We start from the raw sequence: 1,153,433 nt of genomic DNA, 5'->3' as shown, positions 1-1,153,433 counted from the left end.
CTTTGAACTTTGGTGTTGGAGAAAATTCTTGATTATACCACAGATTCCCAAGAAAAGTCACACAAGCAACCTACAGCAAAATCGCCCACAATTCTAATTTGAGGAACAAATGACCAGGCTCAAATTATCAAAATTTTGACAGATTATATGAAGGCCTAACATCCATTAAACTCCATAATGCTGGAAAAAATGTGTAGAAGACAACCAGAAGCAAGATAGATGGGTTCAATTATAGCGGCAATAGGAAATTTGAAGGAACAAGCTGGGATTAAATTGTCCTGAATAAATCTATCTACGTGGTCACTTAAGAGTTGACACTGACTTGATAACATATCATAAATCGATCCAGAAAAATATAACTTTTGCATTATTTGAATGTTACATTTACATCAGTGTTCTTGAAGCTATGTGTTTATTCCTGGGGTTGCAAATATTATCTCTGGTGAAACATTTAATTAAAAATTAAAAGGGATCTACCGATAGATGCCTGAATGTCAACATTTTATAGATTAGGGTTACCTTTTGCTAACAGATAATCCTGGATGTTGGACAAGGACTTTTGACTTTCTGGTAAAACTTTCTGCATAAATCAGATCAAACACAAATGTTCCATTGCCAAAATGGAAAATTCTTCTCCATTTTGGCATAGACAAGAAAGGCCACAGATAATTTCTTTATTTCTTGCCTCTCCTGCATATCCATGGACTAGGCTGGCATGGTTTTTTTCCCCCTATATTGGCAGGGCCTTCGTCATTAAGATTTTTTTGGAAAACACACCAAGAAAAAACAACACATTTTTGAAACAGCAGATCTTAAGGCATAATTTTGAGAAATTAGTATACAAGGTAAGAAGTCTTCTTCAATCTTAGCAGGAGAACCTTCTACTTTAAGGGTGGAAATCCTCTGAAACTGAAAATAGTTGCTCAAGAATACATGAGGAAAAGCAGATTAATTTGAGTTAGACTGAGATGTTCTTAGTTAAAAGACAAGTCGACACTTGTTAAGTTAGGAATCTAATCATGTTGCTGGCTTTCCTTAACTAAGTAACAGCATCTCTGCTCCATTAATAAGTTCTGTCTTTGCAATGCATGAAATTGGTGAAGTCTTTCAAATACAATTTCTTGACAAAATAGGATAAGGAAAGGAAAGTTTGAGTTCTGATGACTCCTTGAACCCAACAATATTTATTTTCCACAACAGTGTGAAGCCATCTGTAGGTTTTCAAACTGAAAGTACGATTCCTTTGTGAAGGTATGACAGGCAACAAATGGTTAAAATTGGGAACATCCTATCAAATTCTGTACCTGTCAACAGTGGTGTCCCCCAAGGCAATGTTCTAGGACCAACTCTCTTCATACTCTACATAAATGACCTCTGTGATCATATTAAGATCAACTGTGCTCTTTTCGCTGATGATGTAAAGCTATTCAACACCACCAACAATACTGTTACCCTTCAAAAAGACCTTGACTATGTATCAGAATGGTCAAACAAATGGCAACTTCAAATCTCAAGAAATAAATGCTCTGTCCTACATACTGGCAAAAAAAAATATCAGAAAATAAAATACAAGCTGAATAGTCAAGACCTTGTTGATGATCCAAACTCTGTCAAGGACCTTGGAGTACGCATTTCTAATGATCTAAGTGCTAGACCCCACTGTAACTACATAGCCAAAAAGGCTAAGAGTTGTTAACCTAATCCTACGTAGCTTTTTCTCTGGTAATATCACACTACTAACTAGAGCATACAAAACATTTGCTAGACCAATACTTGAATACAGCTCATCAGTCGGGAACCCGCATTGCATATCTGATATTAGCACAGTTGAGAAAGTCCAGACATATTTCACAAGAAGAGTTCTCCACTCTTCTACTCATTGCAGAATATCTTATGCCACCAGACTTGAAATTCTAGACCTAGACAATCTATAACTATGCCGCCTTCAGTCCGATCTAAGTATAGTACATAAAATCATACATTGCAATGTCCTACCTGTCAGTGAATACTTCAGCTTCAACCACAACAATACAAGAGCACACAATAGATACAAACTCAAGGTAAACTACACCAAACTTGATTGCAGGAAATACGACTTCAGCAACAGAGTGGTCAATGTCTGGAATACTCTACCTGACTCTGTGGTTTCTTCGCCAAACCCCTAAAACTTCAACCTTAGACTGTCTACTATTGACCTCAACTCTTTCCTAAGAGGTCTGTAGGGGGCTGCATAAATGCACCAATGTGCCTACCATTCCTGTCCTATTGTTTTTTTCTTATATGTATCCATTTCATGTATTCATAACTATGTTTATACTTATACCTGTTATCTTATAATCACTTGACAAAATAAAATAAATAAATAACTAAAATAAAGTATGGCTTCTTCTGCTCAAACACGTTCTTGAGTAAAGACATCTCACATAAAACTAATACCTTATGTTTAAGCGTAAGATTGGATTTGCAAAACCAACCAACGGGCACCTCAAAGAATCTTCATGCTAAAAAATGTTTAGATATTGTATACGTCCAGATTGCCAACAAAAGTGTGTATAGTCAAGACTATGGTTTCCCCAGTTGCAAAAGTTGGGAAAGTTGGACCATAAGGAAGGCTGAGTGCCAAAGAATGGAGGCCTTTGAACTGGAGCTGGAGGAGAAGACTCCTGTGAGTCCCTTGGACTGCAAGGAGATCCAACCGGTCAGTCGTAGAGGAGATCGAACCTGACTGCTCTTGAGAAGGCCAGATCCTGAAGATGAAACTCAAAGACTTTGGCCACCTGATGAGAAGGAAGGACTCCCTGGAGAAGAGGCTGATGCAGGGAACAGTTGAGGGCAATAGAAGAAGAAGGGGACAGCAGAGAAGGAGGAGGCTGGATGGAGTCCCTGAAGCAGTCGGTGTGAGCTTAAATGGGCTCCAGAAGATGGTAGAGGACAGGAAGGCCTGGAGGAACATTGTCCATGGGGTTGCAATTGGTCGAACACGACTTCACAACTAACAAAAACAACATCCAGATTAGGAAGCATTATACTAAACCCAGTTTTAACCTGGCACCTCAAGGGGTTGAATTTAAATGTAAACTTGGGCTGATATGTGAACAAGCTAGTCTTGAGCTTGCCTTAAAAAAATGAAATACACATTGAATTTCCATTTAGAAGGACCAGAATAACACCTATTAAACACGAATAGGAACACAGTTAGGCCTGGCTACTTTCAACAAGTTGGCCTAAGAAAGTGAACTAAGTTCAAAGCCAAGCATGGACACCCAGCAAATCGCTAGGAAGTCAACTTTTTAAAAAAAGATAGTGCAACTTGATACCAGCCCAGAGACATCATGAAATCTGAGAGCAGGTTTCATGGCCGGCTGATCTCATTTTCTGGGTCAAAAGCAGGTAGCTCTTTAAGTTCTCAAATCTGCTTTGATGGGGTGATTGGATCAAAGCATCGTTGGATCAAAGCTTTCTTTTAGGACTGGGCTCCATCCTAACCAGGGGTGGTATTCTACCAGTTCACACCTGTTTACTAGAACCAGTTGTTAACAATCTAAGCAGTTCGGAGAACCAGTTGTTAGAAGAAATTACTGGCCTAATCCTGTAAGGAAGGCAGGAAGGAAACATTCTGGTGTTGCTTACAGAAACTGCCTCTCCGTTAACTCTTATTACATTCTCGGCAGGACTAGACTTCCTGTCTCAGGAACTTCTCTGGAGTTTTTTCCCCCTCCTTTGTTGGTACTTTGCTTGTGTTGAGTGACCGTTCAAAGTTACAATGGCATGAAAAAAGTGACTTATGACCATTTTTCACAAATATGACTGTTGCAGCATCCCCACAGTCATGAGAGGCCAGGCGAGCAGATGCGTGCCTCGATGTGAGTGATATTGAGTTGTCCATGCCCACCCAGTCACATGACCACCAAGCCATGCCCACCAACTAAGCCACGTGTTGAGATAATTCCATCTTATGGCTGTTTGAGAAACCACACCTAATTGCAGTTTTTAGCATGCTCTTAAAGAGAGAGTACTAAAACGTTTATCCTGGTTTATATATTTCTAACCCAAATACCTGTTAGGTGACTTATATTCCTAACACCACGCCCACAGAACCGGTTGTTAAAAAAATTGAATCCCACCCCTGGTCCAATGGTGGGAGAGTGTATTCCATTTAAACCAGATTTTTTTTCTCCTAGAAATAATATCATAAAAATTTAAGAAGGAAATAATGTATCTAATAGTACATGTATTGATGGAGGCTAGAATAATATATGCACAAAACTGGAAAAATGAAAATATACCTCCAGAAACAGAAATAATAAGAAAAATTATGGCATGTGCAGAATCAGAGAGGTTAACTTTAGAAATAAAAGACAAAGGAGAGTCTAACTATTATAAAACATGGAATAAATTTTATCAATAGTTATACAGCAGAAGACAAGGTAATATTAGTAGTTATGATTAGATTAATTAGTAATTAATATATTAAATAAGGAGATTACATATGATGAAGTAAATTGTATATATGTATAACAAAGTTAAGTCGAATGTATTGTGTTGTATTCTCATAACTAAACTTAAAAAATAAATTTAAAAAAAGCACCAATTTTAACCTCTACAGCTTACCTTCTAGGGGAGCCCCAGTAAATAGAACAGCTGAGGCATGGAAATCCACTGTGCCACGTGAATCAGTTGAACTAAAAAAGGTGGAAATATAGGACAGGATAGGGCGGGGGCCAGCTGATAGTTGGAACTATCCAAACCGGCAGCAGTCCACTACTGGACTAAGTCCTAACAGCTATTCCTATCAGAATCCTTGCAATCACATTTGGCACCGGCTGTAATTTTGTCATCCTCTTTTTGAGGAGAGCCTCAGCTAAAGCAAGTTGGCCATTGTGTGAGGAAAGGGTTACAAAATCTGGGTCATTATCTGTCTGAGGACAACTCTTATCTGGCCCATTGGTGAAAGCCAGAGATCTGAGGTCATCAAATAGCAATCTTCCAGGTTTATGCAATTTACTAGATTGGGGTCACGTTACAGAAGAAACTGCCCACCACTTCTGGAACCAAGAACCTATCTCCAAGTTTGTGTTAAAGTGACAAACCCATTTGACACCTACCAATGACTCCACATATAATCCCACAGATTTAAACGACACAGAAGAGAAGAAGTTGCCAAGACAGAATACTTCTGTCTCTCCCCAAGCAAAGTTTTTTGACCAAGAGTGTCCAAGTTTGCCTCATACTGAAACCTGGGCCAGAAAAATCCAATGCAAAAGAGGATAAAAGTGAATTTCCTTCCTTCAAATTTCCTTTCCAAGAGGGATACTGGAACTCTTCTTCAATTCTGCCCTATTGACCACTGTTGCAAAGTTACTTGGTTAGATGGCTTTCACTAAACAAATAAACAAATGCGCGTACACAGGCACACAGAACACAAAGAAAGTAAATATTTCAGTGACACATACTGTCTGTCTCTCTTCCAGCCTCCTGGAAATTACAGTGTTACTGTGACTCACAGGAACAGGTGAAGAAATTAACTGCATCTGACCCAATTTCCACTTGGTCTAGTATCCTATTTAAATATGAGAAAATCCCCTTTTGCTTCTTCAGATCAGTACTCAAACTCCAAAGGTGTTTTTTTTTTTTTTTTCAAAAGGCAACTGGACTTTCTTGCTTTTCCTTGAAGACATTTCACTTCTCAACCAAGGAGCTTCTTTGGTTCTGACCGAATGGTGGACGATGGAAGGATTTATATTCCTTGCAATCATCTGGTTGTTATCCCTCTTTCTTTCTTTCTTTTTTTAAAAAAATAAAGTTTTATTTGGGTTTTCACACACACAAAATACAAGTAAAACATCTTTTTTGAAAATAGCATGGTCCTGGGTTGAACTTCTTTATACAGACACAAACTCAATTTCATGCTCCTTTTTGTGTTCTATTCCATATCCTATACTATTCTACATTTTCTATATAGTTTTTCCCCTCTTTTAATTTTCTCAATTTTATTTTGATTATCTCATCTCAATTCAAATCATTATATTTATACTTTTGTCTGTTCTGTTTCAATTTCATATTATCTTTTCTCATTAAACAAATTTTCTCCTGTAGTTACTAATTGGAGTATGACACCTTTATATCTTTTAATTACATCCATTCAACTCTTATTTAAACTTCAATATATACCTTAAGGTTATGACCTTAAATATAATACATAACTTCCAATCGAATTCTGCTTGGTACATTCTTATAATACACACTATATTCTTTTTTTAAAAAAAGAAAGATTGTAAATATATGTAATTATAAACCCTCATTCCATTCCAAATCAGTTCTATCATTAATAATCATTAAAGTCTTAACATCTTAAACATTTCTTTTCAATTAAATATCATACTTCCTTAAAGACACATATAATCTCCATAATTAATTTTTCCCTTATTTCTCTTCACATATGTGTTGGGTATATGGATACACCAACCAGGTTTGGGTTGAATAAATATGTAAACCTAGGATTAAGTGTTTTGTAGCTTTAAGCACAAGAAACTGCAATGTCATTGTGGGTGCGGTTGCAGGCAGTAATAAAGGTAGGAAGGGAAACGTAATAGACCCGGCTTCTGGATGCACCTGGTTCTGTTCCTGGTCTGCTGCCTGCTGGAACGTCTATCTGCTTGCTTTTGGAGGCTACTGTGCCAGATACCATTTCAACTGAACACAAAGACTGTTTGCTTGGTGAGCTGTTTACTCAGCGTTGTCTTTGAGATAAAGGTATCGGGAGGAGAAGACTTACAAGCAGATAAAGACATTGTATTTACTGTTAATGGACTTGATAACTGGATGGATATACTGGATAATGATATATGGACTGAATGACACTTCTTAATCTCTGTGTGCAATAAATAACTATTTTAAAACCACAAACAGTGTTTTTGTATCCAGTGTGTGTATACTCTTGGGCCCACTCTCTCTCTCATTTGCCTGCCTGGCTTGACTGCTGCTGCATACTCTGCTTGGGGGTTTATCCCCAAACACTAACAATATGTTTTGTAAATCATTAAATATTCATTTTGTTACATTTATTTATTGACAAGCATTCCACTAAGTTACGATAACTATTTTATCAAACATTTTAATCATACATTGTTTCATATTTTCTGAAATTGTTTCTATTTCTAATAAAACAATACTATCTTATGTACCTTTGCAGAATCCCTTTTTCCATTAGATTTTCACCCATTATCTCTAAATAGACCCTGTTTCTCTATATTTTGTTTCTGTCCTTTATAACTTCTTTTCCTTTCTTTCTTCCCTCTCTTCTTCTCCTCCCCTTTTACCCCCTTGTCTCTCTACTTCTAATTCTCTCTTCTGCATTTCCCGCTTCTGTTGCTTTCTGATTTTATACTTATTTTTCACTCTATTCTTTTTTTGGGTTGTTTTTCCCAAACTTAAACTTTCCATTCTCTTTTCCCCCTTTCCATTTTTTTCCCCCACCTAAGATTACTTCTTCAATAAAGATGGCTTCTTCTTTGGCCCAATCTTCTTGTTTTTCAGGCATTTCTTGTTGTTTCTCATACTTCTAAAACTCCATTTCTAAGAACTGAAATACGGAGCCAAAAGAACCTCTCCCTTCTTGTGCATCTTCTTTGTACTTTTTAAGTTCCATTTTCAGTTCTTCTAAAAGTGGAGCCATTTTAAACAGTTTTAAACAACCACCCGATTGATTTTAGTCATTCAAATGCAATAACCAAGAATCCAGAGATCACCAAGTAATCCAAATAGTCCCAAGCTGTTTCTTCTTGTTTCTTTTTTCACTTTCTCTTCCTGGGGTTTTACTATTTTGTTGCGATGTTTCAGTTAAGATGTATCTTTTGGAAGTCTTGTTGAGATTTTGCTGTAAGTTCTTTTTAATTCCATGCAGTCTCCTCCCTTCCAGATCCTGCCCTTTTATTCTTTTTCTCTCCTTTCCTGTTTTCAAAAGCTTTTGATTATCCAGGAATCTTTATTATCCCTTTGACTTTTTATTTTCAGCATTAAATGCCTATTAATGTCAAAGTGGATTTTTTTCCAATTTCTTGCTTAAGTCGCTTAGCTGTCAGTATAGGAAGAGGAGAAAAAAAAACCAAATCCTTTCCCTTTTCTCTCTCCTTCGCGGTTTAGAAATCTTAGGGAACAATATTATTGTTTTTTTTTTAATAGTTTCAATTCCAGGGTACCTTATTTGTTGCTTTTGCTGTTTGACCCCATCAACCAAAACTTTCTCTTCTTATCTTCCTTCTGCAAATTCTTTTCCAGTCGAGTTCTTCTTTGTGGTGGCCATTTCTGACCACCGCTACAACCACCTTTAGGAAAGGGAGTAATGGCCAGCTGGGGAGGAGAGATGCAGCTCTCCTCAACCCTGCAGGCAGTCTCCCCCTTCTTCACCACCTCTAAAGAGTGGCTTAGCCCCGAAACCAGCCGGCTCGGGGTGCTCCAGCAGTGCGCATGGATCGAAACTGCGCAGAGACACGGTTTTGGACTGTCGCCGAAGAAGCTCAAACCGGAATTCCTTTATCCCTCTTTCATTGAGGCCACTTGGAGATATAGCACTTTATTAGCAGAGGGGAGGGATACGATGCCACCAATATCCTCTCTACAACACAGTCCTTTCACAGGTTCCAAGAAGGCTCCACACCCATTTGCGCCACTCCAGTGACCCTGAGAACACAGATAAACCTCCAAGAGGCTCAATGACCCTCTAAAAAGGATGCAAATGACCAGCTGTCTGCAAGGAATGTAAATCCTTCCATTCCCCACCATCCAGTCAGAGCTTCTTGGATGAGAAGGGAAACGTCTTCAAGGAAAAATGAAGTCCAGTTGCCTTTTGAAGAAAAAAACCACTTTTGGGACAACTGCGACCTGAATAATCTCTTCAGACATCAGTAATAAATGTATGATTGCCACCTACAGACTTCTGGGCTCTGAAGATTTGCATTCTACACATTTTCACGACTGCTTACTTACTTACAGAACATGCACACTTAAGTGCCCACAACTATGCCAACTGCACAGGAGCTGTGTAATAAAAAAAGGGATGGGTAAACCAGCAAGGGGGACTTATTTTTAACACAACAAAAGGGCAACATTGTCTGGATTTCGAACATTTGTGCTTGTATCAGAAAAAGCAGCCAGTCTCATTGCTAACAGGAACAAAAATCCCAAGAGGTTCAGAAGACACTTGTGATAAATTACTCAAGTCAGTCAGCAACACAGTGATTTTAACCTTAAAATACAGGTTTTGCCATTCCCTATTTTTACTTTAGCAGAGCTATGTAGCTGAGCAGACATTTTGTCTTGGAGCCTCCTTCCAATGAGCAAAACATTTTTTGTCTGTCCTTTCTGAAGCTGCAATATTTCACTTAATGACATCTAAAAATAATAGGAGGAAATGTTTAATAGGGTGCCATCCCCGCCTGTTTTTCAGTCAAGATGGCAGCCAGAATTACACAATCAAATCTCCACCTCTCTTTTGTGTGTGTGTTGTCTGTGTGACACATAGGGAAGGGGTTATATTATGCAGTAGCAGCAACAATTTTGAATTATTTTTTATCCTTCTCTGCAGACCTCCAAGATCCACTTTAGCGTAAGGACAATCTATTTCGACTGATTCCTGATTCAGAAATGAGAACCAATGGGAAAAAACATCCTGTCATCAGCATTTTTAAAACAAACATTTTACAGAAATGCTTTTCCTTTTCTTTCTTCCTCTCTTTTCCTCCTTTCCTTTCCTTTCCTTTCCTTTCCTTTCCTTTCCTTTCCTTTCCTTTCCTTTCCTTTCCTTTCCTTTCCTTTCCTTTCCTTTCCTTTCCTTTCCTTTCCTTCCCTTCCCTTTCCTTTCCTTTCCATTCCATTTTCTTTTCCTTTCCCTTTACTTCCCTTCTTCATCCATTTACTTCCTTTCCTTTCCTTTCCTTTTCCCTTCCCCTTCCTTTTCCCTTCCCTTCCTTTCTCCTTCCCTTCTTTCCTTCCTTCCCTTCCCTCCCCTTCCCTTCATTGTCTTGCCTCTCTTATAGCACAGATTTATTTTGATAGACTACAGATCTTTTTTTATAAAATGGAAAGGTTGGGAAATCTTCTCTAGAATGATTTTTCAGTGCGACCCAAAGAGAGGCCCAATTTCAGTGACTGAATATAATAATTTCCATTGAAAATATGCCTTTGTAAGATGAAATGCTTCGAACTATGAAAAGGAAAGGAAAATGTTATTTTTTTTCCCTTACAAATTATTTCGGTCTGTGAATAGAGAAGTAATAAATATACTTTTTGCATCTCACAAAATAGAACCCAAATTAATTACCTGAAAAATGACATCTAAATATTCTCCATGAGCATGTAAAGCTGGGTGAGCTATTTCATAAAACAAAACAAAAAACCTTCCTACAGAATGAAAAAGACTTCAGTTGTCTGAATAGAACTGATCATTAGAAGCAGGCATTAGCTTTCCTCCTTGTTCCTTGCTCTCTGGTACTGAAGTTGGTGGAGTCACTCAACCAAGGAACAAGCACCCAACCAAAGAATCTCTTCAAGAGCAGTGGTTGCCAACTGGTGGGCCGGGAACCACTGCTGGTCCGCGAGAAAATTTTGGTGGTCCGCAGAGAAATGTCCCACCCCAAAGCACTCCCCCCAAAGCAATTCATCCAGGCTGTGCCGGCCACATGGCCCACCAACACGCTGGCCTCCGCCCTTCAGCCAAGTGCAAACTTTACCTTGAGTCACGAGCTGGAACTGGAAGGTAAGACCAATGGCGAGGGAGGGAAATCCGCCCCGGGGTAGCTTGCTGACATTGGTGGGAAAGTTGTTGCCATATTCCAGAGCTGCCATAGTCACAGGACTGGCCTTTTGGTCATCTTGGAGCAGCTCCTCCAGTCCATGGCAGACCAGTGCACCCAGGTGGAGAAGCAGCTGCTCCAGGATGACCAAAGGGCTAGTCTTGTGACTACGGCAGCTCTGGAATATGGCACCGACTTTCCCACCAATGTCACCAAGCCACTGTCAGTCAAAATTCATATTAGTGGTCCACAGGATTTAAAATTACGAGTTTGGTGGTCTCGGAGGTCCAAAAGGTTGGCAATCCCTGCTCTAGAGAACTGGGGGAAAAAAGAAGAATTAATGCAGACTTTAACTGGGAAACATGTCTTTGCAAAAGTTCGTCTCAGCTGAATTCCAGCATATGAATCCCCATCTGAAGTATGAATCAGAAAAAGCTGGAAGGGATCTTGGAGGTCTTCTAGTCCAACCCCCTGCTCAAGCAGGAGACCCTAGACCATTTCAGACAACTGGCTATCCAGTCTCTTCTTAAAAGCCTCCAGGGATGGAGCACCCACAACTTCTGAAGGCAACTTCTGTTCCACTGGTTGATTGTCCTCGCTGTTAGGAAGTTTTTTCTTAATTCCAGGTTGATTCTCTCCTGGATTAGTTTCCATCCATTGTTTCTTGTCCTGCCTTCTGGTGCTTTGAAAATTAAGTTGAACCCGCCCCCCCACTATTCTTTGTGGCAGCCCCTCAAATACTGGAAGATATCACGTCACCCCTAGTCCTTCTTTTTTCTAGACAGACCATTCTCAGGTCCTGCAGCCTTTCTTCATATGTTTTAGTCTCCAAACCTTTAATCATCCTGCACTCTTTCCAAAGCCTCAACATCTTTTTTGCAATGTGGTGACCAAAACCGGATGCAGTATTCCAACTGTGGTCTTACTAAGGACTTATAAAGTGGTACTAACACTTCACGTGATTTTGATTCTATCAAAATTGTATTAGCTTTTTTGGCTGCTGCTGCTGCTGCACGTTCATTAGATCATCCGTAGGACTCCTAGGTCCCAAAGCAATTCCTGTTTTTGAGCCAGGTTTCACCTGACCTGAAAAGCAGTAAGTCAGAGAGATCTCATAGTTGAGGGACCTGACAGAATTTTTTTTTCAGTTTTATGCTCCTCAAATTGGCACGGAAACCACTTTCCCCGCCACTGGATTGCCCTGAGCATCTTCTGAACCAGCGTCCAAAAACCCAGGCCGTAAACTCCGTGGTGACTCTCGTACCCCAGAAAGCCCGAACAAACGTTGTTATCCTTCCTTGGCTTGATGCTCAGCTCAGCTTCACATGGATGGCAGATTGTCTTGGGATGTTTTCCAGGAAGAAAAAAAGCTGGAAGGAGAAGGCTGTCCTGTGTTATTGCGTTTGACGTATCGATGATATTGAAAATCCTTTCCTAATTTCCACAGGAATATTTTGGACACGTTTTCTAAGTCAAGTGGAAAGATTAACTTGAATATCCTGGTATAATGGGAATAATGAAGAATGTTCGGCAAAATAGTCAATTTGCTTCTTAAATTGGAAACTCTGAAGGCTCGGTATAAATTAAACTGGAGATATTCTTCTTTTTTTCTTTTGTTAGAGCTTGGCCGTTGTTGCCCGCATGCTCAAAACCATAAATGCTGAATTACAGAGGTAGCATGAAGAAAGAGCACTCATTAAAGAGGGAAGGTATTAACATTTTATTAAATTAAAAGAAGGGGAAGAAAAAGAAGGAACTGGTGAAATATTTTCCTTCTGTAAGGACACAATTTTTGCTTCACATCACAAGGGAAAACCAGTTGCTCATTTAAGCATAATTTATAACTCTGGAAGGGGGATGCCATGGACATTAAAGGAGTGCTCCTCTGTGTGAGTAAATGATGTGTAAAATGAAATACCTGAGGAGAAGTTACTAAAAGGTCAAATCCTGATAAGTTTGTCTACTTCTAGACACTTCATTTTTGAATTCAGATGTTAACAGATTCCAGACTCCAGGTTTGGAGAAATAAAAGAGGAAGATCAAAGAACTATAATTATATCCTCTACAGACAGACTAAAATAAAAAGGAATGTTTAGCTTTAGAAGATTTAGAATGTATGTATGTATGTATGTATGTATGTATGTATGCATGAATGTATGTATGTATGTATGTATGGTATTCAGCTTTGTTCGGGTATTTTCCCACGTCATTATAGTTGTGCTTTTAAAGTTGTAGCACATATATGGGGACTTCATATATGCTTTGGTTTTCCAGGTCAGTTTTATCTTTGGGGTTTCTTAGGATGGCTGCTATTTTTCTGTCTGTTTTGAAGGCAGTCTTGATGTGATGCCTGTGTAGTATCTTACTGATTTTGTCTGTAGTACCTCTTATGTAGGGCAGAACAGCTGTTCCATAGGTCTGCTCATCTTCTAGGTCTCCATTATGTCTCAGTGTGTTTTCAAAACAGACAGAAAAATAGCAGCCATCCTAAGAAACCCCAGAGATAAAATTGACCTGGAAAACCAAGGTATATATATGAAGTCCCCTGTGCATCATGCCCTGCCACATACATTGGATAGACCAATAGAAGAATAAGTACCCGCCTGGATGAACACAAAAATGCAGTAAAAAAGCTGGAACACAGTTCCTCACTAGTCCAACACATGAAAGCAACAGGTCATAGCATCGACTTCAGTGGCACCAAAACCCCATTTGCTATTTTTACTTGATAAATTTAGTTTCAGCTTGACTGTCAGTTATCTAGCAAGTCTATTGTTGGAACTCATTGTTACCCGAAGAGGAGGCCATCGTGAAACTATCATAGCTGTAGGCTAACCTGAGATGTATCTGTCTACCTGTCTATCTAACCTATCACCCATCCACTCATCTTAAACAGTGTCTGCCCATTTCTGCAAAAGGGTATCACCTATGAAGGTCATTATGCAAATAAAACGCATAATGAAAAGTCATGCATCTCCTTGTTTTTCAGTCCAAATTCTCTAGGTTGGCTTGCATCCAAATTTATTATTCTATGCTCTATAGCTAAATAATGTTCTTCTTAGAAGGACTTTTCCTAGCATTTCATAGGAATGACTGTAGTTCAGCAAAGGGACCTCATAAATACAAATTATGGGTCGTATCTTTAGAGAAACATAATGGGCTGTTACGTTCCGTTGCTTTCGATGGGGAGCTTAAACAGATTTTACTTAAACTGACTCTTGTTTAGGTTAGCAGAGCCTTTAAATGTTGGGTTCTAAGTGCTGCTTGTGGTTGTGTTATTTTAGGTTTGTCCTGATAGCGTTTGAAAATCTGAATCCTGATATATTTATTGTTTGTATAGGGTACCTACTTCATTCTTTTGGGATTCATTCTTCTGAAAGTAATGGGATGGAAGCAGAGAACTGGTTTGGACTGGTTCTCGAGACCTGGTAGTGGAAATTTGGAGTAGTTTGGAGAACCAGCAAATCCCACCTCTGACTGGCCCCGCCAACCCCATCTCTTCTCTGCCTCCCGTTGAGTCCCAGCTGATTGGCTGGTTGCCCTGCATGGGAGAACAGAGCTGGAAAGCAGATTAGTGGGGTGGGGAGGAAATGAGGATTTTGCAGTAACCTTCCCCTGCCACACCCGCCAAGCCACTCCTACAGAACCAGTAGTAAAAAATTTTGAATCCCACCACTGGATGGAAGAAATTAAGTTAATGCCTATTGTAGTCCAACATCTGGTTTCCCCTAATGGTCAATCACTTGCCTCTAAGGGACTTATAGGTAACAGATGGGGACTTTCCTCTTTTATTCTATTGTCTTCTATGAGCCAACTCCTGCTGAAAAATCCCATTGTGTTTTCAAGATTGGAAGCCTCTGAAAGATGAACTCTCCAATAATGTACTGTGTCCAATCCCAAAGGCAGGTAGCTGTGAACCATGGTTCTGGTGAGTTTAGCTTCTTGAAATCATGAGAAGACCCAAGGAAGAAATTATTTTATTTAGAAAATATTTTTTTTTTAAAAGGGTAAAATTTACATGCTGGCAATTTTCTTATTGGAAGTTGCCTCCGGAAGATTCATTTAGGGGTCTACTAATTTCTACAGCTCATTTGCAGGGAATATGAATAGCAGCTGAAGCAAAATATGGTGCTTACACACGCTGTAACTAGCCAAGGGGAAGCTGTTCGTAAACGAGCTAACCATCTGCTTTCAGAAAAAGTAATCTCTTAAGGGGTTGTTGCTACGGGTTGGATTTCTTTAAAAAAAAAAATCCTCCTTATCCATCTCCGATTCTTTCACTCCTTGCAAAGGAAAAGGGAAAGACACAAAACTAAGGAGCAGCAAAATATTCTCTTTCGAATCTAGATTGCCCTTAATCCCCCCATTTTGATCTGCTGGATGAAAATCTTAATAAACAGAATAGTACCAGCAAGCAGATCCTTTGTGTTCTGACCCAGCTCCCAAACACAACAAACATTCCTTTTATTAGGAGCCCCAGCAAAACATCTCTCCCTCCCTCCCTCCCTCCCTCCCCCCCTCTCTCTCATACACACACACACACACACATTGCAGGCTAACAAGTCCATCCGGCAGGGAGATAAATAGTGGTCTGCCACCCCTGTTCATCTCTGCCCCCTGCGTTTTATCCCCAGAGCTAGAGTGGGGCTTTGATAGCAGTGGTAGCTCTTCCATCCCAAGGACCAGCTCATAGATTTCCACTGCTCTCCTTTCCTCTGCCTTCTGCACATCCCTACATCAGGCACTGGACCCAGCTATTCCTCCTCTTCCACATCAGCAGCCTCCAGATCTGGGGGCTGTTGACTCTCCCATCTTAGGGCTGATGGATGGCCCAAGCTCTGCCTCTGTCTCTCCCTCTGCCAGCTTCATTTCTTCTTCCCCCCTCAGAGCTCTCAGGTTGCCTTGATACTGGCCCTGACTCCCACGCCACCTCCTCCTCCTCTGATTCAACTGCTGGAGGGACTGGCTGCCAACAGGACACAACACCTTGTTTTTGTTGTTTGTTATTATATCGCTTTGTTGCAAGGCAATGCTCACACAGGAGACAAACATTCAATGTCTAACTGAACATTTATCTAACATTCCAGGGTCCCCAACTCATGGTCTGTTCAAAACAGGCTGTGGAAGCATTGGGCGAGTGTGTGCATGTAATTCCACTTGTGCATGTAGCTGGTGGCCGAGCGTGTATGCGCCATTCCAGTGCGAGCAGCGTGCATGCACGCATGCCTGCCACTTACACAAATGGAGCTGCACTCAGAACCCTTCCCCTCTCTCCCTCGACCCCCAGTGGTGGTATTCTACTGGTTCGCCCCAGTTTGATGAACCGGTAGTAAAAAAATGCTACCTTTCGGCTGAACCGATAGTAAAAAGAACATCTACTGGTTTGGCTGAACCGGTATTTCTTTTTTTCCCCCCTCCTGACGATCAGCTGTTCTGACGATCAGCTGTGCTGGGATTCCCCCTCACTGTCTTACTGCTTCACCCAGCAGGCTTCCCTGAAGCCCAGGAGGCAAAAGAAAAAGAACGGAGTGCGGGGTATGTGTGTGTGATGCACAGAAAAAAGAAGCCACGCCCAGCCAGTCAAATGACCATGCCCACCTAGCCACTCCCACCTAGCCACGCCCACAGAACCAGTAGTAAAAATATTTTCATCTCACCGCTGTCCACCTCCACTTTCATCCTCAGCTGGAAAGCTTGGAGACCCTTGCAACATTTGTGTTGTGTGAACCTCGTTTTGCAGCTGAAAGGGTCTTGAACAAAAGATGCCCATATTTTCATGACAACGGTAAAGCAAGGAGAGCTTTGAAGAGTAGTGGTTTCCATAATACACTGTACATCACACAGCAAGACAAGTGTAAACACTTAAAAATGACTTTAAGGGCTCCGTTTATAAACCCTGTAAATCAATTGGATATAAAGAAAGGGGCAGTCAGGAATTAAATACCTATGTACTTTCTCTAAGCAGCTCGTTCTTTCCTCATGTATAAATAACAACGCCGTGCAGAATTTAGCAGTAAGGATTAAGCCCAAGGTTTGAAAGTTTTTCATATTATAAAATGATTCAAAGCAACTGCTTGCCAATGTCACAGTAAGTATAAATTGTACAATCTAAATAGTGTGATTCATATTTAACATTAATGTAAACTTTTCACATCCTTAAAAGTTTAATTAATTTAAATCATCCTGGTGTTAACCATTTTTATTTTCTGTTGCATAAACACATTGTAGATGTTAACTAAATATATTGGTATTATTAGCATTTTATAATGCAATGAAACAATTAACTTGGGGAAAAATAAATGAATAATTCAGCTAAATGTGTTCCTGAAGACTGCTATTTTTTGTGAGCGGTTGCAGGTCTCTTGAAAGTGGCTACAGAAATCATGGAATCTCCAAACAAAGCCAGAGGAATCATGCAATATATCAGGAAAGCAAATAAATTGATTTCTCTTCACCCTTTTCAATGGCCTGTAAAACTGGGATCATTTATCCTATAATATCTGAGGCTCCTTTCTGTCTCCTTCTTGCTCACACAACAAATACTCTTTCAGTTTCCAAACAGCCCTCCACTCTCTCACACACGGACAGGATACCAGCCAGAGGAATACTGATAGATGCTGGTAGGCAGAGGCAGAATTTTTTCCACCTTATTTTCCTCCCCAAAAGCTAAGGCTGACCACATACAGTAGTTTCATAGCCAAGCAGAGGTAACCAGCTAGTTCTAAAATAAAACTAAAAAGCCATTTTTGCTGGGTTTGATTAGCCTCATGTGATTCTTGGTGTGCTCCACAGCTTCTGCTGGAGCTTCTTCCTCACGTTCCTCCTAGGTGGCCAAGTCCTGGCCAATGACAGAAGCCTTGGATTCTTAGTCCATGAAATAGATTTTATTTTTTTGTTTTGCCTACATACTATTATTTTTCCCTTAAGGAAGAGAGTTGGGCTGTTTGTCCTATTCCACAGTTGGTGTGACGTGGGGGTGAGTTTTTAGTTCTGTACCATTCTGCTGACTTTACAGTAAAATGGGACTGGAATTTTCTGCCCTGTGGACTGATGCCATAGCAAATTCCTCCTCCCCTTCTTTTCCTTGGAGAGGGTAATTAATGGGGTGTACTGTTATTTGCATATGAGATAGTGTTTGCAAAACTTTCTCCATTGATGTACGTGTAGCTTCTCAGATCTTCTTCCTCGCTCTCTTCTCTCCCTCTCTCTTTTTTACTTTTAATTAAAGCAGATCGTACCTTAAAGGGCCACTTGTTTTTGAGTGAGAGTCTCACTTTCCTTCTGGGTCCAAATGTGACATAGCTATTAAATGTCATGAATATTGCAATATTCCATTTATGTTCCTTTTTAGCAGCAAGGTGAGCTATAGTGGCACAGTGGTTAGAATGCAGAATTGCAAGCCACTGTCACCAGTTTGATCCTGACTGGCACAAGCATCACTCAGCCTTCCTTCCTTCCTTCCCCCAGTGGTTAGAATGCAGAATTGCAGGCTGACTCTGCATCCCACTGTCAGCAATTGATCCTGACTGGTTCAGGTTGACTCTTCCTTCCTTCCTTCCTTCCTTCCTTCCTTCCTTCCTTCCTTCCTTCCTTCCTTCCTCCTCCTCCTCCTCCTTCCTTCCTTCCTTCCTTCCCTCCCTCCCCCTTCCTTCCTTCCTTCCTTCCTTCCTTCCTCCCAGTGGTTAGAATGCAGAATTGCAGGCTGACTCTGCATTCCACTGTTAGCAATTCGATCCTGACTGGTTCAAGGTTGACTCTTCCTTCCTTCCTTCCTTCCTTCCTTCCTTCCTTCCTTCCTTCCTTCCTTCCTTCCTTCCTTCCTTCCTTCCTTCCTTCCTTCCTTCCTTCCTTCCTTCCTTCCTTCCTTCCTTCCCTCCCAGTGGTTAGAATGCAGAATTGCAGGCTGACTCTGCATTCCACTGTTAGCAATTCAATCCTGACTGGCTCAAGGTTGACTCCTTCCTTCCTTCCTTCCTTCCTTCCTTCCTTCCTTCCTTCCTTCCTTCCTTCCTTCCTTCCTTCCTTCCTTCCTTCCTCCCTCCCTCCCTCCCTCCCTCCCTCCCAGTGGTTAGAATGCAGAATTGCAGGCTGACTCTGCATTCCACTGTCAGCAGTTCAATCCTGACCCGCTCAAGGTTGAGTCAACCTTGAGTTTGCCTGCTTACAACCAGAGAACCAGTTGTGAACATAACTGCAGCCCATCTCTGGATGGAAGTGACATGAGTCCAGAAGAGGCAGCAACTTGAGCGTCACTAGTTATCTGGTGAAAGATAGTTTACCCCCTGTAAAGCGCCAAGGTTAGCCACACAAGCACCGAAGAGAAGGAACTAGCAATTTAGGCTGTCAGGACTGCCTTGTATCTGGCATGTGCCATATGCTAAATAAATAGCATGTGCTTGTTGATTTGCAAAATATTCGTAAAGGCAGCGTAGTATGTGAACGGGCGCAAGGCATGGGTAGTTTGAAGGAATTATAGCAAATATTGAGAAGTCAGCAAAGGTGTCTCCATATGGCAACAGATGAATATTGCTGTAACAATGTGCAAATCTTGCAAGTGCTGCATTATTGCTAACTTTCGTCTCAGCTCATCTCTTTACAGCACCCACCTTGGTGTTTTATTGGATGGGAGATGGAAGCGTGACAGTCACTCAGTCATGCCACACAGGCGTAAGAACTACAGAGGCTGCAGTTGTCTAAAGTGCTGGTACTACAAGTCGTGTGTAGAACAAAACAAAGGTGATGGAGAAGGTCTCTCATTATTAAACAGTATTAAGGAATGATGGCATTTAAGCTTTTAAATGGTTACACCTCTAACTTATGACATACTGCATTCTTGCATGGTATGGGAGCAGCTCTGTAGCAGACAAAAAATGCTCTACAGAGAATCATTAAAACTGCCCAGAATATCATCAGGCTCCAACTACCAGCCCTGGACGACATCTTCGCATCTCTTTGTTCGAGGAAGTCGCACAATGTTTTCAGAGACTCTTCCCATCCTGCTCACAATCTTTGTGGAACTGTTGCCTTCTGGCAGAAGATACAGAACAATTAAAACCTGGACCACACATTTTCTGAACAGATTTTATCCCAGAGCTATAATTGCACTTAACAATGAACTTAAGGAACACCATCAGTGAGCCGTTGGACAGTATTACTTGGTCTGTTGTGTGGATGCTTGTGTGTTTTTAGGAGGCAGGGAGTTTTGGTGGGTGGGGAGGTGTTTGGGGATTGTTGTGTGTGTGTGTGTTGGGTCTGGTCTCTGTGTCCAATGTGAATTTTGTTGTATGTGTATACTGTGTATATATGTACAATGACAATAAAGAATTCAATTCAATTCAACTTTGCAATCAGAGAATAACAGCATTAGAAGGGACCTGGGAGGTCTTCTAGTCCAACCCCCTGCTCAGGTAGGAGACCCTCTACCATAACAGACAAATGGTTGTCCAATCTCTTCTTAAAAACCTCCAATGTTGGAGCACCTACAACTTCTAGTTGATTGTTCTCCTGGTTGCTTCTCTCCTTGATGAGTTTCCATCCGTTGCTGCTTTTCCTGCTTTCAGGTACTTTGGAGAATAAGTTGACCCTCCCCCCTCTTCTGTGGGGCATCTCCTTAGATATTGGAAGGCTGCTATCATGTCACCTCCAAGTCTTTCTCTTCATTCGACTAGACATACCCAGTTCCAGGAACTGTTCTTTATATGTTTTAGCCTCCAGTCCCTTAATCATCTTTGTTGCTCTTCGCTGCATTCTTTCTAGAATCTCAGCATCTTTTCTTACATCATGGCAACCAAACTTGGATGCAAATATTCCAAGTGTGGCCTTACCGAGGCATTATAAAGTGGTATTAACACTTCACGTGATCTTAATGCTAGAATGTCATCGGCTTTTTTGGCAGAATGACTGGGAAAGGGTGTGCCAAGTTTTAAGGGAAGAGTAACATTGTAGAACCCATGGTTCATGCTTCAGCATTTCAGCAAAATACCAAATATAAGGGGAAGCACTTATTAAAAAGAAAAACAAAAAGCAGCTACATGCATCACAGTGTTTCTCAATTAACAAAGTTCACTCTGGTTTCTGAGCTTTGGCTATGAAGTCTTCCTTGTCAAGCACACTAGACCAGACTGGTTTTTTTGAACTGGCTTTTGACATGCTCATTACTTCGGACTCTTTGAGTCTTTGATTATATGCCAGATACCCATAAAACATGACTAATAGGCTGTAATGAAAGAAGAATGACGGCAGCCAACTTGCTCCGAGGAGGAGGAGGAGGAGGAGGTCCAATTTTGTGAGTGTTCTGGTGGCTGGGTCATTCTGGCTTGGATATCGCGCGCATCAAGCTGCCACAACCAATATAAAAATAGGCCAATTGCTAAGTGCGGAAATGAGGACTTCATGATTTGGTCGTTTAGACCCCCCACCACAAAAAAGCAAATTGTCAGTTTCATTTCCCAATAATGGATTTGGAATAACAGAGCAGCCTATTATTTTTTCCTCCATCTCTGCTTTTCCAAGAAAAGCTGTAGGAGCGCGAGCAAAGACAATTAACAAATCTGAAAGGATCTGTATTGGACTATTTGCGGGACGATCTTATTTTCTGACATCACGAAGACAGCTGCTAAGACCTCGGCTGAGATACTGAGGGTTGGTTCCAAATGGTATTGAGCACTGTCACCAGCAAGTACAGCATGTTGAAGTCTTATTGATTTCTTGAAATAAATGAGACTAAAAGAGTCTCAGACTGGCAGCATGGCACTTCTGAAGGGAAGAGTAGAAAACAAACACACCCCTCCCCCTTGCAAAATTACTGTATCCCAGGGGCACGCTAAAATAGCAGAGAATTCTGTGTTGAAATGTATCTTAAATACATGGGGAATAAAAGACCCATGCTAGTGGGAAGATCAGAAGTCGCTCTAAGAGATTGGGCGCTAAACCCCAAATTCCCTTGGGGAACCATTACGGATTATTTTCTTGGCCTGGTCTGATGAGCAAGAATCAAGACTAAGAAAGGAGAATATTTGTAGCTTCAGATGGAAATGAGGGGGGTCCTTGGTGCTCTCTGAGCTTGGTGGTTTTCCTGCAGGTGGTTCATGACCCAACTAGGTAACTTGAAGGAAGGTGCTAGAAGGAAGTGGGATTTGCAGGGGAGGAGGAGGAGGAGGTGGAGGAGGACTAGTACTATGGGATCCTTGGCTCTCTCTGAGCTTGGTTGTTTTCTTGCAGATGGTTCATGATCCAAACTAGGTAACATCATCAGTACACGAAGGGAGTGAGATTTTCAGAAAGGAGGACTACGGGGCCCTTGGTGTTCTCTGAACTGGCTTGCTTTCTTGCAGATGACCCAACCAAGGTAACATCATCAATACTAGGGAAATTGGGCTTGTCCAATAGTGTATGACTCAAGCACTGATGATGTTACTTACTCTACTCTACTCTACTCTACTCTACTCTACTCTACTCTACTCTACCCTACCCTACCGTACCCTACCCTACCCTACTCCACTCCATTCCACTCCACCCCACTCTATTCTTGGACAGCAGCCCAACTTTCAACAGACCATAATACTCCAACATGCAACTATCCTTTCTGGATGTAACCGACTGTTATCCACATCTGTGCTCATTATTCCTTTAGCATCAAAGCAAATCCAGAAATAAATGGCTGAGCTCATAAACAAAGCTTTTCTCTTAACACTCCTTCTGCCTGGAATAAATAAATAAAAAAATAAACAAGCATGAATCCCCGTTTTTTTTTTTATCAAAAGCTCCACACCAATTATATTAACTTCTCCCTGCCTCGTTTCCAATGATGACTGTGAAATCTTTTTTTCCCCTTGTTTCAATTCATAGTTGCTTCCAGAATGCTGATTTGATCCAGATTGAACAGGATGTGTGTGTGAGGGTGTGAGGCTGTGAGGCTGTGTGTGTGTCACCCATCATCACAATTATCAAAGCGTTAGAAAGCGTTGTATTGAAAAGATGTGATAACTTTGCTTTCCCTACACTCCTCTTTAATCTACGGTATTATTTATTAGGGATGCTCTTTCTTTGCTTACTCAGTTTTTTCCTGCTGAATGCCTTCTTCCCCAGCCCTTTACCAATTCTTCGGCTCTTTCCTGACTCTGCTGTTTTGTCTCAGCAGTGCTTTTCTATGTGTGTGTGTGTGTGTGTGTGTGTGTGTGTGTGTGTAGAGCACTCTTCTTTTGCCTCCTGTCTAATTTCTTGGGGAAAGCTCTGATCTGCTAGTGCTGCTGAATGCATTTTGGCTAAACCAAAGAGACGCATGATAGGGAGGGGGGCAGGGGGGTATTGAAAGATGGGCAAAACTCCCAAACGGATGGGGAGGTCAAAGGTCAAAGACAATGAGAACAGAACCAGGCAGGGATCCGGAGAAGAGACACGAGCCTTCAGAAATGTGGTAGCTCCAGAAGTCAGAATCTGGTGAAGCTGTTTAGATGCTCCATGGTTCACGCAAGCCATCCTGGAAAGTCCTTGATAGCACTTAGCAATTATATACCGCTTCACGGCCCTGTGATGACCTGTAGTCTCTCAAAATAACCCCAAACCCAAAACATATATTAAAGTCCGGTAAAGCCTTCAACTTAACTTCACTGTTTTATTAGGCACAGTTTAAAGTCACAAAAGTAAATAAGGAGGCAAACAGAAAAGCAAAACAAACTGCATTGATGAGAGTTCTGAAACAAGCCAAGATAACTAATTATAAACTCCAGGAAAATAACCAAGAAAACTCCATGGGAAGAACATCAGCAAAGATAAACCTCTTTCAAGGTGAACACTAAATTGACTCCTGCAAATTCTAACTGCGCAGTTGCAAACTTATATACATAGCTCCCACCTGCAAGCCACGAGGAGGATCATGGTAATCTCCTCTTGAGTAGACCTCGCTTTTCCCTGATCATTTCCTCCCTGCATGACCTAGGATGGATAGGGGATGGGCCTGGATCCTCCTCTGACTGCTCAGCCGGGCTCTGCCCTTCCCCAGCCTCCTCCACCACCTCTGGAGCCACACTCCCACTCCCTGTTGGCTGTTCCTCCTCTTCCTCAGAGTCAGACTCCACCAGGGGCATGACAACCCCTCCCTAAGCAGTTTACAGAGTCAGCCTCTTGCCCCCAAACAACCTGGGTCCTTATTTTACTGACCTTGGAACAGTGGTGGGATTCAAAACAAATTTACTACCGGTTCTGTGGGCATGGCTTGGTGAGCGTGGCAAGGAAGGATATACTGTAAAATCTCCCTCCCCCATCCCACTAACCTGCTTTCCAGCTCCATTCTCCTGTGCAGGGCAACCAAAGGAGACACAGCTGATCCTCTGGGACTCAATGGGAGGTGGAGAATAGATGGGGTTGGCGAGGCCAGTCAGAGGTGGTATTTGCTGGTTCTCCAAACTACTCAGAATTTCTGCTACCAGCTCTCCACAACTGGTCAGAACCTGCTGAATACCGCCTCTGCCTTGGAAGGCTGGAAGGCTGAGTCAACCTTGAGCAGTCAGGATCGAACTGCTGGCAGTGGGCAGAGTCAGCCTGCAATACTGCATTCTAACCACTGTGCCACCGGCGTTACTTATAAGATTAAAAGGAGGCAAAAGAGGAGAGGAGGACGAGGAGAGTAGTAGCACTTAGACTTATATACCACTTCATAGTGCTTGACAGCCCCCTCTAAGCAGTTTTACAGAGTCAGCCTCTTGCCCCCAGCAATCTGGGTCCTCATTTTACGCACCTCGGAAGGATGGAAGGTGGAGTCTACCTTGAGCTGGTTAGGATCAAACTACTGGCAGTGGAGTGCAGAGACAGCCTGCAATTCTGCATTCTAACCACTGTTAGATAGCAAAAACAAAGTAAAGGAGTCTCTGCAGGTTTTACTCCGCTAGTCATTGCTGGTTTTAGGGGGAGGGGCTCAATTTTGTTTCAAGGCTGTTGAGCCAGCACTGTCCAGAGACGTTTCCGTGGTCATCTGGGCTGCATGATGTCATGGAGTGAGGTTACCCTCCCACCGAAATGGTACCTATTTATCTATTCGCATTTGCATCCTTTTGAACTGCTAGGTTGGCAGGAGTTGAGGCAAGGATGGGAGCTCGCCCTGTCATATGGTACCCAGGTCGCAAACCCGGGCTGCCGGCTTTCTAACCAACAAGCCCAGCATCTTAACCACTGAGCCATCATGTGTGGTTTGTGTGTGTGTGTGTGTGTGTGTGTGTTTGTGTGTGTGTGTGTGTGAGAGAGAGAGAGAGAGAGAGGGAGAGAAGATGTATAAAAACATAGTATTGGTGAAATGATATAGTATCAGTGAGTTGTATGACATATAAATTCAATAAATAAATATATAAAGATGCATAATACTTCGGAAAATTGCCTGCAAAATTATGTTCATAGGAAAAATGTGACTATTGGGAGAAATGGTTATGAAAATATGTAAAAAAAATGAAAACAAATTGAAGATCCATATCATAATGCCTAGACTGATAGAAAATGACATCAATATCTGATTAACTAGAAAATGTAAAGCATGAAATTGAATATCATTTATTCCAATGCTTAAAAAAATAGGAGATTTCTATATGGAAAAAAAAAAGATTTCACTATATACAGGTTTTCAGACTATTAAGTACTTGTCCAGTTTCTGTTTTTAGAAAAATGCTCAGGATAACTTTAAAAAGGTAATAAATGTAATCCAGGGATCAAAACCAGTTAAAGAAATGTAAAAAAAAAATCAGCTGCAAAAATCAAACAACCAACTACTGAATTGGCTTCTATATGCTATTATTAGAATTATTATTTCATATTTTTTTCCTTTAGAGAATCCTTTGCATGCATTTGTCATAAATATAGATGGGTCACTCAGAAAGATCATACAACTATGATATGGGATTTATTTTCTAAATGGTTGGAATATAAAGTAAGAACTTAAATAAATATTGTTATAATGGTAAGATATATAAGATTGAGTAGTTTACAATATGAATGTAATCATAGTAAGAAATGTATACAAAATATGAATATTTGCACAAGATATATGTACCCAGTTGACACACTGTATAACTGAAAGATGGATTTATTGTTTTTTTTTAAATATAAATTTTATTTGGGTTTTCACAAAAAAAACCAGAATACAGATAAAACATCTTTTTTTGAGAATAGCATGATCACGGGTTATCACTTCTTCATACAGACACAAACTCAATTTCATATTCATCTTTGTGTTCTATTCTATGTCTTATTACTGTTTAACATTTTCTACATAGTTTTTCCCCTCCTTTAATTTTCTCAACTTTATTTTTAATTATCTCATATCTCAATTCAAATCATTATATTTATACTTATACATTATATTTATACTTTGTCTGTCCTGTTTCAATTTCATATTATCTTTTCTCATTAAACAAATTTTCCCCTGTAGTTACTAATTGGAGTATGACACCTTTATATCTTTTAATTTTGTCCATTCAACTCTTATTTAAACTTCAATGTATACTTTTAAGATCATAACAATCAATATAATACCTAACTTCCAATCAAATTCTGCTTGGTACATTCTTAAAATACACACTATATTCTTAAAAAATTATATTCGCGGGTATTTGCATGTGGATCTTTGGTTATTCGGGTTTTCTCCGGCGTAAAATTGGAAGTTTCTAGGCGACGTTTCAATGAAGTCTCATTCATCATCTTCAGGCTTGTGTCTTTGGCTTTGTGCTTCTCAAAGTGATGTGGGTGGGGGGGGTTGGCTGTGTTCTGATTGGCTGGGGGTGTGTTCTGTTCAGGTGGGGGCTTGGTTGTGCTCAGGTTAGTCTTGGTTGCTGGGGGATTTGAGCTGGTGAACTGTGATCCTGCTGTTTGGCTTTGCGTTCATGGTCGTGCTGCATCTTCATGGTGGGCGTCAGTTCGCTTCATGTATGGGTCAGAGGGGTTTGAAGCGGGTAGTGATGCAGCTGCAGTGCAGCTTCTGGTCCATGCTCATGTCTCATCTTCTGTGTGGGTGTGAGTCGGCTTTCTGCATGGAAGTGTGGTGGTACATCTTGTGAGGCCCTCGTGCGTGTGGGTCTGGTGTCAATCTTCATGTTAGGTACTCGTTTGTTCATGAGGGCGGGTTTCCAAATGGCTGGTAGGTGGGAGGTATCATCTCGTTTATTCATGCTGTGTGGGCGTTTTTCTATCTCTATGGCTTCTCTGATTATTCTGTTGTTGAAGTGTTCAGTTTTGGCGATAGTTCTGGTATTTTTAAAGTCAATCTCATGTCCTGTGGCTTTGAGGTGTTGGACCAGGGAAGAGGTCGGTTCTTCTTTTTTGATTGAGTTCTTGTGTTCTTCAATGCGTGCACTTATTCTTCTGTTAGTTTGTCCGATGTATGTGGTGGGGCAGGCGGTGCAAGGGATTTTGTATACTCCTTGGTTTTCTAACTCGATTTTGTCTTTAGGGTTTCTTAGGATGGTGGATATTTTTCTGTTTGTGCAGAATGCTGTTTTAATGTTGTGTTTTTGGAGGATCTTGCTGATTTTGTCAAAAGTTTTTCATCTTCCCTTCCCTTCCCCAGCCTCCTCCACCACCTCTGGAGCCACACTCCCACTCCCTTGGTGGGAGTGTGGTGTTTCTCCTCGTCCTCAGAGTCAGACTCCACCAGGGGCATGACAGAGGGAAGGAAGCAAAGGTGGAGGGAGGGAGGGAAAGAAAGGGAGGGAGGTGTAATTAAATATTCACTCTGCGATTCTGGCTATACTCGAGGTCTTGTTTTACCACTACTGTTATGATCCTTTCTAAAATATGCTCTATAGCAATCAGACCAGCTAATACATAAAAGTTTGAGTTCTTGTGATCCAGACATAGATTGTTCAATAACTTTCATGTCTTTGTTCACCCTGTTTTTTTTTTTAATGGTAGTAGTGGCTCCTTCGTATCAGCTAGAATCCCGAGGTTTATAAGCAGTCAATTGCAGAAGCAAATCAATAGGGTCACATTGTATACACACACACACACACATACACACACAGAGAGAACAAGCCCACCCAGGTGAATAAAAGAATGAATATTGATAGTTGTCTCCTGCTATTAAAATACAGATCTACCAGATAAGCAGAATCTTTTTTGATCTATTGGTTGCCGTGTTAAGGTCAAGGTGGAGCCACTACAGTACTTGCGGGATACATATGCAATTATTTTAAAAGTAGTACAATGCAATGGGCTGTGATTTTATTTACTAGCATGGCCGTTGCTGAGAATGCTTGGAGGTGAACATCTGAAAGGTGTCCAGGTTGGAGCAGAAGGGAGTCTAAAAGAAGCAATCAGGATAGAGCTGGAAAGGACCTTGGAGGTCTTCTAGTCCAACTCTCTGCTCAAGCAGAAGACTCCGTATCATTTCAGACAAATGGCTGTCCAATCTCTTTGAAACCTCCAGTAATGTAGCACCCACAACTTCCGCAGAGAGAAGTTGTTCCCACTGGTTAATTGTTCTCACCATTAGGAAGTTTCTCCTTAATTCCAGGTTGCTCCTCTCCTTGATTATTTTCCATCCATTGAAGGTCTTCTGGAACTTTTGGGTGTACAACTAAAGTGTGTTGAGTGAAACCATAGGTTCTGATGTTGCAAGTTGAACTAGGTGTCCTTGAATCATGAGCTGGTGTGCAAGCCAAACACTCCTCCTTCTCCTTCTCCTTCTCCTCTCTCCTCCTCCTCCTCCTCCTCCTCCTCCTCCTCCTCCTCCTCCTCCTCCTCCTCCTCCTCCTCCTCCTCCTCCTCCTCCTCCTCCTCCTCCTCCTCCTCCTCCTCCTCCTTTTTCTTCCAGAAGCTGCGAGAGACCCGTCACTGGAGTTTTTCATGGAGGGACTGGACAGGCACTTGTCCAGAATGGTATAGGATCTCCTGCTTGAGTAGGGGGTTGGACTGAAAGACCTCCAAGGTCCCTTCCAATCCTATTATTCTATGTTCTTTCTCTTTCACTGACTGCCAAGGTGCTACCCACTCATGTTCATAAGCTTTCATTCCACAGGATGAATGGAAACCTGACTGAGACCCAAACTTTTAAAAAATGGAACTCTCATTTCTGTTAAAAAAAAAAAAATCCTCAAGTTTTTCTCAGGAGCGAACTTTCTCATCTAAAGGGACGCGGTGGCTCAGTGGCTAAGACACTGAGCTTGTCAATCAGAAAGGTCGGCCATTTGGCGGTTCGAATCCCCAGCACCATGTAATGGAGTGAGCTCCCGTTCCTTGTCCCAGCTTCTGCCAACCTAGCAGTTTGAAAGCAGGTAAAAAAAATGCAAGTAGAAAAATAGGGACCACTTTGGTGGGAAGGGAACAGCATTCTGTGCGCCTTTGGGCATTTAGTCCTACCAGCTACATGACCACAGAGACGTCTTCGAAGAGCGTTGGCTCTTCTTTGGCTTTGCAACAGAGATGAGCACTGCCCCCTAGAGCCAGAAATAAGTAGCACGGATGTGCAAGGGGAACATTTATCTTTTAACTTTTTCATCAATTAAAGAAGGACACTCTCCCCACCCTAACAAATTTGAAGAAAACAGGCCAATAATCCCTTCTTAAATATGAAGCATGTCTCTCTCTCTCTCTCTCTCTCTCTTTTTTTTTTTAAAAAAGGAATTATCTGGCTCCAACTTAACTTTGCAGTGATTTACTGTACTATTGGAAGTTTAGGCAGGAGAAGATGCAAAGAATACCAAAGAGCTTTTAACAAGCTTTCATGAGATTGACAATAAGAGATGTGAACTCAGAAACAGGGAAATAATAAGCAATGAGGCTGTCAACAAACACAATCCTCAGAGAGATATTAAGTGCAGAGAAAAAATTGCAAACATGGTTTTTGATTTAACCATTTGAAGCTTGGCTAATTTATTTTTAGTAATAAGAAACAATTTTTTTTTTTAAGCAGAAAGGGGCTCTCTCTGGTAAAATTGGGGGCTCAATTTAGTTTCCTTTTTAAATTTTAAATAGAAAATCTTAGTTTGTGGACATGTTTATGAAAAAAGCCTCCATATTCAACTGATTGTATAAATATTATTAATGATCCAAATTCGTTTAAAAGTTAATTCATATCTAGAGAGAAAGATTTTTAAGAAGACGACTGAATGAAACAGGAAGGGAAAAAAAATCCCTTTTACTTCTATTTTTAGCATGTTTTTTTCCCTCCTTAGAGGAACATCCTGAATTACTGAATTGGAGTTGCTGAATTGCATTGTTTGGCAAATTGATTAATACGTCTGACATCTACCAAATGTCGTGAAGGGCTGTGAGATCTTTGAGATATTGAATGTGACAAAACATGAAAATTATCCATTGGGAAGTATGTGGTGATGAAAAGGTTGGCGGTGTTATCCCTTGTTTATAGCAAAGGAAGTGTCAGAAACAGCAGAACTGGTGAATTGAAAGCTCAATATGCCAGATGAAAGCCTTCTCTGCAAAATACCAACATTTTACGCTTTTGTAATTGTTAGAGAAAATACAACCATAGCACAAAGGCACAAAAAGAGTGATGTGGAAATAAAAGCTAATAAATGATATGGGAAATGAATGGGAAATGAAATTAATACAGCTGTTAGAGAGAAAGCCCTATTCCTTTTCAACTATACTTCTCTTCTTATTTAGGGAGACTAAGACCTTTGTTTTCTCCAGCCAAACTAGGCTGCATTAACTGAGGGACAGCACCAAGATCACGTGAAGCGTTAATATTGCTTTATAAGGCCTTGGTATGGCCACACTTGGAATAATGGATCCAGTTTTGGTTGCCACAATATAGAAAAGATGTTGAAGCTCTAGAAAAAGTGCAGAGAAGAGCAACAAAGAGGATGAGGAGACTGGAGGCTAAAACATATGAATTGTTCCAGGAATTGGGTATGTCTAGTTTGATGAAAAAAAGGACTAAGGGTGACATGATAGCAGTCTTCCTGTGTTTGAGGGGATGCTAATGTGCAAAAAAATGAAAAGCAGATGTGGATGGATAGATGGATGGATGAAGACTAATTACGTAATTTTATTCTACTGTATTTTTATCATGGAAGTATTGTTATCGAATCTTCAAGAGCATTGGAACTGCACTGAATACTAAATCTAAATAAATAAGACTGCTAGTAAGAACTATCATTATTGTCTTCTAGGATGCCCTGTAATTAGTGTATTATTTTCTGGAGCATCCTAGGCAACTGGGAAGCGTACAGTTAATATTATTTATGAATATCCAAATATTTGGAAGAATTTGTTCGAAAGTACATTTATTTATTTTCTTTGCAACAATCCTGGAGCACGCAAACATTAATACAATGGTTTTATTTATGGGGATCAATATCATCAGTTGGACTAGAAGACCTCTAAAGTTCCTTTTGTAGGCTGGACTTTTTTTCATCCAAGGACCAGGAAGCATGGCCATTGCATGTTTCATTGTAATTTTAACTCTTTCATTTCATTGACCTCTCTTTCTGTCCTCTTAAATCTCCCTTTTTTTTTTTTTTTGCTCCTATTTCGAGAAACAGTTTAGTCTCCCTTACAAATTGTAGAAATCACAGAGCTAGCAGTTATAGTTATTGTATAGGAGCACAAATAGCTGAAGACGGATCTTGATGTCCCAATGATCAAGCAACTATATAATGCTGACAGGCTTTCGCAAGGACAGCAAAAATTCTCAAAACCAGCTGCTTGGATTTCAGCAAGTTCACCCCTTTATCTCCTTCCCATGATCTCTCTCTCTCCTCCACCCACAATTTCAAGAACTAAACAGATTTTCCAAAAAAAAAAAAAAAAAGGAGAAAGGAAAAAGCAGAAAACAAAATTGCTGAATTGCGTGTTGCATTTAACATTCAGTAAACACCTTAGGAGTCCAATGTCTAACTAATACAACATATGTGCACACATTAAACCCAAGAACACACTAAGGCAGATGCTGGTCCACCCCAAGGATAAAACACCCAGACACAAACTGAGCAATGTGGCATAGGCAGTACAGTGCAGTGAGCCATGTGCAGATTTGTACACTGAGGATACAAAACAACCACTTCAGACACACAAGGCACAACACAGGAGAACAAACCCGTCGGGATAAGATTCAGCTGCATTTAAAAGACAAAGGCCGCTATTTTGAAGACAACTAAGTCCACATTATGGACAGAGAGGATCTCTGGTTTGAAAGAGGGGTCAAAGAGGCCATCTAGGTCAAAATTGAACATAGGGGGATGGATACAACATCTTCTGTCTCCAGTCTACAACACAGATCCTTTCAGCAGTTCCAAGAAGGCTCCAAACTCATTTGCACTACTCAGCTGACCCTGAGAACACAGAGATAAACCTCCACATGGCCTCAATGACCCTCTAAAAGGATGCAAATGACCAGCTCTGTCTGCAAGGAGTTTAAAGCTTTCCATTCCCCACCATTCAGTCAGAGCTGAAGAAGCTTCTTAGATGAGAAGTGAAATGTCTTCAAAGAAAAACAAGAAAGTCCAGTTGCCTCCTTTGGGACGCCTTAGGAGATGTTAATCTGACTTCATGAACTCTTTTAAACAATATAGACTATTGGTTCAGTAAGTCTTTTTTTTAGGGAAAGGAATGACTGATGAGCTGCTCTTAGGGAGGTGGGAAGCACCACACCAGGTGCTTTGCTCCATGAGGATGATGTTATCCATTCAGTTGTGTCCAACACCTGGAGATTCTGTGGGCCAGGTCTCTCCACATCTACCAACCTTGCACTACTTCTTTGAGTTATTCTGTTTGGTGTCAACTTTGATGGTGTCCAACCACAGCGTGTTCTTTGATGGCTTATCTTCCTTTTACTGCTTTTGAGTCAGTTTTGAGTGTCAGGGTGATTAGGTCCTTATAGCTATCTTGGCAATACTTTTGGACTTGACTTGCCCTTGCCTTCTTCTTCCTTGACCTGAGACACAGAAACTGCCCCAAAGACACTGAGTTGGCTTTGTACTCAGGCAGTGCTAGAATTCACAGCCTTCTAGTTTCTCGCTACACCACTACACCAAACTGGCTCTCAGAAAACAAACTGGTTCCTGCTAAACGACATGAAAAGTCATTGTTTCATTGGTTTTGTACCTCCATTTTCCAATTCTTATTATCTCCGCAATATTATTATTTGAGTAAAACATACGACGAACAGCTGCAGGAATTGGATATGTCTAGTTTAACGAAAAGAAGGAATGGGGGGACATGATAGCAGTTTTCCAATATCTCAGGGGCTGCCACAAAGAAGAGGGAGTCTAGCTATTCTCCAAAACACCTGAAGGCAGGACAAGAAGCAACGGATGGAAACTAATCAATGAGAAAACCAACTTGGAATGAAGGAGGAATTTCCTGACAGGTAGAGCAATTAATCAGTAGAACAACTTTTCTCCAGAAGTTGTAGATGCTCCATCACTGGAAGCTCTTAAGAAGAGATTGGATAGTCATTTGTCTGAAATGGTCTCTTGTGTGAGCAGGAGATTGGACTAGAAGACCTCTAAGGTCCCTTCCAACTGTGTTGTTTCGATGACTGGGGTTATCAAGATGTATATGGTTGACTTTCCTTCTATAGAAAGTCACCCACAGTCCGAGCGCAAGGTCACACCGTGGCCAATGGAAGTTAAGTTCTATCATGGGAAGACAGAAGTTCAGCTCAAATGCTTCTCTGAACACCTGGATTCATTTCATGCACGGAATAGGACTAAAAGCCCTGATAGGATTCTTCTGATTGGATTTAGTCTTTCTTTTATGCATTTTATTTTATTTTTTTTAAAAAGCTAACAGTGACTATCAGTGCCTCACAGATAGTGTCTGTGTCTCAGACCTGGCAACTGGCGATTTGCCAAAGATTGCAATTACTTGTCTTGGGAAACAAATTTTTCAGCTCGTAATGCTTGACTGTCCTATAAATCAAATGCCATCTCCCTCTGAAAACCTCTTCTCTATCTCAGAATGTAAAACAGGATTCTGTTCAAGCATGCATTCACCGTCAAAATTAAGTCAACCAGTCACTCCAACCGTTGCTTTCCAGGTTTAGCAGAATAACAGCAGAATAACAGAGTAGGAAGAGACCTTGGAGGTCTTCTAAGTCAACCAGTCACTCCAACAATCCTCTGCTCACGAAGGAGCCCCTAGACCAGTGGTGGTAAACCTTTTGGGGCTCACGTGCCAGAACCCAGAAAGCAATGCGCACCTTACCCCATGCCCCCTTACCTGCACTGCACCTCACAGCTGACTTTGGGCCTGTTTGAGACCTTGTATGGCCTCCCAGAGGCTTGAGGAAGGCCTCTGTAGGCTTTGCAGGGTAAAAAATAGGCCTGTTCCATCACTTCCGGTATTTCCACAAATACAGGAAGTTATGAAACGGGCCTATTTTTTGGCCTGCAAAGCCTGCAGATGCCTTCAAGCCTCTGGGAAGCTGAAAAAGGCCTCAAACAAGCTGAAAATCAGCAGTGAGGCGTGCGCATGCGCAGTGAGGTAAGTTTGCCTGCAGCTTGTGTGTTGGCAAAAATGGTTCTGCTTCTGGATCCGCACATTCACTTGGTCTCTCCACATGTCATCCTTAGTGAAGTGTGCAAATCAGCCTCTGCATTTCCTGCATTGGATGAGCAGAGCACATCTTTCTCTTCCTGCCTTGGCCACTTTTTATGGAGAAAGAATTGAGAGACTCTTAACAAACTGCATCCCTGTTTGGTTTGGTGGCAGCAGTGCCCGAGATAGAAAGTCACTACAGAGAGTGGTGAGGACAGCGGAGAAGATTGTAGGAAGCTTGCGTTATTCAGGATGCTGCTTATAAGTGCTTTGTGCTTAGAGCTTGAAGCATTGTTAGAGACCTACACACCCACATCACGGTCTGTTTCTGTTGCTCCCCTCCGGGGGGAGGTTTCGAAGTATTTATAGCAGGACTACTAGATTCTATAACAACTTTGTTCCTTATGTCATCCGCATTGTAAATTCACAGGATTCTTTTTTTTTTTTGCCATGTATATGTGTATACTTGTACTAGACTGTGATGTTTCTCTGTGTCATATATGTGTATGTATGTGGGTAAATTGCATAATGGTTATCTTTTGAGAGCTGAATGCAATGAAATTTCATTTTTAGTGTACATTTAAAATGACAAGAAAATTTCTATTCTATTCTATTCTATTCTATTCTATTCTATTCTATTCCATTCCATTCCATTCCATTCCATTCCGGGGTGGTATTCAATTTTTTTAACAACCGGTTCTGTGGGCGTGGCTTAGTTGGTGGGTGTGGCTTGGTGATCATGTGACTGGGTGGACATGGCTTGGTGGTCATGTTATTGGCTGTGCGTAGCCAACTCAACATCACTCACATCGAGGCACGCATCTCCTTGCCTGGCCTCTCATGACTGTGGGGATGCTGCAACAGTCATAAGTGTGAAAAACAGTCATAAGTCACTTTTTTCAATGGTCATTCCACACAAGCAAAGTACTAGCAAAGGAGGGGAAAAAAACTCCAGAGAAGTTCCAGAGACAGGAAGTCTAGTCCTGTCAAGAATGTAATAAGGGTTAACGGAGAGGCAGTTTCTGTAAGCAACACCAGAATGTTTCCTTCCTGCCTTCTTTACAGGTTTAGGCCAGTAATTTCTTCTAACAACCAGTTCTCCGAACTGCTTAGAATGTTAACAACCGGTTTTAGCAAATAGGTGCGAACTGGTAGAATCCCACCCCTGATTCCATTCCATTCTTCATTTCTCTATTCTATTCTATTCTATTCTATTCTATTCTATTCTATTCTATTCTATTCTATTCTATTCTATTCTATTCTATTCATTCCACATTCCATTCATTCTATTCTATTCTACATTCCATCTCCATTCCTACTCTACTCTACTACTCTACTTACTCTACTCTCTACTACTTTTCTTCTCTCTCTTCTCTCTTCTCTTCTCTTCTCTTCTCTTCTCTTCTCTTCTCTTCTCTTCTCTTCTCTTCTCTTCTCTTCCCTTCCCTTCCCTTCCCTTCCCTTCCCTTCCCTTCCCTTCCAATTTCCACCTTCCCTCTTTCACATCTTCTGCTCTACAGCTTCCAAGTCAAGAAGCACTACCAGTAATCTCTCCCACATGCCAACACCAGAAGATGGATCAAAAGAGAGTCAGATTCAAATTTGTTTATTTACGGTCACTGATCGGCTTACAGCAAAACAGATGATTTCCCCCCAACTGCTCAGCAAGTGACTTCATAATTATTAAGATGTCTTTTAACCAGCCTCTCCAGTTTTTCTATTTTCTCCACAGCAGCACGTTCTTTAGCTTTAAGCACTTCTTCAAAAGAATGCCTTGCTTTGTAATATTTTTTTTTCCATCTCAGCTCTGTAAGATCTTCTGGATGAAGCTGCAGTCCCAATTTGTGTGTGTGGGATCGCACAATGTTTTAGTTGCGGGCTTGGCATTACACATCTCTACCCTGTTTATTTTCAAGAGCATTCCCTACACATCTTCTTCTCTGAAATGCAGAAATCCACCTGATAGAGTTTCGGTGGTGGGATTCAATTTTTTTTACTACTGGGTCTGTGGGCGTGGCTTGGTGGGCATGGCATGGCTTGGTGGGTGTGGTTTGATGGCAGGGGAAGGATACTGCAAAATTCCCATTCCCTCCCCACCCCACTAACCCGCTTTCCAACTCTATTCTCCTATGCAGGGCAACCAAAGAAGGTCCAGCCAATCAGCTGGGACTCAAAGGGAAGCAGAGAGTAGATGGGGTTGGCAGGGCCAATCAGAGGTGGGATTTGCTGGTTCTCTGAACTATGCAAAATTTCTATTACCGGTTTTCCAGAACCGGTCAGAACCAGCTGAATCCCACCTCTGTAGAGCTTTCCTTTTGCATCTGAACTGAGCTGTGATATTGTCATGCCTTTGGTAGAGTTGGACTCTGAGGGAGAGAAGGAACAGCTGACAAGGAGTGGAGGTGTGGCTCCGGAGGTTGTGGAGGAGGCTGGGGAAGGGCTGAGGCTGGCTGGGCAGTCAGAGGAAGAACCAGGCCCCTCCCCTCTTCATCCTAGGACACACCGGGAGGAAAGGAGAAGGCAACAACTTGGCTTATGAGAGAGGAAGCGGCCATGATCCCCCTCACTGGTTGCAGCTGGGGAGACTAGTATAAACGAGAGACAGTTAAAACACAGTGTTGCTAGAAGCAAAGTGTGTGTTATTTTGGTCTGAAGTTATCTTGGTTGGCGTCCTTCAACAGACTGTGCCTTGTTATCTTCTTGAATTTGGTAAATACTTCTCCTGTTCTGCTGTGGACAGTTCATCATTGTAGTTTGTTTGGTTTTTTATTTCACTATCTGCTCATTAACTTCGGACTATATTTCTTTTGAAGATTATTTTTGAGTACGTTTTCTCTCCAACTGAGCATTATTGAACAGTGGGGCAAAGTTGGAGGCATTAAAGGACATTTATTTACATATTAGCTGCATGAGAATTCTCTGTGTTCTCAACCTCTTGTAGTGCCATTTTGTTCTCCACCTCCATAAGGATCAGCTTACTGATATATTCCTTGTCACACTCTGTAGGGAGCTCTGCAAGAGTTCTTTTCAGTTGCGATGTGTTTTTCCCGCCCTGCAAAATCCATTGAAAATTATGCCGCTTTGTCTGGAGACGATTACTGTTGCCTGGAGCTTATGCAAGAGACAACATAATGATCTGTGACCACATCCCTTCCATGTAGACGGACACCATCACTCCGTAATGTGTGATCCTCAACTTCAAGATTCATTAAAGTCAGCGGGAGCTGTCAAGCTGTGCATGTCCCCGGGAAAATGAAGAGGTTACCCTTCATGAAGGAGGTGCTCAGGCAGGAGAGGAAGCATGAAAAGGGAAATCAGGAACAGCTGCAGACTTCATAGAATAACAGAGTTGGAAGGGACCTTGGAGGTCATCTAGTGCAACCCCCTGCTTGAGCAAGAGAGTCTATTCCAAATATTAGCCTCTACCTAGGGTTGAACTCACAGCCTCCTGATTGTGAGGTGAGAGCTCCGCCTCTGGGCCACTGGAGATGGGCAAACTCTGGCCTTTGGGACCATTGAGACCACCCCCAAAAGAAAAGAAAATGAAACATTTCCAGAGAAAATGCCATGACAAGGTATCGTGGTGGTGCAGTGGTTAGAATGCAGTATTGCAGTGTGTAAAGGTCTGTCAATCTACTCGGTAAAACCCAAAATCAAAGTTTCATTCTTTTCCACATCGAGCATGAAGTTCAGAAGCGGTTTCCATGTGGAAACAAAAGTGCTTATGTTCTTTTCTTTAATCATAGTACTCAACTTTAACATTTCAGCCCACTCTATCAGCTTCTCCAACCCTTCGTCCGTGGTAGGAATTGAAGTGTCTTTCCATTTGGTGCATACAACGGTCTTGCTGTTGTTGCATTGTTACGAAAAAGCAAAAAGTTGTGATTTGATGTTAATGCCTTATTTTACTGCAACAGAGATTGTCAAAAGTCAATGTTTCTTTTTCTTATCCTCCCTCATTTCTCTTTCCCCTTCTCCTTCCCCTTGCTTTTCTATTTACCTTACCATATTTTATAACTCAATGAAATGTTGTAAACTGATTGTAGTATTTCAGTCAAACTCTGCCCACTGCCAGCAATCCGATTCTGACCAGTTCAAGATTGACCCAGCCTTCCATCCTTCTGAGGTGGGTAAAATGAGGGCCCAGATTGTTGTGGGCAAGAGGCTGACTCTGTAAAATGCTTAGAGAGGCCTGTAAAGGACTATGAAGTGGTATATAAGTCTAAGGGCTACTGCTAAGTTGGAAGGAAGGAAGGAAGGAAGGAAGGAAGGAAGGAAGGAAGGAAGGAAGGAAGGAAGGAAGGAAGGAAGGAAGGAGAGGAGAGGAGGAAAGTCATGGTGGCATAGTGATTAGAATGCTGTATTGCATGATGACTCTCTCATTGCCAGCAGTTTGATCCTGTCTGGGTCAAGGTTGACTCAGCCTTCCTTCCTTCTGAGGTTGATACAATGAGGACCCAGATAGTTGAGGGCAAGAGGCTGACTCTGTAAATCACTTAGAGAGGACTGGAAAGTGCTACTGCTAAGAAGGAAGGAAGGAAAGAAGGAAGGAAGGAAGGAAGGAAGGAAGGAAGGAAGGAAGGGAAGGGAAGGGAAGGAGGGAGGGAGGGAGGGGAGGAGGAAGGGCCATGGTGTCCCAGTGGTTAGAATGCAGCATTGCATGCTGACTCTGCTTATTGCCAGCAGTTCGATCCTAACCAGCTCAAGGTTGACTTGTCCTTCTATCCTTCTGAGTTGGGTAAAATGAGGACCCAGATTGTTGGGGGGCAAGAGGCTGACTCTGTAAACTGCTCAGAGAGCACTGTGAAACGGTATATAAGTACTATTGCTATCTAAGCTGTGGTGGTGCAGTGGTTAGAGTGCAGTATTGCAGGCTGATTCTACCCACTGTCAGCAGTTCGAAACTGACCAGCTCAAGGTTGACTCAGCCTTCCCTCTTTCCAAGGTCGGTAAAATGAAGATCCAAATTGTTGGGGGCAAGAGACTGACTCTGTAAAACCTCTTAGAGAGGGCTGGAAAGCAATATAAAGCGTTATATAAGTCTAAGGACTGCTGCTCATTTTTCACACAACAAAATGCCTTTTTCTTCCTCTTCATGGCACAAGGATCTAAATTGCTTCCCATTTTCTGCTGCCTTCAGGGACGTGAGCTCTTAACACAACAATGTGAAGATACACATTGCCAAATTTTTATAGGATCTGCTGCTCGCTTCTCAAGCATCTCTGACAGTAATAAAGTGGCTCCTTGGAGTTTTGAAACTGTTCAAAAGAAAGTTAAACCATAATTACAAGAAAGGGAGATGCGTGCGGGGGTGGGCGGACTAGGACTAATGTACACAAGGTGTATTTGTCACTGACAACGCACGAGGCTACGCTTAATTCAGAATCCTCACATATGTTGTTGCCTTCTAGAAATGCTGAAAGAAAGACTAAAGTATCAGCTTTTGGAAGCGAGGAGGAAGACGTCGCAAAATGGGTTTGCTTGAATGGTAGGGGGGAAAAAAAGAACGTACAGATGTTTACAGATGCAAGGTGGCCACTATTGCAGCTGCTCAGTGTGTCGAATTCAACACAAAAGCATTAAGCGAAGTTGCCCCTACCTTGCCTCCTTAGCTGGAAGGGTAAAAATGTGATCATGTCACCACATGCATTGGAGCCGAGATGAGAAATGTGCAGCTCACAAATTGTGCATGGTCCTCATGCTAATATCCAGTAGCCTGCAAACTAATATTATGCTTATTCGGTGACTCAGTTATTCATTGAGTTTCCAGAGACTGTAAATCTTCAGACTGGCCCTTTAGGAATAATTTCCTCTTCTGATTTGTGTGCACGTTCAGGCGTGAGAGGTACAAAGGGGGCACTGTTTAACCAGATCCAAGCGTTCTTTGGCATCCTAAGTAATTTTATCCAGTGTTTAGTGTTTGGGATCCTGACACAGAACGAAGAGCAGAAGAGCAGACAACATTTGATCTGAACCAATCAAGATTCCAGAATGAAAGAAAAGCAGACTATCAGAATAACAAAACATCAGAATAACAGAATAATAGAATATCAGAATCACAGAGTTGGAAGGGACCTTGGAGATCATCTAGTCCAACCCTTGCTCAGCCAGGAAACCTGTATGCCATTTTGGCCAAATGGTTGTCCAACCTCTTCTAGAAAACTTCCAGTGTTGGAACATTTACAACTTCTGGAAGCAACTCATCCCACCGATTGATTGTTCCCACTGTCAGGAAATTTCTCCTCTTTAGAATTGATTAGCTTATTAGTTTTATTGTGGAATATCACTGATTTAGGATTGAGTTTGCCTTAGAGCAAACCTTCATTTTCCAGGAGGACTTGGCAATGTCCTTATATAAAGTTAAGTAGCTGGAGGTTAAAACATATGAAGAACGGTTGTAGCTTTTGGATTCCGCTGGTCAAACAAAGAGAAGGACTAGGGGGTGACATGACAGCAGTGTTCCAATATCTCTTTTCATGGAAGAGAGGAGGTCAACCTATTCTCTGAAGAATCTGTGAGCAAAACAAAGGAACAGATGGATGCCTATCAAAGAAAGTTCCAACCTAGAACTAAGGAGGAATTTAGAACAATTAATCAGTGGAACAACTTGCCTCCAGAAGTTGTAACCTGGAATTAATGAGAAACTTCCTAACCGTGAGGACAATTAACAAGTGGAATAGCTTGACTTCAAAAGTTGTGGGTGCTACATCACTGGAGGCTTTTAAGAAGAGACAGGAGAGCCACCTATCTGAAATGGTCCATGGTCTCCTGCTTGAGCAAGGGGTTGGAATAGAAGACCTTCAAACTCTGTTATTCCGTTATTCAGAATACAATTTGCCCACATTCTCTGTTTACGCTGAATTATTCTTGCTGGATGAATATAAAGCAATGCCTTGGTAGATTGGGACCCTGGTTCATCTCATCCTGTACTCTATGCTCATCAATTGTGTAAGGAAACCTACTAGTTCTCCAGTAGATCGCCAATTACAATTACTATTACTATTGCCGATTACTATTATTATTAAATGTTGTACCTTATGATTCTTGTCTGTTGATGAATGTATCTTTTCTTTATGTACACTGAGAGCATTTGCACCAAGACAAATTCCTTGTATGTCCAATCACACTTGGCTAATAAAAGAATTCTATTCTATTCTATTCTATTCTGTTCTGTTCTGTTCTGTTCCGTTCCGTTCCGTTCCATTCCATTCCATTCCATTCCATTCCATTCCATTCCATTCTATTCTATTCTATTCTATTCTATTCTATTCTATTCTATTCTATTCTATTCTATTCTATTCTATCCTCCAATATCCTATTTGACTGTTTCCTAGTATGATTCGATTGCTTATTGTATCCTATGACTATCATTAAGCATTGTACCTTATGATTCTTGACTCTTGATGAATATATCTTTTCTTTTATGTACACTGAGAGCATTTGCACCAAGACAAATTCCTTCTGTGTCCAATCACACTTGGCCAATAAAGAATAAAGAATTCTTTAATGAGCAGGTGAACAAACTTTCACCATTGCAAGACAGTGACGGAGCCCACATGATTAAAACCCAGCCACATGTATAAGAGTGTCACAGGGATGTAAAAATGACGAAGAGTTTCAGTTCTGTGATCTGGCTGGCACGTTGACTTTTATTTTATTTTATTATCCTGGGTCAATGTGGAAGAGAGGTTTTGTAGTTCCGGTCTAAACTAGTGCAATGTATAGCGACACGACAACAGGATATTCCTTGAATTTCTTGAGATTACTTAGAGATCTGCATGGCACATAAAAAAGATTCTGCATGTTCTACCATCCTAGAACACCTCTCCTTTCCTCCTTTCTTATCCATTAATAATCATTTACAGCAACTAAAAGTTTCAAGGCTCTTTTTTTCCCCATCATTAATAGCTGCAGTGTATTTTCTTGTTCTGTGTTGAATTTGCTCAGCTCCATCCTAATAAGACAGGAATTTCACCTCACACCTGGAACATCCAAAACAACCCATGAATTTGTCTCTTTAAATTCCACTGGTTTTGATCACTTCCTTCTTAAAACCGTTCATGGTTTACTTCACATTGAAAAACCTGCACAATTTTCGTTAGGCACGTCTGACTCTTTGTTCAGGTTGGCACTTAATAATTTAGCTTTGCATATTTCCTAACTGATGTGACACAGTAAGGAATAGAATAACAGAGTTGGAAGGGACTTTGAAGGTCTTCTAGTCCAACCCCCTGCTCAGGCAGGAAATCCTATACTATTTCAGACAAATGGTTCCAAACTTTTCTTAAAAACTTCCAGTATTAGAGCATTCAACAACTTCTAGAGGTAAGTTGTTCCACTGATTAATAACTGTCAGGAAATTTCTCCTTAGTTCTAGGTCAAAGGTCTTCAAACTTGGCAAGTTTAAGACTTGTGGACTTCAACCCCCAGCATTCCTGAGCTAACATGACTGGAGGAGGAGTTCTGGAAGTTGAAGTCCACAAGTCTTAAAGCTGTCAAGTTGAAGACCCCTGTTCTAGGTTGCTTCTCTTCTGTCGCTTCTTGTCTTGCCTTCAGGTGCTTTGGAGAATACCTTGACCCCCTCTTCTTTGGGGAAGTCCCTCAGATATTAGAAGACTGTTATCATGTCTCCCCTAGTCCTTCTTTTCATTTAAACATACCCAATTCCAGCAACCATTCTTTATGTGTTTTAGTCTCTAGTCCCCAATCCTGTTTGTTGGTTTTCTCTGCACTCTTTCTAGTGTCTCAACATCTTTTTAATATTGTGGCAACCAAAGCCAGATGCAACTGTATTCCAAGTGTGGCTTTACCAAGGCACTATAAAGTGATATTAACACTTCAAGTGATCTTGATTCTTTCTATCCCTCTGTTAATGCAGCCTAGGATTTCATTGGCCTTTTTTGACTGCTGCCACACACTGCTGGCTCATATTTAAATGGTTGTCCACTAGGACTTTTAAAAAGAATTTCAACAAAGGTGTAGGAAATTTGACTTTGGTTGTTACAGTCCCTCTTCACATTCCCAGTGGTATAAATTCAACCTCTGCATTTTGGGAAGGAAACCAGTTATGAATTTATTGTGTTGTTGTTCTGAATACTCTGTTCTGAGAATACAAGAGCAGCTTCTCTCTGCAATTCGTCCTGCAATTAAACACTAAAGTCTGGTTTAAAAGGGATGATTTCCCCAAGAAGGTTGTCATTTTTTTTCTTCTTCTATGGCATTGGTGCTGACATAGATCAAACAGGTACATTTTTACTGAGAACTATGGCAGATCTCTTTTAATATTCATAGGTCTTGTAGCATAATACAATTCATTTAAGATTATGACACATCTATGTAATTTGTAGGTCTTGTCTGTCTAACTTTCAGACAACTGGATGGAAAAAAATAATAATTCATGCTTAATGGAGAACTTTATTTTTCCATTTATACCATTCTCTTTAATGTGTTTGAGCTGCAGGAACAAAAATGGAAAAACAACACAAATAATCTCAGGGAAAAAAAACCCCTCCTCCTTATTGTGCAGGTTTTCGCTGCAAACTAGAGAGACAGATGCTATCCTTGTAAAGTGTCCTTGTAAAGAGGAATATACTCTATATTATGCCTTTGCTAAATCTTTGCACAGATTCATCTCAGGAAGATGAGAAACATTAGAAATTTTTGAGTAGATGAAGAACTGGAGAGGGTTTAAGATGTGACATCAACCAAATATGCATTCAGCCTATTCAGTATAATGAATCAAGCCCAAAATGTATTAAGGAGTAGACGGTTGGAACTCAACAGCTTTACTCCTTCATGGCAAATTCCGAAGCCAAGGTTGAAATTTAACAAACAATGGTGATTTATTAATGTCTGTCTGTTGTTAGGCTGGATGTGTCTATATAATCCCATAGGGAGAGAAAATTCTTAATAGTTTTATTTAGGTCTGCCTCTAGAGTATCAAAAGCCTATTTGCCATGACTTGAATCAGAGAGGGTTTTTAACTGTGATACTGCTGAGAATTTTCTCTACCTGTCACCAGAGACGTATAGAGTAGTGTTTGGTCATCTGTACCTCAACATCTTTATGAAATCACAAAGAACAAACAATGGTTCTGTTCTGACCCAGCTCCCCAAACACGACAAACCCCTGAAGTTAACTCAAAAGATTCCTTTATTAGGAGCGCTGGCAGCCCTGGCAAGACGTTTCTCTGTCACCACAGACTACCAAGTCTGTCTGGCCAGAAGATGACTAGTTGTCTGCCACATCTATTCATCTCCTCCCCCTGCCTTTTATCCCCAGCTAGGGTGGGGTTTTTCTATCAGCGGTGGCTCTTCCATCCCAAGGACCAGCCCATAGATTTCCACTGCTCTCCTCTCCTCTGCTTTCTGCACATCTGCTCATCAGGCACTGGATCCAGCTGTTCCTCCTCTTCCTCATCAGCCACCTCCAGACCTGGAGGCTGTTGATTCCCCATCTGAGGGCTGGTGGATGGCCCAGGCTCCGTTTCCATCTCTGTCTCCATTTCCCTCTCCTTCTTCCCGCCTCTCCCACTCTCTCTCTGTCTCTCTCTGTCTCTGACTGTCTGTCTGTCTGTCTCTCTCTCTTTCTCTGTGCTATCTCCATTCCCTCTTCCCACTCAGAGCTCTCAGGTTGCCTTGATGCTGACCCCATCTCCCATGCCACTGCCGCCGCCTCCTCCTCCTCCTCCTCCTCCTCCGATTTGGCCGCTGGAGGGGCTGGCTGCCGACAGGCCAAAACAGGTTGCAGGACTTGGGTTATGGCAAGTCTAGAGAAAAGAAGGAATAATGGGGACACAATAGCAATATTCCAGTATTTGGACCAGGGGTGGGATTCTACCAGTTTGGACTGGTTTGGATGAACCCTTTGCTCCGAAAATCAGCTGGCAGTGAACTGGTTCACTATGACTATCATTTGGACCCACCCTCCTACCCCTGCCCTTTACCTACCTATATCTTTTCAGCTGATTAGCACGGCACAGCAGATTGCCACTTTTCAGCTGTGTTAGTCGAGTGGCGCACACATGTGCATGATTCCTGAACCGGTTGTTAAATCTGGAGAATCCAACCCCTGATTCGGATGCTTGGGAACCGACGCCTATTTATGATGGTTGCAGGGTCCTGGAGTCACATAATAACCTTCTGTGACCTTCGGACAAGCAAAGTCAATGGGGAATCTAGATTCATTCAACAACGATTTTACTAACTTAACAACTTTGGTGATTCAATTTTCTTCAAATTTCTAGGTTCTACTATATCACAAGACCGAAAATGGAAACCTAACGTCCAAATCATCATCAAAAAAGCACAACAAAGAACGTTCTTTCTGCACCAACTCAAGAAGCTCAACCTGCCCCAGGAGCTGCTGATCCAATTCGACAGAGGAACTATTGATTCTGTCATCTGCACCTCTATCACTATCTGGTTTGGCTCTGCAACCCAACAGGACAGACACAGACTTCAGAGGAGAATTAGAACTGCAGAAAAGAACAATGGCTACCAACCTGCCTTCCATGGAGGACCTGTATCCTTCACAAGTCAAAAAGAGGGCTGTAAAAATATCTACAGACCCCTCACATCCTGGACATAAACTGTTTCAACTCCTTCCCTCAAAATGACGCTGTAGGGCACTACACACCAGAACAACTGGACACAAGGACGGTGTTTTCCCCAATGCCATCACTCTGATAAACAAATAATTCCCTCAACACTATCCTACTATTTACAAAGTCTGCACTACTGTTACTATTCATCTTCTCATCACTCCTTATCGCCCCTCCCCACCACTTGTGACTTTATGACTGTAACTTTGTTGCTTGTATCCTTACGATTTATATTGACTGTTTTCTAGTATGATTTAATTGCTTATTGTACCCTATAAGTATCATTAAGTGTTGTACCTGATGATTCTTGACAAATGTATCTTTTCTTTTATGTATACTGAGAGCATTTGCACCAAGACAAATCCCTTGTGTGTTCAATCACACTTGGCCAATAAAAAAGAATTCTATTCTATTCACTTAACTGCTGTAGGAAAAAATAAATCATAAAATGGGACAAGAACTCATTTAACAAATGTTTCACTGAACAACAGAAATGTTGAGCTCCATGGCAGTCATAAGTCGAGGCAAAGAATGGTCATAGATGACTTAAACGTCCCGTGGGAAGATGCTGACATATTTACTGCAAACCCGAAAAAACAGGGGATCCAATTTTGCTCGATAGGCTAAGAAAAACCGCACCTCTTAGGAGAAAACATTTTGAAGAAGGAATTTTACATCAATTTTCAGGACCCGAATTTCTTTTTCTTTTTTTCCCTACAAATGAAGGCCCGATGTCTTCTAGCTCGTTTCTTGTTTGGGACTCGGTCCCAACCCAGCGACACCATTGTGGTGAAATAGGCCAGCGTATCTGGGAGCGTTGGTGCCTTCTCTGAAATTGTTGGGCTCCGCGGTTGCACTTGCTCCTTTTGTTCCTTGTCCGCGTGTACTTTCTCCCCCCCTCTTTGGAAGTAATGAATTTTATGCCCATGTGTTTTGGTTCTTTTGTCTATTTTTAATTCAAATATGTAAAAGCTTTTTAAATACACTATCCCAGGTGTCAGTTGCTGCCTCTAGTCCCTTTTCTATCCTCCATTGTTCTCCTAATTGTTACTTCAAAACAATTAGTTGGGCATTCATATGCAAATGAATGCAAATGACGAGGGGGACTGAGTGGGAGGGGATACCACCACTTGTTTCATTTCCACTTCAAGGTCTGGTGATAGAAATAAGAAAATTGTTTGGCAATGTCTTTTTCATCTCATATCCCACGCTCAAATTCTGAAGAACTGATTCTGGAAGTAACTTACTTTCTCTCTTGCAACCGGCCTTAATTTTTTTCTTTCTGGAGTGAATCTGTGCCACTTTTTTCTTTGCCCATTTGTCTTTGGGAACCACGGGGGTAGGGACTAATCAAGTAATGCACCAATATTCATCCGAAAGACCCTTCCAATTGCAAAATGCAAAATGCCCATTTATTATCTGGAGAGCACCTTGTCTCCATAGAACTGGGGACTCTCAAATGAAAAAAAAGGAAAAAAAAATAAGATGGGGAATCACCCTGAATAAAATTTGAGGGAGATTTTGCTCTCTTGCTGAGATAAATGGGATCATTCCGAGAGGAGCTGCAACTGAATGACAATTTTAGACAGCATAGGGTATAATGTCTCATGAAAAGATAAAGATTAACAGGCATTTAAAAGATATTCTTCCTATAAACAATGAAGCCTTTAAAAACGTCTGACCAAGAATCCAATCATGATCTGTGGAAAGGGAGGAACCATTCTGGTTGTCCGAATGCAACCTTTTGACCTCATTGTGCTGTTATCTATAGTACTAAACCCAGGTTCTATATTCATATTTTAATGGTTCTAGCAACCTTCCACCTCAGCTGTGACCTCAAGGAATAGCACGGGAAAATGGGTGTTGCTTCTCCACATTTCTGCTGCTTCGCTTACTACTTTGTGAAACTTTAACAGGGGAGATAGTGTTCAATCCAGTTTTGGTCACCACAATATAAAAAAGATGTTGAGACTCCAGAAAGAGTGCGGAGAAGAACAACCAAGATGATTAGGGGAATGGAGGATAAAACATATGAAGAACGGTTGCAAGAACTGTGCATGGTTAGTCTAGAGAAAAGAAGGACTAGGGGTGACGTGATAGCAGTCTTCCAATATTTGAGGGGCTGCCTAACAGAGGAGAGGGTCAACCTATTTTCCAAAGCATCCATAGGCCAGACAAGGAACAATGGATGGAAACTGATCAAGGAGAGATTCAACCTAGAAATAAGGAAAGATTTCCTGACAGTGAGAAGAATCTATCAGTGGCACAGAAGTTGCCTTCAGAAGTTGTGGGAGCTTCATCCCTGGAAGCTTTCAAGATGAGATTGTACTGCCATCTCTCAGAAATGGTGTAGGGTCTCCTGCTTGGGCATGGGGTTGGACTAGATGACCTACAAGATCCCTTCCATCTCTGTTATTCTGTAGATATGGTGGCCTTTTTTAAAAATAATCCTCCTCCTCTTCCTCCTCCATTTCCCAAAACAAGGAGCAGAAATCAATATTACTGCCAGATAAATATAGATAGTTTTCCAGTGGCTGGGAAAAACTGGCTGCGAGAAAGAGAGACCTTAAAGCACAGAGTAGGTATGTGATTTTGCTATATGGTTTCTCTTCAGCTGGTACAGATTTCCTTTTTCCTCTCTAACCTACTCTTTTCTGCCACATAACCTTCAATAGGAAAAGAAAAAAAAAGAAATAATTAGGGAAAAGGCTGGGTGAATATGGCAATATTGCAGGTGAAGAATTTGGCCAATTTTCCATCATAACCTAGAACATCTCAAGCAAGCAATCACTGTGCTTTTTAGGACAGAATATGCCTCCGGGAAAAACAAGATATTCTAGCAATCAACAAGACATGCCCTCCACTGACAATGTTGGTCAGAATAGACAGTGAGAAGGAGCAGTATTAATACCCGGGAATAATGTGAGATATCATCCATTCAGAGATCTTGTAGGAAAAAAAAGAGGTGGCAAGGAAAGACGTTAGTTCAACTTGATGTAGAGAAAGTTGCAGACAGTTGTGCTTCTTGTCTAACCGAGAGGTTATTACCTCCATTAATAAGATTTTTAAAAATGGCAACTCTAATTACTTTACATTTAAAACCAATCCTCACTCCCCTAATTGTCTCATCATTAGAGTTGGGAAACAGATCAATTATTCGAGAGTTGGTGCTGCAGAGCGAATGGTGGAGAAGTCACCTTGGATTCCTCCAAATTCAATTCTAAGCTTTCCATGTATAGGCTCAGGATGGCTACTTAGATTCTGTAGAAATCTGTAGATTTCTGTAGAATAAAAAAAAGCGAAGAAATGCAGAAAATAAAAGAAAGAAAGAAAGAAAGAAAGAAAGAAAGAAAGGAAGAAAGAAAGGAAGGAAGGAAGGAAGGAAGGAAGAAAGAAAGAAAGAAAGAAAGAAAGAAAGAAAGAAAGAAAGAAAGAAAGAAGAGATAGAGAAGAAAGAAGAGAGAGAGAGAAGAAAGAAAGAAAGAAAGAAAGAAAGAAAAAAAGAGAAAGAGAGTGAGAGCGAGAGAGAATGATACAGAAAGAAAGAAAGAAAGAGATAGAGAAGAAAGAAAGAGAGAGAAGAAAGAAAGAAGAAAGAAAGAGAGAGAGAAGAAAGAAAGAAAGAGAGAAGAAAGAGAAAGAGAGTGAGAGCGAGAGAGAATGATACAGAAAGAAAGAAAGAAAGAAAGAAAGAAAGAAAGAAAGAAAGAAAGAAAGAAAGAAGAGAGAAAAAGAGAGAGGAAGAGGGTGATAGAGAAAGAAAGAAAGAAAGAAAGTCAGAGGTGAACGCACAGAGAGAATAAGTGTAATAGGAAAGTTATCTTTTTAAAAAATTAAATTCAACGCACATGAGTATTTCCTTCTCCAGAATGAAAATCCAAGGGAAAGCATAAGAAAAAGTGTTTAATCCTCATTCTTAAAATGTCTATAGTAGCAATGCAGTCGCCCTTTTGATTCATGAATTTAGGTTATGCTGATCTGGGGTGCTGGAGTCTTTTTTTGTTCTCTTTTAGACTGGTTGATTGTCTCTTTTGCATAGTCTGTAGATGTTATTTATGTCTATGTGTCTATTGATGGCCAATTTGTCAGAGCGCCAGGCTTCTAGAAATTCCCTGGCACTTTGGGGGACTTGGCTTGGTCTAGGATGGTCCCATTTTCCCAACTGAAACTGTGGTTAAATCTGTCCAGATGTTATGAAATTAAAATTCTGACTACCGGTTGGTGTTTGTGGATGCTTTCTGCCAGTCTTCTGCCTATTTGTCCTACACAGTGGTTATTGCAGTTTTTACATTGTATGTTGTAGATAACTCCTGTTTTTTCTTCTGGGGTTGTTGGGTCCTTTGGTCTGCCAAATCCATAAGATAAACAATCCTTCTAAAGACTGATCTTAAACATTGTATTATTATTTTTTGCTTGCATCCCCACTTCCCTTCTAACCTCTGATGAAAAAAGGTGACAAAATATTTGTCAGAATATTCATGAACTGGCAGAGACATGGTAACAAAGTCATCCAAGGAGAGCTGAATTAGAAATGGAAACTGAAGGAGACTGGGAGTGGCCCTGCAGCTCTGATTGCTGTGAATTGAAACTAGTCTGCTCTGTGCTCTGAAGCTGCAGCTGTCTGTGTTTTGTTTGTAACTACTGCTTGTGTTACATTGGAAGAATGTATTATTGGTATTGTACATTTTACTCATATGTTATTATGTATATAAAGAAGTTAATGAATCCTGCTGGATCAGTCACCTGTGTGTGCTTTCTGGATTTGATTTCTACAATAAGCTCTAACAATGTTGTTATCATTCTCTTATCAGTCCTAGTTGCAAATTTCTAGATCGTGGTTAGAGAGCAGGAATGAGTTATACTTTCTATCATGCTTTGCTTCTTCTAGTGGCCGTCAGGATTTCTGTAGCCCAGATATGATAATGGTAACCTTTAATTTCTATCCCAGAGTACGAACTACATTTTTCCTTGAGGGCTGTAACTTCTTTTTTTCAAAGGAAAGAAAAAAGTTGGTGTGCATAACATGAGTTGTGAAAATGACGTTTGGAGAAGACGAAAAAGAAAATCCAATGAGGACATTTCAAGGCAAATAGACAAATAGAATCCTTTCCTGTAATATTTAACTGACTTTTCCCCAAAGTTTTCCAGTGTTGACAGGCTCCATGTTCTCATCCACCTGGCCACCATTGCATGTCCGACACAATCTGCTTTGCAATGCCTGCAATCCTGCCATTTCAATGAGCCATAATCTTGCAAGAAATGTGACCTTGATCCAATTTTCCAGAACTTTGTTGAAAGGTAATATATAAATAAATGCCAGAAGGGATCTTTAATTGTAATAGTTCTATTTTTATCTTCTTAAAAACCTGGAGAAATAAATGGGTGTATTTGTCTTCATTACAACACAAAACACCTGTGAAAGGTTGGAAGGTACTGGACAATCAAATGTATCACGCTGGCAGCCGGCATCTTTACCGTAGCCTTGTCATAGCTCACCAACCCATATATTTTATCTTCATATCTGGCTGAAATAGGGCAGATTTCTGGGGTTTAAAAGGGAAAATAAAAGACATCCATCTTCCAAGATTATGAATAGATGTCCCATAGACTGTATCTGAGCAAAGGTTAATGCTGTCCCACTGTTCTACCAAGGAAAATATATGGGTGCTCGAGAGCAAAACCTAAGCTGAGTTTCCTTGAGAAGATTGGAAATCATGAAGAGTGGCTATGGATCTCTGGGGCAGCGATATTTCCTGGATGCTGTTTGATCACATCTGCTATGGATATAGGTAAAGGTAAAAGTTCCCCTTGCACTTACATGCTAGTAGTTTTGGCTCTAGGGGGCGATGCTCATCTCCGTTACACAACCGAAGAAGAGCCAGTGCTGTCCGAAGACGTCTCCATGGTCATGTGGCCAGCATGACTAAACACCAAAGGCACACAGAATGCTGTTCCCTTCCCACCAAAGTGGTCCCTATTGTTCTACTCACATTTTTTGACATGTTTTCGAACTGCTAGGTTGGCAGAAGCTGGGACAAGGAACGGGAGCTCACTCCGTGATGTGGAACTAGGGATTCGAACTGCCAAATTGCTGACCTTTCTGATTGACGAGCTCAGCATCTTAGCCACTGAGCCATCACGTCCCTTGTCCCTTGTATTGCATTTCAATTCCTTTCTTCTTTCAAAGAGTTCAGAGACATTTTGACATGGCTCTTTATGAAACCTGCCCCATCAGAATGATCAAGACTGGCATAAAGAGCCAGGCATTTGTTCGGAGTATCATTTGGTGATAAAAATCAACCATTCAGGTATTTAGACAATTGGAGACACCTGAACAATAAATAGGAACTTTATTATGGAGCTTTTGCAAAAGGGAATTCTGTACTCTTGGTCACAGAAGACATTTCCCCCAGGAGGGCTGGGGTTTATATACAGGTTCAAATATACAGTCTCTGCCCCTTTCCGCGTTCACAATCTATCCAGCTACGTATCTCCCTATGCAACACCCCTATTATTGTTGCATACAATCTGTTTCCTCATCCTGTTTACCTATTTCAATTTCCAGTAATCTCCATCATTAACTTGACACTCGACAGCATGATCTGCCAAATATACAACCTTTATACAAAACAATAGAGAATTCTTACATAATATTCCAGAAATTTTCTTAGGTTAACACAGAGGTTAAAATGGCGTTACCATTGCTTTATATTTTCACAGGTATAATTTTACATATCACAGGTTGAGAGGATTAAGATGGAGTCTCTTTGACCTACTTGAAATGTTTCTTTAGGATTTTTCTTGTGACATTTCAAAATACAACATGACCAAGAAGATGAATCTCAGGGAGAGGCTGTGCCACTAAGGACCAAGATTAGCTGTTGCATTGGACCTACAACACCCATAAAATCTTTACAGACCCCTCACATCCCAGTCATAAATTGTTTCAACTTGCCTCCAGAGGTTTTGGGCTCTCCATCAGTGGAGATCTTTAAGAAGAGATTGGACAACCATTTGACTGAAATGATATAGAGCTTCCTGCTTGAGCAGGGGGTTGGACTAGAAGACCTCCAAGGCCCCTTCCAATTCTGTTCTTCTGTTATTCCCCATGATATAGACCAGTGATGGCGAACCTGTTTCTTGTGGTGTGCCGAAAGTGTCTTTTTCTTGTGATGTGCCGAAATACCAGAAGTGCCCAAGCGGGCCCATTTTTCAGCCACCAAAGGCTTCAGAAGCTTCTCTCAAGACCCCAGGAGGGTGAAAACGGCCCCCCCTGGGCTTCAGAGGCCCCCAGAGGGTGAAAATGGGCACTTCCAGTATTTCCAGAAGGCCCATATATCTCTAGCCTCTGGGAGGCCGGAAAAGTCCTCAAACGGGCTGGAAATCAGCTGGTATGTGCACACAGGCACATGTAGGTAAGTTTGGCTGGGGCTTGCGTGCCTGCACAAATGGCTCTGCGTGCCATCCGTGGCACGGGTGTCAAAGGTTCACCATCATGGATATAGACAATAGTCAACAATTATAACATGCAGCATGTATGACTGTCCCCCACCTCTGCTTTAACTGAGCCCTATCATCACATCTGCTATCTTTCGTACTTTCATAATACAATGGATCAAAGAGATAAGACACAAAGTTGTTCATGGAAGCATGACAACCATCTGCATGCTTCTTGCAGCCATCTTGGAAAGATTGGGATAACCCAACAGAATTTGTTTTCAATGATTGGGTTGTTATCCTTCGGTGTATTTTCCCACTGTGTGGACTGACACAAAGTCTCTACTTTCACAGGCAGTTTGAACAAATGTCCTGGAATATCCAGATTCCTAGAATATCCTGGAAAGTCCACATTCCTGGAATGATCGTGATAACAAAATATATTTAGTTCCGATTTGAGGTTGTTATCAGTCAACATAATTTCATGCCGTGTGGGCTAACATCCTCTCTCTACTTTCCCAGGCAGTCTAAACAAATGTCTCTTCCTTCTCATTATTTTAGCAAGAAGCAAAGTAATGTTGATTGAACCTAATAGGGTAAACAGAAGGATATCACTTAAAATGTCCAAAAGAATGCTGGGCTATTTTCATTCTACAATGATGTTGACATATTTGCTGACAATGAGCTTGCTGGTATTTTGTTCACACAGCTGGCTGCTGGATTGTAATTCAAATTTGAATTATAGATATATGGAAGCTTCATTCTCCTAGTGATGGTGCATCTGTTACAGGGCTTGGGGTGCATCGGATGACTGGTGAATAATGGGAAATGTAGTCCAACACATCTGGAGGACACCAGGATGGTGAACAGGGTTATATCATTTTGGAGTATAGATGAAAATTCACATGATCGAATGTTCTTCCACCTAGAAAAATTCATTCTGCATAAAAAGCAGTGAGGGGAGAAAAATGAGGCAGATTTTACGCAATATATTCCCTACAAACAAAGGCTGTGCACACTTTAAAACTGTGACTTCATTTATTGTTACTTCATCTATTCCAACAGAAAATAGAAATAGGCATCAAGGACAAAGAATTGGAACCATGAATTAAGCTCCAGTTAAGATGGTGGACACGGTGGCTCAGTGACTAAGATGCTGAGCTTGTCGATCAGAAAGGTCAGCAGTTCGGTGGTTCGAATCCCCAGCACAGCATAACGGAGTGAGCTCCCATTATTTGTCTCAGCTTCTGCCAAAAAAAATGCAAGTAGAAAAATAGGGACCCCTTTGGTGGGAAGGTAACAACGTTCCATGCACCTTCGCCATTTATTCCTGCCAGCCACATGACCATGATGACCATGGAGACATCTTCAGACAGCGCTGGGTCTTCGGTTTGAAACGGAGATGAGCACTGCCCCCTAGAGCTGGAAACGACTAGCATCCATGCGCGAGGGGAACCATTACCTTTAAGCTAGACTCACTCAGCATTTGAGGGAAAGACTTTCAGTGCACCTTCCTGGATCAACAGCAGAATCAACCACAGCACTAACAAATAATTTCTCTTAAATTTTAAGCTGCTTTTCCAGTCAATCAAATTCTCTTACCTGTACTTCTAAACAGGAATAAAGTTGCTTTTTAGAGGGAGAAGACAACCAACTCCTACTCACAGTGCAAGTCTTCATCTTCAGTGTCCCTCACCATCATCATAAGAAATAAAGATAATAACAGGTAGTCTTCCACTTATAACAGTTCATTTAGTGGCCATTTGAAGTTACAATGGCATGGAGAAAAAGGGACTTATGACCGTTGTTCGCACTTGCGACCATTCATTGCAGCATCCCAATGGTCTCGTGGTCCTGAATTCAGATGCTTGGCTACTGTCTCATACTTATGACAGTTGCAATGTCCAAAGATCACGTGATCCCCCTTTTGCAAACTTTGGACAAGCAGAGTCAATTGTGGAAGCCAAGTTCACTTAACAACCATGTTATTAACTTAACAACTTAAGTGATTCTCTTAACAGTGGCAAGAAAAGTCATAAAATTGGGCCAAACTCACTTAACTGTCTCTTTTAGCAACAGAAATTTTGGGGTCAATTGTGGTGGTAAATTGAGGACCTATCCAAAGGTGAATTTGCAAGTGATTCAAAGAATGTAAAGGAATCCCTCATAAGGAATGACTGCTACTCCGTGTCTCTCTTCTGTTTATTTGTTCTTTTGTTTTAATGGCACATATTTAATATTGCCATAATCTAAAAGACAGTGGGCAGTGTGCAAAGTATGGGGGAAAGCCCTTTAAAATTCTAAACAATCACCCCGTAAAGATGTTGAAATTAAATGGCTGCTCAGAAGATACCCTAAGGCCTGAAGACTGGCTGAAAGAGTGCGGTTTTCAGTGCTGTACAATGCGTCAAGATTGATGAGGCCAGAAGTAGCTCAAGGGGTGGTGTGTTTCATAATTATTATATTTTAATATGCTAAAGTCATCCAAAAGAGGAAAGTACCAATGCATGCCACATTAAAGGATCGATGCAGCCGTGGCATGGATAAGTACAGAAATAAAACAGAGGAAAGGCACAACAAAATGGCAGAAAACTGGGTTATTTATAATGCTGTGTTTCAAGCATGAATAACTTTAAGAAGTTGGACCATAAGCAAAACTCTTCTTTGTTCCCTTGAATTAAAAAAAGAAGAGATTAATTCAAATGTTAACTAACCTCAAACCAACTGTCCATTGCTGCAAAGTTCTCTTTCCTGGTTTGTATGTTCATTGCATGAGCCAAATGCCATGCCTGACCAGTGCACCATCTTTGATAGCTTGATAGATTTCAAATCCTGGGAATGTATAGTCCCAAAGAACATCTTTAACATACGGTGTGTGTGTGTTGTGTGTGTTGTGTGTGTGTGTGTGTGTATTGTATATACATTTGCTGATGCTTTATTTAAACATATACAATCATTGATTACATGACATCTGTAGATGCCATATGCTAAATAAAATAAAATCAATATCTATCTATCTATCTATCTATCTATCTATCTATCTATCTATCTATCTATCTATTATCTATCTGTCTGTCTGTCTATCATCTATTTATTATCTCTCTCACACACACACATCTGTCTGTCTTTCTGTCTGTCTGTCTGTCTGTCTATCTATTTATCTCTCTCTCTCTCTCTCTCTCTCTCTCTCTCTCTCTCATCCATCCATCCATCCATCCATCCATCCACAGATATACACTCATACACATGCACACATACAAGGTACGTGGATAGTACAATATATGAGATAAAATATTAACTCAAAGATATTTTTTCAAAAGGCAACTACACTTTATTTTTCCTTTGTTTTCTGTTCATCCAAGAATCTTCTTCAGTTGCCTTTTTTAAAAAAAAGAATCTTTGCAGCAACCATGACCTGGATAACTGAGAATCTCCATAAAAGATTAAATTAAGGTAAAACCATAATAAAATCACCATAATATGGGACCATAGAATTGCAATAGGATGGAAGTTATGATTCAATATCCTGGGAAGCTAACTATCTAACTAGCTTCTTCCGTGGCTGCAGTGAGACCTTCCCAAGTGCCCTGAAAATTCCTGAAGGAACATTCTTGAACTACGTGTATTATTGTATGTTCTGGAGCACCACAGACACATTGGGGGCTTTTGGCCATTCCCTACAGGAAGAGTTTTATCTTAGTCCTTCCATGGCCTGTCCTGATTCTTTTCAGGGGTCTCCATATCAGCAGTGGTATCCTACCTGTTCCACTACCGGTTTGGTGATCATGCTCGCATGCATGGGCACCCACACCAGCTGAGGCCTGCAGCACCAATCAGCTGATCATCGGAGGCTTTTTTCTTTTACTACCAGTTCAGTTGAACCGGTCCAAACTGGTAGCATACCACCACTGCTCCATATGAAGAATGGCTGCAGGTTTGGGGCTTGGCTTATCTAAAGAAAAGAAGAATTAGGGGTGACATGAGAGCAGTAGTCCAGTATTTGAGGGCCTGCCATAAAGAAGAGGGGGTCAATTTATTCTCCAAAGTACCTGAAGGCAGGACAAGAAACAATGAATGGAAACTAATCAAGGAGAGAAGCACCTGGAACTAAGGAGAAATTTCCTGACAGTCAGAACAATTAATCAGTGGAATGAATTACCCCCAGAAGAAGTGGGTGCTTCAGCAGGAGGTTTTTAAGAAGAGACTGGACAGTCACTTGTCTGGAATGGTATAGGTTTTCCTGTTTGAGCAGGGGCTGGACTAGAAGACCTCCAAGGACCCTTCCAGTTCTGTTTTATTCATATTTTTCAGGGCAACTCCATTCCTGGAAGTGGTTTTGTTGGATCTGCATGATCGATCTGTTTGATTGGGGTAGAGCAATTGATTGACAGCAGGTGTGTAGATTTAAACAAGATTTAAAATGGAACTTTAAACACTGAACATTTTCTTTTTCGATAGCACCTCCTCTGTATCTTTTGATACGGTTGGCTTAAAAGCAAAAAAAAAACAAAAACCTTTTGATAAACCTTTGAACAGAAGACTTCCCATTGAAAAAAAAAGCGACATATGATTCTTCCCTGGCCTGTCACACAAGGTTCTTGCTCGGAGCCCAGTGTCACCGCGGGAAGCTTTGATCTATATCTGACACCAGATTGCAAATTATATCCTATTATATTCCATTCAGTTCTAGTCTCGAGCCGTTGTATTTGTTTTAGCCATCGGCTATAACAAAATTGGAAAATACAAAACACAACGGCCCCTTTTAAACATAGGGCAATCGTTCGAATATAAACAAGATTTTAAAACAACAACAACCACAAACCTTGAGACAAAATAAGCTGTACTAAATTTCAATAACCCACTTTGGTGTCTACAATATAAGCATTCAAATCATTTTGGCAGCATGCAGGCCTAGTGGGCAAATTTTTGTGTGATCTCCCTGTTTGGTTCCTGCTTTGCTTGTTCAGCCACAGAATATTAAAAGCAATTAGGATCATCACCAGTAAATAATATCAGTCATAAAATTCAAGATGTTAGAATTCTTGCGCTGTGTAACTGGTTTTCCTTTTAACGGGGGCCACTATGTTATATCTACATAAGGAAAACAAGAACTGCATTCATCATCTTCTTAGCAAATGAGAATGCAGATTTTTTTTTACACATTAGACCAAATTTTTAAGAAGAAGAAGGAATAAATATTCTTACATGCTGTCAAAATAGGACAGCTAAATAAATAGCGGTAATCTATATACAACCCCTTTCAGTTTTGCCCTGATGCAAAATTCTGCCGGACAAACAGAGATTGCTTGTTTTCTAAAGTTTGACATTTATCAGATGCTTTCTGTCTCTTTTTAGCTAAAATCAAACCAGCAATTTACTGTAAATATTTCTGCTTAGGTCAAAATCTATGTTTTCATTGGTGCATATTGTCCTTCTGTCTGCCAAACTGATTTTTTTTCCCCCTGACTTAATGGATAATTGACTGTTCAAATGTTCTATTGCATCTTCATGATGGATTGAGTCTAAGCCTCTCAGATACGTTCTGGTAGATGCATTTTTGAGTTCAGATTGGTTCAACTCAGTTTGGGGTGAATTTGGGCAATTCAAACCAATGATTCACGGCAGGTTGTTGGACTTGATTTGTGCAGATTTGATGATCAAAGGAAAAACCAAACCCATTGAGAAGGGTGGATGACATCGGCGTGTCAGAATATTAAAATGCTTTGATTCTTGTTGTGACTCGCTGGTGGCTGGCGTAGCTGGCAGTGGAGTCAGACAGTGGTGAGGCAGTTGGGAAAGAACCTGGGCCAGTCTTGGAGGCTGAGGAAGGCTCAGATGAGGGCTCTGCATCAGAGGCAGAGATGGGGCCGGGAAGGCTGGCAATCATCAGCTACCTTTGGGCTCGGACAGCAGTGAGGCAGGGGAGCTTCTGGAATCAGTTCCCAGCCTGCACATGCGCAGAGCTAGCAGAAGACAAGAACAATTGAGAAAGCAGGGTCTACTCAGGAGTAAGGCCACACCTCGGAGAAGATTGGCCCCTCCCATGGGACCTAAAAGAGGAGTGAATGGGACGTGAGCTTTTGCAGGAAGCAATAAATTCGTCTGGTCGATTCAAGCTCTGAAAAGTTCTGTTTGACTCTGTGTCAAGCATGACCTTGCCTTGCATCTGGCAGTTTGTTCTCTGGCTGCATTCCAAGTGCAATAAAGTGGGTGTTTATCAACATTCCCCTGAAAGACTGTTTGTGAAGCCTTGCAGGCTGTGAATGAACGCAATTCACAGCCATGGAAATGAAAGAGGTTTTGCCGGGATTGAGATTGTGTTTTATGCTTTCTAAGGAAGCCTAGGTCAGAACAATTCTGGTGGTGTTTGATAAAGGATTTGATTCAATTGCAAGTGAAGACAAATGGAAGCAAATTTCTTTCAGGATCAGGAAATGTGACACTCTATCTTTTATCTCACCGAAACTTGACTTTCCATTTTTCTTGCCTTGTGGCAGATTTCAGACAATCTCCCAGACCAAGGAGGGTTATGACTACGTTCATCCCAAATGCAATGGGTCCTGGAGTTTAGCCTGGCCGATAAGACCTACATTCAGTGGATGAAAGCGATTTGTTGTTTCAGCACCAAAATCTTTGAAAAGGTAAGATGTAGGACACCTGTGCTTCACAGTCAGATGATCAAAAGAGGGAAAGTTGCCAAGTAAGTAAAAAAAAAGAGAGAGAAGTGTTTAGAAGGTGACAATGACGAGAAAACAAAGAGAGTGATGACTAAGACTTTGGAAAAGAAATTTCTACATGTGGGTTTTCTTATTTTTTTTAAAAAAAGAACTAAACTTAACTCTTTCAATCCCAGGAGACAGAGGTCTCACCAAAGCAGGATTTGGAGACAGAGATCCAAGATCTTAGGACATCGTGTGAATAGTAGGTTTGGCTCACTAGTGGATCAAAGCATCAGACATCCCTGAATCACAGTGGGGAATCCTTGAAAAATGATCAAAATCACAGTCACCCCTTTTATTATTAGAGCCCAAACAAGGTACATGCTCAATGCTACTAAAACTCTGTAGGGAGATTCTCCATCATCCACATCATGGTTGTCCCAGAGGTGCTTTTTCAGGAGGCAATTGGATTGGATGGTGGGGAACAGAAGGATTTATACTCCTTGTAGACAGCTGGTCATTTGCATCCTTTTTAGAGAGTTGTTGAGGCCACTTGGAGGTTTGTTTCTGTGTCCTCAGGATCAACTGAGTGGTGCTCTTGGTTCCCGTAGTCTGCAAATTTTCCTCTGGAGATCCCTACCTACTACTCCCACACCATTCCAAGGGTGTTCATCCCAAATCGTATAGCTAAAAGTCTGTAGAGATTCTCCGTTGACCAGGTTATGGTTGTCCCAGTGGTGCTTTTTTCAAGAGGCAACTGGACTTTCTTGTTTTTTTTTTCCTTTTGAAGATGTTTCACTTCTCACCCAAGAAGCTTCAGAGCTGAAGAAGCTTCTATCCATGGTTTCCATCTGTTGCTTCTTGTCCTGATTTCAGGTGCTTTGAAGAATAGGTTGACCCAGGGGTGGGATTCAAAAATCTCAGCAACTGGTTCGCTGCCCAGTTGCTGGGTGGGTGGGGCCATGGTGGGTGTGGGCTACTGGAACTTCTAGGAGGGCCATTTTTTGCCTTCCCTTGGGCCACTGGGAGGGCAAAAAGAGCCTCCCCTGGGCTCTGGAGGCCCTCTGGAAGTCAGAAACAGGCCCGTTTCTGGACTTCTGTTACTTCCAAACGGCCCATTTTTCCCCTCCCAGAGGCTTCATGTGAACCCTCCACTTACCTGCATTGAAAATGGGCCGCCTGGAGATTCCTGGGAGGGGAGGGGAGGGGTGGGCGGGGCCAGCCAGTTGGTTCAACTACCGGTTCAGTGAACCAGATGCAAATTTAACGTCCGGTTCACCCGAACCAGTCCGAACCAGTAGAATCCCACCCCTGGGTTGACTCTCTCTTCTTTGTGGCAACTTCTGATATATTGGAAGACTCTGTATTATGTCTCCCCTAGTCTTTCTTTTTCTTAAACCAGACGTGCCCAATTCCAGCAACTGTTCTTCATATGTTTTAGCCTCCGGTCCCCTGGTCATCTTGACTGCTCTTCTCTCTGCACTCTTTCCAGAGTCTCTGCTCTAGAAAAATCAAAGCAAGTGACAAAGCAACAAAATGGATTTTCCTAAATGAGAAACCAAAGGATCTCTGTCACAGTGTCACCTTTGATATATGAATCCCATTCCTTAGCTCTGGTCCCCTTGTGTCTCTTGCAGCTCTAGATAATTTAAGATTATATATTTTTTTTATCATGCACTTGGAGGCTGCATGCAAATCATATTGCTTGGGTTAGAATTGCATTATACACCACAGCCAGGACTGAATAAAGGCACAGCGTACATCAGCTATTTAATCGCTCATTTCCCTTTGATTTACTGAATCCATTGTCTTCCCCCTTTATGATATGAGAAAATAAAATAAAATTCAAAGCAGAGGGGAGAGCATAACAAGAAGGAAATTGATATGACATTTCCCAATAGGCAGTGTCAGATTAGGAAACTATATATTAAGTTCCTGGTAGTTTCAGAAAATCAATACAGATGTGCTTACTGAAGTGACTAGTGATATTAACAGGGTTATTTAAAAAGCAATTGAAGATTGGCCCACAAATACATTACCTAGTGAGTTAGTTGCTGTTTTCTTGTTATTAACACAAATGAAAATTACAATATTTGCAACAGTATTGTTATTATTGCATTGAGAGCAAAGCTGGAAGCAGACAATAGCTTTTTCAGAGCGCAAAAGGTATGACAGCTATTCTCCTACAGCGTGCATAGTAATCACACAGAAAAAACCCCCTGAAAGGACCATTTAGCTACAGATGACAATGGGACAAAAACACACAAGTGTGCATGCCACCGTAAACAATGCACTTCCATCATCTCACATTCAGCTTCCCAGCTTCCCCTGTCAATCAAAAAACTCTTTTTACTTTCACACATGTCCACAGCAATCTTGCGCATTGTGGAAGGAAAACAGGATGAAAGTTGAGTTGGAGGTTTGGTCTCCAACTTCCTTTGAGGAAAAGCTTCAGTGACTGGCTAATCATTGGGCTATAAAGAAAGAGGCAAGAAACACATTTACTTGGTCAAACTTCAGCAGTGTGTTGGCTGTTTCTTCTGGGGTGTTGTTCCAATTCAATTCAATTCAGAACAGAGCTGGAAGGGATTTTTGAGGTCTTCTAGTCCAACCCCTTACTCAAGCCGGAGACCCTATACCATTTCAGACAAATGGCTTTCCAATCTTTTTTTAAAAAAACATCCGGTGATGGAGGACCCGTAACTTCTGAAGGCAAGTCCCCAAAGTGCCTTTTCAAGAGGTAACTAGACTTTCTGGTTTTTCTTTGAAGACATTTCACTACTCATCCAAGAAGCTTCTTCATCTCTGACTGGATGGTGGGGAATGGAAGAGCTGAAGAAGCTTCTTAGATGAGAAGAAAAAGAAAAAGCAGAAAGTCCAGATGCCTTTTGATAAAAAACACCTTTGGGGCAACCATGATCTGGATGGTTGAGAATCTCCGTAGACATTCTGAAGGCAACTTCTGTTCCACTGGTTGATTGTCCTCACTGTTATGAAGTTTTTCCTTAATTCCAGGTTGCCTCTCACCTTGATTAGTTTCCACCCATTGTTTCTTGTCTTGAAAGAACCTCCTAACAGTGAGGACAATCAACCAGTGGAACAGAAGTTGCCTTCAGAAGTTGTGGGTGCTCCATCACTGGAGGTTTCTAAGAAGAGTCTAGACTGCTACCTGTCTGAAATGGTATAGGGTCCCTACTTGAGCAGGGGGCTGGACTAGAAGACCTCAAGGTCCCTTCCAGCTGTATTCTGACTCTGACTCTGAGGCTAGGTTCATGTCCACATTCAGCCCCAGAAATTCAATGACTTTAGGGAGACCAACTCTCAGCTCCTAAATTAGTTATGGGGAGAGCTTGGAGGCGAGAGTCCTATGAATGCTCTCTTGAGCTTCTAAAAGAGGTACAGGAAATAAACCCAACGAATAAACAAGTAAATATGTGCAGTATTTCATAACAATTTACCCCAGTGGAGTTGACTTAATCCTTAGGATTGCACTGTTGAAATCCTATAGAAATCAAAAGGGTTTAACAGGGTGAATTGGAGCTTTGGATTAGGGCTGTCTGTGTGTTGATAAGAACCATTTTTAAAAAAATAAAAAAGTCTAGACATCCTTTAGGATTTTCTTTTTTTACCATGTTGGCAAACACGAATGAGTAAGAGCCCAGGGGAAGAAAAAACGAAGTCGCATTTTCTTTGCATTGGGATTATGTATCATATTAAAAATTATGCTGTCTCAAAATTAAACTTCAGTACTACATATTATATTCCAGGGACCACGAAATACATGGAATTATTGCTTGAGTGATTTCAGCTCAAAATGATTTCCCAGACCTTATGTTAATTAAATTAAGTACTTAAATTAACTGATTTTTCAAGTGATCATTTGTGTATGCTAAGGTTCAAAACTGTATTTCTCTGGCTTGCTTTAATGTCATTTGGGTTGGGGGGGAACACTGCATCTGGTGTGATGAAAAATTAGAATAACACTCTATTAAAACTGGGCATATTTTACAATTCTGTTGTGCAAATTAACATTCTCTCTACTTTCGAATTATGCTGGAAGTCATGCCAATATTTTACAGGAATCAAGGATAATTTCTTGCTTTCTTCCCCATGTTCTACCTAGGTTCAAGAGACTGAATCACTGGGTATATGTTAAGATGACGCATTTATATTCTGCCTGCATAAAATCTCTGTAACAATCATATCAGATACTCTCTAGAAATGTTGAGTTTTAATTCTGACAAGTTCTTAGCCAGGTTTGCAAGCTGAAATCCAACAACTAAGAATGAGCATGTTGGTTGGCATTTCGTTTTGGTAAATGACACTGTTAATCATTCTTTTTTTGAAATTTGTGTATTTATTTAACATAATATAATACTGGGTGATACCAATCTGGCAGGACTAGCCAACACCCAAAAAGATAGGCTCAAGATCCAGATGGATCTTGACAGACTAGAATACTGGGCCCTATCTAACAAAATGAAATTCATTGTAGAGAAAAGTAAAGTCCTACACTTAGGCAAGAAAAACCAAAAGCACACATATAGATTGAGTGAAACCACACTTAATAGCAGTAACTATGACAGGGTTCTTGGAATCTTAGTGGACAACCAGCTAAATATGAGCCAGCCGTGTGCAGTAGCCACCAAAAAAAGCTAATGCAATCCTATGTTGTATTAACAGAGGGATACAATCAAGATCAAGGGAAGTACTAATACCACTCTATAAAGCCTTAGTAAGACCACACCTAGAGTACTGCATCCAGTTTTGGTCACCACACTCTAAAAAAAGACACTGAGGCTCTAGAAAAAGTGCAGAGAAGAGCAACCAGGATGATTAGGGGACTAAAACATATGAAGAACGGTTGCGGGCATTAGAGAACAGAAATTAGAGAACAGAAATTAGAGAACAAGAGGATAAACAATTTTATAAAATTTGGGACTTTTTCTATCAATGGTTGGATGATAAAATACAATAATAGAATATTTAGAATTTTAGATAATAATGAATATATAAAGAGATTTTTTTTCTTTTTTATTTAATATCACATTTATAAAATGTCTTCAGGATAGATTTGGTATGATTATATGATTTGTTATAAAATAAATTAAGTAAATTATAGTTATCTCGTAAAGTATGAATGAATAAAATCATAGTCAAAAGATTGTTTGATAGTGATACTAGGGTATATAATTTTTGATTGATAATATGAGTTATTATGTAATGTAACTGAGACTACGAAATGAATGCACAAAAACTGGTAAACCAACTGACACACTGTTTGTATATTTATGAAAGAAAGCTGGATGTTTTTATGTTTTGTTGGTTTGTTTGTTTTTAAAAACTAATAAAATTGTTTTTTTTAAAAAAAAAGAACGGTTGCAGGAACTGGGCCTGGCTCGTCTAGGGAAGAGAAGGACCAGGGGAGACAGGAGAGCAGTCTTCCAATATTTGAGGGGCTGTCACAGAGAGGAGGAGGGGGTCAAGCTGCTTTCCAAAGCACCAGACAAGGAATAATGAATGGAAACTGAACAAGGAGAGATTCAACCTGGAAATAAGGAGGAATTTTCCAACAGTGAGAACAATCCATGGAACAGGAATTGCCTTCAGAAGTTGTGGCAGCTTCATCCCTGGAGGCTTTCAAGAAGAGACTGGACTGCCATCTGTCAGGAATAGTGTAGGGTCTCCTGCTTGGGCAGGGGGTTGGACTAGATGACCTCCAAGGGCCCTTCCAACTCTGTTAATCTATTCTCCAAATGTCAGAGTGGCTGGCAAGTACAGGTAGTCCTTTACTTACAACAGTTCATTTAGTGACCGTTCAAAGTTACAGTGGCACTGTAAAAAGTGACTTATGACCAGTTTTTCACACTTTATGACTGTTGAAGCCTGATCACATGATCAAAATGCAGACATGTGGCAACTGTCTGAATTTGTGGTGGAGGCAAGTTATTCCACTGATTAATTGTCCTCACTGACAGGAAAATTCCTCCTTAATTCTAGGTTGTTTCTCTCCTTGATGAGTTTCCATCCGTTGCTTCTTCTACTGCCTTCTGGTGCTTTCGAGAAAAATTTGACCCCCTTCTTCTTTGTGGCAGCCCCTCAAATGCTGAAATAATGCTGTTATGTCACCTTTAGTCCTCCTTTTCTCTAGGCTAGCTTAGGTTTTCAACTTTAGATTTGGAAACTTTAATAAAAACTAATTTTTAAAAAAGATAGCAACTGAAAAATTTGAGCTGGGACTTCATGTTGTGATGTCTCCTCTACCTTTGACACAAGTAGCCAGTCTCACCTCAAAGACTTTTATCATCTTTTTGTATACTTCCTTCCTATGCTAGATCATTCAGGGGACCAAATGTTAAATTGCTTCGGACTTCATTCACTTTCTCAGTTGTCACTTTCTTTAATGTGTGTGGTCACAAGGCCTACCTTTGGTTTCTCCCCTGCTGACAGAAGTGATATGTCTGTGAGGTTCTGCCAACACGAACAGACTCAGCTCTCAGCCTTCTGAAGAGAAGCTCAAGAAAGGTCCTTATGTTGAAATTCTGCCCATTTGGGGGAAAGCTTCACTCTTAGTGCGAAGTAGTGAGTGGCTAGCTAAAAAGTGCAGAGAAGAGCAATTAAGAGGAACAAAGGCCTGGAGATTAAAACATTGATTGATTGTGTGAATTCTTTATTGGCCAAGTGTGGTTGGACACACAAGGAATTTGTCTTGGTGCAAATACATATGAAGAACAGTTGCAGGAACTGGGTTTGGCCAGTCTAGAGAAAAGAAGGAATTAAGAGGGACATGATAGCTGTCTTCTAGTATTTGAGGGGCTGCCCCAAAGAAGAGGGTGGGTCAACTTATCCTCCAAAGCACCTGAAGGCAGGACAAGAAATAATGGATGGAAACTAACTGGAGGGAAGAATACAATAATTCCAAGAAGATAAGATTCTAGAAAGATCTCTTCATATTTTTTTTGTCTTCAAAATCGCTATGTTTAAGAAGAGCCATTGAAGATTTAACCCCCAAACCCCAGAGCAATATAATTTATTATTGCTGACTTTTGCTGAAGTACTAAAATATTAGCTTGCTTAAGGATGTCGGTTTTGCCCCCTTAACTGATTCTTCTGAATGCAGAAAGAAATTCAGAGAAAGCTTTGAGAGAGTACCTCCTGTTGTTTCCTCTCATTTTCCTGTTCTTCAGCAAATGATTTTTTCCCCTATCATTAATGGTGCTTTAATTGAGTGGGATTAAAGGTAGATTAAAGGATATCTCATTAGTGCAAAACCTCCCTACATGCATTTCCTATAGGGGCTTCACAACGTGAGAGCTTTCAACTATAAGGACGTGGAAAATACTTAATATACAGGAAAGGCTGGCAAGGGGGAGCACATTGGAAATTTAATCTACTGGTGGAAGAGGAAACATGTAAATGTCAGTGGGAGAGGATAAATCTTTAGCAAAAGGCCTACAGCAAGAAATGTTGTGCTGAGGTGAATGGAAGGAAACCACCATAAAAGAAGGAAAGAACAAATTAGAATGATTGTAACACGTGTGCATGTAAGTCCTTTGAGAGAAAGAGAGAGGGATGGAGAGAGAGAAAGAAAGAGAGGTAGGGATGGAGAGAGAGAAAGAGAGAGAGAAAGAGAGATAGTGAGGGAGGGAGAGAGAGAGAGATTCCTACTGTTGTGAAATTGCAGGACCAGAAATGTAGGCCGTAAGAAAGAAAGTGAAAAAAATTTTGAAAAGGGAAAAAAAAAAGAAAATCAAAGATGCTTTTTCAAGAAGCAACTGTACTTTCTTGGGGTTTTTTTTTTTTTTGAAGACTTTTGTTTCTCATCTAAGAAGCTTTTTTCAGTTTTGACTGAATGGTGGGGAATGGAAAGATTTATATTCCTTGCAGATAGCTGGTCGTTTGCATTCTTTGAGAGAGTTGTTGAGGCCCCTTGGAGGTTTATCTGTGTTCTCAGGGTCACTGGAGTGGTGCAAATGGGTGTGGAGCCTTCTTGGAACAGTTTAAACAACTGTGTTGTAGACTGGAGATAGATGATGTTGTATCCCTCCCCTTCTGTTGAGAGAGGGCTGTTTAATTTTGACCTAGATGGCCTCTTTGACCCCTCCTTCAAACCAGAAGTCCTCTCTGTCCATAATGTGGACTTTGCTGTCTTCAAAAGAATGGCCTTTGTCTTTTCAGTGTAGATGGAAGTGCTGAATCTAGTCCTGATGGGTTTGTTCTCCTATGTTGCACCATGCATTTGTGAAGAGGTTGTTTTGTTTCCCCAACGTACAGATCTGCACATGGCTCACTGCACTGTACTGCCTATGCCACATTGCTCAGTTTAACTCTGGGTGTTTTATCCTTGGGGTGGACCAGCATCTGCCTTAGTGTGTTCTTGGGTTTAATGTGTGGACTGGATGACCTACAAGGTCCCTTCCAACTCTGATTATCTGTTATCTATGTGCACATATACTGTGTTTGACAATATCTCAACAGAGGGTTAAAGAGGTCACTATGTCAAAATTGAACGGCTCTCTCTCTCAAGAGAGAGGGAGGGATAAGACACCAGCTAACTCCAGTCTTTCCAGCAGTTCCAAGAAGGCTCCACACCCATTCACAACACTCAGGTGAGGATATAGATAATGCTCCAAGCGGCCTCAATGACTTTCTAAAAGGATGCAAATGACTAGCTCTGTCTGCAAGGAGTATCAATCCTTCCATTCCCCACCATCCTGTCAGAGTTGAAGAAGCTTCTTGGATGAGAAATGAAATGTCTTCATGGAAAAATCAAGAAAGTCCAGTTGCCTCTTGAAAAAAAAGCACCTTTGGGATAACCATGACTTGGAGGACTGAGAATCTCTGTAGACAAAAAAAGGGTTAGGATTAAGGTGAATTAGAAGATCTACAAAATTCCTTCCAAATCATGGATATGATTCTATGTTCATGAAAGGCTTTTGCTTAATTCTTCTGTATCTCATGATGAGGATAATGGTATTTTCTATTCAACTGTGACCAACTTAGTGATTCTATGGATCAAATACCTCCACATCGCTCCACATCTTCCAATCTTTGAATCTCTTACCTTTGCAAATTAAGCAAACATGTTGACTAAATAGATGTATTTCTATGGAGATTCACAGCCATCCAGGTCATGTTTTTTCCCCCAAAGTGCCTTATTTTTTCCCAAGAGGCAACTAGATTTTTGGGGTTTTTTTCTCTGAAGACGTTTCACTTCTCATCCAAGAAGCTTCTTCAGCTCTGACATTTTCTACCCTCAAGTCAGAGCTGAAGAAGCTTCTTGGATGAGAAGTGAAACGTCTTCAGAGAAAAACCCTCAAAATGCCCAGTTGCCTCTTGAAAAAAGCATCTTTGGGATAAATAGCTGCACCTGTAGCTTTCCCCCCTCTCTTTTGCAGATCACCAAAGCCAGACAAAGATTACAGTTGAAACCAGGGATACATCTTAGAGTTCAAAGTAATTGCTTTTTTTAAAAAAAAGAAGGAATGCTGATGTGAATGCTTTCAATGATAAGGCTGCCACTAGAGTATATATCTGTGAGCCTCTTAAGGGAGAACAAATCCCACTTGCACTCTTGAGTGTGTTATGTGAGTGCCCTTCAGTTAGGAGCAGCGCTCTGGAGAAAAACTATAATTCCCAGATTTCGACTTCCTTGAATAGAATTCATTTTTGCCACAAGGTTATCTGTGTGGGCAATGGCCCACCCTTCAATATAAGATTCAAGAATTGGTTAATCAAAGGATAACCATTCCTAGAAGCCTGTCAAAGGGATAGATAGGAAGAGGCTGTGTTCTGTCTGCTAAGAATGAACTAAGCCTCAAAGACAGGCATAAGGACAACGTCTTTCCAGGGAACAATCCTACCAAGGCTTTCAAAGGATAAAGATGGTGTCGCTTAGCAGCTTTTCAACCCACTCTGATAGTGGTAGGAACTGCTCAGACGTGTATGGCACGAGATCAGACAAAATAGATGAGATATGAAGTCAAGATGGGAATGTGAAGGAAGGCAAACCATTTACTCTACTTCCCAAAGGTGTTTTTTTTTTAATCCAAAAGCAAACTGGGCTTTGCTTTTCCTGGAAGGCATTTTTGCTTTTCATCCAAGAAACTTCTTCAGTTCTGACCGAAGCTTCTTGGGTGAGAAGTGAAATGTCTTTGAGGAAAAACAAAGCCCAGTTTGCCTTTTATTTTATTTATGTAATTTTATTTGTTTGTCAAACATGTACAAGATAACAAGTGTAGGTTATGACCATAAACATGAACAAAGGAAATAAATACAGATAAATGGGGATGGGTAAAACAGGTGTCAACTAAAAAATACTCCTTTGGTCTTTTTAGTTGCCAGCAGAAAGGGAGTGGGGGAAAGCAGTACATTCCTTAATTGCTTCAGATAATCGCCTCGGCAGTCGAAGCTGTTGGTGTGCAAAATTATTACTGGAGAGCATGATTGATGACTCTTGGCTATGGATATGTCCCATTGGAGACTATACATCTGGGGGCGGGGGAGACCAGGTCAAGGGTGAAATGAATGAGGTAAGAGTCAGCTGCAACCAGGAAATGCTGACATGTCAACTTCTAATAAATCAATCTTTTTTTACTCTGAGAGATACGGCTAGAGACTTGTGATTTGAATGGGGGTGCATGTTGGAGCCCTGACAACAGGGACAGTAGGCACGTTGGTGTGCTTATGCACATCCTGTTTAAGGACCTCTTAGGAATGGGGTGAGGTCCACGGTAGACAGTTTGAGGTGGAAGCTGTAAGGGGTTGGGGCTGTAACAATGGAGTCAGGGAGGGCGTTCTAAGCACTGACCACTCTGTTGCTGAAGTCGTATTTTCTGCAATTGAGTTTGGAGCAGTTTACCTTGAGTTTGTATTGGTTGTTTGCCTGTGTGTTGTTGTGGTTGAAGCTGAAGAAGTCATTAACAGGCAAGATGTCATAGCAGACAATTTTGTGAACTATGCTTAGATCGGACTGCAGGCAGCGCAGTTCCAGATTGTCCAGACCCAAAATTTTGAGCCTGGAGGCATAGGGAATTCTATGATGAGCGGAGGAGCAGAGTACTTTTTCTCGAGAGATACCTCTGAACCAAAAAGCACCTTTGGGACAAGCGTGTCCTACAGCACGGCTGGTATTTTTGGATGACTGAGAATCTCCCTAGAAATTTCCAATATTTCCAGTTTGCATCAGGGGATTTTGGCTACTGTAAGACCTGTAGCCCACAGCAATTTAATAAATCACCTTGGCTCCTTATTCTTAGGGTTTTAAAGACTTGCCATCTTGGGTCATCTTCACATCACCTTTGAGAATTGGGACAGGAGAAATGCTAGCAGAACCTTTCTGCCATTCAAGGAGAGCAAAGCAGGGACTGGTTTTTCAGGCACCACATAATGTAGCTGCAGAACTTTTGGGGATGGCCACCAATTTGATGGCTATAAAAGATGACCAGATAAAATTCGTAGGAGGTGACTAATTTTAACAGCTAAATCCTAGGCACTTTACCTCCCTTCAGTTGCACCATAGTGGAATAAGTTTATAAGTTTCCTTATCATGTGTACGGAATGTAGCCAATTGTGTGAACAAAGCCCTTGTTTCATTGGGCTGTAGGTCTGTTCAGCGATGGGATTCAGCCAGTTTGCACCAGTTCGGGAAAACCAGTTGTTAACTTTCTGACTTTCTTGATGAACTAGTTGTTGGAAGAAACCATTAGGGTAAGAGAACCGGTTGTTAAATTATTTGAATCCCATCATTGGTTCTGATCCAGCAAGAGTCGTAGCCTTTGATATGCAAGTTCTTATGACGGGCAGGAATAAATGGCGCAGGAAAGAAAAAATGGATGAAATGAAAAACAGATATGTTGGGTTGAGCGCTTTAGCTTGTATAAGGGAACCTGACTTTATGTACGAACAATAGAAGCATTTCTTTGAGAAGAATGATCGCAGGAGTTAGGGACTAGTGGAGGAAACGAAGCCAGGATTAGAAGGACTCAAACATTTAATTTATAACAAAACTATTTCAGACATGAGCTTAATGCCGTCATGTCGGAGGCGGAGAGAAAAAAAAGCAACTTGCGAACTTTTCAGGAGGAAAAAGAGAGAGAAGAGTTAATCCCCAGAAAGAGACAGGAAGATGGTTTTTTTGGAACAATAAATCCAGTATATAGATTTCTTTTTTCTTTTTTACATTATATGAAAAATGGAGGCTAGGACACTAGTAATGTATGAAAAGGTTCTTAGACTCAGAACTTAAAGTAAGATGGAGCTGGCTGACTTATGCTTTATCTATGTCCTGCACACATTTGATATAAATTCAGGAAAACTGGACAGAGAACAGATAGAATGTGAATCTAACATTCAGATGACACTTTGTTTTTTTCCAAGAGAACTGTATTTTTTTAAAAAAAATAAGTTTTGTAATTAGCTGGATTTAAATTATCAAGATTTCATACCAGGGAACAGAAAAATATTACATAGCGGCAACCATCTTGCTCTTTCAGCTTCCAGGAGTGAAACACAATAATTTGAATCTTTCAAAATTTTAAATCAATACATGCTTCCTTCAGTGATATTCCTATAAGCAAATATTAAACACCGGTTCTCTTTAAACATGGAACAAAACTTTAGTTTCAGAAATTACAGGATGAACACGTCTGTTTGTTTTAAAACCTCAGTGATAACATTGAAGTTTCAGGCCACTTGTGAAATAAATATCAGTTAATAATAGGATTCTTAATGATTAGCTGGGGAACATATGGAAATAATGGCTATAAAATGGGGGTGCAGCCCTTCATAATTCATCATATTGCTGAGTGCACATCTCAGTGAAGCTATCATCCATACTATTGAGAGTATATCATGTGAAAGACAGGTCACAGCTGAATGCTTAGGCTTGGTGCAATTTACTGGAGAAGGACATGGCAGCAACACCCACTTGGATTTTTTTGCCAAGCACACCACTTTTCCATCAAGAAAGCCAAACAGACAATTCACAATGAAAGATGGGCCTGTAGGTTGGAAGGTATCCAGTAAGCTGGTGGAGCAGAACGAAGGGCGAATGTGAGTAGCGCTGGTGCTTTGGATATAGGCAAGGAATCCAACAGATGTCCCTGGACAAGGGGAGGTACATCACAACGTGTCCCTCGGGAGGCACCTGGACTTTCTTGGGTTTTTTTTGAAGACATTGTGTGTGTTCTAACACTGGAGGTTGTCAAGAAAAGATTGGAAAACTGTTATGTCCTGAGGACTCAAGGAGTTCTCACTCAGGTCCACTCACTTGTGTGGGCGTTATTTCCCCCATTCCCATTGGTCAGTTCTCCCCAGCAGCCAGCTATAAAAGCAGGCTGCGGGGTCCAACTCGCTGATTGCTCGAGCCAGTTCCAGGCTTGGCAAGCACGGTCAGCCCTTTATTTGTAAATAAAGTACTGTTGCACTCATGCTCTGGTTCAGCCTCTCATTGCTCAAACTTAACAAAAACCATTTGTCTGGGATGACATACGAACTCCTGCCCAGGCAGCAGACCTGTCATCTGGAATGCTATCTCCACATAGCTGTCTGGTCCAACCCCTGTTATTATTCCCCAAAGCCTGTATGTTTTCAATCAGGATAGAGCTGAAAGGGACCTTGGGGGTCTTCTAGCTCAACCCCTGCTCAAGCAGAAGACTCTATACCATTTCAGACAGGTGGCTGTCCAGTCTCTTCTTAACAACTTCCAGTGATGGAGCACCCACAATTTCTGGTGGCAAGCTGTTCCACTGATTAATTGTCTTCTCTGTTAGGAAGGTTCTCCTTAATTCCAGGTTGCTTCTCTCCTTGATTAGTTTCCATCCATTGTTTCTTGTCCTGCCTTCTGGTAGTTTCAAAAATAACTTGACCCTTCCCTCTTCTTCGTAGCAGACTCTCAAATACCGGGCTACTGCTATCAAGTCATCCCCCTAGTCCTTATTTTCCATAGACTAGACATACTGAATTCCTGCAACTGTTTTATTCTCCAGGCCTTTAATCATTGTAGTTGCTCTTCTTTGCACTTTTCCCAAAATCTCAATGTCTTTTTTTGTAATGTAGCGACTAAAACTGGATGCAGTATTCCAGGTGCGGCCTTACTAAGATTTTGTAAAGTGATACTAATACCTCACGTGTTTTTCCCTGGGGGAAGGACCATGGGATGGATGTCATGGTTTTGTCTATTGCTGTTCTCAGCTACCACTTTATGCATTGTTAATGATTGTCTTTGTATTGATTTTTTAATGTTGTTAGCTGCCCAGAGTCACTGTTTGGGAGATGGACAGTCATATAAATGGATGTAAATAAGTAAACAAGCAGACAGATTACAGTGAATGCCTTCTTCCAATAATTTAAAAGATGACTCGGCATATGACATCAGCAAATTGACAAGATATCCCATAAAAAAGATGGAGAAGTCCAATTCAGTCAGCCAAAAGTAGACCTCAGGCCGACTGCAGTTCAGATCGTGAACTCTTTCCTGCAAAATTATGACTTACAGAAAACAATTAAAGCCATCGGATCAGCAAGATGTGACTTCAGCAATATTCCGTATGATTCTGCAATGAAGGTCAAGAATATATTTAATAGATTAGATGTGGGGTATAAAGTGCCTGAAGAACTTTGGACTGAAATTCAGTACATCATTACAAAATGATGCAAACCAGGATCTCCAAATGAAGGAGGAGGAGGAGGAGGAGAAGGAGAAGGAGAAGGACAAAGAGGAGGAGGAGGAGGAGGAGGAGGAGGAGGAGGAGGAGGAGGAGGAGGAGGAGGAGGAGGAGGAGGAGGAGGAGGAGGAGAAGGAGAAGGAAGGAGGAGAAATAATATAGGCAGAAAGCAAAAAAAATGGAATTAGCCCAGCTAAGGGCTATGCTCCAGAGAAAAGAAAGAAGAGACAAGGAGTTATATCCAAATGAACAATGGAAAGAAAATGAGAACAAGAATTGAAGAGGAAGGATGAAGAACTTGTTTAAGAAAGTTATGGAATTCAAAAGAATTTCTCATGCAGAGATGGGTGCTACAAGAGATAAAGAAGACTAAGAAATACTGAAGATGGAAAGAAGACTTGGTACAAATATCAGGGGGAAAATCTGTACTGAAAGATCCTGAAATCAGTAAGTTCTGCAAAGGTTTTTATCATTGAACCAGAGCCAGATGTTCTCTAGGAAGTAAAGTTCAACGAGTCTTGGAAAATATTGCTAACCAGAAAGCACCAGGAATGGACCCAATGCTTCTTCTTTAAGAGTCAACTGGACTTTCTGGTTTTCTTTTGAGGACATTTTGCTTCTTTGCCCATCAGGACTAGATTCAGCACTTCCATCTGCATTGAAAAGGCAAAGGCCACTCTTTTGAAGACAGCAAAGTCCACACTTTGGACAGAGAGGACTTCTGGTTTGACAGAGGGGTCAAAGAGGCCATCTAGGTCAAAATTGAACAGCCCTCTCTCAACAGAACTCCTTTCAGAAGTTCCAAGAAGGCTCCACACCCATTTGCATCACTCAGTTGACCCTGAGGACACAGATAAGCCTCCAAGCAGCCTCAGTGGCTCTCTAAAAGGATGCAAATGACCAGCTGTCTGCAAGGAGCATAAATCCTTCCATTCCCCACCATCCAGTCAGACCTGAAGAAACTTCTTGGGTGAGATGCAAAATATCTTCAAAGAAGAAGCCAGAAAGTCCAGTTGAGTCTTGAAAAAAAGCACCTTTGGGACAACTGTGATCTGGATGACTGAGAATCTCCTTAGACATCAGGAATTGATGAAATACAGGTAGTCCTTGACTTATAACAATTCTTTAAGTGACTATTCAAAGTTACAATGGCATTGAAAAAAGGAACTTATAGTATGAGCATTTTTTTTATACTTAACAACCATTGCAGAATCTCCACTTCTGGTCTAGCCCCCTGCACAGGTAGGAAACCCAATAATATTTTAGACAAATAGCTGTCCAACCTCTTAAAAAACCTCCAGTGATGGAGCAACTATAACTTCTAGAGGCAAGCTGTTCCACTGGATAATTTTTGTCAGGAAATTTCTCCTTAATTCTAGGTTACTTGTCTCCTTGATTAGTTTCCATCCGTTGCTTCTTGTCCTGCCCTCAGGTGCTTTGGAGAATAGTTTGACTCTCTCTTCTTTGGGGCAGGCCCTGAGATATTAGAAGACTGCTATCATGTCTCTCCTTGTCCTTCTCTTCATTAAACTAGAGATACCCAATTCCTGCAACCGTTCTTCATATGGTTTAGCCTCCAGTCCTCATATCATCTTTGCTGCACTTTTCTGCACTCTTTGTAGAGTCTCAACATCTTTTTTACATCGTGGTGACCAAAATTGGACGCAGTATTTCAAGTGTGGTCTTACTATAGCATGACTTTAGCACTAAAGTGTTTCATTAACATTAAAGTGATTTTGATTCTATCCCTCTGTAGAAGTGCGGATTTTATTTTGCTAGGTTCAACATTCAACATTTAACAAGGATGGTCAGCCTATCCATAAAATAAGAAGATCTCTGCAACGTGATGCCCAACCTATTGCAAGTCTTGCCAAAAATATTAAGATGCAAAACCATCACACTGACAACAGCAGCCAAGGGCATGGTTGTCCTTGTTGTTAACCCAGAACTGTGAAAACAGGATAATCAGAAAGGGTGAATGTATTAAAACGGATAGCTTTGACTTTTGGTACTAGGGGAAAAAAAGTTTGGTATTAGGGAAAAATGTTCACAGCATCTTGGACTTTGAGAACAAATTGTTCAATACTGGATGAAGTAAAGCCAAACTGAAGGCACGCACACACAAAAAATGAAGCAATACTTGAGATATTTTGGACGCATCATGCAAAGGCCCTGGGGAAATTTCTGATACTGGAAAATATCTAAGGCAATCAAAGTGATACCGGTTGGAAGCAAGGTGCTAAAGAACTTTCAATGATGACACAAGAATGAACTTACAAGGACTTAGAGAAGCTGTTCCTGCTGGACCTATATGCTGAAATTATGCCCATCAGGGTCAGAAAGAGTCAGAAATAACTCCATGCCTGAACAATAGATCCAGAAAAAAAATCTAATTTGCTTCAGTTTTCTTTCGCCAGAACTTCTTTTCTTCTTTCTATGGGCTGCAAATCCAAGTTATGTCTTCCAGATTGAATGGTTTTCCATGCTGTCAAATGCAAATAGAAAACCAGGATGGGAACAAAATGTAGGTGTTCAGGATAACTAGGACCTTTATACAAACAACAACAACAATATTATTCATAATTGACTGAACAAAACCTCCTTCTTTTGAAGTCCTCTCAGTGGAGTGAAATGGGTGACAATAACAAAACCTTTGTTGTATCTATTCTGATTGATAGAGCTACACAATGTGCCAGCATGGAATCCAGATATTAACCTTAAAAAATAAGATTAACATGTTCATGGATGAAGGCGAAACTAAATGTCTCAGGATAATGTTGCAGGATCCAATCTGAGTCGGTTAGATGCACCAGAAACTTCTGAGCTCTCAGATTTTGTGCTGGAGCCCATCTTCAGTGAACTTCTCTCTAGCAGAGTGGGTGCTTTTGGGCTATACTGTGTGCAGTATATTTTTTGTGGTGTCTAGTTGTGTGTGGCTTTTTAGTTGTTGATCGGGGTGTTGATGGACAGCTATTAAGTCATTGGCTCAGAGGTGGGTATTCAGCAGGTTCTGACCAGTTCTAGAGAACTGGTAGCAGAAAATTTGAGTAGTTTGGAGAACTGGCAAATACCACCTCTGATTGCCCCTGCCCCCATCTCTTCTCTGCCTCCCATTGAGTCCCAGCTGCTCGGCTGGGTCTCCTTTGGTTGCCCTGCACAGGAGATCAGAGCTGGAAAGCAGGTTAGTGGGGTGGGGAGGAATGGGGATTTTGCAGTATCCTTCCCCTGCCATGCCCACCAAGCCACACCCACCAAGTCACACCCACAGAACCGGTAGTAAAAGGTATTGAATCTCACCACTGCATTGGCTGTCATTTGTTTGTACTGCCAACCCCTCACAATAAGCTGGTTGTAAACCAGCACTCTTGTGGATTAACAAGGGGCCTGTTTCCCAGGCTTCAATCACTTCCCTGGCTGTTTTTGTGCCTGCTCATCCGACAATCTTAGTTGCTGCAAAATTATACATTCTTGTTTATTGCAATGTGATATGTCCATCCATACTTTCCCAAAATGCTGTGTTCTCCTTCTGTTGCACAACAGAAAAAACTATAGATTTTGTTTGGTTATTTAATGAGGAGGACTAAATCTATCTATATCTATACTTATCTACCTACCTACCTACATACCTATCTCTATCTGTCTATCTATCTATCATCTATCTATCTATCTATCTATCTATCTATCTATCTATCTATCTATCTATCTATCTATCGAGAGGAGAAGAAAGAAGAGAAGAGAAAGATAGATAGATAGATAATCTTTCTTTCTTTCTTTCTTTCTTTCTTTCTTTCTTTCTTTCTTTCTTTCTTTCTTTCTTTCTTTCTCTTTCGCTTCTCTTCTCTTCTCTTCTCTTCTCTTCTCTTCTCTTCTCTTCTCTTCTCTTCTTTCTTCTCCTCTCCTTTCTTTCTCCCTCTTTCTCTCCTCTCTTCTTTTTCTCCTCCTCTCCTCTTTCATTATTTTATACATTTCCCCAAATAATAACCCCCCACTTCAATAGGGACCCCCCCTTTGTCTACTCAATTCTCTCCTTCTCTACTTTGACCCTGAACAACAAAAGGCAAACACAGCAGAGATAAAACACTCTGGATGTTTAAGACATTGTTTTTCTTTTTAATCTTTGTTTTAAGAGGGGGAGACAGCAGAGGGAGGGTAGCGCTGTTTAAGAATCTAATTCCCGGTTATGCATATTTCTTCCTTTCATTCTTAATTGCTTCTATCCCTGGCTTCAAATACAGGCATGGAGGTTGTTTTAGTTCACCATGTCTCCTGTCCGAGGCTTAACATTTGTCTGCATTATCATCAAAATTCCCAGCTCTGAGGTTTTTCTCCCATGCGGTACAACTTCTAAATGTCACAAAATGTTAATCTAAGCAATGAAGTACACGTGTACCTGCAAAGGGAATACACCAGTGTATTGCAGCTGTGTATGGTACACTCACAAATCTCCATCGCACGCCATTTGTGCGGTTCTAAATTTTCCCCCCCCTCTAGCTTGGTTCCTCAATTGAGAGCAGGGCAAGAAGCAATGGATGGAAGCTCCTTAAAGAGAGTTCCAACTTGGAACTAAGGAGGAATTTTCTAACAGTGAGAGCAATTAATCAATCGGACAGCTTGCCTCCTGGAATAGTGGGTGCTCCATTACTAGAGATCAAACGTAGACTCGACAACCATTGGACTGAGATGGTGTAAGGCAGGGATCCCCAAACTTGTCAACTTTAAGACTTGTGGACTTCAACTCCCAGAATTCTCCAGCCAGCTTCTCCAACCAGTCTTAAAGTTGACAAGTTTGGAGACCTCTGGTGCAAGGCAAGGGTCTTCAAACTTGGCAAGTTTAAGATTTGTGGATTTCCAACTTCCAGAATCCCTGAGCTAACATGACTGGAGGAGGAATTCTGGGAGTTGAAGTCCACAAGTCTTAAAGCTGTCAAGTTTGAAGAGCCCTGGTATAGGGTCTCCTACTTGGGCAGGGGGTTGGACTAGAAGATCTCCAAGGTCCCTTCCAGCCCTATGAGTATATGCTTCTACTTACACAATGATGATCTCTACTCTGCTCAGTTTCTATCTATGTACTGCTCTGTTCTGTTATCAGACTATCAACCATAATGTCACTGAATATCTTCAATATCCCACTCACTGGTGGATTCTTAAATCAGGAGAAAACAGCAATATTGCCAAAGAATTAGTAAAAGATAATGTGACATTTGAAAAATCTATCCCAGATTTTTCTTTTTTTTTTTTAAAAAAAATGCAGGTTCTTCAATTACGATGACATTATTACTGAAGGAAAAGCCAGATGAGCAACTATGTGGAACATTACCATGTAAGATTACTAAGGCATATTTAATTAGCATATTCACTGAGAACATTCCTAATGCTCACAAAATTAATAGAGCCTTTTAGATATGGGGAATAAATTAAAATATTTAACTATGCACACACCAGGAGGCCATATGGATTTATAGAAACACTTTTGGATGGCTACAGAAGGTGGAGGGATATCCATGTGATCCAGAACCAGTCGGCATTTATTAATATAGAGTAGAATCTTGCTTATACAAATCCATATGCATGGATTCTCCTTTAAATGTTTTCTGCATCGTTGTTGTGGTGGGTCCCACCAGCAGCTGACAGAGCTGCCAGCAGAGTCGGACAGTAGTGAGGAGGTTGGGGAGGAACCTGGGCCAGCCTTGGAGGCTGAGGAAGGCTCAGACGAGAGCTCTGCATCAGAGGCAGAGATGGGGCCAGGGCAGGCTGGCAGTCAGCAGCTGCCTTTGGGCCTGCACAGCAGTGAGCGGGGGAGCAGCTGGACTAGGAGCCCAGCCTGCGCATGCACAGAGCTTCTAAAACAAAGGAGCAATTAAGAACTCAGGGTCAATGTGGGAGCAAGGCCACAGGTGGATGATGAATGGCCCTTCCCATTAGGATTAAAAGAGGAGCAAAAGGGGAGGGGGCTTTTGCAGAAAACAATTCGTTTGTTTGTTTGTTGCAGTCTTGTGGAGATTTGTCTGTAAACCCAGCCCTTCCCTGCCAACAGTGAGTGTTGAACTATTTACTGGACAGCGTTCCAGGATTGATAAAGGTCTGTGCTAATTAGTCTACCTTCGCGAGACTCTTTGCCAAGCTGTTGGCTGACTGTGAATGAATTAATTCACATTATTGTAAATAAAGAGGTTTTTGCCGAGACTCAGAATTGACTGAGTGCTTTTTGGTGAGGTCTAGGACACAACAGATGGGTTTGTGGAAATTCCAGGTTCAAGGCTTGTCTGTTGAAGACATTGTATCAAGACAAGCCTCTGTGACAAATGCCACTGGATGATTTTGGGTTGATCGCCCCTTCCAGTTCAACCTATCTCACAAAGTGTTGTCAGATGCCACCTCAGTGCTTTGATGCTACTATGCCTCAAGAAACTGTTGTGGCGCAAGTCTGCCATAGATTCTGGGCACAGATGGAAGGAGGCATACTTCTGAGGGATGAAAGTTTACCCTTCCACTCGGAGAACTGTCTACTGGTTAACTCTTTAGCAGCCGAGCACAGTTGCATTCTTCAGGAGACCGTTCCAAAAACATCTCCTTCAGATTTGATGGGACACGAGAGGACCTTCGGGAGTGAGAAAGTTATCCTGGGATTTTGTTGTGTGAACTTTCAATTCTGGCTTTGCATTACTGCATATCACTTTTAATCAGAATAGAGATGGAGGACGTTGGAAGTCTTCAACCCCCTTCTCAAGCAGGAGACCCTAGACCATTTCAGACAAGTGACTGTCCAGTCTCTTCTTAAAAACCTCAAGTGTTGGGGCAGCCACAGCTTCTGAAGGCAACTTCTGTTCCAACACTGGTTGATTGTCCTCACTGTTAGGAAGTTTCTCCTTAATTCCAGGTTGCTTCTCTCCTTGATTAGTTCCCATCCGTTATTTCTTGTCTTGACTTCTGGAGCTTTGGAGAATAATTTGACCCCCTCTCTTTTGCGGCAGCCCCTCAAATTTCTCAACCAAATGGGATTGTTTTCACCGAGAAGCTCAAACTGTGACAGGAGTGACAATAGTTTCTGTAGGGTTGAAATGAAGAGATATTCACCTCATGTTAAGAGAAAGGCAAGATATAAAGCCAACCACTGAGAAAATAATACTTTGTGTACTTTAGCGTAGCACCTGTGGGTGTCTAACAGCCACACCACACTGATCTTTTGGAAATCTCAGATTCACTGGCTTTTATCTTGCCCAGTTTTGTTGGGTCCTTAAATCTCATTGTTACACTGAGTATTGTGATCTTGACTTCCATAGACAGAATTGTCCAGAACGAGTGACCAACCAATCAGTTATTCAGTGTTGGTCAGGAAATGTTGATGGATTGTTGAAGTTGTTTCCTGCTTGAATTGTCTTGTAAATCCTAAAAGATCCCCAGCTGGTGGGAAAATGCGGGATAGTAAAACACCAAGATGATGGAATGGATAAAATGAATTAGATGTCATGCTCCAGAACTGCACTTTTGGCAGAGAACCTCATAATAATTCTGATAAGGGAGCTATCTATTTTGACTCTGAGTCCCACAGTTTTTCAGCAAAAATTGGGTCTTCCTAAGAAGAATCAATCCAAATAGAGCCAGAAAGAACCTTTGAGGTTTTCTAGTCCAGCCCTCTGCTCAAGCAGGAGATCTTATTCTATTTCAGACAAGTGGCTGTCTAGTCTCTCCTTAAAAACCTCCAGTGATGAAGAATCCATGACATCTGAAGGCAAGCCATTCGACTGATTAATTGTCCTCACTATTAGGAAGTTTCTTCTTGATTCCAGTTTGCTTCTCTCCTTGGTTAGTTTTCATCCATGGTTTCTTGTCCTGCCTTCTGGTGCTTTGGAGAATAAGTTGACCCCCTCTTCTTTGTGGCAACCTTTCAAATAAGGGAATCCTACTATCATGTCCCCCAAGTCCTTCTTTTCTCTAGACTGGCCAAATCCAAATCCAACAATTGTTCTTGTCTCCAGGACCTTAATCATGTTAGTTGTTCTTCTCTGCACTTTTTCCTCAAAGTCTCAACATCTTTTTTTGTGATGTGGTGACCATAATTGGATGCAGCATTCCAGGGGACAATCCAACGGTGGAACAACTTGCTTCCAGAAGTTATGAATCCTCCATGTCTGGAGGTCTTTAAGAAGAGACTGAATAACAATTTGTCTGAAATGTTATAGAGTTTCTTGCCTGGGGAGGGGGTTGGATTAGAAGACCTCAAGGTCCCTTCCAACTCTGTTATTATGTTCTATACATCTCCAGGAGTTTTAAGGCATTAGGTTTAAAACATTTGTTTAAGAGAGAAAGAGAACAGAAGGAAAGTAATATTACCTTCAACTTTACAACCAGTCACTTAAAAGCAATGTGAAGTTTACGATGGACTTGAAAAAGGTTATTCATGACCCATCCTTGTAGTTATGATGACTGCACCAACCCCCATGGTCATGTGATCGTATTTCAGGTGTTTAACAACCAGCTTTCATTTACAACCAGTTGCAGTGTTCCACAGTCATATGATCACATTTTGTGATGCAAAAAAACACTTATGGGATAAGCTGGATTCAGACTTACAACCCCATGATTCAGATAACCACTGCAGTGGTTTGATGGTCATTTAAAAACTAGTTGTAAAATTAAGTCTGTTCATGTGGTGGCTCAACTTAGGACTGCAGTGAGTTACAATCAAAATTGCGATTATAAGTTGAGATCTGCCTATATTTAAGAATGTAATTACTAGTTCTACATATCTTCCCCACTTAATTATTTCCATCCCTTGCTTAAAATAGAGTGTTTTTTTTTTAAAAAAATCATGATATCTCCTGTCCAGGATTTAACATTTATCTACCTTATCATCGAAATATCTCCTTTCCAATATTGCTGCTTTGAATTTGTGGAAAATAAGTTAAGGACAATTTAGCAGGGTTGAAATATTAATATGGCAAATCATGTAAAATTGTGAAAATGGCACTTAAATGGAGACAGAGTGAGAAGAACGATGTCAGGAATTAGCAATATTTCCTTGTCAACTTGATAATTCTTTTATAACAAATGTCTAAAAGTATTAGGAGCTGGCTGGGAAGAAATTTGCTTTGTCACTGCTTATAAGCATATTGATAGAACGTTGCTGCTGCTGCTAGGCTAGATTTAAATAATATAAGCAATTTCCACTCTGTTTCTCTCCTCCAGTTTACCTATTTTTAGCATTTATAGCAGGGGTCTCCAACCTTGGCAACTTTAAGACTTGTGGACTTCAACTCCCAGAACTCCTCAGCCAGCAAAGCTGAAGTGGGTAAGGTAGGATCCAGTGATTGTCAAGCTGGGCAGAACTGCTTTGTCAACATGGATCTAATATCTGCAGTGCTCAAATTTGAGAAAAGGTTGGCCAAATAGTAATGACTCAAAAAATACCAGAAGACAAGACTTGGCGATGAAGTCCAGAGCAGATGTATATATAGGACATGACAGACAGATGCATTTAGATTGTTGTCTTCTTTCGCTTTGAATTACTATGGTGAGCTCATTCTTAAATATCGGGTTGAGCATCTCAAAGTCAAGATTTAATACTGTACCTGGTCTGAAGTCTTACAACTGGGAAGGTGCAGAACCCAGATTTCTGTCCTTGTCTAGGTAGGCTTGTAGTTGGTCTATTAAGCTGAGCTAAACAAAAGTTCTCTGAGCCACAGAATTCACACTTTTTTTGAGTCTCCACTGATTGAAAAGAAAAAGAGTACAATGAAAAGAAGAAGATTTAATGTAGATTTTAAAAAGAAGATCAAGGTTAACATAAAGTTTTCCCTCGCACATACGTGCTAGTCATTTCCAGCTCTACGGGACAGTGCTCATCTCCATTGCAAAGCCAAAGAAGAGCCAGCGCTGTCCGAAGACGTCTCCATGGTCTTGTGGCCGGCATGACTCAACGCCTTCGAAGGTGCACGGAACGCTGTTCCTTTCCCACCAAAGGGGTCCGTATTTTTCTATTTGCATTTTTTACATGCTTTCAAACTGCTAGGTTGGCAGAAGCTGGGACAGGTAACGGGGGTTCACTCCATTGTGGGCCGCTAAGGATTCAAACCGCTGAACTGCTGCCCTTTCCAATCGACAAGCTCAATGTCTGAGCCACCGTTTCTCTTAATAGTTGGTTTATTAAGCCGAGCTAAAGAAAAGTTCTCTGAGCCACAGAGTTCCCACTCTTTTTTAGTCTCCCCTGAGTGAAAAGAAAATGAGTGCAATGGAAAGAAGATTTAACGTAGATTTTAAAAAAGAAGATAGGAACTGACAAAAGAAAAGCAGGAAAGGGAACTTATGGATTGGAAAAGTGCTCATATATCCAACTTCTTGCTCAGTGCATGAACTCATTAACTCATCCCCAAAGGGTCAAGAAGTCTTCATCTTTAGAAGTCTTGTTGGTCCGGCCACTAATAGCACCATATGCTGAATAGCAAAAGGAGACCGATACATATCAAGGTCTTGCTGAATTGGGATGCTTAATCATATTGAACTAAGAACTGTTGCATTTCAGTTAAAGACTGAAATGACCAGAAGTTGTTTCTTTGTGAGAAATAAGAAGAAAAGCTGACTCTTGTAAAGATCACAGGCTCATTGCCTGCTGCTTATATCTGCGGGAAAGGCTTGCTTAACAATCTTCTAAGCCAGTGGCTGAAGAAACGACATAATGGGATCTTCAGGATGTTGGTTCAATGAAAGAGCAGATGACTCAGGAGATCAGCCATTGTGGTCTATCAAGTCATGGAATATTTAAAGGCACTTTACTTTGTAGATCGATGATCTGATAAAATGTCGTGCTATCATCATGATCTGAAGGAGATCAGCGAGGGCTGCTCATTGGCTAGGTGCTAACTGCAGAATTAGTTCTCCAGGAGGCATCGGATCACGTTCTGTGTCATAGGTGACAGCAGCTATCCATGATGATGGTCCTGATTGGGTTGGCAACATGTCATGAAGCATTTTGCAACTTCCATGTGGATGTCTATAGAGATTCCTACATCATCCAGGTCATGGTTGTCCCAAAAGTGGGTTTTTTTTTTCAGGAGGCAACGGGATTTTCTTGTGTCTTTCTTTTGAAGACATTTCACTTCTCATCCAAGAAGCTTCTTCAGCTTTGACAGGATGGTGGGGAATGGAAGGATTTATATTCCTTGCAGGCAGCTGGTCATTTGCATCCTTTTAGAGAGTCATTGAGGCCACTTGGAGGTTTATCTGTGTCTTCAGGGTCACCTGAGTAGTGCTCCTGGTTCTTTCATCTGCAATTTCCCTCCCCTCCAAAAATCCATTCTTACTCCCACACTATTCAAAGGGTGTTCATCTCAAATTGAATAACTAGAAGTCTGTAGAGATTGTCAGTCATCCAGGTCATGGTTGTCCCAAAGGTGCTTTCTCGGGAGGCAACTGGACTTTCTTGTTTTTTCTTTTGAAGACAATTTGGGATGAACACCCTTGGAATGGTGTAGAGTAGGAATGGATTTCCAGCTGAAAAACTGCAGACTGCAGGACGCCAGGAGCACTTCAGGTGGCTCTGAGGACACAGAGAAACCTCCAAGTGGCCACAACGACCCTCACAAAGGATGCAAATGACCCGCTGTCTGCAAGGAATATAAATCTTTCTGTTCCCCACCATCCAGTCAGAGCTGAAGAAGCTTCTTGGATGAGAAGAGCAATATCTTCAAAGAAAAACAAGGAAGTCCAGTTGCCTCTTGAAGAAGCACCTTTGGGACTTCCATGTGGATACATGTGTTCTTCTCAGAACATCCTAAAGATGCTTTTTCCAAAAGGCCACTGAAGATCTTGGGTTTTTTTTTTTCCTCCTTGAAAACATTTCTCTTCTCACCCAAGAAACTTCTTCAGTTCAAAGCCCACCATTCTGAAGAAACTTAGATGAGAAGCGAAACATTTTCAAGAAAAAAAGGAATCCAGAAAGTCCAGTCGCCTTTTGATAAAAACACCTGTGGGATAAACAACCATGATCTGGATGATTGAGAACCTCCAGAGGCATCTTCTCAGAATGGTTCCCAGGAAGGATCCATTAGGTTCTAGTAAAAAGTTTATGTTCATGAAAACTATCCAAGGATTGTAAGCGATTGTCACATTATAAAGAAAAATAGCCAAGAAAATGCCACTTAATATGCCAATGGGGTGGAGAACAAATAGATAATGGGCTGGTCATCCTGACTCAGGAGAAAATAAGGGTTTGGTTGAAGAGTTTGCATTCTGATCGGAGTTAAAATCCTGCTCCCATCTATTCTCCCAACTTTTGGCCAAGGGTGGGAGTCAATGAGTTATGGATGAGCCCAACCTTTTCCTCTGATGCCAAAGAATAACTTACATTGAATTTTGCTAATTTATCCAACACATTGTTATGGTCAAAGTGTAATATAAAGGTATTTTATATTTTCATTAGGCTAATTAGCAGTGCAAATATTTTCTTGACATCTCCATGGAACGCTTCACTTATATGAAAGCTCATGTTTTCTAGTAACTTCTTGTTTACTTGCAGATATATTAAAAAAAGGAAAAGGTCAAAACGATTCTCTTCTAAATCAACCATGTCCGTTTTCCTTCCCAAATCCATATTTTTCCAATTGAAACTTCTGATAAACCATTGCTTTGTAATGAAAACATAAGATGATCCTTTTGAGAGGCATGGCATAAGGTTTGGTAGAAAGAAAAAGTTGCAATTCATTTTTTTTCCCTAATAAATGCAGGTTTTCTGCTCTTGCTATAAATCCCCACATCTCCTAGACAAAGACCTTCAGGTTTAACAAGACCGAGAAAGCTGTTATTGAAAAATATGCAGACACTTCACATGCATTATAATCTCTTTATCTCAAAAGGGGAAATATCTACATCGTTCAAACATTTAGAATGTCACCGAGTGTGTAATTGCAGACGTGGGAGGAAACTAGCTTGCATCCATGAGTAAACCAAAAATAAAGAGATTCAAGTCCTGACTCAGATATATTTACCTCAAACATTCCATGGATTGAAAGAAGAGATGGGATCCAGCTGGTTTGGGATGGTTCTGGGGAACTGGTAGCGGAAACATTGAGTAGTTCGGAGAACTGGCAAACACCACCGCTGACTGGCTCCACCCCATCTATTTTCTGCCTCCCATTGAGTCCCAGCTAATTGGCTGGGTCTCCTTTGGTTGCCCTGCACAGGAGAATGGAGCTGGAAAGCAGGTTAGTGAGGTGGGGAGGGAATGAAGATTTTGCAGTAACCATCCCCTTTTTCCCCGAGTTGACCCTTGTTCCTTGACTGTTTCCTTCTCCTGGCAGCTCTGCACAGGCACACACTGGGAACAGGCTCCAGCTTTTCTTCTGCCCCACTGATCTCCTACTCCAAAGGCAGCTGAGAATAGTCTGACTGGCCCCGCCAACCCCTTTTATTCTCTGCCTCCCATCAAGTCCCAGCTGATCGGCTGGGTCTCCTTTGGTTGCCCTGCACAGGAGAACAGGGCTGGAAAGCAGGTTAGTGGGGTGGGGAGGGAATGGGGATTGTGCAGCATCCTTCCCTTGCTATGCCCACCAAGCCATGCCCACAGAACCGGTAGTAAAAAAAAATTGAATCTCACCACTGTTTGAAAGTATTGTCCTTTCTAATAAACCAGTTTAGAAAATCTGAGTTGCATGTCAATATCTGGCCCAATTCTAGATTCCTTCTCACGAAATTAAGTTCACCTGTACTTCACCTGGCCAAAAAACAGCCACTGAAATGGTCACTGAAAGGGTGAGGCAAACTACATCACAGCTCTAAATTAGAGTCTGTATTGAGTTCAAAATAAAGATACACTCAGATCAAGTTCACGCTAGAGGCTTTTAAGAAGGGGTTGGAGAGACATTTACCTAGAATGGGATTGGGTTTCTTGCTTGAGCAGGAGGTTGAACTAGATGACCTCCAAGGTCCCTGGCAACTCTGCTGTTCTGTAATCCTTCAGATTTCAGGGATCACCCTTGTAATGTTTCTCATAAGTCATACAAAAATGATTTGCTCTTGCCTTCTTTTGAGTTTTTTTTTTCTTTCTTTCTTTTGACTATCCAGCTAGCCTACATTGCTGGTATTTCTTGATCATCTCCACTCCAAATGCCAACCAGATTTGTTCCTGCTTAGCTTCACTGGGCGAACTGCTTCTAGGTATAGAATTTCCAGGTGGTAATAAGTTTGCATAAAACATCTTTTTATTGACTTTGATTCACTGTTTCTGGGTTTTCCTCCCTCCCTTCCCCTTTTCTTTCTTTCTTTCTTTCTTTCTTTCTTTCTTTCTTTCTTTCTTTCTTTCTTTCTTTCTTTCTTTCTTTCTTTCTTTCTTTCTTTCCTTCCTTCCTTCCTTCCTTCCTTCCTTCCTTCCTTCCTTCCTTCCTTCCTTCCTTCCTTCCCTTCCCTTCCTTCCTTTCCTTCTTTCCTTCCTTCCTCTTCTTTCCTTCTTTCTTTCTTTTCTTTCTTCCTCCTTTCCTTCCTTCCTTCTTCCTTCCTTCCTTCCTTCCTTCCTTTCTTCCTTCCTTTCCTCTTTCCTTTCTTTCTTTCTTTCTTTCTTTCTTTCTTTCTTTCTTTCTTTCTTTCTTTCTTTCTTTCTTTCTTTCTTTCTTTCTTTCTTTTCTTTCTTTCCTCCTTCCTTCCTCTCCTTCCATGGTGATGTAGTGGTCAAAATACATCATCACAGGCTAACTCTGCCCACAGTCTGGAGTTCGACCCTTTCTTCTTTCTTTCTTTCTTTCTTTCTTTCTTTCTTTCTTTCTTTCTTTCTTTCTTTCTTTCTTTCTTTCTTTCTTTCTTTCTTTCTTTCTTTCGCTACAGCATAGAAGACAAAAAGCAGGCAACTTTTCCATGCTATGATTTGAACTGAATACATCACCGTTGACAGATCATTCCCTTAACAGCTGTTGCAACAAGGGCCCTGAGGAGAGGTTTGGTGTATAACGTTCAATGCAATAACCAGTTGAGTTGTGGCATTATACTTAGCTAATTTCATCCTTTCCTCCAGGAGAAGAAAAGCGCAAGTCTGAACCCCATTCCAGAAAGCCTAGTTATACCTGTGTCTAAAATAATCAAAATGCATGAAATGATGTGTCAGAGGGAGGCATGGTGGAGTCATGGTGGGTGGGAGCAAAATGATCTCACCCTCGATTTTCTGACTCCAAGGAGGAAGTATTCTGAAGCTGCCACATTCTTTTCAAAATGGAAGGAGGAGGGTTAGATTAATTCTGATGTTGATAGACCTGCCATCAAATGAATTGACCATTCACTCATTTGACAAGGAGAAACAGGGTGGAAAAAAACAGGTGGAAGAGAATAAAAGACTGACCTCACTAACATTCCTGCTTTTTTCAATGGCGCTTATACCAGATAATGCCCTAGCAGATTGCAATTCAGTAGTAAATTGAGTGTCTAAAGCTTTCCGTTTAGACGTTTTCCCTGGTCATTTTCTTGGCTCAGTCCAATTCCAAATTGTTCCATTTGGGGATTCAGGAAAGCCAGCATCTGAGGTTTTAGCAAACCCCCAGGGATCCCAACATATTGAAATTCACTGAAAGAATCTGAATACGAGTTTTAATGGGTGGAAATTTACAAGAAGAAACCCAAGCTTAGGAGGAATTTCCTGATTGGGAGAACTATTAAGAAGAGCCTGTTTCCTGAAATAGTGGGTGCTCTATCACTGGAGGTTTTCACGAAAAGAATAGATAGCTATCAGGGCAGTGTGGTACGAAGAGTCCTGCTCTGGACACAGACTACAGTCCCTCCCAATCCCATATCTCTAGATAGGATTATGAGAATTGGACTAATATTAAATGGTTGACACTGTCCATTTGATTTGTACTGACTGTGATGGGAGCTTCCTCAAGAAGAGACTGGACAGCCATCTGTCAGAAATGGCCTAGGGCCGCCCATTTGAGCTAGGAGTTGGATTAGATGACCTACAAGGTCCCTTCCAACTCTGTTATTCTATAAATATGGACCAGAAAACCACCCAGAGCAGGAAACTAAATCTCCTTCATCTCTAAAACTTACATTTCATTCCCAGAGAACACTGTTCTTTTTCCTTCCTCCCTCCCTCCTTTCCTTTCCTTTCCTTTCCTTTCCTTTCCTTTCCTTTCCTTTCCTTTCCTTTCCTTTCCTTTCCTTTCCTTTCCTTTCCTTTCCTTTCCTTTCCTTTCCTTCCTTGCATTCTTTCTTCCCTCCTTCTCTCCCTCCCTCCCTTCCTCCCATTTGGCATTAATTTATTCCGAGAAAGGAATGGGTCAACCTAAGTAACTTAATTTCCGGGCCTTCTACTTAACTCCACACATTTGTTTTCCTTTATTCCCACCAGAATTTTTAACACCTTTACTCTTCTTTTGGTCATGTGTGTGTCAAGTTTTTAGCAATTTGCAAGCCACCCTGTGTCACTAGGAGCCAGATGGTATGTAAATTTAATGTAAATTAAGGTTATGGTTATAATGCAGGGGAAAGAACCCTCAGAGCCAAAAAATAAAATAAAAATAAAAATGACCTCATCCAGGAGCTACATTTGGGGGCAAAATTCCCCCCACCCATGGTTTAAAAAAGAAATACTGAAAAATATTGAGATGGGCGAACCTGATGCTATCCAAGAGCTGAGGCTTTTTAGTTGAAGTCTCCAAGTGCTTTTGCTATCTGTGAGTTGTTTTTACCTTGGAGCAAGCCGGAAATGTGGACCAGCCCTTAAATCCTGGAGGTCGTGCAGTTTAACTTCCTGCTCAGCCTGGGAATTGAAATTAAAGCATCCTAGGAATTTGGCTGCCTAAAGAAGTGGAAGTCACCATCACTCTGGGTCATTGGTTCCATCATCAAGCTCTTCTCGCTATTAAGAATCATTTTCACTCTTTCTCTCTTTGACATTTAGTTGGAATCTGCCACCCGTGACTTTCCAGTAAGGGGAAAGGAAAAAAAAAAGAGATTTCTCCAAAACAAGAAAGGAAATGTTCACTTGATTTTGCTTTTCGGTACAAATAAAACGCTACAGTGAAAACCTTAAGGTCCTTCTGAGTGCTGAGCCTTTAAGACATCTGAAATTATACTTGTGAGATGCTGGTTGGGTTGCAAAAATACCCCCCACCCCACTTGCAATTGAATCAAAGAACCTCTGTAGTATGTTTCTTCTCCTTAGGTGAGCTAGAAAAAAAAAGATGACCCACTTTCACCTTCATTACTAATTATTCGTATCTGTCAGTCAATAAAATAATGTGATCTTTTCAGAGATTAAAGTTAAAATTCCCCTTGGATGCAAGCATCATATTGTCAGAGGACTGGAAGCATCCTTTTCAGGCAGAAGCGAGTGGAACTTAAAACCAGGAGCAAATTATACATTCAGTGTTGATGTGGGTTAAATCTATGGACACTATACTTCATTTCAGTGGTGGGATTCAAAATATTTTACTACCGGTTCTGTGGGCACATGCATGCTCTAAAATGGGCAATTTTAAGCATGAAAACTTACCTTCAGCACCGATGAGCCAGTGGTGGGTTTCAAAAAGTTTTCCTACTGGTTCGGTGTGAGTGCGCGCTTTGCAGTGAAAAAGTAGTTTGTCATTTTTTAAAATGATTTGTTGTGTTGTTATGCATACCTCCCGATCTTGTGAGTCTTCCATCCAAGTATATTTGCTCGTGACACTGCTTAGCTTTGGATCCCGTAGCCCTGTCAAGAGTAGCCAGCTTGTGTCATTCTGTATCTAATCCAGTTTTGTTCCATCTTAATGTCATTAGAGATAAATTAAATCTAGGAAGGGAACAAGACTGAGACCGAGAGGAATCAAGGCTGGTAGGAAGGATAAACTACCACAAATAAACATTAAGCTAATTTCCCTCTCCCGTGCATTGATTATGTGACATCAAGGCAATGTTGAGTCACCACAAAGCTGACAATGAATTATGTGTCTTAGAGTCGGCTAGCTGTCAGGATTCCAACAGTTACCCCCATTCAAATTATGAGTCTTGAGCCAAACTTCCAAAACTTAAAAAGGATTTATTGAGAGTTAAAAGTTGTGCATTGCCTGGGTGTAGCCGACTCTGAGATATATCATTAATTGTCACCCTTGACCCTGGTTTTCACTCCACTGCTTGGCTGTATGTAATTCATATTCTCCAATGGGACACATCCATAGCCCAGAGTCATCAATCATGCTCTCCAGTTAGAATTTTGTACGGCGGAAACTTCAGTCACCTAGTTACTATCTTTGAAAACATTTGTGGAATGCAGTTTCGGTTTGCAAGCTGCCCCACTGCTCCCTTCTCCCTTTCTGTTGGCAACTCTAAAAAAAACTAGAGAAATATTTTATGAGTTGACATTAGGTTTTCTCCAGCAAATATGCTCCTTCAGAACTCCTGATGGTGCCCTCGATACTGCTGTGAGTCCATCCATCTTGTTGGTCATCCTCTTTTTCTCTTTCCTTCCATTTTTCCCAACATTATACACTTTTACAGAGAATCCACTGATATTTCATAGCATGTAGAATAATAAGGTTGGAAGGGAACTCAGAGGTTGTTTCGGAGATCCTGAACCATTTCAGAACAATGATTTTTTTTTTTTTAAACCTCCAGTGATGGAACAACTTCCACCAGTTAATTGTCCTCACTGTCAGGAAATTTCTCCTAGCATGTTCTAGCATGTTCCTCTCCTTGATTAATTTACATCCGTTGTTTCCTAGCCTGGTAATGAAAAGTCTGCAGAAAAGGAGCAAATTCAGAGAATATCAAGAACTCAACCCATGAAAAATAAATATATGGAACTTCTGAACAAGGAGATTTGGGGAAGAACAAACTTTTTTTTCTTTAGATTTATTTTTGGCTCAACTCTGGCTTTGCTCAGGTTCCAAAATTTAAGAATGGCGTATCTTGCCTCATATACCAAGAAGACAACTGAAGGATAGTCAGAGAGAATGCAGGTGGGGAAAGGGAAAATTGGAAGAAAAGTATTTAAATTGTTTGACATTCAACATACATAACCCTTATAACAGGCTCTTTTGCTCTTACGCATTGCAAAATTCACTCCATCAGTAGGCTAACTGACTTTTTTTTATTTTTGAAGACTTAATTTTCTCCTTTTTAGCTCATCACAGGATTATTTCTTTAAAAAAGAAAAGAAAAAGAAAACTTCCTCTTAATCAGGTGAATTGTGATTATCTTTTTTTGGACCTCGTATTTATTCATATATATTCTAAGCTAAATGAAAAGAAATGAGAAACATTATAGCAGAATCCAATTAAAAGCAAAATGATTAGCTAGGAATAACTGTAAATGTGATCTCGGAGAAGACAGAAAGAAAGAGCTGATGCATCCTCAATCTGACATTTATTTGCTGCCCATCTTGCTACAAGGTGCCTAATAATAATATCCCAGGTCATTATAACATACGACTTATATACCAATGAATCAGGGAGATGTCCAATAGAGTCACTTCTGAATGTTATCTTGATTCTCAAGTCTTAAAATATTTCAACTCACCTTACCTACATAACAGTTCTTGCCTAATTATTACATCCATCATGGACATCTTCCTTGGTCTATGTCAGGGTCCCCAACCACTGGGCCGCGGACCGGTATCGGTCTGTGGAACATTTCCTACCGGGCCGCTGGTTTGCTGGGCGCCTCCATCTTGTTTGACGAGAAAGTGCTTCCGGGTGAGCTTTTCAGGTTGGAAAGCGGCATTTGGGTCCTGAAGGAATCCTCGTGCCTTAGTTTCATCGAAGGCGGGGATGGCTTCGAACGAAACTAAGGCGCGAGGATTCTTTCAGCACCTACGGCAAGGCAAGCCGAGCGACCGTCCCGAAGCCGTCCCGAAGCGAAGCCCATCGACAAAGGTACAAAGGAGGAGTTGAAGGTGGCGGGGAGAAGCGGGGGACGGCTGGCTGGCCGGTCGCTCGGCTCGCTTTGCGTTGTCATGCGTGCTGATGCCAGTACCGGGCCGCGGATCATTTTGTGATGCCGGTACCGGGCCCTGGCACAAAAAAGGTTGGGGGCCACTGGTCTATGTAACATCTACTTATGAAGATGTTGATCAAGTTTCTGGTTTGGTAGGTTTTTAAAAGGGGTTCTACTGTGAGAAGATCACTCCATTGATGACTGCTGGTCAGGAGAGCTAAATCAAACCATATTCAGTGCAATGAACAGATTAACTTCTGGGCCAGCTCTTCTTGAGAGTAGCTGGTGAGAGAAGACCTTTGCAGCTGAGAAAAGAGTGCCTAGATGCAGCTTAAGATGAATGGTAGCTGGAAGCTTATTAATTTAAAAAAAATTATATGCAATCAGAATTTTTGGGTGACTTCCAATACATAAAATCCAGAATACAAATTCACCTTCAATCATAAATTATGAATGCAATCAAGAAACTACCAACTTAAAACTGGCAGCAGATCCTACATAGTCTTTGCACAGGGAAAGTCATTATCTTGAGCCACCATGAGCCACGGTGGTGTAGTGGTTGGAACGCAGTACTACAGGCTACTTCTGCTGACAGCTGGTTGCCTGCAATTTGGCAGTTTGATCCTGAACAGCTCAAGGTTGACTCAGCCTTCTGTCCTTCTGAGGTGGGTAAAATGGGGACCCAGATAGTTGGGAGCAAATATGCTGACTCTGTAAAATGCTTAGACCGGGCTGTAAAGCGGTGTAGAAGTCTAAGTGCTACTGCTATTGCTATCTTGTTTACTTTATGAAGAAAGGGAGGGGCCCATTCTAATTCTGGGGTTCCAGGTAGAGTTCCCACAAAGAAGGTTGCGTCTGAGCCCACATTCCCTTAACTTCCCCCAGACTTAGGATCTCCAACAGATCCTCTCGACTTGACCATTAAGGGCAGTGCGTCCTTACCCATAAGAAATCAGGATCTAAGCCCCATAGAGAGTTACAGCCGATCATGAGTTCAGAATTAACCCAGAAATACATTAGCAGCCAACACACTACTCTCGGTACAAGGATGACACTATTGAGCTGGCTGTCTTCAGCCTGTTCTGACGGGTTCAGGAGAACTGGTAGTGGAGATTTTGAGTAGTTTGTAGAACCGGCAAATACCACCTCTGACTGGCCCCACTAACCCCATCTATTCTCTGCCTCCCATTGAGTCCCAGCTGATTAGCTGGATCTTCTTTTGTTGCCCTGCACAAGAGAACGGAGCTGGAAAGCAGGTTAGTGAGGTGGGGAGGGAATGGGATGCATTAACCTTCCCCCAGGAGTGTGAAGGGAATGGGGATTTTGCAGTATTCTTCCCCTGCCATGCCCACAAAGCCATGCCCGGCAAGCCACACCCTTTAGAACCAGTAGTAATTTTTTTTTGTGAACCCCACCACTGTCTCACACCCATCAACAAGCAGTTCTGTATTCTACAATTAGTACACCTTCAAGAGCAGCCCTCAGTGTGTCTAATTACAGTAATCCAATTTCAAGGTGACTAGAGCCTGAGTGACCATTATCAAGGTATCACAATTCCAGGGGAAATCATGGCTAGAACTATGCTAATCGAAGTTGGCTAAAGCTCTTTGGACCACAAGCCCCCAAGTGCTGTTCTAGCCAGGTCTGTTTTGTTGCACACCTGAATTTTTCAGGAATAGACAACATGTTTGGGGAATTTGGAGATGAATGTGTGAGCCTTACTTGGTTGACATTGTCTTTATGTTTAAGCAGATGATCTTCGATAGTCTTCATCCATCTATGAAAGTTTTCCACATGATTGAGAGACCTGCTAAATTATGATCTGTACTTGGACAGAGGCCATCTGAGGACAACTACAAGCATCCGTCTTTATCACTGGTGATGTGAGAAAAAAATGAGGCACATACCCTTGCTTATTCTGTCCCCAAATGCAAGCTTCATTACCAAACAAAAATGTTTTGTGCCTTTCTTTGTAAGGACTTGAGGGAGATACACTGCAACTTCTGCTGTTTACTGAAAAATCTCTGAGAAGAGAAAGAAAAGCATCCTGAGAATGAGCGAATGATCTTTCCAAGAAAACCTGAAGAAAAATTATTTTGAAAGATTGCAGACAATCCAATTATCTTTTTGTTTAATCATGGGGAAAGAGGAAAAAAAGTGCCTGAAATAATTCAAGGAAATATTTTCTTGGATTTCAAATTGATCAGGCAATTTTTGTGCCAGTAAAGAGGAGACACATTTAGACAATCAACAGAGCTATTGGTCAAGTTGATGGATGTTTGAAGAGGCCATTAAGTACCTGTGTTTCCCTGAAAATAAGACCTTGTCTTATATTTTTTGCCACCAAAAAAAGGAACCAGGTCTTATTTGGGGGGGACATCCTCCACTGACTAATGTCATTTTTGCGTGTTGCCTCCCAGGCCAGGGGTGGGATTCTACCAGTTCACACCTATTCACTAGAACCGGTTGTTAACATTCTAAGCAGTTTGGAGAACCGGTTGTTAAAAGAAATTATTGGCCTAATCCTGTAAGGAAGGCAGGAAGGAAACATTCTGGTGTTGCTTACAATAACTGCCTCTCCATTAACCCTTATTACATTCTTGGCAGGACTAGACTTCCTGTCTCAGGAACTTCTCTGGAGGTTTTTTCCCTCCTTTGCTGATACTTTGCTTGTGTGGAGTGACCATTCAAAGTTACAATGGCACTGAAAAAAGTGGCTTATGACCCTTTTTCACGCTTACGACTGTTCCAGCATTCCCACAGTTTTCAAGGCCATGCGAGGAGATGCATGCCTCGATGTGAGTGATGTTCAGTTGGCCACACCCAGCCAGTAACATGACCACCAAGCCACGCCCACCAACTAAGCCTTGCCCACAGAACCGGTTGTTAAAAAATTTGAATCTCATCCCTGCCCCTGGCCTCCTTTTTGCTGTTAGAGGCCTTCAGGAACTTCTTCTTCTGCATCTGGCAAGGGTTTCCTGAAACCCTCTGCAGCCAGTAACAGAGTCTGGATCGATCCAGAGCTTTGTTATCAGCTACACAGGCCTTCAGAAAAGCCTTGCTGGCTGCAGAAGAAATGGGCCAGCAAGGCAGGTGTCGGGGTGTGCAAGGCCTGGCTACAACAATCCAAAGGTAAGTAGTAGGACAGCTCCACCCCCCGCATCCCCATCCTAGCTTAATTTTTACCCATCCACTCTGGAGTGGGCAGGATCTTAATTAGGGCTTATTTTGGGGGGTAGGGCTTATATTGGGCGCACATGTAAAAATCAAGCTAGGACTTACTTTCAGGGCAGGTTGTATTTTTGGACCTAGAAGGATCCACAAACAACCCCCTTGTTCAACTTCTGAGATCCTTGGATGATAGTGTAGACAAGAAGCACTCCAATAAATACTACCTCTAACTTCATTGTAAGGTTACATTAAGAGAATCTTGCAAGTCTGGAAATATGTCTCTCTTCCCTTCCCTTGCCTTTATAGTCCAAGAAACTAGGAATTATTCCTCCTGAGATGCTTGTAATTTCAAATTCCTTATGTAGACCCTTGTCTTACTATTGCCTAGTCTGACAAACAACAGAATAATAGTATAGTCTGTGTTTATTCCTTCTGTCTTCCAAAATCACCCACACATACTATTACAGGAACAGAGTAAGAAAGAAGGTAGAATGCCAACTGACATAAAAAATAATATTGGAAAAATTAATTCTAAAGGAAACATAAGTACAAATTTAATTTATTATTTTGATTGCAAAAATCAAACCTTCTTGACTCCTTCGGAATGAAGAGAAATATAACAGAAACTGTGAAGCTTGTTCTTAATTTAGAATCATCCAGAAAATACTTCAGATTTTGGTTTTAAAAGTAGAGGGAGATGAGGATTTGCCTTCTTTTTTCTTATCCTCTCCTTTTACTGTTTCTCTCCCCCCCACCCCCCCGTAAGTATTCAAAGCAACATACAAGACAAAAATAATAAAGCATACATGAAAAAATAATGTCATTTATTTTTATTGCTTTGAGTTGTCCCAGTGAACTCTAGTGTTCAAGGGCAGAAAAAGCAAATTATTGTACAGGCAATCTCTCTTTAAATATTACAATGTCCATGGTAGATAACCCATGGATATTGTAATAATATTATAACCCAATAATGTTCTTATTTTGAAATGTCAGGCCACTAAGTTTATGATTCAAACTATATCATTGGTCTGCTCAATGTAGCTGGGGCAGAGATACCTTGCGTGGTGTTACTAACTTCTCACAAAGCCCACTGAACACATTTGCTAAACTGCTGTCCACCTAGAACTGACATTTAACTTCTACTGTGTTCAATAAATGTTAGTTTTGAGCAAACAGACAATAATGCAAGAGTATTGCCCCCACCTCCACTCTTATCAAGGAGTAATGCTTACAAAATATAGGGAGATTTGCTTGTGAGTAATCCATATTCAATCAATCAGAATCCTATACCATTCCTGACACATTTGAGAGCTGTATGCAACAGAATTTCATTCTAATGTATGCTGATTTGTGTACATTTAAAGTGACAATAAAGTTATTCTAAGTCTAAATTTAAATGACTATCCAGTCATTAAACACTTCCAGTGAGGAAGCACCCACAACTTCTGATGGCAAGTTAATTGTCCTCACTGTTAGGAAGTTTCTTCTTAGTTTCAGGTTGTTTCTCTCCTTGATGAGTTTCCATCCATTGCTTCTTGTCCTGCATTCAGGTGCTTTGGAAAATAAGTTGACCTCCTCCTCTTTTTGGCAGCCCCTCAACAATTGGAAGATTGCTATCCTATCACCCCTGGTCCTTCTCTTCATTAAACTAGACATATCCAGTTCCTGCAAACATTCTTCATATGTTGTAGTCTCCAGGCCTTTAATCGTCTTAGTTATTCTTCTTTGCATATTTTTTACTCAACCTCTTTTTTTGTAATGAAGATATCCAATCTAAATTTCCTTTAAAACATAAAACAGCTCTGCTCCAAAATGAGGCACTAAATTTACAAAGGGTTTACAAAAGCTCCTTAAGTCCAGTTATGGATCTTGAAAACACTGAATGCATAATTAGAAAGGAATTCTGGGACTGGATAGCCAAGGAGATAAGAAATTAGCCTCTTAGTATTTTGTGTCTGTCTTTGGTAGCCAGATGACCTTAATAAAATTAAGACAGTTATTTATTTATTTGTTTGTTTGTTTATTTATTTATTTAAATTTATCGGTGCCCATCTTGTTTAAGAGGGTCTCCTGCCAACGCCATGCAGAACACTTACTAAATGAGGGTGACTGTCCTTTTCTCATTTAACTGGATCCCAAACTCTTTGCAAAGGGATTATGATTCAATCTGTGCAAAAATATGAAGTCAGCTTGATTTTCTCTACATGCTTAGTATAAATTAGGGCTTATTCAGCAGAAAATGATTTCCATGGGAGCAATTGCAACACAGGGTACATTGCAAATTTAAGCCACTGCTAGAACAATGCTTCTAAACAAGACTAACTCACTGTGCTCAGCTCGCCATGGCCAACTCAACGTGACTAACTCACTGTAGGACAACTCGCCATGGCCAGCTTGCCACAGGACAAGTCAGTGCTGTATTAATAATTTTATTCAGATACTTTTATTATTGGTGGCCATGTTTTTGTCAAAATTATTGTAACTTTTGTATTTCTGGATTGATAACAACAACAATAATAATAATAATAATAATAATAATAATAATAATAATAATAATAATAATAATAATATTGGCCACGGTTCTGTCAAAATTAATTTAATCTTTGTATTTATTGAATTGACTGATGGTGAATTGTCCTACAGTGAGTTGAATAGAATAGAATTCTTTTGTCCATGGCAAGTTATCCTGCAGTGAATTGTTCACAATGTGTTGTCCCAATCTGAGGACAATTGAGTTGATCTCATGGCTGTTGAGACAGGATGCCAAAGAATAAGGATGAGGGAGGAATATTTGAAAGGGGGGAAAGCAAATCCCATTGCTCAATATTATATATTTATGTAGAGAGATGGGCAGAGAAAGAATGAGAATAGAATACGTTGGATATAGATGAACACATTTTGCTAGATCTGAGAAAACCAATAGTTGTTATTCACACAAATCCCTATCTTGACATTTTGGCTGCAGGAACAGAAATCAAGAAAAGAATCAGCGTCACGAATTGGCAGCAAAAGCCAGATTCCTCTTGAACACTTAGTGTTATCTAAGCTACCAGTCACATAATCCCTTATCGAGAAAACTTTTTTTTTAAAAAAAAAGACATATAAGCAAGCTATATTCAAAAGGCCCAAACAGAATTTCTAATGAGAAAGGATATGCCAACCTTGGGGAAAATTAATTGCTCCAGTGAATTGCAGAGATAAACTGGGAGAAATTATCCACAATGATTTGTCAAAATGCAATTGGATGTGGGACTCTGTTTTGAAGGTTCTCAGCCAAATCGGAACAACCTCCATGCATTCAGAGCTGTGATGGCGCAATGATTAGAATGCAGTATTGAAGATCAATTCTGCCCACAGCCAAGCATTCAATCCTGACTGGTTCAAAGTTGACTTAGCTTTCCATCCTTCTGAGGTCAGTAAAACGAGGAACCAGATTGTTGGGGGCAAATGCCATCTACCGATTATTTTTAATGATTATTAGCTGCCCAAGGCCATGCATTGAGTCATGTCCATTTAAATGAAAGAAATGATAAGCAGGAAAAGAAGGAAGGAAGGAATTAAGGAGAAGGAAGGAAGGGAGAAAGGAGAAGGAAAGAAGGGAGAAAGGATAATGGTAGGTAGGTAGGTAGCTGGGAAGGAAGGAAGGAAGGATGGAAGGAAGGAAAGAAGGAGAAGGAATCTATCTATCTATCTATCTATCTATCTATCTATCTATCTATCTATCTATCTATTTATCTATCTATGTCAGAAGGGGTAAAATGCTTGGTTGGCAACCAGAGTATAAACAATATCCATTATTAACTATACCAGTTACTTGTTTACTTTTATACATATTTTATGTTCTGGCAAGCTTGTGCACTGCACTGCAGACCCATAGTTTATTATCAAGGTGGAAATAATTGAATAAATATTGCCAGTTTTTTTATAAAAGGTAAATATTTGATGTACGTTCTCATAAACGCCAGAAATGGCCTTATGAAGCATGACCAGGAAGCCACTCATTCCAACAATTGGAGCAACAATTGAGGCGAGGTGGAAATGTCTAATTCCTCTCTCAGTACAAGAGCATTTTATACAAGTCTAAGTTTTATTTGGTTTCCCCTAAAAAAAACCCAACGCAAAAGGTCAAATTAGAAGACAATATTCTAGACTCTTCTACTTGAGAAATGTTATCTTCCTTGGAACTGCCTTCCTACCAATTTCCCAAAATAAATTATGGGTCTTACAGTACGTCAACTTTCCAGCTCTGAGCTCTGAAGCTTTTTAAAAAAAATATTTTTTATTGATTTTACAATTAAAACAAACCAACAACACATACATAAATGAAAGAGAGAAAAAGAAGAAAGGGAGAAGAAAATAGAAAGAAAAAAATAGAAAACAATTAAAAACATTCTCATCTTCAACAGTTTGTGAGACCTCCTTTTTATCCTTATTTTATGCCATATATACACACCTAATCCTTACATCTATCTGTGTATCACTACTATGGATTTATCCTATCCTCTTTTGCCCTTTGGTGTGAAGTCTATCTTTGTTCGATCCATTTGTACCAGCAGTTCCAGCTGTTGTAGTATGTTGAAGAGTCTTTATTTTTTAATGCCAAAGTTAATTTGTCCATTTCTGCACAACTTGAAATTTTTTGAATGATCATCTCCTCTGATGGAACATGAAGCTGCTTCCAACATTGTGCAAAAGGCAATCTGGCCGCTGTCAAAATGTGTATTATTATATATTTCACTTTTTTTGATATTGGTTTATCAAAGATCCCTAATCGAAAGGACTCTGGTTTGAATTCGATCTGTTCTCTTGTCATTTCTTCCAGCCAATTTCTAATTTTCTGCCAATATTTTTGAGCTTCTGTAAAGGACCACCATATGGAAAAAAGTTCCCTCTTTTTTTTCATTTCCAGCAATTCGGACTCATATTGGGGTGCATCTTCGCTAATCTCGAAGGAGGAAGGTGCCATCTATAAAACATTTTATAAGCATTTTCTTTGTATGCTACCGATTTTGTAATTTTATTATTTCTACCCCAGACCTTTTCCCATTCTGTTATGATGATGCTATGTCCTATATTCCTACTCCAGGCTATCATGTTATCTTTTACAATTTCTTCTTCTAATTCTACTTCTAATAAATAATTATTAAATTTTGTTATTATTTTTTTTTTTGCCTGATCCTAATAAAATTTTATCTAATTGCTGGAGTTTATTGTTAATTCCAAATTCTTTCTTGTCCTGTTTATATCTACTTTGAATTTGAAGATATGCCCACTGATCAGTTTTTAGTCCCCGCTCTTGAAGTTCTTGCCATGATTTCAAATTTCCTTGTGTATCCAATAGATCCTTATGTTTAATCATTTTAGTGATATCCAGATTATTTGGGTGAATCATCGCCTCCATTGTTGAAATCCAAACTGGTATTTTTAAATAGTGTTTTTTCCGTATTTTCTTCCAATTAGTTAATAATGAATCTCTGATTAGGTGTCTGTGAAAATATTTCTGGCTAGTTTTCCCTACATCCCATAAAAAAAGCATGCCATCCCCATTGCAAGTCATGGCCTTCTAAGAATAATATTCTCTTATTGGTTAAATTCACCCATTCCTTCAACCGTACTAAAGAGGCTGCACTATAATACAACTCCCAATTTGGAAGTGCCAGCCCTCTCCTGCTCTTCATATCCTGCATTGCCTTTAAATTTATTCTAGGTTTTTTCCCTTGCCAGATAAATTTTACAGTTATTTTATTAAGTTCTTTAAAAAAAATTGTGTACTTTGATTGGGATCGTCTGAAATATATATAGGAATTTTGGAAGAATATTCACTTTAATAGCAGCAATACTGCCTAATAATGAAAATTGCAGCTTGCCCCATGTTTCTAAATCCTTCTTTACCTGTTGCATCAATTTATCATAATTATTTTCCTTAAGTGTCTTACAATGTGCTATCAACCATATTCCTAAGTATTTAATTTTCTTTACCACTTGTATTCCCATAACTTCTTCTACTTCTATTTTCTGTTCTTCTGTTAAATTTTTAGTCATTAATTTTGTTTTCTTCCTATTAATTTTAAGTCCTGCTACTGCTCCAAATTGTTCTAATTCAGTCATCAATTTTTGTCCTCTTTCTATTGGTTCCTCAATGAAAAAAATCATATCATCCGCAAACGCTTGCAACTTATATTCTTCTTTCTTAACCTTTAATCCTTTTATGTCTGGGCTCTGTCTAATTCGCATTAGTAATGCTTCCAATGATAATATGAAGAGCAGGGGTGAGAGTGGGCAGCCCTGTCTGACTCCTTTTTCTATTTTTATTGGGCAGGTATATTCCCCGTTTATTATAATATTAGCCTGTTGTGTATCATAAATGGTTGTTATAGTATTTTCAAATTTGGTGCCTAAATTCATATTATAATTTTTTTGGATTAAAAATTGCCAATTTAAATTATCGAAGGCCTTCTCTGCATCTAAAAACGTAAGTGCAATTTGTTTTTCAGGGTGGGCTTCATAAAATTCTAAGACATCTAGTACTATTCTTAAGTTGTTCCTGATTCGTCTGGTCAAGAGAAATCCATTTTGATCTTCATATATATGCTCATTTAAATTCTTTTTAGTCTAATTGCTATAATAGAAGTGAATATTTTGTAATCAGTATTTAACAGTGAAATCGGCCTATAATTATGTATATATCAGGGATCCAAATCCTCCTTCGGGATCAGCGAAATCAATGCCCCCCTCCATGAGTCCGGCATCCTGGTTGCCAATAAGACGTCATTAAAAACTTCCACCATAAGAGGTCTTATTTGTTCTGCTATTGCCTTGTACATCTCCCCTAGAATCCCATCTGGTCCCAGGGATTGTTGTTTTTCTGGTTCTCTATTGCTGATTTCAATTCAAACCAAGTAAAGAAACAATGATGAAAAACCATAACGAGATGAGAGCAGATATCAATGAACAAAAAGAGGAGATGGTGGAATTAAAAGCAGAAATGAAAGCGGATATCTCCAAAGTAGAGGACAAAGTTGGATTATTACAGCAGGCCTTGGAGAAAAATGAAGCAACAATAAAAGAGGTAGAGAAAAGGACTGAACAAACCGAAAGGAAATTAGAAAGGGTAGATGAAGAATTAAAGAATGTGAGTAAAGAAATGGAGGACTCACTGGTCTACTTCGAGATGGACAAGGTGGCTACATACTTGAGATTCCAAAATGTAATGGAATCCAAAGAAGAAGACCTGGAACAACTAATGACGGGAATACTGGCTGGACTATTGGAAAAGGATAGAGATGACATCTTAAGGGAGTTTGATGAAGTTTACAGGATTAGCACTAATTATGCGAGACGCCACAAATGCCCAAGAGAATTCCATATAAGATTTGTGAGAAGGAGTGTCCGGGATATCATATATAGGATGTCAAGAGATGAAACAATCACGTATAAAGGTAAAGAAGTCTTGATTCTCAAACAAATACCAAGAAGAGTAAGAGAACAAAGACGAGACTACAAGTTCTTAGCAGCTTACCTAAATCAGAAAAGAATCGTATTTAAATGGCTAATCCCAGAGGGGATGTTAGTTTTTTGGAACGAAAGGAAAATTCAAATAGACTCCATGGAAAAGGCCCAGGAATTTTATGAGTGATTGGTAGGTCCGGAAGACCAGAGCAGTAAGGATGAACTGGAAACAAACTCCCAAGAAGATCAAGGCTATCATAAGAACAGAGATGGAATTTTATAAAATCAAGGAAATACTCATCTACATCAGGAGAGAGAAGAAAGCAGGACACATCTTCAGGCACAAAGAGCCATTACAAGACATAGAGTGAAACAGAATTAATTAAATGGAAGAAGAAAAGAAACTACTATCAATTAATATAAATGGTTTAAACTCGACGATAAAAAGGAAAAGGATAATAGCTAAACTAATCAAACAAAATGCTGATATAATATGCCTACAAGAAACTCATATAAAGAAAACAGATGAAAAATACCTAGAATGTCTGAAATTTGGGAAGCTATTTACTGCACCAGCAGACATGGGGAAAAAGAAAGGGATTGCAGTATATGTTAAAGAGGATTTGAAAGCAGATTTAATATGGTTGGATTCTGAGGGAAGAACTCTGGTTTTGCAGATCTGGATTAATGCCATCCCAATTCTCTTAGTGGTAATCTACGCCCCGAACGGAGATCAAAAAGAGTTTTTAAAGCATCTTTATGGGAAAATATTAGGATTGGAAAAAAGAAATATTTGTATCACAGGAGACTTTAATTCTATTGCTGATTATCAAAAAGACCACAGTAATGGAGGGCGGGGGGAGAGAACAAAGTGGGGGAAAAGAGAGCTTCCCAAGATATGTATGAAAATGATGAAGGAGTTAAATTTGATTGATATATGGAGAAGATCACATCCCGAGAAAAAAAAATTTACATTCTATTCAAATCCTCATCAAATATGGACATGAATTGATATGGCGTGGATGAATGGGGAAATAGCAAATGAGATAAAAGGGATTAAAATTTTACCTAATGAATGGGCAGATCACAATCCAATTCAGATAATATGGAAGTGTAGGGAAAAACCCAAGAAAAGATGGACGTTATATACTCAGTTAATATGAGCTCTGCAGCTTTTAAGAAGGAAATCCAAATCCTTCAGCTTCTGAGATGGCACTTTCATATGGAATGGCTCTTTCCAAGTCCTAGATTTTCAAATATTTATTGCTGTTGAAAGCTGTAAAACCAAGGGCTGATCCAGTCAACTGAAATGCTGCTAGCAGAAAACAGAATAACAGAGTTGGAAGGGAACTTGGAGGTCTTCTAGTCTAACCCTCTCCTCAAGCAGGAGACCTTATACCATTTCAGACAAATAAGATGTCCAGTCTCTTCTTAAAAGCCTCCAGGGATGAAGCACCCAACACCTTCTGAAGATAACTTCTGTCCCACTGATTTTTCATTTTTTTTTAATTTGTTTTATTTATACAGCATGTAAAAATTCAATTTCAACCAAACAGTGTGTTGTCTGGGTACAATTGTTTTTAGGAAATCATAATCAAAATGCTTACAGTAATATTCATCACAGTGATGTTAATTCTACAATAACCATAACCATAACAATATTTTACTTGTCTACTTTGACAAATCTCCTTTATAACATTGGTCCTTTTTGTATCCCCATATTTCTAACTTCTTCTTTATTGTCTAAACATTGGTAAAATAAGTCCCATGTCAAGAAATATTCAGTTCCTTCCTTTTCCTGAATTGTGAGCATTAATCTGTCCATTTCTGCACATTCTAATATTTTTTTTAATTTACACCCTTATCTGTCGGGATCTCTTCACTTTTCCATTGTTGTGCAAATACAATTCTGGTTGCAGTTGGTACATGTAAAATCAAATATATATTCCTTTTGCCATACTTTTCCAGTAGGATGCCCAACAAATATATTTCTGGTTTCAAATGTATATGTTGCTTTATCATTTTTTCCAACTAAATATGTATTTTTGTCCAATATTTTTTTTTTTTTTTTGCTTTTGGGCATGTCCACCACATATGATAATACAAACCAGGTTTCTGCTTACACTTCCAATATTTAGCGGACCTGTCTTTAAACATTTCTTCCAGTCTTGTTGGTGAAAACTACCATCTATAAAACATTTTATATACATTTTCTTTATATGCACTCAGAACTTCTGAAGGCAAGCTCTGTGAGGAGATTTCTCCTTCATTCTAGATAAGTCCTTGGTTTTTCAATATCTCTATCCCACAATAAATTTTGCCGCATCAAACTTTTCTCTTTCTTTTCCTCCAAGTAGGAACCTCAGATTGTCTGAGAAGAAATAAACCCAATATCTTATAATGTCCTTGGCAGAAGTCCAAAATGTCACACCTCGGGCTAATAAAGAACGTAACCATCAATCTGTGAATTGAACATTTGCCGTTCTTTCATGGACCTCAGGGCCTGGTCTGGGAAAAGGTCCTTATTCACCAACCAAATGTTGCCAGCAGTGCCCATATTCCAGCTGTTACAGTCACAGAAACATCTATTTTGAAATGGTTTCAGGTAGCCGAAGGTGAAATTTAAAATCCTGGAATGTGTGCTGTCGGAAAAAAAAACAATTATCAAGCAAATAGAGAAGGCACAATCACCCAAACCCAGTAAAACCTAGAGAGAAAACGCAGATTTTTTAAAAAAAGATGAAAAAGAATAAAACAGATTTCAAAGCAAAGCAGCCATCTGTGCCAGCCACAATTTCATAATAATCCAGCTCCTAATAGCCTTGTGAATAATCACAGTCAAAATGGCAACAGTTCCTATGTTTTCCCAGCAGTAATTATAGAGGCTTTATGTGGTTTCTGATTTTTGCTTATGGTTCATTATAATTGTGTTTAAAGCTTTCAGAAACACAACTTTCTTGTGTGTTTGTGTGCGTGTGTGTCTTTATTATATATAACAAAACATTTCACATTGCAAGATAGAGAGGATACTGTCAGCCAATGATTTCCTGGCAAGGTTCATTTTTTTTCAAACACGCATGAAAATCTCATTGAAGGAAATGCATTGTTAGGAACTCAGGAGCCCAGAGATCAAAGTTACAAGTAACATTTTTGAGGTCCAGGACTATGTTAATTTACTTGTCTCAAAACCAGCCAGGTGAAACAATGTAAGCTGGAGCTTCGTAAGCTGATATCTGGATTAGTGTCATGCTAGACAACTTTGCTTAAAATTTTGGTCGTTTCTTCCTATCCTTCCTCCTCCTCCTCCTCTTCTCCTCCTCCTTCTCCTCCTCTTCCTCTTCTTCTTCTCCCAATTGCTTTGCCAAAGTAAATCTTAGTCACCTCCCATAAGCCCAGAGGTGGTTATTCAGCAGGTTCTCACCAGTTCTGCAGAACCTGTAGCAGAAATTTTGAGTAGTTCGGAGAACCGGCCAATCCCACCTTTGACTGGCCCCACCAACCCCATCTATTCTCCGCCTCCCATTGAGTCCCAGCTGATCAGCTGGGTCTCCTTTGGTTGCCCTGCACAGGAGAATGGAGCTGGAGAGCAGGTTAGTAGGGCGGGAAAGGAATGGGGATTTTGCAGTATCCTTCCCCTGCCATGCCCACCAAGCCACACCGTGCCCACCACACCACGCTCACAGAACCGGTAGTAAAAAAAAATTGAATCCCACTACTACTTAGGCCTGATGAGCATTTTCTACAGTGTTTTATAGTCACATCTGGTTTTAGTGGGAGAAAAATAAACCTAAATCCAGACATTTGTTTCAAGAATATATATATATATATATATATATATATATATATATATATATATATATATATATATATATATATATATATATATATATATATAATATTATATATTATATATATATATATAATATTATATATTATATATATATATATATTCCATTTGAAGAGGCAGATGGAGCATTCTTCGCAAATGCTGTGCTAAACCAGTCTGCAGAATGTCTCTCTTTTTTTTTAATTTGTACACAAGTTTGGGTAAGAGCTCCGGATCCAGAAAACTTAATTTTGACAGGCCTGATGTATAGTCTATTTTGGTTAACCAAAAGGAACACATACATTTTCTACATTAGAGAAATTTCCATTATTTTCCTCTCAGCCATGAAAATCGATTCTGATGTGATTACACTCGGAGGCCGCTTGATGGGTCCCTGACAGGACTGAACAGATAGAAACGGTGGGTGATGCTTGAGTCAAGGAAGCGCGCTTAGCTAAACTCAAAGCCGCAAAGGCAGCACGAGAAGATTAAAAAACACACCATGGGTTTGTATCAAACTGGAAACTCTATGCCCCTATGCCTCAGTGTTTTGACATCTGGTCATCACTAGGATTTGCTTAATCCCTCATTCACTATAGTGGCCCAGAGAAGTGAGAAAACAGGAATACATTAGAGTTAGAAGCTGAGGAACGTTACATGGTGACCATACAAATGGGTTATTGGACATCTAAATCACCTTTCTTTGACCTGATACCCTTCAGATGTGTGGGGCTTCATCTCCCATAATCCCTAGCAAGCATGTTGCTTCATTGTGGCATTTTTACCACTTTGTAAAGCCTTAGTAAAGCCGCACCTGGAATACTGTGTCCAGGTTTGGTCACCACATTACAGAAAAGACGTTGAGACTTTGGAGAAAAAGTATAGAGAAGAGAAACTAAAAGAGAAAGGACTGAAGACTAAAACATACAAAGAACAGTTGTAGGATTTGGGTATGTCCAGTCTAGAGAAAAAAAGGACCGGGGGGACATGATAGCAGTCTTCCAATATTTGAGGGGCTGCAACAAAGAAGAGGAGGTCAAATTATTCTCCAAAGCACCTAAAGGCTAAGACAAGAAACCATGGATGGAAACTAACCAAGGAAAGAAGCAACCTGGAATTAAGGAGAACCTTTGTAACAGTGAGGACAATTAACCAGTGGAACAGAAGTTCCCTTTAGAGGTTGTGGGAGCTGTATCACTAGATGAAGGTTTTAAAGAAGAGTCTGGACAGCCACACCTGTCTGAAATGATATCAAGTCTCCTGCTTGATATTTTTCCTGAAGCTTTCCTGGTATTAAACTGGATTATAAAACTATAATTAGTTGATGTGGGTATGTTTTTTTTTTTTTGTAATCATAAATTGAACATACAAACTTAAAGGCTTTTCCACTGATGTTTGATAGTTCACTTCCCAGTTCTCTCCCCTTTGTGCTTGTGTTTACCTTCTTATTGCCCCTCTCAAAAGAATAACAGAGCCAGTTAAGCACATCAGGAACAAAGAATTCACGTAGAACTGTCTCATTTTGGAGAAATGAACTTTAACTTTATTCTGAGCTTTAACAGCATGCTTAATGTCAGATTTATAGCAACTCCGTAATTAGAAGGTTGATTTTGGAAAGTTACCAAAAAAGGGGTCCAAATAGATTGGAAATAAGCTTTTGAAATTAATGGTAAGAATTTTTCCCATGGGAGAAAGCTCTTGTTTTGATTCCTTTTTCTTTCTTTAAAAAAAAAACACACCACATGATAGCATGCAAAATAGAGGGAATCGGGAGGAATTAAAGATTATAATTAAGGGCAGAAGTCATTTAAATTTGATGGACACAAATGGACCACAATGATTTTCACATTGAGAATAAGGTATTCTTTGACTTACAACCACAACTCAACCCAACATTTTTTTTTGCTAAGCAAAACATTTGTCAACATCACTCAAAACTAGGCATGCACGCCCCTAACTACCTCAATTCCAACTACAACTGGCCTTAAATGCAAGCTACTCAATGCAAGAAGCCTTGTGAATAAGATACCTGAATTTCTCTTCTTTCTAAATATGGCTAAATTCGACATCATATTTGTCTGTGAAACATGGCTCAGTGCATCTCTCCCTGACTCCATTACCACAGTAAGAGACTATCATGTTTACCGATCAGATCATGAAATCCATAGAGGAGGTGGTGTTGCTATCTTCTATAAAAAGTCCTTACATCTAAAAAACATCCAAGTTACCCAAGAGCTTGCTCTTCCTGAGACCATCGTCTGTGAACTGTCCTTAAATATCACATTTCGATTCTTACTATGTTACAGAGCCCCTGATTATGACATCGAACATGTAAACAAGCTAAATTAACATAGGCAACATCCTGCCCACACACTTTTATCTTTCTTGGTGACTTCAATCTACCTCACATTAACTGGACCCTAAACAAATGTAAAACTGAATCCATACATGCAACCTTCTACAATGCTGTAACAAACCTGGGACTGGATCAACTAGTAACCAACAATACTAGACTTAACAACTGCCTTGATCTCATCTTCTGCAATAGTTTGAATTCAATTTATGGAATATAAATTAAAGAACCCTTTTCCAATAGTGACTACAGCATGATTGACTTTTGTCTCAACATACGTCCACACAAAAATCAACACAACGATGTGATCCCCAATTATAACTTCAAAAAAGGTAACTATAATCTTATAGACAACAATCTCTCATCCCTTGATTGGCAATTTCTATTCACTGGATGCAATACTGTTGAAGACCATGACAACATATTTTTACTTGAAGTCAAAAGAGTCATCAAACTATATGTACCAATAACAACTCCAAAAACCAGAAAAAAACAGATTACCCATAACAATAAGGAAGCTTCAATCCAAAAAGAGATCACTTTGGCAGAAAAACAAATCTGGTCATGTTGCCAACTTCAAAAGCCGATGCAAAAATTTATGCCACCAGATAAAGACTGAATGCACCAATTATCACATTAAACAAGAGGAAAACCTTCTATGCACCAATTCCACCTGCACTTTCTACAATTTTGTAAACAACAAACTAAAAGACTCAAGGTCCATTCCACCCCTGAAAGGACCTAATGGTAAAGACTGCAATGATGACACCATTAAAGCCAACCTCTTTAATACATTGTTTGGCTCAGTATTTGTAAACAGCAATGGATCATGCCCAGGATTTCCTAGTCGAACCACAGACAACTACAATGATCTAATACATATTGATTTTACAGAAGACAATGTTGAAAAAGCACTACGCAATCTAAAACCATCTCTATCTATTGGACCAGATGGAATATGTGCCTACTTCTTAAAAAAGCTATCCACTGCCATAGCCGAACCTCTAAGCATAATCTTTGAAAAATCTTTCCGGACCAGCTCCTTGCCAAAACTATGGTCACAAGCCACGGTCATCCTCATCTTCAAAAGGGGAGACCCCAGCCGAGTTGAAAATTACAGACCAATTTCTTTATGCTGCGTCACCTGTAAAGTCATGGAATCAATTATTAACCAATACATTATCCTCCACTTAGAGACAAACAACCTACTCTCTAATAAACAATTTGGTTTCAGAAAAAAACCTATCCTGCAATCTGCAACTCTTACACTGCAAAAACATATTGACTACACAACTCGATCAGGGCAAAGCAATAGACTCAATTTACATAGGCTTCTGTAAAGCCTTTGATTCAGTGGTACACAACAAACTACTCCTAAAACTAAAATCTTATGGTATCTCTGGACACTAGCATAACTGGATAGAAGCATTCCTGTCAAACAGACAAGAAATGGTCAAAATTGGGAGCGTTCCCCCAAAGCAGTGTTCTAGGACCAACTCTCTTCATACTCTACATAAATAACCTCTGTGATCATATTAAGAGCAACTGTGTCCTCTTCGCTGACGATGTAAAGCTATTCACCACAGACAATACTGCTACCCTTCAAAAAGACCTTGACTATGTATCAGAATGGTCAAACAAATGGCAACTTCAAATCTCAACAAACAAATGCTCTATCTTACATATTGGCAAAAAAAATCAGAAAATAAAATATAGGCTGAATAGTCAAGACCTTGTTGATGATTCTCTGTCAAGGACCTTGGAGTACTCATCTTTAATGATCTAAGTGCTAGAGGCCACTGTAACTACAGAGCCAAAAAGGCATTAAGGCATTAACCTAATCTTACATAGGTTTTTCTCTGTTAATATTACACTACTAACTAGAGCATACAAAACATTTACTAGACCAATACTCGAATACAGTCTGGAATCCACGTTATGTATCTGGTATTAACACAGTTGAAAAAGTACAGAAATATTTTACAAGAAGAGTTCTCCACTCCTCTACTCATAGCAAAACAACTTATGGCACCAGACTTGAAATTCTAGACTTAGACAACCTAGAACTATTCTGCCTTTGGTCTGATCTAAGTATAGTACATAAAATCATATATTGCAATGTCCTATCTGTCAATGAATACTTCAGCTTCAACCATAACAATACAAGAGGAAACAATAGATACAAACTCAAGGTTAATCGCACCAAACTTGATTGCAGGAAATACAACTTCAGCAACAGAATAATCAATGTCTGGAATACTCTACCTGACTCTGGTTTCTTCCCCAAACCCCCAAAACTTTAACCTTTGACTTTCTACTATTGACCTCACCCCTTTCCTAAGATCTGTAGGGGCGTGCATAAGCGCACCAACCTGCCTACCCTCCCTGTCCTATTGTTTCTTTTATTTTTCTTATATGTATCCATGTATTCATAACTCTGTTTTTACTTATACATATTATCTTGTAAGCAATTGACAAACTAAATAAAATAAATAAAATAAAATGAATTTCCCCCTCATTTTACAGCCTTCTGAATTTTGATCATGTGATCATGCTGCAACGGTCGTAAGTGTGAAAAATGGTCATAAATGGTCACTTATTTCAGTGCCGTTATAATAACAGTCACTAAATGAACTGCTTTAAGCTGAGGCCTGCCTGCATTAAGTGATATTTGCAAATTAATTTTAATTTTAAGAATGTCTTCCATTATAGTCAGACTGTATTAAAAGAGGTTATAGAAGAAAAACTAGTTTTACTGGGCAAGTTTGAGATGAATATGAAAATAAATGTAAAGATGACAGGCTACAAGAATAATTGGAAAGAGATGTTACCTTGGATATACACATGAATCCAGTTGGAATCTTAATATTAAAAAGGATATACATATTTTAAAAAAATCAAAGGAATGAGCCAGGCAGTTTTCCTACATTAGATCTTCAAAGGAGTCATGTTAAAATGAAAAACAATTTTGTGAGAAGGGAGAAAGAAAGAAAATATAAAAAGGAATCAGCTTTCAGGACATTATTTGAAGGGATTAAAGATAACTATTATTAAAACTAAAAGGAAGGAATATAAAATTGGTTTATATGATCGAGGTTAAAACAGCTCTGTTGTTATTTCTAGTAAACTTTAATGGACTTTTGCTGACTTTGATGAAGAATGAGGTTTTAAGGAAAATATTTTTTTTTGCAATGGGGTATGGGAAGAAGAGATTGTGTGTTGTTTTTTAAGAGAAGGTGATAAGTTACCAAAATTATTTATACCTATTGCGAGGAAAGGGAAGTGATTGATTGACGAACTATACACCTTTGATTAAATAGGTTTTATCCATCTTTATAAATTTTTAAGTAATCCAAGGCAACAGACATACCTAAAACCCCTTCCCCTCCTACTTTCTCCATGACAATGCCCTTGTGGGATGGATTGGGCTGAGAAAAAGTGACCGGCATTAAACAGAAAACTTTTAAGGCTAAACTTTTTGGGTGATGCCACCAAATTTGTTCTGTGGGTGGGAAATATTTATCCTTACTGTAAAGAAGGAACTTAGCATTAATTCTGGAATCCAAAGTTGATTAACAACTTTTCCTTTAATTTTTACAGATAGTTAAAAAGGAAAAAAAATCCATACTTTACTTTTAGCTTTAAAGAGAACAATGGAATGGAATAAAGTGACCTTTTTTTTCATTCTTTGAGATATATAATGAATATCCCATGAAAATGCTTGACTGCCTGAGATAAGCATGGGGCCTTGACATAGCTGTGAATTCCTCTTCCTCTTCAAATAACCCCATTGTCTTCTAAATACCAAACAGACCTATTTGTTCTTCCCGGTTGGTAAAGAAGATCTTAAATTTTTAAAATTAGTGTCAAAAGACACATCTCCTGTGAAATGTCAAATATTTACTCAGGAGCAATATCAATTTTCAATGATCTGACTCCTTGTATCTTTCTTTCTTTCAAGAAACTTCCTGCATCCCAACAAAAAAAAAAACCTATTATGTTATGATTTCTATCTTTATAGCACTAGGTTTATCCATATTCAATCACAAAATCCTTCATCTCTGGAAACTTTTTTTTTTTTCATGGTTTTGGCCTAAAAACAGAGGCTGATATCAAAAGGAAACTGCAATCTTATAGTCAACAGTGTTTTACCCTATAGAATAATTGGCATAAAACGAAGCGATTGATTGTTCCTTCATGAACATTAAACAAGAGCGCATTCCAAAACTCAAAGCATAGACGGATTGAAAGAGAAATGCATAATGAAATCCATGAGATTTGTTTCTAAGGCTTACAAATAAAGGATCTTATCTTATCCTATCCTTAAGTTGCATGAATGTATAAATTTTATAAAGTACTTTAAAGTTTAGTTACCCTTTAAATCTTAGATGTATATTATCTTTTTATTATAAATAAAAATGTGTTAGTCATACAAAGTACTATCAGACCCCTAATTTTTACTGTGATATACAAACATGATAGACAAACGAGGAGGAGGGGGAGAGGGAGAGGGAGAGGAAGAAGAAGGAGAAGGAGGAGGGGGAGAGGGAGAGGGAGAGAAAGAAGAAGAAGAAGAAGAAGAAGAGAAGAGGAAGAGGAAGAGGAGGAGGAGGAGGAGGAGGAGGAGGAGGAGGAGGAGGAGGAGGCATGATCGTTTTTCACACTTACGACCCCGTGGTCATGTGATCAAATTTCAGACGGTTGGCTACTGACTCGTATTTATAACGGTTGCTGTGACCTTCTGACAAGCAAAGTCAATGGGGAAACCAGATATCACTTAGCAACCATGTTACTAATTTAACAACTGCAGGGATTCCCTTGACAAACATAGCAAGAAAGGTTGTAAAATGGGGAAGAACTCATTGAACAAATATCTCCCTTAGCAACAGAAAGTTTGGGGTTCAGTTGTGGTTGCAAGCCTGTGTCTACTTCAGTACAATGCACATTGTCCAAGAGTTCAGCTTCAGAGAGATGTTGTGCAGTGGAAAAAGTACGAGCCGTATACTGTCAGCACTTGACACATAGGTGGTGTTTTTTTTTAACATTGAATTTGACATTTTAATGGAGGATAGATTTATCAACAGATGTAAACTATGGCCCAGAAGCTGTAGATCCCAAGTGTTATGGCCTTCCAGTGGCAAATGAGCTGGCGGCGGACTCAGACAGTGAGGAGGTTGGGGGAGAACTTGGGCCAATCCTGGGGTCTGGGGAAGGCTCTGACAAGGGCTCTGACAAGAGGAAGAGATGGGGCACTGTGATCTCCATGCTCTTGCTTCGAGTGGAGGAGACAGATGTTTCTCCTCCAAGGGAAACACCACTGTGTCTGTGAGGTCAGGCAGCTCCCCATCTGGTCGACCATCTCCCCCCAATGCCTTAAGAACCTGAGACAGCATCATCCACAGCCCCCAGACTCTCCAAGCATGCCAAATGAGAAGTCCCATCCCTGTTGGATGGTCCAGTTTCAACTCCTCTTCCTCCTCTGAACCAGGACAACAAGTTCAGTGGTGGTATTCTACCGGTTCAGCCCGGTTTGGCTAAAACGGTAGCTCTGAGTATCGTCTGTGAGCAAACCGGTTCCCTCTGAGGATCAGCTGTTGGGCTCTCCTGCCTGCCCCGACTCTATACTAACTTTTATTTCCTGGTTTTGAAGCTCAGCTGCTTCACCTGGCACAGCCAATTGCCATGCATCAGCTGTTGAAGACACAGGGAGAGTGCACGATTGCAGGAGAAGCTTAGTAGCAAATGCTCTGTGTGTGTGCCAGTGGTGGGATTCAAACATTTTTACTCCCAGTTCTGTGGGCGTGGCTTGGTGGGTGTGGCAGGGGAAGGATATACTGCAAAATCCCTCTTCCCTCCCCACCCCACTAACCTGCTTTCCAGCTCTGTTCTCCTGTGCAGGTCAACCAAAGAAGACCCAGCCAATGAACTGGGACTCATGAGGCAGAGAATAGGTGGGGGCAGGGCCAGTCAGAGGTGGCATTTGCCGTTTCTTTGAACTACTCAAAATCTCTGCTACCGGTTCTCCAGAACTGGTCAGAACCTGCTGAATACCACCTCTGGTGTGTACATGCAAAGCATGCCCACCAAGCCACACCCACAGAACTGGTGGTAAAAGAAAATTAAAACCCACCACAGAACAGGTTCCATTAATGGTTCATGTGTGCTTGATCAACACATCATAGAAGAGAATAACCTTTCTCACAGACAAGGAGAATTTCCTGCAGCGATGCAGCCCATGTATATTTAAAAATACGTACCTTAATGTGCTGGAAAGGTTAGGAAAATATCAAAGGGAAATAACAAGGAGAGTTTCTTTTCTTTCTTTCTTTTTTTATGGATAGAAAATATGGCTTTCTATCTGTAAAGTACCTGAGAGATTTTTTTGGAAAGCTTTAAAACTGACGTCCCAAAAATTTCGAAAGAAAACATTTGGCTGAGATATTAATCTTGTCAACCACAGCGTTCCACTAGACTCAGTTAATGTACGGTGGTCCTTGATTTATGACTACTAATGAATCCAACACTTGTGCCATTAAGGGAGACATTGCTTAAGTGAGTTTTGCCCCATTTTACGACTTTTCTTGACATAGTTGCTAAGGGAATCATTGCAGTCGTTTAGTTAGTTACAAGGTTGTTAAGTGAGCCTGGCTTTTCCAGTGACTTTGCTTGTCCGAAGGTCACAAAAGGGGATCACGTGACATCCCCTGAATGCTGTGACTGTCATAAACATGAATCAGGTGCCAAGCATCTGAATTTGGATATCGTGACCACGGGGATGCTGAAACAGTCATAGGTAGTAGTGAAATGCTACCGGTTCAGCCTGGTTTGACTGAACTGGTTGCAAAAAAAACCCTCCAACAATCAGCTGGGAGGAGAAAGAAGAGAAAAGTGCAGGATCGGCCTTCCAACCTGCCCTTGCACTTTTCTGTTATTTATCCTCTCAGCTGATTGGTGTGGCAGAGCCTCAGCTGGTGTTTGGAAAGCTGCATGTGCTTATGAAGTGCGCGATCACCGAACTGGTAGGAAATTGGTAGAATCCCACCATTGGTCATAAGTGTGAAAAATAGCCTGCCGTAGTAACTTTGAACTGTTGTAAGTTGAGAATTCCCTGCACTGATTAAAATGACAGTTCCCTCTAAGGTTCTTGGAATAAAGTCAAATGTTGCCCTTCTATCCAGTTTACCTGATCTAACACAGACAAAACTGAATTGATTCCTGGCTGGCTGGAAGAGAGACGTTGTTTAAATGAAGAAACAACAAGTTAAGTTTTTTATTTATTTATTTCATTTTTTATTTTTCTTTATTTGATTTGTCAATCACTTACAAGATAATAGGTATAAGTATAAACATGAGTAACAATACAGGAAATAGGTACAAATAAATGGGGACAATAGGACAGGGACAGGAGGCATGATGGTGCACTTACGCAGGCCCTTTACAGACTTCTTGGGAATAGGGTGAGATCAATAGAGTTTTGTTTGAAGGTAAAGGAGTGGGGGTTAGAGGATGTAACAACAGAGTCAGGTAGTGCATTCCAGGCATTGACCACTCTGTTACTGAAGTCGTACTTTCTGCAATCAAGTTTGGAGCGGTTTACATTGAATTTGTATCTGTTGTGTGCTTGTGTATTGTTGCAGTTGAAGTTGAAATAGTCATTGACTGGTAGGACATTGTAGCAGATAATTTTGTGTAGTACGTTAATGGGTTGTTGTTGTTTTTAACCTTCAAATGTTGGTAAAATTGAATTCTTTGACAAACAAACAAACAAGCAAGCAAACACCACAATACTTAAAAATAGCAAGAAACAAATCCATCTTTATAAATAAATTACTATCAAAAAACGCTCCTAATTACAAGGGTGTTTGTTTTGTTTGAGGTAAAGCACATCTATTATCATAAAGATAATTAACTCAGCCTGACAGATCTAATAAAAGAACAAGTTTAGAGTGAGCTTAGCTAGAAGCCCAAGGCAAGCAATTTTTATAATTACTAGTTATTGTAACTGGGCTCTGAGAAAATGGTCTGTGATATTTAAACAGTAATGGTAATTTGCATTTAGACCTCTCTGTCTCTCTTGTTCTTGGACAAGATCTATTTAACTGGAATAAGTGGGACGGGGGACTGAAATAACTGAAGGGCTTCCTTCTCAGAGAAATGTGTCACTTTTTCTCACCAGATAATTAATATCCTTAGGAGGATAAGTAGTTTAATAACTACAAACCAGTGCAAACGTTTAACACATTTTAACACCACGTTAACATAGAGGGAATTAGTTGATGGAGATGCTCAGTCCTCCAGGTCATGGTTGTCTTGAAGGTGTTTTTTTCAAGAGGCAACTGGACTTTTCTTGTTTTTTTTTTCCTTTGAAGACACTTTGCTTCTCATCCAAAAAGCTTCCTCAGCTCTGACTGGATGGTAGGGCATGGAAGGGTTGATTTCTGCAAGGAATGGGAAGAGAAGCGAAACGTCCTCAAAGAAAACACAAGAAAAGTCCAGTTGCCTCTTGAAAAAAGAAAGCAACTTGGGGATACAGGAAATGAAATATTTCAGTTTTGTTCAGATTCTGTGGGGGTTGTGCAGAGATTTTCAGGTCAGGCAAACTTTCATATTTGACCCTTTTCCAAAGGTAGGCAATCAAGACTAATCTTCTAAATAGAACACAAAGGATTCCAAGGCTTGGTTGGAAAATTAAATCAACTGTAAACAGGAAAAAGAATCAGAGGTGGGATTCAGCCGGTTCTGACCAGTTCTCAGGAACTGGTAGTGGAAAATTTGAGTAGTTTGGAGAACCGGCCAATATCGCCTCTGACTGGCCCCGCCCCCATCTCTTCTTTGCCTCCCATTGAGTCCCAGCTGATCGTCTGGGTCTTCTTTGGTTGCCCTGCACAGGAGCACAGAGCTGGAAAGCAGGTTAGTGGAGTGGGGAGGGAATGGGGATTTTACAGTATATCCTTCCCCTGCCACACCTATAAAGCCACACCTACCAAGCCACACCACGCCCACCAAGCCACACCTGCAGAACCGGTAGTAAAAAAAATTGAATTCCACCACTGAATAGAATGCTAGAAAGTAATGGACTTCTTGGAGATTAATTTAAGCCCCGAGGGTGCTTTTTCAAGAAGCAACTGGAGTTTGCTTTTCCTAGAAGATGTTTCGCTTCTCATTCAAGAAGCTTCTTTGGTTCAGAACTGAACTAAACAGGACTGAAGAAGCTTCTTGGGTGAGAAGCAAAATGTCTTCCAGGAAAAACGAAGTCCAGTTTGCCGTTGGGACAATCATGAGCTGGATGATTGAGAAGCTCCATAGAGATTAAACTAATAAGTTAAAAAAGATCCTGAAATGGCAAATCACTTTGGTTGCTTTTTTAACACTGGCCCAAAGTCTTGATGGATAAAAATTATTGTTTTATTGCTAAAGGCTGGCAGAGTATTCCACACTTCTAAAGATTTACTCTTTATAAGGTGTGAATTACTACAGGATGGATCTTTATGTAGCACCAATCCAAAACTCAACCAAAGGTTAAATTCAATACAATATTATTTTCTTTTGAGCATACTAATAGAAAGTTATTTCATCAGCCCATTAAAAAAAACCAACAACACAAACTTCTAGAGATCAGAAAGCATGGGTTGCAATGTCATTGTTGTTTGCATATCATATAATCACAGCTTTGGGTGGTACCATGTAGACCACAATATAAAACATTTTTATATGAGGGAAAATTTGGACCTGTGGATCACGATAGATTCACATCACTTCAGTTTCATTTTTGCAATAATTCTGTAAATCTGGACTGGAATTCAGAATGTAACACTGTTTAAAGGATTTTATCAGTGACAATATTTAAAGACTTTCTTGCCGAATCAGAATAAATCCTAAAATGTATTTATAGGGGCTACTTAGATATTTCTGTGAGCTTAGCTGGTAACAAATGCTTGCTATAACTGATCTTCAAGGAGATAATGAGATCCTATCTTATTACTGTGCCTCTTCGTAGATGAGAAGAAACTCTATAAATTCACTGAACAGATAAGTTAAATTAACTGACTCGATGTGATAGCAATTGTTTAAAACCTAGAGCTATTTTAGCTGCATGGAACCAGAGCAATGAGCTAAATCATGTTAAATGTTTGCATCTTCTCTTACCATTGGTAGAATTTCATAGAGAGCGCCATCTCATCAAGAAGTATTCTGGAGAAGGCTTAGTGTAAAAGAAATAATAGAAGAAAATAAATTGTTTCTGTTAAGGTCTTGGGGTTTAAGAGCCGACCAGCAGTAATAGCTGCCAGATGTGGCTGATGAAATTTGAATTTGATTCAGCATAGCATGGGTATTTCCCTTTAAGACTGGGGATGATCCCTTTAAGAGGTGTTTTTATAAGAGGCAGCCATTAGAGGGCATGTCCTCTCTCCTTGTGTCCAGTATTCATTGCAGAGTTCTCCCAGAATTAAGAAGAAAGTTTGCTATATCTGTTGTAGATAAACCACTGTTAAATGTCTTAAGTCTCTCTGTGTTGTGTTTTGCTTCTGGGTTCTCTCATAATAGCAGCCATGCTGCAAATGCTCTAACAGTTTCATTGTGCACTGACATCTTCATTTTTACGGGGTCTTGTTGCTGGTATTCTTTTAACTCAGACCCATCTGGGCTCCTTTTGAGTAGGCCAGTTTGATATTTACATTCATAGAATCCTGACTATCAGGCTTACTTACTTACTACACAACCAGATAAACCAGCTGTAGTAAGTGATGTAAGAAAGGCGCACATTGGATGGGAAAGAATCTGGTTTCTTTGTCTGGAAAATACCACAGGACCTTTGCATCTTGTTGCTGAAGCAACACAATATACAGTATTTTTATTTTTATTTGTTTATTTTGTCAAGCGATTATAAGATAACAGGTATAAACATAGTTATGAATACATGAAATGGATAAATATAAGAAAAACAAAAGAAACAATAGGACAGGGATGGTAGGCACGTTGGTGCACTTATACACACCTCCTACAGACCGCTTAGGAAAGGGGTGAGGTCAATAGTAGACAGTCTAAGGTTAAAGTTTTGGGGGTTTGAGGAAGAAACCACAGAGTCAGATAGAGTATATAACAGAGTTGGAAGGGACCTTGGAGGTCTTCTAGTTCAACTCTCCCTGTTCAAGTAGGTAACTCATCAAACAGGGATATCTCAAAACATTCATAATTATAAAAAGCCAATAAAGAGGGTCAGGTCAGAGTGAGGTGAGAAACATGGGTTGTGTCAGGGAAATGCGGCTGTTCTGTTTTCATCTATTAATGATTTTATATTATTTTATTGGTTCTAAGCTGCCCAGAGTTGGAATAAATATACACAGTGCCAGTGTAATCTGGGGAAAAGATTTGCATTGTGGGAAGAAGAGGTTCAAAGGGCTTTCAGAGACCCCTCCCTCCCTGGTGAATTCACTAAAGCATGAGCACCATTATATTCAATTATCCAGTTACTAGATTTTGCATATTAACCCTTACTGTCAGTATTTCGGCAGTTCCCCACATTTAAATCATGAGTCTTGAGCCAAACTTCCAAAACTTCAAAAGGATTTATTGGGAGTTAACATGTCGGGCACTGCCCGGGTGTAGCTGTCTCTGAGATACATCATTCATTGTCACCCTTGACCCTGGTTTCCCCCCACCCCCTGGGTGTATCGTAATTCATATTCTCCAATGGGACACATCCATAGCCCAGAGTCATCAATAATGTTCTCCAGTTAGAATTTTGCACCGCAGAAACTTCGGTCACCTAGTTACTATCTTTGAAAACGTGTGGAATGCACTTCTGGTTTTGCAAGCTGCTGCACTGTTCCACCCTCCCTTTCTGTTGGCAGCTCTAAAAAGACCATAGAAATATTTTATGAGTTGATACTTACCTTACTGCACTTTTCTGACAATAAACCTAATTAATGAGATTCGTTAAGAATCTTTCCTTCGAGGGTAAACTCTGCTATTGGGGTTCCAACTTAGGGATTCTTCTCTGGAAACTACTGCATTGTGTAAAGAAACCGTTCAAACAACCACGTTTGGCCACTGATCCTATCATAACGCTATAAAATAATTTTGCCCTCTGTTGTTCATTGTAACCCCTTTAACTCTGAAAAGCTGTAAAATGAATTAAGAGGCCCTCTGATCTGGCATGGTGGTTAAGACACTGGGCTTGTCTGCTGGAAAGCTAACAGCTGGGTTCGAGATCCAGGCACTGCACAACTGGGTGAGCTTCTGTCCACGCCTCAGTTCCTGCCAACCTAGCAGTTCAAAAGCATGAAAATGTGAGTAGATAAATAGGTACCACTTTTTAATTTTAAGTTTTACATACAATAAATCCATTCCATTTCAATCGTGTGTCAATTAGGTACATATTTCATGTGCTTACAATTGATAATAATACTCTTCTTATCAATATAACAATATAACAATAGTCACATTCCCATGTAAGTAATATCCAATATATCTATTTCACAAGCTTCTCCTATTGCATTATAAATACATCTAGTCCATTTTAGTTTGTTTTATTTTCTAACCATTGATAAAACAAATCCCATACCATTTAATATTCAGATTTGTCTTTTTCTTTCATTTCTAATGTTAATCTATTCATTTCTGCACATTCAAATACTTTTTCAATTATTTTTCCCTCTATAGGTATCTTGTCACTTTTCCAATTCTGAGCTAATATAATTCTAGCTGCTGTTAATACATGTTTTTTTCTTTACTGTAACCTTCAGGTACCATTCCTAATAAAAAATAGGTTTCACAAATCGATATGTTGTTTAATCATTTTTTCCAACCATGTGTGTATTTTAGTCCAATATCTTTTAGCTTCTATGCAAGTCCACCCCACATGGTAGACCATGGGAACAAAACATCTTCAGACAATACTGGCATGATAGCCTTGAAACAGATTTTATGTGGCCTGGTTATTTTTCCCCAAAGTTTGAAGTGGGTCAAATATTAAGCCAAACTCTTATGATGGACACCCCTTTGGAAATACTCCCCTGGTAGCAGCACACTGTTAATCACTGGAGTAAGCATAAAATTACAGCTCTTTCTCCTTGCTGAGGAAGGCATGTTTTCCTTTGCTTATGAATTGATCTCTGCAACATCCCTCAGGGGAATGATTTTTTTTCCCCCTTCTAAAGCACAGATGTGCTAATCCGTAGAAGTCTCCTGAATTCATCGATTTAGGAGCAGCATAGATATTCATCTACCTTGGTAGTAAGGAAGAAGGAACAATTAATTAAGTATCCCCAGGGTTATTTTGAAAAACAGCAGTGTAAGTAGTGATGAGAAAATCTCTGAGGCTCATAGACTGCCTTTACTTGAAATGTGACTCGTTATTATTATTATTTTTTAAGAAGTTTTAACAGAGATTTTTAGGGACTTGAAGGAAAGGAAAGTGACTTTAATTTATTTTAAAGACTTTGTCTATGAGGTGCTTTGATGTGAAGAGTAAGGCAGGAAGAACTAAATGAGAAATGGACTTCATGTGAAGTTTGAATTGCTCTTGAAAAGAAGAATATATAGAATACTTCTATTATCTTCATTTCTCTATTCTGTTCTGTTCTCTATTCTACTCTATTCTTCATTTATATATTCTATTCTATTCTAATCTTAATTACTCTATTCTATTCATTTCTCTATTCTATTCTATTCTATATTCTGTATTCTTCTATATTCTTCTATATTACATAGAAAAGAATTAGATATGTCTAGCTTAACAAAGGGAAGGATTTGAGATGGTGACATGATAGCTGCCTTGAATCAGCAGAAGGTTAGTTTCAAGATAACAGGAAGTGATAGCATTGCTTTGTACAGCACTGTTGAAACCACATTGGGCCTACTGGGCCTGCTGGTCACCATGATACAAAAAAGATGTTGAGGCCCTAGAAAGAATGTAGAGAACAGCTACAAAGATGGTAAACTGGAGGCTAAACCATATGATGAATGGTTGAGGCAACTAGGTTTGTCTAGTCAAAGAGAAGGATTGGGGGAGATATGAAAGCAGCTTTTCAATACTTGAGGGACAATCCCAGAGATGAGAAGGTTGACTTATTCTCCAAAAGATCTGAAGACAGGACAAGAAGCAATGGGTAGAAACTCATTAAAGAGAGACCCTACCAGGAAAAAAGAAAAAGAGAAAATAAGTGTTATCACTACAGTGTAGCCATGATGTGCCTAGCTGCTATGATTGTCTCTACACAACTGCCTCACAGCTTTGTTTGTCTATGGAGATTGTCCATAATTCAGGTCATTGTTGTCCCAAAGATGCTTTTTTTAAAGGCAATAGGACAGTGATGGTGAACCTTTGGCACGCATGCCGCAGGTTGCACACAGAGCCATTTGTGCCAGCATGCAAACTGCAGACAAACTTACCTCACTAGGCATGCATGTACCTCACAGCTGATTTTCGGTTGGTTTGAGACCTGTTTTGGCCTCCCAAAGGCTTGAGGAAGGCTTCTGCAGGCTGAAAACTAGCCCTTTCAGGCTTTGCAGGCTGAAAACTAGCCCTGTTTCATCACTTCCTGTTTTTCCAAAAATACCAGAAGTGATGAAACGGGGCTAGTTTTCAGCCTGCAAAGCCTGCAGAAGCCTTCCTCAAACCTTCGGGAAGCCAAAAAAGGCCTCAAACCGGCAGAAAATCGGCTGTGAGGTGCAGTGCAGGTAAGGGGGTGGTGGTGGTGGGTGGGTGGGGATTATGCGTGCATGTGTAGGGGGCATGGGGGCGTGCACTGCTGGCACACGAGTGCGAGTGTGCACAATTTTTGGCACAGGAGCCCAAAAAGGTTAGCCATCGCTGCAATAGGACTTTCTTGTTTTTCTCTGAAGACGTTTTGCTTCTCATACAAGAAACGTCTTCAGTTCTGAGTTCAGTTCTTCAGAACTGAAACAGCTTCTTGGATGAGAAGCGAAACAACTTCAAGCAAAAAACCCAAGTCCAGTCGCCTTTTAAAAAAGCCCCTTTGGGACATGGCTTTGTTTCCTCTTCTCTCTTGGTGTATATATGTATTGTTTTATACAGTCACTGATTAAAATAATCATTACCTATCCCTTTTTTGCCTTGGACAATTTAATTTGGATTTCTGCCCTGAACGTGAATTAGATTTAGTGGATGAAATGGCCACTTCCAACTGGAGGATTCTATTCAAAATGTATAATTTCTGCAACGTTTGGGCGAATGTTCCCTAACCCTTACAAATGCTCACTAAACCTCATCCTGACCAGAATATCACCTGTCTGCCCTCAAAGCTATGACTGGCTCACCCAATGTTTTCATGCCTTGTACAAGTTTAGTAGGACAAACTCATTAGAATAAAAGGATTGCTAGCAACTGAAGTTAGTACACACCCTTAAAACAGGTTAAGAAACTCCAGCCAGCAAGTTCCTTTCGCAGTTTGTATGCCTTAAAAAAACATTTAAAAAGTATCCACAAAATCATGATATGTTTTTGCAATAAACTTGATTATTCAGAATTATTTGCTGACAAAGATAGCAGGAAGCTCATAAGCTCAGCCAAGGAGTAACAGCCCAGTTGGGGCTTCCATTAATTCCTTTTCAGCGAGATGATAAATGGGGACCTTCAGATGTAGGAGATACTCATATTTCAATATATCCTGGAGCGCTGGGGTGACACAGTACGCTTAGCATCTCCAAGCATTCTGGCATTTAGATATTCGGTGTTGTTCCTTTATGACTCTGCCTATAGACCTTTGGTAGGGCCAATCAGAACAAAACAAAATAATTTGGGGTTAACATGAACTTCCTCTTTCTCCAAGTTGACTGGAGGTCAAGGGTAACCTCACAGCACATAAGCCCCATTCCTAGCCATAACATGTTCAGGTGGTTCAGGTGGATATTTCTTCCAATAGTGCAAATTCTAAGCTGGGAGAAAGGCACTGGAGACAAAATGGAGGCTGGAGGCTCATTGGAAGGAGGGGGTTTAAATGATGAAGCCGAAGCACATGTGTGGTTCTGGTGCAGCTGACCACCTGGAGTTGAGAGGTGGGGCTTTCCACTTGAGCTTCCTGTTCCTGTGCAAGAACATGTATTCTATTGGCTGTTGTAGGGGTTATGCAGAGATCATAGCTGGCTCTATAGGTTTGTCTGAGCTCCTGGCTTTGGTTGAAGTTTGGACTGCTGAGATGATGCAATGAAGAAGCTTGTGTTCCGAAAGGGTGTTGGGCAATTCCTATTGTGGTTTAATGGCTTTGTCCTGGTTTGGATCTTGAGTGAAGGCTAATCTCATCACTCTGCTTTTGTTCGGACTTCATTATTATGTGTTGTACCTGATGGTTCTTGACACTTGATGAATGTATCTTTTCTTTTATGTACACAGAGAGCATTTGCACCAAGACAAATTTCTTGGGTGTCCAATCACATTTGGCCAATAAAAGAATTCTATTCAGCCTTTTCTGCAAGGAGTAATGGATTACCAAATCTGCATTTCTAAAAGCTGCCCCAGCTCAGTATCTGCTTGAGGACAGAGAGCTGGGCCTCTGAGTTTCTGTCTCCCTTAAGATTTTTTATTTCTCTGTTAGAGGAAATATTTTATCCTTCCTTTTTAAAAATATTCTTCAAAATATTTGACTCTTCCAGGAGAGTCTGTGCGTGATAACTTTCTACAGCACCCAGACAAAGTTTTAGCGGGTGAGACCAAATAATGGCATCCGAAAGTTGAGAATTTCCCAGAAGTGGTACACTATTATTCAGAACAAGGTGAAAGCATCTTATTTTCCTTTTGCTGTTTTTATTCTTAAACCAGGTCTGGTTTACTTTGAATCGTCCCTTGTTTCTTTTTGCAACTCTTTCTTTCTAGCTTATTTGCTTCACCTTACTTCTCCATTCATTCAAGGGGAGGTGGCTTTCCAGTGCCAGAAATAACATTTGGCACCTAAGCAGTCTTTCTGTGTGTCTGAAATACTTTTTTGGACTGTTTTTTTTTACTAGGGAGTAGAGAAATCTGCAGAAAAGGAGGTTTATTTATTTGTTTGTTTGTTTGTTTGTTTACCCAGAAGAAGTCACAGTCAAAATGGTATATGTGTATAATTGTGTGTTAGTAAAGAGAGAGAGAGAGAGAGAGAGAGAGAGAGGAAGGAGCTGGGGTGAAAACTAAAGGAAAAGGAGGAAAAAAAGAAATGTGTCTTCACTACCATATTGTTGTTTCTATTTTATTTCATTTGTCCTTTACACTTTCCCCCCCCAGAAATTAAATTTAGCTGCATGCCTTCAGGCTGAGGCTGTTATGCCATGCTTCATTAAGACCCTAATCTTTCAGTTGGAACTTTATGCTTACTGCTTGATATTTGTTGGGTCTTATTTTATTTTTTCAAAAAGGTTCACAAGGACTGTTCCCATTTCCACATGAAGCCCCCGGTCTTGTGCTGAAGGGAACAATTTCCTGACCCCTGTTTTTAACTCTGAAATATCTTCCCCGGTGGGAATCTGTGTGGCTGCATAAGGGAAAAGGCAGTGTGTTTGAGTCAGGAGTTTTCTCTGGCTTGGTTCATTTTTCAGTGGAGCTATCAAGTCCTTATCTGGCTTCCTGAGTCCGGTGTCCTTCGGTGAGAGACATCAGTGAAGCAATGCGCCATTTGGGAAATGACTTTCTGCAGTGCATGGGGTTGCTTGCAAAGGCAAGGCGGTCTGTCACAGCAGCCCGAATCCAGCTGGCAAGCAACTGGCTGGCAAGAAGGGAAGGTGGATCTAGGTGACACAGAATCTCTCTTAAGGTAGAACATAGAATAATAAGAGTTGGAAGGGACCTTGGAGGTCTTCTAGTCCAGCCCCCTGCTCAAGCAGGAAACCCTATACCATTTCAGACAAATGGTTAACCAATCTCCAGTCTGTTCTTAAAAGCCTCCAGGGATGGAGTACCTACAACTTCTGAAGGCAACTTCTATTCCACTGGTTGATTGTCCTCACTATTAGGAAGGTTCTCCTTAATTCTAAGTTGCTTCTCTCCTTGGTTAGTTTCCATCCATGGTTTCTTGTCTTAGCCTTCAGGTGCTTTGGAGAATAAGTTGACCCCCCTCTTCTTTGTTGCAGCCTCTCAAATACTGGAAGACTGCTATCGTGTCAACCCTGGTCCTTCTTTTCTCTAGACTGGACATACCCAAATCCTACAACCATTCTTCGTCTGTTTTAGTCTCCAGTCCTTTCTTCGTTTTAGTTTCTCTTCTCTGCACTTTTTCTCCAAAGTCTCAACATCTTTTCTGTAATGTGGTGACCAAACCCAGATGCAGATTGCTTTCTGGTCCTTTGAAAATAGGATGACCCCCTCTTCTTTTTGGCGAAGCGTGTGCAGTAGTAAAATATTTTGAATTCCACCATTGATTACCTGAACAAGGTTGGCATCTTCAGTGTTAGGAGAGAGTGGGTTTACTGTCAGTTTATAGTCTGGCATCTTGCCTGTCTGTGTGGGTGGGAGCGGTCTTAAAGATTATTTGGTTGGGCTGTTTACTGATGGCTCTTTGTCAGTTTCTTGATTGAGGTATTGTCCCCTCTTTTCCTGCCAATGACTCATGGGAGACTTATCTTTCATGAAATGTCTTTGACTTTCACCTGCACTGATGCTACCTTTTGACATTTTCTGCAGTGGACGGATCTCTCAGTTTAAATTTTCTTTCTTCAGTCCAAGCATCTGCGGAAGAGAGAGGTGACCAACTCTAAGCAGCAGGCGAGGTACAGAGGGCAGAGAGAAGACTCTATGTATTAATTTCGGTATCTGAGCAAATGCAAGAGCATTCCTGAAAAGGAACATTCTTGAATGTCCTTCCTTTTGGAAGTAGGATACCATATCTTGCCTAGATTCAACCCTTTTCTTGTGGGACATGACAACATGCCTTCGATTGATAACATAGGATGGCCCACCAAAACAATAATAGCAGCAATGGTAGGATTTAGATCAGTTTGAAAATCTGAAATGAATGGTCCGTGTTTGGTCTCAAGACATGACGTTTTCCAAACTCAACATGAGTAGGGAGGCTGTAAGAGTTCTAAAACATTAGGAAAAAATAATTCAGAAGCTATTGGTTTCTTCTAAAAGGAGTTATGTTCATCAAGTAGGAGAAGCTGAACCAAGGGGAACCCCAAACTCCCAACAACTTATTTCCACCAGTATTTCTCTCAGTAGAATCTCAGAATTCATCTGTCAGTATAGGTTTGGACACTGATTTGACCAATGCAACTTATGTGTTTAGGCACAGAGAGAGAGGGAGGGAGGGAAGGAGGGAGGGAGGGAGGAAGGGAGGGAGGGAGAGGGAGACCAACAAGTTGCTTCAGAGCCATGTCAACTAGACAAGCAAGGTCTCCCATGAGTTTAAGCAAGTAGTATTATCATAAGACTGATACTGAATTCAAGGTATATGTAGAGAATGAAGAAGACAGCAATAGCACTTAGACTTATACAGTATACCACTTCACAGTGCTTTACATCCCTTTCCAAGCAGTTTACAGAGTCAGCCTCTTGCCCCCAACAAGCTGGGGCCTCAGTTTACTCACCTTGGAAGGACGAAAGGTGGAGTCAACCTTGAGTCTGGTGGAATTTGAACTGCCAAATAGCAGGCATCCAGTAGTCAGCAGAAGTAGCCTGCAGTACTGTACTCTAACCACTGCACCACCAAGGCGGACCTTGACAGACATATGCAAAAACTGTTACTTAGACAAAGGGGGGCAAAATATTTTTTTTTAACCAAGAGAAAGAAGATGATATTTAGAAGCATCTCAGATCAACATCTCCCTGATACCCTGCAGTGTAAGGAGGAGGAGAAAGGACAACATAACCATACAAGGTTCTGTTATTAGAACCAAATCCTATCACTCCCACTAGGAGTGATATGAGAGCAGTCTTCCAACATTTGAGGGACCCCTACAAAGATGAGGGGGACAACCTATTTTCCAGAGGACCTGAAGGCAGGACAAGAAGCAATGGATGGAAATCAACCAAGGAGAGAAGGAACCTGGAACTAAGGCGAAACTTCCCAACGGTGAGGATAATTAGCCAGTGGAACAGAAGTTGCCTTCAGAAGTTGTGGGTGCTTCCACCATTGGAGGTTTTTAAGAAGAAATTGGACAACGATTTGTTTGGACTGGTCTAGGATATCCTACTGGAATAGGGAATTGGACTAGAAGACCTCCAAGGTCCCTTCCAATTCTGTTATTCTATGTTATAGAACGGGTTGACCGCGTGTCACTCACTGTAACCTCCTTCTCCAGGTGCATCAAGATTGAAAAGACAAAGGAGTAAATATTTCACCTTGCACAGGCCAAGGCTGCCTTTGGCAAGGCAAAGGATGATTTCAAAGATAAGGCAAAGATCGGTCATATTTGTCAAATCATAGAAAAGCCTAGTTCACGACTTTATTTTCCTTGGATTTTTATGCCTCCTTATTAATGGCTCTTCTCAACATCTGAGAACCTGTCTCAGCCCTTAATTAAGCGGCTGCTATTTCTCTCTCCTTTGTCTCTGCTGAAGAAGCAGCTGGAGACCATTTTTCTGCCTGTTCCCTCAAACTTCCCCATAATTTACTAGACTTATTTTGATTATGTCCTCCTCCTCCTCCTCCTCCTCCTCCTCCTCCTCCTCCTCCTCCTCCTCCTCCTCCTCCTCCTCCTCCTCCTCCTCCCTCTTCTTCTTCTTCTTCTTCTCTTCTTCTTCTTCTTCTTCTTCTTCTTCTTCTTCTTCTTCTTCTTCTTCTTTCTTCTTCTTCTTCTTCTTCTTCTTCTTCTTCTTCTTCCTCTTCTTCTTCCTCTTCTCCTTCTCCTTCCTCTTCCTCTTCCTCTTCCTCTTCCCCTTCCTCCTCCTCCCCCCTCTCTCTCCTCTCTTTCTCTCTCCTCTCTCTTTTAGAGCCGTCTCTCCCTTTCCATCCTCACCTTGATACAGAAATTGAAAAATAACCATAGTAAGATGTAGCACTCAAATTACATCAAATTGCAGGTGTACCTTAGGAGCAAATGACAGTCAGAATTCTCTTACTGGGAACATCTAAGAAGAATTCAAGACATCCTAATTTGTAGAGATCTAGGTTGTTGTTGTTGTTTTTTTGACAGGCAGAGTTACTGAAGTGAAACCTGATTTTCCTGCTTTATGGATTATCTTACCAGGCTCTGTGCCTCATTTTTTGGGGTGGGTGGGGGAGTGGGAGTTGAGAGAATTCCCAGTGGAAACCTCAGGTACTTTCATAAACAACTGCATCAATTTAAAAGCTTTTTAATTTACTCCCTTCCTGAATCTCCCTCATTCTTGAACAAGCAAATGACAAAAGCCAGGGTTAGATAAGGGTTATCGCTTTATTGGACTGGTGCTGAAAATAATTTCTGGTAGGAAACTCACTGAAGTCTGTATTCTAGTGGATACAAAAAACACTTCGACTGATTGCTCTTCTGTTTTTTTTTTTTTTTTTAAAGATTGTGTAGAGATATTTATGCTTTGGCTTCTGCCATCATCCTCTGAAAACAACAATATGATTGTTTTAAAAGACGGTAATTCCTAACAATTCACTATCAGCAAGAGAGGCTTTTGGAAGCATCCCTCACTTCAGACACAAAGGGCCAATTGTTGCAAAACATTAACGGGTTTTTTTAAAAAAATAAAACTAAATAAATTGCAAGACGGCTGAACTATTTTTAAATGCCTACATCAAAAAGGAACTTTATATCGCTCATGAAACTTAGCGATATTGCAGATATGAATTTGTAGTTATTGTTTGTTGTAAAAGAAAGAGGCTGTCAAAATAACAAATAAGCCCCAGTTTGCCAAAAAGGGATTTTGTGATTCATATTTTTAATATGACACTCATTAGCATTTTTCCCTCCCTCCTAAAATGCCAACTTCCAAATTACTGTGTTTGAAATTGAGTCTTTCAGAACTCTGAAATTCACCCTTTCTGGTTTAGAACATCTCTTTTTCTTTTTAGCCTGGCTAATAAAATGTCATCAAGAATAAAATCAACAATTAGAAGGATTCTGTGTTTAGAAAAAGGGAAATTGAATGATAATAAAATAAAGATGTGGGATTAATTCATCTCTTGACTGCATGTCTATGGAGATTCTCAGTCCTCCATGTTATGATTGTCCCAATGGTACTTTTTTTTCAAGAGTCAACTGGACTTCCTGGTTTTTCCTTTTGAAAACATTTTGCTTCTCATCCAGGAAGCTTCTTCAGCTCTGGTTGGATGGTGGGGAACGGAAGGATTTATACCCCTTGCAGACAGCTGGTCATTTGCATCCTTTCTAGAGAGCCATTGAGGCCACTTGGAGGTTTGTCTGTGTTGTCAGGGTCACCTGAGTAGTGCAAATGGGTGTGGAACCTTCTTGGAACTGCTGAGTTGTAGATAAATAAATAATAATAGAATTCTTTTTTGTCTTGGTGCAAATGCTCTCAGTGTACATAAAAGAAAAGAGACATTCTTCAAGAATCATCAGGTACAACACTTAATAATAGTTATAGGGTACAGGGGTGGGATTCAAATTTTTAAAAACTGGCTCTGTGGGCATGGCTTAGGTGGTGGGCATGGCTTGGTGGTCATGTTATTGGCTGGGTGTCAATATCACTCACATCGAGGCACACATCTCCTTCCCTGGCCTCTCATGACTGTGGGGATGCTGCAACAGTCGTAAGTGTGAAAATTGTCATAAGTCACTTTTTTCAGTGCCATTGTAACTTTGAATGGTCACTTCACACAAGCAAAATACCAGCAAAGGAGGGGGAAAAAACTCTAGAGACGTTCCTGAGACAGGAAGTCTAGTCCTGCCAAAAATGTAATAAGGGTTAATGGAGAGGCAGTTTCTGTAAGCAACATCAGAATGTTTCCTTCCTGCCTTCCTTACAGGATTAGGCCAGTAATTTCTTCTAACAACTGGTTCTCCGAACTGCTTAGAATGTTAACAACCAGTTCTAGCAAATAGGTGCGAACTGGTAGAATCCCACCCCTGATAGGGTACAATAAGCAATCAAATCATACTAGGAAACAGTCAATATAGATTGTAAGGATACTAGCGACAAAGTTAAGTTACAGCCATAAGTGGGAGGAGATGGGTGATGAGAAGATTAACTGTAATAGTAGTGCAGACTTTGTAAATAGTTGAACAGTATTGAGGGAATTATTTGTTTAGCAGAGTGATGGCATTGGGGGAAAACTCCCCTTGTGTGTAGTTGTTCTGGTGTGCAGGGCTCTATAGAATCATTTTGAGGGAAGGAGTTGAAACAGTTTATGTTCAGGATGTGAAGGGTCTGTAGGTATTTTCACAGCCCTCTTTTTGACTCATGCAGTATACAGGTCCTCCATGGAAGGCAAGTTGGTAGCCATTGTTTTTTCTGCAGTCCTAATTTCTCTCTGAAGTCTGTGTCTGTCCTATTGGGTTGCAGAACCAAACCAGACCGTTATAGAGGTGCAGATGACAGACTCAATCATTCCTCTGTAGAACTGGATCAGCAGCTCAGATGATGCTGAGAAGCGAAATGTCTTCAAAGAAAAAATAGAAAGTCCAGTAGTGTCTTGAAAAAAAAAAGCACCTTTGAGACTTGAAACTGATAATAAAAAAAACACCTCTTCATTATTTAAAATGCTGAGCCAACCATACCTTGGACTCTTATCTTTGTCACAATATACTTCAGTATGAATATTCAGGTATTAACAGGTCCCCAGTAACTTCTCCAGACAATTATTTATCCTTTCTATTGATATTTTTGTGTTTGCCTTTTTCAGAGTTGTTTGTCCTTCATTGATTGCACCAATCTTTATTTGTTCATTCCCAACTCTTCCTGATTTAATTCCTTCTTGCTTGAATGATTACCCAAGAGGGCTTTGTGTTATCTTTGGCAAGCCAGAGTCATTTGAAAGGTTCACCCTTCCACGATTGTTGGTCTGCTGGGGTATCTTAGCTGTTGATGCCTGAAATTAGAATTTTTAGGGTTGGTGGTAGGACATGCCATTTGGAGGTCAACCGCTTTAGAACTTGATTCGTCCAGCGTAGTGAAATCCTAGCAAGAAAATGGGGAAAACATTTGAACTTATGAAGGTGTCTTGCTCAACATTGGAATGTTGGCTCCTATAATCCATTGCTTTTTCATACAACCAGCTATGTTTTTACATTTTAAACCAAAATTGCCAGTACTCTGAACTCCCAAAGCAGACTAGAATTTAAAAATTAAATGATGCTGACCACTTATGAGTCCAATACACTTTGTAACATTAGTGTCCATTGCTAATACATCATTTTTAACATCCCACTGCAAAATGTGAAGTTCTGTGGTTTTAATTAATTAATTTCTGGCCTACCTTAATACCAATAGAGAAAGCTCAAAGGAGCTCATCTTAATAAAAAATAGAATAACACATACTTTTTTTTAAAAAAAGGAATTGAAAGCATCAGTGGAAACATATTCTAAAATACAAATAGTACTCACCAACAGAGCAAGTAAGTAGTTTATATCCTGAAAATATTTCTTTTTCCCCAACTGGCAAAAGGAGAACAGAGAAGGAAGTAGCATGATTCTTTATTGGGACTCTAGCTAGATACCTGTGCTTCGCTACGAAACTATGTGGTCAGGCTTAGTTTTTTTGGGAGGAAAATATGTGGGGGGAATTGTGTCTCTCCCTACCAGCATCCATTGGTATTCATCTGGCTAGTGTCCTGTCAGTGTGTGAAAGAGTTGAGGGCTGTTTGGAAACTGAAACAGTATTTGTTGTGTGAGCAAGCAGGAGATAGGAAGGAGCCTGGCCGTGGCTTAGCTTAACTGTACTGTATTAAAGCTGGTTGCTGCTGTGAAACTGAAACTCCTCTCCTCTTCCTCCTGAAAGAATATTTCTTTCCAGGTTGGGAAGGGGAGCAGAACTCTTAGCATCAGAGCGTGTTAATAATAATAATATAGGAAATACTAATGCTCTGATGGTCATTTTGAAAAATCCTTTCTTAGTGAGCCCCTAGAAGCCAAGAGGAGCATATGGGCCAAATTTCAAGTTTGTAGGCTTTATGGTTCTGGAGTTTTTGTGATAATGCATGAATGGTATTTCGCTTTTATATATATAGAACATTATTTTGTCCCAAATGTATTGAAGTGGCTCTAGATAATTCCATTTCATCCCAAAGTTACATCCAAACATGATAATATTCTAATTAAGAAAGAAAAGCAAAAAGGAAAAAAAAAACACCCCAAAACTGATCCCACTGGATCAGTGGGAATATCATATTTCAGATAACTGTTAATTCAAAAAACTGCTGGAACCCACATGGCACAATTCTTAGCTAGAGCTTTTCAAAGATATTCTGTGAATATTGTCATTTATTTCCCTTTACTCTTCTTCTGGTAATGAAAAGGGCCAGATAAATAATTCTTTAATTGAGTTCATCAAGGTACAAAATATCGGCAGCCACATTGGTCAATTACTAGTTTATAAACTAACTCATTAACTAACAAAGGTAATTAAAGAGGCTCAGGAAGCATTAGAAAAATCTGCAGAACATCTATAGAAAATGTCTGGTGTTTTCTAATGCTGATTAGGATGAAGATATTCAGCACATCTGAGGCTTATTCGTTTCTCCAGCTTCTACTATGCTGCCAAGAAATGGAAATTATTTGTAACTCAGAGATCTCTTTCCCCTCAAATATTCAGTAAATTTCTTCTCCATAATCTCTTGGGCACTTCTGCACCCCCAAAAAAAAAAAAAAAAAACCCACCAACAACAACTTTGGGCTAACATCCAAAAGAACTCTCTTTGGACAAAACATCACAACTGGTCACCTCAAAAATTAATCTGTTCCAAGACAAAAAAAAAAAAAAAAGGACACAATTGAAATCTTCTTTAAACTCAATCTTCTTTAAATTCTTACATTCAGTAAGAAGCCAATGTTCCCTTAATGAACCTGATTTCCAAAGATCAATTATCAGATTTCCACAGTAAATTGCTTAGAATTCTGGGGGTTAAAACTGACATGTTTAGAAGTCAAAAACTTGCTGCTTTCATATATTTACTCGATGTCATGACTGTCAGGATTCCGGGGATCACCCTAATTAAATCGTGAGCCTCGAGCCAAGCTTCAAAAACACTTCAAAAGATTTATTAGGAGTGACATGCCAGTATGACCTGTATGAAGTCGACTCTGAGACACGTAATTTACAATCACCTATAACCCTGCCTTCCCCCCAACTCCCTGGGGGTATCATAATTCAGATTCCCCAATGAAACACGTTCATGGGCTGAGTGTCATCATTCACGTTCTCCAATCAAGGATTTTCTCAGGTAGGATACCTGGTTGCCTAAGTTACAATCTTTGTGAGATAAGCTTGGAATGTGCTCCTGGTTTTATTTGCCCTATGCTCCTTCAGGTCTTTGCCCCCTTCTTTCTCATGGCAACTTGGAAACAGGCCTAGGACTGTTTTACAAATAGACAATGAACATCTTGTGTTAGACCAACAGTGGACAATATAAATGTTGTGATATAGCAGATAAAGTCTTTGGAAGGTTTCCATTACAGACTTGCCAAAGTTGGATGCAGTCAACAATGCAGTATGTTTACCTGCAGAGGTAGTTTTTGACTTATGATCACAATGAAACCCCAAATTTCCATTGCAAAGCAAGACAGTTTTTCAGTCAGCTTTGCCTCATTTTACAACCTTTCTTGCCACAGTTGTTAAGTGAATCTGGCTTTCCAGTCTTGCCTTGGGCACAAAGCCAGTTGGGTGAACTTGGGTTAGCCGTTTTCTCTCAGCCCTAAGAAGAAGGATACATAAGAAAATAAAAAGGAACAATAGGACAGGGACGGTAGGCACGTTGGTGCACTTATGCATTCCCCCTACAGACCTCTTAGGGAAGGGGTGAGGTCAGTAGTAGATAGTCTAAGGTTAAAGTTTTTGGGGTTTGGGGGAAAATAATCACAGAGTCAGGTAGAGTATTCCAGACATTGACGACTCTGTTGCTGAAGTCGTATTTCCTGCAATCAGGTTTGGTGCGGTTAACCTTGAGTTGGTATCTATTGTTTGCTCTTGTGTTGTTATGGTTGAAGCTGAAGTATTCATTGACAGGTAGGACATTGAAATATATGATTTTATGTACTATACTTAGATCGGACTGAAGGTAGAATAGTTCTAGGTTGTCTAAGTCTAGAATTTCAAGTCTGGTGGCATAAGGTATTTTGCTACGAGTAGAGGAGTGGAGAACTCTTCTTGTGAAATATTTCTGGACTTTCTCAACTGTATTAATATCAGATACATAATGTGGGTTCCAGACTGATGAGCTGTATTCAAGTATTGGTCTAGCAAATATTTTGTATGCTCTAGTTAGTAGTGTGATATTACCAGAGAAAAAGCTACGTAGGATTAGGTTAAGAACTCTTAATGCCTTTTTGGCTATGTAGTTACAGTGGGCTCTAGCACTTAGATCATTAGAGATGAGTATTCCAAGGTCCTTTACAGAGCTTGGATCATCAACAAGGTCTTGACTATTCAGCTTGCATTTTATTTTCTGATTTTTTTTGCCAATATGTAAGACAGAGCATTTATTTGTTGAGATTTGAAGTGAAGGATAAAATATCTTGTAGGAAAGCTGCAGGGACTGATCCAAAAACAAACAAATAAACAAAAAGGCATGCACACAGATACACAAATAATAAAATAAAAAAGGAACACAACACACAAAAATACGAAGAAGGACATGCATGGAAGCCACAAGATACAGCAAAAGTGAAGGGTTTCCCCTCCCCAACTTTAACTCATATAAAAAATGAGGATAGTCCTTTTGTGTGAAAAATAGCCAGAAGTGGATGGCCTTCGTAGTTAAGAAACTGGATGAGAAACTGGGAAAACCTGAATTCTTTTCCTTCTTTTGAGATGAAAAGTCCATCAGCCAGTCGGTATCTCTCAGCCCATCCTAGCTTACAGAGTGGTTGCCAAACAGAAAGTAGGAGGCAAAATATAGATGAGACCTGGACTTAATAATAAATATATAATAACACAAATAAATTAAACCTATATGCTGCCTGACTTTTTAGTTCTATAAAAATAAATAATTGAGAAGGAAGGGAGGAGGGAAAATGCAAGGGAAATGGAAGGAAAACTTGTCAAAGGAGAATTATATGGCAGAAAAATGCACAGAATGCTAAAGAGATTGTTAAACTCCTCTTAAAGCAGAAATATGTCCGTGCCGGAATATGATTCCTGGCCCAACAGGGAGATGAAATATGTCTACTAAATGTTCAGGATTGCTTAGGGAGCATTTAAAGTTCAAAAAAGGCTAGCTGCCCACCCTGGTCATTTCTTCACCATTTTGCCTGCATTTCAACGCCAAATTTTCTGGCTTTTGCAAGTCCGTAGAAAGGCTATTACCTATTTCCTTAGCTTCTTATGACCATCATTTGGTTGCTTGTATCTTACGATTTATGTTGAATTGTTTCCGTTTAGCATCTTTGCATCTGATGACTTGTTTGTATCTTACAATTACATTGATTGTTTCTATTTAGCATCCTATGATGATTTAGCTTGGCTGCTGTTTAGCATTCTATGACTATCTCGGAGTGTGGTGTCTTATGATTTATGATGATTGTATTTTATGATTATGAACATGATTTATCACTTGTTGCTTGTATGTATACTGAGAGCTTACGCACCAGAGACAAATTCCTTGTTTGTCTAATCACACTTGGCCCATAAAGAATTCTATTCTATTCTATTCTATTCTATTCTGTTCTGTTCTGTTCTGTTCTGTTCTGTTCTGTTCTGTTCTGTTCTATTCTATTGCTTTGTAGACTCTTCAGCCATTGCTCTGTGGGCTAACATTGGACTGTTCATGGTTGGGTTTATTGAGACAGTACTGGGTTTTGGAAGAGGGGATTGCTGGGGAATACTAATAAACTCACTAAACCACAGTTCCATGTGTGTGTGTGTGCGCGCGCGAGTAAGCAGGACAACACACAATGTGAGAGAGGCCGTAAAGGGAAAACCAGCAGGATCTGGCTCTAGATTTCTGGAAAGCCCGTTTGCTGCCTTAGATTCTAGCTGAAGGTTCTCCTCTTCCCTCTGATCAGCTCTAACTTGACCTCTTTAAACTGGGAGAGGGGATCTGAGTTCAATGACAGAATGACTCACCTGTAGCCCAAATGGCCTGAAAAAGCAAAGTTTACTACTCTTAATTTCCTTCCACTGCAGACAAACCTTTTCCAATGCCGACTCACCAATCAGTTCCTCCCAACTTTAGTTGATTAATCTGCTGATTAGGCTTCCCAACTCTGCTCCTGAACAAGCTCTCGACGAATGCATAAACTCTCCTTCAGCTGAACTCTTTGGCAATTCCTTGATTAAAGCTCTTCAGAGACACTGAAGAGAAGCTGCCGTTCTCCTGACCACCCAGGAAACGGGATTTGTTAACACCTCATTTACATGGGCTACTACTTAGCAGCTGTTTGTGGGAAACAGTGCCTGCAGAGTTATCTGGAGTATCGGAAGGAAGGGAAAAAATTAATTGCAGAGCCGTAAGTTCCCTCATCATCATTAGCAGCCGCCCCACAAACACTTGTTCAGAGGAGCCAGTGTTTAATGAGGCTCTAACAAGGCAGATTGTGGAGAAATTCAGCAAAATATATATTACTCAACATTCCAGGAGATTCAGGGTTGGGATATGCCTTGAGTTACTACTGCCAGGTAGACCTAACTGCAAACTATTTCATTTGCCTTTCAATACGTCTATGGAGGTTTTCCATCATCCATGATTGTCCCTAAGGTGCTTTTTCAAAAGGCACCTGGACTTTGCTTGAAGACATTTCACTTCTCATCCAAGAAGCTTCTTCAGTTCTTCTTCTTCTTCTTCTTCTCTCTTCTTCTTCTTCTTCTTCTTCTTCTTTCTTTTCTTCTTCTTCTTCTTCTTCTTCTTCTTCTTCTTCTTCTTCTTCCTCCTCCCCTTCTCCTCCTCCTCCTCCCTCCTCCTCCTTCTCCTCTTCTTCTTCTTCTTCTTCTTCTTCTTCTTCTTCTTCTTCTTCTTCTTCTTCTTCTTCTATCATGCCAAGAACAGGGGAAAGTCTTGCTTCCAAACTTCATGGAATAATTACATTATTTGTTATCGTTGCTGTCCAAGGTACTTTTTCAGAAGGCAACTGCACTTCCTTTGTTTTTCCTTGAAGACCTTTTGCTCCTCACCCAAGAAGCTTCTTCAGTTCTTCTTCAGAACTGCAGAAACTTCTTGGATGAGAAGCAAAATGCCTTCAAGGAAAAACAAAAGTCCAGCTAGAACCGAAGAAGCTTCTTGGGTGGGAAGTGAAACATCTTCAAGGAAAAACAAAGAAAGTCCAGTCAGAACTGAAGAAGCTTCTTGGGTGAGAAGTGAAACTTCTTCAAGAAAAGACAAGGGAAGTCCATTAAGAACTGCAGAATCTTCTTAGATGAGAAGCAAAATGTCTTCGAGGAAAAACCAAGAAAGTCCAGATGCCTCCTGAGAAAAAGCACCTTTGGGACAACTATGACCTGGAGGACTGAGAATCTCCACAGACACCTGCTGTCCAAGGTACTAGCAATAATTTTCTCCAGCGTCACACTTCCAGTTTAGTCTCGTCTTTGGGGATTCCTGATATGTCACTATTTGCGTCTAATGGCGTATTATCAAAATGCAGTACAATAGAGAAATTAATGTCTTAATATGTTTTACAGGGAATTGCATTCTGAAGTAAATTTAATATCTCCAGACATAGTAATATATAATATATGCCAGTATATATCAGTAATTTATAGCGCATACTCAGTATTCTTACAGCCAATTAATATTTTTTAAAATAATTGTATTTTTCTTTATGTCAAATTATTGTTCATTTCTCTTTAGGTATGTCAATCTCTTCACTTAGCAATTTAAAAAATTTTCATACAACTTTCATCTGGCAAAATAGGATTTCTTCCTCAAAGTCAAGCTCTGTTTAAATTTAAGCAATATTTACTCAAGTGCAATACATTTTTTTGTACTGAAGCCAACATGGGTTAATTTAAAACAACTGATTTTTCACTGAGCTGAATATGTTAAACCAATCATTTCTTGAAAAGTGACAATAACTTATGTAAAAAGTATTTGTTTTGAGCATTTCTGTCTGGGACAAAATGGGCTGGTCTGGGCTCCTCAAATTGGTGCTTGTTGGGTAGGTTTTTTTCCCCCATTTTACAACCTGTCTTGCTGCAGTTGTTAAGTTAGTAACGCGGTTCATTTGGTTGTTAAGTGAATCTGGTTTCCCCACTGATTTTGCTAGACAGGAGGCTGCAAAAGGGAATCGCGCAATCTTGGGATAATACAACCGTCCTAAATACATGCCAGTTTCCAAGCATTTTCATCCCGTGATCATGGTGGTGCTACAACGGTTGCATGAAGAACGGCCCTAAGTCATTTTTTCCAGTACCGTTATAATGTCAAACTGCCACCAAATGAACGGTTGTAACTTGAGGAGTACCTGTATTGCACTAAGAAGAGAGGGAGACCCATGAAAACACATGAAGAGACAAAGATCTGAAAATGTGACAGGGTGAGTCATTAAATTATCTATTTAATATGCAACTGATATTACAATCTTGCTTACAGAGGGGTGCGTTGGCCTAAGAGGTGGAGCTCTCACCTCACAATCAAGAGGCTGTGAGTTCGATCCTAGGTAGAGGCAGCTATTTCTCTCTCTGGACACGATGAGAATATATCTGATGGAAAAAAAAACTCCGCAATGGTGACAGGAAAGGCATCCGGCCATTCAAGCACTCTGCTAGCTCCATTCAGTTGCCCTGACTCCAGCCTGCAAGGAATTATGGGGTCCCTTAAAAGAAGATGATGGTGATTACAATCTTGTTTACAGCAGGTCCAAACCTGTGAGGGGAAACGTCTACAATTCTGATTTATTGCATTTAAAAAATATATTGGTTTTTTTTCTTCCTTTGCACACCTGAAATTAAGGGAACAATTCTGCCTTCTACTCCCCTTGTTGGAATGCTGACATTTTGAATGGCTTTAAGTGCATTAAGTCAGAATTCTGGGGCTTTGAAGAGAAGCCCCGAATTTGCACACTTGTTTGTACAGAAGGGATGGGAATACTCTGAAGGAGGTTGCGAAGCTGACTTCAGAGGTTTGCAAATCATTTTTGCCGAATTCAAATCTGACCTGAAAGATGGCTGAGATTTCCCATTGGTGTTTGCCTTCACAGATGTTCCCCTGTCTTGCAAAAGCCAGCATTATCATAACGATGCCACAGGAACCGCAAATAAGTTGAGTCTTGCTCTGCCCCTGTGTAGGTCTCAGAGCTCCCAGAGTGAATCCTTTTTCTACCCGAGAGAGAAAAATGTCAACCCTGCCAATTCTTAATCTTTCTAATAAGTGCCTTGTTGTGTATGTAGAAAACATTTCTTTGCGTTACCTGCAAACAGTAGTAGAAGCCAACTTGGAGAGAAAGCAAGAAAGAGGAAGAGGAGGTGTTAAAATACATTTTTTAAAAAATTTGCTCTACATTCAAAATTATCTGAAGTGGGGAAAAAAAGTCTTTTCAGAAGGTTTAATGTGTGAACACATTGGAACCTAGATCAGTTTGTTTGGCCTAGAAAGTTAAGCAGGGTCACCTTTGGCTAGAACCTGGATGGGGGACCATGAAGGAACTCTGGAACTGGAAGCTAAATGAGGATCAATCAATCAGAATAGAGTTGGAAGGGAACTTGGAGGTCTTCTAGTCCAACCCTCCCTGCTCAAGCAAGAGATCTACCGTTCCAGGCAGCTGGCTGTCCAGTCTCTTCTTAAACACCTCCAGGGATGGAGCACCCACAACTTCTGAAGGCAACTTCTGTTCCACTTGACTAATCGTCCTCACTGTTATTAACCTCTTGAAAGAAAGTTGTAGCAAAGTCCTTCTATATTATTTCCATGAAAGCGGCATAGGCATGACGTAATCCAGGGCGGTCCAACCCTGGCAACGTTAAGAGCTGTGGATTTCGACTCCCAGAATTCCCCAGCTAATCATGCAAAAAATAAAATAAAAATATATTCCTCCTAAGGGCAGTAATAATAACCATAATGTAATGCTGGCTGGGGGAATTCTGGGAGTTGAAGTCCATAAGCCTTAAAGTTGCCACGGTTGGATACCCCTGACCTAATCTCAAAATGAAAGCAACATTACTTTGGTAGTCAATTTATTATTATTTTTATCATTTGTCAGAAACGCAGAAGGCGGCTCCCCAACTGGGACACTGAGGTGACAAGAGTAGATTGCTCAAAAAAAAAAAAAAAAAAAATCCCCTTCCCCAAGTGCTCCTTTCTGGGTAGCGTCAAAGACAAGATGACCTCGTTTAGTAATTTCAATCTTTGCACTTGCTCGTTCTCTCCTGCCGTACAGGGACCTCTGCTTGGCATTTACATAAGCAGTGGATATCAGCAACCCATGCACAAAAGGTTCTTCAGTCCAATTCAGAATGGAGCTGGAAGGGATCCTTGGAGGTCTTCTAGTCCAACCCCTTGCTCAAGCAGGAGATCCTAGACTATTCAAAGCAAATGGTTGTCCAATTTCTTCTTGAAATCTTCCAGTGATGGAGCACCTACAAGTTCTGGAGGCAACTTCTGTTCCACTGGTTGATTGTCCTCACTGTCAGAAAGTTCCTCCTTAATTCCAGGTTGCTTCTCTCCTTGAATAGTTTCCATCCGTTGTTTCTTGTCCTGCTTTCAGGTGTTTTGGAGAATAGGTTCCATGGAATATAGAATAGCAGAGTTGAAAAGGACCTGGTAGGTCATCTAGTCCAACGCCCCTGTCCAAGCAGAAGACCCTAAACCATTTTTGACAGATGGCAGTCCAGTCTCTTCTTAAAAACCTCCAGTGATGAAACATCCACAACGTCTGGAGGCAACTTCTGTTCCACTGGTTAATTGTCCTCACTGTTAGGAAGTTTCTCCTCAATTCCAGGTTGCTTCTCTCCTTGAATATTTTCCACCCATTGAATCAGAATAGAGCTGGAAAGGACTTTGGAGGTCTTCTAGTCCAGCCCTCTGCTCCAGCAGGAGACCCTAGACCATTGCAGACAAGTCACTGTCCAGTCCCTTCTTAAAAATCTCCAATAGATAGATAGATAGATAGATAGATAGATAGATAGATAGATATAGATATGTACTTAGTGTTAATATGATTTTCTTTTTCTTTTTTGAACCAATGACCTATACATGACCTGTACATGAATCATTTTTTATTAATATTATTAAGGCACTGTGAATTAGTATTACCAATACTATGAATAACTGTCAAGTATTAATTATATATATTGTATGTATTGTACTGGCAAGAAAATGATGTTGAAAGATATTGACACATCTTCTATTTTAGAATTTTTTTGTATTTTTTTAATATTTTGAATTTCAATAAAGAATTCTTTTTTAAAGTAAAAAAAAGAGAGAGAGAGAATCTCTACAGACTTTGAGCTAAAACAATTTGGGACAAACACCCTTGGGATGGTGTGAGAGTAAGAATGGATTTCCAAGTGGAAAAAATTGCAGACCACAGAAACCAGAACCACCACTGCAGGTGACACTGAGGACACAGATAAACTTCCAAGTGCCTCAATGACCCTCTAAAAGGATGAAAATGACCAGCTGTCTTCATGGAGTATAAATCCTTCCGTTCCCCACCATCCAGTCAGAGCTGAGGAAGCTTCTTGGAAGAGAAGGGAAACATCTTCAAAATAAAAACCAAGAAAGTCCAGTTGCCTCTTGAAAAAGCACCTTTGGGACAACTATGACTTGGAGGACTGAGAATCTCCACTGACTATTGGAAGGCAGTTATTATGTCCCTCCTAATCCTTCTCTTCAATAAGCCACATGCATCAAGTTCCCTCAACCATTCAACTTTTAGCCTCTAGACTCATTATCTGTACCCTCCTCCTCCTCTTCTTCTTCCTCTCCTTCTCCTCCTTCACCTCCTCCCCCCTCACTTCCCCTCTTCCTCCTCCTCCTCCTCCTCCTCCTCCTCCTCCTCCACCACTTCCTCCTTCCTCCCTCTCTCCCCCTTTCCCCCTTCTTTTTTTCTTCTCCTTCTCCCTCCCTCGCTCTCTCTTCCTCCTCCTCCTTCCTCCTCCTCTCCCGCTTCCTCTTTCCTCCTCCTCCTCCTTTCTCCTCCTCTCCCTCTTTCCTCCTCTTCCTCTTTCCTCTCCTCCTCTTCCTCCTCCCTGCCCCTGCCTTTTGATGCTTCAAAGAGAAAGGTTTAAAACCGTGGGGAGCCATAAGTGTTTCCAGAAATATCAGCACTGGGTGGGGGAGGCTATGCCAGGAACCCCACTTTTTGGATGCGCCCACTTTATCTGTTTTCCTGTTGGGCGGCTCTGCCCTTCCCCGCTTTCACTGAGTTACGTCTGGGCAGTTCAGAAGTCCAGGGAATGAAGGAAAACCTCTCAGTCCTCCCCCCCCACTTCCCCCGTCTCCCTTATCTTACACCTCCCTGTCCTTCGCTGCTGTCAGATAGATCCTTGGCAGCCTGCAGTTAAATCCTTCATTTCATATACAGGAGAAGCAAAGGAAAGGAAATCAATTCCTTCTTTGAAAGTTGCCAGATTCTGCCACCCTTCAGAAGGCTGCAGATTCTGTGCTGCCCCCCGCCCCTCCCTCCCCAGCCCCCGTTTAATCCTCGGTTACAAAGGAAAGGGTTAAACCCCCCCCTCCTTTCAATCAACAGCCTGAAGGAATCGACTTTTAGCCTTCTGATCCTCAAGCAATTATGATTTTAATAATCATAGAGTAAACTAGAGCAGACTAAGGCCAGAACTGCACCTGTCTTTCACGATTCTGGGCCGCGATGCCAGGGAACAGACAGAGACACACACACACTGAGTGTCTGAGCCTCCTTCTTTCCTTCCTTCTTTCCTCCCTTCCTTCTCCCCCTCCCTCCCTTTCTTTCTTTTTTTCTTTTTCTTTCTTTCGCTTTCTTTTTTTCTTTTTTCTTCTTTTCTTTTTCTTTTCCTACCTTATTTCCTTCCTTCCTTCCCTCTTTCTTTATTTCCCCTTTTCTTTCTTTCTTTTCCCTCCTTTCTTCTTCCCTTGCTTGCTCGCTTCATTTCTCTTCCTTCTCTTCCCTCCCCTTTCCTCCTTTCCTTCTTCCTTCCCACCATTCCCTCCTTCTTCCTCCTTTTCCCTTCCATCCCCTTTCATCATTTCCTTCTTCCTCCCTTTCCCTCCTTTTCTTTTTTCCTTCCCTTCCCTAACCTCCTTTCCTTCTTCCTTCCCTTCCATCCCCTTCCATCCTTCTTCCCCTTCCCTCCTTTCCTTCTTCCTCCCTTCCCTCCTTTCCTTCTTCCTCCCTTCCCTCCTTTTCTTCTTCTTCCCCTTCCTCCTTTCCTTCTTCCTCCCTTCCCTCCTTTTCTTCTTCCTTCCTTTCCTCCTTCCCTTCTTCCTTCCCCTTCCCTCCCCTTCTCTCCTCTCCTTCTTCCTTCCCACCCTTCTCTCCTTCTTCCTTCCCTTCCCTTCCATCCCCTTTCATCATTTCCTTCTTCCTGCCTTTCCTTCTTCCTCTCCTTCCCTCCTTTTCTTCTTCCTTCCTTCCTCTTTTATTTCTTCCTTCCTTCCTCTTTCCCTTCTTCCTTCTCTTCCCTCCCTTTCCTCCTTCCCTCCTGTCCCCTTTCCTTCTTTTTCCCCTTCCTCCTCTTCCTTCCTTTCCTTCCTTCCCACCCTTCCTCCTTCTTCCTTCCTTCCTTCCATCCTTTCATCATTTCCTTCTTCCTGCCTTTCCTTCTTCCCTCTCCTTCCCTCCTTTTCTTCTTCCTTCCTTCCTCTTTTATTTCTTCCTTCCCTTCCCTCTTTCCTTCTTCCTTCTTCTTCCTCCCTTTCCTCCTTCCTCCTGTCCCCCTTTCCTTCTTTTCCTTCCTTCCTCCTCTTCCTTCCTTTCCTTCTTTCCCACCCTTCCTCCTTCTTTCTTCCTTTCCTTCCATCCCCTTTCATCATTTCCTTCTTCCTCCCTTCCTCCTTTCCTTCTTCCTTCCCTTCTCTTTATTTCTTCCTTCCTTCCTCTTCCCTTCTTCCTTCTCTTCCTCCCCTTTCCTCCTTCCCTCCTGTCCCCCTTTCCTTCTTTTTTCCCTTCCCTCCCCTTCCTCCTTTCCTTCCTTCCACCCTTCCTCCTTCTTCCTTCCTTTCCTTCCATCCCCTTTCATCATTTCCTTCTTCCTGCCTTTCCTTCTTCCTCTCCTTCCTCCTTTTCTTCTTCTTCCTTCCCTTCCTCTTTATTTCTTCCTTCCTTCCCTCTTTCCCTTCTTCCTTCTCTTCCTCCTTTCCTCCTTCCCTCCTGTCCCCTTTCCTTCTTTTTTCCTTCCCTCCTCTTCCTTCCTTTCCTTCCTTCCCACCCTTCCCTCCTTCTTCCTTCCCTTCCTTCCATCCCTTTCATCATTTCCTTCTTCCTGCCTTTCCTTCTTCCTCTCCTTCCCTCCTTTTCTTCTTCCTTCCTTCCTCTTTATTTCTTCCTTCCTTCCTCTTTCCTTCTTCCTTCTCTTCCTCCTTTCCTCCTTCCCTCCTGTCCCCCTTTCCTTCTTTTTCCCCTTCCTCCTCTTCCTTCCTTTCCTTCTTTCCCACCCTTCCCTCCTTCTTTCTTCCTTTCCTTCCATCCCCTTCCATCATTTCCTTCTTCCTCCCCTTCCCTCCTTTCCTTCTTCCTTCCCTTCCTCTTTTATTTCTTCCTTCCCTTCCCTCTTTCCTTCTTCCTTCTCTTCCTCCCCTTTCCTCCTTCCCTCCTGTCCCCTTTCCTTCTTTTTTCCCCTTCCCTCCCCTTCCTCCTTTCCTTCCTTCCCACCCTTCCCTCCTTCTTCCTTCCTTTCCTTCCATCCCCTTTCATCATTTCCTTCTTCCTGCCTTTCCTTCTTCCTCTCCTTCCCTCCTTTTCTTCTTCCTTCCCTTCCTCTTTTATTTCTTCCTTCCCTTCCCTCTTTCCCTTCTTCCTTCTCTTCCCTCCCCTTTCCTCCTTCCCTCCTGTCCCCCCTTTCCTTCTTTTTCCCCTTCCCTCCCCTTCCCTCCTTTCCTTCCTTCCCACCCTTCCCTCCTTCTTCCTTCCTTTCCCTTCCATCCCCTTTCATCATTTCCTTCTTCCTCCCCTTCCCTCCTTTCCTTCTTCCTCTCCTTCCCTCCTTTTCTTGTTCCTTCCCTTCCCATCCCTTCCCTCCTTCTTCCTTCCTTCCCTTCCCTTCCCTTCCATCCCCTTTCATCATTTCCTTCTTCCTCCCCTTCCCTTCCTCCCTCCCTCTCTCCCTTTCACCATTTCCGCTTGGAGTTTTATTTCTGCCCAACCTGGGAGCCTCTTTCCCTAACTCCCGTCTCTTCCATCAGGGCTTACCCTGCATACAGGACAGCTGGACAGTGTGGCCCATCCTATAGGCAAAGTTCCAGTACCTCACTGTAACATGTGACCGCATATTGAGAAAACATATTGGAAATAGAATGGCTCTTTTAAATTAATATACCTTAACTTCTCTTGGGTGCTTCTTATGTCTGGAGCTCCACTAGGGAAGGCAATTCCTTGTCTATGGCTGCTCTGTGGTTGGAAGACCTGCTGGCTGACCTACAGAACAAAGTCGGCCATTTTTCAAAAGCACAAACCAGCATTTTTTAAAAACAAAACAAAACAACCCCCTTTTTGTTTCCTCTGGGATCATTTGTTGCTTATAAATGGATCAAGTTCCCCTCATTCAGAAGTGTAGCTTGCATCCATTAGAATCCCTCCAAAGATTCTTTTATCAAGAACCCAGAACCACTTAGAGATGATTTTAAGCCTGTCAAAGAGTTACCGCCAATATTTTGTTTATGTAGACTGAGCATTTACTGAGTTAGCACTCCCCAAAGGAAAATTGGAAGATATATATATATATATATGTAGAGAGAAAAAACTGCTTTTAGGTAATTGCTGTTGGGTTGGAGCTGCTGGTATTTGGTGGTATTTTACATCACCTTAATAGTATCGCTTGAGAATTTGGGCTCGGATGACATTTTTAAATGGTAGTCCCAAATAACATGTAAATGAGCAAGGTCTAGCATCTCCCCATGGCATCCTGCCTCCAAGCTACGCTTCATTATGGGCCCAACACACGGCCTGCCAATCAACAAGGCAGTTGGTATCTCTATACAGTTTTCTAGCCCTCCAGGGGTTCCTTAATCTCAGCACCTGCTGCAGAAAATAGAAAATTCAAACTACGTAAGTTGCTCTTGGTTCAAAGACAAATATGCTTTCGGATTGCAGCCCCCATTGAGCCCAAAATTTCTGTTGCTCATTGAGACAGTGGTGAGGTGAGTTTTGTCTCGTTTTACGACTTTTCTCGCCACAGTTGTTCAGCGAGCCACTGCCGTGTTATGTTAGTGTCATGGTTGTTAAGCAAATCTGGTTTCTAACTTTGCTTGTTAGAAGGTCACAAAAGATTACAGATTAACAGAGTTGGAAGGGACCTTGTAGGTCATCTAGTCCAACCCCCACCCAAGCAGGAGACCCTTCACCATTTCTGACAGATGGCAGTCCAGTCTCTCCTTGAAAGCCTCCAGGGATGAAGCTGCCACAACTTCTGAAGGCAGCTTCTGTTCCATGGTTTGTTCTCACTGTTGGAAAATTTCTCCTTATTTCCAGGTTGAATCTCTCCTGGATCCATTTCCATGCATTATTCCTTATCTGGCCTTCGGGTGCTTTGGAAAATAGCTTGACCCCCTCCTCTCTGGGTGAGCCCCTCAAATATTTGAACCCTGCTATCCTGTCTCCCCTGGTCCTTCTCTTCCCTAGACTAGCCAGGCCCAGTTCCTGCAACCGTTCATTGCATGTTTCAGCCTCCAGTCATCATCCTGCTTGCTCTTCTCTGCACTCTTTCTGGAGTCTCAACCTCTTTTTTATAGCGTGGTGACTAAAACTGGATGCAGTACTCTATGTGTGCCCTTACTAAGGCTTTATAAAGTGGTATTAGTACCTCCCTTGATCTTGATTGTATCCCTCTGTTAATGCAACTTAGGATTGCATTGGGTTTTTTGGCTGCCGCTGCACACAGCTGGTTCCTGTTTGGCTGGTTGTCCACTAAGACTCCAAGATCCCTCTCATAGTCACTGCTGTTGAGCCTGGTTTCACCCAGTCTATATGTGATCCAAAAGGGGATCTTGTGACCCCAGAATGCTGCAACCATCATAAATAGGAGTCAGTTGCTGAATGTCTAAATTTTGATCACGTGACTAAGAAGACATTGTAACGATTGTAAGTGTGAAAAAAAGGGTTATGTCACTTTTTCTAGTCTTCAGTTTTTCATCAGGATATAAAAGAGGTGAGAAAAACACAATTAGATGCGCAAAATTCAGTGACGATAGGCCAGGGCTCTCCCAACTTGGCGACTTTAAGCCTTGTGGGCTTAAGAAAAATAAAACAGGCCCTGAGAATAGCAACCTGGGCGTCCAGGTGTTTGACACGGTTATCAGGATGGTGAAGAAACACAGCAGAGCAGTTCCTAGGGCAGCGGCCTCCCTTATCAAGGACTGTCTTCTCTGTAAAGGACGGGCAGACGCAAGTTCCCCATTCAAGAATGTCGGTCTGAGTTACTGTTCAAGCATTTCGGTTGAAAGATTAAACAACTGAAGGAAATGTGAGTAGAGCGTGCCTTCCCTTAGAGGCTGCAGTGCTGTTTGACCAAGAAGGAAGGAAGGAAGGAAGGAAGGAAGGAAGGAAGGAAGGAAGGAAGGAAGGAAGGAAGGAAGGAAGGAAAGAAATGAAGAAAGAAGGAGGGAGGAAAGAGAGAGAGAGAGAGAAAGAATGAAAGGAAGAGGAAGAAAAAAAGGAGGAAGGAAAAGGAAGAAAGGAGAAGGAAGAGGGAGGGAGAAAGGGAAAAAAGAGAAAGAAGGAAGGAAGGAAGAGGGAGGGAGGGAGGGAAGGGAAGAAAGAAAGAAAGAAAGAAAGAAAGAAAGAAAGAAAGAAAGAAAGAAAGAAAGAAAGAAAGAAAGAAAGAAAGAAAGAAAGAAAGAGGGCTGTGAAATCCTGGACATAAACTGTTTCAACTTCTCCCCTCAAGATGACACTATAGGGCACTGCCTACCAGAACAACTAGACACAAGGACAGTTTTTCTCCCCAATGCCATCACTCTGCTAAACAAATAATTTCCTCAACACTGTCTATGCCCTGGAATGTCACATGTAGCAGAGCTATATTGCTATTACCTTTTTCATCGTTCCTATCATTCCTTTGGCATCTTATGACCATCACTTTATTGTTTGTATCTTACAATTTATTCAGACTATCACTGAGTGTTGTATCTTGTGATGTACGATGATTGTATTATGATCATGATCATGATTTACAATATACAAATGATTTACAACATTTACTTGTTGCTTGTATGTACACCGAGATCTTACGCACTGGAGACAAATTCCTTGTGTGTCCAAACACACTTGGCCAATAAAGAATTCTGTTCTGTTCTGTTCTGTTCTATTCTTTATTCCAATATTCAATTATATATTTTTTATTCTAATATTCTCTTCTCCTCTCCTCTTCTATTGACAAGTGTTAAGGATTTTTTAAGCAACAAGTACCTTTATAAAACAATGTCAAAATACAGTGACTTGATAATCAATTGATTCTATATTTAGTTGCTGCTTCTCTTTCACTTCCCTTATCTGCTGTCTCATCACCAGAAAGCAACTGTAAGTTCTTAAGGGAAGGTCTCCGTGTCATCTATCAGTAGGTGCAGATGTAGATTTGGCAAAGAAAGACCAAATTATTTTCCCACAGGGACAACTATCACATTATTTCTCAAATGAACATGCACTTCCCAAAGCTGCTTCATTTCTTTAGTATAAATCATCCCCTTTAGCTACTTATCAACTTGTTCCATAGTTGTGTAGCCATTTTGCCCATTAATTTCCTTCATATCTGGCTGCTTATGAATCTACAGAGACTATCTATTCTCTAGATGTTTAATGTTCCCACACTTCTCTGGGCATAATGTTTAGCATTCATATTTGCACACCCAAGTCAAACCTCCTGCATTTATTACATCTTGCATAATTGTGACAGACCACCAAACGTTCTCACTGACTAGTGCTATTCTAATAATGCAGTTTGTTGGAAGAGGTGGGGTAAGGAAGCAAAACACGAAGAACGGCTACCAGTCCCAACATTTGAGAGGGAAGAAAGTAGAAAGTAAACTTTCTACACTCCTTGGCTGGGTTTCTTAGATGGGGAAGGAAGAGGAGAAACAAGATGTCTAAGTCATATGTTCAGGACAAAAACTTCTTAAAATGAATACTCTTACACTCTGAAGAAATTGAAGCATGCTAAGGAGCTACAAATATTCTTCAAAGTGTGAAGAATGTGTTACATTTCCATGCTATGATCCAAGAATACGCCCCATTGGGTTCCATCAAATTTAGTTGATTAGGTAGACATCTAAACAAAATGGCTGTCCTGAGGAGCTCACCCATTAATAAAATGGCTGCCACAAAGCACACATCACCAATGTCAAAACAACAGGAATAGTGGTGACTGGCTCTTTGCATTCTTTCTAACCCCTTCCACTTCAGGATTTGACACCCCTATGACATCCCCAGTTTCCTTTGCATTTTCCCCTCCTTCAGCACAGTTGCCATATTCAAAAACAAGATTGTGAAAACTTTCTCTTTTAAAAATCCTAATCACATCCAGGATGCCTGTGTGGTCTCTCAAAACATCCATAGGATGTCAGAAGATAGAGATCTTTAGGAAAATAGTTTCACTTTTACTTGTATTTAAAATTAATAATCTTTTTTTAAATATGAAACTTAGGATAGATGGATGTGTCAATATTCCTATGCTTGTCTCAGAATCGGCTTGCTGTCAGGATTCTGAAAGTTGCCCTAATTAAATCATGACCTCGAGCCAAACTTCAAAACCTTCAAATAATTTATTAGGAGCGAACATGTTGGCATGATCTGTATGAAGCTAATTCTGAGACACGTAAATTCACTGTCACCCTTGACCCTGGTTTTCCCCCACCCCTCTGGGTGCATCATAATTCATATTCTCCAGCGAAACATGTTCATAGTCAAGAGTCATCAATCACATCCTCCAATTAGAGATTTGCATGGCAAAAATTCTGGAAGCTTAGTTATAATCCTTGCAGGATAAGAATGGAATGCACTTTCAGTTCCAAACCCCCACTCCCTTCTGTTCATGGCAACTCTAAAACAAGCATAGAAATGTTTTATGAGTTGACAGGAGGGTCTGGAACTAAGAGATATGTCCATAAGCTCACTGCTCTTCACAAGTGGCACATTTGAGATGCCAAAATTCCTACATGTATGTTGTCTTATCTGGATCCAGAGAAAGTACTTTCTGGGGGAAATGGTTCCAATTCTATCTTCCATTTAAAAGAAAGAAAACTGAAATTGACAAAGGCCACTATAGTTCCCATTCCTTATGATGTTCTAGTTTGGAACCTTCATATCAAGCATAAATTACATAGTAGGATAATTTACAGGAAATTTCCCTTACAAAAAATACTATATTTAAATAGTGAAGAACTAAACTCATTTATCTAGGCTGGTACACCTTTTCAGTGAGTAGGGCAATCATTTACAGTAATTGCTAATTGCAACTGCAATTTAAAAACCTGGAATTCTCCAAAGTGTTCAGAAACTGAGAATTTGAAATAGTCAACTAATGTATTGCGAGCTTGAGGAGGAAAAAAAAAATGTGTTTGCTCCTGGTCAGATGTAGCCTTAAAAAAAAAAAAAAACAATGAACACCATGCAAACACAGTCTGACTCCTCTTTAATCTGTCAGCCTTTTCCTTACATCTGTGCATAAACACCATTACTGCCAACTCAGTATGTTGCTGTAGACATGATCAGAGACCCCAGAACTTATTCTGTAGCTTCCAATAGAATGAAGTTTCAGTGTGTATACATTAAAACAAGCAAATGTCTGTATTAACTTGTAGGAAGTAGGAAGATGTTAGCCATTGTGTGTTTACAGAAAATCAGTTAGTATTGTTCTTTGTCATCTATTTGCTTGTAAAATCTATATATGGAGAATAGAATAAGATAGAGTAGAGTGGAGTGGAGTGGAGTGGAGTGGAGTGGAGTAAAATAGAACAGAACAGAATAATAGTGAAATGAAGAATGAGTAGAGTAGAGTAGAGTAGAGTAGAGTATGTGGCAAAGGTTGCAACTGTGAAAAAGACTTATGAGTCACATTTTTCAGTGCCGTTGAAACTTTGAACAGTCATTAAAACCAACTGTTGTAAGTCGAGGACTTCCTGTATAAATCTGTCTCTAATTTACATATATGCATGCCCTTTCCATGTCAGAGCCAGCCCTCGAAGCCCTGTAGTTTCATTCTACCCTTGCTAAGGTGACCTGGCATGTCATGTCATTATTAATTCACAAGCTACCTCCGTTTGGGATGAATCTGGGGGCTTAAAACGCGAACTGCAAGTTGAAGAGATGTTTCGAGGGTGAGGTTCTTCCCTACACACTCGCTCACACAACCACACACACATACACACACACCTCCTCTCAGTATCCCAGCCTACCTAATGAGGTGACAGAAAGAATTAAAAATGACAGATTGTTTTGGCTGCCACAGAGCCATCTGAGATCCATTTCCTTGTAATACATCTCAATAAGCTCAGTGGGCAGCCCTCTGTAGATGATTCATTTCAGCAACAACAGGATTTGTGGTGTTTTTAACAAGAGCTGGGCAGGAGCTGGGCAGCAGGGAACTCTTGTCAGAAGACAATGGGGACCTCTTTCTGCCTGTATCCCACTGCCTCCAAAAATGTGCAAAGTTGGCTAGATTAGAACTTCAGGTAACTTTATTGTCACATTGAATGTACATGAATCGGCATACATTAAAATGAAATTGCATTTGGTTGTGGCCCACTGGTGGCTGGTGGAGCTGGCAGCAGAGTCAGACAGTGAGGATGTTGGGAAGGAACCTGGGCCAGTCTTGGAGGCTGAGGAAGGCTCTGAGGAGGGCTCTGCATCAGAGGCAGAGATGGGGCCAGGGCCATCCGACAGTTATCAGATGTCTTCAGAATTGGAGATCAGTGGGGAAGAAGAATAGCTGGAGCCTGTTCCCAGTGTGCGCATGTGCAGAGCTGCCAAAAGCAAAGAACAATTATGAACTAAGGATCGACATGGAAGTAAGGCCACAGGTGGACAGTGAATGGCCCCTCCCCTAGAGTATAAAAGAGGAGCAAAAGGGGAATGGGGTTTTGCAGGAAACAATTCATTTGTTGCAGCAGTGTGATGATCTGTCTGTGCATCTCAGAGACTCTGTGCTGAGACCTTCCTTGTCAGCACTGCATTTGGAAATATTTACTTGGCAGCTCTCCAAGCTAGATAAGGTCTGTGCTCCTAATTAAGACCCTTGAAAGACTGTTTGCCAGGCCTTTGGCTGAAAGTGAATGCAGGAAATTCACCTTCGTTTAATAAAAGGGGTTTTGCCAGGACAAAGAATCTACTTGGTGCTTTTGGGAGAAGCCTACGTATTTATAGATTGCAGGACAGGAGAATTTTGTGTGGTTATGTTCTCGATCAGGAACAGCCAAGACTGGCTACCATTCCTACAGGTGCCCAGCCAATCCCCATGGAGAGAAAAGTGTGTATTGGGGAACATGCCACTTAAAAACAGGCCCCAAAGAAGGTGGGAAGATTAGAATCAAGTTTTCAGTCCGCAGGAATAAACCTCTTAATGTCAACACGCCATTTTTCTGCCCAAGTGTCCGTGGGACAATAAAACTTATAGAAAGAGATCCTTCAAGACAGGATAGTTCCGGAGAGGTGACTGATAGCTGCTGTAATTAAGAAAAAAGATCTGTCATGTCACTGTCAGCCTGGAATAAATTCCCCATCTTATCCAGATTTCCCACCTATGTGCCTTTATCTCTGGAGCCAGCAAAGATGACCATGAAATTCCGGAGGTAATAATTCAGCTCTCTCTCGAGAGAGAGAAAGACAAACTGAAGTGAGGATGATTTTGGAGGGGTGAAAAAATGGAGATAGAGGGTTGAACTCTAATGATTTCAGATACTAAGTATGCTTTAAAAAAAAAAAAACCTACTGTTGGGAGTTAAGAATGCCAGCTCTTCAACAAGAATCCTCTGAGGCTGGAATGAACATCTTCATTCTAGGTGAACAAGTTTTGCTATACAAGCTTGCTTGCAGATGAATAAAGATGGCAGACTTAGCAATTCCAGGAAAGAAAGAAAGAAAGAAAGAAAGAAAGAAAGAAAGAAAGAAAGAAAGAAAGAAAGAAAGAAAGAAAGAAAGAAAGAAAGAAAGAAAGAAAGAAAGAAAGGGAGGGAGGGAGGGAGGGAGGGAGGGAGGGAGGAGGGAGGGAGGGAGGGAGGGAGGGAGGAAGGAAGGAAGGAAGAGGAAGGAAGGGCCACGGTGGCACAGTGGTTAGAATGCAGTATTGTACACTGACTCTACTCAGTGCCAGCAGTTCAATCTTGACTGGGTCAAGGTTGACTCAGCCTTCCAAGGTGGGTAAAATGAGGATCCAGATTGTTGGGGACAAGAGGCTGATGCTATAAACCACTTAGAGAGGACTGAAAAGCACTGTGAAGTGGCATATAAGTGCCACTGCTAAGTTGGAAGGAAGAAAGGAAGCAAGCAAGCAAGCAAACCATAGTGGTGGACTTGTTACAATGCAATGTTGCAGGCTATTTCTGCTCACTGCCAGCAGTTCGATCCTGACAGCTCAAGGGTGACACAGCTTTCTATCCTTCCAAGGTGGGTTAAATGAGGAACCAGATTGCTGAGGGCAAGAGGCTCACTCTGAAAACTGCTTAGAGAGGGAAGGAAAGCGGGATATAAGTGCTATTGCTATAGGTAGCACTTCTCAGATAAGAGTTAATGTGCAATATTTAGTTCCTTAATATGAATGACTCCAGAAGAAACGCTGTGCTGCTTTGGGGAAATCAGGAACGTCTTCAATTGGATTGCTTCTGTCACTGCATGGACACAATCTCCTTTGATGTCCTCCCCACATTCAACTTGCATTGAGTCTTTTATCTGACTCCAAAGCAGTGGAGTCTTCAGCAGGGCAATTCAATAATGGCTCCACGGGAGCTGTCATCTGCAGTTTGCTATTCATCTTGTAAAAACCTTTTGAGTTTTCAATGTGCCAACTAAGGTCGGGATTTCAGTCACTTAAAGGCTCTTTTGTATTTTCCAAAACAGGCCCCCAAATGGAAGGTGAGCTGATTCGGCACTGAAATGCTCCAAGCTCCCTGCATTATGGAGGGATCAGAATGCTTTGCGATTGAAAATGTCAGGAGGCAATTTGGCCCACCTGGCTCACCTGCAAGGGTCAAAAGCTTGTCTTTTGGGGGGGGGCATGAATTAGACTTTGGTCCAGCTTGCAATGGGCACCCCAAGTTGGTTGGTAGATTCCCACCTCAATCTGGTAGCCCATGCTGTCTTACTCTGTGAAATTCCGTTAACCTCATTCCAATATTCTATATCACTTAGCTTTCAGGTAAAAAACAACATCTCTTCAGCTAATTCATACCAACAGACAGAATAAATTCTACTGACTGCCCCCATGGCTTTAATTCTGATTGACTATTTTCTAGCTGCTAGAGATACCAACTGCCTCCATGCCCCTTACCTCAACTATAGTCGTTGTGATGACCCGGAGTGTAACACAAACATAACAAAATCCAAAACGTAAATAAATGTCCTTTTTAATGCCTCCAACTTGGCCCCACTGTTCAATAATTCTCAGTTGGAGATAAAACTTATTCAAAAATATTCTTGAACAGAAAGCAATACAGTGAGCAGATAGAGGTGAAATAAAAAACCAAAACAAACTACAATGAAGGAACTTCCACAACGGACCAGGATAGGTAATTGCTAACTTCAAGGAGATAACAAGGTACAGTCTGCTGGAAGGACACCAACCAAGATAACTTCAGCCAAAAATAAAACATGCTTTGCTTCTGGCAACGCTGAGTTGTAATCGTCTCTCTTATATACTATTCTCCCCAGCTGCAACCAATGAGGGGGATCATGGCTGCTTCCTCTCTCATAAGCCAGGTTGTTTCCTTCACCATTCCTCCCTGTGTGTCCTAGGATGAAGAGGGGATGGGCCTAGTTCTTCCTCTGACTGCCCAGCCATCCTCTGCCCTTCCCCAGCCTCCTCCAAAACCTCCAGAGCCACACTCCCACTCCCTGTCAGCTGTTCCTCCTTTTCCTCAGAGTCTGACTCTAACAAGGGCATGACAGGCATCCTGGTCTCTAGTCTTTGCAAGATTAAGATTTGGGTTTTTTTTTTTGTCTGCTCAGTGTTAATTGTGTAACTTATATGCATATGTAACTACACTTTGGCACCATAGAAAAGGATCTGACCTCAGAGTAACAGAGTTGGAAGGGACCTTGGAGCTCAAGCAGCAAACCCTATTCCATTTCAGACAAATGGCTGTCCAAACTCTTCTTGAAAACCTCCAGTGATGGACCACCCATAAGTTCTTCTTTCTACTGATTAATTGTTCTCATTGTCAGGAATTTTCCCCTTAGTTCTAGGTTGTTTCTCTCCTTGGTTAGTTTCCACCTGTTGCTTCTTGTCCTGCCTTCTGGTGCTTTGGAGAATAGCTTGACTCCCTCTTCTTTGGGGCAGCCCCTCAGATATTGGGATACTGCTATGATGTCACCTCTAATCCTTCTCCTCATTAGATTAGACACATCCCATTCCAGCAATCATTCTTCAACTACCTTTTCTCCCTCTAAGATTCTGAGGTGATGGCTCAAGTAATCCATCAGAATCAGCTGCTACATTCTCTGCAGTCCCATCTCCTTCTTTCTCTGGAAGCTACAAGGCTACAATATTCCTGCCAATCTCTGCCCCCTTTTCTCCTTTTGATGAGGACTCCATCATAAGAGACACAGTAAGCTTGTCATTTGACTATTTCCTCCTCAGTATAAATTGCCATAAAAGTCCAAGAACGTGAACAGAATGCCCAACTGCTATACAACAGAAGCCCCAGGCGCTGCAATATGCGTGCCTTACTTATTTGTCAAATTTAGAAGGTCACCCTCCTTCCTAAAGACTCTGGCCAATCAATCAATAAGAATAGAGCTGGAAGGGACCTCGGAGGACTTCTAGTCTACCACCCCACTGCTGAAGCAGGAGACCCTACACCATTCCAGGCAAGTGGCTATCCAATCTCTCCTTTAAAAAAAATCCCTCCAGTGATGAAACACCCACAACTTCTGGAGGCAGCTTCTGTTCCACTGGTTAATTGTTCTCACTGTTAGGAAGTTTCTCCTTAATTCCAGATGGTTCTCAGCGCAGACATTAAAAACAGAACTCTAAAACAAGGGGAAATGGACATTCCAACAGAAAGAAGAGAAACAAACCACCTAGCTCATCCAAGCCTAGGGAAACAATGTGTTTTATGAATTTTTAAAATGTAATTGGGATGCTCAAAGCAAAATTGGGGAGAGGGAGGGGAGAGATGTTGTTCCAGAAGGTAGACCCTGTGACAGAGAAAATGGCCTGCCCAGGTTGGTGATGTTTGATCAATGGGACCTGAGACATGCCAACTCTACCCAATTATGCTGGATGGGTAGAAACTCTGGAGATATAGACAGGGGTGGGATTCTACCTGGTTGGACTGGTTCTATAGAACTGGTTGTTATGATTCTGCCCAGTTCGTAGAACCAGCTAGCTGGCTCCTCCCCTCCCCACCCACTCACTCTTGACCTGGCATGCGCACCATCCAACTTGCCTGCCTTTGGTAAGTTGCTATTTTTCCTCCCCCCCCCCCGACCATCAGCTGTTCTGCTGTGCCAGGAGATTTAAATTACATAGAAAGCAGGAAACCATTGGATTTTCTTGCTTTCTGGCTAATCTAAAAGCAGACCTGAACCTTCCTTAGGACTGAAGCTTCTATTTTTCACTGCAGACTCAGGTAGCAGATTGCAGAAACATAGATCTCTGAGTGAATCTGTGATTCTGCGAGCAACTCAATCTGCCTGCCTGCTTTGTCTGATTTTGGGTAAAAGTTGCTCTTTTTAAAATAAAAAAATCCAATATTTACATAAACATTTATAATATTTACATAGAAGCCACGCCCAGCCAATCACATGACCACCAAGCCACACCCACAAATTAGCCCATGCCGGTCGTTAAGAAATTTGAATCCCACCCCTGGATATGGAGCTTCCGTTATCCAGCTTCTATGCCATGACATAGGTTTCAGCAGGCAACTGGCACCTTGGATTGTACCCGGAGTGCAAAAGTGAAATTTTGTCAATTTCAGCTCATTGCCACCTATGGAACACATGGGTAGCCCCATAACTAAGCTTCCCATGTTGACATTTGTGATGGCTTTGCCATTTTTCATCCAAATAGTATCGTATCATCATGGACCTTCAAGAAATGTTTCCTGTAGTATATACACCCAACATAAGTCCTTGTTTGCTTTTCTTAGACTGAATGTCTATGGGGATTCTCAGCCATGCAGGCCCTAGTTGTCCCAAAGGTGCAAACTAGACTTTCTGTTTTTTTCCTTGAAGATGTTTCCCTTCTCATCCAAGAAGCTTCTTCAGCTCCTGACTGGTGCTGAATGGTGGGGAATAGAAGGATTTATGCTTCTTAAAGCCAGCTGGTCATTTGCATTCTAACAGAGAGCCGTTGAGGCCACTTGGAGGTTTGTCTATGTCCTCGGGATGCTTGTTTTCAAGAGGCAACTGGACTTTCTGGTTTTTCTTTGAAGACAATTCACTTCTCATCCAAGAAGCTTCTTCAGCTCTGACAGGATGGTGGGGAATGGAAGGATTTATATTCCTTGCAGACAGCTGGTCATTTGCTTTCTAATAGAGAGCCGTTGAGGCCACTTGGAGGTTTGTCTGGGTCATTGGTATGCTTTTTTGCAAGAGGCAACTGGACTTCCTGTTTTTTCCTTGAAGACCTTTTGCTTCTCATACAAGAAGCTCCTTCAGTTCTTAGTTCCAGATTCAGATTAACAGAGTTGGAAGGGACCTTGTAGATCACCTAGGCCAACCTTCCCCTGCCCAAGCAGGAGACCCTACACCATTCCTGACAGATGGCAGTCCAGTCTCTTCTTGAAAGATGCTCCCACAACTTCTGGAGGCAACTTCTGTTCCATGAGTTGATTGTCCTCCCTGTCATAAAGTTTCTCCTTATTTCCAGATTGAATCTCTCCTTGGTCAGTTCCCTTCCATTATTCCTTGTCTGGCCTTCAGGTTCCTTGGAAATTAGCTTGACCCCTTCCTCTCTGTGGCAGCCCCTCAAATACTGGAATGCTGCTATCCTGTCTTCCCTGGTGCTTCTCTTCACTAGACTAGCCAGGCCCAGTTTCCATAATGCAGATTGTCCAAGGCTTACAAACATTTATATAATGGCAATTCAAAGTTATGACTGATGTCCCTGACCCAGGAAGTCCAGGGGTGGGATTCTACCAGTTTGCACCTTTTCATAGAACCAGTTGTTAACATTCCAAGCAGTTCGGAGAACCAGTTGTTAGAAGAAATTACTGGTCTAATCCTGTAAGGAAGGCAGGAAGGAAACATTCTGGTGTTGCTTACAGAAACTGCCTCCCCGTTAACCCTTATTACATTTTTGGCAGGACTCAACTTCCTGTCTCAGGAATGTCTCTGGAGTTTTTTCCCCCCCTTTGCTTGTGTAGAATGACCATTCAAAGTTACAATGGCACTGAAAAAAGTGACTTATGACCATTTTTCACACTTACGTCTGTTGCAGCATCCTCACAGTCATGAGAGGCCAGGCAAGGAAATGCGTGCCTCACAATTGAGGGATATTGAGTTGGCCACACCCAGCCTATAACATGACCACCAAGCCATGTCCACCCAGTCACATGACCATCAAGTCATGCCCACCACCTAAGCCACGCCCACAGAACCAGTTGTTAAAAATTTGAATCCCACCCCTGAGGAAGTCCCAATGTCTACCCCTCTTGGGGTCAATGTGACCATGCTTCCAGAGGGGGGGGGTGGGCTTGGTAATTGAGCCACCCTTGAAGCCACTGGTACCATCCAGAGGTAGTATTCAGCTGGTTTGGACCGGTTCTGCAGAACCAGTAGTGGAAATTTTGAGTAGTTCAGGGAACTGGCAAATCCCACCTCTGTCTGGCCCCACCAACCCCATCTCTTCTCTGCCTCCCATTGAGTCCCAGCTGATCAGCTGGGTCTTCTTTGGTTGCCCTGCCCAGGAGAATGGAGCTGGAAAGCAGGTTAGTGGGGTGGAGAGAGAATGGGAGATTTTGCAGTAACCGTCCCCTGCCACGCCCACCAAGCCACACCCACCAAGCCATGCCCACAGAACCTGTATTAGAAAATGTTGAATCCCACCACTGGTACCATCCCACAATAACATTTTACATATTTTATGATGTACAGTTTTTTTAAAAACTAGTTAAGAATAAAAATGTCATAAAGGGAAGGGATTCCTTAAAAAACACACCACACCCTAAATCATTCTTTTATTCCCTTTAAAATATGAGAAAGACGACACCTAGCAAATGGGAGAGGGTGTTGTTGTACAAGATACATATAGAAAATTATCCAGGTGGAATTGTAAGACCAGAATCTAAATTGAGCCCGTTTCAGTAGCATTGGGAGCCTTCACCCCAGAGCTAATAATCTATTTGCAGCTGAGTTTTATACACAAAGCAGGATTCTCTGGCCCAGTTTATTAAATACCTCAGAGGGCCTGGCATGTATCTGTACATCTGAACAATGCAATTTATTAATATGCCTTTCCCTTCATTTCTTTCTCCTGCTGCCTGAATGAACATTAAGTTTGTTTGGGATCTGAAAGCATTATAAATAATGCAAATAGCATAAATACATCTTCTCCCAAAGATCAGGCCTTCATATAACTCGCCAGAAAAGAAAACACGTAATCATTGATTTTTCTATTGTGATTAGTTAGATATCTATTTTTCTTACCTTTTCTCTCTCCTGGTGAATAAAGAAATTTCATTGACTGCCAGCATTTGCTGACTTGCAAATGTTTTCTTTAAGAGTTGTGGAAGGGAACAGAAGAAGAACCCATCCAGAATGCATTCATTGCAAATGAATTTTAGCTGAATTTTTTTTTTCCATTTGAATATTTCCACACCTCTGGAAGTTCTGGCACTTTCCTTCCTAATCAAAACAGGAAAGTTGGACTGTCTTCAGTATCTGCACCTCTATAACTGTCTGGTTTGGTTCTGCAACCAACAGGATGGACACAGATTTCAGCGGATAATTAGGACTGCAGAAAAAACAATTACTACCCACCTGCCTTCAGTTGAGGACCTGTATACTGCATGAGTCAAAAAGAGGGCTGTGAAAATATCTACAGACCTCTCACATCCTGGACATAAACTGTTTCAACTCCTTCCCTCAAAACGATGCTATAGGGCACTGCACACCAGAACAACTAGACACAAGGAGAGTTTTTCCCCGAACGCCATCACTTTGCTAAACAAATAATTCCCTCAACACTGTCCAACTATTTACAAAATCTGCACAACTATTACTGTTAATCTTCTCATCACTCCTTATCGCCCATCCCCTTCCACCTGTGACTGTATGACTCTAACTTTGTCGCTTGTATCCTTACGATTTATATTGACTGTTTCCTAGTATGACTTGATTGCTGATTGTACCCTATGACTATCATTAAGTGTTGTACGTTATGATTCTTGATTCTTAATGAATGTATCTTTTCTTTTATGTATACTGAGAGTATTTACACCAAGACAAATTCTTTGTGTGTCCAATCACACTTGATCAATAAAGTATTCTATTCTATTCTATTCTATTCTATTCTATTCTATTCTATTCTATTCTATTCTATTCTATTCTTCAAAAGTTTATTTCAATGATGCATGTGGCATGGGAATATTTCATCTTCTAAGAACCCCAAATGCTTTGATGTCAGGGCATGTCTTAGAATAGAATTCTGGGAGTTGAAGTCCACAAGTCTTACAGTTGCCAAGTTTGGAGACCTCTGTCTTAGAATGAGGGCTAAAGGAAGAAAGCTACTGTAGAAGGCAGATAGAACATAGATTAACAGAATTGGAAGAGATCTTGGAGGTCATTTAGTCCAACCCACTACACAAGCAGGAGTCCCTGTAGCATTTCAGGCAAGTGTCTGTCCAGTCCTTTCTGAAAACCTCCACTGATGGTACACCACAACCTCTGAAGGCAAGCTGTTCCATCAGGTAATTGTCCTCACTATTAGGAAGTTTCTCCTGAATTCCAAGGTTGCTTCTCTCCTTGGTTAGTTTCCATCCATTGTTTCTTGTCCTGCCTTTTGGTACTTTGGAAAATAGGTTAACCCTCCCATTTCTTCATTGTGGCAGCCCCTCAAATACTGGACTACTGCTATCACGTCCCCATGAGTACTTCTTTTCACTAGACTAGCCAAACCTAAATCCTGCAACCCTTCTTCATATGTTTTAGTCTTCGGGGCTTTTAATCATCTTAGTTGCTCTTCTCTGCACTTTTTCCAAATTTTCAATTTGTTTTTTGTAGTGTGGTGGCCAAAACTGGATGCAGTATTCCAGATGTGGCCTTACTAAGGCTTTATAAAGCACTACTAATACTTCACATGATTTTGATTTTATGCCTTTGTTTATAAAACCCAGGACTGTATTAGATTTTTTGGCTGCTGTCACACATGTCTGGCTCCTGTTTAAGGGATCATCCACTAAAACTCCAAGGTCCTTCTCACAGTGACTGTTTTTGCCAGGTTTTCCCTTTCATGTTTTTCTTTACTCTGAAAAAGGTGCTACTGGATTATGTTAGAACTTTGCATCAGTCAAATCAGAAGCTCTCATTTTGGTCTTGATCCCTTTTTCATGTCTCTGGAAGGCAAAGTTAGCTTTCGGACAACCATTTTTGGTAGCTCCTGTGTTTACTAGTTCTGTAAATTAGCTGATAACAGATAACAGATCATCAGAATTGGAAGGGACCTTCTAGGTCATCTAGTCCAACCCCCCACCCAAGCGGGAGACCCTACAACATTTCTGACAGAGGGCAGTCCAATCTCTTCTTGAAAGCCTCCAGGGATGATGAAGCTCCCACAACTTCCGAGGGCAACTTCTGTTCTGTTGGTTGATTGTTCTCACTGTTGGAAAATTCCTCCTTATTTCCAGGTTGAATCTCTCCTTGTTCATTTTCCATCCATTATTCCTTGTCTGGCCTTCGGGTGCCTTGGAAAATAGCTTGACCTGCTTTCTCCTCTCTGTGGCAGCCCCTCAAATACTGGAAGGCTGCTCTCCTGTCTCCCCTGGTCTTTCTCTTCCCCATACTAGTCAGGCCCAGTTCCTGCAACCATTCTTCGTATGTTTTAACCTCCAGCCCCCTCATCATCCTTGTTGCTCTTCTCTGCACTTTTTCTAGAGTCTAGAGTTTTTTTAGTGTGGTGACCAAAACTGGATGCAGGACTGTATGTGTGGACTTACTAAGGCTTTATAGAGTGGTATTAGTACCTCACTTGATCTTGAGTTGTTGTCCAAGCAGGTCATAACATTTGAAACAAGCCTTTTACATTTTTGACATTGCATTGGAAGGAATCTTTAAAATTAAAAATAACTCAGTTCAACACTAAGGCCAAGAATCTTGTTATCTTTTTTCTTCCCCCTCTCCACATTAGAAGTGGATCCTGAAAAATATGACTTCTACTGTCCAGATCGGTCGTCTAATTGCTGATATGATTCAGCCCCCCAAAGATTTAAAGAAATGACAAAACTGACCAGACTAGAGAAGGTCAGACAGAAATTGAACGTCTATAATATGCAAGGGGACCAATGGCTTTTTCAAGCATTGTTTAATGCCCCAAATGTTTGCAATAAAATAAAATCCAGATTTCCTGGAATAACAAAATGGAAATAGTGCAAGTGAGAAAGCAAAATATTAGTTTAGCCTCAATCAGAAAATGTACTATCTTCAAATAGGTTTGAGAAATATAAGATAAAAACTTCTTCTCTGACTGAGATTATATATTTTGTGTGTGTGTGTGTGTGTGTGTGTGTGTGTGTGTGTGTGTGTAAATTAGTGAACTATTCTTTTAAGAAACTATTTTTAACGCTCTTTGGAATTCAGAGGAAGGTAAGGCTATGAATTGAAAACAATTCTCTTCACTGAAATCAATTAGACTAAGCTAACAAAATTAAGGATCGGTGCATTAACTTGTTAAAGGTTGATTAAAATGTGGAACAAAGAACTCTAAATTTGTTTATTTCCAGGATTCTCAGAAGATGCTTATGACAAAGGAGATAAAATATGACTTCTGAAGACACTTGTGAAATCAGTGTGAGGCTGTGTTAAAATTGATTGTATTTAATGGCATCAGTTAAATGGATCTTGCATCAAATGGCATTTTCAACAACAACAACAAAATCCCAGGGTCCAGAAAAGCATTCAAGATATAATTGAGGAGTTTTTATGAGATGGTATGAACCTAACTTAAATTTACTAGATGCCAGAATATGGACACAGATGACTGAGTTGCCTTGATAACAAAAAAGTATAATGAACTTGGGGGGAAAAAGCAATTCATTGCCAACTTATGAAGTGCTAATGTAGAAAAGTCTATCCCATTAAAAGTAAATGGAATAGATTTAATTCCCATGGAATTATTGTTAAAGGCAATCTGATCTGTTCTAGAAAGATGCTTCTATTAGAAAAGGCATAAATAACACCCATTTGTCAATGCAGATGAGTGTTGAGTATAAGGAAGGGAAGGGAAGGGAAAGGAAAGGAAGTAAATGGATGAAGAAGGGAAGGGAAAGGAAAAGAAATGAAAGAGAAAGAAAGAAAGTAGATGGATGAAGAAGGGAAAGGAAAGGAAAAGAAATGAAAGAGAAAGAAAGGAAGTAGATGGATGAAGAAGGGAAGGGATGGAAAAGGAAAGGAAGTAAATGGATGAAGAAGGGAAGGGACAAGAAAGAAAGAAAGAAAGAAAGAAAGAAAGAAAGAAAGAAAGAAAGAAAGAAAGAAAGAAAGAAAGAAAGAAAGAAAGTAAATGGATGAAGAAGGGAAGGGACAAGAAAGAAAGAAAGGAAGGAAGGAAGGAAGGAAGGAAGGAAGGAAGGAAGGAAAGAAAGAAAGAAAGAAGAAAGAAAGAAAGAAAGAAAGAAAGAAAGAAAGAAAGAAAGAAAGAAAGAAAGAAAGAAAGAAAGAAAGAAAGAAAGAAAGAAAGAAAGAAAGAAAGATGCAGAGTTCTTAAAGAGTGAAAGAATGCACCACTGAAGGAAACGCTAATTAAAATCTGGAATAAATTATACTGCATCTCCAAGCAGATAGATAAATGGGTTTGAAAGATGCTAAAAACTGTTGCAACTGCCCTGGGAGGACGAGACCATCAGAGACCTCTGTCGTAGGCACCTATGAGCAGTTCAAATATTCTGCTGAAAAATATTGACTGAACCCTCAAGGGTGAAATAGAGGTCAGTTCCAGAACCCCAATGCAAGAGAACACAAGTGGCTTGGTCTCTGCGCTCTATTTTATATGTTATAGCTTGTATCTCACAATATTTAAATGCAATCGGTTGCTTTTCTTTGGTAACTAACCTAGAGGAAAATCTCTGTGGCTCTGTGGCTTGAAGTGAGAGCTCCTTGGTGCTTTCTGAGCTTGGTTTGGATAATGGAAGCTCTGCAAGAAAAGCCCCAGATATAAATCCTAGCTTTTCTAGGTACAGCGAGGGGAAAAAAATAGCATTTCTGCTATTCCCAACTCAGGAGCTGTGTGTAGGCTTTGAAAACGGTTGCTAAGAATAGCTTTGGGCACGTACAGCCATCAAAGCAGCTATGAATTAAAGCAGCTGCGTCCTTTTTCAAGTCTCCCAACATAAATATTTACTCATTAGAGAAATTTAAAAGCATTTTTTTCCAGGCATGCTTAAAATTGAAAAAGCACACAAATACTTTAATTAGAAACAGAGAGGAGATACACTAAGGTAATGTGTGTTGGGAAAACTCACCCTTCCATTTTAATAGAACAGAATAACAGAGTTGGAAGGGACCTTGTAGATCATCTAGTCAACCCCCTCCTCAAGCAGGAGACGCTATACCATTCCAGACAAATATCTGTGCAATCTCTTCTTAAAAACCTACAGTGATGACGCACCTACTTCTTTTTTTTTAATTTTCAAGTTTTATTGAACAAACACAAAGAAAAACAAAAAGAAACATTAAAAATATTGAACACAGTACAATCCTCCTAACCCACATCTTTGTCTTACATTGCTAAATCACATTTAAAAATAGCACATGTTTACATTCTATATAGAAAATATATATATATACATTTAATCATTTCTTATAGTCTTGATCCTTTCTCTTTTCTAACCAACCATAAAACTTATCCCATATTTTGTAATAATCCGATTCATCCTTATTTGTTTAGTTCCTTTGTCAATTTGTCCATTTCTGCGCACAACAAATTTTCCTAATTATTTCTAATTCATTTGGAGTTTCTTTACCCTTCCAATGTTGTGCATAAACCAATCTCGCAGCTGTAACGACATGAATTATTAAGTATATAATATCCTTATCATATTTCCCCACATTGATTCCTAACAGAAAAAAATCTGGTCTATATTCTATTTTAATCCTACATATTTCTGTGCACCCACAACTTCTGTTCCACTGATTAATTGTCTTCTCTGTTAGGAAGGTTCTCCTTAATTTCAGGTTGCTTTTCTCCTGGATTAGTTTCCATTCATTGTTTCTTGTCTTCCCTTCTGGGGCTTTGGAAAATAATTTGACCCCCTCCACTTCTTTCGGTCAGCCCCTCAAATACTGGAATACATATACAATGAAATAAAAACTTTTCAAATGGGACGCAAGCCATTGCCACAAAATCCACGGTAACGTGGATGGCTAAGCATTTCCCACTACCGGCTCTATTTCCAAAAAGAATTGTTCTGAGAACTGCTTGCTATGCTTTTCTTTAATCTTGCTCATTCGGCATAGTGCGATCTCAGTGATATAGATTACTTTTTGATGGACGAGGCTAGGTAGAATGGAAACCTTCACGGATCCCACAAATTAATTGTCAAATAAACGGTGGATTAATGACTCTGTTTGAATTAAAATGCCAAACATCTGCAGGTGGCTTTGAAGGATACAAAGAGTATTTTAGAAAATGTAATTCTCTTCCCTCCAACTTCCATGCTAGGAATGCGAAGCTTGACTGCACACAGACATATCCCCACTGATGGCTGGAGAGAGAAAATGGAACAAGTCTCCCCACCCTAATAATCATTTGAATTCCATATTACAGTCTTAACCAGAGCTGGAGAACTAAATCCAGCCTACATGAGTGCTTGAGCTCTAGCAATCTAATCTTTAGATGATCCAGTTATGGTCAATAATAGTTGATTTAAATCCCATGGATTTTGAGCAGGGAGACCCATGAAAAGGGAACTCACTAATGTCTATCTAGACAATTTCAAGCAGAATAGATTTGGAAGGGACTTTGGAGGTCTTCTAGTCCAGCCCCCTGCTCAAGCAGGAGGCCCTAAACCATTTCAGATAAGTGACCGTCCAATGTCTTCTTAAAAGCTTCCAGTGATGAATCACCCACAACTTCTGAAGGCAACTTCTGTTCTACTAGTTAATCGATCTCAGTGTTAGGAAGTTCCTTCTTAGTTCCAGGTTGCTTCTCTCCTTGGTGAGTTTCCATCCATTGTTTCTCGTCTTGCCTTCTGATGCTTTGGAGAATAATTTGACCCACTCCTCTTTGGGGCAGCCCCTCAAATACTGGAAGACTGCTATCGTGTCACCCCTGGTCTTTCTTTTCTCTAGACTAGCCAAACCCAATTCCTGCAACCATTCTTTCTATGCTTTAGTCTCCAGGGTCTTTCAAGACTCTGGCTGGTGTCAGCCACTGTCTCCTTTGGTCGCCTGGTTTCCTCATAGAGTTCCTACTAATCATTCAAGAACGTAATTGCTTTATCCATGCTGCAGTAAACGTCCTTTAGTTGCTACTGCAGGGGAAAGTGGCTGAACAGCACAAGCTGAGCCATTCCTCGCAGTTCCTACTGCCAGGGGCAGATTTGGAAGAAGAGAAATCTTTTCTGCAGGTTGGATAAGCTAGGATAGGTGGCTTGACTTGGCTCATGGGTTGGAGGAGGTTGCTGATCTATGGTCCAGTTCAGAGATTCCTAAACTTTTTTGCCATTCTTTAGTGCGGTGATCTCTGAACTTGGCAACTGTCAGACTTGTGGACTTGAACTTGTTGAAGTCTTAAAGTTGTCAAGTTTGGAGAGACCCCTGCTTTAGAGTAATCTTAATGAACATACCTCCTCTAAAACCCAAACAGCAAAATGACACAAATGAACAATGCAACCAAAACAATGAAAGTTTGGCAAATGTGGGTTTATTTTCACAATGTCGATGTCCAAAGGTTTTTCACATTTCCGGAGTCTGTTCATGGGGGAAACCCTGACCTCAGTGGAGATTCTCAACTGCCTTCCATGCAGAGGTGGTATTCAGCTGGTTCTGACCAGTTCTGGAGAACCAGTAGTGGAAATTTTGAGTAGTTCAAGAACCAGCCAATCCCACCTCTGACTGGCCCTGCCCCCATCTCTTTTCTGCCTCCCGAGTCCCAGCTGATTGGCTGGGTCTTCCTTGGTTGCCCTGCACAGGAGAACAGAGCTGGAAAACAGGTTAGTGGGGTGGGAAGGGAATGAGCATTTTTTAGCAACCTTCCCGTTTACTCCCAAGTTGACCCTTGTTCCTTAACTGTTCCCTTCTCCTGGCAGCTCTGCACATGCACACACTGGGAACAGGCTCCAGCTGTTCTTCTGCCCCATTGATCTCCAGCTGATTGGCTGGGTCTCCTTTGGTTGCCCTGCACAGGAGAATGGAGCTGGAAAGCAGGTTAGTGAGGTGGGGAGGGAAGGGGGATTTTGTAGTAACCTTCCCCCTGCCATGCCCACCAAGCCACTGGCCCTTCAAGAAGTATTAATAGCTCTGATTATGTTGAGAAAGAGAAAGGTCAATTCTTTTATTGATATTCCAATGTATTGGGGAAGAAAGAGTGAAAATAATTTCCTTTTAGTCCATCACCACTAAGCCTCATGCTTCCCCTCCAATGCACATGTGTCTTTATAGGAGTCTCACAACAGGTTTATTACATATAGAAAAATGAACACTTCATTATATTGAATTTCTGTTCCATCTTCCTGCTGTTTAAGGATTCAATGCTGTCAGCTGCTGTAAATTAAACAAAAGGCAAAATGTAAAATAGAGCAGTAATTCAGCCTATCAAAGGCAAAAATCATTAAAGTCCATCATTTAAGCTAGGGTATTATTGATAATACAGAGATCCACTCAGGGGGAGTCTCTTAAGGCCTGTTGTAATTGAGCCTAGTGAGTTGTTTTTACAGTTACAAAAACTTGTCCATATTTCATAAATGAACCCCAGAAAAGAAGACAAAGAAAAGCTGAACCATTTACTAGTTCGTAGGGGGGTAAAAAAGAAAAAGAAATCTTTGCCAGAGACGGTTGATACCATCTCTCAGCTTTAGGTTTCCTGCCCCTCCTGGAAACAATATATTTTTGCTTTATTTAACCCTCTTCCCTCAGCACATTTTGTCTCCTTCATCCCCTACTCCAAGGATCTCCAAACTTTGCAACTTTAGTAGCAACCGTGCTTTGACTTATATACCGCTTCCCAGTGTTTTCACAGCCTTCTCTAAGTGGTTTGCAGAGTCAGCCTCTTGCCCCCAACAATCTGGCTCCTCATTTTACCGGAAGGATGGATGGAAGGCTAAGTCAACTTTGAGATGGTCAGGATCGAACTGCTGGCGGTGAGCTGAATCGTCCTGCAATACCTCATCCTAACCACTGCGCCACCACGCCGGCTCCTGGCTAGCCACCACAGGTCCTTGTCTGGCTGAGGAATTCTGGAAGCTGAAGTCCACAAGGCTTAAATTTACCAAGTTTGAAGACTCACTTCAAAGAACAGCATTTTCCTTCTTGGGACGGGGTGGAAAGTGAATTGATGGACAGCACATTAACCCCTTGTTGTGTTTTGTGTATTTTGTTTTTTTCAGGACATGTTTTCTTCTTCCGGGGGGGTGGGGGGAATGGACGCCTGTTAGTTTTGGAAGCCATTGTTTTTTTACCTCAAGGGGTCGGGGACAGTGGTGGGGTTCAATTTTTTTTACTACCAGTTCTGTGGGCTTGGCTTGGTAGGCATGGCAGAGGAAGGAGACTGCAAAATCCCCCTTCCCTCCCCACCCCACTAACCTGCTTTCCAGCTCCGTTCTCCTGTGCAGGGTAACCAAAGAAGACCCAGCCAATCAGCTGGGACTCAATGGGAGGCAGAGAAGAGATGGGGTTGGCGGGGCCAGTCAGACTGTTATCAGCTGCCTTCAGAGTCAAAGATCAGGGGGCAGAAGAAATGCTGGAGCCTGTTCCAGAGTGCACATGTGCAGAGCTGCCAGGAGAAGGGAACAGCTAAGGAACAAGGGTAGACTCGGGAGGAAAGGGGAAGGATACTGCAAAATCCCCATTCCCTCCCCACCCCACTAACCTGCTTTCCAGCTCCGTTCTCCTGTGCAGGGCAACCAAAGAAGACCCAGCCGATCAGCTGGGACTCAGGAGGCAGAGAATAAATGGGGGTGGGGCCAGTCAGAGGCGGTATTTGCCGGTTCACAGAACTACACAAAATTTCTGCTACCGGTTCTGCAGAACCAGTCCAAACTGGGTGAATACCACCTCTGAGTAGGGAAGGCGTGGCCAGGGTGGGAGTGGCCAGCTCAATGTCATTCATTGAGGCTCTATTTTTGGCCATGTCAGCCTTCCTGGCCTCCATTTTCGGCCACAGCAGCCTCCTGCAGCCCTCTGCCAGCAAAAACAGAGTTTGGGGAGGCCGTGTGTGGGCTTACAGGCCAGATCTAAGCACCCCGTGGGCCAATTCAGCATCTGGGCCTTGAGTTTGACAGCCCTGGTTTAGAGTATCAGTGCAGTCCACGTGTTGTCCCGCCTACAAAAAAAGCCTTACGTGAAAATCTTTGCACGATGGAGATTTGCAAAATCTCATTCAGCTGAACATGAAGGGTATGTGAGAAACAGCCACTGGGAGACATTAACGTGTTTTATTAGATCCTTTATAAATGCATTTGAACTGCCGAGTGTTAATTCCCTTTTTCATTTCCCCTTTTTCATCAAGTGGACATCCAGAAGATGTCTCCATTTCTGAGGCAGAAAGCAAATGTGGAAAGGTTTTGGTTTTTTCTTCTTCCTGCAGATACCTTTTAAACAAATTTTCTCTTTTGCCTGAGGAGAATTAGATGTTGGCTTTTGACCTCTATTAATTTTTTTAATTTAATCATTCTCTGCATGCATTAATAAATACTGTTACTTATATTTTGTACTCCTGCATTTCTGTTTTCCTTCCCCGAAGCTTTCTCAGCTACTGCAAGCAGGTACCCAGTTGGGGAGAAGATTAGCAAAAGCAGAAGGAATAAAAATAGAGTCAACACCATGAGTTCATTTCCTCATCAAAAATAAACAGAGTTCTTAGTAAGTCTCTATCTTTTTATAATTGACTGCTCTGGAGGAAAAAAAAAAAGGTAATTATAAATGAAATTGCTATCTAAAAGGCTAGTTGTGCAAAATAACATTGTTTTCATGTCATTTACTCTGAAAAAACTATTTAAAAAGCAATTCCCCGTAGAACGTGTGATTTCCAATTCAATCATGCAGTTGCAATGGTCATGTGAAGTTTAAACAAGCAAAGAGAGAAATGGTGTGGTAATGATAATGATATATATATATAAGATACCGGTAACATGCTTATTTGAAAAGACTATCAGCATCGGTGGGACTAGATTGATTCTTTCCAGAATAAAGGTTTTCATCTTAGCCCTTTTGACTCTGCTCCTGATGTTGAGACTTTGGGGGGGGAAAAAAAGTGCAAAGAAGAGCAACTAAGGTGATTAAAAGCCTGGGGACTAGAACATCTGAAGAACAGTTGCAGGAACTGGGTATGGCCAGTCTAGAGAAAAGAAGAACTAAGAGGGACTGATAGAGGTCTTCCAGTATTTGAGGGGCTGCCCCAAAGAAGTGGGGGTCAACTTATTCTCCAAAGCCCCTGAGGGCAGGACAAGAAGCAACAGACGGAAACTCACCAAGGAGAGAAGCAACCTGGAATTCAGGAGAAACTTCCTAATAGTGAGGACAATTAACCAGTGGAATAGAAGTTGCCTTCAGAAGTTGTGGGTGCTCCAACACTGGAAGTTTTTAGAAGAGACAGGACAGCCAATTGTCTGAAATGGCTTAGGTTCTCCTGCTTGAGCAGAGGGCTGGACGAGAAGACCTCCAAGGTCCCTTCCAAATCTATTCTATTCTGATTCTGATTCTGATTCTATTCTATATTCCAATATTCTATTCTATTCCATCCCATTCTATTCTATTCTTTATTCCAATATTCTATTCCATTCCATCGCATCCCATCCCATCCCATCCCATCCTATCCTATTCCATTCTTTATTCCAATATTCTATTCCATTCCATTCCATTCCATTCCATTCCATTCCATTCCATTCCATTCCATTCCATTCCATTCTATTCTATTCTATTCTATTCTATTCCATTCCATTCCATTCCATTCCATTCTATTCTATTCTTTAATCCAATATTCTATTCTATTCTAATTTTGTACCAACTGTAAGGGTAAAGAAATAATTTGCATAATGTATCCAACAGGAAGAGAAGACAGGATTCTGTTTTTATGCACTACACCATGCTATATGACACGCATCCACAGGCAACGCAAAAACTGCTCTTCCCGTTCCAGATTCAGTCCTTAATGCTCAATTCAACGATATCACGGCAGCCTCATGCTTTAAAAGAAAAAAAAAACAGCTACAAAACCAAACCTCAGGTGGGTGATAAAGGAGTTAACCCACAAATTTACCCCCAAACCCGACAGATCTGTGTGGAATTATACTCCATCGCACCCAGAGTCTTGCTCCTATGTTATTGATTCTGTGCAGTGAGTTTAATATTAAAATCAATGATGGCTGAGGAACACTTCATATGAACCAAAATTGGTGCAGGCTGCATACAGTTTCACACATGCTAGCGTTACCTACGCAGTGAAGTAGTTACTCACCTTGTCATTATGCAGGTCCCAACCTATGGTGAGAAAACACATATACGCCCTCCCCTCTTTCATGCAGTTAGCCCTCGAGTTACATGCACAATTGTGCCCCAAATTTCTGCTGCTAAGTGAGTCATTTATTTTGCCCCATTTTACAACCTTTGATGTTATTAAGTGAACCACTGCAGTTGTTAAGTTAGCTACCTTGTGTCAACTCATAAAATATTTCCATGGTTGTTTTAGAGTTGCCAACAGAAAGGGGGGTTGGGGGAAGGGGTTTGAAAGAGCAGTGCGGCAGCTTGGAAACTGAAAGTGCATTCCACAAATGTTTTCAGAGATAGTAACTAGGTGACCGAAGTTTCTGCCGGCGCAAAATTCTAACTGGAGAGCATGATTGATGACTCTGGGCTATGGATGTTTCCCATTGGAGAATATGAATTAGGATACACCCAGGGGGTGGAAAGAAAACCAGAGTCAAGGGTGAAAATGAATTATCTGTCTCAGAGTCGGCTACACCCAGGTAGTGCCGGCATATTAACTCCCAATCAATCATTTTGAAGTTTTGGACATTTGGCTCGAGACTCAGGATTTAAATGGGGGTAATTGCTGGAATCCTGACACCTTGACTTTATTGATTGATTGAATTTCTGTTGCCACCTATTCGCCCATGGCAACTGAAGGCGGCTTACAGAATATAAATGTGAGGATCTGCCTCTCCTCCTAACTCAAGAAAGTGAAAACTCTTGAAACTGAGTATTTCAGAGGGAACCTTTTATTGAGCAGAAGTGAAAGCAGGGCCACCAAAGCACAATCTGAATTCCCTCAGGCAACCCAGTTAGACTTAAGGCAGTAGAATTCCCTCCCTCCAGTCAGATGTGGATTCAGCCAATCCACGGGTGTGAAGGTGTTCTTGTAATGGCTGTCCGTCCTGAGGACCAAATAAGCAGGCATTCCTTGAGTCAGTTGCCAAGCATCTGAATTTCGATCGTGTGACCCAGTCGTCATAAGTGGAAAAAATGGCCACGAGTCACTCTTTTCGTTGCTGTTGAACAACTTTGAATGGTCCCTAAATGTAGTGTTTTGAGGGAAGGATGAGCTGTGTGAAAAAAGGAACGGTACAGTACAATTAAGGACCACATAAATGGAAAACGTGCCATTCATGAATGTTTCTCACAAGCTCACTAATCATGGAGCAGGTAAGTTGTCTCCTTTCCCTGGTTAAACATTGTCTGCAAGGAGTATCAGTCCTTCTATTCCCTGCCATTTAGTCAGAGCTGAAGAAGCCTCTTGGATGAGAAGTGAAACGTCTTCAAAGGAAAAAAAAATACCAGAAAGTCCAGTTGCACAAAAAAGCACCTTTGGGACACCATGCCTTGGGTGACTAAGAATCTCCATAGACTGTCTGATTTACGCGTCCTCAACAGCATGCAGCCAACTCCTAGTCCTGACAAACCCCTTTTATTTAGTTTACGGTGAATTCTGCTCCAGCAAAGTCCCAGCCAACAGTCTTTCAAAATGTTTCACTCTCACAGACCTTTATCAGGCTTGGAGAGTTGCCAGGCCGCTATCTTTCAGATGCTACACTATAACAGACAATACTTGGCAAGAATATAGGAACAGATCTTCACCCAAATGAACTAATTGTCTCCTGCAAAACCCAACTCCCCTTGTGCTCCTCTTTTATTCCCTAGGGGAGGAGCCATTCACCATCCACCTGAGCCTTTACTCCCAAGTCGACTCTTGTTCCTTAACTGTTCCCTTCTCCTAGCAGCTCTGTGCACGCGCACACTGGGAACAGGCTCCTGCTGTTCTTCTTCCCCACTGATCTCTGATAACTGTCAGACAGCCCTGGATCCATCTCTGCCTCTGATGCGGAGCCCTCGTCAGAGCCTTTCCACAGACTCCAAGATGGGCCCATGTTCCCCCCCACCCCACCTCTCACTCTCTGAAGGGCCACAATAAGTCTCAAAAAAGCAGGCAATAAGAAAACTAGCATCTCTGTAAGGTCCATGGATTAGAGTGGGCTGGTTTGTTACTACGTGAATTAGTTGTAATAATAACACGGCATTAAGGCATTGGATTCTTTTCATATTATCTCTGTTAAATGCTCGCCTGCGAAAATGCTTTCAAAGCATATGAAAAAAGTATCCGACTTTTATGACTTGAAGCGTTGAGGGCTCTCGACTCATCAGAGGAACAGGATTTGCTGTGATTATCCAGTAAGTACGCACACCGGTGTCAACTCAGAGTCACCACTCTAAAATGCTGGATCCAATGTTTATTCAGCAGCACAAACTTCTGGATCATGGCATTTCCAGGCAGGCACCTTTAAAGAAAGACGCACATTCCTTTGAATTCTCAGGAAACATTTGACGTAAATAGGCACAAGACGAGCTCGCTTATCTCTCTCTCTTGGATTCAACACGATTTCTGATTCTTAAGCCGTAGTGCCTATTAATAATCAGAAGTTGGTCAGCTGCCAGATGATTTATTAACAAACGGCTGATACCAATTCAGTCCGGCATTTTTTACTTTTTACACTAAAGTATCGTGGCATCAAAGAACTCTACCTTGGAAAACCAACAACTGGACAAAATCCTATTTATCATCCAGGCACAACTGAACCCTCTAGTGGAATCCACAGTACATTGCAACGGTCTATTTATAGCAGTCCAAAAGACAAAATGCAAATCTACTGCATGTTCCATAATGCAAGCTTGGGGAGTTCTTATTAAAGAGAAAACTGTAATGAAGGTGACCGTTTGATATCCTTTTTTTTAAAAAAAAAGCAGGTTGCTTTAAGAAACTCAAATGATACATACAAAAGAAGGGCGACCACTAATCAAGGAATCTCAATTTTACTTCTCCAAATCTTTATCCCTTTTAGTCTGTAGAGATTCTCAGTCATCCAAGTCATGGCTGTTCCAAAGGAGGTTTTATTTTTTTCCCAGGAAGCAACTAGACTTTCTTTTGAAGATGTTTCGCTTCTCATCCAAGAAGCTTCATCGGCTCTGATAGGATTCCTTTTATTCCTTTTAGTTTTCCCAATAATCCACTGCTATTTATTTTCATCTATTTGCTCTGGGCGCCAGGCTTCGCTATTTACTGAAAATAAGGCATCCTTCTTTTGTTGGTTTATCTCAAAGTTGATTCATTTTTTACTTTTTATTTGTTTTTCCCGAGAAGGGGCAAGTAATAGTCCTTGCGCAAACCTGACTCTTAAGTAGTGCTTCTTCAAAAGATGGAATGTGGAAAAAGGAGGAGAAGGGTAGAAATGGTGCCTGGCTACAGACCACAAGGAAGGAATGGGAGTACATGAGCTTGGGCCTATTAAATTAATAAAGACCTGGAGACTGAAACATATGAAGAACCGTTGCAGGAATTGGGGATGGCTAGTCCAGAGAAAAGAAGGACCAGGAGTGACATGATAGCAGTTTTCCAGTATTTGAAAGGCTGCCACAGAGAGGAGGGGGTCAAATTGTTTTTCCAAAGCACCAGAAGACAAGCCAAAAAAAAATTGGATGGAATTAATTCAGGAGAGCAGCAACCTAGAACTAAGGAGAAACTTCCTAACAATGAGAATAATAAGCAATAAACAAGTGGGAAAGATTGCTTTCAGAAGTTTTAGGGGCTTCATCACTGGAAGTTTTTAAGAAGAGATTGGACAGACACTTGTCTGAATTAGTATAAAAGAGTCTCCTGCCAGAGCAGGGGGCTGGACTAGAAGACCTCCAAGGTCCCTTCCAGATCCTATCCTATTCTATCCTGTCCTATCCTATCCTATCCTATCCTATCCTATCCTATCCTATCCTATCCCCTTATTCTATTCTATTCTATTCTATTCTATTTTATTCTACTCTACTCTACTCTACTCTACTCTACTCTACTCTACTCTACTCTACTCCACTCCACTCCACTCCACTCCACTCCATTCCATTCCATTCCATTCCATTCCATTCCATTTCTATTCTATTCTATTCCATTCTATTCTACTCTACTCTACTCTACTCTACTCTACTCCACTCCACTCCACTCCACTCCACTCCACTCCACTCCACTCCACTCCACTCACTCCATTCCATTCCATTCCATTCCATTCCATTCTATTCTACTCTACTCTACTCTACTCCACTCCACTCCACTCCACTCCACTCCACTCCACTCCACTCCATTCTATTCTATTCTATTCTATTCTATTCTACTCTACTCTACTCTACTCTACTCTACTCTACTCTACTCTGCTCTTTCCATTTCTATCAATTCTATTCTGTTCTATTCTACTCTACTCTACCCTATTCCTATCCTAATCCCTATCCCATTCTTATTCCATTCTATTCTATCTTACACTTCATTGTTCAAACTGACCAAGATATTACCAAATTCATGTTTCTTTTTCAATCATTTGGGGAACACAGTGAAGGGAGAAAACTCCAAAGTCAGTTTGACCTCAATAGTAAATGTAAAGCAGAACTGACACCCCGAGAATTTGAATTCGAAGCCTCAAACTCTTAGGAGACTAAGAAAACAGTTTTAGCACATTCCCGCACCCGTGAAGCTTGATATTTGTTTCTAAAGGTCAAAATAAGTTAGAGAAAGTTTAAAGTGATGAGAGATTCATGCAGTTTCTTTATGAAGCAATCTAAATTTTAGGTCACTATTCTAAAAACAACCCAAAACACCTATGATTGGATTTTTGACATGACATGAAAGAAAGAAATATTAGACAGTTTGAACTTTACATCATATTTTTAACAGGCATGATAAAAATGAATCCACTCGTAGTGCAGCTGACTTTCTTAGAAATTCTAAGTAGCTTTCTGGAAAGTCACAGAGTATCTTAAAGAGTTTCTTATTTACCAGGAAAAAGTGTTAATTGTCCTCATTGTTAGGAAGTTTCTCCTTAGTTCTAAGTTGCTTCTCTCCTTGATTATTTCCCATCTGTTGCTTCTTGTCCTGCCTTCTGGTACTATGGAGAACAAGTTGACCCCCTCTTCTTTGGGGCAGCCCCTCAAATACTGGAAGACTGCTATCATGTCAACCCTGGTCCTTCTTTTCTCTAGACTGGCCATACCCAAATCCTGCAACCGTTCTTCACGTGTTTTAATCTCCAGGTCCCTAATCATACTAGTTGCTCTTCTCTGCACTTTTTCCAAAGTCTCAACATCTTTTTTGTAATGTGTTGGGACTTTGGTTCCCAGAATTCCCTCACTATTATGGATGCTCAAACATTTAGTTTAGTTTATTGTCATTGCACCTCGTACAACGAAATTAAATACCATCTTCAGTGCACATCAGGACTATGAAAATAAATACAAACACACATCCCTCACACTCCACACATTGAATTGAAAACCCCCGACACTGCATCAACGCTGCACTATACAGTAGAATTCAATAGAGTTGTTGCCCTGGGATAGAAGCTGTTTTTCAGCCTATTTATCCTTGTTTTTATTACCCTGTACCATCTGCCAGATGGTAATAGTTCAAAAAAAGGGTTCCCAGGATGAGATGGACGTTTGAGAATGTTTTGAACTTTCTTAAGGCAGCGCGAGCTATAAAGCTCTTCCAAAGAGGGGAGAGGGCAACCCATGATCCTCTGGGCAATGACGTTCACCCTCTGGAGTGCTTTCCTATCTGCCACTGTGCAATTGGCAAACCCTACACAGGTGCAGTAAGTTAAGATACTCTTAATGGTGGAGCAAGTAGAAGGTCACCAGCAATTTCTGGAGGGCTTCGGTTTGGGAAAGGCTGGGTTAGAATATTTCATGCACCTGTTTTACTATTTTTGAAGTGGCTTTCGTGTAAAATGTGGTGGAAACAAAATCATTTATCATGCTTCAAGGGGAAATGAGACAAAGATGAGATAAATGATAGTATTCTCCAAGCAGAAGCTGCTGAAGGTGAATTCTGGAGCAGATTGAGGCCATAGTAGGATTGAGAGTCCTCTGATGTGAAAACATTTCTGCTCGCCAAACTCTCGAAAACGTTTGAGGTTACTACATGATTGTCTTCAATTCTTTTAGCTCTGGAACACAGACAACAGCCAGGGAAGGTATTTTTTTTGTGGGGGGGGAGATTAGGGGTGGCATTCTCTGAATTACAGCACCATCTGGACAAACAAAATTGTTTTCCCACCATGAAAGAGTGAAATGACTGGTCACCATACAGGAAATTTTTCTTTCCCTGGCAGGCTATAAAATCTATCTATTTAACAGATATTTAATGGAATAGCAAAGTTGGAAGGGACCTTGGAGGTCTTCTAGGGCAGCCTCCTTAATAATTCATTAATAATCCTAATTAACCTAATTAATAACAAATTAATAATTCTAATGGATGGAAATGGATGGAAAATATTCAAGGAGAGAAGCAACCTGAAATTAAGGAGAAACTTCCTAACAGCGAGGACAATCAACCAGTGGAACCGAAGTTGCCTTCAGAAGTTGTGGGTGCTCCATCACTGGAGGTTTTTAAGAAGAGGCTGGACAGTCGGTTATCTGAAATGGTATAGTCTCCTGCTTGAACAGGGGGCTGGACTAGAAGACCTCAAGGTCCCTTCCAGCTCTATTCTGATTGGAAACCCTTGCTGAATGTCTGTCCAATGTCTTCTTAAAACATCCAGAGATGGAGCACCTATAAGTCCTGAACGCAAGCCATCCCACTGATTAATTTTTCTCACTCTCAGGAAATTTCTCCTTATTTCTATCACATTTGCTATCTGAAACCGCTTGGTTCTCAGCCTAAGAGTTTCAGAAATCCAACACGGACATTGTTCCTTGCCTTTGGACCCAAAGATTATTCTCCCTTCAGAAACCAGGGTCTTGCAGAAGCTTACGTCCACTCGAGGATGACAGCTTGAAGGTGTACATTTTCCCTCAATGTCTCCTTTCCGAACCCATGCTAAAATTTCAGAACGTAAGAACTTTCCGGAGAAGGAAAGCAATGAAAAATGGTTCCCATGAATGCGAGGGAATTAAGAGAAGGCGCTATAGATCAAAAAGAAAGCACCAGGCTGCATTCATTTCGATTCCGGCTTAAATCCCTCTCTTTTCCAAACAATCCCTCTTTTCCTGTGACTGGGAGGATGGTTTAAAATAGATTTTAGATGTTGGCACGTCTACACTCCCTGTGTAAAAGGGGTCCTTCCATTTATGCTAAGAAGCACACGCCAGATTTAGCATACAAAAAAATTCTGCATTTCACAAGAGGTGAATGAAGTTTGCATGCAGACTGATGTAGCTGTTTCTTAAGGCAGTCAGGTCTCCAACCCACAGAGTAAAACAAGATTTGGTTAAATGGCAACAAGGAAGGATGGGAGATTAAACCTGAATCTAAATAGCAAAGGGTTATGGTGCACTCATTGCAATTGTTTATCTATATGTATATAAAAGCAAAATACCACTCACGCATCATCACAAAATCTCCAGAACCATAAAGCCTACAAACTTGACATTTGGCACATCTGTTCCTCTTGGCTTCTAGGGGCTCACTAAGAAAGGATTTTTCCAAATGACCCTCAGAGCATTTAGAGTATTTCCTATATGATTATTATTAACACGCTCTGATGCTAAGGAGTTCTACTCCCCCCACACCTGAAAAAAAAAAGAAATCTCTTCCAAATGTAAAATACAAGCAGAGGAGAGGAGTTTCAGTTTCAGTTTCACAGCAGCACCAAGCAGCTTTAGTACAGAACAGTTGAGCTAAGCCACGCCCAGGCTCCTTGCTGTCTCCTTTTTGCTCACACAGCAAATACTGCTTCAGTTTTCAAACAGCCTTCAACTCTCTCACACACTGACAGGACGCAAGCCAGATGAATACTGATGGATGCTGGTAGGCAGAGGCAGAATTTCCTCTCCTCTTTATTTTCCTCCCCCAAAACTAAGCCCGAACACATAGTTTCATAGCAAAGCACAAGTATCCAGCTAGTAAGGGAATAAAAAAGGAGGGGATCACAAATAATACAAAAGAAAAAAAAGAATTTATTTATTGCACTTCATTTGGCATGCTTTAATCCTATCTATTCTTCCTGGACTGGGTTACAGCAATTAAAGGCTAGGACATTTTAGGATCTTTTAAATCTGTATCTCTACTGCAGGATAGATCCTAGCCAGCTGCCACTATTCCTGCCGTTTGATGTTTCTCATATTAAACTTTCCCATCCTTGGTAAACAGCGGACTCAGAAGCATTTCACATGCAATTACTCTGTCTGGTTTTCCAAGGAGCATTGTCAATTTTGAAGTCCAAAGTTAGAATGGAAAGTTGGAGACTGGAGAATTTGATTCGTCTTATGGTCCCTGAGACATCGTCCCAGAGGGTTTGGGACTGGAGCTGAAATCAGAAAATGGAAATGTAAAATGCAGTAATTGAAAATAGCAAATGAGCAATGTCTTGGAAGTTGCCTGTGAAAACATATGAACATCTCTTTGCATTTGTGAATCATTTTGGTGCTGGAGAAGACCCCGTGTGTTCCTTGGAGTGCAAAGGGAATTAACAAGCCAATACAGAAGAGCATTAACAACACCAGTTGTGTCATCTGAAGGCAAAAATCACAAAACTGTGTCTCACTTATTTTCGTCATGTCACTGGAGAAAGCGATTATGAACAGAACAGAACAACAGAGTTGGAAGGGACCTTGTAGGTCATCAATCTTGACAGCTTTAAGACTTGTGGACTTCAACTCCCAGAATTCCTCCTCCAGTCATGTTAGCTCAGGAATTCTGGGAGTTGAAGTCCACAAGTCTTAAACTTGCCAAGTTTGAAGACCCTTGCGCTACACCATTCCAGACAAATGGCAGCCTGGTATCCTCTTGAAAGCCTCCAGTGATGAAGCTCCCACAACTTCCAAAGGCAACATCTGTTCCATGAGTTGATTGCTCTCACTGTCAGGAAATTTCTCCTTATTTCCAGGTTGAATCTCTCCTTGATTAGTTTCCATCCATTATCCTTGTCTGGCCTTCAAGTGCTTTGGAAAATAGCTTGACCTCTTCCTCCTCTCTGTGGCAGCCCCTCAAATATTGGAATACCGCTATCATGTCTCCCTGGTCCTTCTTTTCACTAAACTAGCCAAGCCCAGTTCCTACAACCATTCTTCATATGTTTTAGTCTCCAGTCCCCTCATCCTCCTGGTTGCTCTTCTCTGCACTTTTTCTAGAGTCTCAACATCTTTTTTATAGTGGAGTGACTAAAACTGGATGCAGTATTCTAGGTGTGGTCATGCTAAGGCTTTTTAGAGTGGTATTAGTACCTCACTTGATCTTGATTGTATCCCTCTGTTAATGCAGTTTAGGATTGCATTGGCTTTTTTTGCTGCTGCTGCACACTGCTGGCTCATATTTAGCTGGTTGTCCACTAAGACTCCAAGATCCCTCTCACAGTTACTGCCTGGTTAATTAAGCCTGGTTTCACCCAGTCTATATGTGTACTTTTTGTTTTTCTTGCCTAAGTGCGAAGACTTCACTTTTCTCTATGCTTGGTCGTATTAGCAGTAAAAGAAAACCAGCCCATCAAAGAACACAGGTGGCTGGTCACCATCAAAGCTGGCACTAGGCAGAGCATAGAAAAACTTGAAGAAGAAGAAGGAGGAGGAGGAGGAGGAGGAGGAGGAGGAGGAGGAGGAGGAGGAGGAGGAGGAGGAGGAGGAGGAGGAAGGAGGAGAAGAAGAAGAAGAAGAAGAAGAAGAAGAAGAAGAAGAAGAAGAAGAAGAAGAAGAAGAAGAAGAAGAAGAAGAAGAAGAGGAGAGGAGGAGGAGGAGGAGGAGGAGGAGGAGGAGGAGGAGGAGGGGGAGGAGTTGGAGGAGGAGGAGAAGAAAATCACTTGGTCCATAGTCCTGACTGAACACATATCATTGTCATAGTCAGGCAAATGGAAAAGGTTTCTGTTGTTCTTGTTTTGATTCTCACCCAGTTTATTCTTCATAAAATGAATCTCTGTTTTTAAGAGAGGAAAAGATCTTTCTGTTGTGCTTCAGAAAGTAGGTTAGATACAAATGAGACTTTTCCATCCCATGTGTTTTGTTAACAAGCTGACCTTTTCTTCAAAAATGATGTCCATTAGCCTTAAGGCTAAGCCCTTATTCTACAGCTGGATAAGTAGAGTACGAGTAGTTTTCATGTTAGTGAGCTATTCTGCTCCTTAATTACTCAGCATTCTGCTTACAGTCAGGAGCCCATCCTCTTCTGACAAGGATTTAAAACCTCTGACAAAATCCATACAGTGGTTCGCAGATATATTTAGAAGTCCCACTTTTATCTAGAGAACAGGAAGATCAAAATGCCAGTTAACCTGGGAGCCTGAACGTGCAGGTAAAAAAACCAAAATAAATCAGTTTTGTTAGCCTCTAAAACAGATTGAAATCCTGGCAAGGAGGGAGAAGAGCAAGGCCCCCCCCCACCCCCACCCCGCTGTGAAGCCGAGACAGACCCCGTAGTTGTGCGAGGAAGGTAAATAAATGCACATTTCCTAATGAACCATTTGTGCTCAAGGACTGATGAGGTTGGGGAAACAGAGCTGCTTAATACGTGTTAGGAAATTATGCGAAGGGTACACCCCCAGCGTTGCATTGTGCACACATCCAGTTGAGTGATGCTGCAATTCAGGGCAGAGGAAGGTGAGCCACAGAGAGTCAAGTTCTCACCTCACCCCCACCCCCCCACCCCACCCCCAATTCTCCAGCCTTGACCAGCTGACCTTAAATGAACTTCTGCCGTGCAGACTTGCGAGTTCATCGGCCTGGTAGAGGATCCTTCTGAACAATGGAACAGGGCTGCTCTAGAGATTCCGGAACTGCTCTACGGGAATCGCTTGGGTTTCTTAAAATAGCAGAGCAGGCCGTGGCTCATGGCTGGAGAGTTTATAGGGTGACCGCAACTCTTTTATGAGTTTATTACAGAGGGAGCCCACCAGTGGTGCGATTCAACTAATTTAACCGCCAGTTCTTTGCCCTAACGATTTGTTCGAATAATCAGTTCAACAAACTGCTCAGAAAGTTAACAACCAGTGCAGACTGGCGGAATCCCACCACTGGAGACTTAACTTTTAGGAGAGGTGTAGTCAAGTAAAAAAGAAAGACTAGGGGAGAGATGATAGCCGTGTTCCAATATTTGAGGGGCTGCCCCAAAGAAAAGGGGGTCAATCTGTTCTCCAAAGCATCTGAAGGCAGGACAAGAAGCGATGGATGGAAACGAAGCAAGGAGAGAAGCGACTTAGAACTAAGGAGGAATTTCCTGACAGTGAGAACAATCATCCGGTGGAAGGGCTTGCCTACAGAAGTTGAGGATGCTCCATCACTGGAGGCTTTTAAGAAGAGACTGGACAGCCATTTGATCCTAATAGGGTCTCCTTGCTTGAGCAGGAGGTTGGATTAGGAGACTTCTAATGTCTCTTTTAACTCTGTTATTCGGTTATTATCTCCTTGCGGTCCAAAGGTCTCCAACATCACATCTCAGAAGCATCAATTCTTCTGAACTCAGCCTTCCTTGTGATCCTACTTTCAAAGCCACTCCTTACTCCTGGGAGAAATGTATCATTGACTATACGGAGCTCTGACAGCAAGCTGATGTCTCTTTTTTAATATGCTGTCCAGGTTTGTCTTATAATGCAAAATAAATAAAGTTTCCCAAAGTAGAAGTTCTGCTGTTGGAAGTCTGATACACTGACCAGCAGGCCTCTGGCACATATTCTTCCCTCCACGTTTAATTTCCTTGGCAGCCATTTTAATTTCTTCCTAACCAGGACTGCTGTTTCCATCTGCTAGCCAGGAGGAATATGGATTGCAATGCCTCTGTACAGCATCATCTACAGTGATATAGCAGGAAGAAGCTGAGATTTGAAAACTTAAAGCAGGGCTCTTCAAACTTGACAGCTTTAAGACTTGTGGACTTCAATTCCCAGAATTCTTCCACCAGTCATGTTAGCTCAGGAATTCTGGGAGTCTTAAACTTGCCAACTTTGAAGACCCTTGACTTAAAGCTTTATTTTCTAACTCTGGGCAGAACAGGGATGGACAACTGTGGCCCCTTTAAGACCTATGGACTTCAATCCCCATAATTCCTAAGCCAGTCAGCTCAGGAATTCTGGGAGTTGAAGTCCACAGGTCATAAAGGGGCCATAGTTGCCTACAACATGTTCCGGAAGGGAAATGAAACTTCCAGAGATAATTAAGAGCTTCTCTGAAATGGTTGAGGAGGGGGTTGGACTAGATGACCAGCAAGGTCCCTTCCAACTCTGTTATTCAGTGCGGAGGGCTAAATAAAATTGCTTCCGAGAAACTGCTTTATCTCAACACAAGAACTGGAGAGGGAGGAATCTTTTCTAAAAAATGCAAAAAAAAGGACCAAAAAAAAAAAAAGAGTATATTCCTGCTGTTTCCCCCCTGTGGAAGAGAAAATGCAAAATGCAACCTAAGTGCATGCTAATGTGTGCAAATGAGATGCAGGGGTTTTTTTATCTCCTCCATTCTGATGGCCTAGAATTACTACCTCTGGAGCTAGCAATCTTGGCTTTTTCTCTTGAAGACAAACATACAGACCCCCCCCCCCCGCAAAAAACCCTCCGCAAATGAAGGACAAAAAAATAGATATATATGGTCCAAGTTGTAGCTCCTCCGTGTTTGCCTGGAGAAGGAAACAAGCCTCAAATGTCAGATTACGGGTATATGTCATAGATCCGTGTTGACGAATCTATAGGTGGCATGCAGAGCCGTTTGTACGGGCACGCGAGCCCCAGCTAATCTTACCTGGACTGCACATGCATGGACCTCCCAGCTGATTTTCAGCCCGCTTGAGGCTGTTTTCACCCTCCTGAAGCTCGGGGAAAGCCTCTGTAGCCTCGGGAGGCCAAAAAATGGGCCTTCCGGAAATACCGGAAGTGCTGAAATGGGCCCGTTTTCAACCTCCCAAAACTGCAGAGGCTTCCCTTAAGCCTCAGGGAAGGCGAAAACGGCCTCAAACGGGCTGAAAATCGGCTGGGAGGTGTGCGCATGCTCATTGCAGGTAGGGTAGGGGTGTTATGCATGCATGCATGGTTTTCGCGGGTATTTGTATGTGGATCTTTGGTTATTCGGGTTTTCTCCTGCGTAAAATTGGAAGTATCTTGGCAACGTTTTGACAAAATCTCATTCATCATCTTCAGGCTTGTGTCTTCAGCTTTGTGCTTCTCAGAGTAATTACTCCGATTACTTCCAATTTTATGTGGGAGAAAACCCGAATAACCAAAGATAGATAGATAGATAGATAGATAGATAGATAGATAGATAGATACACACACATACATATACATATACATATACATATGCATACATACATACATACATACATACATACATACATATGTATATATATGTTTTCTGAGGTTCTCGGGGTATTTGCATGTGGATCTTTGGTTGTTCGGGTTTTCTCCCGTGTAAGATTGAAGTATCTGACAGCGTTTGATGAAGTCTCATTCATCATCTTCAGGCTTCTGTCTCCGGCTCCGGAGACAGAAGCCTGAAGATGATGAATGAGACTTCATCAAACGCTGCCTAGATACTCGAATCTTACGCTGGAGAAAACCCAACAACCAAAGATCCACATACATACATACATACATACATACATACATACATATATATAATGTTTTCTTAAGTTTTCACAGGTATGGTATTCAGCTTTGTTCAGGTATTTTCCCATGTCATTATAGTTGTGCTTTTAAAGTTGTAGCAACGTTTCAGCAGAATCTCATCTGCCATCATCAGGCTTCTGTATTGTGTTCGTCTGTGAGTTGCAGGACGATTCTAACTGTAGGACGATTCTTTTGCAGCACTCCAATTAGATCTCTTCTGGATGGGGACAAGCAAAAAGGGTGTCCTTGGGTTGTGAAGTCCCTTTCCTAAAAAGAGGGAGGTAGGATTGAGAGCAAAGGGAAGAGGGGATGGACGCCCAAGAGAGCCAGAAAGCAAAAGAAATGTAAATGAAATATTGCCCCCCCGCCAATTCTTCATCTCATGGAAGCCAAAGTTGCAGTTACGTCACCTCATTATTATTTTTGAATTGGTCAATATATTAAATGAGATTATTATTGTTATTACTCATCGCACAGCCAGCCAGATGTTCAGACTGGGGTTTGGCATTTTTGTCTCCCTATCAAGTCCTTCCCAAGGACCTGGGAGAGGCAAATCTGGGTGTTTGACAGTGTTACAGAGATCACCGCAGGATGGAAGCTGTTCCAGCTCAAGCTGCCTTCTACAATTGACCAATGGCAAATTTGTCAATGCCACTGATCATGTTCAAGTAGTGCTCCAGTTGTTTTGGGACTGCACCCATGGTGCCTACTACTATTGGTACTACCCTTGCTTGCCTTTGCCTCAGTCATTCTATTTCTATTTGTAGGTCTTTGTATTTTGTTATCTTCTCCAGTTCTTTTTCTTCTATTCTGCTGTCTCCAGGCACTGCCACGTCCAATATCCAGAATATTATTGTTATTGTTATGTTGTTGTTATTATATCTTTAGTGAGATTCACAGCCTTTGGGGCTGGTTAGTAGCTCAACAGCTCGAGTCCTAACCAAGGACCTAGGAATTGTTCAGGTAGCATCAGAGGATATAAGCTGTTCCAAGTAGAGTGGTTTTTTGTAGAATCAGGGAATTCAAGTCTGATAAATTCAGGATTTCCAAATAGCCAGGTAGCCCTTTAGGTGTTGCTCCAAGGGCTCCAATTGCAATTGGGATAACACACAATTTCTTTTTCCAAAGTCGCTTAACTTCAACTTGTAAGTCCCGACACTTTGTGATTTTTTCTTGCTGTGTGTCTACAATTCGTGCATCCCCAGCTATTGCAATATTATTGTTGTTGTTGTTGTTGTTGCAAGTTCTTTGGGTTCTTTTAGGACATGTGGAAGTTGATGTTGCTTGGATTTATCAGAATCAGGGAGACATTTACAGGGTTTTGAGACTGATGTGTTAGCAACAGATGCCTATGTTAATGGTTTTTAACAGTATACAAAGGGATAGGAAAGGGGGAAGGGGGAAGGGAAGGAAGAAGGGAAGGGAAGAAAGTATATGGATGAAGAAGGGAAGGGAAAGCAAGGGAAAGGAAAAGCAAAAGGAATCTTTCATCCCTTTAGCAACTGAGACTCCCAAACAGGGAACAAATGTTCCTCCATTTGCAAGATGAAGGAAAAGGAAACAGCAGATGACAAAAAAAAGGTTGCAAAAAAGACTGGGGGGGTCAGAAATTTACTCTTGGTGGGAAAATAGCCATCTTGTTTGTTTTTGGCCAGGAAATTGATTTCCTGGCAACCCCTATTATTCCCTGGCCAAAAAAAAAACGATGTTCCTGGCATCCGTCCCTTCAGGGCGGGGGGTGGGGGGAGGGGCTCTTCCGTTGACAGAATATCAGAGCAACTGAGTTGGACGGGACCTTGGAGGTCTTCTTGTCCAATCCCCCTGCTCAAGCAGACCATCCCCGATAAGTGGCTGTCCAACCTCTTCTTAAAAGCTTCCAGTGATGAAGCTCCCACAATTCTCTTAAATTCCAGGTTGCTTCTCTCCTTGATGAGTATCCATCCATTGTTTCTTGCCTTCCGGTGCTTTGGAGAATACCTTGACTCTCCTCTTCTTTGGGGCAGCCCCTCAAATATTGGAAGACTGCTATCATGTTCCCCCCAGTCCTTCTTTTCTCCAGACTAGCCAAACCCAATTCCTGCAACCCTTCTTCCCATGCTTTAGTCTCCAGGCTTTTAATCCTCTTTGCTGCTCTTCTCTGCACTTGTTCCAAAGTCTCAACATCTTTTTTTGCAAAACTGGATGCAGTAATCCAAGTGTGTCCTTACTAAGGCTTTATAAAAGGGTACTAATACTCCACGTGATTTTGATTCTATGCCTCTCTTCATACAACTGAGGATTGTATTGGCTTTTTCTGGCTGCTGTCACACACAGCTGGCTCATGTTTAAGGGATTGTTTGTTGCTCAGACAGCTCCCCAAAAACTCCCAAATCACTTTTCCTTGTGAAGTTCAGGATTTGTCCCTGATTTTTTTAATGCAAGCGGAAACGGCAAGGGGAAAAAAAGAGTTTACATACGGCTTAAAAATAAGCTAATCTCTTTTAACCAAAAACAACTATTAGGCGATGTTTCTCGAATGCTAACTTAAGGTGATTTAAAGTGCTCCCTTTCCATTGCTGGAATATTTCATTTCAGTTTTCCTTGAATATTTACATCTAGATACCATCTGTCTGAAATGAGATATACAAATGGAAAACAAAGCGGAGAGAGGAAATCCTATGAAAAGAAGATTAAAAAAAGAAGAAGGAATCAAAAGTCTGAAAGAAGAAGGGCAGGAGACAAAGTTGGAATATATCTTTAGGTTCTTGTTATCCCAGGGGAGAAAGCTGTAATCTCAAAACAGAATATGAAGAAGGCAAAAGCACAGGAGGAGGAATGATAGAGGATGTTTAAACAGTGTGAATAATTATATACTTGGTACTGTAAATTCCCACCCTGGCAGTTTTAATCCATCCTCATTGGTTTCTAGACTTTAATTTCTGAGTAAATTGAGTTTTAACTTGGCCACGGATCAGTTTATTCACTTGGACCGGTCACACAATAAATTTCCTCAGCTAGGTTCAAAACTACAGGTGGTTTGCATTAACTTGCATTTATTTTGTGGATTGGACCGCAAAGCCAAAGTGCCCCATTTGGTTATTTGATGGGGTACAGATAATTCTTGACTTACAACAGTTCATTTAGTGACCACACGAAGTTACAAGGACACTGAAAAATGTGACTTGTGAGCGACAGGTGTTTTTTTTCAAGAGGCAACTGGACTTTCTGGTTTCTCTTTGAAGACGTTTCACTTCTCATCCAAGAAGCTGCCTCAGCTCTGACTGGATGGTGGGGAATGGAAGGATTTACACTCCTTGCAGGCAACTGGTCATTTGCATCCTTTTAGAGGGTCATTGAGGACACAGAGGTTTTTCTGTGTCCTCAGGGTCACCTGAGTGGTGCAGATGGGTGTCCTTTCAGCAGTTCCAAGAAGGCTACACACACATTTGCACCACTCAGGTGACCCTGAGGACACAGATAAACAAGTGGCCAAGTGGCCTCAATGACTCTCTGAAAAGGATGCAAATAACCAGCTGCCTGCAAGGAGTGTAAATCCTTCCATTCCCCACCATCCAGTCAGAGCTGAAGAAGCTTCTTGGATGAGAAGCGACATGTCTTCAAAAGAAAAAAAAAAACTAGAAAGTCCAGTTGCCTCTTGAAAAAAAAAGCACCTTTGGGACAACCAAGACCTAGATAGCTGCGAATCTCCAAAGACGTGACTTGTGACCATTTTCACAGTTATGACCTTTGCAGGATCATAGGATCAAAATTCAGAGGCTTTGCAACTGACTTGTATTTGTGACGGTGCTGTATCTCGAGGTCATAGGATCCCCTTTTGCGACCTTCTGACAAGCAAAATCCAAAGGAAAGCGAGATTCCCTTCCCAGCTGGGTTACTCACTTATCAGCTGCAATCATGCACTTAATGACTGTTGCAAGAAAGGTCGTAAAATGGGGTAAAACTTACTTAACAAATGTCTCACTCAGCAACAGAAACTTTGGGCTCAGTTGTGGTCATATGTCGAGAACTACTGTAATGTGTGCATCCCAGGGGTGGGATTCTACCGGTTCGGACCAGTTCTACAGAACTGATTGTTATGATTTCTGTACAGTTCAGAGAACTAGCAAATCGTGCCCCTGGCTGCCCGCTCTGCCCCTCCCTGCCCAGTCAGTCCTTATTGCGCATGCACGACATCGCTGACTGCATTCTCAGGAGGCCCCAAAACGGAGCACAGGGAGGTGCTGCGCGCCACACTATGCTCAGTTTTTTTCCCTTCCTGGGCCCCAGGGAAGCCTTTGGGGAGCAAAAATGCCCTCCAGGAGGCTCCCCTGAGACCCAGAAGGCCCCCAAAATGGGGGTTGCTGCTAAAAAAAAAGCCACACCTACTCAGTCACATGACCATGCCCACCTAGCCACGCCCACTGAACCAGTTGTTAAAAAATTTGCATCCCACCCCTGGTGCATGCCAAACATTCGGTTACCAAGCTAAGCATAACGGCTTGTCGACCGTATTTGAGGGAAGTGGAGTATAAATGCAACGGACAAACCCGTCAGTAATTCATCGTTTGTTTCGACTGAAAAAAGTATACCACGCTTTTGCCTTTCATATGTGGAAAAAAACGCATATTTCATTTTGTTCCCCTTGCTATTTCTCCTGCACTCTTCGTGCCAATTTCACACATGCGTGCACATAATTTGATTCCTTTGTCCTAGACCTGACTCAGCAAACTAATGAACAGCCCTTGCATGTAGAAATAGGTTCCCCCTGGAAACGATCTGGCTTCAGAAATTGTGCGGGTGGGACATTTTGCCTTGGGTTGCTCTTCTTGACATTCTCCCCCCTCCCCCCACTTAATTCTAGAAGGGTCAAGTGCTAAGGTTGTCTTTGGGGATAACATTGAAGAGATACAGTCCTCTTAGACCTTATCATTCAAGGATTTTTTTTTTTAATGTTGCGAGAACAAAGATGACATGGATGTCTTCAAGATAAGAAAAATAAGACAAAAAAAATAGGAAAAGGGAAAAAAGGACTAGGGGAGACACGATAGCAGTCTTCCAGTATTTGAGGAGATGCCACAAAGAAGAGGGGCTCAACCTATTTTCCAAAACACCTGTATGCAGGACAAGAAACAATGAATGGAAACTCATCAAGGAGAGAAGCAACCTGGAATTAAGGAGAAACTTCTTGACAGTGAGAATAATCAACCAGTGGAACAGAAGTTGCCTTCAGACGATGTAGGTGTTCCATCACTGGAGGCTTTTAAAAAGAAACTGGACAGCCACCTGTCCGAAATGGTATAAGGTCTCCTGCTTGAACACCCTCAGAGAGTCACTGAGGCCACTTGGAGATTTATCTGTGTCCTCAGGGTCACCTGAGTAGCACTAATGGGTGTGGAGCCTTCTTGCAACTGCTGAAAGGACATCCATTTGCATCACTCAGAGGACCCTGAGGACACAGAGATAAACCTCCAAGTGGCCTCAATCGCTCTCTCAAAGGATGCAAATGACCAGCTTGCCTGCAAGGAGTATAAATCCTTCCATTCCCCACCATCCAGTCAGAACTGAAGACGCTTCTTAGAAGAGAAGCAAAACATCTTCAAAGAAAAAACAAGAAAGTCCAGTTGCCTCTTTGGGGGTGGGGTTGGGGGGAAACCACCTTTGGGACATTTAAGAGAGAATAGCCAAGCATTATTTTCATCGTTCAGGATTTCTTCGCTTAACCAAGTTTGCAGCATCCATTGTTGTAGGTGGCGTTTTGGCCAGGGGATTTAAAAAAAACAACAACAGTTTGATCAACAGTTGCTTGTGAGTTTTAGCCAATAAGCCTTTGATTGTGGGCCTCAGCTTCCCAAAGCTTAGAGCGGTAACTCATACAGAGTTGACCTTCATCAGAGAGGGCTGGGGGAGAAATGTCCTACCTTCTCAGCATAAATGGATAGAACGGTGGGAATCCGCCATCGTTTGACAAGTGTGCCTGTTTGGATCAAACTGTAGGAAGTCCATTTCCAAACTGCCACCTCGTCTTTCACTTTCCGGATCCAATTGGAACTGTTCAGGGGGAGAGAAGCTACAAGGGGAGTCCTTCCTACCTCTGCAGGTTCAATTTTTCATGTTACTTTTCATCTACTCAACCAGAAGTTCTCCCTGGTTAGCCTTAGGAAGATATAAGACAAATGCCCACCTTGGAGACTCATCCATTTCTAAAGAGTCTTTTCTGACAGTCTCATCCAGACGGTCTCATCCCGAGGTATCTGCTCCCATACATATTAAAAGTAAAGGCCTGCGGGTGGAGGAAAAAGAAACTATAACAGAACGAACGTGTGGATTATGGTCTGATCTAAGCTTAGTACATAAAATTGTCTGCTACAATGTCCTACCTGTCAATGACTACTTCAGCCTCAATCACAATAACACATGGGCAAACAATAGATACAAACTTGAAGTAAACTGCTCCAGACTCGATTGCAGAAAATGCAACTTCAGCAGCAGAGTGGTCAAAGCCTGGAATTCACTCCCTGACTCTGTTGTGACATCCTCAAATCCCCCCAAAACGTTAACCTTTAAACTCTCTACCGTGGACCTCACTCCATTCTAAGAGATCTATAACAGGCAGTACTGTCCCTGTCCTACTCTTCCCATTTATTCGTACTCATCTATTATGTATATGCTTATACCAGTTTATACTTATATGTTTATATATTATGTTCCTGCGTATACTTGCTTTCTCATACATACTTGACCAACAAAATAGATGAAATAAAAAATAAAATAAGTACCTAAATTGTCGTCGGATAGCCAATTTTAATTGTGCAGATGGTGCTTCATCTGACCTGCTTATCACCCAGAATCCTCAATGTCTGTTTTACTTTGTTATAACTTTAGAGCCTCTAACTTGATGAAACCACAGCCAAAGTTTCAGGAGTCATGGGTCAACGGAAGAATAAGGGGAGGAGGGAGACAAATGGAACACAGGCATTCCTTGACTTACAACGGTTCATTTATGACTGTTCAAAATTACAATGGCACTGAAAAAGTGACTTATGACCACCATTCACACTTATGACTGTTGCAGCATCCCCTAGGCTATGAAATTTACCTTGGGATGCTTGACAACTGACTCACATTTATGACAGTTGCAGGGTTGCGTGATCCCCATTTGTGACAGAGACAATGGGGAAGTCTTAACAAACCTGTTACTAATTTAAGAACTCCAGTGATTCCCTTAACAAGCATGGTCATAAAACAAGGCAAAACACATTTCTCACTTAGAAACATCGATTTTGGGCTCAATTGTGGTTGTAAGTTGAAGACCACCTGTATTAAAGAATGAAGAAAAGCAGATGGAATTACAGCATGACATATAGCAGCTTATTACCTTATGACATAAATTCATTCTGTACCTTCCATGATATTTTAGTTTAATTTAATTTTAAGAAAGAAAGAAAGAAAGAAAGAAAGAAAGAAAGAAAGAAAGAAAGAAAGAAAGAAAGAAAGAGAGAGAGAGAGAGAAAGAGAGAGAAAGGAGAGAAATAAAGAGAAAGAGGGAAAGAAAAAGGAAGGAAGGAAGAAAAAAGGAGAAAGGAGAAAGAGAAAGGAAGACAGAGAGAAAGAAAGACAAAGAGAGAAAGAAGGAAGGAAGGAAGGAAGAAAGGAAGAAGAGAGACAGAAAGAGAAAGAAAGAGAGAAAGAGAAAAAGAAATAGAGAAAGAGAAAGAAAGATCATCACCCCCTGCCCTCCTAAATAAAAGCATGTGATTCTTTTAGTGTTATATCATATCGGTGACAAATTCGGAGACTTGGGAATGAGAAATTGTCCCCCGCGGGTCCAAGTAATATTCTATTTGAACAAAAAGATTTTTTAAAAGACATTTCTAAGAGCTGAAATAGTGAGTGAGGCTGGGGACTCATAACCGTAAAGCGGTTTTCCCTCCATTTCCTTTTTTTTTTTTAAGTACCTGCCAGCAACTGAAAGATGAAACGCGGGAGAAGGTTTCGGTCCAACCAGCAAAACAGAACAACTTTTTCAGGATAAATTCTATCACTGACTCAGAGTTTTGCTGAGGGGAAAGCTATAGATTGAGTCATCTGTTCTCAAACACAATCGATTGCGACAACAGAGAAGTTGTGAGCGATGCTCCCTGGCTGTCGCCACCCAGTACTCCAGGAAGGGGTGGGATTCAAAAATCCCAACAACCGGTTCGCTGCCCGGTTGCTGGGTGGGCGTGGCCATGACAGGAATGGCCTGCTGGAATCTCCAGGAGGGCTGTTTTTTGCCTTCCCAAGGGTCCGAAGGCTTCCCTCGGGCCTCTGGGAGGGCAAAAATGGCCTCCCCGAACTCTGAAGGCCTTTCAGAAGCCAGAAACAGGCCCGTTTCTGGACTTCCGGAAGGCCCATTTTTCCCCCTCCCAGAGTCTCCGCGCAGCTCCTGAACATCAAAAATTGGCTGCGTGGAGACTCCTGGGAGGGGAGGGGTGAGATGGGAAGGACCAGCTGGTCAGTTCAAATACCAGTTCAATGAACCAGATGCAAATGTAACATCTGGTTCACTTGAACCGGTTTGAACCAGTAAAATCCCACCTCTGACCCCAGGTCTCTCAAAAGGCCTTCTCAGCACTAGCCAGGCAACCCTGAGCTTTGAAATAAATATTTCGTCGTTTGCTTTTCAGGCTCCGATGCTCATCTGTTCTTTTTTTTTCTTTTCTTCCTTCTGATTTATGTCTTTTATTCTTTGTGTTGTTTTGGGGAATTTTCTTCAGCCCAGTTTTTTTAAAAACGCTTTATCAAGACATTAAAGAACAATTTGCTTGGTCAAGTTACTGGATTTGCAGAGGAGCAGCCAACGAGATGACATCAAATAAATGTAAAGGTTCCCCTCGCACATACATGCTAGCTGTTTTCCGGCTCTAGGGGGCGGTGCTCATCTCCGTTACTCAGCCGAAGATGAGCCAACGCTGTCCGAAGACGTCTCTGTGGTCATGTGGCCAGCAGGACTAAATGCCTTCAAAGGCGCATGGAACACTGTTTCCTTCCCACTAAAATGGTCCCTATTTTTCTACTTGCACTTTTTACATGCTTTCGAACTGCTAGGTTGGCAGAAGCTGGGACAAGTAACAGGAGCTCACTCTGTGATGCGGTGCTAGGGATTCGAACCACCAAACTGCTGACCTTTCTGATCAACAAGCTTAGCGTCTTAGCCCTGAGCCACCGTGTCCCTCCCACAATGTCGAATAATTCACCTCAAAAAAAAAAAAAAGTTTGCAAAAGTTATCAATTGGGCATCCAATGTTCTCCTTTGTATACAGGTAGACCTCCACTTATGACCACAATTGAGTCCCAAGTTTATGTGGCTAAGCAAGACATTTGTTAATGTCAGTTTCGCCCCCTTTTTACGACTTTTCTAGCCGCCTTTGTTAAGGGAATCATTGCAGTTGTTATATGAGACACCCGGTCGTCAAGCAGATCTGGCTTCCCCATTGACTCATGTGATATTGCAGGGACATTGCAACCATCGTAAATGTGAGTCAGATGTAATCCGAATATAAATCACATGTCCCTGGGGATGCTGCATCAGTCATAAGTCTGAAAAATGGTCATAAGCCACTTTTTTTCAGTGCCGTTGTAACTTTGGACGGACACTTAGCAAACAGTTATAACTCGAGAACTAACTGTATTTGACAAATACTCACAAAGCTCTTTTCAATATCTGAAGCATGTTCTAATCAAATCAAGCAAAAGTTGCATTTAATTTATTTCAGCGGGGAATGAAATGTTATTGCCTGCTCTCTTTTTTTGTAATTTTTTTTTAAATATTTTAAAAAACATCTCTTTGGGTTAACAATGTGGTTCCATGTTTTTACATTTCAATACAAACAGGACCATGTTTACGTATTCAGCTTTCATATTCAATTTGGTATCATATTATTACTTATTCTGTTTTTCTTTAAATATTCTCATATATTATATTCATTGCATTCATTTAATCCAATTTCTTCATATTATAGCTTATTTAATCTTTCATGCCTTATTCTACAATATTATCTAAATTCTTGTTTCACTTCTATACTCTTTAAGCATATTTATACTAAGCACGTTTGCAAGTTTATCGCATACTATTGTTGCATTCATTGTTTAGTAAATTTCATCTTAATTCTAATTCTCCAAAAGTTATTATCCCCTTTCATTGTCAATTTGAACTTGCCACCCCTTTACCTTACACATTCCTCCATTTTACTCCCTTTAATTCATTGTAAAAGTTTCCCATAATATAGTTATTTTTTAATTACCACATTCTACGTGAATAACAATAATCCCCTAACTACTACATATCACATATGCACATATATATTTTAAGTCAGATTTAAGCAGTTATCGCCTGCTTAAAACAGCACTTTCAAGTACAATTTTCGAACTTTGAAGGGGAATCCAGTACAATTGATTTCAACATTTAATACTCTCTGCACGGAATCCTAAACAAGTGCAAGGAACTTTGTATCTGTACTTGCTTCCCAATACACAATATCGTTCTTTGTATTTAATTATTATTCCACTGAATTTGTTATTGCTGCTCCATTTGAACAAGACTTTGGGGCAGCTTACAAATCTAATGCACAAATTAAAAACATAGTCCGGGTATGTCAACTTACAACGGTTCATTCAGTTTATCGTTCAAAGTTACAATGACACTGGAAAAAAGGGACTTGGCTGTTTTTCACACTTAAAACCACTGAAGCATACCCAGGGTCATGTGACCAAAATTCAACGACTCACATTTATGACTGTTACAGGTCCTTGGTTGTCCCCAAGGTGATTTTTTCAGGGGGCAACTGGGTTTTCTTGTATTTTTCCTTTTGAAAAAGTTTCGCTTCTCATCCAAGAAGCTTCTTTAGCTCTGAGTGGATGGTGTTGTACGAATGGAAGGATTTAGACTCCTTGTTGACAGCTGGTCATTTGCATCCTTTTAGAGGGTCATTGAGGACACTTGGAGGTTTATCTCTGTGCCTTCAGGGTCACCTGAATAGTGCAAATGGGTGTGGATCCTTCTGGGCTGCAGGATGTTTTCCTTACAGGAGGGAGAAATTTAGTACAATCAAACTTGCTAGTTTCTGATATTATAGCCAATCTCAATAAAAAAATAATTTTAACCTTCCTGGTCTGGACTACCCTAGTGCAGCTGAAGATGGACAGAAAACTACTAGTGGAATCATAGGTCTTAAACAGTGGATTATTTGTGGAACATCTCCAGGAAGACCAGTGAAGGCATTGTCAAAAAGCAAGAAGGTACTTATTCATTCAAATGATGGTATCTTTTTGTTCCTCAACAATGGGACAATGTCATGGATTATTTGAACTTCCTGTCTTTTATCAGCAGGCCAGAGCTCCAATGCTCCAATGCAGCCAAAAAAGCCAGTGCAATCCTAAATTGCACTAACAGGGATTGAATCAAGATCAAGGGAGATGCTAATACCACTCTAAAAAGCCTTAGTAAGATCACACCTAGAGTACTGCATACAGTTTTGGTCACTACACTATAAAAAAGATGTTGAGACTCTAGAAAGAGTGCAAAGAAGAGCAATAGTTGGAGACTAAAACATACGATGAACGGTTGCAGGAAATGGGCCTGGCTAGTCTAGTGAAGAGAAGGACCAGGGGAGTCAGGAAAGCAGTCTTCCAATATTTGAGGGGCTACCTCAGAAAGGAAAAGGGGGTCAAGCTATTTTCCAAAGTCCCTGAAGGCCAGACAAGGAATAATGGGTGGAAACTGAATAAGGAGAGATTCAACCTAGAAATAAGGACTGACAGTGAGAACAATGAACCAATGGATCAGCTTGTCTTCAGAAGTTGTGGGAGCTTCATCCCTGGAGGCTTTCAAGAAGAGATGGGAGTGCCACCTGTCAGAAATGGTGTAGGGTCTCCTGCTTGGGCGGGAGGTTGGACTAGATGACCTACAAAGTCCCTTCCAACTCTGTTAATCTGTAGATCTGCTCTTTAAGTAACACTATTTAACTTTTTTTTTTTTTAACGTTGCGCACTTCATAGATTTGAGCAGTCTGATGAGTCATACCTGAAGGTCAATACGGCTTATAGAGGTGATGTCATTGAGGGGAAAATCAGCTAAAGGCTCTAACCACTAATGAATTTGGCTTATGCTTCAACTGTGGGATGCATGACAAGTTTGCATGACTTTGGAATATAGTTCCAGATCTATTTTAGAAGGCTCGTTTTGAAACTAAAAATTTACTTTAAAATTTTTTTTAAAAACCTAACGATTTTGCAGAGAGAAAAAATAATAATAGTGACATTACATGCAGTTTTTTGCACCTCACAGGTATTACTCAAGGTGAAACGAAAGTACCATAGGTGTCAACATGTTAAATTTATATTTACTGACAAAGAAATAAAGGGAGACTAGTATAGACCAGAAACAATCGTTGTGGTCGGTCAATTTTTGGCGTGTGTGTGTGTGTGTGTCGCAATTTAATCTTAAGTTGCTTTCCAAATTTCATCTGCATTTTCTCCTTGAAACGGCTTTGCCTCCCCGTTCCAAAACAAATTTAAAAATGAACCCTCCACATGTTGTTTCCATTGTGCCATTTAAACTCTTTGAGTCTTTTTTTCTTCTTTCCTTCAAACAATAATACCTCCTGCTTGTTAGGAGAAAAAATAGGTTACTTTGCTGCCTTAAAAGACAATAAACCATAAGCCTACATGACTGTAAAAGTCAATTAGCGTTCCAATTAATCTACATTGCATGTTAGCTCATGTGGAGGCTGCAGCAAAATAATCTATTTTCTTTGTCGTCACGCAAAGTGTCAAGAAATGAAGTCTTTGTTATATAGGACATGCTAATAATTATAATGGGGGGGGGATCTGACAAACCATATATGATTCCATAAAGCAGCGACATAACATAGCTAACCAGCAAAGCTGTAAAAAGCTTTTACACCCTGGCACCTTTTAAGAGACTACAGACGATAATAGAAGTCCACGTAGCAATAAGATAAATAAATCTGGAAATGCACAAGCTTGATAACTGTATCGCGCAGGTTCTTAAACAGGATTTCACTGGAAATGGTTTTCGAGCTTAAAAAGAAAAGAAAAGAAAAGAAGTGTGATCCATCAAGGAGGAATACATAAAAAAAATAAGGTCCTGAGAACACAGACAAAGCAAAGCAAAGCAAAGCAAAGCAAAGCAAAGCAAACAAAACTTGCATACAGTTTATTCGGTTCCATAAAAATCATTATCCTGGAATGAAATTTGCAGCAAAAAAAAGGCTGCAAATATTTTCAGACACTATTATGTAAATGCCAGATGCTTCAAAAATCATCAAACCGGTTTTGCCCTCTCACGGTGAGAATAAAACCCCCAGAGAGTTCAGCTTCTTGTTTCAATAGAGAACTACCAGATGCAAAGTACACACAAACACACATTCAGAGAGAGAGAGAGAGAGAGAGAGAAGGAAAGAGGGAGAGAGGAGGAGAGAGAGAAGGAAAGAGAGAGAGGAGGAGAGAGAGAAGGAAAGAGAGAGAGGAGGAAGAGAGACAGAGAAAGAGAGAGAGAGAGAGAAGGAAAGAGAGAGAGATTCTGCAACCATCTCTCCATTGGGTATCTCCTTCTAAACTGCTGTTTAAGGATTAAGGTAACGCATCTCTCAAACCAAGTTTGACTTCTTGGGATTACAGTCAAACCAGCCAAGGCTGCCATGAGCTGAGACATTTAGTGCAGAAGTCCTCTTCTTACAACAGTTCATTTAATGACCATTTGAAGTTCCAACAACACTGAAAAAATTGGTCACCACACTATAAAAACAATGTTGAGACTCTGGAGAGAGTGCAGAGAAGAGCAACCAAGATGATGAGGGGACTGGAGGCTAAAACATACAATGAACAGTTGCAGGAACTGGGCCTGGCTAGTCTGGGGAAGAGAAGGACCAGGGGAGATGGGATAGTAGTCTTCCAATATTTGAGGGGCTGTTATAGAGAGGAGGAAGAGGTCAAGCTGTTTTCCAAAGCACCCAAATAATGCTGAAACATAATGGATGAATAATGGATGAAAACTGAAAAAGGAGAGATTCAACCTGGAAATAAAGAGAAATTTTCTGACATTGAGAACAGAAGAGAAGTTGCTTTCAGATGTTGTGGGAGCTTCATCACTGGAAGAGACGGGACTGTCAATGTCAAAAATGGTATAGGGTCTGCTTGGGTAGATAACCTACAAGGTCCCTTCCAACTCTGTTGATCTGTTATTTCCATTATGGTCTCCCTAGTAATCAGATCTTTTAATCCAGCAATGCTTGGTGCATGTTAAAATGTCCCATCCCAGTTTAATATTGTTCTGCAATAAACGGTACAATATTGGGTTTCTATTACCAAATTATCAAATGCCTCTTTCCATATGTTTCGATACTTAAATCCTAGCCCTAAACACATTTTCATGGATTTTCAAAGGAGCTTAATTCTACATATGCGTATGCCTACATAATGCATATTCATTGCCTTACATTTATTGCAAACAACTGTGATAACTGCCCTTTTCTTCTTAAGCTGCAGACATTAGCTGGCGTTTATGACCAGTGCATGAAAAGTTTCTGCTACAGATGTTTGTAGATTAAACTTAAGAATTCAGACTGACAGGTTGCAGCAGTTACAACTTCCCACAAGTATTATGAAACCCTAGCAATTACTTTTCAGCAACCGATGTTCAACACTTAAGGTGGCCTGGAGTTAAAAGAACAAATGGTGTTGTTGTTCAGTTGCTAAGTTGTGCATGACTATTTGTGGCTCCATGGACCATAGTACACCAACCCCTCCTCCATCCTCCACCATCTTCTGGAGGTTGTCTAAATTCATGTTCATTGCATCGAGGACTCCATCCATCCATCCATCCTCATCCTCTCCCGTCCCTTTCTCCTTTGGCCTTCCAACTTTCCCAACATCGGGGTCTTCTCCAAGGAGTCCTCTCTTCTCTTTGGTTGGCCCAAATATTGAAGCTCCAGCTTCAGGATCTGTCCTTCCAGAGGACACTCAGGGTGGATTTCCTTTAGGATCGACCAATTGGATCTTCTTGCAATTCCAAGCGGCTCTCAAGAATCTTCTTCAGGACCAACAAGCTATGTTGCCTCTACTCGTTGTTTCTCTAACTGATGTCTTGAGAAGTATAGATGTTGCCAGTTGTGCTAAGGATGTGTAATGGAAAAGTCTCATTAAAAGATGCATTTTAAAAAAGGAAGTTAGATAATGGCATGTTGCATCCATATATGTTTCCCTTCATGGCACTCATAAGAAAACCATAAGCATTCTTTTGAAAAGAATCAGAAAGCAGAATCTCAAAATCTAGCTATTATTATGGAATATTATAGCTGCATAAAAACATACGGATAGAATCAAGACCATGTGAAGTGTTAATACTTCTTTATAATGCTTTGGTAAGGCCACACTTGGAATTCTGCATCCAGTTTTGGTCACCATAATACAAAAAAGATGTTGAGACTCTAAAAAGAGTGCAGAGAAGAGCAACCAAGAGGATGAGGGGACTGGAGGATAAACCATATGGAAAATGGTTGCAGGAATTGGATATGTCTAGTTTGATGAAAAGAAGGACTAGGGGTGACATGACAGCAATTTTCCAATATTTGAGGGGCTGCCCCAAAGAAGAGGGAGTCAAGCTATTCTCCAAAGCACCCGAAGGCAGGAGAAGAAGCAATGCCTCTCTCATCAAGGAGAGAAGCAACTTAAAACTAAGAAATTTCCTGAAAGGACAATGAACCAGTGGCGTAAGTTGCCTCCAGAAGTTGTAGGTGGAGGTTTTTAAGAAGAGATTGGACAGTCATTTGTCTGAAGTGGTATAGGGTTTCCTGACCAAGCAGTGGGTTGGACTAGAAGAACTCCAAGGTCCCTTCAAATTCTATTCTATTCTATTCTATTCTATTCTATTCTATTCTATTCTATTCTGTTCTGTTCTGTTCTGTTCTGTTCTGTTCTGTTCTGTTCTGTTCTATTCTATTCTATTCTATTCTATTCTATTCTATTCTATTCTATTCTATTCTGTTCTATTCTGTTCTATTCTTGTTCTATTCTATTCTATTCTATTCTATTCTATTCTATTCTATTCTATTCTATTTCTAATTCTATTCCATTCCAATCTTCATTCTATTCTATTCTATTCTATTCTATTCTATTCTATTCTATTCTATTCTATTCTATTCTATTCTATTTCGAATTCTATTCCATTCCAATCTTCATTCTATTCTATTCTATTCTATTCTATTCTATTCTATTCTATTCTATTCTATTCTATTCTATTCTATTCTCTGGGATAACAGCAACTAATACCAGATAGCTAAATCTTGGGGTTAAAACCTCACAGTGCCCGTGGATAATTTAGGTAGAATTTGGGGAACGCTCACCTGTTATCTTCAATTTCCTGAAGGATGGACAGAAGAGCAGGAGGGATAGAAAAACAGGACACTAATACATTTGGAAAGGCCTTTGGAAGAAAGAAAGGAAGGAAGACAATTCAGCTTAATGACTGTGTGCTGCTTTAGGATGCCTTATTTTTAAAAATGAAACTCATCACAGATGTCCAAAATTCATGGAAATTTAAAGTTGTTCCATTTTGCCCAGATTGTAACCAAAATAAATATAAATTCATTGGTTGGTTTACTTTAAAAAACTAGCACCATAGTCACATATAGTGTGAGTATGTATGGCCGTGTATGTAGGCATGTTTCATCCCTTTTTTCTTTTCTTTTCTTTTTGTGAAGTCGTTCCTTCTTCCCTTCCTCTGGCTTCTTTCTTTCTTTCTTTCTTTTTCTTTCTCTCTCTCTCCCCACTTTCTTTCTCTTCTTTCTTTCTTTCTCTCTCTTTCTCTTTTTTCTTTCTTTATCTCTGTTACTTTCTTTCTCCTTCTCCCTTTCTTTCTCTTTCTCCTTTCTTTCTTTTTCTCTCTCTTTCTTTCTTTTTCTTTCTTTCTTTCTTTCTCTCTCTCTTTCTTTCTTTCCTTTTTTTGCAAATAATGATTTATGCAAAGTCACCCAGACATCTCTTCCTTCTCTGGTGAAGTTTATTATCTTCAAGTTGGACAGACAAGTCATTAAGCTCTCATAGGATTAGTGGAGGGAAAGATCCGCTGCATTGTGATTTTCTGGTTACATGGCTCAGTACAATAATGCTTTGAGAAAGTCAAAGCCAATTTTAGCTCTGTCATTATAGGACACTTTACAGTATGTCATCAATAGGCAGTGATAAATATTAGAGCTGATAAAGGTTTCCTCCCCATAAAGAGATGTTTCTATCATACACTAGTTGAAAGAATAATATAGAGGAATAATTTATAAAGAGTATTCTCAACCCAGGTTTCTCTCCCTCCCTCCCTCCCTCCCTTGCTCTTTCTCTTTCTCTTTCTCTCTCTCTCTCTCTCTCTCTCTCTCTCTCTTGCGCTCACTCTTTCTCTTTCTAGTGTATGATAGAGAGGAGTCCTCGAGGCTCTCTGAGCTTAGTGGGTGTCTTGAAGATCTTTCATGACCCAACTAGTTGAGATCATCAACAGTTTTCTGCCCAGTTTAGTACAAACCATGCAAATACAAAAATGGGAGACACGTAACACTCAAGAATGGCCCTGTATGAACTACGTAGTTGTAAAGTTGGGTCTTCAGGTGCTAATTTCCATATATTTTTCTACTTTGAACAAAGCTGGAGGTAAGTATCCAGGGAGCCTGGCTGTGAATTGTATGCTGCCCTTCCTAATTCCTTGGAACATGATTGTTTTCTCAAAAGTATTGGTTTTCCACAAAGCTGCCCCCAGGAAGAGGGAGCCAATCTATTCTCCAAGGTCCCCAAAGTGCTTTTTCCTCCCCAAGAGACAACTGAACTTTCTGGTTTTTCTTGGAAGACCTTTCGTTCCTCATCCAAGAAACTTCTTGTCCAGTTGCCTCTTGAAAAAAAAGCACCTTTGAGACAACCATGATGTGATGACTGAGAACCTCCATACACTATTCTCCAAAGTACCAGAAAGCAAGACAAGGACCAATGGATGGAAAGCAAGCAAGGAGAGAAGCAACCCAGAATGAAGGAGAAACTTCCTAACAGTGAGGACAATTAATCATGGAACAGAAAAAATGTATACACTTTTATTAGAGGTAGAATTAGAAGAAGAAGTTGTTAAGGGATGTATGATAGCTTGGGCTCAAAACATAGGACATAATATAAATTTGACAGATTGGGAAAGTATTTGAAACCAAAACTACAAATTAACAAAATCGGTGTCATACAAAGAGAATTTATAAGATGTTCTATAAATGGTTTCTGCCCCCAGTGAGACTGGCAAAGATATACCCCAACATGAGTCTGGCATGTTGGAAATGTAGAAAGAAAGAGGGTACCTTCTATCATGTATGGTGGTCTTGTCCTGAGGCCCAAAAATACTGGCTTAAAATTAAATATTGGCTGCAAGAAATTCTTAAGGATCAAATAGAATTGGAACCAGAATTATTCTTGTTAGGGATATTTAAAAAGAAATATGGAAAAACAAACATGAAATATATATTTTAATGACCACCAGAATAGCTTGCGCTCAATGCTGGAAGCACAACTATTCTCCCAGATGAATTTCATTCAAAAAATTATGACATGTGCTGAAATGGACATACTGACCTTAATGTTACAAGAGAAAGATGAGCCTGAATATTACAAATTCTGGGGAAAATGGTATAATTGGATTGAATTAAGACAGATGGAATGTGAAGGAATTTAAGATAAGCAATGTATAGATTTAATGTATGTATTTGTACTATATATATATATATATATATATTTGTAAATATGCACAAAGGATAGAAATGTGTGAGATTGATGTCACAGAACTGTTAATGTAATGATTACCTTTTTTAAAAAAAGACATAAAAGACTAATAAAGTTTATTTTAAAAAAATCAGTGGAACAGAAGTTGCCTCCTGAAACTGTGGGTGTTCCATCACTGGAGGATTTTAAGAAGAGTTTGGAGAACCATTTGTCTAGAATAGTAGAAGGTTTCCTGCTTGACTGGACTAGAAGACCTCCAAGGACCCTTCTAACTCTGTAATTCTATTCTATTCCTAGCTCACCACCAGACCAAAACCCGAGTGTGTCCCTGTGGCTTGCATGCCTTAGTCTTTTTTCCGTCACTCATGTCACAAGAACAATAAAAAAGATGCCCAATAAATATCAAGAACCATCTTGTTCTTCCCGCAAACATTTTATTCTCCCTCTAGCAGTATTCCGTTTCAACTTCACTTTTCAATATCTCAGCTGGGAGCTATTTAACACTCTCAGGTTAGTGTTTACAAGTGAAACTAAGTTTAAATTGGCTGTTTCAGAATAAATGACTGCTCGTTCGAGGCGCAGTGGAGAAAGGCATGCCGGCCCGCACTAGCACATAAGGCACAGTTGGCAGATTTTGAGCAACCCCTGCATCAAATACATCCCACTGTCATGGGCTCCCTGTAAATCAAACAATATGAGTTGAATTGAATACTTCTACAGCTCAAGCAGGATTTTATGAGCAAATATCGCTAAGAGAGAGAGCAGCCCCATGGAAGGATAAATTGGAAGTCCGTTACCCAGAATCTACCATTCGTTTTCTCTAGGAAGGACACCTGAGAATATCCATTTTTATTCCACTCCTGGATGCCTGGCCAGGACACTTCATTATGTAGATAAGTGCTCCAACTCAGCAGAAGATATAAAAGTAGGTAATTGTGTTGGGTAAGGTCAGGACGGGTGTGAAGGCAACAGCTAGAGGCATTGCCATCATTCAGACCTGGGTCATTTGTCCTGGGGAAAAAAATCATCTCTATTTGTAAAGACAGAACGGGCAGTGAAATTCACCATGTTGGCTATGCTGCATTGGGGGGGTGGGGGGTGAATTAATCATCTTGTAAGAACTGGGATAAAGGTAAGCATTGTAAGTTACAGTAAGGAGGACTTCCCAGTGACCGGATCGTAGTCTTATCTGAGAGAAATGAGTTTGGAATGTAGAAGAGGGTAGGTGGAATTGCTGGTGCTTTCTTCAAGCACTAAGAAAACTAAGTGGGTATCATACTCTTATTTTTATAAAAGAGGTTATTGATGAAATTGTCATGCCACCTTAGAGAGTTGTGGACAAAAGGACTGCCCAATCTCTTCTTGAAAGCCTCCCATGATAGAGCACCCACAACTTCTGAAGGCAACTTCTGTTCCACTGGTTCATTGTCCTCACTTTTTGGAAGTTTCACTTTAATTCCAAGTTGCTTCTCTCCTTGAATGGCTCCCATCCACTGTTTCTTGTCCTGCCTTCTGGTGCTTTGGAGAATAAGCTGAACCCCTCTTCTTTGTGGCAGCCCCTCAAATATCTATTGTAAAGCCATTGTCCATTGCAAGGGTCTTCAAACTTGTCAAGTTTAAGATTTGTGGACTTCAACTCCCAGCATTCCTGAGCTAACATGCTTGGAGAAGGAATTCTGGGAAGTTGAAGCCCACACGTCTTAAAACTGTCAAGTTGGAAGAGCCCTGTTCTACATAATGGGGCAAGTCCAGATCTCTTTCTGATGGATTGCAAAGATGTAGGTGGAAGTGGCTTTTTTAAACACACACGCACACAGAAATGAAGTGGAAAAGATCGACGCCTATCAATATACAGTTAAAAGTGGGGCTGTTAGGCTAAGCATGAGCCCCAGAATTGAATAACAAACTCAGGTGATCATTCTCAGCCAACAAAGCTAAGGTAAATTGAAGCGAGCAGGAATTAGCTCAGTGCTCCCCAAGATGAGCTTAAAACATAAGATTAATGTATGTATAAATTTGTTAAATTGGCTTCGCCTTTGCAGAAAGATCCCATTATTTCTTGGAGAAAAAGAAATCAGGCCGTTTTACTTCTCGCTGTGACTCGCCACAACCTTTCTTATCTCCGGAGCTGACTTTCTCAGCTGCTGCATGGAAGGAGGGTTTTCCTTATGACAGTCTTCTGGCAGGAACCGATAAGGAAGAAAAACAAGGCCCTATTTTTAAAGAGCTGTAGCAATGAAAAAGGTTCTATTGTTATGCAGGGCACCGGCAGTTGTAAATATTAATCTCACAGGCATCTAATAATTTAATGAAAACATATTCACCGTGGACTATTTTGTATGCTGCGGCTTGCAGTATATTGCCAGCAAGATGCATAACAAGTTTATTTTAAATTCCCTCCCCACCCCCCGCCCAATTTTCAAGGGTCTTCCAGCTAGGCATGCTAAACATTTGTAACTGCGTTGGGTTTGTTGTTGTTAAGCGCCCCCAAATATTACTGTAAAGTCACGCTGAATGGGACACCAGTTTGGTCCAGGGGTTAAGGCAGCTGGCGAGAAAGGAAGAGGCCGTGAATTCAAGTCTTGCCTTAGCCATGAAAGCCAGCTAGATGCCCTCAGGTTACTCTCAGTCCCTCTCTCTCAGCCCAACTCACCTCAAAGGGTTGTTGTTGTTGTTGTTGTTGTTGGGAAAATATGAGGAGGAAGATGTATTGGGTGTGAGTTGAGTTATTTGTAAAAAAAAAAAAAAATGAGGACCAGGACTAACATGACAGCAGGCTTACAGTATTTGAGAAGCTGCCACAGTGAGTAGGGGGTCAACCTATTCTCCTAAGCAGGCAGGACAAGAAGCAATGGATGGAAACTAACCAAGGAGAGAAGCAAGCTGGAATTAAGGAGGAATTTCCTGTCAGTGAGAACAATTAACCAGTGGAACAGAAGTTGCCTTCAGAAATTGGAGGTGATCCATCACTGGAGACTTTTAAGAAGAGACTGGACAGCTGTTTGGAATGTTGTAGGTCTCCTGCCTGTTCAGGAGGTTGGACTAGAAGACCTCAAGGTCCCCTCTAACTCTGTTATTCTGTATTCCTTGGACCTCTTAGTTGATGGGGTGCTGCAAACCTTTATAGGCCTCAAATATTAGAGACCCTTGTTAGAATAAGAGGAAGAAGCTGGAAAATGGGGTTTGGTTGCAGTGGTGGGATTCAAAAATTTTTTACTACCAGTTCTGTGGGCGTGGTATGGCTTGGTGGATGTGGCTTGGTGGGCGTGGCTTGGTGGGCATGGCAAGGGAAGGGTACGGCAAAATCCCCCTTCCCTCCCCACCCCACTAACCTGCTTCCCACTCCGTTCTCCTGTGCAGGGCAACCAAAGAAGACCCAGCCGATCAGCTGGGACTCAATGGGAGGCAGAGAATAGATGGGGTTGGTGGGGCCAGTCAGAGATGGGATTGGCCGGGTCTCCAAACCACTCAAAATTTCCACTACAGTTCTCCAGAACTGGTCAGAACCTGCTGAATACCACCTTTGTTTGGTTGTTCATCAGTATAGGGGTTCCATATACTGGTCTATACATGTACTAAGACCTTACTATGGGCAGGCAATGCTGCATATGGTATGGCCATGACTCAGTTAAGTAATCTGACGTATATCTTCTATATCTTGCAAACAAGCATTGATCCCAAGCCTTAACTGACTGATGTCAGAACACACAACATTTCACACCAACAGAAATAGCACTTGTCAAAGCAGGACAGAGATACTACATAGGCTGACACACTTCCACCGAGGAGGAAATTCACCATATTCTACCTAGAAACAAAAAAACAAAACAAAAATGGAGAGGATAAGGATTTTGTTCCTCCAAACTGCTTATGTGTAACTATCCCAAATATCTACAGACCCCTCACATCCCAGACATAAACTGTTTCAACTCCTTCCCTCAAAACGACGCTATAGGGCACTGCATACCAGAACAACTAGACACCAGGACGTTTTTTCCCCAAATACCATCACTCTGCTAAACAACTAATTCCCACAACACTGTCCAACTATTTACTAAGACTGTATTACTATTCTTCTCATCCTTCCTAGTACCTATCTCTTCCCACTTACAACTATAACCTTTTTGCTTGTATCTTTATGATCTATATTGTTTTATTTAGTTTCCTAGCAGGATTTATGTTTATTGCTAACTTAGTATCCTAGGACTATCCCTAAATGTTCTATCTTATGATTCAGGATGAATGTATTTTTATGATGACCATAATTATGAGTTATCACCTATATCTTTTATATATACTGAGAGCATCTAAATTGAAGACAAATTCACACTTGGCCAATAAAGAATTCTATTCATTTAAAAGAATAATAGCATCCTTTTTTACAAACCTCATGACACAGTGGACTTCTTGCATAGGAAACATAACATTCTTTCTTGTAAATGCTATTATTGAACTCTATCTTTTTGTGATTCTAGTTTTTAACTGTTTTAACTTCTTCTTAACACTCTTCATTATATTGATTGGTTGGTTTTGTGTTTTTATTTAGGCAGCTACACAAATTTAATAAACAAACAGAATTACAGACTTTAAGAGCTATGCTCCTTGGATTTTACCTGTTTTCCATTCTAGATCACCAGGAAGAAAGCCTGACAATATTTATGAGCCCAGAGTATCTAATGACTATATAGCATATGGAAGGCTGTGACTTGGAAGGCAAGAAGAGGGAATGATAAAAGAGAACAAATTAACGGAGGAAATGAAAGGTAAAAAAAAAATAGCCCTGTTATGTATTTGTGAAGAGGAAAGGAAAGCAAGCAAGGGGCAGGAAAGCTGGATTTTCTGGGATTGAGCTGATGAATGCATGCCCAGAAGTGAAGATGTAATTTTATTTATCAACAGAAGGGCCTCAGTGTATGTCAAAAAGTATAAATGGATATCATCCAGCTTGTTGTGGAAATCCTTAGGTTGATTATAGTGGCCTGTCATCCTCTAGGAAATGATGATAAGGAAAGAATCAGAGATTAGTTTGGGGAAAATAACTGTACAAAAGTCCAAATAAGTGTTTTCTTAAAGGAAAAGGAAGAGGTTTCCTCTGTCCAGTTGTGTCTGACTCTTGGGGGCAGAGCTCATCTCTGTTTCTTGCCAAAGGAGTCAGCATTGTCCGAAGATGATTTCCATGGTCATGTGGCCAGCATAGCTATACGCCCAGAGGAACATGAAATGCTGTTATCTTCCCACCGAAGTGGTACCTATTCATCTACTTGCGTTTGCATGCTTTAGACCTGCTCAATGGGGAGGAGCTGAAGCAAGGAATGGGAGCTCACTCTATGGCATGGTGCTTGGGTCTCGAATCTAGGCTGTCAAGTTTTCCATCAAACAAGCTCAGCATCTTTAACCTCTGAGTCATTGGGGTCTATGACAATTCACCACGGGACAATTTACTGGGGGACTAATATCAAAGAAATGGTGGAGCAGAATCATTAAATAAGGAATGCAAAAGGAAGGGCAGAATGACGGGCAAAAATTGAAGTAGATTTTTAAAAATTAATTTATTTTATATAATTAAATGGAATGGTGAAATTGTCCCATCTTGAGTTAGCTTCGGTGAGTTGTCCCATTCTGGAGCCATTGTAGCCTCTCAAGATGTGATCTTAAAAGCTCTGTTACATTCTGTTAGAGGTGAACATAAGGAAGATAGCATGATGTAACATGGCCACTTGAAGACCGAAGAAGAAATGATAATGTGAATTGTTTGTTGAATAACTGCTTAAGGAAATATTTTTTTTTTGTTTCAAATACTCTGAATCAGAATACTTCCAAGTTGACCCTTGTTCCTTAGCTGTTCCTTTCGCCTGGCAGCTGTGCGCATGCACACATCGGGAACAGGCTCCAGCTGTTCTTCTTCCCCACTAATCTCTGACTCCGAAGTCAGCTGATAAGTGTCGGATGGCCCTGGCCCCATCTCTGCCTCCGACACAGAGCCCTCATCCGAGCCTTCCCCAGACTCCAGGATTGGCCCATGTTCCTCCCCAACCTCCACTCCCCTTTCACTCTCACTCCCCTTTCACTCCTCTTTATTACCTATGGCATGGGCCATTCACCGTCCACCTGTGCCCTTACTCCTGAGTCGACCCTTGTTCCTTAACTGTTCCCCTCTCCTGGCAGCTCTGCACATGAACACATTGGGAACAGGCTCCAGCTGTTCTTCTTCCCCACTGATCTCTGACTCCAAAGTCAGCTGATAAGTGTCAGATGGCCCTGGCCCCATCTCTGCCTCCGACACAGAGCCCTCATCCGAGCCTTCCCCAGACTCCAGGATTGGCCCATGTTCCTCCCCAACCTCCACTCCCCTTTCACTCTCACTCCCCTTTCACTCCTCTTTATTACCTATGGCATGGGCCATTCACCGTCCACCTGTGCCCTTACTCCTGAGTCGACCCTTGTTCCTTAACTGTTCCCCTCTCCTGGCAGCTCTGCACATGAACACATCGGGAACAGGCTCCAGCTGTTCTTCTTCCCCACTGATCTCTGACTCTGAAGGCAGCTGATAAGTGTCGGACGGCCCTGGCCCCATCTCTGCCTCTGATGCAGAGCCTTCCCCAGACTCCAGGACTGGTCCATGTTCCTCCCCAACCTCTTCATTCTCTGAGTCTGCCACCAGCTCTGCTGGCCACTGGCAGGCCACAACAGGAACAGAGATTTGAATGATTTGTAGAACAGTGTACCGTTGATTGAGTAATGCCTATAAAGAATCTGGGAATAAGCTGGATTTGTGAACTCTGAAATTTTGCTACAACGTGTCATTCCAACTGCAAAGATTAGAAAACAGAACAAACATAAAGTAGTCCTTTTATTGTACACCCAAGGTAATGAATGGCACAGCCTATTCCAACTCCCTCTTTGACTACAGTATCTTAGCCTTGTTTGTTTACAGCTCACAAGATTTCAATGGTACATTTTGACTTTGAAGTGCTCCTTCATTAACTTTGGACTGCCTCCCTCCACGTCTTTTCTTCCCTGCTAAAATGGCACAAAATGAAGTGTGTTTATATAAAGAACCCGATATTACCCTCAAATACAGTTATCACACAACCACTTAGGCATACACAGAGACGTATGTCTGCGTTGGTATCTGCACTCAGATAAAGTTTCCAACGTAACAATTAGGGTGGCAATCGTACAATTCTCCTGCGGCTGATAGGAAAAGATGAAAGGAAATAATGATCAAATAACCCTATAACCCCAGGATTAAAAACTGTAACATAGGTCTGACACAATGGTGCCTTTTGAAAACCCTTGTTCGAGTCTTCCTCTCCATTAGTTTTGTGGATTTATATATGAAATTTACAATCAATAGCTCTCAAAGGAAGGAAGGAGGAAGGGAGGGAGGGAGACAGATTTCAAATTCGGAATAGAGCTGGAAGGGACATTGGAGGTCTTCTAGTCCAGCCCCCTGCTAAAGAAGGGGAACCTATACCATTTCAGACAAGTGACTGCCCAGTCTGTTCTTTCAAAACTTCCAGTGATGGAGCACCCACAACTTTTGAAGGCAATTTCTGTTCCATCGGTTGATTGTCCTCCCTGTTAGGAAGTTTCTCCTTAGTTCTAAGTTGCTTCTCTCCTTGATGAGTTTCCATCCATTGTTCCCCTCAAATACTGGAAGACTGCTATCATGTCACCCCTAGTTTTTTGTTTCTCTAGACTGGCCATATCCAATTCCTACAACCGTTCTTCATGGTTTAGTCTCCGGGCCTTCAGTTGTCTTAGTTGGGAAATTTTCAAGTGCCTTGTAGACTCACTAGCCATTGCTCTATGGACTAGCATCGATATGCTTGTGGCTAGACTTAATTGAGACATTCTGGGTTTTTGCTGAAGGGAATTGTGGGAGAATATTAATAAATCCACTAAGCCATGGTTTCATTTTTGTGAGAGTGAGCGGGACAGCATGTTTATCATGGATAAACAGTTTAACCCAGTGCCTCTCACTGGAAACATTTAAATGGCCTATATATTGTTTATTTCCTTTATTTTACAATATAAGTACAATGCCTTTCAGCGCTAATGATTCTTAAAGCCGCTCCCAATCATAAAATCAGATTTAGATGCCAACGAGATTACCAGGATTCATGCTGATTTCATAAAAAGTTCCCAGGCAGGAACTTCTGAAGATGGTGTTTTGTTTCCAATGTCCTATGGCTATAAGAAATAAATATTCATTGCCCTGCATTTTAGAATATTGTATCAAATAGTATATTGTTAGCCTGCTGATGGATATGAATGCTGAAGAGAAGGCAGGAGAAATCAGATTTTACTTCTGGAATAGCAAGTGTCATTGAGCAAATCTGGACCAATGGCCAACTCTCTTTAGCTAGAAGAGTATTTTTAAACAATTCCCTATTTGCTCATTGACAAGGTAACTGTGATGAACATTACAGGTCCTTGGTGCTCTCTGAGCCTGCTGGTTTTCTTGCAGACAGTTCATTACCCAACTAGGTAACATTATCAGTGCTAGGAAGGAATGGGTTTCGCTTTCAGTTTATATTCTAGTGGTTTGGTGAGGGTGGCCTTGGAGGTTCTTTGCTTGGGCTGTTTGCTGTTCCTTATTTGGGGTATTGTTGACTTGATTGTTGGTCTGATGTTAACCTATGCTAGTCTAGGTGATGTTTGCTGGTGGAGAGGTACTGGGGTGGTTTTGTTCCTTTTGGGGCACATTGATTGTCTCATAATCTATAGATCAAAGGCCTCCAAACTTGGCAACTTTAAGACTTGCGAAGTCCACAAGTCTTAAAGTTGCCAAGCTTGGAAACATTTGATAGATGTTGCTCATGTCCGTGTGTCTATTGATGGCCGAGTTGTCAGAGTGCCAGGCTTCTCGAAATTCCCTGGCATTTTTTGGACTTGGCTTGGTCTAGCATGGTCCATTTTCCCAATTGAAACTGTGGTTAAATCTGTCCAGATGTTGTGAAATGAAAGAATTTTCTTCATGCCTTCTGACTACCAGTTGGTTTTTGTGGATGCTTCCTGCCAGTCTTCTGCGTATTTATCCAATACAGTGGTTGTTGCAGGCCTTACATTGTATGTTGTAGGTGACTCCTGTTGTTTTTCTTCTGGGGTTGTTGGGTCTTGTGGTCTGCTTAGGATGTTTTCAAGAATATCTTGAAAGCTGAGGGATCTCGGAGTCCTAGTGGATAACCATTGAGCCAGCCTTGTGCAGCAGATGCCAAAAAAGCCAACACAGTCCTAGGCTGCATCAACAGAGGGATAGAATCAAGACCATGTGAAGTGCTAATACCACTTTATAAGGCCTTGGTAAGGCCACACTTGGAATACTGCATCCAGTTTTGGTCACCACAATGTAAAAAAAGATGTTGAAACTCTAGAAAGAGTACAGAGAAGAGCAACCAAGAGGATTTAAGGGATGGAGGCTGAAACATATAAAGAACAGTTGCAGGAACTGGGTATGTCTAGTCCAAAAGAAGGGATGACATCATAGCAGTCTTCCAATATCTGAGGGGCTTCCCCAGAGAAGAGGGAGTCAAGCTCTTCTCCAAAGCATCTGAAGGAAGGACAAGAAGCAATGGATAGAAACTAACCAGGGAGAGAAGCAACCTAGAACTAAGGAGAAACTTCCTGACAGTGAGAACAATCAATCAATGGAACATCTTGTCTTCAGAAGTTGTGGGAACACTGGAAGTTTGTCTGAAATGGTATAGGGTTTCCAATCTAGGCAGGGGCTGGACTAGAAGACCTCCAAGGTCCCCTCCAACTATGTTATTCTATTCTATTATCTCAGAAACCACCAACAGATTTCTACAACCACCTGGATTTGGCATAGCACACAAGCCAACTAAAGGCCTTCAGAACATCCCAGAGATGGAGGGAAGGATCTCTCTGTAATTATTCTCAACTTCGGTGGGTTTGCAATGCTTCAGGATTTACTTCACATTAAAAGAAGAGGCGAGCAAGAATGATCAGAAGGCATTAATGTCCTAAAATTAACGTCATCCTTTTTGTGCTGCTGATGCCGCAAGTTGACAAAACGCCCCGATGTTTCACGATTCGCCAAAAACAATTACCATTGTTAAGAAGGTGCCCGATGAAAGCCGGGCTAAATGTAACAATGGCTTCTGGAAAGAAAAATAACAATAATGACAGCTCTGCGTATCCATATAAAAAGCAAAATATCCAGGAATGTTCAATCTTCTGCAAACAGCAGTGGGCCAGTGGGCTTCTTTCATGATGATAATGGAAGGCACATACATAACCTATGATGGCTGCAGGCAAATGTGATTTATTGGAGGACTCTCAAATAGAGAAGATAAACCTATAACTAGCTGGCAGCCATCTTTTTTTTAAGGGAAAGAGCTGTAACTAGAGGGAAGGGAAGGAAGGTACAATGGGTGCAGTTTCCTGATTTTGGGGGCTTCCGGAAGTAGCCTCAGAAATATCGGCTTTGAGGAATAGCCACTGTTAAATTATAACTGTTGTTCTATGGAGTGATAAAAAGCCACCAAGAACAGGGAGATTAAAAAAAAAAACCAAAACAATAAAGCATAAAAGATTATAAACTACCAAGATGAGTATAATTCTTGTTTGCAACTGGAAGGATCTTGGAATATTTTTTTCCTCTTCCAACTAATACATTAATAACATTTAGTCATGAGGAATCTATGGAAAAAAATGAAAGAATACTTCTAAAATTGTTTCATTGCACTGAAATCCTGAATATGCACTGATTAATCTTCTCACTAAAGTCTGTAACCAACAATAGTCACATACTCTGTTTGGGCAGGTTTATGGAATACCTATATATATATATTTAATAAAGGCACAGAAAAAGGAATTTGTTTTAGGGACCCATCATGCTTGGCAAGGTTTGTGGATGGTAGAAACATGAGAGAGCAACAGAAAATAGATGCTAAGAGCAGATGGGTCTTTGCAAGAACAGTAGCCAGGTCAGGTCAAAATGGGCCACCAAATCACCAGGAATGGCACCAAATCATCAGTGGCACTTAACTTTTTTGACATTGACAATGAAGGTTGACCACCAAAAAAAAGAAAGGAAAGAAAAGGCATAGAGAGATAAGACAAGCCAGGAAATAATAAGCTTTCATGCTTCATGTCTTATTCAATAACTTAGAAGGCCGTTTTACCAAATATAGGAGCAGTTTTGTTCCTTTCGCATTGACGGCCGATCCCAAAATGCAGAAGCCATCCACCATCCTGACGGTTCCCTTGTCGATTTTCAGGCTTTCTCTGGTTGTTCTCAGTTTCCTCATGTTCTCTGTTATTGGAGCTAAAAACTTGTTAGCTGGCTTCAGTTCCTTTGCTCTCTGTCCTTGGGCAAGCAGGAGAGGGCAGACCGAGGAATAAAGGATCTCAAGTTGAGGTTCTAATTATTGCGGCCGACTATTAACTTTAATTGCAATAAAATAAAAGTGGTCGGCTTTGACAGCAGCAGAACCAAACACAGATGGGTAATTGGTACTTGGCAAATAGAGTAATGCCCTTTCTTTAAATATTTGGCTTTCTTTTTTCCAACAGTGCTTGTCCTCTGTGTGTGTGTGTGTGTGTATTCATACACACACACACACACACACACACACACACACACACACACACATATAGTATTCAGCTTTGTTCGGGTATTTTCCCACGTCATTGTAGTTGTGCTTTTAAAGTTGTAGCAACGATTCGGCAGAATCTCATCTGCAATCATCAGGCTTCTGTATTGTGTACGTCTGTGTTAGATTCTGAGATTCTGCCGAAACGTTGCTACAACTTTAAAAGCACAACTACAATGACGTGGGAAAATACCCGAACAAAGCTGAATGCCATACATACATACATACATACATACATACATACATACACACACACACACACACATATATATCTTTATCTCTCTCTCTCTATCTATCTATCTATCTATCTATCTATCTATCTATCTATCTATCTATATATATATATTTGTATTCTGAGGTTTTTGCGGGTATTTGTATGTGGATCTTTGGTTATTCGGGTTTTCTCCCGAATAAAATTGGAAGTATTTTGGTGACGTTTCGACAAAATCTCATTTGTCATCTTGTGTTTTTCGGTTTTGTGCTTCTTGGAGTAATGACTTACTTAAAAAAAAAAAGTTTAATATTTAAAAAAAAACATTACTCCAAGAAGCACAAAAGTGGAAAACACAAGCCTGAAGATGACGAATGAGATTTCATCGAAACATCGCCAAAATACTTCCAATTTTACGTGGGAGAAAACCCAAATAACCAAAGATACACACACACACACACACACACACACACACACACACACACACACACACACATATATATTTTCTTAAGTTTTCGCGGGTACTTACATGTATGGCATTCGGCTTTGCTCGGGTATTTTCCCATGTCATAGTATATACAGAAGCCTGATGATGGCAGATGAGATTCTGCTGAAACGTCGCTAAACTTTAAAAGCACAACTACTATGACGTGGGAAAATACCCGAGCAAAGCTGAATGCCATCTATCTATCTATCTATCTATCTATCTATCTATCTATCTATCTATCTATCTATCTATCTATCTATCTATCTATCATCTATCATGAGGTATTTGTATGAGGATCTTTGGTTATTCGGGTTTTCTCCTGCATAAAATTGGAAGTATCTAGGCGACGTTTCGATGATGTCTCATTCATCATCTTCAGGCTTGTGTCTTCGGCTTTGTGCTTCTCAGAGTAATGTGAGCTTGCAGCTGCTTCTTCCTTTTAACTGCTAGTGGGGCTGTGACTTGATTGGGTGGGGGCTTGGCTGTGTTCTGATTGGGTGGGGGTGTGTTCTCATTGGTTGGGGGTTTGGCTGTGTTCTGATTGGCTGGGGGTGTGTTCTGTTCAGGTGGGGGCTTGGTTGTACTCAGGTTAGTCTTAGTTGCTGGGGGATTTGAGCTGGTGAGCTGTGATCCTGCTGTTTGGCTTCGCATTTGTGGTCATGCTGCATCTTCATGGTGGGCGTCAGTTCGCTTCATGTATGGGTCAGAGGGGTTTGAAGTGGGTAGTGATGCAGCTGCAGTGAGGCTTCTGGTCCGTGGTCGTGTCTCATCTTCTGTGTGGGTGTGAGTCTGCTTTTTACGTGGAAGTGTGGTGGTAGCATCTTGTGTGGCCCTCATGGGTGTGTTAGGTTCTTCTTGTTAGGTACTCATCTGTTCATGAGGGCGGGTTTCCAAATGGCTGGTAGGCAGGAGGGGTCATCTCATTTATTCAAAACGCCCACACAGCATGAATAAATTTCCAGCCTTCCCGAACTTCTGGGAGGCCCGTTTTTCATCCTCCCCGAGCTTCCGTGCGCACTCTGCACCCAAAATGGGCTGTGCGGGGACTCCTGGAATGGGAGGGGAAGGGAGGGGTGGGCAGGGCCAGCCAGGAGTGGGATTTGGAGGTTCTCCAAACTGCACAGAATCTCCTGAATCCCTGCAAACCCCCAGAAGCCCACCTCTGCCCTTGGCAGCCAAAAAGAGCTGTGGATTGGGCCCCGTGCACACCCCATTTTGGCCAGCATGGTGCTACAGGAGGTGTCCATCCCATCTCTCCCCGCCCCCCCAGCAGGGCAGCCCACAGAAGAGAACTACAATGGTGATACAACCCTTGAAGAAATCCAGTTTGACACCCCTGCTCTAATGTTATATATCTATGGGCTCTCTCTACAGCTTACACCTCACTTTTATTCTTTAAACAGGGCTGCTTTCACTGAATCGTCTCGATTCTCTAACATTTCATAGTCCCACCTGCAAAGCTTCTTACTGTCTTAGAATTGGGGACCATTTTTCTCCCCCTGACCAGTTTCTCTCTGTGTCCTGTCATCTCAGCAGCCAAAGCAATTCCTTCATTTTTTTATTGTTGGAGGTAAAAAGAAGAAAAAAACACACCAAATGACTGATATGAATATTCATCAGGCTATTCAATTAGCCTTCCATATTTGCTCATGTCACACTGTGCAATTAATTTGTTTCCACGTAAGTCATTTTCTCATAAGGCTGTGCCACACCGATTCCTTTCCCAAAAGGTGCACTTGCTAAATAATTGCAAACAAATAGTACAATTTTTTTTCCTCCCATCCCTCTAAAGCAACTTTTTTGGAATGAAATCTGAAGTAATGAGCAACCCGAATGATCTAACTTTAAATATGGAAGGTTAAACAATAAAGAAAATAAACTTTCTAAAATGTATTTGCAATTGAAACTCCCAGTGAGAAAAGCTTTATTTAAATATAGAAAGAGAACACAACATATGTGCACACTTCAAACCCAAGAATACGCTAAGCTTTTCCACCGCAAGGATAAAACACCCAGACACAAACTGAGTAATGTGCCATAGGAAGTGAGCCATGGGCAGTGAAGTGAGCCATGGGCAGATCTGTACATTGGGGAAACAAAACAGCCACTTCACAAATGCACCGCACAACATAGGAGAACAAACTCATCGGGACAAGATTCAACGCTTCCATCTGCATTTGAAAGATGAAGCCACTCTTTTGAAGACAGCAAAGTCCACATTTTGGACAGAGAGGACCACTGATTTGGAAGAGGGCGTCAAAGAGGCCATCTGGGTCAAAAATGAAAATAGGGGGGTGGATACAACATCCTCTATCTCCAGTTTACAACACAGATCCTTTCAGCAGTTCCAAGAAGGCTCCAGACCTATTTGCACTACTTAGGTGACCCTGATGAACCTCCAAGTGGCCTCAGTGACTCTCTAAAAGGATGCAAATGACCAGCTGTCTGCAAGGAGTATAGATCTTTCCATTTCCCACCATCCAGTCGGAGCTGAAGAAGCTTCTTGGGTGAGAAGTGAAATGTCTTCAAAAGAAAAAACCGGAAAGTCCAATTGCTTCTTGGAAAAAAGCACCCCAAAGACACAGATACAGATGAACCTCCAAGTGGCCTCAACAGCTCTCTATTAGAATGCAAATGACCAGCTGGCTTTAAGAAGCATAAATCCTTCTATTCCCCACCATCCAGTCAGAGCTGAAGAAGCTTCTTGGAGGAGAAGCGAAACATCTTCAAGGAAAAACACAGAAAGTCCAGTTGCCTCTTGAAAAAAAAGCACCTTTGGGTTGCCTCAGTTCATTTTATTGTATCTATTGAAGGCTGACAGAATTATCTGAAACATAGACCAAAGCAAGCAAAGGCACATCTTGATATCCAGGACTATCAAATTTTACTAATCAGTAAATCCTAGCAATCAGCAGGAAATTGCACCTGTACCGCTCACGATTATTGAAAAGGAGCTAATTAGGTTTCATCTGAAAGGATGAAGACAATGTCATCCTGTTGAGTGGAGAAGGACAAGATTGGATTTAATCTTTGCAAAGATTACATCTTTCCTTTTCTCTCTCTCTCTCTCTCTCTCTCTCCCTCCTTCCCAGAAGGGGCTGGACACATGATGAGAACAGAGAACAAGACAGAACAGTGGAAAAAGCTGTTCTTGCGTGACAAGCTCTCTCGTTAAGCTTTTGTTCCCACTTCAGTCAGAACACTGACTGCTGGGTTGATCCCGGCCAATTTAAACAGCTGAGTTGCTCAAAGTCAATTGCTAGAATGATTGGCAAGAACAAGGAACTAGAGGAAAAGGCAATTTTTAAATCCTCGTTAAAAACAGTGGTGCAACTTATAACTTCGCTAGCTAGGTTAATGCCTATTTAACAAGGCCTAATACTCAGCAAGGGAAATGATTGAAGAATGGAACTCACCCAAGTCCATAAAACAGAGGCGTGTAGATCAGGGGTCCCCAAACTTGGCAACTTTAAGACCTGTGGACTTCAACTCCCAGAATTCTGGAAGTTGAAGTCCACAAGTCTTAAAGTTGCCAAGTTTGGAGAACTCTCATGTAGATGATGAATCATGTCAAATTCTTGCCATGTAGATCATGTAGATGTCAAATTCTTGCCAATTGGGAATGAATCCCAACCGACTTGGAAAAGATACCATAGGTTTTTAAGTCTTGGTAGATGTCAAGGTTATGAACCATTCATATGATGAACAGTTGCGGAACTGGGCATGGCTAGTCTAGGGAAGAGAAGGACCAGGGGAGTCATGATAGCAGAGGTCCAATATTTGAGGAGCTATCACAGAGAGGAGGGGGGTCAAGCTATTTTCCAAAGCAAGCCTGACAAGAAACAATGAATGGAAACTGATCAAGGAGAGATTCAACTTAGAATTCAGGAGGAATTTTCTGACAGTGAGAACCACCAACGGATGGAACAGAAGTTGCCTTCAGAAGTTGTGGGAGCTTCATGACCGGAAGCTTTCAAGAAGAGACTGGACTGCCATCTATTAGAAATGGGATAGGGTCTCCTGCTTGGGTGGAGGGTTGGACTAGATGAGCCACAAGATCCCTTCCAACTGATTATCTGTAGAGAGGTGAGTTTTATTTCATGGAGATCATGATTTTCCCTTTCCATCACCATAGACCTGCCAAGCAAAGGACTTTATGGAGGGGGTGCACATGGGAACAGCAGCTTCCATATGTGCAAAACTATCAGGTTGCAAAGCAGGACAACCAACCGAGGCCCTTTCCTAACTGTTAAATAATGCGCCTATTAGTGAAATATATTTTTCTAGCCCCATAAGGCAAGCCATCTCCTTGAGGTGCATGGTGGGTGATTAATGGGCAATTAGCCCTATTAACAGAGGTAAGTCTCCCTCCATAAATTGTATCCTCATGATATCATTAGCAAAGGTTATGATCAGGAAGTTATTCGCCACCGTTCCCATGTGCATCAAATACACTATATCAATTCCAGATAGTCGCTTCCTGCAAACTATTCCAAACCAGTTCAGATCTGGACATCTACACTATCCATATCTTGGAAGTTAAAACCCATCCCTCTCCCAGGAAAATGAACTATTTTAGGATTTACTAAAACGACAGAATATTTCCCCTAAAAAGAAAAGTAGAAACTCAGAGGCAGAAACTCAGCCCCCCACCCCACTTTTGCTAATGGACTCTGCCCTGGGCCAGTCTATTTTACATAACAAAGATCTACTCCAGGTAGAGCTATAATATGAATTGCCCAAAGCCCTTTCATTACATCATCATCCAGCAAGGCTCAACCAAGCCTGGGACTCAGGACAGCCTACAGAGTTGCCCTCCTGCATGGCCCCATGGGAGTCTGACAACCAATCAGAATACAAGCTCAGATTCAAATCCCAACAGAGAGTATAAAACCCAGAGACTCTCAGCCTCTCCTCCCTTTTCTTTTCCATCACCCAACATCTATGTATGTGATCATCCTTTTCACCCAGGAGCTTCAAGCCATGTGGTCTTGTCCGCCATTAAACCATCTTTCTAAGCAGTCACCATATTTCCAGAGTCTTTCTTCCCCACTTGACACTGAACCCAGAAGGAGCACATATAAACATTGTCAGCAGTTTTATAACAATCCTGAAGGGGATAAAAGCAAATAGGTGTCCCTTTTCCATGTCCAGGTTGTGATATTTTTGAGACCACAAGAGAAATGGCTTGCATGTCTGTGCTTTGATGACATTCGACCCAAGAGTTTTGCAATACTGGAAGCAGTTGGTTCACACATCGTTGTAAGATATAATATAGTTTGCTGGTTGGTTTAACAGATTCTAGGCTTATTCCAGGCCTATTCTCTGCCACTTCTCCCAACATGTATGTCCTGCTCTTGTGAATGGAATCTGCTTTAAAGTGGCAATAAATCAGTCTGGCCCGATAAATCCAAGTTATAAATTCAATTCAGGTTGTGTATACATATAAGCAAGCTTACCGAGCAGACTCGGAGCCAAAGAACACGGGTTGAAATCAAACTGAATCAGATCCTCAGGATGTTGAACAGGTCAGAATGACAGAGTTGGAAGGGACCTTGGAGGTCTTCTAGTCCAACCCCCTGTTCAATAGGCAAGAAGCCCTACACCATTTCAAGCAATTGATTATCCAATCTTTTCTTAAAACTGTCTAGTGTTGGAGCATTCACAACTTCTGAAAACAAGCCGTTCCACTGGTGAATTGTTCTCATTGTTAGGAAATTTCTCCTTAATTCCAAGTTGCTTCTCTCCTTGATGAGTTTCCATCCTTTGCTTCTTCTCTTGCCTTCTGGGGCTTTGAAGAATAGGTTGACTCCCCCTTCTTTGGGACAGTGGCTTTGAAATTGGACCACTGCTCCCTAATAACCTTGGATACAAGTGTATCGAGTAGGTTCAGATTGACTTCCTTCAACAGGTTGCTTCTGAGTACCCATGCCAGATTTTCTTGATGTGATGCTCTAATTTGAAGATGTCTTTTCAGATACAGGTGTCCTCAGTGGCTAAGTAGAGGAGACTCCAAAACTGAGCCAAAAACTATCTCAGGATCACTACTAGTTCTGAAGACACTGGATTTCCTTCTTGAGATACCTTGTCCTGGTCTTCTCCCTCTTTTGGAGTGGGCTCTTGAATGTAAATAGTGATTGTCTTTTAAGCTATTTCCATGGAAATAGAACTCAGTAAAGATCTTCAGTCATGGGTAAGAAGGCATCAGTTATGGACCAACCTCTCTGGAATTACAAATGCAATGGTTCATAAGGATCTAGAATTAAAGAACTGGAACCCATTAATTACCTCAGATTTGAAATATAGCAACCTGGAATTAAGGAGAAACTTCCTAACAGTGAGAACAATTAACCAGGAGAACAGAAGTTGCCTTCAGAAGTTAAAAAAATTAATCAGAAAAAGCTTGCTAAGTGCAAGACCTCACCAAATCCACTACCTTCTTGACTCTATGGCAGAGGTCTCCAAACTTTGCAACTTTAAGATTTATGGACTTCAACTCCCAGAATTCCTCAGCTTAGTCCTGCTGGCTGAGCAATTCTGGAAGTTGAAGTCCACAAGTCTTAAAGTTGCCAAGTTTGGGGGGTTCTATGGAATTGGGTAGGATCTAAATCTTGGATATTAAATTAATAAAATCTGGATTATTTTCATTTTCAAGCTCTTTTATTTGTCTTCCAGAGGATCATCAGGGCCATCCACAAATGAGACCAATGTTGCTTCTCTCAGTGTCTTCATCCCCTTTCTTTACTTCTGGTGTCCATGTCCCCTTTACCTGACAGCTTGAAAAAAATGACCCACTTCCATTTCCTGTCCCTGAGCTGGTGCCACTCCACTATTGCAGGTGTCAAGATATGGAATAATGTCAGAGAAGGGGAAAAGACTATCTGAACTGGAATTGGCAATATGGCTATTTAATTTAAGGATAGTTTCATGGGTCAAGAAACTATTTGGCCTACGGTTTATGAAATAACCCAGGATACTTTACAACATGAGCCACAATAACCTTAATTCACGCCCTACGATGAGCTATAAATCATTCTTTCTAGCCCACGATGGTGAGAGTGACACAGCAAGCTAAACCAAATCACATGAGTGACATTATAGCTTAGCATGTTATAAGAACCATGTCTAAATGATAACCTTTCATACCCCCAACGCATTTATATCTTGCAGTCAAGTTGGTGGCCCTAATGAAGCATGGAACATTATCTATAGAAAAATCATTTTCCACAATTGTTCTTTTTGTCAAACACAACACATTTGGGCTCCTGGCTATAGCCAGATTGCAAGAACTGACAATGTTACTTTATAAATATTAGGGCTGAAAGTCCACTCTGGGTGACTTGCTCCATGCTGAAAAGGGGGTCTGTGAACCATCATACATTCCTGAAGCTGCAGCAACATCAGTTCCAATTAATAGTAGGGATTTATCTTTTTCTATCTCTTCAGATGCAACACCAATTGAGTAACAAGCCATCATGAGCTCAAATCAAGCAGAACAAGCAAAAATGTAGACAGACACTGTGGTTGGATTAACTCAACAGTTTCAACCAATGAAAAGGTGTCCCCAAAGCCTAAGAATACATAGAGCGTGGGCCAGTCTTCCAAAACCAATGAGATATGGTATTACTCTGACAAGAGTCACCAATGTGCTGGCGGATCAATGTTTTTGCCCTTATGGTCATGGATAGGTAAAGGATATTAAACATTAGGTTCTATATAGGTAGTCCTTGACTACAATTGAGCCCAACATTTTTATTGCTGCAAAGCTGGCTGAGAAATTCTGGGAGTTGAAGTCCATAAGTCTTAAAGTTGCCAGGGTTGGAGACCCGCTGGTTTAAATGCTAGACAGGGGCAGGGCAAGGCAAATTCAGACAATTGGAATATAGTTTCTAGAAAATGGGTTAAGATACTAGTCAAAATAACAGGGGGAATGACTTAAACCAATAGTAGCAATAGTTTTTGTTGTTCGCCAGCAGCCTGTGAAGATGGCAGCGGAATCAGACAATGGGGAAGAACAGGGACCAGTCTGGGAGTCTGGAAAGGACTCGGACGACGGTCCTGCATCTGATGCAGAGATGGGGCCAGGACCATCTGGGAGTGGGGTGCTGTCTGCAGAGCCTTCAGAGTCTGGCAGCAGCAAGGCCGAGGAACCAGGGGAGCCTGTTCCCAGCATGTGTTTGCGCAGAGCTGCTAGAAGGCAAGAGCAGTTAAGACAAAAGGAGCAACTTGGGAGTAAGGCTTGAAGGTGATTGCCCCTCCCATAAGGTATAAAGGAAGTGCAAAGGTAGAAAAACCTTTGCAGGAAGCAAAGTTGTTCATTCTGTTCGGATTCAACCTTGAAGCTCTGTGTGGAATTTGTACTTCAGTTGGTTTTTTACAATTCATTTGCCACTTTAGTTGTTGGCAGCAATTCAAAGGAGAGAAAGGTGGATGCTTATCTCGAGAGACTGTTTGGGACTCATTACCAGCTGGGAATGAACATAATTCCCAGCTGTTGAAATAAAACAAGAGTTGTTTGGACTAAGCGTGTGTTTAACTACGATCTCAGGAAGCCTTGGTCAGAACAATAGTTTCCAATGTTTAACATTCAAAGTACAATACAAATATTTAGATATTAGCAGTTGAGGAACGATGGAAGAGACGTGAGCATGAATTATGAAAACTTCCCCCCCCCCGAATGGTTTCACAACTATATTAGTAATTGTTTGCCTTCTTTATTCTTGTGAGATTTCTAGCTAAATAATCTGTTCAAGCCTCAACAGAAAAAAAATAATTATGAGGTAGAAGATTCAAGACAGAGAATTCAGATATCTCAGCCTTGACTGTTATATTTATACTCCGAATCTTCATTAGCTTACAAACCACAGTTAGCTTAGAAAGGCTGCTTAAACCCGCTTTCCTAACTCTTGTGATGACCCAGGGTGGGATACAAAATAAACACAGTCACAAAAACAGGTGAAGCCCCTTTTATTTTTCACTTTGCTTCAAAGCTCCAAATATCCTTGACTGGAGACAAAAAACTCCCCCAAAAGCAATTATGAAAAGAAGGAAATGCCGTTTAAACTAAAAATGCCTATAAATTATCAAGAGTAAAAACAACACAAACCACACTGAAGCAATTAAGGGAACCAGGCAAGATAAGGGCTTGAAGAGGTCCACAGATATTGGAATACACACTGGGAAGGACACCAAACTCAGAGAGGAATGACAGACTAGAGATATTTCCACGCTTTGTTTCCAGCACTGACCCATACGCATGTCCGTCCTTTTAACCAGTTCTCACCGCTGCAGCCCATGAAGAGGATCAAGGCCCTTTCCTCCCCTGTAGACCATGCCATTCACATCTTTCCCTTATCCTCTCCTCCCTGCGTGCCCTAGGATGGAGAGGGGATGGGCCTGGGTCTTCCTCTGACTGCCTAGTCGGCTTCTGCCCTTCCCCAGCCTCCTCCACACCCTCCGGAGCCACACTTCCACTCCCTGTCGGCTGTTCCTCCTCTCCCTCAGAGTCAGTCTCCAACAGGGGCATGACAACTCTATATATTTTAGTTCGTTATATTCCAATAAATGTTTACCTCGTTTTCATGTTGGTTTTGTCAAGCAAAGGCTTTCTGCAAAAAAGAAAAAGAACCTTTGCTTGTTGATAATATTTAAATTCCTTCCCTTTGATCCTACATCTAGAGATAAATTCTTTAGAACTCTATTGTATTCTTAAAAAAAATATTTTCTCTTATCTTCATTCATTTCAACTTCATAAGCTAGCCAGCATTCCTCTGGATCTTTTCTTATCACAGGCAGGGTTATTTTCTCATTATTTCTCCTGAGGGGGGAAAGAGGGGAACAGGAAGAAAATGCAGGTTGAAAAAAGTAATCTCTGTTGACAAGGAGTTAAGACTCAAACAATTGTCTTCCCAAATACCTCTAGCCTTAGAAGCAGGATTAAGTGTGTGTTTGTGTGTGTGTTTTGTGCATATACATAAACGCGCATAAACATTTGTCAGTGCAAAAGCCTTTATCCAATTGAGATCACAGCAAGCAGCTGGAAAAATAAAACTTCTGGATCCATGAAAAACAAAAGATATTGCATGAGAATGTGAGAAAAATGGAGGCCAACTGTTATTGCCTTTTCTTTTCTTTCAGCACCCAACTAGGGTAGGTCCTACATACTAAATGTTAACTTAAATGTGAATGATTTTCCTCTTTTTGTACACTATTTTCTTCCCTTTTTTGTAAGTTAGGGTTGAATGTATGCTTTTGTTTTGTTTTATTTTGTTTGTTTGTCTTACTGTTTTGCATTTTATTTTCAATGATAAAACAATAAAGGTAAAGGTAAAAAAAAAAAAAAAGATGACCAAAGTGGCCCCTGCCTCTTTTTACTCATTTTATTTATATGAGACACCTAAAAGGAGTATTGGATCACCCTGTAATAGCCACTTTTTTTCCCCTTTCTTTTTCTATCCCTTCTCACCCACTCCCACCCTCGGTCTCTGTCCTCACATGCCAAAAATACCGCCAACTTTAGGAAGAACAACTTAGCAAAAGAAAAATGTGTTATACTAGATTGAAAATGCTTCACTGATTTAATGCATCGAACAATAAAAGAGTGCTAATATTGTTCTGGAGAATATTCTCAAAAAGTTGGGGTTTGTCTGAAACTCCGCTTATTTTTAAGTGTGATGCACATGTAAAAAAATTAAGCAGAATTTTGAGGGCACCATTTTGACTTTTTAACCATTGTATGTGGACACCTCTTTTAACAGAATGCCTTGTTTCCAAAAATTTTGACTGCTTTAAAGGACCTTCCAAATATCAAAAGAAATAATAATAATAATTAGGAATCTAACCTTTTATTTGTGTATGTTTCTTACAAGAAACAGCAGATATCTCGTAGATAAAGTTGAAATAATGGTAGAGGTTTTTTATATCTCTATCTATCTATCTATCTATCTATCTATCTATCTATCTATCTATCTATCTATATCTGTACCTGTATCTCTCTACCTCCCTCCCTCCCTCTCTCATATATATATATGCTTTCCAAGAGCTAATGGTATCAGGTTTTTTGGTACAAAATAAAATAAAAATGGCAGAGAAGTGTCCTTGGTTCTGAACTGTTAATAGCTGAAATGTTTCTTTATAGTGACTATTAAACAGATGGAAGGTATAAAAAAAATAAAGACACCCTTGAGCTGAATTGAACTCCTGATAACTTCATGGATACAACAAACATGCAGTTTTCTTGGAAACAGCACTGAATATATTGGCATAACTTTCTAATTTTTCACCCCTTAATTTTCCACTCTTAGCTACCTCCCTGAATTTCCACATAGCTCCCCAACTGAGTGTTAACCAGGACTGACCCTCCTTCACTTCTATACACCGGCCAAGATTAGTTAAGTGCTTTATCACTTTGGTAAATAGTTCTTACTCATCATCACTCTTTGCAGCAGGATTGTTCTGACCTGGGCTTCCCCAAAAAGCACTAAGCAGACTCTTCGTCCTGGCAAAACCCCTTTTATTAAATGAAGGTGAATTTTGTGCATTCACATTCAGCCAAAGGCCTGGCAAACAGTCTTTCAAGGGTGTAATTAGGAGCTCAAACCTTATCTAGCTTGGAGAGCTGCCAGGTAAATATTTCCAAATGCAGTGCTGACAAGGAAGGTCTCAGCACAGAGTCTCTGAGATGCACAGACAGATCTTCAGACTGTTGTGATGAAGGAATTGTTTCTTGCAAAAGCCCCCTCCCTTTTGCTCCTCTTTTAATCCCTAGGGGAGGGGCCATTCACCATCCACTTGTGACTTTGCTCTCATGTCGACCATGAGGTCTTAATTGCTCCTTTCTTTTAGCAGCTCTGCACATGCGCAGGCTGGGAACTGGCTCCAGCTGCTCCCCTGCCTCACTGCTGCCTGAGCCCAAAGGCAGCTGATGACTGCCAGACGGCCCTGGCCCCATCTCTTCCTCTGATGCACAGCCCTCATCCGAGCCTTCCTCAGGCTCCAGGACTGGCCCATGTTCCTCCCCAACCTCCTCACTGTTCGACTCTGCTGCCAGCTCCGCTAGCCGCTGGTGGGCCACAACAAGAATACATTCCCAAGCAAGTGTGAAGTCTAACTTTACTGACATTTAGGAGCCACCTAAACTCCAATGGCCTCTGGGTGGTCATTTCTGTTCTGCTATTCTCCTATGTTTTATTCCATCTTTAGCCTTTAGAGCCAACCTGTGGAAAACATTGGTTGAAGACTTCCCTATGACTTCCCTAAAAGCCAATGTCGGGCCTGCCTTTGGGCAGAAGGAATCAATGGCAGGTTATGAGAGAGGGAGTGGAAGACAGAACTGTTGCCTATGCATGCAATGAAGGAGGCTATTCTGTCCCCCAGTTCACTAAAATTCAACTGCTGGCTCTGGAAAATACTAAACTTGGGGAAAAAAAACATTCTGAACATCAGAAATGATCAAGCTCTTGACTGCTGGAAGGAATGGAAGCATCAGAATAAAAATTTATCATGAAGGGATGGAATGCATGGGAAAATTCACTTAGGATTGCAGATCACTCAAAGTCTAGAAATAAAAAAAATGAATTTCATTAGGACCTGTAGCAATGATAAATATGAGCCGAATATGGAAAATGAAGAACATCAGCCTGGCACCCAGATGTAGTCCACTCTATTGTGTTCCCCACAGTTACCTCTCATTGTGAAAGTTGGACCTTAAAAAAACAAGACGGGAAGAAAATGGACTCTGAACTGCAGTATTGGAGAAGGCTTCTGTATATTCCTTGGACAGCAACAGTGACTAACAAGCAACTCTTGGGGGGCATAACCCCAGACATGTCACTGGAAGGTAAAAATCACAAAACTGCATCCCACTTAGTTTGGCCATATCATGCGAGAGAATTCATTAGAAAAAGAAATTATGTCAGGAAGAGTTAGTGATGAAGGGAAACCACCAGGCCATCAAAGAAGACGGAGTGGTTGGACACCCACAAAGCTGACCCCAACCAGAGTGCAGAACAACTCAAAGAAGAAGTGCAAGATGGGAAGACATGGAGAGACCTGGCCCAGAGAGTCACCAAGAGTTGGAGACAACTGACTGGATAATGTCATCATCATCATCAGGAAACATTTAGGGGAAAGAGAATGGAATTGCACTTCCAGTAAAGGGTTATTACATTTTCTAAAAGAGAAAACAGTACAACTGGGAACTTGGAAAATACCTTAATTGGTGGGTTTCTGATGTGGCACTTGCAATGGGAGAGCTCTGCAGCATTCATTAAACAACCCGATGCCTTCATTTGAAGAATTAATTTTGCTAAAAGAATTTCAGTTGCCAGATTACTGTAACTATTCCAGAAGCTTTTCAAATCAATAAGTCAAGCCTATAGTCATAATAATAATGAAAAGGTTCTGGTGATACCATCCATAGTATTAGTTTAGGTTGCATCATTTAACAGAACATTCACCTTCTATCACCTCTCTTCCTCGGTGGACGATCGGTCTCTGACTAGAATGACTAATTGTGTTTTTATTGCTGGAAAATTACCGTTTCCTTGCTCTTTTTCAGACTGCAGATTTGACTCATCTAGACTTTGTTTGGGAGTGGGGAAGTCGCTATGAAACCTCCAAGCAATGTCCTTTCCCCATGAGTAGAATTCTTTATAGAATAGAATTCTTTATTGGCCAAGTGTGATTGGACACACAAGGAATTTGTCTTATAAACAAATTCATACATAAAAGAAAAGATACATTCCTCAAGAGTCAAGAATCATCAGGTGCAACACTTAATAATAATCATAGGGTACAATAAGCAATCAAATCATACTAGGAAACAGTCCATAGAAATCATAAGGATACAAGCGACAAAGTTTCAAGTCATACAGTCACAAGTGGGAGGGGATGGGTGATAAGGAGTGATGAGAAGATTAATAGCAATAGTAGTGCAGACTTTGTAAATAGTTGGACATTGTTGAGGGAATTATTATTTAATGATATTAGATCTCAGGATCTCCACTGTCAGACAGGCACCAGAAATGGGATTCAGCTGGTTCGGACCAGTTCTGGCATACCGGTTGCAGAAATTTTGACTGGTTTGGAGAACCGGCAAATACCACCTCTGGCTGGCCCCACCCCTCCCCATCCTGCCACTTTCAGGAGTCCTCACACGCCATGTTTTGGCTCCCAGGTAAGTGCAGGGATGCTTACTAGACCCAAAACAGAGTGTTGTGGCTGCAGGGTGGCCTGTTTTTGCTCCCAGGAGGCGGCAGGAAGGCCTACTAGGCCCCCCGTGCCCTGTTTTTACTCCCAAGAGGGTGCAGGAGATGAAGTGCTGCCTGTCACACCCCTGGCCATGCCCACCATGGCCATGCCCACCCAACTAGTCATTAGGGCAGAGAACCAGTTGTTAAATTATTTGAATCCCACTACTGACTGGTACCTTGCTCAGTTCCTGCCATCAACGGGGAAGGGAGTGGGCAGGTATTGGGGGCAACCCTAACCCTGTTTCAGAAGTTGTCTCTACAGGCATGTACACACACAGCTACTTGGCTGTCCATACCTCACATAAAAACACAACTTTTCAAAGCAGCTGCTCAAACACGGGAAAGACTCAGCTGCTTTAATAGTCCCAAAGGGCAGTTTTGTCTTTATTTTTTCCATGTACTCTGTGGTGGTCTCTCATGAAAAGAAGACACTATGCAAAGTTGTCTTGGGATGAGAGCGCAGAGCGAACTCCGAAGCCCTCTTTTATTAGAAGCAATCTTTTTTAATGTAGCAAATTTTGTTAACGTCCTATCACAAACGCATTACATCACACAACATGCACTGATCATTTGCATAAAGCATACAAGGCTGCAGAGTTTAAGTTTGCTACAGTTCTGGTTAGGAATGGCAACAATTTGTCTTTGCTCCTTGCTCCGTGTTCCAGCCAACCACCAGAAGGCTCCCTTGTCCTAGCACGTACACAAAGAACAAAGAATCATAGTTCCCACAGTACTCAATAACTTCTTGCAAAGGGTTTACCCAGCTGTAGCTATTCAGCTACATCACAAAGTAGCAAACAGAAGGATTTGGTTGGTTTGGAGAAGATAAGCTGTAAGAGGAAGGGAATATTTCTGTCTTCCCTTGCTAGCATGTTCAATGACTTCTTCAGCTTCTACCCAAATAACACATGGGCAAACAATTGAGACAAATTCAAGGTAAACCACTCCAAACTCAATTGCAGAAAATACAACTTCAGCCACAGAGAACGGTCAATGCCTGGAACGCCCTGCCCAACTCCATTGTTACAGCCTCAACCCCTCACAGCTTCAACCTCAAACTGTCTACTGTGGACCTCATCCCATTCCTAAGAGGTCCTTAAAGGATGCCTACCATCCCTGGATGACTGTCCCCATATTCCTTTATTTACCTCCTTTGTTCTTTTTTATGTTCATGCCTACACTTGTTATCTTGTACATGTTTGACAAACAAACAAACAAACAAACAAACAAATAAATGTTTCCTTGGTCAACTGCTCTCTGCAACCAATCCTGATGGCATATTTTCTACACTGAACATGAAATTATGATGTACGGATATGTGGATATGTGGGTACTTGTATGTTTGAGAGAGGGAGAGGGAAGGAGGGAGGGAGAAAGAAGGAGAGAGAAAGAAAAGAAGGCACTTCTCTTTTTAGAATACATTTGTGCTCTTCACCCATATTTTAGAAAAAACCCTTCAAGACCCCATCATGTAACTTGTGAAAAAGTAGAAGACCCCATGAAGAAGAGAAGACAGAGATAAAAACGGGGGTATATGGGACTAGCTAGAATTTATCCATTGTCTTTGCTGCCATATTCAAGTGGTGGAGATTTAGAAATAATGAAGTTACTAATAGGAAGGAAATCTACACCTCACTTCATTGTTCAACCCATGCCTTTGATTTTGGCAGATGGATTTGCACGTCATTGTATTCCAAGTGCACCTGCTACTGGGAGAGAAGATGCTGGATGAGCAATACCGACCGTTGTGCAGAGCTGGTGGAAATCTGAAGCCAATGGCGAACTGCTCTTTTCACAGCGCATAAAGAAATAAATAGCTCCTGCTGAAAATAACTCACAGTCTAATTTTAGATCCAACATGAATGGGGAGGCAAAACAGAAGGGAAGGGAAGGGATGGGGCCTCAAATTATTGGAGATTATGCCAGTAACTCAGTTTCTGGTTGAGTCGTATGCAGGCTGCAATAGCTGAACGAAAGACCTATTTATAAGGCCATAGACCTATAAATAGCCAAATACAAACAATGACATAGTGGCTTCACAACCTCGCACACAATTAAATGCAGTTAGGGGCGGATAATAAATCCAAGCCATCCATTGGATTGTTAAGGAATTGCTGCAAATGCATTTGAAAAAGACTTTTAGCAGGCAGGAGCAGCACTTTTACGTTTCAAAATCCCTCCGCTAATGTAAAAATGGCGTTGCTTTTTGAAAGTTAGGAGAGAAGAATGCTTTACAACAGAAGGAACAGGTGAGGATCCCACAATCTGCTGGCCTCCAGATAGGAAAGGGACGACACCTACTAGATTTACGCCAGTTGTTGCTCCAATTTATCTGGCATTTGGGATTAGAGAGGAGTGAGCTAAACTAAAGAGCTAATAAGTTGTCCTCTGTTTGGAGATGATAAGATTGTTGTCTTTATAGACCGAAAATATTCTGTGGAAAGGGCAGTCATCTCAACCAACTTCCTCAAACTACCAATACGGGAGAATATTTGCAGCTCAGGGTTGACATGAGGGGTCCTTGGTGCTCTCTGAGCTTGGTGGTTTTCTTGCAGACATTTCATGCCTCAAAGTAGGTAGCAATAGCAACAGCCCTTAGACTTATATGCCACTTCACAGTGCTTTCCAGCCCTCTCTGAGTGGTTTACAAAGTCAGCCTCCTGCCCCCAACAATCTGGTTCCTCATTTTACTGACCTCAGAGGGAGGGAAGGCGGAGTCAACCTTGAGCCGGTAGGACTTGAACTACCAAATTGCTGACAGATCGCAGTCAGCAGAAGTAGTGTGCAGTACTGCACTCTAACCACTGTGCCACCATGGCGCATCATCAGCTAACATCATCAATGCTAGAACAGAGGATTCAATCCTCCATCCCTAAACTATGGAATCCTCAAACTTGGAATGCTGCATCCAGTTTTGGTGGCCACAATATAAAAAAGATGTTGAGGCTCTGGAAAGAGTGCAGAGAAGAGCAACAAAGATGATGAGGGGACTGGAAGCTAAAACATATGAAGAAAGGTTACATGAACTGGGCCTGGCTAGTCTGGTGAAGAGAAAGACCAGGGGAGACAGGATAGCAGTCTTCCAATATTTAAGGGCTACCATGAAGAAGAGCCAAAGCCCCAGAAGGCAGGTACAAGAAACAATGGATAAGAACTCAAGGAGGGAAGCAACCTGGAATTAAGGATGAACTTCCTAACATGGAGGACAATTAGCCAGTGGAAATTAGCCAGTCTTCAGAAGTTGTGGGTGCTCCAACACTGGAAGTGTTTCAGAAGAGACTGGACAGCCACTTGTCTGAAATGGTACAGGGTCTCCTGCTTGAGCAGGGGGTTGGACTAGAAGACCTCCAAGGTCCCTTCCAGCTCTATTCTGATCGATAATTCTAGGTTGGCAGATCACTTTCAAAGCTGAAACCCAAATCACTTCCAAATCAAGCAGACTGAAATGGTGATAGGACCAACTAAGAGCCCATCCATCTGACATACTTACAAGTGGTGAGAGCTGAGGTATGCTTTGATATAAGGATTTTTAAATTGGATTCAGAATCAATTAAAACTCCATTAAAAACGTAATTTTAGTCATACAAATCATGAAATAATCTCTTTTACTATAAGCTATAAAACCAAGGGAGCCTACCTAATTGGTGATGTAAGCTGTACGAGCAAAACCATACCTCTCCATGCTTGAGATATGGCAAAGTGACCCCCTTTTCTTCCTCTGCCTGGCAAATCCAAAATCTGAAGAGAGCTTCAACAGAATTAACGTCCCTGTGAACATCCGTACAAGGTAGCCTTCAAAACATATTGTGTGGCTCCAAGGGGTGGGGTTCAAATTTTTTAACAACCAGTTATATGGGTGTGGCTAGGTGGGCATGGCCATGTGACTGGATGGGTGTGGCTTTTTTGCAACACCCTCCTGTACTCCGTTTTTGAGCCTCGTGGGCCTCAGGGAAGGGAAGCCTCCTGCAAAGCAGTAAGGCAGCGAGGGGGATCCCAGCACAGCTGATCATTGGAACAGCTGATCGTCGGGAGGGGAAAAAAGAAATACCTTAAGGAGTGACTGGGGGGAGAATGTAGTCAGTGAAGTCGGGCATGCGTGATAAAGACTGACTGGGTGGGGAGGGGAAAGGCAGGTGGAGAGGGGCGGGGCACGAGTTGCTGGTTCTCCGAACTGTGCAGAATCATAACAACCAGTTCTATAGAACCAGTCCAAACCAGTAGAATCCCACCCCTGTATGGCTCTTCGTAGAAGAGAACTTCTGCTTGAATTTCAAAGGAAGTTCAGAGATGGCTTGTATCTCCAGCTAAGGCAGAGCTTGTTCAATTGTATGTGTTATTGAACGAGGCCCAGTCAGCTAAAGTTTTGATAACTTTCTAAGCTGTAAGCCAGGAGCAATGCATGATTTCCATGGGCTCAAAATGTCTGCAACCGTCTTTGCATCAGATGTCCAGGACAGAACCAAAAGGGCCCAAGACCATTTTGGGAAGGAAGGATGAGCATTTGGGAGCTGGAGACTGAGAGGTCCAAATTGTGTGGATTCACCTCACACCAATTGGAGCTATGAAACAGGGTAACTTTGGTTTCTCTCTCTTTCTCTCTCTCTCCTTCTCTCTCTCATCTCTCTCTTGTTTCTCTTCACTCTCTCCTCTCATTCTCTCTTCCTCTCTCTCTCCCCTTTCTCTGAAATTTTGGTCTCAAATGTCATTGTAAGACAAGGACTACCCATTCTGGAAAATGGGAAGGACCAGAATGGGGACAAAATTGTCATGAGAAAGATCTATCACACTTGGCCAATACAGAATTCTATTCTATTCTAGTCTAGTGTAGTCTAATCTATTCTTCATTCAATTATTCTACTCTACTCTACTCCTATTCTATTGTATTCTGTTCTATTCTATTCTATTATCTCATTCTATTCTATTCTATTCTATTCTATTCTGTTGTATTCTAGTCTGTCATTCTATTCTATTCTATTATTTCCTTCTATTCTAGTCTGTTCTATTCTATTCTATTATCTTATTCTATTCTATTCTATTCTATTATCTTATTTATCTTATTCTATTCTATTCTATTCTATTCTATTCTATTCTATTCTTTCATTCTATTCTATTCTATCTACAACGCATAGTTAATGGTGACTTGGCCCAGCATCATCAATCAATCAACCCTTCGTCATAAGTTAGCAAAGGATAGCCTCTCTTAATGATTCTGGGATTACCTTCACTTGGATATATTTTAATTACTTGCCTTTATTACTATTATTGCTCAGTGATGGTTTTAAGATTTCATACTTGCTTTCCCAATATTTTCATGGCACTGCAGCTAGTATTGAGGCAATTACCAGGCTATCCATCTTTAATTCCCAATCCATGCTCATCAGGAAAACTCCGAATCTACGAACAGAAAGCTTTTAATTAAGGTTACAAGAAAGTCTTTAAAAATTTCAGGAGTTTTATACACAGTTGGCAGGCTAAAATGTCCAATTTCTCTTTGCTAAAATGTTTTTCATACAAGAGTCTCATAACATCTAGGTGACGATTTGACTAGTTGTCCGGACATACTGGTTGGAAACTGCTGATCAAGAAAGACTACAGGTGAATTTATTTTAATATGCTTTTTCAAGCATTTTGGTCCATTGGATTTATTTTTTTATCCCACTGCCACTCATCTTTCCTATTGCTTTTCCCTCCCACCGAATAGCTGTGTTTTGCTAGAAACATTTATTTCAAATGAAGCATGCTTTTCAATTTTTTTGTCAATGATACTTGAAATAAGTGTCCCTGTAATGATTAAGTGCATAATTTAATTGTCCTTGTATCTGATGGGGGGGTGGTTCCCCACAGCAGCCTATCGACTCTTTCAACCTTGCCTCTTGAATCCTTCCTGAATGTGGGCGCTGATACTGCAGGTTTCGTATTTATAAAGATTAATTAATTCTGCACTAAGCAATGTTCCTGACTGCATGAACAAAATCCACTTTAGAAAACATAAATGACAGTCTGCCTAAAATAATTAACACCAGCAGGGATAGAATTGGGAAGGTTTCTCTCCTTGCTTTATGCTGGATTGTTTCAAGAGACTATAATTACAAAATATTTCTCCCAAGAAAAATGGTTAGCATTACAAAAGGAGGAGGAGGAGGAGGAGGAGGAGGAGGAGGAGGAGGAGGAGGGAGGAGAAGAAGAAGAAGAAGAAGAAGAAGAAGAAGAAGAAGAAGAAGAAGAAGAAGAAGAAGAAGAAGAAGAAGAAGAAGAAGAAGAAGAAGAAGAAGAAGAATGATTCAGATAAGGAATATGTCACTAGAGCAAGAGTGGAAGAAAGAAAAAAATGTTTTAAAATGGAGATAAAACACAATGATTTCCCAGTTGAGTGGGAAATCCCGGAGGGATCTGCGTATCTGTTATCAGAGTGGGCTTTGCTTCTTGTACTAGAACTGAACTTCTCACATTGAAACCCCAATCCTAATGATATTGTGAGTGAGCATCTGGAGGCATGTTGTGTGGGCTGAAGGGAGAGTCATTTGACCAGATGAATAGGGATCTTGGTGTAGGAGGAGAGCAGGCAGAGTTGGGGTGGGGGTGGTGGGATTAAATGCATCATTAGCTTAGAGTTGTTGCATTCCCACAAGCATTCTAAGTCCAACCCCTTCTGAATTCTGTGTTACCCCTTATCTGGTGTAGAACTTTAGCTGACCAGATCCTGGTGTATATACTTGGATAAAACTGAGTGCCCTTGCTGCTTTCTGAGCTTGCTTATTTTCTTACTCAAACTAGGTAGCATCATCTGTCATGCCCCTGGTGGAGACTGACTCTGAGGGAGAGGAGGAACAGCTGACTGGGAGTGGAAGTGTGGCTCCGGAGGTTGTGGAGGAGTCTGGGGAAGGGCAGAAGCCAGCTGAGCACTCAGAGGAGGACCCAGACCCATCCCTTATCCATCCTAGGGCATGCAGGGAGGAGAGGATAAGGAAGAGATGTGGTCTCCTCGGGAGGAGAGGGCCTTGATCCTCTTCATGGGCTGCAGCTGTGACAACTGAATAAAAGGATGGACATGTGTATGGGCAAACGCTAGAAACAAAGCATGGAAATATCTCTAGTTTATGGTTCCTCTCTTAGTTTGACGTCCTTCCCAATATGTGTTATTTGTGAACGTCCTCCAGCCCTTATCTTGCCTGGTTTGTGTTGCTTTTTTCCTTCTTCTTGTAACTGTTCGTGTGGGAGTTTTTTGTGTTCTGTCAAGAATATTTGGAGCTTGGAAGCAAAGTGAAGGAATAAAAGGGGATTCACCTGTTTTCTGTGACTGTGTTTATTTTGTATCCCACCCTCGGTCATCACATCATCACTGCTAACACTGCCAGTGCTAGATGCTAATGCTAGCACTGACGATGTTACCTAGTTTGAGTAAGAAAACATCTACAAGAAGACAACTAAGCTGAGAAGGCACCAAAGACTCTCATTTCAACTTTGAGCTACAAATATCGAATAAACCTTCTATACTGCAACCTAATTAATGGTCTTGATTCTCCTAACAAATGAAGGGCCCCAGTAAAATTTTCACACGCTGGCTGGGTAATAAGGTTTCAGACTGACTATTTGTATACAACATGAAGTATTTCCCACTTTCCTACACAAAATATTCCCTTCTCCCAATGGGTAAGCAATGTCCTGGCTGACTAAAGTTCAGTTTCTTGAGGGCCCAATATTCTCCTTTGCCTGCTATGAGGTAAACCCATTTAAATTCAAGTCCATTCCATGCAGGAGACCTGAATTCAGAACTTTTGAGGAGTCTTCTCTGGGGGAAGCAAAGTTTGCAAGGAAGGTGGGGGCACTCAGAGTTGGCTTCCCAGGTCCCTGTTCCCTTCAATGACTTTGACTCTTCATGCCAAAAGGAGCGGAAATGCTTAAGTTTTTATTCCTCCAGTGGGTGACTCTAAATCAGGGGTTTTTCTACTGTGTCTACCCAATTATGGGTTATTCAGGGGGGCTCCTGAATTGCTCTCTCAGGGCAAGATCACAAAAAGATTTTTTGTTCTGGTTGTCTTTAAAACAATGAACATAGTAGAAGACCAGAGAATAACAGGGTTGGAAGGGACCCTGGAGGTCTTCTAGTCCAACTCCCAACTTATGTAGGAGACCTTATATCATGCCGGAGAAATGGGGGTCCAATCGCTTCTTGAAAACCTCCAGTACTCACTATTTCTGGAGTTGTTTAAGCCATGTTCTCTAGAGCCATTCAATGATTATGTAACCCTCAGAGTAATTTTAATGTCAGGATTCCGGCAATTGCCCTAATTAAATCATGAGCCTCAGCATTAGCCTGTATGAAGCCAACTCTAGCATACATAATTTACAGTCACCTGTGACCCTGTTTTTCCCCTCCCCCTGGGTGTGTCATAAATCAGGTTCTCCAATGAAGCAAGTTCAATTAAGGATGTTCTCAGGCAGAAGATCCGGTAGTTTAGTTACAATCTTTGTAAGATAAGTGTGAAATGTGTTTCTGGTTTTAAACTGCTGCCCTGCTCCTTCAGATTTTCTCCCTCTTTCCTTATTTATGGCAACTCTAAAACAGGTATAGGAATGCTTTACGAGTTGACATTGAAGTTGTGGGGTGATGAGCAGCTTTTTTCTTTTTCTGAGACTTCAACAATATACACAATATACACGTTACACCATTTCTCCTTTTCTTCTTCAAATGCTGGACTTTGTCCCAACATTCTTACAGAGTCAATGTTACAATTCAATGAAATAAAAATTTCACTTCCATTCAAGGAGTTTAGCATTCCTTAGCTTTGCAATTCAGTCAACTTTCCAGTCTGTGTTCTACATCTCCCGAAATGGAAGTTTCATTCCTCAGATCAACTTTTGGTGTTAGGATTGTGCAAAATGGCTACGAATCACCATCGGTCCCTCCCAATGGCTGCTGTATTATGGAGGCTTTTCTGCCTGAATAAGCCTTATTTGGGGATTTCAAAGCTAAGAGCTGGGTTCAAATCAGGAGTATAATTACATAGGCTTATCGTTTCTACTTCCGGGACTCAAGAAGTATCCTTCCTTTCCTGGGGTGTTATAATTCAGATAAATGATATCTGAATTCAGGGGAGGGGGAAATTGTATGATGAATCTGTTGGTGGGTCAGTTAAAAACAAGAAGAAGTGGCCTGAGTTTTAAATGCTCTGATTTCCTGGCTCGGAGAAGTTAAATGAATGTGACAGGAGCTTACTGTGTGAATGGTGCATTTCACCACAAACAGATTATACAAAATTACCCTACAAGTGGCAGTTGACAGCTGCAGAATAGGCAACACAGAAAGGCTGTCATATTCTTCCTTTGTCAAGCTTTGTTTTTTTGGATATGAATTTATTTGATGTTGTCACTGCAGGGTCTTCCATCAAAAACAAACAAACAAAACAACCCCTGTCCACCAACTCTAACTTGATATTCAAAACCGTATATGCAAACACTTGGAGCACGATTTACTCAAATTAATTCGACACGGGAATTCTATCCATTCTATAACCATAAGGTGGCTTCATTCCATTAAAAGAAAAAGATCTGTAGCCATATTTGCAATGAAAATGAAAAGGAGCCTCGGTGGTGCAGTGGTTGGAATGCAGTATTGCAGGCTAATTCTGCCTTCCACTGTCAGGAGTTCGATCCTGACCAGCTCAAGGTTGACTCAGCCTTCTGTCATTTCAAGGACGGTCAAATGAGGATCCAGATGGTTGCGGGGACAAGAGGCAGACTCTGTAATCTGCTTAGAGAGGGATGTAAAGTACTGTGAAGCTGTATATAAGGGCTACTGCTAAGTTGGAAGGATGGAAAGAAGGAAGGAAGGAAGGAAAGAAGGAAAAAGGAGGAGGAAGGGTCATGGTGTCCTAGTAGTTAGAATGCAGTATTGCACGCTGACTCTGCTCATTGCCAGCAGTTTGATCCTGACCAGCTCAAGGTTGACTCAACCTTCCATCCTTCCAAGGTGGGTCAAACAAGGACCCAGATTGTTGGGGGCAATTGTCCCTACACCTAGAGTGATTTTTCTGCCTTTCTTTTGCCCAGGGCTACCACATATTTTTCAGGGTTTACATGCATTCAATGTCAATAGTCTAGAGCATAAAATACACATGTGTTTAACAAGAGTTGAAAAGAGACCTTGGAGGTCTTCTAGTCCAACCCCCAGCTCAGGCAAGAAAACTGAGGATGCCAAACTCTGAGTAGAAATCCTGGGAAAGGTGTCAGAAGAATACTTAGAAGGGACCTTGGGGTGAACCCTATACCATTTCAGAGAAGTGGCTGTCCAGTCTTTTCTCAAAAACTTCCAGCGATTGAGCACCCAGAACTTCTGGAGACAGGCAGTTCCACTGGTTAATTGTTCTCACTGTCAGGAAATTTCTCCTTAGTTTTAGGTTGCTTCTCTCTGTTCAGTTTCCATCCATTGCTTCTTGTTTGCATTCTGCTTCTTTGGAAAATACATTGTCCCCCTTTCTTTGTGGCAGCCCCTTAAAAGCCTGTTGCCTATCACACTCTTGGGTAAAGCATGTAAACCATTTCCTCTTTTCAGTGGTCCACGAAAGTACACCTATAGTATGCACATAATAAAGTCAAAAAAGGTGACCAACATTTTTACAGAACTATAGATAAGTTGAGGCTGGGTGACAAGGAATGGCTGGGAGGGGAGGGGCCAGGTGAGGCACCCCTTGATATGAGTGACATTGAGTTGGCCACGCCCACCCAGTCACATGACCACCAAGCACACCCACCCAGACACATGCCCACCAAGCCACACCCCTCCAGTCACATGACCACCAAGCCACGCCGACCAAATAAGCCACGCCCACATAACTGGTAGTAAAAAAAATTGAATTCCACCACTGCTGCTAAAGGTTGGATCCTTTCCTCCAAGAGAGCACCCCTGACTCAGGGAGGAATTGCAGACCTTTACTAGAGGCAAAGGCAGAGTCCTAGCAGAAAGCTAAAGAGGGAAAGGAATGGGAGAAGAAAAGAAACAAGAGCCCTTGGAAAGCATTGATCTTTGTCAGTTGTGCCCTCAGTTCCACCATCTCTCTCTCTCTCTCTCTCTCTCTCACACACACACACATACAAACACACACACCTGAACAATTTCACACAGACCAAATCTCCATCCATAAAAATAATACAAAATCTATACCGTGTCTAACTTCACTGACCCTAGTTTGCTCTTCCAATTTACTAAGTCCAGCTATTTCTGCTGGCCGAGCTGTTTTCTCTCACCTGGCTTCTGCCCAACTTCCAAGAGGATAAAGGCAAAGGCAGAACAGAGAATGTCCTTCCCTTGGGGAAAAAGCCCACCTCATTGGCTCTCAGCATTGGATTTTCCCTCAGCTTTCATTTTTTTTCCCCTACCCAATAAATACCAAGATTGAGAAGTTGGCTCTCTTTATTTAACTCTTTGCGTCTCTGTATTCCTCTCACATTCACTGTCGCTCTCAAAGTAATGTAATTTAGAGTGCACGCAGGTGACTTTACCGCTAATCCTAATCCAGTTAGCCTGTTCAAGAGAAAAGATACCATTAGGTTTGAGAAATGTTTAGTTATCCAGGCTCTAATCCACAAAATGCAATTCGGTGGTAAGAAAAATAAGGCGTTGCACTTACCAAAGGCGCAGAGACAGAATAATCTCAAAAGTGTTGTTTTTTTTCAAAAGGCATCTGGACTTTGTTTTTTTTTTGAAGAGGTTTCTCTTCTCCTCCAAGAAGCTTCTTCAGCTCTGACTGGATGGTGGGGAAGGGCAGGATTTACGCTTCTTGCAGTCATCTGGTCATTTGCGTTCTTTTCAGAGGGTCATTGAGGCCACTTGGAGTTTTGTGTCCTCAGGGTCACCTGCAATGATGCAAATGAGTATGCAGCCTTCTTGAAACTGTTAAAAGGACCATGTTGTAGATTGGAGATAGATGATGTCATATCCCCCCCCCCTCTTTCTGAGAGAAGGCTGTTCAATTTTGACCTAGGTGGCCTCTTCGACCCTCTCTTCCAAACCAGGAGTCCTCTCTATCCAAAATGTGGACTTTGTTGTCTTCAAAAGAGTGGCCTGTGTCTTTTCAATGTGGGTGGACTGCTGACTCTAGTCCTGATGGGTTTGTTCTTCTAGGTTCACCATGCATTTGTGAAGTGGTTCTAAGAAAGCTCCACGCCTCTTTGCACCACCCGAGGACACAGATAAACCTCCAGTCAGTGGCTCTCCAAAAGGATGCAAATGACCAGCTGTCTGCAAGGAGCAGAAATCCTTCCATTCCCCTCCATCTAGTCAGAGCTGAAGAAGCTTCTTGGATGAGAAGTGAAACCTCTTCAAAGAAAAACCGAAAAGTCTAATTGCCTCATGAAAAAAAAAAGCACCTTTGGGACAACCATGACCTAGATAACTGAGAATCTCCACAGACATTTGTCTGGAATGTTATAGGGTCTCCTGCTTGAGCAAGAGGATAGACTAGAGGACCTCCAAGGTCCCTTCCAACTCTGTTATTCTGTATTCTATCTTTTACATAGGGCCTTTAGCACAAACCCTCCAGTTAGTACCCAGTGCTGGCTGTATCATTTCCAATGAAAACATTCTGGGGAGGGTCACTCAGATCTGTTGTGGCCTGCCAGCGGCCAGCAAAGCTGGCAGCAGACTCGGATAGTGAGGAGGTTGGAGAGGAACTTGGCCCAGTCCTGGAGTCTGGGGAAAGCTCTGATGGATGCTGTGCTTCAGAGGCAGAGATGGGGCCAGGGCAGTCCGATATTTCCCAGCTGCCTTTGGAGTCATAGATAAGTGGGGAAGAAGAATAGCTGGAGTCTGTTCCAGATGTGCGCATGCGCAGAGCTGTCAGGAGAGGAGAACAATTAAGGAACAGGGGCCAGCTCGGAAGGAAAGGCACATGTGGACACTGAATGACCCTTCCCTGGGGAATCAAAGAAGCAAAAGGGGAGTGGTGGTTGCAGGAGACTATTAGTTCATATTTGTTTTGGAAGATTTGCTTATCAGAGTTCATGCCTCACAGAGACTCCTTGCCTGATATTTAAATTACAGCCTTGCCACTGGAAGCTCTCGGCCTCGCAACTATCCAAGGACTGATAAGGTCTGTTCTTGCAATTAACCCTTGGGAGGAATATTGCCAGGATTTTTCTGTGTATAGATGGCATGAATTCATAGTAACTAAATAAAGAGGGTTATTTTCAGGACAAGGAGGCTTGGTTCTGCTAAGCCTGGGTCAGAATAAGGTCTCAGGTTGTCTCTTCCATACTTGGTGAGCATTCGAGTGTGGAACATACAAAACAGTCAAGCCCCACCCTGAGCCAAGCTACCAGAATTCGGCAGGGAAAATGGCAAAGTGTTCTCAGTCTTCCTTTGCAGAGTAAAAAGCTGTAAAATTCTACATCAGGAGGAATATCTAGAGCACTAAGTGAGTTCATTGACATTAGACGTTACCCTTCAAGAGTAGCTAAATACATGGAGTTTTTCACAGCTAATCTTAGGTCAAGGGGAAAACTCTGTGGAGGGCAGAAATTGAGCTGTGGAGGCATTTTTTTAAAAAAAAATATCAGCTGATTTCTCATAATTAGCTCAATAGTGCTTTTTTAAAAAGCCATTTGAATTAAACCAAATGAAATCAATCTATATTACGGTCACAGACTACCATAAATTTGGATTAAATTTTAATAATTCTCTTTTTGAATTGTTGGAGCGTAAGACATTAGAGCTAAAAAAAAATGGACAAAGAAACAGGAATGAGGTATTGGTGTAAAACCAATGTAAAATGTAGAGAGTACGAATAGAATTATTTTTTTCCGCTCTTTGACAACAACAGGGATTGTTGAATGAAAATGAACCACTGTGGGAACTTCAGAGCAAATTCTTCAGGAAGCACTACAGCTGTGTTATTGTTCAGTTGCTAAGTCGTGCCTGAGTCCAACCCACCAATCTTAGGTCTAGCAACCTAGATTCCAGAACTAAGGACAAATTTCCTGGCAGTAAGAACAATTGACCAGTGGAACCGCTTGCCTTCAGAAGTTGTGGGTGCTCCAACACTGGAGGCTTTTAAGAAGAGACTGGACAACGATTTGTCTAAAAAGGTACATAGTCTCCTGCTTGAGCAGGGGCTGGACTTGAAGACCTCCAAAGTCCCTTCCAACTCTGGAATTGCAACTCTGCTATTCTTCATAACCCATGAGGCACAGCATGCCAGGCTCCCGTATCCTCCACTGTCTCTGACTCTGCCCAAATTCAAGTTCCTTGCCATCTCCTATCTAACCACCTCATCCTCTGTTGTCTCCTTCTCCTTTTGCTTCCCGTCTTTCCCAACATCGGGGTCTTCTCCAAGGAGTCTTCTTCTTCTTCTCATTTGGTGGCCAAAGTATTTGAGCTTCAGTTTCAACTTCTGTCCATTCGAAAGAATGGTCATGACTGATCTCCTTTAGGAAGATCGCACATTAGCTATAGAGCAGAGATCTTAGAGATCATGGTCCAGAGCCAGATGTTGTAGTCCAAAAAGGACACAAATGACCAGCTGTCTGAAAGCGTTCTGAAGCACTAAGCAGATTTTTTTGTCCTGGCAGAACCCCTTTTATTAAACGAGGATGATTGTCTTGCATTCACCTGCAGCCAAAGGCCTGGCAAACAGTCGTTTGAGGGTGTCATTAGGAGCACAGACCTTATCTAGCTTGGAGAGCTGCCAAGTAAATATTTCCAAATGCAGTGCTGACAAGGAAGGTCTCAGCACAGAGTCTCTGAGATGCACAGACAGATCATCACACTGCTGGAATGAAGGAATTGTTTCCTGCAAAAGCCCCCTCCCTTTTGCTCCTCTTTTAATCCCTAGGGGAGGGGCCGTTCACCATCCACCTGTGGCCTTGCTCACATGTCAACCATGAGGTCTTAACTGCTCCTTCCTTTTAGCAGCTCTGCACATGCACAGGCTGGGAACAGGCTCCAGCTGCTCCCCGGCCTCACTGCTGTGTGAGCCCAAAAGCAGCTGATGACTGCCAGCTGGCCCCATCACTGCCTCTGACACAGAGCTCTTGTCTGAGCCTTCCTCAGCCTCCAGGACTGGCCCATGTTCCTCCCCAACCTCCTCGCTGTCCGACTCTGATGCCAGCTCCTCCAGCCACAGCGGGACACAACAGCCAGGAATCTAAATCCTTCCATGCCCCACCATTCAGTCAGAGCTGAAGAAGCTTTCTTGGGTCGGAAGGGAAGGGAAGGGGAGGGAAGGACCAACGACTTCTGGAGGCAAGCTGTTTCACTGGTTAATGGAAAGGGGAAGGGGGGGAGTGCAATGGAGGGAAGGGGAGGAGGGGAGGTCCAACAACCTATGGAGGCAAGCCATTCCATTGGTTGAAGGGGAAGGGGGAAGGGAAGATTTGGGGCTCAAATCTCACTTAGAGCCTACCCTCCATTTCAAATAATTTTTGTATCTCACCATCTTACCTTCTGCAAAACGTTGGAGCAGCAAATGACAGGTTTGAATCACCGCTTTTGGATGTTCATGGATAATTTATTTTTCTATTTGCCTTTAATGTTTTGACACCGGTCAAATGCTCACTGACAATCATTAAGCCGATGGGGAAGATTAGTCTCAACTTTTCAAGCATGGCTGGCATTCAGAAAGGCTGGGGGGGAGGTGTCTCTTGCTGATAAATACTAAAAGCTCCCTTAACCTGTAAGAGAACCCAACCATCCCAGGGTTGCCCCGTTTATTAAGGCTGGGCACTGAATTGAGGGGGAGGGAATTCATGGCGGTGACTCCGGTGTATTCACTGGATTTGATAGGCCAAAGTGCCATGAGGCATGGAATCCATTTAGCACCTGCCTGACACCCACCAGAGTGAAGACAAATTAGGTTGGAGGGTATCTTCATTGTAAATGTGGGCTGTTTTTACACGAGTACTCTTAAGTACTCTCACAATCCTCAAAGACTCTCAACAAGCTAAAAAAGCTAACACAGTCCTGGGTTGTTTAAAGAGAGGCACGGAATCAAAATCGGGTGAAGTATCTGTACCACTTTGTAAAGTCTTAGTAAAGTCACACCTGGGATGCTGCATCCAGTTTTGGTCACTGTTACAAAAAAAGACATGGAGACTTTGGGGAAAAAAAGGTGCAGAGAAGACCAACTAAGGGGATTAAAGCCTGGATACTAAAACATATAAAGAACGGTTGCAATATTTAGGTATGGGTAGTCTAGTGAAAAGAAGGACTGTGGGGGGGACATGATAGCAGCATTCCTGTATTTGAGAAGCTGCCACAAAGAGGAGGGGGTGTGTGTCAAATTCTATTCTAAAGCACCAGAAGGGAGGACAAGAGACAACGGATGGAAACTCATCCAGGAGAGAAGCAACCTGGAATTAAGGAGAAATTTCCTAACAGTGAGAACAATCAACCAGTGGGGTAGAAGTTGCCTTCAGAAGTTGTGGGAGCTCCATCACTGGAGGCTTTCAAGAACAAATTGGACAACCACTTGTTTGGAATGGTCTAGGGTCTCCTGCTTGAGCATAGAAGGTTGGACTAGAAGACCTCCAAGGTCCCTACTGGCTCTATTCTGATTGTAATAACAGATTGGCAAACTGCTAAACTTTAACAAAGTCTCTCTGCTTTCTTTCCAAAGAACCAGAGTTTTCTTCGAAGATCTTTTTTATGACTCTTTTGAAGACCGTTGTGTAGATATGCAACCTTGCTTTCCCAGAAGTGTGTCCCTTATCTTGCCAAGATAAAGGACCCCTGACTTATTTGGGAATCGCAGGATGGGGGTTTGCCTCCTCCCGCTTCAACACGGGGCATCAAAGCAATGTATTGCAGAAATTTTTTGGGAGGGGGGTAGGGACAGCCCTAGGGTGATTTAATTCACGCCATACCAGAGGTCCCCTCCCATTCTGGCCCAGATAATGGATGCTTCAAAGACAAAACAGGGTGAAAGCTGAACCCATTGATTGATTGTTGTCTGGAACATTTAAAAGAGAAATGGTACTTTCCAGGTATCGACTTGGAGAATAGTGTTCAGCTTAGGTAAGCAGAAATACTCAGGCAAGGGCGATATTTCTCCAGCTGCTTCAAAGGCGTTGGAATTCTTCATGCCACTTTTAAACAGACTTCGGTGGATAATCGCTGGATCATGTTACCAAGTTTTAGCAGCCAAATAGATAAATAGATAGATAGATAGATAGATAGATAGATAGATAGATAGATAGATAGATATCTGAAACCACTCCCCCCCTTTTTTTTAAAGGATGCAAGCGGATTTAAATTTAGATGTGGCTGATTTTAAGAAAGGGTATTGTCCCAGTGGTTTGCTTTCAGGGGGCCAAAAATGGAGGAGGACCACTCTAGACATAGCCACTATTTTTCGTACCGGTTTAATCGACACACTTCATTCCTCCCCCTCCCCTGCCCCCAATAAAGATCATGTGGGTGTTCTAACATTATATTTTGTAAATGGGGGTGGGTTGGGGCTAAAGCTAGAAGTTGATAAAATTACACCAGTTATTGGGAGAGTCGTGATCTAGAAAAGACCCCGGTGAATCTAGAGGGCAGGATCAACTTTCCAAAACTATGATTAGTTAAGTTTGGTTTTAGAATAGGAAGTGGAAGTGGAAGTGGAATAGAACAGAACAGAACAGAACAGAACAGAACAGAACAGAACAGAACAGAATAGAATAGAATAGGACAGAATAGAACAGAATAGAATTTACAGAATGGAATGGAACGGAATCAAATAGAATAGAATAGAGGATAGGATAGGATAGGATAGGATAGAATAGGAATAGGAATAGGGATGGGGATAGAATAGAATAGAATAGAATAGAATAGAATAGAGTAGAATAGAATAGAATTTAGAGAATGGAATGGAATCGAAGATAGGATAGGATAGGATAGGATAGGATAGGATAGGATAGGATAGAATAGAATAGAATTTAGAGAATGAAAGGGAAGGGAAGGGAAGGGAAGGGAAGAGAGGAGAGGAGAGGAGAGGAGAGGAGAGGAGAGGAGAGGAGAGAAGATAGGATAGAATAGAATAGAATCCTACATGATAATTCTCTGAACTCATAACTCTATCTAAGCCCATCTAAAGCACATTATCCTTATGATGAAAACTGAGAGCTATGAACTGAATATTTCATTTTTTTTCATCCATTAATAATGACTCTGTAATAACCCTGCAGTTTAAACAGGATTGAGATAACTTCTCTGCTGAAATTGTAAAAAGGAAATTCCATTTGATAAGGAATTCTCTGATTGCAAAAGCTGTTCTAACGACAGTCACTGCCAGTAACTTTGAAATTGCCCTTTGAAAATCTCAAACTTACACTCAGAGACTTCTTCATTGTGGAAAAGAAGAATATCACTTCCCATGTCCTGTTAACACAATGAGGAGCCTGTTAACACAATGATCTACAAGTTATTTGATGCTAGGAAACCAAGAGAGATCTATTCCTTGGTGGAATAACCCCATGCAGATCAAACGATGGTCAGACAAGATGGCTAAACGGACACAGTGGGAAGGTTCTCTCAGGTAGAACTGATTTTTTTTTTTACTGTATAAGGTAGGTTTCACTTCTTTCTACAACATGCATGAAATCTAGTCAGGTATAATTGTTCAGAATTTTCTCTCTATAAAAGCATTGTGCTCGAGTGCTTTACAAAACTAGGAATGGGATGGGTTGGGATGGGATAGGATAGGATAGAATAGAATAGAATAGAATAGAATAGAATAGAATAGAATAGAATAGAATCAGAACAGATAATAAACTAGAATAGAATAGAGTAGGATAGGATAGGATAGGATAGGATAGGATAGGATAGGATAGGATAGGATAGGATAGGATAGAATAGAACAGAACAGAACAGAACAGAACAGAATAGAATAATGAAGAAGGGGAGGGGGGAAGAAAGAAGATAAGTTTATTGGTCAAGTGTGATTGGACACACAGGGATTATGTGCATAAGCTCTCAGTGTACACACAAGTAGTGATAAATCATGATCATAATCATAAAATACAATCATCAGAAATCATAAAATACAACGCTCAATGATAGTCACAAGATACTAAATAAAAGCAATCAACATAAATCATAAGATACAACCAACAAAGTGATAGTCATAAGATACCAACAGGACAAGGTAATAGGAATGATGAGAAGAAGAATAGCAATACAGCCTTAGCACGTGGCTTGATATCCAGGGGCACAAGATGGTGTTTAGTTGTTTAGCAGATCTCAAATTACTTGTGAGACCTCATCTTCCAAACTTGACATCTATAGTTCTGGACCACAAATTAGTCTACAGTTTGTGCCCATTTTAGCAACAAGGTGAACATCCTTGTCTTCACAATTTTTACTACTGGTTCTGTGGGCGTGGCTTGGTGGGAGTGGCATGACTTGAAGGACGTGGCTTGGTGGGTGTGGCAGGGGAAGGATACTGCAAAATTCCCACCCCACACGGGGGAAGGATATACTGCAAAATCTCAATTCCATCCCCACCCCACTAACCTGCTTTCCAGCTCCGTTCTCCTGTACAGGGCAACCAAAGAAGAGCCAGCCAATCAGCTAGGACTCAATGGGAGGCAGGGAATAGATGGGGACGGGCCCAGTCAGAGGTGGGATTTGCTGGTTCTCTGAATTACTCAAAATTTCCCCTACCGGTTCTCCAGAACTGGTCAGAACCAGCTGAATACCATCTCTGATGTAACCAATAAACATCAAATGGACCATTAGGATGCAAATATGTGGCGGGGAAGTGGCATCAAAGAGAACAACCACGAAGCAATGCAAATAAATTTTCAATTAGTTTAGGGGAAAAAAAACACAGGGAAGTAGCGACCTGTATTAACATTCTAAGGAAGGAAAGAAGAACAAGTTAAACTCTGACCAATGTTTGCAGTCTGGATTATTAGCCAGCAGTGACATATTTGCAAAGAACTCATGATTATACAAAATATTATATGGAAAAATATCAGCCTTCCCCGCACCCCCCAAAATATCTGGCATGTTTGACAAGATAATGTGAAACATATAGTTTAGGAACCTAGCATAAAACTATGCCACAAAAACATCCGTAAGAGTTCTTGTTTTTTCTTCTTCTTGACATGAGGTTGAATATTCAACATCCTTAACGTCGTTAGCATATTTCGTGCCACTGCTCGGTAACTATCACATTAAAATTAAATCATGTCGACGGAGCAAACTTCTAACGTAGCTAAACGGCAAGAAATCTTTAAAGCCATTGTTCCAGTCTGAGTTTGCAGGGGGGGGAAAGCTACCAGCGATTCCAATAAGTCTAAAATTATTATAAAACTGTCACATTTCTAATATTTCATATCACTCGTGACCATAAGCTCTGCAGCTATAAAAGCAGAATTTCTTCTCTGTTCCATATACGAAAGCGATGCTTTGCGTTTTTGCTAAAGTTTTGGATGGCAGAAGTGCCTTTAATTATATTTCAGATGACTCTTAGTAAGGAATTCTTAAGCTCCGGTCAAGGTCATTGCATCACTTTTCCTGCTGAGCTCAAGATTATCAGTCTGTGATTGCTATTTCACTGACATACTATCTTTGCTAGGCTACAGGAAGACCCTATTATGGGGGAGTTGTTGGCAGCATCAGATAACATCAATTGTCCCTAAAGGTTTGGATGTGATCAACTGACATCAATTTCTCCTTTACTACTCATTAAAGGTTGGCTATATATATGTGTGTGTGTGTGTGTGTGTGTGTGAAGAGAGGGTCTGTTTTTGGGGAGAAATGGAATTGACACAATTGGTGGCTATTACTACCTCCTTGGCCCCCAAAACTGTTTGTTTAAACTCTAAGGAACCAAAATGGAAAGGAGAAGGCTCGTCTTCGCGGATCACTGGTCTTGTTAACAAGTATAAAATAGAATAAATTGTCTCTGAGTGATGCCACTAAGGGGAACAGTCTGTTCACATAATTCTGATATTATAAAGTTGCAGTTTAACAATAGCGGCTTGAGAATAATACCACTTTAATCCTTTGAGGGGTCAACGTTTCCAATACAGGGCATTTTCTTAGTTTTGTTGTACTTTGAGACAATCAAACTAAGGGCCACAACAGACTACAAAGTTGTTAGAGATCTTCCAGTCCAGCCCCCTGCCCGATACCAACAGTTATCCAACCTCTTCTTCAAGACTTTCAGTGATGAAGCACCCATAACTTCTGAAGGCAACTTCTATTTCACTGGTTGATAGTCCTCACTGTCAGAAAGTTCCTCCATAATTCCAGGTTGCTTGTCTCCTTGATGAATTTCCATCTGTTGCTTCTTGTCCTGCCTTCTGGTGCTTTGGAGAAAAATTTGATCCCCTTCCTCTTTGTGGCAGCCCCTCAAATACTGGAAGACCTCTATCATGTCCCCCTGGTCCTTCTTTTCATTAAACTAGGCATACCCCATTCCAGTAAACATTCTTGATATGTTTTTGTATCCAGTCCCCTCCTCATCTTTGTTACTCTTCTCTTTACTCTTTCTAGAATCCCAACATCTTTTTTATATGGTGGAGACCAAAACCGAATGCAATAGTCTGGAGGCAAGTCATTCCCCTGATTAATTGTTCTACCTGTCAGGATATTTCCCCTTAATTCTAGGTTGTTTCTCTCCTTGATTAGTTTCCATCCGTCGTTTCTTGTCTTGCCTTCAGGTGCTTTGGAGAATAAGTTGACCCCGCCTTCTTCTTTGTGGCAGCCCCTCAAATATTGGAAGATGCTATCATGTCACCCCAGTCCTTCTTTTTGTTAAACTAGGCATACCCAGTTCCTGAAACTGTTCTTCATATGTTTTAGCCTCCAGTTCCCTGATCATCTTGGTTGCTCTTCTCTTCACTCTTTCTAGAATCTCAACATCTTCCTTCAGATTCATTCATATACAATGAAGGCACAAAAGCAACTTATCTATATGTAGGGTTAAGTTGATCTTCTTTGCAATGAGATGATGATCAGATGGAGGCTGTAGGGAGCTCTCAGCTTACCACTATTTGTTTAATGATGGTTCCAAGTTATGCTGGTTTCAGAAGAAGTGACTTATAGCCTGTCCTCAGAATAATAACCATCGCTTGTACCACCCTCACAGGCACAACACAGGATCCAAATTCAGGTGGTTGGCAACTCGCTCATGTCTTGGCATAGTTCTGGCATCTTGCCATCATGTAATTGCAATCTGCAATCAGCTTTCTAGCTAGTTTCTCATAAGTGAAGTCAACTGGGAAATCTGGATTTCCTTAATGGTCATGATGATTTGCTCAGTGAGTTTTTTTTTTTATGTTAGTTTAAGTATTCTTGAAACCCTCAAAGACTCTCAACAGCCAAAAAAGTTAACACAATCTTGGGTTGTATAAAGAGAGGCACAGACTCAAAATCACATGAAGTATCCGTACCTCTTTGTAAAGCCACATCTGAGATACTTCATCCAGTTTTGGTCACCACATTACAAAAAAGATGTTGAGAGACTTTGCAAAAAAAGTGCAAAAAAGAGCAACTAAGTTGATTAAAGGACTGGAGACTGAAGCATATGAAGAACGGTTGCAGGATTTGGGTATCGCCCAAAAGAAGGACTAGCGGGGACATGATAGCAGTATTCCAGTATTTGAGGAGCTGCCTCAAGGAGGAGGGGGTCAAATTATTTTCCAAAGCACCAGAAGGCAGGATAAGAAGCAATGGATGGAAATTAAGGAGAGAAGCAACCTGAAATTAAGGAGAAACTTCCTAACAGTGAGAACAATCAACCAGTAGGACATTAGTTGCCTTCAGAAGTTATGGGTGCTCCAACACTGGTGGTTTTCAAGAAGACACTGGAGAGCCACTGCAATGGTCTATGGTCTCCTGCTTGAGCAGAGGGCTGGACTGGAAGACCTCCAAGGTCCCTTCCAGCTCTATTCCAGTTCTATTCTGCAACCAACTCAACCATGCATTGCGGGCATCTGCGTTAGACCTCTATCCGTGGCAAGCAGATGCCTGGGAAAGTAAGCAACTCTCCTTTGCATCCCTTTGCCCCCAAGGGAAAAAGGTTAAGAACAACACAAAACAAAGATATTGGTATCTGACGCCTTGTCTGGATTCCAGTCATGTCATACCAAGCCATGAGCATATTGCTTTCTTGCTGTAAACTTCAACTCCTTCTATCAGAGCCGGGAACATGGCCTCTCTTTTATTATTGCTTAATTCCAGAATAAATGTTGCCGTCACTCTTTTTATAGAGTTATGAACAGTGCATTTATTTACTTGGAGAAGAATGCAATTTTCTCACATTTGACAGACCATTGCTCATGCTTTCCATTGTCACGGCGTTAGTGAAATGTAGCATAAGCTTTAAATTTTCAACCAGTGCCCAATCAATAAGAGGAGCCTACCACCCGGATAATGGCTAGGAGGAGAGTTGACCAAAATCTGTGCCATGGGTTGCAATTCCGTGCAACTTGCAAATGTCACCCCCACCCCCCACCCCTCAAAGGGAATGGATGGATCTTCGCACGAGCAAAAGGTTGCCCTCCTCCGTCCCGCTGGGCTCTAATGAATATATTTCAAATGGAAGGAGCCGATTAAATAAATTTTATGTGCTGTATCAAAACGGTCATATTAACATTATTTGTGAAAGCCACAAGTCCGGAGTAAATTGCAAGGAGCTTTGCGCACGTGGTACGTTTAGCAAGAATAAGGGAGGGTTCAAGGAGCATCAATCTTGCAAGGTGTCACCGTGCTGCAAGAAGGATATGGACGCTTTTTCTCCCCTCCATGTTTCCATGACAGGAATGAAATGGATTGGTTGGCCTGGTTTTCAAATGCATCAAATTAGTATCCAAACCAGGATTTATGGCTAATACAATAGCTAAGGAAAGTGGGGGCCGTAAATTGTAATAAACACTCCTTTATCTTTGCATTTCTAGGTGCCAAATATGATAAGATCATGATTACGCACGCTCTTCTTCTCCGTAGCAGCTATTTTTTCCTTCGGCCATATTGTTTGCTATGCAGCTTGGCTTTGGCAATAAAATGTTCCCTCCTGCACGATGTTTTCATTAATAATAATAATAAAAACGAGTTCCAGAGCCCAACAAGAGGCTTGGCCTTCATCGTGCTGAGCAAATTGAATGTTAGCTGATAATAACAAGATGAAGGAGATGTTTGGAAATCACAGCTGGGCCGAATCCCAGCCTCTCTTCAGAATACCGCTGCTCCATAGAGAATATCTTAATTTACTACCCCTGTGTCTGGTTTGCCAATTGCACAGGGGCAGATAGGAAAGCACTCCAGAGGAGTAACATCATTGCCCAGAGGATCACTGGTTGCCCTCTCCTCTCTTTGGAAAAGCTTTGTAGCTACCCAAAGATCCATCTCATCCTGGACACCCTTTTTTTTTTTTTTTGAATTATGACCATCTGGCAGACGGTTCAGGACAATAATAAAAACAAGGACAAACAGGCTGAAAAACAGCTTCTATCCCAGGACAAGTAACTATTGAATTCTACTGTATAGGGCAATATTAGTGCAATATCAGGGGTTTTCAATTCAATTGTATCGAATAGGAAGGATATGTGCTTGTGTTTATTTTCATAGTCATAATATACACTGAAGATGGTATTTAATTTCATTGTGAGAGGTGCAATGACAATAAAGTAAAATAAAGTAAACTAAATTAAAACTAAAGGAGGTGGAACAATTCAAAAAGAGAAGCTAGTCAGGCTATCCCACTAGTTCTCCTAGCCTTCTAAAACATTATTGCAGAAATATATGCTCTTCCCCAAGGTCTGATCATACTGTAGATTTTTTACAAATTGCCACAAATACTCTCTGTGATCCTGCATTTAGTCGTGGTGGCGCAGTGGTTAGAAGGCAGTATTGCAGGCTGAGTCTGCTGACTGCCAGGAGTTCGATCCTGACCAGCTCAAGGTTAACTCAGTCTTCCATCTTTCCTTCTGAGGTCATAAAATGAGGAGCCAGATTACTGGGGGCAAGAAGCTGACTCTGTAAACCGCTTAGAGAGGGCTGGAAAGCACTGTGAAGCGGTATATAAGTCTAAGGACTATAGCTATTTAAGGAAATGTCTTGGATGATGTAGAAAACCTGCCGATTATATCAAAGTGATGTACGAATCAAAGTTGAGTTTTCTTTTTTTTCCCAGGTCTCTGGTTCTATCATGTTCTCCAGTCCTGTGTAGCAGATTAGCAATTAAAAAGAAAATACAAGAGCTCAGCTTATAAAGGTCCTCCACTGAGCATTGAAAAATCCACTGAGACGTATCTTTTTGTGTGCTTTTATCGACTCCAGTTGTCCAGTCGTGCTTCTTGCCTATTATCTTGTCAGGTGCAAGAGGTCAGGGATCAGGAAAGAGTTCAAAAGTGCTACACATTTATTTCATGCTAACTATAACACAAGAATCTGAACTACTTAGTGATCAAGGCAAATTGGCACCAGACAGGAGTCAATGGACTTCAAGGGAGGGCTTGGACTTGGGTCTCTTATAGGAGCACAGAGACTCTAAGCTGGTGATGCATTTGACCCTGCCCTTGGGCTCAGCCTAGTCATCTCCTATAATTCCTTCCTTTAGAAAAGCACAACTGAAGAGCTTAGAGACTTGTTGTCCTTCCTGCCATTGGTTGGGACTTTCTTTTTTATCATACTCTCATTAGTTTTCCAATCCATCCATCTGTTCTGACCTAAGGCTTCCCAAGATCATGAAGCCGACTCCTCGTCCCCCTAAACCCCCTTTTATTTAGGTTAAAGGGAATTCTTCTCCAGAAAAATCCTGGAAAACAGTCTTTCAAGAGTTTTCACAACTACAGACCTTTATCCGGCTTGGAGAGTTGCCAGGCTGATAGCTTCCAAATGCCATGCTGTAGCAGACAATACTTGGCAAGGAGTCAGGAACAGACCTTCACCTTAATGAATTGAACTAAATGACTCCTGCAAACCCCCCTCCCCTTTCATTCCTCTTTATTCCCTATAGGAGGGGACATTCACCATCCACCTGTGGCTTTACTCCCGACTCAACCCTTATTCCTAAGCTGTTCCCTTCTCCTGGCAGCTCTGTGCATGCACACACTGGGAACAGGGTCCAGCTGTTCTTCTTCCCCACTGATCTCCAACTGCCAAAGGCAGCTGATAACTGTCGGACAGCCCTGGCCCCATCTCTGCCTCCGACCCAGAGCCCTCGTTAGAGCCTCCCACGGACTCCAGGCCTGGCCCATTATCCACCCCAACCTCCTCACTGTCCAAGTCTGCCACCAGCTCCTCCACTGGCCACTGTGCTGGGTGATGGTGGGATTGGGCGTTGAGGTAGCAGTTGGTGTGTGTTTTCTTCTGGTAGGACACACCATATAGCTGCACTAAAAGCCTCCAATACAGGAACACAATGTTGCCAGCCAATCAAGACAAAAAAAAGCCACAAAACAGACAGAAGATATTAGAAACACCAATCAAGCAGAACACAGCAAACTCCAATACCAATAAACACAGACCAAGACTTCCAACCAATCAGGATGCAGAAAAAACCATTCTGGCACAGCAGTAGGCTAGCCCCAAATTTAAAACTGAAATGGCTGTGAAAGTCTGACTCACAGACGAACACAATACAGAAGCCTGATGATGGCAGATGAGATTCTGCCGAAATGTTGCTACAACTTTAAAAGCACAACTACAATGACGTGGGAAAATACCTGAACAAAGCTGAATTATTTATATATATATGCACTAACAAAGGATTTTTCGAAATAACCATCATAGCATTTGGAGTATTTCCTATATTATTGTTATTAACACGCTTTGATGCTAAGGAGTTCTACTCCCCCTCCCCACCTGGAAATAAATCTCTTCCAAATGCAAAATACAAGCAGAGGAGAGGAGTTTCAGTTTCAGAGCACCAAGCATCTTTAGTACAGAACAGTTGAGCTAAGCCACGCCCAGGCTCCTTGCTGTCCCCTTCTTGTTCACACAGCAAATATGGTTTCAGTTTCCAAACAGTCCTCAACTCTCTCACACACTGACAGGATGCTAGCCAGAGGAACACCGATGGATGCTGGTAGGCAGAGGCAGATTTTTTTCTCCTTATTTTCCTCCCCCAAAACTAAGCCCGACCACATAGTTTCGTAGCGAAGTATGGTAAAAAGTTCTTAAACATGGTAAAAGTTCTTAAACATGCAGAAGTGTGCACTAATATATCCCGAAGTAGGAAGGTTAGTATCTATAATTGGCAGATACCACAGGTTTTCTGACCCTCCTGCTTTTACGTAGACAGATTTTCCTTCTCAGGATGAACCTGGAGCTGCGTGAATTGATTTCTCCACAAGGCTGCTGGAGAGAGTCCAGTATGGATTGCCACAGGGTGATGCTTGTACATCCTCAAAAGTACATTATTGCCCCCTAGGAGAGAAGTCTGGGAGGCAGCAGGTAAAATAAACAACAGTTTTATTTTCAGTTTGTGCACACACGGAATGTAGAAAATGCTTTGTTCCCAATCATGTCTCCTTTAGCATTGATTATTCAAGGCTTCAAGATTTGACTTTAACTGGCCATGTTCTTTAGGGAGTTTACACACACACACACACACACACACACACACACACACAAAAGGACATTGTAAGTAAGACATTATTTCATTTGATATTTTACAGGGCGGGGGAGGGGAAGAAAATGCTTTGCAGAGCGGGCATTTTTAAGGCGAGACTTTGCATTAAAAATTCAAAAAAAATGGAAGAAAAATCCTGTTTAGCGGCGGGTTTAAAACAATAGGTAAAAACCAGTCCCAATCCTTACATTAATGAGAAAGTGTTGTGTAAAAATAAATGGGCAACTTTTGGGGAAAAAAAGCTTCCTGTAGCCATTCTGGTTTTTTGTTTGTTTTTTGTTTTGACAGTAAATTGAAGGGTGATTGAGTGGGAAAATATACCTTTGTGCTAGGTCATTTCAGGAATTAATAAAATTTCAGTTTCTTGGGATTTCCCAACCACGGGGATATGCAGGGGTGGGATTCTCCCGGTGTGACAACCGGTTCGCTAATCACACGCTTCTCATTAGGTGGCCAAAAGTCTTTGAGCTTCAGGATCTGTCCTTCCAAAAGACACTCAGGGTGGATATTCTTTAGGATCGACTGATTGGATCTCCTTGCAGTCCAAGGAGTCTTCTCCAACACCACACTTCAAAAGCATCAATTCTTAGGGGCTCAGCCTTCCTCGTGGTCCAACTGTCACAGCCACACATTACTCCTGGGATATGACTGTAGCTTTGGCCATAGGTTAGGAATAGACCAGTGGTGGGATTCAAATTGTTTTACCACTGGTTCAGTTTGCGTGGCTTGGTGGGCATGTCTTGGTGGGCGTGCTTTGCCTAACACGTGCACGCAGCTTTCCCTACACCAGCTGAGGCCTTCAGCGCCGATCAGCTGAGAGGATAAAGAAGCGATAAGCACAGATGGGTGGGAAGGCCAAACCTGCACTTTTCTCTTCCTTTTCCTCTCAGCTGATTGTCAGAGAATGTTTTTCCTCCTCTCAGCTGATCCTCGCCTTTTTTTTTTTGACCACCGGTTCAGTCAAACCAGTCCAAACTGTTAGCATAAACCCCTGGAATTGACTGTCACAAAATTTTTTACCTATGTGAATGCCTAAATCCCCATAAATCTTCAATCTAAGGTTGTGTCAGCGGAATGCCTTGCCTCCAGAAATTGTGCGTGCTCCAACACCTGAGTTTTTAAAGAAGAGATTGGACAACCAGTTCATCTGAAATGGTATAGGGCCGTGATGATGCATGCCACAGGTGGCATGCAGAGCCACTTGTGCCGGCATGTGAGCAGCTGGCAAACTTACCTCACTGAACATGCGCGTACCTCACAACTGATTTTTGGCGGGTTTTAAGGCTTCTGCAGACTTTGCAGGCCGAAAACTAGCCCCGTTTCATCACTTCCTGTTTTTTGAAAAATACCGGAAGTGAGGAAACGGGGCTAGATTTTGGCCTGCAAAGCCTGCAGAAGCCTTCCTCAAGCCTTTGGGAGGCCGAAAAAGGCCTCAAACTGTTCAAAAATCACGCACAGTGCAGGTAAGGGGGCGGCAGGGGTGGATTGTGTGCGCATGCATAGGAGGTGTGGGGGGACATGCACTGCCTTCTGATGCTAGCATGCGAGCATGAATGAGCACCTGCACAATTTTTGGCACAGGAGCCCCAAAAGGTTAGCTACCACTGGTATAGGATTTCCCGCTCGAGAAGGGGGTTGGACTAGAAGGCCTCCAAGGTCCCTTCCAACTATGTTATTCTATTCTATTCTAAAATCATTTCCCAGCCCCATAAAACAAAGGTTTATTTGCTTCCATCCAGGGCACGGTGTGCAAATTTGGAATGCAGCACCATAAAGTCATGACAGAAATATATGAAAAGGGGACACCATATGCTCCACTTTCCACAGACAAACAGATTAGAAAGCAAAAACGGGACGGTTTCTTTCCTGAGGGAAATCCCCATTTTTTTTTCAACCCTGATCTGGGGGAAGGAAATTTCTTTGCCAGGTGGGATGCTGGTCACAGGGCTGTTCAGGATGCAAATATTAAAACACGCATTATGGGTGAGGAAACTACGGCCTCTCAAGACATAAACGCTCGAAGATGGAATTAAAAAATGCAAAGCAGGGTTCAACCTTTAGGCCCAGATGGTTGGTTCCCTCCTCTCTTTGTTTGTTTGGGGGGTGGGGGATTCCCCCCTCTCGGAATGAAATTTGATATTCAAACTTTTCAGTGAAACTAGATGATAATTTGGGATGAGCTGTTAGGGAGTTGTAAGGGAATTCTCCCAGGGTATATTTGAACTGGAGATTGGGACACAATTACAATGAAGGGCAAATTGGCTTATTGACAGGTGAGGAAGGGCTAAAGAGGGGAAAGATTACAACACACACCCATACCCAGAAAGATTTATGGAGAAGCGAGTACTGGCAGTCCTTGATTTACAACGGCATTGAAAAATGTGATTTTTACAATATAAATTGTAAAGATACAAGCAACACGGTTATAGTCATAAGTGAGAAGAGATAGGTAATAGGAAGGATGAGAGGAGGAAGAATAGTAAGACTGTATTACTATTCTTCTTCTCATCCTTCCTATAACCGTGTTGCTTGCATCTTTATAATTTATGTTGTTTATTTGTTTCCTAGTAAGATTTGATTACTTTGACTATCAGTAAGTGTTGTATCTTATGATTCTTGATGAATGCATTTTATTTTTTCTTTATGGATACTGAGAGCATATGCACCAAAGACAAATTCCTTGTGTGTCCAATCACACTTGACCAATAAAGAATTTATTCCTATTCTATTCCATTCCATTCCATTCTTCATTATTCTATTCTATTTATTCTATTATATTCTTTATTCCAATATTCTATTCTGTTCTGTTCTATTCCATTCCATTCTTCATTATTCTATTCTATTTATTCTATTATATTCTTTATTCCAATATTCTATTCTGTTCTGTTCTATTCTATTCCATTCCATTCTTCATTATTCTATTCTATTCTACTCTTTATTCCAATATTCTATTCTATTCTATTCTATTCTATTCTATTCTATTCTATTCTATTCTATTCCATTCTAATTTCTACTCTATTCCATTCCATTCTTCATTATTCTATTCTATTTATTCTATTCTATTCTATTCTTTATTCTAATAGCCTATTCTATTCTATTCTGTTCTGTTCTGTTCTGTTCTGTTCTATTCTATTCTAACCATTTTTCATACTTACTGCCATTGCAGCATCTTCATAGCACAGAACAGTTGAGCTAAGCCACACCCAGGCTCCTTGCTGTCTCCTTCTTGCTCAAACAGCAAACACCATTTCAGTTTCCAAACAGCCCTCAACTTTCTCACACACTGACAGGACGCTAGCCAGATGAATACTGGTGGATGCTGGTAGGCAGAGGCAGAATTTTTTCCCCTTATTTTCCTCCCCCAAAACTAAGCCCCACCATATAGTTTCGTAGCGAAGCACAGCTAGTTCTTCCTCAAGGCAGATGGACATCCTGTGTTCCCGTAGCTGTTATAGATGCAGTAAAGCTTCCTTAAGAGCCTTCCAAGTCTTCCAAAGAAAGTTAAAACTTGACCCAAGTAAATAATTAAAGGTAAAGTGGCTTTTTTTCCATTTTGCTTACCTGAGTAAAGTTTTGGCTGCCCTTCAAAAATCCAAATGTTGATGGCCTTAGGCTTTCTTCCCTCCATGGGCCGAAAAGGACATTTCCCATCTCCAGAAGGCTCTACTCGTTGGTTTAAGAACTCGGCTGGAGAGCCCAATTCCATCTTTTTCTCTGTGTGCCACCATCTGCCCACTTCTTCACCTTCTAGATACTGCTGAATAATTTTACTGCAGTAGAAAAAGAGAACAAAGACATCCCAAGATGTCTTTGAGTCTTCTGTCGTTGCCACAAAATGCACCACCGTGGAATTAGATTGCAGAATGGACAAGTAAGTTGTAGCTGGAAAAATCTCTGATTTACTTAGAGAGACCAATTTGCCTGGCTAAATTATCACTTCTATTATCTGGAAGGCCTTAGCATGGGGGTCATCTAAGCAGGCTAGCTGTCTGAGTTGGTTTTGGGGGGCCATTCTTATTCATGCTTGCCATTTTAATCACAGTTTAAGAGAAACCAATTGCTCAGACTAGAGAAAATAGGGGTGACCAGGGGTGACATGATAGCAGCGTTCCAATGTTTGAGGGGCTGCCACAACGAAGAGGGAGTCAACTTATTTCCCAAAGCATCAGAAGGCAAGAAACAATGGACAGAAACTCCTCAAGGAGAGAAGCCACCCAGAACTAAGGAGAAATTTCCTAATGGTGAGAACAAATGTCCATTGTAATAGTAGATGTTGTCCATTGTAATAGTAGATGTTGTGGGTGTCTCCATCACTGGAAGCTTTCAAAAAGAGACTGGACACTCACATCTGACATGGTGTAGGGTCTCCTGCTTGAGCAGAGGGCTGGACTAGAAGATCTCCAAGATCCCTTCCAACTTTGTCATTCCATGTTCTAGACCAGGTGTCTTCAAACTTGACAGCTTTAAGACTAGTGGCTTCAACTCCCAGAATTCCTCCTCCTCCAGTTGTTGAAGTCCACAAGTCTCAAACCTGCCAAGTTTGAAGACCCTTGGAATAGATAGATGGATGGATGGATAGAGATGGATGGATGGATGGATGGATGGATGGATGGGGAGATGATAGACAGACAGATAGATAGATGGTAGAATTCAGAGGTCTTCAAACTCAACAGTTTTAAGACTTGTGGACTTCAGCTCCCAGAATTCCTCCTCCTCCAGTCATGTTAGCTCAGGAATTCTGGGAGTTGGAGTCCACAAGTCTTAAACTTGCCAGGTTTGAAGACCCTTGTGATAGATGATGAATGGATGGATGATAGATAGATAGATAGATAGATAGATAGATATGGATGGATTGAGAGATGATAGACAGAGAGATAGATAGATGATAGAATTTAGGGTTCTTCAAACTTGACAGCTTTTAGACTTGTGTACTTCAACTCCCAGAATTCCTCCTCCAATCATGTTAACTTGGGAATTCTGGGAGTTGAAGTCCACAAGTCTTAAACTTGCCAAGTTTGAAGACCTTTGACCTAGACCAAGGAGGTTCTAAAATGCAATCAGAGTACATCTCAAGGCAATTTGTGGCCCACTCGCACATCACGGGACACATAATATAACTCACCCACTCTGTTAATGGGCACTGCAACCAGGCAAGGTCACATATAGGATTTCACATTGGCTGCCTCCTCTCCAAAATGTCATTAATGTGGTGGACTAATTGCACAATAGAAGATCTGCCTGGAAGCATCTTCCATAAACAAGGGGCAGGTACCTTTTCAGAAGTGGTAAATGGGACGATCAGGTAAGGTAGGAGACGTCTCCTGCCCTCGACATCCAACAGAAGAAGCTAAACATTGCGGTGATTGTACTATATTTTGTTGACCTTTTAGCTGGATATGTATCGTATCAATAGATTCTAAGTATAATCAGGAATTTCCACCCCCACAGTTCAGCCCTCTTCCTTTGATGGTCCAAAGCTAATCAATCTTGATCTTAAATGCTAATACAAGCAATTAAAAATAACATTAATTGAAATACTGCAGAGGTTTGGTCTGTTTTTTTCCCCTCCTTCTATATAACCACACAGCAATACTAATTTTCAGGAGTAATTAGTGAATTGCCCTTTGTCTCCTTTGTCTTATAAAACTTTGAAAGACGGGAGGGGGGGAGAGATAGAAAAAGAGAGAGAGAGAGAAAGAAAGATATATATATATATTCTATACTATTGTATTTCGTTCCGTTCTTCATTATTCTATTCTGTTCTGTTCTATTCTGTATATTCCATTCCATTCTTCATTATTCTATTCTGTTCTGTTCTGTTGTACACCACTCCACTCCACTCCACTCCATTCTGTTCCGTTCCATTCTTCATTATTCTGTTCTGTTCCATTCCGTTCCATTCGGGGACAAAGCCTGTCCTACCTTTGGAAGTATGTCAGCAACCTTACTAATCTTACTATTTTTTGCACCTAGAATAGTGGCTCCCCCCCCCCCAAAAAAAAAAAAAAAAAACCCAACAGGGATGCCATTCACAGCTATTCTGTGCCTGCTGTGAGTGAAAAGCCACTGGGATGGCATTCGGTGAAGACTGCACACATGCATGGGTTGTTTTTTTTTTCTTGTTCCCGCCTCACAATGAGCCATTGAACAAAAGCCCCTACTTTGAACGCAGAAAAACAGCCCTTTCACAAGCCTTTTAGGCAGGCAAAGCTGCAGAGATGCCTCTCTGAGGACTAGTTTCTTTCTTTCCTCCACTTCATTCTTTATCGGCGAACACATTTAGGGTTCCTTTCAGTTCTAACTGGCTTTGCAGGACAAAATGAAAAAAATAATAATAACGGCAGATTTGTCTAATTAGTGCAGGTCACAGAATTCATCTGTTCTTGGCACAGAATCTGAATTATCTGCATGGAGTTATAGAGAGAAAGAAAGAGAAAGAAAGAAAGAAAGAAAGAAAGAAAGAAAGAAAGAAAGAAAGAAAGAAAGAAAGAAAGAAAGAAAGAAAGAAAGAAAGAAAGAAAGAAAGAAAGAAAGAAAGAACTGAGCCATTGATATACTACATATTTAATCAAAGTGAGTTAATTACCTATGTTTTATCTAATGAATTTCTGCCCAGTAATAAACATTGTGCAACTACATAATAGTTACCCCGCATCTGGGGTTTATTTTTATTTTTAAAAAGCCACATCTTGCAGGGTTTTTTTAGGTTTGACATCCCTTGTGTGGTTATTGTTCTAATCCCACATTTTCTTGATTGCCCTCTGGACAGGTACTTATTAAAAAAAAATTCTATTTAAAAAGACCACCCCATGCATTTAAAACTGAGACTCATTTTTTTATCTAGGGGATTCCATCAGTCCATCGGTTGGCAATGACTTTTGCATATTCAGTTGCTAATTTGTAAGGAACAAATTTTCAAAATCTACATGGAATAAATCCAAATCCAGAACTGTAGCCAGAAATCCATTCAGAGCTGTCCAGAAGGGACGGTATGAAGTAGCCATCAGCGTAAATTGCTACAAAGAAAAAGGAAAGCAACCACTTCTCTTTAATTACATTTATATATCACCCTTTTGTTACACCGAACAAAAACAGTTTCCCCATTTAAACACTGACCAGACCTTTAATTAAAACTCCTTGTTGGGTTTTAGAGACTGCTTCCCCATACATCTTTTTGCACCTAAACAGAGAAAAATCACTTGAGCTTTTTTATGAAGAGGCCCCAGGTTCAAGTCTCCACTTCATCGTGGTTGTCCCAAGGGTGTTTTTTTATGGTTTCACAACCATGATCTGGATGACTGAGAATCTCCACAAACACTTAATCAGGGTTAAGCTAGGCAACCGTGCCACTGGTCAATCTTCTCACAAGATTGTTGTGTATGGATAAACTGAAAGGAAGTCCCTCATGGAAGCCATCTTGACCTTCTGGTGGGGAAGGGGCTGTTCTGAGGTAGCCCCACAAACATGACAAACCCTCTAATGCAAACTCAAAAGATTCCTTTACTAGGAGCACCGGCAACCCCAGAAAAAGTCTCTCTCTCTCACCACAGGCTAACAAGTCCGTCCATCTGGAAGATGAATAGTTGGCCACACCTATTCATCTCCTCCCCCTGCCTTTCATCCCCAGAGCTAGGGTGGGGCTTCACTAGCATCTGTGGCTCTTCCGTCCCAAGGACCGGCCCATAGATTTCCACTGCTCTTCTCTCCTCTGCCTTCAGTGCATCCACGCATCAGGCACTGGACCTGGCTGTTCCTCCTCTTCCTCATCAGCCACCTCCAGATATGGAGGCTGTTGACTCTCCATCTGAGGGCTGGTGGATGGCCCAGGCTCCACTCTGTCTCTGTCTCTGTCTCTGTCTCTGTCTCTGTCTCTGTCTCTGTCTCTTCTCTCTCTCTCTCTCTCTCTCTCTCTCTCTCTCTCTCTCTCTCTCTCTCTCTCTCTCTCTCTCTCTCTCGTTGCCTTGATGCTGGACTTGATTCCCATGCTTCCTCCTCCTCCTCCTCCTCCTCCCTCCTCCTCCTCCTCCTCCTCCTCCTCCTCCTCCTCCTCCAATTTAGCTGCTGAAGGGGCTGGCAGCTGACAGGCTACAACAGGGACAAACCTAGCACCTATTCTCAACATCACCCCTGGTGTTGTCATTCTTCAGTGTAAGAAGATGACATTGAAAGCAAATGAAAGGAGAGAAAAATCATTACAATTCTGTCACAATCACCAATCATAAAAAGATGAGAAGTTCACCAAGCTAATGAGTAGAAGACAATCTAGACTCCTGTCTGCAGAGACACAATGGCCGGGATCTTCCTGGATGGCTCTCGCTTGGGAGAACATGATGTCACTGGTAAGTGGACCATGTACACAAGGACTGAAGGACAAGGAAAAAAGACTGATTGTGCCTCAATGACTCTCTAAAAGAATTAAAAGAATAGACTACTTAGTCAATGGTGGGATTCAAACAATTTTACTACCAGTTCTGTGAGCGTGGCTTGGTGGGCGTGGCTTGGTGGGCATGGCATGGCTTGGTGGGTATGGCAGGGGAAGATTACTGCAAAATCCCCATTCCCTCCCTACTTCTGGGGGAAGGTTATTGCAAAATCCCATTCCCTCCCCACCCCACTAACCTGCTTTCCAGCTCCATTCTCCCATGCAGGGAAACCAAAGGAGACCCAGCCAATCAGCTGGGACTCAATAGGAGGCAGAGAAGAGATGGAGTTGGTGGGGCCAGTCAGAGGTGGGATTTGCTGGTTCTCTAAACTACTCAAAATTTTAGCTACCAGTTCTCGAGAACCGGTCCGAGCCAGCTGAATACCACCTCTGTACTTGGTGATAAAACAGGCTGCCCTTCCCAAATGTTACATTCCTGATTTTTAATCTTACTGCTTCTTCTTACCACTTTTTCATGGATTAATGGAAACTCAGCTTTATGCTTCGAGTGGTCTGTGCAAGATAACAGGCTGATTATTGATATTTTTGCTATATCTGCCCTGGGAAATTTTTAGTTATCATCTCTTCCTCTTCCTTCTTCAACAACATTATCATCACCCTATCCCCTGGTTTGTTTGTTTTTAAAGAATTGTAGCCACATTTTCCTCTGGAAAAAGTGGCTGATGTACAGTGAATTGTTGACCTACAACAGTTCATTTAGTGACAGTTCAAAAGTTACCATGGCACAAAAATAGAGTGACTTATGACCATTTTTCACACAGCCGTTGTGGTATCTCTATGGGCACGTGAACAAAATTCAGACCCTTGGAAGACACACCACAAGATCAAGAGTTAATTAGGAAGATACTGGATTGTGCAGAAATGCACCGACTAACCTTGAAGATTAAACAGAAAGAAGACACAGAATGTTATCAAACATCGAATTTATCTTACCAGTGGCTGGAAAAAAAGGGGGTGGAGATTAAAATTGTAATCTGTATTGTTAAGCAAATTAAATATCTAGACAATACGATGTTTATTAAGCACAAAGAAATGTAAACAATGGAAAATTAATATAATTTATATATTTAAAAAATCCAGACACTTGGCAACCTTCTGACAAGCAGAGCCAATGAGGAAACTGGAGTCACATAGCAACCGTGTGGCTAAATTTTCAGCTGCAGTGATTCACTTAACAACAGTGGCAAGAAAGGCCATAAAATGGGGGCAAAAGTCATTTAACAAATGGGAAATTTTGAGCTTAGTTATGGCTGTAAAATGAGAACTATCTTTATATGTTCTGGAGATCTGCAAAGGAAAAAAGGCGGGGTGACACATTAGGGAATTTAAGAGTTTTAGCAAAGTATATTTTTATGTCCAATACCAGAGAAAGACATTAAGAACAGAGAATTTTGGTGTGGGTTTGCTGACTCACTCTTACAATATCCATACAGGGCTCCATTCTCACAACCCACAAGAGCCAGTCATCCTACCGTAGTTGGGATTCTGGACAAAATGACCAAAGATAATCCACAGATAATCCCAGTTGACATTTATCTTTCTGTGGATGAAAGGCTAGTCCAAGGGCTAAAACCTCTTATGAGACGTTGAGTCATACATCTATATTTAAAGAGGTGTGTGTCCACTGTAATTTTTGCCCTTCATATAACTTACACATTTAAAATAATATCATCATCATTGTCATCATCATTATTATTATTCCTGGTTCATGTTAATCAATTATCCTGCTATACATCACCCAGAATTGAAATGATCCTCACCAGGAAGTGGCCCCAGTGATAATATTGGGGCGGGGGCCTTTGTTTCCTTCACAATCTTGAACCAAGAGATTGTTAGATTTGGCAGCAGAAATTCAAGTCCAGAAAACACACAGGTGACTGATTCAGCAGGATCATTAACTTCTTTATGAACATAGTTATAGGAATAAAGTTTACAATACCATTCATAGATTCTTTCAATGTGACATAAATAAAACACAAGCAGCAACAGCTCAGAGCAGATATCAGTTTCAGCACGCAAGCTGGTTTCAGTTTCAATTCTATTCTTTATTCCAATATTCTATCCTATTCTATTCTATTCTGTTCTGTTCTGTTCTATTCTATTCTTTTATTCCAATAGTCTATTCTATTCTATTTTTTATTCCAATATTCTATGCTATTCTATATTCCAATAGTCTATTCTATTCTATTTTCCAATATTCTATTCTTTATTCCAATAGTCTATTCTATTTTCCAATATTCTATTCTATTTCTGTTCTGTTCCGTTCCGTTCCGTTCCGTTCCGTTCCATTCCATTCCATTCCATTCCATTCCATTCCATTCCATTCCATTCCATTCCATTCTATTCTATTCTATTCTATTCTATTCTATTCTATTCTATCCATCTTAATGGAAACATATTGGCCATGCCATTGATTCCACAAGAAAGGGACACTTTGGTCCCATTGCAATAACCAACCACAGTTACACATTTTATATTTCATTTTGTAGCACATGGATAAATTGTAGCACCAGAAATCCATCTCCCTTTTCTCCCCCTCACACACACAACACTCCCACAAAGTGCTCCTGCAAAGAGAGTGTCTCTAGGTTGAGTCTAATACAGCCTGAGAAGAACACACAACCCCGCTTGACATGATCAGACAATAAGCCACTGAGAACGCCGGCGCATTGTCCTGGTGCGTATACCGCAGACAAAAACAGTGGCGTGGAAGCCAGGCTGTGTGACTTGTCAGGTTGATTTATGAGGGGCCTAAATCTTGAGGGAAACCATCTTTTGTGTATTAAACCTCCAACTCAAAACAGTTGCTGCGTCGAAAGATAACTGAAGAACGACAAAGATGGCTCTGGAAGCTGGGACAAAGGTGATAAGGGGCCTGCAATGCTTCTCCTTCTAAACCATCACAAACGGGGGTGGGTGGTGGTGGAGGGTGCCCAAGGAAGCCAAAAGGGAAGAGGAAGGTAAGGCGTGAAGTAATATCCAGGGTGAACTTTTGATGTACTGCTTTCTCGGTGATGGGACTCCATGCCGATACTTTGATGAGACAAACGCGTCAGAGTTCATTATTTTCCGGCCGAAGGCACAATTTCCCCCCACATTCTGGGTTTCAATTGTAGGCTGCTGTCATAGCACATCCCGTTATTCAAACTCATTTTCTCCACTCCCTTTTTTTTTGGTGTGTGTGTGTGTATGTGTGTTTGTGTGTGTGTACAAGCAGAAGACTCTTTAACTACATTAACTACATGAGCCTGAAAGCAGATTATCTAATTTAGAAATACAAAGATTTCTCCTCTTTGGAAAAGGAAAATGACTCCCGTCTTCCCAGGTCTGGAGGCGCAAAGTCAGAACAATGTCAATGATGATTCCGCAGAACACTTGGACTTGTTGAAGGAGGTGCTCTGGGATGCCACACACACAGACATACACAGACACACAAATCAAGTGACTTGTGAATCATTGTCATCATCATTATTATTATTCCTGGTTCATGTTAATCAATTATCCTGCTATACATCACCCAGAATTGAAATGATCCTCACCAGGAAGTGGCCCCAGTGATAATATTGGGGTGGGGGCCTTTGTTTCCTTCACAATCTTGAACCAAGAGATTGTTAGATTTGGCAGCAGAAATTCAAGTCCAGAAAACACACAGGTGACTGATTCAGCAGGATCATTAACTTCTTTATGAACATAGTTATAGGAATAAAGTTTACAATACCATTCATAGATTCTTTCAATGTGACATAAATAAAACACAAGCAGCAACAGCTCAGAGCAGATATCAGTTTCAGCACGCAAGCTGGTTTCAGTTTCAATTCTATTCTTTATTCCAATATTCTATCCTATTCTATTCTATTCTGTTCTGTTCTGTTCTATTCTATTCTTTATTCCAATAGTCTATTCTATTCTATTTTTTATTCCAATATTCTATGCTATTCTATATTCCAATAGTCTATTCTATTCTATTTTCCAATATTCTATTCTTTATTCCAATAGTCTATTCTATTTTCCAATATTCTATTCTATTTCTGTTCTGTTCCGTTCCGTTCCGTTCCATTCCATTCCATTCCATTCCATTCCATTCCATTCCATTCCATTCCATTCCATTCCATTCCATTCTATTCTATTCTATTCTATTCTATTCTATTCTATTCTATCCATCTTAATGGAAACATATTGGCCATGCCATTGATTCCACAAGAAAGGGACACTTTGGTCCCATTGCAATAACCAACCACAGTTACACATTTTATATTTCATTTTGTAGCACATGGATAAATTGTAGCACCAGAAATCCATCTCCCTTTTCTCCCCCTCACACACACAACACTCCCACAAAGTGCTCCTGCAAAGAGAGTGTCTCTAGGTTGAGTCTAATACAGCCTGAGAAGAACACACAACCCCGCTTGACATGATCAGACAATAAGCCACTGAGAACGCCGGCGCATTGTCCTGGTGCGTATACCGCAGACAAAAACAGTGGCGTGGAAGCCAGGCTGTGTGACTTGTCAGGTTGATTTATGAGGGGCCTAAATCTTGAGGGAAACCATCTTTTGTGTATTAAACCTCCAACTCAAAACAGTTGCTGCGTCGAAAGATAACTGAAGAACGACAAAGATGGCTCTGGAAGCTGGGACAAAGGTGATAAGGGGCCTGCAATGCTTCTCCTTCTAAACCATCACAAACGGGGGTGGGGGGTGGAGGGTGCCCAAGGAAGCCAAAAGGGAAGAGGAAGGTAAGGCGTGAAGTAATATCCAGGGTGAACTTTTGATGTACTGCTTTCTCGGTGATGGGACTCCATGCCGATACTTTGATGAGACAAACGCGTCAGGAGTTCATTATTTTCCGGCCGAAGGCACAATTTCCCCCCACATTCTGGGTTTCAATTGTAGGCTGCTGTCATAGCACATCCCGTTATTCAAACTCATTTTCTCCCACTCCCTTTTTTTTTTGGTGTGTGTGTGTGTGTATGTGTGTTTGTGTGTGTGTACAAGCAGAAGACTCTTTAACTACATTAACTACATGAGCCTGAAAGCAGATTATCTAATTTAGAAATACAAAGATTTCTCCTCTTTGGAAAAGGAAAATGACTCCCGTCTTCCCAGGTCTGGAGCGCGCAAAGTCAGAACAATGTCGTATGATTCCGCAGAACACTTGGATTTGTTGAAGGAGGTGCACTGGGATACACACACAGACACACAGACACACAAATCAAGTGACTTGTGAGACTCTTATAAGGGGAAATTGTAAGGAGAAATCTTCTATGAGATTTCAAATTTTAATTCTTCCTAGCTGCCCTCTGAATTATATTAGAGGCTCCCTGTGTTAAAAGATAGAATAGCAATCGAGAAGAAGACGAAACCTACAGAACCTGGAATTAAGAAGAAACTTCCTAACAGGGAGGACAATTCACCAGTGGAACAGCTTGCCACCAGAAATTGTGGGTGCTCCATCACTGGAGGCTTTTAAGAAGAGATTGGACAGCCACTTGTCTGGGATGGAATAGGGTCTCCTTCTTGAGCAGGGGGTTGGACTAGAAGACCTCCAAGGTCCCTTCCAACTCTATTCTGGATGACTGATGAAAGATCTCAAGCAATACTCGGTCCTCTTTGCTACCTTGTTCCCCTATTTTGGAAGACTGATATGCACAGCTGCTGGTTGATGGAGGGTAACATTGCTGAATTAAGCTATAATCCACTTTTTTAAGCAGAGTGAAGGACTCTAATATTTACCATATTGTCTCAGGTAGGAAAAAAAAAAAGTTCTGGACTAGCCAGCGCTCCTGATTTGCTTAAGAGAAAGGCACTTTTTTGCCCCTTTATCAGAAAACTGGTTACCGGTACTTAGCAATGCGACACTGACCCACATTAGAAGACCACAAGCTTTCGCTCACCTATGGTCAAGGATGCCGAAAAACCAGGCCCTCCTTATTCACCATGGAAAATGCCCAGCCCATCACAGGATTGAATCTAATCATTGGGATGAAACCCAGACTGAATAATTGATAGCATGGAAGCAACACTGCATGGAAGCAACACTGCTTAAAAATCAGCAATGTTCCACCCTCAGTAAACACCCACTGTTAAGTTCGGGAAATGAGAGGCTGAACCAGGGCATGGATGCAACAAATACTTTATTAGAATAATAAAGGACTGAACGTGCTTGCCAAGCCTGGAACTGGCTCGCAGCGATCAGCAACTGGTTGGACCCCGCAGCCTGCTTTTATAGCTGGCTGCTGGGGGGAACCAACCAATGAGAGAGAGGGCAACCGCCCCCGCGGCACGAACGGACCTGGGTGGGAACTTCTTTAAGTTCCAGGGACATAACACCCCTTCCCCCCAGATGCGAACACGCATAGTCTTTAAGGTACGCGGGAGGCTTGTGCTGGCGCCCAGAACGGCGCAACTCTGGGGCATTGTCAGGTAGATCAGAGTCTGCAACTGAAGGTTGGACCGGTGGGGTGTCACGAACGCGTTCCTCGGTCAGTGCCGGATCGGGACTCGTAGGGCTGGTCACTGGGGATGTGTTTCCGTTGACTGGTTCGGACTGGTCAGCCATCAGGTGGTCACGAGTCGTGTTCGGGGTCCCCGACTCGGCTGCAGGCGTGAACTGGTCCCTGGAATTGGTGCTGATGTGGGGTTGATGCTGTAGCCCTGCACCGGTCTGCAACCATGAGTCACTGCTAACGTGAGTGTCTAGGCGCTTCCGCAGCTGATCCAGGTGCCTTCTCCAGATCCGGCCATCCTCCAGTCTGACTCGATATGACCTGGGTCCGGTGATGGCCACGACCTCGCCCGGGATCCACAGAGGGTCTCCAGCGAAGTTCCTCGCGAACACGGGTTCCTGTAAGACAAAATGCCTAACCCCCGATGTGGAAGCGAGGGGAGAGTCAGGGCAGTAATGTGGGTGCAGCCTATCCAATACAGTCCGCAGGCGTTTACCCATCAGGAGTTCAGCCGGGGACTTATTAGTGACTGTGCACGGGGTTGAGTGCTGGCTCAGCAAGAAACGGGAGAGTTTGTGGTGCCAGTCTTCCTTGCTGAACCTAGCCAGAGCTTCTTTAGTGGTCCTAACGGCTCTTTCTGCCAACCCGTTACTGGCAGGATGAAAGGGAGCCGTGAAGATGTGGCGGATGCCCAGATTGGCAGCGAAGCGATGAACTCGGCCGATGCGAACTGGGGGCCATTGTCGGAAACAATTGAGTCTGGTAGCCCGTGCGTTACGAATAGGCGAGTTAATACCTTGGTAACCACTTGCGTGGTGGTTGTGGACAGTTGTGCCACATCAATCCATTTAGAGTAAGAGTCCACGACCACCAGGAACATTTTGCCATGCGTCGGGCCCGCTAGGTCGATGTGAATCCTGGACCAGGGTGCGCTGGCGCTTTCCCACTTGGTGGGGGTGGCAATTGGAGGGGATGGACGGGATTCCTGGCAGGGAAGGCAGGAGCTTACCCATCTGCTGATGTCATCGTCGAGGCCGGGCCACCATACGTAGCTGCGTGCTAATGCCTTCATTCTGACGATGCCAGGGTGGCCCTCGTGCAGCGCCTCCAGAACTCGGGTACGCAGTGAGGTCGGGATGACCACTCGTGTGCCCCACAGCAAACATCCCTGCAAACTGGATAACTCCTGTAGGCGGGTCTTAAAAGGCGTGAATTTGGATTCAACATCACTGCCCGGCCACCCCTCCTCACCCAGTCCAGTACCTGGGCGGCGTTTTGTCTGCCTTGGATTTGGCAGCAATGTCTAGGGCAGTGATGGGGAGGTCCAGTTGGGTGACCTCAAAAATAGCGTGGACCGGGCAGGATCCTCAGCTGGAGCAGGCAGGGGCAGCGGCTGAGGGCGTCTGCGTGAGACAATGTTTTACCTGGACGGTGTATGAGTCTATACGAGTATGCCGCTAGGAAAAGAGTCCACCTCATCATTCTAGGAGACAGGACTTGAGGGGTCTGTTTGTCACCTGCGAGTAGGCCCAGGAGAGGCTTATGATCCGTGACCAGCTCGAAAAAGTGGCCAAAAAGAAATTCATGGAATTTCTTCACAGCTGCGACAGCTGCTAAAGCTTCCTTATCGATTTGGCTATAGTTGCGCTCTGTTGCAGAGAGCGTCCTGGAAAAAAGCGATGGGGCCTCGGAGCCATTGGGGAGCCTGTGGCTTAACACTGCCCCAATTCCAAAGGGGATGCGTCCACTGCTAGCACTAATGGAAGGTTGGGGTCAAACTGAATAAGGACCGCCTCCGGCGTGAGTAGTGATTTGACTGCGCTAAAAGCGGAGTCTTCCTTGTGACCCCAATGCCAAGCCGATTTTTTATCCAAAAGTCTGTGCAGGGGTTCCGCCACAGATGCTTTATGGGGCAGGAACGATGCGTAAAAATTCAAGAGCCCCAAGAAGGCCTGTAGTTCCGCTTTGGAGGTTGGAGTGGGTGCCTCGTGAATTGCCTTAACCTTGGACTCCAGGGGTGAATGCCTGAGGCGTCAATTTTATAACCCAGAAAGTCCACCTGTCTAGTGGCAATGGCACATTTTTCTTTTTTTAATTTGAGGCCATGCTGTCTGAACCTCTCTAACACTACTCGAACTCTCTGGAAGAGTTGGGGTCTGTCCCTGGCCGAGACTAAGATGTTGTCGAAGTAGGGTACTACACCAGGGAGGCCCTGCAAGATCCGCTCCATGAGGGATTGAAAAATGCCTGGGGCAACACTTACGCCAAATTGGAGACGCTTGCACCGGAAAGCACCCCTGTGGGTGACGATGGTCTGGAGTTCCGCTGTTTGGTTGTCAACAGGGAACTGTTGATACGCTTGAGACATGTCCAATTTGGCAAAAATGCTGCCAGGTTCAAAAGTGTGTAATAAGTGCTGAATGACGGGCACTGGGTAAGCGCTAACTTGTAAAAATTATTAATTGTGGTTTTGTAGTCCGAGCAAATTCTCAGGCTACCATCTTTTTTGAGGGTGTGACAATGGGCGTCTCCCATTTGGCGAAATCTGTTGGCTCAATGACCCCTTGTTTTAATAATTTATCCAGTTCCGCATCTAATTTAGGCCGAATAGCGAATGGGACTCTACGAGGTTTTAGCCTGATTGGGACTGCTTGGGGTCGACTGAGAATGAGATAGGGGTACCGTTATAACACCCCAGTTCATTGCTGAATACGTCTGAGTAGTCAGCGAATAAGGAGTCAGTGTCTGAGGTTGAGACAGCATGGGGGAACCAATCAAGCCCCAAGAGTGTGGGGAGGTTGCCGTTAACTACCACTAGAGGTAGGTGGCCTTTGAAAGTTTTAAAATTGACAAGAAACTTGCCTCTGCCGATTACAGGAATGTCCTTCCCCTGGTAGTCCTTCAGGCTAAACTGGCACTTCTGGAGCTGGTTTCTGGATAGATTGGGCTGTAGTCTCTTGATGGTGCTCCAAGAGATAATTGAGAGCGCTGACCCCATGTCAACCTCCATGCAACAAGGTCTACCTTCTAACAAAACGGAGAGAGAAATTTTACTAATGGCATGGCAAGCGTGCTTAGCATGGTGGCGAGTGCGACAGTTCAATACTTGCCTTTGGGGTCCAGAATGTGAAAAGGAGGGGTGCCTTTGTGCCGAGTTGTGAGCGGCCTGGCAGACTCTAGCGATGTGCCCCTTTTTGTGGCAAATGTTGCAAGTGGCTCCCTTGAATTTGCAGGTGGTCCTCAGGTGAGATCCACCACAGGATAGGCACAGGGTGATGTGCTTGGGTGGACTGACGCTTTCTTGCTTGGCTCCTACCTGCGGGGGTCTGGCGTGGGCGAGGCGGTGGATGTCGGCTGCATCGCTGGGGTCCTCTTCGATGACCACCTCTTCAGAGTGGACTGAAACTGCACTTTGCTTGGAAGCAGGACCTTGGATTTCGGTGGCTGAGTGTGCTGCCAGCTCTGCTGCCAGGGCTTCCTCGACGGCTTGCGCGAGGTTGAGGTCCTTCTTAGCGAGTAGGCGCCTTTGGAGGTGAAGGTCCTTGACTCCGCAGACTAGCTGGTCGAGGAGCATGTCCTCCAGGTAGGTCCCAAACCCACAATGGAGAGCTGCAGTTCTGAGGGCAGCCATGTACTGGTTGATGGTCTCTTTGTCTGATTGCTTCCTCATTCGGAAAGTGAACCGCCTGGCAATCTGTGAGGGTCTAGGAGAATAGTGGTTAGTAAGGATTTCTAACAGTTCTGTCCAGGGAACATTTTTAACTCACGTGGAGCCACGAGTGCTGTGGCAGTATCAAAGACGATGGCTCCACAGTAGATCAGGAAATATGATTTTTCCGGTGCTCCCCTGCATCAGCCAACCCAATTGCGTCGATGTAGTGGTTAAAGCGATTCTTGTATGACTCCCACTTCTCCTCATCCGGCTTGAACGCTGGGAAAACCGGGTTGGAGTTCATGATGAAAAAAATCAGGTTGGAATAATCTGTTGAGAAAATCTCTCTGGGGCAGCAGCAGGAAGGTTTTTTGTGCCTGTGGCAGGCAAGTGACTTCAGCTCTGGAGAGGCTTTTCACAACTCTCTCTCTCTCTGGGTTAACACGAGGTTAGGCTGCAACGGTCGTTGGCAGCGTTTTGAAATTCGCGCCTGCGTGGGCGTCAGTGACTTTGTAATACAGCACCGCGCTGTACTTCTAGGGTGGAAATTCAAATGACAGCCGTTTGAATTTCGCGCCTAAAGAAACGAGCGGCTGCGGCTCGCAGCGCTTCACTTTCCCTGTAGCTTGGCTAACAAGCAGCTACAGACGCTTCTCACTCTCGCTGCTTGCTGACTGCTTTCTCTGGCTGCGGATCAGCGTTCGCTCTCGTTGCCTGCTGACCGCTCTCTCTGGCTGCGGATCAGCGTTTGCTCTTATCGCCTGCTGACCGTTCTCTCTGGCTACGGATCAGCGGCTAGTGATTCAGCGGTTGCATTGTGCCTCTGGTAGCCATCCCACCTTCGTCGCCAGTGTTAAGTTCAGGAAATGAGAGGCTGAACCAGGGCATGGATGCAACAAATACTTTATTAGAATAATAAAGGACTGACCATGCTTGCCAAGCCTGGAACTGGCTCGCAGCGATCAGCAACTGGTTGGACCCCGCAGCCTGCTTTTATAGCTGGCTGCTGGGGGGAACCAACCAATGAGAGAGAGGGCAACCGCCCCCGCGGCACGAACGGACCTGGGTGGGAACTTCTTTAAGTTCCAGGGACATAACACCCACCTTCGTTGACCACGGTCCTCAGCAGACCATCTTATTACAGGGTCTCTCACCTTGGCAACTTTAAGACTTGCGGACTTCAACTCCCAGAGTTCCTCAGCCAGCGAAGTTTGGAGACCTTCCTGGTCTGCTGGCTGAGGAATTCTAGGAGTTGAAGTCCCCAAGTCTTAAAGTTGCCAAGGTTGGAGACCTCTGTTATAAGTTTCAACTGGGTGTAGGCCTAGATAAGAGCGTCTAAGATTTAAATCCAAAATCTAGGTTTCCAATGTTTAAAAGATTGAGTAGATTGAAAAGATGGCCTAGCATTGAAACAGTGAGCAGAACCAGGGCCAAGTGGTCTTCCTAGGAAAGCAAGTTCCATAAATGGTTTCTTCTGTTTAGCACCTGGCTCAGCTGTTATTGATGAAAAATACCAACAAAAGCCCTCTGCAAATTAATGGCTCCTGGACCAGCAGATGTTACCTAAGATCCCGGTTTTTATAGACAACTTACCAGCATTTTGCAAAAAGCTCTGAAAGTAATGGAGCTCCTTCAACACCTGTTCAGAGTGATTAGTCCCCGTTGGAATTCAGGCACCTGCATTCTAGGATTATCTCAATTATTATTTTTTTTTGAGTTTTCTTCAACAACAGTTTCCTGTGAGTCCTATTCTCTCTGGCCTGACAGGAATGAAAAACAGGTTGAATGAAGAGAGAATGAGAGAGGGAGAGGGAGAGAGAAAAGAAAGAATGAGAGAACGAGGGAGAGAGAAGAGAGAGAAAAGAGAGAGAGGGAGAGAAGAAAATTAGGATGACTCACATGCAAATTTTCTGCCATGGGTGGAGAATGATGTTCTCTATCACCCATGTGCGGTGGATGTCGGCTGCATCGCTGGGGTCCTCTTCGATGACCACCTACTTCAAGTGGACTGAAACTGCACTTTGCTTGGAAGCAGGAGATTTCTCGTGGCTGGGCTGCCAGCTCTGCTGCCAGGGCTTCTCGAAGGTTGAGGTCCTTCTTAGTGAGTAGGCGCCTTTGGAGTGTGAAGGTCCTTGACTCCGCAGACTAGCTGGTCGAGGAGCATGTCCTCCAGGTAGGTCCCAAACCCACAATGGAGAGCTGCAGTTCTGAGGGCAGCCATGTACTGGTTGATGGTCTCTTTGTCTGATTGCTTCCTCATTCGGAAAGTGAACCGCCTGGCAATCTGTGAGGGTCTAGGAGAATAGTGGTTAGTAAGGATTTCTAACAGTTCTGTCCAGGGAACGTTTTTAACTCACATGGAGCCACGAGTGCTGTGGCAGTGTCAAAGCGATGGCTCCACAGTAGATCAGGAAATATGATTTTTCCGGTGCTCCCTGCATCAGCCAACCCAATTGCGTCGATGTAATGGTTAAAGCGATTCTTGTATGACTCCCACTTCTCCTCATCCGGCTTGAACGCTGGGAAAACTGGGTTGGAGTTCATGATGAAAAAAATCAGGTTGGAATAATCTGTTGAGAAAATCTCTCTGGGGCAGCAGCAGGAAGGTTTTTGTGCCTGTGGCAGGCAAGTGACTTCAGCTCTGGAGAGGCTTTTCACAACTCTCTCTCTCTCTGGGTTAACACGAGGTTAGGCTGCAACGGTCGTTGTCAGCGTTTGAAATCGCGCCTGCATGGGCGTCAGTGACTTTGTAATACAGCACCGCGCTGTACTTCTAGGCGGAAATTCAAATGACAGCCGTTTGAATTTCGCGCCTAAAGAAACGAGCGGCTGCGGCTCGCATGCGCCTTCACTTTCCCTGTAGCTTGGCTAACAAGCGGCTACAGGCCTTCTCACTCTCGCTGCTTGCTGACCGCTTTCTCTGGCTGCGGATCAGCGTTCGCTCTCGCGTTGCCTGCTGACCGCTCTCTCTGGCTGCGGATCAGCGTTTGCTCATCGCCTGCTGACCGTTCTCTCTGGCTACGGATCAGCGGCTAGTGATTCAGCGGTTGCATTGTGCCTCTGGTAGCCATCCCACCTTCGTCGCCAGTGTTAAGTTCAGGAAATGAGAGGCTGAACCAGGGCATGGATGCAACAAATACTTTATTAGAATAATAAAGGACTGAACGTGCTTGCCAAGCCTGGAACTGGCTCGCAGCGATCAGCAACTGGTTGGACCCCGCAGCCTGCTTTTATAGCTGGCTGCTGGGAGAACCAACCAATGAGAGAGGGCAACCGCCCCGCGGCACGAACGGACCTGGGTGGGAACTTCTTTAAGTTCCAGGGACATAACACCACCTTCGTTGACCACGGTCCTCAGCAGACCATCTTATTACAGGGTCTCTCACCTTGGCACTTTAAGACTTGTGGACTTCAACTCCCAGAGTTCCTCAGCCAGCGAAGTTTGGAGACCTTCCTGGTCTGCTGGCTGAGGAATTCTAGGAGTTGAAGTCCCCAAGTCTTAAAGTTGCCAAGGTTGGAGACCTCTGTTATAAGTTTCAACTGGGTGTAGGCCTAGATAAGAGCGTCTAAGATTTAAATCCAAAATCTAGGTTTCCAATGTTTAAAAGATTGAGTAGATTGAAAAGATGGCCTAGCATTGAAACAGTGAGCAGAACCAGGGCCAAGTGGTCTTCCTAGGAAAGCAAGTTCCATAAATGGTTTCTTCTGTTTAGCACCTGGCCCAGCTGTTATTGATGAAAAATACCAACAAAAGCCCTCTGCAAATTAATGGCTCCTGGACCAGCAGATGTTACCTAAGATCCCCGGTTTTTATAGACAACTTACCAGCATTTTGCAAAAAGCTCTGAAAGTAATGGAGCTCCTTCAACACCTGTTCAGAGTGATTAGTCCCCGTTGGAATTCAGGCACCTGCATTCTAGGATTATCTCAATTATTATTTTTTTTTTTGAGTTTTCTTCAACAACAGTTTCCTGTGAGTCCTATGCTCTCCTGACAGGAATGAAAAACAGGTTGAATGAAGAGAGAATGAGAGAGGGAGAGGGAGAGAGAAAAGAAAGAATGAGAGAACGAGGGAGAGAGAAGAGAGAGAAAAAAGAGAGAGAGGGAGAGAAGAAAATTAGGATGACTCACATGCAAATTTTCTGCCATGGGTGGAGAATGATGTTCTCTATCACCCATGTGATCACCCTACTTAATGTGTCTCCAAGGAACTGTTGCACAGAACGTTAATTCCTGCTCCCCACTCTTGTGGCCAGGTTCTCTATTGACAGCTATATTATTAATTAACTATAGATCTATTTACATCCAACCTGCCCATTAATCACTGTATCAGGAAGGTTGTCTAATTAATTAACCACCATAGGTGGTCACAACAGCCAAAATAACCATTTCAGGTGTACAGCCAAGCACATCATTTGTCTTGTCTTACACATCTCTTTCTTGTGGCTCTTTCTTCCATACATCCTCTCCCTGATCTCTATATTAGCTTTACACCTTAGGACTCGTTCTCTGCTAGGACTTTTCATTCTTGGAGAGTTATGACAACAATGTATGGGTCTTCATATCTCTTTGACAGCTCCTTTGGTTCATTCATTGAAATACCTTTCCTTTTCAATTGTATAGAGGTATTTTCTCAAGTTCACTTATTAATACCTTTTTTTTGGTTTTGGACATTATAATACATGATGTCTCTATGCCAACTTCATTCATCCAAAAATTCCTTTTCATTATGGTGGATTCTTCTTCTTCTTCTTCTTCTTCTTCTTCTTCTTCTTCTTCTTCTTCTTCTTCTTCTTCTTCTTCTTCTTCTTCTTCTTCTTCTTCTTCTTCTTCTTCTTCTTCTTCTTCTTCTTCTTCTTCTTCTTCTCCTCCTCCTCCTCCTCCTCCTCCTCCTCCTCCTCCTCCTCCTCCTCCTCCTCCTCCTCCTCCTCCTCATCTAGCATCCAGTTCACGTATTGGTCAAGTCTTGCCCCTCTTTCAAGGCTACAATATTTTGACCCATACACCTTCAAGTTGCAAAACCAACTTCTCTAATCTGGTGCCATTTGGACTTCATCTATCCAATAACAAGTCATAGATTGGATCATTCTTTTCATCCTAGTGAATGAAAAAGGACAACTGTGAGAAAAGCTACTGCAGGCAAGTTATAAGGTTTGGAGGAAGAGGAGGAAGAAGAAAGGAAGGAAGGAGACAGAAAGAAAAAGGAGGCAGGAAGGTAGGCAGGATGGAGATAGAAATAGAAGAAAGGCAGGAAGGCAGGAAGTTTACATGATTTTAAAAAGATCCTCCTTAGACTAATAATGACGCAGGTCATAAACCCAATTTATATATTCCTCTATTGAGAAACCTATAAGCTATTGTTTTCTGCAGTGAAGGAGCAAGCAGTCCCCAAACCTATTGCAATACAACTATAGAGCTCCCAAATCCAACGCAATTGAAAACCAAAATAAAAGCAAGGTATTAGGCTCTCTAGAGCCCAGCTTAAAAATACTTGTATACGCTCTCTTTAGAAAGCTCAAAAGAAAGCATCTCCCACCCTAAATTCACTCAGAGAATGGAGGTGGTGGAATCCCCATAAAAAGTTTTCGCTACTTCCCACAACCGATTTAGCCTCCTTAATAAAAGAGCCTGAACGCCAGTTTTCTCTCTTTCTAAACAAGGGAGGGATACAGCTTTCAACCCAGAGTGTTACTATAGAGATAATAATTACTGCTGCTATTTTCATGCTAATATCTCTAAATTAAAGGTAAGAAAAACAAATTATAGTCTTTAAACTTCTTATTCCCATGTTAAACTGCCAACACATGGAAATGCATAGGCGACAGATAGGCCTCGAGTTACAGCCACAATTGAGCCTATAAATCCTGTTGCTAAGTGGAACATTTCTTACAGGAGTTCTACTCCATTTTACGAACTTTCCTGCCGCAGTTGTTATAAGTGAATCATCCGGCTATTAAGTGAATCTGGCTTCCTCCATGGTGGCTTTGCTTGTCAGAACGTCACAAAAGGGGATCGCGTGAACTCAGGGACAGGGCAACCGTCGTAAATGTGAGTCTGTTGGTCTGAATATAAATCATGTGACCACGGAGATGCTGCAATGTTCGTAAGTGTGAAAAATGATCATAAGGACCACATTTTTCAGGGATGTAGTAAACAAAATTATTATAAAATATTTCTATGGTCTTTTTAGAGTTGCCAACAGAAAGGGAGCGGGAAAGCAGCAGCTTACAAAACTGAAACTGCATTCCATCAATGTTTTCAAAGATAGTAACTAGTGAGTGACTGAAGTTTCTGCGGCTCAAAATTCTAACTGGAGAGCATGATTGATGACTCTGAGTTATGGAGGTGTCCCATTGGAGAATTTGAATTACGATACACCCAGAGGTTGGGGGAAAAACCAGGGTCAAGGGTGATAATAGATTATGTGTCTCAGAGTCGGCTGCACCCAGGCAGTGCCGGCATGTTAACTCCCAATAAATCCTTTTGAAGTTTGGGAAGTTTGGCTTGAGACTCGTGATTTAATTGGGGGGTAACTGCTAGAATCCTGACAGTAACTTTGAACAGTCCCTAAATGAACTGCTTTAAGTCGGGAACCACCTGTATGTCTCTGCAGAAGTTATAGGTGGGAGAATAATTTGTCTTGGATGGTTTTCTTTATTATTTTTTTCCTCCTAGCTATTCCAGCAAACCTATCATGTATTATTAACGATATATGCCAAAAAGGATAACAGAATAGTTTCTAAGGTAGGAAACATAAAAGAACCATGGCATAATAATTCTAACTTCCTGTTAATTCAGGAGAAAACACATTCAGTATGGGTAGTCCTTGAAACCACTTCAGCCAGACACAAAATGAGCAAATTGGCATAGGCAGTACAATGCAGTGAGCCATATGAAGATCTGTACATTGGGGAAACAAAACAGCCACTTCACAAATGGATGGTGTAATACAGGAGAAAAAACCCATCAGGACTAGATTCAGTAGTCCATCGCAGTGATGGGATTCAAATAATTTAATAACCGGTTCTCTGCCCTATTGATTTCTTCCCACAACCAGTTCACCAAACTGCTCAGAGTTAACAACCAGTTCTCCCGAAGTGGTGCAAACTGGATGAATCCCACCCCTGGTCCCTCTGCATTTGAAAGAGAAAAGCCACTCTTTTGAAGATAGAAATGGTCTGACCAAGGCTTCCTGAGACAGTAACAATCACACGCTGTTCCCAAAAACCTTTTTTTATTATTTCAACAGCTGTGAATTATATGAATTCACAGCCCGTAATCAGTCCCAAACAGTTTGTGAATAGTCCAACAGAAGTTCTGCCACAGTCCTTCAGGATAAGGCTGATAAGCACCCACCATTATCTCCCTGGAAATGCTGCCAATGACTAAATTGCACATTAGCTGTACAAGGCCAAATGGAGCACAAAGTCAACACAGAGCTTCAGAGTTTAATCTGACCAGAACGAACAAAGTTGCTTCCTGCTAAGGCTCCTGTCCCATTGCTCCTCCTTTATGTCTTATGGGATGGGCCAATCATCTCCATGCCTTGCTCCCAAGTTGCCCCTTTTGTCTTAACTCTTTTTGCCTTCTGGCAGCTTGGCACAAGCGCACACTGGGAACAGGCTCCCCTTGTTCCTCTGCCTCGCTGATGCCAGCTTCTGGAGGCTCTGGAGTCAGCACATAATTCCCAGATGGCCCCGGCCCCATCTCTGTGTCGGATGCAGATCCCTCATCTGAGCCCTCCCCAGACTCCAGGATCAGCCCATATTCTTCCCCACTGTCCGACTCTGCTGCCAGCTCCGCAGGCCACCAGTGGAGCACAACAAGCAAAGTCCACATTATGGACAGAGAGGACCTCTGGTTTGAAAGAGGAGTCAAAGAGGCCATCTAGGTCAAAACTGAACATAGGGGGATGGATACAACATCATCTATCTCCAGTCTACAACACAGATCCTTTCAGCAGTTCCAAGAAGGCTCCAAACTCATTTGCACTACTCAGCTGACCCTGAGAACACAGAGATAAACTTCCACATGGCCTCAACGACCCTCTAAAAAGGATGCAAATGACCAGCTCTGTCTGCAAGGAGTAGAAATCCTTCCATTGCCCACCATCCAATCAGAGCTGAAGAAGCTTCTTGGATGAGAAGCAAAAAGTTTTCAAGGAAAAACATAGAAAGTCCAGTTGCCTCCTGAAAAAAAGCACCTTTGGGATAGGTAGTTTTTGACTTGCAATCCCTTTTGTGCTGAAAATAACGACTTGTGAACAGGATCTCAAACTTACGACTGTTGCAGCAGCGTTGAGAAGGTCCTACGATCAAAATTTGGGTGTTTGGGGTATCCCAGGGTTATGTGGTCACCACTTATCATTTTTGGGGGGTGGAGTTGAAAAGCAAAATCCACAAGAAAAGCTGGCTTTGATTCATAACAACATTTATTTATTTTATTTTTGTCAATTGCTTACAAGATAATAGGTAAAAGTAAAAAACATAGTTATGAATACATGGATATATATACGAAAAATAAAAGAAAATTAAAAAAAACTATAGGACAGGGACAGTAGGCACGTTGGTGAGCTTATGCACGCCCCCTACAGATCTCTTAGGAAAGGGGTGAGGTCAGTAGTAGATAGTCTAAGGTTAAAGTTTTTGGGGTTTGGGGGAAAAAAATCACAGAGTCAGGTAGAGTATTCCAGACACTGACCACTCTGTTGCTGAAGTCGTATTTCCTGCAATCAAGTTTGGTGCGATTAACCTTGAGTTTGTAACTATTGTTTGCTCTTGTGTTGTTATGGTTGAAGCTGAAGTATTCATTGACAGGTAGGACATTGGCAGTGACATTTAAAAAAAAAGAGTCGTAGATATGGGCATCCCTCATTTAAAGACTATCCCGCTTAGCGACAGAAGCTCCAGCCCCAATTGTAGCCGTAAATCAAGGATTAGCTACAATTAGAAGAATTTTTGATGATGAATAAAGATATGAGAATCTACTCTGCCTCGTCTGTTGCAATCCATAGTTTATTCAATTTTTTGGGATATGCATACAACGGGCTAAACTTGAACCTTACAATGTAATAAGTTAAAACGTATTTAATTAATTTACTGGGAAGGGTGCACAGAACTAGTATTTTAATTTCTTAATATTTAAATCAGGCTTTCTGTTTTGATGTAAACTACTGCAGTTTATGGCTATATTTAGTGAGTCATACTGTGTTGACTGCAGTTCCTGATATTTATCCCTGCTCAGATTTTTATTTATTGATTTATTTTGCATCTTTAGTTTCATAATATATTATATTCAATAGTTTATAATTAATTGATGACATACTTGAAACTTAAGCCTCCTATTTGTTTCTCTTCCATGCTTATTCGTGCTCTGTTTTGTTACGCTCTTTAATTAATTTTATCGGTATTGTTACTTTGCCCCCCTAAAATGTCTATTTGAAAATAAATAAAATAAACACATAGCGAAGAGTTACTAATATAACACATACAAATATTACAACAGAGTCAATGTCTGGAATACTCTACCTGACTCTGTGGTTTCTTCCCCAAACCCCCAAAACTTTAACCTTAGACTGTCTCCTATTGACCTCACCCCTATCCTAAGAGGTCTGTAGGGGGCGTGCATAAGCGCACCAATGTGCCTACCATCCCTGTCCTATTGTTTCTTTTTTATTTTTCTTATATGTATCCATGTATTCATAGCTAAATTTATACTTATACCTATTATCTTGTAAGCAATTGACAAAATAAATAAATAAAATAAAAATAAACAAATAAATTAAAATAAATTAAAATAAATAAATAAATAAATAAATTATTAACATTCATCAACTGGAAGAAAGGTGGAAGGATGGAAAAGAAGGATGGATAGGGGCCTGGGATGGTTTTTAGGATATAGTTGTCAAATTGAATTAAGAATGAAGAGTCAGAAGAACAAAAGTTAGGAAAATTGAATGGGAAAATTGAGAGGATTAGTAAAAAAAAAAAAAATTAAGGGAAGATCTTAAGTTGTATTGTTACCTTGGCTGTTTTTCCTTATCTAAGTTTTGTCAGGGGTAGCCAGAAGATTAATTGGCTGAGATGGGCAGCAATAGAAATTGAACCAATAAACAAATTTTTATTCCATCCTGAATTCATCCCAAGTAGAATGACTTGAAGGAGAAAGTACTTTTAACCAAAGTTGCATTGTTGTTGGGCTTTTTTTAAAAATAATAATAATCCAGGAGAGTTTTTTGCATCTTATATTCTCTTGTCAAAACAGTGTGATCGGTTTCAGCTAAACCTGAACCGATCTTCACTCCTGCAAACATTTTTTTCTCTGACAATTAATCAAATTCTGAAAGATTAGCAGTGCCAGTTCACTTCACAGACAATAAACTATTCCCCTCACTGTCAGGGTCCAAAAACTGAAAAAGACGTGCTGAAGTTCTTCGAAGAGGCTGCTGCCTTTATGGCCCCTCACCTACAGACAGAAGCTGTGCCAAATTAAAGCAGATTGCTTGTCCCATAAAATATAGGGGAGCCAGCAGGGAGCAGCTGTCTTCACTCTCTTTCTCCCACACCAACTACAAGCTGTCTTTGATTTATAAGAGGTCGTTTATAACCGTTCGATGTTACAACAGCACGGGGAAAAGGGGAGACTTATGACCATTGCAGCCTCCCCCAGGGTTATGGAATCAAAATTCGAATGCTTGGCAACTGGATCTAATTTATGACAGTTCCAGTGTCCTGGAGTTATGTGAACATGTGAATGGAGTTTGTGGTTGTGGTTAGCCAGCAGCAGGTGTGGATGGCTGAGAAGAGCGAGGACTCAGATGAGGGGCCAGGACCATTAGGGAGTGGACTGCTGCCTTCACAGATTGTGAGGGCTGGCAGCAGTGATGAGGAGGTTCCTGAGGAGCCTGTGCCAAGTGCGCATGCACGCAGGGTTGCTCGCAGGAAAGAGCAGCTGCAGCAGCACAGGCATCTCGGGAGTAAGGCTGCAAGGTAATGGCCCCTCCTTCAAGAAGACAAAAGCCAGCTGTGAAATGATCCTTCTTTGCAGAAGGCAAAGACGTTTTGAAACTCAGCCTTGTGGACATTACAGTATCTTAATTTGGTATTTGAAGACTCTTGTGTTGTGAAATATTTCTTATCTGTGATTTTTGGCAGCCTTGCACAGTTTTGGCAAGGTTTGTACTTATCAAAGTTAATTAGTTTGCAGCAGCCTTTTAACTGAGGATTTGTAAGACTCATTAAAAGGTTTCTGTGCCCCTTAGTTATTGTTTGTCTTGTTGGAAAAGGGTTTGGGTCAAAACATTTGTATGACGTTTGATCACAGTCCCTCCTGGAAAGACCAAAACCCTTCCTGGAGGCTAGCAAGAAGGTGCTTAATGACAGAGTCGAAACCATAACTTGCAATTCTGACTCTTTACACAGCATTTGTAAAGAACCATGGTGGTGCAGTGGCTAGAACTGTAGCATTACAGGCTACCTCTACCCACTGCCAGGAAGTTTGAGTCTTACCAGACTCAAGATTGACTCAGCCTTCCATCCTTCCAAGGTGGGTAAGATTCGACTACATTATTATAGCCTCAACCCCTCACAAGCACCATCCCAAGACCTACTGAGCTCACCAAGCCCTTACAAACAGAAGAATATGGACATCCCCTAAACTCCGCTGAAGAAGTTACCCAGCCTGGTAATGAAAAGTTTGGAAACCAACCTACAAGCTTGGAGAACAAACCTCTACCCTAAAGCTTTGTTATGTTGAATTTGAATCTTCCTAGGCTTCAATATACACATCATCACAGCATCATACTGGATTTTATCAGGGGTGGGGTTCAAATTTTTTAACAACTGGTTCTGTGGGTGTGGCTTAGGTGGTGGGTGTGGCTTGGTGGTCATGTGACTGGGTGGACATGGCTTGGTGGTCATGTTATTGGCTGGATGTGGCCAACTCAATATCACTAACATCGAGGCACACATCTCCTCGCCTGGCCTCTCATGACTGTGGGGATGCTGTAACAGTCATAAGTGTGAAAAATGGTCATAAGTCACTTTTTCCAGTGCCATTGTAACTTTGAATGGTCACTCCACACAAGCAAAATACCAGCAAAGGAGGGGAAAAAACCTCCAGAGAAGTTCCAGAGACAGGAAGTCTAGTCCTGCCAAGAATGTAATAAGGGTTAATGGAGAGGCAGCTTCTGTAAGCAACACCAGAATGTTTCCTTCCTGCCTTCCTTACAGGATTAGGCCAGTAATTTCTCCTAACAACTGGTTCTCTGAACTGCTGAGAATGTTAACAACCGGTTCTAGCGAATAGGTGCGAACCAGTAGAATCCCACCCCTGGATTTTATGTACGTTTTCTTAAAACTTCCTGTGTACATTTTTTCAAAAAACCAATCTATACATCTGGCTGTACAGTGAAAGTGTAGCTCTTCAAAAGGTTTTTTTTTGCTGTTGTTTAAATAAAAGACATTTTTCATATCACCTTAAATCTTCCTTTCCTGTTACAAGCCTGCAACAGGTGCATATCCCAAGCTTATTTAACACCAACAGATTAGAGATGAAAGAATTGGAGGAGGTTTTTTTCCTTCTGCATCTGAAAGAGAATACGAAACGGAGGCAGCAAAACACTGCCACCTCCAGTTACACAAAAACGCAGAGTTACAATCTCTATGACACAAGACTCCCCGCTACGGGGAAAATAAAGAAGGCCTATAAAACCCAAATGAATTCGGAGGCTGCAAGATGTTGCAAGGCTAATTAAATGCCAGTGAGATCTGGAAGAACTTCCTTGATTATACATTGATTAGGTTCTTTCCTTCACATAATGCTCAGGTTTTTATTTTTTGTTTTTAAAAAAGTTAACTCCGACATGAGGTTGGGAATTTAAAGACACGTCGAGAAAATCCATGTAGTTCATTGGACCAAGTTTAAATTCCTGTCCAACCAATTCAACTTGCTGAATGGGGATGGACTGAGCAAGTCTGTGTGCTCTCTGAGCCTGAACCTACCTTAAAAGGCACTGTGAGTTTTTTAGAGCCGTGGGAAAATTATTTTATTTATTTATTCGTTTTGTCAATCGCTTACAAGATAATAGGTATAAGTATAAACACGAGTAAGAATACAGGAAATAGGTAGGAATAAATGGGGACAATAGGACAGAGCCAGTAGGCACGATGGTCCCCTTACAGACTTCTTAGGAATGCATATTCTCTCCCTTCCTTTCTCTCCTCCCTCCATTCTTTTCTCTCCTTCCTTCCTTCCTTCCTTTCTTCCTTCCTTCCTTTTCTCCTTCCTTCTTTTATTTTTTATTTTATTTATTGTATTTGTCAATCACTTACAAGATAAGAGGTATAAGAATAAACACGAGTAACAATACAGGAAATAGGTACGAATAAATGGGGCAAATAGGACAGGGATGGTAGGCACAATGGTGCCCTTATGCATGCCCCTTAGAGGGTTTTCTCTCCTCCCTCCATTCTTTTTTCTCCTTCCTTCCTTCCTTCCTTCCTTCCTTCCTTCCTTCCTTCCTTCCTTCCTTCCTTCCTTCCTTCCTTCTTTCCCCTTCTCTGTTCTCCTTTCTTCCCCCTTCCTTCCTTCCTCCCACTTCTTCCCTTCTTTTCTCTCCTCCCTCCATTCTTTTCTCTCCTTCCTTCTCTCCTTCTTTCCTTCTTTCCTTCTTTTATTTTTTATTTTATTTATTTTATTTGTCAATCACTTACAAGATAATAGGTATAAGAATAAACACGAGTAAGAATACAGGAAACAGGTACGAATAAATGGGGACAATAGGACAGGGGTGGTAGGCACGATGGTGCCCTCAAGCATGCCCTTACAGACCTCTTAGGAATAGATATTCACTCCCTTCCTTTCTCTCCTTCCTTCCTTCTTTTCTCTCCTCCCTCCCTCCCTTCCTTCCCCTTGCTTGTTTTCCTTCCTTCCCCCTTCCTTCCTTCTTTCCTGCCTTATTTTATTTTTTATTTATTTGATTTGCCAATCGCTTACAAGATAATGGGAATAAGTACAAACATGAGTAAGAATACAGGAAATAGGTAGGAATAAATGGGGACAATAGGCCAGAGATGGTAGGCACAATGGTGCACTTATGCACACCCCTTACAGACCTCTTAGGAATGGGTATTCTCTCCCTTCTTTTCTCTCCTCCCTCCCTTCTTTTCTCTCCTTCCTTCCTTGCCCTTCCCTGTTCTCCTTCCTTCCCCCTTCCTTCTTTCCTTCCTTCTTTTATTTTTTATTTGATTTGTTTATTTGATTTGTCAGTCGTTTACAAGATAATAGGTATAAGTATAAACAAGAGTAAGAATACAGGAAAATAGGTACCCCACTTCAACTTTAAAAGCAAGAACCGAATGATCAATTGTTGTCTTGATCTTTGCTTGCATAATTTGATATTTCTAAGGCTAATAAACCCCTGATTTCTTCACACAGAAGTAAAAAACTTGGTTCCTCTCCCAGGAGTTAGAAATTGAGTCCATCCTGTTGGGAGAAAGGAAATGTTGCTTGTTCCTCTCTTGGCTAGTTCCTGGTTGCCATTTTGCCATGTTGTTTTTACATTGGTTGGGTTCCGATTCGTTTAGGCTATTCATGGATGTCAGCTGCTTGGAGTTGCAGGTTATGAATTGGGTGACCTTAATAGTGGTTTTGATTTTTCTCCATTTTACTCTCCTGAACAAGGACTCTATCTTAAAATTGCTAGAGGCCGCTAAAAGCAACTTGGGCTTTGGTGGCCCCATTCCCAGACTCACCCGTTACCTTTGTCGGAAGAAATGTCCATCTGGTTCAGTTCCAAGCTGGGACAAAGACACTGGAAACATGGAGGCTGATTGGAAAGATCATTTATGGATGAAGCAGAACCACATGGGTTTGTGGTCCTGGGCAGCAGACAAAATGGAGATCCGTGTGGATGGTTTTTATGCCTTCTTTTGGGCTTTGCACTTGAGCTTCCTGTTTCTGTGCAAGAACATATATTCTATTGGCTGTTGTCACCTTCTTATGGGGTCATGTAGGGGTTATGTAGGGGTCATACCTGGTTCTATAGGGAGTGGTGTGGTGGCCTAGAGGCCGTTAAGTCGAAGACTTCCTGTACTCCACTTAATTCTACAATGTTGTTTTCATTTCATATGGAGACGCTATCACTACCCAAAAAAGCAATCTCGGTATTTTATCTGGTTTCTCCTGGGTTCCATTCAGGGGTGGGATTCTACCTGGTTGGACCAGTTTTATAGAACCGGTTGTTATGATTCTGCTCAATTTGGGCAACTGGCAAATCACACCACTGGCTGGCCCCTCCCCTCCCCATCCAGTCACTCCTTACCTGGTATGCGTACCATCAAACTTGCCTGCCAAGTTGCTATTTTTCCTTCTCCCCCAACCATCAGCTGTTCTGCTGTGCCAGGAGATTTAGATTAGCTAGAAAGCAAGCAATCATTGGATTTCTTGCTTTCTAGTTAATCTAAAAGCAGAGCTGAACCTTCCTTAGGACTGAAGCTTCTATTTTTCAGTGCAGGCTCGGGTAGCAGATTGCAGAAAGGTAGATCTCTGAGTGAACCTGTGATTCTGTGAGCAGCTCAACTGCCTGCCTGCTTTGCCTGATTTTGGGTAAAAGTTGTACTTTTAAAAAAAAATCAATTTTTGCATAAATATTTATAATATTTACATACAAGCCATGCCCAGCCAGTCACATGACCACCAAGCCACACCCATAAATTTGGCCACACCCACAGAACCAGTTGTTAAGAAATTTGAATCCCACCCCTGGTTCCATTCTATCAGTCAGTATTTTTGCTTTCTGACAGTCTAAAGACAGATGCACCCAAAACCTGGAGCTTTCTAAATATGTTGTCTGCATAACTGCATTTGCATTATGAGGAAATGATTGGGAATGACAAAATACCTCTTTAGGGAGACAAAACCTATGGAATTCAAAACAATAATAAGAATAAAGAAGCAACTTAGAACCCACAACCGTACTTTTAATGCCATCAGGTAACAGCATCCCAAATCCTTGGGAAGAATTCCATAGGTGGATAAAAATGCCAAATCCAGTCTAAACACCTGGCTGATTGTGTGAAATAATAACAAATGAGGAAAGGAGAGGAAAAGAGCTATTCCCTTGCCAAGAATAATTGGTTATTTGTGTGAATTTGCCCTTTCTTCATCTCCACAAAAGATACTAATTAACATTTTACTTTAAAGCCTGAACAAGAGAGTGGACGCTTCCTTTAGAAATGGATAATAGCTCAATATGCTTTAAAAAAAAAAATCATTCAAGTAGATAAAGGATCATCTCCAGTAATGACCACGTTCTTTTGGATATTCTGGTCACAGGGCATAAAGACAAGCAAACATCTATGGAGGTTCTCCGTCATCTAGGTCATGGCTGTCCCAAAAGTGCTTTTTTCCCAAGAGGAAACTGGACTTCCTTTGTTTTTCATTGAAGAGATTTCACTTCTCATCCAAGAAGCTTCGTCAGTTCTGACAGGACTTTGTTTTTCCTTGAAAACGTTTCGCTTCTCATCCAAGTAGCTGCTTCGTTCTGATTGGACTTCCTTTGTTTTTCCTTGAAGAGGTGTTGCTTCTCATCCAAGAAGCTTCTTCAGTTCTGACTGGACTTTCTTTGTTTTTCCTTGAAGAGGTTTCACCTCCCATCCAAGAAGCTTCTTCAGTTCTTGGATGAGAAGTAAAATTTTCACAAAAAAACAAAGAAAGTCCAGTTGTCTCTTGGGAAAAAGCAATATCTTTGGGTTGCTTTGGTTCATTTGATCATATCTGTCAAAGGCTGACAGAATTATCTGAAACATATAGCAAAGCAAGCAAAAGCACATATTGATGTCCAGGAGTATCAAATTTTAGCAGAGATGTATAGTGAGGTTAGTCTCTATACCCAAACTTGTTTTTGTGTTCCGTGTTTAAAGTTTGTGCCATTTCCAACAAGAGTTGAACATTGTACGCTGGTAAATAATATATACATACACTCTGAGGAATTTAAACAGACCCACATGAGGAGAAAATTCTGAAGCTGAGTAAGAGCCAAGCAAAAGAACAGATATAACCAAAAAGTTATAGGATATACCTCAACTACAATCACAACTACAACCAAAAATAACCACCAAACCACAGCCACAAACAATTACTAGCCCTTCAAATAATTCCACAGATAATATCTCCTTACTCATCAGAGACACCATGGAACATGAACAGAAACTTCCAAATGCAATCTTATTTGGTCTCGAAGACACAAATGAATCAGACGACATCACCAAAGTTGGCAATATCATAAGCAACTCAAATTCAACAAACATATCTCCTGAAGATATCATTGAAAAACCAGAGGTGGCCCTGGGTACAAATACAGTGACAGCTCTATGGCCCAAGGATTTTGTAATGTTGTATGCAAAAATGAGTCCAGCAAACGCATGTTTATTCATACAATAAACACCATTGCAAAAACCAATCCCAACCACAAAAAACTTCGCTCAAGACCAGATTTATCCATACTGCAAAGAATCTGCTCCTGTGAACTCCACGAAGAACTCAAAAACCATCTAGACAATGGAGAAAAGGACTTATACATTGACTACCGAGCTGACTGCATCGAAAGAAAGTCACACAACCCACAACTTCGCATTCAACCCTACCCCATCCAATCCAACTTCACTCAAAACTAGGCACGCACACCCCTAACTACCTCTATTCCAACCACAACTGGCCTTAAATGCAAGCTACTCAATGCAACAAGCCTTGTAAATAAAATACCTGAATTTCTCCTCTTACTAAATACAGCTAAATTCGACATTATATTTGTCTGTGGAAACATGGCTCAACACATCTCTCCCTGACTCTATTACCACAGTAATGGACTATTATGTTTACCGATCAGATCATGACATCCGTACAGGAGGTGGTGTTGCTATCTTCTATAAAAAGTCCCTACATCTAAAAAACATCCAAGTTACCCAGGAGCTTGCTATTCCTGAGACCATCATCTGTGAACTGTCCTTAAATATCACATTTTGGTTCTTATTATGTTACAGAGCCTCTGATTATGACATTGAACATGCAAACAAGCTAAATACACTACTAACATGGACAGCATCCTGCCCACATGCTTTTATCTTTCTTGGTGACTTCAATTTACCTCATATTAACTGGACCCTTAACAAATGTACAACTGAACCCACACTAAGTATAGTATATAAAACCATACATTGCAATGTCCTACCTGTCAATGAATACTTCAGCTTCAACCATAACAACACAAGAGCAAATAATAGATATAAACTCAAGATTAATCACACCAAACTTGATTGCAGGAAATACAACTTCAGCAACAGAGTGGTCAATGTCTGGAATACTCTACCTGACTCTGGTTTCTTCCCCAAACCCCAAAAACGTTAACCTTAGACTGTCTACTATTGACCTCACCCCTTTCCTAAGAGGTCTGTAGGGGGTGTGCATAAGCACACCAACATGCCTACCATCCCTGTCCTATTGTTTCTTTTATTTTTTATTTTTCTTATATGTATCCATGTATTCATAACTATGTTTTTACTTATACCTATTATCTTGTAAGCAATTGACAAAAATAAATAAAATAAAATAAAATAAATAAATAAAACTTTCCACTGTAAAATAATAATTCAGCAAACATTTGTCAATATAAGGAGTTAAATTAAATAAGGTTTGTGGGTTTATAGTTTGTAAAATAATCTTTATTACCTCAACTCAAACATATTTCTTGACTAAATCTTCTTCGTTATTTTGGTCTATCATCGATTCTCTCTGACCATATTTGTTCCGTTATACATGAGCTGCAGAAATTTGTGTTTTGCCTTCTCTGATAGCTTGGGACATTCTGTATCTTCCTACAATTTCTGAAGCTCCATTTCATGAAAATGCACATTTAATGAGCTCTGTGCCATTGCTTCCCCTCTCCCCCTTTTGTCTGGGGATAGAGAGGGGCCTCTTCTAACTTCGGAGTCCTGTGTAATTAAGATATTATCAGCCCGCTCCTCTACACACACCCTTTTTAGAATCATTTTTTCCTGGATTCTTTGATAAATATCATGGCGCCTTGCCATGGACAAAGTTGTCATTAAGAACCAAGAAACGTCGTCAGAAAGCATCTCAGCAGTTTGGGACTGAAGGGCTAACCGAGGCATAATTCTATGTCCCAAAAGTTGGATTTTGTTAGCAAAGTTGGCAAAAATGTGGCCGGAAACCTTGCACCTGCCTTATTTTCTCACTGATAAATTGATTCTCCATCATTGGAAGGAGGGAGGGGGAGAAAAAAAAAAAAGAACAGATCTGTCTTTTACACAGCTTGATTTTGGTATTATTCCCACAGAAGCAACTGCTGAGCATTTTTACTTCTGAACCGTCATAGGAAGAAAAAAGAAAGAATGAAAATCTGACATTTATTCGAACATTCACACATTTAAAAGCAGGGATCCTGAAAGCATTACTTTAGCAACAAGAGCTCCATTTAAGGTTACGTCGAGAAATGAACAGAAGAGATTGAACGGTGTAGCTGCTGAGCGATTCCCAGGTAAGATTTAAGAGGCCTGCTGCTGGATATTAAGGATGAAATTATAAAACGGCAGCGTTGTTTAAGAGCATTTGTCCCAGGTATTTGAGGGTTATGCTTCAATAATAGATTTTATACCTTATAATCAATCACTGCAGCTAGAAATAAGAAACTTAGCATCCGTTTCCTTTTGCTGACTTTATATAAGCCTGATGGTTTTTTTTTCTTTTTTTTTGTCTTCCTTTCTGCTTCTCTGCTTTATTTTCCAATGGTAAATCAAGGAATAAGTGGAATTGTTTGCCTGCGATTGGTATTAATTTATTTATATCCCGCCACGGTTATTTTATAAGCAACTCAAGGAGGCGAGCATAACCCAGGTGTCAGCGTTCCAGTGAAACTCTCCATTCTCATTCAGCACTCAGAAGCGAAGTTCATCCAAGTAAGGATTTATTAGACAAATCCTATTGGCACATCTGGGAAACCCCAAATCTGGGAATCCCAGGTTTTCTCTTCCCCAAAGAGAAATCAAAGATCCATCCCCTGCATCCATCAGTCCATCACATTCACACAGCCCGATCAAACCGTCATCCCAATTAGAGCCATTCCTCCAAACACTCCCCTCCAGGTGCAGGGCAACTTGTCCTTGACTCTCTGAGAAAAGAATGTTGTTGAGTCTAATCTTCTACTCACTAAGAAATCCCCCCCCCATCCAATTTCCCAGACACTAAATGTGGAAGCTTCCAAGTAAAATATGACTTCCAAAGCTGACACAATGTCAGAGGTGGGATTCAGCAGGTTCTGACCAGTTCTGGAGAACTGGTAGCGGAATTTTCCCCCCCACCTAAGACCTTTTCAGGATCCCCATGTCCCCATGTTCAAAATTCAGATGCTTGGCAATTGGTTTATACGACCATTGCTGTGTCCCAAAGGGTCACGTGATCCCCTTTTGTGACTTTCTGACAATCAAAGTCAACGAGGAAGCCAGATTTCACTTAACAACCAGGTTACTCACTGATCAACTGCAGTGATTCATTTAACAGATAATAAGATAACAGATAATGGATAATCAGACTTGGTAGGGACCTTGTAGGTCATCTAGTCCAATCAGTAGGAGTTCCTTTAATAGTTCCAATTTTGCCCCCAGTGTCCTGGTTACCTTCTGGGCTGGAGAAAAACTCTCCCAGGAACAGCCTTTGGCAGCAGAGAATCAAGTCCAAAATGTGGACCTCCCTGCATGTCCTAGGATGAAGAGGGAGTAGGCCTGGGTCTTCCTCTGAACTCCCTCTCCCTTGTTCTACCTCACCCCTGCTCTGCCCAGCCAGACTTTGCCCGTCCCCAGTTTCCTCCATAGCCAACGGAGCCCCACTCTCACTCCCTGACACCTGTCCAGCTTCCTCCTCAGATTGAGACTCCGACAGGGCCATGACAGTTTCTTTGAGGAAGTCAATATTGGTGAAATCAATAGCACATCATTCAACTCTTTATTTTCTTCCCTCCTGTATTCTTCCAATTAATACGACTTTCGAGCCTCATGAATTCGGAAGGAAGGAGATGTTCTCCTGTGCCCCAACCTCAGGCTGTAGGAGGTCTACGCTTGTTCTCTTTCTGTCTCTTTCTAAAACATTTTCTTCCAAAGTGCCATGCGCCCATCCAGATGTGCATTAACTTGAAGAGCCACTCGCCAGTTGCCAAATGCAAATAAGCGCAGAGGAAAATGGTTAAGTTTGCACAATTGATCTTCCCCGCATTTTTTTAAATTGTACCTTTTAAAATCTCCCATCAATGACCATCATCAATGGGAGCTTTGGGTCATTCTGGGAGAAGCCATTTTCGGTGATGTAAATTACGGGGTGATTAAAGGTATCTTAGAGTAAGGGAGCAGAAATTTTTATTCGGAGCAGATGTTTTTTTTTTAAAAAAGCCCATAAAATCAGGTGCATTACCCTCCGTCTACTTTAAGCTACAACTCCAAACTACTTTTCATCAAATTGCACTGACCCTATTAACTTAATTTTCCACAAGCTGACCTTTTATGATGAACAGCGGAAAAGCAAAACTGTGCAAACACCCATGAAGGAGGAGAAATTACTTACTTTAATGAGAATACTGAAATATCTTTCTTGTTGTTTCCCCCTCGGATTAGCATCTCCCGCACTGGCGTTGCAGTTTTTAACCCTTCGATTCTTGCCAGGCACAACAAACACCCTCATACCCCTGGACAGACCCCTGGCCTTCCCAGGATTGGAACAAAAAACGGCTGTGCTTGTGGATAAGCAGTTCAGAGATAGGAGGGGGACCTAGGATCCAGATATGGGATTCAGCCAGGATTCAGCCAGTTCTGGAGAACCGGTAGCGGAAATTTAGAGTAGTTCAGAGAACCGGTAAAAGAACGACCTCCGACTGGCCCTGACCCCATCTATTCTCTGCCTCCCGAGTCCCAGATGATTGGCTGGGTCTTCTTTGGTTGCCTGGCACAGGAGAATGGAGCTGAAAAGCAGGTTAGTGGGGTGGGGATGGAATGGGGATTCTGCGGTAACCTTCTCCTGCCATGCCAACCAAGCCACGCCCAGCAAGTCACACTCACAGAACTGGTCGTAAAAAATATTGAATCTCACCACTGCTAGGATCCCTTTAAGAGCAGTTTCAACATGTAAACACACATGAGACGTTCATAGGATTTGACACACGTGACCAAAAACATGTCATATGGGAATTGCATCTTGCCTATCAAAGATGTCCTGAGAATTTCAGTTCTGAGCTGAAGTAGCTTCTTGGATGAGAAGCAGAACATCTTCAAAGAAAACCCAAGAAAGTCGGATAACAGAGAACAGATAATCAGAATTGGAAGGGACCTTGTAGGTCATCTAGTCCAACCCCCCTGCCCAAGCGAGAGACCAAATACTATTTCTGACAAATGGCAGTCCAATCTCTTCTTGAAAGTCTCAAATGATGACACTCCGACAACTTCTGAGGGAAACTTCTGCTCCATTGGTTGATTGTCCTCACTATCTGAAAATTTCTCCTTATTTCCAGGTTAAATCTGTCCTCATTCAGTTTCCATCCATTATTCCTTGTCTGGCCTTTCGGTGCTTTGGAGAATAGCTTGACCCTCTCCTCCTCTCTGGGGCAGCCCCCCAAATATTGGGAACACTGCTCTCCTGTCTCCTCTGGTCCTTCTCTTCCCTAGACTAGCCAGGCCCAGTTCCTGTAACCGTCCATCGTATCTTTTAGTCCCCTCATCATCCTGGTTGCTCTTCTGTGTATGTTTTCTAGAGTCTTTTTTTATTGTGTGGTGACCAAAACTGGATGCAGTACTCGAGGTGTGGTCTTACTAAGGCTTTATAGAGTGGTATTAGCACCTCACTTGATCTCGATTGTGTCCCTCTGTTAATGCAACTTAGGATTGCATTGGCTTTTTGGGCCGCATTCCAAGATCCCTCTCCCAGTTGCTGCTATTGAGCCTGGTTTCAGTTACCAAGTCCGGTTGCCTCTTGAAGAAAAAAAAAACACCTTTGGGATTTAACCCGATAGGATTTAGAGCTCTTTTGGCTTTGATTCACAAAGATGGTCCTCAAAATGTAAAAATGTGTCCACAGTACTTTTAAAGTGCCTACCTAATTCCTTAGGAACTGGGGACCCTGCAATGACAGCCACGCGACCCCAGGAAGACACCCCACTGCTTTCAAGGGTTGCCCACAGATGTTTTAGTCAAAGCTTTCCTCCATCCCTGGTTCCTTGTTGGAATCAAAGCCAAAACTGCGCCCAGCCCAAGTCTGTTTTATTTAATTAGCAGCAGATTTCCAAGCAATATCTTCTGGTGTGAAAGCACCTGGTGATTAACACCAATTAACACAGAACTATTTTAAAAAGAAAAATAAAATAAAATTCTGGCTTTCTGTTCACAAAACATTGAAATGCACGTGCGCACATACTCACGCTCACACACGAGGGCCAGATGTCTTTTTCTGCATTATCTTGATCCAGACCGTGTTGGGTATTGAAATAATTCTGCTCTCATAGCTGCACCATATGGCTGGCCCTACTTCGAGCCTGCCAGCCGTCCTGTTTGTAATCCAGCTTCCGATGCGACGAGAAGCCACCAGACGTTGCGTGGGCTTCCACAGAAAACCAGAGGCCCACTTTCCTCTCTTGTGAGCTTGTTCTTGATGTTGACGAGGATAACACAGGTAGTCCTCGACTTAGTTCACTCGGTGACTGTTTCAACCTTACAACGGCACTGTAAAATGGGTGTCAGTGTCCCAACTTACCCAGTGGTGGTATTCTACCGGTTCGGTCCGGTTCTGCCAAGCCGGGAGCAGCGATGAGCAGTGGAGACTGAACCAGTTCTCTCCGCCACTCTGCTGTTGAGCCCACCTGCCTGCCCGGGCTCCCCTACTCACCTTTATGTCCTGCTTTTGAAGTGCAGCTGGTTTGCGCGGCGCGGCAATTGCTGTGTGGCAGCTGCTGAAGCAACAGGGAGGGTGCAGGATTGCAGGGGGTGAGTCAAAATGCCTCTGCGCCTGTGCATAGTGCACATTTGGCACACATGTGTGTGCGCAGTGTGTGCGTGCGCATGCAAAGCACACCCACCAAGCCATGCCCGCTGAACCGGTGGTAACAATTTTTGAAATGCACTACTGAACCTACCCACCCCAAAGCAATAAACTCTGAGACAAGCATCTTCTCAAAGTTCCATTTTATTAGAGTTGTCGGATTGGCATGTCTGGGAAACCCCAAATTTGAGCGTTCCAGGTTTTCCCTTCGTAATTGAAAATCAAAATCCCATCATCCCCTGCACCCATCAGTCCATCTCATGGTCCAATCACCAATCGTCCCAATTAGAGACATCCCTCTAACCACTCCAGGGTGCAGTGTGACTTGTCCTTGACTTTATGAGAAGAATGTTGTTATGTCTAAACTTTCCCCATTGTATGAAATCCCTCCTCCCAAATTCCCAGGCACTAAAACGTGGCAGCATGGAAGCATCTAAGCAAAATATGGCTTCCAAAGCGGACAATGGGACTACAATAACCCCTCCAGCATCTCTTCGTGGAGGATTTTACCTTTCCAAAAGATTACGGTTAAACTTCGCTGATGGAAAGTTTTAATGTAAAGTATTTTGGGGGAGGTGTAAAAATAAATAACGACACAACTCATATACCTGAACTTCCCCCTTGCTACAAAAGAATTGAGGAAGGGAAAAAAAGAAAGGGTAAGCCAAGGTGCCTTTTATTTGAGATGCCAAACTGGGAGGCTTTTTTTTTAAAAAAGGGGGCATTATGCTGAGATTTCTAATTCTCTTCCTGCTCTTGGAAAAAAAAAGTGGGGGGAAAGAAAAACCGACACACACACACACACCCCAACCCAATGTAGATGGGACCGTGGCCTTTCCAAACTTGGCGGCTGCCATCGTTTCAACAGATCACCGCCCAGGAGAAGCGAGATCCTGGGTAATGAAAAGCAGCCTACTAGAAGAGCTCCCGGTGCCCTTTGAATAAATTGAAAGTTCATAATATTAATCAGAATGTTTACCGTGAGAACCTAGCGGGAGAATATTTTTCTTTTCTTTTTTTTTCTGCTCAAGAAAAAGAAGAAGAAGAAGAAGAAGAGGACAACCGGATCAGTAAACAGGAGGATTTTGCTGACTTAAAAGGGCCTAGAAGGTGTCCTATTGCTCCAGCATTAAAAAAAAATATGGAGTCACCGCTTTTGGATTGAAGGGCTGTCAACCAGCAAAGTCTATCTTGATTTCTATCTGTAAACTGCTGCCATTTATTGAGGTCTTTTAATCCTCAATAAAAACAAACAAAACCCCTCATCTTCCAACTCTTTTCTGGCAAAAAGTCCACTAACTAGAACAGGGGATCTCCAACCTTGACAACTTTAAGACTTGTGGACTTCAACTCCCAGAGTTCCTCCCAGAGGGTGGGGCGGGGTGGGGCAGATGGGGCCAGTCAGAATTTTTAATTTTTCATGTGAACCGGCCAGTGAATCCCACATTCACATTCATGTGAATCCCACCACTGGCGATAAACCTGGGACTTGATCTAGCTCCTGGACTCTTCTGATGTTCTTTGAATGGGGAGTTTGGGTCGCAGAGTTATTTCAAACATGCGATCCCTGTGCTAACTCTTGCTGGAACCACAGCATTAAGCATTGCACAGGTTAACAGAAATAGAGCTGGAAGGTGGCTGGGAGGTCATTTAGTCCAAATAGTATAGGTCTCACAGGAGGCATGCACTATTTTTGACAGATGGCGGTCCGGTCTCTTCTTGAAAACCTCCAGGGATGGAGCACCCACAACTTCTGGAGGCAACTTCTGTCCCACTGGTTAATTGTCCTCACTGTGAGTAAGTTTCTCCTTCATTCCAAGTTGCTTCTCTCCTTGGTTAGTTTCCATCCGTTACTTCTTGTCCTGCCTTCAGGTGCTTTGGAAAATAAGTTGATTCCCTCTTCTTTGGGGCAGCCTCTCAACAATTGGAAGATTGCTATCCTATCACCCCTGGTCCTTCTTTTCTGTAGACCAACACTGAAAACCTTCCCAATGAAGGATTAGCAATCACGTTTGTAAAACACAGCTTTTGTCAATTCTCTTTGGATCCAACCAAACAGTGCATTTTGATACTTAGGCATTTTTCTTTCCTCTGTTGTTGTCTCTCCTCCTCTCAGAACACACATTGCCAGTTCCCCTTTTTCCTTTGTCCTCTTGCTGTCTTTATTTTTTTGACTTAGGAATTTCTGCACAATGCTAGTAGCATCCTTGGTGCAAAAAAAGGAACGATATCTGTCGACGGGCAGTATTCAAACTAAAGCAAACAGTAAGTCAAAATATCCTAATTCTAATCTCATCCCCACAGATGACATTACCAGAAGTACGCTGGAATATTAATTAGGCCAAGATGTACCTATCTATATATTTAACGTATAAATTCCATAATTACCACCAACAAAGTTGCCGTTTCAAATCGGACACTGGATTAATTGTGCCAGACTGCGGCAATAATCTTGAATTAAAGGCAGGCCAAGTTTCTATTTTAAAGGAACAATTGCCTTCCTGGTTGATGACACCTGTCGTCCCATCAGGTAACAGACGTGACTGGGAAACAGAAAAAACGATAATGAGTTCATCCAAGCTGTTTGATACATTTCCTTCCTTCCTCCCACAGAGTGTAACCGCCACTGGCTATCTCGCTGGTCTGGCTCTCCTCCCTGATGGGAGAACGTGTCCCAAATGCTGGTGCCTTCCTTCCTGGGCGGCGTCCCAGCCTTCTGGTTAAAAATGAAAAGATCCTTGCACTTTTGACATGCGGAAAAGGCACGCAAGGAAGGTGCAAAAGTTCCACTGAGGACCAGTCAAAAAGAGGGCTGTGAAAATACTTACGGACCCCTCACATCCTGGACATAAACTGTTTCAACTCCTTCCCTCAAAACGATGCTATAGGGCATTGCACACCAGTCTAGAATCTGATTCTCAATGGCTGAAGGTTGACTCAGCCTCCCGTCCTTTGAGGGGAAGTTTTGTATAAAAAGAGCTTTAAAAAAAGACCAGGGGGACATGATGCACAGCTGCGGGGACATTTAAATGCCCAAAGAGCCACAGCAAGACTTTATGTATCAGGGAACATTATGCACAATAAGACGCAATAAGTAGCAAATAAGATCTGACTCCCGTCAAGTCATCATCCAAATTGTGTCTGTATGGGTCATCCTGGATTCTGTGAGGCATCCCTTATTATATTCTCCCCCTCTGTCGACAAGATGATGTTGGGATAAATAACAGCCCAGCATCAGGATGTGAGGAGATGGAGGAGCTGCAATATATTTTTCAGAGAGTGAAGAAAGGGGGGGAAAAAATGAAGGATTTGACACCAGGCTGATATTTATTGGGGCAGCTCCGTGTTTCTCTGAATCTGTAGATCTGTCCTCGGATAGTGGAATATATAGTGGTGGCTCTTATTTTCCTCATTCACACTGTCAGGGGGCTGTAATCTGGAAGAGGAGGGGGGAAACGTCCCGATAAATGTGAAGAAAACCACAACAAAAGAAAACTGCAAGGCCTGAGAGCATCGATCATTCAGGATCACTGTAGCTCGTAGATCCTATTCCCCCATGGGATTGCAGAGTTGGTAAAGATGAAAAGTCTTAATACAAAGATACGGAATTGGAGTTTTCTTTTTTTAAGTCCATGAATTAATTGGTGGGGGTCGGGGGGTCTGTCACAATCCAGGTTTACTTGCAGATTGCCAAAGTGATTTCCAAATGGGTAGATAGGTTAATTTTTATTTTTATTTCATTTTATTTTTTAAAAAAGACATCCCAAGTTCAGACAAGATGGATTCCTCCAGAAAGCAACCATTTTAGCTTGTCCTTCGAAGGTCCTGGGAGCCTCTTTGAAGGTAAGGAAATGCCATTCTAAACTATGGCCTCGGGCATATAGAGAGAAGTTGTGAATTAATGTGACAGCATCTCTGCAAAATATCTGCTTTTCACTCCTTTTCAGGAGTGGGGTGGGTGGAGGCTGTTTGGAGGAAACAGCAAAGGTTTCCACAAATTACGTTTTACACTAGGGTTTTGCAACCTCTGCATCGTTTTTCTTTCTTTTCTTTTTTAGCATCCTGGTGGTTTGAAGATATTTCCTAGTGATTTCAATGCCTTTGATAGAGGTCACTATTTAAAATGTCGTTATGGGCTGCAACGATGCACACCTCACATTCCCCCCGCCCCCGATTCTCTTAAGTGTATTGCCAGCATAACGTTACAGGAGGAGCTGCAATCTAGGAGGTCAGGGGTCCTAGACTGAACTCATGAGGTGGTCTTTAAGGACCTTGTGCTCTTCTCTGCTGTGGGTTGTTCTGTGGCATGGAGGTGATCAATCAATCAATCAGAATAGAGCTGGAAGGGGCCTTGGAGGTCTTCTAGATCAGCCCCCTGCTCAAGCAGGAGACCCTATACCATTTCAGTCAAGTGGCTGTCCAGTCTTATCTTAAAATCCTCTAGTGATGAAGCACCTACGACTTCTGAAGGCAACTTCTATTCCATTGGTTGATTGTCCTCACTGTTGGGAAGTTTCTCCTTAGTTCTAGGTGGCATCTCTCTCCTTGATGAGTTTCCATCCGTTGCTTCTTGTCCTGTCTTCAGGTGCTTTGGAGAATAGCTTGACTCCCTCTTCTTTGGGGCATTCCCCGAGATATTAGAAGGCTGCTATCCTGTCTCCCCTGGTCCTTCTTTTCATTAAACTAGACATATCCAATTCCTGCAACTGTTCTTCATATGTTTTAGTCTCCAGGCCTTTAATCATCTCAGTTGCTCTTCTCTGCACTTCTTCCAAAGTCTCAACATCTTTTCTGTAATGTGAATAAATGAATGAATTCTTTATTGGCCAAGTGTAATTGGACACACAAGGGATTTATCTTGGTGCAAATGCTCTCCGTGTACATAAAAGAAAAGAATTATTCGTCAAGAGTCAAGAATCATCAGGTACAACATTTAATGATAGTTATAGGGTACAATAAGCAATCAAATCATACTAGGAAACAGTCAATATAAATCGTAAAGATACAAGCAACAAGGTTACAGTCATACAGTCACAAGTGGGAGGGGATGGGCAATAAGGAGTGATGAGAAGATGAATAATAATAGTAGTGCAGACTTTGTAAATAGTTGGACAGTGTTGAGGGAATTGTTTGTTTAGCAGAGTGATGGCTTTCAGGAAAAACTCCCCTTGTGCCTAGTTGTTCTGATGTGTAATGCTCTATAGCATCGTTTTGAGGGAAGGAATTGAAACAGTTTATGTCCGGGATGTGAGGGGTCTGTAGATATTATCACAGCCCTCTTTGGTCACCCATGTGGTAACCAAAAGTGAGTGCAGATAACAGGTAACAGATAATCAGAGTTGGAAGGGACTTTGTAGGTCATCTAGTTCAACCCCCCACCCAAGCGGGAGACCCTGCACCATTTCTGACAAATGGCAGTCCAATCTCTTCTTGAAAGTCTCAAGTGATGGCATTCCCACAACTTCCGAGGGCAAGCTGTTCATTTGGTTGATTGTTCTCACTGTCAGAAAGTTTCTCCTTATTTCCAGGTTGAATCTCTCCTTGTTCAGTTTCCATCCATTATTCCTTGTCTGGCCTACAGGAGCTTTAGAAAATAGCTTGACCTCCTCCTCCCTGTGGCAACCCCTCAAATATTGGAAGACTGCTATCATATCTCCCCTGGTCCTTCTCTTTACTAGACTAGCCAAGCCCAGTTCCTGCAACCGTTCATTATATGTTTTAGTCTCCAGTCCCCTCATCATCTTGGTTGCTCTTCTCTGTACTTTTTTTAGAGTCTCAACATCTTTTTTATAATGTGGTGAACAAAACTGGATGCAGTACTCTAGGTGTGGTCTTACTAAGGTTTTATAGAGAGGTATTAGTACTTCCCTTGATCTTGATTGTATCCCTCTGTTAATACAACTTAGGATTGCATTAGTTTTTTTGGCTGCTGGCTCCTATTTAGCTGGTTGTCCACTAAGACTCCAAGATCCCTCTCACTGTTACTGCTATTGAGCCTGGTTTCACCCAGTCTATATGTGTACTTTTGGTTTTTCTTGCCAAAATGTAGGACTTGACTCTTCTCTACACTGAATTTCATTTTGTTAGATACGGCCCAGTGTTCTAGTCTGTAGATCAGTGGTGGGATTCAAATTTTTTTACTACCAGTTCTGTGAGCGTGGCTTGGTGGACATGGCAGGGAAAGGATGCTGTAAAATCTCCAGTCAGAGGTGGGATTGACCAGTTCTCCGAACTACTCAAAATTTCTGCTACCGGTTCTCCAGAACTGGTCAGAACCTGCTGAATACCATCTCTGGTGAAGGACTTTAAAAGAGGCTTGAAGGATATGTGAGGAAAACTGAGGGTCCTTTCGGGCACTTGGGCTCCACTATAGGGATGAGGGGCAAGGCTAGTTTGGAGAAAGAGGGAAGTGAAGAACAGGAAGAGGCGGGGCCAGCCTTGACCAGGAGGTCTGGTTGGGCACCAATTGAGCCCTCCTGAACCAAGAGGCCCTGCTCACCATCACCTATGCTCTCATGACCTTCCATAAGGAAGACTGCAGTACATTTTGCATGGAATGCCCCCGAAGACCATTTGAATGCTTCAACTGGGGCAGAATGTGGCCGCAGAATGCACGGATATAGAATAGGTTCAATAGCAGTAACTGGGAGAGAGATCTTGGAGTCCTAGTGGACAGTCACTTAAATATGAGCCAGCCCTGTGCAGCAGCAGCCAAAACGGCCAATGCAATCCTAGGCTGCATTAACAGAGGGATAGAATCAAGATCAGGTGAAGTGTTAATACTGCTTTAGAATGCTTTGGTAAGGCCATACCTAGAGTCCTGCATCCAATTTTGGTCACCACACTATAAAAAAGATGTTGAGACTCAAGAAAGAGTGCAGAGAAGAGCAACCAGGATGATGAGGGAACTAAAACATGCCATGAACGGTTGCAGGAACTGGGCCTGGCTAGTCTAGTGAAGAGAAGGACCAGGGGGGACATGATAGCAGTGCTCCAATATTTGAGGGGCTGCTACAGAGAGGAGGGAGTCAAGCTAGTTTCTAAAGCACCTGAAGGCAAGACAAGAAACAATGGATGAAAACTTATTAAGGAGAAAGATAAATTCTTAATGGTGAGAACAATTAACCAAACAGCTTTTCTTCAGAAGTTGTGGGTGCTCCATCATTGGAGGTTTTAAAGAAGAGATTGGACCACCATTTCCCCGAAGTGGTATAGGGTGTACTGCTTGAGCAGGGGTTGGACTAGAAGACCTCCAAGGCCCCTTCCAACTCTTATTTTGTTATGAGTAGTAGCTTCTCATTACCTATAACATCATTCCCCCAAGAGGTGTTTGGGTTTGCCAGTGTCTTTCAGAATGCAATTCAATGTGCTAGTTGTCACTTTTATATACTGGTACTATACTGGTACTCTAAAATATCATAAATACTGGCAAATTACTTTGGCATTACTCTCAAGAAAACTACATGGAGCTAGTTATATATGCAGTAATTGATTTAACATGCAGGTTTAGCAATTCTGGTCGTAAGATAAAAATGGTTGTAGAAATGAATCCATGCACCTAGCTTTATTCCAGGCAAGATATTTTGCTACATCCTAAATTTGGTGTGTTCCAGCAATGCCCCTGAAAGAAAATGTAAAGAATGTAATTATTGACTCTATGACTAATGCTGTTCAGGGCTCCTTCTCTGAAAAGTTAAAGGGACTTCATGGCTCAGAACCATTTATAAATTAAATATCAGCTGATCTTCAAGATGAATATCTATGCAACCCTTTTTACACCAGACCTCAATAAAATGCCTTTTGATAACAAAACAGAGGATAAACCTTTGGATGCAACTGTCAATAAGGCTCTCTAAGAAGTTTTTTTCATTCAAATTGAAACTCAAAGGACTTCACAAGCTAAGATGTTTTTAAAATACGCACCAGATGGCACTATAGCAATGGCATTGTTTGGATACTGAAAATATTATTCCACTTCTATTATAGCATTAAAACAACCCCCATATAGATTCATGCTCATATATACACATATATATATACATGCATACATTCATACATACAGTCATGCTATAAAAGTGTGCGGAGTGTGGAGAGGAGAGCAAACTTTTAAAGGCGTTGTGGACTTCAGCTGTCTTTCCTTTCATGGAAGCCTAAAAATTTGTCTTCCCAGAAAGCAGATTTAAACTGGCATTAAGTTTGACTTGGGCCAGAGCTTAATGCATAGATAAGTTTAGCCAGCTACTTCCAAACGATTAAAACCAGAAACTTCAAGAGTGTCTGCCTAGCAATTTTAAAACAACCAGATTTGCATGGAACAACTTTTAGTCAGCTCTACATGGTTTTATTAATTACATGCATATGTTATTCCTCCTTCAATGAGTTGTTATGACTTACTGACAAAAGCAAAGGCACAATTTGAGAAGAAATCTCCATGACCCAACTTTAAGTCAACATATGAGTTTAAGATAAGCCTATTGGCCTTGAAAACTAGATTTTAGTTTGCAGTGGGGGAAAAAAAAATACTTTGGAGAGTTTCCCTATTTAATCAGATGAAAATAACATTTCCAATACTTTGGAAGCAGTAACCAAGGGAATTTTGTAAAAGTCGACCAGAAAACCAGTGTAGTTTTTATTGTCAATTTACATCCACCATCGTTGTCTTGATTTATGGTGAAGATAAAAACGGAGCCCCTGGAGACTGAAACAAAATAATTGAGTCTAGTGCGTTGCATTTTCTTATGCAAATATTAAATAGAGAACTCAAAACAGCAGAAACAAGCATACAAATAGCACACTTTTAATGAACACGCTGATTAGAATGTCTTCCGAAAATTGCATTAAATGGTTCATAAACAGGTTTGGCTGACGGAGATGAAGGTGGAGGAAAACAACAGATTTGGGGTGGGTGCAGAAATCATTAATCCATGGCGGAGAAGATGGCATCGCTTGCAATCTATTTAGCACCTTCATTAAAGTTCTGAAAGAAGGAGGGACAGCCAGATTAATTAGATCTGCAGGTATGAAGAGTGGGAGGAGCGGAAAAATTAGAAACACAGGAAGAATGTAATAGAGCCAATCACCTTGGAAAAATGATAAATGACAGTGCGGAGAAAGTTCATAGTGGGAAAAGAAGAATCTGTCAAGAGCTTCCCCCATTCCCTTCGCTGAAAACTATGGGCTGCTTCAAGATGGTGTTTGTTTGTTTTTTTCCATAGAAATACTGCTTTGAGGGGCCATGACATCCAAACGGGGCAAAATGCAGGCAAAATTTAGCTTCCCAGATCCTGAGCAACAACCACAGCGAAGACAGGATGGTTTCCAACAACCCGTCCAGAAACCTGATCATCTTGTCTCCTCAAGAAGTTGCTCAGGCTAGAATTTAGAGAGGTGTAGAAGGGGAAGAGTACACAAACAGCATTTGTTAACCAATCTGCCAGGCCCACTAACAATGTTAGTATCTAAATAGAACAGAACAGAGTAGAATAACAAGAGTTGGAAGGGACCTTGGAGGTCTTCTAGTCCAACTCCTGCTCAGGCAGGAAACCCTATATCATTTCAGACCAATGGTTGTCTAATCTCTTCTTCAAAACTTCCAGTGTTGGAGCATTCACAACTTCTGGAGGCAAGTTGTTCTACTGGTTGTTCTACTGTCAGGAAATTCCTCCTTAGTTCCAGGTTGCTTCTCCCCTTGATGAGTTTCCATCCCTTGCTTCTTGTCTTCTGGTGCTTTGGAGAATAAGTTTACCCCCTCCTCTTCTTTAGGGTAGCTGCTCAAATGGTGGTTTAACATTGTGTGTTTTCAAACATGGTAATGTTAAGATGTTGGGAATACTGGGAGGTGAAGTTCATATGTATATCTTCCGACAAATAGTTGTCCAATGCCTTCTTAAAAACCTCCAGTGATGGAAGCACCCATAACTTCTGAAGGCAACTTCTGTTCTGCTGGTTGATTGTTCTATCAGAAAATGTCTCCTTAATCCTGGGTTGCTTCTCTCCTTGATGAGTTTCCATTCGTTGCTTCTTGTCCTGCCTTCTGGTTGTTTGGAGAATAGGTTGACTCCTTCTTCTTTGAGGTAGCCCCTCAGATATTAGAAGACTGCTATCATGTCATCCCTAGTCCTTCATTCAACTAGACATACCCAATTCCAGCAAATGTTCATCATATGTTTTAATCTCCAGTCCCCTCATCATCCTGGTTGTTCTTCTCTGCACTCTTTCTAGAGTCTCAGCATCTTTTTTATAGTATGGTGACCAAAACTGGATGCAGAATTCCAAATGTAGTCTTACTAAGGCTTTATAGGGTGCTATCAGAACTCCCTTGATATTGATTCTATGCCTCTGTTAGATAGCTTAGATGTTTTTAAAAACAATAGAAGATTTGTAAAAACAAGTCATTCGGAATGAACTCTAAGAATCAAAAATTGTGATCTGAATTGAATAATTTTACCTTGTTAGTCTAATTGCTAAACAAATTGAAAACTGTTAACAATTCATCAGTAGAAAGGCTTGCCTTTGGAAATTGTAGGTACTCCAGCACTGGAGGTTTTCAAGAAGAGATTGGACAGCCACTTGTCTGGAATAGTATAAGATCTCCTGCTATGGGTAGAGGGCTTGAGTAGAAGACTTCCAGAGGCCCTTCTAACCCCATTATTCTATGGTCTGTTTTCTTTTTTCCAAAAAAGAAATGATACACTGGAATTCTTGGATATACTGGATATGACAAGTGCTCTCTCTAGAGCAGTGTTTCTTGACCTTGGCAACTTTAAGATGCATGGACCGCAACTCATACCAGCTGGGGGAATTCTGGGACTTGAAATCCACCCAACTTAAAGTTGCCCAATTTGAAAACACTGCTCTAAAGAGTCTAGCACCTCTTGTCAATCTTACTGATTTTCCTGGCCATGTGATAATCCATTCAGAGCAGCCCTTCTGACTTTTTAAATCATTATTGTTGAGGTAATTCCCCATTAGGAGAATGAGTGCACACAGGGACACGTAGCGAGAGTGGTGAAGAATAACACACAACCAGCACACAGATACACTGTATAGTAAAAATGTAGGTTTTTACTTCCAGTAAAACTGTTAAGCAAAATTCAACAAACAGTCCAAGTCATTCACGGTTAAAGCAGTCAGTTTTCAGTCCAGGGATAATCCAATAACAAAGTCCAGTATCAAAAACAGTTCAGTAACAGACTTACATCAAATCCAAGAAGAACATGATCAGGAACAGTCAATAGGGAAATGCAGGTATGGCAACACTCTCAACAGAATAGAACAGCTAGCAACTACCAACTATCAACAACAGAACAGAACCCAGGTTTCTGGCTCCATCTTATGGCCATTTGAGGAACCACACCCAATTACAATTTTAGCATTTCCTTAAAGAGACAGTATTAAAATGTCTATCCTGGTTTATATATTTTTCAACCCAACTGTTAGGTGACTTACATTCCTACCAATTACAGTTAAGTTATTTTGAAGAATAGACTCCATTTCCCAACTTCTTGTACAATGTTCTATCCTACTCTCGGTGTGTCAATGTTTTGATCGGCTCATGCAAAGGAGCGTGAAGGTATCTCAGTCAGAAGAAAGAAACGAAAATTAATCCTGGGAAAGAAGGGAGTATCAGGAAGAGACTCCAAATAACTAAATGTTGATTCTGTATGGGAAACTCTGGCAAGCTTTAACTGGGTTTGAGGGGGGAGGGATCTTGGAGATCTTCTAGTCCAACCCTTGCTCAAGTAGGAGAGCCTAGGCCATTTCAGACAGATGGTTGTCCAATATCTTCTTAAAAAGAAGGGAAGAAAAGCTTGTTATTCTATCCTACAGCAATAAAATAGGACTAACCGTATTTCTTTCAATTGTTCGATGCTGTGGATAGTGTTAGGTTTGATTTTGTGTGGCCACACCATGTTCTTTGATTTCCTTTCGGCACTAATACCAGAGAATAAGAATATTTTTATTAAATCGTCACAACTGAGTGTTTATTTTAGGATTCCCTGTTGAAACATTAACTAGTCAGCCCCTGTTAGGCTTCTGAATCCTAGAAGCCCTTTGGCCAAACAAAAGAGGAGAGAGAAGAAAAAAAGAAAATGAAAAACAAGAGGAAGCAGAAAAAGAAGAGAAGAGGAAGAGAATTATCTATCCGTCTGCTCCAAACCAATCAGATTTATTATTATTCGACTAAAGTGTTCCAGGATTATGTTTCCCCTGTTAAAAAGATGAAATATTCATCGTGAATAGTAATCTGAATAGCAATCAATGTTTATCATGCCCATAGGACTGGTAAATATTTCCTCAATCCAAATTGGCCCTTAGCAACTTCCTATGCACTTAATGTCATGGCTTGGAAGTTATCAGGTTTCTTTTCAGCAACTGCAAATGCCAAGGAGTTTGAATTGCTTCTTGGATGACCTTTTTTTTTCTCTCCAAAGGAAAGACCCAGAATAGGTTTTGCATTTGTGATCGTCCTGTCATTTTTCTCAGAGGCTGGTGATTCAGACAGGATTTTGGGGGGGAATGAATACATGGGTGTGAAAAATATACATTTACAGAGTTCTCTCCGGAGATGTTTGTTGTCCAAGTAATTGTATTTCACCATGGTTGAAAGCTTCCCTTGCAATTGCCAATATTAGAAAGAAAAAATCCTGCTTGCTAGAAAATTAACATTTCTAACTGTGCCAAATACAAAAATTTGAATTTTGCTTTTACTTTCGGGAGTTAACATGTCAATCAAAGAAAGCAATCCGTGTTCTTGGGACAGGGTTGCTTTTCTTTAGAAAAATGGGGACGGGTCTCTCAGGGTTTGTTCAAGTGAATTGTGGGGTGTGAGGGTGTTTTCCCTCAAGTTCTTACAGAATCTGAACAGATTTTTTTTCAAAATCCTAGAAAGAGGTGTGGGGAAAAAATCAGGATGGTAACTGAGCTACAACATACAATGGAAGACAGCTCTCGGATGAGGCTGTTAGGATTCTTGTTTCTTTCATTTTCCCTTCTTTGTGAGGCTATATAGATCAGGGGTCTCCAACCTTGGCCACTTGAAGAATTGCGGACTTCAACTCCCAGAGCTCCTCAGCCATCTTTGCTGGGAGTTGAAATCCACAATTCTTCAAGTGGCCAAGTTTGGAGACCCCTGAAAGAGATGGTCCTCACTTAAGAACCTCTGCATGAAGTCACAGCCATTTTAAATGAGGGGTATCCAGGTATTCCTGGATCTCCAAATTATGGCTGTTGCAGCACCCCCAAGAGTGATGAGATCAAAATATGGGTGCTTCAAAGCCCCCTCTCGATTGTCTCCTTCCGATCTCTGTCTTTTGGGCACTCCTTGGCAGTGGTGGTGACACTTCACGGTGCTGGGGTTGAATCAGTCAATCAGAATAGAGTTGGGAGGGACCTTGGAGGTCTTCTAGTCCAGCTCCCTACTCAAGCAGGAGACCCCATTCCATTCCAGACAAATGGCTGTCCAACCTCTTCTTCAAGACCTCCAGTGATGGAGCACCCACAACTTCTGTTCCACTGGTTAATTGTCCTCACTGTTAGGAAGTTTCTCCTTAACTCCAGGTTGCTTCTCTCCTTGACTAAGGACCAGTGATGGCTGGCTGGGATTACTGAAGGCCCTGGGTTTCTACTGCAGTCCTGCCACCATTGCCACTTTGCTGGGCAAAGGAGCACCGAAGGTTGGGACAATTCAAGAGGAAACCATCCCACACTTTAATGAAGTTCCAGGGTAAAAGGGACCAAGCCAGGAATGGCTTGGCTCAGGTTAGTCCTCACCTAATGACCGGGTGGGATTCAATTAATGATGGCAACTTGGACTGGCAGGATTTCCAATGCTACGGGATGTGGTCACATGATAAGACACCTTACAAGTTCATCGCCTTGCCATGGAAATTCCAGTTGCTTATTGGAAGGCTGCCACCATGTCACCCCAGTCCTTCTTTCCATGAAAGTAGACATAATCCAATTCCTGCCTCCGTTCTTCGAACGTTTTAGCCTCCAGTCTCCTAATCCTCTTGGTTGCTCTTTTTGCTACTTCAACCTTCACTTGGTCCAGCAATGAACCAAATACTGCAGTCAAAATTGAAATGCAGTTTTCTTAGCAAAGATCTCCAAATCCATCACTCAAAGGTGTCTTTATTTTTTTTTCTTCAATGTCCACCTTTGGTACCATATATTGCCAGTTGAAAAAGAAATATCCTCTTAGCGCTTCTAACCTTGATTGTCCTAGAAATGTCCTCATTCTTTGTGATTTATTCCCTGTTGTCAACCTTGCTGGGGCTAATTTTCTTTTTATGCAACACTCTGGATATCTTAATCTGTTTTTGATCACAAGGGAAAAAATTATCTACCACCTCCATTTCTTGACTATCAAATGTGACTTTATTGATCATGCTAGTTGCTTTAAAAAAACAAAACCCTGACAAATATTTAAAATTCTGCAGCCCAATCTTTCCTTCCATTTTCATTTCTGTCCAATACTTTTTTCTTTCAAATCTTCCCTTCTTCTACTGTAGTCTTTCTTGCTTCATTCTAATCTCTCTGTAATTCTTAGGCCTTATTTGGTCTTTTCTAGACCTTCAGATGGAGAGGCAATGGCAGCTAGAAATCTTATCTTCTATTTTTTCATTGAGAGATACTGGGTCAACTTAGCTGATCCCAGGCAAGGACTTTCCTTCTTAAAAAAACCATTCCTTTGTAAGCTTTGTGCAATACAAGATAAAAAAAATTACCCAAACAAAGAGCTCATTCTGTACTTGGAGCTACTCTCTAAAACTTTAAAGATTGCATGCAGAGATGACCCAGCATTCAGTAATGGGAAAATATTTTTCAGCCAGAAATGCAACATTCTCAAAGTCTAGCGCTGGAAAAAAGTGAAAAAAGTAAGAAAATCCTTAACATTCAATTTCTTACTGAAATGGCCCATGACCTATTGAATCATTAGTTTCTAAAAACCCAATTTTACCAGCCAATTATTCAGCAAAACATGACATGATCAATGATGCTGAAGGATTCCAGCGAGATGTATTGATCAGTTATATGCCTGTAGGTGTGTACAAAACTGTCAGCTCGTTTAAATTCATGGCTAATAAAGTGATATAAAGCAATTAATGAGGTAATTCCTGGAAGACAGTGGGCAAATGCGCTAATTGATATTTAAAAAGTCATAATATTAAAGTGCTTAGTTAATTAATGCGTTTTCCTTTCCACCGATGGTTAGGATCTGTCGTAGTTATCTTTCTACAATAGTTTGGCATTGGATATTTTTCTAAAAGATAGCGAAGGCCCAGTTAGTCCTTCCAATCCATTTCTACCTTTTAAGAGATGTTGGGTAAATAAGTAAAATCAGTATATTGTTTGAACTATTAGGTTTGGGATACTTTTTAAGAAATAAGCAATATAGGTGGCAGAAGATTCCAGTCTGAAGGTTTGCAAGAGGTACTGATTGGCATTAGAGGAATCCATACTTTTAAACTGCTCTAGGGCCTTATAGATCCTAGTATTTCTTATACAGCTTTATGCAACTATCTAGTTCAGAGGTCCCCAAACTTGGCAACTTTAAGACTTGTGGACTTTGACTCCCAAAATTCTCCAGCCGATTGGCTGGAGAATTCTAGGAATTGAAGTCCACAAGCCTTAAAGTTTCCAAGTTTGGAGACCTCTGATCTAGTTTAACTACTTTTGGATTTTAGACTAAAGATTATAATTCTGTAGACTCCTCCCCTCATATTTTATAATGTTAAACTTATATTACCTCTATTTTACCTCACTAATGGGATATTTCACTCCTATATATATATATATATATATATATATATATATATATATATATATATATATATATATATATATGGGGGAATGGTTGCAACGTTGTGTGTTTTAGGCTACAATCAAAAGAAAAGCAAGCAAACAATACCATAATAGAGACAACATGGTATGCAATGACTCCATTTGGCTACCAGTGTTAATTATTCAATCTGCAACAAGACATTTGAAAGTCAAGCCAAAAATGCCCTCTCTGTTCTTTCCAAATTATCACTCATCCCAAAGTAGCAATAGCAATAGCACTTTAGACTTATATACTGCTTTATAGTGCTTTACAGCCCTCTCTATGCGGTTTACAGAGTCAGCCTATTGCCCCCAACAATCTGGGTCCTCATTTTACCCACCTCGGAAGGATGGAAGGCTGGGTCAACTTGGAGCCTGGTGGGATTTGAACTGCCAAATTGTAGGCAGCCGGCAGCAGAAGTAGCTTGCAGGACTGCACTCTAGTCACTGCGCCACAGAGGCTCTTATGCTTGTTTGCTGGGTGATAATATTCCCCTTCTTGAGAATCAAGCCCCTTTTCAACGGAACTGAATTCCCGCTTCCTTTTTCTCTTTTTTCCCCAATTTAAATTGGGATTTGATCATGCCTTCTAATCTAAGTAGCATCCAGATCCGCTGCTAGCAAGGGGCAAGCAGTTCTTGAATGAGAATGTACAGAAACGTTTTCTTTATCCTACACTAGATTGAGTTTAATTGGAACTTATTCACCATTCAGTTGGAGACTAAGCACACCCTGATCCTCTTCCACAACTTAGCAACGTTCTTCCCCTTGTGGACATCTATGGAGATCCTCTGTCATCCGGGTCATGGCTATCCCCAAAGTGTTTCTTTTTTTCCAAAAGGCAACTGGACTTTCTTGTTTTTGAAGATGTTTTGCTTTGCCTTCTTTGAAGATGTTTCTCTTCTCATCCAAGAAGCTTCTTCAGTTCTTGGATGAGAAGCGAAATGTCTTCCAAGGGAAAAAACCAAGGAAGTCCAGTCAGAACTGAAGAAGCTTCTTGGATGAGAAGAGAAACATCTTCAAGGAAAAACAAAGTCCATTTGAAAAAGAGGGAGGGTCTTGGGAGGGTCCATAGAGAAGACATCTAGTTGCTTTCTAAGCATAGAAAAAATATCAACTTAAAACAGGAAATCTCTCTCTCTCTCTCTCTCTCTCTCTCTCTCTTTTTCAATATCTCCTTGACTTCGAGCTTCATTCCTGTGCTCTGTCTATGGCATTTTCATGGAAATGGTTTGTTGGCTTGTTTTTTAAAAAAACCTCCCATCTAAGCTACGGTTGCTGGTTTTCTGAGCACCCTCAAGATGAAAACTCACTTAGATTAAAAAAAAAAAAAAAAGGTCAGTGAGTTCACCCAAGAGTGCCAATTTAGGTGCTTTTGAGAAGCACTATGCTATTAACAAATGGTTTTTAATTCCCTGTGCTTTTTATACACAACACTCCTGCTAACTGGGATATACAGCTTGGGCCAAGAACTTGTCAGACGGTGGCTTGCCCTCATCACCGGAGGATCCCATCAAGATTAATGGCCATTCAGCAGATTTGCTCTCACCAAAATAGCTCTCAGAGAGTGACTCATTCAGTCACCTGTCCTTATTGTGGTGTTCTAGGATTTTCAAAGAAAAAGAAGAAGAAAAACCAATAAGAGGGATTAATGGTTGAGTTATTTAAAAAAAAATCTATTTAATCAGCATGGCTAATTTTAGCTTTAACTAAACCTAGGCATTTTATGTTGGGCTTTCCTTTTAGAGAGAGAGAGAGAGAGAAAGAGAGAAAGAGAGGGGAGAGAAAAAGAGAGAGGGGAGAGGGAGAAAGAGAAAGAGAGAAAAAGAGAGAGGAGGGGAGGGGAGGGGAGGGAAGGAGAAAGAGAGAGGGGAGAGGGAAGAGAAAGAGAGGAGAGGGAGGAGGAAAGAGAGAGAGAAAGAGGGAGGGGAGGGAGGGAAGGAGAGAAAGAAAGAGCTAGAAAGAGAAAGAGAGGGAGGGGAGAGAGAAAGAAAGAAAGAATGGGAGAGGGAGAGAGAAAGAGATAAAGAGAGGGGGAGAGAGAGAGAAAGCGAGGGGAGGGGACAGAGAGAGAGAGAAAGTGGGAGGGGGTGAGGGAGAGAAATTGAAGGCACTTTTAAGTAGTAAATTCATCTTAACAGGGAGCCTGCCTAATGCCCTTAATTGCTAATGAAGTGGTTTGAAGAGCATTGGTATGAAGAGAGAGGGGGGGGGGGGAGAGAGAAAATCCTCCAGATGGGCCATTTCAGAAGAGTCAACTAAGCGGTTTGGTTCTTTGCTGTTCGATGATTTTCTGATTCACTAGTCAAATATTGCAAAGCCCCGATTATTATAACTCCCCTTTAGGGACCAGTTAGAAAAATTACGTCTTCTCCTTTAAAACGACTTGGGAAATAAGGGGGACACAAACGACCACCTGCGTAAGAGGGGATTTTTTTTTTCCATTCAAGCATTTAAGGAATTCTTTCAAAAATGCCTGGCATTTTTGATAAACCCATATTAGCTTCTGGTTATGACTTGGTCTTAAGGTGTTCGCAGATCCATTGCTCGGTTATCTTTCCCAGAATCTTTCCAGATATCGAGGTCAGGCAGACAGGTCTGGAGCTTCCTGGATGCATTTCTCCCTCTTTTCTGAAGATGGGAACCACACCGGCCCTTTTCCAGTCCTCTGGTAATTCCGCGGAGAGCAGTTTGCTCTCAGTTTATATTTCTATTGCGCGAGTCTCCAAACTTGGCAACTTTTAAGACTGGGTGGACTTCAGCGGCCAGCTGGCTGCGGAATTCTGGGAGCTGAAATCCACCAAACCTTACGGTTGCCACGTTTGGAGAACTTTGTTTTAGTGGGTTGCCTTGTCGAGAAAAATGGCCTTGTAGGTCCTCCTGCCCCAATGGCAATTGATTGGGCTGTTTACTGTACTTGATTGGCCGTTTCTTTTTTTTCTATTTTTTTAAAAGACAAACACTAACAAACAGAAACCTAAAACATCAACATAAAACCATCTTCCAAAATACAGTGTGTCGGTTGGTACATTTCTTTCGTGCAATGTCACAATATAAATGGTCCTCCCTTCCAAACATACATTCATATTACATAAGTCAACTATACATATTATATTATGTTGTATTGTGTTATTATTGTATCGTTGTTAGACCCAACTAAAAATGTATATATTTCTTATCGAGCAAATTTCTATTTTAACAAACCTGGGATCATACAATTCATTTCCTTATATTCAATTATATAACAAAATTACATCATGTTATCTTACATATCATACTATTCCTTTCCATAACATAGTTTATTTCTCTATTTTCTTATCTAGCCATTGATAAAATAAATCCCAAATTTTATAATATTCTTTATCTTCTTGCTCTCTGATTGCTAATGTCAATTTACTCATTTCTGCACATTCCATCATTTTCTTAATCACCTCTTCCTCTATTTGAATTTTTCACTCTTCCAATTTCTAGCAAATACAATTCTAGCTGCCACACATTTATAATCACATTTATAATATAAACACATTTATAATCAAATACGTCAATTCTCTACTATGTCCTTCCGGCAAGATATCCAATAAAAATATCTCTGGTTTCAAGTCTATATGCTGTTTTATCATTTTTTCAAGCCATGTATAAATCTTAGTCCAATATCTCTTAGCTTCCACACACGTCCACCACATATGATAATATGATCCAGGTATCTGATGACCAATTGGCCGTTTCTTGATTGGGACATGGTCATTGACTGATGGGCCTGATCTGAGAGAAAACCCCATTCCTTACTAACACTGATGATGTCTAACCTAGTTTGAGTAATGCAACATGTGCATAAATGCAGCCAAGCTCCAAGATCCCTCAATTCTGTTTTCTTAAAATTCAGTTTATCTAGTCATCTTCATGGTGTCAGCCCTAGATCCATGTTGGGACAGATTTTCAGGGCTGCCACAGCTCTTCTTGACACCTGATTCCACCCCTCTGACTCCTTCTTGAAACCAATGGGATCACGGAACTGCAAAAATAAATATCACAATGCCAATCTGTTGGGTGCAATGAAGTGAAAGATATAATAGCTTCCTTCCCATATTAAATTAAATTGTAACATGGCTGCATGGTACTGGATCAGCAGGTTGCTGCTCCCTGTTCCTGCAAGCCATGAATTATTGTTTAACATTACGTGTGAACCCAGCCAGCTGAAAAAAATCACCAAGGCCTTAGAGCAAAGCATAAACTGGTTTCACCCTGAAAGGGAAAGAAGCTCAAAAAATAAAACCAAATATTGGCAAAAATTACATAAGTGGCTAGAAGAAATATGTGGGATGAAAACAGAACATAGACCGGAGTTCTTTCTATTAAGGATTAATATGTGGAAATATGACAAGGAAAGCATATATTTAATAATCCATATAATTACTGCAGCAAGATTGGCGTACGCACAGAAATGGGGAAAAAAAGATACTCCAAATGAATTTGAAATACTTAGGAAAATTATGATGTGCTCAGAAATGGATAAACTAACAAAAGAATTAAAAAATAAGGATTTGGATTTTAATAAAATATGGGACAATTTTTATGGTTGGCTAGAGAAGAGGAAGATTCAAGAGAATAAGGAATGATTATATGTGTATTTAATCTATATGGAATGAAATTGTGTATTATTATTATTGGACTTAGCAAAGTAATGACAAAGATCGATGTTAAGAAGACTGTACCATGTTCAACATTTTCAATGTATTTTTTTGTTTATGTTTGTGTTTGTTTATTTAATAAAAAAAATCTTTTATTAAATAAACAAACAAACAACTAAATTAAAACAAAAACAAAAACCAGGACTATTTTATTTGTGTAGTGGGGTTTGGGTCACGCCCACTGCAAAACTTCCCTAGGGAAAATGTAAGATGGATCGGAGCCAGCAGAGGATGTCGGATGCTCCTTAACTTCTCTCTCTTTTTTTTTTTGTTGCAAACTTTTCACTTGGCCTTAAAGCAAGTGGGACAGATTTTTTTTTCAGCTGTGGCGTTTTCAACAAGAAAAATGTTGCTCTCTGTTCAATGCAGACTTCCATATCACACAAACACACAACTCAAAACTCTCGGTGTATATGTGAATCCAGAGAGAGCCACAGGTTTACAAATCACAACACAAACTAGAACTCACACCCTCCTGGTTTTCTAGGCCAGCACCTTAACCATTATACCAACCTGTCTCTCCCTCCTACCGAAGCGGTCAACAAAGTTGGCACCTTTAAACAGGACCCTCAAAAAGCATGCAAATTAATTCCAGGTCTTTTCTCAGGCCAACTAAGAATATGTGTGTTCTTTCTTAATTACCGGAGCAGAGTTTTTATTGCTTTAATTCATTCTTAATTAAGAGATAACCATCGACCAAATGAGCAAAGCTTGCTGACGTCTCTCGTTAATTTTGGTAAGAGTAGGCTAACTTTATTAAAACACCTTGCACAGAAAGAAAGCAAATCATTGCTTTGCCACAAGTAAACTGAACTTTAAACCAACAATGGAACAAAAACACATGCCTCTGTCTCAAAAATCAATTAGAAATAATCCTTGAAAGCATTCCTTAAGATCTTTTCTCTTCTCTATTAATTCCCAGGATCACAAAGAAATTCTTAAATGCTAAGCAGACAAAAAATAGTGTTGCTGTCTGGAAAGTAAGCTTGAAATAAAATAGCCTCTGGGGATTTAGCTGTCATCAGCTAATGAACAGAGAGAGAAGTGGGGCATTATAGTAGCTGGTGTTTAAGAGGTCAAAGCAGGACCAAACTGCACCAGCTGTACTTAGCCAGAGTGATTTATTAACAAAACATCCAGAAGATGGCATTGTCAATTCATACAAACAAGAAAAGTTAGTCTCATTTTAGAATCTGCCCTAATGATAAAGTTAAAACATATGAAAAAACAGAATAGGATAGAATTCAGAATTAGAATACAACAGAACAGAATTCAGAATAAAAATAAGAATTAGAATAGAATACAATAGAATAGAATATGGAATTCAGATTTAGAATAGAATAGAATTCAAAATTAGAATAGAACTTTGTCACTGTAAATGTACACTAATCCACAAACATTCAAATCAAATTTTGTTGCATTCACCTTTCAAAAGATAACCATTATGCATATACCCACAAGCACACACCTATGACACAGAGAAGCATCACAGTCTAGTTCGAATGGATACATAGACACGATGAAAAAGAAACGAATCCTGCGAATTTGTAAGATGGGTGGCCCAAAGAATGAAGCTGCCACAGAATCTAGTAGTCCTGCTATAAAACTAGGGGTGACATGATAGCAGCCTTCCCAATATTTCAGTATTTCCAATATTTCTAGCATTCCAGCTGCCCCAAAGAAGAGGGAGTCAACTTATTTTCCAAAGCACCAGAAGGCAAGAAACAAGAAGCAATGGATGGAAACTAATCAAAGAGAAAAGCAACCTGGAATTAAGCTTGAGCAGGGGCTGGATTGAAGACTCTATTATTCCATTTATTCTTAGAACAGCTTCATAGCGCTATATCCATCAACTCCATTAAAGACCCTTTACATACCATTTGTTAAAATAATAAAAGTCCTTCCTCTTTCTCTCTCCCTTTCTTTCTTTATTTCTCCTTCCTTCCTTCCTTCCTTCCTTCCTTCCTTCCTTCCTTCCTTCCTTCCTTCCCTCCCTCCCTCCCTCCCTCCTTGAAAAGCCAATGATAGTAATATAAAAGATATTAAAATATTTCACTTCTGAGTTTTTCCTAAAAACATCATTAACAGATGCAAATGAATAGATCAACGTAAATACTTGAGTAATCTTTTCCCCGTACTTTGTAAGATGCTCACTGCCAAAGATAACACTGCTAATATTAGACGACGGTAGCTAGAAATAGCCCTGTTGCACAAATGTGATTTCTTTTTCTCTTCTAATACTCAGCATGGGTTGTACACTCATTCTGGAAAACACACAAACTACATTTATTGAATCTAACACTCATTTTGTGTAAAAGGGTACACGAGAGAAAGATCAGATCTCCGGGGAAATAGTATTATTATAGGAAATCAGTATTCCCTATAGCACAGTTTATCTTGATTTAAAAGGATAAGTCGTGTCCTTTATTTGGATAGTTATTATTAGCAGAACTATTAAGCATCTTATCATGAAGAATTTTTTAACACAGCTACTACTGAAAGTGGACACACACAGTGGCTTTTAATATACTTACTGCAAATATGTGGAGTTGGTATTCATTTAATTTGCATGGCAGTTAATTAACATGCAATAACATTTTATGAAGTCTAAATTAAACAGCACATTTAGAGATGTCTAATGGAGAAGTTGTCCAGAAAATAAGAGATTAAAGAAACAGCTGCTTCATCATATTGCAGAGGAGAACTTCCGGGTAAAAGAACAATAATCCAAAATCTTCTGCCTTAAACCCTGTGGTGAAATTTTGCACAAGGCAAGCCCAGTACATAAGCCAGGAGAACATCAGAGACAGATCAAAGAAAAGTTTTACGCTGACATTTGACTCACTTCCCCAAGATTAACACTTATGAAGGCAGGATAAATTGTATTCTTAAAGCTGCTAATGAACCCAATCTTAAAATATACCAGATACGTCAATTGGACACCACAGAGAAAGTGTTTGCAAGCACAGCCTAGTAATCAGAATATTAAGGACTAGCTCGATACCCATGTGCGTCGCCACAAAACTATGTGGTTGGGCTTAGTTTTGGGGGAGGAAAATAAGGGGGGGAAATTGTGCCTCTGCCTACCAGCATCCATCAGTTTTCATCTGGCTAGCATCCTGTCAGTGAGTGAGAGTTGAGGGCTGTTTGGAAACTGAAAGAATATTTGCTCTTCTGTGAGCAAGGAGGAGACAGCAAGAATCCTGGGGTGGCTTAGTTCAACTATTCTGTACTAAAGCGGCTTGGTGGTGTGAAACTGAAACTCCTCTCTTCTGCTTGTGTTTTGCATTTGGAAGATATTTCTTTCCAGGTGGGGAGAGGGAGTGGAGCTCCTTAGCATCAGAGCATGTTAATAATAATAATAATATATGAAATACTAATACTCTGATGGTCATTTAGAAAAATCCTTTCTTTGTGAGTACCTAGAAGCCAAGAGGAACCTACGTGCCAAATTTCAAGTTTGTAGGCTTTATAGTTCTGGAGATTTTGTGATGATGTGTGTGGGGTAATTTCACTATATATATGCTATATATACCTTGTTTTCTTAAGTTTTCGTGGGTATTTATATGTATGGTATTCAGCATTGTTTGGGTATTTTCCCACATCATTATAGTTGTGCTTTTAAAGTTGTAGTGACTTTTCAGCAAAATCTCATCTGCCATCATCAGGATTGTGTATTGTGTTCGTCTGTGAGTCAGGCTTTCACAGCTGTTTCTGTTTTAAGTTTGGTGCGAGCCTACTGCTGTGTTAGAATGGGATTCTGCTGAAATGTCACTACAACTTTAAAAGCACAACTATAATGACGTGGGAAAATACCCGAACAAAGCTGAATACCATACATGCATGCATGCATGCATGCATACATACATACATACATACATACATACATACATACATACATATTCATGTCTTGGCGTGTTCAGGTCTTTTCCCATGTCAGATTGAGAGCATCTTGGCAACGTTTCGATGAGGTCCCACTCGCCATCTTCAGGCTGGTGCTTTCGGCTTCGCGCTTGTGCGAGCAAAGCATGAGGCCGAAAGCACCAGCCTGAAGTTGGCGAGTGGGATCTCATTGAAACGTTGCTAAGATGCTCTCAATCTTACACAGGAAAAGACCTGAACACACCAACACCTGCATACCTGCATGAAAACTAATATTTATCTATCTATCTATCTATCTATCTATCTATCTATCTATCTATCTATCTATCTATCTATCTATCTGGATTGTTCGTAGGACACTGGATACATCTTCACTAAAACCTAACACAACCTCAAATATTACAATTTTCAGATACAGGGGGCTAGCTAAAAAGAATATTAGGCAGCAACAGAAGAGCAACTTGATGACCAAATAGTAGCAGTGTTTTGTGGATTGCAACAGTTGAATCTTTAAAAAGATAAATAAATAAAGAGAACAACTAGGGTAGAAACAAGATTTTCAAACTTTGCAGGAGAATGTGGGGGCTTTGCCCTCTTTATTATGTGATTTTGAAGCTTGTTAACATTGCTTTTATTCCCCTCCCCCATTTTTATTCTGTTTATTACTTTGGAAGCTGTTATATTGTGTGGAATCCATTGTGCCTATCTATGTTTTCTTCTGTGCTACATAAGCACATTTTAAAAGCGTGCTAGACAAAAATACCCAAAATACGAAGTGCAAAAGTACAGAGATGACAAAGAATACGATTATCTTCAGAATAGGCTGCCAATTTGCCATGCAGCAGAACAAACGTTATTGCTTTCAAAACATATTCTTCTAAAATGAATGCAATAAACCATCTTTCCATATTACAAGGCCAGAGATTCTTTGTTTGCAAACAAATATTAGGGCAAAATAATGAAATACTTCAAGAAAATAACTTTGCTACAAGACATGGTTGGTGATGGAAACAGAACACTTATTTCTTTTGCCTGTATAGTAAGTAAAACTATGAGTATTTTCATTCCTGAGGATACTAAAAAAAATAACTCAACATATCTTTCCATTTAATTAACTCTACCATTATATACTCCATAACACAGTGGTGGGATTCAAAATATTTTTATTACTGGTTCTGTGGGTGTGGCTTGGTGGGCATGGCAGGGGAAGGATACTGCAAAATCCCCATTCCCTCGCCACCCCACTAACCTGCTTTCCAGTTCCATTCTCCCGTGCAGGGCAACCAAAGGAGACCCAACCGATCAGCTGGGACTCAATGGGAGGCAGAGAAGAGATGGGGTTGGTAGGGCCAGTCAGAGGTGGGATTTTCCAGTTCTCTGAACTATGCAAAATTTCTGCTACCGGTATTCCAGAACTGGTCAGAACCAGCTGAATCCCACCTCTGCCACAACAGTTTGGAGTTATAATCTAATTTATTTAGGAGGCATGAGATTGTAGGAGATGGCTTGAAGGCCTTTTGATTTTAAACAGAAATCATACTTTGTAAGCTACACAGAATAAATTCCTTGCCTCCAGAACGAAATACATAGAATTTCAAAGGTAGGTTTTATTAATCTCATTTCTAACCTGCGTAAGAATTTTTCTCTGTTAGCTTTACAACAAGGCTGAACCTCATGGTTGAATTAAGAGTTGGAGGGTTTTCAAAAGTCCCCTTATCTTCCACTCGATGTCTCATATTTGCACAACATTTCACTGTGACAGTAAATCACTAAAAAAAGTTCTTTTTTCAAACCCTCTGTACATCGGGGAAATTTCTAATCCCTATTTCACTCTTTATTCACTAGTAAATCTTAATATTCATTGTCACAGCAGGAAGAAGGATTACAAAGCAACTATGTTCTTACAAAGACTAGCTTGGTTAACTGTATCGTAGAATAAAAACCCCTGTTAAGTGCATTTATACAACATTCAAAACCAACTTCAGGTAAACCACATTCTGGCTTGGCCACAGTGACTGACATCCCATTCTGGTTAAAAGTCTTGATCCAAGTTCCATCCTATAGTGAAAAGCCCTATCCAAGTACAAGCCAAATCCTTGCCTGTTTAAATTTCCTGATGTTAACCAAAAACTAAGCTAAGCTAACAAAAGCTAAGAACTCAGTTGAGTTTAAGCTCTAATTCTGGAGAGTATATGGACACCTCTACAGAGGTTAGCAGTACAGGTACACCTTAAACTGCAACTGTTTAATGACCACTCATAGTTATGACAGCACTCACATCTCAGTATTCCCACAGTCACACAATTAAAACCTGGATTTTGGCAACCAGTATACATGTAATTCAGAAACAGGTACTATTCTTTTTAATCTGGAAGGGATGGATTTTGACTTCCAGAAGAGAATAATAAATGAAGGATAGTCCTGGGATACTAACTAAAGAATCAGAATCATACTAGGAAACCAAATCAAACCATATAGATGGTAAAGGTACAAGCATGAAAGCCTCTTGAAGCTACGGAAAGACTTGAGTGCCACTTGAAAATCACACGTCACCCTCTGGATCCGTTCGGGCTTTAATAAAAGGTTTCCTTGAAAAACCTTCTCGCACATCGTGGTATGATTTGTATATTCTTCATTCAGGACATTTGGCAATTAGGATCCAGGAAAGTTCTCGTTTAAATGTTATTTTTAATCCATCAATGGAAAGTCAGCCTATCAACCAAAACCTAATCAGTTTTCACATTCTTCTAGCGATAATGAAATAATAACAACAAAAAAGGACGTTTATATTAGCAGTTGGTCTTTTGAGCATAAAAATTGACTTTACGAAAACTGTTTATTGTGGCCACTGTTTGTGCAAAGGCTAATAAAAGGAATGGGCTTTCTTCCCATTTTATTTAACAGTTATGTTTATTATTTTATTCACGCTGGGAGATAAGGACTTAGATGCTACATTACCTCATCCCACTGATAAACAGACCATTTTCCATTTTCCAGGAGGGAAATGGTTCAAAGTGGCAATCGCACAGCAGAAAATATGTGTGTCTTTATACAATTGCCACCTGTGTTATCTAAGTCAATGTAAATTTAAAGGCTCTATAAAAAGCATCACTTTTCAGACTGAATGGATTGTCCTGTCAGTTATATGGGCAGGGAGCCATTCAATAAAATTTAAAATGATGGTTCATTTAAAAATGCCATCATTTTCAAGAAGATTCCTTTTAAACTGAGCCAGAGATAAGCACTGATTTTCTCCATTCTGCAAGCATTTTTCAGGAAAGACAGAAACAAATTGCAATTTAACATGCAAAGCTACCTTTCTCAATGCCCATCACATTGGCATGACCGATATTTCAGTCAGCATCACCAGAAAGTAACTTACTTCTCTCAAGCAAAGGCCCAGGCTGATCACAGCCCAACATCCTGGACATACACTGTTTCAACTCCTTCCCTCAAAACGACGCTATAGAGCCCTGCACACCAGAACAACTAGACACAAGGAGAGTTTTTCCCCCCAAATGCCATCACTCTGCTAAACAACCAATTCCCTCAACACTGTTCAACTATTTACTAGGTCTGCATTACTATTACTAATTAATCTTCTCATCACTCATCACCCATCCCCTCCAACTTGTGACTGTATGACTGTAACTTTGTCTCTTGTATCCTTACGATTTATATGGACTGTTTCCACTTATTGTACCCTGTGACTATTATTAAGTGTTGCACCTGATGATTCTTGACTCTTGATGAAGGTATCGTTTCTTTTATGTACCCTGAGAACATTTGCATCAAGACAAATTCTTTGTGTGTCCAATCACACTTGGCCAATAAAGAATTGAATTGAATTCAATTCTATTCTAATTCTATTCTTTATTCTGATATTCTATTCTATTCATCTTCTCATCCTTCCCTCCACCCATCTCCTCCCACTTATGACTATGACTTTTACCTTGTTGCTTGTATCCTAACAATTTTTACTGCCTGTTTCCTAGTACGATTTGATTGCTTATTTCTACCCTATGACTATCATTAAGTGTGGTATTTTAGAATTCTTGACGAATGTATCTTTTCTTTTTATGTACACTGAGAGCATTTGCACCAAGACAAATTGTGTGTCCAATGACACTTGGCCAATAAAATATTCGATTCTATTCCATTCCATTCTTATTTCTATTCTATTCGATATTCCAATATTCTATTCTATTCTAATCTAATCTCTATTCTATTCTATTTTATTCTATTCTTTATTCCAATATTCTATTCCATTCCATTCTACAAACGACTAAGAATATCCCGCCATTCTAGTCAGCTTAAATACAGTGAATTTTCCCAACTCTGGCTTGGTTTTCATAGCAGAATTTTCGCAGCACTCCTGTCCTATCTGTCTATGGAGATTCTCCACCATCCAGGTCAGGGTTGTTCCAAAGGTGTTTTTTTCCAAGAGGCAAGTGGACTTTCTTTGTTTTTACTTTTGAAGACTTTTTTACTTCTCATGCAAGAAGCTTCTTCGGCTCTGACTGGACAGGGGGAATGGGAAGGATTTATACTCCTTGCAGACAGCTGGTCATTTGTGTTCTTTTTGAGAGCCGTTGAGGATGCTTGGAGGCTTATCTGTTTTCCCCAGGGTCCCGTGAGTGGTGCATATGGGTGTGGAGCCTTCTTGGAACTGCTGAGAGGACCGTGTTGGAGAGCTCTCATAGCCTCCAAACAAGCTACAAGTAGTCCTTGGCTTACAACAGTTCATTCGGGGACTGAATTTAAAAGTTGCAAGTTGCAAGGGCACTTTAAAAAATCGACTTATGACTGCTTTTCACGTTCCCAACCTTCGCAGCCTCCCCAGAGCCACATGATCAAAATTCAGCCGCTTGGCAACCACCTCATATTTACAACGGTCACAGCGTCCCATGATCCCCTCTTGCGACCTTCTGGCAAGCAAACCCAATGGGGGAAGCCAAATGGACTGAATAAGTGTGTTCCTAACAACTGCAGTGATTCTACTTAACAACGGTGGCTGTAAAATGGGACAAACCTGACTTAAACATCTTTCACTTAGCAACAGAAATTTTGGGCTCAGCTGTATCGTAAGTTGAGGACTTCAGGATCCCTTTCTCAACTCAATCAAAAAAAGCACCCATCCCATGCATAAAGTGACCAGCAAGTCCTCATCTCTTAGGGAGGAGGGGAAAGGAACAGGAAGAGAAGATGGAAGGGACCCTAGAGGTCTTCTAGTCCAACCCCTGCTCAGGCAGGAAACCCTATGTGATTCGAGTCAAAATGGCTGTCCAGTCCTTCTTAAAAATGTGCAATTTCTGGAGGCCAGCTGTTCCACTGGTTAATTGGTCTCATTATTAGGAACTTTGGCCTTAATTCCAAGTTGCTTCCCTCCTTTGATGAGTTTCCCCACCACTACCACCATTGCTTCTTGCCCTGCCTTTTATTCTTTGGAGAATAAACTTTTTTGTTTTTTTCGCCTAGAAGAGACTTTCTCCATGCATTTATTTCTACTTCTTTTTGCAAAGGACGCAGAACCAATTTTTTTTTTTTTTTTAAATGTAACCCGGGCAGAATTCAAACAAGAGCTTCGGGAGAGCGGCCCGCGCATGCGCCAAGCCGGGAGGGAGAGGAGGAGGGGGCGGAGCGACGCGCATGCGCGTCTCCTCAACAAGCTAGCGGGCGGGCCGGGCCGAGAGCGGCTGGATGGCGGCCGTTGCCGGCGGGGTCCGGTGGCGGCTGCGGCGGCGGCGGCGCTCGGGCTTGGCTTGAAAGCGGCGGCGGCGGCGGCGGCAGCGATGGCGGGCCCGGGCCGGACTCCTCCGCCGGGAGGCCTGCTGCTGCTGCTGCTGGCGCTGGTGGAGAGCGGCGGCGCCCCGGGGCTGCCCGCCGGGTGCAAGCAGGACGGGGGCGGGGGTCGCCCGCGGGGCGGCAAGGCCTCTCCGGCGGCCGGAGCCGGGGAGAAGGTGGTGTGCAGCAGCCTGGCGCTGGACCACGTCCTGCCGCCGGGCGCCTTACCCGAGAGGACCGTCAGCCTGTGAGTAGCCGCGAAAGGGGAGGGGTAGAAAGAGGGCAGTGCGCCTGCGCCGGGCAGCTCCCCTCTCACCTTTGTCCTCGCGCTGAGCCCCCCCCCCCGCGCCTCTGGCGGGCCGTCCTCGACTTACGATGCTCGGCTTAGTGACCGTTAGTGATGGGATGCAGGAGCCTGGGCTTCCCTCCCTGCAGGCGGTCCTCAGCTTATGGCGACGGTCCGCTCAGTGACCGTTCGGTGGGCGGGGGTGTAAACCTTTCCTTGGCCTGCATTCTCTCCCTCCCCCTCTTTGACTCCAGGGGCTCCTCGAGTTACAACGCTTGGCTTAGTGACCATTCAGTAGGATGCAATCCTTGCCCCTCCGCTCCCTTCTTGTACAGGCGGTCCTCGAGTTACGGCAGTTCGCTTAGTGATGGTTGAGGATGACGCAGCCCTTCCTTGGCCTCGGTCATCCTCGTTCCCCCCCTTGATTCCCTCCACTTAACAACGGTTCACTTAGTGACCGTTCAAAGCAGTGCAGCTCTTTCTTGGCCTCCCCCTTGATTCCCTTCTTAGAGTCGATCCTTGACTTACAACCGTTTGCTTGGGTGACTTTTCCAACAGCTCTCAAAAAAAATGGACTTTTTTTTGGGGGGGGGGCGGTTGCTTCCTTGCAGAGTTTCACTTAGTGACTGTTCAGTGGGATGCAGCTCCTCCTTGGCCAGGGTCGTCCCCCCTTGTCTCCCTTACTGATGGTCGTTGACCTACGGCAGTCCATTTAGTGACCATTGAGGGCAATGCATCCCTTCCTTGGCCTGCAACACTTACTCCCCTTGGCTCCCTTCAACTTAGAACGCTTTGCTTAGTGACCGCTCGTACAAGGGGGCTTGAAAAAGTGACTTAGGACTGTTTTTCATACTTAATGACCACTGCAGTCACAGGACCAAATTGGGACGCTTGGCAACTGGTTCACCTGAAGGCCGTTGCAGACCGCTTCTGGCCCCAAAATGCAATTGAACAACCATGGGGATCCACTTAACGACAGGGGCAAGAAAAGTCATAAAATGGAGCACAACCCACTTAACAACAGCCATTTTTAGTCCCTGCTTCAATTAAGGCCTCTAAGGTGTTAATGACAAATGAAGGAAAGTCACTTTAGGAGCAAAAGAGCTTTGCTTGTATCTGTTCCATCTATATTGTTTTATGTAGTTTCTAGTACGATTTTGATTGCTTATTTAGTCTCCTGTGACTATCCTTAAGTGTTTGTTCTTACTATTTACAGAGAATGTATTTTTTTATCATTATTTATCACCTACATCTTTTATGTACACTGAGAGCTTCTGCACCAAAGACAAATTCCTTGTATGTCCCATCACACTTGACCAATAAAGAATTCTGTTCCTGTTCTCTTCTGTTCTATTTTCTATATTCTATTCTTTTCCAAAGACAGGAGGATCTGATAGTTTTCTATTCAAATATGGATCTCCATATTCTAGGTGGTCCTTGCCTTATGACTACAATTGAGCCCAAAACAACTTTTCCTAAGTGAGACTTTTTCCTAAGTTGAGTTTTGCTTCATTTATACCTTTCTTGCCATGGTTATTAAATGAATCACTGCATTTGCTAAGTTAGGGACATGCTTGTTAAGTGAATCTGACTCCCCCATGGACCTTGTTTTGTCAGAAGGCTTGACTCTGGGACATTGCAACCGTCACAAATATGAGTCAGTTGCCAAATGTCCCAATTTTGATCACCTGAGTGTGGGGACGGTGCAAAGGTCATTAACTGAAAAATGGTCATAAGTCACTTTTGGGGGGCTGTTGTAACTTCAGACGGTCACTAAATGAACCATTGTAAAGCAGACTTCCTGTAATAGTACTTTGGATTCATTTCTTTCTTTGATGCCCAACTTGATCTTTTGCAAAATAAAAATAAAAATAGGATGACACCAAAAAATGGCATATTTCTAGTTAGGGTTGCTAGCTGCTGAATTTGAAGCCTGTACTCATAGGCAAGTATAACACAAAGTTTGTTGTTTTTAAAGCAGGGGATAACATTGAATCAGGCTTGTATTACTAGGGATATGGAATTTTGGCTTGACTTGTTTAAAAATTACAAGAAATAATTTAGTAATTGGCCCATTTTGATACTTTAAACTACCTGAGTAATAAACTTCTGGGGAAAAAACCAATACACAATTATTTTCCCCTCCACTTCTGAGCCATATAGAGTTATCAGTTGTGGTTATTAAGTGGGCTGATATAATCATGGAAACAGGTAAGCTAGAATTTACACAGTGCTTAAAATTCCCAGGGCAAAGGTCAGATTCACAAAACAGCCCCAGTTAGTCTGAAGCAAGGTTCACCGTTCCTCTCCAGATTCTGCAGCTCTATTAGTTACAATAATTGTTAAGGGTGTTTGTGAAACAGTACAAGTACCTAGTATTTGTACCACCCAAATGGTTCTGTTAACTTTTAAGGGCTGGTTCCCTGCTAAGTTTGTAATACAGTTTTTATTAAAAAAAATTCGATTAGGGAGGTAAAAACTATTGCCAGCCGCCTGAGCTTTGCGAATGTCGCGTCCTTTAAAAGATTCCCCAGTTGCAAGCAAGATTGCCCTTGTCTCCTGGGAGGTTAAAGCATGGGAAACCATGGAAAAACACTTTCTTTGCAAGCAGCAGCAGCAGGGCAATCTCTTCTTATCCAAGAAGTTCCAAGAAATTGGATCAATTCACCGATTCTTTGGTCTTGTTTTGTGGAGACATCTTCAGTTTGTCACACCAACCTCAGAAGAATCGTGAACTTCAGTGGTTCTTCAGGATGAAATTAACACCTGGTAGCTTCAGGGACAACACACAGCCGTGTGGTTTTCTCAGCAGCAGTGTGTAACTTAAGCCTGCCGCTGCCATCTTGTGAGGTTTTTATTTTTCCAGTTTGGTCTTTCAGTTCCTTGGTGGTTTCCATCCAACCAAGTTCTACCCCAGTCAGCTTCATTGGTTTACCTTGATCAGCTAAATGCTGCTGCTTCCTCTCTAAACAGCTTTCATATCCTTGAGGGCTGATGCCCTTTCCTGTTGGTATAAGAAATGCATTTCCCTGTTATTCTCCCAAACCTGTTTGTTTTCTTCTTGGTAATTAAGACTTTAGAGCAGGCGTGCCCAATCTGCGTCCCTGGACAGCTAGTAACGTAGCCACAAGGTGTAATAAAAAGGGAGTTTGTAAGGACTGAGTAGGCAAACAAAAACCACCAAACCCAGTCTGAACAACTGGCTGTGCGATAAGCCGACCATATTGTGTATTTTGTGCGCAGCCCAACACAATCCTGCTTCAAACAATGCCACCCAGGCAAGCCAAAAGGTTGGACGCCCGTGCTTTAAAGTGAGTCTGCTTTTAGTTATGCAAAAACGTGCGTGCACAAGGAATGTAGTTCCAGTTACCAGTGTCTTAGAGGTAGTGGGGAAAATAGTTATTCTCCCCTGGGTTAAATCTGCTTTACCTTTGAGATTCATATGTAGGTGGCTGTATTGTAGCCATTGCACCTATGCCACAGGTCCAGAACTATAGTAGTTTGCTGGTGGCCCTTTCTGGTGCAATTTAAAATGGTCATTTTTAACCTTTAAAGCCCTTTGTACCACAGGGTTATTGGTGTTATTGTCAGGACTACTTCCCTCCCCCTTGGAATTGGGGTAAGCAACTTGGTCCGGCTGGTGGAAAAGCTGCTGGAAGTTTTCCATTTTAGGGAGAGGAAGGGAGCCAAAAAGCAGCACCAACTTTCTGATTTGGCCTCCCAGTGTGATCCCAGTTTGACTGGTTTCCAGGAAAAATGGAAAATGCATCATTTGTGACAAGCACTCTGGAGATTGCAGTGCTGGGGGTGGAGGCTTTGGCTATGTTTTGAACATATATCTTTTTTGTGTGTGTATTGTGAACCATCATGAATCCTCTGGGATTGCAGCACAATATAAATAAACAAGAATTGTAATATAGATTCTTCATATCGGCAAAGTTTGTTTGGCCCAGAACCAAATATTCAAGTAAAACTTCTGTCTTGTTTCCCTTGTATGCCACTTGCATTCTACTGTACCATTACAGATCCTTATCAATAACTCTATTCCCTTGTTCTAATAATACCCCATTGTGTTGGTTTTTTTTAAAAAAAGAAACTTTAGTACCAGTCAGACAAACTCTTTTGCTTTACTAAAATGTTAAGTTATTCAAAACAACTACTATCAGAATTGAGAAATAATTAAATTACTTATAAAGGCATAAATCTTTGTAAAACATGAAGATTAAACATTAATCTTAATATTTAAGAATGTTTAAAAAGTAAGACTTCCAGAAATTGGCCAAGGAGAAATTTTAGTTGCTGCAGTTCTTTTCCATTATTGTTAGCACGTAATAAAAACCGTCATATTTGCATTTGACTTTTAAAACATTACTTTTCAATGTAACCTTTACTTAATTTCCCACCTGGCTGAAAAAAGTTAGAAGCCATTCTGGGCGAGGGCAGTTTATCTGCCTTACCACCAGAAGGGAGATGGATCCAATACTGTGGAGAAGAAGAAAAGAAAGGAAGGCAGCATTTGGCTTTACGATCGCATTGTGGTAGCCTTTGAAATTATATGCTGCCGGTTAATTTGCATTGCATTTGGGCCCTTGTAATGGCCAAGTTAACGTAGTTTAGTGCCACCACTCCTTAGGCCTTGGTCTGAGTCTGAGGCAACATTTACTGACTTTTGTCCAAAGGCAGCCAGTGAGAGAAGATTAGGTTGATGAGAGAAGAGGTCAGGTAAATTGGGGAGAGATTGCTGGGAGGAACCAGTCCCATCAGGGAAGGAGGTGGATATCCGAGGCTCCATCAGAGAGGAGAAGATCCAAAGCCAGCCCAGAATTGAAACAAAGCAGAAATGTGAGATTCAGGACAGCAGACTGGGTAGCCTTCGACACATACAAAGGATCGCTTGACAACTGCTGCACATTACAAAGGACGGACAGACGGACGGGGACACGGACACACACACACACACACACACACACACACACACATATACACACACACACTGAAAAGCTACTTACGACCGACCGGTTTTCAAATTTAACAGCCACACACTTGCAATCATAGTTTGTGCTCTTGGCAATGGACTCACTTTTCTGGCACTTGACTGTCTTTTGTGAAAGTTTTGAGTTTGAGTTTCATTTGACAGTTTCCAGCATTTACTTCGGGTATCCAGCAAAACAAACGAACTAACCCCAAACCCTCCCATTGGAGAAAATGGACTTACTGAATGACCAGCTTAACAACGGCCACAAGACATACTTGGCCATGTGGTTTAACCACTGCAATTTTGGGCTCAGTATTGGTTGTAAGTCAAACACTATCCAGGTAGAACTGAACTATGGAGTCCCCCCCCCACACACCTTTTTTTTTACAGGCAGTCCTTCCGGCCACATTTGAGCCCGATATTTTATGTTGCTGAGCGAAACTGTTAAGTGAGTTTTGCCCCATTTTCCGACCTTCCCTGCCACCATTGCTAAGTGAATCCCTGCAGTGGTTCAATTAGCGCCGTGGTTGTTTAATGATCTGGCTTTGCTTGTCAGAAGGCCGTGAAAGGGGATGGTGTGACATACACACCCTCTCCCCCAGGACCCTGCGGCCATGATAAATAGGAACCAGTTGCCAAGCATCTGAATTTGGATCACGTAACCATGGGGGGGTGGGGGTGCTGCAATGGTCGTAAGTGTGAGAAACCGTCGTGAGTTTTTCTTTTCAGGGACCTTGTATCTTGGGGAGGTCACAAAGCAATTGGTTTTAAGTTGCGGGTGACCTCCAGACTCTTGAAATGGAGAACGAGTTCTCTCTGCCTCATAAACATCCCTTGAAAATGCCATTGTTCGGGGCTAAGCCACCACGTAGAAGTGGTGAAGAGGGGGGAAACTGCCAGCAGGGTCGAGGAGAGTCTCATCTCCCTTCCCCAGCTGGCCATTACTCCCTTTCCCGAAGGCGGTTGCAGCAGTGGTCAGAAATGACCACCTCAAAGAAGAACTCGACTGGAAAAGAATGTGCAGGAGGAAGATAAGAAGAGGAAGTTTTGGCTGACCGGGTCGAACTGAAAAAGCAACAATACAATATACCCTGGAATTTGAATTATAAACAACAACATTGTTCCCAAAGAAGACTTTGAAGCTAAATTGGAATAGAATAAGTATTTTATTTATTATTGTTATATATATATTTTCTCTTTAAGAACTTAGTGCGTATTTTAAGAATGTACCAAGCAGAATTCTACTGGAAGTTATGTGTTATATTGAATGTTATAATTGTAAAGGCATAAATTGAAGTTTAAATAAGAGTTGAATGGATAAAAATTAAAAGATACAAAGGTGTCATACTCCAATTAGTAAAAAAAATTTACAGGGGAAAATTTTGTTTAATGAGAAAAGAAAATATGAAATTGAAACAGGACAGACAAAAATATAAATATAATGACTAGAAAGGTATTGAAACTTAGAATATATGTGTGTGTGTATACACACACATATACATACATACATACACATACATATACATATATATATATATATATGGATGGATCTTTGGTTATTCGGGTTTTCTCCCGCGTAAGATTGGAAGTATCTGGGGAACGTTTCGATGAAGTCTCATTCATCATCTTCAGGCTTGTGTCTTCGACTCTGTGCTTCTTGGAGAAGCTTATGCGGGAGAAAACCCGAATAACCAAAGATCCACATACAAATACCCGCGAGAACCTCAGAAAACACACACACACACACACACACACATATTGAATTTAGAAAAGAATGAGATAATTAAAAGCAAGGTTGAGAAAACTAAGGGAAGGGAAAAATTATTGAGAAAATGTTAAAATAGTAATAAGATATGGAATAGAACACAAAGATGAATATGAAATTGAATTTGTGTCTGTATGAAGAAGTGATAACCCAGGACCATGCTATTCTCAAAAAAACAAATTTTAATTGTATTATGTTTTGTGAAAACCCAAATAAATTTTTTTATTAAAAAAAGAAAAGAAAATGCCATTGTTTTCCCCCTTGTTTTCTTTTTGTTGAAAAGCAGCCACTGCAGTTAGGAAGTCTTTCAAACATTATTTCCAAGTGGGTGTGAGACCTACAGGATAACAAAAAAAATAGCCATTACCTTTCTATTCCAATAATCTCCCACTGGAGCCATGGATACAGCATAATTACTAGTACTTACAAACATATTGCTGCACAGTTTTTAACATTAAGCAGCTGTTGATTAAGTGCAAAGAATAAAAGTGAGTTTGGAAATGGGGCTTATTTTAGACAGGATCTCTTCCTCCAGACTCTGACTTTTTCTCTCCTCTGTTCTTCCCTTTTCCTTAGCTGTTGTGTAGTATGAAAGGATGTAACAGTTCCAAGAGAAATAGGCAGAACCTAGCCACAAGGAATGTTTTAAACAAAAATAAGGTTGTATGTGAACATGTTTGGATTTTGAATTTATACTATAAACATTGGCAAATTGCATTTAAAATTAGAGCTGTAGAGACCCGTGAAGGTTTTTTTCAGTTATATTTCTTTCACAGTTTTTGCTGGAATTCTTCCCAGAAAAATATTTGCTTTAGAAAGCTTTCCATGTGGCCACTGTTTTCTTTGAGAAAGTTTTCTGCTTGTACATGTGGCTGTGTGTTTTCTTAGGAAACCCTTCTCTGCAATGGTGTGATATATATCCTCGGCTATTATTAATGCCGGCTGCTGTTCAGAAAAGCTTTGTTGAGATTTATCGCAGTCATATAATACAGTTTCTTCCTTCCTGCTCCTCATTCATGTCACCAACTTCACATGGAGTTTCTTTACTAAGGAAAACTATGACTGGATTACTTCAGGCGTATTGATTTTCTTTTTTTAATATGTATTTAAATGCTTTTATGAAGAAAGCCTTTGGTTCTAAAGTTAGCTTGCATGTAATCTTAGAAGGTGTAAAATAATAAAATTAGGGTGGTTTTTATCCTTAAGCTTGTGTTGTTGATTCTTCTAAAAATCAATCTCTGTTATGTACAACATAATTGTTCAAGCAGTTTTAATAATACTTGTTGAAAAATGTACTTTTCTATAGTTTGCTTAGCTTGAGGAAAATGTTTTTTTCTTTCTTTAAGTAGTTTTACTCTTCTCCTAAGTTGAAGTCTATCCAAACCACTTCTACCCTTTCTCTTTTCATATTGCATACGAGAAGAAATCAAAAGAAAAGGGGACAAAGGAAGTGAAAAAGATTCAACTTCCCCTTTGTCTTTTTTTATTTAAGAATTAGTAGGAGTCTTGGTGGGCTAAAAGACCGTGGTTAATCATATGCGCCTAATAAATTACATAATTACTTGTATATCAATTTACCTATTGAGTGTATGATATTTAAGATTGGGAGAAAGGAATGAAACCTTTAAAAACTATGGTATTAAATATTGTTAAAGGACTTATAATGGATTTTCTTCTTGCATTGTAGAATTCTGAGCAACAATAAGATATCTGGCTTGAAGAATGGTTCCTTTGCTGGACTAAGCCTTCTGGAACGATTGTAAGTTTTTACCATTACATGGCTTAGTATTCTTAAAGCTAAAATCCCTCTGCCTTTAAAGACATTTAATTAAACTTGTCCAAACAAAATATTCCAACAGAAGTACTTAAATAACTAGATTTCCTACTAGGCATATTTTATAGTCTTCAGTTAATTGCTTCAGAAGGTATTGTCCCCCCTCCCAAACAGCTTGGGTGAGTCATTCCAAAGATGGTCCTTAAAACACGTTATCCAATGCATGTGTGTAGTTATAAATAAAACATGTATATCTACACCAGTAAGAGAAAAATCATGAACCCTTTAGAACTATCTGATCTACCATTTGATCGGAGTTTGATCTGAGTCTTTTTACTAGCCAAACAGATTTTGATTAAAGAGACAACCCAAAAATGTGTTCTACCAGGTTGATGGAAAAGAATAATAACTCCAATTACGAGCGATCTCTCTGGGAAAAGGAGGGTTGGTCTAGTCAGACAGATATAGTGTACACATGTAGAAAGTGCAGCTTGCACTATGCAATTTGCAAATTTGAAAAGTTGCAAGACAACTCTTACATCACCTGATGTCAGTGTTCATGAGACGCCATTCAGGAGAACAACAAACAAGAATGGTATAAGTGGAAGCCTCTGGCCAGGCAACCAGTGGTTTCCAGAGTCCACATTTTCACTCATCTTGTTTTTGCAAAAGGCTATCTGGTTATCAGAATAATGTTCTGTAGACAATTGAAGTGGAAATGGAATTTTCTGGCATTAATAAGAAAGGTTGCTTGCAGAAATCAAAACTTTTATTGCAAGAAGAAGAATTTGGGAGCTGTTTTGTCAGCTGTTTTGGGCCTGGATGGACTGGAATGTCAGAAATGGTATAGTGGATTCTGGGTTGTTTCACCAAGTTTCCCTTGGATTTTCTAATCAACAACTGGTTTTATGATTGGAACTGTGAATCAATTAAATTTCTAGGTGGAATCCTGTGGCCAAATTCTTTAATGCGGATGTGGGCTCCTTATCTGCAATAATACCTTGGCAAGCAGTGGTGAAATTCAGCATATTAATACAGTAGAACGTTTTGAATAAAGCACTATATTAGCCTAAGTAATTATCCATCAGTTATAATGACTTTTTCTAGTAACATTTATGATCCTTGAATGCTGTTTTTTTTCCTGCTTACTCCACAAATCATAAATGCTATAAATGTTTCTATTCTTTCAGCTTTTAAGAGAAATGCCAACTTTGGCTTTTGTTTTTTTCATTTTAAGCTCCTAGCAATTAGACCACATAAGTAATCATTACAATAATGAGCGGAAGCAAATCATTATGTAATTAAAGACTGTATGTGCTTTAAGGAAAGGAATCTGAATGTATATTTTAAAATAAAATATTTTCTCTCTGTATGCTGAAAATTTAATGTATTTTCTCCTGGCTAAATGAATATATAAAGTTCTACAGCCTTGGCTGTTACATAGTATAGTGATTTTGCCATTCACTTTTCTCCCTAAAGTTGATCTGGGTTACAGATAATTGCTATACTTGTATCTTTGTATATACTGGTATATCTTTTGGGGCCTACGTACCAAATTTTCTTTAGTCAGTAGTTCAGTAGCTTCGTGTCACATAGCTTTATACTGCATTATATGACTGGGTCAACTTCACAGTTGCCTTCATTTGTGGCCTCCATTCAGAGAGTAAAACCCAAGGGAGATCTTTTTGCCTACAAGATATATTCACTGCCAAGAGTGATATCCCTGTCTTTGAAAGTTTGCTTATGGTAAGGATTCAATCATTTCCTAATTTGCTTGAACTCAAATGCAACACTTTTTCATCAGAATTGCAAGAACCTGTACCAGTAAATAGCTTAGTTCTGATTTGTGACTCAGGTTTTAACATAGGTTAAGGTTAGCTGCTTAAAGCTGCGGTTGATGAATATCAATGTGGCCTCTTGGAAATGTTAGTTATCCTGATTATCCCCCTCATAACCTAGCAACTCTGCACATTGACAGCTTTCCATTAATTAGTCAATTTCACGCATGCTGTTTGGCTTCATAGTTTGCTCATGTGAGAATTGATTGTAATCTATTTCAGGAGCTGCGCTAATTAGAGATACAAAGGTGTGTTTTTATAGAAGTTTAAGTGCAGTACTATTGTATATTAATTATTCTATTCAGATCATTGATTGATAATCTAGAGGAATTAGCATCTAATCTCACTATGGGACCACTTTGTGATTAAAAAGATAACTTTGAACAGAGATCCATGACTCTTCCCCACTCGCATCCCACATACAGGAGGTCCAGACAAGATTCTTGTCTTTCAGGGGACAGGCTTCACACAGGCAGCTGCATTTGGGAACGCTGCCAAGGACGCACTTCAGCCAACAGTGCAGTTGTCTCTCTGCTGTTACTTGGCAGAAATTTGTGCTGTTAACTTTGCAGAGCTCAGGTCCCTTACAATAAAGGTTGCCCATAACAATTTCAAACTCGAGAAGGATGCTGGGTGTCAAACTTGATTTCATTGAGGGCTACATCAGGGTTGTGTTCAACCTTGGGGGGGGAGGGGGGGGCGAGGGCATGGCCAGGCTGGGCGTGGCCAGCTCCACATCACTCATGCCTGTGGGGGCCCTTGAGTTGGACACCCTTGCTCTGCACTGCCAGAATCCTCCGTTCGTGTGGGAAGCTTCTCTAAAGAGGAATTGTACTTCTTGGTTATCTGGACGTGTCGTTTAGAGACATCTTAATTATAAATGTGGCAGAGCAGATGCCAATCAGTAACCTAGCTAAAAAGGTATTCCATTACTTAGACTTTATCTCGACATATAAAGTCCCAGCTGAGTTTGGGGGCGGGGGGGACGACAGTCACAAGGTTATAATATTTCTACTAATGCACTATTCTGCGTTTCCTCCCCACCCCCCACCCCCTTTGAAACAGGGATCTCAAGAACAATCTCATTAGTGTGATAGATCCAGGAGCTTTTCTAGGACTTACATCCCTGAAAAGATTGTAAGTATTGACCTTATTATAACTTGGATATAAATGAAATGTTGCAATAGAAAGGTTAGGGTAGCTGTAATCCACAAGCACAACTTGTAATGTCTACATAGCGTCACTTAAACTGAAACCATTTTCTGTTTTAGAATATTGTGTATAATCTTCATTCAACTCCCTACTTGTTAATCCATATTCCTGAAATGTATAGACCAGACTTCTCTTCTACAGGATACTTTATAGATTTTGGGCCATATCGAAGTGCAGAGTTCCAGAAACAAATTATAACTAAAATTTGGTAAAAGCAATTTATAATGGAATTGGAAAAAAGTGCAATTTAAAATGGGATTGGAATAAAATACAATTTAAAATGAAATTGGAATAAAATACAACAATTTAAGATACAGATAAAATATGATAAAATTATATTATACTTTACTGTTGTAAACACGGTAAAGCATGATTGTGTAGGTTAAAAATGAATTTTGAATTCTTTTGTAGTTTTTGTAGGTAGTTTTTTAAAAAAAAAACAAAAACAAAAACTTGGGTATCCCCTGAAATCTTAACATTTTTCTCTTTGACCCCTGCAAGGTAAAAGAGTTTAGAAAAGCTGATGTTGACACATTTTAAAGACAAGTTTCAACTCTGTATATACTTAATGGAGAATAAACTCAGCTGGCATGTAGGATTTCCTGTAAAATCTGATTTCTTCAATGTCAATCTATTCACCAGATTTTTTTTCCCATTAAGTACAATTACTCTCAGATATGTTTCTTGACTCGATGCTTTACTTCTGGTGGCTGAATTGCCTTATTGACTTGTGTGATCCTAACTTTCTTTAATTTTTTGTCTAAAACTCCGCATGAGGGGCATCTTGTTTAAGTTGTGCAGTGTTGGGAATTACCAACAACCTCTTGCCCTAGAACTAATGTTCCAGTGCAGAGAGGATGGTGGGAAAGGGGTGAGAAGAACAGGAAATGAGGTCACAGAAAGCTGAATTTACTGAATCTCGCCTGATTAACTGATTTTCTGTTGGGGGGGGGGCTGGGGTTGTATTAGAAAGACCTCCGAGGTCCCTTCCAATCCTCTACATCAGAGGTCTCCACACTTGGCCACTTTAAGACTTGTGGACTTCAACTCCCAGAATTCTCCAGCCAGCTATGCTTAAAAGTCTTAAAGTTGCCAAATTTGGGGTGCCCTGCTCTACTTTTCTAGGATAATTTGGATTAATTGGTCATTTTTGATAAAGTTATATATTGCATATGCAGCAGTTGTTCATATCTTTTCCTTTTTTTTTTTACAGAGATTTAACAAATAACCAAATAGGATGCCTGAATGCAGGCATTTTTAAAGGTTTGACAAACCTCATTAGACTGTAAGTGTTACTTTTGATGTATCTGTTACTTCATTCAAAGAACTGAAATGCTTAAAGCAAAATGTTTGTTAAATTAAAAAAAGAGGGGGAGAGTGGTGTGTGTGTGTTGATGAAGAAGCTACTGTGTTATTTTCCTTTTGGTTGGAGGCAGGCCAGAGGGGCTGGGGAGAACGAAGAGAGGCCTCCCCACATGATTGCAGAGAACCTCTGGAGAGGTTGTCCCTTTGGGAGAGGGATGCAGAGAAGACCCCGTTTTTCCTCCATAGGTTTTTTTCTTCCACAACTACAGGTAGTCCTCGACTTAACAATTTGTTTAGTGACCGTTCAAAGTTATGATGCCATGGAAAAAAGCGACTTTACAACTGTTTTTCCACGCTTAACGACCGTTGCAACATCCCCGTGGTCACGTGATCAAAATCCGGGCGCTTGACAAGTTTACGATGGGCACAGTGTCCTGGGGGGGTTCACATGATCCCCTTTTGTGACTCAGTTGGGGTTGTAAGTCAAGGACTCCCTGTACTGTAGTAGGAATTTTTTACTCCCCCTTTTTTATTATTACTAACTCCCAAATTCTTGATACTCTGCACCTGGCCATTCTTTCTAGACTTCTTGTTGCCTGTGTCGCAGTTTTTGCTCTCCCTTTCCATGTCTTTTCTATGAATTAGTACTTTATGTGCATTTCTGATCCCTGTGAAGATCTCTAAAATGTTTTGTGTTTCCACATTTCCTAGAAATCTGTCAGGGAATTTATTTTCTTTGCTTGCCCAGGGAACCTTCGATCATCTAACTTCATTAAAAGCTCTGTAAGTACAAATGTGTGAGTCATTTGCTGGACATCCTCTAATTCTTCAGTAGATCTTGGCAATCTCTTCGTTTATTAGGTTTCTTCATGATCCTAAGATTCTTAGATTAAGAGTATAAACGTATTATTTCATATTATTTTTAATTGTCATAACTTTATACTAAAACACAACAAAGCAAGTGGTACCCTATTTTTTTATTTTTAAAAAAGCTTGTTAATATTTTGATTTTAGAACTTAGCTTACAGTGAAGTTTCTGGGTATTTTAATTATTAAATTTCAATTATTTTATGCTTGATTACATTGCTTCTTCTTTTTAATCATTTCAGTGAATTCCAGACAGATTATCTGCTTTGTGATTGTAATATGCTATGGATACAGCAGTGGTTACAAGAAAGAAATATAACCGTTCGTGACACCAGATGTGCCTACCCAAAATCGCTACAGGCTCAACCAATTTTAAGTGTGAAACAAGGCCTTCTGACGTGTGGTAAGAAGGCTGCAGCACAACGGTCCTCGATTTAAAACGAAAGCACTAGGTTTCTCTGTGGCATAAATCTTTCTCTTCTAATTTTCTTACCATTTGATATTTGGCATTGATTTTTTTCATGATGCTGCTCAGCCATCATGATCGGATTAAAAAAGAAATGCTAATTTGTTAATAAGTATTCTTCAAAAAGTGAATATTTTCCGTTCCCGAACCTGTGGGCCTAAACCAAGGGTCTTCAGACTTGGCAAGTTTAAGACTTGTGGCTTCAACTCCCAGAATTCCTGAGCTAACATGACTGGAGAAGGAGGAATTCTGGGAGTTGAAGTCCACAAGTCTTAAAGTGGCCCAGGTTAGAGAGCCCTGCTTTAAATCGAAGACTACCTGTATTTTTTGTGTGTCGTGGTATAGCTAAAATTGCCTCTCTTTTTTTTGGGTCTCCCACGATGGCAAACAGACCCTCCTCTGGAGCTGCCATCGTTCTCCATGACCCCGTCTCATCGGCAGCTGGTCTTTGAAGGGGACAGCCTGCCCTTCCAGTGTATGGTTTCGTACATCGATCAGGACATGCAGGTTCTGTGGTACCAGGACGGGAAGGTAGTCGAAACTGATGAATCCCTGGGGATCTTTGTGGAGAAGAACATGATTCATAACTGCTCTGTAATTGCCAGGTGAGACTCAGCTTTGTCTGTGTATTCTTAGTCCTTTGGTTTCAATGGATGCTGTGTCTATTTTTACAAAGGGGTTTCTCACCCGTATGTAATTGCTACTTAAAGAAACTTTAAATGGATGATCATCTCTTCTAAAATACTTTCCTGAATGATGTTTTTTTTTAAAGAAAAGAAAAAGAACTGCTCATTCTTCCCGTGGAATTCTTCACTTCCACGCTATAGAGATCTGCTTGCCCTGTTGCATTGCATAATCGTGACCATTTCTTTAGTCTCTCACCTGCGCAGCGTTTTCCAACCCGGAAGCTCAGTGCTGGTTTTTAAACAACAGTTTGGAGAAGGTGCTGGGTGGAACGATAGGGTTCTTTTATATGGCAAGATCCTGTCGCCTTGCCTGGCTCATTGTTAAGGCATCGCATAGTGAATTTTGGATGTCCCAATATAGAACAGGGATGGGCAAGTCTGCCAAGTGCACAACCGATGGACTTCACCATGATGGCTCAGGAATTCTGGGAGTTGAAGTAAAGGTGCCACAGCTTGTAAAGGTGCCATAGTTGCCCACCCCCGATATAAAATAACTCATCTGTGTCTTGCCGGTAAAATAATTGACTTTTGGAGAGTGATTTGATACAGTTTTTAACGCTGCTCTTGCTTGTTATCACCCAAGTGCCTTGACCATCTCAAATATTCAAGCTGGGTCTACTGGAAATTGGGGGTGTCACGTGCACTCCAGGCGTGGGAATAATTCAAGGACTGTGGACATTGTGGTCTTGAACAGCTCTGCCCAGTACTGCTCCCCAGAGAGGATTGTCAACAACAAAGGCGACTTCAGGTGGGTGATGACGGGGGTCAAGAGGCCAGCTTGGTAGCTTTCATGAACTGGCAGAGACCATGGTTAACAAAGTAAGCATGCCAAGAGACCATCCAATGGGAGCTGACAGCCTGGGTGTGGTTTGGTGAGAATTGAAAGTGAAACTAGACTTGCTTGCTTGCTGGCAACTGATACTTGCTCTGAGCTGCTACTTGCTTTTTGTGTTATGTTACTTTGGAAGAATCTACAAACGGTATTGTAAATTTTACTCATGTTGTTATGTATATAACAAAGTTGTTGATCCTGCTGTATCAGTCGTCTGTATGTTTTCTGGACTTGAATTTCTGCTGCAAACTCTTAACACTTTTTTTACCTTGAGTGTTACCCAACCACCACCACCACCACCCATAATAAACCATGTCTTACTTAATCTGAGTTGTGATAATTTTTAAAAATGCAGAGCCAGTATCATTGTTTAGCAGGAAGCTGACACCAGGTCCCCCAAGTTACGATGATAATGAAAATAAAATAGGGAATGCTCCAACATGCCTTTAAGCTCTTGGTGACAGTCATTTGAAGAAGCCTTCCCAAATGCCTACAGTGGTAATGAGGTCCACAACGTTTGTCCTGATGTGGTGGGGACAGGGGGGAAATGTCTGTGGAGATTCTCAGCCATCCAGGTCAGGGTTGTCCCAAAACATGATTTCTGAAAAGGCAAACTCGACTTTCCTTGCTTTTTCCCTTGAAAGACGTTTCACTTCTCATCCAAGAAGCTTCTTGAGTTCCAACTGATGATAAGGGGGCTAAAATCCCCATTTTATCTTAGAGCATCAGTCTTGCAAACTTGTAGGTTCTATTTGTTGATATTTCTTTTGTATTTGAGACTTCGGATGCATTACAGTGGAAACGTTTTGGGAATATGGGAGGGTGTTTGTATCTAAGAAATAGGAGTTGGTGTTGGGCCTTGCAAACATTCATATTGTCTCTGTATTTCTCTCTTCACTTCTCCTCATTCTGACCTTTTGGCTGCTGGCCACTATAACCCCACCTTACCTCTGGAAGTGCCAGCTATTAACCCTTAAACGCCCTCCGTGTAAGGTAACTGCTTTTATAAACTTCACGTCTGTGGCATTCTGTAGGCATAGATAATCTGTAGGAAAGAATCCTAGCCATGTCTTTCGTTTCATTTTTGAGTGTATTCCCCATGTCAATAGAAGTGAATTTCCATTTTTGTGCATATATTAAACTCACCCCAATAATCACGCATTGAAATAATCTTCTGTGACTCTTTTCCAACTGTGTATCCATCTGAACCTTTAATGAAAAGCTCTGGCTTCAGTTCAGTGTTAATCTTTAAAATCCTCTGCTTTGTTGTATGTATTTGAATATCTTTTTTTAAAAGCTTGTTTACCTGTCCGCCAAGCATGATTTTAAAAAAATCCAACCTTGCCATTGGATGGATTTATTCACTCTAGATAATTTCTTTGGCCTGACTTCACATTCTTTTAACAGCATACCTTGTAGAGCTGTGTTTCTCAACCTTGGTACCTTTAAGAAGGGTGGACTTCAACTCCCAGAATTCCCAAGCCAGCATAGAAATTCCCAATTCCCCATGCTGGCTTGGGAATTCTGGGAGTTGAAGTCCATCCAAGGTTGAGAAACATTGTAGAGGAATAGAACTAAAAGTCTCCAAAAAAATGCCTTGTTTCAAGAAAACATTACAATTTTAAAAATGATCAGGTGCTTTTCAATTATATTTAAGATGCTTAAAATTATACTTAATTTTTTGTTGAAAATATTTTATTAAGGTAATAATGGTCTTCTCAGCTAGACAATGTTACCATTATTTATGCTCACAATAACTTCCTGTGTCCCCAAAATTAGATCTCTTCCTGTTTCCCAAAAAATTAAATCTCTAATCAAAGCTGAATCTTCTCTCCCTCCCCTCAAGCCACACCTGTGCAAGATTTACAACACTTTTGCTGGTTGTTACACTTGCTGTACCAAAGAATCCCATTCTCTCAGTCATATAACTCTTATTACACACTCTGCCTTTCCCGGTGCCTCCATCTTATTCCTCAACTTTTCGGCTAGCTGCCACTTTTCCCATTTCAAAACTTAGGGCTATTCATGAAATTTCACTCAAGCTTTCCCTGCCTCTTACTCAGCTGTCAAAATAACCAAAACCAGGGGCCTAAAGCCTTATTTTTAGATATAGAAAATCTGGCTTCTGCTGCCGGAAAATGTTAGCAATTTGTGGAGAAGCAGCAAATGAGAGAAGTACGGGGTCCTTGCTCTGCGCTTGGTTGTTTTTCTGACAGATGTTCTGTTGTGTAGCCTCTCAGTTGTTTGTCTGAGTCAGTTAGTCATTCAGGTGGAGTTGCCTGGAAGTAGATTTTTGGGGATTTTTCTCTTTCGGTTTGGAATATTTGGCTGCTTATCCAAGGAGCTTCTTTGGTCTGAACTTCAATCCAGACTGAAGAAGCTCCTTGGGTAAGCAGCGAAACGTTTCAAACCAAAAAAGAAGAAAAAAAGAAAAATCCGGTTGCCACAACACAGCTTTTAGATTAGCCAAACTAGGTAACATCATCCGGGCTAATCTGAGAGGAACATGCACCCTGGGTTGGGTTGAGCCTAACCTTACTGGAAAATAAGTGTACCTGTGTATTTATTTGATTTTAATCCTCCCTTATGAGATACTCAAGGAGGCAAACACACCTAGTTCTCCTTCCTCCTCTTATTTTCTTCCACCTTGGGAAGTGAGGTAGCCTGAGAGAGAACGACTGGTCCAAAGCCTCACCCAGCGGGGTTTGCATGCTTAAGGTGGGACTAGAACTCCTGGTTTCTAAGCCAGCACCTTAATTATTATATTCCTTTGGGAACATGCATGTAACTCTGTCACTACCAGTGCCTCTTGCTTTGCCAGATTGTTATCTTGAGAAGAAGCTTAAACAATAATAATGTTCAGAAGCTCAAATGCCACACTGTAGGCCAGAGGTATCCAGACTTGGCAACTGCAAAGCTGGCTGAGAAATTCTGGGAGTTGAGGTCCACAAGTCTTAAAGTTGCCAAGTTTGGGGACCCCTCCTCTAGGCACAATTGGGTTTTCTCTTTATTGTGCACTTCGTATCTCTCCTGTTTTTCTTTTGCTGATGTTCCTCTTCTCACGTCACAAGGTTGGTCCTCTTTTTGTCCTCCGATCTTCAGGTGGCCCAGAACTTTGGCCGGCCTGACGGCTTACTTGCTCTGCACACGATACTCAGCTGGCAGTGGCATCTACATGGGCAGCGCTCAGGACGAGAAGAGGGCATGGCGGAGATGTGGTCAGGGAGGCCTCTGGGCCGAAGAGGATTACTCTCGCTGCCAATACGCAAATGATGCCACCAGGGTCCTGTATATGTTTAATCAGGTTAGCGCTAATCTTTTGTGAGAGACTTCTAATGCTGATGTCTTTGAAATGCATTTATAATCCAAAAGATCCCTATTGCCGTTCACATTATAGCAATATCGTAGCATTTAGACTTATACTGCTTCCCAGTGCTTTCCATCCCTCTCTAAGTGGTTTATAGAGTCACCCTCTTGCCCCCAACAATCTCGGTCCTCATTTTACCCATCTCGGAAGGCTGAGTCAACGTTGAGCAGGTCAGGATTGAACTGCTGGCAGTGGACAGAGTCAAGCCTGCAATCCTGCATTCCAACCACTATGCCACCACAATTTAGATAGCAATAGCGATAGTGCTTTACCGCCCTCTCTTAAGTGGTTTTACAGAGTCGTCCACTTGCCCCGAACAATTTGGGTCCTCATTTTACCAACCTCGGAAGGATGGGAGGCTGAGTCAACCTTGAGCCGGTCAGGATAGAACTGCCGAATTCTACCCAAGTCATCTTTGTGTCTATTTAAATAGAGAATTAACGAAGATGAACACTTGCCTGTGCTGTGTTTTTGACTGGTACTAGGTTTTTGCTAAAGCATTATTCTATGAAGTAGGAAACAACATTTTGTCTGGCTGGTTGGTTCGTTCGTGAAGAATTCTTTATAACAGAAAAACTTCATATAAAAGATTAAAGCCATCAGTTAAATCGGCTCACTTGCTCTTTATGCCTTATGATCTATATAGTAAGATGTGCATTTGAAGATGATGAAATCTTATTTGGTGTGTCACTAGTTTATTTAATCAAAATAATCAGAACAGCTCACATTTATTTTCAGTAAGTATCCCAAAATCAACATGCTTAAACCCAAATAAACACAGGTGTCAGGAGCCACCATCTCGGAATGGTTCTTAAGTGGATAATGAGAAGAACCTCCAAATAAAATAGAAGAAGAAGATCTTTAGGCGTTTTATTCAATTCCCAGTGAAGTTGGATTTAGGCAGCTTTATGACGGCACGGGAGTTGGAAAAGTTTCCTGAGTTTTACAAAAGCAAAGCTCTCTCGCTGCAGAGGTTGGGTGAACTCAGTGAAGCCTGTTTGTTTTTAGTCCATTTTTAATTCCTTGCATGTATTTTATAAGCGCCTTTTTCCTGCACCTTTAATGCTCCACGCAGATGCCGCTGAACCTCACCAATGCCGTAGCCACCGCCCGACAGCTCTTGGCATACACTGTGGAAGCAGCAAACTTTTCTGACAAAATGGATGTTATTTTTGTGGCTGAAATGATAGAAAAATTTGGACGATTTGCTGAGAAATACAAAGAGGTAATTATTTTTAGTACTAGATGTATTTTTAAAAAAAAAAACCCAATTCAGATTAGATCATCTTTAAGCCATGTTTCCTTGTGAAAGGACCTTCATCCCCATAACATGTAAAAGGCAGCCTTCCCACATCAACATGTTTGAAGGCTGAAAACAATCGGCCCTTAACAAATGCAGCTATATTAAAAGAGCCTTTGAAATTAAAAGCACCCCATTCCTTTCTTAAGTACATAACAGGAGTAATCACATCAACTGCTTTCTGAATTAAACTTAAAATTTCTATGTAATTCTGGCTCCCTTCACTAATTCTTTCAAAGGATAGATTCCCTCCGTTTGTACAAATCTGAAGTATATTAAAGACGGAACAAAACCACCTGGAAGACTAGTGGGAGATTTTGCCAGAGAGACCACCTATAGTGTGTGTGTTTTGCAGTGCCGAAACACTCACACCCGTTGCTTCCTGCATTGCCAATTCAAACCAGGGAAGTACTCAGTGGAATGTTTGCCAGACAGTTTTAAAGGCCAAGGGATGCGGGCATAATTCTTGATTTTTAAAAAAAAATATTCTTGAATAACTTGTTTGTTCCACTTTACTCAATTAGCGGGAAGGGAAGAGCTGTTTGTCTCCAGGAGAAGATTAATTGTACCTCATGAAATTCAAATGAGGGGGAGGGAGGGAGGGAGGAGAAAGTACACCATACAACTCGGTAGTTGTAAGTCACACTTTCCAGCCATGGGGAAAGCTTAAGCCCATGGAGCAGCTGGATAATTCCAGGCAACCAAGGATGGGCTAAAATTTGCTGGCAGTCTTCAGCTTGAGGGCTCTCTGAGCTGGCTTGTTTTCTTGCAGACGTTTCATGGCCCAAGCTAGGTAACATCATCAGTGCTAGGAAGGAGTGGGGTTTACTCTCAGTTTACATTCTGGTGGCTTGTCCTGTCAGTGTTGGTGAGGGGTGGCCTTGGAGGTTCTTTGCTTGGGCTGTTTGCTGTTGGCTTCTTTGGCAGTTTCTTGAATACAAAGTGACAGCAAGCCTCACTTCCCCCTAGAACTGATGACGTTCTCTAGTTGGGTCCTGAGTCGTCTGCCAGAAAACAGGCAAGCTCAGAGAGCACCACGGACCCCTCAGGTCAACAACCCTGAGCTACAAATATTCTCCTTTATTGGGTCTTCAGTTTAGATTTAGTTTGGTACTGAAATGGGGAATTCTGGTTTTCTGTCCCATAATAACTTCTCATGGAACTTCCCCTCCTTCGGGGAGATGGAGAGGGTAGCCTTTTCCTGCACGGACTCCCTTCCTTTTATAGCACAGGGGGATCCCATCCAGATTGGGCCCTGATCTTTCATGCTGACTAAGTTCAAAGCCTGTTGCACTCCTGAGAGAAGTGAAGTCTGGTCTTACCTGGCCCTCTTTCAGAAAAAAAACTGAGACACACCTGTTCACCTAAGCAATTACAGGACCGGTCCAGCTACTTTTAACATCGCCTGTTAATTTCCTGTGGGTTTCCTGTTTCCGAAAAAGCAGACAACTCAAAATAAAATCATGAGCAAATTTATTGTTATAAACATTGCTAGTTTTATTGGGCTGATTCTAATTAAATGCCCCCCCCCCCCCCCCCCCCGCCGGTTGAGAGGTTGAGAAAACCTGGGCATTCCCGCGATGAACATTTTGCTCAGTCAAAGATTAATGCTTCACACATTCTTCTCTATGAGTAAACAGCCAGAGGAGTTTATGAAACATTAATGCTTCGTTCGATTCCCAGCATCCTGAAAAACCTTTTTTCAGATTTGACTAAACTCTAAATACATATTTGAAAATTTAGCTCCATAGCCTTATAAGCAAGAGAACTGCCTTTTAATTCCCCCCCCCCAATTGTATCCCTTTTTTAATTAAGTAAAAAAACACAATCCAATACATAATTCCTATTTTTGCAAACACAAACTTTATGTTATGCTTTTGGAAAAAAATCCCCCACTTATGCCTTTTTTAAGGACTGCACCCAAAAGCTTTCCGTTCAGTATATTATTCAAATGGGCAATTATAACCAACTATTATTAAGAATTATGTTCCATTTGTTGGGTAAGTATTTCCTAATCTATAGGAAAGGCACAGTAAGTACTGCTGAAGAATCAACAGTTTTGAGGCTAGGAAAACCGTGAAAACAAAACCTGGGTATAATAAACAGCTAAAGCCCTGTCATTAAAAGCAAAAATCGCTGAGAGGACAAAAACAGACTGAAGATATACATGGAATATGTGACATGACCAAGGGTTAAATTCAGACCCAAGGGCGGGTTTGTCCTTTCCAATTTGTGAGTTTGAATGAATGATAATATAAATGGAAAGTGAGGATCAAGAAACAACATACCGAGTTTCTTGAATGGAAAATGGTGTGTGTGTGTGTGTGTGTAATTAATCAACCTTTGGGGAATCTCTCTGCAAAATGATGCCAGAACTGAGACTCTCTTCTTCTTTTCCCCTGACAGCTGGGGGACGTGATGGTGGATATTGCTAGTAACATCATGCTGGCCGATGAACACATCCTGTGGATGGCCCAGAGAGAAGCCAAGGCCTGTACTAGAGTTGTACAATGCTTACAAAAGATTGCAACCTACCGGCTAGCTAACGGGGCTCAGGTTTACTCGACGGTAAGGACGAAGAGTTTTGTTTTCCATTGAGACCCCTGAGGATCGAATCTAGGCTGCGTTTTATTTTCATGGACGTTGTTTGAGAAGGGATCAGAGTGCTGTCTTATCGGCCTTGTAGCACTTCTGAAAAGTCAGCTGAAGGGTGGTGGGGAGGGGCTGCATTTGGCCTGGGGGAAAGAGAAGCATCCGGAAATGAGACCGATCAAGGCAAGGCTGCCTAGGGGGATAAGATCTCCCCTCCCCCTTCCCTGTGGGAGTGAGGCTCTTGGGTAGCAGCATGTTTGGTGACTTCATGGTGTTTTCTTCTTCTTCTTGATCATATGATTGCAATAGCACTTCTATACCGCTTTGCAGTGCTTTGCAGCTCTCTTAAGTGGTTTACAGAGTGTATGCAGACACACATACAGACACACAAAGAGAATAGAATAGAATAGAAATAGAATTCTTTATTGGCCAAGTGTGACTGGACACACAAGGAATCTTGTCTTGGTGCAAATGCTCTCAGTGTACATAAAAGAAAAGAGACATTCATCAAGAGTCAAGAATCATCAGGTACACCACTTAATAATAGTCCTAGGGTATCATAAGAGCGTGGAAGTTTTCTATTCTAACAATTTGGTGTGTTTGGGGAGCTAATTTGCCACACAGCCCAGAATTTTGATTTGTGCTGTTTTGTTTCAACAGTATTCTCCAAATATTGCAGTGGAAGCTTACGTAATAAAGGGCTCCAGCTTTACTGGCATGACCTGCACGGTATTCCAAAAAATGGCCGCGGCAGATCGCTCAGGCTTCTCTGACTACGGACGAAGAGACCTGGAGGGCAGCCTGGACAAGCAGCTGGGCTTTAAATGCAACGTCTCCAATACGCTGTCAAGCCTCGCACTGAAGGTGAATAAAAGCCATTGTGAGCGTATGCGCATGGATGCACGTGCTTGTGTTTGTGTTCCTGGTGCCCTCAAGCATTGGAACATTTGGAGATGCGGCCATTTCCAACCTCAGCCTTTGTACATGAATAGATTGGGGAGAAGGTTAGCCTGAAACCAGCCTGTTATTTTTTTCTATTACGAATAGATCTCATCGTTGTTTTAAAACTAACTATATAACTTTTAAGCGGGGTTATATATACATATACATTCGTATACCTACCTCCTGTACATGCACATATATGTCTAGGTTTGTAAATAAAGAAATTGGACAGTAAGATTATCCAAACAAGCCTTAAGCATTACATCTCTTTACGCAAACATTGTGATTGTTTTGAGCAGAAAGAAATCTGTAACAATACGTTCATGTTTAGATGCATAACAACAACCGTGGCGTGTGTTAGGGATACACCCTAGCAGAATCTGCACGGCAGTCAGGCAGGCAAGCAAAATATGTGAGATAGACGGTTTTGTAGCTTACACTCAGTAAAACAGATACACCGTGCTAGTTAAATAGTTTATTCCAGTAAGAGTTTTAGCATAGTCAAACAGTCCATATATCATTCACTAATTCAGTCCATCCAGGGATTATTCAGTTGCAAATTCCAGTGTCGAAAAAGAGAGGTCAGTAAACTTACAAATATCAGTCCAGGAATATATCTCCTCGCAGTAGAGATATGAAGAAGTCAAAACTCCTCTCTTCCTTCAGCAACTCAGCAGTAGGGAAAAACACGCAGTTAACAAACCATCAATCCATCAAACCAGTCAATCGTCAGCAATCGTCAGGTTCTCTTGCTCCCTCTTATGGCGGTTCAACACCACACCCAAAATTACATGCTTTGCAGTTTAAAGTGACACACACTTAAACTTACAATCATAGTTTATATATATTATTTTACCCAAACTACGTTAGGTAACCTATGTTATTCCTAACAGCGTGGTTTGCCGAATACTGACTGAGTGAATTGTTGGGCAGAGGGTGGCCTTATACTCGTAATGACTGGGACTTGCAAGCAATGCTATCCCTTGTGACCGTAGGCTGAGTGGTAGCGGATGTGTCGGTTTATCAGTCTGTGATGCATTTGTTGTGAGGATGGGCTTCTGGGTATTAACATAACTTGTCAATGAAACTTGGTGTTGGGAGGACGAGATGAACCTAATCAGTGGTATCAATCCAGCAAATCATCGTTACACCAACTACAGCTTGGTGCACTGTGTGAACTAGGCTGGAAAGTGTTTGGAGGCCCAAACTAGGCTGTGCTTGTCCATTAGTTTAGCCTCCCAAACTCTCCCCTTAACAAAACAGCGGCTGGTTTCTAGCATGAAACTGCCACGTTCTCAGGAAGGGACCCTGTGTCAACTTATGCCGAACTCTTGGGATCCTTTGGGGCTCCTCAGTTTTATGGAAAGCTTTTTTGCCCAGCCTCAGTTGCTGTTGAGGAGGAGCTCCGGACTGGACATACTCAAGGCAGAGGTGGCCCATTCAAAGCACTGCTTTTATGCGGCTTACGACCGCCATTGAGCCCAACTTGTTGCTAAGCAAAACTTCTTAAGTGAGTTTTGTCCCATTTTACAACCTTTCTTGCCACAGTCCTTAAGCGAATCACTGCAGCTGATAAGTTAGTAAGTGGGTCGTTCAGTGAATCGGGCTTCCCCGTTGCTTTTGCTTGTCCAAAGGTCTCAAAAGGAGATCACGTGACCCCAGGAGACGGGCTGGGGGTTATTTTATTTTATTATATATGGTCCATTAGTTTTATTGTTTTTTATGTGATGTTTTTATATTCTTGTAAGCTGCCTTGAGACACCATGTGCGAATAGGCAGCAGTATAAATAAATCTAAATAAATAGCACTTAGACTTATGTGCCACCTATTGATACTGACCTTGGAAGGATGGAAGGCTGAGTCAACCTTGAGCCGGTCAAGATCGAATTGCTGACAGTCGGCAGAGTCAGCCTGCAGTGCTGCCTTCTAACCATCGGGGGTCCTGGAAAAAAAAAAAAAAAAGGTCATCGGTCAGTTTTTTTCCCCCACTGCTGTTGTTTCTTCCACTCAACAAAACGTCGTAACTCAAGAACTACCTGCGCCCTGCGCTAACGCTGCTTCCTGCTTTCTTTTGCAGAACACAGTTGTGGAGGCTTCCATCCAGCTGCCCCCGGCCTTGTTTTCCCAGAGGCACAAAAGGGAAATCCAGCCCATGGAAGACGCTCTCTACCGGCTCCAGCTGATCGCCTTCCGAAATGGGAAACTTTTCCCGTCGACGGGCAATTCCACGACTTTGACCGCCGACAGGAAACGCCTGACGGTGGTGACCCCAGTCATTCTCACCAAAGCAGGTTTGCTCCTGAACAGGCGTTCAACCCCTTCTTGTATCCCCTACTCCAGGGTGCGGGGTGTCAAACTCGATAACAGCTTTGAAGCCATATTTTACTTCGATGCTGCCACATCTTAGTGCCTGGGAATTTGGGAGGGGGGAGTTGCATAGAGTAGTAGAAGATTAGACTCAGCCACATTCTTCTCATAAAGTCAAGGACAAGTCACCTAGCCCCTGGGCAGGAGTGGTTGGAGGGAGGTCTCCAGTTGGGACGATGGTTGACTGGGTCATGGGATGGACTGGCGGGTGCAGGGGAGGAGTTTTGTGACTCTCAGTTGGGAAGGGGAAACCCAGAACTCTCAGATTCGGCATTTCCCAGATGTGCCAGGGTGACTTCCCCAATCAATCCTTCCTCAGATGAACTTTGTTTCTGAGTGCTGAATGAAATGGGGAATTTTATTGGAACGCTGACGCTCGATTTCATTGAGGGCCGCATCAGGGTTGTGTTTGACCTTGCGGGGAGCGGGAAGGGTCTGGCCAGCTTGACGTCACTCGTCTCGGTGCCTGTGGTGGCCAGAGCACTCCGTTTTCACTGGCAGAAGGTTGCAGGAGACTATGGCAACCGAAAACAAAATTCAGGAGCTCTGCTTTTGCCAGCAGAAGCACCGTGGGCTGGTCCTTGGCTGTTTCCATGGCGGCCCCGCAGGCCTGATCTTAGCACCCCACGACCTGGAGGTTGATAACCCTGCCCTACTCTCATCTTCATTCTGGAAATGCCGTTGCTTTAATTTTAACCTGTGCATAAAATTTTACCCCCTCCCCCTTCCCCCCCTTTTCTTTCTTTATAACCAAACAAGACGGCGTAAGCCCGCCCTATCAGGGTGTCCCCATCAATGTGACCTTGAGGCGCCTTGCGCACGGCCCCGAAGCAGTGGCGGCTCAGTGGGACTTCGGTTTGCTGAACGGGCAAGGCGGCTGGAAGTCGGACGGCTGCCGTATCCTTTTCTCGGATGAAAACGTCACCGCCATGCAGTGTTCCTCCCTGAGCAATTACGCGGTCCTGATGGTGGGTTTCCCTAGTTTCTTTTAAAGGGGGGGTGAGGGAGACACCCTGATAACATTATTCAGACAGAGGCCATGGTTCGGTGGTTAACGTCAAGGTGTATAAACCTGCCAGGATTCACTTTGCTGGGTAGGTGAGCCTCCATGGCGGCCCTTCGCAGAGGATTGTGCAGGGTGGGAGAGATGGTGTGGATTTTAAGAGTTGTAGGCTCAAGGGGACGCGCTGGCTCAGGGGCTAAGACGCTGAGCGTGTTGATCAGACAGGTTGGCAGTTCAGCAGTTTGAATCCCCAGCGCTGCATCACGGAGTGAGCTCCCGTTCCTTGTCCCAGCTCCTGCCGAAAAAATGCAAGTAGGAAAATAGGGACCCCTTTGGTGGGAAGGGAACAGTGTTTCTCCGTGCGCCTTCGAAGGCGTTTAGTTCTGCCGGCCACATGACCATGGAGACATCTCCGGACAGCGCTGGCTCTTCTTCGGCTCTGTAACAGATGATCACCACCCCCTAGAGCCGGAAAACAACTAGCACATATGTGCAAGGAGGGGAACCTTTACCTTTAGCTAGGCTCAAATCCCTCTCCTTCCTTTTTGCTGGAATGAAACCCCGCAGCCCAGGCTTCCTACAGGTAGTCCTCGGCTTAACAGCCATTCATTTAGTGGCCATCTGAAGTTAAACAACCCTTTAAAAAAGTGACTCCCTTCCATTTTATCACCCCTATGACCATTGCAGCATCCCCATGGTCATGTGATCCAAATTCAGACGCTGGGCAACTGGCCGGTACTTACGACAGTTGCAGTGTCTCCGGAGGGAGGGGGGAGGGTGTTCACGTGATCCCTTTGGCTACCTCCAAGTCAACGGAGAAGCCAGATTCCCTTCAGAGCTGGGGTTGCTAACCTAATAGCCACATCCATCCACTTAAAACATCCACAGCAAGCAGAAGTTGTAACACGGGAGGAAACTCAACTCGGCTGTCTCACTGAGCGACAGCCATCTTGGGCTCAGTCGTGGTTGTGAGCCAAGGACTACCTGGAACCCAAAAGAGCGGCTTGCGGGCATATAAGAGGCAGGTGCGGCCACCAAGTTCTGAAATGGCAACTCTTCCATTAAATAGGAAAGGACGAAGGAGACAAACAAAGGGACCTGACAGATCACGGCCCATTAAAAAAACATCATAAAAGAAATCCGGTGCTCTTTGTAGCAATTCCAAATATTTAAAAGCATTTCCCAGGGTCTTTGGGATCTGCAAGATCATTGTCTGAAAACTTTAATTGGTATTCAGTCTTTTTTTTAAAAAAAAAAGTATATGGCATTTAAATATGCTATGAAGAAAAATTCCTCCTTTAATGGGGGATTTTAGCTGTTTTAATAAGTTAATTGACAGTCCTTTCCTCTTCCCCTTTGATTCCCACACTGTGTAGCCCTTTTACGAATTGCTTTTAATAAGCATGAACAATGGTGAGGCTTCGAATAATATCTTTTAGATTTATATCCTCACAAATCAGGGAAGTGAGGCTCCTCCCTCCCTCCTATCCCCCCCAAAAAAAATCCCTCTTGGAAAAATGCGATGGGCTGAGAGGCTGGTCCAAAGTCACTTGGGTTTTGAAGAGAAGAGCCTCCTTGCTTCTCCTCTTCTCAGAGATTAGCACCCCACGAATGCTGTTGGGTTTTTGTGACCTGCCCTGTTCTTGCTTTGAGCCTTTTCTGTTTCACCATTTTTTCCATCGCTGTGCCAATGCATTTCATCCTGCTGTGACACATGTGATTGCAAGCATTCCTGTCTGTCATTGATATCCCACGCTAGTTTTGAGCCCAGCATTTTTATCTCCATATCACACTTTGCCCACGATGGATGCTGTGATCTTGCTAATCCTGCCAGTAAGATGCCGATGCACATGGGGTGGTATGCAACCGCTTCGGAACAGTTCGGCCGAACCGGTAGTTTGAAAAAAAAAAAAAAAAAAAGGCCTCCCGACGATCAGCTGAGAGGAGGAAAAAAAATTCTAAAAAGAAGAGAAAAGGCGCAGGATCGGCCCTCCCGGAATCCCCTGCGCTTTTCTCTTCTTTCTCCTCTCAGCTGATTGGCACTGCGGGCCTCAGTTGGTGTGGGGAAAGCTGCGCCCATGCATTAGGCAAAGTGCCACGCCCACCAAGCCACGCCCACCAAACCGGTGGAAAAACAATTTGAATCCCACCACTGCAATGGATCCAGCGGTGGGATTCTACCAGTTTGTACCTATTCGCTAGTACTGGTTGTTAACATTCTAAGCAGTTCGGAGAACCAGTTGTTAGAAGAAATTACTGGCCTAATCCTGTTAGGAAGGCAGGAAGGAAACATTCTGGTGTTGCTTACAGAAATTGCCTCTCCGTTAACCCTTATTACATTGTTGGCAGGACTAGACTTCCTGTCTCAGGAATGTCTCTGAAGTTTTTTTCCCCTCCTTTGCTGGTACTTTGCTTGTGTGGAGTGACCATTCAAAGTTACAATAGCACTGAAAAAAGTGACTTATGACCATTTTTCACACTTAGAACCGTTGCAGCATCCCCACAGTCATGAGAGGCCAGGCGAGGAGATGCGTGCCTCTCTATGTGAGTGATATTGAGTTGGTCATGCCCAGCCAATAACATGACCACCAAGGCATGTCCACCCAGTCACATGACCACCAAGCCACGCCTACCACCTAAGCCACGCCCACAGAACCGGTTGTTAAAAAATTTGCATCCCACCCCTGAATGGACCTGTCTGCTGGCCTTAAAATAAATACATACATACAATGCACAGAGCATAATTTGTGTGTTTGTGTGTATGTGTATCTATATATGTATGTATGTATATATGAGCTATAGATATATAGATATATATGGTATTCAGCTTTGTACGGGTATTTTCCCACGTCATTATAGTTGTGTTTTTAAAGTTGTAGCAACGTTTCGGCAGCGTTTCATATAGATATATATGAGACTATTTTAAAAATACAAGTTGCAGGTAAAATTGAAAAAAGAGACAAACATCCCATTCTCTGGAACTAAAACCCTATATTATTCACTAAGCTTTTGTTAGCCTCTGCTAACATCGTCAGAGTGTGAAACTACCATTAAGGAGATATGTGCCTTTACATAACATTAACCAGTGGTAATATAACATATATAACATCAGTAGACATATTGAACGGCTACCGGCCTACCAAGCATTGAGGCACCAAGAAAGATCCTGCAAGAAGAGCAGAGACGAGCAAAGCAACCAATGAATCTAGTGGACAAACCAAAGGGGCCTTTAAGACGGAAGGTCCGTTGGATGAGGGAGGGAACCAGAGAGAATGCTCTCCAAGTCATGCGCACAACGGCCATTGGTTAATGTTCTAGAAAGACACCCATCTCCTGAACGGTACTTTCACCCTCTGACGATGTTAGCAGAGGCTAACGAAAGCTTAGTGAACAATATACGTTTTTGGTTCCAGAGATCGGGGATGTGGCTCTCTCTTTTCATATCCTATATGCTCTGTGCATTGTGATCCAACTTTCAGTCGCTTCCCCTTGCCGAAAGGGTGGGAGGAACGACCTGCCTTATCAAATGTCGCCTCGTTAGCTCTCCTCAAAAGTTGCAGGATCTTCTCAACCTGGTCTAATGTTTAACTTGTAATCATCCTGATGTGAGAATGGCGACCCAGATCGGACTAACGTTGTGCATTGTGTCCTGTTGTCTTTGCCTGTCAGGATTTGACAGGGTACACCCAGTCAGCTGGTCTCCTCCACCCCGTTGTCTATGTGTCCGCTGTGATTCTGCTGATGTGCCTCTTGACGATCCAGTGTAGCTACATCTATCACCACAGGTAGCAGAATCCTGAATCTATCTTCGTTCCCTTGGATTAAACCAACCGTCATTTGTGTGAGGGAGGGGGTGCAACTGGCACTAACCAAACATCTTGTTTCAAAGCACTAAGGCACAGGTAGTCCTCGACTTACGATGGTTCACTTAGTGAATGTTCGAAGTTGCAATGGCACTGGGCAAAAAAAAAAAAAGACTTGGGACTGTTTTTCTTTTCACACTTATGACCATTTGCAGCATCCTTACAATCACATGATCAAAATTCAGGCATTTGGCAGCTGACTCCTATTTATGACAGTTGTAGCAATCCCCTTCCTCCTCCAGTCGTGTTAGCTCAGGAATTCTGGGAGTTGAAGTCCACAAGTCTTAAACTGGCCAAGTTTGAAGACCCTTGCTTTAACCAAATCAGCCTGCTCTATCTATGTATGTGTGAAGGTTAATGCTGAAAATATAGAGCTTCACGTTCAATTAGCCAGAAGGCTGTAATACTGCTAAATTCAGGGTATTAAATCATCAAAGAGTTTGATAATGTGGCTTTGTAATGTGTCTTATACCAGGGGTCCCTAAACTTGGCAACTTTAAGACTTGAGGCCTTCAACTCCCAGAATTCTCCATCCAGGAGAATTATGGGAGTTGAAGACCTCAAGTCTTAAAGTTGCCAAGTTTTGAGACCTCTGTCTTATACCATAAGCTCATAATCTATAATGCTAAAGTCTGCTTAACATTTTCATTTTTTTTAAATTTCTCCTTACATTGGGACCCATTCTGATGCTTTGGGCAGAGATTGGGTTATTTCTGGGCTTTCATTATTTTGAAATATTTGTATAACCTTGCTGGTACATCTTTTAAAAAAGAGTTACATGGTTCCAGCATTTCTTTGCAGCTCTACAGAATGCTTTGCAAAATTCATTCATTTAATATTTTGCTTTTTCATGACTTAATTTTGGACTGATAACAGCATCCTAAATACAGAGGGGCAAATAAAACAATTTAAAATTGGGCAAACCCTTACCCCTTCCTCACGTTTATAGATTGAGCAACTCTAATATATGAGGTGGTTCTAAAAATTTAGCCTAACCTGACTTCAGAAAGATGTCAGTAAGAGATGAATAATACCAGAGAATTTTCAAAGAAACCAACCCACTGCTGAATTTCAGCTAAAGTCTGAAAAGTATTGGCATTGTTCTAGAATGTTTACATAAATTAAGGAAGCAGGATTGTTTCATGGAAAGTGAGCATTCTAAAAGGGGTAAATTTGCAATTTACAGGAGCAGAAGGTGATTTTACTCATGTTACAGTAGTAAACTTTCCCTGATGGTTAAAAGCAGTGTGCCTTAGCTGATAATGCTGCCTGGTTTTGGCTTTTTTCCCTGCTATTATAAAGGCATCTGATTTCATGGTTATAATATGTTTTTGCATTGATTATTTGAGTTTCCCAGGATAGTTTCAAGTTTTGGGGGACCATAATTACAAATAATTTCTTTGTCTAAATTGATCAATGTTTAGGATTGTCTGCAAAATAACTTTTTTTTTTTTCAATCCACAGTGTCATCAGGATCAGTCTTAAAAGCTGGCACATGTTAATAAACCTCAGCTTTCATATTTTCCTGACATGCGTGGTGTTTGTTGGAGGCATAACCCAGACCAAACATACCAGCATCTGCCAAGCGGTAAGTGAAATGCGTATTGGAAAAATTTCGGGAAAGAAGAAAAAAACCCTCAAAGAATGAAGTCCATTAGTGAAAGAGTTGATTGTTCTCGTGGTCAGAAAGTTTCTCCTTATTTCCAGGTTGAATCTCTCCCTGTTCAGTTTCCATCCATTGTTCCTTGTCTGGCCTTCGGGTGCTTTGGAAAGCAGCTCGACCCCTTCCTCCTTTCTGGGGCAGCCCTTCCAATACTGGAAGGCTGCTCTCCTGTCTCCCCTGGTCCTTCTCTTCCCTAGACTAGCCAGGCCAGTTCTTGCAACCGTTCATTGTATGTTTTAGTCTCCAGTCCCTCATCAACCTGATTAGAGTATTTAAAAAACAACAACACAGTGTTAACTGTTCATTTTCTGGAACTTTACATTCAGGCCATCAGTTTTATTTTTCAAACAATTTCCATTCCAAGATGCAGGACTAGGAGTCTGGGAGCATATTTTCAGGTGATATAATAATTTATTATAATTCTTTAAAAAAAAAAAAAAAACTCTCAGCCTTCACGAGCTACGGTTCCCTTCCTCAGCTCCCTGTAATATTGGAAGGCAGGGCGTGGAGGAAAAGAAAACATGGCTTGTGTAGATAATGGGTGAATAGTTTACAAGAATCTTCTCAATTAGCAGCTCTTATTGGTTAAGATCTTCTGAGACAGCCTGTAACTGTGTCCCTGGGTATGTGAGTTCTGTAGTCTCTTGTGTGCTTCTACAGAGCTGGGCTCGGGCTTGTTTTACGGCTGCAGAAGAGCTGCTGTGAGATCTCAAGTGAAGTCCTCGGGCAGTTAAGGCACTTCTTCGCTTGGCCCTTATTTTGATTAATGACGGCCATTCATTCTTCCAGCCAAAAGTCAAAAGGACTCCCAAGACAAGATCCCGAGAACAAAAAATACACCGCACTCCTGCGCTTTTGATTTATAGCGGCCTTCCCCAACCTGCTTTCAATGAGGGGAGGTTCAACTGCCGGATTCTGTCAGCTGCCACGAAGGGCCCTGACAAATCTGGGAAGGTCCCCTTTGCAGGAGGAGATCGGTCGGTGTTGGCTTTGTTAATGAGTCATCTTTAAAAAAACAAACAAACATGGGAATTGTTTCCTCGATGGCTCTTCTGTGGATTGGGGCCAGAGGTTGTTAGCATCAAGGTTTGCAAAAGCTTCTGCTTTCTATTTCTTACTAATGTGCAACAACAACAACAACAAATGTTCCGTTTAAGCCGGCGTGTCGTACATCATTTGTACTTTGACATTTGTGATGGGAAACTTCCCCTTCTAGTTCTGCGGAGCAGGGCCATAAACCCTGGGGCACTCCCAGAGTTTAGCCCATTTCTCTGGGAGGGGAAAATGAAGGTGTCATTAAATACCGGGCCGGGCGGGGGGTAATCAGGCTTACTGTATTTCCTTAAATTCTTGTGTTTTTATCGTGGTCCCTCCTCCCTTTACGGAACATGGTGTTTGGCCTGAGCAAGAATGACCCCCTTTTGTTTTGTTTTTGGGGTTCTTTTTGAGGGGGGAGGGGCTATAACAAGATGAATCTCTCTATATAAAAGCGAAATATCATTCATGTATCATCACAAAACCTCTAGAAGTGTAAAGCCTACAAACTTGACATTTGGCTTCTAGGGGCTCACTAAGAAAGGATTTTTCGAAATGACCATCAGAGCATTTAGAGTATTTCCTATATTCTTATTTTTAACCTGCTCTGATGCTAAGGAGTTCTACTCCCCACCACCCCCACCTGGGAAAAAATCTCTTCCAAATGAAAAACATAAGCAGAGGAGAGGAGCTTAAGTTTCAGTTCCAGTTTCATGGCAGCAACCAGCTTTAGTACAGAACAGTTGAGCTAAGCCACACCCAGGCTCCTTGCTGTCTCCTCCTTGCTCACCCAGCAAATACTCTTTCAGTTTCCAAATAGCCTTCCACTCTCTCACACACTGATAGGATGCTAGCCAGATGAATACCAATGGATTGCCGGTAGGCAGAGGCAGAATTTTATTCCCCCTTTATTTTCCTCCCCCAAAACTAAGCCTGACCACATAATTTCGCAGCAAAGCATGGATATCGAGGTACTTTAATGATAGTTTGAGGAGAAGATGTTTGATGCCAAGGAATAGGAAGCAAGGTGCCTTATGTGTTGTGAAGTGTTACGCAGATCGCTGGTTTCCTGGATCAGCATCAATATCGGCTGCCATTATAATCATATTCTTTTTCGTGAAGGGATTTCTGAACAGTAGAACAAAGCAGTGTTTAAAATATGCCAGAAAGATAAATCAAAAGTGCAATAAATGCATCTGTTTTGAAAACAGAGCGAGTTCTTTTGTTTGATCACCCCAACAGCGGCTTTGCAAATGACCCTTCTGTTCCTTACCAAGCTTTGCCGGTTTATTGCTTGCAAAACTGCAACTGCTGGAGAATCGTGAGAAGTGGGAAGAGGTGGGGAAAAAAATGGTCTCGTGTTTGACGTGGAGTTTTTGGGTGGCTGTTTTTCCAGGTTGGGATAATCCTGCACTACTCCACCCTTGCCACCTTGCTGTGGATGGGACTCACCTCTAGGAACATCTACAAGCAAGTCACTAGAAAAGCCAAGCGGTGCCAAGATCCCGGAGAACCGCCTCCTCCGCCAAGGCCGATGTTGAGGTGAGAGGCCAGCAATCGATTCCGTGGGATGGCAGTCCTCTTTCCGTAGCTCGACTGGACCAAGTTTGATGGCGGCATCGAAATCCTGGTGCCAAATTAGAGTTCTCTCAAAAGGCCAAGAATGATGTTGGGGAAGTCAAAAGAGTCCACAGGCATGGACAGGATCTTGACTCCCTCATTTGACCGCTTGCAAAAGGACAAATTGCTACCTGTCTCAACTAGTTTTAACACCCAGTGAATATGTTGAAGCTTGTTAGATTTTGCAGCGGAAGTTTAGATCCAGAAAGCACACATAGATGACTGATTTAGCGAGATTCATTAACTTCTTTATATACATAATAACATTTGAAGTAAGGTTTACAATACCAATAATAGATTCTTCCAACATGGTAAAGTTACAAGCGAAAAGCAGCAGCTTCAGAGTTCAGAGCAGAGACCAGAGCCACACCCAGGCTACTTCCAGGTTCAGTTTCCAAACAGCCCTCATGGGCTGACTTAGTTGCTATGCTTATTCATTGGCTGACCTTGTTGCCATGCCTCTGCCAGTTCATGAATATTCTGACTAGGCTGAAATCTAGAATTCGCCTTTATTTCTTGATCGCGTTGTTTTGTTTTGTTTGGGAAGGAGAATTCAGAGAAGGAAACAAAATGTGATCGTTTTTGTTTCTCTTCCCTATAAGGACAATCAGCAGCAGTAGCAAAAGTAGAAATGCAGGAAAGTGTCTCACTGGTCTACCTCTATGCTGATCAAAACTCATTTGCTTGTAATGCCTCTGTTTTAAACAACTTAATATGTGAAATAATTGCTTTATAATTTCCATATTAAAGTGAAAAACAAACGTAGGTTGCGTATGTTAATTACTGGCGGTAGACTCAGTAATTAAACTCGATTCTGTTTTGAAATTTCTTTTAATCCTTAATTAAGTCAAATACGTATAATTCAGCAAACCATATGTCATCATCCCATTCAAGTAAATTCCTTGATGAAATGTGGATGTAAGTAAGATCTTTGTGCTAACGTAACTTTGAAGCAGACAAAAGACAACCAACCATTTCAAAAAATATATAATTTTGTTATTATAATAATTTTACAGTTCTTTTTTCATCTTTCTTTTTTTTAAAATGGGCTTCTTAAATGAGCTTTTCCTTAGTCTTAACTAATTGGGCAATTATTTAAGAGATTCTGATAGACTACCCGTTATTCTATAAAAAAAAATCAGGAGCCCAATAGCACCTTTTCTGACCATCAGATTTTATTAAAAGGCATACAAGGCTTGGATCTCTCTTAACAGAATTTCTTGGTCGGAAAAATTGCTACCAAACTCCTGGTTTTTCCTACTCTCCTGTGGCATGTCACCTCCTACCCTATTCACAGGTCATTTGGTGTCTTTCTGTTCTTCTGTTTTCCTGTCTCAACATCATTTGGAACCAGCATCTTCTTAATAAATACACGCTGATTGGTTTCATTCCTTCCCCTGGTAGTAACACCTACCAGTTTCAGACACTGTTTTTCTATCCAATAATGTTTCCTTCTACTTTTTCTTCCTTTTTCACATCCCTGTTAACGGTACAATGACAACTCTTGGAATCTCTGCTTCTACTTACTGGCTTTCAGTTCATTAATCATCAATTTAATCAGTTCCTCAAAGAACTCTTGCCTTTAATTGTTTTCCTGCTAATTAAATCTCATTAATTATGTGTCACCAGCATTAAATCCAGTTTCAGCCCCTAACTGGGGTAAAATGACAGTTACAACAATTCTGTTCTCATAAGAGTTTTGTGTGGTACTTACCTGCTCTTTTCCATAAAGGTTATGTTTCATTTGCTTTTTTCTTAGCTGAGATTTATGACAGCGTGATCTTTATATATAGTCTTTTTTTCCCTTTCATTTCTTAATTGCAAATGCTCTCCAGAAAAGCAAAATTTCAATGCTTGGATATATAAATATTTGTCAGCAGATAATTTGGCATCTTCTATATGTCATGTATTCTTATTAACTAGATGATCCACAGTATGGCACATGGATTTTGCTCGGTGACACTTGCATATATAAGCCACAGAGAAAAGCTAAATGACAAGTAAAGGGTATCTCTTTAGTTAGAAAGGGAAATTCTTAATGGCAGAAAAGAAATGTTTGTAAAACAGAGAAGTATATATGTAGACACTCTCTTCATTCACCTTCAGAGTGAATAACATTTTCAGAATGCATAGGAAAAGCTGTATGCAATTCTTCAGAGACGGGATATCAAAACTTTTTTAACACGTTGAACTGCTCGTCATGGAATTTTAACCAGGAAAAACGGACCTGCAAATGAAATTGGCTGCATGCATAGAAAGATTGCTAGCCAGCATATATTTCTTTTAAATATCATAAGCTTCTAATGAAGCTATCCAGAGACTAACATCTCGGTAATTAGGAATTTATTCATGTCGGTTTATTCTCCATATACATTTTTGCTGTGTGCATATATGATGTGCTAGCTCTTCCATTTGAAGAAGTTCAAAACTACTTTGGATGGGTGTGTAAAATAGAAAAAGGCTAAGAAACGAAGAGGCCAGACTTACTTGTCATTTATCTTGCTCCAGGTCACAGCTTCCCATTGGAATATTGCTCTGCCTTATTCGTTAAAATAATTTCCTCCCATCTTTGTCCACAAGGTGGCAGAAGCTGATCAGCTTTCCTCAAAATTGAGTAACATGGTTTTAATTGAACTTTATTTCCTGATCATCATCTAAAGTAATACCGAAGTACAAGGAGTGAAACTAATGGGAAGTTTTCCTGTGCCTGGGATGCCAAAAGAACAGATCCCAAAACAGAAGTACCACATAGCCTGTCTTAGGATAGAACGCAAAGCGCTTCCTGTTGCAGTGGGAGCAAAGATTTAGCCATTCTCTGGGATTTGTTATGGAGAATCAGAAGGTGTAAAAAGGTGAAGGCATCCCTTACATCTTGTGTGGGCTGAGAGTAGCAGTTGTCAGCCACTTAAAATACATCTGTCCATCCAGTAACCCAGCTGGCAAACATCACTGGAAGCATTGGGGGTGGGGGGAGAAAAATCCATTTGATTTTGGTCTATTCAGTTCACGATCACTGAAACAATATAAAGGCACTGTGATTTGGAAGCCGCCTCTTAGGTCATTCCTGGGCACAGATGGTAAATCATATTCCTGACTGTAGGCTCCTCAGTGCTCTTTCAGCTTGGTGGTTTCCTTGCAGATGTTTCATTACCCAAACTAGGTGACTTCATCAGTGCTAGGAAGGAGTGGGTTTTGCTTTCCGTTTATATTCTAGTAGCTTGTCCTGTTAGTGTGTGTGTGTGGGGGGGTGTCTTAGAAATTCTTTGATTGGGCTGTTTGCTTCTTTGGCAGTTCCTAAATTGAGATATTGTTGACTTGACTGTTGGTCTGATTTTAATCTTGGAGTTTTTCGGGCTTGACACTCTGCTCATCCAGGTGGTGATTGCTGGCGGGGTCTTTTCGTTCCCTTTTTGGCTTGTTGATTGTCTCTTTTTGCATCGTCTGTAGATAATTGTTTATGCTTATATGTCTTTTGAGAGAAACCCCACTCCTTCCTAACACGGATGATGTCACCGAGTTTGGGCCGTGAAACGTCCGCCAGAAAACAAGCAACCCCAGAGAGCACCAAAGAATCTTCATGTCAACCCTGAGCTACACATTTTCTCCTTGGTTGATATTTCTGACTCTTTAAAACAATCGTTGGCATCTTCCTTCTTTTTTTTTAAGGTTCTACCTAATTGGTGGAGGGATCCCCATCATCGTTTGCGGGATAACGGCTGCTGCAAATATAAGAAATTACGGGAGCAAGCCTCACTCATCCTAGTGAGTATTGACTTACCGACTTAGTGGGGGAGGAGGTGGTGGGGGCTGTGGAGAACCTGCTTCTGCCTGATCTGAAGCAGCTGTAAAGGCTTGGTTACAGGCTGCCTTTCTTAAGATTGTTCTTTTTTTCTTGCAGCTGTTGGATGGCATGGGAACCAAGTTTGGGAGCTTTTTACGGACCTGCTGGCTTCATTATTTTTGTAAACTGCATGTATTTCCTCAGCATATTTATACAACTGAAGAGGCATCCTGAACGTAAATTTGAGCTGAAGGAACCCAGCGAAGAGCAGCAGCGCCTGGCCGTCAACGAACACGGCAGCCTGAACAATCAGGATTCTCTGTCCGTGTCGCTGATTTCTACTGTAGCTTTGGAAAATGAGCACAGCTTCCGCACGCAACTTCGCGGCGTGAGCCTCACCTTGTTCCTCTATGTGGCTCTGTGGGCGTTGGGGGCCCTCTCGGTTGCTTCCTCTCCCCCTTTGGATTTAGTCTTCAGCTGCTTTTTTGGAGCCCTGTCTTTGTGCCTTAGCAGTTTTTTAATAACCCACCACGGTGTTAATAGAGAAGACGTCCGGCATTCTTGGTTGATGTCCTGCTGCCCCGGAAGGAGCGCCTATTCGGTACAGGTCAATGTTCAGCCTCCTTCTAGCCCAAGTGGCCCAAAGGGAGATCCTGCCAAGTGCATCAACAGCAGCGCTGAGTCGTCATGCACAAACAAGAGTGCGTCAAGTTTAAAAAACTCCTTGCAGGGTTGCAAATTAACCAATATCCAGGTTGCGGCGGCCCAGTGTCCCCTGAGCCTGGTGGCCCCCAGCCCTGGCCCTCCTCCTCCTCCCCCTCCCCCTCCTCTTGACAATAGTCTTACCGAACACTCAGTAGACAACGAGATCAAGATGCACGTGGCCCCTTTGGAGATGCCTTTGCGGACCAATGGGCACCCCGGACGCCACCACAAAAACCGAAGCAAAGGGCATCGTGCCAGCAGGCTGACCGTCTTACGGGAGTACGCATACGATGTCCCCACCAGCGTGGAAGGAAGCGTCCAGAACGGCTTAATTAAGACACGTCAAACTACGGCTGAAGGGCATTCAAGGACCCGGAGAGCTTACCTGGCCTACCGGGAACGCCAGTATAACCAGTGCCAACTGGACAGCAGTGACGCTTATAGCACTCTTCAAAAAGGACACCGGAACACTGATAAAGCGGCACCTCCCACTTTTAAAAAAGACCCACTGAGGAAGCCCATCGCAGTCGAGCTGGAAGGGCAGCAGAAATCCTACGGCTTAAATTTAGCAGTCCAGAATGGACCTCTGAAAAGCATTGCCCAGGATGGGACATTTCTGAGTGCTGACAGCACTGGAAATATCAGGACTGGCTTATGGAAGCATGAAACTACTGTGTAGTGCTACTGAACATCCCTAAAAGGGTTTTAAAAGGTTTTTTAACTTGTTCCCTGCTCCAAATCAGTTTTTGTGGTTGGCTCGTGAAGATATTTTAAGGGGGAGGGGAAGGTGGGTCTGCCATTGGATCTGCTTTTAGAAAGTACGTCAGTGACAATTTTTACAATTTTACATTTTGTTCTGCTGTTACCATCTGTTTTGGGATACCAAACTTGGACAGTTAAATTCTTTTTTTATTTCCATGTAAGATCGTTCTTTGATACGTCCAATACATTTCATTTTTGTATTTAATTGTGTAAAATAAATCACTTGTTTTAAACTTCTGCTACATACCAAATGCGGTTCTAGGGCTTGCGTCTTTCCCCATTTGGGCCATAAACTCTGTGGCTGGCTAACTATGGATAGGATTTATTTTCGGGATCCGACACCCTCTGTACCCCAACTGTGCAGTGTACTGTCTAGCCAAAGTCCAAGCCCTCTGATAGCTTAAAGTAATGTGGCGTTTTTAGGTGTTTAAAAGACCTGGACATGCCTTGATAGGTTATTTATCAAGAAAATGTTACATTCAGTGTTGGACACTCATCGACAGAGAAGAGAGCAGCCAGCCCCTGGATTTAACCAAGTTTTAAGCACACGCTCACACACAAGCATCCCCCACACATCCACACAGATGTTCATTATGTGAAGAACAGGATTGATTGACTGACTGATTGATTGGGTGTCATCAAGTCAATGTCAAGTTTTAGCAAGCGCTTAGATTGATTTTTCTGCAAGATGATCTCACTCCCACTTGGTTCTACCGGTCTCCCAATGGATTACATTGCCCTGTAATTGTATCCAGACTCTGACCACTTACCATCCACTTGCTTGTCTCCTGTCTTCCCTGTAACGCAGAGTCAAAAATAGCGCTTTGGACCCCAACTCACAATTAGGCTAAAAGAAACTAGTCAGTTTGCAATCAGAACAGCTCTGGTGACTCAGTGGTTAGAATGCAGGATTGCAGGGTAATATTCTTGACACATTAATAAAATATCTACCCTGTTTCCCTGAAAATACCACCTACTCTGAAAGTAAGGTCTAGCTTGATTTTTACATGTGTGCTCAATATAAACCCTATCCCCAAAATAAGCCCTAATTTAGATCCTGCCCACTTTAGAGTGGACGGGTAAAAATTAAGCTGGGGGGGATGGGTGGTTGGAGCTGCCCTACTACTTACCTTTGGATGGTTGTAGCCAGGCCTCACACACCCCAACACCTGCCTTGCCGGCACATTTCTTCTGCAACCAGGAAGGCTGGCCAGGCTTTCCTGAAGGCCTCTGTAGCACAAAGCTCTGGATTGATCCAGAGCGCTCTTATCTGCTGCAGAGGCCTTCAGGAAATCCTTGCTGGTCGCAGAAGAAGAAGTTCCTGAAGACCCCTGACAGCGAAAAGGAGGCCAGGGGTGATGCGCACAAGTGAGGTTAGTGGATGACATCCCCTGAAAATAAGACCTGGTGCCTTTTTGGTGGCAAAAAATAAATAAGGGTCTTATTTTTGAGGAAACACGGTAATAATAATAATGTTAGATATATTAGAATATTTTAATGTTCTAGTCAACCAGTCCTGACATCAACTTCCCATTTAAAAAACACAAAATTGCACGCGTGCACCAAAAAAAACCACCTCCAAAAAATCGGGACCAGAACGTAGGGATTGGGACACCCAGTTCCTCCCCAAAGAGGGAATGGATGACCGGGAAATGAAAGCTCTCCTTGGTCTGCTGCGCTGCCTAACAAGCGGCTGGAGAGGGGCAGAGCAGAAGCCAGAAAATGGGAGCCCTCCATCTGCGTCTGTGCCTGGAGGAGGAGCTCCGACTGCCCTTTCTCGCCTCGGCCAGCAGGGCAGAAGACTTTGTGCTTCAGAGGTTTCCTCCACCGTTTATCCAAATGGCTTCTTTGGAATCAGCACTTAGCTTTGTCCATTCGGTTCCTGATCCCAACTTGAATTCTTCTTCTTGCAAAACGTTATCTTTTCCCAGGAGGGGAAATGCAGATTGTGCATCCATGAAAGTTTGAGTTGTTCTTTAAAGCAACTGTGGCATCTATTTATTTACCTATCAAGCCCATTTTATATTTATGCTCTGGGAAATAACAGAAAGTGCAGGCACAGCTGTGGTCTCCAATTGGTTTCAGGAACTTCAAGCTGCTGTGAAGGTTGCTGGGACCACAACTTGATCTATGCTACGATGTCATTTTCCTAGGAGTTGTGTGGTTGATGCTGCTGCACCCCGGAGTGTGTGGCTGTTGTTGTTTTTAATTTACCAGCTCAGCCTGCAGTTCCGGGATCGCCTGGTGATGTCATATCCCAGTATTAACTCAGCTTAATCCTAACCCTGCTTAGCTCCTGAGCCCAGATAAGCCGCTTGTGGTTTGAACATGCCTCCTTGTAGTGCATTAATAAGCCTGGGATTTGTGGCTCCTAATATGTATTCCTTTTGTTGTGGAGTGTTTTGCTTTTCTGTTGAGGAACTTCCTTTGAGCAATATCGAAACAACTCTGGATTGATGCCGTTCAAAAGAATCGTGGTGTTTTCCAGTGTTCTTGTTTGACAGCATTTACCCTTATAATTTATACAGTCTTTAAAGGGAAGATTATTTCCCCTTCCTGCTATATTCCTAAAGAGGCATCTGGCATGCGGCGCGGTGCGAGAAATGTTTACAGCTGCGGATAATGCAATGTTTTTGCGGCTCCGCTCCGCTTATAGCATATCTGTTTGCTTTTAATCACATCACTCTCGACTGCATCTTCCTTTCACTGGCACTGTTCAGACTCCAGATGTGAATCAAACCATGATTTGACATGTTTTAAACAAAACCACGCCCTGGAACCCTTCTGCTGCGTGGGATACTTGATTTTTTTTTTCCCCAACGAAGTGAAATGAAATGAAAACATCCTAGAGGCAGAAACCAAATTAGGTTAATGAACCCATTCGGAAAGCATGTGAAGATAAAGGAGGGAATGAAGCAACTGTCCTAAAGCAGACTAAGATGTATGGGTGTCACCAAATTTAAATTTATTTTCCAAAGCATCAAAAAGCAAGATGAGAAATAATGGATGGAAATTAACCAAGGAGAGAAGCAATCTTGAATTAAGGAGAAATTTCCTGACAGTGAGAACAATTAACCAGTGGAACAGAAGTTGCCTCCAGAAGTAGTGGCTGCTCCGTCACTGGAGGTTTTTAAGAAAAGGCTGGAACAGCCACTTGTCTGGAATAGTATAGGATCTCATGATTGAGCAGGGGGTTGGACTAGAAGACCTCCAAGGTCCCTTCCAACTCTTATTCTATTTCTGTGTTCTAACTGCATAATATGAAAGAATTTCAGTTTTTCCTCCCTGTTCTGCATACGCACACTCAGATCAGCACATGCCCACACAGCCACACCTTCATGTCCTGGATAAGGAATCGGAATAATTGTGGAATGAACTTAAAGAAGGATGTTAAGGATAAATGTGAAAAGAGACAGAGAGATCAAGAGACAGAAGCAACCCAGGTGGCTGTCGAGCAGTGGGACTTGCAAAGGGGAATCTCAACAACTGCAGAGATCTGTTAGAAGGGATAAGAAGCAACATCACAATATCTATGAAGACATCAAATATGGAAGCAGGCACCCCAAGAAAATTCCCCACGTGGAGGGACAATATTTTCCTCCAGTGTTTCTGTGTTTCAACAGAGACATTCATAGTAGCCTCATTTCACCAATAATACTGAATAAATACCCCCGGCGGAAAGGACAGTTTTACACCTCCCTGCTGCTTTCAGATGCTAATCCCGCCACAACATACCACAGTTGCCAAGTTTTGCACAGCAGCCCTTAAAATCCTTCAGATCAGGATGTGTGCCTCAGATCAGCTGAAATGAGAATTCGACTTGTTAGTTCATGTTTTATAGTATGAGAAGGTTTAATTGGCCATATATTTATTGTCATTTTGTATATTTAATTTTTTATTCCTTTTAATAGAGATTTTAGAGTTTTTATACCTATATGAGATGGAAGTAGTCTGCAATGCTTTCCTTTCCCTCCCTCCCTTTCTTTTTTCCTTCCCTCCCTCTCTTCTTTCTTCCCTCCCTTCTTTCTTCCCTCCCCTCCCTCCCTCCCTTCTCTGATTTTTGGCCATAGGCAACATAGAACTCCAACCAACAGAATCCCATACTGTAGTTTCCCATTAGCTAAAACAGAACATTGAGTGGTCCACTTGCAGTCCTGACAGCAACTGTAATTACTTAAATCTGTCAATGTACATCTATAAAGTTTGGAAGTAGAACAAATTCTGAGGAGTGACCTTATGAAAAGGCGGTATTTTTTAAAGCCAAAAAAAATCTTATTTTTCTTCCCTCTGCTCCCAAGGCCATCTTTTGCAAGCCTTGCGTTGCCAATGCAGAATGTTAGATGAAAACCTCAAAGACTCGAGCTAAGCAGTTGGCTTTTATTTCCAAAAGAATGCACAGATGTTATTGCAGGAGGCGGAAATGCTTTTCCCCTTCCCGAATCTTTGTCATCCCCAAGCATGAATTTGTGTCGCAGACTTTTTTCAGACAATCTTCAACTCTCTTCAACCCTCTCTGAATAGCTAGAGAGTTAGCTGCTTAGATTGACCTGCTTGAGCACCCTGGCTTATTCTAGGCTGCCTGATTGTTCTGGATAGTTTTCAACAAAAGCAGCATAGAACGTGGAACATAGAACAACGGAGTTGGAAGGGACTTTAGAAGACTATTTCTGCTCTACGGTTGCCCAGTTTCTTCCTGAAAGAACACAGTGATGGAGCACAACTTCTGAAGGCAACTTATGTTCCACTGGTTGATGGTTCTCACCTTTAGGAAATTCCTCCTTAATTCTAATTTGTCAGTGATGTCAGTGGTTTAAATTAAATAATAAAAGGCAGTGCCAGGAAGAATGTAAGACCAATATAGCCCCCAAGTTGCAGTTTTGCTGAAGAACACTAAAGCTAAGAGAGTTATTTTCTTGACGGAAACTTTCATGGTCAGCTAAGTCAGATTGCAACCTACAGATTGCTGCTGTTGACCTTGATGATATCCATTCAGTCCATGAAGATTCTCCGCCATCCAGGTCAGGGTTGTCCCAAAGATGCTTTTGCAGGAGGCAACTGGAAGGTCTTTTTTATTTGAAAGTTTCTCCATAGAAGTTTAGCTATGCACTTCGGGATAAACACTCTTCAAATGGTGCTGGAGTATGAATATATTTGCAGAAAAATTGCAGACTACAAGAACCGTTTGCGTTTCAGTTTGAGGTACAGAAAACACAGACTCGTCCCCACAGCTTGCACCTGTCTCCAACAGTAAAGGGACACAGGGCAGAAAAACATCCTGCAGCCAAGAAGGCTCCACACCCGTTTGTACTACTCAATGACTCCAGAGGACACAGATAAACCTCCAAGTGGCCTCAACAACTGTCTAAAAGGATGCAAATGACCAGCTGTCTGCAAGGAGTGTAAATCGTTCCATTCCCCACCATCCAGTCAGAGCTGAAGAAGCTTCTTGGATGAGAAGCGAAACGTCTTCCAAGAAAAACAAGGAAGTCCAGATGCCTCTTGAAAAAAGCATCTAAAAAGACGAAATATATAATAATTCATATTCTAACTGCGGCCAGATTAGCATTTGCCCAGTGCTGGAAATCATCCTATTTACCTACAGATCAAATGGTCATTCAGAAAATATGTGACTGTGCAGAAATGGACAATTTAACCATAGCTCTTAAAAATAAAGAGTCTTCAGCATTTGATAATAATTGGAATGCGTGGTATAATTGGTTATATCAGAGATAAACTGTTCAATGAATAATCGGTAATTTAAGCATAAAAAGTGATAAGATGTGTATATTTAAAGTAAGGTAGGAGAATTGGATCTTGCAGACTGTCATAAAGGATATCTGTCTGTTTTTAACGTATTCTCTTTTTTCTTCCGTCTCTTTGTTTTTTTTCTTTCTTTTATACTTCTTTTTCTCCTTTTTCGGTCGCAAGACCGAGCGTTTTTGTTTTTTTCTTCTCCTCTTTCCCTTCTTTCTTTCTTCTTTTTCTTTCTCTGTTGCATATGTAATGTTGTTATGTTTTTTTTAAATTGTAAATTCAATAAAATTTATTTTTTTAAAAGAAAAAAAGCATCTTTCAGTCGTGTGACTCTTGATCTTTTTTTCTCCCCACTGGGTTGGGTCCCTCCATGTCTTCCAATCTTGCACGGCTTCTTTGGGTCGCTCTACGTTCTGGCAGTTTTGAGGGAGTCCAGCCAACCATCCTGTTTTCTGACCATCTGGTTTCCTTTTACCGCTAAATTCTTCCAAATGTAACGGCTATCTCAGAGCACTGCTGTTTCTCTTTCAAATAATCCTGATTTCAATGCAAAAAGGGTTGTGGAGACTTGTGTATTCAGAACGAATTTATCAGTCCAAATGTTTGTTTCTGCTCCAAAAAACAAATTTTTCCCTCTCAGTTACGCAGCCGCGATAACTATCCAAACAAATGTAACAAGGCAAGATTAATTTTTCAAAAGAACACATGTGCATTTTAAGGAGGCCGTTTTTGGTTTTACTCTAATGTGTTCTGCACAGTTCAGTAGAACTGTAAACTCTTTGTTAGAAATAAGTTTCTCAATTTAATATTGAAGGAGACGCCGCAGAATGAAAAAAGTCCCTTTGGATCTGGTCCATTAAGAAAACTTATAGCAAAATCTGCATTTTTGTTGGTTGGCTGGTTTGAAGGAAAATGAAACGGAGACACCCGCTTCAAACTGGATGCATTGCAACTGGATGCCCATTTGAAATGTAATGCAAGGTAAAATCAAGAGTATTTTTATTTCATGAAGTTATAGGAAGTGGCATTGTGGAGCTTGCTTGATCTCCCCGAGTTAGGCAATAGGTTAAATCAGGAATTGGAGGAGGAAGAGGTGATTTCCCAAAAGAGAGCAGTGAAAAAAATACCATTTCTTCCTGGTCACCAGAAGATAGCTTGACTCAACTTCTGTCTCATATCAGATAATCTTTTGAACCATGCAATGATGCAGGATTATAGAGCTATGGATTATTGATGAATGTTGGCTTTGCATAAAAAAGACCCCATCTTTAGCATTTCCAGAAAACAAAGTGTGTGTGTGGGGGGGTACTTTTTGTGTGTAATGTGTGTAACAATCTGGTCGTTATGATTGAAATGGTCCAACTTGGTATAAGCCATTTTCTTCCTTAGGATCCCTTCTTAATTTATCCATCTTCTCCCATTCATTTCTGACTCCTGGGGTGAAGCCACTAGGTCAACAAACAACATTCATCAGCTGGGTCATAATCCAACCTATCCCAACCCTCTCAATTCATTAATCTAAAAAAGAAAAATAATAAAACTTGGGGAAAGAAGCAAAGTGGCCTCAGGACTTATAACCTGGAGCTCTTTGACCTCTGTTTGTTATTTTTTCCTGCTTTTTTTCTCTCTTGCAAACAGCAACTCAACTGGGGGATTAGCAGTTTAGATTCCCGTTGGATTTAGTAGCTCTTCCTGGATTGCTTTTCCTTGCAAAGTAGCTGGATGAAGAGGTGTAAGTTGACACGGAGGCAAAACAAGGAATTGTGGTGATTCAACACCACGGGAGTGTTCAGTATGGTTGGCAGGCATTTGGCAAGTTAAGCACAATTGTCAAGAGCAGCTTCCCCCACTGTGCCTGAAGAGAAAAGTTTGCGATCAGCATGTGCTACCTGCTCTAACCTATGCCGGCGAAACATGGACGCTAACCAAACAATCAATAGAAAAGCTACGATGCAAAGAGCCATGCTAGGCATCACAAGACAAGAAAGACCTGCACATGGGTTAGAGAACCAACGAAAGTAGAATAGGATAACAGAGTTGGAAGGGACCTTGGAGGTCTTCTAGTCCAACCCGATCTTTAATTTGTAGCTTGTTTGCATTGTACCTTAGGCAAAATGTGCTGAAACTAAACTAAAACCCACGACGGAAGACATTAGATGTACATAATCAGTGCCATCTGGTTGGTCAGAAAAACAAAATAATGCAGATTTAAATCCCCAAAGCAGGCTTTGGGGATTGAGAACCATTTAAAAAGGACAACACTCGGATTTATCAGTCAATATTTGGAAATGGTCAATATCTAGGGTGGGTTAATTTTATTTTATTTTTGGTCAGGGCCTGGAAACTAAGCAGGGCCAGGCCTTGTTAATGTTTGATGAGCAGAGGGCTGCATTCTAGAATAGAAAGTTTTTTTTTAAAAAAAAGGACGTTGGAAAAAATGCAAATTGAAATTCACATTCAAAAGGCTGCTTAGGAAATGATTTGAGGTGGGTTTGAAGTGGCATAAGTCCAATTTCTCACGTTTGAGTGAGAATAATGTTTCTATGGCAACCTTCATGGACAACATCTGAGAGGCTTATGCTCACCTGTTTAATTTTCATCATCTTTCTCTTTTGATCGGTCTTTTCAAGAAGGGAAGAGGAACCTCAGTCTCATGCCCTGGGTTTGCACAACCTCGCACACCCAAATCTGCTTCCACTTCCACGAATTGGGAACCGTGGCAGCGGACCCAAAGAAAACATTTGAATAGGGAGCAGCTATTAAAGTAGGTCTCACCGTTTTCAATCTGGTTGATGGCTCAAGGTTCTGGGATTAGCTTTGGCGGCTATAGTTTCTTCCACCTTCACTCTCTACTCAGGACACCTGGCGAGGAGGAGGAGAAAAAATTAAAAACTGCAAACCTGCTTTCACGGGACTAATCGAAATACTTGTCTTTGGGCCCCCAGAGAGAAAATTAATTCACATTTCAAGTACCGTCAAATCCAATACAGTGGACCGTTTCCCAATGGGTTAATTTTCAGAAGGGTGGATGTGAACTCACAAAATACTCCCTTGACTTGATTGTTGTTGAGGATTCTGAGAGTTTAAATCCACTCATCTGGAAATGCTTTCCCTTGAACTCTGAAAATGAAAAGGATCCAAAGCTCTGGGAATATAAATCAAAGAGCTCAGTTTAAAAAATGGAACTACATCTATATATATAAAAGTGAAACACCACACTCACGCATCATCACAAAATCTCTAGAACCGTAAAGCCTACAAACTTGAAATTGGTCACATATGTTCCTCTTGGCTTCTAGGGGCTCACTAAGAAAGGGTTTTTCCAAATGACCATCAGAGCCATTAGTATTTCCTATATTATTATTATTATTAACACGCTCTGATGCTAAGGAGGTCTACTCCCCCTCCCCATCTGGAAAGAAATCTGCTCCAAATGCAAAACACAAGCAGAGGAGAGAAGTTTCAGTTTCACAGCACCAAGGAGCTTTAGGACAGAGCAGTTGAGCTAAACCACACCCAGGCTCCTTGCTGTCTCCTTCTTACACAGCAAATACTATTTCAGTTTCCAAACAGCCCTCAACTCTCACACACTGACAGGATGCTAGCCAGATGAATACCAATGGATGCTGGTAGGCAGAGGCAGAATTCCGCCCCCTTTTATTTTCCTCCCCAAAAACATGCCCAATCTCATAGCTTTGTAGCGAAGCACGGGTATCGAGCTAGTTCAATATAAAGGAGACTAAACAAATGAGAACAACCAGCCTCAGAACTGACAATGAAGATATCAAAGGGGTTGGAAATGGTTTCATTTAATATTTATGCAGCAATAGGGTGAGTATGTGTGTAGCATGAGCGCGGGAGAAATGTGTGCTCTGTTGTGTCTGTGTGTCCACAGAGTATTGCCACTCCCAAGTAAGGAGTGATCTTGCATTCATTCGGGAAGTGACTGTCTCCTGTTATTCTTGGCATTTGAGAATTTGGAATGAGTGCAGAGAAGAGCAACTAAGACGATTAAAAGCCTGGAGAGACTAAAACATGTGAAGAACTGTTGCAGGAACTGGGTATGGCCAGTCTAGAGAAAAGAAGGGCTAAGGGGTGACATGATAGGAGTCTTCCAATATTTGTAGGGCTGCCCCAAAGAAGAGGGAGTCAAGCTATTCTCCAAAGCACCAGAAGGCAAGATAAGAAACAACGGATGGGAACTCATCAAGGAGAGAAGCAACCTAGAACTAAGGAGATATTTCCTAACGGTGAGGACAATCAACCAGTGGAACAGAAGTTGCCTTCAGAAGTTGTGGGTGCTTTCAAAAAGAGACTGGATAGCCACTTGTCAAAAGTGGTGTCGGGTCTCCTGCTTGGGTGGGAAGGGAGTTGGACTAGATTACTTCCAAGGTCCCTATTATTATGTTCTGAGTTAACAGTGGAAAGAATCATCCCATCAATCTCCATTCTTTCAGGAGTTTGGAGGGTGAAAATGGTGGCAATGTATTTCTGTTTTCATTTTAAATCTGAATTTAACTCTTTCAGGTTTACTCTAATTTCCTGATTCTCAGCCACTGGCCGCATCTCACTATCCTCGACCGATCTAAAAACTATGATTAATATTTGGCCTGGAAACCACTAGAAAAGCCCAGAGACTAGATTGTGCACTTATTTACACACACTTTTGCCAAAAAGCGAAACAATAAATGTAGCTGGGTAACATGGGCTTTGGGTGGAAGTTATGATATTTGTAATGCAAATATCAGGACATCAGGCTGGGATACATTTGGTGGTTGAAAACTCAGCAACACAAACCTGGAAGAGCCTGAAACAGATGTTCACCTAATGATAGAATAATTGCATTAATTGATGTGATCTCCAGTCAGATATTAAACAGTTTTTCACTGTAAAGGTATCACTAAACTGAATGCCAAGTTTCAAACAGTGGCTCACACAGAAAGGAAACCCAGATTTAAAGACCCCAGAACAACAATGTTTGTGAGTCAAAGGCTACCTGTAACTAGAAAAATAAATTGCAGCCTTGATGTTTTCTTCCTTCTCTTATTCTGTAACTTATTCTATTCTATTTCTATTTGTAATTCTATTCTATTTCTATTTGTAATTCTATTTCTATTTGTAATTCTATTCTATTTCTATTTGTAATTCTAATTCTATTTCTACTCTATTCTAAAGACTGTTTATTGGACCAAGCTTTGAAAAGAATATGGAACAACATTTACAAGCTCCCACAATTCCTATTCTCTACCTTGAGTGGGTTTTTAAAGTGATTTTATTCTGGCTTCCTGAGATACATGCCCTCTTTTATTTTCAAGCTAGCAGGCTTACGGATAGTAGAAGGTTCATTTTCTTTATCTGGTGCAAGACTTCTCAGCTCCAAGACCCAATGCAGCTGTGAAAAGACAATGAACAATGATTAGAAGTTGTAACACCTTGTTTCCCGACTTCTTCCTTCAATATTGACAAACATGCTGCAGCCAGGCTCAAAGAAATGGGGGGTGAAAAAGAAATGAGTCAGTGCCCCAGTGTAGTAAGTTTAATTAAAATTGATTTACTTGGCAAAGCCAAAAGTTATGACTTACCAAAGGGTGATTTATTTATTTTTTACAGCAATCTCTTTTGAAGATAAAGTATGTCTCCCTGAATTAAGGAGAGGCTGCATTGCAGAAAGAAATTACTGGTGGAAAAAGACTGGGAGATACAGGTCAATGGGAATTTTAAAACCTTTTGACAAATACACAGTTTTAGATATGTGGGATTGCAAGGCAGCTCAGCAGCCCCTCAAACTCAGTGTAGTTGTGATTTGGAGAATGGAGAACTTAGAAAGATAGGATTGGAAGGGGCCTTGGAGGTCTTCTAGTCCAACCCTTGCTCAAGCAGGAGAACTTATCCCTTTTCAGACAAACGGTTGTCCAATTTCTTCTTAAATACTTCCAATGATGGAGGATTCATAATTTCTGGAGGCAAGTCATTCCACTGATGAATTGTTCCCACTGTCGGGTAATTTCTCCTTACTTCTAGGTTGCTTCTTCCCTTGAAGAGTTTCCATTCCTTTGCTTCTTGTTCTGCCTTCAGGGGCTTTGGAGAATAGCTTGACCCCGTCCTCTTTTTGTGACAACCCCCCCTCAAATATAGGAAGACTGCTGTCATGCTGCCTCTGGTCCTTTTTTCATTAATCTAGCCATACCCTGCAACCATCCTTCATATGTTTTGGCCTCCAGTCCCCTAACTCATCGTTGTTGCTCTTCTCTGCACTCTTTCCAGAGTCTCAACATCTTTTCCATGTTGTGATGATCAAAACTGGAAGCAGTAACAGAATAACAGAGTTGGAAGGGACCATGGAGATCTTCTAATCCAGTGGCCCCCAACCTTTTTTGTGCCACGGCCCGGTACCGGCATCACAAAATGATCCGTGGCCCGGTACCAGCATCAGCACGCATGACAAGGCAAGGCGAGCCAAGTGACCGGCCAGCCAGCCGTCCCCCGCTTCTCCCCGCCACCTTCAACTCTTCCTTTGTACCTTTGTCGATGGGCTTCGCTTCGGGACGGCTTCGGGACGGTCGCTCGGCTCGCCTTGCCTTGGGTGCTGAAAGAATCCTCGCGCCTTAGTTTCGTTCGAAGTCGTCCCCCCCCCCCTTCGATGAAACTAAGGCGCGAGGATTCCTTCAGGACCCAAACGCCGCTTTCCAACCGGAAAAGCTCACCCGGAAGCACTTTCTCGTCAAACAAGATGGCAGCACCCAGCAAACCGGTGGCCCGGTAGGAAATGTTCCATGGACCGGTACCGGTCTGCGGCCCGGTGGTTGGGGACCCCTGTTCTAATCCACCCGCCCTGCTCAAGCAGGAGACCCCAGACCACTTCAGACAAATGCCTGTCCAGTCTCTTTTTGAAAACCTCCGTCGATGGAGCTCTACCAACTTCCATAAGTAAGCTGCAAAAACAGATAGCCTGCAAACCACATGTGAAGGATGCCACCCATACTTAGCGATTTACATTTCACTTCTGGATTCCCATATTCTTCAAATCTCGACCAGCTACAGCTTCAGAATGGTGCAGGAAGCAAATTCAATTCCTGACAGTAGTTACTTTCCACACACCAGCTTCCATGCTTTCTTCATGCTGAAGTTTTGAAATGGTCTACCTCCTTTGTGCAAAATGTTGCCGTTCTACCAAAAAAAACTTAGGTGCTGGGCACCTAAGAGTTGCCGTTGACAATTGGCAGGGACTCTCTTCATGATTTTGAAGCCACCTCTTGAAGTTTAGTGAAGAAAAGGACAAGGGGGAGACATGATAGCAATCTTCCAATATCTCAGGGGTTGCCCCAAAGAAGTGGGGGTCAACTTATTTTCCAAAGCACCAGAAGGCAAGACAAGAAACCATGGGTAGAAACTCATCCAGGAGAGAGGCAACCTGGAATTAAGGAGAAACTTCCTAACAGTTGGGACAATCAACCAGTGGAAGGCCTTGCTTCCAGAAGTTGTGGATGTTCCAACACTGGAAGTTTTTAAGAAGAGATTGGAGAATCATCTGTCTGGAATGGCATAGGGCTTCCTGCTGAGCAGGAGGGTGGACTGGAGGACCTACAAGGTCCCGTCCAACTCTGTTATTCTATTCTGTTAAGCGCAACCTATAGGTTATGTCTGCAGGCCCCCCCACATAACCATGTTAGATCCAGTTAACCGAGTTGCCTGTTGGTAGGATATAGGCTATATTCACTGAATCACATTTTAAGCTAATCCAACTTTTGGAGGTTCCCATTACATACTGAACCCAAAGAGGAGCTCATAGGAAGCCTAAGCGACAGCCAGAGAATTCACTTTGTGATTGAGTCAATCATGAGAAATTGGCCTAGGCCAAGGTTTCTCAACCGTTGCAACTTGGTCAAAGCCAAGTTTTTCTTTTAAAAACCCCCACCTCCAACAAAAATGCCTGCTGGAGTTTGGGCTTAAGGAAGACCTTAGGGAAGGCAAAAATTAAATTCCAGAAGGCAATCACGGCAAACCATTCCTACGTTTGTGCCCGGAATGAGTCCACAAAATCCCTACAAAACCAAACTCCACTTGAAGGAGACTTATCCGAACGTTGTACTTTTGCAATATTGATGAAATACTTTTCCTTTCTCACTTTTAGGTTGGGGGTGGGGGGTGGGGAATACTGTGGATATCAAAATTTAAACATTTATGAAAGCTGCTCAGCATCTAAAGGCTGGCACAGGCTATAAAATCCTAAAACTATATATAAAATACATATTCTCTCTTCAAAACAGACGGGGGTGCTTATTAAAATGGGACACGAGGAAAGAGATGATTAAACTTTCATCCCGCTTGGGTCAAGAGTAGGGTCAGGTGGAAAGTACAGGCTCACAAAAAACAAACCCTCCTAATTAAGGAATTGAGGTTTGTCCAAGAAATCTCTCAAATTACTATGTTAATATGAGTCGAAAGGGCCTCCACAATCACGAAGCTCAGCCTTCATTATACTGAGCAGGATTAGAAATGAGTTCAAAAGGGAGGGTAACATAAATGATTGAAACATTAGCTGAACGAGGCTCGGAAAGGCAGAGTTGTTTATTCCGGCTTAAAGGTCTAATTTTAGTTTCAACCGTCTTGCAGCTAAATTGCTCTCTGGACTCAAGATGACTGGAAGTGTCCCATTCGAGGGGCATTTCCCCGCTTTCTCGGGGGAGGGGGGGAAGGAAAAGCATTTTGCACTCTGCTAAGATGTTTCCCCTTCCCCCTTCCCCACCCTGAGTTTCTCTGCCCTATATTTTCAGACAAGATAATTCCCAGGAGTTGACAAGGCTCTTCTTTTATGTTCTCCGAGTTGCCAAGTTCATGTGAATTTTTATTCAGAACTAGCTCTATATCCATGTTTCAGTACGAAACTATGTTGTGGGGCTTAGTTTTGGGGTAGAAAAATAAGGGGGGAAAACTCTGCCTCTGCCTACCAGTATCTATCAGTATTCATCTGGCTAGCGTCCTGCCAGCGTGTGAGACAGTGGAGGACTATTTGGAAACGGTAAGAGTATTTGCTGGGTGAGCAGGAAGGAGACAGCAAGGAGCCTGGGCGTGGCTTAGCTCAACTGTTCAGTACTAAAGCTGCTTGCTGCTGCTCTGAAACTGAAACTAAAACTAAAACTCCTCTCTGCTTGTGTTTTGCATTTGGAACAGATTTCTTTCCAGGTGGGGAGGGGGAGTAGAACTCTTTAGCATCAGAGCGTGTTAATAATATAGGAAATACTCTAAATGCTCTGATGGTCATTTGGAAAAATCCTTTCTTAGTGAGCCCCTAGAAGCCAAGAGGAACATACGTGCCAGATTTCAAGTTTGTAGGCTTTATGGTTCTGGAGATTTTTTGATGATGCATGAGGGGTATTTTGCTTTTATATAGAGAGATAAAGAAGGGATGTGCATTTTCCATCTTGCCATCAAATGCCAGAGCTCTGTATTTTACATATTTGAGATGGGATGGCCTCATTATCGATTGCTGCTTAGAATAAATGAGGAGCCATGGCAAACAGAGTTGCCGTATGAACTTATTCTTCCCTAGCTCTTTACTTGAAGGTGTCCCAAATGTTTCCTTTAGTTCAGAAAGGAATTGCGGCAATGGGATGGATATATATATATATAAATTCAACTGTACTAGTTAAGTCTCTCTCCAGCTAGATTCCTTGAATGAAAACTCTTAGTAATACATCGTACATTTTTTTTTCTTTATCTCCTACCCAATCTGACAGTGTAAGGAGTTTTATTCCCAGAAAGTGTAGTGAAATAACATAGTAACTTAACAGGAGTTAGCAACCAAAGAATATTCAAGAATATTGAGGAATGTAACCAGGACAACAAAAATTATTTAAGGAAACAATGCAATGAAGAAAGATCTAAGGCCCATTCTGCCCTATGGTGGAAGGAAGGAAGGAAGGGAACAAAGGAAGGAAGGGAGGGAGGGAGGAAGGAAGGGAAGGGAGGAAGGAAGGAAGGAAAGGAAAGGAAAGGAAAGGAAAGGAAAGGAAAGGAAAGGAAAGGAAAGGAAAGGAAAGGAAAGGAAAGGAAAGGAAAGGAAAGGAAAGGAGGGAGGGAGGGAGGACAGAAGGAAGGAAGGAAGGAAGGGAACAAAGGAAGGAAGAGAGGGAGGGAGGAAGGAAGGGAAGGAAGGAAGGAAAGGAAAGGAAAGGAAAGGAAAGGAGGGAGGGAGGAAGGAAAGGAAGGAAGGAAGGAAGGAAGGAAGGAAGGAAGGAAGGAAGGAAGGAAGGAAGGAAGGAAGGAAAGGAAGGAGAGGTCAAGCAATCCAAATGGATCCCCGTGCTGCAGCTCAGAATAACTTTCAAAATGGATACCACATTTTTGTTGTAAGCCTGAAAAATTACTACTTCCAAAGAGAAAGACAATTGCCACCTAAAAATGTTCAGGAGCAAGACATGCGCAAATGTTGCACTATTGGGACGAAATTGTGCTGTGAAAACCCTGCTCTCGGCAGTCGTGATTGCTGACCTATTTATAAGCGCCGGGATGCCGAATGCCATGGCATTTTTTTTTTAAAGGGCAGTAACTTTGTGTAAGTTGTCTCCAACCCATCTTGTCTTTTGACCCACACATCCCCTTGTGGGGGTGTAATTCGTTCTTGGCAAAATGATGAAATCGGCACAATGCTTCAGAAATGAGATTGAAACAATAGAAATAAGAAAAAGGAACCTGACTTAAGATAAGGTTGGGTGTGTGTGTCTCTCTCTCTCTCTGCCCAGGAGTTGCAAACTAAGAGGCAAGAAGGTTCTTCTGGAACCCGGATCATACTTTATACATACATTTTCCTCCAGGTTGAAAACTGCCTGATCAAACATTTAAAATATGAGAACGCTTAGGAACACTAAACAAATTATGTTCCTCTTCAGATACAAGCCCAACTAATTCCTATTCTTGGCCCTCATTTTTGTAGGTTGCAGCTAAGCCATTCTGGAGCCTTATTTGCCCCCCCAAAAATAAGGATACATGTTTTCTGTAAATCAGTAAATCATAAAGTCACAGTCATCATTAATGCCCCATGTTTTAGCACTTGCTTGTTAATTAAACAAGAAGAACAAATGAACAGTATTAGTTAAATGTTAACAAATGTTGTTATTAATTGTTTTGCTTGTCCTCACAGTATCGGAGGAGGAACTCTTTATTTATGCCAATAGCTGAGCCAGGTCAGAATTGGGTAACTGCCAAGCATCATGGAAATCAGAGATCTCGGCAGTTCAAATGAATATAGAGATTTATTGCAGGCTTAAGTGCTCTGCAAAAATCTGACCAACTGACAGCCAAGGGAAATGCATGGGAGATAAAGAAGGCTTTCGAGGTGGGCTGGACTTAGATCTCTTGTGGGTGCGTAGGGACTCGAGACTGATGATACATTAGGCCCCTCCTCCTTTGGGTTCAACCTAGTCATCTCTTACAGTAGATTTGGAATGAAAAAGACCTGAAACCTTCCAGAGCTGTAGGTTTGTTAATTAAATAATACTAAGGAACCAATTTGGTGTAGTGGTTAAGACTTGTGGACAGCATAGCTGGCTGGAGAATTCTGGGAGCTGAAATCCACAAGTCTTAAAGTTGCCAAGTTTGGAAACCTCTGCAGTAAATGATGGGAAAGTGTTGATTTTGGAACAAAATGTGATTGAGATGTTTTGAAACATCCCTGGGAAAAGACGTGCTTGCAACCTGCCCAAAGTTTGAATCTCTAAGCTTCTCTTTGCTTGCTGAGAGGCCACTTCTCACTTCCTGAAGATTCAGGTGGGACTAAACAGTGAACAGAACAGCTGTTGTCATCTCTCTCTTTTTTTTTAATCCACAGCATTATTAATATTAAAATTTAAAGATCTGCAGCAAGTCTTGTTTTGAGAAATGCAGTCCCATCCCTTTTCTGACATCCTTTTCTTCAGCTTCTTAAAATTCTCTGATGGAAACAGCGAGGGCAAATGGTTAACGAAGAGTCCTTGATGAATGCTTGGCACATTTTTGAAAGAAATTTGTCCATAATGTCTTCTCTTCAAACAGAAAGGGATGTTTGGAAATGAACTGGAAGACATATTCCCTCTCCTCAAAGTAATTGCATTCACACCATGAATCCTAACTAAGGCATACAAAACCTTTGCCAGACCAGCCCTTGAATACAGCTCGTCTGCCTGGAACCCGCACTATCGAACAGGTTCAGAGGTATCTCTTGAGAAAAGTTCTCCACTCCTCCACTTGCGAGAGAATTCCTATGCCTCCAGGCTCAAAATTTTGGGCCTGGACAATCTGGGACTGCGCTGCCTGCGGTCCGATCTAAGCACAGTACACAAAATTGTCTGCTGCAACATGTTGCCTGTCAACGACATCTTCAAATTCAACAGTAATACATGGGCAAACAACCGACAAAAACTCAAGGTGAACCGCTCCAAACTTGATTGCAGAAAATACAACTTCAGCCCTACCAGACTCCATTGTTGCAGCCTCAACCCCTCACAGCTTCAACCACGGAGAATAAACCCCTGCCAAAACCTACAACCCAAGAGCTACGAATCTATTTCAAAGATATTTTTCTATTTGGATCACAAACCAATTTTGCATATCTTGAGGTTGGTCTTTGGAGTGGGTGGAACTTTAATAATGACATAACATTTAGGGATTTGGTCGATCAAGAGTCATTGAGGAAGCCATTCCATAGCATCACGATGGACTTCTACAGAGAAGGTCTCCAGCTTTACCTCCTCTGATGTCCCAGGAGGGTGGACAACCAAGAACGCTTCTCTTCTCTGTATGATTTTAGAGGAGAAAGTGTGCAGAAATGGGTACACTTGCTGAAATATTATGCAAAAGCTCATCTTATAGAAGGCTGCTTTAAAAGTGTGTGTATGCGAGAAAATTGGTAAAGGAAAAAACAATTTTTGGTAAGTTTTGCTATAGAGATATTTTTTCCCCTTTAAAGAAGTGAACTGGATCCTAAAATGGGAGAGAAGGAGGAAGATGAAGGAAACAGGGAGGAAAGGAAGGAGAGAGGGACAAAACTGGCTGATGGGCTAATCCTTCTGTTATGTCTTTGGGACTGGTTGGAGTCCCCAACCAGGTCCACTGTTTGAGCGGGAGCACCAGCCGCTCCCATTGGCTGGCACCGTTTGACAGCCGGCTATAAAAGGCGGCTGTCGAGCAGTGCCAGCCCTGTTGCCGCCAGCTAACCTGCCTAGTTAGGAGGCAGACGCGGCAACCCTTTATTCATTGCAATAAAGCCTTTTTACGTTTCACTCTGGCTCAGCCTCGTTCCTCCGCCGCTCCACAACACTGGCGACGAGGGCAGGATGCGATCGAAGGCTGCCAGACATGCAATTCAGAGGAGCTGTGGTCACTGAGAGCGAAGCCATGGGTGCTGAAGCCGCAGCCGCCGATGCTCACAAAGAGCGCGAAATTAAAAAAAGCCTCCGTAGCTTTTGAGCTGTAGTCACTAAGAGCGAAGCCATGGGCGCTGTAGCCGCAGCCGCCGGCGCTCACAAAGGGCGTGAAATTCAAAAAAGCCTCCGTAGCCAGAGAGACAGACACTGCCTGATAAGCGCAGCCGCTAGCGCTCTTCTAAGAGCACGAATTTTGAATCATGACTGAAGGGGACGAACCCTGCCGCTTCAAAAAATGAATGCCAATCCGACATTCCCACCATTCAAGCCAGCCGAGGAAACGTGGGACTCATACAAAAACCGTTTCAGCTACTTCCTCGATGCCATTGGTTTAGCAGATGCTGCTGAACACAGAAAAAATCCTACTTCCTCAGCTACTGTGGGGCTGCGGTTTTTGACACCGCTACAGCACTAGTCGCCCCTCGCGCTATCAGGAGCATACCTTGGGATGAACTCCAAGAGATCCTCTCCAACCACTACTCACCTAAACCATCCCAGATAGCCAGGAGATATGCTTTCAGAACTAGAAGGCAGGCTGAGGGAGAGTCAATTAATGAGTATATGGCAGCTCTGAGGACAGCTGCCTTACAGTGTGGGTTCAGAGACTACCTAGAAGACATGTTATTAGACCAGATCGTCTGTGGGGTTAGAGACCTTAGGCTTCAAAGACGTTTGCTAGCAAAAAAGGACTTAAACCTAGCTTTAGCCGTGGAGGAAGCCCAAGCTGCTGAGCTCTCTGCCCAATCAGCAGCTGAAATTCAAGGAACTCCTTTAAAACCCAGCAGTTCCACGATTCATTCAGAGGAAGTTTCCCTTGAAGAAGACCCCATAGACTCAACAGACATTAACCGCCTTAAGCAACAAAAGCCTTCACAGGTAGGAGCAGGACAGAGAAACAACTTCGCCCCCAAGCAACCTCCCATTTGCCTAGCTTGCGGGGCTCCCACTCTAGGGCATCCTGCAGGTTTAAGAACGCCATCTGCCTGAATTGTCAAAAGAAAGGCCACCTCGCTAGAATCTGCCAAGCAGGGCAAACCTTTCCTCAAAGACCTCCACCACCTACTAATTTTCAAAGGCAAGTGGAGGACTGCTATACCTGCTACCACGCTAACCAAACTTCCCAGACTCCTAATAAAATCAGTATTTCTGTTTCTTTAGAAGGTAAGCCCTGCAGGATGGAAGTAGACACGGGATCTGCACTTTCAATCATCTCCTGGGAAACCCTAAAGAAGATTCATCCCAGATTTGCGAAGAAGAAGCTGCAGAGATGCCACCTGACACTGCGGGACTACCAGGGCAAGAACATCCCTGTCCTCGGGAAAGGCAAGTTTTAGTTCAGTTCCAAACCTTTAAAGGCCATTTGCCTTTGGTGGTTGTTAATGGTGCCCTCCCCACTCTGTTGGGGCTAGATTGGTTCCCTCCCTCGGCCTTAGTGTAACTGGGATCCATGCTGTCTCAACTTCTGACGTAGATGCCCTATTCTCTGATTACTCTGATGTTTTTAGCAGCAAGCTGGGCTGTTATTCTGGCACCCCCATCTCCTTCTCTGTGGACCCCCAGGCAATTCCTCTTCGCCTTAAGCCACGCAGGGTGCCTTTCGCCATCCGTCCCAAGTTAGATTTAGAATTAGATAAGTTACTAAAGCAAGGGGTGTTAGAACCAACTGACTTTGCCAAATGGGAGACCCCCATAGTCACCCCACTCAAGAAAGATGGCAGTTTAAGGATCTGCGCAGACTATAAAACCACCCTCAACCGTTATCTGCAGGTCAGTGCCTACCCGGTCCCTGTTATTCAACACCTGTTACACACCTTCGAACCCGGCACCATTTTTGCCAAATTAGACATGTCCCAGGCATACCAACAGTTCCCTGTTGATGATCAGACAGCTGAATTACAAACCATAGTCACACATAGAGGGGCATTCAAGTGCAGACGCCTCCAATTCGGTGTTAGTGTAGCCCCGGGTATATTCCAATCACTCATGGAAAGGATTCTCCAAGGTCTCCCAGGGGTTGTCCCTTATTTCGATGACATCTTAGTCTCAGCAGTTGACAGACCTCAGCTCATACAAAGGGTCAGAGCAGTCCTAGAGAAGTTTAGGCAGCATGGCCTCAAACTTAAAAGGGAGAAGTGCGCCATCGCCACTAGGCAAGTGGACTTTCTGGGATATAGGATAGATGCCTCTGGCATTCACCCAATCGAATCCAAAGTAAAGGCTACCCATGAGGCACCTACACCAACTAACAAGACGGAGCTCCAAGCCTTTCTGGGGCTACTAAACTTTTACGATTCATTTCTCCCGCACAAAGCATCTATTGCTGAACCCTTACACAGACTGTTAGACAAAGAATCCCCCTGGCATTGGGGACCCAAAGAAGCCCATGCCTTCAAGGCAGTCAAATCCTTACTCACATCTGATGCAGTTTTAATTCAATATGATCAACAACTTCCCCTGGTCCTAGCTGCTGATGCATCCCCCTTTGGGATTGGGGCTGTTCTGAGCCACAGGCTTCCCAACGGTTCCGAGGCACCAATTGCTTTCTTCTCTAGGACCTTCTCTACTGCAGAAAGGAACTACAGCCAAATAGATAAGGAGGCCTTGGCTGCAGTAGCTGCAGTAAAAAAGTTTCATGAATTTTTGTTTGGGCACCATTTTGAACTTATAACTGACCATAAACCACTCCTGGGGCTGTTATCAGGGGATAAGCAAACCCCGCAGGTACTATCACCTAGAATGACCAGGTGGACTTTGTTCCTGGCCGCTTATTCATTCAAGTTGGTGCATCGCCCGGGAAAAAACTTGAGTCACGCCGATGCCCTTAGTCGCTGCCCCCTACCAGTCCCAGTCGAAGACCCAGCACCTGTTCATGCCATTTTTGAAGTTAATGAACTTAAATTGCCGGTTACAGCCGAGGACATTGCTGCGCACTCAAAAAAGACAGAATAATTGCCCAAGTTATGGACTGGGTGGGAAGGGGGTGGCCGGAAACGCAATACACTGCTGACTTTGCTCCTTTCAAAACCCGTAAGCAGGAATTGTCGAAACTACAAGGATGTCTGTTGTGGGGGACAAGGGTAGTCATCCCAGCCACTCTTCGTGTACCCATCCTGAAGGTACTTCATGAGGGCCACCCAGGCATCGTAAGGATGAAGGCTCTGGCCCGCAGCTACGTTTGGTGGCCCGGCATGGATGCCCAAATCTCCAGCTGGGTAAGCTCATGCCAACCTTGCCAAGAAACCAGGGCTGCCCCACCAGCAGCTATGCCTGCCAAGTGGGAGAGTGCTAGTGGTCCTTGGTCTCGCCTGCACATCGACCTGGCTGGACCAGTACATGGCAGGACCTTCTTGGTTGTAGTAGACTCTTACTCCAAATGGATAGACTTGGCCCTACTACCCTCGACAACCACTCAAGCAATTGTTAAGGCTCTGACCCGCCTCTTCATTACCCATGGGCTCCCTGACACGCTGGTGTCTGACAATGGCCCCCAGTTCACGTCGTGTGAGTTTAGCATGTACGTTGCCAACTTGGGCATCAGACACATCCCTACAGCCCCCTTTCACCCCGCTAGCAACGGGATGGCTGAGAGGGCAGTCAGGTCAGCAAAGAGGCACTTGCCAGGTTTGGCCAGGAAAACTGGCACTCCAAACTGTCACATTACCTCCTGAGCCAACATACGACGCCATGCACCGCTACAAATAAATCCCCTGCCAAGCTCTTGATGGGGAGACGCCTTAGGACCACCCTGGACAGGTTGCACCCCCACTACTGCCCAGACACCCCTTTAGGATCTGACAGTTTGGTCAGGGACTTTGCCCTGCATGACTTGGTGTACGCCAGGAATTATGCAGGGGATCCTCTGTGGGTACCAGGTCAAGTTGTGTCAGTCACAGGTCCTAGATCCTACCGGGTCCTCCTGGAAGATGGACGCCTGTGGCGAGACACGTGGACCAGCTCAGAAGGCGATGGAGAAGCACAACTGATACCAACCCAGCCCAACCTCCTAGCACCGAGGACTCCCTGCCGGTACCAGCCTACCCAGACGGAAGCTCCTGCAGGATCCGATCTACCCCATCGACCAAGAGAGTTTGCTGGAGGGCCTGAGCTACCAACAAGGGACACCGAACCAACAGCCAAGTGAACCTGTCTGCCGGCCGGACCAAGCGACTCGCCAAGGTCAGCCCGAACAGGGGGACTTACCTAATTCACAGATCACCACACCGGACCGAGCCCACTCCCCAACAACCTCCGAGACGATTCCTGGGGGCAAGGACTTGACGCCAGCCAGCAGCTTGCCCGGGTTGCGACGTTCTTGCCGCCAGCGCAGACAACCAACTTACCTGAAGGACTACGCATGCTCCCAGCTGGGGGAAAGGAGTGTTATGTCTTTGGGACTGGTTGGAGTCCCCAACCAGGTCCGCTGTTTGAGCGGGAGCACCAGCCGCTCCCATTGGCTGGCACTGTTTGACAGCCGGCTATAAAAGGCGGCTGTCGAGCAGTGCCAGCCCTGTTGCCGCCAGCTAACCTGCCTAGTTAGGAGGCAGACGCAGCAACCCTTTATTCATTGCAATAAAGCCTTTTTACGTTTCACTCTGGCTCAGCCTCGTTCCTCCGCCGCTCCACAACACCTTCAGAGTTGGGAAGAAGAATAAAAAGAACATTGGAGTTCCTAACATTGTGAGTTTGCGATCACAACACCACTTCTGTCTGCTGGAGACAGGAAGGGAAAGGGCGTGGCTAAAGAAAGACATGGAATATTCTGGGTAAAGACAGCAAAAAAAAAAAAAAAACACCTCTGTAGCACAAAATCCTGTGAGAGTTTGTTCCAAATGTCATAACTTCTGTTCCCAAGTATTGAAGCTCCATGACTCTACCGAGCGTTTTTTTAAAAGCAGCAAAGCAGCTGGTTTTAAGAAGCCTATTTATAATACACGGACATACGTCCTTCTCCAATAAGCATACGGTGTTAATGAAAATGCTATTAAAATACTTTAAACGATCCCAAGGAAGAGAAAGAGGGTGAAGCAGAGAAAGAACATGGAATTCAGAGTCGATTAACTGGGGAAAGAAAACCTTCTTGTGAGAATTGAAGTGAAATAGAGATGGGGGAAAAAAAATTGCCTGGAAATAATAATGAGAATAGCAGGAAATAGCCGGACCGAATCCAAGGGACGCAGGTGGCTCTTTTCTCAAAGGTGAGGTTCTTAATATGGCAAATGAGAAGCCTAATAAGGATGTTCAACATTGCATGAGATTTGACAGTTGAATAAATAAAAATAGCCCTGCGCTTCACAGTTACGTCAATGCTTAAAACTGAGATGATCTCTGGAGTAAACACTCTTCTTTGTGGGTTTTCTGTATGTTTCACTGTTATATGAAGAAGGTCTCTATCTCTCAGACTCTCTCTCAATTTCTGTCTGTCTGTCTATCTGGCTAGGCATCCGTCCGTCCATCCAACTGCCTGCCTGCCTGCCTGCCTGCCTGCCTGCCTGCCTATCTATCTATCTATCTATCTATCTATCTATCTATCTATCTATCTATCTATCTATCATCTATCTATCTGTATTGAATTATAACATCTATCACATTGCAATTCTATGGCTCCATATTATGGTGATTTTATTATGATTTTATCTTAATTTAACATTTTATCTTTTATATTGTAGTATCATCCACATTCTCCCTCCCTCCCTCCCTCCCTCCCTGTCTCACACTCCCTTCCTCTTTCTCTCCCACTCTCTCTCTCCCTCCCTTCCTCTCTCTTTCTCTCCCTCCCTCTCTCTCCTCCTCCCTCTCTCTCCCATTCTCTCTCTTTCCCACTCTCCCTCCCACTCTCTCCCCTCTTTCCCATTCTCTTTCCCATTCTCTCTCTCTCCCTCCCTCTCTCTCTCCCCCTCTGTCCCCTTCTCTCTTCCCCCTCTCTCTCCTCCTCCCTCTCTCTCCCCCTCTCTCTTTCCCACTCTCTCCCTCCCTCTCTCTCTCCCCCTCTCTCCCATCTATGAACCTACCCACCATCCTAAGGGAGATTTCACAATTCAAAGAAAGGGCCTTAAATCCTGCTTTTTCCAGCTGAGATATGAATCCAGTAGATGTGGAGCAATTCAAAGATTGCTTCATTTCTAGTAATGAAGCCTGGTTTCTTTTATCTTGGCACATCTTCCAAACCTTCTTCGTTTATGGAAATTCCTTTGAGGTGGTGGATGTTATTATTGCTGCTGTTTTTAGAAAAGAGTTAAGCTTCTTCTTGAGAGGAATAAGGCAACTTATTTCTCCAGGTGAAATCTTGCCACAGATTAAATATATAAGAGGCTGTATCAAAATGAGTTTATTACTCCTCAATAGGAGGCAGTTTCTTATTCCTGTGTGCCAGTCTGGCAGAAACTCACAAAGCTAATTTCAGTTTTTATTTTGTACATAAATTCAGATAAAGACAATAGGTGAAGAAGAGGCACAGTTCTGTGCATGTTTAAAGCAGTGTATGGGGACTGTCTTATCCCCAGTTTTCTGAAAAGAATCAAAGCAGATATGCTACCTTGGCAATGTGGAAATATACATACATACATACATACATAGATACATGGGGTGGGTTTCTACTGGTTCTGTCCACCTCTGTAGAACCAGTAGCTCTGAAGAGCAGCAGACATAGAAATGGTTCTTGCCCACCCACCCACCCGGGCTTTTACCTGACCTTTATTTCCTGATTCTTTCAACTTCGGCTGCCATGCGAGGCACAGCTGCAGTTAAAACAAGCAGGAAAAGAGGGCTTTTTGAAAGGCTACTTTTCTGCACACAGCACGCTGATGACGATTTACAGACATGCAGCCAGCAGCATGCAGGGAAGCACATCATAAATCACTGAACATCGTAAATGACCGAACTGGAAGTTAACTCTGGCGGATCCCACCCCTGTATGTATGTATGTATTTATGTGTGTGTGTGTATGTATGTGTACATACATACATACACACACACACACACACACACACATATATATATATATATGTATGTATGTATGTATGTATGTATATGTATATGTATATGTATATGTATATGTATATATGTTTGTTTTCTTAAGTTTTCGCGGGTACTTACATGTATGGTATTCAGCTTTGTTCGAAATGTTGCTACAACTTTAAAAGCACAACTACAATGACGTGGGAAAATACCCGAACAAAGCTGAATACCATACATACATACATACATACAATGAGAATTACTCCGAGAAGCACAAAGCTGAAGACACAAGCCTGAAGATAATGAATGAGACTTCATCGAAACGTCGCCTAGATACTTCCAATTTTACGTGGGAGAAAACCTGAATAACCAAAGATCCACATACAAATACCCTCAAAAACCTCAGAAATATATATATGTGTGTGTGTGTGTGTGTGTGTATAAACACTGATATGTATTCAGGGGTGGCTTTCAAAAAGTTTAGCAACTGGTTCTCTGCCTGGTTGCTGGGTGGGTGTAGCCATGGTGGGTGTGGCCTAGTTGGCTTCCTGAACCATGGGGGGGGGAACATTTTCACTCTTCCCCAGGCTCCAGAGGCTTTTCTCGAGCCTCCAGGAGGCCGAAAGTGGCCTCTCCAGACTCTGGAGGGTTTCTGGAGGCCAGAAATAGGCCCATTTCCGGGCTTCCAAAGCCTCTGGGAGGCCTATTCTTTGCCTTCCCAAGCCTCCATGTGGGCCCTGCACTTACCTGGGATCCAAAATGGGCCACATGGAGACTCCTGGGTGGGGCAGGGTGGGAGGGGCAAGGCCAGTGAGGGGTAGGATTTGCCGGTTCATAAAATTAACAACCGGTTCTCTCGAACCAGGACAAACCATGAGCAGCCCATTTCTGTATGTATTATTCCATATGTATTATTTACATGTCTGAGAGCACGAGTGCATCTTTCAACTATATTTTGTTGATATTAGTGGCTGAGAATCCACATGCCCCGCAGCATCCACAACCCATGGCTTACTAATCAGAAGAGATGGTTCAAAAGCACGTTTTCCCACCAAATGAAGAAACCACGTTGTGATTTAGCACAATGGAGTAAGTCAATCAACCTGGATTTACAAATGAAAGAAGAAACAGGGAAGCTCGGTGTTAGCAAGGCCATGGAGCTGCATTTATGCCAGATGAACTAATACACTACACCAATATCTGATAATTAAAATGCTAAGATTTAAAAAATAATATGCTTACAGCAAGATAGTTTTATGGCAGAATTGCAACCCTGGAGCTCTGGGTCTTTTGGCATCAAAGAGCTGCTCTTCTGGGCTTGAAGTTCTTTCCTCGATCAGAATAGCAGCTTCCAAAGATAACCTTGTGCCCATAAATAAGATCGATGTTGTGTCCCAGCCATATGCTGAAGCACGTTTGGTTGCTTTTAGAGCTGTTCTGCTCGACAGTTCTTTTTATCACTGATATTTCCCCATAAAGGTAACTTGTATCATTTCCTGCTGAAAGAATCATTATAGTTTTTCACCTCCTTCAATTCCACCTACTCTTTTTTTTATCCAGGCTACGAGGAAAGTGTTTCTTTTCTTTTTTTATTTATTTATCATTCTGTCAAAGCCTTTTAACTATCTCAGGCTTCTGGGAAGTGCAGCTAGCTTCATCTTTGTAGAGGGAAAATAAATCCTTTAAGCCTAGATATCTGCTACCTTCTTCATCTTTGAGCAGCTCTGTTTATCTGGAAGCTGTTTGGTGCACACGGTTGTCTTCGACCAAATCAACTACACAATATTGAGACAACCCTACAACCCCTTTCTGGTGTCTTTTTCACCTTCCTTCCCATGTACTTTAGAAATAATCTGTGCACCCGGTTGATTTCCAGACATCTCAAGGTAGCCAGATATTATTGATGGTTTTGAATTTTGGTGTTGGACAAGTGCCTTGAGAATAACCGTGGACAACCAGGAAAATCAGTGGATCGTTGGACAAATCAACCTAGAGTTTCTTGCTTGAGGCTCAACTGACTAAGCCAAACAGTCAAAATTCAAGTAATACATCCCACTCAGTAAGAACTCCAAGGCATATTCCTCTAAGAACATTTTATTGGAATGTAACAAATTGGCATTTTCTTGGTGGAAAACCAGTTCTAAGTTCCCGTCAGTTTTATATCCAATTAAAAGAAAAACTTCATCATTCCCCCACCCACCCACCCCAAGAATCACCTATCTCGTGGTCCAATCAGCATCCAGCCCAGTTGCTAGGCGACCTCAGTCTTCCACCTTTCAAACACCTGCACTAACGTCCTTGATTCCCAGGATGGGAACCAAGAACGTTGCATTCTTTGTGACATTCTTTGACATCAATTAACAAAGTGCAAATTGTGTTGCATGTTAACATTGCTTTCAATTTATAGGCCTGATATTCCTTTACCTGAAAGGTTTGGCAACAACATTTCGAGCCCTTCTTTTCCTTTTAGCTTTACCCCGACTATATTTAACTCAATAGTGGGCTATATTTTTAATCCTAGTTTATATAAAAAAAATCAATAATCAATCAATCTATTTAGCATCTCTGCTTCTCTTCCCGTCTCCTCCATTGGATAAATAGCTTAAAAATCAGAACAGTTTGGATAGCAGATGGTAAAGGATGTGCCAAATACACAAAGAATATAGAAAAGGGTTTTTCTAACAAGAGTTATTAAGAAAAGAAATGGATGGGGCATCCAAGAAAAGGCAGCCGTCTATATAAATTGGTAAAGTTTTCTCTCTGAACTTGGCCAACCTTGGCTGAACTTCAGAAAGGACATAGAGGGTCAGCTTGGGAGATTCCCAAGAAGTCCAAGTCAAAAAATCTGCTCTTAATATGTTACAAGTCCAGTCAGTATTGATCTAAAACACCTATTTACTATATTCACAGTGAGTATACAGATAACAATACTTTACTATCAGGAGTTGTCAGGGGTTTTCAATTTAACTGCATAGAATGTGAAGGGTGTGTGTGTGTTTGTTTTATTTCTTATAGTTTTTTTTTATGAATAATGTACACTAAAGATGGCATTTAATTTCATTTGTCATCTGTACCTCTATAACTGGTTTGGCTCTGCCACCCAACAAAACAGACACAGACTTCAGAGAGTAATTAGGACTGCAGAAAAAACAATGGCTACCAACCTGCCTTCCATGGAGGACCTGTATCCTGCACAAGTCAAAAAGAGGGCTGTGGTAATACCTACAGACCCCTCACATCCTGGATATAAACTGTTTCAACTCCTTCCCTCAAAATGATGCTATAGAGCACACTGCATACCAGAGCAACTAGACACAAGAACAGCTTTTCCTCGTTTGTTTTAATCAAAAGGTGACACTCTCCATTATACAAAGTCCTCACCTTTTCCCCCTATTTTTTTATTTAAGGTTTTTCGAACCTCAATATTCCAGCACAGTCCAGTCTCCAATTTGTAAACTTTATTATTATTATCCTTTGACAATCTTAAGTCCAGCTTTAGTTTTATACTTGTTTATTCCCAAACTATTTTAGTCCAATTTTATTAAATCTTTAATTCCAGCTTCTTCCTTTCCCGGTTCAAAGCCCCATTTAGCTGTCAAAATTTTTTTTTTTTTTTCCTCTGTCCCTTTGTAATTTTGCCGCTCACTTTTATTTTCTTAAAAATTCTATGTTTCCTTAATCCCAGGGTACTTTTGTTTAGTTATATTGCCCAGTTGTCCCGGTTCAGATGTTATCCACCTGTTTCTTCCCTCCTGCACAAATCTTAGTCCAGCTGAGTCATCCTCTTCGGGATGGCCATTTTAGACCACCGCTGCAGTCGTCTTCGGGAGGAAAAAAAACCAAGCCTGGAGTGGGGGGGAGATGCGGCTCCCCACAATCAGGCTTGCTGCTTCCTCTTACTCCGCTGCCCCTCCAAGGCAGTTTCAGTCCCTAATCAAAATGATTGGGGCTCTCCGACGAAAGAGCATGAACGATAGCCGCAGAGAGTTGTGATCTACCGCCCGTCGTTGGTTCAAATAAAAGGGAAAGCATCCTGTTTTTGAATGAACTGGTGTGGATATAACATTACAGAAACATTGGAACAAAGTAAGAATTTTAGAAAGTGAAAGCAGAACCAGAATAAAGGAAAAAGCAAGGAAAGATTGTTTGTGGGACTGATTGACATTTTTGGTATAAACCCTGGACTGGAATAACTGAGAACCTTAAAAAACTGAAAGAAGAAAGAAGGAAAGTAAAAGTGGTTTCTTTTTGTGGACTTTAACGATCATAAAATATAAGAATGATGATATCTCTTCGGGAATTAAAAATGGAACTTAAAAATATGAGAGAATTACTACAGGAAAGAGGTGAATCACTTTGTTCTGTGCTGGAAAAAATGGAAATGGCGATTGAAGAACAAGAAGAAAGATTTTCAGAGGAGGAGGAATCGACTCAAGGAGAAGACATTTTAAATAGACCACAAAGAACGCTACAAAGAAATGGGGAAAGAAGGAAAAAGTTGAGTTTTAAGAAGGCAATTAAAAGAGGGAATACCTGTGAAGTCAGGAAAGGCAGGAAGATTCAGCAGAAAAGGGGAAAGGAAGATATTAAGAAAGAGAGGGATATAAACTGGAATGAGAAAAGATATGGGGAAAAGAGAGGGAGGAGAAGCAGCAAGAAACAGGCATATGAAAGAAAGAAATACAGAAATAGTAAAATGTTGAAAGGAAATTGTTCTTTTAGAGATAATGGTTGATGAATTAAAAAGGGGATTCTGCAGGGTGACAAGGGGTAATAAGAATATTTCTGCAATTAAAAATATTTAGAACATAGGGTAATATAGATACTGATAACTCTTATTAAAGGGGGGGGGAAATATGCTGTGGAATCCAACTGAAAAGATGTAATGATTAATGGTTTATTGGGAATTAAGATGAGGGAATAAAGGTATATTCTAATCATTAAGGTTTCACACTCAAAATAGTAAAAGAGGGGAAACCTATACTTGTTCTTTTTTCTTTGTGTGTGTGTTAAAATTTGTATTAATTTAGAATTCATAAAAAAATGTGTAATGGAAAGGGAATATGACAGACTAAAGAACCAGCTAAATTAATAAGTTTAATATAGATTATTAAAAGCAAGGAGAGACATTGGTAACTTCATTATTACTACTATTAGGCAAATATATATTGTTTACTTTTATTTTTAAAATAAATATTAAGGATTATATTTGAAATAATTGAAATGAAATAAAAAGATGTTTAGATTGAGATTAATGAAAGAATTTAGAATCAAACTTTATTATTATTATTATTATTATTATTATTATTATTATTATTATTATTAGGCAAATACATATTGTTTATCTTTATGTTTAAAAACAAATACTAAAGGATTATATTTGAAATAATTGAAATGAAACAAAAAGATGTTTCGATTGAGATTAATGAAAGAGGCTAGAATTAATGTGTTCGTTTCTCTCCTTACTGAAAATTTGGAATGGAAAAGGTAATAATAGAATTAAGTATGCATATATCAATGTATAATTGCTGTCATATTTGTATGTAAAGATGATGACCCGGAAATATGTTGTCCACTAAAAAGAGATTTTTGTTTTTAATGTGAAAAACTGAATAAAGTTTGTTAAAAAAAAAAAAAGATCAACAGTTTGTGACATTCACCTTATACTAATATTTTGTGCATTATTTGCAAATATATAGAATTTGTGCAGATATAAATCACTAACTTATCTAGTGCTTATCCCTATTTATTTACAATCCATTTATCTATCCACCAATGTGTCTTTGCTCAATCCAATCATACCATTTTTCACACCTCTTGTAATAATCGGATTCCTCTTTCTCTTATAAACTCAAAGTTAATTTGTGCCTCTTGGCAGAGCTCATTATTTTTTGAACGATCAGTTCCTCTGGTGTATACATGTATGTTTCCAACATTGGGCATAGGCAATCCTGGCTGCAGTTAAAATGTGCAATATTAAATATTTTATATTCCTCCCATATTTCTTTCTGAATATCCCCAATAAAAATAATTTCGGTTCTAAAAAAAAAAAAAGAACAGCTTTTCCTCGAAAGCCATCACTCCGCTAAACAAATAATTCCCTCAACACTGTCAAACTATTTACAATGTCTGCACTACTATTACTATTAATCTTCTCATTACTCCTTATCACCCATCCCCTCCCACTTGTGACTGTATGACTGTAACTTTGTCACTTGTATCCTTATGATTTTTATTGACTGTTTCCTAGTATGATTTGATTGTTAATTGTACCCTATGACTATTATTAAGTGTTGCACCTTATGATTCTTGACGAATGCATTTTATGTACACTGAGAGCATTTGCACCAAGACAAATTCCTTGTGTGTCCAATCACACTTGGCCAATAAAGAATTCTATTCTATTCATATGCGCGCACGCACGCGCGCACACACACACACACACACCATAGAATTTGGCCCTATTAGTCTAGTTTCACATTGATGGAAATGAGATTTCATAGTTTTATATTAATGCACCTTTTGAAAAGAGCAGTCTACATGATCCTTTGAGAAGCACTTTGTGATTGTGCTTTAATGGAACACCAAAGGCTTTCCTCACAGTTGCCTAATTCCTGTTCTTTCTTTCCATGTCAATCACAGAAAACCCTTTACATCTCAAAGATTATAAATTATATTTCTGCCCTCATTCGTCCAGCCAGTCGTTTAATAACTTCCTGCGTCATCTTTCAAGAGATGCTGCCCTCACAGAGTGACTTACAAGGAATTGGAAAGCACATAAGAAATACAATCATGTCATCCTTCATTTAAAACGAGCTGGTTGAGAGCAAAAGAGGCTTAAAGTGATTTTTGCATAGTGCATAATCCTAGCAGAGAGAGCAATAAATGTGGCTTTGGGGCAATCTTGAAAACTTGCAGGGATGACCCACGATTGCACATTTTTCTGCGAAATCAATTCCAGGTGATGGACAATCCAGGAGAGAGTCTGTGGCCAGCCCCCACCATCATGAGAGTTCTGATGGACAGGTCCAAACTAGTTCTCTGAAATCTTAGATAGATTTGATTGCTTGATTCATTATGTGCCAGCAAGATTATTGACCCTTTAGCAACCACTGAGATAAATTTTCTTCATGGCTATCTGTCCCTCACCTAGTCTTTCAGATCTTGCAAAGGGGCCTCCATCACCACTATGGCTGAGTCCTGCTGGTCTTCCTCTTCTCCCACCCCCCCGCCCCCCGAGAGCTGTGTCTTTGCATAATGTTATTTATAACCCTCTTTTTTTCTGGCAGCTATCCATTACTGTTCATTTGTGGCTCAGAACAAAAGGAAGATAAAAGGTGGGAAGTAAATCTAATCCAGTGTGAAGGTCAACTTCTTCCATCTCTTTGTCCAATTTGTATTCAGGGGTGGGAGGGTTGCTTATAACACACATCCCAATAAGCTGTGTTCAAAGACTGTCCCACACCTTCCAGTAAACCAGGGAATCTGCTAGAAATATGATATCTATTCAGTCGTGCCCAACTCTTGGACATTTATGAGCCGGGTCACTCTACATCTTCTCATCTTGCATAGTTTCTTTGAGTTGTTCCATCTCTTTTGGTGGCCTGGCTTCCTTTTATCTCTAACTCTTCCCAATACAATTGCTTTCTCCGGTGAATTCTCCTTCATGACATGGCCAAAATAAGTGAGACACAGTTTTTGTGATTTTGCCTTCTGGTGACTTGTTTGCTGTTATGCACTTCGATACTTGCTTGTTACTCACCTCTGCTGTCCAAGGAATCTGCAGGAGCCTTCTTCAGCACAACAGCTCAACACCCAGGGACAAGCTGAGCAATGTGATATATGCAGTACAACACAGTTAGCCCTGTGCAGATCTGTAAATTGGGGAAACAAACACTTCACTAACACATGGCGCAACCTAGGAGAACAAACTCATCAGGACTAGATTCAGAGATCCATCTGCATTTGAAAGACAAAAGACAGCAAAGTCCACATTTTGGACAGAAAGGGCCTCTAATTTGAAAGAGGGGTCAGAGAGGCCATCTAGGTCCAAGCTGAACATCCCTCTATCATCAGAAGGGGAAGGGAGACAAGATCGTCTACCTCCAGTCTACAACACAGCTCCTCTCAGCAGTTCCAAGAAGGCTCCACACCCATTTGCACCACTCAGGTGACCCTGAGGACACAGACAAACCTCCAAGTGGCCTCAATGGCTCTCTGAAAAGAATGCAAATGACCAGCTGTCTGCAAGGAATATAAATTCTTCCATTGCCCACCATCCAGTCAGAGCTGGATGAAGAAGTTTTTTGGATGAGAAGTAAAATGTCTTCAAAGAAAAACAAGGAAGCCCAGTTGCCTCTTGAAAAAGCACCTTTGGGACAACCATGGCCTGGATGACAGAGAAATCTCCATAGACAAGTCAATTTTGCTCCTGTCTTTTTTAAGGTCCAGCTTTCACAACCATGGGTAGCTGCAGAGACCATAATAGAGTGGACTAACCTACATTTGGTTGCCACGTTGATGTCCTTTTCTTTTCCATCTTCAGCTCATGTTCATCATTACAGTCCTCTGTAAATAAGTGGGTACTATTGTTGTCCCAGGAGAACACAATGTTTGGGTCAACTGTTTTTTTTTAGATTTGCCCGAGACTCAGGCTGAGAGTTGTCTCTGTTATATGGAGATGGTAGTCTTTATTGTTGTGGTGATGAAGGAAGTTTAGTTGAATGCAAATATGACTTTCCAATCTGGAGAAGGAAGCTAGGGATAATCCCGCTGTCTCTAGACCCATGATGGCAAACCTATGGCATGCGTGCTACAGGTGGCACACAGAGCCATTTGTACTGGCAGGCAAGCCACAGGCAAACTTACCTCACTGTACATGTGCGCACCTCACAGCTAATTTTTGGCTGTTTGAGGCCTTTTTCAACCTCCCAGAGGCTTGAAAAAAGCCTCTGCATGTTTTGCAGGATGAAAAATAGGCCCATTTTGTCACTTCCTGTAAATACCGGAAGTGATGAAATGGGCCTATTATTTGTCCTGCAAAGCCTGCAGAGGCTGAAAAAGGCCTTGAACTGGCCAAAAATCAGCTGTGAGGTGCACAGGGTGGATTGCGCATGCATGCGCAGGGGGTGTGGGGGGCACACACATTGCCTTCTGGGTGCTGGCACGTGAGCATGCTAGTGCAAGCGCTTGCACAATTTTTGGCACAGGAACCCAAAAAGGTTAGCCACCACTGCTCTAGACTAACCCTCCAACCACCCTTCCATTATGGGCCAAGATAGGTGAGTAAGATTTTCTGGTTTAGCATAGACGGTGGTTTCCTTCCCCAGTTTTGATGCCGTGTGCATCATATCAGAAGCAGTTTAAGCTGCAACGATGCACACGCTCACACATATGCCAGTATCTTAGAGCTATTAATGATGGATTTAGTGAAAGGTGATACAAATGGCAGGATAAAACCATCTTTGCCACTGGCAAAAAAGTTTCACCATGATTGAGTAATAGCTTGTGAAGTCCTGACTTTTCCTATTTTGTAACCCATGCGCACATAGATAGGGGGAGCATGTTACTCTTCAAATACAGCAGTTGGATTGCATTATTGGGCTGGAGAGACCATGCTTGAACATGAAATGAAGCAGAGAGCAGTCTTTATACATTTCTAGGTTTTGTGGGGAGGGGGGAGATCATTTATAACGGCCAAGGCCATGAGGAGCGACAGCACTTAAAATAGAATTCCATGGGTTTGTTTTTGGGATTTTGTGATATAAAATGAGCAAAACTTTTTCGGAGGGAGGCCTTACAATCTCCAACATAATTCGCATTAAAAAAAAAATACTGAGCAGACTTTCAATTACATCATTGTGGCTGTAATCTTGATGTTATTTTTTTTTTAAATTCCACTGCACCTCTGCATCATGAAATCCTCTTCTAACTTTTTGTTTGTTTGTTCTGTTTTCCTGTATTTGAAAAGATGCCAGAAGGAGGATTCAAGGAGGAGGTTCAGTCCGGATTTTGCATTCTTCCGCAAACAGAGAAAATGAGCCTGAAAACTTTGAAGTTCAATTACAGGGCAAATAAAATTAATTCTGCTCCAGTTGGGGATTTGGACGCTGATTGTAAAACGATTTGATAAAGAATGTTATCCTGATTTTAGCCTTTTGGTCCAAGAATAAGCGTTAAAGAAAAATGTGATATGTTTTTTGTGCTATCAGAATTCTACTACACTTTATAGAAAAATACACACATTTTATATATACACACACACATACACACTATATCCATATCCATCCATCCATCTATCTATCCAGACACATGTTTGTGTGTGTGTAGTCATATTCAGGAATAAACCTTATACAATGCAAACATGCTGTTCATTTTCAGAGTGTATCATTTCCCTTAAAACAAAGGCTTTGAAACAAACATAACAAAAAGAAATCATATATTTTGACTCCCTGATCCCCAAGAATATGATTTTCTGATTGATCCTTTTACTTTAAACCAAAATTAATCTTTTTTTTAAAAAAAAAGTAAAACGGAAAAACAAAACAAAACAAAAGCATAACAATAAAAAAAGGAAAAAAGGTGTATAAAAACGAGGAAAAGTGTGTCTGTGTGTGTATACATATATACATACATGCATGCATGCATACATACATATAGACATATGCAAATCTTTGCGTGTTCGGGTCTTTTCCCATGTAAGATTGAGAGTATCTTGGCAACGTTTTGATGAGGTCCCACTCTTCATCTTCAGGCTGGTGCTTTCGGCTTTGTGCTTGTGCAAGCAAAGCATGATCAGAGCTGCCGTCTCTCAATAAATACTGGTGAGGAGGTGTGGTGTGCTGACTCTGTTATAAGCGGGCTAGTTGGCTGTGTTGTTATTTCTTGATTGGCTGGTGGAATTGATGTTTGCAGATTGGTTGTAATGACCTGGGTAATGGGCTGTGTGATGATCTTCTGAGTTCTATTGTTGTGACATCCTGGGTCTTGTGCTGTAATCTCCTGGGTTGTAATGACTTACAGCACAAGATCCAGGATGTCACAACAATAGAACTCAGAAGGTCATCACACAGCCCATTACCCAGGTCGTTACAACACAGGAGGCTGATAGACATACAGCCAGCACCTCAGCCACACAGGTTCTTACAAAAAAGCCAACCAATCTGCAAACATTAACTCCATCAACCGATCAAGAAATAACAACACAGCCAACCAGCTTGTCGAAACATCGCCAAGATATTCTCAATCTTACATGGGAAAAGACCCGAACACACCTAGACCTACATACCTGTACCCATGAAAATCTACAAAAACATATATACATATATACATACATACATATTCAAAGCAGACTTCTGCTCTCCAACTTAACTTGGGAGATGGGGCAGCCAGCCTAATTGGAGAATGACAGAGATTATTCAGAGCTGTAGTAGTTTAATGGCCAATGTTATTGTTCACCCAAGAAGGGCTTAAGACGGCTACTGTTCCGATGTCCTGTCAGATATTGCAAATAGACTAACCTCAATCTCTGTCAATTAGCAGTTAGGTTGAACTATGATGCTGTCAAGATTGACCTTAATGAAGGTATATTACTCTTGACTTGGTGAGAAATACATCAGAATGATTTATGAGACGATTCACAAACCTTTATCTGGGAATATTCTCAAGGGAAGATAGCCCTTTTCAGTTAGTTTTACCTTCGCCTAGAGTGTCCCAGATTCTTACTGTGTCATGGGATAGCTTTATCTGAAATGGTGGCACTTCTGCTAGAAAAAACTAGGCGTCAGGAGGAGACAGGTTTGACATTACAAAAGGCTCAGACTAGTTGAGCTGTACTCATTAAAATCAGACTCTGAAACAAAATGCTCTTCGCTGGAGAACTGGAAGATTGGTGTGTGTTGCCCTTTCCTCTTAAAAGAACTATGGCAGAAATAGGACAAAACTTCATGGCCGGGAAAGGACCAAGGCCATTAGCCCTACTGGATTTAATCTGGATTAAACGTGGCAGGCTTAATGCCTTCGTCATTTGGATATCATTTCCGCAATCAAGCAATTGGTTTATTGTAAATGAACTATCATCCCTGTCTGTCCCAAAGCTGTTTTTTCAAACAGCAACTGGACTTTTCTTTTTCTCCACAAAGACCTTTCGTTTCTCATCCAAGAAGCTTGTTCTGTGGTTCTGCATCCAACTTCTTGGATGAGAAGCAAAATGTCTTCACAGGAAAAACAAAGACCAGTTGCCTTTTGAAAAAACAACTTTGGGATAACTATGACCTGGATGACTGGGAATCTCCATAGATACCATCTCTGTTATTGGGAAGGAAGGAAGGGAGGGAGGGAGGGAGGGAGGGAGGGAGGTCTATAGATCTTTGATCTTCATCTTAGCTTTGTATAAACTCTTCATTGAACCAAGGCCTCATCAATCAGTGGTTAGAATAGAATAGAATAGAATAGAATAGAATAGAATAGAATAGAATAGAATAGAATAGAATAGAATTCTTTATTGGCCAAGTGTGATTGGACACACAAGGAATTTGTCTTGGTGCAAATTCTTGGTTAGTATATTTTGCTTACAATCTATTTGTAAGGAAATGCCTCAGTTGTTTAAATGATTCCACTTCCTCATTTCTAGAATATAATACACTGGAGATTCTTACTCTTTTCTTTAAAAAATGAACAGATGTAGTCTGGAAGGAAGAGTGAATTTAGATTGGATAAAAAGGTAGCAATGAAAGTGACCTTGAGAGCAGGTGGAAGGTAGTCAAAGTTTAATGACATCTTTATTATCCTTCTTAAAAATAGGAACCAAATTAAGTAAAAAGGAATAATAAATCCAGAAGTATTGCAAGCTGGAAATATGCAAAAGCTTTATGGACGAATTAAATTGCCTGCTTGAAAAAGTTATTAGGCCAAGTATGTTCCAGCCATACTGCTTTTGTTCTGATTTGCTCACTTTATTTTATTTTTTTAATATCCTGTTCCAAGGATTCACTTTTTAAAGAAAAAACAAAATCCTGAATCATAACATTTAGGGTTGGAAGTGATCATTGAAATGATCTAATCCAGAGGGAGGGAGAGAAGAGGAGGAAGGGAGATGGAGAGAGTGGGGGACAGAGAGGGAGGGAGAGAGAGAGGGAGAGGGAGAGAGTGGGGGAGAGAGAGAGATTTTCTTTGTTATGGTCAATGAAACCATATCTCTTCCTTCACCACTTAAGATCATGATATGAACTGGAATTGAGGGAATGTCACTATCCCAGCCCTTGTCATGTCCAGATATAATTCTTAGTCTTTGAGTTTCTCTGTGTTGAATGAAGGTTCTATTGGCTTGGTCTTTCCCAGTTATCTGATGACCCTTCTGGGTTTCAGAGACAGTTTGGGGTTGTTCTCAAGGCTTTGCTGCAGAATACAGCAGAAGTTTGGAAGGGAACAAAGAGTTAAATCTGATCGAGCGAGGCAAGATTTTTTTGTTAATATACTTTGTGGTAATAAGAGTGGGGAGAAAATAATTATTTTGCCACTCTTATTGCTTCTGAAGATAGCCAGCTGGCACCCACTCCTAGGTATAAGGCCAGAAATGCATCTACAGGAAGAGTACTCAGTGTGAAGATTATTTGAGGCATCCATCAAATAAAATGGCTCAGATCCTCCTTGAGTTGCTCTGGCTTTGTATATGTCCTTTGAGGTCAACTGAGGCCAAGTCTGGCTTGGTTATCTGGAAAGAGTTTAAGCCTTTTCATCCTGACCAAAAGAACAGGATCCTTGGACTATATAAGCAGCCACCTGTCTCTTCCGGTTGGCCAAGACCTCCCGGGAATCACAAATCCCTTCCATGCCACGGGGCTTCTCTTATTTATAGGACTGTCTATGGTTTTTGCCCATTGATGGCATCAAACCAAGTGAACATGCCTTGGGTTTCTTCTGTGAAAAAAGATCAAGTGATGATGTCCAGAAGATGTGTGTGTGATGACCTGAAGCGTAGCACAAAGGCAACACAGTCAGAGAATAAGTCTGGGTACCTTTTTTAACTCCAACTTTGCCCGCAATGTCCCGGTCACCTTTTGATCTGGAGAAAAACTCTCCCATGAACCTGCAACAGCCTTTGGCTGCAGACATTCCAATTCAAAAGTTGTAAACAGAAAACTTTAAACTATAAATCCAATAAGGCAATATAAGGTAATAAATCCAGCAGGGCAAGATAAGGAGTTCTAGAAGTGAAGTAACACGGCAGTAAATCCAACCAGTTGGGAGGATGCCAGGAACTCAGATAACAGCAGCCAACATGAGATAAACTCAACATTTGTTCCTGACAACTGCCCCACCCACCCCTTCCCCAGTTGTGCTTTGTGAAGGGAATCAAGGCCCTTTCCTCCCTCATAAGCCAAACAACCCACGTTGCTCCCTTCTCCATTCCTCCCTGTGTGCCCTAGGATGAAGAGAGGGTAGGCCTGGGTCTTCCTCTGAACCCTGTATCCCTTTCTCTATCTCTCCCCTGCTCTGCCCAGGCGGACTTTGCCCTTCCCCAGTTTCCTCCACAACCAATAGAGCCACTCTCCCACTCCCTGCCTGCTATTCGTCTTCCTCCTCGGATTCAGACTCTGAAGGAGGCATGACACTGCGTATGGAGTCTCAATGATGGCCTCTGTCCTTTAGAACAGCATCTCCTGGCTGGCTTTTGAAAAGGCCTTGAAAATCTGGCTTTTCTCCTTGTTTTACTTCCATCAGTTATCCTTTACTTTTTAAAACCTGTGTTAGCAACCCAGAGTCATAGCTGGTGACTTGATGACACATATAAATTTTAAATTAATCTGTTAAATAAGTAGAATTCTAAAGAATAAGAATAATATCACAGACATTTAGAAATGTAAATCAAAACTCATCAAACAAGAAGGGGGAGAGGAACTTACAGTAGAGTCAAAGATAATAAAAAAATCAGTGCAATTATACAAAAGCGGCTAAAATCAATTAACAGTAAAACAGTGATGCAAGAAAATGGACATAAGAACAGAAGGGATTTTCTGAATTGGACTGAAGATCTTACAACATGTTCACTCAAAGAAAATCTCATTTAGTTCATTGGGAGAGCTTCTAGCTAAATTGGTTGCAGATAATGCTCTAAATACTTTAAATTTGCCTTAAAAAATCTGTGTTTCAGTACATATGTTAGGGCTATTAACTGATACAAGCCTTCAAAATGTTAGCTATGGGGAACATGACTAACATATTTCCCTTTGATAATGTATGGGAAATATGTGAGATTAATATTTGAGAAAAAAAAATCAATTACCAACCGTCACTTACTTTTATTCTACACCAATCTGATTTCCCCATCTGACTTTGCTTCTCAGAAGGTCACAAAAGCTGAATTTTAATCATGTGACCACAAGGATGCTGCAATAGTTATAAGCACTCAAAAATGGTTGTAATGTTATCAATTCTGTTGTAACTTTGAACCATCACTGAACAGATTATTAACAGATTAACAGATTATTAAGATTATCATAAGTCAGGGACTAGTTGTAGAACACTAGAACCAACACAGGTGACATAGAACATAAATGTATACAATGAGGTCCAAAACCATAAAAGAGAAAAGAATTAAGAGTTAAAAAAAAGCTATGCCACTCCAGATCAGTAAATCAATAAACATATTATGTGTCAACTCATAAAACATTTCTATGCCTGTTTTAGGGTTGACATGAACAGAAGTGTGTATGTGTATAATTTGAAAGAGCAACGCAGCAGTTTGGAACTGAAAGTGCATTCCATTCATATCTTGCAAAGATTGTAACTAAGTGACCGGAATTTCTGCCAGGCAAATCTCTCATTGGAGAATGTGATTGATGACTCTTGGCTATGGACGTGTCTCGTTGGAGAATATGAATTATGATACACCCAGAGGGGTGGGGAAGAAACCAGGGTCAAGGGTGACAGTTAATTACGTGTCTCAGAATTGGCTTCATACAGGTCATGCCGGCATCTTTGCTCCTAATAAATTCTTTAAAATTTTTGAAGTTTGGCTCAAGGTTCATGATTTAATTAGGGCAACTCCTGCCATTAGGTGGTTCAATCTACTGCTATCTACTCTCTATAATGTTTTTGTGTTTTTGGATAGCAAAATCTTGACACCTGAGCTATACCATCAAGAGAGACATGGAGATCAGAGTTGGTAGGTATCTTTCCAATCTCTTCCTAAGTGCAGTAATACTTCCACTCTTGACTTGCTGATCAAGAAGACTGCTTAGAAGAATGTGGGTCACAGATTCTATTTTTGCTTCTCTCTGGCAAGACTCTTTCAAAGTATGGGATCTTGTGGCATGTTTGCCCTTGTTATATCAGAAGGAAAGGGGCACCAAAATTGCATTATCTACATTGATGTCAGTAGGATGTTAATAGGAAGCAGATGATTGTCTTGTCTGAAAAAAAGAAGTAAAAATTCCCCTTATTGCAATATGCTTACTAGGTTAGCTCGGAGAACATTAAAAAAAGATGCAAGAGAAAACAAGAAGTGGAGAATGAATAATGTAATCATTGATGACCTCTACTCTTTAAGGGGATATTTATCACCAAAGCTTTTCAATGTTTTCTTTCACCACTGACTCCTGTACAGTAATTAGATTCCTCCAGAGCCAGCAATATTTGGATTTTTGTTAATGGAAAAGCACAAGTCACCTATGGCACGGCCATTAACATTTAAAGCTGCAGGGAAAACTGGTGTTAGAATGCAAGAAAACCTTACTGTCTAGAGATCAGAAATTTCTTTAGAAGCAATAAAGAAAGAAGGAAGGGAAAGTGATTGACCTCCGAACCATGCTAGTAATTCCTTACATGAGCCAAGTTTTGCTTAAGTACTTATAAAGGGGAGAGGTTCATAAGAGAAACGACAAATGAAACACCAGGTTTTGGGCACTAAGAGCCGACATAAGAGAGGATAAAGGAGAGAGCAAAGGAATATAAGAAAGTGCTTTACTCTTGCTTTGTTGGATATGGGGAGGTCTTTGGTTGTGTTGATCAGGGGGTCTCCAAGCTTGTCAACTTTAAGACTTGTGGACTTTAACTCCCAGAATTCCTCAGCCAGCAGAGTTGAAATCCACAGGTCTTAAAGTTGCCAAGGTTGGAGACTCCTGGTGTAGATCATATCAGAAGGAAGAAGATACTAAGGTTAATGAGTGTGCAGAAATGCTTAGCTATTCTTCTGAGTTCATAATTACAAGCGCAGAACTAGTGTCAGGATGTGGGATAAGTGATGCTGAATAGGGAAAGGAATGAAGTAGTGAGGCCTTTTGCTCTTAGTTCTTATTTAACTTATACAGCCAATGTGTTATAAGAATGTCAGGATTGGGTGATATAATGAAATTATATTTCATTCTATCCTGACTTTCTTATAATGCTGAAATTAAACACTGAAATTAAAACTGGAGAATGGATGGATGGGTGAGTGGATGGATGGATGGATGACTTTTCTTTCTAAAGGTAAAGGTCTAGAAGATTTATAATGAAAAGAGAAATGGAAACTCGGGGCTAGCAATAAATATCTAATACTTAATGAAAATTAGTAAGAATTTTTTTAAACAGAAAACACAAAAAGTTAAGCTTAACGTTACTGAAAATCGATTGCTTTGTTTTCTAGGGCTGAGAAATAAATAAAACTGTACAGTGTGCGGGAGAAGGAAAGATGAGAATAACACTAGAGGACAAAACAGAACCAAAATGATAGAAGATGATACAAGAAAAAGCGGTATTTATTTAGCCACAAAGATCAGACGAGCAAAAGCCATTGTTTTTCCAGGGGTCATGTATTTCTGTGCAGGAGCAACAGAAACAGCTGTTGTTTGCTAAGTGAATTTGGAGATGGTTACTAAAAGGACCAGCAGAGAATCATCAGGATAAAATGTGATGGCTCCTTCAAGGTAGCTAGCAGAAACTCCCATGCGTGTGATGCACATGGCATGAAATTGTTACAAAGGAGAAGGAAGCGCATGGTGAGTGTTGAGGAGAAGTAAAAGAAGAGAAAGCACTAGGCTTCTCAGAATACAATATAACAGAGTTGGAAGGGACCTTGGAGGTCTTCTAGTCCAGCCCTCCCTGCTCAAACAGGAGACCCTCTACCATTCCAGACAAGAGGCCTGTCCTGTCTCTTCTTAAAAACCTCCAGTGATGCAGCACCCACAACTTCTGGAGGCAACTTCTGTTCCAATTCTGTCCTGGAGGTAGACCATGTGCCAAGAGTTCATGTGCCAAGTGTTTTAATGCCCCGAAAGAGGCTATAAAAGTCCTTTCAAGATTAAGGTTCAGGTAATATACCATGAAGCCCCCTCCCAGAAGGTAACAAGGAAAAGGGGTTGTGAAGAGGATGTGTAGCATCCATGACAATCTTGCAAACTCTACTCAAGAGTTGCTTACGTGCCACATCCTGGATAGAAGGGAGGGAACTCCCAATAATATTTTTTTTCTGCCAGCTCTGTTAGTCTCTTACGGCGTTTTCTGCAGAGTGGGGAAGTATCAAATAATACCTGGGATTATTCTAGCAGATTAGCAGGTTAAAAAAAAGCAAAATTACTTCTATGTTGATAGTTTGTGGGTACCTAGCAAATAGTTTTTTTTCTGAGATGTAGGAGAAGGCATTTGTGCTTTGGGAATGCTACAAATCCTTTGTCAGCCACTTCCTCAGCCATCCCCAAGTTTCTTTTGTTCAGTTTTCAATTCCTAAAGGAATATCTGCCTATTTCCATGCTGCCCCCTCTCCACATCCCATGCTACACCCCCCCCACCACCACATAACTCGCATTGCAGTGAAAACAAAGCAGTGAAATGTAGTGCACACCCTTACTTGATACCACCTTGGCTTACTAAAGGAAGCCAAAAAAAAAATGACTTTGCCAAAATATAGCTGTAAGGTTCATATCTCCTAGAGATGCCTCCTGATTGGGTTATTCTTTATTGCAAGTTTTCTTCTTTATTTTTCACATTCATCTCTCAATTATCATTATTGCTTTTATTACAAGGCTTATTAAGGTGGAAATGAAATTGCTTTGCTTTCCAATTTATTACATGCTTTGAATCCTAAAATCTAGAAAAGGAAAATCTAAAATGGTACAGATAGGTTCCTCTTTGAGTTTTGAAGTTGATTTTTTTTCTTTTTCTTTTTCTTTTTTAATGATCTTTTCCAAATCATGTAAGAAATTGTATCAATTTGTGTTCAGGTGGAACTGTACTGATCCAAATCTTCCTTTTTCTTCTTCTCTTCCCCTTCCCCTTCCCCTTCCCCTTCCCCTTCCTCCTCTTCCCCCTCCTCCTCCTCCTCCTCCTCCTCCTCCTCCTCCTCCTCCTCTTCTTCTCCTCTTCTTCTTCTTCTTCTTCTTCTTCTTCTTCTTCTTCTTCTTCTTCTTCTTCTTCTTCTTCTTCTTCTTCTTCTTCTTCTTCTTCTTCTTCTTCTTCTCCTTGTTCTAATTCTAATTCTCCTCCTCCTCCTCCTCCTCCTCTTCTTCCTCTTCCTCTTCTTCTTCTTCTTCTCCTCCCCCTCCTCCTTCCTCCCCTTTTTTGAGTCAACAGCCACATAGCTGTGAAGAAGCCACAAGAACACTCCAAAAGGTTCTTGATATTCCATGCCAGTGATCTGTCTGAATGCTGGAATCTAGATTGACAGAAGTGATGTGTTTCAAAATATAGTGTACTTCAATTACTTAAGAGTCAACACAGCTAAAGGGACATCAATCTGTGGGGTTTTGCTGTATTTATATATCAACCTTCTACTGTTACTCTATGCTTTGAAAAGAGAATTAATGGAGCCAAGCTATTTTGCAAACATTTTTATGGGTTCACCCAACTCATAAATTCTTTTCCCTGAGACTACTGTCAGACTGAAAGCAATGCTATAATTTGTGAATAGGAATCACCAGGTGCCTTTAAAAAAATGCCACAGATCTTCAAGTAACATGATTTAGAAAATAACTCCTCGCCAAGACTTCAGATTTGGCACTGCTACTATTCCAAGATCTTACTCAAATAGGACTATGGTCTATTAAATTAATCCTTTTAGTTAATCTTTACCTGAGGAAAGGAAAGGGAAGGGAAAAGGAAAGAGGAAAAGGGAAAAGGGAAAAGGGGAAAGGGAAAAGGGAAGGAATGAAAAGGAAGGGAAGGGAATGAATGGAAGGGAAAGGAAAGGAAAGGAAAGGAAAGGAAAGGAAAGGAAAGGAAAGGAAAGGAAAGGAAAGGGAAGGAAAGGCAAAAGGCAAAAGGAAAGGAAAGGAAGGGAAGGGAAGGGAAGGAAAGGAAAGGAAAGGAAAGGAAAGGAAAGGAAAGGAAAGGAAAGGAAAGGAAAGGAATGGAATGGAATGGAAAGGAAAGGAAAAGGAAAAGGAAAAGGAAGAAGGTTCCAGCCCCAGAACACAGGGAGATGGAGAGAGAGATTTAGGGTTGGGGGCTAAAGCCAGCCAGCCCAGGCCTGCCTGAGGGAAATCTGAGGCTAAGCAGCCCCAGCTGTGCTCTGGGCTAATCCTGCCCAGCTGTGGCTGTAAATTGAGGACTTCCCCCATAATAGAGAACTGTTGGGATGCTCTTTGTAATGTGCCATCAGTGAAAATGCTGCTCTGTGCTTTTGTTTGAATTGACAAGTGGAAGTAAGTTGCCCAAAGCCTGTGATGGCTTTCGTGTACTGAAAAGAAATGTGTACAAAATGTGGTATATTGTTTTCAGGCTTTGTTTGCTAACAATAGCCGTGTTCACAAGACCGCGGTGGGCAAAGTGAAAACGGAAAAGGGACCAAAATAAAGAGATGCTTACAGAGTTTGAGAACCTGAGGTGTCACGCTGACTCAGGAGTGGCTGACCTTTTGGGACTGAAAAATACTTTTTTTCCCTTTTTAATATAAATTTTATTAAATTTTACACTTTTAAAAACAAATCATATTTACATTTTTTTGCAGAATTTGTGGCGTCGACTTTTCTGTATTCATTTACACACACACACACACACAGACACACAGACAGACATACACACACAGACACACAGACAGACACAGACAGACACACACAGACACACAGACACACAGACACACACACATATATATATATATATACACACATAATTTACATTGACATTTTTCCTGTTATCAAACCAACCATACCATTTTTCCCAGACTGTATAGTCTTCTTTTTCTTCCTTATCCTGCAATTCTATTGTAAGTTTATTCGTTTCAGCACAATCCATATTTTTTTTTAATAATCATATCATCTGTGGGACTATTCTCTGATTTCCAAATTTGGGCATATGTTATTCTAGCTGCTGCCAATATTTGTCTTATTATATATTCAATGTCTTTCTTGTAACCACCTCCAATTATCCCTAGTAAGAACATTTCAGGCTTAAGTTCCATTTTTAAACCAATTATTTCTTGCAGCCAGATCCTTATTTTGAAATATATTTATATTTGAAAATACTTTTCAAACAGTTGAGTAAATAGTTGAGTAAAGCAGGAAACCTGACCACTTTAAGACTTGTAGACTTCAACTCCCAGAATTCTCCAGCCAGCTATTCTGGGAGTTGAACTCCACAGGTCTTAAAGTGGCCAAGTTTGGAGACCTTTGGCCTAAAGACAAAGACAGGAAAACTTGTTTGGCTGATTTAATTTGCTTACGGGCTACATGGGAACCAGATGCAAATCTAGGCTTGGAAGCTGCCCCAAATGAACACCTTTAAAATCCTGGCAGGGTGGGTAGAGATAAAGGCAGGCAGGTGCTTTCTTATGTATCAGCAAATCCTAAAGCAAATCCTCAGAGGAGCAAAATATCAGCCCTCTGAGGCAGGCCAAACTAGGAGATTAAAATCACGCGTGCTAATCTTACATTGATTAATAACAAGCCCGTTACAATAACAGATTCTTGCACGTCTGAATGTGCTTCCTAGCTCCCTTTTTCCCCCCATGAGAATTAGAGAGGGTCTTCTTTGAGACACTTACCAGGGTTACAAATTCTGCCCCAAATTGAGATTTTTTAAAAAAACAAAATATTGTCTTGATTGTGGCTTTAGTCCCTAATGCCCATTATATCAATCAAGTTTATTCCCTAATGCCCATTATATCAATAATATTCTCTACAGGCTTTCTTGTATCTCCAGAGTTAGACTGTGTGTGTTTATTATGGCTGCGAGATGCTTTTTTAAACCATGTTTCTGAAGTTGACACAAACAGTTTTGTGGTATATAAACTGGAAAGTGTTATTGTAAGAAGTTTGGCTTATCCATCTCACCCAGAAGTATTGATATGCCCAACAGTATGTTGCGGCAATTAAAAGCATAGCCTGAAGGCTAGTGTAAATAATTTCTAACCTCTTTCCAGATAATGAATCCATGGTTAATTAATGATGTCTAGCACTGTATAAAAAGTCCATATTAAATTTTTAAAAGTGTTGCAGTTATACAACCTTATGAAGTCATTCTTACTTGGGCAAAATTCCATGTTTTAGAAAAAGCTTCCAACTCTTCGAGATTGTCAACATGTCGTGTGTGATTATAAGTCTATTTTGCATATATTTGTTCCATTTCCGTTCTGTGTTTGTGGCTTATGAACTGCATACCATCAATAGATCATCTGTGCCTGAAGATGGATATTACTCTATTTTGAAAGCAATGGGCCAGCAATCTTAAGGACCATTTTCACCTTTGGTTATTGGCTATTCACCTGCATGTATTTCAGTGTAATTTTAATATTATACCCTTTATATTTAGGACTTTTATATTCTTTCCCTTCCTCTTCCTCCTTCACAAACTATGTTGAAAAGCAAAGCTTGCTTTTGAGTAAGCTTGTTGCTAAGATGTCCAGAATTGCATGGTTAGGCATTTTCACACAAATATTTGCATAACTCTATTTTTTTATTTCATAATTTGAGGACCTAAGATGTAAGCCTAGAGTGGTGGGTTTGTTTGTTTGTTGCACAACTCTGCAATAAAGATAGTTATTATTATCAACATATTCTTATTAAACATATTTGGAGCACCAAATAGTAGATTAGGGAGAAAGCCCTTGGCTGGAGGCTTCTGGGAGTTTGCTGCATAGCACGAGAGACAATTTTGGCAGGATGCAGCAAAATTCTTTGTTGGAGCTATATGTTCATAGAGCTGCAGTACAGCAGACAGTCTTGGATATGCTCAATTAAGTGTCAGATTATTGTTGCAATGGTTTGTGTTATTCTCTGTCTATACAAAAAACCTTAAACCTAAAACCTTTAAACCTAAAACCTGAATTTTAGACTATATTATTTTTTTAAGGTAATTAAGACCATACCAAAATGTCATGCCCTGAAGTCTTTTTCCCATTGGCACCAATAATGCCATAAATATGTTGTTGGCAACATTTTCACTCATCTCTGTCTCTGGTGCTATTTTCTTCTCTTCCCCAACCTATGCGTCAAACAGCCTTAAGTCATTCTTAGTTATACGACTGATATTCATGGAGATTTTTCTCCTTGTTGCAAGTCTGCCAAAGGCAGCCTATAAAATCTGTTTGGTTTTGTCAATCAAACACCTTAGAGAGAAGATAGAAGGTTGGCAATGACTTGAAACCAAAGCATTGCAAGAAGGATTGGAATCTGTAAAAGACCAGCAGATTTCATGGCCCCACAGAATTTTTCTTGACAGGTAATGAGAATTTCAAGTCGGTACCTGGGAGAAAGTCCCTTAATCATAACACAATCCTACGTAGGTTTATTCAGAGATAAAATTCAGTTTGCCTAAGCAAGTTTGAGATGGAATAAGATTGCCAAACGAAGCAGATAGAAGTACTTTTGGGGGGATCTGATCCAGGTTTGGACACAACCAACAGTTGCTCCTGGATAGAACTTGTAAAGATTCCTCCAGGAAATTGCAATTGTTGCCTGAGAAGTTGAAAAACATCCCGGAAAAAGGCGATAGTAAACCACAATTTTCTTGTTGCCGAGAGTACCACACAGATGCGCATACAAAGCCAACAGAAATCAGACTGAGTTCAAAAGTGCCATTATTTAAGATAACACAGAGATGAACTATGGCTCTCATTAAATATTATTAATAAATAAACATACTTTACCTCCAAGCATGTCTGCTTAGTAGTGTCTTACGTCCCTTACCATCATTACATTTTCTAGCAATAAGAACTTTCAGGCTCCGAATGGAGAGGTAGGGGACTCTGGCTGCAACCTATATTATCCCATTGATCTGGCTGTCCCTTCTCCTAACGCACAGTTAAAACTTGTTGGTGTTGGCTGCCTTGTAACTCGTTACGTTATTCCTTATGGGAAAAATGTGTTCAGTGCTCGTGGTTTTGGGTATTCATTGCACACCTCCTGGAACCAATTAATGACGAGCGCCCAGGTACCACTGTCATTTGACCAGATCGTTGTATTGAATGATGTCCTACTTTTTACTGCCATTTGTTCTTCTTCCACCTCACAGGACGCCCCTGGTTTTCTTTTGATGGGGTTTGCTGTCAGGGTTCCAGTGATTGCCCTAATTAAATCATGAGCCTCGGAGCCGAGCTTCAAAAGAATTCAAAATATTTATTAGGAGCAACATGTCAGCATTAACCTAAATGTTTCCTGGCTGATCTGTTTTCTGAAGCTGACTTGACAAAGGTGCCTCCTTGCTTATCTCCTCGGCTTTCCTTGTGAACGCAGTACACGCTACACACACTTTTTAAAAAGCAGATGCACCACTGTGGTGGAAGGAAATGTTATTGCTACTTCATTGCAACCACAAATTGCTTAATAACCATGACAATCGAATTTCAAAGGTGTCTTTGGATGCCTTTCGGCTGCATTAACAGATAATAGACCTTACGTGTAATTTTCTTCTAATTGTCCGTCTTCCTCGTTTCAATTTCAGCCAAGGATTCTGCAATTTGGCTTCATAAAGCAGTATCTATATGTCTGATTATCTACAGGGGGTTGAATTCAAATAGCACAGACTTGCCTCAACTTGCATTCACCTGTTTTGCAAGAGAGGGGCCCGCTGAAACATCGCAATTTTGCTTCTAAAATGTGTTACTGGGAGTGGGATTCTACAGGTTCACACCTATTCGCTAGAACCGGTTGTTAACATTCTAAGCAGTTCAAAGAACCGGTTGTTAGAAGAAATTACTGGCCTAATCCTGTAAGGAAGACAGGAAGGAAACATTCTGGAGTTGCTTCCAGTAACCCTTATTATATTCTTGGCAAGACTAGACTTCCTGTCTCAGGAACGTCTCTGGAGTTTTTTTTCCCCTCCTTTGCTGGTACTTTGCTTGTGTGGAGTGACCATTCAAAGTTACAATGGCACTGAAAAAAGTGCTTTATGACCATTTTTCACACTTATGACTGTTGCAGCATCCCCACAGTCATGAGAGGCCAGGCGAGGAGATGCGTGCCTCGATGTGAATGATATTGAGTTGGTCATGCCCAGCCAATAACATGACCACCAAGCCATGCCCGCCAACTAAGCCACACCCACAGAACCAGTTGTTAAAAAAATTGAATCCCACCCCTGTGTGTTACCATTGATTTGAAAGTGCAAACCTTCCTCTTCTTGCCTGCTTAAGTGACCACCTAAACTGGTTTCTACAGATAGTCCTCAAGTTACAACCACAATTGAGCCCAAAATTTCTGCGGCTGAGCGAGAGAGTTAAGTGAATCTTGCCCCATTTTACAATGTTTCTCGCCACCATTGTTAAGTTAGTAACACGGTCGTTAAGTGGATCTGGCTCCCCCCATGTGATTTTGCTTCTCAGGTCTCAAAAAGGGGAGACACTGCAATTGCCATAAGTATGAAGCAGTTGCCAAGCATCTGAATTTTAATCAGGTGATCCATGGAGATGCTGCAACAGTCATAAGTGTGAAAAACGATCATCCTGTCAACTCATAAAACATTTCTATGCCTGTTTTAGGGTTGACATTAACAGAAGTGTGTATGTGTATAATTTGAAAGAGCAACACAGCAGTTTGGAACCGAAAGTGCATTCCATTCATATCTTGCAAAGATTATAACTAAGAGACCGGAGTTTCTGCCGGGCAAATCTCTAATTGGAGAATGTGATTGATGACTCTTGGCTATGGATGTGTCTCATTGGAGAATATGAATTATGATGCACCCAGAGGGGTGGAGAAGAAACCAGGGTCAAGGGTGACAGTGAATTACGTGTCTCAGAATAGGCTTCGTACAGGTCATGCCGGCATCTTTGCTCCTAATAAATTCTTTGAAGTTTTGGAAGCTTGGCTCGAGCTCATGTTTCATTAGGGCAACTGCTGGAATCCTGACACATACGTTGCTTTTTTCAGTGCTGTTGTAATTAAATGAATGTTTGCAGGTCAAGATCTACCTGTATTGCTTCAGACTTCAGATGACATCCTTGTTTAAGATCTTTCCAGCTTAGAGTGGCAGATGGAGGAGAAAATCAACACCTCCGGTTCATAAAATTAACTCACAGAAAAAGGAAGTAAAGCCAAGAATATTTTTGTAGTTGTTTTGTTTTGATTGGGGACTGCATTTAAGGTACTGGAAGAACTCCAAGTTGTGATATTGCACTGCCATGGGTGATGCGTGGCCTACGAAGAGTCCTGCACACATGAGCTGCTCACTTACCGCAGCAGCACAATCTAGGTTACAGTGTTCGCTTGTTCTAGGGTACGAATGATAATGTCAAAATACCAGTGGTGACACGCACACACTAAGATGACAATCGTGTTTCTGTGAGTTGTGGAAATTTTGTCCTGGAAAAAGAACACACTCTTTGCAGTCTCTTCGCTGTAATGACATTAAAGCTTCACACCTTGAATTAATTACCTGGGAAATCGATTGCAAACGAAGCAAGGCACACCTCTCAGTCGGTTGTACGCTGCTTGTACTGCAAGGGGTTGCTGTTTGCAAGGAGGAAGCTAAAGTCACAATCTCGTGTTTGGGTTTATGTGTATGTAGGTGTGAGTGTGTGTATTTATTTGTGGGGCAAGGGACTCTACTGATGCTATAAAGGAAGACACAGAAATGGCTTCGATCAAGGGAGCACAATCTCTGAGTGTGTTTCTCCTTTGTGTTTGCTTCAATACTGGTGAAGGCAGGAAGACATCTGTAAGAAAAGAAAGATTAGAAGGGAAAGATAAGCGACACGGGTCAATAAGACGATTTTGGCTTGTTTAGATCGTGAGAAGGACTTGACTGACCCACTTAAAACTAACAAGATTGCCTCTCCCTCCTCCTTCTTTTCCTTCCTTCCTTCCTTCCTTCCTTCCTTCCTTCCTTCCTTCCTTCCTTCCTTTCTTTCTTTCTTTCTTTCTTTCTTTCTTTCTTTCTTTCTTTCTTTCTTTCTTTCTTTCTTTCTTTCTTCTTTCTTTCTCTTTCTGTCTTTCCAGAGATTCATGTTTTCCTTTCAGTTAAACTAGTAAGGTTTAGTTCCGTAATCTGGTGGACAGAAGGTTTTGAATGGGCGAGTGAAATCCTACCAGATCTGGTTATAATATTAATCATACCCTCTCCATCTGCATGATATGCAGGATAAGTTCTAAGTTAGTTAATTGGACCTCAATTCTAGTTGTCTTCTGTATGTTTTCTGACTATTTAAGAGGAGGAACGTGCAAAATATTCTCTTCCAGGAAGGTGATGTTCTACAAAACTCCTCCTTTCCCTCCAAACCATAGTCGGACGACCTAAAACCTTTCTCCCTTCCAAGAACATTAAGGTCTGAAAACTCGCAAGTTCCCACCTTCAGAATGGCTGGAAGACTTGGGAAGCAAAGTCGAGGGACGCTAATGCGATCTTTTCATTCAATCAAGGCTGATTTATTTGTTTTTTTCACAATCTCAGCCAACGTAGCTTTCAAATCATGTTGATGGTTTTAGTGCAAAGCTTGTTCTCTGTTGTTGAGGAAAGAAAACCTAATATAAACTTTAGCTTAGTGAAATACATGATTCCTTTTTCATATTATGTCAAGGGTCTTCGAACATGACAGCTTTAAGACTTGTGGCCTTCAATTCTCAGAATTCCTGAGCTAACCTGACTGGAGGAGGAATTCTGGGAGTTGAAGTCCACAAGTCTTAAAGCTGCCAACTTTGAAGACCCCTGAATTATGTAGTTAGAACACAGAAATAGAATACAGTTGGAAGGGACCTCGGAGACCCTGGCCTATACTATTCCAGACAATACAGCAAAGAAACCATTTTGGTTTCTCACCTTTAAAGGTAAGACTGAAATCAAGAAGTAACCCAGCGTAAGACTTGCACTAGGCCTCCATATTAGGTTAAATTGAAATGTGGTTTGTTTGGCACCGACTCAGCATCACATGAGAATGGAACTATTGAGGTTTATAAATTGGTTTGCAATGTGTGCATGCATTTAATACAGGGTTGTCCAACCTTGGCAACTTTAAGACTTGTGGACTTCAACTCCCAGAATTCCTCAGCCAGCTTTGCTGGCTGAGGAATTCTGGGAGTTGAAGTCCACAAGTCTTAAAGTTGCCAAGGTTGGACAACCCTGATTTAATACAATGGCTTTTAATCAAAGCCATGCGCTCTATTTATTGCACTAAACTATGAAGGGGTTTGTTTCATTTTTGAGGGATCCTCGATGGTCTCTGAGATGCTTTTCTCTGTCCTCCATCCCTCCATCGTTGCACAGAGGTGCAGGCAGTTGGGAATGAGCCTGTTGTTGTCTCCATCTCCAACGGAAGCGCCCATGGTTCTTGTAGTCTGCCATTTTTCTAGAAACCCATCCATAACTCCAGCATCATTCCAAGGGCGTCCATCCCAAAGTGCAAAGCTAAAAGTCTGTGGAGATTCTCCGTCATCCATTATTGTCCAAAAGATGTTTTTTCAGAAGGCAAATGGACTTTCTGATTTTTCATTGAAGACGTTTCGCTTCTCATCCAAGGAGCTTCTTCCGCTCTGACTGGATGGTGGGGAATGGAAGGATTTATGCTCCTTGCAGACAGCTGCTCATTTGCCTTCTTTTGAGAGAGCCTTGAGGCCACTTGGAGGTTTATCTCTGTGTCCTCGGTCTCATCTGAGTGGTGCAAATGGGTGGAGAGCCTTCTTGGAACGGCTGAAAGGACGATGTTGCGGAGTCGTGTTTTCTGCAGGATGTTTTTCTCTGCCCTGTGACTAGGGAGTGGGTGGGGGGTGGGGGCAGGAAGGAATTATCGCAGGGAGCAAGCAATGGGCGAGGAACGGCTGCGATCCAGGAGCCCCTTGGCGGGGGGAATTCCTGCAGCGCCGGATTTGGCTCGTTGCGCTTCACAAAGACACCTCCTCGCTCTCTTTGCGGGCGGCTGGGTTTTCAAGCCAAAAGAAAAGCAGTTTGGGCGTCCCGATGGCTTAGCGGAGGGAAGGGAAGGGGTCTCTCCTACTACGCAACGCGGGCCGGGAGCAGATTCGACGGCGCGGCAGCCCAAACGGCATCACCTGTTGGGACGCACCTTCAGAGGGAGGGCGCGCCTCTCCCTTTGGCGGCTTCGCGGGTTTGCCAGACCTGGAAGCGGCTTCGTTCGCGGGGAGTTTGCAAGAAGCTCGCTCCTGCCTGGGACCCCCGCCCCCCCCTCCCAACGTGCCATCATCGCGGCCCCCGATTGCTGGATCCAGGGGAGGGAGGGAAGGAGGGCATTCAACGGCGACACCACTCTGGGCGCGCAGCCTTTTCCCTCCTCCCCGCCCCAAATCTTGGTTGGCTTTTGATCGCCTCCCCCGCCCGCCCGCCACTCCTCCATTCCGCCTCGGTTTCCTGGCCTCGTGGACAGTTCCCAACCCGAGGAGGAGATCTTCCCGTTACAGGCGTAACGTGGGGGAACTTCCTGCACGCGTCCCGGCCAGGCATTGCACCTGCCTTGGAAGCAACTCCGGTCGAGAGCAGCCGGACAGGGGAGGGCAGCCGGTCTTCTCCTCCGGCGCGTGCCCGCGAAGCAGCAGCAGCAGCAGCAGGAGCAGCAAGGAGCAGCAGGTGTTGGGGTCGAGGAGAGGCGCGCAACGGACTGGCCCTTCGCCCCGCGCTCGGGAATCGGAGCGAATCTCGCCCAAACCCGGGAAGGGAGCGCTGGGCCAAGAGGCGCCCCTTCGGAGCTCGCCATGAGTGTCCGGCGAGTGGCCAGCATCTCGGCGCAGCTGGAAGAAGCCAGCTCCAGCGGCGGTAGGGGGGCTTCGGCCCGGGGATGGAGCGGGGAAGGAGGGAGGCGAGCAACTGGCTGGTACCCTTCTGCTTTTTCCTTGTTGAAGCCGTCGCCAGGAGCCAACTTTACGCGCCCGCGCCGGCGAGCTGCGCTTATCCAAGGGCTCATAAGCAGAGGGGAGATAGCGGAGGAGGAGGGGTGGGATAATGCAGGGAGAGGTCATGTGGCGAGCAGGTCTTCGTTAGACCTTTGAATCTGGGAGCCCCTGACTTTGGGCTGGGAGATTTTGGGGGAGGAGGAGTTCTGCTTGGCAGGGCAGGATGGAGAACTTTTGGTGCTGAACTTCGACATGTTGCGTGAGATGCTCTCCGACGAGAAGGGATTAAATTTAGAGCAAATGTTGAGCTTAAAAGCCCATCACGGAAATAGGGAAACGAGAACTCGATTTTCAACCAAATCCCCAGGACTTGATTTGAAATAAATGAATTGAGGATTAGAGGGTTGTTTGTTTTCGTTTCCAGTTGCTTGTGCGGGCGCCCGTGTATCTTGCTCTGGTATCCTGGGAAAATTAAGAGGATCGACCTCAAGTCACCAGCATCATTAAGTACTATATCCAAATGCAGGAGAACTTCATTTATCTCCTCAAGATGGGAGGAGCAGTGGATTTTTCCTGCTTATTGGATATTCCAGTTGTTGCCTGAATAGTTCCCAGAAAATTGCAGTGGAAAACGTCACACGGGTATACTAAATTTATAAATTAAAAGAAAGAATAGGCATATAGATGTATAACTCAAAAGAGGCTATCCATAAACCCTGTTTCGAATTATTATTGTTGAACAAGGCAGTTCATCCATTTCAATTGGGAGCGCTGGCTGTGTCACCCAACTGTCAGGGTGGGAGGACACAGTTTTGACTTCCACACCAAGAAAAAAAAAAACATTTCCGTAAGCTAGGATACTCTTTGCAAATGTGAAGGACTGTGATGCCCAAAGGCTTGGATTTAGGAAGACAGGAATGAGAGAAGAAAAGGATCAGCAATTCCCTAAGCATTGGAGAGGAATCTCAGTCAAAGAAAGGGTGAAGTTTCAAGTAGGTAATCCATCCTGTGTCCCTGCTGTCTGGATCAGGGGTCTCCAACCTTGGCAACTTATAAGACTTGTGGACTTCAACTTCCAGAATTCTAGGAGTTGAAGTCCACAAGTCTTAAAGTTGGTAAGGTTGGAGACCCCTGTTCTGGATAGTTCCTTGGCTGTGGAGAAGAACTTTCAGGAAGACAAAGGCTGCAGAAGTCACACCGCCGCTGTTCCTGCTTACACAAGCAGGCTTTGGCTACAACACCAGAATAAAATACAGCTTTTGCACAAAGAATTAATCTCCCCCTCCTTGCAAGTGGTTATTTTTCTCTTTCGTGCCAATGTAGGGGATGCGGCAATCGACCTTCAAGTCAAGAGGCATTAAAAAGAAATAAAGATCAGAGGACTGGCAGACCTTGCTAGCATGTCCCTGCTCTTGAAAATGAGAGGAGATACACTTAGATCAGCATTTCTCAGACTTGGCTACTTTTAAGATGTGTAGAGTTCAGCTCTTGCTATTTCCCATCCGGCTGTGTCATCCGGGGAATTCTGGAGTTTGAAGTGCACCTATCTTAAAAGTTGCCAAGTTTGAGAAACACTGATTTAGAATGGCTGGAATCATGAATCCATTCCTGCCCTGGGAATCCATTTGATTGACAGTGAACGCTTCTATGGGCCAAAAATGTGCCCTGTTTGAATGCTTGCTTCAAATGATATCTAACTCTCTCTCTCTCTCTCTCTCTATCTATCTATCTATCTATCTATCTATCTATCTATCTATCTATCTATCATCTATCTAACTAACTAAAGATTGGATTGGGGTTCAACCTGTGCATAGTGATGCAACATGCTGCTTGCATTTGTACAAATACCCTGAGAAACTGCCTTCCTTTGGTCTCTCAGCTCAAAATGAGACAGAGCGAATGACGTTTTATATGTTTCTCTGAGCTGATTTTGGAATCTTACAAGAAAAAAAGAGATGAACATCTCTTCCTAAAGATAAAGACTGGTTTTCTAATATTGTTTTAAGTTAACGTTCTCCAATGATCGAACTTGGAGTATCTGTCACTTTTTGCTGCCTCTAATGTCCTTCATGGTGATGAACTGTGCAAACATGGTTGAGGGGGGGTAGAAAATTGAAGCACTGGTTGAAGGCAGGAAATAGGGAAATCTGGGAAATCTTTCTCTACAAATCTATTCTCAGCCATGAATCTATTCCCTTTCCTAACCCTTGTGGAAAGATTCAAAAGCTATTTCTGCAGGCCAGGCTTCTTAAATACCCCCACAATGTTTGCAATAACATTTTATTTTATTTTATTTTTAACTAAGGCCATCTGTTTCACAACTTTGGCTCCCCTCCTCCATTAAATACCAAAGATATTTTTAAAAAAATTGCTGTGATTGTGTCTAGTCATATTTCTCACACGATTCTTCCTCATTGCAAGGTGCTTTTCCAATTTTTTTCAGCTTTAAAGGCAATTTGAAGAAAAAGAAAAGAAATGAAAGAAAGGCATATTTGTTTGAAAGTGGAGCTAAACGTGTTGCTAGAACAATGGTATGAGGATTTTTGGAGTCTCTTGCCATTTGTTTTTTTTTTCTTATTTTCCTGACTTTTTGGCCAGGGAAGGCATGGATTTTTTTCAATTGGCTTAAATAAATCTGACATGAAATTTCATGTCAAAGATTGAGCGTAGAGGAATATTGATACTGTGTATACGTAATATATGAATATATTAGATTTTTGAAAACTTATTTTCCATGACTGTGAGTGAATAAGGTTGAATCTATTTTTATTCAATGTTTTCATAAGCAACATACAATAATTAATATGCTCTCATAGCTTTGATACCTTGTAGCAATAATAATAATATTCATGTAGGACAGTATTTAATTCACCTGAGAAATTATCTTAATCTGTGAATCCAGGACTTGATGCTAAAATGAATTTAAAATATTTGACAGATATGTTGAAGGTCCCCACTGATTAAAAATGTGCAGGTACAGATGGTCACCAACTCAAAAATATTCCAGAATCTTATAAACTCTGCATCAATCGCACATATAGTAGGAGAATGAAATATTAACATGAATTTCATTGGCAACGATAGTTTTGTTTATATACGTTATTTGGGGGAAGAAAGCTTATTATGGAGAGTTAGGAATCAATTCCTAATGCCACGTTTTAAGGGTGTGTTGCATTTTATATTTTTTGCTGACTAGAAATTCAGGGAAGAGCTGAACGTAGGAGCGTAACCATGAGTTTATATGCTTCTAAATGCTGAGCAATCAGAATTGGCCTGATTATTGCCGGTGGTTTGTACCCAGGGCAACTACAGATACTCCTTGACTTATGACAACAATGCAGCCTGAAATTTCTGCTGCTGAGCAAGACAGTTGTTAAGTGAGTTCTGCCTCATTTTACAATCTTTCTTGCCGCAGTTAGTAAGTGAATCACTGCAGCTGTTAAGTTAGTAATGCAGCAACTGTCATAAATATGAACTAGATGCGAAGCACAGTCAGGTGGCCACAGGGATGCTGCAAAGTTCGTAAGGGTGAAAAACTGTCATAATTTACTTTTTTCAGTGCCGTCGTGACTTTGAATGTTTACTAAATGAATGGCTATAAGTCAAGGATCATCTGTGTGGGTATTTCAATGGGAGCCTCTCTTGGATATGTTTCGCTTTATAATGTTCGTTCAGAAGCGTTGACTTATTCAATATGTCCATTAAAGAAGGCATTTCTTTTATTTTCCAAATGTCTCTTTCAAACACAGAGGGTCAGCTAAGGACATGGGCAGGTGGGCAATGCCAAAGATTTAAGGCTGGTTTGCTTGTAATATTTCCAATTAGTTAATACAAGTCAGGCACGCATTTCCTCAGATGTCAGGCCTCTAAGTGTGGTGCTTTTCATGTGGGGCTCGATCCACATTGAGATAAGCCTAAGGTTAATAATGTTGCATTGTTCTTTATGGCCCAAGTGTCAGGTCAGTTTGCAGTGCTGCTCATGTCACTTTCTCCATGAGTTTTGACATTTTCGTGATATATTTATTACCTGTAATCATGATAGGAAACCCAACAGTCAGTAAGGATGGCTATTTTTCATCTGTTAAGGAAAATCCTACAAGCAAGGCAAGTTTAATGGGAAAAGCTTAATTCAATTGAATGAATGAATGAATGAATGAATGAATGAATGAATGAATGAATGAATGAATGAATTCTTTATTGGCCAAGTGTGATTGGACACACAAGGAATTTGTCTTGGTGCAAATGCTCTCGGTGTACATAAAAGAAAAGATACATTCATCAAGAGTCAAGAATCATCAGGTACACCACTTAATAATAGTCATAGGGTATAAAGGAGCAATCAAATCATACTAGGAAACAGTCAGTAAAAATTGTTAGGATACAAGCGACAAAGTTAAAGTCATATAGTCATAAGTGGGAGAGGATGGGTGAAAGGAAGGACGGGGGGATTAATAATAACAGTAGTGCAGACTTAGTAAATAGTTGGACAGTATGGAGGGAATTATTTGTTTAGGATGCATTCAGCCAGGATGACGGAGTCTATTCCCTTTTCTCTCCATCCCAGGAAATACTAAATCAGTAGAGCAATATGGGTGATCAGGTGTGCAACAACTGTGGTTCAACAAAGGGGGTTTTACAGTCAGGGCCCACCTGCCTGATCATCTGTTCCTTGAAAGCCAGAAATCCAGGAGATTATGTTGCATCCCAGCACGTGTTCAGGATCTCCAGGCAGCTAGTGGTGCTCTCTTAGGTCAAGGGGGCAGGAGGAAAAATGCTCTGGAAGCTAGAGATTCAACATGTACAAAGGTAAATTTAGGCACCCCTGGATGATGTTGCAGGATCCAATCTGGCTCGGTCATCAGGACAAGAGATTTCAGACTCATGTTGCAGTAAAGCAATCCTAGGCTGCATTAAACAGAGGGATAGAATCAAGATCACTTGAAGAGTTAATACGTCTTTATAATGCTTTGGTAAGGCCACACTTGCAATACTGCATCCTGTTTTGGTCACCACAATGTAGAAAAGATGTTGGGACTCTGGAATGAGTGCAGAGAAGAGCAATAAAGATGATTAAAGGCCCGGAGGCTAAAATATAGGAAGAACAGTTGCAGGAACTGGGTATGCCTAGTTTGATGAAAAGAAGGACTAGGGGAAGACATGATAGCATCTTCCAATATTTGAGGGGCTGCCCCAAAGAAGAGGGAGTCAAGCTATTCTCCAAAGCACCTGAAGGCAGGACAAGAAACAACGGGTGGAAACTCATCAAGGAGAGAAGCAACCTAGAACTAAGGAGGAATTTCTTGACAGTGAGAACAATGAATCATTAAAACAGTTTGCCTTAAGTGGGTGCTCCATCACGGGAGGTTTTTAAGAAGAGACCGGACAGTCACCTATCTGAAATGGTCTGGGGTCTCCTGCTTGAACAGGGGATTGGACTGGATGACCTCCACGGTCCCCTCCAGCTCTATGCTGATTGATCTCTGCCCAATATTTTTCCTAAGCAATCTGCAGAGGCCACAAATGGCAGGCTGGCAGGCAGCTTTTTTCTTTTCCAGGCTCAGCAATGAAGCTGAAACTATTGGACAAAAACAAAACAAAAATAACACAACCTCTTTTGCATATTCTCTAGATGAAGTTAACGCATTACATGGTTTTTTTTTTTTTTTTTTTGCAATCAATGTAACAGCGGAGGTCAGAAAAACTACAGAGCTGGGTTTATAGCTTGCCGAACAAATAGCAGCTTCTGGCTGTGGTGGGTTATTTCTGTGCTCCCCTCCAGCCCCAGTAAATAATCAAAACCAACTCCCAGATGCAGAGCCTTTGTTTGTTGGTTCAAGGTGGGAGAGTCCTACCCAACCAAAACAAAAAAGAAGCATAAATAAGGAAGACATAAAGAAAGTGAAAAGTCTGCCTCCTGCTTCTTCTTCCTTTATTTCATCTTCATTCAAGTGCCAACCAATGGAATAAGGAAACGTGGACTGGGCGTGTTGTCGTCCCAGTTCCTTCTTTGTGAGGTGGCTCTTTCCCTCTGACCATTGTGGTTTGTTTACGACTTGAGACAGGGTGGTACAACATGTAGCTTTAGGGTGGCATGCAAAAGTGGTTTAATCCATTCCAACAAAACCAGATCTCTGTTAACAATTCAAACAAGCTTGGATGCATGTGTCTATGTGCCTGCAAGTCTTCTTTTTCAATTCGGTTGTAAATATTGGCAGATATATTTAATAGGAATTTGGGCAATTTGTTAATAGGAATTTGGGCAAATTTTAACATGTTCTTGAAACTTCCCTTCCCTTTTGTGTTTAGAATCATTGCACAATTAAAACATTATGTTTAGTCCTTCATTAGAGTATTCAGCAGAAAGCTTCACTGTAGCTGGGTCCTTTATTCAAATCTCCTATTTACCATCAAAATCAGGGAAAACAGCGGTGCCTGGAGTGACGGGCTACTTGAGATGGGTAGCTTACTGTGAAATCATAAAATGTGTTGGGCAAGTTATTATTTTGATATTTGGACTTTAATCTTCACTTTTATCAAAGCCAGAATATGGCATGTGGCCCGTTAGCTCAAAGGGATTCAAAAGAGGATTAATTATTATTAATAAAAGAGAAGGCAATATTTGCATATTGTCTGTGGTTAAAGCTAAGAGCCGGATAAATTGATGGAGAGTAATCAGCAGTTGTTCAGGCAACATTCACTGAAGCAGCAAGTTCAGGGGCAGCTCTGCAATTGCAGGTGCAAAAATGACGGTTCCTGGCATTGTCCAAAACAGAGACAAAACTAGGGAGCAGAGGTCACCTCTATTGAGTTCAATAAGGATTTTTCTTATTCCCTTGCTTTTCTCTCTTTTGATTAATTTCTCAGTATCCTACACCACATCTCACTAATTGTTACAATAATTACTGGTTTTATACTCTCTAGTCTCCGTTGCTGATTTTCCTCTAAACCAGGCTTTACGTTTTAGAGAACAAAAGTTTTTATAGGGACAAATGAGAATTTAGAAGTGGAGCAGTGCTTAGAACGCAGCATTGCAGGCTACTTCTGCCCACTGCCAGCAGTTCGAGCCAGACCAGCTCCAGGTTGATTCAGCCTTTCATCCTTCCGAGGTGGGTAAAATGAGGAGCCAGACTGCAAGAGGCTGTCTCTGTAAAACCACTTAAAGAGGACTATAAAAGCATTATAAAGTGGTGTATGAGTCTAAGTGCTATTTAAAATTCTCTCACATAACAGTTCACTTCCAAAAAATATTTGAGCTGAGAGTTAGCCTGGAAGAAAACCTAACTTTTCCAGTCATAGTGATTTTGAATCTAAGTTGGGTTGCTTGGAGGTCATGTTCTCAAACGGCAAAGGGTGATTCTTTAGAACAGCATCCCAAATACGCTTCCAGTTTGAAATCTTCCGAAGCAAGAAAAACACTTTAAAAGCAACCCTGCCCCCAAAAGTACAATAAATGTTTCTCCCTCAGCCTGTCTGTTGCCCACCCTAAAGTCTCAGTTGCCAAGTGACCAAGAACTCAGCGATCGATATTTCACTCAATAGCTACCATATTCAGCTCCTACAGAGCTACACTTTTGAAAACACTACATTAGATGATACTGCTCTTATATTACATCCCTGCTCCACTAGAACAAAATATTTTTGTAATTGTACTATTTTACTAGTTCAACCGGGACAACTCTGGTGAAGTGATACTTCCAGGCTTTCCCCTTTATTTTCTATTCCCTTTGCCCCTACCAAGATGTGTAGAAAAGTCTGGACTTCAATAATGTTTGGAGTGTCTGGGTATCCAATCTTAAATGATAATGAGAAAAATTGCAGTGGTCCTGATTGATATGGAAAACTGGGAAGGATGAACAAAATTAGGATTAGGACAGAATGCTTCCTGGGCATGGATTCTGGGAAGGCATTGAGAACTAGAAGAAATGGTGACTATTTTCTTATTCCCTGGAAACAGGAAAAGTGTAAGTGGTGGGGTGTGTAAGAAGAGCCTTGCTTGGGAGGTAATGTCGTTCTGGATCTTACATGAAATGAACAAAATCGGAATAATTTTCACCGCTTCTCTCTTTTCTCTTATTTCTTCTCAGCATTCACTGTATGCAACATCCACCCACAAACAAAAGAGAGAAATGCTCGGTTTGAATACCAACAAGTGTAGCAATTTTGCAAATAGCACAGACATAAAAACCACCGTTTAGTTTACTCCAACCCCATAATTAGCCATTATAATTAATTTACAGTAAACGTTTGCCTAGACTTAACCCGTTTTTTAACTGCCGGTCATCAGATTGCTCTCTGCTGATGCAGTAAAGAACGAATGGCACGTTGACACACAAATCTTTGGCTCTTTCCCCATTTTAGTGATTGCTTTTATAAGAACTTCTCAGTATGACACATATGTATATTTGCAAACTCCCCCCCCCCGCAAGTAATGATTAGTTATAAAAAGTTGAGCAAAATCAGATCACTTGTCTTTGCTGGCTGAAGGAAAGGGAAATATCCTGACTTAAATCCTTGCCATTTTAGCTAGACATAGTATAAAGCTGGACAAGGAAGCCATGGTTAAAATTAGTCAAAAGAATGATCGAATTTGCATGCGTGCAAATTCCTGGTTTAGGAAATAATACAGAGGCTTCTGCAATGTCTGATTCCCTGGATTCTTGTTTGAGGACACTATTTCAGCATGCTTCAAAACTTCTGCATAAGCGATTATATGATTAATTATACACGTAAAAATGCAATAAGCCTCATTTTGATGAAAAGATTGGATGTAAGCCTCTGGTTCTCCTTTTTTCTTGCTTGAGATAAAGGGTTTAATTTAAAGAATGCTATAATTCGTTTGAACAAGAGAAACCTACTTCCCAGTTTCCTTAAAGAGTGGTGGTGGCATGGTGGTTAGAATGCAGCATTGCAGGCTGACTTTGCCCACTGCCAGGAGTTCGATCCTGACCAGCTCAAGGTCGACTCAGCCTTCCATCCTTCTGAGGTCGATAAAATGAGGACCCCGATTATTGGGGGCAAGAGGCTGACTCTGTAAACCATCTAGAGAAGGCTGGAAAGCAATTTATTTTGAAATGCATGAAAAATACAGACCTCAACATTCATTTTCTTATTTGTCCCCGTACAATTGTTTCTAATTTTCTTGCCTAGCATCACCCAGGTTGAAATGCCAGGCCCAGTTAGTTAAATCTATTCTCCTGAATTTCCTTCCAGTTACCTCCAGGCTATACGATCCCACCCTTTAAAAGAATACTTAGACACTGAAGTTATTTCATCACTTTGAGATCTAATTGAAGATTTTAAAAAGCTAGCTAATATTAAATAACTATAATAACGGTCTAAAAAGCAGAATGAATGTTTGCTTTTAAAAAAAAATCTGTTTTCTTCATGCACCACACATACAGAATACAGTTCTCTTTTTTTGCACCACGCTCTATACTGTGGGATTAAATTTTAGCTGTCAGTCGCGCAAATTATAGGAGAGATAAGTTTTGCTGTGGATGATTTTGCCACAAGGGGTCTTCTGGCAGTGTTATAAATAGTGGAGAAATGGTGAAGTGAGCGGTTCTTTTTTCCTTTAAAAAAAGGGGGGGGAGGAATTCTAGTTCAACACTAGCGCTAATAACTCTCTGCTTCAGAATAGATGCCTGGATGATAAGTTCTCCATTTCCGTGTCTGAGCTGAAGTTTGAAAAAAAACTTAAGGAACTTAGCAATGTGATTCTTATTCATGTTTAAACAGAAGTCGAGCTGACACACCAGCCAAGAGTTTAGAGAAGCTTGCCACCAAGGGTCAAAAGGCTGTGTTTAGCTACTCAGAAATAAGTTGTAATGTGGAGATTCAATTAATTGTCTGGCCTCGGATCTCACTGATTTTAGTGGTTCTACTTTAAGCAGGGTTAAGAGAGGCCGCAGTGGCTCAGTGCTTAAAGAGGCTGAGTTTTTGAGGCCCGAGTTCCTGTGGACGTGTGGCCAAGAATACACCAAGGAGCATGGAACACTGTTACCTTCCCACCTTCCCAGGGTGAGTTCCTGTTCTTTGCTCTAGCTCCTTCCTGCCCAGCAGTCCAAAAATATGTGAATATGCGAGTAGACGAATAGGTACCCCTTTGGTGGGAAGATAACAGTGCTCTGTGCCCCTTGGTGCATTCTCCGTGCCACATGTCCACACAGAAGTGTCAGAATACAGAATAACAAGAGCTGGAAGAGACCTTGGGAGGTCTCCTAGTCTGACCCCCTGCTCAGGCAGGAAACTCTGTACCATTTCAGACAAGTGGCTGTCCAGGCCTTTGAGTTAGAAATGGAGGTGAGCAGTGCCTTTTCAAGCCGGACACTAATGAACAGGTGAAATTTTTGCATTTACTTATAGCAATAGCCCTTAGACTTATATCCCCCTTCACAGTGCTTTCCAGCCCTCTTTAAGCGGTTTACAGAATTGGCATATTTGCCCCCCAACAATCTGGGTCCTCGTTTGACCCACCTCGGAAGGACAGAAGGCTGAGTCAACCTTGAGCCTGGTGAGATTCGAACTGCCAAATTGCAGTCAGCAAAAGTAGCCTGCAGTACCTCACTCTAACCACTGCGCCACCATGGCTCATGGAGCAAAACTGACTTGACAAATGGGTCACTTAACGACAGAAATTTTGGGCTCAGTTGAGGCTGTAAGTTGAGGGTGACCTGTATAATCTAGGTTGCTTTCTCACATCCCTTTACTGTACAGATACGGAATATAAGGTTCCCCCTCTTCCTCTATAGGATTGTGCGTATCCCAGTACCTACACATAGGAACATATTCTCTACATCAACACCTTTTGCTTTAAAGCATATGGATGCTCAGTGCCATTACTTGGTTGTTTTCCAGGACATCAGAAATAGAAGCTGCTCTCCATTTGTTTTCTCGCATATGTAAATAAATTGCTTGCCTTCTTACATAACCATCCCAGAGTCCCCCGTGTGGCACCAGAGTCTGTAGAACACGTCATCTCCTCCTGGGCCTACAGTTCAAGCAATTTCCTCCCTCCAACTTTGTTGCAAAAAAATAAATAAAATAAAAACAAAGGAGACCCCTGCCAGCAATAACTTTAGAAAGGCTGAAAGATAAAAGAGCGGCTTTTGCTACTTCCATGAAAACCCTCCTGATGAAAAAAACACATAGAATTTTCACTTTTGTAGTTCTGTCCATCCTGTTCTTCCTAATTATGCCTCTATTTTCCCCCTTTGGTGTCTCTCTCCCTCCCTCTCTCTCTCTCTCTCTCCCTCCCTCCCTCCCTCCCCCCCCTCTCTCTCCCACTTCACTTCACTTCACTTTTCCCCCCTATTTGTAAGTGAAAATGCAGAGGGGATATTCCAAAAACCGAGTGGCTCTCCAAGCCCAGGGAGTGGATCTTAAACGGTTGTGAATGTATATCAATAAACCCAGAGAATTTGGTAAAAGGTAAAGGTAAAGGTTCCCCTTGCACATACGTGCTAGTCATTTCCAGCTCTAGGGGGCGCTGCTCATCTCCATTACAAAGCCGAAGAAGATTCAGTGCTGTCCAAAGATGTCTCCGTGGTCATGTGGCCAGCATGACTAAATGCGCCTTCGAAGGCTCATGGAATGCTGTTCCCTTCCCACCAAAGGGGTCTCTATTTTTCTACTTGCATTTTTTTAATATGCTTTCAAACTGCTAGGTTGGCAGCAGCTGGGACAAGGAACCGGGGAGCTCACTCTGTTATGTGGCGCTGGGGATTCGAACCACCGAACGGCCAACCTTACTGATTGACAAGCTCAGCGTCTTAGCCCCTGAGCCACTGCGTCCCTGTTAGAGAATTTGGAGGCTCTCATAATCCTTTGATGCTTTCATTAGAAGGGATTATCTGTGGCTCAAGGCTGTAAGGCGGTAGAGTCCTTGGTGCTTCCTGGGCGTGCTTGTTTTCGGGCAGGTCTTTCATTACCTGATTAAGTACCATCATCAGTGCTGGTGAATGTGGGGTTTTGCCCTGTCAGCTTTGGTCCAGTGTGGTTCCCTCCATGATGGTATCTACATTCGAGAATTGTTTTCTTTTTGATTACTTGTCTAGTGTTGACCCCTGCTTGTCTAAATTATTTTGTTTATTTATCTCTGTATATAAAAACAAAAGACCACTCACGCATCATCACATAATCTCCAGACCATAAAGCCTACAAACTTGATATCTGGCACGTTGGTTCCTCTTGGCTTCTAGGGGCTCACTAAGAAAGGATTTTTCCAAATGACCATCAGAGCATTTAGAGTATTTCCTATATATTATTATTATTATTAACACACTCTGATGCTAAGGAGATCTACTCCCACTCCCCACCTGAAAAGAAATCTCTTCCAGATGCAAAACACAAGCAGAGGAGAGGAGTTTCAGTTTCACAGCACCAAGCAGCTTTAGTACAGAACAGTTGAGCTAAGCCACGCCCAGGTTCCTTGCTGTTTCCTTCTTGCTCACACAGAAAATACTGTTTCAGTTTCCAAGCAGCCATCATCTCTCTCACACACTGACAGGACGCTAGCCAGAGGAATACTGATGGATGCTGGTAGGCACAGAGAGAATTTTTTCCCTTTGTTTTCCTCCCCCAAAACTAAGCCCCACCACATAGTTTCATAGCAAAGCACGGGGATCGAGTTAGTATATTTATAAAATGTGTTGGCTGCCCATGTGGTAACACAGAGTAACTCTAGTTTATTTTTATGTAGTTACTTATTAAATTTGAATGCTTCCCACCTTCCCTATCAGATGACCCCATAAGGCAAATGTGGGCTGCTAGAACAATGTAGGGTTTTTTTTACAAGTTCTTGTAATCCTTGACTTATAAGCCTTCAATTTAGTGACCATTCAAAGTCACAACAGTGTTGAAACAAGTAACCTGGGACTGGTTCTCACACTTACGACCTTTGCATGGTCACATGATCAAAATTCAGGCAACTGGTTCATAATGATGGCGGTTGCAGGGTCCCTGTCGTGACTTTCCAGGCTGGCTTCTCACAAGCCAGGTCCATGAGGGAAGCCAATTTGTTTAATGACGACACAATTTTCTTAAAAACGGCTTAACAACTTTGGCCAAAATAGGTCAGAAGATGCCTGGCTAGTCATTTAACAACCATCTTGCTTAGCAGTGGAAATGTTGAGCTCTATTATGGCCCTAAGTCAAGGACTGCATGCTGTCATGCCTCGTTGGAGTCTGATACTGTGGGGGGAAATGAGCTGGGGACAAGAGCCGACAGAGATCGAGAGGGCGGCTCCATCGGCCTTGGAGGAAACTGGGGAAGGGCAGAGTCAGTCTGGGCAGGGCTTTTCAGGATTAGTAAGGCCTTCAGACAGGGAGGAGCAGGACAGACGGAGTTCAGGTGAAGAGCAAGGACCACCCCCCTCCCGATCCGAGAGCACGGAGAGAAGAGAGAAGGTGAGAACAGTGCAGACTGACCCAACTACTCGGGAGGAGAGCTTCTCGCTCCTCTTCACAAGGTACACCTGGGGACAGAGATGTAAGGAGATGCCGGTGGGAGGGCCATTTGTTGGGAACAAGTGTGGAATCTGTGGAGCCTCATGTGCACCTGCCGATGCCTGGAGATTATGGTGCTCTCTCTTGTGGGACTTGCCAGGTTTTCCTGGCTTCTTGCTCTTGATTACTGTTTGGCTAACCTGGCTTACTGGACGACTCATAGCCAGAGGCTGCTGAAGGTGCATGTGAGAGCTTTGCTCCAGGACTTGTAGTGAACCTGGAGACATTTAGGGGCAAAGTTGGAGCAATTAAGGCTCTGGCTGTGTTGCTTTCGTGCCATGCCACTTTGGGTCATCCCGCCTGCATTTCACTCCCAGTATAGTTCCAGTTGGTACTTCACCGGTCTTCAAAATTCACACAAAGCTGGTATTTCCAAAGGCAACCTTAGTTCAAACGGTTTTATTTTAGTTACGATTATCTATTTTGACTGGTGTATAAGTGGTTTATCTCTATGTGTCTGTCGACGGCTGATTTGTCGGCATGCCAGGTGTCTAGGAATGCTCACATTTTTGAATTTCCAAAATCCAATAGTTATCAAGAAGGCACCAAACCCCACACTCATTCACACTGAAGAGATTACCCAGTTGGGTAATGACATGTCCCTCTTTATGTAGGTCTCCTGTGATTCTGGAGCTTCCACTTGCTTGCTTTTTCTTACATAAGAATATGTCCATATTGCCACTTCAGTGCAACACCCTTGCTGGTGTATCAAATGAGTGACATGTGTCAAAGGAGAGAAAACTGTCTAAACTGCTACTCGAATAAATACGCAGACGGAGAACAAAGGACAAACTTCCCAGGAACTTTAACTATAAATGTAGCCCAAGCCCAAAGCATAGTGAAAAGATCTCAGCAGGGGAGATTTAAAAATGACCCTCGCACACTGTAAACTAAGCCCTCTTCCATGCGAGGCCCAAGCAAACATTTGAAATGTGTTAGCAGGAATTCTCCCCATTGTTAAGTGTTCACTTATTCAGCATAAAAGCATTGTCTGCCCTCTCCGCGGATCTCCCGTTGATCCCACAACGGTGTTCGAAATTCACACAGAGCTGAAAGAAAAGCCTTTCTTTCCCAATAAATTGGAATATCCCACAACCCTGCTTCAACTCAGCTTGGATTCGTTTGCTGGGTTAATGGCAGCGGTGATTATAAATTTTGGCAGTTTTGTATTGTGAATCAGCAATAAACTCAGGGGATCTGCTTCCAAGCCTACACCGTTGCCTGTTCTTATTAGCTCCTGTTGCTGACTCAAAGAATTTTAAAGTACTTTACTGATTAGGTGGCTTTATGAAGAATCTTTAGTTATTTATTTATCAAATTTCAAAACCGCCCCTTTCCCTCTCAGGAGGTCTCTGCTGGTGCCCAAATAAAATGTAAAAGCCTTAAAAACAGTATGTAAAATTAAAAGAGAGATGAGGATATTTAAAATTCAAGTGAAAAATTAATTAAAAGGCAGGGGGGAAGGTTTTCCAGGCCCTTCCAAGCCCCCACCTGAAAGGCTAGGAAAGCGTCCTATATTTCAATTTTATTTGGCCATATTTTCAATTAATCATTACTATAACAGGGCGGGGCATAAAAAAAGACACAATCTTTTGGTGGGGGAAACCCCATAAGTTTTAAAGCTTATTGTTACCCTTGAAAATCCAGGTTCAATTTTTGCTACATGACGAAGTCTTTAGATGGATGGCCAAAACCGAGTATAATTAGGTTCCGACAATCTATTTAGATTCTTTGTCATTTTAATCCCTGAATATCCTGATCTGATTAATATGCCAGCAAATAAAGTCTATTAATTTCGTCTGATCTCTTGGCAAAACTTGAACTAATTCATAGATTTTTCAAATCTTTTCAGCTTATCTGTTAATGCTTCAGCTATTTTAAGTGAATCTGATAACATTAAAAAAAATAGAGATTATCATCAGACGAACGCAACCCCTTCCATATATCTTTCAGATCTTAACCATGGAGTCAAAAAGTCCATCTTGGCAATGAAGATCCTGAATATTCTTGTCTTGTACAATGACGAAGTACAATAGTGGTTGAATAACAAATCTTGTTGAAGTCAGCGACTGTTTATAAGAAGAAAATTGCCATTTATTTGCTGCCTAAACTAAATCCAAACTAATTGAAATCCATTCAAAACTCATTTAGGAAAGAGGAATCTACCTTTTACATTTTAACTACATTTGCTAAGCTATTTGAGTTGAAATCCACAATTTTAACTGAATTATTTAATAGTGTAATGAAAGATTTAATTCATTAAATCTTGACCTGCGAGCTATTATTTATTGCTTTTCCTTATTTACAAGAAACAATGGATGGAAACTAACCAAGGAGAGAAGCAACCTAGAAATAAAGAGAAATTTCCCTACAGTGAAACAATAAATCACTGGGATAACTTGCCTCCAGAAGTTATGGGTGCTCCAACATTGAAAGTTTTGTCTGAAATGGTATGGAGTCTCTTGCTTGAGGAAGGGGTTGGTCTACATGACCTTTTGAACCCTATTCAACCCGATTATTCTGTATTTAATGTTCTAAGAGGAAAGGATTTGAGCTTTCTCTGTTGCAACCTCTCTTCTTTGCAATATCTATCTAACAAGATGCAGTTCAGTGGTGAGAAGAGTGAGGTCCTACAGGAAAAAAAAAACAAATACTCAGCTGCAGAATAAATAATACCTGGTTGAACTGTAACTGTGGGAGATACCGAAGTGTCCTGGTAAACCACCATTTAAATATCAGCCAGCAGCAGAGTTGTGCTTGGAAGAAAATGCCATCTTAAGAGTTATTTAGACAATGAGTTCAGTGAGCTCCATTATTATCATCTACACAAAGGATAATGCAACCATTTCTGATGCCATACTAGTTGCAGGTTTCTAAATGTTCATTGAATTCATATATCAGAAAAGAGCTTTGGTTAGGAATCTGTAAGGTGGAATTCAGAGGTACTTTATAAGTTCTTGAAATCTATGCTTTCTTTTGCAGAAATTATTGGAAAATGTCACTTGCTGAAAAAGGCAATTTGTCTAAACTCTTCGTTTTTTGCATTTCATATTTTTAGGGCCCATTTAAATCTATACGTGTTGTTTATATAAGTGAAGCAAATGGGAGCTGAAAGCTTTTGTGGGAGATAGCTTTCTTCTTTGGCTGCTAATCAATCCGCTTGACACTTGAAGGTCTGAAAACCAATTTTATTTTTGCAATCTTTTACTTACTTTCCCACCGGTCACTTGGAGAAAAAAGGGGAGAATCAACTATGTGATGAAAAGCAGGTCTCTAAATGTGCTTTTTTCAAGAGGCAATTTCTTCGTTTTTCTTCGAAGATGTTTCGCTTCTCATCCAAGAAGCTTCTTCAGCTCTGACTGAATGGTAGGGAATGGGAACGGATTGGGGATTTTTTACATTTTACAAAGCACTCACAACATGCTCTTAAAATCTCAGAAGGGCCCATCAACAAAAATAAATTGGAAATCTAAGGGATGGCCTGACCTTGAGACATAGGTTGTTAGGATGCTTCAGCCTAATGGATGGGTTGAGTTATTCCACTCTAGATAATGGCGGGGGTGTGTGTTCTAGTTTGATAAAGGGAAGTGTCAGATTAATCAGTCTTAAGTGGGAGTCCACTGTAAGGTCGCTGGCAAGGTCTAATATCAAGTCAGCCTTATCATTCAACTATGAGAACATGAAGGGTTTTTAACATGATATCTACACCTGAATTTTGATTAGGGTTTCGAACAGTTATAAAGCAAAAATTAAGCTGTCAGTGAGGATAATGGCTATTGCTAAAATTACCACAGGAATATATTTTGAGATCTTGATTCTGTCCAGGCAGCAGGCTCCAAAAATCTTGTAATGAATGCAGCACTGCAGGTGTATAACACCTACAATTTACATGTGTGATGATAACTGAAAAATGGAAGAGTTGGGAAGAACACCTGCCGCTCCTCTCGGCTCCCTTCCCAGAAGAGATGGTCTCAATCATGCATTTCATTTCTTTTTTTAGGCAAAGCCAAGCAACTCTTTCGGGTTGATTGTGTTTGTCGCTCTTCCTTGAGGAGCACTCTTCCTTTTGTTGCACTGCTAAATGGGGCCAAACCAAGAAGGTGAGTTTTAAGCTGCAGGCAGGTGTAGCCTAAAGAGAGAGAGCGTGGAGAATCTATTCAGAAGGTTCTAGGGCAGGCTGAGGCCTTGTTCAGGGATTTTTTTAAATCTTTCCTTCCTTTTGGTGAAATTTAGTAAAATGCCTTTGTAATGAGAAGAAGTTTCCCATCCATGAATCCAAGTGGAAAAATAATAGCAACAAGGTCATCAGCAATAACAGATTAACAGAGTTGGAAGGGATCTTGTAGGTCATCTAGTCCAACCCCTTGCCCAAGCAGGAGACCCTACACCATTTCTGACAGAGGACAATCCAGTCTCTTCTGGAAAGCCTCCAGTGATGAAGCTCCCACAACTTCCAAGGGCAACTTCTGTTTCATCGGTTGATGGTTCTTACTGTCAGAAAGTTTCTCCTTATTTCCAGGTTGAATCTCTCTTTGATCAGTTTCCATCCATTATTCCTTCTCTGGCCTTTGGGTGCTTTAGAAAATAAGTTGACCTCTTCCTCTCTGTGGAAGGCTGATCTCCTGTCTCCCCTGGTCCTTCTCTTCATTAGACCAGCCATGCCCAGTTCCTGCAACTGTTCATCATGTGTTTGAGCCTCCAGTCCCCTAATCATCCTGGTTGCTCTTCTCTGCACTCTTTCTAAAGCCTCAACATTTTTTTTACAGTGTGGTGACCAAATCTGGGTGCAGTACTCTAGGTGTGGTCTAACCAAGGCTTTATAGAGTGGTATTAACACCTCCCTTGATCTTGATTGTATCCCTCTGTTAATGCAACTTAGGATTGCATTGGCTTTTTGGGCTGCTGCTGCACATGGCTGGCTCTTAATTAATTGGTTGTCCACTAAGACTCCAAGACCCTTCTCACAGTCACAGCTATCAAGCCTGGTTTCACCTAGTCTGTATGTGTACTGTTGGCCAGAAGAAAGAGCAAGACTTGTAAAAAACATTTAAATACGAAGACTGTGCTTACATGGCATAGACTGTTGACTTTAAGCTGAGTATCATCCTCATCCTTCTAGCCATTGTCTCTCCACTGTAACTGAAGACCTCTTCCACCTGTTTCCAACCAATATGGTCCTGAACTTCCTTTTCCCAATTGGGCCCACCATGCTTGCTGATGTGGTTGCTCCATCTTGTTTTCTTAGCATGTACACTCTGATGTATTGTAGATGTGGGTTCTATGATGCTTCACTTTTATTTAAAAACCCAAATATTACATGGTGCTTTGTTGGAGCAGTTGGTTTGTTAGTGGTGGAGCCCATTAACCTTGAAGCAGTTCTACAAGGATGGGCTCATCTCCATGTCTTAGCTCAGTGATTCTGGGAGTTGAAGTCCACAAGTCTTAAAGTTGCCAAGTTTGGAGACCTCTGCCTTAGCCGAAGGAGCAGTCAAAGGAAGATGCTAGAACCACCCTCAATAAGAAGATTTTCTCAGTATAAATGAATTGCCAGAATGACCAAGAGAGTTTCAGTGTTAGACAGAAGCAATTATATTATTAGAGGAAAAAATTGACTCGATATGGTTTCTCTGGTGAGAAATTGCAAAGGGTGAATCATGATCAAGTAACAAAGTTCTGGAGGAGAGAATATTAGAGACAGAAGGTCAGCAAGATATTAGTGTGGCATCGAGGCAAAATAAGTCCTGGAAGCTTTCCTTTCAGTGCCGTGCCAGCTGATGATTGCCAATTCCTAATAAATTATAGACATCGCAGAAAATTTGCCAAGCTTGATGCATTGTTGGCCAACACTGAAAGATGCTCAACCACGAACAACCTCTGCCCTTACGACTTCCAAGCAGAGGGAAATACATGGCATGTCCCTGCTGTACTGAAGTGTTTATAGGGTCTCTCAGTTGGTATTAATTACTCCCATTAAATAATTATCAGGTAAAAATAATATTCAGTCTATCTGTCTGCTGCTTGCTTAGTCTACAGGGCCTTTGATGCCTGCAGTTTGGCCTCAGGTGGAAGCAAATATTAGGTGATGCAGTCGTGTTTACTAACAACACCTTTTTTAAAAAAAAAAACAGGTTGTTTCTGTTGGCCCTTTTGATCGTTTTTTACTGTTGTATTTATGAATTATGAATATACGGCTGTACAATAGTTTAAAGGCTGCGGTAAAGTGACTTTGACTATAAATACATCTGAAGCAGATCTGAAGTAGATATAAACATGGCATACTGAAGGTTGATAGCCATCTTCGCCCCTCCTCTTCCTTTTCCTTCCCTTCCCTTCCCTTCTCTTCCTTTTCCTTCCTTCTCTTCCCTTCTTCATCAATTTATTTCCTTTCCTCCCCTCCTCTTCCTTTTCCTTCCCTTCCCTTCTCTTCCTTTTCCTTCCTTCCCTCCCCTTCTTCAACCATTTATTCCCTTCCCTTTCCTTCTCTTCCTTTTCCTTCCTTCTCTTCCCTTCTTCATCAATTTATTTCCTTTCCTTCCCTTCTCTTCCTCTTCCTTCTTTCCCTTCCTTTTTCTTCCCTTCTCTTCTCTTCTTCATCCATTTCCTTCCCCTTCCCCATCCATATTCTGATTGTTTCTTCTTGTGCAATACTTCTGTAAGATACCATTATCTCAATGGTGAGAAAGTAGAGCATACTTTGCAAATAAAAATCTCTTTTATCAGTGTTGCTCAGGTTGGAAAGCTTAACAGCTGAACATCCCTCGGTGCATTGAAGTATCTATTTGTTAGAGCAGCTGTCTCAGGTTTTTCTCAGTTTATAGATAAATTATTCAGGTTGGTCAAGGAAAAGATCCTTTGTAGTCAGCTAAAAATAGATCATATTTTTGCAAGATCAAATAATAATTTTGGTCTTCAAAGAGGTATTCCAAATAGCTAGTAAATAAAATGCTAAAATGACAAGAGTTGATACCCTCCCCCCACACACACACCTAAGTAGTATCATTTTGATACTATTATTAAACCTGGCTGAATAATGAGCACAGCACTATTGGCATATAATTTTAATTTATAGCAATAGCAGTAGACTTATATACTGCTTCCCAGTGCCTTTCAGCCATCCCTGAGCAGTTTACAGAGTCAACCTCTTGCCCCCAACAATCTGGGTCCTCGTTTTACCCACCTCGGAAGGACAGAAGGCTAAGTCAACATGGAGCCTGGTGGGATTTGAACTGCCAAATTGCAGGCAGCCAGCAGGCAGCAGAAGTAGCCTGCAGTACTGCGTTCTAACCACTGTACCACCACAGCTCTTTATGATCTTCATTTGCTAATACAATTTCACCTGAGATCTTGGAAAAATATTGTAAGTGATCTTTGTGCCATTGTTCTTTGTTCATACCCTCCTCGGTTAAGTGAATCACCGGATTTCCAAAGCTGACATAAATATTGAACTTCTAAATACAAATGACATGATTTAAGGCAACCATTAACCATTTCCTCATTCTGGAAAGTTACAATTATGTATTTAAATTCTGAATTATTGGTCTTTCACCGAAGGAGCAATTAATAAGCATATTGATTTAGATCCAGCATATGAATATGTTAAGGAACCAGACCATTGTATATTTGATATTGCATGTTTTAACAACAATAACAATTGGAAAAGCAAGAAAACACCTACAGAAGAAGATGTAATTAAAAAATATTGTGCAGAAAAGGACAGATAAACATGAAGATAAAAGAAAAAAAGAAGACACGGAATATTTTCAAACTTGGGACTTATTTTATCAATGGCTGGATAAAAGAGATAGAAAATAGGAACTTTAATAAGTTGGATAGGATAGGATAGGATAGGATAGGATAGGATAGGATAGGATAGAATAGGATAGAATAGGATAGAATAGAATAGAATTCTTTATTGGCCAAGTGTGATTGGACACACAAGGAATCTTGTCTTGGTGTAAATGCTCTCAGTGTATATAAAAGAAAAGATACATTCATCAAGAGTCAAGAATCATCAGGTACAACACTTAATAATAGTCATGGGGTACAATAAGCAATCAAATCATACTAGGAAACAGTCAATTAAAATAGGATGCAAGCAACAAGGTTACAGTCATACAGTCATAAGTGGCAGGAGATGGGTGTAAGGAAGGATGAGAAGATGAATAGTAATAGTAGTGCAGACTTAGTAAATAGTTGGACAGTGTTGAGGGGATTATTTGTTTAGCAGAGGGATGGCATTAGGGGAAAAACTCCCCGTGTGTCTAGCTGTTCTGGTGTGCAGTGCTCTATAGTGCTATTTTGAGGGAAGGAGTTGAAACAGTTTATGTCCAGGATGTGAGGGGTCTGTAAATATTTTCACAGCCCTCTTTCTGGCCCATGCAGTACACAGGTCCTCCATGGAAGGCAAGTTGGTAGTAATTGTTTTTACTGCAGTCCTAATTACTCTCTGAAGTCTGTGTCTCTCCTGTTGGGCTGCAGAACCAAACCAGACCATTATAGAGGTGCAGATGACAGACTCAATCATTCCTCTGTAGAACTGGATCAGCAACTCCTTGGGCAGTTTAAGCTTTCTGAGTTGGCGCAGAAAGAACATTCTTTGTTGGGCTTTTTGGATGACGTTTTTGATGTTAGGTGTGCATTTTAGGTCTTGTGAATAGGATGGAACCTAGAAATTACTATGTAAATGAATTGGCTCGGACAATATGCTGTTCATTAATCACATATTATTATGTGAAAACTAATTATTAATCACAGGACTTTGATTATGTTGGAATTCCACTAAAAAAATAAATAAATCTAATTTGCAGAATAGAATTTTTTGCACTTCTGCTTTAATCCAGATGCTTAACCCTCAACGATATTTTCTAAGGCAGAGGAAGACTGGTAAGATTTCCAGGGGGAAGATCACTGTTAGTAAACAGGGTATTTTTATCTCTTTTCAGCTCGGCCTTCTGTTGCTTCTATTGATTACCTTAATGATTTTGGAACAATAACTTAGGCAAAGAGAGAGTGAGAGAGATCATTTTAGCTCAGAATATTAAAAGGATATTAAGAAATGAAGAGGTATTTATTGACTGTATTCATATAAGTCATGATTTATCATTTCCATGGAATATGCTGGTGCATGTTATACTGTCTTGGTAGTTCCCATCAGAAGGTAATTAGCCTTGGATCTAAATTGGGATTTCTCTGGCTTGTTTCTTGCAAGCAAGCTAGAAACCAGAATGCAAAAGCAAATTCTAGCTGTGGACTCTGTTGTGTTAGAAAAGAAGGAAGTCACAATTGAAATATGGACTTTCTTACTTGCTAGTTGCTATACAGCTTGCTGCTTTTATTGACAGGAAGAAGTCATTGTATAGCACAACGCACAATTTTAATTTATTGTTTATATACTAATACAACCATTGGGCTAAATTATGTTGAAAGGGTTTTATACACGTTGTGCCCTCCATCCCCGAAGCAAAATCTGCATGTGGTCTGATTTAGGCTCAATTTATATTTAAAAATAAGCCCTACCAAATGCGGGTGACTTGATTTGACACATCTTCATAGGACAGGCTCACCTGATCTTTATGAACCATCAAACTGTGATGCTGGCTGGGGAATTCTGGAATTTGAAGTCCACAAATCTTAAAGTTGCCACGTTCAGAGACTCCCTGGGCTTAGTGGTTAGGTCCTCTATAACTCCTGATTCATCATCTATCATGGCCACCCAACTTCTCTAGATTCTGATTGTTTCTTCTTTTCTGGCCTTCTGGAAAGAACTCATTTTCCAACATGAAAGACTGAGCTATTTTGGAGAAGGGAGTAGAATATTTGAAATCTAAATGTGTGGGGCAGGATTGACTCCTGCCTCTCAGCTTTTGTTAACACCTTTTAAAAACATTTTGGACTAACTGTGTAAGAAATGTAGATCACAACTTAATTGAGAGAAAATGTGTTGCTCCTTTTTTTCTGGCTTACAAGATTTTGTACTGCAGCAAAAGCTTTTAGTTTCAGTATTCCTTCCATTTCAGTTGGAGAACTTAGATACAAAATCACCTCTCTGAATGAGTAAATTAAAATAAAAACAAGCTCAACTGATTTTCCTCTAAGTGCTGTATTACTGAAGCATACCTCGCTGTTGTTGCACAAAGTAAACCCAACAAAATAGGCTACAATACTTGATGTGCTCTTTTGTTGCATTCTCTGTCCATGGTGCTGATAGAGAATAGAAGCAATATTTAAATCCTGAGCCGTAAGTTTTTTGTGTCTGCACCAATTCATGACAGCCAGTGGAGATTCAGAATGAGCATTTTTAGAATTAGGTTTTTAAAGTTTCGGTAACACTAAGTGCTGTTGTTTGTGTGAGTGTATGTTTATCAATATTGCTGAGTCTGAACATACTTTTAGATATTTAGATATTAAGGTTAAACACTATTGGTAACACAGTGGAAGTGTAGCTTCTATGTAGGCTCACATTGCTGGCAAGTTGTATGATTAACTCTAAAAAGTATCTTTGTTTTAGAGATAACTCACATTGCTGTTGAAGATGTGTATTTGAAGATATGGAGAGATTATTGAAATGCATTTTCTCTAGAATTTGGGGATTAAACTGGGAATTAAGAAGATGGCAATCCAGGGTAATGCGATTACCAAATGTTATGATGATTTTATAGACTCGTTAATTTAGCTCCAAATGCAACTGTCTTGGAACACTGAAAATACGCCCACCAGTCATTTTGTGAAGTAATATTAGAGAGAATCTATTTTGTATCGATCTCTTCCAATAATATCATTGAATAAATATAAGTGAAATATAAATAAGTAAGCAACATTTCTATAAGAGCAGCATGGTGGCCTAGAGGTGAAGCTCTTGCCCTGCAATCAGGAGGCTGTGAGTTCAATCCTAGGTAGCGGCAGGTATTTCTCTCTCTGGGCGCAAAGAGAAAATATCTGCTGTGAACTCCGCATTGGCGACAGGCAAGGCATTCAGCCAGTAAATACTCAGCTCCATTCAATTGCCCTGACTCTATCCCAAGCCAAGGAACTCCAGGGTTGTTAAAAAAATGTCTATAAAATTAGGCATTGTGCTATGATTTTTAAAATTAATATTAAACATTACTTCCCTTATTTCCATACATTTTGTATAAAAACATGTTGATGGAATTATATAGATTAAAGGCTCTCATCCACCTTGACCAGCAGTGATTTGTCAAATTATCTCATAGATTAATGCAGGAGGTTAAAATAAAAGGAGGTTTATGCTTTACATCATGATTTCAGCCTTTAGGAAAAAAACCAGGAGCTTCACCTGCAATAAATAAAAAAATACACATTCTAACAGACTGCTGTTTTTGTAGCATTCCAATATCCTGACATGGCACTTGATTTAACTTTATGACCAAGGTCAGTTTAATTATTTTCTTATTTGCAGATGATGGGATAATTTTTGCAAATGGGGGCTGAAGCTGAGTGAGAATTCCTTGTGTAAGCTTCATGGCAAAGGTTTTAATTTCATGAATACGTTGCAAAAGGGCAAAATCATCAGAGAGAGAGAGAAAGAGAGAGAGAGGAAGGGAGAGAGGGAGGGAGGTATATGTTTGTATTATTCTGAAATTTAATTGCATATCACAGTTAAAGAGCTAATTTTAGTGCTCCATTCCAGCTGGTAGGACAGATGGTAAAGGCTACAGAACACTTCTTCCTGGGCAAAGGCTAATGCATTGGCACAAAACACTCTGATGTGTGGATGTGCAAAAACTTCCACTCTAAGCTAATTAGCTTCATTGCAACAAAACTGATATCATACACAAGCACAATGGCTGGACGGACAGAGAAAACATCAGAATTGTGGGGACACCATCAGAAATGCAGGTGGAAGTCCATAAAAATGTGAATTTATCTACTCTGCTTTTCTCCTGGTTAGTGAATAACAGAATAAAAGCGTTGGAAGGTACCTTGGAGGTCTTCTAGTCGAACCCCCTGCTCAAGCAGAAAGCTCTGTACAATTTCAGGCAAGTGGTTATCCAATCTCTTCTTAAAAACTTCCAGTGTTGGAGCATTCATGATTTCTGAAGGCCAGTCGTTCCACTGGTTAATTGTTCTCACTGTCAGGAAATTGCTCCTTAGTTCTAGGTTGCTTCTCTCCTTGGTGAGTTTCCATCCGTTGCTTCTCCTTCTGCCTTCAGGTGCTTTGGAGAATAGCTTGACTCCCTCTTTTTTGGGGCAGCCCCTGAGATATTGGAACACTGCTATCAGATCACCCCTAGTCCTTCTTTTCATTAGACTAGACATCCCCAGTTCCAACAACCGTTCATCATATGTTTCAGCCTCCAGTCCCCTAATCCTCTTTGTTGCTCTTTTCTGCACTCTTTCCAGAGTCTCAACATCTTTTTTACATCGTGGTGACCAAAACTGGATGCAATTATTCCAAGTGTGGTCTTACCAAGGCCTTATAAAGTGGTATTAACATGTCATGTGATTTTGATTCTATCCTTCTGTTTATTCAGCCTAGGACTGTGTTGGCTTTTTTTGGCAGCTGCCACACACTGCTGGCTCATGTTTAAGTGGTTGTCCACTAGGAATCTAAAATCCCTCTCACAATTGCTACTATTGTGCCAGGTAGCACCTATCCTATCCCTGTGCATTTGGTTTTTCTTGCCAAAATATAGAATGTTATTTTTCTCGCCATTGAATATCATTTTCTTAAATAGGGCCCAATGTTCAAGATCCTTCTGTATCTTAAGCCTATCTTCCAGAGTGTTGGTGATTCCAACTAGCTTGGTGTTGTCTGCCAATTTGATGAGTTTCCCGTCTATGCCCTCATCCAATTAACTGATGAAGATATTGAAGAAAAGTGGGCCTAAGAGAGAGCCTTGGGATACTGTACTGTTCACTCAGTTGTTCAATGTTGTTGAAAAACTCAGGGGAGTAATGCTCATATATTACCTTAATTCAGAAAAATAAGATTAGGTCAGAAGGAAAAACTTTAGGATTTGTCTGAAAAGGTTTTTTCCCCCACTTTCTCAGTTGCCTTCTAAGCTTCCAGACCCCTTCAGCTTCCAACTATTACTAAGACCACTGTTTCATTTCTATTTTGATTGTCAAGTCACATCAAGTCAAAGTTTACTACAAAGACCAGAACAAGTTAAAAACACTCAAGGGATATCCAGGTTGACTTTCTAGAATAAAGTGGTAAATAATGAATAACATCTATTATCAAAATTCACAATTTGGCATCCAATCTGTCAGTGACACCTGAACAAAACACAGCATGGCCTAACTCTAATGTCATCCTATCAATGGCTTTAATCCATGAAGAGGAGAATTTGTCTTGGAGGATTAATGGAGCAAGGCCTTGAGAGGGGGAAAAATTAAGCTTTAGCCAAAGATTTAAAGAAGCCATGCAGATTCTTGCTTCAACTTCTATCGATACTGTCTCCAGATGTGGACGTGCCCAAATTTATGTTTGTTGTGTTAATGACACTATCTAAGTGTGGTACGGTGGCCTAGAGCTGGAGCTCTCACCTCACAATCAGGAGGCTGTGAGTTCGATCCTAGGTAGAGGCAAATAATTCTCTCTCTGGACACAATGAGAATATATCTGATGGGAAAAACTCCGCACTGGGGACAGGAAAGGCATCCGGCCAGTAAACACTCCAATAGCTCCATTCAATTGCCCAGACTCCACCCCGCAGGGGATTACGGGATCATTAACAGAAGACGATGTTAATGTCACTATCTAACCACCCTGTTCCTCTGCCATCCCCTTCTTCTTTTGTCTTCTATCCTTCCCAGCATCGGGGTCTTCTCCAGTGAGTCCTTCTCATTTGGTGGCCAAAAGTATTGTCTATTAATAAGAGACACCTCCCTATCCCCAATTTAAAAAAAGGTTTTCTTTTCAGCTGCCGTATCCATTGATTGGACCAAGCTTGTAGATGAATATAACTTTTTCTGTCATTTAGAAATACTGATTATTAATTATATCTTTTTCTTCTCACTTGTGGACTAGACTTATATTTGCCACACTTAAGCTCACTAATTCCCAGCAATTAGCCACACATGAAACAATCTGACAGGCATTTCTGTTGAACTGACACATTATTTTGGGGAGTAATACCGAAGGGATGTATTCATACTCCCAATTTCAGTTCATAACACCCGGCTCTGAACATCTATGCCTAAGGATTTGCTCCTCTTGTCTGTACTCACACGGATATCTCTTCCTCTGAGAAATTCATTTTTGCAACCCAACATACCATATTTCACAGGGCGACCATTATTGAGGTTTCCCATAATGGCGTTTTTGTCAAGGAATTTGTAAAATGTCAGTATTGGATCAGGATTTGTAGAAGGTCTGGTTTGCCATTCCACAGTCAATGGAGAACAGGATACGGGGAGAGAAATAATAATTAAAAAGGATTTAAAATAATGTTGGAATCACGGGTGTTGGGGTAGCTGTTTGGAAAGGATTGAAACATTAGGTCATCCCCAAAGTTAGAAAGGTGTGTATTATAAAAGTGACCAGCATGTTTTCACTTGCAATTTATAGGCTTTGGCTAATTCACTACTAAATCTCAGTGTGAATGGAAGGCGCAAGATGTCTCTCCATCTGTCCATCCATCCATCCATCCATCCAATCTCCCTTTCTCTCTCTCTCTATCTAATATATATATATATATATATATATATATATATATATATATATATATATATATATATATATATATATTGAATCAAAATATATAATTTATTTATTTATTTATTAAGTTTTCGTGGGTACTTACATGTATGGTAATCAGCTTTGTTCGGGTATTTTCCCACGTCATTGTAGTTGTGCTTTTAAAGTTGTAGCAACGTTTCGGCAGAATCTCATCTGCCATCATCAGGCTTCTGTAGTGTGTTTCGTCAGGCGATGACGTGGGAAAATACCCAAACAAAGCTGATTACCATATATATATATGCATATATACATATATACGTATGTACGTATGTACGTATGTATATGTATATGTATATGTATATATCCATCCATCCAGTCTTTCTCTTTCTCTCTCCATTTTCTTACCTGTCTATCATCTTCTATATCTTGCTCTCTGTATATATATATAGGTATCCATCCATCCAATCTTTTTCTCTCTTTCTCCAACTTCTTAGGTGTCTTTCTTTTCTCTCTCTCTCTCTCCCTCCCTCCCTCCCTCTTCTTATTTATCTTCCATATCTGTCTTCTATCCACCTATCCATTATCTATCTATCTATCTATCTATCTATCTATCTATCTATCTATCTATCTATCTATCTATCTATCTGTCATCTACCACGTCTTAACCACCAATCTCACTCATGGATGAATGAACGAATGTACTGGTTAGGATGGTGACAGCCGATAGCCTTTGTATTCTGGCAGGCCTTCTGAGTGTATTAGAGTTGTGATATGAAAGGAACCCCCAACGTGCTTGGGTTCCTCCTCAGGTTTGTACAGCAATCAGATTAGAAGAGTTGAAATCCAGTCAATCAAAGGGCCTGCTTTTGCTTCCCCTCACTTCAAGGGAGCCTCGAACACTGCATATTTATTTATTATTCCAATTTATAGGGCCTCTCATCTCTACGTATGACTCTGGGTGGCCCACAATTAAAACGTTACAGGTAGTCCTTGAGTTACGATCTCAATTTATGTTGCTAAGTGAGACGTTTGTTAAATTGCTGTGTTTTGCAGTCTTTCTTGCCACGTGATCATGGAGATTCTCAGTCATTCAGGACAGCATTTTTGATGGCAAGGCGGTGAGGGGAACGGAAGGGTAGTTGCTGATCGGATTGAAGGAGAGGGATATAAGGGCTGTATTTCTTTGCAGTCCTCTGGTTGTTAGCACTCTCTCTGAGAGCCGTGGAGGCCACTTGTGTGTGTGTGTGTGTGTGTGTGTGTGTGTGTTAATCTTTCTTTTTTTCTTCTGACATTTTTTTAAAAAATATATTTTTTATTGTTTACAAATATAAATATCAAACACAGCACCACCGTTCTGGCATCATTCTGCCATACATACAAAGATATTACTAAACCATTGACATTCATATTATTAGTACAATATTCACAATCTAGATCTATTTGTCCTAACTATGTTTGTTCCAACCTTCTCCTCCCTTCTGCAACCACTGATAAAACTTATTCCAAGTATCATAATATTCTGATTCCCCCGTTCTACAATTAGTCTATCCAGTTCTGCACAAGCCAGTATTTTTTTTTCTTCTTATCATCTCTTTCTGGTGGTGTATTTTCATTCTTCCAATATTGTGCACAAACCATCCTCCCCACTGTCCGTACATGTATTATTAAATATGTTCTGCCTTTGCTGTGACCTTTTGTCATTATTCCTAAGAGGAATAGTTCTGGCTTAAATTAAATATGTTCTCCCCCCATTTGCTCTCCCCATATCTGAATCTGTTGCCAATATTTTCTTGCTTGGTTACATGTCCACCACATGTGGTAGTATGTGCCTGATAAATCCTTAGGGTGGTGGGTGGGTTTGATAATCGGTGCCCTCGGGGTCACCTGAATCAAAATTAATTTTATCACTACGCGTAATGGACTAATAAAATAAAACAATAAGCCCTGATTTTTCATCCATGAGGTTTAGTCAACAAGCAGAGTTTTGGAAGTGGAATAAATCCCTGTGAATCAGAAGGGGATGTCCCCTCCTCCACCTGCCAAAAGGACTCCTGAAATACATTTTTATTGCTTTCTGTCCACCTCCTTTAGCCTGGTGAGGTTACCTTGGCTGATTCACAGCTGCGATTTGCTCTCTTGTGCAATTTGATTGCTGGAGAGGCCAGCCCTTGATGTGTGAATCAGAGCTTCTGAATGACAGGAGAACTACTGTTTCGGCGGGAGAAAACCCACGAATCTCAGTATCTATAGATAAGTAGTTTCCGTTCCCTTTAGGGCTATCCAGGGATGAAAATGGTAGAAGTATTTTCTTTCCCTCAAAATTGCCAAAATGCACCATAATAACTATAGTTTCAAACTGATCCAGCCACCCGTCCTTTAAAGTACGAAGCCATTAATGATTTTCATCCACAGAAATATTATGGGGCTAAAAGCAATGCATTTGATCATGTCTATGTGAAGAAGGCTAATTATATAATTAGGTTATCAAAGGGGTGGAATTTCAGCTATAAAGGAATCAATGGTTTCTTATTTTTGATGCCCTATTTTGGGGCAATGCTGGAGGAGACTAGAGAGGGCGGGAAAAAGGAAAAATGGACTGAAAATGATTCCTGACTGAAGGATGGTGGCCTCAGATTCAAATATCTGGAGCTCTGTTTCCAATCCACGCTCTAAAATGAAGTGTTCTTTTCTTCTCCTCTCCTTTCTTCTCTTCTGTTCTCTTCTCCTCTCCTCTTCCTTCCCTTCTCTTCCTTTCCCTTCTCTCCTCTCCTCTCCTCTTCTACCCTCTTGTACTCACCCCTCCCTTCTCTTCCCTTTCTTTCTTTCCTTTCCTTCTCTTCCCTTCCCTTTTCCTTTCCTTTCCTTCCCTTTCTTTTCCTTTCCTTCCTCCATCTTTCCTTCCTCTTCTCTTCTCTTCTCTTCTCTTCTCTTCTCTTCTCTTCTCTTCTCTTCTCTTCTCTTCTCTTCTCTTCTCTTCTCTCCCTTCCCTTCCCTTCCCTTCCTTTCTCTTCCCTTTCCTTCTTTCCTTTCCTTCCCTTCCCTTTTTCCTTTTCCTTCCTCCATCTTTCCTTCCTTCTCTTCTCTTCTCTCTCTTCTCTTCTTTCTTTCTTCTCTTCTCTTCTCTTCTCTTCTCCTCTCTCCTTCCCTTCCCTTCCTTCCTTTCTTCCTTCTTCTTCCTTTCCTTCCCTTCCTTTTCTTTCCTTCCTCCATCTTTCCTTCTTCTCTTCTCTTCTCTTTTCTTCTCTCTCTTCTCTTCTCTCTCTTCTCTTTCTCTCTTCTCTTCTTCTACTCACCCTTCCCTTCCTTCTTTTTCCTTCCCTTCCTTCCCTTCCCTTTTTCCTTCCTTCCTTCCCTTCCCTTTTTTCTTTTCCTTCCTCCATCTTTCCTTTCTCTTCTGTTCTATTCTACCCTCTTCTATTCACCCTGCCCTGCCCTTCCTCCTCTGTCTGAAATTTATCCATAACCTTATTTTGAAAACTCTCTTAACTTGACCCCTAATTAAAACCATTGTAAGTATTTAAGAGGCCATTTTTTAAAAGAAACTTCTGGTGGATTCTATCCTCCACCCATCTCCCCTGGCCTGCCCAGTTTCTTCCCTAATGTTCCATACGTGATATGTAAAATCTGGCTATTATGGGGAAAGCCAGTTTTTAATTCATAGGAAATCCATTTGATTTTTTTCTCTTCCCAAAATAGAGACCAGTGGTGGGTTTTCCCGCCCTCTTTTAAAATCAGGTCTATTTTTTTTAGCCCAACCAGCAGTTTGACAAATAATAATTCAAGCCATTGTAGGTGTTTCCGAACATATTCTGCCAAGTAATTAGGAGCTGCATTGTACTTTGCTATGGGATGTATTTTCTCTTTCTATCATTTTTCTTTTCTTTTTTGGGGTGTGTGTGTCATAAGCTATTGTTCAAGCAATAACATTTGTTTAATGGATTCAGCAGGGATTACGAGCAACCAAACTTTAGCCTTGTTTGGTCCTTGATATTTAATATCATCCCATGGCATATGTTAAGTGGACTCTTATTATTTTTGAACACTATTATTCATTATTTCCCTCTAGAAAGAACTATTTACAACTGGCTGTATACGGATTTCACACTTAATCTCCATTCTCATTTTGTCTCCCCCCCCCCCCAAGGCTTTAATCCATGTTGAATGATCACCCCCCAGTGGTATATAGTATAAAATACATTTATTTTATTTATGGAAAACTTTTTAAAAAGCTAGCACGGAAGTTTGACATTGTAAGGTGTATTTAATTTTCAATCACCAAATCCACTTTTATTTGGATTGTTCTTTTCTTAGGGAGTATCTGGGATGTCCCTTTCATCTTAACCACTGAGAGGCAAATGATAGTTTGGACCAAGTCAGTATAGAATAAAGTAGAGCTTTATTCTACTTGGTTGATTCAGAAGCATTGGATATTGTTTATTAGGAAATAATTTTGCTTCCACGAAACTTAGAATGTGGCTTTCCAGGAGGGTTATCAAAATCATGTTGGCTTGAAATATTTTGCTCAGGGATTTTCAATTCTCTTTCATGGGAGGGAATTCAGTTTTAAAGGAATTGGGGGAATTGTGGATAAAAAATTTTTTTCAGATAAAGGGGAACTTTAATTTAATCCCTATGAATTGGGTAAAAATTCCCAAATTTTAGCTCTGAAGAGAAAACATCTTATATTTTGGGAGTGAAATAAGAAGTATAATTCATAGGTGCTATAATTCATAGATGTGGACCACTATGGGTGAAAGGAATGGTCGCCTCGTGGCAAGGTGGCAGCAAACAAATTTTATAAATAAATAAATACAATCTTAATAATTGGGCAAAATTTCTAATGAGAAGATTTGGCTCCCTCTTAACTCTGATTGATTCGACTGATCCTCCACGCAATGTTCTCTTCCAGAATCTTAAAACTTGAAGAATTGAATGAAGTTGCTTCTATGAAGATGGCTATGGAGGGGCTGTTCTTACATAGGTCAACATGATGAGAAATTTGGCTCCTGTCCCATAGGTCTAAACTCAATCAATCAGTCAGAATAGGGCTGGAAGGGACCTTGGAGATCTTCTACTCCAGCCCGCTGCTCAAGCAGGAGACCCTATACTATTTCAGACCAGTGGCTGTCCAATTTCTTCTTAAAAGCCTCCAGTGACGCACAACTTCTGAAGGCAACTTCTATTCCACTGGTTGATTGTCCTCACTGTTAGGAAGTTTCTCCTTAATTCCAGGTAGCTTCTCTCCTTGCTTAATTTCCATCCATTATTTCTTCTCTTGTCTTCTGGGGCTTTATATAATAGGTTGACCCCTTGTTCTTTGTGGCGGACCCTCAAATACTGGAAGACTGCTATCATGTCCCCCCCAGTCCTTCTTTTCTCTAGACTGCCCATACCCAATTCCCTCAACCCTTCTTTCATCTCCAGGAATAGAGTAGAGTAGAGTAGAGTAGAATAGAATAGAGTAGAGTAGAGTAGAGTAGAGTAGAGTAGAGTAGAGTAGAGTAGAGTAGAGTAGAGTAGAATAGAATAGAATAGAATAGAATAGAATAGAATAGAATAGAATAGAATAGAATAGTAATGGAACAATTAGAGTTGAATAGAATAGAACAGAACAGAATTAATAGAAATGGAAAAATAGAATAGAATAGAATAGTTGGAAGGGACCTTGGAGGTCTTCTAGTCCAACCTCCTGCTTAGGCAGGAAACCCTACACCATTTCAGACAAATGGTTGTCCAATCTCTTCTTAGAAACTTCCAGTGTTGGATCACCCACAACTTCTGAAGGGAAGCTGTTCCACTGATTAATTGTTCTCACTGTCAGGAAATTTCTCCTTAATTCTAAGTTGCTTCTTTCCTTGATTAATCATCTTAGTTGCTCTTCTCTGCCTGTTTTCCAAAGTCTCAACATCTTTTTATACTGCGGTGACCAAAGCTGGATGCAATATTCCAGATGTGGCCTTACTAAGGCTTTATAAAGCTTCATGTGATTTAAACGACACTATATTATACTTGACATGATTGAAAATACATTGTTTGATCTCTCATGAAGTTTTCTTTTGGGCATAAAATATACTTTCACCTTTGAAGAAAGAACTGTTCTACTCTCTGTTTATTTTTTACTGTTATGGAGTGACAGCATAAATCAAGGATCCTGAAGCCCGCAGCAGAGATCCTATTAAGCGGGCAATCTTTTGGCAGCTTTCTGATTGGTTCTGTGGCGAGTTGATCATATGACTCCAACCCCTTAGACATTCTTCCCCAAAGCCATGCAGGACAAGCCATGCTACCAAAAGGCAATAAATGTCAGAAAGAGGAGCAGTAGGTTAAATAATTACCTCCCCAGACACATTTTCACCGGAGACAGACCAAATTGTAATTGCTTCTAACAGAAATATATAATTTTCTAGATGGTGCAGAGAAAGAGCAGTTTGCAGCCAGAATGGCTTTCAAGTTTTTGGACACCACCCTAAATTCTGTAGCTTGTCCTAAAGCCAAGCATGGCAGCTAGTCAGTGTCACAGAAAATGGTCAGTGGCCAATATTCTTAGGTTTTATTGCACCATTGATTATTTCGTGTGATAATTTACATCTGAACATCCCAATTTTATTTTGAGAGAAGTAGCTTACAGGAGACCTGATGAACAAACATTTAGATATTCCTTAATCATGGTGCAATTGGAGTATTAAATAATAAACACCAGTTGGGATTTGTAAAATCAACATGCTCCCCAATGTCAGCTTGTGAACAGAGCATGGAATATCATTCTGTTATGGTTAGTTTTCAGCTGAAAAGATGGAACTGTTTATAACTCCGTTCAGTTTATGGTTGTGGTCAAATATGACCAAAATAGAGTTGGTCCATATATGGCTAGAGACAATCGAGATTTTGGGAACTGGATCCTTTCATCAGCAGGGAAAGTAATTATCAGTGTCAAGAAAAGAATAACACAATCTCGTTTGCTATGGTTGAATGGTTGAAAACCATGTGAATTAGCCCAACCCAGCCTTGGTTTGCAGAGATGCATAGCTGGAAAATCTATGTTGACATGCTTCTTGGAAACGATAGTTGTGATGTCCAGGGACCTTCAAAAGGCTTGAATGGGATGCAAGAATGAAGTCCAAAATTCTGCTTTGACTACTGGTGACTTCTTGGTTGCACCTAGCTATGGATTTAGTCAGTGGCAGCCACCATAGAGCTACAAGCAAGAGAATATTGTCTAGACTAGAGATTGAAACTTACTCATGGTTTGCTGGATGGCCAACATCAGCCAGGGAGAAATGTTTAGAGGGCAAAATGTTTAGGTTTGATGGGTGGGGCGGCAGACAGATGTGAGCTGTGAAGAAGACATGGCCAAATGCTTCAGAGTATACTAACGAGGCTGACCAATAGAGGGCAGTGAAGAGATATAGTTAACTTTAACCCTCTACAGTGCTGACATCTAGTGTTCCTATGGGTTCTTTCAGCCCTGACAATCCTCAAAAATGGCTTCTATGCACAATACAGAACGGAAATAGACACAGTTCTGAATGGGGTCATCCCAGATAGATTGTGTGCCCAGTCTGGGGGTTTCTCTTAGACTCAAAGAGCAAGTGTTAGTTATAGCTAAGGAGAGCCTTTGTACAACTTCATGTTGTGTACCACTTGTGCCCTTTCCAGGATCATGAGACCCTCTGTGCCCAAACCCTCAAGCCCTGGTTGGATTACTGCAACAAGCCCCAAATGGCATTATCCTTGAAGAATCTTTGGAAGCTACAACTAGTAAAGAAGGCAGCAGTTTCTCTACCTCTGGAGGCTTCTTAAGGCATGGTGCCTCCAATAAAAATATGGGGAAATAACAGGAGGAGTGGGGTGAATCTCCATCACTTTAAAGAGCTGTGAGAATAACTCTGGGAGAACAGAGGAGGAAGAATTACAGTCCAGACAATAGTCAAAGAAAAGGTATTTTAGCTCACAGAAGGAATGGAGATGGAGAACGTGTCTTACATTTTTTTACATTTTATTTGTTTATCAAACATGTACAAGATAACAAGGATAGGTATGAATATAAACAAGAACAAAGGAAGCACGTACAAATAAATGGGGACAGTAAGTCGGGCACGCTGGTGCACTTATGCACGTCCCCTTTAAGGACCTCTAGGGAATGGGGTGAGGTCCACGGTAGACAGTTTGAGGTTGTAGCTCTGAGGGGTTGAGGCTGTAACCACAGAGTCGGGTAGGGCATTCCAGGCATTGACCATTCTGTTGCTGAAGTCGTATGTTCTGCCACCAAGTTTGGAGCAGTTTACCTTGAGTTTGTATTGGTTGTTTGCCGGTGTGTTATTGTGGTTGAAGCTGAAGAAGTCGTTGATGGGCAAGACATTGTGGCAGACAATTTTGTGCATTATGCTTAAGTCAGACGGCAGGTGGAGCAGTTCCAGGTTGGCCAGGCCCAAAATTTTAAGCCTGGAGGCATAGGGAATTTTGTTGTGCATGGAAGAGTGGAGAACTTTTCTCGAGAAATACCTCTGAACCCACTCAATTGTGTTATCGTCTGGTATACAGTGCAGATATAGAATTAACCCTCCCTGATTCTGTGGAAGCAAAATTAAGGGAATGAAGAAATGCTTTTAGATTTGCAATAGTCTGTTACTGTAACCCTACAAGAAGGATTGTATGGTTTAGTTTTCTTGTCTGAGATCACCTGCTTGCATGTCTCGGTATTTGATGGGTCGCAGGCTGGGCTAGGAAGGGGCCTCATTCAATAGGACTCTCCTTATACTCTGTAGAGCTTCATCTCATAAGGAAAGAAAAAGATAGAGCTTTTTTTTTTCCCCAAAAAAGAGGCTGTCGGAAGTATCATGAAATGTTAGAGCGAGATGCTTAAAGGGATATGCATGAAGAACTGAGAGCAGAGGATTCAGAGCTATGCTCTAAAAGAACACCAATTCTTTATTTTGGGGCACTCATGTTTTCATGAGCAATTAATTCTGTTTTGCATGATAACACGCTAGTCCAACCCTTGGGATTGCTGTAGGGGTTATACAGTGCATGCCAAGTCCTTTAAACTCTTTAAAGTACTATATAAATAAATACCTTTTAGTGCTGGCTTGTGGTTCTTGCTCCAGTTTTCCTTTATTTTCTTCTTGTCAGCGTAATCAATCTTGTCAACAAGGCACTAAGGACAGTATTAAATTAAGGTAATTCATCTTGGGACATCTTCCCCATCCTGCCGGGAAATTGTATGAATAAGGAATGACTTCCTTTTGCTTAAAAGATAAAAGCCAGGAGTTCTTTGTGCGCAGTGGGTTGTTAAACTCCTGCCTTTGGTCTGGCGTCTTCTTCACCAGTCTGGGTTATTCAAAAAGTCATTTACAAGAATAATGGACGTGCCTTGTGACATCTTGCAAAGAATAAGTGCAAAAGGGGAAGTCCAGATCTACAGGTAGAAACGTTTCAGTCAAACGCCTTGTGAACTCATTGGTTAGTGGCCTTCAAAGCTAATCTAAGTTGCTTTTCTGGTGATCCTTCATAAGGGTGACTCATGCAGGTCCATTTTGAGGTAGCTTTCTTGCTAGATTCCCCCCCCCCGCCCCCCCATTAACCGATCTCATCTATAGCTATGGGATTTTGTTATGGTCTCCTATTCAAGTTATTAATCAAGTCTGACACTCCCTAGCTTTTCCCAGATCAGTCAAGGTTGATTGGGTGCCTCCATCGACCCATAGCAAGTCTTGACTATGGACAAATGAAATGCAGATGTTACACAAGGATGCAATGTATGTGAGATAAATGAAGCCAGAATAAATGGTCACACTTTTTGCCACTGTTAGTGGCACCTCCTAAATTTTATCGGTCGGCAGACTGATAGAACATTTAGGAGATCTTTTCTAGAAACATAGATAAATAAAATGGGACAATAGGTTTCCGACAAACTCCAATAAAATGTGATGCAATATAGTCTTTTTTTTTTGTCTTGATCGCTACAAGGGTGAAATTTACACAAATGATATATATATATACATACATACATACATACATATATACATGTATATATATAGCAGATGAGATTCTGCTGAAACATTGCTACAACTTTAAAAGCACAACTACAATGATGTGGGAAAATACCCGAACAAAGTTGAATGCCTTACATGTAAGTACCCGCGAAAACTTAAGAATATATATATATATATATACACACACACATACATACATACATACATACATACATACATATCTTCCTTGAGCATTTCTGAACAATGCATTTAAAATGAGTGAAAAGAAAGCTTAGGTCACATCGAGTTTTGTAAATCGGATCCCAAGATTAGCAGCTACGAAATGAATTTTTATAAGAGATGAGCAGAGAGTAATGCAAACATTTTGTAAGAAAAGCAGCAACAGAGTCTTCAAGAGGAAATATCTCAAGGTCTGGATTTTATTAGTTTTATCATCAAGCTGGAGGAAAAGAGGAAGCTCCAAAGGCTTTGGCGATCCAGTCACCATCAGGAAAATATGATGACAGCAACCCTGACTCTGAAAATGAAAATATTTGTGTGCTGTCGCCCAGGTTATCATGTCACTTGATCCCTAGTCTTATTAAGCCCAAGCCATGTTTTCCAAGTTTGTTGTTATCACCATAGAAAAGCTGTCCAGTTTTGAATCAGCTAACCCATAAAGAAGTAAACAACTCAGATAAAAATCTGTTGAAGGGTTTTCTTAGAAAAAGATATCCTCAAGAACCTGTTTAGTGTATTCCTGGAAGAGGAGCAAACTGGAATTCTTTGCAAACCCGAAACTATCCTTAACTTTGCTATACTGTACATGGTTCACCAACCAAGGTTAAGCTTTGTAGCCAGGTTAATTCATGGATCTCTCTACCATGTGTATGTGTGAAAAAATATATATAGTTTTGATGTTTCAGTATATTGTCTGGGGCAAAGTTTTCCAGCTAAGGCTATCACAGATAGAGATTAGTAAATTAGTCTAGGTTTGGAAATATCCGTGGATATTCTTGCTAAAATTCTTTTTTTGCTGCTTGCAGCGAGGTGGAGAAAGTCCTTCAACTAGCATGGAAGAGCAGCTACGTGTGAGTAGGTGGTCTCAATATGGTGGGACTGAAACGGTATGCTTCACCCCTAAAATTGCTCTTTGATGATGGGGTTCCAATCTAGTGATGCAGGGAACCTTGGTTGAAATTTAGCTCATATGCTAAAAATGATTTAAGTAACAATTTAATGGAAAATATAAATTGTTTGAAGCACTTCGTGTACGTAATCTGCTTTCATGAAACAGCTGGAGGAAAAAAACTCTTTAACAAAGACTTTAGGATCCACTTGGTTGAATAAAAGATGAAAATGAATAATTAAGGCAGCGTTAATGTGCATAAAAATGAAGCTGCTTAAGCCCACCAACTTAGAGGAGCTGCGGATCAGGAAGCTTCTGTGTTACCTTTCCTAGAACCATAGAGTGAGTCTATTTGAGCCCTAGACTCTTTATCTACATAATAATTAGGGATTATCACCAAACCTTTATTACAACCATAAGGCCGGCAATCAAGTAGAAAGGAAAATTAAAGAAGAAGAGGAGGAGATCAGTGCAAAATTTCCAGATGTTAAAAAAAAAGTGAATGGCACATCCTGGGCATCCTGGGAAGATATATCTGAACAGGGAGGATGCAAGAAGTGGAACTCATGTTCTCTACCAGGAAATTTATTCAGGATGGGCTGGGTATAAGTCATCTGGGTTTCCCTGTAGAGAGAGAGAAAGACCAGATAGTACATGGCTCAAAGCTTATAGAGCTATTGCTAAAAAGACAGCTTTGTTGTTGAAGGATCCCAGCAGGAAGGCAAGAAGCTGCCAACATTTCAGCTCAAATGGCATACACCCATTTTTATATAAAGCACTACACAGAGCAAAGAAAGAGCACAGTCACTATGTGCTTTACTGTTCACCGATATAACTGTAATAGGAAACAAGAAACTGTACTCAGAACAAAAGTGCGTAGAATATATACCATAGATCCAAAGTTGTAAACTCTGGCATCCGCTGGCTGAATACTACTGCAGTTATTGCATAAAAATACATTCCAACAATGAATTCCAACCTGATGCAACAGATTTTGAAACAGGCACCCATTCAGATGTTTACAGACAGCAATAACTTGTGCGCAATACTGTAGTTTCATCTACCCCATCCATCCTAAATAATATGTGAAACATGCTTAATACACGCAGTTTCTTGATTGGTGCAATTTATCTTCTAATTTAAACAAGGAGTTCCACAATCATGCCAGTTGTAGTATTATTATGGAATGACAGCCATACATGCAATATGAACTCAATAGCTATGCATTCCTCTTTTATTCACAGTTTATCCCTTATTCCTTCTTCATCAAATCCCAGCTTGGCAAACGTTTAAGGAAGGAACTAAATGTGCTTCTTCCTTTGTATTATTAGCTGAACCATTATTAACTGAAATATTACTATCCACCAGCTGTTAATTTTCCTTAGCACTCTATTGCGCCATAACTCATAACTGTTCTTTCTTAAAAAAAAAAAATCAATGCACGTTTCAGGGTCACTTTTTAAAATAAGAGAACACTTGAATGATATGGAAATAAAGCAAAAAGGAATTAGTGGTGGGGAAAATGTGCAAAATTTGATACGCTCTGAAAATGGACGCATTTGTTCCTCCTTTCATCAGATCTGTCAAAGGATATTAAGACATCAGAAAGGGCTGGGGCAACCCTTGTTCACGTTCCCACTCTACTATGGAAGATATTTGGATCATGGGCCAGCCTCCCACCCAAGGCTGTTGTTGGAGGAAAGTGGAAGGAGCGACTGTGTCTTGAACTCCTGTACAAAGGATATGTGGGAGTCAACTTTTTTTAAAAAAAAAACATGCCCAAATAGAAGAAAAAAAATGTAAAAAGAAAGTAAACTAATCCTTGTTAGCTGCAATAACAATAGAGCTAATCTCTATGACCGTCATTAACCAGAATTCTACAGGTACACAAATAAAAGAGTTTCCAATTGAAATAAAATAAGACAACATCACCTTGTAGCTAAGTGAGTGAGGTGATCAGAGCATATGCCTAACTTTTCAGGCACAATGTAGTCAACTTCAAGGTCATGAAATCGTGCTGGTTGGATAAAGTACAGAAAGTGATCAAAATTCTCTGGGTATCCTCCAGTTATAATGTGGGTGTTTGTCATCTTATACAACCAGAGATCCACCATCCTTTATGTCCTCCACTTAATTGGCCCTCAGGAACAGTTGTTTGAGAAAGAAACTACGGTTCCTCAGAGATAAGAGACATCTCAGATAATTATCTCCCGAGTTTATTGTACGGACTTTTAGTTGTGTTTCTGATGGGCTTAGGGACATTTGATACTGAAGCAGACATCATGCAGAAGTGGGTTGCATTTTGTTAAATGTAGTTGAGGGGCTACTGTTTGATTTCTTGCAAGCCAAGAAAGGAAGGGTCCTTCTAGTGTACCGTTCTCCTGTTAATCTGGACTAATGTTAATTTGTAATTTTCATCTGGATTCAAAGATAAGTTGGTTCAGCTGTTCCAGACGCTTGTGTCACAACTCTTTTAAAAAATCCATGTCTTGTCTCAAAATGAGTGTCCGCCCCTCCATAATCGAGCATTTGCTACCTCCCGTTAAATTCCTTTGCAAATGCAACAAAGGTAGCACAAACACCTCCCTGTGCTTGGCATAACCTTGAGTAGGCATCGCCGTCTTAATTGGGTAAAATAGGACAACCTCCTGGGCGAATCAATTGCAAAAATGAAAGAAACTGGTGGCTTTATAAAGTATCTTTCAATCCATGAATAAGAGATCTTGCAAGATTGCAACCTTCAGAGATAGTCAGCAGGATCATTAACACACGCTATTTGTGGGGTAAAGTCATTGAGAATGCAGAATGCCAAACCCTTCGGTTCCAGGCTTATAAACGAAAGAATATATCGCAGTAAATCTAGCTATTATAAATAGATTAGCTATTATAGTATACAGCCCACCAGGTGGCAGTATTAGCAAACTTTAGAAAGAGAAAAGTTGAGAACTGAAACAAACTTATTTTAAAATATAGTTGTGAGTCCCACATCATATTGGAAATAGGCTTCAGTCTGCAGAACGGAATTGAACAACTGTAAATTGATCTGGGGGCATTTGTTGTCCTGGCACACCTGTTTTTTAATCATCCAACCAGGATCAATGAAGTTGAAATCCATTTGAAGTTCATTTTTTAATCAATTGAGACGTTTGGATTGGCTCTGTATTCCAGATTGGTTTGAATGTTTAAACAGGAACTGGTTTTTTTTAACCGATTCAAATGTTTAAGTTGAACTGAAATGGTTTGGCTGTTTGTAAATGATACTTTTCTCCATTGTATCCCATTTTGAAACCTTGGCAGTTCAGTGACGAACAGCTAGTATGCATAAATATGACTTGAAGGCTATAAAGAAGCTGAAATTTGATTGCAATTATAAGGATTCAGGTGGAGTTAATCTCTATGAAGGGATGAGTTCTCATTCCCTAGAGGTCCTTGGCGAGAGGCTGGGTGGTCAGCCATCAAAAATACGGCACTGAGATGTCACACTAAACTATGGGTTGGGCTAGAGGAGCTTTAAGGTGACCTCTGTTGCCATCAGATATAAAAGCACCAGTCATGCTACTTGGGTTTCCCGGTGATGGTCCCATCAGGAGACAAACCATTGTAGTTGAGCAATGAGAGGCTAGACCAGGGCATGGATGCAACAAATACTTTATTGTGTCAATAAAGGACTGAACGTGCTAACCAAGCCTGGAACTGGCTCGCAGCGATCAGCGACTGGCCGAACCCCGCAGCCTGCTTTTATAGCCGGCTGCTGGGGAAAGCCAGCCAATGAGGGACAGCAAACGCCCCCGCAGCGTGAGCGGACCTGGGTGGGAACTCTTGCAAGTTCCAGGGACATAACACAAACCATTGTTCGTGTGCAGCCGTTGTGAATGCCTGCGAGATGCTGCCATCATGGCTCAAACAGGCAAAGCTTAACTGAGGGAGAGAGTAGCTCAACAAAACCCAAATAAGGACGCACATCTGGAGGGGTGCAGCAGTTGCTAAAGGAAATTCTTTGTGAGCCCTGTTGCAGCTCTGGGAGAGAAGAACATATTGACTCTCTGAACTTCTTCATGCTTTAAAGCAGGGGTTGCCAACCTTTTGGACCTCGTGGACCACCAAACTCATCATTTTAAATCCCATGGACCAGAGACCCTGGGAAAATCTCAAAAAAGTCTGCAGGAAAATTCCCCACCCCCTTTTCCTACCATACTGTCTCCAGCTCTGTTCTCATGGGGAGAAAAGAGAGACTTTTGGCTTCATGCAAGGAAAGCAGCAGAAGCAGCAGAAGTCTTTCTTTCTCTCCCCCAAATTCCACCAGAAATGAGTCTTTGCCAGTGCAGCCTCTTGGAGCAGGAGGCCTTGCAAGGTCCCAAAGACTCATTTCTGGCAAAGTTTGGGGGCGAGAAAGAAAGACTTTTGCTGCTTTCCTTGCATGCAGCCAAAAGCAGAAGAAGAAAGAAGTGGAAAGAAGCAGCCTGGTGGCCAGGCGAGCTGGCCGGAGAAGTTGAGGTCCACAAGTCTTAAAGTCTGGCAGTTGAGGTCCACAAGTCTTAAAGTTGCCAAGTTTGGGGACCCCTGCTTTAAGGAAAGAAGTGAGAAGACTGGCCCTTTGGTGGGTAAGCGAGATTATGTTTCATTGTATTGAAATCAAATGTCTTCATTTCATTGGGAGGGGTGGAAAAATAGGGAAAGCCAGCTCAGAAAAAAACAGTTTGCTAAAAGCAGAAGATGTCACAAGGTAGCTCTCATTGGAGGGCAAAATTAGGGAAGAGCCTCATGAGGTCATCTTGCAGCCACAGAGAAAAAGCAGGAGGGAAGACATAAAGCAAGTGAATTAATAAGCCATGACAAGGTTAGAAATAAAACTGTAGACAGAGTCAAAGTTACAATGCTATGCTCCGATTTCATTAACCGGTACCGACTGAATACGTTGCTCCAACCAGCCACCTAATTTTAAATCTCCAGATCACCTTGAGAGTTTGCTACATTTTCTGTAGGAACCTGTCTTCCTTTTTTAAAATCATCCAAGTTGTTTGAAATCTCCAGGTTTCCCCCGAGATCCCTTTGTCCTTTCTGCAGGAACTCTTCTCCTTCTTTACATCACATAGAATCGTTGTACAAGTAATAAATATATGGGGGACATGTTAGGCAGGTGGGCATTGATTAGTAGAAGACACAAACAATTCCCCAAGTCAATATATAGAACAATTAGACACAAGGACAGTTTTTTTCCCCGAACGCCATCACTTTGCTAAACAAATAATTCCATCAACATTGTCCAACTATTTACAAAGTCTGCACTACTATTCCTGTTAATCTTCTCTTTGTTCCTATCAACCATCCTGTCCCACTTGTGACTGTATGACTGTATCTTTGTTGTTTGTATCCTTACGATCTATATTGACTGTTTCCTAGTATGATTTGATTGCTTATTTGTACCCTCTGACTATCATTAGGTGTTGTACCTGATGATTCTTGATGAATGTATCTTTTCTTTTATGTACATGGAGACCATTTGCACCAAGACAAATCCTTTGTGTGTCCAGTCACACTTGGCCAAGAATTAATTAATCAAGTAAGTAATTCATTCATATACAGGACAATTCCTTCCATTACATTTAAATACCCCATAATGCAGACCCCCAAATTCATTATATATGGGGTGACGCCATTACTGGCATCGTTTAAGATTGCACCTAAATAAATCATAACCTTTCCTACTATGTCTATTGGAGGTTTTCTATCCTCTAAGTCATGGCTGTCCCAAAGGTGACTTTTTTCAAGAGGTAACTGGTCTTTCTTTGTTTTGTTTTTTTGAAGATGTTTTGCTTCTCATCCAAGAAGCTTCTTCAGTTCTGAAGAAGTATGGTATAAATTTCTATTTTATTTTATTTGAAAAAGCACAGGCCATGTATTAGATGTCCTTTAGTAAAAGTGTCTCAGTTTAATGGAAGATGATATTATTCCTGCCTAAGAAACAAAGTGCTGGAGGAAAAAAATATAAATAGGAACAATACTTTGTATTATTCAATAGAACGATTCCCAGGTATCTTACCTGGAATAAATTATCATACAGCATTGATGCCATTAATGTATTACTCAAAAGAGCATGATTAATCCATGATCTATCTTAAGTATGATAAAACTTTAATAAGCAACTACTGTATCCAAATGGTTCAAAATTATTTAGTACAATCATTCATCACTACAAAGTTCCTATATAGACATGTGTCACACATTTCTGTTTAATCATCATTAGTATATGATAATAATTGCTGGAAAACTATTTTAAAAATCCAGGAATTTAATTTTTTTTTGTATTGGCTCTTCTCTTTTAAATCACTATTTCTTTTCCCCCAATTCTCTATGTAAATGCAGATTTAATTTGAAGGTTGCTGTTTGATTGAAAATAAAATCAAATTAAATTAATGATTAACTAAAGATTTAGAATCATAGAACCATATTTATTAAACACTTGTCAATTTGTCAGGTTGTACTTTTGAGCAAATCATGTGAAATACTTGATTATGCTTAACCAGAAACCATCCCAACCTACATGTATCTTTTAAATAAACATGGAAAAGAAAGCGTTTCAAAATCCTTCAGGGGCTAGTTAAAGGTGAATAATGGTGCAATCACGCCTTTTCATATAATTATAAAACATGCAATATTCATTTAGGTGTACAAGCAAATTGTGAAAGCAGAAATCTAATTTGACAACTCAGGCATACTATAAATACTAAGTTAATCATGTTTTGGTTAAGAGGAGAAGTTTGCATGGATGTTTGAGGCTGTTGCTGTTAAGTCATGCTTAACTTGGGGACCAGTAGAAACCCAGAACTTTCTGACCAATTCTGGTGCCAAGTTAAGTTTCACATGTGTTCCTGACCTGCTAGGGTTTTTTAGCTGATTCTTTGAAAAAGGAAGAATAATTCAGGTGTTTGGCCCTTTTGCAAACAACCCTTTTCCTTCTGGGCTCTCAGGAATTAATTACACCTCTGAAATTGGACTGATTCTGTCCTTTAAGCTAATAGCGGAGTTCATTAGCAGAGGTAATGAAACGATCACCCTCCAGATATGGATCTAATAAGGGTTGCGTTTCTGTCACATTGATATTCAGTGGGATCTCAAGGCTACATCCAAATCTTCTTTTGTGGGGTGGGGGGAACCTGGGGAACTCAGAAAAAAACAGAATAATAGAATTGAAAGGGACATTGGAGGTCTTTAAGCCCAACCCCTACACAGGCAGGAAACCTTATAATATCTCAGACCAATGGCTGCCCAATCTCTTCTTGAAAACCTCCAGTGATGGAGCACCCACAACTTTTAGAGGCAAAAAGTTCCACTGGTGAATTGTCCTCCCTATTAGGAAGTTTCTCCTAAGTTCCAAGTTGCTTCTCTCCTTGATTAGTTTCCATCCGTTGCTTCTTGTCCTGCCTGCGATGAATCTGCATACGGACAGGAGGTTATACAACTTGCCTTGTAGTTTAACCAGAACAATCTGGAACTGAACACACTCAAAACCGTAGAAATGGTGGTAGACTTTAGAAGAAACCCTCCCATATTACCACCTCTTACAATACTAAACAACACCATATCAACAGTGGAGACCTTCACATTTCTACGTTCTTCTGTATCACATGACCTAAAATGGACACCTAACATCAAAAATGTCATCAAAAAAGCACCACAAAGAATGTTCTTTCTGCACCAACTCAAGAAGCTCAAACTGCCCAAAGAGCTGCTGATCCAGTTCTACAGAGGAATGATTGAGTCTGTCACCTGCACCTCTATAACTGTCTGGTTTGGTTCTGCAACCCAACAGGACAGACACAGATTTCAGAGGTTAGTTAGGACTACGGAAAAAACAATGGCTACCAACCTGCCTTCCATGGAGGACCTGCTTACCGCATGAATCAAAAAGAGGGCTGTGAAAATATTTACAGACCCTTTACATCCCGGACATAAACTGTTTAAACCCCTTCCCTCAAAACGAAGCTATAGAGCCCTGCTCACCAAAACAACTAGACGCAAGGGGAGTTTTTTCCTGCATGCCATCCCTCTGCTAAACAGATAATTCCCCCAACCCTGTTCAACTATTACAAAGTCTGCACTACTATTACAGTTAATCTTGTCATCACTCCTGTCACCCATCCCCTCCCACTTGTGACTGTATGACTGTAACTTTGTCGCTGGAATAGTTACGATTTTTATTGACTGTTTCCTAGTATGATTGATTGCTTCTTGTACCCCATGACTATCATTAAGTATCGTACATTATGATTCTAGACTCCTGACGAATTTATCTTTTCTTTTATGGATACTGAGAGTATTTACACCAAGACAAATTCCTTGTATGTCCAATCACACTTGGCCAATAAAGTATTCTATTCTATTCTATTCTATTCTATTCTATTCTATTCTATTCTATTCTATTCTATTCAGACCACCACGCTATTCTATTCTATTCTATTCTATTCTATTCTATTCTATTCTATTCTATTCTATTCTATTCTATTCTATTCCTTCTGATGATTTGGAAAATAAGTTGACCTCCTCCTCTTTTTGGCAGCCCCTCAAAAATTGGAAGACCGCTATCAGGTCTTCCCTAGTCGTCCTTTTCATTAGACTAGACATACCCAGTTCCTGCAGCCGTTCTTCATATGTTTTATCTTCCAGTCCCCTAATCATCTTGGTTGCTCTTCTCTGCACTCTTTCTGGAGTCTCAGCATCTTTTTTTTACATCGTGGTGACCAAAACTGGATGCAGATTTCCAAGTGTGGTCTTACTAAGGCCTTATAAAGTGGTACTGACATTTCACCTGATCTTGATTCTATGCCCCTGTTAATGCAGCCTAGGATTGTGTTGGCCTTTTTTGGCTGTTGCTGCATATGGCTGGGTCATCTTTAAGTGATTGTCCACTAGGACTCCAAGGCCCCTCTCCCAGTTACTGCTATTGTGCAAGGTACCACCCAGTGGTGGGATTCAAATGTTTTTACTACCAATTCTGCGGGCCTGGCTTTGGTGGGCCTGGCTTTGGTGGACGTGGCTTGGTAAGTATGGCAGGGGAAGGTTACTGTAAAATCTCCATTCCCTCCCCACTCCTGCAGGAAGGATACTGCAAAATCTCATTCACTTCCTCCCAATCCCATTAACCTGCTTTCCAGCTCCCTTCTCCTCTGCAGGGCAACCAAAGGAGACCCAGCCGATCAGCTGGGACTCCATGGGAGGCAGTGAATAGATGCAGTTGGCGGCGCCAGTCAGAGGTGGGATTGGCCGGATCTCTGAACTACTCAAAATTTCCTCTACTGGTTCTCCAGAACTGGTCAGAACCGGCTGAATCCCACCTCTGTTTCCTTGGGACTCGGTTTCCCTCTTGTGTCTTTTTCTTCTTAAAAACACAGCTTGCACAAGTGACTCTCTTGAGGAAGGCAAGACGCTTGGACTGAATTTACAACCACTTCCAGATAACTTCCTGATGGATTAATTGCAACCTTAAACCAGATAAGCGTTGCGGGGAAGGCATCAGCCCACATTTTGGCTATGGGACAGGAATGGATTTTTAGCTAACTTTATTTTCTGCTATGGCACAACAAGGCAACAAGGCACTGGAGATATTTCTTTGCCAAAGGGGAGAGTGGCAACTCTTTGCGACACCAAGATGGGCTTGCTGGCTTAGTATCTGTGTGACATTACTTCATTGCAGGTTTCTCATCAGAATTTGATGTTCTTGATGCTGAAGGATTTTCCTTATGATTATGGACTTAACATCTGCCACATTTTGTAGCTATGGGATGCTTCAGATCCATGTTTACTGTAAAGGGAACAATGCTCATCTCAAATTCTTTAGTGTTAACAAATCTATTTGTTCTAAAGCCAGTATATATTTTTTTGCAGTTTTAAACTAGTTCTGTAATAACATTGCATGCACAAGCTGTGGTTTTATTCCACATAAATTGTTATTGCGTTTTAAATTGCAATTTAAATTTGCAATCGCAGTTGTTTTATTGAACTGTTCCATTTAGTGTTTGTTCCCAGAGGCTGACTCTCATTCCCAAGGAAAATAAAGTGATTCTCTACTTGATTTTTGAGAGAGACCCCTCCTCAGGAAGCCCTTCAAAAGGTTGCAATTCGTATTGCATCCTTAACTTACTGCTATTTATCTAGAGTGATATAATTTCCTGCCAGACTGCTGTTACATAGCAGGGCTTTTCTTTTAAATCTGTTATAATCAAGATGCCTCTTTCACACGTAATTATAAAAGGCCAATACCGTTAATGTTGATTTTCCCCTTTTAAATATAATTTTTCAATAAATAATATTATTTAAAAGTTAAAGACAAAACAATCTTGAGAAGGAAGGAAGGAAGGAAGGAAGGAAGGAAGGAAAGAAAGAAAGAAAGAAAGAAAGAAAGAAAGAAAGAAAGAAAGAAAGAAAGAAAGAAAGAAAGAAAGAAATGGATTGAGATAAATAAAAAACAAAGAGAATGGGAAGGGAAGGAAGTACATGGATGAAGAAGGGAAGGGAAGGAAATAAATGGATAAGGAAGGGAAGGAAGTAAATAGATAGGGAAGGGAAGGGAAAGGTTTTCCTAAATTCTGAGAGAGTCTATTGCAGCTCAAAATTCAGGAAAAGCAAAATAGTTTTTTTTAAAAAAAAAAAACTCTCTCAACCTTTGCCCGGTTCAAAAAAAAAAAATGTCACAAACCTTAATCTTCACTAAGTCATTTGGAAGCTGCTCTGCACAACAGAGAGTGCAGCAACGGCCACTGCATTCAAAACAAACCCTCTCCATGTTTGTTCATGCAACCGGCACGGCAGGCTTGGGAAATATGGGATTCACTGATGGATAGCTTTGCCAGGAGTAAGATATAACCAGGCTGCCATCTGTCATCCTGGTTCACAGGACAGGCTGAATAATCCCAGAGAGGACATCGTTTCTGTAACAATCCACCAGTGAAATTTAAGAGTGTTGATGTTGGGTGGGGCTAATTTGAGTTGGGCTTTCAAAGGATTGTTGAGAAATTTATGACTTGCATTGGGGGGGTGGGGGGGTTTATCCCTTTGTTTACCACGGAAACTGACAAGAATTCCGGACAGTTTATGATTATAAATCATCCCTCATAAATGATAGATGGAGGTTAACCATTAGAACTTCCATGGTAATAAGGAAGAAGGAGAACAGGAATACAAACATGATTACCGTGGAATCTTTCACATCCCCCTCATTATATTTGGGCAAAGCAGCCATTGCCTAAATGTTACAGATGTGACTGGAGCAAGAAGCAACTTTAGTGAAACAGAAAGGAAAAAAAATAGAATGAGATGCTGACGCTATTTAATGCCAAAAGGCATATAATGGTTGTAGGTTGGCTTAGAAAGGGATAGATTATGGGGAGAATTATCAATGTAAATGCCCAGATGGAAAGGGCAATGATTGGTTGTATGGGCTATCAATTTAGTGATGACTCCTAACCAATCACATCAATAGATTTTCACCATGACAAACTGCCCTTAACCTGGTCCTTCAGAACTTCCAACAGGACATCCATCATCATGGTAATTGAATTCCATCAATCCACTTGTTATTTGTGCTGGCTGTCTTCTTCTTCTTTCTTTTCTTCTTCTTCCCCTTCTTCCTCTTCTTTCTCTGCTTCTTCTTCTCCTCCTTCTTTCTCTTTTCCTTGTCCTTCTTCTTCCGTCTCCTCCTCCTCCTCTTCTTTTCCTTCTCTTTCTCCTTTCTCTTCTTTTTCTTCTTTCTCTTCTCTTCTTTTTCTTCTTTCTCTTCTCCTCCTCCTCCTTTCTCTTCCTCCTCTCCTCCTCCTCCTCCTCCTCCTCCTCCTCCTCCCTCCTCCTCTCTCTCTCCTCTCCTCCTCTCTCTCTCTTCCTCCTCCCCTCCTCCTCCCTCCTTCCCTCTCTCCCTCCTCCTCCTCCTTCCACCTCCTCCTCCTCCCCTCCCCTCTCCTCTCTCCTCCCTCCTCCCCTCCTCCTCCCCTCCTCCTCCTCCTCCTCTTCCCGTTCCTATTTTCTACCAACTAAAGACTGGGCAGAAAACAATATGAGTTCCCTCACTTAACAAATGTCTCACTTAGCAACAGAAATTTTTGGCTTGGTTGTGGTTGTAAGTCGAGGGCCAGCTGTACTGAATACCAGAGAGCCTCCCCTTGCTCTGTACAATTGAGTCAATGTCTCCTAAGAAGAATTTCTTAGAACTAGAAAAGGTGCAAAACAAAAAAAAGAAGGCAATTAAAATGATCAGAGTTGCACCCCCCATTAAGAAAAACGACAGCAACTTGGCTTTCTTACTTAGTGAGGGTGAAGAGGAATCATATTGGAGTATCTAAAACCATTCAGGGCTGAGAAGGATGTTTCTGGTTCTCTTGTGGCATCAGAACTCCAGGCCATTGATTGAAAACAAATGCACAGAGATGCCGTTCGGACAGTGAATTGTTAAACTGTCAGCAACAGGTGACTTTGAGAAGGATGGTTGGAAAAGAGACCGAAGAGGTTAATAGAAAATCAGGCTACCAATCTTCTTTTAACAATCCCATAATCCCGTGTGGGGCAGAGTCTGGGCCATTGAATGGAGCTAGCAGAGTGTTTTTACTGGCCGGATGCCCTTCCTGTTGCCAGTGTGGAGTTTTTTTCCCCCCATCAGATATATTTTCATCGTGCCCAGAGATAGAAATATCTGCCTTTACATAGGATCAAACTCACAGCCTCCTGATTGTGAAGTGAGAGCACCACCCCTCAATCAAGATATCGAGGACTGGCAGTATTGAGGGTAGAATTGTATTGCCTCTGAATTGTAGGCAGCAGGCTTTAGAGATTGGTTGCTTTCCAATGGCAACGAACGGCGCTCTTTTGGAGACTTTCACACAACTGCATTTTAATTTCCACTGACTATACACCACCTTAACCTTGTTGCCCGACCCAGCAGATTTTACGCTCCCTTTTTCCCCTGCAAGGGGAACGTTCTAATTTTTTTACATTTTTTGAACGGAGGAAGAGTCGGACTGAGCTGAACCAAGCTGTTCTTGAGGACGTGAGGCTGGATCCAATTCCTATTAAGCAGGGGAAGTGACAAGGTGTGAAAACGAGGGACACTTGCTTGCTTGATTACCTGAAGAAAACTAGCTGACAAAAACCTGCGGGGTGTGTGGATTTTTCCCCCACGTAAACCGTGAAGGTCATTTTCAAGGTCACACATCACTTCAGGATATTTGTGAGAACTCTCTTAAGAGTTCTGTTTTGGGATGCATTATACTCCCCCAAATGAAGTTAAAATATTGTGTCTCTAAAAGTAATAATCTCATTTTTTTTTGTCTACATCTTTCAGCGCTCTGTGTACAACAAAACAAGTTCATTTTCTATAAACCGCCTTCTAGAAGGACTGGCAGTAGTTTGACTTAAATTAAAAATGACACGGGTAGAATCTGTCAGTCATGACTTCTTCACACCACAGTGGAAGTTTTTGATGTAGGACATGGTTAAAACTTGTTTTGATGTAGGACATAGTTGCATGCTTCTTCACAACTAATGTTGTTTCAATGTAATCTAGGGATGATCTAAACTATCGTCCGATAAGAACCGAATTAATGATTTCAGAAATACGTCGAAGGGTATATCTGAAAAAGAAAAATTATACTTGCAAATACTTTTCACAGATTGCTGATTGCAGTGAAGAAATAATTGCTTCACAAGAAATCAAAACCTCTTTAATTCATGCAAGCATTACAGAGGGTTTTCAAGTGCAGTTCAGAGTTTATGTAGGCCTGAATGCTAAAAGATCAGCCTAAAAAATAAAAAATTTCTGGCAAAGGGAACCTGTGTTCCCTTTCCACAATCTAAATTTCTATACAGGGTTTTTTTTTTCCCAGTGGCCCAAAGTTTTATGTGAATCACAGGCACCTTGTCACCATAAAATAAAATTCATCAGCTCTTAAATCACGATGATGGATGGGATGCTTCCTTCCAGTCTGTGGTTTTACTGTATGTTCTACCCATAAATCAAATAATTTCCCACACAAACTTTTAATCCTCAAAAAAAAAAAAAAAAATTCAGTGATGTTTTGATAAAGAGTTTGCTGGTTGCATTTCTTATAATGCACAGAATAGCCAGTACCTGCTGAGGTTATATTTACATGGAAAGACTGTAAGTCTCATAGGAGTTTGAATTTGGTCCAAAAATAAAAAAAAAAAGTCTAATTGATCACTGCCTGGTAATATTTCCTTCCCTTGTGTCCCCAATGTATGTACTTGTTGGAAGTTTGCTAAGTATCATTTCTAGTTGTACGTTGCAGGGTGTCAGAAGGTAGAAGGTACTTTTAGGCTTTGATATCAGGTTCAAGAGATGTTCTTCTGCCCCAGGTGATTGGGACAAGGTAAAAGCGTAAGTAAGACTTGTTTGTTTAAGATGTCTGTTAAGTGGATTCGGTCTTCTCCACTGGCTTGTTTCAGAATCGGAATAGAGCTGGAAGGGGTCTTGGAGGTCTTCTAGCCCAGCTTTCTGCTCAGGCAGGAAACCTTATACCATTTCATGGTTGTCCAATCTCTTCTTAAAATCCTCCGGTGATGGAGCACCCACAACTTCTGGTGTCAGGCTGTTCCACCAGTTCGTTGTCCCCATTCTTAGAAAGTCTCTCCTTAATTCCAGGTTGCTTCTCTCCTTGGTTAGTTTCCTTCTTGTCCTCCTTGTTCTGGACCTCACAACCATATGCTGATTATAAAGCAGACAGATAACTCCACCAAGCATCCACGTGAAGTCTTTTTATTGGTTCATCAGGCATCCTCAAGATAACTCACGGTTACGTCGAGATTCATCTCAATGTCCTACTCTTGGCATGGCTGACTTTCTGGTGTAAAAAGATAGTTCTCCTTTCTTTCTGATAATGGTGGAGCAAGCGGGTGAAGCAGCAGCATGATGCTGGGTTCAGGCAAGAGTGAAGTAACCTCCCCCAACCCACCAAGGGTCAGTTCAGTGACCAATCAGGATTACAGATGTGGCCACATGACATGGACTACATTTCCCAGGATACCTTAACTACATTTACCATGATGCATTCCCTTAAGGGGACAGCTTCCAATTCCTAACTAACTGTACCAATTCCCCATTAACTATATACTGTCTGGACAGCACACTCCCCGCCTGGAATTATAAATTCCACTATTAAATACTGGAACACTGCTATCATGTCACCCCCAGTCCTTCTTTTAGACTGGCCATGCCCAAATCCTGCAACCATTTTTCCTATGTTTTAGCCTCCAGGCCTTTAATCATCTTAGTTGCTTTTCCTTGCACTTTTTTTTCAAATTCTCAACATCTTTTTTTGTAATGTGTGGTGGCCATTAATCGTTAAATATCTTGCAAACTCCAACTGAATCAAGTTGGGATGGTTACAAGCACAGATGCCTTGTGACTGACTGATTTCCCAGAAGCTATGAAATTTCACAAATAACTATTTCCTGAGTTGAGGAGATTGTCACAAGACAGGCTAAATAGTTCCTCAGTGCAAGGGAACCTTTGACCTTTGTTTTCCTAAGAACAGAAGGGCTGGCAAACATACCTCTCAGCCAATCCCCTAGGCTATTTGGTTTATCATAACCCTCAGCCTGCCCAGAATACAAATATTATCAAGAAGTAATGCAAAATTGAGAAGAATTAAGTTTGCTGTCTTGACTTTGACTGAGGAAATGAGTGTTTACTCCACCTAGGAAAAGATAGAGATAGAGAATAGAGCTGGAAGGGATTTTGGAGAGGTCTTCTAGTCCAGCCCGGTGCTCAAGCATCTCAGACAAGTGACCACCCAGCCTCTTCTTAAAAACCGCCGGTGATGGAGCACCCACAATTTTTGAAGGCAAAAATTCATGAAGGGAAAGTCTGTTTCCCTGGTTAGTTGCCCTCACGGTTAGGAAGTTTCTGCTTAATTCCAGATGATTCTGGTGCCATTAAGCACTCTAATTAGAAAACATTCAACATCAGCCAAAACTTAGGGATTTGTTAAGGCCCATCATTAATGCCCTTAAAAAGTAGAGTCTGCTAAATGTGGGAAGAACTGCCCTGTATGTAGCCAATCTGATTGTTTAAAAATTTTCTTTCTTCTCCAATAATGGGTAACCATTTAATCCATGAAATGGCTTGCCTTCTGGAGTTGTGGATACTACTCCATTGCTGGGAGTTTTTCAGAAGAGATTGGTCAACCATTTGTTGGGCATGCCATAAGGTCTCCTGCCTTGGGCAGAAGGGTGCAGTAGAAGACCTTCAAGCTGGAGAAAGATATATGAAGCCCCTGCCAAGTTTCTAGCAGAATATGGCTAAACCGTTGTACACAGGGGTGGGCTTGTGGGGGCTGGCAGGAGCTCAGGAAAGCCCCCAATAACCTCAAAAAGACAAGCAGCCAGGGAAAGCTCTTCGTAGGCTTAATTGAACTTCTGGGCGTTCAGCCAAGAGCATTTCACACCTGGTAACAGTGTGGCAAGCTAGATAAACAATCCACTCATCACTTGGGAGGGAGAGCCATGGAGAAAATCAGGTAACATCACCACTAGCCTCCCAGGGGATTAATCCCCAAGGAATAAGAATCACGTAACTCACCAGAAACTCCACTAAGACTCCCAGGGTCCTTCTCACAGTCACTGCTATTAAGCCTGATTTCACCCAGTCTTTTATTTAAGTATTAAATGCATGAAATAATAAACAACATTTTGGTATATTATCTTTTTTATGTAATTAGGGCAGAGAAGCGACGTTGAGATGGCCACACCCACCCAATCACACGACCCCCCCCAGCCACGCCCACCTAGCCAGTCATTAGGGCAGAGAGCCCCTTTGCTAAAAAATTTGAAGCTGGTTGTACAGCTTCCTGTGTCTAAGCTGATCTTGTGAATCCTATTATTAAAGTTTCTCTTAGAGATAACTAGGGCTATTCAGACTTTTGAAGGCTCTCGGCTTTTGTGCTAGGCAGGTGCTGTTTTTTGAGGGCCCAGGTAATTAAAAGGCACATGCAACTCTTAGGGCAGTGATCTCTTCCCCCCCACAGACTTATGCAAAAGTCTGAAAAGCTGCCCTAATGAATAGTGGGGAGATGGTGCTCGCTGTGCGAGAGCAGAAGCATTTGTTCCAAACCGGGTTTGAGGGATGTGCAAGAACAACTTCTTTTGATTTGCTGCAAATCACAGGCCTGCGGTCGCAATAGGCAGACATCGAAAAAAGGGACAGCAGTAATAAGAGGGACGAGCTGCCAGGTGTGGATTTAATGGCTTTCTTTGGGATAAAATAAAGCGGTAAAATATATTGATTTTTAGATCGTACTTTTCTACCAGCAGCACCAGTAATGAAAGGAGGACATCAGTGCCAGAGGTGGCTTCAGCCGATTTGGACCGATTCTGGAGAACCAGCAGAGGAAATTTTGAGTAGTTCAGAGAACTGGCAAATCCCACCTCTGACTGGTCCCGCCAACCCCATCTCTTCTCTGCCTCCCATTGAGTCCCAGCTGATTGGCTGGGTCTTCTTTGGTTGCCCTGCCCAGGAGAACGGAGCTGGAAAGCAGGTTAGTGGGGTGGGGAGGGAATGGGGATTTTGCAGTATATCCTTCCCCTGTCACACCCACCAAACCACACCATGCCCACCAAGCCATGCCCCCAGAACCAGTAGTAGAAAATTTTGAATCCCACCACTGGTCTGTGGAATAGTGTTAAGGAAGACTCAGAATACTATTCGACATGGAATAGATTTTACGAGTGGTTAAAACAAAGGGTAGAAGTTAGAGGAAGGAAAAACAATGAACCATCTTATCAAAAACAGGGATGGTATATAACTATCATCGTTAGAAGTACTAAAAATATGAATGAACTAAATATAAAGAATGGGAATTGTATTGTATGGGAAGTTATCATAGCATTATTAGAGTTGTTAACTTATGTGTGATTATATTATTAGTATTAGTAAATGGGACAATATTTTTTAGAGTATTAGCTATGTTTTTTGTGTTTTTGTAAATAATATATACCCAGTCAAAATGTTGTATTCAAAAAATGTTTATGAATAAAATCTAAAAATAAAGAAATAATTTTTTAAAAAAAGGAGGATTTTCACCTGAACAAAATTAGCATCCGAGTCCTTTTGGGGCAACTGTCTTAGCAAATGACTCTTACTAGCAGCTTCTTGGGTTTGCTCAAATGAACCCAGGACCAATATGGTGACGTAGACTCTTTGCTGCTGCAGACTGAAGCGTCCTCAGCAACTCTGCTTCTTCTCTATGCTTAAGAATCCCAACTTTAATTCCAGCTCTGCTTTCAGATATGCAACACGCATTGCGACAATCCAAAGCATCAAAGTTCAACCCACTGAAATCTGAGGACAAAAGTCAGGGACAGGCAAAGCACATCAATTCAATGCAGAAGATAGCAATAGCAATAACCCTTAAACTTATATACCGCTTCACGGTGCTTATACGGCTCTCTCTAAGCGGTTTACAGAGTCAGCCTCTTTCCCCCAACAATCTGGGTCCTCATTTTACCCACCTCGGAAGGATGGAAGGCTAAGTCGACCTTGAGCTGGTTAGAATCAAGCTGCTGGCAGTCGGCAGAGTTAGCCTGCAATGCTGCATCCTAACCACTGAGAAGGAAGGGATTAGCAATAGCCCTTAGACTTATATACCACTTCACAGTGCTTTCCAGCCCTCTCTAAGTGGTTTACAGAGTCAGCCTATTTGCCCCCAACAATCTGGGTCTTCATTTTACCCACCTCGGGAGGACGGAAGGCTGAGTTGACCTCGAGCCGGTCAGGATCAAACTGCTGGCAGTGGGCAGAGTTAGCCTGCAATGCTGCATTCTAACCACTGCACAACCAAGGAAGAAAAGGAAGGAAGCAAGGAAGGAAGGAAGGAAAGGAAGGAAGGAAAGGAAAGAGGGAAGGAAGGAAGGAAGGAAGGAAGGAAGGAAGGAAGGAAGGAAGGAAGGAAGGAAGGAAGGAAGGAAGCAATAGCAATAGCAATACCATAGCAATAGTGCTTAGAATTATATGCCATTTTGTTGTGGCTCCGATTCCTGAGCCTGCGTTGTTAGAGGAAGAGGATTCGGAAGATGAGGAGGAGGAACAGGGAATGCCTTCCTCCCCAGGACCTTCCTCTTTGGCAATGCCTTCCTCCCTGATAATACCTCAGATTTCAGCAGATAACCAAGAGGAACAGCCTGAGATTAATCAGGAGGAGGAGGACATATCGGAGCAGCCTCTGACAGGGAATCAAGTAGACGAATGTTGGCTTGATCCTAGGCAGCGTCGTAGGAAGAAGTGTGAGCTGCAACATAGGAGGTGTGGGCGAATCAGAGAGTGAGCTGAGTCATTGAGACACACCCCACAGGGGATAAAAGTGGGTGTGTTTTCTCTGGAGACTTTGTACGGGACAAAGTTTTACTTTTCTTCTAGGCTTTGGTGTGATTGTTACTTGTGGTCTGTGTGAGAAGCTTTAGTGATTAATTCTTCTTGTTATCATTTTGGACTTGGCAGGCAGCATGTGTTAGAATGCCAAGGACATTATCTGTATAAAGGAATTAACTCTGTAAAGACCGAGTCTTCTTGCCTGCCGGTGTTTGTTTGAGTTTGGACTCCTCATCTTTCTTGGAAAGGAGAAAGGTGAGACATAACACCATTTCATGGTGTTCTACAGCCTTCTCTAAGCGGTTTACGGAGTCAGGCTCTTGCCCCCAACAATCTGGATTTTCATTTTACCAATCTCGGTAGGACAAGAAGACTGAGTCAACCTTGAGCCGGTCAGGATTGAACTGCTGGCAGTTGGCCCACAATACTGCATTCTGACCACTGTGCCACCAGGGTTACTTATAAGATTAAAAGAGGAGGCAAAAGGGGGGAGAGGGAGGAGGAGAGCAATAGCACTCAGACTTACATAGTGCTACATGGTGCTTTCTAGCCCTCTCTAAGTGGTGTACATAGTCAGCCTCTGGCCCCCAACAATCTGGGTCCCCATTTTACCAACCTCAGAAGGCGGAGTCAACCTTGAGCCGGTCAGGATCGGACTCCTGGCAGTGAGCTGTGAGTAGCCTGCAGTACCGCATTCTAACCACTGCACCACCATGGCTCTAGAAGATGCTGCCAGGGTCCTTTCTGAGGCAATATGGCTACTGGCTTCTAATAGGAATTCTTTTCTTATTCTGTTCTGAATCAACTGGACTAGTGTGAGAAAGACCAAAGACTTTGAGTCTGTATTGAAAGCCTCAGCCCTGGTTTACTGAATTGGGATAAATGCCTTGCTCCAAACTGAGATTTGATCATCATGTGCAAGAAACAGAAAGAATGAAACGACTCAGATAATTACCATTTTAACAGTCTTCTTTCTGATTGTTTCTTCTGTAAGCGTTATTTCCTTGAAACAGGCCGATAAGCTAGGCGAGGAGTTCCAATTCGGAATAATTATAGGTGGTGAAAGGAAGGAAATATTAACTTGCCTGGGACATTGAATGAGGTTTTGTTTCCATCTGGCTTGAAATAAAGACTCCCTGGTTGTTAATCCAAGCTCTAAGCCCCTTAGCTACTCCACGTTCAAATTACTCATTCAGTTCCTTCACTTAGCAGGAATTGAGTCTGCAATGAGAGTATAATTCAGCTGCTAATCGCCAGGGTGATTTATTGGTTCTAGATTAGTGAGTTCCAGGACTTCCTGGAAGGGCTTAATAAATTGGGGTTTCCCCCACCCCCCCGTCTCTTTTTGCTGTAGATTATCCACTCGTTAAATAATAACCTATGTTGCACCAGCTTCAATAGCAACTACATCTGAAATCATTAGAAGCAGAATAAATTGTAGTCTGTTCCCCGATGCCTTTGAAGATCACATTTTGAGAGTCTACTTGGTTCTTTTTTTCTTTGCTCTTCTTTTAATGGCCGGTAGTTTTCATGCTGTATTCCTACTGCAAGAGAAATCCATTATGGTTATGCTGCGATTTCAGCCTAATATTCGTTCATGATTTCTCATTTGGGTTGAAGGTGCAGCTTTCTGTGGGGTTCTTTGCATAGGACAATTTTCTCTAAGAACCTATTATTTATTCCTGTTACAGAATGCATGGTGCGGTAAATCCATTCCTATCAAGTCACAGGAACCTACAATTTGCATCCGCTCCAGCTAATAATTCCTTTTGATTAGCGGTGGTAATGCAAGCAAGCTTGCTAATTTCCTTTGCCAAGTTGACAGTCAATCAGCAAGAATCCTTGAAACTTTCTCTTATCCGTACTTCTCACGATGCTTTGCTTTTTAATAAAACAATACCAACGGTAGATCTCTGATGCATGAGGGCTCTCATCAATAATTTAAAGATACTCAATATTGGTAAACTTGGTGTCTAGGTAAATGATTTTTTAATGATTTTTTGCAGTGAACGTAGCTAAAGTTGTGCAAAACACGCCGTCTCCAACAATCAAACGTTCTGGAGAACATCAGAATGTGGGTTTTTTTTTTTAACCCCTTCTGTATATTTTCCTGAAAACTCAGATGGGTTTGAGTCTGGAAGTGTTGGCTAAAGAGAGTTCATCTACTGATTTCCATTGTTATATTGATTAAAACTTAGCCTGTATTTGTACAATCTGGTCAGAGATGCTCCAGGCTTCAGTCACTGGAGGAGAAACTAACTACATTTACAATCCTAAAAACTGACTTAGTCTATACAAAGGTCAACTTTCTACATACTGAACCATGGAGAAAAGAATGTGAACTGCTTCCAGGTTTCTCAGTAGCTTTGAGCAAACACTTAGAAGGCATTTCGGCCAAGCATTGGATACATTGGGGTTTCCAGTTTCCTCCAGGATGAATTTTAATATAACTCTTTCTGCTGTTGGGTTTTATGGATGGCTAGGATTCAAATCTTTGGTTGATGTGGTATAAATCTTTGCACCCTTTGGATTCTGTTGTAGGAGTTACACTACTCAGGCACAACACAATGCCTAAAAGTGTGACATGGAAACTATATTTGGTTGTCTCTTAGCCTAGCAGCTGTTATTGGGCCTTCTGGGTTATCCATCTCCCCAACATCTGTCTCTTCAACTGAAGGTCAGACCCATCGAAGGTCAGACTCTCCATGTCACATTTTTCAATGTTCTTCTGAATATTTAATCAGGCATGTGAGATTGCTTGGAGGGCTTCACCAGGACACTGCAGCTGACGGCGGTATAATTTTCCTTAGGCTGCAGTGTGAAAATGAATACAGGAGTGAATTCAAGGACGTAGGAGTAAGAAAAGATGTTCACGTTCTTAGCCAGTTGCAAGACTTGAACTAGCAGGGAGAAATTTTGTATTTCAGAATCTTCCTCCCTCCCTGCCTCCCTGCCTCCTTTAACTTTCCTTCCCTCCCTCCTTCCTTTCTCCTTCCTTCTCTCCTTCCCTCCCTCCCTTCTCCTTCCTCCTGCCCTCCTTCCTTTCTCCTTCCTTCTCTTCCTCCCTCCCCTCTCCTTCTTCCCTCTCTTCCTCCCTCCCTCCTTCCTTTCTCCTTCCTTCTCTTCTTCCCTCCCTCCCTTTCTCTTTCCTTCTCTCCTTCCCTCCCTCCCTTCTCCTTCCTCCTCCCTCCCCTCCTTCTCCTTCCTTCTCTTCTTCCCTCCCTCCTTTCTCCTTCCTTCTCTTCTTTCCTCCCTCCTTCTCCTTCCTCCTGCCCTCCCTCCTTTCTCCTTCCTTCTCTTCCTCCTCCTCTCTCCCTCCCTCTCTTCCTCCCTCCCTCCTTTCTCCTTCCTTCTCTTCCTCCCTTCCTCCCTCCCTCCTTTCTCCTTCCTTCTCTCCTTCCCTCCCTCCCTCCTGCTTCCTCCTGCCCTCCCTCCTTTTCCTTCCCTCTCTTCCTCCCTCCCTCCCTCCTTTCTCCTTCCTTCTCTCCTTCTCTCTCTCCCCCACTTCCTTTGCAGCAAATCACAATTTTTCAATAATCCTTACATATTGCTTATACATCTGTTTTTGCATGGTGTTTGATATCACAATGAGATTATATGAAACCCCCTCTCCTGCAACGTTAGCCAGCAATATCTTAAATACTATCCAGACTATATTATCAGAGATAGATAGATAGATAGATAGATAGATAGATAGATAGATAGATAGATAGATAGATAGATAGATAGATAGATAGATATGGACAGATTCCAGCTGAATGGGGCCATAAATGTCTCTTAAGATAATCAGTTCGGAAAGAAATTCCTATGGAATTTGACAACACAATCATCCCTTGTTTAGGATAAAACTACTTTTTTTCCCAGAGGGAGTGAAATACATTTGATCTGCTTGTAGCTTCTGAGCCTCTGCGCATTTTGTTGATGCTTTAAGCTTTTAGCTGGCCAACTAGGACTGTAGCAGACAAAATTTGCTATGAAACTTTGATGTCCTTCAAAGAACAAAAGCAGTTAACAACAATAATTAAAATAATGCAAACCAATTAAGCAACAGCACGAATAGGTTAAAGTTATATGGAGAGACCAAGCTTGGCAGCTGTTGAACAGTTATGTTGCTAATAAATCAGATTAGTTGTACCTTCTGCTTCCTATTATTATTTCTATAGATTGCAATCACACATCAATTATGATACATTTGAAGTATCCTGGAAATCAGTAAAGCTTGGGCAGGATACAGTGGCATCCTTGTGCGGAAAAATGGTGTTGAAAATGTTTTTGCTTGCATCTGGGACAGTTTCTCTTTTTAAAAAAAATTATTGATTTTATTTAAAAAAAAAAGAGAGAGAGAGAGAGAGAGAGAGAGAGAGAGAGAGAGAGAGAGACCCTATTCCAGATGCAGCCAAAAACATTTTCAACTCTTCAATGAGAAATCCGGTACAAAAAGTGAAAAATTATCCCCAGTATCATGCCATACAAGTTGTTAAATTTAGTGTTACTTTTTTGCAGATTTTTTATATAGTACTCACAGCTCAGCCGATAATGGAGGACTAAACTGGGTTTTGTTTCTGCTTATGCAAGAGGCCACAAATATATATTTACTCTTGTAAAACCTTTGACAGTTCTCTAGACAGAATGGCTCTCCAAGCAGCTTATGAATCACCCAGCCAAACAAAATCTCTTTTCTGAAATTTGGCATTCTCAGGGACGTGACAGGAAAAGGAGAATGTTGAAGGAGGAGGGAGGGAGGGAGAAAAAGAGAAGAAAGAGAAGAGGAATAATAATTACCCATCATTCTCGGTCTGCCCCAGACTTCAAGAAGCCCTGGGGAGGCAGTGGGAAGATGGGAGAAGTGGATAGGTAGGCAGCGCCCAACGTGCCTACTAGATTAGAATGGCCACCTTGTGTTCCATCACCTGAAGCAGGTGGAAGGGAATTTGTTTTGGTGGATGTTGAAAACCAACTGATATTAGCAGACTTATAACGGCAGATTTCTAGACGATTGTGTACAAAATACACGTTGTAGAAATAGGAGCCGTGGAAGTTCTTTATCTTTTACAGTTGAGTTAGAACATAGAATAATAGAGTTGGAAGGGTCCTTGGATGTCTACTAGTCCACCCCCTGCCCAAGCAGGAGACCCTATGCCATTTCAGACAAATGGCTGTCCAGTCTCTTCTTAAAAGCCTCCAGTGATGAAGCTCCCATAACTTCTGAAGGCAAAACTGTCCCACTGGTGGATCGTTCTCACTGTGCGGAAATTTCACCTTAGTTCTAGGTTGTTTCTCTCTCTTTTTATGTGTGTGGCATGATGGAAATCTGGAATTTCAGAGTCATTGTTGTCCTTGATCTCCAGATTGTGACTCAGTTTCTGGTGAAATGGGATGAGATCCCGAAGAGTTGAACACCTTTCAGTGGGAGATGGCTGGATGCTTAGGAATATACAATTAAATTAGAGATCTCCAACTGTACAGATTTGAGTAAACCACATATACCACTTGGAAGGGACCTTGGAGGTCTTCTAGTCCAAGCCTTGCTCAAGCAGGAAACTCTATATCATTCCAGACAAATGGCTGTCCAATCTCTTCTTTAAAAATGTCTAGTGTTGGAGCACCCACAACTTCTGAAGGCAACTTCTGTTCCACTGGTTGATTGTCCTCGCTGTCAGAAAGTTCCTCCTTAATTCCAGGTTGCTTCTCTCCTTGATGAGTTTCCATCTGTTGCTTCTTGTCCTGCCTTCTGGTGCTTTGGAGAATAATTTGGTCCCCCTCCTCTTTGTGGCAGCCCCTCAAATACTGGAAGACCGTTATCATGTCAGCCCAGTCCTTCTCTTCATTAAACCCAACCTGTTCACCTCTGCTGATGTATTTATTTACTTGCCACAGTTAAACAAACAAATAAACAAAGTAGCAGAGATGAATATGCCAAATAAATAAACTGATGAATTGTTCTAACTGTTAGGAAATTTCTCTCCTTAGTTCTAAGTTGCTTCTCTCCTTGATGAGTTTCCATCCTTATTGCTTCTTGTCCTGCCTTCAGGGCTTTGGAGAATTGCTTGACTCCCTCTTCTTTGGGGCAACCCCTGAGATACTGGAATACTGCTATCGTGTCACCCCTAGTCCTTCTTTTCACTAAATCAGACATACCGAATTCTAGCAACCATTCTTTATAAGTTTTAGCTTCCAGTCTCCTAATCCTCTTTGTTGCTCTTTTCTGCGCTCTTTCCAGCTCTGCTTTTCTTCTTGTACCACAATGGTTTACAAATGGATATCTTGTGTTCACCGATAAATTCTTGGCTTCGTATTCCGCGTCATTACAGGTTCGTCCTTGTTTGTTCCTCTTTATTTTTGTTTACAGCCCTTGATTTTAAAAGTAATTAAGTTTCCCCCATTCTCTTGATGCATCAATTGTTCTATTGTGCTGGATGAGGTCTTGTTCTCCAGGGGATTCGTATCATTCTGAGGTCCAGCATTCTGGAGCATTTATATTGGGGGTTTAAAAAAAAATGAATGGGGGTATTAAAAGAGCTAATTTGATTCACATCAACTCAACTGCCATTTATAATTAATTTATTTCCCCCGAAAATGTTGCTGCCAGTTTTAGCATGTGGTCATTCTGCGTGACTCCACTTGTTGTTAAGATAGAAGTGTAAATCCACAAGGAGAGGCATTTATTTGGGGCAACTGGACAGTTTTACTTCTTCACATTGTGGAAGTTTGAAAATTATTGCTTTACAACGCAATGCATTCTGACGTAGACCTGAGTTCAGTGCAACAGTCACGTTAAATGATTCTAGGCCAGGCCTGGTGAGCTCATAATCCTTCATAAAAAGATTTGGTAGGGGGATAACATAAAACAAAAATTCCACAAAAGCCATTTAAACTTTTGCAGGAAAGACAGGATAAAAATCCAATCACATTTTCAAAGTGTCCTTCAAGCTAAAGCTGACTTCTGATGATTTCTGGCAATTTTATGTATGCGCAATAAGAGTTCCTGTGATGCCATATGGATGAATGCTCTTTCTTGCATACTAAAGAACCAGAGCTGTTCCCAGAATTCTGCAGGTGCCGGCTGGGGAATTCTGGGAGCTGAAGTCCACCTGCCTTAAATTGTCAAAGTTGAAGAACGCTGTTCTAATTTGGGTAATAGGAAAAGCTTGACACGCAATTGATGGGGAGATTTTTCCTCAACCCAACCTGCCCAACAGGGATCCAACTTGAAAAAAAACCTTCCTAATTACATCCTAATTACTCCCCAAAGCAATTTGCATCTAAAGACAGGCTGCCAGATCTGTGCTCCAAAACTCTGGGGAACCACTAGAAGGTGGCAATCTATCATCTGTCAATCTATTTTCATCTGTCAGTCTATCATCTATCAGTCTGTCTGTCAATCTGTCTATCATCTATCTCTATCTATCTCTATCTTTCTATCTCTATCCCTATCTCTATCTATCTATCTATCTATCTATCTATCTATCTATCTATCTATCTATCTATCTATCTATCTATCTATCTATCTCTATCTTTCTATCTCTATCTTTATCTATCTCTATCGCTATTATCTATCTATCTATCTATCTATCTATCTATCTATCTATCTATCTATCTATCTATCTTTCTATCTCTATCTTTCTATCTCTATCTTTATCTATCTCTATCGCTATTATCTATCTATCTATCTATCTATCTATCTATCTATCTATCTATCTATCTATCTATCTATCTATATCTTTCTATCTCTATCTTTATCTATCTCTATCACTATTATCTATCTATCTATCTATCTATCTATCTATCTATCTATCTATCTATCTATCTATCTATCCATCTATCTATCTCTATCTCTCTCTATCTTTATCTCTATCTCCATCTCCATCTCCATCTCCATCTCCATCTCTATCTCTATCATCTGTCATCTCTCTCTCTCTCTCTCTCTCTCTCTCTCTCTCTCTCTCTCTCTCTCTCTCTCTCTAACCTTCCATTTAACCATCTATACATCTATCCATCCATCCATCTATATCAATCATCGGGTAGCCTTAAAGCTAAATGCAGGTATATTTTATGTGATCCGGAGAGGTTGGCTCTGTCTCTCTCTATCTCTAAGCTTGTCCTTAAATCTGACCTGCCCTGACATTTCCTTTCCAGCAGAGCCTTTCCCCACCCCCAATCCAAAGCGCAGAGTCCACGCCCTTTCTTATTCCACAAGTTGACAGCGACACCCCCTCCCCAGAGAAGAAGTGCTTGGCTTTGGTGCAGCCTAATAAACTTTTCGCATCTTTGGCTCCATGGTCGCCTTCCACAACTGGGGGATCAAAGACACACACACACACACACACAAATACCCCCCCCCCCACATACACAAACACAAACACAAACACCCACGCACCCAAAATCTCTCTCTCCTCATTTGCCCAGAGTGGGGCGTCGTCTCCCTTCGCCCCTTGAGCCGGGCGCTTCCTTCCTCTTGCAAGTCGGGGACCCTCCAGTCTAGCTGACTGGCTTGCTCTCCTCCTTCCATCCCTCCCTCCCTCCATCCCTCCATTGGCGTCGGCGGCGTCCTCCCTTTGCTCCCGGCTCGTTCACTGAGAGGGGAGACTTTCCCTGGGCAGAGTTGGGTTTGCAGAGCCCGCCTCCGGGCGACCGGAGGGTTAAGCTGGAGTCGCTGGAAAGGAGGCAGCCGGAGAAACGGTCCTAACGTGCTCCCCGCCTGGGTGGGTGGGAGACTTAACACGCGTCCGTGGCAGCAGGCTGCCTCTTGGCAGGGTGGCCGGAACGCGGTGCGTCTCCTCTGCCCGCCTTTTGCCTTCTTCCCTCACACCCCGCCCCCCAACTCCTCGCCCATCCCTTGCAAGGGAGCTACTTGGGGGGGTTGCTCTGCCTCCCCCTTCCCGACCCGGGTTTGGCCAGGCAGCTTCGGAAGAGGCGAAGTGGAGGTCAACTTGGCCGTGTGAACGCTCCCCCTCCTCCTGGTCAGCCAAAGGGGGAGATTTGGCTTCGCCTAAGATGAGCGGATGCCGCAAACGGTGCAAACGGGAAATCTTGAAATTTGCCCAGTATCTCTTCAGGGTGGTTACCGGGACCCTCCATACAGGTAAGCTCACCTGGGGGTTCTTTGCGGGCGGGTGGAAAAGGACTTGACTTCCAGCTGCCTTACATTTCTTTCACAATTTTATTGCTTTCCATGTTTATGTTTCAGAGGTCTTTTTCCACCCTTAAGGTGAAGGTGGGGGGGATTCGCCTCCTTATCAAAAATGATGCCAGCCTACAAATTACGCCCAAGCAGAAAAACCAGGTGGAATTAAGTTAGAATCCATAAAGAGATTCTTACTTAAAGGGCGGTTAAATATGTTTTCATCCGCGTTTGGACCCAGGGCGTCTGAATAGGTTGTTCTGGGCGTACTTTACTTTCTTTGCTTAGTTATAACGTCTGGACAGGTTTGCATTCTCTTAGTTGGCATGCGGAGATTTGTCTCAGAGGAAACTTCACATCAACGCTGGGTGTTAGCGTGGGGTTGGTTAGTTAGGGAATTGTCTGAGGGAGAAGTAGTGAGATAGTAATAGAATTTGCAGCCTGTGGGGTTTCCCCCCCTCTAATTTCTCTCCCAAATGCAGAATCCTTGCAACTGGACGCTTGAAAGAAGTTGCTGTGTGTGTGTGTGAGAGAGAGAGAGAGCACGTATGTGTGCACACACAAAACACGGATTAATCCCTAGTGTAAGGTGGATGAGAAGAACAGTGCAGGAAAACCGGTTGGTAGGTTGATCTTACTTTAAGAAGAAAATCTGGGCTTTAGAATAGAAGCAGGCTGTCATTCGAAAGAAAGAATACATTAGGTGAGAAGTTTCTTGGGTGAAAACTCCAGGTAGTAATCCTAAATGAAGTTAACCTATGAATTGCTTTTTTCCAGGCAATGTTTTTCCTTGTTAAAAAAAAAAAAAAAGTCCATTTATGAATGTGCTGGTTAGGAACCCTAGTTGCATCTCTATAGAGATGGGTTAATGGAAGGCAGATAGAGCTATACAGGGGCTGCAAAGGGTTTGTACATAAATATTATGCAAAATCTGGAAATAGGATGCTGTAATTAAAAGCCTGGGTACGCACAGACAGAAATGGGATGGTCTCAGCATTAACTCTTGGCTACTTCCTAACCCCTGAAGGTTTTTGTGTGCTGATGTGTGTCGTCCATTGTTTGTCTCAAGTTTTGACAGGGGAGTCTATATCTCCCAGATCCCAAATGGGTGATTTTATTCCTTTATTTATTGACATTTACATGAATGTTACGTTACCGTATTCAAGGAGTCTAGCTGCCCATCTTAATCCTTTCCCTCTTTTGCCACACCATGGTGTGCAGTGCAGGCAAGCATTTTAGCATTCTCTCTTGTTTTCTTATTGATTTGGGGAATTTACCTCCGCTGCTCATTTCCCAAAAGGTAACTGGAGATTTTTACAAGCAAAACAATGCTTATTATTAAAAAAAAAGAAAAAGACCAGAGATCTTCCACACACAGGCCAAGAGCTTCTCCTAAGAGTTCATGGACTTCCCACTTCTACTCAGTCTCTTTCAGCTTCTGAGTCAACCTTGTGTCGTTTGGCCAAGGTGACCATTAAATTGGCTTAACTTTCTTTGGCTGCTGTCTCTGATTTTCCTTCCCGTGGCCCTCATACTTCCCACGCCTTCCTTTCCCTGCGCAACCGTATCCGCAAAGGGGGACAATCCAGCCAGAGTTAATACCTTCATTTGAATGGAAAAAGAATTAGTCACAAATGAAATCCTCTCATTGTGAGAATTCTCTTCCATTGAAACCAATAAAGGGAGCTTGATTCTCCCACTAAAAGTCAGCAGGGATTTAAAATGATTTACTTTTGAATGTGGAGGCCCGTTTTTTGAAAGAGTTGAGGGTAGGTGAAAGAATTTTTAAACACAGGAGCTTGGAACATCCATTCTTTTGCTCTTACACGCTGTTCTTCTCAATTTCAATTTGTCGAGTTTTACAAATCCCAGTCCTATTTGCTTGGCTTGACCCTCTTGCTTGAGCGAGGGGTGACTGGGCCACATCTCCCAAACTTTGAACTGCCAGCCAATCAATACTGAGACTATCTCACAATCCCAGAGAGGTCCAGCAGCAAGATCTACTCCTCTCTGTTCATCCATGAAGTAGACTGGATGACCAGTTTCAGATCAGCATCAGAAAATTCAGAACATTTCTCCTTATTTGCACCAAGACAAATTCCGCGTGTGTCCAATCACACTTGGCCAATAAAGAATTCTGCTCTACTCTACTCTACTCTACTCTACTCTACTCTACTCTACTTCTATTCTATTCTATTCTATTCTATTCTATTCTATTCTATTCTATTCTATTCTATTCCTATTCCTATTCCTATTCCTACCGTATTCCTATTCTATTCTATTCTATTCTATTCTATTCTATTCTATTCTATTCTATTCTATTCTATTCTATTCTACTCTACTCTACTCTACTATTCTATTATTTTCTATTCTATTATTTTCTATTCTATTCTACTCTACTCTACTCTACTCTACTCTACTCTACTCTACTCTACTCTATTCTATTCTTATTCCTATTCCTATTCCTATTCCCATTCCTACCGTATTTCTATTCTATTCTATTCTATTCTATTCTATTCTATTCTATTCTATTCTATTCTATTCTATTCTATTCTACTCTACTCTACTCTACTCTACTCTACTCTACTCTACTCTTATTTCCAGATTGAATCTCTCCTCATTCAGTTTCCATCCATTGTTCCTTGTCTGGCCTTCTGGCCTTGGAAAATAGCTTGACTCCCTCCTCTGTGGCAGACCCTCAAATATTGGGACACTGCTCTCCTGTTTCCCCTGGTCCTTCTATTCACTAGACTAGCCCTGCCCAGTTCCTGCAACTGTTCATTGTATGTTTTAGCCTCCAGCCCCCTCATCATCTTATTTGCTCTTTTCTGCATTCTTTCCAGAGTCTCAACATCTTTTTTTATAATGTGGTGACCAAAACTGGATGCAGTACTCTAGGTGTGGCCTTACAAAGGCTTTATAGAGTATCTCAAAGAGTAAAGCCAAGATATTTTCTGCTGCATTAAGCTTTCAGGAGGAAAGAATACAGATGTAATGAATGATGCAGGTAGCAAAATCATCCTTTGATGCCAAGCATTAAGGTCGTCTGAAAATCCATTAATTAGCTTTGTATCCTCAGCTGAGTACATCAACTATCAAACTCTGTAAAACTCAACATTCTGCTCCCCATGTTTGACCAGAGCCAGGAGTATAAAGACCATCACTTTGCTGGGTGTGCAAATCTTCCCTGTGTGGGAGAAACATGTGGGCTCACCATATGTTCAACATTTGACGATACCACGTAGTGCCTGCTTGGACCATTAACCGTCCCCAGTTTCCAGCTCTCTGGCTCCAGGTGATTCAGATGTAGGATAGTAAAGTGGGTGATATCCTAGTGAAGGATTTTGTAAAAGGCAAAAGCTTTCCCCATTTTCTGATCTTTTAATCAAGTTGTAACCACGATTAATGAAGGTGGGCAGAGCTGCTGTTTTGCTTCAGCCTGACCATCCCCTTTCTCCCCCCCTTGGAAGAAGCAATCTTCTCTGATATGGAATAGAATAACAGAGTTGGAAGGGACCTTGGAGGTCTTCTAGTCCAACCCCCTGCTCAGGCAGGAAACCTTATCCCATTTCAGACAAGCAGTTGTCCAATCTCTTCTTAAAAACCTCCAGTGATGGAGCACCCTCAACTTCTGGTGACAAGCTGTTCCACTGATCAATTTTTCTAACCGTCAGGAAATTTCTCCTTCATTCCAGGTTCCTTCTCTCCTTGATGAGTTTCCATCTGTTGCTTCTTGTCCTGCCCTCAGATGCTTTGGAGAATGGGTCGTCTCCCTCTACTTTGGGGCAGCCCCTGAGATATACCTTCTGGTTCATCCAGTTTTGCAAAATGACAGAGCCAGAATGTCAGCTCTGGATAAAACTTCAGGAAAAGAACAAGCTATTCTCCTTTTCCTTCTCCTTCTCCCTCCCCCCCTCTCTCTCTTTCCCTCCCTCCATCCCCCCCTCACATACACACATTCTGAGTTTGTCTTGCAAAACAAAAAGACAGAGGGTAGGAGATAGCCATCATCTGTTCTGAATGATCAAGGTTTGCCAAGATGGGTTGACCAACCTGGGTACAAAGGCAGATGTTTTCTCCAATAGAATGGTGTAGCTCACATCAAACTTCCCAAATAACTTTCTGGATACTTATACTTGGGTGGTGGTGATCAAAAGTTGATTTTCTAAAAAAATCAGGAAAGAAAGAGGAACAGGTGAGTTGTCTTGCCTGATATTTTTGCCTGATTGCCTGGTTGCACAGTGGTTAGAATGCAGCATTGCAGTCTAATTCTGCCCACTGCCAGGAGTTTGATCCTGACTGGCTCAAGGTTGACTCAGCCTTCCATCCTTCCAAGGTGGGTAAAATGAGGACCCCCAGGTGGCTGGGTGGCAAGAGGCTGACTCAGTAAACTGCTTAGAGCGGGCTGTAAACAGGTGGGATTCTACCTATTCGCTAGAACTGGTTGTTAACATTCTAAGCAGTTCAGAGAACCGGTTGTTAGAAGAAATTACTGGCCTAATCCTGTAAGGAAGGCAGGAAGGAAACATTCTGGTGTTGCTTACAGAAACTGCCTCTCTGTTAACCCTTATTACATTCTTGGCAGGACTAGACTTCCTGTCTCTGGAACTTCTCTGGAGTTATTTCCCCTTCCTTTGCTGGTACTATGCTTGTGTGGAGTGACCATTCAATGTTACAATGGCATTGAAAAAAATGACTTATGGCCATTTTTCACACTTACGAACTGTTGCAGCATCCCCACAGTCATGAGAGGCCAGGCGAGGAGATGCGTGCCTCACTGATATTGAGTTGGCCACATGCCTGAGTGATATTGAGTTGGCCACACTCAGCCAATAACATGACCACCAAGCCATGCCCACCAACTTAGCCATGCCCACAAAACTGGTTGTTAAAAAATTTGAATCCCACCCTTGGCTGTAAAAGCACGGTGAAGCGGTATAGAAGTCTAAGGGCTATTCCTCTGCTATTGCTAGCTTCTGTGTTTCGTCTAGGTGACCAGTTTCCTGACTCTGAACTGCTTGTAGACACGATCCTTTAAAGAAAATGCCCCCTTTCACCCATGTAGCTCAGGAGCCTGTACCTTTCCAAGGACAATATTCATTCTCCTCCCCCTTTCACACCAAAACGACTGTGGAAAGCTTCTTGCCAGAACTCTGAATTCTCATATTCCTCCCTCCAGCCTCAGAATCCACATTTATTTTATAATATTGCCATTTCCTGCTCAGCTGGAGAGGAATCTTCTTCTCCTACCTGTTAACAGCTGGCTGGTTGTGAGCCTCCCTTGTGCTGTAATCTGAATGGAGGTCCAGCAAATCAGAAGTGGCTGGCAGAGGAAGATCACATGCGACATGTGGCATCCATGCAATTCGGGTTAATTCCAGAAAAACCCAACTCCAATTAAAAACTCCGAGACAGGCATTTTCTCAAAGTTTCCTTTTATTAGAGTAGTTATACTGGCACATCTGGGAAAACCCGAATCTGAGAGTCCTGGGTTTTCCTTCAATAATTAAAAAATACAAGTCCACCCCCTGCACCCCTCATGGCATCACATGCCCCAATCACCATCCATCGCAACTTGAGACGTCCCTTCAACCAGGTGAGGAATAACATGACCTTGACTTAGAAGAAGGATGCTATTATGACTAACCACATACACTCCATGAAATTCCCCCCTCCCAACTTCCAAAACTTAAGAATGTAGCAGCGTGGAAGCTTCGGGTACTACTATGACTTCCAAAGCTGACTATCAGAACTACGTCACACCGTAACTTGTGGGACTCATTCCCCACTGGCTTTGTCTGGCTTGGGCAGGGCGCCCTAAACATGACAGGTGATTGCAGGGGGACATCATCCATTTTCATGGACTCAGAGACCCCAAAGTTTGTTGCCGCTTGTGCATCCTGCAAGTGGGAAGGAAGGTGTGTTGGAGGACTGAAGGGTGCAGAGAAAGGAATAGATTAGGGGCTGAATATATTCAGCTTGAAAGATTATTACAGACATATTAAGGAAAGAGCTAATGCCTAATCAATAGAATAACAGAATAGCAGAGTTGCGAGGAACCTCTTGCTCACCCTGTACCTTTTCAGACAAATGGCTGTCCATTCTCTTCTTAAAAGCCTCCAGTGATGAAACACCCACAACTTCTGGAGGCAACTTCTGTTCCACTGGTTAATTGTCCTCACTGTTTAAGGAAGTTTCTCCTTAATTCCAGGTTGCTTCTCTCCTTGGTTAGTTTCCATCCGTTGCTTCTCGTCCTGCCTTTGGTGCTTTGGAGAGTAAGTTGACCCCCATCTTCTTTGTGGCAGCTCCTCAAATACTGGAACAATATCTAAATGTCCTTCATCTCTTTCCAAATAAATTTTGAGGTATCTTAGGGTGCTATCCAAGGGGCAGGCAAGTTTGTCTTCTCCTTGGCTATTTAATTCCTGAGTTTGCTTCAAAAGGAGTGGGAACAACGGAGGTAAAATCTGATCACAGCATTGCTTGTTAGTAGAGCAAAATTTTATGCCCTGTTCCCAAAATAAATTCTGGCAGATTAAAATTAGTTCTCATCAAAATGCTGCTTTGGTTTCCGAAAAACAAATGGTGAGGAGAGCCAAACAATCACGAGAACTGTGTGTTTCATCCTTGTTTTAGCTCCCTTTTTAAACACACACAGACACAAACAAACGAACATATGACATACTATATATATAGTCTCTCTCTCTCATACATACACATACACACACACACACACACACACCAGGGGTGGGATGCAAATATTTTTACTACTGGTTCTGTGTGGCTAGGTGGGAGTGGCTAGGTGGGTGTGGCCATGTGACTGGGTGGGCATGGCTTCTTCTTTTTGGGGGGGATGCAGCACACACATACACCCTCGTGCTCCATTTTGGTTGTTTTTTTTTTTTTGCCTCCTGGGCCTCAGGGAAGCCTCCTGGGTGAAGCAGTAAGACAGAGAGGGGGATCCTGGCACAGCTGATCATTGGAACAGCTGATCGTCGGGAGGAAAAAAAATTATTGGTTGGGCTGAATGGTAGCATTTTTTTACTACTAGTTTGCTCAAATTGGGCCAAACCGGTAGAATCCCACCACTTATACACACACACACACACACACACACACACACACACATACATACACATGCATATGCATTGCGTATTTATAATAAAAGTAAAAGGATTGTTCTTTTAAAGTTTTCACTTACTCACTTACTGAATCTTATAAGCAAATATTACAAGGATATTGTGGCAATAGTCGAATATTTGAGGGGCTGCCCCAAAGAAGAAGAAGTCAACCAAAGCAACAGAAGGAAGGACAGGAAACAAGGAGCAGAAGCTAATCAAGGAGAGAAGCAACCTAGAACTAAGTTTCCTAACAGTCAGGACAATTAACCAAGTGGAACAGAAGTTGCCACCAGAAGTTGTGGCTGCTCTTATCACTGGAGGCTTTGAAGAAGAGGCTGGACAAGCATTTGTCTGAAATGGTGTAGAGTCTCCTGCTCGTGCAAGGAGTTTGTTGGGTATAACATTGATACACCAACTAAGTTTGGGTGAATAAATATATAAACCAAGGTTTGGGTGTTTGTAACTTGTAGCTTTAAGCACCAAACTGCTTGTAATTAACTAATTAAGGGTGCGGTTACAAACGGCAATAAAAGGCAGTAAGAGAAACGTAACCTCGCTCTGCTTGTTTTCTGCTTGCTACTGTTTGTTTGCTACTGTTTGCTACAACTGTTTGAATACCTGAACCAAAGGACTATTTCATTGGTGTGCTGATATCCTGTGAATACTCAGCGTTGTCTTCAAAAGAAAAGGTATCAGAGGAGAAGATATCTTTACAAGCAGATAAGGATATAGAACTGACTAGTAAATGGACTAAGTTACTGAATGGATATATTTGTGAATGACATATGGACTGATTGACAATGTTTAAACTCTAATTGGATTAAACAACTATTTAAACTACAAAACAGTGTTTGTCATCAGTGTGTGTAAACTCTAGGGCCCTTCCTCTCTCATTTGGCTGCCTGGCTTGACTGCTGCTGCACATTCTTTTGGGGGGTTTGTCCCCAATCACTAACAGAGTTGGCCTAGATGACCTCCCAGGCCTCTGTTATTCTGAATCTATATTTCTAGTATCCCAATTTTTAAAAGAATCCGATTTTTCTGTCTCAAGAATTCCCTGTCAGGATGATGAAAAGAAATAATCAAATCTTAAAACAGTGCCATTTCTCACCTCTTACGCCATTCTGGTGATGTGACTTCGACCAGGGTTGGGCTTCTAAGTTTTTAGCAAGGGGCTCCCTGCCCTAATGACCGGCTGGGTGGGAGTGGTTGGATGGTCTTGTGACTGAGTGGGCGTGGCCAACTTGATGTCACTTCTTTGCCCTAATTACTTAAAAAAAGACAATACACCAAAAAGTTGTTTACTGTTTTGTGCATTTTATACTTAAATAAAAAGACTGGATGAAACCAGGCTTAATAGCAGTGACTATGAGAGGGACCTTGGAGTCTTAGCAGAGTTTCTGGTAAATTACGTGATTCTTATTACTTAGGAATTAATCTCCTCAGAGGCTAGTGGCTTTGTTATGTGATTTTCTCTATGGCTCTCCCTCGCAAGCGCTGAGTGGATTGTTTATCTAGCTTGCCACACTTTTACCAGGTGTGAAATGCTCTTGGCTGAATGCCCAGAAGTTCAATTAAGCCTATGAAGAGCTTTCCCTGGCTGCTTGTCCTTCTAAGGTTACTGTGGGCTCTCTGAGCCCAGCAGAGTCTTAGCTAGGGGCTCTCCTGAGCCCCTGCCAGCCCCCAGCAGCCCACCCCTGGACTTCTCATTCCCAATTCCACCCTGAAGAAGGGACCCCTCAGCTCCTCAAACTCTCCTGTCCCCTTACTCACCCTAAATATTAAACCCTTCTCCCATTTTAAGTAATTGGTTCTTACTGACAAGGATTTTCAGAACGGAAAGACTTTCCATGAAATAATAATGCTGAAATGTTCTAGAATAACAGATTAAAAATAATTTCCCCCAGCTTTTTAAAAGTATTCCAGTTAACAACAACGAAAAAAAGGAATGAAAGAATTCTGTCTTTTTTTTAACACTCCACATCATCTAGCAGAATTTTTAATCTGTAAAATGCATAAATGCTTCACTAGCCCCACATTACTTCTCTGTGTGAGTTTTCTTGTTATTCTGGCAATAAATCTTCAGTTGGGGAAGGAAGGATCGTGCTCCAAATAATTTTTCATTTGAGCGCATGAAGAATACGTGTCTTTCTGGGTCATGCTGCATGGCTTCCAATGATTCTGTCCTTTTTAGGTGAAATGGTATTTTGCACAGTGTTCCAAAGTACATCCACATAAAGAGCTGTGAGACATTTGAACATCCCTTTTTCTTTTTTCTTTTCTTCTTTGCCCCAATTTGCGGTGGGGGGAGATATTGGTAACAGTCAGCTATTGATCAGGGGAAATAGGTAAAACTCTTTTGAATTCTCAGATGACAAAGAAGATGTTTGCCAAACTGCAAAGTAACCCAATTATTTATTTAGCATATTAAGCGACCTGTGTGTGTGTCTGTGTGTGTGTGTGTGTGTGTGTGTGTGTGTGTGTCCATATCTACTCTAATTGGCCCTGTTGCCTTACTTCTGCTTCATTCTTGGACTAATGACATCCAGGCCACCACATCAAAGATCCTATAGAGCAGTAGTCTCCAAATTTGGCAACTTTAAGACTTGTGAACTTCAACTCCAGTACTGGCTGGGGGAATTCTGGGAGCTGAAGTCCCCAAGTAGAATAACAGAGTTGGAAGGGACCTTGGAGGTCTTCTACTCCAACCCCTGCTCAGGCAGGAAACCTTATGCAATTTCAGACAAGTGGTTGTCCAGTTTCTTCTTAAAAGCTTCCAGTGATGAAGCACCCACAACATCTGAAGGCAACTTCTGTTCCACTGGTTAATTGTCCTCACTGCTAGGAAGTTTCTCCTTAATTCCAGGTTGCTTCTCTCCTTGTTGTGTTTCCACCCATTACTTCTTCTCCTGCCTTCAGGTGCTTTGGAGAATAGCTTGACTCTCTCTTTTTTGTGGTAGCCCCTGAGATACTGGAAGACTCTGCTATCATGTCACCCTTAGTCTTTCTTTTCATTGAACTAGACATTCCCAATTCCAACAAGTCCTAATTTGAATAAAAAAAAAACATTTGGTTTAAAATATTTATTTACCACAGGTTTTTCCAAGAGAGAAACTCCCAGTGAGAATTAAAATGCAATTAGTATCTAAATCCCAAAAGACTTCTGGTGGCAAGCCATTCCACTGGGTAATTGTCTTCACTTTTTCCTTAGTTCTAGGTTGTTTCTCTCCTTGATTGGTTTCCATCCCAAGTCTTAAAGTTGCCAAGTTTGGAGACCCTAGCTATAAAGGAAGAAATAAGTAATGAGGAGGAAAAGTGCGGATGCAAAACACAACTGACTGCCTTATTCCGCCTCCATATTTTTAATTAAACACCAGAGTCCGTACAATTAGTATGCTGCTCTTAGGAGTTCCGTACATGAAGTCTGGGGAAGATGAAGAAAGAAATAACAGCTTGCATTTGTCCCATCTCCTCCTCAGTCTCTCCCTGTTTTCTCTGCCTTGCTTGCATATTTGATAATCCCATTTCATAACTGTAAATCCAAGTCATTCATGGGTGGGATTCTACTGGTTCGGAATGGTTCTATAGAACCGATTGTTATGATTCTGTGCAGAAATGGCAAATCGTGCCCCTGGCTAGCCCCGCCCATTTCTTCTTGCCCCTCCCTGTGCCGTCAGTCCTTATCACGCATGCGCAACATCACATGCATGCCCAGTCGCTCCTTAAGGTATTTCATTTTTTCCCGTCCCAATGATCAGCTGTTCCTATGATCAGCTGTGCTGGGATTCCCCTTGTTTACTTACTCCTTCACCCAAGAGGCTTCCCTGAGGCCCTGGAAGGCAAAAAATGGAGGGGGGGCCTCAGCAACCCCCCAGACTCCATTTTTTCCCTTCCTGAGTCCTAGGGAAGCCTTCTGGGAGCAAAAATACCCCACAGGAGGCTTCCCTGAGGCCCAGAAGGCCCAAAAATGGTGGGGGGGGGGGGGTTGCTGCAAAAAAACAAGAAGCCACACCCACCCAGTCACATGGCCATAGCCATCTAGCCATGCTCACTTAGCCGCACTCACAGAACCAGATGTTAAAAAACTTGATTCCCACCCCTGAAGTCATTCATAAGTATGTTTGAACAATATAGCATCTCAGAAGGCTCCCTGTGGCCCAGGACTCTAGGCTTCCAACCTGGAGTCAATGACGTATAAGGTACAATTTGCTCAACCAGCTCTGCTTCTCTCTAACAGTAGCACCATAGATGCCATCTTCTGTACTAGAGTCCCATGGGAGATTTCACTTAAGTCAAAGAACACTATGTCTAACACAATCTGGTTAGTCTACTGAGAAAGGGTATCAGGTGAATTGGGCACAACTGATTCTTAATAAAAATGCTAGCTGTAGGACTGGTGGGGTTACCTAGTTTGGGTAATGAAGAAATGGCAAGAGAAGAAGAACCAAGCTCAGAGATCGCCTCAAGTGGTCTGTCTTCTTTGCAGGTCTTCTAGAGTGCTTTTCCTAAGTCCCAAAAGCTTGCAAACACTGCTCTTCCAGAGTCTGTGTTCCTCAACCACAGTAACTTTTAAGATGCCTGCATGGCTGGGGAATTCTGACAGTTGAAATCTGTACGTCTTGGCATGGATTGCGTATTTCTTGTCCTCCATATGACATATGACAAGGTTGAGGAACACTGGACTAGAGACTCTCTGGATGAGAGTCCAGAACTTGTTCCTCAACTTCTTTTTGACACGTTTTTCTTTGGTCGTCTTTCTCCATCTCCTCCACCTGATCATCTTCTGGAAGAGTCTTATTGCTATATCTCTTCAAAAGCATTTTTCTGACAATTTCCTTAATAATAACCTGTCTTCGTTTTTCCCAGGATGGCAACCAGTCTGCTTTTTTAGCAGAAATGCTGGTTGAACCTTTCAGCCTGGAGCGCCAACATGGATCTTCTGGTCAGGTCATGAGAGCAATGCCCTACAACTTGTTCCTTTGATGCCCCACCAGCAGTGAAGCAGTGAGAGATTCCCTCTGGAGTCTTGACCTCTCCTCTGCTAAGCACCTGTTTGCTTCCTGTGTGAGCTCCCTGGGATTTAAAAAGAAAAGGCAACCGACAACCTAACAATGCACTGATTTCAAGGGCAACCCAGATAAGCTGGAAATAAATCATCCCAGCTCTCTAACACGCTGACAGTTTGGAACAGGCAGATCTGAAGCTAATTTCAAAAGGGTGCTCCTGATTTTTTTTTTATTTCTTCACTCTCTCTCACACACACACACACATATATATCTCAATGGCAACTTTGTTCATCTTTGAAGGGGAAAAAATGCATTTGGCCATCTTTTGTGTGTGTTTTGTTTCTCTTCTTCAGCCAAGAGAGAAGGTGAAGCCAATTGCTCTGTGTGTGTGTGTGTGTGTGTGTGTGTGTGTGTAAATGATGTGCCTTTAATATCATTGACTCAATTTAATATCCACCCTATCTTAGTTCGGGCATTGTGGGTTTCTTGTTTATTAGCAGGCTTTTTACACAGCTAACTTTTCCGGCGAGGTAAGATAAATTGTTTGGTTACAAACAAGACACAATTATCCTTAAAGGATCACGGTTGATTTCATAATTTAATTAAGGTTTTGTAGTGAGATAATTGAAAAACCTGTATGGCCAGGTGGCTTTCAATAATTTTATGGCAGACAAATGATATATGCACTGAAGGTTTTATGTAGATTTTTTTTTTTTTTTGGACAAAGCAGTGTAAATCAATATGTTTGAATGGGCATTGTTCCTGAGAACACATTTGAGATTTGATCAGTAATTTATCATACGCCTCCACACCAGAGGAGAATCTGAAATGGATTCAAGTTTGCAATATTTTTGAGGTCAGAAACATCTTGCCCTCTTCTAGAAATACATCCCAGTTTTGAACATTCCTGCTTTCCTCATCAAGGAACCATTTTTAAAAATATTTCAAATATTCGCATGACATTATTTCCAATTGTTGGGTCAATCTGTATGGGATTGCAGATCTCTCCCCCGCCCCCCCAATTTTTTTACTTTTAATGACCCCATAATCCCTTACATCGGGGTGCAGTCAGAGCAACTGAATGGAGATGAGTGTTTCTTGGCCGGATGCCCTTCTTGTTGCCAATGCGGAGTTTTGTTCAGCAGATATATTCTCGTTGTGCCCAGAGACGGAAATATCTGCCTCTTAACTAGGATCAATCTAATTCCGTTCAATTTTGTTCAGGCGAAGAGAAGCAAGTCAAAACCAAGTGGCTTGGTTGAGGGATCACTAATGGTCAGGCCACAAGAAGGCACCTTGGACCATGTCCAAGTGTGTTACTTTTTTATTGCCACTCAGGAGCAAGGAAAGGTGCTACATTAAGTTGTCGTGCTTCAAACGCCTTGTACACGGTGCAGTCCTGATCAAGAAGCGGAAGTTAGTAGGTGAGGGGAAAGAGTAGTTAAATGAAATTCCCAATTACAGAATTTTCATCTTCATCCGTAGCTCCAGGAATCAATCCCTAAAGTTTTGGGCTGCTCTCTAGATCTGGAATCTAGTTGCTTCCTGAATTCCAACCAATACCAACATTCTCCATTAAAAGAGAGTTGGGAAAGCTACCTTATATCTGGATCATCTAGTTTTCGTTATATAATCCCATTACCTTCCGTTATAGTTCTTCTTTATATAGTAAACTTCCATTTTATTGTCCACTTAAGTGATAAAATATTAAAGCATTGTTGAAATATTAAAGCTGTTATAATGCTCTATTTTGTAACTGGCCCCTAATTCACAAAGTAAGAAAAAAATATTTCACCCTGCTAAGTAAAGAGGGAGTAGACAGTAGATAAGCTACCGTATCTATATGAGGGATGGCATTGAAATCCCAAGACTTTTTTTTTTAATCTGGATATTTCTACCAGCCATAAAACTAGGTATCCATGCCTCCCTTGTTTGTTAATGACTATGTCACAACTATGACTGTGGACTAAAACCTCTGAAAGCATACATACAATTGGAGGCCTAAATACGTTTGAGCGAAGAAAAGCGACAAAGATGATTATGGGGTCGGAGACTGAAATACACGAAGAACAGTTACAGGAATTGGGTATGTCTAGTCTAACGAAGAGAAGAACCAAGGGAGACATGATAGCAGTGTTCAATATCTCAGGGGCTGCCCCAAAGAAGAGGGAGTCAAGCTATTCTCCAAAGCCCCTGAAGGCAGGAGAAGAAGCAATGGATGAAAACTCATCAAGGAGAGAAGCAACCTGGAACTAAGGAGAAATTTCTTGACAGTGAGAACAATTCATCAGGCTTGCCTTCAGAAGTTGTGGGTGCTCTAATACTGGAGGTTTTCAAGAAGACATTAGATAGCTATAGGGTCTCGTGGTTGAGCTGAGGGTTGGACTAGAAGACCTCTAAGGTCCCATCCAACTCTGAAAATTCTGTATCTCAACATAAGACCTCGGCTAAACTTTTCACTGGTACAATATTTTTAAACGCAGTTGTTAAGCCGCAGCATTTCTTTTCCTAGTGAGCAGGTATTTCGTTTCTGTTTGTCTTGGGTCTCCTTGGGAATAAATCTTCTGATTTCTAATTAGTGTCTTTATTCTTTTACCGAGCCACGGGTAAAAGTATTATAAGAACAATGTGGTTCTTCTTTCTTCTTTTCCATTTGTTATCTAGATGTTTCAAGATAAAGAAAACTTTCACATATAAAGAGTGGACTTTGAAAGTTTGGTTGTGCAGACATTTTGATCATTTTAAAAATAAGTCTTTGTCCCAAGAGGAACAGTTCACCAGAAGGAAATATAAAACAGCTGAAAACATGAAAGCCTTTTGCCATTTTGCTTAGTTAAATCCATCCTTTAATTTTCTTATTCTTTTTTCCCTTTTGAACTACCAAAAAAGAAAAAAATATATAAAATAAAGCTTAGTAAAATAAATGCAGAAAGAGCTTCTGAGGAAAAACATTAGCAGATCAGAATATTAAGCTGTCCTGTGTGGGAGGAAAAACCTTTATTGACCTATTAAGAATCATAAACAAAGCTATATATATATATTGCTAGTAATGTGGTGCAAATATTATCCCATTGAAAGACTATTAATTTCACGTTAAATGTAAAGTGAAGAATTAAGAAACGAAAGAAGAAAGGAACAGAAAAATCTCAAACAGTTAAATTCAACAAAATAACGTTTAAATACAAGTTGATTTGTTAAAATCCTTTGACAAAAACATTTAGAAAGCAATAGCTGTAAAACATGACCGAACTATTCTTCTAAATTAATTCATTTTTTTTAATCTGCCTTTATTATTTTTTATAAATAACTCAAGATGGGGAACATATCTGATACTACTACTTCCTCCTATTTTCTCCAGAACCACCACATTGTGAGGTGAGTTGGGCTGAGAAACCATGCTTGGCCCAACAGTTCAGATTCCTTCCTTGATCATTTTCTCCTTCAAAAAACAGAGTGAACGCCAGTTAATCTAGCCCAACTTCTTTTCTTCAGGTTTTTCTTTACCTTAATCCAATTATAGGAGTAATAACCTCAACGTTAGGAAACACAAAAAACAAGGTTCCAAAAAGGGAGGAATCAAAAATATAAAAGGGAAATTGATAGAAAAAATAAAAAGGAAAGAAAAGGAAAAAAAATAATCGAATAATAATCCAATGGTAATAATCCAGTAGTCCAACAAAAAAAAAAATAACACACACACACACACACACACACACAAAAGGAAAGAGAAAAAACAAAGAGCCAGTCAAGAAGAAGAAAAAAATGTCCCAACTAATCAAGGAGAGAAGCAGCTTAGAACAAAGGAGAAATTTCCTGACAGAACAATTAATTAGTGGATTAATTAATTAGGTTTCCAAGAAAAGACTGGACATCCATTTGTCCAAAATGCTATAAGGTCTCTTTGCCTTGAGCAGGGGGTTGGACTAGATGACCTCTAAGGTCCCACCCTGTGGTATGATCCTGTAACATCCTGATGCAGAGAACTGCACTGCCTTTATGCTAGTTTACCATACCTACTTCTCTCTTTGCTTGATTTAAATGACACCATTGCCTTAAAGTGCTGAACTGCTGGCCTACAGGTAACCTCTTATATAATTTGTCTCATCAGACATACTGGTCTGATAATTTATTTTAGTTAATAATAATGTCTATGATCTACTATTGACCGTTTCATTATATGTTGGGAGTTAAAGAGGCCAAAGGTACTGATTCTGCTTATTATAGTTCCACACTTCTTCAAAACTTCATGCAAGATTTATGCACGGATACCATCACAGAGGAAAACTAACCAAAATACTGTTTAGCAAGGAAATAATCCCCTCCTGGGAACACAAGGGCAAAAATTCAGTGACATTGCCAGCTATGGTCTTCTTATAACCAAAGTCTCTACAGCTTTCTTAATCCCCTAGAACATTTCCTTCGACCTCAATAAATAATCTTCCATGCAATGGGGAAGAAAAAGGAATGGCAAGTGAATTTAATTATTTTTGACAAGAAATCAGCCCATCAGTTCCTATTTTTTATGGCTTTGGAGCACTTCCATTCTTTTTTTTTTTTAAAGAATTGGGAAAATAGAAGAAGAAGAAATCAGAGAGAAGGCATTAATAATGGGATGAAAAGAGTGACAGAGAAGAAATTTACGTAAGATGACTGAGTGGTATTTTGGCAACGTTTCCCCAAACTTTGTGTAATAAATCTGACCAACCTTTTGCTACCTTGACAGAAACATTGGCCTGCATGAGTTGGTTGCCGAGATGTCAGAAGAAGAAGCAGCCATTATGTGGAAGCAGCTTAGCCCCATAAGGGGTCAATAGCTAGGCCAGGACAAAACAGATTTTTGTAGAAAATTAGTTTAATAATTCATGCAGTTGCTTGGGGTAAATATTTAACTTCTTTAGACCAGAGGTTTCCAAACCTGAAGACTTGTGGACTTCAATTTCTAGAATTCTTCAGGCAGCCATGCTCAAGAACTCGCCATGGCCAACTTACTGCAGGACAATTCAATACTTCAATTTAATTATTTAAAATTATTTGAAAACATTATTTTAATTTTCATCACTCACATTTCATTTTATCTCTCTTTTGGCATCCTTTCTTTAATGATTCTATTCCACCATTTCTTCAATATTAGTGTAACGCTTGTCCCATAGCAAGTTAGCCATGCCAAGTTGTCCTAGACTTACTATGATGGCTGGAAAAGAGAGAGAGAGAGAGAGAGAGAGAGAGAGAGAGAGAGAGAGAGAGAGATTTTAGTCTAATTTAGTGGGCCAAACATTATGAGTTTACATATCAGTCGTGCAAACTCAGGTAAAAAAAATTCAGCAGTTCAAGGTTATTACATTAAACATTGCCAAACATTTGTATTCAAATGTCTGGAATCATTTGTTCTCCTTCCCCATCTTTACTGCCAATTTCTTCAGAGAGAGGACCAACCAAACTTGCTTCCTCTAATGACTAAAGGGGGTATGTGTGTATATATTCCAGCTGCAGCTTTTATCTCTTAATTGATCTCTGAGGCTAAATTAGGCTTTTTTTTCTGGCTTTTCTTTGCATTCTGCTTTTCAATAAAGTGCCATTTCTTGTCAACTGGAGCCAGAGAAAGTCAAGTGTATTAATGAATTTAGCAAGGCCAGTTAATAGTGTTTTGAACGAATGCATTATTGTTGTTATTTCTGGCCCAGGGCTGAGCAGAATAAGACATTCAGATCATATATTACATAGATAAGCCTGTCAACACAAATAAGAATTTTTTTCTGGAGAAGATTATTTTCAAACGAATAACAGAAAGAGCTCTCTAAAATAGCTTTGAAATAAGTTAATGCAATGGTGAATTTTCTCTCAATGCTAAGCATGATGTTGGTTGATTTTTTTTTAAAGAATTCATCATCCATCATTTGACGAAGGACATGACATGTTTAGTTTAGGATGCTGTCAAGTCAGAGTTTAGTTCAACCATAGGAAGAACGATGGGGAACAATCCGTTTAGAGGGATCCCGTGACATTAAAAGGACTGGGCTTGAAGGACAGGAGGCATTAAATATTTAATAAAGACAAAAAAGATTTTAAAAAGGAGAACAGTGGCTTGAATGTTTTGAGTACTTATCGGCTGGCAGAGAAGTTCTGTATTAGGTTGCAGTGCACATCTAGTGGAAGTCAATCCATTAATAGGTAACTTATATGGCAGTTGACAGAAGAAAGGGGTTCCAAATCTCTATCTCTTGGCCTGTGTGTATCTCATAGGTAGACTAGAATGGAATAGGAATAAGAATAGGAGTGGAGTGGAGTGGAGTGGAGCAGAGCAGAGCAGAACAGAAAATAGAATGGAATGGGATGGGATGGGATGGAGTGGAATGGAATGGAATAGAATATTGGAGAATAGAATAGAATAGAATAGAATAGAATAGAATAGAATAGAATAGAATAGAATAGAATAGAATAGAATAGAATAAGAGTGGAGTGGAGTGGAGTGGAATGGAATAGAATAGAATAGAATAGAATAGAATAGAATAGAAATATATGGAATGGAATAAAAATAGAATGGAATGGAATGGAATGGAATAGAATAGAATAGAATAGAATAGAATAGAATAGAATAGCAGAGTTGGAGGGGACCTTGGAGGTCTTCTAGTCCAACCCCTGCCTAGGCAGGAAACCCTACACCACTTCAGACAAATGGTTATCCAACCTCTTCTTGAAAACTTATACACTGGTAATTCTCTGTGTGTGAACCACAATTTAGCCAAAATTACTGTTGCTAAGCAAGACAGTTGTTCAATGAGTTCTGTCCCATTTAACAACCTTTCTTGCCACAATTGAATTCGGCTTCTGCCATTGTGACTTTGATTGCCGGAAGGTCGCAAAAGGGGATCCCATCACCCCCCGGACACAGCAACCGTCATAACCATGAGTCAGTTGCCAAGGGTAATGGGTGGGAATCAGTGCGTCCGGCCTGTTCAGGAAAGAAGGAACCTTCTCTTTGACTCTCAAGGCCTTTTAATGAATTATGTTGATTGACTAAGAAAAGGAGGAGGAAAATACCTAGAAATTTAAACTCCAAAGTGTGTGTGTGTGTGTGTGTGTGTGTGTATACACACATATATACACACACACATACATATATACACACACGCACATACACGTACGCACACAGTGTGAAGGTGAAGGACTACCTGTTAGTATTTTACCTCTTAGTAAGAGGTACGGTCATACATACACTTACAAGCTGTAGCTCCCACTAAGGGAAATATATATGGTTAGAACTTACAACTCTGTTTTGTATCCACACCGTTGAGCTTTCAAAAACCCAAGTTTGAGTTTATCAAATTGCCTTATTAAGGTAAGTTTTAAATCGTGTTCGGTCTCATGGACACTTGTGAGGTGCAGGTTGTCCTCGTTTAGTGACTGACTAGTTTAACTTCTCATTTGCCATTTTGACCGTGAGGAAAAAGCAACTTTGTGACCAACCATTGCATTTTACAACCTTCGCAGGTCTATAAAGTGAGAGAAACTTGAAGACAGTTGTGGTTTCACTCAATGGCTGCTTTTGCTTAAAACTGGTCCCAATTGTAGTCACTAAATGAGGACTTCCTGTCAGCCTTTGAGTTAGGGCAGGAGGGACAAAGAGCAAATTTGTATATTTTAAATTATAAATTATAAATTCCTATGGCTGGATCAAAACCCTCCTTGTGTTGGAAAGAATACAAGGTCAGAACAAAGTTTTCTTTCTGTCAAGAAAGGATCTGAAGTTGATTTGATGTTGGGTTTGATTCTTCACAGATCGAATCCTTTTTTATTTTTTATTTTGCCTTTGGAACGGCTTCTATTGTGGTTCATCCAACGGGGGAAATACTAACAGCAAGAAAAGGAGAGAATTTCTTTTTTTTTTAAGCTTCTCCGTTAAAATTAAAAACTCCTCATCTCTTTTCAAGAGGGAGAAGGATAAAATATTCAACAAGGAGAGGATTTCAATTTGGGTCAAACTTGAAACGTCTAAAGAAAAAGTGCAGTCAACACCCAATTATTTACGATTCGGTTTTTTTGCAGAGATAATGTGGAGGCTTTATAATACACCAATGGTTACAACTAAGCGCTTTGGGAAGAATTTATGTTGTGCCTAAAAGCTGTTAATCATTTTCAAGGACATGATTTACTTAAGACCATTTTTTAACAACAACAACAAAATTGTCACTTCTTTTTAGAAGTGCCTTTGAAGTATCATTGTAGAGATGGTAGTTGTAGATTCTATTGTAAATGGCACCTTAAATGCATTTTGTGGCTTTGTTCCCACAAATGTTCCTCATTTGTTTGAGACACCCAACCAATATTTGATTCATGGCTTTGAGGTAAAAAAGGACAAATCAGATTTTATTTGTTAAAAAATAGAATATATGAACTTGATTTTATCCATTTTTATGTGCTTTTATATGGCGGAAACAAATCAGAAAAGGAAGAAAAAAATGTGTTAGGAAGAAAAATATTTAGGACTGCAGTCTGAAAGAATTGATTGTACCAAATCTTTAACTTTTAAGATTGAGACCTCTGGAGAAAACTGTTGAAGGATCACTGCTGTCTTCAGCACCGTTATCACTATTCATTGTGGTAGAAAGCAAAGCCATGCCACATTTCTTGCCATCATCTCCCGTTCTAGTTGTTGAGCTATCCATAAGTGTGAAAAATGGTCATAGGTCCCTTTTTTTCAGTCTTGTGTAACTTTGAACGGTCATTAAAGAAGTCAAAGTGTACCTGTATATGAAAATTTGCAAGCTTTCAATTTGGGAAAAAATGCTAGGATATATATTATGAGCCGTGGTGGTGCCATGGTAAGAATGCAGACTTGCAGGCTAACTATGCTGACTGCCAGCAGTTCGATCCTGACCGACTCAAAATTAACTGTCTCTTTCTTTCTTTCTTTCTTTCTTTCTTTCTTTCTTTCTTTCTTTCTTTCTTTCTTTCTTTCTTTCTTTCCTTCCTTCCTTCCTTTCACTTTTTCCTTCCTTCCTTCCTTCCTTCCTTCCTTCCTTCCTTCCTTCCTTCCTTCCTTCCCTTCCCTTTCCTTTCCTTTCCTTTCCTTTCCTTTCCTTTCCTTTCCTTTCCTTTCCTTTCCTTTCTTTTCTTGCTTCTTTCCTTCTCAGTAATTAGAATGCAGTATTGCAGGCTAATTCTGCCAACTGCCAGCAGTTCGATCCTGACCAACTCAAGGTTGACTCCTTCCTTCCTTCCTTCCTTCCTTCCTTCCTTCCTTCCTTCCTTCCTTCCTTCCTTCCTTCCTTCCTTCCATCCATCCATCCATCCATCCATCCATCCATGATGGCGCAGTGGTTAGAATATAGTATTGCAGGCTAATTCTGTCAACTGCCACCAGTTCAATCCTGACTGGATCAAGGTTGACTCATCCTTCCGTCTTTCCAAAGTAGGTAAAATGAGGACCCAGACTATTGGGGGCAAGTGGCTGACTTAGAAAGGGCTGGAAAGCACTGTGAAGCAGTATATAAGTCTAAGGGCTATTGCTATTTTTCCAAAGCCTCTTTGCTCTGACAGAGGGAATAGAATTAGTAAATAACTATCCGTCTGCTGTGGGATGTATATTCTACCCAGTTCCTGGGTGTTTCTTGTCCAGGTTATTTTGGCCTTAGTTGCACCTGGCTTCTGTGGAAACATCTGTCCCTTGTTCGCTGCTTTGCAGATTACCCTTCAGGCATGATAGGAGTTCTTGATAACAACTGGGCCTTTCATTCTTTTGAAAGAACAAGAGACCTTGAGGTTAGGAAAGTATTAATAAGCTTAAGGAGGCACTGTGAACTAGTTCAGCCAAAAAAAAAGGACAGCTATGGCCTTCTCAGGGTCTCACTCAGCTTTACTATCCAATGTTTTTGGAAGTTTGGAAGAATTTGGCCAGTTTCCCTTTGTAGTCTAAGTGACAGTGTAGACTAGGGGTCTCCAATCTTGGCCACTTTAAGATTTGTGGACTTTTAACTTCCAGAATTCCTCAGTCAGCTTTGCTGAAGTCCACAAGTCTTAAAATGGCCAAGGTTGGCCGGCCCCTGGTATAGATAAGGGCATGAGGTGAGGTGAAAAAAAGTACCATTATGTTCCTGGAAAAGACATAAATGTAGTCCTCAATTTACAACCGAAATTTATGTTGCTAGGCAAGACAGTTGTTAAGTGAATTCCCCCCCAAAAAAATTTTTATGACCTGACCTGTGCTTTTATTTGCTGAAGTATGACGTACAATTTCTCCCCTGCCGCAGTTTTCCTAATATACCCATTTTGACACGTTTTATTTATTTATTCATTTATAAAATGTATTGGCCGACCCATCTTCCCATAGGGGAACTTTGGGTGGCTTACAGTTGCATATATGATTAAAACATAAATAATTAAAATCAGACATTATTTTAAGTAATCATACTGTATGAGTTTGCTCAAAGTAAACATAACTGCTGTTAAAACAAACAACAGACACATAATATATAGAGACAGAAGTTTGCCAGAAATATAAAGCTATGAATAAAAAATTAAAACCATCTTCAGAATATAAAATCAAGATGTACTGAATAAAATGTCCCCCCACCCATTGTGTGTTCTTTCATTCTTTTTGAAGTCTTGTCAGCTACGAGCATCACCAAAATATAACACAATGAGAAAGCTACAGAGAGGAATGACAACAAAATTTATTGATGTATCTTTCACATTTTGTAATTCTTCAGACCTGGAGGTTTTAAGGAATACCATTCCCTTCCTGTCCCTTATTGCATTATTCATGATAAGTAGTTTCAACTCACAAGACACAGGAATATCTAGACCTACATGTGAAAATGGAGCTTAAATTCAATACAGTAATTTGCATTAAAAAGATTTTTTCCCCAGTGGTGATCAATACATGTTTAAATTAAATAGACAGGCTGGGTATAGGCTAATCATAAAACACTTTTCTTCACTGATAGAAAACCTACTTTAGTAAAGTAATTTAAAATTTAAAATCTATCAACACCTGGGGAAAATGCAACTGCTATTCATTCATTCATTCATTTTGATGTTGCTGGAACATTTTACTTATTGTATTTTATTTATACGTCAAAACATATTTTTATTTTAATCACCTTGAAAGCAGAATTCATTTTCTGCGTTAGTGGGAAATAACTTTTCAAAAGAATTATTACTCTTTTTTTTAACTACAAGTGGTTATTTGCTATTGATTGACTCAAATTATTTTTGTCAATTCAAGTATAATTGTAAAGTTTCTCCAAGTTATGTGAACATATCTTTTGTTCAGTCCCTAAGTTATGTTTCACAGAAACATCAGTCTGTGCTTAGCTTGCCATAGTTTGAAAAACTCCCTTTTTTCTTTTACAAGATATCTGAGTGACATGGAAATTATATGCATTTAAAAGAATTTGGAAGAGAAATTCATATTGGCCTGAAATTTCCTTTACAATAACGACCAAGTAAATTGCATAGTTCAATTAATATACATTGTACCATTAAAATGAACCAACAAATCCTTTGGCTCTTCATTTTGATTGGTTTAATTGGTTTCTATAGGGCAATCATATCAGAAAAGGTTGTTTGGCTCAGTTCATAGTTGTACGTTGCATTCTCTGCACTAGAATAAAATGTAACCTCATTTAATGAAGGGGTCATTCCTCTCCCCCTCCCCAATAATAAGTCTCTTTTGGAAGGAGATGGGCGGTGTAATGTGTAATATAATTAAATTAAATCAGTTAAATGAGGGTTCTATGAATTGCTTCAGTATATCCTGGTTATAAACCAAAGTACTTTAAATGAATAAGTTTTCATTAAAAATTTAAAGTGTAGTGATTGTCTAAAACAAGGCAGTTGCATTTAATTAAGCTAAGCTTGTTTTTTGGTTAAACCCAACATTATCAAATTATATTCATATTTAGCTTGGAAACTTCCTACCTAGGCAAATTCTAAGCAAGGCTTGTCAGGTGGCCCATTCCATTTTATACACCTGGGGTGCCAAGATGAAAGTGTTGTAGCTTTTGTGGTAATTTATGGCAAGGAAGGCTTATGGTTTGTTTGTTTTTTGATAACTGTCCAGCATTCTCTGCATACCAAATATTAACCAGAAGTTCAGTTTTAATAATTATTTAAAACAAACGCTTCCAATGGTTGGTTAACCATTATTATTATTTTTTATTTTTATTTTACAAAAAGACCATCTTTCAATTCAACCATGTGTTAACTGGGTACATATATCTTGTGCACACATTCATATGTAATGTACATTTCATGCTATAATATATATCATTAAAGTTACATTCATATTAAAAATTTCATCCTTTTTTCTCTTATCATTATAATATTCTCATTACCTCTTATATTCATTCCATTTCTTTATTTTCTAACCATTTATAAAATATATCCCATATCATATAATATTCTGTATCTTCTTGTTCTTTAATTTCCAATGTTAATCTATTCATTTCTGCACATTCAAATATTTTCATAATCACCTCTTCTTCTGTAGGAATCTTATTATTCTTCCAGTTTTGAGCAAATACTAGTCTAGCTGCTGTTAAAATATGAATAATCCAATACTTTTTTCTTTACTATAGTTATCAGGTAAAATTCCCTATAAAAATATCTCAGTTAACCATTATGAATTTCCATTAAGAGGAAGTCAGGTTCATAATAACAGATAACAGATAAGGGAGGGGAGCTTATAGTAACTGTGTTTATTGTCAACACCAACATAATGCTGCTCATTATTAATCAAGATTCCCAGATTTAGACTGTAACGTTAGAGTACACCAAGAAAAAGTAGATGAATCTATTACATTTTTTTAAAAAAAAATTCTATTGAAAAGAGTCCTCTGCACGTTTTACTAAACAATTTTGGCTCCGTTTTTCAATTGCAGAAACATAGAAAATCCTTTTCCTATGATAGATGCTGAGTTCGCAAGCCAACATTCAATTTTGGCTAAAAAAAAAAAAAAGGAATGTGGATGTAACAGAAAACCATTATTATAGATGCACGAGGAGTAATAACTGAAGAGAAAAAGGGCATCTCAGGGACTGATTAGAAGGACCGGTCTCCTAAACTTCTTTTTGAATACTAGCATTGGCTGAATTTCAGTATTGAACAGGGATGAGAGATACTTAGTCAACCATGAAATTAAGTGGCAAAACTCAATTAAGGCATTTAGTCACAATCAAAACACTTTGAACGGATCTTGTGAAGATAAAAGAGGGAGTTGAGAACTGGATCTGCTCAGAGGAAGAGTAGGAGGTTGATAAGTCAACATTTAGCAATTCCCCAAACAGTCTATAAAGTGCATTTTTGTACCTTGAATCCCACACAGTTACCAGTATTCTTCCTATCTTTTGTTGTTGTTGTTGTTGTTGTTAACATTCATGGTAACTCTGTTTTATTATAAACTACAAAGACAATACCAGTAATTGATTAACTAAATAAATAAACCATTGCTAGATTATTGACTAACCAGTAGGTCATATCAGAATACAAAATGTAAAATGCAAAACAATAAGAACCCTGTGTTATAAAATAGGGGGAAAGGCATAAGTGAAAGAAAACGAAAAGCAAATTATCTCCCTAGAATTTATCCTAATCGCAGCCTCACGTGTAGTTCTCAATTGTATTGTTTTGTTCAAATCAAAAGTCCATTTGGCATTCCGACTGCACATGAAATATGTTGGGTTAACATAAGAATTCTAACAGCCCATTCATCAAATATGTGATCCAAGATATTTCTTATATAGTTAACTTTATTTTCTATATGTGCCTCGGACTCCACAAATAACAACTATGTTTGTCATAAGAACCTGCTCAAATCTTCTATATTTAACTGTTGTGTCCAGCCGCTCTAATCTTGCTTGAGTCAATAACCCTCCTAAGATATTTGGGCATTTTTGTATTTAAACATTTGCCCATTTGGAAGATGTGTTTATTATTTATTTTATTTTGTCAAGCGATTATAAGATAACAGGTATAAGTATAAACATAGTTATGAATACATGAAATGGATACATATAAGAAAAATAAAAAGAAACAATAGGACAGAGACAGTAGGCATGTTAGTGCGCTTATGCACGCTCCCTACAGACCTCTTAGGAAAGGGGTGAGGTCAAAAGTAGACAGTCTAAGGTTAAAGTTTTTGGGGTTTGGGGAAGAAACCACAGAGTCAAGTAGAGTATTCCAGACATTGACCACTCTGTTACTGAAGTTATATTTCCTGCAATAAAGTTTGGTGCGATTAACCCTGAGTTTGTATCTATTGTTTGCTCTTGTATTGTTATGGTTGAAGCTGAAGTATTCATTGACAAGTAGGACATACTATACTTAGATCGGACCAAAGGCAGCATAGTTCTAGGTTTTCTTGGTCTAGAATTTCAAGTCTGGTGGCATAAGGTATTTTGCTACGAGTAGAGGAGTGGAGAACTCTTCTTGTGAAATATTTCTGGACTTTCTCAATTGTATTAATATCAGATACATAATGCAGGTTCCAGACTGATGAGCTGTATTCAAGTATTGGTCTAGCAAATGTTTTGTATGCTCTAGTTAATAGCGTGATATTACCAGAGAAAAAGCTACGTAGGATTAGGTTAACAACTCTTAATGCCTTTTTGGCTATGAAGTTACAGTGGGATGTAGCACTTAGATCATTAGAGATGAGTACTCCAAGGTCCTTGACAGAGTTTGGATCATCAACAAGGTCTTCACTATTCAGCCTGTATTTTATTTTCTGATTTTTTTTTTTGCCAGTATGTAAGACAGAGCATTTATTTGTTGAGATTTGTTGAGATTTGAAGTTGCCATTTGTTTGACCATTCTGATACATAGTCAAGGTGGTGTTGAATAGCTTTACATCATCGGTGAAGAGAACGAACGCAGTTGCTCTTAATATGATCACAGAGGTCATTTATGTAGAGTATGAAGAGAGTTGGTCCTAGAACACTGCCTTGGGGGACACTATTGTTGACAGGTATAGAATTTGATAGGACACTCCCAATTTTGACCATTTGTTGCCTGTTTGACAGGAATGCCTCTATCCAGTTATGCAGGTGTCCGGAGATACCATAAGATTTTAGTTTTAAGAGTAGTTTGTCATGTACCACTGAATCAAAGGCTTTACAGAAGTCTATGTAAATTGAGTCTATTGCTTTGTCCTGATCGAGTTTGTAGTCCATACGTTTTTGCAGTGTAAGAGTTGCAGATTACAGGATAGTTTTTTTCTGAAACCAAATTGTTTATTAGAGAGAAGATTGTTTGTCTCTAAGTGGAGGATAATGGATTGGTTAATAATTGATTCCATGACTTTACAGGTGATGCAGCATAAAGAGATTGGTCTGTAATTTTCAACTAGGCTGGGGTCTCCCTTTTTGAAGATGGTGATTACCATGGCCAGTGACCATAGGTTTGGCAAGGAGCTGGTCCTGAAGGATTTTTTAAAGATTATGCTTAGCGTTTCGGCTAAGAAATGCCTCCAGGTTAACAGAGCCCAGCGAACTGCAGAAGCTTCTTTTTCCCAGATGGTCCATCTTCTTTTGGTTTCAGTTAGTTTATGGGAAGTATATGCACATGGTTGCAGAGTTCCCGTCTCGTTTGCTTGTGGTAACACTACCCCGACTGCTACATCACTCGCATCGGCTTGGATTACACAAGGAGCATCCATGTCCGGGTGCTTGAGTACTGGTTCAGCAGCAAACAGTCGTTTCAGCTTCTCAAAAGTGGCTTGACATTCCATGGACCACTCCAGTAGTTTACTAGGCTTCAGTTTCACCTCCCCTTTGGATTTTAGGAGATTTGTGATAGGCATTGCAATCTTCATAAAAGCAGGGATAAATTGACGGTAAAAATTAGCAAATCCCAAGAAACTTTGAAGTTGCTTCCTGGTGCGGGGAGGGGCCCATTCCAAAATGGCATGAACCTTCCCCGGATCCATTTCTATGCCATCATGTGAGATGCGATAGCCTAAATAGTCAATTTTTTTCCTGGTGGAATTCACACTTGGACAACTTTGCATACAGCTCAGCAGCTTGAAGTTTTTCCAGAACTGACCGCACTAGTTTCACATGTTCATCATGAGTCTCTGTGTAGATAAGAATGTCATCAAGATGAACCAACACCCTTTTGTATAAATGTTCATGCAATACCTGATTGATCATTTGCATGAATACTGCAGGGGCCCCCTGTAGGCCAAATGGAAGAATTTTGAATGGGAAACAGCCCATTGGGCAGTTAAAAGCAGTTTTCCATTCATCCCCTTCCTTAATTTGAACTCGGTAGTATGCTTCTCTCAGGTCGAGTTTTGTAAAAAAATTTCCCTTTGGCCAAGTGGGCCAACATATCCTTCATCAAGGGAAGGGGGTACACATTCTCCACTGAAATAGCGTTGAGGGTTCTGTAGTCAACACATAAACAAAGGGAGCCATCTTTCTTTTCACGGAACAATACTGGGGCTGCTACCTGGGGTATAGCAGGTTGGATGAAACCACGTTCCAAATTTTTATCGATAAATGACTGCAGCTCTTCTAGCTCCCGCGGTATCATCGAGTACAGTTTTGGTTTTGAGAGTTTCACCCCTGGTAAAATTTTAATGCTGCAATCTGTTGAGCGATGTGGGGGGAAGCTCATCTGAGGCCTTTTCACTGAATATCTCCTTTAAGTCCCTATATTCCTTCGGAGTTTCCTCCTCCCCCTTCAGGCTCTCAGTACCAGTGGAGGCCAGCTCAGTGGGATTCTTGAGTTTCGGTTGAGATTGCCCCTCCCCTTCTGGGTGTTGGTCAGTACGTATGCGCAATGACCCCCTCCTCCAATCAACATGGGGGTTCCATTTCTGGAGCCAGGGCAACCCCAGTATTAGGGGGCGCTCCATCCCAGGAGCCACAATAAAACACAAAGTCTCTCTATGCTTCCCCATCATCATTTCTATTTGTTCTGTTATGAAATGTTCAGGGCCACTGCCAGCTACTGATCCATCCAGTTGGCAAAAGGCTATGGGCATTTTTAAAGTCTTTAGCCGTAAGCCCATTTTCTCTACTACCTCTGAGCTGATTATGCACCTTGTGTACCCAGAGTCTAATAAGGCCAGCATTTCCTCTTTGGCTCCCGACATGGGTACCCTTAATCTCACTGGAATGGTCATAGGGCCCTTGTTTGGACTTACCAGTGAGTCGTCTTCTGATTCGGATTCACTCTCTTCAGAAGAGTTTGGAGTTCCCAGCCCCTCTTCTTTCGGAGGGGCGATCTCTACAACCTCCTCCGCTTTAAGTGCCATTTCATGAGGTTTTGCTGGTTTTTTTTTTCAAGTTTTCTTCCTCCTCCTGGTGCCCCCTTTGGCTCTAGCTTGGCACAGCAGTCTGCAGCCCAGTGACCTTCCTTCCCACATTGGAAGCATGCAGTGGTCTTGGGTTTTGCCGCCATTCCTCCCTTTTGAGGTTTTAAGGCTTCTCGAGGGCTGGTGGGGGAGGACTTGCTCCAACAAGGACCCCCCCCCCCCACCCCAGTGTCTGTTTTGGGTCAGATCAATTTCCACCTCTGCTGCCAGAACATACCACAGCTGCAGCTCACTGGGGTCTCTTCAGCTTTGATATACATCTTCATTCAACCCATCTTTAAAAGCTTCTATCAGGGCTCCCTGGGACCAGCCTCGAATATGACACGCCAGCTCTCTAAATTCCTGGGTGTAGTCGGCCACTGATCTCCGCCCCTGATTTATGGTCTTCATCCTAATTCTGGCCTTACGTTCAGCAAGTGGATCTTCAAACCTGGCCAGCAGCGCAGTCATGAACAGGTCATAATTCATCAGCTGAGGGACATTATCATTATGCAAAATCACCATCCACTTTGCAGCTGTTCCCTCCAGATCCCTTGTAACACATCTAACTTTGGCTGCTTCTCAGGAAAAATCCCTCCATATTCCTCCATATGGCTCCAGACTTTTGCCAGGAAAAATCCTAACTCCTTGGGATTCCCCCCCCCCCCATATTTTACTTCCAACGGAGGCACCTTTGGAGTTCTACGTCTTCTGGCAATTACCCCCGCTGAGGGTCCCTGGGCTGCTGCTGCCTGTTGCACTAGCTCAGGTTGATTTATGGGGGTGGCTGCTCTGATTCTTCTCCTCTCCCTCATACCTTTGATCAGTTTGAGGTTCTCCGATAGCTTCATTTAGAAGATGCATGGCTTGAGTTAGTAGAAAATTCTTTCTTTCCTTCTCTTGCCATGGCTCCTCTCTTCCATGCCGATGGGTAGTGGTCACTCCTGGAGGAGGCTTTTCCTCAGGATCCTTCCAGCTGACCCCCAGAGACCATTTGGGTTTTACAGCTGGTTTTTCACCAAGACTTAATTCTGCTAACAAGTCAGCTTCCCCTGCTGCCTCTAACAGCAGGGAATCTTGTTCCCCAGTCGCTCCCAGGTCTTCTTGGTGGCTGGCTGGATTTGACATTGTGTTCAGACCCCCTTGGAAGAAAATTTATTAATTTTCTGAGTGGGCTGGTAATGTGGAGATTCAGAATAATGTCAGCTGGTGCTCCATTCAAAATCCAAGAAAGAAATACTTAGACTCCATTAATCAGAGAAAAGATATCTTTTACTGGAAATCAAGTGGTAGCAACAAAAGAATTCTGAATCTGAGAAAATGGGCGCGTAAATCACATATACAAAGTAATGGCAACGTTCCCACCCCCAATAGTTCAATTGGCTCATCCAATTAAAAGTTGTGTATATCATCATGTGGGCATCTCCAGGTAGTGATGAGGCCTCTATCCGTTGACCTTGACATATTTTGATAAAGAGTTGCAGCTGCGCATAGCAAAAGATAGAAACCTAAGCAAAAATCTACCACCCCCCACTGCCATCTTATACAGTTCTGGTTTGTAACACTTCCAGCTCACTTCCCATAACCATTCCCCTCTCCTCCCCCTGTTACTTATGACAGCCGAAAGATGCAAAGCAAAGGGAGAAAATCTTGAAGGCTGACATTAGCTTTTTTAAGAGGTAGGCACATATTCCGTCCGGTCCCATAGATAGAGATGGTTTTAGATTTCATAGTGCTTTTTCAACATTGTCTTCTGTAAAATCTATATGTATTAGATCATTGTAGTTGTCAGTGGTTCGACTAGGAAATACTTGGCATGATCCATTGCTGTTTACAAATACTGAGCCAAAGAATGTGTTAAAAAGGTTGTCTTTAATGGTGTCTTTGTTGCAGTCTTTACCATTAGGTCCTTTCAGGGGTGGGATGGACCTTGAGTCTTTTAGTTTGTTGTTTACAAAATTGTACAAAGCGTGGGTGGAATTAGTGCGTGGAAGGTTTTCCTCTTGTTTAATGTGATAATTGGTGCATTCAGTCTTTATCCAGTGGCATACATTTTTGTATCAGCTTTTGAAGTTGGCAACATGACCAGATTTGTTTTTCCGCCAAAGTGATTTCTTTTTGGATTGAAGCTTCCTTATTGTTATGGGTAATTTGTTTTTTTCTGGTTTTGAGAGTTGTTATTGGTACATATAGTTTGATGACTCTTTTGACTTCAAGTAAAAATATGTTGTAATGGTCAGATAGATATAGATAGATAGATAGATAGATAGATAGATAGATAGATAGATAGATAGATAGATAGATAGATAGCAGCTCCCACCCATTTTAATCTGCCAGCCTTACTGAGGATAACTCTCTTTTTCCCAGCTCCTCTATTCCAAATCTTTTTAGTAAATTACTGAGCTATGAAGAAACACGGTAATAAAGGTATTTTGGGGTCTTCTATAAATTCTGCCTCTTTATTCTGCAGATGATCTGCTTATAATGGCATTGTCAGTCAGATTCTGTGGGGTGAATTTAATTATTTGCCTCAGGGCATTTCAGGGAAGCGAATGACTTTTATGAAAGCCACTGACCCCTAAAGCCCTTGTACTTCTACACTAAACTTATAGAAGCACGTTGCATTTCAGGAGCATAGTTTCCCTTAAATAAACACGCACGAAAAGAAGTATTGTTTTCACTGAGTTTTCCTGGCTGTAGTCCCTGTTTTTTATGGTGTGATGAGCTGATAAGCCCACATCCAGTTATGTGATTTCAAGGTGACTGCATTATGGCTCATAGATCAATACCAAGGAAGTCCATGGAAGTTTATAGAATAGTAACAGTCTTCCTATTCATGATCTATACCCAAACGACATTCTTCTAAGCAAGCTTTTGAAGTACTTGTTGGAGGAAAAAAAAACACGTGTTCTACAAAATCATGAAATCCAAACAGAAAGTTGGTAACCTCTTTTGGATGCATAGCTTTGATTCCGTCAGCCAGCAGCACATCCATTATTCTATGGGAAGGAAAATAATGGGTAGAAAACTTTATGATGTTGAGAACAACGGAGCCTGGGAAGGAATCCATGCAACTAAAAATAATCATTAGGACCCATGTACAGACTCAAAAAATAATAAAATAAAAATGGGGAAAATATATTTCTTTCTTTCTCTCTGTCTCAATAGTAAACCAACTTTGTCCTTTTTGCCCCTCTTTCTGGGTAGCTCCCAATGTATGGTTGTAATGATTGTTTACTGAAAAGTTCCTCTTAGCCAGCAGACAATGGCATCTCCCACCATCTTTGTCCCCTGAGTCCTTTTAAAAAAAAGTGAAATTGACCCATTTCAGCTTCTCTTCTGTTGACTTTGAACAGCTGAGAATAGGTGAAGGACCCCATCAGCCAGTTAGTTCTTCCCAGCTGTGCAATAAGAGCGAAAACCCATTTCCCCCCATTGTGCTGTCTCCCGAGGTCTTGGAATCACGACTAACTAAACGTGCTTTTTTTCCTGCTTGCCACAAAAGGGAAATAAAATAACTAGGGGTCCCAAACACACAAACACACACACATACACACACACACACACACACACACACAGAGAGAGAGAGAGAGAGAGAGAGAGAGAGAATAGCCTGCACTGAGCAGCAGCGACATACGTGATTCTGAGACCAAATTTTTCTAGCCCTATGAAAATAGTGGGCTTTGAACTTGAGTTTTTATGTATTATAAACAAATCTACCTTATTTATGCTTCCCCTTCTTTTTCCTTTCTAGTGCTAGATTTATCTTGGAATTAAACCCAGAACTTATCTGAATAAGCCAACCAGGTAGATACAATGTCAGCATTCCAGCAAACCTCCACTCCAACCAATAACTCCAAGACAGATACCTTCTCTGCTCAAAAGTTCTTTTTATTTTGACACAGCTGGGGAATCCCGAATCTGAAAGTTCCGGGCTTCCTTGCAATAAGTAAAAAACTACAAAATCCATCCCCTGCATCCATCATCCCATCACATGCCCCAATCACCATCTGTCCCAACTTTATGGGAAAAACAACTGACCTTGAATTAGAAAAAGAATGTTGTTATGGCTAACTACATACACTCCAAGGAATTCCCCCCTCCCACTTTCCCAGGCTCAAAATGTGGCAGCATGAGAGCATCTGGTCTCAATATGGCTTCCAAAGCTGACATTGTCCTACTGTGTGGTATTCAATATATGTCAGCAGTTAAAGAGGTAGGTAAATATTCTTGATCTTGAAACCTCAAGAATGGAAATTCTCCATTCACGGAGGAGATATTCCTGTCTGTACAATGCTGTTCTTTCTGCAACCAGTAGAACAGTAGCAACCAAGTGGGATGACCTATTCCATCTCTTCTGGGAAGGTTCTTTATATTGAGATGTGTTCTGTCTTATGGACCTGGAATGTTTATAAAACGGAGAGGCGATCCAAGGTTAAGATGTTGATCCTGTGCTTTTTATACTAGCTCTTTCGATATAATCTTATAGGATAATAAGTATAAATTGTATTGAGTTTATGGATTCTAATCAGCCAACAGTCAGGGGGAAAAAATTGTAGGGAAAACAAACATTTATTCCTTGATGGAAAGAATCCAGTTCCATCTGGAAGGGAGATTTAATAAAATAGATGTTGCCAGGGGCAAAGTGCATGAGCCATCTAAGGGGTTGCCACAAAGAAAAAGGGGTCAAGCTATTTTCCAAAGCATCTGAAAGTAGGGCAAGAAGCAACAGATGGAAACTCATCAAGGGGAGGAACAGTCTCGAACTAAGGATAAAGTTCTTGAGAGTGAGAACAATGAATCGGTAGAACAACTTGTCTCCAGAGGTTGTGGGGGCTCCAACACTGGAGGTTTTTAAGAAAATATTGGACAGCCTTTTATTTGAAATAGCATAAGGCTTCCTGCCTAGGCAGGGGGTTGGACTAGAAGACCTCCAAGGTCCCTTCCAACTCTGTTATTCTGTTCGGCTGTGCTCCTACCAGTGGGAGAAACTGGAAGAAGAAAACCTTACCAGATTTTCAAAAAAGTTTATTATTCACTCAGGAACAAAGTTTGTTTGTGGGCCACTGGACAATCTGATTTTACCCAGGTTGAAATTTAATAAATTATTTGGTTCCTGGGACTTTTGTCTGAGTTCTCTAGATGACAGGTGGTGGCAGAAGAGGAGTAGTGTGACAGAGGAGAATGTGTTTGCCTGAAGCATGATGAGTTTCATTATGGCAGTTTCCCAGGGTAGGGAGGTTGGAGACAAAGCTCTGGAATCTAAAATAAAGACTTGTGCATTTAAACATCACCAAGAAATTTCAGAAAGAGCATCAGCTCAGGAAGTTCAGAGCTTTTGTTATCTATAAACAAATGCTCAGAATATGGGGGATAAATAATGGCACTTGATCTGGTAACTCAGAGCTACTTCAGAACACGGAGACCAAAGTCATCATGCTTTTCTGGACAAAATACACAAAATAAAGCAAATACATAAATAGATTAGTAGCACATGCCATAAATCTTTTTGGTTTTCTTTCTTTCTTTTAAATTTTAAAAATAAACTTTATTAAACACACACACACACACACATATACACACACACAGACAAACATATATATATATACACTTAAGTTTTTGCGGGTACTTACTTGTATGGTATTGAGCTTTGTTCGGGTATTTTCCCACATCATTACCCATGAAAACTTAAGAAAACACACACACACACACACACACACACACACATATGTATGGCATTCAGCTTTGTTCAGGTATTTTCCCACGTCATTGTAGTTGTGCTTTTAAAGTTGTATCAACGTTTCGGCAGAATCTCATCTGCCATCATCAGGCTTCTGTATAAATGGCAGATGAGATTCTGCCGAAACGTTGCTACAACTTTAAAAGCACAACTACAATGACGTGGGAAAATACCCGAACAAAGCTGAATGCCATACATGTAAATACCCACAAAAACTTAAGAATATATATATATGTGTGTGTGTGTGTGTGTGTGTGTGTGTGTGTATTACAAAACATTTCATAAAATACAAAACCAAAAAGTTATACATAACCAATAAACATAAAAACATAAAGGTTTCTAATTGCTTAGACAATGTGTTTTTATCCAGCAGTGTTCCAATACTTAGTTCCTATATCTGGTATATACTCCTATCATGACCTCTTCATATTTTCTCTTGCCTCTCTGTTTACCTACAGGTTTCTATCCTTTATCCAATTATTCCAGTTTTCCTAAGCTGTAAAATATTTTGAGTCTACCTTATCTTTTAACTTTTGGGTGAGTTTATCCATTTCCGTGCAGCTGTAGATCTTCTGGATTATCAAATTACCTGTTGGCATCTGATCTCCCAACATTGAGCTAATGCTATCCTTGCTGTGGTTATTATATGTAAAATTAAGTATTTGATTTCTTTTGCGATTTCACTTTTTATTATTCTCAACAACAAAAAATTTCAGCCTTAGGATCTAATTGAATGTTTGTGATTTCTCTTATCCATATTCATATTTTTTTCCCAATACTTTTTGCTCTTCTTTTGGTTTCCATAGGGTTTGAGATGCAGTGATTGTGCAAGGTTTCTCCATCTTGGTTCACTTTAGGAAGTGTGGACTTCAGCTCCCAGAATCCCAGAAGATGCTGGCTGGGGAATTCTGGGAGTTGAAGCCCTCACTTCTTAAAGTGACCATTGGTTGAGTAACACAGCTGGAAAGGAAAAAGAAGATGACCTTGAGAGAGTTGAGTGAGATCCATTACCAAAGCAATGATGGGGAAAGTGCTTAATTCATGTACCTAACATGTAAGGTAAAAAAAAAAATCCCACATACCTGCAAAACGGAATTCCTTATTTAACGTGGTAGGGCATTCAGGAAAGAAGAGCTTTAATGCAGCTGCCTGCCTAAAACAAAACTGAGTCGTCTTCAGACAATGAAAGATTATGTCGCTATTCAGGGCATTGATGGAGCCCTTACAGTGAAGTGAAAAATTGATTTTTGGTCTACGGTATCAGGCAACGTGATAGCTTCGGGCAGACTGTTTAAAGTACAGTCATTAAAGTTTTATGAAATTAATTTATAGCCTTTTATGATAATACACTCAAATTAAGTAGTGATTAGAGATGACCTTGTGGGACTCACTTAATATTGAATGGACATCAGGAGGAAATACGTTGTCTGGCAGGAAGCCTTCGAATTAGATTAATCCAGGCCTGCTGCTCCAGCCCACATGAATGAACTGGGACCTTTTTACGGAGACGGGTGAGAAAAGCTGTCTGGATAAGGAGAAGGAAGGATGTGGGTGTAGATAGATAGAGACAATATACAATGCTATTCACACACACACACACACACACACACACACACACACACACACACACAGGTCAAGACGTAGTACTTAAGAGTCCCATTTAGACTTGCTGCATCTTTAATATTCTTTCAAATAGTGGTAGCCTCACAGCTGTGCCAAGGAGATTCTAGAGACAATGGTAACACTGATTCCTTCCAATTCCTTCTTCTCTGGCATGATCTGAGCATAGTAGATCCCCCAGAGAGACACTGTCAGCTTGTTAGGGAATTTATTAAAGTATTAAAGGCATGGAAGGAAGGAAGGAAGGAGGGAGGGAGGGAGGGAGGGAGGAAGGAAGGGAGGGAGGGAGGAAGGAAGGAAGGAAGGAAGGAAGGAAGGAAGGAAGGAAGGAAGGAAGGAAGGAAGGAAGGAAGGAAGGAAGGAAAGAGGAAGGAAGGAAAGAAGGTCCTTCACTTCACAATTGACCCTTGTTGACCCATCCATGTAGTTTCCTTGGCAACAATACAAAAGTAAAATGGCTATTTTCTTTTCTAATTGTTTGATTGTCTTTCCAACATCCCTGACTAATGGATAGCTTTGGAGTTTGTGGATTCAAGCACACACTCTGCTTAGCTTCTAAAATGACCAGGTCAGCCACCTACTAACATTTTATTTTACTCTGCGTGTACCACATCTTTGCCAAATGAGCGGGAGATAAGAGAGGCATTCAAGGTGACCTGGACTTAGATCTCTTCCCGGGGACATGTAGGGACTCATGAGTGATGACATGTTTGACCCCTCCCTCGGGCTCAGCCTGGTCACCTCTTACAATAGATAGATGGATTGTAGATGAGATAGATAGATAGATAAATGGATGGAGGGATGGAGAGATGGAGGGATGGAGGGATGGAGGGATGGTGGATGTACAGATTTATTGAAAGGTTAGACTCACTACAAGAATCTGGCCAACTGGTGGTCAAGGGAAATGAGTGGGAGATAAGAGACACATTCAAGGAGGGCTTGACATAGATCTTTTGGGGGGTGAGGTTTAAGCAAGGACTCATGACTTATGATCCATTTGACACCCCTTCCCTCAAGCCCAGCCTGGTCATTTCCTACACTTTATGCTCTAATTTATAGTAACTGATTTACCAAATTGTTCATTGCCTGAAGTTTGTTTTTAGCAACATTTATCATGTTAACCAAACACTAAAAGTTCCATAGGGAAGTGTGGGTTTTGATCCAAACAGGAATATGATATGTGTTAGAATGACACATTGGAAAATATTAGCTTGTAATGACCTTACAGGTTTGTTGATTGCCCACCTGTGTAGTTCACTATCATAATGGATATTGCCTTTCCTATAATCCCTTTCTTGTGCTCTTTCAAAAAAAAAACCCCAGATAATATTAAAAGGGAAAAAAATGTTATAGATTCTAGCCTGCAAGTCCCATTTTAGCAGTTAATTTTGACATCAGGCATAGCATCTACACACTGGATGCTTATATCCCTGATATCAACTTCTGAAGGCTTTGGGTTTTTCCTTCATCCTTTTTTTAAGGTTCTACTGCCACACCGTGGGAAGAAAAGTTTGTTCAATGTGGAAGCAGTGTCCAGCTGCTCTTGCAATTTGGAAGTGAGGACAATGCTTATATCCCAGGGAAAGTAGGGTTTTAAAAAAGGAATATTGCATATAATATAGAATAGGAAGGTAGAGGAATATTAAGGATAACTTTGCCTTTCAGGATAACAGGCAGCGATTTCAGTCTGAAGATATGTTGGCATTAAGCAGGCTTCATAAATGTCAAAATATCTTTTTTTCTTCCTCTCTGGTTTGGGTGGAGACAGACTGGTGGCTTGGGGTTTTTTATATATACTACTCACAGTTTGTTTTCCCACAACTTATGTGGGACAATGGAATGCAGTGGTGTCAACTTTCACCTCTGAATTTTTGCAATAAAGTTTGCACCTCAAAAAAGCAGGAAAAAAGTAAGAATTATAAAATTTGCAGTACGGTGTATCGTTGCAATGTTTTGTTTTTTGTTTTAAATGGAAATAGACCTGCTCAAACATGGGAAATCATAGAGGGAGGGAGGAAAGAAGGAAGGAAGGGGAAAGGGAAAGGAGGAGGGAGGGGAATTGAAAGGAGGGAAGGAAGGATGGAGGGAAGGAAGGAAGGAAGGAAGGAAGGAAGGAAGGAAGGAAGGAAGGAAGGAAGGAAGGAAGGAAGGGGGAAAAGAAAGGAGGAGGGAGGGGGATTGGAAGGAAGGAGGGAAGGAAGGAAGGAAGGAAGGAAGGAAGGAAGGAAGGAAGGAAGGAAGGGGAAAGGGAAAGGAGGAGGGAGGGGAATTGAAAGGAGGGAAGGAAGGAGGGATGGAAGGAAGGAAGGAGGGAAGGAAGGGGAAAGGGAAAGGAGGAGGGAGGGAGGGGAATAGGAAGGAAGGAAGGAAGGAAGGAAGGAAGGAAGGAAGGAAGGGGAAAGGGAAAGGAGGAGGGAGGGGAATTGAAAGGAGGGAAGGAAGGAGGGATGGAAGGAAGGAAGGAGGGAAGGATGGGGAAAGGGAAAGGAGGAGGGAGGGAGGGGAATAGGAAGGAAGGAAGGAAGGAAGGAAGGAAGGAAGGAAGGAAGGAAGGGGGAAAAGAAAGGAGGAGGGAGGGGGGAATTGGAAGAAGGAAGGAGGGAGGAAGGAATTTACTTTCTGGAACTAGTTTCTAGGCCAGTGTTTTTAAAGCCCTTGACCATATCAAGCCTTTTCCTGACGTTTCAAACAATGTAATTACTGCCCCACTCCCCAAAATTGTACATTTCACAAGTGCCCAACCTGGATCCTGAACTCACAAACAAGCAATTATGGCATATCTTGTTCCATTACCTCCTTAGGGGTTTGTTTACCCCCTTTCAGTTTAAGGACATCGGATCTCATTTTCCCAACATTATTTTTTGTATGAAGAAATGCAATTCTTGTGTATCCCAACAAGTTTTTCAAGGATACTAAGAATTCCGCTTCTTTCCTTCTACACAACTCACCAGAATCTGAAAAAACAAAACAAAAAACCCACCAGGATCTTGGCTATTCTGTCCACTCAATTGTTTTCTTCCAAGGACAGAAGAATCCTATTCTACTTTCCATCATTATTCTGGTAATATTATGCGTATAAACGTGTTGAAACTGAAATAACTAGAAGGAGTCGTTGTCTATGCCAATTACGCACAGGTTTGTTTCTGGTAGCACCAGAAATTTCTGGACTTCAGGACTTTCATAGCTATGGAGATAATGAAGAAATACATTTTTTCATCTGTTTATCTCTCTCTCTCTCTCTCTCTCCCTCCCTCCCTCCCTCTCCCCCTCCCTCCTTCCCTTTTGTCCTGTTCTGACAGTTAATTATTATTATTTTAAAATATTCACTGATATTTAATAATTATGTACAGACAGCCTCAACTTACAAGTACAACTGAGTCCAACATTAGTAAGGCATTTGTTCAGTGAATTTTGCCACATTTTATAACCTTTCTTGCTAAGTTATTAAGTGAATCTGGCTTTCTTATTGACTTTGCTTGTCAGAAGGTCACAAAAAGGGATGATACTGCGAGACTGTCATAAATGTGGGCCAGTTGTCAAGCATCTGAATTTTGATTCCATGACCATGAGGATGCTGCAACAAACAGATAATCAGAGTTGGAAGGGAACTTGTAGGTCATCTAGTCCAACCCCCCACCCAAGCAGGAGACCCAACGCCATTTCTGACAAATGGCAGTCCAGTCTCTTCTTGAAAGTCTCAAGTGCCATGGTCATAAGTGTGAAAAAAGGTCACACAAGTCACATTTTTCATTGCTTTTATAACTTTGAACAGTCCGCTCAATGAACTATTGTAACTATTGTATTGTAAGTTGAGGGCTACCTATATTGTAATATTCCAGAAAATCCAATGCTTCATAAACACTGTATATAAAAATGAGCCATATTAGTGTTCTTTTAAGCTGTTTCTTTTTCCACATTCACTTGCTCAAACAACATGTGCTTTGTCCTAATCATATGTATTTGTCTGTCATTCCATAAAGGTCTTTCAAATGGAACCTTTGTTAATTAAGATAGTTAAGGCTTTATTTTTTCAAAAGGGAGGTTGTGCATTTAGACAGCAAAGAATTTTAATCAGTACTATATTTACACTGACTGCTACAACATTTTGAAGCAAAGTTTAATGAGATAAAAGCTGAAGGAGGAAGTTCAGTGTTTCATTAATACTGTACATAATCTGCTGAATTCAGAAGAATTCTTTTCAGTTCATTGGCAGTATTGTAGGAGAACAGTTCTTTAGATATAAGATGCTGGATTTCTCGAAGTGTTTTGTCTTTATAACTAAATTTGCATTTTAATTACAGCAATCAAATAGGGTTATTAAGCCCTAAGAACTTAGCTTTCCTATCCACACTGAATGAAGCTTTTGAAAAACACAGTAAGTTACCAAGAGTATTTAACTGCAAGACTGATCTTACTACGGACTGTTGCAAACTCCCTGTTTTAATTAAAATGTGTACAACTACTTAAAACCCAGTTTGCAGTTTTAAGCCTGATTCTACTGTGGTGCTTTTGTTTCCATAAGCAAACTCAAGTTTTCGGGAGGACTGAGAAATGCACAAGTAATTAGGAACATTTTCTGGCAATAATTTCAGAAATAAAAACCCCTGAACTTGGGCTGATTAATAATTGGCTTGGCTCGCACCCTGAAGGGAAGCTGTACAAAGATGCCTTCTTTGCAGCCTCCCTTCTGAACGAGTTCATAGAATCATAGAGTTGGAAGGAGCCTTGGAGGTCATCTAGTCCAACCCCCTGTTCAAGCAGGGAGAGTCTATTCCAAATATTAGCCACTACCTAGGATCCTGGGTTTTTCTCATCACCTTCAAACTGGCAAGGAGCCAATATGCTTCGCTCAACGTTTTCCCATCCTCTATGGCTATGCCATCCATGGAACAGTTTTGGGGGAAGGAGGAGGAGGAGCTGAGTTCTAATGTTGTGATGAAGCTGTGGGCTATTTTTAATGGTTAATACTCTTCCCAAACACTTTGAATATTCCTGGGGAGGAGGTCTGGCCAGATGAGAAGACTAAAAGACTAAATTTCTAAGAATTTCATTTAGGGTTAGATTATCCATAACTTTTGTGCCCTCAATGGGTCCTTTCGGTTCTTTACCAAGTACAGCAGCTCCTATGGCTTCCAAAAACAAGTGCTATGCTCGTGTTTTTTCTTTCTTTCAAAGCCTGATATATTTCCTTTTCCTCCCTTCCACTTCCCTCCCCTCTCCTTTGATCTTTCAGTAGAAAAAATCTTCCTTCTTTCTCCCCTTATTATTGATTCCTTAAGAAGCTGTAGAGGGCAGCAAAGAAGCTGAAATGCATTGGTTAAAAGTCAGTAAAAATAAGAGAACCTCACCTGAGGCGCCTGTAAAATTAGAAAGGAAAGTTAACAAGGAAGGGGATTTCTTCTTCTTCTTCTTCTTCTTCTTCTTCTTCTTCTTCTTCTTCTTCTTCTTCTTCTTCTTCTTCTTCTTCTTCTTCTTCTTCTTCTTCTTCTTCTTCTTCTTCTTCTTCTTCTTCTTCTTCTTCTTCTTCTCCTCCTCCTCCTCCTCCTCCTCCTCCTCCTTCTTCTTCTTCTTCCTCCTCCTCTTCCTCCTCCTCCTCCTCTAGGTTTTCCTTCCAATAGCAGAATTTGTGCATGATTCAACTTGTTCCAGGCAGCCCAGCAGCTTTTAAAGCAGAGGTCTCCAAACTTGGCAACTTTAAGACTTGTGGATTTTAACTCAAAGCTATGCTGGCTGAGGAATTCTAGGAGTTGAAGTCCACAAGTCTTAAACTTGCCAAGTTTGAAGACCCTTGTTTTAGACCAAGTAGGTGGCAATCAATACCTAGCTGACTTTGGTTGACTTGCGAAAGAAGACCTGAATGCTGCTACTTCGTTAGTAAGAAACCTTTATTAAAACTCCAAATTGTAAGCAGCACGGGTCAACTAGAAAGCAAAGCGGGTGGCTACTATTGCCAGAAAGTAAGAAGTTTACTCAGAGCAGGTTTAACTCTACTTTGATCCTGTTTCAGAAACGGCTTTAAATATGGGGTGCTTCTGCTGTGGTTACCTGTGTGCAGGGATGGGTTGCAACCAGTTAAACAACTGGTTCTGTGAGTGCACGCAGACGCAGAATTCAATAAACATCCATTTGAACCTCTCCAGCTCACCTTCTAGCCTTCCCTGGTAAATAGAACGGCTGAAGCACGGCAAACCACTTTGTCGTGCAAATCAGCTGAGCTGCAAAAGAAGGAAATGCAAGGCAGGATAAGGAAGGTGGGTGGGGCCAGCTGATCATCGTTCTTACTGGTTCGCAGCCCAGTGCTGCCTGTGTGTACATTGGAAACAAGAATTTTCCTTCAGGAACCTGACATGCCCCTGTCGGAATCTGAATCTGAGGAGGAAGACAAACAGCTGACACAGGGAGTGGGAGTGTGGCTCTGTTGGCTGTGGAGGAAACTGGGGAAGGGCAAAGTCCGGCTGGGCAGAGATAGAACAAGGGAGAGGGAATTCAGAGGAAGACCCAGGCCCACCCCCTCTTCATCCTAGGACATGCAGGGAGGAATGGAGAAGGGAACAACATCAGTTGCATGGCTTACGGGGGAAGAAAGGGCCCTGATTCCCTTCATTAGCCACACCTGGGAATGAGAGTTTAAAAGAGATGCAAGCTGAGTGCGGCAGCTGCTGGGAACAAACATGACTTTGTGTTGACTTTGGCTATCTGCATTCCTGGCATCCTCCCAACCATGTTGAATTACTGCCGTTCCTTCACATCTAGAATTCCTTCTCCTGCCCTGCCGGACTAATGGCCTCATCTTGCCTCGATTGGACTTATAGTTACAGTTTTTGTTGACCATGTTTTGGACTTGATTCTCTGCAGCCAAAGGCTGTTCCTGGGAGTTTTTTCTCCAGCCTAGAAGGTAACCAGGACATTGGAGGCAAAGCTGGAGCTAATAAAGGGACTCCGACTGATTGGACTAGATGGCCTACAAGGTCCCTTCCAACTTTGATTGTCTACTATCTGTTATCTGATTATCTGACTGTGTTGCTTTTGTGCCACGCCCTTTGGGGTCATCACAGAACCCTCCTTCCTGCCTCATCCATCTTCTTTGTTTATTGTGATTGTAATGATAGGAGAGTCACCCAGGCAGCTCTGAATCTGTCAGATTATTAAGCAGAGAGGCAGAAAAGAGGTTCCAGCTATTGTTCTGATAACAGGTGCGCTAATAAAGGGCTGTCAGAAAATAAGTGAAAATTTCACCCACCAAACTTGAACATTTTTCCATTAGTGTCAGCCACGGATGCTTATTAATATAGTGGGAGCCCTGAAAAACTGCAATTATTGGAAGGTTTTGTTTCATATATTTTTTTTCCAGAGGGGAGTACGTAAAAGGATTGTGGTTATATTAGAGGCAATGAATGCTCTGAGCATTCATTGAGCAAATACGCCCCCAATTTGATTTTAATGAAATGTTGTAACTTAGTGAATTATTGTTTAACTGCTGAGGGATTTTCTCACCTGATTGAGCAGGACCTCAACCACTTTTCTGCAACGCTACAACTTTACCAGTGAATTATAGAGGTACTCCTTGACTTACGGCCACAGCTGAACCCAACAGTTCTGCTGCTAAGTGAGACATTTGTTAAGTGGGTTTTGCCCCTACTTTATGACCTTTCTTTACCACTGTTGTTAAGTGAATCACTGCAATTGTTAAATTACTAACCAGTTGTTGAGTGAATCCAGCTTCCACCCGTTGACTTTGCTCGTCAGAAGGTCGGAAAAGGGGATCCTATGACCCCAGGACACTGCAACCATCACAAATACGAGTCAGTTGCCAAGCATCTGAATTTTGATCACATGACTCCAGGGATGCCATAAAGATCATTTTACAAATTTCACAAAGAGTGAAAAATGATCGTAAATCACTTTTTTCAATGCCGTTGTAACTTTGAACGGTCACTAAATGGAAGGATTGTAAGTTGAGAACTACCTGTCTATTTTTGGGGTTTTAATTTCATTCGGTGTGAAAGCCTTTTGTCTCTCCTCTTAAAAGGAGGAGGATGAAATATATCTTTATTCGGCTTTCTGAAAGCCTGGGTGGGTGCTGTGCTTCAAAACAAAGATGTTAGGAAAAAGTCGTTCATCTGTAAAGAAAAAATTACAATTAAGTATAGATTTGCATTGGAATATGCTGGAAGTCTAATTATGGTCCAATCAGGAGCCCCTCAAAATAGACATCCCTATTCTCACCACTGATTAATTACAACCAGGATTAGATTAGCTGGCTGGGCCTCTTATGAGTTGCAGTCCGAAAGGTAGAATTATGAGGGCTTTTCATAAATTCTGGCTTCCAATTTTCCAGAGAACCAGTTTAAGGAGGGGCTTCAAGCTACCTGTCAACTCATAAAATATTCCTATGGTCTTTTTAGAGTTGCCAACAGAAAGGGAGGAGGAAAGGGGTTTGAAAGAGCGATGTGGCAGCTTGGAAACCAAAAGTGCATTCCATCAATGTTTTCAAAGATAGTAACTAGGTGACTGAAGTTTCTGCCGTGCAAAATTCTAACCGGAGAGCATGATTGATGACTCTGGGCTATGGATGTGTCCCATTGGAGAATAGGAATTATGATACATAATGATACGATATTTCCACTACCGGTTCTCCAGAACCAGTCAGAACCGGCTGAATACCACCTCCGATTTGTCTGGAAGGAGCCTTACTGAGTGTCATCACACAATGCTTGGTCTTCTGTTTCCATGCCAGGTGGACATGCAACTTCCCGTTATTTTGTTTGCCTTGATACTCAGTTTAGAAATGGGGTTTGTTTGTTTTTTGAAGCTACTCTGAAGTTGTAGCTTCCTCCCTTGATCTTTAAACAACTACCCTTGCTAGCTGTTGATCCTATCTCCCTCAGGGAAAGAATTTGAGAAGGTAATTACTGCGAAGAAGTATTTTTCTTCTGCCTGTCCACTCTCTGTCTTCAGGTGAGGATTCCAAATGGTACGATTATGAGATGCTTGTTCCTCATTTTTATGAATCTCTGTAAACTCAAACATTATTCATCCTTTTCTTTCTTTAAATGATAAAGAGGGTTAAAATGGGTTTTTTCCCCCGTATACATTCTCACTTTCCTTGATCATTTTGATTGGGCTATGTGCTATATTTCTTTACTTTGAAGATAAGGCATCCAGACACATTTTTCCTACATAACTGCTGGATAAATCATTATGTCTGATATTAACATCTCTGAAAAGCTGTACTGATGCATAATCTGATAGTTTTGAAGCTGTTCAGAATTGTTCTTTTTAGAATTTATCTTTTTCTTTTATTGTTTTTTCATTATAAACCTTTATTTTAAAGTACTTTTGGTAACCTACTTTATAACATATAGTAAACTAGGTGAATATCTAGCTAAATATTGGAACTAAAGTTGGCATATTTTCCATGACAATATCCTTAGACTTATATACCACTTCCCGGTGTTTTTACAGCCCTCTCTAAGCAGTTTATAGAGTCAGCCTCTTGCCCCCCAACAATCTGGGTCCTCCTTTGACTGACCTAGGAAGGACGGAAGGCTGAATCCACTTTGAGCCAGTCAGGATCGAACTGCTGACAGTCAGCAGAATTAACCTGCAATACTGCATTCTAATCACTGTGCCACCAGGGCTCTCTTTGTGACGACAAACCTAAAAATGCTTGCAGGATCCAATCTGGGTTGATCACCAAGATCAGAAGTTTAATCCTCTGAGCTTTTGGACTTGTGATGGGTCCCATCCTTAGGGATTCCCCAAATGGGTGCCTTGGACTGCTCTATGCATTGTATTTATGTGCTGCCTTCCTATTGTTGATTGGTGTGTTAATGGCTGTGCAATTGGCTGTTGTTTCCTTGAACTGCCAAGCCCTCACGTCCTCAGTACCTGATAAGTTGGTTGTAAATCAGCACTCCTATTGACCAACAAGGGGTCTATTTCCCAGGCTTCAATCATTTCCCTGGCTATCTTTGTATCTGCTCGGCCAACAATCTTAGTAGTTTGAACTGAATGGATGTCCTTGGATCTCCTCATCTGACTGCTCACTGGTGTTCTTGCAATCTGGTGGTTAGCTTCCTCTCCATCTTTCCTATATAGTCAGAGGGGCAATCTATGCAAGGGATCCGGTAGATTACATTGGAAGTGTCTCCCACATCCAAGCAATCTTTGCAATGCATGCTTGTTGACCTGGGGCAAGACACAAAAATAACAGTCACAAAAGTAGAATAAATTCCCGTTAATGCCTCCAACTTAGGCCTCAATCTCCAATTATCTCGACTTGATATCAAACTCTTCCAAAAAAAAAACAGTCTATGAAGAATGTAAATGCAGTCTGAACCAAAAGCAAAGATAATTAGAAATAAAAAAACCCAACACAAACCACACTGGAGTCATTAACACAGCAGGCCAGAATGATAAATTGCAGACTTCCACAAGATAATGCAGCAACCAGTTTGGAAGACGCCAAAACCCAGATAAGCCTCGACCAAGATAAAGCATGCTTTGCTTCCAGCAAAGAGCTATTTAAAATGCCCTTCTTATATCCTGTTCTCCCAGCTGCAACTAATGAAAGGGACCAGGGCCCTTTTCTCTCCTGTAAGCCATGTTGCTCCCTTCTCCATTCTTCCCTGCGTGCCCTAGGATGGAGGGCACGGGTCTTCTTCTGAATGCCCAGATGGACTGTGCCCATCCCCAGTTTCCTCAACAGTCACTGGAGCCACACTCCCACTCCCTGTCAACTCAATCTCCCCCTCAGAGTCAGACTCCAAGGGCATGACAGTATGGTTTTTCCTCCATTCTGCTGCTTCCAAAATGTTTTCGATGTATGGCAGGGTGTGCCTTGTGTCTTGTACCTTGTGTCTTCTTTTCTCTCCTTTGCATGTCATGTAGGCATCTTGTCCTAAATGCTTGTGGGTACCCATTCTGCCTGAATTGTTCCTGTGGGTACCTTTGAGCCAGTTGTTTAGCTGCCGGGTGCTGCAGTGTGTTCTCACCCTTCCATGTAGTCTTCTGACACAGCTCTTTTTGTGTGACAGTGGATGGTAACTGCTGAAACTAAGAATACTTGGAGCGTTGGTGGCTTTGTGATAAACCCGTACTTTCCAGACTTCCATCCTCCTGCCAGCTGACAAGGACATCTAAAAATAATAATTGTCTAGCCGTTGCTTTCTCCATTGTGAACTGTATGTCTGGGGAGATGGAGTTCAGCAGGGGATGGAGGTCTTTCAATGCATTTCTTTTGATGATGACAACTGTGTCTTCCACGTAGGAACTCCAAAATGTAGGCATGTAGTTTTGAAATGCAAGGTGTTCTAATTCACACAGGGCAGTTTCTGCAATGAATCCTGATATTGAGGGATTCCCACAGGCACCCCTTTTATTTGTGCATCCATTTCCCTTTTGACCATGAAGAAAGTATGTTGGCAGTACTGGAGTAGCTTCATGACTTGTTGTTTGTTCAGCTTTCCAAGTATGAATTATGTGCACTTCTGGAAGAAATCCTTTGGTGGAGTTGGAAGCTTGCTCAATATGGAGAACCTCAGTAATAGAACACAACATTGTGACTAATTGGCCGTATTTAACCCATAAATTAATCCCACAAATTCAAATAGCACAATTGTATTTGCACCACCTTGCTGATTCAGTCACAACATTGGCTTGTTTTGTTTGTTGAGTAATTTGGGTTGAGATCCATTAAAAGGAAGAATAGAACATGGTTTTTGTTTTATTTATTGTTTATTTTTATTTATTTACCAGAGCTGTGTCCTACCCATCGTGTGTAGCTTTGGAAATTATAAGTGGGAAAAACAGCCCTCTGTTGCTGAATTTTGGGTGGCATTTTATACCCAAAGGTTGAAGTTATTCCTCAAGTTATTCTTTGCCTAGTGTAGCTGAGAAAATGGGTTTTCTTTAATAAGAAATATTACTTAATAAGGAGAGAAAAGCAATGAAATCATTAATTGTGCTATTGGCTATGTTAAGCAGCCATGTAGTGTATCATGCAAATTTAGAAAATTGGATTCATTGAATGTATTGAGTTAATTACAGATATCAGGCAACAAAGCCTTATTATTGTCATGACTGATGCCTTCCCACTATCTTTTGAATTTACTAATATTGCAGTTATTGAATTCTCTGGTTTCTGATCTGACAGAACTCAATAGTTGGTTGACCCTGTTAAAAGAATCAGATTTTTTTTAAAAAAAAAAAGCCTTGGTGATATTAGGATCCTTTGAATCCTGACAGTTTATATCCAAGATCTTCCATGTAACCTCTTAGAGAAGACTTCCCTAAGCAAGGAAGTTCTAACTGGTCTGTAGTTGGAAATACAACTCAAGACCTTTTCAAGCAGGGAACTGGACTAGATGACCTCCAAGGTCCCTTCCAGCTCTGGTCTGATTGATTGATTGATTTTGCTCTCCTTCTCCCCAGGATATGCAAATGTTAGTACCTGGGGTTTCGGGAGTTTGTTATCCATATGTGCATGTAAATTTAGATTTAGTTAACATCAAATATTGATGTTTATCTTACTGTAACCCAGAGTGAGAAGGATTACACCGAGTGATTTTTAAATCTATTCGATATTCTGCTGAGGTCCTGTTGACAGACACTTAAATGTGGATTTGTTATGGTCCAGTGCCTTGAAACCACTGGACGGTCCCCTGCAAAACCCTGTTTTTAAGCAGTTTTCTTTGCAGAAGGCAAAAGGTGAAAAAAAAAATCCCGATTAAATAGAAGTTGGGACGGAAGGTGGCACACAAACCAGAAAAGGTCAGAGTATTTCCTCGCTTCTCTAGATGGGCTGGGGGTAGCCATGGTAAGGAGCATCTTTGCCTAATAACAAATAGAATAGTGATGCTTGGAGCCAGTCAGAGTTAATGATCCTGATCCTTGTTCTGGCCACAAACACCTCGGCTACCATAAACGTGCTTTTATGCAATGCTAAAAAAGTTTACTTGAAATTGCAATTGATGGGAAATGTGAACAGGTTACTGACTAGTGCAGCTAAAAGCATCAAATGATAGGTTACAATAGGTACATAGGCTCTCCGGTGATTATGGACACAGAATTTAAGATGCTGGAGGCGGGAAAGAAGTGAGCAGAGGCCTCCAAACTTGGCAACTTTAAGACTTGTGGACTTCAACTCCCAAAATTCTCCTTCCTTCCTTCCTTCCTTCCTTCCTTCCTTCCATCCTTCCTTCCTTCCTTTCTTCCTTCCTTCCTATCTACCTACCTCTCTCCCCTCTTCTGCCTCCCTCCCTCCCTCCCTCCTTCCTTCCTTCCTCTACATTAGATTAGATTAACAGAGGTTTGTGTGTGTATATATATATGTGTGTGTGTGTGTGTGTGTGTCAGTGGTGGGATTCAATTTTTTTTTACTACCGGTTCTGTGGGTGTGGCTTGGAGGGCATGGCAGGAAAAGGATATCGTAAAATCTCCAGTCAGAGGTGAGATTTGCCGATTCTCCAAACTACTCAAAATTTCCACTACTGGTTCTCCAGAACTGGTCAGAACCTGCTGAATTCACCACCTCTGGTGTGTTTGTGTGTGTGTGTTTTGGACCAGTCAGCTCTTTGATGGTCCATTGTGTCTATTCCACCTGAGGTCAAAGCCTTGGCAAACCTTGCTGGTTAGACTGAGGCTTTCTCTTTGAAAGGAAATGGCCATTTGGTGACTGCCATTAGCAAGTCACTCTGTCTAGGTATGGTATTTATTTATTTATTTATTTGATTTGTATTGCTGCCTATTCTCCATGGCGACTCAAGGTGGCTTACAACATATAAAACCACCTTTTGAAAACAATAAAACTTGGTTTGTAGAGGGTCTGGATTGTCCTATAAATAGTGTGGAAACCTCACCCCATTTTCGTGGCTTGCTGGCTGGCCACTGAAGCAAAAGTTGGAGTTAAGGAGTTGCTTCCCTTGTCATTGAGAGGGTTACCATGGGAGCCAGAACGGTTTGGACCATCTCTCTTTCCCTCCTGCATAATTTGCTCACAGCACTCTAATTGCAATGGGTAAAATATATTTTACAGTGTGAAACTTCTTAGCCCACATAATTTGAAGCGCAGACTGGACTTAAATAGCATTGCACAGCCAATAGAAGTAGGTAGGTTCATGACAGCCATCCTCCAGTTGCAAACTGAAAGAGGAATATGTCAATGCAGCTGGTTTCCTGACTGGTGGCATAAATTGGAATAGATCTGCATGGCTTTGGAACTGGCAAATGAGGAGTGAAAAGCGAGGGCAGAAAGCTGAACTAAGTACAAATCCAAAAATCAATCAACCTTTTCTTTCTCCAAGGGCTCCCCTGCGTTTTATGAATATCAATTTAGCCTCATTTGCTGATTAAAGTTTATACTGTGATCATCGGATCTGAGACTTTGTAAATATCATCTTCCTGGTATTTATATTGCCAGGTGGATTCTGTTTATAGCATTTTGAGGATTTGTTTCTATTTTTTTCCTACCCTGCCAAACCTATTTCAGGTGAGAATTTTGTTCTGAATTTAGAAGATAGAAGCCAAGGTTTTCTTGTCCCCAAGTAAGAGAATAACAAAAAAAGTTGAACTTGCACAATTAGTCTTCTAATTACAGACAGAAATCAGACAAACCAAGTCTAATTTTAGGGAAAATTTCTTAAGGAAAAGTGATACCTCTAAGTAACCACTTAAATACTGGTTGGAGCTGACTGTGGATTTATGAGAATTTTGAATGTTTATAAAGGAGAGAAAGTAGGTTGAGAAAAGTCTTATTTTTCTTTTTCAAATAAAAGTTTTAACATATTGCAAACAGCGCTTTCTGCAGAAAATTGATATCTGTGTGCATATTTAAGCAAATTAGTTTGGTACATTCATCAAGTTACGCTCTGATCAATAAATTAAAATAAATTAAATTAGATCGCAAGAAGAAATATGTTATTACTGAATACCAAAATCCAAGTCAAATTATCTTTTCCTTGCAATTGAAGCACTTTCTGATATTATTAGTACCTTCATTCCACCCCACAAAGAAATTCCACATTTCGCAGATGAAATTACAAACAATATAATTCTGGAACAAATAGTATCTTCATGTCTGTGTTATATTGGCCTTTACAAAAACTTCACAGTCTTCTAGTTTTTTCATTGCTGTGCAGTATTCTGATGATGTCAAAGGAATAAGCTTCCCATGTACTAAGCTGGAAGTTAAAAAATAAAATTAAAAACTTCTCTTTCATTTAGTCAGTCTGGATATCGTGGGAGAATGTCATGTTTAATGTACCATTTAGAGGTTGTCAGATCTCCTGCTCGTTTGAGGATTAATTAAAACATGCATTTTAGCTGGTGGTTTATGTGGCATGGTACAAAATGGCAGCACTGTCTCTTGTCTGACAGCTCAAATATGGAAGCTATCAGGCCAGGTGTGCTTACACCTTTGCAGGCAACAGGCCCAAAAGAATTTTGAAAAGGTATGTCTCTAATTATTTTATGGCACCTAACATTTTCGATTGGATTTCCATGAGCCATTAAGTTTTTTGTTTTTTTTTTAATGAAGGGCCCTCATGCCACATGGAACTTTTCATAGTGAAAAATAAAAGTTGCACCTTTTCTAATAAGAAATTTAAGAAAAATCTGTTCTGGGAGCTTCATCACTGGAAGTTTTTAAGAAGCTGGACTGCCATCTGTCAGAAATGGTGTAGGGTCTCCTGCTTGGGTGGGGGGTTAGACTAGATGACCTACAAGGTCCCTTCCAACTCTGTTAATCTGTATCTGTATCTGTCTATTTATCTTCCCGTATTGGGCAAGGTTTCTAGTGATGAACGGAACATGCAGGACGTGTAAAAAGACCAACTTCATGGAGTAAAACCGATGGCTGTTTTTGGCTCCAGATAATTACAATACAACCCGTGGTGATGGTGGTGATAATAATATTGATTTGTTCTTTCTAAGTTCCTTCAGAGGGAGAATCCTTATCTCAATCCTATGAGAAATAACAGTGGGTTCTCCTCATCATTAAGAAATTTATCTACAAAGTTGTCCGGCAGCTTCAAAGATAAATGATTATTATGTGCGATGTCTCTACAATGGATAGGTTGCTTTGCAGCTTCTTTAAACCAGAACGTGGTTAAGTGTCGGTGGATATGGCTGCCTGAGGAGAATAAATAGCATTATGAGAAAAAATAAAAAAATAAAAGCAGGGCAGGCAAAGAGAGAGAGAGAGAGAGAGATAAAAGAGTAATGCCACTTTCTTTCAGATCTTTTTGAAAGGATTCCTGGGTGCCTGGGATGTTTTGAAATTTTAAAGATCCCCAGAAGGCTTTCCATTGGGGCCTTTTGAAGCCTGGATGGAAATAAAACCGAATTCTTTTTGTGAATACTTCACCCCTGTTGGTATTGCTCCTTTCATAGCAATCACCTAATGCCCCTTTTGAACTTGGCAGTCTGAAGGAGAAGAGAATTGTAAGTTTTTCTGAGTTGCCAGGGCGTTTGCCCTGCCTCTCGATGAAGCAAGAATTCAAGAAGGCTGAAGAGCTTTTCCTTCTGCTCCAAGTTAAGGAGGACCTACCAATCTTCACGATGGTCTGTTGTATCAGATGTTTCTCGTAATGGCCACACCAAGCTCTTCTTCTCTGCAGAGCTCAGCCTTCACACTGACGGATTCATCATTAGGTGCCTTTGGGTTGGTGTCAACTCTTAGCGACCATCTTGAGCTATTTTCTCCATGATGTCCTCATGATATACTCATCATCCCTTTCCACCCACCCGACTGCTGGTTATCCTCTTCTTCTGTTTCCTTCTATCTTTCCCTCTGTTAGAGCCTTTTCTAGAGCGCTAGGACTGCACACAATGTGTCTGACCTAGGATAATTTAATCAACACAAACAGCATGCAGCTGGAAGGGGCCTTGGAGGTCTTCTAGTCCCACCCCTGCTCAGGCAGGAAGCCCTATACCATTCCAGACTCTTCTTAAAAACTGTTCTGACCCAAACCTGTTTCCAAGAGAGCAAACACAAGACAAAGGCAACAGCACAACCTTTTTATGTTTCCCCTAAGAATCCTGTTTCTTCACAGATAAAAGGCTGCTTCCAACTAATTAGCTCCGACAAGAAAGAACCTTGCCAAGTTTTGGCAAGACTTCCAAAAACCAACAGAGAAGAAATAGTTTACAACACAAGAATCTTCAAATGTCCACGAGGCTGAGTTTCAAAATGTCTTTGCCTTCTGCAAAGAAGGTTTGTTTCACTTCTTGAGGGAGGGGCCATTACCTTGCAGCCTTACTCCTGAGTCACCTGTGCTGTTGTAACTGCTCTTTCCTGCAAGCAGCCCTTCGCGCATGCGCACTTGGCACAGGCTCCTCGGGAGCCTCCTCATTGCTGTTGCCAGCCCCCACATTCTCTGAAGGCAGCTCCCTAATGGTCCTGGCCCCTCATCTGAGTCCTTGCTCTCCTCAGCCATCCACACCTGCTGCCAGCTAACCACAACAAAAACCTCCAATGATGGAGCACCCACAACTTCTGAAGGCAAGTTGTTCCACTGGTTAAGTGTGGAAAACGGTCATAAGTACCATTTTTCAGTGCCATTGTAACTTTGAATGGGCACTAAATGAGCTGTTGTAAGTCGAGGACTGCCTGTATGAGAAACATGTCCTTTCATCTCCATTTCTGTGTGCTGTAAAAAGCTGGTAACTTGGCGAGCGTTGTTCTTGGCTAGAGAATTAGACTATAGCGACTAAAGAAGGCAGTCAAAAAGATAAAGCAAGTATGTGGTTTATTTTTCTGAAATACCCTCTAATCTTTTTGCTTACCTTTCTTTGAGATGTTCTTCTTTAATATATAGCTGTTTCATCGCTGTCTGGTAGTAGACAATAATTATCACAAAAAGCAACAGTTGCTCAGTTGAGAAAACCCTGAATTATTGGACATTTGGGAACAAGTTTCTAGGCCCAGTTTTTCTGCTAGAAAAATATATGAAGAAGTTATTCCTGAACATGTTGGCCTTTCAAAGAGAATTACGTTCTTTTCCTCTGAGATTCTGAATTCATTTGAGGAAGGTGCTTTTTCTCTGTCTCTTGAGGCTCCTTCACTGGATATGAATTAATGCGGTTATGGGAAATGATGGCAGCCCCAGGATGACCCTGCTTGTGTCCAGAAGTTCAAGGACAGGATTAACCAGGATTAAACTGGTTAACACTTGGGTGGAACACCCTGAGAACATCCCTTGGCTCCAAGCTAAGACTGGGACGTTGAAAAATCATCCTAGAGAAAGGCAGCATTAAATTATTTCCATATTGTTGCTAAGACAACTACAGATTCATGGAATTGCTAGGAATTGCGCTTTGCTCATAGTTACTTTTTTACCTTTCATGTCACAGAGAACTGCAACATGTAACACCAAACAATTCATCTTTTTTCTGAAAACGTGCTGTCACACATGGATTGATGGTGATTTAAAATATCATACGGGGAGAGAAGAGTGGACGATCTGAAATATCTTCAGTTCTCTTCAGCCATATTGTTCCTCCCAGTGTGCCTTCTGCTAATGATTTGTCCACAGAAAGGAAAGATGAAGCGTGGACTTTCAGAAGCAACTAACAGATAACAGATAATCAGAGTTGGAAGGGACCTTGTAGGTCATCTAGTCCAACCCCCCGCCCAAGCGGGAGACCGTACACCATTTCTGACAGATGGCAATCCAGTCTCATCTTGAAAGCCTCCAGTGACAAAGCTCCCACAACTTCCGAAGTCAACTTCTGTTTCAATGGTTGATTGTTCTCATTGTCAGAAAGTTTCTCCTTATTTCCAGATTGAATCTTTCCTTCTTCAGTTTCCATCCATTATTCCTTGTCTGACCTTCGAATGCTTTAGAAAATAGCTTGACTCCCCCTCCTCTCTGTGGCAGCCCCTCCCTCAAATATTGGGACATTGCTATCATGTCTCCCCTGGTCTTTCTCTTCACTAGACTAGCTATGCCCAGTTCCTGCAACCGTTCATCATATGTTTTAGTCCCCTAATCATCCTGGTTGCTCTTCTCTGCACTTTTTCTAGAGCCTCAGCATCTTTTTTTATAGTGTGGTAACCAAAACTGGATGCAGGACTCTAGGTGTGGCCTTACTAGGGCTTTATAGAGTGGTAGTAGTACCTTGCTTGATTGCAATTGTATCCCTCTGTTAATGCAACTCAGGATTGTATTAGCTTTTTCAGCCCCTGCTGCACGCTGCTGGCTCCTATTTAGCTGGTTGTCCACTAAGACTCCAAGATCCCCAAAACAAAATTTCCCCTTCCATTCTGTTCCAGCCAACCTTCTCCAACTCCTGGCAGAAAGCTTCTGCTCCAACCTCCATCAGCCCCAGACAGTTAGAGATGTGTGAACTGTGCCCAAAATAGCTAAGAGTCAAGAAAATCTTTTAGCTGTCCTTCTGTTGCTCCACATCTGCTGAACAGCTGGTTTGATTTGCTGATGTCCCAGAAAATGGCTGAAGTGACTCCACGGTGACCTAAAGCAATGGTTTATTTTATTTATTTATTCGTTTGTTTGTCAAGGATGCATTAGATAACAGATATAAATATAAACATGATTATGAATACATGAAATGGATACGAATAAAAGGGGAACTTTAGGACAGGGACAGTAGGCACGTTGGTGTGCATATGCACGCCCCGTACAGACCTCTTAGGAATGGGGTGAGGTCAACAGTGGATAGTCTGAGGTTAAAGTGTTTGGAGGTTTGGCGAAGAAATCACAGAGTCAGGTAGAGCATTCCAGGCGTTGACCACTCTGTTGCTGAAGTCGTATTTCTTGCAATCGAGTTTGATGTGGTTTACCTTGAGTTTGTATCTATTGTGTGCTCTCATGTATTGTTGTGGTTGAAGTTGAAGGTAGTCATTGACAGGTAGGACATTGTAATATATAATTTTATGTACTATACTTAGGTCGGACCGAAGGCGCCGTAGTTCTAGGTTGTCTAAGCCTAAAATTTCAAGTCTGGGGGCATCAGATATTCTGCTACAAGTAGAGGAATGGAGAAGTTTTCCTGTGAAATATCTCTGGACTCTCGATTGTGTTAATGTCCGATATGCAATGCGGGTTCCAGATAGGTGAGCTGTATTCGAGAATTGATCCAGCAAATGTTTTGTATGCTCTTGTTAGTAGTACAATATTACCAGAGAAAAAGCTACTCAGGATTAGGTTAACAACTCCTAATGCCTTTCTGGCTATGTAGTTGCAGTGGGCTCTAGCTTTTTTCTCAACCTTTGGTCAATGGATCCCTGGTGGGAGGTGGGCACGATATTCATCACACAGGGCCCATGAAGGCTAGAAGAAATGTTATGAATGAGCTCTTGAGTCTTGGTGGTCTGTGGCTCTGGTTTGTGGCCACAAAAGGTGCTTAATGGGTGTATGCAGCTGTAGTAAGGCAGGTAAAAAGTTGTAGAATTATTACATGGACAATGGTGACTAATTAAGGCAAAGAAAAATGAAAAGGTTCATAGGTATATTGTTTTCTTGAATATATGTTAATTTTAATACGTTTTTAAAGGCTAGGTCGATTTAGATATAATTTTAAACATTAGTGGATTGGGTATGAACTCAATAGGGGTAGGGTTGAACAGAATAGGATAGGGTTCACACATCAAATTAATCTAATGGTAGGCCAAAGTTCTGGGGCAGACTGGATTTGAAAATTTGAAATTAGATGGGGAATCTGTTTGCCAAAATGACTGCCAAGGAGATTTGCCTCTTATTTTGCCATAGTGGATTGCAAGCACTCATTTTTCCCAAATTAATTCTTTAAGATGCTTCTGGCATCCAGAATGTGGGATTTGTAACTAAATGTAGTCCAGAGATTTGTCTCTCTCACACACAGCCATGGGTACACAGAGATTTGCTAGCACTAGTAAGTCTCTAAATATGTGTTTAATTTTGGATCAATTGGAGGAAGATGTGGCTGAAGAGAAACTCAACTCCACAAGGCATTAAATGCAATGCAGAGTATTTTCAAAGCTGATCCTTCAGAGACATACATCACTTTTTCATAACCTGCTATCTCTTGAATTATTCTTTTGAACTCCCGTGTTCAAAATTTGTCACAGTGAGGCATCCTAATTTGATCTATGCAGAACAGCTTCTTCTGTTCCCAAGTGGCATAAACTAGATGGTGGAGGCTAACATAAATAACAGAATAACAGAGTTGGAAGGGACCTTGGAGGTCTTCTAGTCCAACCCACTGTCCCTATAGCATTTCGGACAAATGGTTGTCCAATCTCTTCTTAAAAACTTTCTACGAGGTGAAAAAAAAGATAATAGGTTGCAACAAAGAGGTGTTTTGTTTTTTTTTTAATCTATTGGATCACAATTTTATGTGATTGCTAAGCTCCTTGGACTTATTTCCCCTCACTGCAGTGGGAGTTGTACACATGCAGGCAGCTGCTCTGTACTAAACAAACCCCAGAAAAAAATAAAATAAAAATGAAGTGGAACTTCAAAACAGTTCATATAATCTGTAGCTTTGGGGGAAAAGATGGTTTATTGCACCGTTCTCCCGGGCCTTCTTCGAAAAGCAGATTAATTGTAAAAGAATTATCTCAGAGAGAAATCATTGGGGCAACATTAGAGGATAAGGGATTGCTCCATTTACCTCTTCTACCCGCTCTCAGAATCAGAATAAGGAGGGGAGGGGAATCATTTTTACAATGCAAACCGTTGATTTGCAGCTAGATGGTTCTTCTCTCTATGCGCAGCAGAGAAACAGGCCCAGAACAGAAGGGATGGAAAGCAGGCGTGGAACAAAATTCCAAAGAGAAAACTTGTAGAATTCCAGAGCAGTTTGGGATTTTTTTTCTGTCTTGCTTAGCAACAGAGATTTGTGGTCATAATTCTGGGCTGAGCTGTGGTCATAACTTGAGGAATACCTATATTGCCATCTAGTTCTGGTTTGGGTTCAACTCTCTGTTTTTCATGCTCCTAGTCCACAGGAGGGGCAGGGAGGAGAGAAGCCATTAGTCATTTATTTATTTATTTTCCTTATTTCTCCTCTGTCTTCCAATGGTGCCCAATATCAAAAAGCTATAAGAAATGAAGGAGGCTTTGCATGGTAAAAATATAATGTAAATTAAAAGAGATTCACCAGCCGTAGAAAGCAGTTAAGAGAAAAACAACAACAAATAATCATTTTAAATAAATGGATAGTTTGCAAGTCTCCTAAATGACTTTGAAAGACTGTGCTGAAATTAATGGACATGGTTCATCTTACAACTCCAAGAAGTGAATAACAAATACAGGTGAAACTCAAAAAATTAGAATATTGTGCAAAAGTTCATTTATTTCAGTAATGCAACTTAAAAGGTGAACTTAATACATGAGATAGACTCATTACATGCAAAGCAAGATAGTTCAAACCGTGATTTATCTCAATTGAGATGATTATGGCTTACAGCTCATGAAAACCCCAAATCTCAGAAAATTAGAATATTACATGCAATCAATAAAACAAGGATTGTACATAGAACAATATCGGTCCTCTGAAAAGTATAAGCATGCATATGTACTCAGTACTTGGTTTGGAACCCTTTTGTAGCAATTACTGTCTCAATACGGCGTGGCATGGAAGCTATCAGCCTGTGGCACTGCTGAGGTGTTATGGAAGACCAGGATGCTTCTATAGCGGCCTTCAGCTCTTCTGCATTGTTCAGTCTCATGTCTCTCATTTTCCTCTTGGCAATGCCCCATAGATTCTCTATGGAGTTCAGATCAGGCGAGTTTGCTGGCCAATCAAGCACAGTAATCCCACGGTCATTGAACCAGGTTTTGGTGCTTTTGGCAGTGTGGGCAGGTGCCAAGTCCTGCTGGAAAATGAAGTCAGCATCCCCATAAAGCTCGTCTGTGGAAGGAAGCATGAGTGCTGCAAAATCTCCTGGTAGACGGCTGCTTTGACCCTGGACTTAAGGAAGCACAGTGGACCAACACCAGCAGATGACATGGCTCCCCAAATCAACACAAACTGTGGAAACTTCACACTGGACTTCAAGCACCTTGCAGTGTGTACCTCTCCATTCTTCCTCCAGACTCTGGGTCTTTGGTTTCCAAATGAGATGCAAAAGTTGCTGTCATCAGAAAAGAGGACTTTGGACCACTGAGCAACAGACCAGGTCTGTTTTCTTTAGCCCAGGTAAGACACTTCTGATGTTGTTTGTTGTTCAGGAGCGGCTGGACAAGAGGAATACGACTTATGAAGTCCATGTCCAGGATCTGCCTCTGTGTGGTGGCTCTTGATGCACTGACTCCAGCCTCAGTCCATTCCTTGTGAAAGTCCCCAATACTTTTGAATGGCCTTTTCCTGACAATCCTCTCCAGGCCGCGGTCATCCCTGCTGCTTGTGCACCTTTTTCTTCCACACCTTTCCCTTCCACATAACTTTCTATTAATGTGCTTTGATACAGCACTTTAAGAACATCCAACTTCTTTTGCAATTACTTTTTGAGGCTTTCCCTCCTTATGAAGGGTGTCAATGATGGTTTTCTGCACAACTGTCAGGTCAGCAGTCTTTCCCATGATTGTGATTCCTACTGAACCAGACTGAGAGACCATTTAAAGTCCCAGGAACACTTTGCAGGTGTTACGGCTTAATTAGGTGATTAGAGTGGGACACTTTGAGCCTAGAATATTGAACCTTTTCACAATATTCTAATTTTCTGAGATTGTGGGTTTGGGGTTTTCATGAGCTATGCTTAAGCCATAATCATCTCAATTATGACACATCACACCTTGAACTATCTTGCTTTGCATATAATGAGTCTATCTCATATATTAGGTTCACCTTTTAAGTTGCATTACTGAAATAAATGAACTTTTGCGCGATATTCTAATTTTTTGAGTTTCACCTGTATAATTAACAAGCTCAATACCCGTGCTTTGCTACGAAACTTAAGTTTAGTTTTTGGGGAGGAAAATAAGGGGGAAAAATGTTCCTCTGCCACCCAGCATCCATGGGTATTCATCTGGCTAGCATCCTGTCAGTGTGGGTGAGAGTTGAGGGAAACCAAACCAGTGTTTGCTGTGTGAGCAAGAAGGAGACAGCAAGGAGCCTGGGTGTGGCTTAGCTCAACTGTTCTGTACTAAAGCTGTTTGCTGCTGTGAAAGTGAAAGTGAAACAGAAACTCCTCTGCTTGTGTTTTGCCTTTGGAAGAGATTTCTTTCCAGGTGGGGAGGGAGAGTAGAACTCCTTAGCATCAGAGCATAACCATAACCATAACCATAATATATGAATAAATACTAATGCTCTGATGGTCATTTCAAAAAAAAATTTCTTAGTGAGCCTCTAAAAGCCAAGAGGTGCCAAATTTCAAGTTTGTAGGCTTTATGGTTCTGGAGATTTTGTGATGTGTGAGGGGTATTTTGCTTCTATAGAGGGAGAGATTAAAATATACATTTAAACTATAAATACAGAAACTAAAAGAAAAAAAATCTCTGTATAATATAACAATTTGCAGCACAGCAATAACACTGTCATTTTTGAAATATGTTGCCCAAGGATCATTTTTATGTATATTTTATTCAAATCAATTTAAACTACAGGAAAAGGTGGACAGATTTACACAGTGGCGTCTTGGTCATTTTTCAAGATCACATTGATGTCAGATTTGCGCTGTGTTTGTGCTCTAGGATTAAGTAGATTAAATCTGGGTGTTTTTGTGGGTGTTGCAATCCTTCAGATAGAATGCAAAAATTCATAATGGAAAGAAAATTTGATTTCGGGAGAGTTAAGAGGCTGAATTCAGAATGGCTGTTTAGAACAAGGGAACTGATGGAGTGATACTCTGCTTAATGAAAATAAACCAACTGAACCATGGAAAAGTTAATGGGGAAAGACCAAGATAACAGCCAGGAAAACAGCAGGGGCTGAATTAAGTAAAATACTAGAATTAAGCACAAAGTTAGGAAAACAACACATTGTAACGTCTTTCTTTACACAAAGACAGACATGAACGTTGGCTTCTTGTAAATAGATTTTATACTTTTGGATGGATCTCAGTTTGACACAGAAAACAGCTTCTTAAAGGCTGGGCATCTTTGCAAATGAGTTAGTCCCTTAGCAAGTTGCAATAGCACTTAGACTTATATACCGCTTTATAGCGCTTTATAGCAGAGGTGGGTATTCAGCAGGTTCTGACCAGTTCTGGAAAACTGGTAGCGGAAATTTTGAGTAGTTCAGAGAACCAGCAAATGCCACCTCTAACCAGAGATTTTACAGTACCCTTCCCCTGCCCCACCCACCAAGCCATGCCCACAGAACCGGTAGTAAAAAAAGTTGAATAGCCCCCTCTAAGCAGTTTATAGGGACGCAGTAGCTCAGGGGCTAAAACGCTGAGCTTGTTGATCAGAAAGGTCGACAGTTCAGCGGTTCGAATCCTAGCACCACGTAATGGAGTGAGCTCCCATTCCTGGTCCCAGCTTCTGCCAACCTGGCAGTTCGAAAGCATGTAAAAAAATGCAAGTAGAAAAATAGGGAGCCCTTTGGTGGGAAGGGAACAGTATTCCATGCGCCTTTCGGCGTTTAGTCCTGCCGGCCACATGACCACGGAGACATCTTCAGACAGCGCTGGCTTTGTAACAGAGATGAACACCGCCCCCTAGAGCCAGAAACGACTGGCATGTATGTGCGAGGGGAACCTTTACTTTTACCTATAGATGTTTTAGAAGTACTTATGCGTGTCTTCTGTGGTTCAGCTCTCACCAGTTCAGCTCTCCAGGTTGTGGTTTCTTATGGAACTTTTCACAGCCCCAAAGGCCAAGTTAGGGCCTGAACTTGCTGGCATCAATCTTTTATCACACTGTTAGTTAGAACTCAAGGAGATTCATGACCAGCAGGAATGGAATTGTGGAATTCACTGCAAGAAATTTGTGTGGGCAGCTTTCAGTGGAGCCTGGACAGGTTAATAGAAAAATCAGATTATCAGGGTTTCATCAGATAGTGGTGTCCTTGAATACTTCCCATCTGTAAGGTCCCTGAGTAACCTGGAATGTTGACTTAGATGGACCTAGAACCAGAGCCAACCTAAATTCAGATAACAGTCCTGTTTCAGTAACAATCTGTCATATATCACTTCCAAAATCTTTCATTAGTCATATCAATTTTATTAGTTATTCCCATCTTATATTCATAACAGTGTTTCCTATTTTGGTGATGATTATGGGCTAGGAAATTAGTGTGATAAACATTCTATCCATGGTCTAAATGTTTAAATCTAGTCCCTCCAAATTCACTATTCTTCTAATCTATATTTTTTAAAGTGCTGTCCAAGCAATAAACAGCTTTCAGTTATAAATTCAAAATGTCTTGGCATTTGTGGATTAACAAAATAAGCACCCCTTTTCTAGACTCTATGGTGGCTCTGCTCTGTTGGCTCTGCTCCGTTAACATTGGACTTCAGGTTTTTCCTCCATTTTTTAAAAAATCCACAGCGTAACATGTTATTAATTATTTGAGAGTAGACAATTGGATCATCAATGTTTAATTCTTCCAAAATATATGTTTATCTGACTTAATTTAGGAGAGCCACAGTAGGGCAGAAAGGAAAGTTTAAAAAGAATCGTGGTTAAAAACGTTCTTGGTGCTCTCTGAGCTTGCTTGTTTTCTTGCAGACATTTCATTAATGGTTGAGGACTGTGGTCTAAGCCACACTTAGTGATGGAGTGTAAGATCCCCATAAAGATGGGTCATTTTTAGGTAGTAAAATCAGATTAGTAAGATCTCCATCACAGCTATCAGGATACATTAACTCCAACTTTCTGTGTCTTTGGAGTCCATAACAAGAACCAAATCCCTTCCAGCTCTGTTATTCTATTATTCTGTTATTATTATTGCACGCTCTCTCTCCCTCTCTCTTTCCCTTTCCCTCTCTGTGTCTGAGTCTAAAGCTGAGTTAACGAGTAATGCTTTCCAAATCTTTTTTTTTTTTTGAGAAACATTGAACTGTTAATTCAATTTCTCACTCTCTCTCACTCAAGTTCATTTTTATTTCTCTTTATTTGAAAACATTTCAGTGACTTGCACAATTTTGCTGCAGGGAAGGATAAACATAATTGGTAGCTGAAATTGTTAGCGAATGTTAGTCTGAAAATGTAGCGGTAGCAAGTATAGTAAAGATGACTCCATCTGTTTACAATTTGCTTGGCAGATCTATTCAAATAAATATAGAAATATACATTTTATATTATCTCTCTAATGACCACATCTGGTGTTTACCCATCTCAACAACTTTAAAATGTGTGAACTTCAGAATGCTGATGTCCTGTTGTAAATAGCAATAAAAATAATATCTAGTAGCTGTTGGAGCTGAAAACCTTCAGAAAAGTAGAAGACCACACAGAGCGTCACTTGGAGTTTTGTGGTCAAGATACGGCAACCTTAGTGGAAACAGATTTCCTCCTAGGTGCTAAGAATTATAGTTCTGTCTGGGACCTGAGATTTCTTTAGATGATTTTTCTACCTGGAACTCATAAGAGTGTTGATGCTGGATGGAAGTTGATGGTCCTGCCTTGTAGGTAGACATATGTGTCAGTCAGCATCTTCAGTGATGGTTGAGGTCAGAAGTAAAACATGGCTTTCCTGGGCCAATTCCAGTTAGACCGAGGCTGTTCTTTGGAAAGTTGGGCTAAAATAGGAGTTGGGAGGCAATTTCTCCCCAACATTGCTAAACCTCAGCAGTCCAAATGACCAGACTTAATATGGGAGTCATTATCTCCTAAAGGTTCTTGCTAGAAATAGCCCTTCCTGTGTGGGTCAATGATCTACCTGATATAATGAGAAAGCTCTCTTCCCTGTGAGCTGAAACAATATCTCTGTATCCCTGGTCACAAAAGAAATTGACCAATTGCTCCCCTGTTTCACAGGTTTGTTTCTGCACTGAGGAAACACCTGAAAATCAAGCATGAATTCTGGAGACTTCATGAATGCTGTCATTTAATTATATATATATTTTTTAGCCACAATATGGAATGAATTTGTTTGTTTAACTTTCCAGGTTACAATCCGTGTGGGTTTTAGGGTGGACTTAACATCATCCACTTCTTCTTAGCTTCTCAACTCAACTCATACAGGTTCTGTAATAGTTAACATAACAGCTTCTGTAACAGTTAAAAGAAACAGTTTAGTTTCTATTCATTCAGCATTTTTTTTCATTTTATTAAATGCTTTAAAGTGAAACAAAAGACGTACCTGTTACGCAGTAGTCCTTCTGATGTCAAGAAGCTTATTTTCTGGAGTATCAAATCGTCAGGCTTCAAATGCAAATGCATAAATCTTGTGATATTGTTTGAGAGAACCAGAAAGTACAACCATCTTCATCAGGGTTTCATGCTGGATTTGGGGTCCATGAAATAATCTTATTTCACTAACATAGCAGCTATAAAATGATCTTCTCGATGCCACCTGGAATTTGAAGACAGTTTGCCCAACTGCCACCCTATTGTATCAAATAAACAGTTGCCTGTAGAGTAGCTTGTAAGGAAAGTTAGCGCCCTTTGTGTTTTAAGATCTGGTGGCAAACGCTTCACTATTTGTTTATTTAGAATCGTACTTTCAAAGGTTAGCTTCTAAACATCCTGTGTGAGGATCCCCTATTAGGTAGCTTCAGTTTCCCAGGCAACTAAATATCCACAATGATGCTTTGCTATTAGCTCTGAGCTGCTAGTAGAGAAGGGAGGAACCAAAATAAAAAGAGAGAGAGAGAGAGAGAGACAGATTGTTCCCAGATGTTCAGCTATTACTTCAAGGTGGATCGCATTCTACAAAGGGCGTTTTTGGGATGACCTCTTGGACCTTATGGCTGTGCTGGAATGGGCTGGTGAGCGAACGGATTATCCTATCAAGCCAGAGACTTTAATCTGGCTGCTACTTCTGGACTCCGTTAGGGTCGATCGAAGACATTCACCTCCCTGTCAGTCAACTCCTCCTCGGTCGTCTTCCTTCTCTTTCCCTTTGCTTTCCTCCACTTTTCCTCTCCGAGGCTCTCCACCTCTCAAAGGGGCTCCATGGCTTCACTCGGAAGTCCAGGCACAATATGACTTCTTTCCTCCATAGCTGGGGTAGGGCATGACTTGAAGCATCATGAACTTGGAAGGACTTGAGATGATAGCTGTGCTGGTTATGATTGTCCTCTTTGTGAAAGTGCTGGAACAATTTGGGCTCATCGATTCTGGCTTTGAAGGTAAGGGGCATGGCTCCTAAAAATAACGGTGGGTTTTCTGAATCTCGAAGGGTATCTGTGAAGAGAACTTTTCATATATATATATTTTTAATCTGCTCCTCCTCCAAGGAATTTTTCAGACTGGATATTCAAGTGTTGCTGTCTTCTTGTACGTCTTGAAGAAAGCCCTGTGACAGGAGATGTTCTCAAGGGCTTTGAAGGAAGGGGGTGTGGTGAGAAGAGAAGAGAACTTTGGCTAAGATCCTCGCTAGCTGTGCACAAATACTTGTGTAAGATTTGGATTAACAGGAATGTGTTATGTTGGGTAATGAGAGAGGAAGGATGGGGAAAAGCAGAGGTTTGAACTGTGCTCTACTTTAACAAACATAATATTCCAGGGAAGTAAAGGTTTTGTAGAATTATTCTATCAATAGGTTGGGGGGAAATTCTTTTCACAGTTAAGAGTTTGAGGTATTTCTGGGTGCATCCGACTTTTTATCTCTTTCCAAGAATTCATGCTTTGAGGGGGGGGAATCATTTAGATTTTAGAAAAATACTCCTTTTTTCCTGTTGTTTTTCAAGTTGTAAAACAGCTCAAAAACATCTGTGCTTTTAATATATGCAGAGAATCATCAGAGTATGGAAATTACCTTGAAAGATGGATTTTGTCACATTTTTCAAAGTTCTTAGTACAGGTCCCTGGATACCATTTAAGAATATATCTCTTTGACTTGCCTCTGTATGGATTGTAGCTCTGAATGACACACCAAGATCTTGTGGTCCATCTAAATGACAGCTTCCAATTTTAACTGCTCAAAACAAAACTGGCAAAATGTAAATTTCTCCGTGTGGTTGGGGTTGTCCATTTATATAACCTTTCAAGAAAAGATTATAACTCTTACAAGAGTAAACATGTGAATTATTCATATTAACTTATGGAAAAAAATGCTCTCAGTGCAGTTTTTGTTTGTTTGTTGAGTTTTGAACATTTAGGAAAGCTACAAAAAAGGCATAATGATCAGCTACATCTTAGGGACGATGATGCTTCCTCATGGTCGTGAAAAATGGTCATAAGTCACTTTTTTTCAGTGCCCTTGCAAAATTCAAATAGTCAGGACTACTTATTGCCACTCAACATCAATCCTCTACTTTTCCGTGTCCCCCGATTAGTTTGCCTAAGCTTAGACAAGGAGTTGTTGGAGGAACCAGCTGTCCGATATCTCTGTTGGCTTCCATTTCTGCCATAACAAGCCCTTCTTTCATTTTGTAGGAAAATGTTGGTGGTACAGGACCATATTTAGACCATGGAAATTCTGAACTAGGGGTGAGCAGTTGCGATCTCTTTCTCAGTCTTGACAATTTTAAGATATATGGCTGGGGAATTCTGGGAGTTGAAGTCCACACATCTTGAAGTTGCTAAGGTTTAGAAACTCCGCTCTACAGATGTATGTCTGTGGAGATTCTCGGTCATCCAAGTCGTGGTTGTCCCAAAGGTGCTTTTTCAAGAGGCAGAGTTGAAGAAGCTTCTTGGATGAGAAGCGAAAGGTCTTCAAAGAAAAACCAGAAAGTCCAGCTGCCTCTTGAAAAAAAAAAAGCACTTTTGGGACTCTGTAGAGACCTTCTCCCTTGCTGTGTTCTTGGTAGCATCCAAAATTCATGCAAGTGTGATTCAATGATGTAACAAGTGGAGGGAAAAGTGCAGTTAAACCCATGAGTTCTTTGATAAGAAAACATTTTGGTGTTTTTGCAAGGAAATGATTTGCAAAGAAATCACCCTATGATTCTTGATCCTTGACGAATGTATCTTTCCTTTTATGTACACTGAGAGCATTCGCACCGAGACTAATTCCTCGTGTGTCCAATCACACTTGGCCAATATAGAATTCTATCTATTCTAAAACTACATGGAGATGTTATATTTATTGCAGACAAATGTATTTTCTTCTGGAGTCCAGAAAGTTGCAGTACTACTCTAGAGTTGAGTTACGTTAGAATTACAAAGCATTTTTTTTCTAATATATCTTTCTAATACTTCATTACATGGGGTTCTATTAATAGGCTAACAAACAGGTCATGTCTGAGCGAGACAGAGAAGGGAATTAACCAGCACTTAGTCCCAAATGCAAGAAAAAGGATTAATGGGGAAAAATGTTTAAAGGTTGAATGCTTTTCCTTTGTTTTAATGGGGTAGTTTGAAGGCCTTTCAGCAGGAGAACGGCTTCAAAATGAAACATGCCCAATCATTATAATATCAAAAGCTACTCGGTCAATCCTCAATCCGGTATACTCCACCTATCCAGTCCCCAACTTGCAAGCATTTAGAATAGAATAGAATAGAATAACAGAGTTGGAAGGAACCTTGAGGTCCTCTAGTCCAACCCCTGCCTAGGCAGGAAACCCTGCACCACTTCGGACAAAAGGTTATCCAACATCTTCTTAAAAACTTCCAATGTTGGAAGGTTTTTTTTTTAGCAACCACTTGAAGTTGCAAGTGGTAATGGAAAAAAAAAGTGACATGACAGTTTTTTTAACCCTTATATGAAGTTGTCGCCTCCCCATGGCCACCAGATCACAATTTGGGCGCTTGGCAACCACCAACATGTATTTATGATGCTCGTGTGGTTTCCTCTTTGGAATCCCTTTGTGGTTTCCAAAAAGTAAATTCAATGGGCAAAGCCAGAATTGTTTGGTGACTACAGGATTCACTCAGGAGTGGGATTCAAAAATCCCAGCAATCGGTTCGCAGCCCAGTTGCTGGGTGGGCGTGGCCATTGTGGGCGTGGCCTACCAGAACTTTCAGGAGGGCCGTTTTTCACTTTCTCCAGAGTCCCGAGGCTTCCCTCAGGCCTCTGAGAAGGCGAAAATGGCCTCCCCTGGGCTCTGGAGGCCCTCTGGAAGGCAGAAACAGGGTTGTTTCTACACTTCCAGAAGCCCCATTTTCCCCCCTCCCAGAGCCTCTGCTCAGACCCTGATGGTGGTACCTCCATCAACAATGGGCCACGTGGAGACTCCTGGGAGGGGTGGGGTAGAGTAGGCGAGGGCAACTGGTCAGTTCAAATACCGGTTCAGTGAACCAGATGCAAATTTAACACCCAGTTCGCCCGAACTGGTCCGAACCGGTAGAATCCCACCCCTGGATTCACTTGTTCAATTGTGACAAAAAGATGGTGGCAAAACGAATGTGAAATGGGGTGCAGCTCACTTAAGTGACTTCGTTTAGCTGCACAAGTTGCTTGTAAGTCAAGAACCACTTGGATAAAGAATGAAATAACGCCTATCCTTTAGACTGCAAATTATCTGGATGGCCATTAGATGGCAACCCACACATTTAAAAGACTCTGCAACTCTTTGTGGAAATAAATACAAAGGATGTGTGTAATTATCAGCATGTCAAGCAACCTCAAGGAACTGCAAGACGATTCTTCATTATTTCATCCTGATTTAAAGAGAGGTATATAAATGTCTGCAGACATTCTGCTTTGATGCACCCAGTTGGACTGAATGTCTAAGGAGTTTCTCCATCATCCAGGTCTTGGTTGTCCCAAAGGTGCTTTTTCAAGAGGCAACTGGACTTAATCTTTGTTTTTTTCTTTGAAGATGTTTTGATTCTCACCCAAGAAGCTTCTTTAACTCTGTGAAGAATCTTCTTGGATGAGAAGAGCTAAAGAAGCTTCTTGGATGAGAAGCGAAACATCTTCAAAGAAAAACCAAGAAGTCCAATTGCTCTTGAAAAAAGCACCTTGGGGATAGTGAGACTGCCCTGTGGCATACAGGGAACCCTATCTTCTGAAAGGTGATGACAGTCATATGGAAGTTATACTATGGAATCATAGAATCATATGTTTGGAAGGGGTCTTAGAGAGTGTCTAGTCCAACAGCCTGTCCAAGGCAGGAGCCCTTATGCAATTCCAGACAAATGGTTGTCCAGTGTTTCTTCAGAACCTTCGGTGATGGAGCACCCACAACTCCAGGAGGCCATTGATAAACAGTTGTCGCTGTCAGGAAAGTCTTTCTTGCTTCCAGCTCCTTTCAACAAGCTTCCACCCATTGCTTCTTGCCTTCACTCAGGCGTTTTGGAGAATAAGTCAACCCCCTCTTCCCCGTGATAGTCCTTCAAGTATTGGAGAGGTCTCCAAACTTAGCAACTTGAAGACTTGTGGTCTTCAACTCCCAGAATTCTCCAGCCAGCATAGCTGATAGTTGAAGTCCACAAGTCTTAAAGCTGCCAAGTTTGGGAACCCCTGCCTAAGATGTTCCTCATACAATTTAGCCTCAAGGTCCCTTATCCTTTTTGTTGCTCTTCTCTAGCCTTCTTTCTAGGGTCTCTTGTATTGTGATGACCAGAAGTGAACACATTATTTCAAGTTCGTGCAGTATGGTGTGGTATTAAGACTTCTTCTGTTCTTGATGCGATGACAGCCTAGGATTGTGCTGGCTTTTTGGCAATGCAGTCACTTTTTTGGCCAGACAACTTTTGGCACCACACACTAAGAATGCTATACCTCTCATTTCCTTTCTTGACCACATCATAAATGACACCATTCGACAACATTTAGGTGTGGCACTAATTCTAGAGAAGATGAGAGAAGGCCAGCTCCGCTGGCATGGACACGTCCTGAGAGTAGCACTTTCCACCATGGCCAAGACTGCCTACCAACTAGAAGTCATGGCTGGCGACCATGTGGGCATCCAAACAGAGATGGCAAGATGCCATCAACAAAGATATGCAAGCCACAGGCCTGTGCCCTGGAGACACAGCTGACCATGCAAAGTGGCGTTCCATGATCCAAAATGCCGATCCTGCACCTAGTGCACCTAATGCACCTAGTGCACACTAGGAAGAAGATACTAAGAATGCTAAAAAGTAAAGGTTCCCCTTGCACAAACATGCTACTCATTTCTGGCTCTAGGGGGCGGTGCTCATTTCCGTTACAAAGCAGAAGAGCCAGCGCTGTCTGAAGACGTCTCCGTGGTCATGTGGCCGACATGACTAAATGCCGAAGGTGCACAGAATGCTGTTCCCTTCCCACCAAAGGGGTCCCTATTTTTCTACTTGAATTTTTTTACATGCTTTTGAACTGCTAGGTTGGCAGGATCTGGGACAAGGAACGGGAGCTCACTCCGTGACACAGCACTAGGGTTTTGAACTGCCAAGCTGCTGACCTTTCTGTTTGACAAGCTCAGCGTCTTCGCCTCTGAGCCACCGCATCCCTGCACCAAGAATGGTATACACATTCTATTTCATCCATCTTAAAAATGTCTTACATGTTTGTTCATTGGCATAATAGGTTCCCGTCATTAGGAGTAGAGACCTTCATGCATTTTATCCTATTTGTACAGAATGTAGATGGCCCTGAATTTAAGATAACCCTTCGGAAGAAAAGCTGGAATGGAGATGTTGGTGGGCGAAGGGCCCTGTTTTCATTATCATAAGAATTTAAATTAAAACTTCAGGAGCAGTGAAAAAAAAATTTGAAAAGAAAAAAAAAAGCTTTTCCATTTCTGTTTATTTATTTTTTTTAAAAAAAGGAGGCTAGAACAGGATTCTAACAGGTGCACCGTAAAGCTAACCTAAGCTGTGCAGCAAATTAGTGTCCTTGGGTTTAATTCCTACTTGTTCAGGCTGGCAACAGGAAGGAATGCAAAGTAGAAAGGAGAGGTGACACTCAATCATTTTATGAAGGACACGGTTGGGTTGGTTGAAGAATTTGACCCTTGATCCGCATTTCTTGGATGCACAAATGAGCCACACTTTGCAAATCTCTCTCTGCGGCTCTTGACAAGGAAACAAAATCTTACCTGATTCACTATTGCTTATATCTGTATATCTTTATACTATTTTCACTGCCATCCTTTTGTGCAGAATATTCAATGTATGCAATATCTGAGAATTCCTTCCTCTGCCTGGGGCAATGAAGTCACATGAAAGTAATTCGCAGGATCCTTGTGTAGAATCAGAACGAAGAACAAAGATAGAATTCCTACTAACATCTTTCACTAGCTTGTAACGGGCAAGACCATAACTGCCATCACATGGACAATAAATCAGTGCAACAGCTTGCCTCTCAGAGGTCTGGCTCCTCCACCACAGGAGGTTTTCAAAAATAAATTTGGAGAATCATTATATAAGGCTCTTGCCTTGATCAAGGACTTGGGCTAGAAGACCTCCAGCCCTAGGATTCTCTGTTCTAAGGAAGTGAAGCTTAGAGGCTATGTCCCAAAGGTGTTTTTTAAAAAGGCAACTGGACTTTGTTTTTCCTTGAAGATGTTTTGCTTCTATTCCAAGAAGCTTCCAAGAACTGAACATAGTTCTCGGATGAGAAGCGAAATGCCTTCAAGGAAAAACAAAGGAAGTCCAGTCAGACCTGAAGAAGCTTCTTGGATGAGAAGCAAAACATCTTCAAGGAAGAACAAAAAAAGTCCAGTCAGAACTGGAGAAGCTTCTTGGATGAGAAGCGAAACATCTTTAAGGAAAAACAAAGAAAGTTCTGTCAGAACCGAGGAAGCTTCTTGGATGAGAAGTGAAACGTCTTCAAGGAAAAACAAAGGAAGTCCAGTCAGAACTGAAGAACTGAGGAAGCTTTTTGGATGAGAAGCGAAACGTCTCCAAGGCAAAACAAGAAAGTCCGGTCAGACCTGAGGAAGCTTCTTGGATGAAAATGATAAGATGGAAGGCATGATCTCTAAAGGTCTACGGAGGTTCCTCCATCACCCAGGCCATGGTTGTCCCAGAGGTGATTTTCCAAGAGGCAACTGGACTTTCCTTGTTTTTCCTTGAAGACCTTTGGGACAACCATGGCCTGGATGATGAGGAACCTCCACAGATCTTTAGAGACCACGCCTTCCATCTTATCATCTTTGATAGCCCCTCCCCCATAGTACGGGATATGGATGCCTCTATCTCTGTGGTGTTTTGGCCCTGATTATTTTGATTTTTCTCTTTCGAGTAGCTACCCGCCCCCACCCTGACCTAAAAACGTAGGGTAGGTTTTCTGAGAGATGGAGAGGAGAGCTTACAAAATTCAGTAAGGATGAAGAGAAAAGGATGAAGAGAACTAGGATGTGTTTTGCAAGAAGAGTGGCAGTAAAGAACTTGCATACCCACAAATAACCCGAGGGCTGAAGGAACCCCCCATTAGCAAATATCGAGGGTCCCAGGAAGATCATGGAACTAACAACATACGTGACTTCCAAATGACATTGCCTATGTAACTTTTCTTCGGAAGGGGATGGCAGCCTTTCCTCCTTTGGCATTACTCTTTGGAAGCTAAAGTTTTCCATTGGTATATTTATTTTTTCTCCCTGCAAAGTAGATAGTGGGTCAAGCCAGCAGCAGAATATTAATGATCCAGAGCACCTCCCTTGTACTGCGTGGAGTTCCTACCTCTGAACTCTCTTTTTTTTTTTCCTGGCACTCCTCCCGTGAATCCAATGCTCACCGTTGCTTGTTATCTGGATGAGTAACGATAGAGTTGGATCTTCTTCTTCAATGGTTGGTTTTCCTTTAGAGATTTCCGCATACACCTTCCATGGGAGAAGAACAGAGGTGAGAGGCGCTGCTTTGGACTAAGACGAGGGGAAGAGGAAAGAAACAGACAACCCAGGCAAATCCTTTCCAAGCCCAGGAGGCTTCTTTGAGAATGGAACACACCTGAACCACCTCACGGAGGAGGAAAACCCTGAAATTAATGGTTTCTTCATCATTTTGTCAACCTCCCCCACCCCCCCCACCTCAAAAAAGGGGGGGGAAGGGGGAGGAAAATGAACCAAAAGGAGTAAGGAGGCTTACTTTGTTGATGGGCTGTACTCTGGGGGAGAGAGAAATTGGGCTGGAAAATAGTCTTTTACACAGATGCCCTGGTGGATGACCTCCAAGGAGACTGAAAAGGAGCAGAGGGTTTGCTTAGGATATCCATGCCGGAGGAAAGGCCGAAGGGCGCTTTGGATAGCAAGTGAGTGACAGATGTCACGCACAGAGGGATAGAGAACTATCAGAGAGAGGGTTCACAATGGATAAAAATGCTGTTGAGTTGATCAAAAATGCCGTTGGTGGAAGAAGACAACAAAGGAGATTTTCTGCCAGGCCACCAGTGAGATGGAGAGGACATCCTATCATTGCAGGATCATTGCAAGGATTGGGGTTTTGCTAGTCTAGAGGTGGGGGAAGGACATGATAGCAGTCTTCCAGTATTTAAGGGGCTTCCACAAAGCGGAGGGAGGTTCAACTTATTTTCCAAAGCACCAGAAGGCAAGAAGCAATGAATGGAAACCCATCAAGGAGAGAAGCAACTTGAAATTAAGGAGAAACTTCCTAACAGTGAGGACAATCTACCAGTGGAACAGAAGTTGCCACCACAAGTTGTGGGTGTTCCATCACGTCCAAGAAATATGGCTTCCAAAGCTGACAGGAGGTTTTCATGAAGAGACTGGAGGGCCACTTGTCTGAAATGGGACAGGATCTCCTGTCCTAGTCCAGGGGGCTGGACTAGAAGACCTCCAAGGTCCCTTCCAGCTGTATTCTGATGGATTGCTGTGTATGTTGTGTCATGAAATAGTCCCAAAACTTAGAGAATCACCTGTGTAGAGAAGCTCAGATTCTGTCTTTGACATCTAAACGGTTTGGGAAATAGCAGGATGGCTGTGCAAAAATTAATAAAAACTAATTGGCAGAACAGTACTGCAACAGAAAAACTTAAAATACAGGTAGTGCTTGACTTACAACCACAACTGAGCCCAAGATTTCTGTGGGTAAAGGAGACAACTAAGTGAGGTTGGCCCCATTTCATGACTTTTCTCACCAGTCATTAAGTAAATCACTGCAGTTGTTGAATTAGTAACAGAGTTGTTCAGTGCATCTGGCTTCCCACATCGACTTCGCTTGTCAGAAGAACGCCTGCCTGTTAGCAGAATTGTTGCTGTTTAAATAAATCAGAGAAAAGATTAAGGTGTCATGAATATTTATACCCATTTTCCTTTTTTTTTTTTTTTTGATCAACTGAACATTAAAATGTGGGAAGGAAAAAACAGAGAACTCGTCTGGGTGACTGTGAGGAAAATACCGAGAACATACTTGTGTGTGTGTGTGCATGCATATTTTCTATATACACAAACCCCAGATCTTCACATTCTCATAGGTAACTGAAGATACTAAAAATGTGCTAAAATATGCACTGTAATGTTGTTATGTGCACTCTAGCTCTTTTATAGTTCTGTACAATATCCCATATTGGGATATCAGCAAGAATATTTCATCCTTTTGACTTTTTGCTGTTACAAATAGATGCTCGCAATACTTTTATTGAAACAGGAACAGTCATGTTTAGAGAAAAAAATCCTCCATTTTCTTCTTTCAAATCTGATGTGCGCCCTGTTATTAGAGCAGAGAAGGCTCCTTTTCTCCTGTATACCTATCCTTCCTCAGATGGTGTCAGTAAATGATGGAAAACCCCAAAATTGAACCGGAGATTTTTTTCTTTCAAAAATAATCTTGATGTCAGGGTTCCGAAGGACGCCCTAATTAATTAATGAACCTCGAGCCAAGCTTCAAAAGAAATCCAATTATTTATTAGGAGCAACACGTCGGCCCTTTTCCTCAGTGCAGTCGGCTCTGCCCCACGTAATTTACTGCTCACCTATGGTGAGCCTGTTTCCCCCCCTCCTCCCAGGGTGTACCATAAATTACATTCTCCAACTAAGCACTTTAGCGGGCTGTGGAGAACACGTAACTTGAGACACAATCTGGAGAAAGGTATGCATGGAATGTGCTTCTGGTCATAGCAACTAAGATCCACCAGATCTCCCCCCTTCCTTCTTATGGTAACTCAAGAGCAAACCAGGAATGCTTTTATGAGTTGACAATTGAATTTTAATGGCATGGCCACTATTCCATCCTGAATGGAGGCTGCCCTACCCACTCACGGTTTTTCATTGGAACTGTATGAAGAGCTTCCATTAATTCCTGTCACATCAACAAAATGTAAAACTAGACTGAAAACTGTGAAGTATCTGTCCAGGCGATGATGCCGAACTAAGCTGGCAAGACGAAAGCAATGTCTCAGTTCGTCAAGCCATGGCAGCCGGAGAGTGGCAATTCACCATCTGGGTCTAAAGGATTTTGCAAAACTTGGGGGAGGGGCAGAGGTTCATTGGGTGGATAGGCTCGATGCCCCACTGTAAAAGCGCTGTTCTGATGTAGTAACGCATAGGAAGGCAGTTGCTTTGATAATGCTACGTAATGAAGTTATGGGGAACATCTTAAATCGGATGGCCGATATGCTGACAATACTTTGAAACTGATGAAAGCCTTCAGCATGGCTTCAGAACTGTGTGACAAGCTCACAAAGCTCCCCAGGGAATTGTTTTTACAAAATCTTGTGTTGTAGAAGAAGGAAGGCAAGACCTGCAGGAAGGAAAATGCCCAAGAGATTCCGTTCGCTTCCTGGAGAGATCTGAAACCACATCTGGCAAATTAATCATCTATTAACACATTACGTGCGCCATCAGGACGGCAGAAATCTTACTTAAGCAACATGCATAAGTGTAATTGAATAAATGTACAGTATCCCCAGAATTTAGTGTCACTTAACACGTATTTGATCAGTAGAAACCCTGGCTAGCGATTTAAGAAATTACATGGAGAGTTTTTTCAAATTTTCCATTTGTAAAGAATCGATGCTTTTGAATTCTGGTGTTGAGGAAAACTCTTGAGAGTCCCTTGGACTGCAAGGAGATCCAATCGGTCGATCCTAACAGAAATCAACCCTGAGTGTCCTTTGAAAGGACAGATCCTGAAGCTCAAAGACTTTTGGCCACCTAATGAAAAGAGAGGACTCCTTGGAGAAGACCCTGATGTTGGGAAAGAGGGGTGGCTGAAGGAGAAGGGGATGGCAGAGGATGAAATAATTGGATGGTCTCATCAATGCAATCAACACGACTTTGGGCAAACTCCAGGAGACAGTGGAGGACAGGAGGTTGTATGGTCCATGGGAACATGAAGAGTTGGACATGATTTAGCAACTGGACAACCACAAATACCTTAAGTATCCTGCAACATTTAACCCCAATAAAACTTGAGTTTTAGGCAGAATAAGGGTGGGGTGGAAGAAGTATTTGAGGGCCTACCTGTTCTGACCAAGGCTTCCTGAGACAGTAACAATCACACACTGTTCCCAAAAACCTTTGTTTTTATTTCAGTGGCTGTGAATTATATGCATTCACAGCCCGTAATGAGTCCCAAACAGCTTATGAATAGTTCACAATCTTTGGGGATAAGGCTGATAAACACCCACCTTTATCTCCCTTGAAATGCTGCCAACGACTGAATTGCCCATTGGCTGTACAAGGCCAAACAAAGCACAAAGTCAACACGGAGCTTCATAGTTTAAAGTTGCTTTTGTGCCTTTGCTCCTCCTTTATGTCTTATGGGAGGGGCCAATCATCTCCAAGCCTTACTCCCTAGTCACCCCTTTTGTCTTAGCTATTCTTGCCTTCTGGCAGCTCTGTGCATGCACACACTGGGCACAGGCTCCCCCTGTTCCTCTGCCTCGCTGCTGTCAGATTCTGAAGGCTCTGGAATCAGCACATAATTCCCAGATGGCCCTTGCCCCATCTCTATGTTGGACACAGGACCCTCGGCCGAGCCCTCCCCAGATTCCAGGACTGGCCCATGTTCCTCCCCACTTTCTGACTCTGCTGCCAGCTCCACAGGCCACTGGTGGATCACAACACCACTCTCTCAAGCCTCAAGGACAGAGAGGACAAAGAGAACTTGTTGCTTTCCCACTGAATTGCCTTAAAACTAAGGCATCTTGGGAGTTGCAACGGGGAGGCTAAATATTCTGTCCATTTTGGTGGTCGAGATAGCCCAGAACTGAAGGTATTTGAGTTGCCTACAGGGAAACCAAAAAGATTTAAGATGGCAGACTCTAACATAGGAACAGCCCTTTTGTTACTGTGCTCTACATAAACTTTTCTTCTGCTTATTCTAGGATAAATTTCTGTTTTTTCCATCGCACCTGTATAACAGTTGCATCCATTTGAGTTGTTCAACTTGATCACATGGGAATTTTTCTTCCCCTTCTTCCATTATGATTCACAGTAGCCTAGACAACATGAGCTTTCCCATTGTTTACAGAACATTTAAAAACAAAACAAAACAAAACAAAAACCCATAAAAATTTCACCTAGGCACAAAGGCTCTGATAAACAATTGGTTGATTCAGCCAGTTGCACTAAAAAGAATTTGCAGAGGGAGATCTGGATTTCAGAAGAAGGATAGCTGCTTTGTGATATTTGAATAACAAGGATTTATTAGTCCCACACATCCTGTTTTCTGCCTTTTTAAAATTCTGCAGCTGGCTGCTTAGATTTTAAATCTGCTATCTAACTCTGTGTTTACTTTGGAGAGCCGTATGCTGAATTATAAAGGTACAACAACTTTCCAGCATTATATGGCTTATGCAATGGTGTATCCTTGACTATCACTGGTTAGTTTTTCAGACAATGCAACTTTGATCACAAGGAGCATATTTTCTAATTTTATTTATTTATTTTTGTCAATTGCTTACAAGATAATAAGTATAAGTAAAAACATAGTTATGAATACATGGGTACACATAAGAAAAATAAAAAATAAAAGAAACAATAGGACAGGGACGGTGGGCACGTTGGTGCGCTTATGCACGCCTCCTACAGGCCTCTTAGGAAAGGGGTGAGGTCAATAGTAGACAGTCTAAGGTTAAAGTTTTGGGAGTTTGGGTTTTTGTTGTTGTTGTTGTGAGAAGTGTACATACATTAAATGTACATTAAGTGTACATTTTTGTTTTAAATATGATTTTACATTGTGTCAGCCGCCTTGAGTCACCATGGGCGAATAGGCAGCAATATAAATCAAATAAATAAATAAATAGACAAATACATAAATAAATAAATAGATAAATAAATAAAAAATAAATCTGTGATAGCAGTTAGATTTGCCAGCAGTGAGTACATATTTGTAGTAGAAATGTGTCTTCAGAATTGCTAGATGGTGTGTCGCTTTCCCACATTTTTTCACAAGATGGCAAAGTTGACTTATGCTTTATCAATAATAATCACTGGAGATTAGAGAATTTCAGTTCAATTTTAGTGCAAATGTTGTTCTCCAAGCTGGTGATTATGATTTATGCCACGGCCCCCATTCTGTTTGAAGAATGAGTCCCTATATTTGTAATCATAAATCATAATCACAAAAGAGCTGAGTAGCTCGAAGAATTTCCATAATAACAGGGTCTTGATTCAGAAAAAAAAAACTTAGATAGGAAATCTTGAAAAATAAATACAAAAACAGGAAGGGCTTCGGTGACAGACAGAAGTCCATGATTGTGCACGGTTTCTGTCTGGGCTTGCCGCTGGAGCGCCCCAGACCAGCTGGTTTCAGGGCTAAGCCACCCTGTAGAGGTGGTGAAGAGGGGGGAGACCACCAGCAGGGTTGAGGAGAGCCGCATCTCTCCTCCTCAGCTGGCCATTACTCCCTTTCCTGAAGGCTGTTGCAGCAGTAGTCAGAAATGGCCACCTCAAAGAAGAACTCAACTGGAAAAGAACGTGCAGGAGGAAGATAAGAGGTGAAAGTTTTGGCTGACTGGATTAAATTGCAAAAGCAACAGCTAAGGTACCCTGGAATTTAAACTTACAAAAAAATAACATCGCCCCCAAAGAAGAGTCCGAAGCAGCGAAGGAAAGTGAAAAGGGAAAGGTTTGGCTTTTTTTTTCTTCTTCTCTCTCCTTCCCTATACAGATAACTAAGAGACTTAAATAAGAAATCGGAAAAATCTGCTTTGACATCAATAGGCAATTAAGCTGAAATTAAAACAAAATGTCAAAGGGATAATAAAGATTTCTGGACATTAAAAACTTTCTTTTTCATAAGCAGGAAGGGAGAGAAAAAGAATAAGGGCAGGATCTGGAAGAGGGAGGAGACTGCCTGGAATTAAAAAGAATCTAAAGTAAAACTTCAACAAGACTTCTAAAGGATACATTTTAACTGAAACTTTGCAACTAAATAGTAACCCCAGGAAGAGAAAGTGGAGGGGGAAAAAGAGCAAAAAAGAAACAGCTTGCGTGTATTTGGATTATTTGGTGATCTTTGGATTTTTGGTTATTATATTTGAATGACTAAAATCATTTGGGTGGTTGTTTAAAAATTTATACAATGGCACCACTTCTGGATGAATTGAAAATGGAACTTAAAAAGTACAAAGAAGATGCACAAGAAGGGAAGGGTTCTTTTGGCTTTGTCTTTCAATTCTTAGAAATGGAGATTTGGAACTATGAGGAACAACAAGAAAAGACTGCAAAACAAGAAGACTGGGACAAAGAAGAAGCCATCTTTAATGAACAAGTAATTCTATGTGGGGAAGGAAAAGGAAAGTGGGGAAAGAGAATGGAGAATTTAAGACTTAAAAAAACAACCAAAAAGAAAAGAAAAATAATTCAAAAAATAAGTATAATACTGGAAAGCAACAGAAAAGGGGAATACAGAAGAGAGAAATAGAGGTAGAGAGACAAGGGGGTAAAAGGAGGAGAGAGAAGAAGAGAGGGAAGAAGGAAAGGAAAAGAAGTTACAAAGGACTGGAGCAAGATATAGAGAAACAGGACCTATTTAGAGATAATGGGTGAAAATCTAACTGAAAAAGGCATAAAGGCACATAAGATTGTATTGTTATATTAGTAATAGAAATAACTTTAGAAAATTGGAAACAACGTATGATTAAAATGAGGGATAAAATAGTGTAATTTAGTGAAATGTTAGTGAATAAAATAAGTGAAATAAAATAAATGAGAAAATTGAATTAGGAAGGAACGGGAACATTTTAATTAGTTAATGTTTTATAAAATATAAGTGAAGAGGGGGGAATTAACTATGGAAAGCTTATAATTGTTCCCATAGAAGTATGATATTTAATTAAAAAGTAATGTTAAAGATGTTAAGACTTTAATGAATATTAATATTAATGATAGAATTGAATTGGAATGGAATGTTGTTTTAATTATATATATGTATAATTTTTTTCTTTTTTTAAGAATACAGTGTGTATTTTAAGAATGTACCAAGCAGAATCCGAATGGAAGTTATGTATTATATTGAATGTTACAATTTTAGGGAAAAGATATAAAGGCGTCATACTCCAGTAACTACAGGAGAAATTTTGTTTAATGAGAAAAGATAATAATTGAAACAGGACAGACAAAAACTATAAATACAATGATTTGAATTGAGATGAGCTAACTAAAATAAAATTGAGAAAATTAAAAGAGGGGAGAAGCTATGCAGAAAATGTAAAATAGTAATAAGATATGGAATAGAATATAAAAATGAGCATGAACCTGAATTTGTGTCTGTACGAAGAAATGTAACCCGGGATTATGCTACTTTCAAAAAAGATGTTTTATTTGTATTTTTTTTTCTTTGTGAAAACTCAAATAAAATTTACCAAAAAAAAAAAGAAAAAAAAAATAAATACAAAAACAGAAAAAGTCAATGGTGCAGCTCTTTCATGTGGTTGCCAAGTAACCACAAGAATGTGTCTGTGTGGTTTCCCTGAATTGTGGGAATTTTAATTTTTTTTCCCCCTCTTTGATCAGAAATTCAGGCTTTGCTGGTGCCCTGGGGAAAAGTGAGGTCTCTGAATGCCTCCATCACCAAGGCATAGAAAGAAGTACATGTGCAGACAAGGAAGGCTTCAGCAGAGACCGAATGCAGGTCAAGATTACATTTAACCATCTGTCTCTGTCATATTATTTTTCTGGTTGCAATCTGATAGGCGTTGCAGAGCAAACACAAACTGATATTCTTCCATTCATTCAAAAATAATAATAATTAAGAGTTAATATTTCAGGATCAGGTTCTCATAAAAGAATGGAGACAATGGAAATGTAACTCCTTTTTATATACCCGACATGCCGCAAAGAGATATTTCAGTCAAATAATCTGTAATTTAGGGTTAAACTGTGGAGTCTTGGATACTGTCTCAGGTTGGTCCCCTCCTAGAAGAATTGAATGTTTTGAGGAATATTAAAAAGGCAGAATATTATATTTCCCTACATGAGAAATGGAGAAACATGTTTCTTCTCACTCTCAATAGCTTCCCGGCAGCAGATATTTTGTGCCCATTAAGAAAGACTGGGCCAGCCTCTCTACAAAACAAAAGACCTCCAGCTCCAGGATGACGGGATTATGAAGAAGAGGACATGATCCTTCAGGATGTAATAGGAGTAACCCACCACCATTTAGCGGAAGACACAGAGCTCACTGCGTTGCACCATTTCCTATGGGCATTTCAAACATTCCATCATCTCAGAGCAGCCCAAACTTCAACCAAACCTGGGAGCTCACCTAGGATTTGCATTTCTTCTTTTGCCTATAGAGCCAACTATGACCCCTACATGACCCCATAGGAATCTGATAACAGCCAATACAATATTAAAGGACATGTTCTTGCACATGGAATAGGACACTCAAATAGAAAGCCCAAAGAATGTATAAACACCCCCACACACTCTCAACTCTATTTTGTCAGAACCCATGTGGTTCTGCTACATCAATAAACCATCTTTCCAGTCAGCCTCCATGTTTCCAGTGTCTTTCTCCCAGCCTGGAACTGAACCAGATGGATATTTCTTCTTCCCACAGTTCTGTGCTTGATGATGTTTTATTTCACAACTGGATGCATCATCATTGACATCAGTCATCATTACTTGATGTTATTGAGCTGGGTAAGAAAACCTTTGCAAGCAAACAACCAAACCCAGATTGTACAATTAAACACTTATTAAGCCCTTATTTTTGAATTATTCTGCCGTTAACTCTGTTCAGGACACCTGAGAAACCAAACATCAAGGAACTAACTAAAAAGAAACTCAGAAGCTCTAACCATTATGGAAGACCTGTTCCTTCCGCCTGTCAGTCTGGTTCTTTAACAATGGGTGCATAAGCATAAGAAATGAAGAGAACTTTGATGTAAGAATCTGGCATCTTTTTTTCTCCCAGTTGCATCAAGTGTCATAAAATCCTACAAGAAAAAAAAAAGAAAGAAAATAAACTATTTGAAAATGTCAATCACGTTCCTTACCAGCGGTAGACCAACTAAACCAGTCAGGAAACACGATCTGATGAGCTAATTCTACTTTACTCTAAAGCTCCATGAACAGAATCTTGAAAATCTGATGAAAATATCTTTTTTTCTGTTTTACCGAGAAGTTAGGAAGATCCCTTTCTGAGGTTCCTTCTCTGCTCAAGAGGGAAATATGGATTATGCCCTCACTTATCTGTCTGTTCCCTAGGCAGCAATCCCTCCCCGCGTCTTCCAAAGTCATTCTCACATACCATTATAGCTGGTCATCCTGCTCTTAGGCCCAGGGCTTTGTCAGTTACCCTATAATTAAGCTAAGATTTCTGCAGAAATCAGAGCAATTGCTAGTTGGCAGCAAAAAGTTTCTTGTATGTCTGGAGAGATTCTCAGCCATCCAGGTTGTCCCAAAGGTGCTGTCAACTCATAAAATACTTCTATGGTCTTTTTAGAGTTGCCAACAGAAAGGGAAGGGAGAGCAGTGCAGCAGCTTGCAAACCGAAACTGCATTCCACAAATGTTTTCAAAGATAGTTTCTAGGTGACTGAAGTTTCTGCCGCGCAAAAATCTAACTGGAGAGCATGATTGATGATTCTGAGCTATGGATGTGTCCCATTGGAGGATATGAACTACATACACCCAGGGGGTGGGGGAAAACCAGGGTGAAGGGTGACAATGAATGATATATCTCAGAGTCGGCTACACCCAGGCAGCGCTGGCATGTTTACTCCTAATAAATCTTCTTTAAGCTTTGAAAATCAGTCTAGAGACTCATGATTTAAATGGGAGTAACTATCGGAGCCCTGACAGGTGCTTTTTCAGGCGGCAACTAAACTTTCTTGTTTTTTTCCTTTTGAAGACGTTTTGTTTCTCATCCAAGAAGCTTCTTCAGCTCTGAAAGGATGGTGGTCTTGTCTCTCTTTTCTTTTCTCTTGTGTTCATCACAATTTTTGCACTCCTTGCCTAGTAAATTAGAAAGTCTGATGTGATATATTGTACTCGGCAGTTGCTATAACCCGACTCCACATATTTGCAAACCCCACATCAGTACATGGAGAGGGTTCACCATTATGAGTTGTGTTTTTGGCATTTTACGCATCTTGAGTCCATCAGAATTAACTGGTGACCTGAAAGGAATTCTCCCATCTCATTTTTATGAATGACCTTTCTGATCCTAAGCTCTACGTATCTTTATAATAACTTCCCCAGCTCCTCCTTATGAATATGCATCCTTCTTTTGAAGGACAACTCCAGATAATAGGCTAACAAGTGGAACAATCCTCAAGCTTTACAAGAGAGATTTAGATTGAACAGATCTCCTTGTTGGACCAAAATATTCACATTAATTTATCATTTTCCCCTCAATGCTCCTTTAAATAATTAATCCAGAGCAGCTCTACCAATGTGTTGAATTAATATATTAGCGTTTGATACCAACATGCTGTAACACCTTTCCATTGCTAGAATAAATTGTATCGAAGTCAATTCAAACTTCTCTAGGTTTATTTCTATGCAACTGAGTTCTTTTTTCATCTTCTTCTGCATCAGCCAAAGAGGAAGAAAAGAGAAATGATTGCTTTAATGAGCCATCTGATTAAAGGGACTCTTAAAGTAGTCATTATTTTGAGATTATTTTGAGATTCATGGAAAAGAACCCTGAAAGTAGACATGTGGCCATTTCAGGGAGCTGACTATTACAATAACTCTTAAACATCACATAAATATAAGCTGAAACCTAAAAACAGATAGGGATACTTTAATAACTAGCAAATCCATGCTATGCTTTCATTTGTACAAAGGGTTTATTTATTTATTTTAAATGCACAATCCTATTGTGTGAAACAGAGCTATTGTATTACCACATTTTCCTGATAATTCAGCAAAAATAAAAATGAAGGTATAGAATCCTTATTCATAGTTACGACAATGGGACTGCAAAATCTTTAAGATCATGTGTTTAATCAATCAATTTTTACTACAGTCATACATAGAACAGAATTACAAATAGAGGCATTAAAAACAACAACAACAACAACAACAACAACAGTAGTAGTAGTAATAATAATAATACCCATGAGACAAAATAATATCTTACAATTAGTGGTAGATTATCAGTGGGCACTTAGAGTCTGCCTAATTTTGCATACAGTATATCGTGTGGGTTTTTTTAAAAAAAAAAACTTGGACCTTCGATATAGTTTTAATTAAGAATCTCATCTTGAAGCCGCTGCATCAAAAACAGTGAAAAAAGATGAAATGGCAAGAGTCAGTTGTATAACCCCTGACATAACCACTGTGGTGGACTTCCTTCTTTCACCCTTATCCAATTTAGAAGTGACAAGATATTTATATCTCTTCAATAAGGTCATTCCAGCTTTGCTTTAATGATAACATATGATGGTGAAGCAAATCAGTCTCGACAGGACTAATTGCAAATATTTCACCTTCCAACCTGATTGTGATGTATTTCTCTCTCTCTCTCTCTCTTTCTCTGTCTGTGTGTGTGTGTGTGTGTGTGTCATGGTCTTCATATTTTGATTATAAAAAAGTCAACTAATTGAGCATTTATTTCATTCTGGGAAGCGTTACCCAAGACCTTGGCAACTGTCTGCTTGTCTAGGTCACAAGGCACCCTTTGAACGTGGTTGACTGTTCTAGTTGCCACCTACTCAAAAAAGGTATCTGTAGACCAAAAGGAGTGGAAGGAAGGTCAGATGGATTGAGAAGGGTGGAAGGACGCCTCAACAAGGCAACATGAAATGTCAAGGAGTCCATAATTGGGAGAAAATGACACTAATGAGGGACATGATTCTGGTGTCCAGCCTAGTTGAGAGCTTTTTCTGTGGTCAGTTGTGGCTGGAGAAGAAGCATTTCCTTCCTTCCTTCCTTCCTTCCTTCCTTCCTTCCTTCCTTCCTTCCTTCCTTCCTTCCTTCCTTCCTTCCTTCCTCCCTCCCTCCCTCCCTCCCTCCCTCCCTTCTTTCTTTTTCCTCTTTCTCTTTCTGTCTCTCTCTCTCTCTCTCTCTCTCTCTCTCTTTCATATACCTGATTCACAGATTTTGTGTGGCTCACCAAGTCCACATAACCCAAATAGTTAGGAATAAGAAATCTTGTGCTGGTTTTATGCAATTCGTTTATTGAAATGCTACTTAAAATTGTGATTTCCATATATTTTCATTACATAGTTATCCCACATTTCCTCTTCCCCATAAAATAACAGTGCAATTTTGGGTCTGTCTCCTGAGCAGCATGGCCCCTAATGGAGTTTGCTCATAGGAAGGTTTTAGTAAGGTTTTTGTGGTCTTATATTTTGAATTATTCCAATGTGGAGAAAATGGGCTATGGATAATGCAGTCACAGTCATCATTAATGCCCCATGTTTTAGCACTTGCTTGTTAATTAAACAAGAAAAGCAAATGAACAGTATTAATTAAATATTAACAAATGTTGTTATTAATTGTTTTGTTTGCTTGTCCTCACAGTATCAGAGGAGGAACTCTTTATTTATGCCAGTAGCTGAGCCAGGTCAGAATTGGGTAACTGCCAAGCATCATGGAAATCAGAGATCCAGGAAGTTCAAATGAATATAGAGATTTATTGCAGGCTTCAGCGCTCTACAAAAATCTGACCAACTGACAGCCAAGGGAAATGAGTGGGAGATAAAGAAGGCTTTCGAGGTGGGCTGGACTTAGATCTCTTGTGAGTGCGTAGGGACTCGAGACTGATGATACATTAGGCCCTTCCTTCTTCGGGCTCAGCCTGGTCATCTCTTACAGTAAATTTGGAATGAAAAAGACCTGAAACCTTCCAGAGCTGTAGGTTTGTTAATTAAATAATACTAAGGAACCAATTTGGTGTAGTGGTTAAGGCAAGGGACCCCAAACTTGGCAACTTTAAGACTTGTGGATTTCAACTTCCAGAATTCTCTATGCTGGCTGGAGAATTCTGGGAATTAAAATCCACCAATCTTAAAAGTTGCCAGGGTTGGAGACCACTGGGTTAAGGCATGAGACTAGAAACCAGAAAAAGACCCTGAATTGAACTTGAACTAACCCTAATCCTTGGGAACAGGCATACTTTTGAAATTTGGCTAAGAAAATTTATAGGACCTGTCCAGACTAACCCAAAGGCCTCACGAAAGAAAGAAAAAGGGAGACATTGAGAAAATAATCTTTAGTTTGTTTTAGTTTCTTTTTCTTTTAATGCATCACATACCAAGGTCACTCTGACCAGGGAAATAGAGTTATGTGCTTAGTAGAATATTTGCTAGTAGCGGGGAAAAAACCCGGATTGCCAATTTTTTAAGGTATGAAATGCTTGGAGAAAGGTAATGAGTAAAATAAGTAAGCCCGCTGTGAGGATTGAATGTTTGTTGAAAGAAACAGAAATAACTTTGTGGAAGAAATGTGGCCTCTGCTTTCTTGGCTGTATAGAAATAAGAGCTGAGCCCCCATTAGTAGAAGCTTCCAAATTCAAGGCAGTAGTAGAGCATAGGATATTTAAGAGGTGGGTCTGATAAAAACGAGAATGAATAGATGCCAAGTGGGTGAAGACGAGGTGCAAAAGGGGTTGAAACTCTTAACTTTGGTCACAGAGAGAGAATGGGTAGGAACAGAATTGCAGAACCATCTGTGAAGGAAGAGCTGTGATGGCGAACCTTTTCGGCACCGAATGCCCAAACTGGAACATGTGTGTGCATGCATGTGCATGTGCCGGAGTGCCAGAAACCTGAAAACAAGATGGTCGAAGCATGTACGCCTGTTTTTTGGCTGGTTTTGGAGCCATTTTCAGGCTGTTTTTGGCCTGAAAATGGTCTGAAAAACGGCTTGCTTTTTGGCTGTTTTGGGGTTGGTTTTGGCTGTTTCTCAGGCAATTTTCAGGACATTTTGGGCTGTTTTTTGGACTGTTTTTGGCCATTTCTCAGGCCAAAAATGGCCTGAAAGCAGCCCAGAAAACAGCCCAAAAAGGGCCTGAAATTCCCCCACACACACAGGAGGCCAGAAAATGGAGCACAGGGAGAGTGCTGCAAAAAAAGAGAGAAGTCACACCCTCCCTGTCACATGACCATGCCCACCTAGCCACGCCCATCTAGCCATGCCCACAGAACCGGTTGTTAAAAAATTTGAATCCCACCTCTGAGATGTGGTTCCAGATTAAGTGACTTATTTATATTGTGTTTAAAAAAAATTTTTTTTTCCTCACCCTTCTGGGCCTGCCTTTTAAGGGAGACCCACCGCTGCTTATGAGGTTATGTTATTCATGCACTGGACTGGTCTTCTCCTTGCAAGGTTAACTATCGCAGACATTAAATCCATGTTAAGGGCTGGACTTAGTCAGGCAACGTATTGTCTTCCCCTAGTCTCTTTTGATTTCCTCTTCATGCTTTGGGAGTGCTGTGTCCATGGTTTGTTTTTAAACATTCAAAGAATGACCTTGCGCCTTCCTAACTCTTGCCTTGATGTTGTCACTCACTGTCATGAGGAGAACTTTGTAATTTCTTCCAGAGTCAAAACAGTAAAGCTGGAATTGATGAAAAGCTGCTGGTGTTTTTTCTTCTTAGAAAAGGATTAAGATGCCGTTTCATTTGCTTTCTGTCCTTACAGTATCATGGAAGGAAGGCTTTCTTTAAGTTCCTTGCTAAGCAAGGTCAGGACTGGGTCATTTTGGAAAGGAAGAGAGACCCGAAACCTTCACAGAGCTGTAGATTAGACTGGAAAGTAAAGGGGAAAACAGTGCTGAAAGAAGAGAAACCACCTCTATATTTCAGCCAAGTAAATTGTGTGGGCTTGAAATTACCAGGGATAGAGATTGGCTTGAGTAAAATGGGGCTTTATATGGAACTCCATTCCTTGTAAATAAACAGGTTGCCTTTCTTAAGTATGTTACACCATTCTAGGTTTCTTTAAAAAAAAACACACACACCTGAAAATACTACTATATATTCACTATAAATCATCATCCTCTTTTAACGACTTCCATAGTCCCTTGCAGGTGGAGTCTTGGCAACTGAATGGAGCTGAGTGTAGACAGCTGGGACTCAATGGGAGGCAGAGAATAGAAGGGGCGAGACCAGTCAGAGGTGATATCTGCCAGTTCTTTATTTTATTTATTTTATTTTTATTCATTTATTTATTTTGTCAAGCATGTATTAGATAACATGTATGAGTAGAAACATGATGATGAATACATGAAATAGATATGAATTGCTCAATCTCCAAACTAGATCTAGAATTACTAGATCTCTGAACGACTCAAAATTTCCACCGCTGGTTCTCCAGAACTGGTCAGAACCGGATGAATGCCACCTCTGGCAGAGAACCTAAGATAAAATCAAGAAGAATAAAAAGAGTATCAGTAATAACACGGAAACATATCAAGAGGTAAGGAGCAAGTAACAGCTACATTGCTAACGCAGTAGTAGAATCCTAAAACACAAAGTTCTCTCTCTCTAAAATGTCTCAGCATTAAGTCCAAGACTATCAATGTGATAAAAATCAATCATTCAGGAGATACTACAGACACGTCAACAATATATAAGAGCTTTATTATAAAGCTTTTGCAAACGGGAATTCTGTTCATGGGCAGAAGACCTGGTTCCCAGGAAGGCTGGGGTTTATATACAGGTTCAAATATACAGTCTCTGCCCCTTTCTGGGTTCACAATTTATCCAAGCTACATATCTCCCTACGCAACACCCTATTATTATTGTAGTATAACATCTGTTTCCTTGACCTGTTTACCTGTTTCCATTTCCAGTAATCTCCATCATACCATGACACTGGACAGCATAACCTGCCAAATATATAACCTTTGTACAAAACAATAGAGAATTCTTACATACTATTCCAGTAAATGATCTTAGGTTAACACAGAGTTAAAAATGGCTTTACCGTTGCTTTATATTTTCACAGGTATAATTTTACATATCACAATCTGTTTTTTGCCTGTGCAAAAAACACAAAAAGATCTGAAGTAGGTCCTCAACTTGCAGCCTGCAATTGAGCCCCAAATTTATGTTGCTAAGTGAGATTTGTTAAGTGAGGTTTCCCCCATGCTACGACTTTTCTCACCAACATTGTTAAGTAAATCTGTGCAGTTCTTAATTTAGTAGCACCGTTGGTAAGTGAACCTGGCTTCCCCATTGGCTTTGCTTGTCAGGAGGTCACAAAAGGGGATTACATGACCTCCCCCTGGAACACTGCAACCATCCTAAGTACGAGTCAGTTGCCAATCATATGATCATAGAGATGCTGCAGTGGTCATAAGTGTGACAAATGTGTGACACTTTTTTTCCCTGTTCTTGTAACTTCGAATGATCACTAAACAAACTGTTGTAATTCGAGGACTAGTTGCCCAGCCGTGAGACAGCATGTAGTAATCCATTTTTGTATTCTGTCCTATTTCATTTTATAGAAATGAAGAATTTTAGTTTCGTGCCACTTCCGTTTTGCTTTTCACGTCCTTTTAAGATCCGGTTCTACTTCACACTGTATAATCTCAAAAGCCTCCAGTCATAGATATATCATGAAACAAAGCTTCATTTTGTTTCATGATATACTTATCACTGAATTTTATTTATTTATTGGATTTATTTATTTATTTGATTTGTCAATCACTTATAAGATAATAGATATGTTTATGAGTAAGAATACAGGAAATAGGTGCGAATAAATGGGGACAATAGGGCAGGGATGGAAGGCACGATGGTGCACTTATGCATGCCCCTTACAGACCTCTTAGGAATGGGTATTCTCTCCCTTCCTTTCTCTCCTCTCTTCATTCTTTTCTCTCCTTCCTTCCTTCCTTCCTTCCTTCCTTCCTTCCTTCCTTCCTTCCTTCCTTCCTTCCTTCCTTCCTTCCTTCCTCCCTTTCTCCCTCCCTCCTTCCCTCCCTCCCTCCCTTCCTTCCTTCCTTGCTTCCTTCTCCTTCCCTGTTCTCCTTCCTTCCCCCTTCCTTCTTTTATTTTTTATTTTATTTATTTATTTGATTTGTCAATCACTTACAAGATAATAGGCATGTTTATGAGTAAGAATACAAGAATTAGGAACTAAATAATTGGGGACAATAGGACAGGGATGGTAGGCACAATGGTGCACTTATGCACGCCCCTTACAGACCTCTTAGGAATGGGGTGAGGTCAGTAGTGGATAGTTTGAGGTGAAAGAAGTGGGGGTTAGAGGATGTAACAACAGAGTCAGGGAGGGCATTCCAGGCATTGACCACTCTGTTGCTGAAGTTGTACTTTCTGCAATCAAGTTTGGAGCAGTTTACATTGAGTTTGTATCTGTTGTGTGCTCTTGTATTGTTGCGGTTGAAGCTGAAGTAGTAATTGTCTGGTAGGACATTGTAGCAGATAATTTTGTGTAGTACGCTTAAGTCCAACCATAGACAAGGTTGTCCAAGCCCAAAATCTCAAGCCTGATGGTGTAGAGTATTCTGTTGCGAGCAGGGGAGTGTAGTACTCTTCTCGTGAAATACTTCTAGACTCACTCAGTTGTGCTAATGTCTGATATACAGTGCGGATTCCAGACTGGTAAGCTATATTTAAATATTGGTCTAGCAAAGCTTTTGTACGCCCTAGTTTGCAAATCAGTATTATCAGAGGAGAAGCTTCGTAAGATTAGATTTACAATTAATGCCTTTTTGGCAATGCTGTTACAGTGAGCTCTGGCACTTAGGTTACTTGATATGAGAACTCCAAGGTCCTTGACAGAGTGAGGGTCATCAATGAGGTCATATCCGTTTAGCTGGTATTTGGTGTACTGATTTTTTTTTACCAATGTGTAGGACAGAGCATTTCTTGGTTGAGATTTGGCCCTGCAAATGCTTGGAGCAATTAGCTTGCTTCCTATGACTTTCTATATGCTTTCTAATTCCAGGGTTACTCATTGGCCAGATTGACTGGTAAAAACCACCTCCTGCCAGTAAACAGATTTGCATTGTTAAAAGGATTTGAAAGGAAAAGTTGGCACCTTCTAAACTTTGGTGCCTGAGTATCTTTGGCCTTTCACTTAAAGCCAACTCTTGAGCTACATATCAGTAGTGAGAATGCCTCATTTTCCAGAAGATTCTCTTCCATTAATTATGTGTTCATTACTATTTAGAAATTTTATAGGTTTGCCTTCATTCTGCATAGTCTGATGATCTGTAAATTTTGGAAGTAATTGAAACACCCACATTCAGCTGTGTAGGTGAGAATGAGTGATGCTTTCATGTTAGCTTTGAATTAACTTGCAAATATTATGCTAAAATGTGAAAATACCAGCAAAACATTCTGCTGCTAAATTTAACAATATCTTCACTTTAAGACCAGTCGATTAAAGGGTCAAATGAGAGTCTGGGGAAATTAACACTTCAGATCGTTCTAAATCATGAAACCAAAGTCATTGGTGAGAAACGTTTTGTCCCAAAGTGATTTTGACTAAATCTTAGAACAGTTGGAAGATGTTTCAGGTCACCTAAACTTCGACTGTAGGAGAATGGAGATTAATGGGCTTTTGCTGGTTTTAACGCCCTAGGAGTCTAATATAAACTTTGCCTTATGGACAAGATTTATGACTAAAACAGGGTTTATAGGATCTGTGACCATAAAAAAGATTGATATGATTACATCAAAAAGTGATGCATAAAAGCATGTAATTGCTCCAGGTTATTTTTTCCATGGCTCCCGAATCCAGTATTGGAACCATGAATAATTCTCCTTTTCTTAAAGTTCAGCAGTCTTTTGTGGTTGGTTATGGTTTTTTGATCCTCCCTCCCTCCCTCCCTCCCTCCCTCCCTCCCTTCCTTCCTTCCTTCCTTCCTTCCTTCTCATGTAAGTAAAAATTGAGCTCCAGTGACATAAAGCATTACATTAGTTACTTCGGTGACTTTTCAACCATGTGCAACTGGCACCCTTATTCGGACTAAAATTCATCAAATCTTATACATGGGATCAGAATAGAGTTGGAAGGGACCTTGGAGGTCTTCTAGTCCAACCCCCTGTGTTTGTATGTGTGCTAATAAATAAAAATTATTTATTTTTATTATTATTCTTGTGGAAGTCATTTTTAAAATGCTTTCAACTTAAATATGAAGTTAACTATGATGCTCAGATGTTGGCGAGTATGATAAAAACACTCATGGAAAAAATAGGATATACAAAGTAAAGTAGTTATGAATTCATTATAGACAGACACAGACAGACAGAGAGACAGAGAGACAGACAGACAGACAGACAGACAGACAGATACGATAGAGATAGATAGATAGATAGATAGATAGATAGATAGATAGATAGACAGACAGACAGACAGACAGACATATAGACAGATGATAAATAGATAGTACTGATGTTCTATCAATGAAACATAATGGCAAATAGATGAATCACACACTTGAAGTAAGGGAGAGTCGTGTCCTGAGCATCTTTTCATACAGACGTGTTTTTTTTCAGTCACATCAAGATGGTGGCCCAACCATGCAGTCAATGTACTGGCCCTACATTTCCCCTCCCACCCACCTACCCCTTTTTCTTTTTAAGATGAATGCATGTGAAAAGGGAAAGCACGTTGCTCCCCAGGTGATAAAATTAATGGGTTTTAAGGTACGTTGCCATTATCAATGAGTTGTTAGAAATGCAGTTTCTCGCTGATTCCAGCAAGGAGATTCTGGGGTATGCAGATAACTTCAAGAAATAAACATCTCAACTGTATGTTTCACCCCTGACAGTGCGGCCAAAGGATTCTTCAGCTAATTGTCAACTATCTCAGGAGGAAAGAACTTAGCTGCAAGACAACTTTAATCACCTCCTTTTATGAGATTCTGTGATTTTACATTTGGTCATCAGAGGTTTGATGTTTGAATGGTGATTGATGTCCTGTGTGCCCTTTATATCAAATTAACATTAAAAAAACCCAAAACCAAATAGTTACCTTTGCTCCAGGCAGTTTGACAATTCAAGCCGAATACACACTGGATGGGATTTGTCTGTTTCTTTTGTGGTCTACTTGTTAATTAATTTTTAAGGTTTTATGACAATACAATGGCAACTAATTCATTATCCAAATCTTCTTCAAGAATTCTGATGAAACATCTAAGAGGCTTTTAGGACTTTGCTAGATGTGCTAGGGGGAGAGATGGAGGGAAGGGAGGGAGGGAGGGAGGGAGGGAGAGATGGGGGAAAGAGAGATAATGATAGACAGAGAGAGAAGATAGGTAGGTAGGTAGATAAGTAGATAGATAAATAAATAGATAAGTAGATAGATGATAGATAAGTAGAGATGGATAGGTAGATAAGTAGATGATAGGTAGGTTGGTAGATATAGATGATAGATGATAGATAGATAGATAGATAGATAGATAGATAGATAGATAGATAGAGATAGATAGATAGATAGAGAGAGAGAGAGAGAGAGAGAGAGAGAGAGAGTGTGTGTGTGTGTGTGTGTGTGTAGAGAGAGAGAGTGGGGGGGAAGAGAGAGGTATAGAACCACTGCACCACCATGGTTGTTAAACACTTAACTGTTTCATTTAGCAACAAAAATTTGGGACTCAATTGTGGTCATAAGTCAAGGACCACCTGTATTTTCCTCCTGATGAGGTTGGGGATGGTACATTTATTCAGTCCAAACTCCACTTGCAATATCTCTATCTCTCTATCTATCTACAGTATATATAATGTACAGCATTGAGCAGGGCTTCTATTTCACGTAGCGTTTTTCCATGCAGCTTCAGATTTTTATTATTATTATTATTATTGTTGTTGTTGTTGTTGTTGTTGTTGTTGTTGTTGTTGTTGTTGTTGTTAAATTTAACCTATGGCTGTATGCATGCTGGGACTCCTGCAGAAGAGAGCAGAATTTAGGAGTGCACCGTGCAATTCATAGCATGTATCGGAAAAGTCGTCCTACTAAATAAATGAGTGAAGCCCTAAAGATTTCCAGGCTTCTGCATTCAGATGAGGGAGTTGAGAACTTAAAAAGGACGCCGGTTGCATTGGAGTTTTTAGCTTGAGGGCAAAGGGATTGGATTTTGATTCTTTTTCATTCTCTCGGTATCACTAAACCGGCTCAATGTCACTCTTTCTCTTTTGCATTCAGTCCGCACCCCTTCATTCATCCTCATTAAAGACTTTCATCCTGACAATTAAGGCTGCACCTCCTTTAAAGCACAGATATGCATTCTATAGTCTAACACTTTGATGAGATGATGAGAAAATAGAACAGCTCATTAACTTAATAATTGTCCAGCAGGGAACTTAAGATATCTTGAAACAACACAGCAAGAATCCTGCCCTTCCTAAAAACAACAACAACAACAAGAAGTGGCTTAAAAACAAATTCTTTCCCAACTACGATGTAGTCAGAAGAGATTATACCAGGGGTGGGATTCAAATTTTTTTAACAATTGGTTCTGTGGGCGTGGCTTAGTTGGTGGGCGTGGCTTGGTGGTCATGTGACTGGGTGGACATGGCCAACTCAACATCACTCACATTGAGGCACGCGTCTCCTCGCCTGGCCTTTCATGACTGTGGGGATGCTACAACAGTCGTAAGTGTGAAAAATGGTCATAAGTCACTTTTTTCAGTGCCATTGTAACTTTGAATGGTTACTCCACACAAGCAAAGTACCAGCAAAGGAGGGAAAAAAACCTCCAGACAAGTTCCAGAGACAGGAAGTCTAGTCCTGCCAAGAATGTAATAAGGGTTAATGGAGAGGCAGTTTCTGTAAGCAACACCAGAGTGTTTCCTTCCTGCCTTCCTTACAGGATTAGGCCAGTAATTTCTTCTAACAATCAGTTCTCTGAACTGCTTAGAATGTTAACAACCAGTTCTAGAGAATAGGTGTGAACCTGTAGAATCCCACCCCTGGATTATGCTGTATGATAGTTGTAACTAGGTTGTATAATAGGATGCGGGGAAAGGGAGGGATTTGATATAACCAGTACACAATGACATTGTATAATTGGAACTGTTATATATATTAAGGCAAAATGTACAATAACAATTATTTTTTTTAAAAAAAAAACATTCTTTCCCATAATTCGTCCAATAGGGGCAAACTTGGCTTGGCACAAAAGATGACTATCAGTTGGCCTCTGAAGGGGTGTAGGGTTGCTGCATAGATCCTAGGGGTTTCTGGGGTGTCAGAAGGATCTCTTCTCTAGGGGCAGGACTTGATCACTTAGCAAGGGTCTTCAAACTTGACAGCTTTAAGACTTGTGGACTTTAACTCCCAGAATTTCCTAGCTAAACCTGAGGAATTCTGGGGTTTGAAGTTCACACACCTTAAAAGTTGCCAAGTTTGGAGACCTCTGGCTTAGAGCTATACATTCTGGCCAATCTTCTGGTCAGTTAATTAGCAGAGGCAGAAGGTTTTATATATAGGCCACGGGGATCATCTTTTAAATTCAACCAGGTCTTGGGCCAGCAAACTGTAACTACGATATTACATTCCTCGTCATTCCTTGGTTGGAAAGAAAGAGAACCTGTCTGACAATTGCAAGACTGAAATGTGTTGTTTGTCCTTGGGCTCTGCAGGACTTGTCAATCTTGAGAGACCTCGGACTTCTGGATTGCTGAGCTGAACTCCTGGGACAGGCCCAAGGGAAAGCAACCTGAATCTTTGTAGCTGAGGTTGAGAATTAAGAAAGGGAATGAAGTCCACAACCATATTAAACCACTCAAAAGACTGCTAGACCGAGTTGACCGCAGCGGCAAATTTCATTGGCCAGCTCTTTCCTGGCCATGTCAGAGAGTCCACAGAATAAGAGTTGGAAGGGAACTTGGAGGTCTTCTCGTCCAACCCTGCTCAAGCAGGAGACCCTCTACCATTCCAGATAAATGTCTGTCCAGTCTCTTCTTAAAAACCCCCAATGATGGAGCAGCCACTTCTAAAGGAAACTTGTTCCACTGGTTAATTGTTTTCACTCTCAGGAAATTTCCCCTTAGCTCTAGGTTGCTTCTCTCCTTGCTTAGTTTCCATTCGCTGCTTCTTGTCCTCCTTCTGGTGCTTTGGAAAGTTGCTTGTCTCCCTCTTCTTTGGGGCAGGTTCTTGGGTATTGGAGCACAGCTCTTGCAAATCTTCTTCTACATTCACTACATGTGAAACCGAGGTTGCCAACTTGTGTGTCATGTGTTATGGTTCCAGCAGCAAAGCTCTCTTACGTCTCGATGCATTTCTTAACTCACCCATTTGATGCGCTGCCTTGACCCAAAGGCCAAATTCGCATCCAACAATGATTTTTTGGGAAGTTTGTCAATTCTAAACACTCCTTGTTCTCAGAGAAGTTGGTTCAGAGGCGGTATTCAGCAGGTTATGGCTAATTCTAGAGAGCCAGTAGTGGAAAACTGGAAGTGCCCGTTTTCAGCCTCCGGAGGGCCTCTGGAGCCCTGGGGGAGGCTGTTTCTGCCCTCCCAAGGGCTTGAGGGAAGCCTCTGCAGCCTTGGGAGGCTGAAAAATGGGCCTGTTTTGGCACTTCCAGTATTTCCTTTTCACGCCCCGGAGGTTAAAAACGGGCATTTCTGGTATTTCCAGAAGGCCTGTTTTTCAGCCTCCCAAGGGTGCAGAGGCTTCCCTTGAGCCCTCAGGAGGGCAAAAATGGCCTCAAACAGGCCAAAAATCAGCTAGGAGACGTGTGCATGTGCAGTGCGGGTACGTTTGGCTGGGGCTCGCATGCCATAGGTTCTCCATCACTGCCCTAGAAGTAACACAGTCAAGAGAAAGTTTTGTCCGTGACTTTTGCTAAGACAAGGTGTCACCAGAGGTGCTTTTAAACAAAATTTCTAGGATGCATTGTTCTTTCTCCTGAGCTCAATCTATCCATTTCATGGGTCAACAAGACAGCTGGTTATAAAATTTTACAGTGGTATATCATTTTTTCTTCCATTTTGGTCCATCTTACACCTAAAATTACTGGCTGCATCATTTTATGCCTTTAAAGCAGCAATGTTTCATTACATTCCAACCTCACAAAAAATTTAAGTCTTTCCATGTATTTTCTGTTGCCACCCACCCCAAATGTTTGACAGGTCCCAATTTTAAATTGAAAGCTTTCTGATAAAAACGTCCAGTGCAGCCTTAACTAAACTCCACAGTATTTAATTTCCTTCTCTTGATTGTTCCAGACTTTGCCAATGTTATACTTATTGTATTGACCAGAAAGGAAGATGTTTCTGAATTTAAAATTATTTACAGCAAATGGGAGGCTAGACAGAATGGTTACGAAGGAATGCTATGTTGTGAATGATTGCTCTGGGTTGTAAAATCTCCAAACGCAACCCTATTTTAATTGGCCTATTCGTGTAAATGACTCTTATTTGGAGGACAGTGTAAAACTTTCCTTCAGGTGCTTCTGTTTTCCAAATTTCCTGCACAGATGGATTTCCTGCACCCCACTAGGGGAAAGGATGGTTTAGTCTTCATTTATTGTATTGGCTTTGAGTTAGGATTGATTCCATGATGTTTTCTTGGCAGAAGTTTTGTAAGTGATTTGCCCTTGTCTTCTTCTTAAGGTTGAGAAGGAGCAACTGGCCCAAGATCTCCTAGTTGACTTTTGTGGGTAAGACTAGATTAAAGCTTGGGTTTCCTAGTCCAAACCTCTTAACCATTAGACCAAACACCCTCAGTGGAATGTCTGTATCCCAAAAATCAAGGTTGCAGAACTTCAACCTTGCAGAAGTTACTTAGCAGCTCAAAGCTCATCTTTGACAGATATTTATCACAATACCACTTTCTCTCATACCGTAGAACTTTCTTGTCCCAAATATCTTTATTATCTGGAATAAATATCTGCCCAACTCCTCTCTTAAGAGTTTTTACTCACTTGCCAAAGACGTCTAATCAAAAGGACATGCAAGTTAAATTTAATGTATATACTTCACAATCCTTCTTTAGATGAGTTTTCCACTAATACAACGTCATTAGAAAAAAAATAAAGAATTTGCAGGTTTGAACTGGAATATGGTGGACCTTTGTAACACCCAACAGAGTTGCTTAATTTTCCTGACATCTTGAACCCAGAATAATAGAGTTGAAAAAGACCTCAGAGGTCTTCTAGTCCAACCCCCTGCTCGGGCAGGAAACCCTATACTATTCCAGACAGATGGCTGTCCAGTCTCTTCTTGAAAGCCTCCAGTGATGGAGCTCCCACAACTTACCCACAACAAGCTATTCCACTGCTTAATTGCTCTCGCCGTTAGGAAATTTCTCCTTAGTTCTAGGTCGCTTCTCTCCTTGTTTAGCCAAAGATAGAGATTCCATCTTTCTCATTATCACAGAAGGCAGGCATGCCCAGATAAAAGCTCATCCTACTCAACTGAAACTAACAATTCTCCACAGCCATCAATGGGATAATTAGGATCTTGGTGTTTTAACTCCCAAACAATTTTGTTTATGGCTAACCGATTCTCAAAACATCCATTGCTCAATACACATTTAAACCATAGTTCCCCGAAGAACTATTTCACTTGTACCCAAGGGATGCATATAAAGTACACTGAAGAGCTTCTAATTAGATCTGACAGAACCGTTGTGTTTTCTACATTAAGGATAAGGGTGAAAGGGTAATCTGAGTGTATTACCCGGTGCACACCAGCTAAGCAGGATTTCCCCAAGGTGCTGCTTTAAATGAAGTGCCCTACAACAGATTAACTCAGCACTTAATTCCAAGTAAACGATGATCTAATTTAACAAAGAGTAAATAGCGCCAATGTTGAAACCTAGAAACAAATTGTACAGCTGTGGAATGTAACAAAAGGAGCCAGATAATGTCACTTTCTCTAAAGTCCGGAAATTAATCACAGCGATGAAAAAGGGGCTAAAAACCCCACCTCGTGAGGGGTTGGGTAGAGAGGTGAGTGAACAGGGACAGGCTCAAACCCTGATGTCCAAATCTATTTTACCCTCCTAGCTGAAGAATTCTTCTTTGACATCGTATAGCCGTGGCGTGCAAATATTCCTAGCATAGCTTCAGTCGTAGGTCTAGAAAGGAGCACACACTTCACCTGTGATGCAAAAGTCACAATTTATCCAGCCTTCCAGATACCACGTTTTCTAGGCTACAAGTTTGATTGCAGCTATGTTTATTGATGTGGGCTATGGTAAGAGCTGCCTGAAAGCAGGGGTGGTCTGCTGGAGGCTGGGAGGGGCTTGGGAGGGGCTGGCAGGTCCCCCTAATAACCTCAGAAAGACAAGCAGCCAGGGAAAGCTCTTCATAGGTTTAATTGAACTTCTGGGCATTCAGCCAAGAGCATTTCACACCTGGTAACAGTGTGGCAAGCTAGATAAACAATCCACTTGGCGCCGCTTGCGAGGGAGAGCCATGGAGAAAATCAGATATCATAGGCATGGCCTCCAAGATCCCTCTCACAGTCACTGCTATTAAGCCTAGTTTCACCCAGTCTTTTTATTTAAGTATTAAATGCATGAAATAATCAACAATTTTTGGTGTGGGCATGGCTAGGTAGTCACATGACTACCTAGACATGACCACCCAGCCACATGACCACCCAGCCACACACACCCAGCCAGTCATTAGGCCAATTGGATTTTCCTTGCATCTTTGAATATTTCTCTAAGTTGTTCTTTCAGTTCAGCTGAGTGACCACGCATTACAAAATGCCTATCTAGTGCAGCTTTGTAGTTCAAATAAAGTATGGCTAGATACTTCTACAAAGCACGATACTTCTACAAAGCACTTCTACAAAGCACGAACGGAACTGTTTCTCATGGATTCTGGAACAGATGAAAAGCTAGGAGAAAGTTGGTTGCAGTGGAAAACTCTTCCCTTTCAAAGACCACTTCTGTATTCATATATTCAAAAAAGTCTTGGAACATCACTGAGCTGTTTGTGATAATTTAACCCAGCAACACACCCCTGCTACTTCAAAGCCAGAGCAAGAACAGATGGAGAAATCTTACAGAACTCCTGAGAAATCTTCATGGATGCTTAAGAGTTTTGCTACTTAAAGAAACATCAGGATAATGAACGTCTTTTTATAAAGGTAAAAAATTGGATGGAAGTATGGGAGGCTTGGATCCTTCGTGGCAATTAATACAAGGGAGAAAAAAATCTTCTTAATATTTTAACCGTCCTCCCATGAAATAGCAAAAGAATTAAACCTCCTTTCCTAATTTGGTCCCGAGTGGGACTACAACTTCCCACAACTCCTGGGTAAAGGCCGTGCCAGATGGGAGTGCTAGTGAGTGTGCCTGGAAGTATCTGGCATGATTTTTGTGTTTTTTCAGTGATAACGCAAAGAAAGCCCCCAGCCTTCATCAAGACACCTGCCTCTTCAGTAAGTCTACTGTGCCACCCCTGTCCATATTCTTTGTCTTCCGACTACAGTATTAGCAGTCCTATTGTGAAGCTCTTGTTCTTGAGAAGCATTGTTTTTGTGGTTATTTCTGGTAGGGAGAGAGCTCCAGCTAGCTGACCAATGAAAGAGATGGTGGAGGAGAGATGTTAGGAGTTGCTTTTGAAACAAAATTAAAAGAAGGGAGACGAGGCAGTTTTATGGCAGCCAATCTGCAATTCTTAGAGCAAGATTTGAATCAACTCAATTGCAGGTGATTTTCTGTACCCCTCCATGTAGATCAGGGGTCGCCAACCTTTTGGACCTCAGGGACCACCAAACTCATAATTTTAAATCCTGCAGACCAGAGACCCTGGGAAAATCCCACAAAAGTCTGCAGGAAAATTTACCACCCTGTTTTCCTACCTATCGATCGGTCTTTATTTGGGATCGCAGGATACCATCTCCAGCTCCATTCTCAGGGGGAGAGAGAGAGAGAGAGAGAGACTTTTGGCTTCATGCAAGGAAAGCAGCAGAAGCAGCAGAAGTATTTCTTTCTCTCCCCCAAACTCTGCCAGAAATGAGTCTTTGCCAGCGCAGCCTCTTGGAGCAGGAGGCCTTACAGGGTCCCAAAGACTCATTTCTGGCAGAGTTGCGGGGAGAGAAAGAAAGACTTTTGCTGCTTTCCTTGCATGCAGCCAAAAGCAGCAGAAGAAAGAAGCGGAAAGAAGCAGCCCGGTGGCCAGGCCAGGCATGTGGGGTGAGTGGGGCAAGTTCCCCTCCCCTCCATCCTTTTCCTTTTCCCCTCACTTCCTTGTGTTGTTCGCAATGCAAGTTTACACAAGCCTTGTGTTCCTGCGGGCCATGTGGGAGGTGCAGCCTTGTGTTCCCGCGCAGCCTGGATTAATTGCTTGGGGGGGAACGGACACATTGCCCTGCAGACCACCAAAATTTTCTCGCAGACCACCAGCGTCCCCGCCCCACTGATTGGTGACCACTGATGTCGATAACTATTGACTTGGTCCCCTGGTCTGGTGAGTGGATGGACTTTCATATTGTTTGGTGTGTGTGTGATTGTGTGGTCAGGTGAGGAGATGTAAACCTGAGTGGCGTTCTCTTTAAATGCTTAATCTATCAGGCTTCGTCTCTCTGTGCTGCCTTCGCCTATGAATAGGATAAAACGGGCCATGCTTTTGTTGATGAATGGTGCTGTCCAGCTACCTAGTTGCCATTCACAGAGAACATTCTGCTTTTATGAAGGGGCACAAGGTTTCCATTCACAGGTGCTTTGGTTTATTGGGGAAACTGCTCTGGGGGATTTCCTATATGTGAGAGCATGCAAGTTGGCTCTTTTCAAAGGGGGTGATTTCTCCTTACTTTTGAGAAGGAGGTTTCGTTAACTATTTTAGAAGAAAGAAGAGGCTGACTCCTACCCTCGTTTGGGTCATGAAACATCTGCAGGAAAACAACCAAACTCAAAGAGCACTGAGGACTCTTCAATTGATGATCTCTCCACTCCATTGGAAAACGATGCAATCTTCAGCCAGTATGTTATGACTAGATTTCATGTACTACACTTGGGACATTCGTTGTAGCTGCAAATATAGGTCTTTAAAAGATGGTTTGTATCAGCTTGGGTGTGCTTTCATTCAGATACGTCCTGCTTGATTATGGAAATTTAGGTGAAGGATTTTTTTCAAAAACAGACTAATTGCTGTATGTTAACATTATTAACATAATGGTATGAGTTCCGTGATCATCATAACCGACTCCGACCAAACCATTTAATTACACAATTCCCAACAGCTTTGATGAAATTGTATAACCTACTTTGAAATGCTTAACCTAGAAAGATAAATTTGGATATTTAGGTTTTGTCTTTACTCAACTGGAAGTAAAACCCACTGAAATCCGTGGGTCTAAATGACTGTTTGTTAAGCCATTATGTGGGACTATTTAAAATATTCAGACTGTTGCCATAACCTATTTAAACAATGCCAATTTTAGTTAACATGCTGGCATATGATAACTTGCCCTACGAAATGTTTATTTATAAAATTTATCAGCAGCTTATCTGGCATTCTAATCTCTGCTGAAAACAAAGCCCTTCTTAACAATGCATGATAAACTGTATAAATATCTCCATTTGGACGTAAATGTTTTAGCTTTTTCACCACGCATGACAGAGTGTCCCTGTTTCCAATACGAATTTTTAACGTCTTTATACGTTCTAGATAATTTCTTTGACTTCATGTCCCAATGATACCAAGGATGGAAACTAATCAAGGAGAGAAGCAACCTGGAATTAAGGAGGACAATTAACCAATTGAACAGAAGTTGCCTCCAGAAGTTGTGGGTGCTCCATCACTGGAGGTTTTCAAGAAGAGACTGGGCAGCCTCTTGTCTGAAATGGTCTAGGGTCTCCTGCTTGAGCAGGGGGCTGGACTAGATGACCTCCCAGGTCCTTTCCAACTCTGTTATACTGTTAACCCATCCATTCAACCTTAAGCTATGTATTTTGTTTACTATTGAAATCTGTAATAAACTGACAGCGGAATTAATTTAATATCCAAGTAAATTTCACCTTCTTCAACCCTCCTACATTCACGACATTCTTATATTCAAGACAGACCTGAGAGGATAACCTAGGAGAATTATTTCAATCAGCACTTGTGTCGTATCAGTTCAACTAGGTTGCATACTTCACTAAATGGAATAACAGCAAAAGCACAATGGAGAAAAATGATTTTTTTAAAAAAACATATTTTTCTGCTTCTTCACAGGAAATTGCAGATCCCCACCCCCATTAGCAACAAAATAGGAAATGATGTGGCTTCTGCACAGAATATCACTGGGTCGTTATCTGCTTGATTAAGTTTTCTTGGGAACTGGAAAACACAGAGGGGAATCCTGAGGATGAAAATTGCTGGAGAAACACAGATTAAGTCAGCCTGTGCAAAGATCTGATTTCAAGTCAGCTCTGGTGAATCAGTTCTTTGAATAACATTGTTGACTTGAGTCCCCATATGTCTGCGTTGGCTGCTTTTGTCCCGTTTTGATTTGATGAATATTCAGATTGAAATAATACATACGTACATATTTGCACATGTCCTTTCTTCTTAACCAAGTCAAGAATCTGAGTTGATTTGAGGAAGCAAAGCAATGGTTTGGTCTGAATCAATTTAACTTCTCAAACAGAATTGGAACTGGGTGATTCACCCATTTCTAATATTTAGACTAAATAGTACTAGCACTTAGTCTTATATACCACTTCACACAGCTTTTACAGCCCTCTCTAAGCGGTTTTACAGAGTCAGCCTCTTGCCCCCAATAATCTGGGTCCTCATTTTACCAACCTCGGAAGGACAGAAGGCTGAGTCAACCTTGAGCCGATCAGGATCGAACTGCTGGTAGTTGGCAGAGTTAGCCTGCAATACTGCATTCTAACCATAACAAAGGAAGGGAGGAAAGAAGGAAGGAAGGAAGGAAGGAAGGAAGGGCAGAGTCAATTTTGAGCTGGTCAGGATCGAACTCGTGGTAGTGAGCAGTGAGTTGGGCTGCAATACTGCATTCTAACCACTGCTCCACCATGGCTCTAACCAGATTCATTGGCAGCAAATCCAAAGTGAATGATTCTCTGATGAATTCTGGAGACGTTATGGAACCTAAGAACAAACTTGGATGGGAAGCCACCATGAAAGGGAAGTTTTAGAAGAAGGCAATTCTGGGTCACTTCCGGCTTATCAAAACAAAAACAAACAAACAAAAAAAAAACCCAACCCCTACATGGACAGATTTTTGAAGAAACAAGACTTTACGTTAATCTGGCTCATAAAAACCCGAAATTTTAAGCTAACATTAATGGGGAAAGAAGTATCTCTTTTCGGAGACTTGAATGTGAGAATACTCTTTCAGTCATGTTCAAAAGGAAAATGGGTGATGCAAGGGTCCCTCTTTCGTATTTAAAACACTGGGGTCTACATAGACCATTTTCTCTATCTGTGGTGGCGCTCTCTGCAATTTTCAGATCATCTTCTGAAGTGGACGGCCTCCATGGACGTCCAGTGATGTGTGTAAGACACAAAAGACTAGGCTGCATATTAAGTACCAATGAAACTGATTTAGTACTCTTGCCTATGCATGGAAATATAGTCAGTTAATGGTTAGCATTATTATTTTTATTTATTTATTTATTATTTAGATGCTGGAGAAGGGTTAATGGAATTCAACAGGGGTTGGGCTTAGTCTACTTGTGGAAACACAGAGATTCTGGACTGATTCCTCTTTTGACTCTGCCTCTGGTCTCTGCCACTCCTTTTCTTGACTACACTGTGAAATTTAGTGTGAGAATATAAAACTCTTAATGGGATCCTGTTCTGTGGAGGTCATCAAAATTTTGTAAGAGTTTTTTTCTCCACTTCTGGGAAAGAAAATATCTTCCTGACAATCAAGTGGTTTTGTGACACTTTCTCAATTTTGTTATGAATCCCCTAGGAAAACAATGGAGAAATTTAACTCTCTCCCACTACAGAAACCTTGTCTCAAAGCTTCTCCAGAGCGGTGATTTGTGTCTTCTGTTAAAGTCCCCCTCTTTTCTTTGCAAAGGAGGGAAGGAAAGACTGTGGACCAACTTTGGGAAGTTAATTTTGGCTTATCTAGGAATGGTGGGGGTGGGTTGCACAGAGAGAGTGAGTGAGTGAGTATCAATGCTCGCCTTTTGGAGACCCAATTAATGAGGTTCCAAACAAAGAAAAGTAGGTCAGTGTCCATTTGGTTTGCTTTAGCTGAATAGGGCATAATGGATTGTGTTGATTTAAGAAGTGATTCTTTGCTTCCAATTAGAGCAAACGGTGGGATTCAGACCGGAGTCAGTGAGTTTTTTATCTCTTCTTCTTGCCCCTTGAATCAGTAGGGCAGGGTGGTGGTGGGGAATGAGAAATATAATAAATTATAAGTCATGCACCTTTGTGAAATATTGTTGGGTGGCTCACAAAACCTAAATGGAAACATGCGTGTGAAATTGGTGGCTTCTTTCTTGTAGAGTTGTAATTGCAGGAGTGTTCCTATCTCGGATGGCAAACCTCAGATAAAGAATGTTTCCAAGCAAATACAACTCAGGCAAACAAAGTCACCAATCTAATGGAGGATTAGAGAGAGGAAGTAAACATATGTTAGACTTTAACTAGAGATAATTAATTGTGTTAATTACTATTATGCTAAACAGTAACGAAAGTTAAGCAGTAACCAAAGTTAACCAATGTTGGAGGATTACTAAAAATGTGTATAAATACAAGACTAGACTCCAATAAAGTTCATCATGATTCAGTTGATCATGATCAAGCAACTCGACTGCCTCGTCATTACAACACTTTCTGTGCCGTCAAGTCAGTGGAAATGCTTAATAGCCCCACACAGAGAGGTTTCCTCCAGGATGGTCTGTCCCTAGTGGTGGTATTCTACCGGTTCAGCCCGGTTCAAGCGAACCAGTAGTAAAAAAAAATGCTACTGGTTCATCCGAACTGGTATTTCCAACAATCAGCTGTGATTTAGATTAGCTAAAAATCAGGAAATCATCAGATTTCTTGCTTTCTAGCTAATCTAAATCACATGGCACAGCGGATTTCCCCCTGCTCACTGTTGTTCTTACTTCGCCAGGAGGCTTCCCTGAGGCCCAGGAGGCAAAAAAACAGGGCACAGAGGCATGCTGTGAAACGGGGAAAAACACCACATAACTACACCCACCTAGTCACATGACCCACCTGGCCACACCCACCTAGCTACACCCACAGAACCAGTAGTAAAAAAAAATTGAATCCCACCAATTTGGATGCAACCATCTCATGTTCTTCTTGGTGGACATCAGGTCTCTTGTGGGTCAGCCTATTCTCCAAAGCCCCTGAAGGCAGGACAAGAAACAAGGAATGGAAACTAATCAAGGAGAGAAGCAACCTGGAATTAAGGAGAAATTAGATCGATCAATCAGTGGAAGCAGAGGTGGGATTCAGCAGGTTCTGACCAATTCTGGAGAACTGGTAATGGAAATTTTGAGTAGTTCGGAGAACCGGCCAATCCCACCTCTGACTGGCCCTCCCACCCCATCTCTTCTCTGCCTCCCGTTGAGTCCCAGCTGATCGGCTGGGTCTTCTTTGGTTGCTCTGCACAGGAGAACGGAGCTGGAAAGCAGGTTAGTGGGGGTGGGGAGGTAATGGGGATTTTGCAGTATCCTTCCCCTGCCACACCCACCAAGCCACGCTGGCTTACCCCAAGCCACACCCATCAAGCCAAGCCACGCCCACAGAACCGGTAGTAAAAAAAATTGAATCCCAACACTGAGTAGAATGGCTCACCTTCAGAAATTGTGAAGCTGTGAACGCTCCCTGGAGGTTTTTGGGAAGAGACTGTCTGAAATAGCCTAGGGTCTCCTGCTTGAACAGGGGGTTGGACTACATGACCTCCAAGGTCCCTTCCAACTCTGTTATTCTCTTAAATAGCTTGCCTGGTCTCAGCCCTGGCATGGCTTCATTTGTTATTGCTTTTGTTCAGTAACAGATATAACAGGAAGATGAATGACAATAAAATAAATCAAGGTTGGGTGGAAGAGGCAAAATCATTTTTTAAAAAATATAAATCATCCTTTGTAACCAGGGCTACACAAAAACATTGTGCTGCCTACAGCAGATGTGATGGGGGTGGTTGACATCCCCACCTACAGTTGGAGGGGCACTCAACTACTCTGTTCATATCTGAGACTCCAAGCAAGTCATGTTTGAGGCTATTAAGCTGGTACGTGATTTCAATGGGGATAGAGTTGCCATAATGTTTGCATTAATGTAATCATGAACCTCACTGAACATGGGATCCTTTTGGAGTAGACATGTAAAGTATTTAGTTTTGGGGTGAAAAAATTCCAGATAACCTGAAACAGAACCATCAAATCCGATATTATGGAGTCCAACTCTTGTCCTACTACAGGAATACAGACGAAAGTTAGGAAGGAGAAGGCTATCTGATCTTCACATCACAAGGTCTAGTGAAAAAGAAATGCTTATGTCTAGATCCACTGTCAAATTGTTCTTAAACGGTAAAAGACTTCTTTTGAAATAACACACCAGTCTCAAAGTTCCACCGTATCCTTCACAATTGTACAGTTTCTGACCTGACGGTTGTATTTTTGTTTTGTCCCCATTTCTTGTGTGAATCCTCCTTTGGCTTCACACTTTCCCTTCGCTTTTTGGTCCTTACCCCTGGCTTGGTTTTCTGCCTTCCATATGTTTCTCCATACCAGAATTGTTCACAGCTGGGCTTGTAACATCGTCTTCATTAGAAACTGCCGCAAGAAACACTTATGATTTGGGTTCACTCGGCCGATTTAACCTTGGCAATCTTTTTATCCATACCTGGATTTGGGTTGGCTTGTCACCATTTTCCCACTGTGTTTGTGTGCCAATGCAGCCAGCCTTTCACTCCCATTTAAATATGGAAACATGACCATTTGTAATCCCCATTAGAAAAAAAAGTATTCTAATTTTAGCACAGATAAAAGGTGTCATCCTTTTTTCTTCCAAGATCCTTTTTTTCTTGCAATTTGCAGTGCTCTGTGCCTTTAAAAAAGGAATTGGAATTCTCTGTGTCCATTTGATGATTCACTTCCTAGCTTCAATTGAAAAAATAAAACATGTCTTTTATATTTTATCTCACCCTATTTTTGTAATGATAGTCAATCTGCAACCTGCTTGTTTGCTTCCTTTCCATGGCCCTAAGGGTTCAGCTGTGCATTTTATGCCGGCAAAATAGCAATAGGAGACCCATAAGAAAACCTGGAGTTGCTCTAGCTTTGCCTCAAAACTTCAACTTCTTTCAGGGCGATTCAAGAAAGTGCTAGCAAAGCCCTTTATTAAATGTGCTTTGCTTCTTGGATTGGAGGAACTTTTGCCCTTTTTACCTATGGAGGTTCTCCGTTACCCAGGTCGCAGTTGTCCCAAAGGTGCTTTTTCAAGAGGCACCTGGACTTCCTTGTTTTTCCTTGAAGGTGTCTCACCTCTCATCCAAGAAGCTTCTTCAGCTCTGGGGAATGACTGCCTGCAAGGAACATAAATCCTTCTTGCATGAGAAGCAAATTGTCTTCAAGGAAAAAAAAAACACAGAAAGTCCAGTTGTCTCTTGAAAAAAAAGCGCCCTGAGGACACAGAGGAACCTCCAAGTGGCCTCAAGGACTCTCTAACAGGGTGCAAATGACCAGCTCTGTCTGCAAGGAGTGCAAATCCTTCCATTCCCCACCAACCAGTCAGAGCTGAAGAAGCTCCTTGGAGGAGAAGCGAAACGTCTTCAAAGAAAAAAACAGAAAGTCCAGTTGGAAACTCTTGGAGAAAGCAACTTTGGGTTTCGTCCCTTTTTTCCCATTTTCTTTCCCCGCTTTTTAGGACAGATATCTAAGTTGACAATGCAAGCCACGTTGTTTCTTTCCTTGGATGCAACTGGTGCTTTAATTCTTCTGTCCTTTCATTTCTGGGATGTTTGGAGACAGGGATTTCGTGGAGGCAATGCCCTCTGCCAAGAGACAGGAGGGGCGTCCCTTGTGTTCCAGTGAGAAGAGGAAACTTCTGGTGTTGATCCAAAGCCCGCAAATTAAAACCATTAACGACAAAGATGCAAATGCATCCGATGATTAATCTGATCTCTGACAAGCTCCGAAGGGCTGTTCTTTTCAGCGGGAGCTGAGCCGTAAAGCAGGAGCTTGCGAGCGCCTGACCTGTCATTGAAGGCTGGCGCTTCGGTCTGCTCGCTCATGCCTCTTCCTTTAAGCAGCCTTGCTTTTTTCCAAACAAATACTGCAGTCTGGAAATCCGGGATGGATGCCCTCCTAGCAGCGGAGAAATAAGAAGGCTTGGTGGTGTCGGATGCCTGTTTTTTTTCTTCTGGTGACGAGGTCACAATTAGCATCCCAAAGCATCAGGATGCAGGAGACCAGGGGTTTCAGTTAGCACCTGCCTGGTCACCTTATTTCCTTTCTGGCTGTGCTGGCAACTTTTTTTTTTTTTTGCATGGGAGGCAAAACAAAAAACCCCAAAACAACCCCACCCCCGGTTAGAGTGACTTAAACTTTCCTTTATAGACTGTGTGGTGGCTTGGCAGCTGATTGGCATGAAACACCATCTGGGACAATGTTGACTTTGGAATGGGAATCAGAGGGTCTGCAAACAGTGGGCATTGTTGTGATAATCTTTGCATCCCTGAAGCTGCTGCACTTGCTTGGACTGATAGACTTCTCCGAAGGTAAAGTGGTGGCTTTGAATTGTTCTCTTTGTAGGTAGTGCCAGCTGCTTCTGCCGCTACTGCTTCTTCTTGCTCTCCGTCAGTCCCTTTGGCGTTGGAGGATCAGGCATGCTGCTCATAAACTGGTGCCAAGAAGCTTCTGCAATTTCTGGCTGTAAATCATGTTTTGTTTGTGTTTCTATTTCTACGGTTCAGTCCCTGCAGCTTCCTGATGCTGCTACGTTTTTCAGGGATGGAGGCAGAAAGGCATCTCTAAACCACTCCGCGGGAGTAAGAAAGTTAGAGTCCAAACAGGTTCTTTTCCTTGCATACAGATTCATGGCTACGTCGAATTGGAACTTTTCTGATTCCGTTATTAATACGGGTTGCTTTTCCACACGAACAGATTTCTGGAAAACTAGTTGGGGTGTGTTCTGTTTATTTGTCATCTCAGAACCGGAGAAGCTTGACTGGCTAAGGTGTCAGTCAATACTCCAAGCCACCCTGAGTATTGGTTGTAATGTGTGTCCTTGGGAACAAATGATAAAATGTTTTTAATATATTCGTATTGCCTTGCAGCCTGTTCCGTTTATTTCCCTGTAAAGGAGCGCCAGGTGTATAAACAAAACTTCCTGTAGGGTTCAGTAGATGAACTTATGAGCATCTTATTTTCTTGGGGTTTCTTCGTTAAACCTGCTTCTAAAAATTAAAACTGTAACCCTCTCATTTCATTCTCTAGATTGCAAGCAAACTGAAATTATTCAGATTGCTCACATAGTGTTTCTCCCCAGCCAATTTCCTTAGAAATGGCACACCCTCAGAGTCTCCCACAATTCTTCTTCTTCTTTTCCTCTCTTTTTATCTTGTTCAACTGTATAATGTCTTCAGAAAGTGAAATCAGCAACTATTAGCTTCTTAAGAATTGCTAAATAATTCTGCCCTGACATTAAAAGAAATGATAGAAGAAAGAGACTCTCCTTAAATCTAGTCTTCGTAGAAAACTTCAGAAATATTTCAATAGCAATTACTTTATCAGCAGTGAACAGCAATAAATAATGTATAACAGGGAAGCGTGAATTGAGTTCAACTCTGAGTATGGGGATGATGCCACAGCCATGTTCGTTTCCTGGCAAAAATTCAGAAGTAGCTTGCCATAACTGTATTTTAGGATGTGTTTTCCAACTTCTGCATTTAGCCTATAGTTTTGAGATTTTCTAGTGATTTCCCATCCAAAAATTAACCAAATCAAATCCCACTTCCTTTTTTAAAAAAAATAAAATCATGCAAGTCCAGCTGGGTGCTATCACTTGTTGCAAGTGGATAAATCTTCATCTCATCACTAAGAATACCTTTGTTTGTGAATTTAGGCTTAAATAATATTAACGATAAGACTATAATAAGTATACAGCCGATGCAAAATAGCAAAACCGTACTGACTTAAAAGGGGAAATTGACTGCATGACGCCACTAAAAAGGATCCAGGATCTGAGATACATCAATAGTCCTTGTGTTTTTGATTAAATCCTTTTGATTCAGTAAAAGAAATAGACTAGGCTATATACTTCAGCACTGTAAGGGTTGGAACTTTGTTGCACTCCTAAAATAATAAGGTAAGTTAGGGTTAGGGCTGGAAAACAGCCGCTCTGGTCAACACGGTAAGAGTATGCTGGGTTTAAAGTGCAACATGTAGTTTACGTGTGGATGTTTTTGTAGCAGATAGACAGATTTTGTAGCAGGTTGAAAGATAATCCCTCTCATGCAAAAATTAGGGAAGGTACAGGATAGCATAAAATTTGTGTGTGCGTGTGTGCGTGTGTGTGTGCGTGTGTGTGTGTATGCAGGCGGAGTGCTAAAATTGAGTTTAGTTTGGCATTGAAACCAGGGAAAGAAAAGTAGACTTAGAAGTTGAGCTAAAGAGATGATGATCATGGCATTGAGGTCTTGGGTTTGAGTCCTGTTTCTCACGGTTTGCAAGAGCTGGAAGATGCCTTCTTCAAAGCCTGGGCCTCTGTTTTCAGCTAAATGGTGCGCCGGTCAGAAATCAGGTGTTTTCCCATCCTGAAGCTGAAGGCACAAAATTGTTGTCGGGTTCTGCTGGTTTTCTGCAGTCCTAAGATAATGCTTAGCAAGCATTTGTGCATTTGAACTGAAAAGCTCACCTGGGAGCTCCTACAGTTTCTGACTCTCTGATCCCAACGGCTACGTGGATTGAAAAAATAAAATTGTGCAGAAGAGGACAATTACAAGGAGGTGAACTAATCTTATATTTCTTTTCTAGAAGAGAAGGGGGAGGGAGGCAGAGATGGAGAGAGAGGGGAGGGGAAGAGAGAAAGGGAGGGGAGGGGGAGAGATGGAGGAAGGGTGGGAGGAAGAGAGGGAGGGAGGAGAGGGGAGAGAGAGAGAGATGAAGAGAGGGAGAGAAGAGAGAGAGATGGAGAGAGAGAGATGGAGGGAGAGGGGGAGAGGTGGAGATGGGGAGGGAGAGAGGGTGGGTGGGAGAGGGAGGGCAGGAGGATGGGGAGAGAGAGATGCAGCGAGAGGAAGGGAGGGAGGGAGAGATGGAGAGAGATGGAGAGAGAGGGGAGGGGAAGAGAAAAAGGGAGGGGGAGGGAGAGAGGGAGGACGGGTGGGAGGAAGAGAGGGGGGAGGGGGAGAGGGAGAGAGAGAGATGGAGAGATAGAGGAGGGAGAGGGAGGGAGAGGGAGAGATGAAGAGAGGGAGAGAAGGAGAGAAAGATGGAGGGAGAGGGGGAGAGAGTTGGAGATGGGGAGGGAGAGAGGGTGGGTGGGAGAGGGAGGGCAGGAGGATGGGCGAGAGAGAGATGCAGAGAGAGGAAGGGAGGGAGGGAGAGATGGAGATGCACATTGTGTGCAATGTACAACTGGGAGATTTTCCCAGTGTTATCCATGAACATGGTATAATGGTGTCCCCAGCTTAAAATAGCATAGTAGGTCATAATTAGAACCCAGAACAAGAATATATTGGGGTGCGGGGAAGGAAGCGGGCCAGATCCCATTGGTTCTATGGCTGTACAATCTCTCCCCACCTCAAAGGATGCATTTCAAAAGCCAGCTCTTGGGCATTCTTCAGTCCAGCATCACCCTGGCAGGCCCTGCACCTGTAGAAATCCCAGGGAATTCCAAAAGTCCCTCTGGGTAAAGCCTCTTCCTTATAAGTACATGTATGTTAGCTTCCTTGTACACCATCCTGTGAGGACTACGGTGTGATAAGAGGTGTGACTTATCCAGGAGGGAAGCAACCTAGAACTAAGGAGAAATGATAGCAGTCTTCCAGAGAGGAGGGGGGTCAACCTATTCTTCGAAGCCCTTGAAGGCAGGACAAGAAGCAACAGGTGGAAACTCACCAAGGAGAGAAGCAACCTGGAATTAAGGAGAAACTTCCTCACGCTGAGAACAGTCAACCGGTGGAACAGAAGTTGCCTCCAGAAGTGGTGGGTGCTCCATCACTGGAGGCTTTTAAGAAGAGATTAAACAGCCGCTTGTCTGAAATGATTATAGGATCTCCTGCTTGACAAGGGGGCTGGACTAGAAAACCTCAAGGTCCCTTCCAGCCTATTCTGATTGATTGAACAGGAAGGCCGCCCATTACATGGGCTGGATGCTCTTTCCGAAAGGCGATTTGGGAAGAGGTCAAGGGATCAAAGCATGCCGGGGCCTCTTGGGATGCAAGGCGAGACAGGAGGTGGGAGCCGTCGTAGCGTCCCTGCAGTTGGTCATAAAAGCAGGCAAATTGCCAAGGGCCCGCTGTAACGTTGAGTACAGCCCATAAGCCCCCTTCATTCCAGCACCCTCCCAGTTCTGAACTTGGTTCCCGAACAAATGGTCATAAGTCTAAGACTTCCCGTATAAGAGCTCTGTTCCTCCTTTTAAACTCTTTTGATTGTAAAAACTAAATGTGTTTAAGTGGAGAAGAAGCATGTTTGTTGGGAAAAAGCAGCATTAATAAATGAAACTAGCTTTCGTGAAAGACTAATTCATACCAACATGCCTGTACTTTAGAGAAAATCTGTTATTTGCAGCAGGCGGTTCTGTGCATTCTTTAATCTTCCTCCTCCTCCTCCTCCTCCTCCTCCTCTCCTCCTCCTCCTCCTCCTCCTCTCCTCCTCCTCCTCCTCCTCCTTCTTCTTCTTCTTCTTCTTCTTCTTCTTCTTCTTCTTCTTCTTCTTCTTCTCTTCTTCTTCTTCCTCTTCTTCTTCTTCCTCCTCCTCCTCCTCCTCCTCCTCCTCTTCTTTTGCTTCTGCTTCTTCTAGCTCTTCTTCTAGTTCCTCTAGTTCTAGTTTTTCTTCTAGTTCTGCTTCTGCTTCTTCTAGCTCTTCTTCTAGTTCATCTAGATCTCCTCCTCCTCCTCCTCCTCCTCCTCCTCCTCCTCCTCCTCCTCTTCTTCTTCCTCTTTTGCTTCTGCTTCTTATGTTTCTGCTTCTTCTAGCTCTTCTAGTTTGCCTAGTTTTTCTTCCTCCTCCTCCTCCTCCTCCTCTCTCCTTCTCCCCACCTCTCTCTCCAGGAGGGAGGGAGGGAGGGAGAGAGAGAGAGAGAGAGAGAGGGATAGTTAATGAGACTCTTCCAGGATTCTGTGCTTATCTTATTCTGGGATTACGATTAAACAGGAAAGGTTTCCGTTCAGCTAAACTCCGGTTATCAGACAAATGGCTGCGATATAGTTGATTCTTCCCAGCGGCATCAGAAGGAGGGAAAAAGTAATTAAGGCATTGGCAGAATTGAAGGATGATCTCTGGAGGGGGTTTGTTTCTTTGATTTCTGTTCTGTTTTCAGCAGCCAAGGCAACCAACAAATAAACAAATAAAAATTGTGCTTTAATGGACCATTTAAGCCCATTGTTATGGTTTAAGGAGAATGGAAGGGAAATCTGTGTCTTTACCAAAGTGTTTTTTTATCTCCCCAAATGTGTTTAAGGTGGCTATCTAAAGATAATTAAGACAATAAATTCAGCCCCAAGAATTCTTCCCTGTCAGGAAAAGTCTAGCTGATCATGCATTTTGAAGAATCGATCAATGAAAACAGGATGCAGCCTCATTTGCTTTATCTGCCTTAGAATATGTGGTAAAAATACACATAAAAATGCTTTATACAAGAATCGAGTTGCAATTAAACAATGAATGCATAACACAATCCTAGGTACTGTCCTCTCTGGCTTAGGAAAGAGAGCTGCTATTTCTAGCTTAATTTCAGATTTAATATGGTTAAATGGGATCTCTTATCAACCTTTACATGATTATTCATTAACTAGCTGGATACCCATCCTTCACTACAGGGGGTTCGGCTTAGTTTTTGGGGAGGAAAATAAGGCGGGGGGGGGGGAATTCTGCTTCTGCCTACCAGCATCCATGGGTATTCATCTGGTTAGCGTCCTGTCAGTGTGTGAGAGAGTTGAGGGCTGTTTGGAAACTGAAGCAGTATTTGCTGTGTGAGGAAGGAGACAGCAAGGAGCCTGGGTGTGGCTTAGCTCAACTGTTCTGTACTAAAGCTGCTTGGTGCTGCTGTAAAACTGAAACTGAAACTCCTCTCCTCTGCTTGTGTTTTGCATTTGGAAGCGATTTCTTTTCAGGTGGGGAGGGGGAGTGGAACTCCTTAGCATTAGAGCATGTTAATAATGAGAATAATAATATAGGAAATACTCTAAATGCTCTGAGGGTCATTTGGAAAAATCCTTTCTCAGTGAGCCCCTAGAAGCCAAGAGGAACAAACGTGCCAAATTTCAAGTTTGTAGGCTTGATGGTTGTGGAGATTTTGTGATGATGTGTGAGGGGTATTTTGCTTTTATATAGAGAGGTTGTGCAATTAATTCATTCATTAAAAGACCACCTGCACATGTGAAGAATCTATTTGGTCAAAAGACTGAAAGGGGGGGATTATCAGCAGGAATTCTGTTTGTGGACGACCTTTAGCTCTCTGTAGACCTACAAAAGAAAAAAAAAAACAGTTCTTGGAAATATTTATTGTGGTTCTTTAGTTTATTTAGTTCAAAGAAGTTACAAAGCAGAGTTTGTAAGCTAATTTATATGTCTGGTTTCATTTATCTGAATTTCACGTCCACAGAGAAAGAGTCACCTGTTTCCTTGAACCTTAAATAAGGTTCCACTTTGATTTCATCCCCCGTGAAAATTAGCCATTAAAAACTGGCGAAGATAAATAGGTAGTTCTCAAGTTACAACCAGTTGTCTAGTGAGACCATTTTGTGTCTGTTCTTCTGTAGAGAAGAACGCTCATTCCCACCCAGTCACCTCCTGCTGTGGAATACGGAGCGAATCTCCATCCCCTGCCATCACCCTTAACCTTCTCAGGCTAGGTGAGGAGTGACAGGGAGGGGAGGGGTGGTGCCAGCCAGGGATGGGATCAGCCAACAGGGAGCCACAGCAGAGGGCCAAAAGAGTCTCATGTGGCTCTGGAGCCATGGGTTGCCTACCCTTGGTTTACATTGAAATGGATTGTTCCAGGGCTTTGGTGGGTGTGAGATTCTTAAATCCCTCTTAGGTATTGAAAGAGAAATGTCACTTGGCTGCAGATGTCATCTGCTGTCAGAATGTTCTGTCAACCCCAAATCTGTCCGCAGATGTGCTCAATTAACCGGAAGCTAAAAAGGTCCTTGCCACTTCCAATCTCCCTGTGGCAACGCACATCAATGGTTATTAGATTATTATTTGCACTGTCTGGTTTTTTTAAATCTCGGATGGAGGCAAATTAACATCATTGGGTTTTTTCCACCTTTTTATGAATGAAGCATCCAGGAAACAAAACAGGACAGGACAAAACCAACTGCAGGCTTTTGTGTTGCATCTCAATCAGACTCTGGACCAAGAGAAAGGTTGGCCTTTCTAAACCAAGTTTAAGAAGAGAAATGTCCTTCCGGTGCATAAGTGGGAGTGGGGTGGCTTTGTTATCCTGCCCTATGGCAGCCTATAGCGATTTCTTGGTATGGGCTTTAATAGTCAGAGTCGAGGGCGTAGACTTATAAACAGCTTCACGGTGCTTTCCAGCCCTCTCTCTAAGAGGTTTACAGTGTCAGCCTCTTGATCCCCAATCATCTGGGTCCTCATTTAACTGACCTCGGAAGGCCGAGTCAACCTTGAGCCGGTCAGAATCAAACACTTGGCAGTGGGCAAAGTTTGCTTGCAACACTGCCTTCTAACCACTACGTCATCACAGAAGGAAGGGAGGGAGGGGGGAAAGAAGTACTAGCAATAGCACTTAGACTTATATACTGCTTCCCAGGGATTTATAGCTTTCTCTAAGTGGTTTACAGAGTCAGCCTCTTGCCCCCAACAATCTGGGTCCTCATTTACTGACCTTGGAAGGACGGAAGGCTGAGTCAACCTGGAGCCGGTCAGGATCAAACTCTTGGCAGTGGACAGAGTTTGCCTGCAATACTGCCTTCTAACCACTGCACCATCACGGAAGAAAGGAAGGAAGGAAGGAAGGAAGGAAGGAAGGAAGGAAGGAAGGAAGGAAGGAAGGAAGGAAGGAAGGAAGACTTAGAATAACTTTATTGTCATTTTGCAAGTACATTAAATGAAATTTTGTTGCATACAGATGGATGGATGGATGGATGGATGGATGGATGGATGGATGGATGGATGGAAGATAGATAAATAAATAGATAGATAGATAAATCGATCTAGCAATAGTCAACTTTGAACCAGTCAGGATAGAACTCCATGCTGTGGGCAGAGTTCACCTACAATATTGCATTCTACCAACCATAACATGAGCCTCCTTGATCAATACTTCAAAATATAACCGTGATGGCAAACCTATGGCACATGAGCCATTGCCCCGGCTCAGCTCCCACATTATTGTACAATGGAGAAGATACAACTCATCCAAATCTAAGTAGATAGATAAATCGAAGGGTTTTCTGAAAGAAATATGTCAATATTTTTTTTTTCAAATGATTGGGGAAATGAGGATTTACTACCCAATTGTTGTATCCCATGTATTTAATTTTTTTTAATCAGTTAATTAGCTCCCTGCAAATGTTCATGAAAGCTAAAAACAGTGTTGCAGTGACTTTGGTCAAAGGAAGATCTTGTCTCCAAAGAAAGATCCAGGGTTATTTGCTGAGTTTGGGAGGAAATAATTTACATTTGCTGCAAAAGAAGCCTGTCGAAGCAGCACTTTTATAGTCGGGAGTGGCTCCTGAAAGAATAAAACAGCAGAACCTCAAAGTTACTAGACTTAATGTCTCTATTTAATGTTCTTTCCCAAATTTGCTTTTTAAGAAATAATGCAAACAGTTTCATTCTATGAAGAGTTGGAAAATGTCCACACACAGACACACACACACACAATCCATTTGGTTCTAAAAATAGATCCAATTGACTATGAGATAATGATAGAATTGTTCATTTCATGTACCGGTGACTTGGGCAAAACCTGTTAACCCTTCTCCCAATGCTGAAGTGATTCAGAATGAAATGGAGGGGGCTGAGACGGCCCCAAGGTCCATGGTGGAATCAAGATTATCATCTACAATATGAGAGACTCTGCGATGAATTTCTGAGCCGCAATCAGTTATCTGTGACCTATGGAGAACTCCATTTCCCTTCTCTCGCGCACACATTGACACCTATGGGCACACATCTATGGCCCGGTATTTGAGATGACCCTCCTCATATACCCTACTTAGACTTCTGATGGGAAGGTGGGCTTGTTTTGCTACCTCTGACCCCAATCTGTTTCCTTTGTCCTCTCCATATTTTCTTGGGTAGAGAATTTGAAGATGTTTCCTTGAAAAGCCATCATAGTACAGCGTCCAGCTCCGTGGAGAATTGGACCTTTTTAGTACAGGTAGTCCTCTACTTAACAACAGTTCATGGAGTAACCATTCAAAGTTACAACAGCACTGAAAAAAGAGACTTATGATGATTTTTTTTTTAACACTTATGATCATTGCAGCATTCCCACAATCATGTGATTTATATTTGGATGTGTTGTGGTCTGCTGACAGCCTGCGGAGCTGGCAGCAGTCAGACAGTGGGGAGGAACATGGGCCAGTCCTGGAATCTGGGGAGGGCTTGGACGAGGGATCTGCGTCTGACACAGAGATGGGGCTGGGGCCATCTGGGAGTTAGGTGCCGACTCCAGAGCCTCCAGAATCTGGCATCAGTGAGGCAGAGGAACAAGGGGAGCCTGTTCCTAGTGTGCACATGCACAGAGGTGCCAGAAGACAAGAACAGTTAAGACAAAGGGGGCGACTTGGGAGTAAGGCTTGGAGGTGATTGGCCCTCTCATAAGACATAAAGGAGGAGCAAAGGGACATGAGCCTTTGCAGGAAGCAACTTTGTTCGCTCTGGTCAGGTTAGAGTCTGAAGCTTCGTGTTGACTTTGTGCTCCATTTGGCCTTGTACAGTTAATGGGCAATTTAGTCTCTGGCAGTCTTTTAAGGGTGATAAAGCTGGGTGTTATCAGACTTATCCCAAAGGAATATGGCAGAACTTCTGTTGGACTATCCACAAACTGTTTGAGTCTCATTACGGGCTGTGAGTGTCTGTAATTCATAGCTGTTGAAATAATTTTTTAAAAAAGGACTTTGGGACTAAGGGTGCGATTGTTACTGTCTCAGGAAGCCTTGGTCAGAACAGGATGCTTGACAACTGACTCACATTTATGATGGTTACATGATCACATGTTGCAATCTTCTGACCAATCTTCCGGGGAAGCCAGGTTCACTTAACATCCGTGTTACTAACTTCTCAGATGCGGCGTGATTCACTTAACAAATGTGGCGTGAAGTGTCATACAATGGGGCAAAACTCACTTGACAAATTTCTCACTCAGCAACATCCGTTTTGGTCTCAATTGTCGTCTTAAGTTGGGGACTTCCTGTACTTGAATGGGGAACCTCAAGGCAATTCATGGTAGGCCTGCAGATTAGCCTGGGAAATCAAACAAGATTTCAGAAGTAGGAGAGAAGGTGATCTACCTGAATAAGTCTTGTCTTAACCAGAAGAAATCTTGTGCATCCTTCAACCTATTTAAATATTTGTATGTATTTTTGCCGTTTGAAAAACAAATAATGTATTTCTGCACTAGGCTGCAGACAGTGGAGTTATCAATGTTCAGGTGCTAAGACCAGGTGCCGGGTGCTTAGCTGAGCCACTACAAAATGTTAATGGAGATATAAAGTTTGCTGAGCAAAATTTCCCTCTCTCTAAATATTTATGGAAATTCTCCATCATCCAGGTCATGGCTGTCCCAAAGATGCGCCAACTGGGCTTTCAGTGGTTTTTCTTTGAAGATGTTTTACTTCTCATCCAAGAAGCTTCTTCAGTTCTTGGACGAGAAGTGAAACGTCTTGTGATAAAGCTTATTCTTTTTCCCCCTAAACATCTGCTTCATGTAGAAGCTATTTTTAACCAAAGAAGTTGTCCAAAAACCTAACTCAGCTTATCTAATTGAATTATTGAATCCTTCAAAATCTGTAGGAAAAGTAGCTTTTATTTAGTTGAATCAATACAAGCTGCCAAGATTTTGCAAAGGAAGCTCCTATGTTTGTGACATTTGAAAAATAAATTAATAATAGTAATAGTAATAATAATAATAAATAATCTAGGATAATAATACAATGCTATTTCAAACCTTTATACATCAGTATGATGGTGGATGGTGGAGTGGATTTTACACTAAATTGTGTGTTTTCCACCATATCCTGTGGCAATAGAAATTACTTGTAAGTTTTGTGAAGAAATCATATCTATTTTTAAAAAAGTTTTATTTCAATCAAACAGTGTGTTGTCTGGGCACAGTTGTTTTGGGGCGATCATAATCAAGATGTTTACAATGACGTTTATCACAATAACATTAATACTGTAGTAACAATAATATTTTGTTTGTCTTTTTTTAACACATTTCCATTTTAACATTTATCCTTTTTGTGTCCCTTTCTTCTGTTTTTATTGTCTAGCCATTGATAAAATGAGTCCCATGTCAAAAAGCATTTAGTTTCTTCTTTGTCCTTAATAGTAAGCATTAGTCTATCCATTTCTGCACATTCTAGTATTTTCTTAATTACCTTCTCATCTGTCGGGATCTCATCATCTTTTAATGTCCCCATAATCCCTTGTGGGTAAAGTCGGGACAACTGAATGGAGCTGAGTGTTTACTGGCCAGATGCCCTTTCTGTTGCCAATGAGGAGTTTTGTTCAGCAGATATATTCTCATCGTCCCCAGAGAGAGAAATATCTGCCTCCACCTAGGATTGAACTCACAGCCTCCTGATTGTGAGGCGAGAGGGCCACCTCTAGGAGCACCACTCATAGGTATTTGTATTTCAAGCTCCTTTCTTTCCAGGCCATTTTCAGAGTCTGCTCTGTGGTAGAAGAAAACAGGAATATGATAATACGTTGAAGATTCCAGAAGTTTGTCTTGGAAGTCATGGCAGCTGGACTTCATTTCTTTTTGTATTTGAAACGTTTTTGCTGTTTATCCTGAAGTCCAAAGCAAAAACAGAAAAGAAATCCAGTTGCCAATTTCCAGACAGGAATGTAAAGAATACAAAAGTTTTACAACATCTGTCTATTTTTCTTAATAATTTATCCCAGATAAATTTTGAAAGATAATTTATCTTTCAAAATAATAATAATAATAATCAGAATTATTTGATCACATTTAGATTATCCACGTCAAAAAAAACTCATTATCTAATCTAAGACAGAATGACCAGAAATCTTATTTTACCTTGGGCCTTCTCAGTGAAGGATATCTTTTTTCCCCCCAGTAGACTAGAAGGAAATTTAATTTGTTCAGTCATTTTCTTTTGAAATCCCCACTGACAGCCTTTGACATCCTTTTCTTATATTGTCCAAACAGATAGAACAGAAACATTTTATATTAACGTTTTCACCTGCATCTGCAGTTGTTTTCCAAAGCAAAGGAATGAAAAGGTACATAATCACAGGTGAAAACCACATCTTATGTGAATAGCATTGACATGCATGTAATTTATTCTAAAAAGAAGCTTTTTACCTAGATTGAAGGAAAATTCTAGCCGAACCACGGCTCTTACTTTTCATGTAGCACACATGAAGATGACTCTGTGCTTCAACTAGGTCTTCTCTGCAAGATTTACACATTTTGGAACTCCTACTAGATACCCGAGAGTCATTTGAAAGTGCAGAAAGTCAGTAGGTGTTCATTTTAAAATGTCAATAGTCTTCCTCTGAACAAAGCATAAATTCATATCAGATTAATGAATTGGGTTCAGGGGAGGAGGCAGATTAGCCTGGTTGGTCCTTAAATGGAGAACCTCCAGAGAGTTTCTGGTCTGATGGCTTGGCAGGGAAGTTCAATCAATCAGAATAGAGCCAGAAGGGATCTTGGAGGTCATCTAGTCCAACCCTCCCTGCTCAAGCAGGAGACCCTACACCATTTCAGGCGAGTGGCTGTCTAGTCTCTCCTTAAAAACCTCCAGTGATGAAGAATCCATGACATCTGAAGGCAAGCCATTCGACTGATTAATTGTCCTCACTATTAGGAAGTTTCTTCTTGATTCCAAGTTGCTTCTCTCCTTGGTTAGTTTCCATCCATTGTTTCTTGTCTTGACTTCTGGGACTTTGGAGAATAATTCGACCCGCTCTTCTTTGTGGCAGCCCTCAAATACTCGAATGCTGCTATCATGCCCCCCCCCCCCAGTCCTTCATTTCTCTAGTTGCAAACAAAATTCACCCCAAATGCTATTTATTTATTTAATGTATTTATTTATGTATGCATTTATTTAATGTAGTATGTATGTATGTATGTATGTATGTATGTATGTATGTATGTATGTATGTATTTATAAAATTTAGAGGCTAATAATGAATGGTAAAAGCCTCGGATCGCAAACCTCAGGTCACAAATGCTCCTGTTGCGAACAAATCGGGTGGCAAACAAAAAATCCACTCAATTTTTTGAATCTGATCACAATTCAAAAATTGGAGGGCAAACAAAATTGGCGCGGAAAGATTCCATTTCCGCGCCGATTTCCCCTTTGGCACCATTTTTTGTTTGTTTGTCTGCACATGTGCAGACGGTCATGCTTTTGGTCATGACCAAATCAGATTGCGGCTGAAATCCTGGAATGGATTACGGTGGCCACCCCAGCTCTACTGTATATTAAAAAACACAAAAACGCTAATACAGAATCCAAACACTGTGAAGGAAGGCAAATATACGTGTAACATTGCAAGATCCAATCTGGGTTAGTCAACAGGACCAGAGGTTGAGCCTACTGGGCTTTTGCACTCATGCTGGAACCCATCCTTGGGGAGCTTCAGAATTCCATGAAGAAGAAGAAGAAAGGCTCCAGCACGAGTCCAGAAACTCGGAAGAGTAAATGTTATAGTTCACCGGCAGCTGGTGCAGTCGGCAGTGCAATCGGACAGTGGGGAAGAACGGGGACCAGTCCGGGAGTCTGGAGAGGACTGGGACAAGGGTCTAGCATCCAATGCAGGGATGGAGCCAGGACCATCTGGGAGTGGGGTGTTGACTCTAGAGTCTTTGGAATCTGGCAGCAGCAAGGCAGAGGACTAGGGGGAGCCTGTTCTCAGTGCGCGTGTGCACAGAGCTGCTAGAAGGCGAGAGCAGCTGAGACAAAAGAGGCGACTCAGGAGTAAGGTTTGGAGGTGATTGCCCTTCCATAAGGTATAAAGGAAGTACAAAGGTAGAGAAACATTTGCAGGAAGCAAAGTCATTTGCTCTGTTTGGATTAAACCTTGAAGCTCTGTGTGGACTTTGCACTTTGGTTGGGTTGTTACAATTCATTTGGCACTCTAGTTGTTGGCAGCAATTCAAAAGAGATAAAGGTGGGTGCTTACCCTCAGGGACTGTTTGCAACTCATTACCGGCTGGGAATGTACATAATTCCCAGCCATTGAAATGAAATAAGAGTTGTTTGGACTAAGCATGTGCTTAACTTCTGTCTCGGGAAGCCTTGGTCGGAAGAGTAAACTTCTGGGTCTCCATGATGGATCTTCCAAAGACGATGTCCCGATTAAAAGATAGAGAGTGCAGGAACAGGATGGGGGCAGGAGGTGGGGTCTGTTGCTAATCTATCAACCATCCCATTGTTTCCTCATTGGGTCCCGAGCCAATTGTCAGAGCCAGGTCTTTAAGGTTTCCAAGAAGACCAAGGAGGGTCGGGGCCCAACCTTGCACTGAAGGCAAAATGTTCCACAGGTGCAATGGCAGGGAAGCCCGTTTTCCTGGATCTTGCCAGCTAGAATAATTGGGCTGAAAGCAGCCGCAGCATCCCTCCTCTGCCAGCATGGGTAGGGCAGTGGGATGAGAAGGCCCCTGAAGTAGCAATGGTGATTCCCTTCTGTAGTTAGTGGTGGCATAGTTAGACTGCAGGATTGCAGACCCTGAACACTGCCAGCAATTCGATCCTGACCAGCTCAAGGTTGACTCAGCCTTCCGTCCTTCCAAGGTGGGTAAAACGAGGACCCAAATTGTTGGGGGCAAGAGCCGACTCTATAAAACCACTTAGAGAGGACTATAAAAGCAATATAAAGCAGTATATAAGTCTAAGGGCTATTACTATTTTACACTGCTACCATATGCAGCATGGATGGAATGATCCAGAACCGATAGGATGGCATCCAACTACATAATTAAATTTGCAAGCGGATTGTCTGATCTTGAGACAGTGCTTAAATGGGGAGGTATTAGGAATTCCTCGGCTTGGATCTAGACTTTGAAATTGAAAGGTTCATTGTGAGAAAGCAATGACAAATCACTTCCATGTTGCTGCCAAGAAAATTCACAAATATGCCCATGAGGAGTTCATTAAATCAACCAGAGTTGAGCTGAGTTTGAAGAAGCCTTAACTGAATTAAAATTTAAAGCAGTGACTGCTGCATGCTTTAAAAAAAGATTAAGCAACCATCATTGTCTCCTTTCTCACAGAAACTAAATCTAAATGATTTAAAAGAGGAATTGCTTTCTCTCTGCTTCAAGGGCATTAAAAATATTATTCTCAAAGACCTTGCATCAAGTTGGGAAAGTGTATGGATTGAATTTCATCTTCAGGCATCCTTTTTAAAAACTAAATTACTAATAGGAATGCTTCTTTTTTTTCTAATGGGAATTGCTGAGTAATGCACATTTATTTTATTTATATATCATCTACAAATACACCATGGAGGAAAGTACATTTTGCAAGAAAGGGATTTTTGTATTTATAGTATCACATCCATTTGTGGAATTAATTTTTGAGTGGAAAGAAAAAAAATGATTCATTAAACTAGGAATGTAAAGAATTGTTGAATAATCAACACAATTATTATGTAAGATATATATAGTATTTCTTTAAGTGAAAGTGGTATCTCATATCAATTAATTCAACTATTCTTACATAAATAAAATTTCAGAAACAGATTTATTTATCTTATAATAATATATTTTGATTTGATTGCTTATTGTACCCTATGACTATTATTAAGTGTACCTGATGATTCTTGACTCTTGACGAATGTATCTTTTCTTTTATGTACACTGAGAGCATTTGCACCAAGACAAATTCCTTGTGTGTCCAATCACACTTTGCCAATCAAGAATTCTATTCTAGTCTATTCTAATATAGTCTAGTCTGATCTAGTCTAGTCTAGTCTATTCTATTTTCTATTCTATTTTCTATTCTATTTTCTATTCTATGTTGTATTCTATGTTGTATTCTATGTTGTATTCTATTCTCTCCTATTCTCTATTCTATTCTATTCTATTCTATTCTATTCTATTCTATTCTATTCTATTCTATTCTATTCTATTCTATTCTATTCTACTCTATTTTAACTATAGAAATCTAAGGGGTCATTGGTTGAGGGGATTATGTGAGCTGGTTGATGGTCCATGCTGTTTCTGGTTGGCTGTGTGGTTGTTTTGGATTCTGAGGGGTTCCCAGGCTGGTTGTAGGTCATTGTGTCTGTTGATGGAATCCATAGTCAAGTGCCAGGCTTTGATGGACTCACAAGCATGGCGTGGCCAAAGATTTTTGCGTTGCCCCAATCAAATTGGTGCTATTTGGTGTCAGTGTAGGCCAAGGGTGTCAAATTCAATTTCATTGAGGGCCACATCAGGGCTGTGGTTGATCTCGGGGGGCTGGGGGGGCATGGCCGGCTGGGTGGGTGCAGCAGCGAATCCACATCTAACAGCCTGGGCATATGCCAAAGCCTCACGTAGGCAAAGGAGTTTTGATATATGCCAAGCCTCACGTAGGCAAAGGAGTCTTCGATACCTGCAAGGCCTCACGTAGGCTGAAAGCAGGTATCAGGAACAAAAGGATGCTGCCCACCTTGGGCTACTGGCTGGACTGCAGGCACGGATTGGTTATTTTGTATCCCTTAAGCACTGTGATTGGGTGCTACAATATATCCACTGAGACCCCCAACCCTTTTAACATGTAAAGTAGGCTGAACTCTCTTTTGTGACGTTTTTTGTTCAATAAAAGGGCTTCCCTGAGCGCGTGCTCGGGGCTGCTCATCCAAGACTGAACCGGCTTGGTGTCTTTCTTGATGCATTGGACTCAATGAGAAGCCCTCCTAATGCGGAACAAAGCCGCATCTGGTGACCCCGACGTGATCTGCTGAAAAGAAGCGGACCCGCCTGCCTTCAACCTCCCATCTCACCCGGCCGGACGAGCCAGTTGCAACCCAGGGACGCCGTCTAGTCACGGATCCTTCCCCAGGAGAAATCCTCCCTTCAGGTGAGTATGGGCGGGAAATTCTCTAAAGTGCAGATGGTGCATCTGCAAGAATTAAGGGAATTAACGAAGAGTTCAATTTTGATTCTTAGGAGTCAGGGCAAAAAGCTCCTGGCTCCAACTAAAAAGGACCTCAGAGCCCTTTTAAAATACATCCACACGCAATGTCCGGCTTATCCGGAAAAGGGGTCCTTAAAAGTCTCCACATGGCAACGTTTGGGTGACTTTTTTCATGATACTCCCAGGGCTCCGCCAAAGATTTTAACCACTTGGAGGGTGGTAATGGAATGTTTGATAGTTCAGAGCTCAGCGCTGACTAACGCTGGCAGCCCCCTTGCAGGAGGTCCCCTCCCTATGCTGCTGAGACCAAAACCAAAGATGCTCTCCCACTGGAAGCCTCTTCCCCACAGCTCCTGAACCCTTGGTTCCTCCTAAATTAAATCCTGTGGGGATCAGACACCCATGGGAGCAGTTGCACAAGCCATGGCACAGGGGCGCAAGGAGGGCTCTCTTACCCTAGAGGAGCTCTCCCTCTGCCCCATAGAATATGTAGGGGATAGAGCTGGGAATTTGGTGCCCAGGCTTGAGCCCTTATCCATGAAATTAATTAGAGATTTAAAACAAGCTGTGGCCATGTATGGCATTCAGGCACCATATGTCAGAGGTCTCATTAACACCATCAGCATCTCCTTTTTATGCTACCCCAAGACTGGAAAGACCTCTTCCGAATGATACTGACAGGACCGCAGTATGTTGTGTGGGAATCAGACTTTCGTGCTGAAGCTGAGAAAATTGCTCACGATCGTGGCTCAAGAGCAGATCAAATTTTTGGCATGGGCCAATTCGCTGACTTAACATCCCAGACAGCGATCCCACAGCAAGTTCTCGCCCTTGTCAGTATCATCGCTATCAAAGCCCTTGATAAGGTCGATGATCCTGCCTCTGGGGCCATAGGCTCCTTTTCCAAAATTACCCAGGGGTCACACCAACCCTATGCCGAATTCATAGAAGAGCTCCAAAAGGCTGTTCAGAGGCAGATTTCAAATGAAGAGGCCCGCAGAGAGCTTCTGTTGAAATTAGCCTTTGAGAATGCAAATGAGGATTGTAAAGGATTCTGCAGCCTCTGGCTGCCCGAGGGGGCTTCCTCTCGGACTATCTAAAGGCTTGCAGAATCGTGGGGACTGTTTCCTACAATATGGAACACCTGGCAATGGCCCTGCAGCACGCAAATTCTCAAAACAGGCCAGCTGGGAATTGCTTCAATTGTGGGAAACCAGGCCACTTCAAAGCACAATGTAGGGCTAGAGACAATCCACAAAACAACAACAAGCCGAAAACAATTTGCCCAAGGTGCAAAAAGGGGTACCATTGGGCAAACCAGTGTCGCAGCAGCACCCCCAACCGCAGGGAAACTAGAGGGGGGCAGTCAGCCAGCCCCGCTCCAAAGGCTGACACCATATCTTTCCAATTAATTGCTTCTGAAGATATGGAAATTGACATCCCAGGCACTGTGTACTTTCTCCCCACGTGTCTGAAAACCATTCCTCCTGCCATGACGCCCTCATAATTTATCCCATCCGGGACCTCATGGCAAAAGGAATTATTGCATCTCCATTTCTGAGAGATTCCGATGACTTTTCCTCAGTTGCCATAGCAGTAATTGGAAATACTCCCACAAAACTTAGCAAGGGAGAACTAGTGGCAACTGCTGTTCCAGTACCTGTTAAAACTGAAGATGCCTGGGCATTCACTGTTCATCAATCTATGGAACGAGCCAGGCCTGTATTACAATTCACAATCAATGATAAGGTCTTTTCGGGTCTCTTAGATACTGGAGCTGACGTTAGTGTCATCCGAACGGCTGAGTGGCCAGACGATTGGCCCCTGGAAACTGCCCCGCCGTTCGGGAGTGGGAGGAGTTCAGCACGCCCACCGTAGCAAACACTGGCTACCGGTGAGTTCATCTGACATCTCTCGCACTGCCTACCTCCAACCCTTGGTGCTTCCACTACACACTAACCTGTGGGGCCGTGATCTCATGTCTCAACTTAATGCAAAACTCATCATAGATTAATGGCATCCTCCACTGAAACCCCACTGCGGCTGCAACTAAAAACCACAGAGCCTGTTTGGGTGGATCAGTGGCCCCTCACTATAGACAAATTAGAAGCCTTGCAATCACTTGTCCAGGACCAAATTGTCAAAGGGCATGTTGAACCATCTGTCAGCCCATACAACACCCCCATTTTTGTTGTAAAGAAAAATCAGGCAAATATAGGCTCCTACAAGATTTGAGGGCCGTGAACTTGATTATAAAACCAATGGGGGCATTACAATGTGGTCTGCCAAATCCCAATATCATCCCTGAAAAATTTGATCTCATGGTTGTTGACTTAAAGGATTGTTTTTTCTCTATCCCACTGCATGAACTTGACCGCGCCTTGTTCGCCTTTACTCTGCCTCGCTTGAATAACTCCTCTCCCTCCTCTCGCTTTCAATGGAAAGTCCTACCTCAGGGCATGCTCAACAGCCCCACCATGTGTCAGCACTATGTAAATAAGGTCCTGTTACCCTATCGTTCTGCCTATCCACAATTTCTGGTGTATCATTACATGGATGACATCCTTGTTGCTGCTCCTGGACCCCAGGTACAGTGTTTGCTTGTTCTCTTTCCTGAAAGCCATCCTTGCAAAGGGAGGCTTGCACATAGCACCTGAAAAGGTGCAAGTGCTGACTCCCTATGCATATCTAGGCTATAAAATGCTCTCAACTACTGCCTATCCTTCACTCCCCTCACTCTCTCTGCCTCCTCAACCTACCCTGGTTCAGCTTCAACAATATCTGGGCACCATTAATTGGGCCCGACCTTTCCTGTCACTAACCACTGACACTCTCTCTCCACTATTCAAGCCCTTACTTGGGGAAAAGGGCCCGCTGACAAAATATCCTTGCAGCAACCTCAGCTTCAAGCGCTGACCCATATAGAAGAGAACATACGTAGAATATGGGTGGATAGGGCCGCTGCCAATACTCCTCTAGATATGGTCATTCTAGCCACCCCAAGGCTCTTGACTGCGGCAGTGACCCAAAAGGACCAAAAGCTCCACATCTTAGAGTGGATCCATCTCTCCCACACACCCGATGCTCCATCACTTCCAAACCAGCTCAATTGGCTCAATTAATCATAAAGGGCAGGAGCCGCACAAAAGCACTCATGGGGATAGATGTCTCCACACTTTTTATCCCCTTCTCGCTGCAAATTTGGGAACCTCTATTCCAAAACTCCCAGGAGCTTCAGTTGGCCTTATCCGACTGGCCTGGGCTAGTCTCCTGCCACCCACCCGCTGACCCACGTTTTCAGATCATTAGAACCATACCCATCTCCTTCTCCTCTCCCATCAGCAAACAACCTTTGGTCAGTGCCCTGACTATATTTGCTGATGGCAGCAGGAACGAGGGGCATGTGCTTGGCAAAGAATGGAGCATGGCACACCAAAACCACCCCTGTGCAGACTTCACCACAAAGGGCTGAGCTTGCTGCAACCATACTAGTCCTCCAAAATTTCAGCGAACCCCTCAACTTGATCTTGGACAGCCTGTATGTTACCCAAATAGTCTCTACCATCCACGACTCTTACCTCTCTCCTGCTATTGACAAGAACCTTCTCTCTCTTTTTGTTACACTGCAACAGCTTGTTGCACAACGACAACACCCTTTCTTTGTAGGCCACATTCGCAGCCACCAGCCTTTCCCAGGAATTCTCCAGGAAGGCAATGACGTGGCCGATCAAGCAGCTGCAGGTATTATGACCACGCACACCCTAACTCCCTGGGAAAGCCATTCTTACTTTCATCAAAATGCCAAAGCCCTCATGAAACATTTTAACCTTACCATGGCAGAAGCCTCAGCCATCAGACAGCAATGCCCCACCTGCAGTCAGCAAGCCAATTCCATCCCCTTAGGAGTAAATCCCCGCGGGTTGAAAGCCTGTGAAATATGGCAAATGGACGTTACTCAGTTTCCTCCATTTGCCCCCTGGAAGTATCTGCATGTCACAATTGATACTTATTCAGGGTTCATAATGGCAACCCCGCAGAGAGGAGAAGCCTCTAAACATGTCATTAACCACTGCATTCGCACCTTTGCATCGTTGGGACGCCCAAATGAAATAAAAACAGACAATGGTCCTGCATACACTAGTGTGGCTATGTCAGAATTTTGCTCTAAGTGGCAGGTCACCCACAAATTTGGGATCCCTTACAACAGCCAGGGACAAGCCCTGGCAGAGAGAGCCAATTTAACTTTAAAGACAGCACTAGAACGACATCTGGCCAAAGGGAAAAAACCCCTTGGCCTCCCGGCGATGCAAAACATCCTTAATCTTTGCCTTTATACGCTTAATTTCCTCAATCTCTCTGGCACCCCTGCTACAACAGCAGCGGAGCGACACTTTTCCTCCCCCCCCTCTCCTGATTCTCCCAAACCACAGGTGTACTACCGCCAACTGCCAGACCCTGCTTGGAAGGGTCCTGCTGATCTCCTCACCTGGGGTCGTGGCTACGCAGCTATCCAGCTTCCAGATCGTGTCCTGTGGGTTCCTGGACGGCACGTCAGGCCATACCACCCCAAGGTAGCAAAACCACCAGCTGCAGACATATCAACATGATCTGCCCTGCTGCTTCGCTGGCCCTCCTCCTCCTCCTCTTCCTCCTTGCTGCGCACGCCTCCAAAGTTTCCATTCCATCCAGAGTAACATACTTCACGCCAGACACCCCCCTCCTGCTGACCTGCACTGCATCCTGGGACATTTTTCCTCCTTATCTCAGATGGTCAACGCTTCCTCAGCCATGGTCCTACATCTCCAGCAACGCCTCTTTCCGGTCAACACCTTTGAACAACCCCTCGAGCTACACTCCTCATATCCCATCCTACTACAACCACCTACTATTGTTCAGGTCGGCGCTCCATGATTCTACGCGCAACACCTACAGCTCCTGGACAATCCTCAGACCTCGCTCATCTCATCATCATCACAGACAACCGTGAATCAGCCTGACACTCATATTCAGAACCCCTTTGCTGCATAGGATTAAAAGATCACCAAAACCCTCCAAACCAGATGACTGCACCCACTGCTTGACCAAAACCACACAAGCAGGCTTCACTCGACTGACTCTCATTTACCATACCCAGCAACCTCAGAGATGCCTTTCTACTGGGAAAACTTGCCAGAATAATGGGACTATGTATCAGTTATGCAAAATGAACTCAAAAACTATTTGCTATGACCCCAAGGCGGCTGTTCGCCTCAATGTTACTTTGTGGGCCGGACTTCCAAAAGCCTCTGGCAGAGCTGATCCTGAAGGGGAGGGAAAACTTTACTACCTAAATCACACCACTGTGCTTAAGGATGGTACTGACCCAATTGTCTTAACTTTTGATGTTTGCATTGCTTGTTCCAAACCAGGGGGATATCCTTGTGGGTCAGATGATTGGAAAACCAAATATGCTCATGATCATAAGTATTTGTGTCCCACGCCCATCAATTGGGCCGTAGGAAACCCTAATCATTGGATCCCTTGCGGGGCTCCATTGAATGCTCGGGTTGGTCTTGTGTCTGTGATTACACTGGGGAGGATACTCAGGTTGCAATCATCTGTCACATTTTAAACGAGTATCAGGGTCTACCAAGGACAACAAGGTAGAGATCACTATCTCCAGACAACACCCTGCCATGGATACCTATGGTATAGGGATCGATGGCATAGGAGCAGACCCAAACACCTACATTACTATAAAAACAGAAGTGATATATGAGGGTAAGGAAACATCATTAGGCTGGTCAGTGTATAATAATTTAAGGAAGCTAGATAAAGCCCTGATACCAGCATAATAGCAAAAACCTATTCATGGACATGGCAGAAAAATTGCAAAACAACTTGCAATAACCAATTGCTTTGTTCATGGGGAACCACCACAGGAGAACAGTGGCCATGGCAAGCCTTAGAAGCCTCGCCATCACTGTTCAACAACATGTCTTCTATAGGAAACATAACAGCCAGAACTGCCCCTGACCCCCTTATCTGGACAATTACTACCAATCTAATCGGTAGAAACTGCTTCTCCCGAAATGGGTCCATTCCGGTAGGACATCTCCTTTGTTTAGGTACGTGGGACATCTCCTACCAGAATTGGACAGCACCTGATAATGCTACTACCACACCCACAAAATTCAACACAACCCTCCTCCCTTATCTCAGGGACACTTCATCCTCCCAGAACTGGACTGCACCCAATGACATGTATTGGATCTGCGGTAACCTAGCCTACCCATCCCTCCCAGCAGATTGGCAAGGGTCATGTGTATTGGGATGGATAAGACCTTCCTTCTTCCTCCTTCCAATCTCAGTGAAGCAGGAACTAGGCATCCCTGTTTATGACATGTTGTCTCGCAAAAAAAGGGAAGCCGACAATACTTTTGCAGGCTTCCCCTGCCAATCAGAATACACAGGGGACACCTGGACCTCACAGAGAATCGTCTGCACCTATGGCATGGCCACTTGGGCCCAAGACGGGTCTTATGGGTACAGGACCCCCATATATATGCTTAATAGAATCATTCGCTTGCAAGCTGTCTTAGATTTAGCAGGTCAACGAATAGATAAGGCTCTAAACACTCTTGCAACTGCTACAGACAAATTACGCACAGCTGTCTATCAAAATCGCTTGGCTTTGGATTATTTATTAGCCAAGGAAGGGGGGGTATGTGGAAGGTTTAATCTCACAAATTGCTGTCTTCAAATTGACAAGGTTGGCAAAGTTGTAGCACAGTTAACCACTGAGATGCGACAATTAACCTACAATCCGGATCAAGTATGGCGGTATGGACCTCAAAAATATCTTTGGCTCCTGGCTCCCAAAACTGCCAGGATTACAAGCTATAATAGCGCTCATAGGTATTATTGCTGCTGGGTGTGTTATTCTTCCATGTATATTACCAATCTTTGTTCGCACCATCTCTAATAGTCTGTCACTGCTAGCAGAAAAACGCGCCATTGCACAGGTCAATGCCCTCTGGGAAAAAGAATCTCTGTACAAAGCTATACCCTCAGAGGACCCCGATGAGAACATGCGCAGGGGCTTCTGTATGGACTATAGCGAAGAACCAGAAGAAATCCCTCTGCGTAAAACTAAAACAGAGGAGATGCAGCAGCGAATCCACATCTAACAGCCTGGGCATATGCCAAAGCCTCACGTAGGCAAAGGAGTTTTGATATATGCCAAGCCTCACGTAGGCAAAGGAGTCTTCGATACCTGCAAGGCCTCACGTAGGCTGAAAGCAGGTATCAGGAACAAAAGGATGCTGCCCACCTTGGGCTACTGGCTGGACTGCAGGCACGGATTGGTTATTTTGTATCCCTTAAGCACTGTGATTGGGTGCTACAATATATCCACTGAGACCCCCAACCCTTTTAACATGTAAAGTAGGCTGAACTCTCTTTTGTGACGTTTTTTGTTCAATAAAAGGGCTTCCCTGAGCGCGTGCTCGGGGCTGCTCATCCAAGACTGAACCGGCTTGGTGTCTTTCTTGATGCATTGGACTCAATGAGAAGCCCTCCTAATGCGGAACAAAGCCGCAGGTGGGTGTGGCCAACTTGATGCCACCCCCCAAATTGCTGGCATGTTTCCTCTTCCCACTGGATAGACTGGGCCAAAGTGATGCAGGACGGCTCCTTACATTTTCCAGGACAGCTCCATGGGCCAGATCTGACCACATTGTGGGCTGTATATAGCCCACGGGCCTTGTATTTAACACCCCCAGTGTAGGTTTTGATTAGGGATATGGGACTGTGGTGCTTTACTGCCAGCTGGTATTCGTGGATTCTGGTTTTCAATTGGCATGATGTTTGTCCCACATAGAATGGGTTGCAATTCTTACAGCTGGTTTTGTAGATGACATTTCTTTCATCCTTCAGTATCTTGTCTTTGGTTCTGGATAATTCCTAGCAGAGTTTAGTTGTGGGTTTGTGAACTACTGCTTTTCCTAGAGGTTGGAGAATTCTGGCTGCCATTTCTGCCACCTCTTTTGTGTATGGTAGGGTTAGTTTTCACATGGTTGCTCTTCATCAAGCTTGGCTCTTCTGTCAGGCCTTGTGTTAGGATGGATCAGGGGTCCCCAAACCTGGCAATTTTAAGACTTGTGGACTTCAACTCCCAGAATTCTCTAGCCAGCATAGCATAACTGACTGGAGAATTCTGGGTGGGAGTTGAAGTCCACAAGTCTTAAAGTTGCCAAGTTTGGAGACCCCTGGGATGGCTGGATGGACAATATAGACAGAAGGTTTGTTCCTTTGAACAGTGATTGTTCTATGGATGGTTTTGTGTACTTGTTCTTCTAACATTTTGAAGCTCTGCTGAGTTGTTTAGAGTTGAGTAGCCCAGAAGCGGAATTGAACAATAATAAATAAATAATGCACTTCTCAAATTTTGCTCATGGTTGTCTTCTTTATATCCTGTCAGTCACAACACTGCTGAATACTTCCAAAATGATACCATTTCAGACAAATGGTTGTCCAGCCTCTTCTTGAAAGTCTCCAGTGATGGAGCAGCCACAACTTCTGAAGGCAACTTCTGTTCCACTGCTTGATTGTCCTCACCATTAGGAAATCCCTCCTTAGTTCTAGGTTGCTTCTCTCCTTGGTTAGTTTCCACCCATTGCTTCTTGTCCTGCCCTCAGGTGCTTTGGAGAATTGACTCCCTCTTCTGTGGGACAGCCCCTGGGATATGGGAAGACTGCTATCATGTCACCCTTGGTCCTTCTTTTCATTAGACTAAAATGAAGTTCCAGCGACCGTTCTTCATATGTTTTAGCCTCCGGTCCCCCTATATATCAAGATATACTTGATCTTTCTTTCCAAGCTTCTTTACTGTCATGAAATTTTGGGAGAGATTTCCTGGTGGCTGATAGACTTCCAGACCCAAAGCTGAGCTGCTGTATAAGCAACAGTCTTTTGGGTCAAATACAACAACTGGAAAACAGTTAAGAGACTCACTTCAGGAGACCTGCTCCAATTTCTCCTCCCACAATATAAGCATTTAAAGGAACCCCCACAATTCCCCGACATGGCTACGCAAATGAATCTAGCTACATTTCTGTTTGGTTCAATAAACCAGGAGACCTTCAAATGCATACATCAAATATAAATGGGCATTTGCATTTACTTTGTATGATTCAGTGAATAACTGCTGCTACCTTTGCGGCACCAATACACTTTATGAAAAATAAACCTGGTTAGCATCGTTGTTCCCTTGGAAGTTACGTCTCTTCGTTTTTTTCTCCCCTTGAAAAGCCCATCTGTCTGATGATAAATAGCATGTCAGTTTAGATTCTGTGGAAGAAAAAATGGCGAGCAGCTGGATAAATAGGTCTGAGTCACTTCTCCAGGATGCATCCAGTGTTTAAAGTACGTGCAGCCAACATTTTAGGTTGAAAAGTATACAAACCTGTTTCTTCTTGATGTCCTGATGTTAGAAAAAGCTCTTTTTGAGAAAAGAAGGTAAGGGCCCTGTCACATTAGGAGAAAGATTGATTTAACCAGCTCAAAGGCCAGGGTGATTCTTCCCTTGTTCGTCAATAAAATTTGTTTTTTATTTTTCTTGTCGCATCAACGACCCCTGGCATTTAATATCAATTGCAACCTTTTTGCAATAGTTCTTCATATCATTCAGGAAGACATGAGATTTGCCATCTGCAGAGGTTCGTTCACAGGGCAAGCCCTTGGCCATTGTGTGTGTCCTTTTAAGGTCCAAGGCACAACTTGAGGTTGCATGAGGCAAACGTCATGCAGTTGCACTCACGGCCGTTGCTGGTTCTTGTTGGCTGAGTCTCCAAAATGTGGAAGGCAAAGAGCAAAGCCAAAATGGAAAAGTACACCCACTGAATTTTTACCTGCCCAAACAGTGTTTGTAGATTCTGTAGAGATTAACAGCAAGAGGAGCAGCAAGCAAATTTAATTAATAAACCAACAAACACAAATAAATAAAAAATATGGCTTCAGCGGTGTCTGCAGGGTGTGGTCTAAAATAGAAATTAAAAAACAGGTGAGAATGGATCACACTGTTGTGGTCGCCATCTTGACTGTTTTTTCCCCTCCCCGTATCCTAAGGACACACCTGGATCTAAGTAGCAAGGTGTGATATAGAAACATTGGAGGGAGGATATGTCTAGGGGATACACCTGAGTCTCACTCATGTCATTGGCACACAGCTGCATAGCTCTAAGAAAAACCAGCCCAGGGGCTGCAGAGGAATTCAAATTTGCAAATAGTTCTATGAATGCAACACTTCAGTGTTGAAATCTTTGACTTGTCACACAAGAAAAAGCAAATAACTATCTCCGATCAATCAAGATAGAGCTGGAAGGGGCCTTGGAGGTCTTCTAGTCCAACCCTATCTTTTCAAGACAATTGGCTGTCTAGTCTCATCTGAAAGACCTCCAGTGCTGGAGCACCCACAACTTCTGAGTGCAAACTGTTCCTTGGTTAGTTTCCACCCGTTGCTTCTTGTTCTGCCTTCTGGTGCTTTGGGGAATAACTTGACCCCCTTGTCAACTCATAAAACATTTCTATGCTTGTTTTAGTGTTGCCATGAACAGAAGGGTATGGGGGGTGGGGAGAAATTAGAAAGAGCAGTGCAGCAGTTTGGAACCAAAAGTGCATTCCATTCATATGTTGCAAAGATTGTAACTAAGCGACCGGAATTTCTACCCCACAAATCTCTAATTGGAGAACATGATTGATGACTCTTGGCTATAGACGTGTTTTGTTGGAGAATATGAATTATGATGCACCCAAAGGGGTGGAAGGGAAACCAGGGTCAAGGGTGACAGTGAATTATGTGTCTCAGAATTGGCTTCAGGCAGATCATGCCGACCGACATGTTCGCTCCTAATAAATCCTTTGAAATTTTGGAAGCTTGGCTCGAGGCTCATGATATAATTAGGGCAACTGTTGGAATCCTGACACCCTTCTTTTTTGTGGCAGCCCCTCAAATATTGCAAGAATGCTATCATGTCCCCCCTAATCCTTCGTTAGAAGCAAACTAGAAGGCCTCCTAGTCCTTTGGGATTGCTTCTAACCACAGAAGCAATCTCAGTGTGAACATACTGTTGCTTTTAAATCAAATTGTGCTTAGAATATTCATTCGTAATGTTATTACTTTCCAAGATCTGCAGCTGCTTGTGAAAACATCTTGGTCTGAGGGAGACAAAAACCAAACACCCCCCAAGATGCATTTCATAGAAACTCTGAAACAATTACTCTGGAATTAAATGAAAGCTAAGGTTTTTAATTTATCCTTCAAGCTTGAGTAACAGTGGCACAGCAAAGCCAGGATGATTGTATCCCTGGGAGGTAAATGGTTCTTTTGTGTTTATTATGATCGTTACCTTTCCAAATTCTTCCTTTTGCAACAAGGGCTCAGGGACTAAGACACTGAGCTTGTCGATCAGAAAGGTCGGCAGTTCGGCGATTTGAATCCCCAGCGCCGCGTAACAGAGTGAGCTCCCGTTACTCATTCCAGCTTCTGCCAACCTAGAAGTTCGAAAGCACGTAAAAAAAGTGCAAGTAGAAAAATACAGATCCCTTTGGTGGGAAGGAAATGTGCTCTGTGCGCCTTCAAAGGCACCACATGACCACGGAGTCGTCTTCAGACAGCGCTGGCTCTTCTTCGGCTTTGCAACTGAGATGAGCAACGTCCCCTAGAGCTGGAAATGACTAGCACAGATGTGCCAGGGGAACCTTTAACTGATGATTGAACTGACATTGTTAGTTTAGGTTCAGCAATGAATAAACCTCCTTTTTTCCTGTCCCACCAGTGAGGCAACATATTTTGACAGTCAAAGAAACACAATAATAAGCCATTCCATTCAGAGATCTTGCAGGGTTTTTTTTAAAAAAAAAATGTATTTTATTTACTTTCTGTTGCTTTGGTTTAAGCTGACAAATGTACAGTGATCGCATCTGTTTGTCTGGAAAATATTGAAGGTAATTAATTATTTTGGCCTTTGAAAAAGTTTGTCCCTTCTATCTGCTGTTTCCTCTCTGTAAGCCAGGCTTGGTTCCTTCCTCCCATAATTGCATGTGTAGGAGGTGTTTCCCTACCGTTAGTAATGTTGCGAATTAAGGGAGCCACTGAAGAAAAATGATAGAAATAGATAGTTCAGTTCAGACATGCACAGCCCAATAGATGTTGATTTGCCAATTTTTAGACATTTTTGGCAAAAATCGGTCCTGAATCATAACTATATTTTGGAAAAAAGCAAACTGAAGGCATGTTTGCCTGGGAACCATAAGCTCTTCCTGCTTCTACCTTCTGCAGGTTGGACTGAAGGTTTTGAGCAGGTCCATCCAAGGTACTTGAGTCCTAGTCTTGTATCAAGAACTGGGATGAGTTTGAAGCCATCCCAAAAGTGCTTTTTCAGGAGACCACCGGACTTTCTGCTTTTTATTTGAAGACGTTTCGCTTCGCAACCAAGGAGCTTCTTCATCTCTGACTGGATGGTGGGGAATGGAAGGACTGATACTCCTTGCAGACAGCTGGTTATTTGCATCCTATTTAGAGAGCTGTTGAGGCCACTTGGGGGTTTGTCTGTATCCTCAGAGTCGTCTGAATGGTGCAAATGGGTGTCCTTTCAGCAGTTCCAAAAAAGCTCCACACTCATTTGCACCACTCAGGTGACCCTGAGGATACAGATAAGCCTCCAAGTGGCCTCAACGACGTTCTAAAAAGGATGCAAATAACCAGCTTGTCTGCAAGGAATATAAATCCTTCCATTCTCTACCATCCAGTCAGAGATGAAGAAGCTTCTTGGATGAGAAGCAGAACATCTTCAAAAGGAAAAAAAAACAAAGAAAATCCAGTTGCCTCTTGAAAAATAGCATCTTTGGGACAACACTGATCTGGATGATGGAGAATCTCCACAGACATTTAAATCTAGATATACACCATGTCGGTTTCTTAGCCTGGTCTACATTATAGGCTTGTATTTGTCTTTTGCCATCATGTAAGGTGAAGAACCTTGGAGCTAATTGGTGGAAAAAGAAATAAATGCTGTGCTCTGTAGAACAGAGATCTCTAACCTTGTCAACTTTAAGCCTGGAGGACTTTTACTTCTGGGAGTTGAAGTCCTCCAGGCTTAAAGTTGACCAGGTGAGAGGCCCCTGCTGTAGAAGATACTCTATACATCTCACTTCACAACTGTTTCACTGAACAACGGAAATATTTGCCTCAATTGTGGCTGTAAGTTGAGGATTACCTGTAGTCATCTTCCATTTTTTTTCTCCAAAAGTGCAAAACGCCGTGGCTGTGCGACACATATTTCTTCCTGAGTGGTGCTTGTTGTATGTTTGGGAGCAAACCTTGGTAGGTATGGAGCTAAGAAAAGGACAAGAATTGAAAGACATCTGCTTAATTAAAAAGGAAAGAACAAGCCCTGAAAGGAAAACTTGACATGTCCTGTTCATATTGTTACACACACACACACACACACACACACACACACACACACACGTTTTATTTGTGCAGTGCGCAATTAGGATGCCAGCCATCTGGTGGAGATTGTGGAAATGCAACAATACCCAGCCTTATCGCTAAGTTGTTATGAACCATATTAGTGGAGTATCTCACACAAAGGAGCTGTGATGGATGATAACGGGCCTGTTTGGAGAAAATTAGATTTTTGTGGCATAGGAAAAATATGAAATTGGAAAAAGAAAAAGTCTGAGTTGATACCAACTGTTTTTCCCACTCAGCAGGCCAGTCACTATTTTTCTCTGCATCAGTAAAAAATATAATCTTAGTAGCAGAACATGCACACAATCTCCAGAGAAGCATGTATGATATGATTTAATTGAAATAGAAAGTCACAGGAACCCGGAGTCTCTTTTCTTATCCACACGCCCTTTTTGTTTTATTATTTTTGGGAGGGAAGAGTTGTCAAGAATTTCTCCACTCACACAATTCTTTAGTGCATTTTTTGTTCCACGCTTTTTTCCTAGTCGAGAAGAAGCCGTGCCAAGGAGCCAAGGGAATGCCGGATCTTTCATTGGGTTCTCCCATGCACATCTGCAAAGCAGTGGCTGAATTGGGGCTCAGTGGCTAAGGATGCTGAGCTTGTCAATCAGAAAGATCAGCGGTTTGGCGGTTCGAATCCCCAGCGCCGCATCATGGAGGAAGCTCCTGTTACTTGTCCCAGCTTCTCCCAACTTAGCAGTTCAAAGGCATGTACAAAAATGCAAGTAGAAAAATAGGGACCCCTTTGGTGGGAAGGGAACAGCGTTCCGTGCGCCTTTGAAGGTGTTTAGTCACGCCGGCCATGTGACCACGGAGTCATCTTCGGACAGCACTGGCTCTTCGGCTTTGTGAGCAGCGCCCCCTAGAGCCAGAAACGATCAGCACGGATGTGCAAGGAGGGGAACCTTTACCTTTAATTCTAATATCTTGGATCCAGGAGCTCGTAACTAAGACAGAACGGAATTACCATCATAATAATTGAAAATGGAGAGAAAAACACCCGCCTTGCCCAACCAATATGGCAGACAAATTCATGCTTACTTTTTCCCCTGTGAAAACAGAATATTCCCCTCGAACCAACTATTATTCAAGCCCAAACCTGATGAGCATCTCAACAGCCCTCAAGCCAAACTCAGCTTCTGGTGACATTGTAAGTATGTTCACCTAGCTTCCTTCTCAACCAGCCAGAATTTGTCAAGGTCTTTCCCTGGAGTAGAGTATATGTAGTTATCCAATAGATAACCCTGGAAATACATTTGTTTCTTTGTTTATTTAATTAGTTTAGAAGCCGCCTGACTCTCAAATAATAACTCTGGGTGGGTATGTACAAGGACAGAAAAAATAAAATAGAAAAAAGAATCAAAATTCCTGGAGGGGAAAATGCAGACACTGTGTAGCAAATAAACAGACTGCAGTATAACAAAATTGGAAGGGACCTTGGAGGTCTTCTAGTCCAACCCTCCCCTGCCCAAACAGGAGACCCTAGACCATTCTGGATAAATTCTGGTCAACTGATCAAACCCTTGTTGCTTCAGATTTTATTTTTTAAACACTCATAAGGTGAAGCTTCTGTTTTATTCCAATATTGGTTGCCTTTTTTGTGACAGATGGTATCGATGGCTGGATTGTCAAAGGTGCTTCTCTGGGAAAGTGATGATTCTTGCCATTGGTTTTTGGTTAGACGGTTGCTAAGGAGATGGTCCAGTTTTGCTAGGTGTCAGTTGCTTCCTTTGTGGTGAAATGGTATGGGTGTTAATTACTGTGTTAAGGAGCTAACGCTCGAAAGGAGGGGTCTCCAACCTTGGCTACTTTAAGACTTGTGGTCTTCAACTCCCAGCTAAGCTGGCTGAGGAATTCTGGGAGTTGAAGTCCACAAGTCTTAAAGTTGCCAAGGTTGGAGACCCCTGTTCTAAAGTTTGATTTTGGGTTTCATCTTTCATCAACCCCCAAATCAGATCTAAGCTCAAGTGGGCTGTGCCCATCTCGGCCACAGGATGACATTTCTAGTTGTGGCCATGGTTGTCTGGATAGATATAGGTAGATCAATAAAATTGCATCCTGTGTTTTGCAAGCTACTTGGTGTTTATGGATATACAGCTAGGTATATTAACAACAGGTCGTTTAGTCACTTGACCAATGTTTCACTTCAACAGAAATGTTGGGCTCGATCATGGTCGTAACTCGAGGACTACCTACCTTTTTGGGATATCTGCAGAAAAAGAGGAGGTATTGTTTTTCTCTTTTTGCTTTCCTTGTTATTCCTGTTTTTGTGATTTGTCTGCTGAGAACATTATTGATTTGGTTGCCTGGTTTTTATAGGGATTTGATTCATTGGGCTGTTGAATAGTTCTTTTGATTTGATTTTATTTTATTTGATTTGATTTGGTTGATTTGATCTGCTCACGTTGACTTCAGCCTCTGTTGTTTGGGGAGAATTGTAATGGTTTTGTCACTCCTTACTGCTTCCGTTTGGTTTTTTCATAGATAAGATGGTTTTGTTGCTTTTGGTATCGTTTCTTTGTCATATTTCTTCTTTTATTCCAGTATTATAAATACAAGAATAGTTTCATATAAGCACAGCTTGGGCATCATCATGCACGATAAACTGTGATAGGGCATATTTTATTAGTCTGATTTCTCATGCAAACAAGGTCAATGAGACAAGACAGAACTTGTTGGAATGCAAGGCTTTGCTAGAAGCTGAAATGTGTTTCAAAATAGTTGCCCTGAAGCATACAAAGATATAGAAGTTGAACATAAAGCACCCCAGCTACGGAATTGAAATGCTGGAGAAAACATGATTTATTCTGAAACATAAATTTTTGGAACTTGATCTAAGATGTTGAGAGAAAGAAAAAAAGAAAGAAAAGAAAAGAAAGAAAGGAAGAATAAAAAGAATAAAATAAAAATCATTGCATTTGGTCAACTGGAGAATGCCACAAACTCGTTTTTGAGGGGTCTCTTGGTGCTCTCTGATCTTGCTTATTTTCTTGCAGACGTTTCATGACCCAAACTATGCAACATCATTAGTGCTGGGAAGGAGTGGGATTACATAAACAAAAACCTTACTACCTAGTTTATGTTAATTAATTGGGTCATGAAATGTTTGCAAGAAAACAAGCAAGACCAGAGAGCACCAAGGATCCCACAGTTGTCTTCTTCTTCTTCTTCTTCTTCTTCTTCTTCTTCTTCTTCTTCTTCTTCTTCTTCTTCTTCTTCTTCTTCTTCTTCTTCTTCTTCTTCTTCTTCTTCTTCTTCTTCTTCTTCTTCTTCTTCTTCTTCTTCTTCTTCTCGTCCTCCTCCTCCTCCTCCTCCTCTTCCTCTTCCTCCTCCTCCTCTCCTCTTCCTCTTCCTCCTCTTCCCCTCCTCCTCTTCCTTCTTCTTTTTCCTCTTCCTCTTCTTCTTCTCCTACTCCTTCTTCCTCTTCCTCCTCCTCCTCTTTTTTGCAAATCCTATTCCCTTCTTGCACTGATGATGAAATATCTGCAAGAAAACAGTAGAGATTCTACTTTGTAAGTAGAGATTGGACAGCCTCTTGTCTGGAATGATGTAGGGTTTCTTGTGAGAGCAAGGGGTTGGACTAGAAGACCTTCAAGGTCCCTTCCAGCTCTGTTGTTCCGTTATTCTAACAAATGTTCTGCTTTAATTTGACATTTAATAGAAACATTCCCAGCAATGTCAGATTTAAGTGCTTAAGAATTGAAGGAAGGCAGCATTTGATCAGTCTGATTGCTGATGATATGTTGATTTTTGTTTGGAAACCATTCAGGGATATATATGAAATCAGACAGGAAGAGCTGAAATGAATATACACAACTGAGCAGTTATACTAATGAATGTTGACAGTTATGTGTGCATCTTCAGATCAAGAGTGATCATTTTAAATATTTAGGATTATCCACCACAAAGGCTCCAGCATTGAATGAAATATATATACCAGGCACACACAGATACTCAGATCCAGATACATATTTGAAGGGGTAAACAGATAATCAGAGTTGGAAGAGACCTTGTAGGTCATCTAGTCCACCACCACCACCACCACCCAAGTGGGAGACCCTACACCATTTTTGGCAGATGGCAGTCTAGTCTTTTCTTGAAAATCTCAAGTGATGAAGCTCCCACAACTTCCAAGGGCAACTTCTGTTCCATAGGGAGGAACAGAGGTGTGTGTGTGTGTGTGTGTGTGTGTGTGTGTGTGTGTGTATACACAAATATCTATACCTCCATCTGTTTCATCTACCTCTTGATAAGAAAGGAGGCTAACCATGGAAAAAGTGTTTCATATTAATGTAGAAGCCAAAAGGGGATTAGAAATCTCATGGGTGGTTGTTGGTTTGTTGGTTTGTTGGTTATTCAGTGAACACCTAGTTTTGAGAGTTGTGGCCTGCATTCCTAGCCTTCCTCCTGACTGTTTGAATTATTGCTGTGCTTCTGTGTGCATATCTTGCCTTGCTGGAATTATTGCCATGATTCTTTGCTTCTTGGAGTCCTTATCTTGCTCTGCTGGAGTGATTGATTGCAGTCAGTCTGTTTACAGCATTTGGACTGGAGTATCTGCAGCCAGAGGCTGTTGCAGGTTCATGAGAGAGCTTTCCTTCAGACCGGAGAATAAATGGGATGTTGGGAGCAAAGTTAGTGCCAATAAAGGGACTCATAGCGTTTCTCTGGCTGTGTTGCCTTCGTGCCACACCCCGGGTCATCACATATGTTGCTAACTTAACAACTGCAGGGATTCACTTAACAAACATGGAGAGAAATCAGGCAAAACCCACTTAACACATTTCTCACTTAACAACATAAATCCTGGGCTCAATTGTGGTCTTAGAAACTCCCCTGTGTCCAAATGGGTTCAGTTGTTTGGGGATAAGACATTGAAGTGATTCCATTGTTCATAATAATTTAAACTGAGACTGCCTTCCGTCATCAGCCCAGGTTTGGAGTCCATTTTCAACTGGATTTAGGAGAAAAGCATTGATCTCTTTTTGCTGCCTTCCTTGAAAACAGCAGGAAAATTAATCTCTGTGGAGAAAAATGATCTACTTATGCTTATAGTTCCATTGCTCCTCAAAATAGCAAAGAAACTAGGAAAACAAAATTAATTTGGCAAGGCTTGAAAGATTGTTGCTTGAAGAACTCACCCTGTCTTCCCTGACTTGACATGATTTGAAGAAATTTGAGGTCAGTTTTGGTTAAAGGCTGGTCCTTAAAAACGTATATAAGCCTTTTATTATATTATTCAACAGATGTTCAAACTTTCCTTGAAGGAATAAGAGAATATACAGGGGTGGGATTCTGTCAGTTTGGACCAGTTCGGTAGAACAGGTTGTTATGATTCTGTGCAGTATGGAGAACTGGAAAATCATGGCCCTGGCTGGCCCTGGCTGGCCCTGCCCCTCTCCTCCTGTCCTGCCCCTCCCCGCCCATTCAGTCCTTATCGTGCATGCGCAACATCACTGACTGCGTTCTCCCCCGCTCAGTCACATCTTAAGATATTTCTTTTTTTTTCCCCTCCCGATGATCAGCTGTTCTGATTATCAGCTGTGCTGGGATCCCTCTCGCGGTCTTACTGCTGCACACACACCCAGCTCCGTTTTTTGCCTTCCTGGGCCCCAGGGAAGCTTCCCGGGAGCATACAACCCACCCCCCAGGAGGCTTCCCTGCAGCCCAGGAGGCCCAAAACCTGCGGGAAAAAAGTCACATGACCATGCCCACCTAACCACGCCCACAGAACAGGTTGTTAAAAAATTTGAATCCCACCCCTGAGAATATACTTTAGCTCCCGAGAGAGAAATGACGGATTGGAACGCTCGTCGGATGAAAAAACGCTCTGCCAATCTGCCAGAAACGATTCTTTAAAAACAGTCCAGAGACAAGCGGTTTCAGAAAGTTGTTTGCAATACCGGTGGTCCTCGACTTACAACAATTCATTTAGTGACCGTTCAAAGTTGCAACGGCACTGAAAAAAAAGGGGGACTTAGAACCATTTTTCACCCTTATGACCATTTGCCGCATCCCCCATTTTGGTCACATGGTTTACATTCAGACCATTGGCAATTGACTTGTACTTACGACAGACGCAGCATCCCTGGGGATCACATGATCTCCTTTTGCGACCTTCTGACAAGCAAAGTCAGAATTCGTATCCATTTCATGTATTCAGATGCATGTTTTGCTGCTATAAATCACATTTATGCTTGTATCTGTTACCTAATACATGCTTGACAAAGAAAAGAAAAGAAAAGAAAAGAAAAGAAAAGAAAAGAAAAGAAAAGAAAAGAAAAGAAAGAAGGAAGGAAGGAAGGAAGGAAGGAAGGAAGGAAAGAAAGAAAGAAAGAAAGAAAGAAAGAAAGAAAGAAAGAAAGAAAGAAAGAAAGAAAGAAAGAAAGAAAGAAAGAAAGAAAGAAAATAAAGTCAATGTGGAAGCTGGATTCACTTAACAACTGGATTACTAATTTAACCACTCAAGTTGTCAACTAAAAAGATACTCCTTTGGTCTTTTTAGTTGCCAGCAGAAAGGGAGTGCGGGTGGGGGAAAACAGTGCATTCCTCAAGTGCCTAGATAATTGCCCTGGCAGCCCAAAGTTGTCGGAGTGCAAGAATATTACTGGAGAGATGATTGATGACTCTTGGCTATGGATGTGTCCCATTGGAGAATATACATGGGGTGGACAGAAGACCAGGGTCAAGGGGGAAATGAATGATGTATTTTAGTATCGGCTGCATCCACTAATGCCAACATGGCCACTTCTAATAAAACAATTTCCTTTTCTCTGAGAAATGTTGCTAGAGACTTATGATTTAAGCGAGGGTGGATTTTTTGTGACATGAAAAGTTGTAAAATGGGGCAAAAATCCCTTAACAAAGGTCTCACTTAGCAATGTAAATTTTGGGTTCCATTGTGGGTCATAAATCAAGGACTACCTATACAGTATCATGCTAAGTTGCATTTTAGTTTAAAACTGCTGTGGGGAACTGGACCTTCCTAGTTTGGAATAGCTTCTAGGAGCTATCAAACTATCCAACTATTTCTGAAGAAGGATCCAAATCCATCAAGATATTTGCACCTCAATTCTTTGCAAAGCTCCATGTCTATTTCTGTGAGTTAGAAGAAGAGGGATTTCAAGGCTGTGGAAACAACAGAGGGACTATCCATGAAATAAAAAGAACAAAGTAACAATACGGAACCAAGTCACACTTTTCATGCCGAGTCCAGTTTGTGGCTTTCCTTTCTTCTGTTAGAAAGTTGACTGTTTCATTATTGCAGCCTTTGAAATTTTGAGACAACAGCTTTCAATACCCAATAAGGAAATTATTGTTAATGATGGATGAGTTTTCTATATGGAGAGATTAGATAGCCAGAAGGACAGATAAATAGATATTATGAAAAATGTTAAAGGGAACATAAAATGAACACAAACTAATACAACATAAATAGAACAAAGAAAGACAAGGAAAAAATAATACAAAAAGAGTAAAAAGAAATAGAAAGAAGCATCTGGTTTCCTTTGCAGCAAATTAAAGTTTGATTACAAAGTTATCTCTTACTCTGTTATTGCAAAAATTCCCTCATTTTTCTATTATCCATTTTTTCTCCCTAATCCTCCAAAAGGCAACTCATAACTGCACTGTTCTCTAATTCGTGCAAAAACTTTATAAGCAGTTGCCAATCAGCCATAAATGTTGATGCCTCCTTTTCTCTAATCAAAGAAGTTAATTTAGCCACCTCTGCTCATTCCACCCATCATTTTTTCCATTTTGGTAAATAAGTTCAAACTTTTCCAATTTTGCTCATATAATAATCTCCCTGCAGTTGTCCCACATTAAAAGCAAAGTCCCCTGACTTTTCTCACTGGGTAGACAGATTTCCTGGAGGGGACCCATTAATTGTATTTTGTACAATATGTGTACAGTGCAATATATTTTCATGTTTTCAGATTTCATAAAAATATGTAAAAGGGAAAAAAAAAAGAATTCAGTTATTTAATATTTCTGCTTTTGAGTCCAGTCTGAAAGCTTGATTCTCAGAAAAGGAGGAAATTCTTGAAAAATTCCTTGTTAGGTTGAATGAATAAAAGCTAGCAATAACATGGCAAAAAAAGAAGGCTTGTTTTGCAGACATTGAAAATAAAAGATAGAATTAAGATGCCCAGATAGTACTCCTTTATTCTGTAGTTGGGAATACATTGGGTTTTGATAGCCAAATTTGGCCCTAGGTTCTGCCTCGAATTACCTTCCCAATAAGCAGCCAAGTCAGATCATTTAAAAGCAGTTTATTGAGGGTCATTGGGAGGTGAAGTGCTGGGGGGGGATTGTGTGTGTTGGTTGAGGGTCGGTGCTGCCTCTGGCTGGCTGTGTGGTTGGTTTGGATTCTGAGGGGTTCCTAGGCTGGTTGTAGATCAATGTGTCTGTGGATGGATTTTGTGGTGAATTTCTGTAGCTCAGGTATAGGACGAGGGTGGAGGTTCACTCTCCGAGCTTGTGGGTTGGTTTCTGAACATTACCAGGCTAGGTAACATCTTCAGCCGAGTTTAGGGGATGTCTGTGTTGTTCTGCTTATAAGATCTTGGTGTGCCTAGTAGGTCTTGTGATGGGTCAGGGGTGGGTGCCAACTCATAAAATATTTCTATGGTCTTTTTAGAGCTGCCAACAGAAAGGGAGGGTGGAGCAGTGGGGCAGCTTGCAAACCGAAAGTGCATTCCATAAATGTTTTCAGAGATAGTAACTAGGTGAGCGAAGTTTCTTCCCTGCAAAATTCTAACTGGAGAGCATGATTGATGACTCTGGGCTATGTATGTGTCCCATTGGAGAATATGAATTACGATACACCCAGGGGGGTGGAGGGAAAACCAGGGTCAAGGGTGACAATGAATGATGTGTCCTAGAGTCGGCTACACCCAGGCAATGCCAGACATGTTAACTCCCAGTAAATCCTTTGGAAGTTTTGGAAGTTTGGCTTGAGACTCAGGATTTAATTGGGGGTAACTGCCGGAATCCTGACAGTGGGTGTGTCTAGTAAAGATCTTGTGATAGGAATAATTAGTGAGCATCTTCTGTTGGGTTTTGTGATGGGTCAAGTGTGGGTCACATCAGGTGAGGGTCTTGTGATGGAGCTTGTGATGGGGAGATTACATCAGGTGAGGGTCATTGGGAGGTGAACTACTGGTGTGTGGGGTCTTGTGTGGGTTGCTTGAGGGTCGGTGCCATCTCTGGTTGGGTGTGTGGTTGATTTTGATTCTGGGGGGGTTCATAGGCTGGTTGTAAGTCAGTGTGTCTGTTGATGGAATGGCTTGTGGAGGGCCAGGCTTCAATCCACTCTCAAGAGTGGTGTGATGGGTGGTAGCATAGCCAATGATTTTTGTGTTGCTGCAATCAAACTGATGTGTTTTGTGTCAGTGTGGGTAGAGATTCAGGATTTGGGATCATGGCATTTGACAGCCAGTCAGTGTCTGTGGATCCTGGTTTCTAACTGATGAGATGTTTGTTCCATGTAGAATCAGTTGCAATGGTTATAATTGACTTTGTAGATTACAGTTAGAAGACTGCAAACTGTAAATATACATTGCTAACATTTTATATCAGAATATGATTGTCTACAGACAACTCACTGCAAAACATTTCAGTAGCAAATCTTCCAGGAGTAACGTAACCGTGATGTGTTTATGACTGGGGCAAACTATAAGGTGACCTTTTGATATTAGTCTTGCCATTCAGCACAAAAAGGCGTCAGGCTGACATTTGAAATCATTGGTTCTTGTATCGCTTTGGCCATAAATCAAACAGGGCAATGCTAATCTTCACAAAATACATCATTGCACCTCATTTTGGTTCTACATCCATTTTGCTTAAATTATTTCCTAAACAGTTAGTGAAAAATAGACTCCTCAGGAGGGTAAGAATGTAGGTTTTGTTGAGGATAACCTCTTGAGTGCATCAAGCAAAGTGGTCTCCTGTACTAGGCTTTTTAAAATAACTAGCAAAGTCAAACCTACGTTCCTGGTCTTCAGGATGTCACCCATTAACCAACGTGGGTCTCTGAGTAAATACTCTATGTGTATTTAATTGCCGCCACAAAGATTGCTCTTTCTCTGTGCTTAATGACAATCCAGTCTCTTTGTGCTCCTGGGCATATTGATTTTAAATGCCGTCCTTACCCAGACAAGTAGCTTTCTACATTTGCTGTGTCTGCAAAGGGCCTTCTGTTCTCTGCCCTAAAGAGATACTAATCTTGTTTGTACTTTTTTTTTAATGGCCCTGTCGAAAGCCTGAATGTATTCGATGAGTAACAAGCCTGAATGTATTCGATGAGCAATCATGAGCAACACGCGAAAATGCTGGAAACAGTTCAACTCTCTCAGATTTTCTCTGTAATTATCCTTCTTCTAGTCACTGAATATGTTTCCCATTCTAGGCATGTATTCAAATGAATTCTTCTTGTTTATTTATTACGGCACTTGCCCAATTCCATCGCTCTCCATTCTAGGCAGCGTACAATATTAAACTAAAACAGTGTGGAACTGTATAAAAGCCAAGAGAAATAATGCAGTCTCTAACAGATCCGTCATTCCACAAGGAGGCTACCCCCGTGATCTATCCCCAGGCCTTGGGGGACACATCCAGATTTTAAGGGCTCTTTTAGATGCGGCTGGGTGAAGGAGAGGCACCAACGTGCCTACCGTCCCTGTCCTATTGTTTCTTTTATTTTTCTTTCATTTTTCTTATATGTACTCATTTCATGTATCCATAATTATGTATACACTTTTACTTATTATCTCGTAAACAATTGACAAATAAATAAAATAAAAATAAATAAATAAAATAAAATATAAGTCTCTGGAAGAAGACAAGCTTCTTAGACCCATCAGGCACTACTGTTTCATTGATGGGAGCTGAACATGAGGATGCAACTCGATGGACTATGGGAGACCCCCCCCCCCAGTCCATCAGATAATGAAGTCCCATGAAAGAACTGTGGGAAGAAATATCCATCTGGTTCAGTTCCAGGCTGAGAGAAAGACACTGGAAACATGGAGGCTGATTGGAAAGATGGTTTATTGATGTAGCACAAGGGTCTTCAAACTTGGCAAGTTTAAGACTTGTGGACTTCAACTCCCAGAATTCCCAAGTTAACAAGACTGGAGGAGGAATTCTGAGAGTTGGTCCACAAGTCTTAAAGCGGTCAAGTTTGAAGACCTCTGAAGTTGCAGAACCACATGGAAACGTTTGTGGTCCTGGGCAGCTGACAAAATAGTGTTGCGAGTGGATGATTTTTATACCTTTCTTTGGGCTTTGAACTTGAGCGTCCTATTCCTGTGCAAGAACATGTCCTTTAATGTTCTATTGGCTGTTGTCAAATTCCTATGGGGTCATGTAGGGGTCATAGCTGGCTCTATAGGCAAAAGAGAAAAATCAAATCCTAGGTGCTTGTCTAAGCTAATCTGGTTAACCTTTGGCTTATTGTTTATCTGAGCAACAGGGTGAAGTATGGGTTGCTCTGGGAGGGTGCAGTGAAGGGGCTTGTGTTCTGAATGGGTGTCAGGCAATTCCTATTGTGGTTTAATGGCTTTCGTCCTGTGTTGGATCTTGGTTGAGGAGCTTGCTTTCTAATCCTACCATTCTGACTTTGTTCAGACTTTGCTGCAGGGAGTTTCAAAATATCCTGTCTGGACGGATTTCTGCTTGCAGTATTTGCTTTGCCTCTGAATAGAGCTATCTAGATACTTGTTTTCCCCTTTCAATAAGCTCTTTATCTCTTAAGTGCTGGCATCTGCTGTTAAGGAATGTGGGGGCTGCTTTCTACCTCTAAAAAAACCCCACATTTCTCCATTTCTCTCTTTGGGGTAATATAATATTCTGCCTTTTTTAATATGTCCCGAAAGATTTCATTCTTCTAGGAGGGGCAGGCGCTAACTTTCTACAGAACTTATAAGCAATAACCAGAACCTTCTTCCCTGTGAGGAGAAGGCAGTGATGGGTCCTGTGTTTTACAGATAAGCCCCAGATCTCGATTGTTAAGTGAGTTCCCCTGCTTTGTGGACCCTTGTTGTGTGTCTTTGTGGCTGTTCTGGGTCTTGTGATTTGAGAACATCCTCTTCAAATCTGAAATGATTTCAGTAAATGCCATTGATTTTTTTTATTTTATCTTTTGCCCCATCTAGTTTACAAAGTTCTTCTTCAAGGCAGGCTGAGAAAAGAGCTTGTTCTCTGTTGATTTCCACTTCAAGATCATTTAGGCAAATGGTCACCATTGTATTTTCTTTTTCTTTCTTTCTTTTTTAAAAAAATAAATTTTATTGAATAAACGTTAAAAACAATTGAACACAGTGTGACTTTCTTGGCCATCATTTTGGCCATACAAGCTACAGTGTAGAGATACACATAACAGTTAATTTCCTTTTTCCATTATGTTATTAGTATAGTGCCATTGTATTTTCATGTATTGATTGTAATAAGTTTATGTAAGAGGGGTGCCTTGCAATCATTATAAAGAGTAAACAGGGACGCATCGGTAATTCTTCTCTGTAGGTGCAGATACTAAAATAAGTGCTAGCTAAGGAACAGGTGGAAATGAAAGCACAGACGAATGCAAACCAACTCAGGCAGAAATTCTGGAATTAAGGTCTCCACTTAGTTCTAAATCAAGGATTGCTTAGCATTTTCTCATGCCGAGAGAAATAACGGAGCACATTTGTCCTAAAGATGTTTTTCTGTTTTTCCAGTAGAAAATAAATGAAAAAGAAAAACATAAAGGGCTTGGTGATTTAAAATCAGGAGGCCCATTTTTCTGTTTTATAGTGTATTTAGTCTGTCTAGAGGCTCATTGTATCTTCTTTGGTTTCTCTTGAAAATGTTTCTGCTGAAGGTAGTTTTTTTTTAATAGTTTTGCTTTTTTTCCCATGACACCTGCTGGATCTTCTCAAGACTCAACCATGCATAAAAATGATGGCCATACAGGTCAATTTATTTTCACAATTGTCTTGAGTTTAGCAGATACTACAAGTTTTTAGAATAATACTATAAAAGCCTTCCTTAGGCATTTACTAAGCCGTACATACTTTTTACCTGTACTGAAGAGGACGGAGGGTGGAGGGAGGGAGGAAAAGAGAGAGAAAGAAGAGAGAGAAGAGAGAGAAGAGAGAGAAAGATAAGATAGATAAGAGAGAGAGATGATAGATAGATAGATGATAGATAGACAGACAGAGATAGATAGGATAGATAGGATATATAAAGAGAGGGGGAGAAAGAGGCAGAGGGAGAGAACTAGAGAGAGAGAGAAGAGAGAGAGAGAGAAGATAGATAAGAGATACAGAGATAAGAGAGAGAAAGAAGATAGATAAGAGAGGTGAGAGAGAGATAAGAGAGATAAGAGAGAGAGAGATAAGATAAATAGATAGACACACAAACAGAGATGGATAGGTAGGATATATAAAAAGAGAGGTAGAGGGGGGGAGAAGATAAAGAGATAAGAGAGATAAGAGAGAGAGATAAGAGAGAGAGATAAGAGAGAGATAAGATAGATAAGATAAATAAGAGAGAGAGAGAGAGAGATTTGGATGATATAGGTATAGATAGTTAAGCGATTCTTAGACTGCCTTGCCTTGGGTGGAGGGCTGCAGAGTTTCTAGTTTATGGCTTTTACCCAACATAAAAAGAACATATATAATTTTCTGCCCTGTATCCACCAGGGCATCCTGTTTGGAAACCAGCAGCTAAAGTGTGAACTTTAAGTGGTCTTTTCCCACCATCCAGATGGGTTCAGTCATCCGCAGTGGCTTTGAAATACTGTCTGATTCACAGGAGGCCAAACTTCTCCAAAGGAACACACACACACACACACACACACGCACACAGGCTGTTGCTTTTTTGCCTGGCTTTCTTCTCTAGGCATGATTTAGGCAGAAGCAGCCGCAAGTCTAGCAATGGCAAATAACACAGCAGGATTTACGGCTGGAAGTTCTGCTCGCTTTTCTTTTATGGAATAAATAAATTAAAAGGAGGGAGTGAAACACTCAGAGAGCAGAGAAAATGAAGGGAATAAGCCATTTTTGTGCCCCACAGCTCCATATTCCTGCCAACCTCTCTATTATGGTATGGTTGAGAAGATGATAATTCGTAGGATGTATCTGGACCTCTCCAAGGTGGAAAAGGAAAGGTGTAGGCAGATGAATCGTATACTGAGTTACTCTTTTCTTCACCAAAGAATGACCAGATTTTCCTTGGGCAAAATAAAAGGTGCAGATCTGAAGTGATGCATAAGGATAAAGATAATTTGTGGTTTACGTTTATTACTTTTCTTTACAAAGGAAAATTCAAGAGCCAAACCACATATTTTAATAAATATATCTGAAACCAAACATACAATATAAAAATATACAATATACAAAGTATATATATACAATTTGTTTTAGAAAAAAGACCCCACCATTTCCATGAGTTCCACAGGACTGCTAAAGACTGTATGACAAAAGGACAAATGCATGTTTTGGAAAATGAAATAAATCTGAAAGGCAGCAATAAGAAGCTTGTCTGCTTTCTATCCTCACCTTTTCTTGCCTCATTTATTATACAAGAACAAAACTATATTCTTTGCCTCATTTATTATACAAGAACAAAACTATATTCTCTTTTCCAACCAATACATGGCGTAGAAGAGGCTGGGCTACTGAAGTCCTGAAGCATTTCAAAGATACACATTTTTTCAAAGCTGCTTTGTAAAGTTGCTTGGGACTTTGGGTCAACTGAATTGAAACTGAGCTTCTCTTGGAGGAATCTTCTCAGATAAAATACTTGATGGTATGTTTGACTAAACCTTTGCTTGGAGAGTTTTCTGGGGCCTAGCTTCATTTTTAGTCTGAATTGTGGATCCAAAGATTTAACCTTTTTTCCCCACACACACTCTGTGGACATTCCAGAGCTGAACTGTGAAACACCATCAGAGTTAGCCTGGTCTCTTTTCATAATGTATACTATGCTGGAGGTGAAGTTGCTAGGAAGGACTCACAAAATGTAGAGGCTGTGATAATTATTCATTCATTCATTCATTCATTCATTCATTTGTTTATTTATTTTTCAAGCATGTATTAGATAACAGGTATAAGTATAAACATGATTACGAATACATGAAATGGATACGAATAAAAGGGAAATATTGGGATAGGGACAGTAGGCACATTGGTGTGCTTATGCACGCCCCTTACAGACCTCTTAGGAATGGAGTGAGGTCAACAGTGGACAGTCTGAAAGTTTTGGGGGGGTTGGGGAAGAGACCACAGAGTCAGGTAGAGCATTCCAGGCATTGACCACTCTGTTGCTGAAGTTGTATTCCCTGCAAAATTGAGTTTGGAGCAGTTTACCTTGAGTTTGTATCTATTGTGTGCTCGTGTATTGCTGTGGTTGAAGTTGAAGGTAGTCATTGATGGGTGCGACATTGCAATGGATAATTTTATGTACTACGCTTAGGTCGGACTGAAGGCGCCATAGTTCTAGGTTGTCTAAGCCTAAAATTTCAAGTCTGTAGGCATAAGGTATTCTGTTGTAAGTAGAGGAGTGGAGGACTCTTCTCGTGAAATATTAATGTCCGATATGCAATGCAGGTTCCAGACAGATGAACTGTATTCAAGAATTGGTCTAGCAAATGCTTTTGTATGCTTTAGTTAGTAGTGTGATATTACCAGAGAAAAAGCTTCGCAACTCTTAATGCCTTTTTGGCTATGTAATTGCAGTAGGCTCTGGCACTTAGATCCTCAGAGATGAGAACTCTGTTACGTTTCTTATTTTAGTTCTCCAGAAATCCTGGAAGTTCAATTGGTTTTATTTGTGTTTTCTAATGACCCAAAGAAGCGACAAAACACACACAAAAGTCTCATCCCCTCAAAAGCAGGGAATTGCTGCATCACAAGGAAAAGCAAAACTGTACCAGCCAGTTATTATGGTTTCTGACTAAATATTATGTACACTGTTTGATGCCATTCTCCAGGGGGAGGTTAATTTCTGTTCCCGCAGGTAGTTCTCAACTTATGACCTCAACGGAGCCCCAAAAGTTCCATTGCAGGGCGAGGTGATTGAGTTGCATCCAATTTTACAATCTTTTTTTCTTTTTTGGCCATGGTTATTAAGTCAATCACGGCCGTTGTTAAGTAAAATGTGTGGTCATTAAGCAAATATGGCTTCCCTTGTTGACTTTGCTGACCAGAAGCTGTCTGGGAAATGGTCCCTCAAATGACAATCAAGTGACCCGGGACAATCTGTCCTAAATACTTGCCCATTGGCTGAATAAATAAATACGTGCCCATTGGCTGGATTTTGATCATGTGACCACAGTGGTTGCAAGTGTGAAAACTGGCCCTTAGTCACCGTTGAAATGTCGAATGGTCACTAAACCAATGGCTATAAGTCAAGGACTATCTGTACTTAATCGCTAGGCAGGTTATGGGTAGTCCTCACCTTATGACTACAACTGGGCCCAGAATTTATGCCGCTAAGTGAGACATTTGTCATGTGAGTTTTATGGCTTTTCTTCCTAAGTGAATCTCAGCGGTTGTTCAATCAGTGACATGGTCGTTAAGTGAATCTGGCTTCCCCCTTGGCTTAGCTTGTCAGACGGTCACAAAAGGGACCCTGGGACGCTGCAACTGTCATAAGTATGAACCAGTTGCCACGTATCTGAATGCAAACCAGCTGAGTGTGGGGAAAAACGGCCATAACCCATTTTTTCCGGTGCCGTTGTCATTTTGGTCAGTAAATGAACTGTTGCAAGTAGAGGACTACCTGTCCATAACACCTATCCCATGTCTAAAGGTGAATTGATGATAATTGCTGTCCCTTCCTTTGTGTCTGGCATAAAGGAAGACAAGGCACTCTGGGCCCTTTCATTGTTTCTCCCTTAGCCGGGAATGTTCCCCTGCTTGCAACTTGGGCTTCCTTCTTTCAGGTGCAAATATACCTGTTGTCCACCTGTAAACAGTGTCTTCTTCTAACCTAAACTTGGCCTTGATGATGTATCTTCTAGGTTTCTTCTACAGCCCGAGCAACTCGAAGCACAGCATTAAAGAGCGGCTTATGAAACTCTTGCGCTGTTCATCTTCCAAATCGACCTCTCCTGCCACTCAAAGCAAGTTTTTCTTCCTTCCTTCCTTCCTTCCTTCCTTCCTTCCTTCCTTCCTTCCTTCCTTCCTTCCTTCCTTCCTTCCTTCCTTCCCCCATTGAAAAGCTTTTCGGAATTTAAATTGCACATTTCCAGTAGCTGTCAGTTTCGCCAGGTTCAGCTTGGCGCTTCCCGGGCATCCTGCCATCAATGGCTAGAAAAGTGGGGGAAGGAAAAGATAGATGGGCAATAAATCTTTGTGTGTCTGTGATGGGAAATAAGGAGGGGGTGGTAAAAGTCAAGTTGTACCAGCATCCAGGGCCAGACTCCCCAGGAAAGAATGTGGATTAACCGCAAACATCTCCGCGTTCTCAAAACACTTCAGCGAGTTCCGATTGGCTGAAGAGGGACTGGTCACAGGGGAAGCGAGGGCTGGGATGAGGGGAAATCTTTATGTATCCTCGGTGTGTGGGAAACCCAGATCTAGCCTGACTTTACTGCAGCCAACATCTCTTAGAAAAAGAACCTTTCGCTTCAAGTGAATGAAGTCTTTCTTTCCTAAAGGATTGGTTTGGGGCAGGTCTGACAGTAGCACCATCTTGGAAAATAATCTGCATATTGGATAACCATATATAGCAGCCAGGGAAGTTTGAAAAATGGAGATATCCACTCCACTTGGTGCATTCTTAGCCATTATGGTTGACTTCTCCCTATTTTTGAACATTTCTGTAGTCATGCGGTACAGTGTAACTCACTGTTAAGAACCAAAGAACACAACATAAGAGATACTCCACTGGAAATAAGCTTTTCCTCGTGCCGGGAATGGAGCCCCATACCGGTAACTATACAACAGAAAAAAATTGGTCAGAGCCAGAGAACATTCAATGCCACACTCGAGACCAAAACTGATGTAACTGTTAACATGATTCTGGATTGACCATTATGGGTTAAAGATTGTGGAAGTGTGTTGTCCTTCACTGCACAAAGTTGCTGGAAAGAGGTTCAAAGGCAGCCTCTGTTGTGGGTCTGCAGAGCACTTTGAATTCAGATATGAAGGGCTCTACCCCCCATGTTAAGGGTTAGTTTTTCTTAGTCTTTCAAATGATCAAGGCGTTAAAAACTGTGAATGTGTTAAGCACCAGATTGTCTAAACTGGCTGTAGGAATTAGCATTCTACTCTGACAGAAGACACCTACCCTTGATGTGAAGCAATGTGTCAGGATGTGTATTTTTCTTAGTATTAGATTTCTATTGATGCTGTTTTTTGAGAATGGGGTGTGGGGGAGAGAAAAAAATAGAACCAATGTTTTTGGAATTGCATGGTGGAAAGGGAGGAGGAGGGAAGGGGGAAGGAGGAAGAAGGAAGAGGGAAGAGAGGAGGAAGAGGAGAAGAAGAAGGAGAAGGAGAAAGAGGGGGAGGGGGAGGGGGAGGAGAAGAAGAGGAGGAGGAGGAAGAGGAGGAGGAGAAGTAGAAAGAGGGGGAGGGGAGGAGGAGAAGTGGAGGAGGAGGAGAGGAGGAAGAGGAGGGAGAAGGAGGGGAGGGGAGGAAGGGGAAGAAATTAAACAGGATAAAATGAAATAAAATATATGCTGAAAAGAAGCAATCAAAGGGAAGGATTTACCAAGTAAGTTTTCTCTTGAAAAAAGAGAAAAATTATTGCCTCAGCAATGACTTGCCAAATCTTTGGGAGGCTTAAATGTTACTGGGATTATCATGCGGTCACTTTAATAGAGGGTGAATATTATGCCATACAAGTAACAATGTGTGGAAAGAAAAACAGCGTGTAGAATCCACCCCTCTTTCCTGATGCAGAAAAGCTGTTCAATTTGATGGGCTCCTCTTATATTTTCCAGCGAGCAGGAGGGACAAGACAGGAGTTGGCATACCTCAGGAACCCTGTAATTTGTATTTACCGTAGCTTTTTTAACTGCCTTGCTCTGCCTGCTGTTTAAAGGGAGGAACCTCTTGGAAGCTTTGCTTGAAGGAGAGGAATTATTCTCCGGTGAAACCTTATTTTTGCGGCCCTGCTGTGCCGGAGACAGCTAGAATCTGACAGTGGAGCAGGTGTGGGATCAAAAAGAGGAAAATTGGCACCTCTTTACTAAGACAGGGGACAAAATTATCCAGGTATGCTGGCTTCCATTCCAGCATGAATCATCTTACAGGGAAAACAAGATCTATTGTCCATCCCTTGGACAGTGCAAATGCTTCGGGCTGAAAGCCAGAACAACAAATGTCGGGCACGGAAGGGGGCTGTTCAAGTGTTCAATTCGCCTTTTCAGGATATGCCATTCCACTTCCCCCAATTCCTCCCCCCTCCCCTCTCTTTACAATAAGAGACCATCTACATCAGGGGGCCCCAAACGTAGCAACTTTAAGACTTGTGGACTTCAACTCCCAGAATTCCTGAGCTAACATGACCGGAGGAGGAGGAATTCTGGGAGTTGAAGTCCACAAGTCTTAAAGTTGCCAAGTTTGAAGACCCCTGGATTAAAAAAGTTGTGAGGAGATTGGAATTCTGAGGTATCTCTCTGCTTTTGGAAGGGCTACAGAGTCCTACTAATCATAGATTGGGTACTCAGAGCAACCCCTAATCCAAGTATCACCCCCTCTTCTTCAGGGAGGCAGGTCTCCGGCTTTGAAAACTGCCCCCCCACTTTTCCTGTTCCCTGTGGGCACTCCTGATTTTTGTCCCTCCTCGGTGCCCGTCACTAAGTCTTCCACCAAATTACTCCGGCATCACAGCTTTCTCATCCTCCTAACTTTGAAATTCTTACATTCTTGACAAGATAATGCCACACTCCTGAAATCAGCATAATACATCTTGCGTAAATTAGTATCATTTCTTTTTTTCTAATGTGTATTATTATGCTACAGTGGAGTGTAGAATTTTTTGGGATGGTGGTGGTGGTGGTGGTGGTAAAAGTTGTATTGTGGATTCCAATTCAGAAAGTTAAAAATGAAACTTGTGGGTGGGTTTTAGTTAAACCCTCTTAACTAGGCCCATGAGAGGTAATTGCTTGGTTCTTTCTTTCTTTCTTTCTTTCTTTCTTTCTTTCTTTCTTTCTTTCTTTCTTTCTTTCTTTCTTTCTTTCTTTCTTTCTTTCTTTCTTTCTTCACTCCAGGCAGCAGGGAAAATTTGTCTCCCTTCCCCCGTATAATACCCAACTTCACACACAAAAAAGCACTTGAAATGTTAGATTTTTTTTTCTTCATGTAAGCACTGGCAAGCACTACATACATATGGTATAGGATGGGTACACCATCTTAGTTTAAAGTACAGGTAGTCCTCAACTTTCAACAGTTCATTTACCTTCAAAGTTACAGCGGTAGTATTACATGCTGAATACAGAATAACAGAGTGGGAAGGGATCTTGGGGGTCATCTAGTCCAACCCCCTGCTTAGGCAGGAAACCACACACCACTTCAGACAAATGGTTATTCAATCTCTTCTTAAAAGCCTCCAGTGTTGGAGCATTTACAACTTCTGGAGGCAAGTAGTTCCTCTGGCTAATTGTTCTCACTGTCAGGAAATTCCTCCTTAGTTCCAAGTTGCTTCTCTCCTTGATGAGTTTCCATTCATTGCTTCTTGTCCTGCTTTCACGGGGTTTGGAGAGTATCTTCTTTATACAACCTCACAAATATTAGAAGACTACTATCCTGTCTCCCCTAGTCCTTCTTTTCTCTAGACAGGACAAACCCAATTCCTGCAACCATTCTTCATAAGTTTTATTCTATGGGGCCCTAATAATCTTTGTTGTTCTTTTCTGCACTCTTCCTGTACTCTCAACATCTTTTCCATAATCTTGTTTTTTTCCCCTACAGAGGATCTACAACCCCATTCAGTGAGCACTGTTCTCCTTGGGATCCGATCAAAAGCTCTTTCGCATCTATTCTCCTACTGGTCTTTCTGTGCCACTTTACTTTATCCCTTTTAACAAAATCTCAGTTTCTCAGTCCACTTCCTACCAAACAGAGCAGAAGGCTAGCACCACCAACAGAGTTGCATTGTTTCTTTCTACAGCAGGTTCAACCAACCAACCGACCAATCAATCAATCAGAATAAAGCTGGAAGGGACCTTGGAGGTCTTCTAGTCCAGCCCCCTGGTCAAGCAGGAGATCCTGGACCATTTCAGACATTCCTGTCTCTTCTTAACAACCTCCAGTGATAGAGCAGCCACAACTTCTGGAAGGAAGCTGTTTTGCAGGTTAATGGTCCTCACTGTTCCATAAAATCTAAGGTGCCCCCAACTTGGACTGAGGACATGATGATGTCTTTATTTTCTCTTTTATTTTGCCATGTTTCTATTTGCCTTCTGTTTTATTTTATGTTTTATTCTGTTTGTTTGCATTTCATTTTTCTTTTTCTCTGGTTTTAAAATGTTGATGTCTTAGGCTTTAGACTGTTTGACTTTCTTTGTTGCTTTTGCTTTTTTTTTACTTTGATGGCCACTGGATGTAATTAAATTGATTTCATACATTTTTTTAAAAAAAGAAATAGGTGGAATAAATTACCCTACTTTCTTTAATCTTACAATACCAGGAAGCAAAGTTTTAAAAGCAACACTCAGCACAGAGAGATTATGAAGATAATACCTTAATATAGCACAGGAATAATATATCTTATAGACAGTTTTTCTTGGTTCATAAAAGAATCAAATGTGCTCTGTATAGAATTAAATAAGGAACAAAATCCACAGTGTATCAAATAATCTTTTAATGAAATGCAGTTGGAAGCCCTTTCGTTTAAATTGTACTGTCAGGAACAAATTTTAAGCTATAAATTAGTGGAGCACAAGCTTCTCTCTCCCCCCCTCTCCCCCCCCCAAAAAAAATGCACTGCCTGGGATACAGTTTGCATGACAGGTTTTTAGCAAATGCTCCCTAGCTGTTCATCATGACTTGAAAATTGGAGTCTGTTAAGTCTCTTGAATATTGAGCAGCCGTGCTTGCCACTTCTTTGCTTTTAAAAAAAGGGGGAAAAAAAGATTTAATTCTCAAATGCAAATTAGAGATATTTAAATTGGGCAGATTCTAAAAAAGACTTGATTTTTTTTTTCAAAATTGGATTAGTTAGTATGCACTGTGCACTACGGAATGATTAATATTTAGGGATGCAACATTAGGGCGGTGTGGAGCCTACGGTAGGCAGGGCCTGCTTTGGGAAGCGGGCCCCACTTCATTTCATTAAGACAACCTTGTCCTCCAGAGCAGAGATCTCCAACCTTGGCAACTTTTGTCTGTCGTTTGTTAGAAATGGTGTAGGGTCTCCTGCTTGGGCAGGGGGTTGGATTAGAGAACCTACAAGCTCCTTTCCAACTCTGGTTATCTGTTACTTTAAGTCTTGTGGATTTCAACTCTCAGAGTTCCTCAGTCAGCTTTGCTGGGAGCCATTGACCAGGTTTACTGGCTGAGGAACGCTGAGAGTTGAAGTCCACAAGTTTTAAAGTTGTCAAGGTTGGAGACCCCTGCTTCAGAAGACTTCCCAAGTTTCTTCTTTATATTCCGACACGTGGACAGATGCTGTGTAGTCATCTGAGATTCCACTTGGAAAAGTCCACAAAGCAGTTCTGACACTGTGGTCTCAACACCTCTTCACTCCTGCGTTTTGCCAATGTGTTTATTCTGCTTACTATCATGCAACCCACCCCTATCTCAAGCCCTTCACTGTCTTCCTGTTGACCTGCATCAAGAGCACAAACTCTGCAATTGTTTCTGTACCCGGTCATTAAAATCATTTTAACAGCACTGTTTGGCTTTTCCTATTTCCACAAATAATATATTCATCTTAAATATCCAGGGAGGAATGCCCCAGAGGAAGAAACCAAACCAAATTATTATTAATTCTCTTCCTGGGTCTTTGCATGTAGATTGTGAAATATACAGCAGGCAGAGTTCATTTATTTTCAACAAGACCTTTTGCAAACTTAAGAACTGGTGACTTTTGTTTTAATAGCAACTGAAATTGTGAAGGTGGCTTCTGCAATTTATTTATTTTTTTTAGCATTGGTACATAATTGCAGCCAAGCAAATGTCAAGGGAGATCACATGGAATACAAGAAAACTCTGTAGGAACAAGTAAGTTAAAATCTCTCTTTCTCTGGATATTATTCCAAAATAAAGGCAGACTTCTAGGCCTAAGAATTGGAGTAGTTTATCACCTGTATCAACCTGTCCAGCTTATTTCTCTTCCTATTAAAACGATAGATGTTGTCTGAGACTTTACACATGCACAGTATGCCAATCAAAATAGAAAAACCAGCATACTGGGATTTGAGGACTTGGCATGTCTCCTCAAATGCCTTTTAATCCAATCTTCTGCTCTGCAACATTTCAGCCGAATGGTTGCCCATCTCTTCTTAAAAGTCTTAGTGTTGGATCATCTACAACTTCTGAAGGGAAGTTGTTCCACTGGTTGAGTGTCCTCACTGTTAGGAAATTTCTCTCCTTAGTTCAAGGTTGTTTCTCTCCTTGATGAATTTCCATCCTTATTGCTTCTTGTCCTGCCTTCATGTGCTTTGGAGAATAGCTGGACTCCCCCTTCTTTATATGAGCCCCTCAAGTATTGGAAGATTGCTACCATGTCCCTAGTCCTTTTTTTCATTAAAGTAGACCCTGTCCAATTCCTGCTATTCTTCATTGGTTTTAGCTCAAGCCCCAAGTGAGGGAAAGAGGGAGGGAGGGAGGAAAGGAAGGAAGGAGACCAATAGGGCAACCGATAGTGAGATGGATGGACTTGATTACAAAAGCAGTGAATGCACTATTGAGAAACATCCAGTTTGAGAACAGACCAACCTGGAGATATTCTGTTTTTGTGGTGGCTGAGAATCAGAACTGGCTTGGCAGTATATAATCTGGTACACAAGTAATCTTAATATTCATTTCTACAAATTATGGAAGCCACAACACTTTTATTCAAAGGTCAAAAACTGAAAACTGAGCTCCCTACATCTGGTGTTTATGAATTGAATATGATTGCAAAAAAAAAAAATCACGTTATTCTACTTAACCAACCCAGTCCTATTGCTGACATTTTAGAAGTTATTAATGAATGGGCAATTGCAATTATTGTAATTATTGTCAGGGGCTGCTTTTCGTCGATGAACTTGGTGCATCTAATCTACCAGGTCTCCTTTCTTTTCCAGCTTACGTGATGATGATTGGAGATCATATTTTTGCCATGACCAGATTCCTCCTTGGTAACCTTTCCTTTTTTGCTTTGGTTTCTTAGACAGCGTCGAAGATGAAATCGAAATGGCCACTGTGCGACATCGGCCAGAAGCCTTGGAACTGCTGGAAGCCCAGAGCAGATTCACAAAGAAGGAACTTCAGATTCTGTATCGGGGGTTCAAAAATGTAAGTGTCTCTTCTGGATTTTGCCCCCAAAGTAGATAATTGGGAAATTACTGAAAATATTTGGGGGGGCAAGATGTAACTTCATAAATACACAATGCCTATTTCTCAACAATAGTAGAATGCACCCAGAGATGTGATGGTAATGATTCGTTTCCTGGCCGTGGTTGGTTAAAATGATCTGATGTTGTGATCTCTGTGGGGACAAAATGCTTCTTGGAATACTATGGCTGAAATCGCAAGTATTTTGCAGAGTGTTTGTGGAAGGAAGGGTGGAAGAAAAACACACCAATTGAAGAAGTGCACACCCACACCCCAAGTAGATTAGACATGATCCTCAGGAATGAGAATAGAAATAGAAATAGAAAATAGAGTAGGGTAGAGTAGAGTAGAGTAGAGTAGAGTAGAGTAGAGTAGAATAGAATAGAATAGAATAGAATAGAATAGAATAGAATAGAATAGAATAGAATAGAATAGAATAGAATAGAATAGAATTCTTTATTGTCAAGTGTGATTGGACACACAAGGAATCTGTCTTTGGTGCAGAAGCTCTCAGTGTACATAAAAGCAACAAGTGATCAACTATGATCATAGTCATCATAAAAATGCATTAATCCTGAATTGGAAGAATGGACACTTAGTGATAGTCATAGGATACTAAATAAGCAATCAACATCAATCATACTAGGATACTAAATCAAACAATATAAATCATAAGCTACAAGCAACAAAGTGGTGGTCATAAGAAGCTAAGGAAATATGTAATAGGAAGGATGAGAAGAATAGTAATACAGTCTTAGTAAATAGTTTGACCGTGTTGTGGGAGTTGTTTGTTTAGCAGAGTGATGGCATTCGGGTGAAAAACTCCCCTTGTATCTAGTTGTTCTGGTGTGCAGGGCTCTATAGGGTCGTTTTGAGGGAAGGAATTGAAACAGTTTATGTCCAGGATGCGAGGGATCTTGTAGATATTTTCACAGCCTTCTTTCTGGCCATGCAGTACACAGGTCCTCCATGGAAGGCAGGCTGTTTTCAGCTAGATGTTATGGACAGGACAGAAAGTCTAATGAAATGAAAAAGTTGCAGATCCAGTCTTACTAACTAATGGGAATTAACTGGCCAATGCACAAGTGCAGATCGGTATTTTTTTTCCTGTAACTTTATTTTCATGCAACAAAACCCTAAGAATGCACAAAACATTTAGCTTTTCATTTTGGAACGTCACTCTAAACACTTTGTCACTGAAAATAAACAGTTATCTTGATTTCAGGACAGCCATCTCAAGCCCTAAGGAAGCTAATCTTCTCAAAAGAGGATGAAATCCTTCTTCAAATGAATTTGGATTAGTGACTGAGCTTCTCTCCTTTAGGGTTTTGGAAGTCCTTCCTACTTAGAGTTCCCATGAGGAGACAAAACCTCTCACCAATTGATCATTTTACTTTACGCCAATTCTCTTTATTGTACTGATAGGAAAGTTAAGTTTCCCCATATATATTTTTTTCGGCCTCTTCAAGAACAGTTTCAAGGTGTTCAAAACCTGGTAAGGCTTTTCTCCCCATCATCTGGAAGAGAAGGTCAGGTGATTGGCCCTGACTTAGAGCAGAAGTGATAAGAGGCCAGGTAAGAATTAGCAAGGGATGGATGGAGACCATGAATTCCATGCTTTGTTTTTGGACTCAACTCCATCTCCTCCAAACTGCCTTGCAAGACCTCCTGCCCTCAGACCCTCCCTTCCCTTGGCCTCTCAGGTCTTCTGGCATGCCAGGTAAGGCCTTTCATCCATTCTGCTGGAGCTATACTGCTGTTTCTTTCATCTTGGACCCGCGTTGAGAAAGGAGTCCCTGGTCCAGAAGGCCAACTTTCGGTGTCGTGATTCTTATCTCCTGCCTCCACCTGTCTTCCCTTTGCTTTGTCTTCCGATGTAAAGCATTCTCGTGGGCAGAAAAAAGCCTTTGTTCTTCTCCAAAACAGTGGGGCCAACAGTTGGCCAATAAAGCTAATTGGGAAGAGAGTGAGAACCGTCAACACCTCTGGGTTGAATAACAGCCTATCTTCAAAGACTATTGAGAGGGGACCAACCATGAGAGAGAGGGGCGTGGTGGCTCAAGGGCTAAGATGCTGAGCTTGTTGATCAGAAAGGTCGGTGGTTCGGCAGTTCGAATCCCTAGCGCCGCGTAACGGAGTAAGCTCCCGTTTCTTGTCCTAGCTTCTACCAACCTAGCAGTTCGAAAGCATGTAAAATAAAGGCAAGTAGAAAAAGGAATCACTTTGGTGGGAGGGTAACAGTGTTCTGTGTGTCTTCGGTGTTTAGTCATGCCGGCCACATGACCACGGAGACATCTTTGGACAGCGCTGGCTCTTCTTCAGCTTTGTAATGGAGATGAGCAGCACCCCCTAGAGCCAGAAATGAGTAGCACGGGTGTGCGAGGGGAACCTTTACCTGTTACCTAACCATGGGAGAGGGCCAAGGCTCTGCCTAATAGTTGTAAACACCCCATGAATGTCTATTTGGGCCTGGTGAGAATATTTTTCCTTTTGGTGTGGTTATTAATATAATCAATATATATGTATATATATTTATATTTGTTTTCTGAGGTTCTCGCGGGTATTTGTATGTGGATCTTTGGTTGTTCGGGTTTTCTCCCGCATAAGATTCGAAGTATCTAGGCAAGGTTTCGATGAAGTCTCATACATCATCTTCAGGCTTCTGTCTTCGGCTCTTGCTTCTCAGAGTGATGTGAGCTTGCAGCTGCTTCTTCCTTTTAACTGCTAGTGGGGGTGTGACTTGATTGGGTGGGGTCTTGGCTGTGTTCTGATTGTGTGTGTGTGTGTTCTCATTGGTAGGGGCACAACCAAGCCCCCACCTGAACAGAACACGCCTCCAGCCAATCAGAACACGGCCAACCCCCCAACCAATCACAACACAGCCAAACCCCCTACCAATGAGAACACACACACCCCTACAAGCCTGAAGATGATGAATGAGACTTCATCGAAACGTTGCCTAGATACTTCGAATCTTACGCGGGAGAAAACCCGAACAACCAAATATCCACATATATAAATATATATATATATATATATATAAAACAAATGGCTGGAACTATTGAGAAACGTTCTAGCTGATCCCTGGTGGGTGACAGTGAGGAATTCCTTTTTCCCAGCAATGGATCCAAAGATTTTTTGTCAAGCTGAACTAGTGAAGGTGTTAATTTGCTTACCTTCACTTGACAGTTGCTATGCAGAAAAGGAGCATTTTGCTACATTTCTGGGAATGACAGTCTGTGGATTGCAAAGGAGTGGTGACAAGTGTTACTGTTCTACAAGTGCTGGTTGTGATTGTGTTCTGTTGAAACCAGCACTTCAAAACTGCAAATTACTGTAATTCATACACAATAGCAAAACAGTTAGGATGGGAAGATGCAATTATCGGATCCATCAGCTGGAAGCAGTTTATATATTATTATAGTAGAGATTTAATAGAAATACCATAGAGGCAGCAATCCTTGGTTAATGATTGCTTGCTCAGTTCAATGTTACAATGGTATCGTGGTATTTATGATCAGAACTCGGCATCCTCCTGGCCATCTCAACACCTTCATGGTCATGTGAATTGGGTGCTGGAACAGGCTCACATGTATGACAGTTGTGGTATCCCACAGTCAGGGGTGATACCACAACTTTTCTTGCAACTTTCCCTGCCAGCTTCCCATAAGCAAAGTCAATGGGGAAGCCTGCAGAAGTGGGTTGATATTGTTGCTCTGGTAACTCTCTCTCCCAAATGGTAACTGCCACCTCCAGCCTCACCACGTTCCTGCTGCACCAGGGCTGCTGTTTTGTGAAGTGATGCAGTTGTGAAGTGTGGTTATATGCTTTCTAACCACATCCCTAAGCAACATATATTCTGGGTCTCAATTACCATAATTAACCAAGGACAACCTCCAGAGTGCACCACTCTCAGTGAGTGGAACCTGTCTAGATTCCTCCCGTTTATTCACTGGGGATCTGTATTTTGCACTCCATGCAGATAGTCCTTGATTTACGACTGGTTGCTTAAATCCCCAAGAAAAAGAAAAGGCACTTATGACATAGATTCAGAATTCTGATGGCCATTGTCCCCTTGCAGTTGCCTAATTACGCTTAACAAATTCTTGGCAACCAGCCTGCATTTATAAGCATCCTTCAGTCACGTAGCCACAACGTACAATGATTTTTACCGGAAACCAGCATTTACCTCCAGTTTCGATTAAGAAAACACACATAACTTAAGGATCACAGTTTTCCATTAAGACTCAAGCTAATACAATCCTGGGTTGTATAAACAGAGGCATAGAATCAAAATTGTGTGAAGTACTACTACCACTTTATAAAGCCTTAGTAAGGCCACATCTGGAACGCTGCATCCAGTTTGGGTCCCCACATTACAAATAAAGATGTTGAGAGAATTTGGAAAAAGTGCAAAGAAGAGCAACTAAGACAATTGAAGGCCTGGAGACTAAAACATGTGAAGAACGGTTGCAGGAACTGGGTTTGGCCAGTTTAGAGAAAAGAAGGGCTAGCGGGGACATGATAGCAGTCTTCCAGTATTTGAGGGGCTGCTGCAAAGAAGAGGGGGGGTCAAATTATTATCCAAAGCACCAGAAGGCAGGACAAGAAACAACAGATGGAAACTATTCAAGGAGAGAAGCAACTGGAATTAAGGAGAAACTTCCCAACAGTGAGGACAGTGGAACAGAAGTTGCCTTCAGACGTTGTAGGTGCTTCATCCCTGGAGGTTTTTAAGAAGAGACTGGACAGCCACTACAAGGGGTTGGACTAGAAGAACTCCAAGGTCCCTTCCAGCTCTATTCTGACTGAATCATATGGGTTCACTTAACAAGGTACCTTAAGAATCAGATAGATTGGCTTCACCTAGGAACTGCTCCAAAAAAAAAAAAAAAAAACACGTCGGTCATGTAATAAGCCCCTTAACAACCAGCACAAGTGACTTAAGGTCGTAAGTCAAGGACTACCTGTATGGATACGTGTGCGTATGCTGAGAAGTGATCAATAGTAGCATCAACAGGGTTATAACTTATCGTTTGCGAGAGAAGGGTAAGAAGCATAAAATGGTTGCGCGGAGGCAAATCATCTGATGAAGAAACAGCTACTGTAGGAGTTCTTACACTAAAACGATACCAGATCTGAGTAGCTGGAGGAAATGTGTGTTTAGTTAAAAAAATAATGTAGTTTTTATATTTTAATTGGGAAATTAGCGAAGGGTCCTCAGCCTCTTCGACGCTGAATTTGGCAATTGTGATTTTTTATTTTTTGTCTCCCCGGCTTTCAGGTGAATCCTCCTCGGAGGGAGATCACAGTGGGAGAGGTCCATGCTGGAGCTGCCCTCCCATCCTTTCCTCCTTGCCACGCTGAACGTTCGATTGCTCTAGTCATTAACCTTTCAAGCCAACCCCGCTGTGGTGTGCCTTATTTAAGGAGCACTTCAGAGCCAATTGCGCAAACTGTCAAAGGTGTGCTCCACATGCGGCCGATTTCCTCCCCACACACACCTTCCCATCTTCTGCCCATTGATAAGTTTCTTGCAGTCAAAAAAAGGAGGAAAGGGGGAAGGAATGTTTTGTATTTCTCTGGACTTCTGCCCCAAAGAAACAGGATTGGGCCAAGTGGCTTCAACCCACCCACCCTCTTATTATCAGCCTTTCAATGGGGGGCATCTTAACGGAGACCTTGTCAATGTGCGGCTTCAGGCCAAATGCAGGACGTGTCGCCCGTCAGCTTTAGCAAGAGGGCATGGTGGCACCGCAGCTTAATGGTGCTGGAACTGATGGCCAGAAATGGCCTGCGCTCCAGCAGTTCGAGCCCAGCTCTGCAGGACAGGGTGAGTTCCTGCTGCTCACTGCCTGGCTGTTGGTCACCCTGCAGTTTGTAACGGATACTGCAAGTAGATAAATGGGTACCACTAGGGGTAGGATTCAAAAATTCGCTGCCTGGTTGCTGGGTCGGTGTGGCCATGGTGGGCATGGCCTACCGGAACTTACTGTTTCCAGCTTCCGGTGGGCCTCCAGAGACCAGGGAGGCCATTTTCACACTTCCAAGGGGTCCAGAGGCCTCCCCTGGCCTCTGGAAGCCCTCTGGAAGCCGGAAACAGGCCCATTTCTGGACTTCCAGAAGGTCCGTTTATCCCCCTCCCAGAGCCTCCTCACAGACCCTTCACTTACCTCCATTGAAAATGGGCTGCATGGAGACTCCTGGTAGGGGAGGGGAGGGAGAGGCGGGGCCAGCCGGTCATTTGAAATACTGGTTTGGTAAATCAAATGTAACTTTAACATCCGGTTTGCCCAAACCAGTCCAAGGCGGTAGAATCCCACCTCTGGGTACCACCTCAGTAGAAAAAGTTAGCTGTGTTTATGTGTGCAGCGGGCAGAAACCCCCGCTGGACCTGGCCAGACATGAGGCAACGCAACACATGGCGAGGCAAGACCGTCAGAGAGTCCTACGACCACTCGCCATGGCCAGACCACCACAATCAACTCGCCATGGAAAAACTTGTTGCGGAACAAGAGTTACGCTAATATTGAAAAAATAGTGGAATAGTGGAACCCTTTTTAAAAAAGGATGCTGAAGGAGGGACAAAATGAAATGGGAATGACAAAAAATTAAATAAAGTTTTGATTATTTCAAACAATTAAACTGAATGGTTGAATCCTCCTGCAGTCCGTTGTCCCATGGCAAGTTGGCTGTGGAGAATTGGCACATTCTGACCAGTGGAAGAACCTGGAAGAGCCAGAAACTCGAGCACTGCTAGCCAGCCGGTATAAGCTAGTTTGTCCCCTGCAGTGCACCAAGGATAGGCATACCATCACCAAAGGGAGCCATTTAGCCTAGCCCTCCAGTTACAATTTTGCATGGCAGAAACTTCAGTCACCTATTTACTATCTTTGAAAACATTTGTGGAATGCAGTTTCGGCTTTGCAAGCTGCCGCACTGCTTCCCCCTCCTTTTCTGTTGGCAACTCTAAAAAGACCACAGAAATATTTTATGGGTTGACAACTGCATTGTGTGTCTAGCATGTGTAGATTTTCCTGACATTGTGTGCCATACGCTAAACAAATAAATGTCAGATTTAGCAAACCAAGTAAAAATCTGGCACTTAGACATGGCAGATTGGAACATCCATTTTGATTAGGAACTTTAGGCCATTCAAAAAGATGAAGTTTTGCTTGTTTTTTTTTTTTTAAAAATAGGCTTTGTAATGTAAATATGAATTGATTTGGGTAATTAGCTCACCCCTACTTAATTCTAATCAAAGCTCTGGACGATTATGAATTAGTCTGGAATGCTTGAGTGAATCTTCTCCAACATTAGGGAACTGGGAAAGTGTGCCTTGAGACAACAGTCAACAAGCAGCCTTCGTAGTTTGATCTGCTCTTATAATTTGAAAAAGGAAAAAAATTGCTGCTGTTTGTGTTGCCATTTTCATCTGCAGAACAGGACAGTTAGGGAAGTAATGAAGAGCAAATTCACACAGTATTTACGCATTCCAGTACCAGTACTTAATGTTGCGTCTGGATATTTATTAAAACTCTGTAGGTCATTCTCATACCTTTGAATTCGACTAAGCTTTGGAAAGCATTCTTTAGGGTTTTCAAGCACTTTGTCTGTCATTTTCGGCTGTCTTTAAATAAGATTTATGCAGCCCCAACAAGCCTCACTCAACAAGAAGTAGACATTTTTTAGCTTACTGATTTAAATGGATGGATAGACATACAGTATATATCTCAGCATTTATATCTAAGCTAAGAAGTGTAGTGTTAATTTATGATTTGCTGGTAACACAATATTCAGAAAAAGAGAACAAGTCACACTTTTTAAACGATAATGGCGTATATTTTTTTCTGCTGTGCAATTATGGAACTGCAAGAAAGCTACAGAGTGCTGTGAATTTCACAAGTACATTGGTACGTGGGCTGTTTCTTTAATAAAAGTTCCTAACAAAAGGGGAAAGTTGCAGCTGGAAGCAGTTGGGGTTTTGCCCTCCAAATGTTCAATGGAATAATGACCTTCCCAATCAAAACTATTTGCCTGGAATCAAATATTTCCATATTCAGTTATGGAAATAATTTCAAAAGTCCTGGCTGTTGGGTTTTTTTAGGTACCATGCATAAGAGATTTCCCATAAGTCTAGAATTGAAGGGCCAATTTGTTAAGTTGTTTTATTATCTACTTTATTGTCACGGACCAAGAATTGTTTAAACCACTTTCAAAGGTGGAAACATCTACTACAAAATTCCTGGTTTCTTGAAAGATTTAAAAAAAAAAAGTCATTGATGAGCATTGGGATCACCTCCTTCCCTATTGAGAGGTATCGTCCCTCCATCTTTCAACAAGAGAAGTCCCTGGGTTGGTTTGTTTTTTGCAGCCCAGCCCAGATCTGGTCCTTGGAGAGTTGGAAATTGTTTAAAGCTAAACTGAGTGAGATGCTGTAGCTTTGCTCTTCTCATCAGCCTGGGAAATGTCTCAGGGTGAAGTTTAAAAAAATCTTCCCTTCCCCAATTCCTTTCCTTTCCTTTCCTTTCCTTTCCTTTCCTTTCCTTTCCTTCCCTCCTTTTCTTCGACCTTTCTTTTCCTTTCCTCTCCTTCCCTTTCCTCCTTTTCCTCTCACTTCCCTTCCCTTCCCTCCTTTTCTTCTTCATTCCTTTCCTTCCCTCCTTCTCCCTTTCTTTTTTCCCTTTCCTTCCCTTTCCTCCTTTCCTGCTTTCTTCTCTTCCCTTCCCTCCTTTTCTTCTTCCTTTCTTTTCCTTCCCTTTCCTTCCCTTCCCTTCCCTTTCTCCTTTTCTTCTTCCCTCCCCAATCCCTTCCTTTCCTTTCCTTTCCTTTCCTTTCCTTTCCTTTCCTTTCCTTTCCTTTCCTTTCCTTTCCTCCTTTCTTCTTTCGTTCCTTTCCCTTCCTTCCCCCACTCTCTCTTCCCTTTCCCCCCACTCCAGTCCTCTCCCCTCTCAATGCCCCTCCCTCCCACTTCCCTTATTTCCCTACAATTCCACCTGAATACAGTTACAGATGGGTAAACAGGCAGGGAAGCCAAGATTATCGGGAAGAAGTTTCATACTATTAACTTATGGGGATATAGAAAGCAGTGAAAGACAAATTCTCCACGTCCTATTGCATTCTTTCTGGGCCTGGATAAAACAAGGGCCTAATACCAGGAAAGGCTGTCAGCAGTCCCAAATATAAAACACCAGCCATTTAAAAGTGAAAGTTCTTATGCAGCTTAATTTGAGTATGGGGGAAAAAAGTATTATTAATTTGAAATTGTGCAGGTATAAATAAAAATTAGGTACAGCCAGTACTACAGCCAGTACTTGGAATAATGATTTATTGGTTCTGTATGAGGCTACGATTTTATATATCTTCCTCTGGAAGGAAGGCCCAGAGTGGCCCATGGATAGGATGGTGGCTAGAAGAATTCTCCTGAATATCGCAATTTCTGTTTAATGTCAACCCTTTGATCTCATTAAGCACTTCCTGATTCTGCCTTCCTGGACTCTCTTGAGCCCCAGTTGAATTTTTGAGAATGAGGCAGTCCGTCTATTCTTGGTGCCACCATGAGTTTTATTTGTGGTGGAGATGCTGGTGGGGAAATCATTTAACCTCTTAGGGTGTTTCAAATTTGATTTTAAAAGGGGGGATTCTCATAGCTTGAGTTAAAATGAGAAGCAGAAACTATACTGAAAAAATAAGTTATCTAAAGAAATGTTGAAAGGAAATAAACCAAGAAAGTAGTTCAGAGGAACGATGATTACCCACGTATACAAAAAAGAAAAACAGAGTTGGAACGGGTCTTGTAATCACCTAGTCCAAACCACCCCCACCCCCCAAGCAGGAGACCCTGGACCATTTTAAACAACTGGCTGTCCAGCTTCTTCTTAAAAGCCTCCAGTGATGGAGCTCCCACAACTTCTGAAGGCAACTTCTGTTCCACTGGTTGATTGTTCTCAGTGTGAGGAAGTTTCTCCTTAATTCCAGGTTGCTTCTCTCCTTGATTAGTTTCCATCCGTTGTTTCTTGTCCTGCCCTCTGGTGCTTTAGAAAATAAATTGAAAAACTTCTGGAAAAAGGAAATGCCAGAGGTTTCTATCAAACCCTTTAAAATTAAAGAGAAAGCAAATACGATCGAATCTCTCTCTCTCTCTCTCTCTCTCTCTCTCTCTCTCTCTCTCTCTCTCTCTCTCTCTCTCTCTCTCTCTCTCTCTCTCTCTATCTTTCTATCTATCTATCTATCTATCTATCTATCTATCTATCTATCTATCTATCTATCTATCTATCTATCTATCTATCTATCTATCTATCTATCTATCTATCTATCTATCTATCTATCTATCTATCTATCCATCCATCTATCTATCTCTATCTCTCTATCTCTCTATCATATCTCTCTCTCTCTCTCTCTTTCCGCTCTCTGATAACTAAATCAAGAGAGAAGAAGTACTGGAAAAAGTGACTTATGAGCTTTTTTCCACACTTACGACTGTTGTGGCATCCCCATAGCCCACGTGATCAAAATTTGGACCCTTGGCGACTGATTGGTACTTACGATGGTCACAGCATCCCGGGAGGTGTCATGTGATCCCCTTTTGCAACCTTCTGACAAGCAGAGTCCATGGGGGAAGCAGGATTCACTTAATGACCAGGTGACTAATTGAACAACTGCAGTGATTCACTTAACAATGGTGGCAAGAAATATCATCAAAACGAAGGCCAAAATTCACCTAACGCATGTCTCACTTAGCAACAGAAATGTTGGGGCTGAGTTGTGGTCATAAATCAAGGACAAATGTGCTCCAGCCAACTGCTTTTTCAGCCCTAATTCCATGAGGATGCTTCCTTCTCTTGGTCCCCCTTATTTTACTGGGATTTAACGTCGCCTTTCCTTCTTTATTCTGACACCATCCAAGTTGCAGGCCCAAATCCCCACAAGTATGTTAGGTTTTATCACCTATTTTCTGGGAATTTTAGGGAAGGGCACAGAGAGGTGGGGTAGAAGAAGAAGAACCTAGCTAATTTTCTGCAAATCCGAGGGGATGGATCAGTGGTGGGATTCAGCCGATTCGCACCGGTTCACAAGAACCAGTTGTTAAGTTTCTGAGCAGTTTTAGTGAACTGGTTGTTGGAAGAAATCCTTAGGGCAGAGAACCGGTGGTTAAATGATTGGGATTCCACCACTGGTATGGATGGAGAGTCTGTCACTCATTTCCCTTCTCTTGAAAACTCTTGTAACTCAAGTTTTATGAGCTACCACATCAAATATGCCTTGGTAATTATTTTTGTCTTATGGCCAGCAGTGCATGCACTCATTAATTCTTAAAGTTGGCTCAGGCATGAAGGCAACCATCGCAAGAGTTTAATTCTGCTGAAAACAGCTAAAGTATTAAATTAATAGCGCTCTAACCTCCCCTCCAGATAATAACAGATAATTGAGGTTGCTTTTTTTTTTAAAAAAAAATAGTAGGCAGCATAATGGAATCAAGAACACTAATTAAAGAAAACTACTGATGAATGGCCAATCTCTTCGAAAGAACAATGTCATGCAGAATGTAGGTTTTGCACCCGCTGGAGATGGTATCGAAAACATATTTTGGGCTTGGAGAGGAAATACTCAGGAAAGTGTCTTAACATTAATATTCAGATCATTCTTAACAGGGACCCCTTGAGTTTCTTTCCTGCTGAGATTAGTGTAATATTACAATTAATGCAATAATGAGTCTTCATTTTGCTCCATGAGCCTGTTTTTTAAAAACTTAAACTTCCGTGGAATGATTGTCGTTCAAACGGCATTTGAGTTGCCAAAATTTTACCCAGTGCGAAATGAACGCCATAATTAACGTAATTGGGTAATCCATCAGTAGGATTGTTCTTAATATGCTTGAGTGAATATGAAAGAATCGGGTGGATGGGGAAAAGGGCCAGGAAAGAAAAATGGAAGAAACATAATCTGTCCACCTGGGAACCGAAGAGAAGAAAGGAGTATTTTAGAGAGATGCAACATTTGGTTTAACCAGGTGGCAGGTGGTTTAATGGATCACAGTGGAAAGTCTTATTGTAGAAGAAGAACTCTTTGGTTCTGGTAATACAACCTGGCATTTCTCCTCTATCAACCAGAGACAATCCTCCTTTAGCAACTGCCTTGAACAATGACCGTTTGCCCTTATGACAACGATGAAAAAGGAACTTTGCACACCGCCAGTTATTATATAAAGCAAAGATTTTTTGTATTTATTTTTATTTTATCTTCGAACATGGTAGGAGCTAACAAGTAAAAATTACAAAGGTATTCAGAATAATGTGCTGGTTTTGCTGTCAAACACACAGGCCTGACATCCTCTACACAGTTCGGTTTGTCTTCCCCCTGTTTACCGTTAGCTTTCTGTTTTTAAAAGATGGATTCCCTTGTCACCAGGCCATTAGCTGTAATGAAATGGTTTGGAACTTTGGTGTATTTATTTTGTACTCCTAGTTTTATAATTAGGTTAGTTAGAGCCTCCTCTCCTTTAGAGTCACCAAGCAAACAGTGTGAAAATAGAAACTTCAGGCACAAAAATCATGCTTAAAAACCCAGTTTATTATTATTATTATTTGATGCATTGTAACTGCTCCAAGGACGATTCTTTTGCTTTGCATTTCTAGTTGTAGAGAAAATAGAAACCTCTGGCAAATCGAGTTGTTATTATTGATGGGATTCCTTAGACCGAGCCTTGAATTGGGAGATGCCATTCCAGGGAAGCAGCTGCACCCATACGTATGCTTGTGTTTGTGGAAATTAACAAGGCAGAAAGCACGATCGACACAAGGGGTGGGACTTGGGTTGTGATGCCATGTCTGCCCTCTTCCCTTTGACTTTTTGGATTTTTCTTCTGCTCCAGAATGGAAAGGGAAGGAAGAGATAAGCTTTGTGAAATTGAAATCTTAAAGTACTCTGGGGAAGATGTTTTGCGTGACTCCGCTAGATCAATCGTTAAAACATTTTGCACTATTACAACTGTACTATGTGCTATAATGATAGCCAGTTTGGTCTGGAGGTTCAGGTACCAGGTTAGAAAGCAGGAGATGGAGAGTTCAAGTCCCACCTTAGCCATGAAAGCCAGCTGGGGAACTTCGGGCCAATCACCAGGAGACACATAGATACAGATTAACAGAGTTGGAAGGGACCTTGTAGGTCATCTAGTCCAACCCCCTGCCAAAGCAGGAGACCCTATACCATTTCTGACTGTGAATTCTAGTCTCGCCTTAGCCATGAAAGCCAATTGGATGACTTCGGGCCAATCACCAGGAGACACACAGGTACAGATTAACAGAGTTGGAAGGGACCTTGTAAGTCATCTAGTCCAACCCCCTGCCAAAGCAGGAGACCCCACACCATTTCTGATTGTGAGTTCTAGTCCTGCCTTAGCCATGAAAGCCAATTGGATGACTTTGGGCCAATCAGAAAGAGACGATGAGTTCTAATCCCATCTTAGCGGGCCCTGCACTTACCTGGGATCCAAAACAGGCCACGTGGAGACTCCTGGGAGAGGCGAGGTGGGCAGGGCCAGCCAGTCATTGCAACTACTGGTTCGCCAAACCAGATGTAAAATTAACATCGAATTTGCCCGAACAGGTGCGAACCAGTAGCAGCCCATCCCAATACTATGGTGCATGTTTCTTGGAATTCTCCGAAAGAGTTTGAAATTGGAATTTGAAATGTTGAATCCTACCTGGAGAATGTACCCGACATTCATGTACAACCCTGCTTTCTCAGCATCAGCAACCTGAGGTGTGAACTCCAGCTAGCCAGCAAAGGTCCACCCTTAAAGTGTTATTTGGGATGGGGCCCTGGGGGAGAACAGCCTGGAAGGTGAATGTCAGGCAGTGCTCCATTCAAAATCCAAGAAAGAAATGCTTAGACTCCATTAATATAGAGAAAAACATCTTTTACTAGAAATCAAGTGGCAGCATCAAAGGAATTCTGAATCTGAGGAACTGAGCACGAAAATCCCATATACAAAGTGATAGAAACGTTCCCACCCACCATAGTTCAAATGGTCCATCCAATTACAGTTATATATAATGTCATGTGGGGCATCTTCAGGTGGTGATGCAGGCATCTCTCCATTGACTTTGGCCTATTTTTGATAAAGAGTTGCACCTGTGCAAAGCACAGCAAAGAAGCATAAACAAGAAAGTTTTTCCCCAAAGTTTTTCCCCAAAGAAGCATAAACAAGAAAGTTTTTCCCCAACTCATACATTTCATTCTCTAAACCCCCAGCACGTTTCCCACACCCACAAAACCCAATTATTTCACCCCTCCCCCCCCCATTACTATGGCAGCCGAAAGATGCAAAGCAAAGGAAAGAAATCTTGAAGGCTGACAGTGATGAATTGGGGTTGCCTCAGAAAGGGGAGTTTTGTTTCTGAAAGCTCGTTGAAGGACCTTCACACTACACAACCCTAAAACAAGGGTTTTCAACCTTGACAAATTTAAGACTTGTGGACTTCAACTTCCAGACTTCCTCAGCTAACTTTGCTGGCTTTGCTGGCTGAGGAACTCTGGGAATTGAAGACTACAAGTCTTAAAAGTTGTCAAGGTTGAGGTCCTCTGCCCTAAAAGCAGCAAAGTCTGACTTTCTGAATGTATTTTTCTCTGTCCTGTAGAGAAAAAGAGAAAGGCAGGTCCAGACATAATAAAAGCTCAATGAGACATTTTCCTCTTTTCAGAGTGAAAAACTTTCTCAAGGGATCTTCTGTATTTGCATCGTTTTCATGCCCCAGAAGAATCGTCATCATATTTTTTTTTGTCTTTTTATAAATGGTCATCCTGAAAGGCAATAACTCATCTAAAAGGTGGCCACCTTTGATTTAAGAGGTCTTCCTGAAACTGATCGCTTGGGTTGTCCCTCCTCACCTTTCCTGGGAGGGGCGGAAGACGGGTTGGTTAAGGGATCAAACGTTTGCCCCACGGGATTCAAATCGATCTGGTCCGAATGATGTAACTCGCTCTTTCCCTTGGGGATAAAATGGATTTAGAAGAACAAGAGATTTCTAAACAATGGCCGTGTCAACACTGGGATGCTTTTTTTTTTAATAGTATTTTTTTTTAACAACAAACATAAACAAACACAAAAACGCAAAACACAAAATAAAATCTTCTTTCCATTGTACAGTGTGTCGGTTGGTACTTATCCCTTGTGCACAATATCAACAGTCTTTCCCTCCTAATTTTATGTTACGATTCATAATGTATGAAGCTATTGTCCACTTAATATTATATTATTATCAAATCATTATTAGACTATGATTACAAATGCACATCATCCTTTTCGAGCAAGTCTCAACTTTTACAAAACCTAATTCATATTGTCATTCATTTCACAATAATCAATTATTACCTAACATTATATTGTATTATCCTTACTATTATATTGTATTAATATATTAATATATTTTATTTCTCTGTTTTCTTATCTAGCCATTGATAAAATAAATCCCAAATTTTATATACTCTTTTTCTTGTTGCTCTCTAATGGCAAATGTCAATCTACTCATTTCTGCACATTCCATTATATTTCTTTATCACCTTCTCTGCTATTGGAATTTTTTCAATTTTCCAGTTTTGCGCAAATACAATTCTAGCTGCTTACACTGGGATGCTTTGAAGCACGTTGGTCAGTGATTCTCGTGGGGGGTAGAAATGTTTTCATATTCTATAATGCCATGATGTGCCAGCCACACTCACCCTTGGATGCCATCGCTGAGGTTTGGGGAAGTTTTACATAAATTGCATCTTTCCTATCAGACGTGAAGAACAAGGAAGGCTTCAAACAAAGGCGCTAAGTTTTGTTCCTCGCAAGGGAACTTCAACAAGAGACCATTTTATTAGCCGAGGGACAGAAAATCTAGAATTCCTTGATAGGGTTCAAAGGGTGGTGGGTGGGCTGTCTGTACAGGTAGTCCTCGACTTACAAACACCATTGGGTCCAAAATTTCTGCTGCTAAGTGAGAGACGTTGCTTAAATCGGGTTTGCTTCATATTTACGACTTTCCTTGCTGCTCTTGTTAAGTGAATCCCCGTGGGCGTTAAATTAGTAACCCAGTCGTTAAGTGAATCTGGCCTCCCCATGGACATTGCTTGTCAGAAGGTCACCAAAGGGGATCATGTGACTCCCCGGGACATTACGACCATCATAAATAGGAGTCAGTTTGCCAAGCATCTGAATTTGGATCACACGACCTGGAGGATGCTGCCAACAGTCGTAAATGTGAAAAGCTGCCATGAGTCCCTTTTTTCCAGGGCCATTGTGACCTGGAACGGTCATTAAATGAACTGTTGTAAGTCAAGGACTACCTGTATTAATAGAATTGTACTCGGAGCAGTGGCCAGTCGCTCCCAGAGCTTCAGTGCGGGAAGACAGGGGTGTCAACTCATAAAATATTTCTATGGTCTTTTTAGAGTTGCCAACAGAAAGGGAGAGGGGAAAGGGGTTTGAAAGAGCAGTGCGGCAGTTTGGAAACTGAAAGTGCATTCCATAAATAGAGTAGTTTTTCAAAGATAGTAACTAGGCGACTGAAGTTTCTAACTGGAGAGCATGATTGAAGACTCTGGGCTGTGGAGGTGTCCCATTGGAGAATATGAATTACGATACACCCAGAGGGCTGGGGGAAAACCAGGGTCAAGGGTGACAAGGAATGATGTGTCTCAGAGTCGGATCCACTCAGGCAGTGCCGGCATGTTAACTCCCAATAAATCCTTTGAAAGTTTTGGAAGTTTGGCTCGAGACTCATGATTTAATGGAGTTAACTGCCAGAATCCTATCAGGGGGTTTCCGTGTCTCCTTGCGGGAAGCAAATGTGGAGCCAGGAAATAAGAGGAAGGCCTAGAGTTGGCATATAGAGTCCGATTCCTTTTGCAGGCAATTGTCTCCCTTGACCCCTTTAAGCTTTTGAAACCATTGTGTGAGTTTGTGGTGCTTTGGACAGCTGGAGAATAGGTTTGTTATTCACACGCCTCTCTGCCACTTTCTTTAGGAGTGCCCCAGTGGGATTGTTAATGAAGAGACCTTCAAAGAGATTTACTCTCAGTTCTTCCCACAGGGAGGTGAGTCCTTTGGCATAAGTAGCCCTCTTTGCATGTACCCCACCCCCCGTTACGTCTCACGGCTTTAATATCCAGGGGGGTAGTGGGGTGGTGGTCTTGGGAATTCAGTGACTTATGCGTTTCCACGGATGGTTGGAAAGGTTTCTTGGGGTTTCATTCATGGGTGTCTTTATGTCTTAGCCACAGGCTAGCCCAGGGATCCCCAAACTTGGCAACTTTAAAACTCGTGGACTTCAGTTCCCAGAATTCATAGCTGGCTGGAGAATTCTGGGAGTTGAAGTCCACAAGTCTTAAACTTGCCAAGTTTGGAGACCCCTGGGCTGGTTGTTCAAGAATACTCTGCCTTTGGGCTCAAAGGTATGCTTTGTTTTCACACTGCTTTCTGTGCCAAATTAGCTTGAACGGGCGGGGAGAGCTGCAATAAATATCGTTATCTTTTCTTTCATTTTCAAAGGGTCTTATTAAGAAAACAGTAGAAATAAAGAAAACAACAACAAAAAAGGAACAGATATACTTTTAATAGGTTTTAATACCCAGCTTGCTACCAAGAACTTTTACCTGGGGTGGGATTCTACTGGTTTGGACCAGTTCCATAGAACCGGTTGTTATGATTCTGCGCAGTTTGGAGAACCGGCAAATCATGTCCCTGGCTGGCTCCGCCCCCTCTCCGACTGCCCCTCCCCACCCAGTCAGTCCTTATCACGCATGCGCATCGCTGACTGCGTTCTTCCCTGCCCAATCACACCTTCAGGTATTTCTTTTTCCCCTCCCAATGATCAGGAGTACTGGGATCCCACTCGCTGTCTTACTGGTTCTCTCAGGAGCCTTCCCTGGGGCCCAGGAGGCAAAAAAGGGCATGCTTGGGATGGGGTGGAGGTGCTGTCCCCCCTGCGCTCTGTTTTTTGCCTTCCTGGGCCCCGGGGAAGTTTCCTGGGTGCAAAAATGCCCCCCCCAAAGAGGCTTCCCTGAGGCCCAGGAGGCCAAAAAAATGGGTGGAGGGGCTGCTGCAAAACTAAAGAAGCCACACTCACCCAGTCACAGGGCCACACCCACCTAGCCCCGCCCACAGAACCGGTTGTTAAAATAGTTGAATCCCACCCCTCTCTCCTACCTATCTTTGTCAGGCAAGGTAGTACGAAAAGCAGGAATTGGAAAGGAGGAAAAAAAAGAAATGCACCTTCAAAAATTAAGCCAGATTAATCTAGACACATAAATTGTTGCGATCATCAGTTCTTCTCAAAAAAGTTGAATTGTAGACTGTTATTGTCTCAAAATGGGTGCTTTTCTTTCGAGGGGCAACTGGACTTCCTTGGTTTTTCCTTGAAGATGCTTTGCTTCTGATCCAAGAAGCTTCCTCAGTTCTGACTCCAGACGGAATTGATCACTTGAGACGTTCAGGAAGAGATTGGACTGCCACTTGTCAGAAATGGTGTACGGTCTCCCGCTTAGTAGGGGGGGGGTTTGACTAGATGACCTACAAGGTCCCTTCCAACTCTGATTATCTGTTAAATCTGATGAAGCTTCTTGGATGAGAAGAGAAAAGTCTTCAAGGAAATTGATTTTTTCCTTGAAAGCCCAGTTCCCTCTTGGAAAAACACATTTGGGGCCACCATGACCTGGAGCACTGAGAGTCTCCATAGACATAGGACTGTATTCATCCATCATTATCCCTCATATCGGATTATTCCTAAATTTGGGGAGGGGTCCAAGCAGAGTTGCCCCTCCTCTGAAAAGTGACAATTAGCTCCCCTTGTCTCCTGTAGTTACCAAAACTCACAAACTCTTGGGAGAGGAAAATTGAAATGTGGTATCGTGCCTTGCTAAAAAGAAGAATAAAAGACCGACTCGTTTCTTATGTGCCTCCTGCACAGGCTGACTAATAAAGAATGACTCTTTCACTAGTAGTCAAGATGCAAGTTGGAGCTTTGAAGGAGGAGAAAAGAAATCCCACAAATATCTTCAGAGCCACGTAATGACAGCTGGCAATGCTTCCAGGGACGCCTTATAAACGCTCGGTGGGGTGGGGTTGCCGGCATTCGTTCCCTCCCACAGAATGTCATCTTAGGAAAGGCCTGGAGAGATGGAATCCAGAAGCCATTGAAATGGGTAGCTCAACGCCTAAAGTTGATGCAAATGCAGGCTCTCCTGCTGACCTCCCTTTGTGTTGTGAGGCATGTGGCTTCCTTGTTTCTTAACCGGCTTGACAGCTTTCCACCACCATCAGAGAAGAATTCCTGGCTCTTGCATAGGTTGGTGCAGGGTGGATAATAAGGAAGCCAACTTGGTGTTTTTGTGCTTATTTTTCTGGCTCCTTCTCGTTCTCGTACGGAAGCCAGCCAATTCTTTTCTTCTTAAGCAGGGCATTTTATCGGCTGCCATGCATGTGCTCAGCTTCCCTTTTTAAAGACGGGGTTCCCGGCTGCAGCTAATGAAGGGAATCAGGGCCCTTTCCTCCCCGGTAAGCCACCCAACCCACGTTTAACTCTGTGAGTTAAAATCCACAAGTTTTAAAGTTGCCAAGTTTGGGGATCCCCGATTTAGACTTTCTCCTGGCTTGTTCTTCTGTACTCTGTGGTTCTTCGCTGAGAAATTTTCTCTGCCAAATTATGTGCAAATTCCCTGGGATGTTTTTTTTCCCCCTCCATTTCTCCACCTGAACTGGATGGGAAGCCCTCAAGAACATGACACAGCCAACATCCTTTTGTTTTTAAGAAATGTTTTCATGGGTTGTTTTTGTTGGTTGGTTGGTTTTTTTAAGAGGTTGGGCAACCATTTGTCCAGAATTGCCTCTTCCTGCTTGAGCAGGTGATTGGATTAGAAGACCTGCGAGGCCCCTTCCAACTCTGGTGTTCTCCTCTGTTCGTTTCCCACATGGCGCATATTCCTAGCGTATTTCAAGTTAGAAAGAAAGTGATGCATTTTCTTTTTCATGCTATTTGAAAGGATGGCATTTCCTTTTTTTTTATTTAAAAAAGATGTGTCACAACACCAATAGGCTCAGTAGTAAGCCTAATCAAGCTTCAGCACTGTAGACGTTGAAAAACACACAGGGAAAAAAATTGCCTCCAGGTTATTCCTCAGAAAGTGACAAGGAGCTGGCTGTATATTTAAGTGGGCGTGAGATCAGCATAAAGGACATTTTATTTCATTTTATTTTTTTGGTGCCAAGGTGGTAGCCTTGACTATCTCAGAACAAAAACACCTCCCTTCCCCGCTCACATAAAGAACCAAAGTAAGGTTGGATCTGATTAATTTTTGAAGGAATAAAACCAGGAAATCCCAATAGACCTAAATAGACCAGAAGGTTGTTTGTTCTTTTTAATGTATTTCCTTACAGTATATTTGCCAGAAAAACCTCTCCATGATACTCATATAGTCGTCCTAAAACTGAAGGACTCTTAGCCTTTTTCCCTTATAAGGAACAAAAAACTCTGCCAGGTATGGCCGACTGGTCATCTAGTCTAGCATTTTTTTTCCCTGCAGTAGTGAACATCGGCCTTGGAGGAAGACCGACCGATGGTCTGAATTCTATTCTGTGGTGATCCAGCAGTTCGTTTAGAAAGGGGTCACTTCATGGCTAATCAATTGATCAATCAATCAGTCAATCAGAATAGAGCAGAAGGGACCTTGAGATCTTCTAGTCCACCCCCTCCTGCTCAAGCAGGAGACCCTAGACCATCCGATCGATCCCTTCTTGTCATGCATGGCTTTTCACTCAGGATCAAAAGGCTCACCAGGCTGGCGTTGAGAAATGATTTCCTGGCTTTTATGAGTCAAAGCAAGAGAGGTGGGATTATCCAAGCAACAAAATTTGCAACAAAACCATGAGAACAGATGAAATTAAAGCAGCCAGGCCACCATCTCTCTTGGTCATTTTGATTGCTGAATGAATTTAGGATGCTGCTCACAGTATCCTGTATCTTCGTTGGTTTTTTAAAAAATGTAATTCGGTCAAGCATTTTTCCCCCTCAGAATCAGAACAAATATTTCAGGAGCCATTTTTTTCCCCCAGAGAAAACTTTTTTGTCATGTAGAAAAAATGGCGGCAACCAAGGAGTCAAAAATAACAATAGCCCTTAGACTTGTATTCCGCTTTATAGTGCTTTACGGCCCTCTCTCTGAGCAATTTACCAGAGCCAGCCTCTTGGCTCAAACAATCTGGGTCCTCCTTTTACTGACTTCAGAATGGATGGAAGGCTGAGTCAACCTTGAGCCAGTCAGGATTGAACTGTTGGCAGTCGGCAGAGTTTACCCTGCAATGCTATACTCTAACCATGGCTCCACCCCAGCAAGCCAAGAATTCCACTACTTCAAAGCCATCATAGCTGCCATCTTGACTTGTTGGACCCCTCCTACAGATATCCCTGAAAGAGTATTGAGGCCCTCACCGGATGACAAATGAATCCAACCTTCTCAATTTTGCATCAGGCCTCAGCTAACGCTAGTCAAATGAAGATCTTGGACGGAAAAGGGTTGGGGTTTTCCTGCCAAACAAAACCCATCGATACTTAGGAGTCTTGTGGCTCACGTGGTGAGGACACTGAGTTGGAGCTTAGCAGGCTCCCATTCGAGACCCAGTTGCTGCTGCATGGTGGGGTGAGCTCCCGTCATTCGCTCCACTTCCTTGGTGGGGACATGAAAGGAGCTCCCACGGGTGTGTCCCCCAGACAATGGTGATGTCACCAGCTCATCCTTTCAACCCCGAAGTGCCTTAAATGACGCAGGATGGGACAGGAGAGTGATTCTTGGCACAACCACACACTGTTCTGACCAGGGGTGGGTTTCTACCGGTTCTGTCCACCTCTGTAGAACCGGTAGCTCTGAAGAGCAGCAGACATAGAACCAGTTCTATGTCTGCTGATGTTTTTGCCCAACTGCCCACCTGGGCTCTTACCTGATCTTTATTTCCTGATTTTTCAACTTCAGCTGCCGAATGAGGCACAGCTGCATTTTAAAAAGCAGGAAAAAAGGGCTGTTTCAAAGGCTCTGCACACAGCATGCTGATGACGATTTACAGGCGCGTGGCTCACAGTGTGCAGGGAAGTTCATAAATCCCGAACCAGAAGTAAACCCTGTTGTATCCCACCCCTGGTTCTGACCAAGGTTTCTGAGACCATAATTTCACACAGGCTTCTTTTAAAAGCAAGTCTTGTTTTATTGCAATGCTGGGAATTGTTTTCATTCCCAGCCAGTAATTAATCTCAAACAGTCCCTCGAGATAAGTGCCCACGTTTCAGTTCTGTGAAGTGCTGCCAATAACAGAAGTGTCAAATGAACTAGAAAGAAAACCAACTGAAGTACAAAGAGCTTCAAGAATGAATCTGAACCGATCGAATTACTTTTCTTCCTGCAAAGGTTTTGTCATCTTGGCCTGTCCCTTATCCCTTATGGGAGGGGCAATCACCTCCCAGCCTTACTCTCGAGTCACCCCTTCTGCTTCAGCTGCTCTCGCCTTCTAGCAGCTCTGCGCACACGCACGCTGAACAGGCTCCCCTGGTTTCTCTGCCTCGCTGCTGCCAGACTCCTAAGGCTCCAAAGGCAGCACCCCACTCCCAGATGGTCCTGGCCCCATCTCTGCATCAGATGCAGGACCCTCATCTGAGTCTTCTCCAGACTTCCAGACTGGTGCCCATTCTTTCCCACTGACTGATTCCACTGCTGGCTGCACCAGCGGCCGGCAAACCACAACACACATGTATGGAGGGACAATAATGCCGCTGAAATCATTTTGATACCTTCCTTTTGCCTAAAATTCCAAGACTAGGGTATAGCTTTACAATATCAACTCTATTTCTCCCCATCTTGAGGTTCTCCAAAAACCTCCAAAGCAAAGCGGCAACTTAGTGGCTGATGGTTTTATCCTCTGTTCTCTTTTTTCTTTTCCTTATTTGCCAGTTGTTTATCCTGCTCAGGTGTCCACTGCCTTCTACACTACCGTCTGGGTTGTTAAACGTAGACGCTAATAAATATTGTAAAAACAATTAGCATTTTAGTTAGCTTGGTCTGAACCTCATTAAGTCCCCGAGGCTGTTTATTCCTTCTCCTTTTGCAGAATTTTAATTGTGCAAATGCAAATCAGCTCCAATCACTCGGATTCAGACCATTAAGCCGGTTGGAGTCAGATAAAAAGCGCACAACGGCTTTGGCATGAATGACGGGGCATTCGGCCTGATTGGAGCATTAAATGTGAGTCATATATGCGATTCAAAAATCGATTCCATCAAACGGAAAGGTGAAATCCAACGGCTCCAGCATTGCTATCATTAAGAATGAGGAGGGTTGAATTTCACAATCTACCCCATGTTTTCCAGCTTATATTGTAGCATCGTAAGGGGAAACCATATTAAATAGGACTCATTAAAAGCTGAAGAACATCCTGCATCAGCCTGATTTTAATTGCAATTATCTTTCTTTCTTTTTTTTGGCTGTTTTGCTGAGTAAAGGCTGTGAGACAATCAGATCTACTGAGGGAAGAGAAGATTGTATGAAAGTATGAAGGATCTGGTTGAGTTTATTTTTGTTAGTGGCTTAGAGAGAGCAGCCTGACCAGTACTGTTAAAATGCATTTTAATGTCTTGTTTTCATTGGAGATCAGATGAACGTAGGAGAGAGAAGGTCAGCGTCCAATATCCACAGCCCAGCTAGGGAAGTGTTGGACTCTCAGAGGTGGAGCCCCGGATCTGGGGCTTAGATGGGCAGGCGGAGGGGTGGGTGGAGAAAGGGGCGTGGCCTAAGTGGGACTGATGCACCAGGTGAGCCCCAGGCCACCAGGATCCAGGCACGAGCTTCGATTCCTTCTTGGAGCTTCCTCTGCAGAGCCCTTGGGAAGTGCATCTGGGGCAAAACACAGGATCCCATTTAATGGCTGAACTGGCACTGGTAGTCCTCGACTTACGGCCACAATCGAGCAACAGATTTGTGCTGCTAAGAAAGACATTTGCCCCAGTGAGTTCTGCCCCATTTTACAACCTTTCTTGCCACCGTCGTTCAGTGAATCCCTACACTTGTAGGGATGCCACAATGGCCATAAAGTGTGAAAACGGTCATAAGTCACTTTTCTCAGTGCGGTTGTGTCTTGGAAATGGTTACTGAATGGACTAGATTCACACGATCACGTGAAGTCTTGGTATTGCTTTACAAAGCCTTAGTGAGGCCACACTTGGAATACCACAACCGGTTCTGGTCACCACAATACAAAAATGGTGCTGAGACTCTCTAGAAAGAGTGCAGAGAAGGGCAACAGTTGGAAGCTCAAACCTGTGATGAACGGTTGCAGGAACAGGGCCTGGCAGTCTAGGGAAGAGAAGGACAGGGGAGACAGGAGAGCAGCCTTTCAGTATTGGAGGGGCTGCCCCAGAGTGGAAAGGGGGGGGGGTGTCAAGCTATTTTCCAAGGCAATTGAAGGCCAGACAAGGAATAATGGATGGAAACTGAGCAAGGAAAGATTCAACCTGGAAATGAGGAGAAATTTTCTGACAGGGAGAACAATCAACCAGTGGCACAGAAGTTGCCTTCAGAAGTTGTGGGAGATTCATCCCTGGAAGCTTTCAAGATGAGACTGGATTGCCATCTGTCAGAAATGGTATATAGGGTCTCCTGCTCGAGCGTGGGTTAGACTAGATGACCTCCGAGGTCCCTTCCAACTGTATTAGTCTATGTTCTATCTAAAGCATGATAAAATCTTGATGAAGGTTAGGAAGGAGCTCAAAAGTTGCACATACAAGTTTCAGAAAGCAATTTGGAGTGGCGGCATTTTGGTAGCTAGGTAGAAAGGAAGTTTGACTGAGCCAACAAGAGTCTTAAATTTGACTGAATTCAATGGGAAATGTAATCATTTTTAAATTTAGCTAATTAGGAGCAATGTCTCTTGTCTAGGCCCTGAGTGGCACTTCTTATAATAATTTGATGGGTCTTCAATGATGTGCTTTAAAAATGACAGTGGCATTGTCATCCTTCCGAATTTGAATCCTGAAATAACAAACCTGGAATGGTAGATATGAAGCACAGAATAACATGTGCAAATGCACCCATGTGTGGTTTGTTCCAATCACCCCATTGATGTGACTTGGTTTCTATTCTCTAATATAAATGGAGACTCTACTGTGTAATTTAGTTAATTTCCCATTTCCATAAATAATAACTGGGTTTTTAACTCCATCTGTGTTATCTGTGATTGGGATCTTGCAAAGTATAAGAAGGATGTTAACTTTTTATAAGTAATTGCTTGACAATAATCAAATAATGGCTTAACCTCCCTCCCCCATTAATAAGAATATTTAATAGAGGTAAGGAAAAGATAGCAAGTTGTCATTCCAAGTGTTAAGTTTTAATATGCAATTAATAAGGATCAATCTTTTTAATTCCAGATTCTACAACGTATGCACATTTTCTGTTCAATGCATTTGACACAGATCACAATGGATGTGTGAGTTTTGAGGTAAGGCTGTTTTTTAAAAAATTATTTATTTCTGTTCTATAATGCAGTCCAAAATCTCGTTAAAAGGTTATATACTCCATATTGCTCATAAGCAGATATACTGGGTCAACCAAATTCTTACTATTAATATTATTATTAAATAACATAATATTTGGGAAAATGCAAGTCCTGGTTTTCTAGTTCTCCACACCTCATTCCCTCTATCTAGTCAACCTTCTCCTTAAATCCCTTCTCCGACCAATATTCCCTCAACGGAAGAGTGATGGAATTTTTTTTTTAATATAATCAGAAAACATTCAATTAGTGGAGGAAAAGAGGGCCTGATTTTAATCAATCAGGTATTTAAGTTTCAGCTTTCATTATCTCCCAATTAACATCTTTCCTCTGTAAATTCCTTCTTGTTTTAAAGCTAAATGAAAGGAAATTGTTTCTCCTGAGCAATTAAGGGTTATACTCATTTAAAAACTTTTTGGTCTTCTCCAATTCTAAATACTTCACTAGGCAGAGGAGATTAATTAATGTTTTTACTAATGTTGTGCAGACAGTGAGATGATTCCCAAGTATATGGTCTGGAGCAGGGGTCTCCAACCTTGGCAACTTTAAGCCTGGTGCACTTCAATTCCCAGAAGCTGGCTGGGGAATTCTGGGAATTGAAGTGCACCAGGCTTAAAGTTGCCAAGGTTGGAGACCCCTGGTCTGGAGAATCATGGAGGCAACCAAATATATTTATAAGCCAAGTTTTTTGGTGGTGGTGGGGGTTATATATGCAAATTGCTGATTTAAACCACTATAGTAAACGCGGGGAAGTGGAGTAGTTAAGTTATTGGACCAAGACCCAAGAGAACAAGTTCAGTCAGCTATGGAAGCTGCCTTGATGAGCCTGGAATTGTCACGTCCTCTGCACACCTTAATTTATGCATTTATATATTATTTATAAGTGATACACACACACTCGGTGACTCTGGCATCCTGACCCAGAGGAGGGCTGCTATGGAAATAAAATTAGGGATGAACATTGGGAAAGCTGCCTTAAAAACCTGGGGGAAAAGATATATATATATACTGAGGAATGTTATGATCAAGATGTACAGCCTTCAAAAGTTAGTAAAGCATTTGAACGAGGTTTTTGTCAGTATTTGCACATTCATTGCTTGAACTATTTTATGAATGTAGAAACGGAGTAGTCTGCAAATGATTAAATATGCCTTTATTTATTTATTCATGAAGTAGTTCATATGTATTTAAAGATGAGACAGGTGAGCCACCGAAGGGATTTTGATAATACGCTAGCAATTCCAATTCTCCATCGTTATCTTCCATTCTGGGTAATTCCTGCAGTGATAGCCCGCTGCCTGGAATAACAGTTTTAAATACTCACTGGATCTCTTCACTTAACTCAACGTGACTGAAAAAAATCCTCAGCATGGATAAAGTATATCTTAGTCAGGTCTATTTATTATGTAACGTTCTGCTTTTTCTTTAAGAAGCACAGAACAAGTGCTCTTGTGCGTCTGGCTAGATTATTTCTATCTCACATTTTTCATTCCTCATCCCCCCAAAGAAGACTATTTAAAATACCTACAGAGCAGTAACCTTTAAATTAATGGGATGTTACCTTTCACGAGATAGTTTGATGTATTCATAGGCAACTGAGTTATGCCAGTGATTTCAGTGTTCACTAAAGGACAAGGCCGTGCTTAAATCATCCGAAGAGAGGAAGAATAATTAATAATGTAAATTACAGGTAGGGTCGACAGCTACTCCTTTGATTAGCTTTGATCTCTTCACTGTTGGCGTGGCCTCGGTTGAGGAGCTCCTGGGAAGGCACTAGGCGCAGGACCACCCATGCTCCAAATCACATTCAGTCTCACCAGTCTGGATCACCGTCTGGGCTTAATACAAACTGCGTCTGCAATAAAATTTGCTTTTAAGAAATCAGTGGAGTCTGGAGAGAAAGAGAGAGCGCGGGAGGGAGAGAGAGAGAGAGAGAGAGAGAATGACCTTTTACTTGGTCTTTGCAATTAGCTTTCGTTTGCTGTGTAACAGACAAGTAACTTCCTGATCTTGTTTATGTGTTGATTGCCTTGATTTCTAGGCTGCCCCCTAGGAAGACGCTCCCACCCTCCTGGCACAGAACGTTTATACGGCTGAATTAATTGAAGTCAATTAATTGAGGTTGCTGTGTGTGTTAAGGCAAGAGGGCAGAGAAAAAGGGCATCTCATCAGCCGAAGTCTCTGCTTTCCCTCAGGTCCACATGAATGCAAGCAAAGCCTTCTTCTTTCACAAAAACAAGAACACAAGAACGAAAACAATTCTTCATGAAATGGGAGCTGGGCTGGGTCCATAGCTAGGGATAGCGAGTGCTGTTTGTAAAGCTACTCGTTTCACTGCTCAGTGGAGTTGAGTGATCAATAGTAGATGCCCATAAAGGAGAATATTCGCAGTGCATGGTTGACGTGAGGGGTCCTTGGTGCTCTCTGAGCTGGGTGGTTTTCTTGCAGACCTTTCATGACCCAACTAGGTATCATCATCAGTGCTAGAAGGAAGTGGGGTTTGCAGAGAGGAGGAGGAGGAGGAGGAGAATTAGGGATAATTGGTGGTTTTCTTGAAGATGTTTCATGAATAGAATAGAAATAGAATAACAGAGTTAGTCCAACCCCTGTTCAGGCAGAAACCCGATAGCATTTCAGACAAATGGTTATCCAATCTCTTCTTAAAAAACTTCCAGCGTTGGAGCATTTACAACTTCTGGATGTGAAATACCTTTTTAAACCTAGATTTCTGTTTGGCCCCAATAAGCTGGATGCATTGATGTTACCTTCTGAGATTTGTGTGCATGCATGCGTGCCTTTCAGTCTTTTGACTGCAGCTTCCCTGGCAAGTTTTCAGAACTGGTTGGTCCTTGACTTCTTCCTAGAGCTGAGACGGAGCGATTGGTCCAAAGTCACCCAGCTGCTTTGTGCCTAAGGCAAAACTAGAACTCACCTTCTCCCTGTTTCTAGCTTGATGTTTGAGCTTCCACTAAACGGGCTCTCACTTCTCTTTTTCTGCTTTTCTCATGACTCAAACTAAGAGACACCATCGGTGCTAGTAAGGAGTGGGGTTTGCTCTCTTCTAGTGGCCTGCCCTAGAGAAACTGTATATACTTCTGTTCAATTGGAGTGGAGCATTTTTGTTTTCCGATTATGACAGCAAGAAAGACCCAAGGGGGTTAATGGGTTTTTAAAGATTCCAGAGAGTTTTGCAAGAGGTTGTCCATCTTCGTAGGTTCTTCAGCTTCCATGAAGCTACCAAGCCAAGGAACAAAGGCTGTTCTGAAGGCTCAGATGTCACACGACAGACGTGTCGCTCAATCAAGCAATTGGGTTTCTTTTGTGGTTCCCGCTGCCACAGCGCAGCTCTCCCTGCCATGTGGACCTAAAGCAACCAGAACTGCCATGTTTTCTATTGTCTCTTCTTCTTGTTGTTGTTTCCTTCTTCCCCTTCTAGGATTTCGTGATGGGCCTTTCCATTTTGCTCCGTGGGACAGTGCAGGAAAAGCTCAACTGGGCTTTCAATTTGTATGATATAAACAAAGACGGCTGTATAACGAAAGAGGTAAGGAGTCCAAGGCAAAGCTAACTGTACACTTTCCCCCCCCCACATATAGATAAATCATGACCTATGGATTCAGAAGTGTGGAACAAGATGTGTATGATACTGGAACAATTCCATCTAGATATTTGATTTTTTTAAAAACCCTTTTCTGCTCAGTTATTGGGATTATTGCCTACTTACTCATGCCCTTACAGACAATATCAAGCATTAAAGCTATTCCTCAGTGGGAGTAACTTCTTTCTGTTGCCCTGGGTTTGTATGTTGCTAATTTTATGCATATATGGGGTAGCCATTAGAGCAAACCTGTAAATTAAGCCATCTTGTTTGACAGTTAAAACTCCTAAGATTTATTTTATTTAGAGATTCTTAGGCTCCCATATAAGGTGACTCTGAGTGGCTTTCCAAAATTTGCCCCTTATGGGTTCTGCTAACATTGCACGGACCCTCCTGCTTTACAAACGAATCCCGGAATTGGCTGATCTTGAGAGGGGCCTTTCCCGACCTTCTTTGTTATGAGCAACAGAGTAACAGAGTTGGAAGGGATCTCGGAGGTTGTCTAGTCCAGCCCCATGCTCAGGCAGGAAACCTATCCCATGCCAGCTCTTGATCATTTCTCAAGATAGCAATAGAAAGGCCCCAGTGAGGTGGAGAGATACGGTCTTTCAGGTGACAGGAAGACCTCCAAGGTCTCTTCCAACTCTTGTTACTGTGTTCATCGATCATTGGAACAGGATCCATGGTGTTCTGTTGAACCCAGAGAAATCCACTTGACCCTTAGAGGTCACTGAATTGCTTGAAAACAAGCGCCTACACGTGGGAACTTGAATCACAACTGTGAAGTCATCTTATGGCAGGATTTTGAGAGAGCTCCAAAGGGGTCGGACATTTTCCATCAACGCAATGTGTGTTTTTCACCAGTTTAATATGTTTCCCACCAGGAAATGCTTGATATAATGAAGGCCATCTATGATATGATGGGGAAATGCACATACCCTGTTCTTCGGGAGGATGCTCCAAAACAACATGTGGAATCGTTTTTCCAGGTAGGATTTAAACTAAATCCTATAAGGAAAACCCAGGAAGATCCCTTTGATGGTTTGAAATTCTGATGGTCATTAAATTTGCTATTATTACGCTATTTGTAAAGACGAATCAGTTACTTGTGTCCAAGGAAGCATTTAATTTATGAATACTTTAAAGCTACTTCAATGGAAAGTACAAGTCTCGTGCTAGACTTTGATTTTTCTTGCATGTACCACCTTCCATATATGTCGAAAAGAAGGAAACAAAGTAAAATAAAATCAAGAACAGAAGTTAACGGTGGGACCAAACCATTCTCTTTTAGTAGCATCCATGGATAAGTCTTTTAAAAAAACTGACCAGAAGCATCTGGGGAAAAAGAGCTTCAAATTACTTATGCAACCTTTTTTATTTCTGGCAGAAAATGGACAAGAACAAAGACGGTGTAGTTACCATCGATGAATTCATTGAAAGCTGCCAAAAAGTAAGTCATTGAAGGGCAAGTGGCCTGTAAGCCATGAGGAAGCGTGGAAGCTTTGCACAAGCTCTTTCTCTACGCTTGACCGTTCCCAACAAACGAGTGTCCAGCCCCTGCCTGAAAATGAAAGGGACTGCCCCCCCCACTTGTGAATTTTGCCACTTTGCACATCACATATTAGCTTTTTTTTAAGCTTCTGAAGGCCGCCAGAAGGATAACAGACGGGAGATGCAGGGGTAGTAACACCCGCAGAAAGTAGGTTGAAATGTATGCCCTGGGTCCTTCCAACTTTAGCTTTGATTTCTTGAGTTTGATAGGTGAAAAGAACAGAGAACAGCATACTTGGGATTTGCTATTTTGCTGCTTGGTTTCAGAGATTCTTGGGGATTTTAGGACCCAAACATCTTCCTGGAATGCAAAAAGTGTCCACCTGTTTTAGGCGACTCATGCCACCATTTAGCTATTTCTACTTTCACTCCTACACTTGATCAGTATGAATGAAAATACTTAATATTTAAGTATTTAAGAAAATAAATAGAACCCCAGATCTTTCTTGCTACCAAGTTCTGTCTCTTAATTGCAAGTGCTACCAGCCCTATGAATGGGGAACAAGGCATTCGAATGCACAAGCGCACATTCCCACAACTGTAATCACTTGCACAGCTCACGGATGATGATCTGGTGGCCTCTGTGGGTCCTCGTGTATAGATGAAGAACATTCATCCGTATCTCCAGAAGCCAGGGGGTGGCTTGCTGAGGTGCTGCAGAGGCCATCAAAACATTGAAGGTTGAACCTTGAATGATAGCTTGTGGTTCTGTGTTTCAGCTACCTTTGACCTTGGAAGATTACCTAGCTGAGATATCGCTGATGAGCTAGTTGATAGTAGATCCATGATGGTGAACCTATGGCACGTGAGCCCCAGCCAAACTTACCTGCACTCCCAGCTGATTTTCAGCCCAATTGAAGCCATTTTTGCCCTCCCAGAGGCTCGAGGGAAGCCACTGCAGCCTCGGGAGGCCAAAAAACGGGCCTTCTGGAAATACTGGAAGTGCCAAAACGGGCCTGTTTTTCGGCCTCCTGAGGCTACAGAGGCTTCCCTCGAGCTTCTGTGAGGGTGAAAACAGCCTCAAACAGGTCAAAAATCAGCTGGGAAGTATGCGCATGCGCAGTGCAGGTAAGGGGGTGGGGTGGGGGTGTTGTGCACAGGGGGGGGGCTGGGCATATTGCATTGTGGGTGCCAGCACACGCACATGCGCTTTTGGCACACAACAAAAAGGTTTGCTATCACTGAGGTAGGTGATGGGTGGACAGACAGATGATAGTCAGATAAACAGATGGAGATGATCAGATATAATAATTTCATCTCAAAAGAGACATTCGCTATATCCGTAACTTTATGTTGGTGGGGTTAAGAATTGGGCTTCAAGTATCTTTTCCTAATAATTAAAGAGTTTGTATGAGTTGTTTTGTTTTTTTTTTGTTTGTCTGTAGGATGAAAACATTATGCGTTCCATGCAACTCTTTGAAAATATAATTTAACCTCAAGCAGCTCTCCCTTCAATCAGTGGGCAACGTGAGCAATTCTGCAGCAACCCGTCTCCCAAGGTTGCCGCGTAGGAATCAAGAATTGTCAGCTTTGCACTGAGATGCCTATAATGCAAATAAGCTTTTGTTTAATTAAAAGCCTACCTTTGGAGACTGTGTTTTTCCACTCACTGAGGTGAAGCGAAGAAGTCATTCAGCAAATACTCTGGTAGTTGTTTTTCCAAATGTCATTTGAGTCACAGAACAATCCAAAGAAAACAGCAATAGGGAAACCGCATTTATTGTCCTTCCAACTTGCACAGCGGAGGTCTTGGAGGGATGGGAAGGGGGGGGTGGAGGGAAAGGCAAGCTTTTTGGTTACTATGACTTTCCACAGCGTCAGCTCTTGAGTTCCACAGTCCCTGCTCTGGGAAACTCATCCGATGTCATTCTCAGCGTGAGGGGGCACTTTTGACCGTTGCACTTCAAGGGGAATCCATCCAAGGGGCAGTTGGAGGCTTCGCCAATCTGTTAGGGGTCTCAGATGCCGGCTTCCTTATGGGGCCACTGTGAGGAATGGGGCAACCAACACTGCTTCCAGGCTCTCCCCATTGGGCGGGGTGGTGGTAAAAATACCTCTCTCCATAATGGACCGGCACATGGAGTCTAGCCTAGCCTGAGAGGAATTATCAGATTCCTTAATTTTAAATTCAAGAACTACACTTTTTATAACAGCTTTTCTTGTGCAAAAAAAAAAAAAGTATTATTTAACCACTGCCTATGATACATTTATTCCTTTGACAAATTTACTGAGACAGTGAACATCCGGGCGGTAATTCAGATAAAAGTTTGGGCCTCTCAAAGGTGGGAATTAATTGATCCTGCCAGTTCTTGATTGGAAATGAAGATGGGAGCGAAAGCGAAGGCTGGTGAGGTAACCAGTAAGAGAGGCTCAGTCACACTCCCAGGGAGGTGCCTGCTCGAAACATGGACCAGGTCACAACTATGACAATTGAGTGTCATTTATATGAAGGATTTTTCTTCTCTGGTTCCAAGACGAAAGTAAGATTGGAAGTTTATTAGCATGACTACTTAGAAGGAGCTGTAGATTTTTCAGGAGCTGCAATTCCTACTATTCACAGCGTGAAAAGCGGAGGGAGAGAGAGAGAGGCTTCTGTGAAGGACAGAAAATTTGCAGAAAAATGATTTGAACAAAGAGTAAATTTGCCACAGCCTTTAAAAGTCACCACGGAGAAAAAATACAAGTGCACAATATCTAAGTTGAGAGAGGGAGAAGTTGGTATTCCCCACTCTTTTTTTGGAAAAAAAGGAAAAAAAACTATAAAGGGAGAAATAGACAGTAGCCAAACAAACAAACAAACAAAAAGCACTCCTACTTCTCATGATAGTCAAAATAATATTAAATTACTGTCTGGCTAGATGCTTTTAAGTACCGATAGAAGACATATGCCAGCATTAATTGTGAAATTTTGCACTGAAGTTCCAAAAAGCTTATAGATGTACAAAAATGCTGCAAACCGTTGTAGTTTTTCTTTTTCTTTCTATTTTTAAAAATGGCATCTAATCTGGTGCAAGATGGCTTAGAGAGTCAAGCTGCTCTTATTACTGCCACTGTAGGAATATGAGTAGTACAATACATGTACATCTAAACCCTGTTGTAGAATGTTAACAAGAATTAAATGTGCACATTTTGTAATAAAAATGAAGACACGGAAGGCATGGTGTGTGTTTTTTTTAAGCGTACTCATGGGAAGTCCGCACCTGTGTATTTGTTATATAAAGTTTAATACTTGGGGATTGTGGTGCAATTAAACTGTTTTTATTTAATACTCATGAAAATCTCTGTGTTTGATGGAAACATAAAGTATTCTGAGCATAGTGATACTGGAGAAAAGACCTCCGTCCCAAAAGAACAAATTATGTAGGTTTTCCAATCTAGAACTCACACAAGAGATCTTCCTATAAGAACACTATCAAACTAAAATGATCTTATCAACAAAAACACTGAGAAATAATCCCTTCCAGTTTTAGCTATTTCAAAGTCCTTTTTAAGAGGGGAAACTTCAGGACCTCCTTAGCCAGAACTGGGAAAGGTCTTTAGTGCCCTTGTGCAGCAGCATCTAAATTTAGTAAAACGTCAAGATGCACATAGGTTTTAGGTGAGGGTTAAGCCTAGCAAGTAAAAGGTGCATATATTTTTTTAAAAAAATAAATTAGTTTCATAATAATTTTAACAAACCAGCAAACCCTTCAGCCCCCAGAAGAGGGCCTAAAACACAGATGGTGCCATGCCTAAGCATTTTTCATAATTAAGCATCCAGGACACTTTTATTCTTGATACTCGTCTTAATTTTAAATATTAATCGCTGCTTTCCCTGAAAGATCACAGAACAAGACACTCTAGAAAAAATAAGTAACGCCAACAGAGTTGCCTCTTCATCGCCGTCTTTAGGAAGAAATCGAAGAATAAGTCGGAATCTTTGCCTTTATAATGGTCAGGCTTTCCTGTGCATAAAATAGGAATTGAAAAATAGGTTGATATTTGAAGCCAGTTTAGGGGCAACCAAATTCCCTCTTCACCTGAAAACAAATTTTCCTGGTTTGAGATGGTTCTGGATGCCCCATGCCAACCTCTAGAAGGAATCCCAGCTTTCGTGATAACTATCCCAGCTCTCTCTTTAGGGGCACGGAGCAAGAATAAACCAAGGTTACGCCCTACACAGGCAGCCCTTGGGCGATGCCGGTCGTGGGGAGTGGGATTTGAGTTGCTAAGGATTGCAGCCGCAGAGCCTGGCATCATGTGGTCTTGGCAGTGGCAACCCCAGCCCTCCCCGTTGCTGTTATTAAGCGAGGGTCGTGCGTCATTAAGCAAGCGGCTCTGTGCAACTTCCTGCCAGCATCCAACAACCAAGGGGGCAGCCGGCAGGAAGTTGCAATGTGCGGGAAATTTGAAAGAAGGCTGGCAGGCAAGTAAGGACCGGCTCCCTGGTATGGGAGGGAGGGAGGGAGGGAGGGGGCGCATGAGTGGTGGGGAGACATGGGTGAGTACGGTGGCATCTGGTGGCTGCTGCCGGATGGGGAAGCGTGTGAGACAGTTGTGTGTGTGTGTGAGAGAAAGAGAGAGAGAGAGACTGGGGAGGCACAGGGTGAGTGAGTATGGCGAGGCCTGGCGTGGCTGCTAAGGATGGGAGAGGATGCAGAAGGGGCAGGGAGTAGCCACTCTGTGAAGGGCCGGGCTGGTCGTGCTTGGTCAGAAGAAACGGAGGAAACAAGATGGCAAGTATCAGCTGGGCCATCAGTGGCTGCAGGAGGCCAAAAGGCCTTGGACTGCGGGTGGAGGGAGGGGGGGCGGGGTAGAGATGAAGCACCCCTGAGGCGGTCAGTGCAGGGCCGCTGCCAGGTACCTGGTTTTCCATCCCAGGACACGTTGGTGTCTCTAACTTTTAAGTCCCAGTCTTAAGTCCCCTTGTTCAACACCGCCATAACTTCAAACCAATGCCCATAATTTGAAGAGAGGCTGGGCAGGAAGCTAGCAAGGCCGCGTTCGAGACCCAGGGGCTGCCGTGGGGCAGGGTTGTGCTCCCGCCCTTTGCTCTAGCTCCTGACGGAGACATGAAAGGAGAAACACACCCCACACCCCACACCCCAAAAATGGGCAACGATGATGCCACCGGCTAATCCTTCCGACCCTTAAGCGCCTCGGTGCTTCTGCCACGGGCACAAAGAGCTCGAGGGGTCCCCGCATTCGATCCTTGGCTCAAGAACTCAGATGAGGGCACTCACTCACTCCAGGTATCTTATCTCAGGGGAAACCCCCATGGCTGAGTTTCCCTCACCTTTCATCTGTGGCAAGGGGGGCGGGGGTGCACGTTTATTAATGAGGTTCCCCCTAAAGAATACAAAGGACCCCCCACTTGCAGCAGAAGAGAGAGGCTCCTTTCAGCGGTCGAAGGGCAGGATTGCAAACCTGCACTGACAAGAATGTAGGATTGGCAAAAGCTTAGGGACTGGTTCAATCCTGCTCTCCTTCTCCTTCTCGAGGCTACAGAACCAGCTTCAGACAAATGCAGGTAGTAAAAGCAATGGAGGAGACCAACAGGTTGCCCTTACTTTTCCACCGTACTGCTCCAGTTTTTGCAAAGCCTCCGTCGTTTGTTCTTTGAACTTCTTGCTCATCTGCCTCTTGGAAAGCTGGGGGCCAAAAGTAAGGGGCAAAGGGGCAAAGTCAGATTTCCATTTAAATGGCCTGGAAGGCTGCAAGAGGACAGCCTCGTCGCTTAGCACAATGCCTCGTCTGATCTAGGCAGGATACGGCGGGGTTATAGGGCGGGCAGGCAAATGTCTGTCTAGAGTAGCAAATGTGATTTTTTTTTAAACCCTGGTTTCAGGAGGGGACGGATTTATAGATTATAACAGAATATCATAGTTGGAAGGGACCTTGGAGGTCCTCCAGTCCAACCCCTGCTCAAGGCAGGAGACCCTACACCATTTCAGACAAATGGCTGCCCGGTCTCTTCTTCAAAGCCTCCAGTGACGGAGCAGCCACAACTTCTGGAGGGAAGCTGTTCCACAGATTAATGGTTCTCACTGTCAGGAAATTCCTCCTTAGCTCCAAGTTGCTTCTCTCCTCGGTTAGTTTCCATTCTTGTCCTCCCTTCAGGTGTTTTGGAGAATAACTTGACCCCCTGTATCATAGTAAGTGATAAACCATGGTTTGAAATCTGAGGGCTTGGGTTAACATGCTAAGACTAAGGAAATGGCATTAGGGGTGAGGGTGGTGAGAAAACCCAGCTAACGCCTCTGAAATGCCCAGACCTGTAGCAGCTTCTTATTCCAATTTCCAAAGGAATTTAATCTAATTTAATAGACCACCCATGAACAGGGACAAAGAGTCACAGAAACGCTTTTACAATACAGATCCCCCCACATTGCCACAAACCAGGAAAACTTAGAACAAAGTTATCAGCAGAAATTCTGGCAAGCTGGGATCCAGCATGGTTATACTCACACTGGAAAGTAGATGCTTCAGATGACCGTTGAGCCAAAAGCCAACCACAGCACTCAGCTGTACCAAAGCGTTCAGCCCTCTTCTAAACACTTCATCATCTGAATGGGCCTTTTAGGAAGAGAAGAAACTGAATGAAGACACATCCACCGGGTGGAAGAAGCACTCGCTAAAAAAGCAAGCCCCTCAAAGTATAACAGTAACAACAACAACAACAATAATAATTAGGTGGGGTCCAGAAAAGGTGGCCCAGAACAAAACGGCAATGCTTTTCATGCAATTGAAAATGCATTCACGGAATCCTTCTAATGTGACCATCCTGTCAGTTGAGTCATATAAAAATATTGCAATTGCTGGTAATTTGGAACTGCTCCATTCTGAGGGCTGCATTCCCCAAGGCAGACAAACAATTCATTTTAAAATTTTTCTTCCAGAAGGCTGGCATCATTTATATTTAAACAGTACAGAGTGTAAATATACTGTGTGCACATATAAGGTAACCTTTATTATCACTTTTTACTGTGAGCACACTGGCCCAGATTAAAAATGAAATTCTATTTCATGATCTCCAAAGAAAGAACATATCTATATCTATAATTTCTCTCTTTCTCTCTCATATCTCTCTTTATCTCTATCACTATCTATCTATCTATCTATCTATCATCTATCTATCTATCTATCTATCTCAATCTCTCTATCTATATTTCTATATCTATTTATCTATCAACTATCTGATCTATTTATTTATATTTCTATATCTATCTATTTATCTCTATCATTATCTATCTCTATGTCTCTATCTACAGTATATCTCTATCTATACGTATATCTGTCTCTATCTCTGTCTATCTTTCTATATCTATCATCTATCTATCCATATCTATCTATCTATCTATCTATATCTATCTATCTTCTATCTATCTATACATCTATATACATCTCTCTCTCTCTCTCTCTCTCTTATCTATCTATCTATCTATCTATCTATCTATCTATCTATCTATCCATCCATCCATCCATCCATCCATCCATCCATCTATCTATCTATCATCTATCTATCTATCTATACATCTCTCTCTCTCTCTCTCTCTCTCTCTCTATCTATCTATCTATCTATCTATCTATCTATCTATCTATCTATCTATCTATCTAGACTGGGGCAAAAGTCACTTAACAAATGTCTCACTTAACAACAGAAACTTTGGGGTCAACTGTGGTCGTACATTGAGGACTGAAGTATAATATGAAGAGAATAACTAATGGGTTATTTGGAAAAAGAGCTGTTTTCTTGGGGAGAAAACTACAATCGCAGATGCTTAAAACAACTGAACTTCATTGTAAATATTTTCTTCTGGGGAGGAAGAACGCAGTGCTAATAGGTGGCCATCATTCCTACATCCATAACAGGACTTCTTAAAAGGAGTTGTCACGAATAAAAACTTGCTGTGACCCAACCCGAAGCCATTTAGGGAAACCATCCACCACCACGCCTGCCGTTTAATTACACCTACGGAAAACCCATAAGCTGAGAGTCCCTCTTCCCCCTGGGTGTTTCCTGTCAACCTTCCGCTCACTTTTCTCAGGAGATAAACAGGAGGCAAAACAAATGTTTCAGTTGGAGGATGAAATGTTTTGCCCGCAAGTTGAGTCCTCTTTTCATGACATTTTTAAAGCTCCACCTGGCGCTTCCTGGAAGGGCGTTCTCCAGAATGGGCTAAAGAGACAGTGACTCAAGCACAACGTCTATGGCCTAAGGTGCGGTTTCTTAAGCCGTGGTTTCTCAGCTTCGACAACTTGAAGGTGTGGGCCAGCTGGGGAATTCTGGGAGTTGAAGCCCCTCCCCCCCCCATCTTCAAGTTGTCAAAGCTGAGAATCGCTCATCTGGAGGTGTAGCAGAGCAAGTTCCAGAAGGTAGACAAGGCCAGCGCCACCTGCGATTGTGCCCTCCAGCCACAGAGACCTCACCAGAGCACTTTTTAACACCGGAACGAGCCGAGGAAGCAACGGGAGGGTTTTCTGGGCAGCGCCTTCGGCTGAGAGCAGCTCTTTGAAGCCCTCCTGGGAGATGAATGTGTAGGGGTGCCTCGTTTCTTTCAGCCCCTGCGGGGAGTCACACAACGCAGTGTTAATGCACCCCGCTCCCTCCGCCTGCAAAATCCCTCCCAAAATATCCTGGGGAAGAATTCAGGAGTTTCCTCCCATCTCAAAGGTTTGTTTGCCCCCTTCTGGGTCTATCTAGCATTGCCACGTTTAACAAGGGGATTCTGCCTTTAGCACAGTAGCCAGGCACTTTTCCCCATTTTTTTAATATCATATTTTAGATAGAACATAGACTAATAGAAGGGCACTTGGGAGGTCTTCTAGTCCAACCCATGCGCCAGCAGGAGACCCTATACCATTCCAGACAAACGGTTGTCCAGTCTCTTCTTAAAAGCCTCCAGTGATTTAAGGAAAACCCTGTGTATTCTTGCTGGTTTAATTTCTGGCTCTTTTTTTCAAACACCCTTGTTCAGAAAGTACTGTAATCAGTGCTAGTTGCATGCCTTGGTAAGCATTGCTCTGTGAACAAAAGTTCTCGTTCTGAACTAATTACTACTCAAGATTTCACCTCCATTTCGATTCACAGCCTGGGACTGGTCAAAACAGCTCAAGTCTTAACCAAGGACCTCAGAGCTGTTAAGGTAACATCTGAGTATATATAGGCAGTTCCAAGTAAGGTGGGTGGTTTTTTTTTTTTTTAGTTTTTTTGCAAAGTCAGAATATTCCCGTCTGGTAAGTTCAAAATTAACCCTAACCCTAAGAAGAAAGGTTAGAAAGAGGCTGGACGGTGTACAAAAGTTAATTACATATAGCATGAACGTAGTAGAGGGAGAGGACCAATAAAGTTACCCAACTGTTTCAATTCTAAACTTTCTAAAGCAATAAGCACTCGCAATGTAAATTAATTACTTTTCTATACTAGGCAATGAACGATTCGCAACTCGCAATGGTGTGCATGGAATGTCTTTACATGAAAATTCGTGTAGATGTGGCAGGATACAATGCCTTTATTTTTTCAAGAAAGCAATCCAGCCCAACATTTCCTAGCTTCAGAAATTTTAAGCTGCATGGACTTCAATTCTTCGAACTCCCCAGCCAGTCCAGACATCTTAATAAGTTCCCTGGTACTGGGGAACGCTGATGTAGACCAAAGATTCAAAGTTTGGCGATGGATTCATTTTTACAAGCCTTACTACCCCCAAACATTCTAGATTTCTCCGCTTCCCCCAAACTCTGATCCCATGGCCACCTCTAGCCAAGCAGCAGAAGAATTACATGGACAAAACCAACCACTTCTTACGCTATCTTCTTTCATGCATATATTGATTTGACAAAACTGGCACTGGGCTTTCAGTGTTCTTCATAAAATTGTAACTTTTCATTTTTCGAGTGCTTTTTTTTTAAAGGAGGGTTGTAATACATCACTTTAAGAAAATTCCAGCTTCCCCTTTTTCTTTGAACAGTGTCAACAATAAAATACAAATTGTAGGAATTCTCTCCCAGACTTAAAAAGCTGATATTCCCCCAAAACGGTTTACCTCTGCTAAATTAATAAGAAGAGGGTCAAACTGAAGTGTTGCAGGATGACTGTCCCATTGCAATGTGTGCCTTATGGAGCCATGGACTAATCTAAAATAAAACAAAGCACTGGAAATATAAATAACGGGTTTGTGCAAGGGTCAACACTGACATGAAAGCAGTGAGAGAGAGAGAGAGAGGCACACAGAGAGAATGTGTGTGTCTTCTATTTTTCACTTAATGTCAAATTTTTTAAAATACCTTTTACAAAACTAGCACATTTTATTTTAGCAAAATCATATAAATTATCCTGTCTCATGGGCTCTCAACCAACACCATTAACATCCCGAGGACGATTGAAAAAGGGTGGTCTTAAGTACCTGTCAACATGTTAGAAATCAGTGTACTGCACACTAAAGGGGCTCCTGTCAAAATCCTGGACTTTTCTGGAGTTTTTACCAACTCAACTCCGCATTCAAAGATTGAGCTCAAAGTTTCACAGACTCACCCTGGACAGATTGAGAGTTTAAGAAGACACCTTTAAATCCATAAAGTCTTGCCAATTGCAGAAAGCAGAAATTACCACTTTTGGGGTGGGAAGGGGTGGTAACAAATAAACTTCTAATAATTGTTTTCTGGTTCTAAGAGTTGTAAACGTTTGTTCCATATTTACAAAACCATTCAGTCTGGCCCACCAACTGATTTCGACCTTGCCAGTTTCAGTTCTTACAACTTCACGGATAGAAGGATTATTTTTTTCTTTATTAAGTATGCTTTTTTAAAAAAAAAAACCCAAAGCACTGTACATCTTCCTCCACTGTCAATCAGGGAAGGAACAGAACTATCACATTTCTAACAGTGTTATTAAATGCAAACATTTTAAGATGGAAATTCAAGGTATTATCCAACAAGAATATCTTCACTATTTGGTTAATAACATTGGAGATGTACATGCCTCTTTCTTTTCATGTTAGCATGAAAGGCAATTTTGCCTTTGGCAGTACATTTAATCACTCCAAATAGAATTTAAAAATTAAGTAGCATTTCTACAAGGGCCTAAATTGATATTTTCAAGTTTGAAGGGAAGAATCACAAGTACAATATGTGAGTTTTATGGATTGAGGCAAAAATGTAACAACTACTTTAAAATGTATACAATTCAGAAGCAGCCACAAGACATAATGTGAATACAGCAGAACTGTAATTCAGCCACCAGCAAAACTAAAAAAAAATTTTTTTAAAAAAAGTTTTGTTTCTGGAAAAATGTTTAAGCACTATGCATTCCCAGAAACAAGTAAAATTAACTTTTCTTGGTCATATTATATTTGAATTATTGCTCTTTTAATCTACATGCAGTACAATTCAAAGCCTATTTAATTGTAAATGAAAGTGGAAAGCACTTTAAAATGCTAATATGCGAATTAAGCAATATTCATTTGATTCAACATTTAGTGTTTCCATAAATTTAATTTGCTCACCCCGGTCCCTGATATTACCTGCAAGGGATGCCCCCTTTAGAATAAATGGCTGCAAAGGCGGAAGGTACTCTTGACTGAATATTGAACTAGAACAAAAAGAAATAATATGGTCAGCATATTGTTATTCTAATACAGATATGCCCCAGCAAGTCATAGCTTTTCTAAATTCTACTGAATTTACATCCTTCCAATGGCACTTGAAGGTGCTTAAATTTTACAGCAGATATGTCATATTTTGAGGATATATTATTACAAAAACATAAGCATAAATGTATATTCAGAATGAAGATTAAAATCAGAAAGAGTGCACACGCCAAATACTTTCAACTGACAAAAGATCATGTGAATTTTCTTCTTCACCTAAAGAACATGAAGAGGCAAACTTTTACCAGTTGGAGTTTACATTAATAAGATAATATGTATCTTACTAATTATTAATACATATGATCCAAACCAAACTTGTTGCTAAGACTGCTTAGAGCAAGAAACAGCAGCCAGCTGTCAACCAGAGTTGGATGGTTTCATGCAAAACCTTCTCCGGAGTTTTGGAACCAAATGGTGGAACTAAGTATTGCTCCTTATCAAATTGAGATTTTAAAAAATGAAAGGGCAGCAAATGGGCACATATAAATAAAATATATTTTAAAAATATACAAAAATATGCACATTAGTTTTGAAAGCAAAATAAAGGAAGAGACTGAAAAATAATCCATGGACTATTAAGAGAAAGAGGGAGGAAAAATACAATAAACTAGAAATACTGGGAATCTTTCAGCCGAGATAAAAAGAACTGATAATACAAAGGGATTTATGAAATCTCTAGGCTGACTATAATGTATTTCTAAAAAATCTTGCGCACGTGAAATAGGAGTTTTCTGTCTCTTAGAGCATTTATTTGGATATATTCAAAAGATCTGGAGATTGCTAAAAAAAACATTATCATGTTTAATCACTCTAAATCCAGGTCAGCTTAGAAAAGATTCCTTTTCAAAGTGCACTTAGCTGTCATTGTTGGGTTTCCCTCCCCTGTAGGAAAAACTAATCACTCCCTCCAGTTCTAATGTCAGCTTTGGGGTGGGATAAAGCCTCACATCTTCCCAGGGCCACACTAAAGTGATAGGAGAGTCAGAATCATCCCTACAAATTGCAGAGGAGGCAACAAAGCCCCAGGATCAGAGACGCTAAAAAAGCTTTTTGAAAGGAATGGCAGTTATCACGCAAAGGGCCAAAGAGCCTTCCTGGAGAGCGGGTGGGAAGGCTGGACAGCTCCAAGGCTCAACCAGATCTGATGCCAGAAGAGAAATCGGTTGCTGTCCTTGCGGTCAATTTCCACAGAGGACATCCCGTCTTGTCATTAGTGCTGGAACCTCCTGGAAAGTCCCTGCCCTGAAGTAGGACTTAGCAGGGACCGTCCCAAATTCAGGTGAGCAAATGAGAGGAAGCAACCCAGTTTCCTGGAGGCAGGTGGCCTGGGCAATTTTCACTGGATGATGAGGATTAGGATGTCGTTCTGCTTCCTTAGAAAGTACAAAACACCATCTCAGTCCTGGCAAAACCTCTTTTATTTCCACGGCTGTGAATTACGTCCATTCACAGCTTGCAAGGTTTGACAAACAGGGGGGTATCGGAAAGGGGCAGCGCAGTCTTGGGGTGGTAGCAGTGAATAAATGCAATCCCTTGCAACGAGATGTGGCTTTGCCAGCGGATGGGCCCTTTCTAAACACTGCAAGGCAGTGGTTCCTCAGCCTGGAGCTGCTTGAGGCAAGGAGGTGAAGAAGGGCTCCCCGGCCCAGTGCTGCACCTACCGGGTCAATGGTTTTGGGGTTAAGGCGGTCACTCGGCCGTGGCTGCGGCTTCAGGGCCAAAGTCTGAGACGCCGAAGGAGCCGAGCAGGTCTTCCTCTCCCGGCTCTCGCTTTGCTCTCTCTTTCCACGGCCTGTAGACGATCTCTGCCCCACGCTGCCTGCTCCGAATACCGAGAAGAAAATGCCCGGGAAGAAAAGAGAAAAAAAAAAAGAGAATTCAGTCCCCTTTTTCCTTACAAAAAAAAAAAAAAAGAGGAAAGAGAAGAGAGAGGAGGAGGAAGAAGAAGAGAATTTTGCAAGTACCAGTTGCTGCTTTTCTGGCGCTTTCGGCTTTCTTGGTCCGATGCATCCCTTCGTGGGGGGCGTCCTAAGGGGAGGAGGGGCCCTCATTGTGTTGCACCAAACAGGCGTCTGCAAAGGAGCAGAGGGAGGGGGTCCAGAGGAGGCTAAGGGGGGCTCAACGGCTCAGGCTTCTGGGCTTTGTTGTGGTCAGCCCAGGGCTTGGGAGGCGTCATTCATGGCTGCAGGCGGGGGGAGGAGGGGGGAAAAGAGGCGAGGGGATGGACCGCCCCCCCCACCAACTTCCAGTGAGATCAGCTCCAAGAGACCAGTGGTAAAGGCTTGGATGAAAGACCACTAAGAGATCCCAGGCAAGAAGGGAACAGGGAATGCCAGCTCAATCCCGGGGACCTAAAGGCAGAAGGCGACAGGCCGCCCATATTTCAGCCCTGGGAACTGAGGAAAAAGGAATGCCCCTCCCGGTTGGTTTAAGGATATGGAGCCACCAGGAGATCCCAGGCCATTCAAAGCGACTGTGGCCTTTTGGCTTAAAAAAAAAAGGGGGGCTAGGCTTGGCCAATGGACAGGGGACCACCAGGAGATCCCAAGAGGGAGGCAACGCGAAGCAATTTTAGCCCTTTGGCTTAAAAAAAAAACACCGTGGCCTGGGTTTGGTCTATGGACAGGAGGCCACCAGGAGATCCCAAGAAGAAGGCAACACGAAGCAACATTGGCTTTCCAGTTTAAAAAAAATATTGATATAGGCTTTGTCTATGGACAGGAGGCCACCAGGAGATCCCATGGCACAAGGCAACCGGAAGTCAGGGATGCATTCAACTGGCCTCCCCAGGGGAGCCCCCCCACAAACATGACTTCTGTGATAGATGGGATGGGAGACCACCAGGAAATCCCAGGAGGCGGCTGTCGCCCCCCTGGCCCCGCACTCCCGAGGGATTCGGGGAAAAGCCGTCTGCACACGCTCTGCGGGCGGGTAGCCCTGCCTGAAATACCGCGTCGGGGCTCCTGAGCTGCAGCGGGCCGCCCGTTTTCCCTCCGTGGGGCCACCGGGCAGGAAAAGCCCGTCGCGCAAAACGAGGTAGGCCGCGGCGGCCCTGCTGTTGCTATGGGAACTACGGCGCGGCGGCAAGGCCAAGCGTCGCCCTCAAACGCGTTCGGCGCTTTGGGATGTCCGGCGCCCTCTTGAGGTCGGCGGCAGTGTCTGCGTCAACCTCAGCGGAGCCGGACTTCAACTCCCAGAATCCCTCAGGCAGCCGTGCCGGTTGGAGGAATTCTGGGAAGTGGAGTCCGCCTCTCTTCACGGTTCCTGAAACAGAAGCCCGTTCAGCCTGGGAGATGGGGGGTTGCAAGGAGGTGCAATCCTATCGCCTTCTCCTCCGATCCATGCGGGGTTTTATATTTTGCACGCAGCAACAGCAGCCTTTTAACCCTGGAAGATTTCAACTCCCAGAGTTCCCCAGCCAGCTGGCTGGGGAACTCTGGGAGTTGAAGACCTCCAGACTTAAAGAGGCCAAGTTTGGAAACCCCTGCCACAGAGAGAATTTTCCAACGGTTATTTCATAGAACAGAGGCCTCCAAGCTTGACAAACTTTTAAGACTTGTGGACTTCAACTCCCAGAATCCCTGGGGATTCCAACTCTGGAGCTCCCAGAATTCCCGTGGCTGGCTCAGGAATTCTGGGAGTTGAAGTCCATAGGTCTTAAAGGGGCCACAGTTAGAAGAGATGTGCAAAATCAAAATAGAATATGGACCCGGATTTTTCTTATTAGAAATTAATGTGGGAAAATACAATAGAGATACCATATATTTAATAATCCAGGTAATCACTGCTGCAAGATTAGTTTATGCCCAAAAATGGAAATGCAAGGAAGCTCCAGGCGAAATAGAAATAATTAGGAACATTTGAATGTGCGCAGAAATGGATAAACTGACACAAGAACTAAAAAATAAGGATAAATCTAATTATTACAAAATACGGGAAACGTTTTATCACTGGTTGGAAAAAAGGAAGGATCCAGAATATAAGAAATGATTAAGGTTTATGAATATATACCATGCATATAAAATGTAAATATGTACAATTTTTATATGAATTAGCGATGTTAAGACAACTGTGTGTTAGGATGATTGCACCACATTCATTGTTTTTAAATGTCTATTTCTTTTCTGTGTATGCTCAATAAAAAATTTAAAAAAATAAAAATAAATAAAAAATAAAAAGGGGGCCATGGTTTTACACACACACACACACACACACACACACACACACACCCCACTCTGAAAGAATTATCCATCCACCCCTCTGTGTTTTCTGTTGTGTAATGACTTTATCAATGCCTCCTGAAGGCCCTGCTCCAAATCATGTTGAAAAATAAGCAACAGAATCCCGAGCGATCAGAAGTACTTTATCTAAAACGGGTGGTATAAATATGTGACATTGTGAGTGACAGAAGCAGATATTGGGAGAATCACTATTGTGTGTGTGTGGGGGGGGGGAGGTGGCATCCTGTGGCGCTTACATTACTTTCTTTAGCAAACTGCTTGTCTCTCCAACTTGCAAAGGTGCCTTCAACGTCATCCAGAATTCATCGCTGCATACTGCAAATGTTATATTCATATATAGTATATAGTAGCTTGTTTGTGTCAGAAGAACGAATTAAAACAATTAAAATAAGGCATGCTACATAAAATTTAAAAAAATAAAAGTATTATGTTAAAAAAAAAAACACCTCACACTTAACGCAACAGCTGTCATTTCCTCGATGAATTCTTGTTTCTTATACAATATTTTTTTTGTTGAACTTATGTGGATTGCTCCTCTCCATCTTGGAATGGATGCAAACTATGTTTTGAAGGAAATAATAATAAAGTAACCCCTCATTAATGTCTTTATTACGATTTTTAAATTTTTGGGGTGGGGTTTCTTGGTTGTCAAGTCTGTTTATTTATGGCAAATCTCTCAGCCCCTTTGCTATCTTTGATCTATAACGTGTTGGGCGCAGTAAAAGTAGTTGTATGGACTACTGTAAAGAGGGAGAAGCTGAGAAACTTCGTGGATAATTGATTTAAAGTTTCTGGAGAAAGGTGTAAGCTCAAAGAGTGGCTTAATGTGTTTATATTAGGGGTCTCCAACGTTGGCCCCTTTAAGACTTGTGGACTTCAACTCCCAGAACTCTGGGAGTTGAAGTCCCAAGTCTTAAAGGGGCCAAGGTTGGCTCAGGAACTCTGGGAGTTGAAGTCCACAAGTCTTAAAGGGGCCAAGGTTGGCTCAGGAACTCTGGGAGTTGAAGTCCACAAGTCTTAAAGGGGCCAAGGTTGGCTCAGGAACTCTGGGAGTTGAAGTCCACAAGTCTTAAAGGGGCCAAGGTTGGCTCAGGAACTCTGGGAGTTGAAGTCCACAAGTCTTAAAGGGGCCAAGGTTGGCTCAGGAACTCTGGGAGTTGAAGTCCACAAGTCTTAAAGGGGCCAAGGTTGGAGACCCCTGGTTTATATTGCCCTGGAGAACAGTCAACCAAGGCATGGAAGATATTTTGGTCAATTCATTAGGAGGAGATGAAGTCCTTCTTTCTCCAGGCTTTGTCTTAGAGAAGTATCTTATATTTCAGAATTGATGGTTTGAGGTAACGCACACTAAGCTCTGGATTGCTTCTCAGGTGTAACTCAGGCTACAGGTAGTCCTCCACTTATGACTACAATTGAGCCCAGCATTAATGTTGCTACCATTTATTTTGTCAAGTGACTGTTACGATTTCCCTTTCTATTGTTGTTAAGTGAATCCCGTCAGCCCTTAAATTAGTCACACGGTTGTTAAGTGAAAACTGGTCTTCCCTGTTGACCTTGCTGGTCAGAAAAGTCACAAAAGGGGATTATACGACCCACCCAGGGATGCACAATATGGTCAGCCAATATGTGGGCTCAATTGGCAAAGGACCAATGCTGTTGTAACTTTGGTCATTAAACAACCTTAACAAGTGATATACTCTTCCTCAATTATATCATTGCACCCTTCACTTGTCGTGTCATTTGCCTTATAATCCAGTCACTCCCACAGAAGTTGGTCATAGTTTCTGACCTGCACAGAATTATCCTGGCCTAGCAACAATAGAATTATTTGATCGGAAACTTCAGATAATTTGACATCTTAACGTTCCAACTTCTAACGTTCAATCTGTTGGCATGATGAAGGCTTGCGAATACGAACTCTGCTTTTACAGCAGCCATCAAAGAGATCTCATTTCTTCACATCCCATCCCCAAAGGATAGAGGGATGTGCTATTATTTTTAACACACACAAATATGGACTATGAAATCTGGCAGAATTTATTCTCTGGTGAAGCTCCAGCGTGCCTGAGCAGGCAATGCAATCCGGATGAAAAAGAACAGAAAGCTACGGGGTTATTTTCATATTAGGTTATAAAAAGCAGAGACTTGATCCTTCTGTTCTTCAAGCTATCAAACTGGCACCAAAGCAGAATTAATCAGAAGTTTGTAGAACTAATGCAGGGCCTTCTAAGGAATTGAATTCTCTCTGCATGGATATTTTGATATCTCATTCTTTATCTTATTTATTGTATCCTTTCTGTTTTGTTCAACTCCACCCTTTGGATCCTTCTGAAAACCCCTCCATTCCAGCACACATTTAATTGTCCAATATTTCTCAAAAAGACTGAAAATGCTGTCCCACCCAGTGTAAGCAGTAGCAATAGCACTTATATACCGCTTCACAGTGCTTTCCAGCCCCCTCTAAGCGGTTTTACAGAGTCAGCCTCTTGTCCCCAACAATCTAGGTCCTCATTTTGCCCACCTCAGAAGGACGGAAGGCTGAGTCAATCTCAAACTGGTCAGGATCGAACTGCTGATAGTGGGCAGTTTCCATGCAATGCTCATTCTGACTACTGTGCTCAATATTAAAAAGAGCTAAGATATCTGGGATCACTTCTTAGGAAGCTGAAAATGGGATGTTTCACTCCCAAGTTCCTCAGACGACTTCTTCTTGTCCATGAGTCTTCCCGGCACCTTGTCACTTTTACTTACTTACTTACTTACTTACTTACTTACTTCTCCCTCAGCTTATTCTTTCTTGAATGTCTAGGGAGATTCTCCATCATCTGGGCCGTGGCTGTCCCAAAAGTGTTTTTTTGTTCAAGAGGCAACTGGACTTTCTCTGTTTTTCCTTGAAGACGTTTCACTTCTCATCCAAGAAGCTTCTTCAGTTCTGACTGAATGGTGGGGAATAGAAGGTTAACGCTCAGATGACTAACCCCAAACATATGCAGTCTAAACTGAAGATGCTTCTTGGGTGAGAAGCGAAACATCTTCGAGGAAAAACAAAGAAACTCCAGTTCCTCATGAAAAATGCACTTTTGAGTCCTTCCTTTCTGCTTTTCTTCTATCGGAGCGTCTCCACTCTTTACCTCATTAAGCCAGCTACCTACATGGCAACTTCAAGAGATGCAGACTTCAATAAGCTGGCTGGGGAATTCTGGGAGCTGAAGTTGCCAAATCTGAGAAACAAGTTGTGTTTTCTACACACAAAAACTTAAAATATAACAGATTGCAATATGCTATAACAACTGATTGTTGTACATTTGGTATTAGAATATAGCTTTTGCAGTTCTCTCCCAAGAGAAACTCAACTTAATATCCGAAATAAAAGTTGATCTGCCAAAGGACGTTAAACTCCTTTGAGAAATACAAGAAGTGGAACTGAGGTAAAGATCTGTTTAATTTACAAACATCAGTAAAGATACTGATACCGGTCCAAATTAGACAAAGCAACACCATATTACACATGTACAACTATCTTTTCCTTGTATAAAAGAAATTAAACCCCCCTTTTTTACAGGGTACCCCATGATTTACTAAAAAAAGAAGAACAACCCATTATAAAGAATTATTCCAATTCTATATTAAACTTAGCAGCAACATGTTAACAAAGGAAAATATTTGGGCATTTAAAGTAGTTTTAATAATGGGGGGAATGGTAATACAGCCTCTTTTATTCGTTTTAAAGGTATGAAACCCTAAGGGAACATTAGTTTGAAAATATCTATCTTCTAGTGTCATTTTCAACACATAATTTCATTTTCTGAAAAGTAGTGTATACTTGGTGGGAGAGAAGGGGAGAATCACACCTATAACATTTGCCACCTATTTGTAAAGACAATTTCCTCATATATTACAAAGACTCGAGAGATGTCATCTTTCCTTGCTATAATGAAAATAATAATCAGATTGTTTGCAGCTTCTGGTCCTAGGACGGACACCAGCTGGCAGGTGCTACCGTAAAAAATATTAACCCAGATCAAATCTATTTATCCCGTGAGAATCTGCTATATTAGTCCTATTGCAAATATCCTGATTTTAAGTTTTCCTCTCTCTCTTTAAAAAAACAACTGAAAATACAAAAATATCAGGACAAATATAAATTAATATATATTAAAGCATTGGGAAATAAAGTAAAAAGATTGGCCTAGATGTTAAGTACAGTGTACTTTGATACAATAAATATTTCTCAATAAACAGAATACTGTATAGAGCTGTTCAAGATTCATAGAAACAAAACTCCGTATTATATCTAATTTTCTCAACAATAATCTATTTTATCAATCTTATCATTTATATTACAAAAAAAATTAATACTGTAAAAGGGTGGGTAAATTCTTTCTTTCTTTCTTTCTTTCTTTCTTTCTTTCTTTCTTTCTTTCTTTCTTTCTTTCTTTGTAACATGATAACATTAAAAAAACGTGTTAGAAGATCTTAGGATAATTGTGAACTAGCAAAAGCTCTCGTTTTCTCAACTTTTTTTTTTACACTGTACAAAATGCATCATTACCCCACCCCCCAGGCCCCATTTTGTAAAAATTGGATTTCTTCCATCTGACGGTCTCGTGAAGAAAATGAAACCAATCCAAAGTAAAGCACATCCCCCAGCTATAGTTAAAGTACATAAAAAGAAAAACTTTATATTTCTCTCTTATCATCGATACAAGGATCAAACTGAAAGATAATTGAGCAAAGGGCTTCTTTATCTTCAGAGAGTGTTGAAGAAGGTTGGGTGTTAAAAGTCGTGAATCTTTCCTATCCTGGATGAAATTTTAATCAGGTCTTTTTTTTTTACATATACATATTTCTTTCTTTAAGTCCTTGGGGTTTTTCAAGAGGTCTCTTTGAGCACTCGATTTTGTTTTCTTGTAGTTAAAAGAAACAGGTTCTTTGTTCTCGTAATAAAAATAAGCTTGTTCTATATTTTACAATATATATCCACTACGAAGCCTGACTTTAGTCCGAGAAGCGGCTGATACAGGATTTTCCAGAAAGAAATGAGGGTGGGGGAGAAAAGTGCCTGGTTTAAGAGGGGCATTGGGTGCAGCCGCATCGGACAACTTTTTCAACCTCGCCTATGAAGGAGGAGCCGTCGGTGCATTCAAAAAGGTATTTCCTCTTTTTGCTTCTCAGTGGCCTGCAACACTGCCCGTTCACACAGCCCCCTTGACACGCGAGTCTCAAAACCTTCTCGGTCGTTTGGCACGCGGCGTAACCTTGCTGCTTTTGGAAGTAATCGCGGATGCGTTCCTCTCGGCAAGAGATTTCTGCAAAGGGAAGAAGAAGGAGAGGTGCTAAGGGGGCTTCCACGCAGAGCAGCCCCTCAAGATATCCCTTCCGGTTTGGCTTTCCTTTCAGCTTAGAAAGCAAACAAGCAAACAAAGAAACAAATAATGATGGGGATGATGATGATGATGATGATGATGATAATAATAATAATAATAATAATAATAATAATAATAATAATAATAATAAACCAAGGATTCCCCTCTACAGGATTAAAGCCAGCATGCACACCCAGAGCAGCCCTCTTTTTGGTACTGATTTACATCCAAACTCAAAATGCACTGCAATTACTACGACAAGAAAATTGGGAACTTAAATCTTTTTTCTTTATTACAAAAATACATATCCTCTGTTTTTTTTAAAAAAAACAACCATCTGGTTTCTATGACTGTTCGGAAATGTTTGAGACCGCATGCAATCTCATTTATTAGACCTAGAGTTAAATACTCTTCAATCTGTGTTTTTAGCAGAGGCTCCAGTCCCCTAGTTCCGTAAATTTTCGAGGCATAAAACCAGTTTTAAGTGGGAGAGCTATTGTATTGTAATCCCATGGATGCAAAAGGACAGAATGAATAAATAGCAGCTCTAGAAATGGAAGAGAGAGAGAGTGAGAAAAAAAAGACAGGAGACACAGCACAGAAGTGGAAAGGGGAGAGTTTCACCTCAGCCTGTTTTTATCCATCTCACCTGAAGAATTTGATGTGATAAATCAGTCGAAGATGAGAGGTCAAAAGTAGAATTTGGGATAAAACTAGCAGCAGAATCATTGGTTTTGGCTTCAGAGTTGCGGTAGGTAGAGAAACAATAAATACAGAAAGATACAGCAGGTATAAGGTGGCAGTTTAAACAGAGCAAAAGGTCGCTTCTGAAGAAAGAGAAAAGTTTTTATAGCACAATTTGGAAAGGAGGAGATAAGAAAAACCTTCCTGATTTTAGGATATATATATATATATATATATATATATATACCCACTCTCGTTATATTAATCATCAAGCAAAAAGCCGAAAAGGTATTGAAATTGTTGGTCAGGGATGGAGATAAAGAAGAAAATTTAAAAAATAAAAAATAAAGTTTCGGAAAGAAAATGTCATCCCGTGCATGCAGAACGGGGTTGCTTTAAAAAAACACCTCTCTTTTGTTGCTAGGAGGAGGGCTTTTCTCTCCCACCCACCCCCACTTTTCTCCTAGGAAACCGAGTCCCGGCAGCCGATCGGAGGCTCACCTTTACTGCAGCCGTCCCCGGAATACCCGCTGTGGCACTCGCAATATGGTTTTCCAAGGCTTGAAAACCTGCATTGACCATGTTTGCATCGGAGGGGCTGGCAGGGGTTAAGCACCTGTCCGTCTTCGTCGCAGAGGACGCCTCCGTATCCCTGCAGACATTCACAACTGTATGAAAAGGCATTGATTGGCAAGCAGGTACCATGTACACATCTACAGGAGAGACAAGCCCAAGAGAAGACGGACACACATTATTCATCCAACCTCCGGCTGAGCGACACGATGAACGGTAAGCGTCTCGGACTGGGCTCCAAAGGGAAAGGGGTCCCAGCGTTCTTGGCTTTAGGACAGAGCTGGAAGGAACCTTGGAGGCATTCTAGTCCAGCCCCCTCCTCAAGCAGGAGACCCTATGCCAGGGGTGTCCAACCTTGGCAACTTTAAGACTTGCGGACTTCAACTCCCAGAATTCCTCAGCCAGCAAAGCTGGCTGAGGAATTCTGGGAGTTGAAGTCCGCAAGTCTTAAAGTTGCCAAGGTTGGACACCCCTGCCCTATGCTATTCCAGACAAATGGTTGTCCAACCTCTTCTTCAAAACCTCCAGGGATGAAGTGCCTACAAGTTCTGAAGGCTCTCCCACTGGTTGATTGTCCTCACAATAGGACGTTTCTTCTTCATTCCAGGTTGCTTCTCTCCTTGATTGGTGTCTATCCATTGTTTCTTGCCTTCAGGTGCTTTGGAGAATAGCTTGACTGCCTCTTGTTTTGTGGCAGCCCCTCAAATACCAGGATCCTACTATCATGACCCAACTAGTCCTTCTTTTCTCTAGACTGGCCAAACCCAATTCCTGAAACTGTTCTTCCTAGGTTTTCATCTTCAATCACCCTAGTTGCTCTTCTCTAAACTTTTTACAAAGTCTCAGCATCCTTTTTTGTAATGTGGTGACCAAAACTGGATGCAGGTTTCCAGGTGTAGCCTTACTAAGGCTTGATAAAGTGTGCTGGACTGTGCTCCAAAGGGAAATTGCTCAGAGTTTCATTTTAGAACGCAGTAATAGATTGGAAGGGACCTTGGAGGTCTTCTAGTCCAACCCCCCCACCCAAGCAGGAGATCCTACACTATTTCTGACAGATGGCAGTCCAGTCTCTTCTTGAAAGCCTCCAGTGACGGAGCTCCACAACTTCTGAAGGCAACTTTTGTTCCACTGGTTGATTGTTCTCCCTGTCAGAAAATTTCTCCTTATTTCCAAGTTGAATCTCTCCTTGTTCAGTTTCCATCTATTATTCCTTGTCTGGCCTTCAGGGACTTTGAAAAATAGCTTGACCCCTTCCTCCTCTCTGTGGCAGACCCTCAAATATTGGAAGACTGGTCTCCTGTCTCCCCATGTCCTTCTCTTGACTAGACTAGCCAGGCCCACTTCCTGCAACTGTTCATCGTATGTTTTAGCTTCCAGTTCCCTCATCATCCTGGTTGCTCTTCTCTGCACTCTTTCTAGAGTCTCAACATCTTTTTTATAGTGTGGTGACCAAAACTAGATGAAGTACTCTAGGTGTGGTCTTACTAAGAGGATTTTATAGAGTGGTGTTAGTCCCTCCCTTGATCTCAATTGTATCCCCCTGTTAATGCAATGTAGGATTGCATTGGCTTTTTGGCTGCTGCTGCTGCACATGGTTGGCTCCTATTTAAATGGTTGTCCACTAAGACTCCAAGATCCCTTGATGGAATCTTGGAATGAAGATGGAATGAATCACCTTTGGAGCATCTAACTAATGGGCAAGGATGCAGAAACCCCTGGGCATGGGGGAAAGAGCCACTGTAGATGTGTAATGGAAGTAGGATATCCTGAGTAGGATATCACAGATCGTAAATTCTGCTTTTCTCAACAACCAGCGACACAGAATCCACAATCACCACAATCGCTGCATGCGTGAGATCACTTGAATTCATATATATACAGGTAAGCCTTTGATTCACAACATTTAATGTTGTGTGACCACCAAAAGTTACAACAGCACTGGAAAAAGTGACTTAGGACTGTTTTTCACAATTATGACCAGTTATGACTCATCTGCCATCCTCTTCATAGCTCCTTTCAGCAGCTGTTTTCAAGCATGCACTTCAATCTAATCTGGGTCTAATCCAGAATCACTACACCATGACGATGCTTGTTCAACAAGTTTGTTCAACAAGTTTTAGGATCGTAACATTCAAGGGAATTTTAACCATTTACACCAAGGGTCTTCCAACTTGGCAAGTTTAAGACTTGTGAACTTCAACTCCCAGAATTCCTGAGCTAACATGACTGGAGGAGGAATTCTGGGAGTTGAAGTCCACAAGTCTTCCAGCTGTCAAATTACACGTTTCCTAATCTTCCTAATTACTGGAAGTGGAGTAGTTATAGATTGCTAATGAGAACTTTGAAAATGGGGCTCCTAAAATTAGTCTTGTTTCTTTCAGGGATATCTGGTATGGTTCAGTAGTTTGCCTAGGTACGTGATTTAATCCGTGGCGTCCCCTTCTAGGGAATTTGGGTTGGGAAAGTTTTCTTCCTGGTTTGAGAAGAATTCCTGGGACAGAATCTCCTAATTCATCAAATATTCTGAAGCCTCCAAAAATAGGGATTAAATTTACATATCCTGATAGTTTATTAGATGTTTATAGGCCACCTCACCCTCCAAAAAAGCCCACCAATATTTGGAACAAAAACATTGTGATAAATTAAACAGCCTGTGAAACATGGGGGCTGCATAATGACCATCAACAGCGTATAACCAGATTTGGCCATCCATTCCCTCAACAAAATTCTATCACGAAATATTTTCCTGCCAGGCAGGAACCAGATAAGTTCTGCTCCAAAACTCTCTACATTACAACTTAACCCAATAGGATTAAAAGAAATGACTCTGTTATGTCCCTGTCAGGGTCTGAATCAGAGGAGGAAGACGAATAGCCGACAGGGAGTGGGAGAGTGGCTCCGTTGGCTGTGGAGGAAACTAGGGAAGGGCAAAGTCCAGCTGGGCAGAGCAGGGAAGAGGTAGAACAAGGGAGAGGGAGTTCGGAGGAAGACCCAAGCCCATCCTCTCTTCACCCTAGGGCACACAGGGAGGAACGGAGAAGGGAGCAATGTGGGTTGCATGCTTATGGGGAAGGAAAGGGCCCTGATTCCCTTCATTAGCCACACCTGGGAATAAGAGTTTAAAAGAAATGCAAGCTGCGTGTGGTGTCTGCTGGGAACAAACATGAGTTTAAATTTGTGTTGATTTGGGTTGTCTGCATTCCAACCATGTTGAATTACTGCCATTCCTTCACATCTGGAATTCCTTCTCTTGCCCTGCCGGACTAATGACCTCCTCTTGCCTTGATTGGACTTATAGTTACAGTTTTTGCTGACCACATTTTGGACTTGATTCTCTGCAGACAAAGGCTGCTCCTGGGAGCTTTTCTCCAGCTCAGAAGGTGACCAGGACATTGGGGGCAAAGTTGGTGCTAATAAAGGGACTCCTACTGATTATCTGACTGTGTGGCCTTTGGGCCACGCCCCTTTGGGTCATCACAAACTCAGAACAAATGTATAAAGTTGAGTTGTGCCACCAACTTTGTAGGCCGTGAATGCAGGTAGTCTTAAAGGGGCCAAGGTTGGAGACCTCTGCCTTCGGCCAAAGTGTTTCACCATAAAAATAGAGATATGGGCCCTGGACTCACTTGTTCCCCAGACAAGGGCTGTTGGATTCCTGATCGCAGAGGGAGCCGCTCCACCCCTCCTCGCACTCGCAGGTAAAGCCGGAGGGGCTCGTCATGTGGCAAGTGCCGTGGACGCACACCTTCTTCAGACACGGTTCACAGCCAGGCAGGATCCCCACTTGCAATGGGACGTTCCTGAAATCCTGCAGCTCGCTGTTGATGAAGAGGCTTCGGAGGCAGCCATGGAAACTGGTGGCATTCTGGCCGGGAGGCAACGCAGCCACATTTTCCTTCACCGGCACACCTGAGTGGGGATGGATGGCACAGGTGAGCAGAATGAACGCCTCCTCACTGAGAGGAACTGACTCGCTACAGAAAAGTGTCCCCATTCCCTCATTTCATTTTTATATTTAATTTAACACAGGTGAAACCCAGCTCACCAAGAGGTGACTCGAGGCGGCTTGCAATCAGTTTTCTAGATAAATGTTCCGACCACCCAAAGGAGCTATTTTTTTTTCTCAAGAGGCAACTGGACTTTCTGGTTTTCCGTTGAAGATGCTTCGCATCTCATCCAGATCTGACTGGATGGTGGGCTCCATACCCATTTGGCCAAGAAGGGTCCCCACCCATTTGCACCTCTCAGGTAACCAGAGGTGGTATTCAGCCGGTTTGGACAGGTTCTCATAGAACCGGTAGGGAAAAAATGTGGAATCCCACCACTGCAGGTGACTCTGAGGTCACAGACAAAGCTCCAAGTGGCCTCAACGACCTTCTAAAAGGAAGCAAATGACCAGCTTGTCTGCAAGGAGAATAAATCCTTCCATTCCCCACCATCCAGTTAGAGCTGAAGAAGCTTCTTGGGTGGGAAGTGAAACGTCTTCAAAGAAAAACCAGAAAAATCCAGTTGGCTCTTGAAAAAACCACCTTTGGGACTTGGATGACTAAGAATCTCCAGAGACATTCAGATCTCCCGTTTGTTCCCACCTTTTCCTCCAACTTATAAAACATTCCTGATTTCCTTAAAGGATTTTTACAGACCGGGTGAACAATGGTGGAGAAATTTAATGATGATATATCAGTTCAAAAGATATTGATCATTTATTCGACCGGTGGCTGAATTAGATCACTCCACAATAGACTCATAAAAGCTAAATTGACAAGGCAAAAAAATAATAATAAAAAAGGATTCCAGACCTTGAGAAATCTACTTTAGTTAATTTTTAGTTTAAAGCATTAACTAAATACAAAAAAAAAAAAAAAACCCAAAGAAATACAAAATTATAAAAAAAAGAAAAACTAAAAAAAGGATCAGAAAAAAAATACGGTATATTTAACAGACTCCATTCTTCATACAGTGCAACGTATAGCAAATAATTTCACCACCACCCACCACCCCAAAAAACCCTGTCTGGGTTTAGAAAGGTTTAGCCGTTGAGCTGCTGTGACACTTTTAGTTAGTTTGAAAAGTGAGAATTACCATCCTTCTTCCCTTTTGCCCAACTGTGTTTTCCAAGAGACCCGAAGCCCTCTGCCCCCGTGGCAGGAAGAACTTACCTCCGACGTAAAACGGGGAGTCAAAATTCAGAGTAGATTGTTTAGACAGGTTGGTGATGGTTTTGGGGTTTCCTCCATCAATAGATAATGACAGAATCTGGTCCATGACTAAGAGTTCCACCATGTGGAATTTCCCATCATTGATGGTCTCGACACTGTGGGAGGGAAAGTGATTTAATTCCATAAATATTAGTCATGGCACCAAGAGTTTAAGAGTATCCCACATGTCTCAACTGCTTATATGAGGCTATCATAGATCTGCCCTAAACCGGGGGGGGGGGGGTCTTCAAACTTGACAGCTTGAAGACTTGTAGGCTTCAACTCCCAGAATTCCTCCTCCTCCAGTTGTTGAAGTCCACAAGTCTCAAACTTTCCAAGTTTGAAGACCCTTGGGATGGATGGATAGAGATGGATGGATGGATGGATGGATGGATGGATGGATGGATGGAAGGATGGATGGGGAGACGATAGACAGACAGATAGCTAGATGATAGAATTCAGGGGTCTTCAAACTCAACAGCTTTAAGACTTGTGGACTTCAGCTCCCAGAATTCCTCTTCCTCCAGTCATGTTAGCTCAGGAATCCTGGGAATTGAAGTCCACAAGTCTTAAAGTTGCCAAGGTTGGACACCCCTGTCTTACGATTTACATATGACAACCACAGTTTGAGCAATAGATCTCTTCTCTCCTGCCAAACACACTCAGATCATAGATAGCACTTACATCTCACTCTGAAAGTGCTGGGACATAATTACGCATTAATAGTAAATTAATGCTTCACATGAATGGGACAGTCTTAACGTTCCATAATTCCTGTAACCATGTTTCTTTTTCCAGGGACCAAGGGATAAGTACCTCCACAGAGGGCAATCTTCTCATCCTTCCACCTGTCCCAACTCCACAATTTTGGCAAAAATATAAACGTTTTCATTTTCTTATGAATCAGATTCCTTGATGGGCGTTCAAAAGGTTGCATCTCATTTTTTAAAATACAAAAGATGAAGGGATATTGGTATATGGCCTTGGGACATGTCTACAGGCGATTCCATATTGGGTGGTTTGCTATGTGGCCATCCAGATTCTTCGAAGGAAATTCAAGCAGAAGGTAACAGAATCAGAGAGTTGGAAGGGGCCTTGGAGGTCTTCTAGTCCAGCCCCTTGCTCAAGCAGGAGACCCTATCCCATTCCAGACAAGTGGCTGTCCAGTCTCACCTTAAACATCTCCAGTGATGAAGAACCCACAACTTCTGGAGGCAACTTCTGTTCCATTAGTTAATTGTTTCTCACTGTCAGCAAATTCCTCCTTAGTTCCAGGTTGCTTCTCTCCATGATTAGTTTCCATCTGTTGCTTCTTGTTTTGAATTCAAGTGCTTTGGCATTTAGCTTGACCCCCCCCCCCTTCTTTGTGGCACCCCTTGAATATTGGAAGATTGCTATCATGTCTCCCTTCTTTTCCTTAAACTAGATACACTCAATTCCTGCAACCGTTCATCGTATGTTTTAGCCTCCAGTCCCCTAATAATCTTTGTGGCTCTTCTCTGCACCCTTTCTGGAGTCGCAAAATCCTTTTTATACCATGGCAACCAAAACTACAATATTCCAAGTGTGGCCTTACCAAAGCACTGCCAAGGTGGCAGAGGAAACATGGAAAATAGAAACTTGACCGTGACCCGCTGGATTCCCTCATATCATAGTTCAAACCTTCCCGACTTTGAAGAGGAAGGAGGAATTATGCTCTCTGTGTTATCTCCTAAGCCACGCAGCTGGCGTGGAAGGGAAACTTCCTTCTTCAGAAAATATTTCAAAACATAATTTAAAAAAAAATGACACTGGAAAAAAAAATTTTTTTCCAAAAGGCAACTGGACTTTCTTGGGTTTTTTTCTCCCTTTTGGAAATATTTCCTTTCTCATTGAAGTAATTTTTTTGGTTCTGGAATGAACCAAGGAAAGTCCTGATTCCCTTTGAAAAAGCGGCTTTGGAAGAATCATGACCGAGTATATGTGAAAATTTACCTTATACACCTAAGAATATAAAGAACCAGACCGACTCCATATTTGTTCTTAATCTGACTGTCTAGAGATCAGAACATTTATATAGCTTGTTATTTTGCTAAAGTTCTGCACCGTTGCAAAATTTGATGTCCTTGGCTTGATTTGAGATTCATGCTAGGTCGCCCTACATTAGAAGTTTATTAATGATCTCTTGTGCAATCTTTTAAGTGAAAAACGGGAAATCTGATGATAATGAATAAGATGTGGAGAGTTGGGGGATTTCCATGGAAGGAGTCTGGGAAGAGTTATGGAAAAACACCCAGGACTGCCCATTTCCTTCTTATGAGAATCTCTACAACTTCTAAGTGTGAAAAACAGGAACTATTATGTAATCTTTTAAATGTGATAATCCTATATAAGGCTGTAATTACTGGAAGGGGGTGTCTCCTTCTCCTAAACTGTTATTGGGAGTTGGGGGCTGGTATTTGCAAATATCCTGAAATAAAGCCTTCTACGGATATTGATTGTCACAGTCTGTTATTTTTATTTTTATCATATTCTCTCATTGAGAGTCTCCAGGGAGGAAGTTTCAGAAGTGGAAGTTGCCACGTCTGAAACACACCTGGATGGGAAACAAGGCCTATCTTCCCCAAAGCCTGGTTTTCTTATTTATGAGCCCACCTGTAAATGGCAGATACTGGATAGGATCCTGTGTCATAGCTGACTCTGACCCGGCCTCGGTGAAGCTCCATGGCGATGTGGTCATTGTCTCCCTTGTACAGCAGGATTCCACTGTCTTCATCTGTGGAAATCTGGCAGCAAACCAGTTTGAATTAGAAATAAAGACACCAAAGTTTTGTTTAAAGGATATTGACAACAACCAATTCTCCCTTAAGTGAACGTGATTTTAATAATACGAAGGAGGAGGAAGAGGAAGAGGAAGAGGAGGAGGAGGAGGAGGAGGAGGAGGAGAAGGAAGAAGAGGAATGAAAAAGTCAAGATCTTGTGGGACTTCAGAATTCAGACTGACAGGCATTTGGCCCATAACACACCTGACATAACAATAGTTGAGAAGAAAAAGGGTTGGTTCATTGACATTGCAATACCTGGTGATGCACAAGTTGAAGACACGCAGCAAGAAAAAAGTCACAAAGTATCGGGACTTACAAATTGAAGTTGAGCGACTTTGGAAAAAGAAATCGTGTGTTATCCCCATTGTAATTGGAGCCCTTGGAGCAATACCTAAAGGTCTACTTGGCTATTTGGAAATCCTGAATTTATCAGACTTGGATACCCTGATTCTACAAAAGGCCACCCTACTTGGAACAGCTTATATCCTCTGATGTTACCTGAACAGTTCCTAGGTCCTTGGTTAGGATTCGAGCTGTTGAGCTATCAACCAAAGGCTGTGAATCTCACCAAAGATTAACTAACTAACAACAACAACAACAACAACAACAATATATTCTCATTAGTATGAAGCTAGTCTTATGCTCTGCTTTAGGGAAATGGGGACAGATGAAAACTCAAGCTGGCTGGGGGTGGTTTTTTTTGGAATGGCTTCCCCACAGAACCCCAGTTAAGGTGCTTTTTCAAGAAGCAGTTGGACTTTCTGGTTTTTCCTTGAAGACGTTTTGCTCCTCCAGGGCTGAAGAAGCTTCTTGGATGAGAAGTGAAACGTCTTCAAAGAAAACAACAACCGGAAACTCCAGGTGCCTCTTGGAAAAAACACCTGTGGGACAACTGTGACCTGGAGGATGGGGAATCTCCACAGACTTCCTTCCCTCAGGGATGTGGTGGGCTCCCATCCTATGTCCCTCATGGGAGCTGCTCAAAACAGAGCTCTTCCAGGAGGCCTTCAGGCCTTGAGCCCAGTGGTGGGATTCAAACTGGTTTTACCACCGGTTCGATGGGCGTGGCTTGGTGGGCGTGATTTGCGCATGCGCAGAGAGGCTTTCCTACCAACCATCTCCTGCAACCCTGCACTCTCCCTGTGTCTTCGACAGCTGACGCGTGGCAATCGGCTGTGCCACACGATGAAGCTGAGCTTCAAAAGCAGAGAGCTCCACTCCCACCCCCTGCCAGCTGCTCGTCTTCCTCCTCGGATTCAGACTCCGACAGGGGCACGACAGCGGGTTTTTCATTCTCTCCTACCAAAAGATGCCCCTCTTCTCCCAAGAGCATGCCAAGCCAACACCACATTTCCCACACACGTTTGGCGAAAAGCGTTTCCATTTCCCAGGTATGTGGCTTTCCTCTGAGGCCTTCATGTGTGTCAGTCCCTCCTTCGCTGACTCTGAATGCTGCTTGTGGTCAATGGCCTTGAGCAAAAGCTCTGAGTGGCACCAGAGGCCTCAAAGGGCTCAATGAAAGATCTATTAATTGATATGAATGACTCCCACAACCTCACACTTCAGAGCTAACTTACCTGGAGGGTGATGTTGGTGTGCGAGTGAACGTCTGTGGACGGGATTTGCAGGTACGTTTCTTTGTTGACAAAGTTGATGCTGACCAACTTTTCGCATTTCTCCCCCTGGTAGCCTGGCAGGCACTGGCAGTTGGGCTCGTTGGCCCTCAGGATGCACTGGGCTCCGTTCTGGCACTCGTAGTGGTCGCACGGGCTTGTGCGCGGCAAGACCATGGGGGGTGAAAACTCGCAGAAGAGTCCGCTAGATAACAAGCGAAGACATAGCTTGGGTTGGGTTAACAGAAAAGAGTTCAAAGGGACCTCGGGGGTCCACAGGAAAACAACCAGGCTCAGAGGACTTCAAGAACCTAACAATTAACCCTTATATTCTCCACTACTGAGAAGCTTCTTCACACATTCTAACACCCATGTTGGTGTGCTACTTCTTCACCGTCCTTACCTGTACCCTTCGGGGCATACACACGTATAACCATTCACGGCATCTGTGCACTGAGCTCCATTTCTACACTTGTTATCTAGGCAGTCATCGTAGTCAATATCACAATGTTCCCCAACATATCCAGGTGTGCAGCTGCACCTAGAGACAGGGGGCAAAATGGAATAAATGAACAAATGCAATTCATAGTTTTGGGAACAGGGATGGGGTGTCCATGGAAATTGTTAACATAGGCAGGATGATTATTATTATTGCTAATATTTAGTGGGGGGGAAACCAAGTTGAAATTTCAAGATGAATCATGGTGCATTTGAAGCAAAATGTTTCAGAATTTGCTTAAGGCCAGTCTATTAACTGCACACCTTGTTTTGCAATTCATTATTTGTACGTTTTGCTGTTGCTCGTCATTCTGTCTTGGTGGATGTGACATTCTATCAGAAGTTCCAATGGGAGTTTTTTAGTTATACCATGAATCATTCTGACAGGTCTCTTTGCTGTGGGAGGGGCGTGCATGGTTGTTCAAAAAATGAGCAGACTCGTGAACCTCAGTTGGGGAACGCTACATATGTCTTTCAATTTACTACAGAGCTCTCCAAACTTGGCAACTTTAAGACTTGTGGATTTCAAGTCCCAGAATTCTCCAGCCAGAATTTGGAGTTGAAGACTTACTTGTGGACTTCAACTCCAAATTCTGGAAGTTTAAGTCCACAAGTCTTAAAGTTGCCAATTTTGGGGACCCCTGGTCTACACCTTTAAAAATAAAGCCAAGAAAAAGCGAAAGGGTTTTCCTCAATATCTTCCCAAGGCTCAGGACAATTTACAGCCATTTCTTCCTGGCTTTTCTCTGTAGAAAAAAAATCAGCTAGTTTGGGTCCAAAATATCTCCAGGATTCCTTTCATTAAGTAGAATTTCCCCATTCTGTGCAATTAAGTTAGGCAGGAAAGCTGTTTTGGAGCTTCCTCTGCTGTGATGTCCCAACCAAGGAACAAAGATATAACTTCTCATTTTTGGCTTTCAAGAAGACAAATATGGCTCCTTAGGCATTGTCAGGAGCCTAAGATGAATAATATATTTTATATTCATTATATATTCACATCTATGGGTTCTTATGGTTAATTTTCATTGCACTGTGTTTTACAGAACTACTGCCAACTATTTGGAGTTAACTGGGGGAAAAATGATATTTATTTGTAATCATCTCATCAACATAATACCCAAAGAGCCCCAGGGAATTTAAAGGAGAAACTGATGTTTAAATGAAGCAGAAACAATCCACAAATCTAAATTTGGCCTGAGAGGAGGAAAAAAGTGCTGATCAGACCACCAGGTTTCCAAATCTACTTATCTAAAGCCCATTAAAAGTTGCTTTGCAAATGTGCATGCTAATGAATGATAATGATAATACCACTTAATTAAAGATTACCCTTCCTTGGACCTCCTCCCTGTGTAATAATTTCCAACCTGTCGCCCTAATAAACCATTTTGTAATTGCAGCTTCATAATCCAGCCGTTACCTTCATGATTCACACCCTACCATATCGCTGATGTTCCTGAACTGTTGCAGAAGATTAAAAGCTCCCCTTACATCCATCTCAGGGCTTAATTAAGAGCACAGATACTCCTCAACTTATAACAGTTCTATTAGTGATTGTTCGAAGTTACAACAGCACTGACACAAGTGACTTGTTATGACCAACAACTGTATCTCTTAACAACATAAAACAGAGGTCCCCAAACTTGGCAACTTTAAGACTTGTGGACTTCAACTCCCAGAATTCCCCAGCCAACTGGCTGGAGAATTCTGGGAGTTGAAGTCCACAAGTCTTAAAGTTGCCAAGTTTGGGGACCTCTTACATAAATTCTGGTTGTTCATTCGAGGACTGCCTGCACCGTGCTCTACTGTATTTTCAGATAAAGAGTATTTTCAGTTAAGCTCCGTCAAAACCAATGGAAAGGAAAGAGAAGGAAGGAAGAAAGGATTAAATCTGGACTGCAAGATTACTTCTCAACACAACCCCATCAGGGGTGGCCTTCAAAAATGTTAGCAACTGGTTCTGTCCCCAGTTGCTGGGTGGGAGTGGCCTAGTCGGCCTCCTGCACCATGGCAGGAGGCCCGTTTTTTTTGCCCTCCCCGGGCTCTGGAGGCTTTTCTCGAGCCTCTGGGAAGGTGAAAACGCCTTCTCCAGGCTCCGGAGGCTCTCTGAACGCTGGAGATGGGCCCATTGTTTGCCCTCCCCGAGCCTCCACGCATGCCCTGCATTTACCTGGGATCCAAATTGGGCCGTCTGGGGACTCCTGGGAGGGGTTGGGGTGGGCGGGGTGGGGCGGGGCCAGCCAGGGGTGGGATTTGCCAGTTCACTGAATCGGCCATAAAACAGCCATTGGATTAGCTACTGGTTCACCGAAACCGTGGAGAACCAGTAGCAGCCCAGCCTGAACCGCGTCGATTCAACTCCGCTATTTGAAAGACCAAACCGGGAAGAACAAACATTCAATAAAGGAAAGGCTTACTTGTATCCTTTGGGGGTCAGGATGCACTTGGAATTGTGCTGGCAAGGATTCAGGTCCTGAGCACAGAAATCTGGCTTCTCGTCACACAGTTCCCCTGAAAGAAAGCGCAGAGAGTTTGCCCGGCTGGAACGGCGCAAAACGGAGCAAAAGAATTTCCTTTCCAAATGCCCTATTTCCCCTCTCAACACCTGGGACAAACAACACTCCCTTTTAATTCATACTTTAAGGGCCTTCTAGTGCTGGTAACCCACATACAGGTAGTCCTCAACTTACCACAGTTCTCTTAGTGACCATTCAAAGTTACAACAGATCAAAAAACAGTGACTTCCAACCATTTCTCACACTTACAACCATTGCAGCATCCCCAATGGTGACGTGACTTACATTCAGATGCTTGACCACGGAGTCGCGTGGTCCAAATTGGGAAGCCTGGCCACTGGTTCATACTTACGATGTTTGCAAGTCTCCCGGGCTCAAGCAAACTCCATAAGGAAGCCATATTCGCTTAACAATTACTAATTTAACAACCACAGCGATTCACTGAACCAAGGCGGCGAGAAAGGTAGCAAAATGGGATGAATCTCGCTTAATCCATTTCTCACTTAGCGACGGAAGTTCCAGGCTCAACTCTGGTCACAAGAGAAGAGCTACCTGTACTGTAGCAATGGCATTTCTTTTCAAGAGAGCTTGTTTCCAGGATATACAGGATGTCCCCAAAAGAGTTTTAGGAGACTCTGTAAATTTAAGACCCATCCAAATATCTGATGGTAGATCTGAACATCATAGATCAAAAAGTGCTGAAATCAGGTTTGGCGGGTGGCCTAAATGTCATCCTTTGGATCAGGGGTCTCCAGCCTTGGCCCCTTTAAGACTGGTGGACTTCAACTCCCAGAATTCCTCAGCCAACCTTGGCCACTGGGTGAGCTTCGCTGGCTGAGGGACTCTGGGAGTTGAAGTTCACGGGGCCAAGGTTGGAGACCCCTGTTTTGAAAGGTGGACCCAAGAGGGAACTGAAACAACAGGGACAAGAGAAACCGGATCCACTGACCTTTCTCCACCTCATTCAGGTTAGCAGCTGGCAGGAACAAAAGGCAGAAAAGAGACATTTACGTTCAACCGAAACAACACAGCGGGAATAAAGCAAGGCACACTTTAATGGCAGCAGAGAGCAATTAAGTCACTGCAGAGAAAGTGACAGTGCATTTCTGTTTTGTTTTTTGTTCTTTTAATTTTCTAGCACAGCAAACACACAAGACGCCCATGTCAGCGCTGGCACAGGAAGAAGGGGTGGAGGCGAAGCAGAAGGCAGGAGGGGGAAGGGGATAATGAGTGAGACAAACCATCTAGAAGAGGCACCGAATGATCTTGCCATTCAAATTGGGAGTCGCAACGGCGAATAAAGCAGAGTTTAAACTGCAGGGAATAACATGAGGGGCTTTAGAAACATTTCACCAGAACAACAAAGCAAAGAACGGGTGCAGGAATTGAGACGGTTTAATCTAGACGAAAGAAAGACCGGGGGTGACATGAGAAGAGTCTTCCAGTATTGGAGGGGGGGGGTGTCAACCTGTTATCCAAAGCACCGGAAGGCAAGATGAGAAACAGGGTTGGAAAACCAACTAAGGAGAGAAGCAACCTGGAACGAAGGAGAAACTTTCTAACGGTGAGAGCAATCAACCAATGGAACAGCTTGCCCTCGGAAGTTGTGGGGGCTCCATCACCAGAGGTTTTTAAGAAAAGATTGTGTCAGCGTTCCAGAAAACCTCCACTCCAACCAATAACTCTGAGACAGGCATCTTCTCAAAAGTTCTTTTTATTTTGGAGAGTAAACTGGCACAACTGGGGAATCCCAAATCTGAAAGTTCTGGGCTTCCTTGCAACAAGTAAAAACTACAAAATCCACCCCCTGTATCCATCATCTCATCACATGCCCCAATCACCATCTGTCCCAACTTGGGACTTCCCTTCACTTATGCGCAACACAACCTGACCTTGAATCAGAAAAAGAATGTTATGATGTCTAACTACATACACTCCAAGGAATTCCCTCCACCAACTTTCCCAGGCTCAAAATGTGGCAGCGTGGGAGCATCTGGTCTCAATATGGCTTCCAAAGCAGACAGATTGGACAACTATTTGTCTAGAGTGGTATAGGGTCTCCTGCTTGAGCAGAGGATTGGACTAGAAGACCTCACGGGCCCCTTCCAACTCTCTCCTTCTATGTTCTAAAAGTTTCAGTTCTTCCGATTCAATACATTTTTCGCAGCCGAGAACTCACAGAGCTGAAATGCTCTGTTGATATTGTTAATTAAATACTGAATATTTTACGAGTTGGTTATATTTCTATCTTGAAGCAAAGGTTCCTGCTGTTAAAAATGATTTTCTTATCTTCTTTTTAGCCCTATGGTAAGCAGCTTGCAACTAAAAACAACAAGTCATGTAGGAAAAATGTCTATTTAATTATGTGAATTGGAAATTTTAATACTTGCTTTACTGCATGTACATCCTATGGTTGTTGGGCTTTCTATCCAACGTATTGACTCAATCATTCACTAAACCACAAAAGACACTCTCTATATACTAGTTTTATTAGCCTGTGGAGCAAAAACACCTCCAAATAAAACCAAACCAAAGAGTTCTTGTTCTCACCTGTTTTTCCAAGCTAAAACCAACCAAGCAAGAAATCCAGTATGTATAGCCTATGATCATCAACCCTGCCTGTCCTTCAGATGTCCCATATGTTGCTTAAAGACAACCATCCATGTCACCATCAATGCCAGGTTGTACCACAGTAAACTAAACCCTAATTTCAAGCCCTATTGACTCATAGTGGTTGTGACCTCACGCTATTAGCAATAGCCCTTAGACTTATATACCGCTTCACAATGCTCACAACCCTCTCTAAGCAGATTGCAGAGTCAGCCTCTCACCCCCCAACAGCCTGGGTCCTCATTTTATCCACCTCGGAAGGACGGGAGGCTGAGACAACCTCGAATCCCATCAGGATCGAGCTCCTGGCTTTGGGTAGTTTGCCTGCAATACTGCATTCTAACCACTAGGCTGCCACAACTCTATATTAGGACTTTGTATGCCATTACTAACAAATGTTCATACATCTGACCATTTTCTAATGGAGCAATAAGCCATTTATCAGCATCCATTGCTACACTGTACATTAAGGAAGCAGATGTATCGCTATAAAAAGAGAGAGGATCCAAACTAGACTCCAGAAATGGCAATATTCAGAAACTAGAATTTATAGGAAATAGCTAATTTCCCCAGAATTTTTTTCTATTGACTCAAGAAGGTCTGACCCTCGAGCTGAAGAATTGCAAAGATTGAATCTTTAAACAGCTCAGTTGAAACAGAATGGCGGATGTGACGCCCTTTGTCACAGCTTACAACAGAGACAAAGATACAAGCATGTGCAGGCAGCCAATGCAAAGGGTAGCTGTTCTGTGCCCATATCCTACTTGTAGGTGAGGGGGAAATCTTTTTTCAGAGAAACAGGGATGTTTAAATAAATGGAGACAAAAGCAATGTGTCCTTGTAGCTCAGAGTGGCCTGTTTTATCAGAATATTCCCATAGCAACCCCTGCATCTCAAGAGGGAGAGGTTTCTTTCAACTAAGACCATTGTCCTCCCTAGATAACAGGATGGCAGGAAGGAACCTGATATCTATTGTGCTATTATTTATGCATATGCATGCATTATTTCCCCTTAATTTCTGTAATATATAAATATGGATGCACTTCTCAGTCTGGAGGGAGGGCTATGTCTCCCACTATTATTTTGGAGGAGGCACTGGTAACAATAAATACTGCAGTGGGCCTTGAATATTTGCTTCGTATTCTGCATTTCGATTTTACGTAAGTGATCACAGATCAACGTCTAGTAATATACATTACTCAGTTCTTAAGTGCCACAAGATTCTGTGTTTATAAACTATTGGTATTCAAGCCAAGTCATCTTACCCAACATTGGGAAACACTAGAGAGCCTACTAACCAGAACAAAATACAGGGATCAAAAGAATAAATGAATTTTTTTCCCTTGCATTTTTAAAATTCAGCTCCAGAATGAAGTAGCAACTAGTCGGAATGTGTGTGTAGATTTTATGATATTCTAAGGATGAGACAGGAAAAATGGATGCATAATGCGGATGAAACAGGACTGGAGAGTGCGGAGAAGAGCAAAAAGCTGATTACGGGGCTGGAGGCTGAAACATATGAAGAACAGTTGCTGGGATTGGGTATGCCTAGTCTAGTACAAAGAAGGACTAGGGGTGATATGAGAGCAGTCTTCCAGTATTTGAGAGGATGCCCCAAAGAAGAGGGAGTCAAGCTATCCTCCAAAGCCCCAGAAGGCAGGACAAGAAGCAACGGATGGAAACTAATCAAGGAGAGAAGCAACCTAGAAATAAAGAGACATTTCCAGACATTGAGAACAATTAACCAGTGAAACAGTTTCCCTCCAGAAGTTGTTGGTGCTCCAATTCTGGAGGGCTTCTTTTTTTTAGAAGAGATTGGACAGCCACTTGTCTGAAACAGTATAGGGTCTTCTGCTTGAATAGGGGTTGGACTAGAAGACCTCCAACACCCCTTCCAACTCTGTTATTCTTTCTGTTATTCTGAAGACAGTGGGTAGGAATGATTGCTTACGTGGGAATATGATAAATTGGGGGTGAGATTATTCTCTCCCAAGAAAGGCCTAGATTTTAGATTAGGAATATTACTGGTTTTAATATGGCTCCTTTTGACTGATACCTTTTGGTACCTGTAAGATAGAAATCTGGTTGCTGATTTAATCCGGATAAAAATATGCCATTGACGGCTATCATAAATACGGCCAGAAACTTCAGCTGGTGTAAAATGTAGTATTTAAGCTGCTAACCAGCATGAACATTTGTTATGTAAGAATGTGTTGATTCCTAGAGAAGTGCTTCTCAACTGTGGCCACTTGGAGATGGGCGGACTTCCAGTTAGACGTCCACTCATCTTCAAGTGGCCTAGGTTAAGAAGCACTGTTCTGAGAATTCCTATCCCTGGGTTAATTTCATATTTTGTTACTCCGTGATCATTTCTTATTTTTCCTTGAGAGCTTCAGGTGGCATATGCAGGGATCCTCCTCAGTTTATCTCCACAACCACCTCTGTGTGGAGAGCAGCTACTCAAAGTCCCCCTATGTACTCCATGGCTCATTAGGTACTTGATCAGAGTCTCCTCAAATTTACATTTACTCACCTTAAATGAAGTCTAGATTACTTTACACAAGGCCCAAAGCATCATCAATGGCCACCTTAAATTTTGGAATAACCTCGGCTCCATCACTGTATAAGTTAAAAAAGGATTGCGCCAACTTTTCGATTTTGTATTTGAAACATGTGATTAGATCACTGTTTAAAAGTTGCCTTTCCTTTAAGAGTATGTTTGGAATTATGCAGGCTGCTAAAATTTACAACAGAGATGTGCATTAAATATTTCAAACAAATACATAAGATGCATAGTCCTTGTTGTTTTATTAAAAATTCCAAAAGCACCTCAACTATTTTCCTGATTGCTTTTATTCATCTGCAAAAATCTCTGATCAGAAAAGGCTAATCCAGATGCAAAGTGTATCTCCATGAGTTTGTTTATTTTTCCTATTCTTTTCCCTCTCTTTATCTCTGTTGTTTCATTCGTCTCACTGCAAAATGATATAATAAGAATAATGAAACAAGAAATATTTTCGACATACCACAATGTCACAGCAAGATGAAGAGTTTAATATCAGGTAATTTAGCTTCAGAACCAAGCCTTCGTTATAAAACAAATTACTGCTCTCCTTTCATTTTTTTTTTCATTTCCAACCTTAAATTTAATTTTGATAAGTGAAATAATCATAATGCGTGCAACATCAATATCCAAATCTGTAATTAGTAGTGACAGAATATCCATTTTACCTTATCTACATTCAACGCTCTAAGGCACCATAATATTTAAAATTGAAGTATTTTATATAAATATCATTGCAGTGAAGTAACACAGTGTACCAAACCTAGATTGAGCAGTAGATTGTCCATATAGCCAATAATATGTGAAAGGTGAGTTAATTATACATTAACCCTTGATGGATATAGTTTTACTTTCTACAAATGTTACTCACTGTTCTGTCTATTCTTTTCCAATTTCATTAGCGTTGTTCTATCTTTGGTTCAATGGTGGTATTCAGCAGGTTCTCAACGGTTCAGGTGATCCGGTAGCAAAACCGGTAGTAACTTCTGGCTGGTCACGCTCCTGACCTGGTCGCCCGGTCGCTGCTCACTCGCTTGCCCCGCCTGCCCACCTGATCCTCACCCACCTAGTCACTCCTTAAAGTATTTCTTTCCCCTCCTCCCGCTGATCAGCTGTTCCTATGATCAGCTGTGCCAGGATTCCCCTCGCTGTCTTTACTGCTTTGCCCAGGAGGCTTCCCTGAGGCCCAGGAAGACAAAAATGGAGGGGGGCACAGTCCCCCCACCCCCTCCATTTTTTGCCTTCCTGTGTCCCAGGGAGACCCCAAAATGAAGTGGGGGGGTGCTGCATGCCCCTCCTATCTGCCTGACTGAGCCCAAGGGGAGCAAAAATGCCCCGCCAGGAGGCTTCTCTGAGGCCCAGAAGGCCCCAAAATGGGAAGGGGGTATGTGCTGCAAAAAACCCACACCCACCCAGTTACATGGCCACATCCCCTAGCCACACCCACAGAACCGAGTAGTAAAAAAAAATTGAATGCCACCACTGCTTTGGTTGTACTTCATCATCTCTTCTTGTTGTTGTATTCACCCTCAGTTTATATTTACGTGAACCCATCTGACATGCCTAGAAATTGCAATGCTTAAAACCCATTTTTAGTATAATATATATATATATATAGCAAGGTTGGTCCAACCTCCTGCTGGAAATGTCGCTCGAGCCGTAGCTGCTTTGAAATGATCATTGCTGGTGGGATCAAGGGAAAATAATCTGGATTCGGTTTTCAATCGCAGTGGATGGGTTTAAAGTGGCTTTTACAATGGCAATGACTTCCTAAGGCCAAAAGAGAGCTTTTAAGAGCCTCCAATAAGCAGAAGGGTAAGAGGGGACTAGTGGACTTGCTGCGCTTGGATTTTTGAAATACTTTTGGCAAACAACCTCAGTAGAGAATCCTGAACCAACGGGGCAGGCAGCGGATGAGCGGATTTTAAGAGGCGCAGTTGCTGTCCAAACAACAGGAAATGGACAGCAGGAGCCTTCTATGGGCAGAAAGGTCAGAGGTCAAGCACCAAAGGTGTCTTTCCAAAAGGTACCTGGGCTCTGTTATTCCTTGAAGGCGTTTCGCTTCTCATCCAAGAAGCTTCTTCAGTACTTTATATCTCAGGTGAGATAAAGTCCATACTCATCAAGGAAGTAACAGGTGCCTCTCACATTCTCCCCCCCAAATCTTTTATTAGATCTGCTATTTTACAAATGGCCTAGGTGTGAATGTAAAAGGAGGTGAGGTTTGCAGAAGATATAAAAAAAAATTATGGTGCAGCATTTAGCAATATGATATTTCGGGTCTGATGACATCACCATGCAAAATTTGAAACTATATCTATACAAAACGCCCTCCCCAAGAAAAAAATCCTATTTAAGTAAGCTATTTAGAATATAGAACAGGGGTCCTCAAACTTGGCAACTTTAAGCAGAGCTGGCTGGAGACTTCTGGGAGTAGAAGTCCACAAATCTTGAAGTTGCCAAGTTTGGAGACCTCTGATATAGAATAACAGAATTGGAAGGGACCTTGGAGGTCTTCTAGTCCACCCCCCCCCCCCTGCTCAAGCAGGAGCCCATTCCAAACAAATGGTTGTCCAGTCTTTTCTTTAAAACTTCCAGTGATGGAGAACTTACAACTTCTGTTCCATTGATTAATTGTTCTCACTGTCAGGACAGTCCTCCTTAGTTCTAGATTGCTTCTCTCCTTGAGTTAAGCTGAGGTCTTCAAATTCCATCTTTTTTCTTTTATAAGGCCTGAGCTTTCTTATCACACAATTTATGTTGCACAGGTATAAAGCTGAGTTCAATGAAATAGCAGAAGAAGGTATGAGAAAGGAACACTTTGAAAGCTGAACCAGAAGAAACAGGGATCAAATTTATTAACATACAAGCTTATCACACCAGATTATGGAGCATGTGATACGTTCAAGTAAGATCTTCTTCATACCTGTGTATTCTGGAGGACAAAGGCAAGTGTAGTTGTTTATTCCATCTATACAGGTGGCATTGTTTTCACAATCGTTATCTTCACAATCATCAATGTTCACTTCACAGTTTTCACCTTCAAATCCATCGGCACAGGCACACCTGTAAAAGGAAACACACCAACTCTTCCAACAAACAAAAGAATACGCCATATGATGTTTGGAATGTGCATGTGCCTAACCATTTTTTTGATGCGATACTCTACAAACTTAAGAGAATTTCAGGTCAGCTAATAGAAAAAAGGAGGAGAATGGGAACCAAAAGAAAAGTGTTAAAAGTGCTTCAAACAAGCAAGGAAATTCTCTTGTGGAGAAAGAGGGATTATAAGTGCCGTTTTGCTATTTTTATTTTGGGGAACTTCTTTAAGCAATCTTTCCACTATAAAGTATGCTCAAATGAAACTACGCTACAAGTTAATTTCTGTATTACTGAAATTTGTAAGGCAAATAGGGGCATTTTGAGTGCTATGGGTGGAAAGTATTTTGCAAACGTTTGACTCATTTATGAATTTCAAGGGTTTTTGCCTGCTATGAAATAAATGCATGCAGAAGCATGTGTATTACTTAACAAATTTAGTTTCTCTGGGACATAATTTACCATATTAATTATTGCACAGTAATAATTACTTATTCATGCTTGCCTCAATTGGAAATCAGTGACTATGCATTTATGGCAATCACTATAACTGTTGTTCAGAATATATGTCTTAATTCATCTTGTGGGAGCCTCTCCACCACAAGTATTCTGGAGCGCCACTTATTCATTTTTCCCCTATAAAGTTATGGTTCAAACAGCCATTTATCATATTAAGTTGTTTCAAATTAATTTCAGAGAGAAATCAATCCAGCCGTTGCTTGTAATTTGTGTGTAAAAAAGAAAGCTAATTGCTTATTAAATAAGGGGAAATCAAAATTGTTTCTAACAAGCCAGCAGAATTTTTATTATGGAATTATGAGATCCATTTATTACCATTCTTAGCTCCATAATTTAAGAGCTACATCTGGAGGGCCTGCATTCTGTGATTAAAAAAACCTGTAGATTAAAAATGCTCACAGCATGTTTCACCCAGTAGGGTGCTGGACTGGAAATGCATCGTTAATTTTGTGTTTCCCTGGGATTTGCATCTGACTGTTTACAAGCTGCTTGATAGAAGGCAAAGCCAAGCCTTGGAACTGTCAGACTTTCAAGAGGAATTTAGCCGGCTGTTAGTTAGGATAACAAGAGTCAAAAATCACGTTATCTTTCCCCATTATCCCCTGACTAAAAATGACATATTGACAGCAAGAAAAGTTTTCTAAGTGCATTAAGCTCATTTATCTGAATGAAAGACTTGGAAATCAATATACAGCACCTACTTTGTTACCGGGAGAAGGAAAGAGGAACAAATGGGCACAGATTCCGTACTAGGGGTAGATGACTTCCTTTTTGTATGTTATTATTTTTTTCTAACTCACCAAAACCCATTCTTTTCGTCTTCTTTTAAGTGGCAAGTCCCCCCTTCTTTACATGGGCTGCTGATACAGCCGTGGATTGGAACCTCACAGTCTCGACCCTACAAGTAAACAAGCGAACATGGTACAGAAAAATAAGGGTGGGGGAATGAGTTTTCTTTTCAGATAACGCATAATCAGAGTTGGAAGGGACCTTGTAGGTCATCTAGTCCAACCCCCTACCCAAGTGGGAGACCCTACATTTCTGACAGATGGGAGTCCAATCTCTTCTTGAAAGCTTCCAGGGATGAAGCTCCCACAACTTCTGAAGGCACCTTCTGTTCTGTTCTCCCTGTCAGAAAATTTCTCCTTATTTCTAGGTTGAATCTCTCCTTGATCAGTTTTCATCCATTATTCCTTGTCTGGCCTTCGGGTGCTTTAGAAAATATCTTGACCCCCTTTCTCCTCTCTCTGGCAGCCCCTCAAATATTGGAAGGTTGCTCTCTTGTCTCCCCTGGTCCTTCTCTTCCCTAGACTAGCCAGGCTCAGTTCCTGCAACCCTTTTCAAATGGAAACACATTGTAGATTCCACATCCACAACCCACCAGTCCTGCCAATGTATCTTTCTATCTAATGAAACCAGAGCAACTGAAGCCCAGAAGGAGGAACCTGAAGTAAGACTGCACCCCAAAACGAAACCGAACCAGGAGGTAGGAATGAACGGAGGGACTCGCTCATATAAAAGATACAACCAGCGCATTGATTAAAGGACCACAGATTTTTCTTTAAAAGAATATCTTCTATACCTTGAAGCCGTAAGGACAGGAACAACTGTAGAAATCTACGGGGTCATTGTTGCAACTCCCACCATTTTTGCAAGGGTTAGATAAGCAGGGGCTGCATTTGGCGAGGACAATGACATCCATCGGACCTTCAAAGAAGCACAAAAGAGTTCTTTGTGTTACAAAAACTAGCCCTGTCCTCACTGATCATCATCTCAGCAGGCCTTTTGGTCTTCTTACCGGCTTCTGGGGCCCTCCTGGTGAACCCCAATGCCAGGTGAGCTCTTCTAATGGCCAGACTTACGACGGGATTCAGGCCTGTCTCACAGGGTGAGCTGAGCAGCGTTTCAAGGGGAGGGAGAAAGTTCTGTGGATGGCACAGGGAGTCAAAAGGGTTGAACTAATAAGGTTGCCCCTTGGGTGAATTGATTAGGGCTGTTAAAAAGTAACCATTTCCCAGATCAATTTCCTTTTCACATCTCTATTTTGGAATTTTACTTTACTCAATGTTACTTTAACGGGTTTCTTTTTCCCCTATTTATCCCTCATATTGAAATAATGTTCCTTGTAGATCCTTTCATGACAACTGTCACATAGACTGTAGGAGACGACCAGGCTGAGCCTGAAGGAGGGGTCAAATGTGCTACAAGTCACGAGTCCCTTCACCTCCACAAGAGATCGAAGTCCCACCCTGTCAAGCCCGAAACTGATATAAGTGTAGCCATTTTAGTTTGTCTTACTATATATTCTTTTTCTTACTTATTCTGTGGCAGTCATGGGGGGGAAGGGTTTTGGGCTTGACACACTCCTAAGGGGAGAGGAGTGGAGAAAAAGATAGTGTTATGACTAGGTGATCTTCTTTCCTGTGGGAAACGAGCTGTCCTTTCTTGGGCCCCTGGAGGTGGAGATTTATGACATCAAGCAACATCGAATTACTTCTATTGGAGAATGTGACTTTTGGAGGGTGTTCTTAACTTCTAATACTGTGGGGTAATTCCGGGTTGGGTCAGATCCGGAATTACCATGGACTTTGCCAATTTGATGCTTTCTTAAATAAAAGAAATCTTTTTGAAAATGGACTTCGTTATTTTTCTTTTAAAATGGATTTCATTACTTGGAAACCTGAAATCCCAGCATGAGTGCCTTCCTTATCTCCCGCTCATTTCCCTTGGCAATTAGTTGGCCAGATTCTTGTAGAGAGCTTAAGCTTTCAATGAATCTTTTCACTCCTTTGAACTGCCTGAATAGCACTTGCACTCAGATTATGGAATTGTTTATTCCATACCTTGACAGGTGAACTTTTTGGAGGGAGTGGTGAGAAGGAGTTTGTCTGCCATTTCTCCTGGGCCGGCACATCGGGCGATGCCCGGCTCCTTGTATTCGGACTTCACCCAGTCTGAGAGCCACTGCATGTGACAGTCACAGTGGAGGGGATTGGCTCCAATCGCTCTGTGGGGGGAAACAGAAGCCAAACATACACCTTGAATTCCAAGTGGGTGAAATGAAAATACAGGTAGTCCTTGACTTACGGCAGTTTGTTTAGTGACCATTCAAAGTTACTGAAAAAAAAGGTGATCCATGGCTATTTTTCACACTTACAACTATTGCATCACCCCCATGGTCATGTGATCAAGATTCAGAGGCTTGGAAACCGACTCGTATTTACTACGGTCGCCTGATCCTCCTTTTGCGACCTTCCAACCAGCAAAGTCAATGGGGAAGCCAGATTCGCTGAACAACCGTGTTACTAATTGAACAGCCACAGTGATTCACTTAACAACGGTGGCAAAGAAAGGTTGTCCAATGGGACAAAATTCACTTAACCAGCATCTCACTTAGCAACAGAAATGTTGGGCTCAATTGAGATTGTAAGTGGAGGGCCAGCTGCAAAGGAGACACAAAGAATGCCGCTGTCAGGATTCCAGCGATCGCCCTAATTAAACCATGAGGCTCGAGCCAAACTTCAAAAAACTTCAAAAGGTTTATTAGGAGTGACATGCCAGCATGACCTGTATGAAGCCCACTCTGAGACACGTGGTTTCCAATCACCTCTGACCCTGTTTCCCCACCACCCCCTAGGTGTATCATAATTCAGACTGTCCAATGAAACACGTTCGTGGACTGCGTGTCATCAAGCACGCTCTCCAATAGAGGATTTTCACGTCCAGAAAACCCATTTGCCTCAGTTACAATCTTTGTGAGATAAGCTTGGAATGTGCTAAAGATACCGTAGTGACTGATCAGATAGATTCCCAAGGGATGCTTATAATCCCACAGCTTTTTAAATTGGTTTAAATTGTTTAGTTAGGATAGCGTAGCAACAAAGGTTTGGATCATGGAGACTCAGCTTCCTTCTCCAGAACTTTGCTTTCAGCTACAGAAGCTCACATGATGTCTGTGAGCCTCTCCCTGCCTTGTCTACCTTACACATTTAGTACTGTTGAATGAAGGATTGCTATATACAGAATGGCAGAACTGAATGGGACCCTGAAGGTCTTCTAGTCCAGCCCTCTGCTCAACCAGGGGAACCTATATTCCATTTCAGGCAGGTGACTGCCCAGTCTCTTCTTGAAAACCTCCAGCGACAGGGCACCCACAACCTCTGGAGGGAAACAATTCCACAAAATAGTTATAAGTTTTTAAAAATAACTATCAGGATATTTTCCTTAATTCTGGATTAAATCTCTCTTTGATAAGTTTCCATCCAACCTTATAATTATTATTTGATAATCCAACCTATGAATCAAACTATCAAAACATGGGCAGAAAGTTGAATTCCTTCAAAAGCTATGGCGGTCTACTGGCGAAGAAATTGGAACCTGGGGAGCTGCAGGTTCTAGTCCAGCCTCAACCTACAGAAGCTTCCAGGGATTTTGGACCTGTCAATCACCCAGTCTTAGCGCCTCGTGAGATTGCTGATGATAGGGGAGTGCTAGTGATGGGATTCAAATTTTATTTTGCTACCAGTTCTGTGGGCATGGCTAGGTGGGTATGGCCAAGTGGTCATGTGACTGGGTAGGTGTGGCTATTGGTCATGTGATGGGGGTCAAAAGTCTTCTTTTCTTTTTTCTTTCACAGCACAACCCCCCCGCAGCCCATTTTTGGCCTACCAGGCCTCAGGTGCTGAGAAAAATTGTTTTTTTGAAGCCTTCCAAGATAAGTGCAACAGCAAGGGAGGGGAATCAGCTATGTCACGCAATTTAGATTAGCTAGAAAGCAAGAAATTTGATGATTTCCTGTTTTCCAGCTAATCTAAATTGTGCGGCACAGTTAATCGTCACCCAGCTGATCATCGGAAATACCGGATCAGCCAAACCGGTAGCATCTTTTTTTTACTACCGGTTCAGGTGAACCAGTCTGAACTGGCAGCATTTCACCTCTGGTGCTGTGTAGATTGCCTTCACCTCTCAGAGAAGAAACTGGAGGGAGACCTTACAAATGAATCCATGGGCACTGAGGGCAGAAGCACAAATCATAAACAAATGTTTCTGCTTTCCTGCACATGCCTGTTTCCCTTTCATGGGTGTTTGCTAATGTATTGAAGGGTTCAGACATGCTTCCTCTTAGCTAGAAGGCACGACTGGGTGGGTGTCTCTCACTACATAGGTAGTCGAGGTTACCTCGGGTCAGGTCCAAACAGAGTTGCCCTGTTAAAAATTATATATGGCCAGATAAATCCTTATCTGCCTGCTTTCACCAAGGACAAAAGGCAACCAGGTAGCTCTCCATGGTCCATTACCCATTAGAACTTTATTATCTCCAGAATGAATCTCTTCCATTTAATGGAGTGTGAATACTTTGCTCACTGTATTATTTGAGTGTTCAGCTGCAGCCGATTAAATCACTAAATAATTCTCAGGACAGAGAAATCCATCTCCTGCACAATCACACCACTAAAAGCATCTTTTATGCATGGTGTTAAGGACACAGCAACCCCCATTTTGCCTGAACAGTATTTGAGGTTATGGTGGGAATCTCAGTCAATGGTCCAATCTTCTGTATATATAAAAGCAAAATGCCCCTCATGCATCATTACAAAATCTCCAGAACTATCAAGCCTACAAACTTGAAATTGGGCGCGTATGTTCCTCTTGGCTTCTAGGGGCTCCCTAAGAAAGGATTTTTCCAAATGACCATCAGAGCATTTAGAGTATTTCCTATATTATTATTATTATTATTATTATTATTATTATTATTATTATTATTATTATTATTATTATTATTCTCTGATGCTAAGGAGATCTACTCCCCCTTCCCACCTGAAAAGAAATCTCTTCCAAAGCAGAGGAATTTCAGTTTCAGTTTTAGTTTCAGAGCACCAAGCAGCTTTAGGACAGAACAGTTGAGCTAAGCCATGCCCAGGCTCCTTGCTGTCTCCTTCTTGCTCACACAGCAAATACTGTTTTAGTTTCTAAACAGCCCTCAATTCTCTCACGCACTCACAGGATGCTAGCCAGATGAATACTGATGGAGGCTGGTAGGCAGAGGCAGAATTCCCCCCCACATTTTCCTCCCCCAAAACTAAGCCCGACCACATAGTTTCGTAGCGAAGCACAGGTATCCAGCTGGTAGCTAATATATGATATTCTAATTCAGAACCTTATTGTAAACAGGAACCAAATACTCACAGATGAGATAATGCGGAAAGATCATTAAAAGCACCTTCAGGAAGAAGAGAGATGTCATTCCCATGTAACGACCTAAACAAGAAATAAATAGGGAAGCAGGTTAGAAGAAAGTACTCCTTCTCTCGATCCAGCAATTCAAAAGAGACTCTCGTTCAAAGAGCTGAAGTCTTCTCAGTTTATTGCGTGCTACTTTCTCCCTTTGTGCGCTATCTGTAGAGACTCCAGAACCCAATTTACTTGTGTTGAATCGTATGGATTCTTTTAGTAGGTATTTATGTTTTAATTTTTTGCATTTTAGAATGACTGATCTGAAGCTGCAAAAAAAAGAAAAGAAAAAAGAAACCCAGATGATGACCATGATAAAGTCCTTGAAGTTTACTGAACTTAGAGTACGCAGCTTCTTCAGAACTGCAGCTGCAAGACTGTAATTTTATTTTGAGCGTAGACATTGTTCCTGACAGAACAATTAACCAATGGAACAACTTGCCTCCAGAAGTTGTGAATTCTCCAACACTTGGAGTTTTTAAAAAGATGTTGGATAACCACTTGTCTGGAGAGGTTTAGGGTTTCCTGCCTAGGCAGGGGGTTGGACTAGAAGACCTCCAAGGTCCCTTCCAACTATCCTATCCTATCCTATCCTGTTTTGTTTTTGTTCTATGCAGAGCAATTTAAAGTGATTCAACTTTAAGAAGTTGTGTTGTAGCATTGTTTAATTTTTTTTCAAGCATGCCCTCTCCAACTCACCACCCAAAGGCACCACAAGCATTATCCAAATACAGATGGTGGAGCATTCATGACACAATCATGGCTTCTTGTAAGCACACATAAAGTACAAAAATAGGAAATGAGTCCAGGGGTTACTAAGCAGTTTTTGTGCAAAGTGAAAATAAACCTGTTGACTTCATGAACACATCCATGTTGGAAACAAAGTACAAGTATCTACCCCTGCATTTCTCTGGATATTTTTGACTCTCAGTTGATCCACCAACCCAGGGACATCCCATCTAAATACTCACAAGGGCCAACGATGCTTACTTTTTGGAGATCTGCCCGGATGAGCTAGGCTACTACCTATTGTAAGCAGCTACAATGGCAGTAGAAAATAAATACAAATACACATTACCCCAATTTTTGCCATTTATGTTACAAGAGTCTATGGCAGAGGTCTCCAAACTTGGCAACTTTAAGACATGTGGACTTCAATGCCCAGAATTCCTCAGGCAGCCATGCTGGCTGGAGAATTCTGGGAGTTCAAGTCCACACGTCTTAAAGTTGCCAAGTTTGGAGACCCCTGGCCTATGGGATAAAAACCAAATTGGAAATTACATCTCAAAGTCACAGAAAGGTTGAGCTTGAAGCAAATTGTACACTAACCAGACTCCTCCTTTGAGGGAGCTGGGAAGTTCAGACACGTGAAAAAATAAATAAGCTACTACACAGAAAAGCAAGGGCAGGAATATTACTTACAGCAGCCTAAGTGATTTCAAGCCATCAAAAGTCCGTGTTGGAATACATCTGAGCCGATTGTAACTGAGAATTCTGAAAGTATAGAAAATATTGATTTCTAAACGATGTAAGGCAATCAGGCGTTACACAGAATCACACAGAATCCTTGGAAGGGACACTTGGAGGTCTTCTAGTCTAACCCCACTTATCTTGCCTTTGGAAAATAAGTTGACCCCCCCGCCTCCCTTTCTTGTGGCAGCCCCTCAAATACTGGAAGCCTGTGATCAGATCCCTCCTAGTCCTTCTTTTCTCTAGGCTGGCCCTAGAGATGGTCAAATCTGTCAAAATCCTTCTGAATCTAAGTTCTAAGTGAGGTCTAAATAGACCCCTCCTCTAAGGACCATTCTTTAGCCGATTAACAAGTTGGGGGGACCTTGGAGGTCATCTAGTCCAAACCCCCTCCCCCGGTCCAAGCAGGAGACCCTGCCTAGCCCATTTCTGACAGATGGCTCTCCAGTCTCTTCTTGAAAGCTTCCAGGGATGAAGCTCTTCTTCTTTTTAAATACTTTATTCAATTTTCAAAATTTAGAAACATAAAATAAAACTTTATCCATCATTATACCAACATTAAGACATCTTTTACATTCCCATATCATCTTTATATATGTGTGTGTGTGTGTGTGTGTGTGTGTGTGTGTGTGTGTATGTATGTATGTATGTATGTATGTATACATACTTTACAACTCCATTACCATTACACATTTCTTTCATTATTCAATTTCAAATTGATATACAGATAAATATAAATAGATATGGATATAGGTATAGGTATTTACATAGTTTCTTATTCTTTACCTAATTGACATTTTGATTTCTTTTTATTCTTAAACCATTCATACTAGGTATCCCAGACATTATAATATATCGACTCTTCTTTATCTCTTAATTTCATTGTTAGCCTGTCCATCTCTGCACAGTCTAAGATTTCTTTTTATGACAACACCCTCTGATGGTACGTTTTATTGGATGAAGCTCTTCTTTAACTTCTTTTCTCTTTCAGTTGCAATGATAACATAATAAAATCTAAGGAGTAAATTAGTAAAGCTTATTGCTTTATTCAAAGGAGAAAAAAAAAACCACTTACACAGTGAGTAGCTGCGTCATGTTGCTGAAACTCTGGTTTGAAAGAGTACTGATTCTATTGTTGCTTAAATCTCTACAAAAAAGCAACACATCAGATTTAGAAATCTTCTGTGTTATAACATGGATATAAAAAAAACCTGAATCGTAACGTTTTTATCGATAAAGGCAAATTATTGGAGCCTTATTTTAAATGCCATTTGGTTTACCGTATTGTCTGTAGCAGAAGACCCCATAAGTTTTCGACCCCATAAGTTTGCAATTATAAACAAGATCATACAAACTGAACAAGAGCACCAATGGAACATAAGAACAAAAATAATTGGAACTTATGTATAATCACATTAAATGAAAAGCGTTTATTCGAATACATACCGCATTCTCTCTATATATTTAAATAAATTCCTGGCTGTGTCTTTGTATTAAAGAAGATATGCAACGTGTGCTTTTTTAAATCAAAACAAGTCATTGCCGTCTTTTAAAGCAGTGGTCCCCAACCACCAGGCTCCGGACCGGTACCAGTCCGTGGATCATTTTCTACTGGGCCGCTGGTTTGCTGGGCGCCGCCATCTTGTTTCGAGGAGCAAGTGCTTCCAGGTGAGCTTTCCCGATTGGAAAGCGGCGTTTGGGTCCAGAAGGAATCCTCGCGCCTTAGTTTCATCGAAGGGGGGGGCGGCTTCGAACAAAGAGCTGTCCCAATGGCAGAGGAGATTAAGAAAGCACAAAAAAGGTACAAAGGAGGAGTTGAAGGTGGCGGGGAGAAGAGGGGGACAGCTGGCTGGCCAGTCGCTTGGCTCACCTTGCCTTTGTCATGCGTGCTGATGCCGGTACCGGGCCGTGGATCATTTTGTGATGCCGGTACCGGGCCGTGGCACAAAAAAGGTTGGGGGCCACTGTTTTAAAGGATGCATACATTCAACTTTATTATTTTTTTTACAAAAATGCAAAGATATACCAATACTTTATGCATACATACTGCCTTGTGGGAGATCTCTTATCAACACAGATTGGCCCTTGCCTTTTTCAATGCAAGCATAGCTATCATGTTGAAACAAACTCGCTTAATGTTTAAATCTACTGACTTAAAAAAATATGTTTTAATAATCCTTTGATTTTTCACTACATCACCATCTACTGCTGAAAAAAATCCCATACCAAAGAAACCAAACCAATTTCTTTTCTTATCCTTCATTTATGCTACACCTCATCTCACCAATGGCAAACAGGTCTTTTTTGGAGTTACAAGAGATTCTGCTTCTACATTTCCTAAAAAAAATCCCTCAGACATGATGGTTAGTTCAAAAAGCAGACCTGTTCCAAAATCCCTCTATATAAAAGTGAAATGCCCCTCACGCTCCATCACAAAATCTCCAGAACCGTAAAGCCTACAAACTTGACATTTGACATGTATGTTCCTCTTGGCTTCTAGGGGCTCACTAAGAAAGGATTTTTCCAAATGACCCTCAGAGCATTTAGAGTATTTCCTATATTATTATTATTAACATGCTCTGATGCTAAGGAGTTCTACTCCCCCCCACCCCCACCTGAAAAGAAATCTCTTCCAAATGAAAAACACAAGCAGAGGAGAGGAGTTTCAGTTTCAGTTCCAGTTCTAGTTTCAGAGCACCAAGCAGCTTTAGTACAGAACAGTTGAGCTAAGCCACGCCCAGGCTCCTTGCTGTCTCCTTATTGCTCACACAGCAAATACTGCTTCGGTTTCCAAACAGCCCTCAACTCTCTCACACACTCACAGGGTGCTAGCCAGATGAATGCCCATGGATCCTGGTAGGTGGAGGCACAATTTTTTTTCTGTATTTTCCTCCCCCCAAACTAAGCCCGAATCACATAGTTTCGTAGCGAAGCACAGGTATAGAGTTAGTACAGCACAAAATGGAAGTTCAGAAATGATACCAGTGTAGAGAAATGCTCTCAAAATTACTTACATCAGAGTTAAGTGCTTGTAGTTTGACAATTCTTTGGGAACGAGGGTGAACTGGTTTCCATCTAAATAGCTACGAAAAGAAAGATGTGTATTATTTAGCTGAAATCATGAAGAGTTTATTTCACCACTCTAAAATCCAGGGGTGAAACCCAATGAAGAAGCACAATAGGCCATCTGCAGAATACAGTGGCGACAGCAAAGTTTAACCTCTACTTTGCAAGCAATGCTACTCTAGTTCCCTACAGTATTGACCTTGTCAACTCTCAGGGTTCCTCCTTCCACAATGTATTCAAGAGGGATTAATATTTATATGTATTTATATATCAGGGTGTAGTGATGCGATTCAACCGGTGTAACAACCGGTTCAGTGAGCGCACGCTTCGCCCAAAACAAGAGGTTGTTTTAAAGGTGTTACTTACAGTTCGCTCACTTCTTTTGGAATGCCTTTAGGTAAGGCTTTCAGGCCCTTATTACTGCAACGAACCACCGTATCTAGGCACGTGCATTCGGCAGGACAGCGGGACAGGGGAGAACAACTGTTGTCATCATTCCCTAATTAAAATATAAAATAAAATAAGAGTTACCCTGCGGTCAGATGGGCAGCCAATACAATAATTTAAAAAATGCAATGCAATGCAATGCAACAAGGGGTGACATGACAGCAGTGTTCCATTATCTCAGGGGCTGCCACAAAGAAGAAGGAGTTGAGATTCGCCAAAGTAATTTGAAGGCAAGACAAGAAGCAATGGGTGGAAACTAATCATGGAGAGAAGCAACCTGGAATTAAGGAGAAATTCCCAACAGGGAGGACAATTAACCAATGGAGGAGCTTACCTCCAGAAGTTGTGACTGCTCCATCACTGGAAGTTTTCAAGAAGAGATTGAATAACTATTTGTCTTACTCCAAACAAAACAGCAGCATTCAACCAGGATAGATTTCTTAATGTTTAATATCGGTGTGAATAATACTGTATATTTGTCATCTGTTACTTTTTATTTGTTCACTTTTATATTTTTATCATTAGAGTTTTATGGTTTGTTTCTCCTTTTTTCCTTTACTTTGTATTTCATTTTTGGAAATGAAATTTTTAAAAAACTGTAAAAATAAAATAAATAAGCTTTATTCGACTAAGGGCACCTAATATAGAGGATGAGATGTCTATTAGTGTGCCACTCCAAAGACATTTTGAAGCCATTATATCTCCGATTGTATCTTCAAGGGCATGTTTCTTTTATACCTTCAAGAATACATTTCCATTATCCATCTAATAGTTTCTTAGGAAGTGGAAGATGACAACATTTCTGTTGCTAGAGTAACTGGAGTACTGCATAAACATTATAAGCATAATAATCATTCTCTGTTATTACAATAGCTCTCTCTCTAAAATGAAACACAGCAGAAGAAGGAAAAGCGCATAAAAAGGAGAAAAAAGGCAGAAAGAAAATACAGTCTGGCCAAAGAGAGTAGAAGTACAAGACCAAAATTATTTTTTCCTGGTTTTTGAATAGCTTGCAGTTCCATTTCTATATCACAGATTGCTCTTGTTCATTTTTGGATCAGGACATCATGCAATATAGCAATAGAAGGGTAACAGCTGAAGAAAAATAAATCTACTTGTAGTTAATTATTCATAGAAAAGGAAACAGTGTTGTTTTGAGCATTTTTGCTACGTGTCATTGTACCACTGCAATTATACAACAAATGTCATGGACAAATCCACATATAAATCCAACACAAGATAGTTGCATTTTTCTATCCTTGATCCTTATCTTCTGAAGGGCCGAAAAAACCAGATTCCTGGGGGGGAAATACTTATGTTAGAAAATGATAAGAAACAAGAGAAATCTCTCCGAAGTCCTAATTAAGTCCACAGGTCATAATTGAGCCAGAGTTGCTTACTTCTGGCCTATATCATGAAGAATTTCTTTACAACCACTAGTAGGAACTTAAGGGTTGTGACAAAATAAAATGGGAACCACCATGATTCACCAATGTTTCGTGGCTCTTCTTTTGTCTCTGAAGATCTCAAAACAGTTCCATACAGGTAGATTCAGCAGAGCGATCCTAAGTGCCAGGAGGACTTTTGCATTACTTGAGAAAATCAGAGTCCACCTCTGATGGTCTCCTTAATCTGGATGGAAACCAGGTTAGAACTGTTTCCAGTCTTGGCATCTCCTGACACATATATCCATTTTACACTCCGCATGAAATGAAGAAAATTCACCTTTCTTATTTCAGAAAGATCCCTGAAGTACGCTCTCTTGTCTCCCCCTCCCTCTGAATTTTAGGGGTTTATATGCAATTAACAGAGAAAACAGGACTGCAGCTGGAGCCCAACATATTGTAAAACCATCTATGGTTATTCGTGACCCAATTTTCCCAGGAAGAAGCCAATTAGTAGAAACTGGAAAAGGGCCAGTTGTTCAGCCTACAGATCTTGTTACTGCCCATTGCTCAACTCGAGGTTAAAGTCATCCAAATGAATGGAGGAAATCCTCAACTTACAACAGTTTGTTTAGTTGCAGGAGTCCCCAAACTTGGCAACTTTTAAGACTTGGGGACTTCAACTCCCAGAATTCTGGGAGTTGAAGGCCCCTGTTCTATGACCGGGATGACTGAGAATCTCCGCAGACTTTCACTGAAGTTATTTAGAGTGGAGTAGTAACTCCTTGGAGGAGGCAGCAGGTGGCAGACCTGCTCACAGATTTTAAGAGACTCTGTAGTAATGGAGGGATGGGATGCCCAGACTTGGCTGAGCCCAGGGAACCACCTGCCTTACCATCTTCACAGGTGAAATCCTGGATGGCGACATCCTGGATGGGGATCTCCTTGAGGAAGTACGGCTTCTGGCAGCGAGGGTTGCCCGTCACGATGCGTTTCTTCCGCAACCACTCCCCCAACCACGCTAAATGGCAGTTGCAATTGAAGGGGTTGGCCAGGAGGTTTCTGCACGGGCAACACACAACCACACCCAGAGTTAGTTGCCAAGAAAGGAAACCATTAAGACATCCACAACGATGGAAGTTCTTTCATTTTATTTTTTTAAAAATGTGGCTGATAGTCTTTGTTTATTTTCGGTAAGAGAAATAAAAATATGATTGCTTTGCTTCTTTGTCCTTTGTACAATTTGGAAAGTTTTCCTCCCCCATATCCTTTTTAAATATTTATTTATTTATTTAACAAATTGCATATCTCTATTTACATTGGTAACAGAATTGTGTCATTAATAATACATATATTTACATTTATTCCTACACATTAATTCTTATTTCTGTGTTCTACCCATTTACACCATCAATCCCAAACAGCGTAATATTCCGATTCATCTTTGCCTTTTAATTCCTCTCTGTGAGTTTATCAATCTCCACACAGTCCAGTATATTTTGTATCAGGTTCTCTTTGGATAGTATCTTTTCTGTTTTCCAGCCCTGTGCAAAAACTATCCTCGACACCATTATTATGTGTAGAATGATGTATTGGATTTGTTTGCTAAATTTTCCTTTAATTATTCCTAATAAATATATTCCAGGTTTAAATTCTATTTGGTGTCCTGTAATTTCTTGTAACCATCTTGACATCCTCATCCAAGATATTCTAGCTTTTGGGCATTGCCACCACAGGTGAAAAAATGTTCCCTCCTTTTGTTTACATTTCCAACATTCTGATTTTGTAATCGGATATATTTTGGCCAATCTCGCTGGTGCTAAAATACCACCTGTAGATCATTTTGTACTGATTTTCTTTGTACGCTGTTGACAATGTTAATTTGCAGTTTTTGGTCCAAGTTCTTTCCCAGCCCTCTGATTTTATATTATGACCTATGTTCCTTGCCCAGGTTCTCATTGGTCCCTTCACTATCTCTTCTTACAATTTGGAAAGTTTTCCATCTATCCAATCAAACTCAAACTTACTCCAAAACAACCACCTCAAAACCTGGGTTGAAGCCTTCTCACTAACAACAGAAAACACCTTCACTCTGGCGTCAAAACACCTGTGTCTACCCCAATTCCCCCTTCTTCAAACATTCTGCCCAGGATAGCCAGTTCTGCCTCAGAGCTTAGAAATTATTTAAAAACAATTTAAAGATGTCACAGATTGGACTTGCTGTCAGACTGTCTACGCCTGATAATATAGTAATTTAACATAGAGATGAAGGCCGATTGCCTTGTATTATTAAACTTAACCTGACAATTGTTCTTTCATTAATTTGTCTCTTCAAGATTTCCATCCTTTATTTGCACCAGAGAATGGCTTTCCCATCTAAACTGACAGCTGAGTTGATTACATGTCACTTATAAAATGAATTTGCCTGCAGAAGTCTCAGGGCTTCTGGCATGTCCACGTTTCAGGGGAGACCTTTGACAATTTCATTATTTATAAACATACCATCTTAAATAGGCACGAATTAAGTCTTCAGGTATAACATGTCACATTTCAAGAGAATTAAACACGTTGGCAATTACGTGTCTCAGGAATTCCTACCCCAGAAACTTGCATTTTTAAATATAGCACATTTTCTCCTCCTTCCCCATTTCCCATTCATTTGGCTTTTCTTCCAGTACAAATAAAACAATTTCAAGACCAGGTGTTTCTGGAAAAAGGACGTTTCAAATATATCCATATAAAATCCAACCTTTTTTTAAAAAAAAAAACTAGGAGTAAGTTTGACTCATGGTTTAGACCGGTACAGGCTTGGTTATTGAATATGTTTAAAAGACAATAATGATGATTATGGGGGCCTGGAGGCTAAAATATATGAAGAACGGTTGCAGGAATTGGGTATGTCTAGTTTAACAAAAGGAAGAACTAGGGTGACATGATAGCATTCTTACAATATTTGAAGGGCTGCCCCAAAGTGGAAGGGGTCAAGCTATTCTCCAAAGCACCTGAGGGCAGGACAAGAAGCAACGGATGGAAACTCATCAAGGAGAGAAGCAACCTGGAATTAAGGAGAAACTTCCTAATGGTGAGGACAATCAACCAGTGGAACAGAAGTTGCTTCCAGAAGTTGTGGGTGCCCCTGTGGTGGGATTCAATTTTTTTTACTACCAGTTCTGTAAGCATGGCTTGGTGGGACGTGGTTTGGTGGGTGTGGCAGGGGAAGGTTACTGCAAAATCTCCATTCTCTCCCCACTCCACTAACCTGCTTTCCAGCTCCTTTCTCCTGTGCAGGGCAACCAAAGAAGACCCAGCCAATCAGCTGGGAGTCAATGGGAGGCAGAGACTAGATGGGGTTGGCAGGGCCAGTCAGAGGTGGGATTGGCTGGTTTTCTGAACTACTCCAAATTTCCACTACCGGTTCTCTAGAACTGGTCTGAACCGGCTGAATCCCACCTCTGGGGCCCCATCACTGGAGTTTTTTAAGAAGAGATTGGACAACCATTTATCTAAAATGGTATAGAGTTTCCTGCCTGAGCAGGGGGTTAGATTAGATGACCTTCAAGCTCCCTTCCAATTCTGTTCTTATGTTATTCTGCTTCTCTTCTTAAACCAAATAAGATTGATTTTCAGTTGTCCTGTTCTTCACAGACTGCAGGCTGGTTTGTGACTGTTACAGTAGAATTGTTGCAGCTTCCAGCCCCAAAATTCAGCCCTTAAGAGCAACTTTTCAAGTGAAACCCACTGTGACCCTCTCTATGTTCCTATCAGCTATCAATGTTCTGTATGTCATGCTTTCTAATGTGTTATCAATAGGTCCGATTAACTGTAACTTATTGAGCAAATCTTTCTATTAACAGAAACCAACTTACAGCGTGGAGAGAGAATGAAGGGTGTCGAAGGCACCAGGAGCTACGGTGGTGATCTGATTGTCGTATAAGGAGAGCAGTCGGACGGAACTCAAACCGGTAAAGCTGTCATTGCTCACACAGCTAATTTGGTTGCTCCTGAGCATTCTGAAGAAGAGGAAGAAGAAGAAATAGGAACGAATCCTTTATTTCACCCACTCATTATTATTCCTTAGATGTTGCTAAATAGACTGGATGTGCAAAACAGCATCGTAGAATTCCCTGAAACATTGCATGGGCCAACTCCTAAAACATTTCTATGCTTGTTTTAGGGTTGACACGAACAGAAGGGTATGGGGGTGGTAGAAATTTGAAAGAGCATTGCAGCAGTTTGGAACCGAAAATGTATTCCATTCATATCTTGCAAAGATTGCAACTAAGCTACCAGAGTTTCTGCACTGCAAATCTCTAATTGGAGAATGTGATTGATGACTCTTGGCTATGGATGTGTTTCGTTGGAGAATATGAATTATGATGCATCTAGATGGGTGGGGAGAAACCAGGGCCAAGAGTGAATTACATGTCTCAGAATTGGCTTCTTGCAGATCATGCCGACATGTTCTCTCCTAATAAATTCTTTGAAGTTTTTGAAGGCTTGAGGCTCATGATTTCATTAGGGCAACTCCCGGAATCCTGACACCATCTCTACTTTGGGCCATACCGATATGGCTGTTCTGGGGAGGGGAGGGGATGGTTTCTGCTAGGTTTCCAGATGCTTTGAACCAGAAATGGCCCATGGTGTTTGGCATGGGGCCCAGACCCAACTGGAAGGATATTTTTGGATCGTCATGGCTTCAAGTCCAGAGAAGACCTTCTCAAAAGCCATTGGAATGGCCTGGTCAGTATGGCTCAGAAAAGAAACATTCTGGTCCTGGGACAGAGTATTTCATACTTCCTTAGTAAATGTTTTCCATAACGAAGGCAATAAGAAAGATGGAGAAATGTGAAAGGAGAAATAGGAGGAGGAAAAACAATTGGGGGGAGACATGGAGGCATCTTAAAAGACAATGAAGAGGTATGGAGGCAGGCTCCTTAAATAATTACATTATTAAACTATCTCCTATTCCATTAGATCATGGGTGTCAAACTGGATTTCTTCCAGGGCTGGATCAGCATTGTAGTTCTCCTCTGCAGGCCAGGCCGGGGGGCGGGGCGGAGATGGGACGGATGCCTCCTGCAGCACTCTGCCAGGCCCTGTGCCCCATTTTGGCTGCCAGAGTCACCGTGGATCGGTCCTTTGCTATCTTCAGGCCAACCCCACAGGCCAAATTTAAGCACTCCAAGGTCCAGCCCCCGGGCCTCGAGTTTGACACCCCTGCATTAGATTATTTCTTTCCTAGCCAACAGTTCAGCTCAAAGAACACCTCCCTCCATCTATGGAGAATGGATGGATTTGATTCTCCCCACCATCCAGTTAGAGCTGAAGAAGGTTCTTGGATCAGAAGCGAAACATCTTCAAATGAAAACAAAGAAAGTTCAGTTGCCTTTTTGAAAAAGCACCTTTGGGACAACCCTGTCAGAGTTTGAATCTGAGGAGGAAGATGAACAGCTGACGGAGCGGGAGTGTGGCTCTGTTGGCTGTGGAGGAAAGTCCAGCTGGGCAAAGTATGGGAGAGGGAGAACAAGGGGGAGGGAGTTCAGAGGTAGACCCAGGCCCATCCCCTCTTCATCCTACAGCATGCAGAGGGGAATGGAGAAGAGAGCAACGTGAGTTGCATGGCTTACGAGGGAGGAAAGGGCCCTGATTCCCTTCATTAGTCACAGCTGGGAATGAGAGTTTAAAGGAGATGCAAGCTGAGTGCGCCAGCTGCTGGGAGCAAATGTGAGTTTATCCCGTGTTGTCTTTGCTTATCTGGGTTCCTGACGCCCTCCCAACCGTGTTGAGGTATTGCCATGCCTTCATGTCTGGAATTCCTTCTCTTGCCCTGCTGGACTAATGACCTCATTTTGCCTTGATTGGACTTATAGTTACAGTTTGTGTTGACCACATTTTGGACTTGATTCTCTGCAGCCAAAGGCTGTTCCTGGGAGAGTTTTTCTCCAGCCCAGAAGGTAATCACAACACTGGGGGCAAAGTTGGTGCCGATTATCTGACTGTGTGGCCTTTGTGCCACGTCCCTTTGGGTCATCACATTCCACAGACATTTAAGTGCAAAAAATAAGGAGGAAGAGATTACAGACTTACAAAGTCTTTAGACTTTCTAGGCCTTTCAACATTTTGTGCCGCACATTTTCCAGCCTGTTACTGGTGAGCAAAAGTTCATTGACTCCAGCAGCTCCTTCAAATACGCCTTCCTCAATATCTGTGATCTTGTTGTTGCTCAGATTTCTATTGCGTGTTCATAATGAAGAAAATACAAATATCCTTTAGATCAATCACTTCTAGAACTGAGTTTTTTGTTTTGTTTTTAAAAAAGACATTGATTTCAAGAGAGCAATAAGGAAGGCTTGGCGTTCACATCAACCAGAGACAGTGATTCCAGAAAAGGGGAAGGAAAAATTATTTCTAAAATACTATCACAGTCTAATGGCAACAAACATTTCAAGAACTTTGAAAATGTTAATTTTCAATGCTGGCATTGCATTTCAAAAGTATCTGACTTACAATAAATCCCATTTTCTGCATGCTTGGTTATACTCTAAATTTTTATCATGCTAAAACAAGGCCAACTAATACGTGTTGCATTTTTGCACAATATTATAATTTGGTTTCCATGTTCATAACTAGAATGCTTTTTCAGCCTGCTAAAAAATGTAGTTAGCCACCCCAATTTCTATTGCAAGAGAACCATGTAGAAGCAAACAGGATGGTAGCAAGTTTCTAAAAATACGGCTGTAGGATTTTTAAAAGCTGACCATCATCCGAGTATATTAAAGTTTGAATATTGGCTTTTGAGATTGATGTCAGTCTTTTGAGATAGGCCATGTCAGGAAAACAGGCCTCTCAGCAATTCCACTTTATTGTCATGGGGTATGATAACAGAATCTCAAAATCCTGTCCAGGATTTCCTCTGTCCTATCTTAAGCTAAACAAAATCAAAGTTGAATAACCTTGAGCTTATTTCTGACCCTACCTTCAGTCTTGGAACTGTGTAAATCTTTTTTTAAAAATAAATTTTATTGAATAAACATTAAAAACAATTGAACATAGTGCGACTTTCTTGGCCATCATTTTGGCCATACAAGCTATAGCATAGAGATACACATAACAGTTAATTTCCTTTTTCCTTTATGTTATTAGTGTAGTACTAGCTGCATATTATTTCTATTTACATTTATATACAATTATATACATATTTACAACCGTCTTTTATACTCATGCATTCGTTTCATCTTGTATTTGTCCATTATATTCCATTCTCTTTGGTTTACAAAACTGTAACTTTCATTCCTATAAAGCGTCAACCCTTCCTTTCCTTTTCCTTGACTCTAAGCCATTGATACATTTTACTCCAGACTTCATAATACTCTGTCTCACTCTTTGATTTCTAAAGTTAGTCTGTCTATCTCTGCGCTGACTAATATTTTCCTTATTATTTCACTTTCTGTAGGGAAACTGGAAGAAACTTTCTGTAGGGATATCTTCATTCTTCCAGTTTTGGGCATTCACCAGTCTCGCAGCTGTTCTTATATGTATCATTAAATACACTGCTCAAAAAAATAAAGGGAACACTTAAACAACACAATGTAACTCCAAGTCAATCACACTTCTGTGAAATCAAACTGTCCACTTAAGTAGCAACACTGATTGACAATCAATTTCACATGCTGTTGTGCAAATGGAATAGACAACAGGTGGAAAGCAGAGGCAGTTAGCAAGACATCCCCAATAAAGGAATGGTTCTGCACGTGGTGACCACAGACCACTTCTCAGTTTCTATGCTTTCTGGCTGATGATTTGGTCACTTTTGAATGATGGCGGTGCTTTCACTCTAGTGCTAGCATGAGATGGAGTCTACAACCCACACAAGTGGCTCAGGTAGTGCAGCTCATCCAGGATGGCACATCAATGCGAGCTGTGGCAAGAAGGTTTGCTGTGTCTGTCAGTGTAGTGTCCAGAGCATGGAGGCGCTACCAGGAGACAGGCCAGTACATCAGATGTGGAGGAGGCCGTAGGAGGGCAACAACCCAGCATCAGGACTGCTACCTCCGCCTTTGAGGGACAGGAGGAGCACTGCCAGAGCCCTGCAAAATGACCTCCAGTGGGCAACAAATGTGCATGTGGCTGCTCAAACGGTCAGAAACAGACTCCGTGAGGGTGGTATGGAGGGCCCAATGTCCACAGGTGGGGGTTGTGCTTACAGCCCAACACTGTGTAGGACATTTGGCATTTGCCAGAGAACACCAAGATTGGCAAATTCACCACTGGCGCCCTGTGCACTTCACAGATGAAAGCAGGTTCACACTGAACACATGTGACAGATGTGACAGGGTCTGGAGACACCGTGGAGAATGTTCTGCTGCCTGCAACATCCTCCAGCATGACCAGTTTGGCAATGGGTCAGTAATGGTATGGGGTGGCATTTCTTTAGGGGGCCACACAGCCCTCCATGTGCTCGCCAGAGGTAGCCTGACTGCCATTAGGTACCGAGATGAGATCCTCAGACCTCTTGTGAGACTATATGCTAGTGCGGTTGGCCCTGGGTTCCTCCTAATGCAAGACAATGCTAGACCTCATGTGGCTGGAGTGTGTCAGCAGTTCCTGCAAGATGAAGGCATTGATGCTATGGACTGGCCCGCCCATTCCCCAGACCTGAATCCAATTGAGCACATCTGGGATATCATGCCTCGCTCCATCCACCAACGCCACGCTGCACCAGACTGTCCAGGAGTTGGGGGATGCTTTAGTCCAGGTATGGGAGGAGATCCCTCAGGAGACCATCCACCACCTCAACAGGAGCATGCCCAGGCGTTGTAGGGAAGTCATACAGGCATGTGGAGGCCACACACACTACTGAGCCTCATTTTGACTTGTTTTAAGGATATTACATCAAAGTTGGATCAGCCTATAGTGTTTTTTTCCACTTTAATTTTGAGTGTAACTCCAAATCCAGACCTCCATGGGTTGCTAAATTTGATTTCCATTGATAATTTTTGTGTGATTTTGTTGTCAGCACATTCAGCTATGTAATGAACAACATATTTAATAAGAATATTTCATTCATTCAGATCTAGGATGTCTTATTTTTGTGTTCCCTTTATTTTTTTGAGCAGTGTATATTGTTCCTTTACTGTATTTCTCATTAATAATTCCCAGTAAGAACATTTCTGGTCTGAACTCTACTTTCTGGTTAACGTCTATCTTCTTCTATCCAAACCTTTATTTTCCACCAGCATTTTTAGGGACTGTGTAAATCTGTTCTCCAAGTTCAATTCCTTCCTCATTCATAACTTCTCCAAGGTCAACTGTGTCAGAGTATATTCATTAACTGGCAGAGACATGGTTAACAAAGTCAGCAAGTGAGTAAGCATGGCAGCAAACCAGCCAATGGGTGTGGTTTGGCTCTGTGTGCTTTGCTGAGAATTGAAACTGAAACTAACTTGCTTGCTTACTGAAACTAATATCTGCATTGAGCTGTTGCTGCTTGTTTTTGCTTCTGTTACGTTGAAAAAATCTACAAATGGTATTGTAAACTTTACTCATGTTCATAAAGAAGTTATTGAATCCTGCTAAATCAGTCATCTCTATGTTTTCTGGACTTGAATTTATGCTGCAAACTCTAACAAAGTGTGCTCCTGTAGAATGAGACACTGAGACTTCTGAACAACATGTATGAACCTTTCATAGCCTCTTATCCATCAACTTCGATAGGACGCTCTCTCCCATTTCTGCATAGGACCACAATACACTATCTGGAATTTCCAAGTATTTGGAGGCATCCAGATGATCATGAGTCGATTTTTGAAGATGTTCTGTGATATATATCACTGGTGGGTCATCTCAACAGCCTCACTTTCCCACTAGGCTGTTTTTTTTTTAAAAAAAAAGTTAATGATTGCACTTGAGACCGCTTACACCAGGACAGGCTGACAAATTTTACTCACATTTTACGCAGCTGGGGAAGCTTCTTAAAGATCCCTGTGGCTTCCAGCACTGTAAACTCATTGTTATTGAGCCTCCTGTAAATGGAAACCATAATAAATATGTATGTCCGAGTTCATGTCTTTAGTAAATCTATGCAAAAACAGCAATTAATAACATGCTGTCAAATTCTGGGACCAAGAAGAAAAAAAATAAATAAAGCTGACCACCTCTTGAAAATAAGCAGACATCGACTGACTGCATATTTTCATATAGCAGCTGGGAGTAATAAGCAACACAATTTTATCTGAAAAGTGAATAGCGTATAAAAATGACAAACAATAAGATACACATTCAATATGAGGGATGCAGGAATCGGACACTAAGCAAGTTATATTTATATATTTATGGATTTACTTATCTGGGTTTACATTTGTGCAATAAGCAAAACTTATTGGCCGGATTACAAAAATTCGTAATTTAAACAAACTACAGATGTTACTGAAAAATCCTGCTCAATTAAACTACCAAATGCAAACAGCCTCCATATGATTTTAATAAGTAGACTGGTATGTATATTCCACCAACCAAACAATATATCTGTTATCAGATCATTAGTTATTATTAATTTTTCCCAAAATAATTGACCAATCAATTCAATCTGATGTCACATAGAGTTTCTGCTCAAAGTTTTTATGAATATGCATTTTTAAATATATTTTCCAATGCTTCATAAATGATTTCACACCTTCACCACAATTGGTTTCAGAATATCGAATGAAAGCTATGGCGATTGTGTAGTGGCCTTAAAAAGTTGTCTCACATGTAGGTAGCCTTTTCATCTGCAGAGATAGTCCTTGACTTATGACAATTAAGCCTAACATTTCTGCTGTTGAGACATTTATTAAGTGAGTGTTGCCCCATTTTACGACCTTTCTTGCCACCATTGTTAAGTGAATAATTGCAGTTGTTAAATTAGTAACATGGTTGTTGAGTGAATCTGGTTTCCCCATTGACTTTGTTCGTCAGAAGGTTGCAAAAATAGAGTAGAGTAGAGTAAAGTAGAATATTTTATTGGCCAAGTGTGATCACATGACCCCGGGACACTGCAACCGTCATAAATATGAGTCAATTGCCAAGCATCTGAATTTTGATCACGTGGCCAGGGGGATGCTGCAAAGGTTGTGTGAAAAATGATCATAAGTCACCTTTTTCACTGCTGTTGTGACTTTGAATGATCACTAAATGAACTGTTGTAATTCGAGGACCAACTGTATTTCACCTGTGGCAAAACTTATTAATTGCAATAAATTTCCCGGAAACAAAATGTGCCTTAATGTCATGCCCCTTGTGGAGACTGACTCTGTGGGAGAGGAGGAACAGCCGACAGGGAGTGGAAGTGTAGCTCCGGAGGTTGTGGAGGAAGCCGGGGAAGGGCAGAGGCCGGCTGAGCAGCCAGAGGAAGAACCAGGCCCATCCTCTTTCCATCCTAGGGCACGCAGGGAGGAGAGGATAAGGGAGAGATGTGAAAGGTGTGTTCTACAGGGGAGGAAAGGGCCTTGATCCTCTTCATGGGCTGCAGCTGTGACAACTGGATAAGAGGACGGACATGCGTATGGGCCAGTGCTGGAAACAAAGCATGGAAATATCTCTAGTCTGTCGTTTCTCTCTGAGCTTGGCATCCTTCCCAGTGTGTGTTCTGTTATCTGTGGACGTCCTCAAGCCCTTATCTTGCCTGGTTTGTGTTGCTTTTTTTCCTTCTTCTTGTAACTGTTTGTGTGGAAGTTTTTTGTCTTCCATCAAGGATATTCAGAGCTTGGAAGCAAAGTGAAGGAATGAAAGGGGCTTCACCTGTTTTCTGTGACTGTGTTTGTTTTGTATCCCACCCTGGATCATCATACTTAATTTCAAAAGTAATTGTAATAAAGGCAGAGGCAGAAAACAAACGGGCACAATGGGATTCAGTTCCTGCTTTCTTTTTAAAGACTCTGCTGGGTGAAGTTCTTAATGTGAAAGTCTTGAAGCGGATCACATCCTCAGGGCTTTCCTCTCTGGAAAAACTTCCCTTTTGACCCATGGATTTTGCTATTTGTTTCCCACCTGAAAGCATTGGAGGGCAAATGAATGAATGGATGGATGAAAAAATGAATGAACGGATGGATGGATGAATGAATGAATACATTTTATTCTTGCATCCACAAGTCACTAATATAAGGCTTATAATTGGCGCATCCAAACTGCACTTCAACATAGTCTGAGTCTTTCTTATTATTTGACATTTGACATTTATATTTTTATTATATAAATTACAGGCCAAGAGATGATGTTGCTGGGCCTGACAGCTCTGCCCTCCCATTTCCCTTTCAATAACCTGGTTTTGAATCTTATCTGCTACAGCTTGCATCATCCCTAATGCAGTTCAGTACAGATTTTGGCAGCAAACCACGAGCACATGGGTTGAATTAACAAGCAAATACTTAAAGGAAGCCTCCTGAAAAGCCAGTGTCATTATGCCTGTTGCTAAATCAGTTCTCCTCCTCGCTTAGAAAAACCTCCTCTGTTTGCAAGCATTCCCCAGAGTTGTTTCTGTTCTCCGCTCCCTTCCAGCTGTGAAACACAGCAAAGGATATAATTGGAAAGCCTTGGCTTTGTCATTTGTGGCATAACAAGCACGGTGAACTGCAGCTCACAGATTGATATCGCCCGAAGCACCAAGCTGCTTGCTTCTGATGCAAATGTTAACATTATTGTCCACCATAAAAATGGGAGGGGGGGTGTAGGTCTCATAATAATATTAAAGCATTAATGGATCAAATAATTATAATGATGATGAAGTGCCAAAGGTACTAATAACATACTTGTAATTCTCAGTTAGACGACCCCGTGGCCTCTTGGGTTTTCAGTTCATATTTTTAAATTTCTAGGAACTCATATTTCTGACAACCTTACTTGGTCAGTCCACACTATGGCCACTGCAAAGAAGGCCCAACAGCACCTGCACTTTCTGAGGCTGCTGAACAAAAGTGGTCTGAGTGAGAAGTTGCTGGTTACTTTTTACTGTTCTACCATCAAGAGCATTTTGGCATACTGAGTAACGGTGTGGTATGCTGGATGCTCTGCAGTGGATAAGAAGATGCTCCAGGGAGTTATAAACACAGCACAAAAAAATCATTAGTTGCTCTCTTTCTTCTTTGGAAGAGATTGCGAAGACCAGACTCTTCTCTAGAGCACTAAAAATCTCCACAGACCGTTCTCATCCTGGTCATTCATATTTTGAACAGTTACCATCCGAGAGGCATTATAGGTGTCGTAAAATGAGGACGAATAGACTGAGAAACAGTTTCTTTTCCAAGGCAATAATTGTCTTGAATCAAACGATGCATATGTGATTTAGCCCTATGTACATAGTGGCATTTTTAAACTATCTAACTTACAATATGTTTTAGATAGGTTTTAGACTAAGTTTTTAATTATTATTTTAATTATTTTAATTTTTAAATACTCTGCAGTGCGATTGTGATGTGGTGTTTGGGGCACTGTGCTGGAGTAGCTTTCAAATTTCATTGTATTTGTATAATGCAATGACAATAAAGGTATTCTATTCTATTCTATTCTATTCTATTCTATTCTATTCTATTCTATTCTATTTCAGAGATAGTGTCTTAATGAAGCAGAGAAAGAGTGGTCCAAAGCAAAAACCAGTGGGACTAGGAATGGCTTCCCAGTTGCTGATGGTTTGACTAGGGATGGATGCTCTCTGGCAGCTGTCTGGTCAACCCAGATGTTAGAAGCAGTGGTTGCCTGCTGCCAGTTTGGACCGGTTTGGGCGAACTGGTAGTTCTGACCGTCAGCTGGCCCCCGTCCTATCCTATCCTTTATTTCCTGCCGATTATCTCCCCCCACTGTTCTACTTACCATTGCTGACTTGGAAGGTAAGCAGCTCAGCTTATAAATGCTCCGTTTTCAGTGGAAATTCTGGTAGGTCCCGCCCACCATGCCCCCACCCACCCAGCAACTGGGCAGCGAACCGGTTGCTGGGATTTTTGAATCCCACCCCTGGAGAAGCCACAACCACGTGACTAATTTAACCATTTAACAACTGTGACAATTCACTAAACCAATGTAGTGGGAAAAGTCATAAAATGGGGCAAAGCCCGCTCAACAAATTTCTCACCTCGCAAGATAAATTCTGGGCTCAGTTGTGGCCGTGCTAACTCAAGGACTGCTGATCGGTGCAAGGTGGGACTTACAGTTCTGCCGTGTACTGCGGAAGATGCTCGGGGATTTTGCTGAGCTTCTGATTGGAACAATCCACCGTCGTGCCTTCGCAGCGGCATTTTTCAGGGCAAGCTAAGTCCGCAAAGCAATCGCCACTGAGTTTGGATCGGTAATCTTCCGTGCCTAGGGGTGAAACAAAACATAAAACACGTCCGTGAAGCTGGTTTTCCAAAATTTGCCAGAAGAAGGAGAAGAAGGAGAAGAAGAAGAGAAAATAAGTCGATCTTGCAACCAAGATGAAAAGGGTTTTGTGATCTTGAAGAAGAGTCAGGCTTAAGCGAGGGTTAAATTTGAGAAAGCTTGAAATTTGCCAGAGGGGGGGAACCCTGCACATGGTTTAACATGAACTGGAGCTTTTCACAGCCGCCGTTTCTGCTGATTAAGCTGTCAGCCAATCTATTCCATTTTACAGTGGGAAAAACAGAGAACAACGTCCCTTTTGGCTCAATAGGCTTTTATAAAACCCCAGTTTTAGGGTTAAGTAGATTGTTGCCCCCGTTTTTTTTTTTCACTCCCTGTTTAGACTCCCATTTTGCTGAAGCCTTTTTATGTCATCTCTCAACAATGCAGTTTACAGCGCTGCCTGGCCTCGTCGTTTGATTTGGTTTTGTTTTATTTTATTTTTTTGGAATATAGAATTCAGATTTAAGCCTCAGCAGCTTGCCATGCTGTAGAAAGCTGCGTGACGTTCCATGGTGCTTGACAAAACCATGTTTAACGCATACCTCACAACCACATGGTTAGATCAAGCACAACAGAAAATCTCGCCCACTTAATCAAACTTCATCCCACCGGGACAAGGAGAGGAAACAAAGGGGAGGGGTGGGAGAAGAGGAAAAGGAACAGGACAGGGTGGCAGGGAGAAACTTCAGAGGGTGGCCGTGGCATTCTTTGGAGCGAGACTTTCCTCCATGACGGTCACATCATTGAATCTGAAAGGAGAGCAACACAGGCGTGCAGGAGGAGATTTCTTCCCCATTCGTCGTATAAGTAAGACACGTACAAGTCAAACAGACATCTAGAAAAGATCTGAGGGTTGGTTGGTGGGAGGAGAGAAAACAAAGGAGGGTCGTGAACTCTTCTTGGATCAAAGGTGAGGAGACCGAGACTCAAAAGGGGAAGTGCCTCTGATCTGAGGAGCACGATCCACACACTCCCTTCTGTGCTTACAGCCCCAGTGGTGAACTCCTGGAAAGAGGGAGAAGAAGAAAACACAGACAAGGAGGAAAGAGAGACAGAGTGGTCTCCAATGGAAGCCTCCCAGAAGACAAGAGAGCTGATATGCAATGGTGGGATTCAGCCGGTTCACACCGGTTCAGAAGAACTGGTTGTTAACTTTCTGAGCAGTTTGGTGAACTGGTTGTTGGAAGAAATCCTTAGGGCAGAGAACTGGTGGTTAAATGATTTGAATCCCACCACTGCTGATAGGCTTGATCTCACCTAGGGTTTGAGGAACAAGTGGGCTTCCATTTGGGGCTTCCAAATCCAGAAGTTGGTTTTTTGTTTTGGCACATACCTTAAACATAAATTTCTTTGGTTGTGTGGCTTAGCCCAAAAGAGAGCAGACCAATGTTTGTTTGTTTTTGGAAGCAGAGAGGACAGCAAAAACACTGAGCAACAGTGACTTCACCCAACAATTTAATTCCAAGTCAGGGACGTGGTTTGCCCAAGCAAAGTCACCAATGGCCATCATGGAACTAATGGGAAAGGGACACAGCTACAGTAGAACCCCATGGCACTCTGGTCATACATGTTCACCGTTCAAACATGCAATCAGCTGGCTCTTGGAGCCTTCTGGATGTGTTTGAAAGAAGTAGAAGAAAAAGAGCTAGTCCATAGTTTTAGGGCATACAGCTGGCTAAGCTCCCATCCCAAAACAGGTTGTCATTCTGAAGTTCAAAATAATAAACTCATTTGTACTAAATAAATACTCATTCACAAGTTGGATTCTCCTAACTTTTAGCTTTTTATATATTTATTAATTCTTCTATGGAGCCCATCTCTCCTTAAGGTGACCCTGGGTGACTTTTGCAAGACTAACATATGGGTTTCATAGATCAGCCTTTCGTAACCTTAGCAATTCTAAGCTGCGTGGACTTCAACTGCTAGAATTCCCCAGCCAGCTGTGCCAGGTGTTTGATATGATTTTAAAATGAAATAGTAATTTCACTTTTCTGATTTTTTTTTTTTTATGAGAAGTCTCGACAATAATCAAAAAGGCCATTTTCTTTTTGTAGAAGCTTTTCACTCCATCAAAGCAACCAACAGACCTTCTTCAAAGAAAGCAGTTGGTCAGACTTTATTCCTAACAAAGAGGGAGGTTATCATATCAAATAATTCTATTTACTTTTTGCTGGCAGGTCATGCATTTGTATTTGAGTCAAAAGGTTAGTTAAACTTGGAAACCCTCCTGCCAGTCAATTATTTTTCACCTATCAGGATCCTGCAAGGTAAATGAGCAATCCTATAGTTCCTCCCTCAAACCATCAAGAAAATACTGGAATAAAGATCCTCAATACAAAATAAATCATTAAAATGGAAGCATGTGTCAAAGAGGAACAGCCAATGCGTTTGGTGTGGCATGTGCAAAGAGAATTAAAGTGGTATAAAATAGTGGCGATGTTTTAATTATTTTTTGATTTTATCAGAGCAATGGTACCCATGGATCCTTATGCAAATAAAAAAAAAAACCACCAATTTTGACCTGGCACTCCGTGATTTTGCAAGCACAGGGAACAAAAGAAAGGAATAGAGCAAGACAAGCAGAAAATCGAGTTCAGGTCATAAAACAGCAAAGAGGGAAAGGGTTCTTTGGGTTTTCTCAGCCCTTTGATCCGAGCAGGATTCTTTCATTTTAAAGCAGCTCAGCGGCTACATTTAAAGAAAAAATGATGTTAAGCAAGACAAAATATCCCAGCAAGTTCTCCTTCAAGAAACTATGAGCTGGATACCAAGAGCTGCATGCAAAGCTCGTGGGTTATGAAAACAAATCTAGGCAACTAGCACTATTCTAAAAGGTGTTTACTAGGGTTAAAAGGCATGCATCACTGTGCTTAGAAGTTAAAACAAAATTGCTTTGTGTGATAGCACAAACTCAAGTCTGCAGCTACTTGCACTGCACAGCCAAACCTACCTGGAATGAAATACTGTTCTTTAGCTACATTAAAAAAAGACACAGAGAGAGAGAGAAAATAGGAACCTGAATGTCAGCAAGCAAAGAATTAATTTATTAGACTAAGTAAGGATGACAGATAGGCTAAAGTGACTACCACGGGGAAAATGTATATTTGCATCCATTGATTTACACAGTATGCCTGGATATAAATTTATTTGCATAAAGGTTAGTTGCGTTATTCTTGAATTTGCCATTAAAAAAACAGAATTAACTGCAGACTAGATGGACACCAGATGCTACAAGTTAGATTTTAGAAGAAAGAAAGGAGGAAATAGAGTAAGATTAGAAAAAAACAAACATCACAATTTATCATGATAGAATATAAGCTTTTCCTTGAAATATGAAGGACATGCGTTTCAATTTTCTATTGCTGCTGGTTTTCTAAAAAAAAGGATTTTGCTAGTACTCCAGGAGTGAAAAAGAAATGCTGTGAGGAATATAGCCCAATGGTCTGACTTAGTTCACAATTGAAAAGCATTATGTAGTCGATTTCTGTCTCTATTTTTTGTGTTTAACCAAGGTTGAGATGTGGGCTACTAACCTACATGGATATTACAGATCCAGTCCAGACTTCCTTTGATTGCTAAATAATTCAGCTAAGAACCAGACAGGATTTCTGTTAAGGATGTCTGCAATTTTCTTTCCCCTCTTTAGAGAGGCTGGGCGAGTTTTCTTTGGAAGGGAAGAAAAAGTAGCAGGCGAGCAAAAGAAATTACCTGAACAACGAAATTTCTTGCTTTTGATCTGCCCAATCCTTTTGTTGGCCAAACGGCGGGGGCTGGAGCAACGAGCACCGCTGGTCTCAATGGGGTTTACATGGAGATAATCTGCCAGCCACTTCAGATGACAGTCACAAATAAATGGGTTCTGAGCCAAGTGCCTTTGACAAACAGAAAGAAAAGAACATTTTTAAAAAGGGGGGGGGGCGATGTTGCGGTAGGTTTTCCGCCAAAGTTTCCTGCTGTACTCAGGGAGTTCACTCGAAATGCTCATACGTACAGTGTTTGAATTGCTCGTAGAGGAGAGAAAGTGCCCTTTGCAATAGTCTGAAGTTTGTTGTCATACAAAGAGAGAAGGTTCAAATTATGTAAGTCTTGGAAAGCATCCACTCGCAGGCAGTTGATCTTGTTCGCATTCAATAATCTGTAAAGCCAAAGAGAATGGCAACATATTAGGTGTTTAATTAAGCTTCGCTGCTGTAGCTCTTGGACTTATATGCCCCTTCGCGGTGCTTTCCAGCCTTCTCTATCTACGAGGTTTACAGAGTCAGCCTCTGGCCCACAACAATCTGGGTCCTCGTTTTACCCACCTTAGAAGGATAGGCGTCTCCGGTCAGGAGCGAACTTCTGGTTGTGGAATACTGCATCGAACTCCCAGTTAGCCTGGAATACTGCATTCTAACCACCAGGAAGGAAGAGAGGGAGGAAGCGAAGGAAGGAAGGAAGGAAGGAAGGAAGGAAGGAAGGAAGGAAGGAAGGAAGGAAGGAAGGAAGGAAGGAAGGAAGGAGAGGGAGGGACCCCTAACAATAGCACTTAAGACTTATATCCTACTTTCCCAGCCCTCTCTAAGCAGTTTACAGAGACAGCCTCTTGCTCCCAACCATGGGGGCTCTCATTTGACCCACCTCAGAAGCAGTTTTCTTAGAATCCACTTTGAGTTTTCTCAACGTGTAGTGAAGGAGCAGTATGGCATTCCCAAGTTCTAGTTGACTTTCTTCCTCCAGTTCTTAGTTTTATCGTAAACATTAGGCCCTCTTGAGGATTTTCACACAAATATTCTACTAGGGCAGAGGTGGGGAACTGTGGCCATTTGATAACTTATGGACTCCAACTCCCAGAATCCCTGAGCCAGCTGGCACCAGCTGAAGTCCACAAGTTATCAAAAGGCCCCAGTCCCCCACTTCTGTGTTAGGATATTGCCTGTCCATCTTGCCTGTCCAGATTTCGCAAGGAGCTGCCCTTGGCTTCAAACAAACTAGAACAATGCAAGCTGAAAAGTGGCACTATTGTTTACTCCAAGGAAATTTACTTCTGCAGGGTACCTGTGTTCATATTTATCTGTGTTTGCCCTGCACTGCACACATGCAGATACATGCATTATACACATATATGCCTATTTTGTTACAAACCCAAACAATATTTCTTATTTCCTAATCATATATATTTTAAAGTTCACCTCTCAGGTGCAAGTAATTTTAATATGTGTATATAATTATGATTCAATAATTCAACCTTTTCTCCCCTAGATCTGTGGGACCTAGCTAGTTCCCAAATTAGTATTTAAAAGCATGGGAATACAAAATAAATCAGACATTTCTGTTATTTTTTTCCAACTTATTTTTTTATATTCTTGGATCTATTCTTTCCTTCCTCCCTCCCTCCCTCCCTCCCTCCCTTTTCATACATGCAAAGGCTGTTTAGTCTTCTCATTCATGTTTCCTTTGAAATTAGTGTATCTTATGTAGATAAAGAGAATACCACTCATCTATTGTTCAGTGTTATTGGAGGTTGTTTGTTGCCCACAAGCAACTTTGCTGCTGTACCCTCAGGATATCGAGTTGTTTGCCCTCACAGTTTTACCCTGTCTTGGGATTAATCAGATGTAGAGAACCACAGAGGAATAAAACTCTCTACTGTGAATTGCATGGGCCATTTTGTGACTATATAGAGGACATTCACTTTAGTGGAGTTGAGTAGATCCCAGCACTAAGCAAAAGAGACATACAGAATCTTTCAGAATGGTATATACAATCCCTCTTACTTGAAGTTCTTAGACTAGAAAGATATGGATGTTACATATCTTATACCCTGTACATGAGGTGTCTCATCCCTCATCTTTCTCCCACTTCCTTCAAACTGGTAAAATTCCAAATAAATCATTTAATTCCAATGTCATTATCAAACTTCATGACATCTAGTAAAGTATTGGCTGAAAATGTCCATGTCTTGGAATGCCAGGAAAAAGAGACAATCAGCAAGGAAACAAAGGCAAGTTTGTATAAAAAGTGGAAAACTGCATTTCTAGGCACAGGAATATTCTCTGCCACTCATCCTCCAAGCAAACAAAAGTTGTATCTACCAGTCGTGGCTGCCTCTTCCCAACTGTCTCCCTTCATATGTAACCATGATTTTAAAATGCAACGTTCACGCTAATTTTTAAAAATAATAAATATGAATAAATAACCTTGCTTAAAGAAGAGATAGACTGACAGACAGGGGGACTAATAGAGATAACTCCGAGAAAACAGCATAAAATGAATGAAAGTGTTCCCTTAAAATCGGTATTCTCAAACCATGGGTTCCAGTGCTTAAAAGCAAAACAAAAAGGACTGTAGAAAATTAATTGAAGGGGGGAAAATGTTTTATCTTGATGAAGAGTAGGAATAGGAGAGGAGAGCCTGAAAGGATTAGAAAGAAAAAAAAAAACCCTTCAACTTCAAAAGATGGAGATTTCTCCCCTCAAAGCAGGCTTGCTGGTTCAACCCACTTCAACCCCAAACTCCCTTCTCAATAAAGACAAATAAAACTGTGTTTTAATAAAAGAAATACTCACAGTAACTGAAGAGCAAAAAGCCCTTCAAAAAGGCCCTTGGGAAGTTCGGTGATTTTGTTTCCATAGAGAACCCTACAACAACAACCACCACAACAAAAATGGTTAATTAATGCATCTAGACATTTTCGACCACCATATTCCCCCAGCAATAGCAGAACAAAGTTCTCATGAAAATGCTTTTGAATAACACAATTTTATCTGCCAAAGTTCCACTATCAGGCTCTTAATAAGGAGTTGGTGTTGGTCTGGTTAGTTTTTCTAAAAGTATTCTAATTATTTTCACAGATGTCTTCTGACCTAAATCACATTATTAGCACAGAGGGTTCTGAGAGTGATGCTTTACAGGAAGAAAATTGGTTTGCCTTGTTGTTGTTGTTGTTGTTTTTAAATCTCACCTATTTTTATAAGTAACTCAAGGCGGCAAACATACCTACTACCCCTTCCTTCACCCTATTTTCCCCCCAATAATTGCCTTGTGAAGGGAATTGGGCTGAGAGAGAGAGGGAGTGACTGGCTCAAAACCACCCAGCTGGCTTTCATGACAGGACTAGAAATCAAAGTCTCATTCATGGTGATTAGCCCAAAGTCACCCAGCTCACTTTAATGCCCAGCTAAAATAAAGCCATCTAAATCAGGATTGCACAACTTGACTAGTGGCATCACATCAAGCGCATATCACACCAAGGATAACAATGTGTGTTGACTTCCTACAGAGTTTCTACAGAGTGCAAATTACACCACTGGCACACAGGAACAGTTGCAGGATTTGGGTTTGGCCAGTTTAGAGAAAAGAAGGACTAGGGGAGACATGATAGCAGTCTTCCAGTATTCGAGGGGCTACCCCAAAGGAGAAGAGGGGGGTCAACTTCATTTCCAAAGCCCCAGAAGGCAAGACAAGAAACAAAGGATGGAAACTCATCAAGGAGAGAAGCAACCTGGACTAAGGAGAAACTTCCTAACAGTGGGGACAATCAACCAGTGGAAAGTTGCGGGTCCTTCATCATTGGAAGAGCCTGGACAGCCACTTGTCTGAAATGGCAGAGGGGTCTCCTGCTTGAGCAGGGGGCTGGACTAGAAGACCTCCAAGGTCCCTTCCAACTCTATTCTGATTGGAATGAAGGAATGGACAGCAGCTGTATAGTTTCATTTTGTCGTGGAATGAATTATTTGTGTGGAGCAAACAACCTCTCTGCATTTCAGACATGAAGTACAGCTAGAATTTTCAGTAGCTTGAAAACTCCCTGAACATTTCAGGTCTAATCGAGCTTAAGCAGGCAGCATATGGAAGGGTAACTGCGACAGAAGTTGAGACGCATAAAATTTGGGGGAACCAGCTAGCAGAACTACAACAGTGCAATTTTATTTCCTTTTCTAGCCCTCTGGTGAGTACAATGGAGTTTTGATAAATAGCTTCTACTATGGTACATTTGCGAAGGGATTCAGAATATGGAGAAGAAGAAAAACATAAGAAGGTGCTTATTTTTATTTAACTCAGGAAAGCAACCGAAGAAGCAGTTAGACATCAGAAAAAGAAAAAAGAAAAGAAAACCCACAGGGAATGAATTTGCAAGTTTTGTTCCCACCAGACTTCAGAGCTGTATTTAGCAGCATAGCCTAAAATCTATAAGCATTTGTCTGCGCACATACCTACCGTCTGGAAAACAAATATGCTATTGAAAATTGAGTGCAAATGGCCTTACAAATAGTTTTTAAAAGAACTTACATCAGGGACATGCACTTTAAAAACCTGTTTCGGGATAATGTAAATGTCAAGGAGTGAAAACAGCTGATCTGCATTAAAAATAATGCAGACAATTTAGGGTAAGAGTAACATAAAAGAAAGAAAATTCTGCACGTTAAAGAACATTGCAGACTCCAAAGACTGCAAAGCTGACTACACATATTTCTAAAACATCTGTAGAAAAAAATATTGAATCCATATATCTTTACATAGCACAGCAGGATTTTTTTTATATATGTATAATTTGCCCAAGATGGAGTGAATTCTACCATTACATTACATGAAACCAGTGTATTAATTAAACTAGCTGGATTAAATAGTGAAGCTGAACTTTAAATTAAAGGTCCAACTATCCTCACTTATTAAGTTTACAGTTTCCTAGGAACAGATCTGAAACTGTCTTCATCTCAGACTAGGATTATTTTCACTACATAGGATTATTTTTTTAAACAAATTTACAGTCATTAAAACTTCATATGCAAAATCTGCAGTCAAGTTGAGTTAATGTTTCCAAAAAAATCTAGTTGTATTAATATATGATAATATCATCTGAAGCCCAAGTTCAATGGCTTAACTGGTTTAAAGACAAGTTACCGGTAAATTAGGATGACAATAAATGTAATTAATAGCACAAATGCTGGAAATGAAATATTTTTAGCCCTGACATGCTCCATGGGCATTCTTCAAAACTTAAAAAAAAAATGCATGGATAGTTAATCACTTCCTTAAATATTTGCTCCTCTCACCAGCTGTCTGAGTATGCAAATATGCATTGTAGCATATCCTCATTAAGCAGTTGGTTTTAAAAAGTCAAATGCTATCTTGAGTATATTAAGAGGCCCCAGACTCCAAAAGCAACTGTTCCGTTCTTCTCTCTCCAAATGGACAGGTTTCGTTTGGAGAATGGCGTCCAGTTTTCAGCACATAATTGAAAAAGAACAGTGCTGAATAAATTTGAGAATTTGGAACAGAAATACCATGATGGTGAAACATGAGGAGATCAAACCTTATTAACAGTTAAAGGATTTGGTATGTTTAGCTTATGGAAGCTGAGGGAAATCTTCAAATTACACAAAAAGAAGAACTTGCTAATTTTCTATGGCCCCAGAGGGTAGAACCAGACCCCATGGTTGAAGAAAGAGTTTCAGACTAGACACTGGAACTTCTTAACCCTACAAGCTGCTAAAGACTGGAACAAAATTCCATAGGAAGGGGTGACTTCTCCTTCACCGAAGACCTCCCAAGAGAGGTCATCTATCTAGATATCTTCTAGCAGATCCAGTATTCAGCAGGGAACTGGACTTCTAAAGACCTTCCAAGGCAACAAGATAAGTCAAGACCTCCTAAAAGTTGGACTTCTGATTTCCCATAGATAGTGCTTACCTCTGGGAAATCAGTGCCCGCCTACTCCCATGAGTGGGCATGTGATGTTTGATAGTATTACACCCCACTTTGGAAGCGTTGACTTAGCAAGTACCGATCCATCTAATGTTTCCAGAAGAAGTTTCCTTAAGGGAGAGTTTATGTCAGTGACTGGCCTTCACAATGTCCGGGTCAAGGAAAGCATGCAATGCCATCATCAAAAGCACCTCTCTCAATGAACATGGGATGAACATCGCCTGTATGAGAGGCGACTGGGATACTTACAGGGAATTAAGTGAGCGGAGACCCTGGAAAGCATCTGGGGCTACCTCAGAGATTTGATTGTTGCTCAGATCACTAAAACGAGAAAAGATGTCCCAGTAACACAAGCACAGCCTTTAGGACAGCGTCTCTCAGCCTTGGCCACGGTAAGGTTTCTTGCCGGCTAGGGAACGCTGGGAGTCGAACTGCAAACCTCTTAAAAGTGAGCGAGATAATCACAACTTTCTTATGTAAATTCCAAAGTATTTCTCACTTACATTCGCCTGAGCTTTTTATAGGGTGAGAAAGCTCCAGGTGGAATGACCTTGATTGAATTTTGCTCCAGTCGTCTAACAAAAAGAGACAAAAAAAAAACTGGATAGAAAAAAAACACTTCACAGGGAAATAAGATGTTATATAATTGACACCCACATCCACGAGAAAGAACATGCTATAAAAACATGGGCAAGTTACGCCACAAGAACAGAGAGGCTTCAGTGATTTTTAATTTTAAATGCCGAAAAAAATATTCTGTCAATTTGATATAGATTTAATGATAATCCCCATTAGGTGCTAATTTTATTTTGCATTTGTGGCATACTAAGATATCTTATGTTTCATCTGGAACAAGAAAATACAAGGAAATATATTAGATAAATGTATTCGATGTTTTGTTAACATAGGATTCATGTTCTCCTCCTCCCCCCATGTAAAATTAGTCAGTAATAGTCAGTCGATGAGAACTAGGGAGGCGGAAAAGATTTTAAAATGCATAGATAAATGTGTTTATAATACAGGTAACCTTCAACTTACACAAGTCCACTCAGCAACCATTCAAAATTACACCCAGTTGATAAAAGGATAAGATTTTGGACAGTTTCTATGGTTTTTCCCATAATCATAATAATACTTTTCCCTGCACTGGGAACTAACAAAAGTTTACTGGAAAAGTGAATGAAAAAATAGAAAAACGAAAGGCTGAAAATCTTGCCAGAGACTTGGAAAAACAAAGGCCGGAGTGACCCATTCACAGGAAGAAGCAAATCTTAACTTTCATTTCATAGCAATGCAATGCAGAAAGAGCAGTTCGCTAAGGATAGAAGGAAGGCTTCCAGAAATAAATAATTTGTAAATCAGCAGAGCAAGTATAAATTATGGCGCTGTTTAATACCGGAATATTTTCTTGATAGACTATTACCGTTAATAGCCACCACTGTTTCTGAGAAGCCTCTTATGTTCAAATAATAGGGGTCTCTGGATGTACGGGGGACTGACACTCAAAGAAATTGAGGTGATTGTAGCCAGTGACCTGCATTATGCCTCTCTAAACATTAATATTTTCTGTGCAATGAAACAGTGTAACACAATCATGGCTCCCCCCCCCTCCCAATATGGAATTATTTGCAAGAATAATAGAATTGGCCATCTTCTACGCTCCACAGATAAACAAACGTTTCTGCAACATGTCATATGTCAAAGTTGAATAACCATTTGAGATTGGATTAGCCATTTTTCTGAAATGGTATAGGGCTTCCTGTCTAAGCAGGGGGTTGGACTAGAAGACCTCCAAGGTCCCTTCCAACTCTGTTGTTCTATTCTAAAGTCACTTGGGTACCCTTCTACGTCTGATATAATTAATGAATTGATTGTTCAACAAACCAGCCATTATTTTCATTGAGAATCCCATTGATAGGGTTAAAGTCACAAAATCCTGAGCTGTCAATATCTAACGATCAATATATTGAACTCCTGGAGTTTACCAATTATGTCAATCTGGAATTGCTACTTAAATGTATTTGTCAACTCATAAAATATCTCTTTGGTCTTTTTAGAGTTGCCAACAGAAAGGGAGGGGGTAGCAGTGCGGCAGCTTGGAAATTGAAAGTGCATTCCATAAATAGTTTTCAAAGATAGTCACTAGGTGAGTGAAGTTTCTGCCTTGCAAAATTCTAACTGGAGAACATAATTGATGATTCTTGGCTATGGAGGTGTCCCATTGGAGAATATGAATTACGATACACCCAGTGGGTGGAGAGAAAACCAGGGTCAAGGGTGACAATGAATTATGTGTCTCAGAGTCGGCTACACACAGGCAGTGCCGGCATGTTCACTCCCAATGAATCGTTTTGAAGTTCTGGAAGTTTGGCTCAAGACTCATGATTTAATTGGCGTAACTGCCGGAATCCTGACAGTATTTGTGGCAGGGATGAACAGTGCCACCCTCCTCCACCCATTCCCCAACATTGTGTGGGGAGGGACCTAACAGGAATCCACCTCTCTTTATGGACGGAAAGCTTTTGCAAGCAACAATTCAAGTGAGGCAACTACCCAGACGCAAATACAAAGTTGTATCAAACCCACCTTGGTTCATTCACAGGGAAGATAAGTTGCTAGGAAGATATACCTCATTTCTGACTTACATTTCTGTAATGGCTTCCGGAAGATTGGTGGGGATTTCAGTCAGGCCTTTCCCTCGGCAATCCACAATGTTGTTACTACAGGTACACGTAGCAGGGCAGTGCAACACACTACAGGAGGGAGCCATAAAAGACTGGTGACCTGAAAACAGCAACAAATGGCCACTTCTAGAGCTGCAAGACAGCTACTCAAGAAAAGTGCAACGAAGTCACGGCTGGATCCTGCTTGTTTGATATGCGCCCCACTGACCCCTAATCATTATTGTAACAAGTTTTTGTCTGTGGAATTATGGGAGTCAGTCAAGACATCTGGAAGGAATCCAGTTTGGGATAGATTAGCAAGGTTGCAATATTTCCTTTGCATCCATTTAGACATTATCTGCTGAGCTTCTCATCAAGCAAAACCATCAAAAACATTTAGGGGAAGAATAAAAAAGAACGGTCCACGTGACAGTTTTATACATCATCCTTGGACAGCTGGGATGTATTAAGAGTGTCTGACAACTAACTGATGACACAATTGATTTTTTACATTATTATTATTATTATTACTTAAAGTGAACTTGCCTTCTTCCTCATCTGGAGGTTATGAACAGAGAAAAAGAAACAATGTTAGCAACCTATCACTTGACATTTCATTATTCTTTCATGACAAGCAAACAAGAAACCCACAGATGGTAAAATATGTCATGCGCCCACTGTTTATAGTTCCCTTTTATTTATTTTTTGTGCAAAAGTAAGTTATTAATTTTGGATGGGGATGTGGAACTCTGCAGAGCCATAATTTCACCTCTTGCACTGAGTTGTTACTATGAAAAAGCAAGAGGTTGTGGCAATTAAATACGCAGCATCTAGTCTTCCTTCTTCTTCTTCTGGCAGATATTGTTGTAGACGTAGGAGTCGATATAACTTCTATCAGGCATAAGCGCACCAACGTGCCTACCGTCCCTGTCCTATCGTTTCTTTTTATTTTTCTTATATGTATCCATTTCATGTACTCATAACTATGTCTATACTTATACCTGTAATCTTATAATCATTTGACAACATAAACAAACAAACAAACAAACAAACAAATAAATAAATAAAAGAATTATTGTATGAAGGAACAAGAGATGTAAATAAGGGCCAGAATATCGGTTCCTTTCCCCCTCTGCCAATTTTTCTAGTTATGCTGACTGCATTTCGACAAGCAGAAAGAGGATGTAACCAAGACCCTCGATCTCTAAGCCCATCTTCTAAGTCAGCTTTTTGAAGTGGATGGGCTTCACTGCACCACTCAGAATCCTGGAAAAGCGGACTCTCAGCGGACTTCCACGCACCATTTATTAGTGAAACTAGCATGGCCAATGTGGTTTTTCAATCTTGTCTTGCATCTAATTAAAGGTTGATTGAAAAATCAGGCTTGTCAGATGCTCCACCTTTTCTACCCTGCTCTACGGAGTGGAGAGTTGGTCTCAGAAAGAAAGCTACATGGAAGAGACCAGAAGAATTTGAAATGTGGATTTACAGGGGGCCATTGCATATAGGTTGGGTTGACAAAGTCAGAAATGAGGAGGGGATAAGCCACCTGGGAAAGCCAAGGGGAATCACCCAAACCATTCAAAAAAAGCAAAAGTTGGAAAATTTTGGACATGTGAGGCGACACCTGGAAAAATACGGCATGCTTTGCTTAACACTCCAAGGAAAGATGGAAGGCAAATGAGGTCCAAGCAGAAGAAGAACATCATGGCTTCAAAATCTAAGGGGGCAGTTTGGGCAAAACCCAGGAGCACTTTTTCATGCAGCAGTTGATAAAAAAAGGATCGCCAATATGATCGCCAGTGTTTGATGACGGATAGGGAAGGAGAAGGAGAGAAGAGGAAGAGGAAGAAGAAGAGGAGGAAGAGGAAGAGGAGGAGGAGAAGGAGAAGAAGAAAAAGAAGAAGAAGAAGAAGAAGAAGAAGAAGAAGAAGAAGAAGAAGAAGAAGAAGAAGAAGAAGAAGAAGAAGAAGAAGAAGAAGAAGAAGAAGAAGAAGAAGAAGAAGAAGAAGAAGAAGAAGAAGAAGAAGAAGAAGAAGAAGAAGAAGTTGTTTAAAGGGATGGTGGAAGAACCCGGCTGTTCTTACCGCTGCAGATGAATTCTCGTTTCTGAACCTCAGCTATGTTATGTCCTCGTAAGTGTAGTGGGGACATACACTGAGTGTAAAGGCCGACTCGGGGTCGTTGACGTAGCCAGTCAGATAACCAAGCCAAGTGACAATCACACTGTAGATTGTTGGAGTGAAGGCGGCTGGGGGGAAAAAACAAACACACACACACAGTTTCAAAAGTCAGTGTACAAGATGGAAAAGTGAACAAAAGAGTACAAGATAAATAAAATGGTTTTATTTATGCCTGCAATGCTGACTCAGATTGAAGGTTAAAATATGACAGTTTCCTGCTCTCCTCATTTGGGAAGCGACGATTCATTCCCGCTGTTGACCCAAAAGGAACTGATCATTTCAGAGGCTGTTGCTTAATATTGAAATCCACGTTGCAGGAGCATCAGCCTTGCTACTGCATTAAATTAACACGGATCAGAATTTATTCAAATATATTTAGGCGTATTTCACATGCAAGTTTCAGCTTCAGGAGTGGAAGGCAAATGCTGACGAGATTCAGTTAAAAAACTGTTGAGAGGCCTTATATTTTTTATATTAGGGAGAATCTGGAAAAAATATTTTAATTTAATTAAGCACTGCTGAGGCTTAATTTTTTTAAAAAAGAAGTTCAAATATTTCTCATTTCTCATACCTGACAACCAGTCACAGATGGAATTGTGAAATTAAATGAAACACAGCTGATTTATTTCCACAAGATACCACTAATTCTATCAAATATATCTGTATTATTTTAAATATCAATCCATCATAGATTCTTCTGGGTATTATCAAAGAAAGGATTTTTCTACTGGTCTGAATGTCATTAACATGCTACCTCTAAGCATTCTAGAGTGCGAATTTCTTCCGTCTTCAATGAAACGTTATTTCCCTTCAGAGTTCCTAAAATTATACATTTTTTTTGACGGTGGCTCTTCTTAAAATCCGTTCTTATCTGCTGATGGGAGCAGGTTTAGAATGTCCCAAAACTCTAATCTGGTGCTTCTAAAAAGGAAAACCTCAACCAGATGAGTCCTTTTGAGAAGTCTCTCAAAAGGACTCATCAGACTTCAACACTTTTCCAGTAGGAAATTGTAAATACTTACAAAGTTCTGAGTTTCGGCATATGGTTGAAACTTGCCACTGAGAGTCGCGTGATGTTGTTATTGTTGAGAGTGCTGCAAAATAACAACAATATGTATTCATTTATTTAGGTACAAATTTCTCCAATTACTCTTATATTTATGAACAATATTGCCTTCCATCATTATGAAGGAAAGAGAAAAATGAAGAAAAACAGAATACCTGGTGCCATTTTTGAAAACCAGAAATGAAGAGCTTATTTCTATCTTTATTTTTTTTTATTAAGACCCCTGTGCCTCAACCTTTTCACCTGGTAAACAGAGTACTACTAATGTAAAATAAACGTAAACAAATAAACTAAAAAAAATACCTGGAACTAGAAATAGCAGCACCTCAAAATTCAGAATGAGAATTTAACAATGTTGAGGTAATCACAAACACTTTGCTGAAGTATTGTTGTAGCATCGTGGTAGCTATAACATTTTTTTGTCATGCAGTTAAAAAAAGTAACACATTTTAATATTTTTATCAATACCTGGCTTAGAAAGAGGCTACCAAAGCTGTGAAATAACCCAACTGAATAAATATTACCAAAAACATAGTATGTATTTACCTGGGGCTGAATCATAACAACCACAGTAGCAATTAAACATATTTCTTTTAAAAAAAAAGTTTTTATTGGTTTTTAAAAACAAACATAAACAAACAAACAAAACATAAAAACATCAAGCAATTAAAAATATTTCTGCTGGACTTCAAAGTAGAAACTTACTATGTGCCAAGCAAATCTTACAGCTGCAATGCCACTGTGATTTTACTCTAATAGTGGATGAGACGGAGAATAGGGAGTGACATTTGGGGAAATAAACAGAAACTGTTTATTTTAAAGCCATTTACTATGTGCAGATATGTGCAGATACCAAGGTTTTAGCTTTGTAAACAATATTAAATTTTTGAGATAGATAGATAGATAGATAGATAGATAGATAGATAGATAGATAGATAGATAGATAGATAGATAGATAGATAGATAGATAGATAGATAGATAGATAGATGATAGATAGATAGATATAGGTAGAGAGAGAGAGATGATAGCGATAGCAAGAGAGAGAGAGAAAGAGAGAGAGAGAGATACAGATACAAACATGACCAAGAAAATAGGGCTTTATTTGACAACAAGAAACCTAGTCATGTCACCCATAGACCTAGGTCAGTTAGGGAACTAGCAGGTTTCAGTGGTTTTGTGCATTTAATTTGGGGAAGGTTGTTCTGAGAGAAGCAGTTACTTTAGCAACCAAAGGGGGAAAAATGTTTGCCAACAGCAGCAACCAGCCCTGGAGTAGGCATACTGCAGCTGTGAAGCCCAACAGGCAAATCAAACAGCACAGCTCGACCACTTCAAGGCAGAAAGGACAACTTTTGATGTGGAAGCAGAAAATATGAAAATATATGAAAATGATATGAAAATATAATTTGTGGTAGGCTCGAGGTGAGCAGGGGATGATGTCTTCCACCCAACCTGAGTTGGAACAGGTCACTGCGATCCATGTGAATCTGTCTTAAATCTTTGCTTGTTACAAGCATTAAGAAATAATTTTTGAAAGACATTTAACCCTTAATAGCGTATTGTTTATCAAGACCCTTGAAGTAACCCTTAATAGCGTATTGTTCCAATATTTAAGGGGCTGCCCCAAAGAAGAGGGGGTCAGCTTATTCTCCAAAGCCCCTGAAGGCAGGACAAGAAGCAAAGGATGGAAACTCATCAAGGAGAGAAGCAGCGTAGAACTAAGGAGAAATTTCCTGACAGGGAGGACAATCAACCAGTGGTTGTCCAATCTCTAGAAGCTTTTAAGAAGAGATCAGACAACCATTTTTCCGCAACAAGGTTTCCTGCCTGGGCAGGGGGTTGGACTAGAAGACCTCCAAGGTCCCTTCCAACTCTATTATTCTAAGGTGATCTCTGTTATGCTAAAGAGATCAATGAAGAGATGTAAGAATATCCAATTAAATATAATTGTAATCCTGTATCAGGACAGAGGAATGGTTCTGATTAGGAATTACTGGTCACTGAGGTTTTTTTTTTAATCAATACATAAGCTGTGTTAAATATAAAAAAAAGAATGGCAGTTTTCCTGATACAATTAAGAAGTTCCTCATCGTAAAACCATCCACATAGATCACTTTTGTATACACAGTCACAAATTATGAGACCTGGTTCATAATTGGAAACACTTCTTGAGGGTTTTTTTTTCTAATGCACACTCAACTGAGAATGTGGTAGAAGAGTCTTATTTCAAATGAGTTACCCTTTACAAAGAACAAGTCCACACTTCTCATAGTCAAATATTAATTACTTAAGCAATGTTATCACTAAATCAATCCCAAAGGTGCTTTTTCAAGAGGCAACTAGACTTTCTGATTTTTCATTGAAGACATTTTGCTTCTCATCCAAGAACTTCACTTCTGAAGAACTGAAGAAGCTTCTTGGATGAGAAGCGAAATGTCTTCAATGAAAAACCAGAAAGTCCAGTTGCCTCTTGAAGAAGCACCTTTGGGACAACACGACCTGCATGACTGAGAATCTCAATCATCACTAAATCCATGTTTTCCAACTTTGACAACTTTAAAATGTGTGGACTTCAACTACCAGAATTCCCCAGCCAGCACTGAAAAGTTGAAGTTCACACATCTTAATGCAGCCAAAGTTGAAAAACACTGCATTAAATTAAGGGCTGTTTTTTTGTAAATTCTCCTTGACACAAACAATTGCTTTCAGATTAAATGATGAATCTTTATAGGATCTTTAGCAGTGAGGAAGCGGATGTCAAATAATAACAATCACAACATTTACATCACAAACTTCTGCAACGGTGAAATTACTGGAATCAAAAGTTAGTGGCAAAGTAGTAAGCAGGTCACACTGATTTCATAACTGGATGTTTTATAGATATACCAGCATACAGAAATGGTTTCAATAGTTAAATGATTGTTATGATAATAAGCTGTTGGTGAAAAACACAGACCGCTGGAAAAAAGTCTCAAGTTTTGTAAAAGAAACATCACATATTTCTTTACAGATAATGCAAGGGGAGTTTCTCTTTCTTATAACTTGTAGATAGGTTGCCCACCATAATGAAGCAGGTGCCCAGCCCTTTCTAAAGAGGCCACTAATGGCCAAATAAAAACCATGTACCTGAATACATGTATATTTCTCTGTCATGAGATAGGCTAATATCAGCAGAAATGTTTTAAATTTAATGTTAAAAAATCCTTTTTAAAATATACCGAATATTTAAAGTAATACAAAAAGTAGAACGTGTACTTTAAAATGATTTGGATCAGGTGTTTCAGAACAGGTTGAAATTGGAACCCAGAAACTTTTTAAGAGAGAGACATGGATGCTTTAAAAAGCTGTTGGGCTCATGGTCTCACTTCACTTTTAGAAAGCGGGCCACGGCCCTAGTGAAAAAAAACTGTAGACCATTTTCATTTTATTTGATTAATCATATAGTGAAGGACCAAAGCATTCAGGCCAAAAGGAATAGAGAAGGAAACTCCTTGTACAAATCCAACAAAAGATGATTGAATTCGGGAAAAGAATGAAGCCTATTTTCAAAATTTAAAAACAATGAAGTATTGTAGCAATTGCTGAAGTCAACTCACTTACGGCTCTAGCAATTGCAACCATTAACATGGAGATCTATTCTATAATCTCCATGCTAAGAGTAGGCAACTAGCCCTTTTTCTTCTTAGTTAGCCCAACAATTTATGGAGCAACATTAATATCACCTGAAGTGAAATGGGTTTACCCTCCCAAAGTTAAACAAAAAGCAAGGATTTCCATCTTGCCTTTTTCATGATAAGAATCAAACATCGCATCTCGGGGGAGAAATTCTTATGAATTTTTTCATAAGTAAAAATGAAGAATTATTGGGAAAATTTGGTTTTATGTATTCCAAATGAAAGCTGAAAGAACCAAATTTGTCCCATAAAAGAAGAAAGACTGAATTCTTCCAAAGGCTTGCCCTGAATTACAGTTCCTCCCAATCTTTTGTATTTGTTCATTATTACTAAATTCAAGTTAAAAAGGAGAAGTGAGGAAGAAGAAAACCCAAATTCACCAACTGGGAAAAAATATCCACCAATTAATTGTTCTGCAGTATTTTCCATACTTTCTGTATTCTTTTCACACACTTTCCAAAGCTTCTGCTTTTTTTTTCAGCACAAAAAAAGCCAAAAGTACTTTTTTCAAGAGGCAACTGGACCTTATTTGTTTTTCCTTGAAGATGTTTCGCTTCTCAGCCCAGAAGCTTCTTCAGTTCTTGGGTGGGAAGCAAACTGACTTCAAGGAGAGACAAAGAAAATCCAGTTGCCTTCTGACAAAACCCCTTTTGGGACAACCATGATCTTCATTTGACTTCTGGTGCTTTCTATACTTTATTTTTTTTAATATTTTTTTAAAAAGTCTATTTTTAAACATAATCCTGAAAGATGAAATAAGGTAAGATAAAAACATCTCACCTGGCTTAAGAAAAATCTTGATATCCTAACCAGTTTTTAAGACCTTTTTCTTAAAAAGAACATATATATATAAGTTTGTACAGATGGCATGGTTTTGCAGTGAAATTTCATATTTAATAAGGAATCGGTAAGCCCTATTTTCTTTATCCAAAGGGCATGCAAATCAGACTGGTGGGTTGTTTTATGAACAGCATGCAAATTATTTCACTTTGATGAAAATTAATCGGCTGCTATCATTCATCCTCAATAGTTGGAAAGAAGTTTGCGGGATTAAAAAGTTTATTTGTTCACTGCAGAAAGGTTCTACCATCCTGGCAGATTTTCCAAGAAATACCTTGGGGTTATCTCCTTAATATCTGATGAAAAAGTCCTACTGACTTCTGTTAAGCTACTCCAGGTCTAGCAGCTTGGGGAAGGATCTTACTCGAGATCCTTCGCCAATAAATAAACACCCATCCTTAATAGGCGGGGAAGCACATCTGTCGGAAAGGAAACACCACTTACCGGGACCAGCTAATAATATCTTGCTAGGACCTGAAGCTGCTTAAGTCCATTCGAGGCTTCCCTTTGCTCAATGCAAAACAATGATATGGATAAAGAACCGGGCGGTGTTGGATCTGAATGCACTGACTGAAATAAACCTGAACTATCAAACCCTTTAATCTGCTTTTCAAAGATGTTTGCTTTGCCTCGCAGAACTATAGATGGAAAGGTTGACGGTGTTGGGGGTGAAGGAACCCCCTTTCCTCTTGCCCTATATTTCAAATGGTTTGAATCACAATGTCCTTTGGCTTCCCTTGGGCTTCAGCTTTCTGTGACCCTCAGCTGCTCCAGCTACCCAGCAAGTGTCTATAATCTGACTTTCCCGTCTGAGATAAGGAGAGAGGATGCTACTCACAGCACTTCCAGGTCTCGCAGAGCTCGGAACGCCCCATCTTCGATGCAGCTGATCTGGTTGAAATCCAGTTGCCTGTTGAAGAGAGTAGGAGACGAGAGGTGAGGCAGAGGGAAGGCTGCTGGGTGAAAGGAAAAGGAAGGGCTCCTTAAGGAATGAGGCTGCCCAAACGGAGCTTCAGAAAATCCCCCCTCTGGCCTCCCAGATGGGATGCGATCACCCCCGCCCCCCCAAAAAATCGCTTTTTGTTTTGCATGCCGTGCGCAAAAGAAACCACCCCAGCACTGGGAAAGCTCCAGTAAATAATAACTGCACCTTATATTAAATGCCAAAGGAATGCAATTTCATTACATCAAGCAAAGCTATCCATTAAAAGCTCTCCGCGTCATCCTGCTGAAACAATTTCATTAAGGGAAAGGGCTGTAAATCACTTAATGTCGTGCATCCCCTCGGTGACCCAACAGAATCCATTTATCAGGGAAGCACAGCTGCATGTTAATTTCAGCTTCCTTGGCAGGAGCAGCAGAGGCCGACCTTGCTCGACTCAGGCAGCCCCTTCCCAACATCCTTAGGCACAGACCCTGCTCGGATGGCCCTCTGAATCCCCCCCCCCCAAATGACAGTTCATGGAAAGAAACCCCAGGCCAAGGAGGAAGCTGGCATGGGCCACGGGGCCTCTCTAGGCGGATCACGGCAGGTGGGAATCCATGCGCTATTAAATGAAAACATAATGGTAGAAATACCTCAGAACCAGCTTTCTAATTCAAAACATGGACGATGATATTTTTTATGATAGAGTCAACAGAGTTGGAAGGGGCATTAGAGGTCTTCTAGTGCAACCTCCTGCTAAGGCAGAAAACCCTGCACCCCTTCAGACAAATGGTTTTCCTTTTTAAAAAAAAAACAAAAATATTGTACTGATTAAATTATTAAAACATCGGACATGGTGTGATCGTCCTGGCAATTCCTTTTTGCGATACATACTATAACGTGTGATACATATCATATATACATGTATACATTTGCTCAGTTAGTTTATATCCATTGTCTTACGTGTCATATTCCAAATGGTTTTAGAATTGAGAATAGAACAGAATTCTTTTATTGGCCAAGTGTGACTGGACACACAAGGAATTTGTCTTGGTGCAAATGCTCTCAGTGTACATAAAAGAAAAGAGACATTCATCAAGAGTCAAGAATCATCAGGTACAACACTTAATAATAGTCGTAGGGTACAATAAGCAATCAAATCATACTAGGAAACAGTCAATATAAATCGTAATGATACAAGTGACAAAGTTACAGTCATAAAGTCACAAGTGGGAAGGGATGGGTGATAAGGCGTGATGAGAAGATTAATAGTCATAGTAGTGCACACTTTGTAAATAGTTGAACAGTGTTGAGGGAATTATTTGTTTAGCAGAGTGATGGCATTTGGGAGGGAAAACTCTCCTTGTGTCTAGTTGTTCTGGTGTGTAGTGCTCTATAGCATCGTTTTGAAGGAAGGCGTTGAAACAGTTTATGTCCGGGATGTGAGGGGTCTGTAGGTATTTCCACAGCCCTCTTTTTGACTTGTGCCGTATAAAAGGTCTTCCACGGAAGGCAGGTTGATAGCCATTGTTTTTTCCGCAGTCCTAATTACTCTCTGGAATCTGTGTCTGTCCTGTTGGGTTGGGTTGAATTTTCCAATCTCTTCTGAAAAACTTCTGGTGTTGGATGCCTGTTGCAAAAAAGCAAGCAAACCTCCCTCTCGTTTCCAAGGGGCTCCTTGATTCACCACCACAATCGAGCCCCAACGTTGTGAGTTAAGTGAGACAAGGGCTAAGGGAGTTCTGTCCCATTTTACAACTTTGCTTGCCACGCTTGTTAAGTGAGTCGTTGCTGCTGTTAGGTTGGTAAGACAGCTGCAAAGTGAATCTGGTTTTCCCCGTTGACTTTGCTAGTCAGAAGGACGTAAAAAGGGATTGCGCTGTGACCGTCATAAGTATGAACCAATGGCCAAGCATCTGAATTTTGATCACATGACCAATGACCCTGGGGATGCGGCAAATGGTCGTAAGTGTGAAAAATGGTCCTAAGTCACTTTTGTCAGTGCCACTGTATAACATGAAACGATCACTAAATGAACTGTTTTAAGTTAAGGACTATTTGTATCATCCAAAATTTGGATCTATCTATCTATCTATCTATCTATCTATCTATCTATCTATCTATCTATCTATCTATCTATCTATCTATCTCTTTATCACTCTATCTATCTGTATCATCTATCTATCTACCTACCTCTATTTCGATCTATATATCTATCTTTATCTCTCTCTCTCTATGTCCATCTCTCTATCTTTATCATCTATCTACCTATCTATCTCTATCTCAATCTCTATTTATCTCTATCTCATCTATCTTTATCTCTATCTCTCTATCTCCATCTCTCTATCATGTCTCTATCTCCATCTCTCTATCTCTACCATCTATCTACCTACCTACCTACCTATCTATCAATCTATCTCCATCTATCTATATAATCTATCTACCTACCTACCTACCTATCTCTATCTCTATCTCTACCTATCTCTAACTCTATTTATCTATATTTGTGTTTATGTGTGCATATGGGTGTATTTATTATCTTGACCCACACTGTTATTATCTTTGATGAATATATAGACAACCTATACCTAATTTTCATTCTCTACACTATGCTAGCAAACTAGATTCTAGTGAGAAGTAAATGTATACAATCTATTTAAATGGTAACTCTGCCAAAAGTTGATGTCTATAAAGCTTGATCTCCAAGTATGTTTTGACAGGAGCTGGAGTGATTAATCTTTTGCATTTATATCATTAATAAGTAGGGGTACCACCAATGTATGCTTTAGTAATCGAAAAGTTTGGATCTATAGCGTTACTAAGGAGCTATGTTTATTTTGCAGAGTTCTTCACTCTAAACCCAAATACACCATCAAGATAAAGTTTTCACTAAGAAAATGAGAAAAGGATTGGGCCATTGTCACACTAATGGAATACTACTCAAGTCACGCTAAGCATGTTGGAGTGCCTGTGTCATAGTTCAGAACATTTGCTTAGCAAAATGTTTCCTCTGGTGGCGCCTTAGGAATGAATTACAAGCCCATTTAATTCCAAGAATTCCACGTGTCTGTAATTCTATGTTTAAGCCAGCAATTCCAAGGTCCTGAGCCTTGGACTCTAACCTAAGCAGTCAGGTAGTACTCTGGCCTTCAGACACAGATACAGATTAACAGAGTTGGAAGATACCTTGTAGGTCATCTAGTCCAACTCCCTGCTCAAAACCAGTCTTTTAGTTTTCACAGAATCTAATGGCTATAAGACAAGAAGAAAGGAGAAGGAGAAAGAGGAGGAGGAGGAGGAGGAGGAGGAGGAGGAGGAGGAGGAGAAAGAAGAAGAAGAAGAAGAAGAAGAAGAAGAAGAAGAAGAAGAAGAAGAAGAAGAAGAAGAAGAAGAAGAAGAAGAAGAAGAAGAAGAAGAAGAAGAAGAAGAAGAAGAAGAAGAAGTTGTTTATTGTCATTGTACAAGTACAGTGAAACTATGGATGCACCCCAGCAACTGTTCGCAATACAGTGACCTTAGAGCTCTTCTAGTCCAACCCCTTGTCCATGACACATGACCTTATATTACCCCAGACAAATAGTGGTCCAATCTTTTCTAGAAAACCTTCAGCAGCAGAGCACAAACAACTCCGGGTGACAAGTTGTTCCACTGAACCACTGTTGTCCCTGTCAGGAAATTCCAGATAGGATCACTCTTTAACGAGCTTCTACCCATTGCTTTTTGCCCTGCCGTCAGGTGCTTTGGAGAAGAAGCCTCTACTCTGCAGCAAAATAAAAGAATTGAAAGGGAGCTTGGAGGTCTTCTAGTCCAGCCCCCTGCTCAAGGAGGACACCCTCTACCATTTCAGACAGGTGACTGTCCAATCTCTTCTTAAACACCTCAAGCACCCACAAATTCTGGAGGCAAGTAGTTCCACTGGTTGATTGTTCTCACTGTTAGGTTCTAGGTTGCTTCTCTCCTTGATGAGTTTCCATCCGTTGCTTCTTATCCTGCCTTCAGGGGCTTTGGGGAAGAGCTTGACTCCCTCTTCTTTGGGGCATCCCCTGAGATGTTGGAAGATGCTATCATGTTCCCCACCTAGTCTTTCTACTCTCTAGACTGGCCTTACCCAATTCTTGCAACCATCCTTTGTATGTTTTTGTCTCCAGGCCTTTAATCGTCTTAGTTGCTCTTCTCTACCTTTTTTTCCCCAAAGTCTCAACATCATTTTTGTAATGTGGGGACCAAAACTGGATGCAGTATTCCAGGTATGGTCTTATTAAGGCTTTATAAAGTGGTACTAATACTTCATGTGATTTTGATTCTATGTTTATACAACCAAGGATTGTATTAGTTTTTTGGCTGCCGCTGCACAAGGCTGGCTCCTGTTTAAGTCATCGTCCCCTAGGACTCCAAGGTCCCTCTCGCAGTTCCTGTTGTTGAGCCAGGTTGAAGCAACTCGTTACTTATTCCAATTGTGGAAGAGAAATTCTATTTAAATTACGTGGCTTTTCCTTTCCTACATTGTTCCTACAACATAATACTTATATAACCAAAAATATATAATTTTCCAGACATTGCAGTTAATAATTTTAGTGCAATATTTGTGTTGGAGTTCATTTTAACACACACACACACATATATACACACACACATTCTCAAGAGCTTGCAATTTTCAATAATTAAGAACATTTAACAATTAAGCTAATAGGCCTTTTATTTTAAAGGGCCAAAATAATATAACCAGTCTAGTTCTTTAACCTCTAGAGCCATTTATCAAAGCCATTAAATTAGAATGATGGCACGGAATGTTATCACTTGACACAACACAAAAGAAAAATTGTTATGAGACAAATTGATAAAATCTTTTAATGCTGTCAAATTTGCCTAATGCAGCCTTCAGGTTCATCTATAAAAGGGTAAGCTGAACGTTGGCTCATTTCTTATTATCCTGAGCTATCAATATATAAATCAGCTCTGACACGATTCCTCCTAAATCATCTGTATTATACACAAAGGGAAAGGGTTTAACAGCATAGAGTGCACTCAAGCTAATCTTGTCCTAAAAGAATCGAAAGGCTGTTTTTTTTTCTTCCCAAACTGGCAGGAATTCAGGTGCATTAGGAAAAAAAAATATGAGGAAATATTTCTTTTCATGATGCCTTCTAAATGCCACTGTGGAAAAGTTGAAAAATAAGTTTCAAACTTCCTATTTCCTTGCAAAAAGTTATTTTTCTCTTCACTTGGCATCAAGCCCTGGAATAAAACTTGGCACAGTCCATTTTCTTAGCAACAAGACGGTGATTTAAATGTAATGTTTCCTCTTTGTTTTGCATTACTTGAGGGGCAGGGAACAATAGCAAAAGATGGTAAAAAGGCAGTTGAAAATATGTAAGTTAAATCCGCTTGGATCTATCCCAAATTACAAAACAAAACAATTAATTTTGCTTAACTTCTTTTAAGAATCAAACTGTTTTCCTCTGATGTAAAACCGATGCCTCTTTTGGAGTATTTTATGTGGTAATGTCCTGTTTTAAATCATCTGAATGACCAAAACATTTCTTAATTTTTTAAAAAAGTGCTAATGGTGCAATGGCTACTAAGGTTTGCTTGCAATGTGCACATAATAAAACAGTCATTTCAGCCTTTCAAAACCTAGAGAGAAGCCAGATTCCCACAGGAAAAAGAGCTCCTTCCAGATTGAAGAAGGCCGCCTGTTCTATTAACCTGAATGGACACAGAAGGAGAAAAGTGGATTCCAATGGGAAAAGCCATTGGACTGTGAGCCAGGGAGAAACACAAAGGGAATAATCAGGAAAAATTACCACCCACTGTTTCTACAATGTGCTGGCCTGCCTATTTTATTGAGGAAATTTCTTCTCCATGAATTGCAATCAGGATGGGAGCAATTTTGTATTTCTTTACTACTCAAAAACCTAAGAAAACAATCCAAAGGAGCCAAAATACATAGGATGCTTTCTGTATTTCGTATTTACAACCAGAGTTTCTCAACTTACTTTTCCTGCTGGCCCTAAACAGGAAATATACAGTATTCCACCCGATCTACACAACTCGGAAATAATATACAGTGCCAACTTATAATTTAAAATGCCGTTTGTTTTGTAGTGAGTTGTTTTAGAATACTATTAAGCTTTTGGTGGCTTTAGTTTAATTTCACATCTTAGCATTATATGGATTCAAGGCTACTCAGGAACTATAATTAACTGGAGATTCTCCGTCATCCAAGTCATGGTTGTCCCAAAACTGAGCTTTCTGAGTTTTTTTCCTTAAAACTTCTTGAGGAGGAGCAAAATGTTTTAAAAAAACCCAAGAAACTTCAGTTGCCTTTTGAAAAATCATATTTGGGGTAACTAACTGCAGTTCATTGGTTTATGAGATGAATTTTCAACTTTCACATAGGAAGAAGATCATAGTAGCTCATTCCTAAATGAAGGTTTAGTAAACTGTCAAAAATATCTGTCTGTCTGTATGTCTGTCTGTCTATACATCTATCTATCTATCTATCTATCTATCTATCTATCTATCTATCTATCTATCTATCTATCTATCTATCTATCTATCTTTTCTTAATATGTTTTCTTATATATGTTTTCTTTCTATCTATATATCCATCCACACCATCCATTAATACATCTGTCTGTCTGTCTGTCTGTCTGTCTGTCTGTCTATCTATCTATCTATCTATCTATCTATCTATCTATCTATCTATCTATCTATCTATCTATCTATCTATCTATCCATCCACCCACCCACCCACCCACCCATCCATCCATCCATCAATCCATCCATCTATCTATCTACCGTGTTTCTCACAAAATAAGGTCGGGCCTTATTTTTTTTTGACCCCCGAAAAAACAGCTAGGCTGTCTTTTAGGGGGTGACTTAATTTCCTCCCCCACCTAGAGCGCCCCATGCGCATGTGCCTCTCCATGAGGCCGTTTCTATCAGCAGACGAAAGCTCCCCAAAGGCAGAGTCACCAGCCGCTTCAGGGCGAGGCGTGGCTGCCCGCGTCCCCTCGCCATGAGGCAATGTCTTTTGGGTAATAGAAGCTCCCCAAGGGCAGTCACCAGCCACTTCGATCGGCCAGTAGAAGTGGCCTCGCGGTGAGGGGAATATGCGTGGGCGCTCGCCCTGAGGCTGCTTCTACCGGCTGATCGAAGCGGCTGGTGACTCTGCCTTTGGGGAGCTTCTATCGGCTGAGGTTCTATCAGTAGTAGATCGGGGTAGCCTAGGCTACCTGCAGGGCGTTCCTAAAGGCAAGTTTTGTCCCCACCCCCTGCCCTAAATTTTGTGGGTGGGGCTTAATTTCACCTCATGCCTAGAAATCATGCTGGACCTTCCTATTGGTGGAGGCTGTATTGTTAGAGAAACACAGTATCTATCTTATCTATCTATCTATTTATCTATCATCTACCTACCTACCTGCCTGCCTACCTATGACTCCAACCCTCATAGCACTACAGGCATGTCTGTTCCCCCATGAATTTGGGTGTTTATTTTACTCTTGTAAGCCACCCAGAGTCTGAGATAGGTGGCTATATAAGATAAATAAAAGAATATATAAATACTTACAGATTTTTAATGTCAACAGCTCCACGGAAAGCCTTCCTTGGGATGGCGTGTATCTGGTTTTCACTGAGGTCCCTAAAAAAAAAGATAATAAATAGCTTCCAAGGATCTTTTTGCTTAAGAACAGTTGTATCAAATCAACCCAAATTTTATCAATTCACATACACACACAAAATCTACTTAGTGATACCCAATTGTAAGCATAAGGGACATTTTAAAGACTCTTAAATGTTTGCATTCAACATAAAAGGAAGAAGAAAGCAGCAAATAGCTAACAATTAGCATTACATAATTTCCCAATGCTTATATCAGAACATAAGGTGGCTCAGTGGCTAAGGACGCTGAGCTTGTTGATCGGAAAGGTCAGCAGTTCGGCGGTTTGAATCCCCGTAATGAAGTGAGTTCCCGTTCTTTGTCCCAGCTTCTGCCAACCTAGCAGAGTTCAAAAGGACGTAGAAAATGCAAGTAGAAAAATAGGGGCCTCTTTGTGGTGGGAGGGGAATAACGTTCCATGCGCCTTTGAAGGCGTTGAGTCCTGCCGGCCACATGACCACGGAGACGTCTTCGGACAGCACTGGCTCTTCTTTGGCTTTGTAATGGAGATGAGCAACGCCCCCTAGAGACGGGAATGACTAGCATGGATGTGCAAGGAGTAGAACTTTTACCTTTACCTTAAAAAGTATACATACAGGTAGTCCCCAACCTAGGACTACAATTGAGCCCAAAATTTCTGTTGCTATATGAAACATTTGTTAAGTGAATTTTGCCCCATTTTACTATCTTTCTTGCCACAGCTGTTAAGTGAATCACTGCAGTTGTTAAATTAGTAACGTGGCCATTAAGTGAATCTGGCTTTCTCATTGACTCTTCCTATGTTTTAGCCTCCAGCCCCCTCATCATCTTTGTGGCTCTTCTCTGCATTCTTTAATATCAATATGGCACATTCCTATATGAGTCCTTCCAATTCTCCCAGGTGCAATTAAATGAATGTGTAAGAAAATACTTCTTTGCTTCTTTCCAGCGTTTTCATCATGGGAGTGAATAAATTGCTGCAAATGTACAGTTTGCAGTAGAATTTACGTCACGTTTTGATTAATTATTGAACTTGCAGCTGCACAGACTGCAGAATGTATTTATGAAAGTGTGCATTTACATTTGTATATCAGAGAAATAACTGGAGGATAAACTAGAACAAACAATGGTTTGTACGCAAGTTTTAGAAACCTTGCAAATTTAGAGACTATTTTCAAACAGCAAACTGTATCCAATTCAAAATAGAGGAAGCTAAATTTTGAATTCAATTTTGAATAAAAAGTTCTAAGTGAATAGTCATAATAGACGTTATTGTCCATTTACTGAACAAACAGGGGGCTCTGCTAGAGATACATATATATCTATCTATATATTCCACCTCTTTGCAAGGAAGTCAGCTCTGCACTGCAGCTATTTTATTGCTCACCATCCAATATCTGAGTTGAATATGCTATTTACTTTACAAAGCACAGGACGCTATTATTTTAATTGTGCTAATGGAAACTGCTGTGTGCATTGGTGAAATCATGCTCTTCCAAAGTTGGGATAAGGGACCTGTCCTTCCCTGCATAGTTAAATCAACATTACTTTAAGACAATAAATTTTCTGTAGTAGGCACACCTGCTTCTAAATTTAATTACTGGTAATTCTATTTTCCCTTTATGGCTTAACCTCTCTTAAGAGACTGATCACTAGTACCATAAATCTACAAAAGCATTCAATACTTTGCAGAAACTACCCGGTTGCAGTGGAAGGAGTAAAAGGTACTTATTTTCTGCGGTCACAGTAGTAAGCAAGAAGCACAACTGAGCACCTAAAATCAAGTCCTCCGACAGAACAGGCAATCCTTGACTTATGACCACCACTGAGCCCCCAAATTTAAAACAATTGCAGGCAGCCCCAAATTCCCCACGCTAAGTGAGACCTTTGCTAAGTGAGTTTTGTCCCATTTTGTGATCTTTTTTGCCATCGTTGTTAAGTGAATCACTGCAGTTGTTAAGTTAGTCACATGGTCGTTAAGTGAATCTGGCTTCCCCATCGACTTTGCTGGTTGCAGAAGGGGATCATGTGACCCCTGGGAAACACCGCAACCATTGTAAATACAAGTCAGTTGCCAAGCCTGCAAATTTGGATCATGGGACCTTGGGGAGGCTGAAACGGTCGTAAGTCCCTTTTTTCAGTGCCATTTTAAATTCCGAACGGTCATTAAATGAACAGTTGTAAGTCAAGGACTACCAGTGCTATCCCGATAATAGAAATTTAAGATCTAAAAAGAGGACCACAATGAAGTGGGGAGTTTCTCACTGAGTATTGTTCCAGTTCAGTGATGGCGAACCTTTTTGTTGTGGTGTGGCAAAAGCGCGCGTCCATGTGCCAGCACCCACAATGCAATGCGCTTTGCCCCCCTGTGCATGCGCACATAATACCACCACCACTCCTCCCCCTCCCCTGCACTGTGCATGCGCACGCCTCCCAGCTGATTTTTGGCCTACTTGAGGCTGTTTTTGCCCTCCCGGAGGCTCGAGAGAAGCCTCTGCAGCCTCAGGAGGCCGAAAAATGGGCCCATTTTGGCACTTCCAGTATTTCCAGAAGGTCCATTTTTCAGCAGTGCAGGTAAGTTTGGCTGGGGTTCATGTGCCCTCAAAAATTGCTCTGTGTGCCACCTGTGGCATGCGTGCCATAGGTGTGCCATCACGGTTCTAGTTAGTCTATCTACTGAGAAATTAACTAACCACATTTCCCCATTATATAGACTGGTAATGAAACATCTGCATGAAGTAAAACCAAGTTAACAGAATAACAAAGCCCAAGCAGGAGACCCTAGACCAGACTTCAAGCGTTGAAGTCCACAAGTCTTAAAGTTGCCAAGTTTGGAGACCTCTGGCACAGACCATTTCAGGCTAATGGTTGTCCAATCTCGTCTTAAAAACTTCCAGGGTTGGAGAACGTACAACTTCTGGAGGGAAAGGTTTTGGAGAAGAGTTTGAACCCCCTCTTCTTAACTGCAGCAGCCCCTGAGATATTCGAAGAGTATTAGATATAATAGGAAGAACAAAAATTCAAAAGAAACTTTAGGATCTAAAAATTCAACCCTGTGTCACGTTTATTCTCCACTGATGGTTCTGTTTTCTGAAGATGTGCTGTTCTACTTAATACTCTAATATCTGAAGGGGTGTGACTTTATTTCATTGCCTCTATCTACAACATTTTTGATACCTAAATTGTAGAGTTACATCTGGTGTTAACTTGGAATTATATGTCTACTTCCACTGTCGAAAGAGAGGCTTATGATATGGCAAGGTGCATATAACATTTTCTCGTAATATATTTTCACAACTTGGGTGAAAGAATAGAACTAGTTTGGGAACTAAAATAATTCTAGCATAGACCAGAGCCTTTCTTAACAATTTTGCTGAGATTTAATGCTCTAATTTACTCTAATTCAGAGTTTAAGTTACTGAACTCTAAACCCTTTTCTTAAATTTTGGAGTTTAAATTTTTATTTTGTAGTCCCTGTAATATAACACTGGTGAAATACGAATTCTTTTAAAATCTCCCATTTATTCCTGGAATAAACTGTAGCAGCATACTAGTAATTCTTGAAGTAGATCAATTCCATTCTCTGATGACTCCAGAAATGCACTTAGACTAATTTGCCAAGAATACACAGCATAGCACTGTTTTAAGAAGGCCGTAAATATTATTCATTATAGAAAATTAAATTCCTAAGCAGATTTATTGTACATATTACCAAAAAGTCGCAATGGTTCAAGAAACCAAATAATGATTATGATAACAAGAGAAACAAAGCAGTAAACATGATTTTCAGAAAATCACAGTGTGATAAAGACACTGTGGTTTTCTATCTTACAAAATGCAACTTTATGGATAACGATTAAGTGCATGATGTATTAACCATCCCATCGGAAAGACTGGTCCTGTGTTATTTTCTTTTTTAAAAAAAATACAACTATTTAAATATGCTTTCCTTATATATCTTTAACAAGATTCTATCCTGTTGCTTACTTATTACTACATCGTGAACAAATTTCTGTAATGCTAATATATGCAAAATTTTATATATATGTAAGTTTCCCATAAAAAACTGCCGATAAAAAAAGAGAAAGCCCAGAAGAGCCTTTCTCAACTGAAGATCTGCAAGAGGTCATGATTGAAAAGGGAGGATGAATATTTTTTAAACTTTTTACATGGTGTTTCTCAGCTGCTAGCCTGCTGATTTTCTGTTGTTGGGAATACTGACAAACATGAATTGTGTAAGTTATTTCACTGCATTGTGAAATTTCCATATTTTTGTTATGTCTATGCAAGACTTCCATGACACCTGAGTATGACAGGGGGGAAAAGGCTTTAACAGATTAACAGAGCTGGAAGGGACCTTGGAGGTCATCTAGTCTAACCTCTCTGCCCAAGCAGGAGACCTAGCCCATTTCTGACAAATGGCAGTCCAGTCTCTTGAAAGCTTCCAGTGATGAAGCTCCCACAACTTCTGAAGGAAACTTCTGTTCCATGGGTTGGTTGTTCTCACTGTCGGAAAGTTTCTCCTTATTTCTAGATTGAATTTCTGTCCTTGATCAGTTTCCATCCATTATTCCTTGTCTGGCCTTCAGGTGCCTTGGAGAATAGCTTGACCCCCCCCCTTCCTCTCTGTGGCAGCCCTCAAAAATTGGAAAGGCTGCTCTCATGTCTCCCCTGGTTCTTCTCTTCCCTGGACCAGCCAGACCCAGTTCCTGTAACCCTTCTTCATAAGGTCGACAAAAGAATTCATAACTCTGAACCTCCAAAAGTTCCTGCTTTTTTTCCAGGAACTCCCATCTCTCACTGTGTACACAATTGCTCCAGAGTTGGAACTGCCCTGAATTCAGGGTAGGCTTTTCCTTGCAGGAAGCGATCCAATATCATTCTCACCGCCTGAGAAGTTCTTGCTTCAGCGCCTGCCCACCTAGTAAATGCACGTAGATAAACAGGCAGGGGTGGGATTCTACCAGTTCGGGCAAATCAGTAGCTCCGGGGATCAGCTGTGAGCGAACCAGTTTGCTCCTATGATCAGCTGTTGGGACCAACCCGCCTGCTCTACCCTGTTTTTTATATCCTGGTTTCCAAGCTCAAGCTGATTTGCACGTCACAGCGGATTTCTGTGCACCAGCTGTTTAACACAGAGAGATTGCTGGAGAAGGTTGGTAACAAATGCTCTGCACGTACGCTCACAGAACCGGTTGTTACACCGGATGAATCGCACCCCTGTAAATAGGAGCCACTTCAGTGGGAAGGTAACAGAATTCGTGGACCTTTGGCGAATAGCCATGATAGCCACATGACCATGGACATTGTCTTCGGACAATGCAAGCACCTTTGGCCAAGAAACAAAGGTGAGTCCTGCCCCCAAGGGGTAGGCACAACTAGACTGGGGAAACCTTTACCTTTTTATACTACAACATGATATATAGAAGGATGTAGTTCCCACATATTTTAGTGTTTGGGGGAATTGCCATATTGTGCCAAGATTTGATTAAACTTTTGGAGAAAAGATAACTGCAAAGTTACTCTCAGGGAGACAGGATTCAACAACGGGGGGAGTCCAATTGCAGTTGGTATGGAAATGAAGTTGTTCCGAAGAAGTTATAGTTCTGTATCTTCCCACACACGTGTCTTAAGGAATATTAGGCATTGCAAAGCTTACGACAAGTATGCGGGAAAATTTAATTATATAGAAAGCTGGAGCAAACTACTTTCTGACAGACAACTTCTGCCGGTTGGAACGTTTTCAGACTTAATTGATTTTATGGCAAAGCTCAAAGAAAATTAAATTATATATTGGAACATTTTCATTAGAAATGGGGTTGGAAAAAATAAAGTGGGAAAAGATGGAAAGCTTTCTACAATGAGAAGTGACAGCTGCACTGCTTTCCCCGAGCTTTTAAATCACGTCAATAAGTAGGACCTGTCCAAAGAGTGAGCAAAATGCATTTGTTAAAACTCTTCTCCTTTTATTCAGCCTTCATGGCACAAGCTACGATCGTATTAGTACATTCATAAAAGTTGCGCCATAAAGCATGCGCCTCCAACGGCATCCTTCCCTAAAGAGCTGAATAAGCAACGTGCCTCAGAAAATGTATGGCTTGTGATAGTTGCGTTCCATCTCTTCACACTTCATTTGTCAGCATAACTTCCTGCTAATGTTTTAACCAGTGCTGCATTTATAAAAATGTTACTTAGGCAGCTGTTTTGTAATGCATCATTTAAAGTAAACACCAGTCATGCCTTAATGCCTATATATTTGTATTTTGGATGAAGATATCAAACACAGCTTTTTCTGAAATTTCAGCAGAAATATATGACATATTAGGAGAGTTTACAAGAGTCCACTGAACACAGAATAATAGAGTTGGAAGAGACTCTGCAAGTCTTCTAAGTCCACCCTATACCATTTCAAACAAATGGCTGTCCGTTTTTTGAAAGCCTCCCATAACTTCTCAAGGCAACTTCTGTTCCATTGGTTGATTGCTTCTCCTTAGTTCTAAGATGCTTCTCTCCTGGGTTAGTTTCCATCCATTGTTTCTCATCTTGCCTTGTCTTGGCTCCATAATCTTGTAGAGTTTTTCATTACCAGGAGGTGCCACTGTCACGGATGGGAGGGCTTCCATTTTGGAACTCCATAGCTCTGCTGCTGCTAATTGGCTCTTCTCCCCTGCAGATGTCTATCTAAGTTTTAATTTAATTTTATTTCTACTTCATTTGTCACAACAAGTGTCCGTCATAGGCTCTACCACTATGTGAGGGCTCCGGGGTGCTCTCTGATTTTTCTTGCAGATGTTTCACTGCCCAAACTAGGTGACATCATTAGTGCTAGTCCTGATGACATCACCTAGTTTGGGTTGTAAAACATCTGCAAGAAAACCACCAAGCTCAGAGGACACCAAGGACCCCCTCATGTCAACCCTGAGCTACAAATGTTCTCTTTTATTGGTAATCTGTCACTATGTGTTGGATATCACAAAGGTGCTTTGGGTTTTTTTCCCCAAAAAAATCCAGAAAATCCAGTTGCCTCCTGAAAAAGCACCTTTTGGACAACCATGACTTGGATGATGGAGAATCTCCACAAACACTTATGTGTTGGATAGTCATGATTTGGGGGTGGGTTTTTTGCCCCACTTATAGAGGGCATCTGTGCATCTGTGTCTGTTCCCACCTGTGACATTCCTTGAGTCCCACGTGGCTCCTGGGTGGTATTAAAGGGTGGTCAATTTGAGGCAAACCCCTGAAGACTTGAAGACAAGGAAGACAAGTCAACCTTAGTCATCCTAGCAATCTCCTGGCTATATATCACATCATACCAAGCGATGCTTTCTTTTTGATGACAGCCAAAACTTCCAGTTGAGATACCAACTACTATTATTACCTGGGAGTCATAGGGAGTAGAGCTTCATTCCATCTGCCCATAAACTCCTCCTGCCTCGAATTTGCTTCTTTAGAAGCAGATTATAGCAATCATCTTATTTTTTTTCCACACTGTGTTTAACCTTATATGAGCAATTACAGTTAGGTACACATTTTTCTAGAAACCAAAAGGCTAAAGACGTTTCACCCTCTCTTCTCCTCCCTGGAGAATGATAATTCTTGACTTGGTAATTTAAATGAAGATTTTCTGTACTTTTGACACCTCTAGAAAGTTTTTTTTTTTAGGTGCAGCCACTGCAATAGCTTATTTATTGTCTCTTAGACAATAAATTAGACTTTATTTAGAAAAGAAGATTCAACAGAAAAACAATGGAAGAAAAGGTACATAAATACAAAATATCTATGGGATAAAACCTTCTGGAACTACAGCTTAAATGTACAAATATCTCTTTTAAGCATTGCTCCAAAAACATCACCAGGCACGTTTTCCCTCTCAAAGACTCAGACAGAGCAATTAAATCTGAGCCTTTTTTGTTAGCCTTTAGTTCTCTCTTGCAATTTAATATAAATTAACTTAATTAATATATATTAATAAATTAAATTAATAAATTCATATCAATTTTATCTAATTTAGATTTGCCCCGAAGACATTTAGTAACTAAAACTTCTTTTGCTGATTGGAAATAAAAAAAAATATTTTTCAATAAAAAAACCTCAATTGTAATGCGTACTCTAAACGAAAACAATAGTTATGCACTACGTATGTATCCTATCCTCATGCTAAATATTCATTGAATAACTAAAATAGATTTGAATCAATAGAAGATCCAGCCTGGGACTGGACTCCTCATTTCAGCCCTGGGCTACAAATGTTCTTTATTGAATTGTGAAAATAATAAGAGTAGAAGAAATTGGGCAAGACTTTCTGTTCCACAGGCCATCCTCATTGTGGAATACTTCCCAGGTGAGATGACCGATTATAACAATGTGAAATAATAATACCATTCATGTCATTCATATATAAGTTCTTAACGCAAGGTTTTTTTCCTCCAAGAAATGGGGGTGTTTAATGATGATGGTTGGCTTGTACTAGGGATGGGATCCGACCAGTATAAATACCGATTCTGTTGCTCTGCTTTGCGTGCACATGTGTGAGTCAGACGGAGTCACGTGAGTGCAATTTATGACCTGCTGAGCTGCCCGGACAGCTGAGTAGTGCTGCATGCAAGTGTGCAGAGGATGGAAAAGCCCATTTTTCCTGCTTTTTCTACCATAGCTGTGCCGCGCAAAGCAGCTTCGGTTGAAAAAGCAGGAAATAAAGGACAGGTAAGAGCTCGGGCAGGCAGGTGAGCCAAAACAGCAGCAGACACAGAACCGGTTCTGTGTCTGCTGCTCTTCAGAGCTACCAGTTCTACAGAGCTGGACAGAACCGGTAGAATCCCCCCCTGGCTTGTACTTCCAGAGTTATTCAAATACAGGCAGCCCTCGACTTACAACAGTTTGCTTAGTGGCCATTCAAAGTTACAATGTCACTGAGAAAAGGGACTTAGTGAAGGAGACAATGATAGCATGGAGGGAGAAATTTGGGTGATGGGATAGAGTTGGATAAATGGCAGAAACTATGGGATGGAAACTATGAACTACAAGGTCAACAGCTTACAAAGAAAATTTGTATAAGATGTTTTACAGGTGGCATCTCGTCCTGGCAAGACTGGCAAAGATGTTTAAAGACAAATCAGCAAAACGTTGGAAATGTCACCGGACACCGGGAACATACTGCCATATGTGGTGGACATGCACAGAAGCTAAAAGATCTTGGAGTAAAATACATACATGGTTGGAAAAGATGACAAAACAACATACAGATTTAAAACCTGAGATATTTTTATTGGGGATTTTACCTGAAAATTATAGTAAAGAAAAACATATTTAATTATACACATATTAACAGCAGATAGAATTGTTATTTGCACAAAACTGGAAAAATGAAAAGATTCCGACAGAGGAAGAAGTGATGATGAAAATATTGGAATGTGCAGAAATTAGTAGATTAAGACTGGCAATCAAAGATGTTACTAATTTAACAAATGCACTGATTCACTTAACAATGTTGGCAAGGAAGGTCATACAATGGGGCAAAACTCACTCCACAAATGTCTCACTTAGCAATTGAAGTTGTTTTGGCTCAATTATGGTCGTAAGTTGAGAAGGGGGGGTTGGACTAGATGACCTACAAGGTCCCTTCCAACTCTGTTAATCTGTAATTGGAAACTACCATAGTTCATAAAGATTGGGTGAAATGTGTGCCCTCGACTTAAATTTCACTCCATCTGGATATCAATATAATCTGTAAAGATTATAGAGTACAGAAGGCCAACTTTATAAAGATTACTTTCTGGCTTTTTAAACTCCTTTCATGTTGATTGTGATTTCTTTTTTTAACCCCCATGCTAAAGTTAAGGTTTCCAGGTTATCAAATAAAATTAACTACATTATAATTAAATTTCCTCTCTCCAAAGAAAAGTTTGTAGTAGTTTTCAGTGCCCAAGTAAAATTGAAACAAACTTAATTTTTGAAATGAAATGCCACAGGTGTGCCAAGCCCATTATTCAGCAGAGCAGGGGTCTCCAACCTTGGCCACTTTAAGCCTGGAGAAATTCAAACCGCAGAAGTCCTCTAGGCTTAAAATGGCCAAGGTTGGAGACCCCTGAAGTAGAGGAAGGTTCAGAAAAGCAAATGTCTTTGGTCAAAATGCAGTTTGATTAAGAAAATTCCCATCCTTCCTAGAACTTAACAAATGGATAGGACCAAACTTGTGTTTCCATGCCGTGGTGCATCCCAGATAAGCAACGGCCAAATTTTGGGTGGATTGCTGTTGGACTTGGATTTGACTGTATATATTTTAAAAAAGGAAATGGCTCCAACCTGATTGTCTGCGTGTTTCTTCCTTCTATTTCTGCCAAGAATTAGAATGTTGGATTTTTCAGAGGAGTTCAGGCTTGCCAGGTTTTACATAAATAGTTTCATGCAAGGTTTTCATGCAAGGAGACCTGGAGTATTGTTTTTGTGAACAATTGTTAAAGCTACAGCTCAGGAGAAGCATCCTGCAGGATTTCAAAACAGAAAGAAAGAGGTGTTTTTATGGAGAGAATGTAAGCTTTAACTTTTGAGGAGATATAGCCATTTGCACTTCCTTTTTTTTAAAAAAAAAAAGTTGGGTTTCTTTGTAGGAAAATGGAAAATGGCATTTTGCAAAACAGACACCATGCCAAAAGACTTGCAAAATGTCATAACAATGCAGAGAATGATGCTTCTTCTTGAAACAAAAGTCAGTTGTGAAAGTGTACTGTAGTCAGTTTTTTACATTCTTCGAGCTGATAGGAAAGAATAAAGACTATAGGTGATCTTCGACTTAGAAAAATTCATTTAGTGATGGTTTGAAGTTACAATGGGCCATGAACAATGTGACTTACAGTCATTTTTTCACACTTAGGATCATTGCAGCCTGTAGTCATGTGATTAAAATCCAGGTGCAACTGACCCATACTTATGACAGTGGCAGCGTTCTGGGATCGTGTGTGATCCCATTTTGCAACCTCCTGGCCAGCAAAGTCCGGAGGGAAGCGGGTTAGTTTAATCCCCGTGATAGCAATGTAACAACTTAAATGAAGGCAAAGAACAATAAAGAGGATCTTTATCAACAGTAGAGACCTTCAAATTTCTAGGTTCTATCATATCACAAGACCTAAAATGGACACCTAACACCAAAAATGTCATCCAAAAAGCACCACAAAGAATGATCTTTCTACGCCAACTCAGGAAGCTCAAATTGCCCAAGGAGCTGCTGATCCAGTTCTACAGAGGAATGATTGAGTTTATCACCTGCACCTCTATAACTGTCTGGTTTGGTACTGCAACCCAACAGGACAGACACAGACTTCAAAGGATAATCAGGACTGCAGAAAAAAAAAATTACTATCCACCTGCCTTCAATTGAGGACCTGTATACTGCACAAGTCAAAAAGAGGGCTGTGGAAATATCTACAGACCCCTCACATCCTGGACATAAACTGTTTCAACTCCTTCCCTCAAAACGATGCTATAGGGCACTGCACACCAGCACAACTAGACACAAAAACAGTTTTTTCCCCGAAAGCCATCACTCTGCTAAACAAATAATTCCCTCAACACTGTTGAACTATTTATAAAGTCTGCACTACTATTACTGTTAATCTTCTCGTCACTCCTTATCACCCATCTCCTCTCACTTATGACTGTATGACTGTATCTTGTATCCTTACGATTTATATTGACTGTTTCCTAGTATGATTTGATTGCTTATTGTACCCTACGACTATTATTAAGTGTTGCACTTGATGATTCTTGACTCTTGATGAATGTATCTTTTCTTTTTATGTACACTGAGAGCATTTGCACCAAGACAAATTTCTTGTGTGTCCAATCACACTTGGCCAGTAAAGAATTCTACTCTATTCTATCTATTCCGAAGTCTAGTTTAATGAAATAAAAATAGAATTTGAAAATAGAAGAGTTGAGAGTAATATTCCAGTATCTGTAAGAGCAAGGGTCTTCAACCTTGACAACTTTAGACTTGTGGACTTCAACTCCCAGAGGCTGAGGAATTCTGGGAGTTGGCTGGCTGATGAATTCTAGGACTTGAAGTCCACAAGTCTTCAAGTTGCCAAGGTTGGACACCCCATGTTAGAAGGAGTGACTTTATCGCCACAGCACCAAGGATAAGACAAGACCCAAAAAAGCTTTTATACTGTGAAGAGCATCTCCCAACTTTGTCCATGTTAAGATATGTAGACTTCAACTACCAGAATTCCCAAACCGGGGAATGGCTGGGGAATTCTGGGAATTAAAGTTCCTCTATCTTCAAAATTGACAAAATTGAAAAACACAACTGTAGAGGGAGAGTCCCAAGCATTAGATTAGGTGAAAGTTCACAACTGTGTGATGCATTAAGCAACAGGATAGCTTTCCCCTTGGAGTTGTGGGGGTCTCATTCCTGCTGATTTCCAACCAAAGGTTGGACCAAGCAAAGGTTAGTATGGGATGCTCGTAGGATTTCCTCTAAGCTCCATTCCCAACCCATCGTTCTAAGAGGCAAAGGTAAATCGGCGTAATTTCACCAAAAGAAATCAAATGAAATGAAACTGTACCAGGGTGAGCTTCCAGGTCTTAACCCAACGCAAAGCAACTCAATGTAACAGTTCAAAGAAGCATCAGACAATCTGCGCTTCCAATTTCTATTCTTAAAACCCCGATAAAAATGCTGTGGGGTTTTCACCCGGTCATTTACACATCGGATGAGAGATTGGAAAATGTGTCTAAGTGCCCGATGAGGAGTCTTCATTGGAGCCGCTGCTAAACACTAAAGGGAGTTCTCACTTTCCAGAAACACTTCCCACCTGTTCAATTAAGACACCTTCCTTTATACCTCCAGTTGCCAGGCAAAAATAGGGAAGCATCTGAAATAATGCCACATACTCCAAGATCTTTTCAAAATACTACTGCCAACCGAGGCCAGCTTAAGCAGTTTTATGTAATTCCCACGCATTTTCTGACTTATTTTCCTACGGCTTTTCATTGAACAATTTTGCAGCATTAGGGGGACAAGAGTAAACTAATTATATTGCTTAAATCCCTTTGCAATGCTTCTAATCCTATTAGTTTTAAGAATGTATGAATGGTGATATATAGATATATGCATATGCACTCACATGAAAGGAAATCTCTTATTAACTCGAAGGACTGTTAGTTCCATAAAAATGTAAGATTACTTTCAACCAAACCACCATAAAAAGGTCTGTGTTATTAGTTTTTAAACATTCCCATGCCACCTGAAAATGTACGAGCCAAAAAAACATGTTCTTGGGCTTTGTTACTGATTTAATCTGAATTTCCTTCGCTCCCCATTTTAATGAAGGGGTGATTATAGTACAGTGTTACAGAAAATATGTCCTAAATAGAGGTAATGAATTAATGTTGCGACATAAATTCCACAGTGCTCTCTCTTTTCAAAAATCCTCACAAGATTTATGAAAATCCCTTCATTGGAGTATCATCCGTTGAAACTTCTGGCCAGGACTCCTGCTGACCAAGGCTCAGTGAACTTTAATTCCCTTTTTCTATTTTATTCACATTTTAGTTAGTAATAGTATGTGGGGGGAGGAGAAGTGGAGTAGTTACAGTTAATGATCAAGAAGGAAAACTTTAATAGGTTTGTCTCTTTAAAACTGCAGATTTCTAACGTCACCCGCTCAGAATATCACATCACAGAACTCAGGAGGTTACACCACAAAACCTCAGGATGTTGCAACACAGCCAATGACCCAGGAAATTACAGCACAAGACTCAGGATGTCACAGCAATAGAACTCAGAAGGTCATCACACAGCTCATGACCCAGGTCGTTACAACACAGGAGGCTGATAGACACACAGCCAATACCTCAGCCACACATGTTCTTATGAAAAAGCCAGCCAATCTGCAAACATCAACTTCATCAACCAGTCAAGAAATGACAACACAGCCAACCTCCCCACCAGTATATATAGGGAAACGGCAGCTTCGATCACGCTTTGCTCACACAAGCACGAAGCCGAAAGCACCAGCCTGAAGATGGCGAGTGGGACCATTGCCAAGATGCTCTCAATCTTACATGGGAAAAGACCCAAACACGCAAAGACCTACATACCTGTACCCATGAAAATCTACGAATATATATATTCGTAGATTTTCACGGGTACTTACATCTATGGTATTCAGCTTTGTTCGGGTATTTTCCCATGTCATTATAGTTGTGCTTTTAAAGTTGTAGCAACATTTCGGCAGAATCTCATCTGCCATCATCAGGCTTCTGTATTGTGTTCCTCTATGAGTCAGACTTTCACAGCCGTTTCAGTTTTAAATTTGAGGCTAGCCTACTGCTGTGCCAGAATGGTTTTTTCTTCATCCTGATTGGTTGGGAGTCTTGGTCTGTGTTTATTGGTCTTGGAGTTTGCTGTGTTCTGCTTGATTGGTGTTTCTAATATCTTCTGTCTGTTTTGTAGCTTTTTTTTGTCTTGATGGCTGGCAACATTGTGTTTCCTGTATTGGAGGCTTTTAGTGCGGCTTGGCTCTGAGTAAATGGATGGCTATAATTTATTAGGAAGCTAGGTTTCATCTGGGTGCCTGGTTGGAGTGTGTTTGAGCTGGAGGTATCAGGGGGGATCTGTTTGTGCCCAGGTGTTTGCCTGGCTTGTGGTGTGGAAATTTTTTTGTTTGTGAGTGCAGGCTTCCAAATAATTGACAGTCTGGTGGAATCATCTCTTCTGTTCATGCTTTCAGGTCTTTTTTCAACCTCTATGGCTTCTCTGATAATTCTGTGGCTGGGGTTTTCTATAGTGGCTGGGGTTTTGGTGCCATTGAAGTCGATGCTATGACCTGTGGCTTTCATGTGTTGGACTAGTGAGGAAGTGTGTTCTAGCTTTTTTACTGCATTTTTGTGTTCATCCAGGTGGGTACTTATTCTTCTATTGGTCTGTCCAATGTATGTGGCAGGGCATGATGCACAGGGGACTTCATATATGCCTTGGTTTTCCAGGTCAATTTTATCTTTGGGGTTTCTTAGGATGGCTGCTATTTTTCTGTCTGTTTTGAAGGCAGTCTTGATGTGATGCCTGTGTAGTATCTTACTGATTTTGTCTGTAGTACCTCTTATGTAGGGTATATATTTGTGTCAAGTTGTCTAAAGAAGAATACAGGTAAGCCTCGACCTACAATTCATTTAGTGACCGTTCAAAGTTACAATGATGCTGAAAAGAAGAGACTTATGACCATTTTTCACACTTACGACTACTGTGGCACCCCCAGGGTCATGTGATCAAAATTCAGGTGCTTGGCAACGGGTTCATACTTATGACCATTGCTGCATCCTGTTTTGCAACCTTCCATCAAGCAAAGTCAGTGGGGAAGCCAGATTCATTCAACCACAGTGTGACTAATTTAACACCTGCAATGGTTCACTTAACAATGGTGGCAAAAAAGTCATAAAATGAGGCAAAACTCAACAAATTCCTCACTTAACAACATAAATTTTGGGCCTCATTGTGGTCATACGTTGAGGGCTACCTGCACTCCCAAGATGGAAGAAGAGATGAGGCCTTTTAAGCCCCAAAAAATTGGATGGGAAAGAAGTAGCAACAATTGTTATTCACCTATTTGGGTACTTATTATAACAGGTGTTATTCACCTATTTGGTCTTTGCCAGATGAATAAAACCTGTACGTGGCTGGCAAGGACCTTCTGCTCACCTTTCTACAGCTGACGTTGATTATTTCAGGGATAATGAGTACCATTATGTGCCATCAAGTCACTGTTGACTCTTAGTAACCATCTAGAGAGGGTTTTCCCCCCCATATTGAGGTAGGATTAATAGATTAACTTTATTCTGCGAGAGCTGAAGTGGGCAGCAGGTGGCTGAAATAATTGAGGTTCTTGCTTGAGGTTCAAGATTAGATATTTGGTTGTTGTTCTTGAAGAGGGAAGGACCGTGAACAACACCTTTGACTTTGCAAATAATTGCAAGAAATTTCGAAGCAATTAAATGCAGAAATTCTTCCTACTGAACTCCAAGAAAACACATTTCTTTGTTTTTCAGGACTTATAAAGCCCAGGAACTTTGTTCAGAATATCGTATCAAGCAAAAAGGGGAAAATTTTTCACTATAATAATAAGTAAAATGACTTGATTGTTATTCAGAATCTATGTTTTCCATCTCAACATCCCTTCCAAACCACAAAGTGGTAAAGTTCCTGTTGTATGTTGTGGGAAGCACATTTCAGAAACTGAATTGGCTGACATTTGATTGCTTTCCTACTTATTTCTTACTAAATACTCCTTATTACAGAGACAGGGACCATTTCTAAGCTTCTGCAACTATATTTACTTTTATTTTATTTCATCACAAGTAATTTTACAGTCCTTCGAAACCCAGGTAAATCTTTGGAGATAGAGAGAGAAACAAATTACACCAGCCAGTCAAAACAGAATAAAGTTTGAAAAAAAACAGCAGGAGGCAGATGGCTTTGCAAACCAGGACCTGAAGAGTGAGATTGAGGCAATGAGAACTAAATTAGAATCCTAGGTGGGATAAGAGAGACCATCACTTTGGAAAGGAACCCATTTCCAGATCAGAATAAATGCAACACAGATGCCTTTCCTTTCCATCCATAAAGATGTGCAAATATCTACAAGACCCCTCACACCTCCTGGACACAAACCGGTTCAACTTCTCTCCTCAAGACGATGCTACAGGGCATTGCACACCAGAACAACTAGGCACAAGGACAGTTTTTTCCCCCATGCCATCACTCTGCTAAACAACTCATTCCCACCACACTCTCTATGCCAGGGTCCCCAAACTTGGCAACTTTAAGACTTGTGGACTTCTGGAGAATTCTGGGAGTTGAAGTCCACAAGTCTTAGAGTTGCCAAGTCTGGAGACCTCTGTTCTATGCTTTAGGACAGAGGTCTCCAACCTTGGCAACTTTAAGACTTGTGGACTTCAATTCCCAGAATTCTTCAGGCAGCCATGCTGGTTGGGGAATTCTGGGAGTTGAAGTCTATAGTCTCAAAGTTGCCAAGATTGGACATCCCTGCCTTAGGATATCAAAACATGTCGTAAGGCTGTATTCCTATTACCCTCCTCATCTTCCCTATTACCTATTCCTTTACCATCTTATGACTATGACTTTGTTGATTGACTCTTACAACTTATGTTGATTGCTGTTATTTAGTATCTTATATCCCTGAGTGTTGTATCTTATGACTTATGACAATTGTATTTTATCATTATGGTCGTGGTTTATGACTTGTTGCTTGTATGTACGCTGAGAGCTTCTGCACCCGAAGCGAATTCCTTGTGGGTCCCATCACACCTGGCCAATAAGAAAGAATTCTCTTGTAGGAAATAAATTCATGGGCCTTTGGAGTTGTCTTTCAGCTCGGCAAGGCATAACCAAAGCCAGAAATGCAGCAGGTTCTCTTTTCACCACACAGGGGCGCTCAAGGCTTTAGAAATGCTTTACGATGCCCTGCGATCATTTCATGCTATTTTATTCCTAAAAAAAGAATAAAACGCACATTTCCCCACAACCCCATTGTGTGAGGCCCCTTAACTAGGTGTATTGTTTGTTAATCGCACTCTATTATTTGCTTCATTGTTACTGCCTTTCAACTGTGTAGAAAACAGTTGAGATTATTTTTCTCTGGGAATCCGTTCCAAAGACAGATTTCGTAATTTTCTTACAAAGTGGATGAACTTTTATTCCAAAATACTTTCTCCCTCCTCCCCACCCCCCCCCCGCGAATATCCATCTCTAAATAAGATTTGGCCCCAAAGCTTCCTTTCATGCAAAAGTGTCGAGTGAAATTCCTGCCCACAAACATGAGTGAAAAACAAGGGACGAAAGAACAGAAGAGAAGAGAAGAGAGGCTGGAAGACAAAAAGGCTGCAATTGGAGGGGACGGGATGAGGGGAACCTCCACGTCTGAATGATAGGTTGTAAGACCCCAAGATCCTCTGCACACCAGGAGAACTGCCAGAAGGATTGTGTTATACTGACATAACCTCCATCCCTCTCTCTCCTTCCCTCCCTCCATCTCTCTTTTCTCTCTCTCCCTTCATCTCTCCTCTCTCTCCCTCCATCTCTTCTCTCTCTCCATCCCTCCCTCTCTCTCTCTTTTCTCTCGCCATCCCTCTCTCTCTCTCTTTTCTCTTTCCATCCCTTCATCTCTTTCCCCCTCCCACTCTCTCTTCTCTCTCTGTCCCTCCCTCCCTCTCTCCCTTCCTCCATCTTCTCTCCCTCTCTCCATCCATCTCTCTCTTCTCTCTTTCCATCCCTTTATATCTCTCCCTCTCCCTCCCCCTCTCTTTTCATCCCTCCCTCCCTCTCTTTTCTCTCTCTCCCCCTCCATCTCTCTTCTCTCTCCCTCCTTCCATCCATCCCTCTCCCTCCATCTCTCTTCTCTCTCTCTCCCTCCATCTCTCTTCTCTCTCCCTCCCATACTCTCTTCTCTCTCTCTCTCCCTCCATCTCTCCTCCCTCTCCCTCCATCTCTCCTCTCTCTCCATCCCTCCCTCTCTTTCTCTTTTTTCTTTCCATCCCTTCACCTCTCTCCCCCTCCCACTCTCTCTTCTCTCTCTGTCCCTCCCTCTCTCTCCCTTCCTCCCTCTATCTCTCCCTCCCTCCATCTCTCTTCTCTCTCCCTCCTTCCATCCATCCCTCTCCCTCCATCTCTCTTCTCTTTCCCTCCCTCCATCTCTCTTTCTTTCTCTCCCTCCATCTCTCTTCTCTCTCTCCCTCCTTCCATCCATCCCTCTCCCTCCATCTCTCTTCTCTCTCCCTCCTGCCCTCTCTTCTCTCTCTCCCTCCCTCCATCTCTCTTCTCTCTCACTCCCTCCCTCCATCTCTCTTCTCTCTCTCTCCCTCCATCTCTCCTCTCTCCCCCTCCATCTTTCTTCTCTCCCTCCCTCCCTCCCTCCATCCATCTCTCTCTCTTCTCTCTCTTTCCATCCCTTCATCTCTCTCCCTCTCCCCCCCTCTCTCTTTTCACCCCCCCTCTCTTTCTCAGCATCTAAAGAACTCCTGGGTTTATGCTCTAGTGGAATGAAAAACATTTGGGGGGGGGTGTGTATGTTACAATTGTTGGAATTCAGAGATCCTGCACAAACAGGAAGAACTCCTGGGTGAACTTCAGCGTTCGATTTAAATCAAAATGGCTTGAAATGTTTAGAAATATAAAGGAAAAGGTTGAGGTTGTAGCTCTTTCTGTATTAATACTGCACTGGAAAAAAACTGGAGGTCACTACTTATTTTTCCCTCTTCCTTTCCCTCTATATTAATCACATATTGGTTTTAGAAAAAGCATTTGATTTAAAGATTTTGCAACAGAGCTTTGTATTAACTATTTCTATGCCAAATACACTATGTAAGAAAATATATGTAAGAAAATCAATGTCATAATAATAAATCAGGAAAGAAGGGGTTGTGCATGAATGTAGAGGATTTGAATAAAAATTAATTTCAGGAGGAGACCAGAGAATATTCTGATTTCAAAGTCTTATCATAAGTCTTTGAGAAAATTATTTCCGAAAGTTGGCACAATACAAAGAATGAAAACAGAAACAGAAAAATACAGTTACCAGATCTGTGTCTTTGGGGGGATGGATTTAGATATGCTTATCTAAACAAAACTAATTGCATAAATTGTATAATTTGTATTACTAATTCTTTCAGACTTCTATTACTTTTAATTGAAAGAATGAAGTGCCTCCGTGAAGGAACCTACCCATGTTTAATTATGCATCATTTTACAAAGAACAAATAGTTGTCCTTTTCATTTCAATGTTGATAACCTATCTCAATGTTTGCACAGAACAAAAACAGAGAGTAAAGGAAGAAAAAATGAAACAAAACTTAGGACTCAAGAAGGATTCCCCAGATCAATCAGTTGTGGCCAAACCTGTTGTAGAAAATTTAAAAGCTGGGGGGAGGGGGGGTGTTTATCTCAACATTTTTGGAGTTGGGGGAGAGAGCCTGCCACAGATTTGACCAGCTTGATGGCATCTCTCCATTCTCTCCCAGGGAGTCCAAGTGGAGACCCTGAACGAACTGGTCCCTTCCCCTGCAGTGGGCTGGATGCCCTTCCTCCTCTTGCTGGGAAGGGGGTCGGCCTTAGAGTGGCCTTCCAGATTCACTGACAACTGGTCTCCAGGTCTTTCTGAACAGCTCAACTGGAATGGAGATAATGATCAAGGCATATTTTATTGAAATCATGGATTGGATTGGATTGGATTGGATTGGATTGGATTGGATTGGATTGGGTCGGGTCAGGTCGGGTTGGGTTGGATTGGATTGGATTGGATTGGGTTCGGTTGAGTTGGATTGAGTTGGGTTGGCTAGGACAGGACAGGACAGGATTGGATTGGGTTCGGTTGAGTTGGATTGAGTTGGGTTGGCTAGGACAGGACAGGACAGAGTATTTTCTCTGGAGCAGCAGTTCTACTCTATAGAGTAGAGTAGAGGTAGTGTACAGTATTGTAACATAGAGTAGAGGAATGTAGAATAGAATAGAATAGAATAGAATAGAATAGAATAGAATAGAATAGAATAGAATAGAATAGAATAGAATAGAATAGAATAGAATAGAATAGAAGTAAAGTAGAATAGAGTAGAGTAGAATAGAATAGAATTTCTAACACTATTCTAATCCTGATTAAAATCACAATTAAGTCTTTCTTTGGTATGACTCTTCCACAGGTACATGACTATGTGATGGAGGAGGGAGGAGGAGGGAGGAAGGGAAAGAAGGAAGAGGAGAAGGAGGAAGAAGGAGAGATGAGAGGAGGGATGGGAGGAGGGAGAGGGAAGGAGAGGAAGGAGGGAAGGAAGGAGGGAGGGAGGGGAAGGAAGAGAAGGATGGGAGGGAGGCATGGAGAAGGAAAGAAGGAAGGAAGAAGGATGGGAAGGAGAAGGATGGGGGGGAGGGAAGGAAGGAGAAGCATGGGAAGGGAGGAGAGGAGGAGGGAGAGGAAGGAAGGAAGGAAGGAAGGGAGGGGAGGGAGGGAAGGAGAAGGATGGGAGGGAGGGAAGGAAAGAGAAGGAGAAGGATGGGAAGGAGGGGGGGAGGGAAGGAAGGAGAAGCATGGGAGAGAGGGAGGGAAGGAAGGAAGGAAGGAATTCTGCTTTGAGCAGAATTTTTCTGTATGTCTTGGGCTTCTCTCATCATATTTAAGTTTGTTCTGTTTTGAAAACTGAAAATGTATTTTGCTCGATGAATTGCTGCTGGCAACAGACTTTGGCATCAAGCACAACCGAATGAAATATGAATATATTTAATGTGTGCTCAGTATAATATAAGAGTACATTAATCAGTGAAGCTGTCAACAATGCTTTCTTCTCTTGAAAGAGTTTAGCTTGTTTAAACTCAAAATTATAAAAATATTGTGCTATATTGAATTGTGATTTTTCTTTTAATTTTGAGGTGCCTCTCTGAGTACAAAAAAATGTAAGCAAAAACATGCATACTGTCTGATGATAGCTAGTCATAAAATAATAATAATGAATATTTTAAATCAAATGCCTATCTTTGCATTTTGTTTCTTACATTGAGAAAATAGGACAGACAAGATGAAGATTAAATTCCTAAAAACTGACACAGACTGGAAATGGACTGATGAATCCATTCCTAATCTAACACTTTATTATTAAATCTTACATGCTATGAGATTAAAATGTATATTTTTCCATTATATTGCAATGCTTTATAGAAGTTATAAATGTAAACATTTTAATATAAAATGCTTTTCCCTCCCAAAGCCATGAAAAAATGTTGATGTAAATCATGATGGAAGGGAATTAAACACTGACAGTGATGATAAATAAAATATATTTTCTTTTAGAAATAGTTATTTCCTGACTAGTATTATTCTTAATGTTATCTTTTAACATATTAGGAATTGTTTGAAATCCTCCATCGGTATATAAAATGGACAGCAAAAAAAAAAAAAATGGACTAAGATTTCCATCTTCTGAAAATAACAATCCTGGTTAGTTTCACAAAAACTTTCCGAGAGTTTCCATCATTAAGCGATGCGGTTGTAAGGTAGGACATCACTTAGCAGTGGCAATCCTGGCTGTTCTCATTCCTGTCGTTAAGTGAGGATAGCCATGGGTTGCTAAGTGAGGACCTAACAAGGCTGAGGTGTGGGAAAATTTGGGGATCCAGATGTGCTTTCTTACACCACGGAAACCAAACAGAGTGGCCGGAAAGGGAATCCATGCTATAAACTGCAGACAGGCAATTCGTGAAATTAGTGACTTTAAACAGAGCTTAATAGCCAGTTTTGAAGACTTGCTTTGACAAAATATTGGAAACATTTCAACTAAGGAGAACATTATCAAACCCTTTCAAAATAAAGCAATTTTTTATTTTTTTAAAAAAATATGCTTTACAGCTCTTCTCTCTTGCTTTTATATATACCCAACCATTCACTGCTGCATATGGGGAATACACAGTACGTAGCTAAAGTAACAGTAAGCACAGTACACAAATATAACTAGGGCTGTTCTCCATTGTCTGCCTGTTTACTCTCTTGTAATCCCTTTCTCTCCAATGTCATTGTGGTTGCCCAATGAGGACCACCTACAGGGAGAAGGGTAAATCAGACAGGATGCAGCCACAGGCGAACCAGTTCCTCCCTCTCAGTCCAAGGGCCTGTGCAAGATAGTAGTAAAGGTAGTAGTAGACTAGGAATGAAGTAGTAGACTAGACATGGAGAACTGAGGCCTGTCCCTCCCTCTCATCCCAGCCTACTGGGTTGCTATTTTAGGGGACATTTGGAAGCAGAAGCCTGAGTGGGGAAGATGGGCAATAAAACTAACAGAAATAATAAATAAAACAAGGGCCCTGAGAGTCAGTTCTCATAAATGCATACCACCTATTTTCTTTATTTAGGGGAGAAAAAAAAAAGAATAAGACACTCGGCTCCAATTAATAATTATAAATTTATGAAAAGGTTTCCCTGTCACTCCCTTCTTATTGAGCAAGTTTGTGGTCATTCATAATGTATGAGATGTTGCTTCGTAGGGTGTGGGGAAAAAGCACTTATTTATTAAGAAGGCCGCTTGGACAGGGATTCTCCCTCGTCCCCCCCCACCCCCAATGTTATCATCCCTATTAGAAGATCCATAATAAATCAGCTTAAATACTTTTTGAGAGCTTTGATAAAGATCGGCAGATAGATGGGAGAAGAGGCTCCATCTACGAAGGTTAGAGAGAGGGAGAGTCCTGGTGATATTAGAAGCAACCTCTGCCCTGTTTCAGAGGTGGGATTGAGCTGATTCAGACCGGTTCTTCAGAACCAGTAGGGGAAATTTTGAGTGGTTTGGAGAACCAGCCAATCCCACCTCTGACTGGCCCCACCAACCCCATCTATTCCTTGCCTCCCATTGAGTCCCAGCTGATCGGCTGGCTCTTCTTTGGTTGCCCTGCACAGGAGAACGGAGCTGGAAAGCAGGTTAGTAGGGTGGGGAAGGAATGGGGATTTTGCAGTAACCTTCCCCTGCCATGCCCACCAAGCCATGCCTGCCAAGCCACGCCCACAGAACCGGTAGTAAAAAAAAGTTTGAATCCCACCACTGTCCCATTTGGTAAGGCTGCATTTGGATGGCCTGTAGCAAACGAGAGAGGTTTAAGGAATTCTTTTTGCCAAAAAGGAGTTGGCTGCCATTGGGCAACCTTCGCTTGGGTGGAGCAGCCGGTCGCCTTTTCTTTTCACACCAAACAATGAAATGATTTGCTCCACTTGAACTGATCGTAAACACAGGAAGCTCCCAACTTACAACCCGCCAATGACTATTTCAGCTTCAACCACAACAATACATAACTCAATGTTACAAACTCAATGTTAACCACTCCAAACTCGATTGCAGGAAATATGACTTCAGCAACAGAGTGGTCAACACCCGGAATGTTCTACCTGACTCTGTTGTCACATCCTCTAGCCCCCACTCCTTTAACCTTAAACTATCCACTGTTGACCTCACCCCATTCTTAAGAGGTCTGTAAGGGATGTGCATAAGCGCACCAACGTGCCTACCGTCCCTGTCCCAATGTTCCCGTTTTATTCGTACCATTTCATGTATTCGTAATCATGTTCATACTTATATCTGTTATCTAATACATGCTTGACAAAACAAACAAAAAAAATAAAAAATAAAAATACAAACCATACAATACAATACAATACAATACAATACAATACAATACAATACAATACAATACAATACAATAAAATAAAATAAAATAAAATAAAATAAAATAAAATAAAATAAAATAAAATTTGATTGTCCGGTCCAAGAACTGGTGCCTTGAGAAGGAGACGCACCATCACTTCCTTCAGGGCAGTTTCTCAAAGAGCTATGAACCTCTTTCTGAATGCATGCCGCTACCTGTCAGGAGATCCAGAACACCAATGGCTGAACACACAACCCACAAAGACCCACAAAGACCCCGCCAGTTTTCTCGGGATCAACTGATTTTAATTTCTGCCGGATAATAGAGGTCAGAGAGGTCTCGATCCTTTCCAAAGGATCTCCAAATTTGAATGAAGTAGAGCAACTTCCTCCAGCAATGGTCCTCACAGCAGCCCAGTTAGAAGTAAAGTTATGAGGGGACATTTCTACTCTAATTTCCCTCTCTGTGCATAACTGTATCCAAGAGTACATGTACAATCCTGTTTTGAATTTTTCTTCTTCTGGAGCTCCTTAGCCTGGTACTTCATGTCTTTCTTTGTTGAAACTGTCAGGGAGGCTAGACATTATAAATGTGATGTGTTCACCTTGGGGTTTTTTACATCCGTGGCCAAATATGAGCTCAGGTTTGCTGGAGGGAACCTCCGTAGAAACCCTACACTGCACAATTTATCATCCATTAACTCCGAGAGCATAGAATACATATTCGATTTGAGTCCCGCATAAAGGAAAGTCAGAGTTCTTGACACGTTAGCCTGGGACTTCATAATAGACTGGATTCAAAACCCAAACTGTTAACTTCTGAAGGGCCTTTCTGAAGAAAACAAGAAGTGTTCAAGAATTATTTTCCAGCATTTTTCAACCAAACCATAAATCCCACCCAAGCAGCTGGAGTTCAGCCAAAGCTTAAGAAGCTGCCTTAAGTTTCAATATTATTGAATTGTCTAGCTGAAACTTATCTTTTTCAGTTAGACAACTGTCTAGCTGAAAAAGATAAGTTGAAAAAAACTCTTTTCTTCACTTGTAGTTATGGGAAAGTAAAATATATTTAGGTTGGTTTGGGTAGGTAAAATATGTTGCTGTAGGACTAAAAAAACTGCCGTAGTTCTACCATTTTTTTCAGGCATTAAAGATAAAAACAGGCATCTTATCAGGGACTCTTTATTAACTAATTGGAAAAAAGTACGTAAAAAATTTTATCTAAAAATACCGATTTGGCTATCTCCAATGGAAGCGATAGTACACCCTAATAATCTGGATATAACCAAAATGATTAAGTACGAAAATTTATTAGACCCACAAGGAAAGTTGAAAACACGACAAGAACTACAAGAGCGAGGATTTATAATTGATCAGTGGGTGTACCTTCAAATTCATAGTAAATACAAACAAGACATTAAGGAATTTGGAATCTACAATAAATTACAGACTCTAGACAAAATTTTACTAGGACCAAGTAAAAAAAATATATCTAAATTTTACAAATATTTATTAGAAACAGAACTAGAACAAGAAATTGTCAAGGGAAATATGATTGCGTGGAGCAGAAATGTGGGTCGGAGCATTACCCTAGCAGAATGGGAAAAGATCTGGAACAGGAACATTAAGATCACGAAATCAGCAGCTTATAAAGAAAACTTATATAAAATGTTTTATAGATGGCACCTGCCCCCTTCGAGATTGGCGAAGATGCACCCCAACACGAGCCCCAAGTGTTGGAAATGTCAATACATAGAAGGTACCTTCTTTCACATGTGGTGGTCATGCAAGGAAACCCAGAAGTACTGGCAAAAAATTAGGCACTGGCTAGAGGAAATAACCATGGAACAAATTGAGTACAAACCAGAGTCCTTTCTTCTAGGAATTTTTGATAAACAAATATCCAAAAAATCGAAGTATATTACAATCCATATCTTAACTGTGGCCAGACTGGCATTTGCCCAGTGCTGGAAACTACCCTCTATCCCCACTGAACTTATGGTTATTCAGAAAATTTTACAATGCGCCGAAATGGACAAACTAACCCAAGCATTAAAAAATAAAGAATCTTCAACCTATTATAGCAATTGGAATCCTTTGTACATTTGGCTTAATCAAAGATAGATCACCTCTAAGAAAACTAAGGCCGAGGCCTCCGAGGCAGAGATAAAGAAAAGCACTGCCGACGATAGTTTGGAAGAAGAAAAGACCTTATAGACAGTCACAAAAATATGGTTTTATTTTAATTGTTTTCTCTACTTTTGTTTTCCCCACTTTCCTCCCCCCCCCCCTACTCTTCCCTTTCCCTCTTTCCTCTCTCAGGCTTTCCTCTCTTTCCCTCTTGGCCTATGGCAAGACCTGTTCGTCTTTTTGTTGTATATAATTTGTAGCTGTGTTGTTGTTGTTTTTTAAAAAGTAAAACTAATAAAGTTTATTTTTTTTAAAAAAAGATAAAAATAATATGTGAAAGATACCATGTATGTTTGCTTTACTGCAGAGTTGTGTCCAAAGAATTCTTATACAGTACCTTTAAAATATTTTAGCCCCAAATTATAGTGAAAGCAGTAAAACATAACCAGGGAGAAGCAGTGAAGCACTTAAAATCTTTTTACCTGAAGGACTTGGTCTAACACAGAACCAAAATATTTCAGTAAGAACAAAGCAAGTATTGATAAATATATGGTGTGGAAAGGATCCCTATGGGACAATAATCACATGGAGGTTTTGTGGGGGCTGGGGGTGGGGTGGGAATAGGAAGTATTGTTCAGTCGTCAACAAAAGGCTGGGATGAACAGCCTTTGAATGGTATGCAGTAGGAACGGATTTCTCCCCCCAAAAATGACAGAATGACCCTGAGGGAAGAGAAAAAGTGGACTCAACAACTCTCAGAGAGAATACTAATGACCAGATGACTGCAAGGAATATAAATCCTTCCATTCTCCACCATTTAGTCAGAACCGAAGAAGCTTCTTGGATGAGAAGCAAAACGTTTTCAAAGAAAAAGTCCAGTTGTCTTTTGAAATAAAGCACCTTTGGGACTTCTGACCTCTAGTTTGCAGTTAATCTGGATCTAAAGTCTGGTACTGAAATGCCACCCTTAGAATCAGGTGAGTCCCCCATTACTTCACTTTCTTTCTGGATTACCTTCTACTTATCACTTCTATCATTCACCGAAGAGATCTTAAAAATGCAATAATAGTCATAACTAGCTGGACACCCATCCTTTGCTACGAAAGTATATGGTCAGGCTTAGTTTTGGGGGAGGAAAATTAAGGGGGGGGAATTCTGCCTCTGCCTACCACCATCCATCGGTATTTATTTGGCTAGCATCCTATCAGTGTGTGAGAGAGTTGAGGGCTGTTTGGAAACTGAAGCAGTATTTGCTGTGTGAGCAAGAAGGAGACAGCAAGGAGGCTGGGCATGGCTTTGCTCAACTGTTCTGTACTAAAGCTGCTTGGTGCTGCTGTGAAACTGAAACTCCTTAGCATCAGAGCATGTTAATAATAATAACAATATAGGAAATACTCTAAATGCTCTGATGGTTATTTCAAAAACTCCTTTCTTAGTGAGCCCCTAGAAGCCAAGAGGAACATACATGCCCAATTTCAAGATTGTAGGCTTTACAATTCTGGAGATTTTGTGATGATGCATGCGGAGCATTTCGCTTTAATATATAGATAGATAATCGATAAAAGTTGATCCTTCCTGATCCTTAACAATTTTGGGCTGTTCACAAAGAACAAACAAAGAAATTACACTAAACCATAAAAGTACAAAAAATACGAACCAGTTGCCAACTGTCTGCATTCTGATCACGTAATCGTGGAGGTGCATAAGTCACTTTTTTTCAGGGCTGTTATGACTTCAAATGGTCACTAAATGGACTGTTGTAAGTTAAGGATTACCCGTATGTCATATATTGGTTATAACTTACAACCTTGCTGGTCTGACTTTTGTTTTTGTAAAATTCTTTGTGTAAGTCGAAGAGAAACAAGAGACCAAGGTTTAAATGAGCCTGATATTCATTTTACTGTGGCTCTGATTATTTATAAGTCATATTTTCAAATGTGTCCTTTGGGGCTACACATGCGCACCCTGAATATGTTTTAATGCAGCAACCTTAATCACACACCTGTGATTTTTACCTTAAAACATTTAAGGGGCCTGATGCCATTTCTATGAGTTTACAGCCAGTTCTGTAGTCCATGTTCCAAACATTCCAGAAAGTTTCAACTTTTAAAAATGTGAATTCAGCTTTTGATGAAGACACGTTGCACGTAGATCTGATTTCTGTAAGTGAATTCCATCAGGAAAGGAAGCAATTCAGCAGCCAGGGCACCTGGTCCATATGGATCCGTCAGGACAGCTATTATTATCTCACTAAGGGAAATTACAAATGATTAGAGGCGAAGTATAATGAATATCACCCATATTTCAGCACAGACTCTGTTCTTTACTCTCTCTTCTCACCTGGCACAAAGACATTTTACAAACAGAGAAGTCAGGCCAACCAGTTATAACATTATCATGTTCCTGGCTGGATTGAGTGGGCTGATTAAAAGTAATGGTTGATTAGTTCTTCCAGAGAGAGGAAATAATGCGGTAAGACAGGACACAGAATGGCAAAAATAGAAGGTAACAATGACAAAACCCTGTTTTCTTTAGGGTAATGAGGAGCAAAACAACGGAAGCAGGAGATAAACACCTTAGAGGCCTAATCGACCCCTGGAGATGCCAAATACAACAATTAACGGGCATGAATAATTGATAAGAGATAATTAGATTCCAGGCTGGGAACACAAGATGAAAAGGGAGGCAAGGAGAAACGTTTCCTTGCAACGGGAGGCTGGGAAATGGCGGGTTGCATGTTCATTTACAGAAATTAGGTAGAATTCAATCTGTCCTCTGGATATTTTTTTCCCCCCTGTTTTGATGTAAATGCTAACCTTCTGAAGAAGGGCAACTCCCTCATAAATCTAGAATTTGAAATTAGAGAAACAACAATTAAGATAACCACGAGTAAAACCAATTAAGTAATAAGTCACATACCATTGAGAAATAAAGATTATCATAATAGTTGCAGGGATTACTAAGTTGTTAAACGATTTGTTTGTTCAATTTCTATGTCTACCCATAATGACTTTGGGCCTCTTCACCGAACAGATAACAGATAACAGATACTCAGAGTTGGAAGGGACCTTGTAGGTCATCTAGTCCACCTCCCTCCCCCCCCCCACCCAAGCAGGAGACATGTACACCATTTCTGACAAATGGCAGCCCAATCTCTCCTTGAGGGTCTCCAGGGATGATGCTTCCACAACTATCAAAGACCTTTCAACCAATCAATCGGAAGAGAGAAGGAAGGGACCCTGGAGGTCATCTAATCCAGCCCCCGCTCCCTGCTCAAGCAGGAGACCCTACACTACTCCAGGCAATTTCCCATCCTTGCTCTAACTCCTTTGCAGAATTGTTTCATTTTTTGAAAGCAATGAAGAACCTTCTAGGCACCCTGACGTGGGCGCTGTGATTTGGCTGAGATTTATTCGCGATGCCGCTCCTTTCCTCTGCCTTGTTTCCTTGAGACATGAAATTGCTCTGGCAGCTGGTTTTATGGCGTCTGCCAATCGCAGCTCATAAACACGAGCGGCGGCTGACAGACACATGCAGAGATTGGCCTTTGCAACTCCCAATTTGAAGCGAACCAAATGAAAGAGCCAAGTTGCTGGGCAATGGCTGCATCGGCCTCTCAAGGCATGAGCCACAAGACGGGTAGATGTGCTTATTTAAACGCACTAACAATGAGATAGTGTGATATTGACTAGCAGCCATGGCATCGGTACATTAATAACCATCACGGTGTTAATAATGCACCATGGAAGCGGAAACAATGAAGGAGGAACAAGGGAAGAAGAAGCAAGTGGATAAGAAATTTTATGCATGACATTAATGGTAATAAATGAAAACCCCAAAATGCAAATGCAAAACAATAGCAATAATTATCCGATGTGGGCCTTAGCAGAGAGTGGATAAATTCGGAGTGATTTCTCTCAGAAGTAATCATATGTGGTGGCAAAGCCAATTCAACGGCCTGCACATTGCTGCTTGCTAGTAAGTCAGATGTCACACTTTTCACAATCCAGTTTACAGAGCTGCAAATGGGGTGAAGAGAAAAGGTTTTTAAAAGCCCACGGTATTTGCCTTCACTGGGGAAGAAAACAAGAAAGGCTAGTTAAAACCCCACAGGCTGGGGAAATAAGGCAAACATGAAACTTAGAGGTGGAAGAGATTTTATAGGTTTGATCCTAAAACTTCACTTGGGAAATGAAGAATAGATTGAAACGGTAAACTACTTGAGATTCCTTTCTATCAAAATTGGCAGACGTGCTGCAGCCCTCAAACAAACTTCCAATTTTGGCATAGGACGCAAAAATAAAACCAGGGCCAAATGAAATATTTTTAAACATATTATTTACAAACTTCATACATCCAGGCAAGTATACTTTCCTGTCCGTGCAGAAAGGCTGCTCAGTGATGAATTCTGAAGTGCATTATGAAAATCCTCATTTTATATTGGGATGCACTGACTTTAAATCTCCAAGATTCAACTAATACATTGTTTCTAGGCTCCTGGGTGTTCCTGCTTAGATACAGCAAAAAGGCAAAATGTGCGAGGCTGTGATTTCCTCTTTCGGTGTGTTAGCATCTCTCATAGTCAGCAGCCATCTGTAATCCTAAAATTTTTTACATCTATTAATCTATCTGACTTCATCGTGCCTCTAAACAATCGAAGTAATTCCCACTGCTGTGGTTTATCCATCCTAGTGCAATTGAATCATGAATTTATATAAAGAATGAATGGATAAATGTGAATTTATCAACCTGAATTGTGATAAATCTCACTTGTGGAACATCTCTCCACGCAGAGGTATCTTGAAGTGTCTTATGAGAAGAAGTAATAAAATGCAACCCTAAACATAATATAGCCAAACAACATTTAAGAAATATAATGAAATGGAGGGAAGCAAGACCCAAGATCACTAAACCATTTCCCAGAAACAATCTTACAAGTGTTTGCCAGAAACATTTCCGGAGGGACAGCCTAGAGATGATTCAGCAGAGTCGACATCAGGGAAACCAAAATATTCAAAAGACCAATATATCCTGAAGTTGAGTTGTGGACATCCACTTGTCAACTCTGGAAATTCTCCCCTCAGATTAACTACAACAAAATCACATTGCTGGCTGGGGAATTCTGGGAGTTGAAGTCCTCCAGGCTTAAAGTGGCCAAGGTTGGAGACGCCTGTTTTAGACGATTCAATGCAGTGGAAACATTCCTAGATATTTCTATGCAACAAGAAGAAAGTGGGGCTTTGCTGAAGCGCAATTGCACGGTGGGAGGCTTCGCTGATGGCAACAACTTCTTCTACATCAAACGAGTAAGATTTATTCAGTATTGAATTGTTGTGGTGTGCTGGAAGGGGGGTGGGGGGGGGGGATGGAGCAGGTTAGAGCAGCTTAAACAAAACAGTACAGAGTAATAAGAGCTGGAAGACACCTTGGAGGCAGGAATTCCTATACCATGCTGGTGAAATGGCTCCGTTTCTCACTTTTAGGAAATTCTTCCTTAGTTCTAAGTTGCTTCTCTCCTTGATTAGTTTCCATCCGTTGCTTCTTGTCCTGCCCTCGGGGGCTTTGGAGAATAAGTTGACCCCCTCTTCTTTGGGGCAGGCCCTCAAATATTGGAAGACTGCTATCATGATACAGTTTTTCTTTTTATTAGGCTAGACATACCCCATTCCTGCAACCGTTCTTCATATGTTTTAGAAAAGGTGTGTTTCTCACAAACACACGGGAGCGGCTCTGGAGAATAGGAAGAGCAATTCTGAACGGCATTTCTCTCTCGATCTACCCGACTCAGACTTCTAAATTGTCAGTGAACCAGGAAAAATGAATTGAAAAAAAAATAATTCAGGGATTAAAAAGTAGTGGGGTGTTTTTGTTTTTTTTAATAAAATGATCAAGTAGGAATATTATTCCCCTTGAAATCGTTTAATTATTTATCAGTAAGTTTAAACAAGCACAGAGGCTGCCTCCTTCTGTTCTGTTGACTCTCAGGATTAAAACAAATTTAAAATCAGAAAGCAAAACTCAAGCAAATTAAAAAAAAAACCCACCAGAGCTCCTACCTACATCCTCAAAGGCTCTAATTCAGAAGTGTTTCTGAGGGGGGTTTTCCCCCTTAATTAAGTAGTTTCATTCTTCCTTTATGGTCCTGATTTATTTCCCAGGCTATAACTCAGACTTTTAACCAGCATTAATGTCAGCTATTTATACTTCTCTTGTGCAACTTTTAAACATGATTTTCTTTCTTTTTTGTGGGGGTGGGGGGTAGCTTTAAAGTGACAATTCTTCTGTGTTGCAAATTGTTTTGAAGCAAATGTACGTGGAACCCAAACAAGAGAAGATAAAAAGTTTGTTGTTGAACTTCATTCATAAAACAGCTGAATATAGCTATTATTCTGTTTTTTTGGGGGTTGCTTTGGAGGGAACAAAACATACATATAAGTCCCTTAGTTGCTTATGTTTATTGTAGTTTGACAAAGAGCATTGTGCATTATTTAAAATGTTCCAGGCAATTATTTTTTCAGCGTTTCATTTTAAATTGGGCCATTCTGGGCCATTTTGCTAGATGTACATTCAACTTAAAACCTGCTATTTGATTAATGCATACATCTCTAACTCAATATTATAAAGCAATTAAAATTTATCTGGAGAAAGAATAAAAGGAAAGCAGGCCTAGGTGATGTAATTTTCCTCTTGCACAGAACTAGTTAAAATAATTGCAATCCCAGCTCTGTTAAAGGCCAATTTGAAGGATCACCAGACTGGAAAGAGAGAGTAATCTGTTCTGTTGTTGGTCCAATGGATCATCTCCATGGGATGCAGCTCTGGATATATAACACCATATGCTGGCTAAGTCAAAGTGCATTTTGGGGTCAAAACTTCACATTAATTACTTTGCTAATCAGCACCTGTTCAAAACAGCCTGATCAGTCAAATTTTTCCTACCCCATCTCTTGACTTCTTCAAAATTATTCAGTTGACCTAGCAGGAGTTAGGTTGATTGTAAAATTTTGAATCGCAATAATAGCAGGATAAAAGTATCAAATTCTATCTCAAGTTAAGTCTTGCTCCCATTTTTTTCTTCTTCCTTCTTTCAACATGTTTAATGTTACAGGAATATAGAGCTATAGAGTATTAAACTGTGTTTGGGGTCACAGTGACTGAAAACAACAACATTTACACTATTTTACACTGTCCCACATCCATAGGAACAGAGAAGGTTTTGAACAACAGAAAGCAATAAAAATGTGCAGTTGCTCGTTTGGTAAACAAACATTCCTTCCACCAGTTTATTCATTTTCTGCTATGGTTCAAGTATTTAATGCAGCTTTCTCACTCAAATTCTTCATATTTTTGAACTGATTCTGCATTAATGAATACATCCTGAACCTCCTGCTTGCTTTCTATCTTTTTAAATGCACCAGATATGATCACAGAAAGAAGTCTATGCCCAGAGTGGGTCAAGATGGCAGCCTATGACCGAAGGCCCTTCTCTTTTAACCTGTACCACATGTTCGCCAATAAAATAAATTAAAACAAACAAACAAACAGAAGGGCAGGGTCTTCGGCCAAATCTCCATTTTTAAACTCTTCTTGCTTTCTGGGTCATCACATCATGATTTTTGCTATTAGCTTTAGCTTATCCCAAAGGTGCTTTTTCAATTGAACTTTCTGGTTATTCTTTGAAGACTTTTCGCTTCTCATTCAAGACGCTTCCTCAGCTCTAACAGGATGGTGAGCCTCACACCCATTTGGCCAAGAAGGCTCCACACCCATTTGCACCACTGAGGTGAGCCTGAAGACACAGACAAACCTCCAAGTGGCCTCAACGATCCTCTAAAAGAATGCAAATGACCAGCTGTCTGCAGGGAGTATCAATCCTTCTATTCAGTCCCACCATCCAGTCAAGCCGAAGAAGCTTCTTAGACGAGAAGCGAAACATCTTCAAAGAAAAACTAGAAAGTCCAGTTGCCTCTTGAAAAAGCAAAACTGGAAAAACCTTTGGGACAGCCATGACCTGGATGGCTGAGAATCTCCATAGGGATTTATTTTTAGCTTGCTGCAAGATATGGAGTATATATGTAGGAGTAATATACATGGCTCAAAATAAACTTTGCAGAGATCACTGGCATAAACTAAAATCTAGCATCAACTGAGCTGCTTATGAAAATTTAAAAGGTAAACAAATCAGAAATCAAGTCTTTGTGAGATAATCTACTTCAAGGTTTTGTCCTTGGTATACTATAAATAACTCTGTGATCTCACCGTTTTTCTTTCACTCTTACGTTCACATAGCTTTTTCTTTTCATGTAAAATTGTGACCTCTTCCTATAGCAACAGAGCTGATAAGAAGCTTACAAATAAATGCAATTATCCCTGTACATGGCACACACTTATCCTTTAGAAATGATTGGAATGTCACTAAACTGTTTTTTCCACATTAACCTTGTAATGTTTTGGAGCAGAGGTGGGATTCAGCCAGTTCTGACCCAGAGGTGGTATTCAGCAGGTTCTGACCAGTTCTGGAGAACCGGTAGTGGAAATTTTGAGTAGTTTGGAGAACCAGCAAATACCACCTCTAACTGGAGTTTTTACAGTATCCTTCCCCTGCCACACCCATCAAGCCACGCCCACAGAACCAGTAGTAAAAATTTTTTGACTCCTACCACTGTTCTGACTGGTTCTGCAGAACTGGTAGTGGAAATTCTAAGTAGTTCGGAGAACCAGCCAATCCCACCTCTGACTGGCCCCACCAACCACATCTCCCACTGAGTCCCAGCTGATCGGCTGGGTCTCCTTTGGTTGCCCTGCACAGGAGAATGGAGATGGAAAGCAGGTTGGGGAAGGAATGGGGATTTTGCAGTATGTCCTTTCCCTGCCATGCCCACCAAGCCACACCACGCCCACCAAGCCACGCCCATAGAACCAGTAGTAAAAAATTTTGAATGCCACCGTCTGGGAGCCCTAAACACGATATTTAATGTTAGTAGCAAATGGGGCACAGGCTTTCCAAAGGACTCAAAACAAGCAAAACTAAAATAAAGAAGAGGTGCATCTTTTTTTCAGCTAACCAAGCACACTTCAAGCCAACAGCCCACTGAAAAGATTTTGAGCAGTAGCCGATGACACAAATTAATATGAATTAAATATGAATTCTGGAAAGACGTTCCCTAAGAATAGGCTCCAGGATGGATAAGTCCAAAAGCTCAGAAGATTATATCTCTAGTCCTGGTAACTGATCCAGATTTCATCCATTAAGTATGAAAGAACAAGAAGTTTTTGGAGAAATTAATCAACTTGAAGGATATAAAATTGAAATAGCCATATATTCATTCAATTATCTTATCTCTGGTTTTGTTTTTTTTCATGTCTGTTTTTACAAACTCCTTTTAGCTAAATCTGTTATTTGCAAAGTATTGAAAGCCAAAATATATTTCTTACATTTCTTAAAGGAGCCGTGGTGGTTCAGTGGTTAGGATGAAGCATTGCAGGCTAATTCTGCCAACTGCCAGCAGTTTGATTCTCATCAGCTCAAAGTTAACGCCACCTTCCATCCTTCCGAGATTGGTCAAATGAGGACCCAAATTGTTGGAGGCAAGAGGCTGACTCCGTAATCCACTTAGAGGGGGCTGTGAGCGCTGTAAAGTGGTATATAAGTCTAAGGGCTATTGCTATATTTCCCCCTCCTCCCCTCCCCCCCCCCATAAACCAAGGATTAAAGAGCACAATTCTAAGGATAAATTTAAAGTTAAGATTAACTTATTTACCACTAAAACAACAGAAAACACACAAAGCACAACGTTCATTCAGTAAGAGGATGAGGAATTCCCACCAATAACCAAGGAAAGATTTCGGGACGAAGGAGGCCTCGGTTGGCCGTCAAAGTTCAAAGCTCCTTCCACTTGAATCTCCTCAGAATCAGCTATAATGATGCCCCCTTCCTCTGCTCGTTTGCCTTTGTAGCCTCAATCACTGAGTCATCAAAGGAGCTGCCCCTTTGCAAAGTCCAGTTTAATTATCCTTTTTGCTTCCACTTTCTGAACTCTCCTCCGTCTGCTGAGGCTGGGAAGCAGATCCATCACTCCCTACTTCAATGCACAAAAAGCAAACTTGAGAGATAAACGATTCATTTGAATTGCCAAAAGAAATGCAATTTCATATGCTTACTTTTGCCCCCACCCAAAATGGAGGAATTGAAAGTACAGAGTAAATTATCTGATTTTGAAAAAGCTGAGGAGGAGGGAAGATGGAGAGGCATCCAAATTTTTATCCCAGAACAAAACAGCTTTTTCACTGCTGCCCAGAAAACTCCAGGGACAGATAATTTTGAAGACGCCGAGAACTTTTCATGAAAAAGATCTTACTTTTCAAATTAATTTTATTGATTATATTCTTTATGTACACAAATATTCATGGAACACATTTTTCTCCCCCAAAATTGCTTTCCATTTCAGCAGCATGAAATGTTGACTAAAAATGTCTCCCTTTAAAATTGCAGTCCTAATTGTTGTAAACCACCCCCAACCCCAACCTACAGGTATGACCACAATCGGGATGACAATTCCTGATGCTATGCAAGACGGCTTCCCCCAATGACTTTGTTGGAAGCCAGGTTGCTGGTTGTTTGAAGCCAGCTGGGAAGGTCACAAATGATGATTGGGTGACCCCATTGTGAATATTATGTGCCAGTTGCCAAATGTCTGAAGTTTGATCATGTGATGATGGGGAGGTTTCGGATCAGAGAGGGGGGAGAGAGAGGGTGGGTGGGTGTGACAGAATGGTTTGTGGGTGTGCATGTCAATAAGAAATCAATTAAGGTGTTGCCTCAACTTACAAGCAATTAATGTTAATCGGTGCTTATTAATTCAATTGGTGCTAATTGGCTTTTCTCACTGGCTCTGCCCCTTTTTTTGGGAATGAGGCCTCTGGCAAGGGACACCTGTGTGTTCACAACATGTACAGACATGCACAATGTATAGACCCGCAAAGTCTGTTGCATGCACCGTGAAACAAAGTCCTGCAGTAGTTACAGAGCCTCAGCACTTCCGGGTGGCCAAATAAGATACGGGGGATTTGTATAGGGTTTCCAGGAGCGCTTGAAACTTTTTTTCTGTCTCGATTTTAGTTTGCCAGACAAGGAAAAATGGATGGAAACTGATGCAGGAGAGATTCGACCTGGAAATTTCTGACAGTGAGAACAATCAACCCATGGAACAGAAGTTGCCCTTGGAAGATGTGGGAGGGTCATCACTTGACACTTTCAAGAAGAGATTGGACTGACATTTGTCAGAAATGATATAGGGTCACTTGCTTGCATGGGGGGTTAGACTAGATGACCTACAAGGTCCCTTCCAACTCTAATTATCTGTTATCTTTGCATCTGAAGTTCTGGGCAAGTGTTGACTCCGAATGGCATCCGTGAGATTTTACCTTTTAGTGGGCAAGCCGTTAATCTTCTTGCCAGAAAGCATTTAAAGCCTGGAACTTCAAACATGCTTAGGCCTTATATTCTATGGCCTCCTTTGGCTGAACATTAAAAACAATTACAGGTATCGCCCAAAATTGGAGTGCAAGAGAGATTCCAAGTGTCTTGATTGGAAAACTATTACATTGCGCCAAAATGACACTAGAGCTGAGAGAGAGAGCAAGATGAACTAGGATGTTACAAAGCATGGAACAAATTTTATAAATGGAAGGACATGAAAGAGTCTCCATAGAACTTAAATAAGTAGAGAAGGTGACAAAAAGGAACAAAAGAAAAATGGAAAATATGATGCATAACAAATGTATAAATCCCTCTCTTTTTTTCCTAATTATAAAGGGATTAGACAGAAAGGTATGTCAAAGAAGAGGCATCCCCTTCACTCTTTTTAATGTTTACATTTAATAAAATTTATTTAAAAAAACAATTACAGGCAATTAATTGATTTAGGATCACAATTGAGCCCCAAATTACCGATGCTAAGGGAGACGGTCGTTAAATGAGCTTTGCCCCATTTTACAACATTTTTTGCTACAGTTGTTAAGCGAACCATTGTAATTGTTGAGTTAGCAACCTGGTTGCTAAGTGAATCTGGCTTCCCCATCTGACTCTGCTGGTCAGAAGGTCACAAAAGGGGATCACAGGACCCCCTGGGACACTGCGACCATCGTAAATACGAGTCAGTGGCCAAATGCCTGGATTTTGATCACTGACCAAGGGGAGGTTGCAACGGTCTGAAGTGTGAAAAATGGGCATAAGTCACTTCTTTTCAGTGCCGTTCTAACTCTAACAGTTCATTAAATAGGCTGTTGTAAGTCTAGGACCATCTGTATTGCTTATTATATGTTCTACATTTCTACATCAATCTATCAATCTATAATCTATCTATCTATCTATCTATCTATCTATCTATCTATCTATCTATCTATCTATCTATCTATCTATCTATCTGCAAAATACCATTCACGCATCATCACAAAATCTCCAGAACCGTAAAGCCTACAAACTTACAATTTGGCAGGTAGGTTCCTCTTGGGTTCTAAGTGCGCACTAAGAAAGGATTTTTCCAAATGACCATCAGAGCATTATTAGTATTTCCTTTATTATTATTATTATTATTATTATTATTATTATTATTATTATTACGCTCTGATGCTAAGGAGTTCTACTCTCCCTCCCCGCCTGAAAAGAAATCTCTTCCAAATGCAAAACACAAACAGAGGAGAGGAGTTTCAGTTCCAGTTTCACAGCACCAGGCAGCTTTAGTACAGAACAGTTGAGCTAAGCCACGCCCAGGCTCCTTGCTGTCTCTGTCTTGCTCACACAGCAAATACTGTTTCAGTTTCCAAAAAGCCCTCAACTCTCTCACACACTGACAGGATGCTAGCCAGATGAATACTGATGGATGCTGGTAGGCAGAGGTAGGATTTCCCCCCCTTATTTTCCTCCCCCAAAACCAAGCCCGACCACGGAGTTTCGTAGCGAAGCACGGGTGTCGAGCTCGTCAGAGATACAGGAACAATATTAGTTACAGTTACTTGTGAAGAGATATTAGGACAATAATACTTCTAAAGTGATTTATCCTAGAAATTACTGCAGTACAATTTCCTAAGACGGCTGCCTGTACGGAAAGCAGTAATTAGAATCTGACAACTGGTATTTTTCTGCTGGAAGTCTGCAGCCCATTTTAAAAAATAGAATTAAATTATCAATGGAGCTTTTACCACTACTTTTAAGAGCAATTGTTACATTCACACAAATGCAAAGGGCAGCATGGGTCATTATCAGGAGCTTAGTCACTGGCATATTGGTCTGTGCTTTAAAAAATTTTCCACTCACGTCTCATATCACTGCACATCAACAATTCTGCTATTCTTTTTCTGTGCTGAAAGACATACATTGAGCATACGGTGTAATCTCCTGGAATCTTTTGACACTACAGATTGCAATAGAAAAGGCCATGGGATACGCCGCTAGGATCCCTGAGCCATTGTCATAGGTCTTCCCAGGAAATTTCATGAGCGATAAAGATAACAGAAAGAATCTTCCAGAAGTTTGACTGGGGACCCAGCTATCATAACAAGGCTGGTTCGGTTGAAATGCTCTGCAAAATACAGACCTACCCACAATACATAATACACACCTTTCCTCCCCATATTTATTTCAGTATTGGTAAAAATGACATATTACCATCCAGAAGAAAATGGGACATATACACATAAAACAAGATGTGTTGAACTCTGAAATTTACCTCTAAAGAACCAAAGGACATTTCATAATAACTCATCTCACCTTTTGATAACTGAGACTGTAGAAACATGTTTGCCGGGTGCAGGAATTCTTTATTTAAAAGGAAACATGTAACATGATGTTCATTGGGGGTTTCTGAGCTTAGTGGTTGGTCTTTGGACATTTCATTACCCAGCTAGGTAATGTCATTAGTGCAAGTTACTGATGATGTTACCTAATTGGGCAATGAAACATCTGCAAGGAAGAAGAAGGAGGAGGAGGAGGAGGAGGAGGAGGGGGAGGAGGAGGAGAAGGAGAAGGAGGAGGAGAAGGAGAAGAAGAAGAAGAAGAAGAAGAAGAAGAAGAAGAAGAAGAAGAAGAAGAAGAAGAAGAAGAAGAAGAAGAAGAAGAAGAAGAAGAAGAAGAAGAAGAAGAAGAAGAAGAAGAAGAAGAAGAAGAAGAATCTGGTTATGATCTGAGGGAAAAGGAAAACAGACCTTATTTGATATAAATTTGATATAAAAGTATGTTTTTACTATCCATATAGTGCAATTTAAGCAATGTGTATCTCCAAATGGGTCTTTTCAAGAAATCCAGAGAGTACCCAGCTATTTTAGTGTTGGAGGTCTGAGATCACAATAAAAACAGAAATTGAAAACTGGAAGGAAGGAAGACCCCTGATCTGGATATTTTAACAATGATCAACTATCTCCTCCTTTGTCTTTCAGAAGGAGCCCAAATAGTCACCCATAACTTGTTCTAGGAATGATAAAACTCTACTGGAGAGGACAGTAGTCAAATATTCTATTAATAATTTTCAGCAAGACAAATCTCTTAGAAGAGGGACGATCTGTATCTCATTTATATGGTAATGTTCAAAAGCAAATCTTTATCCCTTTTTATTTTTATAAGCTAAGTGAAGTTTATGATTTTTCTGTTAGCGTTGTTCATACTTATCCTGCAGTTTATCATATTCCCTAAAGAAATATTCTGCCACATAGACACACAATCCTTCTGTCTTCCTGAAAAGAATTCCAATAACTCCAAAGAAATATATAAAAAAGAACATAAATGTTTGTGCTTCCTTTGCCGGAAATGACACAGATGAAAACTAATCACTCACTACTCTCCTTCCTGTGTGTAATGTTTCCATTTCAAAGCAGAAATGAAGGCAGAAATAGAAAGGGGAATCTGATAAGAATTCCTGCCATATATATTTTCAGGACGAAATTCCCCTAACCATAACCATTTGTGACAGATCTAAATGCCAAAAGCGGAATTTCCTCCATAAACATTAGGAAATATGTCAGCCCCTCATAAGAAATCAAGAAACCAAGATTTTAATTTTAGAGTCTGTACAGCTGCTAAGGCTACACTTGGCTTTGGTTTTTATTGAATGATGATCAACCAACAATATCAGGTAATTTACATAAATCCAAAGGACATATAAAGGGAAAAAATGGAGAAAACTCAAAAAAGTAGTATTACAATGTAAACAAAGGTATCATACATGTACAAAGATACCACTGATGTAAACTATACCATATTCTATTGCTATTGGAAGTAAATCATAAAATAACACACACCGTCTCTGTGATGTCTCACTTTAAGTTAATCTGCAATTTTTCATTCTAAGATGGCAATTGAGGAGACCTTGTCAATCCACACCTCAAATGTTACATCATCTAAATGTTTTTCCAATGTTGCACAATTATTATTTTGCCTGCTAAAATTACATAGATTATAAATTCTCTATTTGTAAACTTGGAGTTTTGTCCTGTAAATAAATGAGGTTAAGTCTAACTCTGGTGAATGTTCAATTCTTTGTTTAGTGACGTTACTTATTTCCCCAAAACTTTTACACCAAAAAGGTAAAACTTTGTCACATAACCCACTACAAATGAAAAAAAAAATGACTCTTTTTGACAACCTCTCCAACATTTGGAAGAATAATTTTGTTATATGTGTGCCAATCTAACAGAAATCAAATGTGAGCCAAGGATGATCCATGCATTTTTGAAATTAACCTTTTGGGTTGTTCTAAACAATGAAGAATTAAATTCTCAAAATAGGTGTCAAGGGGGGATTCTTGAAGCTCTAATATTTCTATGGTCCAAAAGAGATTTGAGTTGATATCGAAAGAGCGGTGGTAATTTTTTGATTGTTACTGCGAGCTTCCCTGAGACTATAGAAATCTCTCTCTCTTTTTTTTTTTTTTTTTGGTCTGTAAAAGGCTAGACTTGCTAATCTCAAAATGGGTTATTGTTAATGGCTTTTGCCCATCAGTTTGCTCTTCAAATTACAATACCACAAGTTTGGGTCTTCACAAAGAATGTGGTTAACCAGGTTTTTCCAAGGGAGCTGGACAGCTGGAGGGTTTGGGAAGCCGAGAGCAAATTTATCACCATGTCAATCATCTCCTGGACAAAGAATAGAATCCTGGTCTAATGACACATTTCAGAGCTATTTTATTGTCTTAGTAACTATCTTTGGTTGCTCTTAAGGCAACCCTCTCTATTGAAGTAGCCTGTATCATTACAAACATTACTGTATTTCTGCAAAAAGGACAGTATGAAATGGATCTTTTTTGGTGAAAGGAAAAAAATTATCAGGCTCTGGAAAAAAGAGACAAGGGACGTTTTTAGAGCATCCTTTTAACAATGAGATTAGTCTGAGAAGCCTGTTTCTCTCTGAAGCTGCAAATGGTTGTGTTCCCTTGCTAAAATGAGGGGGAATGATTTTTACAGGCACAGATGGGATTAAATTTAGCTGTGATTTGCTCTGTTGCTGCGTTTGCTGGGGAATCAATGTGGAGTTTTCTTTACCATAAAATAAGTTGTTTTTGGTCAACCCCATTTCACAGCTTGGACCTCTCGTACCACCCTTAAAATACAAGGATTCAACTGGGATTTTGTTTCTAAAACCCAGACTTAACAGAAATCTAAAATACTAAATTCTGGCAAACTCCAAATCTGAGGTGACTAAATGAGACAGCTGATTGAAAATAGCCTTTTTTTTCTTAATGTATAATTCTCGTTTTACCAGCTACATGTTTGAATTGCCTTAAAATGCCTTAAAAGGACACCAATTACCATTTGTGAACTGAACATAGGAAATGTGCTTTAAACTGACAGTGTAATTTTTCTCATTTTGGACTCTAACTGTTCTTCCATATTAGAAATCTAATGTATCCTTATCATTTATTTCACTTCACAGGAAGATTCACCTGCCCGAGTCCATTTATTCTGAGCTCCTTTTAAAAAAAAATACCTAAAATGTGTTTCTGACACAATGACATCCTTGGAAACAAGAAAGAATAACTACAAAACTGTAATTGTATTTTCTTGATGACTGTCATACCTGGATGAAAGAGAACCAACAGACCTGAATTCTTTTCGGTGTCTTTTATCTAGATGGATTTTAGCATTAATAAAGCAAAGTTTAAATAATATTTCTTTCATGGCACTGTTGTAGTTTTTTGCACAACTGGTTCCTGTAATCCCTGGGTTTTTCCTTTCAGAACTTTCTTTGGTAGATGCAGATTTTTACAGCTGGAATTGACCTTCATTTTGAACCTAACCAGTCTTGTCCCAATTTTGAAGCATCTGTAGAAGAATATAGCCCTGGCTATTAGAAGGAGGTGGGAAAGGCGGGGGGGATAAAAATAAAATAAAACGGTTCCCAAGTCCTGGGAAAACATAAATTATGAAAAATAACAGCCACACCTTAATCTTGATGTCCTTAAAAAGTTTTTGGAAAGGCTTTTTGATATGGTTCCTATTAGCTACAATAATACACAAGTTTTCTTGGAAACCCAGCAGTGTCTGTTTCTTGAGGGGTCTGCTTCACAGGGCTGTCATTCTTACCTTGAGAAATGATCTGAGAAGGTTTTTCAAGGCTTCTTTTCCCTTTAACAATCTGTCTTTTAATGGGACCTAGAAAGAGGCCGTGGGATTTTGCGTTGCAATGTTTATGCTGATCACAAAATGGTTGTTCCCTTATTGGGTAATAAGTTCTAATAAACTTAATGCTAACTTTTAGGTCAGCTTTATAGGTAAGCTTTTATCAATGGCCATCAGAACAAGAATATTGTTGTTGTTGTTGTTATTATTATTATTATTGGGTTGGGTTTCAGCGATTTTTATTACATCTGTATTTTATTTATTTTATTTTTAAAATCCCACCTTCATTACTTTATAAGTAGTTCAAGAGTCAATACTATAATATCCATTAGAACTGCTTTGCTTAGAAGTTCAAAGGGTGAATATTGAAAGCACCTTTTCAAAACAGCCTTATAAAGCCAGAAGGTTTGCCAAGAACAATTGCTTTAAAACTGTATAATATATAGCAATCATATGATAACAATTGCTGTCAAGAAACACAACATGCCAAGTGCAGGAAATCAGGAATCCAGGCAGTTCAAATGAATACATGGGTTTATTGTATGTTAAAACTCTCTACAAGAATCTGAGCTACTAACAGTCAAAGCAAAATGGCCGTAGAAAAATGGACCTAGAAATACTGAGTCAACAGGATTCAAGGTGGGCTGGACTTAGACCTCTTGTCGTCACGAAGGGACTCGAGGCTGATGATGAATTTGACTCTTCCCTTGGCTAAGTTCCAAAAAAGGGCAAGCAGTGTTTTGCACCTATTGTCCTGATGTAAATGAAAACACAGATAGCAAATAATGGAATTGTGCATGAAAATTCATGTTAAGATAAATTCCTAGCTTTTTCTTCCATATCTTCTTCCATATTTTTTGCTTCCCATGTCAACGATATCCTCTCATTTTGCTATGTAAAATATTCATCTATCACCTTTCATGTGGTATACTCTCAACCATGTATAAAATAAAAATACATGAAATGCATTGAAATATGGCAAGACAATACTGAATTTTAAAATCTAATAATATAGTAATGCACAAAATAATGCAATCTTGGACATTGCTAGTTCCAATAGCCCTATCAAATGCTAACCTGGGCAAAACCCTCATTTTTTCATTCATGTGGTTAAATTATATAAGAATCAGGGCCTGATTTATTTCTCAAGGGAAGAGGCCTAAGGACCAGAACATAAAAAAAGAGGTCATGTCCCATTTGTTGCCAGGGGAATATCTACAGGATGTGGTAAAAAAAAAGTTCTGAAAATCTTTGCTATTGTGCAATTATTTTGGAATTCCTTTTGGAATGATTTGGGATTATTGGAAAATGTTGGAATTGTTTTCTAAATCAACCTATCAAATCATTACACTGTTAAGGTAAATGGAAATTAGTCAAATAGAACAAATACATGAAATGTATTTGAATTAAACATTGTTAACATAAGAAATATTCTTTGAACCAGATGGCTAGAAGGGATTTCGGAGGTCTTCTAGTCCAACCTTGTAAACTTTTACATAATTGTAAAATGTATTTTCAGAAAACTAGTAACATAGATGTATTTCAGGAAAGCCTTCCCTTCATTTTTAACTGAGGGATGTACAGTTGTCTAGTAGGGAAGCTAATTTTCATCTGCCAGGTTTATAAAGAGTAGCTTCTTTCTCAGCTTAACGGGAAGTTTTACCTGTTAAAAATCTGCTCTAAAAAAGATGTAAATTTTGCACCCTTGTAAATTGGAAGGTGCTACGTTTTTTAAGGATGAAAATCCCTTAGATAATTCCATGGGGTAACAAGAAGCGATGGAAGAGATGGGCCTGCCAACTTTAGTTGAAGCAATACGCTGAATTACTAAAATTTAAAAAATAGGAGTATGGCTTTTCTTTATGTGCTGTGAAGAAAATGTGGGCTCCTAAAGACAGTCTGGACCAGGGACCCCCAAACTTGGCAACTTTAAGACTCTTTAATTAGAGCTGACTGGAGAATTCTGGGAGTTGAAGTCCACAAGTCTTAAAGTTGCCAAGTTTGGGGACCCCTGATTTACAATATAACAGAGTAACAGAGTACCTGAAATCTATTAACAGATTCATACAATTACGTTTAGTTATATGGAAAATGACGTTATTTGCCAAAACCGAAAAATGGTGATTTGAAAAACGTTTGATGTCTATGCAGGAATCGGCAACCTAAATATCTCAAAATCAAAAGATTTAAGAAATTATTCACAAGACAGTTAAGTCCCTAGAGGTATGTCCAAGGGGTTTTAGATTCTATCAAATGAGATGTTCAAAAGCATAGAGAAGCATGAAATAAAAAACTGGAATGTCTGATTCGCTACATAAACTTAACTGTAAAATCATTTTGGCAACTATTTCTACTGATTTAAAATTATAATTAATTCAACAGCCTTCGGGAGCCTGGAAGGAAGAAATAAGATCCACAAAAGACCCACAGAAGGGTCATTCTATAGCAGAGGAGTTGACTCTACATAGCATTTTTCTTATATCAGAAGTGCTGAGTATGTACCAGCCATTATTAAAATCTGCCATATGATCTCGACACATGTTTATAAAAACATTCACTTTTTGCAAGTAATTCAATCTACATTTTCTGAAAGCTACATTTTTGGTTTCAAGGTGATTCTCAAACACACGTCTGTGTTTAGGAACAAGGGCAGCCTTTCTGGAAAAAACAAGCCTCAAATGTACAGTTTCAAATTTTTAATTCAGAATCTGCATTATAGCTTTCTACCTGGTTTGATTTTTCAAGTCATTTGGGGAGACAAAAATCCAGGAACTCCTTCTGAGCTAATTTTTGATGAAACTGGGCAAAAACAAAAATTAAACAAATGTGGATTTATATGAATAATCAAAAAGCTTTGGGAATAACTTCTAGATTTTGTAAGTTGAGTGGGAAGCTTCTATTCCCTCAAGGTATATATACTTACTTACTTACCTACTTACTTACATCCTACCTGTGTTGTTTTTTTTAATATTAATACTCCTTCCTCCTGTGACTTTTCCACAACCACCATCCTCTGAGGAGAGTTGGGCTGAGAAAGAGTGCCTGGCCCAAAGTCTTTCTGGCTTTCATGCCTAATGTGAGACTAGAACAAATTAGGCCAAAAGTAAAGGGAGCAAAATAAAATCCACACCAGTAGGATGGATCTGTCCTTGTAGAGATGGACAACGCTCATAGCTCCCTGCGGCTGCCCTGTCAACTGACTGGCAATAGTGATCAATTCTCCCGATCCATATGGCCCTGGGAGTGGCGTACAGCGGTTTTCTGACAGTGGGGAATAATTCATCGATGGAATTCCAGAGTTGTGGCTGCCCCATTAATGAAGGGTTTTGAAAAATTAGATTGGACAACCATTTAACCGAAATGGTCTCCTGAGTTGAGCAGACGATTGGGTGAGAAAAGGCCCCTTCCAGTCCTACGAAGCCAGCTTCTACACAATTAAAGTAATAATAACCCAGAAATCACAGCCAGCCTGATGATGAACTTAGAAGAAAAGCTGCACTGGGACAGGGTTGCTGTAGTTTCCTGCATGGCTGTTCATCTGTCCAACGCAGGATGTTCCATAAGATGGATGCAAACTCCAAGGAGGCCTATCACTGGGTCGATATCCCATGGGTCTCGCAAGGAGTCAACTCTCTTTAGGTTCCCAAAGGTGAGAAAGTGTGGCCTGATATAACCTGTGATGCCCACGGAAGAGGTTTCAGGGTACTCTGAAGGAATGGGTTGACTTCAGAACTGGTAGGGCAACCCTTCCTTGGAAGTTACGTCTTCCTGGTTCAATTAACTGTTGGAAATGCTTCTAAGTACTCAAATAGTTCCTTTTGTTATTGGTTTGCCACAAGTTTCTGAACTTTGTTACTGAACTGAGACAGAATGCAAAGTCTACGGCAGGGGTTTCCAAACTGAGCAACTTTAAGACTTGTGGACTTCAACTCCCAGAATTCCCCAGCCAGCACTGGCTAGAAAATTCTGGGAGTTAAGTCCACAAGTCTTAAAGTTGCCTAGTTTGAAAACCCCTGGTCTATGGCTACATGATAAAACCAGGCACTTTTAAAAATAATAATAAATAAACTTTAAGAAAACAGAAAGAAACTGGACATAAAAGCCTGTGTTTCAAAAGAAAAACCCCAAAGAAAAACTCCTCCTGCTTTGTTCTTTTTAGTTTCTGTTTCTGTTCAAAACTGGTTCAGGATAATCAGTTTTCAATAATCAAGGAAGAATTTCCTACCAGGTTGTCTTATCTGTAATGGAAGTCTTCCAAGGCTTGCATGCTGCTTACCTTTATTCTAAGCACATACATTTCTGTTCCTCATTATTGCAATATTATCTTTCTAAATCAATCATGGGAGTTATTTTTAAAAGGCATCCTGGACACTGGATGTGGTGTTGGTTTTAATTGGACAAACATGCAAATTGCACGCCTATGTTTAAAGGGTCAATTGCTTAGGATATCAAAGGGCAACCAAAAACAGCCAGGCACGAATCTCCGTTCTCAGAAGCTGTAAACAGTAAAATACTGCAGGTTGGAGAGGCGAGTGAAAGTGATTGTAAAAGGAAAAAAATGGGTTTCCAAGCAACCTTGTTGAATTAAGCAGCTTCAAACGGCTTAAAGAATAGCTAAAACTAACACTGGCTATTCTCTGTAAAAAGAAATTCTGGACTTTGTAAAAATGGATCAGGAATGAAAACCAAACAAATCAAGACATAAAAGAGATTTCCTGATTTTACCATATTATTTTATTCTCCTTTATTCTAGAAACACCGTGTAATTGTTTGATATTAAACAGAGACTTATGTTGGCGTAGTCTTCATTTTCTAAATAAGACCTGGTTCTCCAAATTTAGATCGCACAAGCAACAATAAAACCCTCTCAAATAAGCTTCTACTGATCACTAACAACTTACAATAAGCATTAAAAAGGAAGGGTATAAATTTACAGGTTAAATAATAAATGACTGCAGAAGGCTATTCTAGTTTAAGTAGATCCACCTGATTGCCTCTGCTTAATGCTATTTCAGGAGAATAAAGTGGCTGTCACTTCATAAAAGATCAAATATATATTACTAGGTTCCGCCTAATTAGTGCAGCACATTTAATATACTTTGAAGTTCGTAGCATAAACAATGCCACATGTATTATAAGACAAAGCCTACAAGGAGTATGGATACTCTGCTGTTCCTTCTGTCTTGGGAGCATAAAAGCATATTTCAGAAGCATTGGACTTGCATTCTTGTTGCTAGATTAAAGTTTGTGCTATTTTTATTTTCCTGCTTTTAGTTAGTTTGTTTTTTACATTTGGTCATTTTTGTTTTTATGTTCACTTGTTCAATTTTTATCATCTTTTATCATAAATTCAGAATACATATTTTAAAAGCACTTGTTGAGAGTAAAATTATAGAAATACTTATTCATTTTTGCAATGAGGATAAGATCTCTGTCAAATATTAGAAAAATCAAACAGCAATGTTCTTGCCTAATTTTGTTTTGCCTTTGTTAAAAAAAAAACTTTGTATTTTGTATTTTAATCTTTTGAACAAAATAAAAATTAAAAAAAGACAGCAAGGCAAATATTACTATTAAGTGAACTAACTTAAGGCTGCTTTACTCTCTATTTTCATTTTTCCTGCAAATCTAATTTTGTAGTAAATATACATCTTATAGAACTTCAAACATATTATTAAGATCGGTAAGAATGAATATCTTGGCTTGAATAGCAAATACTGAAATTGTTAATTTTTAAGCTTTGCAAACTTACAAAGTTTCACCTCTCCTTTTAAAGAGCCAATTTCCTGAAGCCATTTCCCAAGTAAAGATTTAAAATAAAAGATGAGACAGATGATGGAGGCAGAAGAATAATTAAAGACAAAAACAATTCTCTAAGACACAAACGCACAGCAGTCAATTACTGAGTACTAAAAGTAATCTAGAGATAATACAGGTCAATTTTCAGACAGGTTGTAAAATTTTCTCTTCTAGTTGATACGTCACAGATTGGTTTTAGGTTCATTTAGAGGAAATGAATGATTTTGAAGACTTGTGTAGCACAATAACTGTCTTAACTTTTGGCACACAGCTTCTGAACAGCTCAAACTTGGAAAAGTTCCTCCATATAACGAAAACTTGTATTAAGTCAAAATCCACCTGGATACATACCACTTATCTATTTGTAAAATTCAACGGCCACCCATCTTACTACAAGGTAACTCTTAACTGATTTCACATTTTGTGCCTTAATATCGGGCAGAGATTTTTGAATTTTGATTCTGCCAATGAACTACGATTTGACCTTCCTCCAACTAAACGAAAATAAGAGTTCTGATCCAACATCTTGAAAAGCAACTCATCCTATCGCCCTGCAACAGATGGCGCTGAGGCATAATTACATTAAGTCGACCTGTCTGGTGAGTTTCTATAGTTTCACCCCTCGTGTGTAACTCTTTAGGCGGGTTTGCACGCTTTGTGGCAGGGGAAAGATGCCGTGTCAAGCTGTGCTCGCTCAACCAAGAGGCTGTAGACAAGTTAAAATTAATGAGCTGAAAACCATGTAAAACATTTCATTTGAATAAGGGGGTTCAATAGCTGTTGCTTGTGTTTTTCCTCCTCTATTCATGAATCAATTCTCTGTATCGTTACCGGCAACAAATTCTACACCGGCTTCTGAAAAACCCACAAGGCTATTGATTCTTGTCCTGCACCCCATCGTCCCGTTAATCAGTCTGTCTCAGGAGTTTCCAGCCAGGGCTGGAAGGGCTTTTAATCCTCCAAGGTTTACTCAAGTGTCACAACCATCTGGAAGGGGAGAGAGGAACCCCACTGAGTCTACTAACCACTGTTGTCTTTGGGTTCAAAAGACAACACAAAGCAAACACTGCCAAAAATGTTATATTTACCATTTTCTATCAAAATGAAATAAGACCTTTTTTAAAAAAAAAAAGAGGCGGGGAGGAGGGTTAGAGGGAACAAGAGTGTGAGATCTCAAAGCTATTACAATTTCTTTGGGGGAATTTCATTAATCTACATGATTAAAACCTATTCATCAATTCTTGTCTTTATGACACAACCTGCACGTTTTACAAAACAGGAACTGTTCTCCGATGTCTAGAAGGGTCAGTTGTGGACAAACAAACCAACAAAATGACAGCAGCCGGTTGAAATCTTGACAGAACTCATAAAAGTTTTAAGATCTCTCTCAAAACTAATGAAGATGAATAGGCATAACTTCTCCCGAATGGAGTTTCAGGCATTGCTGAAAAATAGCTCAAGCCTTGGCTGATTGAGGCACCTTGGCAGCTGGCTTGGAAACGGGGCCTCTGGAGAAGGCAGGCCGACTGCTACAGAACGGTTCCCCCAAAATCAGACGTTATTTCTTATAGTCCCTGATCAGCAAGCCTTCAGAAATCAAAATGTTGAAAATTAATTCCAAAAATGAATGTGTTCCCACCACGCGGTTGTGAGGGAGGTTCTTGTACAAGGCAGCATCAGGTATTTCTTAAGATAGTCAACTCAGTCTATTACCATTTTCTATCAGTGTCTCCTAGAAAAACTCACATACATAAGCTCCCACTGTGGAGCTGTGGAGCCTCTTAACTCAGCTTCAATCTCTGATGTATTTATTTATTTCAAGGTCTGTGCTTGGAGGGGCAGGTGGGGGAGTGGAATCTAGGAATACTCAGAGGAAGCTTTTGGAAACCGTTGTTTGCCCTCTGAGCGCACTGCCCTTCTGGCAATTGGCACTTCTTTTAACTTTCTATTCCTTGATTTTGCTTTGTGCTCCTCACAAAGGGGAGGAATGTTGGCTGTTGATATATGTGATATGGTTTGCCCTAGCTTGTCGTACAATTCTCGTATGCCTCACGTATAGGCATAAGGTAACCTAATTGGAGAAGTGCTCTGTGTCCCAAGATAACCAAGTTATTGCTAGACTCCTAAATTTATGCTTGGTATGCATAACCAGTATGGTAACCGGTGCTGGCATTCAGAAAAGGCACCATGAATTATTGGCTATCAGCCTTGCCTGTCATAGTCTACACCAACTCCAATGCCTGCGATATTTTCACTGAGGCTATAATACGGTAACCCAGACAAGATGTAACCAGGTTCAACTACTGTCAAGAAAGGTGCAGCTATCGACCCTTAGCCAGTCTGGTCATCAATATCCTCAATGCAGAGAAGAAAGACGATTAGGGGACTGAAGACTAAAACATATGAAGAACGGTTACAGGAACTGGGCATGGCTACACTAGTGAAGAGAAGGACCAGGGGAGCAGTCTTCCAATATTTGAGGGGCTGCCCCAGAGAGGAGGAAGGGGTCAAGCAATTTTCTAAAGCTCCTATAGGCCAGACAATGAATAATGGATGGAAACTGAACAAGGAGAGATTCAACCTGGAAATAAGGAGGAATTTCCTAACAGTGAGGACAATCAACCCATGGAATTTACTTTCAGAAGTTTTGAGAGCTTCATGACTGGAAGCTTTCAAGAAGAGACTGGACTGCCATCTGTCAGAAATAGTGTAGAGTCCCATGCTTGAGTTGGACTAGGTGACCTACAAGGTCCCTTCCAACTCTGTTATTCTGCATTCTGAAATATTTCACGCAATATACTTCTACCCAGAACAACAGCATTTCAGCCTACATCTGAAACAAAGCAGCTCAGCTCACTCTATAACTGGAACATGACATGCATATTTCAAGGCAGACAAGAACCATCCTGCACAAGTTATTTTGAAGAAGCGTTCTGTCTGCATCGTTTCTTATTTACTACAAAGATTTTTTGCAATAACAGATTGTTAACAGAGTGCTTTGAATTTTAATTTTATCTTTGTTGTTATTTCACCTGTTATTTTCTCTCTCTCTCTCCCTCTCTCTCTCTCTCTCTCACACACACACACACACACATTTCCTTCACATATATAATGTATGAAAAGTCAGTTGGGTTGCAAATAGATGTATGTACAAGCTTATAAACTTTGACTCTGCTTTGCAGGGAGGGAATGTTGCAATAGATTTGTCAGTGTTCAACTAGCGGGGATTAATATGGGTTTTTGTCCATTGGAGGGTTTTTTAATGCAGATTTTTGCTTAGCTTTGTTTTGACTGTTCAATTTTTCTCATTTGGATTTTAATTGTTTTGAATAAAATAAAATTTGCTAAACTAAAAAAAAAAGATGCAGAAGCATTTTGTATTGGTAGCAAACCATTAAGTAAGGATAACATGCTTTTCCAATGCTTTTGAAGGAAGGAGAGAAAAAGTCTGCAAAGCCACTTGAAGATTTAATCCACCTATGTCATTTGTCCCACTCCAAAGCTCACAAAAAGAAGGCAAAAATTTAGCCTCATCTCCTACACTAAACATTTGGCAGCTTCCTTCCTTGGAAGGAAAGTAAAACTCCCCCAACAAGAAGAAATAGCCTGCCAGAAGAACAGTTTCTTCTGCTTTTAAATTCCGGGTCAGTAGCCTTTGAAACATTACAGTTTGCATGAGATTGTGCATTAAAGCGCTGACTGGTATGTAGCACAGATTCAACTGTAATTATTGAGCAGACAATTTTGTAACTAGATCTCCCCTAGAAGATGGGAAACTACCATTATAGCCTCTATGAGTTGGTCCCAGGCCACCTGCTCACAAACAACAGCTCTGAAGAAGAGAGACTTATGGGCATCCCAGCATCCTTGTGGTCATGTGAGAACAATTCAGGTGCTTGGTCACCAGCTGACACTTGCAACATCCCACAGTTTTGAGATCTCTGTTTGCAATCTTCCAACAAGCAAAGTCAGGGGGGAAGGTTGTAGGTCACTCTGTTAAGTGGCTCCCACTCAGGGGTGGGCTTCAAATTTTTTAGCAAGGGGCTCTCTGCCCTAATGACTGGCTAGGTGGGCATGGCTGGGTGGGCATGTGGCTGGGTGGGTGTGGCCAACCCTTCCCCACCATGCAGTCAGAGCTGAAGAAGCTTCTTGGATGAGAAGAGAAACATTTCCAAAGAAAAACCAGAAAGTCCAGTTGCCTCTTGGGAAAAAATGCACCTTTTGGATTAATTGTATAAGTTAAATACTTTATGGGAGCATGGCTTCAGGATTCCCAAAATCCACAACTGGAAAAAAATAGAGAAAAAAAAAACAGATAGAGATAGAGAAGGAGAAAAAGAGAAGGGGGGGACAAAAAAAAACCCGGATGAAATTCTTTGAATTGTTCCCTCTAGGCTTTTATTAAAAAGAAAAAGAAAAGAAAAGAAAAGGCAAAAGAAATGAATATATTGAAAGATTTTGCATTTTTACTTTTATGTTTTTGTGGACAGGCTAAAGGCAATTTCCTTGTTTGCCTGGGGAAACTATATTTGAATTTCAATGCTGCATATTATAAGTGACTTCCTTACATTTAGAACCCTGCAAATTGAAGACAGCCTGCTTGAGAATAAAGGAATGGTAATTTTGTGAAGTGTCCCCAAAGTTTTCTGTTAAATTGAGGCACCTTTGTAGTTTTCTAGAAGGTATTACTATTATTATACATCACTTAATGGCAGCCTCTGAGAATAGTTTAAAAATTCACATTGCCCACATAGATTACTCTGCATTAGGCACAGGATCTGAAAATCTAAGCTTACAATAAGCCATTATTTCAAAACAAAGCTTTCATTTTAAACCTTTGGAAACAAGTGTTAACATGGATGACAAATATATTCCTTTTGTCTATTTTATGCCTGCTTGTTCACACACACACACACATACACACAGAGAGAGAGAGAGAAATCAAAGAACAAGACAGCCAGTTTTATTCATATTTTTATAGAGATGAATATTCCTACAGTTATTTGTAGAATATATTTAAATATATAAATAGTCTGCTTCAAATGTTCACCATAAATTTTTGATAAGTAACCTGCAGGAAGAGGAGGAGGTGGAGAAGAAGGAGAAGGAGAAGGAGGAGGTGATAATTGATGTGGCAATACCAGGTGACAGAATTGAAGACAAAGAATATGACATCACAAAGTATCAAGATCTGAAAATCAAAGCTGAAAAATCATGACATAAACCACTGTGGTGTAACCCAATAGTTATCGGCTCAGTGTGTGCCATACAAAAAAAATTGGGCAGACATTTAGAAAATCTGGGCATTGATACAATTTTCATCTGCCAATTCTACAAGGCCAAATTGCTTGAATCAGTACATATACCACACCGATAAATTGCAACATCCTAGAATCTTGGGAAGAACTTGATGTGAAGGAAAGCCAACAACAGCTAAAGAAGTGGCAGCTGTGATTTCACAATAGTTGGGTATATAATAATAATAATAATAATAATAATAATAATAACAACAACAACAACAACAACAACAACAACAACAACAGAGAATGAACCATAGAAAAGGAGAAAAAACACAAGCTGTGCATGAACATTTTAATGTTGGCAGAGAAAAGGCTCAAATCACAACAGTGTTTTCCAAAAGATTTTCTTCCTAAATAACTTTGGGTAATTATCACCGATCCTTTCAATTATATTTGAACGCAAATATAATTTCAGAATGACTACATCATGTAGGAACCTTGAGAAATATGAAATTAACTTTTAATGACTATGATGTGTTTAATCAGATAATGTTTCCAACATGCTGTTTTAAACAGTGTTACAAAGTGTTTGCTGCTGATCTTTCGTTTGTACTCGGTGTCCAATGCATCCCGCTGCACCAATAGTTAGCCAGCATCGATGGATTTCAGTTGCCCTGGTATCCTTTTTCCTTTGTGGCAATATCCTGGGGAAACCTTTTGCCATGTTCATCACTGACTAAACCTAGATTTTCAGAGAAAAGTCCAAGTGGAAGAAGGCATGTCTTTCTCCCAAGCCGCCAATGGCATCTCCAACCAATCTCACAAGGTTTACTGAGAGGGAGATGGTGAAAGTGACCAGGACAGAGGTGACACCAGCTTTGTGGAATACCTTGCTTAAAGGTAAAGGTTCCCCTCCTTGCATATCCATGCTAGTTGTTTCCAACTCTAGGGGGTGCTGTTCATCTCTGTTACAAAGCCGAAGAAGAGTCAGCACTATCTGAAGATGTCTCCGTGGTCATGTGGCCGGCAAGACTAAATGCCTTCAAAGGCGCATAGAACGTTGTTCCCTTCCCGCCAAAGGGGTCCCTATTTTTCTACTTGCAGTTTTTACATGCTTTCTAACTATTAGGTTGGCAGAAGCTGGGACAAGGAACGGGAGCTCACTCCATGATGCGGCACTAGGGATTCGAACTGCTGAACTGCCGACCTTTCTGATCAACAAGCTCAACGTCTTAGCCCCTGAGCCACTGCATCCCTTGTAGGACTGTTTTAAAAGAAAACTACAGCTTTGCTTGTAGAGTCAAGGCTTCTAGGAGTCCAACTTTCTAGTTATTTTGAAGTTTTTATACCTACATTGCAACTGCATGCTGTTTTGAAAATGAATGGATTTTTGACTGCCAGTTCGGTATAATAGTTAAGCATCAACTGGGAGTTCTAGTACTATCTTAGGCATGAACCCAGCTGAGTGACCTTGGGTCACTCAACTCCAGGAAGGAGGCAATTGCAAAACACTTTTGAATTCTTGCCAAGGAAATGGCAAGGATCCATGTCCGGGCAGTTCCCCAGGACCCAAGACTAACGTGAAAGCACCTACATACTTACGGTTTATATTGTGTGCTTCATTCGATTACTTTCTGAGACTTTAGGGGTTTGTTCTGGCTTTGATGTTGGCTTTTCCAGCCACATGCAGGTTGTAGATACGATAGGAAACTAACTTAATAGGTGTAGTACACCTGTCACCCATGAAAACAGAGGATGAAGTGGGCACTCAAAGATAGAAAGGAAACAGAGACCTTATCAAGAGACCAAAACAGTCGCTGCCAAGAATTTTCATACCGGAATGGGAACACAACGATTTGCAAACCAAACATTATAAGAAAAGAGCCTTTTTATCATTGCTGGAAGGGAAGAAGATGGAAGAGCAAGAGAGACTGTGAGGTACGACAGGAGGGGATGCTCCCTACCAGTCCAGAGAACCAAAAAGATGGCCCACTTAGGTCTCAAACACAATTCAAATGCTAAAGCAAATATATAATCCGATTCTTGAAAACCATGAATATTCTGCAGTGATTCAAGATTTCAGGAATTCTATGCACGCAAGAGTACACATACACAACAGTAGAGAGCATTATTCCCAGGGAAGGAAAATGTAATAGCAAAAGACTGAAAGAGATCATTAATTAGTCTACCTTGATCTTAAAAATCTTCACTGAAGAAGAGAATTCTTCATTGGCCAAGTGTCATCAGACACACAAGGAATTTGTCTCCGGTGCATAAGCTCTCAGTGTACATACAAGCAACAAGTGATAAATCATGATCTTAATGATAAAATACAATCATCATAAGATACCATGTCAGTGATAATCACAGGATACTAAATAAGCAATCAACATAAATCATAATAGGATACCAAATCTACAAAATTTACTTAATAAATAAATAATAAGATACTAAATCTACAAAGCATCAGAAAAAATATTGACATTAATATGTTCAGTGACTATTTGTATTTGTAACATATCTGGTATTAATTCAGTGCTTCGTTGAAAAACGACATTCTTTAAACACTGAAGGGTGATTTGTGTTTACACAAATGGGAGAAGCTGATGCAACGAGGAACTATCTGTTGGCTATTTTTATTTGGCTGATGAACATTTCTTGACTCTGCCAACATGCATGGTGCAAATGCGACCAGGTCACAACCTTTAATCAGTACAATTCTTTTGTCTTTACAGAGGACATTGGAAGAGTGAGCCAGTCCTTATATTTGATTTTCCTCTTTGAATGAATTTCAATTTATTGCATGGGTGTAATTTGAAAGATACAAATCAAGCAGGAATGACATTAGGGAACTAAGGAAAAACTGGATATATTTCACAGAATTAAAGTTTAAACTATTCCAAATAACTCTTTAATAAAACAAATGGGTCTATCCAAGAGGGTAAAGATGAGACAAAGATAAAGCTATGTGGCAATGCTCATCTCTGTTTCTTGCTGAGGGAGCTACCATTGTCCAAAGACCCTTCCCTTGGTCTTGTGGTGACCATGACTATACACCGAGGTGCATGAAATGCTGTTAACTCTCCACCAAAGTGGTACCTATTTATCTACTCACATATGTACGCTTCCAAACTGCTAGGTGGACAGGAACTGGAGCTCACCCTGTTCTGCAGTGCTTGGGTCTCGAACCCCCGCTGTCAGCTTTCCAGCTAATAAGCTGGGTGTCTTTAACCACTGAGCTATTGTGCTGCCCTAAGACACTTATATGTACTACTAGCTTTGTACCCGTGCTTCACTGCAAAACTATGTGGTCGAGCTTAGTTTTGGCGGAGGAAAATAAGGGGGAAAAATTCTGCCTCTGCCTACCAGCATCCATTGGAATTCATCTGGCTAGCGTCCTGTCAGTGTGTGAGACAGTTGAGGGCTGTTTGGAAACCAAAGCAGTATTTGTTGTGTGAGCAAGGAGACAGCAAGGAGCCTGGATGTGGCTTAGCTCAACTGTTCTGTACTAAAGCTACTTGGTGCTGCTGTGAAACTGCAACTGAAACTCCTCTCTTCTGCTTGTGTTTTGCCTTTGGAAGAGATTTCTTTCCAGGTGGGGAGGGGGAGTAGAACTCCTTAGCATCAGAGCGTAATAATAATAATAATAATAATAATAATAATAATAATAATAATAATAATAATAATAATATAGGAAATACTCTAAATGCTCTGAGGGTCATTTGGAAAAATCCTTTCTTAGTGAGCCCCTAGAAGCCAAGGGGAACCTACGGGACAAATTTCAAGTTTGTAGGCTTTATGGTCCTGGAGATTTTGTGATGATGCGTGAGTGATATTTCACTTTTATATAGAGAGAGATAAATAAGAAATTGAAAAGAAAGCTAATGCAAATTCAATACTAGCATTTATTTTACTAGCATTTATAATTTTACATCATAACTAACAGCTTCATTAGAAGTTCCCTCTGAGATTAATTAGCCCCTTAGATTCTCTATATTTTTCAGTAAAAAGGAAAAATTACAGAAAATGTTTTTCTAACATTTGCTTAGATTTTTCTATTTTTCTGTGGGGTAGACACAATGATAGAGGACAAGCATCTGTTCTGCGACATATCAGACAGGGCTGGGTATCCAAATGACTAAGCTGTGGTTTATGAAAGCCGGTTTTTTCTCCTGTAAATGAACTATAAACCATCACTTGGAAGTCAAGAATTGCTAAGAGGGACAGAATTTGAGAAGCAAGCAACCATTAGAACTTCCCAAGGAGTTTTGTTAATTATACATCATGTAGTTTTTATTGTTATGCACTGCTCCAATATGAGCACTGAGTACAAAAACATTTTTGGATGCATAAAAGCAAAATTAATATCCATATAAAGCAAAACTTGGTTTCACATCTCAATGAGCCTCTCTACTAAGAAATCAATGTTAATGGGGAAGCAAAGTGTAGAAAATCAAAGAATGTAGCCCAAATCCACAAACCCGCCAACTGAAATCTGAAAGGTCAAAGAATCATTGGGCTAATTGTTGAACTGCCTCAGCACCTCAAGGACTTTAAGAAAAACTGTCACAGGCAGTTTTCAAAGGTCTTGTTTCCGCAGTACTGTTTTCTCAGATGTCCTGGAACTCTTAATATTTTTTAAAGACTCCAGAATTAGCATCTAGCTTTGTAACTGCAGTCACAGAGAACATAACTTGCCCATTTTAGAACGAAGATTTCCTACCAAGCTGAATTCTGGTTGGAGACTTGGGGACAAGTATCTAGAACACAATTTATCATAAAATTTTGGGAAGCGAGTGTCTATGGAGATTCTCAGTCATCCAGGTCATGGTTTTCAAGAGACAACTGGACTTCCTTGCTTTTCTTTGGAGACATTTCACTTCTCATCCAAGAAGCTTCTTCAGCTCTGACTGGTGGAAGATGGAAGGATTGATATTCCTTGCAGTGTAATTCTTCCATTCCCCACCACCCAGTCAGAGCTGAAGAAGCTTCTTGGATGAGAAGCAAAACATATCCAAAGAAAAACAAAGAAGTCCAGCTGCCTCTTGAAAAAGCATTTTGGGGAGTGTTATTTCTTTTTCAGGGGGCATGATGATTCAGGGGTTAAAGATGCTGAGCTTGTCAGCTGGACAGCTGTGACAACCCATGTTTGAGACCCAAGTGCTGCTTGACAGGGTGAGTTCCTATTACTTGCTCCAGCTCCAGAAAACTTAACATCCAGTCTCTTCTTAAAAACCTCCAGTGATGGAGCATCCACAACTTCTGAAGGCAAGCTATTCCACTGGTTAATTGTCCTCGCTGTTAAGAAGTTTCTCCTTAATTCCAGATTGCTTCTCTCCTTGATGGGTTTCCATCCGTTGCCTCTTGTCCTGCCTTCAGGGCTTTGGAGAATAGCTTGACTCCCTCTCTCTTCTTTGTAGCAGCCCTTCAAATACTGGAAGATGCTCTCATGTCATTGTTCGTCCCGTCCCCAGTCCTTCTTTTCTCTAGACCAGCCATACCCAAATCCTGCAACCGTTCTTTACATGTTTTAGTCTCCAGGGCCCATTCCATCAATAATGAAATCGGATGAGAGAAATCTATTCTAATAAACCTTGCATTTTAATTCTGCTTCACAAACCTTCATTTGGAGGTAGAGGGGTCTAAATTGAGGCAGAAAAAAGATTTTAACATGGAAATAATCACAATGCAAATCATGTTGCAAAGTTTACATTTGGGAAATGAAATAAATATGTCTTTAGACTGTTTTCATCCTTTAGGAAGAAAATGTGATTAAGTGATAAAAGGGGTGCCTATTGGCTCAGTTTATTCACAAGGGCTGAAAGGAATATTATGATTTCCTTTTTACTGCTTCGTAAGAGAAGGAATTATACACCTGCATGGCGGAAAGAAATAAGCAGCAAGCCCAAACTTAATATAATGAGTTTTCAAAAGAAAATTTCCTTTCTAAATGAAATGAGATGTTGAATACATCCAACAATGACAAATATAATTCATGTCCATCTGCGGATGCATCCAAAATCACTTTTAAAGCCCTAATTTGGCAACATTTTTCTTTCTTTTTCTTCTTTATCAAATCAAAGTTGACTTTTTAAAATTTGAAGTTCGCCACGGATCCATTCCTGCCCCCCATGAATGTTCAAGACCTTTGAAATCTCCTGTTTTTGCTGCAAAGATAAATGGCGCTCCATTTTCAGACGATGAGCCATCAAGCACCCAAAATAATAGTTCACGTGACAAAGCTCAAAACGTGTCTTAGGAAATGTTTTATGAAAGGGAAACAGAGCTTGCACCCAGTAGCATTCGTCTCAGGTTGGCTTAGTGTTTTCGAACAACAACATGGAGAAGAAATTGATTGTCCATTTCCTATAGACAATCGGGCCAACAGAAAGATGGCAGTAATGCCACCACAACTTTAATACTGCAGCAATTGCAAAATTAAAGTACAAAGACAGCGACATTCCTCGGGAATTTTGGGACCAATCCCGCTGGATCTTCCTTGCTGAAACATTCATCATCATTGATACAAGCAGCTAGAGAGAACTTCCAAAATACCAGGTAAAATATATGCATAATAGATGCAACCCCCACAAAATTAAATTCTGATTCCTTTATGTTCTGTGTTAAAAGCAAGCTACGAAAAAGAGTAGGGTAAATAAGACAAATTAAGTCCTTCGGACCAGTGCATGGATTGAATTCACACAAGCCAGCAGTTCTAACATGTCTTTTAATAATGTAGCACCATTACTAGTCTCTCTCTGTATGAACAAACAACTATGAGGTTAGGAGGCAGCCCTAAACATATCTGAAGAGCATGGTAAATGTGGTTATTTTTGTGCAAATATGCATAAAGTTGCATTGCAAACTTTCCTGAATTGCAGGCTTCCACTTCAATGTCATGTTTTTGGCTGTTGTATGACTCCTGGACAACTGTAAATACTCCTTTCTTGCATTGTTTGATTCATTTTCAGTCAGACTTATACTGCATTCCTTAATACTGTATCACAAGAAAGAGCCTGGTTGGTTTTATTAGGCACCCTCACAATAAAGTTGTATGCTCCACAGCAATTACTTAACATTAGAAAAGAAAACAGGGGTAAACATTGGCAGATCAGGGCCTTTAAAACTCCTACAGCTCCACGTTTAGAGAAAATCGGAACTTCTTTTAATAATGTGAGCAAAGAAAGAAGAAAGCAATAACCCCTTCCCCCTACCCCCGCCAAGATATGGGTTTTTTTCCCAGAATGCTATTATAATCAACCAAGTCTTCAAAAGCTCAACAAGTCTTCACATTGAATTTGTCTGGATCAGTTCCTGTGAAAATAGTATCCATTTCCACTGTTATACTTGATTTAATTTAGCCTAAAACTGACTAGAGCGGAATAAAAATGTCTTCACGGGTCTTATTTATTAAGTTTGCAAGTCTTTCAGACTATCCTTGTATTGTTATACGGTATAACCATTTAGAATTGAGCAAATGTCTGTAGGTTCAAATTCTAAATTGACTGAAATAGTAAATGGTCTCAAAATGGAGCCCCCCTTTAGGTTTAAGTTTCAAATTTATTCATTTATGAAGCAGCAGCATTATTTGGATATACTAATATATTGCAGAAACCTGTCATTCTGTATACCTGCTGCTGAAGGATGAATCTCATACGGCTTTAAAATTTCAGGTACATTATTAGCAATAAACTAGGAAATGTATTTCCAAAAATGAATTATACACAGGGAAGCCTGGAGGATATTGCAAAACCGTTACTGAACTCCTTCTAAATTCTTATCAATCCCAAAACACACTCTTATCACACTGTTTATATTGCAATTATTACCAGAACAAGGACAAGCCCTCAGGCCAGTTTGAACCTCTTAAAAGTGAAGGGGAAACAAAACTAATGCCATATCTTTGATAAGAAACATCTTTTAAAATAATCCAAACATCAATTTGAATTATTTAATGCGGCCAAAGAAAACAATTGATTTAATAAATCTTGATTCAAAATTTTCAACAGTTTATGATTGGGATGATCAGGATGGTATTTTCCTTTGCCTGTGAAGAAGACAATTCATATGATAAGCCCATTAGAATTATTCAAGGGTGAATACCTTAGTTGAGGATTACTCATATGGGAATATACTATTTGTAAAATATATTTGAATATTAGTAGCTCGGGTTGGTAGCTGGGCCGTTGGTTTGAGCTCCAAACTTGGCAATTTGGTTGCAAATGTGATCCGCTGGTTATTTAGCAATGTTTTATTTATAATGAAATTTACAATTTTAAAAAAATATTTTCTTAAAACAACTCATTCGTTATCACTTCTGGCTAGTAATCTCATTGCTCGCTGCTGGCTCATCTTAAAGGCAACTCTCCCATAGCACAACGGATTCCACAGGAAAGTTTCAGTAACTTTTAAGGGTGAGTTATTGTCTCTCTGAAATGTGAATTGATGAACGCGGACAATGGAAAATGCTCATTAACTGGGAGTTGTTGTAAATGGCAACACTCTTTTTTCTCCCTCCCCTGCTCTCTTTTCCTCTGTTGTGAAGAGAGCAATAATGGCACTAAGTTCAATCTTTTCGTTTTGTCTCAGGTACAATGGTTGGCTTGCTGCCATTAGCATAATTCTCTCTGGACCAGAAATTGCAGATAGTCAACCCTCCCAAGTCATTATTTCATCTTTCCTATCTTTGCCCTTGATATTAAGAAAATCCCCAGGGTTCAAATATACCAACTTGTCTTTATTTCACAGTATCAATTATGCATAAAACATTAGAGTAAATAGTTATTTATATCTGTATTTCATTTAAGAGTGTTGGTCACATTTCCCTCTCTGCAATTCTCCCTTAATGAAATCAGGTGTTCTTTCCAATATTAAAGGACTTCTAACCAAGATCAGTATCAACGTTATTTAAACTTTTGGAAAGTACTATGATAGAAATTAAGCTAAGAGTATAATGCTACAAGAGCTATGGCAAATCTAGACAGCATACTAAAAAGCAGAGACATCCCCTTGCCAACAAAAGTGCGTAGAGTCAAGGTTATGGTTTTCCCACTTGCAATGTACAGCTATGGACCATAAGGAAGGCTGCGTGCCAAAGAATGGAGGTCTTTGAACTCTTGTGCTGGAGAAGATTCCTGCAAGTCCCTTGGACTGCAAGGTGATCCAACCGGTCAGTCCTAGAGATCAACCCTGACTGCTCTTTAGAAGGCCAGATCCTGAAGATGAAACTCAAAGACTGTGGCCACCTCATGAGAGGGAAGGGCTCACTGGAGAAGAGCTTAATGCAGGGAACGACTGAGGGCAAAAGAAGAGGACGCCAAAGAACGAGGTGGCTGGATGGAGTCACTGAAGCAGTCAGGGTGAGCTTAAAAGGACTCCAGGGGATGGTAGAAGACAGGAAGGCCTGAAGAAACATTGTCCATGGGGTCACAATGGATTGGACACGACTTCCCGACTAACAACATAATGCTGGAAGAGCTATAAAAGTTAGTTTCACATTTAGCTGAGCAATGGTCTCTTTAGATAAGCATTAAAGCTATGTTTGAACACTTGTTGGAATGTCATTTTTCAGTTGTCTAGTGTTCTTTGGGTATAATTTGATTTTTTAAATAGGAACTTGGATTTTTACAATTAAATTCTTTTAGTAGAAATGCCTCTCCAACAAAAAAGTTTTTAAACAAGAAAAAGAACTTCTTTCGCTCTAAAATACTTTATGCACTTCTCAACCTTTTTTTTTAAGACCTGTCTTAAACCAGGCCCTTTTCTACAAAGAGTTTGAATGATTCTGTGTTCCTATATTCATTGATTTTATAATTAAATGTATATTCACTTTCTACAGTACTCAAGCAACAAAGCAAAAATAAAATACAAAATGAAGAACATAATAAAAGTTCACAATATGGTTCAATAAAAATTGGATTGAAAGTGGATTAAAAGTCTACAGTATGGATCAATAAAAGGAACTAACCCAACTGAATACTTGATTCAACATCAAGTTGGTTTATGAATCAAAGTTCTGAATAAAGAAATGGCAACTGTCAAAAGAAAAACAGATATAACTAGCAAGTTCTCATGGCCAATTCATTCAGGAAAAGCATCTCATAAAAAAGATATATTCCATTAGTCATGGATTCTTAAAATAACCCAGCATTTACATATTATCCAACTCATTTTATAATCTCCCCAGATTTACTTGTGGAAAGCAAGCTACAGATGTGTGAAATAGCATTTAGTGTTTATCTTATATGCAAACTGATTTCCCCTCTTAAGAGTTTATAGTTTTCAAAAGTTGAATATTTTGTATCTCTTTGTTTCTAAAAGTTTGCCCACAGCAAAATTCTTTTCATCTCTGACTTTTGTGGCCAATTTATGGAAGGCATCTGGTTTTATATGCCAAAGATTTAAACCCAGCTTTTTATATAATCTAGCCTTGCTTAACAAAACGACTACTTACATCTTTGACAAAATGTAAATATTGTGACAGCCTGCATTTAAAAAACACTAATTACGGTTGGTACGTTAGCATCGTGAAAGAAACGAATGTTGTAATTTTTATTTCTTGTTTATAGTCTCAAAAAATTGTCAGCTTTAATGATTTACTCCACTTTGCTTACGCATTATGCAAAAAGCACAGCTAAAATGAACATTACAATTCCATATATACTTTTAAAACAAAATAATCTCCCCCCACCCCAAAGGCTTATAATCTATTATAGCTATGCAAAACTGTAAAAGCACCCTTATCAAATCCCCAGGTGGGTTTTCTTCCGTGGATGGCAATTCAGATCAGACTCACAATTCAGATTGAACCAAATTAGGGACTCTTTCCCCAAATGAAAGCAACCCTTTGCTGCAAACGCTGAATCCATTCAGTTTTCCAAATATACCACTGACCTGAACCAAACTAAATTAAATTATTTGAAGCCAAGTCTAAAACCAAACAATAAGCAAAACCACAGAACCTAGGTACTAAAGCTAAAGTTATGGAGAGTGGGGGTTTTTTCTACTTATTTAGAGGTAACAAGGCTATCTGGCCAATCATTCTAGTGGTGGACACAGTTAACAAAACAACAAAGAGAGAAATGTGGCCCTAGACAAATTACCCCAACGCATTAATCCTCCCACCCACCCAAAAAACAAAACCTGAGAGGGGCCTGACAAACAATCAGGCTGGGAGCAAAGCCACCTTTTGGAGAAGTTTTGTAGGATGAAGGTCTGGAGGATGCTCCAGAGGAAAGGGGCTACAACACAGAAACAACACAAATAATCAGACCATCTGCCATGAAGAGTTGTATAGGTGATAACCAGTACCTCAAATTGCACCTGGAAGTTGACCAGGAACCAATGTAGCTTGTGGAAGGATAAGGACATAGGGGGTTATTAAACAAAATAGAGCTAAGTGGGACCTTGGAGATCTTCTAGTCCAACCCCCTGCTCAAGCAGGAGACCCTATTCCATTTGAGACAAATGGTTGTCCAGTGTCTTCTTGAAAGCCTCCAGTGATAGAACACTCACAACCTCTGAAGGCAACTTCTGTTCTACTGATTAATTGTTCTCACAGTTAGGAAGTTTCCCCTTAATTCCAGGTTGTTTCCAAGTTTTATAAATAGCTTTTTCAACAGGTGAGTTTGTGAACTATAATTTATGACAGAATGACAGAGTTGGAAGGGACCTTGGAGGTCTTCAACTCTCTGCTCAACCAAGAGAACCTAGACCATTTCAGTCAAGTGGCTGTCCAGTTTCTTCTTAAAAGCCTCCAGTGATGGAGCACCCACAACTTCTGCTGGAAGTCTATCTCCCCACTCACCGTCCCCAGGCTGAAGAGCCTCCAGGCATTGGATCAAGCCACTGGCAGCATCACCTGACAGTCTATGGGTTGAGATGTAAAGTTGGGTATCATCTGCCACCAATGGGCTCTCCGATGGTTTCACACAGGTATTAAACAAACAGGAACAAGGAGAACATCAAACACTAAGGCACTCCACAAAGCAAGGGATCATTTGGGTATGAACTCTACCCCTTCACACCATTGCAATGGGTGGTTAAAAACTCACAAATATCTGATTACACAGAATAAATTATCCTCTAGGTTATTTGGTCATTTGAGATGATCAGAGATCAACCTTCACATATAAGAAACATGTTTTTATCTGAATCAATTACAGAGGTTACAAAATGAGCTGAGCCTCTAGTTTGTTTGTTTGTTTATTTATTTACTTATGCCAAAAAATCATGGTCTACTACTTAATATTGGAGGCAAAAAGAACACCAAGTTGATTTCCCTCCCCAGCACACAGCCTTACAATGCATATAAGCCCTAACAATGGAGAGCAATTTTATCTCTTGGGTAACATTTCATTTATTCAAATCTCACTTCAGTAATTGAACAATCGAAGCAATTCTATTTCAGAAATATCTCCGACAACGCCCCTGGAGGTTTTTTACACTACCTTGCTAACATAAAGTATATTAAAACTAATAGGTGCTTTTCCAGGGAACAAGGACCTCTGTAAATTCAGCATTCTTATAGGTGTTAAGAATTGTGATAATAATAAGGCACTTACTAAAAACCTGCTTTTTGTATGCCACTATCTAAATAGAATTATGGAGGAAGAAGAGCTCAGGTTTCCAGCTGCAATGCCTGGAATGAAGGGACATTAGCCATTAGATAAACAAAATATACAACCACAATATCAATCAGGTTTTGTTTTTGTAGAACAAATGCAAGAAAACACGGACCTTTCAACATCTCTGTAGGAATGTTGATACCACAAAACATTCTTAAATGCAGACAGAGATTTTGTAATTCAACAGTATCAAAAAAAAAAAAGAGTTTAATTACAGCCATACCAATATGTAGATAATGGACTGTGGTCAGCCACATTTTGTGAACGTCATACTGGTGAAAATCTGCCCAAACTGACTGGAGCTGCCGCTGCTAAAGGCAGGAAATTCAACATGTAGCAAAAATACAATGAGGTCTATACCATTCTCTATCTTATGGCAAGTGTTGCATAAAAAGCCTTGATGGTACATAACAAGAAGCTAGTAATAGCTGCCTGAGAAGACTTTCCTCATAGCAATGGCACTTAGCCCTTATTTATATTCTGTTTTATAGTGCTTTCCAGCCCTCTCTAAGCAGTTTAGAGTCAGCCTCTTGCCCCCAACAATCCGGGTCCTCATTTTACCCACCTCAGAAGGACAGAAGGCTGAGTCAATCTTGAACCGATCAGGATTGAATTGCTGGCAGTCAGCAGAATTAGCCTACAATACTGCATTCTAACCACTGGGAAGGAAGGAAGGAAGGAAGGAAGGAAGGAAGGAAGGAAGGAAGGAAGGAAGGAAGGAAGGAAGGAAGGAAGGACGGACTAGCAATAGCCTTAGGCTTATATAGAGCTTCACAGTGCTTCACTGCCCTCTCTAAGTGGTTTACAGAGTCAGCCTCTTGCCCCCAACAATCTGGATCCTCATTTTACCCACCTCAGAAGGTCAAAAGGTTGAGTCAATCTTGAGCCGGTTAGGATCGAACTCCTGGCAGTGGGCAGAGTTTGCCTGCAACACTGCATTTTAACCACTGTGCCACCACAGCTCTGAAATAGCGATACTATTATAAATAGTGACACGTATGTGGGGGATTTTAAGAATGAAGGATTGAATGAGAATATGATGAGTACCTGTTTAGAAATACATGGTTTAAGTCTAAGTCTATTGGAACCTGCAGTACATATGATAAAGGAACTGATGCAATGATTTGATTGTTTATGATGATGATGATGGTGAGGTTATCCATTCAGTCGTGTCCGACTCTTGGCGATGCTGTGAGCTAGATGATCCCTCCATATCTTCTAATCTCATTTGGCGTTTTTATGTTGTTCTGTGCTCTGGCTGGTGTCCGTGTTCTTTTGACGGCCTGCTAACTCTTCCCAACACAACTGCTTCTCCCATGAATTCCCCTGCGTGGCATGGCCAATGCAAGTGATTTTGTGGTTTTCTAGTGACACACCGACTGTTATGCATGCCAATACTTGCCCATCAGTCCCCTCTGTTGTGCAAGGGATACAGGGGGAGCCTCCTCCAGCATCACAGCTCAAATGAGCCGATTTTCTTCCTGTCTTGCTTTTTTGTCTTGCTTTTTTAAGGTCCAGAAAAATGGATAGAATTAATGAAGGACATAAGGATAATTTGAAGAGGGAATCAAGAATGAATCTTCTTGAGGAAAAGTAGATGTAGAAAAACACAAATCAAAGAAGTGGGGGGGAAAACTGAACTGAACGAACTGCAGGAAGAGAAAATAAGATCCAGTGAGACAGTGTACAGGAGGGAGGTTTCTCTCCAAACGGAATAAATGGAAAGTGGATGTAACAAAAGAGGAACCAGAAGCTGCTTGGAGGAAGAAGACAAGGACTATGCTAGAGAGGATAGAGTTACACGAATGGAAAGTATGAAAAAAAAAAAGTTGGTATACTGAGAAAGTGTCAGAGTCTGCAAAAGGAAAAATACATATAAAAGCACACAGCCTAAAAAGGTGATGAAAGAAATATAACATGTATCGTATGCAAATAGAGCCACAAAGAATGTACTCAGAGAGAAGAAGGAACTGCAAAGATTAAAAGAAGCAGAGAAAAGCAGAGGCCCAATTTTGGTAGAAATTTAAAAAAAAAATGATTTGGAACTGGATAAAGACTACTAAATAAGAGAGCGGAATAAACAAACGGAAGCGTGAAGGAAACTGAAGGGAAGGAAAACTTGAGAGGCGTTTTAGAAATGTGTGTGGGAATGATATGAAGATATGATGGTGGTATGATAGCATCAAACTAAAATAAATACTATATACTGTATATTTAGTGCTTTCCCCTATTTAAAAAAAGCTGAAAGGGAAAAATATTGGTGGGTGAGAAGACTCCAAAATGGTAAGACCGTGAATGGTGTTTTTGGGAAAAAAAATTAAAAATATGAATTGGGGTTAACTCTGAAAAGGCTCTGTGCTTAATTTAATCATATGCATGAGAGGATGGCAACTTTTAGGTGAGAATCCAAGGTTTTCACAAATTTTCAACTGAATCATTACATTCCCACACAAAATTTCATGCAAACTGAGAGAGTGTCAAAATTTAGTCACATGTTTCCTTTCTCTTAGCCAGGAAATCTATTATTTTACTCCACAGTTACTCTAGTCTGCATTTTAATTAATGTTCCCAATTGCCACAATAAAAAACCTTGTTCTATTGTGAACTGAAATTACATTTGTTTCAAAGTTTTATTTAGGAAACTATCAAATACAGTTAAGAGTTAGGGCCAGCTGATCCGCCAAGAATGCCTCTCCATGAAGTTAGCTGCCCACCACAAGAAGTCAACGAGTGTGGCATGTCCCAAATCTCTCCCCACTTCCATCTTATTATCTCGCGGGGCCCCAAAGTCTGGCCTTTTCCATAGCAGACCCTACCCTATCCTGTGGGTCAGTTTTCCCCTCACTGATGGCCTTCAGCCCCCACTCCTTTCAGGAGGCCATCAAGGCCTGGGATTTTCCTGCCATGGAGTGTCTTCCGTTGGTTAGCCTGGCATCCCAAAACTTTGAGTGAAGTTGCGGGTTTGGCTTCTATATCTCTTTATGGGTTTTATGGTTCTGGGGTTTACTGTTGTTGTGAGAGGCTCAGAGCTGCATTTTAAGATGAGAGACCACATAAAACTTATTAAATTGAGTGAATGAATGAAGGAAGGGAGGGAGGTTACTCTGAAGCTGCAGATGTTTAATGAAAACTTGAATACCTGAATCGTTGCTACAAGTAAGCATTAAAAGAATAAACAGAATAAATTTTCTACAGCTAGTCCTCCATTTACGATAGTTCATTAGTGACCGTTCAAAGATACTGCGATGACCGAGGGTGGGATACAAAATAAACACAGTCACAAAAAACAGGTGAAGCCCCTTTTATTCTTTCACTTTGCTTCCAAGCTCCAAATATCCTTGACTGGAGACAAAAAACTCCCACATCAGCAGTTACAAGAAAGAGGAAATGCCATTTAAGTTATAAAGAGTAAAAAGCAACACAAATCAGGCAAGATAGGGGCTTGAAGATGTCCATAGATATCAGAACACACACTGGGAAGGACACCAAACTCAGAGAGGAACAATAAACGAGGTGTTTCCACAGTTTGTTTCCAGCACGGGCCGATAGGCATGTCTGTCCTTTTAACGAGTTCTCACAGCTGCAGTCCATGAAGAGGATCAAGGCCTTTTCCTCTCCCATAGACCACGCCATTCATATTTCTCCCTTATCCTCTCCTCCCTGCGTGCCCTAGGATGGAGAGGGCCTGGGCCTGGGTCTTCCTCCGACTGCCCAGCCAGCCTCTGCCCTTCCCCAGCCTCCTCCACAACCTCCGGAGACACACTTCCACTCCCTGTTGGCTGTTCCTCCTCTCCCTTGGAGTCAGTCTCCACAGGGGCATGACAGATACAAGGGCACTCAGAAAAGTGACTTTTGACTGTTTTTCACACTTCTGACTGACACAGCAGCATTTCCAGGGTCATATGATCAAAGTTTTATGATTGGCAACTGGCTCCTATTTACAACGGTCACAGAGTCCCAGGGAGGTCAGTCACGTCATCCCTTTTTGCGACCCTCCGACAAGCGTGTGACTTACTTAAGGGCAAGTGATTCACTTAACAACCATGCCGAGAAAGGTCACATAATGGGGCAAAATTCACTTAACAACTGTCTCATGTAGACAACAGACATTTTGGGCTCAATTGTGGTTGTAAGCCAAGGACTAGCTGTCCTTCACCACCCATAGTAGCTCAATTATTATTCTGCAATAAACCCAAACCTGAAACTTTGCCGAAGCAGAGAATATACCAAAATCAGCTCAGTTCTGACACAAGTCACAAGTGAACAATTTCAATGCACTTAGGACCAATTTTGCATCTCCTGCAAGACTGATCTTAAAATCCGAGCCCAATTTTTTTTAAAGAAGAAGAAGTGGGGGTGAGGGAGGACTTGTCTCCTGGTTGGACAATCTACTTTCATTTCATTTTCAGCTTTCATTTTATTGCAATAAAATTTCAGAGGAGCAGATGAAAGAACTGGAGCTGAGTGACCAGCAATTTAACGTCCAGCCATATCGTGTATTTACCCAGGAACAATCATTAGAGAAGGAAAAGTTGGGTCTTAGCCTTTGTCTGGAAACTTCATTTAATCTGGCACAAAACAAATAATATTAAAGGCCTTTTCCTTCTTTTTTTAAAAAAAATAAAAAACCTTTTAAGAGCCTAAATTCAAAATCTCTGCACTCGTTTCCTCGAAGCAGGAATTGGGTTTCATTCTCCAGAAGCCCCACAGAGCTTTTCTACCATAAACATGAATTATAGCAATTTATGCCTTTTTCCGTGATGTCTGCCTTAGGCACAAAGCCCGTCTTGACTTTGGAACAGTTTCGAATGAATCTGTAAAGTAGATATGCATTTGGGCCCATTTTCCTACATTCTGTTTGGGATGGTGAAGTGCGAGAATTTAGATCTCATTGTCTTCCCAAACCCTTTTCCCCTGGCACTTATTTTGTTTTAACACAATTCTTAACTCAAAGGGTAGCTTAACAACAAAGCATAAGTGATCCTTCTTAAAACAATTTGTACTGAAAAAAGTAAATCCTTCCATTGAAGCAATAAAAGCTGAAAAGAATTTAAAAGTCGTCGGCCCCCAGAGTCTGTGGAAAAAAACAACAACCCTTAGGTGTTAATTAAATGATCATTTAATTGTGAAATGTAAACATGACATTTTCATCCGAGTGACAGCACATCCCATTATAAATCCAGGAGAATAAAACTCCTGTGTTAATATGCTGAGCCTCATTCCCACAACACCCTTAAGACGCCTTCTGGTGTCTAAGGTTAAGCATCTCGACACAAAACAAAGATTGGTGCACTCAACTTCCAGTTCAATTTTCCCATCACCAGTGACCTAGGTAACACTTCGGAGCAATAAAGAATAAATTTAATTTCTTCAGCATTTTGTGAGGATTAAGAACAATAGTTGGCCAGCAATGACTTCTTATCCCTGGGTTCTTTCAGAGTTTTCCTCCAGTTCTAAAAGAGAATTCTGATAGTTTAAGGCACAGAACAAACAGAAGTCTAAATTAGGGTTTTTTCAATCAGTGTGAACAGTTGGAGGGGAAGCAATCAACTTTCCTTTTGAGACTTTTCTCAGCTATTCAGCTACTGCGAGCTTTAATCTCTCACGGCCATCCTTCTCAGCTTGCAGTGGGATGCCCATCTGCATTGTTCTGGTCTCATTTCCTTCTTTTTTAAACAAAAAACAAAAACAGAACTGAATAGAACAAAACAAAACAAAGTGACGTTGGTACTCGTAAATACTCAGTACAAACTATGAGTTACTTTATTTCTATTCTATCCATTAAAGGCTGTTATTTATTGCCCCTTTTGGCCCTTCAAGGTATACCCTAATTTTTCATGTTGGCAGACAATCAAATTTGTCTTTTCAAACTTTTAACTCCCTTTATCCCACATGCCTTTTATCCCAAAACTTTCTTCCCTCTAGACATACCCTGCATCATTGGAAATATTTAAATGATTGTTTCAAGCAAATTAAACTCGTACGTATTAAAGATCACTCAAATAGAAGAAGGATGGATTTAGGACAGGAAGATTTAGTCCTGTCTCATAATTCTAGGATTAGATCCTTACTGGACTAAAAAAAATAACACTCCTTTTCAGATGAATAATACACTTTTCCCCAATGTTCAGTTCGAGAGATATGGATCATAAGTGTAAGAAAGATTAATTGAATCTGCCTTCTACATAACATTAGCAATAGCCCTGAGACTCTAAGCAGTTTATAGAGTCAGCCTCTTCACCCCAACAGTCTGGGTCCTCGCTTTACGCACCTTGGAAGGAAGGATTGAGCTGGTCAGGATTGAACTCCTGGCAGTTGGCAGACTTATCCTGCAGTGCTGCATGATAACTACTGTGCTACCACAGCTCCTATAAGTACTTTAAGATTTAATTAATACCCATCTTTGCTATATTGTTCTAATGTTACCTTTCAAAATTGTAAGTATTGTTTTTGTGGTTAACATTCATAATAAATTAAGCAAAACGGTCACCAGTGAAATCAGACAATTGATAATAATTAGCCATCATATCTAAGTAAGTCATTACTTTCAACAAGTGTTGGTTATGTCAAAATCTAAACGTTATTCATTATTCTAGAAAACCCTTGCTTTTAAGAATATGCAATTACAAGAAAATTCTTGTTTTAATTGTTTAATGGGAGAGGAGGAATCTCTAGTAGACTCTGAATGCCTATTAAATGACTACAGTTATTTTAGATCTGCAGAAGGTGGCAAACAGATTTTGCCTGTTGCTTCCGAAGTCCAGTAGCCCAGGATCATCTAAATCAAGAGATTACTATATACTTGTGAAATAAAATAATATCAACCTTGTGAACTCTCAAGTTTTCTGTTTCCAATTGTATGAGCAGGCAACATAATTTCATTTTTAATGTCGGCCAGTGTGCCCATAGTAAAAAAAAAATGACAATAAAGCTTATCTTTGAAAACAATGTATTGGAATACGTAAGTAACATCCTGAGGTACAAAATATTTGATCAAAACTTGGTTGTCAATCTATGAAATGAATGAGATGAAATGTTTGAATGTTCCTTTCAGTCTCTTTATCTTGCTGAACATCGCAAATCAGAAGCAGCCTGGACTTCATAAACAAACACCATGTATACACTGGTATTTGGAAATCGGTCACCCTCTAGATATTGCTTCACCACAGCAATGAGAGCCAATGTCACAAATCCTATGTAGTCCACCATTTACCTGCCACAGGAAATGAAGAGGAGAATCGGCCTATTTCCCAAAGCACCAGAAGGCAAGACAAGAGACAATGGATGGAAACTCATCAAGGAGAGAAGCAACGTGGAATTTCCTGAGAACAATCAACCATGACTTCAGAAGTTGTGGGAGCTCCATCACTGGAGGTTTTTAAGAAGAGCCTGGACGGCCACTTGTCAGAAACGGTAGAGGGTCTCCTATTTGAGCAGGGAGGGCTGGACTAGAAGACCTCCAAGATACCTTCCAACTGTTATTCTGACATTCTGTCTATCGTTCTGTCATAAATTATAGTTCACAAACTCACCTGCTGAAAAGACTTCTTATAAAACTTTGTTGTTTACTATGTTGGTAAATGAAACTAAAATTAAAATAGTAATTAAAATTTACTATTTTAAAGTATTACTTTGCCCATAAATGTACAGCATTCTATTCAAGCAAGGAGTGTCAATTTCAGGGGAAACTTTAAAAAGTTCTCACATGACAAATTGATTTGAGAACCTAGCAAATTGTGTAAGAAATTTTTATGTCTGTTGCTACTAAAATGCCTTCCAAGCATATATCCTTATTAGTATTAAACAGGATTAATGAGTATAGTAGTATATTTCTAAAGTTTAAGAACTATTTTTTTAAAAAATAAAAAACACAATATAGCCAAGTTAAAACATTAAAGACATCTGTAGAGTTCAGACAATTGCATATTATTATGCTGAAATCCACTTCTAATAAATACCATGTGTTGTATAATAAGAAACCAAAGATATCACCAGCCAAAAAATAAGTGGTTATGATGGGGTTTCTAACTTTTGTATCATCTCAAGTGTTATAAAGTGTTACCTTATGCTGGCTTTACAAAAATGTTATGACCTACCCTAGAGGCAGATGTTAGTGCAAAATAATACCATATTACAGATTAAACACTTTAAAGAATACCTTAACCCACAAACAAGCAAAGCTTTACTGTTAATTTTAAGACATCAAGCCATGTGAAAATGGGATGTGAAAAGAAATAATATTTCAGGAGGGTAAATGAAAAACATTCCTAGGACAAAAAAAAAATCAAGACAGCAAACTTTGGAGAGAGAACTTAGAAATTCATACCACAATACTATGAAAAATACTCAACATTGAAGATAATGGCTAAATCATACATTTTTCTAATTCAGCATCCTGTTCCTGATATTACCAGCCTGCATAGTCCGATACAAAAAGCATTAAAATTCTCCACTGCCAGACCCAAATTGTTGCCATTAAGTAAATACATGGGCATTGGTGTCTCACACTACTAATCTTATCTGCTGAACTGGAGAACAGCCTTCTGTTACAGTTGTGTTACAAAACAACCAACTAGTTTCATTACAAAACTGTCGTTTAATTCAAAAAGAAACAAAATGATATACTTTTGAGCATCTTGTTCACACACCAGGTGGAAAAGTATATTTGCATATAAACATAATGGACTCTCCAGGAAAACACTTCTAATTTAAATTTTGTTGATCAATGTGCAGGGTTTTTTTTTTTTCTTAAAGAGGGTTTGGAAAATTACAAATCACTGCCAAATCAGTGCATTGGAAAAGAGAAAAAAAATGTTGAAAGATGAAAATAATATTAAACTGAACAAATGAGCACTTCTTCTTTTTGCACCTCTTAAAATTGAATGATGTTTGGTCTTAAAGCAGCTTAAAAGTAATTAATGATTCTGTTGGAATTATTATTGGGAGTTGCATGACGGAAGAAAAAAACAAACAAAGACAAACAGAATTGCTTCAGTGTTGTTGGTGTTGGTATTTCGCAGAATCCCACATTTTGCAGGGCTAACAAACCCACAAACTATCTGCAGGCAGATATTTTCATTTTTCCTTCCAAGTCCATTTCATGTTAAAATAAAAACAAGATAACAGGGTGGTGGAATCTAAACAAGTATTAGCATGCAAGAAGCAGAATTGTTCATTTAAAAAAAAACGTTAACTCAAAGAACTTTCCCCGCTTCTTCTACTTCGACTATCCTTTGCGTTCCCAGGAAGAGGAATCAGCGGTAGCTATCATGGTAACTCACTAGATGAGTAATAATGTCGATATGACTGGACAACGGTAACCGTGGCAACTGTAACCTGCAATTGCTGCGTAACCATTGTCGGGTTTATTGTGGTAAGGGCCAAAGAGGCCAGGAGTAAAATAAAGCAGGCAGTGATGGTGTCTCACACTTCAACTGCCGGGCACTTTAATCACAGCTGGCAGAAATTAACTCGGGGGGAATTTTGCAAGAGCTTTCCACCTATTTTTGTTGCTGAGGAGCTACCAGTGCCAGAGGGCAATCGCATGCAGAAGCCTGATTACAAATAAATAGGTAAAGAATTTACACTTGTAGATCCAAAAAGGGAAAAGAAAGCAATATTTAGAATGCAAAATACCCAGAATAAAAACCCTATTCGCAGCAAGAGCTAAGGGCACCTGAGTTGTGTTTCATGGTTTCTGAGCTCCCGCTGAGGACATGGCACAAAATTAGCTACTTTCGTAGAAATCTCACAGATTCCATCATTCAGTGGGAAATACACAATTGTTGGTTGTGGAGGTAAACTCCACTTTCTAAGGCTGACAGATAAAAGCATGTCAAGCGTACATGTCCCAGGGCGTGTCGAATTTTTCAACTTTCAATTTGCAAACATTAAGGGTCCTCAAAAGTTGCGAGGTGCCCTTAGGATTGTAAAGGTATTTTGGCTATTTGAATATAATTTAGATGTGCTTGGTAAGTAACTACGTAAATACTGTAACTTTTTAACATTTTGTTTTTTTCACCAACCCAGTTCCAATGTCTGACTCTATAGGTATTTGTGTGTATTCTGGTTTGGGGCTATTACTGAGACTTCTTGTCAGAGTGTCGAAGTGTGGTAGTGTCCAAGCACAAGTATACAATTGAAGTATTTAGTATTTATTCCATGAACCCACTGTAGAAAGGTATGAGGTTTTAAACCACACCGTCACCTGTCAAATACTTCTCTTCACTTCAGGCTTGGTCTAAACCTAGCATAGGTAGATATTGGAGCAAGAGCCCACAAGGGGCCAGTCTGAATATTATTTGCTGCTTTGTGACAACTCACACAATAAATTGTTGGATCCGGCATTTAACTGTCAGAGCCTTAGACAAGTTTCAACAGAGACTTATCCAAGCTCTACTAAAAGCCCAATTAAGCTGCTAATATTTTTAGAGGGATTAAAAAGTAAGTCAAGTGAAAGGAAACCCGTTAACTCTTAAATCAACTGTTAAATTATCTATTTTGTAGTTGCTGTAATTAGGAATGCAGGATCTACAGATTTTTTTAAAATGTGAATTTTGCTCGCCAAATCTCTTTCCTGCAGCAAAAGGAAACTGATGGACTGGGGTCTAATCCAGGGCTCTCCAACCTTGGCAACTTTAAGCCGGGAGGACTTCAACTCCCAGAATTCCCCAAGCTGGGAGTTGAAGTCCTCCAGGCTTAAAGTGGCCAAGGCTAGAGACCCCTGGTCTAACCAGTCAAATTAAGCAGTCAAAACTTCTTTACCTCAGATAAGCCCTCATGAGGCTATAATGGTTTGCTGAATGAAAGGTTCTTTGCTGATGCATTTGCTGTGGGTTGCTAGAGATAACCCAGGCTATGCCAGCAAAATACTTGTTGAACAAGAGACAAGTACGCAGATATCATGACGCAGGCAGCTTCAATGCTCTTCAAACAGGCACAGAGTAAAGCTGTGAGCCTTCACACAGTACAACCTCACAGCACAATAGCCAGTTAAACATTCCCAACATTCTTGGTAGCAGGGTTGGCCGTTAAGCTGTGTTGTAAATTTTAGTGTCTCATGAAAAGTATTTCCAGAGGAAACCTTCTTAAGGACGGAGTTTTTAAATAAAATGCAAAATGCAATGGCACCCTCTAATGAAGGATATTTGGGGAGGCTGAAATATGAAAACATTGAGTTAACCATTTTTTGTTAACCACTGACTGCGTGTAGTTTTATGTTTCTGCTCTGCAGCATTCTATAAATAGAGTTGATGCTATTTTAACAGGTTCTGTTAATGGGATGGACAAATAATAATGCTATTTAAATTGGTCTCCTGGCCCAAAACAAGTTCTGATTGTACTAGAGAAACATTTTGACCTGAGTTCATAGTTTGATCTTAAGTCAGCCAAAGAAAAACTGGGGAAGACAGCAAAGGAACATATATATACAGGCTTCTAGCAGCATCTAACTATGCCTACTATTCTCCTACATAGCGTGCTCTCTTAATACTGTGTTTCCACTAAACAACAAGCATAGGAGCCCCTTTCTCTAGCAAATTATTTCTTAATTATAAATGTCAGATAATTAACCCTGACAGGCTTTAATAACTTCCAAAGGTTTGTTGTATGCAAAGTAGCAGAGAAATGCTGATTAGCTGAACACAATTGCTGCCAATTGTGATCTAAAATATAAGCATTCTCAAATCATCTGAGAAAAACAGTCACTAGGAACATGGGTAAATTATTATATTTATTAAGTTGTGCTAACACAAGGCTTAAAGTTGTTTATCCTGGTTGATTGGTTTACCGTAAGCCTTAGGCTTAAAGAATCATCAACTTATAATTTCCTACACTTACTAATTTCACATTGGAGATGCTGCTGAATTCATGAAACTATAACACTAAAGCAACTATAGCTTTTGGCTATTTAAAATTACATGATACTACTAAAATATCCCCTTAAAGTTCTATTTCTTGTACAAATGCATATTATAAATGAAACTTTCTTTCATAAAAATTATTAGTTTCATAATTTATAATTACATCAATCCTTTTATGGAGTTCTGTTCAAGTAGAAAGAGAATGTATGAATGTGTTCATCAAACATTTTTTTAAAACTTTTACATCCATGGACCATAGGTCTACTCAAATGTCAATTTCTGCTACAGTTAGAACGAAGTATTTTTTAAAAAGCTTTAGAAAGACAACAACATTAACACAATATATCTTATAGCAAAAAATAAAAATACTTTGTAGAAACCTACATATTTAAAATGCTAAATGTGGGATACCAGATTTTAAAAACAAACACTGTTTTAAGGAATGATCTTTACTACTTCATTTTCACTGTATTCGTTTTAGAATTTTTAATGTCATTTCTGGGCAAATCTGAGTAGTAGTAGTAGTAGTATTAATAGTAAACTAGTACTACTACAACAATAATAATGACTAATAATAAGTGAATTTACTTTCTGATATCATAGATAGCTTAATGAGGAAACAAGCCCTATCATGCATTTTCAATTTTTCCAATAAAATAATAAGATTCTAAGAATATAACAAACAATGAAACTTGGTTTAATAGAGAAAAAATAAAACATTGATTCTACTAGTAATCGTTACCCATCTGGAGCTATATAACACTAAAGTGAGTAATTCACCACATTTGTTTAGTGAAAATACATCCATTCAATCAAAATGTGTCACCTTTTTTTGATGACAGGTGCCTGTTTCAGCCCAACTTTTTATGAAATTTACCTACCTTGCTTCCTCAGGGAAAATTTGGTAGGTATATCAATGAAGTTTATAGTTTATTCTGTGGGGGTTGGAAAAGATTTTGGGCCATGCATGCATGTGTATTTATTTGACCCATATAGGTATATTTATACATAAATTCTGTGGGGATTTTGTCTCTTTTTTTGTCCTTCCTTCTGAACATCAAACCACCCAAAGTTCTTCCAAGGCATCTTTCTCCCTTTCAAACATGAACTAACACACTGGCAGAAAGTATCAGTTCGACCTCATGGCGAAGAACGGCCGGCCCTGGGAAACGGGCAGGGAGCTTTGGGTGCTGGCTGTGCAACTGACGAGATTTTAACCAAAGGCAACACCTTTGAGCAGAGCAAGCCCTGGTGATGCCCAAAAGGATATCCGAGCAATGACAGAACACAAATATCACTAAGTATCTGACACCAGCAGGTAAGACACATCACGCATCTGTTTTCTTCTCCCTTCCATGGAACTCTCATTCTTCCAACCTTTTGTGGAGATATATATTGCGTACATGTGGTCCTCGACTTATGACCGAAATGGAGCCACTATTTCCATTGCTAAGTGAGACAAGCGGGTTTTGCCCCCATTTTATGACCTTCCTTGCCACGACTGTTAAGTGAATCACTTCGTAAATATGAAAAAGGCTGTAAAAGTTGCTTTTTCCAGTGTCGTCGTAATTTTGAACGGTTGCTAAATGAATTGTTACAAGTTGAGGACTACCTGTATAGAATATATCATCCCCAAAGTCAAGAAAAAATAGGATACCAGAGTTCTTCGAACCAGAACCCACCCCTAATGCTTTCTTTAAACTATTCCCTATACGATAGAAGCCATTCTGACAGGTTCCCATTCCGTAACTGCATTAAAAAGCAGGAAATGAGAAAAATCCAATTTTTCTCTGAGTCGGATTCAAAACAGACGCTACTCAGCTACAACAACTAGAGCAAACACACCCGTCATCAGGGAGGGGGGAAGGCAACCGAGGGGTTCTGAGTGGGACAGGGTTTTTTTTAAGCAGTTTATGAAACCAAATTTAATTCGTGAGGTGGAAGCGTTAAAGGAATGCCTCAGAGGCCTCCGAAACAGACAAGAAAATAAATCTACTTACAGTCTGTAGAGTTTGGGCGTCCCGAGGAACAGCAGCTCGGAGAGAAGTTGAAGATTATTTCTGTTTAGCCTCCTTGATGGGAGAAAAAAAGAAAAGGCAGGGTTACCACTCAAATCATTCTTTCTTCAAACGAAGAACTCTACCAAGAGATGTCAAAACTAGCAGAAGAGCAGAGGACCTTGGAGGTCTTCTAGTCCAACCCTCTCTCAAGCAGGAGGCCCGATCCCATTTCAGACCAATGGTTGTCCAGTCTCTTCTTCAAAATCTCCAGTAATGAAGCACCCACAACTTCTGAAGGCAACTTCTGTTCCACTGGTTAATTGTTCTCAGTGTGAGGAAGTTTCTCCTTAATTCCAGGTTGCTTCTCTCCTGGATTAATTTCCAACCATTCTTTCTTGTCCTGCCTTCCAGTGCTTTGAAAAATAAATTGACCCCCTCTTGTTCTTTGTGGCAACCTCTCAAATACTGGAAGACTGCTATCGTGTCACCCCTGGTCTTTCTTTTCTCTAGACTAGCCAAACCCAATTCCTGCAACCCTTCTTCCTATGTTTCAGTCTCCAGGCCTTTAATCATCTTAGCTGCTCTTCTCTGCACTGGAGTCCTTTGTTGTTATTATGATTATTATTACTTCATTGTTTTGCATGTACACGGAGAGTTTATGCACCACCGGAGACAAATTCCCTGTGTCTCTAATCCCACTTGGCCAATGGGACAAATAATTAGCAACCAAAAAGCTTGTATGGTTTCCTATACAAATTTAACCAGGCTGGCATGGTAAATACACAGCTGAAGCCTTTCAGCGGACAGTGATGTTCCACTCTGGGTCATGTAGAAAGACATAAAGTAAGTATTATATGAATAATAAATATATAAATATATATATATATATATATATATATATATATATATATATATATATATATATATATATATATATATATATATATATATATATATATATATATTTATATATATAAGCAAAATACCATTCATGCATCATCACAAAATCTCCAGAACCGTCAAGCCTACAAACTTGAAATTTGGCCCGTAGGTTACTCTTGGCTTCTAGGGGCTCGCTAAGAAAGGTTTATTTGAAATGACCATCAGAGCCATTAGTATTTCCTATAATATTATTATTAACACGCTCTGATGATGAGGAGTTCTACTCCCCCTCCCCACCTGGAAAGAAAACTCTTCCAAAGGCAAAACACAAGCAGAGGAGAGGAGTTTCAGTTGTAGTTTCAGTTTCAGAGCACCAAACAGCTTTAGTAGAGAAGAGTTGAGCTAAGACACACCCAGGCTCCTTGCTGTCTCCTTCTTGCTCACCCAGCAAATACTCTTTCAGTTTCCAAACAGCCCTCAACTCTCTCACACACTGACAGGACACTAGCCAGATGAATACCAATGGATGCTGGTAGACAGAGGCAGAATTCCCCCCCCCCCCTTATTTTCCTCCCCAAAAACTAAGCCCGACCACATAATTTCATAGCGAAGCACGGGAATCGGGCTAGTCCTTAATATTTGCCGCAGGCCATATAAACACTGAAAGGCAACCATTTCAAAAATATTTCTGGACAAGCAAAGTCACAATGTGGGGAAGCCAGATTCACTTAACAACCAATTGTGGCAAGGGAGGTCGTAAAATGGGGCAAAACTCACTTAACAAATGTTTTGCTCAGCCATTTTGGGCTCAATGGTGGTCGTTAAGTCGAAGACTCCCTGCAACCAGTCCTTAAAACAAACCCCACCCATATTGGGTTTCTGAGACAATTTTGTAGGTATGAGAATTCCAAGCGGGCGGGAGGGTTGATATTTGGAGAAAGCTCAACAAGCAGTAGAAACCCTTTCCCCTTTTAATGCGTGATGGCATATTTCCTATCAGGAATTAAATGTTCTGTCGAAACCTGTGTGGTTTAAAAGCACAGCAAATAAATAAACAATTCTTTCCATGTTGATTCAAAGCTCTCCTTCCCGTTTGGCTGTGTGTCCGTTTCTGTTGTGGACAGAGGTAGCAAGTCTCAACGAAAATGCAAGAGAAAAACAATGCACGCTCTGATTTTTTTTTCCTTTTAATAAAAGAGATCCAAGCTACACTTTTTTTGGCATTTTGCAACAGTGCCCTCGTTGAAGCAGTTGGGCCCAGAGAGCGGGAGAGAGCGGGATCATCCAGCAAACAGAGCCTCAGAGAATGAGAACAAAACAGATGTGAGAAAAATAAACAGCGTTCCCGTCTTGGGATTTGTAAAAAGGTCTGCAAAGAGCAAACAGGACCTTCTCACTGCAATTTGACTTCTGGACCCATGAGAACGGGGCTCAGATTAATTAAACACATTGCTGGAGAGACCCCGGTGAGCAGAAAGTACACAGGGCCTTCAATACCTCACAGCCTGCACCATCTCCTGCCAGGGGTGGCTCCCAGACCCCGGTCCCTTCCCTGTTTTGCATTTCATTTCCCTAGACAGGAGGAGGCAGAGCTGAAGCCCTGGGGAGGAGCTGGGTGCAGGTTTTAGACCAAGAGACTGTAGCAGGTTAAGGAAAAAGTCAGCCTGGTGCCAGGTTTCTCCCAGCCGTTCCCAGGTTTCATTTAGAGTGGCTCTCAGGCCTGTTTAGCTACTGGGACCAATTAAGAGATCGAAAAGACAAAAGAAGGAATGTTTCAACCTGAATATGCGTAAGAGGAAAAAAATACATGTTGCCCAAAGAAAAGTAAGTGTAGCTCATCAACACGAATAGATAGGTGGGTGGGTGAGTGGGTGGATGTGTGTGGATGGATGGATAGATAGATGGATGGATGGATGGATGGGTGGGTGGGTGAGTAGATGATAGGGATGATAGGAATAGATAGATATAAATAGGAAATAGAGATAGATATAGATAGATGAGATAAATAGATATGATAGATAGACATGGATATAAATGTAGATACAGATAAGATATACAGATATATTGGTATTATGACATGCAGTAATTTCTTGGAGAACAAGTTTAACTAATGTAGGACTGTATTGAGGCCTCATCAAACATTTGGATTTCTTCCTTCCTGCTTTTTATATTTTCCCTTCCCTAAGAGCCCGCAAACTATCCTTTCATTTCCAAAGAAGCTGCAGCGTGTTCAGAACCTGAAAGGACTCTGCCACAGACCAAGGCTCTGGCTTCTTTTCTACCCTCTTCCAGACATTTCGTGTCCCTTTGAAGTGGATCAGGTGAAGAATTCCCGGCCTTGCAAGGAAAGGCTATTTTATTACAGAGCCCTGCTTCTCAATCTTGGCCCTTTGGAGGTGCCTGGGCTTCAATTCCTTGCTGGCTGGGGGGTTCTGAGAGTTATCGCCCACCTGTCTTCAAGGGGCCAAGACTGAGAAGCACTGTTTGTAGGGGATACCAACGTCGTCTTGAAGGCTGTTCCAGTTCTGAGTTTCTTCCTTCTGTTTCCTTCTTTCTCAGGACTGTGTAATCCCTTCACCCAGGGGTGGGCTTCAAAAATGTTAGCAACCGATTCTCTGCCTGGTTGCTGGGTGGGCGTGGCCATGGTGGATGTGGCCTAGACAGCCTCCTGCACTATGGTGGGGAGGGGGATTTTCGCCTTCCCCAGGCTCCGGAGGCTTTCCTTGAGCCTCCGGGAGGCCGGAAATGGGCCCCTTCCCAAGCCCCTATGCAGGCCCTGTACTTACCTAGCATCCAAAACAGGCCACGTGGGGACTTCTGGGAGGGGAAGGGCGGGGTTGGGTGGAACGGGGTAGGGCCTGCCAGGAGTGGGACTTGCCAGTTCGCTGAACTGCGCAGAATCGTAGCTAAAGGATCGCCCAAACCCGTGTGAACCCGTAGCAGCCTTCACCTGTTTGTTTCTTAATGGCTTGCCGATACCTTCCCCGGGTCAACTATACCTTCCTTTATGCTACTGTAGCTATCTGCAAACTTAACTGCAAACCTAACATTGATCACATAAGTAGTAGATAGACATATGGAAATTATGAAGATAATTAAAACCTTTATGTTGTCTCCATTGTCCACTGACCAAACTCAGGAGACAGATTCCTGCTTCCCGTCTTGCAGGGGATGAAAAAATCTTCAGGAAGAGAACCAAATTCAAAGAGCACCGAGAACCCAACAATTCAAACGGGAGCTATACACAGGTAATCCTCAACATACAACCACAATGGAGCTCAAAATTGGTTAAGTGAGTTGTGTTCAGTTTTACGACTTTTCTTGCCACGTTTGTTATGTGAATCAGTGCAGTTGTTAAATTAACAACCTGGTTGTTAAGTGAGTCTGGCTCCTCCATTGATTTTGCTTGTCAGAAGGTTGCAAAAGGGGGTCAAGTGACCCCAAGACACCACGGCCATCACAAATATGAACCAGTTGCCAAGCATCCAAATTTTGATCATGCAACCACGGGGATGCTGTGACAGTCATAAGGGTGAAAAACAGTCATACGTCACTTTTTCAGTACCATTGTAACTTTGGTCACTAAGTGAACTGTTTTAAGTCAAGAACTACCCATATATTCTTTATTGTGAAAACTGAGACTAGATCCACTTGCGGGCAAAGGCATCAGCTCAGGACCTCCCTTGATTAAGTTTCCACAAGAAATAGCGTCTTTTCAACCACTGCAGTGACAGAGGATGCTAGATCAATCATTTCTGGTGGACCTGAGAAATCCCCACTTGCTTGTGTTGCTAAGCCAACATGCCTGGTCTTGGAGAACCTCATCTGTTTCTGCCACACTTCCTGCTGAACCATTGCTGCTCACTCGTCTTGCCTGGGATCTCAGCCATTGGCAATCGACATTCTCTAACGCTGGACATGGGGGAGCAGTTATTAACGTCAGGAAGGGCACAATACCACAGTGTCATGGCCCTGTCAGAGACAAACAGCTGACAGGGAGTGGGAGTGTGGCTCCATTGGCTGTGGAGGAGGCTGGGAAAAGGCAAAGTCTGGCTGGGCAGAGCAGGGGAGAGGGAGAACAAGGGAGAGGTAGAACAAGGGAGAAGGAGTTCGGAGGAAGACCCAGGCCCACCCTCTCTTCATCCTAGGGCACGCAGGGAGGAACGGAGAGTAGAACAATGTGGGATGCATGTTGGCTTATGAGGAAGGAAAGGGCCCCGATTCCCTTCATTAGCCACACCTGGGAAGGGAGTTTAAAGGAGAGTCAGCTTGGGAGGGACGGTTGTCGAGAACAAACATTGAGTTTACCGTGTGTTTGGCTGTGGGTATCTGCGTTTCTGGCATCCTCCCAACTGGTTTGATTTACTGCTGTGTTACTTCACTTCTGGAACTCTTGCTCTGCCAGATTTAATTATCTTATTTTGCCTAGTTGGATTTATAGTTTAAAGTTTTCAGTTTACAACGTTTGGACTGGAATATCTGCAGCCAAAGGCTGGTGCAGGTTCATGGGAGAGTTTTTCTCCAGACTGGAAAGTAACCGGGTCATTGGCGGCAAAGTTGGAGCTAATAAAGGAACTCATTCTTATTCTCTGGCTGTGTTGCCCTTGTGCCATGCTCTGTGCCATCACACCACAGTGACCTCAAGACCACATGCTTACAGGCACAGTTCCGATCTCTAAGATACAGATGATAATAATTATAATTTTAACAATACTTTAATAATTAATAATTTAATAATTAAAACCGCGCGATTCATTTAACAACAGCAATGGTTTGCGTAACCACCAAGCCCCCCCCGCCCACACACACCAAAAAAAGACTTTAAAACCAGCCATGACTCACTTGTTTTGCTTAGTAATGTAAATCCTGATTCCAACTGTGGTCATTGTCAAGTTTAAACTGTAAACTGTTTTGTGTTGCAGTTCTTGGCCTAGTGACCCAGTTGCTCTTTTGAAAACCCTTTGACTGGATTTACAGGGGGAGAAAAAAAGAGAAATGCAGAACACTGAGAGACGCAGCACTCTGCCTCGGCTTCTAAGGGAAATTAGTCTTCTGTCCTCCTTCAGTGTTCAGGCAACGTCCGTCACAATGGTGTGAAATGTGATATTAGTTGCCAATGCAACGGTCGTGACCAGTGACATGAAAAGCCCCTTCGTTAATTTCCCTGGTGCACTGACCTGAATAAGCATCCTATAGAATGGCTTCAGAAAAAGGAACAGGAGGAATCGGAGATGCTTGAAGAGATGTGGAAGTAATTTACTCCCATCATTGGGCTTAAAACACACGCACACACACACACACACCAATCCTGACTAAAATCAAAATCAAAGATTTCTATCTCTGTTCTTTTCTATATTCTTACCAAGTACTTGTAAACGACTCTTCTTTTTGCTGCCTTCTCATTTTCTCCAGCAAAAGAATCTCATACAACTACTGTTCATACTGTAGCCTGTTCCGGAATATATTACTTAACATAACATAGTAATAAGAGTATTTTAACTAAAACCTATCAACTATTATAAATGTATAGCTTTAGATAGATAGATAGAGATATTGATATAGCGCACACGCGCTCACGAGAGAGAGAGAGAGAGAAAGGAAGAAGTGCTAGCAAACTCAGGCAGCAAATGACCAACTCCAGCACTTTAATGGTGTATTAATAAATGTGAGGCTTTTACAACTTAATTCATTTTTTTTTAATTAGGAAACTCTGACAATAAGCTTAGACAGAAGAGAATGCTGCAGGTATCTCTCAGACCTTATAATGCAGAAGCAGCTGCAGTAATTCAGATAACTGCTGGGAGGCAAGGTTAAAAAAATCCATCTATTTTTCAGCTAGAATTTATATGGATCTTCCCCACCGAGGGCCTGGAGCAGGAACTGCCCAGCTGCAAAGATGTCAGCGTTTCAGTCAGTAAATATTTGAGCACCAGTACAAAACTTTGCTGTGACTTGAATATAAAGATATGGAACTAGCAGCACTTTGAGCCACTGTCTGGAGCCAAAGTTAATACATCGTAAGTACAAGCCATCCTCCCTTGTCACTGATCGCCTCAACCCTTGGGAAAGTAGATTCTTGTTCATACCTGAACTAAATGTACAACTGCCTGCAAAACCATTCCTGGAACATACAGGAGAGAAAAAAATGTAGCATCAACAAAGATAATTGTGTTTTGTGGTTGCTTTGTTACATTTTTGTTTCTTGGAACCTTATTAAAGTCACACACATTCAAGATTTCCTTCATTGAGAGCTAGACTGCTACAAACAAACCCTCCTTTTGTTCTTTTAAGCAAGAGCAATAATATATAGGAAGCTAAACACTTTCATCAGGGATGTTGTTTTTTTCCTCCAGAAAATTAAAATAAAATATAAAATAAAATTATTAAAATAATATTAAAATAGAACAATATTAAAATAAAATAAGATAAAAATACCGTCAAGACAATAGACGTATGGACACTTCCAGTCAGTAGATTCACGGCTGGAATAATAGACTGGACTGAAGACGAAGCAGAAGCCCTGGATAACCAGAAAAACAAGGGCAAGGAATCCATGCTCTCCAGCTACCCAGTGATGCTGACAGGGTCTACTTTGCAAGAAAAACCAGGTGGGCAGGGCAGGACATGTTGCAAGTACACCAGGCAGCTGGAGAACAAAAGGAGGCGTTGGAAGGACATCTACATCAGGGGTCTCCAACCTTGGCGACTTTAAGACTTGTGGACTTCCAACTCCCAGAACTTTGCTGGCTGAGGAATTCTGGGAGTTGAAGTACACAAGTCTTAAAGTCGCCAAGGTTGGAGACCCCCGATCTAAAGGATAGTGGAGAAGATGTACTGAAGGTAGTACATACAGTCTTCAACTTACAACAGTTCATTTAATGACCGTTCACATTTACAACGGCACTGAAAAAAGTGACTTGGGACTGTTTTTCAGAGTTATGACCTTTGCTGCATCCCCGTGATCATGTGATCCAAATTCAGACACTTGGCAACTGGTTCACATTTGTGACGGTCACTGTGTCCCAGGGGTCACGTGGTCCCCCTCTGCCACTTTCAGACAAGCAAAGTCAACGGGGGAAGCCAGGTTCACTTAACAATCAACGTGATCACTGTGCTACTAACTTAATCCCTAAGTCCACTGCAGCGATTCACTTAACAGCTGTGGCAAGGAAGGTCATAAAATGGGTCAAAACTCACTGAACAAGTATCTCACTTAGCAACCAAAATCTTGGACTCAATGGTGGTCATAAGTCAAGAACTGCCTGTATACCATGGAGACTTAATGAGCATCAAGACAGACCAAAGTGGCCTACAAGGAAGACCAAACAAAGAAGAGCAAAGGGACACGACAAAGCAAAATATTCCATGCCTATCATGCGCGCACACACACACACACACACACACACACACACAAACCCTAGTAAAGTTTCTAGTATATAACGATGAGACTAGGCAATGTCCAAGAGCAGTCAAGTTGAAGAAAGAGAGAGAGGAGCTTCTTCTGGCTGCAGGAGACCAACGTCAAGGGCATAGAAAGAAGTGGAAGAGACAGTCTGGTTAATCATTGCAAGAAGATCCTTCAAGTTGGCCACAAGCAACAGCATGACAAACCAGCCACGAGGAGGCCCTTGTCCTCTGACATAATAGACAAAGAGACACCAGAGAAGATGCAGGAAATCATCAACAACTTCAAAGGAGTCAAATTCATGAGAAGGAACAATACACACGTCCTTTCCTGTATGTCTTTATCAGCAGAAGAAATGGCAGCAAATGAAAAAAAACACACAACTCTTATCAGAAACCAACTCACACACTAACCAAGGGCCCCACCCCCAGAGTTACAGCCCAAGGTCCCACAAGAGGAGCCATGTATGAGTTTTGCTTGGGGGAGTCCAGGTCAGAAAAAGGAAACAGACTGCTTAGACCCCTTCCAACTTTATATCCAAAAGAGCCTGGCCACTCAACCCACTGCAGCACAACCAACCCAGGCTATAGACAGGACAACACAGCCATACATCAGAAACAGCTCACAGAAACAGCTCACTTAGCACTTGTTGTTCTTGTTCTTGTTGTTGTTAGTCTTGAAGTCGTGTCTGACCCATTGCGACCCCATGGACAACGTTCCTCCAGGCCTTCCTGTCCTCTTCCATCCCACGGAGACCACTTAAGCTCAGGCCAACTGCTTCAGGGACTCCATCCAGCCTCCTCCTCCTCCTCCTCCTCCTCCTCCTCCTTCTTCTTCTTCTTTAGCCCTCCATCATTCCCAGCATTCGGCTCTTCTTCTCCAGAGAGCCCTTCCTTCTCATTAGCATACAACCCTCCGAAACATCTTCAAAGCTAAACCTCATCCAAGTCTAACCAAGGAACTGCCAAGGAGAAAGCAACACGCCCCTCCCCCCATCAACTCAAATAGACCTAGCTATGGTGTATAGACAGGAGAATGGATCCCCTCTGGCACTGAAGATGCTACTTAGCCAGGGAATCAAACAGCTGCAAGAAAACAAGCAAGCCCAGAGAACATCAAGGACTTGGCATTGGAACTTAAGACCCCTTTTGATCGATTTGCTTTGACCAGTTAGGACAGGGCTGTCAAACTCCCAGCCCGTGGACCGGATGCATCACACACTGGCCACGCCCTTGTCTGGTTTAGCAAAGGGGGAAAATGCCCCGTTACGTCATGTGACGCCACCATGACGATGTGAGTTTGGCACCCCTAAGTTACGATATCAAAAGTATCTTGAGCAACTTATGCCAAGAAGAACCAAAGTTTTCAATTCCTAGAGATTGAGTAGATCCAGGTTATTAACCAAGTTATCTTCAAAAAAAGCCAAAAACTTGCCTGGAACTCCCATGGTTTTGTTCCTACACCATTATAGCCACAGTGTTAGCAAGTGTGCCCCATATGCTGAAGGGTAGAGTAAGTTGATCCCATACTCTGTTCCCATGGGGTTTAGCATCTACTCTACATAAAGCCACAGAGAGCTATACTGGAATGGTTTGCAGTGGCGGGTCATTAAGTTGACGTTATCCAGAGCTCTTTTCCTCCTTGTCAACTGTCTGGTGAGGCAGGAGACACACTGAACAGGTGTCTGAAGACAATAGTCAGGTGGGTTGTGGCTAATAAACTGAGCTTCTATCTTAATTAGATGTCAATTATTGCTTTACTGGATTGGGGTGATGGCTTTCAGTCCCATGTAGTCCAGTTACGACTCCATTATAGACCAAGTTTGGAGTTTGCAGGTGAAATTATTTCTCCCTTTACCGTGCAATGGAGTTCAGGTATGACTTGAACTATTTTTCATTGGCTCAAATTGGTCTGCCAGGAGCAATACTTATTTTATGAAGACAGATAACTATGGAGAAAATGAGTTTCCAAAATATCAAAGCTTGGGTTATTAATAAGGTGCTTCCCCTTGAATATAAAGCAAGTTCAGATGGTTCAGCATGTGGTGGGTGATCTGATTTCTGGTTGAAGTGGGCAAATGCTGGTTTCACCTTTCCAATATTTAACAGCTTAATTCAAGGTACAAGTTTGCCTGACAGCTCAGAAGCAAAGTGTCTGATGGCCTCTAGTAAAAGCCACAAGATCATCAAAAGGATCCTGTGAGCATCATGATACCATCACGCAACTGAGATTCTTGATCATGCAGGTCACAGATCGTCCCAGAGTTGCTTTTCCAAAAGGCACCTAGACTAGCTTCTTCAGTTCTGAAATTTATTAGATCTTCAACACAGTTTCCCTGAAAACATTTCGCTTCTCATCCACGAGGCTGAACTGAAAAAGCTTCTTGGATGAGAAGCGAAACATTTTTAAAGAAAAAAAAAAACAAGAAAGCCCAGGTGCCTTTTGGAAAAAGCACCTGTGGGACATATATGGCATATAACATCATTTGCCTACTCCCTTCTGGAGGCTCTCCTATGATCTTCTCTTTAGAGGTCTATTTCACAGTATGTATTTCACACCCAGGAGGGATGACAATTATTACTTGCCACAATTAAACAGCAAATCTAAAATAAATAGATAAATAAAAATGTTAGCAGTTTATGAGCAAGTTCTTATAAACAGGTGAAGGCAATCAACCCTAAAGTATTCCTTTTTCTTCTTCACTGCTCCTGAATGAAATGAACGAGGAGATAAAATGGAAATCAATATTTATTTAGCATTTTGACATGCAAAGAGGTGTGCGTTGCGTGGGGTCAATCAAAATGACTGACACGATCACGAATCCTGTTCAAGAGCAAATGCCAAATGTCCGTCTGTTTGAAAAGCCAAAGTATTTCACAGCCTCTTCCTCCTTTCACTCTGACTTAGCAACTTCTAACTTATCTGAAGACACAACTTCTTAAAAGCTGAATTAGAGACTATTAGAACACCTTGGAGTGACAAGTTTTGTCTGGTTTGTCATATGCCAGCAGTTATATTAAAACCTCTTAATGAGGCACCTGCTAGATATACTGGCCATCCGTTTCCTAGTCCCCAGCAAGCATTTCCATGGCAACAGACCAAACTTAGTTAGAAATTATAAGGACCAGCACATAGGCACCATATCAGATTAGGGGGGAAGTGTTAACAACTATGCTCTGTGGGAAATTTTACCATCTTTCCGCGGTATTTTTAATCAACATTGTACAACTTGTCCACTGGCTCCTTATTTCCACTGGAGCCAAAAGGGGCTTTTTTTCACGATGGTCCTGAGTTATGATGCAAATTTCTGGGCTCTATTACAGTTGGTACGTCGAGGACCCCTTAAGCTTCAGGGCTGCAAATATCCAGGCAACCACTAGAAGGCAGTAATTGATAAACCTTTTCTGTATCTTTCTGCTGCCATCTAGAGTCCGTGTGGATTTTGTGACCCTAATTGGAGAGCCCTCACTATACACAGGTAGTCCTCGGCTTACGACCACAAGTGAGTCCAATATTTCTGTTGCTAACTGAGATATTTGCTATGTGAGTTTTGCCTCATTTATCATCATCTCTCTTGCCACCATTGGTAAGTGAATCACTGCAGTTGTTAAGTTAGTAACAAGGTTGTAAGGCGAATCTGACTTTCTTTGTCAGAGGGTTACAAAAGGTTGTTATATGACCCACACACACCCCTCTGAAACCATCATAAATAGGACTCAGGGCAAGCATCTGGATTTTGGTCACAGGACCATGGGGATGCTGCAATGGTCACCCGTGAACAGTCATTAAATGAAAGGTTGCAAGTCGAGGAGTACATGTATGTGTTAGGACGGATGGATAGGTGGATGGATAGCAATAGCACTTAGACTTATATCCTGCTTCACGGTGCTTTCCAGCCCTCTCTAAGCAGTTTACAGGGTCAGTCTCTTACTCCTCCCAACCATTGGGGTCCTCATTTTACCCACCTCAAAAGGACGGAAGGCTGAGTCAACCTTGAGCTGGTCAGGATTGAACTGCTGGCAGTGGGCAGGTCATCCTGCAATACTGCATTCTAACCACTGAGCCACCAGAGAAGGAAGGGAAGGAGGAATATTAGAGGAAGGGAGGGAGGGAGGGAGAGAGGAAGGGAAGAAAGATTAAAGAGAAGGGAGGGAGGAATATTAAATGGAGGGAGGGAGGGAGGGAGGGAGGGAGGGAGGAGAGGGAGGAAGGAAGGAAGGAAGGAAGGAAGGAAGGAAGGAAGGGGAGGGAGGGACCCCTAGCAATAGCACTTAGACTTATATTCCGCTCTCCAGCCCTCTCTAAGCAGTTTTCAGAGTCAGCCTCTTGCCCCACAACCATCTGGGTCCTCATTTTGCCCACCTCGGAAGGATGGAAGGCTAAGTCAACCTTGAGCCTGGTGAGATTCGATCTGCCAAATTGCAGGCAGCCAGCAGTCAGCAGAAGGAGCCTGCGGTGCTGCACTCTAACCACAGTGCCACTGAGGCTCATGGATGGATGGATGGACAAACAGACAGACAGATAGACTACTTTCATCTTACATTCTCCAGCCACTAAAACACAAGGTTAGGGTGCCTGTAGGCATTTTCTATGTGTTCCATTCTTAATTCAATATAGCAGCCCATGATCTATGCAACGCATTTGCTAGCGTAGCCAATATAGACTGAGCAGTTCTTCCGGTAGGACTACAAAACCCCACTAGACTCACATCAAATCAGCTCCCTTAATAGGACCCCAGGGGAGAGGAGGGCTGATGTAATCCACAGAGCTTGTTCTTCACCTTCTATTTTGCAAACAGAACACTGGCAAACCTGACATGACAACACAGTGGCTTTAAGTGCATTTCCTTGGTCAATTCACACGTTACAAGATTATTTAAGTTGATTTACGAAAAGAGAGAATAACCTCTAATACATTCTGATTTATTTATTTTTTTTTTTAAAAAAACAAGGTTCATAGAACAGACTTTACATCCAGGGAATGGAATGATTTGGTACCCTTGTGAATTTGTGGGGGTGCAACAATGATAACTATCAAAAGCTGATCTAATTCTGCCGATGTGAACTTTAGAAAAACCAAAGAGAATGAGGAGCCAGTGAGGGAGAAGATCAGGATTTGAGCAGAATCCTAGGGGGGTCTTATCAACGTTTCTTCCATCATGTCATCCCATAATCCAGCATGAAGAATTGCTGGCAAGGAAAAACTGTTCCGCCTCCCAGCATGATCCAGAATCACAAGGACCCAGGAAAGCAAGCGGGGTTTCCTGTAGAGTAAGCCCACTGTCTCAGGTGTGCCACGACACTTTTTGGGCTCCGCAAATGGGCCAGGCAAGCATTCGAGTATCTATAATTTTTTTCACTTCCTACAATTGTGTAATGGCCTCACAATATTCGATTTATGAAGCAGCCGGAGCGGTTGCAATAAATAAAGGTGCGGGGAAAATAAACACTTGATTTCATTCCCTGCAGTCTTCCTCAGCGTTGCTAACCTCCAATTCTACACTTACAAAGAGATCCTGTTTTGTGTAGTGGTTTAACGCAGGGGTCTCCAACCTTGGCCACTTTAAGCCTGGAGGACCTCAACACCGAGAAAGCTGGCTGGGGAGTTCTGGAAGCTAAGGTCCTCCAGGCTTAAAGTGGCCAAGGTTGGAGACTTCTGCTTAGTTTAAAGGCCTCGGTCCAGACACTGAGTGACCACGAGTTCTGATCCTGCCTTAAAACGTGAAGCCTGCTTGGGCGACTTTGGGCCAGTCGCTCTCTCTCAGCCCCAGGAAGAAGCCAAAGGTGAGGACAGCACTCGAGGAGGAGCCGGCGCACTTATTTCCAGCCACGCCACATCGTAAACCAAGAAACAGCCTCTCCCTTACTCACATGGGCACGTATGCCAGCTCCAAGACAAACACGACACACATTTAACGGCTGGCACCCTCTCTCCCAAGTACCCAAATGAACCCCCAGACAGCTTTGTGATGCTGAAACTGTTGCCCGCTGTGTATCCCTATGCCTTTTCTCTCCCCATAGCAACCAGCCAGCCATCCAATATTCACAAAGGATGGGGCTACATCACGCTCACATCCTTGCAAGCAATGGACCCTCTTAAATATGGGGAAAGGGGGGGAAATTCCCAGTGCATCCTTTGTTTTATCTTAACAGTAACAATGAGGGTTTGTCTGTTTGTCTGTTTGTCTGTCTGTCTCTCTCCCTCTCTGTATGTAGGAAAAAAGTTTGAGAAGGGAAGGACAGGAGGTAGCAAAGCTCTCATGGATCAACTATCAATAGGGAATCGACCTACTGAAAATTCAGACACAAGGAAAGACACCAGTCAAACAATCACCTAAATGCAGAGCAATCATGTCAATCCGTATCTTACAGTCTCAATTATATTAGCAGACAAGAGTTCTTCTCTGGAAGGAAGTGGCTGGAGGGTTATTAACCTGACGCATCTTGTATGCCAAACCTTTGTTCTTCCGTTCAGATACAGATTAACAGAGTGGGAACCTTGTAGTCCAACCCCATGCTCAAGCAGGAGACCGTACACCATTTATGACAGAGGGCAGTCCAGTCTCTTCTTGAAGGCATCCAGTGATGAATTTCCCAAACTTCCAAAGGCAACTTCTATTCCATGGGTTGATTGCTCTCACTGTCAGAAAATTTCTCCTTATTTCCAGATTGAATCTCTCCTTGTTCAGTTTCCATCCATTGTTCCTTGTCTGGCCCTCAGGTGCCATGGAGAATAGCTTGACCCCTTCCTCTTGTTCAGTGTGGTCCTTCCTCATGCGGGGCTCTCTAGGACTTGTCCATATTTCCAGGAGAGGCCAGTATTCAGAAGATCAAAACGCCAGGGTTCTGCATTAGCAGGGACAGAGACTATCTCTCCCCCTTCCTCAATATTGCCTTAGAGCTTGGTATCACTCTCGTGGTAGCTGTGAGAAGAGACAGTCTTCCAATCCCCCATGTCAGTTGACGATGGCCATCTCGGTTATGGTGCACCATGAAGTGGCCTGTTTAGTTGAACTTGGCTGAACTCTGGAGCGAAGAGCATGGAAGGATGGTTGGGAGGCCACCTGGCGAAGTCAAGGAATATTCCTGGCAGAAGGAAACTGCCAAGTCCTTTTCTGTATCGTTGGCTACTTTTATGAAGTATCCAGAATGGAGAAGTAAACTAGGTTTCCTTTAAATAAAAAGCCACTCTCCCCCAAAATGGTTAAACCTGGATATATTTCTCTTTTTCATGAGCGTTTCCTCCTATGCTTGAAGGGACAGGGACATGGACATGTTTGTTCATGGTCTGTTGTATCAGCATTAAAGAGTATCAGCATTAAATAGGAAAATCCATGTTTGAAGTCCTTCATTCAATTTTTCTAGCAAGAACTTTTTCAATATTTTTTGCCTTTTTTCAAGTATGCTAATACTTTTCAAAATGCCTTTAAAGTGAAAAGAAAAACATGTAACACAATTGCTCTATAATCTAGGGAAAGAATTGAAAATGAAACTGAGCAGGAAATGACACCCAAAGGTGATCTAAGAGCTTGGGTGTAAAGTTCCTCTTACTTTTCTTCTGCTAAGTTTAAAACAGCATAAAGAGATAGGAGTTACTCCATTTCCCCAGGAACACCTGATGTTTATTGCCCTGTGAAATAGGCTGAGCAAAGGAGTTACTCATGTCAAAACACGAATCATGCAACAGGCTGCATTTTGGATCTTAATTATCAGGACTTTCAATTAAATTTAATACCAAACTATTAGCCACGTTCCACCACAAAGAAAGAAGGAGATGTATCAAATTAGGCCCTGAGAAAAACCACGTTTTCCTTCCATGGCAAAACAGCTAGCTCCAACCAAAGAGTCCAAACTAGCGAAACAACCAAAGCTGCCTGTTCCTTGGGAAAGCTACGTTCCCAACCTCTGAGTAAGAAGCAAACTCTTCATGTGCTTTTCTTCCAGGTAGCTCCTATTATTTCTGGAAAGTTAGTTGTTCATATAAAAAGTTAGTTGTTCATATACATAACCTTACTGTTTTCTTCAAAAGGACACATTTGGTGTATGTCTGTGTGTGTCTGTACACAGAATATTGTGGTATACACTGTATATATAGAAAAACTGACAGGGGGAGATAAACCTTCTGTTCTAATTCTGCATTGATGTTATTAAACTAGCGTGTTACTTTCCTCCCTCTCTGAGAAGTGTCTAAAGATGGGAAAGAATTATAAGACTTATCTGATTTCGGTGCGAAAGACCTGCAAGACCTGTCTTGAATTCATCCAAGTCCCATTAAAAACGTTCCAGCTAATAAACCATAATCACACCTTGTGCACAAGCAGCCTCAGAAATCTGAGATGCACAACTGTTGTTAGATTCCTGGCTACATTAAGATAACAAAAAATGTTCACTCCTATGTCATTTCATAGACCAATTATGGGACAACCATTTTTTGCCCTCAAGATAATCTTTTCTTTCAGATTCTTCATGCAATATTTATGTCTGTCCATCATAGCATTTCAACATGTGAGCTGGTCCCTTCCATGTAGTATAAAACCTCCAGCAGTTGCCATATTGATTGATGCAAAAGACAGAATTGGCTGTTTTGTTATGTTGATACAATAGTATACTTTCTTCTAATACTTAAGCCCTTTGCATTAGGAAAACATAATATAAAAACAACAATACAGGCTGCCTTAGAGACACAGGAGCAACCTGCCAGAAACCAAGCCTTAAACCAAACCCTCTTCCCTGAAACAAATAGAAAACCCATTGCCAATACTGCAAAACATCCTAGCCAGGTACTTTGCATGCAGTATTAATCAAACGAACCGATCAAAAAAATCTTCAGCTGTTACAGTTGGTTTACAAAACACTTTGAATGATTCTTAACATACACAACTACCAAAATGCTTCTTACAACCTTGGAACACCATACCTTAAAAAGGAGAATCTACTCTGAGAAGCTTCTATTAGATGAACGTGGACATTGTCAAAACAACAAAATCTCATTCTACTCTTGCTGTTAGTCAGAAGCTAAGCAGTTTCAAGAATTTTGGCCTGCATGAATTTCCACTCCAAATTATTTTCCCCTTTTGAAACAACTGAGTCTTAGTCCCTTGTACAACAAACATCCATGACTATATCAAAAGAGGGTTAAATAAAATAAAATGTTAAACATCTTAGAACAATATTTTGGAATACATTTCATGACATGCGATTTTAATTTGTTGCTTGGCATTATGAGATCAAAATCTTGTAAGAGTTTGAAAGGATTTATTTAATGACATACTAAAGAAAATGTTTGCGTTAAAGTTTTGTATGGATGCCAACCAACAAATAAGAAAGTTATTTGTTTTGAGCATTCAAAATGGAGCTAAACAACCTCTAAGTTGTGGTCACTTCCCTCAGTGTTCATCCAGGTGGTCTGCTGTATCTAATGTTGTGGTGGGGATGTTACATTTTAAAAAACAAATTAAAGATGATTTCCTTGAGAGCAAATTTGGTATAGTGGTTAAGGCATCAAGCTAGGAACTGAGAAACCATGAGTTTTAGCCCTGTTTTAGACACCAGTTTGTGGACTTGGGCCAGTCCCTCTCACTCAGCCCTAGAAAGCAGGCAATGCGGAGCCACTTCTGAAATCTTGCGAAGAAAATTATTTGTTAGATAGGAACAAAAGCCTCACTCAAAGGTTATTATGTACATGTCTGTCTATAAGAGGAAAGCAATAAGTAGAATCTCCATACAATTACAAAGAGAAATTCATCTCTTGGCTTTATTTTTATCCACTCTTATAAAGACATATAATAAATCTTAAAGGACTGATCTCAATACGAATATCCTTTTCTTTCTTTGCAATTAAACACAAAACCAACCTGTTCTTCACTATTTTAACTCTTCCTCAAAGGGTGACCTAATGCACTCTGTCTTTTGAGTAATAACCCCTAAAAGGCCCTTCTAACATGAGCAAACTGGAACAGAGGGAAAAAACTGCACCCATACACAATATTTTTAAGAAAACAAAAACAAAGACAAAACGATGTTTGCAGAACCAATAAAGTGTTGTTTTAAAAAGGTGGGAATGTAAGCAAAGCACACTGCTATGGACACATATGGAAACACTTTCCCAACTTAAATCCTAAAGCTTAAGTGCTACCAAAATCAATATCCACACCACCAAAGTGCAACTTTCAGTGAAGTTTGCTAAGGAATGTGCAAGTAAACACTTAAAAGGAACAGGATAGATCTCTCAGTGTTTTACCACCAACTAATTACTTAAACTAAACGTCTTCTATTTGGTTTGTATCCAATTCAGTGCAAATATTATTTATTTAAAATTGATCTCTTTTTGGTCTTTACACAATCGTTGCATTTATCACCCCACCTTCACAAGTTCTTACTTCCAACTCTTCAATTAATAAAGGAGAATATTTGTAGCTCAGGGGTGACATGAGGTGCTCTTGGTGCTCCCTGAATTTGCTCGTTTTCCTGCAGACGTCTCATTACCCAAACCAAGTAACATCATCAGGGCTAGTCCTACTTTTATCCATCACTAGTTCTTTATCCTATCCATCATCCATCCACTAGCACTGATGATGTTACCTAGTTTGGGTAATGAGACGTCTGAAAGAAAATGAGCAAGCTCAGAGAGCAACAAGGACCCCTCAATTCTTCCAATTGTTTACTTGATTTAAGACAAGGGATTTGGAAAGCTACAAAGAACTAACACTTTATGGAACCAAAAGAGAAGCTGGCACCTGGGTCTGGAGAAAGCTGGGCTGTATGGACATTGTTGAATAGATTGTGCATAGATACAACCAGATCCAGAGAGGTTCTGAACAATCGGGGCTTCTGTCTTTTGCAATTGTGGTGATAAGCATACAACAACACATATGTTCTGACCAAGGCTTCCAGTAGCAGACAGTAACAATCACACGCTTAGTCCCAAAACCTTCTTTAAAAAAAAAATTTCAACGGCTGTGAATTATATGAATTCACAGCCCGTAATCAGTCCCAAACAGTTTGTGAATAGTCCAACAGATGTTCTGCCACATTCCTTCGGGATAAGGCTGATAAGCACCTACCTTTATCTCCCTTGAAAGGCTGCCAATGACTAAACTGCCCATTAGCTGTACAAGGCCAAACGGAGCACAAAGTCAACACAGAGCTTCAGAGTTTAAATCGACCAGAATGAACAAAGTTGCTTCCTGCAAAGACTCGTGTCCCTTTGCTCCTCCTTTATGTCTTATGGGAGGGGCCAATCATCTCCAAGCCTTACTCCTGAGTTGCCCCTTTTGTCTTAACTATTCTTGCCTTCTGGCAGCTCTGTGCAAGCACACACTGGGAACAGGCTCCCCTTGTTCATCTGCCTCGCTGATGCCAGATTCTGGAGGCTCTGGAGTCAGCACATAATTCCCAAATGGTCCTGGCCCCATCTCTGTGTTGGATGCAGATCCCTCATTTGAGCCCTCCCCAGACTCCAGGACTGGCCCATGTTCCTCCCCACTGTCTGACTCTGCTGCCAGCTCCGCAGGCTGCCGGTGGACCACAACAACATATGTATACCTGCTGTTTGTGTCCCTATCAGTCTATACTTGGGGACCTCATGGCAGAACACAATTAAGGTTGCTAGTTTCTGGGAAAGATCTGTTCATATTTTAATCTTGTATTTTATGTTCAATGTCATACAGTATGCCATATTTTAATGGTGAGGCTTCTGACCCAAATAAACAAACCAACAGGAGATATCAACATATACTATGGTTAGATGACGCCATTTAACACAAATTTCTGCAGAAAAATTGTCTTTGTGCCTTTCGATTGTTTGCAAGTCAAACCCCCAAGTCTCTCATACAAATATACACATTTTTCTTTCAAAGAATAAAATTCACATTTACAGCCCTACTTGCTGGATGTACAAGCAAACATTACACTGCACTGCTTTCTTCAATAAATAACCCATGTGGACTTGCTTTCTATATTTAAAATTAATTAAAAATAAACTTACAGTCTCTCCAACTCTTTTAAGTCTTGAAATGCTCCTCTCTCAATTGTAGTAATCTTGTTTTCCATGAGTTGACTGAAATGCAGAATAAAATGCTTTGAAACTCCAGTAATCAGTGATTAGCACCAATTATTACAATACTTGGCAGTGGATACTCTTACAGTCACCTCTTCTTATTAACTCTGCAGTTCTCACTCTATTCTTAACTTTCCATCCAATTTAATGTGTTAAGCCTGTCACATGATATTGTCACTTAAGAGCAGAGGGGTCTCCAACCGTAGCAACTTTAAGCCTGGAGGACTTCAACTCCCAGAATTCCCCAGCCATCTGGGGAATGACTTAGAGAGAAACTAAACTTTCTATTCTTGGGGTGGGGCGGGGGGAGAGAGAGAGAGATCTTAAGCCTGTTTAAGAAGTTCAGGGTCAGAAGTGAGGAAAAAATATGCCTTAAAGACAAAAAGGCAAATCTACTGTTTAACGACAAAATGTAGAAATATGTACCAAGCCAAATCTATGAAGCTCTTCTTTAATAAAAGTACATTGTAAAAACACAAAGAATGTTTTATTTTACAGCAGGAAGACTCACAGGAACAATGTCTCTTCAAAGTTTGAAACTTTTCATCCACAGAAGGATGGATCAAAATTGGACAAATTAGTTACAGTTAAGCCCTAGCGCAGAACAATTTTCTGTTACTAGTGAGAATTATTCTTCGCTGCAGATCATGTACACAGACACAATCCCAACACATACACAACCCTCCCCCCAAATGTATCACCTAAAGCAGGAGTTGTTCAAGAGGCCAATAACTAGTTTCAAATATAATTTGAAACAGAAAATGATATAGGGCTACTCTTTGCTGAATTTCATCATGTTAAATTTATTTACTTACTTAAGTTATTCCAAACGCTTAACATATTTTTTTAAAAATACTTTCTGATTCATTAGTTTTGCAAAATATTCTGTTCCATGTAGATTTCTAAATCACGTTCATTTTTGAAATTTCACATATTTTGCAATATTTATAACTACAAGGAGTAATATAAAATCACAAGTGGTTACAATCTAGACTTCTATTATGGCAGCCTTCCAAACATTTAAATACTCTTATAACTGCTTTTTCTTCTCCAGTATAGCTGCTGTTATATGAGACGTTAATTAATTTTTTAAAAAGAATCCTATTCATTGGAAAAAACGTATTTTGCATAGGACTGAAGTTCAGTAACAAAATTCAAGAAAAACTTACAGAACACGAAGATGCCTCAGACCAGCAAAATCCGTTCTTGTGATCCTTGTGATATTATTTCCATTAAGATCCCTAAGAAAAACATATTAGCAGTAAAATTAGACAACCCATAAATATTAGCCATGCTTCTTAATCTTTCGAATAAGCTAGAAATGGTTTCTGGCAGTATCTGAAGATTAATACTGATGCTAATTTTTGCAAACGTTCATGAAAAGTTTAAGTTGCAATTATCTAAAAAAAAAACCAAAATGTAATAGGATAAATTTTGCTTTGGTCTCATTTACTGAAAAACAGTAATCACAAGGACTATTCTCATTCATTTGGCTTCTTGTGACATGACTAGTTACAATTATTAACTTTTGTTTATGTTTCTGCAGAGTTGTTTTCTTACATGAATAGTCTGGTGATTATGTAACAAATAAAAAAAAAACCAAGATGCGTTTCTACTGATAGGATTGGGGAAATTTCAGGATACAGAGAAAACAGAGGAGTTCTGATCATGTGTCAGGACATCTATCTAGCTGTGATATAGTGAGTTTTTTCCTGTTCGAAACAAGGAGGGAGAATAAGAGGCCAAAGAAGAGGAGAATGGAATAAACCAGCATAGAAACTTCCTCCCAACTCAAAGCTTTTTTCAAAACAACATGAATGTCCCTTTTACGTATATAAAAACTGAACACCTACTCCGTTAAACTAATACTTCTACTGATTGAGGTAAAATGACACAGTTTTAATAGCAATGAACTTCTGCTGCCCAAGTTAAGTCTTAGAAAATTTGCTGAAACTGTAATATACAAACAGAATGGAACAATTGTGGGAAAAGTTTTTCTTTTGTGGGCCAAAATTCATCTCAGCCTATGTTGTCCGTAAGAAATGAAATGGTCCCATCCTTTGGGGGGGGGTGCATTATTGAGAATTAACTTTATATGGGAAGTAATCTTGAAATTTATGGAATATTGTTTAAGAAAAGGAAACGGGATAATTAACACCCTCCTTTAAGTTGGTAGAAGCCAGAAGTGTTTCTAAAGACCCAATCAGGGACAGGTTGTTGTTTTTTTCTCACCAGAGTTTATGAGTCACTTTTAGGTTTTCCTTCTCACTCCCTGAAAAACAATTTTTCACCTATTTCCAATTTTTGTCCCCAGCTGCTTAAATAAAAATCTGCAAAAGCAATAGAACTCAAACGCCCTTTTCATAATGTAACAGCAGAATTTTTCAGAGCCCACTCCAGATAACCTTTTCTCCATCTTTCCTCTCAATTTGGAATCATAATCTTTGTTCGGAGAGGAACAGGGACGCGGTGACGAATTTAAAATGTTAAAAACAATTTAACATTTCAGCTACATCTCTTCTGAAAACGAGCCTTCCTCACTTCAAAGCCAACCTTACTGGCCGACTAGGAAAGAATCTCAACTGGTTTTGAAGAAGCAAATTTTCCATTTCCCCCTTTTTTTATTGGGCGGGGGGAGCCGCCTCCTTGTCAGATTAAACATCTATCTATCTATCTATCTATCTATCTATCTATCTATCTATCTACCTACCTACCTACCTATCTAATCTATCGGAAGGTGTCCCTTCAACCAAGAGGAGAAGGGAAGATCCAGAGAAGGATAGAGGACTCCGCGCCCGCTCACCTGACCTGCCACCGCAGCAGCATCAACCTGCGGGGCTTCGGTCGGTCGGTCGAGGGGCGACGGAGGGGGCGGGGGGGGAGCGGGCAAGCGGGGGGGGGCGCTGCTGCTTCCGGGGCTCCCAACCGGATCCCTCCGGGGAGCCCCCGAGATGCGCCTCAGCGGGCAGGAGGGCTCAGGTTGAGAGCCCCGGAAGGTTGCCCGAGTCCGGAATTCAGCCCGAGGGAAGCAGCCGCCCAGAGCGCTTCGCTCGCCCAAAGGAAGGGGCAGCGGCGCTTCGGTGGCTGAGGGGACGGTGGGGGGGGGTTAAAATAGACCCTGCTCTCTGATGGGAGGGAGGGAGAGAGAAAAAGAGAGGATGAAAGAGCCGCCCCGGAGGGCACCGGCCGGGCGCTGCTCCCGCCCGAGCGGCACCAAGCGCTGAGCGCGGCCGGGCCAGCAGCAGCCCCTTCCCCGCCCGCCCGGCTCCCTCAGAGGAGCGCTCCGGCCCAACCCCCACCCCCCTTGCCCCTCCCGGGTCCCCGGGGCCACTTACAGCCGCTCGGCGTGGCGGGGCAGGTTCCGCGGTACGCTGCGCAGCGCCAGCCCGTGGCAGTCCACGCTGGGGCCGGAGCAGGCGCAGGGCGGCGGGCAGGGCTGGGCGCCCCCCTCGCCCGGCCGGAGCAGCAGCAGCAACAGCGCCAGCAGGAGCAACTTCATGGCGTCCGCCCGGCGCCCCTCAGGCGCCCCTCAGACCGAAGCCGCCAATGCCGCCTGCCGCGCGGCCAAGTCCCGCGGCGCCGGCGGGAAGTCCGAGGCCCTTTCCCGGCGGGGGCGGGGGGGCTCAAAGGATGCGGCGGCAAAGCCGCCCGAGAGAAGCCGTCGCGCTCTCCGCTCTTCGCTCGCGCCCTCAGCGCCGCCGCCAGTCCGCAGCCTCCCGGCTAGTCGCCGCCGCCGCGGCCGGAGCCCCGCCGTAACGCCGCTCGCAGCAGCCCCGTCTGCCCGCCACCGCCGCCGCCGCCGCCCGCCCCGCACTGCATTGCGACCCTCCGAGCAGCGGCGCGGCTCCCGGGCGGAGCAGCCTCCCCCGCCTCCTCCTCCTCCTCCTCCTCACGCGGCCGGCGCCGGCAGGAGCCGCAGGAGCCGCATCGTGGCGCGGGCTGGGGAGCAGGACGACAACCAGCCCCGGCAGCAGCGAGCCAGGGAGCGAGCGAGCGCCCCGTCCGTGCCCGCCTCGGCAGCCTCTCTGCCCGCCCGCCCAGCGCAGCCCCAGCGCAGCGGCAGCGCCGGTCCCGCCAGGTAAGGCCCCGCCCAGCGCCTCCAAGCCCCGCCCCCGCGGCTCCTCCAGCGGGCGGGGGGGGGAGGGCCGAGGAGAGGGCAGGCCCCGCCCACGCGCCGCCCCCCCCCTCCACCCGCTGCTGACCGCCAGCGCCTCAGGTGAGCGAGCGAGCGGGCGGTTGGGCCGGCAGGTGCGGCGCTCCCTCCAAGCGGCTCCTGGGCGGCAGCGTCCGGCACTCGCCTTCCTCCGGCCGCCGAGCTCGGGGCCAGGAGATCCCGCGGCTCGGGCAGCCCGTCTTCTCCGGCCGGGAGACGCGCGGCTGGGTCGGCTACCTTTGGCTGCGCGCCGGACGCGAAAGAGGACCCTCCGGAAGGCCGAGGCTGGCGAGAACCTCCGTCCTTCCTGGCGGCGGTCGAGCGGGGAGGCTCAGCCCGGAGGAGCCCCGGGTCCTTTGGGAGTCATCCAGCGGGGCTCCCAGGGGAAGGCGAGGCGGCTCGGGCTTGTCGGGGTGGGTGGGGGCGGAGACCCGCCGCCTACCTAGAGCTGCTCCTGGGTGCCCATCCCGAGAGCCGACCCCCCCACCCACTTTGGGAATGCCTGGATTTCCCCTGCCCCGGAATAAGACGGAGAAGCCGCCTGAGACAGTGGGGGAGGACGAGTCCTGCTTCTTGGGGGTCCCCCCTTCCACCACCACCCCCGCAGAGAACCCCCTTCTGCTTAACCAGCCTTGATTTTGTGACAGGTGGTAAAATCCACCGATTAAGGGACCCTCTGAAAATGCCAAGAGCCTCCTAAGAAAACCGAGCGGATTTCTAATTAGATCTGGATTTAAATCATGGGACGTGTTTTAGGCGCTTTTTTGCACATGTTTTCACCTTTTCTAATAAAAGTGTCTGTTTTGCTGTGACTTCCGCAACCTCTTTTTCCTTCCCTCAACTTCAGAAGATCTACGGCTGCTTTCAAAAACATTTGGGGGCAGAGTCGAGAGGATACAAAAGATGTGTGTCAAATCTCAAAGTACAACCACACACAACTTCAGTGCCCTCGTTTTATGTTTTAATTATGTAAAACATAAGGTCCCAACAAGGCCCCTATTCAGTCACGAAAAAAAAAAAATGGATTCGTGTAACAATTTGTGTATCGTTATAAAATTAGTTCATTGTACCGGCATCTCTTAATTCACCTCTAGATTCCTCTGATCCATAACCATCTCATTACCCAGGTAGCAATTATTTTAAAACCGCCGTCTCTAAATTATGCTTTTGGAAAATAAACACACTTAAGCCTACCATTCTGTCTAGAGGATTCGGAATTACAGCTCTTGGCTTGTTGAGGTTGATTGGTTGTGGATCTCTTGACTGTTGCAACTTTTTATGGATTATTGTTTGAAAGACAAAAGTTCTGTAGCTTTTTTAGACGTTGTGCCGTAAAATACACAATGCCTATGTCCTTGTAACAAACTTTTTTTTTTAATCTGCGAATCTTAGATATGGAACTAACAATGTTACGAGGGTAGATCATTCTGTGCCTTTCAGTTTCAATCCGTGTTTCTTTATTAGACTTTGCATTTTAAATGCAGGCAGGATCATGGTGTTTATCTTACACTTGTTTACTTTGTAACATTTCTGCCATTCTGATCAGAATCACAAATGCCCTCTTTCAGGACTTCATGGGCATGCTACACTTTCCAGCATAAATGAGAAGACCTTAATCGGCCGAAGGGTATGTTTCATTTTATGTATGTATGTATGTATGTATGTATGTATGTATGTATGTATGTACTGTGAGGCTCACAGTGGAGATTCTAGTCCTGAGCAATGTGAATAAACAATGACACACATTCAGAGGCCCAATAATTATATTGCTATAGCTGTAGAAACAGCCTTTAATATGGAAGTTTTCCAGGGAAGGATCCTTGGGAGATGGAGATGGCACAGCCTCCAAATATTTCTCCCCAAATCCCTGTGCTATCTGTCGTTCCCTTTGGTTAACCCTGTCTTTGCTATGATGAGCTCAAATTTCTGAAAAGCCTGTGGATCCGGTGCATTATCGTGCAAAAAGGCAGTGCGGGGTTTTTATTCTTCTGAGAACAGACACTGAAATTTCGGCAAATGCTTTTTCCAAACACTTCTCATGCTGCAGAGGTGGCAAGAGGTCTTGCAAAAAGAGGCACCTTCCAGGTGTCCTGCTTGTTGCACGTCTCAATCATAGTATTGATCATGCAGTTCTCTGTTGGGATCAACAATATGAAGGTAGAAAGCAGAAAGCAAAATCAACTCAAGCTGGAAAGTTTGCTCCTTAGATATGAAATATTTCCCCAGAACTTGGCAATTATTATGGAATGAGTTCCATAATAAGAAGGGCCGGGGAAATCAGAAGATTCGGGCAGTTCGAATAAGTATAAAAGTGTATTACAAGCTTAAGCTCTCTACAAAAATCTGGCCAACCGAAAAATCAAGGAAAATGAGCGAGAGATAAGGAAGGCATTCAGGGTGGGCTACATTTAGATCTCTTGCCAGGAGGCGCGCAGGGACTCATGAGTGATGACACATTTGACCCCTCCCTCGGGCTCAGCCTGGTCATCTCCTACAACGTTACCACGAAGCCTTGGTTGCGCAGTGGTCAGAATGCAGTATTGCAGACTGACTCTGCCCACTGCCAGGAGTTCGATTCTGACCAGCTCAGGGTTGACTCTGCTTTCCATCCTTCTGAGGTTGATGAAATGAGGACCCAGATTATTGGGGGCAAGAGACTGGCTCTATGAACTGCTTAGAGAAGGCTGGAAAGCCCTGTGAAGTGGTATATAAGTTTAAGTGCTGTTGCTATGAAGCACAATTTACTGAGTACCATATCTTTACAGATTAGAAGCCTAGGTTCTGGAATAGTTCTTAACTGCAGTATTGTACACCATATGCCGTATGGTGTAAAATACTGCGTGGAATTCAACAAGCCTGTTCAAATTGTTTTCACAAAGATAATATATGAAATACAGAACTGAAGCTAGAATGTCATTGGTCAAGTGAAACTCTTGTGTATTTCCCCTTCCTGCTGCATGTGTGGTAGGGGAAAACTTACATCTTACAGCATATGGTGTACTGAGTGGTTGGATTTTTATATTAGGAAGTCAGAATTATTTAGACCAACTACCTCAAGCCTTTTTAGGCACTGTTTAGAATATAACACTCCCTTAGTTCCTTTTTCAGTTTTTCTGTTGGCAATGCTAGGTGGACAGAAGGAATTATAATTTCAAAAATGTATTTTGTAGGAATTTAAATGAATAAAATTAAAAACAGCCAGTGCTCAGCATTTGCTCAAGATTTTAGTTAGCATGACCTTGGGAGGCAGGTCCAACTCAGAACTTCCGAACTGGGTTGTGGAGACAGGTTTGTCTTAAGTAAGTGACCGGTCATAAGTCAGGACTAACTAACTGTATGCATTTGACGCTCAGAGGCAGATCAACTACTAAACTAGAACAAAACATACCAAGAAGTTGTGGATACAATTTCAAGGCTTTTTTCTAGATAAAATATTTTACCTTTGAAAGCAACCAACAAGGATTTAAACTGAGAACAAAGAGGTCATTCTAAAACAATCATCAGGCACCAGAATTGACAGCGCACACCTCAGCCACTCAGTTGCGTCTAACCCTTGGCCACTTAACAAGCTCCTAACTTAATCCTGCACCAAGCCCAATCTTTAGTGTATCTTTAAGGACTAGGGAGCCAGACAATCACTCAGAATAGAGCTGGAAGGGATCTTGGAGGTCTTCTAGTCCAACCCCTGCTCAAGAAGGACACCCTGTACGATTTCAGACAAGGGGCTATTCTTAAAAGCCTGCAGGGATGAAGCACCCACAACTTCTGAAGGCAACTTCTGTTCCACTGATCAATTGTTCTCACTGTTAGGAAGTTTCCAGGTTGCTTCTCTCCTTGATGAGTTTCCATCCGTTGCTTCTTGTCTTGCCTTCTGGTGCTTTGCAGAGTAGGTTCCCCCCCTACTTCTTTGTGGAAGCCCCTCAAATACTGGAGTGCTGCTATCATGTCACCCCCAGTCCTTCTTTTCTCTAGACTAGACATACCCAGTTCCTGCAACTGTTCTTCATATGTTTTCATCTCCAAAGACATAACTGATTCCTGAACTTCAGGGCGGTAAGCACTTTTCGTAGAAAAAAAAAATGCATCTCAAAATGAACGTTCCACATATCACTTAGGATTTTTGCTTTTAAAAAAAAAACCAACAGTAGGAATGTCACAAACAAAAGCAAAGAAGCACCACAGGAAGACTGGAATTATTTCATCAGTCTAATCAAAAGCATCAGGTGCTCCATCAGAGGGAGTTTACTGACACAATGTTCTCCTGACAAGCTAAGAAGAGCTTTACCGATTTTGAAACTCAACCATCTATCCCCGTTTGAGAAAAAACGTTGCCCATTGATCACAAGCGTGCAATTGAAAGCATAAATCACACTTGTACCCAATCCACTCCAAGGCAGCTGATGCTACCTTCCCAGCTACGTTTAAAGAACAGTGGGTTTTCTTCTGTCGTAGTCAATCTGATTTTCACTTCTTGAGTGGCTGGAGGATCATTAGTGGGTTTTGCACCTGTCAGGAAGAAAAGAGCAGTTACAGATTCTGGCAGCTGCAGAAAGAGAGGGCAGCAAAGGAGAAATTTAAAAGTGAGTGATGGGAGGAGGGGAGGAGACCCTTGCAGTCCAAGGGCTGAGTGCCCCTGTTTTAACATATTGAGCAACAACTAAAATATATACCCGTCAGCTCCTGGGAAAATACAGAAATGGTAATTTGACAGGTTTGAATTGGGATATGTTGAAACTGTAGTGCAGAACTGGCTGTTTTTGACAATAATAACTTGCAGACTGTGGTTGCTCTTGCTATTATGTTCTACCCATAAGCCTGGAAACAAAACATTATGAATTCAATGATGTCCTTTTATAATTTGTTCTGTGGTATATTTTTTTTTAAAAAAAATCAAAATATACATGCAACCTGTAGGAATTACAGCACCAGAGAGAGAGAATTGCACTTAAGACCCCCAACAGTTAACAAATCAAATGAGTTAATAAGAGAACATGAAAATGAGAGAATGGAAAGAATGAGTTTTTGTAAGGCGTATACTAAGTGATCATAATTTGTTCTTGTTATAAGAATAGAGGGATAATTGGAAGTGATAAAAGAACCAGTTTTAAAATGTGATCCCATGACTCTTATGTGGACGCAATATGCCTTCAAATGTCATACTTTTTCCATCTTCCTTTTTTAGTCTTTTTTTATATATATACAAAAGTAGAAAGGAGGAAAATCATTAGATGTGTGCCATGTACATCTAAGTTTCTTAGTTTATCTAGAAACCCTAATTATTAATACTGAGAAGGAAAAGACACTTGACTAAGAAATTATGTAAACTGTCATCTATCCCATCTATCTGCTACTGTTCCACCATACTTTCAAGAACATTTATTCTGGAAACCTCTTCAGTGTTTGTTACTACTATTGTCCAATTTAAGGAGTTATTTTACCTGTTGGTTACAGTGCATTGCTGGGACAGTGGAACAGTGATTATTATTTTGTTAGAAATGCTTTTAACCTATTTTAGTAGTAGTCTTGGACATTAAAAAAAACAAGTTGTGTAAAAGGAAAGTGAATATGCTTTAATAATATATAGTATCTGGAATTGCTGCCAGAGCTCTCTATTTCTTCCTGCCAAAAATACAGTTTATATCACGGACCTAACTAACCACAGGACAAAGGGTTCTGAGCCCCATGCTTTGGATCAGGTCATATCTCAGACAAGAAAAGTCTCCTACATTTTCTGTTTTGGGTTTTAATAATGGTGCCAGGGACTGCCATCCACTTTAGCTGAAGGAGGACGATGGAAATAGCAAAGCATTCTCTCTTCTTGAACACAACATAGGCTGAAAGCTGAGACTACTCTGAATAAATAATAAATGGGGGAGTTTGCTCCATTTTATGTGTGCCAAATTTTAATAGGACAAGAATCCAGAATTTACAATGTATGTACGTGAAGATTACTTTTATTTCAAAAGGAAACGCCAGTAGGAATAATGGATCTGTTTTAATTTCTATTTTATTTGGTTTGTCAATTGCTTACAAAAGAATAGGTATAAGTAAAAACATAGTTATGAATACATGGATACACATAAGAAAAATAAAAGAAACAATAGGACATGGACAGTAGGCATGTTGGTACGCTTATGCACGCCCCCTACAGACCTCTTAGGAAACAGGTGAGGTCAATAGTAGAAAGTCTAAGGTTAAAGTTTTTAGGTTTGGGGGAAGAAACCACAGAGTCAGGTAGAGTATTCCAGACATTGACCATTCTGCTGCTGAAGACGTATTTCCTGCAATCTAGTTTGGTGCGATTAACCTTGAGTTGGTATCTATTGTTTGCTCTTGTATTGTTATGGTTGAAGCTGAAGTATTCATTGACAGGTAGGACATTGCAATGTATGATTTTATATACTATACTTAGATCAGACCGAAGGCGGTGTAGTTCTAGGTTTTCTAGGTCTAGAATTTCAAGTCTGGTGGCATAAGGTATTCTGCAACGAGTAGAGGAGTGGAGAACTCTTCTTGTGAAATATTTCTGGACTTTCTCAACTGTGTTAATATCAGATACATAATGTGGGTTCCAGCCTGATGAGCTGTATTCAAATATTGGTCTAGCAAATGTTTTGTATGCTCTAGTTAGTAGTGTGATATTACCAGAGAAAAAGCTAGGTAAGATTAGGTTAACAATTCTTAATGCCTTTTTGGCTATGTAGTTACAGTGGGTTCTAGCACTTAGATCATTAGAGATGAGATCTCCAAGGTCCTTGACAGAGTTTGGATCATCAACAAGGTCTTGACTATCCAGCCTGTATTTTATTTTCTGATTTTTTTTGCCAAGAGCATTTGTTTGTTGAGATTTGAAGTTGCCATTTGTTTGACCACTCTGATACATAGTCAAGGTCTTTTTGAAGGGTAGCAGTATTGTCTGTGGTGTTGAAAACTTTATATCGTCAGCGAAGAGGATGCAGTTGCTCTTAATATGATCACAGAGGTCATTTATGTAGAGTATGAAGAGAGTTGGTAATCCAGATTGTATCACCTTTGGGGTGCATGGAATCACTTGTGAAAAGGGATTTTGGATTAGGGATTATGTAGCCGTGTTATAATCTTCCTGTGCTATATAATCCAGTTACCAGAAGAGAGGCAGGCCAGAGATTTTGTTTCACAAGAGGAAAAAAGATCTAGTGACAGTAAGCAAATTATGTTATGATGGTATCATTTCTTTTTACTTTGCTTCCCAACTTCTACCCAGCAAAGTAGGCAAGACATAGTGAAGACCTTGTAACTCACAACAAAAAAACCATCTTCGCCTATGGAAACACGGCTCTCTAGATTAAGGAAGAGAATTGTTGGAGAACATAGGATACAATCGCTCAGCAAAGCAAAAGGTCCTGCCCTGCCCAGGACTCAGAGCAGAAGAGACACAGTGAATTGAATTGAACTGAACTGAATTCTTCATTGTCATTGTACATATATACACAGCATACACATACAACGAAATTTACATAACACCCAGAGACCAGACCCAACATGCATGCACATACATGACAATCTCCAAACACTTCCCCACCCACCAAAATTCCCCACCCGCTAAAAACACACAAGCATCCACACAACAGAGCAAGTAATACTGTCCAACAGCTCACTGATAGTGGTCCTTACGTTCATTGTTAAGTGCCATTATAGCTCTGGGATAAAAACTGTTAAGAAAATGTGTGGTCTGAGTTCTCATTGTTCTGTATCTTCTGCCAGAAGACAACAGTTCATAAAGATTGTGAGCAGGATGGGAAGAGTCTGTGAGAATGTTGTGCAACTTCTGTCATCCAGTAGCTGGAGCCCGATGATCTTCTAAGTAGTTTTAATGATTCTCTGTAGAGCATTTTTGTGATATATGAGGTTTAGCAAAAGTCTTGCAATTTCAGGAGATGCCTTGGTGACCTCTGATCATCCAACTTTATTGGATGGACAATGAAGTCTCTTGCTCGAATTATAGAGATCGAACAGATGGATGTCCATGCAGGTGGAGCCTCCCTTAGTCTAGTGGAGAAGCGAAGCCTGTTGCAGAGCTATTCTCGGGAGACCCTTCAGCCACTACTCAAAGGAAGGGGCCGAGAGAGACCGAAGGCAAACAGTTCCAGCAAGTCAAGTCAGGTTGAATCTTCCCCAACCCCCTCCAAATCACCTGGAAAAGGCCCATGGTTCTCCCACCAACAACAACCAAAATGTCCACATGCCAAGCGATCGTGCACTGGGAGACAAATTCCGATCAGACCCCAAGCAAAGGAGAAACGTGCTCTTTCTCTGAGTTTAGCACTGGCCTCTTTCTCTGCATTGAAATACCAATGACAGCTTGTGGTTGGCACCATGAAATAAGCATTGGCAGCAAAGCGACAGCAAGTTGACGCGTGGCCATCTTTTCTCACAAACAGGCTCCAGATACTTTCCTGGTTTTTCAAGTCGAGTGCTTATAGTCATGGAAACGACATTCTACCTCTCAGACGGAACCTCCCATCTCTTCGTCCCCTTACCTAATGGCCCATGAGCAGTGAGCAACTCTTATATTCACATGCACATGAAGATTAACTTCTGGAGTTATAAATGCCCTTGCTTTTGAGATGTATGAATCAGGCGCCCATTAAAAAGGTAAGAAGCAGAGAGGAAATGCCAGTTAGCACTTAGAGCAGAGGTTAATGTAAGCTTCACAACATGCTTAAAATGCCAGCGTCGAGAGGGTTTATTCTTTGAGAATTACCACGTTCGTTCTTTCAGTATGAGTGCGTATTTTAATGTTAGGATTTCTTAGGAAAAGGGGTGGAGTTTGAGTAGTACAGAAAGCTTCTTTTCCATGGGACTGTGGCGCAGTAATTAAGAGGAGTGTACTATTGTAATATCTCTGCTCGTTTCTTCCCTTTGACTAGGTTGCCACACTATAAAAAAGATGTTGAGACTCTAAAAAGAGTGCAGAGAAGAGCAACCAAGATGAATAGGGGAATGGAGGCTAAAAGATATGAAGAACGGTTGCAGGAACTGGGTATGTCTAGTTTAATGAAAAGAAGGACTAGGGGAGACATGATAGCAGAGTCTTCCAATATCTCAGGGGAGTCTGCCCCAAAGAAGAGGGAGTCGAGCTATTCTCTGAAGCACCTGAGGGCAGGACAAGAAGCAGTAAGATAGAAACTCATCAAGGAGAGGAGCAACGTAGAACTAAGGAGAAATTTCCTGACAGTGTGAACAATTCATCAGCTCAGCAACTTGCCTCCAGAGGTTGTAAATGTTCCAACACTGGAAGTTTTTAAAAAGTTGTTGGAGAACCCTTTGTCTGAAGTGGTGTAGAGTTTCCTGCCTAGGCAGGGGGTTGGACTAGAAGACCTCCAAGGTCCCTTCCAATTCTGTTATTCTATTCTGTTTGGTTCTATTCCAGGTACTATTGAGGTTCTTCAGGCCATGGTCACCATAAATAAAACAGCCCAGAAGAAAAATTTTGGGTCTACACCTGAGCTGACTGCCGGGAAGACAAACTAAATTCTGTAGCATTTCCCAGTTTATGATAAAAAGTGTTGCAGAATTTTAATATCGTATATGAATATGAATATCATATTAAGATTGGCTGACTTAGAAATAGGGAGAAACGGGATAAAAAGACACAGGAATTCCATTATATTGTTGTGCATATTTGTGAACAATTGTATAGCTATATTTATTAAACTTTTATTGTAACATCAATTACTTTTTTTCCCTCCCTTCCTGAAAAACATATTTATTTATTACTTTTATATTTCAAATTTCTAAACCACTCATCTCCCTACCTTTGTCTAAGATCTCATCCATTATGTTAGGTTTTTTTTCCCACCCTGCTGCTCTCTGTTTCATCTGTATATTAATTCACCTTAAACGGAACAAGCTATTATTCAACTCCTTAGCTAATTTAACTGTATCAAGCAAAATATTGTGACTGCTTTTATCCCTTTTGGAAAATCTGATATCAGACAGATCAGATCGTTTCCTAGAGGGATAGCAATTGGCAGAGCCTCTTAGATTTCCCCCCCTGTAATTAAATCAATTTTTCAATTAATTACAAATTGCTTCTGGTGCAAGCAGCTGATGTTTCTGGTATATAATAGCAGCTTTTGAGCTCGGTGCTGCACTGCTAAATAAGCAGCCCATCCTCTCCCATCCCTGCCTATAAGAAGAGTGCAAGGGATGAATGGTCCTTGGAAACTCAGGTGCCTCCGGATTCAACGCTGGGGAAGAACCATCCCCGCCCACCCCAGAACTCATCAGTGGATCTTCTTCCGTCACAAATTGTTCCTGTTCTGATCGTCTATGGAAGTTCTCTGCCATCCAGGTCATGGTTGTCCCGAAGGTGCTTTTTCAAGAGGCAATGGACTTCCTTATTCTACGTTTCTCTTCTCATCCAAGAAGCTTCTTCAGCTCTGATGGTGGATGGTGGGGAATGGAAGGATGTATGCTCCTTGCAGACAGGTGGTCATTTGCATCCTTTTAGAGAGTCCTTGAGGCTTCTTGGGGTTGTTGCTGTTTTTCTGTGTCCTCAGGGTCACCTGAGTGGTGCAAATGGTGGTGGGGGAGCCTTCTTGGAACTGCTGAAAGGACTTTGTTGTGGAGCTTTTTGAAAGGCCTAACTCTGATCTCGCTCCTTTTGACAGACAGTGAAATGAGAAGACGGGATCTTCCTTTTGAAGGCTGCCTTCCATTGAATTTAGAATCAACCTTCACGTGCAAAGCTGCTTCACAAAATAAGCTATATTTGTGCTGCTATTTTCGTGTGGCCCTGTCCTTTCCTTAAACCAACTTTCCAAGGGTACCCAAGGTCAAACCCAACCTTCATTATTGCTCTCATGCACAAACAGTTACTAGGGATATTATTTCTATTAGGAGGGAAACTCTTAACAGCGCCAACTCCTGAGGTGTTCCAAAGAAGGACGACGTTTAAACGCAGCTAATGAAGGCATGCAAAAAGCTTATAATATGCAGGGGGCAGGTAACCAAAGAAAAGCCAAAGCAAAGGAACAAACAGAAGATTAAATTACTGCTTGTTTTAATTATTTTTCTGGAACGTGTTTAATATTGGGTGGTGAGTTTAGCCACGTAGCGATATCTCATACACTATATCGAGAAAGAAATGCCCGCTTTATTCTTAATAATAGTGAGTTTTGACTTTATCTTTTCTATCAATCTTCGGTGATTTATTATTTAGTGACTTTTCACTACAAAATGAACGTACAGACAGGAAATAAGATTTCCTTCTTCAAAACGTTCATTTCTTTAAAAAAAAAAATCCCATTCATTAAAATTTCAGATGGACTTACTGCAGAAAAGCATTGCCACCAAAGATCTAATTTACCTTTTTCCATAAAATAACAAGGAAACTGCTGAATCTGTAATTAGATTCCCGCTATGGCTCCCGAGGGGCTGTGGCCATTAGGCTTAATTCAAAGAGAAATGAGGATAACTAGTTATAAAGTTCAATAGATTCTGAATGAAGGTTCACTCTTCTGTATGTACTCAGCTCCGCATGGTGGTATAATTGCCACGGGGGTGGAGGACCCACACGGAGAACTAGAGTTAGAATTATTTCATCAGATTAATGGAAATCTAACACAACCTTCAGATCTTTGAACTCCCTCCCAACTTTTCATTACTCTGGCCAAGAGAAAAATACCCACACGTGTTTCTATTGATATTAATACTAGCTCGATACCTGTGCTTCGCTATGAAACTATGTGGTGGAGCTTAATTTTGGGGGTGGAAAATGAGGGGGGAGGGGAAATTCTGCCCCTGCCTACCAGCTTCCATGGGTATTCATCTGGCTAGTGTCCTGTCAGTGTGTGAGAGAGTTGAGGGCTGTTTGGAAACTGAAAGAGTATTTGCTGGGTGAGCAAGAAGGAGACAGCAAGGAGCCTGGGCGTGCCTTAGGTCAACTGTTCTATACTAAAGCTGCCTGGTACTCTGAAACTGAAACTCCTCTCCTCTCTTGGGTTTTGCATTTGGAAGAGATTTCTTTTCAGGTGGGGAGCGGGAGTAGAACTCCATAGCATCAGAGCGTGTTAATAATAATAATAATATAGGAAATACTAATGCTCCAGTGGTCATTTAAAAAAAAAACCCCTTCCTTAGTGAGCCCCTAGAAGCCAAGAGGAACATAGGTGCCCAATTTCAAATTTGTAGGCTTGACAGTTCTGGAGATTTTGTGATGATGCGTGAGGGGCGTTTCACTTTCGACTGTGTGAAAGGTCTCCGAATCGTCACAGAAAATGGCAAAAGCTGTTTACTGGAGACAATATGTAGAGAATCAGGAAGATTGAGGCCTTGAGAAACTTAGATGAGGCCTGTTACCAAAGCAACAAAGGGAATAGCATCGCTTAAGCCCAAAGCAAGTTGAAAATCTGGGGCAGGGGCTCCAGGCAGACACCCACCCACCCCCCGGTTCACTGGGCTGTAAAAAAAAAAGAAGATAAAGCACAATCAGGTTTGCTTGATTCTCTTATTATATCCAGTCTCAATTAAAATGATTTTAGCCTTCTGAAGAGGCGATTTCTTTGGCCTGGTTTACCTGCTGGGGCTAAGACAATTGTTACTTCTGCAGACATCATGAATCAGACCAATACTATCTTTAACAATTTGAAAAATATTTTGGTTTCTGGAATAACAACGCTGAGCATATTATGATTCTGGACAACGCAATGCAAATTTTGAGTGAAGAGCGACGTACTTTTAAATATATTAGAAGTAAATATATTTGCCAAAGGTTATGAAGCTCATCTGGATCTTGTCACTAATAATCATCCGTTGGCCAAAGGACATGACAGATTCCAGTCCACTCAATTAACCTAAGAATACTTCCCTCAAAGAGCCACTCAGTTCCTCTAATTTACAAAGAATTTGAAATACTAATTAATAAAATTACAGAGCATTTTCACCCCACTCTTAGGTGACTTTTCAAAGGAAATCTCTATCCGTGTGAAATGATGGTAAGGCTGAGTGCAAATGTCACTTGGTTTTTATTCCTTTTAATGAAATCTTATCAAAATTCTGCAGAAAATTCTCCAAGTGTGAACTAATAACAGATTTCTGTTTACTGAATGTGGGATGGAGAGAAACTTACAGATTTGCCCAGCCAGGCAGATGGCTTTGAGTCCTTAGCTCTTGAAGTCTGGATTTGATTCGAATTGTGATTATTTGCCATTTCTCTTCCTTTATATTTTTTTTTCCCCTGCCAGGCTTCTCATCTCTAATGGTTTCACATGTTTCCTTTTCACATTGGAGGAAATGAAAAGGTCTAGGATTTAAAAGAACACGTACAGGAAGCTTGAATTTGCCACGTAGGAGCTCAATCTGGTGCCAAAATTCTACAATCTTGGCAAATCTAAGATGTTGGACTCCGACTCCCAGAATTCCCCAGCCAGCAAGGGAAACTGGGAGTTGAAGTCTAACTTCTGGCACTTGCCAAAGTTGAGGAACATTTATCTGTAGTATCAATGGCCAATAGTCCTATGACTATGATCACTCTACTGCCCTAGTGCGATTGGTCTGGGAACATCCTTATGTAAAGGAATACTAAAGGCAGAAGATTTATTTCAGTGAAATAAGATCTGTGGTTGGTAATCCTGACTCAGAGGTGGCGAACTTGATAATGAGATGCATATATAGGTCTTAATACAAGGGATCTTCTGTTCCACAAAAGTGCCATTGTAGTCTCCAGAAAGAAAAATGAGAGAGAATAGTATATAGAATAATAATAAATGTGATAATATGGACCCACCCTTCTTAAAAACCTGTTGGGCTGAACCAAAGATAACAATACTATTTTACAGATAGTTTTGACAATAAGAATGTGATGCAAGATTTTAAAGGTTGTTGACAAGAGCTTACATCAGGCAGGGTGGAAGGGGGAAATTACACTGAGAAATCAACTTGCTCTTCCACTGAGAACAATTTCAGTTGGAAACTGTGTAGCTGGGAAGAAATTTAGTTGTCGAAGGATGCCTGCTTGAAAGACAGAACATGCTTAAAGTAAGGGAAAGAAGGCAAGATAAAGTACCAAAGAAGAAACAGTGAGTGATAGAAATGTTGATTTAATTCCATCAAGGCAAGAAACATAGAACTTTCCCAATTGTTGTAGATCAGGAGTCCCCAAACTTCGCAACTTTAAGACTTGTGGACTTCAACGATGCTGGCTGAAGAATTCTGGGGGTTAAAGTCCACAAGTCTTAAAAGTTGCCAAGTTTGGAGAACTCTACTGTAGATAAAGCATTTGATGGGAAGAGCACTGCAAATGTGGTGTAACCCTTCCACAAGGAAGTCTCCACACAAGACTTATTCCCCAAAGAGGCAGAAAATGTTGGCTATCATGCACTGAGGCCATGAAGAATAGGAGAAACTGGATGGTGATAATTGGGGTCTTGGTTTCTGTGAAGCCGAGAAGGGAGTTCGCTTTTGGGCCTGAGTTTCCATCTGAGGAAACAAGTTTCAACACATTAAGCTTCTTTTGCAGTCACTGATTAAACAATGTTCCAGTTTAACTCTTTAAGCCTCTCCAAGTAATATTATTTTATACAATGCTGTCCTGTAAAGTTGGTATGACTTCCAAAGTCATAAATTGCCTAGAAAGCTCTTGAGCCAAAATAGTTGTCAAAATTGGAACCTACAGCGAGAGAAAGAGAATGAGAGAGAGAGAGAGGGTGGGGGGAGAGAAAAGAGAGAGAGAGAATGAGAGAGGGAGAGAGAAGAGAGAAAGAGAATGAGAGAGAGAGAGTGTGTGTGAGAGAGGGAGAGAAAAGAGAGAGAGAGAATGAGAGAGGGAGAGAGAAGAGAGAAAGAGAATGAGAGAGAGAGAGAGAGAGAGAGAGAGAGGAGAGAAAAGAGAGAGAGAGAATGAGAGAGGGAGAGAGAAGAGAGAAAGAGAATGAGAAAGAGAGAAATAAAACTCCCCAGTGAAAACCAGTTTCTCATTTTAGACTGTTTTTAAATCCTAGAGTACAAAAATATGCAAATCTACAATGAAAAGGAAATGGATTGCCATACATTTTGTTCAGAAATTAAAAAGGGGGTTCCTCAAGTGACAACCTTTTTTTCAGAGACTGTTCAATGCCATGATGGCCTGGAATGAAGGACTTATGAGCTGTCCTAAATTTATGGTTATTCCAATGGTCCCATGGTCATGTGATCAAAATTTGGATGCTACCCTCACTTACAACCCCAGGGGTACTTCAACTCCCCCTATTTGTCAGGAGGAAGAAAAAGGAAGCTCCAATGAATATTAATGTTTACTGCAAGCTTATAATTTTTACAAGAATCTGAACTACTAACTGACACAGCAAACTGGCGTTAGCAAAGAGTCAGCAGAATTCAAGGTGGCTGGACTTATGGTGTTTCCCCAAAAATAAGACCGGGTCTTATTGTTTTTTTATTTTGGGAGGGACCAAAAGACCCAATAGGTCTTATTTTGGGGAGATGTTTTATTTTTCAGCTGCTGCCCAATCCCTCCCACTCTCTGCTTGCCCACGGCCGCAACGGTTTACAGGCTTCCCAGGGCAGGCCCACTTTTTGCCCAGATGGAGGAATGACAGAGACGCTACTCGCTCCCTGTCAAAGCATCCCATTTGCAAGCAGACAAAGCTTCGAGCCTCCTTCATTTCTCCGCCTGGGTGAAAATTATTTGGGCACCTATGGAGTGTTTGGGAACAGAGGCAGTTGGGCTGAAGAGCTATTAACTCAAGTCACCTGCTGGGCTTCCACAGCTGAAGGAAGACTACAAATCCCCAATACCATTCCAACATCTTCACTACTACACCTTGTCAGTTCTTGGGCTGAGTGTCAACACATAAAACATTCCTATGCCTGTTTTAGTAGTTGCCATAAAAAAAGGGGGGGGGAAGGAAATCTGGAAGAGCAGCAGTTTAAAACTGAAAGTACATTCCAACTCTTACCTTTAAAAGATTGTAACTAAAATACCGGAGCTTTTGCCTGCGAATACATTTAATTGGAGAACATGAATGATGAATGGGCTCAATTGGAGAATCTGGTTGATGAGACGCCCAGTGGGAGGGGGGAAACAGAGTCACAGGTGACTGTAAATTATATATGCCAGAGTTGGCTTCATCCAGGGCAGTACCAGTACGTTGCCACTAATGAATCCTTTGAAGTTTTTTAAAGTTTGGCTTGAGAATCATGATTTAATTAGAGCGATTGCTGGAATCCTGACACTGAGGGGGAGGGGTTGGCTCAAAATCACTTATGGACTTTCCATGGTCAGAGGTGGAGCAGAACCTGGGTCTCCTCATCCCTTGCTAATCCAGTACTTTAACCAGCACACCACACTTGGCTCTTTCTTTGAAAATTGATTAATGTTACGTAGCGCAGGCAACCCAAGCTGCCTTCCTTCCTTTTAGTTCCATTCCTTCTTTCCTTAACTGAAATTTGATAGTTTTTTCACTTTGCTGTAAATTAAACACCAGATCTCAACATGAGCAGGTGTGAATCAAGTGCCTCATTAAAAATAAAATAAAATGAATGTTTTATCTCATGGTTCAACTAATATTCCTCTCTACTCTACTTTCTGGGCTATTTTTGGAGTGATCTTTTGCAAATTTTAAAATAGCTATAGTTAAAAACGACAACAGCCACCCAAAATGGCTCTATTCCTAATTTCTTTACTGGAAGGATACTGATCACGTAATGGTTACGTTGGTCTGCTTTAAATGTTTATAATCATTAAAGTGGAAAATATTAAAGAAAAATATGCACAGAATATTGCTAAAATACAATACTGACTTTTTAAAATTGGTGTCCAATGACCTAAACTAACCATAGTTAAAATGCTGTCGTTATAAAGGTTCAGTGCATTCAGTGGCTGTAATTCTGCCACTAATTCCTCAAGGTTAATTTTCAGAAATAACACATCAAATACAAAATGCCAATTTGCTTTTAAATTAAAATCACAAAACTCCCAGTTGGAGAAGTATCAGTGGATAGTTTGTGTAAGTTCCAGGATCATATATGCAGGGTATAATTTGAAAGAGTTCAGATGTCGAGACATAGCATGGGACTGCAGAGATAGCTTTCGGCTTCCATTATTATATCTCCTTTCCCCCCCAATAATATAAAATACCGGTAGCTCTATCTACAAATACAATGGGACACGACAATATGAACCTCCCAGCTGTTATTTATGGAGATTGAAGCTTCAGTGAGCTAGATAAACGTTTGTAGCATCTCTTTTGATAACCTAAAAGCTCTCCCTATATTTTAGGCACATATTTGGAGGGGTCCCTTAATCACAAAATCACCATTCTCTATCATGGTATCCAATGACAGTTGTTACCTACCATATTGTCTCTCACCCCCTTGAAGAATGAGCATTTTCTGGTCTCTGTAATCTTCCTTCCCATTGCCCATTGCAGCTTGTCTATATATTAAGTCATTTTCTGACAGATTAACAACCTCGCTGAGGATAGGAATATTTCCAAAGTGCTTCCGAGTGTAACATTTTAATATCCCGATGAACAAACTGCTTTCCATGAAGAATTTCATCCTTGCCATGTTCCACTAATCACCCATCAGTTACGGACCAGATTCTAACGTTGGCATCGCCTCTCATACTGGCTGGGGTTCATTCTATCCTGCTGATATTTCTGGGAATAAGATATTTGATTCCCCCTCTCCTTTCTATCTTGCTTATTCTATTTTTTTTCCCCCTTCAGATAACTGTAACTTTGTACATCCATCCAAATCAGGCTCTGAGGATGAATTCCCAGAGTGGCAACGCCACCAACATTACGGCCATACATCATTGAGTGACCTTGATTTTCCCAATTGTGAATACAGACACTCTCTGGTCACGGCAGATGAGCTATAGCCCTCGACAATCAGGTGTGGTACTGAGCATGAACAGGCGCCTAGCAGGTGGAACAGCCTGCCTGGATTGTGGTCCATCTAAATTGATTGTGGTGGAGGAACGTAACAAATGGTTTCAATTAAATCCAGAGAGGTGTACGGTTGATTGGACACACAGCAGCATGAGCAGTCAAAAGAAGTTTGATGCTACCTGCCTGCTCCCCCCTAAGCCTTTTGATGCTGCCCATTGAGATTAGTGGTTGCTTTACACGCAGAAGGGACACGGTGGCTCGGGTGGCCAAGGCGCTGAGTTTGTCAGTCAGAAAGGTTGGCAGTTCAGCGGTTCGAATCCCTAGTGCCGTGTAACGGAGTGAGTTCCTGTACCTTGTCCCAGCTTCTGCCAACCTAGCAGTTGAAAAGCACGTAAAAAAAATGCAAGTGGAAAAATAGGGACCCCTTTGGTGGGACGGGAACAGCGTTCCATGCACCTTTGGCATTTAGTTATGCCGGCCACATGACCACGGAGACGTCTTCGGATAGCATTGGCTCTTCTTCGGCTTTGTAATGGAGATGAGTACCACCCCGGAAACTACTAGCAGAGCCAGAAACGACTAGTACGTAGGTGCAAGGGGAACCTTTACCTTTACCTTTTACCTTACACCTTGAAGATTCTGTTAGGCCGAATGACCAGAGCTCTTCATTGCATCTGTGGCTGGTTGCAGAGTGTATGTCCTTGCCAAAAAGCACCCATATGCCTACAGAGTGTATCCTCACACTTTGCATAATGGCAAACAACAGAGTTCTCATTAAAATACATGGCCTATAGAATAGGGAGGGGCATAAAAGAGAATCCCAACGGACAACATGGGACGTCTGCCCTTGTCACAACTCTGTGTTAACAGAAAACAGGCTTTAAAAGAGCTCCTGGCAGAGAAGCAAAGGTTGCCTCATGACAATTCGGGGAATTGGTGCTCTCCTCACACTGAAGTAAAGTTAGGAAAACATTCCATTTCAACAATAGAATTTTTTCTTCTTGGAATCCCGGATAGTTGCCAAAAATAATCTAGAATTAAAATGGCTTCACTTTTCAGAAGCCATCATGCTAACTGGCAGCTGACAATAAGACAATAAGGCGGGCAGCATGGACAATAAGACTCGTTTGGAATCCTGCATCCAGTTGTGGTCACCACATTTCAAAAAAAGGTTGTTGAGACTTTGGGAAAAGTGCAAAGAAGAGCAACTAAGATGATTAAAGGCCTAGAGACAAAAATAGACAAGGAATGGCTGCAGGAACTGAGTATGGCTAGTCCAGAGAAAAGAAGGACTAGGGCAGACATGATAGCAGCAATCCAGTCTTTGAAGGGCTGCCCTAAAGAAGGGGGAGTCAAGCTATTCTCCAAAGCACCTGAGGGCAGGAGAAGAAGCAATGGATGGAAACTAACGAAGGAAAGAAGCAACCTGAAACTGAGGAGAAATTTCCTGACCCTGAGAGCAATTAATAGTGGAATGACCTGCCTTCAGAAGTTGTGTATGCTTCATCCCTGGAGGCTTTTAAGAAGAGACTGGACAACCATTGGTCTGAAATTATATTGAGTCTCCTGCCTGAGAAGGGGGTTGGTCTAGAAGACCTCCAAGATCCCTTCCAGTTATTCGGATTGACTGATTTGGTTTCCAGATTTTTATAAAATGTGAACAGGCCAGGTGTCATCCTGTGATCCTTAAGCCTTTAGTTCAGTGTCAAGTGTGAAATGTGGAAAAGGTGTCTCCAGGTACTTCAGGGGAAAAAAAATATGTGCCATAGAGACAGCGTGTCTTTTATATGGGTTTAAACACTGATTTTTGTGTAACTCTGCAACCTTCTTTGTATGATACTCAAGCGGTTTCTTTTTTCCCTATCTTGGCAAACCCCAGCTGGAGAATCCAAGGCTCCAGGTCGGTCTACAGATTAATATCTGATCAAGCTCTACTGGTTAATCGAAAAAGAGAGTATGCACATTCATCAGGCCTGCAAATTAAGCCAGGCTGCGCTGTATTCACCGTTGGAGGCAATCTTCATGAAAAATTAAAGTTTGAACAAAAAGTGCTTGAATGAAAAAAAAGTGGCATGCTCTGATTCTATTATGCTCAACCAAAACTAAACCCTGCTGATTTCAATGGGATTTATTCTCATAGAGTTGTTTCATTAGTATTAGAATAGTAACATGTCATGTCAACAGTGACATGCCAAACTACATCCGATCATTGCTTTCTGAACATGCCACAAAGGAACCTGGAAGTCAGCTTCAATTTTCCAGTGGACCTCATGGGTTTCAAAGAATGGAAGAGAAGAGCTAACCTAAATCGCCGATTAGTTTCCTGCCCCCTTCCTCTCCTGGCCCTGGCTGGTGGAAGACAGGAGTTGGAAGTAAGAAAAACTTTGTGAGATCAGTGGCTTTATAAATGGATGGAATAAATTGGTGGAGAACTTTGCTTTTCACAGGCTGCCCATGTAAAATCAATTGCACAACCAGGCGAAACGAGGCCGAAAGGCAAGATATGGATAGGTGATGAGGAGAGCAAACTTCACACAAATAGGGTTTTCTTCTGGTTCAATGATGGAGGAAAACCATTTCTAACTCTTGGGGTGGAGAATTCCATGTTCTGGCAGTCTAACATGATTTAAAAAGAGAAAGCACGTGTGAACTGGGCTTTTTCCTCTTCAATTGTATTGAGCCCACAGGCATTATTCCAGTGAAAATTAAAATGATAAAATCTGTCTCTAAGAACTTCTATCTTTCTGCATGATTAGACCATGAATTCGGCTGCCACCTGAGCCATGAAAGCTAAACTTTTTAGGGATCTGTCTTGGATTAGAACAGGGGGTGGGGGAAAACCACAAGCTTTTATAATCCTTTTGCTACTAAACATCATGTAACAACATCAAGCTATCTCAAATTATAGTAATTTAGTTTAGACCAGCTTTATGCTACTTTCATTTTTTAAAACAAGTTTCCACATACCTTCAAAACAAATTGCTCAAGAAAGGGAGTTACTTGTTCAAGGTGTCATATATGCCTGGAATCAATAAATCAGGTAGAAAATATTAAACCTTTCCAAATGCTTTCCTTATACTATTTTGCATTACTCAACTATATTGGGGCCAGAGAACAAAGATAATTTGAGGCTGAAAGTTGTATATCTTCAAAATAAAACTGTGGAGCTTTAAAAGAGATCTATTCATCTTCTGTTTTTTATTTAAACTGAGATTGTTCTGCAGCATTTTTTTTTCCTCTGGCATAGTTCATATGAAAAAATATATTTATGTGAAACAAGCTGCAAATGACTTAACAAGGATCAAAGAAGACCAAAGATAAGTTTCAGTACATCTTGAAGCTTGCGAGTTTTTTGTTTTGTTTTGATTTATTTTAAAAAAAGAAACACCATTGGAGATCTCAGAATTAAACAAATGGACTTTAAAGGTTTTTGCAGATATTTGGGGAAATGTGAGGTGTGGCATGATTCCAAAGAACTCAGGTATAGCAGAACAAGCAGCCCGATTTGATTCCTGGTAACTGGAAAGATGAGTCCAAACAAAAAATATATTGATTGTTGTTCACTCTGTTTATCAACTCTAGCATGGAATGTTAAATGTAACGTAACTGTTTCCCTGTGAACACTACCAATTCTTTTTTTTTTTAAACTGGATTTAGTCTCCTTTCAGGTAGCATATGCAGAATAAAACCTTCTAGAATCTTGAAAATGCTAGCTTATATTAGACAGGGCAAAGGAAGGGCACCTAATAAAGGCTTTGGGGTCAGTTATCAGATAACACAAACTTCCAAAGGTCTTACTCCAATTTGTTATCTTCTAACAAACGAACCAGCCCTTCCGTGCTCACCAGATAAGCCCACAATCTCATTTCAATTTCAGCTTCTTTAAAAGAATGGCTTCGATGTGTAGCTTTATCTGACAAAAGGAGAGATGGATTTTTATAGAATATTAGAATATCCAGCAACTCTGTCTTCTTCCTGAATGCTGTTAGATCTTTTATCTCTTATTGGGGCAAAAATCAATGGGAAGAGCTGGCAACTATCTGGGTTTTTTTTTCCTTCCCCCCACCTGTTATTATCAGCCAACCAGCCTTGTGCCAAAGTCTGATCAATGTCCCTTCTTCCCTTCTGAACGCATTGCGAGCTTTAACATGAACTTCAATAAGAAGAACGCTGGTAACGCTAAATAGAAACAGAATAAAGAAAGAAATAGAATAGTAAATTCCGAGAGAATTTTGTGCCAGATGTGGAAGATAAGTGTAATTTGTTACATTTTGGATTTTAACCTTTTTTAACCATCTGCCCCACATCCAGGTAAAAGGCCCCCTTCTTCTCCATTTTATTTCCGTTCTCAGATAACTTCTCCATGCAGAGAGAATCCTCAAGACCAGGACACTAGGAAAGGGGGCTCATGGCCGTTTTTCACACTTGCATCGTCCCCAGGGTCAGTGATCAGAATTTGGATGCTGGGCAACTGCCTTGTATTGATGACAGTTGCAGTGTCCCAGGATCACATAGTCTGCTTTTTTGGGACCTCCTGACAAAACAAGGTCCATGGGGGAGCCAGGCTCACTCAACGGCCGTGTCCCTAACTTAGCGAATGCAGTGATTCACATAACAAGAGTGGCAAGAAAGGTATTGTTGGAAGAAATATCCTTCAGGGGTCAGTTCCAAGTGGGGAAAAAGACACTGGAAACATGAAGACTATTTGGAAAGATGGTTTAATGGTAGACAGGACCACCTGGCTCCAAAGAAGGATGATCACATACTCCAAGGTGAAGGAAAAGAGAAAGAAGGGCCGGCCAAGATGCTGAGAGACTCTTATATACCCACTGTTGGGCCCCACCTTAGTGTTTCCTGTTCCTGTGCAAGAAATATATCCCATTGGCTGTCAGACTCCCAGGGGGTGGGATCTTAGCTAACTTTGTAGGCTTTCCTGAGTTCCAGGCTTGGTTGAGCTTTGCTGGATGATGGTGCACTGAAAGCGCTTTTGAGCAATTGCTATACCTTTACCTGGAGATCTTTGTTATATAAAGTATTCTGGTCCAGGCCTTAATGGCCCACCCATTAACAAAGGTGGGAGTGAGCTTCTGCTTCTGAGGTGAGTTTCTGCTCTTGAATTTCTACTCTTTTTAGGGGAAATATTCTGCCTTTTAAATATTTCCTAGAATATTTCAATTTTCTGGGAGAGGGTTGGGTGCTAACTTCCTACATAAGTATAAACAAAGCAAAACTCACTTAGCAAAATGTCTCACTTAGGAAAAGTTGTTTTGGGGGCAGTTGTGGTTGTAAGTCAAGGACTACTTAGAATACGGAGATCCTGTGTCAATGGGAAAATGTTACATGCTCCTGTCTTTGGAAAAGAATAGAATACAGAAAATAGAATGTAGAATATAGAACAGAATTCTTTATTGGCCAAGTGTGGTTGGACACACAAGGAATTTGTCTTCGGTGCAGAAGTTCTCAGTGTACATAAAAATTACATTCATCAAGAATCATAAGAACAACACTTAGGGATAGTCATAGGATACTAAATAAGCAATCAAAATCATACTAGGAAACTAAATCAAACAGTATGGATCATAAACATACAAGCAAAGCTCTTTTGCTACTAACGTTTCCTTCATTTGTCATTTTTTTAAAACCTTAGACCTTAATCTACTTTTTGACATTGACAAATGACAGTTCATGCCAAGATTAATCATGGCCGTGATTAATGTTTGGGATCAATCCCGTTCCATCTGAGCAGGGACCCAGCCTGCCTAACCTTGAACCTGTAATGCCAGGCCTGCTGTGATGTTCTCATTTTTGCAGAAGAACCGGCCGCCTGATTCTATGAGGTCCACCAAAGCAGGTGCTGTTGCACTGAATTGAGACACCCTAAACTGTCTGCCCGGATTTGACAAACTCTTTTTCAAAATGTTGAACATCAGCACACTTTCCAGTTTATGATTCAGCCAAGGTTATAGATCCAGGAGAACAGAACTGGAAAGAATGGAGAAAACAGACATTCGTGGACATCTGTAAACATTTGGGTTTCGCCACAATGTATCTGCAGCATTCTGCGTGCATTTGGAAGGCTTTCCAAATTTCATGTTAAATCTTCCTATTTCATTTATATTAAGTCCAAGTGGTACATCAGCTCTCGAGATAGCATCATGGCACCTGTTTATAAAATAAGTCTCTAGGGGTACCGAAGGAAGCAGTGATTCTGTTTACTTCAACAGAAAAACAGATGAATAGATTTCTTGATCCCTTAAGGCCTTTAAGTACATATCCGTGCAACGTATCAGCTCCAGGTTTAAAAAGAAATTGTCTTAGTCCCTTGCTAGCATACTGGCAGTGCAAAGCCTTCTATCTGCCTAATAACATATCTGAATAAATGGCATTCATTTCCAGTGGGGCTTTGTATCTCCACTTCCATTCAAAAACATTTTGGCTATTTCTTGATGATTTGTAACTCTTTGGGCTTTGGGGGATCAAGCATGATCTATGTCAATGCAGCACTTCCCTGCAATTTTGGAGGTGAATTGCCTTATTTATGACACAAATTGGGAAGGTGATATACTGATACGCCCTCTACTAGGAAGTGGTAAGAATATCATTGACTTAAAGTTGATTTCTATGCCCGTCTTGGACACACTCAGTGTAGTTTGCCACGGCACATAGAACACACAGACTAAAGTTATTATCTCATGGTACTTCAATCAATTAATCGATCAGTTTATAGTTGTGGCCACTAGTCATAGCAACATTACCTAGATTGGGAAAAGTGATAATATTAAGGAAAAGAGCAGAAGGAAGAAAAATAAAGAAATGAAGGCAGTTGAGTCAAGAACCAATATTCATATCAGAAGCTAAAGACTTTATTTCTACGCTTAGGAATATTCTTTATTCTTTATTGACCAAGTGTGACTGGACACATAAGGAATTTGTCTCTGGTGCAGAAGCCCTCAGTGTACATACAAACAACAACAAAGGGGTAAGTCATGAATCAAAAGATACAAACAACAAGTGATAAATCATAAGATATCAATAGGAGAAGGTCATGGGAAACATGAGAAGATTAGAAGATGAAGATGTAAAGGATATTAGCAACACAGCCCTAGTACAGTATAAAAAAATACATGTTCACTGTTCAAACATAGATTGTTTAAAATGGCAAAGGATGGGATCTGATTAAATCCCACCCACAAGGAGGTAGTTTGATCATATGGTGTTTGAGCCCTTAAATCAGTTTTATCAGTTTATCATCAGTATTTCCTCACTAGTTTCTGTACCCTGCAGCCTAGATTATCCCCAGCTTGTATGAATTTTGTTTTTAACCTTAAATGGGATGAAGGTTTAACATTCTTTGTTGCATTTCTTCACAACTGTAACTATACAATGCTGAGTAAGCATCTTTAGGTGGTTATTAGTACAGCTAGTTCTCTACTTACAGTCACAATTGGAACTAGCATTTCTGTGGCTAAACAAGGTGGATATTAAATGAGTCAAACCCAATTTTATGACCTTTTCCGTTGTTAAGAAAACCACTAAAGTTTCCCTCTTTGACCTTACTTGTCAGACATTATCTGAGAAGGTCTGAAATGGGGATCACCTGCACAACACACACACATACACACATACACACACACCAGCAACACTGCAACAATTATAAACAATGGCAGTTGCCAAATGCTGAATTTTGCTCAGGTGGCTGTGGGGATGCTACAACAGTCGTAATTGCGAGGACCAGTTATAAACCTCTTTTCCCAGTGCTGCTGTAACTTTGGTCACTGAACTACTGGTTGTAAGTTAAGGACTACCTGCAATTTGAAATGCAAATAAGACAATTTTAACCTTGGTCCAGATTCTTCCTAGTCCAGGATAATGGCCATGTTTTGTGTCTTGTAAATGTTTGTTATGTTGCTCATGGATTCCAAACCGAGGGCAGGAGGTGAATGATGAGCTTGGTTTCCTAAAAAACAAACAAACAAAACTTGAAGTGGTAAATCAGCTGGTCTTGCTTTGCATTCAATGGAGTCCTCAATCCATCCAATTCCATCTGAAAGTTGATAGCAGAGATATATATGCGTCAAGCATTTTCAAAGTAAGTTTGCATTCTTATTCACTATTTCTTGTCTACCTCTTCTGAATAGAGAGTAGATATTTTTCAGATGTTGGCCAGAGTGCACTGTATCACACATAGGCTTTCCAATAAATAAACCACAAACTGATTTGAACTTTAAAGATTGGCATGAGCTCCTGGAATCGAGCCTGCTAAGTAATGAAGTTGATTTGCTCTGTGCAGTCAGCCTGATTCAGAGAGTCAGTCCAGCCATTGTCTCTTCTTGCTTAAATGCACCGATCTTGCACCAAATACGTTTGGTTCTGAATGCAAGAATCTTTTCTCCCTAATGAAACATAAGAGCATCTTAAAGACTTATCTCAAATGCCTTCATGGATCACAGCCCATTTCATCAGATGCCTTCTTCTGGGGAATAATATTAAATCTCCTTGTGAATTGAAGTTCAGCTGCTTCACTGAGAAATTGACTTTTCTGAAAGGCAGCCATCTTGAGGCCTCCCCCTTAATCCTTTATTCCTTTCTTATTGAGGATTGTAAATAGCAACATGGATGGGAGAACCTATGGTAGAGGCCCTGGAGAACAAACCCGTAGAAAAATTCATTGCCTGGCTCTGAAGGGTGGTTCAAAAACATAAAAAAACAAACAAACAAATAAATAAATTTGACCGGACACAAAGCAAAGTCTGTTATCAGCTAGAAATGATGGAAATAAGTCTTATTTCTCTATTGGTCTACATTTCAGGGTTTATGGACATTTCCAAGTGATTTGGTTCCTGGTTCAGTTGAAGAGCTCAGTCAGTCAGAATACAGCTGGAAGGGACTTTGGAGGTCTTCTAGTCCAATCCCCTGCTCAAGCAGGAGACCTTAGACTGTTTCAGACAAGTTGTCAACTCATAAAATATTTCTATGGTCTTTTTAGAGTTGCCAACAGAAAGGGAGCGGGGAGCAATGCAGCAGCTTGCAAAACCGAAAGCGCATTCCATAAATGTTTTCAAAGATAGTAACTAGATGACTGAAGTTTCTGCCGTGCAAAATTCTCACTGGAGACCATGATTGATGACTCTAGGCTATGGACGTGTCCCATTGGAGAATATGAATTATGATACACCCGGGGGTTGGAGGGAAAACCAGGGTCAAGAGTAACAGTGAATAATGTGTCTCAGAGTCGGCTGCACCCAGGCAGTGCCGGACATGTTTACTCCCAATAAATCATTTGTTTGCCTCGAGACTCAGATTTAAATGGGGTTAAGCGCCAGAATCCTGACACAAGTGACTTTCCAGTCTCTTCTTAAAAACCTCCAGGGAAGAAGCACCCACAACTTCTGAAGGCAACTTCCACTGGATAATTGTCCTCACCGTTAGAAAGTTTCTCTTTAATTCCAGGTTGCTTCTCTCCTTGATTAGTTTCCACCCATTGTTTCTTGATTTGGAAAATAAATTGACCTCCTTCTCTTCTTTATGGAGGTATCTGATAGAACCTTTGGTAGTATGGTGAGACATGCTTGCAAGACACTTCAAGCAAAACATTTTCTGCCCTCTTGTGACTTAAATTTTGCTCTTCTGAAAGCTTAGGTCATTATTTAAAGATAACTTTCATTTCTAAACTTTGAAACAGTGGGGTGATAATTGCTCGGCCTTTCTCCTCTTGTGTTGGTTTTCTTGCCCTTTGGGGCTTTATAATATCCTTCGAGGATGCCATGTCTAAGCAAAAATCTTCCATTAAGCGGAAAGTAGACCAATCTTCTTTAAAGGATTTAGTAACGACACCCCTCCTCAAAAAAACAAAATAAAATAGCAAATACCAAAACTCTAATTAAGACTATTTGTCTGCAAGGCGCTGCAGTGGGTCTTATCTAATCAATTTTGAGCCTTAGGATTCCATTTTAATCAGGGTCAGAGTTAGTTTTCAGCAGCAATCCTGCCTTGGATGTCCAATTGAATGACCTTTGCAAAAAAAAAAAAAAGGAAACTGAAGGAGGCTTTTAAGTAGCAGCTCTTTTTCTTTTAATTGTGATCTTAGTGTTGCAACATGGTTGCTAATCAATTTTATAGCTGTTCTTTTAATCTCAGATGCTTAATTGTTTGCTTTTATTTGTTGCTTTATCAAGTTGGAATGGATTTTTTAAACAGTTTTATTGTAAAGTGCTTTATGGCGACTAATTACGTATTAGAAATAACTCAAATGAAAGTGCTCACCGTTCTTTCTGATAAGATTGCAAAATGTTGTCTATCATTTGCTGTCAGACAAAAATTAATGGTTTCAAATTCCAGAACAAATTTTATTTTAGCCCTTTTTCATGTCGACAAGAGCAATTCAACAGCAGAACTGGTTATTTACAGATTTACCTGTGTTTCCCTGAAAATAAGACCCTGTCTTATAATTTTTTGCCACAAAAAAGGCACCAGGTCTTATTTTCAGGGGATGTCATCCACTGAATAACCTCACTTGCGTGCGTCACCCCCCAGCCTCCTTTTCACTGTCCAAAGGCCTTCAGGAACTTCTTCTTCTGCGGCTGGCAAGGCTTTCCTGAAGGCCTCTGCTGCTGATAAGAGAGCTCTGGATTGATCCAGAGCTTTTGTTCTCAGCTCCAGAAGCCTTCAGGAAAGCCTTGCCAGCCTGGCCGGCTGCAGATGAAATGGGCCATCCAGACAGGTGTCGGGGGGGGCGGGTGCGAGGCCTGGCTACAACTGTCCAAAAGTAAGTAGTAGGGTAGCTCCAACCCCCCCCAGCTTACTTTTTACCCGTCCACCCTGGAGTGGGCAGGGCCTTAATTAGGGCTTGTTTTGGGGGTAGGGCTTATATTGGGCACATGTGTAAAACATCAAGCTAGGACTTACTTTTAGGGTAGGCCATATTTTGGGGGCAACAGAGTAGTTTGAGATTAGAAATACTCCACCCAAGTTTTTAAAAAGATACAGGTAATCAACCAATAGTTCATTTAGAAACCATTCAAAGTTACAACGGCTTTGAAAAAAGTTATTTTTTTCATTTTTCATACTTATGACCATGTGGGCATTCCCACCCCAAGGTCAAATGATCAAAATTCAGACTTTTGGCATGTGACTCATATTTATGATGTGTCCTGGGATTAAGTTTATGATCTTCTGACAAGCAAACTCAATGGGGAAGCCAGATTCATTTAACAACCAGGTTACTAAACTAACAACTGCAGCAATTCACTTAATGACTGTAGCAAGAAAAATAGTAAAATGGAGCAAAACTCACTTAACAAATGTTTCACTTAGCAATAGAAATTTTAGACTCATCTGGAGGAAGAATATTGCCCAAAACTGAAAGGCATTTTCAAGATAAGTTTGCAGAATCTGTTTCCTCCTTAGAGTTGCAGAATTAGCTGTGCAAACACTGAGAAATCATACAAGGAAGGACGACCGGTACGTTAATTAGAATATTGCCACAATTGAGATATTACTCTGTGAGCAGGTAGGCAGAAGTAATGCTCTTCTTGAAGGTGGTGTAACAGGCGAGCTATTAGGAAGCTTCCGTCTCTGCAGTCTTATCTTTTGTTCCCCCGGAGATCCCTTCCAGGCAGAAGAGCTGAGCGTCTGATGAGGCTGCCTAAATTGTTCACCTTGCTGTCCCTGCTTATTAAAGGTGTCTTGTGTTAACAACACTCACCCGCCATCCTCCTGGCCTTGCTTTCCCCTCAATGTGTGCTTATTCACAGAGCAACTGTGTTGGGTTTCCTACGGTCTCCGGAGACATGCCTCAACTTTTATCTACAAGGCCGCAGAATATTCCTTTTGCACTTTTGACAGTTATTTCTCTCGTCCTCTAAATTATTTTATCGTTCAGCTGCCTGGAATCCTCTTTAGTGTTATAATTTCTTCACTGAAAAGGTAACCATATTTTTCCTGTCTGCTGATAACACAACATTAGCAAATTGTTATAGATTTTCAGGAAAGGACACATTTATCCTTTTCTCAACCAAGGAGATGAATCCCATAGTATTTTTAAAAGGGTAAACCTTAGAAATATGTTGTCTTGCTTGACAGGCAAGCATCATTTCATTTATATATCAGGAGTAGAAAAATACAAATGTTTGTAATTAAGTTTTAACACCAGTAATTAATTTTCTGAGCGATGCATGCACATTTTTCCCAAGTTGCAAAGAACTTGTATAAGTCTAGCAAAATACATATGGAAGGATTAGTAGGCAGAAGACCAGATTTTGAATTATTTGAAAACTTCAACCGCAAGAATCCTTTAGAATGACTGCAAAATAGCAGTTCTGGAAGGAAGGAGAAATATTGCATATCCTTCTGATGAGATCAAATTTAAAGGCAAAATAGGTTCATTTTAAACGTATATGAACATGTTGGCTGGGGAATTCTGGGAACTGAAGTCTACCCATCTTAAAGTTATCCAACCTGAGAAACGCCGATATAATGAAGTAGCCTATTCTAATGACTCCGGTGTTATGAGTGACATAGTTTTATAAACAGAATTTAGTTTTTTGATATTTTTAACATTAATACAAATAGGACTGATCTAATACACGTACCAAATTAGGATTTTTAAGAGGAACACAGGTGATATGGTGAGATCTATTGTTAATCTTTCATTTTAGACAATTTCTGAAGTACCTCACAGCCATTTTGCTTCCAATGCCCACAAATCCCAGAAAATAATGAAAATTACAGCAGCTCTCTCACGTCTTGCTTTGTCATCTAAACACCAGGCACTTTCTGCTGTTCTTCCATAAAATCCTGAAACGCATTACTATTCGAATCTGATGTTCTGACAATGAATGATTTTGACTGATTAAACTCTAACTGCTTCTAATCCTCATGTAAAGGAAAGAATTGGCATTTTGCAGTTTAATAAAACAGCAGTGAACTTCCCAAACTTAAGACTGGAGTACAAATAATCCTACCTTTAAAAAAATTTATTGAAGCCCTCAATATTTCCACATTTGGCTCAGTTTATTTATTGAAAGAGGGTTAAATATGTGGATGAATGATTGGAAGGAGATTTTACAAGTGTTTACATGAGGAGGTACAGCTGTTGAATGAAGCCCACGGAGTCCGTCTGTGTCTCAAATGCCTGTATATTTATCTACCAACTTTTAGTACATGTGGCGTTGCATAATCTGAATGAACTATGTTACTTCTTACTATATTCATAGTATTAAATATTAGGAAGAAAACATTTAATTTGGCATTATGAAACTTATATCTGTCTCCCCGTGTAATTTTTATAATGGTAGCTATAATTTTATGATTAATCTTATAGTTTGCTCCTGCCAACCTAGCCATTTGAAATCATGCAGATGCAAGTAGATCAATAGGTACCACCTTGGAGGGTAGCAGCCCTCTGTGACATCATGCTGATCACATGACCACAGAAATGTGTTGGGACAATGCTTGCTCAATGGCCTTGAAACAGAGGTGAGCAGCATTCACTAGAATCAGCAAAGGCTAGTGGAGTAAAGTCTCCAGCTCCCCTGTTGGGTCTTTGTAGCTTTCCATAGGTCCACTCTGCTTTCAAATTCTTCAAAGTCTTCCATCGACCTAAGGAAGCTTTTCATGGATAATAGTCACTGATAAAGCTGGTTGTAGGCCATAGAGGAGGAGGCGTTGCCTAGATATGGATGATTTGTAGGCCATAGAGGTTTGTTCGGGTCTTTTCCGTGTAAGATTAAAAGTATCTTGGTGACGTTTTGGCGAGGTCCCACTCGCCATCCTCAGGCTGGTGCTTTCAGCTTCGTGCCACTGCAAGCAGTGTGTGATTGGAGCTGCCGTCTCTCTATAAATACTGGTGGTGGGGGCTGGTGTGCTGGGCTGTTTGGCTGCACTGCTGCCTCTTGATTGTTTGATGGAATTGATGTTGGTATAATGGGCTGTGTGATGGCCTTGTGAGTTTTGTTGTGGAGATATCTTGGATCTTGTGCTATAATCTCCTGGGTAGTTTTTTTGTAGTGATCTTTTTTCCATTAGCCTCCCGTGTTTTAATTGGGTAATGGGTTGTGTGATGGGCTTGCAAGTTCTTTTGTTGTGGTATCCTGGGTCCTGCGTTGTAATCTCCTGGGTCATTTGTGTTTTGATCTCTTTTCCATTAGCCTCCTGTGTAGTAATGGCTTGGGTAATGCGTTGTGTGATGACCTTGTGAGATTTATTGCTGCTGGTATCCTTGGTCTTGTGTTGTGATATCCTGGGTCATTTGCTGTGTTGCAACTTCTTGAGTTCTTGTGGTGTAATTTCCTGAGTTTTCTGATGTGATACCCTGAGCGGATGACTGTGATGTAGCATTCTGGGTTTTAGTCTGGCTTCGAGTTTGGGGTCATTATAGTTGTGCTTTTAAAGTTGTAGCAGAATCTCATCTGCCATCATCAGGCTTCTGTATTGTGTTCATCTGTGAGTCAGACTTTCACAGACGTTTCTGTTTTAAATTTGGTGCTGTGAAACGGCTGTGAAAGTCTGACTCACAGACGAACACTATAACAGAAGCCTGATGATGGCAGATGAGATTCTGCCAAAACGTTGCTACAACTTTAAAAGCATGACTATAATGATGTGGAAAAATACCTGAACAAAGCTGAATACCATACATATAAATATATTCAGCTTTGTTTTTGCAGGTTTATATGTATGGTATTCAGCCGAACACTATACAGAAGCCTGATGATGGCAGATGGGATTCTGCCGAAACGTTGCTTCAACTTTAAAAGCACGACTATAATGACATGGGAAAATACCCGAACAAAGCTGAATACCATGCCAGCAAGGTGGAAGAGCTTATCTTATCCAACTGGTGTTGTCTGCAAATCTGTTGAGCTCCCCTTCTATTCCCTCTTCTAGGTCACTGATGACGATGTCAAAGAGCACTGAGTCCAAGATCTTGGGATACCCTAATGAATGCTTCTCTTCTTGTATGATGGATTACACTGATATCGATTCCAGACTTATATAACGTGCATGTTTTATTATTTTTGCTAAGGAGAGCTATTTGAACAATAATGAAGGACTCTAAGAGGAAAAGATCAATAGGTAGAAAGGTACATCTGTTTTTAACTAATTTGATTTTCTAATTGAAAGGCGTAGTTCAAGAATTCTAGCCCTTCAGCTCCTGCTAACACAATTCTTCCTTATGAAGAATTTTACAGATTGGTGCAATATATTCCATCTCTCAGACTAATTATATGTCAAATCTACCTTTTTACAGGTGGTTTTCTGTGATCCCTTTTCCCTGAATTCTGATGGCAGCATCTAATCTCATTTTTAAAAACTCATTGCCTAAAAGTATTTTTGTGCACCTTAAATGCTTTTTTTAAAAATAATGTATTATCTTGTGAGACTCTCTTTTTGCAGAATGGTCTAATTAGAACTGAAAGTTGCTCATATTTTGTGCTCAATACCTTTCCTTTTTTTTCTTTTCAAATAGTGTGCTGCTGAACATTGAATGTGTGTAACACACCTACTGAAAGTTTAAGAAAGTTTACCTTGTTTTGTTTTTAATGGCCTTGATATATTTTGTAATAAGAATACAAACCGTAGCGCTGGCTGCCCATTGCTCTACAAGCGTTACCTAAGTTTGGTAAATTATTAAATTTGGGGAATATCTTGTGGTTATTATATTACTCAGCCTTGCAGCCAACTAGAAAATAACTGTGGTCATTGCACACTGGCGATATTGGAAATGTATTTTACAGAGACGCATCCAGTGTGGCTCCTTGGCTGCAGAAGGCCCATTATGAACACAATGCTGTTTTATGTTACAGAATGCATTTCCATCTGTTTGGCCTTTTTGGCTTTCCTCTTCAAGTCATTTTTTTAAAAAAAATGAGGTTAGTAACATTCTGTGGGTTAAACATCTATAGTGACTTTTTTTTTCTGCCTCTTTTCCAACTGAAGACATCCTAGTTCTTTTGGACATATAGTCATGGCTAAATTCTTCATCTGGACACAGTCACTCATGGTGAAACAGGCTCAGAAGATGTTTTAATCAGCGGTGGGATTCAATTTTTTTTACTATTGATTATGTGGGCGTGGTTTGGTGGGCATGGCAGGGGAGGGATACTGTAAAATCCCCCTTCCCTCCCCATCCCGCTAACCTGCTTTCCAGCTCCATTCTCCTGTGCAGGGCAACAAAAACAGACCCATCCAATCAGCTGGGACTCAATGGGAGGCAGAGAATGGATGGGGTTGGAGGGCCAGTCAGAGGTGGGATTGGCCAGTTGTCCAATTGACTCAACATTTCTGCTACCAGTTCTCCACAACCGGTCTGAACCGTCTGAATTCCACCTCTGGTTTTAATACTTACAGAGAGGAGAGAATGTATCAATGCAACGTCATCTCTTTGGCATCTCTCTCCTTCACCTTTTATGATTTTAGGACATTTCCAGGTTGGTCCTCACTATCAGCTGAGGCGTTTATATTAAATTACTGGTGTACACAGTTCAACATTAACTGGACAATCTCCAGCTGGGAAATTCAGGTGACATCATGCCATCTTTCTGAAATACCTTCATGAACATCTTTCCTCCCATCAAAAGGGCTAGATAAGCAAACCGAGATAACCCAAAAGCAGAAGACTCAGCCTGAACTTACCGGGAATGGCATGCAGCATGTAATTGGGAGATGTCTTGTGGTTAACCCCACCCTGCTTTCTTGCTTCTCTTTCTGACTCACACTGGGGGCCACATACGATGTGTCAAAAATGCTTTGGATGAATTTCTGCCACACCCACTTTTACCCCTCTTCTCTAATCCACGTTGGCATCAAGTTCAGTCTTTCTTTTCAAACAGCCCTTCGTTTCGGCCTGCTGAGACGACTGTGAAGTGAGGCAACTTTTCTGGGGGAAAAGTGTCAAATGGCGTTTTTGGGGGGTGATCGAAGGGGATTGGGAGCCATGTTGTAGGCGTGATCCAGATCTTGCACAAGGAAAGGATAATTGGTCTAAGAGCGATAGTTGAGACTTGGTTTCAGGAATCTCCGATCATGCTTGTTTGTTAAGTAGATGGACCTGTTGCCACAAACCACACACACACACACACACACACACACACACACACACACACACCCATTGCCACTGATAGAATTCTGACAGGCAGGCAGAACAAGCCATGCTTTCTGAATGGCCTTTTTCCTTCCTTTCTTCTTCCCTGGGTCTTTCAGGGTGGGCAACCATTAGACTTGCATCCACATGGGATTTTGGGGGTTAAGTTAACCTTTTGTTGGGCCAGCCCTGTGGCCCCCTTGTTTTCCCATGAGGAAGGCAATTTTGCAGCCTAATTGATTGGCTCAGATGCCCCCCCTCACTGGAGGTCTTCCATTGAGCCAAGTGAGAGATTTAGGAATGGTGTTTCACCCCACTTTACGATTTTTCTTGCCACATTTGTTAGGTAAATCCCTGCGGTTGTTAAATTAGTGACACCATTGTTAAGGAATCTGGCTTCCCCATTGACCTTGCTTGTCAGAAAGCTGCAATAGGGGATCGCGTGACCTTGGGATGCTGCAAAGGTCATAAATACGAGTCAGTTGTCAAGCGTCTGAATGTGAATCACGTGACCACGGGGATGCTGCAACAGTCCTATGCAGGGGGGCTGCTGGGGGCTGGCAGGGGCTCAGGAGAGCCCCTAGCTAAGACTCTGCAGGGCTCTCTGAGCCCCCAATAACCCCAGAAAGACAAGCAGCCAGGGAAAGCTCTTAGTAGGCTTAATTGAACTTCTGGGCTTTCAGCCAAGAGCATTTCACACCTGGTAACAGTGTGGCAAGCTAGATAAACAATGCTCTTGGTGCTTGTGAGGGAGAGCCATGGAGGAAATCAGGTAACATTGCCACTAACCTCTGAGGGGATTAATTCCCAAATAATAAGAATCCTATAACTCATCAGAAACTCCACTAAGACTCCAAGATCCTTCTCACAGTCACTGCTATTAAGTCTGGTTTCACCCAGTCTTTTCTTTAAGTATTAAATGCATGAAATAATAAACAACTTTTGGGTGTATTATCTTTTTTTTAGGTAATTAGGGCAAAGAAGCGACGTCAAGTTGGCCACACCCACCCAGTCACATGACCACCCAGCCAGTCATTAGGGCTAAAAAAATTTTGAAGCCCACCCCTGGTCCTATGTGTGAAAAATGGCCATCAGTCCCTTTTTTGTAGTGCCATTGTAGCTTCCACCAGTCACTAAGTGAACTGCCAAGGACTGCCTGTACACATGGAAGATTTACTGATTTGTATTCTGCCTTTATTACTTTCACAAATAACTCAAGGCAGCAAATGTACCCAACACATCTTCTAACAGAGCAACAACCCTGTGAGGTAGGTTGGACAGAGAGAGAGTGGGGGGAGAAGGAGGGAAAGTGAGAGGGAGAGGGTGTGTATGGCTGGCCCAAAGTCACCCAGCCAGCTTTTGTGGCCGAGGTGGGATTTGAACGTGGATTGAAGAGCACTGAATTCAATTCAACTGGAGGCTTGACTGTCCATATTTCCAAGGCACAAGGGCGGAAGTTGCCTCTACTTCTTCCTGCACAAACCCCAAGGCCTTAAGCCCACTTTGTTTCTAGGCCTCCAATTTGTAAATTAAGCCTTATGGCAAAATTGCTTTCTCTCCTTTGTGGAAACGTACGGAGCGGGAAAGACAGAGGCTGAACAAGGGCGTCTTTTCAGAAGTTTCCTTCCAGCTTCTGCTGTATTGTAGCCTTAACCACAGGAAACCTCTTAGCAAGGGAAAGATGGAACCGATCCATGTTTTTAAAATATTGCTAGGAATAGTTGCACGGGAACCCTCAGTCTGGAAAGAGTTGTCTTGTCTTTGCCGTAAATGGGATTTACTATAGGGGATCCATAGGGCCATTCAAGTTTCAGCAAATATTTGATGGGTTAAAAGGTAGCGTGGGTAGAGAAAAGATGACTTGTATGTTTAGGCTGAATTTAAAGCTGAATTTAATATTTACCTTGCGTGGTTAGAAAGAAATCCCTAAAACTGTTAAGAGAACAGGAGGGCTTGACTGCCCTGCTAGCTTTTATTTTGTTTTTATTTTATTTTATTTATTTATTTTGTCAAGCGATTATTAGATAACAGGCATAAGTATAAACATGGTTATGAATACATGAAATGGATACGAATAAGAAAAAAAGAATCAATAGGACAGGGACGGTAGGCACATTGGTGCGCTTATACACGCCCCCTACAGACCTCTTAGGAAAGGGGTGAGGTCAATAGTAGACAATCTAAGGTTAAAATTTTGGGGGTTTGGGGAAGAAACCACAGAGTCAGGTAGAGTATTCCAGACATTGACCACTCAGTTGCTGAAATTGTATTTCCTGCAATCAAGTTTGGTGCGGTTTACCTTGAGTTTGTATCTCTTGTGTGCTCTTGTATTGTTGTGGTTGAAGCTGAAGTATTCATTGACAGGTAGGACATTGCAATGTATGATTTTATGTACTATACTTAGATCAAACCAATTATTATTATTATTTTGTTTTGTTTTATTTTATTTCCAATAACTATCCAAACTAGAATAAAATGCAGAACTATTAAAAACTTGCCTAGGTTAAAGCAAAACCTTATTTTCCCTCCTCATACTTAAGAGTCTGGGCACCTGTGAACATTGGAGCTCTTGCCTCACAATCAGGAGGCTGTGAGTTCAATACTTGGTAGAGGCTAATATTTGGAATAGACTCTCCTGCTCGATCAGGGAGCTGGACTAGATGACCTCCAAGGTCCCTTCCAACTCTGTTGTTCTATGTTCTATTTGATCTTTTCTTGCAAGAAAAACGGTAGTGCCTTTGTTTATTTAATCTGCATAAACCGATCCCAGGGAAGAGAGCAAACTCTCTAACCTGCCAGACTAATCCATGATGAACTCATTCTCAAGCCTCACCTGTCCCACATGGTCACCTGGAGGATGCAAGAAAGGACAATCCAGCTCTCCAATCTAACACTCTCAACTGCTGGTGCAAACCTTGATCACTCTGCCGGGAATTTATTTCTTCCCTCTTTTCAGGTTAACAGGAGAGAGGGAGGAATAAAGATGGCAGAGACAGCGCGAGCAAAACAGTACCTTAGGAGCAACGCAGAGTTTCTTGGCCTCAGCACCGTCCGTTCATGACTTCTTGAGTGGAGGAACAGAAGCCATCCTGTTCTACTCACTCCAGCCAATTGCAAACGCACCTTGCATCCATCTTCTCCCGCTTCAGTTCAGAGCTGCTGTTTTGCAACTGAGGTGTCTTAAGGTAAGAGTGAGGATGTTCTCCAGGGCTTTGGTTCTTTCCAGCAGTGAGCCCAGCTTCGATCGTTCAGCCTTCAGCCGGTGGGCAGCATTTTGTTTTCCTCAAGTGGCAGGAAGCCTGTTTCTCTTGTCTCCTCACCTCCTGCCCAAGTTCTACAGAGCTTCCTTTCTTTGCCCTAATGCCTTTCGGTTGCCAAGTTAGGGGTGTGGCTGGTTTTGTTTCTCTGCCACTGACAAAATCCCCTTCCTTCTTTGCTTCTGTTGATCTTACAGAGGAATGGACTATTGCAAGAACAACCTGCTCCCTGTAGCTTTGATTGCACAACAAAGATGTCATGAGTAAAAAGGAAAAGCTTATTTGTTAGAGGCCTATGGAGATTCGTAGCTCATGGTTGTCCCATAGGTGCTTTTTTCAAGAGACTTTCCTTGCTTTTCCTTGAAGACTTTTTGCTTCTCAACCAAGAAGCTTCTTCAGTTCTGACTGAATGGTGGAAGGTGGGAGATTTACACTCCTTGCAGTCATCTGGTCGTTAGAGCTCTTTCTGAGAGTCATTGAGGCCACTTGGAGATGTATCTGTGCCCTCCAAGTCCCTTGAATAGTGCAAATGGATGAGGAGCCTTCTGGGAACTGCTGAAAGGGTTGTGTTGCCATTTCTGTGTTGGTGTCAAAGGAGAGAATGTGGAAGGGGTGGTAGTGCTGGAGGCACCCACGGGTGCAAATATCAGGGAAAGCAAAGGAAAGTCACAGTAAGAAAGGAACGCTCTCTGCAAGTACCAGGGAGCACTGATAGACCAGCCCACCCTGGAACCAACCCGGGAGTCTTGCCTTTTCTGCATGCATGGAAGGAAGGAGAAGCTCAGGAATGACCCAGCCAGGTGACCACAGCCACGGCTGATCCATTGGGATCCAGGCTAGCATTTCAAAGTTGGGTTAAGCCAGGAGCTGAGGCTGCAGTGAGTAACCATATTTGATGAACAAGAAGGCAGCCTGGTTGCTTCCGGCTGCAGTTGTGAGTGGTTGGGTCATTCCCTTCATTCACCCCCAACTGAAGAGGTGGCTCAGATCAGTCAGCCAGTCTCAATGGCTTCTTCCTCTTTGTGTGTAAAAAAAAAAAATGGGAGCCATGAGCATGGAACTGAAAAGCCCCTGCCCTTTTTTAATCTATGCCCCCCAAAGCTAATCTTTTCTGCCGTAGAAAGGAAAATACTTCTATTTTTTTTCTTATTTAATATATGTGGTGGTTGTACCAAGTCAGAAGCTTTAGCCTTATTATTAAGCTAATATGTTTCGGTTCTTATTAATCTCCCTCATTGCATTCCTTCTATATTAAATCGTTTCATGCTGCTAAGAGAGGCTGCGAGATCCAAGAAGGTACAGAGGAAAATTCACTTTCCACCTTTGATGCTCTCTTCTTTTTCACAGCTCCTTTGCCATTTAATTTAATTATGTCAATGAAAAGGGGGGGGGAGGGAAATCAATAAGATGTTTTTATCTTCATGATTGATCCTCAAGTCATGAATATGGAGGTTTTGTAGTTGGTTAATGACAGAAAACTGCTATGCATTGTAAGACCGGGGAGAAATAGTTTTAAATGTCTCGTTGACATATAAACTATGAATAAGAATGAGTTGGTAATGTAGCACCCGAGTTTCATGAATACTTTTTAAAACACTGAAAGCTGAACTATTGTTTCGAATGTTGCTTTAATAATAAATTGTACAATTGATTATTTGAAAAAAAAAATCTTAAAAAGAAATATTGCTCAGATATTATTATTCAGTTTGGAGGCCACCGAGTAAAAAGCATGTCACACATCTGAATCTATTGAATAAACATATTAATATGTAGTAAACCAGCTTATACGGATTAGATTAGTTTAGATCAGGGGTCTCCAAGCTTGGTGACTTTAAGCCTGGTGGACTTCGACTCCCAGAATTCTTTTAACATATCCAAGAAAAATTCTAAATGTCCCCACTGGCATGAAAACTTTGAAAATCCCTTATCTAGTAGAAAGGAGAGCCATGAGATTAAAATGGTCACTTTAAAAAAAAATAGTAATTTTATAAAAAATGACAAATGCAACAAGGACAACTAAGCAGCCCACAATTTCTTCATCAAAAGCCAGAACCTTCCCATCCTAAAGGAGCCTTAATGCACCAATCCTGCCACATACCATTTCCACATGCCAGAGAGGAGGAGATGTTTTGAGTTCAGCTATATCAGACAGCTATCATTTCACATTCAATTTACTTTGAACAAGCAACTTGTTGTCGGGTTTACATTCCGTAATTGAATTACAGCTTTCACATTTTATCCATATGGAGGATTATCTTCACAGGGTTTTTGTTGTCTTTTTGTTGTCTTTTTACGTTTTGCTTTCCTGCCTTTTAAAAATGAGAACATCCTAGTCCATTAATGAATTTTGTACTGAGGCAAAAACTAGAACAGTTAAACAGATGAATGGCAGGCCTTCAACACCACTAACCAAATGTGTTATTATGGAAGTTGGACTCAGGGGAGTCTCTGGCGCTTTCTGAACTTGGTTGTTTGCTTGCAGATGTTTCATTGCCCGACTAGGAACATCAGTGTGAAGTCTGTTCATAGGGAGTGATTTCCCCTGCCAGTGCTGGGGTCTTTAGAACAGGGATTCATATCAAACAATCCAGCAGAGAAGGCCATCGTATTGCCCACTAGGACAAAATAGATATAGGTATTTCTTGACACTCTGATTAGATATGACAGCTTTCATAGGAGCTGTGATGGCGCAGTGGTTAGAAGGCAGTATTGCAGGCAAACTCTGCCCACAGCCTGGAGTTTGATCCTGACCACCTTCAAGGTTGACTCACTCTTCTATCCTTCGGGGGTCAGTAAAATGAGGACACCTAGGTGATCAGGGGCAATATGCTGGCTGTAAACTGCTTAGAGAGGGATGTCAAGCACTGTGAAGTGGTATATAAGTCTTAGTGCTATTGCTATTCCTTCCTTCCTTCCTTCCTTATGTCCCTCCCTCCCTCCCTCCCTCCTTCCTTCCTTCCTTCCTTCCTTCCTTCCTTCCTTGGTGGCACAATGGTCTGAATGCAGCATTGCAGGTTGACTCTGCTTACTGCCAGGAGTTTGATCCTGGGTTCAAGGTTGATTGAGTATTCCATCCTTCCAATGTTGATAAAAGGAGGACCTAGATTGTTGGGGGCAAGAGGCTGACTCTGTAAACTGTTTAGAGAGGGCTGGAAAGCACTGTGAAGCAATATGTAAGTCTAAGTGCTATTGCTGTTAGTATATAATTTGAGTGTATAGACACAGGCATACATACATACATATTATACAGTTGACACATAGGTTAAATTTCTCTAGAAGAAGAAGAAATAGTCTATCAGTCTAATGCAACTCTACAGAACTTCATCTTCAAAGACAGTAGACTTCTGAGAATGGCAGTTTGTGTGAAGCAGGAAGGAGCAATTGTTTTTCAGCCTGCCTGTAAAACAAGCAGAACATTAAATTTTCTCTAAATTCCTCAAGACTTTTTATGTATTGTTTGGGTTGAAGGGTTATATCGTGGTCCTGGATCAAGGAACAAACAGGTTCTTCAAGTCTGTGAAAATGGAATCTTATCAAGTTACAGAAAACTTTCCTGTCCCTCAATTTATCTCCAAATCTCCTCTCTTTCTTTTACCCACTTAATCTCATTATTTAGCCCCATCCCCCAAATCTATTTTATAAAAACCGCTTAAGCTTTCCCAACACTTCTTGCATTGATCTCCCAGTATTTTAAAGCGAAGAAATGAAAAGCTAAAGAAGTAATCAATCTGATTTTACTCTTACAGTAAATGACCTGAGCCAGCTTCAAGGGTGGGCTTCTATGGGAAGCTGATCATAAACAAACCAAGGGAATTTAATCTCTCTTTTTTTTTTTTTTTTTTTGAAGAGGGGATGATGAGGTATCTGTCTGGAGATGTTATTCTCATGAAGTATCATGCCCAGTTTGGGGTGGTATGAAGAAGGTGGTGGCATTGTGCCTTGATTATATTAGGACACAACAAGATTTCGAAATGGAAACAATACCCAGATTGTTTCATGAACAGGAAAGTAGGGAGGAGATAAAATTAATATTAATTCATCTAAGCCGCGGGGTTCTGCAGCAGTGCCAGGATATTTCAATGAACAAAGCAATTATAGAAATGAATCACAGAGATACTTTGAGCATGGATTTTATCCTCCATATACTTGGTACTGAACATAAGTCTTCGATAATCCCATTTCATAATGCCAGATAATCCTGCTGTTTATTTTGATATGCCTATTCTACCCAAGAGAAAGGAGCTATTTTCTGTTCAGATGGAATGTTTGCCTGTTAAGTTAAAGGACTGTAGAATGATTGAAACCATAGCTCTGGGGGAAAGAATCTACTCAACTGACGTTACAGGCTGTGTCCAGTAACAAACACGGGCATGGATTTTATAAGGAATCATTGCTGGATAGGAAACAATCCAGGAAAATCGGGTTATGGATGTCCTCTTGAGAAAGGAATAGTGCAATATATAATTTAAGTGTTGAATTTCTACGGATCCATATCATTATATAACCATATCCTGCAAATATATTGAATAATATGAAATGTCACTAAGTTGTAAAAAAAACATTCAAAATTAATTATCCGATTGTGAATGATGCTGCTAAATTTGATGTGTGCCTGGTGGTGGTGGAGAAGATGTGTGTGTTGTGGGAAAACTGCCCATCAATGCAGGATAAGAGACATGAATAGGAATACATTACAGATACAGATTAACAGAGTTGGAAGGGACCTTGTAGGTCATCTAGTCCAACGCCCTGCTCAAGCAGGAAACCCTCTACCATTTCTGACGCTGACAGGATGGGCAATAGTAATAGCACTTAGATTTATGTATCGCTTCAGAAAGCTTCACAGCTCTCTCCAGGCAGTTTCCAGAGTTAGCCCTCAACCATCAGGGTGCTTATTTTACCTACTTCAGAAGGACAGAAGGCTGAGTCAACCTTGAGCTGGTAAGGATCGAACTGATGGCAGTGGTATGCAGAGTTAGCCTGCAATGCTGCATTCTAACCACTGCGGCACCACGGACATGCATTAACTGCCTTTGCATAGACTGCCCAGCTAACTAAGCCTGTGTATCAATCATTGAAAGTTATTTAATAGAAGTCCATTTGTTTTGTCATTTAGTTAACCAAATGACTATTCATCTTCCCCATGTCCCACTAGTCAAGCCGTCATGAAATACAGTAAAAGGGAAGAAGGAAGGAAGGAAGGAAGGAAGGAAGGAAGGAAGGAAGGAAGGAAGGAAGGAAGGAAGGAAGGAAGGAAGGAAGGAAGGAAAAGAAAGAAAGAAAGAAAGAATAATGAAAGAAAGAGCATGGGTCTAGGTAGAAAGGAAGGGAAGAGACAGTTGTCAGTTCCCACAATCGTTGGAATAAGAAACAAAAGACATAGTTGGAATAAGAAACAAAAAGGATGGCCATAATTTGCCATGAGAATGCTTCTGATGCACCAGGAAACACAAGAAAACACTGAATGTTTTCCAGAATGTTCCAGGAAATATTCAGCCTGATGTGCCACCAGCAAATGATTATGAAAGTCCCGGTCAAACTGAGAAGAGGGAACTATTTCACAAGAAGAGTCCTCCACTCCTCTACTCACAGCAGAATACCTTATGCCACCGGACTTGAAATTTTAGGCTTAGACAACTTAGAACTACACCTCCTTCAGTCCAACCTAAGCATAGTACATAAAATTATCCATTGCAATGTCCTACCCATCAATGACTACCTTCAACTTCAACTACAACAATACACGGGCACACCATAGATACAAACTCAAGGTAAACCACTCCAAACTCGATTGCAGGAAATACGGCTTCAGCAACAGAGTGGTCAATGCCTGGAATGCTCTACCTGACTCTGTGGTTTATTCCCCAAACCCTCAAAACTTTAACCTCAGACTGTACCCTGTTGACCTCACCCCATTCCTAAGAGGTCTGTAGGGGGCGTGCATAAGCGCACCAACATGCCTACCATCCCTGTCCTAATGTTCCCTTTTACTCTTACCCATTCCATGTATTCATAATCATGGTTATACTTATATCTATTATCTAATACATGCTTGAAAAATAAATAAATAAAATGAAATAAAATAAAATAATCTTACATGGACTCCAAGGCGCTGCTCAGTTTTGGGGTAAGGAGCTATTATTTCCTGTAAAAAAAAATGTGGCCCGGTTAGAGGTTGATTCCAACAGAGCTATCATCTTTCTGGATCCCTTTCTCCCTCAGCTTCCATACACCCAGTGAGGAATTGAAACAGAGATGACTTTCTAAAGGGGCCACATTAGCACATTATCTTTGTGCTGGAGATAGATCAGAGGGTCACCTAGTGAGGTGTGTTAGGCTGTCATCTTTTTAAAGCAAAATGAGGTCAATTCTCAAGGGATAAACTCTTCCAGGAAGATTTTGAGTCATAGCTCCATATGGACATTTGTATCTATTGTTCGCAATGGAGTGGCCATCTTAAAGAGCAAGTTAGGTCATTGTTATTGTTTATCCATCCATGCCTTACTGGGTGTCCTGCTTAGATGGTTGGAATGAGATGAGTTGAACCATCACATTTGTTTGACCTTGATTCGTGGTTTTATTGGTTGCCTGGAGAATGGCTCCTGGGGAGTAAACATGTCCCTCATGAGAGGAACCCTAACCTGATCCACAGACTGATTTGGTGCATTCCTCCTTCATTACAAGATTGTGAGTTTGGGGCAATGCAAAATGAGGTAATGGGCAATGATAGGGGAGGCTAGGTTACAAAGGCTGCTGAGTCTAAGATTCTTTGCTTCTCTAAGATACATGTACGAATACAATCAGACGTAGTGGAGAGACCTGGCCTATAGAATCACCAAGAGTCAGACAGGGCTGAATGGATATCATCATCATCATCATCATCATCATCATCATCATCATCATCACCATGTACCAAGAATTCTATCATTCTTTTTTTAGTGTTCAATGACAGTGATAGAGAAGCCATCTGGAATGCACAGTTGAGCACTCCTTAACTGAGACCAATATTGGTAGAAAAGCATATGCAAACACTTGACTCATTCTTACAAAAGCTCTATAATTTAAGCAGACTTCTTATAACTCTTTTGCTTCAGATTGCCTATTGAAGGGAAAGTGGAACTGACCCCCAGTTCATTAGCCACTAACCTGCCTTAGGTATTGGGTTGAAACATGGATTTTTGCTTGATTTTATGGTGCTCAACCATGGATGCAATTGGATAAGCCTTTTTCCAAAGACTTTGGGGGTAGAATGAAATGCATCTCTTAGAGCCCACTTCTTTTATGGCTGTGCCTTCCTCATTCACTCAAAGGGAAATCTTCATAGGGATTTTTTTTAAAAGATGGCGGTGGTGAGTATAGGATCGGGACCAAGGGCCCTTCAGATGCAACCTCCATCAAAAGGGAGTAGGCTTTAATCACGTGGACATGATCTTGACTTTTTTGACTCACACCTAAGCAGAAGAGTTTATGAAAAAGTCCACCTATTTGTGTCCTGTCTGATTTCTTATATATCGTAGCTCAAAATTGCTAACTTTGTTTCTACAGATTATTTATATGTATACACACACACACTTTTCTTTTTGAGACCATATACTTTTTTTGTAGAACAATTATATTTTCCCTTGTGGATTGGACCAATGAAAACATAGCAGTTTGTCCTGCTTCTGAGGTTTTGGAAACATATGAAAGTTGCAAGGTTGATTTCCATCGGTAAAACCACAAGCACAGACCCCCCACTGGGGGAATATCTTTCTTCAAATGCCATAGCCTCCATTTCCTTACTTCATAAACGAGTTCCCCTATGAGGCTCTTGTCGTTTTCCCTAGAACTCCAGTTTTAATTGAAAACACTCCCAGGGAGCTGAGGATGTCATGAAGATATTTTATTTTAGCTGGCTCAGAATATGATTTCGATGGTGTGGAATGTTGATGCGGCAGATTTATCCAGCTTGGAAGAAAGAGAGAGAGAAAGAGAGAGGCTGCCGGGAAATGGATGGAAAGTTGTGCTACTTTAAAGGAAAGCCTCTTTTTTCGGAGGGCTTTATTTCCCAGCTGGCCCTTTGTCAGAGGATCAGAGGGTTTTAAGGCTCATTGATTAGCGAAGCCTTGATCCCACTCCGAAGGAGCGCGGAGGGTCACAGTGATGGCAAGAGTGAAGGGGGGAGAAAAGCGATTGGAGAAATGCCGGTTGGCTGGATAATTGCAAGACGGGTTAAAGAAAGTCGAAGGGAGATAGCAGGGTATTTGCTGAAATGCAAGGTGAATTCTTAAAGCATTTTCCTTTGGGGAAAAAGGTGTTGAATTGTACTGTTAAAAAGTTAGCTAATTAGTTAGTTGCCATTTTCATGACTCCACGTGTACAAATGTATCTTCCCCTGTCTCTGGGGACAATATAAGTCCTTCCAGTGAGTACTTGGAAGCTCTCCATTCAGCTTATCCATTGTCTTATTCTTCTCCTTCCCTCAGAGCTTTTTCCCCTGTAGTCATTGTTAAGGAGAAGCATAGAAGTTCCCTCTAGTCAGTCTAGCCCAGGAATGTCCTATCTTGGCCACTTAAAACTTAATTCTTTATTGGCCAAGTGTGATTGGTCACACAAGGAATTTGTCTTGGTTCAAATGCTCTCAGTGTACATAAAAGAAAGGAGACATTCGTCAACAGTCAAGAATCATAAGGTGCAACACTTAATGATAGTCTTCAGTTATGGACTTCAATTCCCAGAATTCCCCGGCCAGCATGGCTCTCTGGGAGCTGAAGTCCATAGGTCTTAAAGTTGCCAAAGTTGGACACACCAAAGTTCTACAGTGGTGGGATTCAAAAAAAACTTTACTACCGGTTCTGTGGGCATGACATGGCTTGGTCAGTGTGGCTTGGTCGGTGTGGTAGAGGAAGGATATACTGCAAAATCCCCCTTCCCTCCCCACCCCACTAACCTGCTTTCCAGCTTCGTTCTCCTGTGCAGGGCAACCAAAGGAGACCCAGTCGATCAGCTGGGACTCAATGGGAGGCGGAGAAGAGATGGGGTTGGTGGGGCCAGTCGGAGGTGGGATTGATCGTTTCTCCGAACTACTCAAAATTTCCACTACCGGTTGGCCGAATCCCACCTCTGCTGTTCTAGTCCAACACACATCCTTTTAATACCACTTGGAAGGTCAATTCTTCAGCTGAACTTTAGTTACCTTTAAGCAATAGAATATATGTAGAACTCTGTATTATTTCATCCTGGATACCCTGAATTCTTCTGGAAATTTTTCAAAGGCTGAACAGGGCTTATTAAACCAAAGGGAACATTTAGCAAATGGTGAGCCTTATTCCATTGTTTGGAGCCCTGAAGGAATGAAGAGTCTCCACCCACCTCTTTTTAATACATTTTCACATAGAACTTACATGAATGCAAAAAAAAAATATATTGTTTATTATTCAGCCCACGCGTACCAAATCCTTAAACAGCATATCCACTCCTGAACTCTCCATGAAAAGTCATTCAAAACTCTGAAGTTGAACATTGAATAGAGTGATGCATGCATTCTCAGAACAAGCTGGTTATTTAGAGGAAAAGCAATTAAGGCTATAGTTAGCATAAAAGCCACCCCATTCTAAAATATAAAGTAGGAGTGTGGGATTATGGGGCATCCAAAGATTTATATTACTGCATCCAGTTTTGGTCACCATGATACAAAAAGGATACTGAAGCTCTGGAAAGAGGGCAGAGAAGAGCAGCAAAGAGGATTAGGGGACTGGAGGCTAAAACATACGAAGAATTGGGTGTGTCTAGTCTCGAGAAAAGAAGGCTTAGGAGAGACATGATAGCAGTCTTCCAATATTTGAGAGGTTGTCAGAAAGAAGAAGAGCGGATTGACCTATTCTAGAAAGCACTTGAGGGCAGGATAAAATGGAAATCCCTGTTGCATCTGTTGGTTGACCTTCTCGGGTTAGATTCCAGAAACAGCAGCTCCTGGGATAAAATAAATTGGGTCTCCATTTAGATGGATGACCTAAAGACGTCCCATGTTGCAGTTCTGCTGATTTGACAGGGAAGTTTGTTTTGAGTTTGAAATGAAACGTTCTGCTGCATGCAGACTCCTAAGCCAAACAGAGCCACCTCTGCCATTTAAAGGCCTTCCCAGCTTTGCATTTTCCTCAGGATCAGCCCCTGAAGCATTCCAAGCAACAGAAGTACTTATGGAAAGGACTTTAGCTCTATTTTCAAGGGAGTTTGTAATGGTTCAGCCATAAAGGAGGATACTATTGGCAGTAAACTGCAGCTCAGGGACATGAGTACAAAAATGGGACTCTTATACCCCCAGAAGCTCTCCTGGAATATGGTTTTGAAGTCTCTTTTCAAATGCAATCCCATCCCATCCAACCTTTATTACAGTCATTAATGAGCATCAGGTCAGTTTGGGTGCCTCCCCTTGCAAGACCCTTGGTTTTTCTCTTCTCCAAAACCTGCTGCAGCCTTTGCTCACTTGTTCCTCCGAAGAATTTCAAAGTTTAAATGTTAAATCCGCTTCCCTGGAAACTTGTCTGAACATCAAAATTCCTGAGTGGATCTGCACTAAACGAGATTGCAAGAATAACCGGAGCCAGTCCTTCACCTGTAAATATTGGAACGGGGAAGGTATTGATTGTGGAAAAAAGCAAGCTTAGGGAAATAGGACATGGGGGAGGAAGAAGTGCTTTTAAAAGACATGATGGAAATAAAAGAAGAGGGAAATCACAAAAAAGAATTGAATATTTTTAGACCACATTTTTTTACTGAGTGAAAAACTGGTTGAAAAAGAATAACAAGGGAAAAAAGAATATACGACCTTCAAAGTGTAGTAGGAATGAGTGAAACACTTGAAAATACATCTATATGAAATAATCAAAGAAATACAATGGCAAGAAACTACAATTTAAAGGAACATGAAACAACACTTGAACATACTCCACACCAAAAAAACTTCAATATCAATAATAAAACAATAAATTTATAATAAACTGCACTCGAGGAAATATTAACAGAGATGAATAAAGCAATTTTTAAATACTTCTAATGTATGAAGTTGATTAGTGCATGATTGATTAGTTGATTGGTAAATGTAATCACCAGTTTTTACATGAGTGAGTCACAGTATTTGGATCATGAACATAATATTAGCATGGGTGAAGCCACAACTTCACCTGGAAACAGACAGAATAGCAGTGTTGTCAGCGTACGGTGGAGTTTGGATTGTGTCAGCTGGACATGCAGGTGTTTAAACAGAGTCTGGATGAGCAGTGCGTTTACTCATGAAATCACATCTGTAAAGCGAGGTTATAAGTGGATAAATGCAAGAAAAATTAGAAAAGGATATATTGCTATATACTCGAGAGTAAAACAGAGATAAAATCAATGGAACTAATTGGCTACTGATAAACACAATTATGATGCTAAAATCTATAAATCACTCTAAGGCAGGGGTTCCCAACCTGGGGTGCTCGCACCCTCTGGGGGTGTGAGACGATATTCCAGGGGGTGCAAGAAAAGTCCAGGAAAATAATAGGATATTGGCTATATGTTGGCATTTTTATTTATTATGCAATGGATTAACTTTGTTTTCATTTTAGAGTTAAGTATCGTTATTTAGTATAATTTCAGGGGGTGCAAGGTTCGAATAAAATTTCTTTAGGGGTGCGGGGCAAAAAAAAGGTTGGGAACCACTGCTCTAATCTATACATCATCAAGCTACTTATTAAAACAAATTCCAAATGGCCTGGTACTGGTTTCCTATTGCTAAAACAAATTAATTACATAACCAAGAAGCCACAGCTATATACAGAAAGGAATACGATAATGAAATAAAACAAAAGAAATAATATGCTTATAGAGAAAGACGTAATATATTACTTAAAGATAAAGCTTGGGTCCTCTGCAATTGTGGATAGCTCATATACAAATCTGTTTTTGCCTGAGACATTCACTTCTTGGTGAGTCAAGAGGTGGCTGAGATGAACAATTTTCGTCTGATCTGAATGTCGTGTTATGAGCAAGGAGATCTAGAAGGCCAGGAAATATCTGTAAACTCTGTGGCCAACCTGTGACTGTCCAAGAAGACCTAATTGTTTGTTTTTGCTTCTAACCCTCCAGAATTCTGGGACCAAAATTAATGAGTTTGAAATTGTTGACTTTGACTTCAGGCATCGTTATATTATTCAAAAGGAAGGATAATCTTGTGAAATGGCTTTGAACTCATCCTACCTTTGATCTGTTCACTAATTTAAGGTTAAAAAAGTTAGAAGAATAATTGAGGACTTCGTGGGCCAGTGGTTTGTGTGCGTGTGTTTTGTCTGAATATTTGTCCTGATCATGGTAAAAGAAAGAGGTACTGTGTTAGTATAATTACTGATGTTTATAGCCTATATTTCACAAAGTAAGGATGACAAGCAATGGGGTACTTATTTATATTTTCCTCTTACATTTTCTACTAGCCTTCCCTATGAAAATAAGCCTTTCTTGTTCCATTAGTAGCACTATATTACAAACTTGTCTGCCAATATGGGAGACAAGTTTATCCTTGCAGTAAACTTATGTTCTGTTTTAGAATCCCATTACTGTTGCATCCTTATTTGATGTGAACGAAAAGTGAATTTAAAGGTTATAGTAGATCCAAGAGATCTCTTCAAGTTATCTCTTATTTTCAGAAGAATGGCCACTGTGATCTTCAAACACCTTCCAGTTGTGCCCTAGGAATTAGGGAACTAAATTATATCCTGACTTTGCCTCCCAAAGTCAGAAATCTGCCAAAACATGATTAAGATCTGAGATAACCTTGCTCGGTTAAGTATTCATTAGATTTTTGGAAGTGTGATTTTGCTTCAATTGGATTAACTTTTAAAAAGTAAGGTCACTTTATTTCACATTTTAGTTTTAACAGATTTTGTGCTGGGTTGTTTTGAAGGCTGAGTATATTTCTTTTCATTTTGGCACTATGTAAATACTCAAGTCCATAATACATTTGCAAATTTGGTGGGGACAGGCCAATTTTTTTGTTGCTATTGAATTTATCTCTTGGAAGATAAGCAAAAATTCCTGTTGACGTCTATTTGCAAAATTATTATTTCTGATTTTTCACTGCAGTCTACACTTATAAATTTAAAATTCACCAAGAGCTTGGAGATAAACAGCTGTTAGATGTCAAGCTCAGGAAAATCAGGAAGTCCAGACAGGTCAAACAAATATGAAAGTTTCTTGCAACTTATGCTCTCTATAAGAATCTGAACTACTAACGGTCCAAGCCATTTGGCAGCAGGTAAGAGTCAATGGGATTCAAGGTAGACTTAGATCTCTGGTGGGCATGAAGGGACTCAAGACTAATGACATGCGTGACCTCTCCTCCCTCAGGCTCAGCCTGGTCATCTCATACATAGGGATCTGGGAGTAAGACCATTTTTTCAAGCAATCTGCCTCTACTTGAACTCAAAGAACATAGACATAAAGGCTATAAAACCTTTATTAGTTAGATTAGTATCTATGTATGGGGATAAATAGATGGACAGACAGACAGACAATGTCAAATGTCCAGGTATACGCAATCAAATCTATTTTTCTAAGGCAGTGTTGCTCAGCCTTGACAACTGTAAGTGATGCAGACTTCAACTTCCCGAATTCCCCAAATAGCATGGCTGGTTGGGGGTGGGGGGGGGTGGGGGAGTTGAAGTCCACACATCTTGCATTTCCAAGGCTGGAAAACACTGTTCTGAGGGAATAGGAAGAAGAATTTAATTTATAGCTGAAAGACTGTCCAGCTGCCTTGGATAAATTTTTGAGCCCATCAGCAAAGATTCTATCAAGGGATTAAGATGAAGGAGGTGAGGAAGCAGAGTTTTAAAGGAATGCCTTTTCAGGGGTCGCCAACCACCTTTTCAGTGAAAGACGCCATCTTGTAAATTGGGCAAAGGCGTTCTCCATGTCTCCTCTGTCTTTGCCACTAGATTCAGCTCAGTGCCCTTTCCCACCCAGCAGGTTGCACTTGTGATGGAAGAAAGTGAAGTGAAGTGCAGGAAAAAAGACATCTGACCAGCGAGGGCTTCCCCCCTCCCCCCACATTTCAAAGGGGGAAGAGAAATTGGGTACCAAATAAAGGTAAGTAGAATCAGGCACTTTTTTTTTTGTAAAATTTTTTATTTTTATATTTATAGTAATTCCATCTTTCATTCATACAGTGTGTTGACTAGGTCAATGGTTGCCAATCAGTGGGCCCGAGACCACTGGTGGTCCATGAGAAAATTTTGGTGGTCCGCAGAGAAATGTCTCCCCCAAAGCAATTAATCCAGGCTGTGCGGGAGCACAAGGCTGCACCGCCCACATGGCCTGTAGGAACACAAGGCTTGTGTCGCTTGCATTGTGAAAAACACGAGGTAGTGAGGGGAGTGGGGAAAGGATGGAGGGGAGGGGAACTTGCCCCACTCATCCCACATGCCTGACCTGACCACCAGGATGCTTCTTTCCCCTTCTTTCTTCTTCTGCTTTTGGCTGCACGCAAGGAAAGCAGCAAAAGTCTTTCTTTCTCTCGTCCAAACTCCACCAGAAATGAGTCTTTGGGACCCTGCAAGGCCTCTTGCTCCATGAGACTGCACCGACAAAGACTAATTTCTGGTGGAGTTTGGGGGAGAGAAAGAAAGACTTCTGCTGCTTCTGCTGCTTTCCTTGCATGAAGCCAAAAGTCTCTCTCTCTCTCTCTCTCTCTCCCTCCCTCCCTCTCTTCCCCCACCTCTCTCTCTCTCCCTGAGAATGGAGCTGGAGACGGTATCCTGTGATCCCAAATAAAGAATGATCGATCTGTAAGAAAACAGGGTGGGGGATTTTCCCAGGGTCTCTGGTCTATGGGATTTAAAATTATGAGTTTGGTGGTCCCTGAGGTCCAAAAGGTTGGTGACTCCCTGGACTAGGTATCTTGTGCTAACAATTGTAATTAGTACTTTTCTTATCAATATAACAATGATCACACTTTCTTTATAAGCCATTATCTCTTATATCTATTACTTCTATAACAATCTTAACTTATTTCTCTCTACATTCATCTATTCAATTTTAACTTGTTTTATTTTCCAACCATTGATAAAATAGAATCCCATGCCATGTAATATCCAGTTTCTTCTTTTTCTTTAATTACCAGTGTTAATCTGTTCATCTCTGCACATTCAAATATTTTCTCAATCACTTTTCCCTCTCCGGGTATTTTGTCACTTTTCCAATTCTGAGCAAATACAATCCTAGCTGCTGTTAATACATGAATAATTAAATATATTTCTTCTTTGCTGTAACATTCAGGTGCCATCCCTAATAAAAATAATTCAGGTTTCAAATCTATATGTTGCTTTATCATTTTTTCCAGCCATGGGTGTACCTTTGTCCAATATCTTTTAGCTTCTATGCATGTCTACCACATATGGCAATATGTTCTGGGTGTCTGGTGGCACTTCCAGCATTTGGTTGATTTGTCTTTGAACATTTTTGCCAGTTTTGCCGGTGCAAAGCAGGTACTTTTTCTTATCAATGGGAAAGCACAGGCCAGGAGCATGCCTTGCAATGGGAACAGCAGGAAGGAAATCTATTTACATGCAGCATAGTTTAAATGCAGGGTTGACATGCATGGCTTCTGATATCCTACATTCTGAGAATAACACCAATTTAGCATACTTTCAACAGGAAAGGGTAATCCAAGATGACTAAAAGGCCATCATTTTGGTTAAGCTGGGTTAACATTAGTGTACCACTAAATAGTAAGACAGCCTCCCTCTCTCCTTATTTTTTTTATTTTTTTTTATAGCTAGTACAATTCATTGCTCCATGTTCTATTATTTCCAGATGACAAAACAATGAGTGCTGAAAACTAGGAGAAAACTCTGCAGAGCTGATGAATTCTCTGCCAACTGAATCATATGGAATAATTGAATGCGGCTCCTGTATTATCTCACCATTGATTAAAAAAGAAAAGCAAATTCCAGAACGAGGATCTTTGAAAGAAAACAAATGATGGGACGGAGAGGTGGAGAAAGATGAGCTATTCCCTTGTTTAAGACAAGGCTGACCCATTAACTTTGCTTTTATTACAGGGCGCCTTTGAAAGCCTCGTCTCATGGGGGAATATTGTCGTAAAAATCCAGCATGCTTCAAAGATTGCTTTTCTTTGCTTTGGTTCTCAAAAGCCCGCTTTTGCAGAATTTCAGAATTGGGGTGCCTTGTAAATAAGCTCACAAGACACAAGCTATTAACATGGGCTCAATAGCACTTAGACTTAAGTACCGCTTCGGCTTCTTCTGAGCGATTTACAAAGTCAGCCTATTGGCCCCCAACAACCCACACCCTCATTTTACCAACCCCGTAAGGAGGGAAGGCTGAGTCAACCTTGAACTGGTCAGCATCGAACTGCTGGCAGTTGGCAGAATGGGCCTGCAATGCTGCATTATGAACATTGTTTCATGAATTATATTTCATTACTGTATGTTCTAACTAAATGGGATTGTCCCCAAGACAGGAGGGACTTCAGTTGGTCCATGAAAGAATACCACAAAAGGTGGAATCTAATTCTCAGGTTCCCCCATTAAGAAAATTGCAACATTCCTCTCAGCTGCCTTCACCTTAATTGGAAAATTAAACAAGAAAGGTAGTCGTATATAGTTTTACTTAACTCTCCTATATTTCTTACATTCCATCTAGGTCTTATTTTCTGACACACCTTAATTGCCATTGACCAGTACAGGTAGTCTACAGAAGAACAGAGCTGGAAGGGACCTTAGAGGTCTTCTAGTCTAACCTCTCCCCCACGCAGGAGACCCAACCTCATTCCAGACAAATGGCTGCCAGTCTCCTTTTGAAAACCTCCAGTGTTGGAGCACCCACAACTTCTAGAGACAACTTCTGTTCCACAAGTTAATTGTCCCCCTGTTAGGAAATTCTCCTTGGTTTCAGGTTGCTTCTCTCCTTGATTACTTTCCACCCATTGTTTCTTCTCTTGCCTTCTGATGCTTTGGAAAATAAGGGGAACCCCTATAATGCTTTCTTCCTATGTCATATCACTCAACCCTTTTTTAAAGTTCGCTTATGATGCCAACTGTTTAATCTGCCGATCAGTGACCATTGTTACAATTCTGTTTTGTATCTTTGCACAAGTGATAGGCATTGGAAAAGCAGACCATACTAGCTGAAAGATACTAAAATGGCTTCATCTCATATCTCATATCCTAATATGTGTCATCCCGTTCCATATTTCATTTTGCAGAGTTTCAGGGCATCTGTGCTGTTTGTGACATGGGAAGTGCTTCCTTGTGATAAAACATGGTCACTATAATCCACACCAACTTTAGAAAGAGAAACATTCCAGAGAGGGTTGGTTGCTATATTAGAATGACAGGACATTCCACCCGATTCCTAAGCAATTCAATGTTCAATGTTCCAAAAGCTATGCGAATATTATGAGAGATAATTTCATTTTGAATTCTCGTAGTAGACTTCAAGCAATTTGCAGGCTAAAGGGCCATGCATCACTGAGTTCAATATGAATACATGAAGGATTTTGGGCCATGAAGTCCCTTCTGTTTTTAATCTATCTGGATCTGGATTACTCACTCAACCTGGAACCCGTGGAAAATAAGCCGTAACTGCCTTTTCATATTATTTGAATGAGAACCAAGTGCATTCCTAATTAAACTTCTGTGTGCCCCAAATTTAATACGATGACAACCCACATAAATTATGTTATGATGAAGTGTTTTCTGCTTGCTGAGAGATATTCTGCCATCTAAGACATGGATTGGGAAAGAGAAACAATATGATGCTTTTTGAACCAAGGACATATGTCCATCCTCCATGAAATGCGGAAATGGAAAAGGCAGAAGCAGAAAAACCAACAACCAACTTTTCTGCACACTATAAGGAATGGGACCTGCAGAGGACACTCCAGTGGACCTGAGCCAGATGGTCACTCTTGTCTTTGGTGTTTCACCTCATCCAAGAGGCTTACAGATTTTATCAGATTTCTCTAGAAATTTGTAAGATAATGTTTAATTAAAAAAAGAAAAGACCTCATTTCCTCATACATACCAAGATAAGAAACAAAAGGTTTAAGTATTATTTTGCCAATTAATGTATAAATAAGGCCTATGTTTTCTTCCCAATTACAGGAATGATTGACATGTCTCCTATATTTATGGTGGCAGAATTCTGGACCTGGCAACATTTTCAAGTAATTTCAACCTACTTGAAACCTACTCAATAACTTGATCATGGGATGTAACTACAATATAATACAATAGTACAAATCATGGCCAAATGTTCTGAAACTGATGTATGGACAGAGTAAGTATACTATTTCTGGTAGAATTGGTAGAACTGGGTACCACGTATTAACAAAAATATTCAATCTTAGATATGTAATAGTACTACATTTTGCTTTTCGGTGTAAATAGCAGAATTCACAGGAATTTGGATAATGACCCTGGGCTACATACAATTCAAGTTGAGTTTTAATTTATCCAGCACTGCATAAATTCTGTTTCTGGATTTTTTTATTTTTGGTTTATGGTTAGGATTTTTTTATATATATATATTCTGAATTCAGAAATAGTGACCAAGCTTCAAATATGTAATATTCAAATTGAGTCTTGGATTTTACAAGGGCTATTTTTAATACATTTATTCTGGAACTGGGCTACCTAAGATGAATGGGGATAGATGGAGCCTGAGACGCAAGAACTGCTTTGTAGGTTTAAAGAGATTTATTTGCTGTTTGGATTATCAAAGTAATGTTCCAATTTTCTTTCTGGGAGAGAAATGAACGAAACTTAATTCAACCTACATCTTAGTGTGAGCACTGTGACAGGCATATCTTTCAGCAAACATTGAGCTGATAGGTATTTTCATCATTCATTTACAACAATTTTCAGTCAGCTTTTCATTCAAGGTAATCCCTTATCAATATACCCTGGTTTTGCAGTAATAACATCAAAAGTGAGTTTCCCAGCTAACAGATTATTCACATATTTTATGAATAATAATGTTTGTTCTCATCTTTGAAGAAAGCTACATCCTGCATCCATTTATGCATTAGAATAACTTTGTTATTTGGGACTGAAGCCAATCTGAAATGCCCAAACTATGATTCTCTTTCTCAAGAGGACTATAACTAGACTCCTTATAATATATGAGTTGGGTACTTGAAGAATATTCTAGGCTAGCAAGCCAGGCCAGGAGACCATTGGTGCACCTGTAGAAATAAATGTGCAGCTCCCACAGCTTCTGCGGAGCTTTAAGTACTGAACAATTGTATGTAGGAGTTTCATACGTAGTCAAGGACATCCGTTTTTCTCCATCCTGCTCCAGAACACCCATTTCCTCCATCCTTCTCTCAAAAATCCCACTGCTAGCCTTTTGAAATTTGGGGAGTTTCCTGGTATATGATTCCTTATCTAGAATTCTCAGATCTGGCCAGGATCCTGAGGAATTCTGGGAACTGGATTTCACACATCTGAAAGTTTGCAGAAAGTTGTTTTACAGAAAGCTCACCAATAATTTCACAGTGAAGGGAGCTGTAGTTTTGCAGTCCAGTACAACTTTTCAGGAATTTCAGCATTAGTCTCTGATCATTCACAGAATTCAGAAGAATTCCCATCTAAAATCCTAAATAGGAGCAATGCTGGAATTCCTGAAAAGTTGTACTATAAAACTACAATTCATCTTTTTCCTTTGAAACTTTCTGGAAAGCAGCTTGTTGGAGGTTTGGCCATGATGTGGTTGAGTTGATTTTGACTCAATGTCTGTGGGGAATCTCAGTCCTCCAGGTCATGGTTGTCCCCAAAGTGCTTTTTCAAGAGGCAATTGGACTGCCTTTGTTTTCTCCTAAGGTTGTTTCACTTCTCATCCAAGAAGCTTCTTTGGCTCTGACTGGACTTTCTTGCCTTGAAGACATTTCACTTCTCATCCAAACAGCTCCTTCTTCAGTTCTGAAGAAGGGAAGTTCTTGTATGAGAAGGGAAAGGTCTAAGAAAGAAAGTCCAGTTGCCTCTTGAAAAAACTCCTTTGGGGTTTTGATTCAATGTGCATGATATGAAACCCATTATAATGAGTTTCCTGGGCATGTGATCCCAACTAGTGTAGCCTGGTGAACAAAGCCCAGCTCAGCATAATCTACCAGTCCAGTGAGACAGTAATGGACACAGTTTTGGATTCAGAAGACAAAGGTATTTCTTCACTACCATGGCATATAAAACCAAGCCCCAAAGCATGCATGTGCATGACCATGCACTCACACAAATGCACATTCAGTTACAGAGAAAAAAAATGGGTGTGTTGTAGAATTGTATGCTGTGTGCAGAAATTATTACACTCCTAATTGCAGTTCCACACCCCACCCTGAAGAAAAAATTCCTGTGGACGTCCATGTCTGCATTTCATTGAGCAACATATAATGACTACACCAGGAGCATAGCCAAGCTTTCGGTGAATGGTTTGGACATTTCTACTTTACTTCAAATCCTACCTTTCTCAGGCTATGAGACTGTATACTAAATTATCTCCCTTCGGTTCCATCATTATTTTAAGATAGGCATCATGCTCTTCTGTAAACCTTACTCTCGTATCTCATAATTGCTATAAGTTCAGCACCATATGGAAGCATTTTAATTTTAAAATTCTAGTGCTATCCCCTTCTCCTCAAAACTTTTTTTAAAAAACTCTGTAATCTGTACAATTAGGATGCTAAATGCATCCTAAAAGAATTCCTTCATCTGTTATTTTCTTGTCCGTTTTTAACCTACTTAGCTCTGATGGGAGCTGATTTGGAATTTACCAGTTTGACTGAGATAATAATCCAAGTCTTTCCAGGTTGTAGCTGAGGCAACGGTGTTAGAGGGACCATTTTCCCCAGGAATTAAATTCCATGATCATTGTCTTCTTAAATTTATGAACCTACTACCAAAGAAGCCAAAGCAATTATCTCAAAGGTTTTTCAAAAGCAAGTGGACTTCCTTTGTTGTTGTTTTTCCTGAAGACATTTCACTTCTTGGATGAGAAGAGGAATGTTTTCAAAGGAAGAAAACCAAGAAACTCCAGTCACTGTTGAAAAAGCACCTTTGTGACAACTATGACCTGGATGACTGAGAATCTCCATAGACACCAAAGTAATTAGGTAGTGAGATCTGCTGATGAGGAAACCTAATGGGATCTGGTAGAAATCTTGTGGCCCTAGAAAAACGACTCATAGCCTAATGATTGGAGAAATGCACAGGTAGATGATACATATCAGTGGGATGAAAGGTGTTCACAGCACAGAAGGGAATCAAGCAGACATATAGACTTCCATCTTAATTCACTCAAGCTGTCGTGCCAGTTGGAGGTTCAGGAACACTACAAGTAGTAGTCCTCTCTTATCCACCACTCATTCAGTGACTCTTTCACCACTGGAGATAGAGAAGACCAGCCCTCCATGTTGTGACTGTTGTAGCATCTCCACAGCCACAGGGGTGCCAGTTGCAACCTTCAGAAGTTATTTCTGATCAGCAAAGGCAATAAGGAAGACAGCAGGAAGTCACAAGTCATCATGGAAATAATGCTTAATGACCACAGCAGGAACTAATGGAACTGATGTCATAAGTCAGTGTGGTCCCACGATGTTGCACTCAACAACTGCCCTGCTTAGTGATAGAGTTGCTGGTCCCAACTGCAGTCAATAAGTGAGGACTGCTTGTAATCTCAAGAGATGTAATTTAACATGACTGCATACGGTCCTGTAATCATGGTTATGTTTACCGCATGATTAGTATATTTTGATACTCCTCCCAGACAGCTTTCATTTTCATAACTAAATTAGCTTCAGAATGTAATACTAAGCCAGGAATTTTAAGCCCTACTTAAGCCTTAGAACCCTTGTCTGCCATGATGTTAAGCCACATTTAACTGGCTGGTTCAAAGTGTTTCTCACTGAGGGGATTTCCAACAGAGCACTCTTGAAGCTGTATCACCAGATGAGCCAGGGATGTCTGGAGGGCTGGGAAACAAAGTGAAGATGGCAGCCACAACAAGGCAACCAAACCTCCTATTTGCCAGACCCAGTGAAGCCTCAATCACTTTCACCAGACTTGGTGGACAGTTCTGGCCAAAAGGTGGGTGAATTTGGTAGGCCTTGCTCAGTAGGCATTCTTCCAACTGGACAATCATGATCAACACTATCCACAGTAACAATGGTACCAGATTGAACCTCCCTTGGCATGTGACAAAGGTCCTATAGGTGAATAGCATCAGTGTGAGCCATGGGTAATCACAGAATGAATGGATATGGTCAGCAAGATCTGGTCAGAAGATACCTGCAGTCCGTTGCTTTCAAAAACATTTTTGGGTGGCTGATGGAGGTATTCATTTACATTATCTCATTTTCCTGAAAATCTGACTGCTTGGGTATAAACTAACTGCTTGAGAAGGCTTGGATGACATGGTAAGCTGTTTTAATTGCTAATCCTCATCAAAGACTAAACTACAGGTACAGATTGTGGCCCATTACAAAGGTACCCTGTCTTCCTGTTCTAAGACCCTTAAGCCCAACCAGTATGGCTTGGTGTGTTGTGTGTGCACTGTCTACGTTTACCCTTCTGATATTCAGCAGGGTTCTCCAAGCACATAATTGGCAGTTTCAGAAGAATAGGTACAGGGATTATGGACTTTTCAAGATTATTGTGGAGCTAAGAAATCATAATTTAGCAGCTTGGCTAAATCTGGTAAAAAGGTAACACCTCCCTGGAGTCAGTTTTAACTCCTGCTCCTCTAATTAATATGCACAGACAGTTGTTTTAATTACCATTTTAATTGCATCAGCACAAGTTTAGATTCTGCAAACCCCAAAGCTACACTTTACATCCCCCCTGTCAGCCTCTTTCTTACTTTGTATAGAAAAGACTAGCATTGTTTTCCTGTGTTGCCTGCTTTAGAAATGTCTCAACCATGGTAAAAATGTCTTCTGAGAAACTGGGGGAAGAGTGAGACATTTGCTAAACATGGAGAGATGGGTGAGAATTTGCAAGCTTTAACAGCTGGTGGCAAATAGGGCGGCAGATGTAATCCGCTTGCAGAAGGAAGGACAATTAAGCAAATGGCTGGAGGTGGAAGTGACAGGAGAAACATGGGAGCAAGTTGAATGCCATGGAAATCAGGTACCTAAGAAGAAGGAAGGGTAAACCAAGACTCAAACATGGTTGGATGCCAACTGAATACAAGAATAACTTGTAATGAGTATGAAAAAAGTCTATTGGGGTGGTTTGGTCATAGAACATGACCTGATGGGGTTCAGAAGAGCCTTTTGTGCTGTGGCTCTCTGGAACAACATGCCCTTTGTGGTGAGTTCCACACCCACCATTTTCACCTTCCAAGTGGACCTGAGAAGAAGCTCTGCCAACTGGTTCTGGGACCCAAATATGGGTGGTTTTGGAGGTGGCCAATGGACTAAGATAACCCAATGACAGAGTTGGAAGCAACCTTGGAGGACTTCTAGTCCAACCCCCTGCTCATAGCAGGAGATCCTATACCATTCTGGATAAATGGCTGTCTAGTCTCTTCTTACAAGTTTCCAGTGATGAAGCACCCACAACTTCTGGAGACAAGTCATTCCACTGATTAACTGGTTAACCCATCAGGAAGTTTCTCCTTAGTTCCAGGTTGCTTCTCTCCTTGATGAGTTTCCACCCGTTGCTTCTTGTCCTGCCTTCAGGTACTTTGGAGAATAGCTTGACCCCCTCTTCTTTGGGGCAGCCCCTCAAATACTGAAAGACTGCTTTCATGTCACCCCTAGTCCTTCTTTTCATTAAAGTAAACGTACCCCATTCCAGCAACTGTTCTTCTTACATTTTAGCCTCAAGCCCCCCGATCATCTTTGTTGCTTTTCTCTGCACTCTTTCTTTCTTTCCACTCTTCCCTCTTGCCAACTGAATCTCCACTATTCTGAGATTCATGTTATTTTTTTATATTAACAGAACAGAGCCATAACACCCTCAAAAGAGTTAAAGAAAGTCTTCATGAAAGTAGATTAGTTTTTCTTTTCTCTGGTTATCTGCTGCTCTTTTCCTCTGATAATGTTCCTTGCCTGAAAGGAAGTACCATGACAGGTGTGCAATCTAGGACTTTAGAAGGTCTCTTCTGTACTTCTTGGTCTTTATTGTTGCATCATAGGTATTCTTCAGTGAGTGCACTGCACACCTTTTTCATTTTGTTTTAATATGGCTGCTAGTTTTGTAGGCTCTCAAAAATATATTTATTGTATTAATTCCATTTGCACAGCATACATATATGTAACCTCCTTCTCAAGTTACTGTATCTGGATAAGGCAGTCCATAGGATGAATAGCCAACCAATTCTACTCAGTCCTGTGTGCTGAGCATTAAATACTTTGAAGGCCCAAATCGGTGGTGTGAACTACTTCATTAAGTGAGGCTCACAAACTAGGTTCAGCTATCCTATCCATTGTCTTCCACTTAGATGAATTTGAAATGGATCCAGTAGTATCTTTCTGAGATAGAAGAATCCTTGTGCTGATGGAGTTAAGTCTAAAGCTCTGCATCTCACCAGGCATTTCACGCATGCAAAGAGAAGGGGATACTACGGTTTTCATTTTCAGTGTAAAAGCAATTAAACATTAAAGCAGAGGTCCCCAAACTTGGTAACTTTAAGACTTGTGGACTTCAACTCCCAGAATTCTCCAGCCAGCATGGAGAATTCTGGGAGTTGAAGTCCACAAGTCTTAAAGTTGCCAAGTTTGGAGACCTCTGCACGAAAGGATCTCTTCTATTGTTTGGGAGAAAAATGAACCTGTGGGAGATTGTCCTGTTGTGATCCGATGACTCTGATTCATTGCAGAGCATGTGTGGTTGCTGGAATGGCCACCATGGAGACTCGTCATTCTTCCAGCCTCCTAGATGGGCTTCACTTGTGTTTCCTTCTCTTCATTGTACATTCCTGCCTAGAGCAAAACCACAAAGTTTCTCAAGATAGAGCCCAGCTTTGCCAAGAACCAGAAGGTGTCAGGATGGTGAAATGCGACAGATCACAGTCCATTCGGTAAATTAATGGGGTGCAGGGTTTGTGGTGGAGCGAGAGAAAAAGGTGGGACACAGGAATCGAATTCTACTCCGACTGATTTCACATACCACAATTGCCACTTGAAAACTCACCAAACCCCTCCCTCTGTTGGCTGGAGAACCCAAGAAACCATTGTGATTAAGAGGAATCAAAGACCTCTCCGTTCACGGTTCTTTCTGAAAGCACCTCTGTGGTTTATTCTCACAAAGAATTACAGAATGTTCCAGGTTTTGTATAGATTACTATATCTGACATGACAGGATCTTGCTCCAGGGAAATATATTTCTTGTATGTTGTCTGACTGAGTTCTCAGTGATTTAAAATCATTTGACAGAGGTGTCAGGTTCTTCTCCTACCTTTAAAGATTTAGTTTTTTAAAAAAATCTTGCCACTAATTCCCTAAAACCCTTTTCTGTGTAAGAAATCACTAAGTCCAGTGTATTTCTGGTGTAATCCTAGGTGTGACTTTGGAAAGGGAAGCCTTTAGCACCCGTGGTATATTCTCCAACTTCTTAGAAATCATTTTGGGAAATTTCAGAGCAAACAGTAATATTTGGGGCCCTGTTCTTCAACACTGACATACTCCTACATACAGGAGCAGACAGGAGCAGATCCTTGAACACTGAGAAATGTAAAAGAATGATATTGTTGTGTAGCAAATGTACCTCAATCTCACGAAGACCCTACTGAAGGAAAAAAACAGGTCAAAACATGACTTGATCTTTTCTTGGGGTTGCATGAATGAAGAAGACTAAAACTACCTCACATGATACAAACCATGGCTGAAATACTGTACTTCTATCAAATATTTCAGATCAAAGGCTGCAAATTCCAACAAGCTTTGTTTGGTTTACTGATTGAAATTATATAGCTAATGGCTATCTAGATGACCTAATGATGGGATGTATCCCACTGCATGGAGGTATTCATAAAAAAGAGTGAGATAAAAGCTAACATCAATTAAAATAAATAATTTAAAGCAGATATAGGAATACTGACAAAGAGCATAACTTAAAAGAGAAGGTTAGGTTGCAGATGTAAGACCCCCAAATGCAAGGGGAAAAAAAGGAATTAAATCCAATTAGTTACTCTCCAACAATAATTAACTGTATGCTTTGGGAAATACTCAGAAATGCAATAACCACAGCTGGCAGATTAAAAACTGTGTATAAAATATTTACACTGGAAAACATGCTAATGTGCACTACAACAGCAAAACAATGAAGAGAAAAATCACGCAAATAAGAAAACTATAGTTCCAAGACATAGGAACTTTCTTATCAATTAATAGAAAGGAAAGGAAAAAACTGGACACAGATGGTCACAAATAATTTGGTGAAGCATGTTATAAAACTGTTTCAGTTACAGACAATCCATACTCTGGTTTCTGCCAGCCAGTTTAAACTGCATTCTGCCAACTGGACATGTTCATCTGAAAATTCACATTCGCTTTCATGTTTCTCAAAAGGAGAAATACACATGTTAGGATGCATATTTGCAGGGATGGGATTCTACCAGTTCACACCTATTCGCTAGAACCGGTTGTTAATATTCTAAGCAGTTGGGAGAACCGGTTGTTAGAAGAAATTACTGGCCTAATCCTGTAAGGAAGATAGGAAGGAAACATTCTGATGTTGCTTACAGAAACTGCCTCTCCATTAACCCTTATTACATTTTTTGGCAGGACTGGACTTCCTGTCTCTAGAACGTCTCTGAAGTTTTTTTCCCCTCCTTTGCTGGTACTTTGCTTGTGACCATTCAAAGTTACAATGGCACTGAAAAAAGTGACTTATGACCTTTTTTCACACTTATGACTATTCCAGCATCCCCACAGTCATGAGAGGCCAGGTGAGGAGATGGTGCCTCGATGTGAGTGACATTGAGTTGGCTACACCCAGCCAATAACATGACTGCCAAGCCATGTCCACCCAGTCATATGACCACCAAGCCACGCCCACCACCTAAGCCATGCCCACAGAACTGGTTGTTTAAAAAATTAAATCCCACCCCTGCATATTTGGCCACAATAAAAGCACATCATCAAGCATGGAGGGCCATCGAGGTTTCAATGTGTAATTAGTAATTAATCAGGAAGTTAAACCGAAAAACATAATGGACCAAAGAGAAGCTGCTCCCAGATTTCTAGATCTGATCTTCATCTTGGTGACCCCTTCTTTATTAAGGTCATAGACCAGTCAAAGAAGGGTGTCTTCCAAGCCATTAATTTAAAAACTAAAAAATATATAAAATTCACACACACACACACACACACACACACACACACACACACACACACACACGTTTTATAATTTTGTGTATTGTCCCAAAGGGCAACTGGAATTTCTTGGGGTTTTTTTCCCTTGAAAACGTTTCTAAGTTCAAGAAAAATATTCAGAAAATCCAGTTGCCTTTTGGAAAATCACTTTTGGGATAACCATGACCTGGATAATAGGCAACTGTATGTATTTTATAATTATTTTAGCTTTTGAAATGATTAATCGTTGTATTACACTTCTTATGCTGGCCTAAGCCCATAAGAAAGGTTTGATTGAGTTGGGGACTCCATTCTGATTACCATGACCCCTTCATGGTGATTCCCTGACTGCATTGCAGAAACCGATCCTTCTCATCCCACTTTGCCAACATTGGCTTATCAATATCAGATCATATTCCTGATATACATTTCCCCCCTCCCTGCATGCAGTCTAAATAATTTCACTTCCCTTGGTTTAACAGCCCCCTTAAGCAAACTGCTAGAAAGTAGAAATGCAGTGTACCTCATCCGTATTCTGAACTGGAGGCTTCAAAAAATGTAATGAAACATAAATGGAGTCTGGTAATGTTCTGAATCTGGTTAGTATGTTTCTGTGTGCAGTTATCTCTTCATCAGCACCAAAACTTAACAATTGAATTGAAGCTTAAAATTCAGGGGCTTTGGAATAATGTATACCGGTGGGAAAGAGAATGCATGTTCAAAGTAATTCTTGCTAGCATGACAATTGTTTCAATATTATTAAAACGTTGTAGAAATCCTTCTTCAAGGAGAGATTTGATTGATTTGCTAGTAAAGGCTTCACTTCTACTTAGTGAACATGCAATATACACATACACGGGGAAAACCATTTATCCCAGAGGCAATTATTCTAAATAAACAAAACATAGAATTACGCTGTCATTCGTTGAGCTGAATGGTACTTCCTTCAAATTGAACATGGCTGGGATTATGCATACTGAATATTTGCATTTTGGTGTCAACTTACAAAGGAGTTGAGTCACAGATAGAAAACAACACAGTTAAAGCCCTGTTGCTAGTTTGGTCTCTCTGTCTGTTTCTCAGTTTGTCTGTCTATTTGTCTATCGAGAGAAGAGGTCCCCAATCTCCAGTCCTGTCCATGGAAAAACCTTTCTCCATAGAACCGATCCCAGGTGTTCAAAATGTTGCGGGCCACTGATCGAGAGATCCAACCTGGAACAAAGAAGAAATTTCCTGATATTGAGGACAATTAACTACCTTGGAGAACTAGCCTGCCTCCAAGAGTTGTGTGTGCTCCATCACTAGAGGTTTTCAAGAATAAATTTGGACAGCCATTTCCCAGAATGGCATAGGGTTTGAAAAGGAGATTGGGCTAGAAGACTTTTAAGGTCTTCCAATCTTGTGTGTCTTTTTCTTTCTTTCTTTCTTTCTTTCTTTCTTTCTTTCTTTCTTTCTTTCTTTCTTTCTTTCTTTCTTTCTTTCTTTCTCTCTCTCTCTCTCTCTCTCTCTCTTTCTTTCTCTTTCTTTCTTTCTTTCTTTCTTTCTTTCTTTCTTTCTTTCTTTCTTTCTTTCTTTCTTTCCATCCATCCATCCATATATCTATCTATCATCTATCTACCTACCTATTCCAACGATCGAAATACCTATGGTAACTATCTTACTATCCTAGACCTGCCTGGAGAATTCCAGCTTCAGTTGAACTACTGGTTTATTGCTTTTAAAATAAAATCATCATTTGCTACTATTACGATTTACTGTTTAAAAAAATAACCCCCTGATTTATTCTGTTTCATTGTCAGTAAATGAAGCATGACTATCAAGTTCCTAAAATATTATTTATTTGATAGTCTATAATACTAATCTGGAGCAGTCTGTGAAGGGGATTAAAAATAAATAATCCTTCCTTTCTAATGCAGTAACATGGAAATACAACCAAATTTGCTAATAAAACATTTGTTTTCAATTATAGTTCTTCCTTCCTATGCCTCTTCAGGCACTGTAAACCTGACATGTTAACTGAAGTTCTTAAGGAATCTTATAGTACATAAAATATTGTAAATTAGACAAGCATCATATCAAATTTTGTTTATTGAAGTTACTTGTAGCTTCAAATTTCTGAAAGTAGCTTTCACAAGATTTCCCAGAACAACTAACATCTTACTGAGCAATTTTCCAACCTCAAGTGTTCCAGTTGCCACAGGTGCTTCATCACTGGGCCGTAGCAGTTCTCTGAGGGAATAAACCTAGCCAAAAACGGGGGCTGATGAACATCCAGATGTTCTAACTTCACGACAAAGTTTTTGGATCCTCCAGGCTATTTCGGTTGTTTCTCCCAACCTCTGGAAGTGGATGAATAATGAGATATCCTTTTCTCTGACAGATAGTGGTTTGTCAGCACCTCCTTATTTTTAAATGTTGCTTATTCAGTTCACATCACTGGAAATTTTTGATGCTACTAGTCATTCATAAATAACTTTCCAAAGTATATCTAGAAATAAATTAGGAAGTCTGTTATTTTTTTTCATTTCAAAATGACTTTTTACATGTATAAAACAGGCAAGTAAGAAATCTGTCCTTTAAAATTCAAACAATGCAATGTTTAGATGCATCACATTCTAGAGAAATTATCATATGTTTATTAAAATTATTCCTATTTTACCCACGCTAGTGAGTTCCTAAGTATATCAAAAATAGAATGGTACTTTTTTTTTCTTCATGTCAACACCGAATATTTTTATTAAAGATGTGAGATGGCTATATAAAGGAAGATTGACCTCATTGTGTAACGTCAGACAACTCCCCTTGAAAATATTAGAGCTATGCAGGTACATGCTATTTCTCCCAGAAAAGAGAAAGTTATTATAGGGTAAAACAATTTTTCCTCAGTTTTTATGTTTTTTTGTAAATTCTGAGATAGTTTTTCAGATAAGCTCAAAATATTTGAGAAGATTTACACACCAGACAATAAGTCCTGTAGCTGTGGAAACTTCTGGTCTGCTGTTTCATTGACAGATTCTGGAGGTAGTTTATTTCGTATGTCATTCATAAAGTAATATTTCACTCCATAAGCTCTGTTCCGGTGGAAGAGTGGCTGAATAGGGCATACAGGTGGCCTGCTCGATCGGGGCCTGGTCTTTAGGAAGACATGAAAAGCTTTCAGAAATGGGCAATCATTTTTAACATACCTGTGGGAAAATCCCTGTCCTAACCAGATGTAAGCTAGTGGCTGACTCAGTTCGTAAAGAATGTGTGTTGACAGGCTGTCTAAATTTTGTAGCCTTAGCTGAGAATATCCTTATCATCTAATCCTCTTTTTTGGAATCTTCCTTCTTCCTTTGGGAATTTCTCCTGGACTCACTGAATCAATGAGAGTCTCCTGTACTGACAAATGGAAAGCTGTTACGAGCAATTCAGCCACAAGGCTACCTCCAAACTCTGATATCAATAACATCTGGTCTGAGGAAGGTGGAAATTTAAATTATCAGATGTTCTCAACCTCCACTCTTTTGAGACTTTAATCTTTGGCAACACCATAGCATTTTATTACCTTCCAATAAAAAGAAGCCTTTGTGATACATCTCATTATATTTTCTTCAGAGCGAAAGATGCAATCTCTCTCCCCTTCTCTCTTTCTTTCTCTCTCTCTCTCTCTTTAAAAAGGGCCAACACAAAAGCAATTATGTCATGCATGTTAAAGATTTTCATGTAAAAATAAATTGGTTTCAATATACTGGTAATCCAGTTGTTCCTACAGCTTGAAAACGCATAAATAATGCCATCTATCTACTTAGTAATGTGCAACCATCTGATTATCTCAGTAAGCACCCATAGGGTTTACACAAATGGTAGCCCTGCCTGCTGTTATGATCTGCAGGAATAGTATGAGTTTCCATTCCTATAGAATAATATGGCAAGAATATGGCCATTTGGGCTCATGGTGACTAATATGGCAGACATAATATGCAGACATGACAACAAGGAGGCACCAAGCCTTTAATCTAGTATGCCTTCCTTGAAACTGACATGTGTTAGATACTGAACTTATATTCCAGATGTAGATATTGCTGAAAGTCTGACTGCAGGTCATGTGGTCAATTTCTGGCGTCTTTTCAGCTTCAGAGAACTGTTTCTGCTGGTTATCATTCTGATCCTTAGTGTTCCATGGTCTGAATTACTCAAAAGCCATCTTGTATCTCTCTTTGTACTAGGAGTCCATGTGAGGTATGGATGAAATTTGCACTGACCACCCTTCTATCCACGTCTTTCTCAAACTTCCTCCGGATCTCTTCATTCAGATTCATTTGGCATTTAGTTCTCAGGCTTTCTGTCCACACAACAAATCAACTCAACCAACTTCTGTTGTATCTTCCTGTACATGTTCATTCAGCCCCCATTCCTTATTGACCCTCTCTCCAATTCTCACTTACAATGAGTAAGTAGCCCATTGCCACTGGTGTCCATTCATTTTTATTTCTTTCCTAAGATACCCACATCTCACTTACACTCAACGGAGTAGGCAGAAGCACTTGTATAAATGACCATCTTTGTGTTTTTTCACAAATATCCGTTTCTTGTAACAAACACTACTTTTGAACCCCCATTTGTATGTCTTAGAACAGGGGTCCCCAAACTGGGAAACTTTAAGACTTGTGGACATCAACTCCCAGAATTCTGGGAGATGAAGTCCACAAGTCTTAAAGTTGCCAAGTTTGGAGATCTTTGTCTTAGAAGGTTTCTACTCATTCCCCATCTGTAGCAAACCTTCAATCAAAACGCATGTCTTCATAATTTAATAATTTATTAAAATGGTGGGCCCATTTTCTGCTATTAATTTTCATCCATGAGCTGCTAATAAATAAAGCCCTTTCTGGATTTGTTAGGTCTCACCGGATGTTGAATTCTGTTGAAATGTTTTGTGGATTTTGTAAATTTGTCTTCATACAAGAGGTTATAAGAACCAATCTATGGAGAAGAGAAATGTACTATATTATAAGTGTTTCTATCTCAGCTCTCTGCCTCGGTGGAATTATTTTCATCTGCTGATTTATTAATCTTTTGTTCATTCATGACTAAAATGAGTTCCCAAAGGATGAGTTCTTGTGTAGGAGATCATTTCATAGTCTCGCAAATGAAACAAGAAAATTACATTGGAAAGTGCAGACTTTTCCTTTTTAATTCTACCCCTGCCCTTTCCTTATGCATGTATGGATGAATGTACTTATAAGGAATACCTTACAATTCAGGAAAATAATTTCTTCCTTATGTTTCCTTAGTTCAACCACAATGACCCTTGTTTCTTCTGACAGCAGTTCCTTTTTTTCAACTAAATTGGGTTTTTTTCTTAATCAATAGGGAGGATATGACTTTTGTTCCTAATCAATACAGGTAGTCCTCAACTTAAAACAGTTCATTTAGTGACCATTCAAAGGGCACTGAAGAAAGTGACTTATGACTGTTTTTCACGACTGTTGCGGCATCCCCATGGTCAAGTGATAAAAATGCGGACGCTTGGTAACTGGCTCGTATTTATGATGGATGCAATGTCCTGGGTCATAGGATTGCCTTTTGTGACTTTCTGACAAATAGTGCAAATGGGCAAGCCAAATTTCCTTAACAACCATGTTACTAGCTGAACAACTGCAACAATGTATTTAACAATGATGTCAAGAAAGGTCATAAAATGAGGCAAAATCAGAGGTGGGATTCAGCAAATTCTGACCAGTTCTGGAGAGCTAGTAGAGGAAAATTTGAGTAGTTTGGAGAACCGGCCAATCCCACCTCTGACTGGCCCCGCCAACCCCATCTCTTCTCTGCCTCCCATTGAGTCCCAGCTGATTGGCTGAGTCCCCTTTGGTTACCCTACACAGGAGAACGGAGCTAGAAAGCAGAGTTAGTGGGGTAGGGAAGGAATGGGGATTTTGTAGGAACCTTCCCCTGCCACACCCACCAAGCCACACCCACAGAACCAGTAGTAAAAAAAAATTGAATCCTACTACTGGGCAAAACTCACAACAAATGTCTCACTTAGCAACAGAAAATTTGGGCTCCGTTGTGGTTGTACATTAAGGACTACCTGTATGGAATCATCTTGATTTAAAAAAAACATTTTGTATAGGAATGTACAAGTTGAATCACTAGCACACACTCCTCCAAAAACTTTGGATGTGATCAGTGGTGGGATTTCAATAATTTAACAACTGATTCTCTGCCCTAATGATTTCTTCCAACAACCAGTTCATCAAAACTGTTCAGAAAGTTAACAACCGCTTCTCTTGAACCGGTGTGAATCGGCTGGATCCCACTACTGGATGCAATCCAAATTGTTATCTGCGGTGTAGTAGAAAATCACAATTATTCAGTATATGAGTGGTGGTATTATTTGTATTTTATTTATTCATCAGGTTTACTTGTCACCCATGTCATGCTTCAAGGTGTCTCTGAGCAGCTTTTATAGCTATATTAACTACAGCTGGGTTAATTTAGTTATATGTAAGTGAAATTAAACCAGGTTCCATTCTAAATGGATGTCGTCCTTTTGGCTAGTGAAGTTCTCTATTGTTTCCCATTATAGCTCTCAAAATGCCTGCCCCAGGCACCACCTATAGTTTACCGTTTTCAAAGATCTGTGGGAAATGTGTTAGATAATTTATAGCAATGTTTCTTAATCTTGGCAACTTTAAGATGTGCAAACTTCAACTCAAACTTCAAACTTTACCACCATGCATGATCTACTGATGGCTGTCTAGGAAGAGGTACCAAAACCTGTTTTTTATATATACAATTGAATGATGCAGACTTCAGCATAGTTCTCAATGCCATATATTTCTTCTTGTAATCAGACTAAAATAATGCATTATTAATTTGGACACAGGACTAAAATGATTTGTTAATAAACTTTTATCAATTGAACATTAACAATTTCACCCAAGTGGGCAGGTAATAAGATTCTTCTTATTTCAAGGTGAGTCTAACTCAGTCTCTCCAAATCTCAGTATTTCATCCAACCATCTGTGAAACAAAATGGTGGAAGAAACAACTTTCATCTTCAGCGGTTCTGCTGCAAAATATTTCTGTTTAAAAGCCGTATAAGAAAATTGCCTTCAAGATGGAAATGGCTGCCTTTTCACTTCAGCAGATGCAGAACATTCAGAAAAATATACATCATTCTCAATGAGATTTTAATTACATCAACATGCACTGCGGAACCAGTGTCGAAAATAATTTCTTTGAAAACAAAAAGAGCAAGATTTTCATTTGTGTTTTTAAGAATGCTCTAGGCTCCATGGAAACACACACAGCATCATAAATTCATACGTTTTACTTTTAAGGTCAGTCATAAATGCAGATCGTGCAACAATGATGCTGCAGCAGTCTATTGTCTGAGTGCAAAATGAGCTTGCTTGATACACTGTAAATTAAAATCTACTTTAATCTTTCTACTAGTTAGATTGCTTAATGGTTCCAAAATCAAGTGATTTTTTTTTTGTAAGTAACCTATTCCACTGACAAATGACAGGCAAAATTATTTAGATGTAATTTTCACTATTTTATTGTATTTTATTGTATTTTATTTTATTGATAGCTTGATATAAGCATACCAATTCATCTCCTGCTTCCCCCCACAATTGCAACTTGCTGAATTCTTGAACATTGAAAATTTGCAATATTTGTCTAAAACTTCAGTTGGCCTAAGAAATAAAGTACCTATGTACAGTTAGGATATTTCATTGTTTTCATTTTTCAGTTGTGCCGAGTGCCATTTTCTTGTAGAAAGGAAGGATATAAACTTCAATATATCACTAAATGTGTAATATAGGAACTCTTTGTTCAATCACTGCTTAACTACAATTCTAGTACAATTCAATTTTGGGTGTTTCTGAAAGGACTTAGTCATACTCAATGGATATTAATTAAAATTGGCACCTTGTAAACCTGAGAACCTTGGAGAAGTTGTGATCTTCAGAAGTTAAGTGTGCAAACTGTTTTTTGACCAATATTTCCAGGGAATTAAGTATGGGGGGAACATGTAGAGTTTAGAGTTTAGAAAAGACATCCCAACAGTTAAGAGCCATCTGACAGTGGAGTCAGTATCCCAGAGAGGTGGTGGTAGGGGGTGCATTTTGATTTGTTAGGTCCAAGAGAAGGGAAGACATTTGGTGGCAATTCTTAGATAGAGCAGAGGCTGGATTTAATGCCCCTTTCCCTGTTTCCAACAATCAACAGTGTTATCATCCTGCTTTGTTTGTGAATGCAATCCATACCTAAGCCAATGAGATGTCCCTCTTCAGAGTGTCTTTGGGCAATCCAAAAAAGTCCAGATGGCGGCTGCAACCACACAATTAATTTCAAAAGGGGCTAAGGCTTGAATCACACAGCTAAAGCCACCATCTCAACCTTTTCCCAAATCTCTCCTGCCAAGGCCCTGGCCCTACCTCCACGAAACTGCCTTGTGTCATTCGCATTTGACTAAACAGGCAGACGAGACAGGCCATTGGTCTTACCCAAGAGAGCTTTCCTTCCCTTTTTATCATCATGGAACCAAGCAAATCAAATCAGATGCGGCCTCTTTTGTGACGTTGCTATAAGGGCCGAGAACAGGGGAGCAAGTGCAGTTGCTAAACAGCATTTCATCACTGAAACCAAACTTGACAATTGAAGCCCATTCAAATTGCCCGACAAACTGAAGGCAGGTTCTAAGGAAAGAAAGGGAGGACTTAGGGAGAGAAGCAAGGAAGTAATAAATGGATATGTTGGACGTTAATAGCTCAGCCCCGATAAGCCTGAAGCAACATTCAAGGCTAATTTGGGAGATTCCCAGGCAAAAGAACTTGTGAGATGGCTTTGGGGGCTAAAAATAGTTGATTAACAGAAGCGATTTGTAATGGCAATTTTTCATGCTGATGAGTTACAAAATGGCAATTCATTGTCCCTTCTTACAGGCAAGGATTTTCAAATGTCTTACATTGCTTTTCCTATGCATAAGTAGGCATGACGGATTAGAGAGCAGAGATACATGTGTGAGGATAGCAATAAAGCGTGTTGACAAATGGTGATTGCAAAACCATTCTTCTGCTAGACAAAACGGCATCCAGGAGTAATGCTTAGATGCGCATGCCCCGCCACCTGTCTAGACGGTTGAATAATAGAGAACCGATTGAAAATATCACCACTCCGAAGTGGTGGCAGCTGCGCTCATTAGCTGATGATTACCCTCTTTATTTTTGGCAAATTTGGGCACATCTCTCCCAGCACACCTCATTTATTCGGAATGGCAACAATGGATTTGTTGTTGGCAGTGAGGAGAAAAGGCTTCCTTTAAGTCTGAACAAAATAAATGCAGCTGAACAGCAACTCTCTCTTTCTGCCCTCATTTGCCACTGGGGGTTCATTCCAAGGATCCATTTTTCTCATCCTCTTTCAGAGTTTGCTCTTAAAGAGACTGATACAACAACACGAGGCTCTTCCCCTCACCCCAAGAAGGCAAACGTGATGGGGGCGACCAGGGCTGGGCGCTGGCCTGGCCACAAGGACCTAGTCACACTGTAATATTCCAAAGGACTAATAATAAGTGTTGAAAGAAAGAGGGTGGAGGCTTAGGAAGGGAAGTGCAGCAAACAGGACTCATGAGATTATTATGAGGAATTAAGCATTGGAGCATTGCAGGACAAAACAACCAGCCCCAAAGGTAGTTTTTTTCCCCTCTGCCATCACGCTGCTGGACACTTAATTCCTACAGCACTGTCTTATTTCGTCTCATTCTCTTCTTCTCTTAACCTATTATCTTCTCCTGTTGGTTTCTTATGATTTATTTGTAACTTCTGATTAATGATTGTAACTATGATTTATGACCTATTATTACTTGGTGTTTGTATGTACACTGAGAGCTCCTGCACAGGAGACAAATTCCTTGTGCATCGAATCACACTTGGACAACAAAGAATTCTATCCCATCCCATTCTATTCCATATTTTCTATTCTATTCTATTCTATTCTATTCTATTCTATTCTATTCTATTCTATTCTATTCTATTCTATTCTATTCTATTTCATTCTGTTCCATTCCATTCCATTCCATTTTATTCTATTCTATTCTATTCTATTCCATTCCATTCCATTCCATTCCATTCTATTCTAAATAGGATATTTTCGGATGATCTAAATGGGGTTCTCCATTGAGAGGTCCAGGAACCATAATGGAATTATCAGATATTTCTCAGTGCTCACCAACTCTGCTGAGCCATTTAATTTTTCGTTTTCTCTCACAAAAGCCCAAATATGCCCAGAATAGTGTGGGTCCTGTTATAAACCTCTGTGACCCAGCTGGAGAGCCATACCCTACCTGATACCACTGATATGGTATGAAAGGGAGATGTTCGTTTCAAAAAAATTCAAGAACAGACCAGCTGTCTGGTCAGGAGGCTCTCGGCTCACTGTATCTGCTTCAACAGCCAGACCCCAAACTTTGAATCTGCTGTGAGCCAAGATATGAGGTGCCAGCTGACACAAAAGCGGGTGCCACACCAGTTTCTTACTCAAGCTGAGAAAGGACTCATGCTAAGAGAGCCAAGGCATCTGTTTGGCAGGCTCACAGAGCAATTCTCCAGCGAAATAAACCAGTTTAAATACACAGCTTTAAAAAGAGGGCATCTGGTAATTCTGAAATATGCCAGACCCTCCCATTCTGTGATCCAAAAAGGAACAGCAACACTTATCTCTCCCTCCACTGTGGCTCCATCCGGAAAAAGGGGCAGCATGGAACGGATGTCAGCATGGGACAGGATGATACCACGATGGTGCAATCTCACTTTAAAAGTCTTCTGGGAGCCTCCCTGCAGGAACAGAAAGCATTTTCCCATTCACATGACTTATTAGCGTTGTCACTTTATGTGGCTTGTGTATCACAAGTGCTGGTGTGCCCTCTCAGTCTCTCCGCTCTTAGTAGCCTTGTTCATGCCTTTCATAGTGTACGTTGGCAGCGTACATCTGATATATTTTGTCCCGCTGAACAAGCTGGAGTGGGGAAGGCTGTTTTGTAATGATTGAATCCAGCTGGGATCACTAAAGGTGGTTAGGATGGAGCTGACAATGCTATACAGCCTGCACACCAGGCTGTAAGGGGAGACACAAGGGGAGTTTTTTCCCAAATGCCATCACTCTGCTAAACAAATAATTCCCTCGACACTGTCCAACTATTTACAAAGTCTGCACTACTATTACAGTTAATCTTCTCATCACTCCTTATTGCCCACCCCCTCCCACTTGTGACTGTATGATTATAACTTTGTTGCTTGTATCCTTACGATTTATATTGACTGTTTCCTAGTATGATTTGATTATTGACTATTATTAAGTGTTGTACCTGATGATTCTTGACTCTTGACGAATGTATCTTTTCTTTTATGTACACTGAGAGCATTTGCACCAACACAAATTCCTTGTGTCTCCAATCACACTTGGCCAATAAAGAATTCTATTCTATTCTATTCTATTCTATTCTATTCTATTCTATTCTATTCTATTCTATTCTATTCTATTGAGTCAGGAATGCTGGTATACAAGGGTGACTGTAGACTACACCAGGATTCTCCAACCTTGGCAACTTTAAGACCTGTGGACTTCAACTGCCAGAATTCCGCAGTTGAAATTCTGGGAGTTGAAGTCCACAGGTCTTAAAGTTGCCAAGGTTGGAGACCCTTGGACTACACCACCCAATGATTTCAATCAGGATCTAGGAAGGCAAGGCTGCATATATGGCTTTTTTTTTGGTTCCTAGTCCCTATGACAAAATCACCCTTCAGCGATTGGAGAGGGAGAAGGAAATACTTTGGTTCCATCTTCCTTATTTTTCCAGATTGTTAAGGTAGTGCTGTTTTTTGATTGGGGGTATCAGTGGTAGGGATAGGAGCTTTGTTGTCTTTACCTGAAACCCTTCCTCCTTTTATTTTGCAAAATGCAGCAAAAATTGGTTCATGTGTGTGTGTGTGTGTGTGTGTGTGTGTATGCATGTATGTATATATGATGTTTGAGAAGGATTCCAAGCTACTTTGCTGTGCTTGCAAATATGCTCAAATTCCACTGAAAACAGTGTCAAAACTAAACCATTTAATAGATTGATTTCAGTAGGTAGTACATGCAGGAGTATTTTGGCCATCAACCGCCTTATTATACTGATAGTAATTTCATTCTATTTAATCTTTCAAACTCCTTTTGTTCTAATGCTCTTCCTGCAGGGTAACATTAAAAACGCTTTGCAGAAAAGTTAACGTAAGCATTAAATACAACTTTCATTTCTGTGCATTTCTTCATTTATTGCTACTATACTTTCTAAATGATCATAATGCTGCATTAGAAGTAGGTGGCTACTATATATCCCATTGTTTTCTTGCTCTTAACTTTGAGGTCTCTCTTGGCCCTCTAGCAGGCCATTTTTTGCAAGTCCATATAATCTGACAAATAATTTTTCAATCATCACAGCAATTCTGACATTCAGTTATGGAAATTATAACACACAGAGACATACGCTGCGATCTGGCTGGAAACTACACGGAGCCACTCCTAGGAATGGAATCTCTCCACCATCCCCATCAAGGATGAGGTCACAGTTGCATAGACATCCTTGGGGGGCAGTTTTGTCATTTGGGCAAATTGTTTCCATGCCTTTGGTTGGGGTACCTTGTTCGCAGCTGCTCTGCCCGCACCCATTTGGGTGGGAATCAGGTAATTAAAACTGGGAGGCTGCCTTAGGTGAAGACTAGCTCATCTTCACAAGGCTCATTTTTAATTATCCACAGACAGTTTGACTCATTGAATTATTCAGTAGCTGTAGTGTAAATTTCCATTAATAAAAACATAAGCCCCTGGTATGGTTTTCCTTCTTCATTTCTAACATATATTTTAGTTGAAGCAGCAACTTTGGCGAACATTTAAAAGCGGTGCAGTGATTATTTTATTGGGTGCAAGTACCTCTCTTTTCCAGTGTGGTGGGATTTCTGTCTTACTCCCCCCTTTCTAGATAGATTCTGGTGATCCACTATCAATGCCAGAATCACAGAGTTGGAAAGGATCTTGGAGAACCTCTAGTCAGGAAACCTTCTGAAGCAGGAAACCCTCCACTGTTCCAGGCATAGGGCTGTGCAATCTCTTCTTTAAAATCTTCCACAACTTCTGGAAGCAAGCCAATGTCCCTATTAATGCCAGACCCTTTAGACTTTTTATTCAGCCTTTGGGCTACATCCCACACAGACATCAAACCCAAGTGCTAAATAAGTTCTGAGAACTTCAACACTGTTTTCCATTGCAGCTCTGTGATGGGGCAACAAAATGCAATTCTAGGTCGAACACAATTTTATCTTTTGAATAATGTGAAAAACAGTTGATTTTCTTGACCTCTATCCACTACAAACACTTCTGTCATAGTAAATATGTGAATGAAATGATAAAGGCTTTCAGGTGTTCTACACTTCTAGAGGGGAGACAGTGAATACTTTCTGGAAAAGAATAAATGAAACATTCCCAAACTGTCCTTAAATATTGATAGAATAAAATGACAGGCTATGCTATTTTTCTTCACAGTATCTGAGGCCACTTCTGAGTGCTTGTATATTATTGTAAAATATTGACAATGTTTATCCCTGGCCCAGATTTCTCCATCTTGTACTATTGTCAGTCACCATTTTTAATCTGGCATTGACCAACTAGTATATTTAGGGCATGAATTTTTTGTTTATTTTTCTTTGAACAGCTGTCCTGCTTTGCTTCACAAGCTCTTCACAAGTTCCTGTAAGGAATCCTTGATAAGAAAGCCCCTTTTAGAAAGAAAATTGCAGAGACAAAAACAAAGGTATCTTTCTTTTGTTATCGGGATATCAGCATTTCTCAGCAAGTACAGCTTTAATGACAGTTCAGGTTCTCCTTTCTTCAATCTGTCAATCTTCTTTGCAAGGAAACACTCAAGCCATGCATGGCAAAAGTGCTGAGACTTATATAGTGCTTTACAGCCCCCTCCGAGCAGTTTACAGAGTCTGCATAACTTCTAGGAAACACTTCAGATATCTTTATAAAGTGAGTAAATTTATAAATGCTTAAATGGAGAGTCTTCCTTCCTTATTGCAATAAGCAACAATGCCCACGTGGCTGGCAGACCTTCAATATAGGAAAGGCAACATCTGGTTAGAGGGCAGGCAATTGTAGAGTCATCCAGTTTTGAAAATATTGCCTACCGCTCGCTGTTCCATGCTTGGTGACCCATTCACTAATGCTGGGGGACAATCAAAATTGGAAAGCATCAACCTGCACATCTGTGGGTGAGAGGCGAGTTTCATTGTCACAACCATTTATGTTTTTAAAGTGACACATTGTCACCTTAGGTAACATGACAGCGTGAAGTGAATGAGAAAGGGCATCTCAATAACCAGGCCGAAAGCATCAACGGACATGTGAGGTGGAATACATGCAGGAAAAGGATTAATGTGTAAAAAGGGTGGGGAGGTTTTTTTTAACAAAGAAAATGCAAATATCAAACAAATGGCAACTTCAAATCTCAACAAATAAATGCTCTGTCTTACATATTGGCAAAATAATCAGAAACTAAAATACAAGCTGAATAGTCAAGACCTTGTTGATGATCCAAACTCTGTCAAGGACCTTGGAGTACTCATCTCTAATGAACTAAGTGCTAGAGCCCACTGTAACTACATAGCCAAAAAGGCGTTAACAGTTGTTAACCTAATCCTAACGTAGCTTTTTCTCTGGTAATATCACACTACTAACTAGAACATACAAAACATTTGCTAGACCAATACTTGAATACAGCTCATCAGTCTGGAACCCACATTAGGGGGTATTAACACAGTTGAGAAAGTCCAGAAATGTTACACAAGAAGAGTTCTCCACTCCTCTACTTGTTGCAGAATACCTTATGCCACCAGACTTGAAATTCTAGACCTAGAAAACCTAGAACTATGCCACCTTCGGTCCAATCTAAGTATAGTATATAAAATCATACATTGCAATGTCCTACCTGTCAATGAATACTTCAACTTCAACCATAACAATACAAGAGCACACAATAGATACAAACTCAAAGTTAATCGCACCAAACTAGATTGCAGGAAATATGACTTCAGCAACAGAGTGGTCAATGTCTGGAATACTTTACCTGACTCTGTGGTTTTTTTTCCCCAAGCCCCAAAAACATTAACCTTAGACTGTCTACTACTGACTTCACCCCTTTCCTAAGAGGTCTGTAGGGGGCGTGCATAAGTGCACCAACGTGCCTACAGTCCCTGTCCTATTGTTTCTTTTATTTTTCTTATATGTATCCATTTCATGTATTCATAACTATGTATATACTTATACCTATTATCTTGCAAGCGGTTGACAAATCAAATAAATCAAATAAATAAATAAAAATAAATATAATTGGGCAGCAAAGACTGGACTGTAGTGACTCTGGGATATTCTGTAGGTTTGAGGATTAAAATTAGGGAAAGCAGGTTGGATGGGAACTGTTGTCCCAACAGCCTTGGAGAAATACCATTGGAAAAGATTCTCCTTCATTTTCCTCCTTTTTAGATCCAGTTCTTTGAAAGGACTATGTGGAGTACATGCCTTTGTTCAGGATACTTTATATTCAGGTACTGCCTTAAAGTAAGTTATCAACAGTTGAATATAAATTTCTGCCACTCCAGGAAATACGTTCCCTCAGTGTTTAGAAGCATTTAGGAAATGGCTCTGTCTCTTATTAAGAGAGATGAACCGGGAAAAGCCATAAAGTTTATAAAATTCACTTTAATGTGAACTTTAATGTGACCCCAGGCACTTTGCCCTACTTTAAAAAGAAAATAATTTTAAAAAGACATCGATGTGCATAGTGTCTACAGCATTCAGCTGTAGCGAAGTGTAGGTGATATGATCCCAGTGCTAATATGTGGTGTTATAAGTCAGTAATAATGACAATTTTTATCTTCATCATCAAAAAAATTATGGATGGTTTATATAGAAAAGGTTCAAATTATAACATTTACAAAAGAAAAATTAAAACAACCAATAAAAAAGTACAAAAACAAAACCATATAAAATAAGGCAAAGACAAATAAAGATGGTGATACCATATACACACACCAAGAAAAAAAAATACCTTCCCAAATCAACTTAATCCAAAAGACCACCAAAGATACCACTTTCCTGATGTCCACAGAGAGGCCATTAGATGGACTTCCTTCCTTCCTTCCTTCCTTCCTTCCTTCCTTCCTTCCTTCCTGGGTGGGTGAATGGATGGATGAAGGGATGTATGGATAGGCTCACTTATTATGGTGAAAGTTTGGAAGATTTGGAAGCCCAGGCAGCTTATTATGGAGAAAATGTATCTGTGTGATCATAACAATCAACATCAACCTGATGTCTCATAATCAATCAATCAATCCAGCCAGCCAGCCAGCCAGCCAGCCAGCCAGTCAGTCAATCAATCAAACAAGTGTAAAATGCAAATAAAAGGGGGGGGGGCTTCCATTGCATCATGTGATCAGACAGTCTTTGTAAAGTGGATACATAAAATAAAACTGCCATAAGAGTCCATCTCATTTGGACCAGGCGGTGTAGCCAGAATTTGGATATTGACCACTTCCCTGATATCCCTGGCCCCCTTTTATGGCAGAAACTCAAGAATGACACTTGGAAGATTCGGGAGCCTTCTGGAAAGCACAACATAGAGAAGGCTTCAGTGCATTTCCAGGACTGGTAGTAGAGGAATATATCAGAAGCAGAGAGAAAACACAGAAGTCTTTGAAGAAGTATTAAAAGTACAATGCAAGATGCAGCACAACATTAATATGGTCTACAAACTTTAATGGGCTAAGCTATTAGCAGATAATAAAGCCATATATTGTATAAAAATCTGTCAAATACATGACAGATGTGGAAAGACAGTTCCATTATGATATCTCGTGACATTTTAAGACTTTTTATGATATATAAAGAAGGGAGCTAAATTTGAAGAAATGAATAGAGCTTACAAGTGACCTGAAATAATATTGATGATCTTCCTACTGGAATTGCAGCATTCAAGACCGAATCAACTCTCTGTGCTACCAGATTCTACAAAGTTTATACTGGATACACAGGACTTATTTATGTTAAAGGCAAGAAAAGCCAAACACACAAATATAGGATAGGTAATACCTGGTTTAACAGTAGTGTAGTAACTGTGAGTCGGATCTTGGAGTCCTAGCGGACAATCATTAAAAAGCCAATGCAATCCTAAACTGCATTAATAGAGGGATTGAATCAAGATCATGTGAAGTGCTAATAGCGCTTTACAAGTGGCCTTGGTAAGGCCACGCTTACTGCATGCAGTTTTGGTTACCACAATTCAACAAGGATGTTGAGACTGGAAAAAGTGGAGAGAAGTGCAGCAAAGATGATTAGGAGAAAGCTACAATATATGAAGAACGATTGCAGGAATTGGGTGTGTCTAATTTAATGAAAAGTGGGTGACATGATTGCAGTCATGTCAAAAGGAGTGATATGAGAGCAGCTTTTCCATATTTGAGGTGCTGCCACAAAGAAAGGGGGGGGGTCGACCTATTCACCAAAGTACCTGAAGTATCTGTTCATCGTTTATAAGCAAAAACTGCACTCTTAGGATACAACTGGAGATTTTGAAAAAAAAAAATCAGGCTATCCACATTCTTCTAATCGGGAAAATACTGTTCCAGCCAATGCAATAAACGTAACATATTTTTTTTCATTCAACAGCAGTCCCAACAATCGCAGGTTTTCTAAAAACCATAACGTCCTCTATAACGTTTTATAAAATGTGTCAAGTATATTTTCCTTCGCAAAGGCTTGTCAAGGCAAAACCCTCTGAATGATCTAATTTCGAATGAAAGTGGCACCAGGAATTCGAGGAAACCAGACAAACGCCTGCCTTGCCTCCTGTTTTTTTTCAGGCTCCCTCGAAGGAATCGTGGCTGTTTTAGTTTGGAGCAATTTGTCAAATTAGCACATGACTGACACAGCACGAAACCTTCCTTGACACCCGGCAACGTGATGTATAAGCGAGGGGTTGGATTGAATTGTTATCACCAGGTGAAGCGTGACAAGGTTTTCTGCTCCACCGTCACTCCCTCTCATTCAACTGAACATGGGATAAACCCCCTAAAGGCCATAATGTTCCATAGGTTCCTGGAATGCTGCTTTTCCTACAACCTTTCCAAAGCAAATACTTGAACACTGAATGAGACGCTTAACTGGCAAGGTGTTTAGCTTCTTTTTCTAAACCAGTTGGCATGGTTTCCTCTTTTTCTCTTGGCTGAAGAGCTTTGGCATTTGAGCATAGCCTATAAAAATGATGTGGTGGCAGGTAGAAGTTTCCTAGCTTATCCTTCTGTAAGGACCGTTTCTTTCTCTCTCTCTCTTTTAAATGACTTTCATGTGGAGAATGTGCATAATCATTGAAAAGTTTGCATCTGGACTTCCCTATTTCTTAGAAAATGAAATAGGTACTGCTAATTTATTTTAAGTTTTGTATGTTCTAACGTCCAAGCTGAAGATTATTTTTATTGCTAAACTTAACCTGCACTGTCAACATTTTAAAATATGAACCTGAGTTCTTAAAAAATGCATGAAGCTGGTATCAAACAGATTGCAAACACGAATAAGTATCAGTAAAATATACTCTCACAACAGTAATTTGAGAAAACTGTTTTTCTACTTTTACTCTTTTAGAAAATGAAGTTACGTTTGTTTGGTAGGGATAGAGTGTATCATTGCAATTTTTATGTCTAAAACTGTTTCTGGTTTAAGTTTCTTTCCTTATTTGGCATCACTTTGGATGATTTCTGTAATCACTGGCTGATCATTTTGTCATTATGCTTATAATCAAATGTCACGTCAAAGATTCTAAGTCAAATAATGACATCAAGGAACCAAAGTCTCATGCTGAAATTTTTAGTTCCTCTTCATTTTGCAAATCTGACAAAGTCTGGTACACTATGTGAGTATAGGTGTTAGTATTTTAGAGGTTGGTAATCTGTAAAGTGCTTATCTCTTTATTTTTATAATTCAAATAAAAACAAAAAAGGTTTATGTGAAAAGCCAGCAGTCATTACAGGATGATTAGAATTAGTAATCTTGTAATGTATGTTCAAGTGAGTCATCTAAGATACTTTGGGTGGGAATTCTAGTGGATTTAGAAACAAAGCAAATCTATTTGGAATAAAGAAACAAGGAATAAAGAAACAAGAACCTAAGGGTTACCTAGCTACCATATTAACTACTGTAGTTTGGTCTGCTGCAATTCAACTCTTGATATTCACCTAACATTTACAGGAACATGATTCTATAATTAATCATAATTGTGACCTATATATGGAATTGCTTCTATCTGAAGTATAATTTATTCTTTTAATTATTCAGACTGCCCAGTATATATGGTTTGTTCTGTTGTTTATAGGGTGGCTTGGTGGCTCAGTAGTTGAGATGTTTGAGACCTGAGCACCATGTAACAGGATGAGTTCCCGTCCTCACCCAAGCTCTTGCCAACCTAGCAGCTCAAAAGCAGTCAGATAAAGAGGTACTAATTTGGTGGGAAGGTAACAACACTCTGTGATGTCATGCTGGCCATACAACCACCAAAACGTCTTCGGACAGCACTGGCTCAATGGCCTTGAAATGGAGATGAGCACCATGCCCTGTTGTCAGCAATGAGGAGCAGAATAAAATCTTCAGGGACTCCTTTTGTTACCTATATGGCTGTTGATAGGAAAAGTGTTCAGGTGAGCATTGCCTCCTGTCATTGTTTAAGATCAGCGGGTGTGAAATATTGTAATTACTCTGTCTAAATTAAAAGCTTCAGGAAGTAAAGAGTATCCTGGCTAGCAAAATGAAATTCAATAGTGAGAAAAGTAAGGTTTAGGCATTTAGGCATTTAGGCAAGGAAAACCAAATGCACAGGTGCAGCATAGGTGGCAACCAGATGAATAGTAGTAATTCTGAGAAGAAGTCCTAATTCTGGAATCCAGAATTCCCAGCTGGTTATCGTCTCTGTCTCTCTCTCTCCTCTCTCCTTCTCTCTCTCTCCCCTTCTCTCTCTTTCTCTCCCCTTCTCTCTCTCTCTCTCTCTCTCTCCACATGGAGGCCACAAATATACAATCAAAGCTTTGATTGTGCAGCTATGGACTTCATCTTGACTTTTTTAGACCTCTCTCCCAACGCCAGATGCATTTTCAGCTTTGCAAGTGAATGATGAAGACAATGAAAATCACCAGATGTTCTATTTCCCCTTCATTTTTCTTTAAGTCTCTAAGTCAAAAAGTAAAATCTGTATTTATAGTTGGCATTAGGAAGTTTAATGTTTGAGATTGGATGATCATGATCTATGTGCTTCACATCCCCTAAGGGAGTGATTATCTCCAGATAACCTTACTCCTTGAAGTTCTCCACAATGTTAATATTAAAAACATATATTTTCGGGTGGGATGGCATTAAGTTGTCAGACCAGAAATGTTGTATAGTGGTTGAAATGAGCAGGGCGGAAATCATGCAGGTTAGTTTAACCCATGGGGGAGGCTGACTTGATAAACCAGAGGAACCTTAAGACCAGCTGCAATACTGAGCAACATATTCCATCTGCGAGGAAATAAAATGATATTGTTTCCTAGAAAAACAATGTTATGTCACCACACTGTATTGATGAAGTTTCTGTCCTCTGCTTTGAAGTTTACATTCTTGTTTTCTCTGAGTTCAGCTGTTTATGTGTGCATTTTTGAACTTAAGGAAACATGCAAATGGTTTTATAGCTAGATCTGAAATTAATTTGCTCCTCTAAATTTATTTATTTTTTTTAATTTCAGGGTTGATTTTCTTCAGATATTATCTGCATGCCTGGACAAATACTAAACATTTTCTAATGCTTCTGATATTTGCCTGCAAACAAAGCATGGAAGCAAAGCCAGAAGTATCCGTGGATAAACATAATGGATGGGCTTAAACATAATCAGTTGTGTTGGATTTTGACTGCCTGAGCCTAAACTATACAGGTACAGTATTTTGCAGTAAAGAAACTTCAGAACAAAAGCACAATACAACAAATCTTTGCAAAGGTTTAGATGTTCTGAGCTTTAATATCTTGTAAATAAAAATCTAGGATGCTGTAATTAAAAGAATTAGAAAAATTCTTTAAAAGAATTCTTTTAAAAGAAAAAGAATTAGTGATGTACCTTGGATGAAGGAGAGACGTTAAGAATCAGTTGCATGTATTTGTAATTTAAAATGGTTAAATCGATTAAATAAGCAAACATGTATCATTTGTAGTTTAACATGATAAAATAATTAAATGAGTACTGCTTTTATAATTTTGTTGGAATAGATTTCTTTGCAATCTTATTCTTGTCACTTTCTTTTTCTTATATAATCCTGTATAAAACCAGCATGGAAAGAAATAGCAGGGCGAAGTATGCAAGTAACAAACAATGTTAGTTGCATTAACATGTACTTCAGCTTATAAGTAGGAACACATCAAATAATAAGGGGTGTGTGTGTCTTCAAATCCAGCTTGACTCCTGGGTGGGGTGGGGTCCAGGGCCACAACTATGGCAGCCACTTCTTGGCTGCCGTATAGCTATAGCCTGCTGTTGCCTTCTGCTGGGATGTATTTATTTTGTTTTTCTTTACTTCTCAATCTAGCCTGTGGCCATGTAGCTTTGAAGCCCGTGTGTGATCAGCCAGACGTTGCTACCTGCTTGTAAGAAAAAGTAGAGGATCAGGCACAGCAAAGCAGTGACAGTTTTAAAAACATGATTAGTTAGCTGCTTTCAAGTCAGATGAGTGAATGAACACCTACTTGTGATCCTGACCTATCTTTGGTTTATAATTCTTAGTCCTACCAATGACTTTCCGGTAAATTTTCCTGAACCTGCTGACATAGCAGAAGGCAGAGAAAATTCCCTGAGAACAGTTGGGTTGGATGTCCCAAAGATGTTTTTTCAAAAGGCCATTGGAAGGAGCTTCTTGGGTGAGAAACAAAACTTATTCAACGAAAAACAATGAAAGTTCCAGTTGCCTCTTGGAAAAGCACTTTTGGGACAGCCATGACCTGGGTGGTGGAGAACCTCCATAGATAGTTGGGCTGTATTACAACAGTGTTGAGTGCTGCTAAGCCCCAATGATTTTCCTTCAACTAAACCCAAGCATGGAATGGGACAACTTGCCAGAGCCAACTCGCCCTAGCCACCTTGCCATGGGACAATTCACCACAGCCAACTCACCATGGGACAGTTCAACAATTTGATTTAATTGCTTCAAATAATGAAGGCATTATTTTATTTTTTGTCATTCTCATTTCATTTTGTCCCTCTTTTTGGCATCGTTTCTTTAATGATTCTATTCCACCATTTCTTCAAGATTAATGTAAACTCTTGTCCCATGTTGAGTTGGCCATGGCAAGTTGGCCATGGCGAGTTGACCTAGAGCCCACAAGCATTGGTTCACGAATCCCCACTTCCCAATCCCAGTTCCTACTGTATTCCTACTCATCCCCATTTGCTCTCTCCATGTTTTAGAACCAGTTTTTCTAGTTCTAAAATAGCCATTGCTTTCTAGTGTTTCTCCCCAACTCTCTGCTGTACCCTGACTGTGTTTTTAATCCTATATAGTATCTCTCCATTTAAAATGACTTCAGCTTAGCCGTGACCAATATATTCATGACCAATATATTCATGAAAAAGCAGTTACATTGCAGACTCTTAATATTTTGTTAGTGAATTAATAATCCCTGAAGCTCATAGGATTAGAAGAGTCACTGAAAGGAAACTGTGATTAATCCCTGGGTAGAGAGACTTTGCCACTTTCAATTTATTTGTTTTTATTTGGGAAATTTGTGCTGCTCTTTCACCTTCCAGTTTTTGCCTAAAAAAACAGTTTTGAAAAAGGCATAATGAGGAATTTAAATTTAGTCAAGGTTAATGCAGCAGATTCATTGAAATCAGTAGGTCTCAAATTAATCTTTAATTCTGTTCTGAAAAGAAAATATTCGAATGTTGTCACGCTTTAAATTAAATTTTAATTGTTATTAAATTTTACCATGGACAAATTGTACCAAATGTTAGTCCATGAGATGCTATGTTGCACAGGAAAAAAAGCCAGTTCTATGGAATAATAAGATAGCATTTTAACATGCCAGTAGCTTAATAGCCCCGCAGTCCAATATTTAAATCATTTACATTCTTAGTATTTTAGACTATAACCATTCTAGGTTTTTCTGGTATGTGCACTCATGTTTTTGCTTATGTTTTTCTGGGTTTCTTTTTATTTATTTAGCCTTTCTTTCACCATAGAACTTTGCTAATGAAACTAAAAAATTCTGGTCAGTAACTGTACTAAAGGACATTGATTGACAGGTCATTGCATACACACACGTGGGTCAAAATTAAAGTCTTTGAGGGACGTTAGGTAAAAAACCTGTTAGTATCAAGCACAAACAATAAAAAGTAAACATGTAAGGTACATCATTAAGTGAGTATAGTGAAATTGCATCTAGTAAAAGAATAACTAAGCAAAAAGATAAATATGAATTGGTTGGGATTTTTTAAAAAAATACTTCAGTTATAGTTAACAGTCCTGGTAGAACCAGCCATGATGGTTCAAGTCCAGTGTCAGTCATGGGGGTTACTGAATGGTTTTGAGCCACCCTGCCCAATCTTCTGACAAGATGGTTACCTAAACTGACACTATATAACCCTCCTTGCACCTAAGGAGAAGAGAGGACTCATTGGAAAAGTCCCAGGTATTGGGAAAAATGGAAGGGAGAAGGAAAGGGGGGGAGGAGATGGTTGAATGGTGTCATTGTTGATGCAATGGACATGACTTTGGGCAGACTCTGGAAGACGGTGGAGGGCAGGAGGGCTGGAACTGGACTTAGTAGTAAGTGGATAACTGTAACCCACCCTATCAATAAATAAATTTTTATGCAAAACAGGACAAGAATGACTTGAATGCACATATAATATTGAGTCACTTGGTGGTTTATTACTCTGATAGTTGGATTACTACTCACTTAGCCTCTTGTGTGACCTCAGCCACTGTGGTTTGTCAAAAGGCAACAGTTTTCCCTTGAAAACATGGCAGTCACCATCACAAGGCAGCCTCCAGGCCAGATTCACATTTTAACTGACCATTTCCATGTTGAAATTTAAGTCAAGGATCTTACTTGGCAGAAGCCTCAGGTTGAACCTGCTGGAATCATTTAGACATTGGCTATTCTTTAAATATGTTAAATCTTACTAAACTGATTTATTTAGACGTGGGTGTTGGGTGTGTGTGGTGGAAAGTGCAGGATGGGAGGAGGGGGAAACCACCAGCCAAACATAGTTGCATAACTGGGCTCAGTATGGAAGCAGAAGATTTCACCAGGCTGTTCCCAGGACAGCTCAGAAAGGACTCCAGGCTGACCCAGAATAGCCAAGATGAAGGAAATTCGGCTCCTTCTTAATATGTGCTCAAATGATGTTGGCAGCTGAGCACAATTTTTTTTTAAAAAAGCCCTCCCTTTCTAATCAATTTACATGACCCCAGTATCCCTGGAAAACATTTAGACTTGAGTATGTATGTTGGAAGACTGCAAATAGTTGTAAACAAATAAATAACGCAGAACTTTGACACCCCTTGTTTTGAATTGTGTGGGAATAGAGACAGTAGGAGCAGACTTCAGTTGCTTTGCCTTCAAGAGGGTGAAGGACACCACCCTCCCTTCCCTCTTGCCTTCCAAAGCGCCAAGTGCCAAGCCACAAACTTCAGGTTTTGACATGTGGTTTCTTGTCACGCTATTAATAGGTAAAGACTCCCTTGAGCCGAGCTTCAGTGTGGTAACTACCAGGATGTTTCTGCTCACTTCCTTGGCAGGAATGAAGAGTGGTTTGCCACCGCCTTCTTTGGGGATGTTTATTCAACTTCCCAGTCTAGACTACACTTTGGGGATTTCTGAGAGCCACACGGGACCGACCCTGTTGAGTTATTTTCAAGGTCAGGCAAAGTCCACCAAGTGTTACTACCTGCTGCGATTGCTTAAACTTTTTTTTTTTTACTTATACATCCTTGACCAAGTGACACCCTATTTCTGGTCAGGAAAGTAGGTGAGAGATGCCACAATGACATCTGACAATAGGATTCTCCTGTATTCTCTTCCTATACCAACCACTTTGAGGGACCTCTGTAGGAGGATTATTACTTTGGTTGCTATTTCTCAGTTGCTTTGACCTTTTTTCTCCCCCTGTTCTCCTCCTCCACCTGTTTAGGAAGCTAGTTTTGACTTGTAGGGGCTTCAACATTTTAAAGGTACATCTTTTCCCTTAAATAGCCTGACTTCTAATGTCTAAAACAGGTCTTCCTTATGCAAACTATTCTTGTTTATTGTTCAGTATATTTGCATATTTATCTTGCTTGGTGTAACCAACCTATCTTTTAAACTGAGGGCCATTCTACCTGAAGCCTGTGGAAATAATTCTGCCTTTTTAAAGAAGTGAATATCCCATTCATTCTTAATCATAAAGGGTTTCCAATCACAGTGATGTCATCTAAGTTCATAATTTTGTGATTCGTTACAGAAATGTCCCTAATACGTAAAGCTTAGCATATTGTTAATCAAGATCTAGGAATATGTGCATTTTGGAATAGGAGGCAAGGACATTTACTTGCTTGTGTCCTGATAATTATAGTCCACTCCAACCCAACAGTACTATGAAGATGGGATAAAGTAAGACCAGTTTATTGTGAGCAAGATGTTCTGAACAGAAATTAGAAATAGCCAGGTTTATGTCGGGCCCAACCACAAAGACAAGACAGTGAAATTAAATCCAATCCAATCCTTCATTTGCATCTACCTAATGGACAGAATCTTGCCAAAGTAAAACCCTCTGACCTACTAGGTGTATCCTGAGAGATTCCGGGGTGTTGCTACCCTGAACCTCTTTCCAACTTTCTCATCAAGACAGTGCAGTTTCTTGATCCTAGTTTCTCTCTGGAGTGACTGGCTTCATCCCTGGGGAACTGTGGTGTGGTTGAGATTCCCCCGCTGCTTCTCCAAGGGCATATTCCATCACAGTTTAGGTGACATCTTTCCCCATCCAGAGCAAACCTAATTCCATTAAATAATTGGGCATAGCGTCCTACTTTGGTTATATTTCAAAATCTGTCCTGCTTTTTTTCTTCAGTGTTTCCCACAGAGAAGCCAATTCAGAACTGTAACTGGAGGCCTGGATGGGAGATCCAAACATAACATCACATGTGAACAGAGTTTGCATCCAGTGATAGTCAAGTTCTGTTTGCCTTTCCCACAGTCACCCTGGAGAACTGGAAAGCAAATTAAAATAGAAATGGGATCTGCTCAAGTTTTTGACCACAAGACTTTTTCAGTTACGCATTTGCAAAACCTCAGCTCTACGAGAGGTTGGCCAAGTCTGCTTAAATTACAGCCTCAGTTTTTAGAGAACAGGTCGGGGTTTTCAAACTTGTCATTATATAGATTGTCAAGCTTTTTGTAAAAGAAAAAGAGAAAAAAAATCTCTGATTTTGGTTCTGTTATGATTTGAACCCTGGCAATGGAAACAGAGGAAATAAGCCTGGTTTTAAAAACAATGCATAACATCACTGATTTACTTTAAAATCATTATGGTTACCTTTGATGCTTTCCACAATAAGGGGAAGTATTTCAAACAAACCTTCTAGGGTTTAAATATTAGAAGAAAGACATTCAATTCCTAACACAACTTTGGTCCCAATCATATGCTATAATGTTTTCTGCACCTCACCCAAAACAGCGAAGGGGGTACATGGAAGCTTCCTCCTCTTCCTCTTTCTTCCTTCTTCCTTCTTTCCTCTTCCTCCTCCTCCTCCTTCTCCTCCACCTCCTCCTCCTCTTCCTTTTTTCCTCCTCCTCCTCCTCCTCCTCCTCCTCCTCCTCCTCCCTCCCTCCCTTCCTTCCTTCCTTCCTTCCTTCTTCCTGCTTCCTTCTTCCTCCAGAAGACACGCTGTGGACTTCTTCTATAACCTGCAAGCACTTATTTGTAAGGCTGTGCCTGGTGTTAAGCCATCCCCAAACTTACAAAATCCACGCAGAGGTGTTCCAAGTGAGATAATTCAAGGCCAAATGCAGTGCAGCTAGTGTGGTGATGACCACGGGAGAAAGAAGGGAAAGGAAAGCTCTGGAAAAACGGGGCAGGAAAAAGAAAGGTGTCCTCCACTTAGGCTTAGTCATCTTGAGTTTGCATGGATCTTTCCTGTTTGCTGATGCAAAATCGGTTTAATGTAATACATAAAATAGAAAGGATTCTAACTTTTCTGAAGAGCTCACAGCCTGACGTAAATGTTGCCCATGGGTTTTATGCTGGCTGGCCTATTAAAGGACACTGCTGATGGAAGCCAGACCAATCCTGCCTTGATGTGGAGGCTGACATGTTCAAGAGATAAGGACCTATTAGAGATTAAGTCATCCAGTTAAGTCCATTTTCTAGCTTTTAAGCACAATGTTAGCTTGCAAAAACTGTAGATTGGTGTTGGGGGAAGCTTCATTCAACCTTTTAGCAAAGTCCCAGCCGGGGAGAAGAAGTGTCTTCTCCTCCGATTAGCAATTTGCAATGAGCAGTCTAAGGCCAGATCCTCTAGAGAGCAGGAAAAAAAAACCCAAACCTTCATCTGTTTCCAGCCTGCAGCTCAGGACCGAAGCTATTCCAGTGCCCTTAAACATGGGAAAAGAGCCAGATTAAGCTGGGTTAATACATTAATGTCCACGGTGACAATGTGGCTCTCTCAAGAACAGTCAGAACAAGGATCCATCTGCCGATTGCATCTCCACTGCCTTCCATTCCCTCTGTCAAAAGAGCGGGAGGTCTCTCTGACGAAGACTGCCAGGAGCTCAGAGAAGTAGAGCAACTGAACGAAGGATGGCACATTAGTCTTGCAAATCAAGTCTGAAGTCGTAAGATCTAATTTTAGATCCACTATTGTCTTTTCATTATTTATAAAGCCCGGGTGGTATGGAGCAAGCTAAAAAAAAAAAAAAAAAGATCCGAAGGGGAAATTTTTCCCCACCTGAAATGGCTTTTCACAATCAGCCCCTTCAAGGAAACAGAATGCTTAAGAAAAGGGGATGTTGGTTGCATTACAAAGCGGCAACAGAGATGTGATTATTAACCAAGAAGCTTCCAAGGTTCGCTTGGTTTTATTAGTATATTAAATATCAAGGGCTTTAGCTGCTAGAATAATGAACAGTGCCAGGATTTAACCTTATTTAACCTTCTGAGTGCTGGGCTAAAACTCATTAGTTCTGGTGTGCCCTTTTCAGGGGGAAATGTGGATGAATGTGAGTTTTTGTTTACTGAATTGGCAATTTAATCACCCTTTATTCAATACAGTGAAAAGGAGCCGAGATTGAAGCTCTGACAAGATGCATGTGAAAATCATTTAATGAAGCAATACGTAAATCAATTTAATAACTTTGGCAGGGGTGGGTGTGCAGGGGAGGAGCCACATTAGATTAGATTTTATTAATTTTGGTCAGTGATCAACTTAAGGGATGGACAATCAGAAGAGCCAAGATGCCATGACTGCAGGGTCAAAGCGATAAAAAGGGAAGGACCCTTCATTGTACATCCATTTCCCCCATCGTGGCTTTTTGGCTTCCCTAATCTTTAGTCAATAGTGTTATTATTACTGCAACCTGGGGAGGGGGGACCAGAAGTCCTTCTTATGTTCTTTCCATGAACTGCATGTTATCCATTCACATGTGATTTTTATGAACTTTCCAATTGTTCTTTAAGTTCTTCATTGTGTTACGCGCCGTTCTGTTTGCTCCTTCAAAGGTTTCCGTGTTGTTGTTCTTGCTATCCTGTTTGGTTCAAAGTTTTGCTTGTTCTGCAACACATTTGCTTACTTCATGTGGCAAACCTGTTGAAGAGAGTAAGGAAGACGACCTTGATGGGAATATGCAAAAATGTTCTCCTGGGATAAAGGGGTTGAAACATTTTTTAAGTTCTAGAAATGAGACAACGTTTGGAAGTGCCTCAGGCAGAGGCTGACCTGATTCAGTGGAGTCTGTAAGAAGGGTTGGGAGATACAGAACAATCAGACTTGGAAGATTCTGTTAATAGAGGATCTCAATAAAAACATTTCTTGATTAGAGTTGATTTCCTAGCCTGGTCTATCAATTTTTTTTCCATTACTTGCAGACACAGTGATCATCTCTGAGGGCTTCATTTCTCTGGAATTGTTGATACCTTTTCTTACTCATGAGCCAAAGAGCCAATCTATATCCATAATTGGAGAGGTGGTGAAGTAACAAGTATTGGAAGCTGGAATGACTCCTCCAGATGCTTCCCCAGATGCCTCTCCAGATGTCAGCTCAGAGAAGGATGAACCAGTCCCAGGTGCATCTGTTGGGGAGTTGGCCAATGGTTTCAAGCAACTGTCTGAGGGGGATTTGGCTGAAACGCAGCGGCGACAGGACAGCCCTGAGGCTCCAGGTGGGGAAAGCACGCAGCTGGAGCTGGTCAGTGCCTTCTGCACCTGATCCAAGAACACGTAGGGCAGAGAAAAGGCAGGAGCAGAGAAGGTCAGCCCAATTATGCGTGAGGAGGCAGCCTCACTCCCCTTGATGGACAGCACCAGAAGCTGGCTGTTTAGCACAGCAGACAGTATGCATTTCCTAGCTGTGTCTTTTCTGGTTGTTGTGATCTCTGCCTTGCTTTGGACTGAGACTTGTACTGAGTTTAATTTGGCCTTATGGACTCATTGGCCAAGGCTCTGTGGACCAGCACTGGTCTGCTTTGGGGCTGGGCTTAATTTGGACAGTTTTGGGGGTTTGGTGGAGGGAAGTGCTGGGGAATATTAATAAACCCACTAAACCACCGTCATGTGTGCGTGTGAGTGAGCGGGAGAGCACAGGAGCTGACACTATGATTCTGAAGAAATAGGCCAGATCAGATTGGATGAAAATAAAAGAAGTTGTGTTCTGACCTTCACAAAAGGTTCTGAGGCTTCACAAAAGCACGAAACAAACTCCTTGTCCCAACAAAACTCCATTTAATTTGGCTATAATGTGAATTCCTGTTCCTTAACTGTTCCCTTCTCCTGGCAGCTCTGTGCATGTGCACACTGGGAACAGGCTCCAGCTATTCTTCTTCTCCACTGATCTCTGACTCCGAAGGCAGCTGATAACTGTTGGACGGCCCTGGCCCCATCTCTGCCTCCGACCCAGAGCCCTCGTCAGAGCCTTCCCCAAACTCCAGGACTGGCCCATGTTCCTCCCCAATCTCCTCACTGTCTGAATCTGCCACCAGCTCTGCTGGCTGCTGGAGGGCCACAACAAGTCATCATATGCTTGAACCTCACATTCACCAGCTGCCAGTCTGCCATGAACTATGGAGGGAGGGGACTGGATGTGGGGCAGAGACTAATGACTCATCGTACCTTCCAGAGAGACTGTCTCAAGGTCAAAGTGCTGGGAATGGAATGCAGCAGCTCACCAACTAGCCCCCTATTGAAGAGACCATGCCCAGTTTGGAGTTAAAAACAAGCGAGGCTGTGGTGGCATGTGACAGAGGTTGTCCATAGCATAAGTTCTATCTCAGTCTTTCTATCTTTCTGTACAGTCCCTTGATACGTTTAATTGTTTTTAAGATTTTTAATTGGGTGGCCCATGTAACTGTGGCAATCTGTTGTAAAAACCATTTAAATGGCAACATGGAGACTACCATACACATAAACCCACTGGTAACATCTGTCCCATCAAAATTAAAAATAAATAAAATATAAACACCCCTACATTAGCACATAGTCATACTATTGAAATGCAATATATTAACACATAATCATTCAAAGTTCTGAAAAACTTATACTGCTAGTGAAGAAGGCAGTGGGGGGGGGTGCTCATCTTTTTAATTTAATTTAATTTTGTATTTATTTATTTGTCAAAAGTTTTCAATATAACAGAAACAAGAATAAACATAAGTTGAAATATAAGAAATAGGAACTAATAATTGGGATCAATAGGACAGGGACAGTAGGCATGATTGTGTGCTTATGCACACCCCTTACAGACCTCTTAGGAATGGGGTGAGGTCAACAGAGGTTAGTTTGAGGGTAAAGGAGTGGGGGTTTGAGCTGGTGACAAAAGAGTCCGGTAGTGAGTTCCAGACATTGACCACTCTGTTGCTGAAATCGTACTTCTTGCAATCGAGCTTGGAGTAGTTTACATTTAGCTTATATCTGTTGTGTGCTCTTGTGTTATGGTTAAAGCTGAAATATTCATTAACTGGTAAGACATTGTAATATATGATTTTATGTACTATGCTTAAGTCCAATCTTAGCTGGCATAGTTCTAGGTTGTCTAAGCCTAGAATCTCAGTCTGGTGCTGTAGGGTTCTGTTGCGAACAGAGGAGTGTAGGACTCTTCTGGTAAAGAAATAAAAATCATGTTGCTTTCCTCTTCAGTGCTGCTCTTCGGGGATCTTAGATGTGTTAGCGGTCAAAAAAACAAGACACAATCCAAAGGTTTTTAAATAGCTTATAAGCTATAGGTCCACTTCTACTATTTCAATCTCAATACATGTACAGTTAAAACAAGGTCTGTTACAACCAGGCAGGAAAAGATCCAGTGCAGGGATAGCATTTAGTTTTGCAGTCCATATTTAGAACTGGAACCAGATTTCAATCTCCTGATCCTGGGATCTTAATTAAATAAAGCATTTTTTTTAAAAAAAATGACACATCTTACATATGAGTTTGATTACCCGTTTCCTGCATTTACTTCTTCAGCACCATCTACGTGTCTGTGTTATCACAGCACTTAGAGGCATTTATTCCCTAAAACCTTCTCAACGAGACACAGATGGATTTCATGAACTGCAAACCTCACTCAAAGTTTGCTGCAGGATATGGATTTTTTCCCGGTGGCTGAAAAGATTAGGAAAAAGAAGGAAAAAAAGAAATAACAAAGCAAAGGTCATTTCTTTGAAATGTAGCTCTGTGAGGACATCACTAAAGTTGTTTGAGGTCACCATTAAAGTTCAGTACGAGGACACTGGTTGTCTTAAAAAGCCTACTGAGAAAGGAAGACCAGCCACAGGGTGGTCTAGTTCATACTTCTTCTGATAACTCGATGGAAGGCAACAATGATTCATGAGTTCTGGGAGGACTCTCAACTTTCCAACCTATTTCCTGGTGATCTTCCATCCCAGCACTAGTCAGAGCAAACCCTACGTAGATTCCAAGAAATGGATGGGAGAGTTTGCCATTGTTTTTAACTCTGTTAGTGGATAAATTACACTGATTGTTTAATTACAGGCAAGTGAGATGGCCAGCTACAGAAATTCAGTCATCCAGATCCTTCTAGGGAACATGTAGAGGCAGATGAGTAAAAGAATGGTGCACCACTGTAAAGAAGGGATTGGACATGAGAGGCTTTCTTTACATTCCTTGAGTAGGTCCTTCTGCCATCTTTCCATCTCCTACAGTGAAGGCAAGGTCACGCTAGGGTTTGGCTCCTGGTGCCTGCTTCCATCTGTGATGGGGTGGTGTTATCACATTGCTTCAAGGACAGGGCATGTCTAATTCCTTATTTATTTATTTTTATAAACAAATGCTTTTGTGAAGAAGGACCACAAGATGGTCCAACTCCACTTGCAAATATTGCAAGTTAAGTGAATGTCCTGCAGGAACATTTAGTCCAAGGTTTCTCTCAGGGGAAATTGTCTGAGGTATGCCTGAATATTTTTTATGAAGACAGCAACCCAGCATCTACAGTACATTCCAAAGAACAATCAGAATTTATCAGATGTAAATGCGGGGACCTACAGAGGAGTCCCTGGCCCCATGTGTTCCTCCAATGCAAAGCCCTCATCAGAGCCTTCCCCAGACTCCAGGAATGGCCCATGTTCCTTCCCAACCTCCTCACTGTCCGAATCTCCCACCAGCTCAAAAAGTCAAGATGTCGACTATGAGCATCCAGTTAAAGTCCCGCCCTTTTCTCCATGTGCCCCATGTGCAGTGTACGTAAAGAGAGGTGAGGCTTAGATTGTGCCGTTGCAGATCCCGTCTCTATTAGATTCACTTGGCTGCAAAGATGGGAATTTGTCAGGCATGAAAGACGAAGACCACAGGTGATGTTTCAATTAAACTGGTTGATTACTACTCATACCTGTGCACAGGAATCTACTCAACAAATGCTCAGCACTATTTTGGTGCTAGGTAAGGTTCAATGGAATTCAAAAGGGGTTGAACTTGGACCATTTGTGGCCATGTCATGATTCTAAGCTGATTTCTCTTTTGATTCCGCCCCTAGATTCTGGCACTCCTCCTACAAAACTAAAGATTGAATTTCTGCCTGAAATTAGACAGCATGGGAGAAGGAAGCAGATAAGCTCCCGTTAGTCTTGCCAAAATGTGAGGGAAGTGATCCAGAACTTAAATCTAGGCTAGGAAGCAAGACAAATTTTCTCTCACCTGGTAGACCGAAGGGGAATGTTCTTATTTACTAATAATTAGTTCAGATTTATGGACTGTATGGGAGGGAGGCAGCTCCATGGTTTGCAAAAAGAGGGGAAAATGCCATTCTGGCTTCTTCACTATCTTGTTAAAATTTGTTTTTCTTTCAGGATGTTTTCTCTCAGCCTTTTGATGGATACAAGTGATCTTACGCCTACTTCTGAAAGTATATTGTTTTTATGGATTATTTTACCTTGAATATTCAAATGTCTGCTTTGCCTTTAATTCTTTTTTATTAAAATGCTTTTAAGGGAAGAGTTAGTTTCACAGTCTTGGTATTATATTACAAATGTATTTTATAGTCTTTCCAAATGTACAACTTCATCCTGCCTTTAAGTATAATTTAACATCAGGCTCTTTGCTATGAAAACAGTGTGTGACAAAATATGTTCCTGTCAGTATGTGTGAAACACTGAAAAATATGGGTTGCAAATTCTCCTAGCAGTTCACCAGAGTGATCCAGGATTTCTCTTTATGGGAACCTATGAACAAAATTCCTGAGTGTTTTATAAATACATAAAAGGACATTGAGATGATGATTTGCCTTAAATTTTAGCCAATTTCAGAGTTTTTTTTCTAAAATTCCAGACTGCTTTTGTGACATTTAAATGCGTAACAGTGCAAGTAACCTTTGCCTCTCACTCTACATGGTACGAATGTACTAAAGAAATAGTATAACAGAAGAATATTGAACAGAAACAGAATGAAAAGTTAACAGAATGGAAAGCTTTAATACAGGCATTGTGATAGTTTGCGTGAGCCATTATTTTGCTGTATGCCACTTAAAAGAGATAAAGTGCATTTGGAATGATAGCCTTAAGGATTCCTTAAGAACTTAACAGGTTTATTTTGGAAAAAGCTTTCATGGTTTATAGCCTGTTTAACAAACAGTTGGAGTGTTGTTGAATATGAATCAAGGAGAAATAAAAGCAATGAGGTGCAAGAGGAAAATAGGCAGAAAATATGATAATTGCATGGCATAACACATACAACACACAAGTATCTTATATAATAATAGATTTCCTTGCAATTGGTGAACTGAGACAGATAATATTTTTTGAAAAAAGATACTTAGATTTTAAGCTTCAAAAGTCTTTTTCTTCTTCATTTAAAATATGTATGCTGATCATGGAAAAATAAACTAGGTAATTCCACCTTTTTTATTTTTGCTATTAGATATGAATGTCCAATTTGCCTGATTTCCAGACAAATGAAGGAAGGTTAACTCTGATGAATCAAGCCAGTATGACAAGGTTCTTCATGACCTTAGCAAAACTGGAGAAATCCATCAACCACTGTTTACCTTTTAACTTATTCCCTTTCAGTCCATTTTATTTGCTGCCTATACTTGTCTAAAGTTGGATTTATCCTATGGGATAGAGAATTGGTTGAATATCCCTCCAGTTACTCAACCATTGAAAAAGTTCATCCTCTAAAGTAAACATTAAAGAAACTACTATAGTACGCACCATGGATTTCAAAGCACTTCTCCTGTCATCTTTCAAAGTTGTCAATCATCTTCCCAAGTTTGAACATGGGAAGCTGGTATGCTGCTTATGTCCCTTTTGAGAAGAATGTTACGAGCCCTTAAGTGTGATCATTTCACTGCTTTCTTCCCCTGTTGGTTTCTTATGATTTATCAATTGTTGTTTATTACGATCTGACTTATTACTTGCTGTTTATATGTTCACTGTGGTCTTATATACCAGAGATGCATAAGAGATACCAACAAAGAATGTTATAATTCTATGATCATTCTGAGTTTCACCTCAAGAACAAGCAGGAAGAAGAAAGGGAGAAGCAGATTAGCTTCGCTGTTTTTCTCTAGTGCTTCGTATTGCTGCAATTCCCTATTTTATTCCCTTGAACTGAAAGCAGGAATTTTTGCAAAATAACATGTCAATAGTTTATGACACCAAGCATTTTTTTTTTAAAAAAAGATCTTTGTTGAGTTTTTGCAACAGATTCAGGTGATTTTATCCATATGTGCTAATTCTGTAAATCAGGGAGTGTGGTATATCTTACAAATGTAGTGTGAAAATTAAACCCAGATTCCCTATTTTTTTTTCTTAAAAAAGAAAACATTTTTGTTAAAAAGCTAGGAACACCTAAAATGTGTAACACTGACAATTATTCTTTTTCAAAAGTCTGGAATTCTGCCCAACCAGAAATATAAAAATAACCATTCTCAAAAGGTATAGAAGTGTCCCCCTATACACTTAGATTAAAGAGATAACTATTTAAACATTTTTAATTTTGAATATTTGTGTCATAAATTTATGGATGATTATTTTTATTCCTTGATGTTTATCTTGTCATCAAAAGATGTTTTACACACATTGCACTTTTTTTTTTCCTGAAGATGGCCTTGGGTAATTCGATAAACATTTCTCCTCTGTTTCACCTTCCCTCTTTCCTTTTGCCTTGCACGAGGTCATTTTTCAAAAAGGAAAGGAAAGGAAAGAAAATGACATTTTCCCATCTCCCACTAGGTAATTAATTTTATGTTTCACACCCTTAGCACAGATACTCTTCAACCTTGCTAAAGAAAACTTCCCAGTTGTGTGCTGGGACAAATTTAAAATACATACAGACAAGGTTAAAATAGGCAAAAGAAAATAAATGCCTTGGATCGTTAGACACCAAAAATGAGTGCAGGGAAAAGGAAGTAAAACAAACCCTGATTAATTTTGTTTCCACATTGGTGCTTGTTGCTATCATAGCATAGTGAATATAGAACAATAGGGTTAGAAAGGACCTTTGAGGTCTTCTTGTCCAACTCTGGACAATGGCTGTCCAATCTCTTCTAGGAAACCTCCAGTGCTGGAGTGCCCGCAACTTCTGGAGGCAACTTCTGTTGCACTTGGTTCATTGTCCTCATTGTTAGGAAGTTTCTTCTTAGTTCCAGCTTGGATGTCTCTTGAATCATCTTGAAAACATTGCTTCTTGTCCTGCTCCCAAATGCTTTGGAGAATAGATATGTTTTTTTATACAGAAATAGATGACGTCTGTGTCCTTGAAAACATTCCCATGAAAAATTGGTCAATTCTTTTCAAAAAGTTTGACTTACACTGCACCTAAAAACAGAATAATTAACATATTTGGATTTTTCTGTGAACTAAAAATCTTGTACATTAACAAGATCTGATAATTTAGCCAATAATTTCACACCAACAGTCATATCCGTTGAAAGAGTCCTGTTAGCAGGATTTGATCGAGGGAAGCAAACAGTGTAACTTGGTAAAGTTTAGAAGCTAGAGCACTAGGGCAGATTGTTTTCTGTATGGATTTACAAATGCGGATGGACATGGTTTTAATTTATTATTCATTCTACATTCTATTCTACTGAGACTTGGTGAAAGAATTAGCATTGGCTCCCATCTATAGTGGTTATTTAGAAATAATCTCGTAGAGTGTGGAAATGTTATTTTTACAGAGATTCGGGACTTATAGATCACTCTTCAGATTTAGCAAGAAGTTATTGTGGCTTCCTGTTTAGCAATCAAGAAATATAAGATAACTTTTGCTGCTTTTGAGACTAAGTGGGTCAACTTCTAAATATGATTTGTAAAATTTCTAATGCTAAAGGTTTAACATTTTGATAACTGCATCCAAGCACAACTGCTTGTTTTTATAACACAGTGTAAAAGTAAAGGCATCTATCTATCTATCTATCTATCTATCTATCTATCTATCTATCTATCTATCTATCTATCTATCTACCTATCATCTATCTTCTATTATTTACTTTGGCCACCCAACATTTTAGTGTTTATTTTTCTCAGATTATCTTGCCTAGAGTGGTTTATAAAGAGTAAATAGAACAGTCTTTTTCCAAACTTTAGTAAAACAAAAAATACTCTCATTTACTTCCAAGAATGGCACATCTTTCTAGAACAATTAATGTTTTGTAAATTGATGTGACACCCAGTGGATCAACAAAAGACTTATCTAAGAGCAATATTGTTCATAATAGATAATAATATGCATATGTATATGAATAATGTATGGTTGGCTGAGAAATATGCAAATTGCATTAAGCAAATTATCTATAAAGTGAAGTGTTTTGGCAGGAGGTAAAGAGTCTGTTCAGACACAACGCATAAGCAAAATTATAGAGATACTCATAAGCAAATCAAGCTGGATTTTTATTTAATTAAAATATAAAATTCATAGCAATTTGGAATCAGAAGACTATTAGGTGTTTGATAGGAAAGGAAACAAATCAATTCCAACAGTCAGGACTTCTGATAATGCACCCCATTAGGGTAATGCATAATTATAGATAGATAGATAGATAGATAGATAGATAGATAGATAGAGAAATTACCTGTATCATTTCTATTTTTCCTTTAAAAAAGGAGACCCGTGAAAGGTGTCTTTACTGTTAGGCAGGTGATGGCCTCAGTAATGAATCTGTGAAGAGACCAGGGAAGGGTTCTATGATTGAATGGGTCAGTGGGAGAAGCTGCTGAATTTATCATTTGACTTGTCATCCTAACTCAAGGGGGTCAGATTTATCTCTAAGCAAGCCCAATCTTACCTGGGGCTGAACTAACATCGAAAGTCATTCGAATCGTGAAAGTTTCTGCTCATGGATTTATTTATTAATTAAAATTTTAAAGTACCCATCTTCCTATAAGGTGACTCTGGGCAGCCTACAAGTTATAAAACAGGTAGAAAAATAAATAAAAGGTTAAAACCACATAGATTAAGATTTTGAAAACCAAGAGATTGACAGGACAAGTATCAGTTTACCCGTATCAGCCACCTCTAGGGATGAATGCCCCCCCCCTCATTATCCCTTATCTGTCTCAAGAGGTCAAACTCCTAGAGGAGTCCTCCAAAAACAGGACCACTCTAGGCATTCCATCACCATATTTCAGTTTTTATTATGTAATGCAATGGCCGGATGGATGAAAAGCCACCAGAAATGCTGAAAGACAGATGCTATCAATTTTATCCTGCATCATTCTGATTTTTTTTTCAAAAAACTTTTGTCCCCAACCCCACCCTACCCAGCTTGAAAAAGAAATTTATTTCTTATCCTGCCCTCTGGTGTTTTGTAAAATAAATTGCGCTCCCCCCCCCACACACACACACGCACACTCTTTGTGGCAAATACTGGAAGACTCCTATCATGACATCCCTTAGCCCTTCTTTTTTCTAGACTGGCCTGTACCCAGTTCCTTCTATGTTTTAGTCTCCAGGCCTTTAACCATCAGCCACCTTCCCATCTCACATTTAATTTACTTAATAAACACAATTAAATTACTCTCTGCACACGGTGGATCCTCAGACAAATTCTTAGGTGCCACATAGCATCTGCATTTTCTGTTTTCCAGACACGCATGTTCAGGAAGTCATTTCTGATTTCTGATGGATGTTGTACTCGCCATCTGAAGGGAAGGTTTTTCTTTTTTCTTTTTTAATATGTTATTAATTTCCCAAAGTTTAAAAGCAAAAAATAAAACTATAAGCATTGTTATCAACATCAAGACATCTTTTACATTTCCTTACATTTTTCAATATATGATTACTTATTCCATTACCATTACATCTTACTCTTGTTACAAATCAATATATTTCATCTTACACTTTAATCTTTTCTATAACATATATACATATTTACATAATTCCTCATTCTTTTCCTAATTGCCATTTTATTTTCTTTTTATTTCTAAACCACTCATCCCAGGCATCCTAGACTCTATACTAAATTTAATCTTCTTTGTGTTTTAATTTCAACATTAGCCTGTCCATCTCTATACAGTCTATTATTTTCTTTATAACCATGCCCTCTGATGGTATCCTTTTTTCCTTCCAAAGTTGCGCATATGAAATCCTTGAAGCTGTTAGTATATGTAATATAATGTACCTATCTTTTTTACTGCATTTTTGTGTTATTATACCTAACAAAAAAAAATTCTGGATTAAATTCAATTTTCTGATTTATAATTTCCTCTCGCCATTATATGATTGTATTCCAGTATTTCTTCACTTCCGGGCTTGTCCACCAGATATGAAAATAAGTGCCTTTTTCTTTCCCGCACTTCCAACTATTTGGGTTTAAATTAAACATTTTTGCCAATCTAGCGGAGGGTAAGTGCCACCTGTAGAACATTTTATACGGGGTTTTCCTGTATGCTGTGGATATGGTTAACTTGTAATTTAGTCCCCACATTTTCCCCAATTTTCCAAATCTATATTGTGGCCAACATTTTTCGTCCATACCACCATCATTTCTTTGACCACCTCCTGAAGAGGTTTTTCTGAGACCCAAAGGACATTTGTACAAGGAGAACATTCCCCCTGTGGGTCACTGCGGATGACATCGCTTATGCTTTATCACAAGTGCCCATGCAACAAACAGCCTGAATTTCATGCTACTTATAGCAGCAGGTGAAGATGTGTTCTTTTCTTCAGATACGCAAAATTAAGAAAAATCGGGATTGATTCTGGCATGAGTGTAGGGGTGAATAAAATCCATTTCATCTGATATTTCTTTTATCATTCTGCATAAAAATGTGTGTCTCTTTTTTCTTGCCCTGCATGAAAATATATATGAGGATATTAAGCAGCAACCCAGGAGCTGACTGGTTAAGAGTTCAGGATTTCAAAAAGAGGCTGTACTAGTGTTATGGGAAAACACAAATTTTGATATTGAATATTGAACAGATTCATGTTTAGCTCTTCTGGTTCAGATTTTTTTCCTGCCTTCTCAGGATTTCTGGTGAACATCTTAAATCTCAGATGGAAGGAGAGAAACCTGCTTCTTTTTCTGTTGTCAATAGCATTCTACAATAATTTTCTATGATAATTTCATACATTGAATATTGCTATAGATTAAAACGAACAGGCTACCTCAAAGAACCAGGGAGCATCAAGGAGGAGGAAGAATCTAAAACATAAAAGGAATCTTATCTGGTCCTAAAATTTGGGGACATAGAAAATTGTCCCCACCATCTTGTAGAGTACAAGATTATCACCAGCTCTTAGTTCTAGTGTTGTCTGCTCGTTGCTAAATTTATTACATGGTTCCAATCTCTAGAAGCCATTTAATGGTCTAACTTACCACACACTGCCTGAACTTCCAGATATCCTGGTGGTCACAGATGATCCTCACCAATATATAGGACATAGAATAATAGACTTGGAAAGGATTTGGGGGGTCTTCTAATCCAGCCCCTTGCTCATGCAGGAGATCCTATACAATTTCCTATACAAGTGGCTGTCCAGTCTCTTCTTGAAAGCCTCCAGTGATGAAGCACCCACAACTTCTGGAGGCAGGTTGTTCCACTGGTTAATTGTTCTCACTGTCAGGAAATTTGTCCTTGGTTCTAGGTTGCTAGTTTCCATTCATTGTTTCTTGTCCTGCCCTTTACTGCTTTGGAAACTACTATGGAAAAGTAGCCACTATGAGTTAACTACAAGTAATACACAATTACAAGAAGTAGGCAACAGATGATTATCCAGTATAAACAGCTGTATTATGGCTTGTCTAAATAAATGATTGGGTCTAAACTAACAAACTAAACTAAGCCAAATAAAACCCGTGTTAGAATGGACATACAAAATAAAAGCAGCTTAAACTAAAGTAAAGTAAAGCAAGCTAAATTAAGCTAAACTAAGCTAAGCTAAACATAACTGAAGTCAATATTAAACTTTATGGCAGTTTACTGAAAAGATCACAGTTTGTGTGTGAGGCGCACCAGCTAACCAATTTCCAAATGAATATTTTCTGTCCAAAACTGTTAATTTTTGTTTTTAGTTACATTGAAATAATAATGTTTTGTATTGAGTCTTCAGGCTCAAACTCTCTCTCCTCCTGTTACCTCTCTCTTTTTTTCAAGTGTTCCGTCTGTGTGTGTGTGTTTGTGTGCATGTGTGCATTTAATATTCTGTCCAAAAGAAAAGAAGATTTTTTTTGACTCTGCCATAAAAGAGCTTAAAGTTTTGAGACATTAGGAAGCATTTGTGTTTGCATTATATCACACACTCAGGCAAAAGTCAGCTGTGGCATGTCAGGAAAACATCAAGTGCCGTATAAATACAGTTCTGTTAATGTGGCTGTGACAGAAGCATATGCCATTCTATTAATTCCCAAACAAATTTGGGAAAGTGTTGCCAGTTTTTTTGGAGGGGGCGGGGGGGGGGAAACAAATACCATCAGATTTGCAAAAACAGAATTTGGAGGAATTTCAAAGCAAACATCACAAATAAACACATATGGTTTCCTTTTGTTTCTAGCTCTGTGGTGCTATGGTTTCCAATCAAAGTGATAATTGGGCTGTGAAGGAGTAACCAAGCCGGAATATTTATTCATTAAACTAATTCCAGTTGATTGAAAAGTGTGAGAATGAGGGTTGAAGGAATTTGGAAACAGGAGATGCCATTAAAGCAAATAAACGGCATCCTGTCATTTATATGCATAACAATTTGGCTCTTAATGTTTTGGTTGTACTGGAGTGCTACATTATCCGTGAATGTAACTGCATTTCATTGCCTGCTGGAATATCAAGCAAAAAGGCTGGTAACCAGGGGATACAGAAAATAAACCACAATATGCCAGTTTATAATCCTCACGAAGGCAGATTTAAAACCTTAGAATGGTCCAAGACAGTTGGGGAACTTTGATGGGAATCTCATCTCTCTAGGCAAGACAAGGAAGATGGAAATACATCTGAGAAGAAGCCATTGGCAAGTCACCTCCATGCTGCTGCCAAGACAAGAGCAGGGAGATAGGATCAAAGCAACTGGAGCCAACTTGAACGGTGGCATCTGTTTAGGCTCAAACCCATCGCTTGCTTCGCATGGAGCAGGTTTCTAAAGGTTAAAAAAGGAAGATCCTGTTGGGGATGGACAGGAATTCCTTCACTCGTGTTCTCCTCTTTTTTCCCCTACCTTTCTTTTACTTCCACACTATACCTCCCCAGAGTTGATTTGATCAGAATAATGGAGAAATTCTATGTTTTTTGTTCTTCCTTTGAACAGGATTGCCTGCAGTGGTGGGATTTCAATAATTTAGCCATCGGTTCTCGGCCCTAATGATTTCTTCCAACAACCAGTTCACCAAACTGCCCAGAAAGTTAACCACTTGTTCACCTAAACCAGTGCAAACTGCTGAATCCCACCACTGATTACCTGACTGTGGAATAAAATAGTCACATGATCATTTTAGCAAAATAATAGGAAGCTAGAATGCTCTGTGAGTGAAAGTCTTTTATTGAAACAAGAGGGGGAAAGGACTCCGAAGAAACTTAAAGGCCCTATTTCTGTCCTTTCTCTAATGGCTCCTCCTGGTTCTTCACAAATGAAGCAAATGACAAGGTGATGGGTAGGCAACAAACCCAGTATAATCATCTGTATTGTTGCCTGCCTAAATAAAGCATTAGAACTAAAATAAACTCCACTGACTGCAACACTAAACTGTATGGCAGCCTCTGGAACAGCCATAACTATATATACTTGACACACCAGCTAACAAATTTCCAAATGAATATTTTTGAAAGAAACAGATATTTGTTGTTTCAGGTAAATATCAATGATGGTTTGAGCTGCAGATTGGTTACCCTCAATCCTCCCCCCCCCCTTTCTCTCTTTCTCTTTCTCCTCCTCCTCCTGGCTGACTTTGGGGTAATCCTTGTCCCTCAGCCCAACACACCTCGCAGGATTATTGTTGGGAGAAAATAGGGGGAGGAAGAAGTGGTAGGTCTGTTGCTGCTTCAAGTTATTTATAAAGATAATATATGTGGATTTTTAAAAAAAAAATATTACAAGCCATGTGACATGAGGAAGACATGTTTTCTCATGTTTTGTCATTTCCCATTTGTTGCTATGTAATCAGTGCATGACAATTGCATACATTCTTCATACTTTGAAAAGTAAAAAGCTATATTAATATTCTAATGTAATCCCTCTGTTTTTTTCAACTTCATAAATCATCACTGAACACAGAAATGTGAGGAAGATGTTATGCCTGGCACTGCAGCAGAAGTCTTCCATTGAGCGTGACTCATAAACAAGGGATTTGTTCCAAAACAACATTTGTGTTCTGAGAGAAAAATGAAATGCTATTTCTTCTATTATATGATCGCCTAATGTTATATGTTATTTTTTCTGTTATATGTTATTTCTTCCATGATCACAGAATTATTGTAATAATTCAAAAATTGTTGGGGAATTTACTTTCTTTCAGTTACGTAGGTGTATGGAGCAACACATTTGTTGCAAACATTGCAAACATTTGGAAAAAAAAATGAGTCATATATATCTAGCAAACAAGAGAAATGTAATATATTAAGGCTAATGATGTGAATGAGAATATTGTATTATTTTGGCAATGAATCATCTAATGAATAATGAACCAAAAGCTACAATAAGAACTGATTTTGAAGAAACAGAATGAGAAAGAAAGTGAGGTAAAAATGCGTATTGTCCATGGGCCCATTTAACATGTAAATTATAAGCATGACAACTTTGGAAGAACGGCAGCTTGGATCAAATTTAGAAAATGAATTAATGGAATAGGGAAGTGAAGACTTCTGTAGCTGAAAGAAAAGTGAGAAGAGGCCATTGTGAAAATAAAAATAGAAAGTGCAAAAATTAGTGCATGTAGTGAAATGACAGCTGGCGGTGAAGGTGGTGGACAGTTTAAGAATCAGAGTGGAGATAAAGAAGAGATTAAGTAGAGATTAATCCTGCAGACAAAGGGAATGACAAATGAAGCCGCAATGGTGAGGAAAGGACATTTTGGTGACAACAAAGTGTGCAATAATTAGAGCAGAGGGCTTCCCCCCCCCCCCCAGGCAAAATAGAGCTGAAGATTGGGAAAGGGGGAAAGAAACAAGAGAAACGCTTTCCATACAAGGATTTGTAGCCGTTTTCCAATAGCAGCAGGGCCTGTCAAAAGAGCCCATCAGTCAGTCAAGGACCAGATAAAGATGATTGCTTCCTTGAGACAAAGATCAGCAAGCAAAACCTCAGGTCAATGATGCATTAGGAAAACCAATGAAGCTTGGCAAGATTGACAGAAGTAGAAGAAGGGGAAGGCAATAAAGGAGGCTGAGGAAGGGGGATCAGAGAGATTATGGGGGTCTCCCTCAAAGAGCTACAAATTACTGCTGGGTGCAGGTTGGAAGGGTGAATCTATCCCTATGTGGTCAGCTGGAATTGAGTCCAACTCAGTAAGTTACATGACTATGGAGATTCTCAGTCATCCATGTCAAGGTTGACCCAAAGGTGCTTTTTCAATTGGACTTTGTTTTTTTTCTTGAAGATGTTTTGCTACTCATCCAAGAAGCTTCTTCAGTTCTGACTGAAGGGTGGAGAACATCATAAATCCTTTCATTTTCCAGACAATCTTTTTTCCCCCTGAGCTTGCAGGCTTGTTGGCATGACTCCTCATTGCCAACTCCTCATGTCAGCCTTAAAGAACTCAACCCACCACCAACCATACCTCCTATTTTCCTCTGGATAATAGAGCTTCAATCTCTGCAAAGACAGGAGTCCCAAACCTTATTTGAGGTAAAGCTGAGGAATTACTCAATGTCTTTGAAACCCTCCAAAGCACCCATTCTGATGTGATCTACGGCTTGATCAGGGGAATGGCTTGATCGACTCTCCTTTGAATCAAATCTCTCATTTAGTCTTTCGCAGAGCCCTCAGCTCTTCAGCTGTCCCGGAGTTTTTGAAATGGGTTTCCATAGGGATCCATCAGGCCTTTCCACTCCTGCTGGTCAGGTTACAGTGGACTTCATATATATATTTTTGGACTTTTTAAAACTCCATTGATTTGTTTCTCTGTTTTGATTTTTTAATCTTGATTCAGCAGGATTTTTTCCTTGCTGGGATTTGTGGACTGTATCAAGCCAGCCTCTTTTATCTTTGATGGTATCTGATAGCACTACAGTTTTATTGTTCTAACTTGCTGTTGGAACGTTTGTTCCCTTCAAGCAATCTGGAAATCTTTCAAATAAACAGAGCCAATAAACAAAACCCAATACATGGGCTGGGAGGGGGAGGGGGAATACAGCATGGTGGCCCTAAATTCTTGCTCTGCCTGTTGCCTTTCTAGGTCTGCTCCTTCATTTGTTTTCTTCCCAGCCTTCTTGGGAGGCCTGGAGAAGCGTCATCAAAGCAAATCAAAGCACCTCCTGGTGATCTTTTCCTACTCAAAAACAATGCGCTTGGGCTGATGTGTGTGTGTGTAAGTGTGTTAGGGCACACATAAAATACACACGTGCACATGTCTACGGATAGGCATCTGTGTACGCCTATTTGTGGACATTTTTCTTGGTGGTCATCCTGTTAGTTTCTCTTACACACACGGCCAAGCTCAATAAACTCTGGTCCTTGCCTACAGCTTTTCTCAAGCAGCAAACTGAGGGAGGCATATGGATAAACAAACATTTCTGTTTTTCTTGTATACAGAGACAAGGCTCCGTTTGAAGGGGGGAGAAGAGGAGCGTTTCATTTCTTAGGGGAGAGAGAGAGGGAGGGAGGGAGGGTGTATGTATGTGTGTGTACACATATACACATACATACATATACTACACACACACACACACACACACACACACATATGTATGCAATATTTATAATAATTAGGGGGAGAGGGAGAGTGTGTGTGTGTGTGTGTGTGCGTGCTGTGGTGTGTGTGTGTGTGTGTGTGTGTGTGTGTGTGTATATATATATATATATATATATATATATATATATATATATATATATATATATATATATATATATATATATATATATTTTTTTTGCAGGTACTTACATGTATGGTATTCAGCTTTGTTCGGGTATTTTCCCACGTCATTGTAGTTGTGCTTTTAAAGTTGTAGCAACGTTTCGGCAGAATCTCATCTGCCATCATCTGGTTTCTGTATTGTGTTCATCTGTGAGTCAGACTCACAGAACACAATACAGAAGCCTGATGATGGCCAAACAGTCTCTTGTCTTGGCATGTATTAGAGGTTTGAGTGAGAAGAGCCTAGCTTTTCACAGGTGTAATTAGAATTACCTCCAGTAATTCATTTGGAAGAAGGTAAGAATTATATACTTTAGACATGTTGGTTCCTTATCGATTGGATATTACTGCTGAGGTTACAGTTGCAAAAACAAAGATGGTTATGTATTCCTTGAAGGATATTTGTTGGTCAGCAAAATTCGAATTGCCTTTGGATCAATCGAAAGGCAAGATTGGATAATATAATTCCGTGTGGTCTAAGATTAATGCTTTAAGTTGAATCCTAAAGATTTGTGTAGTTACCATTTTAATATAGCTTCTTTCCCTTAATCACTTAAAATGAAGCTGTGTTCTTGTTATTTATTCAAGGATTCAATACTTTTGAAGAAGAAGAATTTGGAAAAAGGTGAAGGCAATACAATGGCTCCTTGGGTTTCTTTTAAAAGTGTGGGTGTGCTTTTTGTTTTGAGAAGCAACTTCAAAGCAATGTTGGCTTGAAGCACTGTTGAAATCACACACCCTGAGGTGCAACCTAATTCACTCCTTATTTACCAGGCAATGTCTAAACCAGGTTGAGTCTAGTTGACTCAGATGGAGGACCGGCAGGCAATCTCAGGCCTGTGATGAAACTCAGAAATGGAAACAAATTCCCAGAAAAATGCAAATCATGTGTATGTTGTTTCAGAAGCCAAGTGTCAGGTCCAGCATGGTAGAAGTTAGCAATGTGGCTATGAACTGTATATAAAATGTATATTTTGGGCCCAATTAAGTTTGCAAGTAGACCTCAGAATGGTGCCAGGTGGAGCTGTATGGTTTTTGTCATATGACAGCTGCAAAGCTAGTAGCCACTCCTTGAAGTCTTCCCAAGCGAGCGTCTTTGGCGAGTCCTCTTGATGACATGCTGGATAAGAAGAATGGCTCCCAATGCCTTTTGCAGAAGGTCACAACTGGGCTTTGAAGGAAGAATGAATATGAAAGAGCTTGTATTTGGGGTTGTTTATTTTGCACATTCCTGAAACAGTTGTTTTTTTTTTCCAAAGATAAAAGCAATCATGGAAAAGAAGGAGTACATTTGCATGGTACAATTGCTCTGACATGGTCCAGTTCCTGAGTTATGGTTCGTGTTTCTTAATCTTGGCTCCAGAATAAAGTGCTCAGAAGATGAACTTCCCTGCATGCACAAAGATGGGTCTCCGGAGCTCTTACTGCAGCTTCTCTTTTTATGTCCACACGATTTACTGGACTTACAGATGGAAATAATTTACTACCATGGTGATTTTTCATAGCCTGTTTCCTTTCGGTTACTCTGTGCTTACTATAAGGAAAATACCAACAAGGTGCCTGATTGTCTTCTTCATGGGAAGAAAAAAAAATCACATTTGTTTAAAACAAAAGGAGTTTGTCTAACGGAAAGATCCTACTTTCAATTTTCCTGCTGCTTCACCATCTCAGTCTGGATCCCGAAAAAGCATCTGCCGAAAAAGCCAACCGCTTCCAATTTTGTGAGAAAGAGGCATGCAACTTATAATGAGAAATGGGGGCCACTCTAAAACCAGTCTCAATCCAATCTGGAATTTTTTCTCTCTCTCAGTGGGAAAAATAAGAGGCATCCAATTAGGTTTTTTCAATGCCATATCCGGGAAGACAGCGAAATCAGTTCCTTTACGTGTTGTACTGTCCACAGAAGCCCATGAGTTATTTCAAAATTCATAATAATGGAAAACATATCCAGGTAGAGTTTATCTGCAGATGATGCAGGAATGTTTTTAATTTGCTTTTGTTACATGCAGATTCAGCAAAACATACCACTCCAGACTTTCCCAGGAAACAGTTTCCATAATGGAGAAGACACCACGGAAACTCCATGTCTGGAATAGCCTGGAATAATGTAATAGTCTGGAATAATGTAAGAGTTCGATTGTACAACCAAAGCACCATAATCCTGGACTTCAGCATACATTGGGTTTCAAAAGATTAATTCTTATGAAAGTTGAAGTTCAATGGGGAAAATTGTAAAGAAAATTTCTTTTTCGTACCAGGGTACTTAACTGACATGATATGATATGCCAGTTGTTAGGTTTGAGCAATGAGAGGCTGACCAGAGCATGAGTGCAACAGTACTTTATTTTACAAAATAAAGGGCTGACCGTGCTTGCCAAGCCTGGAACTGGCTCGCAGCAATCAGCAGCCAGTTGGACCCCGCAGCCTGCTTTTATAGCTGGCTGCTGGGGAGAACCAACCAATGGGAATGGGGGAATAACGCCCACACAAAGTGAGTGGACCTGAGTGAGAACTCCTTGAGTCCTCAGGACATAACACCCCTTCCCCCCAGATGCGAACACGCATAGTCCTTGAGGTAGATGGGGGGTTTGTGTTGGCGCCCGGAGCGGCGCAACTCGGGAACATTGTCTGACTGTTCGGTATCAGTCTGTGACGGTTGAGCTGGCATAGTGTCGCCAACACTCTCTCTGGACTAGGCATCCTCGGAAACCACCGGGTTGGTTTCTGGGGTCAAGCTCTCGTAGGTTGGATCCGGTTGGTCAACTCTCTGGGCACTGTTGTCCGAGTTTGGGCTGACCGGAACGACCGCTGGCGCAGACTGGTCACTGGGTGCGGTGTGGCTGGGTGGCGGATGAGACGGTTCCCCTGCGACTGGAGACTCTGGATTCTTGTTTGCGAGGTTGCTGAGGCGCCTTCTGAGTTGGTCTATGTGTCTCCTCCAGACGCGACCATCCTCCAGCCTGACTCTATACGATCTCGGCCCGGTGACGGCGATGACCTCGCCCGGAATCCAAAGTGGGTCCCCAGCGAAATTCCTTGCGAATATCGGCTCCTGTAACATAAAATGTCTAACCCCCGAAGTGGAAGCGAGGGGAGAGTCAGGGCAGTATTGTGGGTGCAGTCTATCTAATACAGTCCTCAGGCGCCGGCCCATCAGAAGTTCCGCTGGGGACTTATTGGTGACCGCACAGGGGTTGAGTGCTGGCTCATCAGGAACCGTGAGAGTTTGTGGTGCCAGTCATCTCTGCCAAACCTAGCGAGGGCCTCTTTGGTGGTCCTGACGGCCCTTTCGGCCAACCCATTACTCGCAGGGTGAAATGGGGCTGTGAAAATGTGGCGAATGCCTAGGTTGGCTGCAAAACGGCTGAATTCTACTGATGCGAACTGTGGGCCATTATCGGAGACCAAGGAGTCGGGTAGTCCATGTGTAACGAACAGGCGCGTTAACACGTTGGTGATTGCTAGTGTGGTGGTGGTCGGGATAGCTGCGCCACGTCTATCCATTTGGAATAAGCGTCCACGACCACTAGGAACATCTTTCCATGCACGGGCCGGCCAGATCGATATGGATTCTAGACCATGGGCGCTGGCGCTCTCCCATCTGGTAGGGGGTGGCGATGGGGGGAGCAGGACGGGATTCCTGGCAAATGCTGCAGGAACTTACCCAATTGACAATGTCCTCATCTAGACCCGGCCACCACACGTAGCTGCGTGCCAACGCTTCATTCTCACAATGCCGGGTGTCCCCGTGCAACGCTTCCAGGACTCGGGTACGCAGCGAGGTCGGAATGACCACTCGAGTGCCCCACAGAAGACAACCCTGCAAACTGGACAGCTCCTGCATGCGAGTCTTAAAGGGTGCGAATTTGTTATCAACATTGCCTCCCGGCCACCCCCTCCTCACCCAGTCGAGCACCTGGGCGAGCGTTTGGTCTGCCTTGGTTTTGGCGGCGATGTCAAGGGCGGTGATGGGCAGGTCCAACTGTGTGATTTCAAAAATGGCATTGACAGGAGCTGGGTCTTCAGCCGGAGCGGGTAAGGGCAGCGACTGAGCGCGTCAGCGTGGGATAGAGTTTTGCCCGGGCGGTGGATAAGTTTGTATGAGTAGGCCGCTAGGAAAAGTGTCCACCTTGTCATCCGAGGGGAGAGGACTTGAGGTGTCTGTTTGTCGCCGGCCAGTAGGCCCAGGAGGGGCTTATGGTCGGTGACCAGTTCAAGAAGTGGCCAAAAGGAATTCGTGAAACTTTTCACGGCTGCAACAGCTGCTAGGGCTTCCTTGTCTATTTGGCTGTAATTTCGCTCCGTGGCCGAGAGCGTCCTGGAGAAAAAGGCAATGGGGCCTCGGCGCCATTGGCGAGTCGGTGACTAAGGACCGCCCCAATTCCAAAAGGGGATGCGTCTGCTGCCAGTACTAAAGGAAGGTTGGGGTCGAATTGGATGAGCACTGCCTCTGACGTAAGTAGTGATTTGACGGCGTTAAACGCCTGGTCTTCTTTGTGCCCCCAGTGCCACGGTGACTTTTTGTCTAGTAATCTGTGTAGGGGTTCGCTATTGATGCTTTATGGGGCAAAAAGGATGCATAAAAGTTTAGGAGCCCCAAGAAAGCTTGTAGCTCCGTTTTGGAGGTCGGTGTGGGAGCTTCGTGGATCGCCCTGACCTTGGACTCCAGGGGTGAATGCCAGAGGCGTCAATTTTATAACCCAGAAAGTCCACCTGTCTAGTGGCAATGGCGCATTTTTCTTTTTTAACTTGAGGCCATGCTGTCTGAACCTCTCTAACACTGCTCGCACTCTCTGGAAGAGTTGGGGTCTGTCCCTGGCCGAGACCAAGATGTCATCGAAGTAGGGTACTACACCAGGAGGCCCTGTAAAATCCGCTCCATGAGGGATTGAAAAATACCGGGGCAACACTTACGCCAAATTGGAGACGCTTGCATCGGAAGGCACCCCTGTGAGTGATGATGGTCTGAAGTTCCGCTGTTTGGTTATCAACAGGGAACTGTTGATATGCTTGAGACATGTCCAATTTAGCAAAAATACTGCCCGGTTCGAATGTGTGCAATAAGTGCTGAATGACGGGCACGGGGTAGGCACTAACTTGTAAATATTTATTGATTGTTGTCTTGTAGTCCGAGCAAATTCTCAGGCTACCATCTTTTTGAGGGTGTGACAATGGGCGTCTCCCACTTGGCGAAATCTGTTGGCTCAATGACCCCTTGGTTTAGTAGTTTATCCAATTCAGCGTCTAGTTTTGGTCGAATAGCAAATGGAACTCTACGTGGTTTTAATCTGATTGGGACTGCCTGGGGGTCAACGGTGAACGAGATGGGGGTTCCATTATAACACCCCAGCTCCTCGCTGAACACATCTGCGTAGTCAGCGAATAAGGAGTCAGTGTCTGAGGTTGAGACAGCATGGACTCCTGTTAACCCTAGGCCGAGGTGGGGAAACCAATCAAGCCCCAATAAGGTGGGTAGATTGCCGTTAACTACCACTAGAGGTAGGTGGCCTTTAAAAGCTCTAAAACTGACAAAGAACTTGCCTCTGCCGATCACGGGAATGGCCTTCCCCTGGTAGTCCTTCAGACCGAACTGGCATCTCTGAAGCCGGGTAGTAGATAGGCTGGGGTGGAGTCTCTTGAGGGTGTTCCACGAGATTATTGAGAGCGCTGACCCTGTGTCAACCTCCATGTGGCACGGTTTACCTTCTAGGGAAACGGAGAGAGAAATTTACTAACAGAGTGGCAAGTACGCCTGGCAAGGCGGTGCGTGCGACAGTTTAATACTTGCCTCTGTGGTCCCGAGTGCGAGGACGGGGTCTTTGCGCAGCGCTTTGGGGGCTTGGCAGACTCTCGCAATGTGCCCCTCTTATGGCAGTTGTTGCAAGCGGCTCCTTTAAACTTGCAGGTGGCCCTTTGATGTGATCCCCACAGGCTAGGCACAGGGTGATGTGCTTGGGTGGACCGGTGTATTCTTGTTTGGCCCCTACCTGCGACCGTCTGTCATTGGTGAGGCGATGGACATCGTTTCTCATCGTTGTGGCCTTCCCCTGCTTCCACCTCTTCGGAATGGACTGGGAACGCTGCTAGCTTGGCGCTTGGGCCCTGAATTTCGGTGGCTGAGTTCGTTGCTAGCTCGGCTGCTAGGGCCTCCTCTACCGCTTGCGCGAGGTTGAGGTCTTTTTAGCTAGCAGTCGCCTCTGTAGGTTGAGATCCTTGACCCCACAAACTAATTGATCGAGGAGCATGTCCTCCAGGTATGTTCCAAACCCGCAGTACAGGGCTGCTGTTCTGAGGGCGGCCATATATTGGTTGATGGTCTCCTTACTTGATTGCTTCCTCATTCGGAACGTGAACCTCCTGGCGATTTGTGAAGGCCTGGGAGCGTAGTGGTTTGTGAGGATCTCAAGCAACTCGGACCACGGAACGTTTTTCAATTCTCTCGGCGCCACGAGTGCTGCAGCGGTATCGTAAGCGGTGGCTCCGCAGTAGATTAGGAAATAGGATTTTTTCCGATGCTCTCCCGCATCCGACAGGCCGACCGCATCAATGTAATGATTGAAACGGTTCTTATACGATTCCCACTTCTCTTCGTCTGGTTTAAACGCCGGGAATACTGGATTGGAACTCATGGTGCTGGAACGGCTGGGCTACCTGCGGAAAAATCTCTCTGGGACTACGAACGCTCGTGAGTTACTAGTGATATCAGCTCTGGAGAGGTTTTTTGCTACCCTCTCTTTCTCTCTCTCTGGGTTACCACGTTGGCTGCTAGCCGTTGGAGGTGTCTTGATTCGCGCCAAAAAAGTGGGCGTTAGTGACTCTCTACAGCGCTGTGCTGTGATTCCTACTGGCTCGAAATTCAAATGACACCCGTTTGAATTTCGCGCCAAATGCAGAGCGGCTGCGGCTCGCAGCGCTTCACTTTCCCGTAGCAGGGCTAACAAGCGGCTACAGCGCTTCTAACTATTTGACTCAGACTGCTTTCTCTGGCTGCGGATCTGCGTTTGCTCTTTTTGATCGCTCGTTTCGCTAGCTGACCGTTCTCTCTGGCTGCGGATCAGCGTTTCCCTTGTCGCCAGCCGATCGCTCTCTCTGGGCTGTAGATCGGTGGCTAGTGACTCAGCGGTTGCAAGGTGCTACTGGTAGCTATTCCATCCTCGTCGCCAGTGTTAGGTTTGAGCAATGAGAGGCTGACCAGAGCATGAGTGCAACAGTACTTTATTTTACAAAATAAAGGGCTGACCGTGCTTGCCAAGCCTGGAACTGGCTCGCAGCAATCAGCAGCCAGTTGGACCCCGCAGCCTGCTTTTATAGCTGGCTGCTGGGGAGAACCAACCAACGGGAATGGGGGAATAACGCCCACACAAAGTGAGTGGACCTGAGTGAGAACTCCTTGAGTCCTCAGGACATAACACCAGTGCTTCAAACTGCAGTGCTCCTCATGCCAGACAAACTTTCTTCTCACCGAGATAGGGATGCTCTTGTTGCTAAGATTTATTGCTTTTCTATCCTCAACTGAAATTTCCTCTCCTTCAAGTCAAATATAACAATAAAACTCTCCACATTCTGTCTTCCTTCTTCCCTTCCCTTTCCTGCCTCTTCTTCCAGATGCACACTTTAAATCAACCATAATCCTTCTTACCAAACGGGGAAAAATACATGGTATAAATAAAAGGGTTGCCCATCATAAATCATCCTTGGCTTTTTGGGGGGGAGGAATTTATTGGTTTTTCTATCACCAGATGAGATAAGGCCCGCATTCTTCTCCTTCTCCCTCATCCTCCTGTTCATTTTGGAAGAACCATTCAAGATCCATGCTGATAAGAAAAAGGATTCTGTATTTCACCGAGGCCTTAAAAAAATAATCCGTAGTGGGGTAGAATTAGCTCCAAGGCTGTTCACATTCCTTCCCCGTTAATGTTTTGGTAGTGGTGGGTCACCAAAGGGGAGTTCACCAAATACTATTGAATAATCGGTGATCTTGAAAGACTACGTACTCCCTTATTCCTCCTTTTGACAGACATTCTTCACACTTGGCACACCCTAGTGTGTTTTTTGTGTGTGGGAACTAGAGAGGCTCTTCCGTTCTGACATATCTGGTTTCGGGTCCATTTGTTTATCACTGTTTTAGAGCCATGGACTTTGGCAGACTTTAAAAGCAGGGAGCAAAAAGGAGGTGGCCATGGAAAATCCCAAACCCTTTGGGCAGAAACGGACTTGACTCAAAGCTCCAGAGGAATTCTGAACTCTGGAAAAGGCTAAACCAAACACCACTGATCCAAACGGAATGCACTGACCAGAAAATTACAATGAAATGGGATAAATACTTTGGTTTCCCTTGGTTTATATTTTAACATATAAGGACGCAAAATGTTCCTACAATTATGTGTGAGGTTATATCCCTGGGAGGTGCCCATAGTTCCAACTGAAGCTGGGACTATAAAATGCAACCAATTGGTTTCCATATCCCTTGCTTGCTTGTAATTGCTTTTTATTTACACTATATGGGCGAGAATCGATTGGGGATGCCGGTGTCTGCATACTTATTTACTTGGGCCCAATACAGGCATAGTCAGGAAATAGAATGTCAAAAGGTGTTATGCATTAGATATCATATTTCATTGGACACAAGGTTTCTTGTTCCAGGTAGCAATAGCAATAGCATTTCAATCAATCAGAATAGAACTGGAAGGGACCTTGGAGGTCTTCTAGTCCAGCCCTCCCTGCTCATGCAGGAGATCCTAGAGCATTTCAGACAAGTGGCTGTCCAGTCTCTTCTTAAAAACCTCCAGGGATGAAGCACCCACAACTTCTGCAGGCAACTTCCGTTCCACTGGTTAATTGTCCTTGCTCTTAAGAAGTTTCTCCTTAATTCCAGGTTGCTTCTCTCCTTGGTTGGTTTCCACCCATTGTTTCTTGTCCTGCATACAGGTGTCTTGGAAAATAAGTTGACCCCACTCCCCTCAAATCCTGGAAGACTGCTATCATGTCACTACTCCTTCCTTTCTCTAGACTAGCCAAACCCAAATCCTGCAACCGTTCTTCATGTGTTTGTTAGACATATGTTTATATACCGAAAATGATATGATATATGATATGATATAATAATCTATAATATAATGTAATGTAATATAATGAGAATGATATGCCACTCGATATTGCTTTTGCATCCTTCTCTAAGCGGTTTGCAAAGTCAGCCTCTTGCCCCCAGCAAGCTCTTCTCTGGCCATCGCTGAGGGTAGACATCCGTGCCAGTTGCCACCTGTGGGAAACAAGCAATTTGCTGGCAAAAGATGAACCTGGCTGACAACACAAGGGTTTTATTTTAAATTGCACAAGGTTTTTGTTTTATATGCCTTTAAAAGCTTAAAAAATGCCCAGAGCATGAGAGGCATGTTATCTATCCTAAGCAAACAATCCAGACACATATGTGTCTTCAAGGTGGCTGGAGAGAGACAGACTAAGATGTTATGTTCGAAGGGAGGCCTGACTGACCAGGAGGGGAAAGTCTACCCTATTCCCAGGGGGTGAATTCCCAGGCAGGCCAGGGCTGGAGGGTGGCAGCCCTACCAGAGTTTCCCAGGGAAGTTTCAGTTTTGTGGTGAGCACCAGCGTGTCAGAACCTGGCTTGCGAAACCTGCCATTATTCCCAGGGAGACATGGTGAGGTCAAAAGGAGAAATGGCCCTTGCGGATCCTCGGCTTACGGAGCAAAGTGAACAAGCAAATGGATGCTCCTGGTTTAACTTTTTGCCCTTTGGGGAGCCTGGGATGGGGGTGGGGTGGTTTGTTTGGAGATGGAATGGAAGGAAGGAAAAGGTGCTTTGCCAATTCTCTCTTCCCCACTAGCGTTTCTACAAACAACAAGCGCATTGTTTCGCCTTTGCGACTGCCCCCAGCCTCTTCTCGTATGACACCCGTGTCTCAGATTCCGGGTGTTTCGTTGGGGTTTATGATGGATGAATGACGTGCTGTCTCTGAAAGCGGATAGTGAAAAATATCTTCCTGCTTGAAGGTAACAGAAGGAGAGGAGCCTTAATTCAGGAAATGGCGGCCTCTTGTTTCATTTGCCTCTCAGGTGGCATCTCATCTTTCAAGAGGAGGAGGAGGAGGAGGAGGAAGAGGAGGAAAAGGGGATCTTGGCCATTGGCCTTTTCCTAATGCCAGGCCTTTAAATGGTGACAATGACATTGTGACAAGTGACTGTGACTGTGGAAAGTGACTGTGGAGAGAATTATCCGAGGGGATCTGTTAAGTTTGGGAAATGAGAGGCTGAACCAGGGCATGGTGCAACAATACTTTATTTAAGAAATAAAGGACTGAACGTGCTTGCCAAGCCTGGGACTGGCTCGCAGAGATCAGCAACTGGTTGGACCCCGCAGCCTGCTTTTATAGCTGGCTGCTGGGGAGAACCAACCAATGAGAGGGGCAACCGCCCCCGCAGCGCGAACGGACCTGGGTGGGAACTTCTTTCAGTTCCAGGGACATAACACCCCTTCCCCCCAGATGCGAACACGCATAGTCCTTAAGGTACGCGGGAGGCTTATGTTGGCGCCCAGAACGGCGCAACTCTGGAGAATTGTCTGGTGGTTCAGAGTCTGCAGAGGAAGGTCGGACCGGTGGGGTGTCATGAACGCGTTCCTCGGTCAGTGCTGGTTCGGGGCTCGTAGGACTGGTCACTGGGGATGTGCTCCCGTTGACTGGTCCGGACTGGTCAACCGCCTGGGGGTCATAGTTCGAGTTCGGGCTCTCCGGCTCGGCCGCAGGTGTAAACAGGTCACCGGAATTGGTGCTGCTGTGGGGTGTATGCTGTAGCCTCGCACCGGTCTGCAGCCATGAGTCACTGCTGACGAGAGTGCCTTGGCGCCTCCGCAGCTGATCCAGGTGCCTTCTCCAGATTCGGCCATCCTCCAGTCTGACTCGATATGACCTGGGTCCGGTGATGGCCACGATCTCGCCCGGGATCCACAAGGGGTCTCCAGCGAAGTTCCTCGCGAACACAGTTTCCTGTAAGACAAAATGCCTAACCTCCGATGTGGAAGCGAGGGGAGAGTCAGGGCAGTAATGTGGGTGAAGCCTGTCCAATACGGTCCGCAGGCGTCTACCCATCAGGAGTTCAGCCGGGGACTTATTAGTGACTGTGCACGGGGTTGAGTGCTGGCTCAGCAAGAAACGGGAGAGTCTGTGGTGCCAGTCTTCCTTGCTGAACCTAGCTAGGGCTTCTTTAGTGGTCCTAACGGCTCTTTCTGCCAATCCGTTGCTGGCCAGATGAAAGGGAGCCGTGAAGATGTGGCGGATGCCCAGATTGGCAGCGAAACGACTGAACTCGGCCGATGCGAACTGGGGGCCATTGTCGGAAACTATAGAGTCTGGTAGCCCGTGTGTTACGAACAGGCGAGTCAATACCTTGGTAACCGCTTGCGTGGTGGTTGTGGATAGTTGCACCACGTCAATCCATTTAGAGTAAGAGCCTACAACCACCAGGAACATTTTGCCGTGGATCGGGCCCGCTAGGTCGATGTGAATCCTGGACCAAGGTGCGCTGGTGCTTTCCCACTTAGTGGGGGTGGCAATTGGAGGGGATGGACGGGATTCCTGGCAGGGATGGCAGGAGCTTACCCATCTGATGATGTCCTCGTCGAGGCCAGGCCACCATACGTAGCTGCGTGCTAATGCCTTCATCCTGACGATGCCAGGGTGGCCCTCATGCAACACCTCCAAAACTCGGGTACGCAGTGAGGTCGGGATGACCACTCGTGTGCCCCACAGCAAACAGCCCTGCAAACTGGATAACTCCTGTAGGCGGGTCTTAAAAGGTGTGAATTTGGTTTCAACATCACTGCCCGGCCACCCCCTCCTCACCCAGTCCAGTACCTGGGCGATCGTTTTGTCTGCCTTGGATTTGGCGGCAATGTCAAGGGCAGTGATGGGGAGGTCCAGTTGGGTGACCTCAAAGATGGCATGGACCGGGGCCGGATCCTCAGCTGGAGCAGGCAGGGGACAGCGGCTGAGGGCGTCTGCGTGGAACAATGTTTTACCTGGACGGTGTATGAGTCTATACGAATATGCTGCTAGGAAAAGAGTCCACCTCGTCATTCTAGGAGACAGGACTTGAGGGGTCTGTTTGTCACCTGCTAGTAGACCCAGGAGAGGTTTATGATCCGTGACCAGCTCGAAGAAGTGGCCAAAAAGAAATTCATGAAATTTCTTCACTGCTGCGACAGCTGCTAAAGCTTCCTTGTCGATTTGGCTATAATTGCGCTCTGTTGCAGAGAGCGTCCTGGAAAAAAAAGCGATGGGTGCCTCGGAGCCATTGGGGAGCTCTGTGGCTTAACACTGCCCCAATTCCAAAAGGGGATGCGTCCGCTGCTAGCACTAATGGGAGGTTGGGGTCAAACTGAATAAGGACCGCCTCCGACGTGAGTAGTGATTTGACTGCGCAAAGCGGAGTCTTCCTTGTGTCCCCAATGCCAAGGCGATTTTTTATCCAAAAGTCTGTGCAGGGTTCCGCCACAGATGCTTTATGGGGCAGGAAAGATGCGTAAAAATTCAATAGCCCCAAGAAGGCCTGCAGTTCCGCTTTGGAGGTTGGAGTGGGTGCCTCGTGAATTGCCTTAACCTTGGACTCCAGGGGTGAATGCCTGAGGCGTCAATTTTATAACCCAGAAAGTCCACCTGTCTAGTGGCAATGGCACATTTTTCTTTTTTAATTTGAGGCCATGCTGTCTGAACCTCTCTAACACTGCTCGAACTCTCTGGAAGAGTTGGGGTCTGTCCCTGGCTGAGACTAAGATGTTGTCGAAGTAGGGTACTACTCCAGGGAGGCCCTGCAAAATCCGCTCCATGAGGGATTGAAAAATGCCCGGGGCAACACTTACGCCAAATTGGAGACGCTTGCACCGGAAAGCATCCCTGTGTGTGACAATGGTCTGGAGTTCCGCTGTTTGGTTATCAACAGGGAACTGTTGATACGCTTGAGACATGTCCAATTTGGCAAAAATGCTGCCAGGTTCAAAAGTGTGTAATAAATGCTGAATGACGGGCACTGGGTAAGCACTAACTTGTAAAAACTTATTAATTGTGGTTTTATAGTCCGAGCAAATTCTCAGGCTACCGTCTTTTTTGAGGGGTGTGACAATGGGCGTCTCCCATTTGGCGAAATCTGTTGGCTCAATGACCCCTTGTTTTAATAATTTATCCAGTTCCGCATCTAATTTAGGCCGAATTGCGAATGGAACTCTGCGAGGTTTCAACCGGATTGGGACTGCTTGGGGGTCGACTGAGAATGAGATAGGGGTACCGTTATAACACCCCAGCTCATTGCTGAATACGTCTGAGTAGTCAGCGAATAGGGAGTCAGTGTCAGAGGTTGAGACCGCATGGACTCCTGTTAACCCCAGGCCGAGGTGGGGGAACCAATCAAGTCCCAAAAGTGTAGGGAGGTTGCCGCTAACTACCACTAGAGGTAGGTGGCCTTTAAAAGTTTTAAAATTAACAAGAAACTTGCCTCTGCCGATTACAGGAATGTTCTTCCCCTGGTAGTCTTTCAGGCTAAGCTGGCACTTCTGGAGCTGGTTTCTGGATAGACTGGGCTGTAGCTTCTTGAGGGTGCTCCACGAGATAATTGAGAGCGCTGACCCCGTGTCAACCTCCATGTGGCAAGGTTTACCTTCTAATAAAACGGAGAGAGAGATTTTACTAATGGTATGGCAAGCGTGCTTAGCGTGGTGGCGGGTGCGACAGTTCAATACTTGCCTTTGGGGTCCGGAATGTGAAAAGGAAGGGACCCAGTTGTGCCGAGTTGTGAGTGGCTTGACAGACTCTGGCGATGTGCCCCTTTTTGTGACAATTGTTGCAGGTGGCTCCCTTGAATTTGCAGGTGGTCCTCAGGTGAGATCCACCACAGGATAGGCACAGGGTGATGTGCTTGGATGGGCTGATGCTTTCTTGCTTGGTTCCTACCTGCGGGTGCCTGGTGTGGGCTAGGCGGTGGATGTCGGCCGCATCACTGGGGTCCTCCTCGATGACTACCTCTTCAGAGTGGACGGAGACTGCCATTTGTTTGGAGACAGGGCCTTGGATTTCGGTGGCTGAGTGTGCTGCCAGCTCCGCTGCCAGGGCTTCCTCGACGGCTTGAGCGAGGTTGAGGTCCTTCTTGGCGAGTAGGCGCCTTTGGAGGTGAAGATCCTTGACCCCGCAGACTAGCTGATCGAGGAGCATGTCATCCAAGTAGGTCCCAAACCCACAATGGAGTGCCGCTGTTCTGAGGGCAGCCACGTACTGGTTGATGGTCTCTTTGTCTGATTGCTTCCTCATTCGGAAGGTGAACCGCCTGGCAATCTGTGAGGGTCTAGGAGAATAGTGGTTAGTAAGGATTTCTAACAGTTCTGTCCAGGGGACGTTTTTTAACTCACGTGGAGCCACGAGTGCTGTGGCAGTATCAAAGACGATGGCACCACAGTAGATCAGGAAATATGATTTTTCCGGTGCTCCCTGCATCAGCCAGTCCTATGGCGTCGATGTAGTGGTTAAAACGATTCTTGTATGACTCCCACTTCTCCTCATCCGGCTTGAACGCTGGGAAAACTGGGTTGGAGTTCATGATGAGAATCTCGTTGAATAATCTGTTGGTAAAATCTCTCTGGGGCAGCAGCAGGAAGGTTTTTGTGCCTCTGGAAGGCAAGTGACTTCAGCTCTGGGAGAGGTTCTCACAACTCTCTCTCTCTCTCTGGATTAACACGAGGTAGGCTGCAACGTCCGTTGGCAGCGTTTTGAAATTTGCGCCTGCGTGGGCATCAGTGACTTCGCAATACAGCACCGCGCTGTATTCTAGGGCAGAAATTCAAATGACAGCCATTTGAATTTCACGCCTAAGGAAACGAGCGGCTGCGGCTCGCAGCGCTACACTTTCCCTGTAGCTAGCGGCTACAGACGCTTCTCACTCTCACTGTTTGCTGGCCGCTCTCTCTGGCTGCGGACCAGTGTTCGCTCTCGTTGCCTGCTGACCGCTTTCTCTGGCTGCGGATCAGCGTTCGCTCTCGTTGCCTGCTGACCTCTCTCTGGCTGTGGATCAGCGGCTAGTGATTCAGCGGTTGCATTTTGCCTCTGGTCGCCATCCCATCCTCGTCGCCAGTGTTAAGTTCGGGAAATGAGAGGCTGAACCAGGGCATGGTGCAACAATACTTTATTTAAGAAATAAAGGACTGAACGTGCTTGCCAAGCCTGGGACTGGCTCGCAGCGATCAGCAACTGGTTGGACCCCGCAGCCTGCTTTTATAGCTGGCTGCTGGGGAGAACCAACCAATGAGAGGGGGCAACCGCCCCCGCAGCGCGAACGGACCTGGGTGGGAACTTCTTTCAGTTCCAGGGACATAACAGGATCCAGGCCAGAATTTTCACAGTTGTGTTAAGTGAACTATTGCGGTGGTGAGGTTCGTAACACGATTGTTCAGTGACTTTCCCTGTTGAGCTTGCTCCCCATAAGGTCGCAAGAGGGGATCCCATGATCCCGAGACTACCACAACCATCATAAATGTGAGTCACAAGTGACTTTTTTCCGTTGTAACGTTGAACTGTCACTAAATTAACTGTTGTAAGTCGAGGACTCCCTGCAAGCGTATCCCATAACACCACATTTTCTTCTTTAAAATGGGCAGCTGAAGGTGGCTCTAAAACTAACAAGTAATTGAGTGTGAAGGTAATCGAATCATTTTGGCCTGCCTGGGCGATGTTTTCAGGTCATCTGACCTCAGGGGAAAAGAAATCCTCTTCCATGGCTCCACAGAGGAGAGCTGCCCCATTGTTCTTTGCTTTCGGGAAGCAAAGTTAGCCTAACAAAAGGTCTGGAAATTTTGAGTGCTTCTTAATGCTGATGTTCGAAATTCTGATATTCCATAATCATTGAATAATTCTGGTGCATCACCTTTGCAAGTGCTCGAGGCAGGCAAGTGAGAAATCCAATAATGTCACTTTTGAATATTCCATCCTTTATTGAATACCTGGCTTCTGAACAATGTTTAATCACGACGCCTATGAAATTCAACCCCGACTGCCTCTTTTATTACCATCACAATCAGTTGCAGTATTACAAATCAGGAATTAACTTTCCAGGCTCTGAATCTGGGCTTCTCTACATTTTATAGCACAAACTCCAAGCCCACCTCTGCATTTTCCTTCCCTCTGGCTTTTCTTTTCTTACCAGAGTAATTCTCGAGAATTATACGGGTTATTTCCAGTTTCTCCTGCCTTCATGTCCCTGATCTTCTTCTACTAGAATCACTGCACCTCAGGAAAAAAAGGAGATTAGTGGCCATGACAGTGATGGAAGTCCAAACCCTTTTTTTAGAAAGGCTTCAACTGTGCAGCACCTTTTCCAGCTTTCTCCTGCAATCGCTGCTGGTTCAAGCCACAATAGCAGTAGCCCTTAGACTTATACACCGCTTCCTTTTACAGTCCTCTCGAAGCACTTTACATTGCCCCAACCATCTTGATCTTCATTTTACTGACCTCAAAAGTGTTCTGACCAAAGGTTCTGATTAAGCACATGCTTACTTAAAACAACTCTTGTTTTATTTCCATGATAGGAATTGTGTTCATTCCCAGCCCGTAATGAGTCCCAAACAGTCCCTCGAGATAAGCACCTACCTTTCTTTCCTTTGAATTGCTGCCAACAACTGAAGTGACAAATGAACGGAAAAAAAAAAACCAACTGAAGTACAAAGTCTACACAGAGCTTCAAGGTTAAATCTGAACAGAGAGAATGACTGCTTCCTGCAAAGGTTTCTCTACCTTTGTCTGTCCTTTATACCTTAGGGGAGGAGAAATCACCTCCCAGCCTTACTCCCGAGTTTCCCCTTTTGTCTCAGCTGTTCTCGCCTTCCAGCAGCTCTGTGCAAATGCGCACTGGGAACAGGCTCTGCTTGTTCTTCTGCCTCACTGCTGCCAGACTCTGGAGGCTCTAGAGTCAGCACACAACTCCCAGATGGTCCTGGCCCCATCTCTGCTTTGGATGTAGGACCCTCATCTGAGTCCTCTCCAGACTCCCAGACTGGTCCCCGTTCTTCTCCACTGTCCAATTCCACTGCTGTCTGCACCGGCTGCCGGCGAATCACAACAAAAAGGATAAAAGGCTGAGTCAACCTTGAGCTGGTCAGGATTGAACTCCTAGCTATGGGCAGAGTTAACCTGCAATCCTGCTCTCTACCCACTGCACCACCAGGGCTCATAATGATCCTCAGAGAATTTCAACCCATAAGTTTCTCTCAACCTAGGTAAGATAGCGTAGAGTGGAATTTTATTCAGCACAGAGACAAATTCTGTCCCCCTTACTTCTTTTTTCCCAATTTGTTTTTCTGAATGTGCTTTTATTTTGCCTGGAGGAAATCCAACTGAAGAAAAGAAAATTCACACAGGAGGTCAAAAGAACAGAAATATTATTTCTGATGATAAACAATTAGATTATTTTAAGGTTCCTAGGTGGGATAGCAATGCGTGGAATTAAATGCATGTGCAACAATCATTATTCTTCTTTTGGGAACAATATAAGACAAACTTGAATATGTTGGAAAAATGAAAAGGGGACCTTATTCATTCGTTAATGAGTACAGAAGCTCCTTCACTCTTCTTCCACAAACCTCTTTCAATTAAATAAGAAGACAGTCGCTTGCTCAGCACTACAAGTTTCTATTTATTTGATTTATTATTAAATGTTTTTGCAGCCCATCTCATTTTGAAATGACTCTAGGTGGTTTCCGAGCTACAAACTTTGAACTAGAAAAATACTAGCTTTTGGGTACATTTTCTTCTTTAGTGCAATTGTTTCATTTAATACAGGTTCTATTAACCACATGGGTTCAATTTGAGTGCATCTTTAGCAAGTCATGCAAACTCTGACTGTCAGATAGGCTTGGGTGTGATTTTGTGATTATGAGCCTTGCAAAGAGTCTCACATACTGATCGTGTTTCCGTAAGCTTCACTTCTACATCATTGCATTAAAATTGGCTCCATTTTTCTTCTCTAAACGTCTTATCAATGTTGGGAAAAGCTGTAGTTTTTAAGCAGTAGGAGGTCTTAATTGCAATTTTCATTTGCTCTCTTGCTATTTTAGAGAGAATTAACACATTTAATGCCAGTTGGCTCAGCCAACTTAACTTGCTCATAAATATATAGATGTCCTACAAATTAGCAACTGTATAAATTAATTAAACCTCCTCCTGCTGCAATTTACTCTCTCCGTTTTCACACTTATAATAGCCTTTCTTTTTCACTCTTCCTCCACAAATCCCTTACCCTCTGTTCATTATCACATATTCCACACTCCCTCTCCCTCTCCCAATAGCAGTATATTTTTAACAATTCCAAAGTATTTAAAAAGAAAACATGGAAAAATATACTGAATAAACATATTTGTAGAACGCAAAGAGTTCAGCTCAAAATATCAGCTAATGAGAGCATTTCATGTGGATTTGAGATGCGGCAATCTCTTCTTTATTTTTTCAGCTGTGGTTGAAATTTATTGTGCCCTCTCTATATGGAATGAGTATTTAAGGACAGGAGGATCAGATCAATATTTCAGTTGCAGTTTTCCAAACTTGATCACTTATCTAGTAAAAATATTAATTATTCACTCTAATTATTAACAACCTTTTAATTGCCCTTGTGAATAAGATTTTAGACCTCTGCCACTCTTCATTGTTTCAAATCAATTTCAACATATGAAGACCATTTCAAATCATATGACAAATGATATGGTACAAATGGTATCATTAAACTGAATGAACCCAGGTTAATCTAAACATTTCAGTCTTAAATCAACTGAAATCAGATGGATTTTTGAAGCAATTTACCCATCCCGATCTAGATGGGATTAGTAGACAGAATGGCCTTGAACAAGAAAAGGCTCAGAGATTATCATACATTCAGAAATGCAATTATTATATCCTACTTTTTTTAAAAAAATAATCCCATGCAGATAGGGAAACCAAATTAAAAAGTCTCTAGCCAATGCTTGAGTCAAGTCATTTTTCCCTTGCTTTATCTGAACAGGCCATTATGAAATTCCAATAACTGTAATAATTGTCCATATTTGTCTTCTGTTATCTTTTCCCTTCCTGCTTTTTCACTTTTGGCACACTGGACATTCTACTCTGCCTAATTATAAGAGCCCCTGAAGTTGGGAAAGACTCAGAAGGATGTCAAAATGAATGGGCTCCCTGGAATAAGCTGCAAAAATCTAACCCTGGTGATGTGTTTCTGATGGGCTTGACTAACATTGTCAAATGGTCACATTTTCAAGCATTCCTTCAAACACATGGATTGACCCCAGGAGAAGGTCGGCCATGTCCCCCCAAGGTTTACCATTCTCCAAGGTTTCAGGGGAGGAATCCTTCTCAATCAACAGCTGACTTCTGTTTACCTTACTCCACACAGTTTCCTATGAGAAATAAATGCATGGGATGACATTGTGTCCATTGCCATTCCTATACAGCTAAAATCTGTTCTCGCTAACCTTTTTAGCTCATCACTAATTATAGCCTCCGATGGAAGTGCCAAATCCAGGAGATGCTCCTCCTAGCAAAATCTGGAGCAAAGTCTGTGTTGTTACTTAGAAACAGAATCCATCATGGCCTTCCCAGGGAGTCAGTCATAGAATCAATTCTAACGGTTGTGAAATGTCAAGCAGAACTGCAAGAGAAAACAAAAACACCAAGTAGATTAATCATCGCTCTTGAAAATCCCGACATTTTTTAAAAGAGAGCTGTCTCTCTCTCTCTCTCTCTCTCACACACACACACACACACACACACACACACACCACATTTATGCATATCAATATACATACATACATACATTGCTGAATAAGAAAGCTGTTGAGTTCTGCCTCATTTTGCAACCATTCTTGCTACCCTTGTTAAGTGAATCATTGCAGTTGTTAAGTTATTAACATGGTCATTAAGTGAATCTGGCTTTTCCATTTGACTCTGCTTGTCAGAAGGCCGCAAAAGAGGAAATCACGTGTCCCCCCCCCCCTTTTGGGACACAGCCACCGTCATAAGTACGAGCCAATTTCCAGGGCTCTTGTAACTTTGAAAGGTCACTAAATGAACTGTTATAAGTTGAGGACTATCTATGTCTTGAAAAATAACTATATGAAGGAACATGCATTTGAAAATAAGAGCAATAATTTTGCAAGGTATGAAAATGAGTGAGCCCTAAGAGTCTTGGCTCTGACTACTAAGGTATGTAGCTAAAAAACTAGTCAAATAAATACACTTTTCTTTGAAGCTTCAGTTCCCATATAATAGCACTTTTTTGAAACTTTCAATAAACATTATAAAAAATAAAAAATAAAAACATACCAAAATCACAGGCACGATAACAGGAGCAGTCCTTTAAAGGGATACTGCTTTTTTTCCTATTAATATGGAAGAGTTTCCTTACAGAGTTAGAAGGGTGTATTTCCTTCACCTAATTGCAGAATTTTATTTAAGCAACCCCGAACAATTGTTTGCCAGGTGTATCTCGGCCCAATGCTCCTGTTTTTACACCCTAAAAACAACAACGAGCACCTGCTAACTGGCCCAGGCAATGCTTTTGTCAGATGAAATGCTTAATTCTGATGGAAACCCCCCCCACCCTCCCAAATTGCAGCCAGGGATGCTGAGACCTGGAATTCTAAGAATGGCACTTGGTGCTTTCAACAATAGTGATGTGCCTGATGGGAAAGTTGTTTTTATTTCCAGTTGTAATTGATTTGCATGGCAGCCTCCGAGGAGCATGTGAAATCCTGACAGCAGGAAAACAGGGGTGTCATTCCTGGCTTAGTCTGGACGATTCATTCATCATGTGTCACTTGTGGATGGAGCTGGTGGGAAATGAGCAGTCCCTTCAATTATATCCCACCCTGACTCACTGATACAAGTCTTGAAATTATGTGGTGTTTAGTGATGCAATGTTCAGCCCTTTCTCTTTGGTGTTGCCCTCTATTCCCTTAACATCTCTTGAGCTTCAGTGATAGAAGCAGATTGGGGTGAAGAGTAAACCTTCAGTTAAGTAACCATTGCAGTCAATAGCCGAGGGGTTGTGTCAGAGGGTTTGCAGTGTGACTACTATTATGAGACAACCCAGGAGCAAAACACAGCACATAGAGGCATTGACATTTAACAGTGGTTTATCTACAAGACTTATGCATGGTAGGCAAATACCTGGCAAGCAAGCAATCTTCTTAACTCTACACAGAGAACTCTGCAATGGATATCGGACACAAGGAGAGAACACGCCCTCTGTAATAGCTGCCTTATATAAACACCTCTTAAAGAGGTAAAGACTTCTGTGGATCCATTCTTTGTCTTTGCTATGCTGATTCATCCTTATTACATCAGCCTTACATTGCACCAGCCATACATTGCATCAGCTTTACAGTTGCTGGTCAACTCTTACATTTCAATACCTTAACAGGTTGCCCCAAAGAAAAGGGGGTCATCCTATTCTCAAAGGCACCTGAAGGCAAGTCAAGAAGTAATGGATGGAAACTTATGAAGGAGAGAAGCAACCTAGAACTATGGAGAAATTATCCATCAATGAGAACAATTAACCAGTGGAACAAAAGTTGCCTTCAGAAGTTGTGCTTCCAACATTGGAAGTTTTTAAGAAGAGATTGGACAACCATTTATCTGGGATGGTATAAGGTCTCCTGCTTGGGCAGAGAGTTGGACTGGAAGACCTCCAAGGTCCCTTCCAACTGTATTATTATGTTTGTCCATTTTGTTCATTTGTTTGTTCATTCTGATGATGAAGAGTGCAAGAGGCTTGATTTGCTTGAGAGAGAGAAAAATTGAAAGTTGGAGACAATTCATAGCCCAGCTTCCATTTTGAGTAAGAAATCCCAGCTTCCTATTTAAAAAACAAAACCAATAAACCTTCATCACTCACTCGCCCTGACCTCACTCGCTTGCCTTTTTAAATTATTCATAATTTTATTCACCCCTTATTCTGTGGGTTTAAAAAATGGCTCACTGCTCTATTATTTTACAGTTTGATACACGTTTTATATGCTGTTTTTGCAAGTTTTTATGCAGTAATGCTGAATTCTCCATATTGCTGAATTACACTACATAAAATAAACAAATAAATAATAAACACATAATAATAAACCAGGTTGCCTTTTTGACTTATTTATTCTTGAAAGTTTCTTGTTCCCCGCAGCTTGAACCCTTCTTTCCTTCCTTCCCTCAGTTTCAGCCAGAATGTTTAAATCATCTGAGTCCTTATTAAAGCAGGAATAATAATTGTAATTCTAATTTTGCAGATACTTTCAGTGAATACTTTTAAAAGCTGAATGTTTTATAAGGCTCCTGTTGTTTCTTATGTAAGGTAGACAATTTCAGGCAAGGACTTTGAGAGAGTGCCTAAAGGAAATAAGCCTCCAGCATTTCCAAACGTACTTCTACAACTTTGGATTTTATCTGTAGGAAACAGGAATTTAAAAGCAGATTGTCAAGGGTTAAAATTCTAAACCATGACTAATTTGACTTCTGCCTTATAATTATCCTTCAAATTCACTGGGGTGAATTTTGCTGTTGGCCACCTTGCATATGTTCACTGAATTCTTCATTTCTGCAAATTATCTCTGGGTTTTGAATATCTACATTTGATGCTCTGTGGGAAATGGTCACTAGAACATTTATTATCTCATAGTTAATATTTGACAGTGTTCCACGAAGAGAAGGATTGAGTTTGGGAAGTCTTAAAAAACATATTTGATTATGCATCAGTTTTAGTGCTATCCGTTATCTGTATTTTTTTAAAAAAATTCACATTTTGATAGTTTCATTAGGGGTGAAAGATACTTATCAACCAAATCAAACCCATCAATAAAAATATTCCATACGTAATATAGAATTATGTAATACAGAATGAGGGGATGCGGTGGCTCAGTGGCTAAGATGCTTAGCTTGTCGATCAGAAAGGTCGGCAGTTTGGCGGTTCAAATCCCCAGCACCACGTAATGGAGTGAGCTCCCATTCCTTGTCCCAGCTTCTGCCAACCTAGCAGTTCAAAAGCATGTAAAGATGCAAGTAGGAAAATAGGGACCACTTTGGTGGGAAGGGAACAGCGTTCTGTGCACCTTCGGCATTTAGTCATGCCGGCCACATGACCACAGAGACGTCTTCGGACAGTGCTGGCTCTTCGGCTTTGTAACAGAGATGAGCACCACCCCCAAAGCCAGAAATTACTAGCACATATGTGCAAAGGGAAGCTTTACCTTTACCTTAATACAGAATGCTGTTTAATATTTGACAGTCTTCCAAAATGGTAGGGTTGGGTTACATATTTTTCATACAGCATGAGCACCAAAACTTAAGGAGGGCCTGCTCACACTCTTCATGTGTGTGTGTCTGTGTGTGTGAGAGAGAGAGGGGGGGGAGAGGGGGAGAGAGAGGGAGAGAGAGAGCTCGAGAGACAGCTGTGTACTCTTAAAAAGTCCTAGAAAGATATTGAGTTCATGAAGGAGTTGTCCTTGGATTGGGAAGCTTCAGGTTCACCCTTAGCAATGAAGGTTTGTTTGATGAATTTGGGCTGATATTTCTCAGTTGCAACCATTGTACCAGGCTATTAATGCAGAAAATCTGACTTGAGAAATCTGAGAAATAATTCAATGTTGAATGTTCCCAAACACTGCTGGAATGCCCATTGAGTTGTAGATAATCGCTTTGCTATTGCAGAAGAACCTCAGCCATGGTTGAAATACCATTTGGATGGATTTAACTATGGTCTGATTGAGTGCCTGTCCAATAACTCATAGTTGTCTGAGAAGGAATTTGAAAAAAATCAAACTATACCTAAGGATCAAAGCAGTGCACAATTGACCTGGATTGGCATTTATCGTTCCACAATAGTTGATTATTTATAAGTAAAATATGTTTTGCTTGATGGTCTGAAACCCCGTACACATGTATTTCACGTCTGATGGGAAACTGAGAGGTGATTAAGCAATTAGGCTAATGGATTCTTTGTGTATTTATTGTTGCCTATCAAAGCTCTCAAAAACTCCCAATAAACGTAAATGATTTATAATATAGTTACAAGTTTAACATTCAAGATAAGAAATCAGATTTGGCATTCGAAAACATGTTTCTCGGTGAGGCAATTCCATATGTTAGTCAACAAAGCTATTGACTGTATAATTTGAGATACAAATTCTTTATTGTTTGCTATATTCTCCACTGCTGAAATTTAATTGGTAAGCAAGTAATTTTTAAATTGCAATACATGGCTAAAAATTAACCTTGGGAGCAACAATATATTTCATTATGCTTTACAAACATTACTGAAACCAAGCATATTATCATAATAATAATAATGTCTACAGATGTCTCCTTCACCAGTTGGGAAGCAAATACAATTTCTATCAGTTTTAGAACAGCCCCAAATTTGAGAATAAGGACATTTCAACCAATAAATCTAGAATAAACCCTCTAGGATATGATCAGGAATGAAAAGGAATGACAACTTTCCTGGAAATATTTCTTAGAAATCAAATACTATAGTTGGTAGATTGCTTTTTAATTTTATCCTCAATTCTATAGTGTATTTAATAGCATTTTATCAACCTTGGAAGGACTGAAGGCTGAGTCAACCTTGAGCCAGTCAGGATCGAACTTCCTGGCAGTGGGCAGTTAGCCTGCAATGCTGCATTCTAACCACCGCACCATCACGGAGATACAAATATGAAGAGAGATTTGCACAAATATTTTATTCCGAGAACAAATATTATATATTATTAACCTGCTTTGAGCTATCATTTATTTATTTATGCTAGTTCTATCCATTCTATGAATCCAGACCTGGAGGGTAAATTGCTTTCACTGTACATATGTGATATGCAACCAGGCACCCTTTAGAATATATGAACATAGACTGTTTCCTGGAGAAAGTTTTAATATATATTTTGATATCAAGTCCAGAATTAAGACATTGAGACATCTGAGAATAACGCATATAAATAAATGAGACTATCCTATATTAAAATATAGAATAGTCCATTGAGATCAAGAATATCCAATCAAGTATTTATTAACCGTGGAAATATGTTGATCTGTGGAATTCTCAGCAATAGCCATGCTGCCTGGGGAATTCTGGGAGCAGAGATCCCACACATCTGACAATTTCCCAGAAGGGGCTGATAAACACTGCTTAACCAGTAGAACAGTTGCTCATTTAAAAACGTTGCTACTTCTTGGTGTTATTCCTGCAAGCAAAACTCAGAATACAATAGGCTTCATAATATGAATTGTTTATGCTACACATCCACACAAGTGCTTCCGTGGTTCCAGTTGTTTGAAATTACTAGAATATGGAATACAGAATAACTGAGTTGGAAGGGACCTTGGAGGTCTTCTAGTCCAACCTCCAGCTCAAGCAGGAGACCTTCAAGGTCTCTTCCAATTCTGTGACAGCCCGACAAATACTAGAAGGCTGCTATCCTGGCTCTCCTAGTCTTTCTTGTCACTACACAAGACACACCCAATTCCTGCAACTGTTCTTCATATGTTTTATCCTCCAGTCTCCCAATCATCCTGGTTGCTCTTCTCTGTCCTTTTTCCAGAGTCTCAACATCTTTTTTATAGTGTGGTGACCAAAACTGGGCTCCAAATATGTCTCACTGAAGCAGTATAAAACAGTACAGACATTTCGTGTAAACTTGGTACCAACCCTCTATTGTTGCAGCCAACAACTGCACTGGGTTTTTTGGTGGCTGCAACCCATTAGCTAGCTCATATTCTATTTGTCCACTAGGACTCTTAGATCCTTCTCAGGGTTACTACTGCTGAGCCATGTACCACCTATTCTATACTGTGCATTTGATTTTTCTTGCTGAAGTGTAAAACCTTGCTTTTCTTGCCACTGAATTGTGTTTTGTTAGATTGGGCCCAGGGTTCAAGCCTCTCAAATTCCTTCCGCATTCTTGAGCTTATCTTCTAAATTGTTGGGTATTCCTCTCACCGTGCAAAATTCAAGTGACTTTATTGACAGTCCCATAATTTCCATTTGATGGCTTCCTTTCCTGCTTTTGTATTTGAGAATTAACTGCATCACACTTATTCAGAATAGCTAGATCTGGGAACTTAAAATTAAGCTGATTGTAGAGAAAATGATCTGACAACATTAGCTCCAATCTCTTGCCAAATTACAGGTTCAAATGAGATTTCATAACAATCGCATAAACCAATTACTCTCAATTTATAACCCCATTAGGAGCCTCACTCAGTTCATCAGCCAACTGCTTTATAGATTCATATTTTCTCCCTATTTTAGAGAGACTGAATATCCAACATAAATTGGAATGGTGAGAAGCACGGAATGCTAATGTCAACCTCTTGGAGAAGATTTTATTTGAGAATACAGGATCTTTTAGAGAGCTTGTTTCTAACCCAAAACCAAGACGTTAGTTTTACTATATGCACACATACAGTTGCTCCAATCTGCAAAGGCAAGCTTGAGAAAGCTGCTTTATTAGTTATAGGTAACTTCAGCTGAGAACCGCTTTCAATTCTCCCGTGTCTACTTACTGGATAAACTCACAAATTTAGAAAACAGAACAACTTTCACCTTAAAACAGATAGAGAAGAGAACATCCTTGGGTGGAGGACAAGGGTTGGGTGGGGGAGGAGGATATCAAGAGCAGCTACTAAGGAGTAGGAGCCCTTAAATGTACCTCTCTTTGAGAAATGATGAATTTTCTCAAACAATTCACTGATGAATTGTGTTCCACAGTTAGGAAATCCTCCTTAGTTCTAGACACTGTCCAGGCCTAGAGATGTGTCGACACCGCAGTTGTTGCACCGATGGCTTTAGGCTTGCACAATTCACACTTGTGTTGTGCTTCCATAACGTGCCTCACTTTGTAAGTCCAGCAAGCCCTTATGGGTGAGGCCTTGCCAGGGAGAGCCATTGTCTTTCCAAGTGGTTGTTGTCTGTGACAATGATAACAAACAAGAATAATTAACAATTAAACATTATAAAATAACAATAACCAACTAGTAAACTACTAGTTAGATGCTGCATGATGATTACATAGATTAACTACAAACAATGGCACCCCAAAGTAGCAATGATGCATTGAAATATCTGTAATAAATGCTATTTTCCTGCAAGCAAGAACTTATGGCAAGTTTTTATTTTGTAATCACCCATACTCACCCTGGCAAGCGTAGTAAAGAGAAACCTGGTGGCATCCATGGCACCTACTAGACTATCTTAAGGTACAGATACACACTCCCCATAACATGCGTTAAAATGTGCCTCCTTCTTGCATTGTGTCATGAGGATTCCTCAACATCCAGACTAACTTATACTCAATACTTCATGCAGCGTCTCTGAGATCTAGTTTAGCTAGTTGGCAACAAAGGTCTTTTTCTTGCAATCTGTGTTGTGTAATTATTTGGGAGTCCACAGCAATCTTTTCCTTCCCTTTTCTGAAGAGAGAACAGAAAACAGCTGTTCCTCCAGCTTTCTCCTTCAGTGGAGTATTGATCCGAATCCTGATCAATGAGATGTACACACTGAATTTTCAGCGCATTTTATAACCCAGTCCAGCCAGCCCTGAAGTATAATTCATAATGACTTGTACCACAAGTCCTGTGTATGAAAGGATGGTGCATTTGTGAAAGGTTTATGGCATAAGGCACTCTTCCCAATCAATAATGCAGGCAAACCCAATTTTTATGCACACGGCAAACACAAGTGGGAATTTGTGGTTTTAAATTCTGCCTGAAACAGCCAAAGTGACTTTGTATTTGGTACTGTACTATCAAAATGATTCCTTAGCTAAGATTTTTTTTTTACAATGAATGAGTGCAAAGCCTCTCTCTCCTTCTCTTTATCTCTCTTCTTTACTCTGTGTGTATCTCTCCTGTAATTTCACTTGGTGGAACTATGCAGTAACGGGACCTCTTTTGTCTATATTCCTGAATGAAGCTAAGTATTTGTGGCACACTGAATGGGTTAAATAAATATTTTCACCTAGTTTCTCAGAATCTAGCCTAACAATGCCAAGAATATCTTTTAGATACCACTTCATGACACATAATCATATTTTGATTTGTTTCCTTGCTGCACACTTCACTTCTCTCCCTTGTTAATAATTAAAGTGATATATTATTTGACTATAAATCTATTTTGTCATGACACTTACATTCATAAACTGATGGAAAGACATTAATATGTATCTCAAAATGCACAGATAGAGTTATATTTCATGTTTAAAAGAGAGGCACATGGGGGGGGGCAGGGGAATCATGAGCTCCAATGAAATTAGAAGGTGTGTCCATGATGGCGCTTGAAATGAAAAGATGAGAAAGTTAAAAGTGCGTATGAAGATTTACCACAACTACCACACAAACTACTTCAGGTTGACAAATATCAGCAGATATTTTCTGTTCTGTTTGTGGAGCGTACATAAGCGCACCAACGTGGTGGCAGGTAAGAGTCAATGGAATTTAAGGTGGGCTGGACTCAGATCTCATGTGGGGATCCATGGCCCCTCCTTCGGGCTCAGCCTGGTCACCTCCCACAGGAACCATGATACCAAAGATCATGTTGTCCACCTTCCATGCCACGTCCTGCTTCCTGTGGTGGGAAGCAAAGAACTAACATAGCAGATCTTAGCATTCAAAAAAGGTTTCCTCAATGTATCTCAGATACATTTTTTATTTTTTTTATTTTTCTTATATGTATCCATGTATTCATACCTATTATCTTGTAAGCAATTGACAAAAATAAATAAATAAATAGGATCTAATTACCTTATTATAGGGGGTATGAAGTCCTTAACAGACAATAACACTGATGAAGGGATGTTCTAAAACTTTTATTTGGTTGCTACAGAATATTTGAAGACCTTTTATAATACTTTTTAAGACAATACCTCCCTAAGATTTTTTTATGCTTCTGTTCTGAATTAAAACATAACTATCCCAAAGGTGTTTTTTCAAGAGACAACTGGACTTCCTTGTTTTTCTTTGAAAACTTTTGAAACTCTAAAGACACCTCCTGGATGAGAAGCAAAACATCTTCAAAGAAAAATCAGAAAGTCCAGTTGCCTCTTGAAAAAGCACCCTTGGGGTAGCCGTGACCCAATGGATGACGGATAATCTCCTGAAGTCCTTAGTGACTTCCAACCTTTAAGCTTTGCTTAAGTTAGAGAGTGAGATATCTTTGTTTCTATTCTCTGATTCAATGCCAGAGTTGCTGAGCTTGTGAGCATCTGCTCTTCAATATCTAAAGAGCCTTTTCTGCCTCCTTCCAGTAAATTCCAGTTCCTTAGACAAATCATGATCTTCTTACCAAGTTGCTGTTCTTCGTATTGTGTTGACTTCCTTATTGTTATGTTATTATACAGGCAACAGTGTGGCAACAGTTGCCACTCAACATCCATCCCCCTTGATTTGCACCCTATCTCTAGCCTTCCATAGGAGGATTGCCTTCCAGGTGAAGTCCCTGCTGTCTTATCTGAGATACATTGAGGAAACCTTTTTTGAATGCTAAGATCTGCTGTGTTAGTTCTTTGCTTCCCACCACAGGAAGCAGGACGTGGCCTGGAAGGTGGACAACATGATCTTTGGTATCCTAGTTCCTGTAGGAGGTGACCAGGCTGAGTCCGAAGGAGGGACCATACATCCACACATGAGATCTGAGTCCAGCCCACCTTGAATTTCATTGACTTTTACCTGCCACCAATTGACTTGGACTGCTAGTAGTTCAAACTCTTGTCTGAGAGTCTTTCACGTACAATAAATCTTTATACCCATTTGAACTCCCCCAATCTTCTGATTTCTCTGGCACTTGACAGCTCCAAGGATCATAGAATGCCCTCCAACTGGAAATCAAGCTAGTTCATTTCAGCATCATTTGAAGACTTCATCCAAACTGTTGGTTTCAGCAAACCAAAGCCCTGCATAACTTTGTAAGGGTGTATTACAGTATCTCTTAAGGCTCGGTGGTTAAGAGGCTGTGCTCCCCTCACTTGCCTCAGCTCCTGCCCATCTAGCAGTTCGAAAGCATGCAAATGTGAGTAGATAAATAGGTACCACTTCAGCGGGGAGGTAACAGCATTCTGTGCACCTCAGTATACAGCCACGGAAGCATTTTTGGACACCGTGGGCTAGGAGGGATGCTGGGTTTGAGCTTATCACTTTGATTGCAAGTCAAGTATTTGGACATAAGCACCTTCATTTTCCTAAATGGACCATCCACCCCAAATCATTTTGCATCTAGCAAACTTAGAAGAAAGGGAAAACTCATTTCGAGTCCCCTCTGATGTCTGAATGTGGAGGCAAGAAGAAAAAGAAAGCTGTGAGTTATGCATTTGCTCCCTTTGGGGAGGAGAATCTGTGTTATTTTACCTGCTAGAGGCCTCTGTTTCCAGTATGGTTTGTTTGTATATTTGTAACTAAAACAAATATTAAAGAGACAGAAGACTTTTGTCTCTGCCCCCTCCCCAATCTCTCTGAAGTAAAATAATCCACTGCCTCTGGAGATTCTCACCACTTGAAAATACAGAGCGTGTAACAATAAAAGCCGACTTCCTCCTGTGTTCTCACTTATTTATATGTTCTACCTTTTTGGTGGAATCAAAAATCCCACCATGCCTAATGGAAACAACCTTCATTCAAACATGAACAGAAATGAAAATACAGTGAAGTTACAACAACACACACAAACACGGATACACAGCAGAATAAAAATAAACAGGATATAGACAATAATAACATAATCAATAGTAAGGACTAATGTATCTGGACCTCCACTAGAGGGCAGTAAAGAGATATTGAGGGCCAACTTTCCGCAGCCACCTAGTGGTCATCTGGCATTTTCTAGCCCAGCAGTGAAAGACTTCAAAGAGGGCTTTGGGCTCTAAAGGAGCAGGAAACTGAGAGCCTCTTCCTCCTTGGCCAGCTGGAAGTTAGACAGGGCTGCCCAGTGGAAATGTAAATGAGGTCCATCATCTCCTTGGGAATGCCATCAGAGAAAGGGGAGCCAATTCATATCAAACATTGAGCTCCGTGTGAAGAGATACTCCTGACAGAATTAATTTCAGCAGAATAAAAGATTTTCCCCGTTAGCTTGGTTGGAGGGAAACATCACAGAGCTGCTAAAATCCTCATCTTCTGGAAAAACGGACCAACATTGGAGAGGAAACTCCAATTTTCTCCTGTTCAGTGGGGAAAAGTGTCAGGTCTTTGAAGCGGCTCTAAATCTGAGCATTCCAGAGAAACAGATGACTGAACAAAGTGCAGGTGACACCCTCAAAATTGCATGATTAATGAGATCCCTTTGCCCAGGTCTGGTCTTGCTCAACTACACATCACTGCCATGTGTGTGAAAACTGCCCAGATTAAACAGCCTGGGATAGCTAAATCGTAGCACATGAAGTCCCAATAATGCCTTGACTCTTCAGGAAGCAAATTGCACTTGAAAGGATCGGCAATGGAGAACACTTTATAAGGCCGCCTGGGTTTGATTTACTAGCATTATTCCCTACTGCAGCCTTTTCTGAGCCAGGGATTCATTTCCTACTAAATACCTTAAAAATTACCGATTGCATCCATGAAAATTATTCTCCCTGTTGCACCTCATTGGGTAGCATGTATTCAGGGAATGGTAATCCCACAGTTGCTGCAAAGCTGATGCTACAGCAAACCTCTCCGTTTTCATCTAAGCTACGCATTTTGGAGCAGAATCATCAGAAGGAGGAATTCTCAATGTACAACAGATTATTTAGTGACCGGTTGAGCTTACAACAGTACTAAAATAAGAAGTGATTTGTGACTGTATTTCACACAGCCATTGAACCGTCCTCAGGGCCATGGGATTAAATTCAGATGCTTGGCAACTGCCATGTACTTGTGACAATTGCAGTGGCCATGTTTGTGTGGCCTTCTGACAAGTGAACTGCAGTGATTCATTAAGAACTGTGAGGAAAAAAAGTCGCAAAATGGGGCAAAACTCACTCAACAACTGCCTCAGCAACAGAAATAATCAGCTCAATTGTGGTCATAAATCAAGGACTACCTGTAACCACCTGGCTGATTTTTGCAGCTCAAATTCTATGCCCTCCATCTGTAATATGGACATTGTAATAATATTGATCTTATCTTATATATGAATTGGTGGCAGATGTCATTTAGCAGCTTTTTTCCTAAGTTCAATTATGCAAGAGGTGCAGTGGCTCAGTAGCTTAATGATGCTGGAGATGGTCCCAGCTCTGGCGGTTCGAGTCCCAGCACTGCCTTGCAGGATGAGCTCCTATCACTCCCTGCACCTTTTGTCCAACTAACATGTTCTAAACATTTATCTACTCGCATAGAAAGCATTTTCAGAGTAGATAAATAGGTATCACTTTGGTGGGGAGACGAGCTGGCACTCCATGCTGGCAGTCGGATTCCTGCTGGCTCTGAAGCTTCCCAATGCCCGTTTGAAAAGTGCCTGCAGGGTTCTGGTTGATACTGCAGGAAGAGAACCTTTTCTTTCTCCCTGGTGTGAAGCCAGCTCACCTTCCTGTGGCACACCTCAGGAAGTGTGCAAGTGTTTCCTATGACAGAGCTGGTAAAGTGGCAGCCAAACTACTACTCTGCAATAGCATTGCGGTGTCCTGGCTAAAGTAACAATGCCCTACGCTGCTACTGCTAATCATCATAAATCATCATTGTCATGGAAGGTAATAGATAGTTTTCTAGTATCATGCATCTCTAAGGAATCCCTTCAACAAACCTAAAAGTGTTTGCAAAAAAAAGACTCCCTCTTTATCTCGTGCAGGGCTGTCAAACTCCTGGCCCCACGGACCAGATGTGTCATCACTTTCTGGCCACACCCACACCTGGTTTAGTGAAGGGGGGGAATCCCGATATGTCACGTGATGCTGCCGTGACAACGCGAGTTTGACCCCCCCCCCCGATCTAGCAGATTATCTCTGCTGATTTATTCACACGTGCAAATAATCAAGCGATGGCTTTTAGTAGAGTGCTAAAGCAAATCTCGAGTTCTAGCCATGAAGTGTCAGCACAGCACTTAGGAAATAATCTTATTGCCTCGTTTTAATCCCAACTCATCTCATTATCCTTGTTCCAATTACCAATAAGATGTATGTAACATTTTTCTTTCAAAATGTTGAAATTTTCACCTGATATTTGTGCCCTTTTTGTGACCACATGTCGTTCATCGCAAGCATGTTCATTTGCTGCTGATAGCTGATATTTGAGATCGCTTTCAATATATAGTTTTGATCATACAATGTACTTACACATGTAACAAGGCAGGAATTGGAAGCGGACTTCACTATAAACTTGAGAGTGAACCTTAATATTTATTTTTCCAGTTTCCTCCTATGACTTATCCTGAGGCAGGCGGCAGTTCTCAGGAGGTTACTCAGCCCCGAAAACCTCATTCTGCTGTAGGCTCTTCTGCTCCCACTTTGGCCAAAACTCATGCTTCCCTATGGAAACACTATAAAAACTGTACTTATGGTTTAAAATAGGTTCCATGCTCTTCAGAGACAGCTGTCTCACCTCCTAGAGCTGATCGTGGTGGCTTTTAATTCTATATTTTAAGTGCAATCCAGAGACTTCCTTACTGGGGTTTTAAAAGTCTGCATGTATCCAGGACTGCACAATCAAAGCACATTTGCAAAACAAAGAAATATATAATTGCAGGCATCATCTTGATTCTTTTAAAATCCTCTCTTAACCCCTGCTGGTTGAGGACCTAGCTGGGACTGGGGGAATAATTGAATATCACTCCAAATAACTGTTGGATTGTCTAGAATATTCTGATTAGGCCCAGCTTACAGGCTCCTGACTATGTCAATGAGCAATTAGGTCACCCTGTTTAAGACAAACAAATTGGCCTCTTTCTTCTTGCACGTAAAGCCACGGCAGCCTCTCATGGGGTGGAAGAGAGGGCAAAATTCAGGAAGCAAAGAAGCCCAGAATTGTAACAAACCGTTCCTTTAAAGTCCTAAAAGTTATATAAAAATTCCTGCGAAATGGAGAAACTAGTGTAGGGCATTCCTTAAGCCTCCAATATTTTTATAAGCCAGAAGATAACCCTAATATTTCTTTATGAAGATCTTGTTGGGAATGCTGAACATATTTCTCTCTGCTGGGATCCTGTCGCTGCAGGTGGATGCCAGATGTTTGGCATTTTTCTAAAGAGCCTCTAATTTCACGACTTACCTCTCTAGCATATTGTGGGTAGGTTGTGTTGTTAGTAGAGCTAATGGCCACATGGATTAAATATAAAGTGGCATGTAATTAACTGATAACCACTGAAAACGGGGTATGTATGGGGAGAAGTTCGCTGCAGAGGGTTGATCAGCCTTAGATTCTCTCCACATCCTTCTCCTCCTCCTCTTTTCTGCTAGATATTATTTTTAATAATAACACATATGCAGTGGCTGACCAACTTACTGTACTTTTTCTTACAGGGACGGAAACAGAAGAAGTGTTAATTTTCTGGTTCCCTGTACTGAAGTTACACACTTACATGCCGAGACCGATGGAAACAATCCAATCTCTTGTGACTTAATTCTTATCTTCTTGCAGAGTTTTACAAGCCAGCCCTATGAGACCCACCTTAGGCCCAGAACAAAGCAACGTTTCTTGGGTGGTGGGGGTGCCTCTTCCCCTCACTGCTCAGTTCAACTTGTCCCATGGCTGGGAATCCCCTCACCACGAGGTCCCTTCGTTCCCATGTCCCATCAGGTAGCCCATTTCTGGCTGGTGCATCTTCTGCTGGGACACAGAGTTTTTCTTCCCACATCCAGGGTGACTTTTTCTGTGCTGACCCAGCACCAACTACCCAACTGTGTCCCCACCCCCCACCCCCCGGTTTGCACCAAGATGGCTGTGCCAAGTCATCCATGCTGAGTCATCCGTGTTGAACCTGTTCCGGACTAGCAGGCTCGAAAGCCTGCAACTCTGATTGGCCCGCAAATAGCAGATTGGACACCGCAGACTGATCCAATTGGCTAGTAAACGGGCTGCCGCGATTGGCCCAGCCAAGACCGGCAAACTCAAATCGCCTTCATTGGCTGCCTAGCCGCAGCCAGCCCTATATAAGGGGCTGCTGCGGCTGGGATAGATTGCTCAGATCTGAAGTCACTAATAAAGAGCTGTTGTTGTTATCTGAGTCTTGCCTCCGTTCTTGAACCATCCTCCCAGATCTAACAGAACCGGCTTCCCCCACTCCTCCATGCCAAACTGGCCGTGTCCACCCACTCCATCCACACAGCCCCACTCAGCCTCCATGCCAACCTGGCTGCTCTGAATCACCCCACTCCACTCGAAGGAATATGCCCAAAGTGGATAGTGAGAAATTACGATTAGTCTGGAATGGTGTGGGGTCTCCTGCTCAACCAGGGTGTTGGACAAGAAGGCCTCCAAGGCCCCTTCCAGCTCTATTCTGATTGATATTTATATTTCCAAACCATTGATCATTTTCAAGAAATCTCTTCTCTTGTGTGAAGTTTGTTGCCTACAAAGCTCTAATAAAAGCCTCCATTCATCCTCCACTAATTAATTGCTGTTTGTATATATGCTTTAACGTTCATATATATGCTTTAATGGAGTGTTTGTGTGAATGAATTATGTACATCAATGAGTGGGGAAACACAAAGGGGCCTTAATCTGATGCCCATAAGCCTGCTTGCCAAAATCAGTCTTACCTTTTGGCCAAACTATTTTCCTACTCTCTGCTGAGTTCATTTCTTAAACAGAGATAATCTCAATGCCTCTAATAACTTCAAACAATTTCTATCTTGCCTCTTAAAAATCTTCCATTGGCAGAGAGAATTTTATATTTTGTAATGCAAAAATTAGAATTGAGCTGCACATTAGGGAATGAAATTGGTTGGGCATGTTAAATTAGAATGTTAACACAATGACAGTCATGCAGCTAGAAAACGTTAAGCATTACAATAGGAAGGGGAGAGCTACCGGTGGTAACTTCTGTTATAATTTTCATGAAATGGGTCTCCTTTATCCTAAACTCATTAATTTAAAGTTCATGGAATATGTAACACATGAGAAATATTGTAAATCCTGGAGAACTGAAGTGCAGAGATAATCTCAATGCCTCTAATAACTTCAAACAATTTCTATCTTGCCTCTTAAAAATCTTCCATTGGCAGAGAGAATTTTATATTTTGTAATGCAAAAATTAGAATTGAGCTGCACATTAGGGAATGAAATCGGTTGGGCATGTTAAATTAGAATGTTAACACAATGACAGTCATGCAGCTAGAAAATGTTAAGCATTACAATAGGAAGTGGAAAGCTACCGGTGGTAACTTCTGTTATAATTTTCATGAAATGGGTCTCCTTTATTCTAAACTCATTAATTTAAAGTTCATGGAATATGTAACGCATGAGAAATATTGTAAATCCTGGAGAACTGAAGTGCATCTTTAAGTCAACGATATTTCAAAGAGAAGGAAAGAACATTGGCTGAAAAATTGGCAGGTTAGCAAAGAGTCTGGAAGGATTCATTACTTAGGGAGGGTTTGACTAAATTCTGATCATGTTTGCCTTACTTAACAAGGTGGTGTTATCATTGTTTATACAAATGTATTTATGAGCAGAAAAACTGAATAAGGATCTAAAATATGACATTTCTTCTGAAGATCTACAATTTAGAGATGCTATGAAACCTCCTGTCTCCTTCCTCTTCCTCTTCTTCCATTCTCCAATGTGCTAGTTTCGTGTTCTTTATCTCTAGGTGATGTAATATAGGCAGTCCTTGACTTATAACAGTTCATTTAGTGACTGTTTGAAGTCACAACAGCCCTGGAAAAAGTGACTTAGGACTGTTTTTCACATGTACAACCATGGCAGTATCCCCATGGCCACGAGATCAAAATTCAGACAATTGGTTCATATTTATGATGGCCACACCATCCTGGGGTCAAGTGGTGTGAAAAAGAGTCATAAAATAACTTTTTTTCAGTGCTGTTGTAACTTCACATGATCACTAAATAGATATTCATAAATCAAGGACTTCCTGCTAAAAAGTAATTCTCGAGTTTCATTGGGGTTTATTTTTGTTTTAGGCAGACGCTGATTGGATCTGATTCTGATTCTTTTTTTATGTCTATCACGATCATTCTAGGAATATCTCTTCCACCGGTGTTTCCAAAAGCAACCTATGTCCATTTTTTCCCCCATAAAACTTGTCTCTACAAACATTCATCTGTGAATAATTCACAGATTGGAGAATCCTAAAGTCTGCAGTTGTCTGTTTTATAGATGAAAGTTCAAACTGAAGGGAAGAAACTGTCATTTCTATGACAGTCTGTTAAATATTCAGATAATTATCTTCATGTGGTTGATCATGAATTCACTTTTCTGCTCTGTTCTGCTCACTTGAGATTTCCACATACTTCGTTGTACAGTTTTTACCTCTGATTTCCAATGCTATGATAAGTTTGCGATAATAAATGGCACCCCAGTGAGACTGAAAATGTTAGATTGTGTACATCCACTTCTTCAGGAATGTCTGTAATAATAAAACAGAGAGCTCTCACTTTAATAGGGAGAGAAAGTATATATTTTTCTTGAAATATTCATGACTGCTGTTTAATTAAACAGCACATATAGAACTATTTTATCGAAATATACTTGGTCTACAGTGCTTTCCCCTTCTCTCCTCGCTCACTTTGTCTCTCTGTCTCTGTGTATTAATTCTGATTTGATCCCATATTCATTGCATTACTATATGCAGATCACACCAGCATTAAAAATGTACTTCTAAAAAAAGAAAATGCACACAGCATTTATGATTTACAGAGTCAGGGGATATATCGTTTTTATTTTACACTTATTCATGTTTTAGTTTTTTTTTATCACTTGGGTAGCAAAGACAATGATAAGAGGGCTGAGTGTCATAATATTTGATTCATTTTGCTAGTTGTTAATGTATTATTGCATCAATTTGTTTCATTCTGTTTTTGTTTTAATTTTCCTGGTCATTGACTGAATAAATAACATTACTGTTATCGATTTACATAGCATTTCTTTATTATTGCGATCTGAAGATTAAGCTTTGGAATCAATCTTGTGAGGCTCCTTTTGTCATTTTATAGACAAAACTGACTAACAGGTTTCTTCAAAAACAAGCTACAGTATGTCATTCTCTGAATTTTTCTTATACATCTGTCAGGACTCTTTGAAGACACACAACAAGTATTCCATTTAAAATGGAAAACAATTTGAGGTATTAAACATGATTTAAAAATGAAATATAATGAATTCTACTTAGGATGTTGCCTAGGTGTAACCACAGTAGAATATAATTGCATTGACATCCAAATAAACATACTGAATATCATTATGGTTCTTTTCTCTGTTTCAATTTAATTCTCTTTGCAGTGATTCCTTTTTGTAATATGTGGAGATTCATGTTCCTATCTCTCAACTCCAAATTCTGCTGTTGTGACTCCTCTATGATTATAAAGTTGTTCCAAGAAGACAGCCATGCTTGTTGGAAATCAACAGCAAATATAAATTTGATGAAGAAGTTATTTTGCTCTTAGATGCACACCTCAAATAGATACTTCAGCGTAGGTAATAATTCAGTCTGAAAAAATCAGAATGTCTACTTTGATTTAGGTCTCATTCAGAAGTAAAATTTATGCCTTCCATTACTTAGAATGGGAAAAACAAAAATGACTATTTGCTTTTTTTTTTAAGAATAGGATGAAAATTGCAGAGACATTTTAAAAACGGAATAATAAGGATCATCCAGTTTTGAAGAATTGGGAAAGAGATGAAGTATCCATATGATGAAGATGTTTTGACATAGAATAACATTTTAGGACAAACTGGTTGGAATCTTTTGCAAAGGGAGTCTGGAAGACTCATAATAAAGATTTATTAACCCTGCTATTTGCCCACAATATTGATGGGAATTGCAAATATGGTAGAGGCAATCTTTGCTAAGAACGGTATCCAGTTTCAGAGAAATACATTGTGTGGGATTTAAAATTAAACAGCCTGGGATTTAAAATTAAACAGCCTTAAAATTCTGCTTATTTTTCTTCCTTTTGAGAAAAGTGCCTGCAAACATTGATTTGGGATAGCATTAGAACGTGTTGTAGGCATTTTTTGTGGCAGTTGCGATAAAAAAACCTACCAATTTTAGATTGGTCTGCACACAGGGAGAGTTGGTGGTGCAAAGGAGCAGGTTTGACTATCTTTTCTGATATGAAAAAAAATCTCAAAAGTTTCTTCTTTTCTCTTAACTGAAAAATCACTGTTGAGGTCTCAAAAAAAATGAGATTCTTTTTTAAAGGAGGAGGAGATGGAAGAGGAGAACAGGGGAGGGAGAAAACAGAGAGAGAGAGGAAGAGGAGAAGGATAGAGTGGAGAGGGAAGAGGAGAGGGAGAGGGAGAAAGAGGATGGAGAGGGGGAAGCAGAAGGAAAGGAGGAGAAAGAGAAGTGGGGTTGAAAATTAGTTTTGTAGCTCATATTGTTACAGGTTTCAGCATGTTTCCAAGTTGAATTTAAAGTCCAATTTACCTGAAGGATTGTTTCCTTCAGTGGTGGAATTCTACCAGTTCAGACCAGTTCTATAGAACCTGTTGTTACAATTCTGCACAGTTTGGAGAACTGACAAATCACACCACTGGCTGGCTCCTCCCCTCCCCACCCGCCCCCTCCCTGCCCCGCCAAGTCACTCCTATCTCACATGTGCGTCATCCAACTTGCCTGACTTATGCCTTCACCTAATTTGGGGTAAGTTGCTATTTTTCCTTTTTTCCTGATGATCAGCTGTTCTGACTATCGGCTGTGCAGTGTGATTTAGATTAGCTAGAAAGCAAGAACTCATCAGATTTCTTGCTTTCTAGCTAATCTAAATTGCTGTTGTACTGCTTCGGTTCACCCAGGAGGCGTCCCTGAAGCCCAGTCAGGGGTAGTATTCAGGGGATTTTGGGGTGGGGGGAAGCAGCCTGAGAGCAGAGCTGAACCTTCCTTAGGACTGAAGCTTCTATTTTTCAGTGCAGACTCAGGCAGCAGATTGCGGAAAGGTAGATCTCGGGGTGACCCTGTGATTCTGCAAGCAACTCAATCTGCCTGCCTGCTTTGCCAGATTTGGGGTAAAGGTTTCTCCTTTTTAAAATAAAAAATTCAATATTTACATAAATATTTACAATCTTTACATGCCCAGCCAGTCACATGACCGCCAAGCCACACCCACAAATTAGGTCACACCCACAGAACCAGTTGTTAAGAAATTTGAATCCCACCCCTGGTTTCCTTCCACTGCAGTTGCCCATCCAGGAATTGGTAGATCTGTGAAAGGAATGTCACATACTTGCAACACATTCAAATAGAGTCTACATTTCACCCAAATCTGAACATTTTTGTATAGGGAGCGGGATAAAATGTTTCCTTTTTTCTTTCCTTCTTCTGTCACTATCCTTACCAAAAATCCCAACTGGTCTTGAAAGATTTGGATGCTTCTGTGCCCAAAGAGAATCTGTCAAATTTTCCTTGAAAATCAATAAATGTTTGTGGTTTTAAGTATACTTCTGTTGAAGTGAATTCCAGAAATAAAATGAGTGTCATGGAGAAACAGTGTCGTTTCCTTGAATTTGATAGCCCTTGTCATTCAATGAATATGAGTTCTAGTATCAAAAGGGATTAAAAAAAATTTCTCTAGTTTGGCTCTGATATTCGCCATCTCTGTATAAAATCCTGATGCCCAAAGAGATCTCATTTCAATTTTTAAGCCAATGCTTTTTCTGATCAATGTAGCTTGTCCATTCATTGAATTCATTTTTTTCCATTCCTCATTGACGATGATCCTCATTCCCACATATTTTAACCTTCATGATCAGTGTTCATTAGAGTTATTGGTTTTACTGCTGCCGCCGTTATTGTTGTTATTAAGAATTCTCTTTTCCAGAGCCTGCCATTTTGGGTTCTGTGAGGACTTAACTCAGGGGAACCCAAACTTGGCAACTTTAAGACATGTGGACTTCAATTCCCAGAATTCTCCAGCCACCATAGCAATTCTGGGAATTGAAGTCCACAAGTCTTAAAGTTGCCAAGTTTGGAGACCTCTGACTTCACTGAAGCCAAACAACTTTCTACAGGAACATGGACAGTGCCCCAAATACCAAGCTCACCAATGCTTGAGACGGCTGGGAAACACGATGGGCCGATTCTCCACTGACTGGCCCTCTTTCTTTCCTAGCCCTGCAGCCTTCAGAAAGAGGGGAGTGTTTTGCTTGGACACTCATTAAAAAATGCTTGTCATTTTGGCACAGCTCTGAGATAATTTTATGAAGCGCTCATTGTATTCTGAAGCAGCAAGGAACTTTTCTTTAATGAAATGAATGAGCATGGCTTGGTATAGTGAATGGGACTTCGGTGGGTAGGATTTTGGGGTGGGTATTAACCTTCCACAGAAAGAAACAGTTTGGATTCCCCCACCACCACCCACCACCCCAAAATATTGTTCCCTTTAAGTAGAACAAAACCCTTGATATCTAAATGGACTAAATGGATCCACTGTGTAATTTATTTGGCACTTCCCCTGTTGCCCTTCCACTCAATTCTGCCAACTCCCTTCCACCTTATTATATGAGTGCGGGTTAATTGTGGGGGATATGATGGCTCAGCAGTTAAAAATGCTGAGCTTGTCAGCTGGAAAGGTTTGAGCTTTCAAGACCCAGGGTTCGAGATCCTTGCAGCTGTGAAACAGGAAGGATAAATTACTTTTATTGAGAATGTTTTTAATAACAGAATCTTGCAAGTCTGTTAGGGCTTTACGCCTCCTCCTTTGTACAATTCAGAGAATTAGGGAAGTATCCATCTGAACTACTTCTGGATACTATCTGTCTATTATGGACTTAAAGGTTTCACACAGAGAGAAACAGATGTCCCTCATCCTGATCTTGCTTGCCTTCATCTTCCTTACTCTCCTTACAGTCATCTTCCTTACTCTCTATACATACAGCCCAATGCTCACAACCTTGCCTCTAATAATTCATCCCTCTTTCAGAAACTACCTTGTAATTTTTTGTTATCCCAGGCATCCACAGCTTTTCCAAATCCATCATTTTGAATACCCCAAGTTTAGATGTATTGGTCAATGCCATAAAAGAGCTGCTGATCCTGCTTCGAATTCCTGATTGATTGGCTCTTGAAGACTTGATCCTTTCAGCAGCTGTCTCCAAATCCGTAACTCAAAGGCATCTCTCCTCTTTCTCATTCTTATACAACGTCAAGCTTTCACTGATTTGCTATTTGCTTTAGGCCCAGAAAAAGCCATTGCCCTTCCACTTTCAATATTTGCTATCATAAAAACATGCTTCTCTTTCATGAGCTTATCCGAGTGTGCCAACTGCCTTTCTCCCTAGGATTATTGTCCTCTCCACCTCTTTAGCATCTTGCCATCTCAACCTCTATTTGGGTCCCAGATACCATCTACATTCTTCATCAGGCTGAATTCCCTAAGAAAGCTGCTTGGCATCATTTCCACCTTCTTAATATTTAATAGTAACCTAGATTCTTCACTTTTCATTTTTACTTACATGAATTTTGTTCCTTTTTCTTTCAGCTAATCATGCTGTGTCATTTGCAGATCTTACATTGTTAGTATTCCATCTTGCAGTTTTTAATTCACGTTACCATCTCTTCCTGTTCTCTTTCTGCTAATCTTATAATTGCTGTACAAATTGCACAGATACAAGGATAATATTCTTTTTTTTTTGCTCGCTTGCTCTCCTTTCTGTACTACTGTGTTTCTTCAAATATCATTCTTTTTTCATTGCAATGATTTCAAACTCATTAGCATAGGAATTTAAACTAAGTAAACCAATCAGCTAACTAATATTTAATTTTATGGGTTCATTAATTGCTGAGCAAAGGGAAGAGAAAATGTCCAAGAATGGAGATGGCCACACCTTGGAATTATCAATATCTTGAGATTGGGGGAGTCCAGGTCTAATCAGCAACATTGCCTTCCTGAGCACATCTTTTCACACCCTGACAGCTGCTAAAGAGTTAATGCAACCTGAAATAAAAGTGCTGTAGATAGACTCAATTTTAGTCATCAATCATGAATGCTTCGCCTTGGATTCTGTCCCAGATCCAGCTGTTTCTAACTTCAGCCCCCATTCCGGGCATACTTTCAGCCAACTTTAACTCAGCTCTTGAAATCTGCTTCTCAGGATTTTTCACGAGGCAAAGTGCATGGCTGAGGTTTACTTGATTCATATATCACCCAGTTTCTGTCAGAAACATGCTAATCTCCAACGCTGTGAAAGAGCCTCAACTTCCCTTTTATTCTCACGCATATTCCTTGGGGGCTGAAAATACCTCCTTTATCTGACTTGCTCCTTGCTTCTCCTTCTTTCTGATCCTTTCTTTAATAATTAAAGACTGGTGGATTTTTGAGGGGAGGGGGAGGCGGGACATGAGAGAAGAAAAGGACCTTGGAGAGAAAGTAGCAGCCCTTCTTCACATGCTTTGAACCAGAGTCTTCTCTGAAGGGGTTCATTGGACTTCTAGGGCAGGAGAGAAAATGGCCGGCTTTGTGTCTCTGCCTTCCCCATGGAGCTGGCTAGATAAAGGGGTCTCCAACCTCGGCCCATGTTAAGCCTGGAGGACTTCAACCTCCAGAATTCCTCAGCCAGCTGGCTGGGGAAATCTGGGAGTTGAAGTCCTCCAGGCTTAAAGTGGCCAAGGTTGGAGACCCCTGGGCTAGAAAACTGTCTACCTGTCAAGTCATTCCCAAGGGCCTGGGATGGGCAGATGAGGAGGTCTGATGGTGTTAGAGGTGTCATTGCTGGACGTCAGCTGTTCCGAGTAGAGCTGCCTTTTGCAATTGACCAATAGAGATTTTGTCAGTGCCAGTAATGGTCAGGTGGTCCTCTGGTTGTTTTGGGCTTGCACCCAAGGCTCGCTATCGCTCAGGATGTTTCAGCTTTGCTTTCTATTGCCACAAGCGCTCTATTCCTATTTGCAGGTCTTTATGTTTTGTTATCTTCTCCAGATCTTTCTCTTCCATTCTGACGTCTCCAGATATTGCTACATCCGCTATCCAGATTTTTATTATTTATTAACTTTGCTGCCCATCTCACCACAAGATGACTCTGAGCAGCTGATACCATCAAAATCTCTTCCGAAATTTTAGATCTGATGTGTAAAAGCAGAGCTAAGTAGGCTCTTAGATAGTTTTGACTTCTTTATTGTGCAAATGTCCCTCATGGTTCTCCTTTCTTCCCCTTTTCCCCTTCCGGGGGATATCATTCTCATGCTATCTGGTTGCCTGTTTCTTTGCTCTTTCTGAGCTTTTCTCTTCTTGTTGCTAGATGGAGTTTTTGTTTCTTAGGCAAATGGAAAGTGACAGCCTTTCCCTGTGTGAATTGGGGTTGTTCCCTCTCACAATGAGTTGAGGGGAGTCAAAACATGAAAGCAACTCTCTACACCAGGGGTGGGCAGCTAGGGCCCCATTATGACCTGTGGACTTCAACTCCCATAATTCCTGAGCCAGCCAAACTAGCTGAAGGAATTCTGTGAGTTGAAATCCCAGGTCATAATGGGACCATAATTATCCACCCATGTTTTCCATTTTTGCTACCATTCCAGTCTGGATGGGGAAATGATACAGTTGGACATTTACTTAGCTTTTTAAAAGTCCTTTGTAACTTCAAACAGCTGTTAAACGAATGGCTGAAGTTCGAGGACAACTATATGCTACTTGTTAAAGATAAGAGGGATTGTAGGATGTCTACAATTTGGCTTAACTAAGGGCAGAGGGGACCCAATTTGTCCTGTCAGCATGCACTGCAGTGCCTTAGAGTTTCAACCAGCAAATCCAGTCGCCAAAAGAGTTTTGTGTGTATTTGCTGTGCAGAAAGAGATTGTTTTTCTGGGGTGCTTCCAGTAACCTCATCAGAGATATGTGCTCACATCCAGCCCTTGCACGGAGCCGGCTTTCAACTGCCAAAGCTTTGCACAAGCTGAAAAAATAATGGGTGCCTGCAACTTGGCTTGGTTTGACTTCCTGAGGGATCTTGGAATAGTTGCACTACGTACACAAAGCTGGATCTTTGCTGCCATATTTTGTACTTATCTCGTTGGCCATCTCAGTGGCTACATTCTTCATCGCCTACACAAAACCATCCCATTTATTTATTTATTATCAGACACAAGCTGACTCAGTAACTGCTGGGCAAACATCTTGCATCAATGAATAATGTGCACAGCGACTTTCCTGACAGAAAAAGCAGTAAAAACGGCATCTGCTGGAGAATCTGAGACACATGTGAATAGCATAAGCAATAGCTCTTAGACTTATATACTGCTTCACTGTGCTTTACAGCACACTCTGGGTGGTTTACAATGTCAGCCTCTTACCCCCAACAATCCGGGTCCACATTTCACCCACCTCGGAAGAACCGAAGGCTGAGTCAACCTGGAGCCAGTTAGGATTGAGCTCCTGGCAGTCGGCAGAGTCAGCCTGCAATAGCTGCCTTTGAACAACTATGCCATCACCATACACACAACATCGAATAATAGCAGTTTGTAGGAATCCCATGCCTGTTTGGTGGATAAACTAAAGGGAGCCAATCTAAATAAAATGGACATTACTTACAGACCTCCAGCATTAGATAGGAGTTGAGCCTGAAGACATCACAAGCCCCTGAATTGTGTGTCTGTAAAGAGAGTTTGGGTTGTTTCACACAGTGAAGTAAACAACACACATTGAAACATTTCTGTCAATGGGATAGGAACCAGACCCCAAAGTCAGAAAGAGTTCATACTCTTTTTGTGAGTATGAACACACTGGCCTTCTGTGTATAACGTCTGCTGAAGACAGGGATACTGTGAAAAGCTTTGTTTAATCCTTGTTCCAGATGATCTACTGTTTAGGATGACAAACAAACTCTACCTGTTTTCAAATAATGTTTTGTTTGTATTAAATAATTGGGCTGCAAGGACTGTTTAAAAGAATTTAAATGCTGAAGCAGAAAAGTCAACATACTGGCCAGAACAGTTCCATGTGAACGTTTAGTAACATAAAGGTGTTACTAAATAGCTCCAGATGAAAATAACCAAAAATTAAATTAGATAAAAGCTATACACTGCTATAACTGACATGGATTTCCTATATTTGCATTGTGATCACATTGTCCTCAGAAGTTAGCAAGAGCCAGAGAGAAATTCTCACCCTTCTAGCTTCACTTCAAACCGCTGCTTCTCCCTTGTGCTCCGGGGATCGAAAGAGAACAGATTGTTGGGTGTATTTGTGTGGATGTGTAGGGAATCATAATGGAAGAAACTCTGTAGTGTCCATAGAAGCTGACAGAATCATCATCATTTGGTTAAAAAAAAAAGAAAGCAGTGGTGGGATTCAAAATTTTTTACTACTGGTTCTGTGGGTATGGATTGGTGGGCGTGGCATAGTTTGATGGGCGTGGCTTGGTGGGCGTGGCAAGGGAAGGATAAATCCCCATTATTTCCCTATCCCACTGACCTGCTTTCCAGCTCCGTTCTCCTACGCAGGGCAACCAAAGAAGACCCAGCTGATCAACTGAGACTCAATGGGAGGCAGAGAAGAGACGGGGTTGGCAGGGTCAGTCAGAGGTGGGATTGGCCGGTTCTCCGAACAACTCAAAATTTATGCTACCAGTTCTCTAGAACTGGTCACAACCGGCTGAAGGCTACCTCTGAAAGAAAGATACTCTACTTATGAAAATGATGGTTTTTAGAGGAGACCGTGATAAACTGGTCAAATAAGGTCTTCTCCATAAAGTGATATCCATGACTACAGATTGGTTCAGAGGAGAAAATAAAAGAAAAAATACCCAAATGAACTGCCGTTTATTTTCTCTAAGGTCTCCTGGGAAATTCCTTCCAACCAGGACTTGGGGAAATAAGTGTGGGAAGGTTGATTGAACGTTGGGAGGAATCTGATGTGGTTAGATGGCCGTCTTCTTCTCACTTGCCCTGGATCAGGGAGGTCCGATAGAGAGCCCAGAGTGAGGCCATGAGCTTCTCCACCAGGTTCTGCTGGAGGTCTCTATCCTGCTTCTCATTCAATCCAGGTGGAGCCCCTATGAGGGAGTAAGCCTGGCAGGTTTTTTTCAAAGGACTTCACTCTGCAAATCACCACATAATCCTGTTTGAACCAACAATTTGAAGAATAATCCAGATTCTACTTCAAAAATCACTCTGCCAATCTATCCCTCCATCTCCTAACACCAAAGGGTAAAATATAGAAAGTTTTTCTAAAGAAAGACTTTAAAGCTAAATCGCTGAGAATGACTTTTAGACTGCAAGAGTCTTTACTGCAAAAACAATCTTTGTTTGTCATCAGAGTAGAACTAATACAGATTGTTTGATTCATTGATGGAAATATTTTTTACAGTGTTTTTTTTTTACCATGCCTAAAATTGTTGGCAATGATTAAAAACCAAATAATTCCATAAAATATAAAATCCTCAGCAACTGAAAAGGTAAAAATGTGAAGGCAAATATAGAAATGACAAAGTGCTTTACACCTTCATTCACACTAAAGCATGATTACAGCTTCTTGCCTTCTTGTTCAAAGGTTCAAAGATCTGGCTCAACTGGTTTTTTAAAAAGCATAGAAGGTACCTAGGTGTAAATGAAAAACCCTTCTCCGTGATTCAGCTAATAATAAAGGAGCTACTGTAAGCATGGAGAATAAAACTACGTGTGTGTGTGTGTGTGTGTGTGTGTGTGTGTGTGTGTGTGTGTGTCTTTATTAAATGATATTATATATTTAATAAGAAATACATTCAAATGTGAAAAAAGACAAGACAAAAGGAATTAGAAAATGGAAAAGAGGAGAAAATATGGATATATATAGGAATACAGAAGCCTGATGATGGCAGATGAGATTCTGCTGAAACGTCGCTACAACTTTAAAACTACAATGACGTGGAAAAATACCCGAACAAAGCTGAATGCCATACATGTAAGTACCGCGAAAACTTAAGAAATATCTATATCTATATCTATATCTATATCTATATCTATATCTATATCTATATATCTATCTATCTATCTATATATATATATATATATATATGGCATTCAGCTTTGTTCAGGTATTTTCTCACATTGTAGTTGTGCTTTTAAAGTTGTAGCAACGTTTCGGCAGAATCTCATCTGCCATCATCAGGCTTCTGTATGAGATTCTGCCGAAACATTGCTACAACTTTAAAAGCACAACTACAATGACATGGGAAAATACCCGAACAAAGCTGAATGCCATACATACATACGTACGTACGTACGTACATACATACATACATACATACATATATATATATATATATATATATATATATACACATACATATACATATACATATATACGTATATATATTCCTCTTAGCAGTTATACATATAATTGTATAACTTAGCAATTATACATATAAATGTAATAAAACCCCTCTCTCTATAAGACAACATCGTAAGTCCCTTCTACCTGTAACATGTTCTTTCTAATCCTCAAAAACCATAACTCACAAAATCATGGTCTTTTTTTTTTTTTTAACAGAAAAAGTCCATAAGGGGTTTACAGTCATTGATGAATGACAATAATGACCTTTAATTAATAAAGAAGTCAATATGGGCATCTCGGTGAATCCCATCCATTTCCCCAACTATTCCTCCATTCACCAAATTCTTCCAAAGTGTAAAAGCATATAATTTTTTCTGGAGAAAAATATATATATATATCTAGGATGTGTGAGCTGGATAAGGAGAAAAAGACCCCCATTAGAAAGATGTATGAAGAAAGCTGGGAGAATCTACTCCATATAAGACTAGCACACAGGGCAATTTGAGAATTCAATCGGAAAATACCATTTATAATCTAATATACAACTATAATAAAAGGATAATGATCAGAAGCGAAGCAACAGTAACCAATGGCTTCCGGTGGAAAAATCTTAATGGGAAATTGAGTTGCTTCTGCGTTTAAGCAAAACAACAGACCGCTCTTTGGTAATGATTTGACAGAATGATCAAACAATAATTCTCTTGTTTCCACCAGTTCATTCTCCATGAGTGGTGATTTGCACCATTGTTTTTTGTTTGCTGTTGACTGGCTGTTTTTCAGTGGCCTTGAGGATGGGCAGAACTGAATGAAGTGATTGGAAAGGAGCCAACCTTTCAAGGAATTCTTGGGTCTCCTTCGTTCTTTTCCCCAGGACTGTTTGCGCTCCTCAAAGCTTTCTGTGCTCTACCACAATCAGCATGTTGTCTACATGGGCTCTTATTTTGAGCCAGATCTCCCAGAAGGCCCATGCCATGGAGCTAACCAAAGGCCAGAAGGTAATCTGGATGTTATCCAAGGATCTCCTTTCCAGCAGATCTCCAAAACAGACCTTTGGCATCCTTTCCTTTGTGGGACGTAGGGAGACATCCTTCTGGCCTTGTCTGTTGTTCTGAGCCTTTTTTCATCAGAAGGTTTCTTAGGAGACCAAGCGCCTCCATTTTCAACGTCTGTTACTGCTGTAGGACTCAAGCATTCCCTGATTAATTTTGCCCTTATTTTACCCTGGCTGGCTGAGGAATTCTGAGAATTGAAGTCCACAAGTCTTAAAAGTTGCCCAGTTTGGAGGTCCCTGGTTTAGAACTATGAAAGTCTTGAAAGTTGATTGCTCCCTCCATACCCTGCTCTACACATACTGGGGGCCACATCATTCCCAAATCCTTTATAAATTGATGGAGAAATTGAATGTAATGCATGCATATTCGCATGTGGTGCATTTGCACTTGGGTAGGCGGTTTATGAAAAGTGCCATGACGATCGCTCCTGTGTGGTTAGGCTATGATAGAAATACAATTGTAATTGGGCGTTTTTTTAATTGTGTTACTTTTAACTGCTTTTAGGGACTTTTTCTTCTGAGTCTTTTATGAGCTCTCTTTCTGTAACATCCTCAGAGAAATAAACAAGTTGCTCTGTCATGATTTATGGGGTTCCTGGTTTTGTGTTCTGTGTCTGTTGTTTTACATCTGTGATATATTTATGTACGCACACAGATACACACAGAGATATTGCCATTACCACACACGCAGGCCGACAGCTGGCTGCACAGAAAATCTGGGGAAAATATGATAAGGTTGGACCTGCTCCATAGCTGAGTTTTACTGAGCCATTGTTTGAAACCATCATTTTTATCGGTTATTTTCTATTTAGTAAATCACACATCAGGCAGGTCTGGTTTTCTCAGGTGCGTGGTCCATTCCCCAACATTTCACTACAAAGAAAATGAATGGGTTGCAATTTACCAAACAGAATTGCTCATCAGAAGGGAGCCTACTTTCTTAATCTGTCTTTCACTTGTGGTGTGTGTGTACGTGATGTGGTTTGTGGGTGGGTGTGGGTGTGGAGGGAAGTCTTATGCAGCTTGGGAGTACCTACCAGATTCTGCTTGAAAGCCTTTGATGGCATCATCAGTCCTGGATTACTTCTGGATTACTTTCACGGTTGGGGGTTATGGTTCTCCAGCTTCCTCCAAGAATGGTTTTGGTTGAGGGGGACAGGGGTTCAGATCCTGGAAGAAGTTAGTCACTAGTCCCTTTTCACTGCTGAGCCACAGGAGATGTGCTCGAAGTGCTAGTTAGTGTCTGAAAGGGAAAGAACAGAATTTAGTCTTGATAAGACTCTGAATTGTGAGTTTGGCAACCAACTGAGAGCAGTGATATTCCACCTTTGGTTCTGAGGGGGATCTTGTTGCCATGGACTGACTTTATTTGTCACTTGGGCAGGTATCAGCTGTAGCTGTGGGACCTTTGCACAACTCTGACTTGTGTGCCAGTTATGCCTATTCTTGGATCAAGAAGGCCCTCCTCATAATCACCCGTACCTCGGTCATCTATCAATTGGACACTTGCAACCTGCTCTGCATGGGTCTCTCAATGGGGAAACTACATGCTGGTAGCTCAAGTAGCTAAGGGGGACCCCTTTCACTTGCCTTGAGTAGGAACACTGATGCAAATATTGCAGTGATGGCCAATTTACTTTCGAGGTGCAACTCAAGACACCTATGGTCATCTCTACATCTCTACCTGGTTCTGGACCTGCATATATGGAGAACCCACCTTCTCACAGCAGTTCTGTCTAACTAGATCTAGTAGAGGGGATCCTTACTTAAGTTCCATATCTGAAGGAATTACCATTAGAGACATCATGGGATCTGCCTTGACTGCTGGCCCTCTGCTTTGGAGCAGGGCTCCACCTGAAGACAGGCCATCCACAGATCTGAGGGCATGTAAGAAAGCCACTCAGACCCGACAGTGTCAGAATGCCTCTGGAGATGGTGGGTTCCTACCCTGCAATTGTTCCGAAAAGATCGTCGCTCAGCAGCGAGAAGGACCACGACGGTGGTGATGAGATGATGGTCTTTTCAATTGCTTTCATCTTTCTTTGTGATATTGGAGTCTATAGTACCAGAGAGCCATCTCTGGCTGAGAGAGCTGAAGGGGCCCATCAACCTAAATAGATAAATGAGCAAACAAGAAAGGCCCACACAAATGGTAACTCCCCAACCTCCCAAAACTTAACCAAGCTAATGTATCCTTTTTAAGTGCAGCCCTTCGATCTTGAACTGTGTGACAAACAACCATCTTGGGAGAATCCAGCCACAGAAAGATTACCTCCAGTCCAGTCAGTCAGAATAGATACTAGTATTATCTGATGGACAGGTAATTTTGTTTGAAAAGGTATCTTTTGTTTAGAAAATATTTCCCACTAGGACTCAAAAAATTTGTATCCCACAAAAAGTTGTGTCTCTTTTCCCAGCTGGTGTCACTAGCAAATTGTCCCATGTGTGAAAGAATGTGCTAAGGTCAAATAAAGTTCTGGTTTTTATTTTCCTTTTTCATCCCTTTCTCCTTTTTCATTTTTATTCCTACCCTTTAGCTAGGTAAGCCTGTTTTCCAAACCAGATAGGAACAGACCAGGCAACACAAAGGAAAAGTGCTAATGTGCCAATACAGAGTGCAGCGGTATTGATCAGAGGAAAAATAAAAGAAAGACCTTTCCTGAGATTATCTGGACAAGGTCACAAGCATACAGATAGTTTCTGCAAACCATCAGAGGTATTTACAGCATTATAATGAACATGAGTGCATCATGAAAAACTAGAATTTCACATGTATTTCGTGTGTTTGTCTAAATTTGAGAGAACACTAGCTTTCCTGTCCACTTATATGAGATAATTATTTATTTTATATATATGTAACTCCCAATAAAACTCTGGGCCATTTACAAATCATTAGAAACAATTTAAACATGTTATATAAGCAATTACATTCTTCACCATTGTGTAAGAGTTTTTATGCTTAATTATGATAAACACAATATTGTCCTTCATTCTATTTATTCCAGAGACCGTTACAAACTCAACAACCTGGGAGATTGTTTTTTCCAGTTGTGCTCTTTTACAATTTTTGCAAACCCTCATTCAAATTAACAAGCACCCCTCCCGTCCCCCATCTTCTGAGCATCTCTATGAATGCAGGATCTTTGTCTTACGCCTGGATCCTTTGCGATTATTCCCCAAGTGTTACCTAGGAAATATTGCGCTATTTGTTAAAGGGTATCTCATATGGAGGTTATCACGGATGCTGATTGATCCTTTTATTCTTCAGTCCTATCTGATAGGAATCCCATTCATCCGGAACCTTTTGACATGAAGCTCACGATGTTGCAAAACTTGCCCTCAAATTCTCAACAGCAGTGCGGGAAAAGCAGGCCTTTGTATCACAACCTACTGAGCCATTAAACACACAGTGAGCTTAGAGGCAGGCTCTCTTGACTTCCAACCAGGTATAAGCAGGGCCCTTTGAAACACAAGAGAGAAGCAGAAAGGAAGCCAGGCTGGACTTGAGTTGTGGGGATCATCCAAGAGCAAGGAACGCTGTTTTGGGGAAAGGCCTTCTTTGCACAAGGGCTGCTGGTAAAGCTCAGGAGCTTAGGAGCGAGATTCCTCCGGGATCAGTGTCAGCCTTCAAGCTCAGAAGCCAAAGGGGCTGACCAGGCAGGATTTCAGCCTACACCGCAGCAAGTAGCTGAAAGGAATCCATCGGAAGAGGCACAGAGGAAGCTCTGAGGCAGCTGACCAGGAGTTGGAGCCAGCAGAGGTCCTGAACCCATTAACATACCAGCAATTAAGGAGAGAAGAGCCAAGGAAGTCAAGCTGCCACCTGGTTGTAAGGAAGAAGCTTGACTCAGCCAATTAGTCAAGCCCGTAGTCGGAGCGATAGAAAAGGATCTGCAGGTTGAATGACATCTCAGAGCCTTCAACCTCCCATGCATTATTGATATTATCATGAAATGTGCACGTTGCCTGGCTCGTAGAGATGTTGGGCAGTTTACAAATGAAATAAAACATGAAAAACCCAAAACAAAAGTAAGGAGAGAGAAACCAAAGGATAGAGAAGGCAGAATTATGAAACCACAGAAACCAATTGGTAAAAAGGAGGCTATATCGATTCTCACTAAAAAGCTGGATGAAAAATATTTTCCATCACAAAAAAAAAACACCCATGTTTACTCTCCAACAATAGCACAAATTCTTTTACGTACATGGCAGAGTCTCCATTAACTTCATTTTTTTGCATGTGAATTTGTTGGCCTGTCTCCATCACGTATGTATTGTGTTCTGAACAAGGGTGCCAGCCGAGGAGGGGTCTCATCCTGGTCTAACAGGTAGCAGGAAGGAGACTAACAGAGGCAATTCCGATCATTAGGTGTCCCTCTCAGAAGGAAGCCACCGTTGAGATGGATTAAAGCCGTTTCCATACCATTCTGAGGAAACGTCACTTCGATCCTGAACAATTGTGTGAACGAGCCGCCGGCTCCCAGTGACATTCTGCGGATGCTGCTTCCATTTCCCAAAATCAGAGCACAGAAAGATAGTCTGGAAAGGGTCCTCAGACTGAAGGCTGTTGTGGTTCACCAGCAGCCGGTTCAGACAGCAGAGGTATCTGAGAGTGAGAACAAAAGGGAACCAGCCAGGGAATCTGGCGAGGACTTGGATGAGGGTGCTGCATCCGATGCAGGGATGGGGCCAGGACCATCTGAGAGTGGGGTGCTGCTTTTGGAGCCTTTGGAGTCTGGCTGCAGCAAAGCAGAGGACCCCGAGGAGCCTGTTCCCAGTGTGCATGTGTGCAGGGCTGCTAGAAGGCGAGTGCAGCTGAAGCAGCAGGGGCAATTTGGGAATAAGGCTGGGAGCCGATTGCCCCTCCCATAAGGGATAAAAACCAGCCCTTGGAGATGTGCTTTTTGCAGGAAGCAAAGAAGTTCATTAGACTCTGATTCCTCATTGAAACCCTGTAAACTCTGGTTTGTCTTTGCTGGAATTTCTGTCGGTTGATATTTCTCAGTAATGGGACTTCTGTTTCTTGGCAGCCCTTTACAACCCTGAAAGGTGTGCTCTTATCTCAGACAATTGTGTTTAATGGGTTTTGGCTGGGAATGCAAATAATTCCCAGTGTCGCATTTAAAAAGGTTTGCTTTTACACACCGTTTGTGTTTTCTTAATTTGAATGAAGCCTGGGTCAGAACGAAGTAACAATGAACGAAGGGGTCTTGGGTGTGAAGGGTGTTGGGTGGCCCTTGACCCAAGGACTGGTATCCTTGGAGTGCAACCATTCTAGGGTGCTCTGGGTGCACGCATGTGTGTGCGTGTAGAAAGAGGGAGAGAGGGAGAGGGAGAAAGGGAGATTGTGCTTTGCACTTAAGGCTCCTGCTTTAACACACCTCCAGCTGTAAGGGCAGCTGGTCTTTTGAGCAGCCACTTTCTCAATGATGAGCTTCATCCCCACCTACCTCCTTCAGAGCTAGAGGAGCCCTGAGGGTGGGCCTGTCCTCTCACAGAAAATGAGATGGAGGAACCTTTTGAAAAGCTTGCGTCATTTCACTCAGTGAAAGGCAGTTGTGAGATAATAAGGGAAATTTCCGGAATGAAAGCGTAAGCTGACTGCTGAAGGAAAGCAGAAACTTTCTGTAAATGTTCACACGAACAGAGTAATTATGGTCTAATCCAGGCTTGACAGCTTTAAGACTTGTGGACTTCCAACTCCCAGAATTCCTCTTCCAGTCATGTTAGCTCAGGAATTCTGGGAGTTGAAGTCCACAAGTCTTAAACTTGCCAAGTTTGAAGAGCCTTGGTGTAAACATTTGATCGTTCTGCGTTAACTGTGAGGTGGTAAAGGGACAACAAGGGTTTGAGGGAGGAGAAGCTGTAAGGAAGAACCCAGTGGCTTCGCTCAAACATTTCAGTTTCTTTTCATTGAAGTCTTCTGCATTTTGCTTGAGTATAGGATGAACCAGGAATGCATGCAACATCATCAAGGCTTTGCATGACAAATTAACACAGCCTGTATGCAAAACTGGATTCATAGAAATCTGCATTGTTTCTCTGCCATTTCTCCTGTAGATTTGGAAGGAGTCACAAAGGGCTTCCACTTTCTTACATTCCTTGGGATGGTCAAAGTGACCATTTTGTCCTCATTTACACTTCCCAGATAAAGACACAAATTGGTATGTTTTACCTTCTATTTTGTCTACTTCCCTAAATGACACGATTCCACTTTCAGCTCAAAGCCCCACAGAACATGTGAAAATGCACTTTGTGCTTTGCAAAAAAAAGAAAAGAAAAGTACATTAAGGATGAAATGCCTACAAAATGAAGGAGAATATGTGTAAAAGAGAGCTCCATTCAGTGACATAACGTAAAACACCCCTGAAAAGGAGAGAGTGGACAATAATTGCACTAATCTGAACATTCTTTGAATCCGCTCCATACTGCATCACTGTATTCTCAGCCTTTAGTCTTAATTCTGTGTTATAATGTGGCCAATTTAGTTAGGACTGGAGTGTCAGTAAAATATATTAATTATTGTAATACATAAAATTCAGGACTTGGCAAGGAAGGGCCTTCACCTCACCAAGAAAGTCATGCAAATTTAGATATTGAAAGCAATCCAATTTTATTTCAAAATGTTTCCATTGGTGTCTAGGACAAAATTTGAAACACATTTCAAGTTTCCTAAGTAAAACATTTCAAATATTTTAAGAAAAATGAAAAATTGTTTTGCCAATACTAGTAAGATCTCCCAGGGTGAGTCTGCAGAGTTCCAGCTGTTACTGGTAATGTAAATTTGTCTTTCAGGTGATTTTTTTTTGGAAAAGGAATAAAAGTGAAACATGTCTTGTTTTAATATACACAGATATATCACTTTGGCACAATCACTATGCAGAAGTTCAACTCATAGCCCATATACTAACCCTTCCCTTAGCATTCAATACTAACCCTTCCCTTAGCATTCAATATCTCCTCCTCTTTCCCCTTCCTCCTCCTTATTGTAATTATAAATACGCACAGTTTTCTATTTGGTCTATCTTAGGAGTGGGAGTTGATTTGTCTTGTCTTGCAATCCAGTTTTTCAGAGCAGTTCTTTTCCAAGAAAAATTCATTTATCATTTCCTGAACAGCATCTATTATCCCGGCCAACTAGCAGATCTCCCCCGCTCTCTCTTTTTCAGCGAAATCTTAGAGAGCACCAAGGACCCCTCATGTCAACCCTGAGCTACAAATATTCTCCTTTATTAGAACCTAATTACTATTTGTGAGAGAGAGAAAGTGAGGAGGGGGGATTGAGAAACAGAGCCATGTCAGAGAAAACATAATGATAGTATGCCCTCAAGTGGTAAAATACAAATTCCACCCAGAGAGTTATAGACAATGAATCACAGCAGCAAGTTCTAATGAAAGTGACATCTGGTTCCACTGCCAACTTCCTGGGGACACACTGGCCTTTGTCTTCCTTCAGACAGGAATGTAGAAATAGAGACAACATAGTGGACTGAAAACACAGAAGTACCTTATCCAGCCTTGACATGCTGTCCTGAATTGTTCTTCGATCAAGAAAGTTGAACCAACGTAAATACATCTCATCGGTTACGTTGTGATTACTTCCTTCCTTCTGGGACTCCGCATTCTTTGCTTTTTCATGTAAACATGTTCTTGCCAAAAAAGAATATTCAAAGGAGACTCCAGCTTCATGCAGGTAAATCATATGTTTAATATGTCACCCCAGAATGCAATCCCTAAAGTCAAAGTTATGGTACCTTCAAAACTCCACTTTTTAATATGTGGTACTTATAAACAGGCCATCAATCAGACTAACAAATCCTTGGTGCTCTCTGAGTTTGATTGGTTTTTCTGTAGATGTTTCATTACCCAAATTAGGTAACATCATCAGTGCTAGCCTGATTTGCACTGATAATATTACCTAGTTTGGGTCATGAAACATCTGCAAGAAAAGCAGCCAGCTCAGAGAGCACCAAGGACCCCTCATGTCAACCCTGAGCTACAAATATACTGCTTTATGGGCATCAATCAAACTGTCATGGCCTGTCAGTCAGGAAATGTGCACAACCAAAGATGAGAATGAGCAATGGGTAAGAGTGGCAAGTGGCTATGGCTGGCAGCACTCCAAAATTGGCTATGTAGTATGTACTTTTTTAAAAAAACAGCTTTTGAATTTTGGTGTTAGGGAGACACCTGAGAATATCATGAAAACAAACGGGTCATTGAACAAATCAACCCAAAATTCTCAGTTGAGGCACAAATGACCAGGCTCAAATGCTCCTACTTCAGACTCATTATGGAAAGACTCCACTCTCTGGAGAAGAAGGCACTAGCGCTGGGAATGGTGGAATAAAAGAGAAGAAAAGGACAACCAGGAGTAAGATAGATGGACTCCAATAGTGATGATGTGGGCAATGGATGAGCTGAAAGACCTAGTAAGAGGCAGACCATCAGACATCTATCTACGTGGTCATTATGGATCAACAACTCATCAAAAACAGGTTGTTGACAACAAGAATCAACAACTGATGAATATGTTTTAAAAAATAAACAGAGAGAGAGAGAGAGAGAGATTTTGCAGTGTATGCGCACTCAGAGCTCAGATTTTAAAGATCACTACACAATTGAAACCAGAAGCTTCAAAATGCAACAGAAACAGTTAGAAAAAAACACACAGAACCTTGTTTTTATATATGATAGCGGCAGTGAGATTATTACAAGCACAAAGGTGGAAAGATTCAATGCTAACCCCAGTGAAGGGATGGTGGGTGAAGATGATGGGACTGGCTGAAATGGCCAGTCTTTGGTCAGAGAAAGGACAATTTCTACATTTATTGCTGACTGGAATTCCCTTATGGACCTTTTGCATGAAACAGACTTGTGATTTAAGGTTTCGATGATTAAGAACAAATAAAGTATAGGAAAGATTGGAGTTATGTTGTAATCGTAGAGTAAGGGGTAAATTTATAGTGCTGTAAAAGAAAACGGGAAGCTGTTTGTTATATATTCTTTCTTTCTTTCTTTCTTTCTTTCTTTCTTTCTTTCTTTCTTTCTTTCTTTCTTTCTTCCCTTTCTTTCTGTACCTTTCCCTTGTTCTGCCTTTCTTTTTCTTTAGTCTATCTTAGTTTCTATCTTTCTTCTTTAAATGTTTTAATTAAAATTATATGTAAAAAGAGTCCACAGCAGCTTGGTGGCACATCATGGTCATCGTCAGACCAAATGGCCTCGTTTTGTGTGTTGTTTTTTTTCCCCACTTGCTAAAACTTTCAACACAATCCTTTTCTTATTATGGTCTTCATGTCATCTCTCAAAAAACCTGCCATTAAGTGTGACTCAGGCTCACATAAATATGCGTCCAGTCTTTCCCTCGAAAGGTTCGCCAATGTAAGCCAGAGAGACACAAAGACAAACTCCTTCGTATTTTTGATTTCCCTGCCGAAGGACAGCTCAGAAAAACATGAGACTCCGGGCACTCAGCCCTCATTCGGTTCAGCAACCAAGTTCCTTTCGGTACTTCTGCTGTCAGACAGATAAACTTGTGAACTGCTGCACCTTTAAGCTCCCTTCTTCAAAGCGGCTCTCCTCAAAGAAAACATGGATTTCCTTCTGATGGGACCACACAGTCAATGCCTCCCCAACATACAAATTGGAAGACACCCCGCTCTTCCTCCTCCCTGCCTCCCTGCAGTGGCCAGACAGGTTTCTTCTTCTATTTATACAGTAGGAGTGTGAGATTAGAGAGATTAGAGTAGAGTGAGATTGCTCTGATAGAAGAGAGTACAGAAATCCCGATATTCCCATCGTTAATGAAGCTCGGATGCTTTCAGCAAGAAGAAAAGCCAGCCACTGGCATTTTGACATTGCCTTTTTATTCCCCTTTTTCAATTAAAAGGACTGAAGGTTGAAGCTTGGAGTATGACATTGAAGAAGTGGGAGGAAGCTACGTGATAATTAGGCTCAAGCAAACATGGAGCAGGCCCATGTTGGAAGAGGGTTGCTGTCGCGGTTACCCATTGACTGGACCAGAAATGGGCAATCTGGTGACCTCTGGCTGTGTAGAACTACAACTCTTTACAATGGTCAGTGTTAGATCCCATGCAGTTTGCATACCGAGCAAATAGATCAACAGATGATGCTGTTAACATGGCTCTGCATTACATCCTACAACACCTTGAATCTCCAAATACCTACGCAAGGGTCCTCTTTGTAGACTTCAGTTCAGCATTCAATACCGTCATTCCAGACACTCTTCTAAGTAAATTAAACCAACCAGCGATACCTGAACATACTTGTAAGTGGATCATAAGCTTCCTAATGATACCTGTACAATTAGCACAGGGGGGCCCCAAGGCTGTGTGTATCTCCACTTCTCTTCTCCCTATATACCAATGACTGCATCTCAAATGATCCATCTGTTAAAATACTGAAGTTTACTGAAGTTACAACAGTGATTTGTCTCATTTGAGACAACGATGAATCTGCATACAGACAGGAGGATATACAACTTGCCTTGTGATGTAACCGGAACAATCTGTAACTGAACACACTCAAAACTGTAGAAATGGTGGCAGACTTTAGAAGAAACCCTCGTATACTACCACCTCTTACAATACTGGACAACGCAGTATCAACAGTAGAGACCTTCAAATTTCTACGTTCAACTATATCACATGACCTAAAATGGACACTTGACATCAAAAACATCATCAAAAAAGCACAACAAAAAATGTTCTTTCTGCGCCAACTCAGAAAGCTCAAACTGCCCAAGGAGCTGCTGATACAGTTCTACAGAAGAATTATTGAGTCTATCATCTGTACCTCTACAACTGTCTGGTTTGGTTCTGCAACCCAACAGGACAGACATAGACTTCAGAGGATAATTAGGACTGCAGAAAAAAACAATTACAACCCACCTGTCTTCAACTGAGGACCTGTACACTGCCTGAGTCAAAAAGAGGGCTGTGAAAATATTTACAGACCCCTCACATCCTGGACATAAACTGTTTCAAACTCCTTTCCTCAAAATGACACTATAGAGCACTGCACACCAGAACAATTAGACACAAGAATAGTTTTTTTCCCGAAAGCCATCGCTCTGCTAATCTTCTCACTGTTCCTTATCACCAATCCCCTCCCACTTGACTGTTTCCTAGTATGATTTGATTGCTGATTGTACCCTATGACTATCATTAAGTGTTTTGTGTTATGATTCTTGATTCTTGATTCTTAATGAATGTACCTTTTCTTTATGTATACTGAGAGTATTTACACCAAGACAAATTCCTTGTGTGTCCAATCACACTTGGCCAATAAAGAATTCTATTCTATTCTATTCTACATGTGCATGGAGGGAAGCAGCTCTGCCTTGGGCCCAGTGTTCTTTAACATCTTCGCAAATGATTTAGATGAGGGGATAGAAGGGGAACTCATCTGATTTGTAGATGAGATGAAGTCAACCTTGAGCCGGTCAGAATCGAACTCCTGGCAATGAGCAGAGTCAGCCTGCAATGATGCAATTCTAACCACTGCACCACCAGGGCTCCTATACAGTCTGAATTGCTAAAATGAAGTAAAATGTTATCTGGCTTTGGTTTGAAAGCCCAATTGGTCAAAGTTTCAAGGAAACATTGCCTGCTTTCCAAGACTTGAACAATCTATGTATGTATGAACATGTATTTGCTTGGATATACAACATCCTTCCAAGGTCAATAAAATGAGGACTCAGATTGTTGGGGGCCAGATGCTGACTCTGTAAATGGGTTAGAGAGGGCTGGAAAGCACCATGAAGCAGCATATAAGTCTAAGTGCTGTTGTTATATATGGTCTTCAGTCAGTGTAATTCATTGTTTCCCAAATTGGACTTCAAGAGGCTGTGAATGCATAAAATCCATACATTGTTTTGCATTCTTATCAACAGCAAATTTCAAATCCTGGTAATTGTTTCACCAAACATACAACAGTTAGACACCTAGAAGGGTATCTGAGCTGGAAAGACCCATTCTTATCAGAGCTGGTATACAATCAGTAGTTAAATTTTCTGTGTGTGAAAGCATAACGGCTTTAATGAAGTCCACAAGGTTCCCCACTTCCCATCAGGTCTCCCCTCCCCTTTTTTTTCATTTTGTGTCATTTCTAATCTTTATCAGCTGCTCTGGAAGTCATCATTATTTTTTTTAAGCTGACGAGCAAGATAAAAATGATTTAACTATATAATAATAAATAAAATACAGATGAACATCGAGAGCCCAGACTATGTTTTATTTAAGAGGCCCAGAGGACCAAATAGATCTTCTGGTCCCGAAAATAAAAGATTGTTCTCCCTGGGGAGTACCTTCCACATCTGGATTTCACCTTCAAAAGAGCCTTTTCTCCTAATAGCTACCACCTTGCTTCACTTACGGTGAGGTATCTATGGAGGAGAGCTTCTCAACATCGGCAATTTTAAGAGGTGTGGACTTCCACTCCCAGAGGGCCCCAGCCACTGTTTCTCAATCTTGGGGATTTTAAGATGTGAAGACTTTGTCTCCTGTGGCTGGCCTGGGAATTCTGGGAGTTGAAGTCCACCCATGTTCAAGCTCCCAAGCTTGATGCTCTATAGAGGATCTTGAGGCTTAAAGAAGAGAAATCGCCCCTTACCCTCCAAGTGAAAAACTCACACACTGAAATCCAATCATCACCCACATTTTGGATCTTAAACTCTATCAGCAATTTATCATTTTCTTTTCTGGGCTGTTCCGCAAGGCGAGGTAGACCCTTTGGTTTTAATTAGTAAAGTTTACATTTCACGTTTACCTTTTAGAAACTGTCCAGGTAGGGGTGGGATTCAAAAATCCCAGCAACTGGTTCGCTGCCCAGTTGCTGGGTGGGCGTGGCCAGGGCGGGCGTGGCCTACCAGAACTTCTGGGAGGGCCATTTTTCACCTTCCCCAGAATCTGGAGGTTTCCCTCGGACCTCTAGGAGGGTAAAAGCAGCCTCCCCTGGACTCCGGAGGCTTTCTGGAAGCCAGAAACACACCCGTTTCCAGACTTCAGGAAGTTCCGGGAGGCCTGTTTTCCCCCCTCCTAGATCCTCCACACTTACCTGCATCCAAAATGAGCTATGTGGAGACGCCTGGGAGGGGAGGGGAGGGGCAGGAGGGAAGGGGCCAGTCTGTCAATTCAACTACCAGTTCAGTGAACCAGATGTAAATTTAACATCTGGTTCGCCAGAACCAGCTCAAACCGGCTGAATCCCACCTACATCCAGGTAATCTGTAGGGCTGCCCCTGAAATTTGCAGGGAGGGCTTCCTAATGCAATCAAAATGCCTTCGCTGAACTCTGTGGCAGTTTGTTGACCACCTCTCTGAATATTTTGGCACGGCCACTTTGATTCCTTTCTGTCTGGATCGCTGCTGAAGAAATCTTCCCTCTTGGTTGCTTGAACAACCAGTCAGAAGGGAGCAGACACAGATTAGCATATATATTTTTTAATCCCGTGGCTAATGAGGATGTTTTTTTTTATGATGACCCTGCCTGAGGTCACTATGAGTCTCCTTGATCATCTGCCTCTGTCTCTCTGGCTGCATAAAGTTTTAGATATGATGCACTGTGTTCAATTTACCTCTAGGGATTATTAGCATTCCTTCCTGTTAGACTCCCAGACACAGAAAATCATTTCCCTCTGTCAACTAATGTTTCTTTCTTTGTGCCGTTGCTGTATGAGTATTAAAATTATGTGAGTAATAATTATTGCTGAATAAGTCAGGTTGAAATGATGTGGGGCTGCCACAAAGAAGAAGAGGGGGTCAACTTCGTTTCCAAAGCACCAGAAGGCAGGACAAGAAACAGAGGATGGAAACTCATCAAGGAGAGGAGCAACCTGGAATTAAGGAGAAACTTCCTAATTGTGAAGGCAATTAACCAGTGGAACAGAAGTTGCCTTCAGACATTGTGGGCGCTCCAACACTGGAGGTTTTTAAGAAGAGACTAGACAGGTCTCCTGCCTGAGCATAGAGTTGGACAAGAAGAGGGCTGTCAAACATGTGCCCCATGGGCCAGATATGCCACGTGCTGGCCACGCCCATGTCCGGTTTAGCAAAGGAGGGGTCCCAATATGTCACGTGATGCTGTCATGATGATGAGAGCTTGACACCCCTGGACTAGAAGATTTCCAAGGTCCCTTCCAGCTTTATTCTGAATTTAAATTTGAAAATTATGCCAGGCCTTCATTACCTTGAATGTACTTTCTTATTGAGTACAGCTTTGACATACTCAAGAGAGAAATATTGTGGGGGTGGGGGGGAATTGAGTGCCTTTTTAAAAACATGTTAACCAAGATGGCCTAGTTCGCACACAGTATCTTTCACTAAAAAATACTGGGAGCTCCATCACTGGAGGCTTTCAAAAAGAGACTGGACAACCATTTGCCTGGAACAGTATAGAAAGTGGGATTAGAAGACCTCCCGGGTCTCTTCCAACTCTTATTATTCTATGTTCTTTTGTTCATCTGTCTGTCTGTCTGTCTGTCTGTCTGTCTGTCTGTCTAAATCCTGGAGAAATCAGGGCAGATAAAATGATGTTTTCATACACAATTCATATTGAAAACATTGGAATTCACTACCTTCAAAACAAAATGAAAAAAATGGGGGGGGGAGTTGTTCCAATTCATGGAGCCCCTTAACCAGATGGTTGTGGAAACACCCCCCCCCCCGCCCTTGAAGGCCAGTGATGGGCCTCCTTCTGCAGTTGGTCAGCTATTGTGAGGAGGGACTGCTGGACAAGATGGGCCAGTGGTCCAATTCAATGGGGCAGCATTTATCTTCTTATGACTGCAATTATGCATAAGACATCATAATCTGTTGGTTAAAAATCAGAGGTGTCTCCCATACCATCAGATACCTGGTTTGTACCTTCTGAATTGCTCGCCGCTGTCTTGAATCGCGTGACTCATGCATGAATATTTGAAGTGGGTGGATGATTGCATGCTTATGGCACCCAGAAGACCTTACAAATCCAGAAACTACAAAACGAAGCTGGTAGGTCTTAGTGTAGAATTCCTTTAGTCCCCTGCAGGTCACCAACACCCTTGTCAGAGGTGACATTTTGCCTTATACAGGCTCCTGATTTATTCGCCAGCTCCACCATCACTGAAGACTTCCATATTCTTGAGTCAGTTGTGTTCCCTTCTGTAATAATTAGCTTGGAAAGGAAAAGTCTTGTTATTGAAAAGGCTCCTATCGTCATTATAACTACAACATTCTGTAGAATTACCTAGCTACAAACTGAAAAACATCCTCGGGGTATATGAACAATGTAATCAAATGACCTGCCAAAGCTGGTATAGGAATCTTAACATTTCCTGTTTGATTCCTTAGGAACCAATTTCTTCTAATTGAAAGTGTACTACAAACCTGGTTTGAATTTAAACATGTATAAGGAATGAATAAGACAAGCAACAATTTGTATGTTTTTTCTATTTTTTTTTTAATTTGTTGAAAAAGCTGTTTCGGTATGAAGCCGCAGTTCCCAGTTACACAGTGATATATTTAATGCTGTGTGCTTGCTTGACAAAAGATTAAATGTCTGTTAAAATACTTATATCTCTATGAGCTGAGGGAGCACATGGAACAACAGGCAATTACCGGTGACTTGGTGGTACTGAAACTGCTTATCTATATATACAAATTATTCTAGTAATAATGTTCAGCTGGACTTTGGTTTCCCTCCAAACTTCTCCAGATTGTTAAAATGAGAAATAAAATAAAGAGAACAAATAAAATGATAGAAAGATGCAAACTGTCATGCCCCTGTCGGAATCTGATTCGGAGGGGAAGGCTGAGCAGCTGACAGGGAGTGGGAGTGTGGCTCTTTGGGCTGTGGAAGAAACTTGGGAAGAGCAAAGTCCAGCTGGCCAGAGCAGGGGACAGGGAGAACAAGGGAGAGGGAGTTCAGAGGAAGACCCAGGCCCACTCCCACTCCCTCTTCATCCTAGGGCACGCAGGGATGAATGGAGAAGAGAGCAACATGAGTTGCGTGGCTTACGGGGGAGGAATGGGCCCTGATTCCCTTCATTAGCTGCAGCTGGGAACGCAGGGTTTAAAAAGGGAGTTTGCGCACAGCAACTTTCTGGGAGCAAATCATGAATTATCTTTTATTGTTGAGGCTTATCTGGGTTCCTGGCGTCTTCCCAACTGTGTGTGTTTTGATGGCCTTTCAAGTCTGCAATTCCTTCTCCTGCCTTGTCAAGTTAATTACTGCAACATGGTTTGTGTGGATTTTTAGTTACAGTTTGTATGTACTTTGTTTTCAGACTGAATTTCTTCCACTTAAAGGCTGTTCTTGGGAAAGTTTTTTCTCCAGCTGAAGGTAACCTGGACATTGGGGGCAAAGTTGGAGGTATTAAAGGGACTCTTATTGCTTATATGACATTGTTGCCTTTGTGCCATGCACCTTTGGGTCATCACATAAACACTCAGAAGACTCTTTATACTCTGTCTTGAATTTTATAACTTTTCTTGCCCCTGTTGTTAAGTGAATCACTACAGTTGTTAAGTTAGTCAGACATTGTTAAGTGAATCTGACCTTTGCTTGTCAGAAGTTTACAAAAGGGAATCCCATGACCCCAGGACAGACACTGAGACCGTCACAAATAGGATTCATTTGCCAAGAATCTGAATGTTGATCACATGAGCACTGCGATCATAAGTGTGAAAAACAGTCCTAACTTTTTTCAGCGCCTGGTCACTTGGGTCGCTGCTGTAAGTCGAGGATTACCCACAATCCCCCCCAAGACAATCAGGTTCAATTTCAATTATTCTAAAATTATCCCAGTTGTAGAACCAACATGATTTCCACCTCAGATGCCCTTCTTTTAATCTTGTAAATGCATTAGAGTTGAGGAGGGAACAGGAGGCCTCGTTCTTTGCCAAGCAATGGAAGCAAAAGGCCTCAGTTCAAGATTCTTTGTTCCTCCCTCCCAATTCCACTCTACGAGGATTCACAGCTTTTCCTCCCCACAGCAGCCTCCCTTCCTAAGTATCAGGGGTGTTCAAGGCCTTGTACATCAGCCCCAACAGCTCCCTCTGAAGGAACCAAAGTGTCTGTTGCCTTTGATAAGAGAGGAGAAAAGGGGATTTAGAAGCAGGGATGACAGCTGATGTGCGAGGACAATGAAAAAGGAAGGCAGGATTTCAGCCTGAAAGAAAAGCCAGTGTAGAATGAGAGCTTGAGAGGGCAAATTGGGAGTTAAAGAGATTAGTGGCTTAAAGATACAAGGGGAAAAACACACAGCTGGGTGCAGAAAGGAGCAATCTCAGGAGATAAGAAGAAGAAGAGAAGAGAAAGGAAGGGAAAAGGGAGCAGCAGTAACAGGTCCTAAGGAAGGGAAAAGGGCACAAGACAAAATTGTGCTTGAATTAGTAGAAGAAGTGGAGAGCTTGAAAAGGAAGTATCAAGCTTAGCTCTCTGTGTGCTTATGGATCTCTGCGCATCTTAAATACTGCACTTGTCACGCATGGAATCCCAGAGAGCCATGGAGCTCAGTCCATGGGTCCAGATTAAAACATCCAAGACAGGAGTGTCCAGCCTCCACTTGAATGCATCCAATAAGGGGCAGTCCATCCCTCCTTTCGATCATTGTTTCCACTGACAAATTGCTTTCACTGTTCTACACTTTGGTCAGGGTTTCCTAGACATTAATTCCCTGTCTATCTTGTGATGAAGGAGACCAAGACTTGAAGTTCTCCTGGTGACCTTACTGAAGTGCTTGTACAACAGTCTCATAACTTCTCCTCACCAATCCACCAAATGTTCTCAAGGCTGAGCCCCAAGTCCCACTATGATGACCTTGTGTTATTTTGCTCACGCTTTGCATCAGTTAAAACCAAACCTTAGCAAAACTAAACAGAGCTTGAGTGACTAACAACAATTACTATTTTTTAGAGAAAGCAGAATGCAGAACATCGTATAATTGGGTTGGAAGTAACCTTGAAGCTCTTTGGATCCAATGTCCTGCTCAAGCAGGAGGGTTTTCACTGGCCAGAAAAGCCTAAGCCAGAGCCTTGTAATTAATGCTTATCCTTGCTGTCTATTTTTTTATTTTCAAGTGAAAATCTCTTAGCAGACTAAAATTTTCTCTGTTCTGGAGTGAGAAAAATGTGGGATGGGGAGAAATCACTTTTGCATAAACTTCCTTCTTAAAAAAAATAAAAAGCCAGAAACCTTCCAAAATTATTTACACTATCTGCTGCTGTTCATCACACCCTCAAAATATCTATATATCTATATATACCTATACCTATCTCTCTATCTCTATCTATCTATCTATCTATCTATCTATCTATCTATCTATCTATCTATCTATCTATCTACATTTCTACATTTCTACATATACAAAGATATAGATATATGTTGATTTTATTGAAGCCCAGTGTTTATAGCAATCTAAAATTGTGGCTTGCCTTGTGTCTAAAAATCAGCCTTACTCTTTCATGAATGGGAAAAAGCATTTCAGAAATGAAGGTCCACATGAAACACATTTTCTGGCCACAACAGACTTAGCATAATCCTTGATTAATGCCGGTTGCACAAAACGGAGACATTCCTAGAAGAGATCAATCAACCTGAGAAAAATGAAACTTCTGTGAAGAGAAAAAGAAGTAGAAGAAAACATAAAGAATAGAGGTAAGTAGGAAAAAAAGGGAATATTGTTAAATCAGTGTTATAAACACAAAGCACAGTCAGTGGGATACTAAGGAAATATGTCAAGAAGGCAGTATTTTCACACGCATAAATGGTGTGATTAGTAAGTTTTCTGGTCCTAAGATATTTTTCTTAAACAAAATGCACGTACCAACATTCAAAGCCTGCCCCACTGTGGTTGGTGACTTATGACCGTTTTTCACATTTATGTCTACTGCAGTGTCTCCATGGTCACGTGGTCAAAATTCAGATGCTTGGCAACTGGTTCATATTTATGATGGTTGCAGCGTTGTGACCAAGCAGCGAGATTCATCTCAATACTACTCCATCTCTTACCCTTGCTTCAATCCCCCGCAAAGTCATGTTTTGAAAGCTTCCTAGAACTTGGAGGAAAGGTGACTTTATAGGTCTTGCAGGGAAATATTCACCACAGGAGAATCCCGCCCCCTCATCACACCTCACTTACCCCTAAACCTAACCCTTGGTTGCAGGTAGATTTTGCAGGTAGATTTTATTTGGGGCAGAAGTCTTGAAAAGTCTGCCAAACCCAAACTTCATGGGAATCAAAAGTGATCTTCAACACCTTGACTTATCCTTCTTGTTGGAAGGATTTGATCAATGCTAATGGCGTAATTTTATTTCTAATTTTCTAATTGGGAAAGCATAAAGTGTACCAAAAAAAAAGCAGAAAACAAGGATAAAAGAGGCAAAGTAAAAAAAAAACATGACCATCATAGTCAAACTGTTGTGAAGATGATTTTTGGTGACACCTTTTCCCTCCCCCGCACCCTGTCACTAACCGCTCCTTAAATGTTTACATTATATTTAAAATGTTAAACATTGGAAATTTTTGCTTGTATCTGTTTAAAACATTTCATGCATTGTTTTGATTGGTCTCTTATTTATTTTTTCCTAGAAATCGTATTTCAAAGATCTGGATCTGCCTTGCTATGTGACGTGTAGTATATAAAGTCCCTGCTTAAATTTAGTTACGTTCCTCTTATGAATGTAAAATGTCAGTTTTGCCATTGCTGCTTTTTCTCCAATTTTGGTTTCCAAGTCTTGTATCATTGGCAAACTTTCTTTTTTCCCAGCGTTGTACAAGTCTTGCTCTCGCTGCTGTCAGCAAATACCTTGATAGGTTGTGACATTTTCCATGTATGCTTTCTGGAATTATTCCCAATAAAAATATGTGTGGTTTCAGTTCAAACTTTATTTTTAAACTGTTCTGATGTTTTGATTTATTCACTTCCAATACTCATGAGGGTTTTTTTTTTTTTTTTGGATGGCCACCACATGTGATAAAATGGCTATTTTTATTGAGTCCTTTCCAACATTTATTATTATATGATTTGTCCATCCTGGTGATCATTGACAGAACTATATTCTATCTATAAAACATTTTATACCTACCTCAAATTACAGCTTGGAATGATTTTTATTTATTTTTCATTATGCTTCTCAGTGTTCTGGTATTTACTCTTTAAATTTTGCATCCGTTTTATTATGTGAATTTTAATTTGTTCTGCCTCCATATTCTATTTCAGTAATAATTTATAAAAGTGGCTCAATAAATAATCTTGATTCTGTATTTCTGTATTTGTTGTTTTTCTCAAGGTCCATCCTTCTTTAAAGTCACTTTTTTATTCTTCTAGAAAATATCTACCGTTATTGAGTAATTATTATTGTTGTTGTTCAGTCTGTTTTCTGAGTCTGGATGTAGCATATCAGCAAATCTTATTATAATTTTCCTTAAAAGAGAATAAAAAGAAACATTTGGCAGTGAAGTTGATGGAGAAATTGCCAGACATATCCTTGTTCTCAAAAGATTCCAATTTTTAAATAAACTTTGCCTTACCATGCGTTCTTTAAAATTCGTTTCTTCTTTTGTTTATATCTGCCATTTGAAATAAGAAGCTCATCTTGAGCAGTGCATTTATTTTTATTGTCACGATAAGTCCTGGCCAAGAAAGTTTTACATTGTTTTCACCTATCAAAATCTGGTTTTATTTCTTTCCATCAATCAGCCACTGGCCTTTTAGAAAAGATGTTTATTGGAGTTGATAACTAGCTTCTCCTCAGTGTAATTATGGCCATAGCACAAAATCTACCCCAGGCCTACTTGCATTAAAGAGAATATTAGTGCGTTGTCTGCATCCAGAAGGAGGAAAACTGGTCTATTACTCAGTATGGGATGGGTATAAACTCAAGCTGTCTCAATCTGTCCCAATCAGTTAGCATATAAATTCAAAATTGGGGCTGCCAAAATACAGTTTATATATCCCTCAGTCTGTCAATGTTCTTGGATGTTCACTATGCCAACAAAGAGGTTTATTTGACATTGGTTTGAGTCAGAGCAAAAATTCAGTGCAAGATTGATTACTTTGAGACACTGAATATCCTTCAGCTAAACAAAAAAAGTTTGAAAATCTAGATCTCTTAAAACAGTTTAGTGCTTGTTATGTGTAAGAATGAACAGATAAGGCAATGCCAGAATATGTTATGAAGAAACCCTTCCTTGTTCTTGGATGTTGTTCAGTTTTTAAAAAATTGTTTTGACAGTTCAGGTTTGTCAATTGATAAATAGCTGGAGAACCATAGAATTGGAGCAAATCACTTTACAGGCATCCAAGGGGGTGGTAAGATAAATTTCTGAACAACCTTCGCCTCATAGGAAGTAAATTAATAACTCGGGTATTCAGTTTTTTCCTTTGGAATTCATTTAGATTAAAACAAATTAAAAGGGGATTTGAAATATTGGACTTTCTTATGCCGTATTTAGTTTTTGTTCCTTTGCAAATTATCTTCCCTGTATATATTGCTTGTTCCTCAACATGGCTACCAAAGCCCCATTGAAGGCATCTGTTCTGCTTTGCAAGATTCAATTTATTCAGAAAACGCCATGTATGAACCAAGGTTATTCTATTTTGCAAGCACAACGGGCACATAACTCTGCAAATATGGGTAGCAGCCTAAAGAAATGATCCACACAGCTGTAGAAGGTCTACAGATACAAATGATTGGGCCAAAAGTGAAGCGCCATGAGGAAACAAGTAAGAATACTGGCCAGGAAACTCTTGGGCAACAATTTATTTTGCAGCATAACAGATACATTTTTGCATTAATGAACTTTTTAAATACAAGCCAAAATCTTGTTCATTTCAACTCATGAACTGATTTGGCACATTTTGTTTTTCCTCTTAGACTCATAAGCAATGCAACAGCAATCGCACTCCTTTAAAATTTTAGACTACAGCCAAATCTTTCTCTGCTTTCTAAGCAGGCCTTCTGCTAAATTCACCCTCTCCTCCAGTGGGAAGGAAGGGAATAGACAGAACTTCAAGCAAGACCAAGGAGAATTGTATCTGACAGAGGAGAAAGGAGTCCTTCTTGTGACCTTCATCTCCTAATAGATCACAATTGGATTTCTCTGTGTCCTTTCCTACTTCAGCAACCTTGAAACTCAGGATTATACAGGCTGATGCTCACACAGCCCTTGTTTTCAAAGTGGGCAAGAGATAAAATTTAAAGATTAAAACCTTTATGGACTTGTGTGTGATAACATGACATTTGTACAAAGGGGAGGGAAGGAGGGAGGGAGATTTGCATCTCAGCACCCAGACATTCCTTCAGGCAGGCCAGGACAGAAGCAAAGTCTGTAGAAAGGGAGTTGATTTGAAGGTGTGCCTTTCAATCTGGATCCAGGAAAAGGTAGTGATACATCTGCTGTCAACTCTGAATCAAACCCGGCTGAAACTGTCTTTTGCTGCTTCCTAGTTGCCTCCTACTCTAGGGGAGAAGGGAAGTAGACAGACCGTCAGCAGACACAGCAATGAGTCTTCCCACAGGAACCAAGGTCATCCCAATGGATGGCAGTGACTGGGGAGCCTGCCCACTGTTTTAATTGGACCATGTGACTTGGGACAAATGGGGAGGAAAACAGTTGCTCTTTTAATGATGCTATTAACGTGGGAAACTTCAGTGTTGGTTTTCACGAACCGTGTCAGTGTGATGCATCCAATAAACATGTTCTTTGAGGGACCTGCCTGCCTCGGAGTTCAGATTTCTCTGGGTGTGTTTCTCGGAACTTTGACATCTGCATTATAGACAAGCAGGAAGGGGAGGACCCCATACAGTAGACAAAGAAGGGCCCACTTCTGTCTTAGAGCCTTAATGACAAAAATACGTAAACAGAAATCCCAGATCATCCATCCATGGAGAGGAATCCAGGAATGTTTCTTGCAAGCTTGAAGTCTAGGAACAGGAAACCCAGTATACAGGGGTGGGATTCTACCAGTTCTGTCTGGTTCTATAGAACCCCTTGTTAATTTTCTAAGCAGTTTGGAGAACCAGTAGTTAGAAGCAATCTCCTTTTGTTTTTTTTCCACCCTTATTACATTCTTGGCAGTACGCCTAGACTTCTTGTCTCTGGAACTTCTGAGGCTTGACTTTCTTAAAGGGGAAGGATTGATTTAAGATTTTTACACTGCTGTTGGGAGGAAATACAGTGCTTCCCAGGACAATCAGCACTTTGAAGAAATAATTGAATCATTAAGCAAAGCTTTTAGTGACAGGGAACCAAGATGAGTGACATTCAGCAAGGTTTTTTGGCTAGTTAGAAAAATTGACATTCAAACATGAGTTTACATAATCTTTCTGAGTTTTGGTCTAAAACTGCATTTTGGTGAAGGTTAATTCTGTGCTTGGTGACGTTTAATCCTGTTTATTGTTGGGATAATTTTCCCCATTCTGCTTCAACAAGCAACAGCTACTGTTGTGATTTAATTATTTGTATTATGTTTGAATTTTTTCCTGCCTCGTGGTTTCTTTTTCTATCTGGGGAGTGGGGGGGGTCTTCCTTCACTGCTTTAGTACTATCTGGCACTGTCCTTTTGCGGTATACCTCCAAGAGGCAGGATGAAAGCTTGGCACTGATTTTTTTACTGCCTTTCTGAGAGGCATGTGACCTTTCCTTAAATCTGCATGATTTCCTTAGGGTATCTTGTGAGGCGAGTGAGACCAGCTGATAACTTTAAGTGGTGCAAATGGATCTAAGGATTGCTTTTCCTGGGTGTGCTTTTTCTGGAGAGCTTAAATGACCTCTCTGCTAAAGGGTTTCACTTTATGAGCAAGAGTTGGCTGCTTGATAGTTATCACTTCATTTTAACTATTTTCATTCCTCAAGGTGCTCTGGCACCCTGCCTGATTTTTAACACCAGCTTGCAGGTATTTTTAATCTAATGATTGGTATTTAGGGCAGCTTTTTGCAAGCAAAGAAGCTTTCTGTAATTTTGTACAGGTAATCCTTGACTTACAACAATTCATTTAGTGACCATTCAAAGTTACAATGGCACTGAAAAAAGTGACTTATGACCATTTTTCACCCTTATGACTGTTGCAGCATCCCCACTGTCATGAGAGGCCAGATGAGGAGAAGCGCCCCTTGACATGAGTGATGTTGAGTTGGCCACACCCACCCAGTCACATGACCACCAAGCCACACCCACCAACTAAACCATGCCCACAAAACTGGTTGTTAAAAAAATTGAATCCCACCCCTGCCCCTCTATATATATCTACACACACACACACACACATATAGCCAGAATGGTACAGGATCCCCTGCCAGTAGAAGGCCTCCAATGTTCCTTCCCACCCATTATTCTATGTTCTGCTTACAAATACTCCAGATTTAGGTATTTTGCATCATCCAGAATGCCTGATCTTGATAAGTGTGGCTCTAAACCATTTTTAGTCTGTTCTACTAAGTACATCCATAACTTCCCCTGCTTGGGGGATCTTCTAGATGGTGGTGGGACTCTGTTTTTTGGAATGACAAGGCTTTCGTAGAAATCAAATGGCATCATAACTGGAAGTGTGCAGTGGTGAAGTATACGAATAAATGGAATATACTGTATTTGTCTAAACAAGACCAATAGCCTAGCAAGAACAATATCCCTATATAATAGTACAATACAAATCCATATTCTGGGTCAGATAGCTTCTCTTTTTTTAAAAAAAATTGCAAGTATGCATTGTGAGTATTGATCTATTTTCTAAGGCTACCAAAGCCTCCTGCATATGAAATTTCAAGGCAGTCTGTTAATAAAGAGGATAGATGAACTGATATTATGCAGAGTGCAAGAATCCCTTTCTTTTATTTTATTTTTAATGTACCAAAAGGAATATACCAGCTGGGCATCCAGAAACTTAGTTCTTCACCTCTGAACAACTTACCATAATTGATAAACTCCCTCAAATGGTTTAAATTGTGGAGATCTAGATTTTTTTTAGGAAGCAATTACTGAAAAGGATTCAAATGAGTTGTATTTATAACTAGCCCTTTCTCCCCAGGTGCAGTTTATCAATTTCTTGATGATATTGTTCCTCCAACTGACTTATCATTGGTCTATGACAGCAAAAAATGTGACGTCTGAGAGCAGCTTTTCCAACTAATATACTGAATTAAAAGGCATAACCTTTCATGAGCTGCCTCTCACTTCATCAGCTGCAGAGACTGGCTGGACTGCCAGAGGTTTTAATTTGGCATGAGATACAGGGAATTGGAGGGAAAGACAGTTTGGCTATACATGTACAGGTTACACATGAAGAAGATTACCACTGAGCTATCAATGAACAATTGTAACATGCTATAAATGCATTGTGTTTGTTCAGAGCATTTGAGATTGCTTGGAACATTTTGATGTGTGGGAGTTCAGTAATCCTTGGTTCAATGGTGCTATTAAAATCTCATTTTCCCCAGACGGTCCCTTTGAGACCTGCAACAGAGTGCCTGATGCAGGCAGTGGGGGAGTTGATATGACTTTGCCCTTGTATTGAGTCCTGATATAAAATTTGGGCCCATTTGACACAAATCGTTGATTTAACACTATTAATTAATTATAGAAAGGACTTGAACTCTCAAGTACATCAAGCTTTAGAAAGTGCTTAGAAGATTAGGGGAATTCCAAAAGAACAGAATGTCCTTATGCGAAACTTACATGCAAGTCAGAAAACCAAAGTACAACAGAAGATGGGGAAACAGACGGAGTCCAAGCTGCCAAAGAAGTATAACAAGGCCTTATACTGTCCCTTTATTTATTCAGTTTATTTTTTTTTTTAAAGGTAAAAGACTCTCTGCGGATCTTACTCCGCTATCCGTTGCTGACTCTAGGGGTCAGCACTCATCTCCATTTCAAGGCTGTTGAGCCAGTGCTCTCCAAAGACATTTTGAGGGTCATGTGGCCAGCGTGATGTCACAGAGCGCCGTTATCTACTATTTATCTACTTGCGTTTGCTTGCTTTGAAACCATTAGGTTGGCAGGAGCTGAGGCCAGGACGGAAGCTCAAACCATCATGTGGGTCTCAAACCTGGGCTGTTGGCTTTCAACCAGTAAGTCCAGTGTCTTAACCCCTGAGTAACCGCGCTACCCATTCAACCCACAGGTGGGCCAAATATTAGTGAAAGCTGGAGAAGATTTAGAGAAGATAAGCGTGGTTTTAAAACTGCAGGAAGAAATATCAATAACCCATGACAGGCTGATGACATTACCTTGAGAGGCAAAAACATAAATAAAAATATTCAGGCCCTAGTACTAAAAATCAAAGAGAATAATGAAAAACAATGGGACTCTAATACAGAAGAAGAAAAAGTAGAAAAACCAGAGATGACCTCAGAGATGTCAACCACCAATAGTAAAGGAGTAAGCAGTCAAGAAATATGCTACAGACGAACCCTTGGTAGAGCAGCCAAATTCAAATGCTGTGATGTATGATCCCATGACATTCTCTGGAAGCATAAGATCGACCCTGAAGAAGCAATACACTGTTGGAAGAATATTGATGCTTTTAAACTTTGGTGTTAAAAAACTCCTGAGAATAACATGAATAGCCAGAAAAACAACAATTGGTTCTTGAAGAAATCAACCCAGAGTTCTCAGAGTGATCAGGCTGTAATTATGATTAATTAAATTAAAATTTAAGAAGTAAAAAATATTAAAAATTCAATGGGTAGACTAGGACTTTTCCTGCCATCAGCTTTCTATATTTCAATGATATTTTGCTAATTATATTTTGGATTTAGTTCTCTTGAGAAGTCTATAATGCTTGTGAAGATGAACAGAAAGAGGAGGAGGAGGATGTCACCCTAAGCAAATAGTGGAGACAAGAGGCCACTGGAAGACCTGAAAGGCCAAGATCTTGTAGACAGATCATCTTGGAGAAAATCTATGCCTTTAGTTGCTAAGAGTTGACACCAAATTGTTGGTGTGTGACCAATCAATCATAAATATGAATTGTTTTAACTGACTTGTTCAATTTTAAAAACTAAGAAGATTTGAGCCAGGAACATTTTGAATAAAAATCCCACAAAAACTTGGAATATTAGCAAGCAACCTAGAAGAAAGAAAGTGGCAGACTATTCTTGTAACATTGCCACATAAAATTGTATGGACCTGCCAAAGAAGTCATGGAGAATGGAGTTCAATTAGGGGGTGTATTTACCTTTAAATTATATGAACTGTCTTGGCTGAAAGGTATCCAAAACATTTTTTTAATGTTGACACGTCTAAACTTCCATCAGGATATTGTTTATATCTTACGCTCTCCTAATCCTAAATTTTTAACAGACATTTTCAAATGAAGATGTATGTGTGTGTTTGTGTGTGTGTGTTTCACATCCAAAATCAAACAGCAAATACTGAAACTGGGGATGTTAGAAATGCATACTTTTCAGAGAAAACAGGGCTATACAAAAGGTAAAAGGACAAGGAAGGTATATTAAGACAAATTAAAGAGGTGAGTTGAGAAAAAATATAAGGGGAAATAGCTGAATTTTAGCTATGCTGACACCATTTATTATATCTCTTCCTCTTGCAAACTATTTTTTTCCTTTCATGTCCTTGTGTTTTGAAACATCTCATTGTTCTCCTTCTTAGATTCTCGTCAACTTCATCCAACTACGAGTTTCTTGGCTTCGGGGTCTTCTCTCCCTGATCCCTCTTCTATGTTTGTTTTGCAATCTTGTCTCTACTGCTGCATCTTTTGCTACAGTGGAAGGGGAGAAAAAACTCCCCAATTTTCCATTTCAATCTCTTGGCTTACAAAAGGCATCTTTTCTTTCATCCTGCTTCAAAAAGTAGCTTGACCGAAAGAATGGTGGTGATGCAGTGGTTAGAATGCAGGATTGCTGGCTAATTCTAATTCTGCCCACTGCCAGGAGTTTGATCCTGACCAGCTCAAGGTCGACTCAGCCTTCTGTCCTTTGGAGGTGGGTAAAATGAGGACTCCCAGGTGGCTGGGGTGGCAAGAGGCTGACTCTGTAAACCGGTCAGAGAGGACTGTGAAAGCACTGTGAAGCAGTGTATAAGTCTAAGTGCTCTTGCTAAGTATGTCCAAGGACACAACCCACATCTTCTACCCTTCTAATTCACAAAAGGACTTAATTTCTTCCTACACATGTTTTATTTCTAACACAGATTGCTGTGTGTAAAAAAAAAAAATCCTTGCATTTATATGAACAAGTTTTATATACTTATGAAAGACAAAAAATATGAACAAAAGTAAAACAGGAAAATAAAAAGGCAACTGAATAAACAACAGATTACAAGCTACATATGCATCTAATTTAAAGAAAATAAATGATAACATTCATAAAATATCATGAAATCTGTGCCAGAGAATTAGAATTAAAAACAATAAATTATTGAGAAAAAAATTAAGCAATGCTGTAAGCATAGAGTAAGAGGTTGATTTACATTTACTCTTAAAACAGAAACAAAATCAGAAGATACTTCTTTTTAATATTTTTTTAAAATTGTTCCTTTCCTTTTTTTAAAATTGTTCCTAAGACCTTCTTTCTTTCTTTTATTATTCTCAGTATTAGTACTTGTAGGATTTTGTATTTAAAATTGCAATAAAATTTTGTTTTTTTAAAAAGTCAGATTCCAAAGTTTTGGGACATAATTCAACATACATTAATACCTTTATCATGAAAAGAGTTTCCCATAAATCTAGTTAAGCACTTTAAATATTATTCCAAAAACATTTCAGTGACTCACAAGATATATATATTATATAAGTGAATGACTGCTTAATGTATTTACATAAGCAATAAAGGGAAAACCGGTATCCATCTTTTCATTTCAATCTAATACACCCATTAATAATTTAATGATACATTATTTGATTTTTTTTATATTACTTTGAATTACATGTACATTCGAAGGCCTTCAAAAGCCTTTACTTTTTTAAAAAAACTTTCAAAATCACTCACTTTCTTTGGCTTTTTCCATCTCATTTGCCCTGAATACATTCTTCAAGAAATGTTGATATTCCCATTGTAAAAACTACTGCAAGCTAAACCCTGAGAAAGACAAGAGAATGAACAAAAGGATAAAAAATGCAGGAAAAAATAAAAAGAATGAAAGAAAGAAATGTGTTTATAACGAGAAAAGAAATATGTAAAAATGTGACTTTCAACCTTCATATGACAACCATAAATAAATTTAGTAACACTTCACCTTCTAAAAGATTGCATCCCATATCCTCTTTGTTACCTAAAAGCAAATCCATAAAATATTATTTTTTTCAATTCTAGTATCAACAAAAAGTCCATAAAAGATTCCCAGGATTTTGCAAAAAAAAAAAAAGTATTATTTTAACCTTCATCAAATAAACCCAGTTCATTTCCTTTTATTTCTAACAGTCTTAATCAAATATTGTGCTATTCTTCCATTCTTCTTTATCCCACCACAAAGATTTTTTCAAAGGTTTTAACAAGCTCTTTTATAAATCTAATAAGAAAACATTTTTCAGGTCACTCTTCACTCTTCATTTATATTTCCCTTTTAATGTTTTTTTTTTAACTTCAGCCCGTTTCTTTTGAATATCCAATAAAACATTCCTTTTCCAAATTATTTTCTTGGCCTGTCATTTCTCTTCCATTTTCAATACTTTGATTTGTCAGATAAAATTTGTTCTACATCTGTCACTTCTTTGGACATCATTATCAACAATGTTGATATTGTAGTTACTAATTTTTGAATCCATTCTTTCAGGAGTTCCTTTAATGTTTCCAGTGCTACAATGATTTGGGCTATTTTGTAAGTCCCAATATTAGCTGACAACAAGAACAGACTTGTATGAAATGTAATATTGCATGTTTTTTAGTCTTCCAGGCTACTTCTGAATGCTGAATACCTCTGATACTGGAGGCCAAAACTCTTATGTGTACTTTTCATCTCCCTCACTTTTGGGGGGGAAATATATAGAGCAGAGGTCTCCAAACTTGGCAACTTTAAGACTTGTGGGCTTCAACTCCCAGAATTCTCCAGCCAGCATAGCAAGTGTGAGTAGATAAATAGGTACCACTTTGGTGGGAGGTAAGAGCATTCCATGCGCTTTCGGTGTATAGCCATTGTGGCCACATGACCACAGGGGCGTATTTGGACCATGCTGGCTGCCTCGGTTAAGAAATGGAGAAGAGTTTCCCGACTTGCCAGGGAAAACCTCTACCTTTTTAAAATTGATCTGATAGTAATTTAGCTAACTGTGATTAACTATGCTTTTATCTCAGCCTTCTGTTAAATTAAGGCAGTTTTCACCAAATATCTGCCAGAAATCCTGTTAAGTCAGAACGTCAGCTACACAGTGAAGATATTTTGAGAGATTAAGTCCCTGCCCATTGAGGAATTTAGCAAATCTTGGAAAGAAGATTTCCCTTCTCACACCGCAATCGAGATTAAAAGGCATTTGAATTATTAACTTTTAAAGGGTAACGTCTCCATCATGTAAAGTATAAAATAGTCAACTCTTGCATATCAATTCTGCATTTGTTTTTATTTCTTCTTTTCATATAATCTCTGTTTTCTCCATCATATTCCAAGCCTTCCCAGTTTGATTCGATGAAATATCTTCTCCCATGGTGGTCAGTTTGCTTCTTGCCTATCAAGGTGTGAAAGTGTGATCATTTTGGTCGAGATATTTGGTGTCCCTCCACTTCCTTCTTCCACTCCAGTACAAGTTTAGCAGAAGGCACTTGGAGGGAAACACAGAGAAGTTCAGAAGAAGGACAATGCTTCCTTACAAAGAAGATTTGAAGATATTGGGGGTGGGGAGAGAAATCAAGATGATAGTGGAGTCGAAGCTCCACCCATTTCGGGTGGGGGCGGTGATGAATGGGTACAGCTTTGATGGTGCCCCTGTGGCTGCCATGTGGCCATTTTTGACCACCCCCTGCAGATCCCCCTGCCTCACTTTCCTCAAAGCCAAGTTGAAATGGAGCGCTGCTTCAAAGCTTGGGCAGCCCTGTAATTTTCTGGCTGCACCTCTTTTTCCATTCCTGGTGATCTTGAAGGAGCAGAAATCGGCTTCTGCCTTTGTGCTGACTCCGTGTCCCATTAATAGCATATAATGATGACTGACACAGATGTCTGAGCAAGATTTTCTCCATAAACTCATGAGAAGGAGGGTATGACTGAAACACAATATTCTGCTAAAATAATAATGCTCTCATAATCTTCGTCCCATTAACTTGTCAAGCCTAGTGATGGTCCTTAACAGGATTTTATAGGGTAGTAAGTGACTTTTCCGAGCTATTTGGAAAACCTTCGTGCAGAAAATCCTGTACCTGCAGTCAGAGGTGGGCGTGTTCTCTCCACGGCTTAAATAAAAACCGTGGTGCATTTTACCTAGTTTGTTTTTGGGCAATCTGCCAGCAGTTTTTCAGATGGGGCAGCTAACATTTAATGTATTTCTCCTTTGCCGACCATATTGCTTGCAGTTTCCAACGCACTGCTTGAAATTTATGATGGCTGGGCCAGAGGCTCTCGCTGAATGCAAAATGGGGGATAAAGAAATGATTGATAGAAATTCCTCCGAGTAGTGGCACTGTCACTACCCTTACACACTAACAGTAAATGCTGTAAGTTGTGAAGTCATATCTCATTGGGGTGTCAAAAATCTTCATTCTCACATACTACTAAATGAGGAGGGATCTGTGTTTGATTTACCCTTGGAAGAAAACATTTAATTCCCTGAGAATTATTGCTTCCTCCAATTGTCTTGCTGCCCAGAATTTGTTGAGTCATCTGGAAGTGAATGCATCCTCTGTTAGTATCTATCATTGGGCAATAAATTTTTTTAAAAAAACAAGTAAGTCACAAAGAGCAACATGTTCCTAGTTGGTTTTGCCTTCTTCTTGCTTCAGGTCACTAGAAAATCGACCAAATTTTGTATATTTGGAAATGGGAAAGGTTCCCCTCAGGGTAAGTGCTGGAGAAATTCTGAAGGAAATATAGAAGTTAAACAAGTGTTCCCATCCAGTTCAATAGGAATTAAGTAATTTTTTAAAAAAAAATCACTTGAGTTGATTATAAAGAGAATGTTAAGCAGGGGTGGGATTCTACAGGTAGAACCAGTTGTTAACATTCTAAGAGATTCAGAGAACTGGTTGTTAAAAAGAAATTACTGGCCTAATCCTGTAAGGAAGGCAGGAAGGAAACATTCTGGTGTTGCTTACAGAAACTGCCTCTCCGTTTACCCTTATTACATTCTTGCCAGGACTAGACTTTCTGTCTCTGGAACTTCACTGGAGTTTTTTTTCCCCCTCCTTTGCTGGTCCTTTGCTTGTGTGGAGTGACCATTCAAAGTTACAATGGCATTGAAAAAAGTAGCTTATGACGGTTTTTCACATTTACGACTGTTGCAGCATCCCCACAGTCATGAGATGCCAGGCGAGGAGATGCGTGCCTCAATGTGAGTGATGTTGAGCTGGCCACACCCAGCCAGACAGTGACCACCAAGTCACACCCACCAACTAAGCCATGCCCACAGAGCCAATTGTTAAAAAAATTTAATCCCACCCCTGATGTTAAGTTAGATTCTGTCCTGGGCAGGGCTGGTATATTGTAGAGCATTGGAATCCAATCCGGAAAGTTAAGGCTGGGGTGGTTTTAATCCAGAGCCCTGAGTTTCATGGATTAGTTTGCTCCTCACCCTCACAGGGTTTCGTGGTGAGGAACACATGGAGACACAGGGAAGTCATGGCCCAGTCAAACACAAGGTAATAGCTCCACCCTATTTACTCAATCCTTTATTAATAAAGAGATGACACTGTGCAGTGGCTAAAAATGAAGGATAATAGAAATCATATACAGCCAACCAAGTAGTAGCCATGGGAGAAAAAAAACACTTGATGACATACATGTAAATAAATATACATCATAGAATTTCTATCAAAGCTTTCTTTCTTTTCTTTTCTTTTTTCTTTTTGGCTATACCCTGCAGACATCTATGATCTTTTATAAAGAACATTTTGTCTGCAATAATACAAGTTCCTTTTCATTTCACCAAACCTCTGTTATTCTTTAATTAATGTAGTTAAAATTCTGTTTTGTTGAAAAATATGCTTTCTGATAAATACATACATACATACATACATACATACATACATACATACATACATCTCAGGAAACCTTGCGGTTTCTTGGAAGAGCTGAATGAATTGTCTGCTGGCCTGTGTCTGACCCACAGTTGAAGAATATGGAGTTCTTCCAAGTCCACCAGAGTCTCATCTTGTTCTTGTCAAAGCTAAGAATGCCGCTAAATCAGAACAAATTGGGAGAACAGAAGTGCTAGTTCTCCATAAATTACCAAGTTTCCGTCAAATTGTGGGTATTCAGCAGTTATAAACCTTTCCTATTGATGATCTGTTATCTCAGAATATCAAATTGCTGACATCTACTATTCTGATTTATCTTGTTTTCACATCTTGGCTCCCATTTTTCCCATGTTCTTTTCATATTATCCCTGGCTTTTTGATCTCAGAGAGTTCTCTGGCTACTTCTGTGTTCTTCCTGCCACCTGACTGGCAAACTATAGCAGCAGCTGCAGCATTCAAGCTTGGCTAGGCTCCATCTTCTTTTGTCTGGAACAAGACTCAATACTTTTGTATGCTATGTCGCATCGTATGACTGTTGGTGAACTCTTAAAACTTAGTGTGAATTTAACTAGACCTTTATTTTGGCTCCCTTCTGAGTTCTGGTACCTCAGTTTTCTTCTAGACTGATGTTTAATACAGTTGTAGAACTGTTAGTTTAAATATTTAAGCAGAACCAATTTCCTCCTTATTCAGTAGAAAAGATCTTCACGAGCGTAGTGGATATTTCTCATTCTTCCTTTCACCCAGCTCACCCGTGCATCTTGTACAACTTTGGATCCAAATTCCTGTCCTCTGTAACCTTACAGCATTTTCTTATATTCCTCCAAGCGAAAGATCTGTATCTTTATTTCAAAAGCCTTATTGAGCAGCCACATATTTGTATCCCAGCTGTGTTTCTCTTGTGGCTGTAAAACATGCACAGGTTTTAAGCAGGAAGGTGCTTCTTTGTCCTCTTTGTATCAACAGTTAACTGTTTATACAAATGACTTGGGTTGGAAGATCATGGTGAAAATATACAAACCTGGTTGAAGAACTGAGGCCGTCAGTGGCCATGCTCGAAGATGTAATTGTAGATTCAGAAATAATTCTCCAGCCTTATTTCACAAATACGTTGCTACTGTATACATTCACAAGTTGAGTGAAAACAGTGCCGTAGCCAATAGCAAGTTGAGGGGATCTCAGGTCCATTGATGTCCCAATATGTCTCTAAACACTTCTTTCCCATCTTCTGTTCTGCTGATTTCTCTTTTGTACCTTCATTTCTCACTTCTTCTTCTTTCTTTTTCTTCTTCTTCTTTTTCTTCTTCTACTTTCTTTTTAGCTTAATGCTAATTTCCACAAGGCTAGATAGATATAAATGAATTTTGTTCACAACCCAAAACCTGATATCTATAGGAAAAGTGATGGAACTAAATGCTAGATTTTATGCTAGATAAAACTAGCATAAAATAATTCTACTGGAGAGAAAGAAGAGGGACAGGGAAATACTTCTGTTAATTAATGTTAATTTGGGGCATATTGTTGGATTCAGGAACCCTCCAAGCCTGCAGGATTTGAGATGTGACCCGCCCAGTAGCCCTTAATTTCTACCATATTCCTGCCCCAAAAATTAGAAAGTGAAAAGAAGAACCTTGATAAAATCATTTCCTAACTGGAAATTGGAATACCGCCCCTTCTTTTCTCTTCTCCCCAGCTTGCCAGAAGAGACATACTGATTTTAATTGTGCACCCAACTGTGTGTTTCTTTTAGAAGTGGTTCTGCAACTTTGACACCCAATTTGTTTAAGACGGACCCAAACCTTTCTAAAGACACCTGCTTCAGTCTGAGCCTCATCTTCAGTGGATACTGTACTTAATGTCTAGCTTAGTTGCAGAAGACTGTACAAATCAGAACTTATTATCAGTGAGTAGAATTAGTGAGCGTGTTTTGACTTTTTTCTGTCTTTTGTTAATTGGCAGTGGATGGGTGACATCATGATAATTAGCATAGTGAGAGGGTGCATATGCTAAGATTGCCATCAAGGAAAGCTTGTAGGGTGTCTTTCAAATAGCGGGAGATCATAGCCTCAAGACAAGTTTCCTTCTGACAGCCTCGCTGGATTTTCCATCAGTTACGACTTTGATCACTCCGCTGTCATTTGTTATCAGATAGGGCAATTCATTTTTGTGCCTTTCATGTACCTAATGGTTAACCACTATAAAACATAGTTCTGAATACATCTGCTCTCCAGATCCATTGAACGGCAACACTGGTGCCACAATTTGGAGATTGCCTGGCTCAGATTGGCCATGTTTAATGTATTACTGTCTTTGATGTTGGGATAATGTAACCTTTTATTCAATAAACTCAACTTTTGTTATGGGCTAAAATATTAGCTTGGCAACAGTTTATAGCAAAATGAGAGAAGATACAGAACATGGAAGACCAAACCACTCAATAGGTGTTTCTATTCACTACTATTAAAATCAGGGAATTTTCCCTCGCAGCTTTGGAAATCTTGCCCTCTTTTTATGTTTTTTATTTCTTTATGCTATCTTGGTAATATTCAGGATATTGATAATTGGAATCATAAGTTAAAAATTTTTTTAAAAAAACATTTTGTAGCAATATATAAATTAACTAAAGGGAATGAGCTAAACCATCCAGAAAGGTTTAGTAACTGCATATCCAATTATGTCTTGTGAAAAAAGTAATCAAGAAGTGATAAGGGGAATTCATTCAGTGAAGACTTATGAATCAGACAATATGTGCAAAGATAGCTAATTTCTGTTGCCTTTTAAAGACAGCTCGGGTTTTCAGATGCCATATCCAGAAGCCTTTAAAATGTTGGCAAAAGAATGACAAATTAAAACCTAAACCTCACACTTTTGCAAAGCAAGGTCTAGCAAACTCGAAGGCACTGTGCAAAATTCCATCTAAACACAATCCTAGACGTTGGTTTGCCTCTTGAAAATATTTAAGAACTCCTGCAAACTTGATGTTGATTTTTGCTAGGTACTGAAAGGCCTATCAACTTCCCCTGCAGTTTGTTTAATCAGCCCATGCTGACATTTGGTGAAAAGTCCATCATACCTTGGAGTTTGTCAGCCTCCCTCAAGTTTCCTTGCCTTTGATCTGATTCCTCCAGGTCTCCTTCCCCCCACATTCTTCCTTAAGCTACGCTGTATTTCTTGAACAGGATAAAATGAAAACCTGATGGTATGAAGACTGACGTAGCAAGAGCTCAACTGACAAGAAAATAAAGCTTCATCACTCTTCTGCTCTCTCAGAGCTCCCCCTCTCTGACAGGCTGACCTTGTCCTGCTAATTGTAACTGGCAGGCCAACTGAATTGGGGAGGGGAGACAAATCACTCTGAACTGAGGGTGGAAGGGAATGAGAAGGAAAGAGTTCATAGACGCCGCTGGTGTCAAAGGGAAGTAAGCAGTGGGGTACCACAAGATTCCATCTTAGGCCCAGGGCTCTTCAATATCTTTGTAAATGACTTAGGTGAGGGAATAGAAGGTGGACTCATCAAATTTGCAGATGACACTAAGCTTGCAGGAATAGCCAACACGCCAGAAGACAAGCTGAGGGTCCAAAAAGATCTTAGACAGACTTGAACAATGGGCCTTATCCAAAGACGTGAAATTTAATGTGGAGAAAAGCAAGGTTTTTCTACCCAGGCAGGAAAAAACGAAGGTATAAGCACAGATCAGGCAAAACCTGGCTCAAAAACAGTAACTGCAAGCGGGACCTTAGAGTCCTAGTGGACAATCCCTTAAACATGACCCAGCAGTGTGTGGGAGCTGTTGTAGTTGAGCAATGAGAGGCTAGACCAGGGCTTGGGTGCAACAAGACTTTATTGGAGCAATAAAGGACTGAACGTGTTAGCCCTGCCTGGAGCAGGCTCCCAGCGATCAGCGGCTGGCCGGACCCTGCAGCTGGCTTTTATAGCCGGCTGTCGAGGGAGGCCAGCCAATGAGGGGCAGCAAACGCCCCCGCAGCATGAACGGACCTGAGTGGGGACTTTGGCAAGTTCCAGGGACATAACACCCCTTCCCCCCAGATGCGAACACGCATAGTCACTTAAATAAGCGGGCGGTCTGTGCTGGCGCCCCGAGCGTCGTAACTCCAGTGAGTTACCAAGTGTCTCAGAGTCCAAGGAACCCGGTAGGGTTGGTGATGGGGTGCAGCCTCGCTCTGGGGTTTGCACTGGCACCGGTGTGGTGCTTCTGGTTGGCGATGTTGTGATCCCGTCTACTGGTGCCGGTGGCGGACCCATCTGGCAGTCCCGGTCTACTGCCAACTCTCCTGGTCCGGGTGTAGGTGGTGCAGTGGCCCTGGCATGGTCTTCGATGGGAGCTTGGTGTGGCACCTGGGGGTCGACCTGAGCCCACGATCCGACACTGGCGAAGGTACCCTGTCGCTTCCTTAGCTGATCCAGGTGTCTTCTCCAGATGCGGCCGTCTTCCAGCTGGACTCGGTACGACCGGGGGCTGGTGATGGCTACTATCACTCCTGGAATCCACAGTGGGTCTCCGGCATAGTTCCTCGCAAATACATGTTCCTGCAAGACAAAATCTCTGACCCCCGTCATTGAAGCGAGAGGGGTGTCAAGACAATAGTGAGGGTGGAGCCTATCCAACACAGTTCTTAGGCGCCTACCCATTAGAAGTTCTGCAGGGGATTTGTTGGTGACCATGCAAGGGGTCGAGTGTTGGCTCAGCAAGAAACGGGAGAGCCTGTGATGCCAATCTTCTTTGCTGAATCTGGCTAATGCTTCTTTTGTGGATCTAACGGCTCGTTCTGCCAATCCGTTGCTGGCAGGATGGAAAGGAGCCGTGAAGATATGTTGGATGCCAAGATTTGTGGCAAAACGGCTAAATTCTGTTGAGGCAAACTGGGGGCCGTTATCCGAAACAATGGTGTCTGGTAACCCGTGTGTTACGAATAGGCGAGTTAGAGCCTTGGTAACTGCTAGCGTGGTGGTTGTGGATAGTTGGGCCACATCGATCCATTTTGAGTATGAATCTACGACCACCAAGAAGGTCTTGCCGTGAATCGGACCCGCTAAGTCAATGTATAGCCTTGACCAAGGTGCGTTGGCGCTCTCCCACTTTGTGGGGGTGGTGACTGGAGGGGATGGTCTGGATTCCTGGCAGGGTTGGCATCAGCTTACCCACTTGACGATGTCGTCGTCCAGGCCCGGCCACCAGACGTAGCTTCGTGACAACGCCTTCATCCGGACGATGCCCGGGTGGCCCTCGTGTAGTGCCTCTAAGACTGGTGTGCGAAGTGAGGCCGGAATAACCACCCGGGTGCCCCACAGCAGGCAGCCCTGTATGCTAGACAGCTCCTGTTGACGGGTCTTAAAAAGTGTGAATTCAGCTGAGAGGTTTGAGCCCGGCCACCCCCTCCTCACCCAGTCCAGTACCTGGGCGATGGTTTTGTCCATCTTGGATTTGGTGGCGATGTCGAGAGCGGTGACAGGGAGGTCGAGCTCGGTGACATCGAAGATGGCGTGGACTGGGGCCGGGTCTTCTGCTGGAGCTGGCAGGGGGCAGCGGCTGAGGGCGTCTGCATGACTTAATGTTTTTCCTGGGCGGTGGATGAGCTTGTACAAATAGGCCGCCAGGAACAAAGTCCACCTCGTCATTCTGGGAGACAACACTTGGGGAGTCTGCTTGTCCCCGGAAAGAAGACCCAGGAGAGGCTTGTGGTCCGTGATTAGCTCAAAGTTGTGGCCAAACAGGAATTCATGAAATTTCTTAACCGCGGCCACTGCGGCTAAAGCCTCCTTGTCGATCTGACTATAGTTACGCTCTGTTGCTGAGAGCGTTCTGGAAAAGAAGGCAATCGGTGCCTCAGAGCCGTTGGGTAGTCTATGGCTTAATACGGCGCCAATCCCAAAAGGGGAAGAATCCGCGGCTAGTACCAGTGGAAGGTGTGGGTCAAATTGAATAAGGACCGCGTCAGATGTAAGCAGTGATTTGACTGCGCGAAAAGCGGTGTCTTCCTTGTGTCCCCAGTGCCAAGGTGCTTTTTTATCTAAGAGCCTGTGTAGAGGCTCTGCTACTGATGCTTTGTGAGGTAGAAATGATGCATAAAAGTTCAATAATCCCCAAAAGGCTTGTAGCTCGGCTTTAGTGGTTGGCGTGGGTGCCTCATGAATTGCCTTGACCTTGGACTCTAGGGGGTGGATGCCTGAGGCGTCAATCTTATAGCCCAGAAAGTCCACCTGTCTAGTGGCAATGGCACATTTTTCCTTTTTTAATTTGAGGCCATGCTGTCTGAACCTGTCTAACACTGCTCTGACTCTCTGGAAGAGTTGGGGTCTGTCCCTGGCCGAGACCAATATGTCGTCGAAGTAGGGTACTACGCCAGGGAGGCCCTGTAGTATACGCTCCATGAGGGATTGGAAAATGCCCGGGGCAACACTTACGCCAAACTGGAGACGCTTGCACCGGAAGGCACCCCTGTGAGTCACAATGGTCTGCAGTTCAGCCGTTTGGTTGTCAACGGGGAACTGCTGATACGCTTGTGACATGTCCAATTTGGCAAAAATGTTGCCAGGCTCAAAGGTATGCAGTAAATGTTGAATGACCGGGACTGGGTACGCGCTAACTTGTAGAAAGCGGTTGATTGTTGTTTTGTAATCAGAACAAATTCTCAGGCTGCCATCCTTTTTAAGGGGTGTGACAATTGGCGTCTCCCATTTGGCGAAGTCTGTCGGCTCGATGACCCCTTGCTTTAATAATTTATCGAGCTCTGCGTCCAGTTTAGGCCGAATGGCGAATGGGACTCTACGCGGTTTCAGCCGGACTGGAACCGCTTGGGGGTCAACTGCAAATGAGATGGGGGTCCCATTATAACACCCCAACTCATTGCTGAATACGTCTGAGTAGTCAGTGAATAAGGAGTCAGTGTCAGAAGCTGAGACAGCATGGACTCCTGTTAACCCTAGGCCGAGGTAGGGGAACCAATCAAGCCCCAGAAGACTGGGGAGGTTGCCGTTAACTACCACTAGAGGCAGGTGGCCTTTAAAAGCTTTAAAATTAACAAGGAACTTGCCTTTGCCGAGCACTGGAATGTCTTTTCCCTGGTAATCCCTCAAGGAGATCTGGCACTTCTGGAGCTGGTTTCTGGATAGTCTGGGCTGGATTTTCTTGAGGGTGCTCCAAGAGATGATTGAGAGCGCTGACCCCGTGTCAACCTCCATACGACAAGGTTTACCTTCTAATAGAACGGAAAGTGTTATTTTACTAATAGAGTGACAGGTGTGGTTAGCATGGTAGCAAGTGTGACAATTGAGTACTTGCCTTTGAGGCCCAGAATGGGAAAAGGAAGGAACCTTTTGTGCTGAGTTGTGCGCGGCCTGGCAGACTCTAGCGATGTGGCCTTTTTTGTGGCAATGGTTACAGATGGCACCCTTGAATTTGCACGTAGCTCTCGAGTGAGGTCCTCCACAGGATAGGAATAGGATGATGTGTTTGGGTGCGCTGTTGGTTTCTAGCCTGGCTCCTGCCTGTGGTTGTTTGGCATGGGTGAGGCGGTGGATGTCTGTTTGCTCGTTAGGGTCGTCTTCGTTGACTACCTCTTCTGAATGAACGGTGGCGCAGCTTTGTTTGGGAACGGGCCCTTGAATTTCAGTGGCGGACTGGGTTGCCAGCTCTGCTGCCAAGGCTTCCTCGACGGCTTGGGATAGGTTGAGGTCCTTCCTGGCGAGTAGTCGCCTCTGGAGGTGAAGGTCTTTGACCCCGCAGACGAGCTGGTCGAGGAGCATGTCATCAAGATAGTTCCCGAACCCGCAGTGGAGGGCTGCAGTCCTCAAGGCGGCCATATATTGATTGACGGTTTCCTTTTCTGCTTGCTTCCTCATCCGGAAGGTGAAACGCCTCGCGATTTGTGAGGGCCTGGGGGAGTAATGGTTGGTGAGAATTTCTAGCAATTCTGCCCAGGGGACATTCTTTAACTCACGTGGAGCGACGAGTGCTGTGGTGGTATCAAAAACGATGGCCCCGCAATAGCTGAGGAAGAATGACTTTTTTCTGTGCTCCCCAGCATCAGCCAGACCGATAGCGTCGATGTAGTGGTTAAAACGATTCTTGTATGACTCCCATTTTTCTTCTTCCGGTTTGAACGGTGGGAAGGCTGGGTTGGAGTTCATGATGAGGACTCCTGCATGATATGCTGTTGAGAAATCTCTCTGGGACACAAATGGCACTTGTGCTCTTGTCAGGCTAGTGACTTCAGCTCTGGAGAGGCTTCATAGACCTCTCTGCTCTCTCTCTGGGCTACAATTGGGCTGAGCTGCAACGACTGTTGGCAGCGTTTTGAAATTCGCGCTCCTGGAGAGCGTAGGCGGTGCTGGCTTGCCGCCTCTGATAGCGCTTTGAAAATCGCGCCTGCGTGAGTGTCAGTGACTCGGAATAACAGCACCGCGCTGTATTCCGGCTAGAAATCCAAACGACAGCCGTTTGAATTTCGCGCTCTTTTTGTGCTGAGCGGCTGCGGCTCGCAGTGCTTCACTTTCCTCTGTAGCTTGCTAACAAGCGGCTACAGACGCTATTACTTTCGCTCTTGCTGACCGAGCTCTCCGGCGGCGCGGCTGCGGCTCAGCGGTTATTTTAGTGATTTCAGCTGTTGCGAATTGCCTCTGGTAGCCATCCCATCCTCGTCGCCAGTGTTGTAGTTGAGCAATGAGAGGCTAGACCAGGGCTTGGGTGCAACAAGACTTTATTGGAGCAATAAAGGACTGAACGTGTTAGCCCTGCCTGGAGCAGGCTCCCAGCGATCAGCGGCTGGCCGGACCCTGCAGCTGGCTTTTATAGCCGGCTGTCGAGGGAGGCCAGCCAATGAGGGGCAGCAAACGCCCCCGCAGCATGAACGGACCTGAGTGGGGACTTTGGCAAGTTCCAGGGACATAACAGGAGCAGCCCAAAAAAGCTAATACAATCCTTGGTTGTATAAACAGACGCATAGAATCAAAATCGCTACTGCTTTACAAAGCCTTAGTAAGGCCCCACCTGGAATCCTGCCTCCAGTTTTGCTCACCACGCTACAAAAAAGAAACAATTTTCAGTTTTGCTCACCACAATACGAAAACTCTGGAAAGAGCTCAGAGAATAGCAACGAAGAGGATTAGGGGACTGGAGTCTAAACCATATGAAGAACGGTTGCAGGAATTGGGTATGTCTAGTTTAATGAAAAGAAGGGCTAGGGGAGACAGGAGAGCAGTCTTCCAAGGGCTGCCTTGAAGGGCTACCCAAAGATGAGGGGGTCAACCTATTCTCCAAAGTATCAGAAGGCAGGACAGGAAGCAACGGGTGGAAACTCATCAAGGAGAGAAGCAACCTGGAACTAAAGAGGAATTTCCTGACAGTGAGAACAATTAAGCAGTGGAACAGCTGGTCACCAGAAGTTGTGGGTGCTCCATCACTGGAGGTTTTCAAGAAGAAACTGAACAGCCATTTGTCTGAAATGGGATAGGGCCTCCTGCTTGAGCCGGGGGTTGGACTAGAAGACCTCTAAGGTCCCTTCCAGCTCTGTTCTGATTGATTAATTAATTGATTGATTGATTGACGGTGACATGGAAAAGTAGAAAAAACAAAACACTGGGCACCCAGCCTTGCCAATGGCCATCTCTATCTCTCCCCCCACCCCACCCCACACTCTCTCTTTCTTTCTCTCTCTCTCCCTGGCCCAAGATCAACTGGCTTTGTGCCAAAGGCAGGACTAGAACTCACAGCTTTCTTGCAGCCCTAGGCCAGACTGACTTGCCAGGGGGGCTTTTCTGCCTTCTACCTTGTGGCTAGTTGCCATCCTATTCCCTCTTTTTAAGAGTTAATGGAAATCAGTACAATTTTTCCAATCTGGCCTATTAAAAATTAACCTTTTTGATCCTCCTTTTCCAAAAAAATATAAAACAACAAGGTTATCCATGAGCTAAGGTTCATAAATGTTTCTGGCAATTAGTAGGCTCCTAAAATTGGACCTCCAGTTTAAAAAAGAACTATTTAGTTTCTATTCGTAATCAGACAATCTCTCATAGTTAAACATTACAATCATAATAATAATGTGTTCCATAGAGTGCCTATTCACAATATTGCTACAAATTTTAAAATTCTCATAAATCACAACAGAGAATGACATTGCTTTTGTACTTGTCTGCTTTTGATCACCAACATTGCATTTTTAGTTACTTTATGAAAGTTGAGAGAGGAGAGTCAAAAATATGTCCCTTTCAAGAATGTGTCAGAACTAGGAATTTATCAAGTGGCAGCCTGCTAAATGCTTATGTTGTATGTAACCTTGGAATGCACTCTCCCATTCTGAAGTTTGCCATTTTTATTTTTATTTCACTGATTTAATTGTATTGTTTATGATTCTGTTTCTTGTTTTTGATTGCTTTGATTTGTTTTTGCTTTAATTGTGTGCACTGCCCAAAATCACAATATCAGAATAGTGCAAGTCATAATGTTCCCTGCGGCACTCTAGGGAAGTGAAAATTGAACTGTGGAGAAACTGGGTAGGGAGAGAATTGACCCTAGTTTTGGCTCTTCCAAGCTCCTGTTTCACCCAGAGCTCTTTAACCAGATGAAGTGATGTGTTGGATTACAAGGATTTGTAAACAAAATGAAATTCGGTGTAGAGAAAAGTAAAGTTCCACACTTAGGGAAGAAAAACCAACGGTAGAAGTACAAATTAGCCAAAAGCTGACTCAATAGTAGTAACTGTGAGAGGGACCTTGGAGTCCTAATGGATGGTCCCTTAAACATGAGCCAGCAGTCTGCGGCAGCAGCCAAAAACACAATCCTTGGTTGTATCAACAGAGGCATAGAACCAAGATCACTTAAAGTATTAGTACCGCTTTACAATGCCTTGGTTAGGCTCTCAGACCGGGTCCACATCCATCACAACTCCCTTTTTAGTTGGGCTTCGTTCCCACTGCTGGTGGTTGAGACCAGAGTTTCTTTTTTTAAAAAAAAAATTATTGGTTTAAAACAAACATAAACAAACAAAACATAAAAACATCAAGCCATCTTCTATATATATATATACATACAGTGTGCTGGTTGGTTTACAAATTGTTTTGTGCTTCCATTTCGTAGTCTTCAATTACAATTACATTATATATATTCTCATATTTTCAATCAAGTATTAAATACATTCATATCATTATTAATCAATCATTTGACTATGCTTTTATTCATTCATGTTTTACGAAGTCATCATATTTTACTTAATTTGTTTTATGACTGTTCATATTATCATCTCAAATCTATCATAAAATCATTTTGTAGATATAATAGGAAAAGAGCACATCTTTATATATTTATTATTTTCTAAGAATCTACATATTTCATTACTATGTTTTATTGTTTAACCATTGATAAGAATAGGTCCCAAAGTTTATAAAATTGTTTATCATCAAGTTCTCTGATTTCAAATGTCAATCTACTCATTTCACCACATTCCAATATTTTCTTAATGATTTCCTCCTGTGATGGTATTTTCTCATTTTCCCAGTTTTTAGCAAATACAATCCTAGCCGCTATTAATACATTTACAATCAGGTATTTCAAGTCTTTACTATATATTTCAGGTAAAATTCCCAATAAAAATATCTCTGGTTTCAAATCTATATGCTTTTTTGTCATTTTTCCAACCACGTGTGGATTTTAGTCCAGTCTTTTTTAGCATCCGCACAAGTCCACCACATATGGTAATATGAGCCAGGTATCTGATGACATTTCCAACATTTTTCGGATTTATTCTTGAACATTCTTGCTATTCTTGTCGGGGGGAAATGCCACTTGTAAAATATCTTATACAAATTTTCTTTCTATGCTGTTGACATTGTCATTTTATAATTTTGAGACCACAATTTTTGCCATTTCTCTAGCTCAATCCCATATCCAAAATTCTTCCTCCAAGCAATCATTGTTTCTTTAACTTGTTCTTCTTCTAGTTTAATTTCTAATAAATTTCCATACAATTTTTTAATCACCTTTACATCAGTACCTGTCAAAATCTTATCTAAATCAGTCAATTTATCATAGAAATCTTCTGTTTTAAAGTCTTTATCATACTTTGAACATATTTGCACATATGAAAACCAATTCATCTTTATACCTTGTTCCTCTAATTTTTGTATAGATTTAAGTTCACCCTTTTCATTCAATATTTCACCATATCTAACTGTTTGTTCCTTTTTATATATTATAGGATAAGAAAATGCTTCAATAGTCGATAGCCAGACTGGAATTTTCAAATAACTTTATCTTTTAATCTTCTCCCAGTTTAACCACAGAAACTCCCGTATATGATGTCTTCTAAAATACCCCTGTGTTTTAGTTCCTTTATACCATAAAAAAGCATGCCACCCCAACAACAGGTCATGTCCTTCTAATGTCAACAATCTAGTATTTCTTAATGTTATCCATTCCTTAACCAGACCAGAGTTTCTTTAATAGAATCCCAATATGTAATTTTCAGCTGTAGGTAGTTTTATTAAACATATTGTGGGTTTTTTTTTCAATTTCTAGGCTACCCAACTCTACAAGACTGTTTGCAGGTTACAAATAAAAAATGAAATAATGTGCAGCAAAGAAAAATAAAAAGCAACAACTATTTAAGACAACTATAGGTTTTAGGGGTTTTTTTTAAAGAGACATCTGCATGAAAATGCAATACATTTGCTTTTTGCACATTATTCATAATCTTGAAGCATTTAACGTCCCTCTTGCATTCCAGACTCCATTGATTAAAACTCTGGCCTAACTTTCGTCCATTACTTTCCTTGCAGGATAAGTCAAATTCTTTTAACATGAAGTTTTGCTCCATCAATCTCCCTGAATCACCTTCTCTACCAACCCATAATTGCTTCCAACTGATTTCCTCCACTTCCAGCCACTTGTCAATCAAAAGGCTTAACTCCTGCTTGCTTGCTGTGGTATAAAAATCATTGAATGATCCAAATTCCCCACACTGTGAATTATTGAAGGAGATGAAGGAGTAATTGAATAGAAGGAGATTTTTTTTTCCCCTCTTCCTCTCTCAAACACTCTTGGCAAAAACAAGGCTTAAATCTTTGTCTATGAGGATTGAGACCCAAGTTCTCAATGAAGTTCGAAGTGGGCAGCATAGGCCACTCAGGAGCCAGGTTCTTTTAAGGCTTCAGCAAGAAGGCTAAACAATACAGGGATGGGGCTTTTGTAAACATCTGTCCTTTGGAAGGAACAACAACACCCCCCCTCTGACCAATTTCTCTCACTAGACAGCTGTGATGGGATCCTGATGAAGGGACATTCCAGCTACGCTCATTTCTAACACTGCCCAGTTCTTTTCCTCCTTTACCTTCTCCTTCTCCTTCTCCCTCTCCCTCTCCCTCTCCCCCCCACCCCTCACACACACACACACACACCTCTCTATCTCTCTATTTTTTCCTAGGTCAATTTTTATATCCGCTATGTAATGGCTAGGTTGGAACTGAACTTGGAGAACAAGCCCACGTCATTGAGTCTGTTGGGCATTAGGACTATTCAGCAGGTGGTTTTCCGTTGCTGTCTTCGTATTCCTTCTCTGTGGGCCTTTGGGTCAGTTTTTATTTCTTGGCAACTGCCTGGACAGTCCCTACAGTTTGGCCATTGCTTCCTTTCTACGCTGAGAGAGAGAGAGTGACCAGCCTTGGTCATCCAGCTGCAGCTCGAGGCAGGACTAGAACTCACAGGCTCCTCTCTTCCAGCCAGGTACCTTAACCACTGCACCAAACTGGCTCTTCTGCTCCTGGAATTGACCTTTCGGACTGGGGTTCAGAAAAACGAAGCGGGTCCATCAGCAATCAGCAGCTTCTATACCTCTTTATTATCATCTGTTGGGCACCCAGAATCTGCAGGGCAGTCCAAATACAATAGCCCTGGTTTTCATCCAAAACTGTGAGCCCTCAAACTTATGTCATCCTTCAAGGAGCTGCCCTTATACCCCTTTAATACATAAATAATACCATTTTGCATTCAATTTTGATTGCATACATCTTTATTCAAATTGTAACATTCATGGTATTTTATTGTAAGCCACCTGAGAGATTCAGTTAGTGTGCAATTTAAATACATTTTAATAAATAAATAAAAAACAAAACAAGAACCTTTCCATCTCCACCTATCCCCCCTGTTGCAAACTGAAAGTTCTAGGTTTAGCATCAATGGCACATTATTTTATCACCTAACAAAGACCGTTAAGAAAGGACAGGAGGAGTTACTGGACTTTAAGGCAGCACCCAGCAGTGGGTGAGAGGGAAGCAGCCAATTTGTACCTCTATGCTATTCTGCCCATGCAGGTAAACAGCTCAAATGAGAGTTGCCCTTTCTATTAAACTGAATTTATTTCAATAAACGCAAAACACGTTACAAAGACTAATCTGTACCTAATGTAATATGTGCACAGTGCTGATGGCATGAACAGAAATCAGGGAGACTTTTTTTGGGGGGGGAGGCTAATTATTGGGGATGCTTTTCTTCCTCTGAAACTAATTAATCAGACTGTAAAATAAGAAGCAGCTGTGTTTATAGCCCCTGACTCTGTATAAGACCGTTTCCCATCTCTGTTGTTAATCAAGTCAAATCTGCTTTCCATTTTTGATGTAATTTGTCTGATGTAATTCCGATTGAAGGATTTTAGGAGGGAGGAAAATTAGGAAATCTCTAAGGATTTATTAAGTACTTGAGAGTATCAAGTTTTGCATCATATTGTGTCAATCTATCTAATAGAGCTATTAAATGCTTGAAACAGACAGAAAATCACCTAAATTCAGGTTTTAGCTTAATGTGCACCATTTGTACTTTAATACTAAAAAAACACATTTTTCTATGGAAAAGTTATCTACGAGTTGAAAGATTACCCAATATGAAAAGAAGAAAATAGGCAATTAATCACCGTCTCTAGTCAAAAGCTCTGGTTCCTGCAGCTTTTTAAAACTTACATCTTTCAACCCAGAATAGTTGGGAGTGAGAGGGGTAGAAAAGAACTTCAGATAAGGTCACCAAACTTAATAAACTCTTCCATAAATTATGCCAAATTCTTAATCCTGCTTTTACAGATTAGGGTGCTCAGGGAGATCCAAAGTTCTGGTACTTCTCTTCTGATGGTCTCAGCCATTGTTAACTGAAGGGATGCCTCTTCAGGACTGCTATTATTGCAGACACCACTGAAATTGCATCAGAGAAGAGACACAACGAAGAGAAATAGAGGCACTGCGGGAGGGGGGTGGAATCACCTTTATTCAGTTGAAAACCAGACCTTGATATAATTTAATGCAACCCTAGAAGCTATTTAGCTTCCATTTCTGAATTATATCTTATTCGGAATATTCCATATTGGAACAGTGCCTGGGGTTAGGTGGGTTTTAATGAAAAGAGTCTATGAAGCATAAAATGGTTGATAAATTGGTATGATAGACTGAGGCAATATTTTTATTCAACTTTACACATTTCCCAGAATCAGCCAATATAACTGAATTTGCTGAATTTGGGATGGAAACACTTCAGCCTTCTGGTACTAAAGGGTGGTATTATGCATAAATACTGCAGATCCCTGCATAGTACAAGCCAGAACAAGGCAGAGAGAAAACACTTGAGCATTCTCTTTGGTTGATGGAAACATGGACTAAACAACTTTCCCATGGTTCAAACATACAGGAGTGGGGTGGAGAACTCTGCATTCATTTGCTAAAAATTTGCAGACTCGGCTATTAGAAACATAGTTGTTCCATTTCTCACAACGTCTGTAAATCTGCAAGTGGTCTCTTTTAAGGAGTCCAGAGAAATTCCAAAATGATAAACAATCCTTGAGAGACAGCTGGTTATAAAAAAAAAATTCAGAGGAGGAGGAGGAAAAGGGTTTTATAAATTACAGTTTTATAAGGAATTGGAACATACAACATGAGCTAATTTTACAGCTGCCAAGCAAAATATAAGAGATGTCCAGTTATTTCTAATGATTGTTCTTCCCATCTTTTTTTCATTATCGTGCCTGATACATTTCAACACTTTTTCTTGTGAAAATGGGATGATTGTCTCAGATTAATGACTGTAGTTGTCCCTTAATTGTACCTAAATTGTGAAGGAAACTGAAAGAATCCTAGATATATATTTTTAAATGTGGTTAATAATGTCAATAAAAGATTCAAGGTCCATCCCACCCCTGATAGGACCTAATGGTAAAGACTGCAACGACGACACCATTAAAGCCAACATCTTTAACACATTTTTTGGCTCAGTATTTGTAAACAGCAATGGATCATGCCCAGTATTTCCTAGCCGAACCACAGATAACTACAATGATCTAATACATATCGATTTTACAGAAGACAATGTTGAAAAAGCACTTCGCAATCTAAAACCATCTCTATCTATTGGACTGGATGGAATATGTGCCTACTTCTTAAAAAAGCTACCCACTGCCATAGCCAAACCTCTAAGCATAATCTTTGAAAAATCTTTCAGGACCAGTTCCTTGCCTAACCTATGGTCACAAGCCACAGTCATCCCCATCTTCAAAAAGGGAGACCCCAGCCTAGTTGAAAATTACAGGCCAATCTCCTTATGCTGCGTCACCTGTAAAGTCATGGAATCAATTATTAACCAATCCATCATCCTCCACTTAGAGACAAACAACCTACTCTCCAATAAACAATTTGGTTTCAGAAAAAAACTATCCTGTAATCTGCAACTCTTACACTGCAAAAACATATGGACTACACAACTTGATCAGGGCAAAACAATAGGTTGCAATCTACATGGACTTCTGTAAAGCCTTTGATTCAGTGGTACATGACAAACTACTACTAAAAATAAAATCCTATGGTATCTCTGGACAACTGCATAACTGGATAGAAGCATTCCTGTCAAACAGACAACAAATGGTCAAAATTGGGAGCGTCCTATCAAATTCTGTACCTGTCAATAGTGGTGTCCCCCAAGGCAGTGTTCTAGGATCAACTCTCTTCATACTCTACATAAATGACCTCTATGATCATATTAAGAGCAACTGCGTTCTTTTCGCTGATGATGTAAAGCTGTTCAATACCACAGACAATACTGCTACCCTTCAAAAAGATCTTGACTATGTATCAGAATGGTCAAACAAATGGCAACTTCAAATCTCAACAAATAAATGCTCTGTCTTACATATTGGCAAAAAAAATCAGAAAATAAAATACAAGCTGAATAGTCAAGATCTTGTTGATGATCCAAGCTCTGTAAAGGACCTTGGAATACTCACCTCTAATGATCTAAGTGCTAGAGCCCACTGCAACTACATAGCCAAAAAGGCATTAAGAGTTGTTAACCTAATCCTACGTAGTTTTTTCTCTGGTAATATCACACTACTAACTAGAGCATACAAAACATTTGCTAGACCAATACTCGAATACAGCTCATCAGTCTGGAACCCACATTACGTATCTGATATTAGCACAATTGAGAAAGTCCAGAAATATTTCACAAGAAGAGTTCTCCACTCCTCTACTCGTTGTAGAATACCTTATGCCACCAGACTTGAAATTCTAGAACTAGAAAACCTTGAATTACGCCGTCTTTGGTCTGATTTAAGCATGGTATATAAAATCATACATTGCAATGTCCTACCTGTCAATGAATACTTCAGCTTCAACCATAACAACACAAGAGCACACAACAGATACAAACTCAAGGTTAACCACACCAAGCTTGATTGCAGGAAATACGACTTCAGCAACAGAGTTATCAATGTCTGGAATACTCTACCCGACTCTGTAGTTTCTTCCCCAAACCCCAAAAACTTTAACCTTAGACTGTCTACTATTGACCTCACCCCTTTCCTAAGTGGTCTCTAGGGGGCGTGCATAAGCGCACCAACATTCCTACCATCCCTGTCCTATTGTTTCTTTTATTTTTCTTATATGTACCCATTTTATGTATTCATAACTATGTATACACTTATACTTATTATCTTGTAAACAATTGACAAATAAAATAAAATAAATAAATAAAATAAATATAAGGAGTTAAGCACAGGGGTGGGATTCTACCAGTTTGCACCTATTCGCTAGAACCAGTTGTTAACATTCTAAGCAGTTTGGAGAACCGGTTGTTAGAAGAAATTACTGGCTTAATCCTGTAAGGAAGGCAGGAAGGGAACATTCTGGTGTTGCTTATAGAAACTGCCTCTCCATTAACCCTTATTACATTCTTGCCAGGACTAGACTTCCTGTCTCTGGAACTTCTCTGGAGTTTTTTTCCCCTCCTTTGCTGGTACTTTGCTTGGGTGGAGTGACCATTCAAAGTTACAATGGCACTGAAAAAAGTGACTTACAACCATTTTTCACACTTACGACTGTTGCAGCATCTCCACAGTCATGAGAGGCCAGGTGAGGAGATGCGTGCCTCAATGTGAGTGATATTGTTGGCCACATCCAGCCAATAACATGACCACCAAGCCATGTCCACCCAATCATATGACCACCAAGCCATGCCCACCACCTAAGCCACGCCCACAGAACGAGTTGTTAAAAATTTTGAATCCTACCCCTGGTTAAGCACCCTCAAGATTTCCATTGATTAGTTTTTCAAAAACTTTGGTAGGGTCAATAAATCAGTTAATAAGTATATTTTAATTAAATCGAGAGGGGATACTGAAAAACCATTTTTCTCCCTAAAACACAACTTGTACTTCTCTAAAACCCAGGAAAGATTTAACACTACTTACTGTTGGCTTCTACAAGTAGAATTTGAAGGAGATTGTAAATATTTTAAGCATGGCTGGCAAAGATGAATTGGTCAGTAGTATATAATAAGGGATGAATGTGCCCACAAGAAGAGTGGATTATGGCTTTCATAGAAAAAAACAATAAATACTTCCACTTTCCTGATACAGAATATTGCAGTGACAGTTTTTAAAATTTACTGTCAAACACCCAAATGAAATCTCTGAAAACAACCCTGGGTGAGATTTCTCTGCAACATCTAACAGCAGAAAGAGCTCAAATAATATTGCAGCTGTTTTGGATCTTCCTCATTTACATAGCTATAAAAGTACAATTTATCCATAAATCTGAGTAGCTGCATATAAAAAAATTATAAAGGGTCATGATCAAAACCGGTTATAATACTGGTAGAAATGAACTAAACTTTTTTAAAAAATGAAAAGGAAAAAAATCCAGATCCATGTAACAGCTAGTTGATTCCTTTGTTGTATTATTAAGACCTGAGTATAAAACAGTGTCACTCAGGTTCAGCAACGTTAAGAGGTGTAAACTTCAACTCCCAGAATTCCCCAGACAGCAAAGAAATTAAGAAATGCTCTAGTAGAGAAACGGATGCCGCCATTTTCTCATTTCTACTCTATGAAGACATTTCAAAATACTGACAAACAACCTATCTCTTAAATCCAGTCCTTAATACCTGGAGCCCCGTTTTCTTTCCAATGGCACAAAATGGTTCTCTTAACTGATTCCAAGATTAGGTAGAGTTCTCCATTAAAAGAGGGAAATTCTGTATTTCTGGAATGTATTTCAGCGTCAGATTTCTATCTTCAACAACTACATCTTCCCCCAATGTTCTTTTAGAACAGAATTGGGGAGTTAAAGTCCACAAGTCTTAATGTTTGGGGACCCCTGTCTTAGAATCATAGAATCCTAGGGGTGTGGAAGGGTCCGTGGAGGTCTTCTATCTAGGCCAACCCCCTGCCCAAGTCAGGAGGCCTTATTGCATTGCAGACAAATGATTGCCCCCTTTTTCCCGCCTTGAATTCTTGAGACTTGAAACCAAACAGGAGCACAATCAAATCATGGGAATCAAAGAGTCCTCATCTTTCTTACAATGCCAGCATAGAAAAGCTGGTGTATTAATGGTTTCTCCAGCGTATATATGAAAAAAGGAAATAATAACATTGCCTTAATTAACCAAAGAATTCCAGAGCCTGCTGCTTTGGTATATACAAGATGTACTTTGTAATCAAAAATAGCATATCTATTATATTCCATTAAAATGGACTACATTTCTTTTCTCTCAATATCTTGAATTTTAATGGTTGCCTTCTTGAAAACTGGAAGCTGTTCTAAGAATTTCTTCAGAAACATGTTTCTTTTGCCCTTTTGCCATTTCCAAACAATATCAGTGCCAACCATTATGCTGTGTTTGCACATGTTTTCTCTTTTATCATAATGACATATCCTTGGAAGCCCCAAGTACACATTTTATTTTACAAACAAAGGCCTAGATTTTATAAGAAAGGTTGAGAGGAGGAAATTAAGGTGGAAAATTCAAAGTATTCGAAGATTCCTTAGATTTTTTTTTTAAATAAATATATTTCAGTCTAGGTAGAGAGACTGGAATTTTAAAACTATGTTTTAAAAACTTGTGTTTGACAAAAATAAAAAAGCAAACAAATTCCATAAACTTGATATAAGTTTATTAAAAGAATTCTATAAACTTGATATAGTCTGTGATTTGTCAAACAAGAATAACTGATGTTTTTTTTCCCCTTTTTTTCACATTTCTATTCTAGGCACAGGATAACCAGTGACTTCCAACTTCTCTAACTTTTTGAGTTGCCAGATACTTAGTGTTTGAAACTAACATATATTTGAGAATGGATCGGATTCAAGTTGTTCTACTCTGGAAACAGCCCTCTAGAGAAGCCATAAGAGGCTTTCTAGAGAAGATGAAAGGAAAAAGAAGACACACCCAGTTGCCTTGATGAGGAGCATAGCATTGGGACCAGGTTGGGTCAAAGTACCCTAGAGAAAAACCTACTTATATGATTGCTAAAGGTCTACACTAGGGATCCCCAAACTTGGCAACTTTAAGACTTGTGGACTTCAACTCCCAGAATTCTGGAAGTTGAAGTCCACAAGTCTTAAAGTTGCCAAGTTTGGAGGCCTCTGGTCTACACTAACAGGATAGCACATAACCAATTGGTCACTGAGAATGAATAAGAAGTATGCTTTTGAAGACCCAAAGATGCTGGCTAAGAGGAAACTGGACTTTCTTTGTTTTCCCTTGAGGACATCTTGCTTCTCATTCAAGAAGCTTCTTCAGAACGGTTGACTCTTGAAAAAGCACTTTTGAGACAACCATGACCTGCTGGATGACTGAGTATCTCCATGCCTTTATTAAAGGTATAAATTGGATACTGTAGTACAGATTTTTTTCTTCTTCTAATATAAAGAGATGATAAAGCCCCAATAGCTGAGCAAATGTATACAGGTGGCAATGGGGAAGCTGAAAATATCTCACATGTCCTACTATTGTGCTGCAAGTTCTAAAGGGACCACAGATCAACATTCATTCTCCCTCCATTAAAGAGATTTCCAGGGAGATCAGATAATTTCTACATAAACCACCTCCTTCAGGATTCAAATGCAGCATGGATGGTGGAGTAACAACAGCTCCATCGGTCAATGTCCCAAATGACCTCAGGAATGCCCACGTGATCCGAGGAGAATATCCTGGGAGAAGAAAGTCTGACCTGATCCCTGTTAGACATTTGAAGCCTCAGTCTTGGGAGAGGGAATTGGAAGTCAAAAAGAATAGAAGTGTGTGTGTGTGTGTGTGTGTGTGTGTATGTGTGTGTGTGTGTGTGTGTGTGTGTGTGTGTGTATGTGTGTGTGTGTATATATATATATATATATATATATATATATATATATATATATATATATATATATATATATATATATGTTTTCTGAGGTTCTCGGTATTTGTATGTGGATCTTTGGTTGTTGGGTTTTCTCGCGTAAGATTTGAAGTATCTAGCAACGTTTCGATGAAGTCTCATTCATCATCTTCAGGCTTCTGTCTCGGCTCTGTGCTTCTCAGAGTAATGTGAGATTGCAGCTGCTTCCTCCTTTTAACCCACCCCCACTGGCAGTTAAAAGGAGGAAGCAGCTGCAATCTCACATTACTCTGAGAAGCACAGAGCCGAGACAGAAGCCTGAAGATGATGAATGAGACTTCATCGAAACGTTGCCTAGATACTTCAAATCTTCTGGAGAAACCCTAACAACCAAAGATCCACATATATATATATATATATATATATATATATATATATATATATATATATATATATATATATTCTTAAGTTTTCACGGGTACTTACATGTATGGCATTCGGCTTTGTTCAGGTATTTTCCCACGTTATAGTAGTTGGGCTTTTAAAGTTGTAGGACGTTTCAGCAGAATCTCATCTGCCATCATCAGGCTTCGATGATGGCAGATGAGATTCTGCTGAACATCGCTACAACTTTAAAAGCACAACTACTATGACATGGGAAAATACCAACAAAGCCGAATGCCATATATATATATATATATATATATATATATATATATATATATATATATATGCACATACATATATATTCTTATGTTTTTGTGGATATTTATATGTATGGTATTCAGCTTTGTTCAGGAATTTCCCCACATCTTTATAGTTGTGCTTTTAAAGTAGCGGTGTTTCAGCAGAATCTCATCGGCCATCATCAGGCTGGTGTGTTGGGTTCATCTTCGTTATATGTGTCAGGCTTTTGCAGCCATTTCTGTTTTAAATTTGGTGCTAGCCTCATGCTTTGTTTGAATGGTTTTTTCTTCATCCGGATTGGCTGGGAGTCTTGATCTGTGTTTATTGGTCTTGGAGTTGGCTGTGTTCTGTTTGATTGGTGTTTGTAATATCTTCTGTCTGTTTTGTAGCATTTTTTGTCTTGATTACCTGGTAACATTGTGTTTCATGTATTGGGGGCTTTCAGCCTGGCTTGGCTTCAGGTGAATGGCTGGCTGTCTTTTATTAGGAAGCTAGGTTTCATCTGGGTGACTGGCTGGGGTGTGTTTGGGCTGGAGGTATCAGGAGGTATCTGTTTGTGCTGACTTCAATGGCACCAAAACCCTAGCCACAATAAAAAATCCCAGCTACAGAATTATCAGAGAAGCCATAGAGATTGAAAAATGACCTGAAAGCATGAATAGAAGAGATGACTCCACCAGACTATCAATTATCTGGAAGCCTGCACTCACAAAAAAAATCTCCACACCACAAGCCAAGCAAACACCTGGGCACAAACAGACACCCCCTGATACCTCCAGCCCCAAAGGGGTGGGGGGAATCCTACTGCTTCGCTTTGCTTTTAGGATGGCTGTCTGCATGGCTGAGGAGCTGCCCAAGGGTCCAGTCTAAGGATCCGCCTGGCCCTTTCGGCTCTCACTCGAAACCTCTCAGCATAGAACATGGAATAACAGGGCTGGAAGGGACCTTAGAGGTCCCTTAGTCCACCCCTCTGCTCCAGCAGGAGTCCCTAGGGCCACCTCAGACAAATGGGCTGTCCCGTCTCTTTTGGAAAACCTCTAGTGATGGAGCCCCTTCGTCATGTCCCACAAAGATTTCTGTATCTTATGCGAGATCCAGATAATCCAGATAATCCCTCAACAGCCAACAAAAAGATAAAGAAAATATTCAGGTCCATGGTGCCATAGGACAGTGTGGGGTATGGCATGCTATGGCAGCCAAACCACCAAGTGTTTCTATCTTATTCCTTCTTTTTGCCTTCTGTATTTTCCCCGTACAATTCTTCTTTCCCTCTCGTCTTTAGATGCTGAAGGTAAAGTGCTTTCTGCACCACTTTGCAGTATTGTCTGCTCTGCCTCAAATCCCTTCTTGTAGAGAATTCAAGTAGAAACAGATGGTCTTGTGTCCAAAAGCTGTGAAACTCAAGGAGGTTTCAGATGAAAAGCAACAGATGGAAACTCATCAAGGAGAGAAGCAACCTAGAACTAAGGAGGAATTTCCCGACAGTGAGAAGAATTCACCACTGAAATGGCTTCCCTCCAGAAGTTGTGGGTGCTCCATCACTGGAGGCTTTGAAGAAGAGGCTGGGCAGACATTTGTCCGGAATGACAGAGGGTCTCCTGCTTGAGCAGGGGGCTGGACTAGAAGACCTCCAAGGTCCCTTCCAACCCTGTTATTCTGTGTTCTGTGTCCTACATAGGTCATAATTCTCAGTAGATTAATTAAAGATGTAAAAACTTGTCCACTTGTTATTTATATTTTGCATGTTAACTAAATTTCTACATTTGTAATGCGGCTTGGAATTTACAAAATGCAGGTATGACCATACAAATGCAAAAACTCCATTCTCTTAGTAAAAATGATTGGGGGGGGGGGAGAAAAAGTTGTACAAACAACACCGGAGAGCTGCTGCAAAACTCTGGATGAGTAAAAAAGCAAACTCATTAAAAGACTGCTGTTAACATGGGAGTTCATGGATAAAATTACATTTACTTCAGAGTTTAGAAACCAGCTGGATGCTGTCTCAACACATTGCTAAGAGGATTATGATGCTAGCTAGAAAGAGGGCAGAGAAGAGCAACCAGGATGATGAGAGGACTGGAGGCTCAAACATACAGTGAATGGTTGCAGGAACTGGGCTTGGCTTGTCTAGTGAAGAGAAGGATCAGGGGAGACAGGAGAGCAGTCTTCCAATATTTGAGGGGCTGCCACAGAGAGGAGGAAGGGGTCAAGCTATTCTCCAAAGCACCTGAAGACCAGACAATGAACAATGGATGGAAACTGGTCAAGGAGAGATTCAACCTGGAAATAAGGAGGAATTTTCTGACAGTGAGAACAATCAACCCATGGAACAGAAGTTGGGAGCGCCATCACTTGAGACCTTCAAGAAGAGATTGGACTGCCACCTGTCAGAAATGGTGTAGGGTCTCTTGCTTGGGTGGGGAGGGGTTTGGACTAGATGACCCACAAGGCCTGTAAATTTGTATCTAAGTGTTTGAGTTTATTACTGTTGTAGAGGTGGAAAAAAATAAGCTCCACTACTGAACTTGTCAGAGTTGCATGGGGGAACCCAAGAACCGCACCTGGTTGTGGTGAACATCTCATTGCAGGAGGAATAGCAGCTGGAAACACCGAAGAGGTCTTTTGTGGGCAACACGGGTAACTGTTATGACTCCCCTTCAAAATTCAAACGAACAAAACAGAAAGCAGCCGTTTCACAATTAAATCAAATGGAAAGAAGTCTTACAAGATAACGGCTGGCAGAAACCACAGCATAAATCTTTACTCTGTCCGGCAAACCAGTCCTGGCAATAAATCTCCTGTCTCAGAGCTTCTTGCTGTAACGTCCTCACTCAAATAGTCATTTTGTTCCTGGCAAAATATACCAGCCCAGCTGTGTCCTTTTATACTCATTGAGGCAACGTGCTAATTTACTGACTCGCTCTCCTCATTCGCTCCAGCTGATTTTGCCTTCTCAACCGTCTTCTATTTTTTACATTTAACCACAAATTTTCCAAGTTCTCATCTCCACTAGAAGACTCTCTCAAAACTTCCCTGTCAGCCATTCCCGGCTGTTGATCAGATAAGGAACCAGAGGATGTCAAAGGTCCTGACAATTCTAATACATCAGGTCTGTCGTCCTTTGTCACGTCCATCTCCTCATTCTGGTTATCAGTCCAATCACTAAGCCAGGCCAGCTCATATTTTTCTGCCATGACCTCCTCACTTGAACTCATATCAGTCACAGGAGCTGAATCCAAGCCCGGAGCCACAACAGGTAACAATGGGAAGAGCTTTGGCTCTAAGGAGGGTCTCCAAGGAGATTCCTAAGAAGCTGCATCATTTCCCCAGGTCCTAGGAAGGCCATGGATGCTCTCACCTGCCCAGGTGGGTGCAGAAGACATCTTGAATTGGTCTGAATAGCAAAGAGGCCACCCCCACCCCCTTGATTGTGGCCTGGCCAAAACGAGGGTGCTTTTCAGTCTCTCCTGGAGAACTTTCTTCCCTTCAACAGATCCTGCATCGAGACCTCCTCCCTTCTGCAGATCTGTGCTGGAGTTGAGTGCAAGACAGAGGAAGTCCCCAATCACAAACAAATTCCAGCCAGAGGGGGAAAAGGATGGTAGGCAGAGAAGCTGATAATAAAAAACCTCAGAAGGATCATCTCCTGGGAGTGGCAAGGCAGCTCCTAGTGCCTCTGCGTCGATCATTTGCCCGTATGTTTACCCACCAAGTCTCTCCTTTGAAATTTCCTTTCCTTTGTAAACTATTTGGGAAAGTTGGATTGTTCACCCATAGCCAAACAAAGTTCACTTTCACAATACTGGAGACGCAGAAGATTGTGTTTCCAGAAGAAACTCACAAGATTTGCTGCTTTGTTCTCCATGCTCCACACTTTACAAAGCAATGTGCCATTCTCTTGGTGGTTCCTATTATATCTCAGAGCTGGTGAGACAAGCCCACAATACTCAGAATTCAAGCTACAAAAGGAAATCAGATTATAATTTCTGTTCGGGCAAGTGACACAATCAAGTCCCTACATATTCAGTTTCACACCTCAATTGCATTTGTTTATACAACCTTTTAGGTATGTATTGCTGTATATTCTCTTTCTTTTCTGGGCAAAAGATTTTGAAATCTTCAGGAAAAGGGTAGTTATATAATGAAACTATATAATTATAGCCCAAGTAAATCAAGAAAGGTTTCTTGAAAACGTCAGGAAAATTATATCTTAATGAGGCCTTTCTTACCACTAAAACACGCTGATTTGTGGCACCTGAAAGACTGACTCATTCACTCAGGGATAAGCTAATGAACTCTTAATGCCTGCTTTAAATTGTTTTTTTTTAAAAAATCATTATATACCACCTAGGATTGTTTCAATGGCTGAGGTGGCTAATAAAGTGACTAAAGAAATACGCCTCCACCTTGCAAACCAGGATGTGCTACTATATAAGTGCCAGAAGGAGATAACTGAGATAATATCATTAGGACAAACAACTCAAAAAACAATATGGTCTCCTCATTTTAAAGTGCCTGTGGGGAAATCTATACCATATAGTCTTCTATTTACAAGAGGCTGTTTAGCGACCGTTCCAAACCCAAAAAGGGGATTTGCAACCCAGGTTTGAAGTTCCCAAGTCAGCTTCCCTCCTTGTCATGTGGCAAACTTCAGGCACTCAGTCATGGGATCAAGTGGTTGCATTTTACAATGTTTTGCCCAAAACCGGATTCCTAGTTTTTGAGAAACCTGCCCCCATAGCAAGTCATTGGCTCACATAACAATGGTGGCATCCATTTAATGACCACAGCATTCACTTTACAACTGCGGATTTATTAATATTTCAGGCTTTGCTTCAATAAGATCAGCCTGTAACATTTTTAAAAGGATGACTATAGTTTGGAGAATGACAGATGCATATCCTTTGCAGGAGTGTATAAAAAGAATGTTCATGTGTAAACCAGATGTAAAACCAAATCAAAGACTGGATATATTAATGTTTTATTAGCTGAGGAGCTAAAAATATTTGCTGGGGAAGTTTGCATCAGGTTTCACCAGATATTTTGCATTTTCTTTTGTGCTGCTGAAATTGAGTACGGAATCTGACTAGGTGTTCCAGATTCAGATGGCAAATTCTGTTGTTAAAATAATTCAGGCTTTGTTGTGCTGCCTCACACTTCAAGGCAGATATCCTATTACAAATGAATTTTTCATTTTCCTCCTCCTTTAAAAACAGGTCTAGCCAATTCCAAATTACAAAGAAGATTATATCTTTATTCACTTTATGCAATTACATGGTGTGCTGGAGAGGGATTTTCACAGGGTGCTTCTCCTCTTGAACTTTTGCTCCTTGTCTGTGATTTGTGTCTGTTTTATCAGAAGACAAAGAAGACGGAGATGGAGGAGGAGAAGGAGGAGGAGGAGGAGGAGGAGGAGGAGGAGGAGGAGGAGGAGGAGGAGGAGGAGGAGGAGGAGGAGGAGGAGGAGGAAAGGAAAAAGAGATATTCTTTGTATCAGCACCAGTGAGGAAGTGGACTTTTCTTACTCCAGAAAAAATGAAGGTCCCCTTTTCAATTTTCTACCAGACTTTCTCTTGGTGGAGTTCTGCTTTGGCACGGACTGAGCTCCTGATGATCAGATGACCAAACTGGGAAATCTTTTTCTGCTGCTGTTGTTTCTTTGGCTGAATTACTTTTGTTCTCTCTGAGGAGAACAAGAAACAAGAAGAAGTGGGTGATTTTCATACTGCAACATCACCTACCAAGGAACAAGTAGACTTTCCTTACCTCACCTAATTAAAAAGTAGAAAGGGTTTCCATTGGTCAATTTCCTTCTCTGTTCACTCCACCTAGTAGAGAACATAGAACATAGAATAGGGTTGGAAGGGGTCTTGGAGGTCTTCTAGTCCAACCTCCTGCTCAAACAGGAGACCCTCTGCCATTTCAGACAACTGTGTGTCCAATCTCTTCTTAAAAACCTCCATTGTTGGACATCCACAATTTTTGGAGAGAAGCTGTTCCACTCTCACTGACAGGAAATTTCTCCTTAGTTCCAGGTTGGATCCCTCTTTAATGGTCTTCCACCCATTGTTCCTTGTCCTGCCTTCAGGTTCTTTGGAGAATAGATCAACCCCCCCCTTCTCTGTGGCTGCTCCTCAAGTCCTGGAAGATCCCCCCTAGTCTTTCTCTTTATTAGAGTAGAGATACCTGATTCCTCAATCATGCATCAGATAGTTTAGCCTCCGGTCCTCTGAACATCTTTGTTGCTCTTCTTTGCATTCTTTTGGGAGCTTTATCCGTATGACGGTGACAGGAGGGATTGCAAAGAAGGGAAGGACGGAGATTGACCTGCACATACATAGTGTTGCTTCCAGGCCCCCAACTTTGGGTGTTATGTCATATCCCAGTTATGTTAGAAAATTGTATTCTTGTTGCCCCCAAGGGCTCAGCTTTTAACTCAGTTTCAATAGCTGCTCACCCATAACAACTCTTGATTTAACAGCAATCGGAATAGAGTCAAAGCATGCCTGGGGGGGGTGTCTAAAATCACTAATTTACTGTTAATGAAGAGGCTGGAAATTGCCTTCTTCCCTCCCCCTTTGGGCTTCTCAGTTCTTAACTGCTGGTTAAATGTTCGTTTCAGTTTAGCTTGACAGATTGTGTTCTCTTGTGGAATATAGTCTCGTTATTAAATACTAACCCAACAATCATAAATTTCAGCACTGCCCTGAAGGGTGTACAGAGCAGCAGATAATAAATTGTTAATAAATGTTGTAGAGGGTTATGATGCTGTCAAGCTGCATTTGGGGTGTCTGAAAGAAAATCGGTTTTCAGTCAAAGATTCCAACTGTAGAGAAAATTGTGAACCAACAACAACCACTTCTCTCTCCAACAGATCACCATATACAGGAAACAATGCTGAGAAACGTAATTTATTTTTTGCTAAAATTGGACAGCTCCTTTGTCAAATAAGGACATTGTTATAGATTGCTCTTTAATAATACATCATTTGGGGTTCCTGAAAGAATACTATGAACCTTTTCTTCTTCAGGGAGCCCCTGCTGAGACTTCTATGAAAGAAAGACCCTTCTTCCCACTCTGGGGATAAGTACGTGGGAGCCACCCCAAGATTCAGAGGCTTCTCTTTGGCCTCTTGTTTGGGAAAGAAGGCGTATCCCAGCACGGTTAGCGCTCCGATGGGGCCCCACTTGCACTTCCAGACCAGGAAGACTTGGCAGACTTCTCAGTTGGGGAAGACCAGCACCCTAAGACCCAACCCTGGAAAACTACTTCCATGCTACTCTCAAGACCATGGAGTCAGAGTTGCCAAGATCTCAGCTTTGGGAACTTTAGTTGCACTGCTAAACACATTTCTTGGTGTTATTGGTTACACTGACTAACTGAAGAGAAGCTCTGATCTTTACAATGATGATTTGATTAGACAGATGATGATTAGATGAGAGATAGATGAGATAGATAGATAGATAGATGATAGATAGATAGATAGATGATAGATAGATAATGAGTGGGTGGGTGGATGAATGGATGGATGGATGGATGGACGGACAGACAGACAGGTTCAAATTCAACTTATAACCATTCACTTAATGACTGTGTAAAATTATGATGGCACTGAGAAAATGTGACTTATGACAGTTTTTCACACTTACAACCATCACAGCATCCCTCCGGCCATGTGATCCAAACCCAGCCAATTGGCCACTGGTGAGCCTGGGGTTGTGGAGGTTGCCATATCCCTCCCTGGGTCAGGTGAACCATCCCAGCTGACAAGCAAAGTCAGACAGATTCACTTAATAAACTTACAAGTGCACTTAATTCCCTTAACAAGTGGGGCAAAACGGGCATGAAAGAGGGTGAAACTCCTTTAACCACCGTCTTCTCACTTAGCCATGGAAACTTTGGGCTCCTTCGTGCTCACACATTGAGGACCGTCTGCACTAGAAAAAAAACTGAGGTGCACATTTTTTTAATGTGCCACCAAACTCCTTGTCCCTAATTCCTCAACCGCTTCCCCGTGTTGGGTTTTTCCTTTATTTTTCCCTTCTTTAAGAAGCCAGAGCTTGCTAACAAGCAGCCCCTGAAGAGACCTCCCTCCTCCTCCCACCTTTCAACCACGGTTCATTTTCCTGAGATCCCTGCCTCCGTTTCTGATGCTTCTGCTGTCCCATTCCCACCCTAAAGGGAGGGGAGGTTATTATAAGAGCTATGATTGCCTAAATTACAATTTAATGAATGTCGAATGGAGAAATGGCGTTAATGAACAAAGCTTTGTGGCTCGTCCTTGTGAAAAAAAACCCTCCCGAGTCATTAAGGGATGTTGTTGCTAAGGATTAAGCCGTGATTTCCTGGCAGCAAGAATCTGGCGGTATCTGGAGAAATGTATGACTCGGTTGGGGAGCCCCTGGCACCAAGAAGCCTTCTGGGCCCCATCCCTCCCCCCCTTCAATGCCTGGGCCATAATAGGCACCCCGTGTGGGAGCCCTGTGGAGAGAGCCAGCCGCCGTTTGCCTAAAACAAACAAAATGAGGCTGAGGAAAAGCCCACAATATTCAGAGGACATTTTTCTTCTTTCTTTCTTTTCCCTTCCTTCCTCTCCCTCTTCTTCTTCCTTTTCCTTTCCTGTCTCTCTTTTCCTCCCTCCGTTCCTCCCTCTCTTCCTTCCTTCCTTCCTTCCTTCCTTCCTTCCTTCCTTCTTTCTTTCTTTCTTTCTTCCCTTCCTTCCTTTTCTCCCTCCCTCCAGCAGAACATGGACCATAATTCGCTGCTCGTCTGGACAGTAGAACATGGAGGACAGGAGGTTCCTCCTGCTGTTTTCAGTCAGGATTCTGCCTGCTCTGCCTGGAGCTCCCTCATTTCCCAGGCAGGAAATTTCACTTCCCTGGTGAGCTGATTCTCCCTTGCAAAATGATTGGCAGCAGGGGGAGGACCAGGTGCAAAGATTATGCCCTGCATCTTTCAAAAAATATGGCAGCACGTACCACGGGGCCACAAAGGTGGCTTGAAAAGATTTCCCGCCTCTTGGAATGGAAACCCTTGCCGGTTTTCATTTATCATCCCTCTTAAATAATCTGGCATTATAAAGCTCCAGGCTTCAGCGGCGTCCCAACGGACAACACAATGGTGTGTGACTGTCCCATTCACAATGGAGACTGAACTTGGTGCTCAGTGTCACCGCAACAAGACGGCAAGCAGTATTGTGAATCAGCCCTACAGCAAGCAACGACACCTGTCCACGAATCCAGTGATAATAGATGTAAATGGGGGGGGGGGTGGAAGAACCCTAAATGACTTCACACTCCGTTGTTTCACCCCTGTGTGGCCAAAAGAATCCTTTCCCCTCGTGGAGGGTATCTCAAACGCCCACTTGAAAACTCAGATGGACAGGCAGAGGATCTCACTCCAGGGAGTTGTAACACTGAGTTAGCTCTCAAAGCTCCTGACAGATGGATCCCTGTTGACGTGTTCAAACGTTGCACCACTGAGCTTTGTGGGGCGGGGGATGAAAGGAGCGTGAAGGAGCATCTGTGCCTGGAGGCTTGTAAATCTGACCCATGAAAAAAGGGTGTAGCAGCCAACTTAGTGAATCCGTTCCTCTCTGGCGCTGGCTCTCCTTGCGTTGACTTGGGTGCTCAAAGGCTGCTGGTGGGATCTTAACTGAGCCCCGAAAGGAATCAGGGCCGTCAGGCAGGAGATCTGGTGAGGCTGTCTAATGAACCATCCAGGCTTCCTTATGAGACCCTTTCACTGAGTAGCCCTCTTAGAAGGGGAAACGGTTCAAAGGAAAACACTCCATGCCATCCTTGGCAAAACAGAGAACTTGCTTTGGCCGAGGGTGAGCCAGAAGGAGCAGAGATTCCAAGGGCCCCCAAAGAGCCTCTTTGGGGCAACTTCGATGTGCCCTTTTTTTCCCTAACCAAAACTTAAATTCAGAATAAATTCATGAACTTGCTCCTTGGAAGCAATTCCTGAAGAATTTCTCTAAGGAGCTCTAAGAATCCACAAGGATTTTGTAAATGAAGTGGGCAGGGGGAACACACATAATAATGGGGGGTGGGATTCTGAAGAAGATGACTTGTGTCTAACCTGAAGCTCCCAAAATATGGAGGACAACCACTAAAACCTCCCCACACCCCAGTATTGTTGAATTGTAATTATTAATACGATGAAATGAGAAGATGAATTGATATGTGAGAATAATCACAGTATACCTTAGTTGTATATTTATCTGCATATGAATGTTATTCTATGGTATTTAACTCCTGAAGAATTTCAGGAAAAAAAAAACACACGTGGAAAAGTCTTGTAAAAATAATATAGTTTGACTTTCATGAGCATAACATAATGTAGCTCATGTGTAGCTCCTGTTTTAAAGTAATGCCTGGTCCTGAATTCACAAAATGGATTGCCAGCGTAATCTCCCAGCGTAATCCCTCCATCTTTGATCCAATTCACTGTAAACAAAGCTGCCTATTCTCTAGTAGCAAAGGGAGGGGGTGACTCCCTCCCCCACCCCCCACCCCCGGGGCCTTCCATGAATCCAATAGAAAAATATAAAACTCTAGTTAAGGAGAGTTCAGAACACCTTTCCTTCCTTTACAGAATCTAGCAGCCAGGCAGGTATATGGACAGGTGTATACTGGCACAAGAATTTCTCTAAACAACAGAGCTTTAAACACAACAGGAATGAACCTGCTGGGTGCCATGAGAGTTTTATGCACAGATAGAAAGGGTGGTGATAGATTTCAAAATAGGTAGCCAAAACGTGCATTCAAAAACCCCGTTTTGGTGAAGAGGCTCACGGCAGAGCTGCCTTTGCAAACTTCTTATGCAGAAATTTGACTCCTGCTTCTCCTGCTTGTTACTCCTACGCCTCCTCCATCCTAACCCCCTGAATCCAGTTTGCTCCTCATCTTGACTCTTCTGCCTGAGTCGGTCAGAGTCTCCCTCCAGCCAAATCCTCCAGCCAATTTCCCCAAGGGGGAAACTTCTCGTATCCTTACCCACATTGACCAGGAGTGCCCGTTGAGCCAACTGATGCCCGGCATCCCTCCAAGCAGTTTTTGTAGGAGCAGGGAGGAATATCAGCAGAAGACCCCGACTGCTAGGAAAAGCTCCCCTTCCCTTCCCCTCCCCCCCATTGACTTCTTACTCATGAGTTGTCTTTCCATCTTCTGTGCCCTGTTGGGTTGACCCCAGGCCATCTCATCTAGCAGCCTGCTTTCAGAATGGCCAACCAACTACCCAAGGAAGCTCAACAGTCTCCCAGGCAGTGGCCATCAGAGGCTGCCTTCAAGGTTCATGGCCCCTGAGCCTCCATAAACCTGTCCAATCGAGTCATCCATGCCGATAGCCATGTCTTCCTTCAAAGCACTGGTTCATTTTCCCCTTATCTCCACGGGATTCCTTCTATTCCTTCCTGTTTCTCTATCAAGCCCACCTGTGCCAAGCCTATTTCTCTTTGTTTCCCTCACATGTTTTTATTTTCATTCAGTTTCCTTCCAGGCCCAGATCTGGGCAAACACTTCATTAGCACCCTTGTGCATTTCCCTTGTTCACCTGGCAAACCTATTCCGGTTTGCATCAGATCCCTCCCTTTTCCAACCACATTGGCACATCCTGGATTGCCTTGGAATGAGGCAAAAAGGAATATTTTATAGTCACCAGGTCAAGTTTGCTAAGTACGGAAAGCCCAACTCCAAACCTAGTTCAAGGCAGAATTGGCAGCTAGGCGTTTCTTCCTCTTTCCCGCAAAGGAGCCTCGGAGTTTCTGACCATGTAACCATGTGTGGGAGGGACCTGGCAGGCAGGAGGAAGAGCCGTGGACTGAACGAGGGCTGGGCAAGGAGTTTGCAGAAGCGACTCCCTCTGCTTTCCTGGAAAGTAAAATGGGGGAATGGGAAAGATATTTCCAATCTTGCAAGGTTCTGCTACTGTCACTCAGCACAGAGACACAGGTGGCCCTCCTCTTATAACAGTCCGTATAGTGACTGCACTGAAAAAAAGGGAACATGACCATTTTGCAACACTTACTGGCCATGGCAGCATCCCCGTGTGATCAGAATTCAGGCACTGGGCAACTGACTCATATTTGTGACGATCGCAGTGTCCCGGGGTCATGGGATCCCCTTTTGTGGCTTGTGGAGTCGGCACCTTGAAGGGCTGAGAGCCACTTTGGCTTTTCGATGGGCCTCTTTGAGGAGGGAAACTGGCAGGAAAGTTGCAACAGAGGACGGAAGTCCTAACTCTTCTTTGCCTTCTTCAGTGGCTGCCTCTCCTGATGGAAATTGGCCTCTCTGGGAAAATAAGGCAGAGGGAACCAAGGGCTGCTTGCCACGGATTTATTGTAATATGTAGTTTAATGCAGCTCTGAAATTTGTTGCCATGTAACATTCCTTAAGCAGTTCTCATCAGCATCATTTGCAATAGCTCCAAAGCTTCTTTTATTTTGTCTTTAGCAAATCCTTTAAAAATATAAAAATGGAAAGCATAACAACATTGTCACTGTGCTATTTGGTAGGTTCATTGGCAGCCTAATCCTTAACCTGAATACTGTATTTGACTGGATGCATGAAAACACTGCTTTTCTGGCCATGTTTTGTTAGAGCTCATGGCAACATTTGACTGACTCTGTCTGGGCTCCTAAACTACCCTGGGATTCTCCATGTGGATGAAGATCTCTTGAGGATACCAAGAGTGTGGATTAGGCTGGGAAATTGGAAAAATAATCTAGAAGAAAGCAGGTTGCCTAGAGGTTTTGTGGAGGAAACTTGGCAGACGGGTCAATGAAGCGGCCAAATCCAAGCTCCCTTTGATGAAGATGTTCCTTTTGAGTCGCCATCCCTGACATGGAATTAGAGATGATCTCCCCTAAGCCTTTTGGTAAATTCCAACTCTCAAACACCCATCGAAAGGGCACAATGCTTAACCTCACCATTTTACACGGTTTATTTATCCGTAAAGGTACAAGGATGTTTGTAGTGCATCGTTGAAGCTTCGCATATCGAAGGGAAACACCTGGGAAGCTTTGCTCTGTCAGAAGACATGAGAGAAGATGTCAAAAATAGCAGGAAGGGGGAGCTGGTGTGAAGTTATAAACCAAGATCCCCCACAAGCACAAAACAGATCCTTTAATCCCAAGACACAGCGATTCCTTGGGATTTTTTTTTTCTATAGTGACATTTCTGATCTGCCACTTATAATAACATTCCTAAAAGACCTCAGCTTCCTCTCTGCTTTTATAAGAGAAAAAGTATGAAGGCAATTTTCCCTCTTCCCAGGCTTCTGCATTCACACTTAGACGTAAAAAAACCTGGAGAACAATAACATATAAAGGGGAATCTCATGGCCCTTTCTCTCACAGAAGTGACAAATCCAGCTTAAGTTCCATTTTCCAGCCTTAACTTCTCCTCCTCCTTAACTCCAGCTGATAGTTAAGAGTGCAGAAAGAATAACTGCAATTGCAGCTAGCCTCCTTCCACAGGAGACCTGTGTGTTGTGTGGGTCAGAAGAAGGGCTGAGAAGTTGCCTCACACCCTGGACATAAACTATTAAAACTCCTCCCTTTGGGACAGCACCGTAGGGCATTGCAGGCCGAAACAACTAGAGACAAAATAGTTTTTCCCTCATTTTCACACTGCTGTCTAATGTCTATGTCTATTTACCCATATAGTGTGATTGTAGTTTTCTTATTTATCTTATTACCTTCTTTAGTCACCCTTTTATTGGCATTATAATTAGTATTATTATTCTGCTGCTTTGCATGTACACTGAGAGCTTTTGTACCAAGGGGAAATCCCTTGTGTGTCTAATCCCTTGTGTGTCTAATCCCCAAACTTGGCAAACTTAAGACTTGTGGACTTCAATTCCCAAAATTCTCCAGCCAGCTATGCTGGCAGTTCTGATGGAACCCAAAAGTAGGACTTCTCACTCCCTTGATAAGAGAGGAATGTGGTCGGCACAACTTCTAATGAGCTGGCAGGCAGGCAGGCAGGACGCAGGGGGTCCTGCCCGTCCATATGGAGACATCTGCTGAGAAACAGCCTTCAGGAATACAAAAGCTGAAGAACTCGTGATGCTTTCCTCAGAGGGTTTCCTCTTCTCTTCTCTTCTTCTTAGGGTCCACAACCCGAGCAATGAGTGCCTGCCCAAAGCCCCTAATTTCCCCCAACAGCCAGGAAAAGCTCTGGCAGAAGTAGCTCAGCATTCCCCACTGTGAGTAGCCTGCTCCTGTCCCGTTTTTGGTTGGAGAACTTAGGGTCAACTCTCCGTGCTTCCTTGTCCAAGAGTTATTTTCCCACCGTTCTGCCAAGGGCTGAGGAGGCTCCCTGGGGCTTCACTTTCCTCTGCAGGTCAAAAGGCCACCTTGGAGCAGGCGGAGGGGGAGGATTTCCCATTGGGGGAAGAGCTGAGCTTTACCTGGGTGATGGCAAGTATGCAGGCTGACAGAAGGAAAGGAGAAGCCACAAGCTGGGGGCTAGGAGGCATTCCTCCCCCTGTAGAGTTGGGTTTTTTAGCCACGAGGGAAGACAACAATGACCCATCATCCACTTGTGGCCATTTGGTTGTATATTTCACTTGAGTCTTTTGAAAGCGACGGTCCGGGTGATGTAGGAATGAATGAGGAATTCCATAAATGTACTTCGCGTATCCCAGTGAAGGGAGGGGAATGCGCATGCACAAACATTTTGAAGTTGTGTTGAAAAATTGTGCAGCTGGGATAGAACATTCCTTTTATAATGGGAAAAGCTGTGATTGTTGGTTATTTCTCCTTTCTTCCTGACAAGGAAATAATCTCTGTTTATGAGCATGGGAAAAATACCCTGAGGAATCCACCCTATTTGCTACACCTTTCCAGAAAATTGTTTTTGAAGGGGCATGGGAGGAATTGCAATTCTCATCGGTGAAATAGACCTACATACCCACACTCAGGTTACAAAAATCCAGATAATCACACAAACAAAAGATTAATGACTTGTCTTAACTTCTTTCAGGATTTTTGCAATGCAGAGTTTGCATAAGCAAAATATAGTTTGTAATATTCTGTGGATGCTTTCTTCTTTCATTAAGTTTTAACTAAATATAACCATCATCTTCCGAAGTCATGTCATTGACATATCATTGGACCTTCCAACTTTCCCAATTATAAGAAATTAAAAGAGGAACCTGATAATTCCTGGAATTGTCCTGGCCAACATGTAAAATTTATTCCAGATATTATCTTCACCTGTTGCCACCAACCATTAAGAAAGGCTTGGGGAGGAGAGAGAGGGAGGGAGAGAAAGGGAGGGAGGGAGAAGAGCTGAGCTGCATTGGGAAATGTATCTTCTTCCAATTCCATCATAATTAATACTGGTCCATTGGAAAGTTATATGCATTATTGTTGACACTGCTATACATTTAAAGAGGAGCTCTCTATTTAATGAGTGATCTATCTGAAACGGAAGGGAGGATCCTCACAGCGGTAACTTCAAGGAATATTATTTGGCCAAGAGGAATCCAGCCCATCCACAGAGCTTAGAACTCAACTTTCTGATGCTCTCACAGCTCATAAAACAGCCCCAGATAGCTAATCCTCCTGACCGGTTGTTCTGTCACAAAGGCCATGTTTCCTAACATTTAAGCATGATAAAAGTAGACTTATTTTGGGATTCTTCCTCTTAGCAATGATTGATGATGTTTAGCATTAGCTTAACATACTCGTCATAGATCTCCGAAGGTCCAAGATGAAAGTTTTGGGTTTTACTGCTCAGAAGTCTGGTACTCTTCTAAATAGTATGTCACGTTCCTGATTCCAAGGCTGCTCCGGCTTCAGGAAGCACTGGAAGGAAAGGGTTTGGGACCTCCCATTAAGTCAGCCTTTGTCTGAATCCCTGGAGCAGCTCAGCTGTCCCAGAGAGCCTGTACTGTGAGATCCAAGCCATTTCATCCCAATTATTTTCAAAGCATGCACAACTGATTTTTCTCCTTCTCTGCCATTGGTGTCTAGCTGTTGAGTATCTTTTAGTGTGTTTGATTGTAGCTGTTCTGCTTCTCTAACTAAGCATATCAGATTTGTATCTTTTCGTTCTCTTTCAAAAACACTTTGACCTACAGCGAGGTGCACATGTGTGGGAGAACAATTATAATTATATTAACTGCCGATAAAACATTATTTGACACCATCTTCATCCCTCAATATATTGTGATACCCTTCACAATCTTACCTTGATGTTATTGATGGGAAATACTATGGGACCATTGAATTGGAAGGACCCATTCCAGTATTAGTCCACATCCTGTTTGAGGTAGGGATCCAGATTAAAGTCTCCTAGACAGGTTAACATTTCTTGAACTTCAATTGAGGGGTCATCATCACCCCTCTGGATCAGAGGTTCCACTGTCAACTTGTTAGAAAGTGTTTTTTGAAGTGTTGATAGCTCCCTTCCTGTAACTTAATTCTTTCTTCCATGTCCTTCCCCCTGGAACAAGATGGAACAGATCCCAATCTTTTACTATCTGACATCTTTTCAAGCCTTTGAAGAGTGCTGTAAGGTATCCACTGAAACATCCCTGCTTAATGCTAAGATCTTATGATCTCTTTTCATAAAACTTGCTGCTGTTCTCCAGTCATCTATATTGCTCTTCTCTGAACATGTTCCAATTTCTCTGAATCCTTCCTTTAAAAAAGTAGGCCAAAGCGGTCAGATTATTACATTGGGAGTCTGATTAATGCAGAATGCAGCGGAGTAAGTTCTTCCCGTGATGTGGAAATTGTAGTTCCATTGTCACAATCTAAAATTGCAACTTCCTTCTTTGCAGCTAAATCATATATTCATTCTGCTTTTTCACAGAGCAGAGAAGACTATATTCTTCAACTGATGAAGTGACTTATTATTGTGGTTTGAACAATAATATGGCCACATTTTTCATGGGTAGCCATGTTATTCCTTTTTGGCTTAAGATAATTGAGTCCTATGTTTTTAATCTTACTGTCATAAATCTACCTGTAGGAGATGACCAGGCTGAGCCCGAGGGAGGGAGGAGTCAAACACAACACCAGCCTCGAGTACCACGAGAGGTCTAGGTCCAGCTCACCTTGGATTCTGTTGACTCTTATTTTACCATTATTAGTTCAGATTCTTGTATTCCTTTGAACTGGCCGGACTCCTGATTACCTATAGTTGACACTATCAGAATTATATGAGCTGGGAAGTTTATCAACATGATCTAATAAATAAATCAAACCTGTATTCAAATTCTAGTCAACTACTCTCCCAAAAAGCTTTTTACGAGTTCAATCTCCATCCTATATCTGAAGAGTCACAATTTTTTAAAGAATGCAATGTTAAGTGTACTTCTGATCCATTTTTTATTTGAACCCCCATCGGGGCAAAGCCACCTCCAGAACCTCTGGGACAAGTGGCATTAATTAGCTGGACAACAGCCAAGGGGCTGGAGTTAAACGCAGGTGCCTTTTATATCTGGTTGAATACCAAAGGTTGCCTTGTCCTTCGAGGAAGAAATTCTCGGCCTGGCAGAGTTCCCTGGCCAACCTTCCCCTGGAGAAGAGCCAGACACGTAATGAGGCAGAGGGATGAGGGGTGAGTATCCTGAGAGAGAAAAGCTGCAACAAGATGTCAAAGGACAAGACTTTCTATGTCACAACATCGCCTAAGCAAATCTATTCCTGTAAAGTGGTGCAATCCAGTGGCCAGTGATAAAGCAAAGGTTAAAGGCTAATCTAGCAGCTTCTTGTATCTGCAGTGCTGGGAAGAGAGGAATGCCACCAATTATTTCGCAATACTCAAGTTAGCAATGGGATCCAACACATTAAATCACCCATTTCACAACTCCGTTGGAAACTGATTCCCTATTCCAGCTAATCTTCCTTAAAGAACATGATGCACCAGAACAAGGCAATTTGCATAACTATCTGAGCCCAGAAAGCTTTGCAAGGGTTTAGCAATCTCTCTCCAGGTTCAGCCAATGCTCCAGTTTAATTTTTTTTTTTTTTAAGTATATGCTTCCATAGAAACAAACTGGTTCCTTCGTTGCCTCTACTATTTCCGTTCTCTTTTTACTTTGAAAGGTCTTCATGATTTGAGACTGAAGAGGAGGTAGAGGGGGCGAGAAGGAAGGAGGAGGAGAAGGAGAAGGAGAAGAATGGTTGGGTTAAGTTAGAAGGACACATCACAAGCCTTTCCAGGGAGGAAATTAGAGCTAGATTATGCAGACAAGGAAATTTTCCCTCTCCTGTTGACACCATGCAAAGCTAGGCATATAGCAAATTAAGCACAGATTATATTTCAGCAAAACAGGAGCATTATTGGACTCACGAGGAATAGAGGAAGAAGCCCTAACAATCCCACTTCCTCCTCTGAATGATCAAAGAAAGCAGTTTAAAGTCCAGGAATGATAATCTCGAAAGACAATTGAGAAATGAATTCAACAAACCCAGCAAATAAAAGTCTATTCCAGAGCCAATGGGATGAATGGAGGCTTCTAGAGAAGAAATTAGACAGAGGAGCAGCTTTAGGCTTTTGAACATCATCCTGGATCCAATATCGACTCCTTACGTAGCTCTCTTTAATGGACTCAAATGTTAAAGAGAGAAGGAAATAAACATTTGTCTCCATGGGTAGCTAACTAGGAGGTTTCATGTCTTTCTCCCTAGAGAACTAATAAGTGGATGCAATTACTAGTTAACAGTGAAAGATTGATAATGGAAACACTTTATTCTTGATCTAACTCTTGCTGGTCGCTACTAGACCAAGGAATGTCTTGAGGAAACTTTCACACACAAAGCAAATCTTTTGGCTTTTATGTAGATTCCCATTCAGACCTTTGCTTCCCAAATGGGTTTTATTGGGGGTGGGTAGGAAAAGAACTTAACTGCCAACTGCCTGTCAACCACAGCTGGCACCATGATGTGGTTCTTCCCAGTTCCCTGGGTGACAATATTATAATATGCAAACATTACAAGGTGGAACATAGCAGCTCCCTGAATGAGATTTTTGCAAGAACACACTGAGTCCATTCCCAGACCAGATGTCACCTGAGCAAGCATCCTTAGACTACCTGTTGTAGCAAGTACGGATGCAAATAATACACCTGACAAGATGCTGGAGGGTTGCTTGAGTGGCAGACTGGGCTGGCGGCGAGGCAGGATTCAGTTATATTCATTGTGAAGCATTCATACAGGACGGAATAGGATGGGAATTATCTGAACCACTTTTGTTATCTCTCCTTCAGGATGTGGAAGAAGAGGAAAAACACAGCTTTGGATAACAGACGGCAGTTCCTGGGTACAGCAGAAGAGAACAGAAAGAAGTAAGGAAATGACAAAATACAAAAGAAGAAGTAGCAACTGTGGCAAAAGAAAACAAAGGTAGTATCCAATAGTAACAGGCACCCTGGGTGAAGTCCCAAAACATCTAGAGAACCATGGGCATTGAACCATTGGACTAGGTGACCTACAAGGTCCCTTCCAACTCTGATTGTCTGTTTTCTGTTAACTCCATGGGCATTGACAACATCACTGTAAGTCAATTACAGAAGGCAGCTTTACTCGGAACAGCTTGTGTCGTCCTTTAATTTTGTTAAGTAACACCTGCCCATCACAGGTTCTTGGAAAGGACTTAATAGATGGGCAAAAATGCCAATTTGAGTCTAAACTGCCTGATTATGTAATCAACCATAATAATAGCAACAACATGGGATTAAATTTTGTATTACCTGACATTCCCCAAAATCTAAATAAGAGTATTTATAGTCACCTATTGTGTCAGATACAAAAACAGAGACAAAAACAAGAAGTTTCTCCACCTGGCTCTTTTCAACGAATAAAAGATTGGAGAGGAGGCAATTGTTTGCCTTGTCTCTAAAATGCCAGACGGTGTAAAACCAATTTTTCTTATCCACTTAGAAAAATCGAAAGGAACATTAGAGTCCCAGAACACAAATTCAGTGTTTTGCTTCTCTCTGGAAACTCCAGGCCCTCATTTCTTCCCTGAGGCCTGTTTACCAACCACCCTGATTGACAGCAGTGCTGAGTCCCTTCCAAGGACTCCAGTGGAATTCAGCTTTTAAATTAAGGACTGAAAAGCAATTTACTTCTGCTCTGGAAACATTTCCAGGCTGTAAAAAAGGGAGCTGGGAAGGTGATGCCACCTGTGCCTGCCTCTGTGCTAGGATTCCCAAGGTTCCTCCTGCCCCAGAGGCACCCTATGCTCTGCTTAATGACCTGCGGGATCCATTTAATGACTGCAATGGGGAGGGGAGTCATTAAAGGAACTATGACTTGCAGACGTAATGGACAGGCTCCATTTTGGTTCTAAGTTGAAATGACGCATAATGCAAATGAATGAAACTGGGATTCTATGGAAGTGCAGCTTTCTAACATATCACCCATTAGATGCAAGTAGTTAAATACACTGTACGCGTTATATCGCACTAAAAGACTGAGAATCACTTAAAGGCCAAAAGTGAGTAGCAGACAACACAACATAAACTGCTGAATAAATGAATGCAAGTAGTTCTTGGGTTATGATGGCAGTTGTAGTGTGTTTTATTGCCTTTGAACTGTATTGAAACCCTCGCTATCCTGAGAATGGCCTGGCTTGAAATCCCACAGGGTGGCCATTTTCCCAGAGGTGTCCTTAGCCGCGTTGGCTCCACAATGAACCAGACTCCCTAGGAGAAAAGTAACTGGAACCATCAATAAAGCAGAGTTATGCACCCATTCCTACCATTTGTCGATACTTATTTGACCTAAGCTGACGGGTGGCTGAAATATAGGCGTATGTCAATGTGGTGCAATAGTTGCACTGCTATATCTGGGCCGGACAGTTCCCTGTTTGGGCACAGAGTTAGCTGGGTGGCATTGGGCCAGTCTCTCTTCCTCAGTCAAGATGGAGAAGTTGAAAAACGTCTGTCTGGAGTGGGCCAGTACAGCAGAGGATGGCCTGCAATGAAGGACCCTTCATCCTGCAGCAAATTAAATGATATCTATATATTCATTCTGATACCGTACAGATTTAATATTGGCCAATACTGTTCGTGAAAGCTTCTCATGTGAATAATTTTTCATTATTCACAGGACCATTCTAAGTTGGACACAAACCTGGTTGACAGATTTCATACACTCTCAAGCTGTCTTTGCATTCGATATAATCCCAGACCCAGGTGGTCGCAATACAAAGCGGTTTCTATCCCAAAGGCGTGTTTGGAGAGTATAGCAAATCATGACTGAATATAAAAGTGCAACTAAACAAGCAGGAGTTGTTCTGTCTTTTATAATTACTGGCTGAATTTATAAAGACAGGCAAACTCTACCGAGTTGTTGAGGTAATTCCCCGTTAGACTGATCCTTAGCAGGATACAGTTTTAGTTCATTATAATTACTTGGAACTGAATTCACTTGGCACACAACACTAGCCTGATATCTATCAGGTGGTCGTGTTACTCGGGTTGAACGTCTTGGTAATACAAGGCTTACTGGTGGACTTTCCTGTGCCTGTTCTACTTCTTTAATGGCTATTCGTGGTTTACTTATTTCATCTTTAGGGACTATTTGGGTGTCAATAATAATATCATTGCTGGATTCCTGTTCCAATTTATCCCACCCAACGTGCTCAAGAAATTTTGCACTAGCACTACAATAAACATGAGCTGTGCCTTGATCCCAGAATCTAAACAATCTATGGTTGGCTTCGTAACCTACAAAAAATAACTTCTTCGCTCTATGTTGCCCTTTCATTCTTACTTGTGAGGGAATATGCACCCATGCTGGAGCTCCAAATGTGTGTAGGTAACTTAAATTTGGTTTTCTGTCCATTGCAAAGTGAGACACGTGTTGAGCTTTGCCCCATTTTGTGCCACTGTTGTTAACTGAGTCACTGTAGTTGTTCAAACAATAACACGGCCGTGAAGTGAATCCTGCTTCCCTCACCGACTTCTCAGAAGGTCGCAAAAGGGGATCCCGTGGCCCTCCTCGTAAATACATGCCAGGCACCTGAGTTCTGACCCCCATGTGACCCCAGGGGTGATTTTTTTTCAGGGCCATTGTAGCTTCAGGCCGTCATTAAACCAACTCCTTGCAACGCTTTTCCCCCATTCAGGTTGTGCTTTATACCCATCTCCACTTTCCCAGAGTGGGTTTCCACAGACCTTTTCAGCTCTTTGGCCTCTTCTGCAGCCTGACTTACTATTGAGTCGGGTCTATATACCTCCTGCCCAGGCTGACCCCAACAGAGAAGGACTCAGTTCTTCTCCCGAGTGGCAACCGATCCACATGGACGAGGGTCATTAGAGGATTCTGTGATTAATTGACTGTTGTATCTAAAATATCAGTCTGTAATTTTTTTAAAATAACTTCTCAAAATTATCGGCATGGGGGTTCATTCCAATTGCCAACGGCAGTCATTATGTCTGTTCATTATTTGTTCCTCTCAATTTAAAAATCTTTCTGACCCGTAGTGTCTCAAAAATAACACATGAACTAAAACATGAATCAAGGTCTTATAATGCCTTCAACTTAGCTTCACTGTTTTATTAGTCACAGTTTAAATTCAAAAAGTAGATAATGAAGCAAAAGGAACCCCAAAAAACAAACCGCATTGACCAGAGTTCCAAGACAAACCAAGATAATTAATCACACATTCCAAGAAGATAACCAGGGAGAGTCCATGGGAAGAACCCAACAAAGATAAACCTCATCTAAGGAAAGCACTAATTTGACTCCAGCATCTGTGAATACACAGTTCCAAACTCTTATACAGAGCTCACAGCTGCAACCCATGAGGAGGATCATGGCCCTCTCCTCCCAAGTAGACCATGTTTTTCTCTGATCCTCTCCTCCCTGCGTGCCCTAGGATGGATAAGGGATGGCCCTGGATCCTCCTCTGATTGCTCAGACGGCTTCTGCCCTTCCCCAGCCTCCTCCACCACCTCCGGAGCCACCCTTCCACCCCCTGTTGGCTGTTCCTCCTTTTCCTCAGAGTCAGTCTCCACCAGGGGCATGACAATCTCAGTTTAGAGATCTGATTTTCTACATTCAGTATGGAAAAGCAAAGATGAGAATAGAATAAAAGTATCTTTGGAGAACGACTAAGGTTCCCTTCTATGGGCCGCATAAATCAATAACTACTATGCATATGGCAAAGGAATGAAAAGAGAGAGAGAGAGAGAGAGAGAGAGAGAGAGAGAGGCTGATTTTTAAGATGATATATTGAGAGAATTAACAAAGATACTTGATGATAAGAGTTTATGGGAAAGGAGCACTTTGGGAATTTTTGTCATATTGAGACTGGATCTCAGGAAAAATTAGACATGAAAAAATAAATAAAAGGGTGAAATAAACGGAAGAGGAGAAGAATGACTAGAAAAAGACAAAGTACTGTAAGGAGTGGGGTTGTGTGCATTTTGGTTGCCATCTAGTGGCCACTCAAATTTTGGCAGCCCAAATATGGAACCCGCAAGTGCCATTGCTTTTCTCCAAGATCTCAAGGTAGCTTTATAGGTGCCTCCCTTCATTGCAGTCCCAACTCTTCAAGGCAGAACAGAAGGAGAGACAATGCTTGGCCCAGGGCCACAGAGCGAATTTCCAAAGCCTTCGTCCTGTACCAGGATAACTCCTCTACATGTTTCTCGGCCTTTCCCATCTAATGACATGAACTCAGAATAGAAAATGACAAAATGGGTGCCTGTGCAAAATAGGATAGTGCTATTTTCAGCAAAGTGCCCTTGTACTGTATATCTTGCATCCTAAAGAAAAAAAAAATTCTGTCTCTCTGAAAAATAAATGAAATAGCTCACACTTAATCGCCTGGATCTGCAGCAGTCCCTGGCGCTCAACCAAAGTTTTCAGTTTTGCTTGTGAGATGAGCAAGGAGCACACGAAAATTAGCAAATTCATTTTCTACTCTTCTTTCCATCTTCTTTCTGTATTATTACGTCACCATATTTCATATATATTAGAAAGTATTCCGTTCCGTGGTATTTCATTTACAGGGGAAACAACGTGGTCCAATCATACCGTAGTTTCTATTAAGTTAGAACAAGAAGTAGAGAGCGGAACTTAATACAATATAAAGTTGTATAACATTATACACCCACTGCAGTCGCCAATAGATTTTATTCCATTATTGTATTTGTCTAACTTCTGAGCCTTCTTGCCTCTACAGTTTTTACTCCTAAGCAATTCTGCACGAGAGTCATTGCAGAACCCTAGGCCTCATTTAAGTATGGAGGTTCTCAGCTCTGGCCACCTGTAGAGTCGCATCATGCATTTTCAAGGAGAGACTTGAAGAAAGCAAGGTCTGAATTCCTCTGAAAACTTGGAAATGTCCATGAGGCTTTAGCCTGCATAAAAGTTTGAAGGTTTGCACTCTTTACAAAAGAACAGATGGGATTTAGAAGATCCATGAATTAAAATCCAAGCGAGGGAAACATTTAAAGAATTCACATTTTCCCTGCGAAGAATGAGTGTTCCTCCTGTCTCTTGGCCTGGATGTCCAACTTGAGCTTCTAGCAAAAGCCATTGATTGGGGGCTAAGGGTAAAAAAAAAACCTGAAATCCAAGATGGCAGCTGCAGTTGCAGGTGTGAGGCCCCACCCCTTTCGCATGCCCAATGCTTGCCCAAATAGGAGAGGGCCTGTGGTGGTCCCAGGTTTGGGGCTGCCACCCTGTTTTTTTTTCTTTTTCCCCTGTGGACATCTTCATATGCTATTATATTTTATGAATGAGAAGAAAACTGGAATGCCTCCCTCAAAGTTATTCCTGAAGTTACTCAGAGAGACGGATTCCAAAGCCAACTCTTTTTTTGTTACAATCGCTCAGAGAATTAAATACTATTTTTCCACTGCGCTTCCTCCCCTCCACTGCTTTTCCTGGCATCAGTTCCTGTATTTCCAGTTACAAGTTCTTCAGCAAAGCAAAACACAATTTCTATCTGAAAAGGTTATAAGCTTCTGTGTCCTGAAGTAAATTAATCAATGGCTGTTGGCTGCCAGAGCTCAGTACCACATCCTGATACGGCAGAGGAATATTCTGAAGGGGATTAGAATGGGTGATGAATCAGGAAGGGTAAGAGGTCTGGCTTTTTCAGCAAATTGTTCAAAGATTTCTCAGCTGAATTTTGGGAATTGTCCATTGGATGAAGCATCTCTTATGATCACCATACTTGGCCATTCCTGTCATCCTCATTCCAGCCAGAAGAAAGCTTTTCTTGAATATGTTCGTTTCACAGATGTTAAAGTTGCAAAGTTTCTGTTGAGGATGTTCAGGCTTTAATGTTTATCTATTTAGAAAGGGGGGAGTTTCTTAATTGTTAACCATATAATTGGCTTCCAAGGCCATTTGATCCCCATTTACTTGGTAGTAAACCCTCCAATGCATAGGAAATATGCTGGCTTTGAAGATTATTCCGGTGAGTTTTGATAGCCAAAATAAGAATAGCCCCAAAACCCAGAGATTGCCCACTGCCTTGTTATTGAACAAGACAATGGTGACCCTGGGAAGAGATGGAGGGGTGGATTAAATCCAAGAGATATCAGAAGGAACACTGTGCTAAAAACCCACCTCCTTTGGAAGAGTGTCCATGTGGCACACCTATGAAGAAGGCGTGAGCCTTTGCATTTCTGCCATTTGCCACATTTGACACCATGGATGCTGCTGATAAAAGACCCACCTAAACGTAGATTCTGTGCTGATGGCCACTGAAATGGCCACTGAAATGGCCATCTTCTAATTGTAAAATCTTCCAATTTTACACCAATGATGGGAACCGTCTCAGGAACCCACCAAAAATACATCTACAGAAAGTTGCCTCTTTGTTTTCCAGAAGCTGGCCGAGCTCTGTGGTCTGGAGCAGACGGCTCCTCTCTCTGCCTGTTTTATCTCATTTCTAAAAGGTTCCCTGGAATGAAAAACATCTGGCTAATTCATGCATCTAATTCATGCATCCCGTTCTTAGACAAAACGAAAATGAGTCTTCAAACGTAAATCTCAGACTGGCTAATACAGAGAGACATGGAAATGTCCTGAAGTCTGGTAGGTGATGGCTCGGAAGCCACAGTCGGTGCCTGCATTCACATACTGTGACAAACCACGATTGTTGCTGGGTGGTTGTTGTTTTGGAACCGGTTTTCAATACTTGCACAGGATTCTAAAGCCATAGTTCAACTAACCACATCTTGGCTAACAGGATCAGTCATGACTTCATGCTGAGATCTGGAGCCTATCAGTGAAAAAAAAGAGGCGGGGGGCAGAATTCCTATTTCAGCCTCTCTTGCCAACCTCAAAAATAAGTCTAGCCACTTGTCAGCATCCAGCTTGCAAACTTGACATTGGAAAGGTCTTCTCAAAGAGAAAGGGAGGGAAAACGAGCTCTGAACCTTCTCAGCATCACCACTCAGCCTAAGGATTTGTCATTCTGTTTCCAGGACCAGATGTTTCCACATCAGCCCACATCCCAGCCAAATCTCAAACCTCTAAAAGAGCAGAGGGCACATCAAAGTCACCAATGAAAAGAAAGGCTACCAGATCTGGATTCAGAAGTGGACAACCAAGAGGTGTGCTCTGCATCTCCCTGCTGCCACCTACTGGTTGTCTGAAGTTTTGCAACTCAGTTCTGGTAGCTCTATATCAATGGTTCCCAAAGTGGGCGGTACCACCCCCTGGGGGATGGTGGGATGCCTTAGAGGGTGCTAAGAGGCAAGGGGGCCAGCAGGGGGCGCTATGAGGCAGCAGGGAGGTGCTAAGAAGCGGCAGGGGGGTTGTTTGAGGTGCCAGCCCCACAGGCTCACCCAATTGACTGTTGCACCGCTCCAGAGCCAGCGCCTTGAATGTGGCAGCAGCGGCACATTGGGAAAGTAGAGCTTGCCAGCACATTGAAACATCTTTGGCTTCTATTAAAGGTTTCGTGGACAAAACATGGTCAAGACTATCAGGAAGCTCTCACATTTTGTTGAGGCTTTAAACAGGATCCATTGGACCAGACCTCCACCCTAAAAAATTACTTTTTCCTAATGTATTACAGTGCCAATTCTGAAGAACGTAAAACCAAAATGTACTGGTAAATTACAAGAAGAACACACACACACACACTCCCTTCTAACCCTGCTGGAGCAGGTGACTGGATTAGAATAGATATCTCATTATCTTTCTCCTCCCTCCTTCTTTATTTCTTTTTCTTTCTGTCCTTTCCTTCCACCACCACCCCGTCTTTCTTTGTCCCTTTTTCTTTCTTTCCTTTTTCTCTTTCTTTTCTTCCTTCTCTCTTTCTCTCTCTCTTTTTTCCTCTCTCTCTCTTTCCCTCTCTCAGGTTCACCCCATTGACTTGGTGCACCACTCCGCTCGGACTTGCTTGGGCAGGTCCCTCCGGTGCCGTGGGCTCGATGCGGGGCCAGCACCTAAAACACAGCAGTGGTGGCACTTTTGAAAAGTAGAGCAAAGCCAGAGGTCAGTAATTTTTGCTGCAAAGAATCACAAAAGCTTCTGGGTTGTGCACAAGAAAGGACACGCATGTCAATGCAATTCAGCAACATAAAATAAAGAAATACAAATAAAACAAATCAACAAGAATTGGCAAAGCATCTCTGATTTGATTCTATTCACTACTAGATTAGATTCTATTAGATTGATAAGATTCTATTCACTAGTAGAATATAATCAGAGATGCTTTGCAGATTCTAGTCCAATGACCTGCTCCAGCAAGGTTAGAAGGGAGTGTATGTGTACGTGTGTGCATGGCTGTCAAAACTCCAAAAACAGGTCAAGTAGCTCTGGGGAGGCCAGTCATGAATTAAAACACTTGCTAAACAACTGGCCATTAAGTGAGGACCACTTGTATTTGGTTTGCCAGTCACCTGGCCATGCCCACCCAGTCACATGACCACAAAACCACACCTACCCGGTCATGTGACCACCAAGCCACAGCCAGCAGCAAGCCAAGCCAGCCAGTCATGGGACCAGCAAGCCACGTCCACCCAGTCATGTGACCAACAAGCCACATCCTCAAATTAGGCCACACCCACATAAATTTGAATTCCACCCCTGGGTGGGGGGGCACCAAGGATGAGTTTGTAGCTTCCTCTTTAATGGCTATTCGTGGTTTACTTATTTCATCTTTAGGGACTATTTGGGTGTCAATAATAATATCATTGCTGGATTCCTGTTCCAGTTTATCCCACCCAACGTGCTCAACAAATTTAGCACTAGCACTACAATAAATATGAGCTGTGCCTTGATCCCAGAATCTAAACGATCTATGGTTGGCTTCGTAACCTACAAAAAATAATTTCGTAGCTCTATGTTGCCCTTTCATTCTTACTTGTGAGGGAATATGCACCCATGCTGGAGCTCCAAATGTGTGTAGGTAATTTAAATTTGGTTTTCTGCCATGCCAATGAGTGAATGGCAATTCTCCAGTTGTTGTGTTAACTACACTGTTTAACACATGATTGCTACACATTATGGCTTCAACCCACAGTGTTTCAGGAAAACCTGAATCAGATAACATAGTACGAGCCATGGCTTGTAACGTCTTCGTTCTATAAATGAGTTATGTTGTGGTCTGTAAGGTGCAGAACGTTTATGCTCAACATCAGCCAATTTCAACATAGTTTGGAATCTCTTGTTAATAAACTCAGTTCTGTTATCAGTAATTAAAGTAATTACTTTACTCCTCATTTTTCTCTCAGCAAATCTTAGCCAGTTGGAATGTTTCTGTTTTGTTTTTCATGAGATAGCAGAAACCGTACCGTGAGTAATGGTCCATTATACTCAAAACATAGCAGGTACCTCCCAAACTGAGTTTCTTAGGACCAATTATGTCAGCAAAAACAACCTCTAAAGGTTCTTTGGTCTTAAACCCATTTAATCCATTTGCTGGAGTAACCTTGCTTTTATCCTGGCTGCAGGCATTACAGTTTAAATACTTGCTACAGGGTTTTAATTTTACTCCCTCTGACAATTCAACAGTTTGAGCATTTTGAAATTAATGTGCTCCATAACCAGTGTTGAGGTAATTCCCCATTAGGAGAATGAGCAGCCATAGGGAGACATAGGGAGAGTAGTGAAGAATAACACACAACCAGCACACAGATACACTATATAGTAAAATGTAGGTTTTTACTTCCAGTAAAAACATTAAGCAAAGTTCAACAAAACAGTCCAAGTCATTCACGGTTAAAGCAGTCAGTTTTCAGTCCAGGGATAATCCAGTAACAAAAAGTCCAGTATCAAAAACAGTTCATTAATAGACTCACATCAAATCAAAAGACTAACGATGATCAGCAACAATCAATAGGGAAATGCAGGAATGGCAACACTCTCCAGAACATGACAGAACAACCCAGGTTTCTAGCTCCATCTTATGGCCGTTTGAGGAACCACACCCAATTACAATTTTAGCATTTCCTTAAAGAGACAGTATTAAAATGCCTATCCTGGTTTGTATATTTTCCAACCTAACTGTTCGGTGACTTACATTCCTAACAACCACCACCCTGTACCCCAGCGAAGAAGAGGTAGACCTCCAAGTCCTACCTAGGCATTCACTTTAAGGCTTCCTTTGAATTTCTCTTCCAAATACAGTTGCCTGTTCAATCTGTTAATGAACCCTCAGGTGGACATTTTAGTTCCTCAAAAATATGGAGAGTATTTTGCTCATAAAGACTAAGCTGTCAAACCTGAACTGTCCAAGGAAGTATGGGCATATATAATAAATGAGGATAAGTCAACAAAAGAAGAAAATTAATTATATTTACAAAGCAATACCGAATAAAATACCAGATAAAAAAAACCATGTATTTCTAAAACAGAACATTTTTTTAAAAACTTGAGTGAGATTTGTCACCTATGTTCCAACAGAATTTAACCTAATATTCTCCTTGAGAAACACGGGCTGTCTTTCAGATGTCACATTGAAGGTATCCATTTCAACTTGAAAATGAGGATTTTATGGATATTCTTAACAGAATAATGCAAATCAGTTGGAAGAGACTTTAAAGGTCTTCTAGTCCAACCCCTGCTGAAGCAGGAGGCCCTATACCATGCCAGACAGTTTGCCCAACCTCTTCCTCAAAACCTCCAGTATTGAAGCACCCACAACTTCTGAAGGCAACTTCTGCTACACTGGTTGATTGTTCTTACTGTCAGGAAAATTCTCCTTATTTCTAGGTTGCTTCTCTCCTTAATTTTTAAGCTACTGGACGGTTCAAAACCGACATGGCATCCTTTCAGATCTTAGGTCTCAGCAATATTAAAAAGAAAATATATTCTCCCATTGATGTTAGTTAAATTATTCTCACTGTATAATTGTTTTGTCCCAACTTAATATCCACCTTTTTGGTGTTTTAATAAATAAATCTGGACTATTTAATCGAGCCACATTAGTTTTGCCTTCAAAAAGTCCAACAACTTCATTTCTTCCCTGATCCGAATTAAAAGACTTGTTTTTGTTTTGTCTACAGAGCATAGCTCTATCCTAGTCCAGGGAAAGTATTTTTCAGTTTGAAGCTTAATCATGCCATGTATCTTTGTATCTTCCACCAATGGTTCAGCTCACAGAACATTAGATACGGGAAAAGAATAAGTTAGCTAATCATTTGAAGCTTGATTCATTTTTAATGACCCCTGGAAAGTTTTCCTCCATCTTAGAACAACTTCTTTGGTAGAAAGGTCAGCCACAGAGGAAAAAAAAACACATTGATTAACTTTATTGTGCCCCAGGGTTTCCCAAAGAGAGAAGAAAACCTTTACATAGCCCCTTTTTGCAATCAGCTTTCAACAAGGAGACTCAACTCATTCATTTTCTGGGTAGGCAGGCAACATTCCCAACCAGAAAGGGAGGGAAGGAGGGAGGAAGGGAGAGAGTCCTGATTCAGTTTAACATTAATCACATTTTGTAAAGGAGACTTTCACTGAGTTGACCCCAGTGGCTGCTTAAACCCGAAGGCTGCTTCTTACTTCTCAAATCATTGGTTCCTCTTGTGCTTCTTTCTTCTGTGGTCCAGGAAGCTCAGACACGAGCTGAGCATCAAGAACGCTTCTGGCCATGTTCTATATGTGATATAAGAAGAAAGGCAGCCAGTGGACAGAAATATCATTTATTACCCATAACCTGTAGTTGCTGGACTAAAAAAAAAAAAGAACAAGGCTAAGTACCACAAAGCCACGGAAAAGCAGCAGAAATAACGCCCTCAGGAGCTCCCACAGGGAAGATGGGCCTCCACACAATGTTGGCCATCATGATTATGCCTGGTGATCAAACCATACAACCATCCATTAGCAGAATTTATTATATCAACATGGGATTGGGTGGTCCACTAATCAATCTACTATTATTTTATTTGTATTTATGAAATGTATAGAGGGGTAGTTAAAGACGCTGAGCTTGTCAGCTGGAAAGACCCAAGGACTGTGCAAAGGGTCCAGCTCCTGTTACTTGCCTCAGCTCCTGCCCACTGTATGTAATATATGTAATATATTGAATAAGTCAGCAGCCCCGAGTTCTCCATTGACACTTTGGATCTCCCTCTATTCTGTAATAGCCAAAGCATTGTATCAACTGACCCAAAAGGATATGGCTTGGGAGTGGACAGGAGAACATACCCAACCCTGGAAGACCTTAAGGGAAAGTCTAGTGAGAGCAGCTTGTTTGGCTCTACCAGATCAGTCCCAAGGATTTGATTTGTACCTCACAGAATAAAAAGGCGTCTTGCTACAAAAAGATGTTCCAGAATGGGTCCCAATGGCCTACTTGTCAAAAGGCCTGGATAATGTTGTTAAAGGATGGTCTGCATGCTTAAAAGCAGTCACAGCTCTACAGCTGTCCTAATTGCAGAACCGCAGAACATTTTCACACCCCGTGAGGTTCAGACTCGGTTAGAACAAAAGCAGGAATGCTTGGGCAACATCCAGTAGGATTTCCCAATATGTGAGTACTATAGTAGAGCAAGAAAACGTTCAGTTATCCAGATGCTAATTTTTAAACCCCGCTACTCTTTTACCATGGCCCAAAGAAGACACAGCCCATGATTGCTTAGATGTGTTAGAGTGCATCACAAATTCCAGATGTGATCTAAAGACTGAGCCATTGATGGATGGAAATCTGGCACTCTGGACAGATGGTTCGTCCTTTATGAAAAATGGAAAAAGATATACAGGATTAGCAGTAGTGACAGAAGATGGATCATTGCTTCAGAAATGGCTCCCTTCACACACCTGTCTGCACAAGCAGCTGAACTTATTAAGGATCTCCTAAAAGCATGCTATTTAGCTGAAGGCTGACGAGTGACTATATATACTGATAGCCAATATGCCTTTTTAGCTACACATACCTATGCCACCTTGTGGAAAGCTCGAGGCTATGCAGGGGCTGATGGAAAAACTTTAAAGATGAAACCTCTTCCGGAAGATTTGATGGAAGCTCTTCACCTACCTAAAGCCATTGCAATCGTCCATTGCTGTGGAGATATCAAACTGACTCTGGCCTACTCTCTAAGGGCAACGAGGCAGTGGACTATTATGTGGATATGGCTTGGGAGTGGACAGGAGAACATACCCAACCCTGGAAGACCTTAAGGGAAAGTCTAGTGAGAGCAGTTTGTTTGACTCTACTAGATCAGTCCCAAGGATTTGATTTGTGCTAAACAGGCTGCCATGAGCCTAGAGACCACAACTTGTGCAGTTGCTTTAATTCCAGAAGAACCTATTGATTACTTTCCTCCTTTGTATGATGGTAGAGACAAATTAAAAACAGATGGCCAGTGGAAAGATGGCTGGTGAATAGTAAAGGACCAAGTACAACTGCCTAGGCTAGCTTGGCCTATAGTGAGACATGCCCACCAGGCCACTCATGCAGGTCCAGGAGTAATGAAGAGATGGTTAGAAAGGAGATACAGGATTGAGAATATCAGAAGGTTGTGTCAGGTAGTAAAGGATCAGTGTGAGATATGTCAGAAGAATAACCCCATAGGAGGAGCCAAAATCCCATGAGGACATATCAGAACATCCTGCTATCCAGAGAAGCGTGGCAAGTTGATTTCACAGAAATGCCGAAGAAAGGAGCTAAGAACAACCTTCTGGTCTTAGTTGATATGTTCACCGGATGGTCAGAGACCATCTCCACAGCCCCACAAACAGTTAAAGAAGTTGTCAAGATCACGATAGAAATAATCATCCCTAGATTTGGAGAACCAAAAAAGTATAGAATCTGACAATAGCCAAGTTATGTCAGGAGATCCATTTGCCTTGGCCACAGATCTTGCCCATTGCTTTAACCAGATAAGGGCATTACCCCAAGGACAGTGGAAACTGTCACCTTTTGAGATGCTCTATGGTAGACCTTTCTCATCCCAGTCAATATCAAGGGATGAAGGAGAGACAAATGTAAAACAATATTTGCAGAAACTGTCCCAGGTTCTGTCTTGTATTTCTCAACAGGTGCAAGATGCCTTGTCACCAATAACAACAGCACCACCGTGTGTCCAGCCTGGAGAATGGGTTTGAGTAAAGGAACTCTTCCCGAGTGCAACCAGTGCCAAGTGGTCCTACCCTCGGCAGGTTCTTCTCAGCACACCTATGGTGGTAAAGTTGAAGGCAACAAAGCTTGGGGCCACATTTCCAGAATAAAGAAGATTCTACCACCCCAGTGGGAGTATCAACCCATCACCAACCTGAAGCTATGTTTGCAATGAACCCCAGCTTCACCTGCAGACCTTTCTGAGGACCTGGAGCAGTGGTGGGATTCAAAAAAATTTACTACTACCTGTGGGCGTGGCTTGGTGGGCATGGCAGGAGAAGGATACTGTAAAATCTCCAGTCAGAGGTGGTATTTACCAATTCTCCGGACAGCTCAAAATATCTGCTACCAGTTCTCCAGAACTGGTCAGTACCTGCTGAATACCACCTCTGACCTGGAGTCCTGACTACTTGCTGTTCACTTTTATAACAATTTGTTTTTCACTTTGCTGCATTTCAAGAAGAAAGCTGTGTGTGGGTTTACAGCCACAGGGAACTTCACTATCCTCCTACTAGACCTAAGTGCTTGACTATTTGACCTGTCCACTGCCTCCTCTGGCTCGTGTCATTCCTTTTCCACAGGAAGCATTGCCAACTTATTTGTTATTGAGGAATTCTATTTCTCATGACATCTTGCCATCAGAAGAGGAATATGACAGCGATGACTACAAACTATGGCTCCAGCTCTTTCCACCTGAAAAGCATTCTGATAATGATAGTCAAGTGGTGTGTCACACTCCACAGGGAGTACGGTTCACCACTAATGGATAGGTGTATGCACTTGTGGGGGTAGATAATCATTATACCCAACAGTTGGCTTACAACCACACTACTTGGCAAAGCCCAGAAATGACTGTTTGTCTTGATGCTTGTATATTACCTTGTTTGATACCTGTAATAAGATCAGTTGTTACTAGCACAATTTC

At 41.3% G+C, this 1,153,433-nt stretch overlaps 4 protein-coding genes across 39 annotated transcripts; 2 read left to right on the top strand and 2 right to left on the bottom strand.

Annotated features, from left to right (window-relative positions):
• The first annotated feature begins 335,545 nt into the window (after positions 1-335,545).
• On the top strand, positions 335,546-376,941 carry ADGRA3 (adhesion G protein-coupled receptor A3). Its single transcript, XM_026699759.2, has 19 exons — positions 335,546-335,945; positions 344,412-344,483; positions 347,402-347,473; positions 348,762-348,833; positions 349,565-349,636; positions 349,963-350,123; positions 350,578-350,791; positions 351,456-351,620; positions 354,807-355,008; positions 356,147-356,296; positions 358,778-358,939; positions 359,624-359,827; positions 361,983-362,196; positions 363,032-363,240; positions 366,945-367,060; positions 368,603-368,726; positions 371,233-371,378; positions 375,123-375,218; positions 375,355-376,941. Exons 1-19 carry the CDS (start codon positions 335,707-335,709, stop codon positions 376,619-376,621), a joined length of 3,957 nt encoding a protein of 1,318 aa, XP_026555544.1. The 5' UTR covers positions 335,546-335,706; the 3' UTR covers positions 376,622-376,941.
• Positions 376,942-432,729: 55,788 nt separating this feature from the next.
• On the top strand, positions 432,730-700,424 carry KCNIP4 (potassium voltage-gated channel interacting protein 4). Of its 5 annotated transcripts, XM_087936483.1 has the most exons (9): positions 432,730-432,920; positions 658,603-658,708; positions 665,914-666,034; positions 683,083-683,152; positions 691,519-691,589; positions 695,080-695,187; positions 696,126-696,230; positions 696,629-696,691; positions 698,178-700,424. In XM_087936483.1, the coding sequence occupies exons 1-9, from the start codon at positions 432,860-432,862 to the stop codon at positions 698,223-698,225; spliced, it is 753 nt and encodes a 250-aa protein (XP_087792609.1). In that variant the 5' UTR covers positions 432,730-432,859; the 3' UTR covers positions 698,226-700,424. The 5 variants fall into 5 exon arrangements, with proteins under 5 accessions (XP_087792609.1, XP_087792611.1, XP_026555542.1 ...); XM_087936485.1 differs by lacking the exon at positions 658,603-658,708 and having other exon boundaries at positions 665,910-666,034; XM_026699757.2 differs by lacking the exons at positions 432,730-432,920; positions 658,603-658,708 and adding an exon at positions 500,047-500,692 and having other exon boundaries at positions 665,910-666,034.
• PACRGL (parkin coregulated like) lies at positions 700,031-711,470 on the bottom strand. Of its 13 annotated transcripts, none has more exons than XR_015744158.1 (9): positions 711,358-711,470; positions 710,381-710,488; positions 710,078-710,235; positions 708,291-708,358; positions 706,815-706,905; positions 705,202-705,336; positions 703,240-703,347; positions 702,342-702,916; positions 700,031-700,351 (listed from the first exon to the last, which is right to left on the bottom strand). XR_015744158.1 is itself a non-coding variant. In XM_087936478.1 (9 exons), exons 2-9 carry the CDS (start codon positions 710,424-710,426, stop codon positions 700,680-700,682), a joined length of 744 nt encoding a protein of 247 aa, XP_087792604.1. In that variant the 5' UTR covers positions 710,427-710,488; positions 711,358-711,470; the 3' UTR covers positions 700,031-700,679. The 13 variants fall into 13 exon arrangements, 10 of the variants coding, with proteins under 10 accessions (XP_087792604.1, XP_087792606.1, XP_087792602.1 ...); XR_015744156.1 differs by having other exon boundaries at positions 710,078-710,238; positions 711,367-711,470; XR_015744157.1 differs by having other exon boundaries at positions 711,367-711,470.
• Positions 711,471-716,081: 4,611 nt separating this feature from the next.
• SLIT2 (slit guidance ligand 2) lies at positions 716,082-940,596 on the bottom strand. Of its 20 annotated transcripts, none has more exons than XM_087936490.1 (39): positions 901,482-901,773; positions 899,316-899,387; positions 898,075-898,146; positions 877,803-877,874; positions 796,291-796,362; positions 788,631-788,702; positions 783,234-783,305; positions 782,116-782,279; positions 780,011-780,149; positions 777,869-777,940; positions 777,615-777,686; positions 774,227-774,298; positions 771,673-771,816; positions 771,390-771,553; positions 770,632-770,655; positions 767,471-767,621; positions 763,244-763,318; positions 759,384-759,527; positions 757,163-757,306; positions 754,192-754,358; positions 751,831-751,963; positions 751,413-751,481; positions 749,474-749,545; positions 748,351-748,422; positions 746,884-746,955; positions 743,541-743,704; positions 742,280-742,404; positions 741,498-741,595; positions 740,006-740,145; positions 732,856-732,882; positions 731,808-731,901; positions 729,299-729,436; positions 728,860-729,100; positions 727,113-727,243; positions 724,440-724,594; positions 722,907-723,189; positions 719,209-719,359; positions 718,673-718,761; positions 716,082-717,966 (listed from the first exon to the last, which is right to left on the bottom strand). In XM_087936490.1, the coding sequence occupies exons 1-39, from the start codon at positions 901,643-901,645 to the stop codon at positions 717,801-717,803; spliced, it is 4,548 nt and encodes a 1,515-aa protein (XP_087792616.1). In that variant the 5' UTR covers positions 901,646-901,773; the 3' UTR covers positions 716,082-717,800. The 20 variants fall into 20 exon arrangements, with proteins under 20 accessions (XP_087792616.1, XP_087792612.1, XP_087792615.1 ...); XM_087936491.1 differs by having other exon boundaries at positions 717,035-717,966; positions 719,209-719,420; positions 901,482-901,772; XM_087936486.1 differs by lacking the exon at positions 718,673-718,761 and having other exon boundaries at positions 719,209-719,420; positions 901,482-901,772.
• Between the last annotated feature and the right edge of the window lie 212,837 nt (positions 940,597-1,153,433).

Source organism: Pseudonaja textilis, chromosome 6 (genome assembly GCF_049901715.1).
Source record: "Pseudonaja textilis isolate UNSWEBS1 chromosome 6, rPseTex1.2, whole genome shotgun sequence".
Taxonomy (NCBI): Eukaryota; Metazoa; Chordata; class Lepidosauria; order Squamata; family Elapidae; genus Pseudonaja; species Pseudonaja textilis.
The sequence above is the reverse complement of the archived record's forward strand: the minus strand, read 5'-3'. Positions and strand labels throughout refer to the sequence as shown.

Excerpts from the sequence above, each read along its gene's own strand:
- ADGRA3 (XM_026699759.2), top strand. The coding sequence starts at position 335,707 with ATGGCGGGCCCGGGCCGGACTCCTCCGCCGGGAGGCCTGCTGCTGCTG. Across the intron at positions 351,621-354,806 it reads AACAACAAAGGCGACTTCAG|GTGGCCCAGAACTTTGGCCG; the intron begins GTGGGTGATGAC and ends TCCGATCTTCAG. Across the intron at positions 363,241-366,944 it reads GCAATTACGCGGTCCTGATG|GATTTGACAGGGTACACCCA; the intron begins GTGGGTTTCCCT and ends TTTGCCTGTCAG.
- SLIT2 (XM_087936486.1), bottom strand. The coding sequence starts at position 901,645 with ATGAAGTTGCTCCTGCTGGCGCTGTTGCTGCTGCTGCTCCGGCCGGGC. Across the intron at positions 741,596-742,279 it reads CCTGTCCTTACGGCTTCAAG|GGTCGAGACTGTGAGGTTCC; the intron begins GTATAGAAGATA and ends GTTTACTTGTAG. Across the intron at positions 717,967-719,208 it reads CGGGGACGGCTGCAGTAAAG|AAATCTCTTGCCGAGAGGAA; the intron begins GTGAGCCTCCGA and ends TTCCCTTTGCAG.
- KCNIP4 (XM_087936483.1), top strand. The coding sequence starts at position 432,860 with ATGAGTGTCCGGCGAGTGGCCAGCATCTCGGCGCAGCTGGAAGAAGCC. Across the intron at positions 666,035-683,082 it reads TGTATCGGGGGTTCAAAAAT|GAGTGCCCCAGTGGGATTGT; the intron begins GTAAGTGTCTCT and ends CACTTTCTTTAG. Across the intron at positions 695,188-696,125 it reads ACGGCTGTATAACGAAAGAG|GAAATGCTTGATATAATGAA; the intron begins GTAAGGAGTCCA and ends GTTTCCCACCAG.
- PACRGL (XM_087936475.1), bottom strand. The coding sequence starts at position 710,426 with ATGCATCGGACCAAGAAAGCCGAAAGCGCCAGAAAAGCAGCAACTG. Across the intron at positions 702,423-703,239 it reads TGAAGCATCTACTTTCCAGT|CTTTCCAAGAGGCAGATGAG; the intron begins GTGAGTATAACC and ends TTTGGCCCCCAG. Across the intron at positions 701,833-702,341 it reads TGGAGCAGTACGGTGGAAAA|GAGCTAGAGCAAAGGGCGGG; the intron begins GTAAGGGCAACC and ends TGTCTCCGTCAG.